Source organism: Mustela erminea, chromosome 5 (assembly GCF_009829155.1).
Source record: "Mustela erminea isolate mMusErm1 chromosome 5, mMusErm1.Pri, whole genome shotgun sequence".
Lineage (NCBI taxonomy): Eukaryota > Metazoa > Chordata > Mammalia > Carnivora > Mustelidae > Mustela > Mustela erminea.
The window spans coordinates 35,691,577-36,845,009 of NC_045618.1; the positions used below are offsets into that span (position 1 = coordinate 35,691,577).

The 1,153,433-nt window shown below is 37.5% G+C and overlaps 1 protein-coding gene, 1 long non-coding RNA gene, 2 other non-coding genes and 2 pseudogenes across 4 annotated transcripts; 3 read left to right on the top strand and 3 right to left on the bottom strand.

Moving 5' to 3' along the window:
* The first annotated feature begins 245,767 nt into the window (after nucleotides 1–245,767).
* On the top strand, nucleotides 245,768–857,839 carry UNC13C (unc-13 homolog C). Its single transcript, XM_032342611.1, is given in 37 exon segments — nucleotides 245,768–246,436; nucleotides 267,618–267,738; nucleotides 269,081–269,152; nucleotides 280,576–283,824; nucleotides 390,508–390,530; nucleotides 391,120–391,184; nucleotides 477,805–477,883; nucleotides 478,936–478,941; nucleotides 480,066–480,137; nucleotides 499,174–499,393; nucleotides 510,560–510,787; nucleotides 511,743–511,884; nucleotides 548,342–548,511; nucleotides 551,843–551,958; nucleotides 554,089–554,122; nucleotides 554,125–554,144; nucleotides 554,147–554,253; nucleotides 571,009–571,165; nucleotides 582,191–582,259; nucleotides 584,046–584,135; nucleotides 588,909–589,037; nucleotides 648,504–648,637; nucleotides 671,129–671,214; nucleotides 724,317–724,443; nucleotides 738,385–738,481; nucleotides 739,154–739,297; nucleotides 746,810–746,887; nucleotides 751,342–751,419; nucleotides 767,917–768,005; nucleotides 773,250–773,399; nucleotides 778,318–778,441; nucleotides 786,450–786,506; nucleotides 791,027–791,107; nucleotides 806,160–806,307; nucleotides 850,592–850,684; nucleotides 852,459–852,618; nucleotides 855,903–857,839. Coding segments are annotated over 34 exon segments (6,651 nt in total). The 5' UTR covers nucleotides 245,768–246,436; nucleotides 267,618–267,738; nucleotides 269,081–269,152; nucleotides 280,576–280,832; the 3' UTR covers nucleotides 856,189–857,839.
* On the bottom strand, nucleotides 373,249–373,356 carry LOC116592132. Its single transcript, XR_004286324.1, has one exon. It is a non-coding gene; the product is annotated as a U6 spliceosomal RNA (small nuclear RNA).
* LOC116592091 lies at nucleotides 417,842–417,957 on the bottom strand (annotated as a pseudogene).
* On the top strand, nucleotides 539,641–539,746 carry LOC116592173. Its single transcript, XR_004286354.1, has one exon. It is a non-coding gene; the product is annotated as a U6 spliceosomal RNA (small nuclear RNA).
* Nucleotides 757,803–788,662, bottom strand: LOC116590608. The gene is made up of 3 exons (XR_004285677.1): nucleotides 788,530–788,662; nucleotides 773,558–773,761; nucleotides 757,803–758,211 (listed from the first exon to the last, which is right to left on the bottom strand). It is a non-coding gene; the product is annotated as an uncharacterized LOC116590608 (long non-coding RNA).
* An 86,727-nt stretch (nucleotides 857,840–944,566) lies between the features above and the next one.
* On the top strand, nucleotides 944,567–952,121 carry LOC116590072 (annotated as a pseudogene).
* Nucleotides 952,122–1,153,433: the final 201,312 nt, after the last annotated feature.

Genomic DNA, 1,153,433 nt, shown 5'->3' on the forward strand with positions numbered 1-1,153,433 from the left:
CAAATTGGCACTATTGAATTTAGAAATGAATATCTTGGTAAGCTATCCACAATGTTTAATAATTGAAGCCATTATGTCCAGGATTGTCCCGGGTTAGACCCTCTTTTCTTTTATTACAAATAATAGTGCCTCTTTTATTCTCAGATTTTCCTTGTTTGGGAAATTAATTACAAATTCATCTTATAAATTATTTATGCTATTAGAACATAAGCTAACATTTCAAGTTTATCAATAAACAGGAACAGGACTTGACATGTTGAAGTTAAGGTTATCACAGACTCTTTGGGGGAGAGTCAGTCATTGTACTTCAAATTAAATCAAAGTATGAAAAGTTAAATAGATAAAATATTTGGGGTAAACATACAGGTAGAGATTACTCAATGATATTGTTGATGGAACTGATGTGTGCTAAATATGTTTCTTCATATATGTATACACCAGGGAAGGCAACTGTTGACTTCCTGTTTTTTATTTAGTGATGCATTTCAGTTTATCCACTGTTGTTTTCAATCATACCTCATATTGATAAGCTAGGAAATATACCTAAAGCTAAAAGAATAGATTGAGCTTCCACCTTGGGAAAAATACATTGTATTCATTTAAAATATTTTTAAATTCACCATCGTTATTCTCCAAAACTCCAAACTATAGGACCCTTTCTTGAAGACCTGACATCAAAAACTTCAGATGTCTTTTGGTAAGAAGAGATTATGCCATTATTTATGTGGATTATAGCTGCCATAAATTTATTGTTATATCAACTGAACAACCTTATCAACCCCTACCCTCTCCAAGAAAAAAGGTAGAAAAACCTTTGGGGAGTATCTTATGGGGCATAAATTAAATAATAAATCTCTCATTCATAGAAAATGGTGTTTAGAATAAATTATATCTTTTTAAAATTTGCTCATCAATATATTCAAGTATTTATATATAGACCAAAAATATTTAATATAAAGTACTTAAACCTGATTATATAAAACCAGTAGGCTACATAAAACAAGTGGCACACATAGAAGTAAGAAAAAAAAAGATTTTTATGAAACAATAACAAAATTTTGACAAGATTGCTCTAAAAATTAAAGAATGAATATATGCAGTTTGCACTGGGTAACTGGTACCATAACTCAAGGCTGGCTGACAATAAGTTTTTGTATGTATGCATGTATGTAATTTGTAAATCTCATGTTGTTTTTCATTTTTCCAATCTGTTTTGTCTTGTGGATGATGGTCTTTGTTATATAAAGCTGTAAATAATGTTACAAATTAGAGCACCTAACAGAAATAGAGAAAGTATCCACCTCATCATTACTAGGGCACAAGATAAAAGTTCCCTCTTAGCAAAGCACAAAGGGGAAATCAGAAGTGCTTTAGTATTTTCAAGCAGGAAATTAGCTGCTTAAATGCATTTTGCAACTTACTGTTTCCAAGTGAGAAAACAAAGCATGAGTGTTTCAACAGGGGCAGGGTTCTCTTTTAACTTTCCAAAATTTATATACATTTCTAATAATAGTGCAAGTAAAGAGTGCTAGCAACTCAAATTCAAAGGAATACTGAAGAGAAAATTTAAAGGTCAACATTCAGTAGTATTTTTGTTGAAATACTATCCATAGAAAATCTCCATTTATTAGACTTCTCTAGTTCATAACTATGTTACCTCTAAACATTGTATTTCTTCCGAAAGATGATATTTCATTTCACCTTCTATCTAAAAGGGTAAGGATTTTCCTCCCAGATAAATGAATGTAATTAAAGTGAATATATTTTTAAAAAACTACATCAGCTTTATATCTTTTCATTTGATGAAGCCTCCCTTTTAAAATAAAACAAATAGTAACTCTATCCATTTTAAGCAAGCTATCTCCCTATATGAATGCATGCATTATGTTTCTCTTTATAAGTCTGAAAAATGTCTCAATGAGTCTTCCTTGTCAACTGGTTATTAGAAATAGAGCATGATTTTCTTCAACCTCTTTGTTCTACTTTACAATGCTTTTAGAGTCACACCAAGTCAGAAGTAGAAAGAGTGTGTAGATAAGTGGGAAACATGGATGGCGTAAACAAGAATAAGCATGTTTTGAAGCTAATCAAGAATCTTAGTCATTAGTCATGAACATTCCAAAGGAGGTGCAGGAATGAGCTCATATGTACCAGCAGGAACACGATGGTGCTTGTTTAAGGGTGTCAAGACAAAGAGGTACAGAACTTGAGGCTGGGGAAACAAGAGTTCATAGACTTGGGAACATTTTCCCAATATAGAGTTTAACAACCAGTGAAGACCCATAAAATAGGACAAGTTCACTGGTGGAGTGGCTCTTAAAAGCCTGGAGAGAATGAGTGTCTACATTGAACAAAGTGGGAATGCCTGAATTTCCCTGGGATACAGTTCTAGAAGGGGTCAAAATGGCTCAGAAAAGCGACTTTGCGCGTGGTGGGGTGGGGTGGGGAATATATTCTGTGAGACCAGACCACTCGATGGAGGATTATATCCAGTAAGAATGCCCAGAGGGCACATCCATTTACCAAAGTCATCAAGAACACCACTGGTGAAAGGGCTACTGGTACCATGTTGTACTGTAGAGACTTTCTTCTGTAGGCCAGCACTGATGGTAAGAAAGACGATCACAGAGTTTGGCTTTAGAGCAATAGAAGAGATGGAACACCAAAGCAACAGTGAAGAGGTGGGAGTGTATAACTTCCGGAAGCCAAGGAACCACAGTTACTCTAGTGACCTGCATATCAGAAAGAGAAGCCATGTGATATGTCTTATATCACAGCCTGTGGATGGTCTCCATCCACAGGAAGATAAGGAGATGGTTAGTAAAACATAGTATCTTGGAAAGCAAAAGAGTTGGGCAGAAAATGGATTTGGATGCAGATAGCTTTTTCTTTTCTTTTCATATCACTTGTCTTTTATTTGTTTATCTTCCTTTTCCTCTCCTTTTATGTCTATTTATTCTCACAGTATAAACCTTTCCAAGATTATATTTGGCACATATGTGTATATATTATACACACAGCCACATCAGTAATCTCCACCAAACTGAGAGAAATCTAAGGTGTAAAACAAAATCACCAGTGTCCATTTTTCTCTTTATAAATTCTAGCCTTCATTATTTGATGTTTCTCCCCACCATTTCCTGGCTCTCAATAACCTTTTCTGCCTTTATTCCTTCACTTGGCTGATGTTCACTGAGGGTGAAAAATATGCTAGTTTTACTAGAGCCACAAAAGTGAACAAAACAAAATTTGTGTCCATTTGGCACTTCCATTCTCGGAGAGAGAGAGAGAGAGAGTAGAGAGAGAGAGCGAGTAGAGAAACCATCACGTGAAGTACCAGGCAGTGATTGCTGCTCTGGAAAAATTCAAGTGAGGTCAGTGGGATGTGGCTCCAGGAGCTGGTGGGGAGGTGTAGTTTTATCGTATTTTCCTCTCCTCTCTGGTAAACCATGGTTTTAAAAAGAACAGTTTTCATCTCAGTCTGTGGAGGTTGAAAAGATGACCAAGGGAGAGTCGTATTTGTGATTTTCATCCATGATGAAATGTAAAATTCCATCATTTTTGGGTAGAGGAAGCAGTTGAAGAGATCAGACAAAAAGACAAAAAGAACCTTCTTCTCTTTGGACCAGCACTGAGTCCTCTGCTTATATGTAACCCTCAACCCTTACATCAATATCTTGAACCTTTTTATATAAATGATAAAGATGATAAAAACAAATGATCTAAACTTCATTTTTGATCTTTATGTCAGAGCACCCACCACAAAAATCAAAGTTTTCTCCAAACACAAGGGTTTTACTGTTTCTGTGAGATGATGCCTAGGCAAACATGCAGATAAGTCAACCAGACATCCAAGCTCTAGTCTCCTCTTTTGAATTCTGTGAAGCATTTAAACATTGCCAGGGTGGAGGGGCTGTCACTGTCAGTAAAGGTGGATGGTACAGGCTGTTTTGCTCAGATGGTAGCAAGGTAGTATTTGCTGCCACTTTGATGATAATAGTTAAGAATATCACATACTGTTAGATTCTGCCATCACCCTACTAGCCTAGTTTAGGCAAAGCCAATGCCACACTGATCTTCTAGCTCAGCAAAGAGATATATTGTCTATGAAATAATAGGTAGAATCAGTGGCCCTTCTTTCTTCCTCTCTTCAGGACTAGAGCATCTGGTCTGTTTTTCTCTTGCTGTTTTAACAACAGTGATTCTACCCTGAAGAGACACCTGAGTCCTCATTGACATTTCCTGCTGTTCTGAAGAAGACATTGGGCAGCAATTTGAAAAATTACAGTGGGGTTATTTAGAAGACCTCATGTCCCATGGCATTTTTTGGTCATGCTGCCTTTTCCTGGTAGCTGTGTAGAAGCACTAATAGGCCAGGATGCTGTATAACCTCTGTGCCCTGAGATCAATTAGCTGGCCCAGGCCTCATGCTATCATCTGTAAAATGAGCCGCAGAGAAATGAAATAGCAAAACCGTACTAATCATATGAATAATGGAACATTCTATTTAGGCAGAATTTCAACTTGAGAGATACATTTCAAACTGTAATTTATTTTATTTTTATTTGGAAAGCAAGACTGTCATCTCAAAAAGATGGTAAACATGTATTGGAATTAGACGAGGGACTTTGTTAACATGTGAGACCAATAACATATTGGAAAGCATTATCGCTAAATCACTGGGAACGCGAGAGCGCTGAGGAAGTCAAAGTTGCTTGCAATGTGTACTTCAAATTGGGTCACATGCACGTTGCTGCAGCCACTTGCAGTTAAATCTATGCTCGGTGATGGGAAAGGGAAAGAACATAATGCTGGAGTCGAATCCTTCCCTTAAATACTAGATGCTGGTAGCTGTGGCCAGATTGCTTAATGCTCTAACTTAAAATCAGTAAGCCTCTCAGTCATTTATTTACTCCCATATAAGGGCTTAAAAACAAAAGAGGCTAAATTTGAGTGTCTATAAATCGACTTTTGCAGGGCGCCTGGGTGGCTCAGCTGGTTAAGTGTGTGCCTTCGTCTCAGACTGTGATGCCAGGGTCCTGAGATCGAGCCCCACGTGGGGCTTTCTGCTCAGCAGGGAGCCTGCTTCCCCCCCTCCCTCTGCTTGCTGCTCTGCCTGCTTGTATTCTCTTCTCTCTGTGTCAACTAAATAAATAAAATCTTTAAAAAATAAACAGACCTGTGGTGTTGCAGTATGAGGTATGAGGAGAGGAGAAGCATTCTATAGTCCTATGGTTAAGCCTCACGATATTTTAGTGAGTCTTTTAGTTAATGGATGTCTCTTCTGAACTATGAACTTCATAAACATTTCTCAGTTTTGTTTTCTTTGCTTTTTCCCTTTCCTTTAGGTGGTACAGAATGACTAGAATAGTCTATACTTGGCTATTTCCCTTCTTTCCCATAGAAAATTAGACTGGCTGGACTGGGTTATTTTTCTTTCAGCAGGTGAGCTGGGTCTCCTAACACCTCAGCAGATTCAACTATGGTTAAGTAGTTTCCCTTGATGGCAGGCTTTGTTGAGGGGAAAGCAGTTTGCTCTGGTTAGTTCTTTTTTCTTCTCAAAAAAATTTTTTTAGCTTTTTATCATTGTTTTCATTACTGTGGAAAATTTCAAACATTCACTGAAGTAGAAGGCATAGTATAATGACTTCCAAAATACTGAGCATTTTATCCTGAATAATTATCTCAAATTTCCCCCGCCCCTGCCCTAAAAGTGGGGGGGAGTTTTCTCCATTACTTATTGAGGAAACCTAGCTCAAGCTCCTGGAGGTGAATCTGGTGAGGGCCATTTTATGACTCTTCTCCCTGGGAGTTTTTAGCTCTGAGAGTTGTTTGTGTTGAGCCTCTAGGAACTCAGCAACTGGACCTCGGGTTTTCTACCCTAGTTCTCCTTCAGTGTGATTTCTGGAGTCTCTACGGCATAACTCCCGTGTCTTCCTGTGTTTGTCTCTCTGGTGTTGGGAGCAGGTGATGTTTGCCCTGTGTCCTGTCTTCTCCTAGCCCAGAAGAATTACTGCTTTTTCAATCTGTTTAGTGTTTTCATTTGTTTTAACTTAGCAAGAAATTCCAATTTCTTTATATGTGGAGCTGGGACTGGAAATGAGGGTTGTTTTTTTTTTTAATTAATAGATCATATTTTGGACTAGTTTTGGATTATAGAAAAATGAAGCAGAAACTGTGAATTTGGTATAAATCCTTTTCCTCCACATAGAGTTTCCCTTAGTTTCCCCGGGTAGTCATTTCCTGCATTAGTGTGATCCCTTTGTTAAAATTGAATCCTTACTGATATACTATCATTTCCTGAGGTACATAGTTTGTGTTACAGTTCACTCTTGGTATTGCATATTCTAGAAATTTTGATAAATGTGTAGTATCATGTATATATTTCATTACAGTGTGCTACAGAGTATTTTCACTGCCCTGTACTTTCCTTTGCTCGATCTAATTAGCTTTCACTCGTATCCCTAACCCCCACCAATCACTTATCTTTTTTACCATTCCATATATATGTCTTTTCAGAATGTCATTTAGTTGGAAGGATACTGTATGTAGTCTTTGTGGACAGGCTTCTACATAATAAACATTTAGGGTTTCTCCCTGTTTTTTCAAAACTTGATAGTTTGTTTCTTTTTATTGCTGGATGGTTTTCTCTTGTTAGGATATACCAATTTATCTGTTCACCTGTTGTATGACATTTTGGTTGTTTCCAAAATCCTACAATTATGAAGGAAGTGATAAAACCTTTACATGCAGCTTTTTGTTTGAACACAAGTTTTCAACTCATTTGAGTAAATATTTAGAAGAGTAACTGATGGATATTGTGATAAGACTGTGACAAACTTCGTAAAAAAAACTTCCAAACTGTATTCTACATTAGACCATTTGAGACCATTTTCTTTCATGCAAGCAATGAATGGGAGTTTCTGTTGCTGGACATTCTCAACAGTATTTTGGTGTTGTCAGTGTTTTGGGTTTTAATCATTCTACATGTATAGTGGGATCTTGTTGTTTTTATTTGCAATTCCCTAATGCCTTAAGACACTGAGCAGTTTCTTCTGTGTTTGCATTTGCTCTTTATTTTTTCTTCTCAACTTGCATCCCTTTTATGTACTTTTTTTCTTACTATGTGAGCAAGGACTTCTAATACAATGCTTGTAAGGGTAGTGAAAGGAGATCGCCTTGCCTTGTGGATGATATTTATTTTAAAGATTTTATTTATTTATTTGACAGAGATCACAAGTAGGCAGAGAGGCAGGCAGAGAGAGGGGGAAGCAGGCTCCTCCATGAGCAGAGAGCCTGATGTGGGGGCTCGATCCCAGGACCCTGGGATCATGACCTGAGCCAAAGCAGAGGCTTTAACCCCCTTGGCCACCCAGGTGCCCCTCGAGTGGAGATTTTAACATTATAATGAAGCAGAGGCAGGATGAAGGGAAGGGCCTGTGGGCATGTTCCGAGAGACCATGTAAACTAGATGGAGCACTGGCTGTGATGAGCACTGGGTGTTGTATGTAAATGATGAATAACTAAATTTTACACCTGTAAAACATTACACTGTAACTATAATATTACGCTGTATGTTCACAAACTGGAATTTAAATGACAGGTTGGCACACAGAAAACAAGCAAAATAAAAAGTAAATCATAAACTAGATGGGGTTTGGGGCTCCTTATCTCAGGTAGGGAATGCAGGGCCTCGCTTACTTATGACCCAGGATTGGGGCTTTTCTACTCATTTAGTGTCTCTGATATGGCTAGTCTCTTTCCTTGTCTGATAGACTGTTCATTTTTTGCAGTCCCTTTTTCCCCTTAAAGTCCTTAATAACAAGATTTTTGTTGTTGTTGTTGTTGTTGGTGGTGGTGGTGTAGTTTTGACACTTTCTAGTAGTTCTGTAACACATGTGCTTGGGCAAGTGGAGTATAGATCGCAGAAGATAGCTGTGTCACAGATGCTATCTCTCCTGGGGCACCTGGGTGGCTCAATGGATTATCAGGCTCTCTGCTCAGCGGGGAGCTTGCTTCTCTCTCTGCCTGCTGCTCTGCCTACTTGTGATCTCTCTTTCTGTCAAAAAAATAAATAAAATCTTTAAAAAAATGTTGATACAGCCTTATATACCTGGAATCCATTCCACCCATTCATGGTGTATCACTGTTTTCATACAGGGTTGAATTTTATTTACTAATGGATGGTTGTAGGTTTTTTATATCTGTTTTCATGAAACATCTTGGTTTGTAGTTTCTTTTCCTTTTTTTTTTCTTTTTTCCTGTTGCCATCCAGTTTTGTTATTGGAGTAATACTGACCTCACAGAATGACTTAGGAAGGGTTTGCTAGCTATTTTTTGGGTAGATTATGTAGAGAACTGCTATCATTGTTGTTGAAATGTTAGTCAGAATTCACTGGTGAAACCACCTGCAACAGGTGATTTCATTTAGGAAGGTTGTCAGTCACTGAACTGGTTGTTTTAATGGAGATCTATTCAGATTCTACATCTTCTTGTGGGAGTTTCTTTAGATGATGACTTTGAGGGAATGTTCTATTTCATCAAGTTACCAAATTGGTGGGCATAGAATTGTTAATAATACTCATTTAGTAATGTTGCAATGTTCATGGGATCAGTAGTGATGGGCACTTTCCAATTGTAATTTGTGTCTTTTTTGTAATTTTTTTTTTGTAACCTGATTAGAGGCTTACAAATTTTACTATTAAAGAAAACTGAAAACTGTTTTGGTGAAGTTACAAGTGTTAGCCTGGCTAAAGCAGAAGGTAGAAAATACACCTTGTGAAGTTGCTTTGGGAGAACAAGTTTGAGACAGAATGTTAATACTGCAAGTGATATGTTACTAATTTCATCTTACTAATGACTATAAGAAGTAGAATTCTAAAATGAGTCTAGCTGCTGGCAATCAGGGACTTACTGGAAGAAATAAAACACAGATTTTCTAGAACAATCAGCATGGAAATTTGGTACTGTTTCTTTACAAAATCATAACAGATCAGTATGAGAAATGAATAGCATTTTGTTACTTACAGTGCTGTCTTGGGCAAAGAGAACATAAAAGGAAGCATGTTTATAAAATTCATTCCTAATATGCATTCATTTAGTTCTTAAGGAATATTTCCATTTGGACATCCCATTTCAGATTTCTTATAAACTGGTCAAATTAACAGAGCCTAGAAAAATGGAACCAGCTACTTGAGCTACAACCATTTGTAAAATGTTAAATGTAAAAAAATAACATTTATTTTTATAATTCATGAAGAATTTGGTTGATTTCTGCAGCAGAAAAGTTGTGTAGTACAGTAAAACTATTATTTGTCTACAGAAATCCTAACCTTCCCAATATTTTATGGATACTGTGCATTTTTTTTTAAATATTTTATTTATTTATTTGACAGAGATCACAAGTAGGCGGAGAGGCAGGCAGAGAGAGAGAGGGAAGCAGGCTCCCTGCTGAGCAGAGAGCCCGATGTGGGACTCGATCCCAGGACCCTGAGATCACGACCTGAGCTGAAGACAGCGGCTTAACCCACTGAGCCACCCAGGCATCCCCACTGTGCATTTTTTGTCATTAAAAAATGCTATCACACTGAGCATATCTGATCTTCATAATGTTATGAGTTAGACCACATTTCTAGACTCAAAATTTTAGAGTCTAGAAAACTTAGAGGTAATTTTCTAGCTCCTAGCAAAGATGAGGAAAGACCTAGGTCTTTTGAGAATACAGCTAGTATTTTTAATTACACTAACTTTTTTGAAATGTGTTATGCATTAACTGCGTGATTTTACCTGGTTTATACTTATATTAGTCACTTAAATAACAATACAAGAAATTAAAACATTCTTCAAAGAAATACTGTTATTATTAACTTCTTCATTGGTGTGAGAAGACCATAGATTATTCAGAAACCAGACTATGTGTGGTCATAAAAAGGACATAGATCACCTTGATTTTTAGAAAATATCACTACATCTGGCTTCCTGATCTGTATCATAAGTGACATTTAAGATACAAAGGAAATACTAGCGTTTATTTCTGCTCTGCACCACACATTCTGACACTTGATTTTATTTTCATTGGTTTTTACCTCCAAGATTTACATATCCTCCAATGTCCTTCTATAAGATTAAAATCTTTTAGAGGACAAAAACTTGTTTTTTCTTTTAACACATTCACCATGACTTTAAGAACAAATGGTTGATGTGTAAAACTTTTAATTCATTAAATGATCAAATAAATGTAACTTTCAATTTTCTTACCAAAATTTGTGTTTAGTTTTGTTAAAAAGGTACTAGTATTGAAGAGGATAAACTTAAATGGTATTTATTTCTACGCATGAGAATTTTGCCTCAGATTAAGGAGTACTAAATGAACCCTTCTTGTGTTCTATATTGATTTTTTTTTTGGAAATTACCTATTACTGTATTATGTATGTATCTATCAGACAAAAATAAAAGCACTTTTTAAAAATTTTGTTTCATTTTTAAAAATTTTATTTATTTATTTATTTATTTATTTATTTATTTTTAAAGATTTTATTTATTTATTTGTCAGAGAGAGAGCGAGCGAGAGCGAGCATAGGCAGACAGAGTGGAAGGCAGAGTCAGAGGGAGAAGCAGGCTCCCTGCGGAGCAAGGAGCCCGATGTGGGACTCGATCCCAGGACACTGGGATCATGACCTGCGCCGAAGGCAGCTGCTTAACCAACTGAGCCACCCAGGCGTCCCAAAAATTTTATTTATTTTTAAATTTCTTTTCAGTGTTCCAGAATTCATTGTTTATGTGCCACACCCAGTGCTCCATGCAATACGTGCCCTCCACAATACCCACTACCAGTCTCACCCAACCTCCCAGCCCCCTCCCCTCCAAAACCCTCAGTTAGTTCTTCAGAGTCCACTAAATTTTATTTATTTGTTAGAGTGAGAGCAAGCGAGCACAATCAGGCAGAGTGGCAGGCAGAGGCAGAAGGAGAAGCAGGCTCCCCATGGAGCAAGGAGCCCAATGAAGTACTCGATCCTGGATCCTGAGATCATGACCTGAGCCGAAGGCAGCTGCTCAACTGACTGAGACACCCAGGCATCCCTAAAAACACAGTTTTGACTGCAGAGCTCTTCCATTATAGAATGATATTAGTAAAAAGTGGGTATGTGAATAGTTGGCATTATTAAAAAAAACTTTAAAGGAAATTGATAAAATTCATTAATTCTCCAAAAAGGAAATAATTTCACTCTGCTTTATATTCATGAAATTTAATTTCATGGTTATCCAACAAGTTCAAACCTGCCAGTGAAAAAACATCTGCAGCCTAACTAATGTCAAATTTTGGAGCTGTACGCTTTGAATACTGATATTTCTGGTTAAGAATAACAAAAGTAAGACTTGGTAGAATTTAAGAGGCAATGTATTATAACCTGTTAGTTTCAAAAATATTGATCTACACTTGGAACTTTTATGTAAGTCTTCAGTGCTGCACCATTGTTACTTAAATCCATTTACAAATTACTATACCATTGCTCCATTCTAAGAGGCGGTAATTTGTTCCTACTCCCTATAATCCAAAATGTAATAGTTCACCTGAAGATTGTTGAGGGACCTCTGAGGGTTTACTCCATGCAATCTCAAAATAATCATGCTTTCAACAGCAGATGGAGACATCTATATAGAGATTCAAGTAAATTTTTTTTTTCAAAATTTTCAGAATGCATAATAGATTTATGTGTATAGTTGTCCCATGAAAGGTTAACATTATGTTTTAACTACTAAAATATTCCATTGTGCTGAGCAAATTGTTTTTGTTTTGTTATTTGTTTTCAGTAATTGGTTACTACAAAATTTTTCAGAGTTTAAAATAAAAAACAAAAACAAAAACAAAAAAACAACTATCATGTCCAAAACCTCCTTGTGTGTTGGCTTTTCTAGTTGGCCCATGTTTTTACCTTTGATCCTAAGAGCATTGTTTTGCTCTCTCTAGAATTTAGGGATATCTGCTTGATCCTTAAAATCCAATTTAATTAAATTCAAAACTCCTATATTGAGTTAGGAACTGTGTTCAGCTCTGAGACCAAATAGGATAACAGTCCCCTATAAATTTCCCTTGGAAGTGGACAAGAGAATATGAAAGGAGGCATAGAAACAAGTAATTATGATAAGTTAGAGATGTAACAGAGTTAGGAAAATATTTGCTTTATGTGACTAAAGGATGACAGTGCTACTTTTCTACATAAGAAAGGTTTCATGTTTATGTGCTACCAGTAATCATCTGATTGTCTTATATAAAGCCATAATCTACAAACCTATATAATATCTCCAAACTTAATTTCATTATGAGTTAAATTGTTTCCTTATTCTCTCCAAGTATTACAGCTTGAAATATATAATTTAATTTCTTAACTGATTCCTAAGAGTACAACATACTTTAATAAATGAGTCAAGAACTATTTTTATGGTCCTCTTTGAAGCCAAGACTGGGAAATGATCTCTCTTCAGTAACTCTGAAAGTTCTGAGGAAGCATTACAAATGAATCAGAAACCCCACATATATACCATAGTTTCCTGATAGATCACACTGAAAATGGAGATCAGCTGCTACATTTAATTTTGGAAAACCTCAGATAATATTGATATTGACAAGAGTTGGAGGGGTGTGTGTGTGTGTGTGTGTTTATCTATATATATGGAAAACATGAGAATGGGAGCCTTAAATGATTATTCCTTATGTGGTTTATTGTGATGGTTTTTATTTGATCTTCATAATATCTTATTTTCAAAATACCATTCTGCATCTTATTTTCTTAGCCATTAAAATATTTTGAGGTATAATATGACTTTAGGACTATTGATTTACTGAACTAGCTATACCGTCTTGGATACATTGTTTAATTTCCCTGGCAAGATTGAAACATGTTGTCTTGTTCCTGATCATGGGGAAGGTGGTCTGTATTTCAGCATTAATTATGGTATCAGCTATAGCTTTTGGTTTCAATTTTGTTTTTGAGATTTAATATATGAGGTTACCATTATTCTTAACTTACTGAGCAATTTTATCATGAATGTATGTTGCCTTTTCTCAAGGTCATTCACCACATCTTTTGCAGTTAGCATATAATATTTCTCCTTTAATTTTAATGGAATAAATTAAATTTGTAGAAGGTTTTCTTTATCATGTTGACAACTTTGATCGACTCTGGGATTATTTTATTCAACTAGCTTCATTAATAATTTTTTTAAAGATTTTATTTATTTATTTGACACAGAGAGAGAGAGAGATCACAAGTGGGCAGAGAGGCAGGGAGAGAGAGAGAGAGGAAACAAACTCCCCACTGAGCAGGGAGCCCAATGTGGGGCTCAATCCCAGGACCCCAAGATCATGACCTGAGCCAAAGGCAGAGGCTTAACCCACTGAGCCACCCAGGTGCCCCAAGAACTTTTTTTTCTTTGTTAAGTAATCTCAATACCCAATATGGGGTTTGAACACAAATCACGAGTCACATGCTCTACCCACTGAGCCAGCTAGGTGTCCCTCAACTAATTTGGAAGTTTATATCCTAGATTGGACTCCTTTTTCCTTTATCTTTATTGCATTTAATGCTATAAAATCTAAGCATTGATTGGCTTATGAGACAACTTTTAAGAAATTGTGATTTCCTCAATTATTTTTGAGGTTTTTCATTTTCAGACCTATGATCCATTAGAAATAGATTGTATAATCTTCAAGCATGTGGAGATTTTCTAGATTTATACTACTTAGTGACTTAGAATTGGATACTACTGTAATACAGATCAAATTTTGTACAAATTCTCTTCTAACAAAATGTGATCTGTTTTGTGGCTCAGCATATGGCTTTTATCACTGAGTATTTCCAGTACGCTTGAGAGAAATGTGTATTTTACCAATATTCGGTGTGATGTTATATAAGAGTCTAAATGGTACACTCTTCCAATCTGCCATATATTCACTGACTTCCTTTGCTTAATTAAAGACTGGAAAAAGGATATTAATAAGGCCAAGTACTAATTTATGAAGAGGTTTTTTAGTTTAGATTTTGTTTTTTTGAAATTGTTGTATTTACATGTATTTATTCTTCCAGGCATTGCTATCCATTCAGAATTAGTTTTCTATATGGCACTTTTCTCTTCAGTTTAAAGAAATTCTTTTAACAGACTTTATTTAGCAGGTCTGCTGGAGATAAATTCTTCCACATTTTGTCTGAAATGTATGTATTCATTGATCTTTATCTGCTATTTACAGTTCTCTTGAAAGCCCCCCAAAATAAATCTTAATGCCTAATGTGATTTTTTTTATTGTAGCATTTCGATTCAGTGCTTTTGAAAATTTCCATCTCTTTATTGAAAAGCATTATTTATTCCCTCATGATGCTTACTTCTCTAAATTATTTAACACATTAATCCTAGTTGCCTTAATCCATTTCTGGTAATTCCGACATCTGGACATTTCTGGGTCTGATAACATTATTACGTTAGTAATATGTTTTCACATTTCTTAATATTTCATTAAATGTGAGGGACTTTATATAAAAAAAACTGATAAAAATTTTTTTCCCATAAAAATGAGACCGTTTCATCTACCAACTTACTCATCTGAGATCGAAGGTTAGAGGGCCTGATGCCTGTGTAAGGTTCAGCCACTTGTTAACTTTCTCCTGTGCCTCTACATACATCCTTACTCTGCCAGGCCCCTTGCTGTGCCTTGACAAGTGACCCTTACTTCTCCTGCCTCCACTCCAGGGACAGAGCGTCATTTCCCATGTTTAAATTTCAACTGTTTTCCTCATAACGTTTAGGGAGGTTTCTTCCTCCTCTCACTTCTCTGTTAAAGGTTAAGTCCACCATGGGTCTCAACTACCAGGGGACTTGTTACTTTTCTATATTCACAGGGTTCATGTTCCCAAGTCCATTTTCTAATGGTGTAAAATAACTATGATTTTGAGTATTATTTGTCTTGAAATAATTACTGGGTCTCAAGTGGCATTCTTTAGTGATACTTTACTAGCCCAGTACTATTTTAAAATGGCACTTGGAGATCTGGTCTCAAATTAGTTGCACTTGAAACTACTGTGAAAATGTATATCTGTACTTGTGCTAAAATACCCACTGTGGGTATTTTAGTCATCCCTAACTGCATCCCCAAAACTTACAGTTTCCTTGAGTAAACTGTTGGGAATGAAAGAAGAAAAAGGAAAAGACCATGTAACATGTATACTGAGAAATACAGGTTTATGTTTTCTAAGGAATCAGGCAATAAGGCTTCCCAACTGAGTCTAATAGACACTGCAAAAAACACAGAGTAAATAGGTTGGGGCCACTCCATATAAACATTCATTGTTGCTATTAGAGTAAAAATGAGAACGAGTCATCTTATAGGAGGTCACTGAGTGGAAAATTCTTTTATCTTGCCAAATAGGTATTAATAGAATTATTCTGATTATATACTATGCAAATCAAAAAAAGGGACAATCACCAAAAAATAACAGCAAACAGATAAAGGACATCGGAGTGTATCTTCTTGACCAATAAAAAGACCTGTCAATCTGAAAAGAGGGAGCCAGGCCATACTTTAGAAAAAATAGTTGATTAATAATTAGAAGACAACTAATTTTGGTGAAGTCCTATTGTTTTATTTTTACTTTTGTTTCCCTTGCCTCAGGAGACATATCTAGAAAGAAGTTGCTATAACCAATGTCAGAGTTTACTTCCTGAGTTCTCCTATAGTACTTCCATATTCTGCTATGGTTTTATGCCTCACATTTACGCCTTCAACCCATTTTGAATTAATTTTTGTGCATGATATAAGAATATGGTCCACTTCCATTCTTTTGCATGTAGTTATCAAGTACTTTGTCAAAATAAAAGCTTCTGCACAATGAAGGAAACAACAAACTAAAGGCAAATCACAAAATAGGATAGGATATTTGCAAGTGACATACATGATAAAGGGTTAGTATTCAAAATGTATAAAGAACTTAAGAAACCCCCCAAAATGAATGATTGAATTAAAAAATGGGCAAGAGACATGAATAGCTCTTCTTCCAAAGAAGACATACAAATGGCCAATAGGCACATGAAAAGATTCTCAGCATCATTGATCACTAGGGATATACAAAACTACAATCAGCTATCAACTCAAACCTGTCAGAATGACTGACATCAAGAACAGATGAAATAACGGGTGTTGGCAAGGGTGTGGAAAAGGGAAACCCTCTTGCATTGTTGGTGGGAGTGTAAAATGTTGCAACCACTCTGGAAAACAGTATGGAGTTTGGTCAAAAAGTTAAAAATACAGCAATTTTGCTACTAAGTATTTACCCAAAGAATCCAAAAATACCAATTCAAAGGAATCCATGGAGCATTATCTACAATAGCCAAGTTATAGAAACAGTCCATCTGTCTGTCAGCTGATGAAGGGGTGGGGTGTGTGTGTGCGTGCGTGCGCAATTTCATTATTTTTATGGCTGAGTAACATACTGTGAAATATTACTCAGTCATATAAAAGAATGAAATCTTGCCATTTGCAGTGACCTGGATGGAGCTAGAATACATAACGCTAAATGAAATAAGCCAGTCAGAATGAAACAAATACCATATGATTTCAGCCATGTGTAGAATTTAAAAGTCAAGTGAGCAAAAGAAAAGGAGAGAGAGAAAGACCAGGAGACAGACCCTTACCTATACAGAAACATGGATGGTTATGAATGGGTTTGGGTGAAGTAGGTGATGAGGATTAAGGAAGGCACTTGGCATGACGAGCACAGGGTAGCTTACAGAAATGTTGAATCACTATATTGCACACCTGCAACAAATGTTACACTGTATGTTAACTAGCTGGAATTTAAATGAAAAAATTCACTTTTAATTTACTTTTTAAGTTCATAGCAAAACGCAAATTTATGAAATTCAAGCAAAATTTGTAAGGAAAGAGCAGAGATGAGAGGAAAAGAATGTAAAACAAGGGGCGCCTGGGCGGCTCAGTGGGTTAAACCTCTGCCTTCGGCTCAGGTCATGATCTCAGGGTCCTGGGATCCAGCCCCAAATCAGGGTCTCTGCTCAGCAGGAAGCCTGCTTCCCTTTCTCTCTGCCTGCCTCTCTGCCTACTTATGATCTCTCTCTCTCTGTTAAATAAATAAATAAAATCTTTTAAAAAGGAGTCTTTTAAAAGTGTAAGATAAAAAGGAGTGAATAAAGCAAAATTTTAAATTATTTAGTAATAAAAGGATGTATTAATGTAGTTATTGATAAGGCAGAAATTGAGCTTTAAAAAATAAAAAAGACACTAATCATTGAAAATAGTGAGAAGAAAAACATGGCTGTCATGGTGGTAATATTTCCAGAATGAGAGTTTTTTCAATAATTGGAACAGACAAATATAAATCATATTTTGAGATGAATGTAAGGTTTTAAGACAGTTTTTGTCTTTTTTTAAATAATAATCTTGCTGTATTTTAAAACATTTTTAACAACCACAGAAAGAATAAACTAAGAATTATTTTTATCATGCAGAAATAATCATGGTTTTCAAGTACAAAATTCTACAAAATTGTCACCATATCAAATTTATATTTTCAAATAGAAATTACCCTAATTTTATAATCAACATAATAAAGATTATTGTCTTCACTATTCAGAATCTAAAACAAGAGCTTTGATATAGTAGTTGTTACTAAACATTTATAAATGAATAAAGTTTTTGTTTAAAGGACTATCATTTATAAAAGCAAGAAAGGAAAACACATCTGGAATCACACTGCAGCTATACTCAGTGTTAACTTTTGATCTATATCTTTTGCTTATCATAAATGTGTATGTATATTTAGAATGATACTATACCTACAATAAAATGCATATTTGGTATGATTTGAGTATATTCCTCAATCCTTCTTAACACAATATTTCAGAGAGTCTCCAAGCTGAACCTGGGTTGAAAGAGGGGATGTTTAGCTCCAAACTGTGGAGTCCAAATACTTGAGGATCTAAACCAAAGGCATTGAATGGGCTTCCCCATCTTCCTCTGATCTTGCGCATGCTTGAAAATGAAATCTGGTGTTTCACTAATATCAAATCTTTTCTCCCCCTAAAACATGAATATGAGTGTCCTCCAGCATCTCTGAGTTACATATAAAAAGGTTTATTTTCTTTCTTTCTGTTATTTACGTTCTTTTATTTGTTTTCTTTCAAAGTTTATCTCTTTGAAAAATGCTCTGCTTTCTATTTAGCCCATTGGTGTCATAAGAAAACTCACTTTTGGGGGTCCTGTGTGGCGCAGTGGGTTAAGCCTCTGTCTTCAGCTCAGGTCCTGAACTCAGGGTCCTGGGACTGAGCCCCGCATCAGGCTCTCTGCTCAGTGGGGAGCCTGCTTCCTCCCACCCACTGCCTCTCTGTCTACTTGTGATCTCTCTGTCAAATAAATAACTAAAATATCTTTTAAAAAAACCTCACTTTTTTGGATAACAATATTTACTTTGCCTATTTTAGAAATGTGTAGAAAAATATGGTAAAATGCCCTATTTGAAAATATATTAGAATGTAATTCATTTTAGAATAATGATGATCAGTTCCAAGAAAGAATCTTTCTGAGATTCAATATAAAATATGGCATATAGGGCTTCATCGGGCACAGACCTGTTTTACTGCTTTCCCAGTGAAATGATTTGGGTAGCATTCATAAAATGTCACACTAAATATTCTTTATGCAAAAAAATGATTCTTAAGCTCCCGATCCATGTAATATGTAAAACATCTGATGACAACATAATGCCTGATTTAATCTAGTTTGAATCACGGCGTTATGATCCAACACAGTGTGGATCTCTGACAGGTGCACTACAAACGGTATTGCAATCTGAGGCCAGTAGACATTTTAGATCCTTGATTTACCTATGTACATTTTATAGTTAGAGGATTCATATCTTAACTCTTCTTAAATAAGGATAACCATACTGGTAGTAGTAAAAAAGTGTTCCTTATTTAAGTGTAAATCAAAGCAGGAGGTAAAATGAAGTCGTAATCATTTCAGCACTTTTCTCATCACATTGTCTCTCAAGGTGATGGAAAAATGTATTGCAGGAAGTACTGGATGGTTTCATATGTAATTTATCTCAGTGTGTATTTGTTTAATCCTAGGCTGCTAAACTGATGAATGCATGCACTAGGATACAGTCCCACACCAACATGTATCTTTCTTTGTGCATCTCTCCAGTAAGAGAGTGGATGAAAAGTTCGAGTTGGGAAAGTATCTAGTTCCATTAATAAAGATTTGGAGTGTGCACAGAACAATGGATATTTTAATGAAGAAACATGGAAAAGTATAAACCACTTGAATGCGAATTATAAACACCAATTTCAATATTGTTTACAACTGAATTTGGAAAGAAGTGTTTAACCTGTATCTATGAAACACAAACATGGGAGATAAGTCTCCTAGGATGCTCATGGAGAAAGAAGCAATGTACTGGCGTTTCAAATTTAAACCTAGTTCAATAGTAGGTAATAACTTAAAACTTTTCTCTGTCAACAAAGAATGACTTGGGCTATTTCCTAGTGTCTATTTTTATAGAAACCATCTAAAATTTGTTTAAAAATAGTGTAACGGGGCACGCAGCGTTTTCTCTAAATTAATGAAATAATGTGGTACCAGAGAAGTGACCTTCATCTGTTTTATTCATAAAGTATTACTTAGAGCAATTCCATTAAATACTCTCTACTCATCTTTGTAGCATTATATTTTTGGTAGACATATTCCTAGAAACCTACACTTCAATCTATTTGACCCAATAATAGTGATGTTTAAAAAAATTACGATTCTTAGTTTACTTGAAATTATTATCTGCATGTAGCAGCCTTTAGACTTTTACTTTTAAACATGAATCTGGTTGAACTCAAGATCAGTGGGTGAAGCGACTGCCTTCCACTCAGGTCATGATCTCGAAGTCCTGGGATCCAGCCCTGCATCAGGCTCCTTGCTCAGTGAGGAGTCTGCTTCTCCTTCTCCCTCTCCCTCTGGGTGCTGGCTCACTTGCTCTCTCTCTCTCTCAAATACATACATAAATCTTTAAAAAAACAAAACAAAACAAAAAAACCCACAAGCTAATACCTTCTGTGAGTCAGTCTCATGATCCCTAAAAATGCAAGGATATAAATCTCAGGTCAGGAAATCCTGAAAGCTAGTTCTTACATTCCTAGTGCTCTTACTTCATGTGTGTGTAATGTGTGTGTGTGATGCAAATTAAAATCATACAAAAATACCTGCTGTTACATAATATGTATATAAAATTATATGTACATAATATGCATGATACCTAAGTATCATGGTTAACTTTACTGGGAGATAAAAAATGAGAAAGCTCTTATATATAAAATACTTGTTGACAGGCCACATATTTAAAATTTCAGCAGTAAAATATTTTTCATTTGGGTTAAAGTGCATTTTCCAAAACTTTTGCCAAAACCAATTTACTCTGTTACCCAGGTTCCCCCAACATAGTAATATATTTATAAATAATGAAAATTACCACGGATTAAGGTATTTTAATCTAGTTTTTTTTAAAGATTTTATTTATTTATTTGACAGAGAGAGAGAAAGATCACAAGTAGGCAGAGAGGCAGGCAGAGAGAGAGGAAGAAACATGCTCCTCGCTGAGCAGAGAGCCTGATGCAGGGCTCGATCCCAAGACCCTGGGATCATGACCTGAACCGAAGGCAGAGACTTTAACCCACTGAACCACCCAGGTGCCCCTTAATCTAGTTTTATTTAGCAAGTGCTTGATGGGTGAATGATATACTGTGGAAGAAAGAGTTTCTGATAAATGTGCCAAGGTCATAGTGACAGAACAAATGCTGTACTGAGAAGAAAAGAAAGGATTGCAAAGAAATGTCTATCAGGAGCTGAGATTTATACCCAAGATTTGTTTTGAGAGACAGGATGAACACACTAGGGTATACCTTCTGTCTGTACAACACGCACATGTGCATGCCTATGTTCACACATGTGTTTCTGTGTGTGTACACATACTTTTGATATTTCTTAAAATCATCAAAAATTCTATACAAATGTATAAAATGTAGACCAGTTAAATTCAGGGAATACACTTTGGTATGTATTTATCAATAGATACATCTAGTCTATTAACATCTGAATTCTAATAATTTTATGGTCACAAAATGTTAATATAAAAAAAAATAAAACCACTTTCTGGTGGAGGCATAATACTCCTTTTGTATATATGGACCATATCTTCTTTATCCATTCATCTGTTGAAGGGCATCTTGGCTCTTTCCACAGTTTGGCGATTGTGGCCATTGCTGCTATGAACATTGGAATTCAGATGGCTTGTCTTTTCACTACATCTGTATCTTTGGGGTAAATGCCCAGTAGTGCAGTTGCAGGGTCATAGGGAAGCTCTATTTTTAATTTCTTAAGGAATCTCCACACTGTTTTCCAAAATGGCTGTACCAACTTGCATACTAACAGTGTAAGAGGGTTCCCCTTTCTCCACATCCTCTCCAACACTTGTTGTTTCCTGTCTTGTTAATTTAGATCATTCTAACTGGTATAATGTGGTATCTCAATGTGGTTTTGATTTGAATCTCCCTGGTGGCTAGTGATGATGAACATTTTTTCATGTGTCTATTAGACATTTGTATGTCTTCATTGGAGAAGTGTCTGTTCATGTCTTCTGCCCATTTTTTTGGACATGATTATCTGTTTTGTGTGTGTTGAGTTAGAGAAGTTCTTTATAGATCTTGGATATCAGCCCTTTGTCTGTACTATCATTTGCAAATATCTTCTCCCATTCCGTGGGGTGCCTCTTTGTTTTGTTGACTGTTTCCTTTGCTGTGCAGAAGCTTTTGATCTTGGTGAAGTCCCAAAAGTTCATTTTCATTTTGGTTTCCTTTGCCTTTGGAGACATATCTTGAAAGAAGTTGGTGTGACTGATGTCAAAGAGATTACTGCCTATGTTCTCTTCTAGGATTCTGATGGATTCCTGCCTCACATTGGGTTTTTTTTTTTTCCATTTTGAATTTATCTTTGTGTATGGTGTAAGAGAATGGTCGAGTTTCATTCTTCTACACATAGTGATCCAATTTTCCCAGCACCATTTATTGAAGGGACTGGTTTTTTTTTTCCACTGTATATTTTTTCCTGCATTGTTGAAGATTATTTGACCATAGAGTTGAGGGCCCATATATGGGCTCTCTTCTCTATTCCACTGGTCTAAGTGTCTGTTTTTGTGCCAGTACCATGTTGTCTTGGTTTTGTAATAAAGCTTGAAATCAGGCAACGTGATGTCCCTAGTTATGTTTTTCTTTTTCAACATTTCCTTAGCAATTCGGGGTCTCTTCTAGTTCCATACAAATTTTAGGATTGAAAAGCTAGTGGAAAAGTGCTAGTGGAATTTTGATTGGAATGGCATTGAAACTATAGATTGCTCTAGGCAGTACAGACATTTTAACAATATCTATTCTTCTGACCCATGAGCATGGAATGGTCTTCCATCTTGTGGCAGAGAAGTAGGAAAAGCTGTTTCAACTGGTCCTCTAAAGTAAGCTGACTATCTACCAGAACACTCTGAACACCCATGAAATCAGCCTGAGATGTAGGAATATACGCTTCTGGATCTCTATGGGGGCAGAAGATGCCAGTGGAAAGGGAAAGTGGAGTGGGAACTTTGGACTGATATCAGAAGATAAACAAAAGGGGGAGGGAGCCACCAGAAGCGACCCTTTGAAAAGTAATACCCCAATATGAGAGTGCCCTGTGATTGGGGACCAGCATTAACTTGGAGTCTGGTTAAAAGCACTCGAAAAGAGCAAAAGATCTTAAGGGGAAGTTAGTGGAATTAGGCAGTTATGGGCACGGGCTTAAGCCTATGGACCCAGGACGGCCACCACCGGCGTCATGCCAGAGGGAGTGTGGCATAGCATCCAGGCTGTGGTCCCCAAGCTGCCGGCAGGCACATGACAGTCTGGTGTGGATGCCAGCCAGGGCTCTACTATTGCTTGAAGTTTTAGTAACACCTGGGTACAAAGACAAATGGGAGCTCCTGCGAGCCCTGAGACTGTGGCTGGGGACGTGCTCTGCAGGTGGGAGGTGGCAGAGGGGGAGTTTATGTGCTCTGGACCACCCAGAGGGGAAAAGACTGAGGGTTCTCTCTGAGGTGGAGGTCTGGGTGCAGTTTGCTTTCCTCTAAACCTCCGAAGACGGAAGCACAGCCAAAAGCCACAAAGGGGAAAACAAAAAACCCTCCAGAGGACAAAAGCCTGAAAAACCAGTTTCCTCAGAGCCCAGCCCCTTGATAGGGGTCAGGAGGACTCAACTCTAGCAAGACTGCCTGAAAAACCACTCAGCAGGCTCCTCCCCAAGAAAGCCAGCCGAACCCCCCTCCCCCAAAACAACAACAATAAAAAGAACCCAAGAGGACACCCACCACAGGGTCCCCATAAAACTGTGAAACCCTAATATCAGGGGAAAAGAAGATATTAAGCTCCTGGTTTTGTCCTAAAACCTGCATACTTCATAGATACAACTTTTATTTTTATTTTCTTCCTACTATTCTCATTCTTTTTAATTTTTTATAATTTTTAACCTATTTACCATCACAAGAGGTTCAATATAACAAATTCTATAATAACCTTTTAACTTGAACTTTTTGATACATATACCTTTGTTTTTCTTTTGCTTTTCTATTTTTTTTTATTATTCATATAGAGATAAGCTTCAAGGTAATCCTCTTTCCCCAATCAATACTATCCTTATATATAAACCAGTTTTAAAACCCCTTTATCTTGGGAAAGTTGAATCAAAAGTATTTTTAACAGAGCTAAAACATGACACAAACATTTACAAAATGTCTCCATTTTTAACATCAGAGGAAACTATTTGTATGTGTATATCTTCTAGACCTCACACCCATATCTGGTCTAAAGAAAATGTTGAATAATGACTTATTTAAATATAAGAGAGAAAATATTTAAAACTCTAGGAAAAAATTCACCCCTATATAAACTTCCCTTTTCTAAACTACATCTTTTAAGTATTAAACACAGTTGTTATTCACATTAATTTTGCTTTTGGTCTCTAGAGACCTAAGAAATTAAAAACTGTAGGAAAAAAATTAAGAGAAAAAGTTAAGACTTTAGGAGAATAAAAATAGAGTGAGTCAGATTTTTCTTCCAAAAAGGTGTACTTGTGTTCTTCCTTTAAGTACACCTTTTGTTGAAGGCCCAACTGCATAGTTTGCAACACCTACCTGAAAATGAAAATGTAGGGCCTTGTGTTAAATGACTACTATTTACAAGACAAGCACAGCAGAGCATGAAACCAAGTGTGAGGTTCTCCTTAGCTTGTGGCTGTGTGTGACTGCGTAAGTTGCACACCCATGAAACCTACTACTTAGGTATTTTCCATGTAATTGCTTCAATGTTTTAAAATTTTTAATTTACATAACAAGTATACAAATTTAAAACTCTCTTCCCCACCCCATCTTACTTTTTTTTGGTAGTTCATTTTGTATAATATTCTGGTGTTATGTAACCAGTACCTTCTTGAGTCATTCTGAAAATAGGAATTTGGAATGTTTAAATTTTCTCTTGAAGCCTGCAATTCTAATTGTTTTCATTCCTTTTATGCTATTAGTTCTTCTTGGTCATTCCTTACTCTGCTGCTGATTTGCCTCATGCGTGTGGCAATAAGAAGATAATTTAGATTCTGGACCAAGCATCTACCATAGGATCTCTAATTCTTTCAGGAATTGTGTTAAGTTTCTGTCGAGGTGTGTAGTTCTCCACGGACCTGGGTAAAGTCTGTGCCACTTGATCTCTGTCCTCTGTGTAATCTAAAATGGCCCAGTACAGGATACAGGACCAAGAGTGTGACTGGAGGGGTGTCACCTACTCCACTTGTTCCATATATGGACTTCCTATAAACCATTTTCAATCCCTGCCCCCCCCCACCCCCACCTCCAAGCTTTCTGCCTGTCTTGCTTTTTTCCAGAGCTGGTTCTGGGAGCCTGTCCAGATGACCTGCCTGGCCACTTTCTTCTCTGCTTCATCAGTAAAGAAGTGTCCACCATCTCTTATGCTCCCATAAATAGATTTAATTCTGTTACCCACTGTGCTCTGCGTCCCCAGCTCATTCATACATCCCCAGATTTCTTGACTGTGACAAGTACATTTAACAACCCTCATTTTTAAAAGGGTCTAAAGATGCATATGGCTTGATATATATGCTCAGACCCCTCTTCAGCAAATATCTTTGTTCTTATTTTATCCATTCTTCCTTGGAATTTTCATTTTCTATTTTTTGATGAACTTTATTATTTTGAAGCTACTGCCTATTTAGAAATGGAGTAGTAATTTTCAATTAAATAATTTTTTAAAAAAATGTATTACTTGTTCTGTCACCATTTCTTCTTAAATCTCTTGTTTTCATTCTAGGGTTAGTTTTGTCTTGACATAAACCATGTGTAATGCTTTCTACCATATTCTCCAGTAGCAAACTTTCCTGTGCATTCTTTTTAAAAATTATTATTATTATTTTAAAAGATTGTTTATTTATTTATTTGACAGGCAGAGATCACAAGTAGGCAGAGAGGCAGGCAGAGAGAGAGGAGGAAGCAGCCTCCCTGCTGAATGGAAAGCCCGATGTAGGGCTCCATCCCGGGACCCTGGGATCATGACCCAAGCCGAAGGCAGAGGCTTTAACCCACTGAGCCACCCAGGCGCCCCTCTTGTGCATTCTTCTGTCTGGGAATGCTCTTTTTTCCCTTAGTCTTGAATGATACCTTAGTGGCATATGAACACCTAAATTGTTATCACTGAGCACATGGGAAATGTTCTCTAGGGTCTGGTCAGTATTGTTAACATGAATCCTGACATTGACCTAAATTTTTGTCATGTTATGTTTAGAATTACTACCCTTTCCTTCTGATTTAATAGTCTTTGCTTTAATTTTCTCCTTTCTTTACTATAATGTATAATATAATATAAGGAGTTCTCACCCGTGTGTGTGTGTGTGTATGTGTGTGTGTGTGTGCGTGCGCACGCATGTGTGTATGGAGAAAGAGATACATGTATCTCCCTATCTACACATTTATGGAGAGAATAACTTAAGCTTACTTAATGTGAGGCTTCATATTTTTCAAAAGTTCTAGAAAATTATTAATTATTATTTCCTTTAATACTGCCTCCCGAAAAGTTCTTATTTCATTTTGTTGAATTTATACTATGATTTTCCATTCTATTTTGGTGTCTCATCCCTTTTTTCCCCTATTTTTTAGAAAAGATAGTTATTAGATGTGATGGAACCACCAGCTACTAATACATGGGTGACTGTTTTGCAATATATAAATTGATAAAATATATATATATATATATATATATTCTTTAGTTTTGCCCTTTTTTCTAAGTATTCTGCTGAGTTTTTAACTTACAAGAGCTGTATTTTAACTTGCAGAAATACTAGTGGTTATATTACCCATCTCCTTGCCAATTTTCCTGGTGTCTAACTTTTGAATATATTTTCTTTTTTAGGTTTGTAAGCTAAGTCATGGTAGTCTTCTCAGATTTTCTGTTACTTTTTTTTTCAGTCTTCCAAGATTCATTGTTTATGCGCCACTTATTTTTTTTAAGTTTTTATTTTAATTCCAGCATAGTTAGCACAGAGTGTTAAATTAGTTTCAGGTGTACAAGACAGTGAGTAGTTCAACAATTCTATACATCACTCGGTGCTCATAGTGGTAAGTGCACTCTTTAATCCCATCACCTATTTCCCCTTCCTCCACCTCCCCCCCCCCCACAACCTCCAGTCTGGTAACCATCAGTTGGCTCTGTATAGTCAAGAGTTGTTTTTTGGTTTGTCTCTTTTTTCCCTTTTGTTCATTTTGTTTTTTAAATTCTACCTGTGGGACATCTGGGTGGCTCAGTGAGTTAAGCACCTGCCTTTGGCTCTGCTCCTTTTGCCTGGGTCCTGGGATTGAGTCTTACATCAGGTTCCTTGCTGGGCAGGGAGACTGCTTTTCCTTCTGCCTGCTGCCCCGACCCATACTCTCTCTCTCTGACAAATAAACAAAATCTTTTAAAAATAAGAAAAATAATAAAATCTACCCATTGGGAGTTCTATGGTATTGATGTTTCTCCAGCTTCTTTCACTTAGCATTATACTCTCTAGCTCCATCCATGCTGTGCACATGGCAAGATTTCATTCTTTTTATGGCTGAATAATAATCTATTGTGTGTAATATGTGCACACTCACACATATGTACACACACACACACACACACACACACACACACACACACCCCTTTTTTTATCCATTCATCTATCTATAGATACTGGCTGCTTCCACAACTTGGCTATTGGAAATAATGCTACAACAAACATAGGAGTGCATGTATCCCTTTGAATTAGTGTTTTTGGATTTTGGGGGTAAATACCCAACAGTGTGATTACCGAAGATAGCTCTGTCTTAAACTTAGCAAGGAAATTTCGTACTGTTTTCCACAGTGGCTGCACCACTTTGCATTCCTACCATCAGTGCACCAAGTGTCCTTTCCCTCTATATTGTCAGCAACACATGTTGTTCCTTGATTTTTGTTTTTAGTCCTTGTAACATGAGTGAGGTAACATCTCATTGTGGTTCTGATACACATTTTCCTGGTCATGAGTGAGGTTGAGCGTATTTTCATGTGTCTGCTGGTCATCTAGATGTCTTCTTTGGAAAAATGTTCATATGTTCTGCACATTTTTTAACTGGATTATTTGGTTTGGGTGTTGAGTTGTAGAACTTTTCTTTAAATATATGTATATTATATACTAACCCTTTATCAGATCTGTCACTTGCCAATATCTTCTCCCATTCAGTAGGTCATCATGCAGTTTTGTTGATTGTTTCCTTGGCTGTGCAGAAACTTTTTATTTGATGTGGTCCCAATAGTTTATTTTTGCTTTAATTTCCCTTGCCTCAGGAGGCATTTCTAGAAAAATATTGGTACAGCCAATGTCAGAGATCACCACCTGTACCCTCTTCTAGGATTTTAATATTCTCAGGTCTCATACCTGGGTTCCTAATTCATTTTGAGTTTGTTTTTGTGTGCACTGAAACAAAGTTGTCCAGGTTCATTCTTGGGCATGCTGCTGGCCAGTTTTCCCAACACATTTGTTGAAGAGACTGTTTTGCTGCTTGTCAGATATTCATTCCTCCTTTAGAAGATTCATTGACCATGTAATTGTGGGTTTATTTTTGGGTTTCTGTTCTGTTCTGTTGAGGTCTGTGCCTGCTTTTGTGCTACTACCATACTCTTGATTATTATAGCTTTGTAATTGAATGTAAAGTCTGAAATCATGAGACCTCCAGTTTTTACTTTCTCAAGATTATTTTGGCTCTTTGGGGGTCTTTTTTGGTTCCATATAAATTTTAGGGTTGTGTGTTCTCGTTTTGTGAGAAATGCTGTTGCTATTTTGATAGGGATTGTGTTAAATCTGTAGATTGATTTTCGTGGTATAGATATTTTAACCATAGTTTTTCTTCTAGAACACCTGGGTGGCTCAGTCTGTGAAGCATCTGCCTTCCGCTCTGGTCAGGATCCTGGGGTCCTGGGATCCAGATCTGCATCATCGGGCTCCGTGCTCAGTGGGGAGCCTGCTTCTCCCTCTCCCTCTGCCACTACCCCTACTTGTGTGCACTCTCTCTCTCTGTCATATAAACCCATAACATCTTTAAGAAAATTAAAAAAAAAAAACAAACTTGTTCTTGGAACTGATGAACATGGGTTGTTTTTCCATTTCTTTGTGTTATCTTCAATTTCTTTCATCAGTGTTGTATAATTTTCAGAGTACAGTTCTTTTATCTCTTTGGTTAAATTTATTTCTAGATATGTTCTTTTTCTATTAAGTTTCTGGGTGCTGTTCTTCCTTTATGGACTGTCTTTGATACTATCTAATTGCAAATTCTTTTTTTCTAAATTTGGCTTGTAAACTGATCTTGAATGTAGATTGGTTAATTTATGGCAGTTCTCTGAAGGCTCAATTGTGGAAATACCTCTCTGTAGAGCAGGTGGATTTGATCATATTAATATTTTGGTTTGCCAGTGTAAGTTCAGACTCTGACTTTTTGGTAGTGTAGGCCAGAAGTTTGATTTTTTTCATAAGTGACAATTTATTTTGTTTTTTATTCTCCTTCCCCTCCTAGAGACCCTTGACCCTGAGTGCATTATTAGCCTCCCTCATGGCTTCCTGATCAGTGGATGGAGTTCTGTCTCCTGTCTCTTGGGGCAGCCTCAGGAGAATCCGTGCAGAAATCCCTGGTATGTGCAGAGGTAAAACCTTATTTTATAATTTTCTTCCACATCATCTATCATTGTAGGATCTTTTGGCAGAAAATGATCTTACTCAGTTTACCACGCTGTCAGAGCATTCTTAAGAATAGATTATAAATTTGGGACACCTGGGTGGCTCAGTGGGTTAAAGCCTCTGCTTTCAGCTCAGGTCAGGATCCCAGGGTCCTGGGATCGAGCCCCACATCCAGCTTTCTGCTCAGCAGGGAGCCTGCTTCCCTTTCTCTCTGCCTGCCTCTTTGCCTACTTGTGATCTCTGTCTGTCAAATAAATAAAATATTAAAAAAAAAGAATAAATTACAAATTGAATTTTGTTTCCCCACACATTAAGATTTTTGTCTAGATTTGGCTTTTTCTTTAAATAGCTAGATTACAAGTACTTTAGGCATTGTGGGTCATACAGTCTTGTATTTACTCTCTAATTATAGCATAAAAGCAGCCATAAATAATACACAAGATAACTGAGTTAGGCTGTATCCCAATAAACCTTCATTTATAAAATCAGTCACTGGGCTGGATTTTTCCCATAGGTCATATTTTCTTGACCTCTGGTTAAGTGAAATTTTTATTCTGATTCTCTAAACAGAAATCAGGAATGTATGGTTCTTTATTAAAAACATATGAATTTACAAGTGTTTTTTTAAATGTGTACAAGTCCAAAATATATGCAAATATGCATAATAGTATCTGTGTGTGAGTATATGGATATAAAAAATACATATTTGTACATGTGTTTATGTGTGTGTGTGTATGTATGTATGTATAATCAATTACTAAATGTAACTGGGCCATGTGGACCTGCTAATGATGATGTAGTTTTATTTATAGGGGGGAAAAATTCACAATTGACTAATATTAATCCCCCGTAAATTTCTTCCATTTCAGACAGCGGTGAAACACATTTTTTTTCTTTTTTTTATTGTGTTATGTTATTCACCATAAAATACATTATTAGTTTTTGATACAGTGTTCCAAGATTCATTGTTTATATTTAACACCCAGTGCTCCATGCAATCCATACCCTCCTTAATACCCACCACCAGGCTTATACTTCCCCCCACCCCTCTCCCCTCTCAAACCCTCAGTTTGTTTCTTAGAATCCGCAGTCTCTCATGGTTCATCACCCCCTCTGATTTCCCCCAATTAACTTTTCCTTTCCTTCTCCAAATGTCCTCCATGTTATTCCTTGTGTTCCATAAGTAAGTGAAACCATATGATAATTGACCTTCTCTGCTTGACTTATTTCACTCAGCATAATCTCCTGCAGTCCCCATCCATGTTGATGCAAAAGTTGGGTATTCACCCTTTCTGATGGCCGAGTCCTTTTATTCTCTCTATGCACTGTCACCCAGCCAAGGTTGTCTGATCACCAGCTTCAGATTTATGCACCCTAAATAAGTATTTCATATTTATGTTTTCCTTTTAAAACTGGATGTATTTTTCTATTAGATAAATTTTAAAAACCTGTCATATTAGCCATTTAAGGGTCCAGATTAAAGCCATGCTTTAAGAAGTGCGTCTGGGAAGAAAGACTCAAAGAAACAAAAGTTTTGAAAAACAAGGAAATGTTTAACCACAATCCCCCATTCTTGTCCCTGTTCACCTACTAACTAATTCATCCTGATGAATGTTTGTTTATTACTTAGGCAATGTTAGACTCTATTCCAGAAGTAAAGATTAATAAGGTGAACAGAACAAACAAAAGTCTTTACGGTTTTGGAGCTTATATTCTAGTAGAAGAAGTCAAAGAAGTCCTACAAAACATGCACGATATAGTAATATGGTCATGAATGCTGGGGAAAAATAAAAATCAGGAGGGCGGATAAGGACTTTGTGTGGGGAGGGACCGGGGAGACAGAAGAACTCTATGGGTATTAGAACAAAGGCAGTGAAGAATGTTACGGATTTGGGTTTATTTGTGATAACCTACAGAAATAGGACTAAGGGGCAAAACAAAATTAGGCCTGAGGGTCTCAAGGCTAATAATCATGTCCGAGACACAAGGAACCCCTTTTTGTGAACAGTTGCTTGCCTGTTCATTCTCTTATCTTTTCCAGTAACTTGTGAGAGTTCTTTTTTTTCTTCTGTTCAACCCTGCTTTAGTAGAATTTTCATATCATTTCTTGGCCAGTAGAGGCCCCACTGCACTACTTATTGGGAGCCATACTTTCCGTTCCTGACCTTTTCTGTATAATACACTGCTGTAAAGATTGTAGAAGGGTGTGAGATTTTGCCCTAGACGCTAACGATTTAGCTTGCCATCTACAAGATGGTGGCAGAACATGCAAGGCTCCTGGGCCAGAGACAAAAAATTGCATTACTCCTGGCCTAGCAGGAAACACAACGTGATTAGCATGGGAGCTGGCAAACCTGCTTTACCTTTTCCCCAAAAGGAGACTTTATCTTCAATAACCTAGCAGAGACGTGTATCTGCCTCTAACCTGGAAAGAGACACTGTCTCTTTCTTCTAAGGCTGTTTTCTATATGAAACTTGGAAAAGATCGTTGAGAACAAAAGCTGTCAGCAGCTCTTCACAAGATGTGTGGAATCACAAAGACCTGTGGAGGACTATTTCCCCACCAGCTTCTTAACTGATCAGCAACGCAACATTCCAAGTGCCAAGACTTGCATGCTACCCTTGAGATTTGTCATCCTGACTACTTTTCTCTTAGCCATCTTGTCTTAATCTCTGACCACTTCCCTGATTCTGTGGAGCTTCCAAATCCAGGATTCTGTTGTTATTTTATAATAAAATTTAATTAAAATCATATTAAAATATAACTGTCCTGCATCTTATAGAAATTTAATGAAGCAGAAGTTTTATTTAAATAGTTGAAGCTTCCCTTATAAAATTTTGGGGTAGAATATGTTTTATCAATTTTCTTGCCTCAAGGAAGGGTTGTGAAAAGTAATTTATTTTAGTGTGTTAATAATTGATAATGGATTGAATTAATTACCCCTGCAAGGACATTTGTGTTTTAACAAGTTTATAGTCATAACCAAAGGAACTGTCATTATTTGTCCTAGCAATAAAGGTTAATGGAAAAGTTGTTATCTTTTCAGAAAGATAGATAAAATGGATGGATAGATGGATCAGAAGAGCCACTTGTGACCCATCTATGGGACTCCATCTAATTTAGAAAAGGACTTCATGTGAGTAGAGTACATGACCTTAGCTACCTAAAGCAGGCCTGGTGACCCGGACCTGCTTTATCCCGAGCAGCTCTGCTTTCTTTGTTATGTGGTGGATCCCTACGGAAGATTTCTTTGAATTAAGAGCTTTCCAGCTCAAGAAAGGACAATAGCAGCAGCAGCAACAAAAAAACATTTGAAGGTCGCTGGTCTAATTTATTGATGATTTGGAGCTGGCCATACCTGAATTCTTGCCTCTTCTCTTTTAAACATCCCTGAGGTGAGGAGACAGTATTTGGAACAGATTATTTCTACATTTGTTTCCTATTAACCACAGGACTAAGTTTTTAAATCCAAACCTATCTCTTTAATATCTGGAAAAAATACATTAGTTCATGGTGATGCAGTAGCTTTACATTCTAGAGAACAAATGCTTGATGGAATGTGTAAAAACAATTAAAAATATTCAGATCACCTGGGGAAAACATGTCTTTCAATTTACTTAAGAGGCATTTACTGATAATTTCTACTATGCATGTTCACAGAAGACACATTTTCTCTCTGTTTTATTTGGGATAAATAAAACAGATAGAGTGGGATAGAATTCAGTGTCCATGAGTACTGGAAACTTGCAACAATCTAAGAATGTGACTTTGGAGTTGTAGAGTCAAGCCAAGGAGGATGTGCATAAATGGTGGAAATTTGCATTATGACTTTCCAGAAAAATTGGTTCTTCCCTCTATGATTGTATTCACAGAATACCTAATAATTTCAACTCTACGAGGTATACCAAAGACCTCTGTTCCAGTGACTCAATCATTAAAACTGCATGACAGAAAGAAACTTGACTATAAGATCCAGTAGAGTTACTATTTCTCAGAATAAAAGAAAAAAATGCCATTTTTCCCCCTTGGGGTATTATTTTTCTTGTGGGGGTAAGAAAAGCATTAAAAAAAGAATAGGCTTTCCTTTTACTCTTCCTCCCCCAAGTAATCATTTTTAAAGGTTAAAGCTAATTTTAATTTTGCGTTGGTTATTATCCTTAAGGAGAAAGGAACTTTTTTTTTAAAGACTTTATTTATTTATTTGACAGAGAGAGAGAGATATCACAAGTAGGCAGAGAGGCAGGCAGAGAGAGAGAGGGGGAAGCAGGCTCCCCACCAAGCAAAGAGCCCCATGCGGGACTGGATCCCAGGACCCTGAGATCATGACCTGAGCTGAAGGTAGAGGTCCAACCCACCGAGCCACCCAGGCTCCTGAGAAAGGAACTTTTAATAATTGTTTAAACAGCATCCATGTTTTTGATGTCCATAGAAACAAAAGCAAAGTATTCCTAGTCCATAGGAAATTCTTCCTGGTCAGGCTCACCCACTGACCCTCACCTTCGGGGCATGTTTGCCTTTACTCTGCATGATCATTTGGAGTGATCATCTGTCTACTTTGGTTGACAGCATTGAGTCCTGTCTAGGGCTAGGCTGCCTCCCTCCAGGAGTTACATAAATTAATTCCTGTCACTTCTTCTACTGCCTACTAAACCTAGGAAATCAGTATGCTTCTCTGTGTGTGTGGGGGGGGCTCCTGGGAAGACTTCTGAAAACCATCCAATAAATACTGCTTGATAACTGAGCTAGTTCCAGTTTCGGGCACATGAACTTGCTATTCTGGACCACACCGTCAATGCAAAATGTTACTACTAATTTAATGTGGATATTTAAAAGAAAACTACATACTCACAGGAATTCTTATAGATGGGTTCAATTTTCCAAAAAGTAAATAGCATTTTGCTTTTGTCTCATTGAGTTTTCTGACCATTTACTCTGCATAGCTCTATGATTGCTCTTCAAACAGGTGTAGTGAATTCATTTTAATTTTTTATTTCCTTTTATTGTCTGTCTTTCAGCCTTATATAGTATTGAAGTTATCAACTTTGCAACTCTTTAGTCAGTTTTGTTATTTATATCTATCCAAAATTGTCTTTTACATCTCTACTTTCAAATTTACTAGTTTAAAGCTTATATATAAAAATAACTTCTTGGGGCACCTGGGTGGCTCAGTGGTTAAGCCTCTACCTTCGGCTCAGGTCATGATCTCAGGGTTCTGGGATAGAGTCCTGCAGGCTCTCTGCTCAGCAGGGAACCTGTCCTCCACGCCCCGCCTCTCTGCCTACTTGTGATCTCTCTCTCTGTCAAATAAATAAAAAAATCTTAAAAAAAATTAGAAAGGATGAATACCCAACTTTTGCATCAACATGGACTGGAGGAGATTATGCTGAGTGAAATAAGTCAAGCAGAGGTCAATTACCATATAGTTTCACTTACTTATGGAACACAAGGAATAACATGGAGGACATTAGGAGAAGAAAAGGAAAAGAACTGGGGGAAATCAGAGAGGGAGATGAACCATGAGAGACTGTGGATTCTAAGAAAGAAACTGAGGGTTTGAAAGGAGAGGGGGGTGGGAGGAAGCATAAGCCTGGTGGTGGGTATTAAGGAGGGCACGTATTGCATGGAGCACTGGGTATGGTACATAAACAATGAATTCTGGAACATTGAAAAGAAATGTAAAAAAAGAGTAAAAAAATAACTTCTCAATTTATAATGTTCTTGGGTTTCCTATTTTTTTATCAGCACTTTGGCAAAGAGTTAACTGTTTTCCTTCTTCTTCTTTTTTTTAATAGATACTATGGTTGATTGCTTTTTCCTAATTTACATGTTTCTGTTTTTTATTTTTCTTTAATTTTGCACTAAATAATTAATTTAAAAACTGTAACATAGTCCAGACTTGGAAGAAAACTTGTAGCTTTAAATTCATATGTTAGAAAAAGTACTGAACTAAGTTAGACATCTGTTTTATAGAGAAAGCAAGCTGAAAAATAAAAGAAAATTAAAGATAAAGATGGCAATTAATGATATTGAAAACAAAAAAAAGAATGGACAAGTCAATTAAAAATTGATTTTTCAAAATGACTAATAAAATTAAGAAAAACAAAACTAAAATCAAAATATTTACAAGATATGTTACTACTTATCACACATTTTTAGTGTTAATTTTTGACTTCATTATAATATTATGTTATAGAATCCACAAAATTACCTGAGATTTGATGCTTAATGACTATTTGTTAATATCTTATTCTCTTTATTTTAAAGCCATTTTAGATGAAAATCCTTCCTCAAAGGAAGTAACACTGAAATAGAAGTCTGTTATATAAATGGATAAAAATTATGCTATTCCGGGGTTCACGTTGGAAGGCATGGGCAAAAGTCAGAATCTTGAGCTTGGCCCCCGGATGTGGAACACATTCTGACAATTCCATTCATGTGTTCCGTATGTTAGTAGAAATTCCAGTATTTAAATAAAAATATATATAATAAAGTCAGTATAGGTAATAATTCACTTGGAAATAAAAATTTAAACTTTTTCATGACCCAGTTAGTTTTCTGATCGTGGTAAATGTCTTATTTGGCTTCGCCTTTATCAGGTGACCCTCATGGCTTTTCTTTCTTCCTTTTTTTTTTTTTTTTAAAGATTTTATTTATTTATTTGACAGAGATTACAAGTAGGCAGAGAGGCAGGCAGAGAGAGGAGGGGAAGCAGGCTCACCCCTGAGTAGAGAGCCCCATGTGGGCTCAATCCCAGGACTCTGGGATCATGATCCGAGGGGAAGACAGAGGCTTTAACCCACTGAGCCACCCAGGCACCCCCCTCATGGCTTTTCAACCGGTTTTTAAGAAGGCCAAGTTAGCAGCTTCATTCAAGAAGAAAAAGTGACTTTTAAAATTGGAAAACCTGAACTTTCTAATATTTAATAACAAGAGGAAAGATCTTCGCTGGAAGGGGAAGTTTAATAGTCTGTTATTTGACTAAGGTGCACCCAAAACTAGCAAAACATACTAATTTGTATTCAGTTCTCAGGTTACCATCAGTAACGTTATCAGTACGAGCATAAGTATCAACCAGCTTCCTTGTTTCTGCCAAATTAGTTTCATTATGCCAGAAGAGACAAGACTGTGATCATCGTATAGAAAGAAGAGGTGAACTATTTTTAAGCATCTCTAAATATGTTGCAAAACACTAGCGTGAAATAATTCTGGCGGAGAGTTTCTAAGATCATAAAAATCGTGCCTTGCATTGAAAACTAATTTTTGTCTAGATTTTTTAAAGCTGGCTTTGCTCTTATTATTTATGTTTTCTTTATGCACTTGAGTGGCACAAGGTGTTCTAGTATAGAACACAAAGTTTGGTCAGCATTCTGGGGGGCTACAGATGATTTCCAGAACCTTTGCTATCTTACTATTTCTGCTCTCCCAACCCTGCTCTCCCACCTTATCTAAAGCTATACTTTCTCTAGCACCAGTGGGTGTTGAAAGGTCAAGTAAAGCGTGTGAAACATACCTGTAATTTATTTCACGCTATATAAAGATATTATAAAGATATGTATATATGTTTATAATATCTTTATATATAATATATCTTTATAATATAATTTATAAATTATAAAGATATATAATATATAGATATATTATATAAAAGATATTATAAAGATATACAGATATATTATATTGTATTACATATAAAGATATATCTTTATATATAAAGATATAAAGACGTATTTATTCGAAAGTAATGGTTTTCTTCTTTTTCCTGATAATTCTATTTCAATATTAGCTATTTTGAAATGCTTATCCTTGAGCTCACATTCTTAAATTTCAGAATTTCATTCTGCATGTGCGGATGGGAATTCCTAACGGGAAGAACCTTTAAAACAAGACATTGGAAATACCAGCAAACAAAAGTCTGCAGTTAAATCAGCTAACGCTGCGGGTCTGAGGCATCACGTGCAGATGGGCCACCGAACAAGAGCACCAGGCTTCAGGTGACCTGCCCCCAGCAGATGATCATGCAGGAGATGCAGATATGGGTGCGAATGTATGGCCTTTAAAAATGCAGTTAAATGCATGCCTCACTCTTTTTTTTTTATATGAGAATTACATGGAGCAACATAAAAGGGAAGCAACCTTTTTTTCATTTATTATTTTGCTCTTTGAAAAGCTTGAAGAAAGTAAAACACCTTTTTAAAATTCCTCCATAGATGGAAATAGTTCTCATCTGTGGAATGACGTTTAAGCTTCACATCACCTATGTAAATTCTTCTTACTTCTCTTTTATCTGTTTCAGTATGCTTCCCTGACATTTACAGGCCAGCAAATAGACTTAGTGTCGGCTAATTTAACATCTGCAGATTGTGTTCCTTAGGGCATAACATCTGAATAACTCAGATGTCCTAAAATTCCTTATACTCGTTCAGAAAGCTTGGCCTCACTCTGAGACCTCTCTCCTAACCAGGAACACACAGAGTGAATTTGGAACTGAATGAGTGAAATAGAGTGACTGTGTGCATGTGATAGTTCCCGGGGATGAGCTCCCTAATACTTTACTGCTCTCCTTCTAGAATTAAAGATGTTTCACATGTAAAGCATTCCTCCCTTCTTCTACTTTAATCTGCCTGACTCAGTGTAGGTTCATTAAGCATTATAAATGAGCACTTAAGAAAGTCTTTTGTGTGTATGGGAGCGAACAAGGTCTTATGAGAAATAAAATGGACAGAATATTCTAGAAAGTTGGTAATCCAATAGAAGTCATAAAATGTATATGCTAAACCACCATTAAAAAAGCAAGTGTATCCTATCAAGGTACAAGTGCCTGAGTATACTCTGGGTAAACGAACATCCAAAGTGAAATGGAATTACTCAAGTAAGTCTTCTTAGAGAAATCCATTCTTAAGCCAAGCATGAGAAGAAAGTGATCAGCAGAGATTGGGGAAGGAAATTCGGTAGCTTCTAGTCAGCCCCGATTTTGTAGGGTAAAATACCTCATTAAATGGCCTCATGGCTTCATTTATTTTGCCTTTTAATAACCACCCCATTTGGTTTCTTTTGTTTATTAAGTGATTAAGCTGCCATCTCCATTAAAACTGTAACTTTTTTAAACACAAAGTTGTCATTTTTTTTGTATAAGACTGCATTCTCAGAAATTAGCATTGTCTATATCAGGAATGGCCAATTGGTAGGCTTTTGCTGAATCAGTTAATAACAGGTAGAGATGGAAACAAGTAAGTCATAAACATGGTTCACTTTATCAGGAAAAACTGCCCTTCCATTGCAAAAATATCATCTCCAAGATTTGGACTCACGAATGAGTCCTGTTCCCCAATTCATATATATTAATGCTTCCTCCTCCCTGAGGAGTTTAAGGTAAACAGGCTGAAGTTTCTTTATCTTGATACAAATTGTTTTTGTAGTAGAAGTGAACTCAGAGAAACATCCTTGTGCCCCCAGCTCAAATTTAAAAGAAATCAGAAACTGCATTCCTGGCACCTGTCATTCCCAATGAATCCCCAACAACATAGGAACATCCCAGTTATGACAGATTCATCAGCAGACAGACTGGGTTTAAAGAAAGCAGGTGACCAACAACAGCAAGCAAGACTGCGGAACAGGGAATCCTCCTTTCTGGTAGAAGAAGAGAGAAAACAATAGCCACAATGTTTCTAAATCAGTAATCACTAGCAGATTCAAATGCAGCTCTTGAGTAACTGCCAAGTGGTAATAAAACCCTTGTTTGCTTTTTAAAGATAAGGCTGTTACTACACTGAGAGAGAATCCATTCTTTTCTACTTGGGACTTGAAACTTGTACATTCGGTGTGATACAGCAGAGATAACCACAGAGTCCTCTCTGGACCTGGACGGTCACTTTGGTATTCACAGAGGTGCTGACGATTGAACCGAGTTTTAGGAAGGAGTAAGACTCAGAGTGAGGTGGAGGCGAGGTCCTGCAGACAAAAGATGAGGATGAGCAACACATGGGTTTTCAGCAGGGTATTGACTTGATCTGGCTGAGTTATAAAGGGTTTGCTTTGACAGCAGTGGTGAGTGTTAAGAGGTCAGGCAGAGAAATTAGGATGAATTTTTACAAACTGATTATAACCGTATAAATAACACCAAAATGAAGAGAATACTAGAATACTGGCCATATCTCCTAATTACCTCTCATGTTCCCTTTCAGTCACTGATGCATTAAAGGAGAACCACAGTCCTGACTTCTAAGATACATGTTTCTTTTGTTTTGTTTTGTTTTGTATTGTTTTGTACTATATGTGAATGAGATAAACTGTGGACTTTTTGTTTGGGTCCTTTTTCATTCAGTTTCATTACATTTATGGGTTTCAGCTATGTTGTTATGTGATTTAGATATTTTATCTTATTGCCATGGAATCGGTGTGACTACAGCACCGTTTACTTATCTGTTTTATTGCTGAAAGGTTTTTGATTAGTTTCTGAGGTTTTGACTACTTCAAATAGTGCTATTGCTAGGGCGCCTGGATGGCTCAGTTGGTTAAGTGTCCAACTCTTTCAGCTTACATCATGATCTCGGGGTTCGGCTGTCTCCCCACTCATGGGACATCTGCTTGAGACTTTCTCTCTCTCCTCTCTCTCCCTCTGCCACCCCCCCCCCAGCCCATGCACTCTTGCTCTCTTGCTCTCTCTCTCAAATAAATAAATGTTTAAAAAAAAACAAAAACAAATATTGCTATTATAATAACCTTCTAGTACATGTTTTTGGATGGAATTTTGTGTGCATTTTTTTTTAGGCATAACTATAGGAGTAGAAATCCAAGAGAATATGAAATGCATTTCTGGTTTTAGAAGAGATTACAAAACATATTTTCAGAGAAGTACCAACTTACACTGTCTTCAGCAATACATGAGAGTCAACATTCTCTATATTTTCTCTAAAACTTAATATTTTTGTCATGATTATTGATCTTCACAAATCTGGTGGATTTATGGTTAGTACATCATAGTAGTTTTAACTGACATGTATCAAATGATCCAAAAAAAAAAAAAAACCTCGGCAGTTTTTGTTGCATGTGGCTATACATAGTCTCTTACATGTTCTCTTTATATGTGTTTTCTCAGAAGTATTGGGAATGAATATACTTCTCCAATTTATCCATTGACTTTTTCCTCTCTTAATAGTTGATAAACAAAAGTTCTTCTTTCTACTATAACCCCTTAATGGTTAACACATTTTGCATCCAATACAGAAATTTTGATCTTCTCTAGTGTCATCAAAGTGCAACTTTCGTCTCCGAAAGCTGCATTTCATGCATGCATGACATATATTTAAAATACATGGGGTTAGAGCTTGAAGTTCACTATGTTGTGTTAATGTGCCTCGGTGCATAGTTTAGGAACTACAGAGAGAGAGTGTGTGTGAATGCACGTTTCTTCTGTCTGCTTTAGCCAGTGTTACTTTGAAGGAGTTTGCCAGTAAATCAGTTGGTGAATAAAGATATTAATGATTACTTCATATGATCTCCTCTTCAGACCTGTCCTCATAGTCCCTGTTTAATCTTGATAGTTATAGTTTGTTATTTTTCCTTTGCATCTTTTATTTTTCTTGAATAAATGATTAAGGGACTTATTTAATTAGTACATTGTACTATTTAAAAAAGTAAGGTTTGTTTTGTTTAAATTTCATATTGTACCTTTGTTTTTTAATTTTTTAAAAAATTCTCAGCCTTTTATTTTTATTTATTTATTTTTAGTACATTCAATTAGCCAACATATAGGTCACCATTAGTTTTTTAGTACAGTGTTCAGTGATTCATTAGTTACCTATAACACCCAGTCCTCAATGCTACCTGTGATTTCTAAAATTAGGACAAAAAAATTTAAACTTCTTACTTTTAGGAATCATCAGTGGATTTCGTTGTCTATTCACATTTTATCCAAGTTTTAATTAGGTTGTTTATTTTCTTAATATGGAATTTTAGGAATTCTTTATATATTTTGGATACCATGCTTTCACCATAGGTGTTTGCACATATTTTCTACCAGTCTGTGCCTTTCATTTGCATGACAGTGTCTTTTTTTTTTTTTTTTTAAGATTTTAATGATTTGACAGAGAGAAAGAGAGAGAGATAGCGAGAGTGGAAACACAAGCAAGATGGAGTAGGAGTGGGAGGCAGAGAGACAAGCAGACCACCCCGCCGAGCAGGGAGCCCAATGCAGGGCTTGATCCAAGGACACTGGGATCATGACCCCTGCCAAAGGTGACGCTTAACGACTTAGCCACCCAGACACCCCTGCATGACAGTCTTTCACAGAGAATACATTTTTAGTTTTAGTCAATTCCAACATGTTAATTTTTTTCATGGATCACTCATTTCAGGTTGTAACAAAAATGTATCATCAAACTCAAAATCATCTAGATTTTTTTTGTTTTTTTTCCTGAGTTTTATACTTTAGTGTTATATGGTTTGGTCTATGATCCATTTTGAGGTAATTTTTCTGAAAGGTGCAAGATCTGGGCCTCGATTCATTTTTTGCATGTGGATGTCCAGTTTCAACACTATTTGTGTTAGACTTACCTTACTTCGTTGACTTGCTTCTTTGTCAAGGGTCAATTACATATATTTGCTTGAATCTATTTCTGGGCTCTCTCTTCTGTTCCGTTGGTATATTTGTTCTTTTACACACACCACACTGTCTTGGTTACTGTAGCTTTACATTAAGTGTCAAGCTGGGTAGCGTCAGTCTTCCAGATGTGTTCTTCCTCTTCCCTATTGTGTCGGCTGTTCTGGGTCTTTTATCTCTTCATACGTATTTAAGAATCATTTTGTCAATAACCATAAAAAGCTTGTTGGAATTAGGATTGTGTTGAGTCTATATATCAAGTTGGGAAGAACTGACATCCTGACAGTGTTGAGCCTTCTCAAATATGAAAATGGAACATCTTCAGATTTCTTTAGTTCTTTGATTTCATTTTTACATTTTTTGATTTGATTTCAATTTTACATTTTTCCTCATGTAGCTTTTGTACATCTTTTTTAGATTTGTATGTGTTTCACCTGGGGTATGTTAATGTAAGTGCTACTGTGTTTTTAATTTCAGTACTACTTGTTCATTATTAGTAGTCCTTTTGTTTTAATTGTTATCTTTAGGAAGGATATTTTCTAACAATCTGTCTTCGATTTCATACATGTTTTCTTCTAGTCTGTTGATAAGCCCATCTACTGAATTTTTGAAAATATATTAAAATTATCAAATTGAGAAGTCCCATTTTTAAAAAAGATTTCCTTTGAAGAGAGTCTTTTTTTAAAGACTTTATTTATTTATTTATTTATTTGACAGAGAGAGGGGGGGAGAGAGAGAGAGAGAGATCACAAGCAAGGGGAGTGGCAGGCAGAGGGAGAGGGAGAAGCAGACTTCTCACTGAGCAGAGAGCCCAATGTGGAGCTAGATCCCAGGTCCCTGGAATCATGACCTGACCTGAGCCAAAGGCAGATGCTTAACTGACTGAGCCACCCAGGCACCCCAAGAAGTCCTATTTGTTTTTAATTTCTATTTTTTGAGATTATATGTCTGCATTTCATTCCGTATTTTAATGTGTTTATAGTAGTTTGTTTAAATTCCTTTTCTAGTGGGTACAACATCTTGATTACTTCAAGTATTGCTTTTTTTTTTTGAGTGTAAGTCATTTTCCTGTTTGTTGATATAGTCCTCTGTTTATTTTTAATTTGAAAAATTGTAAAGATTTATTTATTTATTTTAGAAAGAGAAAGAGAGAGAGAGAGAGCACAAGCAGGAGGGGCTAAGGAAGAGGGCCAGAGAATCTCCAGTAGGGTCTATGTTGAGCCCAGAGCCTGATACAGTGCTTGGTCTCATGACCCTGAGATCACGACCTAAGCTGAATACAACTGCCTGTGCCATCAAGGTACCCCTTAATTTCAGATTTGGAACAATAGAGTGTGTGGTGTATATTGCACATTTTGAACAATGTATTTAGAAGTTTGGGTCTCGGATGTCTCAGAAGAGTGATTTTCTTCTAGCGTATGCGTAATTTGAATGGACTTAAACTCCAGACTGAATTCCCCTGAAGATAACGGTAACTGAAATCTCTGATGAGAATTTTTTGGTTTCTAGATGCTGGTTTTTCTTTGTCAGACTACACCCCCCCACCATCACCACCCCCTTGCCCTTCCCTGTGGCTGTACAATTTAGTGGTCAGCAAAGTATTTGGATACATTTCACATGGAGATTTTTGGCATTTACCTCACTTGATTTCCCTCCCCCATGTTTTCCACTTAACTCTGATTTGTACTCTGCTGCAAACTCTGTGCTCTGACATACCAAGCCAGGAAGGCTGTAGCTTTCTGCCTTCCTGAGAAGCAAATAGATTCGAGACTATAACTGAACAAAGACTCACAAATTTGTTACTTTGACAATGTGGTTTCTTCTTTGGATTATAGACTCTTCTATAGTTTACTTTTGCTTGCTTTTCATTGCCTTTAACTGGACTTTTCTGAGATTTTTTTTCTTGAAACATTAACTTAAATTAACTATGTTGGGGCACCTGGGTGGCTCAGTCATTAAGCGCCTGCCTTTAGCTCAGGTCCTGGTTCTAGGGTCCGGGGATCAAGTCCCACATCAGGCTCCTTGCTCGGTGGGAGCCTGCTTCTCTTTCCCACTCCCTCTGCTTGTGTTCCCTCTCTCGCTGTGTCTCTCTCTGTCAAATAAATAAATAAAATCTTAAAAAAAACATTAACTATGTTGATAGTGAAGGAGTTCACGACATGGCATCCCAGCACATGTCCCTTTGTTATAGAGATTATTTAGAGTTGAAGTCTCTCTCTGAATTCCTCCCTCCAAGGATCTCAATCATGATAAATCCCATCACTGGGTGTTTCATCACCCAGAGTAGGCTGACTATTGTCACAGGAAGAAAATGAGAAGTTGACACCAGTTTGCACAAACTATCCTGTCTCCCATCCATTCTTCTAAGGGCCCATTCATCATTGCTCAACAGCATTGGCTGTCCCCTAAGGTGCCTACTGTCCTAGGGAACAGGGTAGTGACAGGTTTGGTAGAGAAGGTGGTCAGAGTGACTGGAAGTTTGGTTACATTGCTTCAAGTTTGTTGATTGGGCAAATAAGTCAATACATTGGGAATAGTAGGATTTACACTGAGGTAATGCACTAACAAAGGATTCACAAACATGGCAGGGGCAAAGGCCAGTTTGAACCTTGAGATTTGGGGTTAGAATTTAAAATACTCTTAGAATTTAAAATACTCTTAAGTATGAACTCTTTTCTTTTTAAATATACAACTTAATCACAATTATTCATGGATTACATATTTCAGGATACATTGGTTGGCAAGAATTTATTTGTAACCCCCAAATCAACCTAGTCTTTTCATAGTTAATTGCAGATATGAATAGAGTCATAGAAAAAAATCAGAGTTGTCTAACTTGCATGTTGCCAACTGAGGGCAAACAAAACAATGCTCTCCTTTTTGTTTAAATGCCCACAGTGTGAACAAATTTTGTTTTTTTAGTCACCTTAGGGCCATGGCTTTCACATTTCTGTACTTGGAGGTAGATTTTATTGTATAAAATGGCTCCTCAAGCATAGTGCTGAAGGCCTGTCTAGTATTGTTTTTAAAAACAGTTTTAATTAATTAACATTAATTAATTTATTTTTACTTAAGAGAGTGAGAGAAAGGGGGAAGAGAGAGAGAGGGAGAGAGAGAATCTTAAGCAGGCTGCATGCCCAGCACAAAGTCTGAAGCAGGGCTTGATCTCACAACCCTGAGATCATGACTTGAGCCAAACTCAAGAATTGGTCACTCAACCAAATGAGCCATCCAGGTGCCCCTCCGTCTAGCATTCCTAGTACAAAGAAACTAGGATGTGCCTTACAGAAAAATACATGTTTTAGATAAGCGTTGCTCAGGTTCGACTTACCCTGTTACCATGAGTGATATGTTAATGAATTAATAATATATATTAAAAATAGGTTTTCAACCAGAAACACACAGAAAATATGGTCACATATTGTTCAGTTGGCAGAAATGTGACCAGAGGCCACTAGGAAATCAACCCTATATTCATAGGGACAATGATTCAGTGTTTCCTAATTTGGAACTTGCAATGACTTCATAGAATAAAGTCTATTTTTATGTTATGAATAATGAGAATCAGGGGTTGTGTGTGTGTGTTCACAGATGAGTATAGGCTTACTGATAGCCACTTAACATTATTTTTGGTTTCTAAATATCAGCTGCCCTAACAAGACTTCTTGTCCAGGATTAACTTACATCAGAAAGTGAAGACATGCTCAAAGAATGATAAAGACATGTCAAAGTATATAAAAGCCTCCTTGATCGTTCTCTCACTAAGTATTATCTAGGACAATTGGGCATCAAAATAACTAAAACTATCAAATTATATCCCCATCATAAAACAGGAACTCATGAGTCCATACTGACACAAACACATAAGGTAAAAAAGAAAACTCCTCTTTAATAAAATAACAAAATAAGAAAGTACTGTTAGGCATTAATAACTGGGAAAATAATTCTGGTGGCTGAAGCTTTGTTAAGGAACAGTATGCTGGTTTAATACTGAAATAGCGCTCTTCACAATGACGATTTTACCACGGAGAAATCGGGGTCTGGTTATGAGGAAACATCCTCCAGACCCAGGTGAGTGTCGCTCTCGCCAGCAAGAACGACCAGGAGACCTCAGCGAAGCAAGCTTTATTTCTGGGTAGCTGTTGGGATCTCCCTCTCCCCCGCCCGTGCATGTCTATATATACCAAGGTTGCACAACAAATCACTCGCAGCCACATAGATACAAAATCTTAAGTTCCGCCTACTGGCTCGCATCCAGCCGCCATCTTAATGGCGTGTTTACTTTCGGGCAACGAAAAAGTCATGCAGTGCCCGAGGCCCCCACGGGCCCAGCCGGAGCAGCTCCGCATCGTCGCCACCTGGCGGCGGCAACGGCTTGAGGCAGTGGCGGCCGAGGCAACGAGCGGGCACGGCGGAGCCCAAAAGCATCACCGTGCATGCACTACAAGCCGCTCGGGCACCGACATCTCCCCCTTTTCTTTTATATTAGGCATGCAAGGCAGGAGATCATGCCTGTCTTAGGTTGTCAGCTGCCATGAACATGCTTACCCGTCATCGGATAATTCCCCCTGGTTGGAGAACTCCTGGCTTAGGTTGCTATGTGCATGCAGCCAATCTTACCCGTCATTGACTACCGATCTAGCGCTGCCAGCCAGATTTGGGGAAATGTACCAGCTTCCAGTGCCATGCAAGCTTGTACTAGCGCCAACTGTTGCCTACATTGTTGTTTACGTAATGATGCAAAACGGTGGAACATAAGGATTTACAACAGATACCCAATCCCGTAATGGAGCTATGTCAATCTTATCTGCTTAACTCTTTCCACAGATTAGCAGCAATAGAAAGGTCATTATAGGCCACGGAGGTTATGCAAAGTCCAGAAAGTGATTGGATGCATCCGGTCGTCAATAGTTTCTGGAGAATGTCCACTTCTTACAGATGTGGTGAGAGCTACAGCCGCTGCTGTTGCTGCAGCTGCAGAGGCTGCTACAGCCGCAATAATGGCTGCAGTGATCCCAAAGTCTCTTTTATGTCTTGAGAGCAATACAGGCGAATTGTTACAGGAGGGAGGATGGCGGACTCATTCGTCAGTGGCATGGGGAACGGCCAGGCTTTCACTATTGCCCATTGGTGCATCTGTTGAAGGGATGCTGGTGGCGCCAGGATCGCTATCAGGCCAAGCATCAGGACGAGGCGGGCCTTGTTGATCGATTCTTCTAATCAGTCGCTCCGGGACCCAGATAGGCACTTGGGCATCCTGTGGAAAAAGACAAACAGAACTTCGGTGCCATCTTAGGACCGGGTCAGGGCCTCTCCATTGGCCCGTGAGTATATCCTTCCACTTTGCCTGGGCTAGAGTGCGTTCGGTAACCGCTGCATGCCTGTCTGCTGCAGATGTACCATTATGGTCCAAGGACAAAAAATTTAAAATGTAAAGGGTGAGAGATGTAAGATCATGGGGTGACTTGTAGTCATCCCCTATTCCCCCTTTTCTTATTTTTTGTAAGCATCGTTTGAAGGTGCCATTGGCGCGTTCAATTATTCCTTGACCTTGTGGATTGTAAGGTATACCTGTAGTATGGACTATACCAAATTGACTTAGGAATTGATGGATAGATTTTGATGTATATGCAGGTCCATTATCTGTCTTTATTTGTTTTGGGATACCCCAATCTGCGAAGCATCGTAGGCAGTGTGTGATGACTTGTTTTGAATTCTCCCCTGTGAGGGGAGTAGCCATTATGATACCCAAATAAGTGTCCGCTGATATATGTACATACTTTTGTTGCCCGAATTCAGGTACATGTGTGACATCCATTTGCCATAGGTGATTAGCTTGAAGGCCTTTGGGATTTACCCCTAAGGAAGGCTGAGGGAGTAATGTGGCACAATTCCCACAGGTCCTTACTATATCTCTTGCCTGTTCTTTGGTGATATGGAATCTATATCTTAAGGTATTAGAATTCACATGCCATTTGCTATGGAACAGCTTCGCCTGTTCTAAGGTAGGGCAAATGAGTTGGAAACGACTATTGTGGTCTGCTAGAGCATTGCCCTTGGATAATGGTCCTGGTAGGCTCATATGGGCTCTGATGTGATCTATAAAAAATGGTGCAGTGCGCAGTTGCACAACCTCTTGTAGTTGCCTTAAGATCCATGGAATAGGTGAATCACTTAAGGAGAGGATGGCTGTTTCAATATTTTTTGTTGCATTTACCACATATTGACTATCAGAAATAATGTTTAGGGGAGTGTCTGAAAATCTCTGGAGCACTAGGAGCACTACTAGTAGCTCTCTGACAGAGGGCGCTAGGGAGTCATATTTTTTCCCGGCTTCTTTGTATGTCTTTAAAGGTTTGTTAGGGCCTTCCTCTTTTAATTTTAAGTGTGTCATGGCTTCGCCAAGCTCATCTTCAGAGGAGCTCTCCTCTGAATTTTCTCCCCCTCTGCTAGATCCTGCCTTAGAGGCTTCTCTGACCTGCTCCTCGATTACATTTTTAACCATTTTATGGTTAGAGTCTAGCGGAGTGCCGTCAGCCTTAAGCACCTCCGTCAGTAATCCTCCCATCTTAGTAAACTTTGATCCCATTATTTCTCGTCCTATACTTAGGAACTTTCTCACTTCTCGTCCTATACTTAGGAACTTTCTCACTTCTCGTCCTATACTTAGGAACTTTCTCACTTCTCGTCCTATACTTAGGAACTTTCTCACTTCTCGTCCTATACTTAGGAACTTTCTCACTTCTTGTCCTATACTTAGGAACTTTCTCACTTCTCGTCCTGTACTTAGGAACTTTCTCACTTCTCGTCCTATACTTAGGAACTTTCTCACTTCTCGTCCTATACTTAGGAACTTTCTTATCTGAAATTTTGTGCACACTTACCGGATTGTTGCGTTCACTGAGCACTCCTCGGTGTAGGTTTCAGGTTTCCCGGGTTTCGGCACCACTTGTCGCTCTCGCCAGCAAGAACGACCAGGAGACCTCAGCGAAGCAAGCTTTATTTCTGGGTAGCTGTTGGGATCTCCCTCTCCCCCGCCCGTGCATGTCTATATATACCAAGGTTGCACAACCAATCACTCGCAGCCACATAGATACAAAATCTTAAGTTCCGCCTACTGGCTCGCATCCAGCCGCCATCTTAATGGCGTGTTTACTTTCGGGCAACAAAAAAGTCATGCGGCGCCCGAGGCCCCCACGGGCCCAGCCGGAGCAGCTCCGCATCGTCGCCACCTGGCGGCGGCAACGGCTTGAGGCAGCGGCGACCGAGGCAACGAGCGGGCACGGCGGAGCCCAAAAGCATCACCGCGCATGCGCTACAAGCCGCTCGGGCACCGACAGGTGAGGGATCATTTCATAAGGTGAAAACTTGTGAAAGTTCAAGACTGTTAAGGATATAAAAGACAGGACAGATTAAGCAACTCTTTCAGACTGAAGATTTATGAAACATGAAAATCGCAAGCAACTATTTCCTGGGCAAGTAGCTGAGCCAGAAATGGAAAAGATACATTCATGTAATGACTGGCAAAGTAACAGTGATGTCTCTGAACTGGAACATAGCATTGTAGGAACATTGGTTTCCTAAATTGGAGGGTTGTATGATGGTGATGGTAGAGCAGTGTCCTGATTTTTAGAAGGTACACACTAGAGCACTTGAACAGTAGTAGGGCATTATGATAGAAGAAGACTCCCTTCCTCTCCTTCTCTCTTCCTTCTTTCCTTCCTTCCTTATTTGTATATATGTAATATATCTATATAATCTATAAAGAGAGCAACATTACTTAATCATTTCACTCAGGGGGAATTTTTGGAGTATTTTTTAGGTTTAGCCACACAAGAAGTTATTATCTTCACATCATTTAGTAACTTAATGAGGTCACTAATTTGTAGGTATAATTTTCCAGTAATAATCTTCACTGCTGTTTTAAGGAGAGAATGCCAATTTCCTGTGGATGTGCTTATTTCAGCCAATTCATTAGCTCACTCTCTCCATGTAGTTTACCATCCCCATAAACTATATCAACATTATGTCACAAAAGGTAATTGAAATTATAGTTTTTCCATACCAAAAAAAAATGTATTCAGTTAGTTCTTAAAGTCTTGTCACAGATTTCTTCTATACAATTTGCTAATGAAGTAGATTAATTGCACATGATTTATTTAGCATCAGTTTCAAGGGTCCCTATTCTTCAAACTAAAGGCAAACTTCCTGGGGGAAAAAAAAAGGCTCTTAGGGAGGGAGTCAAGATGGTGGAGAAGTAGCAGGCTGAGACTACATCAGGTAGCAGGAGATCAGGTAGATAGCTTATCAATCCATTGCGAACACCTACAAATCCAATAGAAGACTGAAGAGAAGAACAGCAACAATTCTAGAAACAGAAAATCGGTCGAAAGGTAGGATGGTGGAGAAGTGAATCCAAAGCAACGGGGAGGTAGACCATGGGGGGAGGGGCTGGCTCCTGGCAAGCGGCGGAACAACGGAGCACAAAGTCAGGAATTTTAAAAGTCTGCTCCACTGAGGGACATCACTCCAGAGTCTAAACCGGGGTGAAACCCACATGGAGTCAGCGTGGCCCCAGGTCCCGCAGGGTCACAGAAGGATTGGGGGTGTCTGAGTGTCGCAGAGCTTGCAGGTATTAGAGTGGGGGAGCTGGCTACAGAGACAGAGCTAAGGAGTGAGCTCTCAGCTCGGGGTTATCTTGAACTGGTCACAGGCTGGGTGAGCTCGGAGAGCAGCCAGAGACCAGGGAGACGGGAGTGATTGAGTGCTTTTGTCTGAGAGCACACTGAAGAGTGGGGTCCTGAGCTCTCGGCTCCTCCAGGCCAGAAATTGGGAGGCTGCCATTTTCATTCCCGGCCTCGGAAACTCTACGGAAAGCGTTCAGGGAATAAAAGCTCCTGAAAGTGAACCCGAGCAGATTCCTTAGCCCGGCCCCTGGTAAGGACGGTGCAATTCCGCCTGGGGCAAAGACACTTGAGAATCACTACAACAGGCCTCTACCCCAAAAGATCTACAAGAAATCCAGCCTGGACCAAGTTCACTTACCAAGGAGAACAGCAGAATTCCAGAGGAGGAGAAAGCAAAGCATGGAATTCATGGCTTTCTCCCCATGATTCCTTAGTCTTGCAGTTAATTTAATTTTTTAAATTTTATTATTTTTTCTTCTTCTAAATATTTTTTAACTTTTGCCCTTTCCTCTTTTAATTTTTCTAGCTCATTTATCTTAACAATACCTTTCATAACCACATGGTCCTCTCAATTGATGCAGAAAAAGCATTTGACAAAATCCGGCATCCATTCCTGATTAAAATGCTTCAAAGTATAGGGATAGAGGGAACATTCCTCAACTTCATAAAATCTATCTATGAAAGACACACAGCAAATTTCATCCTCAATGGGAAAAAGCTCACAGACTTCCCATTGAGATCAAGAACACAACAAGAAAACCCACTCTCACCACTCTTGATCAACATAGTATTAGAAGTCCTAGCAACAGCAATCAGACAACAAAGAGAAATAAAAGGTATCCAAATTGGCAATGGAGAAGTCAAACTCTCTCTCTTCGCAGATGACGTGATTCTTTATGTGGAAAACCAAAAAGACTCCACCCCCAAACTACTAGAACTCATACAGTAATTCAGTGACGTGGCAGAATACAAAGTCAATGTACAGAAATCAGTGGCTTTCTTATACACTAACAATGAAAATACAGAAAGGGAAATTAGAGAATTATTTCACTTGCTATAGCACCAAGAACCATAAGATACCTGGGAATAAACCTAACCAAAGAGTTAAAGGATCTGTACTCGAGGAACTACAGAACACTCATGAAAGAAATTGAAGAAGACACAAAAAGATGGAAGACCATTCCATGCTCTTGGATTGGAAGAATAAACATTGTTAAAATGCCTATACTACCTAGAGCAATCTATACTTTTAATGCCATTCTGATCAAAATTCCACCAGTATTTTTCAAAGAGCTGGAGCAAATAATCCTAAAATTTGTATGGAATCAGAAGAGGCCCCGAATTGCTAAGGAAATGTTGAAAAAGAAAAACAAAACTGGGGGCATCATGTTACCTGATTTCAAGCTTTACTACAAGGCTGTGATCACAAAGACAGCATGGTACTGGCATAAAAACAGACACATAGACCAGTGGAACAGAGTAGAGAGCCCAGATATGGACCCTCAACGCTATGAAAAAATAATCTTCGACAAAACAAGAAAAAAATATACAGTGGAAAAAAGACAGTCCCTTCAATAAATGGTGGTGGGAAAATTGGACAGCTATATGTAGAAGAATGAAACTTGATCATTCTCTTACGCTGTACACAAAGACAAACTCGAAATGGATAAAAGACCTCAACGTAAGACAGGAATCCTTCAGAACCCTAGAGGAGAACATAGGCAGTAACCTCTTCGATATCAGCCACAGCAACTTTTTTCAAGATATGTCTCCAAAGGCAAAGGAAACAAAAGCAAAAATGAACTTTGGGACTTCATCAAGATCAAAAGCTTCTGCACAGCAAAGGAAACAGTCAACAAAACAAAGAGGCAACCCACAGAATGGGAGAAGGTATTTGCAAATGACAGTACAGACAAAAGATTAATATCCAGGATCTATAAAGAACTTCTCAAACTCAACACACACAAAACAGATAATCATGTCAAAAAATGGGCATAAGACATGAACAGACACCTCTCCCATGAAGACATAAAAATGGCTGTCAGACACATGAAAAAATGTTCATCATCACTAGCCATCAGGGAGATTCAAATTAAAACCACATTGAGATATCACCTTACACAAGTTATAATGGCCAAAATTAACAAGACAGGAAATAACATGTGTTGGAGGGTATGTGGAGAAAGGGGAACCCTCTTACACTATTGGTGGGAATGCAAGTTGGTGCAGCCTCTTTTGGAGAACAGTGTGGAGATTCCTCAAGAAATTAAAAATAGAACTTCCCTATGACCCTGCAATTGCACTAGTGGGTATTTACCACAAAGATAGAGATGTAGTGAAAAGAAGGGCCATCTGTACCCCAATGTTTATAGCAGCAATGGCCATGGTTGCCAAACTGTGGAAAGAACCAAGATGCCCTTCAATGGACAAACGGATAAGGAAGATGTGGTCCATATACACTATTGAGTATTATGCCTCCATCAGAAAGGAGGAATACCCAACTTTTGTAGCAACATGGACGGGACTGGAAGAGATTATGCTGAGTGAAATAAGTCAAGCAGAGAGTCAACTATCATATGGTTTCACTTATTTGTGGAGCATAACAAACAACATGGAGGACATAGGGAGATGGAGAAGAGATGGGAGTTGAGGGAAATTGGAAAGAGAGGTGAGCCATGAGAGACTATGGACTTTGAAAACCAATCTGAGGATTTTGAAGGGGAAGGGGGTGGGAAGTTTGGGGAGCCAGGTGGTGGGTATTAAGGAGGGCACATATTGCATGGATCACTGGGTGTGGTGCAAAAACAATGAATTCTGTTATGCGGAAAAGAAATTAAAAAAAATGAATGAATAAATAAATAAAATCTTTTAAAACAAAAAAAAAATACCTTTCATAAAAAATAATAATAATCCTTTTTGAACCTTCATTATTATAGTCATATTCTATCCTTCATTGTATCTAACTTTATTTTTTGTATACACATAGGGTTTTTTCTTCTAAAAAATTTGGGGTACAACTTCAAATAGATCAAAATATACCCTAAATCTATTCAAATTAAAACCACATTGAGATATCACCTTATAGCAGTTAGAATGGCAAAAATTAACAAAACAGGAAACAACGTGTGTTGGAGAGGATGTGGAGAAAGGGGAACCCTCTTCCACTGTTGGTGGGAATGCAAGTTGGTGCAGCCTCTTTGGAGAACAGTGTGGAGATTCCTCAATAAATTAAATATACAACTTCCCTACGACCCTGCCATTGCACTCCTGGGTATTTACCCCAAAGATACAGATGTCGTGAAAAGAAAGGCCATCTGTACCCCAATGTTTATAGCAGCAATGGCCACGGTCGCCAAACTGTGGAAAGAACCAAGATGCCCTTCAATGGACGAATGGATAAGGAAGATGTGGTCCATATACACTATGGAGTATTATGCCTCCATCAGAAAGGATGAATACCCAACTTTTGTAGCAACATGGATGGGACTGGAAGAGATTATGCTGAGTGAAATAAGTCAAGCAGAGAGAGTCAACTATCATATGGTTTCATTTATTTGTGGAGCATAACAAATATCATGGAGGACAAGGGGTCTTAGAGAGGAGAAGGGAGTTGGGGTAAATTGGAAGGGGTGGTGAATCATGAGACACTATGGACTCTGAAAAACAACTGAGGGGTTTGAAGTGGGGGGGGTTGGGAGGTTGGGGTAATAGGTAGTGGGTATTATAGAGGGCACAGATAGCAAGGAGCACTGGGTGTGGTAAAAAAATAATGAATACTGTTTTTCTGAAAATAAATAAATTAATTTAATTTAAAAAAATATATATATACCCTAAATCTAGCTCCAGGCTTGTTCTAGTCTCCAGCCTGAGCAAAATCTCTCCACTTTCTATTTCTTTATTCTCCCAACCAACTTACTTTATCAACTCCTTTTTTAGAAATAAAAAAAATTTTTTTATCATCTATATAGACATATTCCATCCCTTCATTGTGTTTACCTTTATGTATGTTTTTCATTCTTTAAAATTTTGGGATGTATTTTCTTCTAAGAGACCAAAATACTCCCCAAAGTAAGTGGGTGACCCTGTTCTAGTCACCAGTCTAATATATATTTGCTCTTATTTGCAAATAAAATTTTATTATATTTGCTTTAGAATTTTATTTGCTCCTTCATATATGATCTGGACAAAATGGCAAGGCAGAAAAACTCACCACAAAAAAAAAGGAACAAGAGGCAATACCAAAGGCTAGGGACCTAATCAATATGGGCATTGGTAATATGTCAGATCTAAAGTTCAGAATGACGATTCTCAAGGTTCTAGCCGAGCTCGAAAAAGGCATGGAAGATATTAGAGAAACCCTCTCCAGAGAGATAAAAACCCTTTATGGAGAAATAACTAAAATATAACCAAGTTGAACTAAAAAAAGCTATTAATTAGGTGCAATAAAAAATGGAGGCTCTTACTGCTAGGGTAAATGAGGCAGAAGAAAGGATTAGTGATATAGAAGACCAAATGACGGAGAAAAAAGAAGCTGAGCAAAAGATAGACAAACAAATACTGTACCATGAGGGGAGAATTTGAGAGCTAAGTGATACCATAAGATGAAACAACATACAATAATTGGGATTCCAGAAGAAGAAGAAAGAGAGAGGGGAGCAGAAGGTATATTGGAGAGAATTACTGTAGAGAATTTCCCTAATATGGCAAAGGAAACAAGCATCAAAATTCAAGAGGTGCAGAGAACCCCCCTCAAAATCAATAAGAATAGGTCCACACCACATCACCTAATAGTAAAATTTACAAGTCTTAGCGACAAAGAGAAAATCTTGAAAGCAGCCTGGGAAAAGAAGTCTGTAACATACAATGGTAAAAAATATTATATTGGCAGTGGACTTATCCATAGAGACCTGGCAGGCCAGAAAGAACTGGCATGATATATTCAGAGCACTAAACAAGAAAAACATGAGGCCAAAAATACTATACCCAGCTAGGCTATCATTGAAAATAGAAGGAGAGATAAAAAGCTTCCAGGACAAACAAAAACTGAAAGAATTTGCAAACACCAAACCAGCTCTACAGGAAATATTGAAAGGGGTTCTCTAAGCAAAGAAAGACCCTAAAAGTAGTAAATCAAAAAGGAATAGATAATATACAGTAACAGTCACCTTACAGGCAATACAATGGCACTAAATTCATATCTCTCAATAGTTACCCTGAATGTTAATGGGATAAATGCCACAATCCCACAAAAAGACACAGGGTATCAGAATGGATAAAAAAACAAAACCCATCAATATGTTGCCTACAAGAAACTCATTTTAGACCCGAAGACACCTCCAGATTTAAAGTGAGGGGGTGGAAAACAATTTACCATGCTAATGGACATCAGAAGAAGGCTGGGGTGGCAATCCTTATATCAGATCAATTAGACTTTAAGCAAAAGACTATAACAAGAGATGAGGAAGGATACTATATCATACTCAAAGGTTCTGTCCAACAAGAAGATCTAACAATTTTAAATATCTATGCCCCTAACATGGGAGCATCCAACTGTATAAACCAATTAATAACAAAATCAAAGAAACACATTGACAATAATACAACAATAGTAGGGGACTTTAATGCTTCCCTCACTGAAATGGACAGATCATCCAAGCAAAAGATCAACAAGGAAATAAAGGCATTAAATGACACACTGGACCAGATGGACATCACAGATATATTAAAAACATTCCATCCCAAAGCAAGAGAATACACATTATTCTCTATTGCACATGGAACATTCTCCAGAATAGATCACATCTTGGGTCACAAATCAGGTCTCAACTGGTATCAAAAGATTGGGATCATTCCCTGCATATTTTCAGACCACAATGCTCTGAAGCAGAAATCAATCACAAGAGGAAATTTGGAAAGAACGCAAATAATGGAGACTACACAGCATCCTTCTAAAGAATGAATGGGTCAGCCAAGAAATTAAAGAATAATTGAAAAAAATCATGGAAACAAATGATAATGAAAACACAACTGTTCAAAATCTGTGGGACACAGCAAAGGTGGTCCTGAGAGGAAAATATATAGTGGTACAAGTCTTTTTCAAGAAACAAGAAAGGTCTCAAATACACAACCTAATCCTACACCTAAAGGAGCTAGAGAAAGAACAACAAAGAAAGACTAAACCCAGCAGGAGAAGAGAAATAATAAAGATCAGAGTAGAAAGCAATGAAATACAGACTAAAAAAACCAATAGAACAAATTAAAGAAACTAGGAGCTGGTTCTTTTAAAGAATTAATAAGACAGATAACCCACTGGCCAGACATATCAAAAAGAAAAGAGAAAGAACCCAAATAAATAAAATCATGAATGAAAGAGGAGAGATCACAACCAACACCAAAGAAATACAAACAATTATTAGAACATATTATGAACAACTCTATGCCAACAAATTTGACAATCTGGAAGAAATGGATGCATTCCTGGAGACATATAAACTACCACAACTGAACCAGGAAGAAATAGAAAACCTGAACAGACCTATAACCAGTAAGGAGATTGAACAGTCATCAAAAATCTCCAAACAAACAAAAGCCCTGGACCAGATGGATTCCAGGGGAATTCTACCAAACATTTAAAGAAGAAATAATTCCTATTCTCCTGAAACTGTTCCAAAAAATAGAAATTGGAGGAAAATTTCCAAACTCATTTTATGAGGCCAGCATCACCTTGATCCCAAAACCAGACAAGGATCCCATCAAAAAAGAGAATTACAGACCAATATCCTTGATGAACACAGATGTGAAAATTCTCACCAAAATACTAGCCAATAGGATCCAACAATACATTAAAAAGTTTATTCATCACGACCAAGTGGGATTTATTCCGGGGATGCAAGGTTGGTTCAACATCTGCCAATCAATCAATGTGATACAACACATTAATAAAAGAAAGAACCAGAACCATATGATACTCTCAATAGATGCTGAAAAAGCATTTGACAAAGTACAGCATCCCTTCCTGATCAAAACTCTTCAAAGTGTAGGGATAGAGGGCACATACCTCAATATCATCAAAGCCATCTATGAAAAACCCACCGTGAATATCATTCTCAATGGAGAAAAACTGAAAGCTGTTCCCCTAAGGTCAGGAACACAGCAGGGATGTCTGTTATCACCACTGCTATTCAACATAGTAATAGAAGTCCTAGTCCCAGCAATCAGGCAACAAAAAGAAATTAAAGTCATCCAAATTGGCAAGGAGGAAGTCAAACTATCACTTTTTGCAGATGATATGATACTATATGTGGAAAACCCAAACGGCTCCACTCCAAAACTGCTAGAACTTGTCATAGGAATTCAGTAAAGTGTTAGGATATAAAATCAATGCACAGAAATCAGTTGCATTTCTCTACACCAACAACAAGACAGAAGAAAGAGAAATTAAGGAGTCAATTCCATTTATAGTTGCACCCCAAACCATAAGATACCTAGGAATAAACCTAACCAAAGAGGCAAAGAATCTATACTCAGAAAACTATAAAGTACTCATGAAAGAAATTGAGGAAGACACAAGGAAATGGAAAAGTGTTCCATGCATCTGGATTGGAAGAATAAATATTGTGAAAATGTCTATGCTACCTAAAGCAATCTACACATTTAATGCAATCCCTATCAAAATCCCATGCATTTTTTTCAAAGAAATTGAACAAATAATCCTAAAATTTATGTGGAACCAGAAAAGACCTCGAATAGCCAAAGGAATATTGAAAAAGAAATCAAAGTTGGGATCGGAGGAGTCAAGATGGCGGAGAAGTAGCAGGCTGAGACTACATCAGCTAGCAGGAGATCAGCTAGATAGCTTATCTAAAGATTGCAAACACCTGCAAATCCATTGGCAGATCGAAGAGAAGAAGAACAGCAATTCTGGAAACAGAAAAACAACCACTTTCTGAAAGGTAGGACCAGCAGAGAAGTGAATCCAAAGCGACAGGAAGATAGACCCCGGAGGGAGGGGTCGGCTCCTGGCAAGTGGCAGAGCAACGGAGCAAAAAATCAGGACTTTTAAAAGCCTGTTCCGATGAGGGACATCGCTCCAGAGGCTAAACCGGGGCGAAGCCCACGCGGGGTCAGCGTGGCTTCAGGTTCCGCAGGGTCACAGAAGGACCAGGGGTGTCTGAGTGTCGCAGAGCTTGCGGGTATTAGAACGAGAAAGCCGGCTACAGAGACAGAGCCGACAGTAAGCTTGCAGCTCGGGGTTACCTTGAACCAATCACAGGCTTGGTGAGCTTGGAGCGCGGTCGGAGGTCAGGCAGACGGGAGTAACTGGGCGCTGTTCTCTGAGGGCGCACTAAGTAGTGGGGCCCTGGGCTCTTGGCTCCTCCGGGCCAGAGACCAGGAGGCTGCCATTTGTATTCCCGTCCTCCGGAACTCTACGGAAAGCGCTCAGGGAACAAAAGCTTCTGAAAGCAAACCCGAGCGTATTACTCAGCCCGGCCCCTGGTAAGGGTGGTGCAATTCCACCTGGGGCAAAGACACTTGAGAATCACTACACCAGGCCCCTCCCCCAGAAGAGCAACAAGAAATCCAGCCAAGACCAAGTTCACCTACCAAGGAGTGCGGTTTCAATACCAAGGAGAGCAGCAGAATTCCAGAGGAGGAGAAAGCAAAGCACGGAACTCATGGCTTTCTCCCTGTGTTTTTTTTTTTTTTCCCCTATGATTATTTTAGTCTTGCAGTTAATTTAATTTTTTTCTTTTTCATTTTTCTCTCTTCTTCTGCTAAAATTTTTTTTAACTTTTACCCTTTTCTTTTTTAACGTTTTTAAACTAGTTTATCTAATATATATATTTTTTCCTTTTTATATTTTTCTTTATTCGTTTTCTTTTTTTAAATTCTTTTATTTTATTTTTTTTCTTTCTTTTTGAACCTCTTTTTATCCCCTTTCTCCCCCCTCATGATTTGGATCTCTTCTGATTTGGTTAAAGCATATTTTCCTGGGGTTGTTGCCACCCTTTTAGTATTTTACTTGCTCCTCCATATACTCTTATCTGGACAAAATGACAAGGCGGAAAAATTCACCACAAAAAAAAGAACAAGAGGCAGTACCGAAGGCTAGGGACCTAATCAATACAGACATTGCTAATATGTCAGATCTAGAGTTCAGAATGACAATTCTCAAGGTTCTAGCCGGGCTCGAAAAAGGCATGGAAGATATTAGAGAAACACTCTCGGGAGATAGAAAAGCCCTTTCTGGAGAAATAAAAGAACTAAAATCTAACCAAGTTGAAATCAAAAAAGCTATTAATGAGGTGCAATAAAAAATGGAGACTCTCACTGCTAGGATCAATAAGGCAGAAGAAAGAATTAGTGATATAGAAGACCAAATGACAGAGAATAAAGAAGCTGAGCAAAAGAGTGACAAACAGCTACTGGACCACGAGGGGAGAATTCGAGAGATAAGTGACACCATAAGACGAAACAACATTAGAATAATTGGGATTCCAGAAGAAGAAGAAAGAGAGAGGAGAGCAGAAGGTATACTGGAGAAAATTATTGGGGAGAATTTCCCCAATATGGCAAAGGGAACGAGCATCAAAATTCAGGAGGTTCAGAGAACGCCCCTCAAAATCAATAAGAATAGGCCCACACCCCATCACCTTATAGTAAAATTTACAAGTCTTAGTGACAAAGAGAAAATCCTGAAAGCAGCCTGGGAAAAGAAGTCTGTAACATACAATGGTAAAAATATTAGATTGGCAGCTGATTTATCCACAGAGACCTGGCAGGCCAGAAAGAGCTGGCATGATATTTTCAGAGCACTAAACGAGAAAAACATGTAGCCAAGAATACTATATCCAGCTAGGCTATCATTGAAAATAGAAGGAGAGATTAAAAGCTTCCAGGACAAACAAAAACTGAAAGAATTTGCAAACACCAAACCAGCTCTACAGGAAATATTGAAAGGGGTCCTCTAAGCAAAGAGAGAGCCTACAAGTGGTAGATCAGTAAGGAACAGAAACAATATACAGTAACAGTCACCTTACAGGCAATAAAATGGCACTAAATTCATATCTCTCAATAGTTACCCTGAATGTTAATGGGCTAAATGCCCCAATCAAAAGACACAGGGTATCAGAATGGATAAAAAAACAAAACCCATCTATATGTTGCCTCCAAGAAACTCATTTAAGCCCGAAGACACCTCCATATTTAAAGTGAGGGGGTGGAAAAGAAAACCATGCTAAACCATGCTAATGGACATCAGAAGAAAGCAGGAGAGGCAATCCTTATATCAGATCAATTAGATTTTAAGCCAAAGACTATAATGATGAGGAAGGACACTATATTATACTCAAAGGGTCTGTCCAACAAGAAGATCTAACAATTTTAAATATCTATGCCCCCAATGTAGGAGCAGCCAACTATATAAATCAATTTATAAAAAAATCAAAGAAACACATCAACAATAATACAATAATAGTAGGGGACTTTAACACTCCCTCACTGAAATGGACAGATCATCCAAGCAAAAGATCAGCAAGGAAATAAAGGCCTTAAATGACACACTGGACCAGATGGACATCACAGATATATTCAGAACATTTTATCCCAAAGCAACAGAATACACATTCTTCTCTAGTGCACATGGAACATTCTCCAGAATAGATCACATCTTGGGTCACAAATCAGGTCTCAATTGGTATCAAAAGGTTGGGATCATTCCCTGCATATTTTCAGACCACAATGCTGTGAAGCTAGAACTCAACCACAAAAGGAAGTTTGGAAAGAACCCAAATACATGGAGACTAAACAGCATCCTTCTAAAGAATGAATGGATCAACTGGGAAATTATAGAAGAATTGAAAAATATCATGGAAACAAATGATAATGAAATTACAACGGTTCAAAATCTGTGGGACACAACAAGGGCAGTCCTGAGAGGAAAATATATAGCGGTACAAGCCTTTCTCAAGAAACAAGAAAGGTCTCAGGTACACAACCTAACCCTACACCTAAAGGAGCTGGGGAAAGAACAAGAAAGAAACCCTAAGCCCAGCAGGAGAAGAGAAATCATAAAGATCAGAGCAGAAATCAATGAAATAGAAACCAAAAAGACAATAGAGCAAGTCAACGAAACTAGGAGCTGGTTCTTTGAAAGAATTAATAAAATTGATAAACCCCTGGCCCGACTTATCAAAAAGAAAAGAGAAAGGACCCAAATAAGTAAAATCATGAATGAAAGAGGAGAGATCACAACTAACACCAAAGAAATACAAACTACTATAAGAACATACTATGAGCAACTCTACGCCAACAAATTTGACAATCTGGAAGAAATGGGTGCATTCCTAGAAACATATAAACTACCAAAACTGAGCCAGGAAGAAGTAGAAAGCCTGAACAGACCCATAACCAGTAAGGAGATTGAAACAGTCATTAAAAATCTCCAAACAAACCAAAACCCAGGGCCAGACGGCTTCCCAGGGGAATTCTACCAAACATTTAAAGAAGGACTAATTCCTATTCTCCTGAAACTGTTCCAAGAAATAGAAATGGAAGGAAAACTTCCAAACTAATTTTATGAGACCAGCATCACCTTGATCCCAAAACCAGACAAGGATCCTATCAATATCCTTGATGAACACAGATGCGAAAATTCTCACCAAAATACTAGCCAATAGGATTCAACAATACATTAAAAGGATTATTCACCACGACCAAGTGGGATTTATTCCAGGGCTGCAAGGTTGGTTCAACATCTACAAATCAGTCAATGTGATACAACACATCAATAAAAGAAAGAACAAGAACCATATGATACTCTCAATAGATGCTGAAAAAGCATTTGACAAAGTACAGCATCCCTTCCTGATCAAAACTCTTCAAAGTGTAGGGATAGAGGGCACATACCTCAATATCATCAAAGCCATCTATGAAAAACCTACCGCAAATATCATTCTCAATGGAGAAAAACTGAAAGCTTTTCCGCTAAGGTCAGGAACATGGCAGGGATGTCCATTATCACCACTGCTATTCAACATAGTACTAGAAGTCCTAGCCTCAGCAATCAGACAACAAAAGGAAATTAGAGGCATCCAAATCGGCAAAGAAGAAGTCAAATTATCACTCTTCACAGATGATATGATACTATATGTGGAAAACCCAAAAGACTCCACTCCAAAACTGCTAGAACTTGTACAGGAATTCAGTAAAGTGTCAGGATCTAAAATCAATGCACAGAAATCAGTTGCATTTCTCTACACCAACAACAAGACAGAAGAAAGAGAAATTAAGGAGTTAAGAGAAATTAAGGAAGACACAAAGAAATGGAAAAATGTTCCATGCTCCTGGATTGGAAGAATAAATATTGTGAAAATGTCTATGCTACCTAAAGCAATCTACACATTTAATGCAATTCCTATCAAAGTACAATCCATATTTTTCAAAGAAATGGAACAAATAATTCTAAAATTTATATGGAACCAGAAAAGACCTCGAATAGCCAAAGGGATATTGAAAAAGAAAGCCAACGTTGGTGGCATCACAATTCCGGACTTCAAGCTCTATTACAAAGCTGTCATCCTCAAGACAGCATGGTAACTGGCACAAAAACAGACACATAGATCAATGGAACAGAATAGAGAGCCCAGAAATAGACCCTCAACTCTGTGGTCAACTAATCTTCGACAAAGCAGGAAAGAATGTCCAATGGAAAAAAGACAGTCTCTTCAATAAATGGTGTTGGGAAAATTGGACAACCACATGCAGAAAAATGAAATTGGACCATTTCCTTACACCACACACGAAAATAGACTCAAAATGGATGAAGGACTTCAATGTGTGAAAGGAATCCATCAAAATCCTTGAGGAGAACACAGGCAGCAACCTCTTAGACCTCAGCCACAGCAACATCTTCCTAGGAACATCGCCAAAGGCAAGGGAAGCAAGGGCAAAAATGAACTATTGGTATTTCATCAAGATCAAAAGCTTTTGCACAGCAAAGGAAACAGTTAACAAAATCAAAAGACAACCGACAGAATGGGAGAAGATATTTGCAAACGACATATCAGATAAAGGACTAGTGTCCAAAATCTATAAAGAACTTAGCAAACTCAACACCCAAAGAACAAATAATCCCATCAAGAAATGGACAGAGGACATGAACAGACATTTCTGCAAAGAAGACATCCAGATGTCCAACAGACACATGAAAAAGTGCTCCATATCACTCGGCATCAGGGAAATACAAATCAAAACCACAATGAGATATCACCTCACACCAGTCAGAATGGCTAAAATCAACAAGTCAGGAAATGACAGATGCTGGCGAGGATGCGGAGAAAGGGGAAGCCTCCTACACTGTTGGTGGGAATGCAAGCTGGTGCAGCCACTCTGGAAAACAGCATGGAGGTTCCTCAAAATGTTGAAAATAGAACTTCCCTATGACCCAGCAATTGCACTACTGGGTATTTACCCTAAAGATAAAAAAGTAGTGATCCAAAGGGGCACGTGCATCCGAATGTTTATAGCAGCAATGTCCACAATAGCCAAACTATGGAAAGAACCTAGATGTCCATCAACAGATGAATGGATCAAGAAGATGTGGTATATATACACAATGGAATACTATGCAGCCATCAAAAGAAATGAAATCTTGCCATTTGCGACAACATGGATGGAACTAGAGCGTATCATGCTTAGCGAAATAAGTCAAGCAGAGAAAGACAACTATCATATGATCTCCCTGATATGAGGAAGTGGTGATGCAACATGGGGGCTTAAGTGGGTAGGAGAAGAATCAATGAAACAAGATGGGATTGGGAGGGAGACAAAACATAATTGACTCTTAATCTTACAAAACAAACTGAGGGTTGCTGGGGGTAGGGGAGTTGGGGGAAGGGGGTGTGATTATGGTCATTGGGGAGGGTATGTGCTTTGGTGAGTGCTGTGAAGTGTGTAAACCTGGCGATTCACAGACCTGTACCCCTGGGGATAAAAATACATGTTTATAAAAAATAAAAAATTAAAAAAAAAAAAAGAAATCAAAGTTGGTGGCATCACAATTCCGGACTTCAAGCTCTATTACAAAGCTGTCATCATCAGGAAAGTATCACAAAGACAGACACATAGATCAGCAGAACAGAATAGAAAGCCCTGAAATAGACCCTCAACTCTATGGTCAACTAATCTTCGACAAAGCAGGAAAGAACATTCAATGGAAAAAAGACAGTCTCTTCAACAAATGGTGTTGGGAAAATTGGACAGCCACATGCAGAAAAATGAAATTGGACCATTTCCTTACACCACACATGAAAACAGACTCAAAATGGACTAGGGACCTCAATGTGAGAAAGGAATCCATCAAAATCCTGGAGGAGAACACAGGCAGCACCCTCTTTGACCTCAGCCGAAGCAACGTCTTCCTGGGAACATTGCCAAAGGCAAGGGAAGCAAGGGCAAGAATGAACTATTGGGATTTCATCAAGATTAAAAGCTTTTGCACAGCAAAGGAAACAGTTAACAAAACCAAAAGACAATTGACAGAATAGGAGAAGATATTTGCAAGCAACATATCAGATAAAGAGCTACTATCCACAATCTAGAAAGAGCCTAGCAAACTCAACACCCAAAGAACAAAGAATCCATTTGAGAAATGGGTAGAGGACATGAGCAGACGTTTCTGCAAAGAAGACATCCAGATGGCCAACAGACACATGAAAAAGTGCTCCACATCACTTGGCCTCAGGGAAATACAAATCAAAACCATCATGAGATACTACCTCAAACCAGTTGGAATGGCTAAAATTAACAAGTCAGGAAATGACAGATGCTGGTGAGGATGCAGAGTAAAGGGAACCCTCCTACACTGTGGGTGGGAATGCAAGCTGGTGCAACCACTCTGGAAAACAGCATGGAAAATAGAGCTACCCTATGACCCAGCAATTGCACTACTGGGTATTTACCCTAAAAATACAAATTTAGTGATCCAAAGGGGCACATGCACCCGAATGTTTATAGCAGCAATGTCCACAATAGCCAAACTATGCAAAGAATCTAGATGTCCATCAACAGATGAATGGATAAAGAAGAGTATGTATACACAATGGAATACTATGCAACCATCAAAAGAAATGAAATCTTGCCATTTGCGATGACGTGGATGGAACTAGAAAGTATCATGCTTAGTGAAATAAGTCAATCGGAGAAAGAGAACTTTCATATGATCTCCCTGATATGAGGAAGTGGAGATGCAATGTGGGGGATTTGGGAGGTAGGAAAAGAATAAATGAAACAAGATGGGATTGGGAGGGAGACAAACCATAAGTGACTCTTAATCTCAAGAAACAAAGTGAGCGTTGCTGGGGGGAGGGCGGTCAGGAGAGGTGGGTAGGGTAATGGACATTGGGGAGGGTATGTGCTATGGTGAGTGCTGTGAAGTGTGTAAACCTGGCAATTCACAGACCTGTACCCCTGGGGATAAAAATACATTATATGTTTATAAAAAAATTTTTAAAAGGCTCTTAGCAAGAATTGACTTATCTTAAATTTAATTTTGATTCTTTGTATAAATTTTTAAAATTGAGAAGATAAGTTTTAGTTTTTGTTTAATTACTGAAATAAAATCAAAGTTGATTTTCATAAATGTTCTTGACAGTGTTCTAAATTTTAACTCAGCCATAATCCAAAAGAATATGAAAGCAAATTAGTGTAAGACACAGATTTATATGACTTTGAAAAAAAAATTCCTTATGGAGTGGTGTCACAGAAGTGAACTGTTAGATATAGTAATTACAGAATTACTATATAAAGGCTTTATTTCCTTGAACTCCTTTTATAAGCTCATGTATGTATAAAAAGTATTTTTATGCTGCAAGTAAAGAATTGAAATTTCTTTAATGTGAAACCTGTGCCTAGTTTTTGCTGCACAAAATACTTAGTTTTCAAGCAAAATTGAGTTAAATGCAAAGGAATTTATTTTCAATTGAAATGAAATAAATTCTTGCTCAGGTTGCTTGTTAAACACTGCAGCTTGCTCACACATGAAAGAATGGAAAACAGTAGGAAAATATTCACTGCTTTCTTATGAATGGCAAGATAGTCTTAATAGAACTGTGACGGAAATACCATGCTGGCCTAGGACAGAGCAGTCATCTCAGTGGGAGCGTCAGCAGACTGCATACCATAGCTCATTGACATTTTCTTCTTTCAACGTCACTATTCTGGCAGAGCCAAGGGTTCAGAAAACGGGTTACACTCGCTCAGTCCAGAAAGGAAGCTAAATGTTCCTTTTGTCCTGTAGTGCTTCCCATCCTTCAGTAAGAGACTTGATTTCCTTCTGTACTCTCAAACCTAAGCACAAAACAAAAACAAAAACAAAAACAAAAACAAACTAATTTTCGAGTGGTTTTAGTCAATGTGATCTTCCATAAGATTTTGTTTCCATTTAAATCAGAGGATTTTGCCATCTGAAAGCAAAACATTTCCTCCAAGGCCTTGCAGACACTTGTTTGATTGGCTTCTGTATTAAAAATGGTCTCCTAAGGCTAATACTGTAAAAGAACTAACGTGAGTTCTTCTTGGTGAGTTACAGAGAGTGACTATACCAAAAGAGTTGTCAAACAAAGGATGTTTTTTGCAGCAAAGAAGATATTGGGGAAGAAGTTACAGAGCTGTGACTCCCCAGTTGGGGGGAGTGGGTTTCTTTTATTTAGGGTTAAGATGAATGTCCACAAAGGGAGTGTTGTCATCGCATGTTCAGGTGGGTGTCCTGTCATGCGTGAGTGCTTAGGCAACGTGCCTGTACATGCATTCTATGTAATCTTCATGATGTTTGCATTGCTCCTTGAGTGGATATTTTATTTTTTTTAAGATTTTATTTATTTATTTGACAGACAGAGATCACAAGTAGGCAGAGAGGCAGGCAGAGAAAGAGGGGGAAGCAGGCTCCCACCTGAGCAGAGAGCCCAATGCGGGGCTCGATCCCAGGACCCTGGGATCATGACCTGAGCCAAAGGCAGAGGCTTAATCCACTGAGCCACCCAGGTGCCCCTTGAGTGGAGATTTTAACATTATAATGAAGCAGAGGTAGGATGAAGGGAAGGGGCTGTGGGCATGTTCCGAGAGACCATGTAAACTAGAGGGAGCACTGGCTGAGATGAGCACTGGGTGTCGTATGTAAATGATGAACAACTAAATTTTACACCTGTAAAATATTACAATATAACTATAATATTACACTGTATGTTCACAAACTGGAATTTAAATGACAGGTTGACATTAAAAAAATAAGTAAAATAAAAAGTAATTAATAAACTAGATGGGGTTTGGGGCTCCTTATCTCAGGTAGGGAATGCAGGGCCTCGCTTACTTATGACCCAGGATTGGGGCTTTTCTACTCATTTAGTGTCTCTGATATGGCTAGTCTCTTTCCTTGTCTGATAGACTGTTCATTTTTTGCAGTCCCTTTTTCCCCTTAAAGTCCTTAATAACAAGGTTTTTGATGTTGGTGGTGTTGTTGGTGTTGTTGTTGTTGGTGGTGTAGTTTTGACACTTTGTAGTAGTTCTGTAACACATGTGCTTGGGCAAGTAGAGTATAGATTGCAGAAAATAGCTGGCAGCCTAAAATGACTTTGTGTCACAGACGCTATGTCTCCTGGGGCACCTGGGTGGCTCAGTGGGTTAAAGCCTCCACCTTCGGCTCAGGTCATGATCCCAGGGTTCTGGGACTGAGCCCCCGCATCGGGCTCTCTGCTCAGCAGGGAGTCTGCTTCCTCCTCTCTCTCTCTCTGCCTGCTGCTCTGCCTACTTGTGATCTCTGTTTGTGAAATAAATAAATAAAATCTTTTAAATAAATAAAAATAAAATTAAAATTTAAAAAATTATTCCTCAGCCTTAATTGTATACAACATGCTATAATTATTTCACCCTAGAATTATAAGAAAAATACAAATTATAGGTTCTCTTGAGAAACTGAAGATTTTTGCCAATTCATGGACTTATCACAAATCTGCTTTCCCTTACTGTTAAAATGCCATAAAGTAACATCACTTGCAATGCTTAAACCACACTAAACAGAATATAAAATAGTTCCTTGAGAAAGACATCACTATATTTCCTCTGTTTTAAAAATTTCCATTAAATTGTAATATATTCTGGGGCGCCTGGGTGGCTCAGTGGGTTAAAGCCTCTGCTTTCGGCTCAGGTCATGATCCCAGGGTCCTGGGATTGAGCCCCACATCAGGCTCTCTGCTCAGTGGGGAGCCTGCTTCCTCCTCTCTCTCTGTCTGCCTCTCTGCCTGCTTGTGATCTCTGTCTGTCAAATAAATAAAATCTTAAAAAAAATTGTAATATATTCTATGTACTTCTTTGACTAAGAGAAAGATATTTCTTTCTTTTTTTTTTTAAAAGATTTTATTTATTTATTTGAGAGAGAGAGACAGTGAGAGAGAGCATGAGCGAGGAGAAGGTCAGAGGGAGAAGCATACTCCCCATGGAGCTGGGAGCCCGATGCGGGACTCGATCCCGGGACTCCAGGATCATGACCTGAGCGGAAGGCAGTCGTCCAACCAAATGAGCCACCCAGGCGTCCCGAGAAAGATATTTCTTATCTTTCTCTAGAAGACAAGTGGAAAGAAGGCAACAGGGCACAGTGATCTAAGAGCCAAGAGATAAAGATGTTAATTTCCATTCTGGTGCTCACTTCCTTAATAATAGTGAGACACTATATCAGCCTCAGTTTCCTCAACAGCAAAAGAGTGTAATTGGAACAGTACCACCTACTTCGGCACTGTTCAAGGGGTCAAAGGACAGGATTTATTTGACAAACCTTTGAAAATTACAGAGCACTTTGAAGAAGGATCATATCAATAAAATCACATCTCTGATCTATTTCAGCTTTTACTATCCATGACAAAAAACTAACAAAAGAAACAACAAAGAGAACATTCTCAAACTTCCTTCAAATCTTTAAATTCTTTAGTTGACTCTTGGCTGCCTTACTTGTCATGATCTTTATCCAAGAGAGTTGCCCATTCAGTGTCCTGAGAACAGCGTGTGGGTCAGCTGATCAGACATAGGTGTAGTGGACTCAAGGAATAATCCTGTTGACCTTGAGAGTGGTGGGAGTGGTCAGGATCACGATGTAGGGTCCCTTCCAGCGTGGTTGAAGTGTCTGGTGTTGGTATCTCCAGACGTACACCCAGTCACCCAGCTGACAGCAATTGAGGGGAGGAGGTCCGGGGGTGGCCCAGTCTCCTAGAGGGCTCTCGGCTTAGGTCATACCTTGGTAAGTTGTCTGTAAGAGAGCTCTCATCCCCCACAAGCATGACTCAGTCCTCAGTGGCTATTTTCATTATACCCATTAACCTAATCAGATTCTTCCCTTCAAATCCTTTAATTTTCTGAAGTTTCCTCTTTATATCTGGGGTTGACTGACTGGCAAAAGCAAGATCATCTGAACGAGTTATTGTGTGACTTCTCTGAAGTTTACCTCAAATTGTCTAGCTTAGGTAAACAAACATTTAAAGACAATCGAATCGGGACGCCTGGGTGGCTCAGTTGGTTAAGCAGCTGCCTTCGGCTCAGGTCATGATCCCAGCGTCCTGGGATCGAGTCCCACATCGGGCTCCTTGCTCAGCAGGGAGCCTGCTTCTCCCTCTGCCTCTGCCTGCCATTCTGTCTGCCTGTGCTAGCTCTCTCCCTCTGATAAATAAATAAAATATTAAAAAAAAGACAAATCTAGAATTTAACATCCATAAAGGTGTGTTATTAAAATATAATTTTTCTCTCTAGGATAACCCTTATTTCCAGAGATAGTTAAATCAGGACTAATTCATTTGAAAAAAAGTCCAGTTTTAACAAACTTGGCCTAATTATTTACATAAGCTCAGCAAGAACAGTAAGAGATCATATAGATCTTTTAGAATCTGCTTTGCTGGAACTTTTTATAAGGAATCCCTAGATTGAACTTTTAGTAGCCTCTCTAGGCCAGAAGCCAGGCCATGTAGTTGCCATCAGACATGCCTGCAATACCTGTCGATTTGGGCGAATTTCTCTTCCTGAGGTTCCCAGAGTATCCTGCCAGGAAGTGACACTCTTTACTCACCTGGTGAGGCTGCTGGGAACTCTGTAAGCAAGGTATCAGGCCAACAGTTCCAAAGGGCTTTATGGCTCCAGGTTTTATAAAGTCAACCTTAGTTCCTTTAAGCTGTCTGGTCATATCTGAGTCTTTTCAAATATGACATTCAAGTCAAAGCCTTGGTAAAATAACCAGTGTTTCCAATGGTGTCCTGTTACAAGGAGAACAGATTCTTTTCTTTTTTTTTAAGATTTTATTTATTTATTTGACAGAGATCACAAGTAGGCAGAGAGGCAGACAGAGAGAGAAGAGGAAGGCTCCCCACGGAGCAGAGAGCCCGATGTGGGACTCGATCTCAGGACCCTAGAATCATGACCCCAGCCAAAGGCAGAGGCTTTAACCCACTGAGCAACCCAGGTGCCCCACAAGGAGAACAGATTCTTATTGAACTTATGCGAATGACTGATTGCCTTGGAAGAAAGAATACTTACTGAGACCTTAGGAGCTTCAGAGGATTCCGATAGAGAGAAAAGTTGAATGCTTTGATTTGTTTACAAATGAGTACTTTTACATCTCTGTAAGTTAGAGATAGCTTAAGAAAAAGTTTCCCTAGTCTGGAGGAGTAAACATTACAGAACCAGTAATTGTTTAAAATAAGACAAAACATCAAGAGACATAACATTACAACCTTTCAGTTCATCTAGTCCCATGTCACTAATTCTGGTTTAGTCCGAATGCAGTTTTTACTTCTGTAAATTTTTATCCATTTCAGTTCCAGGATTTTAACATATCAAAGACATGTATTTGTCCTGAAAATCTCCCATATGAGTTTTCTTTAAGGCAGAATTCATCTTACAAGAGAATTAAAATAATTACAAATGACAAAAACTCAGAATAGATATGGTTAAATTACCAGGTGATGACCCTATCAAAACATTAAAACTTTAGGAAAAGTATAGAACTCTTAAAGTAGTTACAGCACTTACCCAAATGTAACCCAAGGTTTATTATTGGTTTAGCAGTACTTACTGAGTAACCTAGTATAATAAGGAAAAGCCTTATGAGTCAAAGAGATCTCATTTATAATTTAAATCTTGTTGACAATTGCTATAACCTTAGAAAGTTTTAAAATACATGCTTAAATATAATTAGGCATGTTAAACACCTGATTTACAACTTAAATCTTGTCAACATTTGCTAAAATCTTAGAAAGTTTTGAAACATATGCCTAAATATAATTAGGGATGTTAAACACCTGATAAAACAAAACATAGAAACAGGGTTTTCTGGGGAGGCAAAGAGAAAACCATAACAGATCAATTAACTTAAGAAAACTTTGTCTTTTTAAACAGAGAGAAAACCAGCTTTTCTATACCAGTGTCTTTTTTTTCTTTTTTAATTCTTAAGTATGCAGTCTTAAGATAGTCGGTTTACTAGGTTTCCTTCCCATAATGAAAGATGTCACAGACAAAGGGAGGGGGATCTTTCAGATGCTGTCCTGCCCGCGTCCCTTGTGGGAACTTAGGAGCGTCTTAGCTAAGGTCTGTCCCTATAAACCCGGACCAGGCTACTTCGTGGAATAAATGACAGTTATGCCATATGACGCCCCGCGAGACTCAGGGTGCAGCCCACTCAGACTCCGTAGCCGAAGCGGTGGAGCCATACAGACACATTCACAAAATCAGGCACTCTTCAGATTCAAACAGGTGGGACACCCCCCTCTGAGTATCCCTGGCTAATGGGAGGTGATCTGTCTCCTCCTCCACTCTATAGGAATGGATCTGGCTCAGACAGTGGCCCTGGGGCTGCTTTTCTTTTCTTTTCTTTTCTTTTCTTTTCTTTTCTTTTCTTTTCTTTTCTTTTCTTTTCTTTTCTTTCCTTTCCTTTCCTTTCCTTTTCTTTTCTTTTTTTTCTTTTCTTTCTTTCTTTTTCTTTTTTTTTTTTTTTAATTCAAACAGGATCAGGCATCTGGTCTTTTTCTTCTTTTTGGTTTTTTTTTCTTAGTCCGTCCTGACCATACCCAAAATTCCTTTTCTGAAGATTTCCCTTTATAAACCTTTTACAACTTTTCTTTTGCATTCAGGTTTTGTCCCAAGCCATTTTCTTTTAAGCAACTATTTCATTTAGGACAAAATTATTTTTTTTTTACTTTTAACAAAATATATTCCTGTTTCTTATTTCTTTACATATCTTCTACTTTTCCATATACAGAGTGGTTTCCTTATTTTTATGAGTCTTAGTTAGACTTAGCAGAATTTTGTACTCTTAGAAACACCTTAATCTCTGGTGCAGACTAAATATAAACCACTTGCGAACTGTTACAACAGAATTCTTTAGATGGCAAATTTATCAATCAGTTAAGCACAAAACATGTTTACCAACAGATTTAAATTTTTTTTTTTTTTTTTTTTTTTGCTGTAAGAAGTCAAAAGCACAAACCTACATTCAGTAATTAATGATTTAGCATTTTATCCTGTTTGGTAAAAACCTAGATGTCCATAATTTAATGCCATTTATCATCCAACCAAAACTTTCAAGTTTCAGGTTACCAAAGACTTTGAAGGCTACTTTAACAATTACTCATTAAAACGTTGAGACAGCCAATTAACCATCAGTTTAGTCATCTCTTTGGTAATAGATTTTAACAGAGATTTTAACATAAATAACATGAGCTTATTTGATCTTAAGTAAACTTTGAAGTTTCACATTTACAGTCACACTGTAACTTTAAAGACATGTTTATCTTAATTAAACCAACACACTTAACTTAGTCCAATTACTGACTTATGTTCCATTTGGGCTCACTCCACCTTGGATGTTTACCTGAGACTTGGGTGGGTGGATCTGGAGTGGGGAATGTTAGGTCCATGGTGTGCTTTTCTTGCTCCTTAACAGTGAAGAGGGAAGGAGCTGTGGTGCATGATCTAGAGGATAGACATGCAGACCACATGCACGTTGGTGCAGAAACACGAGAAGGGGGAGACAGAAGAAAGAAAGTGCTGCCAGAAGGCAGAGAAAGAATTCTCGATTTTAGAGTTCATCAGCCCCAACAGAGGAGCAGATGCCATGTTTTTCTACCAGCAAGGGGGTAGGGGTTAAGCAGTCCAGGTTGGGCCAGAGAAGACAGGGAATTTCCGCGAAACAAAGGGAGTTTCGGCAGCTGCTTGGGAATATTCCTTAAAGTCTCTGTCTTGAGTTAGACCAAGCCCAGTTGGCTCCAGTTATAGCCATTAACACAAGAAATGAGTAAGGGAGAAGCCCCACATCTATTAGGAGGAACGGAGAGATGAAAGTCAGAGTTCCCTTACTCTCTGCTTGCCCCATTTCTTCAAACATAACAAACAACAGACAACAAAAAGAAAAAGACAAAGACAACCACAGATCCAGCGGCCCTCCTGGGGCCATCCAACATTAAAGGATGGCCATTCAGACATGCGGAAAGTCCAAAACTTTCTCTTTCATACGTCTGTGCTTAGGTTATGAGCTCTTTCCCTAACGTCCGAGAAGTGGTCAATCATCAGAGACAGAGGGGTCTTCTGCATCCGTCCCATCATGTCCTCAGTCCACAACAAGACAAATACACTTACGACACACTCACAAAGAAGAATGATCCAGCGTGGCCATGAAGACAAAGCTGGAAGGAAGTTAAGCCCCGACTGCAAGAGCAGCCGAGCCTCCAGATGGGAGCAAAGGGACATCTCCCAAGACTCCCCAGTCGACGGCCCGCCATGCGTCCGCTTGAGCCAGTGTCAACTCCTGTACCCAGATTTGGAATTCCTACACGTAAAAGTGCAGTTTGGCACTCCCTGAAATTATGAACACGAACAGATAAAAAAAAGAGTGCACTCACCAGCCGGTGTAAAACCCTCCAGGTTGGGGTCCTAAGAGTCTCCCAGATCCCGGTGGAACCTCCAAATGCTGTGCTCGAGTTTTCGCGTCTGAGAGACCACCAAGGAGCCAACACTGATGTAATCACATGAGGGTTTATTTGACAAGCTTAAGTTTGGGCCCAGGTATACCCGACACAGCGGAGTAGGGACTTGGACCCCAAACCAGACTACAGTCAGAGTTTTTAAAGGCAGAGTGGGGGTGGGCTTGATGGTGGGTGAGGACAGAGGGGGTGTTCAGAAGGGCTATCAGGGTAAAGAAGACTGTCAGGATATTGGAGGCCTGATTATTATCAAGCTGAGGCCATTTTTCCCTCTAATGAGACACTAACATGAAGACAGTTGGGAGTTTCCTGGTGGAATGTCACATTCCTCCTATCAAGCGTCCTTGTTAGTGAGATTTAGGTTTAGAGGAAATCTAACTTTCTTTGTTGTAAATCTCTAAGACATTGTAAACTGAAGGAGACTCCAGTCTTGCAGGATTGTGATTTCTGCAAGTTAACTATTTGTTCACACATATTATCGAGGGGAGGGGAGCGGGTGGAGAGGGGGTGCAAGGTGCCAGTTTTTGCTTTGTCAAGATGGTTGTACTTATGTCAGGGCTAGACTCAAGGTGGGTACAGCCTTGTTTTTCTTGGCCTCCACACTCAGATGTGAAAGCCATGGCCAACAATGTCCTTCATGTTCTACCCCGTCAGCTTTAGGGACTCACGGATGCATGGGACATGAACTGGTACTGAAAGAAATCTTGTTACCGAACTTTTGCCTTACAGAAGACAGTTTAGCGATACCACCTCTCGTCTGCGCTCTCCTTTCCAGTCTGACCAATGCCCAGCCACACGGACACATGTAGCCACCCAAGGGCACAGCTGTGACATCCTCCTGGAGCACCTGTGGACCCCTTCCCCCCACCCCGGTCTGGCCAACCCTGCACACCCCCAGTCCTCCTGAGTGTCTCCTCTCATGGCACTTGTCACACATGGCTGCCATTTGCTTTCTCTCAGTCTGTCCCTTGTGCGTGGAGTCGATCTCTCTCACAGATGCCTGGCTGCATGACAAGCAGATGAATGGGTTCAGGATCTTGGGTCCTGGACCGGCAGGCATTCCTCAAAACCCTGATGGACAGAGGGAGTCTCTGTCCCTCTGGAACCTAGTGTCCAGGACAACGGACTTGGGAGTCTTTTCAGATGAAGTTTGTTTTATGAAGGTGGCTTCCTTCTGAGATCACTCCGCAAACACATGGCATGGCCACTCCTGTGGGACAGAAAGCACGCTACTGTACTGTGTTCTCCTTGCACACTGTGGCTACCAAAGAGGAAACACACGCTCACCCTCACACTTTCACACATACACCTCCATTTCTGAGCATCACTACCATGGAAATGACAGTGAATTCAGGGGGCTGCAGACCTGTAGACATGCCAATCAAGGTGTCTGTAGAGAAGAATGGGGATGGTGTTCTGGCCAAAAGGATGGAAATCCTTGCCTCTGAGGGTGAAGACATTAGATTTGACCCAGAAGGTGCTACGTTCTACTCAAAGAAGAGACATGATCCTAGGATCTTTGGGACCAGGGATTGGCACAGACTTTTCTGAAAAGTCTTCTGTAAAGATCATCTGTGAGGCATTGCGGTCCATGTGGTGTCTCTGGCAATGACTCCACTCTTGCACTGTGGCTTGAGAGCAGCCGCAGAACGTCCATAACTAATATTCCAGCCACACTGGATGGTAAGAATCCAGAGGAAGGTCCATTTGGCCCACAGGTGGCAGTTTCCCCCACCCCAGATCTGCAACATGCTGGATAAAGGGGGAGAGGGCTTTTCTTTTCCAGTGGCAGAGTGGGAAGACACTGGGCTCTATTCTGCCTGACCCAGCCTCTGCCCATGAAAGGACAAAAAGATGATAGTGAGATTGGCCAACACTGAAGGCCTCAGAAATTCCCTCCCTCCCCTACCGCATTTCCCTGTTGGCCTCAAGCTTCCCACAACACGTTTGTCTGTGGTTGAATCCCATGTAGGTATTGTTTGGCTGAGTCAGTCCCCATTGTCTGGTGGTTATTTTGTGGGTTCTATACCACACAGGTGCTCGTCTTGTTCAGGCCAAGGCCATGAGCACATTTGGGCTTCTCCTGAGTTAAGGGAGGATCTGGCATGTGTGGGCTTCAGGACGAGTGTGATTCAGCCCTCAGCAATGTTATGGAGCACCTGGATTCCTGTGCCCTCTGTGGCACTGGCACGGGCTTGGTTTAGGCCCCTCATGCCATCGTGATGGAGAAGCCTAGTGTTTTCCATCTTTCTCCGCTGTCTGTCAGCATGTGTGTTTCCCACCAACCATGTCTTTGCAGACAGACTCTGAGATGGCCCATGGCTTGGGACACCTTTGACATCCCAGAGTCTTACTATAACCAGTGTCAGAGGTTTCTGGGGCTCTGACATGACCTTTGTTCCCAGAATATGTCCCAGGAAGAGCCCCAGGAGAGTCTGGGAGTCCAGAAAAGATCGATGGGTGGTTGCAGCTCTAGCTAAAGCCAGTCTGTGGATAGTGCTGGAGGCATCTCCCATCTCAGTCTGGCTCTTTCGCTGATTGCCAGTATAACCTAGGAGAGTCCCTCCATCGGGTCTTGAGGCTCATGTTTTCTAAAAGGAGGAAATAGTTTTAGATGAATTGATTCATGCAAGATGATGGAGTGAACTCCTAGGAAGTTCTAGACAGTATCCAAGATGGATTCTATCTCAGGAGTTCTGACTCCCATCGTCCCCGCTCCTATGGAGTTCCCCCATTGGGTGCAATGGCTGTTCCATGGAGACTCGCCAAGGCAACACTGTACTAGCACGTGTCTTTGGGGTGTGCCCCCAGGCCATCTGATGTGACTGAGAAGCCATGAGCAATCATTGCACACAAAAAGCAGTGCCTGGGTCAGGCCTTCTCTGCAACCGCTGAGCCGGCTTCATGAGGACCTTGCCCAGGACACTAGCCCCATGACACTGAGGGCACCGCAAAGTCAGGCAAGGCGACAAGGGACTCTCCATCAGGGTAGATGATGGAAGGTATTGTTTCCCAGCAGACGGGACCCAAAACATGTAAATGACAGAATAGTAAGTAGTTCAATGTACTCTATCTAATGGCAGGAATGGGAAAAGTGAAGGATGGGGTCAGAAAGGGGAACGGGAGTTCCAAGAAGCAGGCTGGAGACATCAGGGGGTAGGGGGTGTCTCCTCCTGGAGGAAGGGACCAGGAGGCTCGTCTGGAGTTCCAACAGGGCAGCATCAGGGTGTGCGCTCTGCCTGACCCATGACCCCTGGGTGCACTGGGGCATTCTAGCTCCAGAGGATCTCCAGTAATGCCAACTGGCCTGGGCAAAACGTTCCTGCTAAGTCTTCTTTGTTCCTGGGGGTGGCTCTTTCTCTGCTTCTGGAGGCTGATGATTCTGCTTTGTTTTCCTCTGAGCTGCACCATTTTGCACTCTTTGATTGGGGTGGACTCAGTGCTGTAAGTTGACACAAATTCTTCCTGAAAAGAAGTGAAATAGAAGCCATCCTTGTTTCCCAAGTAAACCTGAATAGATTCCACAGGGATATCCCTTTCCCAGGACCCTGGGCCCTCATGTGCTCTCCAAGTCCAAGATTTCAGAAAATATTTTTTATTCTTAACAGGTTGAAAGCATTAATTGGTTTTCAAAAACTTGAGCAAGGTCACACTTTGCATCATCTATACAATGATCTGTAGACTTTGAATGAACAAGGCTTGACAGGATGGAGGAAGAATGGGCTTTGCAGTGGGGTTTGGGGCACTGTCGACTCACTGTTGCCCCCGTGTGGCCACTCTCCAGATAGCACGTGGCCGAGTATGTTCCCATTTAAAGGGATTCAAGGGAGAATAACACCAAAGAAGGTTGGTCCCTGAACTCCTTAGCTCCTAAAAGCCATCCTCTAATATACGAGCAATATTCTAAGTTGAGTGTATCTTAACTAGATATTAGGGTTGGGGTCAGGGTCAAGCTACACACATTAACTATGGACAGTGTTGTGTATGTCAGTCTTACCTGCCTAAGGTGTTTTTAAAAGAATACAGTGGGAGAGGATATGGTCACCCAAGTACTGAGCACATGACCTGTCCCCGGAAATAGGTCACTCCACAGAATGATTGTTTCATCTTAGCTGAGGACCAGGAGCTGGTCCTAGAGGTACTTGGCAGGTAGCACCTGTGGCCAGCTGGCCATCTCTCCCCGAGAGCCAAACCCAGCTCAGCCCATCCTCTGCTCTGCTCAAGGGCAGCAAACAGCCTGACCAGGTGCAGGTGGGCCTCCCTCCTGTCAGGCATGGCTTGCTTCGGACAGGTAGAGAAGTGGGTCAGCTCACTTGCACATGACACGTTCCCTTGGTTTCTTGCTATCGGCCTCCCTTTCTGTCACCTTGGTCCTGAACCATGAGCTCCTGTGAGAAGTTGGGTTTGCAGATTTCTGTGGACATTTCAAAGTGTAGTTCTTGTTATGCCTGAGTTTTTACATCAGAGAGACCACCAAGGAGCCAAGCACTGATGCAATCGCACGAGGGTTTATTTGACAAGCTTAAGCTTGGGCCCAAGTATACCCAATGCAGCAGAGTAGGAACTTGGACCCTGAACCAGATTACAGTCAGAGTTTTTAAAGGCAGAGTAGGGGTGGACTCGACAGTGGGTGAGGACAAAGGGGATTATGGATGATGTAAGTCTCCAAAGATTTTTGGAAGCAAGGTCTCCAGGACCTTGAGGGGCTAGCTATTGTTAGGAGAAAGGTTATTTATTACCAATAATAAAAATCTTCTCGTGAGACCCTTTAGATGTATATCAGTGGGCCATATACTTGGGAATGATTCTCAACACCATCTTGGAGGTTTAGATATAAAGGAATTGTTGAAGCAGACTTACAGGATTCTGGTCAGACCTGTCGGGGTAGGGGGTCGGTCAGGCTAGGACTGTCCTTAGCAAAATCTCAAGGTGAGGGCAGTTAAGTCCCCAGGGGAGAGCCACTCTGTCTGTTTCAAGGGCTTGTCAATAGGTGAGGAATTTTAATGATTTTCTTCTGCCTCTGTTTCCCACATCAGCTAAACTTGAAGTGGGATGGCCTTAATTTTCTTGGCCTCCACAGTTCTGTATTGCCTTTGTTCCTGTCCTGGGGTTGGAGATGAAGGCGGGAAAAGTCATCCTACTCTGAAAGCAGCCAAAAGAAATATCAAGTGTGCTCTGCCTCTGGCTCCTCAGGTGTGAAAGCCACGGCCAACAACGTACTTCATGTTCTACCCCATCAGCTTTAGGGACTCATGGACGCATGGGACATGAAATGGTACTGAAAGAAATCTCATTACCGAACTTTTGCTTCGCAGAAGACAGTTTAGGGATACCACCTCTTGCCCGCGCTGTCCTTTCCAGTCTGACCAATGCCCAGCCACACAGACACGTGTAGCCACCCAAGGCCACAGCTGTGACATACTCCTGAGCTTTCCCTGTCTCCCTACACCCACGTCTGGCCAACCCTGTACATCTTCAGTCCTCCTGAGTGTTCCTTGTAGTGTCACTTTTCAGACATAGCTGTCATTTGCTGTCTCTCAATCTGTCTTTTCTGCTTGGAGTAGCTCTCTCTCACAGATGCCTGGCTAGATGACAGTTGAATGAATGGTTTCAGGATCTTTTGTCCTGGAATAGCAGGATTCCCTGAAATCCCTGATTGGCAGGGGAAGTCAATTTCCTCTGTATGCCCTCAGCCTTGGTGGAACCTAGTGCCCAGAGCAAGGGACTTGGGAGTCCCTCTAGTTCAAGTTTGTTCTATGAAGGTGGCTTCCTTCTGAGATCGCTCTGCAACCACATTGTGTGGCCGCTCCTGTGGGACAGAAAGTGTGCTACTCTATTGTATTCGTCTTGCACACTCTGGCTACCAAAGAGGAAACACACGCTCACCCTCATACATTCACATGTACACCTCCGTTTCTGAGCATCACTACAATGGAAATGACAGTGAATTCCCATTGGGTTGCAGACTTGCAGACTTGCCATTCAAGGCATCCATAGAGGTGGATGGAGATGGCGTTCTGTCTATAAGGATGGAAGTCCTTGCCTCTGGGGGTGAAGACATTAGATTTAACCCAGAAGATGTTGTGTTCTACTCAAAGAAGGGACATGATACTAGGATCTCTGAGACCGGGAATCAGCACAGACTTTTTTGGGAAGTCTTCTGTAAAGATCTTCTGTGAGGCATTGCAGTCCATGTGGTATCTCTGGCAATGATTCCACTCTTGCCTTGTGGCTTGAGAGCAGCCACAGAACGTCCATAACTAATGTTCCAGATGCACTGGATGGCGAGAATCTGGTGGTGGTGGGGTGTCCATTTGGCCCACGGGTGGTAGTTTCCCCCACCCCAGATCTGCCATACGATAGATGATGGGGGAGAGGGCTCTTCTTGTCCAGTGGCAGAGTGGGAAGACACTGGGCTCTATCTTCCTGACCCTGGCCCCTGCCTGTGAAAGGAAAAAAAAAAAAAAAAAGGAGATAGTGAGATTGGCCAACAATGAAGGCCTCAGAAATTCCCTCCCCTACCCCATTTCTCTGTCTGTCTCAAGCTTTCCACAACACGTTTGTCTGTGGTTGAATCCCATTGTAGGTATTGTTGACTGAGTCAGTCCCCATTGCCTGGTGGGTCTGTCTTGCAGGTTCTATATCACACAGGTGCTAGTCTTGTTCAGGCCAAGGCCAGGAGCACATTTAGTGTTCTCCCGAGTTAGTGGAGGGTCTGGCATGCGTGGGCTTCAGGACGAGTGTGATTCAACCCTCAGCAATGTTAGGGAGCACCTGGCTTCCTGGGCCCTCTGTGGCACTGGCATGGGCTGGTCCTAAGCCACTTGGGCAGTCACAGTGGATAAGCCCCTGGCCTGGGTGGTCCACACTATGCTTGACTAAAGGCTGAGACTTAAAATTCCTCCCTCCTTATTGGCTGGGAAGAGGTCACATGCCCATTTATGAGCCAATCCCTGGAGCCAGGAAGTGGAGATGTGGGGATTGCACAGGTTGTTAGGACCTCTGTTGTAATGACATTTCCAATGGCCATGGTAGCAAGATCTTTTATGATGCATCTGTTAATATAACAAATATTAATTTCTGACAGTAAGTGGTTGAAACTGGTGGCTTATCTCCTAACACCTCAGTCCCTGCTCCTCAGGACTACTGTACTACTCTGCAGAGACAGTGGCTGGGAATGAACAGGGTGGATGGAAACGCATCTGGAGTGCACAAGGGAAGGGTGTGTGTGTGTGTGTGTGTGTGTGTGTGTGTGTGTGTAGGGAGTTGGGGATAATAGCTCTGGCCAAGCTGTAGCTCCAACTTACCTAGGTTCAAGAAGGTGAGGGGAATCCTGGTGTTTCAGCATCCATCATTTTGCAGAGGAAGAATATGTCTTTTGCATGGAGTATGGCAAGACTTGTTCCAAGTATTCTTTCTCTAGTTGGTATGGAAGTCAGGGAGGGTAGCACCCTCTATCTGCTAGGATAGGCATGAGAAGCTGAGTGCTCTTAAGAAGGTGTGTGGCTTTCGCAGGGCTCACTGTGAGCCTGCACACAGGACTGACAAGGACAGTCATGGTTTTGTTCTGAGGATGGAGTATTGGAAGAATGCAGTGCCCTGTGTAATCCCGGGCAGGGAACAGACCTGGAGTCCACTGTAGAGTTACTTCGTGGGAGTGGTGGTGATCTGAAGCATCCACATCCTGAGACGTCTATCCTTTATTGAGTTCTGGGTGTGGTTTCTGTGACTGTGTCCTAATGGCTGGGATTTCCAGGGAGTAGGATTTTTTGGCTGCATAGAAAGAGTGGGCAAGTCCCATTCTGCTGCTGAGAAGTGTGTCTCTAGCCTTTGGAGTGTGTATTACAAGCCTAGAGGTAAATGGTGAGGTGGTTACAGTGGTCAAGAGGCTATTGTTATTGATGACTTATAAGGGTGAATTCCATAGGATGAGATGTTAGATCTTATGGTTAGGGATCCTCATTAAGTGCCCATCAAGGGTGACTTTTCTGAGTTTCATATTCGATATCTTTTTATTGCTTCTGATAGCCCTTCTGGTACTTGGTATTCCAATGAGCAGTGCATTACAACATTGCCTGCATTTTACTCATGTGTTGATGAGGATTTGAGAAAGGAAAATGTTGTCGGTGCTTCCACAAATTATACACTGGAACAGCCAAATAATAAAATTTTATTTTTGACACAAAGTAGGATATATCCTGCTGTGACTCTCAGTTTAAAGCAGGGGAGGGGGCCCTCTTTCAGTACTGGTAGGGAGTACCATAGGCTTTTCTAGGGAACATTATCAGATTCTATTGGAGACTTAGTCTTTGTTATTGTGGAAGAATCAGGAGTTGACTAATAACTTGTCACCTGTTTCATTTTCCATGAACAGTTCCACAGTATTTGGGTTCACACCTCTAACATTGTGAAATCACCCCAACTTTGACAGCCACTTGCCCTTCTCTGCCAAGGGTATGTTTGAGCCAAGACCAAAATGAATTCTCAGTGACTGGGAGACCCTGGGATCAGAGTGCTGTTGGTAGGTAGTTACTGAGATCTTAAATTCTAAACGAGCTCCTAACACCCAGATGAAATGCATTTCAGATTTAGAAAGTTCAGATAGAAATTCTGTGTCCATGATGACAACTGAAGAAAATGTGTCATCTCTAAACCTAACCTTAACCCCTATCTTTAATGGTGAAACCTATCCTGACCTTAAATCCCAACCTGGAATCCTGAATCCCAAACCTGAAATTGAACCTGAAGCCTAAAATCTGAACCTGAGCCATAGATCCAAGCCCTGAACCATGAACCCAAACCCCAAACCAGAACTCTGAGCCATGAACCCTCAACCCAAATCCCAGCATGAACCCAAACCCCAAATTTGACCTTGAACTTTAATCCAGAATCCTTGAGTCCTGAACCCTAACCATAAAGCTAAAGCCCTAAACTCTAACTGCTCCCTTGCTCCTCACTCTCAATCCTCACCCTGACGCTATCCCCAAAGCCTGATCTAGAACTCTGGCTGAGACCTGAACCTGAACCCAAATTGAAACCCTTCACCACACTTTGTTTATGCATTCACCACTGATGGATATTTGCAGTTTCTACCTTTTGATTCTTGTGAACACTGTTTGGGTAGGGGGCTAGGGTTAGGGTCACAGATTAGGGTCAGAGCCAGGATTGAAAGCAAGTTCAGGTCAGAGTGTGGGTCTGCGTCAGGGCCAGGGTCAGGTTTGGTGCCACCGTTTGGGTCAGGGACTGTTGTCATTCCACACTGTTTCCAGTTCATTGTTCCTTAGCAATTTTTGGAGAAGTTGGGGGATATTGGGCTCCATGCAGCTTGAATTTCCAGAATGAAATGGCTCCAGCTGGACCCTGGGAAGGAGCAGGTGCTTCCATGGAAGGGTGAGCTCCCCTAGTCCTGCACTGCCCTCCATCACTTGCAGAGGACGCAGGACCCCAGCTCCCGCCCCGAGCCTGGCCTGCGCAGCCACAGCTGGGACAGGAGCCAGGCCTCCTCAGGAACCCCTGTGGAGACTTCTGGAGGAGGTGGGGCCACTCCTATGCGAATAGGACAAGCTGGGGAGGATATGGGTCCACATTCACACTGACAGGACCCACTGTGGAGGACGTGGGGCCATGTCCACATTGACAGCAGTCTTATCCCTTCAGGACTGGCCGCTGGAGGAGAAGGTGAGGAGAAGCTGCTCGAGTGCAGACTGGCAAGGGGGTGCGTGGTCTCAGGACCCCATGGAGGAAGGGCATGCTGTGTAGACACTGGGGCTTCTGCAGTTTTGTGTGTGCTGACTGGCTTCCCACGGTGTTTGCGGGCGGTGGGGTCCCCCCTTTCTGGGCTCAGATGCATGCCCTGGGTCCCCCATCTGTGTTTGTGCACATGCAGATTCGGTTCCTGGGGCTCCTGAAATAGTCTGAAGTCAGGGAGCGGCTGCCTGCCTCGGTGCTCGTGCTCCCCCCACCTCAGCCCTGCAGGGTTCTTACCGTGTCCATACCCACGTCAGGGTTGGTCCAGAGTCTGGAAGTTTGGGAGCAACAGCGCGGACTGTGTAGATGGCTTAGGGAAGAGAAGGCATTTTCTCAGTATTGGTTCTTCCCTGAGCACAGAGTGTCCTCCCATCTCTGTGTGTCTCCCTTCCTGTCTGTCATCAGTGTCCCACAGCTGTCAGAGGACAGATCTGTCACCACCTTGGTTCAGGGAACTCCTAGGTATCTTGTTCTTTTGGATGCAGTAGTAAATGAGATTGTTCTCCATAGTCTCTTTCTGATGGTTCCTTCGGAGCACGTAGAAATACAATTGATTTGTGTATATTGATTTTGTTCCTTGCAAGTTTCTTGCAAGTTTCTTGAATTTATTAGTTCTGTTTGCCTTAAACTCAAGCTGCCAGATATTTGACCAGCAGAACAGGTTTATTTGGGAAGAGCAGAGAACAGCAATCTGGGCTGAACAAGCTACGGGCACATCACAGGCAAGTGCAAGAAACAAAGGAGAGGACTGTTATTTCATGGAGAAGGAGGAAGAAGTTGGGAGGTTTGCTTGGAAGGAAAGTCCACTAGAGAAAGGCAAGGGTTTGGGGGGATGGAGGATTCTCACCAGTCAAGCTGCAGGGTTGGTGGATTTCTTGTAGGAGATGAACCCTCCAGCTTCTCCTGTAGGGCCTGGAACAGATGAATCTCTCCCGTGAGGGATTGTAATATGGGGTCTCTTATGGGCACTGAGCACCAGGCGCCCTGTTCCAGCCTCCCCTTTTGGTGTCCCCAGTCCATTTAACTGAGGCTTCCCTTCATGCTTTGTCATAGTTCTAACCAGGTTGTGGTGGAGAGTTGTGGAGAATTGGAATTCCGAATCCCACTGCTTCTACTGCACCCAAGACATGGGAGCACCCGATTTAATCCTCCTACGAGTCTCTTGCTAACATGTGGCTTCCTCCAAGGGCGAGTGGCCTCTCCACCATGGGTGAACTGGATCTGGGAGGGCTTGGCCTCCATCCCGAAGTCTGATGTCCTCTCTGCTTCTGTGACGTGGTGCTAACGTGGGTGTTGGGAAGAGTCATTTACTCTGTGGTGATTTCAAATCTGCAGTAACTTATCACAGCAGCACAAACACGCTTTATCTCCACACTCAGACTCCCCAACTGTCATTTATTTACCACATTTGCCACTTCACACAGACTACTTTGGTGCATTTTACTCCAAACAGGGAGAGTGTCCCACAGAACCACCACGTAACCCCAAGTGAGGAAATCATGATGGTTCCCACATTTGAACCCAGACCCACAGACCCGCTTCAGCTGTCACCACCTGCCTGAGGGTCTAAAATGTCTTCTCCATTCGGATCCAGTTTTCTTCTTCTGGAACTTCTTCCAGGACTTTCCCTTATTTGGGTGACCTTGATGGACTTCAGGAGCACAGATGGCTCCCATCTGAGTAGTATTTCTCTATGGCTTATGTCGCCGGGGCTGTTTTCAGTGTCCATCCACGTTGTGACATGCATCAGTCCTTCATTCACTTTTTCACAGTGACTGAACATAAGACCATTGACCCCTTAAAACATTTCAGGTACACAATTCTCTGGCCTTAGCTGAGTTCCCACGGTTGTACATCATTCGCCAGAATTTTCTCATTCTCCCTGAGGGATCCTGTATGCATCAAACACCAACTCCCCATTGTCCTTTCCCCTTGACCCGCTGTGGCCACATCCAGCTTTGTGTCCCAGACACCTCATACAAGTGGGATCATACAGTATCTGTCCTGTGACTGGCTGATTTCACTCAGTGTAATGACTTCACGTTCAACCCATGTCGTAGCCTGTGTCAGAACTCCCTTCATTTATTTTTTTTAAAGATTTCTTTCTTTGTTTATTTGACAGACAGAGATTACCGGTAGGCAGAGAGAGAGGAGGAAGTAGGCTCCCTGTTGAGCAGAGAGCCCGATGCAGCGCTTGATCCCAGGACCCCTGGATCATGACCTGAGCTGAGGGCAGAGGCTTTAACCCACTGAGCCACCCAGGCGCCCCACTCCCTTCATTTTTAAGGCTGAATCATGTTCCATGGTGAATAAACCACATTTTGTTTATCCATTCATCTGTCATTAACACTTGGGTGGCTTCCACCTTTTGGCTGTTGTGAGAAATGCTGCTCTGAATATGGGTCCTTCTACTTTCAATTTTTGGGGGCATATAGGCTGCAGTGGAATTCTGTGTTTAATATTTTAAGGAACCACCATATTTTTTCCCCACAAATGAACCATTTTACTTCATTCCTTCCTAGGGCAGAACAAGATAGCCATTTATGGATCTACCTCATTTTGTTTATCCTTTTACTCATGGATGGACATTTGCATATGTCATTTGCAAAAGACCATCCTTTTCCCCGTGGATGGATATCTCTGTTTTTTGCCTGTTATGAACATGGCTGCTATGAATATTCCTATACTTTTTTGTTTGTCTGAACCAGTGTTTTCAATTTTGGGGGTATATATCTAGGAGTAGAGTTGTTGACCCCTGTGGTAATTCTGCTTGGATCTATTTGAATAAATGTCAAACTATTTTATATGTAGACTGCACCATTTTTCACAAGCAAGTTTTAAGGGTTTCAGATTCTCAGCATTCTTTTGTTTTTTGTTTTCTTGATCATAGTGATTCTACTTGTGTAAAAGGACATCTAACTGGTTTAAATCTTCATTTCTGTAAAGACTAATGATATTTAACATCTATTCATGTGCTTTTCACCATTTGTATGATTTCTCTGGAGAAGGTCTACCTAAGTCCTTTGTCCATTTTTAAAAATGGGGTTGTCTTTTTGTTGAGTTATAAAAGCTCTTTACATATTCTGGGCAACAGACTCATATAAGATAAATAATGTACAAATATTTCCTTCCATTCTGGGGGCTGTCTTTTCATTTTCTGGGTAGTATCTTCCGATGTACAAATATTTTTAAAATTTTTACATTTCTTTTTTAAGACTGAGTGAGACAGAGTATGCAAGTGGATAGGGGCAGACAGAGAAGGAAAGAGAATCTTAAGCAGACCCCACACTCAGTGTGGAGCCTGACGTGGGGCTCAATCTCATGACCTTGAGATTATAATCTGAACCAAAATTAGGAATCAGACGATTAGCCAACTGAGTCACCAGGCATCTGGGACAGATTTTTAATTTTGAGGATATTATTTTATCTATTTTTTTCTTTCCCTTCTTATGTTTTGGTGTCAGATCTAAAAGCATTGCTAAATCCAAGGTTATGAAGATTTATCCCCATCTGTTTCTTCTAGGGTTTATAATTTTACCTCTTACATTTAAGTCTTTAATTTATTTTGAGTTAATATGTAATGTGGTGTGAGGTAAGGGTCCAGCTCCATTCTTCCATACATGGATATCCAATTTTCTAGCACCCTTTGTTGAAAAGACCATTCTGTCTCCCCAGTATAATGTTGTCCACCCTTGGACCATAGATGAAGAGGTTTATTTCTGGACTCTTAGTTAAATCCCACTGATCTGTATGCATCCTTTTAAAAAAATGTATTTTATTTATTTAAAATATTTTTGTAAATTTAAAATCAATTAATTAACATATAATGCATTATTTGTTTCAGGTTGTATACATACCTTTACGACAGTATCACAGTGTTTTATTTACTGTTGCTTTGTATTAAGATTTGAACTTTGGAAGTGTGAACTTTCACCTTTGATTTTCTTTTTCAAAGTGGTTTTGGCTATCCTGTGGTCTCTTTAAATTCCGTATGACTGATACGATTAGCTTGTTCATTTCTTCCCAAAGGTCTTTGTGAAATTTCTTGGGAGCATATTGAATTTCCACATTGCTTTGTTACTGTTGCCCTCTTATCAATAGTATGTCTTTTCATCACTATGAGGTGTCCTCAGATTTATTTAGGTTTCCCTTGCTTTCTTTCAGCAATGTTTTGTAATTTTTGGTGTACAAGACATATACCTTGATTACATCTATTCCCAAGTATTTTGCCCATGTTGACATTCCCTAAAATGGAATTGTTTTCTTAAATTCCTTTTTGGATGTTTCATTGCTAGTGTATACAGATAAGAGAGATTTTTGTGTATTGATATTTTGTCCTGTAACTTTGCGGAATTAGGGAACTGGCTGTTATCATTTTTTGTTGATTCTTTAGGAAGCTCTCTATATAAGATGATGCCATCTCTGGTCTCTGAAGAGACCTAGTTCTACTGTTTCCTTTCACATGTGGATTCCTAATTTCTTGCCTTATTGTCCTGGGTAGAACTTTCAGTGCAATACTGAACAAGGACTGAAAGCCAGCATGATGGACTTGTTTGCAATTTCAGAGTAGAGCTGTCAGTCCTCAAAATCGAGGACAGTGTTTGATTAGGGTTAGGGCGGGGTTAGGGTTAGGGTTAGGGTGTCCCTGTCCTCTGCTGTATAGAGCCCATTCTTCTCTGATAACCAGCAGAGTAATCTTTTCAGAACATAACCTTTGAGCCTCTCTGTGATCCGGTCCCCAGCTGCCTGTCCTCTCCAGCCTTTCCTCTCCCACCGTATCCCCCCCACCCCCATGGGCCTCCCAGGTGTGTGGTCATCCCACATGTGCCTCAGGTCTGACTCCTGGCCTTTACATTCTCTCTGCCCTCTGCCAGGAGCACTCTTCTCTCTCCCACTTCTTGTCTGAATTATTCCCCTGTTGGCTGGACCTGGACTTGCCCCCCAGTGATGTGACTCATGTCTGGGGGCTGTGTGTGGCCTTGTCCCTTATTTAAATGTAGTGCCCATTTTCCCTGTATGAGCGATTTACTAAACTGCCAGGTATGGGGCAGGCACTGAGAAGTAGCCTTAGTGTCTGTGTGAAAAAATCAGTTTCAGGGCACCTGGGTGGCTCAGTCATTAAACAGCTGTCTTGAGCTCAGGTCGTGATCCTGGGGTCCTGGGATCAAACCCCACCAGGGGCTCCCTGCTCAGTGGGGAGCATGATTCTCCTTCTCCCACTCCCCCAGCCTGTGTTCCCTCTCTAGTTGTCTCTCTCTCTGTCGAACGAATAAATAAAACCTTAACAAAAAATCAGTCACAGAGGGTCTCACCACCCTTGCTGACAATGGGGGAGCTGCTGTCCCCACAGGTAGTCCCCTCAAAGAGAGGACTTGCAACTTCTTGGAGTCCAGGAGATGGAAACCTGGACCTAGAAACTTCCATTCTTGGATTCACGGCTGGCGCCTAAGCAAACGCCCTCTTCTTCCAGCGGTCCTCTTTCCCCTTCCCTGCCCATGGGCTGGGCCTGGGAGAGTTCGAGGGGGACCACTCCCAGGAATAACAGCAGTTGACTGATGGACCTTGTCAGCAACAGACCCAGTAGCCTTCAAGGGAAGACCCTATGGGGGTGGAGAGAGCTCTGTGGGGCCTGCGACAGCCCCCTCAAACAAAGTGGGGCAGGAGGCCCATCCTGATGATTCTAGCCAGTCTGTAGGCCATAGAAAGGAGGGCTGTGCTTGAAGGTGCTCCACTCCTGGCAGGTGGGGACAGGACCTGCAGGGGGCCGGCCAGGAAAGGGCACCTGCAGAGTTTGCCTAGGAGCTCGGCACAGGCAGAACATTCCTGCCTCAAGCATGCTGACTGTGGGGTTGGTTTCCTGCCTCTGAAGCCTCAGGCTCCCCTTCGTATGACGGGGTGCTGATGGCCCCCATCTCTGGGAGCAGAAGGTAGGGACACCCCACAAACAGACTTGTTCAGGACAGGCTGGGAGAGTGGCTGTAGCTTAAAGCAGCCCAGGGCCTGCTCCCGTGAAGAAGGTGCACACGTCCATGGACCCCAGCTCTGGGGCCCTGCTACCAGCTTCTAACAGTGACCCTTCTCTGCCTTGTCCCTCATCCCTATAGATAGGTGGTCTTCCTGGAACTGTCCCTGCAGAGGGCAGAGAAGCCTACCATGATGGGACACGGGTTCATCTCCTAGGTCATCACTGACCAATGGGCTGCCAGGCCTGTGTGCCCCCCTGGGAAGGCTGGAGGGTCGTGGTCCTCGAGGTCCCCAGTGCCCCCCACTGGCAGGATGTGTCCATGCAGCACATGGCGATGATCGGCCGCTTCCGTGAGCAGCGCTTCCTCCATGAGGTGGGCGACCTGCCACGTGCAGATGTGTGGACATGAAGTTCTGCGACCATGTGGGCTTGGAGATCCTCTCCTCCCTCTTTGGCACCCTGAACCCCAGTTTCTACCGGGTCCCATGAAGACTTCAGCTACCAGCACTTGCCACAGTCCCAGGTCCACATTCCCAGGGACCAGGGCGATGTTTACTACATGAGGGCCTTTTTTGGGGGGTTGGTGGTGAAGGTTCACTGATTGACCTTGGCCTGTTATCTGGTGATGGGGGTCGACCTGGTCAATGGGATCAAGGTTGTGTGGCATGACGAGAGTCACTTGAACAGGTACCTACTGGACCACAAGCCCACCAAGGTGCTATCCCTGGAGGACCTGTGGGACCTGTGGTGGCTGGGCTGTCCCCTGGACCACCTGTGGGACCTATGGTGGCTGGGCTGCCCTCCCTGCCCTTCATGAAGATGCTGAGATTCAGTCCATGCCCAAGAATCTCCAGGACATCTGGGACTCATGAGGTGCTGTCCCCATCTCCATCAGGGGGTGCTGTCCTGAACAGAGCTGTCAGAGCAACTTCCTACTTCTGTCCCCTTGAGGGAGACCGTGGAGCACAGCCCTACCTACATGGGCATTTCTAGTGCCCCAGTGGCACCTGCACACAAGAGGCCTGCCTGGGGACACAAGGTCTTCTCTTTGCGGTCACTACAGTTTGATAACTTCTGGGTCATTTTCAGCTGTGAACAGCTCCAGTTTTATGTCGGATGATTTCTGTGTCCATGCTGAGCAACCGTCTTTAAAAAAAACATCAAGGGAAAAGGTTTTCTTCTTGGTTCTAGACAGACACTGCCTGGTGGGCTGGGAGTGGTCCTGCAGAGGCCATGAAGCCAGGATGGCCTCTGGTCAGGTCTTCCCTCCCAGTCCCTGCACCTTGCCACAGCCATGGGGATTCGGGGCAGGGGAGCACCGAGTCACTTCTCAGACATTTCATCAGGTCTCTGATGCCAGAGACCTTGGCTGTGGCCGCTAGCTCAGCCTCCAAGAGCATGGAGCCCTCTGAGTTATGTATGGTTTCTGCCTTGGTTTCATTTTTTAATTTTTAATTTTTACAATTTAAATTCATTAGCCAACATATAGTACATCACTAGATTTTAATGTAGTGTTCCGTGATTCATTAGTTACCTGTAACACCCTGTGCTTATCCCAACATGTGCCCTCCTTAATACGTGTCACCCAGCTACTCCATCCCCTCACCCCCCTCCCTTCTGTCAGTGGGGCCAAGTCCCCTGGCTAGGGGTTAGGTAGCTTCCTACATGTTCCACCTGTCTCTCCCTGGCTCCCCCAAGCCATGCACAGCCCTGTGCTGCTTCCCAGCAGAGGACGGTCTTAACTAAGGTCAGAAAGATGGGATGGATTTTCCTGACTTCACCTGCCACCCCCCACCTCCCCCACCCCCCAGGGCTGCAAGAGAGGAAAGTTTACTTCAGTTCCTCTTAAGGTCCCTGGCTGGGTCTGGAAATTGACAAAGACAGATGAACAGGAGAAAGCTGATTTTTTTTTTTTTTTAATCAAAGACAGATGAACAGGAGAAAAGCTGATTTTTTTTTTTTTTTCTGAGAGCCTCCCAAGAACATGGAGACCAGCATAGGCAACAGAAGCAGATATTTCTTCTACATTTTAGGCAAAGAAGCAATCAATGTGTGAAGAACTGAGAGACACAGGGGTTTGAGCTAGGGTTGATAAATGGTGAAATAGTAACTAGGGCAATAAAGGTTAGTTTAACCAGGTTTGTTCATCTAGCCTTCATGGCCCTGAATTCCTTGACTCTGGTGATAAGCATCCCCATCTGGGGAGAAAAAGTACCACATGGGAGTATTCCGACCTGCTTCAGGGAAGGGGGGCTGATGACTGGGGATCAGAGGGATCTTCCTACTTCTGCTCTATGGAAAATTCTTTCAGTTTCTATATTTAATTTGCCAAGGTGCCATATTTGGGGCAGTGTGTCCTGACCCTCACTGGCCTGGTGCTGTACTCTGTCTCCTCCTAGTAACCAGGATATTCAATGTGCTGCTGTGGAGATGGCCCAGCTCTGGGCAACCCATTGTCCAGGGAGGCCTACGACTTACCACACGGGTGCCCTGTTGCTGAGGGTGGCCACCCCTCCTCGGGCAGATTGGGTGAGAGTGTGCAGATCTTAGTTTGAGAAACTGATTTCATTTCCTGCAAACGTCTGACTTCATTTCCTACAAATGATCCAGTAGTGGGATCATACAAGAGCACTATTTTTAGTATTTGGGGGAAACTCCATACTTCTCTCAGCATGGCTATGCCAACCAAGGCCAATTCTGGATGATTTTACCTGTAAACCAGAGATTTTTCAAGATCCTCTCCAGCAGAGAACAAGAGGAGAACATTTTCAAGGGCTTGCAAAGTATACTAACTGTAGGAATAAACCAGTAACTCAGAAACTATTGAAATGCAGAACTGGTCCTTTTTCTTCCATTTCTGGCTAGCGTGCTGGTCTGTGGCTTGATCCCACCTCAGGCAGTTGGAAGGTTGACCTCCCATATCGGCTGCCACTGAGATGGCTACTGTTTCCAGAAATTCTTTGGCGTGTGGCCGGGTTTCCCCACTTGTGCACAGATCAAGTTGGTGACCTCTGACAGTGGAGCCACGGGTCCTCCAGGCATGGTCCCTCCCCCATCTTCCAGTGGAGCCATCACACTGAGGGTTTAGTGGGACAGGAGCTGCCCCTAGGTAAAACCACCCGAAATTCCCACTGTCCCTACCCGACCTTCAGATGCTCCTCAGTTACTCCTGTGCCTCTGGTGTCTTCCTAGAACCCTGACCTGGCTATTTTGGGACAGCTCAACCAGCAATACCCTCACTTTCTGGGAGGGGGATTTACTGGAAGCCATAGTGTGTCCTGCTGCCCCACTGTTATGCCCAAGTTTTCTTGTCTGAGAGACCACCAAGGAGCCAACACCGATGCAATCGCACAAGGGTTTATTTGACAAGCTTAAGCTTGGGCCCAAGTGTACCCGCCACAGCAGAGTAGGGACTTGGACCCCGAACCAGATTACAGTTCGAGTTTTTAAAAATCAGAGTAGGGGTGGACTTGGTGGTGGGTGAGGACAAAGGGGATTATGGATGATGTAAGTCTCTAAGGAATTTTGGAGGCAAGGTCTCCAGGACCTTGAGGGGCTAGCTATTGTTGGGAGAAAGGTTATTACTAGTAATAAAAATCTTCTCGTGAGACCCTTTAGATGTATATCAGTGGGCCATATGCTTGGGAATAATTGTCGACACTATCTTGGAGGTTTAGAGATAAAGTTTCACATTTCTCCTATCAAGTGTCCTTGTTGGTGAGATTTAGGTTTAGAAGAAATTTAACTTTATTTCCATTTTCTTCTGCCTCAGCCTCCTTTAGTTTTATGGGGGGAGGGTGACATTAGGGCCTGGGGAACTGAGTTATTTGCCTCTGGAAATTGGGCTATTGTTAAGATAGCTTCTTTGTTGTAAATTTCTAGGACATTTGTAAACCAAGGGAGACTCCTGTCTTGCAGGATTGTGATCTCTGCAAGTTAACTCTTTGTTTTTCTTTTAGGGCAGCCAGGGGTGGCTGAGGAATGTTACAAAGGGGAGGGGAGCGGGTGGAGAGGGGGTGCAAGGTGCCAGCTTTTGCTTTGTCAAGATGGCTGTACTTACGTCAGGACTAGACTTGAGGTGGGTACAGCTTTGGTTTTCTTGGCCTCTGCACCACCTGGATTGCTTTTTGAAGGCACATAGTTTGAGCTGTCTGAGGACCAAAGACCATGGGCCTGTGGCCCGGAGGGGTTCTGAGCAGAGCTGGTGGGATGGGCGGGCTGTAAGGCACAGAGGCAGGTTTCTAGAAAGCTGTCTGGGGTCCCTGGCATTCTACCATTTTTAAAAAAAGACTTTATTTGTTTGACAAAGAAAGATCACAAATAGGCAGAAAAGGAGGCGGGGGTGGGGGTGGGGTGGGGTGGTGGGGTGGGAAGCAGGCTCCCTGCTGAGCAAAGAGCCTGACATGACCTAAGCGGAAAGCAGAGGCTTAGCCCACTGAACCACCCAGGTGCCCCGCATTCTACCATTTTTGAATCAAAGCCCTGAGATCTTTAAAATGCTAGCAGTGTTACAGCGAGGGCCAGAAAATCACATGTCTCTGTGCACCCAACACCACCTAAACTATTGGCCATTTCTTGCACTTGAGCTGAGTACAAAGGATTGGGAGTAGGAGCTTGAGGGGAGGTCCTGGGTCAGACTTTGTGTTTGGGGACATAGGCCATCCGGACGAGCTTGTGCTGAGCCTCAGGAGGAGTCTGTGTGGAGACCCCAGCTGCACACACTGCTGCCTGCTGATGCCCCCTCAGTCCACCCCAATACATCTGCGGGTGGGGGAGCCCCTCTCCCCTCCTCTCTACCAGAGGGCGCTCTCCTGCACCAACCATACCCCTCCCCTGCCAGTCACTGCCATCCTGCAGCCTGGGAGGGTGGATAACCCAAGGACCTCCAGCCCCGGGGACAGATTCAGTGTGGGTGGGACGTGGTCTCCCAGCAGGCCTGAGCGCCAGGCCCCCACCCTGCTCACTCTCCTCCTGGGGCCTCACTGTGCCATGTCGTCCCTCAGCTCCCTCGGCCCAAGTCCTCCTCTGCTCAGTCACCACTCTTGGCGCAGGATCCACATGCTGGGACTGGGAGCGGGTTGTCTGGACCTTCCAGACTCGCGCTTCCATGCCCGTGACATGGGCACAGGCTGGCCTCACAGACTCATCAGAGGAGACCCAGTGCAGGAAGATGCAGGCCGCTTCAACAGAAAAGCCAGGTGACCCCAGAGGGAAGGCACAGGCCTTGCAGAAAACATAGGGCTCATGGAGCCCAGTGTGGGATGTGGACACCTGGCCAAGGGGCATGGGGAATCCTGGTGAGGGTGGCCCTGGTTGGGGAGGGGAAACCACAGAAGGGTTGCAGGAAAGGCAGGAGGCAACGAAGACAACAGGACAGAGCTTCCCAAGGAGGTCGATGGAAGAATCAGAGGATCTTAGAGACCCTTGGGAAAACTTGGAGGCGCTGGAGATGTTGACTGAAATGCTGACATTTGGTCAGAAAAGTTGTGTCACTAACCCTCAGTCAACACCGGATGATTTACTCTTCGTTGCTTCTAGGAATCAGGTCCAATGGGCCATTAGCATTCACGTTACATGAAGTCTAGGATATATTTATTTTTCATCAATTTTTTAGGACTGGATTTTTCTAGAGGAAGTGCTAAGCATGAGTCTCTCCATTCTTTTCTTTGTGCAACCGACCTCTGTTTTCAGGAGTAGATTCCTGGTGCTCATCACCACTGCTAGCCCTGAGGGCTGCCCCCTGTCTCCCCCCACAGTGGACATGACCACGTGGGTGGGGGGAGTGCTCATGGATGAAGCCCCAGTGCTCAGAGCAGGGACCCCAGATCTTCAGCTGAATGAAAGAAGGCAGGAGGGAGGGAGGGTAAGGAGGGAGGGAAGAAGGGAGGCAGGGAGGGAGTGAGGGAGGCGGGAGGGAAGGCAGAAGGATGGGAGGGAGGGAAGGAGGAGGGAGGGAGGGAGGGAGTGAGGGGAAGGAGGGAGGAGGGATGGGAAGGAGGCAGGGTGATGGAGTGGGGGAGGGAAGGGAGGGGCGGGGGGGGGAGGAGAGTGGGGGTAATGAAAGAGAGGGTCAATAAATGAGGTAAGGAAGGATGGGGTAAAAGAGCAGAAGTCCGGTCCATATTGAGTCTGAGGCTGAGCGCTGCTAGGTGATGGGTGTGCCTGGGGCCTGTGATGGTTGCTGCTCACTGTTCTCTCAAACAGGGGTGCCCATCACCCTTCTCTCCAGGGGACCTGCATTGGACCTCTGGTTCTTCAGATTATCCCAGAGCTGCCAGTCCCCAGACCAGACACCTGCTACTCTGAGGGTGACCAGCACTGCGTTGGTTTCTGCATCTCTGACACATGCCTATCCTTCCCCCTGGACTTGCATATATTTGGTCTCTGTCCCTGTGGAGCCCCGTGGCTTGGAGCCTGGTTTGGAGCAGAGTCAGGTGAAACCTTTCTCTGGTCTTGGGTTGTGAGCGATGTGTTTGTCCTCCGTGGTGTGTCTTCCACACCAGCTTTCTGCATTTCCCTGGTTTCTGCGTGGGCCAAAAGAGGAACCAGCTCTGTCTTGTCTGGGGTCAGGCTGTGGTGTCTCAGCAGGAACAGGGTCCTTGACCCCGAGATTGTGCTCATAATTCCTAAAGGGGCTCCATGATTACATCTCATCTGCAATCCATCAGTGGTTTCAATATCGAGTAAGGGAAATTCTATGTCACATAATCACAGAAAAAAAAACAAGCCCCCTTTGAAAATAGGTGGACAGACACAAAGGCATATATTGTGATTCCACATACAGAAACATCCAGAACAGGTGAAGGAACAGAGAGAGAAAGCAGCTTATCAGTTGTAAGAGGCCAGGCTAGTGGAGAAATGGGCAGGGAGGGCTTTGTTTGGATTCAGGGTCTCCTTTGGGGAAGGAGATATCCTGCAGCGATGTTCTGTGGTATGGTGGCACAGCATTGGCAATATTCTTAACACTTGTGATTACTTGTTTTCAAGTGAAAACAAAGTGATTTTATTTAAAACCAATAACAATAATGCATTAATAAAGGAAAGAACAAGAACCATATGATACTCTCAATAGATGCTGAAAAAGCATTGGACAAAGTACAGCATCCTCTGTTGATCAAAACTCTTCAAAGTGTAGGGATAGAGGGCACGTACCTCAATATCATCAAAGCCATCTATGAAAAACCCACCGCAAATATCATTCTCAACGGAGAAAAATTCAAAGCTTTTCTGCTAAGGTCAGGAACATGTCAGGGATGTCCATTATCACCACTGCTATTCAGCATAGTACTAGAAGTCCTAGCCTCAGCAATCGGACAACAAAAAGAAATTAAAGGCATCCAAATTTGCAAAGAAGTCAAACTATCACTCTTTGCAGGTGATATGATACTGTATATGGAAAGCCCAAAAGACTCCACCCCAAATCTGCTAGAACTTGTATAGGAATTCAGTAAAGTGTCAGGATATAAAATCAATGCACAGAAATCAGTTGCATTTCTCTACACCAACAACAAGACAGAAGAAAGAGAAATTAAGGAGCCAATCCCATTTACAATTGCACCCAAAACCATAAGATACCTAGGAATAAACCTAACCAAAGAGGCACAGAATCTATACTCAGAAAACTATAAAATACTCATGAAAGAAACTGAGGAAGACACAAAGAAATGGAAAAATGTTCCATGCTCCTGGATTGGAAGAACAAGTATTGTGAAAATGTCTATGCTTCCTAAAGCAATCTACAGGTTTCATGCAATCCCTATCAATATCCCATCTTTTTTTTTCCCCCCAAAGAAATGGAATAATCCTAATCCAGACCCCCACATTCTAGAAACAGCCCAGCTCATTTCATTGGAGATCCTGGAACAAAGAACATGTTTGCATGCCTTTGCAGAGATAGAGTTCAGCCCAGGGCCTCCCAGAGAAGCTACAGCCAGGAAGGAACCCTCATCGGGACATCTCCCCAACTGCAGTCCACCTGCTGGGTCCTCTGAGCCCAGTCCTTGCTCGTGGCCTTATATCAGCCTCTGGGGTCTCCTGCCTGTGGGGCCTAGCACCGTCCCATCCCGACACCCATATACACCCAGTCCCAGCCTTCTCATGCTTGGGCTCAGCCTCCGTGTGCTGGACCACAGTCCAGAGTGGTACCAGAAGGGTACCACTGGGCAGTGTCAGAGGCCTTCCCAGGCAGTCCCCAGTCCCTGCTCCTGGAAAGACCCCTACAGTCACTCCCTGTGTCAGGAAGATGGAGCTGGTGTCCACCAGCCTCCTCCCTGTTTCATCATCCCTGGTGTTCTGCAAGGACAGGGACAGATAGCCGGCCTGGATGCATCACAGCCCTGCTCGGCCATCTTCACTGTCCTCCTGCCCAGTCCCCCTGCTGCTCCCAGATCACACACAGACTTGTGCGTGCACAGCCCCACACCTGGGATAGGGACCCATACCAGGAGGACACAGGATAAACCCCAGGAAGAAGCTTACAGCCCCACACACCCCATCCCACCCAGCCAGCTTTGACCTGGGCTGTAAACATGACCTGCCCATCGGGCATCTGACTCCTGCTTTTGAGTGGGGTAGGTGCACCCCACATGAGCCTTCTTTACACACACACACACACACACACACACACACTCACACACGGGGAGGGGACCTGGAGCTGCACAGGTCAGATCAGAACATATGGGGCTGGGGGTGGCTCTGGGCCTCAGGGTGTCACCTTTCTGTACTTCTGGCCAGATGACCAGGGATGTGGTCTGATATGACAATCCTCCATGAGGGAAACTGTTTGCAGGGTATGCTTTCCTCGGCCTGCAGCCTCCAGACTTTGGGAAGCAACACACAAACACGTTGTTCTTTCGAGGATCTCCAGTGAAATGAGCTGAGCGGGGGCTGTCTCTGGAATGTGGGTGCCTGGTTACCGGGGTTCCAAATTCTGTTAGGCTCTGTTGCCAGGGAAGTGAGGTCACCACTTCCTAGGGACCCCTTACCCAACTTCCTCCTCACACCAAAGCCTCCTCAGGGTTCCCCTCCCCCAGCTTCTCAATGCTCACCCTCTACCCTATGCCCCATCCATGCAGTGACACCCACACAGCTACCTACAGCCCCCACAAGGTCTTGGTGTGGAGGGTGTTCTCACTGTGAGGACATAGAGCTGGGTTCAGACTGGGCCCCTGCTCATGACCAGGACTGTGACCCTGGACAGACCCTGTGCCTCTCAGGGCCTTAGGTTCCCCATCTGCACAGTGGCATCTTCTGGCTTCTACTTCTAGGGACACCATCAGGGGTAGAATCTCTACATACGTTCCTGCTATGCCAGGAGGCTTGGACACACAGGTGGCAATGCAAGGATGAGTTGGGGGCTTGATGGCACATAGGACACAGCTCAGAGGGGCCTGGGACTGCTCTGGGGTCCAGGCAAAGCCACCCTCCTCCTGCCTGTCTCCCAGCCCCTGTGGAAAGGTTGCAGTGAACAGATTCTGACCTTGTCCTCTTGCGACACAGACTTCTGGGGGCTCCCATTAGGTTTAGGCCCAGTCCCAGGGCCGCCTCTGCGCCCATGTGCTGGGTAGTCCCCACAGTGGTTCCTGGCATTCCCAAATCCTGGTCAAACATCCTGTGGAATTCTCTCCCCTCCAGCGTGGATGGCCCATGTGACTGTGCTCTAAGGAACAGAATGGAGCAAAATGATGGGATGTTGTTTCCAACCCAATTGAAGAAAGTCTGTGACTTCTCCTGGTTCCCTCTCTTATGTTCATTCTCTGTCTTCTGTCTTCTCTGTGTGTCTCCCAGGAGCAGGACCTGGGGATTCAGGGGCTGATGTGAGAAACCTCAGAGGCCTACCTTCTTCCTGTTTCCCTCTTCTGTCCCGGTGCTGGGCTCCTTCCTAAGGCCTCCTCACCCTGACCAGAGCACTGACTCTGGATCCTCTTCCAAATGGAGAGCTTGAGGCTGCAACAAGGAGGGTCCTGACCTTGCTCCCCAGACCAGTGGTCCAGTGCTCTGTGATGTTCTGCAAACCCAGGACATCAGGTCCCCAAACCCCCAGGCTGTCCTCTGCTCAGAAGGACCTCGAGGGCATACAAAGCATTTCCCCAGGACTGGGAGCCTAGTGCATCAGGTATGAAGACCAAGACCAAGATTTTCTATAAGCCTGTGGAACCCTAGGGAAATCCCATCTCTACAGCTCAATTGACAGAAGAGTAAGCTGAGGCCTTTTGTGCTGTAGTCCCATCTGACTTGGGGGGGGGGGGCATATCTCTTCCTACTTCCAGTAGCCCAGGATGGTGATGGACACCAGACCCCAGATCCTGTCCTCTCCCAGTGCCCTGGCAATCCCCCTGGGCCCCTTGGGGACCCCCGACCATCAGCCTGGCATGTCTCCCGACCCCATGCTAAGGATTTGGGTTCTTTCCAAGGGTTCTGATGCCCCTGCACCATGGCCCAGCTGTCTCCAACCTCTTTCTTCTTGTCACACACCTTGCTTCCATGGTGTCTGCCCCTTCTGACCCCGAGATGAACAGTCATAGAGGTCTGCGTGTGTGTGTGTGTGTGTGTGTGTGTGTGGTGTGTGTGAGCGTGTGTGTGTGCATGCGCACAGGCACACATGCCTCCACTTATTTGGGGATGCCCAAGGTCATGTCCCCACATAGCATGGGGTGCATAGCTATCCCTGAGGATCTGAGAGGCTAGCACCCCCAAAACAAACCTCATGGGAGGGTAGGGGCTGGCCTGGGAATGGGAAGCAGCCCTGCTTCTTGGACTCTGTACCCCTCATTTGTCCTGGATGAGTCCCTGCCTTTCTTGACCCTAGGTTCCCAACTGTGCCTGAGGGTTGGACATGGAAATGTTTGAACTTGGCCACTCCTCCAGGGGTATGTGGAGGACAGGTGCACCAGGCACACAGGCCACCCTCCTGAGAGCAACCGGTGTGCACAGGAGACTTGCACGCAGCACCTGCACCATGACCCAGTCCCGTGGCGGATGTGCACGACACCCATGGCTCTGCACCTGACCGGTCCCCGTGTTTCCTCAACGTTGCCAAGGGCTCTGTGTCCCCAAAGTCCACTTAGCCCCGGAACCATGCTCATCCTGGGCAGCAAGACTCAGGGGTTGGACATCTGGGAACACAAAGGTCACTCAATACCCCCCACCCAGCTGGCTGAGAATGCAGACTGCCTCCCAGGATCCAGCTAAGTGCAGAGCTGGGCCAGAAGACCTTAAGGCAGCAGTGGAGGCCGACTCAGGGCAGGGGGAAGAGCAGTCCATCCTGTTCCCTTTCTCTTCTCCTCTCCTCTTTCTTCCTCATCTTCCTGGTAGGTCCCTGGGACAGAGGTCCAGTTTATCCCTGGCTGCAGCCCTGGCTGGGGTCAGAGGTGTGAGAAGGAGGCCGGGGAGGAGGGGCCCACCACCAGGATGCCGGAGCGTGAGGGTGTTCTTATTGTAATGAGGGACCCCGTGGACATTCAGAGATTTCAGCCCTTTTTAGACATGAACCGTGGCCCCAGGACTCAGCCCCTACCCCATCCTTCACCCTCCATGAGGCCCCGCATCTCCCCCAGCCCAGTCCTTGTCTGCAGCCAGTCCTCCCACCAGCCCCAGGAAATCCAGCTGCTCCAGGGGCAGCAAATTAATTACATGCTGGAGCCAGGCTAGCCCTGTGGGGCCTGGTTCTGGGTCCTGGAACAGTGAGGAGAGGTGAGGCAGGGCAGGAGAGGGGAGAGGGCATAGTGGACTCTCTCTGGAGGCCACGGCTCCCTGGTCAGCACAGACCCTGTTGTGTGCTGACCCCTAGGGCACCCAGACTCCAGCTCTCAGGCAGGCTCTGGGATGGAGACCAGAGTGTGGCTCCTGCTAGCTCATACATGTCTCTCTGTCCAATAGCTACACCCTGTCCCACCAGCTGCACTCCCCCTTCTAGTCAGCCAGCAACACCCTCAGGGCCAGGAAAAACAGTGTCATCCAGCTCAGGGGCCAGTGTGTGGCTGGGAAGGCAGGGGAGGGCTGGCTCTGGGTTCAGGGATTCTCTGGCTGGGCTAACGGGGGCTCAGGAGGGTTGGTTTTCCAGCCCCTCTGCTAACCAGTCCTGTGACTGGAGTCATTTGCCTCCCCTCTCTGGGCCTCAGTCTCTGCCTCTGTGCAATGAGAAGTTCTTTATAGATCTTGCATACCAGCACTTTATATGACATGTCATTTCCAAACATCTCCCATTCCATGGGTTGCCTCTTTGTTTTGTTGACTGTTTCCTTTGATGTGCAGAAGTGTTTTATCTTGACAAAGTCCCAATAGTTCATTTTTGCTTTTATTTCCCTTGCCTTTGGTGATGTGTCTAAGAAGTTGCTGTGGCTGATGTCGAAGAGGTGACTGCCTATAATCTCCTTGAGGATTTTGATGGATTCCTGTCTCACATTGAGGTCTTCCATCCATTTTGAGTTTATCTTCATGTGTGATGTAAGAGAATGGTTGAGTTTCAATCTTCTGCATATGGCTGTCCAATTTTCCCAGCACCATTAATTGGAGAGACTGTCTTTTTTCCATCGGATATTCATTCCTGCTTTGTCAAAGATGAGTTGACCATAGAGCTGAGGGTCAGTTTCTGTGGCCTCTATTCTGTTCTATTGATCTATGTGTCTGTTTTTGTGTGAATACCATGCTGTCACAGCTTTGGAATATAGCTTGAAGTCAGGCATTGTGATGCCCCCAGCTTTGGTTTTCTTTTCAACATTTCTCTGGCTGTGTGGAATCTCTTCTGGTTCCATACAGGTTTTAGGATTGTTTATTACAGCTCAATGAAAAATGCCAATGATATTTTAATAGGGATGGTGTTGAAAGTGTAAATTGCTCTGGGCAGCATGGATATTTTAGCCATGTTTATTCTTCTGATCCATGAGCATGGAATGGTTTTCCATCTTTTTGTGTCTTCCTCCATTTCTTTCATGAGTGTTCTGTAGTTTTTAGAGTATAGATCCTTTGACTCTTTGGCTAGGTGTATTCCAAGTTATCTTACAGTTTTTGTGCTATTGTAAGTGGAATTGATCCCCTGATTTCTCTTTCTACAGTTGCATTGTTAGTGTATAGAAAATCAACAGATTTCTGTGCATTGATTTTGTATCCTGACACATGACTGAATTGCTCTATGAGTTCTAGTAATTTGGGAGTGGAGTCTTTTGGGTTTTCCACCTGAAGTATCATGTCATCTGGGAAGAGAGAGTTTGACTTCTTTGCCAATTTGAATGCCTTTTATTTCTTTTTGTAGTCTGATTGCTGAGGCTAGGACATCTGGTACTATGTTGAACAACAGTGGTGAGAGTGGGCATCGCTGTTGTGTTCCTGCTCTTAAGGAAAAGCCCTCAGCTTTTCCCCATGGAGAATGGTATTCGCTGTGGGATTTTCATAGATGGTTTTTATGAAACTGAGGAATATCCCCTCTATGCCTACACTCCAAAGAATTTTAATCAGGAAAAGGTGCTGTATTTTGTCAAATGCATGAATTGAGAGGATCCCATGGTTCCTGTCTTTTCTTTTATTAATGTGATCTATCATGTTGATTTGTGAAAGTTGAACCACACTTGCATCCCAGGAATAAATTCCAGCTGGTCATGATGGATAACCCTTTTAATGTACGGTTGGATCCTATTATCTAGGATCTTGTTGAGTGTTCTGGCATCCATGTTCATCAGGGATATTGCTCTGTAATTCTCCTTTTTGGTGGGGTCTTTGCCTGGTTTGGGGATCAAGGTAATACTGGCCTCACAGAACAAGTTTGGAAGTTTTCCTTCTGTTTCTATTTTTTGAACCAGCTTCAGAAGACTAGGCATTACTTCTTCTTTGAATGACAGCCTTGCTGGATAAGGGATTCTTGGCTGCATGTTCTTCTCATTTAGTATCCTGAATATGTCTTGCAAGCCCTTTCTGGCTTGCCAGGTCTCTGTGGACAGGTCTGACATTATTCTGATGTTCCTCCCTCCATACATAAGAAATCTCTTCCCCCAGCCTGTTTTCCAGATTGCTTTCTCGGTTCTAAGATTTTTAAGTTTTCCATTTTTATTTCTAATGGTGTATTTATAGACTATTTTATATTTTCTATGTATACCCTCATATTACCTGTGAATAGTCACAATTATCCCCTCAATTCTTATTCTTTTTGTTTCTCTTGCCTTATAACACTTGGTAGATTCTCCAATGCAATGTTTATTAGAGTAGCATTGTCTGAAGATTTTAATACAGCTTTCTCAATATCCAACAGAAAGAGCAGATGAAACATTGGTAACAAATGTGACCTAATTGACATATATGGAACATTACACATTAAGTGCAGATTACATTATTTTCAAGTGGTCCTAGGGTATTTACCCAAATAGACAAAATGTTGGACCATGAAAAAGTATACACATTTTAAAGCCTGAAATTAACTAGATTATATTCTTAGAGCACAGGAGAATTGAGCCATAATCACACTGAAAAGAAAACCAGGAAGTCCCTCAATGTTTAAAAATTAAATGTAACTTTGCTACATATTTTAAGGATCAGAGAGGGAATCACAAGGGAAATTCTCAACTTTTCCTGCTTCAGGGCTTGCAGACAATGAATGGCACTCTATCTGGTAAGAGCAGTGTAATTAGCTAGACAGGAGTTGAGCCTTAAGTCGGAGTTCTGCCTGCCCCAGTCACACCTGGCAGCCTTGGCCTTGGTGACCCCACAGTTGCCCTTTTTGGTAGCCCTGAGCTAAGAGGGACAACATAGCCATATGGAAATGGGAACCTCCACAGTCCTAGAGATGATGGTACCCCCTCCCCCAACCCATGCTGCCCTTTCTGGTGGCCCTGAGCTAATGGGGACAACATGACCATATGGAAATGGGAAGGTCCACACCCCTAGTGATGACGGTGCTATTGTATTGTCCTCACCAGTACAACAGCATGTTTTCTGGGTGAAATATGACACAATAACATGTTCTTGACCTTCCTTAAGGTTTGAAAATCCTTTTGTGAGTCATCTATTAGAAATACGGATTCAACATTCATTCTTTATTCTGGAAAAGAAATAGACTGCAATAGTAATCATGGTTTCCAAAGCACCTGCTCTTGAGAGCCATCACAGCGGCTCTTTGTGGAATTCTTCCTCTTAAAATTCCAAACTGTGATGTAGATATTATTAGTTCCATTTTCTAGATTGTTAGACAGAGGTTCAGAGATGATTCAACTCACAGAGGATTTTAGTGTCAAATACCTAAGTGGGATCCCCAAACTGACTTCAAATCCCTTGTTATTCCATACATGGTACTATTTCCCTCTTATCTCTGGTCTTCTCAATCTGGAAATATCTCCAGTGTCAGGATTTTCTTGTGTGGTCAACTGGAATGAATTTAGCTGGCCTTTTTACCTCTGCCCATCATGATAATTAAGATTAGAGGACCTCTGAGTAAGATACTCAAAGATCCTGGGGTGCCTGGGTGTCTCAGTGGGTTAAAGCCTCTGCCTTCAGCTCAGGTCATGATCCCAGGGTTCTGGGATTGAGCCCTGCATCGGGCTCTCTGCTCAGCATGAAGCCTGCTTCCTTTCCTCTCTCTATGCCTGCCTCTCTGCCTACTTGTGATCTCTGTCTGTCAAATAAATAAATAAAATATTTTAAAAAAGATACTAAAAGATCCCTAGGAATAGAGACATTATAATATTTTTCTGATAATAAAGTTACTGAAAGAACTGTCTTTTTAAAATTGATTCAGGTTTTGGTATGTTCAGAGTGTACTATAAGACTGGTCTGAAAGAGTATTTAGAAACTCTTAGCTCAGCCCTTTCTACAAAGTGAGACAATGCTTATAAGGGCAGGGGCAGAGCTCTCAGGGTGGTCTGCAGCCAGAGGGGTCGCCAGAAGGGGCCAGATGCCTGCAGAAGGGGGGCCCTACCCATGACACACCCGTGCTTATCCTGCAGAGCCAGGTATTGGAGTGAGGAGGAGCCACCTCAGGGAGTTTGTGCCAAAGCCCAGAGGTGTGGGTGTAAGGGTGGGTGGCTGGTACAGGCAGGCACAGCATCCAATGGGCTCAGGGCACCACCCTCCCTGACCGATCAGCACGTGGGGGTGGAGCTATGTCCTCTGTGGGTGGACCCAGAGCTGCCTTAGGATGCAGAGGCAGGGCAGGCAAAGGGGCGCTGGGAGAGATCCTGGGATGAGGTCTTGGCTCACTGAGTGCTGGCTGTGCGGTGGCGTGGGGCCCCTGGGGGTAGGGTCCTCGAAGGGCACATGAAGCGAGTTCATTTTGGGGACTCAGATGGGTTTTCTTTTTCCCTTGAAAGTCTCTTCTGCCCAGTGTCCATCAACTGGCCCTCTCCCCCCAGAACCCTGAACTCCGCGGCGCCTGCTCACCCAAGCTTTTGTGAGATGGGTTGTGGACATTTCAGGGTTTCCCGTGTTCCCCAGGAAGAGTGCATGTAAAGACAGTACACAGTCCCCAACTTCAGTGGGGTGCCTCCCGTCCCCTGGCACAGTGCACATAATGGACCTTGAGCAGCACCCTGCATTCAGCAGGCTGCCTCTGTTCCCCAACCCGACCCCCCACAAGTGTGGCACTAACAAGCTCCAGAACAGTTCCCCAGCTTCAGTATTTGGCACTCTGTCCGCGGGGTTGGTGGTAATGACTGTCAGCTTTGTGTAGGAGGGTCCTCCAGATTCCCGCCCCCACAAGGCACAGGTGTGCACTACAAGCCCCAAAGCCATCCCCCAGCTTTAGCATTGTGCCCTGTGTTCCCCCGGGGATGGCAGTAATGGACTGTCAGTATGCTGCTGGAGGATCCTCCAGGTTCCTGCCCCCTCCAAGGCACAGGTGTGGTGATAACAGCCCCTGAGCAATCCCCCAATTTTAACATTGTGCCTGTGTCCCAGGAAATGGTGGTAGTGGGCTCTCAGGAACCTTCCGAAGTGTCCTCCAGGTGGGGGCCTGGAAGCTGAAGGAAACCAGACCCCACTCAAGTTGCATGAGGAACAGGTGTGTTGAGGTGTTCATCTGGAGGGATAATTTCACTTTTCCAAAAAAAACCAGAGTCATTGGTCTACTTTAGAATGTTGATAATTACTGCTTAAGAAACGAGTATGTGTTTCCAAAAAGAAGAAGAAGAAGAAAAGAAAACGAAAAAGAAAAACAAGTCTGTGTTTTCCCTTCTCTCGGGAACAGAAGCAGGTGTGCCGGCCTTAGGTCAGAGGGGCCTTCTCATCCCCACCTGACAACACTTCTCTGATCTGGCTTCCCGAGACCCAGCATTTTGAACAACAGCATCTGACTCAGTCACGCAGCTTGTCACAGGACGTCAGTGTTCCGAGAAAGCAGCAGGTACATTGGGCGCAATGTCACTTACGTGTCAGGACTGGAGGTAAGACTTCTTTTGAACCCAAAACCTCCTGGGCTTTTCTCTTCTCTAGTTGAGCCACAAAGCAAAACTGAGGTAACTGCGTTCTGGCTTTGGTGCAAGAGTTACTTAGTTTCCCTGCAGGTAGGACATGGCAGGGAATACCATTTTCTCTGTTCATTTACTGCTTACAAAATGTAATCTGCACATCACATCTGTTTCCTAGGAAATCAATTGTATTAGAGAAGGAAGATGAGATTTACTCTTTGTTTGGTTTTAACATATAATTGGATCCTTCATCTAACAGCTTTTATTCACTTGGGCCTGGGGTATGGTTGAATGGCCACCATCTGGAGTTTGGTGGCCTTTTCAACCAAATAGAGACATGGATGATGTCTTGTCATTTGTCAAAGGTGATGTTTCATAACTGATTAGTGTTTTCATCTAAAGAGTTCCAATTAAGGTAGAGGAAAAATTCAAAGTTATTCAAAGTAGACTTTTACCGTTTAAAAGCAAAGCTTGACTTTCTAGTTCGACTAAATGGATCATATAGATATTTCGACGTGCTGTATTTTCTCTGTAGTTTCTTTCGTGGTGGAGTCAGAAGGAGAATCTTTGGGAATTCTCCTGGACAGAGGTACGCTGGTGGTGTCAAGGGGCTTGGTGGACTCCAGGAGCCCTGGGGTGAGTTCTGGAACTGCTTGCCTGATGCTAGGTGAGTCAGCTTATCCCACAGAGTTTGTTTCTCCTCATGAAATTGCTGGAAGGTAATATCTGTGGAAAGGCTTTTTACATAGACACTTTCAGGCTGATGAAGAGCAACTAACAATGAGGTGATTTGGGCTGTATTATTCTATAAATACTAGTTTTATAACCCCCATCATAGGCCATGGTATATTATCACACAAGGAGTCTACAATGAAAGACTCAGATCTCAGAGCACGTTCATGTCCCATTGATATGTGACTTACAGTTTGCCCAGGTAGGAAGGTGAGTTAAGAGAAATACGACACATTTATGAAAGGCTTGGGCCAGTGTAATTCTGACAAAAGCGGGGGATCCTGGAGCTTTGCAGCAGACAGGGCAGTTCCACGTCTGGGGAGAGCTGACAGGGGTCCTGGAGGAGAGCAGAGTGCATTCTGCAGGAGGGTGTGGGCAGGGCTGACTCGGGGTGGCTGTGTGTCTCCCGTGTGACAGTTGTGACAGGTCAGGGCTGCGAGCAGGTTCCTGGCTGTGGACAGGGGAGGCCCAGGTGGAGAGCTGGCAGAGTCGCTTCTTGTGTGCCACGGCTTCAGTCAACACACACGAGCTCTTCTCTCCCTGTCCCTCCAAGTCAGACTTCTCTGCGGTGCCAGGCCAAGACGTTGGTTTGCGCTGCTTTCTTTGAGTGTGTGTGGAGTTTCACAAGCTAGATGATGAAATGACAGGTCATCAGAACATCTGTTCCTCTGGTATTTCCTGCTCTCCTCTAAGTCACCGCAGTGTGTCGTACCTGCTCGTGGAAGGGGCGATCTGTGCATTTTTATTCCTGTTTTTAATTAAACAATGGGAAACAAATCTGAAATATTAAAAGAAGTTTTTGAGGATGTTCATATTTTTCTCTTCCATGGGCCACATTCCAATATTAGAAAATGTTTTTTAAAGTAAAGCCCAGGCATGGGGCTCTAACAGGGGTCAGTGACCTTTGTGAGGATACAGGGAGAAAGAATGTAGGTTGTTGAGTAGCTCAGGGAGGGGCTCATTGTGCTCCCAGGGAACATCTACCCTTCCCTTGGAGGAGGGGTGGCTGCTCACCTGGTGGCCCATCCTGGGCTCTGAAACCTGACACAGTGAGTCCCTTGTGACTAGAACTGAGGAATGGATGAAGAAAACAGAATGAACCCTGGAGGGGGCCTGCATCCTTTGCACTCGGACAACTCCACGGAGCAAAGGAGCTCATCACCCATGAGACGCTTCGGGATCCCTGAAGGTGTGGGCTTTGCTTCCTGGGAAGAGGTTGTGTCTTCATCCTTATCTGAGCCAAAGCCATGTTGTCTGGTTATGAAGACCCAGAACTTTATGTGATCGCGTCATTATTATTCTTGTTATTTTAAGAAAACAATACAGACATTGACTTCAAGATACAAATATCAAAAGGAAAAACACAGGCTCAAATATATCCATGAGGACTGAACTTGTGGTGCCTCTCATTAGTATGGGTGATGTCAGGCTGCCCATATGAGAAGGAATATGGAATTCTATTTGGATAGAAGTGTGCTCTGCCCATGCAGTGTTTTATTCTATCCTTTCCCTTACTTCTCTGAAGGGAAAATAGACTGGTGACAGGAGAATGGTTTCTGATTTGAAGGAATGGGAGCCAAGAGATTTGAAAGAGCAGTGTTCATGCTGACGTGGTGCTCTGTGCCCAGTGAGTGAGGGTTTGAAGCTTGGACTTGGAAACGTTGGTGTTCAGGGAGGATGTGGTCCGAGCAGGTCAGCTTGTCTGCCTAAACATACCCATTCCTGCCTTTTGAAGGGCAGCTTGAAGGTGACTTGAAACCCTAGGGCATTGGAAGAATGATCTGGAAGGGGCACCCAGTGGGCCAGTGTAAGCAAACCCAGGGAATTCCAGAGCTAATGATGAACATGTTTCTGAGCCCGGAGTTTGCTTCTCTGTGAGCAGCATTGAGCTGGGGAGGAAAGCAGTCTCTGGGTCTTAGGAGTCACTGTGGCAGTGGGTGTGAGCCTGGCAGAGCAGTCAGATCAGACAGCTGGGAGACTGTGAGGCCGTGGCAGTTGGCCTTGGCTATTGATGCACAGGCCACCTTGCTCCAGGGACAGGGCCCTGCTCCCCAGCCAGCCCTCCTGCTGCAGATGTGATAGGAAACTTGCTTCCTGTTTGGTTCTGCAGCTCTCCATTCAGCAGGGGGCTTGGTGGGAAGCAGCCCACAGGCAGTATTATGGATTCTTGCAAAGTGTGCCCCTTCTTCCTTGGATGAGGCGCCACAGTTGTCCTCTGCCTGGTGCCTGTGAATTCCATCAACAGAAGCACTTCTTCCAGAGCCACACCCCTAAGAAATCCTCCACTTTCCTGTGCTGTATAGAAGAGGTGAGGGTTCTTTGGAACTGCCATGCGGTTCCAAGGCCACATGGCACACCAGTCTCCTTGAAGCCTGACATGCGAGACTGAGACTGACCCTGGGTGGCCTGCTGCTGCTGCTGCTGCAGATTCCTTCCTGAAAAGTGTGCAGCAAAGCCTGGGTTGTGATGACGTCCCAGGAAAGTGGGACAGCTGCAGCATTCTGCCCCAGCACAGGAGGATGCCGGCTGTCAGTCACAGGTGGCTGGTGCAGAGAAAAGAGATGTTTGTTTCCCAGGACCTTGGCCAGAGGGAGATTTGGACCCTGGGATGCTTCTCTGCTCAGCTTTCTCAGATGAGCACATCAGGCATCGGGGGGACATGTGTGTGCTCACCTAGAATCGAGGAAGGTATCTGGTTTCAGGTTTCATTTGCTAGTGGATTCCTCTTAGGGCTCATTTTCCTGATGGTCTTTAGGGTGCCGTAGGGTGACCCATTGTCCTGGGCATCCTGGCTGTGCAAGAGCTCTGGTCACTTTTCCCCCCAGGGATCTGGACTAGGAAATCAGAAGGAGTTAGTGGTGAAGCCACCTGAGTAGGGCCCTGTTTCCTCCTTGCTGACATGGCTTTGTGACTGTGATAACTGCTCTGGAAGTAGAAAGCAGGAGATGGGACTGGGTGCTGAAGGGGAGGTGGTGGTGGTGCTTGATATTCACATAGGGGTCAGGTGGGACTTTGCTAGGAAGGTGATGCTTGAGTCAAGTTCTAAAGAAGGTGAGTGATATCACACCAAGAGCCTTATAAATGAAAGGGAATGCATATGCAAAGGCCCTGGGGCAGGAGCATACCATGTACATCCAGGAGCAGCAAGCCTTATCGCAACAGGAGTCAGCTTAAGACCTGACCTCAGGGAGGTGACACTAGGATGACAGAAAGCCATGGCAGGGCTGTGACCCCATGGGACCCTGTTTCATTGGGCCACCCTGGCTACAGTGTTGAGAACAGATAACACAGTGTTGAGGATAGGGAAGGCAGGTCAATGATGAAGCTATTAAAGGAAGTCAGGCAAGAGATGTGTGGACCAGACAGGTGACCTTAGAAGGAGGGGTTAGTGCTATTCTGGGTACCTATTGAAGATGGAGTTTACAGGATTTGCCTATGGGTTCCATATTGGGAATGGGAGAAAAGAGGAACTGAGGTAACTCCAAGTTCTTGTGGGTTGTCCCAAGCGAGGCAGAGGAGGAGGTTTCTGAGGGTAAGAGGTAGTCCGTGTTCCACCTGCTGAGGAAAGTGTCTTTCACAGTGGACCTCCTGATGTTTGTGTCTGGGAGAACTCTGAACATCTGCCCCCTCAGCAACTTTCAAGTACAAGTCTTCCCCACTTTTCTCAAAGTTCGTGGTAAGACACTTGGCTTTTTGGAAAGTTCTATATTATTACCCAGCCCCAGTAGCAGGAAGAAGAGGATTTCTCTCCTATGAAAAAAGTCAAAAAGTGGGCATTGCGTTCAGCATCTCTTTTGTGGGAGCCACTACAGAGGCGGTGTGAACCCCAACCAGCTCCTTCCTGGGCACTACTCTCCATGTCCAATCACCAGGGCTTTGAATTGTGTCTGTGAGCATCTGCTGTGCTTTATCTCCATTTATTTTGGGAATCCATTAGATTGTTGTGTCCTGAGGCCTAAGAAGAGCCAAAGAGAAGGAACTTTTGGTGTCTGAGCATGCTCACTCATTTTTCTGTAGAAATCAATGGTCATTCCTTTTTCCATTTACACCATTTCTTTTTTTTTTTATCATGATTTTTTTATTATTTTTTTTCTTTTTTTTTAAATTAAGTTCATTTATTTTCAGCATAACAGTATTCATTATTTTTTCACCACACCCAGTGCTCCATGCAATCCGTGCCCTCTATAATACCCACCACCTGGTACCCCAACCTCCCACCCCCCCGCCACTTCAAACCCCTCAGATTGTTTTTCAGAGTCCGTAGTCTCCCATGGTTCACCTCCCCTTCCAATCTCCCTCAACTCCCTTCTCCTCTCTAACTCCCCATGTCCTCCATGCTATTTGTTATGCTCCACAAATAAGTGAAACCATATGATAATTGACTCTCTCTGCTTGACTTATTTCACTCAGCATAATCTCTTCGAGTCCTGTCCATGTTGCTACAAAAGTTGGGTATTTGTCCTTTCTGATGGAGGCGTAATACTCCATAGTGTATATGGACCACATCTTCCTTATCCATTCATCCGTTGAAGGACATCTTGGTTCTTTCCATAGTTTGGCGACCATGGCCATTGCTGCATTTATACCATTTCTGCTGTGAAAGGTTTACTAGGAACACCGTACTTTCAAGTAGTGGGGGAGCCTGTACCCCATCCTGCAGGGTTAGATTTCATCTCCATGTTGCACAGAACATTCCATGACTTGTGGATTTTATCACTCAAATATGGCACCTCTGACTACCTTCACCTGTTTCCCCCCATTATCCCCAAATCTAGCAACCACCAATCTGTTCTCATTATCTATGTGGTCAGTATTTTTTCCCCCCATGTGGAATGTCCATGAGAGCCTCTGGTGTTTGTCTTCCTGTGTCTGAGTTACTTAGCGTAAGTCTCCCAAAGTTGGTGTTTCCATGTCTGGTAATTGTGAATAATGCTGCCATGAACATGGGAGTGCATCTCTCTTTGGGAGGGAGTGTTTTCATGTTCTCCAAAGAAATACTCAGTAGATCAGTTACTAGGTGGTAGTTCTATTAATTTTTTCCCAGAAACTCCACAGAATTTTTCACAGTGGCTGCACCAATTTCCATTCCCACCAACAGTCCACAGGGTCCTCCTGTGTACATACCCTTGACCACACCTGGTGTCTGTCTCTGGGACGATTGCGTTTCCCACAGTTGTGAGGTGATTGCTAATTGCGGTTTTGACTTCTGTTTCCCTGACAACAATTAGTAATGTTTAACAACTTTTCCAGTCTGTCAGCCACCTGTATGCCATCTTTGGAAAATATCTATTTACATTTCTCCCCAGTTTTTATTCAGTTTTTGTTTGGATTTGAAGGAGTGTTTTGTATATTTTCAATATTAACCTCTTCTCACACATAGGATGTGCAGATATTTTTTATCATTGGGGAGGTTGCCTTTTAAGGGTTTGATGGTTTCTTTTGTCATGCAGAAATTTCAGTTTGATGTCCTTCCACTTGTTTATTATTGCTTTTGTTGCTTTTGCTTTTGGTGTCTGATGACTCTTCACCAAAACCAATATTGAGAAACTTCCTACCTGGATTATGGATTCATTTCTTATGTTCAAGTCATTCATCCATTCATAATTCGTATGTGTGGTGTAAGAAAGTGATCCAGTCACATTATCCTGCATTTAGTGTCCAGTTTTCCCAGACCATTCCCTGAAGAGACTGTCCTTTTCCATTGGATATTTTCTGCTGCTGCATCATAAGTTAAGACCATACATGTATGGGTTAGTTTCTGAAGTTTCTCCTTTCATTTTTCTTTTTCTTTTCTTCCTTTCCTTTCCTTTTCTTCTTTCTTTCTTTCTCTGCCTTAGAGTTAATTTGTTGGAAAATATTTTTTCCCATCAGAATATATGCAGTGTGGACTTCATTGATGATGTCTTGTATATACTTTGGTAGGACTTTTCTCTGATGTCTGTCTTTTTGTAAAAATGTAGCTGGATCTATAGCTTTCAACAGGTTGAACATTTGGGCAGAACTACTTAAGTGGTATTCTATTCTTCCATCAGACACACAATCTGGTGTGTCTGATTTCATCTGATTGTCTTCTTTTGTGATGTTCTCAGTTGTGATGATGGATGTCTATATTTCCTTTTCCGTGGTGGGTTTATGAAAGTGAATTTAACTTTCCTAAAAGTGTGGATTCTAAATTATCCTTATTTTATAATATACACGTATATAAAACAGCATGTATAAAAATGCATTTATTGGTAGCAATCGTTGGAACAGGACATCAATATTAAAAATTCCCATTCAGAGTTAATCATTCTATCAGATCTAAGTTTAAATATACCTTTAATATTTGAATGAATAAACTCTGCCAAAAGTACTATGGTTATCAGTTTCCAAGCTTTCTGTTGGGTTCCATTGTCCTGTGTGTCTGTTTTAATGCCAATACCATACTGTTTTGATGACAACAGCTTTGTAATCTAGCTTGAAATTGGAGCGTGGTGACTCCAGGTAGCTTAGTCACTTGCTTGCTTGCTTTCTCTCAGTGAGATTATTTATTTATTCATTTATTTAATTTACTTTTAATAATTTACATTTGTATTCTAAATGTTTTTCTTTCACTTCTTTTTTATTATGATCATATAATGTATTATCTGTTTCGGGGGTACAGGTGAGATCCTTCTGTTTTACACACCACATAGTGCTCTCCATAGCACATACCCTTCTCATGCCCATCACCCAGCCACCCATTCCCTCACCTTCCTCTCCTTCAGAAATCCTCAGTTTGTTTCCTGAGATTAAGTATCTCTTTGCTTTGACTCCTCTCTGGTTTCATCTTGCTTCCTTTTTTTTCCCCCCTCTTCCCCTATGATCCTCTGTCTTGTTTCTTAAATTCCACATATCAGTGAGATCATATAATAATTGTCCTTCTCTGGTTGACTTATTTCACTTAGCATAATACCCTCTAGTTCCATCCATGTCATTGCAAATGGCAAGATTTCATTTTTTGATGGCCGAGTGATACTCAATGGTATATATATATATACCCATATAGATCCATTCATCTGTCGATGGACGTCTGGGCTCTTTGCATACTTTGGCTCTTGTGGGCATTGCTGCTATAGACATTGGAGTGCAGGTGACCCTTCAGATCACTACATTTATATCTTAGGGCAAAATACCCAGCAGTGCAATTGCAGGGTTGCAGGGTGGCTCTATTTTCAACTTCTTGAGGAATCTCCACACTGTTTTCCAGTGTGACTTTACCAGCTTGTGTTCCCACCAACCATATAAAAGGGTTCCCCTTTCTCCACATCCTCACCAATACCTGTCTTTTCCTGACTTGTTTATTTTAGCCATTCTGACTGGTGTAAACTGGTGTCTTGTTATGGATTTGATTTGTATTTTCCTAATATCGGGAGATGTTGAGCACTTTTAAAAGTGTCTGTTGGCCATTTGGATGTCTTCTTTGGAGAAATGTCTGTTCATGTCTTTGGCCTTTGATTGGATTAGTTGTACTGTGAGTGTTGAGTTTGGTAAGTTCTTTCTAGATTTTGAATATAAGCCCTTTATCTAACACATCATTTGAAAATATCTTCTCTCATTCTTTTTGTTGTCTTTTGGTTTTGTTGACTGTTTCCTTTCCTGTGTGAAGCTTGTTATCTTGATGAAATCCCAACAGTTTATTTTTGCTTTGGTTTCCCTCGCCTTTGGAGACATGTGTAGCAAGAAGTTGCTGTGGCCTAGGTCAAAGAGGCTGTTGCCTTTGCTCTCCTCAAGGATCTGGATGAATTCCTGTCTCACATTGTGGTCTTTCATCCACTTGCAGTCTATATTTTGTGTATGATATAAGGAAATGGTCCAGTTTCATTATTCTGCGTATGGCTGTTCCGTGTTCCCAGCACCATTTATTGAAGACACTTTTACTTTTTTTTTCCCAATTGGATATTCTTTCCTACTTTGAGGAAGATTAGTTGACCCTAGAGTTGAGGGTCCATTGCCGATTCTCTATTCTGTTCCATTGATCTGTGCATCTGTTTTTGTGCCAGGACCATACTGTCTTGATATCACAGCTTTGTAATAGAGCTTGAAGTCTGCAATTGTGTTGCCATCAGGGATGGTTTTCTTTTTCAACATCCCTTTGGCTATTCAGAGTCTCTTTGGCTTCCACACAAATTTGGGGATTATTCATTCTAGTTCTGTGAAAAATGTGAATGGTATTTTGATAGGGATTGCATTGAATCTGTGGATTGTTCTGGGTAGCATAGACATTTTCACAATATTTGTTCTTCCAATCCATGACCATGGAACATTTTTCCATTTCTTTGTGTCTTCCTCCATTTCGTTCATGACTATGGTATGGTTTTCTGCATACAAATCCTTTGCCTTTTTAGTTAGATGGAGTCCCAAGTATCTTATGGTTTGGGATGCAATGACACATGGGATGGACTCATTAATTTCTGTTTCTTCTGTCTCATTGTTGCTGCAGACAAATGCAAGTGATTTCCGTGTATTGATTTTATATCCTGCCACTTTATGGAATTCCTGGATGAGTTCTAGCAATTTTGGGTGGAGTCTTTTGGATTTTCCACAGAAATTATCCTATTGTCTACAAAGGGTGAGAGTTTGACTTCTTTGCTCATTTAGATGCCTTTTCTTTTCATTGTCAGATGGCTGAGGCTAAGAATTCTAGTACTATGTTGAACAATCGTGATGAGAATGGGCATCCCTCTCATGTTCCTGACATGAAGGGAAAAGCTCTCAGTTTTTTCCCATTGGGAGTGATATTCTCTGTGGGTTTACCATAGATGGCCTTTATGATGTGGAGGTACCATCTGTCCCTCCACAGTGAAGAGTTTTGATCAAGAAGGGATGCTTTATTTTGCCGAATGCTTTTTCTGCATCTATTGAGAGGATCCTATGGTTCTTGTTCTTTCTTCTATTAAGGTAGTGGATTCCACTGATTGATTTGCAGTTGTTCAACCACCCTTGCAGCCCAGTAATAAATTCAATTTGGTTATGGTGAATCATTCTTTTAGTGGGCTGTTGGATCCTATTGGCTAGTATGTTGGTGAGAATTTTTGCATCCATATTCATCAGGAATAGTGATCTGTAATTCTCCTTTTGGGTGGAGTCTGTCTGGTTTTGGGATCAAGGTAATGCTGGCCTTATCAAAGGGGCTTGGAAGTTACCTTTCCTGTTCTATTTTTAGGAAAGGTTTTATAACAAGAGGTATTAAATCTTTAAATGTTTGGTAGACTTCCCCTGGGAAGCCATCTGGTGCTGGGCTCTTGTTTCCTGGAGGATTTTTGATGACTGCTTCAAAGTCATTGCTGATTATGAGTCTCCTCGATTTCCTTTTCTTCGCAGTTCAGTTTTGGTTGTTTCTATGTTTCTGGGAATGCATCCATTTTTTCAAGACTGCCTGATCGGTTGACATAAAGTTGGCATCCTATGTTCTTATACTTGTTTGTGTTTCCTTGGTGTTGGGTGTGATCTGTCCTTCTTGATTCATGATTTTATTTATTTGGGTCCTTCCTGTGTTCTTTCTGAGAAATCTGAACAGCAGTGTATCAATCTTATTAATTCTTTCAAAGAAGCAGCTCCTAGATTCATTGATTTGTTCTTCTATTCTTTTGGTTTCTATTTCACTGATTCCTGCTCTGATCTTTGTTATTTCTCTTCTCCTGGATTTAGGCTTTCTATGCTCCTCTTTCTCCAGCTCCTTTAAGTGTAGGGTTAGGTTGTGGATTTGAGACCTTTCTTGGTTCTTGAGAAACAGTTGTTGTGCTATATACTTCCCTCCTAGGACTGTCTTTGCTGCATCCTGAAGAAATTGAACGGCTGTGTTTTCAGTCTCCTGTGTTTCCATGAATTTTTAAAATTAATCTTGAATTGACTGGGTGACCCATACATTCTTTAGTAGAATGCTCTCTAGCCTCCATGTATTTGAGTTCTTTCCACTTTTCCTCTTGTAATTGAGTTTCATTTTCAAAGCATTGTGGTCTGAATATATGCAGGGAATGAGCCCAATCTTTTGGGATGAGAATAAACATGGCGGCCTCCCTATCTCTGGCCCTGGAGCTGAGAGCTTGGGGCCAAACTCCTCAGTGTGTCCTCACAGAAAAGCGGTCCATCCTTCATGTCTCCCTGGTCTCTGTCGGCACTCTGTGCTCACCGGTCCTGTGACCAAGCATTTCTGTGTCTGTCACAGAACCCAGTTTAGAGTCTCCAAGCCCAGCAGACTCCTGCAGCATGCTCAGGCACCACTCCTCCTGGGGGAGGAAGGAGGCTCTGTCCAGTTATGCCACTTCTTGAGCCCCTTCTCAAAGAGTAGTGGGCAGACTGCACTATGGATCACAGTTTATGGCAACCTCCAGCTTAGAGCCCACTCCTGGGATCACTCTTTGTAAATGTCTTCCCTGCTCCAATACGTGGGAGCTCTGCTGCCCTCAAGCACCCCCCATCTTCCTGGGACCTGAGGATCCTGAGACCACACTGTTCCATCAGGGGTTCAACTCCCTGTCCAACTGCCAGAGTGACATCCCTCACCAGCACAGACTTCTAAAACTTCCTATTTTGTGCTCTGCTGTCCCTAGCACTTGGCAGTAGCCGGCTGACAGAAGCTCCCTCCCCCCAGGGTTTATCTTCCCACCTATCAGCTTAGACTCACTTTTCTCTACTTCCTCCCTTGTGGGAAGTGGTCATTTTTCTGTTTGCTGCTCTTCTTTTCTTGGATATGTGCTTGAATTTGCAGGTGTTCTGAATGGTTTGATAGCTAGCTAGCTAAATTCCTTGTGCCAGATGAAATGAAGGGGTCCTACTCTTCTGCCATCTTGTACTCTGTCTCTCTCTTCTTTCTCCAGATTGCTTTGAGTACAGTGGGCATGTTAACATTATTAACTCTTCTAGTTAATGACATGGCATACACTTCCATTTATTTGTGTCATCTTCAAAATCTTTGGCCCATACATTCACCCACCAACATGCACATATTTTTCCTTCCTTTTCCACCATGTGTTCAGTATACCAGGTCTTCCTAATTCTTGGTTACTTCTATTCCTAGATTTTTTTTAGCTTGATGCAATTGTCAATGGCATTGCTTTCTTAATCTCTTTGTGAAAATTGGTCATCAGTACATAAAAATACAAGTCGGGGCCCTTGGGTGGTTCTGTCGGTTAAGTGTCTGCCTTCAGGTCAGGTCATGATCCTGGGGTTTTGGGAATGAATCTGGCATTGGGGGGGTCCCTGCTCAGCAGGGTGTCTACTTTTCCCTGACTTTCTGCTGCTCCCCCTGCTTATGCTCTCTCTGTCTATGTCTCTCTCTGTGTCAAATACATACATTCTTTAAAAAACAAAAAATGCAACATGTCTCTTTATATTGACTTTTTATTCTGCAGCTTTACTGAATTTATTCTAATTTATTCAAATTTGTTTGTTAATAAAACAATTTTTTGTGGACTCCTTAGGGATTTCTACATATAGTATGTCATCTGCAAATAGTGACCATTTTCTTTTCCTATTCAGATTTCATATCTTTTTTTTTTTCTCTAAATCATTTGGCGAGGGCTTTCAATGCAATGATGAATGAAAGTGATAAGAGTAGGCATCTTTATCGTTTTCTTGCTGGTAGTGGGAAAGTTTTCAGCATTTCACCCTTGAGTAAAATGTCAGCTGTGGGCTTTTCACATAGGGCCTTTGTCTGGTTAAGGTATGTTCCCTCAGTATGCAGATGGTTGAGAGCGTTTATCATGAACGCATATCGAATCTTGTCAAGTGTTCTTTCTGCATCTACTGTAAAAATCCTAGGATCTTTCTTTTAATTTGTTAAGGTGGTGTGTGTTATTGGTGGATGTGCAGATGTAGAATCATCCTTGCATCCCTGGAACAAATCCCATTGGGTCGTGTCGTGTGATTCTCCTGATGGATTGTTGAATTAATGCTGTGGATTATTTGTGGAGGACATTCGCATCTGTGTTCATAAGGGACATTGGCCTTCCCTTTTCTTGTAGCATCCTTGTCTTGTTTTGGTAGTAGGTTACTGTTGCCTTCATGAAAAGAGTTTGTATGTATGCCCTTCTCTTCTTTTTTATTTTTATTTTTTAAAAGATTGTATTTATTTATTTGTCAGAGAGACAGAGTACACAGAAGCAGGCAGAGGCAGAGAGAGAAGCAGGCTCCCCAATGAACAAAGAGCCCAATGCGGGACTCGATCCCAGGACCCTAGGATCATGACCTGAGCCGAAGGCAGTGACTTAATCCACTGAGTCACTCAGGCATCCCTTTTCTCTCCTTTTTAACAAACAGTTTGGAAAGGGTTGGTATTAATTCTTCTACTGTCTGGTTACAGCTCCTCAGTGGGACTGTCTGGTCTTGGGCATTTGTTTCCTGGGAGGATTTGACTATTGAATCAAACTTTTTATTAGTGATCAGTCTGTTCAGAATTTTTTTTCCCTTCATGGTTCATTCTAGGTTGTTGTCAGGAACTTACCCATTTCTTCTAGGTTGTCCAAGGTGTTGGCCTCTACTTGCTCAGAGAACTCTCCAATGATCCTTTGTATTTTTGTGATATTCCTTTTAATAGCTCAAGTTTCTTTCTTTTTCTAAAGTTTTTCACATTTTTCATTTAAATTGAGTTAGCCAAGGTATAGTTTTTGATGTAATGGTCAATGATTCATTAGTTGCACGTAACACCCAGGGCTCATCACCACATATCCCCTCCTTAATACCCATCACCCAAATACCCCGCCCCCCAACCTACCTCTCCTCCAGTTTGTTTCCTATGATTAAGAGTCTGTCTGCTTTGTTTCCCTCTCTGATTTTTTCCCATTCAGTTTTCCCTCTCTTCCCCTGTGGTCCTCCACACTATTCCTTGTGTCCCACATATGAGTGACACCATATGATGATTGTCGTTCTCTGCTTGATGGATTTCATTTAGCATAACCCCCTCCAGTTCCACCCATGTCAATGTAAATGGACATTTGTCCCTTCTGATGGCTGAGTAAAATTCTACAGTATGTATGTACCACATCTTCTTTATCCATTCTTCTGTTGAAGGACATCTCAGCTCCTTCCACAGGTTGGCTCTTGTGGACATTGCTGCTATGAACATAGGGGATCATGTGCCCCTTCATTTCATTGGGGATCATGTGCCCCTTCATTTCACTGCATCTGTATCTTTGGGGTAAATACCCAGGAATGCAATTGCTGGGTCATAGGTCAGCTCTACTTTGAACTTTGTGAGGAAACTCCATGCTTTTTTCCAGAGTGACTATACCAGCTTGCATTACCACCAACAGTGTAAGAGGATTCCCCTTTCTCTATATTTTTGTCCTGTTAATTTGAGCCATCCTAACTGCTGGAAGGTGGTATCTCATTGTGGTTTTGAATTCCCTGATGAGAACTGATGTGGAGCACTTTTTCATGGACCGTTGGCCATTTGTGTGTCTTCTTTGGAGAAGTGTCTCTTCCCATCTTCTGCCCATTTCTTGAGTGGTTTCTTTGTTTCTTGGGTGTTGAGTTTGAGCAGATCTTTGTAGATCTTGGATACCAGATCTTTATCTGTCCCTTATCTGTCATGCCATTTGCAAATATCTTCTCCCATTCTGTAGATTGCCTTTAGTTTTGTTGTTTCCTTTGCTGTGCAGAAGCTTTTTACGTTGATGAAGTCCCAATAGTTCATTTTTGCTTTTATTTCCCTGGCCTTAAGAGACATGTCTTACAAGAAGTTGCAGTGCCCAAGGTTGAAGGGATTGTTGTCTGTGTTCTTCTCTAGGACTTTGATGTGAGACAGGAATCAATCATTTTTCTTTCCTCATTGTATTTCAGCCCTCCATCTTTCTTGTGAGTCAAGCTAAAAGTTTGTCAGGGTGGTTTATCTTTCCAAAAATGGCAGCCCATATTTTCATGGATCCTTTGTTTTTTTTGTTTTTTGTTTTTGGTTTTTTAATCGCCATTGGATTTATCTCCACTTTCCTTTTTTTATTTCCTTCTGTCTACTGATTTTGGGCTTTACCACCTGCCCCCAATTCTATCCCATGTATATTAGTTGGTTATTGGAGAACTTTCAGATGGATTGATGAGAACCTGAATTTCTATTAACTTCCCCCTTAGAGGTACTTTGGTTGCATCCCATAACTTTTCATAGGTTCTCTTTTTCATTTGTCTCAAGGTACTTTTAAATTTTCTTTTGATTTCTTATTTGACTATTGGTTGTTAACTAGCATTTGTTGAATTTCCACATATTTGTGACTGTCCCATTTTCTTCTTGTGACTGATTTCTACTTTCATACTATTATGGTTGGGCAAGATTTGAACCAGAGCGTGAAGGGAGCATTCAGTTTAAAGGTTAGTTTCCTGGGGTATTTTCTGAGGGCCGACCATGACTTCCATGGGGACAGAGGAAGGTTTTGTGAAACTGGGGCAGGGGGAGGTAGTCAACCCTTGTTAGAATTATTGATTACTACCATGCCTGCTGTGTACCACTGTTCACACTGTAGCCCTGATGGACATGTACTTTCTTAGAAACATTTTCCAGGAAGTACAGGGTGGCCTTCTTTAACAGACAGTTGCCAAATGTGTTCATGGCATGGTCCCAAGTCATAAACCAGGATACATGGTAAATCGGGGCATCAGAATCTGACTTTCTGTTGGAAGTGACAGAAAAAGGGCATGGTGAGTTTCATGATAATAGCCAAGGTCCCAAGTGAGCCACTGCGTGTTGGTGGTGGGTAAGGTAGTAGGACCTGTGGATCTGTCTCATCAGAACCTGTGGAATTCAGGGACCCCCTCCTGTCTGTTGAGTTGTGTGAAGACAAGTAGACAGCAGTCTCTGACCATTCACTAAGGTCACACTGGACCACCACCAGAGAGGGAGTGGGAGTGGTGGGAGCCAGTGGTGGGTGACTGTGATTCCTAGCAGCAGCATGGGGAGAGGAGGGTGGTGGTGGTGCACACTTCCTAGGGTTATTGTGGTCAGCACTAAACTGGAGTCCACTGAAGTCAACCATGCCTGACACAGAAGGCACCCAGTCACTGTAGCTGTGGACAATGTCCAGGTGGCGCTTATATGCCAGGGGCTCCCATGCTGCCGCCTCCTATTTTTCATCATCTTCATGTTCATGAGCCTCTGCTTTTGTCCCATGGCTCCCTGGAGTACTGCCCTCCCTCCATCTGGCCCTCATCCTCTGTCTTGTGCAAGCCGATGCCAGGGTAGCCTTCTCAAGAGGCAGCTCTGTCAGTCTCCTGAGGGAACACTTCCATTGGTCCCCTGTGAGGTGAGGATGATGCGCTGCCCTGGAAGGAGGCTGCAGGTCCCCAATCAGGAGGGCCATATCTTCCTTTTCAGCCTAGATTGCCCTCCCCTCAGTCCTTTTCAGGGAAGCTGTCATACTTCCTCAGGCGACAGCTGTGACCTTAAAAACCAATATTGTTTTCTGTTTCTCTATGCTTTAGTTCATCTGTGGCATGTCTTTCAAACCTCTCAGTGGGTTTTCAGCAGTCTTGCAGCGCTGTCTGCTCAAAGAGGGCATGACCTCGGAGAGCCAGCCTTCCCTGCCACCGCCCTCTGCATGTCCCTGAGCCCTGCAGCCAGCTGTCCCACTGAGTGCTGAGAGACCTGAACCAGCACATCCTGAGCCCAGGCTGTCAGCAGTGTAGACTGATGTGTGCTAGGAGTAGTGGGCAGGTGACATGGGCCAGGGGCAGGCAGTTTCTCTTTCTTATTCCTCCCCACTCTTCCTCCCAGAGGAAGCTCCAAGCAGCCTCCACAACCCAAGTCATGAGATCCCTTGACCTGTGCCCCTAGCATTCAGCTGGTGAGCTTGGTGCCTTCCCGTTGCTTCTGTCTCCAATACCTGCACCCATGGCAGTTCCTAAATCAGGGTAGGAATCCTGCCCTTGTCTGTACTTGACTGTACTTCGGAAGGTGGGGGTAACCTCAGGGGGCATACAGGTTTTTCCTGCTCTGAGGGTTTTGTGCAGCACCAAATGGCATTGCATTGTTTCCTCCTGGGGGGGTAGGGGGAGTCCTGTAGTATGGCTTCAGAGTCCCCAATTGGCAGGGTTTTGGACCCAGGTCTCTGGGGACAGAAGTCTTAAAAGTGAATCTAGGTTTAGGGTCAGGGCCTAGGGGCATGGCAAGTCAGATCTGCCTCTGTTGAGGCAAGGTGCCTGTGGGCATAATTGAGATTGGATGTCAAGCTGTGTGTCAGGCTGCGGGCTTGTGTCCAGGGTGGTGGCCAAATGTGAGGGTGGTCTCAGGTGTACATGTAGGTTTCTCCTGCTCTGAGGGTTCTGCATAGCTCCAAATGGCACGATTTCCTTCTGGGGGCCAGTGAAGTCCTGTGTTGTGGCTCAGGGTCCTCATACTTGAAGGCTGGGGTGCCAGCTTTGGGGTTGGAAGCCTGAAAACCCAACCTAAGGTTAGGTTTAGGGCTTAGGGGCATGGCAGGCCCAAACTCCTGGCACTGAGGTGGATTCCCTGGGGGCCTGAGTAGAGGGAGCTATTTGCCCACATTCCATGGTGATATGGGCCGTGTGCACATGCACCTGGCTTTTAGAACACTTTATTGCAGGGTTTGGGCTGCGACCACTTGGGATCATGGAGCACCACAGGCGGCTCCCCTGAAGGCCCCCATTACCAGAAGCAAGTTCGCCGGTGTCTTCCCACCAATTCTCACGAGTTTTCTGCCCAAATCAATATTGATCATGAGAATTGGCCAGCATTGTGTGTCCTTTTGGGCCGCGTGCCTGTTCCAGTGCTTCGAGGGACTTCTCGCTAGGTTTGTGTTGAGACCATCTGGGATCATAGGCCAGGCCCACGCGGCTCCCCTGATGGCCCCCAGTGGCATGAGCTCCCTGGTGGCAGAGTTGAGGGCGGGGATCAGACTGAGGGTCAGGCTCTGAGTTTGTGCCCTGGGAGGGGTGCCGAAGTGGGGGTGGCCTCGGGGAGCATGCCCGTTTCTCCCACTCTGAGGGTTCTAGCAGCTCCAAACAGCATGGTTTCCTCCTGGGTGGCAGGCAGAGTCCGGTGGTGTGGCTGAGGGGTCCCCAATCTGGAGTGCTTGAGGGCCAGGCCTCTGGGGATGGAGGCCTGAAAACCCAACCTAGAGTTATGGTTTGGGCCTAGGGGCATGGCAGGTCCGATCTGCTGGTGCTTAGGGGGGCTTGCCAGTGGGCTCAGTTGAGGGCAGGGGTCAGGTGGCACATCAGGCTCCTGGTGTGTGTCTAGGGGTGCTGCCAATGGTGGGGTTGCCCTCACAGGGGCTTGCAGATTTCTCCTGCTCCATGTGTTCTTTGTCATAGGGTAGCTCTATTTTCAACTTTTTGAGGGACCTCCATACTGTTTTCCAGAGTGGCTGTACCAGCTTGCATTCTCACCAACAGTGTAGGAGGGTTTCCATTTTTCTGCATCCTTGGAAACTTGTGTTGTTTCCTGACTTGTTAATTTCAACCATTCTGACTGGTGTGAGGTGGTTTCTCACTATGGTTTTGATTTGTATTTCCCTGATGCCTGAGAGATGTTGAGCACTTTTTCATGTGTGCTTTTAAAATAATCATTATTATTATTATTATTATTATTATTTTTAGAGACTAGGGGAGAAGGGGCTGGGATAGAAAGAGAGGGAGAGAAAGAATCTTAAGCAGGGTTTGTGACGGGGGCTCCATCTCATGAACCTACATCATGACCTGAGGTGCAACTTAGAGTTGGCACGTAACTGACTAAACCACCCAGGCACCCCTATAATTCTTTTTAAACACAATTTACTGAGGTGAGATTCACATGATGGTATGTTTTAGGTAATGTATTTCTAAAGATTTTATTTAAAATTTATTTGACAGAGAGAACAAGAGAGCACAAGCAGGCAGAGTGGCAGAGGGAGAGGAAGAAGCAGACTTGCTACTGGGTGGGGAACCTGATGCAGGGCTCGATCCCAGGACCTGAACTGAAGGCAGACCCTTAACTAGTTGACCCACCCAGGCACCCCTTAAAATATGTTTGTATAATCTGAAATTTTAAAAATTTCAAAATAAAAAAGGATGTTTGATGATCCTCTAGCAGGTAATTAAGGATAAAGGCAACCATAGTAGTCATGTTCTACCATTCCACCCATAATGTACAGTAATGATGTCTGAATTAAATGTCATCCAACCTGTATTTGGACACTTCTAGTCAGGAAGACATCATTGCTATCTAAGTTATCTCATCCCGTTGTTGTAGGACCTTGTCATTGGAAATTTTTCTCTGAGAATGACCTGAAATCTGCAACTCTGTATCTTTTTTCTGATAATAGCCCTCCAGCTATTTGGAGACAGCTGCCAATGCCCTTAGAAGGCTTTGCTTCTCTAAGTTAAGTATTCTTAGTCCTTTCAACCATTCTCTTTTCATACATGTTTTTTTGGATCTAATCTTTTAGACTGGATTTTCCTAGATAAATTAACCATTTTCAAAGTGTTTTGATTCGTATCAGCTCCTGGAGCTGTTCACCATGTTCTTAAAAAATTCTCACAAAATAGAGCATGGTTGACTATTTCTTTTGAATCAGTTGGATGGAAGTACTCCTATTAATACAGCACAAGACTGGATTAGATCTTCAAAAGTGTTCACATGAATTTTGTGAAAAAAAAAAAAAAAAATCCTGGGGTGCCTAGGTGGCTCAGTTGGTTGAGCAGCTACCTTCGGCTCAGATCATGATCCCAGAGTCCTGGGATCAAGCCCCACATTGGGCTCCTTGCTTAGTGGGGAGCCTGCTTATCCCTCTTTCTCTACCTGCTACTCAGCCTTCTTGTACTCTCTTTCTGTCTGTCAAATAAATAAATACAAATTCTTAAAAAAAAAAAAATCCTGAGATTTCATCTTTGCAGCTGAAGTAGGTTCTTTCTATCCAGTTTTTGTTTGAATTTCTGAACCAGAATGTAGGGCTTCAGATTTATCTTTGTTAAAATTAACATGGCCAATACATTTTAGCATTCACTGTAAGGTGGAGATAATTTACATTATTTAAAGAAAGATCACATTAAATCTTATTTTATTATTTATAATATGTATATTTTTCCATTTCCTTTTATTTGCACATTCAGCTCAGTTTTCTTAGAAAGTAAATCTGTGTCAGTGATAAACAACAAGGTGAATCTTTCAAGGACTCTGTATATTTGAGATTTCTCATCAAGTTTACACTCTGTCATTAACTCACATTAATTGGATATGATTTTCTAAAAGCCAATTAAATATATTTTATTATTTAGCCCATGTTTTATTCAAGGACATAATTGGAAACTAATTGGAAACTTTATTGCTCACTTTCTAAAAGATAATAGTATCTGAACAACCATCTCAGACATAAAATGACTCAGTTCAGGAGTTTTGCACATATTGGTTTTGTTTTCTATTAGTTCATCGAACTTTTTTTTTTTTTCCTCTTAAAGTAAAAATACAGGGATGCCTGGCTGTGGTAGTTGGCGAAGCAGCTGACTCTTGGTTTTGGTTCAAGTTGTGGTTTCGTGGTCATGAGCTTGAGCCCCATATAGGGCTCCGTGCTCAGTGGGGAATCTGCTGAAGAGAGTCTCCCTACCCTGTGCACTCTCGCTCTCTCTAGTTTTCTCTGTAAATAAATAAATCTTAAAAAAATGAAAATACAAAGCCTTTATAAGAAATGTATGTGTGAGCACTGGTCCTTTAGAAAGGAGACCCCGAGGCAGCAATTAAAGTGTGGTGCAGGCAAAGGTGTGGTAAGATAAGGGACATGAAAGAAGTGAGGCAAGGGAAGATTGGAACAGAGATGGCAGGCTGCTCAGTGGGTGCATTTGCTTAACATCCAGCACTTCCCAGAAGACTGTAAGGAGGAGTCCCACCTCAGATCAGTCCATGGAAGAGTTAAAAAGGAGGAAATATATTTGCTCTGTGCTGTCTCTTGCTTTGCATCAGTCAAGATTCACCCACTCGAACTCTCCACCTCCCACCAGCTCAGTACTTTCAGCCTTGTTCTCATCTGGTATATCTGCGCCTGCCCATACATGGTCGGGGTCATCGACTCTCAAACCTGCAATTAAGACAGATGTATTAGTCTGCTCAGGTTGCCATCATAATATACCATAGACTGGTTGGCCTAAACAACTGATTTCTCATAATTCTGGAGGCTGGGAAGTCCAAGACCAGAGTGCCAGCATGGTCAGGTTCTGGTGAGAGCTCTCTTGCTGGCATGCAGACAGTTACCTTCTTGCTTTGTCCTCACATGGCAGAGGGAGAGAGACAGCCAGAAAGCTCTTTGGTGTCTCTTTTTTTAGGGGTACTAATCTTGTCATGATGATCTCACTCTCAGGGTTTCAATATATGGATTTTGATGGGACACAATTCATTCTACAGCATTCACCCCCTAAACCTTATGTCTTTCTCATATGAAAAATACATTCACTCCATCCCAACAGCCCCAATACACTTTTTAATTTTATTTTATTAAATTTTTTTTATTTGTTTATTTGAGAGAGAGTGAGAGCTAGCAAGAGAGAACATGGGGTGGGGGAGGGATGAATGGAGAGGGAGAAGCAGACTTTCCACTGAGCAGGAAGTTCGACTTGGGGCTTGATCCCAGGACCCCAGGATCATCACCTGAGCCAAAGGTCGAGGCTTAACTGATTGAGCCACCCAGGTACCCTAGCCCCAATACTTGTATTTCATTCTATTATCAAGTCTAAAGCCTGGAGTCCAAAGTCTTATCTAAACATCATTCAAAGCAGATTCACCGTGAGGCAAAAGTCTTTTCGAACTGTGAACCTGTGAAACCAGGCAAGTAGATGTGCTTTCAAAATATAATGGTATTCTCATTCCAAAAGGTAGAAATAGGAAGGAAGAAAGGGGTAACATGTCCCAAGCAAGTCTAAAACCTAGCAAGGCGGGGGTGCCTGGGTGGCTCAGTCAGTTAAGCATCTGCCTTCAGCTCAGGCCATGATCCCAGGGTCCTGGGATTGAGTCCTGCATCAGGCTCCTTGCTCAGCAGAGAGCCTGCCTCTCCCTCTGCCTGCCACTCCCCCTGCTTGTGCTCTCCTGTGCTTTCTCTGTCAAATAAATAAATTAAAAATGTTAAAAAAAATAAAATCCAGCAAGGCAAATTATATTAGATCTTCAGGTAGGAGAAAATCCTCTGGTTTAATGTTTTGCCTTTTGCATCCACTAAGGTGGCAGCATACCCACTGCACCATCACCCCTGTGACCCTTTGGGGCAGCACTGTCCCTTTTGGTCAATATTGGGCAGGAAACAATAGAAATAAAACACATTGTAATTGTGTAAATTGATATGATCTTTCCAGAGAGCAACTTTGTGATGCAAATCAAAAACCACAAAATTGTGCATATCTTTTGGAGTAGCGATTCCAAGTCTAGCTATTTATAAGAATAATATTTCTATGGTGGCACAAAATATTTCTATACAAGAGTGTTTATCGCCAAGCATCTATTATTGTTAAAAAAATATTTTATTATTTATTTAGTTGAGAGAGAGCGAGCACACACGTGTGAGCAGGGGGATGGGCAGGAGAGGGAGAGAGAATCTCAGGTAGACTCCCTGCTGATCACGGAGCCCAACACAGGACTCCATCCCATGACCATGAAATCGTAACCTGAGCCAAAACCAAGAGTTGGTTTCTCAACTGACTGGGCCACCTAGATGCCCCCACAGTCCGTGCATTATCATGAACACGTGGAAACTCCAAATGTGAAGAGAGATAATGTCATTATTCAATGGCCTAATATGCAGACAAATGACTGTAACCTCAGCTTCAGACCATCTCATGTCATATAAGAAGTCCCAGGTTTGGAGCAGGTCCCCAAACAGCATGTGACTTACAGATGCTGTGTGTGCCGTGGCCATGCACCTTCGCCCTCCCTATTTCCATGTATGCTTGGATGCTGCCAGCTGCCAGCATCTACTTCTGTTTGCCTGACGTGGGGCTTTTTTTTTTTTTTGTCCATATGCTTAGCAGACCAGACATGGTAAAGAATAATGCTCCTAGATGAGTACTCACCCAGTAATTGACGGGGTTCATATATGCATAGCCCGGGTCATTCACTCTTTTGTTGAGATGACTTGGAGAGCAGTGCTGACCCCCCAGAGTCATTGGAATTCCTCATTGGAATCAGGTCAAGGGAGCCACAACAATACTTTCCCAGATAATGTACCCTCAGTTTGGCTGCTTTCTCTTCCCTATCTCAGTTATCTACTCTCCTACCCATGTTTCCTGATGTCATCTCTCAAGTGAACTATTAGCACTTGAATCCTTGTCTCAACGTCTTCTAGCGACACTCAACTGAAAACACCAATTCAAATAATTTCAATTGAATATATATATATTTAATTATACATTAAACATATATAAATTTAATATATTTTTAATTTAATATATCTAATTTAATATATTTAATTTTTAATATACTTAATTTAATAAAATAACTTATTTTATATTTAATAAAATAAAACATTTAATATATTCAATTTAATATAATTCAATAAAATATATTAAATCATATATTAAAATAAAATATATAATATATTAACATAAATATATAATATAAAATAGATAAAATAAATATATATTATATTTATAAATATATATTATGTATAATATATATTAAAATAAATGTATAATATATAAAATATATAAAATAAAAAATATATGTGTATATATGTATTAAATATTATATATATAAAACTGACTGGAAATATGTTCATTGAATTAGCAATATTGGTTATTATTGGGGATGGTGAGATGATAGATGGACATTTTATTCCTTTTTACCTAGTTATATTATCTTTAACGAACCTGGAAGAAGTAAAAAGTAATGAAAGTTATTTTAACCAGGAAAAAACAACAAATGTTTTTTCTCTTTTTCACTCTTTCTTAATCCCATTCTCATCTCAGTCCCTTCAAAGGAAAACTACTTAATATGAGTTCCATTGATTTATGGTGCAAGGACTTATTGTGTAATTATATAATGGCTTTTAGTCACAGGCATATTAAACTAAAAGGCCTCAAGCAGTTCCTGTAACAAGTGAATTTCAATTTTAAACTTTCAGAATTCTCTCTGCCTCAGCCACATCTTTAAATATTTCAGAGCTAAGAAATTCTGTTTCTCACCGGAAGATTGACCTGTATAAATGAATAGTGTTTTCAGAATTGTAAATATAGATCTTCCCGAAAACTACCCTCTTCTTATATTGTGTTATTTTAGAATAATCCCAATTTGTCTTAAATGAAAAGGTAGTATACCTCAAGACTTCAGAAATGTTCACTTTCAAAAAAGCTTGAAGGACAGTTGTTTGCTTAACATACCATTCTATTTGTAGGGTTGGAGAGAATAGTAAATTCTTTAGACAAACCTTGAAGTCTTTGAAATGAGTAGTGCAGTGAGTGATAAAGGGCATTCAACCAGGAGTTGAAAGACCAGAATTCATAGCCTGAGACCAGTCTGTAACCTGTTTGTCCAGCTGTGGATTTGATAAACTTCAAGCAGAGAGAAAAGAAAGAGCAAATTGAATGAGTGAGTTAATTTCTACTGGAACAGAACAGTTACTTAAGTAAAGTGATCTAATTTGGACCATTTATTTTCTATGTTTGATAAAGACATGAGTCCTGAGAAATATTTCTCTACCTAAGAAAAGCAACGGTTGCAGGGGTGACCTGTGAATAGTAAATGCATTTGGCCTCTGCTATAAAGGGCATTATGGGAACTGTGGTCCATGGGTAATTGTATTAGTTTGCTAGGGCTACCATAATAAAATATCCTCGAATGGGTGGCTTAAACAGCAGAGACCATTTTCTTCCAATAGTGCAGGCTGGAGGTCCAAAATCAAGGCTTCTGCAGGTGTGTTTTCTCCTGAGGCCTCTCTCCTGGTCTGGCAGACAACCATCTTCGCACTGTGTCCTCTCACGGCCTTTTCTCGGTGCACACACTCTTGGCTTCTCTTCTTGTAAGGACACCAGTCCTTTTGGATTAGGGCCCTACTCTAAGAGGCTCATTTGGACTTAATCATGTCTTCAAAGGCCTTATCTCCAAAAAGGGCTACCCTCGGAGGTACTAATGGTTGAGACTTCAACCCATGGATTTGGGGAGACGGGAAGATCTATAATGGTGAGGTAGGTAGGAAGGTGGACGAATGGTGAAGGCTCAGATTTTGGGACCCCTGAACTGCATAAAACTATTTTGAATCTCATGCTATATTTTTCTTATAGAGCTTTGAAAATCTGTTTCTAAAATTATATTTTTATTTATCTGTTTCTTTTATTTTGATAAATATAGAAAATTGGGAAAAATGGGCTCCACTTAGAAGTAAGTTGACTATGAAACATTCACACACACAAAATTGATTACATATTAAGGCCAAAGAAAAATGTCAACAAATCCCCCAAAGTGGAAATCCTGAAACTAGTGCAATAGACCAAGAAATCAATGATCAAAATATGGTAAAAACAAAACCTACACATTAAAGGAAGATAGTAAAATAACTGCAAAGAAATCATTTTTATCAGATTTTATTTATTTATTTGAGAGAGAGGTAAAGGACATTCAGGCAGGAGTTGAGAGACCAGATGATCATCTACTGTTGTCTAGCACACTGCTAAAACAACACTGGGCATGCTTCAGAAATACAAAAATGGCTCAGCATTTGGAAATCTATTGAAGTGATTTGCAGCATCAATAATTAAGGAGAAAGAGTATATGATAGATGCCAGAAAGGCCACTTGATGAAGATTAACATGCTTGATTTTAAAAGATTTTTTTGATCAATAGTTAATAGCAGAAATCATACTCATTGAGAAACAGAGGGATTTCTGTAAATTTAGCAAAAAAAGATGCCCACTCATTACTGTTATTTAACATCAGACTAGAGATCAAGGGATGTGAGTGGGCAGTTACAGAAGGACAATTAAATGAACACTAACAATAAACATGAGAAGACATGCTCCTCTGTAGTAATAATAGGAATGAAAACTAAAACTACAATAAAATACATTTACTTATCAGGTAACACATTAACAATGCTTGATTTTGATACAGTTGCTCTCATTACATAAGCTGTTCTTATGTGCCTTCCTTATTTTTTTAAAGATTTTTATTTATTTATTTATTTGACAGAAATCACAAGCAGGTAGAGAGGCAGGCAGAGAAAGAGGGGGAAGCAGGCTCCCTGCTGAGCAGAGAGCCTGATGCGGGACTCGATCCCAGGACCCTGAGATCATGACCTGAGCTGAAGGCAGAAGCTTAACCCTCCTAGCCACCCAGGCGCCCCTGTGCCTTCCTTTCTTAATGCCCCCACTTCTCTGTGGATTAACGATAATCACTGTACAACTATTCTTTTCTAATTCCAAAACCTTAGGGCATCCACTGAAAGTCAATGACTTTCTCTTCCAAGGAAACCCTGCAAACTGGAGAGCTTGTAGCAGAGGGAGGGGTGGGATGGAGTAGCGGGAGAGCTTTGTCCTGTGGTTGGTGGTTGTTTTTTCTAAGTTGTCTAAGAATAAATACAGCTTGTTACTGTGAGGATTGATTTCCTTCCTGCCCATTAACATGGCTTGAATCCTTTTTCCTGTACAATTATAACCCTTACATGATTTTGCTAAGGGGCAGTCTTTTCTTCCTTGTTCAAGGTTGTATTATAAATCTTGATCACATTAATCTATGAATAGAAAATGGCCAACTTGCTGCAATCCCCAGAAATCTCCACTGACCACCTGACTGAATTTGCAGCAGGCAGGGAAGGGTGCAGGACATTTCCGTGCACACTCATCTCACTAGCAATGGAGAAAACATTTGTATTACATGATTGCTCTGATCAACAAAAAAATGCAGCCAGAGGCCACTTGGATTGCTGGTCTACAGTTTTTAATAACAAAAGGACTAATTTAAATGAAGAGCGGATGGGATGCCTGAGTGGCTCAGTGGTCAGTTAGGCATTTGCCTTTGGCTCAGGTCATGACCCTAGCATCCTGGGATCCAGTCCCGCACCAGACTCCCTGCTTTAGTGAGGAGTCTGCTTCTCCCTCTGCCTCTGCCTGTAGCTCCCCCTGCTTGTGCTCTCTCTCTCTGACAAATAAATAAAATCTTTAAAAGAAAATAAAATAAAGAAAGAAGGTACAGTGATTCATCTAGGCCCCTGAGTTATCTTTCCTGGATCTAGAGGCTGAATGCTGGGCTTGTCTTGCTAACAGTGCTGCAGGGGTCAGAAGAAGGATGCCCAGGGAGACCTTATATATAGCCTGTGCAGCCTCCCAGCAGGGTCCTTCCCTCCGCCTAATGCACAAGGTGCTCTTGCTTGGGAAAGTGCCCTGTCCACAAAAGTCATATATCTTTTGTTGCTGAAACCACAGGCAGTTAGGATTGTTGAGTTTTGCTTTTGGCCAAACCATAAAGAGCTAAAAATGACCCCTATAGTCTGGAGGGATGAAAGTTAGATAAATTCTAAGTTATGGACTCAATTCCATTACTCAGGGATGTAGAAAAAGAGAGGTTTTCTGTAGAGACTTTGCTGAGACCCAGATTTAACAGCAAGAATAATCATAAGGACAGAAAGTTAACTGATAGCCCAACAAATTGGATCAGAGATAGAGATCTTGGCTCAGAGTTTGGGAATTGAAAAGCATAAATCTTTGGGAGCAGTGGATGACCAACGGTTCCTGTAGTTACAGAGAACTACCACTCGGGGGCAGCAAACCTCTGCAATCAAGCAGTCGCCCGCTCTGCTTCTTTCCAGGTATGGGTCTCCGGTGAGTTACCACATAGGTCGAGTTACCAAGAAGCAGTTGTTCATACACTGGTATAAACATGCATCATTTTGTTTTTGTGTGAAGATATTTCGTGAGTAGAAGAAAATCATTAATATTTCCTCCATAATGTCTCGCACTGCTTTATAAAAAAACAAATCCATAAAGACTCTTGTGAAGTTACTCATTTTTATCTCACTATTAGGATATATTTCTCCTTTCCCTGAAAACAGTTCATTATGCATATTTGGGGGTTCCTGTCGCGTTGTTCTAAATATGTTAACTAATTCCCTCAACATCCTTGTTCCATGGAGATCAGATCTTTTGGGTTCCTCATTATCCTTACATAATACAATTTTATCCAAATTCTTCTTTCAGTAAAACATTGGAGATACTTTCTGTCTTAAGTTCACCAAGTCTCACCCACTAGGAATTATTTTTTCCTACTTTCTTCCTCACTCAAGCAGTTACTTTCTATCTTTACAACATTGCTATCCATTGAATACTGTTGGCTGCCAACTATCCCCTGAGGGATGTCCTCCCTTTTCTGTAATGACACGACTCCTGCGTTTTAGCTGTACTGTACTTGCTCTTTCTTTTCACCTTTCTTTCTCCTTTTTTCGCGTGAGCTGGAATGGAAGTGTCGTGGGCCACGTGGTTAAGTGCATCCTCTCACTGATGGCAGAGCAACGAGACTGAAGAGCCGTTGGCCATCCAGCTTACTTTCCTAGGACTGCTTACACCTGGATCTAAGAAAATGCACTCATCTAATTAAGTCAGTGTGATTTGGGGGTTTCTCTTACAGCAAGTGAGCCTATATCCTAACAAGCATCTAATAGTGGAGCACATTGTGTGTGCATTATTGTGTTTAATCTTCATAACCACTCTGTAAGGCAGTTCTTACTGTTACCACCATTTTACAAATGAGTGCCTCAAGGGATAGGGACTTAAGAGGTTTGGCCAAAGTCATACAGCTAATAGGTGGGAAAACTGGCCTCTGCTCTGAACCACCACGCCTTACATCTACTCAAGGATGACTCCATCCCTTCCCTCATTTCTCACATATAATTAAGACCCAGGCCTGCAAATCACCCTGGACATTAGTCTTGAAGAAGTCTATTCCTTTCTTCCCAGCTCTACTACCACAAACCATTCCTGTTCTCGCCAGGTGGTTTCCCAGTTGACAATCATTTTCTCCTTAATTTGTTCTCATTTAGCCTCCAAAGTTATCTGCCCCCAAGATAGATTTGACTGCTCGAATTCCTTGTCAAGTCCTTTTAAGAAGGCCTTCATTTATGATAGGACTCCTGGAATGTCCTTTTTTCTTTATTTTCTTTTTTAAAAAATTACTGTCTTTTTAAAATTTTTATTTAAGTTTTACTTAGTTAACGTACAGCACAGTATTGGTTTCAGGGGTAGAACTCAGTGATTCATCACTTACATATAACACACAGCGTTCATGGTAACAAGTGCCCTTCTTAATATCCATCACCCATTTAACCCATCCCCCTCCCACCTCCCTCCATCAACCCTCAGTTTGTTCTCTGTTAAGATTCTCCTGTGGTTTGTTTGCCTCTCTCCTCCCCTCTCCTTTCTGATATGTTCGTCTGGTTTTGTTTGTTTGTTTGTTTGTTTTTCTTAAATTCTTCATATGAGTGAAATCATAGAGCATTTGTCTTTCTCTGATTGACTTATTTCACTTAGCAGAGTACATTCTAGCTCCATCCTCATCGTTACAAATGGCAAGATTTCATTCTTTTTGATGGCTGAGTCGTAGTCTTAGAATGTCTTTTTGACATCCTTATTCTTGCCCAAATTCCTCTGCCAACCCTCACTCGCTTTTTTCTCTAGTCCCTACAGATACTAATTGACTTTCCACACTCATGCCATGTTCAGACATGTTTATTCTCCCCTTGGAGTTTTTGCATGTGCCTGGAATATTAATACTTGATGGCCCCAATTGACTCTTTCTTCTCCCTCAAGTTCACCTTATGTCTGAATTTTGGAAAGCATTCTCTGACTCTTCCATAACAAAGCACTAATAACTTCCATATCAACCCTGGATCATTTGTATCAGAGATAACATTCTGCTTTTTGTCTTTGGTATATTGCTGACAGGCCTATGAGTTCCCTAAGGACCGATTGATTTTGCATATTGCTATATCCAACTGAGATCACAGGGTCTCACACAATTTGGGCCTTTAATACCTATATTCTGAATGACTGAATAAATGGATGAAATTGGGAAGTGGCAGCAGACGTCCATGAGTCTCCCTATAGGTCTGAGCCTGTGGCCTTGGTTCAGGTTTGAAATTGTGAATTCTGGAAATTAAAAACATTGATTTTATGTGGTTTCCTCTTCACCTAGCATCTTGATTAAAGTGAGCACTTAAAATGACCTATCCCCTACATCAACATTTTAGGAGAGTGATTATTATGAAAGTGAGCGCTTATTCTTTAACTCTTCAACTTGTAATTCTGCATCCCTTTACCCCCTAAAAAAATATGTGAAGGGAAATAGTCTTCAACTGCTGGTTTTTGGAGCTGGTAGTGTTGGAAATGTCCACACAATGGACATTTGGATGGTGATGTGTGTGGGTGTGTGAAGTGGATGAAACCAAAAATATTCCAGGGACCCCACAGGGAACAACTATTATGATGTGTTAAAATGACCTCTGATCTACACTTCAGGAAATCTGGCTCACTGTTCATGTTTCTGGGCTCACAGTCAAATGTCCTAGAGAGCCATGCATCTTCTGTACTTTTGCATCAGTACGTTCCACCAGACTACACCAGCTTCATTCTCAGAGCAGGGAGAACCAGTGGTGATGATAACAGCATTTTTGGATCTTTGGGAGGAAGTTGTAGGGTAGGGAGTGAAGATTTTGTGAGTTGTAAAGGAGGACTGTAGACCGTATTGATCTCTTCATATTTTCTCTTAAGATAACGCCCATTCATAGCTTTTTTTTTTTCTTTCTTTCTTTCCAATAGAAGATGGGAGGTGTGTGGTAGTAGTGGACAAGGGTAATCATTATCTAAGTTCAGGAACTTCAAATCAAGTTAGTTATCCTTTATTGTTACTTCCTAGATTTATATGGTTACCAAGATCTTTAAATTCGGCATGTCAATACCGTTGCTGTCTATCTCTCATATTCCATTTCATAGTCAACACATGGGTGTAAGTCCCAATGACTATGAGTCATCAAAATGATTGTAACAGCTCTCTCTCCAGGCTCTGTGTCTCAAGACTCTGCATCTGTAATCTACCATACACACTATAGTTCAGTTAATCCTCATGAAGATCTGTACTGACCTGGCCCCAAACCTTGAATGTTCTCCATGATCAATTTATCTTCAGGATAAATTTCAAGTGCTGATAATTTGAGATTCTTACAATCTGGCCACAGTTTACCTTTGCAATATAACATCGTACTATTCCTCTAGGCTGATTATACCTATAACTGACCTTGTTGGGGGCACACAGACCTTCTTGGAGGAAAAATCATATTCTTTTCTCTAGTCACTTTGTTCAGCAAGCTACAGCTCTTTAAATGACAACTTCATCAGGTTTCATGGTTTTTTGGTCAGTCTAGTTCTTTAAAAGCCTCCTCTAGTACAATTTTGAAATTCTAGTTTTATGTCCCCTCTGCCATTTAATAGGCTTCATCTGCGTCCCGAGGATCTTCAGGATGGTAGGATATTGTTTGCTATTGTCCTCCTCTTTTTCTTCCTTCCCTGGTTCTAGATCCTTTGGTGTGTTAAGGAGGAAGAAGAAAGATAGGGGGAAGTCCCTTTAACTTTTGTGGCCATTGTAATCTTGTTTCTGGGGTTGTCCCGGTTTCTCTACTGTCAACTTGTTTTCAGTGCCCTTTGTGTTTTCCTTAACAAATTGTGGCTTTTGGAGACGCTCTACAGCCACATCCCTTCCTTATCCCCATACCTGCTTTGTCCTTTTTCTCCAGCTCAAAGAATTTCAGAAGGCTAATCTTCTGGTATATACCAATATACGTCTAATCACGAGATAAATGATCAATTACTCCCATGTGCTAAGTAAATCTCTTGGAGGTCACCTTACTTGGCTTTTGGGGCAGGACCGAGCACCCCCTCCCCCTTTCATGAAGAGGAGAGGGGACGATAACCTGAAACTCTTGCCCTGGCAGATGACTTACATTTTTGACATTTTCTCTACTCCCTTCACCCCCACCATTGTACATTCCTCTGCTTGGGTAGATCAGATGGGAGAGTTCTCATGGGGTGATGGGTTTAGGGTAGATAAGGTAGCTTAGTTACCCCTAAAAAACCTTAACGGGGTGTCTGACATTTCAAGGGTTTTCAGAATGTACTTGTTGTCCACTGTTGGTCCTCAGCTTTAAGTTCTGGGAAACTAGGCAAAGTCTGGCTGAGTGTTCTTATAGATTCCTAAAGAGGCGTATTTTTTATAATAAAAATAGTAGTTAGCTTTTACTGCGCATTTAAAAGGCTAGGTATTGTACAAAATACTTTTCTGTATTATCTCACTTAATCCTCTGACAGCCTAATGGAAGATGCATTATTAGTATTGTTCTCATTTTATAGCTGAAGCACTTGAGGTCTAAATAAGTTATACAACTTTTCTAAGGTCATACATGCAGGAAAGGGCAGTACTGGGACAAGTCCAGGTCTGTCTGATTTCTGTGCCCACACTTGTAACCTCTGTGATGTATTGTCTCCAAATACACCAAGCACAGTGCCTTTATCCATATTGTTGAAATTAGACTTTAGAGATTATCCAATTAGATATTTCCACCATGCAGATAAGAACCTTCACCTAGAAAGGATAGGTGAATTTGTTGAGGTCACACATCAGAACTTTCCTGATACTTCCTTTACTTTCCTATATATCCAAACCCTATACAGCCTTCAGTACCTAGCTCTAATCCCACTTCCCCCCACCTCCCAAAGCCTTTCCTGTCCAGCCCTGTCCTCAGGGGTCTCATCTTCCTCTGAAGCTCACACCACGTTTTGCTGGCAGCCCTTACTTCGTGCTTCACATAGACTGTCTCGGCGTTTCTTTAATTCCATGTGACTAATTCAAAAAATCATTTCATGTGCACATGGCTTTCTTCCTCATATAGATTGTGAGTACTGTGGACAGTACTTTAAAAAATACTCTCTCAGTTTGCAGTTTCAATCCAGTTTGTTGAAAATGTGTTGAGCACCTACCCAGGTTGACACCAGGTACCTGGAGATGAGTAAGAAATTCTCTAATTTTAAGGAACTTTCTGCTTTTGTCAAGAACATAATTTAAGTACACACATTAGTACTTTTGAAATAACGAGTAACATAAATGCCAAAGCTATGAAACTTGAAAGGACAGGTTACATCTGATTTGAGAGGATTTGGAAGGCTTCTTAGAAGAAGCAGATTAAAGAGCAGCCTTGAAGGTCAAGATGGGTTTATGAGCATCGAAGGCCAAGGAATAGCAATGGGAAAGAAATGGTGCTTGGGAAAAAGCTCAATATGGCCGCCCTTGCAGTGTGGAGACCCAGAAGGTTGACTACAGACTACATACTTACTTTGTTTCAATATCTTTAGGTGGGTTATGCCTACTCTTACTCTCTGTGGTTTTCTAAGAGGTCTGCCTAGCCCCTGAAGGCTTTTGAGTGAGGAGGTACCAGGGAGATGCTGGTAAGATGGCTGGAGGGCCAATGTTACGTCAGGGTAGAGATTTTCAAACAAACAAGTCTTTTGGGGAGACTTGAATTTTGGAGAGAAAAAGTAATGTGACTAAAACTGCACTTTGTGGGGCACCTGGGTGGCTCAGTGGGTTAAGCATCTGTCTTCAGCTCAGGTCATGATCTCAGGGTCCTGGGATCGAGCCCCACATCGGGCTCTCTGCTCATCAGGGAACCTGCTTCCTCCTCTCTCTCTCTCTGCCTGCCTCTCTGCATACTTGCAATCTCTCTCTCTCTCTCTGTCAAATCAATAAAATCTTTCAAAAAATAAAACTGCACTTTGAGATAGCGAAGTGGTGTGTGAGATTGGGCAGAAAGAAGTAGGGCTCAAGAAATCAACATTCCCTGTGTTCCCTTGTAGCCTGTGGCACACGGAGTTCTACCCCTCCAACAGTTCTTGTGGCCTGTGTCACAGTTTGGCCCTGTTCTGTGTTCCCTAATGTTTTTGCTTGCAGCATTCTTTATTCAAGCACTGGACATCCAGGGTTGTGGCTTTCATCTTCTGTGTCTCACACCATACTGACCCCGGACAGGAGGTCCATGGACATTTGTTTGAAGACTCAGTATTACTTCTCTGGAGGTAACTACAGCAGTGAGGGAGTGACATTAACTGATATGTTATATCAATTTAAAGTATTAAAGAAGTTCTCTCAAATACCGGAGCACAGACTGTATGATCTAAAATGCTTTTGTTTTGCTCTAGTCCCCTGTAATGACCTTTTATGCTAAACAAACTTTCCTGTTCAAGGTCAAATATCTTTCTTTTTCAAGTCTGACATACATGATAGGATCTGAATTATTCATGATTGTTTTGGCTCATGTTGCATTTTGAAGTCTAATATGCAGAGATATTTTGACATGATGTGGTGCTAAATTCACTCATTAAGACATTGGCGTCTCCTAATTCAGTGGAAAGTTAAAACCTATAACCTCAAGTGCCCAGACTTCTACTGAGTCTCTGGTAGACACCTTCTCACTTGAGTTCTTTTCAAAATTAAACCTTCCTATTTCAGTCTTGTCATTAAGAATGAAGGCTCGAAGAACTGACTCATTGGTATGTTGATCTTTGTAGGAAGACTCGACAGGACTCACAGTACAGCTGTCTCATGTTATCTACCACACCATAGAACTAGAATGTGATGCTATTAAGAAAATGCTATAGGTATGGATTGCTTTCTTCTATCAAAAGCCTCGAGTCTCATAGTGCTCACACAGCACCTGTGTGAAACCAAGTAAGAAGTTCGGAAACTACCGTCAGGACCAACAGCAGTTGTTCCACATAGTCTTTATAACACTATCTGGGATACGTCTCTACAGGTTTATGTTTTTCACAAAATATGGACAAGAAAGTTATAACTTTGTCTTCCCCTCTGTTTTATCCTAGAAGTATTTTTAGTATATCTATAGATGTTTTTGCGATTATAGAAACAATATGCTAATTGCAAGAACAAAACAACAGAGGTGAGTGGGGTAGAGTAGGCTTCCCATGATTCCTGTCCCCAGAGACAACCATTGCCAACTGTTTCGTTTTTTTGATGTCAAATAGGAAAGGCAGCTGGATAAGTGGGAGCCATGGTGCTTAAAGCAAAAGCGTAAATAATGGTGTTTCTGTAAGTCCAACTATGGCATATTCTTTTTTTTTTTAAGATTTTATTTATTTATTTGACAGACAAAGATCACAAGTAGACAGAGAGGCAGGCAGAGAGAGAGGAGGAAGCAAGCTCCCTGTGGAGCAGAGAACCCGATGTGGGGCTCGATTCCAGGACCCTGAGATCATGACCTGAGCCAAAGGCAGAGGCTTTAACCCACTGAGCCACCCAGGTGCCCCCAACTATGGCATATTCTTTAGGAATCATTGAGGCAATTTATTTAATATTTGGATTTTATCTTGCTTGAAGGTCCAACAAATTCCATGGTGGATATTTCTTAACTCCATGACTGTGAAGGGGCTCAGTTGATGAAGTGTCTGTCTTTGGCTCAGGTCATGATCCTAGCACCTTGGGATCAAGTCCTGAATTGGGCTCCCTGATTAGCAGGAAGTCTACTTCCCCTTCTCTCTCTGCCCCTTCTGCCCCTACTGTGCTCGTGTGTGTGCACTCTCTCTCATGCAAAAGTAAATAAATAAATTAAAATAAAAATAAAAAAACAACACTGCACCTGTTAAACTCTTCTATGCTACAATTTAAATCAGTGACTGAGTTAAGCTGGTGGATAACTTACTGGATCCTAGAGATTCTGGAAGTAGTTTCCCTCGGTAATTCAGGAAGTTGTCAAGATAAGGTCCCTATGGGATAACATAGTAATATGCCAAAAGTCCAGCTTAAAAAAGTCATTTTAAGATAATTATCGAACTTGATTAGATGAATCACTCAATTATTTCAGTGGTCCACAGGTAGATTGTAACAGAGCCAGAAGAGTCTCCTGTTCTCCTTTTACCTTACTCTTTCCAATGTCTCCTGTGCCATCCGTCCGTTCCATCCAGTGTAGTTCTGAAATAAGTAAGCAACAACATATGTGTAAGTGCCCTGTTGCACTGCTGAAAAACTACAACTATTTTATTTATGGAATCAGACGATAAATGAACCTCTGGAGCAATTAATGTGCTTATGCAAACCATATCTGGAGCAGTGATATTCTTTTGAAAATTTGTAATATTATGTTATGAGCTCTTTGACTTTCATTCTAAAATAATTTTTGCTTTTGAACAATTAAACCAAATCTGGAGATGGTTCTTGTTGAAAAGTGTCACCTCCAAATTCTGTAAAGAAGACATACCTTGTACATTTTGATTGCCTTATAAAAGTATGTTGAAAAGTAAAAAGAAAAGAAAAGAAAAATAGTGAGGAAAATATTCCTCCATGATTTTAAATAGATTTCATTTTTCTGATTTTTAAAAATTTTTGTTTAGTTTTTAAGTCTAGTATAATTAGCACACAGGGTTAGTTTCAGGTGTACAGTATAGTGATTTACCAGTTCTGTACATTACTCAGTGCTCATTATGAGGACTGCTCCCAATCCCCTTCACCTATTTCATCCATCCCCTAACCACCTCCTATCTAGTAACCATGCGTGTTCTCATATTTAAGAATAGGTTTTTTGGGTCTCTTTTCTGTGTGTCTTTTGTTCCTTAAAATTCCATATGTGAGTGAAATCCTATGGAATTTGTCTTTCTGAGTTACTGCTCTTAGCATCAGATCCATCCATACTGTTGCAAATGGCAAGATTTCATTCTCTTTTATGGGTGAGTAATATTCTTTTGTGTATAGCTATACCACATCTTCTTAAAAGATTTTATTTATTTGACAGACAGAGATCACAAGTAGGCAGAGAGGCAGGCAGAGAGAGAGGAGGAAGCAGGCTCCCTGCTGAGCAGAGAGCCCAATGCGGGGCTCGATCCCAGGACCCTGGAATCCCAACCCGAGCCAAAGGCAGAGGCTTTAACCCACCGAGCCACCCAGGTGCCCCTACCACATCTTCTTTATCCATTCACCTATAGATGGACACTTGGGTGGCTTCCATACCTTGGCTCTTGCAATAAATATAAGGGTGCATATATCTTTTTGAATTAGAGTTTTCATTTTCTTTGGGTAAATACCCAGTAATGCAAATACTGGGTTGCAGGTAGCTCTATATTTAACTTTTGAGCAACCTCCATACTGTTTTCCACAGTGGCTGCACCAGTTTGCATTCCCACCAGCAGTGCACCAGGGTTCCTTTTTTTCTACATCCTTGTCAACACTTGTTTCTTATGTTTTTGATCATAGCTTTTCTGACAGGTGTGAGGTGATATCTCACTGTTGATTTGACTTACATTTCCCTGATGTGATCTTGAGCATCTTCTCATGTGTCTGTTGGCCATCTGGATGCCTTCTTTAGAGAAATGTCTGTTCATGTCCTCCCCCCCATTTTTAATCAGATTAATTTGTTTTAAAAGAATGTGTAGAAATAGCATTTAGGTTAATGGTTATTTATAAACTGTGAGTAAATAAGGAACTTTGTTCTTGTAGCTCTTTTACGTATACATGTGACTTTTTTGAAGTAAATCCTGAGTATTTTTAAATAAAAAAGATATATTCAGGCCATGTAATCTAATGTATAAAGTATGACAAAAATTTTAAAATTTCTTATGCTCTGTGTGTGTGTGTGTAATTTTTCTTCTACATTTGCTTTTAGACAGCACATTTTATCAAGGATGACTGGCATTTTTGCTTAAACCATACAGTTACTCTACAAAACTCTATGTTTACTTCATAGAGTAAGTAAGTGCCCATTTTACAGATAGGAAGGTAACCCTTCAATATTGAATTGCTAGGAAGAGGTGAGGATGGAAACAAATTTCAGCCTCCTCTGAGAGATTTTCCAGTCCTTTCCCTGCTATACTTTTTTTTTTTTTTTTGGCTTGTCTTTTTCAGTTTAGTACAGCCATGCAAGGCCATAACCAGGAGCAAAGCCAAGAACAAAGAGAGTTTGCAAATGTCATAATGAGAGCTCTGGACGAACAGCAATTTTACTCAGATGTGAGAGGTAGAAAGCTGGCTGAAAAACTGTATTAGAAAGATTGAAGAAACTAGATGGCAAATCAATATTCATTCAGAATGAACTGTACTGACCAATTACTTAAATTTCAAAGAGGTTAATTTGTGTTGTAGCAGCACCTTTGCAACTGTTTTCTGAAGAACTGAAGAAATAGCCTAATAAAGTTGGCACTGCGTGTTTGGTTTTCAGAGAGAATTGTGGGCAGTGCACACCTGCCGGTCAGCATTTTGGTGACAGCATGAAAGGGCTTTAGCTTCAGGGGACTTCTCTGAGGTCATCGGGGAGCTCTCCTGGGACCAAATCCTGATCTATGATTAGGATAACCCACTCTGCTCCTGAAATGAGATTTTTAATGGGAATTAACCACAGCTGCTGCTTCCTCTCTTTAAAAGCAAGCTGCTTTGTCATCTTTCCTTTACTGAAGTCATCAGAAAAAAGGGTTTGGGGAATTTTCTGCTTATGACATTGCAGCAGACAATAGACAAAATAAGAGGTAGACAATAGCTCCCTGTCCCCCCCCCCCCCCCCCCGCCAACACCAATGCTTCTTAGTCCCCTTGGAGATTACTCAAGTGTGTTTTAGGATAACAATGGCTTAGCTTTAATGTTCATGAATAAAACAAGGAGCCTGTGAGTGAGAGTCTGAATTTGGAAGGTAATAAAGAAATGTATCAAGAGAGAAAAGAAACTTGGGGCTGAATCGGAAGCGGGATATGAAAGAAGCAGTCTTGCTTCTGTATAGCCCCGAGTAATGGTGGCCCTGTCAGATGCATCACAGCTTTTAAGTTACACTTTAGCAGAGTCTGAGGCAAAGAGAAGGAATAAGCCCATTCTTTAAGGGCAGCATTAACTTCTTTAAGCTAGTTGGGAACATTGTGTGTGTGTGTTTGCGTGCGCAAATTTACATCTAATTGGTTTTGTTTTGCTCTGTGAAGGGGGGGACATGATACTTATTAAGTGTCTCTGTTCTTTTGAGCCTCAAAATAGCCAGGCCAGTTGGAGAAATTGCTGCTTACTCAAGTTTCCATGATTAGGGAATGTTAGAATTGAAAATTGTGTTCAAGTCTGTGCCAGTATACCCCATACCTACCCCATTGTCAAAGTGGTTATTTTAAAATATATGAAAATTAAAAAGTTTCTTCTTATACTGGGATCATAACTTCTGACTTGAAGACATTTGAAATGAAATCCATGTAAATTTTGAAGTTTTGCTCAGCGTCCTGTCACTTTGAGCCACTTTCATGCTGATTAACATCAATGAGAAATAATGTAGCCCCTTCGGAGGATTGACGGGGGCTGCCCACTTCTTTGTGCTCTTCCCTGGTCACAGTTTAATTACCCAGTGGTGGGCATCTGACTCAAGCCACCAAATGGAGCTTTTAACCACCTGACCGGGACTTCTGTAGTCAGTTTTCTCTTCATGGATATTGTGAGGTTTGATAGTTGATTTTGTCACTTGCGATCAAAATTCTGATCAGTACATTCCTTTGTTTAAAGAGTATTTAGAAGGCTTATTTTCTCAAAAATCTTTCAGTAGCTCCCAATAAGCAGATTATTATTCCTACATTCATTATATGAAGTCATAAAGGACCCTGTCAAAATACAAATATTATTGAGAAGAACTGCACGTCAAGCTCCTAACCTCTGTGCTCTCTTTAACACTTACAATCTTTCTGTTACTTACTCAGCAACCTCTTTGACAAGAAGAGTAAGTCCAGGTCAGTTTCGAAGGGAAAAAAAGGCCATAAACAAACATCATAGGAGGTAGGGATAAGACACCTTTGATGAGAAGATGCCCAGAATGTGCATAATGGTAGGAAGTTAACCTCTGTAAAAGGGTATAAATAGTACTTAGCTCTAAAATTGGGATAATCCATTTTAGAATATTGAATATGGTGCCTAGTTCTTATTTTCTGTTCAGCAAATGTCACAAATTATTGCTATTATAATAAAGTACTAAAATATTTAACATAATTGAATGTTTTTAATTTATGATCTACTTCAAAGTCTTCCATTATCTCATAGCAATTTTATTTTTATTATGCAGTTCTGTATAAAAATATGGTATTATATTTCATACTTGCAAGTCTGGAAGTTATTTTTTTCTATAGTTCTTTTGTTTATAATAGTTTTGTATGTACCTAAAGTTGTCCTATTATAATTTGTTATTCCTGTGACCCAGGGTCATTACTTCTGTCTGTGTTCCTGTGTTTGTGTACAATTAAGTTTATAATATGTCAGACATATGTGTCATGACAGGGAGTCAGAATTATTCATATTGACATCCCTTGATAATTTGTAGGCCCTTGAGGAAAGGCATGTCAACACTTTTTCACACTTCTACACTTTTCCACCGTTTGATAATATAACAGAGTTAGTCGAGATATAATTTGTATTTGTTGAAAGTGGATTTGGTGATGGTTGGCCACTCTTCTTCTAAAATTTTGCCCAGCCAATATGTCCAAGAAACACTTTGGGTTGAGAAGAGAGTGTACAATTCCTAAGGTCCTGATTTATGTGTTGGTGTCATCTTTTTAAAGTTTATTATTTATTTTTTTATTAACATATCATGTATTATTAGCCCCAGGGGTACAGGTCTCTGAACCGCCAGGTTTACACACTTCACAGAAACTCCATAGCACATACCTTCCCCAATGTCCATAACACCACCATCCTCTCCCTACCTCCTCCCCGAGCAAACCTCAGTTCGTTTTGTGAGATTAAGAGTCTCTAAGGTGGGATCTCCCTCCCGATCCCACCTTGTTGCATTTTTTCCTCCCCTACCTCCCAAATCCCCCACTTTGCCTCTCAGATTTCTCATATCAGGGAGATCACGTGATAATTGTCTTTCCTAATTGACTTATTTCACTCAGCCTAATACACTCTAGTTCCATCCATGTTGTTGCAAATGGCAAGATTTCATTTCTTTTGATGGCTGCATAGTATTCCATTGTATGTATATACCACATCTTTATCCATTCATCTTTTGATGGACATCTGGGTTCTGTCCATGGTTTGGCTATTGTGGACATTGCTGCTATAAACATTTGGGTACATGTACCCCTTAGGATCACAACACATATCTTTAGGGTAAATACCCAGTAGTGCAATTCTTAGATCATGGGGTAGCTCTATTTTCAACTTTCTGAGGAACCTCCATGCTGTTTTCCAGAGTGGCTGAACCAGCTTGCATTCCCATCAGTAGTGTAGGAGAGACTCCCTTACTCTGCATCCTCACCAGCATCTGTCATTTCCTGATTTGTTAATTTTAGCCATTCTGACTGGTGTGAGATGGTATCTCATTGTGGTTTTGATTTGTATTTCCCTGATGCTGAGTGATGTGGAGCACTTTTTCATGCATCTGTTGGCCATCTGGATGTCTTCTTTGCAGAAATGTCTGTTCATGTCCTCTGTCCATTTCTTGATTGGATTATTTGTTCTTCAGGTGTTGAGTTTGCTAAGTTCTTTATAGATTTTGGATACCAACCCTTGATTTGATATGTCGTTTGCAAATATCTTCTCCTATTTTGTCAGCTGTCTTTTGGTTTTGTTGACTGTATCTTTTGCTGTGAAAAAGTTTTGATTTTGATGAAGTCCCAGTAGTTCATTTTTGCCCTTGCTTCCCTTGCCTTTGGTGATGTTTCTAAGAAGAAGTTGCTATGGCTGAGGTTGAAGAGGTTGCTGCCCAAGTTCTCCTCAAGGATTTTGATGGATTCCATTGTCACATTGAAAGCTTTCATCAACTTTGAGTCTATTTTTGTGTGTGGTGTAAGGAAATGGTCCAATTTCATTTTTCTGCATGTGGCTGTCCAATTTTCCCAATACTATTTGTTGAAGAGACTCTTTTCTTCATTGGACATTCTTTCCTACTTGTCAAAGATTAGTTGACCATAGAGCTGAGGGTCTATTTCGGGGCTCTCTATTCTGTTCCATTGATCTATGTGTCTGTCTTTGTGCCAGTACCATACTGTCTTGATGATGACAGCTTTGTAATAGAGCTTGAAGTCTGGAATTGTAATGCCACCAGCTTTGGCTTCTTATTCAACATTCCTCTGGCTATTCGAGGTCTTTTCTTTTCTTTCTTTTTTTAAACATTTTATTTATTTATTTGACAGATAGAGATCACAAGCAGGCAGAGAGACAGGCAGAGAGAGAAAGGAGGAAGCAGGCTTCTTGCTAAGCAGAGAGCCTGATGCAGGGCTCAATCCCAGGACCCTGGGATCACGACCAGAGCCGAAGGCAGAGGCTTTAACCCACTGAGCCACCCAGGTGCCCCCTCGAGCTCTTTTCTTGTTCCATATACATTTTAGGATTATTTGTTCCATTTTCCTTGAAAAAAAAAAAGGTGGTATTTTGATAGGGATTGCATGAAACTGTAGATTGCTTTAGGTAGCATAGCCATTTTCACAATATTTGTTTTTCCAATCCATGAGCATGGAACATTTTTCCATTTGTGTCTTCCTCAATTTCTTTCATGAGTACTTTATAGTTTTCTGAGTACAGATTCTTTGCCTCTTTGGTTAGGTTTATTCCTAGGAATCTTATGGTTTTGGGTGCAATTGTAAATGGGATTGACTCCTTAATTTCTGTTTCTTCTGTCTTGTTGGTATATAGAAATGGAACTGGTTTCTGTGCATCAATTTTATATCCTGATACTTTACTGAATTCCTGTATAAGTTCTAGCTCAGTTCTAGTTCTTGTTCAGATTTGGAATGGAGTCTTTTGGGTTTTCCACATATAGTATCATATCATCTGCAAAGAGTGATAGTATGACTTCTTCTTTGCCAGTTTGGATGCCTTTAATTTCTTTTTGTTGTCTGATTGCTGAGGCTAGGACTTCTAGTACTGTGTTGAATAGCAGTGGTGATCATGGACATTCCTGCTGTGCTCCTGACCTTTGCAGAAAAGCTCTCAGTTTTTCTCCATTGAGAATGTTACTCCCTGTGGGTTTTTCATAGCTGGCTTTGATGATATTGAGGTATGTACCCTCTATCCCTATACTTTAAAGAGTTTTGATCAACAATCGATGCTGTACTTTGTCAAATGCTTTTTCAGCATCTATTGAAAGTATCATATGGTTCTTGTTCTTTCTTTTATTAATGTATTGTATCAACAATTGATTTGTGAATCAACGATTGATTTGTGAATGTTGAACCAACCTTGCAGCCCTGGAATGAATCCCACTTGGTTGTGTCGAATAATCCTTTTAATGTATTTTTGGATCCTATTGGTTAAGAATTTTTACATCTGTGTTCATCAAGGATATTGGTCTTGATTTGAGAATTGATAATTCTCAGCAAGAATTATCAAGGATAGTTCTCTTTTTTGATGGAGTCTTTGTCTGGTTTTGGGATCAAAGTAATGCTGGCCTCATAAAATGAGTTTGGAAGTTTTCCTTTTAATTCTATTTTTTGGAACAGTTTCAGAATAGGTATTAATTCTTCTTTAAATGTTTGGTAGAATTCCCCTGGGAAGATATCTGGCCATGGGCTCTTGTTTGTTGGGAGATTTTTGATGACTGCTTCAATGTCCTTACTGGTTATGGGTCTGTTCAGGTTTTCTATTTCTTCCTGGTTCAGTTTTGGTAGTTTATACGTCTCTAGGAATGCATCCATTTCTTCCAGATTGTCAAATTTGCTGGTGTACAGTTGCTCATAATATGGTCTTATAATTGTTTATATTTCTTTGGTGTTGGTTGTGATCTCTCCTCCTTCATTCATGATTTTATTAATTTGGGTTCTTTCTCTTTTCTTTTTGATGAGTCTTGTCAGGGGTTTATCAATCTTATTAATGCTTTCAAAGAACTAGTTCCTAGTTCTGCTGATTTGTTCTACTTTTTTTTTGTTTGTTTGTTTCCATTTCATTGATTTCTGCTCTGATCTTTATTATTTCTCTTCTGCTGGGTTTACACTTTCTTTGTTTTTCTTTCTCCAACTCCTTTAGGTGTAGTGTTAGGTTGTGTATTTGTTTCTTTCTTGTTTCTTGAGAAAGGCTTGTATCACTATGTAACTTCCTCTCAGGACCACCTTTGCTGTGTCCCACAGATTTTGAACAGTTGTGTTTTCGTTATCATTTGTTTCCATGAATTTTTTCAATTCTTCTTTTATTTCCTGGTTGACCCATTCATTTTTCAGTAGGATGCTCTTTAGCCTGCATGTACTTGGGTTCTTTCGTACTTTCCTCCTGTGATTGAATTCTAGCTTCAGAGCATTATGGTCTGAAAATATGCAGGGAATGATCCCAGTCTTTTGATACCAGTTGAGACCTGTTTTGTGACCCAGGATGTGATCTATTCTGGAGAATGTTCCATGTGCACTAGAAAAGAATGTGTATTCTGTTGCTTTGGGATGGAATGTTCTGAATATATCTGTGATGTCCATCTGGTCCAATGTGTCATTTAAGGCCTTTATTTCCTTGTTGATCTTTTGCTTGGATGATCTGTCCATTCCAGTGAAGGGGGTGTTAAAGTCCCCTACTATTATTGTATTATTGTAAATGTGTTCTTTTATTTTGTTATTAATTGGTTTATGTAGTTGTCTGCTCCCATGTTAGGGGCACAGATATTTAAAATTGTTAGATCTTCTTGTTGGACAGACCCTTTGGGTATGATATAGTGTCCTTCCTCATCTCTTATTATAGTCTTTGGTTTAACATCTAATTCTTCTGATATAAGGATTGCCATACCAGCTTTCTTTGGATGTCCATTAGCATGGTAAATTGTTTTCCACTCCACTCACTTTAAATCTGGTGGTGTCTTTGGGTCTAAAATGAGTTTCTTGTAGATAGGATATTGATTTTTTTAAAGATTTTTTTTTTTAATTTGACAGAGATCACAAGTAGGAAGAGAGGCAGGCAGAGAGAGAGGGAGAAACAGGCCTCCCACTAAGCAGAGAACCCAACATGGGGCTTGATCCCAGGACCCTGGGATCATGACCCAAGCCAAAGGCAGAGGCTTTATCCCACTAAGCCACCCTGTGTCTTTTGATTGGGGACATTTAGCCCATTTACATTCAAGGTAACTATTGAAAAATAGGAATTTGGTCCCGTTGTATTGCCTGTAAGGTGACCATTACACTATATTGTCTCTGTTCCTTTCTGGTCTGCTACTTTTAGGCTCTTTCTTTGCTCAGAAGACGCTTTCAATATTTCCTGTAGAGCTTGGTGTTTACAAATTCTTTTAGTTTTTGTTTGTCCTGGAAGCTTTTTATCTCTCCTTCTGTTTTCAATGGTAGCCTAGCTGGATATAGTATTCTTGGCTGCATGTTTTTCTGATTTAGTGTTCTGAATACATCTTACCAGTTCTTTCTGTCCTGCCAGGACTCTGTGGATAAGTCTGCTGCCAATCTAATATTTTTACCATTGTATGTTACAGAATTCTTTTCCTGGGCTGCTTTCAGGATTTTCTCTTTGTCTGTAAGATTTGTAAGTTTTACTATTAGATGATGGGGTGTGGATCTATTTTTATCAATTTTGAGGGGGGTTCTCTGCTCCTCCTGGATTTTGATGATTATTCCCTTTGCTGTTTTAGGGAAATTCTCTACAATAATTCACTGCATTCTCAATTGGTTTCCATGAATTGTTTAAGTTCTTCTTTGATTTCCTGGCTGATCCAAATATTCTTAAGCAAGCTGGTCCACCACTGCAATATACCTTCTGCCCTTTTCTTTCTTTCTTCTTTTTCTGGAATCCCAATTATTCTAATATTGTTTTATCTTATAGTATCACTTATCTCTCAAATTCTCCCCTTGTGGTCCAGTAGTTGTTTGTCTCTCTTTTGCTCAGCTTCTTTATTCTCCATCATTTGGTCTATATCACTAATTCTCTCTTTAGCCTCATTTATCTTAACAGTAAGAGGCTCCATTTTTTATTGTGTCTCATTAATAGCTTTTTTGGTTTCAACTTGGTTAGATTTTAGTTCTTTTATTTCTCCAGAAAGGGCTTTTATTTCTCCAGACAGCGTTTCTCTAATATCTTCCATGTCTTTTTTGAACCCAGCTAGCACCTTAAAAATTATCATTTTGAACTCTAGATCTGACATATTACCAATGTCTGCATTGATTAGGTCCTTAGTCTTTGGTACTGCCTCTTGTTCTTATTTTCATGGTGAATTTTTCTGCATTGTCATTTTATCCAGATAAGAATATATGAATGAGAGAATAAGATACTATAAGGGTAGCAAAGACCTCAGAAAAATGTACACCAACCAAATCAGTGGAGACCCCAAATCAGGGGGAGACGAGAGGAGGTGAGAAGTTTAAAAAAAAATTTAAAATATATATCTATATATATTAGACTGGTGAATAGAACAGTGCTTTCCACTTGATTTTGGGTGTATTTTGGTTTCTTACAAGAAACTACCTCCCACAATTTTAAAGAAAGAAAAAAAATATATATATATATATACACATACATACACAAAAATAAGGGTGAACATGATGAAGGGATGGAATATGACTGTAAGGATGAAAATTAAAAAAAAATTTTTAAAAAAGAATTGATAAGTTGGTTGGAAAAAGAAAGAAAAATAAAGTGGAGAGAATTTTCTTGGGCTGGAGACTAGACCAAAACCCTGTGCTAGATTTAAGGTATATTTTGATCCATTAGAAGAAATTGTATCCCCAAAATTTTTTAGAATGAAAAACACTATATGTATACAAAAAATAAAGTCAGATACAATGAGGGATGAAATATGACTATAATAATGAAGGTTTAAGAAGATTTTTTTAGAAAGGTATTTTTATGATGAACTAGTTAAAAAAACATTAAAAGAGGAAAGAGGAAAAGTTAAAAAAATTAGAATAAGAAAAAAATAAAATTAAAAAAATTTAATTAACTTTGCAAGACTAAAGAATCATGAGGAGAAAGCCATGAATTCCATGCTTTGCTTTCCCCTCCTCTGGAATTCCACTGTTCTCCTTGAGCAGTGAGCTTGGTCTTGGCTGGGTGTTCTTGCTGATATTCTGGGGGAGGGGACCATTGGATGATTCTCAAATGTCTTTGCCTGAGGCAGAATTGCATCACCCTTGCCAGGGGCCAGGCTAAGTAATCTGCTCGGGTTTGCTCTTGGGAGCTTTTGTTCCCTGAACGTTTTCCATAGAGTTCTGGAGGATGGGAATGAAAATGGCGGCCTCCCAATCTCTGGCCCAGAAGTGCCAAGAGCACAGGGCCCTGCTCCTCAGTGCATCCTGGGAGAAAAGCTCTCAATCACTCCTGTCTCCCTGGTCTCTGGCTGCGCTCAGAGCTCACTGGGCCTGTGACTGAGGATTCCTGTATCTGGCACACAGCCCCATTTGGAGTCTCCAAACCTGGCAGATTACTGCCACTCTGCTGTTTTTGTGGATGAAGGTAGGTCTCCTGGATCTGCTGCTTGTGGGGTCCGTGCTCAAAGAGCAGCCTGACTGTGCCATGGATCACAGTTTAAGGTAACCCCAAGCTGAGAGCTCACTCCTCAGCTCTGTCTCTGTAGGCAGCTTCCCTGCTCTAATACCTGCGAGCTGTGCTACACTCAGACATCCCCAATTCTTCTGTGACCCTGTGGGACCTTAGATCACACTGTCCCTATGAGGGCTACACCCCCCTCTTAGCCTTTGGAGTGATGTCCCTCAGTGGAGCAGACTTTTAAAAGTTCGAATTTTGTGCTTCATTGCTCCACCACTTGCCAGGAGCCGGCCCCTACCCCTGAGGTCTACCTTCAATCAAGAGTCAGATGTTTAACCAACTGAGCCACCCACCTTCAGATTCATTTCTCCACACGTCCTACCTTTCAGAAAGTGGTTGATTTTCTGTTTAGAATTGCTGCTACTCTTCTCTTCAATCTTTTGTTGGGTTTGCAGGTGTTCAGAATGGTTTGATAACTCTCTAGCTGAATTCCTGTGACCTGATGTCATCTCTGTCTGCTACTCCTCTGCCATATTGCTGGTATTATATTCACAAAGGTTATTAAGCATTAAATAGTTTAGATAACCTATTCTTTATTGAAGATAATATTACCTCTTTATTTTTTTATTTTTTTTAGTAGACAGCTCTGATTCTCCTTTTCCATTACCCAGAGAATCTGGGAAGAGCTGTGTGTCTTTAGTATCTTAGAAAACCTGTATTGTAGGAAAAGATATAATGGAGAGCCAGCAACTGACATTTTTTAAAACTTAAAATGATGTAAATTTATTATCTTACTATAGGTAAATGCTGGCCTTAAAAAAGGGCAAGGCAGATGGTGGTAGATCTGGGTTGCAGGCTGTAACTTTGGGAGACTCAAAAATGAGGAATTTCTTTCTTTTCACTTCTGACATCAAATATTGTTGCTTTTTGCTTTGAAATATTTCCCCTTAGTACCAGTCATAGTCTGGTCTGACACAGGGCTGACAACTAGAGCATATTTCTTAGTTTTTTGGGTGGAGTCAAGCAAAACTCTTAAAAGATAACTGTCTTTTTTCCATGAGACTCAAAAGTTTAATTTTCTTAAACCAAAAAGAGAGAACCAAATGTCAGTTCAATGCTGTCACATGCCTTTTCATAGAGCTGTTGGTAAAGCAATTAAATGCATAAATGACAGAAATGATAGATATTGGTTCTATTATTGCTATTTCATGCAGACAGAGTATCTCTCTCCAAGATTAGATTTCTATGACAAGATTTTTTAAGTCATAATACAGAACTGTTATTTGTCAAATAAGTTATATTTGGTTTTGGCTGTTGGTGAAATCCCAGAGAAAAAATTTCTAGCTTCATTTTACTTTTAAGAAGTATATAAACCTGGAGAGTAAGTTTTTTTTTCTTTCAAAATAGTTTTTTTTTTTTTTTTTTTTTGACTTTGAAAACCTCAGACTTCCACAGAGCATTATAGTGTTTGGAATAAGCATATAAAATATTTCAGGGTATTGGTATTTATCTTTTTTTTTCATAATTCTGGGAAAAAGTCCCAGGGAATGTCTGAGGATAGGCTTTTTCATTTTCTCTCTACTGTTTTCAGTTTTCCAAGTTGCCTCGATGCTGAGGTCTGGGGGAGATGCTGCAAGTCCTGTGCACCGCCAAGCCTAGGCATGCACAAGACCAGCTGAGATCCTCATTGTTATAGTGGTTAACACAAGAGATGCACAGAGTGCTTCAGACTGGAAGGGACTGTCCATATCAACTATATAGTCCTGTCATTTTTCAAATATGAAACTGAGGCACAGGGAAGTTGAAGGGACCTGTCAAGGTCATCTGATCATCTAGTGTTAGCATTTTGATCCAGGGAGACTGACTCTCCATTTAGTAATTTCCCAGGATCTTTTTTTACTTCACTCTTGATTTGCTTCTGTTCTAGTCCATTCCAGCTGGCCCCTGATCTTGACCTGGCTGCTATCTTAGCTTCTGTCCTGCCCTCTGGCTGTACTGACTGGGTACGATTTTGGCATTCTCTAAGTTGTTGGGACTTAGACTTATTTGTCCAGAGGTTTTAGTTCCTGGAGACCGGGTGAGGGACACCTTGTCCACCTGTTGGCCTTTACTGCCCCTGCTGCTGCTGTTCTGTACTACCCAGCTTATTCAGGTACTACTTTCTGCCAGGCATTGTGCTTGGCAGTTCACAAAGCAAGTTCATGGACTCCATACAACTCTTTAAGGTGAGTATTTTATCACCTTATAGTTGAGGGATCAAAGTTCACGAATCAAGTCAAATCCCCATCATCTTCCAGCAGTCAGTGCAGCCAGAGATTAAAACCCAGCAATGTCTAAATCCCATTCTCTTTGCTCGACACTCCTCAGTTCCAGTCTGAAAGGCTTAAAGCTCAGATTTTGAGTAACAAATTGTCGTAAGTTGCCCTGCTTGGGGGACTCTAGCTCCCATTAATCTGCTCTGTAAAACATCTTTAATTATGTACTAACTCAGGAGCCTTCTCTGTGCAGGCTTGTCTGATGATAGGTCTTCCCAGGTTTCTGATCTTAGAGCTCTGTTTTCCATATTCTGCCTTGTTACATGTTCTGGATGTGGGAATGGGAACAGTGTAATGTCATTTTTTGGACTGAAATGGTAACTTCCTGACTAAAACACCAGCTGTGTTCAATGTAACACTGTTGAACATTTCCACCTGCTTTCCTACCTCACACAAATTCTTTTTTTAACTGTTACACAGTCACTATCATGAAGGCATCATGGTCAGAAAGGATCTGTAGCAGGATTGACTCCAACAGCTGCCAAAGGACATCAACAGTTGCCTTAGCAAGTTGTATTTACCTGATTTGCCCTGCCTTGTTACAACTATTTGAATTTTTTGAAAAAGATTTTATTTATTTATTTGACAGAGAGAGAGAGATCACAAGTAGGGAGAGGGGCAGGCAGAGGGAGAGGGGAAAGCAGGCTCCCCGCTGAGCAGAGAGCCTGATGCGGGGCTCAATCCCAGGACCCTGAGATCATGACCTGAGCCAAAGGCAGAGAGGCTTTAACCCACTGAGCCACCCAGGAGCTCCATCAGCAGCTACTTGAATTTGAAGATACTTAGAAGGCCCTCATGTGACAGCCTTACATTCAGTATTTCCTGGTGGGATATGTCACTGCAGGAATGGAAAGGAGGGAAAAATATTCATCAAGTGCTTATTATGTGCATAAAGGTATGTTAGAAATTTTCACATGTATTACCTCAGTTGATCCCCACCATAAGTGTATGAAATATGGAATTTGTTCTCATTGTAAAGAGATATTAAATGACTTACTTGAGATAACAATATTAGAAATGGATACTATTGGCATTTGAATCTAGGTGAGTTTGGCTTTATGTATATATTATGAAGCTACATCTAATATGCCAGAAGCCTGGGAGCTCAGGCCTCCATCATCCTATCTACCATTATTCTCACCCTGTCTGGGTTGGATAGGGACCCTGGCTTGAGAAATCCTATCAAGAATCTTTACTAATCTTTGAAATTTTTATTTCTGTTTATCAAAGAATGATGATTTACATTCTTACACAGAGACTAAATTATCAATCTATAGTTTTCATTTTCCCGACTCCACTCAGTGACTAGACAGTTTTTGATCACAAATAGTACTCCTCGCTGCAGCGTGCCCCTGGTAGGTATGGGAGGGTGACATTTTTTCTGCCTTGAAAAAGACCCAGCACATCTTTCCACCTGGTGGTTTGATGAAAATCAAGGTAATATTTGTTTTATCTATGTGTTGAGTCCCTAATGGAGAAAAATCCAATTGCCTTGAGTAGCTGACTAATTCTTTTTCTGAATTGACAGCTGCAAACCTAAATTGAAAAGAAAGTGAATCCATTCCTAACCATTATACACTCACTTGTATGCTCTTTCTCACTCCCTCCTAATCTCTCCTGCTTTTACCCCCTCCAGCTAGCTCTACCCAATTCAGGGACACCTTAGCCCCACACATGACCAGTATGCACTGACTCTTCTTTAAAAAAAAAAAATGTTATGTTATGTAAGTTATCATTAGTTTTTGATGTAGTGTTCCATGATTCATGTTTATGTATAATGCCCAGTGCTCGACGCAATCCGTGTCTTCCTTAATACTCATCACCGGGCTAACCATCCCCCCACCTCCCCTCCCCTCTAAAACCCTCAGTCTGTTTCCTGGAGTCCATAGTTACTCGTGGTTCACCTCTCGCTCTGACGCCCCCCCCCACTTCATTTTCCCTTTCCTTCCCCTAATATCCTCCATGCCATTCCTTATGTTCCACAAATAAGTGAAACCATATGATAATTGTATTTCTCTGCTTGACCTATTTCATTTAGCACAATCTCCTCCGGTCCCACCTATCTTGATGTAAATGTTGGGTATTCATCCTTTCTGATGGCTGAGTAATATTCCATTGTGTATATGGACCACATCTTCTTTATCCATTCAACTGTCAAAGGGTATTTCATCTCCTTCCACAGTTTGGCTATTGTGGACATTGCAGGTATGAACATTGGAATGCATGTGGCCCTTCTTTTCACTATATCTGTATCACATTCTTTCCTGTGAAGCTGAATATAGATTATTTATTTTTATTTTATTTTTATTATTTAGGTTACTTTTCTAAATTTGAATTTCTTTTTTCCTGAAAAACAAGGAGATCAATCTGGAAATATTTTAGAATTCAATATGTTTGTCAATCTTATTAAAATGAATGAATCTAAATGAGTATTTTTTAATTTATCCTGCATAAGATTTTAGCAATGGACCTCGCCAGCCACAGGTGACTTCCTCTGTCCAACACTGTGAGGCAGAGATATAGTGCCATTTCTCTCAGGTTCTACCAGCAGAGAGCCTCCTTTCCACCTCTCTTCATGAAATCTCATTCTCTCTACAGTTCTCTTATTTGTTTCTCAGTCACCCACTAGTTCTCTCTGCCTCTTTGGTAAGCCTTAGAGCCTTAGAGGCTTACCAAAGACAGGGGTTTTGGTCCCCGAATTTCCCCTGACTCCCCAGCTAAGACAGGTCCTATCCATACTTGTTACAGATTTTATCAGACCAAGTTCAATTCAGCAAATATTTGTCTAGTGTCAATCACATGCAAGCCTATGATGGTTGCTGTTTCCATTCTAAGGATACAACCTCACCAAGGAGCAAGTTTTACAGAAAGAAAAACCTGGAGTCCCTTTTGAAAGACTTCTGTATTTTTCTCAATATTCAATTAAAAATGATTAAAAAATAAGCTTTTTTCTATATTTATAAGAATCTTGATAAGAAAAAATACATATGACATGTTACTTAAAAGGCTTCCAAAAGGGAGAAATAATATATGTATCTACTGGGTTCTGTATCTTATACACTGTTTTCAAGAGTATCCATGTCCTACTCATGAGGATTAAAATCTTTAAAAGTGTCCACTTTGTGTTTAACTTGATAAGTAGTGGAAAAAATGGGATTAGATAATTGAGGTTACTTATGCGTTATGAAAGTATTTATTAATATATTTTAAGTTGATTTAAATAACTCAAATAAACACAGCCTATTAAATAAAGAGAAAGTCAATAATGGTTTATATATCTTAAATTATTAGTAATGGGTGATATATCATTCCTTGCTCAAAGAAACTCATTTTAGGATTTTATCCTCCAAGTTTTAATGAGATACTTATTAGTTTATTTAGTGTTTTTGTGTATTATGTAGGCTTATCTTCCCAAATTGGTATTTGTTCTGAAAGAAATTGGAGTGGAAATGTTGACTTGTGTCTTTTAGGTCCCCACAGTGATTGCAAAACCATAGCATAATTAATGAATGAGGTGAAACAAATAAATAAAGCATCAGGGATTCTTTAGCACAGCTAAGGAAATTTTTCTCATCCCTGATAGGTTATTCCTCTTAGTTCTTTTTATGATCACTTTAGGATAAAGCACATCCTAGGGTCTCCTCTTTCAGAAGAGCTTTCTTTTTCTACTAAAAGAGCCTTAAATACAAGTGTTACTTTCCCTCAGATTTCTTTAAGTCTCATTGAACAATTACAACTTCTTCGCCCCACCAGCGAGATGTCACTTCTTGCATGAAAGCATTCTTGAACTTGAAAATTTGGAAATTTCCTTTTTGGAATCTCACTCATTCTAACTTCTGGTGCAATTACTTTGGTAGTTATCTTATTCATCTTCATTATACTGTAAGCTTGTCAAGCTCTATATTCCCTCATCTTTATTTACCCAGCAGCATCTATCAGGGATCCTGCTGAGAGTGGCTACTCAACAAACATTAGATGAAATGAATTATTGAGTTACCGTTTTGTAGCATTGTGTGAGCAGTGCAAAGTTAATATTTATTGTTCAGAAAAGAATGACCAAAGCATGCCCTTTGTCTAATGTGAGATTGTTTCTTTTCAACTTCATAATGTGTTAGATTGAACCATATTAAATTGCTGTTTTGTAGTTCAAACTTGACAAAAGTTGAAAATATCGACTATTTCATATACTTCAGTTTATAGTATTAATATTTTTCAAATGTTTCACAGGCATTAGTATAACTTTTGGACACTCAGATAGAAATCATTAATTTTTCAGATTCCAAGGAGATTTTTACAGTATGGAATCTAATTTGTGAGGGTTCAAACCACTCTTTCTGAATACTCTCCATTTTTTTTTCCTTTAGCTTTTTATTTTTTTCAAATAAGCTTGATCTCTTTAAAGTGGTTAAGATAATTCTCAGAAATTCTGAAGCATTTGGAATTTTATGTGAATTATTTTTATTGTTTAGGAAATGATACTTGAGAAGAATGGGTTTGTTGTCATTCAGTTATGGGGTTTTCCCCTGTTTTTTGCCTACAGTAGAGATTTACTTGGGAAAAATTATAGGAATATTGAGTTTTTGTGCCTATTCAGTTCAACACGCAATCTGTGTTAGCAATCTAAAGATTCACACGTCAAAAACTGAACTGGTGATCTCCTCCCCAAAACCTTCCTCATGTCAACTAATGGCAACTTCATCCTTCCAACTGAACAGGTCAAAAGCATAGGATCATTACTAGGTCCCCTTTTTTTCATATGCCACATTCAATTAATTAGAAACTAACCTTTTGAGTCTACCTTCACTTCCACTTCTCCCATCATGACTCAGACACCATTATTTCTTATCTGCACTACTACATGGACCTCCAAAAACCACTCCTTGCTTCTGTTCTTTTTCTTTCATTTTCTATTCTCAAAACTAGTCAAGGTAACACTTTCAAAACATGAGTCCGATCATCTTATTCATCTGCTCAAAACCTTCCTATGGCTCTCCATTTCACTCAGAGAGAAAGCCAGAATCCTTGCGACGATCTACAAGGCTCTACCTGATCTGCCTCCTCCCCCTAATACCACCCCTAGTTCTATCCCATCACCTCTCTGACTCAGACACTTAACCTTGCTGTCACTTGAACAGGTCAGGCACCCTCGCATTTAGAGCAAAAATCCAAACAAGTGCAAAGCCCTTAATTCCCAATAAATATTTATTGAGTTAAATTGAACTGAAGTTAACTCACAGTTGGTAGTTATTATGGTAAGATTTAGAACATGGGATTATCATTCTTCTTTTGCTTGAGTTGTATCTCATAGCATTCACCCATATACAATTTCCTTTTCTCTTTCAAGTATCTTTTTTACTTTTCTTTTTTCCATTTGGTAATGTGGGCTTGGGAGAATTTCCATGGCGTATTTTGGAGATAAATATGATTTGGAACAGTGTGAAGCATCTTAATTATTCAAATTATGGACAAGCATGGTGTTTGGAGACTTGATCATTGTAGGAGGGCTTTTCTAATTCTAAGAAACGATTTGGCATAGTTGTCCATGATCAAATCAGAGATTTATAAGGATGGATTTATTTAAAGTTGTCTCCAGGATGTCATCTGCCTAATTTAAATTTAGTGGAGAGCATATAAGATATATTGTTACATGAGTACATAGCTACAAGCTTTGATTTTTGTAATTCATTATAAACATGATAGTATCGGCAAATTGACTGAACAGTAAGACCTTTCTTTTGATCATAAATTATAACACCACTTACAAAAATTTGTGAAAATTTTTCTAAGTTTTTTGAGATAACTTTTCATAGCAATAAGTAATTTTGTTTTTTAAAAGGAACTATAGAGCAAAACATCATCTTGACTTCTCTGATGGCTAATGTTTATATGTTTATTTTTGCCTATGCTTGCACTACTTCACCTGGAACATTAGGTTTCTTAATTTATGAAGTTAGTGTTCCGCAAGGACAATGTGAGCAATATGCAGAAATGCAATGCTTAAAAAGTTTTTATAATATTGACCAAAAATTTGTTCATAATAACTGTATTTTAGTTATTAGTATATCTTCTAATTAAGGTAAACAAATTCTTTTTTATTAAAAACCTTCATTTATAGACTAAAAGTTTTTTGTTTGTTTTTAAAAAAATAATCTCTATTAGGCTGAGCAGGATTTCTAGGCCTGTTAGGAATATCACCAGTGACTGAAATACTTGGTAAACAAATTTTGAACATATACAAAATTTGTCAGTAAAGACATCTAATTCTACATTTTTTTATTTTTAGAAGAGTTGGGTTTTTTGAAGGTTTTTTTTTTTTTGTAGGCTTTAAGAAACTGAGGGTCTAATCATTTTTGAGAAAAGTGAAAATATAAGCATTAGTCTTATTTAAGTGTATGCCATACATGCCAAGATTTTAAAATTACATGAACAACAAAAAGTTGGCATATTAACTTAAATGTATCCCCAATAAGGCTTAAAAGCCCCATTTAGGAATTGTGTTGGAAAAAGTAATGAAATTTGATAAAACTCAGAGGGTACAATGCCCTCTATCATAAGTGAATGATCAATTTCTGGTTTTAACTTTGACATATAAGAAGCTTGGAAGTCATCACTCTTTGCTCACAACAAAAAAAAAGTGGAACACTGAAAATAAATGACTATTCTTGGCTCCATAAGATAATTTAGTTTACAGGACAAACCACACTCTAAAATCTGTAGGTACAGCTGAAAACCAAAAATCACAGAAGCAACCAGCTTATCTAGAGCTGACGCCACTAGAACCATAAACTTGTATCTTGCCAGTTTCTCCTGGTGAAGATCCAAGAAAAATCCTTTCTTGTTTCTGGCAGAGTGAGGGAAAAAGTAACCATTTTGAAATATGCCCAGAGGTAGGAAACACTTGTAAAGGTCACAGACCAAGGACACAGGACTATTAAAATCTGAGACTGAATCATAAGATTACAGAAAACCTTTCCTCCCCAACATTGCTTCAACAGGGCTCCTATATAATAGCAGTGAATTACAGCTGACAGCTGCAAGATTCAGATGCTGTTGAAGAAGGAGTTCTTAGGGAAACAAAATTAACAGAAGAGACCCCCAAAAAAAAAAAAAATTCACTGGAGGAAACAGAGACCTCTGGGATCTATAGCAACATTAAACACAAACCAACTCCTATCCGATTTAACATGACCCATCACAGTCTTAGTCTTCTTGGGCTACCAACACAAAATACCTTAGACTGAATAGCTTAAATTTACTCTCAGTTTTGGAGGCTGGGAAGTTAACAGAGCCAAGTGCCCGCATGGTCCATGGTTTGTTTCTGGTAAGAGTTCTTTTCTTGGCCTGTAGAGGGCCTTATTGGGTACTCTCATATGGCCTTGCCTCTGTGTGTGCATAGAGGTGCGAGTAGGGGGAAGAAAAGAAAGAGAAGGAGGGTAGAAGAGAGAGGGAGAGGAAAAGAGAGAGAAGGAGAGAGAGAAAGATCTCATCTTTCAAGGACACCAATCGTTGTTCCTATCAGATTAAGACCTTACCCTGTGACCTCATTTAACATTAATTACCTTCTGAAAGTCCCTATTCCCAACTACAACCAGATTGGAGATTAGAGTTTCATCATCTAAATTTCAGGGGTCACATTTTTGTACACAGCAGTCATGATAAAGGCACATTTATATTATATTCTATCACCCAATGCATTTTGTCTGATAGTCAACAAAAAACTTCAAGGTATGCTAAAAATCAAGAAACCTCACAGACTGGAGGGACAAAGTAAGTATCAAAACCAAACTTTGATATGACACAGAATTTGGAATTATTAAATAGGGAATTTGAAATAACTGATTAATACGTCAAAGCTTCTAATGGAAAAAATAAACAATACAGAAGAACAGATAGGTAATATAAGCAGAGAAAGGGGAACTTTAAGAAAGAACTGAAAGGAAATGGTAGAAATTAAAAGCTGTAAAAGAAATTCAGAATGTGTTTGATGAGCTTATCAGTAGACTGGGCAAGGTCAAGGAAAAAATCAGTGAGCTTGAAGGTGTGTGAATAGAAAGCTACAGAACTAAAATGTAAAGAGAAAAGAAAAGCCCAGAACAGAATATCCAAGAACTGAGGACAAGAGACCAAATATAACAAATGATATTTCCATTGCTCTTATAGCTTAGGAAACTCCAAAGGTTTTGGAAGCTGTGAGCCAGGAAAAGTGAACAAAGACCAAAATATATAAATCATAATGTCATAAAATATACAGATTGAGGAAGAAGAAATAAAACTGTTTTTGTTTACAGAAGACAAGATTGTCTGTGAAGAATGTCACATAGCTAACAAAAAGCATTCTTGAACTAAATAGCAAGTATCACAATATCACAGGAAATAAGGTTGACATACAAAAGCCAATTGCTTTTCCATATGCCAAATGAATAATAGCAAGTTAAAGATATACCATTTATATTAGCACCAAAAAAATGGACATACTTAACTATAAATCTAGTAAGACATGTAAGAGGATCCCTATGTGGAAAAAAACTCAAAATTCTGGTGAAAGAAATCAAAGAAGATCCAAGTAAATGGATAGATTTTTCACTTTCAGGTATTGGAAGACTCAATACTGTCCAGGTGTCAGTTCTTTCCAACTTGATCTATAGATTTAGCACAATCCCAATCAAAATCCCAACAAGCTATTTTGTGGCTATTGACAAACTGATATTAAAGTTTTTATGAAAAGGCAAAAGACCCTAAATACCCAACAGATGATTGAGGAAGAATGAAGTGGGAACACTGACCAATTAATTACCTGACTTCAAGACTTATTATAGAGCTGCAGTAATCAAGACAGTGTAGTATTGGGAAAATAATAGACACAAAGAGCAATAGAAGAAAATATATGAGAAAATTTAGGTGGCCTTGAGTTTGGTGATGAGTTTTTAGATAAAACACCAATAGCACAATCCATGAAAGAAAAATATTAATAAGTTAAACATTATTAAAATTTAAAACTTCTGCTTTCTGGAAAACCACTATTAACAAACTGAAATAATACAGACTAGGATAAAATATGGTTAATACATATATCTTATGAAGAAGTTGTATCCAAAATATATACAAAAAATTTCTAAAACTCAAAATAATAATTTAAAAAACCCACATGCTTAAAGAAAGATCTAAAATAATCTCAATAGGCACATCACCAAGAAGAGACACAGATAGGAAATAAGCATATAAAAAAAACCTATCAACATCAATTGTCATTTAGGAATATAAATTAAAATAATGAGATATCATGGAGGGCACGTATTGCATGGAGCACTAGGTGTGGTGCATAAACAATGAATTTTGGAACACTGAAAAAAATTTTAAAAATGATAAAAAGTTTCAGTTATGCAAGAAAAAAAAAAGAAATTAAAAATAGAGCTACCCAATGACCCTGCACTTGCACTACTTGGTATTTACCCCAAAGATACAGACGTAGTGAAAAGAAGGGCCATCTGTACCCCAATGTTCATAGCAACAATGGCCACAGTCACCAAACTGTGAAAAAGAGCCAAGATGCCCTTGAACAGATGGATGGATAAAGATGTGGTCCATATATGCCATGGAGTGTTATGCCTCCATCAGAAAAAATGAATACCCAACTTTTGTATCAACATGGGCGGGACTGGAGGAGATTGTGCTGAGTGAAATAGATCAAGCAGAGAGAGTCAGTTATCATACGGTTTAACTGATTTGTGGAACATAAAGAATAACATGGAGGACACTGGGAGAAGGAGAGGAGAAGTGAGTTGGAGAAAATCAAAGGGGAAGAGGAACCATGAGAGACTGTGAGAAACAAACTGAGGGTTTTGGAGAGGAGAGGGTGAAGGGTTGGGTGAACCTGTTGTTGGATGTGAAGGAGGGTATGTATGGCATGGAGTACTGGGTGTGCTCCATAAGCAATGAATCTTGGAACACTAAAGAAACACTAAAGAAAAATAAAATTATTAAAAAAAAGATATTCAGAAAAGGAAAAAAAAAACCCGAGATATCACTAAACACCAATAGAATGGCTAAATTCCCAAAACTTGTGCTAGCAAGGATGGAGACAAATAGGTACTCCCATTCATTGCCAGTAGAAATGCAAAAATGGTATAACTTCTTTAGAAGACAGGCAGTTTCTTACAAAGTTAAACAGTCATGCCATATGACCCAGTAATTAGTACCTAGGTACTTAGCAACTGAGTTGAAAACTTATATCCACACAAAAACCTACAGGCAAATGTTTATAGCAGCTTTATTAATAATCACCCCAAATTGGAAATAATAAACATATCCTTCAATTAAGTGAATATATAAAGAAATTCTGCTACATCCATACAATAAAATATTATTTAGTAATAAAAATTGGTAACCTATCAAGCTATGGAAAGATGTGTATAAACCTTGAATGCAATTCTAACTGAAATATGCTAATTTTAAAAGGCTATATACTCTAAGATTCCAATTATATGACATTCTGGAAAGGAAAAAAGCTATAGAGATAAAGATCAGTGGCTGCCAAGAGTTCAGAAAGAGAGAGAGAGAGGGATGAATAACTGAAGTTAGATTTTTTTTTAAAACCATAAAACTATTCACATGTGACGCTGTAAGAGTGGAGTCAGGAGATTATGCATCTGTCAAAACCCATAGACCTTTATAACACAAAAAGTGCACCTTAATGTATAAGCAAATTATTTTTATTAAAAAATAATTTAGAAGGTGATGAGATTTCAGGAAGCCATGTGGACAGTGAGAAAAGAATAGAAATTTACCATAAATGTATGAAACAGTATCTTTGATGGGGATGAGGGAAAGGTGCTGAGACAAGTAAATTTGGAAATTAGTGAAGTCTAACACCAAAGGCACAAGGAAAAACACAATAACCGTAGTCTCACTGATCGAGGTTTTTCCCATCTAATGCAGGTTAACAAACATGATACTGTTCTACCTGTACACTGGAACTGAATGATAATGTGAATGCATGATGGGTGGGGGGGGCAAATTTCTCACTGCTGGGTTTCCAATTTATTGATAATTAAGAAAAGGATCCATATGGTAATGGAGAAGAGTTGGAGGTATTAGTAAGAATTCGTGTTTAGGTGGTTATGTATGGAGATATTTCTAGATCTGTATATATATATATATATACGTGTGTGTGTGTGTGTGTGTGTGTGTGTGTGTGTGTGTGTATTTATCTGCTTGCTCTGTCAGCAGAGTCTAAAAACAGAAAAGATACCCTAGTACTAACTAGTATATCTAACATCCAATCTTGATTTCTAATACCATTCAGGTAGAAATAATTGATATTTTCTAATACTAAAGTTCTGTAGGAATTAGCTATTTCTAGGGGAAACACATATTCAAGATGAGCTTGGAGCTCATCTTTGTAGTTCCAGAAAGTTAGGGAGTGCTCAAAACACACAGACAAACAGAAAATAACAAACCCAAACCCCCATTGGTAAGGGCATGGTAAAGGGGCACAGGAGTCAACTGAATGAGCTCCTAATCACCAGAGCTAGAAAACATTGACAACAAAGTATAGTAACATTTGATTATAATCTGAAGTATAAAGCAAGTATCTATAAGTTTATACTGATATAAGTAAATATTAAATAAGTTAATAAGCGGGAGGAAAAGGCAAGTCTCTCATTCAGAAATTTTATAAATAATTTATGAAGATACTCTATTCTAAAGGAGAGACAGTGTAATTCTCTATTTCTTAAGTATGGCTGTGCATAGTAGTCACATTCTCTCCAAGAATACAGTATCTTAAAAAGTGAAGGGGAGTGACCTTACAGTAGAGAAAACTAATAAACACTATCTGAACCTGATGATCAAGGTCAACATCACCAGTGATGAATCAGGTTGATAGTATGTACTGTTGCTATGATGTGATGAAAATGACACTGTACCTCAGATTTTCCTCCCTAAACCCACAACTCTAGTCCCATCATGAGAAAAATGTGAGACAAATTGCAATTTGGGAACTCTGTACTATTCTCAATTGTCTAAATTCTAAAACTGTTTTAAAAAATAAAGTTTATTTAAAACTTAGCTACATAAAAAAATGCCCAATACTATCTACATCCTTATAATTCTTTCCTCTTTAATATGTTTTTCATTCTTTTCTGCATAGCATTATATTAGCAATGATAAAGCATCCAAATTAAATATATATAATTATCCAGTGAAACATTTCATGAATAATTTTTTTTCTCTTCTCTTTCTCTCTCTCTTCTTTAAGAGAGAGAAGGGGGGGAAGAAGAGAGAGAATCTTAAGCAGGCTCCACACCCAGCATGGGCTGTCACAGGGTTCATTCTTAGGACCTTGAAATCATGACCTGAGCTAAAACCAAGTGTTGGATGCTTAACCATCTGAGCCACCCAGGCACCCCAAAGCTTTATTCTGTTATTAGGATTATTTCTTTAAGGTATTTTCTTAGAAATTAAATTATCAAATCAACAGGTAATCATCTTTGTCTTTTGAAATATAAATTGTAGAAGATTTAGGCTTTATATGATACCATTTAAGTCTTAGATGAAGGAATTGAGTATTCATAAATTGACAAAATAAAAAAATTTTCTGCAAAATGTATTTTAGAATGCTTCTGTAAACATAATCAAATATATCACAGCCTAAGTAAACTGAGTATCTAACTAGTAATACCTATAATCCCTAGTAGATGAGTTTTGAATTCTCCAGCTGTCTGTGAGATTAGAATGTGTACAAATAGCTGAGGAACGAATACTGCTCTTTGTGTTTTTCAGGAGTTTCTTAGGAGTTACAGATGAGAAGGATTTACCCATCTCTGGATTCATTATACCTTTAATATTCCAACTAGTTTTATAATGTTACTCCAAAATCCTAAGAGATTTGAGAAATCACTGTTCTTTGATGAGCAGTGAAAGCATAAACTAAAACTATGTTAATCCATTGTTTAATCTTAATGTTTAACAAAGATACGCTTCTTGTAAGATGCAAAGACAGAATGTCTGAGTCTGACGGTGAGATTGAAGCCATTTACTTGTGTTTTTCAACTTTCAGCATTTCTCAGAGGTTCTTGCAGACATCTTTTGCAAATATTTGATATTTACTTAAAAACACATCTGAAACAAATTAAAATGAGAATAAGTAATAAAATAACCACATGAACCTAAATGTGTTAATTCACATGTCACATGTCAATGTCACATTAGTGACCATCAAGTTAATTTGAGCTGTCAATGTAATATATTTATGTGGAGTTGCAAGAACAATACCCCATTAATCTATAGGAATATAGTGGAGCATCTTATAAAGTTATAGATTGAAGGGCATATTATCATTGTTTCATTTCATGTTTGATTTTTAACTTACTTGTGATAAAAGTGGGAAATATACTGCTAGAACCCATATGTGCCAAACCTAATTAAGGGAGTCTAAATCTACCAGTGAATTGTGTTTTAATCTTTCATTGTAGTTTCAACACTTACTCTTAAGTTGCCTGCTACTTTGCTCTTCTGGTTTGGTTTAGTAGGTTTCTCTGACATTTCATGGATTGTTTTTCAAAGGTATCACTTATAAATACTTTTATATGAATCAGCATTTTACTCTTAATGCTGGATACCAGTATGAATATTATTATTGCAATATTCCTGTTATTATTATTATTATTGGAGTTTGGATGCTGAAGTAGACATACATTTGTCCTCTAAGCATTATGGTATCTTAATTGCTTAGTCAATTTCTACTCAGTGCTTCCTTAAATGAACCAGGTCAGGACAACTGAATATTTTTCAGCAGAGACAATCAGCTGAAAAATACTCATGTTTCCCAGCCTTGCTAAAGATGCAAGGGGTTTCTTCTGGGAATTTCTAGGGAAGTCACTTTCCTAATGCAGATACTATTCCGTATTCCGTCTTCTTTCTTTGCTGTGCCTGGAATATGAATGTGAGACAACTCCTTTGCATGAGTGGCCATGAGCATAAAAACTACACCCTAAGGACAGTGAGTAGAAAACTGGAAGTACCCAGAACCCTAGTGGCATCCTTAAACTACTCCACCATTCCTAAATTGCCTACCTCCTGCCTTCTTGTTAAATGAGAAAAAGAAATTTTATTTGGGAGAGCCATATAGTTAATTTGTTTGGGTGTTTTTCACATGCAACTACTTAAAAACTATGAAAATTACTGGTGAAATCCAGCTTCCTCCTTTTGTAGGGAAAGTAACTAAGCCTTACTCTCCTCCATCACTTTGTAATATCTTATCCAAATTTGTTCTTCATGTTATCTAAAATCAGCCAAAATTATGTATTTATTTCTTTACTGCCTGTCTTCTATACTAGATTGTAAGTTCCATGAGGTTAAGGACTACATCTTTCTTGTTCACTGCTATATCCCTAGCACCTAGAACCATGTTTCATACAGCAGAGATATTCAGTGTTCACTGAATAAATGAGTGAATCAGTGAGACCTCAGAGAGGTTCAGTGACTAGATCAAGAAGATGACTAGGGGCACCTGGGTGGCTCAGTGGATTAAGCCTCTGCCTTAGGCTCAATTCATGATCTCAGTTTCCTGGGATCAAACCACACATCAGGCTCTCTGCCAGTGGGAGACCTGCTCCCCCCCCCACCTGCCTCTCTGCCTACTTATGATCTCTCCCTCTGTCAAATAAATATTTTTTTAAAAAATGACTAAAGTAGGTATTAAAATCCAAGCTCCTGATAACCAGGTAAGTAATTCCTCATTATACTACTTAATGCTGTGGGTGCTCTTTTAAGTCCTTGGATAGCAAGGATAATTCAGAATAAAAATTTAAAAAGCAACACATTACAATTCAATTGAATCTACACTTCATGTCATCAAACTCTTGTAGCATCATCTCTTCAGACTTGTCCCTCATATAATGCAATTATTGCCACTTTTCTGGAATAGCCTACACTAGAAGCTACCTCTTAAAGGGCTCTATACATAGATCCCTTTCTTGGAAAATCACAAAGAATACTAGCATATTAAAGATTCTGATATTTACTATAATAAAAAAAGTCCACTTAACTTTACCTTAACACTTTCCAAATTTATTTTCTCTCTGAATGCCCTATCTTCACTTTGTGGCTAACTCCTACTAAAATTTCAAGGAATTAATGCTACATTTTTAAAAAACTGTGGTCTCGATCACTGTATTTCTAGCTGGGTATTTTATGTCCTTCAGTTGCTTATGGTGAAAACCTTGATGAGCATTGGTATCTAAGGATAAAACCTCCCATTCTATACAAGTGTTTTCTTATTGGGCTAATTCTTTCAACTGTAGGAGTCGTGCGAGTCAGTTCAATGTAAGAACTTCTAGATCACTTTCTCCTGCTGCTGGTAAGAGTACTAAAAATATACCTATTTTGCTCTTACACAAAGATGATGACCACCATCACCACCACCATCATCATCATCTAGAATATTTAAGTTGGAGGGTGCCTGGGTGGCTCAGTTGGTTGGGCGTCTGCCTTCTGCTTGGGTCATGATCCCAGGGTCCTGGGATCTTGGGCACCAGGGTCCTGGGGTCTTGGGCATCACGCTCTGGCTCCTGAGCAGGGAGCCTGCTTCTCCCTCTCCCTCGGTGCTCTCTCTCTCAAGTAAATGAATTTTGAAAAAGATAAAAAGAGAAAATTAATATTAAAGTTGGAATTACATTGTTATTTTTAAACCAGTCATATTTATCTTTTAAACATGATCCTGATAAAATGATTTAATAACTATAAGGTTATTAAATGAAGTTTTTTTGACCTAACTGATTCTAAAAGTCTATTTAAATTCTTGTTCATAGACCCAAATACCCATACACACAGACGTATACTTTTTTTCCCCTGACAGCTATAAGTATTCTTTTAAAAAGTCAAAAAAAATTTTTTTCCTAACTAGCTTGCTCCATGGCAGCCTAAAAAGGAAAGTCACTGTGGCAGTTGTTTGTAGGCCAATGATGAGTTGTTAGAGAGTATTGTTGATCTTTCGATCAGCGGTCAGGTGAGACTCTCGAGAGAGTTGTTTTCCAGGATATTCTTAAAAGGCTCTGATTTAAACAGACCCATAAGAGTTTTAATCCACCAGTCTCCCAAATGTAAAATGTTGAGTTATCTTGGGGCACCTGGGTGGCTCAGTTGGTTGAACATCCTACGCTTAGTTTCCTCTCAGGTCATGAACTCATGAGATTGAGCCCTCTGTCAGGTTCCACCCTCAGTGGGGAGTCTGCTGTAAGATTTTATTCCTCTGCCCCTCCCCCCACTCATATGCTCTCTGTCTCTCCCTCTCTCTCAAATATATAAATATATCTTTTAAAAAAATTGTTGAATTATCTCAGGACTTAATTTTTGGCTTTTCTTTGTTCTGGTGATCTTGTCCCGAACCATGAATTTAAATACCACCTGATTACTTCTAAGAGCGCATCTCCCGCTGTGCACATCTGCTGAGCTCCAGACTTCTATATCAAAGTGCTTTTGTACATACACCTCTCTTTGGATATATAATGCACATGTCAAGCTCAAGATTTTCTAAATAGAAATCTCAATTTCTATGTGCTGCCCCACCACTGTATTCCTTTGTTTTCATTATTTTAGGAATGGCCAAACTCAGTTGCTCAGGAACCCCAGCCAGTCAAACTTCAAATTCCCCTTTCTTTTTATATTGTACCTTCAATCTATTAATAAGTCCCATGAGTACTTCTTCCAAAATATATTGAAACCTGACAACTTGAAACCATCTGGCCTGATAAACCCCGATCTAAGCCACTTTTAGTTCTTTTCTGGATGGTTGCCTATTGCCCTTCTTAGGGTCACCTGGGTCCATTATTGTTCTCTCATGGTCCATTCTTCATATAATCAAAGTAGTCTTTCCAAAGAGTAATCTTGCTGCTCAAAGCTCTTTGGTGGCTTCACAGGTCAAAGAGAAGAACATTCAGGTCCTTACCATGGCTAGGCAGTCCTTACATAATCTGGTTCCTCTGACCACATCTCCTATCCTAATGTAATTACTGACTACATTAATGCAAACTTGTTTGTTTGTTTGTTTTTGTGGGTTTTTTTTGGTCTTTTAAACACACAATGCTCATTTCTTCTTTGTGTTTCTTATTTCCTCTGACAATTATATTTATGTTTGGTCTCATAGTCATCACTGAAGACTCAAGTCTATGCCACTTCTCGGAGAAGTGTCCTCTGATCACATTAACTCTGGTAGGATCCTGTGCTCACAAATCACTCTATTCTGTTGTACTGCTATACTTACTTATACACATGTTCACTATCTGTGTATGTCCACTGAGATATATATTTGAGGTCAAGGAATTTGATTATTGTGTATCCCCCGTGCCTAAAGGAGGGCCTCTCACAGTAAGTGTTCTATAAGAACTTGTTGACTGTGAATAAATAAGAATTGTTACAAACACTTAGTTGTCATGCTTGTCTCTAATTTCTTCCTTCAAATAAACTTCCTTCCAAATTAAACTTCTTGAAACATTGACTTCTTGTGTTCAAGAGCACGAATAGTTTCCTCAAAAAATAAAGTTCCAAATTCCTCTTCCTGAATTTCAAGATACTAATTTTCTTAGCCCACTTTTCTTATATGAACTTTTTAGTTACTCTTTCCTAAAATAAACCCTGGCCTTAACATTAACTCCTCTGTGCCTGAGAAAGTCTCTTTCCAGTATCTCAACTTTGCTATTCCTCTCCCAATAGGAATTATCACCCAATTCCACATGATTCAATTCCCCTTCTTCAGCGAGGCATTACTCCAGCCTATAGAAAGCTCTTTCTTTTCTGCTGTGTTTACCCTATATTTCATCTTGTCATGAGATTGGTATAATATATCCTTATCCTATTTTATTTATGTGTGGCTAATCCCTTGAAAGTAAAGGCTGAATTCTAATATTAAATTGTCTCCTTCATCAACTAGCACAATGTTCCACAGATAGTGCATGTATTTGACTCCAGTTTCACTAGACATGGTGACAGAAAAACATTTATTTGCTGTAAACACTTAACTTGCTATAAAATATATATATGCAAGGGTGATGAACAAAAGGCAACTGCCACTTAATCTCATTGTCAGGAAAACAAGGGCATATTGTGGTGAGGATAATGGATAACTGCAGTCACATAATTCACCTGAGGAGGGCAGCCATACCACATGTCCAGGGGCCTATTATTGTTTAAAATGGAGTCTGTCTCAGTGTCTGCTGAATTTTTTAACATTGAACATTTTACTCTTTTTCAAGATGAACCAGAAATGCATATCTTTTATGTTAAATCATGTAATTTTTAAATGCTCAACATATCTGAGGCCCAATTCTGCAATCTTTTTTTGTCCTTTTGCAATGCTGACTCAGAAAATGCCCAATGTTGTTAATTAATTGAGTTCCAGGAGTTTGTACTTTATTTTACCCATTTTGCCTTTTTTTATTTTCACGTAGAAACTATTCCTTTTTCCTTCTCTCCAATACTAATCTTAGCAATTTACCAAAGATTTTTAAAAAATATTTGATATGTACTTTCTGATTATGAAAGTAAATATCTTTGTAGAAAACTTGGAAAATACTGAAAAATACTTGCAAAATGTAAGAATAATTCTGTATATTGCTATCATCTTATTCATTTTCTTTTTATATTTAGTTTATGACATTTAATTAACATAATAAAGTCATTGGATTTATTTTTCATGAAAAGAAATTCTCCATGAAATTAAAAATTCTTGGTAAGCACTTTTTTTAAAAAAAGATTTTATTTATTTATTTGACAGAGAGAGAGATCACAAGTAGGCAGAGAGGCAGGCAGAGAGAGAGGAGGAAGCAGGCTCCCCGCCGAGCAGAGAGCCTGATGCGGGGCTCAATCCCAGGACCCTGGGATCATAACCTGAGCCGAAGGCAGAGGCTTAACCCACTGAGCCACGCAGGCACCCTAATTCTTGATAAGCATTAATTAAATGTCTACATAGATTTGTATTGCTTGGACATGTCATAATTAATTAATTAATAATTAATTTGATTTATTTATAATTAGTTAATTATAACTAATTTGTTTTCTTATACAGTCACATCTCTATCACTGGACAATTAGGTTGTTTCCAGTTTTTTCCCCCTAATGAGTAATTTTGCAGTGAACACTTTGGTACATAAACTGTCTATATTTTGAATTATTTTATTATTTTATTAGAAATGCAGTCAATAGATTCAAATATATGAATATTTTTTAGGTCAACTATACTTCCATAAACATTTTTCCAGTGCTGCCAGCAATTTGAGAATATATATTTACTGTGTTCAGAACATTTGGATAATCTCATTAAGAAAAAAAAATAGGGACACCTGGGTGGCTCAGTGGGTTGAGCTGCGGCCTTTGGCTCAGTTCATGATCCCAGGGTCCTGAGTTTGAGTACTGCATCGGGCTCCTTGTCCAGCAGGGAGCCTGCTTCTCTCTCTGCCTCTGCCTGCCACTCTGCCTGCTTGTGCTCTTTCTCTCTGACAAATAAATAAATAAAATCTTTTAAAAAAAAGTAAAACACACACACACACTATAACCACCCCCCCAAATTAAGGTAATTGATGATTCTGTCTCTACCCTCTCCTTAGTTTTTCTCTTTTACTACTGACTTATTTCAGCAGATGACCTTTATTCCTATTTAAAAAGAAAACTAGGGGCGGGGGTGCCTGGGTGGCTCAGTGTGTTAAGCCTCTGCCTTCGGCGTGGGTCATGATCTCAGGGTCCTGGGATCAAACTCCACATCAGAGACTTTCTGCACAGCAGGGGGCCTGCTTCCCACTCCCCCCACCCGCCTGCCTCTCTGCCTACTTGTGATGTCTGTCTGTCAAATAAATAAATAAAATCTTAAAAAAAAAAAAGAAAAAGAAAACTGAGGTTTTTTATCCCTCTATCTACAGTTACCCATACTTAATCTTATTCCTTTCCACTTGCCTCAATGAAAGAAATTCCTTTTCTTTCAGGCTAATACTTCCACTTGTGCCTTAGCACTCATGTCTTCCCATGTCCCGCAAGACCAGACCTTCACAGCCATACCTCTGCTTCCAGTGTTTTCAATATCTTCCTCTCTTGGGTTCTTTCCTCATAATTTATAACAATACTTGACTTTGTTTTATTTAAAAAGCATTTCTTCATCCTAGTTTCTACTTCCAGTTGCACTCTTATTTCTCTTCTTTCTTTTACAGCCAAGTTTCTTTGCTTGATCTTAACTCCCTACCTTTAATTTCTTCACTTCTAAGATTTTCCTGAACAACAGTGTCCTTACTTTTCTGGAACAAGTCTTGCTCTGATCACTGGTGATCTGAGTGATCCCCTATATGTAAATCCCAATTAGGTGTACTTTTCTAGAGCGAAGAGAGACAGATTGAAGGAAGTTGCAGCTGAATTTCGACCTCAACAGGATGGCCATGAGTGTCTAAGATTAGCAGAAATGGGAGAGAAAGAAGACTGTTATGGTCAGAAAGTGCACTGAAGAAAGTAATAATGTTATCAGCTACTGACTGTGGAACACAAAAACCTAACATGAGTAGTATGGGGCAACAGAAATCTAACATAGTAGCAGAAAGTCTAATTAAGGATAGAGGAGACCACCACTGCAGTGATAGATAGGGGACAAGAAAATAGCTGAGATTAACAAGTCTGATTTAGCTATTCATTCATTTACTTAACTAACTCATATTAGTTAGTTGTTAGTATTAGTATGTATGATTAGTATGTATATTAGTATGTATGAAGTACATTCATACATGCTAAGAACAGGGAATACAGTGTCTCAAGGGGGTAGATAATTCATTGTCAATATCAGCAGAAGCAAGAAATTTGATGTTCTAGAAGCCAGTACAGAAACAGTTTGGTCAGGGGTCTTCAGGGGACTTAGTCACAGCATGGTGACTGTGGCATAAATGAATCCCAGTTTTATCAGCAACAGAGAAGGGAACTGAAACTCATTTTGGAATAATATTAGGTATGGAGGAAGGAAATAATGATGTTAAAGGAAATAAGGGATTATAGGAAAGATAGAGGGGAAAACAGAAGCCGTGGATATCTCAAAGATAGTAGTGATAGGTTGGAATGCTGAGCCATTTATTCCAATAAAAGTTCCTTTGGAGGGGTTCCTGGAAGGCTCAGTGTGTTAAAACCTCTGCTTTCAGCTCAGGTCATGATCTCAGGGTCCTGGGATCGAGCCCCGCATCGGGCTATCTGCTCGGCGGGGAGCCTGCTTCTCTTCCTCTCTCTCTGCCTGCCTCTCTGCCTACTTGTGATCTCTGTCTGTCAAATAAATAAATAAAATCTTTAAAAAAAAAAAAAAACAGCTCCTTTGGAAAATGCCAGAGGAAATGAACAGTCAATCTGAAGTTTTATTCTGTTATAAATAAAGACAAGATAATGCCAATACAATCATTTGTTTGCTTTAGAAGTATTATTTTAATACAAGGGATAAAATCTTCATAAAGTATTCAAATAAGTTATGTTGATAGATCTTAGTTTTCATTTTGGAGCTGTAAAACTAATGCAGACTGCATGACATGAGATCAACTAAGATTTCAAGATTCTTTGACCCCAACAGATGTAACACATTAGAATATTCTAAAGTGTAAATAAGAGTCCAGACATATTGTTCTACATCACAAGATTTCTTGATAGAGCCTATCGAAATAAATCAAAAGCATATCCATCAAATGTCACTTGAAATATTTTAGTGTATAATCTCTCAAGAGAAAATAATTTCCATTCTAATTAATTTTCCTGAATTTGAAATCCAGCCAGAGCAAGACAAATCTGATCAGAGTCTTCTCTGTTAATATGCGATTGTAATATTTCCAAGTGGAACTGGATGGCTGCAAGGCTGACCAGATAATTTTGCCTTCTTCAGTTCTATTGCCCCCACCTAAATCAACTGAGGGGCAACTCCCACCAATGTCCAAGCTATCCACAATGATCAGACCAGGTACACTGCTGTCCGGTAACTTTGTTCTATAGCCTGAGAGCAGGCTTAGGGAAGCATGTAGGCATGATCTGGTATTGGCAAACTGAAAGTTGAGGGGTTGTGTTGAAGTCTAGGGCAAGCAGGAAGTCATATGAGCAGCCTAATTGTCTGTGAATGAGAAGGGATTTAGTACTGAAGACCTCTCTGAGAGCTGCTTTGGTGGTTGTGGGGTAGTGAAAAAAGGTAATGAGGTTTCATTCTGAGCTAGGGAATGCTTAGTATTTAGACCTTGAAAGCACATAAGAAAGGAACGATAATGTGAAGTAGAGATGACCTTGTACAATGACATAGTCAAAAACCCGTGCAACCCAGTGGGACTTTAACGTGAATATCCACATGCCTAATAATTTTTTCTTAAAGATTTTATATATTTATTTATTTGACAGACAGAGATCACAAGTAGACAGAGAGGAAGGCAGAGAGAGGAGGAAGCAGGTTCCCCACTGAGCAGAGAGTCTGACCTGGGGCTCGATCCCAGAACCCTGGGATCATGACCTGAGCCGAAGACAGAGGCTTTAACCCACTGAGCCAGATGCCCCTAATTTTTAATTGATTAGCTAACTGATTGATTGGTTTGCTTGGCCAAATCCAAGCCTTAGAGTTATTTTAAATCTTGAAGGTTGAATAGGAAGACCTTTGTATGGAGCAAACCAAACTTTTCCTGCTAAGAAGGTAGACCATGCTTGGTTCTGTTTTCAGTTTGAAATAGTGCCATAACTATCAGATAACACTTTCAGGTATCATTTAAGGAATTTATGGGATTTTCATTTTTATTTATAAATGATGAAACATTTAATATATCCAAAATAACTTATACAAATAAGTGCACATTATAAAGCATAGTAATTTGGGATACAGATACAATGAAAAATCTCATTTTAATTTTTATCTGTACAAACTGTCATCTTACAAAGTATAAATACAAGAATATATCCTCATGTAGTTACTTTCCATAAAAATGAACAAAACCACCTTTTTAGTGTTTGCTGGATTAACTCTGATAACTCTAAATTATTTTATTTGCCTTTGGGTCATTAGAGACATTGCCATATTACTTTCACAAAAAAACATTCTGTTTTGCAGACTTGAAAATGTATTTACCCAATAGGTTGCTCTCAGCTTTATAGGAGAATCTTAAAATCTTGAAATCTCAGGTTCTTATTTCTTATTATTATTTTTTATTTTTTTACTTATTTTATTTAAATTTAATTAGCTAACATATAGTACATCATTAGTTTCAGATGTAGAGTTCAGTACTTTATCAGTTGCTTGTAATTCCCAGTATTTATTATATCATGTGCCCTCTTTAATGCCTGTCACCAAGTTACAACACCATCCCCCCACCACCCCTCCAGCAACGCTCAGTTGTTTTCTATAGTTAAGAGTCTTGTATGGGTTGTCTCCCTCTCTGATTTCAAATTATTTTATATTTCCCTCCCTTCTCCTATGATCCTCCGTTTTGTTTCTTAAATTCCATATGTAAGTGATCATATGATAGTTGTGCTTCTATGACTGACTTCTTTTGCTCAGCTTAATTCCCTCCAGTTCCATCCATGTCAATGTAAATAGTAAGATTTCATCCTTTTGATGGCTGAGTAATATTCCATTGCATATGTGAACCACATCTCTATCCATTCATCTGTTGATGGACATCTGGGCCCTTTCTGTAGTTTGGCTGCTATAAACATTGGGTTGCAGGTGACCCTTGAGATCACTACATTTGTATCTTTGGGGTAAATAACCAGTAGGGTAATTGGTGGGCCACAGGGTAGCTCTACTTTCAGCTTTTTGAGGAACCTCCGTATTGTTTTACAGAGTGGCTGTACCAGCTTGCTTTCCCACCAACAGTGTAAGTGCATTCCCCTTTCTCACACTCTAGCCAACATTTATTGTTTCCTGACTTGTTTATTTTAGCTGTTCTGACAGGTGTGAGGCAGTGTCTCATTGTGGTTTTGATTTGTATTTCCCTGATGCCAGGTGATGTAGAGCCTTTTTTTCAAATGTCTGTTGGCCATTTGTAGGTCTTCTTTGGAGAAATGTATGTTCATGTCTTCTGCCCATTTCTTGACTGGATTTTTTGTTTCTTTGGTGTTTAGTTTGGTAAGTTCTTTATAGATCTTGGATACCAGCCAAGTATCTGACATATCTGATACATCATTTGCAAATATCTTCTCCTATTCCATAGGTTGCCCTTTAATTTTGTTGACTGTTTCCTTTGCTGGTGAAGAAGTTTTTTATCTTGATGAAGTTCTAACAGTTCATTTTTGCTTTAGTTTCTCTTTCTTTTGGAGACATGTCTAGCAAGAAGTTGCTGTGTCTGAGGTGAAACTGGTTGCTGTCTGAATTCTCCTCTAAGGTTTTGATGGAATGCTATCTCACATTTAGGTCTTTTGTCCATTTTGAGTTTATCTTTGTTTGTGGTGTAAGAGAATGGTCCAGTTTCATTCTGCATGTAGCTGTCCAATTTTCTCAGCACCATTTATTGAAAAGACTGTCTTTTTCCCATGAGATATTCCTTCCTGCTTTGTCGAAGATTAGTTGACCATAGAGTTGAGGGTCTATTTCTGGGTTCCCTATTCTGTTCATTGATTTTTGTGTCTGTTTTTGTCCAGTACCATGTTGCCTTGATGATCACAGCTTTGTAATGTAACTTGAAGTCAGGCATTGTGATTCTCCCAGCTTTGGTTTTCCTTCTCAACATTCCCCCAGCTATTTGGGGTCTTTTCTGGTTCCATACATAATTTGGATTGTTTGTTCCAGCTCTGTGAAAAATGTTGATGGTATTTTGATAGGTATTGCATTGAATGTGTAGACTACTGTGGGCAGCATAGACAATTTAACAATATTTATTCTTCCAATCCATGAGTATGGAATTTTTTCCATCTCTTTATGTCTTCCCCAATTTCTTTCATGTTACATAGCTTTTAGAGTATAGATTCTTTACATTTTTGGTTAGGTTTATTCCTGGGTGTCCTATTGTTTTTGGTGCAATGGTAAATGGGACCAATTCCTTGATTTCTCTTTCTTCTGTCTCATTGTTAGTTTATAGAAATGCAACTGATATCTGTGCATTGAGTCTGTATCCTGTCACATTGCTGAATTAATTGCTGTATGAATTCTAACAGGTTCGGGGCTGGACTCCTTTGGGTTTTCCACATAGAGTATCATGTCATCTGCAAAGAGTGAGAATTTGACTTATTCATTGCCAATTTAAATGCCTTTTATTTCTTTTTGTTGTCTGATTGCTGAGACTAAGAGTTCTAGTACTATGTTGAACAACAGTGGTAAGAGTGGGCATCCCTGTTGTGTTCCTGACTTTGGGGGAAGAGTTCTCGGTTTTTCCCTATTGAGAATGATATTCACTGCAGGCTTTTTGTATATGGCTTTTGTGATATTGAGGTATTTTCTCTCTATCCCTACACTATGGAGAGTTTTAATCAAGAAAGGATGCAGTATTTTGTCTAATGCTTTTTCTGCATCAGTTGAGAGGATCATATTTCTTGTCCTTTCTTCTATTAATGTGATCTATCATGTTGATTGATTTATAAATATTGAGCCATTGGTGCATCCGAAGAATAAATCCCACTTAGTCATGGTGAATAATCCTTTTAATGTACTGTTGGATTCTATTGGCTAGTATCTGGGTGAGTATTTTGACATCCATATTCATCAGGGATATTGGTCTGAAATTCTCCTTTTTGATGAGGTCTTTGCCTGGTTTGGGGATCAAGGTAATGCTGGCCTCATAGAACAAGTTTGGAAGTTTTCCTTCCAGTTCTATTTTTTGAAATAGCATTAGTAGAATAGGAATCATTTCTTCTTTAAATGTTTGGAAGAATTCCTCTGGGAAGTCATCTTGTCCAGGATTCTTATTTTGTGGGTGGTTTTTTATTACTGCTTTAATTTCCTTGCTGATTATTGGTCTGTTCAGGTTTTATGTTTCTTCCTGTTTCACTTTTGGCAGTTAATACATTTCTAGGAATCCATTCATTTCTTCCAGATTGCCTAATGTGTTGGCATATAGTTGCTCATAATAAGTTCTTAACATTGTTTGTATTTCTTGGGTGTTGGTCATGCTCTCTCCCCTTTCATTGATTATTTTATTAATTTGGGCCCTTTCTCTTTTCTTTTGGATAAGTCTGGCTAGAGCTTTATCTATCTTATTAATTCTTTCAAAGAACAAGCTTCTAGTTTCTTTGATTTGTCCTACTGTTTTTCTGGTTTCAGTTTCACTGATTTCTGCTCTAATCTTTATTATTTCTCTTCTGCTGCTTTCTTAGGCTTTATTTGTGTTCTTTCTCCTCCTCTTTTAGGTGTAAGGTTAGCTTTTTGTATTTGAGATTTTTCTAATTTTTTGAGAGAGGCTTTAATTACAATGTACCTCCCTCTCAGGACTGCCTTTGTTATACCCCAAAGCTTTTGAACAGGCACATTTTCATTCTCATTAGTTCCCATTTTTTTTTTAAATCTTCTTTAATTTTCTGGTTGACCCATTCATTCTTTAGTAGGATGCTTTTTAACCTCCAATTGTTTGCATTCTTTCCAAATTTCCTGTCATAATTCAGGTCAAGTTTCAAAGCATTGTGGTCTGAAAATATGTAGGGAATGATCCCACTCTTTTCGTACTGGTTGAGACCTGATTTGTGACCCAGTATGTGATCTATTCTGGAGAATGTTCTATGTGCACTTGAGAAGACTGTGTATTCTGTTGTGTTAGGATGGAATGGTCTTAATATATCTGTGAAGTCCATCTGTTCAGTGTGTCATTTGAACTCCTTGTTTCCTTGTTGGTCTTCTGCTTAGATTATCTGTCCATTGCTGTGAGTAGGGTATTACAGTCCCTCTGCTATTATTGTATTATTGTCAATGTGTTTGCTTAATTTTGTTACTAATTGGCTTATATAACTGCCTGATCCCAAGATAGGGGCATAAACATTTATGTTTATTAGATCTTCTTGTTGGATAGACACTTTAAGTATGATATAATGTCTCTCTTCATCTCTTGTTACAGTCTTTGGTTTAAAATCTAATCTGTCTGATTTAAGGATTGCCACTTCAGCTTTCTTTTGATGTCCACTCACCACGGCTTATTGAAGGGTGTGCAATCTTTCTGACTTTCTCTCTCTTCCTGATTTTGCTCCCTGAACTGGGTTTTCCTCCTTCCTGGCCTTGTGGCCCCCCAGTCCCCAATTTAGGGTTCTGAACCTTGCTTCTGCCAAATTCACTTGGTCCAAATGTGTGGATTGTTTCTGTACTCCTCTGATCCTTTTTCTGCTTGTTCAAAATAGTTGAAGGTTGATCTAGTTGTACTCAAAGGATGAGGCAAGTTCACGGTCCCCCTACTTCTCTGCCATCTTGGAACTTCCTCAAAGTGTTTTCTCAGGTTCTTATTCTTAAAGCAAATGTTCTTCTCACCTACTTCAAATCAGATCATTGAGATAAGATCCTATGTTTTCATGGTTATGAGCATCAATTTGGAGTTAGTTTATAATCTGGTTTATACTCTAGTTCTACTACTCATTTTTATGATATCTTGGGCACATTACTTAACCTTAATGATATCTCATTTTGTTCAGGTGAAGAGTAGTTTTATAATAGTGCTTCCAACTTATAAGTGTTCCTGTGAGGATTAATGACATCAGGAAAACATTAAAACAGTAACTTGCATAGTAAGGATTAGATATTCTTATAAAAATCTCTTTAAGGTAAATAGATATCCCAAAGGCCTTAGAATTGAGGTATGGCCATAGTGGACATCACAAGAGAAATAGTTCTTATTTGTTGGCCAATGAATGTATGGCACATGGAACTCCCTGTTTCAGGGTAGAGGTATTAAAAATAGGGGGCATGTTACTACCCTTGACTCATTAAGCAGATTGAACCTGCTAGTATTCTAATACATGTAACTATTCACTGTCCTAAGCTCTTGCTAGAGTGAAATGTTTAGAGGCTGAGAGAGTCCTGGGGATCACTGAAAGTCTCTATGATGGAGTTATATAAACAGCCCTGTTACTGCGCCAGGTCTGTCAATCTGATACAGACTGTGTACCTTGCTGCATCTGAATTTCCCACAAAACTTAATGTTTCACATTCACTTTAACAACATCTGTCTAGGGGGCACCTGATGATTCTTCTGACAAGTATTCTCCATTCTTCTAGTAATAACCTCCTCCCTCCTGCTTGGCATGTAGATGGACTAGTTAGTCAAGATGTACCACTCTTCTCTCGCCAAGAGATCAACCAGAACCCCCTGGAACAAGATGTATTTCTGATTTAGTTATGGATAAAAACCTAGAGCATAAAGTTAGAGCCCTCTGGAATTTTGCCATGGTTCTCAGACCTGAATGAAAGAAGCTGCTGCCACAATTACTAGCATTGTGCTGGCTAGTACAAAGGACAGGGATTCCTCCTCCCTCCTCTCTAGACCCACCTCATGGTTGTTCCCCAGTGTGCCAACCTCAGATGGGGGTGGGTCGAAGGGAGTAGCATTAGAGACTACCCAGAGTCCAGACCAACTCTGCTGAAGGCTGTTCAGGTCTGGGCCTGAGTCTTGGGGCCCGGGTCATTAATCTGTACTCCAGGGGCACTTTTCACAGAAACAATCTACCTACTTAGGCAAGATATTTTACAAGCTGAAAAATCTGTGGAGATGTTGGTTTTTCAGACACATTGGGGAGAAAATCAGTGTGTGTGTGTGTGTGTGTATGTGTGTTTTAACACCTTGTAGGCCAAATCAACTCACCCATGACCTATGTCATAAGTTCTGTCTGAAAGCCCTGCCTATCCACTTCTCACAATATAGGCATCCTTCTTGATGGGGACTTTTCTGAGTATCTTTAGCAAAACACCACTTAAATTTACATATAACTGTGAATTTAGAGTTATGCCATCATTCTGTTAGAACACCATTAGTACTTCAGTTGATCAGAGTTAGAATTTAAAACATTGAAAATATTTAATAAAGCCAATAGATCTTTACTTTCTATTTATTCTGTAAATATAATTTTGAACACATTCTTGGTATCAGTCTCTGTGCTGAAATTAGGGCAGGCAGAGTGGCTGGGCAGTGTGAGCGATTAATATAATAGAGCTTCCACCCCAAGGAGCTCATACTCAAGCAGGGAGTCCAACCCATGCATGATTAGCTATAATACAGAGGACACCCTTTAATGCTTGCTTAATCCTACTGGGCTTTAAGAAAGAAATACAATAACCCTGCTGTAAGAGAAGACAGTGTCTTGGGTATTAAAAAGGCCTAAGGAGAAACTGTGAGATGAATACAAACCACACTCCAAATTCCAGTAGATTAAATGAAAATTACGGAAAAACAACTGTATATTTATCAAACATCTGTAGAAGAAATAATTTTTTTTATGTCAAGTGAAAGAAAAAAGCAGATCATAAATGAAAACATTTACAAATCGAAGTACCTCACATGATTTTTAAAGTATTTCAAATATATGAAAAATTTTATTTTTATTTTTTTGAGATTTTATTTATTTGAGGGAGAGAGAGAGAGACTGCATGAGCAGTGGGAAGGGGCAGAGGTAAAGGGAGAAGAAGGACTCCCCGCTAAGCAGAGAGCCCCAATGCAGACTCAATCCCAGTACCCCTGGATTATGACCTAAGGCAAAGGCAGACCCTTAACCAACTAAGACACCCAGGTGCCCTTTTTTAAGTTGTTTTTTTTTTTTTTGAAGATTTTATTTATTTATTTGAGAGAGAACAAATGTGAAAAATTTTAAACCACCAAAATAAAACTATAGACTCCAGACTGAGAAAATAATGTAGCAATTATGATCAACAAAATAATTAACAATTTTAATTTTTTATGATATTTATTTATTTGAGAGAGGAGAATGAGAGAGAGAGAGAGGAGGAGCAGGAGTAGGGGCAGAGGGAGAGGGAGAAGCAGACTCCCCACTGAGCAGGAAGTCTGATACAGAGCTCAATCCTGGGACTCCAGGATCCTGACCTGAGCTGAAGGCAGATGCTTAACTGAAGGAACCACCCAGGGGCCCCAACAATTTTTATATATAAAGTGTTCATAAACAAAAAGTCACAAAGTCCTCAAAAGACAAATGGACAAAGGATTTAAGTGGATATTCAATAAATAATGGAAAACAATGAATAAACAACCATTTGAAAGTTATGTTCAGCTTCACTAGCAATCAAAATAAAAATTAAAATTGTATAAATAAAAAATAAAAAATAAAAGAAATCAAAGTTGTATCACATTTTTCTTATTATATCAGCAAAAGTTTTAAAAGAATATAAGCCAGTAGTGTGACACAGTAGTATATTAAATATTTGTTAATGAATAAATAAAGAGATAAATTAGTGAATTGGGGGAAATATAAGATACAAGTTGTTTTATACTGTGATTGACATCTATCCATGTGAATAAAGGTACATATTTGAAATGAAATGAAATGAAATGAAATACATTTCATTTGAAATGAATGAATATGAAATAAAATGAAATACAAGTGAATAAATAAATAAAATGCTATTCATTGTTCTTTATCCCAGTTTTCTAATTTGTAAGATGGAGAAAAAAGAGTGTATTTATTTTGATATTCTTTCCTTATTTGATTTATTTTTCCAAGTTTTCTCTTTTCCCCAAATTTCTGTTATGGTATTGCTTATGCTTTTGAAATGCAAATCTATAAAGTAAGACTTCAAAGTAAATAAAACAAAAACCGAGTCATATTAAACAAGATTATTATAAAAGAGGGGACAGTGTAGCAGGGAAGTCTGAGATCAGGACTAGTCACAGTTCAGGGAATGATAATAGTGGAGCTGGCTGCTCAGGGCAAGGACCTGTAAGTGGTCAATACAACTTAAGGCATTGACTGTGCCTGGGCTTAGGGGGCAGAGTAGGGGGAGCTAGCTCTAAGAATGTGACCCAAGTCAGGGCTGGTGGCAAGGCATTCAGGTCGGTTGAAGGTGATACATCATGATTTATCTGAGAAGGACATCCCGAACAATGAGATTCCTACTTGTGATTTATCTGTATCATAGCCACATTTTCCATGAAATATTTTGAATCCCCAATGAAGTTTCTTTCTGCACTTGAATCTAAAGCGTAGGCTGTACAAGAATGGGGGTAAGGTCGCACTGGGGAAGGCACCACAGACAGCAAAGACGTGTAAGATAAAACGAGGCCCATCAGTAGTTAAAGAGCTGGGGAGGAGAGCCGGCTGCCTTGCATCATACTCAGAAACTATGCAGTGTCGTGAACAGTGTGCTCCTACTTCAGAATTAATTGGAGTTGCTTTCTAAAAACGCAGATTGCTGTGGTCCCAATAGTTTATTTTTGCTTTTGTTTCCTTTGCCTCAGGACACATATGTAGAAAAATGTTGCTATGGCTGCTGTCAAAGAAATTACTGCCTATGTTAACATGTTCATAAATGAAGTTTTGTGGTTTTAGGTCTCACATTTAGGTCTTAATCCATTTGGGGTTTATTTATGTATATGGTTTAAGAAAGTGGTCTAGTTTCATTCTTTTGCATGTTGCTGTCCAGTTTCCCCAGCACCATTTATTGAAGAGACTGTCTTTTCCTCATTGTATATTCTTGTCTCCTTTGTCATAGATTAATTGACCCTATAAGAGTGGAGAAAAAGGAACCCTCATGCTCTGTTGGTACAGCCACTGTGGAAAACAGTATGGAGGTTCCTCAAAAAATTAAAATTAAATGCTCTATGATCCAGTCATTTCACTGCTGGGTATTTACCCAAAGAAAACAAAAATGCTATTTAGAAAATATAATGCACCCCTCTCTTCATTGTAGCATTATTTACAACAGCCAAGACATGGAAGGAAACCAAATGTCCATCTATAGATAAATGGATAAAGAAGAGGTGGTAATCTGTGTCTACTATATATTTTTTACTTTGAAGCGATATACATATATATGTATACACAATGTATATATATATATACATATATGTGTGTGCATATATGCATATATATACATATATATACATAATATTACTCAGCCATATAAAAGGATGAGATCTTCCCATTTGTCTCAACATGGGTAGACCTAGAGAGTGTTATGCTAAGTGAAAGAAGTTAGACAAAAAGAATGCTATATGATTTTGCTTATATGTGGATTCTAAAAAAACAAAACCAATAAACAGAAAAGCAGAATATGACCTATAAATACACAAAACAAACTGATGATTGCTAGAAGGGACGAGGATGGGTGGTTGAGCATAGGTGAAGGGGAGTGGGAGGTACAGGCTTGCAGATATGGAATGAATAAGTCACGGGAATAAAAGGTACAGCACAGGAACTATAATCAATGGTATTTTAATGGCATTGAATGGTGACAGATGGTAGCTCCATTGTGGTGAGCATAGCAGAAGGTATAGATGTTGAATCACTACGTTGGACACCTGAAACTAATGTAAGATTTGTGTGTCAACTGTACTCAAGAAACAGGAAGAAAAAAAATGGAAAAAAAAATCTAAATAAGCTTAAAAAAATATAAAAGCTGATTGGGAACCTTATCCAAAACCACGGACTCCCAGTCCAAAGATATGCATTTTATGCATATTCTCAACACGATCCCAAACACTTTAAAGTTTGAGAACTTCAAATATCAGCGTGTTTAAGAATCATCAGGAAGCTTATAAAAAAAGTATGCATTGCCGGATCCCATCCTAGCAATTCTGCGGCATTGTGCCTGGGGTACTACCAAGGTGTCTGCATTTTTAGCAAGCATCTTAGGGCTTAGAGACAGGTGGCTCACATATTGGATTTAGGGAAACAATGTTATAGGTTCTTTGAACAAAGTTAAAAACTGGCAGGGGGATAAAAAGGAGCACGTGACCTGAATCTGATAGATACTAAGCTCAGCATTAGAATGGCGTCCAATCCCTTCTCATTTGTTTCCTTGGTTGATACTCTAGTCCTGGTGAATTCAATATTTCAATAAACACGGAAAACTTATGGAAACTTGGTGAGAGAATCTTGCCCTTTCTTATTCCCGCACCATCATTACTGGTTATCATGTAGGTTTTGAACATGTAAAGAAGTGATTTTTTGCGCTCGCTTCTTGGATGTGAGAAGAGCTTTCATCCAACTGAGCCTCCCAGAACTCTTCCACCAGTGGCTGCACTGATGCCTGAGTCAAAGTGCCCAGGCCTGTGGTGTCGGACACCCACCTTCCATCTGGCTATGCCTGTAGGACTGGAAATCAGAGCAAAGTGGGAGGGCACTAGTCTCCCAGAGATGTCAATAAATACAAAGAGGAAGGAAAAGAAGAAAGAAGAAACAAAGGTGAGTTCTCTCACCATCTCCGGAGGGAACGTGTACGAGTGAGTATACCGGTTCTTAGATATAAGTAGACCTCGACTGTCATTTGTTTGAAGGCAGGCTTGATGTTGCTAGAGATTCAGGGCAACCAGCATCCCGAGACTCTCACAGGGAAAACTGTGGATTTTAAAAAAGGTAACAAAGTGGTAAATCAGACCATGGACAGAAATTTGACCCAAGAGGTCTGCACTTCTCAACACCTGTGCAAGTTCATACACATTTTAGTCATTCTGCTTTGCTTTCTCTAGAAGACAGGAAAGCAGGCCAGGCAGGATAGATCCAAAACGGAATGACTTTTCTGCGTGGGACAATAGAATGTGGGACTATGTAAGCTTTTTGGCTAGTTTCACTGATTTTGTTTGAGAAATTTTATTTTTAAATTATTTGTTAGCTACTTTTATTGATTTTGCTTGTGAAATAGTTTTGTTCTGTTTTAGTCTTCAGTTCGATTACCACCTCCTTTTTGGGCGCTTCCTAAATTTTTAGTATCTTAAAACACTTAGAGGGAAGAGAAGAATGGTGGTGTTTTTGTAAAACAGGGTTTAGTTTTACGTGTTCCAGGGGAGTGAGAGCTTCGAGGGGCTTGGGTGTACTGGTAGCCATAGGATCAAAAGAGGAGAATCCAGAAGGGGAAGTGAGACTAGGAGGAAAAGTTGCTAACGCTTTTTCTAAGAAATGTTCCCTCTGCCTCCAGTAAGAGTTTCCTGCCAGAATTTTATTTGCTGAAACCTTGGATGGCTTTTAAATTCTTTTTAATAAGGTTGATTATTTATATGCTTTCAATCCCAATTCATTGTTTTTACACTGTTTTTTTATTTGTTTTTGCTTAAGAAAGCCACTCAATTGCTGCCTAAACCAATAGGGACTCAAATCCTTGGTGTGTTGAGGCCCGGTTTGTGCTGCCCTCCCTCCCCAGCCCCCAGGCTGCAACTGCGGGAGGGAGCAGGTATCTGGCCTCAGGCCCAGCTGCTTTTCTTCTGTTGTCAACAACTGTTTACTTCTCTCCCAAGGTGATTTTCTTTTCTTAGCCTGTTGTCTCGAGTCACACTAATTAACAGTCTTTTTGGTTGAGGCCAAGGTCCAAGTAGTCTCTCCACCTTCAGCCTTTCATAGTTCGTAAATGATCTTCCCTCTCCCTCAGAGGAGCATCCGTCTGTGACATTGATATTTTTGTCCCTGTCTAGTGAGGCTTTTCTGTGTCTGTTCCCTGCTGTGACAGCCAAGTCAATGCTGAGCATAGGGACGGCCCCAGTCCTTGCAGCTGGTATTACCGGCTGTCTGGGGCTTCTAGAGACAGCACACTCCCATTGCCTGGTGACGGCTGGACCCACAGGGACTCAAAAACTGGCTGTTTTCCAAACCAAAGACTCGTAGTAAAGTAAGGATCGTCAGCCAGGTGCTTCTTCCTTCAAGTGCCTGTCATCGGAGAGCCTCTAGCCCACATACCATGGAGTTTATCTGGTAGTATAAATTATGCGTTTGTGAATTGGGGGCATTATGTAATGCTTTAGAGAACTTTTTAGAATGATGGGGACACGAGGGACTTTCCTACAGTCACGGTATATGTGCTTCCCGGAGTCTGTAGGACGGAGAAGTGAACAATGGCATGTCTTTTCTTCTCCAACCTTAGCTTGTTTCTTATCATATGGGGAGGTATAAGCAGTTCTAGAATTTATGGGAATTTAATAATATAGGATTGAAGCAAGCATTTTCGAACTTGACATTTTTTCCCTTAAAATTTTGCAGCTTTCTCATTTTCATGGTAGCATAGTGGAATGGTTAAACGTGTGGGCTCTGGGTTCAGTTCCTGGCTTGGACACTTACTGGCTCTGTGAACTTGAATAGGATATGTAAGCATTATGGTGTCTCAATTCCTTTTGTTAAAAAGCGGGGGTTAGTAATAATGCCTGATCTGCAGAGTTGTGAAGATAAAATGGAGTGGAACGGTTGGCATGCTCAGAGATCTGTCTGGCGCATCACAAACAAACATTCTGGCATGCCTATTAGAAGAGCCCGTTTTCCTAGGAGACAGTGCATGCCTCAGTGAATCAGTGCTCTTAGGGTACAAGCTCCCAGGTTGGATAATGAATTAACTCCCTGACTGGAATCAGAGAGGGTTTCTCAAGGGATGGATCCTTGTAGCTGCTTGGGTGCTGATTTCTAAACAAAATGTAAATGAGCTCATCTACATTCCAGGCCCGCATGTGCCCATCTCCAATACCATCATGTGATTGGAGGCTCACTGTAATATTCCAAGAAGCTCACATGATCTTCTGTTGAAACCATGTTAATTTCAGATTCTAGCCGAGTATACTCAATAATGATAAATCCCTGAGTTTCCAGGAGTAAGACTACATGTCTGTGGATACTCAGTCTTTATTCAAAGGCATAACCCACTTGTCCTTTATACTGGGAAATATATGTCCTATAACAGGACACAGTGTTCTCAAGTATCTAAAGTTTTGGTGAGAAATAGTCTACAGCCAGCCTCTGAGTATTACTAATGCATAATTTTAAATGATTATCTTGGTATAAGTAATATGTAAAAAATAAAACTATTCATTGCACTCTTAAATGCCCGTATCTTATTAATGGTTCTAGGATTATATGACACTCCCATATCACATTGCTTTTCTTCTCTATGTTCTTTTTTAATCTTTATACATACACATAGACTTTGTATATTAGAATATAATGTATAATTTTGTATTTCATTCTTATTCATTTAGCCCTGTTGAGCATTTTCTCCTTTTCTTACAAAATTCTTATAATTATTCATTTTAATGTATAGATAGCATTCTGATGGATAAGTGTATTGTGTTTTACCATTATCTTCTGTGGGTAGACTAAGGTTATTTTTGTGTTATTGTTAACATAACTCTAAAGAATATTACTTTGTGCATACCTCCCTCCTTTTTTCTGGGATTTTGTTTCTCTAGCCATCAATTTACAAAGTAATAATACAGACATGATTATTTGCTAGGTTGTCTTATTCTTATAAACTATTAGCTTCCTCATGTATAAGGTTCTTTCAGAATAGATCCCAGATATTGAGTTGAAGGAGGATATGAAGCATGAAGACTAAGTGTGGATAAAGCCTTCTCCAGGAGACCCATTTGTTGTTTGTCCAAAAAAGAAAAAAAGAAGTATTTTACATATTTCAGGCAGACACTCTCTTAGGCCTGAGGATATTTTGAGCAAAAAGACCTGGTCTTTGTCCTCTTAGGATTGAATCTATTGAGGGAATCGTCTTTAATTAAATAATTGCTTAAATAAATAACAAATCACACTGCTAACAATAGTTGCAACAATAAAATGTGTATAAGCTGTGAGGGTTTTATTATGGCAAAGACTAAGGGTAATTTCCGGAAGAAGTGATATTTGAGCTTTGTTGTGAAAGATGAATAGAAATAAATTGGTGGCCAGGGCGTTTTCTGGGTAGCGGGTAGAGCATTTGAACCAGCGCTGTGGCAGGAGAGAAAAGGATCACTAGATATAGGAAAGGTTATCCGAGGGTAGCTGGAACACAGATACTGAGGTGTCCTCTCTTTCCTGGGACAAGAAGCTGCATTGCTCTAGAGTATTTATTCTGAGAATGGGGGAAAGGATGGATTGCTCTTATTATTTTTTTATTCTGCAAACTTCCCATTGCTGCTATAAAAACTGGTTCTAATATTGGTAAAAGCCTTCAAAATTGCTTGGTGATTTCTATAAGCTTATTAAATTAATAATATATGTATTTAATTTAATGTTATATTTAATTTAATAATATAATTATATAATAAATGATATCATATGTATAATCTATAAGAAAAAGTTGTCATTTATATAGCTCCTTTTAAGAAAGAAAATTTACATCTGTGACTTCATGTTAATGAAAAGCATTTCATTTCAAGTTGACTTCTGAGCCAAGGAAAGCAAATATAAATATTCCGGTTGACATTAAAGTTAGACAAATCTCTGTAGAGATTATATATTGCATATGAAAGGAAGTTAAATTGCTTAAATATCTATTTATTATTCTCACAGCTTCCCAATCTAATAACTTCTTCAGTGGTGTATCAACTTTCTAAATGTCAGCACAAATTATGGCTATTTATGACTTAATCTCTCTCTGGGCTATAAAAGACTCAAAATGCCTGTACTTTCACTCCGGCATGTAGGCAGTGATGGGTGGAATTTATAGTGCTTTGGGTCTGTTACAGATGGATAGACATGCATAATGGTCTGCTGTGGCCAGCTTCCGTCTTCATGGCAGTTTACATCTTTTCTAAAGCATTTTAATATCTCTTTCTCTATTAAAAATCCAGTTTTAGAACCAGAATAGCCTTTAAGATTTGGTCTAAAGGTGTTTTTAACAAAAAGCAGTGGGCTTACAGAACTGTGTTCCAACTGAAGCTCTGTAGATCTACCAGATAAGTGACTTTGGGCAAGTAACATCAACTCTGCAACAGTCTCCTCATGTCTGCCCTGGGGTTAACTGGTACCAAAGGTGCATGAATGGCTTGAGTGAGGTCATAAGTGAGAAATGTTCCCAGGAGATATTTTACCTATATGAATACGTTTAGCAATACAACACGTGGTCACACACAAACTAATATAGGCAAACATCGAAGTATACAGTTCCAAGCCAAGCACTACTGGCTCAGTTTTACAGGTGATGAAATGGAATTAGAGGAGACAAGCTCTTTATTCAAGACAACTTATCAAGAATGAATCACAACCAAATACAGGTCTCCTGACTCTTGGTCTATCATATTTACCTTCCTTCTCCTTCACCTTTGGAATTTCTTTCCCAGCTCCATATTTTCTTCTTTGGGGATTTATTCCTTTTCATATTAGGCAGAAAATAAATAGCAACATCAATGGATTTTATTAACATGACCCTCTGACCTCAAACTACCACTGTTATGTCCTACAAAAGATGTCTCGGACCATAAAATAATGACTTACAATAATAGAGAATCCAATGTTGCAGAAAGAAATTAAGCTGAACATTGCAGTGACTAGCTCTATGATTTTTATTTTTTATTTATTTTATATTATTTATTTATTTATTTAAAGAATTTATTTATTTACTTGACAGACAGGGCTCACAAGCAGGCACAGAGGCAGGCAGAGAGAGAGGTACAAGCAGGCTCCCTGCTGAACAGAGAGCCCGATGCGGGGCTCAATCCCAGGACCCTGGGATCATGACCTGAACTGAAGGCAGAGGCTTGAACCCACTGAGCCACCCAGGCACCCCTAGCTGTATGATTTTTAAATAAGACACTTAACCTTTCAATGCCTTATCAAAAAAAAAAAAATGATACTGGATTGGGATATAGCTATAAACTTTTCTGCCTTTAATATTTTGAGTGTCTGTGCATAGAAGTAATAATTAAAGTACCCATTACTTACCAGAGCAGTTACTACAGTGAAACATTGAGGTGCATTTCTGTAATTAGTATTTCCTAAGCCACTCTTTTTTTTTTATTAAGATTTTATTTATTTATTCAACAGAGAGAGATCACAAATAAGCAGAGAGGCAGGCTCCCCGCCAAGCAGAGAGCCCAATGTGGGACTCAATCCCAGGCCCCCGAGATCATGACCCGAGCCAAAGGCAGAGGCTTAACCCACTGAGTTACCCAGGCTCCCTTCCTAAGCCATTCTATACATTGTTCTAGAGGTTTCTTCTATTAAAATATTTCAACACGAAATTGGTAGGAACTTCCCGTGGGAATTGATGTATTTGTCGTATATGTATACGTTTGTGAACCATAGCAGGAATAAAACTGTACCTTTTCTATTCCTTGTTTACTGAACTACTACTTAGCCTTCCAGCATGAGAACAAATGACATAATTTTTGTGAGGCCTTCCCATTTGCCCAAGTGGAAACAATCACACTCAAAGTGCACAGTTATACCATCCATCAGGAAGCAGTGTGATCATTTGTTTATATGTCTCCTGTGTGAGACTCATGTTTATTTATTTATTTATTTATTTAAGATCTTATTAACCCATTTGACAGAGAGAGAGAGAGATCACAAGTAGGCAGAGAGGCAGGCAGAGAGAGGGGGGAAGCAGGCTCCCTGCTGAGCAAAGAGCCTGATGCAGGGCTTGATCCCAGGACCCTGAGATCATGACCTGAGCTGAAGGCAGAGGCTTAACCCACTGAGCCTCCCAGGCACCCCATGACGTGTATTTTTAGAATCTAGTCTAGAGCCTGGCATATAATAAATGCTCAGTAATTATTTACCAGATGATAGAAGACTGAAAAAATTGAGTAAGTCTCCATGTGTCCATCATTGAGTGTGCTAAACAGAACAAGTTTCAGATTATTCTAGGATCCTCTTCATTGAACATTTGATCCTATGTGGTATTTATGGTGAAAGCAATAATGAAGAGGGATGTGACAACTCAAGTAACCAACACCCCTCAGGACTTGAAACTGCCCGTGACCCTTGACTGATACTCAAAAGTGACTGTGCGACACTATGTGTCACATCTTTCTTCAGTATCAGCTGTCCTTCTAGAGCTCACATTGTTTGTTTTCTGGTGGAGCTTCAGAGAATAGGATGTGGTTAGAAAGAGATGAGCACACAGAAAGCCTGGGGCATACCGAAGGAGAGTGTGGTTCTTCCTTCGAGTGGAAATACCACCCTGAAAGTCTTCTCTTGGTTTCTAATGATTCCACAGCCACTTTTCAGGAACACTCCAGCCATGGCTACCAGACCTGTAGAACTAGCAGTAGAGTTAATTTACAGCAGACTGGCGATCCGTTGTAGTTTGGATGCTGAATGGATTATTCCAGGTAACAGTCAAGTTCATCTGGGAAAGGTAGCATGGCATACTTCAGTGCCAATAGACTGGATTTGTTTCTAAGACTGTCATTGACCAGCTGGATGACCGTGCAGAAGCCATGTCATCTGAGACCCAGCTTCTCATTTGTCAAAGGGATTGATGACCCTTTTCCTATTCTTTCATGGAATTGTTGTAAGACTCAGTTTAGAAAATAAATAAATAAGTGTTTGGGTAATGTAAGATGTTATTATTTACCTCTTCGGTCTATATTTCACTTTCATGAATTAGGAAAATAATGACAGACTGCACTAGATTATTAGCGTGTGGTTAGGGATAAATTTTAGCTTGGGATAATTTGGGCAATCACACTGGTTTATAATCTTGTGCAAATTTAGAAAGCTTGGCGTGCCATGCATATAGGTTTTTAGTCAGAAAAATTAAAAAGCAAAAGATCTTCTTTCCAAATCTCAAAGAAAGGCTTTGTTTCTTTTGACTAAATCATAGGCTTTGAATCCTGAATTATCTTGAATATACCCCAATCTAAATGTGATGTCCTTAAACACAAATAGATTCTGTTGATTTCAAAAATTAATGTTTCCCTTGAAGATGGAATGTTTATAAACTGTGTGATAGTATATGGCTATATGTGTTTGCAAGCCTGCTTATAACTAAGAATCCCAAGGTGAGATGGGAGGGAATTAGCTATCAGGAGAAATCTGTACTTTAACAGCTGTTCTAGGCCAAATATTTAATCAGAGTATTGTTTCAGTCAGTGGTTTTTATAAAGAGAAAGTAACACTTCGTTTCATGGAGAATGTCCCAAAACAAAGAGAATTTTTTGGCATTATTCTGCTTTTTCAGTGGAGGGGATAAATGTCACTCAGTGATTTGATTAGGTATTCATAGGCTTTTATAGCAATCACATCAGATTCTTATTTCGGGTAGTTTCTCAAAGGGTAGAATTTTTTTTTCTGAGAAGATAATATAAGCCACATCATATTACGTCTTTAATTTTTTGTAACATGAAAACATTGTAAATTTATGAAGAGGAGACAAAAACAAGATATTTTTGTTTGGGGCCTGTCAAGATTTCAAACCCCAAGGGGTCTACAGCATCTCCTCCCCAAGGGAGAGGCCCGCTTTCTCTGTGGCAATTAGCATTTGCCACACACCTGAAATTGGAAGGACTTCTGAGGTGAGGAAAAAAGTCCTGTTAGAGCTTTGGTATAAAGCTCCTTAGTCAAGCAGGACAGAGGGGTTTTGCATTTTAAATGCTGGCTTTTCTTAAACTCCTTGGAAAGGTAGGCTAGCCCTTTTGTTTAGATTTTAAACATGCAGCTCTCCTGGTAAAATTTCAGGCTCTGGGAGCATGGCTGCCTCATTTAATTTGTAGTGTCAGGAGAAACAATCCCCAGTGAAAATGTAAACACCAGACTATTATTTACCAGTGGCACTGGCTCTGAGCCTAATCTTCAGGTGTCCCCAAAGCTGTTTTTTAAAGAAAGATCTTCCTTGTTTAGATCTGATGAAAAATTTCCATGCCTGGCCAGATGCTTTGTTTTGGGGACCGTTCCTGCCTGGGTTTGTAATATATGAAATGACACTGCACAGCGGGCCTGCTTATCTGGCTTCAAGGACTCAGTGCCCTTGGATAAGAACCATGGATTTTGATATCCTCCTCTTGTGAGCACAATTTACTTTATTTTATTTTATTTTATTATTATTATTTTTTTAAGATTTTATTTATTTACTTGACAGAGAAAGACACAGAGAGAGGGAACACAAGTAGGGGGAGTGGGAGAGAAAGAAGCAGGCTTCCTACTGAGCAGGGAGCCCGATGTGGGCCTCGATCCCAGGACCCTGGGATCATGACCTGAGCAGAAGGTAGCCACTTAAAGGCTGAGCCACCCAGGCACCCCAACACAATATATTTTAAATGAAACCCATCTAGTAATTTATAAGACGTATTTGTGAAAAATGAATGCATTTGACCAGGAACAATATTATTCTTGTTGATTAAAACAAGAAAGTTTAGGGGTGCCTGGGTGGCTCAGTGGGTTAAGCCTCTGCCTTCAGCTCAGGTCATTGATCTGAGGGTCCAGGGATCGAGCCCCACATCGGGCTCTCTGCTCAGTGGGGAGCCTGTTTCCCCTTCTCTCTCTGCCTGCCTCTGCCTGCTTGTGATTTCTGTCTGTCAAATAAATAAATAAAAATCTTAAAAAAAAAAAAGTAAAACAAGATAGGTGTCTCTTTTTGATGAGAGGATATGAATCTCACGTTAAAGCAGAGGTATTTTGTGAAGCAGGTAGAGGGGACACTATCATTAATTTCCCAGTGTAACTAGTACAAAATGATTATCTAGAAGGTATAGTCTGATTGTAAGTTGTGTGTGGGGGGACACGTGAGATTTGGAATTGTAATTCCTGGATAAATAATGGCTGCACGCTCCCAGGGAACCCACATAACTCCTGAGACCTCAGTTTTATCAGCGGATCAGCAGTCAAGTAGGGATATAGAAATAAATATATTTGCATATATTTTGTATTTTATTCCGTGGATCAAAATGATATAATGTGTTTCAAAGTGTTCCATGACTATTAGAGTGGTAAGATACTATTACTACTACTATACTGTTACTACTACTACTACTACTATTAATTCTGTTTAAACCCAAAATTCAGTTGAGTAAACTTGAGTATCTAATTGGCTTTATTAGATGATTGGGCAGCATCCCATCTAGCAAGTAGAGGGGAACTCCCAGGAATCGTGCAAAAAGGGAGGTTTTTATAGGAAGAAGGGTGGGGCAAGAACTTTATTAGCAAAAGAAAAGGCTACTTTCCCTCAGGGGGAAGAGAAAGGGTCTTACCATGCAGATTACCTCATTATTCTTTGGTGGATGGAGAGGGCTCCTGTGGAAGATTACTTCACTGGCACTATTAGAACTACACTTCTGGGGGAGATTGAAACCCCAGTTAGACTACATGTTAAGCCTCTGTTTGCTAACTCTGCCTCAGTGGTTCCATTTCGGCCTGTGGTTTTCTGCTGCTGCTCTCCCCCCCCCCCTTTTTTTTTTCCTTGTTTACATCAAACAAACTGACTCCACAGAGTCACTCTTAACATATAGTAGATGCTCACTAAACTCAGTCCCTGTGGATGACATTGTACTGTGAAAGTATTCTCAGAAGCAGTGAATCTATGTCTAGATTATCAACACGTTGTGGGCAGGAGCCGTCTAGTGTTCCTCTATCTTAAACCATACATATTTTTATGATCCTTGCACAAAGCAGGGATGCTACATTCTTTTGTTTTTTTACACATTTTTTTAGTATTTTATTTTTATTTTTTGTTGACTTGTAATTACCATACAGTGTTATGTTAATTTCAACTATACAATATAATGATTTGCAATTCTATACATTACTCAGCGCTGACCATGATTAAGTATAGTCTTCTGTCACCATTGATTATTAGAATATTATTGATTATATTCTCTATGGTGCACATTTCATCTCTGATTCATTTCTTTCATGACTAGAATTTTGTATCTCTCAATACCATTTATCTGTTTCACCCATCTGCCATCCCCCTCCTTTGGCAACCATCAATTTGTTCTTTGTATTCAAGAGTCTGTTTCTTTGGTTTTGTTGTTTCTTTGTTTTTTTTTTAGATTCCACATATAAGTGAAGTCACGTGGTATCTGTCTTTCTCTGAATTATTTTACTTTGTAAAATACCCTCCAGATCCACCTATGTTGTTGCAAATGGTAGATCTCTTTCTTTTTTATGGTTGAGTAATGTTCCATTATATATACATACTGTATTTTCTTTATTCATTCATCTATCAGTGGTCACATAGGTTGTTTCCATATCTTGGCTATTGTAAATAATACTACAGTAAACATAAGGGTGCATGGAACTTTTCGGATTAGGGTTTTGATTTTTTTTGGGTAATACCTAGTAATAGAATTACTGGATTGTATGGTGTTTCTGCTTTTAACTTTTTAAGTAACTTCCATACTGTTTTCCACAGTGGTTGCACCAATTTACATTCCTACCAACAGTGAACCAGAGTTGCCTTTTCTCCACATGCTCAATAACACTTGTTATTTCTTGTCTTTTTGATTTTAGTCATGCCGACAGGTGTAAGGTGATATCTCATTGTGCTTTTGATTTGCATTTCCCTGATGATTAGTGATGTTGAGCCTCTTTTCCTGTGTCTGTTGGCTATCTGTATGTCTTCTTTGGAAAAATGTCTATTCTGATCCTTGCCTATTTTTAATCAGATTGTTTTTATTTTATTTTGTTTTGTTTTGTCTGGTGTTAGGTTGTATAAGTTCTTTATATATTTTATGTATGATCCCTTTTTCAGATACATCACTTGCAAATATCTTCTACTGTTTAGTAGGTCGTCTGTTTGTTTTGATGGTGGTTTCCTTTACTGTGTAAAAGATTTTCTTTTGGGTGTAGTCCCAATAGTTTATTTTTGCCTTTGTTTCCCTTGCCTGAGGAGGCATACCTAAGACATTGCTCAGGGCAATGTCAAGAGATTACTACCTTTGTTTTCTTTGAGGAGTTTTATGGTTTTAGGTGTCACATTTTGGTTTTTAATCCATTTTGAGTTTATTTTTGTGTGTGGTCTAAGAAAGTGGTCCAGTTTAATTCTTTTGCATGTAGCTGTCCAGTTACCCCAGCAGTGTGGTTTTCTTTTTAACAATGCTTAGGTGACAAGGGAGAGAGCCTAAGCAAATGAATACAAACATTCGTTTTATTCTATGTTCTTTAATAGATATTGTGCTATTCATTACAGACATAAGAACACAAGATACAGTCTTTGACCTGAAAGTGCATGACTGGTGGGGGAAGTAGGTTTGTTAAAAATGTAATTGCAAGGCAGTGTAGTAAATGAAATAGTAGAGACAGCTACTGGATCCCAGAATGGAATTAACTGAAGTGAGTGGTTTGGCTTGACTGAGTTTGGAAGATCTTCCGAAGGAAAAAGACATCCAGTCCTTTGATGCCACTAGGATTGCTAGGAGTTTACTCTCCTGCCATGGAGAAGAGGGCACTCCAGAATGAAGGGCATGGAGGAATAAAATAGCAGGGCAAGTTCAGGGATCTGCCAGTAACTTGCTCTGCCTGGCATTCTGCTCTTATGTAGGTTTTCAGTGGATAAGTGGTATCCATTTATTTAATGAATACTTATACTGCACTCTTCTAAAAGCTTTATAAATGTACACTCATTTCATCTTCATAACATCAGGTGAAGTAGATGTCTTTACTTCCATTTAACTTCCAGGGAAAGAGAGGTATAATCAGGTTAAGTAACATTCCCAAGATGATACAGCTAGTACATGATGGAAGCAAGTCCACCCAGCTTCTGGGGTCCACATTTTTGACCACTCCACTCTGCTACCCCTCAGGATTAGTTACATGTTTTAGAAAGATCATTCTGGCTACTGGGCAGGGAATGGATTGGGGAGGAGCTAGGGCTATAGGTATTGAGACCAGTTGGGTATGGATGAAAAGTCCAGGCAAGAAATGGGGTATTCATGAAGTAAAAGGGAGGAAATGGATGAGTTCAAAGGGTGTGTTTGAAAGTAGACTTGGTTGTAATTATTCTGGGCTGACTGTGAGGTATAAAAAAGTTAAGGATCTCAGGCTTGGGGGTAGGTAGTAATTAAGTCTAAAAGACAGGAAGTACTAGATTAAGAATGTATTTTCATATGCATTTTTCATCAGCTGTGGAATATGCAGGTGGTCATGTATAGAAAGCAGATGGTTATATAGAGCTAGAATTCAAGTGAAAGTTAAGTCTGAAATTTAGATTTAGAAGTCATCATTGGAAACTGTAAGTATACATATGATTTCCCAGGGAAATTATAAACAGATCCTTCTTGATTTGATAAGGCTTGGAGATGTAGATATTTAAGTTTGCCCTTTTTGGCATGAAGTGAGAAGAGCAAAGCATTTGGAACAGAAGTCTAGGTAGAGCCAGCCATCATGAGCTCTTTAAGAATGATTGAATGGGAGATGCCTGGGTGGCTCAGTGGGTTAAAGCCTCTGCCTTCAGCCTGGGTCATGATCTCAGGGTCCTGGGATGGAGCCCCTCATTGGGCTCTCTGCTCAGCAGGGAGCCTGCTTCTCCCCTCTCTCTGCATGTCTCTCTGCCTTCTTGTGATCTCTCTCATTCTGTCAAATTAATAAATAAAATCTTTTAAAAAATTCAAAAAAAATGATTGAATGAGCCAAATCATATTAGTATATTCTGCCAGCTATTAGTTGAAATAGGCATTTATAACTGCTCAAATAGAGTTTAACAACTACAGAAATAATTTATTAAAAAAAAAAAGTAGGAATGAAACAAGTCTACATTCTGAACATTTCAGCACAGAGAATATCTGATTATTCGAAAGGACTCTGTTTAGATTCCCTTGGGAAGACACTTGATTATATCTGCTTTTATGTTTGTTGGGAGGAAGTGTCACTGTAGGCTTTTGCAGTTGGGATATATAATGTAGGGTGGTTTATGGAGACTAGCTTTCCAGAGGCTGCCTTGGAAACACTCCCGGAGGCACTGCTGCTTTTAGAGTACTGGGAGGTCTGATTTACTATTTTACCCATTGTATAACTAATCTTAATGTACAAAAGATAATTCATGACAGCGGAAGAGCCAATTTCAGGAACGGGCCATGCCTTTTATTTTCTCTTTGGGAAGACTTTTTACTGACCTTCAGCCAAAAGAAAGGGATGAAGATTACATCATGGCAGGAGTCATTGAAGAAAAGGATCATACTTAGTGTTCACTAAGATGTTTTATAGAGAATTTACCTCATTGTGCCGTGTTATTTTGAAATGCCATTAAATAAAAATGATGTTGCTAGAGACTTAATGCATGTATCTACCCTAAATAGTTTTAAAGCACTTGATATTGAAATTTAGAGTGATTAGAAAAAAATGTGATATTTAGATATGTAGTTAACTATATAAAGGATCAGCTGAGACCTAAAGGATTTTTTTTAGGTGCATGTACTGGGGACAGGCTGCATTAAATCTGGGCTTTCTCTTGGGCTGACTACTTAAATATAAGCAGAATTTTAAGAGTAAAACTTATGATCATTTGAATATTTCAAGTTGAGTGAATTTGATTATAAACACTTCAGGGACAGACTGTCTGCATTATAATAAAAGTCCCATTATCTGGCACTGTACCCACTGGAAAGTTAAAGAAACCAGCATTTTCCAAGTATGGCTTTTTATTCTAGAAAACGGTTTCAACACTGTCATTAAAGGAAACAGAGTAGAATTTCTATGAGAACAGTATCAACAAGAAACAAAAATTGAGATGCTAATGGTGACTGAAAGGGAGGACTGTAATGTCACTGGTTTTAGTTATCTCATACTGTGGAACAAGCCGCCCCAAACGGGGAATTAAAACAACAACAGTTTCTTTAAGATTTGGTAAAATTTTTTGGTTTTTTTACGATTTTATTTATTTATTTGTCAGAGAGTGCATACACAAGCGTCGGGAGCAGCAGGCAGATGGAGCAGCAGGCTCCTCTCTCTGCAGGGAACCCGATGCAGGACTCTATCCCAGGAGCCTGGAATCATGACCTGAACGGAAGGCAGACACCTAACCAACCGAGCCACCCAGGTGTCCCAGGATTTGGTAACATTCTCCAGTGAAACCATATGGGTGGGTCTGGAGTGTTTTTCTAGGAACTGAGATAGTTCGTTAAAGTTGTCAAATTCAGGGGCACCTGGTGGCTCAGTTGGTTAAGGATCTGCCTTCGCCTTGGGTCGTGATATCAGGGTCCCGGGATAAGCCCTACATGGGGGGCTCCCTTCTCAGTGGGGGGCCTGCTCCTCCCTCTCCTCTCTTGTGCTCTCTCTCTCTCAGATAAATAAAAATAAAATTAAAAAAAAATCTTTTAAAATGTTGTCAAATTTATGGTAAAAAGTTGTTCATAGTATACTCTAATTCCTTTTTTGATGTCTATAGAGTCTAGGGTGACGTCCCCTGTTTTGATCCTAATGCTAGTAATTTGTGTCTTCTCTTTTTTATTTTGTCAGTCTTGCTTGAGGTTTGTCAATTTTACTGCGATTTTTAAAGAACCAACACTCATTTCACCGATTTTGTTCTATTCCTGTTTTCAATGTTTTGATTCTACTCTTCTCTCTACTATGTCCATCTTTCTTCGGGCTTTGGGTTTGTTTTGTTCTTTTTATTCTTGGTTCATGAAGTGAGAGCTTAAATTATTGATTTGAGCCTTCTTTTTGATTGTATGTGTTTAGTGCTTTAAATTCCTTTCTCAACACTACTATAGTGTTTTTACTCAGTTCAATATACTTTTTAAATTTCTTTTGAGATTTCTTCTTTGACCCACTAACTATTTAGAAGCATGTGGTTTAGTCTCCAAGTGTTTGGGAATTTTCTTGTTATCTTTCTGTTATTGATTTCTACCTTTGGTTCATTGTGGTTGGAAAATACATAGAAATGATTTCAAGTCTTTTAAATTTGTTGAGGTTTACTCTACAGCCCATAATATAGCCAATTTTGGTGTATGTTCTGTGGATGCTTGAAAGAAAATGTGTTTTCTACTGTTATTGGGAGGATTGTTCTATAAATGTCAACTAAGTTCTGTTGATTGATACTATTCTGAATTCTTCTGTATCTTTACTAATATTTTACCTAGTTGTTCTATCCATTGTAGAAAGAGGGTTGATGAAAGTTTACAACTATAAATACAAAATTGTCTACTTCTGCTTTCAATTTTATGAGTTGTGTGACATATTATGCAGATCTGTAGTTGGTATAAGCACATTTAGTATTGGTCTATCTTCCCCTGGTAAATGACCCTTTACCATTATGTAATGTCCCTTTTATTGTCTGGTAATTTTCATTGCTCTAAAGTCAATAGTCTTATCTGATATTAATATAGCCATTCCTACTTTATTTTAATCTTTTTCAATTATCTTTATTTACCCTTTTTTTCAACACTGCCTATATTGTTGTATTTGAAGCGAATTTCTTATAGACAGCATGTAATAGGATCATGCTTTACGACATTCTGTCAATATCTTTTAATTGACATGCTTAGATGATTTACATCTAATATTATACAAATAATACAAATAACTATTTGTAATTATTTGTATTTAAATAAAATAAATATGAAATGGCTTATCCTAAGATGGCTCCAGGCTTTCTAATTGTTGTTGTTTCTTAAAGTTCAAAAATGAAAAATTTATTTTACTATTTTAATAATAATTTATTTGGCTTATTTTAAAATAGATTTTATTTATTTATTTGACAAAAGGAGACATAGCAAGAGAGAGAACACAAGCAGGGGGAGTGGGAGAGGGAGAAGCAGACCTCCTGCCAAGCAGGGAGCCGGATGCAGAGCTGGATCACAGGACCCTGGGATCATGACCTGAGCCGAAGGCAGAAGCCTAACGACTGAGCCACCCAGGCACCCCTGTTTGACTCAATTTTTAAAGTCGTGAGCACAGAGCTTAGCAGGTTGTAATAAAAGTTCTAACTTGGTATATTTGGATTGTGGGCAAATAAATGGAAGAGCAATCTTCTCTCTTGTTCCCTGTATTTGCAAATGTAAATAGAAAAATTGGCCCCAACCCTCCAGTGATAACTTATGTGCAGTCAGTCAACAACAATCTGCAGGCCCTGCTGTGGAAACTTTAATTTATGCTCTGATGAGTTCTGAGATTGTACACTACCTTACACTTGCAAAAAAAAAAAAAAAAAAAAAAAAAGAAAGAAAAAAGATAGTAATGAGGTAGATAGAGGATTTTAAATTCTAAGTTCCATTAAGGTAGAGTTGAATCTTTTTTTTTTTCACCACTTTTTATTTAAAGCAGAGCATAGGATGTGCCATAGAAAACATTTAGTTAATATTTGTCAAATGAATAAATTGACAAATGAAATAGAGAATTGACTTATAAATCCTCAGCTCAAGAACAGTCCATAGTTGTTAGAATATCCTTTCTTGAGTTTTATTTTTTTAATTTCATTTTAATTCCTGTAGAGTTACCATACATGTTATATTATTTTCAGGTATACAACGTAGCGATCAAAAATTTTAGGGGCGCCTGGGTGGCTCAGTGGGTTAAGCCGCTGCCTTCGGCTCAGGTCATGATCTCAGAGTCCTGGGATGGAGCCTCGCATCGGGTTCTCTGCTCAGCAGGGAGCCTGCTTCCTCCTCTCTCTCTCTGCCAGCCTCTCTACCTACCTGTGATCTCTCTCTGTCAAATAAATAAATAAAATCTTTAAAAAAAATTTATACATTATTCAGCGCTCATCAAGAACAGTATATTCTTAATACCCTTTACCTACTTCACCATGTCTTCACGCTCTATCTTCACCTCCCCACGGGTAACCATCAGCTTATTCCCTATTGTTGCGTGTCTTTTTTGTTTTGGTTTGTCTCATATTTTCTTTGTTCATTTGTTTTGTTTCTTAATTTCACATTTGAATGAAATCATATGGTATTTGTCTTTCTCTGGCTGGCTTATTTCAGTTCATGTTGTACCCTCTAGATCCATCCATGTTGTTGCAAATAACAAGATTTCATTCTTTCTTATGACTGAATAATGTTCTATTATACATATGTATACTACACCTTCTTTATCCATTTAACTATCAATGACATTTGGGTTGTTTGTATAATTTGACTCTTGTATACAATGCTGCAAGTGAGCATAAGGGTGCATATATCTTTTCAAATTAGTGTTTTCCTATTCTTTGGGTAAATATCCCATAGTGGAATTACTGGATCATATGGTAATTCTATTTTTGATATTTTTAGGAAACTCCATATTGTTTTCTACAATGGCTGCACCAACAGTGCGTAGGGCTTCATTTTTCTCCATATCCTTACCAACACTTGATTCTTGTGTTTTTTATTTTAGCCATTCTGACAAGTGTGATATACCCTTTATTGGGTATATCATTTTCAAAAATCTATCCAGCAGATTGTCTTTTAGTTTTGATTATTGTTTCCCTAACTATGCAGATACTTTTTATTTTGATGTAGTCTCAATAAATTATTTGCCTTTATTTCCATTGCCTCAGGAGACATATCTAGAAAAATGGTGCTATAGCTGATGTCAGAGAAATTATTGCCTATGTTTTCTTATGGGATGTTTATGGTTTTAGGTCCCACATTTAGGTCTTTAATCCATGTTGAGCTTATTTTTGTGTATGGTATAAGAAAGTGGTTTGGTAAAAAAAAAAAAAAAGTGGTATGGTTTCATTCATTTTGGATGTAGCTTTCCAGCTTTCCTAACACCATTTGTTGAAGAGATGGTCTTTTTCCCATTGCATATTCTTGTCTCCTTTGTTGAAGATTAATTGACCATATAATTATGGGTTTATTTCTGGGTTTTCATTCTGTTCTGTTGATCTGTGTGTCTATTTTTGTGTCAGACCATACTGTTTTGATTACTATGCTTTTGTAGTATATCTTGATATCTGGGACCGTGATGCCTCCAGTTTTTAAAAATTTATTTTTATTTAAATTCAATTAATTAACATACAATGTATTATTGGTTTCAGAGGTAGAGATCAGGGATTTGTTAGTCTTATATAAGACCCAGTGCTCATTTCATCATGTACCTTCCTTAATGTCCATCAACCAGTTACCCCATCCTCCTGACCCCCACTGGCCTCCCCTCCAGCAACCCTCAGTTTGTTTCCTATGATTAAGAGTCTCTGATGGTTTGTCTCCCTCTCTGGCTTTGTCTTGTTTTATTTTTTCCTCTCTTCCCCAATGTTCCTGTTTTGTTTCTTAAATTCCACATATGAGTGGGTAGAATGCCTCCAGTTTTCTTTGGCTATTTGGAGTCTCTAGTGGTTCCATACAAATTTTAGGATAGTTTGTTCTAGTTCTGTGAAAAACACTGTTGGTATTTTGATAGGGATTGCATTAAAATCTGTATATTGCTTTGGGTAGCATGGGAATTTAAAAAATATTTGTTCTTTCACTCCTTGAGCATGAAATAGCTTTCCATTTGTGTTGTCTTCAATTTCTTTCATCAGTGTTTTATAGTTTTCAGGTATAGGTCTTTCACCTTCTTAGTTAAGTCTATTCCTAGGTATTGTATTATTTTTGGTGCAATTGTAAATGGGACTGTTTCTTAATTTTTATTTCTGGTACTTCATTATTAGTATATACAAATGCAACAGATTTCTTTATATTGGTTTTGTATCCTACAACCTTACCGAATTCATTTATCTGTTCTAGTAGATTTTTTAAAGTTACTTTTAAAATTTACTTTGCTTTTTTTTCAAGATTTTATTTATTTATTTGAGAGAGAGAGCATGCACAAGTGGGGGTAGAGGCAGAGGGAGAGAGAGGGAGAGGAAGACTCACATGGGACTCGATGCTAGGACCCTGGGATCATGACCTGAGCCAAAGGCAGACACTTAACTGATTGAGCAACCCAGATGTCCTGTTCTAGTAGTTTTTTTGGTGAAGTTTTAGTGTACTGTCATCTCCAAAAAGTGAAAGTTTTACTTCTTCCGTAATAATTTGGATGCCTTTTATTTCTTTTTACTATCTATATTGCAATGGCTAGGATTTTTCAAATTTTGTTGAATAAAAATGGTGAGGGTGGACATTTTTTGTCTTATTCCTAATCTTAGGGGAACAGTTCCTATGATGTTAGCTGTGGGTTTTCACATATGAGCTTTATTATGTTATGTTCCCTTTAACCTACTTTGTTGATGGTTTTTATTGTGAAAGATGTTTTACTTTATCAAATGCTTTTTCTGTACCTGTTGAAAGATCATATGTTTTTTATCCTTATTGATGTGATGTATCACACTGACTGAATTGCAAATTTTGAACCACATTGCATCCCAGAAATAAATCCCATTTGATTTTAGTGATTTTTAAAAAATGTATTGTTGGATTCAGTTTGCAAATATTTTATTGAGGATTTTTGCATCTATGTTCATCATTCTCTTCTGGCATGCAAAATTTCTTCTGAAAAGTCAGCTGATAGCCGTATGGTGTTTCCCTTGTACATAACAGTTTTCTTTTCTTTTGCTGCTTTTAAACTCTATCTTTATCATTTTTTTTTCTTGCCATTTTAATTACTATATGTCTTTGTGTGGAGTTCCTTGTGTTGATTTTGTTGGGGCTGTCTGTGCCTCCTGGATCTGGATTTCTGTTTCCTTCTCCAGATATGAATATTTTTCAGTTATTATTTCTTCAAATAAATTTTAGGCCCCCTTTCTTCTTCTTTTTTAATGTAAATTTTATTATACTTAGTGATGTCACAGAGTGCCCTATGTCTATTTTCATTTTTATTACTATTTTTTTCTCTCTCCCTTTTGTTTGTTTGCTTTTCATTACCCTGTCTTCTCGGTCAGTGATCTGTTCTTTTGTTTCCTCTAGCTTATTATTTATTTCATTTAGTATATGTTTAATTTCAGTTTTGAGTTATTGTTGTTGTTTTTTATCTCTGGTTCTTTTTTGTGTTTTCTTTTTGTTGAGAATCTCATTGAGTTCTACCACTCTATTCTCACTATCCAGTGAGTATCTTTATGCCCATTACTTTAAGATCTCTATCAGGCATATTACTTCTCTACATTTTGTTTAGCTCCCTTACTGTGATTTTCCTGTTCTTTCATTTGGAGCATATTCTTCTGTCTTCTCATTTTATCTAATTCTATGTTTCTATGTATTAAGAAAGTCAGCTATGTCTCCTGTTCCTGAAAGTAGTGCCTTATGGAGAAAAGATTCTGTAGGGCTCTGCATTGCAGTGTACCATTTCACCAGGCCCTAGTGATTCAGAAGTGTCTTCTGTGTGTGTTGTGTGTGCCCTACTGTTATGGCTGAGCCATTTTTGCCTTCAGTCATATGCAATGGCTCTCTTTGCCAGTCATGAGCAGGATTTGGTCCCTGTGTTGCCAGTGGGCCAGTCTGGGGCCTCCTTGGGCTTGGATTAAGTCAGACCAGGCATTTGCTAGAGATGCAGTAGTTCTGAATTACAGAGTGCTTTCCCTTAGTTGTCCTCTGAGACACTTTTGTCAGTGGATGGGGCCTGCAGTCAGACCAGATGTCAGGCCCAGCTCAGTGCTCCAGCTGCAGTTGTGTTGGTGTGTGTGGTTATCGTCCCCTCTCCCCAGGGCAGGAGTCACTTTGGAGTGGTGCTAGTCCCTGCAGGGGCTGCTTGCACACTGACTGTCTTGTAGCACTGCTTTCGATGGGCTCTGGCCAAGAGCATATTGGAGAGTTAGCTGCAGGAGACCCCAGGAATGGATGCACAATGCCAACAAAATCCCTGCTATTCTACTTTGAGAGGAGACCTGTAGTCATCTGAGAAAACTCCTGCAGAGGACTGGCAGAATTGGAGGGGTTGGATTTGCAGAGAACTGTATGGGGGTGAGGCACATTGTTAGCAAGCTAGTGGAGAGTGTTGGTGTTGATCTGGTTCCCACTCAAGTCTGTGTTTCTGTGCTGGGGAACATAGGAGGGAAATGACACCGGCCAGCGCTTTTGTTTTTAGAGGTGTCTCCTGAAGAATCTTGCTCCTCCAGCATGCACTCTGAGATTACTAAAGAAATCTCCTTCCCATAAATCCTAAACATTTTTCAAACTGATGCTTCTATGTTGTATCTCAATAGGGCTGTTTATTGTGCTGTCTTCTTTAAGTACTGAGACTCCACTCTCCCATTTCTCCCAGGGCTGAGTCCACTGATTTTTAAAGTTCCATGTGTCACATCTCAGTGAATTTTAGGACACTTTGGTTTTCAAAGCCAAAGTTGTATGGATTCATCCTCCTCATGCGGGTTATCTGTGCATGAGGTGCCTGGTAGGTTTTGCTGCTCTCCTCTCTCTGCGCTCCCGGGTCCTTTCCTCTCATGGACAGTCTCTTGGGTCTTTTTGGCTCTGGACTGCATCTTTGTCTCTCCTACTCTCTTTGATGTGGTCTCTTCTCTACATTTAGCTGTGGAGAGTCTCTTCTCCCAGTGTTCAGGTCATTTTCTGGGTTATTTGTATTGATATGGGTGTTATCTAGTTGTGTCCAAAGGACAAAGTGAGTTTAGGATTCTTCAATTCTGCCATCTTCCATGGAAGTCTAGAATACCCCTTCTTGCCTCTTCTGTCCACACCCAATTCCCGTTCTCCAAGACACAGCCTAAAGTCTAAGTCCTTCACATTTTCTGAATCCTCTTTCCAAAAGAAGCAGTCTGTCGCTTTCTTTAAATTCTTCAGTCCTTTATATTGACACTGATCACTTTCTGCCTCTTTTTTAGAGATATTTACTCACATGACTTAATCTCTTTGTAGTTCTCTTTATTTCCTGAAAGGGGCATCTGTGTCTTCTCAATCTTGTCACTACAGCCCATAATACAATGTTTTGAACGCACCAGAGGCCCTTGTTGAATGTCTCCTGCCGAAGACTGAGTACATGAGGTGGTTGCTACTATTGTCTGGGAGGCCTTCCATGATGATGGTAAAGGACTGGCAAGGTTGGAAGGTGACCGACCCTTCAGTTTCACTGCAGAGAAACAAATGGGCAAAAACCCCCATCTAGAATGAAAATTCACACATGGTGTCAAAATGGGTTTTTTAGAACTATATTTTTACATAAGTTTTGGAAAGTGACCATATTCTAAATAAAAAGTTTAACTTTGTCAGCAGTATTGATTTGCTGTGTAATTCAGTAGTGAAAATGGGTGAATACATTCTAAAGGTGAATGATTAAGAATTGAAAGAACAAAAAGAGTAGGCTAGGGGTGCCTGGGTGGCTCAGTGGGTTAAGCCTCTGCCTTCAGCTCAGGTCATGATCTCAGGGTCCTGGGATTGAGCCCTGCATTGGGCTCTCTGCTCAGAGGGGAGCCTGCTTCCTCCCCTCTCTCTGCCTGCCTCTCTGCCTACTTGTGATCTCTCTCTCTGTCAAATAAGTGGATAAAATCTTTAAAAAGAAAGAAAGAGCAGGCTAAGGTTATAGCTCAAAATCAAGATCTTGATTTAAAACATTCTCCATCTTAAAAACTGTCCAGATAAGAACTACTTAGAGTTTCTAGCTTAAAAATTTTTGTTTAATCTTTTTATTTTTAATTTTTAAAGTTCCAGTTTACTCAATATTATGTTTTGAAGGTGGTTCTCATGGACACAGAAGGAAACAAAAAAGATAAAAAAGGATAAAGAAAAGGAAAAAAAAGATACTACTTTCAGAAGAAAATACTCTATTGAGACATCTTTACCACAGGAAAGAGCTTTCATAAGTGCCAAAGACCAACAGAAATGTATTTATTACATTCTAGCAGCCTAGGAGCAGCGTCCTTATATTTTTTTGAGACCTTAACTAAAAATAAAGGAGGCGGGGCGCCTGGGTGGCTCAGTGGGTTAAAGCCTCTGCCTTCGGCTCAGGTCATGATCTCAGGGTCCTGGGATCGAGCCCCACATTGGGCTCTCTGCTCAGCAGGGAGCCTGCTTCCTCCTCTCTCCCTGCCCGCCTCTCCGCCTACTTGTGATCTCTGTCAAATAAATAAATAAAATCTAAAAAAAATGTGAAAAAAATAAAGGAGGCAAACTGGAGAAAACTCTAGAAGGATACCTAGGAATTAACCAGGTGGGGAAAAAAAAAAAAAGACTTTCAAGTAGAGAAAATGGGGGTAGTGAAGCCACATTGTGGATTCAGAGTATGATGTAGAGGGAGCTTAGAATGAAGTAAATGGCAGGGATATAGTAAGAGATAAGACTAGACATAGTCAGAGCCTTAGATATTATGCTTAAAGAGCTTGGAATTTATTCTTTCTGTGTCATAAACTGCTAAAGGTATTTCCCGTTAATCCATTCACAACTATTTATCATACTAGGCACTATTTTAAGCATTAGGGTGATGGCATTGGACAAGACACAGTGCCTTTCCTCAAGGGATTTATAGTTGAGGGGTGCAGAGAAATTGATAGGCAATTAAAATGTAATAAATGTTTTATCTTTGTCTGCAGTAGGGAGGCTTGGCACCTTTTAAGGAGTTAAGGATATTTTAGATTGCTTACTCTTGGTGGCATTTGGAGATGGCTTTAGGCTGACAAAAAGTGAGATACTTACCTTATTTAGGTAAAGTACCACTGCTATTAGCAGATACATAGTTAATGTCCTAAATCCTAGGCCACTTCCTACTTTTTGGAAGGGAGATTGGCTTATGTTTTTTTAAAAAAATGCACTTGATAGGAATTTTTCATTGAGGTACCAGGAAATTCATGCTTTTTTTTTTTTTTTAATGCTGTATTTGTCTATTGTTTTAAGAGAGGAATAAGAAAGAAAGTTGCAGATCATTTAAAGTAATTTGTGGAGAATAATTTCTCAAATGTGTGTCTAATTATGATCTGGAGTACACAGTGGCTTTTTTTTTCTCTTTCCCCATAGTACTCTGTATAGACCTTCATTAGTATTTATTACAGTACAATATTGTGCAGTACTATATTATTCTACAGTACTCTAATACATCTTCTGGATGTATCCCAGGATTGGAAGTTTGTGAGCATTCCATGAGTCCTAAACGGATCACCTGCAATGTCAAAGAGATGCTTTCCTCAAAGCATTGTCCCCAGGATCATTTGAGCAGCATGAAAAGATGCAGATTCCTAGAGTGCTACTCCAGACTTACTTAATCAAATTTTATTAGGAGGGTTTGGGAATTCACATTTTAAATATAGTTCTTAGAAGATTCTTAGGTATGCTGAAGTCTGAGAATCATTTAATAAAGACAATAAAATGTTGATTGTTGAGCTGATATTCAAGCACTTACTCTTTTTGAGTGAAGAAGGTATCTTATAATGAATTTGGGTTTAACTAAGATTATGTTTCATCTTAAAAATCTCCACTATCTGTTTTTGTTCTTTTTCATATTTTTGGAGCTGCTGTCCTCAATGTCAGAAACACATGCAGGAAAAAGATAAATGTTAATACACAGAAATTTTTCTAAAAAAAATATATCTGTGGCACTCTTATGTCAGTATATTATATCAGTACCTATTTGGGGGAAAAATCATATTAATACCAGTTAGGCAACTGAAAATCATCTCCATGGCAGCTTCTAAACTTTAAATATAAAGAAGGTCTGATGATCTGGTGTTGAGAGAACACCATGTGCACATACCTTATATTTGTGAATTTGTTTTTCACAACAGCCATGTAAAGTAGACAATTTTATTTCCATGTTATAGCCAGGAAATTGACACTTCAGATGCCAAGTAATTTTTCTAGATAGTATCTTTTTTAAAAATTTCATTTTATTAAATAAGTTGTGATTTTTCCATTTTACTTTTTTCCCTTTGCCTGTTTAAAAAGTATCACCAGTGACAAAAGTAGAAGCTAACAAATATTTTTGACTCCATAGAATTTGATACTTAAGAACTAATTTTAGGCTAGCTTTTTCTGATAAAAATCTGTAGTATCCTAATTTTATAGTACTTTCTCATCTTTGACACTAGAAGACAAATAGTTGGGAAATCAAAGATTTCAGCTGACACTCTCAGTTTTTATGTTTAAATCTGGATTACAGTCAATAGGTCTGTTTCTAGCATCTGTCCATATTGGTCCAAATGCTTCTGTAAGATAGGAAACTGTTTGGAGAGGGTCACATCTCATTTTCTACTTGGGACCCAACACAGCCACCAGATAGCAGCCAGTGATTATGTAATTTTCTCTTAGGTGAGAGAGCAAGCTCAGGGTTAGCATTAGGCTACAACACTTTTCATGCTTGGTGAGGCATGTTTATGTTTGAAGGGGCTTTTAGGAAAACAGCAAAATCAAAAATATTCCCTTCATAAACATATTTCCACAAGTTTTAGATCTTTATGTAACAACATTTTTGATATATTGCAAAGAGAAGTATAATAATCGGATGGAAAGACTTTAGATCTTTATGTAACAACATTTTTGATATATTGCAAAGAGAAGTATAATAATCGGATGGAAAGACCCCTGGGATTTACTCCATTTTCTAATACTCATTGTGAGAGGGTTATAGGAAGCTTTTGCTCTGAATCTTTTTGCTCAACTGTAAAATACGGGCAGCGGATGGGATAATTTCTAAAGTTTCTTTTATGAAACTCTATATATTAATGGTTTACATATGTCTGTAGCAACGTGAAGATTTATTATTTTCTCTTAATCCCAGTTCAACTCAATGTAACTCAATAAACTGACACTAATGGATAGCTTGGAACAAGAAATGCCCTGCCACAGAGTCAACATACAAGCTGAATTGGGAGGACTGTATTCCAACTTGACTCAAGTCGATGTTTTACCCTGATTTCACGTGTCTTATTTATAAAAGCTTTCTATGATATTTAACACAATAATGTGAATAATCAAGCCATTTTTGTGATGCCCACTAACTGGGTTGACTATATATCCAGGTTTGACAGGGACAGACCTTATTTAAATATATTACAGATTCGTTAAAACCTATTAATTATTGCAGTGACCCCTTTTCACTTTTAAAATTATCCTGGTTTGAGCGATAAATTATGTGGTCACTTTTTTCCTCACAACATCTTTTTAAAAGTCTGTATTGGTCTCCTAATCTGACAGATCAGGAACTGGTAGCTGGCTTTGAGAGATTAAGCAATTTGCTTAAAATAGCAAGTAATAAACTCAAGATGAAAATTCAGTTCTGTCTGATGCCAAAACCAATGTTCTTTTTTTGCTTTTTAAAGATTTTATTTATTTATTTATTTGACAGAGATCACAAGTAGGCAGAGAGGCAGGCAGAGAGAGAGGGGGAAGCAGCAGGCTCCCCTCTGAGCAGAGAGCCCAATGCAGAGTTTGATCCCAGGACGCTGAGATCATGACCTAAGCTGAAGGCAGAGGCTTAACCCACTGAGTCACCCAGGTGCCCCCAAAACCAATGTTCTTAGCCACTATTGTTCAAGGATTACTTTTCCTACAAAATGCTAGGGGAAATTACTTAAAATGTAATGCAGAAAAGGGTGCTACATCCTTTTTTTTAATTTCTTTAAGTGCAAATAACCTTCACTCCTGGGACTTTTTTCCTTATGCTAAATCCATCTTGTTGCAAGTTCAAATGATCCCTTCTCTCTGTCCCAGAAGTGCTGTAGAGCAGCTGGACATGAGATTTTTGTCTTTGTTCAAGGTGTATTTATCCCTCGAGCCTCAACAAATGGAAAACTTTGGCTGCAGAGGATAAAGGATAGAGGTCACACAGGATGATATGCCTCTTTAGGTCTCATATCTGCTGTAGGACCATTTAGGAGCTTGGGCAACGTTGAGGCTTATACTGTTAGGCTAAGGTAATGTTCTGAAGGCAAATGATAAGAGTAAACCGTTCTTTGAGTAGTCATTGTCCTGAGAAGAGAAGAATAGTCTTTTCTAGAGAGTAGGGATTCTGAAGACCTTGGACACATGGACTGCAAAAGCATGGTCATTGCCCTAAAGTTGTGCAGATTTGAGCCAAAGCAGGAGGTTCATAAGATAGTTAAGAAGTAAATTATTTAATGGTGGTGAAGATGATGAAGATGACGGTGTTACTTGTTAAAACATATTATTATTTTGATTTTATGAAAAAGGAAATAAGTTGTATGAATTTATGACTTACTTGCCCAATGTCGCACAGAAATAAATAAGCTAGAAGTCAGTACTTCTTTTTTTTTTTTAAGATTTTATTTATCTATTTGATAGAGAAAGAGATCACAAGTAGACAGAGAGGCAGGCAAAGACAGAGGGGAAAGCAGGTTCCCTGCAGAGCAGAGAGCCCAATGAGGGGCTTGATCCCAAGACCCTGAGATCATGACCTGAGCTGAAGGCAGAGGCCTAACTCACTGAGGCACCCAGGCACCCCTAGAAGTCAGTACTTCTAATTAAGTCATTCTTCCATTCGTTTTCTCTTCCCACATCAATCCACCTTCCCACTCATCAATTTATTTATGGGATCAGTTATTATCAAACACTTGTTGAATACCAACTGTGTGCTAGGCTTGTGGTAGGCTAGTGTTTCTAAATGTTGATGCCTATTTAACATCTTGGGATCTTTCAAAAAATACTGATTTCTGCCTGGCTGCCAACCTAGACATTCTGATTTAATTTGTAGGCTGTACCCTGGGCATCAGGATTGTTAAAAGCTTCTCAGATAATTCTAATGTGCAACCAAATTAGGAATCCATTGTACAAGGGAGTTGGTTAGGAGCTAGGAATAAAAGATGACCTCGGCAAACTGATACCCTTAAAAAATGTGATGAAATAAGAGATTCAAAGCCTATTCTTACTCCACATTTACAGAGAAGCCAATAAAGCACAGGGATCAATGATGTTCTTAATATTCAAAGCATATATAATAAAATTTGTGAAATTTTTACAATCTCTTAGAATCTCTGGCTTTGTTTTTGTCTTAAGAGTTTTGGTGAAGAACATAGCAAAGTGAAAATCAGCAGAAGTGCCTCGTATTTATGTGAAGTGCAAAATGTGAAATATGTTACTTCTATGATTAAAACATTAAGTAAAATAGACATGAATAGAGGAAATTGTTACTGAATTAACACCTCACAGCAGCTTCTCTCAAGGGGTAATTTAGGCTTCTTTTTATATTGTGCTTCAGCCTTTGATGTGATGAGAGAATTTTGAAATGCATTTTGAGAATTCTTCTTTTCCTCAGGTTCACATGGTTAAATGATCAGAGATTACAGTTTATTTCTATGTGGAAAGCCTCTATTAATTTGATGCAAAGCAGGCACTCTTGAATCCTGAGGGAAATGAGAAATTGATGGCTTTCCTTTTAAGAGCATGACGGGTAGTCAGGAGCTAGGCTGTGCGTGCTCCAAGGGCTTCCCTTAGGAGGACCCCAGAAGTCAAGGCACATTAGCAATGAATCTCCAGCTTCTGTCCAGCTCAACCCTGAGGAATCTTTAGACCCTGGCAAATTTCTGGAATAGCAGTATGATGGTATCACCCAGGAGTATCACAGAACAAGCAAAATAAAGATTGTCCTTTTTGAACTTAGCTAAAGCTTAAAAAGTTTGCTCTAAAAATGGATGCATTACAAATTGGGGGCAGTTGCTCTGTGGTGGGAACTGGAGGCAAGGACTCAGAGTCAGGACAGACACATAGATATAACCTATGTGTCCCGAAGCATTTGTGATTGCACTTGCTAACACTTTAGATATTGAGTTTGCTTGTGGAATCACAAGAATAAAAGGGATGTGGAATGAACTTAGGGTTTTCTGCTTTCCTGCCAAATTGCCTTGAAGCCATCAAGGAATGATAGATTTCCCCATCACAAATCTCTCTTTGCTCTTCTATCCCCTGGAAGCAGTGTCAGAGCAGAATCCAGAGCTCTTGTTAACTAGCCCACAGCTGCCATATGTAGTTGGGTATGAACAGACACGTGCTGTGACCCAAATAGACACACAACAGCCAGGAAGATACTCACGACTCTGAGCTTCAAATAGAAGAGGCAGAAGAAGAGGCAACTTTTCTTTTGCCCACCATTGTCTTCTTTATTTCTCATTCATCATTTCTTTCCAATTTTTTTTAAAAAGAGCCTAAATTTCTTGTAGTGATGGATTATAGGAAGAATGACTACTCTGTGCCTGTCCTTTTATATATGCCATCTTATTGAACTCAAATAACCTGTTAGAAGCTGTCATCATCATCATCCCCTTCACCAGTCTGGGTAAGGTGCTTCTCTGCTACATTCCCATACTATACTTTATGTCTAAATCTATTTTGACACAATGTTTTAATTGTATATTTGTCTCAATAGACTATGTGCTTCTTGGAGGTAGATAGAGGCAGTGTTTCTCTTTGAAATATAGCTGCTTAGCATAGTGATTTTGAATAATAGGTCTTTAGATAACTATCAATTTATTTTAAATTAGTGATTGATATTTGCGAAGGAAATATTGTTTGAAATGAATAAAGAAAACTGAAGTCCACAAAGGTTCAAAAGTTTGCACAATGTTACACACAGTTGTAAATTGATCAACTTGAGATTAAGACCCCAAAGCTTCAACTTTAGGGAAGGGCTTTTCCTGCTATCATAGGTCTTTTTAGATGAAGATACAAAATCCAAAATCAGGTGTCACCATACATTTTCACAACTTGCTACTCATTGAGGCTTCTGGGTATTGTCTTCTAACTTCAGTGAAATGAAAGTTTTGCCTCAAATGGAAGTTATGAGTTTCATTTGTTACAGAAATATAACCTTATTTTATTTATTTTTTAAATTTATGTTGGGGAGAGAGACAGAGACAGAGACAGAGAAAGCATGAGCAGGAGGAGGGACAGAGGGAGAGGGAGAGAAGCAGACTCTCCACTGAGCATAGAGCCCAACATGGGGCTTGATCTCAGGACCCTGAGATCTTGACCTGAGCCAAAATCAAGAGACAGCCACTTAACCTACTGAGCCGCACAGGAGGCCCCAGAAATATAACTTTAAATGGCTCCTAAGACAGGCTTATGAAAGAATAGTTAGATTTCCACTCAATGTTTTGGTTTATGTTTAAGGGATAAGGTATTCTCACTTTTTCAAACCTATGGGAGAAAATTCCTAAAAATTACAGAATGCTATGGCTTAGTTTTTATTTCAAAAAATTGTACTAAGTGACCTCTTCTACCCTTACATGGAGTGTCAGTGTACTATCATTTTGTTACTTGAAGGCTCACATAATTTATGGTGATACCAAAGTCAAGGTGGAAGGTCAGTGCTATGGTCAAACAGATCAAGAAATCAGCATTTTTTCCACACTCCATTTATAGTACTAAGATGAGCTGGCTAGGACATTTTGAAGTTCAGCTTCTTGATTCTACTTTTGATATTTTGGCAAATTTATGCAGAGAATTGGAGCATTTTTGTACAGTCACAGAAGCAACAAAATATGGTACCATTAAGTGCAAGATAATTTCAGGTAGATATATATTTTGAGTGTTAATTATCTAGATAATGTCTTCAAGTACCTACAGTATTTCTCCTGTGTAGACAGAGATTTTCAACTGCTCTCTGAAGACTTCTTTTTATACAATGGAACCAAAGTTACAATTTTTTTTTTCCTAAGAGTCCTATATATCAAACCTAGGGAAAAAGTCGTTATGGAGAAAGAGAACGTTAGAAATAATCTTTAATACTGAACATGCTGAATTAAGGAATACAGAATTATAAGAGACAAGGTTAGTAAGATACATGATTTTTCAGTTGCTGTATTCCTGTTATTTCATTAGAATGAAAGGAACTAGCAAATGAGAAAAATCGAAACTGCTCCAGCTAAAATGATGTAGGTAATTAGAGCAATCTACATTTGGCTGAAATACAATCAAAGTGACGGGGCTGCTGAAATTCCCTCTCCAAAACATTAAAATACGGTTAGAGTATTCACTGCAGAAATTAGGGGCAGTCATGATGTGGTGGGGTAGAAGTAGGTGGTGGTAGAAACACTCAAAAATACATGGAAAATACAGGGCATGGAGAGAGAGAGAGAGAGAAGCAGTTGGTGCTAAAATTCCCGAGGCTTTATACATGCACAGTCAGCTAGGGGGTCTGGCAATATCATAACCATCTATCTATCTGCCTCATCTTGTTGTACTTGTGCTGGTCATTTTAACCAGATTTCTCCTATTTAAGAGTATTAAGGGATGGAGTGAATAGGTATTTATTGTCTACAACATGGGCAGTAGGTGAGGTGCTCAGTATGCTCAGTGATCAAAGACAGAATTATACCATCTTGCTCCAGGTTCCCATTCTTAGATATCATGAGATCCTGTCTCAGATGGGGTTTGGCTACAAGACAAAACAAAATAGAGGGCAAAGAAGTTGAGGGTATTAGTAGGGATGTTATTGAAATGATAGGTCTTGGAGTTTAAGCTGCATAAGTTGACAATTAATAAAAAAGGGGGGGAAGCTAGTGGATTGGGATAAAATTGGGGGTTCAAAGGGATGGATAGCTCACTGAGTTTGCACCCGGGGCAAAGTTGAACAAAAAAAGTTAACCGAAAATTTGAGCTGAGAATGGTTGATGTAGTTAGAGGAGGTATGAGTGATGACAATGTCGAATGGTCCAGATAACGGATGGTAGAAGTAGAATGGGGGAAAAGGTCATCGGAGCTGAGCAGGTCATGAAACAAGAGGCAACATCGTTGGCTGGGTTATTCATAGGACTGGTTAAGTTATATTGCGTAGCATGCTTGTGTGCACATGTGTATGTGTGCGTGTGTAAAACATGGACACCCTTCACCTCTATAAAGTTTAGGAGCTGCCATAAGGCTCAAAACACTCTGCCTTCACAGGAATATTTTATCATTAGGATAAGTGCCAAAGTATATATACTATTAGTACATGTATATTAATTATGACAATACTTACTCTGAAATTCTATGATATGCAAGGTGGGAATTTACAGAAATAGGCATGTTCTCAAAGTTGTGTTTTTAAAGTGAGTAGTTCCTGTCTTTGTGAATACTTTGTTTATTAAACTTTAGCTATAATACAGACAAATCTTCGCAGCACTGTGAATGTACTAAATGTAGTTAATTGTAATTTTTGTTATGTGTATTGTACCACAATTAAAAAAAAATCCTTTCCACTCCTAGCAAATCATTTTATTTTACAGCCCAGTGATTCTGACTAGCTTGATATAAATACCAATTCCTTTCTGTGGTTATTGTTCAACATTCAATTATAGCATATTAAATGAGTAATGAGAAAAGAGGAATTTGGCCTTATTTTAAATTTGGCTCAAGTCCGCACACATGTATTGAACTTCCTAGTAGATGCCAAAACAGTGCTACGCCTTGTGCGGAAGGCAGCAGCAAACACCCAGTAGTCCCTGGAGCACATAGTCTAGTGGGAAAGAAAGAAGCGTCAATAAACAGATCTCATAGGGGAAAAAAAAAAACTATGGTCAAAGATTACAACACAGGCTCAGTTTGTTTTGGCGGGTGGAGGAGGAGGAGACTGTGGGTGATCTTGTTTCTTATTTCCAGAGCATTTACAAAGCTGTAGTAGGGCAGTGCTAAGTTAGGTTTCCAAAATAAGTTGGAACATGAAGATTTACAGAGCCGCTGCTTAAAGAGAGCTGATGTGCTGTGTAGAATTTTTGCACAAGGCTTGTCATCCAGTCCTCTTTCATCACCCTAGTAATAACAATGTTGAATGGATTGGGGTTAAATTTCTAGAATCAGAACCCCCTCAAACTTGGACAGTTGTTAGAAACAACATTGCAGTGTCCTTTCTCCCCAAAAGTTCACTCTAAATTTCAAATTCACTCAGCCTCAGGGTTCCACAAGACAGCCTCATTTGGGGAACTTTTTCTTTGTCTCCTTGTTTCCTTTGCTGTTAAGATCAGAGTGAAATGAATGCCCGTGTTCAATGTTCTCATGTGGTCTCGAAGCCTTTGTGCTGTCTTACTTTGAGAGACTGAGTTCTTGATCCAGGAAATCAGAATGCATCTAATGCAGATGCCTCCACTTACTGAGGAGGAAACCGAGCTCCTGACTTGCTCCAGCTTTCGATGAGTAAGAAGACTGGCCTTTTGATCCCGATCACAGTCTCCTCCTGATGCCCCTGCCCTGTGTCTACTTTCTTACCCTGTTGGTTTTCATGCTGGTGGCCATCTTCCTTTCATCCGCCTTACCGACTAGCTTCCCCACAGTTTTGTAAGGCTAAGGGTATACCTTTGGATTTCAGGGCTCAAACAAAGGCTTTCTAACCTAGCGTGATAGATTATCACATGCTATTGTTACTTTGGAGAGATTTCATGGCAAGGCGTTGTGGGTTAAGTCTCACAACAGAAAACAGACCAAGCTGCAATATTGAGGTAGAAACTCAGTATGGTGTCCCTGATCCATGTTGATCAGAATAAATCTGACAGCCCAGTTTTTCATAAAGTGACTTTCTATTTACATTTTCTGTAGACTTTATTGCAACATCTGAGCTGGATATCACTGTGTAAAATAAATTGATCTTTACAGATCATGTGTTAGAAGAGAAAGAAGTATGACATTTTAATAAATTTAGTGAAGTGACTAGATGGCAGCGTTTAAAACTCCCTGGAAAAGCACCATCTACCCCACATCCCACCTTTTTAATTTTTTACCTCTCATATTTACAAAGAACATTGAGATCACTCCCTTACCCTAATTAACTGCAGGCACTAAGGAGATGATAAGTAGCTGTGCCATTTGGTACCATTTCCTGCAGTTGCGTCTCACCATTTGCATTTGAGTAGAATTAGATCTGGGTTGAGATCCCCACTCAGCCATTTGCATCTTAGGCAAGATAGCCAACCTATGTCTTCGTTTCTTTATCTGTGTAATATGGTAAAAACTTAGAAAGTGACCGTGAAAACTGTGTTAGATCCTGTAGTATACAACCATGCACGGGGCCCACCACATTATGTCTCTTCCTTCTAAATGGTGGCTTGGATTTTATGGGTTCTTCAAGATGCAGGAACGGCACCAGAGTGTCGATATTCTTTCATGTTCAAAGTCTGACTAACCTCGTGCGCCATTTAAGAAAAGCTTTTCTACATAAGAGGCCTGAGGGCTATACACTGGATGTAAAAATAAACTGTGACAAAAAAGCAACTCTTATTTGAAATAACCACGACTCTGTATCCATTCAGTGTGAAGGAAGGATGTGGTTTGGAAAGAGCTCAATAGTAATTAGCCACGTATACAATTTAGGTCCGGAGTGGATTATTTTTGGACGGTGACACATAATTTGTTCAATTTCACATAATTTGTTCAACAGATTAAAATTTGTTCATTTTAATAGTCAACCCTTTCATAGCTGTTTTAACTAATCCTAATGGTAAATCAAGTTTGTCTACATTCCATCTGATACCCACTCTCACCCTTTGTCCAGCCAACTATTCATCCTCTTCCCAACTTTGCACACACCTCCGGAGTTTCTGTTTGTGTCTTCTTTTTCTTCCCCCACACCTCCGGAGTTTCTGTTTGTGTCTTCAGTGTGTTCTTTCCAGTTTTAGTGAGATATTCCATATAACACATGTAAGTTTAAGGTTTACAACATGAGAATTTGATACTATATTTAGTATCTCTATTAGTATTATACATTATACTATATATAGATGTAATGAAAACCTTACTACCACAATAAGGTGGTTAACACTTCTGTCTTCTCACATAATTACCATTTGCATGTATGTGTGTGTGTGTGCGTGTGTGTGGTGATGGCATTTAAGATCTACTCTCTTAACAATCTTCTGTTATGTAATACAGTATTGTTCATTATAGTCGCCAGAACTTAATCATCTTATAGTTGGAAGTTTGTACCCTTTGACCAATATCTCCCCATTTTCCTGACCTCTAGGCCCCAGCAACCACCATTCTATTTCTGAGGTTAGCTGTTTTGGTTTCCACATGTAAGTGATATTTCCTAGTTTTACATATTATATAACAGGCAAAGAAAACAATGCAGTTGTTTTCAATTATCCTTAGTGATGGGTAAATTACAATTACAGCAAAAAGTTAAAAAGTGTGTGTGTGTGTGTTTGTGTGTCCTTTACCTAAAGGCAAAGATGAATGCACCATGAATTCACCAGAATTCACCATGTGAGTGACTGCCTGCTTTCTGGCTGCCCTCGGGTCTTCTGCCCTCCCCTTTTTATTATCCCTGAGGTGGTGTTGTAGCCAACAGTCACTAAACAATTCCCTGGAGCTCTTTGGAACACTCCAGACAAAGGAGCCCGGCTCAGCAGAGGGATACCTGTCTCTGCCAAATCCTGCCCACTCACGCAGCGCCTGGCCCTGAATCTCCTGAGGCTTTGGTGCTATTCCTCCTCCCCCAGAGGAGTCTCCTCCAGCAGGCTGTGCCTCAGAATCATTTGTCCTCAGTGAATTGAACTGTTTGCTAAGAGTCACTACAGTTCTAGCTCTTTTGTCTGAGAAACAGGGCCCTAACTTCTTCATAAGGAAGGTTGAATACATAAATGAACATGGGGATGCTTTTATCATTGGGGCCTCAGGGAAATAGCACACAGTTGTTAAGAGCAAGCTTAGAGACTGCATTTGAATCCTGATTTTGATACTGTGTGACATGTCTAAGCCTTCATTTCCCTAATAGTGAAACAGAGAAAAAATGAGGTTATTGGAAATATTAAATTGGTTAATGTATGTAAGTGCTCAACCCAGGGAACCATAATTGGGTAATGTTACTGTTGTAACAAAACAGGTGTCCCTGAAAACCTTGTAACTGGCATCCTATTCACTGCAAACATATGAGATAATGTTCCTTATACAAATAGGAAGCAGAGCAGAATAAACTGTATTTCCAACGATGCATCAGCTAGAGGAACTACAAATCAACCCCAAAGTGTTAAGCATTTGGGGATAAGCAAGAAGGCATAGAAATTACAAACTCCCCTCCTCTTCTTCATTTTCTCCTCATTGTTATTTTCAATGCCTTACTTATTTCTTCACTTCTGTTTTTATTATCAGACTTGAGGAGAAATCTCTGATTCCTGCTTGTATTTTGTCTGAATTCTGGTATCTAGCTAATACCTCACAATACTAAGCATTTTGTTGGATTAAGGAATATTATTCTCCATAGTAACAACTTCAATAAGGAGATCAGACAAATAAATGTGTGGATCATTATAAGAGAAATTAAACAGGGGGCACAGATTAAAAGCTACTAATTTGCTAATGCTTTTTAGATACTGCTCATTAAAAATAGACTTACCATATTTGAGCAAATATTTGGATATAGTCACCATTTCATTATGAATAGGGTTTATTTTGAGTGTGTGATTTGATATTTTTAATTTTATTTTCCAGTGTAAGTGTGTGTTTGAGTGTGAGTTGATTACCTTCTGAGCCCATCGCAGTTTTTTGTAGAGTATGTGTCTGATGGGTTCTCTTAGCTCCAATGGAGACCTTAGCAGACTCAGTAACCCTTATCTGCCTCAAGAAGCACACAAACCTATAAGATGCTGACTGCTCTATTTCTGTGCTTCAGCATTCATCAGGTACCTGGCTGCAAAGAAAGAATACTGCATTATTAAAGAGAGAAGAGAGGAATGGATAGGATCAAGGTTTTTAGTGTCTTTTTTTTTTTTTTTCCTCCAGACATAAAATGGAATCACAAAGGTGAGCTTCTGCTCTAATTAATTCTTCCCGTGGTTAAAATATCAGCCCTTTTCTTCTCCACCGCCCTCATCGCAACCACCTGAAGGGAATAACTAATAAGAGTTCCTCTGCCATCCTTTGTAAATGACAAAGTTCTGACTGCCTAGAAATCACAGGAAGCAAGTTATCACTATCTGCAAAAAAGTCATCATAAAGCCTTCTGTATAGCTCTTTCTGTCACATGATTGTTCACATTGGCCTATGGAGATCAGAAGGCTGATGTTGCCGTCCTAATTCTAAATTGACAGAAGGCAGGTTCTGTTTTAATGACCTCATGGAAGGGTTCTAGTGCGGCAGAGAATGCTTTTGAAACACAAATTAGATACGCCAGCAGGGGGCAACCATTAGCCATGAGAAAGGCTCAGATTCACCTCTTTTATAGAGACAAACACACACTCCCTTACATGCCCTGGGATGCCTGTACTTAATTATTTGGGGGGAATTTTAAAAGTTTCAAAATTTAAATTTTATTTCCTCTATTCTATGAAGACCCTCACCTGCTGTCTTTGTAGTTTACCAAAGTTATACGAGACTTTTGTTGTACAAATGCTTCCCATTTGGGGGAAGATAGCCCAGCCCAGCAGAGCAAGATGCACCAAGCTTTGAATTCAATCAAACCTGTTTATGTTTGAACCTCTGGGAGCTGCGTGACCTGAAGCCAATTCTGTGACTTCCTTGAGCTTCAGTTTCCTCCTTAGAGAAATGGGGATGATAAGGGCATTTACCTCCTTTGTTGCTGAGATACATGTATGAAACAATACCTGTGAAGGATTTAGCTCTATCAGCTTTGTGGTAAAAGCCTGGTCTTGTGTATCGCTAGCAATGAGTGCAGATTCTGGGAAAGAGTAGACACCCCAAAATAGGATTAATACCCATTAAGAAGCCCTGCCTGTAGTAGATTTGGAAAGGCTTAATACAGGATGAGTCGGCAGAACTGAAGGACGGACCAAATGCTCAAGGGAGTCTGATGTATATTTCAGTGAGCAGAGGTGAGTCTACAGGAGAGTACAGAGCCAATGACTGAAGTTCACGGTTCACAAACCTAAAATGACTAAGAAATTGTCAGGGGAATGGAGTGCTGCACATGGAAATGGAAATAAAACAGCCTGGATGGTTTTATACCCAGAAGCATAATTTATAGTTAAGCAATTGTGTCAGGACAGAGGGATTTTCTGCATCTATTTTAACACCCTAGCCCTTTCTGGCAGGATTCGGGGAAGAACATATCTTTTGGAGTTTGGCAAATCACAAACAGGCCCATCTGTTGTGGAAGGAAATAGTCTTTACCCATTGCTCTTTTATAGTTTGGAGTCTTGACAGATGAAAGATGTGAGCTTGGGAACCAAAAATGGGTTACAATTGCAAGAGATAAAATCAGAAAGGACCAACATGTTTATGGAGTCCAATGAGCAGCGAGGCATCTCCCGGGAAACACTGTATCTACCTCTTCATCCTGAATTATGTATGCAGGGGACCACTACACCAACAGCTTGATAAAAAGAGTTTGGAAACAAATTGACAATTTTGCAGGGACGTTCATCTCCTCCCGGAAAAGAGAGATTGAAAAGGGTTGATCTGTCTTGCTGAATCTTGAACACTCTGTGGAAGTAGTATTTTAAGTCTAAGAATTATATTTAGTGCGAACACTGTATTTTTACAGCTCCTTTACAGAGCTGTCCCAATGGTATCTATGAAAAGTAGATAAAAATGATCTTTCTTCAAATAATTGCTGAGTATCATCCCATATTTTTCTACACCCCGAGACATGTAATGCCTTTCACTCAGGCGAAATAAATTCTAAAGTGATGCTTAGGTATTCTTCTGAGGTTTTGAAATATACATCTAAATATAAAGGCCTGAGGACTTACTGGAGCTAGAAATTACAGATGATATATATATGAAATGTCATATTTTTCTAAAACTCTTATGTGACAGAAATAGCATCTCACCTAGGGTCAGCATCTGGTGAAGATTTAACAAGCAACAGACAAATTTACTACCCTTTGGGTCCTCGGGGGCTCTAACCGCAGCCAGTATCACCGATGGGCACTTAAAGCCCATGTTGTTGGCCACCATCATACACGTGTGTTACATGCTAAGGTGACTTGTGGATTTCCATACTTTCTATGAAGGTAGCACCTTGGAAAAAGACATTACCCGCCCCCAGTGGTGGAGGAACAATTGTCATTTATGAGTACTGTTGTCATCGAGACTTTTAAAATAATGCTTCAGGATCCTCCAAAGTCATGTTTCACAGTGTTTAGATGTGGTCTGTGACTTTCTTAAGGCAGAAATGATCTTGATTGTGTTCAGCCTCCAGATGCACATCTTTTAAGCCAGAAAATGTGATTGTGCAAAAGAGGAATGCTAATGATTTTATATATTTTCTCTCTAAGTATGCCAATAAACTCCAAGTAATTTTGATTTATAAAGGTATAGGGATTTTTGGAACATTATACTCCTACAGGCAAAATGGACCCCAAAGAAACTTGTTCTTTTGCAATCTGATCACTAGGCATAAGATGGCTAATACTATGTTTTATTATATAAAATTTTAAATGTGATAAGTAGGCAGATTATACTGAACTCCCATATGCCTGCCAACTGACTTCAGTGATTATTAAATTAAGACCAATTTTTCATCTGTACCCCATCCATTCCTTCTCAGCCTAATTTGAAGCAAACTTCAGATATTATATCATTTCACCCTTAAATATTTCAGGATACATCTTTAAAATATTTAAACCCTTTTTAACACAGCTTTCCATACCATTGCTTTATGAATTAGAAAGAATTCTCTAACATTATTGACTACTCATTTGAATATTTAAATTCTCAAATATCTCAAAGGTTTTGCCTTCCTCCTCTTTTCCCTTCTTCTCCCTATTAATTAGAATCCAACTAAAATCTAAATTTTGAATGTATTTGTTGTCTTTTAAATGGGCTTTAACGTATATATAGGTTCTCTTCTATCTCTTTTTCTTCTCCCCGTTTTTCTTTTCTTATGAAATTTGTTGGTTGAAGAAACTGTTGAGGGTTACTTGTTTAATAGAGTATTAATCCACATTCTGGATTTTGTTGCTCAGATCCCTGTGGCATAGTTTACACATTCTATGATATATCTTTTCTATAAATCAGTAGTTCAATCTACTGGCTTGATTAGGCTCAAGTTCAACTGCCTTTGCTAGGATTATTTCATAAGTGGTTGTATATGCCTTTCCATAAGAAGACCCATGATATCGGATTATCTCTCTTTTGCGATGGTAACAATTGATGCTCAATACCACCAATTTCTTATGCCATGTCCCCCTTCATTTTGATCGTCTAAAAGTTCTTTTTATCGTGTATTTCTCAAGGTAAGATCACAAGAAAAATATTCCTTGAGTTTTTGCATGTTTAAAGAACTTTGTACTTAAAAAAATATAGTATTATAATAGTTTCAGGTGTATAATATAGCGCTTCAGCAGTTCTATACATTACCCAGTGCTCATCATAATAAATGTATTTTCCTCCCTTTTAACCTCTTTCATCCACTCTCCCACCCACCTCCCCGCTGGTAACCACCGGTTTGTTTTCTGTATTCAAGAATCTGTTTTTTTGTTTGTCTCTTTTCTTTGTTCATTTGTTTCTTAAATCCCACATATGAGTGAAATCATACAGTATTTGTCTTTCTCTGAATTATTGCACTTATAGCATTATATCCTCTAGATCCATCCATGTTGTTGCAAATGGCAAAATTACATTCTTTTTTATGGGTCAGTAATATTCCATTATCTGTGTGTTTAAACACACACATCCTGTGTGGATACATACACCACCTCTTCTGTATCCATTTATCTATCGGTGGACACTTGGATTGCTTCCATAATTTGGCTATAGTAAATAATGCTGTAATAAACATAGGAGTGCACGTGTCTTTTTGAAATAGTATTTTCGTATTCCTTGAGTAAATAGTCAGTGGTGGAATTACTGGACCATATGATGATTATATTCTTAATTTTCTGAGGAACCTCCATCCTGTTTTCCACAGTGGCTGCATCAGCTCGCATTCCCACCAACAATCACAACAGTTCCTTTTGCTCCACATCCTCACCAGTGCTTTTTGTTTCTTGTTTTTGATTTTAGCCACTCTGATAGATGTGAGGTGTTATCTCATTGTGAATTTGATTTGCATTTCCTTGATCATTGATGATACTGAGCATCTTTTCATGAACCTTGGGCCATCTGGATGTTTTCTTTGGAGAAATGTCTATTCATGACTTCTGTTCATTTTTAATTAGATTCTTTGTTTTTGTGTGTTTAGTTGTATAAATTCTTTATATATATTGGATATTAACCCCTTATTTTCTTTCATTTGGTAGGATGTCCTTTTTGTTCATTTTTTAAAATTTTCCTGTGCAAAAGCTTTTTATTGTGGCATAGTCCCAATAGTTAAATTTTGCTTTTGCTTCCTGTGGCAAAGAAGACCTATCTAAAAAAACGATTCTGTGGCTAATGTCAAAAAGACTATTACTGGGATGCCTGGGTGGCTCAGTCAGTTAAGTGTCTGCTTTCAGCTCTGGTCATGATCCTAGGGTCCTAGGATCGAGTCCCACATTGGGCTCCTTGCTTGGCAGGGAGCCTGCTTCTCCCTCTGCCTGCTCTGCCTGCTCTTCCTCCTGCTTGTGCACTCTCTGTCTCTCTGTTAAATAAATAAATAAAACCTTAAAAAAAAAAAGGATTACTACCTATGTTTTCTTCTAGGAACTTTATGGATTTCAAGTCTCACATTTAGATCTTTAATCAATTTTGAGTTTATTTTCTGTATGGTATAAGAAAGTGGTTCTGCTTCATTCTTTTGCATGTAGCTGTTCAGTTTCCCCAGTATCATTTGTTGAAGAGACTGTCTTTTTCCATATGTGTATGCAAATTTCCAAGAATTTGCCTCCTTTGTTGTAGATTAACTGACTATCTAAGTGTGGGTGTATTTCTGGGCTCTCTATTTTGTTCTATTGATCTATGTGTCTATTTTTGTGCCAGTACCGCAATGTTTTTATCACTACAGATTTGTGGTATATCTTGAAATCTGGGATTGTGATACCTCCAATTCTGTCTTTTTCAAGATGGCTTTGGCTATTCAGGGACTTATGTGGTTCCATACAAATTTTAGGATTATTAGTTCTAGTTCTGTGGAAAAGTGCTTTTGGTATTTGGATGGAGTGTATTAAATCTATTGATTGCTTTGGGTAGCATGACATTTTAAAGATTTTATTTATTTATTTATTTGACAGAGACCGTGAGAGAGAGAAATCTAGCTCTCACAAGCAGGGGGAGCAGCAGAGGAGGAGGGAGAAGCAGGCTCTCCACTGAGCAGGCAGCCTGATGTGGGGCTCCATCCCAGGACGCTGGTATCACCATCTGAGCCAAAGGCAGATGCTTAACCAACTGAGCCACCAAGGTGCCCCAGTAGATGATATTTTAACAGTATTTTTTCTCCCAACTGCTGAGCATGGAATATCTCTCCCTTTGTTTATGCTGTCTCCGATTGCTTTTATCAAGAACTTTGTACTCCTTCCCCTTCAAAGTCATTTTATCTGAATATCAAATTCATGGCTTTTCTTTTCTTACGTATTTTAATTTTGTTAGTCCATTGCTTTCTGACAAATGTATCAAAAAATTTAAAAACAATCTTTTTTTTTTCCTTATGAATAACTTGGTCTTTTTCTGTGGATATGCAAATTATTTGCTAGAATATCTGCTGATTTTGATTTTTATGGATTAATTTTTCCAGGTATGCAATATGCCATCTTAAAACAACATATTTTAATTTTTTTTTGTTGTTTTAAATTTTAAGAAATTTTCCTTCATTTACATTTTTGCCTTTTTTTTCTCCAGATCATCCTATTACATGTATATTAGAGTTTCTTTGCCTAGCTTTTATAGTTTTAATTTTATCTTGCATTGTTTTTACTGTTTTATATATTTTTTACTTAGAATAAGTAAAACTTATATTTCTCTTAAAGTAATATCAATTGTGTTTATTTCACTTGGTGTCCTTTCATTTCTGAAATAATTTTGCTTTATTCTAACTTTTTCTGACTTCTGTAACCTAATTCGGTTAACTTAATTTCTAATTAAATTTATGTTACTCTTTCATATCTTATTTCATTATCTTAAATTTTTTTAGCTCCTTTGAAATGTTAGCTTACTACTTTTTTATTTTTTAATTTTTATTTATTTATTTGTAGGTTACTTTTAAAAAAGTCTTTTTTGTGGGGTTATTTTTATGTCATACTTTTACTTTCTGGAGGGATGTTATTCTGCTTCATAGACACATTTTTCTTTTAATTATTTTTTGTAACAACGTTTGGAATTATATTCCTTTTCTACTAATTTTTTCAAAAAGTTAGTTTTCAGGAACACAGATTTTTATAGTCATTGCGAGTTGAAGTATGATGTGGCTATTCTCAAATGACTGACTGCTTTCAAGTGAGTGCCTTTGTTCTTTTTGGTTTCTTCTGTTCTCAAGTCTTTTATATTTCTTGTTGCCTCCTTCTCTTTCCTCTCATACAAAAGTTGATACCAGGAGCATCTTAGAGCTGTTTAACATTTTGGGATGAATATATTTTGTCAGCTGTTTCTGTTTGTTGGTTATTTGTTGGATTTTGGTCTTGCTATCTAGTTACTCTGTTTTCAGTGCTATTTCCTTGAACTAGTCTTAAAGGGCAGCTCATCATGAAGATTAAGGTGGTGGTAGGAGGGAAAGGAGAAACATAAATTATATTAAATTCATTTACTTTAATGAAGTATTTGCCTTTCTTGAAGATAAGTAACTATTTTTGGCACAAGCCAGTCTGTTGAAATTGGTGTTGTGGTTTCATGTAGATAGTAATATATGGAATGGTATCCATTGTGATGAGTTATTTAAAAACAATCTATCAGTAGCTTAGTAGATTCTATGAAGTCTTTGTTCTTAGATAGCTAGCTTCATTTTCTTTTTCCTGTGACCTCTATACCTCAACATATTTTGCATATTTAACTTGGAGAAACTTCTGGGAACTAATAAACATACGGATTTTGATCTGTACATGCATTCTCTGCACAATGGGAAATGTCTCTGATGGTAAAATGGAATTGTTTTCATGCCTTTGGAAACTTGGCTTTGGATACTAAGAGGAAAAATATCCTTGCATTCTGGGCCAGAGAGGAATGTGGCCAACTCACTGCAAAGCAGAGGGTTATTTAGAGACGAGTTAAGAGACAGTTTTCTACCATGTTATAAAAGCTCATTTCTCTAGGCAGCCCCAGTGGGTTCTGCTTATTCCTGTGTGAACTGGTTCCTCACCTAATTTTAAAATTTAGCTCATAGTTGCCTTTAGTGAATTAGGCAGGGGCCCTTGATACTGGAAGGCTTCTATCAACCTAAGAGTAAAATACCAGTAAGAAGAGGAAACCTGGAAGGTACCAAGCACTTATCAGGATAAGGAAGAACCTAAGGAAAACAGTATGAGGAAGCAGAGACAAGTCAGGACATTGAGTGACAAAGGAAAGAAAGTCAGTATAGTCGCTGAAACTCTCTGGGAGGAGCTTTTGCCTATCAACTAACAATAGCTTGTGGAAGCCATCCATAGCAAGAAGAACCAGAAACCATACTGGGCTAAGGAAAGATTTTAAGTCCCGAGGCCTCAGAAGGTCCCATATTTGAATTTCTCTGTAAGAAAAAGAGGAGTCAATCTTGTTTTCTGGCATAATCTGGAATTGAAAGAAGATCTGAATTTTTTATCTCTTTGACCTTTCTAGCAAGAATCAAAAACTGGGGCTAGGTAGGCAAAAAACCAATAGTTTTTTTTTTTGTTTTGTTTTGTTTTACGTTTTGTTTTTACCTGAAGGTTATTTTTAAAATTGCAAGAATTTACACAAAGTTCCAGATTTCTGGCCTATTTTGAAAAATAAGCAGATTTCATTGTTCGGTGCTCCTGTCATTAGGCAGCTATCCCTATCCCTTTTATAAAAGCCTTGTACTTTGTGGTGTCCTGTAGTTACAGTCTATAGTTATAGTCCTATAGATATAGTCCCTGTATCTATGAATTTTATCACACTCAACTGACTCAAACATTGACATGACCTTCTTGACTATTAGAAGTATTTGTGTTTGTAACCTATGTCTTGCAGGAGAAAGAGAATAATTATATTCCTTGGATTGAATTTGCCATCCAGAAACCCTGGAGTTGTAGAGATCTCACTCAGATCCACATATTACTAGAGTAGAAGGAACCGCCATGGGAAAAATGTCTGCAAGGTGGTAAAGAAGAGTCAGAGCTGAATAACTGATCATTGGAAACTTCCAGAAGGGTCAGAGCAGAGTAACTGGTCATTGGAAACAAGCCTAAATGAGACAACACCAGGGAGAGAAAGCACCTGAGAAATCTAGGCCCCAAGCATGATTACAAGGAGTTTGAGTTAGAGGCAGGTCCAACATTCTGTTCTTTACTTCGGGCAAGAACTTGATAAACTATTTTCTGAATGTTAATATATTGTTTTACATAATACCCCCTTCACATAACAGTATTTTTAAAAATTGCAAAAACCCAGAACATAAAATTTATCAGCTTAATCATTTTCAATTACATAGTTCAGTAGTGTTAAATATATTCTTATTGTTATACAACAGATATTTAGAACTTTATTTCGCAAAATTCAAACTCTATACCCATTGAACAACTTCTCACTTCTCTTCCTCCAGCCCTTAATCATCACCATTCTAATATTTTACAATTTTTCAGACTAATTTGACTACTTTAGGTATCTCATAAAATTGGCATCTTAGTCTTTTTATGTCTTTTTATGACTTGCTTATTTCACTCAGCATAATGTCTGCTAGGTTTATCCATGTGGTACCGTGTGTCAGGATTTCCTTACTTTTTAAGGTTGAATGTTAGTCCATTGTATATGTATACTACATTTCCTTTATCTGTTCATCCATTGATGGGCTTTTGGGTTGCTTCTACCTCTGGGCTATTACGAATAATACTGCAGTGGACACAGGTGTATAAGTATATCTTTGAGATCTTGCTTTCAATAGTTTTGGATTTCTGTCCAAATATTGGGTTGCTGGGTTATATGGTGATTCTATTTTCAATTTTTTGAGGAAACTCTCTACTGGTTTTGAGGAAACTGCATAGTGGCTGCACCATCCTACATTATCATCAATGGTGCAGACAAGTTACAATTTCTCCATATCCTTGTTAACATTTTTATTTTATTTTATTTATTTATTTTTTTGGATAGTGGCCATTCTAGTAAATGTGAGGTGATGTCTCATAGTGGTTTTGCTTTGCATTTCTCTAATAATTAGTGACATTGAGAAATATCTATTAAAGTCCTTTGCCCATTTTTAAATTAAGTTATTTCTTTTTGGTTGCTGAGTTGTAGGAGTTCTTTATATATTCTAATATTAGCCCTTTATCAAATAAAGACATATACCAATGGAATAGAATAGAGCAGTTGGAAGTAAACTTACATATATGGTCAAATGGTCTTTGACAACAGTGCCAAGACAACAAGAGAAACAACAGTCTCTTCAGCAAATGGTGTTGGGAAAACTAGATATCCACATGTAAAAGAATGAAATTGGACTTTTACCTTACACCATATACAAACATTAACTTAAAGTGAATTAAAGACCTTAAATATGAAATCTGAAATTACAAAACTTCCAGAAGAAAACATAGGGGAATAATTCAGGACATTGGATTTGGCAATGCTTTCTTGGATATGACACCTAAAGCACAAGCAACAAAAGCAAAAATAGACTACTGAAATTACATCAGACTTAAAAATATCTGCACATCAAAATAAATAAAGGTAAAAAAGCAATATACAGAATGGGAGACAATATTTGCAAGTAGCTATATTTTTAATATAGGTTGAAATATTAGTGCAGAGTCTCTACTAGCTTCCAGAATTATAGGTGTTAAGAGGAGAATGTTTTTAAGTGGAATGTCTTTCTGGAATTCTTCAAAAATGCTTATTTTTCTTTCAAGGTATATACTTGGGAACTGGCAAAAAATTCATCTGCATGAACAAAACTTTTATTATATCCCTTTTAATTTTTTTAAAAGATTTTATTTATTTATTTGACAGAGAGACACAGCAAGAAAGGAACACAAGCAGGGGGAGTGGGAGAGGGAGAAGCAGGCTTCCCTCTGAGCAGGGAGCGTGATGCAGGGCTCTATCCCAGGACCCTGGGATCATGACCTGAGCTGAAGGCAGATGCTTAATTCCTGAGCCACCCAGGCATCCCTCCCTTTTAATTCTTATATGATGCTATCAGATACTGTTTCCTTCTACCACTTCCAGAAGTATAACATTTCCTCCTTCAAACATCCATAAAAAATGAATAGTGATAATGATAACCGTAGCATCTAATACTCTGTCAAGCCCTTTATATTTTTCATGTAATTAATCTTTAAAACAAACACATGACTGGATAGGTGGTCTTTATTTCACCTCATTTTACAGATGTCCTATAAATCAATATTATCAACTGTACCTAAGTGCTATGATGTCAAAGTTATCCTAAAAAGACTATGGGTTCATTGTTTTCACTTTCTCTTCCTCCAAGTGACATAGATTGATTTACAACATAACCTTGGTTATTTACAGAGTCTTTTCTCAATAGAATAGCCAAAGTAACCAAAAAGTTGCTGAAGAAGAAATTTTAAAAAGGGCAAAGACATGGAAAGTGAAAGACTCTCAAGACAAACTTTATGTAGTTCCTGGCTGACCTAGAATCAACGCTTCTTAGGAGGTTACCAGCGGGTCTTTCTCCCTGGCTACAAACCGCAAAGCAGGGTTTTGTTTTTTCCTTTTCCCTTCCAGGCTCTGCAGAGTGTGTAGATGTGTTCTCCGGAGAAAAACAACTAGGAAACTAAGCAGAATATGAAATGCCATGAAAAAGAAGGATATGATGTCCACTCATATTAAATAAAATGCTCTAAGTCAATTTATTTTTGTTACAAGAATTTTAGACCATTTCAAAGAAATAAGTTGCTGACTTCATGGTTTGTATATACCCTAGACAATTATTAATATAGGTGGAAACGTTTATTAATGTGAATCATAAATCATTGCTTATAAGCAGAAACTAGGTAATTAAAATCACTTTAATATCAAATATGGTTCTAAGACTATCAGACAAAGGGCCTATCTTCATGAATTTTGAATCTGTGCAGTTTCTGGTCAATGATTCTTATCCAATCATCATGGAGCTTCTATTAAGTTCATTTTAATTGCCTGGGAAACATCAGCACATATTGAATAACCTTAAAGTACTGGCAAGTAATATTATGATTCATTATAATATTAGTTAATATTCACAAAAGAGGAAAACAAATCATTGCTGTTCTTAGAAGGAATCCAAAAATCATTTATCACTGTGTACATAAATATTTTATCTGAGACATTTCTTTTAATATTGGGCAAGATAGTTTAATTTATATATGAACTTTATTGCCAAGCATATAAAATGTCTAGTGAGCATAAAACATTTAGTAAGCAAATATAAACTATTAAAATAATTTTTGGTTTTGTGAAACCAAGTTGAAATACGCATTTCAGAATCTTAGAAAGAGGAAGGAAAAATGGGACATAATGATTGAATACATAGTACATACAAACACAGGAAACTGAGGCCCAGGGAGTTTACATAAATGCTATATGACCACACAGAGAGAAAGCAGCAGAGCTATGAATCAAAGATAGTGTCTTTGGCATTATTTGGTATTGATATCTTTTTTAAAAAAAATCTTATTAAAGGGGCGCCTGGGTGGCTCAGTGAGTTAAAGTCTCTGCCTTCAGCTCTGTCATGATCCCAGGGTCCTGGGATGGAGTCCCACATCGGGCTCTCTGCTCAGCGGGGAGCCTGTTTCCCTCCCTCTCTCTCTGCGGACTTTCTACCTACTTGTGATCTCTGTCTGTCAAATAAATAAATAAAATCTTTAAAAATATAAATAAAAAATTCTTATTAAAAATAAGAATTCCCCTGAAAAGTTACCACAATGAATAGGGAGTCAGGTTAGTAATAGCAGAAAATAATGACAATGATATCTGGTGAGAAGTTTGGTAATATATTAATTATTACTAGATAGTGATTATTGAGTACCTACTACATGTCAGATATAGACTAAATTGCTTTACACAGACTTTGTCATTTATCTCACTAGCAAGAGGATAAATAGGAATTATTTTTAAACCATTTTACAGATGAAGTAACTAAGGCTTAGAGCATTAAGAAATTTTACGAAGACAGAAAGATAATTCATGCTGGGACAAAGCTTGGAAACCAGGGGCATCTTGTTTCCTGAGGCTAGGCTTTTCAGTGCTGGGTTGTATCATTAAATCATAGTTTCCTGAATGAACAAAAATTGAAGGAATAAGGGAATGGAATTCATTTTACTTGATATTGTCCAAATGCCATGTCTTTCTAGCAGTTAGAACCCCCTTAAAAAACAAACAAAGCCTTCATCTGATGGTGTGAGCACAGTACTGACATGAATCTTACAGAAGCAAAGAAGAGGGTAACAGAATGGGGCTTTATAGATGCCCCCTGCAAACAGCATTCAGCATCGCCGGATGGTTACCCAAAGTCTACCCAGGTAGACATATTCTAAAAGAGCATCTGCTTAAGTAATTCACTCTTTATTAAAATTTTTATTTTTTTATTTTATTATTTTTTTAAAGATTTTATTTGTTGATTTGACAGAGATCACAAGCAGACAGAGAGGAAGGCAGAGAGAGAGAGAGGGAAGCAGGCTCCCTGCTGAGCAGAGAGCCCGATGCGGGACTCGATCCCAGGACCCCGAGATCATGACCTGAGCCGAAGGCAGCGGCTTAACCCACTGAGCCACCCAGGCGCCCCTCTTTATTAAAATTTTTAAAAGAATACACATTTTACCATTGGTTATGGTGTTTAAATAAAGACTTGTCAGCTATGTGGTAGAACCAGTTTTGAAATAGAAGTTGAATGCCAGATTTCTAGCCTGGTCTCCACCACTTACTACTTCTGTATAGTCAAGTAAGTCGACAGCCATTGGAGTCTCTCTTTCATGATTTTAGTATGGGGCAATCACAAGACCATTATAATATCTTGCAGGTTTTTAAAGATAAGTATCAAGTGAGATAAGATATGTAAGGACCCTTTGTAAGAGCATTAAACTTCAGACGTTATTATTGTGTTCCTGGCTTGCCACTGTTGGAATATGTAGTTAGGTGGGGTGTTCTGGCACACATTTGTGAGACAGGTGGTGAGAACCAAGGGTGCCATTTGGACCAGAAAAGGAACAAAGCTAATTGGCTACACAGGAACTCAACCCATATCCTTAGCCTCCTTAGCTCTGTGCTCTACTAACTAAACATACTGCTGTTCACTTCACCTACCTACCTTTCTCTTTCTTTCTTTCTTTCTTTCTTTCTTTCTTTTCTTTTCTTTTCTTTTCTTTTCTTTCTTTAAGATTTTATTTATTTATTTGAGAGAGAGAGAATAAGCATGAGAAGGGGGAGGGTCAGAGGGAGAAGCAGACTCCCTGCCAAGCAGGGAGCCGGATGCGGGACTCGATCCCGGGACTCCAGGAGCGTGACCTGAGCGAAAGGCAGTCACTCCACCAACTGAGCCACCCAAGTGCTCCTCACTCCACCTACCCTTCATGAGTCTGGCTTTCAGCTGGGTTTTGGTAATATAAAGGAGAATGAACCATGGTCTCAGTCCTCAAGGACTATCACAGTCTAGCACAGAAAGGTTTAGGTAAATGAGTAAATTAATAATTAACATACCTTCTGTTAAACTAGTATTGCCATAGAGGTTTATAAAAGTGCTCAGATCACACAGAGAGCTGCGGGTGCTGACCAGGAAAGTGTGACATTCTCCTCTTGTTCCTGAACTTGTTGAACCTAAAACTTCTACATCTTTTTTTTTTTTTTTTTTAAGTTTTATTTTAATTCTGGTTAGTTAACGTATAGTGTGACATTAGTTTCAGGTATACAACATACTGATTCGACAATTCCACACAGCACGCAGAGCTTATCAGGACAGGTGTGCTCCTTAATCCCCATCACGTATTTCCTCCCTCCCTCTACACACCTCCCCTCTGGTAGCTATTATTTTCTCTACAGTTAAGAGTCTGTTTCTTGGTTTGCCTCTCTTTTTTTCTCCCTTTGCTAGTTTGTTTGTTTGTTTCTTAAATTCCACGAGTGAAATCAAATGGTGTTTGTCTATCTCTATTTTTGCTTAGCATTATACTCTCTAGCTCCTTCCATATCATCACAAATGACCTGGTCTCCAAAGTTTTATACTTTTTCTAAGAATGAATAATGTCCCATTTTGTGTATGTGTGTGTATGTGTCTGTGTGTGTGTATGTCAGATCTTCATATATATATGTCAGATCTTCTTTATCTCTTCATCCATCACAAGATACTTGGTGGGGCACCTGGGTGGCTCAGTGGGTTAAAGCCTCTGCCTTCGGCTCGAGTCATGATCCCAGGGTCCTGGAATCGAGCCCCGCATCGAGCTCTCTGCTCCACGGGGAGCCTGCTTCCTCCTCTGTCTGCCTCTCTGCCTACTACTTGTGATCTCTGTCTGTGAAATAATTGGATAAAATCTTTAAAAAAAAAAAACAAAACAACCAAAACCCAAGATACTTGGGCTGCTTCCATAAGCTGGCTACTGTAAATAATGCTGCTATAAACATATGAGTGCATGTACCCCTTTGAATGAGTAAAACATTACATCGTAAGACACTTAAGTGCCCCCTAATCCACAAATTGAAGATTAGTCAATCTAATTTCTCATTTGGAAATTTTAATGGCATATTTCTTTCTTTTTTAATTTTTCTTTCTTTTCTTCTCCTTCTCCTTCTCCTTCTCCTTCTTCTTCTTTTAAACAATGAACATGTCTTATTAGCTGGGTGTTTGTGCTCCAGGGTTTCTCAGGTGGTTTCACTCAGCAGGGCTTGTCATCCTTTCAGACCTTGAATGTGGGTAGAAGGTCAGCTTCTAACATGGCTTTTTCACATGACGGTTGGGAGGAAGTCTCAGTTCCTATCTGGCTATGGGCAGGGGACCTTAGTTGCTTGCTCTGGGGGTTCCTTCTAGATGGCTTGAGTGTCCTTGTGACGTGGCAGCTAACTTTCCTCAGAGTGAGCAAACCAAAAGAGAGTGGGCAAAGAGGAAGCTGTAGGCCGTTGCATGACCTGGTCTCCAAAGTTATATACATGGTGATTTCCTTTCAAAGGTACATTTTTTACGTGACTCCATTTAATGAAAAACTTCAAAAACAGAGCTTAGTGTCTGCTTTGCTATCACAAAATCAACATTTTGTCAAATTTCCAAATTCCATATGATACTTTATTTCCAAATACTTGTTCCCCTATACATTATTCAGTTATACAAAACTAGAAACAACAACTTGCTCTTTTTGACGTAATCATGTTTTTGTCTTTGATTATCTTGACAATCATCCATTTCATTAATACATGTAAATGGGTACAGGGAGCCACTGACTGTTCAGTTTTTCTTTTTTCTTTTCTAAATAGTGAGGTCCAGTGACTGGTTACCTGTTGCCTAAAATAAAGAGCAAAGTTTTCTAGAAAGCTGAAAATACAATTCAATACATATAAGGTTAATTTCTGCGTTTTTGAGAATTCTTCTGTTGCTGAAAGCCAAATGCACAGACAGTAACAGAATTATACAAGAACAGTCCTTTTACTTGATATTTTTGCTTTAGTTAGACTTTACTACTGAGAAAAATGACCAGTGACTCAGATGCTTGGTCTTCTCCCACCTGAACCAATGAGACAAATGATCTGTCCCACCTTATGTCTTGGGATATGGGAGATGAACGGTACCCTAGAGGTCTATCCCTCCTGAAATCACTGCTTAAAGGTTTAAAGGAGAAATTATCTTCCTGTCTTAATGAATCTGTGAGTAAGGCTTAGGGCAGGTACATACTTCTAGAGATGAAAGTGAATAAGGGAAATCACTGACTTCTTATCCTGTGTTGTTATATGTTGCTAATTCAAGAATGTGAAAAGTTCTTTGCGGAAATGGAATGTGTCTTATTGATAAGAAGGTGTAGAATGCTAATCTATTGCTGTCTTCGTATGATTATGATCATCCATTATTCAAATCAGGTACTGAGCAGGTGGAAATTCTGTTAGGGATTTTGGTGTCCCTGCAGGTCAATGAAGTCATAAAGCTCTGTCACTCTCTCTAGTAGTGACATACTTTATTAGCAGCTGGTGTCCCTCAGATCCATGATTTCTGCCACTTTCGGAGATGCAAATAGTTTCTATTTTAAAATACATAACCAGGGACACCTGGGTGCCTTAGTGGGTTAAGCCTCTGCCTTCGGCTCAGGTCATAATCTCAGGGTCCTGGGATCAAGTCCCGCATCGGGCTCTCTGCTGGGCAGGGAGCCTGCTTCCCCTCTCTCTCTGCCTGCCTCTCTGCCTACTTGTAATCTGTCAAATAAATAAATAAAAATATAAAAAAATAAAATACATAACCAGAACCCTGATGATTATAGCTAAACAGTGCATTTATCAGAACACACACTGACTTTGAAGCCTTCATGAAACATTTCTTCTTAAAAACAGAGACTGTTGATCACCACCCCTGTTATTTCCTCAATGAGAGTATTTGAATTAGAGCAATACTAACACATCTCTTTTCATCACAATACACACACATTCTGAGAATCACACAGGAATAGAATCATCTTACTTGGATTTCCTTCTATAGATAGACTTTAACATTTAAACCACTGACATTGTATCCTAATTTACTGAGGACGTACCTCCATTGCCCTGGTCTGGGTGCTGGGAGCTCTCTGCTGAGCATAGCTCCAGCACTTTGTTCTGGGCATCGCACACTAAAAAAAGAAGCAGTAGCTTCTGTAAATAGGTGTTCTTCCCTCTGTGTTTTGAAGGCATTCTTCAAAACCGTGTACTGGCTAGCCTGAATTTTTCTGTATAAAAACATCCAGTTTTCTTGTCTCATCTACTTTTAGGTCTGTCAGTTTCCCTTGTGCTACTCTTGAGTGCTTACAGCCGGGGGCAGCAGAGCTTTGTCCTGCTCACTGCTCTGGTGCTATTGAAGGCAGGGTTCGCCCTGCCCCACTGTGAGCCCCAGATGCAGCTCATTAGACCTTGAGCAGCTGCTCAAGTCCATTAACAGTCACTTGAGCAGCAGGTTGAGGAAGCTGTGCTGCTGTGAGCTAAAGGTGGGGCTGAGAGCTGGGAATGGATGGTGGTGGTGGTGGTGGGGGTGCTCAGCGGTTGGCACCTGGTCCATAGATTGTGTTAAATAGGGGAGAATTATTTTTAATCACAGAGATAACTATTTATTGGTTGTCACAGGATAGTGGGTGGAATGTGTTTCGCTGCAAGTTTTTGCCAAAAATGCTCTATCAGGCTTAGCTGTTCATTTTGCTGTCCGTTATTATATATTAAATATTTAGGTAAGGTAGAGTCAATTCTAAAGTTGGTCACGGCATAGTCATCCTTAAATGTACTGAAAAATGCCACACAAATCCACGTGTATGTTTCTTCTCCTGTTCGATCTCAACTAATAATAGTTGACTCTTTTTCAGTCCTGGAAACATCCATCTATTTTCTTAAAGACAGGGAAAAGGAGACAGAAGAGAGCCAACAGACCAGATGCAGCCTAAAATCTGTAAATTATTCTAGGACCTGAGCTTCTTTAAGCCTCTATTTAAAGATCCAGTACTTTTTTTTGTTTGTTTGTTTCAACAGGAGGGTTAGAGGATAGAAAATGCTTTATTGATGGAAAGTGGGAGCTGTTACTCCCTCCACCTCCTCGACTCAGTAAAACTAAAGAAGAAAGCAGCCCATCCAACTCCTAGCCAGATCTTTAGAACATTAACATCAAATGGGAAGGCGTTATTTCTAAGTGAGAAGCAAACCCTTTGCATCACAGTAAGTTTTCCATTTCCCACTTTGTGTATGTGTCTTTAATTCACATTTTTTTTTTTTTCAAGAATCACCTTCAAATGGCTTTTGACAGGTTAAAAAAGGAGAAAACCATCTGGGATGAGATACCAGCTTCTCCGCTCTCCAAACACAGGGTCCTGCTAGCTGCCTCTCAGTAGCTTTTTGGGAATTATACTGTGTGCAGTGTACTTTTCATGATTCCGAGCACAGCCAGCTACGTCCAAACCGGTAATTATTAAATTATCCATGTTATCAAAGAGGCTGCACACAGGGCTAGCGGAACTGGCCGTACAATTGTCTCCTAGGTCATCACTCCGAGATTTAAAAAAAAAAAAGGCTGAGGAGTTCAGGCGTCCAGGCGTTTTCCCCAGCGATGAAGCTGCACCCCACAGTTAGCTGTCAGTGCGGTGGTGACGCCGCCACACCTGGCAGCGCCAGCGATGCATCTCCCGTGAGCAGGGGCTGGTGTGGCTCAGCCAGGAGGAGCTGCTCTGTGCGGCAGCAGGGGCGGCAGCAGAGGGAGTCCAGGCGCTCTGGGCAGAGGAGGCTGGGGGATCGCAGCGTCTGTGCTGCATTCCCCAAAGCAGCCGCCGCCGGGGCTGCGCTGTGCGAAGTTCCCTGCACGCACTTAGCCGTGATGCCTCTTCGCCTCAATTGTTGATGAACCTTGGCGCTCCTCAACGCACGGGAGACTGCCCGTTTTGCTTTCTTAGAGACAGGGGTGAGAAACGAGCTGCCGAAGGAATTTGGCAATGAGGAGAGTGAAAGGCAGTTCTATGCCAGCAGCTAAGTTGTAAAATTGCTTTGGAGGCTGCCGCCCGGGAGCACGGTAGAATTAACAAGAACAGACACCGTTGCAGACCAAAGGCACGCCTGATTGCACTTGATCGCTGGGATACAGCCTCCTCTCCTGCTCTAAGTATTGGTGGCTGAATAAAGGAAAGCAGACTGGAAACAGGATTCCAAGTGTTCTTCCTGAAAGGAAAACATATACACTCCGAAAGGAGGGGAGAAACAGCCCAGCTGGTGTGGACCATTTTTTTTTTTTTAAAGGAGAATCCCTCAGGTATGTTCTCTTCTCCCTGTATGCGCTGCCTCATCTGCATGTAAATTTGTGTCTGTATTTTCTTGTTTATTTTTGTTTGCCACTTTGAATCACAACCTTGGGGGTTCTCCTAGTGTAGTAGATGCATTTGTACATGTTCAGCTCTTCAATGTTTCTAATATGGGTGGCTCAGTGTGGGATCACGAACTTCTCAATCGCTGCTTTATTTTAAATGCAGAATGATGAATGATTGCTTAGTTTCCACTCAACTTTCAGAGGAATATTGGCTCACGGACAAACAGGGCTGGGGTAAAAGGCTGGGATATTTCCTAATCCCCTGGCTTTGGGGATACAATTAGAGCCAAACAGAAAAGTTGAGGGCTTCTAAGAAGGGGTTAAAAGCCAAAATGCCATGGACAAGCACGATGTCCCTGAAGTGTTTTTCCAGCTCAGCATCAGTCTGGAGCAAATTGAGCTTAACTAGTGGTTCTGCATTTCCAGCTCTTGATCAAGATGAAGATCCTGCAGATTTGCTTTCAAGAGATGAATTGCTTAAATTGTATACTTGGTTCCGTTTCACAATTGTTCTATGGGGCTGAAAGAGGCAGTCTAAAAAAATCCTTGTGCTCCAACACCTCGAGGAAACCCTAACTTCTGCAATTACATCATCGATATACTTGTATAATAAAGAGAAAGACAGATATGGCAACAATAGTAATGTTGGCTGCCTTTAGTACCTTAGGCTGAAATGACAGAGCTTAAAGTCAATTTTCCTTATTAGGCTTTAAAGAGAAACAGGAAAGAGGTGGGTGGATAACACACATAAAAATGAGTTTTTGGAAATATTCTGCATTTCTTTAAAAAGCTAAGAATGTAAGTTTATCTCATTTCTGAGTTAATAGTAAATATGCTTTAAAAAATCTTGCTGTCTTTTACACTTCAGTACATTATTTTCATAAAATTGGGTACAACTGGCAATAAATTAAACATACATGTATTTAAATTCAATGAGTTTTACTGGAGGGGAGAAATAAGAGAATGAGAAAGTTTGTTACGTTTCTGTATATATCAAAATGTAGATTTTTAAGTGTTAATAACAAAGAGTTAATGCCAAAGCTCTAGAATCTGACTTAAAATTATTGTTGGTGTTATTTTCTTAGGACTTGAAAGTCAAAATGAAGTAGAAATAATGAATTTTAAATTGTAATTTATGCATACTGCAAAGTAAATCACTATCCTGCTCTTTTAAAACCAAAACCTCATTTTTGCCAAATGTTAGTGATCCAGAGTACTAAATTGGGCCATACAAAAAAAAAAAAAGAGAGAGAGAGAGAGAGAAATGGGTAAATCAGGTGTTTCAAAACTCCACACATTATTAAAATAACAATAATACCAAAGTATGGTAAGTAACTATAAGGAATTCCTGGGCAACAAGAGTGATTTGAAAGGTGGGTAAAAGGTTGAGTTGGCATTCATTAGTATTTTGACATCCTCTATGAAAAGTATTAAAATATCTGTAGATGAAACACTATAGCAATGATGCTACAGTTATTTTACTAAATCCATCGAATGGTCACTTTTCAAACTACTAAATAAACTGAGATGAGATTCTTTAAAAGACTAGTTGGAACTCTCAGAATCAAAGCTGCCCATTGAGACCACAAGAGAATTCTGTAACGAGTGTAACTTCAGTAGAATTGTGAACATGGTTTTGATGGTGAATTAGCAGGTATGGGCTTATTTCCTAGCATGATTGTTTATTGTCAGGTTTCCATTATAGAGATTTGGGAAGCTCTTCTGGAAATTGTGATCACCATGTGCTACGTAAAATGTAGAGAATTTACTCACCATGTGCTTATCGTTAACAAGGTAAACTGTTTCCCTTCCTTGGCCATCTAACACCTCTCTGTGGTTGCCAGTCTTTAAATATGGAGCAGTGAAGTATGTGGTACCCAGACTTAAGAGTCCATGGAGATGACAACTGTGATGATTCCCCTTTGGAAGACAAATTATACAAAGTGTGTGTGTGTGTGTGTGTGTGTGTGTGAGAGAGAGAGAGAGAGAGAGAGAGAGAGAGAGAGAGACTTGAGAACAGAATGGCCTTCGTGTCTTTGCTGATACAGGGCAAATCTGTGATTTTGAATATCAGTGAACTTTTGGTACGATAATATCTTTTTCCCAATGCTCCATGCACTTTCATCTTTTGATCTATTCAGCTAATGCAATGTGACATCCCTACCATCAGTTTCCTGAGACATTATGCCACCTGTACACTGTCTTCCAGTTTTAATACCATCAGCTTCTGTTCTGTCCTTCATTCTTTCCATCCTGAGCATAGTCTTTATCAGGGAAGGGCTTTCCCCTGGACTTTTGAAATGTGGGAATTATGTTCCCACCTGAGAAAAATGTGCCTGCTTTTCAGCTGGAAATTTTTGGAACTTTAAATACACACCGAAATTGTTTCTAACACACAGTCTTACAGATAAGCCACTTTCTGAATGTCTTATGGTTTATATGCAATACCAGTGTATCTGATAATACCTTTAAGATAATTCCAGTCAAGCAATAATTGCAAAGTCAAGCAATTAAATTTACATCATTTGTTGTGATTTTTTTTTTTTTATCATTGCAAATCCATTTTGGATCGTAAGTGTTCTGTGCTTGTGTGGCTAAGCTCCAGTTCCCTTCCAGCTCAAAGAAGGGGGGTATTTATTAATAGCCCTCTCAATTTGTGAAGCTTTTGAGTGTGCGGAAGACAGAGGGCTCAGTTCTATGATATCTGTGGAGCCATGATATCTGATGGCTCAGCAGTGGTTTGTTCTACTTGTAGGATTTGAAGGCATAGTTAGGAAGTCAGGTGGTCTTCTAATCTCTAGCTCAAAAGTCCTTCAGAGGAGAAGTAGAAATGAAAATACATGGAATCATTTCTCCTTCTCTTGTGAAAATGGTTGTGATCCAAGAAGCATAAATGTTTCCTGTGTCTTGCATATCCTTATTCCGTAGTTTAGCCTCAGCATATAGAAAATATAATCTCAATGGGGGAAATGTTTTATATTATTTTTCCTGCATACTGAGTTAAAGTATTTTGCAGAGATAAATACTGGTTATCAAGCTATAAACTCAACATTATGAATAATACTCAGGGCTTTCAAAGTAGTTTTAAAAAGTGACCAGAGAAGGTGGGTATTCTGAAATATTTTCCTGTCTTCCTTAGACTTTTACAACTTCCCCTTCAGCCTGTCTCTATTCTCAACAGCCAGTCTTCCTTGGTCTAAGACCTATGTTCAAGGTAAAATATACTCTTCTTTTGAGCATTCTGGCTTTTGAGAATCTAAGTGCAGTACATACATTCTTGATAGACAGAAAAAATATTTTGAATGAAAATATGTTGCTTCATGTGTTTCATAAGTTGAAATAAGGTACTCCAGAAGTAGCTTTTCTAGGCACGTTAGAACTAAAGGGGGGGAAAAAAAGCAAAAGTGTAGCTTTCAGATAGGGATGATGATTTCTGTCTTATAGATAGAAGAACTGATGACTTGGGCACAATCATTGAGGTGTGATTCTGAGGGGGGTGCTGTTGATCCGCTTCTAGAAACACTGGAGAAAGAATAGCCATGTTTAAAATCATGTCATTATTAAGTGGTACGTAACTAGAAAAAAAAATTAAAATAAAAAAAACCCTAAATGATTGCTGTATTAGAACCATTTACTAAAAATTGCCAATCAGATGAAAATAAAGAATTAATGCATGCATTCTAACCAGAGTCCCATGCTTTTGGCTCTCTAGTAGAAAATACTATAGTTAGTCGAATTTTGGTTCATTTTCCAACTGACTGGGTAAACTGGGGCTGTCATTTTCTAAGCACTGGTTTTCTCATCTGTAAAAGACTTTGATGCTCATGAAGACCCAGTTCTCAAACTCAGAAATTCTATAAAATCTACATAATGCAGATTGCATGGAGTTGACTGTGTTTGACAGGTAACTACAGAATTACTTGAATCTAGCTTGCTTCCTTCAAGGGTAGAGGTTTATAAATCTCAACTCCTGCCTGACAAGCTGAAGAAGCAGTGTTAATCCTGTTGGGATTCTTACAGAATTTATCAACTTGCTTTCCTTCACGTAATGGGGCAATGATAAGTATTGGCTTAATCATATTCCATGAAACTGTATATTTTATATACAGCCTTATAGTTGTGAGTCATAAAATATTGGCTGCAACTTTGATAGATGTGAAGTGCTGTCATTTCGTTACAAGAAACAAATAGTATTCAGGTACTTATCTGCTCACTTTATTAGCGTTATTCATAGTACAATTTTATTGAATGCTTTTAAAATCAGAGGGCATGTGCATGCTCAGTCATTTGAGTGAGTTTGTTGTCTCTTCTTTCAGCTGTCTTCCCCTTTGGATGGGCACACTTGTAAGAGCATGCTAGAAGGGGATTGCAGGGCTCTCTCATTTCCTTTTTGATTGCAAAAAAGGTTGATTGACAGGAGGCCAAATATGTGGATTAACTTCCGATATGTAAGAATTTAATTCTGGTTGCTTCTTGGAAAGTAATTGATAGGATTAAAAGATAGTGCTAAATACACAATAAATTATCACAATGTTACTGGACAGTAGGTGTAGAACATCTTTATTTTTTTTTTTTAATAGTAAATAAGAGGGGCACTAGGGTGGCTCAGTGGGTTAAGCCTCTGCCTTCAGCTAAGGTCATGATCCCGGGGTCCTGGGATTGAGCCTTGCATTGGGTTCTCTTCTCCACGGGGAGCCTGTGTCCCCCTCTCTTTCTGTCTGTCTCTCTGCCTACTTGTAATCGCTGTCTCTCAAATAAATAAATAATAAATAGTAAATAAAACATAAAGCCTGATAAATAAATACAAAAAGTTATAATAAATGCATACATCAGTTGCTGTTTCCCTCTAGCCTTGAGTAGGGGCATTCTTTTGATCCTCTGTCTACTCTTTGTTCTGGTGAACTGAATTTCTTTAGTGGCCTCTAATACCGCATTAAGGGGATTTGCAGTCTATGTCTCACCAAAGCGAGGAGATTCAAACCCAGTTTTCCCCAAACCGCTTCTTTTCCTGCTTGCCTATCTCCCAGACTCAAATCTTCAGTCATTTGCACTGCCTCATTCTTCCTCATGACCTATATTCAATGACCAATCTTGTTTTCTCTTTGGTACATCATTCCTAGCCATGTCTTCTTTCCTCCTTCCACCTTAATTCAAGTTCTTACGTCTTTATGAGTAAAAAACTACGTCGATCTTACAATTGTTCCATCTTTATGAGCCTCTCCTCTGAGCATCTGTTCTGCAAACTACTGCCAGATTCATTGTCCTAAAAAATGCCTTGATCGTGGCATGTGTCACTCTCTGTTCAAGAACTTTCAAGGATACCACATTGTATATAAAATCCTAAACTACTTAGATTTGAAAAAAAGAAAGAAAGAAACAAAACATAAAACCTCTTTTACAACCAGATACCAGACTGCCAGCTTTATTCTCTTTCGGTTCCTTACCGAGTCTCTGACCTGATTAAACAGACCATGCACAGTTCCCAAATACTGAAATTTTATACAATTCTATAGTATCAAGATATTTGCAAAATTCATTTGCTAATTCATCATATACTTTCTTATGAGATTTCTCTTTTGGTCTCAACGTATAATTTAGACATTTATTATTCCATGTAATGTTAAAAAATGTTTTAGCAATCCTATAAACCAATCAAGTACTTGATCTGAGTAAACTTTGGCAAGTTAATCAAAATTTCTGTTTTAACTCCTCAATCAGAAAATAAGGGCACCATAAAGAGCATTGCTTCAAAGAGTTTTTATGAGAATAAATAAAATCATAGAAAGTGCCTAAAGAATACTAGCTATCATTAATTGTAGTTATGTTCATATTCCTCACTACTTTACGTATAGAAGGTGGGCACTCAGTAAATCTCTTTATTTCTATATTTAATGTGAACTCTATAATGATATTAGAGGAGAGACTAGAAAGGGAAGGAGAGAGACTAGTATACAAAGTAAGAAATAGCCAAAAGAAAAAATATCAGAAGGAAAAATATAAGCCTCTCTGTGACCTAAGATAATAATTACCTTAGCAACTACATTTAGAACAAATAGCAATAGCTTTGAACACCTATTTTTTATGAAATTCAAGGCCCTGAAATTCCAATATTCTTATATATGGTTTTCATAGAATTACGAAGCAGTTAAGTCTTAATGACTTTCAGTATTATAGCTGATAGAGATTTCGTGAAGAGTCTACCACTTCAAAATGCTTCTGGAAGTAAACAGAGAGATTAGAGTATGACCGGTGACCTCTGATTTATCCTCATTCTTCAGGAGGCCCTCGATAGCTCTACAGCAGATGTCAGGATCAAGTGCCCATGTAGTTCATGAACAGAACCACTAAAAGGCAGAAGTGTACCTTTAAGAGAGGTGGGAGATGAATGATTAATATCAGGGGAGATGCCTGCCAGACTTCACGTAGGTCAGAACCGTGTCACATTATAGATCCATGTCAATTTGATCTGTTGTATGTCTTCCCACTCTTTGATGTCTCTAGTAATAATACTTCCCTTGTTAACTCTGGGTCCCATATCTTTCCTTCTTTTGATCTAAATCTTCCCTGATAATCTAGAATGTGGTCTGTGGCTCCTTGCTTACTACTGTAGCACATCCAACTTGTGTCCACTTTATTGGTTTTTATCGTCCTGGTTCCTGCTTTGTGTTCTAGATTCCAAAAATTCAGCAATAGACACAATTGTGGAATGAAACCCACAGAGTTTCCAATGGTGTTTTTTAGTTTTTGAAAGGAATTCTTAGGACATCTGTTAATTCTGACATTGGAGGCAATATGGTTAATTACAGACAGGTACTTTTTTTTTTTTTTTAATCTTTAAAAAAGTACTTTTTAATTTTTTTTAATTTTTTTTATTTTTTATTTTTTATAAACATATATTTTTATCCCCGGGTACTTTTATTTGCAATATTTCATTTTGGAGGAAAATTTCCCCAAAAAAGAGTGAATGGGGATCCTGAGCAAAAATCTGCCCTCATTCCTTGGTTGAGCTTGAAATCTTTAAATTCTCAGTAATGATGGTAAGGAAAGAGGCTGCCTATTAGGGGAAAAGTATGGTGAACTCTAGAACCAACTGAAAGAAAACTTGAGCCCAACTTTGTAAGTGTTCTTTGTGAGTTTCAATGTTCCTTGTTAACTTTCTCTTAATGTACTTGGCACTTTAAGCCTTGAAGAATTTCTCTTAGTTGGTTCCAGTTGCCTGCGCTTCAGATACTATTTGCTGAATGTTTGAAAGATACTAAAAGATACTGTTTGCTGATTGCTGTGTTTGGTATACAGAGCTTCCTTCCGTGAGAATGAAGATGTTTCTTAGAATGAGGAAAATTTGAAAAAGTTCACAAGATGTGAAACAAATTTCAAATGTCAAATTAGAATTATAAAACTCTAGATAGGGTTTTAAAGAAATTATAGGAACACCAAGAAGATACATGTCATAGTAGTTATAGTTTCTGGGTGGCTGTTTTTCAACTATTTCTCAGTTAATCCACAAATTATCTCCATTTTTATCGTGAACTCAACCTTTTAGTTTGGTTATCTGAAACTCGTAGAAGATAATTTCCAGTACTACTTAATACCACTTGGAAATGGACCAAAAAGTAAAGCTTGTTTACATTTTTATGCAAAGAAATTTGTTACTATATGTCTGTAAATATTAATGAATGAAAAAACCAAGCAATTTGCAATCTCATGGAGAGATACTGTAAACTCTTATTTATGAAGAATTAAAACATTAGTGAACATAATTAGTTTATGCCAGTAACTTTGGAACAAGAATAAATGGAATAAATAGATATTTGTAGGTGACGATACTACTTAAAGATTAAGATGTCATCTTATGTCTGTAATACTGTACAATGATATATATTCATTATGACAGCTTGGAAGATTTCCAAGCCTTCCCCTTAGCACTTTTCATGTTATAAAATATTAAGTTATGTTTAGCATAATTGGTCTTTATTTAATATTTTCTAATTATTTGGTAAGTAGATATTTTAGATAAGTAGGCATTTCATATTTAGTTAAATAACACAATGTTAATGATGAGAGGTGGCTGGATAATTAGAATGCTAATTTGTTTTGAGACATAGTAGAAATAACCTTTGGAAAGTAAGTTAACTCTTATATAGATTGATTATTAGTGTTAAGGAAAATATTCCATATCAAGATCACAGACTGGTTCCCAGCATGTCATACTGTAAGAGGAAACAGTTGGTCTCAAGAGGAATGGAAAAGGAATTAATGTTATGCAAAATCCATCTTTTTTTCTCAGAAAGCAATTCCAAGCCAGAATTCTACTGGAGGGAAACTTGAATATCAGCTCTATGCATGAAAGCAGTACATTTTTAATACTTCTGAATATTAGCAGGTTTATAATAATAATATTTTGTTTAGATCACTATCACTACTGAAATTTGTCTGAGAGTCCTGAAACCTTAGCAAATGGATACAAAAGTTAGGGCCAAAGTGTCACAAACAATAGGAGAAAATTAAGTTTGGATTTGAAACATGTCTGCAAAATTCATGTTTCAGAAATCCCAGCATGCCAGAATGACTGTGTTTATATTTTCTGTTCTTGCTGTATGCCTTAGGCAGCCTGAGGGACAGCTCCTGTACCATTCTGACTGGGAGGTATATATCCTGTTTCTTGAGCTGCTGCCTTTGTCCTAATTAGATGAGCTATAAAACATTTGGAGTCTAGGGGATTCCTTCTGGGTTAGTTACAGAGCTGTAAGCAACTTTTGCAGAGGTGAAGCAAGTTCAGTTTTAGACAAGATGTGTCTGTGTGGCTTTAATGTGTGGTTGCCTGTGCAGAGGCTAAAAGGTTTGGCTTTCTTGACTTTTGTCTCCCTCACTGTCTAGTCTGGTCTTAACTGGTAATGTCTGTACCTATCTTCTTTTCTATTCTTCACTGGATTGCGACTTCTGTGAGAGCAAGACATGGGCCATCATTCTCACTGCCAAACTGGTGGAATACTTACATATATTAGTTGAAGAGAAAAAAAAAAAAGACCTGGTGAATGAAAATGATTCTGATGGATACAATGCAACAAATACCTGTGTTGGACATCATTAATAACAAAACATAATGCCTAAAAGAGTTTTTATTGATATTTTAAAGAAGATGGGGTGGTAGAGACTATGATTATTGGTCAGAGAGAATATTCCAGTCAGAGGGAATCCTTGTGGGGCAAAAGGACATAAGGTTGTGAGTGGAGATCAGAAAGCTGTTTTTGTTGATATCTAAGAAGCTTTTTGGGACTTGGCTAGGCCCTATAGGAAGAATGAGGAAATGAATAAAAAAGGGCACTTGCCATCCAAAGCTCTTACATCTATTGTGAGAGGGAAAGGTGAACACAATTGTTATATAAGAAGTGGATTAAGGGGGGCTGCCAAAGTAGTGAATGTGGGCTAAATATGAGCTATAAATGGGAGAAGTGAATTAGAATGTTCCACACTGAAACAGTGATGGTCTGGGGAAGAGGAAGTGAAAGTACATTCTCTTCAAGCAAAGAGGTAAAGACATGTCTTGAGAGAGCAGAGAATATATAGCGAGAAGGAGGGCTCTTGATAGGTCTGAATTTTACAGGGTATGCAGCAAGGAGTCGCTTTTTGATGGAAATAATTAGAAGGAAAATACTATTACTTATTGAAATTGCTTGCTTAAATAACTTTCTCCATTTCTATTGATCTTACAGAGAGAAGAAACTATAGTATCCCCTAAACCTAGTATAAGTCACCTACCTGGTGTTCAATAAATATTATTGGGTGAATGAAGAAAATATTGATAAATCCATACTGTCAATATTTTTTAAAGTTTTTTTTAATTGCAATTCAAATGTATAGTGAGTTAGATTCCTCCTGAATATATTTTTCATTTCAACGTCACCAGTAACCTATTCTGTGTAGATCACTGTGGAGGTAACAGGGTTATGCAGGACTGTCAAAGGTGAGACTTACAGCCTTATTGGGGAGGGGAGACATAGAAACATAACACGCTTGGTGTAAATGAGAACCTTACAGAGTACCTTGAGCTGTTTCTCTAATGTAAGCATATGGTTCAATATTCTGGGTGTTAAATAAATACATCCCTTCTAAATTTTGATCAGATATTTCCCACCTGAACACTGTGACTCAATTTGCATTTATCAATGAAGGCAAGGTTATGTAACCTCAATTACAATCTTGGAAAATTGTCAACAAATTCTGATTAATAAGTATTGCTTAATTGTTAAAAAAAAATATTAAGCCATCTCTCTTGGTTTCTGTCTGAAGTAACAGCCTCATAGAAAATTCAGAGATAAAAATAGAAAAACAAAAAACAAAGAAACAAAACATTAGTCCAAACAATTCCTAAAGACATCAAGGCAGGACAAAGGCCTTAAATTAAAACTGTAATTCCTAGGGGTGCCTGGGTGGCTCTGTGGGTTAAGCCTCTGCCTTCAGCTCAGGTCATGACCCCAGGGTCCTGGGATCAAGCCTGGGATCAAGCCTGGGATCAAGCCTGGGATCAAGCCCCACATCAGGCTCTCTGCTCAGCAGGGAGCTTTCTTCCCCAGTCTCTCTGTCTGCCTCTCTGCCTACTTGTGATCTCTGTCAAATAAACAAAATCTTTAAAAAAAACTGTAATTCCTTATGCCATTAAATCGATAGGTTTCTTCTTTGGCTAATATAGGATCTTGTGTTTCACTTACTCTGCCATGTAGAAACTGTTTGTTGGTTGGTTTTTTTTCTTTACTATTACAAATACAGCCAAATAAAAACCAAAGGGAAGATTATTTCTGATTATGTGTTCTGGTATTTCTTAATTTATACACCATCTGTGTTTCCAAAATATCTGCAAGGTAATATCAATGTTAAATTCTCTAGAGAACTGGCTTTTTATTTTCTGGAAAAGTTGCTAACTATTTTTGTAAAGTAAGTATCACTCCATTGAGTTACCTATTTTTTGAATGTAAACTTGCTTATATTGATTCATAATTGAATTTTTTTTTTAAAAATGGACAAGGTGGTCATTTTGTCTTCTGTGGTTAAAAAGACCTGTCGTAGGTGCTGAAATGTAACACTGCCATAGCCCTGCATCTCAGTTGAGGCAGAGCTCTTTGGCCCTGTCATAATATGGATATCAGAGGAAGAATTGGGCTGAAAAGTCTAAGATTATATTCCCATTTCTTTCAGTGATCTTGTCTACTATCCCTAAGCAGGATAATGAGGTACAGATTACGTCAATATGGGAGAACTCATAGAGGGAGAATAGGCCAATTTGCCCAAAAGGTAAATAAGCCATGACTACTATGAGTATTTGGTTCCTTACCTTAACCCAGTTTACCATCCTGAAGTGTGTGTGTATGTGTGTGTGTGTGTGTGTGTAGATTCTTCTCTCTATTAAAGCACACCTGTTTTGTGTCTCATATCCTTACTTATTTGGAGCTCTTTAGATTATTCCAAACATGCAGATAATTATCCCACATATCCACAATATCATCTATGAAAGAGAGACCATAAATAAAGAATAAACAACTATAATACTTTTAAGAGAATGCAGCAAATGATTAGGAAGGTTCAGTGTAGAACAGGAGTGTAGGGTACTGTCTTACTCTTTGCTGGCCAAAAAACTGGTGACACAATTCAAGCTTCAGCTGCTTTATTCATATCTATTATAAAGGACATAGTAGAAGGGCACCTGGGTGGCTCATTAGGTATCTGCCTTTGGCTTGGGTCATGTTCCCAGGGTCCTGGGATTGAGGCTCATGTTGGGCTCTCTGCTCAGTGGGAAGACTGCATCTCCGTCTCCCACTCCCCCTGCTTGTGTTCCCTCTCTCGCTGTATCTTTTTCTATCAAATAAATAAATAAAATCTTAAAAAAATAAAGTATGTAGTAGAATCATACCTGTGTTATATGATAAAACTTTTCAATCTTTTTTTTTAAAGATTTTGAGTAACAGTAGATGCAAACATTCTTCCTACCTCATACTCCCTTCTAAATATTATACATTTTCTTTGCAGTTTCATTTATTGTGTAAGTGGATTTAATTTTTATTACTAGTAAAGATTGAACCGGTAGAGAATGAAAAAAATAAAGAAAAATAAACTTGGTGTGTTAGAAGTAGGAAAGAAGTTTTATTTGGTAAGATTTCAGGGCCAAGGAGTTCTCATGTTTGGAAATAAAAACAAAATAACTATTTTTATCCCCCCAGAATACGGATTTAGTTTGCTAATATTTTGTTGAGATTTGTGCATCTATGTTTATCAGGGATATCATCCTATAAATTTTTGTGTGTGATGTCCTTCTCTGCTATTTTAAAAATTTAATTTAATTTTTTTTCAGTACTCCAAAATTCATTGTTTATGCACCACACCCAGTGCTCCATGCAATATGTGCCCTCCGTAATACCCACCACCAGGCTCACCCAACCCCCCTCCCAACTCCCCTCCAAACCCTCAGTTTATCTCTCGGAATCCACAGTCTCTCATGGTTTGTCTCCCCCTCCGATTTCCCCCAACTCCCTTCTCCTCTCCATCTCCCAATGTCTTCCATGTTATTCCTTATGCTCCACAAGTAAGTGAAACCATATGATACTTGACTCTCTCCATTATATATGTGGACTGTATCTTGTCTGCTTTTGATATTAGAGTAATGCTGGCCTTAAAAAATGAGTTTGACTGTGTTCCCTCCAATTTTTTGGAATTTTGAGAAGGATAGATATTAAAGTGTTCAGTAGAATTCACCGGTAAAGCCGTTCAGTCTCCTTACTAGTATTGGTCTATTTAAACTTTTTATTTCTTCCTGATTGTCTTAGAATATTATATGATTATAAGAATGTATGTATTTCTTCTAGGATGTCCAATTTTTTGGCATATAATTATTGATTGTCTCTTAAATGATCCTTTGTATTTCTGTGGTATCATTTGTAACTTCTCTTTCATTTCTGCTTTTTTTTTTTTTATTGAGCCCTTTCTCTCTCTCTTATTTTTTTCTTGGTGAGACTAAAGGTTTGTCAATTTTATCTTTTTGAAGAACCAATTCTTAGTTTTATGGATCTTTTCTATTTTATTTATTTTTACCCTGTTCTTCATTAACTATTTCCTTCTACTAATTATGGTTTTTTTGTTGTTGTTGTTGTTGTTGTTCTTTTTTTCTAGTTCCCTTAGGTGTAAAGTTAGACTGTTTGAGACCTTTTCTTTCTCTCTTTCTTTCATTCATTCTTTCAAGTAGGCCTGTATTGTTATGAACTTCCCTCTTAGACCATTTTTTGTTGTATTCTGTAGATTTTGGTATGTTTTATTTCCATTTTAATTTTTCTCTAGATATTGTTAACAATTTTTCCTTTGATTTCTTTATTGACTCAATGGGTTGTTAAATAGCATGTTGTTTAACATCCACATATTTGTGATATTTTGAGTTTTCTTCCTGTAATTGATTCCAAACTTCATACCTTTATGGCCAGGAAACATGCTTGGTATGATTTAAGTCTTCTTAAAATTTATTGAAACTTGTTTTGTGCTTAATATGTGATCTATCCTAGAGAATATTTCATGGGCATTTGAGAAGAACATGTATTCTGCTGCTTTTGGAGGAAATCTTCTGTACACTATCTATTACATGTACCTTGTCTAATGTGTTAAGGCTGATATTTCTTTATTGATTTTTTGTCTGGATAATCTATCCATTGATGTGAGTGGGGTGTTAAAATCCCTTGCTGTTATTGTATTGCTGTTATTTTCTCTCTTTAGAGATATTTGTTGATATTTGCTTTATATACTTAGGTGTTTTTATGTTGCATGTTTTATGTTAGGTGTTTTTATGCCATATATATTTACAAATGTTGCATCTTCTTGTTGGTTTGACCTTTGTATAATTATGTAATGCCCAATGTCCATCTTTGTCTCTTACTACAATCTTTGTTTTAAATACTATTTTGTCTAATGTGAGTATAGCTACACCACATTTCTTTTAATTCTATTGGCATGGAATATCTTTTTCTATTCCTTCACTTTCAGTCAGTGTGTGAATCTCTATAGATAGCATATAAATGAACTTAAAAAAAAAATCCTTTCACCTATTCCATGTCTTTTGATTGGAGACTTCAGTCCATTTACATTGAAAGTAATAGTTGATAGGTTGTACTTATTGTCGTTGTATTGTTTTCTGGCTTTTTGTAGTTTATCTCTGTTCCTTTTTTCTTCTCTTGAAGTTTGATGATTTTCTTTAGTGTTATGTTTAGATTCCTTTCTCATTTTCTGTTGTGAACCTACTATAGGTTTTTGCCTTGTGGTTACCTTGAGGTTCAAATACAACATCTTATATGTATAACAGTTGATTTTAAGTTGATTGCAACTTGAGTTTGAACTTATTCCAAACTCTCCACTTTTAATCCCCTTCCCGCAGCTTATGTTTTTGATGTCACATTCAATGTCTTTTATTTTGTGTATCCCTTAAATAATTATTGTTGCTTTAGTTAATTGTATTACTTTTATCTTTGAATCTTCATGCTAGCTTTATAAATGATTAGTTCACTACCTTTACTATCAATTTATCTTTACGAGTGAGATTTTTACTTTTCTATGTTTTCTTGTCATTAATTAGTGCCATTTCTTTAGCTTAAAGAAGACACTTCAACACTTCTATTAAGGCCAGTTTCATGTAATAAATTCCTTTAACTTTTGTTCGTCTGGGAAACTGTTTTCCTTTTAATTTTGAATGATAGTCTTGTTGATTAGAGTATTCTTAGTTGGCAGGGCTCTTTTTTCTTTCCCCTTACCCCTTTCAGCCCTTTACATTTATTGTGCAAAGTTTCTGCTGGAAATTCTGCTGATGGTCTTTTGGGGTTTTCTTCATATATAACAAAAATTTTTCCCCCTCTTGTTCTTTTAATAATTTCTCCTTGTCTTTAACTCTTGACATGTTAATTATAATGTGTAATGTTGTGTGTCTCTGTTTTCTCTTATTTGCAACTCTCTGGGCTTCCTGGATCTGGATGTCTTATTTTCTTCCCCAGGTTAGGGATGTTTTCAGCCAATTATTTCTTCAAATAAGATTTCTATCCCTTTTGCTCTGTCTTCCTCTGGGAGTCATATAATGAGAATATTAGTCTATTTGATGTTTTATGTTTCTTAAGCTATCTTCACTTTTTTTTATTCTTTTTGTTGTTGTTGTTGTTGTTTTTCTGATCTGATTGTGTGAGTTCCACTGTGCCATCTTTGAGCTGTCTTATCCTTTCTTCTCCTTCCTCTAATCTACTGTAGAACCCTTCTAGTGTGTTTTCAGTATAGTCATTATTCTTCAGCTCTGTGAATTCTGTTTGGTACTTTCTTGTATTTTGTATGACTTTGTTGAAGTTTTTACTGTGTTTACCCATTCTGTTCCCTAGTTTGGCAAGCAATTTTTTTTTTATTACCAGTGTCTTGAATCCTTTATCAAGTAGATTTCTTCTCTATATTTCATCAAGATCTTTTTCTGAGCTTTTATCATTTTTGTTTGTTTGATTAGAACATATAGCTGTATTTCTTCAGTTTGCTTGGCTCTCTGTGTTTCTTTGTATTAGCAAAACAGCTACCTCAAGAATAATTTCTAAGTTCAGTACAATATACCTACATAGGGCCTTTTCAATAGAATGTTTATTATATTTATATTTAGTATATCCAGTAACATATTTAAGTGGATATTCTGGCAGTTTAAATTCAAATTATTTTTCTTCTGATATAAGTATGTACTTTTTATATTTTGCAGATTGTGTGTATGATGTAGTGACATAAGGTGAAGGCTTTGGTGTTTCATATCCTGCATTCAAAATGTAGGCACTTCCTGGAATTACAGTGTTAAGAATGGTACTTAATTGTGCCATAGTTCTCTCCTAACTAGGATGGGATAGTATAATCCATTTTTTTTTGGATGATTGTTGTCATGATTAAATTAGATAATTAAAAAAAAATATTCAGCATAGTGCTGGGACAAAGAGCTGGCAAATACTAAATGGTAGCTACTATAATTATTCTGTTAGCCATTAGCTATCTCTGCTACTTATGATGCATTGTGAAAATAAAAATAATATATTTTGTAGATGTTGAATCACTTAAGCTAAAGGTCAAAACTAGAGCATTTTCAGGAACAGTATGGAAAGGCTGTGAACTGGTATTTTACAAATATTCCCTGTGGTTGAGGGTCATTCCCAGAAGTTGCCTCAGGAGGCTAAGTAGCTTGGTCCTGAAGGTATCATGTGCTGGTATCGTTTATAGTCTGCTCTGTGTGTCATTCAAGTCCACTCGCTTCATATGGCAAGTTAACACCACCTGGAAGAGTTGGCTTATCTCTTTTCATGGAGAAACTTATGTGAAGGTGATTGGAATAATTAGAGCGCTTTTATTTATAGCTACTCTCAAGACCTCAATACATTATCTCTCTTATGTACCTTCCATTATGGATATCATCTTCCCATAGCTAGCACCTCTGTTTATCTAGTCTAGTTGGTTTAACTGGTAGGGTGACTCAGATTATGATCCCTAAAGGGTCTGAGCCCTTTGTCATTTTGCCATGCTTATCCATTTACCTTCAAATTGGGCAGGGAGTAAAGAAGAATTTCCTTAGTGGCTTATCTGGGTGCCATACATATTCTTCCTTATCCCCATAGTGTAATTTCAGTCCTACACTCTCCTAATGATTAGAGTTAGCTCTTCCTGCCATGAGTTAAAGTGACCAGATGGCAACCATATTTTAAGATTTCACGGCACTTTCACTGTGTCCTCATAGAAGCAGGAAGAAGCAGGTTTCTTCTGGGAACCAGGTGCTCTGTAATCACAGAAAATAAAATTTTAGGAACAGGAAGTACAGATACTCCAAGTGGGAAATTGAGAGTGATAATAAGTAGGGCAACTACACAGTTCCCAGACACATGTATTCTGTCTACTGGGGACAAAATACCATGGGATGATCATGGATCTAAAATGTATACTACTTTCTGAGGTATGGTGTCCCATCATACTTTCTAAGATATCATTTCTAAGATGGCACTTCAAATATTTCTTCAAAGGCCATTTTAAAGTTGTATCAGCCTAGGAACTTCTGGACTTTGATGTCGTCATAGGACCAGTGAGATGCATAGTCATGAGCCCACTGCTGCATATCTTCTTGGTCCGTGATGAAATTATGTGGATGGGAAGGGCAAATTAATATCTGGGATTGTGTTGATTTCAGTTAAAATGAAACATTGTCCTTTAGAGAATAGACATTCAATGTAATCAATTATTACCAAGTTGCTAGTTGATCTTGAAAATTGTATCAGGTGCTTGGCATTGTTCTCTGTTGTTGGCACGTTGAACATTCAGCAGCAGCAGTACCTAGATCAGCCTTGGTGAATAAGTGAATAACAGCCCATACTGTTGAGTCTGTGCATTATCTCCATCTCAGCCACATTTGGCCAAATCATTCTGTTTACTTGGTTATTGCTTCTTTTATGGCAGAGGCTCTCTGGAGGGCATCAATGTACAAAAGTTTTCACATTTTGTGCTTTTTCTTTAAATCTATCTGCATGTTTCTTTCCTGGCTCTTTTTTACTTTGCTATTCCAATTTTTCTTTTTACAGGCTCCTGATAAATTATCCAAGTGATATTCACCATTGCTCATGAGTCTGCTTATATTCTTACCATGGGCCATTTCTCTTTCCACACAAAGTAGATGATCAGGTACCCTACCACAAATTCTGTCCATTGGGAAGATTTCCCTTCACTGCTATCACTCAGTGCCATGTTAAAGTGGGCTGGGTAGCAGTAGTCCATTTTCATGGACTTCCCACATATTGAACCCTCCCTCCCACATGCAGAGACAACACATCCCTACACTAAGCTCAGATTGTTTTCTTCTTCCCCTTCTTCCCCTATCCCTTATGGGATATCTTCCTTTTTTTTTTTTTTAAGATTTTATTTATTTATTTGACAGAGATCACAAGTAGGCAGAGAGTTAGGCAGGAGAGAGGTGGAAACAGGCCCCCTGTGAGCAGAAAGCCCGACATGGGGCTTGATCCCAGTACCCTGGGATCATGACCTGAGTTGAAGGCAGAGACTTTAACCCACTGAGCCACCCAGGTGCCCCATGGGATATCTTCCAATAAGGATATGTGTGGATATGTGCATGTGCTTGTACACATGTGCACATACATACACACATACACACACACATACTCTGAGGAAGAGGCATTGGTACAATAATAGTGGATGACAACCATCTCTACTGCATATTTGTTCAGGTTACTTGTGTCCTGTGGCACTGTTAATGCCTGAGAATGCCAGGTATACCATTTCCATTTTATAGTGAATTGCTATTGGGCCCATCCAATTCTAGGGTTTGGTGAGTCAAAGAGAACCAAACTCACAATGAGTAGTTCTGGTAACATGGTCAGTTAATGCCACATATTCAAAGGCTCTGCATGTATTTGAGCCCAATTGCAGATTGGGAAATATCTTTCTAAATAGTAATAGGTCTTCACTGCAGATATCATGAACTTTCTCCAGAATCAGGGAGTCAATATTGGGATTCTTCTGTTGAGTCTGACATAATTCCACAAAGTAAATTTAAAAAAATTTTATTTTATTTTATTTTACTTTACTTTACTTATTTTATCTTATTTATTTTTACCACAGATGTCTCTGTCCACAAGGTATGAAACATGACAGCCTCTTATATTACCAGTATATGGACTACAGGCGTATTCCCAAGTATGGTTTATATTATCTCCAGAATCCACAGAGGCTACTACATTTTTGAGGCAATGATTTATTTATTTATTTTTATTTTGGAGAGGATAACCTGGCATGCTCTAGACCACTTTCTCTGAAAAGCTACACTGTTGTGGAATTCTGAATCATCATAAGATTAATTTTTCTCTGCAACTCATATGTCTTATTAACATTTTCTTATTCACCTTCTTGCCAGTTTTCACTCACTGATCCAATTAGCAAGATATCAATGTAGTGGTCAAATGTTCTTCTGAATACTCAGATGGTCTAGGTCCCAGTGGGAAAATTAACATAGTTCCAGGACAAGGCTGTATATTCTTGTCTGCCCCTCTTGAATGTGATTTGTTTCTAAGCTAGTTTCCTTTTAAGTATAGAAAAGTGTAAATTTTCCAGTTTCATGACCATATACCATGTATCTAAGGTTACATTAATCTGTTCTAGCAAAGATATCACATCTGTGAACCAACTTCAATTGGGATGACTACCTCATTGAATTTATGGTAGTCCACTTTCATCTTCTAGTATCTATTTGGCTTTTATAGGGGCACATCTGGTAAACTAAAGGAGATGAATTAAATATGAATATGATGGAGACCATGACCCTGCCTCACTTAAATCTTTATGTGTAGTACTGATCTCTGCATTCCCCAGAGTGTGATAATGCTTTTTATTTACTTTCTTGGCCTTCTCCACTATGATATCTCCTATCCCACAGGCCAAGGAATCAATGTGGAGGTTCTGCCAACTACCACATATATTCATTCCAATTATACGTTTAAAGATTTTATTTTTATTATTTATTTGACAGAGAGAAATCACAAGTAGATGGAGAGGCAGGCAGAGAGAGAGAGGGAAGCAGGCTCCCTGCGGAGCAGAGAGCCCGATGCGGGACTCGATCCCAGGACCCTGAGATCATGACCTGAGCCGAAGGCAGCGGCTTAACCCACTGAGCCACCCAGGCGCCCCCCAATTATACGTTTAAAGACTGAAGAAATTATTGGTGGGTGAGTCCACAGACTCACTGGATCATTGAGAGTTGTATCTGAGCTAGGACTACATTTGATATCTGTTCTCATATGCCCCTACCTTAAAAGAATGTTATAATGGTGTTCAAGTCACGGAGTAGTGTCAACTCAGACTTATGTCTCACAAGCCTCAGAATGTTTGGATAGTCTTTTCCCTAGAATCTGGTTATATAAGTAGGTCCCTTGGTGAAGGTCTATAGGAATCATTACCATAGCCATTTGTTATGATGTACTGAGATCCAAACCTTGTTGGGACCTGGCCTCTCCTTTACTCAATAGGTTCTGGATTTGAGTATTGACTCAGGTCCAAAAACTGGGTAGGAGATTATCTTTTTATTGTCAAGGCTGCCTCAATCTCCTGATGATCTAGCCATGGTTTCTTTGGCTTTTCTATATTAAACATTATCTATTTTGACCTCTAGGAACTGCATTCTAACCATTCTTTAGCTCTAGGTTGCCTCATGGCTGCCCTTCCAACATTGCAGCTTATTATGATAATTGTACTGATTATGTTTCTGATAGTTAAATGCTACTCCCTAATTCATTTGTTCTATGATCTTGTCAATGCTATTGTTATAAGAGCCTAGTTCTGTAACATTACTAGCCTATAGAGGGTAGCCACTGCTGAGATGTTCAATGATTCCACTGAGACACTATTAAATGACATGTCCTCCCATGGAACACTGGGTTGATGGGTTTTTTGGCTCTCTGCAGTATAGACATTCTAGAACATCCCTTTCTCTGACACTATGATCCCTCTCTCTACTGTTTGCCATATTATTTCTACTTAGTGCAGACTATAATTTTTTTCCAAGTTTACAAGAACCACTCTACTTCTGTGTTATACTGTCTTCTGTAGTCCCTGCCAGGCGAGGAATTCAGTATCATAGGAGGATGCTTCCATAGCAATACCTTCCCTATATAACTTCCTATATCTCCGCATTGATCCAGGACTGACAGATTCCAGCTAATAAGTACCGTCTCAATTCCTGTGAGTGCATATGAGTGCATATATATTGGTGAGGTCCTACAGTTTCTTCAACATGTAATCTCTTTCCTTTCTTGGAAGACCCCACATTTACTCAGCTGGATTATGTCATGGCTTTACCCTAGTTATTGATCTGAAAGCTCATGGAAGTGTCTGTGGTAGGTCTTTGGGAAGAATGCACAGATTTCCTGCAAGTTAGAGTCCTCTGCCTTGTGTTCAAGCAAGGATGGAATACTAGCTGCTCATGGGTCATTTTTGCGGTCTCAGAATGTTCAGGGGAATATGAAGATTCAGGAGTTTCTACTGAATTAACCCAGATGTCCCCATCTCATGACTCACAGTACCATTTTTTATTTTTTCCCCAATTAAGGCCCTGACCTTGAAATAGCCAACCTGCCTTGGTTGAGAATCAAAACTTCTCTGGAGCTCTGCCACTCTTATGATTTATTCCTGAGTCTGGTGCTCAGCTTTTTCTGCATCTGCTGCAAGAGGTAAGAATTTATTTATCTGGTGACATGAACATCCGTTGCATTTATACTTAGCCTTAAATTGGTGATTAATCAAGTTTAGTCTTTGATTATCTTTCTTCACTGCATCTGGAGGCCCCAACATCTGCTATTCTTTTCCATAGTGATAACTGCCTCCTCTTCTCAGCCTCTCAAATACCTTGAGATATTGCACACATGAGTTCATTTCCTTCTACTGATATCACACCTCAGTCCACCAATGGTAAATATTTTAACAATTGCATTGCTTCAGTATACCAGAGGCGATCAGTTTTGCATACAGCATTAGTAATTAGGTTCTCATTGCCAGTCCCAACAGAGAAAAATCCAAATAAAATATGTCAGTTTAGAATCACTTCCTCAGTGCTTCCTTGGTACCAACTTTCATTCATCAGCTTCCCCGGGAAATAAACTATGAAAGACTAGATAAATCCTTTTGAATTTGGTAGAGGGAAAAGCTGAACTGTAACAGATTTGTGATGGAAGCTTTAGCTAATCCTGCAGGAAGCTCTGATGCTGGGCTGGCCCATGCAATACAGCATAGGAGGTAGGTATCTGAACACTCATATCGATTAGTCATTGGCTATGGGTTACCCTAGAGGAGAGGCAATAAACCCTTGGCCATGGGCCATTTTCAAAGAGTGACTTAATCACGTGCCTTTGGCAATGAACACAACACTCTTGGCAGTTGAAAGAATGAGTGATTTAGTCCTGAAGGGGTATCTCTGTGGTGCCCTCACAATACTGCTGCACTTATCTTTTCATTAGTTCTGAAAGTAGATTCAGACAGGAAGCTGGAGTACAAATATTATGACTGAGATTACATTGATTTTAATTTCAAAGGTATACAGAGAGTATATGTTCTCTGGGATACCTTTTTAAATGTCTTTCTTTTGCTGAAGGCATAGAAGTTTACTCAGAAAGTTTTTCTCACTGCTTATTTTTTGTTGTTTTTCTCATTTATATTTCTAAAATGTTTTTTAAAAAATAAGACATCGTGGTTCCTGGGTATAAAAAATAGTCTAATTTCACACAGCATTCTTATAGGTCATTGCTTTCTAGTTGTCATCAAAACCTAAATGAAGGGTATGGACTGAGTCAGGGGGAGCAGACAAGCAGAGGTACCATCAGAGCCTGAATGTTAAGGTGGTTTTGTGGGAGGGCGGAAGGACTTACTTTCCTTTGTGAGAGGGGGGCTTTGGAACACTTGAATTTGGATAGATAGACATTGTATATTTTAACTCCTGTGGTTATTAGAGATGTATTTTTGTATTGCCTTTTTAATTTCTTTAATTTCTTTCAGTTTTCTTATTTCAATTTATACCAGCATCTAGACTTGCCGTAGATCAAGTTACCAACTGCTTTCATTGTGATTATTTATTCCCAGCTGCTGTTTGAGGTAAGACCTGGTTGATGCTAAGTATGTTTTAGTTTTAAACTGAAGAGACTTGACATGCATAATTTAGTAATCCATAATAAAAAGTTTAAGACATTTTTAAAGAACTGCCTTGATATTTTGAGCTCTTTATTGGTGGCATGTATTATCTATTATTATATGGAACATACTCTATCTTTGCTGAAAAAGCTAAAACATGTGCTTCTCTTTGAATTTTGAAATAAGTTCTTTACAGCTTTTCTCAAAAGTACCGTGTGATACAGAAAAAAGGAAATTGCAGGTCTGTTTAGCAAGAAACTGATTTTAATTTTAGTTATAAGTGCCACACCCATTTTGCTTGCGTGCTTTGAAGCATAAGTAATTGACTTTCACCAGAGAGTTAGAATCAAATGAAGTTCCTTTGTGTGAAAAGAATTGTGCTGCATCTAATACTCTAAAGTGGAAAGAAGCAAGGATACTAATTATGAAAGCATGTAAGTTTTGGTCTATTGCCATGTTGTATAACATTATTAAAATTTTAAATTCTCACTTTAGCTACAGAACAAGGATGCATCTAGAGTTATGCACAACTGGGGAGGTGAGAATAGGTAGGAAGTCCTATCAATAGTCACGTATAATAGTCTCTGGTGAGGAGTAAATGAATTTATGTTTTCTAATGAGTGGAATATATTAGGGCCTACAAAAAAATGCTTATGTTTTTGTGAGTTTTCTAAAAGAAGATACTGACCTAAAGTGAACACGGATGAGGGTCTGCCAAGACGCTGGCTCTGGCATGTGGAAAGGAGGTATGGGGAATGACAGAAATTATAAAGTGAAGGACCATATGATTTAGAACTGGCTAGAAGTTTGGGACAATAAAAGAGAGGAATTAAAGGTTCTGAAGTTCCAGTCTGTATAAGTAGGGGAATGTTGATTTTGTTAATTAGTACTGTATCAGAAATGTAGATAATATAGGTTATGGATGAAGAGGAGTTGAAGAATATTCAGTTTGAGATGTTAATGGTCATTCAGATCAAACTGGCCAACACACGACTAGGAATTAATACAAAGAGGAGAAGCTAAATGCAGATGTATTAATTTTGTAGAAGAAAAAGGGATAAAAATCTGAAAAGAGAGAAAGAAGGCAGTGAAGGAGCTCATGAGGGCTTCTTTGTAAAGGAGAAAACTTACTGAAACTGGTATCTCCTCATACCTTAGACAAAACTCATAATGACCCCAGACCTAGGCCTAGAGAAGAGTCAGAAACAAAGGCATTTCCTCCTTCTGTGGCCATATATTCTCTCATTATTGCATGCTTTTGTTTTCTTGAAAACAAGTCTTCACTGCGCATTTTTTACAAAGTTCAAATGTTGATACCTCAAGTCACAACTCTATGTCACTTCTTTGTTCAAATGACTGAAAAGAGCTGACAAACCCCATGTTCCAACTCTTGATTCCCAAGAGAGGCCCTGATTGACCTAATTCTTATCACATGATGACTCTGGTGCAAGTAGCTGCGTCCAGAGAGAGACTCTGGTAGACCTTGATGTCATGTAGGTGTATAGAATGATTTAAAGAAAGGCCAAGTGGTTAATGGCTTCAGGTGCAGAAGATAGTTGTGGAAGATTTGCGTTTTGTACAAACTTTATTCATGCCCAATAGAAGAGGAATTTTAGTAGCATTCTGGGGCTGGAACCAGATAGCAAGAAGTTGAAGAATGGACTCATGAGGAAGTAGAGACCATAGGTGTACTCTGTGCTTTGGAAGACTTTGGTGGAATTGCAGTAGCCTGAGGCGATAAAAGCATTTATTCTAGTCTTTTAAAATTTGAGATATTTTTGTCTGTGTAAAATGGTATCTCATTTTGTTTTTTAATTTGGATTTTTCTGATAATTAATGCTGTAGAACAAATTCCATATGCTTATTGGCCAGTTAGAAATCAGTCTGATGTGGTCACTAATTACTAATCCATTATATTACTCTTAAGGAGTATCTTGGCATTGGAATGAATTTTTGGATAGGTCAGAAGTAATAAAACTGAGCAAAATGAGCTAGCATCACCTAATCATCTATGAAAACTACCTTGTGAACAGATTTTTATTGAGACACTAAAGATCTAGAGATCTTTAGATTTCATTAATTAGATACGTGGACATCTAATCAATGTACCAGTTAGCATCAGACATATTTTTGGCTGAAAAACTTAATTGTATAGACAGTTCTTTTAGAAATACAATAATATCTTCCAAATTTGGACCTTATTCTTTCAGAATGTGTGATAATGACTTCATCTAGGAAAGTATTAAATTTAAATTAAGAACAGGATAACTCCTTTCCTTTTCCAACCTACTAACATTTAGGTTGGCTTCTGTTTATGGTTGAACAGGTTAATGATAATAAATTAGTTTATTCATTACTTTTATTTCCAATGAAAATAATTAAACAGCTATTAAATATCAGGTACTTTGATAAATTTTATTAGGGAAAACATGCAGAAATGGGGGATTATATTACCTCCAGATGCAGGCTTAGTACATGTAATGCAGTTTAGTAAGGGTGTGCATATACTTCAGAGAGCGTATCCATGTTTTCCAAATGAGTTCATGACACAGATGGAAGAATGCATTAACTCTGTCTGGGCCATCAAGGAGACCTCTATCTACAGGGAGGTAATGCCTGGCCTGGACATAGAATTCAACTACCTAAGTAAGAAATTCAAGACACTCTAGCTGTGTTCATGAGTTTCAGCTTAAGTAACATTTTGTTGGAGTAAAAGAGGGAGTGATAAGGAATAAAAGGGATATTACTGAAACCAAACAATGTGTCCCACCAAGAAATATTATTGATGTGTTATTATCACTTTATCTTACACATCTTGCAAACATTCCAGTGAAATAGGTCATATCATTTGTGGTCCATAGATGAGAAACACAAAGTTTCTGTGGCCCCAATCTTTGTTTCAGAAATGTTAAAATGTAAAAATGTATGTCTTAGAATCAATAAAATGCAATAAAACCATTGTGAGTTTCTTATCTCCTCCTTTAGAGTACATAACATTTTAAAAGAATTACCTTTGAGCTAGACAGAATAGTACAAGTGGAAAAAATGCTCTGATGGAAATCTTATTTTTGCTTATTAATAACACTAACATTTTGAATATATCTGATATTCCAAGAACTGCTCCAATTTTTCCTTAGTCCTTACAGGAACGTGAGGAAGTGGTACCATTATCTCATTTGTCAGACACAGGAAGTGAGGAACAGAGAGGTTAAACTCTGTGCTCACTATGCCCAGCTGGTGTGTGGCAGAGCCATGATTCAAAGCAGGCTGTCCGATTAAGCCTCCACCCGGTGCTCTTCCTCTAAAGTAATGAATGGTGTGTATTGGAACTCAGCTGTGCACCAAGTAAAATACACCTCTTGCTCACTAAGGATGGAGGTGTTCTTTGATAGAACTGATGGCATCCTGCTTGAACAATGTGTTGTATGGTTTGGGACCATGCAAAAATTGTTCAGATTCTAGCCCTATTGCTTGAATAAGTGTTGAGTAAATTGCTTAGGATCTCTGGGTCTTGGTTTTCTTGTTTTTAAAATGAGAGTAATATTTTACCTGGAGGTTGTTTTGAGGACAAAGTATTTTAACATACTGAAAATCAAGTAGACATGGCCCATTAGGATAGAGATACCGAAAAGTGTTTGGGAAGCACAGGTGTGTGTGTGTGTGTGTGTGTGTGTGTGTGTGTGTGAGGTGGTTTGCCTTGCAGAAATCTGAGACCCTACGTTGTCATAGGACACTAGACTGGTAATGTGTCCATCCAATGTGGTGGGACAGAGATGTGAAAAACAGAAGTAGCAATGGCTTTTTTCCAGAATAGGTGTTCTTACTCAATGGCCTTACTAAAGTACAGCTAAATTTCTAGTAAAAATTCCAACCATGTCAAAATTGCTCACAAGATTTTCTTTTAGAAATCCCTTTTAACATCAAAGGATTTCCAGTTCCAGAAAATTATAGACATTGACTGTAGAAATCAAGGTGAATGTCAAATTATTTAGGATAGAGTTAGATTATCATATCATATTGGAGAAGACTGGGCACAGTAAGAAGTGCCAAACCCTTGGGTTAGATTGCTTTAGAGGGAGGCAGCATAGCGAAGGGAGAAAAACAAACAAAAATCCTCAGTGAAGTCAGTGCAGGTGACCAGCATTTTCTTTCTAGTTCTGCCATGTGAACTCAGGCTAGTGTTTTAACCTTTCTGGGTTTTCACTGATGCTGTGTCCAATTTGAGGATTAGTTCTCTCTGGATTCCCCAAACCCTAGGATCCTGTAGAGAGGCTATATGGGCTGTAGCTCACATGGAAGCAGCAGGTAACATGGGACTCTGGCTGTATTCCCTTAAGTCAGCCCAAGGAGCTCTGGCTTTGTTAATTGTATCATTGAGTTTCCACATCTGACTTTGTTTGGAAAAACAAAAAAAAAGATGGATTTTAAGGATAAAACAAACAAAAAACACATAACTCGGCTCTGGGACAATAGCGTTCCAAGTTGCTTATCTGTGCTGTACCCTGTTCTCTGTGTATGTAAGTGGGCAGAAGATGCAAAGTGTGAAATAGACAGTTTTTACCCTTGAGTAGTGTAGCTAGGAATAGGGCAAGGCCATGCTCAAGATAGTGAGTTGCCGAAGCTTATTATAAGTTTCTCAGTCTCTCCTTTTCTTTCTTTTTTTTTTTTTTAATAATTAATTTTTTTTAATTTTTTTTATAAACATATATTTTTATCCCCAGGGGTACAGGTCTGTGAATCACCAGGTTTACACACTTCACAGCACTCACCAAAGCACATACCCTCCCCAATGTCCATAATCCCACCCCCTTCTCCCAAACCCCCTCCCCCCAGCAACCCTCAGTTTGTTTTGTGAGATTAAGAGTCACTTATGGTTTGTCTCCCTCCCAATCCCATCTTGCCATTTGCGACAACATGGATGGAACTAGAGCGTATCATGCTTAGCGAAATAAGTCAAGCAGAGAAAGACAGCTATCATATGATCTCCCTGATATGAGGAAGTGGTGATGCAACATGGGGGCTTAAGTGGGTAGGAGAAGAATAAATGAATCAGTCTCTCCTTTCTGACCTACCCTCCTACTTGTCTCTTTTGGTAGTGGATTCTTCCTATCCTCACGTTGTGTTCTCTGTCTTTGTGATCACTCTTCTATGCTTAGGGAACATTCTCATAGGCCCTTTTACCAAGATACAGAATGTCTGATAAGCATTAAAACATAGGGTCCCCTTGGGGTGCCTGGGTGACTCAGTGGGTTAAGCCTCTGCCTTTGGCTCAGGTCATGATCCCAGGGTCCTGGGATCGAGCCCCACATCGGGCTCTCTCCTTAGCGGGGAGCCTGCTTCTCCCTCTCTCTCTGCCTGCCTCTCTGCCTACTTGTGATCTCTCTGTCTCTCTCTGTCAAATAAACAAATAAAATCTTTAAAAACAAACAAAAAACATGAAAAAAATAAAAAAATGAAAATGAGATTTTCATTTCAGCAAGGACCAAAATCTTAAATAAAGGGAGTAAAGCTCTAATAGTAGAAACTGGTATAGATTCTTCTTGAAGAGGCAGTTCTTCTTCAACCATAGTACGTAGGAAACCATCTTTTTCTCTAGGGTTGGTCTTTATGGGCTTAATAGTAGAGCATGGTATTGAATAATAAGGATTCCGAAGTCAGTTTGGTTTAAATTCTAGCTACATAACTTCCTAGCTGTGTGGCTTTGGGCTAGCTACCTAGGTTCCCAATTTCTCAGTTTCTTGATCTGTAAAATGGGGATTAACAACAATACCTATTGCAGAGCTTGCAATAAAATTTTAATGTAGTAACCTATACAAAGCACTCAAGACAAAAGTATGACCTAAAATAAGCATTAAAAATGGAAAATGGGCCCTGAGTGTTATACACAACTGATGAATTGTTGAGCGCTGACTACATAAGAAACTAAAGATGTACTGTATAGTTGTCTAATTGAACATGATTTTTAAAAAATGGAAAATGTGTAAAAGAGCTATGTGATGAGTAGAAGATAATTAAGGACTAAATATCATGGTCCAGGTTATAAAAGTTATATGAAAAAGAGAAGATAACAGAATAATTAAAGAAACTTTAGTGGAAAAGATTAGTCTTGATCTATCCTTTAAATGATTGAGATCAGTATAGCTGGAGGATATTCTAGGCAGGGTAAGAGCAAGAATAAAAGAAGCAATGAAAGAATAAGTGCATCCATGGAACCAGAAAGCAGTCCAGTGTAGAGGGTACGCAATAGTATTTAATAGGAGATTAAAAAGAAAAAAAAAAGTATGTAGGGAAATTTAGGTAGAAATCAGTTCTTGGCATGGTTTAGAATGGTGGGGAATATTATTTGAGGTTATTAAGATATTAGAGTATTACTTGTTTAAAGTAAGGAGAATGTACATTATTACTATAGTGAATGAGTCAAGTTTTGGAGTTAGGATTCCCAGGCAATTACTTTAGCAATTCAGAAACTTAACCATCGTTAACCATGAACTGCAGATAATAACTTCACTAAGCTACCCTGCAGAGCATAGGAGTTGATAAACACAAAAGTACTTTGTAGATTTCAAAGCTCTTATAGCCATATCAGTACTTGATATGATTATTTACTCCTAAAGTAGCAGCAGGGGGGGGTGAGTAAAAAATGTAGATGGACTATAGTTGGATAAAGAAATTCACATAATATTTACTTACCGAAAATAAAAAGACACAGTTCATTTAACCTTCATTCTTGGGGAAATGAGTCTTTCTGTTTATTTTTTTAAGAATAATTTATGAGCTTAGGATCAACCTCTTAATCAGTTTCAGGTTTGATCATTTTTGTTAAAAGAATTTTGATACATAAATACCCAGTTCACCTACTTTAGTGCATTTGGTAAGAAACATAAAATTGTTTATTGATCTGACAATGCTTTAAATTAATTCTGGTAAGGATTTAGCAATAAGTTACTGTTTAAAGGTTCATTAGCTCTTTTAGCTCAGTAGGGCACCCAGCTTTATAGTCATATTAAATAGCTCTCTTACAAAATGAATTTAACATACCTGTGAAATGTATTTTACCTCCCATTCAAGCTTAGTATGTTTTTCAGAGCTAATAAACTTGCAGTCTGAATCTGGGGTTGGAGTCAGGTTGTGTTTCTTGTTAATTACATGACCTAAGTCAAATTTCCTAAAAACTTGAAATTGCAGCTACTTTATCTGGAAAATAATAATACATAGCTTACACAGTTATGGGAGTTAAGTGAAATGGGATAAATTTTAGAAAACTAGACACACGTGGTGCTTGGCACATAGTAACAATGAAATACTATTACTAGCCTTTCCGTAAGAATGTAGTCTAATATTTTAATCTCTCTCAAAGGTCTTCTCAAACTCTTTAATCTTACCCCCCAAACTTTATTAACAAAATTTGTGTGTGGCTGTGTTAATAAAGGTAATAAAGGTAATACTGGGGCGGGGGGAGTGTAAGATTTTGCATACAGGTAGTTGAGAATCATATGATGATATCCTGGTCTCTCCCCATCGCCTTAACCCCCTTTCCTCATAAAGGGAACTTCTCAACCTAAGTTTCAATACTTATCACATTCTGTCACCATTTTGCCCATCCAGGCATCTCTCCCTGTGGTCCCCATCTTTCTCCAAGGTAGATACTTCTCCCTCTTTGGACAGGACATGATGTTTATGATATATGCATTTTTCTCAGACTACATCTCTTTCTCTGGATTTTTAAAGTCCAGCACAGCTATCTCGGGCTTCTTGGATCTCCACTGTTTATCTATTAACTCATGGACTATTTGTCTATTCATTCACTTATATAGTCACTCATTTGTACAACAAAACATCATGAGTTTACTATGTAATTTGTGATATGGATATTTAAAGTTAAAAAGAACATGACCTTAGCTTTCCAAGAGTTGACAGTCCGATTTGAGAGATAGAGACACAGATAGCGTATTTTACATAAATAATTACTGTCAGAGTTACCATAAAAAAGGTACACTGAAGGCATTGTGGGAGCCCACGGTAAGGAGTGCTGACTCTGAGGAGGTCAAACAGGTTGATGTTGATCCCTGCTAGGTCTAGGATATATAGATATTGTAGAGATGTTCATGAGAGATACATGTGAAGGTAAAGGAAAGGATAAGTTATTGGTTGCAGAAGGAACAGCATGGAAAAAGGCACACTGGTGAGGCAACAGTATGGTAATCAGGAAATGTTAGACCTCAGTGTGGCTGGGGCAGATGTGCTAGTGGGAGTGACAGAGAATGCATTTGCTGAAACTGGCAAAGTTTTAAGTAGGAGGACTTACATCTTTGATTAAGTTTAGAGAGGGGGTTTGAAAGAAGGGCCAGGTTAGAGTTGGGAAGACCACAGAGAGTACAATGATAATAGTTCAGGTGAGAAATTGTGGAGTTCAGAACTAAGGCATTACTAGCAGGATGAGGCGACATATTCATATCAGTTTGGACCCAGGATGGATCATATGGAAGCTGGAATGACTCCTGGGTATATGTCCTGAGGAATTAGACAACTATAATAATAATTATCTATAATCATGAGATTAATAATTCACAAAAATGACTAGGTTGGATGGAGTTTAATTTGGGGCAACCAGATGAAGATATTTAGTAAGTGGCTGAAGTGGAAGTCAATTCGTTTTTTTTTTTTTAATTAGTTTAAATAAATATACACCTGTGAAACCATCACCACGGTCCATGCCACAAACATATCCGTCATCTCCAAAAGTTTCCACCCACCCTTTTTTAAATTACTATTTTGTGATATGAATGCTTAACATAAGATCGACCCTCTTGGCAAACATTTTATGTATATAATACAACATTATTAACTCTTAACACTATGCTATACAGCTGATCTCTAGGCTTTATTTCTCTTATATAACCAGAACTTTGTACCCTGAGGCCAATTATTCAGTGAACATTTATTGAGAGCTTATCATGCATGTTGAGACAAGTTATAGTTTTTATCCTTAAAGAGGACATCATGAGTGGAGAAAGAAAGAAGACTGTAACACAGAAAAGTTCTAATTGCCTACGTACAGGGTTATGGGAGAGTGTGGCAAAGAGAGGACAGCTCAATGTGGGTGGCTGGTGAAGTGTTCACAGGACAAATGATTCTGGAGTTTAAATACAATTTTTATAGACAGGATGGGTGAGATACAAATGATATTCTAGGTAGGAAACAGAAAAGTTACTGAGGCGTGAAGGAGCATAGAGCCCTTAGCCAATAACAAGTCACTTTGTGTGGCTGGAATGCAGAGCAAGTGAGTTTGTAGGTGCAACGGTGGATACAGGCCCTTGGTTTCTTTCTTTCTTTCTTTTTTTTTTTTTTTTTTTTTTTTTGAGGCAGGACTTCAATTCAGTTTGAACTTTCCTGCTCAAAATTTTGCCAACAATTACTGCCTAGAACAATAGTTGTGAGCAAATAATGCAGGTCAGGAAATGCATAGCAATTTCATGAAACATCAGAGGCATTGACAAATTTGTGGCTCTAATTCAAATAAGAAGTACTTTTTAAAAAAGATTTTATTTATTATTTATTTGACAGAGATCACAAGTAGGCAGAGAGGCAGGCAGAGAGGAAGGGAAGCAGGCTCCCTGCTGAGCAGAGAGCCTGATGTGGCTCTATCCCAGGACCCTGAGATCATGACCTGAGCCAAAGGCAGAGGCTTTAAACCACTGAGCCACCCAGGTGCCCCAAACAAGAAGTATTTGTTTTAAGGTTTGATAGACTCAGAATCTTGGGTTGAATGATTAGTAGAATAGTTTAATGTGTGAAAGTTGGTTTTAAAATAATTTCCTTTCCTTCCTCTCACTTAAATTTCCAAAGTCTTCTCTCCACAAGGAAAGGTTGTCTAGGGGTACAATAAGTATTTTTAAAATTTAATTCAAGAGTCAATTTCTCGACATTTTTATTAGCAGAAAACAGGTCCTGGCTTGTAATTATGAATGAATATCAAATTGTTTTAGACAAGAGGAATTAGACTCTTTAACTGTTCATGAAACCCCAAAGACAAGGACTTCTTTAGAATCTGTCTCTTTCTCTCCTCCATCTTTATGCTTCCCTTTCTCACTTTTGTTGCTCTGTTTCTTGTAAAACTTGGCTCCTGGCCAGAACATGTTTTCCCCCTGAGTCCCTGAAGAATGCAAGTGAAGTAAACATGGCAGATTTTCAAGCAGAGGGAGCTTATAAAGAGTCAGCCAGCTCCTAAAACCATATGCAGTTTATGATGTATTCTTTAAAGAATTACATCAATTATTTACCTACCCAAATATGTAGTTCAATGTTAGCGAAGGCTTTTGGCTGTTACCATTACTCTATGGTATCTTTCAACTGTAAAATAGTTAAGTTTAGTCCCACCAAATTTTATTTGAATACTACCACATAAAAGGTGTGGTACTGGTGAGCCAGGAAATTGAATGTAAACTTTGGTCTCTTCCTTCTTCCTTTGCTTCTTCTTCTACTTCATGTAATTCAAGAAACTAACCATCATAAAGATTAGTTGCTGGTGTGGTCACATGCATTGTAAAATACTGAATCATTGGATGAATTATATATGACCAGTTTTTGGTTACCCATGGGCACATCTAATTTGTGGCACAATTTCCTTTTGTAATTTGGTACCCGATCTCTTGTCAGAGTTCTAGCCTAGGGTTGGGTTCCCCGGCATCTGCCATAAGGCTGTGCCAGTTGATTGGGATGGCTCAACTCTTCCAAGTCATGTCCTCTCAAAATTTGGATATATTATCTGTGTTTTCAAATGTATTTCCTCTTGGTATTTATTTCATCATATGAAATATTTCCCACTTGGGTTACTTTATTATTTAAGGAATTCCCAGTCATTGAATACCTAGAAAAAGAAAATGTTATTTGAATAAGAAAAGGTCTTACATACATAAATAATATTAATTTGATGAATTTTGAATGTCTAGGATAGGGAGAACATTAAATTTTGAATGCTTATGCTTATGTTTGTATAAGTTAATGTACATTTAAGAAAGGAAATAAAGTGGAAATGATAATGTCATGTAGTCAATATAGCTTTTAAAATTTGCTTATTTTCTTACATAGCCTTTCCTAAATAGCCATTGTTACCTTTTATTACTATGTCTGCTCATTTATTCAGTTCAGTTGTGTCCACCCATAAGTGATTTAGGAGGAAAAATATGACTTAAACATAGTTATTGGTAAGGATTTGCTTTATAATTATTTTAAAAGTAAATGCGTACTGAAATTCAGATATTCCCCTGCTTCCTCAACCCGGCAACTTTTCACACACTGTGTATCTTGAATACTTCTGGAAAAATGTTAGAAATGGGCTAAATCTAGAATTGAATTCTGATATTCATTTTAACCTTCCTTTCTTTTAGACACTCTATGAAGTTATGTGGAAATGAGAGAGAGTCATGAAACCCTTTCGCCCGGAGAGAATGTCCTTCATAAATGGAGCTTTGCTTCTGGTTTTCACGGGACTGTGACACGGCGGCGGAGCCATGGCTGCCCTGCCTGCTATTTTCAATAATTCACAGAACATCTGAACAGAGATGCTTGCCTTGAATTTACAGATTTCCATCCCGGTACCTTGTTTACTTCTTTGGGGCAGAAAAGCTTGCACTAATTGCTCTCCATGGTGGCTAATCTTTTCAAGACCCTGATTTTACCTTACATACATAAGCTTTGCAAAGGAATGTTTACAAAGAAATTGGGAAATACAACCAAAAAAAAAGAGAATCATCCGCAGAAAAAGGATCAAGACTTTCCCATTCCTGGCCAGACCAAACCCCCCAAATTTTCTAATACCTTAAAAAGCACTGTAAAGAAGATTGCAAAGTGTTCATCTACTCGCAACTTATCCACCGAAGAGGAGGGGGTTAATAAAGAGTTTTCCCTCTCGCCAACATTCAGTTACCGAGTAGCGATTGCCAATGGCCTCCGAAAGAACATTAATGTAACCAATGGTGATAATGAGGATCAGCTTCAAGAGTTATCTTCAATTGAGAGTTCCTATTCGGAATCACTCAGTGAACTAAGGAGTAGTACAGAAAACCAGGCGCAACCAACACTCACAATGCCAGTTAGACGCAATAGAAAGAGTTCAAGCAGCCTGGCCCCCTCTGAGGGCAGCTCCGATGGAGAACGCACTCTACATAGCTTGAAACTAGGAGCGTTACGCAAACTGAGAAAATGGAAGAAGAGTCAGGAGTGTGTCTCGTCAGATTCAGAGTTGAGCACAATGAAGAAAACCTGGGGAATAAGAAGTAAATCTTTGGACAGAACGGCGCGAAACCCAAAGACAAATCCCCTGGAACCAGGTTTCAGTTCCTCTGGGTGCATTAGCCAGACACACGATGTCATGGAAATGATCTTTAAGGAACTTCAGGGTATAAGTCAGATCGAAACAGAACTTTCTGAACTACGAGGGCATGTCAATGCTCTCAAGCATTCCATCGATGAGATCTCCAGCAGTGTGGAGGTTGTACAAAGTGAAATCGAACAGCTACGTACAGGGTTTGTCCAGTCTCGGAGAGAAACCAGAGACATCCATGATTATATTAAACATTTAGGTCATATGGGTAGCAAGGCAAGCCTGAGATTTCTAAATGTGCCTGAAGAAAGATACGAATACGTTGAAAGTGTGGTATATCAAATTCTAATAGATAAAATGGGTTTCTCAGATGCACCAAATGCTATTAAAATTGAATTTGCTCAAAGGATAGGGCACCAGAGGGACTGCCCAAATGCAAAGCCTCGACCCATACTTGTGTACTTCGAAACCCCTCAGCAAAGGGATTCCGTCTTAAAAAAATCCTACAAACTCAAAGGGACAGGAATTGGAATCTCAACAGATATTCTTACTCATGATATAAGAGAACGAAAAGAGAGAGGGATACCGTCCTCCCAGACATATGAGAGCATGGATATAAAACTGTCTACTCCAGAGCCCAAAAGCAAGAAGAACAATTGGCAGTCACCTGATGACAGCGATGGAGAGCTGGAACCTGACCTCAATAGAAACAGTTACGCTGTGCTTTCCAAGTCAGAGTTTCCAACAAAAGGAAGTACTTCCAAGTCAAGTTCAAAATCACACAATGCTAGAGCCAAGAATAAAACTGTGAGTAGCAGCAGAATTTCAAATAAATCTGATTATGATAAAATTTCCTCACAATTGCCAGAATCAGATAATTTGGAAAAACAAACTGCAACCCGTTATGCAGATGCTACACCCCTCTGGCACTCACAGAGCGATTTTTTCACTGCTAAACTTAGTCGTTCTGAATCAGATTTTTCCAAACTGTGTCAGTCTTACTCAGAGGATTTTTCAGAAAACCAGTTTTTTACTAGAGCTAATGGAAGCTCCCTCCTGTCATCGTCAGACCGGGAACTTTGGCAGAGGAAACAGGAGGGCACACCTACCTTGTATGACAGTCTGCAGGATCAGCGTTTGAATGGGGCCATGGAAGGTGTCCAAGGGCAGAGTGAAATCGGGAACACAGAAACTGTGGATAGTGGAATGAGTAATGGCATGGTGTGTGCATCTGGAGATCAAAGTCATTACAGTGATTCTCAGTTCTCTTTGCAGGAGGATCTTTCTCCTTGGAAGGAATGGAATCAAGCAGAGCAAGGAGCTGACTTAGGTTTGGATTCATCCACCCAGGAAGCTCTTGACTATGACACAAACAGTCTATCTGATCAACAGCTAGACGTTTATAATAAAGACCTAGAAGACTTGGGAAAGTGCCACAGTGATGTTCAGGATGACTCTGAGAGCTATGATTTCACCCAAGATGACAACTCATCTCCGTGCCCCGGGTTGGATAATGAACCACGAGGCCAGTGGGTTGGCCAGTATGATTCTTACCAGGAAGCTAATTCTAATGAGCTGTACCAAAATCAAAACCAATTGCCCATGATGTATGGAAGTCAAAGTGAATTGCAAAGTGATGACTCAGAGGATGCCCCACCCAAATCGTGGCACAGTCGATTAAGCATTGACCTTTCTGATAAGGCTTTCAGCTTTCCAAAATTTGGATCTACATTACAGAGGGCTAAATCAGCCTTGGAGGTGGTATGGAACAAAAGCACCCAGAGTCTCAGTGGGTATGAAGACAGTGGCTCTTCCCTAATGGGGAGATTTCGGACATTATCCCAATCAACTGCAAATGAATCCAGTACCACCCTTGACTCTGACGTATACACAGAGCCTTTTTACTACAAAGCAGAGGATGAGGAGGACTATAGTGAACCAGTGGCTGATAACGAGACAGATTATGTTGAAGTGATGGAACAAGTCCTTGCTAAGCTAGAAAATAGGACTAGTATGACTGAAACAGATGAGCAAATGCAGGTATATGATCACCCTTCATATGAAACACCCTATGAAACTCCACAAGATGAGGGTTATGATGGGCAGGGAGATGATGTGGTTAGTGAAGAGGGATTGGAACCCTTAAATGAAACATCAGCTGAAATGGAAATAAAAGAAGATGAAAACCAAAACATCCCTGAACAGCCAGTGGAAATCACAAAGCCAAAGAGAATCCGCCCCTCTTTCAAAGAAGCAGCTTTAAAAGCTTATAAGAAGCAAATGGCAGAACTGGAAGAGAAGATCCTGGCTGGAGGTACTCATGTTTATGTGCTACGTTTTGAGCTAGTTGTATTTTAACATTGGGTGGTTGGTGCTTCTTTAGAGTATGTTCTATGTTTACTCTTTGGAAAAGAATGTATTTGCAAGAAATTTGCATGTTTATTTTGAAAAGGGTATTATTTTATTCTGCTCCCCCAACAGGCTGGGCTTGATGATTTAAAATCAAAGTGTTTCCAAGTAGTTCATACTAAAATGAGCCCTACTGTCTGTGGATCAAGATTTCTCTGTTAGCATTGGTACAAACCCCATTTCATATTGACTAACTTTGTGGCATCAGTCATGAAAAAGAGTGTGAGTAAAATCAAAGAGCAGCCTGGGATTATTCTTTGGTTCTATAGGTTTATAGGGATGAGGAGAATGATGTAGTTAAAGAATTAGGAAAATAAGAACTTTTTTTTTTTTTACTTTTTATTTTCATTTAAACTTCACCCACACTTACCCAATCCCTTACCATTTATTTTATTTGCATGCTTATCACTTTATATCTTTATAAATTATATATTGGACCTCCAGGATAATCACTCCCTTTCCCATCAAATCTATAGTTTGGGGCCTGCCAGTAGGAAGAGGTGGGTTTGCACAGCCAACCCTGACCAGCCCCATGGAGGACCGCTGCCTCCCTCACTGTTTATTGATGCAGTTGAGGGAGCACAATAGAGGTAAAACCCTAGGCCATGCCTGAATGGTCATGAGTCACTCTTGAGTAGGAGTCAATATTGAGTAGAGTCAAGTTCCCCTCTAAGGAGTGGATTGGAAATCTCTCCACACTTACGGAAATGAAAAGAGTACCTACCTTATTTAACAATTTTACTTGATTTTCTGGGGAAACAATTTTGGATCACACACGTGAAAATTAGCCACTTAGAAATAATAACTTTTTTTTTTTTACTTTTTACTTTCATTTAAACTTCACCCACACTTGCCCAATCCCTTACTATTTATTTTATTTGCATGCTTATCACTTTATATCTCTGGGATAGTTTGATTATCTCAGTTGTAATGAATTATATGTTTTAAAATTTTCATTATTTATGGTATTATAATCTTTAACTGAAATATTTACATAGTATTTCACAAAGATATATATTTATGTGATTAACTGGTACTTGCCATGATGAGATAATATAACAATTTCTGCTGCTAGTAGCTGATTATAGCATCCTTGTCTTGAACAAAATTGTGATCAGACACTCTTCCAAACTGGTCATTTTCTCATTGATATGGGTGGATTCTTGAATAATCAGAAAATTTTATTGTTAAACTGTTTTAGGCCCTAAGGTAATTGAAATAACAATTAAGATTATCTGCTCTAAACAAATATGTTTATATAAAACAACACACCCTATTAATATAAGTACAACATAAGTCAAAGGGATCTTGGGTACATTGGCTGTGACTTTGCTGTTGTTTTCAGGAGGTAATTCTCAACTATACTTAAAAGCACTGTGAAAGTAGGGAATAGTCAAAATTTTGTGCAAATAACAATTCATATTGGAATAATAACTCTCTTATTTAAGAGTGATATTTAATAGTTAGATATCCTTATGACTGAAACTCAGTTTATAGTTTCTTGGGATAAAAGCCAGCAGTTTGCCATTGTATTTTATTTGCTGTGGGTTCAGAGAAGTCTCCTCAAGAGCGTATTAAGACTAACCAGTGTGTGTGCATGTGTGTCGTGTTGTGATATAATCGATGTTTTAATGCCAAGTGGTTAAAATATTTGAAATACTAGGCAGTATTATAAAAATTACAAAACTATATGTTTGAGAAAAAAAAAGGATCTTCGTTAATTTTGAAAAACTCCAAATTAGCAAGCATCTACAAAATCGATTGCTATGGGGATTGCCCCTTCGAGTAGTTAACAACCTTAATCATCCAGGTGCACTTAATCTTAGAGAACAAAAATTCACTTAGTTAGCTATACATCACCAATTTAAGAATCTTCAAATAGCTAAGACAACGTTGAACCATAGAGCTGACTCACTACTGAGTGAGTAGTGAGGCTCCTCACTGGCTACTGAGGACCTAGACCCCCCTCCACCATCTTGGAGCTTGGCTTGTTATCCTTGAGCCAGCTTTGAATGGAATCTGTTGGGGATCATCTGTCCTAGAGGAAATCAGACACACATCCTTAAGATGCTCTTTGGTCGCTTGAAAGGCACCAGATTGACTACCCAGGAGGCTGCAGTAGCCTAGATTTTAAAGGCCATCTTTTCTCCCTTTGGCAGGAGTCAGGCAGTTGTCCCCCTCCTGTGCCACCAATATGCCTCAGGAGAAAAGGCAGCCAAAGAAGGGCATTTTTCAGGCCCCTTCACTGCTCCAAGCATCCCAATGAGGTGCCAATCGTCATGATGGATTTTGTGCCCAAGGCCATCTGCTTACTGGGCTTTGGGCAGATGCCAACAGATTTTTCTCTCCATGACTACCTAGTCATCCTTGGGTAGCAGTGCTGTCTTTTTTCCATTACTAATCTGGCAAAATTAGACTGTAGAGCTCTTGCTGTAAAGCTCCATGGGATGCTGTTCCCCTGATAGAGCTTTATGGAATTATAAGCTCATAATTGTGAATTATTTCAACTTTTGTCTATAGGGTCCTGGTAAAGAGGAATTATAAAGACCCCAGTATTTATACATATGGATATTTGGTCATATTATTTTTGAGGGCCTTCACCTTGAAAAGCATGCCAATGGGAAAGAGATTTTGGACTATGTGTAGCCAGAAACTCCATGAGGTCATCTTCTTCCCCTGTTGCTGAACCCTGCTGAGTGGTGCCTTTTGTGTAGCTGGCCTAAACCCTATACCATGATAGTGACTCAGATCTCCACTTCCAGCCCTGTATCACCCATCAAGTGGAATTAACTATTGTCTCTTCTGAATTCCCAGATACTTGCCTACTTGTACTGGCTTCTACCTTCCATAATGACAGCTTGTGCCCATTTCTCATTTGCTCTTCTAAAGTAATCTAGAGATGAGAGGTTTGTCTTCTTCTTCTTCTTTTTTTTTTTTTTTCATTTGCACTGTGCCTAAATGAGCGCTTTATACAGAGTTGGCACTGAGTTAATATGTGTTGGATTAAAGCCTGAATCAATTGGAACAGAATACTAAATTAAAAAAATACAACAAACTTCAAAGTCACATCAAAATCTAAAGTGTGGCCTTAATTTCTAAGACTATGACTTTAGTTTTTGAGAATTCAGAAGTATGATTAGAAATGGAAGATTATCCTTATTAAATAGTAAATTTTTAAATTTGAGTATACTTGACATACAATCTTATATTAGTTTCAGTGTACAACGTAATGATTTGACAACTTCTACATTATGCTGTGCTCACCACAAGTGTCGCTACCATCTGTCACCATGCAATGCTCTTACAGTACCATTGACTTTGTTCCCTATGCTGTGCCTTTTATTTCCATGACGTATTCATTCCGTAACTGAAAGCTGATATCTCCCCCACTCCCTATCACTGATTTTGTCTATTCCTCCGTCCCTCTCCGGTCTGGTGAACATCAGTTTGTTCTCTGTGTTTGTAGGTCTGGTTCTGCTTTTTGTTTGTTTGTTTGTTTGTTTATTTTTTTGTTAGAGTCTCCTGATGAGTGGAATCCTATGTATTTGTCTTTCTCAGTCTGACTTATTTCACTTAGTATAATACTCTCTAGGTCTGTCCTCATTGTCACAAATGGCGAGATATCCTTTTTTTTTTTTAAATAGCTGCATAATATTTGCGTGTGCATGCACCAACACACCCCCCACATCTTCCTTGCCCATTAATCAATCGATGGACCCTTAGATTGCTGGCTTTATTGACTATTATAATAATGCTACAATAAACAGAAGGGATGCATTTATCTTTTTGAACTAGTAAGAGCTAGTTCAAACTAGAACTAATGAGTATTATTGAATACTACTATGTATCAGATATTTTCCAGTCAGTTTCTCTGTTTTTATTTTTACTTCTTACAATACCACAATGAATTCGATTCCATGGTTATTCCATTTTACAAGTGAGGAAACTGAGGTGCTAAAAATGTACATGACTTACCCGATGTCTTACAGATAGTAAGGGGTGGATCTAGAGTTAAAGAGATGGTTATTTTAGTTATTTAAAGAGCCATATCCTTACTTTATTCACTTTTTAAGGTGGAAAAACATGCTGGGAAAGGGACAGCACTAGCTGCAGGTTTGTTGCAACTAAAGGATTTTCTTTAAAAAACAGTAATAATATGAAAGGCACTGGGGTTTTGATATAAAATAGTTCATTCACAGTTTTTCTGCCTCAAGTCCCTGGTACATCTTATAAATCTTGTAGAGACTTGTAGAGCCCAATAAATACAGTACAATAGCAGCTCAAAGGATGATGTATTTGACGTCTGGGTATACTTGACCTGGAATTAGAGTCTAACATGAGTTTGAAGTAAATTTTCTTTAGCAGAACAAAAATCTTGTTTTGTTTTGAAATGCCATTCCCAGGCTGTCTGTAGATTCTGAAAGAGACTGTGACACCTGTAATTAACATAATAGATGATATTTTTACCATGGTGTGCCTTTTGTTTTCTAGTAGTTGTAGAAATATTGTAGAAATATGTAGAAATAAGTAGTTGTGGAAATATTTTGGCTCCAACAAAGATATGAAATTGGATGTAGAATGTTTCCCTGAAGTTCAGACTTCATTATATTAGACCAGTGGTTCCTAATCTAGCTGATTGTTGGAATCATCTGGAGAGCTTTTGTAGTACTTGTTGTTCCCAAGAGTTGTTGTAAAATTATTAATTATATATTAGGATTATATATAATATTAATTATACATATTAGGATTAATTAATATATATGTATATGTATACATATTAGGATCCTGTCACTAAATGTTTTGATTTTGTGGTTCTGTATTGGGGCCCATGGATCTTTATCCAAAACTGTATGTGTTATTGATGAATTATATGTGTCCTTGTAAATAACACACACATACACACAAATAAAATCCAGAAACCCAAAGTAAAAAGTAAAATTAAAAATTTCTATTCTTCAGAGAAAGATAATTTATTTCTGGCACTGTATAAGCACACATACACTTCTTTTCTTTTTGAATTTACCATAAATAGTATTACATTTCATATATTCATGTTGTTCTGCACCTTGCTTTTTTCACATAATATGTATTTGAAAGATCTTATTATATGATTACTACTGTATTATTTTTAGTGACACAGAGATTTCCACTATAGTTATTCCATAATTTATTGACTCAGTGTCCTACCATGAACAGTGAGGTTTCTTACAAACTCAAAAGCAATGCAGACTTATTAGCTGCATTTGTGCCAATGAAATAATAGGTATAAATTCCTAGATGTGAAAATTACTCAGTTAATGGATGTCCTCCAGCTTTGGAGAGTTAGGATCTTAGGAAGTCTACATCAATTCATAGCACCTATCATAACTGTAAATTTATATTTATGTATATAATTATTTGGTTATTGTAGATCTCTGCTACTAGACTAGCTGGTAGTGTCAATGAGTGAATTTTTCTTTCTGTTACTATTCTGATGCTAGAGCTTAGGTCAGTGGCATAGAGTAAGTACTCAATAATTTTTTTTTAAAGATTTTATTCATTTATTTGACAGAGAGAGGTCACAAGTAGACAGAGAGGCAGGCAGAGAGAGAGAGAGAGAGAAGAGGAAGCAGGCTCCCTGCCCAGCAGAGAGCCCGATGCGGGACTTGATCCCAGGACCCTGAGATCATGACCTGAGCCAAAGGCAGAGGCTTAACCCACTGAGCCACCCAGGTGCCCCTCAATAAGTTTTTGTTGACTAGATAAATACATGCTAGGCTACTTGTTATGTTGCTGGACTACCTTGTTCCACATATGGTGGAGAACTCATAAAATTAAGATACATTTTGGTTGTTTTTCTTTCAATCAAAAAGACATTTCAAAATATACGTATTTCCACATAATACAATAAGCAAAACATGATTGAGAATGAGAGCATGACTTTTCCTTCTTTGGCTCAGTCACATTTGTGAGAAGGCTAGCTATTCTCTCCATGATGGTGTAATCTGTATGTCTACAAAACCTTAGTTGAATTTACTTAAATTCCAGGCTTAATGTTTAAAATGAATAAATTTTTCAACTTAGTTTTGGGGTTTTACTGGCCCAATTCTATCAACAGGTGCCTCTCAAAATTTAGGGTCCAGGTCAGGAGAGATGGGGTCTGCCTTTTTTCATATGTGCTGTGGGTGTTTCTGATGCCAGTGATCATCAGAACACATTTAAAGAGTGCTACTCAATACTGTGTAGCAAATATTTCACCTGCCTACATAGAGTTGTTTTTAGCTCTTCATTTCAAATTAGAAGAGATAGAATCATGGTAAAGAAACACAGGAATAATTTTCACCCTTAAAAACAAGTACAGAATGACTTCCTAGTTCTCCAGAATAGAAGGTTATTACGTTTATGAAAAGATTTTGATAATATCTGTACATTAAATCATAGAAAGTAATAGATGTATTCCTTGAAAGGTGTGTGTAAACTGAAAATTTTAAAAATTATCTATTTCAAAAATTCTAGGAGATTTTGCTGTAGAAACCATTCAATGCTTATTTTGTCTACAAATAAATTCCCACCATCCTACATATCCCACATTTTATCTGTTTTTGCAAGTTTGAGGTTTGATTCATTATTATTGTTAGCAGTAGTAGTAGTAGTAGTAGTAGTAGTAATAGTAGTAGTACATGTTTACTCAAAGTAAGTGTAGTGATACTGGTTACAGTAGAAGACAAGCCATTTGTCAGTGTTCCATTAAAGTGCAATGCATAGCAATAAAGTGTTGTTTGTAATTCTTTAGAATTACCTTTTAATATAAAGTGATTGTTTCAGTTTTTGAAATAAACTGTGATCTAGAAAGGAGACCTATGAAGAATGAAGTGGCCGAGGGCCCCTACAGGCAGTAGACACAGCTGACATCTCTACTTCTTGTTCGACATAAAACCCCAATGCACAGGGAGTAATTCTTCTCTGTCCTTCTAGGGTACAAGATTGGAACTCAAAGAACATTTGAGAAGAGAGACAGATAATAATGGTGGTGTATATAAGGAGATTAGTTCCAAGTGGAGCCAAAAGTTTTCTTCTGTTTCTTTTCCTGGCTTACTTGCTTTCTCTCTCTCTCTCTCTCTCTCTCTTTCTTTCTTTCTCCCCTTCTCTTCACTTCCTTTCTCTTCTTTTCTTTCTTTCTTTCTTTTCTCTTTGGTTTTATTTTTATTTTTTTAAAGTGAAACCAAAGGTTTCAAAGTATATTCTGGTGTGAGATAGAGCGAAGAGAAAGAGTAGAAAACCAATACGTATTTAATGCCTTCCTAACAGATTCAGTTCTAGAAATTTTAAGGACATACTTAATTCTCACTATAATCTTGGGAAGATATCACAGATATTCACACACACACACACACACACACACACACACACACACACACAATCTCTACACTTTAAATATGAGATGACTGAGACTGAGACTCAGAGAAGCAAAAGCAGGTTCAGGTCATACAGCTGTTGATGGAATCTGATATACATCTGACAGAATCCAAAGTTTGATGCTATTTCTGTGACATCTCATTGCAAGATGTGGGTAAGTCTTATCATGAAAGGGGTTGGCCCATGTGCTTCAAGGTCAGCCAGTATTGTGTTAATTGCTGTAGTCGTGATCTCTGTCAACACAAAATGAGTAATAATGATTTGGGCTAAGAGGTAGTATCACATTTTTAGGCAGTTTAGAAACTTGGAAGGGGGACATTTGTCACATTAAAAGACTTTATTAGGAGTAAGAGATGCTAATAACAGTAGTTTTTGAGGCTTGAAACCATTCTATAGAAGGCAGGGAAGAAATTCACAAGGATACAAAAATGCCATCTATTAACAGTAACAATAAAAATGTAAAGTTCAAAGACTTTATCTATTTATAATTATTAATGGCTCCCAAACTATGTACCTGGAACACTTATCTTTGTAGAAAAGTTAAAAACAGAACCCATTTTTCAAGAAAATATGAGCTTATAATGAAATATGGTTATTTCCAGATAGTATTAGGAGACTGCAGTGCAAATTTCCAAATTCCAGAGTTTCAAGAATTTTATGTCAAAATCTCACATAAATAGGTTTCTCTGTGTTTCTGCTAATGTCATTATCCATATTCTTCCTGCAAGTTCAAAAAGAGAGATATATTCTATAGAAACTGTGACTCATTTGTGAACTTTCTGCGTGGAATGAGATAAACTCTGAACCTGATGTAAGATATGGTAAAGGATAGCTTAATCAGTTGTTACTGATTAGATTAAAATGGGAGATGCTAGGACCTGGACTAGTAGATGTACCCATTGGGGTAATTCAGGATCCAAAGTTCAGGAGCGAGAGAGGGGAGGATGTCCGAAGTGGCAAGAAAATCTGCCACCTGGAGATAATATTTTGGATAATGGGTGACTACTAAACCATCTGCTAGTCTACCTCTGGATGTCAGTTGAGGAGGTGGGGAACTTCTGGGAGCAGAGAGGATTGAGAACTGAGGTGAGCAGGAAGCTGCTTTTTGCTGATAGGACCTTGGTTACCTGGTGAAGGACTAGGGAGTAGGGAAGCCTCTAAACATCCCAGAATGTTCCCCAGAGGGCGTGGGAGTGGTATACTAGACAAGTTATCAGGAAGTGACCTAGTTACCTGTGCTAGGGTCCAAGATCAGGATTGGATCCCTAAAACAGGTTAAAAAAAAAAAAAAAGCCTGATTGTTCTGCTGGCGTCTAAAGCCATTTGCAGACGGAAGGACTTGAGCCTGAGTCCCAGGTTGCTGGGATACCCTGACCCAAATAGAACTACTACTCATGGTTAAGCTATTAGCTTGGATTACCTTCGTAGACTACAAGACCAGCTAGAACTAAGTACATTAATGGACTTTTTTTTCTTTTTAAGATTTTATTTATTTATTTAACAAACAGAGATCACAAGTAGGCAGAGAGAGAGTGGAAGAGAAACAGGCTTCCCGCTGAACAGAGAGCCCGATGTGGGTCTCAATCCTAGGACCCTGGGATCATGACCTGAGCTGAAGACAGAGGCTTTAACCCACTGAGCCACCCAAGTGCTCCTGGACTTTTTTTTTTTTTCTTTTATTATGTCTTATTTCAACTTATAGTATGCTGCTACTTCTCCTTTTAAAGGAAAGCATGTTATAGTATCTTGTCAACTACTTCATTATCAAACTTGGTTCATGCTGGCTCTTAGCTAATCCCCCAAATAAAAGAAGTCTTCAGAGGATAAAGTGCCTACCATTCAGCAGGTTCAAACTGTGCTATGACTCTGTGGGCAATCCCAAAGGGTCCTAAAAATATATTGAACAACATGATTTTATTTAGAATAAATGTATCGCTCCCTACTCCTTTCAATAATCCTCACTGTCCTAACTTATCCCTCTCTTTTTCCCCAGTTCAAGAATAGTCACTACTTTAAAAAGGAGAGTGCTTATTTTGAAGTATGAAATTTGATGTTTGTGTGGGCATATTTTTAAAATGTAGTATTGATATATTTTCTTAAGAGCCCTATAAGGTAGGTAGCTTGATAATAGATAATATTTATTGAGTCCTTTGTTGTGTGCCAGACACAATTCTAAATATTTTACACTGTAGTCATATAATCCTCAAAATAACCCTATTACCTGGGTGCTGTTATCTCTATTTTGTAAATGAGAAGCAGAAACAGGGTGACTTAATTAAGGGGAGGAAAAAAAAATTTAAGTGGCAGAACCAGGATGTAGAATTAGGTGTTTTTCTTCCAGATTCTATGTGCTTACCTACTGCCAGCCTAGTTTAGGATTTTGGAAATTAAGTGTTGATATTCAACCGTATATGATGGAGACCTGAGGTGGCAAAATGTTGATTTACCTGACAGCACTGAACTGTCAGCAGACCTGTAATTACAAACTATTCTCTGAAATCATAGGCTAGCATTCAAGCTATCAGATCATTCTCCTATTTCACATAATATTATTATAGGCAACATGATTATCCAGGTGTCATTTCTGTGTAACTTGTGATAAAATAAATTTTTGACTGCATGGAACAGTGGCGACAATAAATGGCAGATTGAATATGATCTTTTTTCTCAGAGATGTAGGTTAAGCTTCCTCTTTTTTTAATGCCTTTTTTGAAGCTTAGTGATGTCTTGTGGAAAGCCCATGGTTTTAGTCATCTCTTTCTATTCTTTAGTGATTGTAGTGAAAGATACATACACTCTCATGGACAGCCACACGCATAGAAAATATGAATTCACCGAATGCTTGACATGGTATTTACTTTCTGAGGGAAACCAATAGGATATTCCCGAGTTGGTCAACATTCCTTTTGCATTTTCTAGACACATAAAGCAATTTTAATATTTTAAAAAGTTAACTATTGCATATATTTAATCTTTATAAAACATCAATGAGATAGACTATGACCAACCTCCTCAAGTCTCTTACCTCAAGTAATTAGCAGTAATTATATAGATGGTAAAATCAGCAAGTGATGGGGACAGGTATCAACCCAGGACTTCTGTATCCTACTTTGGTACTCTGTGCAACAATACTATCTTAGCTACTTGCACACATTTGTGTTTCTTTCTCCTGGACATAGAGCATCTAGTCTGTGAAAACTTCTGGGGGCTATGTCGAGGCATTTCTCCACTGGTTCCTAAAGTTAGTTGTTCTCAGATTTTAGAATACATAAAAATCACCAGGAAGTGCTTGGTTAAAAATATAAGTTTCTAAGTTTCTTGGTCTAATCTCCGTTTGGTCCCAATGCAGGATGACCCATGGATCACATAAAGAAATGCTTAATGGCTAATAGTTAATAGATCCTCAATTCTCTTCTGCTTTCATTCTTTCTTGAGTGATTTCATTTGCTCCTATGGCTTGAGTTCCCATCTGTGTGTTGATGGCTTTTTTTTTTTTTAAGATTTTATTTATTTATTTGATACAGAGAGAGACATCACAAGTAGGCAGAGAGGCAGGCAGAGAGAGAGAGGGGCAATCAGGCTCCCTGCTGAGCAGAGAGCCCAATGTGGGACTTGATCCTAGGACCCTGAGATCGTGACCTGAGCCAAAGGCAGAGGCTTAACCCACTGAGCCACCCAGGCGCCCCTGTGCTGATGGTTCTAAATCAGTGTCTGTGGACCAACTCTCCCAGCCTATACACATTTATATGCATTTGTTCTTTCTATCATTAATCCACCCACTAGTGAACTCATTCTTCAGCAAATATTGAATTTCCTGGCTGGGCACTGGGATAAAGTGGTGACAAATCTTATCTGGTCTTTGTTAAGTGGGTGAGATGAATTTAAATTAAAAAATTACACAAATGTATCATTTTCTTAAGAGACATATTCTAGTTTGGAAGTTAAAGAAGACTTCCTATTGTCAATGATATTTGAGCTGAGATTTGAAGACTAAAAGTGCTGAACTAAGCTAAGAGGAAGGAAAAAGAGCATTCCAGGCAGGGGAAATGGCATGAACCAGGGTCCTAAGGTCAAAAATGGCTTGACATATTTGAGGAACCCAAAGAAAGCCAGGTGTGACTGACGTACCTCAAGCAAGGCAGACAGTGGTGTGACACAAATCTAGTATAGTGATCAGAGGCCAGATTTTTCTGAGTCTTGTGCATCACTTAGGGATTTTTTTTTTTCTCTTTAGTAACTGTGGAAATTCATGAAAAGGATTACTATAATGAGTTGTAGGACTTCTGTTAAAGAGTGTATCTCTCAAGCCTCATGCCTAGCACTGAACTCTTTTCTTCCTCTGTCTCCTAATCCTGTTTCTCCTCCTAGATTTTGTCTCATGATACCATGGTCCTCCTGTTTGCTCGTGGCTTCTTCCTTGTCACACTATAGTCAGCATTTGCTCCTTTTCTGGGCACCCATAATCTGAAGTCCTTTCTTATTGGTGTTCGTGGGTGTGTGAGCCCTTGGTCAGTAAAGAGTACCCTGTATCTTAATGGAGAAGCTGAAGGGAGCTGGAACTTCCTTCTCCCCGTGCCTTGGCTTGAGAACATGACTCAGAACTGGCTGATGGGAAGCTTCTGCCAAGTACTTTGAATGTGAATCCATCATTTCACAAGCCCTGATATTTTGGCCACATAATTATTTCTCAAATACAGTTCTTTTAGTCTCCATTATTTCCACCCTTGTCTAGCAACTGCCATCTCGTCTGTGGACTATATTAGAGCTTCCTAACTAGTCTTCCCATCACTTTGTCCTGTTACCCCTGCCCCTTCTTCTAAAATATTCTCTCTCTGCATCCAGAGACACATACAAATCTACAAAACTACAAAGAGAAATCATCGTAGTTGCTTTTAGGACAAAGTCCAAACAATCAGTGAACCCATTGTGTTGAAGATGCCTGTTGGCTTACTGTCCCCCTAACATGAGGACATAAGCTTAAAGGAAGCAGGGGCTGTGCCATGTACCCTGGCATGTCCTAGGGCACCCACTGTGACCAGCAGTGAGACAGTGGAACATTGCGGTTAGGACCGTGGACTCTAGAGTCAGCCTGCAATTGTGCAGTCTCAAGCATGTTGTTTCATCTCTCTGTGACTCACTTTCTTCACTGAGAACATAAAGTGATCATAAGAATATCTCCGTGTGATAATAAAACAAAAATAAGACAGACTTTCAGCTGAACCAGTAGGTTATCAGTAAGGAGCCAAGCTACCTAAGAAGCATAAAGACTTCTTCCTCTGATCTTAAATAATTTCTGAGAAACATGAGCCAGAAGCCAAATGCTACAGTTACCTTCTTACGTACTTTTAAACTGAGCTAAAGTACCATCCAGAATGCATTTTGGGAAGTGATCAATTATGTGATTATTTTTGTGGTTGGAATCCTTGAAAGACTCTGGGCACAAGCTGCTCCACGCAGTATTAATAGTTAGTTATTGATGTTTTCATGAAATACAAAAATATGCAGCTGCCTGAACTCCCTGGCTCCTTAACTGCTTTGCCTCGGGGCAGCTTCAACACACAGAAGCGAGTAAGTCCATCAACATTTATTGAGTGCTTAGAAGTGTGATGAGCTCAAGATTAGGGCCCCAGGAAGAGAGAAAACACAAGATGCAAAGACATAGATTCTTTCCTTGATGAGGGTACAGTCTCATTCCAGTCAATTCAAAATTATTTCTTAAGCTAGCTGTTGTGAGAAACATGATGGCTTATGACCAAATATTATGATCCCATAGTTTATTTAGAAAGTACTGATTAGCAGGCACCTGAATGTATACTGTGCCAGGCATCATAGAAGAATAGACACAGAAAAAGTAATGTATAACGAAATGACTAAGGACAATTACTTCTTAGTAATTATTATTTAATTCATTGCTATTCGTTATCACTACTAAGCTTAGAAGATTAAAAAGGAGTCTTAACATTAAAAATTATAACTGACATTTATTCAACCCAAAGTGTATATTAGAGGTAAGCCCTTTGGGTGCACTTCTTCAATTGAAGTCTCCACCCACACATGCTTCAGAGGCACAGAAGATGTCTCTGGAACTCTGAGTCTCCCTCCTGATCCTTCCCTTGATTTCAGCCGTGGCTGTGGTGGACCACCCTGTGGAAGCTCAGCCTCCTCTTCCACCGGTAACCTCCCACCTCAGCAGTGAATTCATTCTTTCTGATTTCTGCCTCAAGGTCTCTCTGACGTTCAAGGATTCCCTCAGCAACTCTCCACAAAGGTGTTCAGTGGTTCTTAGGTAAAGGTCTCAGACTTCCATTCTGTAGGAGACCACACCTCTGGAGGTCCTGACTGAGTCAAGCCCGTCTTGTCTGTAGTGGCAGCCTCAGGAATGCACCCTCCTCCTCTGGGTCATTCTCCCTGCTCCTCATTCCGGCTTCCAGAGTACCTCCCAAAGAAACTTCCTATCCTCATGTCTTTGCCTCAGCCTCTGCTGGGGGAGCCCAAGCCAAGACCTGACGTCAAGACTATTTATGTCTTCGTTTTATCAATGGGAGGACAGAGCTTTGGCCCCTTGAGCTGAGTGTCCCTTACCTAGCTGACTCACCAGCAGAACCAGGGTTTGAATACCTGCTCTTCATTACTACCCAACCTCTTGTGAACAATATAAAGGTCTTTGTGAAAAAGGCCTAACTAATCACAATAAGAATGCCTAGGTTTGAGGGGCCTTAAAACTGGTCTGGCGGGGGATGGCACCTGGGTGGCTCAGTGGGTTAAGCTTCTGTCTTCGGCTTGGGTTGTGGTTTCGGGGTCCTGGGACTCGGGGTCTTCTCTGTCTACTTGTGATCTCTGTCTGTCAAATAGATAAATAAAATCTAAAAAAAAAAAAACAAACCAAACCAAAACAAAACAACCAAAACTGGTCTCAGGATAGTGAGGTGAATTGGGTTAGAAATTTTCATTAGTGACAATAGTACGTGAGCAAAAACACTTCTGAGTCATTGAAAAACATCAGGGCAAAACCGTGTGGAAATCAGCAGCTTTTCCATCATCTGCTTTTCCCACTGGCTCCCCGCCTTCCTGCCCCAATCTCCTGGGCTGGCAGTGCTGTGTCTTCTGATGATTAAGTGTCCTGTGGCCACCTGCTCTCTGCTTCATCCTCTCCTGTCCTTCTCAACATTCCTTTGTACAGTGACTCTGATATTTATTGTTACTGATTTTTAGTTAATAACCTACATCTCCTGGGAGTGGTTGCATTTTTAAGCCTTTTCTGTTACCCAGTGGCAGGTTTTTCTGCTGACAAAGGCATTTTAGGCAGTGGCAAACAGTTTTTAGATAGCAGAGCTTGTCCAGATATCCTGAAATCACACCGTTTTAGCAACCGAACATACATAAGGTTGGGCTTGAATGAAATCATCCTTGAACGATTCAAAGGTTCTATCTACATTTGAGGTGGAAGGACTGATCAAAGGGAAAAAAAACAACACTCTTTCTGGCCACTTCCTCGGGAGGGACACAGGTGTGTGCATTTACCTGTGTGAATGTGCATGAGTGCGTAATGTCCTAACTGTATAGGTCTCTGGGCAAATGGTGTTTATTGATGACTTTTATAGGCAATAAGGGTCAAATACAGTAAAGTTCTGTTCTGGCTGCATAAAATTAACCATGTTCACAGGCAAATGTTCTCTGCCTTCCCTGGTCACTTTTTTTTTTTTTTTAAACAAAACTAAATGTATATTATTCATGAACTTTGTCCTAAATTTGCCTGTTACAACATTATTACATGGGTGCTTGATCCTCATGACCTGCTGTTTGGGTAACTCATTTTCTGCCCATTACCTAAGCAATATTTAATGGAGTATTAATTAGAAGGATTTCCTTTTCTTATGGAAAAGACTCTCTATGTCTTAAAGCCTGAGGAAAAGTTACATCAAATTTATGGTCCAGGGTCAGATGATTGCTTTGTCCTGAGTAGTATTATTGAGTTATGAATGTATTTATTTCTGTAATTTGATTCTCTTGGTGGCTTTGATTTCTCTGGCATTGTTCAAGTGAGTATAAACGATTTAGAAAGAAAAGTAGTTTGTGGAGAAAGGAGTCATTTCCATGTCAGGGTAAATCAAATCACATTGATAAGAGAACAGTTTGATTACAAGACTGAATAAACATGAGGAATGCTTGGACAAGCCTGGAAGAGGACTCTTCGGAGAAACTGTCCATCCTGTTGTCCTTCCCCATTGCATTGGGGGATGATGACTCAGGTGTGAAGTGTAAATAACTTTTAGAGAACTATTTGTCATATTCCCTGTGGCACAAGGTATCTGAGGTTTTGGCAACTCAGACTCACTCTTTTAAAGTTCAGCAGCAGAAGATAAATGAAGGCATGTGGATTTGATGTGACATTTCTTAGACTCATGGGGTTCTAGGCTATCAGGAAACCTTTAAATCATTTAGGCCTATTGTGTCATTTAACAGTTAAGAGGAATGCGGGTCTAGAGGTCAAGTGAGTTTGGTTTTTTGTTTGTTTGTTTGTCTTTTGGTCTCAGATCATGCAGGTATTGTGCTCAAGAACTGGGTCTCCACATATGGTCGGTTATAAAACTACACACTGAATTGCAATAGAAGGATGCCACTAGTCAAACAGCTATCCCTCATTGATAGCATAGATGCTATGAATGACTGATGGCCTCAGAGCCCACTACTTAATTTCTAGAAATAAAATGCAAAAATTCTCAATGTACTTCTGTTTGTCAATATTAGAATGAAAATCTGAAGATACAAAAAATAAAAGTTGAAGGAAATGTTAAAACATTTTTGAATGAGGTTAGAGAAGCATTGTTACTTTTAATATATCTTCATTCCTAATTTTCTCTATTAGGTGAGAAGAATGATTCTTTAACCCACTGAGCCACTCAGGCGCCCCGAGAAGAATGATTCTTATGATCATCGTTCTAACTTCATGTCATTGTCACTGAATTTTGGGGCTGGAATGGCTAGACTGGGTCTTCCAGATTTTGGAAATCTTAGAAAACTAATCCAATCCCCTTGTTTCACAGATGAGAAAACTTAAAACCCAGATATTACATGCCTGGGTCTTTTGGGCAGGAGCGGGGGTGGGGGGAGGGTGGTGGCAAATGAGCACATTGAATGACGGGACGGGAGCCAGCATCTTTAGGAAGTTGATCCAAACTTCAACTTCATGAAAGCTCTCAAACTGCGCTGCTTCAACACATGTAACCGATATGTCCTCTTACTATTTCTTTTTGTGGGCTAGAAGAGCATCTAACAGGAATGAGCTCTCTAGTAAAATCCCCCATTTTATACAGTGCAGTGTTATCATGGGGCCATTGAATTAGTTCCACTCCCTGGGGAGAGTAAGAGGGAGGAGGGAGGGAGGGAGGGAGGGGGAGAGAGATTTCAATAGTGCCAGTAATGCTTTTTGCCAATTCATTCAAAGAGATTTGCCCCTGAGTGGACGTCTCTGGCTTGCTCTCTGCCCCAGGAGGCTGACCTATGTCTACTGCATCCAGTCTCTTTTGCCAACAGACTTCTGGTCAGGTTTGCAGGAGGTCAGATGGAGGAAGGGAAAGGAGGTCAGTGCATCTCTTTGCACTTTCTCCTTTGGAGCCTTGGCTCTGGCTCCTGGTGTCTCTCTGGTTCATGGCTATGTCAGCCACCACACCAGCTCCCCCCCACCCCCAGCACTGAGCACACTGTTTCCTCCCCTTTGTCCTTAATTAAGCCCCAGGCACAGTAACCATTTCCCACAATATCTAGACTCTAGGACCTTACCCTCCCCTTTATGTTCCCACAACCCAGCTCTCATTCTGTAATCGGTCCTTTTCTTCTTCATTTGAACCACTGGCATTAATTTTGTTTCCTGCAGGCACTTAGATTAATACAAGAGGGAAACAGAATTATTTAGTCATTCTAAAGTTCCTGTATACTGCCAGTATCTCCTTGAACCAAAAATGATTTATCTTTAAGAAAACAATGATGTGAAATTCTCCTTTGCACAATTACTTGATTTGCATTGCGCGCTACATTTTATCATTTTGAATACATATTTTAAAAAGATTTTATTTATTTGGCAGAGAGAGAGAGAGAAAGTGATCACGAGTTGGGGGCAGGAGAGACAAAGGGAGAGGGAGAAGCAGACACCCCGCTGAGCAGAGAGGCTGACATGGGGCTTGATCCAAGGACCCTGGGATCAGGACCTAAGTGGAAGGCAGATGCTTCACTGACTGAGCCACACAGGTGCCTCTTGAATACACAAATTTGTTGACACAAAAGTATATATACTGTACTCTGTGAACTGTTTAACATATTTTCAAAGGTGATTTGACTGCAGAGGCTTTCCTCCTTAGACACTGACTTCAGAACCTACTTCCATGAGTGAGTGCAATTTCACTGTACATATCATAACAAAATTTAAAACTGGGAGGGAGATCATAGAGCAGGAGAACAAAGTAGAAAAAAATTCAACTGATCTAACTCCACAATCTACACTTCACTGTGTTCCAGAAGTCTATAACAAACCCTTCAAAGTACCCCGTAGAAGAGTATAAATTGGTACAACCACTTTCAAGGACAATTTGGCAATATCTACCAATGTTTTAAATACATGTATCCTTTCTTTCATTGTTTTTTCCTTTTATGAATGATGCTTCAGATATACACATGGAAGACTTTGTCTCCACATTGTCCTGTGTAACATAGTATACAGCCTAAACATCCACCATCATATGTAACTTAGTGTATAACGTAAACATTCAGTGTCATATGAAACACAGTATATAGGTTAAAGATGCATCCAAGAAGACTTGTTTAAAATGTATAATGTATTCAGACAATGGATTGCTCTTCTCACCTTGTAAAGAATGAGAAATATCTAGATGCTTGAGATATATTAAGTTGAAAAACTCCAAGAGGCAGACAGCATGTTATGTCATTGTTTGTGAAATATATCCCTACTTTTCTCTTTTAAAATCATAAACATATTATTTGTATAATAAAATAAACCATATGCCATGGTGATGACAGTGAGAACATAGAGACACTTACTGCTAATTAACTGATTTCATAGGAACTTATTACCTCCAATTAAGAGATACCTCTATGTGGAGCCCCCTTCAAAACCTACCCCCTTATTCCAAACACTTTACATCTATAACCCATTGCTGAGTATGTGCCCTTTGTCACTAGGGAGGGGACTCAAGCTCTGACTTCATTTACAGAGAAATTCCTGTGTGTCCTGTCACTTGGGAATGTGGAAGCTCATTTTTGCAGGTAATGGGAAGGTTTTCATCATCCAAAATGTCAGCAACACAAAGGAGAGCTTAGTAGAGTGTTTTGCCAGGAAGTGGGGAGAGTTCAGGAAAACAGGACAAGACTCCAAAAGCCGGAGCAACTCACAGAGAGGTTTCACACAGAGGAAAGATATTAAAGAGAGCAGGGTTTACATTTTTAGATGAAGTCATTGACTGCCAGAAAGAGACTGAAAAGATAAATAGATGGTCATAAATTCCTCTATCTTAAAAGGCAGTTTGGGTAGTAATACTTCAGCGATTTTGTAGGCTGGCCATCTGGGACTTGAGGTTGTGAAGAGTTATTGCCATGCTAGGGGCTTGCAAGCCAAGTTGAGAGGTTTGTCTCCAGACCGCAACCCCTTTCCTTTGCAGGGACACTTGCCTCTACTTACCTTATTCAGTCTCTTATTCATTCCCGAAGAAACTTAAAACCCTAATGATTTGTCTCTAAAAGCTAAGTGAGTAGTGTTAGAACATTTACAGGGTAAGTCACAGGAATGTCTTGTATAAATTAGAAGCTATCCTACTTCCAAAGGAGTCTAAGTTAATTTCTAATGTTAGAAGTCAGGTTAGTGGTTACTCTATCAAATAGATAATCTGCTACTATATTTCAAATGTATATAGATGGTAGCATAATTAATAAATTATAAACACATTTCAATGTATACTTGAATTAAAAGTTGTTATTGCTACAATCAATTGATGTTTTAATAGCAAAATAACTGGTGACGTTTTCTGATTGTTTACCCATTGGCAAGCATTGTCATTATCCTTTTGGATGTGTGTGTGTGTATAATATATGTATTATATAAAAATAAATATACGTATTTTTTTGCACAATGATCAAATGAGGAGAATACCATTGTTACCTTCATTTTATAGCAGGGAATAAGGAGTTTGAACTACTTGCCTCGAGCATATTATGAAGACAGAGTAGAACACCTTGATCTTTTTGACTATAAAACATTTTTATCCACTTCACTGCAGTGTCTAAAAGTACAACTACTATTGAAAGGCAAACCTGAAAAATTATGGGAATGCTAAGGAGAGCCACCAGTACTCAAAATAGCTGGAAAAGGTGATGTTAAACTTGAGCCAGCGATTTCTCTTTCAAGAAGCATTCCAGGCTTAGGATGCTTTTAAATGGAAAGCACAGAGAGTACTAGGACAGGTCTCTGCTGAATGCTAGCTCCTTTGGTTAGCCCAGGCAATATAAAATACATTACATTTAGTCTTCACTTTGGGCTCAAGTTTTTGGCAGTTCTGCCTTTCATAGAGGCGGAGTGGTCTGCTTCTGGTGACCTAAGCAAAGTAAGGGCAGAAAGTTCATTAGCTTAGTGATTCTCTTTACTGTACCCAGGATCCTGAGTCATTGGAGTGTTTCCAAGTTTGTGTGATTATAGAAATTCAGAGGTAAAAGAACTTTGGAAGTTCTTCACTTTGTTCTGGTCTTCTAACACCTCACATCACCACTTGCAAAAGTATTTTGGGGGAGTACATCCAGCAATTTGTTTCACTGGTGGGGTTTTTTGTGTCCTATTAATTTTTTCCCCAAAAAACCTCATATACGTTTATTGTATGAAATGTGACAAATGTAAGAGAATCTCTATTTTTTTACCAAAAAAATGGGAGTTATAAAAGTGAGCCTATTGTGTGTGTGTGTGTGTGTGTGTGTGTGTGTGTCTGAGGACAACTTTTGAGCAAGAAAATTCTATTTACATGTATTGTTTTAAAACTAATATTCAATTTATTAGTTAAAATTTTAAAAAAATTTTCTTGTGCTTTTGTGTTCAACCTGCATATCTTATTCTATTTATAGATATAGTAAAATTTTAAAAATCACTTGTTAAAATGAAGGAGGTTTTGAATTAATGCTATCCTCCATTTACATATAAGATTATATAATTGTAAATGTTTAAAATTTCATTTATACATTAAAATATTTAGCTTTCTCTTTGAGCATTTTTTTCATTTATTTATTTTCAGCATAACAGTATCATTATTTTTTCACCACACCCAGTGCTCCATGCAACCCGTGCCCTCTATAATACTCACCACCTGGTACCCCAACCTCCCCCTCCGCCACTTCAAACCCCTCAGATTGTTTTTCAAAGTCCATAGACTCTCATGATTCACCTCTCCTTCCAATTTACCCCAACCCCCTTCTCTCTAACTCCCCATGTCCTCCATGCTTTTTGTTATGCTCCACAAATAAGTGAAACCATATGATAATTGGCTCTCTCTGCTTGACTTATTTCACTCAGCATAATCTCTTCCAGTCCTGTCCATGTTGCTACAAAAGTTGGGTATTCATCCTTTCTGATGGAGGCATAATACTCCATAGTGTATATGGACCACATTTCCTTATCCATTCATCTGTTGAAGGGCATCTTGGTTCTTTGGCGACCGTGGCCATTGCTGCTATAACATTGGGGTACAGATGGCCCTTCTTTTCACTACATCTGTATCTTTGGGGTAAATACCCAGGAGTGCAATGGCAGGGTCATAGGGAAGCTCTATTTTTAATTTCTTGAGGAATCTCCACACTGTTCTCCAAAGAGGCTGCACCAACTTGCATTCCCACCAACAGTGGAAGAGGGTTCCCCTTTCTCCACATCCTCTCCAACACATGTTGTTTCCTGTCTTGCTAATTTTGGCCATTCTAACTGGTGTAAGGTGATATCTCAATGTAGTTTTAATTTGAATCTCCTTAATGGCTAGTGATGATGAACATTTTTTCATGTGTCTGATAGCCATTTGTATGTCTTTATTGGAGAAGTGTCTGTCCATATCTTCTTCCCATTTTTTGATATGATTGTCTGTTTTGTGTGTGTTGAGTTTGAGGATTTCGTTATAGATCCTGGATATCAACCTTTTGTCTGTACTGTCATTTGCAAATATCTTCTCCCATTCCGTGGGTTGCCTCTTTGTTTTCTTGATTGTTTCCTTTGCTGTGCAGAAGCTTTTGATTTGAGCATTTTAATTAACTGATAAATAGAACCTTCCCAAGTGATTAAGTAGTTCTTTAAAAGAATTAAGTTGAACTCATAAATAAGGTGAATATTAAGTTCTTTTATATATCCCAACAATATTTAGAAACTTAACTAATTCTTGGAGCATCCGGATGCCTCAGCTGGTTAAGTATCTGATTCTTGGTTTCTGCTGAGGTCCTGATCTCGGGGTCCTGGGATGGAGTGCCTGTTCTGGCTCTGAGCTCAGCGGGGAGTTTGCTTGTCCCTCTTCCTACACTCCTCCCCCGGGTCACACTCTCTTACTCTCTGTGTATCTTTCTGAAGTAAACAAATAAACATCTTAAAAAAAAAAAAAAAAAGGAAACTTAACTAAATTTGCTTTGGATAGCTAAGACCACAATTCCAAAACCAATTAATTGTGTTTAAATTTAGAATCCTGAGGCTTATATGTTAGCTTAATAAATGGCTTTAAATATTTCTAATAGTTTACTAAACACAGACAGTTTCCATTTTTACAAAAGCAATGTCCTAAACTTAACACATTTTTTTCTAATTATGGATTTGATTTATCATCTCCATGCTAAATTCTAAACATTCCTGTTTAAGGCCAGTTGAGATTGCAAATCAGTGGGCAATCTGGGGTCTAGATGCAGTATTTGATTCTCCCTGTGTCCCTTACCTACACACTGACCTGCTTGTTATAGTTGCTATAACAACAGAGACACTGTGTCCTTTAGAGGACATTGTCATTCCTGGGTTCAGACTATCGTTATATAATATTTCTATCTACCCCTGTTGAGCGCCTTTATAATTTTCTTCATGGCTTGCTTCAACTTCACACTTGCTTGATTCTCTTAATGCATTTTAATGTTTTCCCATCTAGCCCAAAACACTTTTTCTTTGCATGCCATCGACTATTTCACACACATGTGTAATATGTTTGAAACCTCATTTAACTTTATTGCTCTTTTGTATTGTTGAAATTCTGTATTCTCTCCAATATTGTTCCCGACTGGCAAAGCCATAATGAGCTAGAATGGCATGACATTGGATACTGTATGTCCCTCCACAGATATTACACTGAAGTCAAGCTAATGACAGTAAGAAAAAAATAATCACCACCTAAGATCCCAAAGAGCACATTACCTTCCAGGATTCCTATGGTTAAAATGTTTTAGGGCTAAGTTCTTGGACTCTTTTCCTTTCTTCTTCCCACCCCCCCGCTCCTCCTCCCCCTACCCCTACCCCCCTCCTCCTTCCCCTCCCCCTCCTTCTCCTTCTCCTCCTCCTACTACTATTTTCTTCTTTTCTCCTTCTTCTTCTTCTTCTTCTTCTTCTTCTTCTTCTTCTTCTTCTTCTTCTTCTTCTTCTTCTTCTTCACTCACACTTGCTTTTTAAGCATCCCATTCAGTTCACTGATTTTAAATCCACATACATGCTGCTGACAACCTCTTTTATATCTGCAACTACAGACCTCTTTCCCAAACTCTAGACTATTATGATCCTTCTGTTACTTAACTACTAGAATCTAACCAGAATTTAGTCTAGAATCTAACTGCTTCTCACATAGTCATTGCTAGCCATCCTTCTCCCTGTGTGCCTGTGTGCTACCGTGTGCCCCCCTCATCTCTGCCCTGGGTTACTGCAGTGGCCTCCAAGCTGACCTCATTTATTCTGCCTTTGACCTTACTAGTGGCCAGGATGAGGCTTTTAATCTTAGAGAACATCGTACCATCTTCTGCTAAAAACTTTGCATGGTCCCCTGTTTTTACTCTGGGTCAGAGCCAGTACCCCTACCGGGGCCCTGTGCATCTTTCTCCAAACTCCTTCCCTGCTGCTGAGCACCTCCCTCGCTCTGTGTCAGCCACACTGGATTCCTCCTCTAGTTCACCCGTGGTACTCCTGCCTCCAGGTATGGTATGGGCTTGTCTTCTCACACCTGGAGACAAAGTGAATGCAAAGAGTTTATTTTAAAAGTGAGGCCAGGTTAACACCCTGTGGAAGAGAAGAAATGCATCAGAAATGGGAAAGAAGCCAATAAGGGTTGTGCCACTGCTGGGGTCAAATGGATCTGCCCCTCTGAATAACTTTAGAACCTCACTACTTACTGCGTGGGCTATGAACCAGCAGCGCTGGCATCACCCAGGAGTTTGTTAAAATGAGGACATCAGACTCTACTCCAGACCTACTGGTTCAGAATCTGCATTTGAGCAAGGATTCCTGACTGATGTCTGAGAAACAAGGCTCTAGAAACGGATGTAGAACATGCGTCAGAATTATCCCACTGAAGGGCAGGGAGTCTGGGGGTGTGTGTACCTCAGCTCCTTGATTGTCAGTGGTTGAGTCATTGTCATTCATTTCCAGATTGTCTCATGTACTGATGGAGCATGGTACAGAGGCTTTGTGCTAGCCGTCTTGTAGCCTGAAAGGCTCTTCCTTCAGGGATTTATGTGGCTAACTCTTCCACTTGCTCTAAGTCTTTGCTCAAAACTTACTCTCAGTGAGGGTTTCCTCTATTAATTTTGTGACCTGCAGGCACCGCCGTGGAATTCTCATTTTTCCACTGTTCTCTTCTTCCCTTTAAAAAATAATTCAAAAAAATTCAATTGTACTTATCCTTCTAATTCACTGTATCATCCATTTCCTTGTTATGTTAAATGTTTACCTGCTCTACGAGAAAGTTAGCATCATCATTTTGTCTCTTGCTTGGTTATTTGAGTAAATAAGTTTCTTTTTTTTTTTTTTAAGATTTTATTTATTTATTTGACAGACAGAGATCACAAGTAGGCAGAGAGGCAGGCAGAGAGAAAGGAGGAAGCAGGCTCCCTGCTGAGCAGATAGCCCGATGCGGGCCTCGATTCCCAGGACCCTGAGATCATGACTTGAGCCGAAGGCAGAGACTTTAACCCACCGAGCCACCCTGGTGCCCCTGAGTAAATAAGTTTCTGTATTTTTAAATATAAAGAAGAGAGTAGTAGACATAAAATTTTATGTTTTGCATTTTGTTGGGCATTATAAATATTTCTCACATCATGAAAACCCTTAGTAAATATCATTTTTATTGGCTGTCAAATACGACATTGCTTCTAGAAATGTTAATTAAACATTCTTTTCTGTTGTTTTTTGTTGTTATTTGTGTTTTTTATTATGCTTTTATTTAAACATTTAAACAGTCTTATAATGTTTGGCATTTAGGTTGTTTCCTATTTTTTGGAGGGTGATTATAAATAATGTTGTCATGAGCTTCTCTGTGCATAAATCTCTTTCATTAGAAATCTTATTTCTTGGGGCATCTGGGTGGCTCAGTCATTAAGCATCTGCCTTTGGCTCAGGTGATGATCCTAGGGTTCTGGGATGGAGCCCCGCATTAGCGGGGAGCCTGCTTCTCCCTCACCCACTCCTCCTGCTTGTGCTCCTTCTATAGCTGTGTCTCTCTGTCCAATAAATTAATAAAATCTTGAAAAAAATAGCATCTCTTTAGAACAGGTTCTTAGAGGTCAGAATATTGAGACAAAGACAAAAATAATTGTCACGACTTTTGATAAATACATACAAAATTTCTTAACCTGTAACCAGCAAAGAACATATACACATGAATCACCATACCGTTTCCATCAACCTGAGGCAGCCCGGCATAGTGGTTAGGAGCCCGTTTCTGGAGATAAACTGGCTTGGCTTGAATGTCAGTCATAACCCAGTTGTCTGACTTACGAGTTGTGTGACTTTGGACGAATTACTTATCTGTGCTTCACTTTCTTCGTTTGTGAAGTGGGAATGATGAAAACAAGATTACTTACCAAATAGGATTGCTGTGACGATGAAAGGACTTCGTGAAGCTAACATACTTAGATGAGTAGCTGGGACAGGATAATCACATGTAGCCGCTAGCTAGCATTGTATCAACCCCTTTGTAAATTGGGCAAGTGAGTGAAAGGCACCTTGCTTTTCTCTTATTTGTGTTTTGAACTTGCATCGTGAAGAAGGTGAAAATTTCTCTTTATACTTGGTGTTTATATTTTCTCTTTTGAGAATTTTATGTTCTACTGTTTTCTTACTGGTTTGCATAGAAAAGATATTATTCTGCTATATTGGGGCAAATATTTCCCTAACTAACTGTTTGCTGTTCAGTTGTTTATGTTTGATATCTATAAATTGTATATGTTATACGGTAATATGTTAATATTTTCCATTATCATATCTTCATTTTTAAGTGTAGAAGATTTTCCTTATTCAGAAACCAGAGAGATGATTGCCTACATTTTAGATTTTATTGGTACCGTTATTGGTTTACTTTCTGATTATTTTCCTAAAATGCTTTTCAGTCTTTTTTAGGGACTAAATTCTAACTTGACTTTTATTTCAAAATTAGTCTACTACTTCTTTTGAGTAAAAATGGAGAAGAAATCAGCTAATTCTCTAATGCTGGCACAAGAAGCTATGGTGACTTGAACTTTCATAGGAAGTCTCTTTTCCAACATTTTCATGAGTCCCTCCATGCCTTCCGGAGTTGCTGTGCACAATCTTCCATAACATTGCTAACTGGCAGGGGGGATTAACTTTGACTTTCCCATAGTTGGAAGTTTTAACTTGAGGCCACATTCTGCAAAAGTCTGTGGAACAAGTGTTCTCCAATGCACACGAAATGTCTGGATTCCTATGAGTAATTTGATGTCATCAGTCAAAGGAGGCTGTTGCTGGGCACAATTCTGGGTTTTGGAATGTTTCTGTCACTTCATCCCTAGTGAGGCTTGTCTGTCCAGGGAGTGTAGTGCTGTCACTGGTGAAAGCGATTATTTCATAAGATCTGTGGAGACTTTAATGTTGCAAAACCTGGTTCTGTACTTTCCCATTTAGCATGACAGAGTTGGGGCTTGTCATCACAAGAAATCACTATACTACAGACTCAGGCTTTTAAACCCTAGATCTAAATAATTGCTAGAAAAATTTTCTCATTTTCTAAAACTTTCACTGTTAATAGTAAAAGTTGAATTAAAACACATATTGGAATTTATTAATAAATGATGACCTTATCATTGAAAATGCAGGTCTATAGGTGAACCCTTAACCATGATTTTTCACTGGTGACGTATAAGGATGCTCATTTTGTTGGAGCCTTGCCATCAGGGTACGCTGTCAAGCATAGTTTTTGCCAATCCACATGGATGGGTTATTTTATTGTCATTTATTTGCATTTCAATGTCATTTAAATTTTCATTTCTCTTATTGCAAATAAACATATATAAAAGTTATTTGTATGTCTGTTTTTATAAACTGCCTATTCATAATTTTTGTCCTTTTTTTTTCTATTGGCTTTTTCCTTCAATTTTTAAGAGTATTCCTTATGTTGACTTTTAATTCTTTAGCTGTGATATATGTTGTAAATGTTTTCTCTCTGTTTTTTACTTTTCTTTATTTTGTTTATTGTGCTTTTTTATGTCAGGATTTCATACTTATTCACATTTATTAGTCTTTTACTGCCTGCGGATTCCAACCATGGTTAGAAAAAACCCAGGTTCTAAAGAAATAGATTTATGTTTTCTTCTGGTAGTTTTAAGATTTCATGCATTTCATTTATATTTTGGATCCATTTAGTGTTTATTTTGGTGTGTGGTATAAGCACATGGTCCAATGTCATCATTTTTCAAATCGCTAGTCAGTGCCCCAATACTAATTATTTAAGAGTGTGTAAGTATTTTCTACTTAGTGGCTTGAGTTGACATCTTTATAGTACACTGTATGAAATTTTTATATGTATTGGGACTCCCCACCCCCACTATTTAGTCTATGTGCTGTTTCACAGTCCATTAATCATAGAGGCTTTGGTTTATGTTTCAGTATTTGGAAAGGTTTGTTGCTGACCAGGTAGCTGTGTACTCCATGGTCAAATTTTTGCTGGCTTTCTATTCTATTTCTACATGTTTTGTAATGTTTTTCATAAGAACTTTAAAGCCAGCTTGTTGACTGATTGACAACAGATACTGAGAGATGATAAATGATATGTTAATGGTGGTGTGAGGTACTATCCAAAAAGAAGGGATGCTTTTCTGTTTGTTAACGTCTATCTTAAATTTTGATATTTAACTGTTTACATGCTAAAGTTCACTTTATAGGTCATTTCCTTTCTTGGATTGTAAACGTTATCTTCAACCGCCCGCTCTCTCTCCTTCCTTCCCTCTTTCCTTTCTATTTGCTTTCACTTACCATCCAGGATAATGTCTTCAATATAATTGCTTATTCAATGTTGTACTTATCCAGTGATAGAAACAGAATCTTCAGTGAAGTGGTTACTGCCTAAAGAAAAGGATACAGAAAATGAAATTTTGGAATCCATTTGATTCTTAAAACTCTTCTCATGCTTAGGCTGGACTGTGCTTTAGAAATTTCTGACTGGGGCGCCTGGGTGGCTCAGTGGATTAAGCCTTCGCCTTCAGCTCAAGTCATGATCCCAGGGTCCTGGGATGGAGCCCCACATCCGGCTCCCTGCTTAGTAGGGAGCCTGCTTCCCCTTCTCCCTCTGCCTGCCTTTCTGCTTCGTTCTGAGATCATAATCTCTCTCTCTCTCTGTGTCAAAATAAATTAAAAAAAAAAAGAAAGAAAGAAATTTCTGACTGATTGGTACAAATATGCAAATATGAACCCCACAGGAACCTTGAACTTGAGTGTCACATTCTTTATTAAGCTTTCAGAAACATCTACATTCCTGTCCACCTATGATTTGATGGCTCCCTTCTCTACCCCTCCACTTACCTAATAGATACTTCCCTCAGAGTACCCACCCACTCTTTTACTCTTGTCAGTCACTTCCTCTTAAACTGTAAGCTTGTGGATGCCAATGACCATGACAGATTTGTCTCTGTATTTGCCTATCCCAATGCTCATCTTAGGACTGGACCTCTTATGCATTTAATTGTGCGATTTGGTGTAAAGTTTTGTGAATAGCTTTACACATTATGAATCTAAGACTTTGTATTTTAAAAGTAATTATACTCTTGCAGAATCAAGAAGCTAAGTCATTAAACTGGATATTCAGCATCTACTCACTCTTTATAATTTAAATATGGAGGCATGGTCCAAATTTGACTGATTTTCTTTGCTCCTTATTAATGTTCCATTTACTCTGCCAGTTCTACAGTGTTCTAAGTAAACTATCTTCAATCATAAAGCCACATCACAATATCAATTATTTACTTCAAATGTGTATTTTCCTTTTATATGCTGCCAACTAGATGAGAGTCCACATGAGATTTTCATGAAGATATTTATTTTTTGGTTTTTATTTTATCTTGCTGGATCTTGATGAATACTAGCCATAAACTCAATTTACTTTTGCACATTTCCCTTTTATTTTCCTTTAATGCTCATGATATCTGCTGCCCAGTGATTTGGATCAACTATTGCAACATCTGAACCAACTGGCCTATATTGTTTGATCAAAATCACTGAGTTGTTTTCTTTATTTTCTTGCTTTATATTTACAGTCTATAGATAAACAGGAACTATTTTAGAAGTAGAACTTGGTTTTGCTATATGCTACATTACAAGAATCACTCTACCTACAAAGGCAAAGTGACTTGGTTGAATTCATTAAAATAGGATATCATCTCATTAATCTATTATAACAAAATATTCATCCCTTGCCTCTAAGTTGCTTAGAACACATCATTGGCAGTGTGTGAACAAAAGACAAAAAGTCACATTTCTGTATATTTGGGTTTCCTCGAACACTAAATTGGCTTCTTAGGAGTTGGTCCTTATCAACTTGATTATTATGTGTTGTCCTTTTTTCCCTCTCATTTCTCTAGTAAAGTTATACCAAACTAACCATTCAGTTATACTTTGGTAAGTGTTTACTTTGGGGAGATATATTCTATTTCTTCAGATTTTCTTTTTTGTGTATGCTGCTTTTGATATGTACTGCTACAAAAAACAAGTAAGTACTATTGTATTGATGATGGATTTATTTGGTGCTTCAAGCTGATCAACTGAGGTATTTTAGTCTGTAACCATGTCTAGACAAAATGCAAATGTGGGCATTTGATTTTTTTTTTCCTACTGTCAGTAAACATTTGGAAAGTGCTAAGCATACTTCTCTGAGTTAATTGTTTTATAGAATTAATTTTCAAGGCTGTTAAGACATCTTTGTATTAGGCAGTGCTTGATTTTTCAGGATCAACTTATTCCTACAAACATTGTATAAGGAAACATTGATAAAGTCAATCTAATAACAGGATGGAACAGAATTAAGGTGACACTAATAGAAACTGAAAGGATACGAAACTGAAATATTTTCTTTGCTTCCAGTAAGTTCAATGTATAACGGACACAAAGGAATTTTAGGACAACTAAAGGACAGAAGAGGTGAAATGTGTGGGATAACTGTAGGAGAGCTGTGGGTGCTCTCCTTCCCCGACCCTGCACTGGACGCCTTTCATCAGCTTCTGTGAGCCTCTCTGCGATTTCTTTGGTTGAAGGAGCACACACGGTCCATCTGAGGACAAGCTAGAAATGTCAGGGAGTTCACATCTTGGGAGTAGCCCTTAACTAATGACTAGAGGGAGTCGGCAAATATATCCCCCTACTTCGGTGCACCATAGTGGGACAACTCTGTGGTGTGCTCCATACCAAGGCCTGGAGCTCCCAGCAGGAAGGAAGCCCAGTTCCCTCTGAGGCAAGCTCTTCTGTGTTGGCTTTCTTCCTTTCCATTTCTCACTGTCCCAACCCTCCGCCACTGCTTTCTAGGACTGCCTCCCAAATAAACTGCTGGCACTTACAGCCTACTTCACGGTCTGATTTTGAGAGAACTCAATCCAGATTGGTGACTGATGACCGTGTTCCCCCGAATGCAGGTTGCTGGAAGAAAAATAATGCTCTACCAAGTACACTTTGGTTGTGTAAATAGAGAAAACACTTTCTTTTGCTTATTTAAGAACATTGCTTACATTTACCCTAGACAAGAGATTCTTTTTTCCCCACTAATTGGACTACTGCCGAATTTCCCTTAATGGTATATCTCTCTCTGGCAAAGCTGGGTTGAAGTGGAAAGACCAGCCTAAGGCCTCAAGGGAAGTATAGAGTCTTCTAGATCTAAGTCCAGATCTTGCGATCTTACCTTCCTTATTAGCAGAATGATACAGAAGCCCCTGAGGCATGCATAAATGTGGAAAAAACAAGGGGAGCAAGATAGTGAAGAAAAGACTGTATGAGTGCCCCCACATGGGGACAAGAAAATGTAGAAGAATTTCATTTCACACAACTTTTCATGTACAATGGCCTTGCTCAGTATAAATACAGACCAAGTATGATTCTAGAATGTCTTGGGGGCAGGAGGTATCAAGAGGAAAGGAAGAAGGGTGTGGGAAGTGAATGAGGCAGAGACCTTCTAATCCTTTCCTTCTACCACAGGTGTCAGTGAAATCAGTCATGAATATAAATTAAAACACACACATACACACACACACACGTATGTATATTTCAGAATTTAGAGGACATTTATTTTATAGTAACTTGATTTTTCGTTTATGTCAAGATGGGGAATGACTCACAATGACTCTATACACCTTTTCAGCAGTTTCCATTCTTGTGCTACTCTCCTAACAACTTAGAGGTCCCATAATTCTGAAACAATATGGCTCTTCACTCCCAGCCCTCAACTCCCTTTTCTTTCTACTTTCCCTGAAGCCCAATCTCCAGAGAAAGCGAAATGCCACTATTTCAAAGGATTCATGCTTTTTCGCACCTCTATGCTGTTGAATATGTCCTTCCTCCTTTTGGACTATTCTTTCCCTCCCATGTGGAAGGGAAGGTGGTGGTTCTTAACATGTTGTCCTGGGACGATCAGCATCACCAGGGAGCCTGTAAGAAATACAAAATTGTGGCCCTACCCGAACATACTGAATTAGAGATGCTGGCAATCTGTGTTTTCTGTTTTTTGTTTGTTTGTTTGTTTGTTTTCAAATCTGTGTTTTAACAAGCCCTTCAGGTGATTCTGATCTACCATAAAATTTGAGAACTACTTTTATGATTATTGGCAACTACAAATATTGGGAACTGAGGGAGGTCCTGCTGTAGTTTGTTATAAGGTTAGACATCCCAATGGTTTTACTCCAACCTTCTTTAAAAAAGACAAAATTATAATTAGGAAATCTCACTGGTATTGATTCAGGAAGTTGGTGAGAAGGAGAGAAGGAATACACACACACACACACACACACACACACACACACACACATTTATTCCTATCATGGAGATGCATGGGGAATTGTGGTGGGGATGGTTTAAGAGAAAATCTGAAGTTTTTGGTTTTCCCCTTCCTGGAAAAGAGAAGATGGCTTTTTCTCTCAAAATATCTCCTCCACAGTGACTGAAATTTCACCAATTAGAGTTAATAAGAAGACGTTTCTGAGTAGGTTAAAGAGTATATGGGGAAATGATTAGGGCATAAACTTAATGTGAATTAGCTTCATTAGCTTTCATTCTAACCTGGCTGGGAGGCCTAAAGAAAATGAGAGTTTTGATTTCCGGGAAAGGTAATTTCAAAACAAGACATACAGAAGGATGAGTAGGAAGTGTGGGCCTTCATAAGGGAGAGTAGAGGGGATGGGGAAAGGATTTAAGCAGTTGTAGGCCTTGATGATTTTGCACAGGGCAACCAGGGGGAGCAGGGAAGAACTGAAGGTAAATGGCAGAGCAAATCCTGTCTGACGCTCAGTTTTATTTTAGATTCCTTCTAGAGGCCATCCGCTCTCAGTCAAGGCGAGGTGCTTTATTGTCTGTTCTTTGTTTTGCTTTTTTAAAACATCCCTACTTACTTTGCCATCGCTTGTTTTCATTTTCCTGGATTCAGAATATTGGAGTGTATGGAAGCAAACTCATATTTTTTCTGGCAGGAGCATAGATGAAAAAACATCCAAGAGGAATCTCTCATGAATGAATTTTAGGTACCTAGTAAATGCTGTAAGAATCACTTGACCTTTGCAAAATGACCACTCTTTGTATTAAGTATCTGGAAGAAAGTCCATGCTTCTGTTGAGTTCCACACAGATTGTGCGTGCGTGTGTGTGTATGTGTGTGTGTGTATGTGTGTGTGTGTGTGTGTGTTCACGCATGCGCACACACAGAAAAATGCTCATGGAAACCACCACAGATAACACGAATACCAAGACACAGGGCAGCCTCTCTTTTCTGTGTCACCGAGGAGCAGGGGAAAGGAGCGGCAGAAAAATAACTACTACAATCTGAAAATAAGGGATTTTATGGGGAGCAAAGGTCAGGAGGAATTTAATAGAAAGTACAATCATTGTTGTCGTCCATAAATTTCTGAGATCCAGTCCAGAGCCAGGTGCAAAAGGACCTGGATTGAGAGGACCGGATGGCTCTTATGTCTAGCTTCTCGCCATCTCCCTGCCTCAGTTTCCCTCCTTCCTTTCGATTCTTAAGATAAATGACTTTTTGTGTCTAATGTTTGGCGAAATTGTTCTCACAATAGCCTACAAAGATGCAGGACAGAGAATTATTTAGAGATGCTCTCTCAAGGTCACGGGGCTATTTTGTGGTGACACAGAGATCCATGGGTCCACAGTGTCACCATAATTTCATTTCTGTTATTTCCATCTATAAGTAGACCTACTGGCTCTACATAAATGTGGCCAATTTGTTGCTAACAAGATTTTAAAGAAATAGTCACAACCTTGAAGCTTCAATAAAAATGTCTGTAGCTCATTTAAGGAGACCGTGGTGAGTCTTCTCCTCTCTGTAGAGCTTAGTGTAGGGAGTTGGCAAGTCTGCACCTCAAATTTCCATTGTGCTCTGCCTGGTTAGGATCAACAGAGAATGGATTAGTATTGAGACTGCACAGTATCATTCAATATGCAGGTAGGAACTGTGAAACAAATTCAGTGTGGCTGATTTCCCACGAGATGATGCTGACATGAACCAGAAGCTCATTCAGAGGCATTAAATGGAAATCTTCCAAATACATATTTACTTACATCATGCACTCCCCTCTTTTATTTTTATTTTCTGGGCTTCTTGCTCCTCTGCACTCAGTCTATCAGCAGGACTACAGCCTAAAAATCTTGTTAGGAGTAGTTCAATAGGAACAACCAGAGGTACCTTTTAGTTTACCTTCAGGAAAAAGGCTGTCACTGAAGAGTCCCCATCTCTGGATGTGCTCGCCAGAACCCTGACGGGTTTTAATTTGCCATTGTAGACCATCACTGGGCTAAAAAGCTTTCATTGAAGACAGTCTTTTTTTTTTTTTTTTTTAAGATTTTTTATTTATTTATTTGACAGAGAGAGATCACAAGTAGGCAGAGAGGCAGGCAGAGAGAGAGGGGGAAGCAGGCTCCCTGCTGAGCAGAGAGCCCGATGCGGGGCTTGATCCCAGGACCCTGAGATCGTGACCTGAGCCAAAGGCAGCGGCTTAACCCACTGAGCCACCCAGGTGCCCATTTTTTTTTTTTTAAAGATTTATTTATTTATTTATTTGACAGAGAGAGATTACAAGTAGGCAGAGAGGCAGGCAGAGTGAGAGCATTGAAGACAGTCTTGTATTTAGTTCCCCAATTTGGAAATGGGTGACAATGTTTGAGAAGTGAAATATACAAATAAATAAATTCATTCTGCAGGGATGTCTAGCTACCTAATACCACTTGTATTATAGAAAACAAACGGGGTTTGTGACTCATTCACTCCAAGTTCATAGTACTTTTGAATTCTGAGCTAATATTTAGGTCTCCAAGTTAGATGTGCAAGCCACAGTGTCTTTCTCTAAGGTCTGGACTGACTGCAGTATGCACATCGATTGGCCTGTCTGTACAGGAGCTCACCTTCTAGCCTGAATCAGAGAGCTCAACACCAGGTACAGGCAGGAAATCCATAGGGGGCTCTCCTCCCCGTGGGTGGCCTACCTAAGAAGGAAACGAGCTGCAAGATATGTTCTCCAGCTCTCCCAAGTCCTCTGCTGTTTCTGCCTTTGACTTTTTCAACAGTCTTGGCTTCCCTAGGTTCCAACATCACTCTCTGTTTTGCTTTTTCTGCATTACATGATTTATGGCGCCAACCATCACTGTTCACCATTTCTCCACGGCTCCCTTTTAGATCTAAGACTGTTCTTCTGTAAGGAGGAGCCATGCTAGGCTGACTCAGAATATTGGGTTTGAGGGAGCCCCTTCCTCCACGCCCAGGTCATGCTGGTAAGCTGCTAAAACAAAAGGTGCCAGCATTTCAGCGCCTTTATGTAAAGGTTTTTTTCTTTTCTTTTCTTTTCTTTTTTTTAAGATTTTATTTATTTATTTGACGGGGAGAGAGAGACCACAAGTAGGCATAGAGGCAGGCAGAGAGAGAGGGGGACGCAGGCTCCCTGCTGAGCAGAGAACCTGATGTGGGGCTCGATCCCAGGACCCTGACCTGAGCCGAAGGCGGAGGCTTAACCCGTTAAGCCACCCAGGCGCCCCTAGAAGTTTTTTTCTTGTTCACATGACAGCCCAGTACAGATCGGGAGGCTATCTTCCAAGTTGAACACAGGCATCTGGGCATTTTCTTTAGCATTTACCATCTTGGATTCCTTTGCTTCCAATTACTGAGAGAAAGTCAAGAGCTTTTAGGAGGAACTTTTAGGACCCAGTCCATTCATTGGTCAGAGCTAATCCCAAGGCTCCAATCTAATTGCAAATGAGATTAGGAAATGTGCTCTTCCTCTGGGCCTAGGGAAAAAAAAAATCAGTCAACATCAACAATTCTCTTCCACACCTGTCACTGAATGATTTATTGACTTATAAGAGAAGTCATATTAAGCGATTATAATACAAGGGAGGAAAAGCAAACATGGTTTGAAATTAATTATTTTCTCTTGAATGAGTAATTAACCATACCCACAAATTTTACTCTATATTTGTATGAACACCCATGGTAAAATTCTGAAGATCTGAATTTGCTTATCTCTAATTATAATTTTAATGCTACTTAAATCAGTCTCAAACACATAGGAAAAAAGGCTTAAAACCGCCCTTCACTCAATCAGCAAAATAGCTTTGGGAATAGTTTTTTACTTTTTTTTTTAGTTAGTGTCAATAAAAGATACTCACAGGTCATCTAATTTAATAAGAAAGTAGTTGTGGATTTATTAAGATTCTGTGTAAGGATTTCCTATCTCCTGTCACCATGGACAACAGCCTAGTACATAGCAGATACTAGATAAAAGCTGATTTCTTTCCCTTCCTCTGACAACTTAATGAATCTGATTTAGTCTTTTGTAATCTTTTCCTAGTAGCATTGGGACTTAATGTTTGTTTAGAACCAGCTCATCTTGTACTAAGTCTTCAAATATTTTTTTCTGGGCTTGGAAGTTCCTGGTCAAAGACAATGTTATCTGCACACTTATTAGGTTCAGTAGCCACAGAGAGAAGAGCTGTGAGCCAAGGACCTCATTCAGCCTCCTGACTTCAGACCCACCCCAGAGCCCTCAGCAGAAACAGAGGCCCACTGCACTAGATTTGAGATATGGAGGGTATGTCGCTGTCTATACCTTCATTTTCAGGAAGTGAATGACCAAATCGACAGGTCCTTTCTTTCCTCTAAGAAGTGGAAACCAGAAATGAGGCCAGTGGTGGTTATTCGAACACTCAAAATTAAGGAATGGAAAAAGAAGCCCTAGACCTCGTAGGGTCAGAACATCCAATACTGTGCAGCACAGTAGTCCAGAAGGCAGAGCCTCTCCCATTGAAATCTAAATTTAACCTCTGAAAACTATGCATTAATGTTGCAGAGGAATATAGTACTTTGCATTCAGTTATTTTAAATCCAGAAGAATAGATTTTGCTATGCTAATTCAAAGTGTTACCGTACTCACTCCCTTTAATGTTTGCTCCTGTTGGCAGTCTTTTTTTATTATTACTTTCAGATATAGAATTTATCAGTTTTATATCAGTTGCATATAACACCCAGTGCTCATTACTTCGAGTTGTCCCGCTTAATGCCCGTTACCCAGTTATCCCTTAGCCCCAACCACCTCCCCTCCAGCAACCCTTGTTTTGTTTCCTAGAATTCAGCATCTCTTATGGTTTACCTCCCTCTTAGTTTTCATCTTATTTTATTTTGCCTTCCCTTCCCTTATGTTCATCTGTTTTGTTTCTATAATTCCACGTGTGAGTGAAATCATTGGTATTTGTCCTTCTCTCCCTGACTTATTTTGCTTGACATAATACCCTCTAGTTCTATCCATGTCATTTTCAAAGGCAAGATTTCATTCTTTTGGTGACTAAGTAATATTTCCACACACACACATACTCACACACACACACACACACACACACACCACACACACCTTCTTTATCCATTCATCTGTCAGTGGACATCTGGGCTCTTTCCATAGTTTGGTGATTGTAGATATTGCTGCAATAAGTGCTGGGGTACATGTGAGATTTCAGATCACTATGTTTGTATCCATTGAATAAAAATACCTTGTTGTACAATTGCTAGATCAGAGGGCAGCTCTATTTTTAATGTTTTGAGGAACCTCCATACTGTTCCTCTGTTCTCCAGAGCAGCTGTACCAGTTTGCATTCCCACCAACAGTGTAGGAGGGTTCCCCTTTCTCCACATCCTCACCAACATCTGTTGTTTCCCAACTTGTTCATTATAGCCATTCTGACTGCTGTGAGGTGTATCTTACTGTGGTTTTGATTTATATCTGATATTGAGTGATAGTGAGCATTTTTTCATGTGACTGTTGGCCGTTTGTAGGTATTCTTTGGAGAAATGTCTGTTCATGTCTTCTACTCATTTCTTGACTGGATTTTTTTTTGGGGGGGGTTGAGTTTGATAAGTTCTTTATAGATCTTGGATACTAGCTCTTTATCTGATAAGACATTTGTAAATATCTTCTCCCGTTCTTTTGGCTTTTAGTTTTATTGATTGTTTCCTTTGCTGTGAAAGGGCTTTTAAGCTTGATGAAGTCCTAATAGTTCATTTTTACTTCTGTTTCTCTTGCCTTTGGAGACATATCTTGCAAGAAGTTGCTGCAGCCGAGGTGAAAGAGGTTGCTATCTGCATTCTCCTCTAGGATGGAATGTTATCTCACATTTAGGTCTTTCATTCATTTTGAGTTTATTTCTATGTATGATATAAGAAAGTGGTCCAGTCTCATGCATGCGGCTGTCCAATTATCCCAACACCATTTGTTGAAGAGACTGTCTTTTTCCCATTTGGACATTCTTTCCTGCTTTGTCGAAGATAAGTTGACCATAGAGCTGAAGGTCCACTTCTGCGTTCTCTATTCTGTTCCACTGATCTGTGTGTCTATTATTCTGCCAGTACCATATGATATTGATGATTAAAACTTTGTAATATGGCTTTAAGTCTGAAATTGTGATGCTTTGGTTTTGTAGCTTTGGTTTTCTTTTTCAGCATTGATTTGGCTACTTGAGGTCTTTTCTGTTGCCATACAAATTTTAAGATTTTTTTAATCCCAGCTCTATGGAAAAAAAAGTTGAAAGTATTTTGATAGGGATTGCATTGAACATGTAGATTGTTTTGAGTAGTATAGACATTTTCATAATATTTATTCTTTCAATCTATGAGCATGGAACTTTTTCCATTTCTTTGTGTCTTCCTCAGTTTCTTACATGAGTACTTTATAGTTTTCTGAGTACAGATTATTCCTCTTTGATTAAATCTTTTCCTAGGTATTTATGGTTTTTGGTGTAATAATAAATAGGACTGATTCCTTGATTTCTTTCTTCTGCCTCATTGTTAGTTTATAGAAATGCAACTGATTTCTGTGGATTGATTTTATATCCTGCCACTTTGCTGAATCCCTATATCATTTCTAGCAATTTTTTGTTGGAGTCTTTTGGGTTTTCTACATAGAGTATCATGTCATCTGTAAGATGAAAGTTTGACTTCTTTGCTAATTTGGATTCCTTTTGTTTCTTTATGATGTCTGATTCCTGAGGCTAGGACTTATACTACTATGTCAAACAACAGTGGTGAAGTGGACATCCTTGTTGTGTTCCTGACGTTAGTGGAATAGCTCTCAGTTTTTCCCAGTTGAGGCTGATATTTGCTAGGGGTTTGTCATATATGGGTTTTATGATACTGAGGAATGTATCCCCGCAGTGTGTAGAGTTTTTATCAAGAAAGGATGCTGTATTTTGTCAAAGGCTTTTTCTACACCTATTGAGAGTGTCTTGTGGTTCTTGTCCTTTATTTTATTAATGTATTGTATCACATTGATTGATTTGTGGATGTTAAACTAGACTTGCATCCCAGGAATAAATTCCACTTGGTCATGGTGAATAATCCTTTTAATGTACCATTTGATCCTATTAGCTCATATCTTGGTGAGAATTTTTACATCCATGTTCATCAGGGATATTGGTTTATAATTTTCATTTTTGGTGGGGTCTTTCATTTTGGGATCAAAGTAATGCAGGCCTCATAGAATGAATTTGGAAGTTTCCTTCCATTTCTATTTTTTGAAACAGTTTTGGAGGAACAGGTATTAGTTATTCTTAAAATGTTTGGTAGAATTCCACTGGATGACCATTCAGACCAGGACTCTTGTTTTTTGGGCAATTTTTGATTACTGATTCAATTTCATTTCAGTTTTGTGTCTGTTCAGGTTTTCTACTTCTTCTTGTTTCACTTTTGGCAGTTTATATATTCTGGGAATTTATCCATTTCTTCCAGATAGTCTAATTTGCTGGCATATATTTGTTAGCTTATAATATTCTCTTATAATTGTTTCTATTTTTTTGGTGGTATTGTGATCTCTCCTCTTTCATTTGTGATCTTAATTAATTTTATTTATTTATTTATTTTATTTACATGGGTTCTTTCTCTTTTCCTTTTTTAAAATTCTGATTAATGTTTTATCAATCTTACTAATTCTTTCAAAGAGCCAGCTCCTAGTTTTGTTGATCTTTTCCATTTTTTTATTTCTATATCATTGATTTCTGCTCTAATAGTTAACATTTCTCTTCTCCTGATGGATTTAGGCTTCATTTGCTTTTCTTTTTTCTAGCTTCTTTAGGTATAAGGTTAGCTTGTGTATTTGAGGCTTTTCTTATTTTTTGAGAAATTGCTACTTCCCCCTTAGTTCTCACCTCTGCTGTGTCCCAAAGGTTCTGAACTGTTGTGTTTTCATTTCATTTGCTTCCATGTATTTTTTTAATTCTTCTGTAATTTCCTGGTTGACCCATTCATTCTTTAGTAGGATACTCTTTAACCTCAATGAATTTATGTTCCTTCCAATTTTTCTCTTGTGATTGAGTTCAAGTTTTAAAACATTGTAGTTTGAAAATGTGCATGGTATAATCTCAGTCTTTTTGTACTGGTTGAGACCTGATTGGTGACCCAGTATTTGATCTATTCTGGAGAACATTCCATATGCTCTTGAGAAGAATGTGTATTCTGTTACTATAAATGCTCTGAATATATCTGTTAAGTCTATCTGGTCCAGTGTGTCATTCCAAGCCCTTGTTTTCTTATTTATCTTCTGCTTAGATGATCAGTCCTTTTCTATTAGAAGGCTGTTAAAGTCCCCTACTATTATTGTATTATTACCAATGTTTCTTTAATTTTGTTATTAATTGGTCTATATATTTGGCTGCTCCCCAGGTAGGGGCATAATTATTTGCAGTTGTTAGATCTTGGTAGATAGACAATTTTATTTTGATATAGTGTCCTTCTTCATCTCTTATTACAGTCTTTGGTTTAAAATCTAGTTTGTCTGGTATAAGGATTTCTACTCCAGCTTTCTTTTGATGTCCTTTGGAATGATAAATGATTTTCCACCTACTCATTTTCAATCTGAGTAGGGGTCTAAAATGTGTCTCTTGGAGACAGCCTATCGATGGGTCTTTTTTTTTTAAAATCCAATTTGATACACTGTGTATTTTGATTGGAGCATTTAGTCCATTTACATTAGAGTAATTATCAAAAGATATGAATTTAGTGCTATTGTATCACCTGTAAAGTCACTGTTTTTGTAAATTGTCTCTGTTCCTTTCTAGTCTTTGTTACTTTGGGGCTCCAAAGATCTCCTTTAATATTTCTCTCAGGACTGGCATAGTGTTCACAAATTCTTTTATTTTTTGTTTGTCTTGGAAACTCTATCTCTCCTTCTATTTGAATGACATCCTTGCTCGATAAAGTATTCTGGCTATAGATTTTTCCCATTTAGTGCCCTGAATATATCATGCCAGTCCTTTCTGGCCTGCCAGGTCTCTGTGGGCAGGACTGCTGCCAGCCTTATGTTTCTACACTTGTAGATTAAGGACCTCTTGTCCTGAGCATCTCTCAGAGTTTTCTTTTTATCTCTGAAATCTGCAGGTTTTGTTATTATATGTCCAAGCGTTGAACTATTTTTATTGATTTTGTGGGGAGTTTTCTGTGCCTCCTGGACTTGAATCCCTGTTAGGGAAGTAATCAGCTATAATTTGTTCAAATAAACCTTCTGCTTACCCCCCATCTTCTTGGTCCCCTATTATTGGGATGTTATTTAGCTTTATGGAATTGCTGAGCTCCCAAAAGTGTTCCTTTCTGATCTAGCAGTTGTTTTTCCTCTCTTCTTTTCAGCTTCCTTATTTTCCATCATTTTGTCTTCTCTATCACTGACTCTATTCTCTGCCTCATTTATCTTCACTTTTAGAGCCTCCATTTGTGTATCTCAGTTAACAGCATTTTTCAGTTTGGTCTGATTAGATTTTATTTTTTTATTTCTACACTAAGGGATTCTCTAGTGTGTTCTATGGTTTTTTCAAACCCAGCTAGTAACTTTATATACTTTGTTTTAAAGTCTAGTTCAGACATCTTACTATATCTGTAGTGATTAAATCCCTGGCAGTGAGTACTACCTCTTCTTCCTTCTTATAGGGTGAAATTCTCTGCCTCATCATTATGTTCAGAAAAGAATAGAAGAGAGAGAAAAGACAATAGTAACAACAGCAAAAACAACAGGGGAAAAAGAAAAGCAGAAGGAAACAAAAGCCAAACAAAATAAGAAAAAGTCAAACAAGAAACAAAATAGAACAAAACAGAAAACTAGATCCTGAGTGTATTTTGGTCTGCTTGTTAAAAGAAACTAAGTCCCAAAAATAGAAAGGAAAGAAAAACTCACATATATACAAAAACAAAAATAAAATAATACTCTATTAAAGAAAACCAAATATGTATACAAAAAGTAATCTACAATTTAAAAAAAAATTGAAAAAATAAGAAAGTAGCTGGAAAAAAAAAAACCCTGAAAGACTAAAGAATAATTTTTAAAAATCTCACAAATGCTACATAAAGCTTTGCTGTTTTCTCTCATTGGTAAACTTGGTGCTAGACAGTTGTTTCTGCTTGTCTTCTGGGAGAGGGTCCTGATTCTCAGGTGTCTTTGAACTTGTGGAAATATGCCTCCTTTCCCAGGGGTCCCAGTTCAGGGTAAGCTCCCTGAAGTCTTTAAGCACGGAAGGGTGGGATGAAAATTGTGCTGCCCTGCACTTTAGCCTCAGAGCTGAAATTTTGCACCCCCTACTCATCAGTGAGCCCTCAAAAAAGCAGCTGATCACCCTTGTCTCCTTTGATTCAGTATGAACTTTATGTTCAGCCAGCCTTTGACCAAGTATTTTTATCTCAGACTTGTGACTGAGTTTCAAGTGTCCAGATTTTATGGACTCCTGCAGTGTGGACCCAGGCTGTTCCTCCTGGGTGGGAAGGAGGTCTCCCAGTGTTTCTGCCTTTTGCTGGACTCCTGCTCAGAGAATGGTTGCCACACAGGGCAGCAGTTTGCAGTTTATAGCAACACTGAGCACAAAGCTGAGCCCTAGACTCACTGTTTTCAGCTGGCTTCCCTGCTTCAATGCCTGGGAGCTCTGCTGCACTTAGGCACCCCTCTTCTTGTGACTCTGGGGATCCTGAGACCATTGTCTCACCTGGGATTCCACCTTGCTTTGCCACTGAGCACCTTAAAAATTCTGATTTTGCACTCTGCTGCTTATACTTTGAGGTAGTTTCCTTTAGCCAGCTCCCTCCCTGCTGCCAAAGCCTCTGATATATTGCCCCAGATTTAAGTTTATATACATCCTACCTATCAAGAAGTAGTCACTTTTCTATTTGTAGAACTGCAGCATTTCTTTTCTCAGTTCTCTGGTTGATTTTGCAGGTATTCAGAATGATTTGATAACTAACTGAATTCTAGGGACCAGGCAAACTTAGGGCCCCTACTCCTCCATCTTTTATTTTTTTGAGATTTATTTACTTATTTGAGAGAGAGAAAGGGAGATTGGGGAGGGGCAGAGAAAGAGGGAGAAAATCTCAAGCAGACTCCCCACTGAGTGTGGAGCCCCACACAAGGCTTGATTCCACAATACGTGAGATTGTGGCCTGAGCTGAAATCACGAGTCAGATACTTCATTGACTGAGCCACCCAGGCACCCCTCTTTTGACAGTCTTTTTAAGTTTCTAACCCAGGCTGATACTGATATTTCTCAAGGTAAATGAGTTTCTAAGATTATTAAGACAGTAATTCTTCCCCATATCCCTATTTAATTCAATTTGATGACTATTCTCTTAATCGTGGCTTAGTATTCCTAAAAGTGATATTGACTCAAGTAATTACTTTTACCTCAAGGAATATTGGATTGTCTTCATATAAACATTATTGAATATTTATATCAATGCCATATTTAAAATGCCTTTCCATCACTTACTTTATCTTCTGAGAGAACAAGTGTATATTAAGTTGTCTTTTAGGGCAACACACTCCACACCTAATTTTGGATTTTCTATTCTCAGATTTAATTAGTGTGTTATAAAAACTGTTAAATATTTGACTTTCTTCAATTGATTAAAAAAATTGTCCTTTCTCCCAGAGAAGGAGAATTCATTATTTCAGTCAATAAGTCATGCTGTGACAAATAAAGTTTGGCCCAATGAGGACTCATTTGAATATTGTATTAGGAAATCCCCATAAACCATGTACACAAAATGAGACAAAGGAGAAACTGAAGTTTTTTACTTTTGACAGGTATGTCTTTATGAAATTGGATAGTAATTTCGCAATGAATTCAATGTTTGTGTGTGTGTGTGCATCTGAAGTTACTAGGGGAAAGTCAGACTGATCTGTTGTTAACCCTCTGAGCTTGGGTAATTCATAAGTCCTTTTTTTTCTTTTTTTAAAGATTTCATTTATTTATTTGACAGATGGAGATCACAAGCAGGCAGAGAGAGACGGAGAAGCAGGCTCCCTGCTGAGCAGAGAGCCCAATGCAGGACTCGATCCCAGGACCCTGGGATCATGACCTGAGCCAAAGGCAGAGGTTTTAACCCACTGAGCCACCCAGGTGTCCCATAAGTCCTTTTACCTCTGCTTTTTCTTGATAAGAATGACGACAGTGCTCCCTGCGCTCAACATGCAGAGTGCTGTGAGACATAATAAAATCAATACATGTAAGAATATATCCGTCCAACTACTATAGTCTGACTCCTTTCTCAAATGAAGGAATTGGAGTGAGGTTGCCGTGTGAAATGCAGGATGTTCAGTTAAATTGCACATAAAGAACACACAATCAATGCTTGCTAATTCTGCTCTCCCTAGATTGATGTTCTTGTGAAGCTGCAAGAGGCAGTGTCTGTTATTTTCCAAGGGGAAGAGAAATTTCCTATCACATCCTGTTACCTACATTGGTGACTGATATTCTGGGAGAAGGCCTTCAGGAGCTCATTTAGGCAGTCTTTTTTTTTTTTTTTAGATTTTATTTATTTGTCAGAGAGAAAGAGCACAAGTAGGGGTACCAGCAGACAGAGGGAGAAACAGCCTCCCTGCTAAGCAAGGAGCCCAACACAGAACTTGTTCCAAGGACCCTGGATCATGACCTGAACTGAAGGCAGACACTTAACCAACTGAGCCATCTAGGGGCCCCTCATTTAGTCAATCTTAAGGAAGCCTTGATAAACCATTTTGAATGTAGTTGCTATGCAACCTGAATAATTCAGTAGCCACAACTATTTGAGAGATTTTGATGAATGGCTCATAGATATTTTGAAATTGAAGCTCAACTAAAAATCATCAAATGTGCTCCATTTAGAGATAAAGTCTCAAGCCCGATGTGGTGAAGTGATTGCTCACCTTCGTCTGGTAGCCAGAGGAAGGACCACAGCTAAAACTCTCTTCTCTTGATTCCTGGGCCAGTGTTCTTCCCACTCTGACATGCTGTAGCTAGGGGCTAAATGCAGGCACCTATCTGTTTTTGTGAATAAAGCTTTATTTGGAACACAGATACAACCGGTTGTTTCCATATTGTTTGTGGCTTCTTTTGTTCTATGATGACAGAATTGAGTCACTGTGACAGAGACCGTATGGCCCACAAAGCCTGCAATATTTATTATCTGGCTCTTGACAAGAAGTCTATTGAAAGCCGCTGGAGAAAGTGTTGTCTTCATCTCGTGGTTGTAAGGACATAACTGGGTTTGCTCTTCCAATTACCGCAGGCTGACCATACCCAATGTATAATTTTCTTTTCAGAAATGATAAAGCATAAGTTGTACGTAACCATGAACGAATACCTGAGTTTCTATATTCCAGAATAATCACTGAATTTCAGTAAGGTGCTCTAGAATTACCAGAACTGAATTTTTTCCCCCCTAGACTTTCGATCCCATAATTCATGGACAAATGGTTAGTGAATGATAACATGGAGAGGTCATTTGGCACAAGGCATTAGGTCTGTTGTAGGCCTTCTAAAGTAAGGCATACCACATGGGTTTTGCCATCAAGATGGCAGCATGTAAAAAATGGTACTAGACTTTCTCCGTACTATCCAGTACATCATAAATAATTCCTGGAACCCATTGAGAGATACAGTGTATATGCAAGCAAAGGTGGATGCTTAGACATTAAATTATCCTGTGTATCTATAAGACCAGACGAGGGGACAACAGGAAGGAGCTCTAAGGAAGCCCTCCTTGTCTCAGCTGTATTCCACTCGATAGGACAAGGGTTATCATGGGAAGAGCAAGTTCCCTGTCAGGTTACAAGCATGTAAGCAGCTCCAGGATGACCCTCAAGAATTTGTAGATATAAGGGCTGGGAGAGGTGGCTAGTAAAGTCCTTTTCTATGTTGAGAGTCTGTCGTTAACAGCCTATGACATTTTAGAAGTCCTGTTCACAGTCCTTTTTATCAGTTACTAGTAATCTGTTCATGCAGCCCACGTGGGTAGAAATTAATAATATCACAAGTGTGTCTATGAATACTGAACCACAGCACATATTTTCCTCATGGACTGTTTATTTTACAGATTTATTGCTTACTGCAAAAATAATGCCGGGGACCACATCCTTGATTAAAGTGTCTGATGCATTTATTGAAAATCACATGCAACTTTGTGCTTTGCCAATTTTGCCTCAAAACTTTTTTTTTTTTTGAAACTGTGAATATTGGGGCTCCTGGGTGGCTCAGTCATTAAGTGGCTCCTTTGGCTCAGGTCATGATCCCAGGGTCCTGGGATCGAGCCCTGCCTCGGGTTCCCTGCTCAGCCAGAAGCCTGCTTCTCCCTTTCTCACTCCTGCTGCTTGTGCTCTCTCTCTTGCAGTCTCTCTCTCTCTCTCTGTTAAATAAATAAAATAAAAAATCTTTAAAAGGAAAAGAAACTGTGAGTATCTTCTTGTCACAGGCTTTGCACTTGCAGAGGTATTTTTATTGTTTTGATAGAAAATAATGATTTTTCAAGGCAACGTAGGAAAGCATCGCTGATTTGAAATCACAGATGATACTGTGAAGCTAGATCACACCTTGAGCTACCGTGAGGTGTACTTAACTCTTGGGGATTCCACAGCAATTGTTGGACTTGATTCTCTATAGACGATGAAGAGCCCTATGAGGAGGGGTCTTCAATCTTCTGGAAGAATCTTTTCTTTCCTTGGCCACATAAGCAAGTATGAGAATTAATAGTTACCGACATCTGTTCCATGCTGCGTACTTTAGACATTATTTCATTGAACCCACAGAAGTGTCATTAACCTTCCAACTTACAAATGAGGAAATTGATTCTCAGAGAAATGGTGTGATAAGCTCAAGGTCAGATAGCTTGAAGCAAAGATGCTGGCATTCTGGCTTAGGGTGGCTCGGTTCCAAAGCCCCTGTTAGGTGATTTTACTGGTGTCTCCCACCAGCCGCGGGGAATCCAAGTAACTCAGACTTGGGGCCGTTCTGATTTAGCCTTAGCTATTTATAGCCTGTTCTAACATCAATTCAAATGTTTTCATTAAGCCCTTGCTGTGTTCAAGGCATTGTGCCAGTTATTACAGAAATTCAAGATACATTGCCCCCCTCAAGGACCCTCAAGGATCTTATAATCTAGTCAAGGATAAAAGACATGACAGTAGGAAATTATGACTGAAAATGGAAGGCAACCCACGCCAACCACTGACTGAGGGGAATGTGTAAGTTGCTGCAGGGTTAGAGACAGGCGGTCCCTTCCGGCTGCATGTAAAAGCACAAAGGAAAGGACTAGGAGCATCAGTGGAGGAAAAGGCATTATTACAGCTCCTCCGTCCCTTGAGGCTTGCAGCATGGACATCACATTTAACTGACAGATCTGTTTTGTTGGCCTGCATATATTTTTCTCATTTGAAGTCAGTTCACTTAGAAATCTGGTTTGGGTGTCTTCTCGAAAGAAATGTTAAGAAGACCTGAGTCACACATATTCTCATAGCAAAGGTCAGAGTCTGTATTTCCCAGTTTTCTGGAGGTTTGCCCTCCCAGGAACAACTGCCACCCTGCTTTGCCTGCAGCTTGTCTTGCCTGGCCTGATAGCACCTGAGCTGGTAACTGCTAGTCAGGGTGAGGAAAATGAGGCCCAGGAAGGGTAATGTAAATTTCCTAAGCTCCCAAGTATGTAGTAGTAACAGGACTGATGAGTCTCAAAGACTCCGAACTATGAATCTAGTTTTCTGTTTACTAGACCACACTACCCTTGAAGAGGATCTGTTCATACTTTCATGGAGAATATGGGCTTAAAACAGGAGGACCATTCAGCATCAGACATCTGTGGGCCACATATATTTGGAAAATCAGAATCGTTTGAACCTCCAGGAGCAACTTCAGCTGAGTCTGAGGCCACAGCCTAAATTAAAGTAGTATTTCTGCTGTGAAATGTGTAAATGTTAACCTCCAGTGGGAGAAATAATGACTTTGCAGAACTACGTGTCAGTTCAGGTCAGGCTTTGCTATCAGATCAGTTCAGGTCATGTTTTACAATACTTTATTTTTTTTATTTTTTTTTATTGTTGTCTATTTCTAAACACTGAGGGTTTTAGAATTACAGAAAAAAGCCTATGGATAGCAGTAGTTTTCTTAATACTCTTATGTTTACTGTATCACCTTTCCTATTTATAAAATGAGGATAATAATAATTCCTACTTTATGATGGATTTAACGTATGTAAGGAGAAGTGCTTGGAATGTAGTAAGATACATGTAAGTAATGGTTATTACTACTATTTTTATCAGTATTTTTGCTTAAAAAATTTTTTTTTCATTAATCAGACTCTTGATAACTGTGCACTTTTAAGCGTATGAAAACACTCAGTGTTGTCAATTCTGAATGGTTTACCCTGAATAGGAAGCAGTGACCCATGGGCCGGATGTGGCCTGTTGCCTCTTCGTAGGGCCCATGACTGAAAAATGTTTTTTTACATTTTAAAATGGATGAAAACAGGGGCACCTTGGTGGCTCAGTTCTTTTTTTTTTTTTTTTAGATTTTATTTATTTATTTGACAGAGAGAGATCACAAGTAGGCAGAGAGGCAGACAGAGAGAGAGAGGAGGAAGCAGGCTCCCTGCAGAGCAGAGAGCCCGATGCGGGACTTGATCCCAGGACCCTGAGATCATGACCCGAGCCGAAGGCAGCGGCTTAACCCACTGAGCCACCCAGGTGCCCCCCCCCCTTTTTTTTTTGACAGGGGAAAAAATGTTTTTTAATTATGTACTCAATCCATTTGGTGTACTTCCAAAGGCACAATACTTTTCTTCATTTATCAGTGAAAGAAGAAATTAACTTCAAAAAAAATCAGCAAATGGCAAACAAATTTCCTTGAAAGTCACAGTCACATATAGAGTGTGCATCCTAGAAGAGAAGAGGGGCAAGACATGTTCCACCAACTTTCGTGAGTTTCATCAAATACTGGACCTACTCAAGGGTAGAGAGAAAAGGCAACTTTCAAAAAGGAGTGGGTTGTGGTTTTTTGTTTTTTGTTTTTTGTTTTAATAGAGATCACAAGTAGGCGCACGCAGAGAGAGAGAGAGAAAGGGAAGCAGGCTCCCCGCCCCCGCAGCAGAGAGCCCACTTCAGGGCTCCATGTGGGGCTTGATCCCAGGACTCTGAGATCATGACCTGAACTGAAGGCAGAGGCTTTAACCCACTGAGCCACCTAGGCAGCTCCTGGTTTGGGCTCAGGTCTGATCTGAAGGTCATGGGATTGAACCCCACGTTGGGCTCCACGCTGAGCATGGAGTCTGCTTGTGTTTCTCTCTTCCTCTCCCTTTGCCTCTCCCCACTGCATGTTCTCTCTCTCTCTTTCTAAAATGAATCAATCCTAAAAAAAAAAAAAAATGCTAAAAACAGGGGCTCCTGGGTGGCTCAGTCAGTTAAGCGTCTTCCTCTTGGTTTTAGCTCAGGTCATGAACTCAGAGTCAGGAAATCCAGCCCTGCATCAGGCTCGACACTCAGTGCAGAATCTGCTTGAGATTCTCTCTATCCCTCTCCCCACCCCCACTTTTGTGTTTTCTCTAAAATAAATAAATGAATCTTAAAAAATTAAAATAAGGGGCACCTGGGTGGTTCAGTTGGTTAATCATCGGTCTTCAAAAAAAAAAAAAAATCATCTGTCTTCAGTTCAAATCATGATCTCAGGGTCCTGGGATCGATCCCTGCTTCAGGCTTCCTGCTGAGCAGGGAGCCTGTTTCTCCCTCTTCCACTCCCCCTGCTTGTGTTCCCTCTCTTGCTTTCCCTCTTGCTGTCAAATAAATAAATAAAATCTTAAAAAATAAAATGGATAAACATAAAAATCGAGAAAGGAGCAATATTTTATAACATGTGAAAATTATATAAAACTAAAATTTCAGTGTACTTGCATAAAATTTAATAGAAACACAGCCAAACTCATTTATTTATTTTTTTATTTATTTATTTTTTAAAGATTTTATTTATTTATTTGACAGACAGAGATCACAAGTAGGCAGAGAGGCAGGCAGAGAGAGGAGGAAGCAGGCTCCCTGCAGAGCAGAAAGCCCGATGCGGGGCTCGATCCCAGGACCCTGGGATCATGACCTGAGCTGAAGGCAGAGGCTTAACCCACTGAGCCACCCAGGCGCCCCAAACTCATTTATTTTTATGTTTTTATAATAGTTGTTCTAATGGCAAAGTTGAGTAGTTGCATCGGAGACCATATGTCCTGCAAAGCCTAAGATATTTATAATATTACAGATTACAGAAAAAGTTTACCAACCTTTGCTCTGACCTATTCATGGTCACACAGAGAATTCTATTGCTTGTAGTTTCTCTGGCTCCTGACTCAGTTGCCCTTCTCCGCCCACATCTTGCCTTGCCAAACAAACCCATTTCTTGTACCTGCTTACATAAAAGGATCGGGGTCTTGCTTTTATTATGATTTGGCATATCTTTCTTCCCTTTTGCAGAATTTGACCCTCACCTTTCTTCTGTTATCCCTTCTATCATGGACTGTAGACTCCCCTGCTTTCCCTGTTGTAGGAGTGGAAACCAGGAGCCTGACCTGACCAGGAGCCTGGCTGATTTCTGACTGATCTGTGGAAGTAGAGGGTGAGGTACATTTGTTCTGGGATAATGTGATCTGCAATCTCAGTTGTTATTTCAAGCATGTCAAAATCCAAGCCCAGAAAACGCCTGGTGGGTCCCTTTTTGAAGATCTGTACTCCCCACACTTCAGGTAATTTGCCCCCTCATCCATCTGTAGAAAAAAAAGTTGATGGTAAACCCAAATCCAGGGCAACCTGAAGTCACCATCAGAATGTCTAGAAAAATCCTTGATAACACTTGAGGTGGCACCTCGCACCCATCTCTTCAATGGAGTCAGGAGAGCATGAGAAGGGGAACATTGTGCCCGTCACCCAGTTTGGGTGTTTGCCATGTCACTGTTACATGGGTCTTGATTTGCATAGACAACACAAGGTCTTTTTATCCTCCCTGTCTTTCGAGCCAATATATTTTCTTTTTTCATACCGCAGTGATTTTTATGGAAAGTTCAGCTTGGGGTAGGCCCAGGTAAACTGAGAAGGGATTTGAATTATCTAGGAACTCTTAACAAGAAAGTTTTGTCCTCATTTCTCTTGGGTAATGTGCGCTTTCGAGTCTTTCAGGGTGATCTATGTAAAAGGACGTTCTACTACTTGTAGGTGTAATTATATAACTGAATAATGAATTGACTAACCAAACCTTGAGAGCCTGCCAACAATTTAAACTGTGGTCGGTCCACAGCCTCTTCCTATTCACAGTCCTTTAAGAATCGATCACCTGAAATGTCTGTCCTGTTGGATGTAAGTTTTTAGCATCACCAGTATGATGTGGTTGGAGTCGAGCAGACCTCTGCTCCAACATTTATTAGTGGCTGGAGACTCAGTTTCCTCATCTGTCAATGTCTTTTTAAATTTTTTAAATTTTTATTATGTTCAGTTAGTTACTGTATAGTACATCATTAGTTTTGATGTAGTGTTTAGTGATTCAGTAGTTGTGTTTAACACCCAGTGCTCATCACAACATGTGCCCTTCTTAATGCCCATCACCCTGTTGCCCCCTCCCCCCACCTTCCTCCCCTTCTAAACCCCCAGTCTGTTTCCTAGGGTTCATAGTCTCTCATGGTTCATGAGATTTCCCTCCCTTCCCCTATGGTCCTCTGTGCTATTGCTTATGTTGCACATATGTGTGAAACCATATAATTGTCTTTCCCTGCTTGACTTACTTCACTTAGTATAAGCCCTTCCAGTTCCATCCATGCCAACACAAAAGTTGGGTATTCATCCTTTCTGATGGCTGAGGAATATTCCATTGTATATGTGAACCACATCTTCTTTATCCATTCATCTGTTGAAGGGCATCTCAGCTCCTTCCACAGTTTGGCTATTTGGACATTGCTGCTATGAACATTGGGGTGCATGTGGCCCTTCTTTTCACCACATCTGTATCTTTGGGATAAATACCTAGTAGTGCAATTGCTGGGTCATAGGGCAGCTCTATGTCATTGTCTTAATGCCGCTCACAGAGTAATGAAAGGGTTGTGAGTAGTCAGCTTTCCATAAATGATGGATAATACTATTGGGAGTGTTGTACAGCCAGACTTGGCCAACTGTATCATAATTTCAACTCAGGTCATGATTTCAGGGTCCTGGGGTTGAGCCCTGCATCAGGCTCTCTGCTGAGCGGGGAGCCTGCTTCCCTTCCTCTCTCTCTGCCTGCCTCTTTGCCTACTTGTGATCTCTCTCTGTCAAATAAATAAATAAAATCTTAAACAACAACAACAACAACTGAAGAGGCACTTAGAAACCATCTAGTTAAGTCTGCATATTATAGATAAGGATGCCTAGTAATTTTCTCAAAGTCACATGGCTAGTTCATGGCAGAGCCTGGTTGGGAGTATGGTCTTTTCAAGTTCTAAGGCACTTCTTTCCACTTTCTCACTCAGATTCTTGCACTTAATTTCATTTCCTTTTAAATGCTTCCTCTTATTTCATTTATGAATGTAGAATATTTTTTTCAATGTTTACACTTCCCTGGAAAATACCACATTTACTGAGTCATAGAAATAGAAGTAGTTCAGTTTTCTACCAGGTGCCCAGGAGGCTGCCAGCAGTGAAGGGAAAGTGTCTATTTTTAATTCATAATGAGTTTGCTTCAATATTAGGAAACTAGGAATTGAAATTGTTGTCATTACCTCCCACTTGAACACATACACAAGTGCCTACATAACTATAACTTCACTACCATGTTCTGTTTTAGGTCAAATCTGTGTGAGGATATTTTTTGCTGTGAAGTAGGGATGGAGGGGAAGAAGGTGGTTGCTGCTGAAGAAATGTTTCTACTGGATTTCTTTCTATGAACATTGAACTTATGATCAGAGTGATTTAGATGGGTGATTACACAAACTTACTTTGCATCGTGATCTTTACAAATTATTTTAATACATGTTTCTAATGTGTAGAATGGATATTTTATCCATATATGTATGCATAAAACAACATCTGAGAGATGATTTTTCAAGGTCATGTGCCTAGTTGAGGTTAAACTTGGTCTCAGATTTTTGTCTTTAGCCAATAAGTCCAGGGTCATTCTGCAAAAACCACAAGTCTTTTTCTTCCTATATTCACGCATCTTAACCTTGGTGGTAAAGGGAAAGAAAGAAGAGGAAAGATTGCCCAGCATGCAGAGGCTATTTCTTACTGAATATCTTGCTTAGGAGATGTGAAATATGCATTCTTAAGATACATTATTTAATATTTTCTTTCTTGTGGTGTGTTTTTAATGCATATTCTTACTTGGAAAATACATTTCTTCAGTAAGACTTAATCTCGAAACACCCATTCAGTAATTAGCACAAATGTTACTGCTTTATTGGTTCTAGAGTATCTTATTACAGTTAATAGCAATAATTACAAGTCAAATTACCAAATAAGAAATCATTACCTAAATTAGCCTTGTAATTTTTTTCCCTCATCACCTTTTTTTCTTTGTTTATATAGTCTGTGTATTCCATTATTCTATTCCACTTAGTCAGATGGATCTGAGTTCCTCATATGTAGCAGAATGATTGGGCTTTCCATCTCTCAAAGATCCCCTTAGCCATCACATTTGATGGGTTCTTGGATCGTCTTTCTAACTCGGAAGCGATAAATGTGGATGGAGGCGCTCCCATTTTCCTTTTTTTCTTAAATATTTCATTTTAACTCTTGATTTCTGGCTTCATAGATTCCCAGTCTCATGTCTAGATTATTTTCCACCTAATTTTTTACCTTCAGGGGTCCTGGGTCTGAATCTGTCCTCTCTACTGCCATTGTCATCTTTTCGGCATGTGACCTTGGGTGGGTTATTTGACTTCTCTGAACTTTAGTTTTCTCATTAATAAAAGAGTGGTACTATTTGCCTACTTCAGGGGCACCTGGAAGGCTCAGTCAGTTGAACATCCAGCTCAGGTCATTATATCAGTGTCATGAGACAGAGCCCTGCCTCTGGCTTCCCTCTTCTTCTCCCTCCCCCCCACTCACATGCCCTCTCTCTCAAATAAATAATACATCTTTGAAAACATCTACTTCAATATATATAATGTATATTTAATAAGATAGTATTCATAATAATATGTAGCACATTCAGGTCATAGACTAAGGAATCTATTATCTTCTCTTTTGGAAGAAATCTTCTCCCCTTATAAACACGAGACATCAGGTCTTTGGGTTTCAATATCATATTTTCAAGAATTAAGAAAAGATGATGCTTTATTTTATATCTAAAAATAGTGGTATTTTTGAATAACAGCGGGACATGATTATTATTTAGAGTTAATTTTGATATGTGGGAGGCATATTCTTTTTATAGATAAATTTATTAAAAATTGATTTATTTCTTATGAAGCTAAACAGTTCAGTTTGCCTAAATTATTGTTATAAGTAGACATTTGGGTGTCAGTTATGGAGATTTCTGCTACTCTTATTGGTGGATTAGTAATTTGGATTACTTCTCCCTCTGAGCACAGATAGAAAATCTGGGAAAAAAGTGTTTTAAGACATTAGAGAACTAAGCAGGTAGTGGAGATTTACAGGGCTAAGATCCCAAGGGAGACAAAAATACACAGAAATGTGCCCAAAATTTTGAGCCATTTTCTCATGGTACATTTGCTTATTTCAGAAGATCAGCCCAAGGTAAAGTTTAACTGCACTTTTGCCAGGCTTCCAAAGCTGGGGATACATAAATTGGGGTTGAATGTTTTATAAGGAGCAATACCCATGTAGGTTCTCAGACTTCTAGGTAGGGATCCTTCAGAATTTGGCTCAGGACAGCCTTCTAAGAGACTATATCTATGCCTTCAATCACCTCAATAACTGAATTTGGATTAAGAAGATTCTGGATTGCCAATGCCCAGATACCTAGCGAAACCAAAAATATTCTCTAAAAGAAGATATGCCATCCTTGGCCTCAAATTCTTTCTTTCTTTCTTTATTTAAGATTTTATTTACTTATTTGACAGAGAGAGAGATCACAAGTAGGCAGAGAGGCAGAGAGCGGGGTGGGAGGGGGGGAAGCAAGCTCCCTGCTGAGTGGAGACCCTAATGTGGGGCTCAATTCCAGGACCCTGAGATCATGATCTGAGATGAAGACAGGCACTTAATCATCCGAGCCACCCAGGCACACTGACCTCAAATTATTTTTAAATTTTTTTAAAAAATGCAATGTTTAGCACACAATAAAAAATAACCAGGCAAATGAGGAAACAAGACAATAAGAACCAATAGGTGAAAAAAAATTCAGCAAAATAAAACCTACTCACTGTAATTTTAGATGTTGGAGTTATTAGAATAGATTAGATTTAGATATGTTTTTATGTTCAAGAAAATAAAAGGCAAGATTGAGAACTGGAGACTATAACAAAGTAACATAATATTAGAAAAGGGACCAAATGGAAAATCTAGAATTAAAAAAATATAATATATGAAATTATTATATAATATATAATATATGAAGTATAATAGGTGAAATTAGGCTTAATCTATCAAAGTTAAAATACTTATACCCTGTGACCTCATCATTCTGCTGTTAGATATGCCTAAGTACACTTAAAGGCATAGACATGAATAAGTATATTCAGAACAATATTATTTGTAATAGCTTCAAACTGGAAACAACCCAATGCTCACCAACTGTAGAATGGATAAATTATGGTACAGTCATACAGTGAAATATTGTACGGCAGTGGTTCTTCAACAGGGTGTAGTTTGGACCCCCAGAGGATATTTAGCAATGTCCAGAGATGTTTTTGGTTGTCACAACCAAGTATGGAGGGAATGCCATTGGTACTCAGTGAATAGAGGCCAATTATCCCACAATACACAGAATAGTCCCTCATAAAATGAAATATCTGGCCCAAGATGTCAGTCATGCTAAGGTTAAGAAATCTTGCTCAATAGTAATGAAAATGAATGAAAAACAACTATCCAAACTAGGATAAAGTTCATAAACATGGTTTTTAGAGGAAAAAAAGTCCCAATCTCAAAAGAATACATACTGTTTGATCTCATTTATAGGAGTTCAAAAAATAGTCTAAATTATAGGATTTAGGATTAACAGCTCTTGTAATAAAACTAAAAAGAAAAGAAAGTGATTAACATAGAAGTCTGGATGCTAATTACCTTTGAGTTAGTGATTTAAAGGAGACATAAGATGAGTTTCAAGAGTGCTGACAATATTCTATTTCCCGACCAGTGTGAACGATACAAGGGTATTCACGCTATGACAATTTGTCAATTCATATTTTATTTCATGCAGTTCACTTTTCTGTATGCATAATTAAAAATGCTTAAAAAGAAATATTATGAAACTATTGTTGGAGAGCTCTGAAGGGTAGTTTAGTGTTTTCTCTCTCTCTCTTTGTTTTTGTTTTTGCATTCCAAACAAAAAGTTTTTGCACAGCAGAGGGAACCATTAACAAAACAAGAAGGCAACTGACTGAATGGGAGAAAATATTTGCAAATAATATACTTGATAAGGAGTTAATATCCAAAATATATGAAGAACTTACATAACTCAACATCAGGAAGAACAAGTAATCAAATTTAAAAAATGGGCAGAGGATCTGAATAAACATTTTTCCGTAAAAGACATATAGGTGGCTAAAAGATATGTGAGAAGATGCTCACCATCATTAATCGTCAGGGAAACGCAAATCACAACCACAATGGGATGTCACCTTGCACTTGTCACAATGGCTAGAAACAAAAAGAAAAGAAATAAGTGTTGGTGAAGAGGTGCAGAAAAGGGAACCTTTGTGCACTGTTCGTTCAAATAATATTTGAGATCTGGGGCACCTGGGTGGCTCAGTGGGTTAAAGCCTCTGCCTTGGGCTCAGGTCATGATCCCAGGACTTGGGATCTAGCCCCACATCGGGCTCTCTGCTCAGCAGGGAGCCTGCTTCCCCCTCTCTCTCTACCTGCCTCTCTGCCTACTTGTGATCTCTGTCTGTCCAATAAATAAAATCTTTTAAAAAATATTTGAGATCGGCATGAAGGAAGTTTTGTAGATAGAATGGAACATCAAAACCCCACATTTTTGAAAAGATTCATGTCTAAGATTCTCAGAAATAGCACTTGTCTCCTTAAGGGTCACATAGCATAACCAAAAATTTATAAATGATAAATGATAAAAATCAACGTTGCTAGACCACTCAAAATAATAACCAAAGGGCCTGGAGAAGAGATGGGTTTGCTACGCCTCTATCAAAAGAATATAAATCTCTTTTCAGCTGTTGTGTTTGTTTTGTAACCTCCCTAAAATGAGAGTTCAAAGGAGAGAAAATGAGGTTAAAAAGGCGCAAAAAGGAACCAAATCTGTTTAATGCAGCAGTATGCTGCCGTGGCCATTGTCTTCTTTGTTGTAGATCTGAAACATTACCATTGACTTCACATGTAACATAGGAGCTCTGATTTTCTGTCTCAGCACTTGTCAGTTGCTAGAAGCACTATTTCCTTTTCTCCTAGCAACGTAAATTGAACTTACCTGATTCAGACAAGTGTCATTCACCTCTGATATATTTTTCTTTTCGCTCCCATTTCAAGCACTATTTTTATTAATTCTGCTCCAGACAGTAGAACAGGCTTAACGTCTGGTTGTCTCTGTGCTAAATATTGTAATGTTAATTCTAACTTCTGGAGGTGGATCATTTGTCTTAACATGTGCTCTACTTTGGGGAAAGAGGAACAAATCATATTTTTTTAATAGAATCAAAGAATCTTACAGTTTAGAGAGCCAATGGAAATCCTCTAGTTCATCAGATATGACAGATGGATTTTTAGCCTGTAGTTGAACACTACTGGTGTCAAGGAGCTCATTATCTTATGAAACTCTCCACATTTTTGCAAAGCTCTATTTATGAGATAGTTATCTTCTGTATTAAGTTGAAATATGCAACCATGAATTTTCCATGCCATGCTTATTCCCTTTGTTCCATCCTTGTAATATTTGTGATAATTTTTATTTCCATTCTTCTTTGTCATAAGCATATGCTAAACTGGTGTTTGCAGATTGTCGGAAGGGTCCCTCAAGTCTATAGCTGTGCAGACCACAGACTTAAATTCATTTGATGACTCTTAACACCACAAGTGAATTTCCTGTGCCTATGTACTTCACTTACCACTGAGAGATGCCTACGGAGCAGTTGCTGTAGGCAAAGCCCTGTCTAGGCACAAGGGAGTATTATTATAGATTAGCGCCTGCACCCAAGAAGCTGAATTAAAAAGAACTTTCTGTATCATATTCTTCAAGTTCATTTTCTCAAGGGCCCAAATCCTTTGTCTGTACCAGGGTCTTCCCTGACTGGGGAAGTTATTAAATAACTTCTGACTAAATTAATTCTGGAACTTGGATATTGAGAAGGAAGGAGCTTAGAGATAATTTCCAATGGTATTTATCACAAAACTAGTCAAAATGTAGATAAAATGGAAAGAATGTAATTTCATTGACTTAAAATTGCATCCAATATTTAAAAATACATCTGTTGTTCTAAAGACCCTACCAAAATGTATACAGATAAACCCCATGAAGCTTTGGAATCCAGAATATTATATATTTTGATTTTAAAATGGCCTTAGGGGCCCCTGGATGGTTCAGTGGGTTAAAGCCTCTGCCTTCAGCTCAGGTCATGATCCCAGGGTCCTGGGATCTAAACCCACATTGGGCTCACTGCTCGACAGGGAGCCTACTTCCTCTTCTTTCTGCCTGCCTCTCTGCCTACTTGTGATCTGTCTGTCAAATAAATAAATAAAATCTTTTTTTTTAAATAAATAAATAAAATGGCCTTAAATGAGTTTCTACTGAATTGTCCGTAACACGCGCGTGTGCGCACACACACAGCATTATTGTAGAACTAGATGCAAGGTTTTTTCTTGTTTTCTTTATTCAATTGCTAAAACCCTCTTCTCCCCCATCCCCAATTCTTAGGATGTGGGCCCAGGGCTCACCTCCAACCCTTATCATTACCTGTTTCTTGTACCTTCAGTTTGAGGGAACTCAGTCTTTCACTTGTTGGAAAAGTTGGGCAGAGAAAAAGTGGGACATGTGGTCCTGACTGTGGAGGGAGTGTAGCATTCTTAGATGGCGCCGGTGAAAACGTGACTGTGACTGTGGATGTGGTTCCAAACAATAAATGCTTTTAAATGGATAGGATGTGGAGCTGATGCATTGGAATTTGATTTTCTTTTCTCAAAAAACCCTATTTTTGTTTTTTTGAGCTGTTTTTGATCTTGTGGTTGTTTAAGTTAGATCTCAACTATAAGAGGTTTAACTACCCCTGGACTTTATCTCATACCAGTGCATGCTACTTCCTTTCTCCAAAATATTCTTTTAAGTTTAAATTTGACAGAAGTGTTAGAATCACAGGTTGAGAGTGAATACATTCCCTCAATTTCTCTTCTATTCTTTTTTAGAAAAGATTTATTTTGGGGAGAGAGAGAGAGCACACATGCATGCACAGATGGGGAAGGAGAGGGAGAGGGAGAGAGAGAAACCTTAAACAGACTCTGTGCTGAGTGCGGAGCCTGTCACGGTGCTTGATTCCAGGACCCATGAAACCATGACCCGAACCAGAACCAAGAGTCAGAGGCTTAACCAACTGAGTCACCCAGGCACTCTTCTCTTTTACTCTTTAATTTCTGAGCATATAGAGCGTGGAGACAATGTCATGTACAGTTTGACAACACCCCTATCGAAGGTAATAAATGAGGATTTAAACATTTTCTGCTTTTTTCACGAGTAATGTATTTATCCTTCCTCCAGTGCTGGGGAGAAGGGAAGAAGGAACTAATTTCATACTAACGAAAAAGAGAAAATTCAAGATTGACCCCACCTGTCTTTGGCGCATAGCTAAGGAGAAAAGCATCATGGAAGTTCCAGAAAGCTGATGCTGGGCTTGGCAGTATGGTTGGATCGTGTCCTCGAACATTCTCAGCTGCATTGTTCTACCCTTCTGCTATGCTGCATTAGAATGCCTGCCACTCCTACATCTTTTCTATTCCTGTGGGAGTGAGGTTATCATAGGCAGTAAGACTCCTAAATGTAGTGCTTTAGTCCGGTAGATGCAGGAGAGAGTGCCGTGGAGCACAGCAGAGCTCTGACCCGTATTACTGGGAAGGGCTTTGGCCCAGACGCAAACAGCCTAGGGCTCACATGTGTTTCCTTTGCGGATGTACAGAAGTCTGACATTGGTTAAAGTTCTTTCTCTGAGGATATGTATCACCTGCAAATGTCAAGTGATAATTCTGTGCTAGCCAAAGCGAAATCAGCTCCCTGAAAATAGAAACAACTCAAGATTGCAGGACAAGAATACATTCTAGATGGGCCTTCTCTTGGGGCCTTGTAGGCCATTCTGAAAGATTTCTTTAGATACTGTTTTGAAAAAAATGATTTGTCATTTATCAGTTTTCAGTTAGGATGCTGCTGTTTCTGTAGAAAAAGCACTGTTGTCTAAAAGGCTTATGGAGGAAGGGACTAAAAGTTCCATCTACCCAATACTAAGTGCCCTATTTAAAATGAGCAAGTGCTTTTACAGGACTTTATACAATATGCATGCTTCTAAATGCTTTTTTGTGTTTGCTTATGATCCTTATAACATTCTTACAAGATATTAACCCCAGTTTACCCAAGATAGGCTTAGAGAAATGGTGACCTTCTGTGTTTAGAAAATTGTTGAGTTGGGATTCAAACCCATACCCCCTGGCTCATGTCCATGCTCTTAACAAGTTGGTCTATATGTGGCCAGTCATCAGGAAGCTTATTCTGCACACTTCCAAATATCGAAATGCTTGAAAAAATCAGAAGGGTCGGAGTTACAGACTCCTTTTTTCCCATCTGGATATTGATAGTCCATAGAGATGGCAGGTCACATAGCTTTTGGTGGCTCCTTGTGGAGAGGGTTTCAGACTGGAAGCCCCCATCATGGGGCCGAGCTGCCTGGGACTTAGGGGGGTGCACTAGCTCTGGGAAGCATCAGGATGGTTCTGGCCTTCCATGATGGAGAGTGTGTGATGTAACTGACACCTGTGGGGGAGGGGCCTGGTGCATATTAGAGTGTAGACTGGTAGGTCCACAGTACAGGGCTGTGAGAATGCTGCCGATGCCCGCTTAGCCTCAGTTCTGTCAGCTCTAACAGTTATCCCCAGATGCCCGGGAATCATGCAGCTTCCACGAAGGCCAGGAGGCCTTGCCCCAGAAGCCTCCCATAGCCCTTCTCACTCTTCTGACTTCCTCTGACTCACTCTCAACTCCTGCTTTGTGCTTCTGGTTTGAGCCCACCTCTGTATTTCAGTTTAGAAGGTGCACTTGTCCCTCGTGCACTTAGAATTGCCCTTTTCCCCTAACTGACCCTCCCATGATGTGTTTTCCAGCTCTTTTTATTTAACTGTCTCAGATAAAATCTCTCCCTAGTTCTGTCCTTGTGCAGCTTTGATACCATTTTTTTTTTTCTTGACTGTTTTTTCCCATGTGTTCTTCCAGATGAATTTTAGAATCTTTTTATAGGTTCTAAATAATCCATTGCAATTTATATTGGAGCTGCTTTAAACTTATGGATTAATTTGGGAAGAGTTGATGTATTTATAATGGTTAATCCTCTCATCTCTACCATTCTGTATTTTTACATTTATTTGAGGTTTATTTTCTATCTCTATATAAATCTTTGTAGATTTTAAATGTAGTTCTCTATTGCTATGTTTATTTCTGTAAGTTTTATATTTTTATCACTCTTTTAAATGGGGATTTTTTTTCCAGTATCTTTTCTAGTACCTTCAGTATTTTTTTTTCTGGATATTGCTAGTATGTAGGGAAACCATCAATGTTTGAATATTTGTAACTTGTCCCCTTTCTGAAACCCTTATTTATCTTAAACTTTTTTAGTGGATTTCCTGTTGAGATTGTTCCTTAATTTCTAGTGTTCTCATCATTGGCAAGCCTTGCCATGTTTCTTTCCTTGGCCATCAGAGATTTGGTGTCAATATTGGCGTATCTTGGATGCAAACTTACTGTCCCTTTGAGATTCAGGAATTTGGATATGGAGCCTCTCTCTTAGAAGCTGGGGAAGGGGGAAGGTTGCTGTGTCTTTTAAATTTCTTCTTTCCACATTGCCACCCTTTGAAGCCTTGGCTGGGATTTGCTTGCCTCACTGGCAGGACCTGAGATTCCAGAAAGCCCTTCCCTGAGGCTGTCTGGTTTAAGATGCTTCTGAAGAAATGATTGAGGGATGACAGGGTCTGGTAACATGGATTCAAGTATATAGCGTCATTTATGCTGATTGTAAACCTCTATAATTTTTAAAATTAGGAACTATTACTGGGTTGATGGGGGTCACAAAACATTCATTCAAAAAATATTTATAGAGTGCTTCCTGTGGTTAAAAAATGTGATAATCATAGTAATAAACTGTTAACATTTTAAAATAGCTGTATCTGGGATGCCTGGGTGGCTCAGTCTATTAAGCTGCTGCCTTCAGCTCAGGTTGTGATCCAGGGTCCTGGGATCGAGTCCCGCATCGGGCTTCTTGCTCAGCCAGGAGTCTGCTTCTCTCTCCACCTCTGCCTGCCACTCTGCCTGCTTGTGTGCACCCATGCTCTGTGATAAATAAATACAATCTTAAAAAAAAAAAGTAAAATAAAATAACTGTATCTGGTACTACCTAAATCTTTACACACATTATTCCATTTATGCTCACACAAACACAGTGAGGTAGTGTTATAATCCCTTTTATAAACTACATCTTGAAGAGGTTTACGAACTTGCTCAAGGAAACACATTTAGTGTTGAGACTAACATCTGAACCTAGAAAAATCCTTCCTCTTATTTACCAAGGGCACTGCTAGTTGCTGATGATGTGAAGAAGTTGACAAGAAGTGCTGAACTCCTTCAATATATTTAGAAGTCTATTGGGAAGGGGTGATTGGGTGGCTCAGACAGTTAAGTGTCCTCTTGGTTTTGGATCAGGTCATGATCTCAGGGTTGTGGGATCGAGCACCTGGGTCAGGCTCCATGCTCAGTGGGGAGTCTGCTTAAGAGTCTCTCTCTTCATTTCCTTCTGCCCCTCCCCCTTGTGCTCTCGCTCTCTAAAATAAATAAATCTTTTGAAAAATAAAAGAAGACTATTGGGGATATATATTTAAATAATACATAACATTTAAAATATAAATATACTGCAACAGAAGTATATATAAGATGTAATGTGATCCAATGAACACTGGGTGTTATATGCAACTAATGAATCATTGAACACTACATCAGAAACTAATGGTGGACTACATGTTAGCTAATTGAATTTAAATGAAAAAGAAATATATAATGGGATTATGGGGGGGTATTTGCCTAGAATATCATCACAGATTTGTTTATTAATACAGATTTTGATATTACTTCGCTGGAAACTTCAATGACAGCAGTTTTAAAATTTCCAGTTATTCTATGAGAAACACAGGAAAATATTTTCTATGCTTAGAGAATAAGAGTCTGACAATGTCTTCCTCTCTGAGAAAGAGGAAGTGATCTTCTACGATTGAAGTGTCCCAGTTCCTTTGCCCTTCTACTCATTCATGCCGTGTGACACTAGGTTCCTTAGGATTTTGTTCTTATTTGGCATCTAATCTTGATTACCAGTTGTACTCCTACTTATATTTATGCTGCTATTACTCATCCCTAAAGCTATGTTTACAGGATGCTAAAAATTGTGAGTAAAATGTTTTTTCAAAAGATGTCAATCTTGGCTATTTTGACAATACAATCAAAGGCAGTTTCCAAACAAATAGTTGAGTCAGTAAAATGTGTTTAAATTATTTATTTCTTATTGCATGGATAAAAGGAATTAATTTTTCACTTTCCCCAGAGCCTTTTAGTTTTATATCCATTCAACAGATATAGCTAAAGGGTTATACTTTGCTTTGAATCAGTTTTCTTGCTTGTTTGTTTGTTTGTTTGTTTTTATGTGAAGGTGTAATTTGGTGATTAGCAACGAATAAAAAGCCTGGGTAGTAACCTTTGTCAAGCTGGATATTAATGATGCTCACTCAAAGTACAGTTTAATGAGAACATTATTTGTTTTTAAATGAGCTTTTATATTGAGATATTGCTCATATCAGTAAATAATTACCAAATGCTACAGCAGTTACTGCACTGACGTGACTCAGCACGATCTGAGAGTCCTTGGAAATCCATATTCAGATTATTCCTGATATAATCTAGATATATTCTGTACTCAATGTGACTTCTTCTTGCTGCTGTTGAATATATGTCCATATTAATAAAACCTTTTCAATTCTGATGAAGAAAAGTGGTCACATTCAGCTTTATAAATACATTGTCCAAGAGTAGTTCAATAACACCTTCTGAAAATATGACATTATGAGCCATGGTTCATTTTCAGGTTGCTGTTTTCTCATTTCAAGTTCTCATGGCAAAAACAAATAAATAAATTAAAAATCTGCGTAACTACTTTAGAAGTTATGAGACTACACCTCCAGGATCTCTGACTGTGAGGAGCATAACTGACCTATAGTCCCAGCTTCTGTGCTCTGGAATTCATGACTGCGTTTCTGCTGAGGCCATGCTTCCTGTTGGCTATGCCAACCAATGCCAGGGCAGGGCAGGGAAGCAAAGGCAGACCTTTCGTGACATTGGACTCCTCTGACAGGTGACTTTGACATAAGGACTCTCCAAAGTCTCTGCCAAGTTCTCAGAGCCACAGTGCTGTGTAAGACACTGCCAGTGAAACTTCCTTTCTCTCTCTTTCACCTATGGCCAGGGTCAGTTTGCATGTCCATCTGGCAGCTCTCAACTTCTCCTGTTTCCCTCTTTATTTTCCCCCAGCAAATGTTGCTCCTAATAAGTCTTTATGTAGCTAATCAATCTCATCATGACATCTGTTTCTTGGGGGACCTGCTTAACACCATTACCTTTCAAGTGAAGGTAGTATCACTGGCTTATAAGGCCAATGGAACTCATAAGCTTGCATTTTGTATCAAGCTTTGAGGTGGCTATGTAAGTAAGTCCTCCAAATCCCACCTGTGACCACGCTAAACTTTCTGGCACCCCAAAGGGACATTTTCTGCTCCATGCTACTAAACTAGTGTCAAACAACCTTCTCTGATTTGCGGGTCCCACCATGGAATGTGCAAATAGTTGGCACCGATTCAGTAGACTGAAGTTCAAAGGGTGGTGTAAATATCATTTGCATCTTCATGTGTGGGCTTGTATGAATGCTGAATCTCGAATCCCAACTCCAGCCGACTGAATCAGAATCTGCATATAAAACTGGTCCCCAGGGGATTTATATTTCCAGGAACTTTTGAGAGGCACTAGACTAGACTACTCAGCTGAAACAGTTTTACCGTTCTGTTACAACTGCAGTTATTATGTATTCAACAAATATTTATTGACCTCTGTTAGGTACAGGACATATTAAAAAAGGCTTAATTAGAGTCCTGGAAGGAAGATGGAACATACTTATACATACAATGGAAAGAATAAATTAACATGCTAAGGGAGGATAAGAGGACCGATTACATTTTGTTTAGAGATTCTGAAATGAAATCAGTTGACCTGAGCCTTGAAAGATACAAAGGCCACATGGAGTTGAGACATTGGTCTTTTTATGTGGAGGAATTAGAGTAAATAAAGGCACAGAGGGGCAAATCCTAGGCAAAGGCATGGAGAGTAGCCACATATGAGTGGAAGAGGTATAGGAAAGCAATATTGGGACCACACTAAGGAAGATAGATGGGAGCCTTGAATGCTGATTTGGAGTTTATACTTCATTTAGAAATGAAGTGAAGGGGTTACTCTTGTGGTCTATGAAATGAATTTCCGTAGCTGCTACTCTCTTTAGCAGCTACTAGTGATTTGGAGGAATAGCTTACAGCTTTAATTCAGTTCCACACATCAAGCAATCCTGTGCAACACTATCTGAGCATCCTATAATTCAATTAAGTTCTCACACAGCAGATCCCACAGGCTAAGGGCTCAGTCCTACAAGATCGATCCCACTTCAGATACCATTCACAAGCCGTCACCTACACTTCGGATAGGTCAGCTATAAATTGAGGTGTCCACACCCCTTCCTTGAGTTCAATAACTTGCTAAAATGGCTCACAGAATTAGGGAAACATGTTTACTGGTTTATTATAAAGGATATAATAAAGGATATGAATGAACACTCTGATGTCCCAAGCAGAGATAATTGGACCTTCTTCTTCTGTGTCCTCATACTAGTTTGGTTTTGGCTCTAGTCTAGTATTGCATTTATTCTACAAATGTTTATGAAAGACCCAATAAACATGTAGCTTGCTAAGATAGTCACTGCCCCTTCCCTGAAGATGATCACTTTGCATAATTGATCTTAGTGTCCATTTCTCTTTTAAAATGATCTATTTTACCATGTATACTATTTGTTAGTTTGCTTTTTTTAAATTTTAACAATATAGTTCAAAGTTATAGGGGATATAGATTTATCTTATTTTTACCAAAATGTAAGAATTTTTTTTTTTGTTTTAACGGGGAACTTGGGACAAATCTTTTTAAGAGATTTTGAGATGCTGACAAAGTACTATGCATGATGTTTTGTTTAGTTTGTTGACTTTCTGACATTTTTCATTTATTCCTTCCATAACTTGTAAAGGAATCTTGGGCCCAATGTAATGCATTCCTTTCTAGGAAGAAAATCTTGGAGGCCCAGGAATTTAAATAGCTCACTTATTCTTATAGCAAATTCTAGGGGTATGCCCAGTCGGTGCTGTGGCCTCAAGTCTATCTACAGCTCATCCAATAGTTGATCTACTTGTTCATTCTTCTTGGTCTACAAAGGATTTGAAATACTTGTGTCTAGCAATGAGACTGGTAGTTGTAGATTCCTGATAAAGCAGCTCTAAGAAGAATTCATCAAAATAACATTGAGATCATTGTTGGAAGAACTTGCTTGCAAAATGAGGGTTAAGGTAAGACCAACATTTATGTTGAGACACAGGAATTTTAAGGAAATTTTAAGGAAAAATAAGTCTCTCTCCTATAGAGCCTCTTTTCATATATGCTAAATGGCTAAGAAGGTTTTTCTGCCATATTTCAGATGTAGGTTTAAATTTGCACTGTTATAGAACAATACAGGTGAGTGTGTTTTTACCAGTACAGAGGTCAGTAATGAGTCACAACAAATTCAGTGCTCTGGATGGAGCCAGGTAGAGCAGATTGGGAAGGTCCTTCTAGGGATAATTCTCTATTTTTTTAAACTTATAAAGGGATAACATAAAATGGAAACCCAATTTTCTTTTTTTCATATATTTAGAGTTATCTCAACATAATTTATTCAATCTTCCATTCTTTCTCCACTGATTCATGGTACTATCTCTGTCTTGTACCATATATGTTTATGCAGGGTCTACTGGATGCTCTTCTGTTCTATTGGGGTATTTATCTCTAAACCAAATTAACAATCTTAATTACTTTAACTATCACATGAAATAATATTTATTATAGCTCTGGTTTTTTGTTGGATATTTTTAGCCCTTTGCTCTTTTGTGGAAATGTAAGAATCTGCTCAAATTTAGTGAAAAGCACCATGGATATTTTGATTGTCATATTATTTCCATCGCTCTATATTACCCTTTTGCACAATAAAACTCTTCATTCTCTTTATTCTTTCTACAATTTATGAAAATACGATTTTGATCTCTTTGTGGAGGTCCATTTTGGATCCAGATTTGTATTTGTGTGTATATGTGTGTGTATTTGTTGGGGGGGGGGTGGTAAGTTACCCAATAAGTGATAAGGCTACTGATATTTGCTTTGGAGCAGGGTGTGAGTGTCAGAATTTAGGCAACTAAAAATGACAATTCCCATCAGCATTTTAGAATTAACTAAAAAGCCAAAGACATAATTACACTTCAGTGGGTAAATGTCAGAAGGTTAAGTTACATCCTAAGACTGATTATCCTTTTAGCATCGTTCAACTCTTTGCTGCTGTAGCACACAGCAGGATGCTGTTGAAAGAACACTGACTTTATAATTACTTGCACCTTCTCAGACACAGACTTTACAGCTTATGGGGTTAATGCGGAATCACTTATTTGAGCTTGTGTTTCCCATCTGTAAATGAAGGTAATGATACGCAGCTTACAAGGTCTGGGTAAAAATAAATGAGATAGTAAATGTGAAATGCTGTCTTCTATGTCGTAGGTGTATAATAAAACATTAATTTCCTTCTCCTTTAGAAGAACTAAATTCAGGATATTGTACCCAAATTTTTGCTGAGAAGCAAGAAGAAACATTTGCAGGTGATTTGACTACTTGAGCTAATGACAGAAGTTGTTCAATTAATTTTCAGTGGCTAGAACGATGATTTCTTTTACAGTATGTAAAAATGTTAAGTGAAATAAGAAAGGCTTTGGAATAAGACATTTCTTTCTTAGAATCCGGACATCACTCTTTACTGCTTATGTGATCTCAGGAGAAGTCAGGTTTCTTATTAAGGCTATTGAGATAATTCCTTTAAGGTCTTTATAAAAATTAAAGACATTTAAAAAAGTAGATTCAACCTTGCACTGCACTTCTAGAGAGAACGTGCTTAATAATTAGTAGCTGCTATTTTTACTATTTTATAAGACCAAGCTTTCAAATGCATTGGCATAGAGGAGGAACTTCTAAATCGTCTTACCTGCTTGAGAACAATTTCACTGATATATGTACCAGTAAATAATTACTCATTTTTTGCTCTGTAATAAATTGAGCCCTAACATCTGAAATTCTTCATGGTACCTTTCACAGTCATCATTCAATAAGTACACATAGAATAAATGGGATAATGGAAAATTGATATTTGTTCATTTTAATTACTGGTGTCAGAGGTATGGTTTACAAACTACAATCTTATCAGGACACCTGAAAAGACTTGCAAATAAATCATTAATAAAACACTTTCAACTAAGGGATTCTAACGGCACAGAACAAAGGAAAAGGGATCCTGGGCTTCCTCAGGGTTAAGCTGGAGGAAAATTCTGATGAACAAAGAGCCATCAAAAGAAATTCAAGAAAGGAGATGGGCACATTTCATAATCTCTTCTACAAAGAAGCAGCAAATTGCTCCACACAAATGAGAAAGTTTTGTAAGTTAATTTTATTATATTTTGTATTTAATAGAGTACTTGGTGATTGGAGAAGACTATAAACATTATAACTGGTAGTGGTTTTCTAGCCCAAACCCAGCTTTTAGATCCTTCTTCCTTCTCTGTTAGGTATTGCAGGACCCGTAAATATTGCCAACAGCTTTCTCCCCTGGGGGCTGATGCGCGCCCCATCCTCTCCCGCACGCACAAGCGTGCACACCTGCAGCCGGTTGTTTGTCCGATGACTGGGGCTCCCACTCCCAGTTATCCCTGAGCCAGGCCAGATCTCAGTTCGCTGGCTCCCACCTGAGACCCTGCCGGTGCCTCCCCTTGCCAGGTCGCCCGCACGGTATCATCCAGGTGCTGGCGGGCTAGAGCGGTGGCCCTCCAGCCCGGCCCCTGCGGATAACTGCGCCACTGAGGAAAACCCTAGAAATGCACGAGGAAGCGTGAGTGGGTGGAGAAACTTAAACAGGCCGTAGGTCGGGCCCTGAGGAGGGAGGTGAGAACAGGTTCCGAGAACCTGGGGGAAGTCTTGGGGGAGGGGAAGTGGAGGCTGAGCCAAGGAGCCTCGCAGAGCACAGGGAGGGTGAAGGGGGCAGGCGGCCCAACCCGGAGAGGAGCGGAGCCCGGAGCCCGCGTTGTCGCAAGAGCTACTTGGACGAAGCCTTGGCCACTCCGGGAGGGGGAGCAGGTAAGGCAGCAAGCTCTAGAGGGAGGCATGAAAGCCCCCCCTACCCATGGACCCCAGATGACCCTCAAGTAGGTGAGCGGCTACATCGTGTTTCCTCTGGGGACCTGCCTCCCCCGCAGGCGTGGTGAGGCTGGAGGGCCATCAGACATGCCCCCCCACACCCATTTGTTGATGTCTGAAATGATCTTAATACCAAGTAAGACCTTCCACTTCCCTACTTAGAAGACTGAAACGACAACCCAAAGGATGAAAGATTCCTGACCCCAAATGAATGCGTAGTAGCACATAAGTGACTGAAACCAGATCTGTCCCAACGCTGACAGAGGTGGGGAAAAGGGACACCTCCCCTAGTTTGGAAAAGCGTCCTGAAATGAGACTTTGTGGTCCTAAAAGACCCTTATCCCCAGTCTCATCCATTTCTCCGGGGCAGTTTACCTGAAATCAATCTCAGACCCAGAGAAATGGAGGGGGCAGAGCTCCTAGGCCCTGGTGGTGGTGTTAGCCCAGTGTGGGCCACTCAGTTATTTCACCTGCTTGAGATTTCACTTGAGACTTTGGTGTAGACTTATTTCCCAGATCTCTGTGCTGCAAAACACTTCCAAGTACTGAGTTCCTCATAAGATAGTATTCGTGGGCATGAACTCAAATAGGTCCAAAAAGGGATAGACATAAGCATGAAGTCTTTCATTATATTGGTTCTGTAGTTAAATATAAGACACTGTTTTTCTGTGTCTGCAGAATCTTCTCCAGAATGACACTTTTTCCTTTTGACATACCCTCTTCATCTTCTTGGCCTCCCCTGCCAGCATCGTGGGGATGACCTCATTCCAAAGTCTGCCCAGTTATGGGGGCTTGGAAGTCTCTTCAGCTAGTGGAACACAGATGTTTTTTCCAGCCCTTTAAAATGGTCTAACATACATACAACTGTGGTCAGAGTGGTGACTCAGCCATTGAAAGTATTTCTGATGTGTGACAAATGTGGTTGAAAGCTATGTAATTGTTCCCTCTCTTTCTAATTAGGAGGCACTGGCAAGTGCTGGGAAACAGTGTACCAACCCACTCTGGGTTCCCTTATCTTTTCAGTGCTTTTTATTCTCTTTAATGTATTTTCATGTTAATAATCTCTCTTTATGCAATGCTGGTAGAGTAGGTGGCAGAGGTGTCCTTTTCATCCTTTTCATTTGACAGATCAAAAAGATAAACCAAGGCACAGCAAAGGTTTGTCTTTGGTCACACCTAAGTTAGGCACAGACTTGGATCCAGAAGGGAGGTCAGCCTCTTCTGGTGGTCCCCTTATCCAAAATACATACAATTTCAGAACTTTGCTTGAATCTCACTATGCCTGACCTACAGGTGAGGTTTGAAGGCTCTCCTTGGCCCATTAGGGGTATCAGGCAGAACCAGTAGAATGGAGGTAGATGGACATGCTGGTCTGTCCCAGAACCAGGGGCTAATGAGCAGTAGGAACCAACCAGATTTGCATTTTTTTCATATAACCATTTTAGGTTCTCAATCTGGTACTTGTAGTACACAATATTTTTGAAATAACTGAAGTATCAGCAATGGAGAAAATTTTTTAAATATTACAATTAATTGGAAATCTAATGTATCCAGATGCTTTGGCTTCACTTGCCCAGGGAGCTTGCTGAAGATCTTGCAGCAAGGGTGGCTGTGCTGTCTTCCTTCTGTCCCTCAGACCGACCTTGTTCTGTGTCTTGATCAGTTTTTCTTGTCATCCTCTGTACTCTCTGTATGTGTGTGAGAGCAAAGAGTGGGCGTATATGTGTAAATTTTTTTCAGTACATCTATGTGTCTTGTTATTCCATTACAATGGCTACAAACTTACTTTTTTTCTCCTCCACTCTGTCCTGAAGGGTTTTTATTTCATACCATTGACTTCACTGCTTGTATCAGCCTCCCACTCCCCTCTTCAAGAAGAGAGAAGCTATTTCTCTTTCAAGAAATTTTGTAGTTTATGTGGGAAAGATCTGGCTCCCTACAGAGCCCTGAAAGGAAGGTCCAAGAAAGAAATGATTCTGTGTTTCTGGCATTTTCTCACTGCCCAAAGCATTGCTCTATAGCTGACATTGATAAAATTTCATCAGAGGCCTTGGTTAATTAGGCTATAGGGTTTTTTAAAAGTATAGAAGTTATATTAGCATTTAAGATACTGGTCTTTTTTTCCACGTAGAATGTGGTGTGTTATCTCTGTTTTGCATGTTATATTACTAAAAACTCTTATAGTCCCTAAGATGATTGAAAATAAATTTTAGAATGTAGTTTGATACAGACACAGAAGCATTTTTCAACAAAAAATCATTTTGAATAAAAAGACACCTCCCAAAAAAAAAAAAAAAAAAAGACACCTCCCATTCTTGCATAGGGTGACTCAAAATTATAAAGATTTCACTTTCCTTGTTAATACATTTGAATTTTTATTTTCAAAAAAATTTGAGATCTTATTGATATACAGCACTGTATAAGTTGGATAGCATAATAACTTGGCTTTTATATAGTGTGAAATGATTACCATAATTAGTTGATATCCAGTATTTCATATATGTACAAAAAAAGAACTCGGGATTTCCTCTTGAAGACTTTCATATATACCATACAGTGGTGTTAACTATAGCCCTCATACTATACGTTACATCCCTTATGCGTGTTAAAACTGAGTTTGTACCTTTTGACCACCTTCATCCCATGTCCTTTCTGATAACCACAAATCTGATCTCTTTTTCTGTGAGTTTGGGTTTGTTTTTTTAGGTTCCACATATAAGTGACATCACAGAGTATTTGTTTTCTTCTGACTTATATGACTTTTAGTACAGGGTCCATCTGTGTTGTCACAAGTGACAGGATTTCCTTTTATATGGCTAAATGGTACTCTATTGTGTGTATATAAGCACCACAACTTATCTGTTAATCTTTCAGTGGGCACTTGGGTTGTTTCCATATCTTGACTATTGGTAGTAATGCTGCTGTGAACGTGGGGGTGTGGATACCTTTCAACATGGTCTTTCTATTTCCTTTGGATATATTCCCAGCAGTGGAATTGCTGGGTCATATGGTAGTTGTATTTTTATTTTTTGAGTAACCTAGATCTTTTTTCCATAGTGGCTGCACCAATTTACGTTCCTACCAACAGTGCATAAGGTCTCTTTTTCCTCCCTGTCCTCACCAGGATTAGCTATCTTCTATCTCTTTGATAACCATTCTAACAGATGTGAGGTTATATCAATATTTCTTTATGATTTGGATTTGCATTTCCATGATGGTTAGCGATGTTGAACACCTCTTCAATGTACTTGTTAGACATTTGTATATCTTGTTTGGAAAAGTATCTGTTCATATCCTTTACTCTTTATTTATTTATTTTTTGAAGTGTAGTTGACATACAATACTTTATTTCAGGTGTGCAACACAGAGATTCAACATTTATATACATTATGAAGTGATCACCAGTGTAAACATAACACCCATCTGTCAACATACAAAATTGTTACAATTAACTAAATTCCTTATGTTGCATCTTGTATCCCCATGTCTTATTTATTTTACAACTGGGAGTTTGTACCTTGTAATTCCTTTATCCTATTTGCTCATACCTCCACCACCATCCCCCTTGGCAACCATGAGATTACTCTTTGTATTTATAAGTACATTTCTCTTTTGTTTTATTTTGTAGATTCCACGTACAAGTCAAATCATAAGACTTTTGTCTGGATCTGACTTATTTTACTAAACACAATACCATGTTGTTAATGGCAAGAGTTTATTCTTTTTAATGGCTGAGTAATATTCCACACATGTGTGTATACAATGTCATTTTCCTGGATCATATAGTAGTTGTACTTTTCTTTTTTAAGATTTTATTTATTATTTGACAGAGAGAGACACAGCAAGAGAGGGAACACAAGCAGAGGGAGTGGGAAAGGGAGAAGCAGGTTTCCTACTGAGCAGGAAGCCAGATGCAGGGCTCGATCCCAGGACCCTGAGATCATGACCTGAGCCACCCAGGTGCCCCAGTAGTTGAACTTTTTAATTTTTTGAGGAACATCCATACTGTTTTCCACAGTGGCTGCACCATTTTTCAGTCCTGCCAACAGTGCTTGAGGGTTCCCTTTCCTCCACAGCACTTCCCTTTTCTCTCACCAATGTAGTAATTTACTGACATTTTATTAATCGTCATCGTGACAGGTGTGTGGTCATACCTCACTGCAGTTTTGACTTGCATTTCCCTGGTGATTAGTGATGGTGAGGATCTTTTCATGTGTCTTTGGCTATCTGTTGCTTTTTAAAGAAATGATTATTCAAATCTTCTGCCCAATTTTAACTAGGTAGTTTGTGGGGGTGGGGGTGGGTTGCTATTATGGTGTGTGAGTTCTTCGTATCACTTTATGGTCTCCCTTTGTCAAAGATTAATAGACCATATAAGCATGGGTTTCTTTCTGGGCTTTATGTTTTGTTCTGTTGGTCTATACATCTATTTTTGTGCCACTACCATACTATTTTGATTACTGTATTTTATTGTTTGAAATCAGGGAGTGACACTTTCAGCTCTGTTCTTTGTCACGAATGCTTTGCCCTTTAGGGCTTGTTGCGGTTTTATGCAAATCTTAGGATTATTCTAGTTCTGTGAAAAATGCCATTGGTATTTTGATAGGGAATGTATGAATCTGTAAATTGCTTTGGATAGTACAGACATCTTAATGATATTCTCATTCATGAACCTGGTATATCCTATTATTTGTTGGTGTTATTTTCAGTGTCTTTCATCAATGTTTCATAATTTTCAGATCGCAGGTCTTTTGTCTCCTTAATTTCTTTCTGGGTATTTTGATGCAGTGTAAATAAGATTTTTCTCTTAATTTCTCTTCCACTTCATTGTTGATGAAATTGTCACAAATCTCTATGTGTTAATTTTGTATCCTAAAATTCCACTGAGTTCATTTATTCTAAATTTTTTTAATGGAATCTTTAGGTTTTCTATATCTAGTAACATGCCATCTACAAATAGTGATAGTTCTACTTTTTTCTCTCAATTTGGATGCCTTTTCTTTTTGTTGTCTGATTGCTGTGACTAGGACTTCTATTACTATGTTGAACAACAGTGGTAAGAGTGGACATGCCTGTCTTGTTCTTGGTCTCAGAGAAAAAGCTTTCAGCCTTTTGCTGTTGGTTATGATATTAGCAATAGCATTGTAATATATAGCCTCTATTGTGTTGAAGTGTGTTCCCTCTTTGCAATTTTGTTGAGAGCTTTTATCATAAATGGATGTTAAATTTTATCAAGTTCATTTTTTTTTTTTGCATCTGTCGACATGGTTGATAATTTTACTCTTCTTTGTTAATGTAGTATATTATGTTGATTAATTTGCAGTAGTGAACTATCCTTGTATCCCTGGGATAAATCTCACTTGATTATGGTATATGATCTTTTTAATGTATCTTTCAGTTTGGTTTGGTAATATCTTGGTGAGGATTTTTACCTCTGTGTTCATCAGGGATATTGGCCTATAATTTTCTTCCTTTTCTTTCCTTTTTCCTCCCTCCCTTCCTTCCTTCCTTATTTCCTGGTGTCTTTGACTGGTTTTGGTATCAGGGTAATGCTGATCTCACAGAATGAGTTTGGAAGCATTACTTCCTCTTGAGTTTTTTGAAATAGTTTAAGAAGTACATGTATTAACTTTTTCAATGTTTAAAATTTATCTATGAAGCCATCTGGTCTTGGGACTTCTGGGAGTTTTTGGATTACTGATTTAATTCCATTACTAATCATTCTGTTCAGATTTTCTATTCTTGATTAAGTCTTGGAAGACTGTATGTTTCTAGGAATTCATTTCTAAGTCGTGTCATTGGTTGACATAGTTGTAGTAGTATCTTACTACCCCTTGTATTTTTCTGGTATCATTTTTTTTTTTCTTTTTTTGATTCTGTTTATGTGGGCCCTGTCTTACTTTGAGTCTGGCTAAAAGTTTGTCAGTTTTGTTTGTTTTCAGAAAAAAAGCTGCTTTTAGTTTCACTGATCATTTTTAAGTTATTCATTTTTGCTCTAATCTTTATTTTCTTCTAACTTTGGAACTTGTTTATTCTTTTGTTCCTTTAGGTGTACTGATAAATGGAGATTTTTCTTATTTCTTTAGGTAGTCCTGTATAACCCTGTAACCATTAGAGCTACTTTTGCTATGTCCCACAGATTTTGAACTGTTTTTGTTTTCATTTGTCCCAAAGTATTTTTGATCTCATGTTTGATTTCTTTAACTTACTAGTTGCGTAATAGTATGTTTATCCTTCATGGTTTTGTTGTCGTAGTTTTGTTTCCTAGTTTATTTTTTTCCTCTTGTAATAGACTCCTAGTTTCATACCATTGTAGTCAGAAAAGATGCTTGATGTGATTTCAGCCTTCTCCAATTTATTGAGAACTGTTATGTGGCCTAACATGTGATTTGTCCTGGAGAATTCCCCATGCGCACTTGAAAGAATGTGTTCTGTTTTCAGATGGAATGTTATGTATATATTAAGTCCATCTAGTCTGTGTCATGTAAGTCCACTGTTTTCTTACTGATTTTCTGCCTGGGTGAATTATCCATTGATGGAAGTGGGGTATTAACATCCCCTGGTATTTTATACTGTCCGTTTATCTTTATGTCAATATATTCTTTATATATTTAGATGCCCCTATGTTGTGTATATAGATAATTATAAGTGTTAAATCTTCTTGATTTATCATTAGGTAATGCCCTTCTTTTTTTCTTGTTAGTCTTTATTTTAAAGTCTATTCTGTCATGTGTATAACCCTCAGCTAGCTTTCGGTTTCTATGTTTTTTCTATTCCTTTATTTTCTTTCTATATATGTCTTTAGATCTGAAGTGAGTCTCTTGTTAACAACATATAAGTGGGTTTTTAAAAAATTCAACCACCCCGTGTTTCTTGATGGGAGCATTTAGTCCATTTCCATTTTAAGTAGTTATTAACAGATACATACTTCCCACCATTTTGTCGTGTTCTGATTGTTTTTGTAGTTCTGTTTCTTTCTTGCTCTCTTCCCTGATGATTTGGTGTCTTAGTGTTATTCCTTTCTGTTTATTTTTTGTGTATCTATTTCCAGTATTTAGTTTGTGATCATCATGAGGTTTACAGATAGTACCTTACATATAGCAGCGTATTTTAAATTGGTGGTTGCTTGAGTCCAAGTGCATTCTAAAAGCACCAAGATTTTACTCCCCCACCATCTTTATATTTTTGATGTCATATTTTAGACATTTATTTGACATATTTATTATTTATTATTATTAATTATTTATTAGACATATTTAGACAGTTATTTGGTGTATTCCTTAAGTAATTATTTTGTGTCTAGATAATTTTTGCTACTTTTGTCTTCTAACCTTCATAGTTGCTATGTAGCAGATTGGTCTACTACATTTACTATATGTTTATATTTACTAGTGAGAATTCTTTTTCTAATAATTTTTAAATATCTAATTTTGGCATTTTAATTCCCATTTACAGGAGTACATTTAACATTTATTAAGGCTGATTTGATGTTGATGAACCTGTAGCTTTTGTTTGAGAAGCTTTCATCACTCCTTTAATTCTGAGTGATAATCTTGCCAGATTTAGTACTTTTGGTTGAAAGTTTCCTTTCTTGTGCTTGTGCTATTGCTCTCTAGCATTTTTCACTTTAAAAAAATATATTTTATTATTTGAGAGAGCAAGAGAGTGAGCAGTAGGAGTGACGGAAGGATAAGCAGGCTCCCCACTGAGTAATGAGCCTGCTGCTGGGCTCAGTCCCAGGACCCTGAGGTCATAACCTGGGCTGCAGTCAGATACTTAACTGACTGAGCTACCCAGGTGACCCAGCACTTTGTACTTTTAATATATCTTGCCACTCCCTTCTGGCCTATGAAATTTCTACTAAAATATCACCTGATAATCTTGTGGGAGATGGCTTGTATAAGTAGTTTGGTTTGTTTTTGTTTTGTTTTCTAGTTGCTTTTAATATTTTTTCTTTAATTCTTGGCACACTGATTATAATGTGTCTTGCTGCAGGTCCCTTTGGATTCGTCTTATTCTGGACTCCATGCCTCCTAGGCTTGGGTATCTCCTTCCTTCATCAGGTTAGGGAATTTGTCGGCTCTTTTTTCAGATAGGTTTTTGATCTCTTTCTCTTTATCATCCCTTGTTGAAAGCTCTATAATGTTAATGCTCCTATATTTGATGTTATCCAGAGTTCCCTTAAAGTATCCTCATAAAATTTTTAGCTGTTCTTTGTGATTAATTTCTACTATGTTGTCTTGTAGATAGCTAATCAAATCTGCTATTGATTCCCTCTAGGGTATTTTTCAGTTACTGTCTTTCACAGCTCTTATTGATTCTTTTTAGAATTTTTCCATCTTCGTTGAAGTTCTTATTATGTTCATACATTCTTGAGTTCATTGAACTTCTTTATGACCATTACTTTGAACGGTTTGTCTGGTATTGTTCATCTCCATTTCACTTAGTTCTTTCCCTGAGATTTTTGTCTTATTCTTTTTTTTTTTTTTAAGATTTTATTTATTTATTTGACAGAGAGAGATATCACAAGTAGGCCGAGAGGCAGGCAGAGAGAGAGAGAGAGAAGGAAGCAGGCTCTCCACGGAGCAGAGAGCCCGACGCGGGGCTCGATCCCAGGACCCTGGGACCATGACCTGAGCTGAAGGCAGAGGCTTTAACCCACTGAGCACCCAGGTGCCCCTTGTCTTATTCTTTTATTTGGGCATATTCCTCATTTTGCTAAGTCTGTTTCTGTGATTTAGGTAGATCGATTAGCTCTCCCAGTCTTAAAGGATTAGCTTTGTGCAGAAGGTGTCCTGTGGGGCCCAATAGCACAAATCTACCTGGTTACCTGAGGCAGGTACCCCAAGATTATCCCCTGTGTGGCTTGTGTACACTATTCTATTGTGGCTGGTTCACAACTGGTGTGGAATCTGGTGTGCAGAGCTCTTCCCTGGCATGGCTTTCTGCAAGGTCTGGCCACAACTGTTATGGCCAGGCTGGTGAGTAGAACTGATCCCTGGCCCATTTAGCTGAGAGCCTGGCTGCAGCTGTTTTAGGCATTGTGCATGGCTTGCCATGAGGTCTGGCTGTGGCTAGTTACAGGTGTTCTAGAGAGTGGTGCTGGCCCCCCGCGACAATCGTGCTTGGGATGGGTTCTGGTGGCAGACAAGGCTATCTACCAGGAGCACTAGGGTGGGAGCCTGCCAAGAGCCCTGGGGTAGGGAGCTGTTTGGGAGGGGCTCTGGTGCTGAGTAAGCAGGACTAGCACAGTAGATTGAGAGTGTCAGAAATGGTGCTCAATGGTGCTGGGCCAGCTAGGTAAAAGACAAGTGGGATGGAGGAAGGTACATGCCAGTGCTTTTGTCCTCGAAGATTCTTCCAGAAGATACCTCTTCGTCTGGCACATACCCTAAAATTAGTCAATGGATCTCCTTCAGATAGAGCCTGGGTACTTTTCAAAATGGTGCCTGTGCCCTGGGACTCAGAGCAAGTGAGATTGTAGGCACACTTCGTAAAATAGAATCTCCATTTCCTACTGCTCTCTAGCTCTCCTGACCAAACCTTATAGGTGTCTTCCCCATGCCTGTCCCCAGGGACTTGAAGACCAGTTTTGAGCTTGGGACTCCTCTTTCTTAACCCTCCTGCATGTGTGTTGTCACACCACAGGTGTGGGTATTGACAAAACTGTCTCTGCCCCTTCTACCAATCAGTGTGCTTTTTCTTTTTACTATTAATTGGTTTTAATCTGTTCCTCTGTAGTTTGTTCTCAGAGATAGCTCTATATGTAACTGTAGGTTTTCTTATGTCCCTGTGAGCTCAGGATCTTCCCACTCTACCATCTTGGTTCCATTTGCCCAGTTTTAAATTGGATTGGATTTTGCTGTTGAGTTGCAGGAGTTCTTTATGTGTTTTGGATATTAACCCCTTATCAGATAAATTGTTTGCAAATACTTTTCACATCCCTTAGGTTGTCTTTTCATTTTGTTGATAGTTTTTTTGCTAAACACAAGCTTTTTAGTTTGATATACTTGCCCTTGTTTGTTACATTTTGTTACTTGTGCTTTGGGTGTTATATCCAAAAAAAGTCTTTCCAAGCCCCATGTCAAGGAGTGTTTTTTTTTTTTTTTTCAGTTTTTTTTTCTAGAAGTTTTATGGTTTCTGGTCTTGCATTTAAGTCTTTAATCCATTTTGAGTTAATTTTTGTGGGTGGTATAAGCGTCTAGTTTCATTATTTTAGATGTGAATATCCTATTTTCCCAGCACTATTTATGAAGAGACTATCGTTTCTGCATTAAATATTCTTGGCTTTCTTCTCATACATGGAAAACTAATATTAACCATATATGCATGGGTTTATTTCTGGGCTTTTCATTCTGTTCTGTTCATCTATTTGTCTGTTTTTATGCTAGTACCATACAATTTTGATTACTTGAGATTTATAATAATAGCTTGAAGTCTTCTTCCCCAGGATTCTGCTGGTTATTTGGGATCTTTTATGGTTATATATAAATTTGATTTTTTTTGCCAAAATATAAAAAAGAAACAAACAAACTTAAAAGCAGCTAGAGCATAAAAGACATTAGCTGATCTCAATCCAAGAAATGTTAAAAGAAATCTTTGAGGAAGCAGCAAAATCATATCAGAGAGAAATAGAAATCCACACAAATGACTGAGGAATGCTGGAATTAACAACTAAACATGTAAGATGTTGTCTGTACTTATAAAGGGATTAAGTAAAAATTTTGCTTGAAGGACTTATAATTCAACAAAATTGACCTAATTCATCATTAAAATTTACATATTCAGAGAACTTACTGTTTTATTTATTTATTTATTTATTTATTTTCTGCAGTGTCAGTTTTGTTCCTCTGGCTAAGAGAACCAGAGGTAACTTGAGGTTTACTTTTTCTTTCTTTCTTTCTTTTTTTTTTTTTTTAGTTCTTCCATCAGGAACTTTTATAATGCCATTATAAATGCCTTTGCCATTATAAAATTGCTGCAAATTATTTGACTCTTACTTATAAAATTTTAGTTTTATAGTAGCAGTTAGGCAAAGCACTCTCTTTGCTTTTTTTTTTTTTTTTTTTTTCTCTCTCGTATATGGTCCTATACTGTATAATGAAAGATGATGTTGCAGTCCTGGAAAAATAAATTCTTCATGTGTATGTGACACATGCTCATGAAAAAATACATGTAAGCAAAAAGAACTCATATCACACAGAAATAAGCACCTAAGTGTCTGATATATGTATGTATGTGTACATACACCATTTGGGATTTAATCCTACATATGTGAACTGACACCAAATATACTGCTTTGCAACCTGTTACATTTTACTTTACAATATAGAATGAATATATTTTCATACATATGTGCATGAAACTTTCCAACTGAAAAACAAAGCTGGAAAATGGGTCAAAATACAAAATCTGCTGAGATTCTAGTACCAAGGAAACTAAAGGAAATTTAGCAAAACAGAATCTCACCGGATGAGTAAAAGTCAAATGAAGGTCAAAGATACAGCAGAAAATGTTAACAGAAAGAAACCAAGAGCCAGATATTAATATCAAACTCCCCCCTCAAAAAAAAAAAAAAAGAAAGAAAGAAAAGAGCCTAAAGGACATGAGATAAGGATGACAACATGAATGTCTTTGCTTCCAGTGAATCATCACAAACTTGCTTATTCTTCTCTCTCCCCTAAGCCTTTCCAACACATCTGCACCTCTTATTTTAAGGTCCAGATGCCTCATGGGAATGTCCTTATTAAATCCCCAGTCAGGTCAAGTCAGCTGTCCTCTAAGATTTCCTTTGTTTCCTGGCTTCTTTAGAAGGTTGAGGATTTCTTTCTGCCTCCTGTGGTACATCTTCCAAAGGGTAGTCGTCCTCGGCTCTTAGCATATTTGGTGGTTTTCCTCAATTTTCTTCAAAGGACTTTTACATGTTGAGTAGTTTTATGTTGTTGTTGTTTTCTAATAAATTAATCCCATAGGGATCCAGGGGATTTTCCTCCTTCATCCCTCACTTTTCTTTTTCCAGCAATAAGGAGCTCAAGAATGTATTGTATTAATCCTTGAAATAAAAGACATTTAATGGAATTAGAGTAGGCCTTTCTTCTATCTCTCTCTCTCTCTTTTTTTTTTTTTTTTAAAGAACTTTATTTCACAACAGCCTCTCAAAAGTATCTTGGCTTCCATATATCAAAATAATGGCTTATATTGCTGGCCCTTGATTCTCAATAACTAGTAGATTTAATAGTAGATATGCATTAAACTCAACATATTTCTCCTCTCCTCACCCTCCCATTGCTCTCTATTTCACATTTCTCATTTATGTTTACCATGATACGAATATAGCTTTTACTTTAAACTCAAGAGAATTCTTCTGTTAAATTTACTTGAACATCTTTCATTTTACTTAGAATTATCAATTTCCTTGTTCATTCATTTGCTTAATTTCCATGACCCAGTCATTTTTTTCCATATGTGGACCATCATACCCTATCAGACAACTATCAATATTATTGGCTCATTGATCTGGATCCCTCCATCACTCTTCCTGGGATGTCCATTGAGAACCATCCTGGGAATTGCTTTTATTGTTCTCATATGCTTCCTTGACTCTATTTCTTTTTGTAATTAGCTCTTTGTAATTGTGGAGGTCAATAACTTTCTGAGAAGGAATCCATAGGACTTCAAAAAAAATTTGGGGGGATTGGAGGAATCATATTCATATTTGGAGATGGTTTTGTCCATAGTAGCTTTTTCCCCCCTTAAGTCCTTGAGTTGATTTATTTTCCACAAATTTCTTTGTTCTTCTCTGTGGAATTATTTTAACTTGAGAGTGGATATCAAGGATTTGTCTCTAAATTCATTTTTTCATTGCTCATTTCTTCTTGTTCTGACTTTTTTTTAAAAAAGATTTTATTTATTTATTTGACAGGCAGAGATCACAAGCAGGCAGAGAGGCAGGCAGAGAGAGAGGAGGAAGCAGGTTCTCTACTGAGCAGAGCCCGATGAGGGCCTTGATCCCAGGACCCTGAGGTTATGACCTGAGCCGAAGGCAGAGACTTTAACCCACTGAGCCACCCAGGTGCCCCTTCTTGTTCTGACTTTTGAGAAATTTTTCTCACCTATATTTCTCAACACTTTATTATTATTTTTTTTAATTTATTTCTTTTCAGTGTAACAGTATTCATTGTTTTTGCACCACTCCCAGTGCTCCATGCAATCCGTGCCCTCCCTAATACCCACCAGCTGGTTCCCCCAACCTCCCACCCCCGGCCCTTCAAAACTTTAATTGAACAGTTTTGAAAAAGCATTTCCCTGCTTTTGTGGCTCTGGAAGTAGATTGAGCAAGGGGTCTGATAGTTCAGTAGTTCATATAAAGGATTTTATTTAATTTTGCTGTTTTTATCTCATTCTCATCATTTACCTGGAGTTTTGGGGTCCATACTTCTCAGCTTTTCTATGAGAATAAACCTCGAGTTTCCTTCCTGGGGCAGGGACAGCTTGACTGTGCCTGGTGGAGAACAGGACCTGAGGCTCCGAATACTGTATTCAAATAGGAAATCATTCTCTTGCTTTCAGCTCCTTTCTCTTGGTCTATATTCTTTACTGTCCCCCCAATCCCAACACTTTATAGTCTGGAATCTGTGAAGCGTTCTTTGGAAAAAGTTTACACTTCAGGTTCTTTAATGTTGCTTCTTTGATTCTAAAGTTTTTATATGTTTAATCTTACTATCACTTAAGTGACAAAAGGGAGAAGATATACATGTTTTTGGCCAATTCACTTTTAAACAAAAGTTTAGTGTCCTATCATAAAGCAGTCATATGGGAAAGGAATAGAACGCTTGAAATCAAACAACACCCTCTACTACAATGACAAAAGACATTTCTGGTTTGTGACAAAAGTACAGGAGCAGGAAAATCATACTGTTTCAGAAATCAAGAAAATCTGAACTATGGTAGTGATAGGATTGGGTGGAAGAGTGTAAGAGAGAGGTTTAGGAGATGCTTCAACCAAATTTAATGACTAGCTGAATTTGGGGGTGAATGGAATGAATGGAATAGAAAATTGAGGGTGATTTCAAGGCTTTGACTTCATGACTAGATGGAAGCCTTGCCATCCTTTACACAAAGAGAATATGGGAGTAAGATTAGCAGAACAGTAGATGAGTTCAGTTTTTAAACTTAACTGAATTTGAGATGCCTGGGTTTCACTCAAGTAAGGATGGTCACCAGCTAGATATTTTGTTCTTAAATCCAATGACTGCAACATGTACTAGAGTCATCCTTCATGGTGTCGTTGTAATGAGCTACAATAATTCTATTTGTTGGTATAGCAGTATTTTCAGATCCCTTGACTCAGTAGATATAAGTAATGTAATGAATCTATTTCAGAAGCATTTGCCTTCATTTGGAATGAGAAAGAATTATAAGACCTCTGAGATTCACGTTTATAGCATTAAGAGATGATGCATAGAGAGCAGGATCTGAAGCCTAGAATTTGGGTTGTCAGGGTAGATAATTTCCTTTCTTATAAAAATGAATTATTTGTCCTCCAGTCATCTGGAAGTGAATAAATATTAAAACAAGAACTCAAAATACCCTAAGGACCACCTAAAGTCTTCTAACCCTTAAAAAATACATCAAGTAAAACTATTTTCAGGTTTGCTGCTGAAGTGTTTAAGGTTTGAAAGCTTAACAGCTTGTGATGGGCTTGCTTAGAATCAAAGTAGCTTGGAAGCATCATGTCACACACATTTTTTTTCTCTTATTTTCTTTAGTTGCAACAGGAAAGTCATCCTTTCAATAAAGTGAATCCTTTCTGTTTCATAGGTCTTCATATTTTTTTTTTAACCAACAAGTTTCTTTTTCCAGTCATTCTTTTCTTCCATTCATCCTCTGAGAAGATATTTAATAGATAACTACCATATGACTCAGGGTTAGACTGGCCAGAATGTCAAATTGGTGGTTGTGTTGTTGGTTTGCAACCCTCTTGGATGCTTTTCAGATCTGAAATTTGCTCCTGTACTCAGGACTGGGAGAGGCTAAAGAAAGAGTCCGACCGTTCCACTTTGGTGGGTGGGAGCTTGAATAAGGCTCCACATGAGCCTTGTCTTGTGTGGCAGCAAAGTAAATGGATCCCCATGCCACCCTCCAATTCTTAAAAGTTCATAAAGAGGCCCTAAAGTTTTGCTCAGTCATATATACTGCGCAGGTGTTTTCAACACCACATCACCATCTCAAGACTATGACCCTGAAACAGCCTCTGGGAACAGGAAGGCAAATGGAATCCACATTCTAAGGATAGGGAAGAGGGTGAGGAGGCTCCAAATGCCCTGGTCCAGCTCACAAATCGAGTAACCTTTGTCTTTTTGATGATCTTCCCCAACACGTGTTTAATGGCCATTAGATAGCAGTGAAAGTTGCATCAAGGATGGTACTGATAGTAGCAGTTAGGCAAGATGGAGAAGACAGAAAAAGCACACTCCTTGCTTCCCCCCTTCCTATATGGTCCTATACTGTATAATGAAAGATACTTTTAGAATGATGTTGCAGTCCTAGAAAAATAAATTCTCCAAAGTAGCTCACAGTTTAGTAAACAACATCAACTGACGATGTTGAAATGAAATATATTTTTAGAAAAACAATATCAGAAAGTTAGCCAATATATCACTTAAGTACTTGTTTTCATTGATACAAAAAAAAAAACCAACTTGTGACTGATATTTTTGATGGTTTTCTTTATTTGAAATATTTCCCATGTAAAAATTAAATACCTAAGTCACGGTCTGACTTTCTGATTTTTTTTTTTTCCAAATATTTATTTGTTTTAGAGAGAGAGAAAAAATGAGTCAGGGTAGGGGCAGAATCTCAAGGAGACACCCGGCTTAAGCATGGAACTTAACACAGGTCATCACCCTACAATCCTGAGATCATGACCTGAGCCAAAATCAAGAGTTGAAAGCTTAACCTACTGAGCCACCCAGGTGCCCCTGACTTTTTTGTTTTTTTAATATACCAATAATTGAACAGAATAAGGCTGAAAATAAAGACTACTTGGTACAAGGGTATGGGAAAGGTTATAACAAAAGAAAACTTGTATTATAAATGATAATCATTCAAAAATCAATACAGACATTTCCAAGCCTGTCTAACGTAGTGTCTGACACACTTGTATTGCTTGATGTATACAAGTATGTGCTAGGCATGGAATTAAAATATAGAACTTGTTATAAAGATGATCACCTGGCTCCCGTTTTTAGAAGGAGCTCACAATCTGCAGAGAGGCAGTAAAATAAGGCAGTCTTTAAAATTTGTGATATTAACCCAGCTTTGGAAAACAACGGAGTACTGGAGGAGAATTGGCTTTCAATGACACTGCTTTCCTACAGAATGAAAACTCAGCTATTAGTTTAAAAGGTATTAGAGTGATAGACAACACGTACAGGAAATAGTTTTCTCTCAAACTTTTATATTAAATAGCATTATTCCCATTACTTCCAGATGGTTTTGCTGTCTACTTTTAAGGAAACGTGAGATTAGATTAGACCATCTCTTAAGCCCTCTTTATTTTCATTCTAGGATTATATAAAAAGAGCAAAACATCGTTTGAAATGAAAGTTCTCATTAGAGGATTTGAGTTGAATCTTGAGGGAATTGAAATTTTAATCCTTTATACTGAGTTACTGAGAACTGTTATGAGCAAAAGAGAGAATGATGGTTTCTGTGACTGTGTGATACCACACCTTGCAAAACAGTAAAACGTGCTTCAGATAGATTTTTTCAAGCCTCTTTTGTTTTTGATTCTGTAGCAGATTTTTGAAGATCATGGCTTGACAATAGTTTTTCTGCTACTTCTACAAAAATGTATTTTAGCAAACCCTTTAAGTTAAAATCACAATGTAGGTGAAGAAAAAATTATCAAGTATGTAGTAGTCTCCAAGTGTACCAGATTTCCTCTCCACCCTGCCATAGAATGTAGATTTACCTCCAAACCTAGGTAAGAATTATTGGTGATCAAAGGAGAGGGGCTTGTCTTTCATTTAGTTGTAACTTTATGTTTTCTCTCCATTTCTATTATTTTGATGGAAAACTTGGCAGTAGATTAAAGAGGTAAAAATATACAGTCAGCTGGATTTTTCTTCATGGTTCGACTCCGTGATTACGGGAGAATGAGTCTGCTATGGGGAATACTACAGATTCCAACAACGCTATACACAGAGGCACTCCTCAGCAAATTCAAAAGAGGGAGCATTCCATGTGGCTGTTCGATCTTGGGGTTGTTTTCTTTTAAACATTCATCTGGGAGGAAATCTGGTTTATGGAATGAGAGTCAGAACCTGGAATGTGGGTGCAGACTTCCAATTCATCTACCTAGAGTGTGATTCCTGTCCTCTCCACCTTTTATGAGGATAACCCACTACCTTTTTTATTTTCTGCACCCCTGCATTGATGGATGTTTCCTCGGATCTTTTCCATGTGTGGCTGTCTTAGCCTCCAACTAAAGGTTTATAAAACCCAGAGCTAAAGATCTGAGGTTCTTTGCCAGCAGAGGCAAAATTTGGACAAACTATATTTTCTGACTAATAGAAATACTTTTGCTTTTAATCTTCAGAATAATCCATGTACTGTGTGTGCAGGCATTCCTTGATAAGAGGTAGAATCCTAAAATAGTGTGGATTATAAATTGCAGGGGTGGGGCCGGAGATACTATGAGTGAATAATCCCTTGCTTTCTGCCAAATCTGTTCAGACGGATTATGAAAAACATTCCCTATCAAAGTCCCTCTGTTTTGTGGCGACACCATCTTCCTTAGGCATTAGCCGTCAAGAAGAGGTCTGTTCTAAACGTCCTAAGTATGGTTGCAGGCCTTCTGTTAAAAGTAGAAATATTAATAGATAGATTTGAATCTGGGAAATTCTTCAAGAGACAAATAGTACTTGACAAAAATCTGTGCCAGGAGGGGTAGAAAAAAATGTCATTATTTTGTTTGTTAGGTCGAATGAGATCTGAATGCAAAACCAACTTTTGTGTTTTCAGTGTATATCCTTGGAAGTGAAATTCCTGTCTATGTTTTGAAGACTTGTAGTGAAGAGATTACAAGAATAAAATAATGAGTTTCGTGGTAACTGGTTTCAAAATGATTAAAAGAGGCTTTCACTCATCAGAAGAAAAATGTAATTGAATATTATTTGAACATTATAGCTCTAGCCATATGACATCTTTTGTGAAAATTAATGATTATTAGTTTTCTGGACCATTAAGCAGAGCCTGGAGCAAAGATCAGAGTTGTTTTGTTGTGAATTTTCTTCCTCATGAACTTTGGCGCCTAATATAATTACTTACCTCCCCCCCTTTTCTTTAAAGTGACTTCCTTGCAGAGAACTTATTAGCTTCATGAATGACTTCCATTAGAGATTACATAGCTAACAGGCAAGGATGGAAAGCTTGATGACTTAGTTCTTCTTCGGGCAACTTCATATTAAACAGTTGCCTTCCAAAAGCGCACACCCCATTGCACTTTCTTTAACACATAATGCTTATTTACAGGGTTATCGCTAGGATAAATGAATCAAAGAGTTCTGCCTGTATGAGTTGATGATGACTTTTACTCTTCCTGGTGAGAGAGCAGAGAGTGATGCACACTAAAATTTGATGGAGCGAGCACGACCTTCTCCTTTCTCCCTGAATTTATACCAGAATTGCTGCATTGGTAAATGAAGCATAATTATCATTTCATTTTGACCTGACAGTTGAAAAAGCGTCCTCCTGTTTCTATGATATGATGAGGTAGATGTTAGGAACCTAGGGCTCCTACATACCTTCCTTAACAGTTCCCTGTTGCACCGGAAGTTCTGTAAACGTCAAATCAGTTAAACATAGAAGAGTTACGTGATCTTGCAAGAAAATGACTTTATTATGTTCTTATAAGAAAGTAGAGTCGATGCCTAAACTCCAGGGGTTTTTGTTCTCCTTTTTAAGAGCACTGACCCAGTTATAAAGCAGATAGTCAGAACTGCTCTGCTTCAATCCGGGGTGGTGGGTGCGAGTCCTAGGTGCCAAGAATTTCCTCGCCCAGTGAAGCTCTTCAGGAGCTCAGGGCTTCTCAGAACACAATTTGAAGCCCACTAGGCAACATGACCTCTAAAACAAACAAAGAAACAAAACAAAAACAAAGAAAACCACAAAGCAAAAAACCTTTTTGGTTCTGAGATAACAAAGATTCAGCAAGCAATTTTTGTTCGCATGTTATTTTCTCTGTACTCTGCTTTGCCCCATGTGTCAGTGATCGGGTATCTTGGTAAATGGAAAAGCCAAAGAATACTTGAGGGCACCAGGAGCCAGTCATGGGAGGCCGGGAAGAATGGAATGGGTTGTTGGTAGTAAATAGGGAGATAGGAAAGGAGCTGCGGCTCGACTTTAAAGGTTAGTTCACTCTCTAGTCTTTCCTTCTTTTCCTAGGGACAGTCGCCATAAAAAAATCACAAGTATATTCTTCCAGAATGTATTATAATTTTACTGTCCATAAATATAGAAATGATGCCTTGCTAGATAATTCTGTCATCCTTGCGCAAGGTCCATGCTAATCTTCTCTATATCGTTCCAATTTTAGTATATGTGCTGCCGAAACGAGCATTCCAGACTCGATAATTCCGGAACTTGCTTTTTAAACTCAGTGTTACGTTAGAAACCACTTTCTGTGGATCCTGGGAAACAAACTGAGGGTTGTGGAGGAGGGGGAGGGGAGGGGATGGGTGAGCCTGGTGGTGGGTATTAAAGAGGGCATGTGTTGGATGGAACACTGGGTGTGGTGCATAAACAATGAATGTTGGAACATGAAAAAAATTAAGATGTTAAAATGTTTAAAAAAACTACATTCATGCCAATGGGTCTCATTAATTCATTCAAATGTATTTTACCGCATAAGTGCTTCAAAATTATCCCTTGTTAATAGGAAAAATCTGGTATTCCATATTCCATATTCCAATGAGAAATAATGTTGTAGTAAAGGTCTTTTTATTTATAATCTGCTACATAAGTATAAGATTATCTTCATGTTACATACCTAACGAAGTTGTTGGGCAATTGGGTGAGCAAATTTCAACCTTCCTAAAAACTGTGATTTCAATTTCAGAAGTGTTCATATGCATTTTTAACAGTACTTCATGGAAGTTTCCATCCAAAACAACTTGACAGCCTGAGATATTTCATTTTCTTTTCTGTTCCGGTGGTAGTGAAATAAGATATGAGTACTTAATGTTAACTTACACAGTCCTCATAACTGAACAGTTTGAGTACCTTTTCCTATGTTAATTTCCTCTTGGGAAATGCATTTCAACATGAAATTTATTTTTCTACCTGTTTTTCAAATTCTTTTACAGAGGCAAAGCTAATCCTCTGTTGTATGTTGAAAATACATTTTCTTGCTCTGTTGTTTCTTCTGTTGTGACACATTTTTCATTCCTATTTGTGATCATTTATGCTTTCTGTGTCTTATGGCAATTTATACAGAACATATACCTATATATAAATGCATATAGCTATAACATATATTCTATATATAAAATTTGTCCATATTTAGGTTTTAATGTACTGTGTTTAAATTTTTTTCAGGGTGAATTTTTTAATTTTTTATTTAAATTCAATTTAATTAACATATATTATTTTCAGAGGTAGAATTTATGATTTATCAGTTGCATGCAACACCTATGCTCATGACTTTAAGTGCCCTCCTTAATGCCCATAACCCAATTACCCCTTCTCCCCATGCACCTCCCCTCAAGCCTCTATTTGTTTCTTATAGTTACAAGTCTCCTATGATTTGCCTCCTTTGTCTTATTTTACCTTGCTCTCTCCTATGTTCACCTGTTTTGTTTTTAAATTCTGCATATGAGTGAAATCATAGGATATTTATCTTTCTCTGACTTATTTTGCTTGGCATAATACCCTCTAGTTCCCGCAAATGGCAAGATTTCAGGTTTTTGATGGCTAAATAATATTCCTCTGTGTGTATGTGTGTGTGTGTGTGTGTGTGCGCATGTGTGTGTGTGTGTTTATAAAATCACATCTGCTTTATCCATGCATCTGTCAATGAACATTTGGGCTCTTTCCATATTTTGGTACCATGTTTAAATTTTTTTTTAAGATTTTATTTATTTATCTGACAGACAGAGATCACAAGTAGGCAGAGAGGCAGGCAAAGAGAGAAGAGGAAGCAGGTTCCCTGCTGAGCAGAGAGCCCGATGCGGGCTCGATCCCAGGACCCTGAGATCATGACCTGAGCTGAAGGCAGAGGCTTTAACCCACTGAGCCACCCAGGTGTCCCCATGTTTAAATTTTTAAGAAATAACTACCTGTTTTCCTGTGTGATCAAACAAGTTTGAGTTGCTTCACATACTTACCAACATTGTTATTGTTATTCTTTAATTTTAGCCATTGTACATATGTCATGGTATCTAATTGTGGTTTTAAATTTTATTTCCCCAGTGACTAATGATGACAGGCATAATTTTCGTGCTTTTTGGCCACTCATGCATTTTCTTTTGTGAGGTGTCTGTTCAAATTTTTTGTCCAACTGCTAAATTAAAAAATAATAGGCTAATGGAATATTGAAAAGATAGTATAGAGATCACATATAACTTTTACTCTGTTTCCCTCCATATTTACATGTTGTGTAATTGTAGTACAATATAAAGATCAGGAATTTGACATTAGTATAATGTATGTAAATATGTCATTTTATCATATATGTAGATCATAAAACTATAACAACCCAAATAGAGAACTACTCCATCATGCTGGTGCTATTGCTGTGTAGTCTCTCTCATCCACCCCTCCCCATGTTTAACCTTGCATAACCCCTGGCAACAGCTTATCTGTTTTCCATCTGTAGAATTATATATAAATGGACTCATGTAGTATCTGTCATCTGGATTTTTCTTTAACATAATGCCCTTGAGATCTAAGTTGCTATGTGTATCAGTTTATTTTTATTGGTAAGTGGTATTTAAGGAATACTAATGTAACCCTGGGATGTATCACAGTTTAACTTTCACTTGTTGAGGGATATTTTGGTTGTTTCCAGTTTGAAGCTATTAAAATAAAGCTGTTATGGTCATTTGTAAGATTTGTGTGAATGTTTAATTTTTCCAGGATAAAGGCCAAAGAGTTCAATTGCTGCCTGTACTGTGGACATATAGTTAATTTTATAAGAAATGGTCAAACTATTTGAGAGTTATTATATCTTACATTGTCAATGTATAAAAGACCCAGTTTCACTGCATCCTTTCTAGAATTTGGCATTGTCAATGTTTTTGTTATTTAACTGTACTAATGCATAGGAGCATTTCATCATGGCTCCAATTTGCAGTTCCTGAATATCTAGTGATACTGATCATCTTTTCATATGCTTGTTTGTCATTCATATGTCCTCTTCAGTGAAATGTTCTACGTCTTTTGTCCATTTTCTAATTGTGTGTGTATGGCTGGTGTTTGCTGTTGAGTTTTGAGAGTTCTTTATATATTGTAGGTACTAGTTCTTTGTTTAGTATATGGTTTGCAAATGTTTTCTTCCAATGTATAGCTTTTCTTTAAATCCTTTTTACATGGGATTTCCAAGAGTAAAATTTTTAAGACCAACTTATTGACTTCTCTATTTTTGTATCGTATTTTTGATGTCATGGTTAAGAACTTTTCCAGTTTTATGTCTTGAAGACTTTTTCCTGAGTTAAGGTTTTTAAAAATTTTTATTTTAAACTTAAATATGATTCATTTCAAGATAATTTTCACATTAAGATATGAGGTTTAGGTTGAGGGTGGTGTTTTTGCTTATAAATATCCAGTTGCTTGAGCACCAGTTATTTAAAAGTCTATCTTCACTGAGTTGCTTTTGCATCCTTATAAAAAATGATCTGTGGAGTGCCTGGGTGGTTTAGTCATTAAACATCTTTCTTCGGCTCAGATCATGATCCCAGGATCCTGGAACTGAGCCCTGCATCGGGCTCCCTGCTCAGCAGGAAGCCTACTTCTCTCTCTGCCATTCCTCCAGCTTGTCTGCCCTCTTTCTCTGTCTCTTTCTGTCAAATAAAAATCATAAAAAGATTTGTATGGGTCTCTGTCGAGGTTCTCTGCTCTGTTACATTGATCAAAGTTTAATTCTTTCTACTGGTATCACACAGTCTTGGTTACTATGATTTTAAGTCGTGAAAAAAGAATTTATATATTATATACACACATACATATAGTATGTATATTTTTACATATGTATATGTATTATAGTGTGTGTTTGTGTGTGTGTGTGTGTGTGTGTGTGTGTGTGTATGAATAAAATCTGGAGACAGTTTGCAACTTGTATCTTAGGGGTTTCAGTTCATGAATATGGTATACCTTTTCATGTATTAATATTTTCATTGATTATTCTCATCAGAGTAGGGTGGGGATTTAAGTGACTGACAGTTGTAGATTTGTCTACGTTTAAGTTATATCAGCTTTTGTTTCACGTGCTTTGCAACTCTGCATTTGGTTCATATTCATTTGGGATTGTTGTCTTCCTGGTGGATTTACCTTTATCTCATTATACATGAGTCTCTCTTAGTTTTCTTTTGCTTTAAAGTCTACATTATCAGATATTAGGTTAGCTACTATATCCTTTTGATTGTATAGTGTAACATTTTTCATTTGTTTACTTTTAGCCTGTCTATATCATTATATTTGAGTTCCTGAGCATATAGTTAGGTAATGATGTTTTTTATCTATCCCATTAAGCTTTTTTCTATTTGATATATTTATTGTGTTTTTAAATTTTTTTATTAATTTCTTTTCAGTGTAGCAGAATTCATTGTTTATGCACCACACCCAGCTCCATGCCATATGTGCCCTCCATAATACCCACCACCAGGCTCCCCCAACCTCTCACCCCCCACCCCTTCACAACCCTCAGATTGTTTTTCAGAGTCCATAGTCTTTCATGGTTCATCTCCCCTTCCAATTTCCCTCAACTCCCTTCTCCTCTCCATCTTCCTATGTCCTCCATGTTATTTGTTATGCTCCACAAATAAGTGAAACTATATGATAATTGACTCTCTCTGCTTGACTTTTTTCACTCAGCATAATCTCTTCCAGTCCCGTCAAAAGTTGGGTATTCATCCTTTCTGATGGAGGCATAATACTCCATAGTATATATGAACCACATCTTCCTTATCCATTCGTCCATTGAAGGGCATCTTGGTTCTTTCCATAGTTTGGTGACCGTGGCCATTGCTGCTATAAACATTGGGGTACAGATGGCCCTTCTTTTCATGACATCTGTATCTTTGGGGTAAATACCCAGTAGTGCAATTGCAGGGTCATAAGGAAGCTCTATTTTTAATTTCCTGAGGAATCTCCACACTGTTCTCCAAAATGGCTGTACCAACTTGCATTCCCACCAACAGTGTAAGAGGGTTCCCCTTTCTCCACATCCTCTCCAACACACGTTGTTTCCTGTCTTGCTAATTTTGGCCATTCTAACTGGTATAAGGTGGTATCTCAATGTTTTAATTTGAATCTCCCTGATGGCTAGTGATGATGAACATTTTTTCATGTGTCTGATAGCCATTTGTATGTCTTCATTGGAGAAGTGTCTGTTCATATCTTCTGCCCACTTTTTAATATGATTGTCTGTTTTGTGTGTGTTGAGTTTGATATATTTAGACCATTTATATTTAGTGCAATTATTGATAAGGCTTAAATCTGCTACTTTATTCTTTGTCTTCTGTTTTCTCTGGTTTTCATTGTCTGTCTTTTCTACATTTCTATAGATTGCTTGTACACTTTGAGTTTTTCAGTGTATCTCTTTGTATAACATTTTGAGTAACAATTCTAGGTATCATATTATGAATAAGTTTTTTATTGCTTCCTTGAAATTTGCCACAAACTACAACACAAATTTTTATCTTAGAATCCTGAAGGTGGCAGGTCTGTTATAGCTACACTGGACTAAAGTCAAAGTGTCAGCCCTGCTGTATTCCTTTCTAAAGGCTTAGGGAAGAATCTGTTTCAATGATTTTTCCAGATTTTAGATGGTACTTATATTTTTTGGCTCATAAACATTTTCCTCTATCTTCAAAACCAGCAACTGTATGTTGAGCAGTTTTTGAAAGGTTTATTTATTATTTGAGGAGGGGACAGACAGAGGAAAATGGAAAGAATTCCCACTAGACTCCCTGCTGAGCACAGAGTCAGACACAGAACTCAATTCCATGACCCTGAAATCATGACCTGAACTGAAACCCAGAGTTGGACAATCAACCAACTCTGTGTATTGAGCTTTTTAATATTGCATCACTCTGAATTCATTAATCTACCTTCCTCTTCCACTTCTAGTGTCATTCTGATTACATTGGACCCACTAGATAACTCTGGATAATATTCCAATATTAAGATTGGGTGATTATGAAACTTAGTTCTGTCTGCAACTTTAATTTCCCTTTTAAATGTAAATACATTATTCAGGTTCCAAGAATTATTAACACAGCTGTCTCTGGGGGCCATTAATTTGCCTACTACACATTATGTATACATAATTTGTCAAAGTTGGCTGGTGAATACATTTTGCCAGTTGTAGGGAAGTGCAAAAACCTTATCTATACCACCATATTACTTTATTCTTTCACATTTAAAGTAAAATTTCTTAAATATTTCCTCTTTATACATTAAGAACCACATTAGATAGTGATAAACTTTTTGTTTCAACCATTAAACATAATCTAGAAAACTCAAGAGGAAAAGGAAAGCATACTATATATACCTATAGTTTTGTTTTTATTGTTCACTCTCCTTTCTGGATGTTTCAAGACTCCTTCCTTTCTGTTCAGAAAATTTTCTTCAGCCATTCATTTAAAGTAAGTTGGCTGGTTATAAAGTCTCAGTTTTCTTTCATCTGAGAATGTCTTGATTGCCTCTTCATTCCTGAGGATATGTTTTCACTGAATATGTAATCTTAGGTTGATCATTTTCTTCAGCACTTGAAAAGTGTTACGCCATTCCTTTCTGCCTCTATGGTTTCTGATAGAAAATCCATTCTCATTCAAATTTTTTCTCCCCTATAGATAGTGTGCCATTTCTTTTCCTACTGTCAACATTTTTTCTTTGCTTTTAGTTTTCAGACGTTTGTGATCTGTCTTGACAGGAATTTTTCAGTTTTTCCCGTGTGTGGTTTATTAGCTTGTTCTGTGGACTTGTGTTCTGTTTAGCATTTGCAAAACTTGAATTTTTCGGGCATTTTTTATTGAACACACTTCCAGCTCTGTTATGAACGCGTCCTCCCAAAATGCAGATGAGGAAGCCCGAATTCCTACTTAATTGTATTTGAAAATAGGGCCTTTCAGAGTTACTGAGGTTTAGATGAGGTTATATGAGGGTAGGGCTCAATGGTGGGATCAGTGTTATCAGAATAGAGAGATCAAAGCTCACTCTTTCACAGGAGCATACAATGAGAAGATGGACCTCTGTAAGCCAGGAAGAGAGACCTTACCAAGAATCAAATCTGATAGCACCTTGATCTTGGACTTTGCAGTCTCCAGGACTATGCAAAGTAAATGTTGCTTAAGCTACTCAGTCTGATATATTGTTAAAGCAAAAGTTGAGTAGACTCAGAATTCTATTCTTCTTTTTCCTGTCTTTCTCTGACTTCAGTGAGATGAATATTTTAACATTTTTTAATCATAATCCCAAGTGTCCCTAACACTTGTTTTCAGGCTCTGTAGTTCAGACTGTGTAATTTCTACTGTTTTATATTCAAGTTCACTGATTTTTCTTTCACGTAGTTGTTGAGTCCATCCACTTAGTAATATTTCAGTTGCTGTATTTTTTATTTCTAAAATTTCCATTTGTTTTTCATATCTTCAATTTCTTTGAGACTGTCTATTCCTTCAGTAAAACTTTCTATTCACTGGTTCCAGACATATTTATAACTATTATTGAAACATTTTTAATTGGCTATGTTAAAAGCCTAATTCAGATCCTTTTAACATCTGGATTATCACATGGTAACTGTTGTCTTTTCTCATTCAGTTTGAGGTCCCTGGTATGACAAATGATTTTAATATGGACATTTGGAGGATTCTGTCATAAGACTTTGGGTTTTACTTAAGTCATGCATTTTATCTTGTCTGACAGTGCTCCAGTACTTGAGTGAGAACTCTGACTCCTTTCTTCTAGGTGGAGATGGAAATTTAGGTCTGTTTGTTTTGTTTGTTTGTTTGTTTTTTCTAGGTGTTCATAGACACCCAGCAGGAGGAACTTTTTATTACTGTGGTGGGCATGACTGAGAGTTGAGCCTTCCCACTGTTCCACTGGGTCTCTGTTTATACTACCCTAGCTTAGAAGGGAACAGGTGCCTAATTGCTGCTTCCTGTGTAGACACCACTGATACGGAGGGGGTGATTTTTGTTATGGCTGAGTTTTTTGTTATGAAAGTTCTTACCTTCTACTAGGCCTCTTTAAATAAAACTCGAGTGAGGAGGGAAAGGATTTCTCATTACTACTTTTGTATGGGAGAAGTTCAGGCTGTCTGTGATTTCCAACTCCCTACGTGGTCTTCTCTGACAGCACTCAAGTCAGTATGGAGGGTTGGAGTACTCATTACAGTCCAACAAAGGTAGAAGTCTAGGTACTCCTTTTGACTTTCACTGACAGGAGTGGAAATGGGGGCCACAGGATTTTTTGTGTGTGATGTTTGGCTGGAGTGGGTTAATTATCATCTGAATGTTTCTGTCTGAGTGTCCTGTTCCTCTTGGTTCCTCTGCTAAAGAGAGTAAGTTTTCCCTGGAGCCTTTCTTGTCTGCGCCATTGATATCTCTGGGTTGTAATGTTCAGTTTGGAATATTGGAGGCAAACAGAAAAGCCATAAAACTCATCAGTGTATTATACTTTGAGTCAAAAGTCACAGTCATTAGTCACTGTGCCATCTCCAACTTTCAGAGCTTTGTATGTGTTTATTTTATATATTATGTCCAAAGTTTTTAGTTTTATTTAGTGGGAGTAAGAGGGACACTAAGTCTATCCATTTTCTCTCTTTTTTTTTTTTTTCTGGAAGCAAAAGTCTGATAGATTTTTATATTTTTAAAGCACTATTTTATTTTGGGGGTAAATCCAATCTGGGTAAATATGTCCACTCATGTTGGATCAAATACAAAAGTTTTATTTAGGATTTTGCTTATGAGTTCTCCTATATGATACTGTTATAGAATATTAGTTTGTACCATTTTTTCCTGATTTTAATAGCAAGCTATACTAGCCTCAGGAAATACACTTTTCTTTCTGTTTCCATTCTATGTGTTCACTTTACTTCTGTAGTCAAATTTGTATTACAGTGGTATTATCTGTTTAATATAGACTTCATAAAACTTTTAAAAAACCATCTGGTGTTCTGTCTTGGGGAGATTTTCCTACTGAATAAAGATTCCTTATTAATGGTTTTAGTTTCCTGTATTTTTGAATAAATGTTAGTAATTCTTTTTATTTTTATTTTATTTTTTCAGTGCTCCAAGATTCATTGTTTATGTATTACACCCAGTGCTTTTGCAATACATGCCCTCTTATATTTTTGTTAGTGTTTAGAAAATTACCTTAAGTCTTTGTATTGACATAAAGATGTTCGTAGCACACTTTGAACTTTTAAAAAAAATTTCCACTGCATCTTCAGTTACATCCTTTTTACATAATGATATCATTCATATGTACATGGTCTCTTTGTAACCCGTCTTGATAAAGAATTGTAATTTTATTTAATGCTTTAAAGAAGCAATTTTTCTTTCATAACTTTTGGAGTATGGTTCACAACTTTACATCGGTTTCAAGTATACAACATAGTGATCGAACAACTCTTACGCTATGCTCACCACAAGGATAAGGATAGCTGCCATTTGTCACCATACAACATTATTACAATATGATAGAATATATTCCCTATGCCATAGCTTTTATTTCCATAACTTATTCTTTCCATAACTGGAACCCTGTATCTCCTCCCCCTCAGCCATTTTGCCCATGCCCTCACCCTCCTACCTTCTGGTCATCCTCAGTTCTCTGTATTTATAGATTTGATTCTGCTTTTCATTTGTTCTGCTTTATGGATTCTACATATGAGTTAAATTTTACCTACATTTTCATATAGATTTGAGGTTTTCTTTATCCTGGGTAGATTTTTTTTTTTCCCATTGATGTTTCCAGATAGATGGAAAGGTTCCTTATTGTTTCTCCACACTCATTGTTTTTATCTCATGCGTGTGTGTGTGTGTGTATGCATATTTATAATAAATATTTATTTACTTATTTTAGAGCAAGCTAAAGTGCATGAGTGAGCATGGGGGTGGGGGGGTGGGGGCCAGAGGGAGAGAGAGAATCTTAAGCAGACTTCCTACTAAGTGCAGAGCCCATCCTATCTCAGAGCTTGGTCTCAGCAAAATAGAGCTGGGATTATGACCTGAGTGAAGTCGATCAAGAGTCAATCACTTAACTGACTGAGCCACCCAGGCACCCTAAGCTTGGATAGGTTTTAAAGTTTTATAATAATTTGAGTATAGGTGACACAAAATGTTAGATTATTTTCGGGTATACAACATATTAAAAGTTGTTACTTACTTGGGGAGCCTGGCTGGTTCAGTTGATGGAACATGGGACTCTTGATCTCAGGTTCATGATTTCATGGCCCATGCTGAGCCTGAGCTTACAAATAAATAAATAAATAAATAAATAATCTAGCAGTTGTGCATGGGTGTAGAGTAGTGATTTAAGTGGGGCAGAGAGCAGAATCTTTGTATATCATCTTATTCTGCCTCATTGTCCAGAGGACTGGCCTTGATTTTTTAAAAACAGAATAAAACTCTGATCATGTGATGCATCACGGTCTTGCTTGAAAACAGTCTGTGGTTCTACATTACAATTAGAGTATAATTTAAATTACTTAATAGAATCTATCAAGATTTTGATGCAATAAACCCTGTTCATCAACCTTTCATTTCTTAAAGTTCTTTACTATCACACTCTCATGTTTCAGTTCCTAATACTCTATACTCTTTCAAGCTTCAGTGCCTTTGCAAATTCTTTCCCTCTAAGAATGGTTTCATTTAACTGACAAACGCCCATTCATAAATCATTGCCCCCATGAATTGTTTACAAATCCATTGTCCTTTCTGGCAGCAGAGTTAGGAGATACTTCCTCTGTGTTCCCCCACCAACTTACTCATATCTTTCATATATCTTTACCATATGGTATTGTTATTGTCTCTCATTTTTTAGGTTAACCCCCCCAAGTCCATAACTGAACAAAAAAGTGTATGAGATATGAGCATTAATATCTCACTCAGTACCCACCCCATTATATCCAGAATTATAACAGAAATGTGAGCCAGGCCAAAGGGTTTCCTCTGCCTTGGCAAGATCTAATGAATATTGATGGCCTCACAGAACAATTGATGCGATTCAATAAAAGAGCAGATAAGGTGCTGTGCAAAATGTCTAACACATAGGAGGTACTCTGTAAAGGTCAATGGAAATTGAACGATTTTCTGGTTACAATATAGGCTCTTCTCTGGATGGTTTTCAGCTCCCATCTTGTGATTTTCAGGCATAATATACAGGTCTTAAAAGTCCTATGTATTTTGATATGCTTGGAAAGAAAGCAAACCTGTTTCCAAAGTGGGTAGTGAACAGTATCACTAGTGAGAGCTTTGCGTTATCCTTGAAGGATTGGGGAGCAAGGAAGGGCATTAGAGGAAAAAAGTTTAAGGAAATTCCTAAGCTAGATAGGCATCCAGAACTCAGATTCTTTATAAGATTTCAGATCTCTTCCACCTAATTTTCTTCAAAAAGTATTCCAACAAGGATAAAATACCAAGAAAAGAAACACAACACAATTGTTACCTTTATCTTAAATTGTGAAATAATTGTATCTCAAATTTAGGTAGTAGATATTAATATTTTGAGGGGTAACTGGTGAGTAAATAGTTGTTACACTAAAAATTATATCTAGAGAAACAAAAATCATAGAATCTAGAGCTAGAAGTTTTAGATACACGCTGGCCAAACCCTCTTATTTCACTGACATATGAGGGGAAATTGAGTGCTCAGGAGGTCACATGTTGCCTTAAAGCACATTCATAGTTCTTTCTTGAGGATGTTCACACAAGAAACATTGAGTTCAGTACTCAGAAGACACACTTAGATCACATATATTCTTAAAAGTTTAATAGCTTTAAAGTTCTTATACAGTGTGATTAAATAATGATATTCACTTAGTAAATATTTTGTAAGCTTAAAAAACACAAATACCCGGCTTATGGAATTCCGAGACATTATGAAAATGTATGGTCCCTGGAACTTCACTTTAATCCTGTTTATAGAGGAGGTTTCGCTATAAAGTAGAGGGACGCATTGTGGTCTGACATTAACAACATAAAGTCACTGAACTGCAAGACAACCTTGTGCAATGATAGGAGTTTTGAGACAAGCAGCATCCAGACTAACATCCATACTAACTAGTGTATATCCATACTAACCGAGGGTTGGTTGGTGGGTTGGTTTTTTGGTAATTACAGGGTTTAGTCAGAATTTGACTAGGCAAAACAACTGCATGTAGAACAAAAGGCAGTTTGTCAGGGAACAAAGCCATTGTGAATGAGTGTGTGTGTGTGTGTGTGTGTGTGTATTGATTATATGTGTGTGTGTGTGTATAAAATGTAATAGATACATGTATAATGTATATTAAACCTTTATTACATATGTTAATATGTATATATACATAAACATTTTTTACATTTTTAGATGGTATTTTAAATGTTTATTTTAATGGTCACAAGTGGGGCATCTGAGTGGCTCCTTGGGTTAAATCCTCTGCCTTTGGCTCGGGTAATGGTCCTAGGGTCCTGGGATTGACCCCTGCATCAGGCTCTTTGCTCAGTGGGCAGCCTGCTTCCTCCTCTCTCTCTTTGCCTGCCTCTCCGCCTACTTGAGAACTCTGCCAAGTAAATAAATAAAATCTTTTAAAAAAAAATAGTGTTAATGGTCACAAATTGTTGAATCAAGATCATAGAACATAACTTTCTTGTCTTTTTTTTTTTTTTTTTTTTAAGATTTTATTTATCTGTTAGAGAGAGAGAGAAAGAACATGAGCTGGGGGAGCAGCAGGCAGAGGGAGAAGCGCTCCACACTAAGCAGGGAGCCTGATGTGGGACTCAATCCCAGGACCCTGGGGTCATGACCTCAGCTGAAGGCAGGAACTTAATCAGCTGAGCCACCCGGACATCACTAGAACATAACTTTCAACCCATATTTCTAGAGTTGATTACGCATCCTTCTCCAGGTTTCTTTTGGTAAATAATGTGCAAATATTTACACATTACTTTTTTTTCATGACTTAAAATTGTGTTAGTTTGCCATGGATGATAAAATGAAGTACGGTAAACTGAGTGACTTAGAGAACAGAAACTTCTTGTCTCACAGTTCTGGAAGCTAGGTGTCTGAGATGAAGGTATGCTGAAAGGGCGGTGCTCCCTCCGAAAATGTTAGGGAAGGAGCTGTCCAGGCCTCTCTTCTACTACCTGGTAGATATCTTTGGCCTGTGGCTGCAGAGCTGCAATCTTCAGATGGTGTTTCTCTTGTCTGTGCATCTGTCTCCCCAGAGACACTAGTCATATTGGATCGGAAACCACCATATGCAAGAATGACCTTATCTTAATTGTACCTGCAACAGCTCTATTTCCAAAGAAGCCTACAGTCTGAGGTGCTATGGGTTAGGACCTCAACATGTGAATTTTGGGGCACATAATTCAATCTGTAACAAAAATAATTTCCTTAGCATCAAGTTCAAAAAATTTTTCTCATTAAAACAGTCTACTACTAGACAACACTGAAAATTTTCTAAAAATTTTATTAGTTTTCAGTGTCATTAACGATGCATCAGTGTCAGATTAATGACATCTTTAACAGCCTTAAATATTACTTTTAATACCATTAACATATCATTACTCTGATTTTTACTGATTTTATGATCTGATGAGGCATAGTTTTAATTAATTATATCATTTTTCATGATTTACCATTGTTGCATTCTAATTTGTGAATTATCTGGTAACATTCTTGACCAATTTTGGAGGGTAGTGTCATTTTTTTTTTTCAGAGACCTGTAAGAGTTCTTTATATACTGAGCATACCAACATACGTGTTTTTAGCAAGTTTGTTTCGTTTTCTTTTTTATATACTAAAGTGCTAAATGTGCATAACAGACTTAATGAATTTTACCTCTAACAGTAAATGTATCTCCTTATTCCAAAGAGTTCATAAGTATTTCTTTCTATTTTTACTTATTTTCTCTTACTTGATATTTAATTAATGCATCCGTAACTTCATGGACATTGTTTAAGATGATATAAATAAGCATTACGGATACTTGACCTATGTGTTAGGCAGTCTTTTTTTTTTTTTTTTTCTTTAAAGACTTTTTTTATTTGACACAGAGAGAGTGAGATCACAAGTAGGCAGAGAGGCAGGCAGAGAGAGGGGGAGAAGCTGGTTCCCCGCTGAGCAGAGAGCCCGATGCGGGGCTTGATCCCAGGACCCTGGGATCATGACCTGAGCCGAAGGAAGAGGCTTTAACCCACTGAGCCACCCAGGCGCCCCAAGCAGCCTTTTTTGGCCAGTTATTTGTCTTCGATAACAATCCACCCTTCCTTATTTGTCAAATTCTTAAGTACAAGGGTTTATTATTTGGCTAATTTTGTTGAATTTATCTTTAAATCTATTTTGCCGGGACAGTAATATTTGGTTAGTACAGATTTTTAAAATCCTTACAGACTTTCCTCATAATTCTTCTTTTAAAAGGTTATCGATGTTTTTGACTTACTAATCCAGTTACACTTGAACTATTCTTAACCCTACAACAACTTGCCATTATGATTTTAACAACTAAATCTATAAATGTGTTGTAAAACAATTTATCTTCCTACACGGGAAGATGAAATGTTTTATTTGGATTTTTTAGATATTTCCATAAAGTGTGGTAGCTTATTTAAGGTTGTTCACTCAGTGTTTAGCAAACATTTGTTGGTCATCTATTATATTTCAGAAATGTACTAGAAATTAGAAAGAGGAGGCAAAACACACTTTTATCTAGGAGGACTGCAGGTGGAGAAACTGACAAAAGATGAGGTTTAGCCAGGAGGAAGGCAACGCGCAGTGCTCCTGCACAAAAGCTATGAATCCCTGATACGTTACTAGTTTCCAGGACAGAAGGTTATGCTTGAACTGAGTTTTGGAGGCTGACAGCTAGATGAGGAAGGGGAGTGCTTGTTTCAAAAGAAGGAACCTGGAAAGGCAAAGGCACGCAGATTTCAAAGAGCGTGGCATGAAGATGAAATGGCAAGAACTTAATAGCGGCCAAAGTGTGGGATGTGATGAGGGCTCATGAGCCTGCCTTAGATACATGTCTGTTCTCTCTGCTCTAGGTACCGGGTGGCCGGGAAGTGGTGTCATTTTAACTGTTTAGAAAGCTTTCAAGGAAGACAGAATAGCAGGTAGATGAGAAAGGAGTAGGAGTGAACAAAATATATTTGTTGGCAATTAATAAAAATACATATTCAGTGAAGGAATGAGGGAAACATTGAATAATGAATGAAAAAGTTGAAATGTTTTAGATACAGCAGTTGAAAGATAATTGACTTTAGGATTACCTTTACTCGTTGGAATGGTTAATATAGAATCCAGTTATTAATAGGAGACCATGTCAAAGTAATGGATATTTGAAATCAGATCTCATGTCATTGTTTGTTTTTCAAGCTAGTTATTGTGGGTTTGTAGGAAATAACTGTTCTTATTTATGTTCATGTTGCTACCTATTTTATTAACCCTAACAGTTTTCCAGGTGACTTGTCTTATGGGTTTGAAATGAAAATAACAATTTTGTGTCTGTTCTGCTGTTCTGCCTTCTAACATCTGTATTGTTTGTTTTGGCTTTAATTGGTCTGCTTTAATATATTATCAGAATTTCAAGAAATACATTAAAATGATGGTTGTGGACATTTTCATTTTGCTTGGAATTATGGGAATACTCTAATACTTTACACTTAGATTTATGTCTCTGGAAGTTAACTTTTTTTTTTTTAACATATTAAGCTCAAGATTCATTCAAATCAACTTTCAATATGTTTAAAAATTATTTAGATGGTTTTGCTTTGAAATTTTATCAAATAGCTTTTTGGTACCTGTTGAAAAGCAGGTGCATATTTACTGACCAGTTACCTCATATTAAATTATTTTATGATTTTATATTATGTTTGTGACAGTTTTCATGGAGGTATTGTTATTTAATGCTTAACTTTCTATATTGAATACAGTATCTTAATTATTTTATGGCCAGAAATAAGATCTGTTTTTATTACTTGTGCTTTTATCCTATTTTATATTCAAAGACCTAATTCTGAGATACTGTGAAATATCTAAACTACAGCCAAAAATATTGCCAAGTAATTAATCAAGCCATACTTAATGAGTTAAGAAAACAAATACATCTCATATTTTTTATCAATAAAAGTTGTCAGAGAGCTACATGGCCTCGATAAATCTTTATATTGCTGGGGCTCATCCATAAAAATGAAAGGTTTTGACTCCATGAACTCCAAAGTCATTTTAGCTCTAGCTTTCTGCCAACTTGAATTCATAGAGATGTTCCTCCAGCTTTATACTAATAAGCAAAACTGAATTAATAAATTTAAGAGCAATGCTACTATGTAAAGTAAAAAATGGACCATGCTAGGAGGACCTTGGTAGATTCAGATTTGAGTTAAAAAAAAAAAATTATTTCGGGCAACTTCTTTGGGTCTACTCCCTCTTTGGGAGCTTCATACTATCACTTTGTTCTTGCTCAATAAACCTTGCTTTGCTACCCACCAAAAAAAAAAAAAAAAAAGGCCCATCATTTACCATTGTTCATTGGGCCCAAGGGAAGTTGCAACTGAGAAATGTTTACCCTGTGATGTATCTTAAACTGGGCTGGAAAACTGTGCACCAGCACCCCTGTCTCTCTGCTTTGTTCAACTTACCTGAAAAATGGGATCTATAGGGCAGCAGCTAGGGCATCAGGAGCCCTGGGTTTGTGTCCCATTTCTGCCATTCACTAGCTTTGTGATCTTAAGTCACTGAAGTGCTTTCAGGCATCAGTTGTTTTTTGTTTATTTGTTTGTTTGTTTTGCAGAGTGGAGTATATTTGATTAATTTCTTAGTACTTGAGTCTCTATGACAAGCCATAAATAAATAATCCCTTAATAAAATGTGCTTGATTTGTGTAGTCACCTGGGGTTTACTTTGACATATATTCATCTCGGTTGATTCTCTGAACAATGTTTGGATGCCAATAAGCACAATATTCGTATCTTTTTTGCAGAGTTGGGTCTAGATTCCAGACTCCAGAGAATTTGGTAGTTTGCCCCATGTGCTTAATAAGTAGCAGAACCCCAGATGGGGCTTAGGACTTCTGATTCTTCAACTGTGTTCTTTTCCTTTACATGACACATTGTCTTCCATTAAACCCTTTAATCAACTTTTGATATTCTGCAAGTATTTGGACACATTTTCCAGCTCTTTAAATGATGAAGGCCAAATATCTCTCTCCCCTTGGGGGTTCAGCCTTGAAATTCTGTTTATTTATGATTTTAAGCAATGTAAACTAGTAACATTTTATTCATGTATATGTTTAAATGACTTCTTAAAGTACTCCATCTAACATTTATTCCTTCTTTTCCTGATTCTCTTTCAGATAGCAGTTCTGTGGATGAAAAGGTTTTAAATCATACTTTTTCTTCTCTCCTGAGGGACCTTGTCTTTTGTACATGTTTGTTTGTGACATATTAGACCTGTTTTGGTTCCTCTGTTTTAGTTGTGAGATGTGCATGATATCCCAGCTTTCCATTCTTTGGTTGTCCTTTCAGTGTGCCCCCCGATATGTTGCATTTATGAAGAGGTTACACCTTGCCAGCTGCGCTTACTTTAGCTTACACTTGCCAGCCTCGGGGTCTGCTACGGTCAAACTCAGCATCTGTTCTTAAGTCTGGCTAATCATGATCTCCTTGACTGATTCATGATGTTCACTGCACCTAGCAAGTTTTAAGGGCAAGTGTTACTGGGAACATGATATATTTTCCTGGACTGTGCCAGTGCTTTTGTTTAAATGCTGACAGCTAATTGTGAAACCTCCACTCACAAAAACATAGTAGCTTTGACTTGGAGCTGACCCTGCTTAGCATCTGTCATACTAGGTGTTACATGTCTAGTGCAGTTTGACTCGTGTCCCAAATTCATGAATTTGCAGCTTCGGTATGCTAAAAGCCTGTTTGTTTTTCTTTTGTTTTTTTCTTGTTTTTGATTTAAGGCTCGAATAGTAAGTGGCAGTGATTTGGATGCTTGCAAATTCTCTGGACTCCAGGTGATTGGTGGGTGAGTACATTCATAATTTTTTATTCCATTGCGTTCACCAGTGGTAACTGGCTGTGCTCTCACCATATGCATTTTGAATGCAGGATACTGCATGATGGTATAATCAACTAGATTTACAGTTGCTTTCTTTTTTCACAAAGTGGCTTTTAGAGTTTTGTTTTTTTTTTAATAATGTACAGTTTGTGTGTGTGTGTGTAAGTATATATATATATATATATATATATATATTATTCTTACATGTGTTTTATACAAAGAAGAAAGTCAAAATCACCTAAATGGATTAGTTGTTAAGGTAATCATTGTATACACAAATACATATAATTTTACATAAATGAGTTCATATTGATACAATTAATACTCTTTTGATCTGCTTATTAGCAATTAATGAAATGTGCAGGAATGTCTTTCTATGTCAATAAGTCAATGAATGTAAACTTCACTGTTATTTAATGGTTGAATGAAAGTGTTTTAAATTTAACCACAAAGTGACATATGAAGTATATTTTGCATGTATAATACTGAAAAAGCAAAGAATCTCATTTAATACCCACAGTTACACATTGGTATCAAATTGATACCTCAATTTAGTAGCCTTTTTTCTGTCGCTTGACTACGTCTATGTTCCTGTAGAATAAGTAGTTCTGCCATAAACTAGGCCATTCTAGAAACAAATAAGCACTGATTTAGTAATGACATTGTAGCAAGTACTGTTTTAATTGTTTCTTACATAATGTCTGATCTGATCCTTAAAATGGCCGTGTGAGGTAAGTACTCATTTGACCTTCATTTTACAAATTAGGAAACTGTTGTATGAAAAAGTTTTAAAAAAACAAAAACAAAAACAAAAACAAAAGTTTTCCTCCATATAGCTAATAAGTGGCCAAATCAGTATTCAAACCCATCCAGTCTGATTCTAGGGTCTGTGACCTTATTCGGTAGGCTATCCTGCGTCTCTAGCTTTGGGATTTTTCCTGTTCTCTTTGTCATTTAACAACATGCCTTGGAAAACTTTCTACTTCATTATTTCAAAGTGATGCAAATATTTCAAGACATTTATTTCTTGGATTTTCAAGAATGTTTCTAGGTGCCAGTATTGCAAATGATACTAGAGCAAAATGTAATAAATTTTTAAAGTGAAATTATCAACCAAACCTTATGTACAGTATAGACATATAGAAAGATTAGTTTTATACATGTTGACATTTAAATACATGTGTGTCTAATATAGAGAGAAGCAACACTTAAGTTTGTGTATTGTGTTTTTTAGGCAAAGACATAGTTTTACATTTATGCTTATAATACTCTCACCCTTTGAAAATCTTCTGTTAGATACATCCACATGTTACTTTGCTTTAAGTGAAATACATAGAATTTCAAATTTTAAATATGGAGCTCCTGGAAAATAACATAGACCATTGTTAGCTTGATATACGTCAAATAGAAGTTTGATTTTTGTCAAATAGCAAGTCATATCTTCATTACTTTTATGTCTATAAACTCTTCAATGTTTCTAAATATGTAAGGAACTACTCACATTCTCATTACAAAGTCACAATGCTTTAAATGTATTAGGAAACTAGCTGTGATAAAAAAGCATTATGTAATTCATAGAAAATTTAATCAGCGGATTACTCACTCTCCTACCTCCTACAGACTGTGTCTTTAAGTTTACTAGAAAATGATAATTTGACAAAATGAATGTTTCTTAGAAAATAATTAGGTTGAATTCCAATTTGATTATGAAAACATGTTTGTCCTGATCTTGGAGACTTACCTGAGTCATGGCCTCAGGTTTCCAGCAACGCCTCCCTTTGGCATCCAGTACTTCATAACATCTTGCTTTCCTAACTCTTGTCTGAATATGAAGTTTATCAGTGTTAAAGCAGCAGAGTTAATCTACACCTCTGTTTTAAGTGCAAGATGTGTAAGTGGTTAGCTAAAATGATTATCTTTGCATATTGAACAGATCCCTTCCACTTTTACAGAAACTTCTTTTCAAAGACGTGACAAGAGATTTTAGAGTTGTGATGGTATTGGAAAGGGGTGATAATTTTCAGTCATCAAGAGAGTTTGCCCTTATCTGAATGCTTATTTCTTCTTGAAGAACCTGAAGAGTTCCTTTAACTATAACCTTCAATCACAACCTCTTTCAGCAAGATTTAATTGTTTTGCTTTTTCTATAAATACTTAAAATATATTTTTTGTAGAATGAATCACTATTGAGAAGATTCACTTTACATCTTCCAAATATTATTACTTCTGTTGCCCTGGAAAAGAACCTGTAGCCTACTTTCAGAATGGAGTCACCACTTCTTCATGACAGTTCTCCATCCCTCGCTCCTCTACCTTCAACATTCCTAACCAGTTTAGAACCAGACCACATTGATCCTTCCCCCACCCCCTTCTCAAGTGTCAGTGAAGGAATAATCTATAGACACTGGAGCCAGATGATAGAGTTAACAGTGCTGTTCTGATTTCTGCTCATCTCTTTATACATCTCTTGTAAGTGTTGCTAGAAAAGATGTAGCAAACTTTTTTTCCCATTTGTCAAAAAAGAAAAAAAAAAATCAGGCAGGCTCTGGAAGAGGAATCGGGAGAAAGAATAATCAAAAGATAGGAAAAGAAAAACCTGGAAAAATGCATGTTTCAGTGATAACATTAATATTTAACATCATACTTCTCCCAGTTGTTTTAGAGGAATTTGGTAATTTTTCTCATATTCATAAGCTAAGAGTCATACCAGAAGCACACAGCAAGATATTAGAAGTATAAGAGCTTTGGGGGAGGGAAACATCTGAGATAAGTGGAGAGGCCAGCTGGAGTAGATGAGAGAAACCTTTGGACCATAATATGGGTCTGACATCTATGAGAGGAGAGGGGAAAGGAAGGAGAAAAACTTGACCAGTGAGGCTAGAGAAAAGTGTCAGACCAATGAGGAGTCCTAGATAAGATTATGGTTGAGAGTCCCACGTTGTGCATATGTGGCCAGCTCTATGACCTCCGTCCATCATGTTCAGTCATTGGTTTGAATCAGCTTAATGAGTATGGCCTTTGGATGAATGCTACAGCGGATTCTGGAAGCGTGGTGGCTGAAGGCTGTCATCCAACTACACTTTTCTCAGAAGATTTACTCTGAGGGATTTTGAATGACACATGCCCATAGCTACCCAGCCTCAAATAAGTCAATTGATGAAACTACTTTAATAAATGATAGTGAATGAAGTCACACAAGTACATTCTCCAAATATGAATCACTTTTTATTTTTTATTTTTTAAAATTTTTTTATTAACATATAATGTATCATTATCCCCAGGGGTACAAGTCTGTGAATCACCAGGTTTACACACTTCACAGCACTCACCATAGCACATAGTTTTCCCGATGTCCATAACCCCACCACCCTCTCCCTACCCACCTCATCCCCCCAAAGCAAACCTTAGTTTGTTCTGCAAGATTAAGAGTCTCTTAGGGTTTGTCTCCCTCCTGATCCTATCTTGTTTCATTTTTTCCTTCTCTACCCCTCAACCCCCCCCCCTTGCCTCTCAACTTCTTCATATCAGGGAGAGCATATGAAAATTGTCTTTCTCTGATTGACTTATTTTGCTCTGCATAATACCCTCTAGTTCCAATCATGTCATTGCAAATGGCAAGATTTCATTTCTTTTGATGACTGCATAGTATTCCATTGTATGTATGTATTGTTTGTATGTATGTGTGTGTGTGTGTGTGTATCACATCTTCTTTATCCATTCATCTGTTGATGGGCATCAAGGTTCTTTCCATAGTTTGACTACTGTAGACATTGCTATAAACATTCAGGTGCACGTGCCCCTTTGGATCACTACATTTGTATCATTAGGGTAAATACCCACTAGTGTGGTTGCTGGGTCGTAGGGTAGCTTTATTTTAAACTTTCTGAGGAACCTCCATGCTATTTTCCAGAGTGGCTGCACCAGCTTGCATTCCCACCAACAGTGTAAGAGGGTTCCCCTTTCTCTGCATCCTCTCCAGCATCTGTCATTTCCTGACTTGTTAATTTTAGCCATTCTGATTGGAGTGAGGTGGTATCTCATTGTGGTTTTGATTTGTATTTCCCTGATGCTGAGTGATGTGGAGCACTTTTTCACGTGTCTGTTGGCCATCTGGATGTCTTCTTTGCAGAAATGTCTGTTCATGTCTTCTGCCCATTTCTTGATTGGATTCTTTGTTCTTTGGGTGTTGAGTATGGTAAGTTCTTTATAGATTTTGGATACTAGCCCTTTATTTGATATGTCATTTGCAAATATCTTCTCCCATTCTGTCAGTTGTCTTGTGGTTTTGTAGACTCTTTCCTTTGCTGTGAAAAAGCTTTTTTTTTTTTTAATATTTTATTTATTTATTTGGCAGAGATCACAAATAGGCAGAGAGGCAGGCAGAGAGAGAGGAGGAAGCATTCTCCCTGCTGAGTAGAGAGCTGATGCGGGGCTTATTCCCAGGACCTTGGGATCGACCTGATCCGAAGACAGAGGCTTTAACCCACTGAGCTACCCAGGTGCCCCTGTGCAAAAGCTTTTGATCTTGATGAAGTCCCAATAGTTCATTTTTGCTCTTGCCTCCCTTGCCTTTCGCGATGCTTCTAGGAAGAAGTTGCTGTGGCTGAGGTCGAAGAGGTTGCTGCCTTAAGGATTTTGATGGATTCCATTCTCACATTGAGGTCCTTCATCCATTTGAAGTCTAGTTTTGTTTGTGGTATAAGGAAATTTTCCGGTTTCAATTTTCTTCATGTGGCTGTCCAATTTTCCCAACACCATTTGTTGAAGAGACTTCCTTTTTTCCGTTGACATTCTTTCCTGCTTTGTTGAAGATTAGTTGACTATTTCTGGGCTCTTTATTCTGTTCCACTGATCTTTGTGTCTGTTTTTGGGCCAGTACCATACTGTCTTGATGATGACAGCTTTGTAATAAAACTTGAAGTCTGGAATTGTGATGCCACCAACTTTGGCTTTCTTTTTTAACATTTCTCTGGCTATTCGAGGTCTTCTGGTTCCATATACATTTTAGGATTATTTGATCCATTTCTTTGGAACAAATAGATGGTATTTTGATAGGGATTGCATGAAACGTGTAGATTGCTTTCAGTAGCATAGCCATTTTCACAATATTTGTTATTCTAATCCATGAGCATGGAACATTTTTCCATTTATTTGTGTCTTCCTCAGTTTCTTTCATGAGTATTTTGCCTCTTTGGTTAGGTTTATTCTTAGGTATCTTATGGTTTGAGGTGCAATTGTAAATGGGACTGACTCCTTAATTTCTCTTTCTTCTGTCTTGTTATTGGTGTATAGAAATACAACTGATTTCTGTGCATTGATTTTATATCCTGACACTTCACTGAATTCCTGTATGACTTCTAGTAGATTTGGAGTGGAGTCTTTTGGGTTTTCCACATGACGTATTATATCATCTGCAAAGAGTGATAGCATGACTTCTTTGCTGATTTGGATGCCTTTAATCTCTTTTTGTTGTCTGATTGCTGAGGCTAGGACTTCTAGTACTATGTTGAATAGCAGTGGTGATAATGGACATCCCTGCTGTGTTCCTGATCTTAGCAGAAAAGCTCTCATTTTTTCTCCATTGAGAATGATATTCTCTGTGGGTTTTTCATAGATGGCTTTGATGATATTGAGGTATATACCCTCTATTCCTACACTTTGAAGAGTTTTGATCCAGAAAGGATGCTATGTTTTCAGTATCTTTTGTTTCCATGATTTTTTTCACTTCTTAATTTCTTGGTTGACCCTTCCTTCTTTAGAAGGATGCTCTTTAGTCTCCATGTATTTGGTCTTTTCCAAATTCCCTCTTGTCATTGAGTTCTAGCTTCAGAGCATTGTGGTCTAAAAATATGCAGGGAATGATCCTAATCTTTTGATACTGGTTGAGACCTGATTTATGACCCAGGATGTGATCTATTCTGGAGAATGTTTCATGTGCACCAGAGAAGAATGTGTATTCTGTTGCTTTGGGATGGAATGTTCTGAATATATCTGTGATGTCCATCTGGTCCAGTGTATCATTTAAGGCCTTTATTTCCTTGTTGATCTTTTGCTTGGATGATCTGTCCATTTCAGTGAGTGGGGTGTTAAAGTCCCCTACTATTATTGTATTATTGTCGATGTATTTCTTTGATTTTGTTATTAATTGGTTTATGTAGTTGGCTGCTCCCATGTTAGGGGCATAGATACTTAAAATGGTTAGATCTTCTTGTTGGACAGACCCTTTGAGTATGATATAGTGTCCTTCCTCATCTCTTATTACAGTCTTTGGCTTAAAATAGAATTGATCTGATATAGGGATTGCCACCCCAGCTTTCTTCTGATGTCCATTAGCATGGTAAATTGTTTTCCATCCCCTCACTTTCAATCTGATGGTGTCTTTGGGTCTAAAATGGGTTTCTTGTAGACAGCATATTGATGGTGGTGTTGTTGTTGTTGTTGTTTTATCCATTTTGATACCTTGTGTCTTTTGATTGGGGCATTTAGCCCATTTACGTTCTGGGAAACTATCGAAAGATATGAATTTAGTGCCATTGTATTGCCTGTAAGGTGACTGTTACTGTGTATTATCTCTGTTCCTTTCTGGTCTGCTACTTTTAGGCTCTTTCTTTGCTTAGAGGACCCCTTTCAGTATTTCTTGTCTAGTTTGTTTGGTGTTTACAAACTCTTTTAGTTTTTGTTTGTCCTGGAAGCTTTTTATCTCTACTTCTATTTTCAATGATAACCTAGCTGGATATAGTATTCTTGGCTGCATGTTTTTCTCATTTAGTGCTCTGAATATATCATGCCAGTTCTATCTGGCTTGCCAGGTCTCTGTGGATAAGTCTGCTGTCAATCTAATAGTTTTACCATTGTATGTTACAGACTTCTTGTCCTGTGCTGCTTTCAGGATTTTCTCTTTGTCAGTAAGACTTGAAAGTTTTACTATGATGATGGACCTATTCTTATTAATTTTGAGGGGGGTTCTCTGTGCCTCCTGGATTTTGATGCTTGTTCCCTTTGCCATATTAGGGAAATTCTCTATAGTAATTTGCTCCAGTATACCTTCTGGCCCCCTCTCTCTTTCTTCTTCTGGAATCCAATTATTCTAATATTGTTTTGTCTTATGGTATCACTTATCTCTCAAATTCTCCCCTCATGGTCCAGTAGTTATTTGTCCCTCTTTTGCTCAGCTTCTTTATTCTCCATCATTTGGTCTTCTGTATCACTAATTCTCTCTTCTGCCTCATTTATCCTAGCAGTAAGAGACTCCATTTTTTATTGCACCTCCTTAATAGTTTTTTTTTTTATTTCAGCTTGGTTAAATTTAGTTCTTTTATTTCTCCAGAAAGGGCTTTTATTTCTCCAGACAGGGTTTCTCTAATATCTTCCATGCCTTTTTTGAGCCCAGCTAGCACCTTCAGGATCCTCATTCTGAACTGTAGATCTGACATATTACTAATGTCTGTATTGATTAGCTCCCTAGCCTTCCACATTGCCTCTTGTTTTTTGTTTTTTTTAAAGATTTTATTTATTTGTCAGAGAGAGAGAGAGGGAGAGAGAGCGAGCACAGGCAGACAGAATGGCAGGCAGAGGCAGAGGGAGAAGCAGGCTTCCTGCCGAGCAAGGAGCCCGATGTGGGACTCGATCCCAGGACGCTGGGATCATGACCTGAGCCGAAGGCAGCTGCTTAACCAACTGAGCCACTCAGGCATCCCTGGTTTTTGTTTTGTTTTGTTTTGTTTTGTTTTTGTGGTGAGTTTTTCTGCCTTGTCATTTGTCATTTTATTCAGATAAGAATATATGAACAAGAGAATAAAACACTATAAGGGTGGCAAAGACCCCAGAAAAATGTGCATTAACCAAATCAGAAGAGACCCCAAATCATGAAGAGTAGAAAGGGGGTAAAAAGAAGTTTAAGAAAAATAAATTTTAAAAGAAAAAGAAAATAGAAAATATATATATTAGACTGGTGAATAGAACAGAGCCACCCCCTTTATTCTGGGAGTATTTTGGACTCTTAGAAGAAACTACCTTCCAAAATTTTAAAGAAAGAAGCATATATGTATGTATGTGTACACACACACACACACACACTCAAATAAGGATAAACATGATGAAGGGATGAAATATGACTGTAAGGATGAAAATTTAAAAAAATATTCTAAAAAAAGAGTTGACAAGTTGGTTGGGAAAAGAAAGAAAAAGAAAGTGGAGAGAATTTGCTCAGGCTGGAAACTAGAACAAACCCTGTGCTAGATTTAGGGTATATTTTGATCTATTAGAATAAGTTGAATCCCAAAATTTTTTAGAAGAAAAAAACCCTATGTGTATACAGAAGATAAAGTTAGATACAATGAAGGGTAAAATATGACTATAATAATAAAGGTTCAAAAAGATTATTTTTAAGAAAGGTATTGTTAAGATGAATGAGTTAAAAAAAAACTTTAAAAGGGGAAAGAGTAAAAGTTAAAAAAATTAGAATAAGAAAAAAAATTTTTTTAAATTAATTAACCTTGCAAGACTAGAGAATCATGGGAGGAAGCCATGAATTCTATGCATTGCTTTGGAATTCCACTGTTCTTGATCAGTGAGCTTGGTCTTGGATGGATTTCTTGCTGATCTTCTGGTGGTGGGGCTTATTGTTGTGATTCTCAAGTTTCTTTGCCTGAGGCGGAATTGCACTGTCCTTGCCAGGGGCCAGGCTAAGTAATCTGTTCCAGTTCGCTCTTGGGAGCTTTTGTTGCCTGAATGCTTTCCATAGAACTGTGGAGGACAGGAATGAAAATGGCGGCCTCCCAATCTCCAGCCTGGAGATACTGAGAGCTTGGGGCCCCATTCCTCAGTGTGCCTTCAGAGAAAAATGCTCAATCACTCTTATCTCCCTGGTCTCAGGCTGCACTCTAAGCTCACGCAGCCTGTGACTAAGTATTTCTGTCTCTGGCACACAGCCCCGCCTGGAGTCTCTAAACCCCGCAGATCCCTGCCGCTCTTCCAGGGGGGTCTCCCTGGATCTATCACTTGTGGAAACCCTGCTCTAAAGAGCAGTGTTCTGACTGTGCCACGGATCACAGTTTAAGGTAACCCCGAGCTGAGTGCTCACTCCTCAGCTCTGTCTCTGTAGCCAGCTTCCCTGCTCTAATACCTGCAAGCTCTGTGACACTCAGACACCCCTGATCCTTCTGTGACCCTGTGGGACCTGAGACAATGCTGTCCCTGCCTCTGAGCAATGTCTATCAGTGGAGCAGACTTTTAAAAGTTCTGATTTTGTGCTCCGTTGCTCCGCCGCTTGCTAGGAGCCGGCTCCTCCCCACTGCTGTCTATCTTCCCATCGCTTTGGATTCACTTCTCCACAGGTCCTACCTTTCAGAAAGTGGTCAATTTTCTGTTTCTAGAACTGCTGCTGTTCTTATCTTTGATCTCCTGTTGGATTTGTAGATGTTTGGAATGGTTTGATAACTATCTAGCTGAACTCCTGCAACCTGATGTCATCCCACCCTGCTACTCCCCCTCCATCTTGACTTCTCCTCTGAATCACTTTTTAAAATTAGAATGGCAATTCTTTGGTTCTTTTTTTTTTAATCTATTTTTTATTTATTTTCTGCATAACAGTATTCATTATTTTTGCACCACACCCAGTGCTCCATGCAATCCGTGCCTTCTCTAATACCCACCACCTGGTTCCCCCAACCTCCCCACCTCCGCTACTTCAAACCCTCAGATTGGGAGAAATTGGAAAGGGAGGTGAACCATGAGGGACTATGGACTCTGAAAAACAATCTTTGGTTCTTTATATATAAATTAAGTTCCCCCTTCACTGTAGTCAGGGTTTCATTGGTTGCATAATGAGGAAAATTACAAGGCATCTATATAATGTCTTTCTAGTCTTACGGTCCTAGCATTGTCTGTACTAGAATCCAAGGAAGTCCACAGAACAATGGTGAGAACAAGTAGAAGATAGTTGGGGAGAAGAAATTCTGACCTTCTTTGTTCTTTTTCTCTAGCTTTCCAAATTCTCTTCAAGATAGCTCTCTCGGTGCTAAGTTCCTCAATCATATGTGAAAGGAAGGTTTGTTTCCTCTCATGGTTCTGACCTGGGCTATAGATCTGCTTTCCTGATCCCAGGAACCTGGTGGTGACTTTTCAACCACTACTAGGAATATTGAACCTTGGTAGAAAAGAGGTGTATGTTGAGAAAGGTGAGGAAAAGGGATTGTTGAAGAGCAGGACATTAAGAGATTGCCAAATAGAAAAAGAGAAGCTTCCATTTTTATTTCACTCTCAAATAGATACAATTGCAAGAAAAAAAAAAGTGTGTGTATTTGTATGCATGTGCTTATACATATGTACATATGTAAAAATATTGCCCAAATTTTCAAGATAGTTTGATTATTGCCATGAATGAGTAATGTGATAAACGTGAGCAAGCAGTTATCAGCCAAAGTTCTGAATAATTCCTTTGCTTTTAAATTTACCTTGATTAAAATAGTGATTTTTTTGGTTATTGTTACTGTTATAACACCTCAAATGAGTTAGGTTGCACAGTATGTGGATGTAAGTGGTTTAATATATTCTTGATATTTGCCATGGTTCTGACATGGCTTTTGTATTTCTCTCTAGAGTTGAAAAGCTTACATAATGTCCTCATGCCCTATTTCCCCACTCCTGGTCTTGACATTCACATTTGGCCAGTGCCTAAAATCATTTAAGATGTCAGCTAAGGTGGTTCTTATTCTCCAGAGGCTCTTAACTCATCTTTTCTCATAGTAGTCTCCTCTTAGGTAGCTGAGAATAATCCATTTCATTTTTTCCTACCTAGTCTATAAATGAAGTTCTCCCTCATCCCTTCATTTAACTTCCTTATTTTGGAGGAAAAGCCCAGAAATTCTCCTGTCTAGACAATGGCTGTTTCCACTTCTATAATCCCTTCCTTGGGTCACTGGTTCATACTACACAAATACCCCTGCATGCTCTGAACAAAATGAGCCAACTATTAAGAAAATGACAGCCCATATGTAAGTTTGCTTCAGTCACAGTGGCAGGTTACTCTTTGGAGAGAAAGGGAAGCCTTTGTCTTTCTTTTACTTCTCAGTTATCTGTTCAGGTATATAAGTAGGTAATAACTTCAGTATGTAAGTTTTCTTTTTTTAAATATTTTATTTATTTATTTGACAGAGAGAGATCACAAGTAGGCAGAGAGGCAGACAGAGAGAGAGGGGGAAGCAGGCTCCCTGCTGAGCAGAGAGCCCAATGTGGGGCTTGATCCCATGACCCTGGGATCATGACCTGAGCCGAAGGCAGAGGCTTTAACCCACTGAGCTACCCAGGGGCCCCAGTATGTAAGTTTTTATATAAGAGTTCCTTTCCCTTCAGGGTGTTAGGTATAGAAGGAGGTCACTATAGATTTAGGTAAAAATGAATTCAAATTAGAGCTTATTAACTATTATAAGAGCTAGCAGACACAGATAGCTCTGCATTCCTAATTCATTATTGGATAGCAATTCAGATCACCATGCCCATAATTTTCAACTTATTTTTATTTGTATTTCCATTAATATAATTTTAATCTTCAATACCTTTTACCTAGGTGAATGCAAACTGATATTCCTTCATTAATTCCTCCACATTAAATTCAGTCTATACACTATTAAAGATTAATCTCCTTAAAGTACAGTCATTTCTACTTAAATGTATTTAATGGTTCCTCATTTCTGCAGTGTAAAGTATGGATCTTTCTATATGGTTTTGAATATCTTGATTTCTATTTCCCTTTACAAAATAAGGAATCATCTCCATTTTATGTTCCTTTTTGTGTCATTCCGATAGCATGTGTGAATTCAAGTTGCATGAATTAACACATATTTGTATCTTCCAACCTGATTTTAAACTCTTTAAAGGACTAAAGTTGATCTTTTTCACTTATATTGTCCTTCATAAAGCTTATGAGAATGTCTTGCCCGTATGAGGACCTCACTTACATATTAACCGTGTTTTGGATTTGGCAGTCTCTTAGATGAGTTAGTTAGAATTATTTCATAAAAGATTCAGGCCTACTGCATTTTAGGAAGAAAATAATCCTGAAGCAATCATGCATTCATGATAAGACCTAAATGAGAAGTACTGGGAGCATTAAAAACATCTGGCTCTGGGGCGCCTGAGTGGCTTAGTGGGTTAAGCCTCTGCCTTCGGCTCAGGTCATGATCTCAGGGTCCTGGGATCGAGCCCCACATTGGGCTCTCAGTTCAGCGGGGAGCCTGCTTCCTCCTCTCTCTGTCTGCTGCTCTGCCTACTTGTGATCTCTCTCTCTCTCTCTCTGTCATAAATAAAATCTTAAAAAAAAAAAAAAATCTGGCTCCTCCTCTCCCCCTAAATTCAGTGTCACTAAATCCCTACAAGGAAAAAAGAAATCAAGGGACTTTTCTCACACTAGATTTAACCTCAGTTGATCAGAAGGCTACTTGCATTTGAGCTTGAATCCCCGTTTTTCTACTTAGGAGAAACTTGTGAAGTTTGGGTGGAACAAATCCATGAAAATATTACTCTAATTATGCCTAGATATAAATTTTGCCCTTTTCTTCTCCCATCTGAAAACCTTCACACTTTAGAACATCCTAGATATAAATTCATACCATATTAAAATTTTCTTTAATCAGTTCCATTATTACTCCAAGGAGGAGAGCTTTTATAGTTAATAATTGAATGACTCTTGTCACCTTGCTCTTTGTAAAAGTAATAAAGGAAGTTTTCTTGCTTAATCCATTAAAGGTTGAATAAGACCTGGCGTCTCTTGGCTAATGTCAGATATAGTCATGCCACAGGGTAGTTAGATCAGCCAGAAAAGAATCTCATGCAAAGCTAGGGGAAGTCCCAACCTTACCATAAACTCTCCATACTTCCTAGTCCCTAACACTCTGCCTACAGTCCTCCTACTGGGCAGATACATTATATCCTATAGACCAAGGTTTGACCTAGACAAAGAATCTCTTAATTTGGAAAGCCGACAGCAATAAGGCCATCAACACTCTAAAACCCATATATTAAGAACTGGTTGCTAAGCTGCCGTTCTCTTCCCATGCTCTCCTCTCCCTTCACTACCCACCAAAAAACCTGCTTATCTAATTTTGGCTTACTACTGCCAATCAGTTCTCTAATTCAAGATCAGCTGAATGCTTCCCAAGGCTCTCTTGGAAACTAATCAGGAAGCACTTGATACTTTCTTTATTTAGAAAATCATGGGGTCATTAGATTATATCTTGATACTAGCCACAGAAGCCAGCCACACCTTCGATGTTTGGACCTACAAGACCCCAAGACTACAACCATGACCCCTTTGGGAACCATGGAAAGTACATTTTGACATGGAATCTATAGAAGTAAGATCAAAGTCACTACCATCTAAATCAACTTTATAAGCTTCATAGTGTTTGTGGAGCGGATTATAAACCATTTCCTTTAGGCATATGGTTTTCCTACACAGCCAATGGCAAAGAACTTACTGAGTAAGTACTCAGTCAAAGGGCTAAGAAAATGAAGCTATTAAGCTCAAGCAACTAATAGCCTATAGTTGACAATATTAGAGACTGACACCTTTTTATCTTCTCATGCTCAGGTCTGAGTTTATAGCTTAACATTCTTTCTTAGTAATAGACTACAGACACAGAAGAGACATGTGAATATTATCCACAGTCAACCCAGGGATACTGTATAAGATCATCCCCCACCAGCTCCAGTCCCCAGTGATACTGTTGAACAGGTTCTTCCAGGTTTACATATCCACAAGAAATCTGATTTCTACCATCATAGAAGCCTTTTTCTGTGCTGAGATGGCTGGCCATAGAAAATTCTTCCAAATCCATTTTTTACTTTTACTACTTAATACTTAGGATAAAAAAATCTTCAGGATCATCCTGGGTTGCAGGCAAGGGCAACCCCCAATTTTATTCATTGTACAAAGGCCACTCTTTTATTCTTAGAGATAGGTTTATATTTTAGATTCACAGAATGCACACAACCCCTCTTCTGTATCAGCCCAAGATACAGATAATGTCTTCATTTCAGGGAAGGAAACCATAGCCACCATCAACTCTGACAACTTTCCTTTAGCTAGTTCCTTGCACTGGAGCCTTCCATAATTGTGCACCATGCTGGTTGGCTCCCCAGAAAGGGCTTGTGTTTCCTTTCATCCTTAGGTGACTGCCCGTTGAAACTCCACCCAGCCAGGGGTCTGCCTTCCTTAGTTTCTCAAATCACTACCTCCACTTCATAGTACTTGAGGCATAATTTAAAGGAATCCCAAATCATATATTTTCCAAAGATCAGTATTTATTAAGGTCAGCTCAGTTTTGATGGTGGAAGTTGTATCATACGCCCAGTCCCCGAGACCACATGTTTTCTCAATTGGAAAAGTAAGAAAACCAATGTAAGCTTAAGGGTGGTGCTACTTCTACCTTCTCAACTTTGCAACTCTTACTCAAGTTTTCTTCCACTGCTCTTGCTCCGTCTCAAAAGAAAAAAACAAAACAAAACAATAAAAAACATCTCTCAAGCTACCACTTGTTATAATTTCTTTGGATTCTGAACATCATGGAAGGACCCATGTAATTAATCCAGCAGCTACTAGGGACAATCCAGTCTCATAAAAATAAGCTTGCTAGTTAAGAAACTTAAGAGCAAATCTGTTGGGTGGGGGCTTTGTAGAAGCACATTTTACTAAAGCCTTCTCTGTGTTCAGTTTGCTTATTGACTATATGCATGTTATTCATTTCCTGTTTTTTTAAAACCTCTTTAATTATGACATGTAAGTCTAACTTGGCTTAAATTTATTAGGAAATCTATCAATCTTTTGAGATATACCATATAGAATCAAGTTTAATTCTCTAAGGCCTTCCAGATAGTATGTGTTTGAGGACTGGCAAATTAAAATCATTGATAGATCCTTTATAAAGATAATATTCAAGTAGTCAGTCTTTTAAATTAGTGTCAGTTCAGTATAACTATGGAAAATATATGTTTTACTGAGCAGAATAATCACTTATGTTGGAAAAGTTAGATGACTTGTGTCATCACCAGTTTTAGTAAAAAAATATTTACAATAACCTTAGTAAATAAGTTGGCAATTATAATGAGTATCATGGTTCTTAAGCCTGCTGGTTCTTTCCAAAATGTAATTGATATGTCTGTTGAGTATACCTAACATACATAAAACATCTTAGGAAAAGAGGAGCACTGAACTTGATTATTCTTTTTCCTAATACACCATATATGTGTTTTAAGTATCTTTTGATAAATGAATACCATATACCATAAAGATAAATGGTGTTTTTTCTTATAGGCAGACTATAGTGCAATAGAACCATAAAATGATCACTGCCAGCAAATTAGTATTTTTCCATAACCCTGTAACTACTTTTACTGAAAGTAACAGTTTTTTTTTCATTTCATTTCTTTTCAGTGTTCCAGGATTCATTGTTTATGTACCACACCCCAGTGCTCTATGCAATATGTGCCCTCCTTAACATCCACCACCAGGTTTACCCCTCCCCCACCTCCCTCCCCTCCAAAACCCTCAGTTTGATTCTCAGAGTCTACAGTCTCTCATGGTTTGTCTCCCCCTCCAATTTTCTCCAACTCACTTCTCTTCATCTCCCAATGTCCTCCGTGTTATTCCTTATGAAGGTTTTAAGGGCATCTGGGTGGCTCTGTCATTTAAGCATCTGACTCTTGATTTCAACTCAGTCATGAGATCCAGCCCTGCCTCAGGCTCCTGCTGGGTGTGAAGCCTACTTAAGATTCTCTCTCCCCTTGTCCCTCTGCCCCTCCCTGCCCTCCAGTCCCCCCTTTTGTTATTTTATTTTATTTATTTTTTTTAGAAAAAGTTTGTTTAATACGCTGTTCTTAATTAAATGCGCAGTGTCTTGCTGTTAGAACTCTGCCTCAATTCTGTTACTTTTAGTCTTCCTTAGCATTTAGAAACAGTATGAAGTAGAGAAAAAAGAAACATTTTCAATGTCATTTTAAAATGGGATACTACCTCAAATTCATAATTATTATAAAAACATAATAACTAATATGTTTTTTTAAATTTATTTTTTATTTTCAGCATAACAGTATTCATTATTTTTGCCCCACACCCAGTGCTCCATGCAATCCGTGCCCTCTCTAATACCCACCACCTGGTACCCCGACCTCCCACCCTCCACCCCTTCAAAACCCTCAGATTGTTTTTCAGAGTCCATAGTCTCTCATGGTTCACCTCCCCTTCCAATTTACCCCAACCCCCTTCTCTCTAACTCCCCATGTCTTCCATGCTATTTGTTATGCTCCACAAATAAGTGAAACCATATGATAATTGACTCTCTCTGCTTGACTTATTTCACTCAGCATAATCTCTTCCGGTCCCGTCCATGTTGCTACAAAAGTTGGGTATTCGTCCTTTCTGATGGAGGCATAATACTCCATAGTGTATATGGACCACATCTTCCTTATCCATTCGTCCGTTGAAGGGCATCTTGGTTCTTTCCATAGTTTGGCGACCGTGGCCATTGCTGCTATAAACACTGTACCTTTTTTAATGTTAGACTATAACAGCCCCACATCTACACATTATTTGTGCATTACCTCCTTTGATCCTCATTGCAGTGTTTTGAGGTAAATGTTACAATCATTCCATTGTTCAGGTAACATAAATGAGGCTTAGAGACATTAAGTATGGTCAAAGTCAAACAGTAGCTAAATGTCAGAGCCGAAGTTTGGGTCTACCCCAAACTGGGTCTACCTAAGGGCAGAGCTTAGCTGCTTCACTATTAGACCAGGTTGATTAATTTGCAAATAAATCATGCTTATTTCTGGTTTCGGTTCTTTTGAATTAAATATTCTATTTTCAATTTAATGTTTCATTATGCATTGATGTTTATGAGATTTCTAAGCGGATATATCAATTAAATATTATAGATATATTTCTACCTACATATTTGCTATGGATTTTCAGAATCACCCCTAAAAAATCACCTAAAGGAATTAAAAATGGATTGAATAATTAGACCCAAAGTATGATAATTTGTGAATAATTCTGTATCTGGGGAGGCTTTTAGGGAGTGCTTTAAGAATTGCCTGTAGGCAGATTGCCTTTAATTGACCGAGATGGAAATATAAAGGATCTGATTGTATAGGCTTTCGGGGTAACATTAGGCTGGGCAAAATAACTAGTGTATTAGATGTTGCAATTAATATCCAGAAGCTCTTAGGATGCCACAATAATCTGAAGCTAACGAGAAGTATAAACAGTGTACCAGTCAGGATAAGCTAGGTTATAATACAGTAACATCTACCAAATCTTTATGTATTAAGTAAAGGTTTATTTGTCACTCATGCTAAAATTTTAGTGCATATAGATACAGGGGAAGAAGATGCACTTTCCTCTTCATTATTGCTTGGGGTATCAGGCTGGCAGAGGTTTTCTCCAACCCATGCTTTCATGATCGCACTGCAGAGAAATTAGAATGCAGCAACCAGGGTTCAGACCCTTAAAACTTAACACACAGGTGTGACATACCTCCCTTCCGCTGATATGGTGGTGAGCAAAGCAGATAACAAGGCAGTGACTATGTTTAAAGGGAAGGTTGAAGTGCAATTCCATCATGTGTCTGAGAGGAGAAAAACACTGGAATGTTCTTAGGTTCTATAGAAGAGAGAAGAATACTTAATGTCAACACATGAAAAGATTAAAACAGTCATCACATCTGGTGATGGATCAAGTAAGATTGTGGTGATAGCAGCTGGGCTGGCAAGGCAAGCAGCCTTAGGGTGCACCAAGGACCAGGTCCACAGAGGGGGCGAGTAGCTCTGCGGCCAGTGGAGCCCTGCTGCTTCCCGGGACGTCTGTACTTGGTTCAGGGCACAACAGTTAAACAGATGTAGAAAGAGGAGACAGCTTGCAGATCAAACATGCAAGCTGGAAAGGGATCTCAAATCAGACCATACGAAAAACCACCTGAGAACCGGGCAAGCTGAATCTGGAAAAGAGAGGAGGTTAGAGGTCTTCAAATATTGACAAGAGGAGGTGAGGAAGAGCAGTTAAATTGTCCCGAGCTTCCCACAGGGCAAAATATAGTCTGCAGACTTCTGCTCAATATGAGGAGAAATTTCCAAAGTAGAGCTGTCTTTGTGAAAACTAGGTTCCCCATTTCTAGAGGTATTTAAATAGCTTATGTGTGACGTGTTAGAAGTGTTGCAAAGGGAAATTTAAATATCAGATGCTTGAGTGTTTAAAGCGTCTTCCCATCTGAAGATTCTGTTACATCTTATACTAATATTATATCCTAATATGATCACATTAACCACCCTAGAACTCAGTGGTTTAAAATAGTGACTCCAAGGATTTGTCTGCATTCCCTTACACATTTCTTTTTTCATAGCAGGAAATAAACCATTTTATTTTTGTAATTAAATAGAAACAATCCCAAATTATTTTCTAAGCAAATCACACAAACAGAAAACTACGATCGAAGACTGTAGGTACACGTGCCAGACGGGCCTCCCCCTGGGGGCGCACACCACACGCGCTCATCAGTACTGGGGCCCCCTGCCCACCCATCCCAGAGGGACGCCCCGGCAGCAGCGCGTCTCTCCGCGACACAGACGGGCCGGGCCCTGCACCGTCCCCTCCATCCCAGGCTCTCCTCAAGGCTCATCGCACAGGCCTCGCAGACCTGGGGTCCCTCCATAAACGTGGAATAGTGCACGTCCTTCTGCCTGCCCCAGGCACACGCGGGATGCCGGTACGCACTGACGAGCCTCCCTCGGCTGACGGGAAGCTCCCCCTCGGTCGCTGCTTCACCGCACTCGAGTTTTCGGGAGTTTGAGGACTACACGGTGTGGTGATCAGGAGGAAGGGCAGATAGAAACATCTCAGAAACCAGCCTCATCTATGCAACGTGCCTCCAGTATGGTCTGTGGGTATCTGGCTATTGTTTGGGCAACAGAGGGGATTGGACTATGTGGTACTTATTGTCTAGCTGGTCAGACCAAGTTTGTTTGTATTGGCAGTGACAGAATTCTAAGGAAACCAATAGAAGCATGCAAGGTCATTTGAATCCAAGAGTGGAACTGACAACCATCGTTTTAGTTACATTTTTTTTTTTTTTTTGGTCCAAAGCAAGTCATAAATCCATATTCAAGGGACCTGGACATAGACCCTGACTTCATGGGAAGAGTAAAGATCCAAGGCCATTTTTATGATCAACTATAAGCATGCATACCTACAATTAAATGTTCTTCAGAATTACCTATGTCTCATAAGTTGAAGAATATAGAATGTTAGTTTATCATATATTTACCTCCACTTATAATATGACATCTTCTGTAAGTGGAATAATAAGATAGCAATTGCTATAGAAACATCAGAATCTCATTTGGGGTATTTACCCATTAGCTATGGTTCAGGGAGATTTGCTTGATAATGGGTAATAGCTCTGAAAATTTAAGGAAGATATTCCTGATTTGGAGTTACCAAGGCACACTTCATGGAGAAGAGGACATTGTATTTAATTTTAAAGTTTGGATAGAATTTTGATTTTCTAAAGATATTGTTTGTTTATTTGACAGAGATAGAGAACACAAGTAGACAGAGTGACAGGGAGAGGGAGAAGCAGGCTCCCAGCAGAGCAGGGAACCCAATACAGGACGAAATCCCAGGACCTCAGGATCATGACCCGAGCCGAAGGCAGTTGCTTAACCAACTGAGCCACCCAGGCGCCCCAAGAATTTTGATATTTGCATATGGAAAAGAAAAGACAGAGCAGGAAGCAGTATAAAAACTTGAATAGTTTCACAGGCAAGAAAATATATCCGAGAATAACATGTCAGAGTATATTAAGGAGAGCAGTGGAAGGTATATTTGGACAAGCTGAAACTTTGATTTCCTGACTGAAGATATTAAATATATTAATCTTTTGAATCTTATATCTATAATTTTGAATACCTGTGTCTTGTGAAAATCATTCAGGTGTTCTGGGAACATAGTGGTTGAGCCAATAGCGCCAAATAATGACAATGAGAAGAAAGAATCTGTGAATTTCTCTTCAAAAGATAGTATACTTTTCATTAACTAGAGCAGAGTCATCTGCCAAAAGTACAAGAAACTTAATTTTTAGATAGAAATTAGTCTCCATAAGCAAGTGCATTCAAGCAGAGCAGACATGGCTTTTGCTCTGAGTATTTCTCCGATAACTCTGTCAACCATGACAAACATCAGTATATCTTGTGCTCATTATCTTGATGTTCAGACTCTAAGGTCACAGGTAGGAAAGGCCAAAGCAGGAGACTGGGGGAAGCCATCACTGCTAAGAACAATTTGAATATAATTTTTTTCACATAAGAGAACACCATCTGCCACATAATCTTTACATACAAAGATGTGCTCAGGAAACAATACTTGAAGTAGTTATTCCAGAGTCAGAGTGACAACTACAGAAAGTCATGTTTTCGAAGATTTCTTAATTTTTACAACAAGATACATTTATTTTTTTATCAAGTATGGGTAGTACCCAAGCTCTAGATTAAATGAAACCATGGATTGGCATACTACAGAGTACCCTATCTGGGTTGGAGCTGAGGCTCAGATTTGTCCAATGTGATGAGATCTGTGAAAACTTTTCTCAGTGTGTATATTTATTTGTTTCCAGTGTATGCAGAATCTGAAGAGAGTGCTTGGACAATATCACATTTGAGGTTTGGATTAAGACCTATTTTATGGAAGACTGGGGGTTAGCAGTCAGGAAATTGGTGGGTCACAGAATTCAGGAAGGACAGCGGAGTTCCTGTCTTATAAGGGAACAAAGAACCTGATAGGGCAATTCAGATTCGTCAGTAAGACTTTGAACATCAGGGGAAAGGAGTAATTCTGGTCTGTGTGTGTGTGTATTTATATTGTGTTGTATAAGTAACTTCTAAGGAGAAACAAAAAGCTATGTGACATTGAGCTGTTTCTTTGGAAAACAGTTCTGAAATCCCCTCTTGCCAATGGGGTGCAAACAATTCAAAGGATACAAATTACAAATAAAACAGTAAGTGAGGGCAGATAATAACTTTATTTCTTCCACTCGATCAGTGGGTCCTAAAGAGGGGACTGTTCTGTATCATCTCTGAGGAAAAGACAGACAGACAATATGTTTTAATGGCAAATATACAGAATTTGGAATAGAAGGCCTCGTTTTAAGTCGATTCCGTCATTTATTAGCTGGGTGAGGTTGGACAAGTCATTTAATCTGTGAATCATAATGCCTCATTTGAACTATGGATTATAATCATAATGAGCTCACAGGATTATTTAGTGCATCTCATCTTTTGTACTTAGCACATAAAAAAAAAGTCTTATGATACATTATAGAAAAAGTAAAAGCTTTGCTCATGGTGGTCAACATTAGGCTTTCCTGTGATTGAGTTTTTCGGACACAGGATCTTCCATGCTAAACCTGGGAAAATCCTGATCAAACCAGGATTAGCTGGCCACCTGAGGGAATCTAGGGGACTCTAGCTGCCCCAGGTGACCACTGAGAAGGTTTTTCTCTGGGATGATTCACACACTTGTAACATAGGTAGGTCATATATTCTCTTGTAGAGATTTTAAATTAGGCAATGTGCAATCTGCCTATGAAGCTCTACTTCTTAGGGCTTCTGCCTGAGAAAATGCATAGATTCAAGCTTGAAAATGTAATCATCTATACCAGTTTCCTGCTTGGCAAATTTCGTTGGACTTTATTATTTGCCTCTTGAAAACCTATCTCAAGAAAGATAGAACCCATCTCCAGAAAGACAAAGGAACGTGAAAGAGAGAGGCCTTGGGGCACCTGGGTGGTTCAGTGGGTTAAGCTTCTGCCTTCAGCTCAGGTCATGATCCCAGGGTCCTGGGATTGAGCCCCCCATCAGGCTCTCCGCTCAGCAGGGAGCCTGCTTCCCCCTCTCTCTCTGCCTGCCTCTGCCTACTTGTGACCTCTCTCTGTCGAATAAATAAATAAAATTTTAAAAAGAGAGAGACCTTAAGAGATAAAATGAAGAGTCCATTTCTGAATTGAACAGTGAGGAGAAACTTGAGCAGAAATCTATTCTATTGACTCTTGGAGGAAGCCTAGTAAATAAAACTCAGTAAGACTGTCTCCTTTTAAAAAAAAAAAAAAGAAGAAGAAGAAGAAGAAGATTGACATTTGAGTGAAGACATAACAGATATTGACAAACTTCTTCCACTTCACTGTGTCTCAAAGTGCAGTTTTCTGCTTTTGTTAGCTAGATATTCATCTCAACTGAGATAAGAGGTTTCCTTGTTATTATCTAGGCTGGGGCATAAGCAGGGTTTATTCCACTATGTTGGCAGGAAAGGTCAACTTCTTGGAGTCAAAGTTGAAAACTGATCTTACCACTGCTTAGAAGCTTGTCATTTCCTGCATCACACCATTAATCATCTCCCTAATGACAATGCGTCTTACTACTACTTCAGCCATTTCATGTTCACTGTTGAACAGGCTGCAGTATAGCAGTTTCATAGACCTGCAGGTATAATAATGGCCAAGTTTCTCTAGCATCCCAATTCTATTGAGACTACTGGACCAGGTAGAATGAACACAGTAAAAATCTGACACACACACACATACACACACCATATACATATGTATATACATACATACATATATACATACATATGTATATACATATATACACACACACATACATATATACATATATATGTGTGTGTGAGATATATATATATATATATATATATATATATATATGTGTGTGTGTGTCAATGTACTTGAATAGAGAGGGAAAACGAAAGGAACGGAACTGCAAAATTATTTCAAAATCAGGTCAGCACATTTACTGAGGGCACACCGAATGCAAAGGCACTGTTTATTCCATGACTCTTTCCAATTGGAGGATGCAGAAGCATGAGGCCATCTCTCTCCTCATGCATGTTGTATTGTGATGAGAAGATCTTTGAGCGGATAAGACAGGCATGTGAATTAAGAGATCATAGGAAACAAGAAAAAACAGGTGGTCTTGAGGCAAAATGTATATTAATGATTTCTTATTACTTAAGGCTCTACTGGCACAGACAATGATTTGGAGATGGGGATTAGGATCTAGTATGGTAGATGAACAAGGTTCACAAGGGGTTTTGCTGGGATCTAAAAAGTTTTGAAGATAGGCTAGTGCCATATTGGGAAGGGATTAAATATTGGCTAAGAAGTATGGATTTTGTTTTGTTTTGTTTCCTAATCTGCTTTTATAACTCCAAATGCCTGAAGAATATATTGGCTCACCATTGTGGCAGTGGCATACTGGAGAAAGCATCTGAATCTTGTGAATGAAGAAGAGCCATATGTATCTTCCTCTTCCTTGGGATATTATATCATTTATGTAATTTAACCTTTTTTGAGTTCTTGAGTAATACACCAGTTTTAAGGAAATCAGGAGCCAGGGGAGACATCTGAATAGGAAATTAAAAATAAATATATTTTTTACATAATGAAGTTATATATCCTATATAGGTAAAAGTTATTTGTAATATATACCAGAAGCCAGACCACTGAAAGACTTTTGGAGTATTATTGACAAGAAGAGAGCAGAGGGACTACTTCAGAATAATTGATGTCTTTAGCTTTAAGCATCTTCAACTTGGAGAAAATATAAAATGGATGGTCAAACAGAAATGTTGGGTGGCCCACTAGGAGTGAGGGGCTAGACCCTGTGGGACAGTTTCACACTGGCATAGAGTTTGGATAGTGTCTTCCATGGGAGTGCTAGCTAGGTGGAAATGGCACAGAAAGAGAGACTGTAGAAACCTGGGTTAAATGCCAAGAAGAAAGAATGTTGCTAAACCCTCATAACAATGCATACAACTTCTTTCTTCCTTTTATCAAGGAACAAAAGCTTATGGCATGTGTTTGTGTTTCAAAAACTATGGTAAGCTATTGATCACTCCAGGATATCCTTAACTTATTTATATATACTTGTGTTCCAAGACGAACTTAAAAAGATCTAGAGTCACCCATCCTCTTTTTTTTATTTAGAAATGGAATTCCTGAGCTTTAAATCTGGCATAAGATTCTGCAGTCTAGAATTAAAGTTCTAGCTAAATAACTATTCAGCAGTATACCCACAGGCAAGTTACCCAATTTCTATAAAACCATTCTTCACCAGTACCAGAGTATAAGCCCAATTTTTACCTCATTCTGTTGTATTAAATGAATCAACATAGGGAGACATTTCACACAACGTATGGCTCATAGACAATGTTCATTACAAGCTGGTCACTGATAATACCATGTTTTCAAATATGCGTCTCGAACTATATCTGACAGTTTTTTAATAGTTTAGATTTTAAATACCAAGCATGTAATTTAATGAGAATTTAAATAGTCACATAGGGAAAACCCTTTGTAATGTGAAAAATACACACATCTGCACATTCAGATTGGACTAGGATATATGAGTCTAAGGTGGGCTAGGAAAAGCCAATGGGGGTAACAGGACAACCCCACAATTAAAAGGCTCAGCTGGTCCAGACTCCGTGGGTTGTTATAAATAGTTCTTTGGTCTATGTTTAATCTCCATGTCATTCCATAAATCGAATAATAAACAAGAATAAATAAGCTGGCCAGTTTGGGCCCAGGATGGAGGTCTCGACTAGCATCACTCATAAAGCCTTAATTTGCTACATGGCCGTTGTGCCTGGTTGGACAGTGATACAAGGCTTTCTGGGGTCAATGGTTTTGTCTAGGGAAACTGCAACTTGCTGATTTAATTACTTATGACTATTTTGGTGAACTGGGAGAATTAATAATAGTGCCACAATTTCTCTTAAAATGGGACTGAACCTCTCAATATTTTTCTAAGTTCAGAGTTTTCTTTTGTTTCGGTATTTTTATGTTTTGTTTGATATTAGATAGAGCAGGAATTTTGTGAATTAGCAAGCAAATTGCTTTTTCTAAGCAGCTCCATGTCCCTGCCGTAGATGGATTTGTGATTTTGCTAAAGCACAGATTTTATGTTGGTCATCTGAAATCCCCATTTCCATTCTGCCTTGCCCTCTAGTTATTAGGAAATGACCTATGATAGTCATTTTACTATATGTAAATCTCTATGTGTGAGCGTATGCGTGAGAGAGAAATACAAGTGTCTGTTGCTCAAGGGGTGGTTGTTTTGTTGTTTTATTTTTTCTTTGTTGTTTTTTTCTTTGTTGTTGTTGTTTTGTTTTTTTTACTCCTATATAGCAGATTACAGCCTATGACTCCAAAAGGGCTGAGGTGACCCCAGACAAGTGGCTTGAATATAATCCCTATTAATTTCATTAGAAAGGTAAAGACACAACCATTTCCCTATTTGGCTCAATAGAGGCGTCATCCCCTGTAATGACATAATTCAGGGAACCAACTCCTTTGGCTTGTGCCATTATGAAATAATAGATGAAAGACCCAAAAGACATCTGGAGACGTTACCTGGGCCCGCCTTTGCGATCAGAGATACATGAACTGTTTGAACTGTTGTGCTCCATTAGATCATATTCTGATATTTGATCAGCTTTGCTATCTGATTAAGGGTCTTTTTGTTAAAACCAGAGTCCTGCTTTTAAATCAATTTATCTCATTATGTTCTCTACCTTTTATTATTTTTTTAATTTTACTTAAAGAATGTATTTATTTATTAGAGAGAGAGAGAGAGTATGAATGAGCCTGGATGGGGAAGGGAAGAAGGGAGAGGCTAAAGGGAGAAGCAGGCTCCCCAATAAGCGGAGCCCAATCCTAGGACCCTGGGATCATGGCCTGAGCTGAAGGCAGACATTTAACTGACTGAGCCACCAGATGCCCTCTCCCGCCCCGACCTTTTAGACCAGTTCCAGAAAACTCACCTTTCCCTATTAGTGAGAAATTTCTCTTGGGGTCTCTGGACTCAAGGATCTTCCCCCATGCCTTTCCTTTGTATTTAAAACAAACCAGTTTACATTCTGTTTAACATGGGTTTTGTTTTGTTTTGTTTTGTTTTTAGTTTCCACTTAATTTATCAGCTCTCTAATCTTCTATAGAGCTGTGTTTTAAAAAGAATTCTGAGTTTAAAATAATCCCCTAAATAATCCCTTTTCAAATCCTACGAGATAAAGCATGAGGGAGAAATCTGGAAAAAACACATGTTGAGCAATCCTAATCACTGAGTTTAGTTTTAACTTTCCACACTACGTTCCCCAAGCAGGTGACAGAAGAGACTTCTAGATAAAGTAAAATTATGCCATCTTGTCTTTCTCTGTCTCCCTGTGAAAATATTATAGCATATATATTTATATATATGATACTACATTATATATGTAATCATTATAATGTATTCATACATAATATCATTATATATGATTTATATCACAACTATATATAATGTTATATATAATATAATATAACATATGCTATATATTATATATGTGCTATATATTATATATAATATATTATTATAGTTATATATATATCATAGATATAATATATAGTTATAATATAATTTATATATAATGACAGCCCTGCAAATATCTCCACATCTTAATTCCTGAAACCTGTGAATATATTACTTGGGCAGAAGGAATACTGTGAATATGATTACATTCAGGGTCTTGAAATGGGGACATTATTCTGGGTTATCTATAACTCTGTCATTATAAGGGTTTTTCAATTAGCAATAATCGCGCCTCGGATAAACCTCATTGGCTACGATACTGCCACTGCGCATAAGAGAAGCAGAAGGGTTAGAGAAAGATGTGATGACACAGGAGGCAGAGGTCTGAGTGATGGAGCTAAGAGGGCCACAAGCCAAGGGACATGGGCAGTTTCAGCTCCTAGAAGCTGGAAAAGGCAAGGAAATGGATTTTCCCCCAAAGCCACAGTAGGAACACAGCCCTGCTGACACCTTGATTTTAGGACTTCTTACCAGAATAGTAAGATAATAAACTACTGTTATTTTAAGCCACTCAATTTGTGGTACTTAGTTATAGCAGCCAATAGGAAATGAACACCCTCTCTCTATATATACTTCAATGGGTCTAAATCATCTTTAAACCTTGCCACCAGAGCACTTTGCATCTTCTGAAATACCTACTGTTCTTTTCAGTCTGTCATTTCCTTACTCTATGACCTTGGACTCAATGCTATCCCCTCCATTTCCTCATCTGTAAGGTAGTAATACCTGATACAGTGAAAATTAAGTGAGACAGTGGGATTAAAAAATAGCAATATCTGGCACATAGTGCTTATTTTAGTTTAGTTTTTAATAGCCTTCCAGAAATATTCTAAATATATGCAAAGAATTATTGCTACACATTTAAGTGCAGATAATTTTTAAATATTACACTAAACATGATTGCATTCTTGTTAAAAATCTTATTAATACAGATGCTTCCCTATTTAAGTGTTTTCAACTTCTAACTTTCATGTCCTCTATAACACAAGTGTATCACTGCCCATATTAACATCAGATGGAGGGAATTTTTGCCCACAGTCCTTTTGTTCTTAGACAGCTCAGGCTATGGCTTGCTTTCAGCATTTGGTCATTTTTGAGATAGCTTATGAATACTGTAACCCCAACATGTTTATTAAATTCAACAGCAATGAGAGTACCAAAACATGAAGAACTTCAGAAAGTAGAGTTCTAGGATTAAATTGAAAATGAAAGTAATATTTAAAAAAAAAAAAGAAAAGAAAATTAAAATATTATACATGCACATGAAATAAATTGGCAAGCCAAACATTTAAAGGATGTGAATAAATCTTAAAACACACAGCAAGTGCCCATATGCAATCAGCATTGATCGAGAATCAATAAAAGTGACTCGTGAAATGGAAAATTATTAAAGACATGGCTAGAACATTTATATCAATTTGGTCACCCATTAACTGAGTATTAATTCAGAAGGTGAAGCATAGTGGAGTCCTTCTAATGAAGCAAATGTTGGCCACAGGTTGGAGAGGCTAAGGGCCCATTCAGAGAGGCACAACATCAAAATGAAAGGTGACAAGGAAGGTGTTGCAGGTAACTTTGCCATTGAACCTGGCAGAGACCATCAAAGGGAGTGGGCAGTTGCTTAAAACTTTTTGACGTAAATGAAAATTGTCCCTTTAAAAAAGCCTGAGAAAATATTTAGAAGCGTGTGTCTGGTTAAACACATTTATTTTTCATTTATTTTCCAGTCTAGTTCGCATACAGTGTCCTCTTAGTTAGTTTCAGGTGCACAAAATAGTGATTCAGCAGTTGTGTACTTTGCTCAGTGCACATGGTGGTAAATGTACTCTTAATCCCCAGCACCTATTTCACCCATCCCCCACCCACCTCCTTTCTGGCAACTATCAGCTTGTTCTCTAGAGCTGATTCTTTTCTTTTTTTTTTTTTTTGGTCTTTGTTGTTGTTCGTATGTTTTCTCCTTAAATTCCACATATGCATGAAATCATATGATATTTGTCTTTCTCTGATTGACTTACTGCACTTAGCATTAAACAGCTTTGATGGACTAATTCACAAGCCCATTTGGTGAAAATACACGGCATGGACACAAGCTTAAATTTCTCTCAGTCATTTTGCATTCATGCTAATGGAATTATGAACAGCTTTTCAGAACCCAACCTCTTCCTAAGTATGGAATTTTCTCTGTGTAGAAAAGCTCTTGATTTTTTTTTTTTTTAGCATTTTACATATTACTGGCCACCTTACTAAACTTGCCTATCAATTTTGATAGTTGGTGCAACTGACTACTGGTGTTTCCAGGGTCCTTCTCTGTAAATAACTGCATTCCATTCCACTTAAAGTTCAAATGCTGAATGTGAGCTAGACAGCCCAGGCTAACCCCTCTTCTCTCCCTTTACTCTACTGCCCATCATTTTGGCTGGTTTTGTTTCCTTGAGTGTGATGATTCTACTTTCCAGCGTTGGAGCTTTAAGCTTGCTGTTCTCATTACCTGTAGTGCTCTCGGGCACATATCTATACCTCTCCTCACAACTCCTGTCCATGCCTTATATCTCTGCTTTGGGAACCATTCTTCCAAGAAGCATTCCCCTGCCCTACAGTTTATATAGATCACCCTGTTCTCTTTCGTAGTGGCATTGCTTTTCCTTCAAGGAACATTTCACTGTTTATGAATCTCTCTTTTATGAGATGTGTTTGATGTCTGTCTCCATTCCCACAAGGTTGTAAGCTTCATATCAGCAAAGATGGTATCTTTTTTTTTTTTTTTTTTTGGCCAGTCAGTATACTCCTATGCCTAGAAGAGTGCTTGTTAGATAATGGGAGCTCTATAAATACCGTTAAAAATTGAATGCTATCAGAATAAGTTCCTGTTTCTTTTAGATAAGACCTTGCTCTCACCTATCGTTTAGAAAGAAAGAAGAGCTTGTCGCTAACATAATACACGTGTCTGATAGTGACTTAATAGATTTGCACTTGAGAAGCATTTGTATTTGAGAAGTATACAACATGTTAATGGAGAGTTTTTCTAATGATAGAATTCTCAGACATAAAGCTACATCCTGCCAAAAGGAGAAAAATGGGGAAAAAAACACAATCATTTTAGCTCATAGCCACACAGGTGACTGTTAATTCCAAGTTCATAACTGGCAAAAGGTAAGATCTCCTAATATATAAATGGTATAGAGGGAGTACATAAATATATGAGAGAATATGATGTATATACTTTGGGGGATTTCAGAATAATTATATTATCATATATGGTACTGAGAGACTGTATTTAAGATTAAATACATGGGTAAGTTTTTTTTTTTTTAATTGCCTTTTTCCTTACAATGTCATATTTTTCTGAGGAAGATGGAGCCATTTCATTTGAAGAAGTTATAGAATTTTATGTGTTGTAATATACATCCAGTACATTAAGTTCTTTGGACTTTAGAGTTGATGTATGGAAGGTTCAGTACTCCGTTAGAGCTCTGCAAACAGTACTCCACAGGTGAGCCCTTTTCCCTAGGCTTTATTTTTTCCCCCCACAAGAAGACACTTCAAGAATCCCCCATCTTTCACAAATACCTAGTGACTAAACTGGGCTAAAGGTATAAGCCACTATTTCAGTCAGGGACCGGGCAGGAAACAGATAGGATTACAAAACAGGAGAATCCACTGCATACAAAGTGTGGATATAGGGGCACCTGGGTGGCTCAGTGGGTTAAGCCTCTGCCTCTGGCTCAGGTCATGATCTAAGGGTCCTGGGATCAAACTCCACATCAGGGACTTTCTGCACAGCAGGGAGCCTGCTTCCCTCCCTGACCTGCCTCTCTGCCTACTTATGATCTTTCTCTGTCGAATAAATGAATAAAATCTTTAAAAAAAAAACAAAAAACAAAGTGTGGATATAGGAAAACCGCAAGGATAGGCTTATACATTATACACAGTGGGACGAACCCATTTTAAGTGTGTAGTTCAGTGAGTTTTGTCAAATGGGCACACACTTATTTAACCAACTCAATAAAAATGTAGAATATTTCCATCATTGCAAAACACTCTCACTTGTCCCTTCACAATCAATCCCTAACCCTAGGCTGTCAATCAACAACTTTCAATCACTATGGATGAATTGCACCTGTTATTGACTTTTTGTATGGAATAATCCAGTAAGTACTCTTGGATTCTAACTTCTTTGGCTCTGCATAATGTTGCTGACTCTATCAGTGGTCATTTCTTTTTGTTGCTGAGTAGTATTTTTTTATTCTAGGTCCTTTGAATTTCCATATAAATTTCTACAAGTTCTGCTAAAAAATGTCTGCTGTAATTATGCTTGTTAAAACATTAAATCTCTTGATCAATTTCTGGTTGGCTGTCATCTTAAAAATAATGAGCATTCTCATCAAAGAACATGAAATATCTCTCCATTTGGGTTTTCTTTGATTTCTCCTTGCATTTATTTATTTTTTGTAGTTTGTAATGTATTATTTTTGCAAGTATTTGTTAAATTCATTTCTGAGTGTTTCATGGTTTTGAATGCTGTTGTAAATTGTACTTTAGAAAATTTTTCTTGCCAGGTTGTTGTTTCTCAGAATTAGAGTTGGAATTTATTCCTGAAATATTAACCTTATATTCTGCAGCCTTGCCAAAATCACTAGTTTTTCTACCTACAGCTTGCTTAGCATTTTCTATATTTACAATCCTGGTGTTTAATAGATAGTTTTTATTCTTCCTTTCCATATATGGCTGTTGCATAGAGGGTGAGGAAATACTGTTTCTACTTCTGTGAATTTATTTTAGATATTTGGGCTATTACACTTAAAAATAATAAGAAAGTAGACGATTGCAGCACAGAATAGAATTTTCTTTTATACAAATTCCATCTTCTCCAGGAATATAGGAGTTTCTACTACTAGTGAGCTGGCTTATTTACATAATCAACTCATTAATTTTGTATAGATAATTCATGGAAATGCCTTGTTTTTAATTTTTAATCATACTCTTGCTATCTTAATTCTTATCAAAATTGAGCAAGTGCTTTGGTTCAGGTGCACTATAATCGTATTCTCTAATATGTAACATCAAGAAATAAAACTAAAACACAAGGATTAAAATCAATTTGCGTTTACAACAAACCAGCTTCTTAGATAAACTATGATTCTACCTTAGTCTCAAATTCTTAAAGCAGAGTGAGGCCCAAAGCACACATTAATTCCATAATTATTTTTGGACCTTGGCCTCCAAGAGCTAATAGGCTATTAGGGAAGATGGACTCAAAAACAACTAATGAAAATAAAAGCTTTAATAAAAGAGTGCGCCTAAGCAGAGGGGCAGGGGAGAGAGCTCCATTCAGAAAGTGGTAATAGATATGTGTTCTTGTGAGTCAGGTCTAGAGAAATGAATAGAGATCTCCACACAGACTAGAAGGGAAAATGTTCAATGCCAGGAACATAGGATTTTTAAGAGATGAGGTATAGACTGAGACCGTGAATTTCAGCTAGTGGAATTTCAGCATGGACATAGTAAAGGGAAACTGATGGAAATTAGTGGAATTTCAGCATGGAGATAATAAAGCTAATGTGTACCTGCGCAAAGCCAGGGAGAGGGTGTAGCCGAGGTCTCCATCGTGAAGGGTATGCTATGCTGAGGCGCGTGGGTTTTATACAGAAAGCTTTTTAAAAACTCGTGTGGGATTTTAAACAATAGAACTGACCCAGTATATTGAACTCAGCTTATAAGCATGAAGAGAGAGAAACCAGTTAGAATACTATTGTTAAAAAAAAAAAAAAAAAAAAAAAAACAAAAAAAAACTGGGTGAAAGGAAACCCAAAATGAGGATCTAAAAAAAAAAAAGAAAAGAAAAGAAAGAAATAGCAGTAAAAATAGGATAAATTCTCTAACTTATTTAGGTGGTAAAATTCAAAAGACTTGTGATGAACTAGATGTGTTGGAGGGACGTGGCATTGAGAGAGGGACAAAAAGTTAGGTTTAGATTCCGTGTGGCAGTGGATGAAGAATAGAAGAGAACAATTACCATACGTTTGGAAGGTATCAGCCACTAGTCAAAGTCGTATACCCTGGAACTCCATGCTTACTCAAGGCCAGTGGATCAGAATCAAGATTTAAATATAGAGATCAATACAATAGCAGAAAAGAGAGCTAGGCAGGAGTCCATGCATACTACCTGCTACAGTGCCTGTAGGACATCACTAACGCATCAGTCCTGTGAGACCAGTATCATTACTAAAAAGGAGTTTAAAAGGAGTTTCTCGAAGAGATTAGTTATCTACCCAAAGTCACTCAGCTAGTAGATAGCAGAACCCAAATGAGAACCCAAGTTTGCTGAAATCCATGTAATTCACAGGATTCAAAAAGAGATAAAAGTGATATGAGAATTGAGTGCAGGGAGGAAATAACAACTGTGCTGGGCTTATGATGTTCAAGATAAAATGATGCTTTGAGATCATCTGATTTTGGGTTCTGTCCTCTGATATTTCTCATAAGTATAATATGTCACCTCAAATTAGATCTAGAATCTTGTTATGAAGTCAGTAGTATAAACTTTTATTCCTAAAGGTTATCTCTAAATGGAACAACTTGTGCATTGCATGATACATATGAAGGTTTATGAGGAGGCCATATGTAACACTGATGAGGGAAATTATTAACTAGTATTATTTGTACATAGTGATAGTATATTCCATTCACTCTCAGAAGAATTTGCAATTTAGGTGCTTTATTTTATAGTTATCTTAAAAGATTTATTTCTAAGACTTAGAAATTCAATTGTCCGTCATTGTTCAATAATGTGACTTGCGGTAAGATGTTTAACATAGATTTCCTTGAGGTGGTCTGAATTTTAAGGGAAGTCAGGCTGTTTCCCCAAATTTAAGAATTAGTATAATATTCCATAAGCATATACCTTACAGCTAATCAACTTACTCCTGTGGTACAACTAAATTATTGAATGAAAGCAAAATTGATAAATCTCCTTAGACTTTAGGGTACAGTTTAAGTTACATTTACTTTTAATAACATAGTTCCAACAAGTGTTCATTTAGGAGTTTGGCTGTATCGGGCTAAGACATCACATACTGGTAATATTTTGAGGGATTTCAATTGTGCAGAATTGTTCTTGCCACTTTGTAAGTTTGTAAAGGTAAAATGAGCTTATTCAGGGAAGCTTAGTTCCTATGATAACTGGACCATGGTATATAAATTTATTTGAAACTGATTTATCCTAGAAAATTGGAGTATATACTTTTAATTAAACTACTTAGGTCATCTACTTTCTCACATCATAGGATACGGAATACTGAGTCAATAGATTATAAAATAGATTATAATCAATGGATTATGGAACATGGAATGAGTACAATGAGGTGGATGATTTGGATCTTGTTGTCAAATAAATAGTCACGAGCCATGAATGAGTATTAAGCACATGAAATGTTGCTAGTCCAGATAGCGATATACTGTAAGCATAAATACACATTGAATTTCAAATAATTGGTATGATAGAAATATAAACGATCTTAATTCTAGATTGATTATGTGTTAAATATTTTAAATACATTGGGTTAACTAAAATACACTTTATTAATACAGCTACATTGTATTTCTGTTGGACAACACTGAGATCTCGTTAGCTTTTGTTAAAGCCTGATTAAGGATCTCTGTGAAGTGAGGGGTAGAGGTGAAATTTTAATGATTTCTGAGGATGAAGGAATGGTGTAATCCTTCCTTGCCAACCACCCCTCCTCTATTTACAAGATTAAAACAATAAATAAGAATTAAATGTTAGTGTAGAAAGAACTGCCGGGTACCCAGTAAACCCCAATGCAGACCTTTTAGTGAAAAGCTCAATTAGGGAACATTGCTTAGGCCCTGATCCAAAAGTGAAACTATATAACAACAATGATGATTAACATTTGTAGGAGGATTGTCCTAGAAACTTGAAATGTATGAGATCATTTTTTTTAGCCTCACAGTAACCTTACAAGAGAAGTACTATGAGTATCCCCATATTGTAGCTGTATAAAATAAGACTCAGGAAGGTTAAGTAAATTGCCCAGACTTACTAAGTAGGGTCAGAGTTAGGGATAGGAATCCAGACAGCCTGACTCCAGAATCTGGTCTCTTAACCTGTATACTGTATTTCTCCTGCAGGCCAAGTATGAAATTTTCAGGCTACAGCCAGACTTCAAGGAATCCAATGAAAAGAACAGGAGGAATTCTACTATTTGTTCCAGGAGGCTGGAAATAGCTGAATTAATCCAGCAAGTTGCATGTCAGAGCCTTGGAAAGTTATTAGAATATGGATTCTCAGCCTTTTAGTACATGTCAGGTATGGCCACTGGTATATATATATGGCCAAATAAATGTCTTAAACTTTACCAGTTTAATGAGATTCGTAATAGCTCCTCCCAAAGTGAAATGGTGGATGTGGCCTTAGGGAGGTATGTAACAAGAAATACCCTGATGTCCTCAAGGGGGAAAACAGTCTCCTTTCCCTACACACTTCCACTTTTTTTTTCTCTTAATCCTATGGGATGAAGTCTAAATTTATAGTTAGGGTGTCCAGCTCTCACATTAATAAGGCTATTTCCCCAAAATATATCCTGGTTCTGCTACATCCTAATAAACCAGTGTGATTCGTTATCCTGAGTTAACTTCATAGCCATTCTGTAGTATAGACCTTCAATTCATTCATATTAATAATTCCCAACTGTGTTATCTGACTATGTTATTAACCAGAGTATAACATAATAAAGTCTGAATGATAACCTGACTCCAGATCCTAAATTTGCAGCAATATAAAAATAGTATAACAGTATAAACAGTATAATAGTATGAGCAGTAAAAACTGTATTATTACATTCTATCAGATTAAAATCAAAACTATTTAATTTTCTTCACAGAAACTGAATTTTCCAAATTATTAAAATTTAAAATTCTTTGATTTTTTTAAAAATATTTTTCACTGCTTTTATCACTTGATGCTCAGTTGCAGAGAATTTAGTATCATCTTGAATCCTTATATCAGGAACAATAGCCCAGGACCTTGTTCATGGGAATAAGTTAGCTCTTTTAGCATCTCCAGCATTCAGTTAATCCATGGCTCAGTCCATCCAGAGTCCCCCTCGTCCAAAGCACTAATGAGTTAACAGGACACGTAAGAAAATCATACCACCAGCTCCAAGCCCACACAATTCAGAAACCAGTATTTTCTCTGAAGTTAACAGCATTGCTTAACCAAATGTATAGTCTTCTATTTTTTCTAGGCATAAGCAATTTGAGTGTACATATAGATAAAGCAGGTCATCATAGTGATAGGGGTCTTGATTTCAGTTTGAGTTTAAATGCATTCAGAAGAAATCTCTCATCAAGGTAAATTTGCCAAATATTGAAAATTTTACTTTGGCCAAGCTCAAGCCTTCTGACCACACATGCTTCCACATGTACTTTCCAAGCTGTGAGTCTAGGGGTAGTGAGAAGCAGGCTTCTCTGTGCCTTTATCTTTGCTTACCTCTTCAACACCCCAGGCTGTGGCTGACTTGGATTATTTTAATGGGGCCAAAATACTTCCTTTCCACAACTTGTTGTCTTGCAGGAGAAACTAACTTACCATGGAAAAACAAGCCATTGATCATCCCTGAATGAGAAATCAGACTAAAGGAGGAAAAAAGTTTCAAAATAAGCACAAGAGAAACAGAATCCATAGTGGCCAATCTATTATCAATAGCTACATCTTATTTACTCTACTAGTACCCATAAAGACACAAAACTAAAGATCATTTTTGATTGAATTCTCCCCTGGTGAATCTGTCCTATGCATCTATTAGCAGCTGTAGTCTTAAGTTTCTTAACTTAGAGCCTGGTTGTCTCCATGAGACACTTTGCTCTCAAAAGCTGGTTCATCAACTGAACTACCAAAATTCCTCCTTTACTATTTTACTTTAAAATTACATTTGATGGCATAATGGCCAATAATATTTTTGGGGGGGCAGCGAGAGGGAGAGAGAAAATTCTAAGGCTCCATGCCCAGTGTGGAGCCTGACACGGGGCTCAATCTTACAACCCTGAGATTATGATCAGAGCCAAAATCGAGAGTTGGAAGCTTAACTGACTGAGCCAACCTGACACCCCATGACCAGTAATTGTTGAAGTTCATAAATCCCATCTCTCCATCAGCTTCTCTTTGTGTGGTATTCCAAGTCACCAGTAAAAACAAAATAGTACTTAGTATCTAGATCAGTGTTTGATAACTTAATGTAGGATTCTCCTGCAAATCTGATACTGAGCATGTAGCTCAGGCCAGAGACCTAAGTGCATTTCATCTTCCTTATAAAGTCTGAATTTGAATATTGAAATCCTGCCATTATTGTCTTTAGCAGACAGGTTGGGCATTCAAGTGAGGAGAGGAGGGTAGCACCACTTGGGCAGGACTTGAGTTTACCAAGTGACCAACTTTCATGAAGTAGAAATTTGGGGGAGAGCAGGGGGGCCAGAGGCAGGATGAGAAGGGAAGGGAGAATAAGATCATTGCCTAAGTATGTGACCACTACATGGAAGCCGTATTTGAGTATGGAATGATCCTAGGCTCTTATGCAGAGTGCCAACCTGACATCTGGAACTTGACCAATCAGAATAAAATTACTTGCTCTTGTGAGGAAATAGGATAGCATTGAATAGAGAGGAGGTCAGAGGAAAATAGGCAAACCCTGTTGTGGTCCAAGCACACTTACCATTCCACAAGATGTACGGAGGCTGAGAGTAAGGGTTTAGAAAATGCTGTAGTAATTTGACATAACTGCAGCAGCCAAATCCATCATCAGTGGACTCATGTGATTAAATAGGAGTAGGAATCGTGTGGTGTGAGCTGCATACCAGTTATGAGAAGTAAGACCACATAGGGGTCGACCATAGACAGGAACTCTTTCAAGTGAAATCTTGAAATCTCATAATCTAAAGCAAATCAAAAAACAAATCGTAGTTTGTTTGAGAAGCACTACTACAGACCATACTTTTAGTGCCTAAAACAATGTCTGTCATGTGGAGGGTTTCTCTTCCCCCACCTCTGAGACAAACATCTGCCCAAACAACCTACAGTCAGCATAGATGTCTAATCTGCACTTAAATTTGTATAATATCTTTTTTCATTTCAACCTCATAGAATCATAGATCAGTCCTGTCATAAATCAATCCTAGATCATCGTGAAGAGAATCTGAAAGGACAGGCAGGCCAGAATTCTTTTTCAGCCACAATCTTCAAAGCTGTAGATTATTTTCCTCTTTTAAATTTTATGATGGTGTTTCCAATGATGTATAAAAAAAAGTGCTCCCCACTTTTTAGTAGATTTCTAAATCTTTCAGTGGAACAGTGTCTTCTGGAAGATATGAGCCAATTCCAGAGAAGGTATTGGAGTTATTACCTTTCATTAAAGAAACTATACACTATTTCACTTGGATTGTCTGTTCTGGATTTCTGCCTCCATCTAAGTTTTGAGATCTGACTTACTTTGGTCTATACCTTTTTATAATATCTCCTATAACACCTATTTAGCTTTTATGATAATATTTCTATAAATACTATATATCAAAAATGCTGTTGGATCAGTTGTTTGAAAAGCTTAAGCCCTTCAAAAAGTTCTTGGGGATAAAATTAAAATTATAATAATTCACATCCATGATAAGACCAGAGAGAATTAAAAAAATGTTAAGCCTATAGAGCTATCTTTCATAAGAGTTTAACATTGAATGATAGATTTAATTTAAATAGATTTAATTTTTAATACTCAAATAGTACTTTAGAAGCACAAATATGGGTTTAATATTTGAGGACTTTGATACCAGATCTAAAATTAAATTTTTGATTCACCATGCAGTCATGATTTCCACCTTGCTCTATGGAGCAAGAAGATGGGAGGTTTGTAGGAGATGTCTTACAGTGCTATAAAAGAATAAATGTTATTGATAACAAAATCTTCAAGCTAAGGTGAAGAGAGGTTAATATTCTTTATCAAGTGAATACCAGTAGCATTGAGACGGATAATACCAAACTATCTTTAAGCTGGCAGGTTGGATATGTGATTGAGTTGCCTCTTACCTCCCAAATGAACGCTCTTCTCTGGTTGTAGCCTAGAAATCGGAAAACCTAAAATACCTCAAAGGCATTCTGAAGGATGAGCTTAAAAATCATCTAGATCTAGTAATATGGACATATATTTTAGGATCAAGCTACTCGCATGTCTAAGGATTAACACAGAGAATTGATTCTATAAAGTCACTATTCTAGAACATGCTGCCACTACTAGCCCAATCACCAACAGTAATAAAAAATGGTAGTGATATTAATAGTTACCAGAGGTACAGTATGTGTAGACTGGGATAATGACTTACATCAATCTATTGGGTTCTCCTTTAAAACACGAAGAGGCTCTTTACAATTCAGGGTTTCATAAGTGTGTGTCCCCTGCCACATACCCACACAAATGGGCTAAGGCAACTTCTTGTACTTTGGGAAAGGACTGCAAGCTGCTACTTGTATTAATATAAGAAGATATGTAGTAATGAAGTAAATACAGATAAAACTAGATTTTAGTTATGGCATAGACCAACAGTCTGTCCTCACAAAGAGGTCAAAGAAAGATCATACACAAATTCAGAGGAAAAGCAGAACAAATACTGATTAACAGACAAGCAGACTCTTACTTTCCCACTTTTGTTCCAGTACATACTATTTTCTATGGATTTGTTTCCTGGCAAATTAACTTAGAAGTTTTTATTTAAGCATTGTGTATAAACTCTGACAAGGTAAATTATTAAGCAAGTCTTGGAAATAGAGGGGTGGACAGCCCTACACCACACAGTCGCCTGGAGTCATGGGTTATTTTCTTGGCCAGAGATCCTGGGTAGAGTTCACTTAGGGGTTCTTATACTTCTGTTTTGTTTGTTTGTTTGTTTTTGTTTAATTTTCAGCATAACAGTATTCATTATTTTTTCACCACACCCAGTGCTTCATGCAATCCGTGCCCTCTATAATACCCACCATCTGGTACCCCAACCTCCCCCCCCGCCACTTCAAATCCCTCAGATTGTTTTTCAGAGTCCATAGTCTCTCATGATTCACCTCCCCTTCCAATTTCCCCCAACTCCCTTCTCGTATTTTAGGACTCTTGACATAAAGGTAGCAAAAGTGGAGGTTTCTCCTTTAGGAAGGCTTAAAGACCATTTACATATCTCAGGAGCCTGTGAAGGTACAAAAGCCCTGTTCCTCTGAAAACACTTCCCTTTTATCTTGCACAGTTCAGACTTGCGGAAGCATTTTTATAGTCAGGATAAATTCATATTTTATTTATTTATTTAAAAGTTTATTTATTTATTTGACAGAGAGATCACAAGTAGGCAGAGAGGCAGGCAGAGAGAGAGGGGGAAGCAGGGTCCCTGCTGAGCAGAGAGCCCGATGCGGCGCTTGATCCCAGGACCCTGAGGTCATGACCTGAGCCAAAGGCAGAGGCTTTAACCCACTGAACCATCCAGGTGCCCCATAAATTTATATTTTAAACTTGCACATTATAGAGTTGATTATATGACAAGAATTATGCAAACAATATCCATTTTTTATTAGAATCTCTCAAAGAAAATTCAAGTGCTATATATTCATCATCTTCTTGAGTTAGTAAAGTATAATAGCTGTTATTTCATTCCCAAGAAAATAATTTATTATAACAGATAAAATCCTGTTTCACTCATTATTTGTAGGTAGCATTATTAAACATACTTTCTCTCCCTTTTTGTCCTTTTTTTTTTTAATAGTTGATGGTCTGTGATCCTACAGAAATTTATTCTGAAATTTTTGTCTGTGCCATTTTTCTTTTTTGCAATATGCTTTGGCAAAATATATATACTTTTCTCCTCTGCTAACTTCTACCATACTTTTAAAAAAGATTTATTTATTTTAGAGAGAGGGAGGGAGAAAGCAGGTTGGCGGGAGGAGGGGCTGGTAGAGAGGGAAAGAGAATCCCAAGGAGACTTATGCTGAGCATGGAGCCCTATGTAGGTCTTGATATCACAACCCTGAGATCATGATCTGAGCTGAAATCAAGAGTCGGACACTCAACCAACTAAGCCACCCAAGTGCTGCACTGTATTTTTTTTTTTTTTAAGCAGAAAAAATTGTATTGATTTTCAGCCATGGCAAACCACTTATTTGGTCATTGGGCATGGTTTTCAAGCTATAGAATTCTGTATTAAATGGCTCATTGGATATAAATTGAATTAGTAAATCCATTTAAAACAGGTCTATTTTGTTTGATATGGGATTTAGAAACTCCCTTTAGGGAGTTTAGGGACTTCTTTCTCACCATGGTTTTTTCCTGCCCAAGTCAGGATAGCCTGGACAAGCATATAAAGCAACTCAGGAATAGATTAGAAGTTGCTGGATTTGAGGAATCCCCAAGTTTCAAAACAGAAGGTATCTGCAAATACAGAGGAGAATAATAGAGACTTAAATCCCCCATGTTTAATAAGTAGTTCCTAAAAAGAGAGATTTGTGGAAAGAAAGAGGATTAAAGGAACAAAAAATCCAAGAGAGATGGACAAGCCTGGTGGTTCAAGGTGGAAGATTGAGCACCTGTTATTTTCTTCCTGGGTGTAATTACCAGTTCTCAGTATGAGTTAAAGATGAGGCTATGCTCACACAGAGAGAGCAAATGAGCAAATTCTATGTTGAACTTGAACAACATGTTAAAAACTATAAAGACCCTAAAATTCTACCTGTTTTTCCTATGGACTATTGACTGAATTTAGGGTCACGTTGAAGGGTAGGAAGCTTTATAGGGGTGTTTGATATTTTCCCATAGTTTCACAAAATTGAGGAAACAATGTCCCACTTGAAGAATAGGTCTGCCTCAAACATACTTTGTCTTCTTAAGATGTTTACCAAATTTGAAAGTAGTATGGAGTGGAAGGCCAAACAGTCAAACTCAAAACCTACATAGGCTGACTGAATCTTCCTTAGTCATTGAGAGATTAGGTTGTAGAAACCTGTTTCTAGCCTGGGCTGGGCCTGAAGAAAAAGAATTAGAAATAAACCATTTTAAAACAGCAACCTAGCCCATAACCCATCTCAGTGCATGATTGAGTGGAAGTGATTAACCATCCCCCCAACCCTATCTCCCTTACAAAAGAAAAGGGGAACTCTGCCCAGGGCAAAACACACACACAGCAACAACCACCAGGACCAGCAAAGACTTTATGCTTTCTTTTTGTGTAATATACACATATAATAAAAATTTAATAGAAATGTGAATGGGCAGGAAGCTGTGACCCATAACAAGAACAAAAAATAAGTAGACCAACAAATAATTCAATATCAGATTGAGTAAATACAGATTTAAAATAACTACTTTTAATATATTAAAGAACAGAAGAAAAGGTACACTAAATATGGGACTAGATGGCAGATTTCATTAGAGAACTGAAATATCTAAAAATGAAACAAGTTGACATTTTAGAGATATATAGCGTAATATATTAAGAAATCATTGGCTGGATCTAACAAATGGAGAGGCATGGAGAAGATGCTATTATAAATGTAGTCAAGACAAACCAATTGGAAAGGTCTAAATGAAACTCTGAGGGGAAAAAAAATAAAACTGTAAGAAAAATACAAGCTACAATGAGAAGTTCAAGTATATTTGCAATTGGAATCCCAGAAGGAGAGAGATGTTCAACCAGTGGAAAATCAATACTGAAAAAATAAATAACCACAGTATTTCCAGACCAGATCGGGCGCGTTCAGGGTGGTATGGCCGTAGACACCACAGTATTTCCAAAAAATGATAAATGACATCAAATCACAAAATCCAAAAGCACCAAGGTAGGTTAGATAAAAAAAATTTCACCAAGGTACATTTTAGTCCACTTGTTCAATACCAAAGAAAAGGATAATTTTTTAAAGCAATTAGATATATTATTTAAAAAAAGCAAAAGATTTACAGTTGATTTTACAACAGAAACCATGGACATTAGAGGAAATTAAAATGACATATTTAAGTGCTACAGTTGTTTTAAATGTCAACTTAGAATTCTATATAACTTTATAACCAAGGAAAATACCCTCAAAAATAAAAACTGAAAGAATTCAGTAGCATAACTTTAACAAATACGAAGTCTAAAGAAGAACTTTAGAAGGAAGGAAAGTAATTCTAAATCAAAGCATGGAAACTTAGGAAAGACAAGAAAGCACCAGAAAGAGAAAATATGTATATAGATATAAAAGGTAAATAAAATAGTGTTTGGTCTACAACATATGTAATGATAAATAACCACATATACTATGTAAGTAGGGTCAAAATATGATCTTTCTCTTGTTCAAGATATAAAATTACTTATCTGAGGTTGACTTTAAAAAAGATACAATTTTAAGATCTAGAATAACTACTAAAATAAGATACAACAAAGGAGGTAATGGGAGAACAATGGAATAAAAAACAAAAAATGTTTTATCCAAGAGAAGGTAAAGAAGGTAGAATAAAGGAACAAAAGAGATATGACAATGAGTATCACATATTAATACATATTATAAAATACTTATATCAATATAAAGTTTATTTTACAAATATATTTAAATAAAAAGTAAGTTTGATTTAAAGCAAAATATTAAAAAGTGGTACAGCGGTGCCTGGGGACCTCAGTCAATTAAGTATCTGACTTAATCATGACTCAGGTCATGATCCAAGGGAGTCCTGGGATCAAGCTGGAGTTAGGCTCCCTGCTGAGCAGGGAACCTGCTTGGCCCTCTCCCCTCCCCCATTCATTTTTTCTGTTTTTTCTCCTATCTCTCAAATAAATAAAATCTTTTTAAAAAAGCGGTACTAATTGTATGTAGAGGATAGAAATCTGGAAAACACTAACATTAAGTATTATAGAGAACTAGGGAGAATACTTTCTGAATTTAGTCAAACTGGGCCCAGTAATATGTTGTTAACTATTTGTATAGCCAGGGGATAGAAAGTTGTCTTTACAAAGCAAAACATAATTTTTAAAACTTTTTTTAATACCTGTGATTCTTAAATCATCTTTTTCCTGAGGAAATAAGTAGTACTATGCATACCTATGTATTACTTGCATACCTGTGTACATATGAAATGACAAGGTTATTGAGGGACAATATATGTGCTAAAAATCAGAAAGAAATTTATCAACAGAGAGGATTTATGAAGTTGAGGGAATGAGTTATTGAAAAGACATTCTAGAAAATACAAGAAATGGACCATGACTTGAAATTCAGTCATTTGTGCGATGAGTATTTACTGAGCACATAATATATGCTAGTTTTTATCATAGGCACAAGACATAGTGAGGTAGAAAAGCATTTCAGTCTTTTTCTGGTGGAGACCCATCACTGCAGACAGTGATAAGTATGGGAGAACAAGTGTCCTACTCTGGGCAGGGACACGAAGAGAAGAACCGATTTTGTTGGAGCAAGATATGGAAGTCACAAAGGACCAGGCACATTAGCTGTTTCTTAAATTAATTGAGGTCAGTGGAGGAAGGGGTATTTTTAACTAGTTTTGGCAAAAAGTTGCAGGTAGGCTCATAACTTATAAAAAAGTATAAAAATAATCTTAAAAATTATGACAGTTTTTCAGCATTATAGTCTATGAAATAGTGTGTTTTTCCATCACAAAGTGTGACATCTGACTTAGTTGGTTTCTTTTGTCTAGTTTCTTAAGTAAAAATGCTAATAAGAACATTAACAAGAAAACAAGTCAAGGTGTTTTCCTATGGTGGATTTGAAAACAATTTCTGTATTTTATTCAGTATGCATTTGCTTTGTGTTTTAAATTTCTTTCACTGAAAGTAGATGGAGAAAATAAAATAAATTCTGGTATATACTTGACACTTGAAAAATGATGTCTTAAGCCACAGAATAATTGTGTGGGAACAGTCGAGTAGAGTAGTACTAAAATATTCTCTGCTCAATTATACCCTGTATTTTAGGATTCTAAAAAATATATCTTTTAATTTTATGTTATAGAATATAATTTTCCCAAGGTAAATAACTTACATTATGATTTTTACATTATAACAGAACAAATTCACACCCACTGTGGGGAAAAAATTTTCATTATGAATTGATAGGATGAATCAATACCATCACAATATAAGAACCACTTACTATCTTTGGGCTTTCAGAGACGGTCTCTTATTATGTAGTTGAGAAAAGAGACTGTGTCTTTGACTTAATTACTTAATGTACAATACCCTTAATCACTAAAGTATTATAACCTATAGCACACACAAAAAACCATAGCTGGTATGGTATTTATGAATTTAAAGTATGTATGTAAGAGGATACATATCTTTCTGAGGATAGTGTTCAAATTAAAGAAAACTTCTAATTATCTTCTAAGTCTGTTTTTCTCTATCACCGCTTCCCTGCTCTCACCTAGACTTCTGTCAGGGTCTTCTGTGTGGCACTCCCACACCCATTCTGGCCCCGCGCTCAGATCTTTCCCTTACCATGGCTTGAGTGGACTATTTCAAAACGCCATTGTAAACAGGCCATCCTACTCTTTAAAATTCCTTACAGACTCGCCATTGCTCTTGAAGATCAAAACCATCTATGAAATGGTTTTACATTTCACCATAAGCCTATAGTCCTGCTCTGTGTTCCAGTCACACCAAATTTTCAGTTTCTGAAATGTGTCTAGCTCCCTCTACTTCTGGTCCTTTGTATCTAATGCCCCCTCTGGTTAGAGTAGTTGACCTGTTTTTTCTCTTTGCACAGTTAATTCCTATTCACCCCTCAAATCTCAGTCGGCATGTCCTCAAGGAGAGCCTTTGTGGCCTCTGGGATAAGATTTTCTTCAATAATAATTTCCAACAGCACCATGTATGTCTCTACTACATCATTCAGCCAGCTGTATCTGTCCCTCTATCAGTGCAGCGGTTTTCTCTCCACGACACAGTGATGGCCCTGGAGATGCAGACTGTGTGTTTTTATCTTCCACTGATTCTCCAGGTCCTGGTCAGAGTGCTTGGCACATAGTAGGACTCAGTAAACAAGTGTTTAATGTTTTTACATTATTTAAACCAAGTGGAAACTCATTACAACTTAAGTCAATTCCAATACCATAAAAAGGCATAAACTGACTTTGGTTTTGGATAAAACCCAAATTTAAGTAATTTTCCAGTCGTGGTGTATATTAAAATAAAATACTTAACAAAGATTTTATCTCACTTATGTACTAGAAAAGGGAAAATAAGAGTTATAGAAGAAGGGATTTTTCTCATTGTCAAAAACTATGTAATTTTAATAGAATTTAATAAAATGATTTTATGATGACAGAGTACAGTAAACCACATTTATTTTGAGTTTATTATGTGGGTGGAATCTGCTGAACAGCTTTTAAGCATTTGTTCACTTCTCACAAGTCAAACTGAATGAATCAGATTGCCTGACTGCATGGCGTATGCTCTTAATTATACTTCTGCTTTGCTGTGGCAATTTTATATGTACACTATTATCCACCTTTTGTTATGCATCTGTTTTTCTTTTTTTTTTAACTTTTAAAAAGTTTTATTTTTTAAAATTTACTTTTATTTCTTTTTATATTATGTTATTCCCCATACAGCATCTGTTATGTGTCAGGCACTCTGCTAAGGGCTTTATGTGATGCCACTTGAGCCTCATTGCTAGATAAGTATGAATTATTATCTCTATTTATTAGATGCCCTCTTTGTGTAGTTACATCTATTAGAAATTTAAAATTGACTACACCCAATAGGGGAAATCACTAAAGCTTAAGTATTACTGGCTTTTCCAAATAGGAGTTTTTATCGGGAAGCAATGGAAGTTCACTCTTCCATTGTTACAGTTTACATATTTTTTAGCAGCAAAGCATATGCTTGCATAATATTACCTTGATAAAAAACTGTCTTAAAGATCAGGAGTGCTGTTAATTGGGAAGTTGGTGTTGGCCAAGTGATATTCCAAAAAAGTCAGTCATTGCTAGAAAAGTTTATATGATACACACACATATATAATATATATATAATATACTGTGGGAAATAAATTTCTGTTGTTTACATATATCAGGGACATCCCATTGGCTAGTATGAGTACTGGTCATCTGTTCTTTATATATGAACCCCCCCCCTTTTTTTTTTTGGCCTACAGGCCAGTGTGTGGAATCAGGGTAGAATGTATAAAAGTGACTCAGGAAAATTTCTTTTCTCCTCACCCAGAAAATAAACATTCCCTCAGCACACAAGGGAGAAAAGAGCTGGAAGACGTGGGTGTTCAGCTTGGCTGTTCATATTCTATTTAGAATTTCTTTTTTTATAAAGTAAGTTCTTTGATGTTACTGTTTTTAAAAATTCAATTTATTTTAATAGCAATTTCAAGAAAAACAGTGCTTTTATAGCACCAGTTGCCTACTGAATCTTTTATAACTATTAGGAAAATGAGCTCCATAAGGAGTGACTGCTTCAAGAGAAGTTATTAGCAGATTTTAAGTATCTTAGGGTATAGAGCTAAGTCAATGGAGGCAGAATGAAGAAGGCAGTTGAAGTAATTTTCTAGATATTTTGAGCAAATAGCAAGATAATTAAGAGAACATTGAATTATTGAACTCAAGGGGCTTCTTGGTCATGAGTCAATATTAGTTGCAGCAAAGTTTATGAGCACACGTGCAGATGGAGTTTTCAGGGCCACCCACAGCCCCTGTTATGTCCTCTTTATTCTCTGGAGCCGCTAGATACACATTTCAGTTAAGAAAAATCCTATTTAGGAAAGAAAATGCTGCTATAAAGAAAGAAGTGATTAGTTTGGGAAAAAAAAAATAAATGTGATGTAACACTTCAGACAAATGATATTTGTTGTCATTGTTAATGTTTTTGCATTTGTAAGAAGGCTTTAGGGGACATGACTGATTCTACAGAATTCTCTAAAAATGTCCTGTGTGGCATCCACCTTTCCTCCTTAAGGTTGTAGCAGATTTTGTAAAGTCAATAAGATTAAAGTTGCTAGTATTCTGGTCCCTGCAGTTGGCTAAAACAACTACATTTATGAATATATATTTATATAAATAGAGATACATTAACCGACCATATGCATTAATACTATGATGTTCTGCTATAGAATGAAGGTTTGTGTCTCCCTATTCCTCCAAATTCATATGCTGAAACCTAATCTCCCTAATCCCTACTTTGGAAGTAGGGATTTCTGGAGGGGATTAGATCAGCCCTCGTGAATGCCATTAGTGCCCTTAAAGAAGATACCCCAAAGAGAGCCCCCACCTTGTGGGTTTGCAGCAACAACATAGCTGCCTATGAACTCAGAATCTTCCGGTTTGACGTTTGCTTGATCCTGGACTTAGCAACCTACAGAACAGGGAGAAATAAGTTTCTGTTGTTCATAAGCTACCCAGTCTGTGTTACATTGGCATAGCCGCCCAAGCTCACTAAGACACCTCCACTGCAACGATGAACTATGGCACAACATGTTGAGTGCCCGAGCCAAGACTCCAGCTCAAAACTTACCAACCTGAAAGATTTTTCTTCAAAAAGAAAACAAAAGTCTTAAAAAATAGCCAGTACACATACACAAAAATTCAAAAGGCACCAAAAGCACATAGCAGTAAAGTCTCTCTCTCTCTCTTTTTTTTTTTTTTTTAACATTTCTTTATTTGAGAGAGAGATAGATCACAAGTCGGCAGAGAGGCAGGCAGAGAGAGAGGGGGAAGCAGGCTCCCCACTGAGCAGAGAAACCCATGCAGGGCTCAATCCCAGGACCCTGAGATCATGACCCGAGCCGAAGGCAGAGGCTTTAACCCGCTGAGCCACCCAGGCGCCCCAGCAATAAAGTCTCTTAAAGCCCTACTTCTGGCCACTTGTTCCTTTTCCTTAGAGACAAAGACATTACTTATTTATTTATCTATCCTTCTGGTGATCTTTGTACTGTAAGCAATTTTATGTATGCTATTATGCGTGTAAAAATTATGGCAGAATACCACATAAGTTATCCTCTATATTTTTTAACTTCACATATCCTACTAGAGATTCTTTCATACTAATAGATAAAGAGCTGCCTTATATTATCTAGAAGCTATACAGTCTTCCATTCTATAATGTATTATATCCATGAGGAATGTTTAGCTTTGTTTTATTACAAATGCTAAAAATGCTAAAAAGACTTATTTTTATATATTCCATTTAGTAACTTTGTTTTAGGTATATCTTTATGCGCGCAGTAGAGTTGAATTCTACTTTCTTGACTGAGTGCTACAATATCGAAACCATTTACATTTAATGATATGTGACTTAGTTTTATGTTTATCATTTTATGGATTCTCTGTTACCTATGATTTCGTTCTGTTGGCAGTCTGTTTATATATTTCTTTAGTAATCTGTTAAGTTTATCTTTTTTAGTATAGTTGACACATAATGTTACATTAGTTTCAGGTGTATAGCTTAGTGATTTGACAGGTTTATACGTGATGCTAAAAGCTGCCATCTGTCTCATTACATCATTATTACAATGTCATTGACTGTATTCCTTATTCTCTTTTTATTCCTGTGACTTACTTATTGTATAAGTAGAGGCCTGGATCTACCAGTCCTCTTCATCTATTGGTTTGTTCTCTATTTTAATAGCTCTGATTCTACTTTTCCTTATACATTTTTTTAGATTCCATTTATGAGTGGAATCCTTTCATATTTGTCTTTCTCCGTCTGACTTACTTTATGTGGTGTAATAGCCTCTAGATTCATCCCTGTTGTCTCAAATGACACAATATCATCTTTTCTATGTGTATAGATAGATACATACATAGAATATGTATATATATAAAATATACACACACACACACACACACACACACACACCACATTATGTATTCCATTATGGCACAATATCAAATGGTACAACATCATCTTTTCTATGTGTGTGTGTATATAGATAAATAAATATAGATAGATAGAATATATATATATATATATATATATATATATAAAAAATGTGGTATATACCACATTATATATTCCATTGTGCGTGTGTGTATATATACATACACATTATATATATTCTATCTGTCTATATCTATCTATCTATCTATATAAATATATACACACACAATGGAATATATAATGTGGTATATATATACCCATATGTATGGTATATATATATATATATATATATATATATATATATATATATGCACACACACCATATTTTCCCTATCCATTTGTCTATCAGTGGACACTTAGTTTGGTTCCAAGTCTCGGCTACTATAAATAATGCTGCAGTGAACATAGAGGTACATCTTTCTTTTCAAGTTAGTGTTTTCATTTTCTCTAGATGAAGACCTAGGAGTGGAATTATTGGCTCATACGGTGTTGCCATTTTTAATTTTTTGAGGAACCTCTACGTGACTTTCCACAGTGGCTGCACCAATCACATTCCTACCAGCAGTGCCTGAAGATTCCTTTTTCTCCACAACCTTGCTGATATTTGTTATTTCTTATAAGGTTATCCTTTTAATCTGGAATTGGTCTTTCAGTTTTTGAGACATCATTATCTATTTTCTTATGATAAACAATAATAGAATAGTTTAGACTCCATTAATTTAAACCTTCAGTTTTCTCTTCACTACCACCCAAATGTAATTTATTATTTATTTCTCTTAAATATAACTTCTGAACTTGTACTTTAAATGTTAGCCTTGCCCATGGTTAATGGATAATGAGTTCAGCTAATTTAAACCACTTCTCTCCTTCTAGTTCCCTTCCCCTTGCAACTTCTGTCAGTTATATCCATTTTGCATCATCAGGGCTTATATTTGCATTCTTTTTTGCAAGTTCAATGTTTATACCTATTATTGTTGACCTTGTATAACAGTTAAAATGACTCAATGTTCCTTCTAACTCCTTTTGCCATAGTTTTTCCATTTACCTTTTGGTTAGTTAAGATTCATCTTCTACTCTAGTGAAACCATATGATAGTTGACTCTCTCTGCTTGACTTATTTCACTCAGCATAATCTCTTCCAGTCCCGTCCATGATGCTACAAAAGTTGGGTATTCATCCTTTCTGATGGAGGTGTAATACTCTATCCCCAGGGGTACAGGTCTGTGAATCACCAGGTTTACACACTTCACAGCACTCACCAAAGCACATACCCTCCCCAATGTCCATAATCCCACCCCCTTCTCCCAAACCCCCTCCCCCCAGCAACCCTCAGTTTGTTTTGTGAGATTAAAAGTCACTTATGGTTTGTCTCCCTCCCAATCCCATCTTGTTTCATTGATTCTTCTCCTACCCACTTAAGCCCCCATGTTGCATCACCACTTCCTCATATCAGGGAGATCATATGATAGTTGTCTTTCTCTGCTTGACTTATTTCGCTAAGCATGATACGCTCTAGTTCCATCCATGTTGTCGCAAATGGCAAGATTTCATTTCTTTTGATGGCTGCATAGTATTCCATTGTGTATATATACCACATCTTCTTGATCCATTCATCTGTTGATGGACATCTAGGTTCTTTCCATAGTTTGGCTATTGTGGACATTGCTGCTATAAACATTCGGGTGCATGTGCCCCTTTGGATCACTACGTTTGTATCCTTAGGGTAAATACCCAATAGGGCAATTGCTGGGTCATAGGGCAGTTCTATTTTCAACATTTTGAGGAACCTCCATGCTGTTTTCCAGAGTGGCTGCACCAGCTTTCATTCCCACCAACAGTGTAGGAGGGTTCCCCTTTCTCCGCATCCTCGCCAGCATCTGTCATTTCCTGACTTGTTTATTTTAGCCATTCTGACTGGTGTGAGGTGATATCTCATTGTGGTTTTGATTTGTATTTCCCTGATGCCGAGTGATATGGAGCACTTTTTCATGTGTCTGTTGGCCATCTGGATGTCTTCTTTGCAGAAATGTCTGTTCATGTCCTCTGCCCATTTCTTGATTGGATTATTTGTTCTTTGGGTGTTGAGTTTGCTAAGTTCTTTATAGATTCTGGACACTAGTCCTTTATCTGATATGTCGTTTGCAAATATCTTCTCCCATTCTGTCAGTTGTCTTTTGATTTTGTTAACTGTTTCCTTTGCTGTGCAAAAGCTTTTGATCTTGATGAAATCCCAATAGTTCATTTTTGCCCTTGCTTCCCTTGCCTTTTGCGTTGTTCCTAGGAAGATGTTGCTGCGGTTGAGGTCAAAGAGGTTGCTGCCCGTGTTCTCCTCAAGGATTTTGATGGATTCCTTTCGCACATTGAGGTCTTTCATCCATTTTGAGTCTATTTTTGTGTGTGGTGTAAGGAAATGGTCCAATTTCATTTTTCTGCATGTGGCTAGAGTGGAGAAGGGAGTTGGGGGAAATTGGAAGGGGAGGTGAACCATGAGAGACTATGGACTCTGAAAAACAATCTGAGGGTTTTGAAGGGACGGGGGGTGGGAGGTTGGGGTACCAGGTGGTGGGTATTATAGAGGGCACGGATTGCATGGAGCACGGGGTGTGGTGCAAAAATAATGAATACTGTTATGCTGGAAATAAAAATAAATTAAAAAAAAAAAAAAAAAAAAGATTCATCTTCTACTGTTTCCATGAAGAGCTCATGGTTAACTGTGTTCTCTGAATTCTCAACATTTAACAAAAGTTAGTTTATTGTCTTTATAATTGAGCCATAATTTAACTGGTTTATTAATCAGAACTCAGTGCATGAAACAAAAGCCACCATGAGTATTGTAAATATCCTTCAGAAACGACTTTTTAAATTTTTTAAAAATTTATTTGAGAGAGAGAGAGGAAAAGCACAAGCAGAGGGAGAGGCAGAGGGAAAAGTGGGCTCCCTGCTTGGGACCCTGAGATCATGACCTGAGCTGAAGGCAGATGCTTAACAACTGAACCACCCAGGTGCCCTCCACCTTCATAAATGTCCTGCAAACAACTCAGAATTCATTCAACAGCACAGTTATCACCTCTGAGGCAACCACAGCAAACACTGAATTCAATCCGTAAGCCTGTAGCTGTCACTGAGGGATGAGGAAGCCATAATTAAGAAGTTGGCACTGTTGGGGCATCTGATGGCTCAGTCAGTTAAGCACCCAACTCTTGGTTTCAGCTCAGGTCATGATTTCAGGGTTTCGAGATCCAGTTCTGGTTTAGACTTCACGTTCCATGGGGAGTCTGCTTGAGGATTCTCCTCCTCTCCCTCTGCCCTTCCCCCATTCATGTACTTCTCTATCTCTAAAATAAATAAATCTTAAAAAAAAAGAGAAGTTGCTACTGCTGCTGATATCATCCCACCTCCCACTGAACCTGGAGAATGAAAACCTGGAGAATGAAAAGTGTAATGTTACACAGAAAAACCCGTTACCATGCTTGATCCAAAGAAACCCGGAATGAACCTTGCAGCACTTCTGCCTTCCAAATCTTACTTGACTGCATAGAATTGATGGATGCTAATTTAATGGTCATCTCTGCTTGTGAATCTGGGAAAGGAGTTTTTACCCCCCCTCATTAATAATCCTGGACTATATACTAAACAAAAGATAATATGGAGATCAAATTAACCAACAATCTCAAACAGTTCCCAATATCTGGGTAATAAAATACATTGGGGTCATATTTTCTTTTCTTAAGGAACTTATAAACACTTCTCTGTTCTGCATGTTTCTGTGAAGGAATCTAAGGATAACTCCTTTTCCCCCTTTATTGGTAACTTAGTATCTTTGCCTATTTACTTGAAGTATTCTTTAAAGTTTGGTAATTTAAATAAGATGTATCTTGACATTTATCATCCTGAGGTTTTTTTTTTTTTTTCAGAGATTTTATTTAATTGTCAGAGAGAGAAACAGAGCACAAACAGAGGGAGCAGCAGGCAGAGGGAGAAGCAGGGTCCCTGCTGAGCAAGGAGCCCAATGTGGGGCTCAATCCCAGGACTCTGAGATCATGACCTAAGCTGAAGGCAGATGCTTAACTGACTGAGCCACCCAGGTGTCCCTATTCTGAGGTTTTTAAGAATGGTAACATAATGTACTTTCAATATATTTTGAACCTTCACTTATTTTTGAAATATTTTATCTTAAAATGTATAATTAGTGTTATTATTTAATCCTTTACATTTGGAGAATTGAGTATGCATGGATGGGATCTCCTCTTTTGTTCCTCTTTCTATTTATAATTTTTAAAAAGATTTTATTTATTTATTTGAGAAAAAGGGAAGAATGAGCAGAAGGGAGAGAGAATCGAAAGCAGACTTTGCACTGAACACAGAACCCAGCACAGGACTTGATCCCATGATCCCAAGATCATGACCTGAGCTGAAACCAAGAAACACTTAACTGATTGAGCCACATATATGCCCCTCTTTTTATAATTTTTTATGCTGAATTTATTTCCACCATAATTTGGTCACATCTTACCCTCCATGTCTCTGTCTTTGCAGCGGTGTCTATTCTGTTTTTGCTCTAGTTCTTCGTTTCTGTAATGTTTTTTCTTTACTTCCATTTTTAGTTCACTCTTCCAATGATTTGTCTGTAGATGCTATCTAAATGTATATTCTCTGAGCTTGTATGTTTCCTGTGACCTTTCATTTTACAGAGCCAAGTGTTTCATTTCATTCCTCAAATTAATTCTTATATGCCAGATTGTGTGTTTATCTCCAATTTTCGTTTCTTCAAGGGAAATCTTGTATACTTGGTAGTATTCTTTCCTAGCATTTTGTTTTCCTGTTCTTTTTCACCTTCGTTTTTACAGTATCTGTGTGTCAATCATTTGTTTTCTGTTGTTCTTATTCAGTTATTTTTAAATTTTTAATTTAAACTCAATTAACCAACATGTAGTACATCATTATTTTTTAATATACTGTTTAACAGTTCATTAGTTGTGTATAACACCCAGTTGTTTTCAAAAAGAGCTGAGTTCAAGGGCGCCTGGGTGGCTCAGTCTGCCTTCGGCTCAGATCATGATCCTGGGGTCCTAGGATGGATCCCTGAATCAGGCTTTGTGCTTAGCGGAAGCCCACTTCTTTTCCCACTCCCCCTGCTTGTGTTCCCTCTCGCTGTGTCTCTCTCCATCAAATAAATAAGTAAAAAAATCTTAAAGGAAAAAAAAAAAAAGCTGAGCTGTTCTTGAATCCTCTGCCAGTAGACGAGTGTCCCAGGGGGAATAAAATGGATTGTGTATGACTGAGAGGAGTATCTGGTGACACAGAACTGTGTATACATGAGTTCTTTAAGCTCTGACCTCTCTCCCAACAATTGAGACTGAGAGCCCCCAGGCTATTCACAAAGCAGCTGTCTTCTCCAACATTTTATTTCTCATTACTACATCTGGATAATTCTTCTTTTTATTTGTTCTTCCTTGATTTACTTTACCACCACACAGCATCTAGGGCATATTTCTTTTTTCACCATTACAGTGGATTATTTGCTTTGTTATTTGGAGTGGGATATCTGTTTTTGCTCATTGTAATCTGTTAGCTCTCTCTGAGAGCTGTAGCCGAAGGACAGCTCTCACAGCGCCTTCCTGGACCTTGTTTGACCTTCGTTGCATTTGGCAGCCCTTTCTCGGATCTTGTGGTCTGGATTACAGATATCTTCTGATTTTATCTAAGATCAAATTTGCTTCTCCTTCGTCCTCTCACTAATTCCAGAGGAAAGGGGTGAAGAGGCAGTGCTATTTATTTTTTATCCATTTTCAAAATAGAAACCTGTGTAACTCAAAGCTCATCTTCTCAATTACTTTGCTACACTACATGCCCCACAACTATTTCCCAAAATACTCGACCACCTTACGTTTATGATCATTAAAGTTGGGGCTCCAGGTACTTACACATTTTTTTTTCTACTTTTAATTTTTTTTTACGATTTTATTTATTTATTCAACAAACAGAGATCACAAATAAGCAGAGAGCAGGCTGGTGGGGGCGGGAAGCAGGCTCCCTGCTGAGCAGAGAGCCCGATGCAGGGCTCAGTCCCAGGACCCTGAGATCACGACCTGAGCCAAAGGCAGAGGCCTAACCCACTGAGCCACCCAGATGGCCCTCTTCTTTTTAAAGTATTAAATGAGGTACTAGTTAATATGCAGCAAATGAGAAACACGTTAAGGTTTGAGGCTTGTAGGAAAAAAATTCTTTCTAGAAAAGTTCTTATCAGAGTCTTCACATAACTCCTTGGGAATCAAAAATTTAGTTTGAAACTCCCAGGTCAATAATGACCATATGATATGTTTGTCATGATAACCTACCCTTCATGCCTCCATTCTTGAAGAAGCCCAAGTATTTAAGGCACACATTTCCTACCATTACTCAGTACAAGTTGACAACTCCTCATTGAGGTAATCACTGCTTTCTTTCAAAAGCTTACCCTTTTTATTTTTTCCTGCAGCCCATCACTTCTCACTACTTTCTTATCCCCTCTCCCCTTTCCCCATCTACTTCTATCCTAGAAGCTTCCATCTATGTTGAGGTGACTTTTTAATGCTTCCTCCTGTTCCAACTACCAAAAATCCCTGTACTCACATCCTGGGGCCTTTAGATCTACACTGCCATTTCCGTTTTACCCTTTACAAATAAAAAGTTGAAAAGCTAGGCAGTCTAGTGGTGTCTACCTTTATCTCCATTTTAGTGATAAGGGAACTAAAGCAGGAAGAGGTAAAGTGGAGGGGCAGAGGGAAAGGCAGAGACTCTGTGCTGAACACAGCACAGTATGGGGCTCAGTCTCATGACCCTGAGATCATGACCTGAACAGAAACCAGGAGTTGGACACTTAACTGACTGAGCCACCCAGGCACCCCTCAATAGAGCTTTATCTTAAGGAAAATTCATCTTCAAAGGAAATTTCTCTATTACCTGTATAATATCAATTCCTAAATGTACATATGTAGATTTGATTTTTCCTTTCCACTTAGGTTGCCTTTATTTTTAGTGAATTAAAGAGGTGTTTTGTTTTGTTAAGATTTTATTTATTTATTTAGAGAGAACACATGAGCAGGGGAGGGGCAAAAGAGAGAGGGGAAGAGAGAAAGAGAGATAATCTCAAGCAGACTCAGCACTGAGCACAGAGCTGGGCACGGGGCTCAGTCTCATGACCCTAAGATCATGACCTGAGCCAGAATCAAGAGTTAGATGCTTAACTGACTGAGCCACCCAGGTGCTCCAAAAGCGAGTCTTTTATACAAATGAAAATTAAATATTTAAAAATACATTAATTTTTATTCTTTATTTCCATATAGGAAATATTTTTTACAGTTTTTCTCTAGCAGTTATAATCCTGCTTATCTGTTTCTAAGGGTTAAAACCCTGATAATACTGTTAAACACTTCCGTCTTTCTCTGTGTGGTCTGTCTTCATTTAAATCCAGTTTAATAATGTAATTCACCATAGGTTTCTGCTAGCCATCATAGTTTGAATCTCTGCTAAGTCTAAACATATTTTACACGAGTGCTCTGTATGTGTGAATAATGTATCTGTTCCTTGCTCAGAAGTTGCTCTTGTTCTCTACAAAACATTGGAGAATATTCTTTAATTCATTCAACAAATAATTATTCACCTCCTACAATGTTTCACACGTGGTTTTAGGCTCTAGTGTAGCTGTCAGAAGACAAGATCTCATGTTGATGGAATTAAAATCCTAATGTACAGGGAGAATTAAGTAGATAAACCACGAATTATCCGATAATGTTAAATGCCATGGAGAAAATAAAGCAAGATAATGTGGTAGGGAGTGCCAATGTAACCTATTGCATGGCTTTTCAAAATAATATATGCATTAATACCTGGATAATGAAATCTAGAGCCAAAAAGGCCCTCGCAACGGGAACAGAGGTGAGAAGAGCCTAGGCAAATAGGGAAACAGAACAAAGACTAATGTGGGCCAAATATAGTAAACCAAGCGGAAGAATGGATTAAGATGAGTATGGAAAGGCAGACTAGAATACCGAGAGCTAGACTAGAACATATAGGGTGTGGGCTTTATTCTAGGTTTAGTGTGAAGCATTAAGGGGATTTTAATTAGTGATTCTGATACGGGTAGTAATCGCTCTGGAAGCTCTGTTAGAACAGTCAAGAGACTGTGCCATAATCCACACTAGAGGGAATGATGATTTGGGCTAGAGCCGTGATAGATGTCAATTATCATATTTTGAAGGTTCTTTAAGATTTTTAGTCAAACCCTGCTTTATGAAGCTTACTTCATGTTTTCTCTGACATGCTCTTAATTTTCATCTTTATGCAGAGGGATGGTTTCATTCTTATGATAGTGACATCATCTTCCATTAGTTGAGTATTTTATTTTTTTATTTTTCAAAGTTCTTTGGCATCTTTTGTGGCAAGAATAATATTGACCCGTGATTTAGTCATAACATTTTTAATTTTAAGAGATAGAAGCTTTAAAATTAAAGCTTTTAGATTATCATTTGTAATGAAGAGTGCAGCTGTAATGTACATTTCTACATTAAGTGTCATGTAAGAATTCTCTAATTTTGTTTAGTTCTATGGATTAAAGCAAAATGATGAAAAACTCCTTTGAATTCAAATAGTTTGAAAGCTCGTTTGTGAAATTACAATGTGAAGCCTGGGTAAAATGTTATGAGGTGCCTTCACCCTCTTGGGAGGGAGTCAGATATAGGGTGTGCGGTTGGATACTTCCTGGGAACAGAAGCCATCTATACACTCCCATATTTTGGAGAAAGGCCATTCCTGTTTAGTAAACCCCAAATCAGCCCCATAGACATGCTTGTGCGCACAGATACAGGTAAGGGCCTCTGAGTTGGTTTTCTGTTCTTGAGATTAGATAAAAAATAAAATTAAATTAAACAAAATAAGATAAAATTAAATTAAAATATACTTGTAAAGTAACTTCAGACACTGAACACATTTATGAAGAAAAAAGATGAAAGAAGAAACCATCAAATAAGAATCATCAATGAAAGACAAACAGGAAATGATGATAGAGTTCATAATTTAAAGTTGCTCTGCATGTAATCTGTTATCCTTAATCCAAAAATTATAACTTACTACTGGCATTCCATGTATATAATATTTGGTTCAGTTAGCCTATCAGGACAAGAAAGAGTTTTATATATGTGTTTATGATTTTTTGATTCTTCCCTCAAGATCTCTGATACTGAACATATAAAGAAAGTAGAATTTCCATTTTGAGTGTTCTCCAGTTGTTAAACAACCCTGCTGGATAAGAAAAAAGTCTGTGCCCCCAGAAGGAGGCAAGTTTATATTCTACATTATTCTTTCAGTAGAAGCCTGGCTGGCAGAAAAAAAAAATGTAGGTGGAGAGAATAATCATTCGATAATTTCAACAATGCAAACACCACCATTCCAGGCTACCATTCCACTGTAGCTTTGGTATCGAACCAGCATATAATAGATGACAATGATTTTGAAGAGGGCCATGGGTGTAGTAATTCATTTGATGAATATTACTGAGTAGCCAACTTTGCACTTCTTGATCGAAGAATATTGGGAGGAGGACAGACATAGTCCTTGGGTACTACAGATAGATTAGCAGATAGAGCATTAATATCATGAAGATTCACAGGTACAAAGTGAGTCAAACTTTACATAACCGAGACTCCTCTGATTACTCAAAATCCTCTACTACTTGCTCTTCAGTCTCCCTACTCATAGCAAATCAATTTCATCATCAGTCTATTTGTACTTTCTTCCCAGGGATGTTTATCAATGTTGTTTTATGAAGGTTTCAGGAAAGTAAAGCCAGAGGATATAATGCTGATGATCACAGAGAGAAACTTGTTGCATTTGTTAAAATTGCTCAAAGAGGCCTCTTGCTCTATAATAAACTGAAGTTGATTTTTTTTCTTTTAAAGAAGATATCACTTAGCTATATTAAAGTATAGTCAATGACGTCTTCTAGGATCCATTTCATATCACATTCTGAAATTTCTCCCCTACTCTTTACTCCCCAAAACATTATAAAGGACTGTCCAGAATTCCCAGCCCATAAAAACTTTGATTTGAATATATAGGTATTTTTGCCTCAAAGAGTGAAAGGAAATAAAATAGGGGAAATGGGGTCTCTTCAATAAATAGTGCTGGGGGCACCTGAGTGGCTCAGTGGGTTAAAGCCTCTGCCTTCGGCTCAGGTCATGATCCCAGGGTCCTGGGATCAAGCCCCGCATTGGGCTCTCTGCTCAGCAGGGAGCCTGCTTTCTCCTCTCTCTGTCTGCCTCTCGGCCTACTTGTAATCTCTGTCTGTCAAATAAATAAATAAAATCTTAAATAAATAAATGAATAAATAGTGCTGGAAAAACTGGATGGCCACCTGCAAAAGAGTGAAACTGGACCACCACCTTTTACCATACACACAAATAAGCTCAGTGGATTCAGGGCCTAAATGTGAGACCTGAAACCATAAAACTCCTGAAGACACCATAGGCAGTAATATCTTGGAACATCAGCCTTAACAATGTTTTTCTAGCTATGTCTCCTAAGGCTAGAGAAACAAAAGCAAAAATAAACTATTGGGACTATATAAAAATAAAAGGCTTCTGCAGAGCAAAGGAAACCAATAACAAAACACAAAGGCAACCTACTGAATAGAAGATATTTCCAAATGACATATCTGATAAAAGCTTAATATCCAAAATACATGAACGCCTGCAATTCAACACCAAAAAATTATCAATCAAAAAATAGGTAGAACTTTAAAAAGGGGGGCGGGGCACCTGGGTGGCTCAGTGTGTTGGGCCCTCTGCCTCCGGCTTGGGTCGTGATCCCAGGGTCCTGGGATCAAGACTTACATTGGGCTCTCTGCGCAGCAAGCCTGCTTCCCTTCCTCTCTCTCTCTCTGCCTGCCTCTCTGCCTACTTGTGATCTCTGTCTGTCAAATAAATAACAAAATATTTTTTAAAAAAATAGGCAGAGGACATGAATAAATATTTTTCCAAAGAGGTCATACAAATGGTCAATCAGATACATTAAAAAATGCTCAACACAAGTAAGTGAAACCATATGATAAGGGACTGTCTCTGCTTGACTTATTTCACTCAGCATAATCCCTTCCAGTCCCATCCATGTTAATACAAAAGTTGGGTATTCATCCTTTTTGATGGAGACATAATATTACCATTGGATATTAGACCATATCTTCTTTATCTTTTCATCTGTTGAAGGGCATCTTGGTTCTTTCCACAGTTTGGCGACTGTGGCCATTATTGCTATGAACATTGGGATACAGATGGCCCTTCTTTTCACTACATCTGTATCTTTGGGGTAAATACCTCATAGTGCAATGGCAGGATCATAGGGTAGCTCTGTTTTTAATTTTTTAAGAAATCTCCACACTGTTTTCCAAAGTGGCTGCACCAACTTGCATTCCCACCAACAGTGTAAGATTTCCCTTTCTCCACATCCTCTCCAACACTTGTTGTTTACTCTCTTATTAATTGTGGCCATTCTAACTGGTGTAAGGTGGTATCTCAATATGGTTTTGATTTGAATCTCCCCAATGGCTAATGATGATGAACATTTTTTCATGTATCTGTTAGTCATTTGTATGTCTTCTTTGGAGAAGTGTCTCTTCATGTGGGCTCTGAGAAACAAACTGAGGGTTTTGGATGGGAGGGAGGTGGGGGGTTGGGTGAGCCTGATGGTGGGTATTAAGAAAGGCACATATTGCATGGAGCACTGGGTGTGCTGCATAAACAGTGAATTTTGGAACATTGAAAAAATTTAATTAAATAAAAATAAAAATACTGTACGAGTACAACAAAACAAAACAACAGCAACAGAAAAGATCCCAACATCACTCATCATCAAGGAAGTGCAAATCAAAACCACAAGATATCATCACCTCACCCTGTCAGAATAGCTAGAATCAAAAGACAAGAAATAACAAGGGTTCGTGAGGATGTGGAGAAAAAGGAACCTTCAAGCACTGTTGGTGGGAATGCAAATCGGCACAGCCTCTGTGGAAAACAGTGTGGATGTTCTTCAAAATATTACAAATAGAAGTGCCATATGATCCAGTAATTCCACAACTTGGTATTTACTCAAGGAAAACAAAAACAGTCACTCAAAGAGAGACATACAGTCCTGTGTTTTTTGCAGCATTATTTACATTAGCCAAGTCCATTGATAGATAGATTTAAAAGATGTGATATATATACACACAATGCAATATTATTTAGCCATAAAAAAGAATGAAATTTTGCCATTTACAACAATGTGGGTGGCCCTAGAGAGTATTATGCCAAATGAAATAAGTCAGAAGCTGAATTAATTTTAAATAAGCTCTAGAGCCTGCTGTACCACAGCTGTGTCTTATTTTACCTAATTACTGCCACCTTGCAAATATACACACGTTCTCCCTCTCTCACAGTACTGCGTGGGCATGGCCGTCTTTGTTTTATCCCACATTCTCCAATTCTATGATTATGTCCCTATAGTCATTCAAGCAAATTAAGTTTCAAGGTTAGAAGGGTCTCCTATAAATGGGGCAAGGTTTATATTTCTCTCCACTAAAATTATGATACGCACTTACTTCCTAAATAAAACATCAAAGTCCATCTCTTAAATGTATGGCTGAGTTTACAAGGAAGTAAGGGAAATCCTCATAATGACCTGGGAGTGCAAATCCCGAGAAGCAAAGTATCACCTGTCCGGGAGGCACCTGCTAATCTCAGACTAGATTTTTAACTTTAGCAGTATGCAGGCCACAAGAGAAAGGGACCAGGGACCTCCAAAAATGAGTTTTTCTAGTGGAGTTTCCTACATAAAGCAGACCCAAAGAAGGCCCTTCCTGTATTCATTTTTAAAAGAGAATAGAAAAATAGTCTCCAATTTATTGAGGGAACAAGAATAATCTTGATAGCCGATTCAGACCAAATAGGAAGCAAGAAAGTTACAGGTCATGCTCACACTTATGTATGTTGATTGAAATCACTAAAGACAATATTAAATAGCATCCAGGAGTGTATAGAAGGATAATATATCATGACCGACTTAGTTTTATCCCAGGAATGCAAGTCTGATTTAACAGCAGGTAATGTATTTTATCTGAGTTGATTAAAAGATAAAAATAATATGACCATTTCATCAGACGGTAAAAAATCACTCAGTAAGATTGAAAACCTGTTAGTGGTTTTTGAAAAAAAAAAAAAAAATCCTAGTGAATTAGGGGGAAAAAAATCTTAACCTGAGGAATTTATATAACAAAAGCCTATAGGAAATGTCATTCCTAATAGTAAAAACAAAATTCACTTTAAGACTGGGAATAGAAAACATCTGTTCTCACTACCTCTATCCAGCATTGTTTTTGAGATTCTAAACAGCCTCATGAGAAAAGCAGAAGAAATAAGAGTGAAAACATTTGGACAGGGTTAAACCAAACCTTCATTATTTGCAGATTATATAGTGCTCTAAATAGAAAACAAAAATTTCAAACAAATTACTAGTTTTAATAAACCCTCTAGAATACTGGGTAGGCTTAATATAAAAAATTGCATTTCTCTATATTGTCAACAAAAAGTTAGAAATACAACTTTGGAAGAATTGACCATGTTAATAAGAGTGTAAGAACTATAGGACCCCTCCAGTGGATATTTGTGCTACTTTTAGAAAAATACAAAACTTGAGATAGACCACCTTTATGGATAGGTTGACCCAAAGTAAAGATAACGAACTCTTAGTAAATGGATCTATAGATTCAACATAGTTAAAATCTCAGTAGGTTTTTAAATTTAATTGAAAAGGTGATCTAAAACATTTATGGAAGACAAAGGGAATAATAGCTAATGCAGTTTTTTAAGAAAATAAGCAAGGCAGAGGTACTTACCATACCAGATAACTAACTTATTTTTAAACTCTAGTAATTAAAATAATAGTGTTGAGGAAAGCAAGGGAATTAACTTCTAAAAATTCAAGATAGTGTCCTCTGGAGAAGGAGAATAAAACTGAGGAGAGCTGAATAATATCAGAAATATTTTTTTGAACTGAGTAATAAATATGTGTTATATATTTGTCCCTTTCATTATTATGTAAATAAGTAATTTCATCCTAAAACAGCTTAAGTGACATATTAAAATAACTTTAATCCTAAAATAGACCTTATTTTACTGTTTTCTTTGAAACTTCTTAAATCTTAGACCCAGGAGATATTAAAGTGATGGTTCCTAATTCTGATTCATCAGAGTACTGAAGGATTTATTTTAAGACCCAGATGTCATTGTTCTCTGTAGATTGATCTCTCTCTCTCTCTCTCTCTCTCTCTCTCTCTCGTTACAAAGGCATTCAGTTTATTCTCATCAGTATTCATAGATCTCTTTAATCAGAACCTTGCTAAAGCAGATCTTGGGTCAGGAGAATACGGTAATAGGAGTGTTGGTTGGTAATGTGATACTCTTTAAAAAAACAAACACCTACTTCTATTTTTTTTTTAACTCTGTAGATTATGGTGATGACCAGCCAATTAAGAGAACTATTAGTTTTCTCATTCCTCCTTCCCCGCCAAAGTAAGATTTTTTTTCTACACTGTCGTACTAGATAGTCAGAAAGTCTCAGTTTGTATATTTCCATTGGCAAGGAACTCATTAAAGTAATTCTTCCAAGAACATTAGGTCCTCATTTTTCAAAAGCATTAATGAGAAACCAGTGAGATACCTTTTGCATAGCTCTTAGCAGCATGCTTCATACCTGACATACAGTGAAGGCTTTATAAATATTGGTTGTTTCCAAGCTTATTGTAGTTATAGTTTTTGGTGATGATTCACTTTCTGATTGCCTGTTATTTCCCCCAATTTGTCCTAGTTCTGATTTCTATAGTAATTGAAGGCAGGTCCTCTTTTGTCTGCCATAGTACTTGTTCTTGAAACATTTAAAATGTCTTGTCATGTCCTCTTTGATTTTCTCTATGTTTTGCGAATTATCTGTAGTTCTTACTGTCAGAAACTTAACTGAGCTGGGAGAGAGAGCAGAGCTGCCAGGTGCTCAGAACATCCGATTAAAATAGCAAGCCAAAAATGAAAGAGTTAAGCCTTTAATCACCTACTGTTAGGGTATAAACAAGAGTCTAAAACCAGAGGAAGTGCCAGCTCCTAATCAATTTTCCCCCGTGGATCAGGGATAGAGGGCCAGAGGAATCAGTGCAGACTTATGAGTCCTTCTCACTGTTTAGTAAGCCCAGAACAAAGGGCTCCAGAAGTTTTAGTGATCCTCGGGTGGGTGTTTTAGGTGGGAAGATGGAAGGATTAGGAGTAGAAAAGCACTGAGTACTGGGTCAGTGTGGGGAGAAATGTCTTCCCGGTTTGCCTCTCCAGGCCCTCTAGGGAGACCTAAAGAGCCACCTATAGACCTCAGATAAAGAGGCCTAGGAGTGAAGGCACCAGATCCAGGAATGAAAATACGTGAAAGAACATGTCCAGCCAGGTGGGTCTGAGCCTGTGACTGTACCTCCCTCCAGAGCTATGCACCAAATTGGGTTAAGGAAGGCAGGTGAATTACTTCCATGAAGCCTGCCATGTAGAGCCTTCATAATTGCTTATGGTCCAGCCTGAAATTCACACGTAGGATTCTAACCAGTAGCCAGGCTCCTAACTTGCAACCATGATCTGGCATAGATACCCTTCACCTTTCTGTGCCCACTCCTCTGAGTATGTTGTGGGGTACAGCAACACAGGGAGACAGAGTAATGCAGAATCCCCAAAATGGGGTCACTGGTGAGGAGACAGGGAAGTAATTAAGTTAGTTGAAATTACAGCTGTGATTCTGAGAATTTATGACTGATATAGGATTAAACTATGCATATCTAGGGATACACTTTTCTAGCAGAACTATTAAGTTCTTCGTTTGATGAATTATGGGAGAATTAAATTTTAGATCAAGCAATGCTATCATGTAAGATAACAAAATATAAAACCAAGGATACTAAAGTATTAATGTGTAGCAAATTGGATTTGTATTAAATAATCAATTTTTAAGAGTACTATTATTCCTGATGTTGTACTCTCTACAAAAATTTTTTTAAATATCACCTTTCTAAAAATATTTATAGATGGTCATTTTCCTGTTTGTTATTGTTTGTTTTGTTTTGTTTGGGTCCTGTAATAGTCTCTCTCCTCTTGGCACTGTTCATTTGCCAACCACTTGCCCTGCCTGAATCAATTTTCATAAGGTTCCCTACCCCTCCTCCTCTAATCAACTTAAATACTCATTTACATGAATAGTAATTAGTTTCATAATAGCAAAAAAGGATTTTTTTTTCTGTGGAAAAATTATTCTGAACTCAGCTCTGCCTTCTTCAAACAGTTCAGTGCAGTGTAGCATTCCTTTTTTGCCCCCACGTTTTTATTTAAATCCCAGTTAATTAACATAGATGGCAAAATTGGTCTCAGGTGTAGAATTTAGTGATTCATCACTTCCGTGTACCACCCAATGCTCATCACATGAGGAGCCCTCCTTAATGTCCGTGACACTTTCAGCCCATCCCCTGCCCACCTCCCTCCATCACCGTCCTAACAGAAAATGGTTAACAAGTGAGAAAACTGCCTCTGCTTAGACATTTAAATGCTTGACAGCTAGTGAAGGATGGGCCATGAATCAATACCCACAGGATTTAAGGACTCTATTACTTTGCTTCTACTTCCTAGGGTAAAGAGGATCATCCTCACAGTTGGGCACCAAATGTGGAGCAGGTGAAGGAAATGCCTGTCAGATACGATTCTGTCTAGATCAGACAGTAAATTGTGTTAAAGGTACTTGTGGCACTTTTCAGCAAGTGTGATGTAAAAATGGGAACCGCGTGGTGCTTCTCATAGATGAAGTAAATGGATCTAAGCCATCACCTCTTAGTGTGGGCAGACGATCACAATCTGGAAAATTACGACAATGTGAAACTGCAGGGGAAGGGCTCTTGGCTTATGAAATTGCTCTGGCAAGAACACAATTCATGAATGTCAGAAGTCTATAATGCGGAGACCTCCAGTTACGTTTATAAGTCCCAATACGAAAGCATTGTGCTGGGGTTGTTAAAATACAACCCACTTCCAGTGGGAAATAAAACTTAAGGCCTCTGAAGTAGGGAGAATAATGGGGGCTTTCATTGGAAGTTTTTTGGTTTTTGTTATTGATTGATTGAATGATTGATTGATTTGACAGAGAGAGATCATAGGTAGAGAGGCAGGCAGAGAAAAAGGAGGGAGCAGGCTCTCTGCTCGATGCAGGGCTCGATCCCAGAACCCTGAGATCATGATATTAGCCAAAGGCAGAGTCTTAACCCACTGAGCCACCCAGGTGTCCCTCAATGGAAGTTTTGCGTGAAATTCTGCATTGCACCATATCAGAGGAAGCATTCTCATGCAATGCAATGAGTCAATTTATGAGAGCAGTGACACCTTAGTAGTGATGATGATGGTGATGATAATGATCGAGTATGAGAGAAGATGAAGGACAGGAGTGGAAGAAGAAAGAAAAGGATTAGGGGAAGGAGAGAGGGGAAGAAACTATGGAAACAGAAAAACATCCCATTGGAAAATTCTACTATTAACCAAATATTTGAGGGAATGGGGTAACACATATAAAATATTTAGATAACCTAAATAATATTTTAAAATTTAAATTTAAAATAATATTTTATTACAGTAATTTTAAGTTTCTTTCTAAAAAGTATTACATACCATTTCTACCTTCTTAAAACATTGAGAACATATTTGTCTTTTCTTGAAATGGCTCAGGTCATTATAATGAGTATTAATTGCTCTTGAGGTGGTTAGGAAGTTTGGCTTTGAAACTAGACTTCCTGAGTTTAACTCAGTTCTACGATTGTTGGTAGTATGCTTTGGAAGCAAGATTCTTAACATACCTGTATTTCAGTTTGTTAACTTCTAAAATAAGAATAATAGTAGTTGCATCTTACAGATTTATTGTACAGATTAAATGAGTTAATGTGTGGAAAGCAGCTGTAACAACAGTGTCTGGCACATAGCAAGAGCTCAGAAGGTAACCTTGAACAGTTAATGGTTGTTTACTAATTTATTCCCATAATATATATTGAGCAATTATGTTCTAAGCATCTTTAAAACTATATGGAAACAAAAGAAAGATTTGTTTTCTTTGTAGAGTTGGAATTCTAGTAGGGATGACAGATAATACTAAATACAACTAAACTATATAATGTGTAAGATGGTCATAAGAACTATGACAGTAGAAAAAAAGTAGAGCAGCATGAAGGAGATGGGGAATTCTGAAGTGGGGGTGAGGTTTGGGGAGAGAGTAGGGGAAGTAGGCAGATTGCCATATCCATTAGTGTGGTAGAGTGGTAAGGTTAAGTAAGTCTCGTTGGAAGATGAGATTTAAACACAAAAATTATATGTAATAGTTCTAAACTAGTATTTTTGAGTTCTGGTATATTTTTTTCAAGGAAAAGGGAAAATCACTTTTTGATTCTTGTATATTATTTTGATCCTAATATATTAATAGTTACCAGTGTTTCTCTACATGGTCAACCCAAAATGGAGGGACAACTCTTGCTTTGTGTTATTCAAGGTCTCCAAGAGAGAAGGAGATTCTTTATTCAAGGGGGATCCACAGTTAACTAGGCAAGTCACCGGACCTTGAACAACTTGACCTTGTGTTCCTTATGGCTCAGGGTTCCCATGCTGAAAGCAAGTGTCCATTGGTCTTCAGCCTTTGTCTTCAACCCCTCTGCCTTGCCCCATTCCGTTCTGAATGTTAAATGTATGGAGAAATAAGTGCCTGAGAAGGAATGGCTTCAGGGTTGAATTAGAGATATAGTGGGGCAAATGTTTCAGAAACAACTGGGACCCTCAATTCTATCCTTCAATTATAAATATGCTAAATGCTCCAGAGGGAGAATATAGGATCTGGCATGTGTTAATATGTTTGTTTTATTAGAAGTATATATATGACATTGTGTTTCCTAACTACCTGACTAATATTTGGATCCAATCTCCTGCTATTTAGTAGCTGTATTTATTTTGAATAAATTAACATCTCTGAACCACAATTTCCTCTTCTACAAAATAGAAATAGCAATTTCTATTTGACAAGTTACTGTTTTATAAAGAATACTTATAAAGAGCCTAATGGGAGTGCCTGGGTGGCTCAGATGGTTAAGCATCTGCCTTCAGCTCAGGTCATGATCCCAGGGTCCTGGGATCGAGCCCCACATAGGGCTTCCTGCTGGGCAGGGAGCCTGCTTCTCCTTTTTTTTCTACTGCTCCCCCTGCTTGTGCTCTCTCACTCACTCTCTGTCAAATGAATAAATAAAATCTTAAAGAAAAAATAAAAACATAAAGAGCTAGTATACTACCTAACTTACAGTTGATACTCAAAACACTGATGAAATATTTGATATTGTTTATTTTATTAAGCAAGAAAAACTAAACTTTTTTTTAGTCTAGCAGAATAAAAGTTAATTTTTCTAATCAGTGATTTGTTGAAAGTCATTTAGATCTTGGTTCTTCAAATTAGTTGTTTTGTCACTAATTAGATGATTAATGCTCTTATCTAACATCATGAGTAAGGGTTGTGTGGCATAAAATGCTTATTTTTTTTATGATGAAATGCAATGCTGTATCATAAATTTCATGATGAGAAGTTCAAACATGTATGGTACAAATATTTTCCTTTTTAATAACAATAGGTAAGCATTATATATTTTGGCTATATGCAGTTCAGTGCTTTATAATTACATGTATTCATACATTGTCACATAGCTCAGCAAGCTTATATGTATCTTTAAGAGCAAGAATAAACTTATTATTTCCTCCATGTTGGAAACTGTGAGGTATCTAATATTTTACCCTCCTTACTAACTGATATGATAGCCTAGCTCAATTTCATAGATGCTGGCAGAAGACGTGAATTCTTGTCTGGATTATGCTGTGTGACTGTGTTGTTAGGCTTGTTCAGAGGTCCTGGATAATTGCAAGTGCTGTGAGCTCATCTATTTGCCTTTATTTCTGAAGTGTTTCAGATTTTCCACTTCTCCTTTTTAGAGTACTGAACTGATATGTGTGTTTATTTAGTCCACTAGATCAGACACCGAACACTATTACTCAAGACAGAGTGCATAGTATGAGCTTTATGTCTGCATCCATTTCCATTGTCTTTTTTAAGATTTTATTTATTTATTTGACAGACAGAGATCACAAGTAGGCAGAGAGGCAGGCAAAGAGAGAGAGAGGAGGAAGCAGGCTCCCTGCTCAGCGGGGCTCAATTCCAAGACCCTGGGACCATGACCTGAGCCAAAGGCAGCGAGGCTTTAACCCACTGAGCCACCCAGGTGACTCTGCATTGTCTTTTAGACCCCAGGTAGACAATGTGGACGTGGGTATAGGAAGACGCAAGATGCACAGTGGGTTTGCATCAGTTTTTGAGCGCAGGAAACCCCAATCTTTTAAAAGCAAACCAATTCAAATTTTGCCCTAGAGGGAGACATTATATTTACTTTACTAGCTAGTGCATGGATCTGTTCTTTACTCCAGAGGAGGACACTATTTCTGTGTGCACTCTGTGTACCTCTGTGAAGAGTTAGTCTAGAACCAAAGTTAGTGCCTCCACTCACAAGGTGTGCAGAAAATCAAGAGACCCATGAACAATTGTCCCTCAATACTGCATGGTGGTTAGTAGTCCAGATATGTAGTAGGAACTCAGTAAATGTTAGGGTGAATGAATTTGACCAGAGAATCCTGAAGCCATTTTTGTAAATTCCGTGACTCTTTTTTATATGCATTCTATACTGACTTCCTGTCAGTTGAGTTTCTGAGGAAGATATTAAGAACTTAAGCATTTGTACAGAGATGATAGGGGAAGATACTAAGGGTCTATGTCAACCAAAACTAGAGATGAATGGGAACAAGGAGTTCAGGTAGAGAAGTGACAAATTTTAGGAGTTTCTTACTGGGAATATTAGCAAGAGTTGTGATTAGTGATATGTTGGTAAATGTTTTACAACTGGCTCTCCATTAAAAATAACAAGAACAACAACAACAACAAAAAACCCCACAATACTAATTTATAGGGTCTGCCTCTTTTCCTGGTCTAAGTTACTCTACCATGGCCAGTTACAAGCTATTCACATGACATCTCTAAATGTGGAATTCAGGAAAGATGTGCACAGTCTGCTTTCCAGAATCATGAGATTATCTCCAGGGCACCACTAGTTACCTTGGACAAAATGGAAGTAATTGTACCAAATGCCCATTCCTCCAACTTCCAGTCTTTGTCTTAGTTTCCTCTCTCAATTTACAAAGGGTAATAAGTGCAATTATAGTGAGACTTCTTGGGATATGTATGTTTGACTTAACTAGTCTTAGATGATTTTATTAGAGAAAATGAAAGGCAATGAGTTTGCATGACAGCTCCCCAGCCTATAAGCAAGCAAGACTCAGTTCGGGATGCAGACTTAGCTCCCAGCCCCTACAACACTATTACGAACTGTGGCAAAATTCTGTTCTTCCCTCATATATTACCACCAAGTTATAAGTTAAGAAGCAGTCGATTACTACCCATTTATTTTATATGGGGTCCTAACTGTCATTGGCTCAAGTGCTTTATGTTGCCTAGGGAGCCAAAATGATCAACTTAGGATAACAGGAACTAATACAGTCTATGACTAGCACTTGGTAACTGGTCGAAGGTTGCTACCTTGGTTACGTTATGAAATTGCTTACATTTTATAAACAAACTTGCCATGTACTCTCATTTCCTCATTTTCCATGATGAAACAATCACAATAAGGTAAATAGCTCAACTCCCATGGTACCAAATAGCAGAAGAGAGCTCCACATGATGGACAGATGCCAGGCAGGTGTGCACCCAAAGGAAAAATTCAGGTAGATCTTTGTATAATTTTTGTATTAGTGACCATATCAGAAACATACCTGTTTTCAAGTAACTATACTTCTGCGCCACTGGCCAGGTGATTCTTGCCCCAATCCAGAGAATCATACAGTCACTGAAAGCCAGTTCTAATATCACCATGTATTGAGAGACTGCCGATTATCCAGGAAAGGCTCCTCCTAGCTGTCAGGCAGAATATAAACGGTCTTTTCCTCCTTCCTCCTCCCGTTCAGTACAGTCAGATCCCCCAAATCTGCCTAGTTTGGTTCCTACCCCCTCCCCTCCATTTTAATTAGATTTATGTTTGTTTGTTTTAAATACTGTGTTTGAGAAGAGTTTCTAGAAAACTGGTTTGACAGTCTGCTAGCAGAGTGGCTTGCACATTAAGCTAAACATAGATGGATTTGTCTTTGTCTCAACAGCTGTGATTACCTTTTGGTTGGGTGTGTGTGTTTTAAAGCTCCATTTCAATGCCAATAACTGTACCTGAAATGGCAAGACATGTTCCCCAGGAACAAACAATACTTATTCTCTGTTTAACCCCTGATTGCATTGAGTTGGCAAAAAGTCCCTATGCTAAGAACCGTAAGAACAACATTTTGGATTATACAAATGATGAATTGATTTGTTCTTCAGTTTTCAGAGAAGCATACTTATTAGAAGAATCATCTTTGTTCCAAATCCTGGAGCAGATGAAAAACATAGAACAGTTTTAAAATTCCTAATGACTCAATTCTAATTGTGTATGTTTAATTGCCTTCGCAAGGAGTGCCTTGAAATTAACTGAAAGGAGTTCTTCCAATCATTAATTTCCTTTTATGGACTAAGCAATATGTTAACCAATACTAGTAAGTGTCAAGTCCTACACTAAATACTAGAGATTAAAATAAATTGTATATATGTCCTCCTTTGAGAATTCCATAATCTAGGCAAAAATCAGATAGACGGGCAAGTGATCATAATGTGCATCGTAAATAAAATAGAGTATGATGATAGCATGGTCAAATTGGTTGTAGGCTGTTCAATTGTTATTTAAGACCAAGGAGTTGAGTTAAAAACTTTGTAAGCTTCTGATTACTTGCACAACCCTGGGCAGTCACTTGTTTGAGCATCCTCATAGGTTGCAGAGCAATGATTTGCAGCAGATGGAGAGATGAGGGAAGCCACTTCTTAACTTGCCCAGCATAGCTGGTAGTTGTGCTTAAAATTTTCAGGGTATGACAATATTATCTAGTTCAGTGGTACCAGAAGTCCGCCTGCCATAGGACTTGAGTTCATATATCCAGGAAATCAGAGCACAGGTGGAATTACAGAGAGAAGGAAGTAATGGACTGGAAATTGGTGAGAAAAACATTTCCTTAAAAATTATAATTGCTTGGGGTGCCTGGGTAGCTCAGTAGGTTAAAGCCTCTGCCTTCAGCTCAGGTTATGATCTCAGGGTCCTGGGATCGAACCCTACATCGGGCTCTCTGCTCAGCAGGGAGCCTGCTTCACCACCACCCCCCACCTCTCTCTCTGCCTGCTTATGATCTCTCTCTGTCAAATAAATAAAATCTTTAAAAAATATATAATTGCTATTACAGTATTATTCTATTCTATACCTACATGTTTGAAGCAGTCGGAATCCCTTTAACAATTACCCCTTGTTTGGCGATTCATCAAAAACAGTACCTGGTGTATATTTATTGTTTTTCTGAAATTAGGTTTTAATTCTACTTTAAAAATTCCATAAATTTCTGAAAATAACAGGACAACCATGGGATAACGTACAACCAGGGCTTTGACTCAGTTGTTCTGTCAGTGACTGGAGTACTTCCCGAGATGCACAGTTTTCTTCTCCCTCTGTCATTCTTTATCATTTGAGGTGAGCAGTGTTTCAGGGTGTTTCTTGGTATCAAATCTGGACCACTGGGTTGAATGTGTGTTTATTCTCAGTTAAAGTCTGGGTCATGCTTTGTGTTTCTGTTAGCATTGTGCAGGGAAATAGTAAAAAAAGGACACAGACTAGATTGTCAATGATAAGAGGGGCCTGGGCCATGAAAGGCAAACAGCAAATGACATTAGTCTCTGCCAGCAGGAACTACTAATTTTCATTAGTGATAGGAGAAGGATTGTGAAAAATTTCAGGGGATTAACTATGCAGCCTATGTATAAAGAACAGTATAACTAAAAGGAATCTAGGATTTCAACTTTGATAAATGTAGCTTCTTTGCTATTGGATGTTTGATTCTATGTAATGGCATTTAAGGAAAGCATATTAAGAAATTGGTCTTTCATTAGTTTATGAATAACTAGCTTAGAAACTATGTATAAATGGATGCAGAGATTTTCCACAGAGAGATTACTAAGAAAATAAGTTTCAAAACAAGGAGCATTAATACACACAATGTAATACTTATAGCAGCTATGAGCCACAGAAGCATGGTTTAGGAGTTTAAAAACTAACACTTTAAATGGAGACCCTTCATAGCCTGAATTCTAATTAAATGAAAATTTTTCCCAACAATAATGGGTGCTGAACTATGAGAAAGCTTAGGCTGAATTTTGTATTTTCTGTTCTATAGCCTGTCATAATGTCTGAGGTTAATTTAGCTGTAGACAGTGTTATGGAAGAAGAAAGGTTTTTGTTACAGGGAATTGCAAGCCCCAGGAAAGGCTATATTGTCCACTTGATAAACAATCTGTTAAGAAAATGAGCCCTACTATTGGGATTTTATCAAGATCAAAAGCTTTTGCACGGCAAAGGAAACAGTTAACAAAACTAAAAGACAACTGACAGAATGGGAGAAGATATTTGCAAATGACATATCAGATAAAGGACTAGTGTCCAAAATCTATAAAGAACTTAGCAAACTCAATACCCAAAGAACAAATAATCCAATCAAGAAATGGGCAGAGGACATGAACAGACATTTCTGCAAAGAAGACATCCAGATGGCCAACAGACACATGAAAAAGTGCTCCATATCACTCGGCATCAGGGAAATACAAATCAAAACCACAATGAGATATCACCTCACACCAGTCAGAATGGCTAAAATTAACAAGTCAGGAAATGACAGATGCTGGCGAGGATGCGGAGAAAGGGGAACCCTCCTACACTGTTGGTGGGAATGCAAGCTCGTGCAACCACTCTGGAAAACAGCATGGAGGTTCCTCAAAATGTTGAAAATAGAGCTGCCCTATGACCCAGCAATTGCACTACTGGGTATTTACCTTAAAGATACAAACGTAGTGATCCGAAGGGGCACGTGCACCCGAATGTTTATAGCAGCAATGTCCACAATAGCCAAACTATGGAAAGAACCTAGATGTCCATCAACAGATGAATAGATAAAGAAGATGTGGTATATATACACAATGGAATACTATGCAGCCATCAAAAGAAATGAAATCTTGCCACTTGTGACAACGTGGATGGAACTAGAGCATATCATGCTTAGCGAAATAAGTCAAGCGGAGAAAGACAACTATCATATGATCTCCCTGATATGAGGAAGTGGTGATGCAACATGGGGGCTTAAGGGGGTAGGAGAAGAATAAATAAAACAAGATGGGATTGGGAGGGAGACAAACCATAAGTGACTCTTAATCTCACAAAACAAACTGAGGGTTGCTGGGGGGAGGGGGTTGGGAGAAGGGGGTGAGATTATGGACACTGGGGAGGGTATGTGCTTTGGTGAGTGCTGTGAAGTGTGTAAACCTGGCGATTCACAGACCTGTACCCTTGGGGATAAAAATATATGTTTATAAAAAATAAAAAATTAAAAAAAAAAGAAAATGAGCCCTAGAAGGTACATACTGTAATTGAGTTGTTAGAAGTTAGTCCCCAACACCTGACATTGTTCCCTCAAGCCTAACATTGAGAAAACCTTCAGGGGAATGTTTTAAGAGCTGTATTTTACATTTTCACTTCTGCAACTCGTCGTAATAAAACCTAGGACCATTTGGTTGTTTCCGCTATAAAAAAAAATATTTTTTTAATCACTGGAAGTACAAAATGTTACACCAGCATAGTAAATCCTTCACATTCCCTTTATTTCTTTAAAAAATTAAAAATGACATTAGCTTAAAAAAATAATATAAAGATAAATAATGAGGTAGTCAGCACTTCTGAAACCTTGTTTCAAAGGAACAAGGGTTTGAAAGAAAGAGCCTGCTTAAAGTGTTAAAGAGCATTATGGAGCATTAAGAGGTCAAATGCCCAGGAAAGGAGAAAGTAATTTAGTGGATACAAAGACTCTCCTTGACAATGAGGCCATTTGTACTTTAAAATATTATAGTGGTTTGAATTGGGAATTCTACCAGAGTTCATAAAGCAGAATGAAGGGGTTGGAAAAGAAAATGGTGAAACCACTTAAGTCAAGACCCTCATTAAGGAATCCATTAAAGAGCCTAGGGTTAATTCAACAATCTTTTTAGACCATCTGTCTCCTTTACCCTCCTCTAATCCCCCATGAGCCGCACTGCCAGACTGGTCTTCGAACATCCTTTGGTCATGTTAGTCTTGTGGGCCTGAACTACAGGAAGGTGGAAGCAGCAGTTTTGTTCAAGATGAATGGAAGATGGGAGAGAATGCAGATGGGGAGACTGATCATTACAGGGTCCATGAAAAGAATTCTCGGCCTCGGGGCATCTGGGTGGCTGAGTGGGTTAAAGCCTCTGCCTTTGGCTCAGGTCATCATCCTGGGGTCCTGGGATCGAGTCCCGCATCAGGCTCTCTGCTCCACGGGGAGCCTGCTTCCTCCTCCTCTCTCTCTGCCTGTCTCTCTGCCTACTTGTGGTCTCTGTCTGTCAAATAAATAATAAAATCTTTAAAAAAAAAAATTTCTCGGCCTAACAATAAGACTTATGACCAAATTGGGGTGATCCAAATATAAAGGAAGGTGTAATTGAAGAGAGGATCTGAGGATGACAGAAGAGAGACTGGGCTGAGAAAGAAAATGGACAAACACTAACAAAGATCGATGCCTCTTGTATATTAGAAGCAGAGAAGGAAGGATCGCAGTGATGATCTGGAGCCCTAAGTATTTCTAGCTTTCTGCCAGTCAGCTGCAGCTCAGTTTCAATAGCCCTAAAATACAAGAATGTGGGAACATTCCATTTCTTACATCGCTTGAGGCTTACAACTCAGATTAGCTGTTATTTAGGATTTTAAACCTCTGGGACCAGCCAAATGGTGATAGTATTAAAAATCGTGAAATAAAAATGAGACATCCAAAAGAATTTGCAGAGAAAATAATTGATCCTAAAATGGATGTCTTGGCTTAAAATTGCTGACAGGTTTGTGGAAATATTCAAGAACATTTAAAGACTATTTATTGATACCCACTGTGTTCCAGGCACTCAGCAGAATAAACATGCCTCTTGCCTACTTCAGTGAAATAACTTTGTATACAAATTTACTGCCTGAATTCGGGAAAGAGCAAAGGAGGGAAAGCAAGCCAGTGGAAGAAAAACCGCTTAAAAATGATGGGCACTTCAACATGTCAGTTCACTGTTTTATTAATGCATGCCACGGAGAGGGAGAGAAAGAAGATATGAATATTCTGTACTCTGTTTACATCTCATTTTCCTCTTCTCAGATGTTAACAGGATTGTCCCACTGTACAAAACTTTATATATTTGTCATACAGCCATATCCTCTAAACTCAAGCCAATTATTTCATCTCTCGCTCAACAAGAGAGTTAGTGATCACTGCAAGGCAAGAGGAACTATGGCTGTCCTGGTTTTATGGAGATAGAGCATGTTGGTGTCTAACAGAGTTTCCGCCAAAGGGTCCATCAAGGGTAGTGTAGAGGACTCTCTGTGATTCCCGTAAAGACAAACATTCTACATTACGGCCACAGTTAAGAGAATCCAGGAGGTAATGAAGAGAAGATGGAGGAGACTGGAATGATTAGTACTGAGGAGGAGCTTTGTGCTTTGAGTTTTATTTCCATTTTGAGATAAGGCTTAGAAAATTGAGAAGATAAAAGGGGAGGGGGTTTGGGAGAAGGGGGTGGGATTATGGACATTGGGGAGGGTATGTGCTTTGGTGAGTGCTGTGAAGTGTGTAAACCTGGTGATTCACAGACCTGTACCCCTGGGGATAGAGTATTATGCCTCCATCAGAAAGGATGAATACCCAACTTTTGTAGCAACATGGACGGGACTGGAAGAGATTATGCTGAGTGAAATAAGCCAAGCAGAGAGAGTCAATTATCATATGGTTTCACTTATTTGTGGAGCATAACAAATAGCATGGAGGACATGGGGACTTAGAGTGGAGAAGGGAGTTGGGGGAAATTGGAAGGGGAGGTGAACCATGAGAGACTATGGACTCTGAAAAACAATCTGAGGGTTTTGAAGGGACGGGGGGTGGGAGGTTGGGGTACCAGGTGGTGGGTATTATAGAGGGCACGGATTGCATGGAGCACGGGGTGTGATGCAAAAATAATGAATACTGTTATGCTGGAAATAAAAAATAAAAAAAAAACAAAAAAAAATAAAAAAAAAAGTAGTGTTTTTCAAAGATTAGAATTAACAGGGAAAAAAGTGACTTGGTTGGGGCATCTGTGAGACCCTTGTCTGATAGGAAGTTGACTAGCTGGGACCAGGATTGTAGATGAGAGTGGGACAAGGAATGATCTCTGCCAACAACCATCATCACCAGAGCTGAGGTGCTACACAAAAGGGATTGGCAGAGGAAAGAAGTCTAGACCAAAACTGAGTCCGAAGAGAACGTTAATAGAGCTCAGAGCAGAGTGTAGAGTATAATCACAGCTTTCATTTTTGCCCTTCTTTTTCTTTAATTCTTCAAGTAGATAGCTACCTATAATTTCCTGAGTGCTAGAAACTCTGCTACAAATTTATTCCTTAGTTTGGAGGAATATAGACAGACCCAGGGGAGCAGTGAGGCAGGATATGTTTGGTCAATTTCAATAATGTCCCTGCCGACACAAGTCTGTAATAATTACTACCAATAATAGATAACCTACTTTAATATAATATCTCAGTGCTCCCCAGAATGCTACAGATGCTGTCATTATTCCATTTTCCATATAAGATAACTGGGATTCATAAAAGTTAAAACAATATTTACTGGTCTAGTAACAAGACTCCTTGTCTTCTTTTTTTTTTTTTTTAAGATTTTATTTATTTATTTGACAGACAGAGATCACAAGTAGGCAGAGAGGCAGGCAGAGAGAGAGGAGGAAGCAGGCTCCCCGCTGAGCAGAGAGCCTGATCTGGGGCTGGACCCCAGGACCCTGGGATCATGACCTGAGCTGAGGGCAGAGGCTTTAACCCACTGAGCCACCCAGGGGCCCAGACTCCTGTCTTCTTCCAATGAGAAACTCTTGCCAGCTAACTCACTTCAGTGTGAGGTCACTGACTTTCTCTTTGGTCCTCAGGCTTTGGTCTTGCTTTTTTCAGGTACTCTTTCAAAGATAGGAATCTTAGTTTTTAAGTCAAGATGATGGTTTATTTAATAGCCAATCTCTCTGGTGTCAAGGCCTGTTCGCTTGAACCTCTACCTTTTATTTCTTCCTGCTCCATGTCGGAGTTAGCCCCAGGGCAGTAAAGATGACTAAGATTTGTCATTTTTTTGGAACATATGTTCTAGTGAGGACATCCATGCAAACAAATAAACAGAAAGTAGTTTTACAGAGGTTATAACAGAAGACTTAGAACAATTATTCTCCAAGGTTTTTCTGTTTCACCCCTACAATGGCTGAATTACGGAAGCAGCCAAAGTGTCCATTGATAGATGAATGGATAAAGAAGATGCAGTGTGTACACACACACACACACACACACACACACACACGAATATCATCTAGGCCTAAAGAATGGAATCTTGCCGTTTGCAACAACAGGGATGGAGCTAGAGAGCACAGCCAGCGAAATCGGCCAGTTAGAGAAAGACAAATACAATATGATCTCACTAATATTGGAATTCAGGAAACTAAAGAAATAAAGGTGGGTGGGAGACAAGCCAAAAACAACCTGAGTCCTAACCGCAGAGAACAAACTCGTGGTTACCAGAGAGGAGTGGGGTGTGTGAAGGCGACGAAGAGTGTGTTTATCATAATAAGCACTGAGTCATGGATGGGACTAGATTACTGCGTTGTACACCCGAAGCTAATGTAACACTGCACCTTAACTATACTGGAATTAAAAATCAAAACGCATTTCTGCTCCAGTTCACCTAAAAAGTATGCCTTCCTCTATTAGCAATAAATATTTGTCTTTGAATCCACACAGCTGCTGAGAAGCCCATCTAGAGGCCAGCAGTTATGGTTTCCCCCTCTCCTCGTCCACCCATGACCCAGTCCCTCCCACTGAGAATCCCTGATGTTCCGCTTAGAGAGAGGCACACTTAATTGAGATGGGGAGGAGGTATCTTAAAATTACACTCAAATTTTATTTAAGAGAGGTAAGTGTGAGCCTGTGCCGCTCGCAAGGAGGCCAGTAGCAGCAGAGGAAATTGTGGAGTGAAAACAGGCAAGGGGAAAGAGTGTGCGGAATCTGGGGATCTACAAAGGCATTCAGGACCAGTGGAACAAGAAAGTAGAGGGAGAACTCAGAGGAGAGGACACTGGAGGGGCAGTCCTACCTTGCTGAAGTGAAAAGGAATTTGTTCTCTATCTTGGAAGCAGTAAGGGATGTTGAATATGAAAAAGATATCTTTAGATTTGTATTCTGGAAAAGAGCTGTTGGCAATTAAAAAAATGAGCTGACAAAAAAAAAAAATCTAAGAGATGAGCTAAAATAGTAAGGCCTGAAATAGAGCACTATCAGTGTGGGGGTTCAGGAGGGAGATGCCAAAAGTACTATATTTTATCAATCCTACAACATACATTTTTATACCTTGTAAAATATCAAGATGCACCTAATCGATGGTATCTTAAAAGCATTGGTAATGCTTACAATTACAAGAGTTTCATTGTCTGTACATTTATAAGTGTACTTAAAAGTGTCTGGGAGAGCGTTGTGATTTTGTTCTTGCAGATGGTATGGGCTGGATAATTGCATTTTCTTAATGTTTTAGTCCAGAGAAAACTCAGGATGATTTGAGGAAGACTGGGAGAACTCTTGATCTCCTTCGAAGCTCTAGGTGAGATTGAGAGCCTACCAAAATCAGTATCTGCAGCAGAGCTGCCCACTTCTTGGAATAAAAGAAACAATAACGAAGGGCCATTTTATAAAATGCTACATTGCCATTGCTCTTGATGGCTTACAAGACCATAATTTGGACACAGACCAAGACACTGACAATTCGGTGTTGAAGAGTCATTTTAAGCAGCTGGACTCTGACTGAGAAACTTAAGGAATAATCATTTATTTTGTTTATATTTTTATTTTCATGTATAGAGAAATGATAATATGACACATCTGTGCCATGGATGAAGTCAGTTTAAGAGGGTCCTTTGAATAAATACACAATTTAAATTCTACTCGCTAAGAAAACACAGTGTCAAAGATTAATTTGATTTTCCCCAACATATAAATATATAATGCTGCATCTTATGACAGATGGTGTGTTAATTGTGATGAAATATAGTATCAAAAAATCTTTAGAAATTGGTGATTAATTGGATGTGGGGAGTGAAACATCCAATTACACAGACACAAATACTCATTCAGTGTTGACAATAATAAAAATAAAAAGGTGAAAAAAGGAGAACAGAGAATATCCTCAATAATGGATTCTAACACGGAGCAGGTAAATACAGTTCATAATGATCATCAGGCTAGTTGTTAAAATGTATGTAACATATATGACTGTAATAAAAAAAGTTACTGTATGTTTACCATTAAGTAACTAAATAAATCCAAAGATTTGTTTTCTAAAAGTCTGAAAGAGGAGAGCTATATTACAGGAGAGGGATTTAGAGTGATTCATTATTAATCTTTTACATTGCCTTAGTGTTCCATAATGCTAAAAATGATTAATTACATAGCCCTGCTCAATAATTGTCTTGGAAACACAGAAATAAACAGAAGTACTGTGATCTGTTTGTATTTTATTTCTTTCTTAGGCTTATGGTCTTCAATTAATTTAATAACTCCTTTGCATATAAAGAGAGTCTACTAATTTTCTGATTTCTAATGGCTATTAGATAGTCTATGAATATTGCCAATTAACCATCAGCTACACACTTATGGAAACAGCACACTTCTCAGAGTTCTTTTCCAATCAATGTATAGTCAGTGTATTGTCACTAATTTTGGATTAATTATTAATATATTAAAATAAACCTTACGTCTTCTACCTTAGATATCAGATTGTTTAACAGTTATAGATTATATATCTTTTAGGTAATTTGTGTTGTGTTTGTTCTATAACAAGATAGTTAGCTGAAGAGTCAAAGTAAAATCTTCAATTTTATTAAACTCAGCAAACTTAATTATCCAAAGAACTAAGAAATAAAAGTATGAAAAATATGAACTATGTAATATAAGACATAATGAACTAGAATATATCACAATTTATGAAATTGTATCCATTTTTCATTCTTTAAATTTTACCCTGTTTGTTTATTTATTTATTTATTTATTTAAAGTGCACTTCACTTAAAATAGGCATAGAGCCTAACATAGGACGTGAACTCACAGCCTGGAGATCAAGACCTGAGTCAGATGCTTAACTGACTTAGCCACCGAGGCATCCATTTTCTCGGTTTGATTTGATGATTGACTTTCCAAGTATTTCTGTAGATCTGATGTTTTCATCTCATTTGTAATGCCTATGGTCTAGGGAGAACTCTTTTTCCCTAGGGAGAACTCTTAAATAGTTGAAGAGGAACTGCTTGGGGAGGATTGGGACTATTTTATTCAATGATACAGTGTTTCTGATATGAAGATAATAGTGTCTTGGAATACAGTGAAAGCATTTCAAATAATGGTAACAACTCTAGAGTAACTGGGATAGACATTTTATATCTTCCTAAAAAAGGAAAAATGTATGTATGTGTGCCTGTTACATGTGTGTTCAGACATGCATATATGTTACACACATGCATACATATACATATGTGCACATATGTGTATATGTGTATGTATGTGTATACACACGTGTGTATACACATACATACACATATACACATATACACACACATAATAGGCACACATACATACATTTTTCCTTTTTTAGGAAGAATGAATGAAACATTAGGTTTCAGGTAACACTGTCTTTCAGTGCAAATCAAGCCCTGCCATAGTTGCTTTTGTTTCATTAAAAGTAAAATAGGAAGGATTAGTTATAATCCTCGGTTCATATTATTGTTCTAAATATGAAATGATCTAAGTGTATAAGCAGTAGGATATGATAAGCCCTAGAGTTTGGGTTCAAATCCAGACACTGCTATCTGTGATTTAGACTAATTATAAGAATGATTCTAAACAATTCATTCACCCATTTCCTCCTTGAATAATTATGCCTCTACTTTACTGATTTTTTTTTTTTTGAGAATAAAATGAGGACTATATGTAAAGTTTGATTCTATTTGTTAGCATTACATCTGGCTCCTGGTAAGTACCAAATAAATATTGATTGTTAGCTAGTTTGCTGCGGGTGGTTAGCAATGGCTTTTAATCAAATCACTTATACCAAAAAGGACTGAAATCAGACCTCTTCTTCCCTAGAATCAGATCTCACCCCTGGAGTTTTTTGTCTGCTGCTGCCTATCTTGATGACTCTCCCTGAGCGCTTCATCCCTGAGCCTAGCTAGTTTCTTCTAGATTTTAACTGATCTCCTTGAACTTGACTTCTTGCTTAGAAGGTCAAAGACTTATTTATCTATTGATACTTCCGGTCTTCACTCTTTTTTAATTTAATTTCTCCCAGATGTCTCTTGGTTAGGAACACTTTCAATAATATTTACAAAATGTTTTGCAGTGGTATGGACCTCTATAGTATTAACCAAGCACTTCTCCACTCTTGAGGTAAGGCCATTAGGGAAACCATTTCTAAAGCTCAGATCTGCAATGAAAGTTTTACTATTACTTGAGGAATAAACAAATGAAAGTATATGTTTATACAAATGTCTTATAGTAATAATGAAAAGGAAAAGTATAAGGAAACACAACATGATTTTGAGTATTTTTAAGGCTGTGGAGACTAAGAGAATAATTTTATTGCATAGCAATTTTACAATTACAAAATATGGGTTTGATGAAATTAATGACAGACTCAGGACAGAGATAAATATTGGATACTGGTCTTCTAACTTGGGGTCATTATTCTATAATGCTCAGGTTTGGCCTGGGTCCATGGCTTCCTCTGTTCTGATGAAGCAAGCTAAGGAGTAAGTATAAGACCCAAGAAAATACATGTGTGTAATGGATTCCTGAATTAGTGAGTGTGTAAGTTTGCTCAAAATTCTAGGTGCTCTTAGAAATTTGAATTAAGTTTGTGAGAGGGAAAACAAATCATTAAAGAAAGTGACCCATCTATATATTACATTTTGTAGTTTATAAATCACTTTGTTAACCATTACCACAATTGAATATTGGTTTTTTTTACATAGTTATTAAAGCCACATTATTTAGCAGTCAAAGCATTTCAGAAAATTCAAAGGCAGCTAGTTAGTATGATTGCCATGTAGTGGCAGAAAGACGTTTATTAATTACACTTTATGCCATTATTAATTTTCTTCACAAGAAACCACTTGGAATCAGAGCCTTATATTGGAGCAAATGAAACTCAAAAGGTCCTTTTAGAAACCCACTAGCATAACAAATAGCATGGAGGACATGGGGACTTAGAGTGGAGAAGGGAGTTGGGGGAAATTGGAAGGGGAGGTGAACCATGAGAGACTATGGACTCTGAAAAACAATCTGAGGGTTTTGAAGGGACGGGGGGTGGGAGGTTGGGGTACCAGGTGGTGGGTATTATAGAGGGCACGGATTGCATGGAGCACGGGGTGTGGTGCAAAAATAATGAATACTGTTATGCTGGAAATAAAAAAAAAAAAAAACCCACTAGCATAGCCCTTTTCCCATGAATGTGAATTTTGGGATGCAGCAGAATCAAGCATGAACTGGCAGGGAGAGGGAAAAACTATGGAAAGAGAATAGGAGGAAAGCAAGAAGTTACACTGTTGGAGTAGCTGGCTCACATTCTTAAAATGGGTGTTGAGAAAAAGAGTTTCCCTTTTCCCCTACTTGATGGTGGTATTTCTTATAGTTCCCAAGGGCATACTGCTAATGATTGTTTTTTGTGATCTCAGTCTTGATATTTGACTGTCATGACTACCACTGCCACTGGCCCAGAGAGTGTCAGTTGGCTTTATTCGGGGTAATGATGGAAGCTGCGTGAACTTTTGTAGAGTCCGTGGTAGACAGGATCTCAAGTGCCGTCTGTACCACACATATTTGCACCCGTGCTATCTCCCCTCCCGGTTTCTTCTGTTGCTCTTCTCTCATCTGTCTTGATCTCTGCCCCACTGTTTTGTTTTGTTTTGTTTTAAAGATTTTATTTATTTGTTTGACACAGAGAGAGAGAGAGAAAGAGATATCACAAGGAGGCAGAGAGGCAGGCAGAGCGGGGGAAGCAGGCTTCCTGCTGAGCAGACAGCCTGATGTGGGGCTTGATCCTAGGACCCTGGGACCACGACCTGCCAAAGGCAGAGGCTTAACCTGCTGAGCCACCCAGGCACCCCTCTCTGCCCCACTGTTACCCTTTTCCTGTGTTCTATGAGCCAACCTAAAGATAACTTCTTGTTAAAATTCATGAACTGAAGTATAATTTGTTCACCATTGACATCCTTCTTACACATGTGCGGTGGTTTTCCTTGTTCACATGTATTACTGGATTTGATCTTCCCTTTGAGTCATGCATGTTATAACTTTACTATTTATTATCATTCTATCTATCCTTATTAATACTTCTATTATTTCACATGAGTTGTATTATAATTTAGTGAATTATCCAATATCATCAAGCTAGTGACCGATGCAACTAGAAGTATTAGAGTTAAGACCATGGCTGCTAAGAAAAATCCAATAAGGCAAAACTTCTCCTGAATTAAGCTAAGCAGCAGGAGCAAAGGGACCATCTCTGTGTCACAGAAAAACTGGACTGTGAGATGCTGTTGTGGCCTGTTACAGTAGCAGAGCTGTCTACCTAATACCCCAGACTTTCAATTGTGTGTTCCTAGTGAAAACAGTTGACCCTAAGCCAGAGTTAAGCAGGAGTTTTGTAGGTCAGATAAGCATAGGAGAAGCTGTTCATCAGTGACTTGAGCATCTTTCTGGTGATAGGAAATGACTAGCTCAGATCCCACAAAAAACAAATTCAATGTATTGAACTCATTTTAATAAACAAAGATAAATATATTTTAAGATTATTTTAAATTGCAGAAACAGCGATGCTTAGTAGAAAAACATTGGCTATTACTGAATTTATAACGTAGTGAGACTCCTCCCTTTTTTTTTTTTTCCACCGAGTATCAGTCCACAAAGGTAATTCTGGTTATCGATTTAATGAATATCATTCTAGATACTTTCTGTACATATGTAAATGCACATGGTATTCTATTAAATTTACTAATAGGCAAACTTGGTTTGTTTTTTTTTTTTCATTTAACATACTGTGAATATTTTTCATTTATACACATATATATTTAACTCAGTTACTTTGATTATTATGTTCCTTCCATTAGATAATATAATTCATTCAAGAAATATTTAGGTTACCCAACTTTTATTGCTATTACAAAAATAAATGTCACAGCGGATATCCTTGTACAATAAATCAATCTCTTATTGGCATTTTTCCGTGGGATAAATTCAAGTGAAAATTCTGGTATAAGGGTTACCACATATATTTTACATGCAGCTATGGTTCTTTGAGATACCACTTTGGGGTTTAATCTGTGAAGATGTAAAACATCAAAAAAGAATGATACTTTTACAAATACAGGTAACTATTTTACTATTGAGGACCAAACTTACACCTTACACTGACCATGGTTTCGTTCTGTCTCTTCTTGGAGATACAAAGTTTCATATAAGAAACCATTTTTTAAAATGTTCTCTGTGATATTGACAGAAAAACTGTATATCAAACCAAACCAGGGATATTTTAAAGTTTTAATGTACAGAACTATCCAAGAATACTAGTGAGCACTTTGGTAGCTAAAGTCTTTCTCCTTGAGCTGGATCGTTCTTATTTTGTGAACCAGTTGAAAAGCATGGTATACATTTCATCTTTTTCACAGCCTTTTTACCATGAATGGGGGATTTTTTTTTTTTTTCCCTTAAAGGAAGTCTGTTTCCCATTGGAATCTTTCCTGTTTTTCCTTTCAGGGCTGGCCGAGGACTTTATGGCATTGACAGTATGCCAGATCTCCGCAGGAAAAAAACTTTGCCTATTGTGCGAGATGTGGTAAGTCACTCCTGTTTCATTCTCTGATTGCATGTGTCCCCATTTTCTTCATTAGCTCTCATTTTGGCCTTCTCATTAAGTGCCTTGCCTGTATTTCATAGAATAAGATATATAAGATGCTGGATTCTACCAAGTATTGCATTTATCATTTCTTTAAAATCTTTTAGATGAATGAGATAACTCCAACCTTCTGACAGCTTTTTTTTTTTTTTAAACTTTCCTTCCCACCCACCCACACCCCCAGTGTGGGACTTGAACTTATGATCCCAAAATCAAGAGTTGCATGCTCTACCTACAGAGCCAGACAGATGCGCCTTGACAGGTTTTTATATTGGTTGAAATTACAAACTGAGTTAAAATGACACTGTAATTGAGCAGAAAGTCACACAGCATGCCAAGTGAGCTGCTGCAGCTGGGCTTTGATATGTACAATGTTGCAGCAGATAACATTAACCAATTCTTTATTTTCTTAAAATCTAGTCACATTAATAAGTGATTCCACTGTCTAAGGAAATCTATGGCTCCCAAGTTATTTAAAACTTTATAAAGCCAGAACATAACTTTCAATAACTCAAACTCTCCTATAACAAAATACACAGGGACCACATGAAGATGCAAAGAATATAATGGTGTGCATTAGATTCTAAAAACAAATCACCTACCAGCATGTTTTTTATTATCTCAGTTGTCTTCACATTTTTTTCTGGAAGCATATTCTTAGTAATTTATGACATAAAAATTTGTTTTATCCAAGAGAAATAGAAATTTCCCTTTTGCAACATTGTATACAATTTCTTATATCAGCAATTTTTAATTTTGCTATGAAAACCATCATGTGAAAACCATCACTTTGGCTTTAAATTAGGAAAGGTAAAATCTTGATTGGAAAGATACTGAAAAGCATGACGTGTCTGTATAGCTCATATTTCTGTCACTATAGTGCAAACATTATTTTAAAGTGTTAAGTTTATTTTAACATCATTATACTCTTCTCATATTTCTTATTTCTAATTTTTTTATGCTTTGTTTCCTCTGACACTTGGAATATTCAGGCTATGGTAAGTGATTTTCAATTTAATATTTTTCGTACTTAATATACACTGCACTTATTCTTGGGATAAAAGAGGACAAGATGGGGAAATAAAAAAGAGACATAGGAATAAGAAATTTAGTTTCTCCAAGTATTTAACCTCCAGTTCAATTCTGAAAGATACACCAAATTATATATACAACAGGTATCAAAACAGACTAAAATAGAATACAGACATAATTTTAAGGATAATAGTTGTCAGAGTTGGAAGATCGTCTTGGGTAAGTCATTGGAGAGGAAATTCCTATATAGGTTTACACAGTCAGGGTGGAGATGAGTAGACAGTGACTTCCTCACTCAGCACTGAACTGAAGTTTTATCTAAGTTTATGGCTTTGTCCTCCATGGAGATAGATTTAAGACTGGGTACAGAATACCATTATGACTTCTATTTGCTCCAGTGGAATAACATACTGAACATTCCCATGTAAAACTTCTGACTCTAAAGTTCTTGACAGCACTGCTGAGTGCATTATATCACACCCATTTCAGGTAAGAGCAATGTAATGGTTCTATTTTATGGTGGGGGAACTAAAGGAACTTTTAATTAAAATCACTGTATTTAGCAGCATTGCATTAAGAAAACCAATCTGGGTATAATGCTTTTCAGTTGATAAAGTGAACACTTAGAAAAAATATCCTGGTTAGAGATGAAAGAATGTTCTGGGGGATTGTGAACAATTCAAGAATCATCTAACCTCAGTGTTGTGCTTCATGGCCATGACACAGAGCCTGTGGCTCTGTACCAGTGACCATGTTTTATGAAGGAATGTGATCATGATCACCTTGGGAAAACCAAAGTTACAGAAGCCTCCTGTTAGCCTGGAAACTTGGAGCTGCCTTTCTGGGCCTCACTTTTGTCATCTGCAAAGTGTAGAGGTTGGGTTCAACAATAGAAAGGGACCTTTTCAGCTTTGATGTTCCACGATTCCATATTCTGGATGAACTTGCCGACTCTTCAAAATGGCAGGTCCCTATTGGCTAAAACATGAGCAATGATCATCTGTATTCTTAACTTTTTCACATGCTGCTGAGCTGTGTGTTCATGGCAGCCACATCGTGTGCCAATAATTCCTAATTCTGTTTATTTTAGACTTTGGCTGCCCGGAAATCTGGACTCTCCCTGGCTATGGTGATTAGGACATCACTAAACAATGAGGAACTGGTAGGTGCAGAGTCAATTACTATGTATTGATCATAGTCCAGTGGAGAGTGATTCTGATCAAGCCACTCAGTCGTGATGTTGATCCCCAAATTCCAGAAATAACTGGGAACATGGGGAAAGTCTGACCCTAAACAAATTTCCTCAGGACCTCAGCTTCACTATTGTACAGATGATCCTCTGCTGATCCAATATCCATGTGCCTATCCATCTTTACAAATGCTAGTCCATCCTCACACATTTTATCTGTAATTCTCCCCCTGAGAAAAGTCCTACTATGTGTTCATTAAGGTTCAAGTTTTGCCTCCTTTCCGGGGCTGACCCCAGATGTCTTCCTCCTCTTCTGACTGAATTTTAAGTTTCCTCCTCTGTGCTCTTCTAGCCTTTTATCATGACCTCCATCGTGTAGTATGACATGAATGAAGGTTGCTTGGGGCGAGTCCCATCTGTACAGTTAAAACTAGCATTGTTCTACTTGGCAAATTTTCTAATTTCTCTGAATCTGATTTCTCTCATCTGTCTAGTGAGGTCATAAGACAAATTATGAAGGGAGGGGAAATGTGTTTAACATCGGCATAGCTTAGAGTATAGTAGAAAAGAATAAATGCAAGGTGCTGGTTTTATTATTTTTGTAAGCAGTCAATTTTGTTATTTTGCATAAACCTTTCCTTTAGAGGCTGATATTCTTAAGTGTAACACCATATCTTGTTTGTTTTTCTTCGTAAATACTTTGATCCCTCTGCTTAGTCTGATGTGAGGTAGATACTTTGAAAGAACCAACACGATTAGAAAATACAAGTAGGCTGCAGATATCTAGGTCAGAGATTCTTAAATTTGGTTCATTACAATCACCTGTGAGAGCTCTAAACCATGCAGATGCCTGGGTCTCACTCCTAGTGATTATGATTTAATTGGCTTCAGATGTAGTCTGGGTACAAGGGTTTTAAAAAAAAAAAAAGTTATCAGGCAATTCTAATATGCAGTGGATATTGTGCCCTGGTAACTCCTTCCTTCCCAGCCACTCTACTGGGCTACAAATAGAGACAAGTTATGTGTCCTCCCTTAGGAGAACTCATATATACTCTACCTCTCCCAATTTTAGTGGCTTTATCTTTCCTGTAGAATAAAAATTTGCCAGTAATAATACTTGCTTTAAATTTCCATACACTTGGCATTTAACACCATTATTTATATGTATGTTTCATATTTTCTTCTTCGTGTCATTGTCTTCTTCCACCCAAAACCAAACCTTTCCTAGGTCTCTGTTAGCAAACTCCCCCAACTCCTCATGCACATCCATGCTACAGTATATGCCCATATGAATGTCTAGGTGCTACAACAAGTTAAAACTTTTCCTGTTGTACCCAAGGATTAAAAAATGTGGCTTCTTTCCCAAGGGTCTTATCCTTATCTAGTAGCTTTACGATGCTATGTACTATTTGAGTAAAGTTTGGATACAAGAGAAATTAAACATCCTCTGGCGTGTGAGAAACCCCCATAATGCTTGCCTATTCTTGAAGTATTTCGTCTTTTCTTTTGAGGGAGTAATCAAGGTTGAGGGTTTTTATGATTAAACTCCTATACTACTCCTTTTGAAAAAAAAAATTAAAATACGGTGTTTTGTCTGAGCCACAAATACTCATTCCTCTGAAAAGTTAATAGGAACAAGATGGAAAGAAGAATGCTACTCCATTTTCTGAGGCCCTGAACAGGGAGCATACTCTTTCTTTATGGTTAAATTAGTTATCGATCTACTTTTCATCCACTTAAAAATACATAGTATTTCTTTAGTTTCAGAAGACCTATGTAAGACTTTTCTGTGTGGGTGTTGGGTGGATAAATGGAGTCCTTCAATTCCCTCTAAAACTCATAAAGCCCATTTCTCTGGGGCCCATGTTCAAATAGTAAATGAAAGATGACTTCTGCACAACGGGCATATTAAATGTCACTGTTGACAAGCTGTCACATTAAGTCATTACATGGACAACTACGCAAATGCTGAAGCAAATAATGTCCACTTTTCCATGCTGGAAGTCTTCCCAGGCACCCTCAATGTGAAAGCATGAAATGTGTGTCTTTATATGAAGGAAAATGGCTTGGTAATGTGGAAAATAACAAATGGGAGCAGATCTATTTTAATTAAAGAGATTTATGGTAAAATGTCCAGTCAGCTCTTGCACAGCAGGGCAGGGCTCTAAAGTCTGATGTAAGGTGACCGTGGGCTAGCAGACACCGCCTCCAGTGATGCTCTGTGAACAGTGGGGGAAGCATGCCAGGTAGCCCAGACATCACCAGTTCCACCTCACCCACCGGGAGCTACTGGGACTGATTGGAAATCTCAGTCTAAAGAGCCCCTAAGGACCATAGTTTCTGAACATTTCTATCTGGCCTAATAGCTCAGGAAGGGGTAATGATCTAGTCCCCATATAATAGTAGTCTTCCTGACACTGTACTACCCAGCTTTGGGCTTGTTGTCACAGAGTGATAGTTTCCTACGTGTAGCCCCCAACAGAGGGGGTAATCCAAGTAGAACTGTTTAGTAAGTCAGATATAAACTAAGTGTGTACTGTGTCAGGCATTGTTTCAGATTCTGGAAATGAGACCTTGAACAACCCTGCTATAAATCCCTGCCATCATGAAGCTTGTAATACGGTCATAGGGGAGCTGAGCTAATATGTTTTGCATGCCGTATTGTTACAGGTCATAATGGAAGCTTCTAATGTGGGAGTATTTAAACTGACAGTGTCAGATGAAGGTTATGGGAAACTCCAGTAGAGTGAGGAATGCAAATCACCAAGACTGAAAGGGATTCTAGAACCCCATTTATTCTATATAGTTAATTATAGTTAATAATCCTAGAAAGGTGATCTGGAAATAGGAAGCAGGTCAGCACACCTGTCTTGTGCCTGGGGTTCGGTCAGGAAGCTGCAGGCTCTAGTCTGGACGTCTCATCAGGAGCGAGAACTATGTCAAACCACATAACTGAGAGTTAAAGTGATAAGGGCCTGAATCTGAATTTTGGCTCTACCTCTTACTACCTTTGAGAAGTCATTTCCTTTCAATACTTTTTGCATCCCCGAGACTTGTCCATCTCATCTGTAAAATGAAAGTAACAATGCTTATCTCACAGTCTGTGAGAATCAAAAAGGAATGTGTCTCCCCAAACAGAGCAGGTAGTAGTCGAGAGAAGTTGGGGGAGGGAGTCGCAATGGGGTATCCAGAGCGGGGACTGAGTCCAGGGCCTCCCTGCCCCCTTCGCTGCTGAGGGTCAGCTTCCAGTGTGTACTGGTGGGGGATCCTTCTATCCACACATTTAAATACTGTTGTCTTGCTTGCGAGTATTGTTCTTGGTCCTGTTTCTGTCCTCCTTCAAGAGCACAGTCTGTCTCTTGAGATAGATGTAGGTCCATCTTCACTGTTGACTAGTTGTGGGAACTTGGGCAAGTTACTGAAACTCTTGGCCTTGTAATTATGTAAGATTTTGCACCCCTGGCCTATGGTTTCCTGTGTCTTTGAGCAATTTTGGCATCAGTTAACTAGTTAAAATAAGTTGGGAAACTTTCCTTTTTATCACTTCACTGGAACAATTTGTGTAAAATAAATTGTTGCTATGCCTTGAAAGATGAGTAAACTTACTTCTAAAACCATCTTGTAATTTTTTTGAGGGTGGTTATTTGACTACTCTCAAATAATTCAATGATCCCATCCATGTTCTTTAAACATTTGTTTTTGAGTCAATTTTGATCATTTGTATTTTTTCCAGAACATTGTTTTTTTTTCCCTAAAATTTCAAATTCCAACAAATTGTTCATGATTTAAGAGTTTGTGTTGTTTTCATCTTGTCTGTTGGTCTTTCTTTCTTTCTCTCTTCTGGTCAGTACTCCAAGAGATGTCTCTGGTGTTTGTTGACTCCATATTGTTTTCTATTTTATTTTTTTTCTTATTTAGATTCATCTTCTGTCCTCTTTGTATTTACCCTGAAGCTACTTTTCTAATATACTGAGTTGAATATATACTTCACTAATGTTTATTATTGCATATACACAAAAGAATATTTTACAACATAAGAAACAATGCATATACCTGTGTATCTATAACAGCTTTTCCTCTTTGAAAGAGGAAAATAATGATTTAATAAATGATGCAATTATTATTTTGACTCCTCAATTTAGAGTGTTTATTCTCCCAAAGACAAACCATATGACCTTTATTGTCGTTCCTACCTTGTGTTCAAAGCACATAGACTGTATATTCAGTGATTAGCATTTAATTGACCATTTTATGGCTTCCATAATCAGTTTTGTAGATATACTATAGGAGCATTTTTTGTTGGGTACATAAGTTTTGGGACTTCTATATTCCCAATAAATTATTTCTTTCAACTTTGCTAATAATCTCATTAATTTCTTAAATGGCTATGTTTTTAAACTTTCTTTTTTAAGATTTTATTTATTTATTTGACAGAGAGCACAAGTAGGCAGAGAGGCAGGCAGAGAGAGAGGAAGGGAAGCAGGCTCCCTGCTGAGCAGAGAGACTGATGCGGGACTCAATCCCAGGACCCTGGGATCATGACCTGAGTTGAAGGCAGAGCCTTTAACCCACTGAGCCACCCAGGTGCCCTTAAATGGTTTTTCTTTAAAATATTGTCTCTATGTTATTAATACTGCTCTACCAAATTAATAAGGTCAATGTTTCCTTGATAGAACTTTCTATGGCCCCTTCTTTAATTCTTAATGTGTTTTATGCGTATCTTACATAGCTTTTTTTTTTTTCTTCTTCTTCTCCCCAGAGAGGGAGACGAGGTGCAAAGGGGAGAGGGAGAGAAAAATCCCAAGCAGACTCCATGCCCAGTACAGAGCCCAACCTGGACCTAGATCTCACAGCCCTGAGATCTTGACCTGAGCCAAAATCAAGAGTCAGCCACTTCACAAACCAAACCACCCTGACACCCTGTGTATCTCACATAGTTTAACTTTATTTATTTTTTAATATTTTACTTATTTATTTGAGAGAGATGTGAGAGCAACCAAGCACGAGCAGGGGGAGGTACAGAGGCAGAGGGAGAAACAGGAGCAGGACCTGGGGATAATGACCTGAGCCCAAGGCAGACGCTCAACCCACTGAACCACCCAGGCATCCCTCTCATATAGCTTAATTTCAAATTCAGTCTGAGAATTTGCCTTTTTACATGTGAATTCAATCAATTTATACTTCCCAAAATGCATTTGAGCTTAGTTCTCTTACTTTTTAAGAGTCCTTCTTCCTTTCTTTTACAAGGTTCATTCATGCAGATTGAGTTTTATGTTCCCTCTTCTTCAACAAATGGATTAAACTGATCCATACTGTTGATTTTAATGTGGATGTTCCCTAAATGTTTACTGAAAATACACCTTCTTTTACCGAAGTATAATTAACATCGTTATTAGTTTCAGGTGTCTAGCATGGATTTGATAATTCTATGCATTATTCAGTACTTACCATGCTAAGTGCAGTCTCCATCTGTTCCCAAACATGTTATTGCAATTTATTGAATATATTCCCTATGCTATATTTTTTTAAATCTCTGATATATTTATTGTAAACTGGAAGTTTGTATTTCTTAATACCCTTAATCTGTTTCACCCATCCCTCCACTCACTTCTACTCTGGCAATCACCATTTTATTCTCTTTAAGGGTCTTGTTTGTTTGAATGTTCATTTGTTTTTCATTATTGTTTTTTTTTTAAGTTTCTGTTTAAATTCCAGTTAACATACAGCATGACTTTGGTTTCAGGTGTACAATACAGTGATTTAACACGTCCATGCAACACCCACTGCTCATTGCTGCGGCTGCCCTCCTTAATCCCTGTCACCTGTTTCCTCCTTCCCCTGCACCCCCCCACCCCTGCCCTCTGGTAACTATCAGTTTGTTCTCTATAGTCAATAATCTGTCTCTTGGTTTGTCTCTCTTTTTTTGTTCCTCTGCTTGCTTATTCCACATATGAGTGAAATTGTATGCTATTTGTCTTTCTTCAACTTATTTCACTTAGCATAATGATGTTTAAGTCCTTTCTTTTGTCACAGTTGGCTAGATCTCATTCTTTTTTATGGAAAAATAATATTCCAGTGTGTGTGTGTGTGTGTGTGTGTGTGTACCACTCCTTTGTCCATTCATCTATGGACGGACACATGGGTTGCTTTCATATCTTGACTATTTAAATAATGCTACAATAAGTATAAGGATGCATATATCTTTTCCCAATTAGCGTTCTCACTTTCTTTGTGTAAGCACTCAATAGTGGAATGACTGGATTGCATGGTACTCCTTTTTTTAATTTTTTTGAGGAAATTCCATACTGTGTGCACAGTAGCTGCACCAACTTACATTTCTACTAATAGCGAATGATGGTTCCCTTTCCCCAGATCCTTACCAGCACTTGTTATTTCTTGTTTTTGATACTAGCCATTTTGACTGGTGGAAGTGATATCTCATTGCAGTTTAGATTAGTATTCCCTGATGGCTTGCGATGTTGGACATCTTTTCATGTGTCTCTTGGCCATCTATCTGTATGTCTTTGGGAAAAAAATGTCTATTTAGATTCTTGGCTTATTTTTAAAATTTTGTTTTATTATTTTTTAAAGATTTTATTTATTTATTTGACAGAGATCACAAATAGGGAAAGAGGCAGGCAGAGAGAGAGGTGGAAACAGGTTCCCTGCTGAGCAGAGAGCCCAATACAGGACTCGATTCCAGACCCCAGGATCATGACCTGAGCCGAAGGCAGAGGCTTTAACCTACTGAGCCACCCAGGTGTCCCTAGTGTTGACATTTTAACAATATTCTTCTAACAGAGCATGATATACCTTTCCATACCTTGCATCACCTTCAATTTCTTTCAACGACATCTTAACAGTTTTCAGAATATAGGCTTTTCACCCTCTTGGTTAAATTTATTCTTAGGTATTTTATTATTTCTGGTACAGTTGTTTTCTTAGTTGTTTTCTTGGTGTTGTTTTCTTAGTTTCTCTTTTTGCTACTTCATTATTAGTGTATAGAAACACAGCAAAGTTCTGTTTATTAATTTTGTATCCTGTAACTTTTGCCAAATGGTCAGTGCTAATAGTTTTGTGTTGGAGATGTTAGGGTTTTCTATATGCAGTATCATGGTATCTATAAACAGTGACAGTCTTATTTCTTCCTTACCAATCTGGATGCTTTTTATTTCTTTCTTTTCTTTTGTCTGATTGCTGCAGCTAAACCTTCCCGTACTATGTTGAATAAATGTGGCAAGAGTGGACCTCCTTGTTTTGTTCCTGATCTTAGAGGAAATGCTTTCTGTTTTCCACCATTGAGTATGATGTTAGCTGTGGGTTTTTCATATATGGCCTTTATTATATTGAGGTATGTTAAACCCACTTTGTTGAGAGTTTTTATCGTGAATGGATTTTATATTTTGTCAAATGCTTTTTATGCATCTATTAAAATGATTACATGTATTTTTATTATTCCTCTTCTTAATGGGATGTATCACATTGATTTGTGAATATTAAACAACCCTTGCATCCCTGGAGTAAATCATACTTGACCACTTGACCATGGGGCATGATTTTTAAAGACTGTATGTTGAATTCAGTTCGCTAAGATTTTGTTGAGGCCTTTATGTTCATGGGAGATACTGGCCTGCAATGCCCTTTTTTTTTTTAAAAACTTTAGAGTTAATAATTCTGTCCTGAAAGAGAAAAACATGATCTAAAAATGCTTAACCTCTCATTACTACCTTCAGTGCCCACATCAAGTAAAAGGCAAATCTAAATGTCATGTCTGAAAATGGTTTCAAAACGTCAAGTTTGTAGCCCATGGAGTCTAACTGGATCCCAAACACAACCTTTGGGTTTCCACAGAATCAGCTTTCACAATTCGGGCAGTAAGTTCCTTTTGATCCCACAGGCACCTGGAGAATCTGTTCCTTTTGGGCTCTTTTACATATTAAAAATTTTTTCAATACTTCTGTAGTAGACTATATCAACTTAGTCTGCTGTGTTGCCAGATCAGATTTCCAACATGTATAATAAATATATTAGTGCTGCAAAAGTACTCTTGGTGGGATCAGTGAGATAAGAAATGGAAAGCAATTCAACCATTTTTGGTTGAAAATGGTTGTATATTGTTGGCTCCTTTATCATAAATCAATATGTGTGATTTTGTTTCTGGACACTGTTTTGTTCTGATGCTCTAGTGTCTGTTTTTATGCCATACAATACTGTTGAGATTCTTATATCTTTGTAATATCGTTTGAAATCAGGGAATGTGATGCCTGCAGTTTTCGTCCTCAAGATTGCTTTGTCTATTTGGAATTTTGTGGTTCCACGTGAATTTTAAGGTTGCTCCTTCTATTTCTGTGAAAATTGACATTGGAATTTTCATAAAGAATGAACTGAATCTAGATACCGCTTGGAGAGTATCCACATTTTTGACACATAATTATGTAAGAAATATTATTGTTTCTATTATTAACTACATCTACTACAACTTTCCATGTCTCCATGACTGGCTTTGCTTTGTTACACAGGATGACAGTGAAGAGGACAGTGAGGGAAGAAGACTTCCCTCTCTTACTTTTACAGAATCCTAACCCTTCTTTCTAATCTTTCTCAGATTTGTTTTTGTTTGTTTGTTTGTTTTTTTAAAGATTTTATTTATTTATTTGACAGAGAGAGATCACAGTAGGCAGAGAGGCAGGCAGAGAGAGAGAGAGAGAGAGAGAGGGAAGCAGGCTCCCTGCTGAGCAGAGAGCCCGATGTGGGACTCGATCCCAGGACCCTGAGATCATGACCTGAGCCGAAGGCAGCGGCTTAACCCACTGAGCCACCCAGGTGCCCCAGACCTTTCTCAGATTTGAAAAAACTCTACCTTGACCCTAAGTGGTAAAATAAACAAACAAACTTTTCACATGAAAATGACAGAAGTTTCCTTTCAGTGAAAGAATTCATATTATTTTTGGTCTCTTATATTTAATAAATTATTCAAATCCTACCTCCATTATTGACATATACTTTTTTACTGAAGTATAATTGATATATAACATCTAAGTTTCAGGTGTTCAATATAAAGATTCAATATTTGTATATATGATGAGATAATCATTACAGGAAGTCTAGTTAATGTCCATCACCATACATGGTTATGTGTTTTTCTTTCTTGTGATGAGAACTTTTAGGATCGCCACATTTCAAATGTGTAATACAGTGTTATTAACTATAGTCACCATAAGCACATTATAATCCCATAGCTTACTTATTTTACAGCTGAAAGTTTGTACCTTTTGACCTCCTTCACGAATTTTCCTCACCCACCATCCCCTACCTCTGGCTACCACCAGTCCGTTCTGTGGATCGATGAGCTTCATGTTTTGTTTTTGTTTTTGCTTTTGTTTTTTGTTTTTTTTTTTCCCCAGATTCTCCATGTAAATAAGATCATACAGTATTTGTCTTCCTCTGACTTAGTTCACTTAGCATTATGCTCTCAAGATCCATCCATGTTATTGCATCTGGAAAGATTGTACTCTTTTATAGCCGAATAATGTTGTATTACACACACACACACACACACAAACACACCCCCCCCACATTTTTTGTATCCATTGAACAACATTGAGGTTGTTTCTGTGTCTTGACTATTATAAATAATGGTACTGTGAACATGGAAGTATACGTCATTTTCCAAATTAATGTTTTTGTTTTCTTTGGATAAATACTCAGAAGTGGAATTTCTGGGTGATTTGGTAGTGAGGTTTTTAATTTTTTGAAGTGACTCCATATTGTTTTCCATTTACATTCCCACCAACATTGTAGAAGTTTTCCCTTATCTCTACATCCTTGCCAACATTTCTTATTGTTATGGTTTTGATGATAGCCCTTCTGACAGTTGTGAGGAGTGATCACTTGGTTTTGATTTGCATTTCTCTGATGATGGATTATGGTGAACAGCTTTTCGTGTGCCTTGTAGCCACACCTATATCTTTTTTTGGGACAATGTCTACGCAGATCCTCTACCCATTTTTAAATCATGTTGTTTGTTTTCTAGCTATAGAGTTCTAAGAATTCTTGATATATTTTAGGTAGTAGTCTCTTGCCAGATATATTATTGGCAAATATATTCTTTCACTCAGCACGCTAGCTTTTCATTTTGTTGATGGTTCACTTTACTGTGCAGAAGTTTTGTTTGGTTTGGTTTGGTTTTTTAAGGATTTTATTTGTTTATTTGACAGAGATCACAAGTAGGCAGAGAGGCAGGCAGAGAGAGAGGGGGAAGCAGGCTCTCCACTGAGCAGAGAGCCCGATGCGGGGCTCGATCCCAGGACCCTGAGACCATGACCTGAGCTGAAGACAGAGGTTTAACCCACTGAGTCATCCAGGCACCCAACTGTGCAGAAGTTTTTTAGTTGGATGTAGTCCCACTTATTTATTTTTTGTTTTCATTGCTTTTGCTTTTTGTGTCAAATCTAAAAAAATCATCACCAAGACCCATCTCAAGGACCTTACCACCTAGGTTTTCTTCTAGGAGTCTATGGTTTCAGTTCTTATATTCAAGCCTTTAGTTAATTTCTTATTAATTTTTTGTGTGTGGTAAAAGATCATGGTCTAGTGTGATTCCTTTGCATGTAGCTGTTCATTTTCCCCTAACACAAGAAGAGAGACTCTTTTCCCCATTGTATATTGTTGGCTCCTTTATCATAAATCAATATGTGTGATTTTGTTTCTGGACACTGTTTTGTTCTGATGCTCTAGTGTCTGTTTTTATGCCATACAATACTGTTGAGATTCTTATATCTTTGTAATATCGTTTGAAATCAGGGAATGTGATGCCTGCAGTTTTCGTCCTCAAGATTGCTTTGTCTATTTGGAATTTTGTGGTTCCACGTGAATTTTAAGGTTGCTCCTTCTATTTCTGTGAATATTGACATTGGAATTTTCATAAAGAATGAACTGAATCTAGATACCGCTTTGGAGAGTATGAATATTTTAATGATACTCCTCTGAACCATGAGCATGGCATATCTTTCATTTATTTGTGTCTTCTCCGATTTCTTTCATTAATATCTTAAACTTTTCAGAGTATGGATCCTCATCTAATTGACTAAATTTATTCCTAGATATTTTATTCTTTTTTAAAGATTTTATTTATTCATTAGAAAGAGAGAGAGAGAGCAAGAGCAGGGAAAAGGCAGAGGCAGAGGGGGAGGGAGAAGCAGGTTCCCCTGAGCCAGGAGCCTGACATGGGACTCTATCCCAGGACCCTGGAATCATGACCTGAGCTGTAGGCAGACCCTTAACCATCTAAGCCACCCAGGCACCCCCCCCCCATTTTATTCTTTTTGATACAAGTTTAAATTAAATTTCTTAATTTCTCTGATAATTTGTTATTTATGTATTGAAATGTACCACATCTTTGTGTATTGATTTTGTATCCCACAAATTTACTGAGTTAATTTTTTTATTCTGTTTTTTTTTTTTTTTTGGAGTCTTTAGAAATTTATATACACATTTTCTTTTTTTTTTTACTATTTTATTTATTTGTTTGACAGAGAGACAGAGGTCACAAGTAGGCAGAGAGGCAGGCAGAGAGAGAGAGTGAAGCAGGCTCCCAGCTGAGCAGAGAGCCAGATCTGGGCCTCAATCCCAGGACCCTGAGATCATGACCTGAGCCAAAGGCAGAGGCTTTGACACACTGAGCCACCCAGGTGCCCTATATACACATTTTCATTTAAAGTTTGAATTGGAGAACAAGTGTCACATACAGTACATGATAAATCTATCCTAATTTGTTTCCAGAACATGTCTTCTATCCTAACAAGCATACTCTATATTGCACTCTTCTTGAATTACTGAATCATCTTCTTTACCATTATTCACTCTCTCTATTTGGACTTACTGAGCAAGTTACTTAGGTCAGTAATAATTCATGTCTGTTAACAAACTGTATAAGTAAAAACAAAGTACTCAGGCTCTTCCAAAGATAGGCAAATAATTTTTGGTCTCTGTTTACGTTTTCAGATACAATATTTTACCTGAATAACTTTAGCTTTTACAGTCTTATGTGATGATTACTCTCATGAGCAAATTGGACCTGAAATTAAGCTCTTTTTTTTTTTAAGATTTATATATTTATTTTAGAGAGCGCTCAAGTGGGGGCAGGGGGAGGAAGAGAGGAAGACAGGTAGAGGTTGTGGAGAGAGATGCAGACTCACTGCTGAGTGGGTAGCCTGATGTGGGGCTTGATCTCACAAGATCGTGACCTGACCTGAAATCAGGAGTTGGGTGTTCATCTCACTGAGCCACTCCGGTGCCCCAAACTCAAACCATTTTTATACTCAAGGACTTATTATACCATTATTCTGTCTTCGTGTTTGTAACAAATTTCAAAGGTCACATTCTACCCAATCTTTGTTCTGCAGATCTTTCTGATGCTTTTGTCCAGAAATAATGCAAAATGATACCTACAGGATGGTAAAGAGATTTTTTTTAAACAGATATTATTTATTTATTTATCTATCCATTGAGTGTGTGAGCCTGGGAAGAGGCACAGGGAGAGGGAGAGAGAATCTCAAGCAAACTCCCTGCTGAGCTCAGAGCCTGACACAGGCCTTGATCTCATGACCCTGAGATCATGACCTGATGCTGAACCAGCTGAGCCCCCCAGATGCCCCTAGGTTCTTTGTTTGTTTTTTCTAAAAAGTGCATGTCAAGGTTCATGAAAAATGCTTGAAAACAAGAAGCATGTTTTTTTCTTGTAATTATCAAAATGTGTTTTATTTTTTTTTGAGTATGGGAAAGTCATAGTTCACATAATCCCACCAGGAAAAATCAGAGGATGATGAGAAAAATGCAACTTCATTAGTTGTGCACTGGTTAACATAGTAGAGGAAAAAGAGAAAAGATATATGGCAAATGGAGGTAAACATGCTTTGTTCCTATTGTATTAAGAGTTAGTTGATTAGGGGCACCTGGGTGGCTCAGTGGGTTAAGACTCTGCCCTCGGCTCCGGTCATGATCTCAGGGTCCTGGGATTGAGCCCCGCATCAGGCTCTCTGCTCCTCGGGGAGCCTGCTTCCTCCTCTATCTCTGATTGCCTCTCTGCCTACTTGTGATCTCTCTGTCAAATAAATAAATAAATAAAATCTTTTAAAAAAAAAAAAAGAGTTGATTGGAATATTGATGGTCTAAAAATGCTAGTCATCACCTTTGGCAAGAAGCCTTGTTGTTTTATTTTGGGGACTCATTTTAATTTTCTTATATAGTTATGAACAGAAAAGGCATTCACTTTTTTTCCTGTGTCCTTATTGTTCAAAAAGTAACATATTAGAACTTTACAGCTTAGATTCCAGTTTCTTAGAAGAGAAATTATTAACAAAATAATTGCTCAGAATATGAGCATCTTACCTTTTGTAATCTATAAGCTGTACTTTGCTAAAGAGGCTTATCAGAGTCAAAGCATTCCTTAACCTCATTTCTACAGATAAAAGTGTCTCCACAAAATAAAATTTGACTTCTTTTTTCTGCAATCACTTCAGTAATGTAAAACTGATGTTTTATCAGTTTTATTCCTAATTGTGTTGTCTTATATTCTGTTCATAAATAAACAAAAATCACAAAAGAACCATGGCTAACTTTGAGAAATTAAATTGAGTAATTTTATAAAAATTTTAGTGCAATTTTTGTTGTATAAATTAATTTTACAGTGAGCATGCATTTTATTATAATTAGAAAATACATAATAGAGAGGAAAATGACATATGAAATTTTTGTTTGTTTGCTTTGTTTTGTTCTCATTTTGAGTGGGAAAAAGACAAGATCATTTTTTGCCAATAAGAATTATTTCATTTTGCAAGTCACTTCCGTGAAGTGTTGAGCATGATTTACAAAATCTTTGTGATTCTTAAAAGAGGGGGGGAAGATAGAATGTATATACACTAAAATACCAATATCATTTAGAAACAAGAGACTCCTATATGATGTAAAATGCAGCTTGATCTATAATTATTGAAAGGATAATAAAAGAAATGAAAATTATTTTAGAAAGTATATATGTTTATTGTGAAGATTGGAGAATTTTAGAAACCTTTAAAGTAGGTTATAGTAATTCTCCCATATTGCTGAATTCATATGTTCTTGAGTCCAAATCCCAGTAGCTGAAAGCTCTGCTTGTTGTTGGGACCACCAACCATCTCTACACACCTGTCTTCTGGTTTACCTAGGCCAGAGACATTCTCTAGATTACATACCCAGTCCCATCCTTTCGTGTCAGCTAGGATCCTACTAACTGCAACTAGTATTCTTTCTAGTAAAAAGCACTACATTAAAAAAAAAAAAATCTCTTTGCTTTCAATCCAGCTCCTAATGGTGTTAGATTCCCATTTCCTATGGTCCGTGGCTAATTTTGGAGTTTCCCCTTGATTTCTTCCCCTTTGTTTTATTCAGTGCTCCTTACCCTATCTTTTTTTATTTATTCCACAAAACTCTCACACTCTTGGTCCTTGCTTATAATCTGTTGATCTAGTCTTATTTTAATGCTGGGAAAGTACCTCATTACCTCAGGATGAAGTATTTTCCTGAGAGTAAGAATCCCTTCTTATGAGATAGATTTGTACATGCTTTCCTAACTACTCACTTCCTGAGTTTCTAAAGTGCCATCCTTGCATCTTATACTTCGCTTCAGTAGGAAATGTTGCCATATGTTGTTTTTAAAAAAGGTTTACTTGTTTGAGAGAGAGTGTGCACAAATGCGATGGGAGCCAGAGGGGAGAATCCTCAAGCACACTCTCCCCACTGAGTGCAGAGCCCAGTGCTGGGCTGGATCTCATGAGCCATGAGATCACAGCCTGAGCCAAAACAAAGAGTCAGACACTTAACTGATTGAGCCAACCCGACGTCCCTCCATGTGTCATTTATTTTAGAGTAATTTTCAGCTTTGATAGACAACACTAATATCCCAAAAATCACAAATAAAAAAGATGCATATTTTCATTTCTTTAAGACTGGGGATATATACCCTCTAGTGAGCTATCCAGTATTTTCTCTGGTGTCTGTAGCTTTTAAATGTTAGATTTATTTTAATGTCCCATTCAATTGATTTTCATTATGCTGTCTAGTAAATTTTCCCTATTTCCTTTTTTTTTTTAATTAGCTTCTCTCTCTTTTTATGAAGTAGATCATGGTTCTTAAATCCCAAAACAACAAAACATTTCAATGAAAACTTCTCAGCTGTCTATTCAGAACTCTCTTGTTTTTTCTCTATCATGCTTAATTTTTTAGGAACTATTTCTTATATTTATTACACCTAAGGAGGCCAACTACATATTCCTTGAATTCAATAAAAAGAAAATACACACATAGGGACCTGGAGAAAATGTATGAATCGTTTACTTATTCTGAAATATATGGATAAGTTCACGTTCAGAACAACCTGTTAGCTAACCCTGCTTTCTAAATTCGTATATATTTTACTTTTCTTGGGTTCATTAGCAGACTATTCCCCCCGGTGTTCTATTGGGTTAAAATTACTTCTCCCTACTAAGACAAATGACAAATTACCTGATGTGATTGCAAATATAACTAAGTTTCCTACTTATTTTTTTAACCTAAACTAAAAATGCTATATTACACATACATACCCCCTCAGCTCAGTTAGAACAGGAAGCCGTCTGTGGACAACTGATTGAAAATCTATTATGGCGAGAATTGTTCAATTCACTTTAATGATATTGAAGATACCCACTCCGCTAAGCGTTACAATGGAAGCAACCATGAATAATACATAGTTTCAGTTCTGAAAGAACTCTGAATAATTTTTTTGCAAGATAAGACGTCTTCCTTATGAAAGAAAGCTGAAAGATTTACTTGGCTTAGGCTGTATTTATTGAAAAGGATAGATCCAGTTGTATTATAAACCTTAATATGGGGGTCTCCCACTCCCATATTAGGTCATACTGTTGCTCTGTAGATTCTTGGGAAGTGTTGCAAGTCTTGACCTGAAACTCACGTAATAGCAAGGCTGGATCTTGCTGTTTAAAAGTTAGAAAAAGTTTCAGTGAAGCTTAACTCCCTGCAGGGAGTCCCCCAGTACCATGACCAAACATATTCTGGGAAAACATACAGTGAGGGGAATATGCTTTTACTATACTGCGGAATTGAAAAATTGTGGAAAATTGGTCATTTCCACACTGTGAAGATACTCTGAAATGAGGTTTAAGATATTTTGAAATTAGATTTAAGGATTATTAAAGCAAAATTTATTATTTTTTTGCATTAATTTATTAATGCAAAATTGTTTCTTGTAAATGCTAGGCTCCTGCAGGATTTATATAAATATTCATTCATTATGCATGAGGCAGTTGTGTGAAATTACCTGTAAATCTAACTTCAGAGAGTGATAGTCTTTCTTTCAGGAAGTCATCTGTAGGCATTCCTGGGTGGCTCAGTAGGTTAAGCATCTGACTTCAGGTCACTTCATGATCTCAGAGTCCTTGGATTGAGCCCCATGAGGACTCTGAGCTCAACAGTGAGTCTGCCCTTTGCACTCTACCTCTACCTCTCCCCCCAGCTCATTCTTTCTCTCTCTGTCAAATAAATAAAACCTTTTTTATTTATTTTAATGTCCTTTTTTTTTTTTTTTAAAGTCATCTACATGGTTAGAAATGAAAAGCACAGAAAAGGACTCATCCAGACAAGTCTCTTTCCTTTCAACCTATGGTGGTTTCTGGAAAATCCACTATGAGTACTAACAGTTGGTATTTATTTAGTATTTTGAAATCTGTATAATATGTTGCTTACCATCATACAATTTGATCCTCAAAATAATACTGCAGGTAGGTAGATATGTAGGGAAAGAAAGTAAGCCTTAGAGACCTAAGTCTTTCTGTGAATTATAAGATTCCTAAGTGGCAGAACATTCACTCCACAAAATATGTGTTGTCTCCCAAGTATGTGGCAGAGACAATGATAACCACTGTTAGACACTAAGAAAAGAAATTTGGAAGACTGGTTGTAAATATGGCCTGAAAAAACCCATGTGAAATGTCATGTGATTGGCCCTATGCCAGGGAACCCAGGTCGCCTGGCTACTCATGCAGTGAGTTTTTCTACTGCACCAGTGGCTTATCATTGAAAGTCCTTCGATATGCTATAAAAAGTTATGACCCTACCCTTCGGTATTGCCTCTTGTTCTTTTTTTTGTGGTGAGTTTTTCTGCCTTGTCACTTTATCCAGAAAGGAATATATGAACAAGAGAATAAAGTACTAAAAGGGTGACAAAGACCCCAGAAAAATGTCTGCTAACCAAATCAGAAGAGACCCCAAATTGGGGGGAAAAGAAAGGGGGTAAAAAGAAATTTTAAAAATCTTTTAAAAAACAAAAAATATATATTAGACTGGTGAATAGAACAGAGCCACACACTTGATTTTGGGTGTATTTTGGTCTCTTAGAAGATACTATCTCCCCAAAATTTTAAAGATATATATATATATATACACACACACACATACATACATACATACATATATATGTAAACTTATAAAATATAAAACTTATAAAAACTTGCAGATTTCTAAAACAAAAAACTTTAAAAACTTATAAAATCTTATAAAAATATATATGTATATGGGTATCATATATTTGTGTGTGTGTGTGTGTGTGTGTGTGTATATGTATATATGTATATATATACACATATATATATGGATGGGTACCCTTATAAAATAAGTGTAAACACAAGGGATGGAATATGACTGTAAAGACGAAAAATTTTTTTAAAAGTCTAAAAAAGGAATTGATAAGATAAGTTGGCTGGAAAAAAGAAAGAAAAATAAGGTGGAGAGAATTTGCTCAGACTGGAGACTAGAATAATGCCCTGTGCTAGATTTAGGGCATATTTTGATCTATTAGAAGAAATTATACCTCAAAATTTTTTAGAAGAAAAAACCCTATATGTATACAACAAATAAAGTTGGAATACTATGCAGCCATCAAAAGAAATGAAATTTTGCCATTTGCAATGACATGGATGGAACTAGAGTGTGTTATGCTGAGTGAAATAAGTCAATCAGAGAAAGACAAATATATGATATCACTGATATGAGGAATTTGAGAGGCAAAGTGGGGGTTTGGGGGGTAGGGAAGGAAAAAAATGAAACAAGATGGGATCAGAAGGGGGACAGACCATAAGAGACTCTTAATCTCACAAAACAAACTGAAGGTTGCTGGGGGGTGGAGGGTATGGAGGGGGTGGTTGGGTTATGGACATTGGGGAGGGTATGTGCTATAGTGAGTGCTGTGAAGTGTGTAAGCCTGAAGATTCACAGACCTGTACCCCTGGGACAAATCATACATTTCATGTTAATTAAAAAAATTTTAATTAAAAAAAGTTACCTCCCTTTAAAATATTACCATTGCCATGGGAGAGTGCCACTTTTAGCCTTTACCTACTGCTAATAGTCTCCTATGAATTAGTTGATGAGTTCCTTCCAAAAGGATAGACAATGAAAGCAGTCCCCTACAGAAGGAATTATAGAATGAGCATACTTCGGGGCTGGGAAGGGTGGAAGTGTTGGGGAGAATACAGAGTCAGGAATGAGAGGCCGTAGTAGAATATGAAAGAGGGGTGGTATGTTTCTGGAGGGTTAGTGTCAGCATTGAGAATCTACTTCCCATCTGCTTCACAATTTTGTCAACAACCAGTTTAGCCCAAGGAGATCTATATCATCCTTGGCCTCATAGAGTTCACAATGTTGCAGGACTTCTTGCTGCTATGAAAGAAGTTGCACAACAGTGGAACGCAGTCCAACCTGGGAGATTAGGGAGTTCTTTGTGTTCAAATGACTGTCTTGGGCCCTAGAATGCTGAGAGAAGAATAAGTGAGCAGAATTACTGTGCTTACTATCATGACTTGTCAATAACTAAGAGGCTCTTTCAAAATAGTATTTTCAGGGAGAAGTGATAAAATAATTTTATGCTGAAATTCTCCAAATCCACTGACTTGGCTGGCATTATAACTTATCTTTACAGAAAATACATGTCTTCAAGAAGACTTTGCAGGCACTGATCTACCCCATGTCCTCCACTACCCCCCACAACTTCGAAGTCTGGACAGCAACTACACCCACCTACTGTTACGAGTGTGAAGGGCTCCTGTGGGGCATTGCTCGTCAAGGCATGAAGTGTTTGGAGTGTGGAGTGAAGTGCCACGAAAAGTGTCAGGACCTCCTAAATGCTGACTGTTTGCAGAGTGAGTACCTGGTTAGGGGTGAGATATATATGCAGAGCCTGCCTCATCCTCCATGTTTTCAGATTAGACCTCTTCAGCTCTTGCTGCTTTTCAGTAATTCCAACCCCCACCCCTCCTATCACACAAAGATTCACAAACCACCCATCAAGTCATATCGTTGACCATCTGTTCCCATAGTGCTGAGCGCTAACTTAGATACCTTAAAGCAATGGCACACCTGCCCAGTAGAAAACTTGAAAGCAACTTCTGATCTGTTTGGTCACTTCCATCTCCTAATAGCCCTGTGTGGAAAGTGGGACCCTGTGAAGCCATTTTCCTCAGACAAGGGCTAAGGCACACCTTTGTGATTACAGCAATCTGAACTCCTTCCCAAGCCCCTTTGGAGTCAGCCTGAAGGAGTCACATTCTTGGAATTGGGAGGTTTTGTGTTTGAATATCGAAGACACATCTAACCATATATATGACCTTGGGCAAGTTTTTTAGCTTCTCACGGCTACAATTTTCTCCACCAAATGAAAAAGAATAATAAAATTTACCTCAGAGGGCTATGGGGAAGACTAAATGAAGTGGTCTCTGCTAAGAGTCTGGCACATAGTAGATACTCAATGACTATTAATGGCTTCCCCCATCCTTTTATACTTCTGAATAGGTACATGTCACTTCAACCTTTATGACAAGTTATCTTAAACTTTACATTTCCAGAAAAAATTCTTTGTACTGCTGCTTTAGATTAGGTCCAGAAATGACAAAACATCACCATCTAAAATACATATTACTGTCTTTTCAGTGCTGCATTGATTTGGTTGTGGCTACAACCCTTAAATTACTACAGAAAACAAAACCAAAAAACAAAACAAAACAAAAATACTGCCAATGAAATCTATTTAAACAGGGACTTTAATTTGTAAACCTTTCTTCATGTGTAAACATTGTCCCCTCTGTTTATTGTTCATATGAATACAGTGAATGTGTATCATATCACATGTTACAGTGAATGTGTAACATCCATGGGTTGCCTAAAATTGAGGAGGATCAGAGGAAAATGCCAAAATAAAGATTAAATCATAAATGCTGTCACAGCTGGTTTTGTAGTAAGTCATGCACATTCTACAGTTTTCTCTACTTTATTAGTATTCTCCCTACACTGTCAGATCACATGGAGGCTACTAATGGTAATGAGCATTTTGTTTTGTTGTGTTTTTCCAAAATGGGTAGTGTCTCTTTGAAAAATTAAAAGTATATTTAGGAATAACTGCTTAAAAGGAAAGGGGACTGATTCAATACTACGGAGCTAACTTGCATAATCTCATAATCCGATTAGAATTCTACATATTTAAAAAATGAATTGTAAACAGGCATTTTAAGAAATTAGCGTATTAGGGCCGTGACATTTGAAAAAATCAGAAAAATATTGCCATCTAGAAACAAATGGCTTGAATCCATTAAGGAAAAAAATGATGTAGATTATACTTCAGAAATGAGCTGATTCTTCTTTCAGTGTTTTAGAGAATAAAGATGTCACACATTCATCAGACTTTGAAAACATTTTTATATTCTGTTCCTTAAGATACATTGATGGATCTTAGCTAAATTAGGCAACATTTTCTTTGAGGTTATTCATTAAAATGCACATATAAATTGAAAGAATCAAAAATAGTTGAGAAAAATGAGGGTAGGTGTGAGTGCCCCAGGAAGAGAGTATTTTCTTTAGTAATACCTTTCTACTTTTTTCCTAAAATCCACCCTTGCATTGAGCAGAAAGAGGCTTTGCAAGTATATGAATTCAACTACACCACTTTGCACAATAACTATCAGTAAAATTTGAAATTGACTCAGAATCAATAATACTTTAAGAAATTTCTCTTTTCATTGCTTTAAGTGAGAAATTTTTAATCTTGACACCCCTTGTGTAAAAGACTTCCACATATGTCTACAATGGAAGAAAAGGAGAGAATAAGAAAGTGGGAAATCAGTGTGGGAAGTCTAGCTAATGTAGCCAGCCTCCTGCAAAAATGAGGAGGTTCTATGATTTCTTTCTCAATATGGTCAGTCTGTTTGAACACTTCTAAGAAAAATGTAGACCTTGTCAGGGGCTTAATTCATCATTAGAAAATTGCAATGTGTGAATTAACAGCTTGAACAAAGCTCCACTTCCTAGTAACTTCTATTCTTTAAACTTCTATCCTTTAATCTTATCACTAGAAAAAATATTTAATACATGGACTTCCTATGACAATTTTTTCAAATACTTGTCTTTTTTAAATATATATATATATTTTTTAAAGATTTTATTTATTTATTTGACAGAGAGAGATCACAGTAGGAGAGAGGAAGGGAAGAGATCACAGAGAGAGAGGAAGGGAAGCAGGCCCCCTGCTGAGCAGAGAGCCCGATGCGGGACTCGATCCCAGGACCCTGAGATCATGACCTGAGCCGAAGGCAGCGGCTTAACCCACTGAGCCACCCAGGCGCCCCAATACTTGTCTTTTTCAAATCAGTCTTCAGGTTTTAAGAACGTTTATTATTTTGCTAATCTTTTCCTGAAGACTTTGCAGTCTGTAAACACAGACATACACAAACACACACACTCAGAATAAAAACAAGAATTGTTCTCTTTATTTCTCCAGAATTTAGCACATGTTGTAGCATAATTGGATGCTTAATAAAATGTCGGTTAAGCAACAAATGAGGGCATGAGAACTGCAGTTTAAAATAACATGTAGTGGTTTAAATGCCATTCTTTTGTAAAATCACAGATTTTTAAAAAATTTTTTAAAGATCTTATTTATTTATTTGACAGAGAGAGACCAAGCAGGCAGAGAGGCAGGCAAGAGAGAGAGGGGAGGAAGCAGGCTCCCCGCCAAGCAGAGAGCCCGAAGTGGGACTCCATCCCAGGACTCTGAGATCATGACCTGAGCCAAAGGCAAAGACTTAACCCACTGAGCCGCCCAGGCACCCATAAAATAACAGATTTTTACGGGAGCCTTTGAGTTCAGTGGATTGGAGAACCCAATCTATTGATTTTACTGAGTTCACATAATCCAGTTTCTTGTCAAAAGGAATCAGATATCTTACATAAAGTTAGATCCCATATCTCTGAACACCCAGCATAGTGTTCTGTCCTATTTGTAAAGAAATATGCAAAGCTTATATTAGGGGAAAAAAAAGCAATTTCAGGAATTTTATTTATGGTGCTTTCCCACTCTACCATGCAGTACCCCTGACTTTTAGGCAAATTATGCTGCCCAGATGTTGGCCTCACATGATGATGATGACTCAAGTCCTGTCCTCTGTGGCCAACCCACCGAGCAAAAGTATATCTCTATCACAATATACCTACTACATTGACTTTTCAACAACATTAAGGAGAAGATCATCTAATAAGTTAATTTGGGTAAAAATGGAATCAATAGTTGAGTTATTGTAATACAATGGTCATTTTCTTAATCTTAAGGAATAAACAAACAAACTAATAATAAATCTTCAGGTTTAGGGTAGGCTGTTGTAGAGGGACAAAAATGATGAGTATGTCATACATGACACCATTCAGGTACTCAACATCAGTAAGCAATGGGTATCTTTATATCCATATCTAGATTTCATAGTCCTCAGTTACTTGAGAAAGATCTGGTTGCTAATCCTGCTGCTACTGGAATTTTTCAAAACCTTTCTTTTCTTCTAATATTTTAATGCCCCTTAGCTAAAGACCACTGAAAACACGTTTGTAGTATTTTATTTTATTATTTCATTTAATTTGAATTTAATTAATTAACATTAGTATATTACTAGTTTCAGACGTAGAGTTCCATGATTCGTCAGTTGTCTGTAACCCCCAGGGCTCATCACATCATGTGCCCTTCTTAATGCCCATCACCCTGTTACCCCATCCCCCTATCTACCTCCCCTCCACCAATCTCATTTGTTCCCTGTGATTAAGAGTCTGTTAGGGTTTGTCTCCCTCTCTGATTTTGTCTTACTTTATTTTCCCTCCCTTCACTATGATCCTTTGTTTTGTTTCTTAAATTCCACATATGGGTGAAACCATATAATAATTGGCTTTCTCTGATTGACTTATCTCCCTTAGCATTATACCCTCTAGTCCTTGCAAATCCTTGCAAATGGCAAGATTTAATTTTTTTAATGGCTGAATAATAGTCCATTGTATATATAAACCACATCTTCTTTATTCATTCATCTGTCGATGGACATCTGGACTCTTTCCATAGTTTGGCTATTGTGGACATTTGCTGCTATAAGCATTGGGGTACAGGTGCCCCTTCGATCACTATATTTGTATCTTTTGGGTAAATAACCAGTAGTGCAATTACTGGGTCATAATTTAGCTCTATTTTTAACTTTTTGAGGAACCTCCATACTGTTTTCCAGAGTGGCTGCACCAGCTTGCATTCCCACCAGCAGTATAAGAGGATTCCCCTTTCTCCACATCTTCACCAACACTTGTTATTTCCTGTGTTGTTAACTTTAGCCATTCTGACCAGAGTGAGGTAACACATCTGTAGTTTTATAAGTTCAGTTTATTATCTATTGCTACAAAGGAGAATACACAGCAATATAAGCCATGGGGCATCTCAGTAAGATGGTGTTAGAAAGCAGAGGTTGGTCTGAAAGTGAGGAAAATTTATGATTGTGTAGGTTAAAGAAATTCTTATCCACCAGGAGGAAGGACAAGAGTGAGGCAAGTAGCTGTACTTAGCAAAGAAACAATGGTCACTCATTAGTTAGGAAAGGGGTTGTTTGGTATTTTATGGTTTGTCTTCATTTGTGGTTAGACAAACTTGTAAGATGTCCTTGTTTGTCTCATATCAACATGGTCATGGTCACACAGATCATGTGAAGCTGGTGTCCTTTGAGTTTGCTCACGTCCAATAGGAGAACAGTATGGCCTGTTGCCAGGCTAGCTTTCAATAACACTGTGAACTAGTCATGTCAGACAACTTCCATTCAGAAGCTGGTTAAGAAAAGAGAAATGGAAAAAAATTTTGTGCTTAAAATTTTATTTTCTTTTATCTTGTTAAAAAAAAAAAAAACTTGTTGTGAAAAGTGATAAGAACCAAAAAGATCTTTCTTCTTTCCATCTCTCTTTTGATTTATTTCCTTACATAGTAAAAATACTTTTGAAATCAAGCACTCTTTTTTCTTTTGTTAAAATTAGTTTTCCCCTCATCTATACAATTTTTGACTCTGAAATAATTGAGACATTTCAAGGAAGTTAGTATCTAATTTTAGTATATCTGCTGCTGAAGCGAGCACGGAAGTTAGTATCTAAAGAATGCTGTAACTTTGACAAACAATTTTGAGAATACATTCCTGGTTTCATCATCTTTTAATATGCAAATATTTCTGAACTTGTTCTCAAAGTTTGCATTTACCAATAATGGGATGATTGAATATGGTAGAGGTGGGCAGTGAAGAAAGGTTGACTTTTGATTTTGGACCCAAGCTCAACAAAAGTAAAATTACTTTAGAGAAGGTGGCAGTTCCTTGTAAGGGGGCTCCCTGCCCACATTCTCCTACTGTCAGTGATGGGGACACCTACGAGAATAGGAGGTGATGCTATGCTAGGACGGTGACCCTCCAATTATCCTTCTGTTAAATGTCAGTTCTTTGTTGTGTTCCAGAAATTGTGTGGAGTGTGTAGCTTTGATTGTATAAGACAAAGGAGACAGGTGATTTGAAGATGGGAGCTGTAGCTCTGCTCCTGGGAAAGACTGAAGGCATGTTAGAAGGGGAGGGTTAAGATGATCTTGGCTGTAAAGCAACTAAAGGGAAAAGGTAAAAAATGCCGGCTACATACCCACCTACATGATGTCATGAGAAAGAAAAACAGAGGCACCAGGAGCGGGGCCACCTATCGGATTTTATGTGGAAAGGAAAGAAAAGCAATAAAGTTTCTTAGGCTAGAGACTCCTACAGGGAGAAAGCCTTAATATCATACCTTTCCATGCATATCAACTACCTACCTCCTCTGGCTTCACCAGCCTCAAATGCATTTATGGATATGAAAAATTAAAATACTGTAATAATGATTTCTTCTGGTTTCTTTGAACTAGTTTTTAAAAGATTTTATTTATTTATTTGATAGAGGGGAGAGAGAGTGAGAGAGAAATAAAGATGACAAGCAGGGAGAGCTGAGCAGGAAGCCCGATGGGGCTTGATCTCAGAACCATGGGATCAAGACTAGGGCTAAAGGCAAATCCTTAACCAACTGAGCCACCCTGCCACCCTTGGATTTTATTTTCTTAAATCTTCAAATACTTCATTGGCTCCCATTGCAAGTAGTTCTAGAACATTAAGCACGTGGCAGATATCGGGTGTGGTATTTTCCATGGGGAGGGCTTTTAAGGAGTTGCTTTAAAAAAAAAAAAAGATTTTATTTATTTATTTGACAGAGAGATCACAAGCAGGCAAAGAGGCAGGCAGAGAGAGAGATGGGGGAAGCAGGCTCACTGCTGATTAGAGAGCCCAATGTCGGGCTTAATTCCAGGATCCTGAGATCATCACCTGAGCCAAAGGCAGAGGCTTAATCCATTGAGCCAACCAGGGTCCCAAGGAGTTGCTTTACAGGTCAAGTAATCCTTTTTTTTTTTTTTTTTTTAACATATAATGTATTATTAGCTCCAGGGGTACAGGTCTGTGAATCACCAGGTTTGCACACTTCACAGCACTCAACAGGTCAAGTACTCTTAAAGCTAAAATCCCTAAATTCCATACTAATGTAAAATTCTTTAGTAAACGCTTGTTTCTTCACCTTGTGACATCTAGACCTTATACTTGCTCAATTACTAATATTGAAACTTTTACACGTTATCTCATTTAATCCTTAAAATGACTCTGTTAAGAAAAAGCTGCTATTATTTCCTTTGGTTTTTCATATGAGAAAACTAAGGTTTATAGAGATAAAGTAGCCCAATTTCAGATGGTTAGTAAGTGGCAAAGTTAGGAGTCACAGAGGACTGTCACCTTCTAGTATTTGCAAAGCATCATGAACCACTATGCTCCTTTGCCTTATTGAAAAGTTATTTTCTTGATGTATTTCTTGCATTTCATATTTGTTCTTACGTTCTTGTTTTATGCTGACTCTAAGTGCATGATGTATGTAAACCAACCAGCTTCTGCTTTCTAATGATGGGCATAGCCTTTGTTTTCTGAAAATTCCAAACCTGTGCCCAGTATATATTATCTTTTTTTTTATTTTTTCCTTTGAGAGTTTCATTTATTTGACACAGAGAGAAACAGTGTGAGAGGTAACACAGCAGGGGAAATGGAGGTGGGAAAGGGAAAAGCAGGCTTTCCAAAAAGCAGGGAGCCCCACACAGGGCTCGAACCATGGACCCTGGGATCATGACCTGAGTCGAAGGCAGACGCTTAATGACTGAGTCACTCAGGCGCCCCTATTTTGTCTTTTCATGAGACTCCACAATGTGTGTATCATTTTACACTGAATTTATTTTCATTTTTTTCCTGGATTGTGGCCTTAGGGTGAGAGCATACACAAAGTTCCCAAGACATAAAATTGAACCCAGAGCCAAATTAAATATTCAAATACGGCAATAATTTTGTTTTAGGTTTCCCAGGAAAAATTTTATCTTCTCTTTTTGTTGAATGTATCCTGTTTCTAAAGAGCATGCTTGAGACTTGGAATACACATTTAGTTTGAGGTTGGCCTTACAGGCTCGTGGTACAGGTGTCTGAGCCAGTGGTGATTGATAAATGTTTAAGAATTTGCAAGGCAGTTGCTTGAAATAAGCCATGTTAGGAATATTTTATACCATGGAAATCTGCTAATATTTCAGGTAAGGTTTGGTTTTGTTGTTGTTACTAATTGGTTTTGCTTGTTTGTCTTCTTCCATAAGGGAGGGGAGAAAATGTGCCAGTGAGTTAGGGAACCTCTATCCTTGTTAAGGAAGAGATAAGATCATACGCTGAGAATGGAGGTTAATGAGGTGAGGCAAGTGACTTGAAAAAAATAGAAATTTTTGGAATTGCTTTTGAGAAAAACAAGAAAGAGATTGAGACCAAGAGAGACTATTGCAGCTGTTAGATGTATATAGATAATAATCTGAAACACTAGAATCATAAATTGCCATGCAAAGGTGGTGAAATTGTGAATTTCACATGAAATTTATGTTTTGGGTAAAAAAAATAAAAATTATAAAGAAAGTGAGGGTTCCAATTTAGTGGTCTTCCCATTAAATTATGTAGAAAGGGACCATGTTAGCTAAGTTTGCCTCTGCTTACAGATGAATTCTCTTGTATCTCTTAGAAGGATGAATTTTGTTGTGCATAAATGTATCCTCTGATCTGTCAATTAAGCGTTTTTAAAAGTAACAGTGATACATTCCATTTGGATAATGTATTACATTTTACAAAGTGCTTTCAGGGTACATTATCTCTTTTGATCCCATTTATTGCTGATCCTTGATTGACATATTACTCACTGTATTTCAGTGAAGCTACTGAAGGAAGGAAGCACTTTGAAGGAAGAGTCATATAAATCCAAAGTTAAGTTTATCTCTGGTGACTTTGAGATAAACAGACCAAACCTGAAGGAAAATAACAAACCCAAAGGGTTGGAAATTCATGGCAAATTGCAGCCATCTCAGAAATAGTTTCATTAGGAAAATCAGGTTCGATAAACAATAGGCAGTGGAAAGTGCTTGTAGATCAGTGACAAAAATTAATTACAGATTTTTCTTTATCTCCAAACTAAACGGATTTAAGTGAAATCATTTCCCTCAGATCAAAACATGTAAAAGTAGAACTTTTAAAATGCCACATCTCTTTTTCTAGAAATAACAGATGAGAGGTTTAAATATGAGCCTCTGTTAACCTGCTTTCCCCAGAATAGTGGTTTTGCAGGGGGTTTTCCTGTTGTCCACAAATTAAGAGTTTTCTACTCCAACATCAAGGGCATTGGTGAATGATTTCACAGCTAATAGTCACGCTTTCTTAATTAACTCATTCAAAAAATTCAGGATGCTGTTGTTAAGTACAGAGATTGGATTCCTTTAGGTAAAAAAATTGTTAGTGTATTCTACCTTTAGTATATTCTACCTGAATTTGATAGTGATTACTTGAATGAGCCTTATTATGTGGGTGGTCATCTGCTAGCTCTTCCTGAATTTAGAAAAATAATCCAAAGGACTTTAACTCTCAAGGCCTTTTTTTTTTTTCCCCTGTAGCCTTTGAGAGCACTAAGAGCTCAAACAGTAATAGTTACTTAGAAATTTGGGGGAGAGTTACATCTTATGGCACTTCTCACCTTTAGAACATTCATTCTTAGAATGGCTGTCACATACTCAAGTTTTGGGGCACTTTGAATCTTGCAATAATTTTTTCAAGGCGACACTGCTCTTTCTATTTAATGACTATTTCAGTACTTTAAGTAAAATATGCCTATTGGCTAGCTGGGGATTATTCAATGTAGCCTAAGCTAGTTTTACTGTATAAGAATTAAGGATGTGCAGTCAAACCGTTGACGCTAAATTATAAACATGCTGAATTGTTTAAGGATATGTAATTTACAAATGTGTAGCTTTTCTATGGCCTATTTTAACAGAAGACTAGGGCATTTGGAATGTACTTTCAAGTTATCTTAAATGTAATGCATTCATTCTTTGTATTCTTTTTTTTTTTTAATGTGGTTTAAGTTCTCAAAGTTTTTTTTTTTTTTCTTGCTTTTGTTTTGTTGTTGTTGTTTTAAGATAAAGACAGGGAATCTGCTCTTTATACCATTAGAATATTCATTCCTTTAACTTTCTTTAATTACACCTTGGTTATTATGGATGTGTTTTTCCACTTCGGGAAACAAATGTCATACCTTCAAATAAATCAAGATTTTCACTTAAGTACTGCTGTTAAATATGAATTTATTACAAGGAAAGCCAACAGCTGACCTTTTCCTCTTTGTCTTAGCTTCCGTGCTTCCATTAGACTTAACATTCAAAGACTTAGACTCAAGAACATTAATAAGGCTATCCTTTGTGGTAGAAATCATGCAGATAAATTCTCTCATTTAACCTCTAAACATTCTACCAGGTATTAATGTGGTTATTTCAGAGATATATTTCAAAAAATTGTAAGTTGGGTGATACAGTCATGTAGATGAACATTGGATCTGTTACTGAGTGTCGTTTTTTATTCTTTTCATTACATCACATTTGTTTGGCACCCAAAAATATTGGGTATCAGCAGTGGCTGCTCCTGCATCGCTGGTCCTTGGGGTTTTGCTTTCTCATCTCAAGCTCACTAAGGAACTATGAGAGTTGGAATCATGGTTCATTGTTAACTTGTCATGGATTGTTGCACAACCCAGAGGCCACACACAGCCTTGAAAATACCTGGCGGGTGGCTGGGGAAAGTGAGGGATCCAAGAATGGACTTTTGGAAATCTTTCATTGCCAAAAAGATTAGTGTTAAAAACAAAAATACCCGGAAAGTTGAGACCAATCATGAACAAACAAACAAACAAACAAGCAAAAAATCCTGGACATCAAAAAGGGTTTTGAGTACAAAGAATTTAGCCTATTGAAAAACAATGGCCATATCACAAAATGAGAGTTTGGGCCTGTGATCCGTCATGTACTTACATGGTTTCCAAATCCTTTTTAAACAGGACAATCTCTGTAATTCCAAGTAAAATCTTAACAATGGTACTATTTATTTTACAAAAAGAATTTAAACACTTAATCATGATGAATTCCATCATTAGAAATAATTAAACACTTTGAACTCAAGGATTTGAAATACTGAATTTGGGGAAACATTTGCCCCCTGTATCCTGTTTTTCAGTTTTGTCTGGCATGTCGTATATACCGTATTTGACTTGTGCCTTCTTTTTGCTCTTTGCAAATTCAAACCACACATTTGTTCAAGCCCTGATTTAAGCAAATAATACAACTGAAAAAGCTGGGAATGATGGAAGTCCATTTACTTGCCGCTAACGCAAAGGCTGGTTCTGAATCTCAGCCTAGATATTTTCTCCAGCAGCATTTATCTTTTCCTGCTGTTCCATGAAGTAGGTACCCTGACTCCTCAGAATGAAACCATTTATTCATTCTCCTGTTTCTTCTTTCTCTCCCTCTCTCGGGCCATCCAAAAGTAACTTTATGTGCATTTATGTCACAATTGATTTTTCCATTATAGGAGCAGCAGAAAAGAGTTCTAAGCATGGTGCTGAAGACAAGACTCAGACCATTATTATGGCTATGAAAGAAAGAATGAAGATTAGGGAGAAAAACAGGCCAGAGGTGTTTGAAGTCATTCAGGAAATGTTTCAGATTTCTAAAGAAGATTTTGTGCAGTACACAAAAGCGGCCAAGCAGAGTGTACTAGATGGGACATCTAAGTGGTCAGCTAAAATTACCATTACAGGTAAAAAGTCTTCTTTAAAATTTTTATTCCGCATTGAGATTTTCATATGTTTTAGAAATCACTGCTAATGAAAATTATAGGTAAAATAAGTAGAATTTTCCAGTCTTCTCAATATTGATAAGAAGTATAGTCTATATTTGAAATTTCTAAAGTATGTCCTAGATAATTGAAGTAATTGCAGTCTGTTGTTTTAATCAAAAGCTCTTCTAGAGGAAGAAGTTTCTCTTTTACAATATACTCATCAATAACCTACAATTTACAAGAGATTAGCTTTGTAGCTGCCTGCCACTGATAAATTACAAGAGTAGCTAAAAATCTCTTTAGCCAGTTTTTCTTAATGAGAAAACACACATCATTTCACTTAATTCTTGATCAGTACCCCTCAAACATTTGATCCTCGAGTCAAGGCAATTTGAGCTTAGTGATGTCTGGTAATATGAACTTCTGAAGTTGCCTATAACTAGATAAACATTAACCAAGCCTCTTAACTTACTCATATGGTACTTGCAAGATAAAATAAAGATGCCATTTTTTTTTCTAACTAGGTTGAGTTCAGTAGTGACAGCAAACTCGCAATTAGAAATACATTTTAAATCACAGACCTTTGAATTATGTTGGATAACTTTGGGCATATTGTATGTGCATCTTTATTTCTCTATACATATATATAGTAATGTGTATGTAATTATATAGCTGGTATGAATAGGGCAGTATATATGTATAGCTGCTACTCATTACAGGCAAAAGAAAATATTTATTCAAGGAAGGATTTAATACTCAGTGTTTTCATTCTTTCATTAAATATTTTTAAAGTCCTAATGTTCATGACAATAAAAGCAGTGGGAATGTATCCACAAACCCAGCGTGCAAAGTGTTAGAAGTGCTGCCCTTTGTTACCATTTTTGTTTGTTTGAGGAAATTGTTATATTAAAATGTTTATTTTTATTTATTTCAGTGGTTTCGGCACAAGGCTTACAGGCAAAAGACAAAACAGGGTCGAGTGACCCATATGTTACTGTTCAAGTGGGAAAGAACAAAAGAAGAACCAAAACCATTTTTGGAAATTTGAATCCAGTATGGGATGAGAAGTTTTATTTGTAAGTATATCATGTGAAACTTTTACAAGTATTGATATATTTGGGAATAAATTTAATACAGGCATGCAAAATATAGAAGCAATAATTATCTCATATTTAATACTAAGCAGAAATTATCAAAAGTGAAATTAACATTATGAAGTTACTTAATACTCACATTTATTAATCTTTATCTTTGGAAGAAAGTGAATAAAAAGAATTTTTCAAACAAAGATGGCATGGTTGGGATGACTGTATAGGAGGAAAAAAGATTAAGATATGATCTGTAACTTGGGTTGACCTAACATAACTTCGAATTTACTGGCTTGATTCAGCAATATCCTGACATCCGATGATTTAGGACTTAAGGGCAGGAGAAGGATTTTGGGCATCACCTGACCCATCACACCTACACCATGATGAAATGGTTGATGATAACTTTTACAGCCTCTCATTTTCTAAGAGGTCATTTATTTTTAAAGCCTCTTATATTTGTACTAAAAGGTAAGAAATTATTTTTCTGGCATAAGTTCTTTTCTTTCTAAAGACAAAAGATGACTTTCCAATTGGCATTTGATAGAAATGAAAATTCCAAACCCTGAGTCCTTTCTTTTTCTTCCCTCCTTTCTATGCTGATGGCATAAACAAGGATGTTATTAACGTACCAAGTGAGCAAACCCAAAACATAGAGCTTGTTTGGAGATATTGGCAATAGTGAATAAGAAATAGAGCGCTTTTGTTTGTATGGGCTGATGAAGAGTGTGTTCAGAAATAGGTTTGGAAAATCAGTTGGGACCAAATAACGGGATACCATAAAATGAGTTTGGATAGTTCCTCCCTTTTCACTGATGGAAGAAACTATTTTAGCCTCCATTTGTTTGTTAACCGAAGACAAGAAATCCATTGGTAGTCATAAATCCAAATCTCTAAACCAGTCAAATAAATGAATCAAGCAGGGTAAGGGCAACAAAGAAAGGACCAGACTATGGCAAACGTCAAGCAAGCAACTTGGAAAAATACAGCTTCAATGGCCGCGTATTCATGCAGATGTAATGAAGCTAGAGCCCACAGATTCTCAGGAGAAGCTGTAAGTTTGAAAACTTAAAATCAGGTTTATGGAAGTAAAATTGGCAAAATGTAAGTCTACATATTTAAAGTGTACTGTTTGTTAAGTTTTGACTTGCATATACCTCAATGAAGCCATCACCACAGACAATATAATGCACATATATCTCGCCCCATATTCATGTCCCAGGAAAACTGTCCCTCCTTAACTCCCTCCATGGCAAGGCAATCCCTGATCTCCTTTATGAGGCTATAGAATGCTCTGCATTTTGCATTTTGTGACTTTTATATAGAGCATACATTATGCATTCTTCTTTTGTAGGGTTTGATTGACTCAGTGTAATTATTTTGAAACCCATCAATGTTGTAGGATTCAGCAAGAGATCATTTCTTTTTCTTGCTGCATAGCATTTCATTGTTATAAAATATCAAAGTTTATTTATGCATTCACCTTTTGAGGGGCATTTGGTTTGTTTCTAGTTTTTAGCTATTAAAAACAAAGCCCTTTGGGAAAAAAATAAAGCTGTTTGGAAACTTGTAAACTATGTCTATACAAATATTTGTATGCATTTCTCTTGAATAAATACCTAGAGTTGAATAGATGGGACATCTATTGTGAATATAGGTAATTTTTAAGATAATTTTTCCAAGTGGTTATACCATTTTAAATTTCCATCACCAATGTATGGTAGCCCAGGCGTTACACCCTTCTAACACTTTGTAAGGTCAGTCTTTTAGATTTTTGCAATCCTTCTATATGTGTAGTGTAGTGGTATCTTATGGTGGTTGTATTTTGCACTTCTCTGATGACTAGTGGTTTCAAGTATCTTTCATGTGCTATTCATGTATCATTTTTAGTTAAGTTCTTAGTTTGCTCATTTTTACTGTTTTTCTATTTTGTATTTGTGCAAGTTTCTTTTTTTAAATAGTTTTATATTTTACATTTAGGTCCATCATACATTTTTTAGGTAATTTTCTAATGTGGTAGAAGTTATAGACCTAAGTTCATTATTTTGCATATGGATATCCAGTGGTTCCTGGACCATTTTTTGAAAGCACCATCATTTCTTTACTAAATGGCTTTTGCACCTTTAATAAAATTCACCCATCCCTGGATGTGTGGATCTGTTTCTAGATTGTTTTGTACTATTTACCTGCTTATCCATCTGTATGCCAGTACCATACAGTCTAGATTACTGCAGTTTTACTTTAAAATCAGTCTTAAAATCAGTGTTAGTCCTCCATTTTTAATTTTTTTAGTTATCTATCTTAGAGCCTTTGAATTATTTCCAAATGAGTTTTACACATTCTTCACATAAAAGAAACCTGATACAATTTTGATTGCCTTATTGCTCTGGCTAAGATTTCCGATATCATACCAAGGAGAAGTGACACAAGTGCATCTCCTGGCCTTGATCTCAGTCTCCAGCAGAACATGTTGTTTTTTTTTGTTTGTTTGTTTGTTTATTTGTTTTTTTGATTAACAATGAGCTTAGCTTTAGGCTCTTTGTAGATGCCCTTTATGCAATTGAGGCAGTCATCTTCTGTTTCTGATATGCGGAGAGTTTTGATCAGAAACAATGTTGTAGTTTGTCTAATGCTTTTACTGCATTTTTGGGTTGCTCATAGGATTCTGAATGCCATTAAAAAAAAAAAAAAAACTTAGAAGATATTTTTCCATCCTCTTCGTGTTTACATGCTTTTCTTATTCTTGGTGAGAAAGCCATTGTTGCCCTCATCTTTGCTCCTCTGTGCATGTCTTTTTCCTCCTGAGTTGCTATTAAAAGACGACGTTTTCTTTACTCAGTTGCACAATATGGTAGTGTTGTACCGTGGTGTGGTTTTCTTTATATTTCTGGTACATGGGGTTTATTAAATCAATTGGGACTGTGAGTCTGCAGTTTTCTTCAACTTGCAAACATTTTGGCTATTTCTGTAAACATTTTTCTCCCTCTACCTTTTGGAGATTCCCCTTATAAAATATATTAGGCCTTTTGAAGTTGTCCCACAACTGCTGATGGAAAGTTTATCTTTTCTCTTTCTCTCTCTCTTTCCTTTTCTTCTGCGTTTCACTTTGGATTATTTTTATTGCTATGTGTTTACATTTGCTCACCTTTTCTTTGGATATATCCTATTTATTATTAATCCAAGCCACTGTATTTTTCTTTTTCTTTTTTTAAATTTTTATTTTTTTAATGTCTTTTCAGTGTTCCAGAATTCATTGTTTATGTACCACTCCCAGTGTTCCATGCAATACGTGCCCTCCATAATACCCACCACCAGGCTTCACCCAACCCCCCGTCCCCCTCCCCTCCAAAACCCTCAGACTGTTTTTCAGAGTCCATAGTCTTTCATGGTTTGTCTCCCCCTCCGATTTCCCACAACTCCCTTCTCCTATCCATCTCCCCAAGTCCTCCATATTATTTCTTATGCTCCACAAATAAGTGAAACCATATGATAATTGACTCTCTGCTTGACTTATTTCACTCAGCATAATCTCTTCCAGTCCCATCCATGTTTATACAGATTTGGCTATTCATCCTTTCTGATGGAGGCATAAAACTCCATTATGTATATGGACCGCATCTTCTTTATGCATTCGTCTGTTGAAGAGGATCTTGGTTCTTTCCACAGTTTGGCGACTGTGGCCATTGCTGCTATGAACATTAGGGGTACAGATGGCCCTTCTTTTCACTACATCTGTATCTTTGGGGTAAATACCCAGTGCCACTGTATTTTTCATCTCAGATATTTCGGGTTTTTTCTCAGGAAATTCAAGTTGGGGTTTTTATATCTTCCATGGTTCTACTTAACTTTTTTAGGTAAGACTTTATTTTCTCAGAGAAGTTTTAAGTTCACAGAGAAATTGAGGGGAGGATACAGTGATTTTCCATGTACCTTCTGCCCCCACATATCCATTGCCTCCCCTTATTACTAACACTCCCCCATCCACCAAAGTGGTATATTTTTTTACAATTGGCAAACCTACATTGACACATCATTATCACCCAAAGACCACATTTACATTATGGTTCACTGCTGGTGGTTTATATTTTATGGGTTTGGACAAATACATCATGATGTGTGTCCATCATCATGGTATCATACAGAGTGCTTTGTCTTAAAAATCCCATGTTCCACCTTTCATCCCTGCCTCCTGAATTTCTTTTTACTCTCTGTATAGTTTTTTTTTTTTTTTTTTTTTTGAAGAAGGTCCTAGGGTTGGAATTATACAGTGTATGGCCTTTACATGTTGGCTTTTTTCACTTAGTAATATGCAGTTAAGCTTACTCTGTGTCTTTTATGTGGCTGGATAGTTCATTTCTTTTTCACTGAATAATAATCCATTGCCCAGATGTGTCACAGTTTGTTTATCCATTGACCTACCAAAGAACATCTTGGTTGCTTCCAAGTTTTGGCATTTATGAATAAAGCTGTTATAAACATCCATATGCAAGTTTTTGTGTGAACATAAGTTATCAATTTCTTTGGGTCAATGCCAAGAGATGTTATTGCTGAATTGTATGGTAAGAGTGTATTTTGTTTTGTAGGAAACAGTCAAGCTGTCTTTTAAAGTGACTGTACCAGTTTGCATTCCCACCAGCAATGAATGAAAGTTCCTGTCGCTCTGAATCCTCCGTAGCATTTGGTGTTGTCTGTGTTCAAGAGTTTGGCCATTCCAGAAGGTGGATAGTGGGATATTGTTGTTTTAATTGATAGTTCCCTGATGACATCTAAGTAGCATCTTTTCAAATGCTTACTCACCATCTGTCTATCTTCTTTGGCAAGATTTTAAGAAGGATTTTTTAAAGTTTTTTTTTTTTTAATTTTGAATTTTAAAAGTCTTTTAACTGTTTTGGATACTAGTTCTTGATCACCTGTGCCTTTTGAAAATATTTTCTCCCCATCTGTGACTTGTCTTCTTATTCCCTTGACACTTTCTCTACTTTCCTTTTTGAACACATGCAAAACATACCACTCTTTTGATGTCCTTGACTGCCAATTCTCCATCAGTGTCAGTTTTGACTGATCAGTTTTTTCTTTGTTATGTGTCATATTTTTCTGCTACTTCAGATGCCTGGTAATTTTATACTGAGTGCCAGACACTAAATATTATCTCACTGGGTGATGGATATTATTGGCATCCTATAAATACTACTGAACTTTACTTTGAGACATAGTTAAGTCACATAGAAACAGTTTGGTTTTTTGGATGTTGCTTTTAGAATCTGTTAAGTGGAAATGAAATACTGCTCAGCTTTGGCCTAATTATTCCTCAATTCTGAAGCAAGACTCTGCCAAGTACTCTGCCTACAGACTCATGAAATGATCAATTTTTTCAAGGCTCCCAGGTAGAAACAAGCGCTATTCTGGTGTGGGTGAGTGCAGCACACTGTTTGAGCTCATCCCTTTGATGCGCCTTTTTTTTTTTTTTTTTAAGATTTTATTTATTTATTTATTTGAGAGAGAATGTGAGAGAGAGAAAGAGAGCACACAAGACATGGGAGGGTTAGAGAGAGAAGCAGGCTCCCCACTGAGTAGGGAGACAGATGCGGGACTTGATCCTGGGAGCCCGGGATCATGACCTGAGCTGAAGACAGTTGCTTAACCAACTGAGCCACCCAGGCACCCCCTTTGATGCGTCGTAACCAGGCCTTGGGTAGTTTCAGTGTGTGCAGTTACCATGACTCACTGGATTAGTCAAAGGGAACCTTCTGCAGATTGTCAAAGTTTTCCTGCTGTTCAGTTCTCTTCTTTTTCACATGCCTGTGGCCTTTAGCTGCCTTGGTGTTCCCAGACTGTTGGCTCAGAGAATCTAGTAGACTCCACTTGAGTTCTTTCTCCTTGTACAGTGACCGGAAAACTATCTCCACGCAGTCAGCTGAAGTCATCATAAGACTCACCTTGTTTGTTTTTTGTTTCCTTGGGATCACTGTCCTTCTTTGACAGATCTCCAATATATTGAAAACCTTAAACTTTGTTCACTTTTTGATTTTTCATGTGGGAGAGTATCTCCAGCCTGTTATTCCCTCTTGACTATAATTAGAAAGTCTGAAAATCTCAATTTAATTGATAAGCAAAGTGAAATAGTATAAAAACCAACACAAAGCATGTCACACAGCATCTGAATTCTAGACATATTTGATCCACAGGTTGTCAGTTACATGTGTGAAATAAAGCATTCATCCAAAGGAACACAGTAGCGGAAATACTTATTCTAATATTTTAATCCTGAAGAAGGTTCCCTTGAGAAATCAGCTGAATAATGATAAGTACAGGGATGTGGGGAAACTACCCAAGAATAAGGTAATCGTCACCAAAAGACAGAGGTATAACAGTGTCCGGTGCTCATCGAGGTCAGGAATGGTGTTTGTTCCCACTAAACAAAGTAGAAGGCCTCATAACTGATGGGGCAAGTACACAGAAGAGGATACTGGAATGGATGCTTAAGATAGGAATTATCTATGTTTGGGGGCAGTTTTCCTATAATGTACTATATGCCTTATTTTTGAGAGGAAGCATTATCTACAATGGCTATACCAATATATCTATGTTTAAAGCAACACTCTTTTCAAGGAAGAAGAAATTCAAATTCAAACCCATTCCACCCTGCTGTTCATGTAATATGTATATAATGTGCACAGTTTTTTTTCACAATTTTTTTTAGTTTACTGACAAAATATGTGTGAGTGTTAAGTTACACTCACACATATTTTCTTTTTGTCCCCTCTAGAATACCAAAAACAAATGCCTAAATTTTCAACAGTGGCTCTTTTTGTTGCCAGTTTCTAGAACTCTACAATTCCGTTCTTAATACTGAGGTTCTACATCACGGGTTCCAAAAACGCTGTTTTGGATCTGCCTGTGCAAACTTCCATTTTACCATGAAATGGCATGAGAATTGCACATTTATCTTCTTTTGTAAGGTTTTTTGTTGTTGTTGCTGTTTTGGGGGTAGCAGGTGAAAATGAGGTCATAGTGAATTTATGTGCAGATTTTGAAAAATGCATACATATCATAGATGAGCTCCTCCATGCCTCCCACCACACTGCCCTGTGAGCTGGAGTATAAAATGGTATCCTGGCATTCTGAAAATAAGGTATCTTATTAATAGTATGACTAATGTTTGCATTGGGGGGAATTAAATTCTGAAGGTTTGGTTTTTCCAATATGAAAAATTGAGATTGTTAAATTGAGATAATGTATATAGGTATACATTAGATATCTATACATATAATGTATATAATATAATGTAATATAACAGGATTGTTATATTGAGATAGTGTATATAGATTTCATGGCGTTGGTAAGCATTAAAAATGGCAGTGTTTTTGGGCACCTGGATGGCTCAGTGGGTTAAAGCCTCTGTCTTTGGCTCGGGTCATGATCCCAGGATCCTGGGGTCGAGCCCCACATTGGGCTCTCTGCTCAGCAGGGAGCTTGCTTCCTCCTCTCCCTGCCTCCCTCTTTGCCTACTTGTGATCTCTGTCAAATAAATAAAATCTTTTAAAAAATGGCAGTATTAGCGACTATTATTATTATTAGCATTTGTAACATGATGACATTCTTTGTAGTAAGATTCAGGACTTCACAGCAAAGATGACAGAAGTGTTTGCTTTAAAAAAAAAAAAAGTTCTAATCTGACTAGTGAGGCTGAGAAAAGACTAATAAACAGGGTGCTGTAAAAGGAAAGTATTGCCGAAATAAGAATTACAGAACTGAAATTGGTGCAGGATCTGAGAGACTATTTTATTCAATTCCCTCATTTTACTGGTGACACTTGACTCTCACAGGCAGGTTATAGTAGAGCCACGACTACAAAGCAGTTCCCTGTTCTGAAGCCACCAAGAAGATGTGAGTAAAAATAAGGATGTTTTTTCCAGCACCTAAACTATTGTCTTAGGAAAACTGCTTTGACCTGAAAAAAACAAAAACAAAAACAAATACAAAAAACCAAACCAGACAGTTCCAAAGCTGGTAAAATGAAAATGCAAATGAAGAAATTTTTGTAAAGTTTTTGAAAGCTTAATAATTCCCCCATTAATGGCAATTTGATACCCTCCGGAGATTAATGCTAAGTCATTTCACTTTTAGTTTTACCTCTCTTACCATGAGTTGAAAAAAGAAGTTTGAAATTTTTATCTTAAAAAGACCAAGATGTTGTATGATTTTAAGAATGAGACACTGTAGAGAGTGTTGGCCCAGAACGGAGGCATGACTATTTGCTTTCTGGCAGAAATATGGGTTAGAAGGGGTTGTAAACACACGTAATTTTTAAAGCATCATATGGGTATGTATTAAGGTATATGAAAGTGCTTTGAAGTGATAAAGTATGACATAAATCAAAGGCACTGGTTATCTTTGTTCTTTGTTCCTGGTAAGTTGTATATTTGATCATTTCATAATTATGACATTTGATTTTATTTGCCTATACAATAGTTAATGAAATGTTTTATGCTTGTCATAAATCATTGCCTCAGGAAGAAAAGGAGTAAGTTTTTTCCAGCGGGTTTTAGAGAGAAAATGCCAGTATGGTTTATTTGAATAAGAAATTTTGGAGTTAGGAGGCTTGCATTTATGTTAGTTACATAAATACTGTCCTTTCCAGAAGACTCTATAGTTGATGGTTGGTGCTTTGTTTTTGCTAACTTATGAAATAAAACTTCATGCTGATTCCCTCCTTGAGGGAAGCTGGCAGGCATGCATTATTTTTTTATATCTATTTATCTTTTTGAGTTTTTACTTAAATTCCAGTTAATGTACAATATAATATTAGTTTCAAAATAGTGTACAGTATAGTGATTCAACACTTCCATAAAACACCTAGTGCTCACGATAGCAAGTGTCCTCCCTAATCCCCATCACCCATTCCGCCCATACCTCCACCCACCTCCCCTCTGGTCACCATCACTGTGTTCCCTGTCGTTAAAAGTCTGTTTCTTAGATTGTCTGTCTGTCTCCCCCTCTCTCTTCATTTGTTCATTTGTTTCTTAAATTCTACCTATGTGTAGAATCATATGGTAGTCATCTTTTTCTGACTGACTTATTTTGCTTACCATATTACTTATGAGCTCTATCCATGTCTTTGCAAATGGCAAGAGTTCATTCTTTTTTATGGCTGAATAATATTCCTCGTGTGTGTGTGTGTGTGTGTGTGTGTGTGTGTGTGTGTGTGTGTGTGTACACATCTTTATCCATTCACCAACTGGGGAACACTTGGGCTATTTCCATAATTTGGAGATTGTAAACAATGATCCTGTAAACATCAGGGTCCGTGACCCTTTTGAATTAGTATTTTTGTAGTCTTTTGGTAAATACCTAGTAGTACAGTTGCTGGATCATAGGGTAGTTCTATTTTTAACTTCTTGAGGAAACACCATACTGTTTTCAAGAATGGCTGCACCAGGGTGCATTCCCACCAACAGTGCAAGACAGTTCCCTTTGTTAGTTATATTTTTAATTTGTATTAAAGAATTATTTTAATAACAAGGTCTAGTGAACACAATGCCTGTGGTAGGAATAGGCACAGCAGTGGTGTTTAGACACCTTACCTAAATGACTGCACAATCCCCTCCACTTGTTCAGTGGGTATCAGTTAAATTCTATCCACATTTCCTGAGTCCCCATTTCATGCAAATCGCTGTACTTACAAGGTCCATAGAAATACTGACTTGAAAAGTGACTCCACGTTATTACCAAAGAGCTGTTGACCTACTAGTTTATAGACTTAAGTTCCAAAAATTTTCTGGATTAACATGCTCCTTGACCTCAAGAAAACCCTTTAGCCCCTGTAAATCTGTCTCGCAGTGGGCAGTGTGGGGAAAAAAAAAAAAATTACTTCCCACCTTGACACAATAAGATTTTTGACAAGAGGCAATGAACATGCAAACTCTTAAGATGTGAGCATTAGAAACTCCTAAAGCTGTTGTTTATAGAAGCATCATTGCCTAGGCTATCTACAAGAATGTCAGCCGTGTTTAATTCACAATCAACCACATGTGTGGCACACAGAGTGCCTTAGGCCCGTGGCTCTCCACTGTGCCCTGTGCCGCTCCGCTGAGGACCGAGCAGGAATTAAGCATAAAGTAAGCTCTATAGGAGATAGCTTATTTAAATACTGCAGTTAAATACAAATAGCTCCATAGCACAGCCAATTAATAGTTTAAAATGACAGGCTGAATGTAATCAGTGATTTGATTTATTGCCTAGATTACTAGCATGGGCCATTTCGGGGCTACACGGGAAGGGAGCATTTCTTCAGTTGTCTGAGCTAGCTTACAACGATGGTATTAGCATCAGGAAGTCATTTGTCAGGAAGATTGTTCCACAGTTGTCTAAAGCAAGGAGTTTAGTCACACTTTATGGGCTTGGAAATTTGTTTACTAATCATTGTCTACATTGCGAATATGCCTGGCAATGGGGAGACATGACAACCAGTTCTGCCTTTCACTTAGTAAATGAGATTGAGCCATTACCCATCCACACACAACAGAGTCAATAGAATACATTTATGCTATCACTGCTTCACTGCAGAAACAAAGGGATTTGTAGTAAGGAGAGGAAAGGTATGTGGAAAGAGATCTGGGCTGAATTCACTCAACTTAGAGTCCCCAAAGAGAATTTCTTGCCAGGCAACAAACCGTAAGCTTTCAGATCAGGACAGATGCTTGGAGATGGCTTGTGATGTTCCACTGACCAAGAAACAGAAGGCCTTGTACTTCGTTTCAAACGGAGGATTAAATAGAATCCAAACACAATCCCCCAAATCTTGAGGAAGCAGTTGGGTTACGAACAACAAACCCTTGGGGCAATCAGGACTATTCTGTAAGGATGCTTAGTAGTGGGAAGAAAAAAAAAAAAACCCTCACACTTAAATTGGACCATGGAAAAGGGATTTTTACTTGGACACAGAATGCCCTTGCAGGAAACCAGGAAAAAGCAAGTTGGAACTACAAAATGCCAGACATTTTATGTCCTTTGATTCCTCTCTATTTTTCTCTGACAGTTTGTTCATCTGTATCTGTTTTTCTCTATCTCTACTTCCTTTTTTTTTTTTTTTAAGAGTTTACTTATTTATTTGACAGGCAGAGATCACAAGTAGGCAGAGAGGCAGGCAGAGAGAGGGGGAAGCAGGCTCCCTGCTGAGCAGAGAGCCCAATGTGGGGCTCAATCCCAGGACCCTGACATCATGACCTGAGCCGAAGGCAGAAGCTTTAACCCACTGAGTCACCCAGGTGCCCCTCTCTATCTCTACTTCTTACTTCTCCTCCCTCTCTTTCTTCTATCACTTGGTCCCTCCTGCCCTCAACCCATGGCTCTTTCTTCTTCCCACTTTCCTCTGTACTCTGGTTTGATTGCATTATCAATCAAACATTATCATCAGTAGCTGTTCATATCACCAATATCCGTGTGTTCCATAATAGCCTCGGTCCTGTGACCATATGTCTTTCAACTCTAGCATTCACAGATTTCTGCCAGGAAGGTTCTTTGCATTTTAACCAATTAATCCAATTCATTTTTATGAAATACCAGGCTGTGGTAAGAGCACCTTACATCCATCAGTTGTGCTTTGTATGAGGAACAGAGAGGAGGGAAGTCCTAGTGGTGTGTTGGTAACTGATTTGGCCCCGTAGGTCCAAGCAGTTACCCCTGAGTGGAATATATCTAGTTAAGGCACTGTAATGATCTGGATCTGTCAAGGGTTTTCAAGACCCAAATACAATTCTAATCAACCTCTGTTTAGCTCATCCTTCCACCTCTAGGTCATACTCCATGTGTGGACCAACCATTTTGAAGGCAGGAAAAGGAGAGCAACATGCTAGTCCTATATATAGCCAGACTGAAAGTTGGAAGATCTCCATTGGCCCAGAAAAATGAAGTGTAAAATCTAATTTTCTGGGTGTTTTTATTTTTTTCCCCAGTACCAACGCTGATAATCTTTAGAGAAATAATTCATTCATGAGGCACTCTTGTAGGTTCTCCAGACACTGAGGTAAATATGAAAGATGATTGCTCCCCATTACACAGTTTGTTTGGTTTTTTTGTTTCCTAATTGGGGTGGAGATGGTGCTAAGGCTTCTATCATCAGCTGGGGGGGAGGAGCCAATCTCCAGATGTTAGGGGAAATGGGCAATTCTGCCTGGTGCTTTCATTGTGGCTGGGCTTGACAATAGGATAGTTAGTTATTTCTAAGTAAAGTTTTTTTTTTTTTTTTTAATTTATCTATTTGAAAGAGAGAGCACAAGCAGAGGGAGCAGCAGGCAGAAGAAGCAGGCTGTCCAATGAGCAAGGAGCCCGATGAGGGACTCAATCCCTGGACCCTGGGATCATGACCAGAACTGAAGGCAGATGCTTAATGCAGTGACCACCCAGGCACCCCACAAATAAAGGGTGTTTAAAAGCATATTAATATTTGATGGCTGAGTGAAAGAAATTCTAGCTAGGGAAGTGCCTTGTTGAAGAAATATAAATGTCTAGGAAGGAAAGTCTAAAACTCAAATCATTGCAAATCTCATAGGCACTGAAATTTGTGTAGCTATTTACAGTAACTGAATTCCCATCACAGGTATAAAACTCCATAGTGCTTTACAAAGCATTGTTGTTGTTATTTACAGATGAGAAAGCTAAAGCTCAGGGAGGTCGATAGAATGTTTCTGAAGAATTCTTCCAATAAGTGAAATAAAAGAAGCAGGATTCATTTTCTTCTTTTACCACAGTGAAGTCCTTTCCACACTATTTCATGCACCCACTATTGCCATGTGTTAAACCAGCCACCCAAAGAGAACCATGGAGAAATCCGTACAAAATCCCCACATGAGTAAAAGGTTAAATGGAGAGATATGGAAGCTATTGGGGGGAAAAAAAAAAAGCTGAAACTGAACTTCTAGAAGTGAAACATACAATATGTAAAATGAAAAGCACATTGATTAGGAATGACAGATTGGATATCACAGAAGAAAAGATTAATAAAGATATAATAATAGAAAAAATATGGAACACAGACAATTTTTTAAAAATAGATCAATGAGACCACTTCAAGCACCCCAAACCAAGTAATTGAAGTCTTCTAAAGGACAAAAGGGAAGAATGGGTACAGAAAAAAATATAAAATATTTGAGTAGATAATACCCAATTTTTTTCAAGTTCAATCAAAATTGGCAGCACATAGACTCAAGAAGCTTAACCTCAAGCATAAGAAAATGGAAAAAAAATTACACCCAGGTACATCATCATCATATTGTTCAAAACCAGGGAAGAAGAGAAAATCTTGAAAGCTTCCAGAGAAAAAAGACACACACTAATACAGAGTAAGAAAAATAAAGATGGCCGCCAGCTTTTCATAAGAAATGATATTAACAATAATAAAGAGGACAACATCTTTAAATTACTGAAACAGAAACTGTCAAACTTGAATTCTATACCCAGGGAAAATGCTTTTCAAAATTAAAGGCTACAAAATAATTTTTTTTAAGATTTTATTTATTTGACAGAGATCACAAGTAGGCAGAGAGGCAGGCAGAGAGAGGAAGGAAAGCAAGCTCCCTGCTGAGCAGAGAGCCCCATGTGGGGCTCGATCCTAGGACTTTGGAATCATGACCTGAGCCGAAGGCAAAGGCCTTAACCCACTGAGCCACCCAGGTGCCCCTACAAAATAATTTTTTAACAAAATAATTTTAAGCCAAAATAAAGGGTATTTAAGACATAAGCTAAAAGAATTCCTTTCCTTCCAACCTGTACTATAAGAAATGCTAATGAAAGTCCTTTATACAGAGGAAAAGTAATACCAGATTAAAAATGTAGGTTTATATAAATGCATAAAAAGAAATGAAGAACATTGGCAGTACTAACTGCGTTGACAAATATAATGAACAGTTAAGTTATTTTGATTTATTTGAAAGATTACCCAATATTTAAACACAATAACAACTAGTCCTTGCTTATGTGATAATCAAAACAAAATGATTGAAGAAAGGTCTGGAGGACACAACTAGAAACATGCTATTGTAAGATTCTTATACTGTACATAAAAGTATATCATATTGTTTGTAGATTATGGTAATTTAAAGATGTTTACTATAAAAGATGTGTACTATAAACTCTAACCAGTAAAAAGAAAACAAAAATATTATAGCTAATACTTCACCAAAATAGATCAATTTCAATTAAAAAATAATAATAAATCCAAATAGAAAAAAATAAAAAGGGAAAGGTGTGTTAAAAAAAATGGGGAAATTAAAAAAATAGTAAAGATGTTAGACAGAAACTTCAATATGTCAGTGATCACATTCATTGTAAAAAATCTAAATACCAGGTTTAAAAGACAGAGATTATAATATTGAACAAAAAAAACCCCCAAAGACCAACAATATCTAACCTGTGAGAAATCCATTTTATTTTATTCTATTTATTTATTTTTTACTTTTATTTATTTATTTGACAGACAGAGCTCACCAGCAGGCAGACAGACAGGCCAAGAGAGAGGAGGAAGTAGGCTCCCTGCTGAGCAGAGAGCCTGATGTGGGGCTCGATCCCAGGACCCTGAGATCATGACCTGAGCTGAAGGCAGAGGCTTTAACCCCCTGAGCCACCCAGGCACTCCAAGAAATACATTTTAAATATAAGAAGATACAAATACGTTTATTGCTTGTAGGTCTGCTACTAAGAACACTTCACCCAAAAACAACAGAATATATATTAATTTGAAATTCACAGAACATTTACATGGATAGCTAAGTAACATATGAAAATATGTTCAATATCATTAATCATTCAGGAAGGCAAAACTGCAATGAAACACCATTCCATAATTAGTAGAAGGATGAGTTGTCTCTTTTTTGTTCTCTGCATTTATTTCTTGGACCAATCAACTATTACAATTACATCTGATTTACTTTGAGTTGTATCTCATTTTGTTATTTTAGTAGTAGCTTTAGGGTGTATAGTATATATCTTTAAATTACCACAGTGAACTTAGCATGATATTGTACTTCACACACAGTATAAAACCTTTATAATAGTATACTTTCAGTTGTCTCCCTTAGACCTTTATGCTTTTGTTGCTAGTTCTTGGCAGGGAACTCTATGGCAGGTGAGAATATAAGACGGTACAACCGCTTGAGTAAACCACTGGTTTCTTAAAAAGAAAATGTACTTGTATGAAGATTTATACACACAGGTATTTATAGCAGATTGCTTTGTAATAGATAAAGACTAAACACCCAAATGCTGTGACATTTGATAGGCAAATTGTGACACATGCAGAATACTAAAAGCAAATGGTGTACACAACATGAATAGATCTCAAGCTAACTAAGTGAAGGGTTTAAAGTGTACAGTTTGATTCCATTTATATAAAATTATAGAAAAACCAATAGTGAACTAAAATGTAAGACGTCGGATCAGTGGTTGCCTGGGGAGTAGGACAGGGAAAGGATAAGAGAAAGTGATTACAAGAAGTCTAAGAAAACGTCTGGAAGTGATGGATATGTTAATTATACAGATTGTGGTGGTAGTTACATGGGTGAATATGTGTGCTCAGACCTGGTAAATTGCACAGTTTAAATATATACAGATAATTGTATGCTGGTTATACTTCAGTTAACTAAGTAAAAAGTCACTGACAAACATTAATCCCATCACTCTACTAACAGTACTACATTAATGATGCATTTACATGCTACAAATTCATGATACAAAACTGTTCTTCTAGGAGGAGGAGTTTGGTGGTGGTGATGAGGACCACAACAGGGGTGATGTCCATGACCTCTGTCACTGTCACCCTCGCGATCTGGCAGTTTATCATTCAAGTGTTCTACACATCTAACGGCATTTAAGTTCTAGAAGAAATTCAGTGTCATCTGCAGTTGTATCTTTCCATTTACAGCTGAAAAAAAGGAGTCTCAGACTTTCCTGAAGTTTCAGGTTCTGCAGCCAAAACCCCAGGGTCTGCCGCCTTGACACTCTCACTAGAGGTTTCTGGAGGGGCCAATTAGTACATAATACCATTGTAAATGTTTCAGAGCTTATTGATTGCTATATAGTAAGTCATTACTCAAAAGAATGTGACATCTTAGGCACATCTATTTCCACCGATTTTTTTTTTTCCCCCAGTAGTTATACAGCATTTTAGATCACTTTTATTTTGGTCCATAATGATTTTCATGTCTTTAATGTACATTAGGGTTGTCTTCCCACCTGTTTTGAGCTATTTGAGGGAGAGACCCTCCTAAAATAATGTCAGGTACAAAATAAGCCTAAAAATATACAGAATTATTTTCAAATGATAATTTCCAAGTTTAATTGCTTACCTATGAAAGTGTCTTTTACAAACTTTATTTTTCATTTCCAGTATTGATTAACACTGATTTCTCCCTTCTTGCTATTCTTTCAATGCCATTTTTTTCCCCATAAGAATTCCAAAGAACTTTCTTCTCTGTGTATGCCGCTTGAGCATCATTTGGTGAACTCGAACATTTAGTGCTTTATTAGCTTCTGTGGTGTCTGTTTTCCTGCCTGATGAAAATTCTACAAATGACTTTAATCTTCATGATAGGCTTTTTTTTTTTTTCCAGTTATGTCTCCACCTGACAAACTTTGCTACTTTTGATTAGAGTCGGACTTGAAGGAAGGAAAAGGACAAAAGGTGTTTTGATTTGGTTAAAGCACTGAAATAAGCAGTGAAAGTGATCCTTGAGCTTTTACTATGACTAGATCGTGTCATCCTTTTTCATTCTGTCCACACAGAACTAAAGATAAAACACAGGTCAAATCAGTCAAATTTAGTAAATCTTGAAGATCTCCATGGGTTTCTCAACTTCACTGTTAAACTACTTGGTACTTAATCTCTTTTTTAAGATTTTATTTATTTATTTATTTATTTATTTATTTATTATTTATTTTGAGAGGGAGCGAGATAGCATGGGAGAAATAGAACAATGGGGAAGAGAGGGAGAAGCAGGGTCCCCACTGAGCAGGGAGCTGATGTGGAGCTTGAATCCAGGACCCTGAGATCATGACCTGAGCCGAAAGCAGATGCTTAATGGACTGAGCCACCCAGGCATCCCCCAAATGGAATTTCTTGTTCATGCCGGTATAAACTAGGGTACAAACAAAACTTGATTATGAAAAGCTGGTTATTACTAGGTTGAGTCATATGAAATTGTTGATATTCAACTCTGCTGACCTAGAGAAATGTCAACTTCATATGATTCAATTTAAAGTAATATCCTCTTTTTAAAATTTCATCTGAATAAACAGTCTTAACTTTTTATCTGGTTGGTAGTGGGGTTTTTTGCACTTTTTCTGTTAACTTAAACTGTGTGTGTACAGTTTTGTATTTATTACTCAAATTTTTGGAAGTTCAAAAACAAGCAAATATTTGGCTAAATTTTTCTTCTAGCTGTTCCTAATTACATAGATTCAACTTAAAGTTTCAAGACACTTGGTTTTCATTTTAGTGATAAGGGTTAGCTCATGTAGATGCCAAAATATTCATAGATGCTGTCAAGTGTTTTGTTTGTGCAGTGGCTTTTTTTTCCCCCTTTTTAGATTCTGTCTCTTTCTCCCTCTCTCTCTTTTTAATATATATTATATATATTTAGATATATTAATATATAAATATATATATATTTAAAGATTTTATTTATTTATTTGTCAGAGAGAGAGAGAGAATGCACAAGCAGGCAGAGGCAGGGAAAGAAGCAGGCTTCCTGCTGAGCAGGGAGCCAGATGTGGGACTCGATTCCAGGACACTGGGATCATGACCTGAGCCGAAGGCAGCAGCTTAATCAAATGAGCCATCCAGGCATCCCTGGATTCCATCTCTTGGCATTTTCTGTATTATCCAGCTCTGAAGGATTCCAGAGAGGACTAAAGTATAACCCATGTAACTATATATGGGTCCTTAAATGAAGTTATTCCTTTCCGATAATTGATTAAAGCTTAGGTTTAAGTGGAAAAGCTAGTTAGTGTAAGATTTCTTAACATTTCTTCTCTTCTTTAGCAATTCATTGGTGATGACTGCAGAAGTCTTCTATAAGCTGTCCTGTGTTGCTCATATTTGGAATGAGAAGGCTGTTAGTTAATAGCTTTTACCTTTGTAGTTGTTGCTTCTGCCAAGTGTGGTGTTCAGATAAAGTCTGATCAGGCAGTTGTTGAAACTGTAGCTTGTTACTGACATTTCCATCATTGCTTTAAAGTTTCTTGGGAGTTTAGCAGCTCTTCTTTTCTAACAAAGAGTGGGGGCAAATTAGGTGCCATAGAAACTAATGGTGACTAATTCTGTTCTCTTCTCAGAGATAAATTCTGGCTATTTAGTTGAACCATTTTTCTGTGGCCAGAAGTAGTCAGAATCTCTTGAAAGATCTCTTTGACAGGCAGGGGGGGCAGGAGAAGGGGAAAGTGGGGTGGAAAAAGGTACTTTTCTTTAGTTTTTGTTTTCTTTCTTTTTTTTCCTCCTTTTCAGGTGGACTAGTATGGGAAGGAGGAATATACTGCACATATATTATATATACACATTTCATTTAATGTATAACAAGTATGTCCCCTAAACATAATACGAAAAGTAGATTTCACCTATCTGATTAGCAAAGATTTAAATGTGCTAATACTCAGTATTTGTGAGAGTATAGAGAGTTACAGGGGTAAGCACATGCATGCTTTCTGGAGGATATTTCAGTAATGCAGATGTGATTTATGTTTGCTATATGCAGATGTGTATGTGATTAATACAGATGCCTTCCAAACTAGAAAATCCACTTTTAATAATTTGTCAAATTGAAGTAGTTTGTACATACAAGGTGTTCTGTGTAGTGCTGTAACAATAAATGGAAACTACCCAATGCCCATCTACTATCTCCAGTAGGGGGAGCATAAACTGAATAATTTAGGGCACATCCATATAATGCAGTATGTCATGTCACTTACAAGAATGTAATCGTGTGTATGTCTGCCTGTACATGATATATTAAATTTAAAAGTCCAGATACCAAATTTTATGTGTAGTATAATCCTGCATTTGTAACATTTCAAATTAGATACACTTATATGGAGAAAATAATGTGTCAAATCTTTCAGAAGTAAATACTAATAGTAAACAATGTTTGCATTATAATATTGACAATGACATTGAATAAGGAATGCACTGAATACAAATATATAATAACATGAATTGCATTCATTGCAGTGAAAATTGATATAGGGGTGCTCAATCTTAAAGTCTGTAAAACATCTGTCTACTTGTGAAGAAGACTGTAGAACATTAGTGATAATGAAATGGTTACATTTATAAAGCTCTATTATTTTTTTCTAAAGCATTTTTGTACCATAATTTTCTTTGCAAACCACTCACGCTACCTCGTACAAAAATGTTTATTATTTATCAGTTCTTTTCTTGAAGTAAAATTAGAAAAAATGCTTTTAGCCCAGGAGTTTTATCTCTCAAGATGCAAATGCTAAGTCCTCTCAGGGAATGTCAAAGAAATGCTGAAAGGAATAAGAATGAGAACCACTGAAGTACTTCTAGCTAAGAATATAGTTTTACATATCTCTCTAGGGCACTTTGGCTTAAGTGCCGGCCTGTTTGCTCTTCCATTTAGTCCCTGAAGTTTCTGCAGTGTGCTCTGCATCTCAAGGAACTAAATTCCGAAAGTTACATTTCCCAAATTTTGTTGCTCAGTAGGTTTAGTTGTGAGGAGACCCTTGGATATAAGGTCAGAGGTGGGAGGCCAGGGGAAGCCATAGTGTTTCTTTACTTCTCTCTCGGCTTGGACAGCACCACCCTTGTCTGAGTCTCCTCCAAGATTCAAGCTCCAGTTGGATGGGATTCCCTCTCTGTGGTCCAAGTTCCTATCTATCTTGTCTCATCGTTAGACTTGGCACTCTTGTCTGTGAATCTTTGAACACAGTTGGTGGGAATGTAAAACAGGGCAGCCATTATGGAGAACAGTGTGGAATTTTCATAACAAATTGAGAATAAAACTATCATATGATCTCAAAAATCCCACTTCTGGGTGTTTCCCTTAAAAAAAAATATTGAAATCAGACTCTCAAAGACCATGTTCACTGCAGCATTATTGGTAGTAGCCAAGATGTGGAAACTACAGATATGTCCATCAATAGATGAATGAATAAAGATGTGCTATATAGATACGATGGAATATCATTCAGTCTTACAAAAGAAGGAAATTCTGCAGTATGCACCGACATGGATGAACTTTGAAGGCATATATACAAAGTGAAATAAGTCAGTCACAGAAAGACAAACTTTGCATGATTCCACTTAAATGAAGTATCGAAAAGAGTCCTATCTGTAGAATCACACCCTGGAATGGTGGTTTCCAGGTGCTGGGGAGAGGTTGAATTGGCAAGGTAGTAATCAGCAGGCACAAAGTTTCAATTAAGCAAGAGAAGTAAGTTCTACACATCTGCTCCACAACATCATACCTCTAGTCAACAACAATATACCATATGCTCAGACATTTGTAAAACAAGACCAAAAAAACTACAAAGCTACAGTAAGGAAAATGGTATGACATTTTCATAAAGGCAGACATATGGATTAATGGAACAGAATAGAGAACCCCCAAATAAACCCTCACCTCAAACGGTATTTTTAATAACTGATTGAGATTTTATCGCATTAGTATTCATCAATTATTTAATCAATTTCCTGTTTTGATAACTAGACTAATTAAAATTTTTCCTATTTCTTATATCTTCAGTAACTTGTTCTTTACTGTTAAGGGCAAATGATATGTGTATGTTTGAGTGATAGAATTAACTACATTAGTTAGCTATAATTAAAAACCTACTAAGTAGCCAGTACCCTTCTAAGTGTTACATACGTAAATATCTTTAAATGATAATTATTGGGGCGCCTGGGTGGCTCAGTGGGATAAGTGGCTGCCTTCACCTCAGGTCATGATTCCAGGGTCCGGGGAATCCTGCTTAGAGGAGAGCCTGTTTCTCTCTCACCCTCTGCCTGCCTCTCTGCTTACTTGTGCTCTCTCTCTATCTCTCTGTCAAATAAATAAAATCTTTAAAAAATGATAATTATTGATATTCTAGTTTTATAGATTAGACATGGAGACTCAATGTAACTGCATAATTTGTCCAAAGTCATGCTGCTCGTAAGTGGCTCAAATGAAATTTGAATCAGTCAGATGTTTTTCCAAGCCTGTTGTATTACTCCATCAGACCTCATACAACTTGCTTTTGAAAGTAAAATGAAAATGGCATAACTTCGGGGCTCCTCGGTGGCTCAGTGCATTAAATATCCGCCTGATTGAGCCCAGCATCTGGCTCCCTGCTCGGCAGGCAGTCATCTTCTCCCTCTTCCTCTGCCCCCTCACCCCATTTGTGTTCTCTCTCTCTCTCAAATAAATGAATTTTTTTTTTTTTTTTAAAGAAAATGGCAGGGCACCTGGGTGGCTCAGTGGGTTAAAGCCTCTGCCTTTGGCTCAGGTCATGATCTCAGGGTCCTGGGATTGAGTCCCCATCCAGCTCCTTGCTCAGCGGGGAGCCTGCTTCCTCCTCTCTCTCTGCTTGCCTCTCTGCCTACTTGTGATCTCTGTCTTTCAAACAAATAAATAAAACCTTTTTTTAAAAAATGGCATAACTTCAATAAATCACATCTTGGAATATCGCCCTACAATAGGACCACTGTAAACCTTGGCAACATGCAGTGTTCCAGGCTCTTTATAGTTAAATTTTGCTTTAGAGGTCATTGGCATACAGCTTCTTTATTTCATGGATCAACAAGTAAGTTTAAGAAAAAAAAAAAAAAAACGCATGTTACCACTGAGAGTCAGACTTAGGAAGATAATGTCTTTATTCAAATGTCAAATAAATGCCAAACACAAATCCAAAGTAGAGTTTATTTCTGATTTCAAACAAATGGTTTAATTTCAGGTACCTCATTATGTCACTAATTAGAACATGTGTAATTGTAATATTTAATGAGCAACAAAAAAGAAGAGTATGATTATTCTTACTGTAATATTTATTTTTATTTTGTTTATTTAAGGATAGTTGACACACAATGTTACATTAATTTCAGGTATACGTCATAGTGATTCAACAACTGTATGTATTACGCTATGCTCACCAGAAGTGTGGCTACCATGTGTCACTGTACCATGCTATAATATTATTAACTCTATTTCCTGTCCTGTACCTTTTATTCCTATGGCTTAGGCTTATTCATTCTGTAACTCCTCCTCATCATTTGCCTATCTTTCCACACTCCTTTCCTTTAGCAGCCATCATATAAATCATCTGTATTTATATGCCTGATTCTTACTGTTTATTCTTTGTTTTTTAGATTCTACATATGCTAAAAACACAAGGTATTTGTCTTCCTTAGTCTGATTTATTTCACTTAGCATAATAACCTCTACATCCATCCATGTTGCCTCCAATGGCATGATCTCATCCTTCTATAGGACTATGTAATATTTTTTGTGTACATGTATGTCTTCTTTATCCATTCATCTATCAGTGGACACTTAGGCTGTTTCCATATCTTGGCTATTATAAATAATACTTAAGTAAACAGTGGGGGCATATATCTTTTTGAATTTGCATTTGTTTTCTTTGTGTACATACCCAGTAGTAGAATTATTGGATCATATGGTATTTCTGTTTTTGATTTTTTGAGGAACCTCTGTATTGTTTTCCACAGAGCTGTACTGATTTACATTCCCACCAGCAGTACACAAGGGTTCCTTTTTCCTCCACATCTTGCCAACACAAAATAGAAAGCTTTTGCATAGCAAAGGAAACAATCAACAAAAGCAACCTACTTAATAGGAGAAGATATTTGCAAATGATGTATCTGATAACGGGTTAATATGCAAAATAAGTAAAGAATTTATAAAACTCAATACCAAAATATCCCCACTAACAGTTATGTTAAAAAAAATAGGCAGAGTACATGAATGGGCATTTTTTTCCCAAAGAAGTTATACAAATGGCCAACAGACACAAAAAAAGGTGCTTAGCAACACTAATCACCAGGAAATGTAAATCAAAACTACAATACACAACTGATAGATTGCTAAATACTATATCTGAAACTAATGATATACTATATGTTGGCTAATTGAACTTAAAAATTTATATATATATATATATATATACACACACACACACACACACATATATGTATATGCCTTCAAAAGGAAAAAAAAACCACAATGAACAATGAGATATATCTTGCACCTGTCAACCTGTCAGAATGACAAATAAAAAGATAAGAAATAAATGTTGTTGAGAAGGTGGAGCAAAAGGAACCCTGTTATTTTTTTTTTTTTTTTTTTTTTTTTTTTAGTAAGCAATTTTGAATATCTATTTGCTCTACAGGGATAGGGATTGAAACATGAGAAACAATAAAAACAAAAACAAAGCAGGGGAGTTTCATTCGGACTTGATATTTTCTCTGGGTCTTGAAATATAGGGAAGTGTTCATCAAATAGAGAAAGAGAGAAAAGAAATCCTTATCCTAAGAAAGACAATGAACAACGTGTCTGCATTGGAAAAATACATGGTGACCAAAGAAATGGTGATTAGAAACCACGCCCATCGCGTCTAATACATGCTCTTACACAGCTCATGCTCTTACACATGAGAGAGCCATTTGGTCCTCCAGTTTTCTACCTGCTATTTTTACTCGAAATCTATTTGAGGTATAGCATTATAGGAATTCGGCGTTAATTTGATACATTTATATATTGTAATATTATAGCAATAGTGCCTCTCACGTGTCACATAATTATTTCTTTGTTTGTGGTGGGAATAATTAAGATCCAGTCTCTCAGCGTATTAGATGATTATTATAATGTTATCTGTTTCTGAAGTGCTGTGCGTTTAGCACTCCAGGGTTTCTGTATCTACTAACAGCAGGTGTGTACCCTTAAATAGAATCTCTCTCATTCTCCCAACCCCAGCTCCAGATAGTCACCATTTTACTTTCTTTTTACTAGTTTGTTCTTTTAGTCTCCACGTATAAGTGATAGCATATAGATCTTCTAACTCAGTCTTCATAAGTGGCCTCTCTCTTCACAGCAAGATGGACACCAAAGTATTTGTCTAAAGGTTTTTTACCTCTGTTATCTTAACATTAATCAATTCTGATTAATGCTAATATTTTAATAGCATTTAAAAATTCTTAAGACAGCTATTAAAATCATTTTATTCTGCAACATTAGCATCTGTGAAGATAATACTAGATAACAAAGATAGAATATAAAACATTGAGGTATTCATGATCTCACAGTGGGGCTCGAAGCTGGGGCAGACAGATGGGTCCATCTTATAAGGTATTACTTTGCCCTTTGGTTCTGTGATCTGTTACACTACAAGGGCTTCTTTCAGCTAGGGCATGAATGCCTCTCCACCTCCTGCCCTTCTTCAAAAGTGCTACTAATAACGAGTGAACCTGGTGGTAGGTATTAAGGAGCACACATATTGCATGGAGCACTGGGTGTGGTGCATAAACAATGAATCTTGGGACACTGAAAAAAATAAAACTAAAAAAAAAAAAAGAAAGAAAGAAATTAGATTAGAATAAGAAAAAAAAAAGGGCTGCTAATAATATAATTGATTTCTTGTTCTTATTTTTATCATCTTCTTTGTAATCGGCTTACAGGATGCATCTACAATGCCCAATTACTAAAAAAGAAAAACCTCAGGAAAACTTAAAAGTGAAATATTGGGGACTGTTTTTTGATCCTGATACCCATAACTAAATTGTCCTTGATAATGCAGGTGGGAATAGTTGCTGTGCACTGTCCCTGGGTTTTGAACTTAGAGTCTGTTCATCTACTGTAATAGAATTAAAAGGTAATAGGGTTGGGATCTTAATTCAGGAACAAATGAGACATCAATATGGCAATGAAAGTGGGTTATGTAATTCATAATAAATCACTAAAAGGAAATATGAACACTGAGTGTCTCACAGTATTTCCATTTGGTGGGTCAGAGATTAAAGAATTAAGCTGTAACTAGAGAATTTAATTACTGTTTAAAAGCTGCTGCTGCTTTGCCTCAGGATGGCTCTTGCTGGTTTCTGGTTGCTGATTTTCTCCATATTTTTCCTTGAAGCCCGAGTTGAAGTGGGATTATTTATAATTACTAGATATTTTAAAATACACTTTTGTTGATTGTACCAGATAAATATGAAGAATAAATTACAAATGTTTACTAATTCTGCCACCTACATTTCGATACATACCCTTATAGCTTGTTTCAATGGAAACACACACACACACACACACACATTTATTCATATGTAATCTCCCTTATTAATGTTTCTGTTAACCAAACCTGGTATAATACCATTTAAAATATAGAATTCTCATTTGCTGCACTTAAAATGTGTGGCTGTAATTTTATATAATTTTAATATACGTGATTTTTAATGTAACACCACTTCCCATTGGGTTTTTTCCTGACAGAGTTGCCAGGCGGAGAATATTTTACTCACTTCCTTAGATCTAGCGCCGCCCCAGGTGCAGTTTTCATTCTTCAGACCACTGTTTGTTAATGCCCTGCATTAGTGAGGACTTCCCATCACAGTGTGATTGCTTGGTCAAGGGCTTCCTTCTTCCCATCAAATTCAGGCTTTATGGTCTCTATGAAATTCATGGACATCTCTCAATGTAAAGCAACTTTTCTCAGAATGGGTTAAACTCTGATAACTTGGGGAAGGGCTGGGTTTTATTTTTGTTTTGTTGTTTTGTTTTTGGCTTTAATCATTGGAGATAGGTATTGTTGAGCCTTCTCCAGGAAACTCTAAATCTAAAAATACTTGCATTGAGACAATTTGCAAAGTTGAAATAAATAATTACAAAGAAATTAGTCATTTGGATAGCTGCCAATAAAGAAAATTTGGCCAAATAGTGATGGCTCGATAGAGATACAGTACCTGCAAATTAAAACCAAAACACAGACACACACAAAAATCCTGAGTCTAGAGGGGGAAATGTGTTCCTTTAATTTGGGAAGAAATAAAATATCTTATTCCTGTGGAAACAAAACCAGTCTTCAATAATTATAAAAATGTAAAAGTAGACATATGAATCATTCCTTAAGAAGGGAATTATTTTTAGTTAAAGGAAAACTACAAAGCAAATGGCTCTAACAATATTTATTTTATTTATCATGTGTTTATGTAGTAAAATATTTATTCTCTACTGATTTAGAAAAAAAAAAAAGCCAAATTCACAAACTGGTAAACTAAACCAGAAACCTTCGCTAGCTAATTAACCTGGTTGGATATGGTCTAGTAGAGGAGGATTTAATGGGACTATGTTTTTTGCTTTTCTATTAAATGTGACAGAATTTTTTTTCTTACATGAAAGGGTATTTCTCTTGCTGCCAGATTCTGTTTCCTATGTGAGCCTATCTTTTCCCACCTGAAATGAAAATCTTGGTATTTTCATAAAAGTCAGGGTTTATGAAACACATATTAAATAGTTGAGAACTATATTTGCTTGTATAAGATCAAGAAAAATGAACTTTGTAGTTTATTATTTTCCTACTTGATTTTATTAGAATTTCATTCCCTGTCACATTATGCCACAGTTCTAGATTAATAAAAAGCTGTTTCATTCAATAAGAATTATAGGTATAGGCATTTGAGGTCTAGCAGAGTAACTGAATTATTCCACCAAATTATTCCATTTTCCTATTTTAACATCTATAATGAAAGCTGTTCTATATGCACATATTCATATTAGAGATAGAATGATTTTATATAAACATTGAGTAATCAGTGAGGTGGGAGGCAGCTGACATTATGAATATATTTATTCAACAACCTTTCAACCTCTCCTTTTCCTTTTCCACTTTTATGCAGTATCTCACCCTTCCTTTTAACCAGAGATGACCACTTAACATAGTTCTGACAATCAGATATATGCTAAAGTCTTCTGGTCTTCTCTCTTATGTGTTCTTCAATATGTAAAAGAAGAACACATAAGAGAGAAGACCAGAAGACTTTAGCATATATCTGATTGTCAGAACTATGTTAAGTGGTCATCTCTGGTTAAAAGGAAGGGTGAGATACTGCATAAAAGTGGAAAAGGAAAAGGAGAGGTTGAAAGGTTGTTGAATAAATATATTCATAATGTCAGCTGCCTCCCACCTCACTGATTACTCAATGTTTATATAAAATCATTCTATCTCTAATATAAATAAAAAGAATTCATCCTCTTTCTTGCAAGGTATACAGTCCCAAAATTTTATCCAGTTACTGCATTTAGCCTGAAGTCTGTGATCTTTGGGTAGTCTCTGCCTCAGCTCCGTGTTTGGTTCCTTGTGACCCTGGGACTTATGTCATTTTCCTCCAAAATGCCCAGTGTGTTATTGTAATGAGAGAAGAAGATAGGGTAACAGCAATTTTAAAGTCTCATTCAGTAATTGGGAAAGTGGGAAAGACATGACCACTTTTGGTACATTAGCAAAGACAGACTCCTTCTAGACAGGTACACTCAGGCCTTTCTGACCCTGGTAGCAGGAGTAGTTACTTGGCTAACCAATCTGGCAGGCCCTTGTGCTTTCCGGATGAATTTCTTTTATCCATTTTTCCTCCAGGTCCTTGGTTCTCCATCTGAGGAGACCTTCCTTGCCCAATTTGTCAGTGCCTACGCTATAAGCAGGTACTCTGGAAAACAAAAGCAGATGAAAGAAGGCTATAAAAATAATTAAAAGGGACTCACTTTGCAGGACCTCTATTCATTTCAGAAAAATACAGAGGAGATTAGCATGGCCCCCATATTAGGGTAACAAACAAATTAGTGAAGCATTCCTTATTTGATGAGAAGGAGGAGGATAAGCAGCAGCATAAGACTAAGGCATTTGCAGGGGACCTGCGCTAACTAACTAACCACACTAACCTGTGTCGTTAGTTAAGCACCTGACTTGATTTTGGCTCATGATCTCAGTGTTGTCAGATCAAGGCCCACATGGGGTTCACACATTGGACATGGAACCTGCTTGGGATTCTCTCTCTCCCTTTCTCTCTCAATTAAAAAAAAAGAAGGAAAGAAAAGCATTTATTTTAAGTATTTTAAGTACAACTGTAGCCAGCCTGAGGCACATTGGACAATACTGTTCCCTGGAAAATTTACCAAGATTCCAGGAGATGGGTTTTAAGACAATTTTACGAGTAACCACATAAACCTTTAACTCTTTAGCCACCAAACTTTAACTCTTCGCTGGCGGCTCCTCTGCTCTTCTTTCTTTCTTTTGACCTGATGGTTGCTGTCTCAACTTCTGCAAAATAGTAAGCATGCCAAGGTGAGAATGAAAGCAACACCACTGATTTTATCTTTGGCGCAGAATTCCCTTCATTGTCACTCAGATTTCCTGAAGGAAACCATTTGAAAAGCCCAGCAGCTACAATTTTCTTTTTGAAGTGGCACTTAGAAACCCTTGCTTGTTACATGTAAATTACACTTTTTTTTTTTTTTTAATATACAGAAGCAGCTGGTTCTTCTCGAACTTGTAGGGTTCCAAATTATTATATTCTCAGTCAATTTATATTGCAGGACACAAGCAGGGTGAGCCTCTTTGGGCATAGCTGTGCTCCCTTGCATCTCTGCTTACAGACTGTCTGGATTTAGTCTGAGTACATCTCCCCTGTAGTGCATTTTTGAAAGTAGCCAAACTTAATAAACATGTGGCAACATTCTAAATTTTATTCAAACCATTCACATCATAGAAAAGCTTTGCTTGGCATGTGCTCAGAGTTGCAAGGTATAACAAGCAACAGTTTGACCAGCTGTTCTGCTATTGTATTTGGCAATGAATTGGCTTTGCAGACAAAGCTTGTAAAATCTTCACTGGCTGCTCCCATCTTGTCTTCCAGTCAGTTCCAAGTATAACAATATCCTGTTATTAAAGCCCCCTTCATTGTTTCAAAGTTGCTACATTCATCAATATTCTTAGTTGCAAATGAACTAGGGTTTGTTCTAATTAGTCTCAGACAGAAAAAGATTATTTACTGTTAGGTTGCTCAAGACTTTTTGGAGAGGTCAGAGTACCTGCCTTTGAAGCCGCTGTAGAGAAACAATATCCAATTACATCACTGGGTTGTTGTTTCTCCTCCTCCTCCTCTTCCTCCTCCCTCTTCTTCTTCTTCTTCTTCTTCAGATTTTGTTTATTTATTTATTAGGCAGAGAGCACAAGCAGGAAGAGCAGTAGGCAGAGTGAGAGGGACAGGCAGGCTTCCTCCTAAGCAGGGAATCCGATGCTGAACTCGATCCCAGGACCCTGGGATCATGACCTGAGCTGAAGGCAGGCCCTTAACTGACTGAGCCCCCCCAGGCCCCCATCATAGGGTTTCTTTGGAGAAAACCACATTTCCTTCATTAATATTTTTGATCCTCAAGACTAAATACCAGAAACTTTCATCAAAATACTAAAGGCTCCACCACCACTATGGTCAAATGAGCAAATTCTCAGAATAAAACCACTGCTTCACTTGGTTTAATTTTGGGTTCAGACCTTGCTTGAATGTAGGTCAGATATCTGGGCTGTCACTACAAAGGAATCTAGGAATGAGAGTTATCTAGCTTCAGTCTTGGGAAGTTGAGGAATATAAGGAGGCCTATAGCCAAAATGGAAGGGGAGTGTTCAGAGAGGCTGAGCGTCTATATGTGATGATTCTCTACTGCTCTACCATGAACTAAATCTCCTGTGCATTTCTGTTTTTGTTTTTTTAAGATTTTATGTATTTATTTGACAGAGATCACAAGTAGGCTGAGAGGCAGGTGGGGGAGCGGGGAGCAGGTTTCCTGCTGAGCAGAGAGCCTGATGCGGGGCTCCATCCCAGGACCCTGAGATCATGACGGGAGCTGAAGGTAGAGGCTTAATCCAATGAGTTACCCAGGCGCCCTAAATCTCCTGTTTTATACGCATCGCAAAATCCTCATGTCATTTTCAGTATTCACAAGAGCAGTCCCACAATTGTCTTTACAGAGATGAAAAAATGTAAGTTTCTGACAGCTTAAACTTGAAACATAATAGCAAACATTGTTTATTTTTAAGTATTATTTACAAAAAGCTCTTTGGGAAAGATAAAGTAGGAACTGGCATGTCCTTATGAGAAAAAAACAAAAAACAAAAAAACAAAACCCAGAACCCATGTTAGCAATAGAAGATGTTAATAATAGAGAAATCTAGCTGGGGGACATATGGGGACTCTCTGTATTCTCTTTACAGCTTTTCTCTAAATATGTAATTATTCTAAATTTAAAATTTTAATTAAGAAATGAAAAAGAATCAATGAGAAATAGAGAGATATTCAAATTCCTTTCAGCAAAATCACAAGAACTAGGGCATGTCATTGATTATGTTTGTTCTGAATCCATTAATATCACATGCAGTTTATTTTGACATTAAAGAAGGAAGACTATGGTCGGTTGAATTATCTAACCAAAGACTCGACTGTGTCTGTACATTAATAGGTGCCCCCAAAATAACTATTATGTGAGTGGATGAGCAGAAGGGTTTATGGGTGAGGGAATGGTGAACTCTTGAGGTACAATAACAAAAAGTACAAACCAAATTAATGAAGAAAATAATGGAAATGTGAACAGGTATTTGGAAGGTGTGCTTCCATCTGGTACAGAGAAATTATTTCTAATAGGAATTTGAAAAGAGATATTGCAGTATTACCTCTCTATTTGATATATGCACATACAGAAACACGCAATGTGTATATATGCATATACAGTTATGAATTATGTACAAGAAAAAGTTAGAATACATGTATGTATATCTTATATATAATAATAATGTTTTATATGGATTATTATTTACTGTTTGTGGGTGTATATGCACGTGTGTGTGTGTGTGTGTGTGTGTGTGTGTGTCTTTGTGTAAAGCTAGAAATCTTTACCTTAAATTCATGACAAAAGCTTGGGCCTCAAATACTTATTCTTAAAAATGAAACAGGATATTTTGATTTTGTTAAATAATAGATGCTAGAAATATTTACCAGTCTTTGTTATCTAGAGTTTGCTATTTATTGCACCTGTTATTTGCAGGTAAAATTTTTTTACATGTCTGTCTCCCAGGATGTACATGAACTCTGATGATTTATTTTATCAAAAGGTGACAAAAAGGATTTATTTCTGTTTTTGTAATATTTTGCATTTTGAGTTGATGGCAATGATAACTATTTTGATTGATATTCTAGGCTTTCTTTCACTTTTCTAAGAATGGCACAAATGAGCTGAGAGCTGGGTTTTTTGTTTCTATGTTGATTTTTAAATTTTAGATAGCAAAGAAATTAAAATCGGAGCTATTTTTAATATAAATTTTGGGTTAATGCCAAAAATTTCTCTATCTCAATACTCTCACTACTATAACTTCAGGTATGTTATCTTTGGAATTCTGAATTAAATAGGAGACAGCTGTGCTGTCATCTATTCTAACCACAGTCCTTGGCAGGAAGTGGTTTCTTTTGCTGTAATGGATACAGTATCATTGACTAGTCATTTTTCCTTCCCTACTATTTCCACCACATTTTAATAGTAAACTAGATATCAAGATTGGAGAATTTCTCTAATATACATGGTATTTCTAGAATGACATTATTTTTCCTTCAAATATAATAAAGGGAATTTTTTGAGGTAAAACTTTGCAGATTTCTTAATGAACATTTTGTGAATGTGAAATGCATGCCAGAAACTATGTTAAGAATAGAGATATTAATAAACCTAGATCCTACCTTCAAAAATAACTTACAAAATGAGGACATTATATTAATGACTACTATAGATCAAATACTTAAGTGTCTGTCACTGTACTAGCTGCTGTAAGATATTATTTCAGTTAATTTCTATAAATATCTTTTAAGACTGGTATCATTAACCCCATTTTATAAACAGATTCATAGAGACGAAGTCAGGTAGAAGTAGTTAGTAGTTCTCAAACCCTATTAGACCTAATGACCCCTTTTATATAAAGTAATTTATGATGACTTTTTTATGCTAAAACAAAATAATATGTATTTTCATCTATCAATGTAATTTTTTAAAAAAAATGAGCATGATGTTCCAAAAGAAAAAAAAATGTTTAATATAATCTATTCTAATATGTATTTTAGCATATAAGAGTAAAATACAACTACCTTGGAATACATAATTTAGTAGTTACGTGCTTTCATATGTTGGCATATTTGTGACTATCTCAAGTACAGACTGATACAAATACTTTGATCCAGATACTTCAAGCGATTTGGACATTGGTAATATAATTCCTCAAAGTGGGAAACGGCTCTTGGTATAGTTCTGAGCAGTAACAACAAAATTTTCCTTTGATTAGTGCTTTAGACTCTAGCTGTTTTCTAAGAAATTTCTATGCCTTAAAATAAGCAAAAGAGTCAGTGTTTATATGTAAAAAAAAGTAAGTCCCAAACTGAGGTGATTTTCAATTCATTTAGCATCTTTATTAATGTCTTTGCATCATTTCAAATCATGCAAGCTGTCTAGTAGATGGTAAGGTATCCAAATCCTGGGCCTTCCCCAACCTAAGCCACTAGTGCGCCTAAATATTTATAGCAAAAAAAAACCCAAAACAAAAAACAAAAACCCAGAAATTGCCAAAATGTTCTATGTAGAAAGCTCTAGAAATAGTGGGGCTTATTTTTCACATCGCCATGTCATACGGCAAGTTTTATTCTTAAATGTGCTGTATGATCTTGCCTGTAGGTTAATGGGAGAGAGAGAACTCTGTCAATAGTTCTTAAGTACTTTTTTAAAAGATTTATTTATTTATTTGACAGAGAGCACAAGTAGGCAGAGAGGCAGGCAGAGAGAGAAGAGGAAGCAGGCTCCCCGCTGAGCAGAGAGCCCGATGTGGGGCTCGATTCCAGGACCCTGGGATCATGACCCGAGCCGAAGGCAGAGGCTTTAACCCACTGAGCCACCCAGGCACCCCAGTTCTTAAGTATTTTTTATGCCATGAATCCATTTGGCAATCTGGTGAGAACGATGGATGCTTTTCAAAATCATTTATTTGTAAATTCCTAACATAAATTACATAGAATTGAAGAGAAAATAAGTTACTTTGAAGAATACTTTCAGTACAGTAAATGATAGTTACAAATAATACAAATTTCCTAACAATGATAATGTTACATGTAAATATCTTGGTTTTATTGGTGACAAAATTTTTCAGGTACTCATAGTATAGCTGTGGTTTATTGTTTATGTTCATAATTGAAGGAAAATAAAGGTGAAATTACTTTATTATTTTTTCTTCTTTCAAGTTGTATAAATTCCAGTTAGTTAATATATCGTGTAATATTAGTTTCAGTGGTCGAAGTTGTGATTCATCACTTTTACAATGTTCAGTGCTCCTGACAAGTGCCCTCCTAAATACGCTCCCCCATCGCCCATTTAGCCCATTCCAGACTCTCCTCCCCTCCAGCAAACCTTAGTTGTTCTCTATAGTTAAGAGCTTATTTTCTCATTTGCCTCTTTCCCCCCTATATTTATCTATTTTGTTCCTTAAATTCCACATATGAATGAAATCATATAGTATTTGTCTTTCTCTGTCTGACTTATTTTGCTTAGCATGATAACTCCAGCTCAATCCCCATTGTTGAAAATTTCAGTCTTTTTTAATGGCTGAGAAATATTCCATTATATATATGTGCCACATCATCTTTATCCATTCATCAGCTGATGGACATGTGGGCTCTTTCCATAATTTGGCTGTTGTTGATAATGCTGCTGTAAGCATTGGAGTGCTGTGCTCCTTTGAATCAGCATTTTTGTATCCTTTGGGTAAATACCTAGTAGTGTAGTTGCTGGATCATCTGGTAGTCCACTCTTTTTTGTTTTTGTTTTAATTTTTTAATTCAAATTCAATTTAATTTACATATAGTGTAGTATTCGTTTCTGGGACAGAATTTAGTGAGTCATCAGTACATATAACACTCAGTGCTCATTATGTCAAGTGTCCTCCTTAATGCCCATCATCCGATTACACCATTCGCCTACCTACCTCCCCTCTAGCAACCCTCAGTTTGTTCTCTATAGTTAAAAGTGTCTTATGGTTTGCCTCCCTCCCTATTTTTTTAATCTTACTTCATTATTCATTCCCTTCCCCTATGTTCTTCTGTTTTGCTTCTTAAATTTCACGTACGAGTGAAATCACATGATATTTGTCTTTCTCTGACTTATGTTGTTTATCATAATACCCTCTAGTTCCAGCCACATCATTGCAAATGGTAAGATTTCATTCTTATTGATGGCTAAGTAATATTCCATTATCATATCTTCTTTATCCATTATCTGATGATGAATATCTAGGCTTTTTCCATCTTTTGGTTATTGTAGACCTTGCTGCTATAAACACTGGGGGGCGTGTGCCTCTTTGAATCACTATGTTTGTATCCTTTAGCTAAATACCTAGTAGTGTAATCATTGGGTCATAGGCTATTTCTGTTTTCCAGAGTGGGTGCAATTTAATTTCCCACCAACACTGTAAAAGGGTTCCCATTTCTCTACATCCTCATCAACATCTCTTGTTTCCTGATTTGTTAATTTTAGCCTTTTGACTGGTGAGAGGTGGTATCTCATTGTGGTTTTGATTCATATTTCCCTGATGTCAAGTGACACTGAGGATTTTTTCATGTGTCTTTTAGCCATTTGGATATTGTCTTTGGAGAAATGTCTATTCATGTTTTCTGCCCATCTCTTAACTGTATTTATTTTGGGGAGTGGTGTTGAGTTTGAGAAGTTCTTTATAAATTTTGGATACTAGCCCTTTATCTGATATTTCATTTGTGAATATCTTCTCCCATTCTGTGTAGGTTGCCTTTTACTTTTGTTGATTGTTTCCTTTACTGTGCAACAAGCTTTTTAGCCTAATGAAGTCTCAGTAGTTCATTTTTGCTTTTGTTTCCCTTGCCTCTGGAGACACTGTCTAACAAGAAGTTGCTATGGCTGAGGTCAAAGTAGTTGCTATCTCTGTTCTTCTCTAATTGGATGGATGGATTCCTGTCTCACATTCAGGTCTTTCATCCATTTCGAATTTATTTTTCTGTATGGTGTAAGAGAGTGGTCCAATTTAGTTCCATTCTTCTGCAAGTGCAGTTGCTGGATCGAAGATAGTTCTACTTTTAACTTCCTGAGGAACCTTCGTACTCTTTTGCAGAGTGACTGCACTAGCTTGCATTCCCACCAACAGTGTAAGAGGGTTCCCCTTTTACCACATCCTCACCAACATCTGTTGTTTCCTGGGTTGTTAATTTTAGCCATTCTGACTGGTGTGAGGTGCCAACTATATGATCATAGTTTTTATTTGTATTTCCTTGATGATGAGTGATGTTGAACATCTTTTCATGTGTCTGTTAGCCTTTTATAGGTCTTCTTTGGAAAAATGTCCATTCGTGTCTTCTGCCTATTGTTTAGCTAGATTATTTGGGGGTTTTGGGGGGTATTCAGTTTTATAAGTTCTTTATATGGTTTTGATGCTCCTTATCATTATCTGATGATGAACATCTAGGCTGACCCTATTTCATCCACTTTCTCCACTGACCCCATGTTGGAGATCCTTATGCTAGAGTAAATGCATGTGCAGAGCAAATTGGAACTCATCCTTGATCATCCTGAGTACTACAAAAAAAGAACTAGCTACTATCCTAACTAGCTACAAAAAAAAAGAAAGAAAGAAAGAAAGAAAGAACGAACAGGCGACGACCCAGTGCTTAAAGAATGATTGGTTGGCAGGTAGAGAAGCATAGGGAAGAGTATATACAGTGTATAGGGTCAGGAAACACCATAATATGTGTGGGCAATAATAACATCATACGTGTGGGTTCAACAAGAGTAGGTGGAAGAAACCTTGAAATGAAAAATGGATTCAAGTGTGCAGTTTATTCTTAAAAACAGAAGGGTTTTTCTCTAACTCTAATTGATTTAACAGTATCTTATACTTACTGGGATTTATAGTTTACTAAGTATAAGCACATAACTGTATTGTCATTTATAATCTGCGACATCCATAGAAGTAACATTAACTTTACATGGATGGTACAGGATTTTCTGAGAATGGCTGTGTTTTTCTAGAAAACCATTGCAAATAAGAAATATATCAAAGAGAAAATACACTAAATATGTTTGACCCATATTTGATTGCATCTGGTTCAGTTAAAGGAAATATGTTTGAATAGGGTATTACCCCTTAGGAACATTGCTTAACTAATGCAACATTTTTTGATGTCCCTGACACCTGTAACATCCTCTAGATGGAATGGGTCAGTGGGAAATCTCATTTCTTAGATAATCTACTACACCTTTCTGGATTAGACAGATTTAAAAGGAGTTGCTAACATCAAATGCCACTTAGAGCAGTTACCAATGGTTGTTAACGTATCCACATTTATTTTCAGTGAGTGCCATAACTCCACAGATCGAATCAAAGTCAGAGTGTGGGATGAAGATGATGACATTAAATCCAGAGTCAAGCAACATTTCAAAAAGGAGTCAGATGATTTTTTGGGACAAACAATTGTAGAAGTGAGGACCCTGAGTGGAGAGATGGATGTCTGGTACAACTTAGGTGACTATTTTTAAATTTACTTGAAAAACAGTTAAATAAAATTTGAGTCTCTGTGGCCTATGTTATATTCCCATATAAGTCAAAATAAGCAGTGTCTTTCTACAACATTCTGCTGAAATATTTATTCAAATTCAGTATTATTGTAAGATGTTGGTAAATTTGAGATGAAATGAGAAAGCCTTTCAAAAAATCAACTGGTTGTCTTCTAGGAGAAAAATATCCCATTCTTAATTTTAAACTCATAAATATAGCTTCAAAAACTTTGCTAAATGGATAGGAAACAACATATGACTTTATGCTGTTTGACTTATTTCCTTTTGGTCCCTTAATGACATTTTAGCAATAAAGGAAAAGTGTATTTTGGATATCTTTGAATGATGATATAAAAGTAGGGTTTAGTTAGCCAACCCATATAAATGTGGAGTTACGTTTACCCTGTTGATAAAAATATTGAGAATATATTTAGTTGGCATGACTTTTTAAATGAAATTTTATTACAGAACCGAGAATTAAATAAAGCTTTATTTTGACTTTTACAGTAATTGAATAATAACCTAGAATCTTCAGTGCTGATTCAATAATAGTAAAAAATATATGGATCAGCTCAGTTTCTATAAAGGACATGATCCAAAATATCTTTTTTTTTTAATGTATTTTCTTATAGTTAATACAAAATGTTCCATTAGCTTCAGGTATACAACATTGTGATTCAATTCTATATGTTACGCTATGCTCACACAAGGGTAGTACTGGCCATCACCATTCAACACTGTTACAGTATTATTGATTGTATTCCCTGTGCTGTAACTTTTATTCCCATGATTTACTCATTCCATGACTGGAAGCCTGTTTCTCCCACGCCCCTTCACCTATTTTGCCCGTTCTCCCAACCCCAGTTCACTTATATGTGGAATCTAAAAGACAAAACAAATGAATAACCAAAAACCAGAATCAGATCTATCAAAATGAAGAACAAACTGATGATTGCCAGATCCACAATTTTTTAGTCATATCATTTGAAATGTTTTAATTAAATTTTTAAGGGCTGGTTAAATCAAGGAAGTGTTTATACAGTCCCAGGATTACAAAGAGTTTCCATTTAGGATATCAGTATATTGTAGCAAATTTAAGAGTACTTTTGGCTTTTTGAAAAACACACATACTTCAAATAATGTATTATTTGACAAGGCATAGCGGTAAAGTCATAGAATTGATGAAACTCTAACACAATAATTTTAGAGAAGGAAAGATATATATCTTATATGGATACAAATGATTCAAGCTAGAATAAGAACCCAATATGAAAATACATTTTAAAGAAATCTTAAAGAAAATTGGTGCTTTGACATTACTGTTAAAATTTTTAGTTCGGTTATAGTGATCATCCTCCTGTATCTAGTTTCTATGTAAGACAACTTTCTATATGAAAACGGAGATGTTAGGTAAGAGTAAACTTCAGGCCATTAACTCGGTGTAACCAGTACTCACAAATTGTGTTACAAAGTGGTTTACCCATACATAGACAGTTTTTTCTTTTTCTTTTCTTTTTTTTTAAATATTTTTTATTTATTTATTTGAGAGACAGTGAGAGAGAGCATGAGAGGCGAGAAGGTCAGAGGGAGAAGCAGACTCCCCATGGAGCTGGGAGCCCGATGCAGGACTCGATCCCGGGACCCCGGGACCATGACCTGAGCCAAAGGCGGTTGCTTAACCAACTGAGCCACCCAGGTGCCCACACAGACTGTTTTTTCTGTAGTAAGTTAGCATGTCCTTGAATTGAGGCAGTTAGAATCCCAAACAGAAATTCCTTAAATCATTCTTTTGACAAAAGAACAATTCTTTTGATGTTCTTTGCCTCCTGTCCCATGTTTTTTGATGTGGGTAAATTCACTTTGCCAAGGAGCTTGAATGAGATCTTAGTAAAATCAGTAAATTAGTAAAAATTGGCTATTCAGCTCTTACGCTGAAATGGTCCTTCCATGAACAGGGAGGAAAATAGGATGCGGCAGGATAGGGAAATCTTGGCCTGCTCACCATCAGTTTTTGTGTTTGTGCCCTCTTTTGCTGATTTTGGGAGTTTTAGAGGGGAGAGAAGGAGGCTGTGAAGGACAGGTTTTAGATTTGTATATAATCCCTCGGTAGGTTCAATCCCCAAAAGTATCATATGTCTACTCTTTGTATCATGTTCATCACATAGAATTCATTCCGCCCTGCAGAGGAGGACTTGGCCAAAGCCCTGGGCATCTAAGCAGAACCTGTGTCCCATAGGTCTCTGGGGCTGATGGTAGTTAAACTCAAAGAACCAGTAATGTTCCCTGAGACTTTGGACAAAGGTCTGTGACAAAAAGATTCTAGCACTGGCATTTCTTTCGGCTCCAGCAGAAAATTTTAATATTTGTTGAGAATCAACTATTTCCCTGCCATTAGGAGAAACTCTCATGATCCTGGCCCTCCTCAGGGAAGAATATTCATAACACAATGATTATCAAATATTAGCAATGAAGAGTCAGCAGACATTCCACAAGACAAAGGCAGACTTCATGATTTAACCATATCTTTTATGACTATAAATACAGTTATGCTTAGAAAGAAGGTCAGTGAGTCTTTGCCACTTTCTCTGTCACTCTGCCTCCTTGTGTTTTATTTGTAAAATGGGTCAGCTTGCCTCTTTTATTTCATCTGTGAAGTACATATCAAATGTAGGTCCCCTATGTACAAACTCTAGGAATTCTGTGATTATGCTCTTCTTTTTTTCTCTTAAAGCTACAGATCAGGTCATATTGAACCCCCATACACATTATTTGACTGAATTGACTAAATATTGATTCCATCCAAATAAACAGTTAATCCAACACATTAATAAGCAAAGGCCATAGACTGTAGGTCTTTATGAATCACTAATAAAGAAAACTGTGAACAGATTTTTTTGTTAGAGCTTTGACCTACCTTTTCAGGCATAGAAAGAGAAGCAAACACTTTTACATGAAATAGTTTTCTGATTAATTATATTTTTAAGTTATCTTGCTTTTAATTGTCCAAACAATTAATTTCATTGTAGGAACTAATCAAATACACAGAAATTTGTATCAGAATGTCAGGATCTTCTGATTAAGCTTTTTGTTTGAATTATCTGTAATGTGGTTTGACAATTAGTCACACAATAGGCACATTACTTTAAATTATGTTTACCAGAATCATAATGGCTAATTAATAATCAAACCTAATCTAGAAAATTCCCTCTTTGCCATGTAAGCCTTTTAAAAGCTTTTGAAAAATTCTATGAGAAATACTGTATTTTCAAAAATGACCAGTTACTGTTTTCTTTTATCAGAGAAACGGACAGATAAGTCAGCTGTGTCTGGGGCCATTCGATTGAAAATCAATGTGGAAATAAAAGGAGAGGAGAAGGTTGCCCCATATCATATACAATATACGTGTTTACATGAGGTAAGTGAATTGAATTGCATTAATGATAAAACCTAGAAAATAGGTCTTTATGGATTATACAACAAGATATTTGTCTCTAAAGTATAAATGAATTAGGTTTGTGCAGTTGTTCCTAGAGTCCTTACCCTGTACTATGTACTATAGCATGTAATGTGCTAGGGAATCACATAGCCTATGTCTTGCTCTCTGAAGAGTGGGCACATGTCCTCCACTGAGAGTCATAACAAACGCATGAGGCAGGTATTAACAAACAAGACAGTAAGATGATGTTGACCAAGGAGGAAGAAAAATATCAAACACATTTGTTAAAATAAGTCATGACAAATATTTTGGAAGCTTTAAACATGTGATACTTTAGTAAAGCAGGAGAAGTTCCAAATATAATTATTTTTGAAAACTCTGAGTTAGTGTTCAGATTTTACTAAAGGTTTAGTTGGGAGTATTAGAAATAGAAAAATGTTGATATTGCTCAGTGGTTTTTGGTAGCCAGTGTAATAAGCAGTGATTTTCTTTTTCTAGAATGACAAAGAACTTCATACATGTTGAACCAACCTCCATCTTAATTACTGATTCCACAAGCATGTTGGGAATGAGAAGGACCAAAATGTCCTTACCACCCAAGGATAGCAGAGAATATACCCATCCTAAAAGTAGGGCTTGGTTGTCTTAGACATTAGACTACCGAATTTGAATCCAAAGGGCGGATTTCCCTCAGTGTAGATATACAAACACATAATCTGTGCTTCTACTGAATGCTTTGCATCTGAGAGCTTAGAGTTGTGCCCAGTGCCTTTCTCTGATACAAATGACTCTTGATTCATGTATCAGAAAATAAGAGGTGAAGCTGAGGAATGAACCTTTCCCCATGTTCAGAGAGGTGGAGGAAAAAAATACCTTCCTAAGGTAGAAAAAGGTAACAGAGAATCCTTGCCTTTTGCTTACAATTTTCTTAAATATATCTATGAAAATGTATATGTGGAATTATTTGCACTTCCATTTTACTAAAGAAGGAGTGGGAAACAGTATTTAAATCAATTACACCTTACACATAATGAGATGTAGGACAGTATTTAAATCAATTACACCTTACACATAATGAGATGTAGGACCCAAGCTTAATTTCCAGACCCCAATCTGGCCAGTATTATTATTCCTTTAAGAAAGGTGATTTAATCCCACCTCCTTCTCCCAAACTGGAAGGGGAGGTGAACCATGAGAGACTATGGACTCTGAAAAACAATCTGAGGGTTTTGAAGGGACGGGGGGTGGGAGGTTGGGGTACCAGGCGGTGGGTATTATAGAGGGCACGGATTGCATGGAGCACGGGGTGTGGTGCAAAAATAATGAATACTGTTATGCTGGAAATAAAAAAAAAATAAATAAATAAATAAATAAATAAATAAATAAAGGTGATTTAGTTTTTCAAATCAATAAAGAGAAATTCCTGAGCTGACAGGATGGAGAGCCAACTCTGGCCTTATAGTTTGGGCAGAGAACATTTGGGTCAGAGGAACAGCATTATTCTTTGCTTTTCAGAGTCCTTTTCTGCTAATCCAGGAACCAAAAAGAATTAAATCCAAGAAAGGAAGGATCTTTTAGTGACCCAGGTGCATCCATGTAGCAGTTGCCAAACTTATCAGAAACATGAAGAAATTGTCCATCATGATTTTTCTTTCATTACAAATTTCTCAAACATTCATTTTTAACCTCAGCTCGTAGCTCTGACTCTTATCATTTCACAAAGCTCTTTACATACTAAAAGTCTGTATTAACATAGCCCCAATTACAGTATTCTTCAGGGCCCTATAATTTACTCAGAGCCCATGAGCACAAAATATGTTCTAGCATGTAGAAATGTTTCCATGCAAAAACGTTTACTTCCTTTACGATGAATCAGTAGGGATGAAACATTGAAATGGTTGATTCTTTGTAGACCTAGGCAGAAATAAAACCAATTTGTGTAAGTAGGAGGTGAGTTAGCATAAAAATCCAATGTATTCCTATTGCTTCTATATGCTAATGAAACATTAGATGCCTTCAAAATGCAAATATAAATTACTGAGAGTTACAGTTACATAGTTGTGGCTATTCTGAGCAATTACTCAATGACTGACAACCACTTGCTTTTAGAATCTGTTCCATTACTTGACTGAAGTGAAGTCTAATGTGGAGTGAAAATCCCAGAGGTTCAAAGGGGAGGAAAGCCTGGAAGGTTTTCTTTGATGACGCTTCCCAAGAAATAGTTGATGAATTTGCCATGCGTTATGGGATTGAATCCATTTATCAAGCTATGACGTAAGTACCTCTAGAACACAGGCAATGTTCAAAAGTCTCTGCTGAAATCTAAAGAAAAAGAAAGAAAAGCATTCATCGCCTTCTAATTCAAAGAAATTTGATTGCAAGGTCATTTGCACATTTTGCATATTTGAATGTGCACTTTGGATGCCAGATCATCCCTCTCCCAGCTATAAAGCGTTTAAGGATCTGCTAATTCACTACCACCATCTTCCCAAACCTTATTTTGTTCTCAGAGGGTTCTCCATGGAGACACCGAGCCTTTACAATGCCTGGGAACTTGTACCTTCTCCACCCTACCCCAAACCTACTGAATCAGAAACTCACAAAGTGGGGCCCAGCGATCTGTGTTTTATTTCATTTTTTAAAAGATTTTATTTATTTGACAGAGATCACAAGTAGGAAGAAAGGCAGGTGAGGGGGGTGAAGCAGGCTCCCTGCTGAGCAGAGAGCCCAATGCAGGGTTCAATCCCAGGACCCTGAGATCATGACCTGAGCTGCAGGCAGAGGCTTAACCCACTGAGCCACCCAGGCGCCTGATCTGTGTTTTCATAAGCCCTCTGGATGCTTCTCATAAACACCAAAATTTGAGAACCAATGCCTTATTTGTTATCTGAGGATACTAAAGCCTGATGATTGAAGTGCATTGTCAAACTTTACAGTCTGTTAATGTCAGAGAGATACACATCTGGAGCCATAACAGTGTCTTGACCCAAACAATAAGCTGCATATTCTTTCTTCCTGTATTTATACCAGTGTCCCTAATTCAGCAAAACCAAAATTTACTGAAAATGCACATACTGCAGTAAATGTGGTTCCATGAGAGTGACCCATATAGACCTTTACTGAGGAGTTTCCATAAGGGTTTAGAACTGGGTTATCCCTTGCCTACAGTTTACCTTTTGAAACCTGGTCTAAAAGTATAAATGCATCTTGTTCAGATATATATGATATATAATGCTTAAACTCTTTATGTGCATATATTAGAAAACTGTACTTTCATTTTAAGGATGAAAATTTTCATGTCAACCAAATAGATGCCAGCCCGATAATGGGTCCTTTTGAACCATCTGAGTGATTGATGTGGATTGGACAAAGATCAATGCGCTACTTCAAAGGTTTACTGTTCTTAGCATTTAATTACCAGACATAATTCCAGAAGAGCATATGTAAGACTACACTTAAAATTTTCTTGACCAGTTGTATGGCTTTTTTAGTTGATGGAATGTTCTAAGTCTAAATAGTAAGACTTATAGATTATGGAGATGAAAAGGCACTTAGGGGCCATAGAGTTGAACATCTCTCGGGATGAGAAGCCCTGTTGCTGCGTCCATTACTGATGGCCTTCATCCCTCTGCCTGTTCACACATGGCAACAGCGCGTTCCTTTTAAGGCAACCTATTTTGTGACTGGGCAGCCATAATGGAGTCCCTTGAGCTTGTCATCCACTCTGTCCCACGTCGTTGGTTATAACTCAGGAGCAGATTTCCTGCTGAGCAGGGAACCCAGTGTGGGGCTCGATCTCAGCACCTGGAGATCATGACCTGAGGCAAAGGCAGATGCTTAACCATCTGAGACACCTAGGTGCCCCTCATAATGATATTTTTATTTATTATATGTAACTTTAAGCTTTGAGCACAGACCAAGATGGCCTTAACATTTCCCTTAACTTGATAAAACTTTAGACAGATTTGTAACTTGCCCCTAGGTTCCTGTCCTCCCTCTCACACTAGGCCCTTACAAAATCCAGAAGGCTTAAACCCAGAGGTCCCTGACTTCCCTTTTTTTTTTTTTTTTAACACCATTTACTTTAGAAAACTTACAATGGTAAATTCTTTGAATTGTAATTTTTTGAAAGCCTCTTGCCAGTTTTAACCAAGGAGTAGCTTTCTCAAGGACCCGGCAGGTATCCCTCTCAAACGCAGTCATCAAGCGGTATAGAAACCTGTCTCCCAGTCTCTGTTGGAGGGTAGGAGCCTAATTTGGTTGGGTGCCTTGATCCAAGTTGTAAATACTGTCTTGGATCATGAGTATAAGAGAAAGTTTATCTTTTTGGGGGGGGGATAATGCCAACTAGCAAACACAGGTGACTGTGATTCCCGCAACTCCAGGTCGTAAAACCTTCCATCCATTCCCCTTCCAATTCAAAAATGTCCCCGTCGGTTATTTCAGTGGAGTTGAGTTCGGACTGAGTTCTGATTTATCTTCCCTACTGCACACCCTTGAATAAAATTTTCCTGGCCTATTTCATTATGTCCGTGCAATTTTGCTTTGGCAGTACAAATTTTATATTCTCACCAGAATAAAAAATATTCCTGTTGTTTGACAGTCTAACTCCTAAAAAGTTTGGCTACCAGTATGAATATGATCTCTTCATTTACTCTTCATGGATGATCATTAGTTGTTGAAATAGTTTTTATAGAAAAATACACCTGTAACCATTTTATATCAATATGTTAATATTATAATTACCTGTGTAATCTAGTTTGAGAGATGGCAGAATGGTGTCACGGGCACTTGAGTTTTGTTCAAAGATTTACAAACGCATATCTTGAATCCATCGGCCATAAGTTTTATTACTGCCTTCTAAAAAATTCTGGGTGCATGATAGAAACTCAGTACATATTTTTAATTGAATGCATCAGAAGCAGAAACTGTTTATTCTCAACTTCCCATGGCATATTTCTTCATGACAGAAGTTCACAGTTGCCAGGGCTCCTGGATGGCTCCGTCAGTTAAGTGTCCTACTCTTGGTTTTGGCTCAGGTCAGGGTCTCTGGGTCTTGAGATCCAGCCCAGCATAGGACTCCACGCTCCGTGGGGAGTCTGTTTGGGATTCTCTCTCTCCTTCTCCCCCAACTCATGTATATTCTCTCTCAGTCTCTCTCTTTCAGATAAATAAATCTTTAAAAAGTTCCCACTTGTCAAAAGCATGCAAAATGAAACTTGAAAGATTAAGCTGGTATTGGTATCTATTTTACCTTATAAGTGTTTTAGAGCATATCATATTGATTGATAATTTATGATAATTTGGAGAAATATCAGAGTACTGACATTCTTCTGTTAGCCATTGAAATTCCTCATATCAATGAGATCATCTAGGGATATATATATATTTTTTTTACCATGTTTTCCAAGTGACACTCCTTGGAGTATCACTCCAGCTAAATTATAAATTGATTCCTAACCAATTGTTGGCCAATGAATAACAACACATTTTTTAAAAAGGAATTTATAAGTAATCAACTATATCTTCAAATTTAAATTGGTTGCCTGTTAGATCAGTAGTATTTTCCTGTTGTCTTGAAACTTGGCTTTCGGGGATCCAGAAAACCAATCAACTAACAACAGCTAAACCTAGAACTAAGTATGTCAAACTTATCTCAGAAGTATTTCCCTTAATTTTAAAAACACAAAGTTGGGGAATTCAGCTTCAAGGAAGAAACAGTCGTCCTGTCTACATAGGAAGGGCATTTACAAAATTAGGAAAGGACAAAACGGCTTAATTTTTGTGGGCTTTCCTAGATATGATTTGATCAGAAAAAAAGGTCAAAACTCAGTTTCTTTTGATATTTAAAGCCTACTTATGCTTAGCCAAATCCCCAGGTAACCTCATACTCTTCCTGTTTTTAGTAGAGATTGCCTGGTTCCTTTTTTTTTTTTTTTTTTTGCCTGGTTCCTTTTAAGCATACTCCCATTTCTTTGAAGATGGATTTGGAGCAGAAATAAAGGGGAAGTGTGTATTAAGCCAGAGAGTCTGGTTGTACATTATTACGTTTTCCTCTTGTGTATTTCTCCTCATAAGAAGGAGGCTGAATCTATTTTGCTGATAAATAATTTGAACATTAATACTGAACTTCCCAGTCCTCTAAGGTACCTCTTGCTTACTGTAAATCTCTCTCCTTTTACCACAAAACATTTTTCTATAAGGGCACAATTTATTGGCCCAATTTGTTGCATAAAAATGACTCTTTGTTTTGGGACATTCATGAGGGAGGAGAAAAAGGATTACAATTTTCCTGTTTGGACAGCTGATTGATCAAGGACCAGGAGGATTTGTTCCCACATAGTAAATCCATCTTAAAAAAAAAAAAAAAAAGTAATCTTCCAATATATGATAGCAAGAATGAAAGTCTGTTTCCTTTCCAAAGAAGCACACCATTATACATATTTTGCACCATGATGCTGGGCATGGAGTCTGTTTTCTTCATGAGAATATTGGGAGTCCTTCATGCTTTTCATCTATCAATGCAAACATAAATGCTCTTGCAAACATTCTGACAGACTTGCGATTCACCCCTCAATACATGCAGGGATTCCATGTCAGCATCAGAGATGAAATTGTCCTCTAGAGGTGATTTCTGTCCAACAAACACATTTTAACTGAGTATTTAATGAGTCTTAAATTTATTGTAAAATGAAGCCTCGGGCATCTCACAGAATCTGAGATTTCCTTAGACTATGGACATGCAACTCTACTACCAAGTGAGAAAGACATTTTGTCAGTGTTTTTCACCTTGATGTCTTTAAAAAACAACCTTGACTTTGGTACTGGCCCTCTTAATTGAATTTACATTTGAACTGGAACTATTGGGATATAGTTTATTTTAAAGGCACTGGTCTATTTTAGCTGCTTGAGCCATCAGCCTGCTTTCTAAAAAAGTGCTGCTTCATTGATGAGTGAATCACTCATTCCTGTAAGAAATATTTATTGAGGGCCTACCATGTGCCAAGAAGTTTTTTAGGCACTAAGAATACACCAGCAAACAAGAAGTCAAGATCCAGTCTCTGGTGGAGTCCCCATTCCAGAAAATACGATTCCTTTATTTGATAGACATTCTGAGCATTTAAGTATGAGGACTGACACAGGACATGGGGATACAGCAGTAAAAGATCTCTCTTGCTTCAGTGAGCGCCTAATCTAGAGCAAAGAGGAAGAAGAAATTTAATAGCAAGACCGTGTAATAGAGGTATACATGGGTCCTGTAAGAACCTAGGCATGAAGGGACCAAATCCAGGCACAGATGTGGAGAGGTGTCAGAGAAAGTTGATGGTAAACTGGGGGTCCTAGCCTTACTGACTCTTTAGCTACCCCCACCCCGCCAAACCCTACACATCTCATTGCCTTCCTGTCTCCCACCACTGCCCTCACACTCCCAACCTCTGTAGTTGAGTTCCAGCAATCCATAGGATCTGTGAAAAGTTATGATGCTTTTCGCCAGAAGAGAAGTGGATCCTGAAGTGTTTGACCCCCTCTTTAGTGACAAGTGTAAGGGCTTCTTTAGCCAGAGCGATTCCATTCGGTTAAACAATGACTTTGTTTATGCAGTAAAACTTAAACTGTCCCAACACCCCCCCATACCCTTCCCCCACCCGCCCAGGGGACTTACTTAAAAACAAGTCCCAGGTAAAGCCCAAATGTAAGGGCAGGTCAGGTCCGGTGGAGATAATGGCCCAAATGCAGGGATGAGTTGGGTCAGGTGGAGACATCCAATCAGTAAAGCGCGCATACGGTCTCCCTAGTTACCAAGGAGTGTGGGCCCCACCTTTTGGGCGCCAGTTCTGACCAAGGTGATATGCTAGTTGGAATAGCTACTATAGGGTAAATTGTAATTCAATTGGCCACCCGTGTGTGACTTAGCATGACTGTGCAGCTTTCTCTCTGTGTTACAGTCTCATTGGCCACCTGTGTGTGGCCAGGCCCAACCACATGGCCTTTGCTCTATAAAAGTCTGTAAGGCAGAAAGAGGTCGCCTCTTTGCAAGAGGCGTCCTGGCCCATCAGTTTGATTCTCAATGCTTGACGAGAAATAAAGCTTTGCTTGACTTTTGCTTTGTATCAGTCTCGCTCCTTTGATCACGGACCCATCATTGGGGGACCTTTCACAAGCATATATGCAAAAGCTGAAATGCATGCAAATTTGACTTTTAGGGAGCAAATGTGATAAAAAATGTTTTAGTATATTTCTGACATTAGAATACAGATAGTCTTTCCCTTCACCTTATATTGTTTCTCTGAAATCCCCAAAGGATCTAGAAATTACTGTTGTCTTTATGGTGCTCCCTTCCAATCATCCTGCTTGTATTTTTATTAAAAAAAAGAAAGAACGAAAGAAAGAAAGAAAAACAAAAAAGCAACAACTGATCTTTAAATCTTTTGAATTAAAGGCTTTTGGACCCCTTGAAAACCACAAAAGGATGTGACTGGGGACAATTGTCCCTGGAAAGGCATGAGTTAGATGATTATCCTTCCCTGTCCCCAGCCCCGGCCCCATCGTGATACCTACAAAACAATAACAAGTGACCTGAATCTGGATGTTTAATTTGAAATACACGTGACTTCTCAACATTTTGCCAATAATATTTGAGAATTAATGCTTGATTATGTTGTAGCAATTGCGTTAGCTAAAAACATGCCAGTAACTATCTTCCCACTGCCAGTTTAAGCATCATCATTTTGAATTTGTTACTCTAACTTTTGGCATGAAGCTGAAATTCCATTTGTTAAATTGGTTTGACACTAATGCCATTTTCTTCAAAAAGGCAAAGTCAGGGGATTTAAACATTATTGATCCATTGTTTTCAGTTGTACCCTTGTTGGGAAATGTTAGCATTTTCCAAGATCACAATAGTACTTGAGGGCTTCTTTTGTTTGAAGGTGTTCTTTTGGAAGGGGTGGTTTGCTGTAAGGTACTCTTTAGTCCTTTTAAATTGCTAATTGTACTTTAAATCCCGTTTTCCCTCTGGATCCTACAACAATGTAAGCAGCAGTGAAACTATTGAAACTACAGCCTTTAAAAGGAATTGATTTGCAAGGAGATGCTTAGAAGCAAGAAACTTCACATTGGCAATAACCACACATAAAGAAGAGACACACATAAAGTCAGAAGAATGTGCTTTGCAAATTGAAGACTATGTGGAAGTCTGTTAGCTGGTAACTACCAAGGAGCAAAGGATGCCTGCCAATGGCTCCCTTGTCCCCTGCTTTCTGGCTATCCTTATTAACCAGGGGCTCCGATAGAATCAGATGTTGATGGTGGGAGGAAGTAATGTTTATGGCTGGACACAACCAATTATCTGTGTTCAGAGATGCATAGCATGCTAAAGCTTGGAAGGATTAGATCTTTTCACTTCAAAGATGGAGAAACTGAATCTAAGAGTGAAAGAGTTACTTTTCTAAGAGCTAGGATTAGAGCGAATCATGCCTATGCCATAGTACCTAGAGCTCTAAATTAGCCACCCAGAATCCCTCTGCCCCACACACCAAAAAAGCAATTTGCTGACTGTTTTTTCAAGGTTTTCAAGAAGTGTTGGGGCGCCTGGGTGGCTCAGTGGGTTAAAGCCTCTGCCTTCAGCTCAGGTCATGATCCCAGGGGCCTGGGATTGAGCCCTGCATTGGGCTCTCTGCTCAACAGGGAACCTGCTTCCTCCTTTCTCTCTGTCTGTCTCTCTGCCTGCTTGTGATCTCTTTTGGTCAAATAAATAAATAAAATCTTAAAAAAAAAAAAGAAGTGTATTCACTAACCCTGATTAATACTTAGCCTTCTTCAAAATTTAAGTCTCTCTTTCTCTTTTTTTTTTCTTTCCATCATCTGAGAAATGTGTACTTTGATGCGTACTATTTTCTTGATTATATTGACTGCCTCATCATTTACCATTTACGATAAAAGGGAATGTGAAATGGCAAGTTCAATGTAGACTACTACTTGGTACCAAGATATACCAGCTGTGATTTACTATTATCCTCATCACAGTTTCTAGTAAAGGACAGGCTTGCCTAGATGGCTCAGTCGGTTAAGGGCCAGACTCTTGATTTCAGTTCAGGTCATGATCTCAGGGTTGTGAGATTGAGTCCCTCATCTGGCTCTGTGCCAGGTGTGGAGCTTGCTTAAGATTCTCTCTCTCCCTGTCTCTCCCCACTCTCAAAAAAAAAAAAAAAAGAGATAGAGAGAGAGAGAGAGAGAGAGAAATAAAAAAAGACAGGATTTTTTACTAGCCAGGGAAAGGTTATATTCATAAGAGTGACTTGGAAATTCTGAATTTTAATGTTTTATTTGAAAAGTTACTATCAAATGCTTAAACTTTTTTTTTTTTCAAATGCTTTAACTTTTAATATTAGTATTTCAACTCCCAGTTAACTCCAGAGTCACTAGTTTTAGGAAGAACATTTTAATGTAAGTGCTAAAGAGTGACAACTTTATCTTTAATTTTTAGATATATTGAGAGATGTTCAATTTAATTCCAACCAAATTAAGGAGGACCATATTTATGACTTTAATCTATTTACCTTCTTCCTTTTACCAGACAATGAAAATTTTATTGCTTATAATTTTAATTAGCTCACAAGAAAAACACCATTGTGAGGTTAATTTGATGTTTACACCATGTAAAGTTCTAATGGAATGAAAAGTAGCATTAAATGAAATAGTGAGTTTTTCTCATTGTTCTTTGATTTTCACATCGCTGTTCTCGTCCCTGTATTTTGCTTTAGGAAGTTATGAGTGAAAAATAATTCCATTAATATCTTCAAAATTAAGTCTCAATATATTTTACTTAGTGAAATCAGAGTGGTATCTATTTTATAGTAATTTTATAGTAATTTTTTTGCATCTACACATTAACCAGAAACTGGTAAGGTCTATGATAAACTTTGAAAGAAAAAACATTTTACGTGTGCTATGTTATTGACTTCTTCTGTAAAAATCCTGTTTAATAGTATTTTAAAGAATAATATGGATTATATACTTTTTTTTACACTTTGATATGTTAAAATAATATGTAAAGATGTTTATCTTTCTTATATGGCAACTTACAGGTTCCTTTGAATCCGTATTTTTTTGACCACCTAGGTATGATCAGCATTCACCTAAAGACCTTAAACTGGAAGCCAAGTCTCTAAAAATATTCCACCATTACCCATGACTTTATTTAAATGCAGCTCTCATTTAGACTGGGAAAAGATACTTACCTGTTCTTTTTGGTGGATTCTCCATATGTAAAAACTGGATTTTCTCTCCACCCCCGGATAAATCTAAACAAGCTGTGAACTCTTTCTTACTGGAAGTAAAACATTAAAGATTATGTATAATCCCCAGGATATACCGTTCCCAGTGTTCTTCTGGGCCTTTTTTCTAACAAGCTTCAAATCCTATTGCCTAGATCCTATTACACAAGGTGTACTGCAATCTTGGGATTTGTATATTCTTTAACGGATATAGAGTGAGTAGGTGTGAGAAACAAGAGATAGTTCTTTACAGCCTTGAGAAGCCATTAGCATGGGAGTGATTGCCAGGCTGCTGGCCAGCAGTCTCAGCCCCAGTCTTAGATACGGGGTTGACAGTGTATGATTGCTAGAAATATCCTCCCATTTCCTCTCTAGTCAGGTTAATATTTTAGGAGTTTAGACATACTAGTCAGCCACTGAACATCTCTCAACCTAGCCAGCTGCCGTAAACTTAGGCAAAGTCTACTTAGGAAAGGTATCTTTTCCTAATCTAAAGATACCAGGCAATCTTTGATTGGTACCCTAATGTCTAGTGCTTTTATGACTTGGCATTCTTTTTTTGTTTTCCTCAGATATTTCCATGGGAAGTTTCAAGGTGTGAATCACATATAGCTAGCTACTTCCAATCATACCCCAGAAATTATCTCAGTTAAATTAAAATCAGAAAGCAAAGTATTTCTGTCTATCCTCTAAGATGAATATATGCCTAATGCTCTGGAAAATTTAAAATATATAGCAGTTATAAGCAGAATGCTATTAACCTTCAAAGTTATTGTCATCATTACTATTAACTGTTATGTACTTCAACAAATATTTATAAAGCAATTATCTGTTTTGATAAACTGTTGTACTCAAGGTAACAAACCACATGTCCTCTACACTCTAATTCTACATAAATACATTTGGCTCACATTGTTTTTGTTTTCATTAATAAACATCGGTCATCTCCCTTGTACAAGAAAACACTATGCTAGAGGCAGGCTGAATAAGATGAGATAACAAAGCATGTACTAGACACATGCTGAAAGGACCAGATACATGTGCAAGTAATATACAACATTGAAGAGATAAGGAGGAGGATAAATTAAGAGAAAGATACCTAGTGGCTAAGAGAGATGGTTTTAAACTTATATTGCCTGAGCTCCAATCCTGAATCACGTTACTTGTTCTGTGACCTTAGGAAGGAAAAAAAAAAATTAGAGGGGCGCCTGGGCGGACAAGTTGGTTAAACATCTGACACTTGGTTTCAACTCATGCCGTGATCTTAGGCTCATGAGACTGAGCCCCACATGGGGCTCTGCACTCAAAGGGGAGCCTGCTTGGGATTCTCCCTCTCTTTCTGCCACTGTCCCTGTCCCCCATGCACACTCTCTCTCAATCAAAGAAATAAATCTTCAAAAAAGAAGAAAATTAGAAAAGGAAAATAAATATTTAATTACCCCAAAGACAGGGAGAGAGTCAGACTTCAAAAACACTGGCAAAACAGAGCAAAAACATAGCCTACCCAAAGTTATGTATTTTACATGGAATTCCTGTGCTATTCTTGGTGGGGCACCAAGCTGGGGTCCATATTTTCAGAGGTCATTATAAATTTTCAGATATAACGAGTAAATGCAAGTTCAAAATTGTTTTGTTAGAAACTTTAGGTTTCAGAGAAATATTCACGGTTTTATATCTTGGAGGTCAGAAACCATGTGATTCTGTGAGTTTTAGATTACCTCAAGATTATTTTGTTCCAGAATGATGAAGTACTTCATCATTTTGGAAGCAGGACAGAAGTATCATTTTTACTTCTATATCTTCCTAAATTCTTCTTATTCTGATTCCAGTACCTTCTCATTTCAATCTGTCTTTACAACACTCTGGAGTCATCTTTCCAAATTTGTCTGATAATGTCAGTTGCCTCTGCAAAAATCTCCACCAACTCCAAATAATCCACATGAGATGTGAAAAACCCTTAGCAGGAAACCAGCAGAATGTGGCCTTGATCTTAGTCACCCCCAGCACTTACCCACTTTTCATCCTATTTACTCTTACTGCAAACTCCTGTCATTCCACTAGCATTGATCTTGTTAAGTCACAATAAAGTATATTTGTCAAGTCCAATAGTCTACTTTCTGTCCTTAAAAGACTTTCTCACTGTACCTAACAGCATCATTTATTCTTTACCTGAGAATCTCCCATTATCATGGTTTCCCTGGTCCCATCTGTTCCCGCTGCCCCCCCGGCTTTAGCCTCAATCATAGAACCCTCCCCCCCTTTTATTTCCTTTCAATAGTCTCTTATATATTGGTGTTTTCCAGGCTCTAAATCCTGGTATTTCTCTCATCATGCTACATAATCTTCCAGGATGATCTTATTGTTTCTCATGGTTTTGACTGATGCTGACATGCTGGTGACCCCCTCCACCCCGATCCAAGTGTCCAGTTCAGGTGTCCAGAAACTTGGTAGACATTCCTATGTGAAAGCCCTTTAAGTACCTTAAGCTTAAACTCAACTGAACATCTAATCCCCACCTTACAATTTCTTTCCCTTTTTAATTCCTAGTTCACTTGGCAGAGGTACCAGTAACCCAAACTGAAACCTTGGAACCAAACCATCTCTCTCTCTCTCTCTCTTTTTCTTAAAGATTTTTTTTATTCACTTGAGAGAGAGAGAAAAAGAGAGAGAGAGCACACATAAGCAGGGGAAGAGAGAGAAGCAGACTCTCTGCTGAGCAGGGAGTCCAGCATGGGGCTCGATCTCAGGACCTGGAAATCATGACCTGAGCCAAAGGCAGATGATTAACTATCTGAGCCACCCAGAAGCCCCAAACAGCTTAACCATTTCTCTTCCCTACTTCTCTACTTCTCAGTCCCCATCAGTCACCAAGTCCTGACAGTTTTTCTTCCCTCAGTGTTTTCACATTCATTCCCTCCTTCATATTTCATATAGCTATTACCATAGTTCAGATACCCTCCGTCTCTTTCCTATATATCCTCTTGACTGGACTCTTCAGTCTCACCTTCTTTCTTTATTTTTTTTAAATACTTTATTTGTTGAGAGAGAGAGAGTGGGAGAGAGAGAGCATGAGCAAGGGGGAGGGTCATAGGGAGAAACAGACTCCCCGCTGAGCAAGGAACTCTTTGTAGGACTCCATCCCAGGACCTTGGGATCATGACCTGAGCCGAAGGCAGTTGCCTAACTGACTGAGCCACCCAGGTGCCCCTGTCTCACCTTCTTTAAACCCATTCTCCTAAAGTCTCCTTCCTACCATTACTCTATTTAAATTCAACTCTCATGATGGTACTTTCTATCCATGTAAAAAGCTAGAGTTCCTTGGAGATACTGTTTTTACTTAAACTCACTCTAAGACTCTGAATTTTGTGTGAAAAAGTACTTTGGTCTAGAAAATAGGTCCAACTTCCCTAACTTATTTCACGAGACTCTCCTACATACCCCCAACATTATCTCTGATAAGACCAAGGGTAGGGTATTATCTGGGAAATTTGGGCTCTACCAACCTAAAATTGCTAGGGTTCACTGCACACAATATCTTTTCTCCATTGTGCCTTGGTTTTTACTCCTGTATTCCTCTGAAATACATCTTTTACGTACCAGTGACAGCATGCCCTATGCTGGGTTTGGCTGTCTCTGAGTCATGCATTAACTCTTAGCCCAGTCTCAGTTTGAGACCCACCAGGGCACAATATGCACACTCCAACTTACTCTTCTAGCCCTCTGTTTGGCTTTTCTTTCTCATAACATTTGCATGATTGTTTTACATTTCTTGTGTGACTAATTCTCCCATTTGTCTGTAAGTGGATTTGTTAATATATATCCAATGCCTAACACAGTATCTCACACTTAGAATAAATATTTATTAGACCAAAGTGGCTGCACCAGCTTGCATTCCCACCAACAGTGTAAGGGGGTTCCCCTTTCTCCACATTCTCTCTAACACTTGTTGTTTACTGTCTTGTTGATTTTGGCCATTCTAACTGGTGTAAGGTGGTATCTCAATGTGGTTTTGATTTGAATCTCCCTGATGGCTAATGATGATGAACATTTTTTCATGTGTCTGTTAGCCATTTGTATGTCTTCTTTGGAGAAGTGTCTGTTCATGTCTTCTCCCCATTTTTTGATGTGATTTTCTGTTTTTTGAGTGTTGAGTTTGAGGAGTTCTTTATAGATCTTGGATATCAGCCCTTTGTCTGTACTGTCATTCGGGAATATCTTCTCCCATTCCGTAGGTTGCCTCTTTGTTTTGTTGACTGTTTCCTCTGCTGTTCAGAAGCTTATGATCTTGATGAAGTCCCAAAAGTTCATTTCGCTTTTGTTTCCTTTGCCTTTGGAGACATGTCTTGAAAGAAGTTGCTGTGGCTGATGTCGAAGAGGTTACTGCCTATGTTCTCCTCTAGGATTTTGATAGATTCCTGCCTTGCATTGAGGTCTTTCATCCATTTGAGTTTATTTTGTGTATGGTGTGAGAGAATGGTCTAGTTTCATTCTTCTATACATAGCTGTCCAATTTTCCCAGATGCAGCCATCAGAAAGTATGAATACCCAACTTTTGTATCAAAGTGGATGGGACTAGAGGAGATTATGCTGAGTGAAATAAATCAAGCAGAGAAAGTCAATTATCATATGGTTTCACTTATTTGTGGAGCATAAGGAATAGCATGGAGGGCATTAGGAAAAGGAAAGAAAAAGTGAATTTGGGGAAATGGGAAGGGGAGATGAACCATGAGAGACTGTGGACTCTGAGAAACAAACTGAGGGTTTTGGAAGGGAGGGAAATAGGAGGATGGGTGAGCCTGGTGGTGGGTATTAAGGAGGGCACTTATTGCATGGAGCACTGGGTGTGGTGCATAAGCAATTAATCTTGGAACACTAAAAAAAAATAAAATAAAATTAAGATATTAAAAATGTATATTTATTAGACCAAATTCTAGGGACACTAAACTCTTTACTCTTCTGTAAAGCCATTACATGGATTTTATTCCTCAAGAACTTGACTCAGACATTTCCCTCTGATGTCTCCTCTGTGGGCTTACCACCAGTGGGCTCCAATCAGCCGTTGAACCTGCATCCTCCATCTCTGGGCCTCCGGACTTCCTCTATCCAACAGATACTTCTGTAATAGCATGAAAACTTTTACATAATTCTGTAATAGCACTTTCTCTTGCATGGGAAAACTAGTCTTTCATGTGTGTCCTCTTGATTAGGGTATACATATTTTACTCCAGGAGCATGTTTTAAACAACTTTAGATTCCTGTCATGAAAAATAGTTCCAGAAAGATAGTAAATGTGTAGTTATTGAAGGGAGAGGACTCTGGCCAGATGCCTTTGATTAAAAAAATGAACAAACAAAAAAAAAGAAAAGTTAAAGAATAGAAAAATACTAAGGTCAATTCTAATTCTATTTCTAATCAGTTCTAATAGGAGAAAGTATTATAATCCTACCATTTAGCTATAAATTGAATTATTTTTTGAAGAAAACTTTAAAGTATGAAAACCAGTGTATTTTTTACTGCTTTTCTGATTTTATATGTATTAACATAGTGATAAGTACATAGCAAAGATTGTGTTACACTAGGTAAGTCAAAATTACATCTCTCAAAGCCCCCAAAGCCACAATTTTGTAGGGCATTTTCATCATTTAAACGTTAAAACATTCATCATTAAAACACTAAGTTTACCAACTCAAAGTATAAAAGAGACAAAGCTTGCTTGTTTATATCCCTGGTCTCCCCATATTATGCTCATTTTCCCTCTCAGATGCCTTATAAGCAATGAACATTGTTCAATAATTGTGTCATCTTCCTTATAAGATTTTCAGTTTCACCTATAGAATTCACGCTAGAAGCGCCTTCAGAATATTTATTATGTTTGTCCATTATTTCTGCTTAAAGTCCCTGCTAAACTGTTATTGATCGCATGGGCACCAAAAATCTGAAGGTGGCAGCTACCAGATTTAAATACTAGGTAACACTTGGTTGCATCAGGGAGACATGGATACCTTTTTTTATAAACCAAAAGCAAGATTGTTCATCCTGGTGACCTCCAGTATCCCTTTAAATATATCAGGATAATAAACTTCTTGTGTTTGAGTTTCTTACCAATTTATTTTGACAACTGATGTTTCTATAACTTTTGTTCCCCCTAGGTATGTATATTTTCCTTGTGCCATCCCCCATACCATTACATTTAGATCTTGCATATTCCATGACTCTTAACCTCTAACTTGGGTTTAACAAATTTTATTACTGTGAATTGCTCAAAAAAAAAGAGATACATAGTGTTAAGAGATTTTGCTTTCTATTTTTAATATCTTTATATTATTTGTGATATTCTTAACAGATATAATTAATTTCGTATATAATAAAGTCAAAGTAGGTATCATTTACCTAAAGGAAGCAATCAGTGATAATGTATTTTTAGGGTTAAATAGCAAAACATCATGCAACTCCCACGTCAGGCTTTGTTATTCATAATCCTCAAAGATCCGTGTTTAAACTTTAACCTATTTTTATCAGCTAGTATTGCAACAAGCTGCATGAGTGACATAGCTAAAATCTAAGAGAAGCCACCATTTCCAGGACTGTCATCCATTTCTTTTGAGGTGTTATTCAGGGCATTTACTTATGTTTGTTCATTCTGTGATTGAGTTCAGTAATACGGAATTCAGAGATGCCTAAGTGAAGGAAAACTTACTGACATAGGAGAACAAAATAGCATCAGATCGCATAGTGAAAATTTCTTTCCTCCGTATTTTATCTTCTCACTTTTATCATAAGCTGTGCTTTCAATTTTCAACTCTTTTGTTATAGTTCAAATGAAACAGGTTTTCTTGAGAGAAGTAACAGAACTGAGCACTGGATGCTTCTGATGTCTGTGAATGATACTATTATTCAGGGTTTAAAAGAAATGGTCTTTAAGCATTGAGCTGGCATAATTCAATCTGTCCTCACTATTCATCTGTTTGCCTTATTAAATCCTGGTTGCAGCAAAATGCCAGGAAAGCCGAACTGCTTCTGGAAGGTATTCTGATGACAAAATTCCAGAAACTGGACTCAAGTCAGATTTTAAGTTCACTTGTTCAGTAGACTTGCAAAGAAAGGAGAGCCTTGGGGTGCCTGGGTGGCTCAGTGGGTTAAAGCCTCTGCTTTCAGCTCAGGTCATGATCCCAGGGTCCTGAGATCGAGCCCCACATCAGGCTCTCTGTTCAACGGGGAGACTGCTTCCCCCTATCTCTCTGCCTGCGTCTCTGCCTACTTGTGATCTCTGTCTGTCATATAAATAATTAAAATCTTAAAAAAAAAAAGAGAGAGAGAGAGAGAGCCTTTTGGTTCATCAGTGTGATAGGAATACAAGAATGAAAGGGCATTCTGGTTGAAATAGAGCATGTCGGGACCTGAAGTAAGTGATGGCAATGTTGCTGGAGAACAGGAGACTCCCGTGGAATTGCTTTCGGTCGGTGCTGGATTCCATCGGAAATTGCACTTTGGATGTGTACACACAACATTACCACAGTTCAGTTATGCAGTCATCCCTGGGACAAATCACATTCTAATTAAGCCACCTCCCCTTTATGAATGAGACATTTTAAAAAGCTGAAATTGCTTTCTCTTTCATGTAGTGGAGATGGTGGGAGTTTCTGCTCTTCTTCGTAGATGTAGTTAAGGAAGTAATCACTGGCATTAGAGGGTGCGCTGTTACATGAATTAATTGGTTTGTGTTTTAAGAGTGCTTAATGCTTCTGTCTTGTAGGCACTTCTCATGTCTGTCTTCTAAATACATGTGCCCTGGCGTCCCTGCTGTCATGAGTACCTTGTTGGCAAATATAAACGCTTTCTACGCTCACACGACAGTTTCAACGAACGTGCAAGTTTCCGCCTCAGATCGATTTGCTGCTACCAACTTTGGTGTAAGTATTTTTGGATTTTCAGATTCCTACTCGCTTATGGGAGTTACATTTCCAACAGACGTTGGATTCCAGATATTCTTGGAATCTCATGGCAGGAGGCACTTCTTAGGGAATGTCTTACAGTATAATGGGCGAAGGCTAAAAGTTCATGGGAAACATACCCTGTAAAAGAACTTGGGTCTTCAGTAGGCATCTTCATGGAATGAAGTGACCCTATCTGGAATGATCTTTTCCCCAATGAGGACACATCATTTTTCTGAAAGAGTACTGGGACTTTATAGGACTTTCTCCATATATGCAAAGTTAGGATTCACCCTTCAGATGCTCCCTGGTAAAAGTGAGTTTGGTTGACTTCTCTCAAGATTGTTAGCCTCCATTTTTACCTCTGATTGGTTTTTACTATTATTGGTAGATATTGGCACATCGAAGTAAAATGTAGTAGGTGTTTAAAGGGTCTTAAGAACTCTCTGTACCCAATGAAGACTATCGACCTGAAGTAATCACATGCATCAAAGATGCATTGAAAAGTAGGAATGCAGGTATCTCAAGGAAACTCAAGTATTTAGTGGTTGTAACTGTCACTGGAACTCATTCTCTGTAAACCTCATTAAACTGAAATTGGTAAGACTGGAAACAGGATATAATTTATAGTAAGGGCAGGAGCATGGTACAGATCTAAACTAAGACAAACTTTTTTTTTTTTTTTTTTGAAAGAGATTTTTTTTTTTTTTTTTTTAAAGATTTTATTTATTTATTTGTCAGAGAGAGAGCGACTGGGAGCAAGCACAGGCAGACAGAGTGGCAGGCAGAGTCAGAGGGAGAAGCAGGCTCCCTGCGGAGCAAGGAGCCCGATGCGGGACTCGATCCCAGGACGCTGGGATCATGACCTGAGCCGAAGGCAGCTGCTTAACCAACTGAGCCACCCAGGCGTCCTTAAACTAAGACAAACTTAGTGAAGTTGGAGGAGAAAAGACAAATTACAGAGCTACTCGTGGCATAGAGTCAACAGGACGTGGTGTCTTTGGGCATGAAGACAGGGAAGGAAAGGAAAGCTGTCTGGAGAGAACGCTATCTTCACTTCCATAATTTGACTAGGCACGTACGTGTTCAGCACTAGCTCTGTTCAATAACCATATGAAGCAAGTATTTTTACTTTCGTGTGTGTGTATACATGAAACTGAGATCCATTGTAGAAAAATGATTTTCATGACAACATAGTTACTTTTTCCACTGTACTTCAGAATTGGTTCACTGAATAGATTTTTGTTATTATGTTGGTAGAAACTAAATTTTGAGGTATGTGTCATAGAGTAGAAACAAACGAGTCTCGGCAAATGAAAGTGTGTGAAGTCAGTAGGGGGAAAATGTGCTGCTGTGTGTACAGTTTTTCTGTCCTTTTTATCTGAAAGAAAATACGTATGAGGCATGTGAGATGAGTTGGAATGAATCAAAGGAAAAAGTAATTGTTATTTAATGACAAATCAAATTAAGTACTAGTAGATGAAAATACTATCTGGGTTAGGAGTCATGGGATTTGAGTTTGTGTTCAAATTTAGCAAGCCAAGCCAGTCGTTCTAGCCTGAATTTCTCAATCTGCTCAATGAAAATAACAACTACATTTCTTTTTTTTTTCCTAAAGATTTATTTATTTATTTGACAGAGATCACAAGCAGGCAGAGAGGCAAGCAGAGAGAGAGAAAGGGAAGCAGGCTCCCTGCTGAGCAGAGAGCCCAATGTGGGGCTCGATCCCAGGACCCTGAGATCATGACCTGGGCCGAAGGTAGAGGTTTTAACCCACTGAGCCACCCAGGTGCCCCATAACAACTACATTTCTAATGTGTTTCTCAAATTGAAGATGAAAGCAAATGAGGTAAAATATGATAATCCAGTTTGTAAAAGTTGAAAATGCTCTATAGATATCAGGTGTGAGGATTTCATCTCTCCTGCTCTACCTACAGTATAAACAGCATACCATCAGCTACTTCTGTTAGAAGTAAGTCTTGTAAGAGCTAGGACCAAAGAACCTTCCCTGACCAACTCAACAAAATACTATTATAACCGATAACAGATCATCAGAATAGTTTTGCTATAAAAACCTCATCTTGATAATAAGATCGTCTTGAGATTTTACTTGTAACATCAAGCACACAGTGTTATGAAATTGTTTTGCTTTTAATATTCTGCCTGGGTGCCTTGTAGAGAATAAGCCAGCGTTGTGGAACACTGAGCCTTTGTAGTTCTGAAAAAGAAGACATGTCTATATGATTAATATCTGTCATAAAAGCTACCTGGAGGAAAATGAGATAGAACTTCCTGCTGACCCAAAGAAGAAAAACCAAATTGATTTCACTACTTTTCAGTGACAACATGATTATAAAAAACTGTATTTTACAAATCAAATAACTTATTGTAGAAGAGGGCCAAAAAACTTTTTTCCTCAAGCTACAGTTTGATAAATTGATGATTTGGTATATAAATGTGAGTGTATTTTTCTCTGCCTACTGAAAATAATGCTACTTGCTCAGTCAGAGATATCTAAGTATAACGTTTCCCACGTTAGCCAATTTATGGCCAAAGGTTCTTTTTTACCTGAATTCTGAATCTGATCTGTTTCTTCTGATTCAAGAACACCATTATATTGGTCCTTTTTCATCCTTCTCAAAGGTATAACCCAGACATTTTGAGTATCTAAATAATAAGCCAGTGGAAAAAGCTTTTCTTACATTTTTTTTCTTACCTTTTTTTTTTTTTTAAGATTTTATTTAGTTATTTGACAGAGATCACAAGTAGGCAGAGAGGCAGGCAGAGAGGAAGGGAAGCAGTCTCCCTGCTGAGCAGAGAGCCCTATGTGGGGCTCAATCCTAGGACCCTGAGATCATGACCTGAACCAAAGGCAGAGACTTTAACCCACTGAGCCACCCAGGCACCTAGATGACCCCTTCTAACCTGAGACCCACTGAGCCACCCAGGCACCCTAGATAACCCCTTTTAACCTGAGACCCACTGAGCCACCTAGGCACCCTAGATGACCCCTTCTAACCTGAGACCCACTGAGCCACCTAGGCACCCTAGATGACCCCTTCTAACCTGAGACGCCTACTCTTCTTTGCCCTCTGTCGGTAAGGGTTAGTAGCTTATCTCATAGGCAAGGACCAAATCCCATCAGTCTGATTTACTCATACATACACACTCGGATAAAAGTAGAAATACAGTAGGACTGAAAGATGAAAAACTGCTCTTCTAGCATAATTAATATTCATTGGTGCCTATATATAATGTAAATATTTCTTTGTTTAAAATGAGATTGGCAGAGACTGTTTTGTTAACGAACTGGAATGAAAAGGGAAAGATTGGTCAAGGGAAGATTTTATCATGAAAAAGATTTTATTTTTACTGGCTGGGTTGGGTAAGGATTATTTTTTTAATTTAATAAGGTAAATTGAAACATGTTTATAGGTTATCAGGAAAGGAACAAGTTATGACAGTGAAGTTGCAGATTTATCAGATGGAGAACATGTGATGCAGCGACATTGCAGAAGATAAAGAAAAATAGGTAGTTGAGAGTACAAAAGGAGGTACATTCTTTGGAACAAGAAAGGACAAGTTCCTTTCTGAAATTTCAGGAATAATGTAAGTATCCTTGTAGACAACTGTGACCTTTTGATACTGGAGTGAAAAGTTGGGTTTTCATACCCCATTAACGTTAATTTTCTCTGTGGTTGTCTTCAGGAACAGAAAATGCTCACCTATAAGACAGGAGCTATGATAGGTTTAGATAAATTATCAGAAGGAATAGAAAGGGGAATGCTTCAGGGCCATGTCAGAGGAATTCCTAGAAAAGTTGAAGGTCTCATTTGATGTTGAGAAGCATAAGTCATATTGTCACAACAATGCATGTGGCTGTCAGATTTTCTCAGGATTTTGCAGCATTCTGTTGTTCATGTAATGGACACAGCAGAAGATTGGATTGACTCCAGATAGAAATTTTGTAGAAAAGAGACAATGGAAGGGTGAGTGAATTAGTACATAGATTTCACCATGGGGTCTTGGTTTGAGAAGTTGCACCATAAGAGACAGAGACAAAAGATTTATGTAGGAACGTAATACATTTCAGTTAAAATTCCAAAGGGAAAGTCTTGGGCCCAAGATGTAGCTCTGAAGTAGATTGTTGAAAATTGAATATAAGACCGTTATAATTTAGTTAAACCTGCTCACAGGCCATGACCGCTGAATTTTCAGGAATACTGCAAGATAATTGCTGAACATAGCAGTCCTTGAAACCAGAAGTACTGAGAATACTAACATCATGGAAATTGGCAAATGCTAAAAATCAAGGCATTTTTCTTTTGAAGAGATGATTTAATAGCACACCATCGATTGTAAAGCTTGGAGTCAGGAAAATTAAAGAAATTCTTTTGGATAAAACATCCCTGTGGTTTTGGAAAACACCATGGGTAGATCAAGGGTTGGAAAGGAAGAAAACCCCGTGACTTGGGGTTTAATATCTCAACTATAAAAAAAAGTCTTTAGAAAATTTATTTAGTGAGTTATCTTAAAATACAATGAATTATTAGTAAAATTGATGTTTATCTAGTTCATTTTTTTTTCCTAACATATATATTCTCTTTGACCCAGCCAGTGTTGGGCAAAAATAAATAAGCAAATGCTAATAAATATTTCTTTGCCATTACATATGTTCTTCTATTTGTCCACTTTTTCATTTATATGTATTCATGTGATACCTCATGTAAGGCACTACAGCAGGTAATGAAGGCACTGAAAGATAAAAGGTGACTTCTAATTTCTGAAATTAATGGGGTAGTCATATAACCATATGTAGTGATAACCGTAAGTCATTTCCAAAATATGTTTAGTGTCAAAGGAGGTTATATTAACAAATTTGCTTTGAGATTTAAGAGGAACAAATGACTGATTCTTTTCAGGGGCTCATGAAAGTTTGATAAAAGGAACAGGGCTTTTAGGGATGAGTAGTATTTCCCAAGCTCCAAGAAGTAGTAGGGAAACTACTTAGGTTTTGAAAGACATTTGAGTAACATCAAGAGTCAAGATACAAAATAAATTCAAAGTATGTGGAAGGTAGCCTGCCTATTGAGTAGGGCAAATAGAATAAAAAATGGTAGTAGAAGAAGAAGCTGTACAACTGGGTTGACAATAGATTGTTGAGGGCCTCTTAAGCCTTCTGAGATATTTGGACATTATTCTCGAAGCTTAGGGTGTAATCTAATAGAACCTTTGATTTAGAAAGTTAACTGTGTAGAAGAGATGTTGTAGAGGGGAGAGAGAGAGTGTGTATCAGACACAGTTCAGGTGCAGTAATAGAAACCATCCTAGAAATTTTAAGTAGAAAGGGATTTGGCACAGGGGATTGGGTGCTTATAATATCATAGGAAGTCCTGGCAGAAGATTCTTCTAGAATAATCCTCAAAATATCACAGTGAAACTGATTTGCAAGAGAAGTTGTGAGCTTACTTATAGTCAGGAAGGTGACGAATCAGAAGGTGGCTTCTGCTAATGCAGCTATCTTTTGGAAATCACAATCCTAGTGACCAGAGACTGGGAAATGCATGTCTCTAGGACTTGACTTAGCAGCAGAAGTAAACCAAGAAGCAGGAGGTGAGCCTCCATCTCCTCCTGTCGACTTTACAAATGTGGAGTCCACATGCTTCTAGAAGGCAGAAACTAACATAATTGCATACACTTGCAAAGGAGTTTGGCAAATATGGTGCTGAGTTTTCTAGTCTCAGAACTCCAGAAAGCCACACTGAGGAAGGAGGAATGATTAAACCAGCTCCTGTATTGAATACAGGAGGACAAGATGGAAATTAGTGATAGGGCTGATGTGCGCACAGGTGGATCTAAGTTTTGTGCTGCTTAAACCTTATGTCATTTGATGAGACTCTTTTTCAGAAGAATACACATTGTCAATAGAAAAGTAATATTCATTTCTAATAAAAAATGAATCCTGATGAATTTTAAATCACTGTAGTGGGATACCACAAACATTACAAATTCCAGAAAAACAACATGATATTTTCATTAGCTTCCTGATACATCTCTTTAAAAGTTTTTCTAGAGTTCTTGAGGGCAAATTCTTTGATCACTTCTTCATATAATGAAAATCCTGCAATATAATTTTTTATTAAAAAAAGATAATGCAGTCTTTACAAGAGTTGATCAAACTTTTTTTTTTTGAGTTGATCAAACGTTTTTATTTGATGTTTTTAGGAAAGTTTCTCTTAACTTCAAAATTCATTGATAATCTGACACACATGTTATTGACTTATATCAAGTTTGGGAAAACATTTATTAGGTTTCTTTCATATGTGATATCAAAGCAAAAATTGTGCCTGAGAGAGTTAAATAGGCAATGAAAACAATGTGAGGCTATTTATTGCCCTAGCAGGAGAGGCTAGGGCTCCCTCTGAACTTAGCTATACTAAAACAAAAGATAGAGTTTTTAAGAGCTAGAATAAGCTGGAGAAAAAAAATACCTGAAGATATTGAGGGGAAATTTGATCAGTGGCATGTGTCCAGCTCATTAACTTATTCTTGGGTGTGCAAGTGTCTTTTTCTGTGATGAGGCTGTTTGTGTTTGCTACTTGGTACCTACCAAAATTAGTCTCTTACCCTCCCCACAGAGGCTGGGATTTACAGATACTATCCCTTAGCTAGAGGCTTTTAAAAAGATTTACATTTCTAAGGAGCAGAGAAAAAATTTACAATTGTAAGTTTTTTAAAGAGAATGCTCTAAAAGAAAGAGAGAGAGAGAGAGAGAGATCAGGGTCTAGAGTCAGGAAGAAACCTGTCTAAAGTTTAGTCAGACTGAGGGAGAGGTTGGGGCTCTCTAGGTCCATGAGGAGCACCGTCTCAGGACTTTCCCAGTGCCTATGAAGTGACTCCTTAAATACTCTTTGAATTGATCACGTTTATTAGTCTGTCACTGATGCCATCATGTAGTGACATTTTATAATTTTATGGTATCTGTTGATAGCAGTATTAACCTCAAATCAGTAAGAAATGTAAGCCTATTTTCCATATGTTCCCGTGATTAACTAAATTATCAAAAAATATCAAAATAGACTATGTATAATTTCTACTTGAAATGTTCTGTTCTTCTTAACGAATTACTGCTTTTGATATGATCTGGTAAAAGAAGTTCTTCCAATTAGCTGGTCCACATCAGAATACTTCTTATCCTACTTTTTCCAAAGTTTACGGAAAGCTGAGGTCATGTGAACACCTAGCTAGGGATCTTCTCAGGGAAGCTGAAGTCAGTGAGGGCTCCCAACACTGAAGCAGCATCAGTTTCAAGTGAAATCCACCCCTGCTTCTGGATTGAGATACTGAGAAACAAAGAAATGGAAGAGAGAAGCTGAGGTTGATGCAGAGGTGTTTACACACCTTCCTTATAAAGACTTTCCTTTCTCCAGTGCCCAGGATCCGAGGGCAACTTGTTGACATTTCGTGTTGATTTGAATGCACTTGTGGGTAACAATGCCTTCCCCCCTACTCAAAATCCCTCCAGTCCTCTGGGGCCAAAATCAGCCCACCAGCTGGTTTCATATGGAGATAAGAATAAATTCCACATGTTAAAGGGTTAAAAAAATATCAAGAGGACTACCATTTTATAACACTTGAGAATTACATGAAGTTCAGATTTCACTGTCCAAGAAACAACACTTCAGTGGCAGAGTTTAATAGTTGCGACTGGCAACAAAGCTGAAAACCTTTACTACCTGGCTCTTTCCAGACAGTTTTTTGACCCTTGGCCTAGAGTTCTTTCTTTCTTTCTTTTTTTTTTTTTTATTTTTTATTTTAATTTTAATTTTTTTATTTTTATTTTTTTAAAAATTTTTAAATTCATTTTATTTATTTGAAAGCAAGAGATAGAGATAGAGAGCATAGGCAGGGAGAAGCAGACTCCCCCAAGCAGGGAGCCTGATGTGGTACTCGATCTCAGGATCCCAGGATCATGACCTGGGCCAAAGGCACATGCTTAACCGAGGAAGCCGCCCAGGCATCCCTAAAGTTATTCTTATCAACTAATGAAACATATGTTTTTGATAACTGATAGCAGTGTTTTGATTAATGTGGTCACTACCAAATCCCAGGACTGTATAGACCTTCCCCGGCAGAAAAATCAGGACGACAGCACAGTGTTAGATGTTGTGGGCATGCCCCTCGGGAGAATCTTTTTTTTTTTTTTTTAAAGATTTTATTTATTTATTTGACAGACAGAGATCACAAGTAAGGAAAGAGGCTGGCAGAGAGAGAGGAGGAAGCAGACTCCCCCCTGAGCAGAGAGCCCGATGTGGGGCTCAATCCCAGGGCGCTGAGATCATGACCTGAGCCAAAGGCAGAGGCTTAACCGACTGAGCCACCTAGGCGCCCCAGGAGAATCACTTTTTTTTTTTTTTTTAAAGATTTTATTTATTCATTTGACAGAGAGAGAACACAAGTAAGGAGAGAGGCAGGCAGAGAGAGAGGAAGGGAAGCAGGCTCCCTGCTGAGCACAGAGCCCAATGTGGGACTCGATCCCAGGACCCTGAGATCATGACCTGAGCCGAAGGCAGCGGCTTAACCCACTGGAGAATCACTTCTTAATCACCCAGCCTTTTGTTATTCCTCCAGTCACACCATGCAGGAAATAGGCCTCCTTAGTTCTTGCAAAGGCAATCTCTACTTAAATCGAAAAGTGATAAATAAAATTAAATTTCAAGCTGTCCTGCTGTTTAAAGAATCTCTATGAAAATTCAATCAGTAGCATACTTTTAATTTCCCATCATCTGATATTGTCTGGGATTTAGAGACAACAAGCTAGGCAGTTTTCTTCACATTTCTGTGTTCCTTGAATGTAAAATTTCCAGCTGGGCACGGAAGACTTGGGTAAGAAGACCACATGTGTGATCTATATCAGTCACCGTTCTGTTCGACTGCATGAAACAAACTCAACTAAACAGACTTAATAAGATTTTTTCCCCCATGGAACCCAAGTCCAAAGGTAGTAAGGAATTCAGGGCTAGTGTAGCTGCTCAGGATTGTCATTTTTTGGAAGGGTAGGCAGACAGGGCTAAGGGGCGGAATGAGGGCTCTCAGCTTCCTGCTCCACCAGGCCTAATCTCTTGTTTAGCTTTTCATCTGGTGGTCCCACATCTGTTATGCCTTCTTATGTCTAGTCTGAGTTTCATATGGGGGAAGGAAAGAAACCCACGGCAGATGGAGAACAGCCCGATAAAGAATTATATAGCAGACACCAATATGATAGTGTTTGCCAAACTCTTCTAGAATCCTTTAAAATAATTCAACTGGCAATATACTAGCTGAGTCCATCCTGTTTAATAAACTATATGTATCTCATTAGCCAAAATCCTACTGCATGGCCATTGCTAGAGGAAAAGAGGTCTGGGAAGGTAGGTATTTCATAATGGACACATATGACTCACAATGTCATGAGGTTCTCTTAGTAAGGAAGAATGAAAAAATGGATACCAAGCAGACAACCAGAATAGTCAGTCCCAGTGGAAGTAAGAGGCCCAATGATTTGGGCATTAGCACGGATGACTAGAGTGTCCTGATGATTTGTACCACCCACAGAGGTCAGATCAAGCATCTTAAGGCATGACATGAACATGTTAACTTTTACAATCATTGAATGATTAACTTTGCTGTGGCCTAAACTGGTGATGGTCATGGTTCTTCCATTTTTCTATTTTGATTGAGAGCTACTGATCTAGGTGGTTGTGGGATGGGGGTTAATAAAAGGACAGTATGGTTCACCTCTTCCCTTGGAAAGGTATGATGAAGAGTAGGAAAGAAATACCTAAGACCTTCGACTCATCTGTGTATTTCATGGAGAGTTTTGCTGGAGAGTCTTCTCTGCCTAACAAGATGGCAAGCAAGTTGAAGGCAAGGTTCATTTCTTGGACTCCTTCATTGACTCCACAGGGGGTTAACACAGAGGAGATATCAAGCTTTATTGCCTGATAGATAAACCTGATTAAGGCAGTTATTCAGAAAATAGGAGTTTCAACTTAAGAATGATTCATCAACTCCTGTTAATATTCAGCTCACTTCATCAAAATCGGTGACTTCAAGGGAAGAGTTATAACCCCATAAATCCACCTCATACGTGAAAGTATTAGGAAAGTTTCTACTTCTTCCAAAGTGCAATTTGTTATTTACAGAATAGTAATGTAGGCTGAGGCATTTAATGTTACTTACTTACACTCCCATATTTTTTTTTCATTTTTGATTAGATGTCTAAGACTCAGAATGGGAGATTTCCTATCCTATAAAGTTTGTGTGATTTTGATGTTTTTACCTTATCTAACTTATTTACTTTATTTAATCAACACAACTTCATCCTTATAAGCAGATTCCCTATTCTTATATTCACATCCTATGATGAGGTCAGTTCAACTGCCTCAGAGGGAGGCATCAATAATTTTTTTGGCTTGATATTTTGTGCTTTTTTAAAAAAACACTAAATCATAAACATACTTTAAAAGGTGATCGATACTTTCAGATTATGAAGTCTGTACTTGTCACCAAAAGGAAAATGCTTTTTGAAATTGTTCTTGATGAGAACAATAGCTATCTCACTTCAATAGTTAGGAGAAATTTAAAAAAACAATCATTTCTTTCTGGAGTGGTGTGTGGGGATGGGATGTGTGTTCTTCTTGCTGACTCAAAGTGTTGTGAATTAGTACAGGGGCAATTCAGTTGTCTGGACTCTTTCTGAAGTACACAACTTTCTGGATACTTCCTTATTCATCACAGAGAGGTCCTGTGGCTTATTGGCAAGAGCCTGGATTTGGTGTGAAAGAGGTGTGCATCTGAAGCATTGTTATGTCACATAGCCGCGCTATCAACTCAGATAATTGTTGACATCTTTGAACCTTCCTTTCTGTAGAAGGAGGACAATAACTCAAAGAGTTGTTGTGAGGACTGCATTTAGAATGACCCTTTATTTCCATTCTCCTCTTTTGTGTTTGCTTTGTACAGAGGGAAAAATTCATAAAACTACTGGACCAATTGCATAACTCTTTAAGGATTGACCTGTCAAAGTATAGGGTACGTACAAAAGTATCTGCCTGAAGGTAAAATGTCATGTTTGGCTGAGATGCTTTCTTGTCATACTATGAAAAATCATGCACTGTGTAGTGGGAAAGTAAAAATACTGGTGTTGGGATCTGAGGTTCTGTCACACTGGACAGCTAAGTTCCTAAGTAAGCAAGCTGATGTCTCTTGTTCAGGGACCTTGACCCACATAAGCCTACAATAGTAACGTGTGTATGTAATTTTACTTTTATAATTATAATAGCTGTCCGATTGAGAGGCAGCTAATCCATGAGGTAGACATGTGGCAGAGCCCTCATCCTAAAAGCGCACCCCTTGTTAATGAAGATATCCTGCTACTATTTCCCCAGCTTTTAAGATGCCTCTTAGACTCATTCCTTAATTTACTCTTCCTAAATCAGTACAATGTGCTCTTTTGAAGCTGTCCAGAGTTCTTGTCAGCTCTTCTGCATTTCACCTCCAGGTGAAACACACACAAATATACACACAAAAAATATATTCATCTATGTGTGTGCAAATGTACATATGATGTTATTAAAAAAAAACTTAGTTACAAAACATTTGGTTATCAGTTTTATTTACAGAAAAAAGCTGTAGTAATAACTGTTGTGTTCTTTATTTAATAATGTATTTCAAACATAATTCCATCATCTACACAATGTAGACCCTCTGCATTCATGTTTTAGTTCATGATGGATGGGTATCTTAATTGCATATTTCTGGAAATTATAAAACTACATTTTGTCAAATTTACCCTTCCTCTTGGAAATGGGGCCAATACTAGTAGGAGACAAGTGCTATGCAGGCAATTAAAAAGGTATTTGGGGGCCAAAAGGGTCTGAAGCCCACCTCATTTCTCATCATTTGGACACTGTAACTCTGTATGAGTTCATGAATATCTAAAAATTACCTGTGGTTTTTCTGATTGCTATTTACTATTTATTGATTTTTGATTTTTATTTATTTATTTTTTTTAATTTGAGAGAGAAAGAGCATGAGAGTGGGGGAGAAGGTCGCAGGAAGTCTGATGAGGGGCTTGATCCCGGGACTCCAGGATCATGACCTGAGCCAAAGGCAGTCGCTTAACCAACTGAGTCACCCAGGCACCCTCTGATCGCTCTTTAAAAAGCAATCTGAAAGCATGTTAAAATGAGAAATTTCTCAATGCAAAAATTGTTCTTTAGATCAAACATTTTCATAATTATACCTTCCCTCTACATCAAAGCTCTGAACATTTTTATTTTTTATATCACATCTCCACCAAATCGCATTAATCAACTTGTTGAAACCCATAGTACTTCCGGGAAAGACATTGCCATGTGGTCTGATTTTTCTTTTAGCTTTTAAAAGATTCTTTGTGACTCATGGTAAATGCAGCACATGTAAAATTCCCAAGGTATTTTTGGAAAAAACTGCCTGTCTTCAGAAAATTATTAAAAAAGTTTCCAACTACATGCTGTCCCCTCCACTTCTAGTAGCAAAACTATTATATGAATATAAAACTATGATATGAACAAGATTAATGATAACACAGCATGAATGATACTATTTTGAAAATAAATAGAAGGATGTGGTTTTCTAAGACTAAGAAGAGAATATTTCCAAATTGTTTACTCTTTGTTTTATGATACAATATTTTCAGAATAATATAGGTATATTTTTATAATTTTTACATAATTCCCTTCCCATTTCTTTCCCAGAAAGTTAATTTTAGTTTGTTTTCCCATCACAAGCTCTTAAGGCTTATAATTTACCCATTTTCTATTTCTTAATGAACCAGGAAAACTTTCCTGCCAGCAATGCTGAACGGCTGCAAGACCTGAAATCAACTGTTGACCTGCTGACAAGTATCACCTTTTTTAGGATGAAGGTACCTTATTTTATTTGTGGCTATCTGGTGTGGCATACCACATTCATTGCCCATTGAAGTCTGGTTTTTCTGCATCTCTTGATCACTACTGTTCAACCCCAGCGATTATGCTGTGATGACTTTCCAGTGCTAAGTGAATCCTCCAGTCTAAGGTGTGTTGAAAAGGGATTTTCCTAAACACCTAAATATTCCGATACCTTTGGCTCAAATGTAGTTTTAAATTAAATCCATCTTAAATAAAGATGGCACCTACTAAAAAAAAAAAATTCCCTGAGAATGCTAAATGGAAATGAGTCGACTTTTTCAAGTTGACTTCTTATTTTACTTTTAACTCAGAAGTCTTGCTGACTTTTTCATCCCAAGAGAGTAGCTGATTCTTTTAAGTTTGCCCCAGTTGTGGCAACTCTTGTTTTCAGCCCTGGAAATGTCTACATAGGAATAGATTTGATTGCTTAAATCATTAGTATAACTCTCATCTACCAAACTATGCAGGCATTTCTTTTTAGATCCATCCCCTCTGCTTTAACAGCAAATTCTTTGCAATCATAATTTGGCTAACAGGACAATTCATGGAAAGTGTTTCCTAAAACTACTTGTCAGGCTATGCGCTAAAAAAGTTTTGCTCTTCTATGATGTTTATTCAGAAAACTCCTGTACAGGAAAAAAAAAAAGAAAAGAAAAAGAAAGAAAAGAAAAAACAGTTTTCAGCTGCCCATGCTTGTTTTCACTAGAAGCACTAAAAATGGTACTGTATAATAGGAGATACAGAAAACCAAACCATACTCTATCAGCAGTCTCTTAGATTGTTTAAAGTTCAGATAAAATTCATTTGGCTTAAAATCACAGTTAAACTGGGTGACTGGGATAACTAGAATTTATATCCATCTGACCTCCTGGCAGCAGCTGCCAGAACAGTGAATAGAGAAGGATGGTAAGCCTCCAGCCAGGCTCAGAGGGAAGTGTTACTTTATTGACAGGTGATGCCCGCCATCAACACTGTGGCCTTGGGGAAATAGGAGTGAGGGTAGGGGGTGCCTAACCTGTGCTATGTATCTGCCATTCATCAGTCACTAGCCTTGTGTTTGGAAACAAAGTCTCAAACGGACAACACCCTCCTCTACCATCTTCACTACCAGTTGAGGACCTTGCTTCCTATTTCCCTGCAGAAAAACAGGAGCAAAGTCTGGAGAGCTTCCTCAAGCTCAGACCACATGCTCCACCCACCCACCCCATCTCTCTATACACCTGCATCTGTATCCATCTACTCTTCCTTCTTTTTTTATTACTATTGATTAGCTGTCTGTTCTCCTAGAAAAGGCCATCTCTTCCACCTGTGCAATCGATTTCATCCCCTCTGGAGCACTAAAGCCTTGGTGCAGCTGTCCCCCCCACTCTCTTCAGTGATTGACTCCACTTCCTTCTCCAGCAGCTCTACCCTAATTCCTCTTTTCCTGTAATACCCAAACTCCTCAGAATCATCCTCTTTGTTGATTTCCCAGTTTCTAATATCCCAGTATCTTTTGAGCAAATTTCAACCTCCCATTTTCTTCTCTCACTACAGACAGTAAAATTCCTTCCTTCGTTGTATGGATCTATGAGTTTTGGTGGGGTTGTATAACCTCCGCGTCAGTCAACGTATAAAACAGTCCCATAGTCCTCCGAAATTCCCTCAGGCTGCTCCTTTAGACTCAACCCCTCTCCCAGCCCTTGGTGACCACCGATCTGTTGTCACCCTACAGTTCTTTTCCAAAACATTGTGTAAATAAAATTCTCCGCTATATAACATGACACACTGGCTTTTCATCGGTCTTGAGTGTAGCAGCTGTTTATTCCTTTTGATTGCTGAGTATAATCCTTGGTTATGTATACACTACAGGCATTTGAGTTGTTCCTAGTTTGGGTTATTAATAAGACTGTTAAAAATATTTATGTACATATTACTAGTGTAAACAGAAGCTTTCACTTGCATTGAAGCAAGGTTCCTGGGTCATCTCATACATGTATGATTAACTTTACGAGAAATGACAAATTGTTTTTTCAAAGTATTTGTACAGTTTTGCATTCCTAGCAGCAATGTTTGGGAATTCCAGTTGCTCTGCATCTTCTGGTGAAGCACTTGGTATTTTCCATGGTTGTAATTATTATTACTATTTTTTAGCCATTCTGATAGTGAAGTTGTATCTTACAGTCTTAATTTTATTTCTCTTTTAATAACGTTGATCACCATTTCTTGGGCTGGTTTGCCATCTGAATTTCATTTATAAACAATCTGTTGAAATAGTTTGCTCATTTCTCTTAGTGTTTTGTTTGGGTTTCTTTGGTTTGTTTCTGTTTGTTTTGGTTTTGAGTATTAAGAGTTCTTTGGGGTCCCCAGCGGGCTCAGTTGGAAGAGCATGCTACTCTTGATCTCTGGTGTCATGAGTTCAATCCCCATGTTTTAGAGATTATGAAAAATAATTTTTAAAAAACTTCAAAAAAAGAGTCCTTTATATAGTCTGGATACAAGACTTTTTTAGGTATTTTATTTGTTAGAATTGTCTTCCTGCCTGCTTTGTCTTTTCATTCTCTAACAGTACCTTTTGTACAGCAAAAAGTATTTAATTTTAATGAAGTTTACTTCATTAGTTTTTTGATTTACAGGTAGTGTAAAGAGTAAATAGTGGCTAAATTAAAGTCTTCAAGAGATTTTACTGTGTGTCTTCTAAAAGTTTTATTTTACCCTATATGTTTAGTCTTGTGTTTTGAGAGGTTTTTTTTTCTTAAATATGATACAAGGTATGGTGTCCTTTTTTTGCATACCACATGTTCAATCATTCTACCATCATTTATTTAAAGTATTATCCTTTATGCATTAGATTGCCTTTGCATCATTATAAAAAATCAATTGTCCATTTTGCTTGAGTCTGTTCCTGGGCTCTATACTGTTCAGTTGTCTATATTTTCACCTTTACCATATTGTCATGATTACTGTAGCCTAATAGCAAGTCTTAAAGTCAGATATTGTGAGTCCTACATCTTTTTTTTTCTTTTTCAGAATTGCTTAGTTGGTATTAGTTCTTGTCGGGACATTGTTTGGGATTGGATTAAATCTACAGATTAATCTGGAGAGAACTGAAATTTTAACAATAATAAATCTTCAAAATCACCCTTATTTTTGAACTCAATCCAATCAGACTTCTACTCCATCATTTCACCAAAAATGATCTAGTCAAAATTACTAAGAACCATTGTCAAATCTAGTGGTCAGTTATTGATCCTTATCCTACAGTGTTCAGTATTATTATACGTCATCAGTCTTTCCTCCAGGAAACCCTTTCTTCCCTAGATTTTTCTTCTTGCTTAGTTTTCCTCCTATCTCATTGGCTGCTTTTCCCCCAGTTTCCACTGCTTTGTTCTTTGTCATTTGCCTGATGGCTAGAATTATCTAGGGTTTTTGTTGTTGTTGTTTCTTAGACTTCTCTTTTATATACATACTCATCTGGTCCTGTTTCTTTAAATTCTTCTTTAAGCTAATAATTTCTAAATTCATATCTCCAGCCCCAGACATTTTCATGAGTCTAGACTAATATACCCAAATGTCTACTTGAAATCTACTTCTGTGCATAACAACCTGTTCATTCATTCTTTTTTTTTTTTTTTAAGATTTTATTTATTTATTTGACAGACAGAGATTACAAGTAGGAGAGATGCAGGCAGAGAGAGAGAGGAGGAAGCAGGCTCCCTGCCGAAGCAGAGAGCCCGATGAGGAAATCCATCCCAGGACCCTGAGATCATGACCTGAGCTGAAAGCAGAGGCTTTAACCCAGTGAGCCACCCAGGCGCCCCCAACCTGTTCATTCTTAACTTGTCTGAAACCAAGTCCCTGATTTCCTGTGCATAGCTTTGCCCATCTAAGTTGAGCCGCCTCCATTGTCAGTTTCTTAGACTGAAACAATGGGGTCCCGACTGCTCTCTCTCTCACACCGATCATCCGGTCTGTCAACAGATCCGGTTAGTTCTTCCTTCCCAAATTAACCAGAAAATGATTTATTCTAAACGTGATTTCCCCTACCTTAACACCAGAGTGCAAGCACATATTGACTGAATTATTGTGCTCTCCTCATTACTGGTATCTCTACTTTTTCCATAGTCCACCTTAGGCAGCCTAAGGGAACCTTTTAAAAGACGGTTCAGTGAGGTCATTTTGCTCTTCTGCTGAAATGTCAAATTGCTTCCCACCTTACTCAAAGCTAAGGTTTGTAAAAATGGTCTAGATACAGATGTTCCTCCTAGTCTCATCCTTTTACTTCTCTGAACTCACCTAATATTGTATCCTCTGTTTTAATTCTGTTCCACTAAAACACTTTCCATTCCCTCTTCTCTGCTTTATTTTTCTTTTCAGTGTGCATCATTATATTTTATTGATTAATTTTGCTATCTACTAGAATTTAGCTCCATGAGGAAAGGGATTTTTATTTCTTTTGTTCATTGCAATATAACAATTGTCACGCATACAGTAGATGATAAATAATTATTGAATTATTGCACATTATAGGTGGATGAATAGTGTGATTAGTCAATCTAAGAGTTTCTAGCTGAATATTTACAACTGTGATCATTTTCACTGAGTTGTATCAGGAAGTTAAAGTAAGTATTTACACATTTAAAACATTGTTAAGGCCACATTTTTCCTGAACATAGAAAAATCATCTAAAAACAGTTATTGAGGTTAAGTTGTGTATATTGGATTGCCATCTTCTATTTTTGAATTTAAGGAAAAAATTTGTCTGTCAGGTTCTGGAGCTGCAAAGCCCCCCAAAGGCCAGCATGGTGGTGAAGGACTGTGTTAGAGCGTGCCTGGATTCTACGTACAAATATATTTTTGACAATTGCCATGAACTCTATTCTCAGCTAATAGACCCGGTAAGAAAAGACACCTGTCTCCCTTCTGTTTCTAATGTATGTTTCTAATGTATGTTAGAATGACACTAAATGGGAAAATATGTTCAATTGATTTCACATTAACTGTGGGCTTTGAGAAGTCCCAATATCTTTTCTTTACATATGAACATCATTTTCATTTACATGAAATAATTCACCCCTTAAAATAACTTTATGTAGTAGAGATAGATACTGGTTTTCTTTTTGTTTTGTTTTTAAGTTTTTCAGATGAGGAATCAGTTTCAGAACAATTAAGTGATTTGCTTAGGATCACATAGTGGTCAAGTGGCAGATCTGGAACTAGAATTTAGGACTCCAGCTCAACTCTTATGTTCTTCCCCTAAGTCATAACTGCCTTCCTTATCATGTTACCTCATAAAACTGATAGATGTGGAAATATTTATATAATGGATGGTAAAATCATCATACATGTAAATTTATTAAAGAATATTTCAAAAATACACAAGAAAATAGAGAAAGAAAGCCAAACGTATATATGATTGCCACCAATATCACCAAATGTCAGCATTTAGTAATATTTGCTCTGTTCTTTGTTATCTGAAGGCAGTAAATGTTACACACAAAGCAGCCTTCCCCTTTGTGCCTTTTCCAAATGGAATCTTCCTCCCTCCTCTTCCTTCAGAGATAAATACTCATATTAGTCCATTTGAACATATTTTCACATATGCACAATAAACACTTCAGTTTTATTTTCTGTGAATTGCCTATTAATCCTCTGCTGATTGTTCTGTGGGTTTGTCTTTTATTTATTAAGTTGTAAGCAAATTCTAAAATAGATTCTGAATATGAATCCTTTGTTGGTTATGTGATTTCATAAACATTACTTCCCTCTTTATATGTGATACATTGTTTATGACATTCAAGTTCTCTAATGCACTCTATGATTTATGCATTGCTATCACTTCAAACACTTCTAGTGTTTGGGGATGGCTTCTTAATATGTATTTATTGCCTATCCACTTTCCTGAAGAAAGCCGTCACTCCATTTGATATTGAAAACCTCACAATTGCCTCTGGAACTTCTTGGTTACTTGAGTGGGGCCAGAACTAGATAGCATACAGTGGATGAAAGCAAGTGAGTGTCTTTTAAGCTACGTTTCAAGCTGGGTATTAAAACTTTCTGACTTCCTAAGCTTAGTAGGAGAAAAAACTTAAATGGAGTTTATCATTTTATATGAAAGCAATGTATAACCACATAATTGTTCATAGCTTTAGCTTATTTTTCCTGCTAGATGTGCTATAGTTTAGAAACTTAGTTCTCTTGGATTTCTAATGATCAAATTGTCTCTCAACTGTGCTTTTCCATTGGGTGGCTTTCTAATGGCTTACTTTATCCATTTTCTACAAACTTCCTCCCATAAGGCTCTTTAGTTCTTTTACATTTTCAATCTCATTGTCTTTATTTTTTATTATTTTTTTATTTTTTAAAGACTTTATTTATTTGAGAGAGAGGCTGAGAGAAAGAGCATGAGAGGAGGGAGGATAAGAGGAAGAAACAGACGCCCCACTGAGTGGGGCATCCTGTGTGGGGTGTCCTGTGTGGGACTCAGTCCTGGGATTCCAGGATCCTGACCTGAGCCAAGGCAGTTGCTTAACCAACTGAGCCACCCAGGCGTCCTCACTGTCTTTATTTTAACTAAAAGTTAAAATTGAAACTTAACTGTTATACCAGGTATGTTATTGATACGTAACATCGTAATCATCTTATCAAACCTTGTTGGCCTCAATTTCTTACTCCTTATAACTCCAAATCCACTGTCCCCTCTCATGAGCTCTAAAGTCTGTTATTTTTATGAGTTGGCCATCCTGTTTTATATCCATGCATTTATTTGTCACGTACATCTCAATGGTCCCCCATTCTCTGCCTTCATCAAATTCAACTTAAATATGATCTGCTGTTCTACTAATTCCCATCCAGTGGATGAACTGAATCACTAACATGGCATACCTTATTTACTGTCTTTCTACTCTCCTACTACTATTAATAAATAGCATGAAGAGTTTTATTTTTATAAAATATATAGAAATATGGACAGGTCCCAGAAAGGAAACATGTCCCTAACAGAAAGTAAATGAGGTGTCACATCAAAATGAATCACACTTAGCTTAATATTTGCTGACTTGGCTTTAAAAACAAAGATATTTATGTAGTTCGCCAACCAGTTAGTTTTCTTTTTAGGTAGAGAGATCTATACAGATTGTATAAGAAATCCTGTGAGTATGGGAAAATGGAGTATTTGGAACTAAACTTTCCATCTAAGAAAAAGACCTTTCCATAAATAACATTATCATTTGAAATTCTAAAGGAAGCATCTATTGGATCTGAATAATTTAGGAAACTAATTCTCTCTAGAGCCCTTCTGAAACCATCTCAGCAAAGTTTTAATGTTAAAGGTTCATCTCCCATCAGTGGACTGCAATGTTCTTCTCTTGGGAGTGCAAGACCTTTTTTCCTCACACCACATATCTAAATTGTCCTGTAATTCTGATGACTTTATCTTCAAACGAAATACCTTATCTTCACAATACATCTAGTATCTGACCGCTTTTCACCAGCTCCATGCTTCCATCCTGTTCTGAGCCACCACCATTGCTCACTTGGATTACTCCACAGTTTATTACTAGAGATCACTACTTGCACCCTACCATTCTATGTCTATTCTCAGTAGAGCAGCAAGAATGATCCTTTATTTTTCTTTTCATTGTTGTCATTTTTTAAAATTTATTTTTTAATTATTTTTTATAAACATATAATGTATTTTTATCCCCAGGGGTACAGGTCTGTGAATCGCCAGGTTTACACACTGCACAGCACTCACCATAGCACATACCTTCCCCAATGTCCATAACCCCACCCCCTTCCTCACAACCCCCCTCCCCCAGCAACCCTCAGTTTGTTTTGTGAGATTAAGAGTCACTTATGGTTTGTCTCCCTCCCAATCCCATCTTGTTTCATTTATTCTTCTCCTACCCCCTTAACCCCCAATGATGCATCACCACTTCCTCATATCAGGGAGATCATATGATAGTTGTCTTTCTCCGATTGACTTATTAAGAATGATCCTTTAAAAAGTAAGTTGGATCATATTCCTCTGTTGCACAGAATTTTCTAAAGTCTCTTCTTTTCAATCAAATTCAGAGTCCTCACGATTGCCTATAAGATGCAGGATCTGGCCCATATCACACCTTTCACTCCATTAACTCTGTTACTCTGTCCTTTGCGCATATTGTCGTGGAAATGGAGAGTTAAGTAAGAGTTTACCCACAGGAATAGTGTTGGACCCCTTGATTTTTATGTGAATGCCTGGATCATAGTAAGTACTCAAGAAAGCCTTTGTTGAATGAATTGAATAAATGAACAAACAATGATTCTTCTCACACAATACAATAACAAATTATAGGTATATTTGGTTTATCATAAGAGATGGTCTGTCATAAGAGAAAGGAGTGTTCTATTCTATAGTAGAACTCAAGTGCTTGCCTAAAGCTTCTTGAGCTGTGCTGCATCATGCTGCCGGCTCCTAGAAGATGAGATACGGGAGAAGTCAATGAACACCACATCCTGTTTCAGTGCTTGAAAACATCCCACAATATCCTGCAGCCCTCTCTCCTCTGCTGCAGTAACCTCGAAGTACACACACTCTAGATGGTATAGCTACCAGGTGGAAGAGGGCTCTCTAGCCTTGGATATTTAAGAAATAATCCATTATCGCATTAGCTCATTGAGATTTGTAGATTTATTTGTTACCACAGCACAGCTTAGCTTATTTTGACTAACAGACCTTCAAATCAGTTTCTAACCTGCTACCCAAACTCTATTTAAAATATATCCAGGTATTTGTGACTTGCCTATCTTTAACTCTATAATCCTATTCACTTATAGGATTAAATTCAGTTTGCCATTATCCTTTCCTTATTTCAACCTCATTTCCACCTTGCGTTCTATGATTCAAAGCACTAAACTCCTGATGCCTTCGTCTGCGTTGTCTTTACTTGCCTGGATTTGTTTCACTTTCCCCCTTCATGGAGAACTCTAGCTCATCTGGCTGTTTCTTCAGAAAGTTTTTAGGGCCTTTCCTAGCTTAATTAGGTGCTCCTGCTCTCTGGTCTCATAATACCCTGACATGTTCTCACTAGGGCACTTATCGTGCTGAACTGAGTAGGCACAAAATAGTATAATAACTGCTTAGCCTGTCTTCTCCACTAAGCTGTGAGTTTCATCTTTGTAGCCCCAGTGTTCAGTGCTGTGCCTGACAAAGAGTAGGGTTGATAAAATAATAAATTAATAAAAAAGAAAATTTGTAAAAAGCGCACTATATTAGCAATTTAGAGTCCCTTTCAGTGACTCCACTTCATAATCTGTGGTCAATAACATGGTCTCTGATGTCAGAACACTTGAGTTCAAATCCTGGCTTTCCTGATTATTATTTTTGTAGCCTTGGATGCACTACTGAGTCTCTTCATGTCCTAGTTTCTTCATCAAGATGTATTTTTAATATTCATGCTACTTCTCTTTTATCTGAGTTCTCTTCAGATGAAGTAATGCCAGAAACTAAAAAACCAAGAATTTCAGGGTTGTTAGACACAGTATAATTCTGATTATTTAAATGTGGAAGCATACTTTCTCCAAAGGGGTTTTTGAAGAATCATGTAAAAGCAGTGCTTGGAAATAAAAATGGAAAATAGGTTTAAGGGAAAAGTCAAAGTAGCTGTACACTCAAGGAACAGCCTTCACCTTGGCTGAGTCATCTAGCTCTGTTTGTCCTTGAGTTTAGCAGAACTAAGAACTCCAGTGTGGCCATGTGGACATAGGTGATTGATCTCCTGCATAAAGACACATGAGATAACCTGTAAACTCGTCCAGCATTCTAATTATATTTCTTTAATTAATAATGAGTTTAAGAATCCTCTCATAACTATATTAGTTTTTGAGTGACCATTTTTATAAATTATAATTATCTATATTATCTTATATTATCTTTATATCTTGTGCCTATTTTTAAAAATAGAATTTTTGTCTTTTCTTGGTTAATATCTTGAGTTTCTTAGTCCTTTGTCAGCTTTTGACACTGCAAAGATTTCTCACAAACTGTGGTCTTTATCTTTGTCACAGTGTACACTTAAAAAACATTCTCAATTTTAATATACTCAGGTGGGTTTTATTCTGTTTAAATTTGAGGTTTGGAGTTTTAAAGAGTCTGTTCTACCCATCCCACAAATAGAGTGCCTCCTTCTGTAGACGTTAATAAAATGGATGTTTTCTTGGTTGATGATAGTATTATTAAGATCATTAAGTTATTTTCCCTTTCTATTCCATGCTCCTAAGGCAAACTTCAGATTACAAATTGTCTTTTTATTTTTCCATTTTATTTTATTTCTTTTCAGTGTCCCAAATTCATTGTTTATGCACCACACCCAGTGCTCCATGCAATGCATGCCCTCCACAGATTGTCTTTTTATATAGATGTTCTTCTAGGAAAGGATAGGCCAAAAATTCTCAAGTCTGAAAAAAATACTTGTCAAGTCTGATTGAACTGTTTATATTTTATTTTAGAAAGCTATCATTTGTTCCCTGCAGTGAGTTTACACTTACATTAATGCCTGATATATAATAGTGCTGAATGAACAGCCACCTGCTTGCCTGCCTGCTGGTCTACCTACCACCTAATACGTACCTACTTATTTATGGAAAAATCACATACAGATGTTCTCCAACTTAGGATGGTTCACCTTACAATTTCTTGATTTTACAATGATGTGAAAGTGATAGACATTCAGGAGAAACCATATTTGAAATTTTGAATTTTGATCTTTTTGTGAACTACTGATATGTGGTATCATCCTTTCCCATGATGCTGGGCAGCAAGAGTAAACCATAGCAATTTCACCCCCAGGATCAAAAGGGTAAACATCTGATTCAGCTGCTCTGTACCCACACAACCATTCTGTTTTTCATTTCCAGGACATTATTCGATAAATTTCTTGAGACCTTCAATTCTTTATTATAAAATAGTCTTTGTGTTAGATGCTTTAGCCTCACTGGAGGCTAATGTAAGTATTTTGAGCGTATTTAAGATAGGCTACACTAAGATGAGATGTATGGCTGGTTGGGTTTATCAAGTGCATTTTTGACTTACAGCATTTTCAATTTATGATGGGTTCATTGGGACATAATCCTATTATAAATTGATGAGAAAAAATATATATATATACATATATATATATGCCTAGAGTTTCTTTGTTTCCCTCCCAAATCAAATTACCCTGCCTCTTGCTTCTCAGGCTATCTCTGTTACGAATTTGATATTCGCTTTCTGATTCACTTGGTGTACAATTAATATACATGTCTATTATCTATTTCTGGTACTGTCTATATCTCAACCAGTCTAGGAACAGTTTCTTGGGTTTTTTTGTTTGTTAATTTTGTTTTTGTTTTTGTTTTTGTTTTTACAGCTACCTATCTTATAAATGTACCACGACGTACGTATCAATTTTAACATTGCACTTTTACAAGTAATACACAATGAATATTTCTGTGGTAGAAACTATGTTTGCAACTTCCAGTCTGTGGTCTTAAAGAACAGCAGCAGGCCCTTCTTTCCTCTTCTTTCCCAGTTTTACTAGAAATAATGTAAACTTCATTGTAAGCCATTTAGTACCATGTGATCAAAAGCATGCCCTTTTTTTTCCCCACATGTGTTAAAATGTCCTTTTACTTGTCTAACTCCCATAGTACATGCTGAGTTTAATGAGAACAAAACTCTCTTATTTAGTATTGAATTTACAGCACATAACACTATGTATCATATGGAGTAGCAGAAATCAGCAAATACTTATTTAATGGAAATTCCATACAAAAACATCTGTTTGTATGTATGTAGCATGTGATAGGTATCCTGCTATTTATTTAAAACTTGACCAAGTTATCTTCTGAAAAGTTCTTGGGACAGAAAATACCCTCCAAGAATATATATATATTTTAAAGATTTTATTTATTTATTTGACAGAGATCCCAAGTAGGCAGAGGCAGGCAGGGCGGGGGAGAAGCAGGCTCCCTGCTGAGCAGAGATTTCCCCATGCTGGGCTCAATCCCAGAACCCTGGGATGATGACCTGAGCCGAAGGCAGAGGCTTTAACCCACTGAGCCACCCAGGTGCCCCCCTCCAAGAATATTTTAAATGGGCAACTTACATGAACTCTAGGGTACCAAATTTTGAAAAGTCTAACCTTGAGCCACAGGTGTGTACTTCTATTAGTTTAGCCAAAGCAGTTGCTTTAGTTATCTAGTTTTGTTCTTTTGCTTTTGTTTTTGCTCTAGCTAATTCTACATAACTCAGTAATAAAAGGAAAGTTAAAAATAAGATATGATTTTGAAATTACAAATTCTTTACAAATTTAATTCTTTAACTTTTGAGATATTATTTAAATAAGGTTTATTAAGGTACTGGCTAGAAAGTATCCCTGACTTAAGTTTTTTGATGATGATGATGGTGATTATTATTATTAATTTTTAAATCAGTGGGCTTTCTTTTGCAATCAGTAGCATTAGTTTAGGGAATGGTGTTCATTCTGCACATAAAGTACTTTTTCACTACCTCACGAGATTATTGTATTAGAACTGAATCTAAGTAAATACAGACATATTTAAAATTTAATTCTCCTTTAAAGTTTGTTGTAAAATGTGTAGGATAAAGCTTATGAATATGAAATTTCTTCTTAAAATACCAGCTTCATAAGTGATACATAAATTCTTATAAAAAGAAATTGCTCAAAATGAGACGTGTATTGACTAATGTACTGATGAAGAAAAAACATGAAAATTCAAAGCCTAAAACATTATTAGACCTTTGTTTTCATCAATGTGTATTTCAGTTTTTCTAACAAAGTAAAATTAAAAGTCACAAATGAAAGCTTTTGAAAACAAAAATAAAAATTCTAAAGTAACAAAAGGGTATATTGTATCAGTGAAACTAGGAAACTCTTGCTTCTAAAAATGGATTATGAAATGAATGCAAAGAAAGTAATAAATCCATAGTGTTTCATAAACACTGATGAAACATTTTCAAAATAGACTATCAAATGACTATTTAAAATATAAGTGGACCAAGAATTTTTACACCAGAAATGCAAGGATGGTTCAACATTAGAAAAATCTATCGATAGTTATATTGATAGATATTATAATTCACTTTAGTACTTAACTAAAAGAAAATATATATTTATTCAACATAAGTATAAAAAAACATATGTTGAAATTTGATGCCTCCTTATGATTAAAAAAGAAACTCAGAAAACTAGGATGGAACATAATTTTTTTTTATTTGGTTAAAGTTACATTAAAAAATATCTATGGGTAACATTTAAAGTTAAACCGATGAAGTTTAAGAAATATAATTCAGAAATATTTCAGAAATATAATTATCCTATTAATACTGTTATATAATATAATATTTGAAGAAATAGAATAAGTATTAGGAAAAGAAAAAAACTTTTATAACTTATATGATGATATGACTATATACATACAAAACTGACAGAATCTACTTGAGCTAATGTTTCACATAAGAACAAATCTCATTAAAAAAGTACAAAACCAGGAATTTTTTACACCAGAAATTGTGCACATATTATTAGGGAAGGGAACAATAGTTTAGAGTGTTAAGAAAATTATATGGAATCTCATCATATGGAGATAAGGGAAAAAAAGAACTGTATTCTTGCCTAACACTATATACACTGTAACTCAAAAGAATGAGTATAAGTAGTAAAAATGATGGTAGTATAGGAGAATACCTTTCTTGTGCAGGATAAGAAATACTTCATAAAACTCCAAAGCACAAATTGTAGGTATGTATGTATGTACATATATATGTGTGTATAACTAACATACAGTCCTCTTTTTTTTTTAAGGATTTTAAATTTTTTATTTTTTATAAACATATATTTTTATCCCCAGGGGTACAGGTCTGTGAATCACCAGGTTTACACACTTCACAGCACTCACCAAAGCACATACCCTCCCCAATGTCCATAATCCCACCTCCTTCTCCCAAACCCCCTCCACGCAGCAACCCTCAGTTTGTTTTGTGAGATTAAGAGTCACTTATGGTTTGTCTCCCTCCCAATCCCATCTTGTTTCATTTATTCTTTTCCTACTCCCCAAACCCCCCACATTGCATCTCCACTTCCTCATATCAGGGAGATCATATGATAGTTGTCTTTCTCTGCTTGACTTATTTCGCTAAGCATGATACGCTCTAGTTCCATCCATGTTGTTGCAAATGGCAAGATTTCATTTCTTTTGATGGCTGCATAGTATTCCATTGTGTATATATACCACATCTTCTTTATCTATTCATCTGTTGATGGACATCTAGGTTCTTTCCATAGTTTGGCTATTGTGGACATTGCTGCTATAAACATTCGGGTACACGTGCCCCTTTGGATCACTACGTTTGTATCTTTAGGGTAAATACCCAATAGTGCAATTGCTGGGTCATGGGGCAGTTCTATTTTCAACATTTTGAGGAACCTCCATGCTGTTTTCCAGAGTGGCTGGACCAGCTTGCATTCCCACCAACAGTGTAGGAGGGTTCCCCTTTCTCCGCATCCTCGCCAGCATCTGTCATTTCCTGACTTGTTGATTTTAGCCATTCTGACTGGTGTGAGGTGATATCTCATTGTGGTTTTGATTTGTATTTCCCTGATGCCGAGTGATATGGAGCACTTTTTTATGTGTCTGTTGGCCATCTGGATATCTTCTTTGCAGAAATGTCTGTTCATGTCCTCTGCCCATTTCTTGATTGGATTATTTGTTCTTTGGGTGTTGAGTTTGCTAAGCTTTATAGATTCTGGACACTAGTCCTTTATCTGATATGTCATTTGCAAATATCTTCTCCCATTCTGTCAGTTGTCTTTTGATTTTGTTAACTGTTTCCTTTGCTGTGCAAAAACTTTTGATCTTGATGAAATCCCAATAGTTCATTTTTGCCCTTGCTTCCCTTGCCTTTTGCGTTGTTCCTAGGAAGATGTTGCTGCGGCTGAGGTCGAAGAGGTTGCTGCCTGTGTTCTCCTCAAGGATTTTGATGGATTCCTTTCGCACATTGAGGTCCTTCATCCATTTTGAGTCTATTTTTGTGTGTGGTGTAAGGAAATGGTCCAATTTCATTTTTCTGCATGTGGTTGTCCAATTTTCCCAGCACCATTTATTGAAGAGGCTGTCTTTTTTCCATTGGACATTCTTTCCTGCTTTGTCAAAGATTAGTTGACTGTAGAGTTGAGAGTCTATTGCTGGGCTCTCTATTCTGTTCCATTGATCTATGTGTCTGTTTTTGTGCCAGTACCATGCTGTCTTGATGATGACAGCTTTGTAATAGAGCTTGAAGCCGGAATTGTGATGCCACCAACGTTGGCTTTCTTTTTTAATATCCCTTTGGCTATTCGAGGTCTTTTCTGGTTCCATATAAATTTTAGAATTATTTGTTCCATTTCTTTGAAAAAGATGGATGGTACTTTGATAGGAATTGCATTAAATGTGTAGATTGCTTTAGGTAGCATAGACATTTTCACAATATTTATTCTTCCAATCCAGGAGCATGGAGCATTTTTCCATTTCTTTGTGTCTTCCTCAATTTCTTTCATGAGTACTTTATAGTTTTCTGAGTATAGATTCTGTGCCTCTTTGGTTAGGTTTATTCCTAGGTATCTTATGGTTTGGGGTGCAATTGTAAATGGGATTGACTCCTTAATTTCTCTTTCTTCTGTCTTGTTGTTGCTGTAGAGAAATGCAACTGATTTCTGTGTATTGATTTTATATCCTGACACTTTACTGAATTCCTGTATAAGTTCTAGCAGTTTTGGAGTGGAGTCTTTTGGGTTTTCCACATATAGTATCATATCATCTGCGAAGAGTGATAATTTGACTTCTTCTTTGCCGATTTGGATGCCTTTAATTTCCTTTTGTTGTCTGATTGCTGAGGCTAGGACCTCTAGTACTATGTTGAATAGCAGTGGTGATAATGGACATCCCTGCCGTGTTCCTGACCTTAGCGGAAAAGCTTTCAGTTTTTCTCCATTGAGAATGATATTTGCGGTGGGTTTTTCATAGATGGCTTTGATGATATTGAGGTATGTGCCCTCTATCCCTACACTTTGAAGAGTTTTGATCAGGAAGGGATGCTGTACTTTGTCAAATGCTTTTTCAGCATCTATTGAGAGTATCATATGGTTCTTGTTCTTTCTTTTATTGATGTGTTGTATCACATTGACTGATTTGCGGATGTGGAACCAACCTTGCAGCCCTGGAATAAATCCCACTTGGTCGTGGTGAATAATCCTTTTAATGTACTGTTGAATCCTATTGGCCAGTATTTTGTTGAGTATTTTCGCATCTGTGTTCATCAAGGATATTGGTCTGTAGCTCTCTTTTTTGATGGGATCCTTGTCTGGTTTGGGGATCAAGGTGATGCTGGCCTCATAAAATGAGTTTGGAAGTTTTCCTTCCATTTCTATTTTTTGGAACCATTTCAGGAGAATAGGAATTAGTTCTTCTTTAAATGTTTGGTAGAATTCCCCTGGGAAGCCGTCTGGCCCTGGGCTTTTGTTTGTTTGGAGATTTTTAATGACTGTTTCAATCTCCTTACTGGTTATGGGTCTGTTCAGGCTTTCTATTTCTTCCTGGTTCAGTCGTGGTAGTTTATATGTTTCTAGGAATGCATCCATTTCTTCGAGATTGTCAAATTTATTGGCGTAGATTGCTCATAGTATATTCTTATAATAGTTTGTATTTCTTTGGTGTTAGTTGTGATCTCTCCTCTTTTGTTCATGATTTTATTTATTTGGTTCCTTTCTCTTTTCTTTTTGATAAGTCGGGCCAGGGGTTTATCAATTTTATTAATTCTTTTAAAGAACCAGCTCCTAGTTTCATTGATTTGTTCTATTGTTTTTTTGGTTTCTATTTCATTGATTTCTGCTCTGATCTTTATGATTTCTCTTCTCCTGCTGGGTTTAGGGTTTCTTTCTTGTTCTTTCTCCAGCTCTTTTAGGTGTAGGGTTAGGTTGTGTACCTGAGACCTTTCTTGTTTCTTGAGAAAGGCTTGAACCGCTATGTATTTTCCTCTCAGGACTGCCTTTGTTGTGTCCCACAGATTTTGAACCGTTGTATTTTCATTATCATTTGTTTCCATGATTTTTTTCAATTCTTCTTTAATTTTCCGGTTGACCCATTCATTCTTTAGAAGGATGCTGTTTAGTCTCCATGTATTTGGGTTCTTTTCAAACTTCCTTTTGTGGTTGAGTTCTAGCTTTAGAGCAGTGTGGTCTGAAAATATGCAGGGAATGATCCCAATCTTTTGATACCGGTTGAGTCCTGATTTAGGACCGAGGATGTGATCTATTCTGGAGAATGTTCCATGTGCACTAGAGAAGAATGTGTATTCTGTTGCTTTGGAATGAAATGTTCTGAATATATCTGTGATGTCCATCTGGTCCAGTGTGTCGTTTAAGGCCTTTATTTCCTTGCTGATCTTTTGCTTGGATGATCTGTCCATTTCAGTGAGGGGAGTGTTAAAGTCCCCTACTATTATTGTATTATTGTTTATGTGTTTCTTTGATTTTGTTATTAATTGGTTTATATAGTTGGCTGCTCCCACGTTGGGGGCATAGATATTTAAAATTGTTAAATCTTCTTGTTGGACAGACCCTTTGAGTATGATATAATGTCCTTCCTCATCTCTTATTATAGTCTTTGGCTTAAAAATCTAATTGATCTGATATAAGGATTGCCACTCCTGCTTTCTTCTGATGTCCATTAGCATGGTAAATTCTTTTCCACCCCCTCACTTTAAATCTGGAGGTGTCTTCGAGCTTAAAATGAATTTCTTGGAGGCAACATATAGATGGGTTTTGTTTTTTTATCCATTCTGATACCCTGTGTCTTTTGACAGGGGCATTTAGCCCATTAACATTCAGGGTAACTATTGAGAGATATGAATTTAGTGCCATTGTATTGCCTGTAAGGTGACTGTTACTGTATATGGTCTCTGTTCCTTTCTGATCTACCACTTGTAGGCTCTCTTTTTGCTTAGAGGACCCCTTTCAATATTTCCTGTAGAGCTGGTTTGGTGTTTGCAAATTCTTTCAGTTTTTGTTTGTCCTGGAAGCTTTTAATCTCTCTTTCTATTTTCAATGATAGCCTAGCTGGATATAGTATTCTTGGCTGCATGTTTTTCTCGTTTAGTGCTCTGAAAATATCATGCCAGCTCTTTCTGGCCTGCCAGGTCTCTGTGGATAAGTCAGCTGCCAATCTAATATTTTTACCATTGTATGTTACAGACTTCTTTTCCCGGGCTGCTTTCAGGATTTTCTCTTTGTCACTGAGACTTGTAAATTTTACTATTAGGTGACGGGGTGTGGGCCTATTCTTATTGATTTTGAGGGGCGTTCTCTGAACCTCCTGAATTTTGATGCTCGTTCCCTTTGCCGTATTGGGGAATTTCTCCCCAATAATTCTCTCCAGTATACCTTCTGCTCCCCTCTCTCTTTCTTCTTCTTCTGGAATCCCAATTATTCTAATGTTGTTTCATCTTATGGTGTCACTTATCTCTCGAATTCTCCCCTCGTGGTCCAGTAGCTGTTTGTCCCTCTTTTGCTCAGCTTCTTTATTCTCTGTCATTTGGTCTTCTATATCACTAATTCTTTCTTCTGCCTCATTTATCCGAGCAGTGAGAGCCTCCATTTTTGATTGCACCTCATTAATAGCTTTTTTGATTTCAACTTGGTTAGATTTTAGTTCTTTTATTTCTCCAGAAAGGGCTTTTATATCTCCCGAGAGGGTTTCTCTAATATCTTCCATGCCTTTTTCGAGCCCGGCTAGAACCTTGAGAATTGTCATTCTGAACTCTAGATCTGACATATTACCAATGTCTGTATTGATTAGGTCCCTAGCCTTCAGTACTGCCTCTTGTTCTTTTTTTTGTGTTGAATTTTTCCGTCTTGTCATTTTGTCCAGATAAGAGTATATGAAGGAGCAAGTAAAATACTAAAAGGGTGGCAAGAACCCCAGGAAAATATGCTTTAACCAAATTAGAAGAGATCCCAAATCGTGAGGGGGTAGAAAGGGGATAAAAAGAGGTTCAAAAAGGAAGAAAGAAAAAAAAAAAAGAAAAAAGAAAAGAATTTAAAAAAAAAAGAAAACAAATAAGAAAAATATAAAAAAGAAAAAATATATATATTAGATAAACTGGTTTAAAAACGTTATGAAAGAAAAAGGTAAAAGTTTAAAAAAAATTTTTTACCAGAAGGCGAGGAAAAAAAACAAAAAATGAAAAAGAAAAAAATTAAATTAACTGCAAGACTAAAAAAAATCACAGGGAAAAAGCCATGAGTTCCGTGCTTTGCTTTCTCTTCCTCTGGAATTCTGCTGCTCTCCTTGGTATTGAAACCGCACTCCTTGGTAGGTGAACTTGGTCTCGGCTGGATTTCTTGTTGATCTTCTGCGGGAGGGGCCTGGTGTAGTGATTCTCAAGTGTCTTTGCCCCAAGCGGAATTGCACCGCCCTTAGTAGGGGCCAGGGTGTGTAATCTGCTCGGGTTTGCTTTCAGGAGCTTTTGTTCCCTGAGCGCTTTCCGTAGAGTTCCGGAGGACAGGAATACAAATGGCGGCCTCCTGGTCTCCGGCCCAGAGGAGCCGAGAGCCCAGGGCCCCACTCCTCAGTACGCCCTCAGAGAACAGCGCCAGTTACTCCTGTCTGCCTGACCTCCGGCCGTGCTCCGAGCTCACCGAGCCTGCGACCAGTTCAAGGTAACACCGAGCTGTGAGCTTACTGTCGGCTCTGTCTCTGTAGCCGGCTTTCCCGTTCCAATACCCGCAAGCTCTGCAACACTCAGACACCCCCGATCCTTCTGTGACCCTGCGGGACCTGAGGCCACGCTAACCCCGCGTGGCCTTCACTCCGGTTTAGCCTCTGGAGTGATGTCCCTCAGCGGAACAGACTTTTAAAAGTCCTGATTTTGTGCTCCGTTGCTTCGCCGCTTGCCGGGCGCCGGCCCCTCCCCCCGGGGTCTATCTTCCCGTCGCTTTGGATTCACTTCTCCACTGGTCCTACCTTTCAGAAAGTGGTCGTTTTTCTGTTTCCAGAATTGCTGTTCTTCTTCTCTTCGATCTGCCGATGGATTTTCAGGTGTTTGCAATCTTTAGATAAGCTATCCAGCTCATCTCCGGCTAGCTGAAGTAGTCTCAGCCTGCTACTTCTCCGCCATCTTGACTCCTCCTAACATACAGTCTTATATTAGTTTCAGGTATACAACATTCAATTCAACATTTATTCGGTACTCAGAATAATAAGTGTACTCATCATCTACCACCATAAAATGTTATTACAATATTATTGACTATATTCCCTATGCTATGCTTTCGTTTCTGTGACTTATTTTATAACTGGAAATTTGTACTTTCTAATAAGCTTAATTTTGCTTATCCCCCCACCCACCTCCCCTCTGGAAACCACCATTTTGTTTTGTGCATTTGAGTCTTTCTGTTGGCTTTGTTTTGTTTAGATATGCCGTACAAATAAAATCATAGGGTATTTGTCTTTCTCTGTCTGACTTACCATACTTAGCCTAATGTCCTCTAGGAACATCCATGTCAAAAATGACAAGACATCCTTCATTTTTCATGATTATTCCACCAAATATATGTACCACATCATTTATCTATTCTTTTATCAGTGGATGTTTGTATTGCTTTCATATCTTACCTATTGTAAGTAAATCTATAAAAAACACAGGAGTACATATATCTTTTCAAAGTAGTGTTTTTAATTTGCAGGGTATAAATATGCAATAGTGGAATTACTGATCATTTTGATTTTTTGAGGAACCCCCATACTGTTTTCCACAGTGGTTGCCCCAATTTATATTCCTACAAAGACAAACCAAGTTCACAGGGGTTCCCTTTTCTCCACATCTTGTCATCCCCTGTTATTTCTTGTCTTTTTGATGCTAACCATTGTCACTGTGTAAGGTGGTATCTCATTGTGCTTTTGATTTGCATTTCTCTGATGATCAGTGATGTCATGTGTCTGTTAGCCATCTGTATATCCTCTTTGGAAAAATGACTCCTTAAGTCCTTGCTCATTTTTTAATTGGATTTTTATGTTCTTTAGGTGTTGGGTTTATAAGCTCCTCATATATTTTGGATATTAACATCAGATATGTCATTTGCAAATATCTTCTCCCATTCAGTTTGTTAACTTTTTGTTTTGTAGATGGTTTCCTTCATTGCAAAAAAGCTTTTTATTTTGGTGTAGTCTCGATAGTTAATTTTTTGCTTTTGTTTCCCTTGCCTCACGAGACATATGCATAAATATGTTGCTGAGGCTGATGTTCACGAGATTACTGCCAATGTTTTATTTGAGGAGTTTTATGTTTTCAAGTCTCATATTTAGGTCTTTAATTCATTTTGATTTTATTTTCTTAACAGTCTAAGAAAGTGGTGCAATTTCATTCTTTTGCATGTAATTGTCTAGTTTTTCCATCACCATTTACTGAAGAGACTGTCTTTTCCTCGTTGTGTATTCTTTCCTCCTTTTTCATAAATTGACCGTAAATGTGTGTTTATTTTGGGGCTCTCTGTCCAGTTCCATTGATCTATGTGTCTGTGTGCCAAGACTATATTATGTTGATTACTATAGCTTTTGTGTATATCCTGAACTCTGGAATTGTGATACTTCCAGCTTTATTCTTCTTTCTTAAGATCCTTTACTATTTCAGGTCTCTTGTGGTTCTATACCAATTTTAGTATTTTTTGTTCTAGTTCTGTGAAAAATGCTTTTGGTATTTAGATAGAGATTGCATTAAATTTAAAGATTGCTTTGAGTATGGACATTTTAACAATATGAACATGGAATATCTTTAAATATGTGTCATCTTCAATTTCTCTCACTGTCTTTTACTTTATAGTGTATAGGTCTTTCACCTCCATTTAAATTTATCCCTAATATTTTATTTTTGGGGGACAATTATAAATGAGATTGTTCTCTTAATTTCTATTTTTGCTACTTTATTATTAGTGCATAGAAATGCATCCAATTTCTGTATATTGATTTTATATCCTGAAACGTTACTGAATTCATTTACCATTTCTTATAGTTTTTTTTTTGGTGGAGTCTCTAGGGCTTTCTATATATAGTATCATGTCATCTGAAAATAATGAAAATTTTTTCTTCGCTACCAATTTTGATGCCTTTTATTTCTTTTTCTTGTCTGATTGCTGCAGCTAGGACTTCCAGTACTGTGTTGAATAAAAGTGGTAAGAGTGGACATGTTTGTCTTATTCCTGATTTTTAGAGGAAAAGCTTTCATTTTTTTACTATAGAGTATGATATTGGCTCTGGGTTTTTCATATATGGCCTTTATTGACTTAATATATGTACTCCTAAATCTACTTTGTCGAGAGTATTTTCATGAATGAATGTTGTATCTTGTCAAATGTTTTTGTGCATCTCTTGAGATGATTATACCTTTTTAAATTATTCATCTTATAAATGTGTTATATTACATTGATATGCAAATATTAAACCACTTCTGCATCCCAGGAATAAATTCCACTTGATTTTGGTGAATGATATTTTAAATATATTGTTGGATTTTGTTTGCTAATGTTTTTGAGGATTTTTGCTTCTATATTCATCAGAGAAATTGGACTGTAGTTTTCTTTCTTTTTTTCTTCTTTTGTAGTGTCTTTGGTTTTGGTATCAGGGTAATGCTGGTCTCATATGAATTTGGATGTTTGCCTTCCTCTTCTATTTTTTGGAATAGTTTGAGAATAATAATTTGAGAAGACATAATCTTAAGTCTTCATCAAATGTTTGATATAAATCATTGGAGCCATGTAATCCTGAACTTTGGTTTTGGGGGGTTTTTTGATTACTAATTGAATTTTTGATTACTACTAATTTTTGATTTTACTAATTTTTGATTACTAATTAATTGTATGATTCTAGGAATTTACCTTTTCATGTGTCTGTTGACTCTCTGTATGTCTTCATTGGAGAAACATCTGTTCATGTCTTCCGTCCCTTTTAATTGGATTATTTGGGGGGTTTTTGGTGTGGATTATATTCATTATATATTTCGGATAATACTGCTTTATCAGATATGTCATCTGTAAATATCTTCTTCCATTCAATGGGTTGTTTTTTAGCTTTATTGATGGTTTCCTTTGTTGTGCAGAAACCTTTTGTTTTGATACACTCTCAATAGTTTATTTTTCTGCTTTTATTTCCTTTTCCTCAGGAGACATATCTAGAAAAATGTTGTTACTGCTAATGTCAGAGAAATTATTGCCTTTGCTCCCTTCTAGGATTTTCAGTTTCAGGTCTTATATTTTTGTCTTTAATTCATTTAGGATTGTAGTGGGGGCGCATAAGAAAGTGGTCCAGTTTCCTTCTTTTGCAGGTAGCTGTCCAATTTTCCTAATACCATCTGTTGAAGAAACTGTCCTTTTCCCATTGGATATTCTTTCCTGCTTTGTCAAAGATTCATTGACCATATAACCATGTGTTTGTTTCTGGGCTTTTTATCATGTTCTATTGATCTTCTTATTTGTTTCTGCATCAGTACCATGCTGTTCTGATTAGACAGCTTTGCAATATAACTTGAAATGTGGAATTATGGTTTTTTTCTATTTGCTTTTTTCCTTTTTCTTTCTTTGTTACTTGTTTTTTCTATACCAATATTTTTTTAACTATTCAGTGTCTTTCGTAGTTGCATACGAATTTGAGGATTATTTGTTCTAGTTCTGTGAAAAATGCTTGTGGTATTTTGATAAGATTGCATTAAATCTGTAGTTTGCTGTAAGTAGTATGGACATTTTAACAATATTTGTTCTTCCAATACATGAACATAGAATATCTTTTCATTTACTTGTATCATCTTCACTTTCTTTCACTAATGTTTTAGAGTGTTCAGAGTACAGATCTTTCACCTCCTTGGTTAAGTATGTTCCTTGGCATTTTATATTTTTGGTGTAATTGTAAATGATATTGCTTTCTTAATTTCTCTTTCTGTTGTTTCATCATTAGTGTATAGAAATTCAATGGACTTCTGTTTATTGATTTTGTATTCTGTGACCTTAGTTAATTCATTTATCAGTTCTAGTGCTTTTTGGTAGAATCTTTAGGGTTTTTTATATATAGTATCTTATCATCTGTTATTGGTGAAAGATTCACTTCTTCCCTACCAATCTGGATTATTTTATTCCTTTTTGTTTTCTGATTGCTGTGGCTAGGACTTCCAGTACTATGTTGAGTAAAAGTTGTAAGGGTGGACACCTTATTTTGTTCTTCTCTTATGGGGAAAGCTGTCAACTTTTTACCTTTAAATATGATGTTAACTGTGGATTTCTTTATATATGGTCTTTATTATGTTGAGGTATAGTCCCTATAAACCTACTTTGTTAAGGTTTTTTTTTTTTTTTTAATCAGGAATGGATGTTGTATGTTGTCACATACTTTTTCTTTATCTATTGAAATGATCATAAGGTTTTTATCCTTCCTTTGATTGATGTGATGTATCAGATTGATTGATTTACAAATATTAAACCACTTTTGCATCCTAGGTATGAATTCCATTTGATCATGGAGAATGATTTTTTAATATATTGCTGGATTCAGTTTGCCAATATTTCGTTGAAGATTTTTACATCTATGTTCATCAGAGATATTGGCTTGTAGTTCTCTTTTTTTTTGTAGTTTCATTATCTGGTTTTGGCAAAGGGGTAATATAGGCCTCAGAGAATGAATTCAGAAGCTTTCCTTCCTTCTGTTTTTGAATAAGTTGAGAAGAATTAATATTAACCATTCTTTAAATATTTGGTAGAATTCTCCTGGTGAAGCCATCTGGTCCTGAACTTTTATTTGTTGGGAGTTTTTGATGACTAACTCAATTTCATTGCTGGTAATTTGTCTGTTCAAATTTTCTGTTTCTCCCTGATTCAGTTTTAGTAGATTATATGTTCCTGGGAATTTTTCCATTCATTATAGTTTGTCTAATTTATTGGGATGTCATTTTTCACAATATTCTTTTGTAATCCTGTGTATTTCTATGGTTTTGGTTGTTATTTCTCCTCTTTCATTTCTGAGTTTATTTGAGCTCTTTCTCTCTCTTTCTTTTTAAGTATGGCTAAAGATTTTCCAATTTTGTTGATCTTTTATAAGAAGCTGCTCTTGGTTTCACTGGTCTCTCCTACTGTTTTTTAGTGTCTATTTCATTTATTTCTGATCTAATCTTTATTATTTCCATCCTTCTCATGGGTTTGAAAAGGATGTCTCAGGTTTTTTGAGTTTTTTCTGGCTTCTTGAGGCAGGCCTATATTGTGCTTTCTTAGAACCATTTTTGCGTCATCTCAAAGATTTGGACCAATGTGTTTCCATTTTCCTTTGTCTCCACGTATTTTTTTTTTATTTCTTCTTTGGTGTCTTGGTTTACTCATTGGTTGTTTAGTAGCATGTTGTTAAGCCTCCTTGTGTCAGTGTGTTTCCTAGCTTTTTCTTAAAATTGATTTCTAGTTCCATACTGTTGTAATCAGAAAAAATTCTTGATATCATATCAATCATACTAACTTTATTGAGACTTTTTTGGCAGCTTTAAGTGATCTGTGCTGGAGAATGTTCCATATGTACTTGAAAAGATTGTATATTCTATTTTTGAATGGAATGTTCAACATATATCTCTTAGTTCTGTCTTGTCTAATATTTCACTCAAAGCCACTGTTTCCTTGTTGATTTTCTGTCTGGATAATCTATCTATTGATATAAATGGGGTATTAAAGTCTGCTATTATTATTGTATTTACTTTCACTTTCTCCCTTCAGTATTGCCCTGCTTAGGTGCTCTAATATTGAGTGCACAGATATTTACAATTGTTATATCCTCTTGTTGGACTGATCCCTTTATCATTATGTTATGCACACCTTTGTCTCTTGTTATAGTCTTTGTTTTAAAGTCTATTTTGTTTAATATAAGTTTACAGCCTTATAGGCTTAGGCTTTTTTCTTCTCTTTTCTTTTTTCTTTTTTTTCCCCCCAGGTCCATGTTCAGGGTATATCTTTTTCAAAATCCCTTCATTTTCAGTCCATATGTGCCTTGGGTCTAAGGTGAGTGTTGTAGGCAGAATATAAATAGGTCTTTTTTTTTTTAATTCATTCAGTCATCCTTTGTTTTTTGATTGAAGCATTTAGTCCATTTATATTTAAAGCAGTTATTGATAGAAATGTACTTATTGCCATTTTGTCATTTGTTTTCTGTTTTTTTTAATAGTTCTTCCTTATTCTTTCCTTCTTTTCTTGCTTTCTTTCCTTATGACTTGATGCCTTTTTTTAATTTTTATTTTTTAAGATTTTATTTATTTATTTGACAGATAGAGAGAGAGAGAGATCACAAGTAGGTAGAGAGGCAGGCAGAGAGAGAGGGGGAAGCAGGCTCCCTGCCTAGCAGAGAGCCTGACATGGGCAATCCCAGGACCCTGGGATCATGACCTGAGCCCAAGGCAGAGGCTTTAACCTACTGAGCCACCCTGGCGCCCCTGATGCCTTTTTTTAGTAATATACTTGGATTACTTTCTCTCTCTCTCTCTTTTTTTTTGTTTTTCTTTGTATCTTTCATAGGTTTTTCATTTGTGGTTACATTAGGTTCATATATAGCTTCTTATGTGTATAGCAGTCTCTATTAAGTTGATGGTTACTTAAATTCTAACACATTCTGAAAGCACTATATTTTTACTCCCTGCTCTGTGTTTTATGTACATGTCATATTTTATATATTTTTATTTTGTTTGTCCTTCACTAATTTTTGTTGAAATTGATTTTACTAGTTTTGTGTTTTAACCTCCATACTGGCTTTATTTTATTTTATTTTTAAGATTTATTCATTTATTAGAAAGAGGGTACACAGATAGGAAGAGGGGCCAAGGGAGGGCAAGAGGGATTCTCAAGAAGACTTCCTGTTAAACACAGAGCCTGATGCCAGCTTCAATCTCACAACTCTGAGATCATGACCTGGGCCAAAATCAAAAGTTGTATGCTTAACTGTCCAAGTCACACAGGTGCCACCATATTGGCTTTATAAGTGATTAATCTACTACTTTTGTTATAGGTCTGCTTTTATCTGTGTAATTTTTTTTCATAATTTTATTTCTAGTAATTTTTCCCCCCTTTTAAGTAATTTAACATTTCTTGTAAGGCTAGTTTAGCAGTGATGAACTCCTTTAGCTTTTATTTTTTGAGAAACTCATTCTAATGTTCTGAGTAATAACTTTGCTAGGTATTCAAGGTTGTAGATTTTTTCCATTCAGCACTTTGAAAATATCTTGTCACTCCCTTTGGGCCTCTAGAATTTATTCTGAAAAATGAGCTGATTACCTTATGGGCTTTACCTTATATGTTAATGATTTTTTGTTGTTTTGTTTTGTTTTGTTTTGTTTTTGTTTTTAACTTGCTGCCTTTTAAAATTCTCTCTTTATCATTGCATTTTTCTACTTAATTCTTATGTGTCTTGGCATGGGTCTCCTTGGGTAAATCTTACTAGAATCTCTCTGCGCTTTCAGAACCTAGGTGTCTGTTTCCTTTCCCTGATTAGGAAAGTTTTCAGCTATTATTTCTTCAAATAAATTTTCTGCCCCTCTTCTCTCTCTCCCCTCCTTTTGGATCCTTATAATGCAAAACTGTTGCACTTGATGATGTCACTGAGTGTCCTTAATCTATTCTCCTTTATTCTTTTATCTTAATTCTTTATTCTATTCTTATTTTTACTCTTCACTGTTCAGCTTGGTTGCTTTTCATTGCTTGTCTTCCAGATCACTATTTCTTCTGTATCTTCAAATCTCTTCATTTTCTTGAAATTATTTCTTATCTTAGCTGTTGAATTCTTCAGCTCTCATTGGTTCTTTTTCTGTTTTCAGTCTCTTCCTTGAAGTTCTCAAAGAGTTCATTTATTGTTTTCTCAAGTTCAGTGAGTATCTTTATGACAATTACTTTGAATTCGTATCAGGGATATTGCTTATTTTTATTTGATTTAGCTTATTTACTATGATTTTGTCTTGTTTCATTCAGGACACATTTCTCTGTCTTCTTTTGTCTAACTGTCTGTGTTTCCATGCATTAGATACGACAGCTACATCACATGGTCTTGAAAATAGCGGCTTTGTATAGAAAAGTTTCTGTGATGCCCTCTATCACAATCTCCCAAATTTTAAAGTTCCTTTAGTTTACTTCCCACTGGTTTCAAAGGTAGCTGTAATAGGGATTCATCTTCCCAGTGTGGGTCCCCAGTGCCAGGTGTGCCTATTTGTGGTCTGATCCCCTTACTTCCACTTGCTTGTGGTGTTTCTCCCATTTGTGATTAGTCATTCTGAGGGTTTTTGTTTTGTTTTGTTTTGTTTTGTTTTTTCCCAACTGAGTCTCTGGCCCTCTTTTTTCAGTGTGGTTCTTTTGCTGTTACAAGGTGTAGAACATCCATTCTCCCTGTCTTTAGGTCATTTTTAGAGTTAGTAACATCAATGTAGCTGTTACCTTGGTGTGTTTGGGTCAGAGTGAGCTTAGGATGCTCCTACTCTGCCATCTTCCCTGAGTCCCTCCTGTTTTTCTAATCTTTTTTGTTTGTTTGTTTGTTTTTCCTTTTTGGGAAATATCAAGGTAAAATGTGAGAGAGCAATAAGGTATGTAAGAAATCTGCTTAAGGACCATAATTGCCTTATAGTCTATATTTTATTTCATGGCTTAGCTTCCTCTTTCCCAGCTTCCCAGAATTTATAGAAGTCTTAATATTCATATTTTAAAGAAAATTAAGTATGTATTAGTGATATTACTGAATCACTAGTAAAATAATAAAAACAATTAAGATCATAGAGGAGACAATATAGTGGAACAAATTGTAAGCCCATTAGAGTAGAAATTTTGCCTCTCTTGCTCACCAGTGAGTTCTTCATATGTGGTATAACATTCAAACACAATAGGCAATCCACTGATAATTACTGTGCAATTATCTCAGCAAAAGAGGTAAAATAAATATACCTCAGTTGTGCTTCAGTTACCCACCTTTATGTAACTATCTTAACTAGATCATGAGTTACTTAGATTTTGCCTAAACAAATTATCTGTTCTCTTGCCTCATTTTACTCAACCTCTCAGTAGCTTATGTAACTGTTGACCACTTTGTCTTTACTGAAACAATTTTATTCTACAAGTATTTGCCATCTTTATTTGGTGTTCTCCAACTTTGCTGGCTGCTCCCTTTTGGACTTCTTTGTCAACACTTCTCCCCTACCAGACCTTTCAATGTTGGAGTTTCTAGGGCTCTGTTCTCTGTTCTTATTCTTATTCTCCAGTTTCTTATTTCTTGTTCTTATTCTCCAGTGCTTCAACCACAAGGCAGTCTCCTAAAACTCCTGGGGGGACATCAACCTATTGGAAAACAGGTGGAATCTGGGCCAGGTGAAGGAGCTAGATCCTTTTTTTTCTTTTTTCATTTTGGGAAACTGCCCTCACAAGTTCTAAAGAAGAATAAGTAGTTCTGCCTGCTTCATACCAACAAAAAATATGTTCCATTTTGGTAAGCAGTGGACATGTCTTAAGAAAAGATTAAGTTTTGAAGTCAGACACACTTGGATTTAAATAGACCAGCCCCAGTCCAACCCACCAGCACCACCAGTCAACTAGAAAGATGTTGAGTCTTGGGTAAATTGTTTTCCTAAGCTTCAATTTGGTAAAAGGGAATAAGAAGAATTATCTAATAGAATTGCTGTGCAAATTAAATTAGTTCATATTTGTGAATCAACTTACTTATAAATATTCAGAACATCCTATTCTTTAACATTTGGCTTCTCTTGTGCTAAATTCACTGATGGATAGGAGTTTGTGCTATAGGACCATGCACTAAAACATATTATTTTCGTTTAGTGCTTAAAGTAAGTGTGACCATTAGCCCAATAAGGTAAGAAGAGATTGTAATACACAAATATACAGTTTTTTAAAACCATTATGCTAACTCTGATATGTCTATACTGTTTCTCTTCTACTGTTCACAGAGCACCTTCCAGGTATTTGGAAACACTGGAATATGCTCTGTAATTAAATTTGGCATTGAAACCCCATCAAAATTTCTACTGCTGGAAATGTATTTCACTATCCTTTCCTTCTTTTGGTGTCAAAGCTGCTGATACAGGTTTCTCTCAGAGCTGGTTATAGGATCAAAGTTATACAAGTCAAAGAAGCATTCTCAACTCAAGAAAAATCCCAGCTCTGCTGTTGTTCAGGGAGAACAACTAAAAGATCAGTAACCAAATTTTCTGTATAAGTTGTAACTCAGAATTAAAAAAAAATTATGAGAATTGTTATTCAGCTATCAAAGGGAGGCAACAATTGAAATTATTTTAGGGGCACCTGGGTGGCTCAGTTGGTTTTGGCTCAGTTGATGATCTCAGGTTCCTGGGATGGAGATTTGGGTGGGGCTCTGCCCTCAACATGGAGTCTGATTGAGATTCTCTCTCTCCCCCTTCCTCTGACTCTCCTCCCCACCTTTCTCTCTCTAAAAATAAATACATCTTTACAAAATTATTTTCATCATCATGCAATCAAAGAATCATGTTTGATTATCTCTGAATTGATGTTGATTTCTGATTTCTTTTTGCTTTTCTTCTAAATTGTATTTATTTTTATTTAGCAATAATAAATTCATTGGCTACATAATTGAAAAGGTATTTTTTAAAAAGTATATAGAAAAACACTCTTTCTCACCCTGTCCCAAGTACTCAGTTCCCCATTTCACCTCCGTAGAAGTAAACGATATCATCACTTTGTTTTTATCCTTTCAAGGATACTATATTCATATACAAACATATATACTTGACAGACATATCATTATCCATGTATATATACAGGTACATACATACACATATATATGCATCATCCACTTTTTTACACACATACTAGTGTGCTATACTATTCTGTACTTTTACTGAACAGTGTTATCTTTGAGATGGCTTTATGGCAATGCATAGAATACATTTTTTATGTTTTCCCAGAGTTCTGTTGAATGGATATTTCATAATTTATTTAATCTGCCCCAGTAATGGAAGTTTAGGGTTTTTTCTAATGTTATATTATTACAAACAATCCTAGAAAAGAAGTTTATACATATCATTTTGTAATTTGTGAAAGTATATCTGTTGGATAAAAGTTCAAGAGGTGTAATTGACAGAACAAGAGACATACAGATTTATAATTTTAGTAGATACTGGAAGATTATCCTCCAAAGAGGTTTTATTAACTTCTACTTTCTCTAGCAATATATAAAAGTACCTTTTCCCCACATCTCAATAATACACTGTCCTAATAAAGTTGTTTTCTTTCCTTTTATTTCCTGATTTGATAAATAACAAAAAATTATTACTAAAGGGTTTCCATTTAAATTTCTCTTATTAATGATGAGTTTAAACACTTTTCATATGTTAAAAAAACGAATTCACTTCCTGATCAAAGCTTTACTCATTTCTTTTATTGGTTTGTGGAATTTTGATCTATAGGATATCTATTCTATCTTAGGGAAATTGGATCTTTGTCTTCATAAAGGTTGAAAACATAATTTTTGTTCTATTATTTTGTTTTTGTTTTTGTTTATAGCTGTTTTCTTCTGGGTGAATTTTTTTAAAAATTACATTGTCAATTGTTTCTGTTTGTATCATATTTATAACATATTGAGAAATACCTTCTCAGGTTACTTTAAAAATCTAAGCCTGTGTTTTTATCTAGAACTTTTATAATTTCTTCATGCTTAAACTTGTGTCTCAGTGGAATTTGTTTTGATGTTAGGTGTTATGAAAGCATTTTTTTTCAGATTTTATTTATTTATTTGACGGAGATCACAAGTAGGCAAAGAGGCAGGCAGAGAGAGAGAGTGGAAAGCAGGCTTCCTGCTGAGCAGGGAGCCTGATACAGGGCTCAATCCCAGGACCTTGGATCTTGACCTGAGCCAAAGGCAGAGGCTTTAACCCACTGAGCCACCCAGGCACCCAAAAGCATTGTTTTAAAGTAATGTTTTACCCCAACTTGGAAATAAAAGTTAAGTATAAATTATAACAAGAATCAAATCAATAATGTTTTGCTGTGTATTCCATTTCTTTCTAAAATACAGCCTGGAGTACTGTTAAAAAAAAAAACAAAAAAAAAACAAAAAACTTGTTTTCTCTTAGTATCTAACAGGTCTCTCTGTAAATTGTTTTTGTGAATAGTGTTATGCCCCAATAATGGGTCCATGATTAAAGAAGTGAGACTGATATAAAGCGAAAGTCAAGCAAAGCTTTATTTCGCGCCAAGCATCAAGAATCTAACCGAACATTCGGGGACGCACCTCTTACAAGAGAGGACGACCCTTCTCTGTTTCGACTAACTTTTAAGGGCAAAGGCCATGCGATTGGGCCTGGCCACGCACAGGTGGCCTATGAGATTGTAACACACACACAGGAAACTCCACAGTGATGCTAGGTGACCAATTGAGTTACAATTTACCCTAGTAGACATTTGAACCAGCCTATTACACCTTGATTGGGATTGGAGCCCAAAGGGCAGGGCCCATACTCCTTGGTAACCAGGGAGACAGTATGCATCCCCCCCCCCCCCCCCCCACTGATGGGATATCTTCACCTGGCCTGACCCACCTTTGTATCTGGGCTTTGTTACCTGAAGCTGGTTTCCGGGACTTGTCTCCAAGTAAATCCCCTGGGGGAAGGGGAGTAGGGACAGTTTCTAAATAGGTCCTTACATTCCCCCCTTTTCTTTGGAGACTAGTCAAATCTTTGACATTTTAGCCAGTTCTATACCCTCCTTTTAATAGCTGCTAGACTGTTTTAATGACTCCAGTGTGATTTACCCAGCAACAGTATTTCTCTCCTAAGGTTATGCAGAGCCCCCCTCCTCCTTTTATCAGAAACAGTAAGTTAAGGCCCCCCTTTTTTATTCGCAATTGCTTATACCTCCCGCCTATATCTTAACAACAGGGCAAACAATGAATTTAATGAACTCATTGTTTTTTGAGTCTTAGTTTTAGTCCAAGATTGACAGGGTCCATTGGCAGCGGCATCCACCTCTGGGGGGCGTTCTTGTCCTTGGCTCGTTTGATGTGACCTGCATGAATCCAGGCCCTGATGCCTTCTACTTTTATTGCCATGGGGTGGTCAGGATGACAGTAAACAGTCCCTTCCAGTGAGGCTCCAAGCCTCCCACTAGGCAGCAGCGCATCCAAACTAAGTCCCTGGGTTGGCGAGGATGTGGCTCCACCTCCGATTCTGTTCCAGTGTGGGCAGTCCGGATCCCTGTATGGGCTCTTTTAAGACAGACTGTAATGCCTGCAGTGACTGGAGTACAGACTGAGCAGTCATTTCTGCTATAGCAACCTCTTTCTCGTTTCCCTCTTCCCATTCTAGTTCTTTCCTAATTTACCACCTGACATTGAACACATCTATCAACCACATTTTGAGCCATATGCCATAATTTAGAAACCTGAAACTGCTTGCCTGTAAGCTCTTTAAACTTGCGTGTCCCCAAATGATTGCCCTGATGTATTTGGTTTACTAATTTTCTTCTTGTCTTAGCCCAATCTCCTTTATAGTCTAATTCAGTCCACTTCTGTAAATACACTTGCATCCTTGACCAGGAAGGCCGTGGCAGCAATTATGTGGAGGCAAGGGGGAACCCAGCCACTACTGGATCTAGTTTCTTGCTAAGATAGGCTGTTGGCCTTTGCCAAGGCCCCAGAGTCTAAGTCAAAACTCCTTCAGTCACCCCTGCCTTTCCATCCACTACAAGTGGAAGGGCTTGGTAACATCTGGGATGGCCAGTGCTGGGACACTCAGTAAGACTGTTTGTAATTCCTGAAATGCTCCTTTTGCCTCAGCTGTCCACTCTGTAATAGTGAGTCCTCCCTTAGTTCGTAAAGAGGTTGCGCCATCTCTGTGAACCGCGGTATCCACAGCCTGCAGTAGCCCAATGTCCCAAGAAACTCCCTCATGGAGACCAAAGCCTAAGTAAGTGGCGTGGCTCTTACAAAGTTGTGTTTTCATTACTGACACCTGATACCCTTTTCCCTGCAGAGTCTGTAAGAGAGCTCTCTTCCCCTGCAAGCAAGACCCATAGTCCTCAGTGGCTATTTCTACTATTCCCACTAACTCAGTCAGATTGTTCCTTTAAAATTCCTCAATTTTCTGAAGGTTCCTCCTTATGTCTAGGGCTGACTGACTGGCAAAAACAAGATCATTTACACGAGTTATCGTGCAACTTCTCTGAAGTTTACCTTATGTTGTCTAGCTTAGGTAAACAAACATTTAATAACAATCTAATCTAGAATTTAACACCCATAAAGCCGTGTTATTAAAACATAATTTTTCTCTCTAAAATAACCCTCATTTCCAGAGATAGCCAAATCGGGACTAACTCATTTAAAAAACAAGTCCAGTTTTAACAAACTTGGCCTAATTATTTACATAAGCTCAGCAAGAACAGTGAGTGATCATATAGATCTTTTAGAATCTGCTTTGCTGGAACTTTTTATAAGGAGTCTCTAGATTGAAATTTAAGTAGCCTCTCGAGGCCAGAAGCCAAGCCACGTACTTGCCATCAGACATGCCTGCAATACCTGTTGATTTGGGCAAATTCCTCTCCCTGAGGTACTGAAAGTATCTTGAGGCCCCTGCTCCTACCAGGAAGTGACACTCTTTACTCACCTGGTGAGGCTGCTGGGAACTCTGTAAGCAAGGTATCAGGCCAACAGTTCCAAAGGGCTTTACGGCTCCAGATTTTGTAAAGTCAACCTTAGTTCCTTTAAGCTTTCTGGACATATCTGAGTCTTTTCAAATATGATATTCCAGTCAAAGCCTTGGTAAAATAACCAGTGTCCAATGCTGTCCTGTTACAAGGAGAACAGATTCTTGTTGAGTTTATGCAAATGACTGATTGTCAAGGAAGAACTTATTGAGCCCTTTTGGTTTCAGAGGATTCAGATAGAGAGAAAAGTTGAATGCCTTGATTTGTTTACAAATGAACACCTTTACATCTCTATAAGTTACAGGTAACTTAGGAAAAAGTTTCCCTAGTCTAAGGGAGCAAACATTACAGAACCAGTAATGCTTAAAACATTAAGAGACACAACATTACAACCTTTCAGTTCATCTAGTCCCATGTTACTAATTCTGGTTTGGTCTGAATGTAGCCCTTACTTCTGTAAATCTTTACCCATTTCAGTTCCCAGGATTTTAACATATCAAAGTCTTCCCATATGAATTTCCTTTAAGGCAGAATTCATCTTACAAGAGAATTAAAACAATTACAAATGACAAAAATTCAGAATAGATATGGTTAAAAATCAAGTGATGACCCGTATCAAAACATTAAACTCTAGGAACTGTATAGAACCTCTAGAGTAGCTACAAAATGTAACCCAAGGTTTATCATTGGTTTAGCAGTACTCCGTGGGTAACTTCGCATATCAAGGAAGCCTTATGAGCCAAAGAGATCTCATTTACAACTCTGGGCAGGCAAAGAGAAAATCATTTACATTTCAATTAACCGAAGAAAACTTTGCCCTTTTAAACAGAGAGAAAACCAGTTTTTCTATACCAGCGTCTTTCCTTTTTTTAAAATTTTAAGCGTGCATCATTAACATAGGAGTTTTCTGGGTTTCCCTCCCATCATGAATGATGTCGCAGACAAAAAGAGGGGGGTCTTTCAGATGCTGTCCTGCTCACATCCCTCGCGGGAACATAGAAGCATCTTACACAAGGTCTGTCTGTATCAACCCCGGACCAGGCTACTCCGTGGAGTAGATGACCGTTATGCCATACGACGCCCCGCGAGACTCAGGGTGCAGCCCACGCAGACTCCATAGCCGAAGCCGTGAAACCATACAGAAACATTCACACAGTCAGGCATGCTTCAGATTTAAACAGGTTGGACACTTCCCCCCATGGGGTCTCCCCTTCCGTTCTTTAGTTCTTTAGGAATGGATCTAGCTCAGACAGTGGCCCCAGGCCTGTTTTTCTTTCTTATTCAAAGAGATCAGTTATCTGGTATTTTTCTCTCCTTTTTACATATTTCCTACTTTTCTACAGAGTTATTTCCCTTATTTCCATCAGTCTTAATTACACTTAGCAGAATTTTGTACTCTTAGAAATACCTTAACCTCTACTGAAGATTAAATATAAACCAATTGTGCGCTGTTATGACAGAATTCTTTAGATGGCAAATTTATCAATCAGTTAAGTGCAAAACATGTTTACCAACAGATTTCAAAAGCACAAACCCAGTTCCAGCAACCAGTGCTCTAGCATTTTATCCCATTTGGTTTAAAGTTTCAGGTTACCAAAGACTTTGGTGCCCAATTACCCAATAAAACTTTGAGATGGACAATTAACCATCAGTTTAGTCATCTCTTTGCTAACAGATTTCAACAGCTTTTCACAAATAACACGAGCTTACTTGACTTTAAGTAAAAACTCTGAAGTTTCACATTTACTACTGTTAACTCAAAAGACATGTTCATCCTAATTAACCCAACAAACTTAACTTAGTTCAAATACTGATTTATGTTCCACCTGGGCCCACTCCACTTCAAATGTTTACCGGTGGGAAGATCGGGAGTGAGGGGTGTTAGGTCCAGGGGGTGCTCTTCTTGTTTCCCAACAGTGAAGAACAGAACAAAGTGCCACCAGAAGGCAGAGAAAGGGTTCTCATTTCTAGGGCTCATCAACTCCAAGAGAGGAGCACACACCATGCTTTCCCGCCAGCAAGGGGGAGGGGCTAGGCAGTCTCCGTCGGGCCAGAGAGGGCAAGGAATGTCCCCGAAACAAAAGTTGTTTTGGCAGCTGCTTGAGAATATTCCTTAAAGTCTCTGTCTCGAGTTAGACTACCCACAGTTGGCTCCAGTTATAGCCATTAAGAGTCAGAGTACCCTTACTTGCTGTTTGCTCCATTCCTTCAAACACAACAAACAGCATAGCAGACAACAAAAAGACAAGACAAAGACAACCGCAGGCCCAGCAGTTCTTACCCAGAACCTGCCACCGGCGGGGACTTTTTGATCTTCTGGACATCCAGGGGGACTCGAACCCCTTGGCCACCTTGGGGGACTCAAACCCCCTAACTGCCTAGATGACTGCCTATGGGGACTCGAAACCCTGGTGATCTACCAGTGAAGGGAAGGGGCATCCCCACATCCTCTCCAGCCCTGGGGAGCATGGCCACGTCCGGCTTCACCGTGGTGGGCTATACCCGGAGCTCCACCCAGACAGACTGATCAATCTCACAGAGCACCTGGAGATCGGCAGATGCCACAGAGTAAAATCTGTGAGATCTTACCTCAAGACTTTTCCCAGAAATTCTGATGCTGGCTCAGTTCTCATCGTTTAATCCCAGATGAGCCTCCATATGTTATGCCCCAATAATGGGTCCATGGTTAAAGGAGTGAGACTGATATAAAGCGAAGGTCAAGCAAAGCTTTATATCATGCCAAGCATCAAGAATCTAACCGAACATTTGGGGCCGCACCTCTTACAAGAGAGGGCGACACTTCTCTGTTTCACAGACTAGCTTTTAAGGGCAAAGGCCATGCAGTTGGGCCTGGCCACGCATAGGTGGCCAATGAGATTGTAACACACAGGAAACTCCACAGTGATGCTAGGTGACCAATTGAGTTACAATTTACCCTAGTAGACATTTGAACCAGCCTATTACACCTTGATTGGGATTGGCGCCCAAAAGGCTCCCAAAGGGTAGGGCCCTTACTCCTTGGTAACCAGGGAGATAGTATGCAACCCCCCACTCATAGGTGTCTCCAACTGGCCTGACCCACCTTTGTATCTGGGCTTTGTTACCTGAAGCTGGTTTCCGGGACTTGTCTCCGAGTAAATCCCCTGGGGGAAGGGTAGCAGGGACAGTTTCTAAATAGGTCCTTACAAATAGTAAATGTGAAAAAAGTTTTTAAATTTAATTATTACATAATTCTTCATAGCTTTTTTAACATTACTAAATATTTCAAAAGACAAAGCAGAAATTAAAAGAGGATTCCTCAAGTTCCTATGGTTTTAAAAAATTTGAAGCCTCCAAAGTTATGTTAAAAATAGATAAGTTATGGGGCACCTGGGTGGCTCAGTGGGTTAAAGCCTCTGCCTTTGGCTCAGGTCATGGTCTCAGGGTCCTGGGATCAAGCCCCACATCAGGCTCTCTGCTCAGCAGGGAGCCTGCTTCTCCCTCTCTCTCTGCCTGCCTCTCTGCCTGCTTGTTGTGATCTCTGTCTGTCAAATGAATAAGTAAAATCTTAAAAAAAATAGATAAGTTAGCAGATGTAACTGTTTTTTAAAGGTCTTACTTATTTATCTAGAGAGAGCAGGAGAGAGCATGAGCCAGGGGAGGGGCAGGGAGAGGCACTGAGAGAGGAGGAGGGGCAGAAGCAGACTCCTTCCTGAGCAGGGAACCCCAGAAGGCTCAACCCCAGGACCCTGGGATTATGACCTGAGCCAAGGGCAGATGCTTAATGGACTGAGCCACCCAGACGTTCCTGCAGAGTAAACTTTTTGGAAGAAAATGACTTAGGGAGTAACAGAAATCTGGGTAGGAGGCCGTAAGGCAGGAATACAAACAAACACAAACAAATCCTTTAATCTCTTCAGTAAACTATTCTGTGGTTTTCCATATAAAATACACTTGTTCTTAGAATAGCCCTTGCTTAAACACACACACACACACACACACACACACACACACACACATTCTGTCTTTTTAAAAATAATTTGAGTTTTTTCTCAGCTATTATCAAAAACAATGTAGGATTGGCTGTGCTAATTATGGTTTTGCTCAAAGATACCTCTTTTAATTAAAAAATCGAGGGATTCTGTGTTTAATTAATATGCATTCTAGGTTATTCTCATAATTAATTTAGATGTTGAAAATTTGACCATGTGAAAACATAGCGGCAAATGTTGAAATACTAGGAAATCTGGTGAATGTTGAGCTGGGGAAGCCCCAAAGGTAAATATTTTACCATTATCTCTATATGTAAGGTGATTTGAACCCTCTAAAGTTTCCAATCCATGCAATAAAAATTTGGGTATAAGGCATTAGAACAGACACTAAGTATGCCAAGATAAAGAACTCAAAGCCTTGCTTTCAAAGTTTCTTTCTTTCTTTCTTGATTTGAGAGAGTGAGCCTCAAGCAGGGTTAGAGATAGAGGGAAAGAGAGAGAGAATCTTAAGACATGGGGCTTGATCTCACAACCCTGAGATTATGACCTGAGCTGAAATCAAGTCACTTAACCTATGGAGCCACCCAGGCGCCCCTCAAAGTTTATTTTCTACAGTATAGTTAACAAAGTATAGTCATATTCCTGTAACATCAACATTACCCTGGCATGTAGAAATTCACATTGGAGCCCTCCCCCACCCACCCACACAAAGGAGCTACTGAACCAAAAAAACTCAGGGGGTGAGTTATAGCAATCTGCAGTTTAATCTGCAGGTGATTCTGTTAGATACCCGGGTTTGAGAATCACTGCTCTACTTCAAAACTTCAAGTAAAGTGTAATTAAGATACAGTGTGGGGGCACCTGGGTGACTCATTGGGTTAAAGCCTCTGCCTTATACTCAGGTCATGATCCCAGGATGCTGGGACCAAGCCCGGCATTGGGCTCTCTGCTCAGCAGGGAGCCTGCTTCCCCCTCTCTCTCTGCCTGCCTCTCTGCCTCCTTGTGATCTCTGTCTGTCAAATGAATAAATAAAATCTTTAAAAAAAAAAAAAGATACGGTGTGGAAAGTACTCAGAGGAAGAAAAAGATGGGGCATTTTGTGAACACAAAGGAGGCTCAATAGTACTCTGCGGGGAGTAAGAAGGGATCAAGGGAGGCTTTTACGAAGAAGTGACTTCAAAGAATACGCATAAAGAGTAAGAAGGACTATAAAGATTAAGTAAAAGTCAAACAGAGTGTATTAGAAAAAGAAGGCTGGGGTATGGTGAGGGACAAAGGCAAGAGAGATCATTATAAAATGAAGGAGGGACCCACCTATGCAAAACCTCAGAGGCTTAAGAGGGTTCGATCCCTCCCAGAACTGAAGGCTGGAGCAACTGCTACCAGCCGCAGTGCCAAGCTGGTCATGAGGCTTCATCATAAATCTTTTAGTACTAATAATAGTGAAAGCAGGACTGGTGAAATCAGCTAAGACTGAAGAGAAAAGCAGATCTTTGTAAGCTAAGTTAAGGAATTTGGAAATGTAGTGCTTCTGCGAATATTAAGTAGAAACGTGGCACAATCAGACTTGTGTTTTCTAAAGATGGGTCTGGCTGCAGAATAGGGAATTAATTGGAGGGGTGGGACTGGAAGCAAGTAGAGCTGCTCATAGGCTATTTGGGTAATCTAGCTGAGTTTATTTCCTAATAGAACCTGACTTGTTCTTGCTAATATAATTTATTTTCAAAAATACACCGTAAGTCTTCAGTGTATATCGATTAAGAATACCTATGGGAAGATTCAAGTCTTATCTTCTAGATAAGGACTTCCCATTTGGAGATTCCAGATAATTGTAGGGGTTTATAAAAGGTAAAGGGAAGTTATGCGCATTTTCAGTGTATGAAGAAGCCTGGCAGGAATCATATATTTGTGTAAAGGGAAATTAAAAATTTATGCTTCTTCCATTTTGGCTGTAGTTAGGTCAACTTGGTGTAGGTGCTCTGGTCCCTAAATGTTGATTAGAAACTCCAGCTTGAACTTTGGATATCACTGGAGAGAACAAAAACAAGAGAAAACCTTTTTGCTTAACTGATGTAGTGTGAAAAAAGAAGTGATAGGATCCATGGGAGAAAATGAAATACATGTATCTTGATATTTAAAGATTATAAACCCTGACATTACCCATTTGATACAGCTGGACCCAAGTGAATTAGGTGGCTTCTCAAGTGTTAAGACAGAAAATAGACCTGAAATAACAAGAAAATAAAAATTAAGTTGCATGAAAACAGTTCAGTTTTTGAGATAAAAATCATCTTTTGTTTGTAAGTAATTACACTCAGAGACTCTGTGAGAGGGAAAGGCATCAGCTTCCATGAGAGCCCTGTGCTCCTGGTATTTGAGCGGGTCCAAGCTCAGTGTTGGTGTCACTCAAGCACAGGGAGCCTGCTGCGGTTTAATGCCATTGGGTTCCCCTTCAGATTCAGTTCCTCTCATCTCCTGAGTGGCAGGTGCCTTTGTAATCCGATGCAGCTGATGACAGTTTGTACCTTTCGTGAGGGACAGTATCAATTGCATTTAGTAACTTCTTTTATGGGAACAAACTGACACGAATCTAAATTAAAAAGTCAAAATTTTTATGGAAACCAGAAGTCCCAGATCCAAAGCTCACCTCAAGGCATTAGAAATGTAATGCGGTACTGATTGTACTTTGTGTGTTCCTCATTAAATGACTTAATGGACCTTATTTAATGTAATTTGTGTCTAGAAAGTGCTGGTAACACACTTATCTAGTGATTGATTCTCACTGGTCAGTAGTTGTGTGCACTAAGAAGCCATAAATGATTGTAAGAGTAGCGTACTAGAACCGCTTTGGGCTGGACTTAAGAACCATCAGATGAGGTCCTAACCGCTGGGCAGACTAGGACCTTTCCACCTGCTCTTGCTTATTGCCGACATGAGCGCCACGTCTGGAGCAGTAGCTGTGATTGAATTGCCAAGAATCTAGCTACTGACACGGGGCAGCCCCTTCCTCAGAAATTCCACAGGCATTTCTTTGTCGTCCAGCAGAGGAGATCCCATCCAGAGAGTTAAACAGTTCGCTGTCGGAGCTGCAGAACCAGCCAGCAGCCCAGGGCTGTTTTCAGGACCCTCCCAGTCCTTCCCTGCCCCCGCTCTGTTCCTGACCTCACTGAATGCAGCAACCTCACGAACTCCTTCTCTCTGCACCCTTCTTCCCCTTCTGGGTGGTTCACCTCCAGATGTTAAGCTCACTGTGACCACCAGAAGTCTCTGCATCGGTTTCATAATAACCTTGGGGGAAGGGCACTTCTCTGGGCACTGCTCATGGGCCCTGCACGGAAGTAGTTTTTTTCATTTTTATCTTCCCAAAATTTGGTTCTTACATTTGTAAGATTCCCTTTGCATTACGTAGGTCTTTGGAATAACATAGGGGTCCACAGTGATTTACAGTTCTACATGTATCAGCTATGAGTGCTGGGAGACTCAGGCTTTAGGACTGAAGAGAGTCTCTGTGGTCAGTCCTCCTGTGATTTCTTAGGCTCCCATCTGTCCCGTTGCTCACGTTTGACTCCAGAAGCTGCCGCATCATTGCGAACACTGTGAAATAGTCTTCAGAACTTCTGTTACAGCATGTTTTCTGAATGCTTAGGACTTGGACTACTCCTCTTATTCAGGTGTAAAAATATCATAGATTTTTATTTAAAAAATGTACCAGTTTTAGTTCTGCATTTTGAAGACATCTAGGATTATGTGAACTTTTCTGATCTTTGAAGCCTAGGTAAAAGTGTCCTAGGAGGATTTGATTAGTTGTGCCATAGAAGAAAAGCAGTTAAGACATTGCCTGTGTGTATTATTTTATTTCCTATTTTTATCAATGGCTTCCTCTAACATCAAACATTTCTCTCTCAGACACAAATACCTTATTTTTATTTTGTTTATTTTTATTGTGTTCAGTTAGCCACTGTATAGTACATCATTAGTGTTTGGCATAGCTTGCAGTGATTCTTTAGTTGCATATAACACCCAGTACTCATCACAACATGTGCCTTCCTTAGTACCCATCACCCTATTACCCCCTCCCCCCACTCCCTTCTCCCTCAATTTGTTTCCCGGGGTCCATAGTGTCTCATGGTTCATCTTCCTCTCTGATTTCTCCCCTTTCAGATTTCCCTCCCTTCCCCTATGGTCCTCTGTGCTATTGCTTGTGTTCCACATATGAGTGAAACTCTATGATAATTGTCTTTCTCTGCTTGATGTAATTCACTTAGCATAATCCCCTCCGGTTCCGTCCATGTTGATGCAAATAGCAGGTATTCCTCCTTTCTGATGGCTGAGTGATATTCCATTGTATATATGTACTACGTTTTGTCTATCCATTCATCTGTTGAAGGACATATCAGCTCCTTCCACGGTTTGGCTATTGAGGACATTGCTGCTATGAACACCGGGCTGCATGTGCCTCTTCTTTTCACTACAACTGTATCTTTGAGGTAGAATCCTAGTAGTGCAATTGCTGGGTCATGAGGTAGCTCTGTTTTTAACATCTTGAGAAACCTCCATACAGTTTTCCAGACTGGCTGTACCGGCTTGCATTCCCACCAACAGTGTAAGAGGGTTCCCCTTTCTCTACATCCTTGCCAACATTTGTTGTTTCCTGTTTTGTTAATTTTGCCATTCTAACTGGTGCAAGGTGGTATCTCATTGTGGTTTTGATTTGTATTTCCTTGATGGCTAGTGATGTTGAACATTTTTTTCATGCGAAAGACCCTGTTTTTATTTTAAAGCATCTTTTAAGTATGATTTACCCTATTATTGAGAATGAATTACTAATGTTTCATCTACATATAACTGTATTTGATGCATTTTCTACCTACTATTCAACAGATTTATTCTGTAACATGGCAAAATGTTATAAAGAAGCTGGAAGCTTAGGGTACTTATGTTTAGCCCTTCCAGATTTCCCTTATGGCTTTACAGATGTGGATTTTAATCCAGCTTTGTATTTTCCCTGAGATTTATTCCCCAGTCCAAAGTTAGATCCCTAGAATATAAAGCACTCTTGTCTGAAAACATTTCATTATAATTTACTTATGTGCACGTGCGTGCGCACGCACACACACACACACACACACACACACACACAGCTCTACCTGGTACCTGTAGTATTTTATTATTCTTTTTGATATCTTGGTTTCACATGGTTTGTATTGGCTAGAATGATAAATATTATCTGGTAATTGGTTTGAAAATGATGAACTGTTTTATCCAGGATACTGGCAGTAATTCTATTCCCAGTTAGCTGGAAGAAAGAAGTTAGACACATTGATAAGAAGAGGAAGTCTCTCTGTGATATCTCTGTTAAACATCATCCTGAAAACAGATGGTGTTTTATTGTGACATTGTGCCTGAGCACTCACAAGTATTTTGCAGAAAATCCATAGAAGATATTTATCTTCATTTTTCTGAAAAATGGCTACCCTGTCTTTAAGGCATATTTGGACAGCCCTCTATTGTATGTGTGTAATACACTCAGTTATCCAAGGGCTATAAGGCACTGAAGTCACCATAAAACAGAGCAGGATGCTATTCTGTAGGACCCACATAGATCAAGAATCACTTCACTCTAGCACTGCTATTTTTTCATGGGAATGAAACTCAGGAGCTAAAAATGACCTTACGGTTCATGAAATTTAATGATGCATGAGATCAGCTATTAATAACATAAAAATTACTCATTCGTTTAAAGCTATTGATAGTGACTATTTAAATTATTTTTTAGAGTTACCAGTAAACACAGAGAATACCAACTCTGTAACACCTTACATTCAAAGCAAACCAAACAGATCCTGGTATATATGGTCACATTTTCTTTTCTCAGCTTTTGAAGATAGAACTTTCCTCCTGTGCCATATATGTATACATGTACACACACACACACACACACACACACATACACACACACACACACATACACACATATGCACACTAGTTGTACCTATCCCTATATTCTCATTTTAAATGCTACTTTTTCTATAAAGATTTCTGATAGGTCCCACAGTAAGTAATTTCACCTCAGTCTAAATTCCTATTTGAGAATTTGTTCCACTTCCTATGATTGTTTTATTTTCTTTTGTTTTTTTGCAAATTTTAGCTCACCTATTATACCATAGGCCATTTGGAGGAAGGATTTGCATCTGATTCATCTCTGAGAATTCCTTTCTTCCCCTTCCCCTGCCTATACACAGTGCCTCATAGTTGTTATGGGCTCAATAAATATTGGTAGAATGAATGAATTCAAAATAAATATTTAAAAGTTTGCAGAGAGAAAATGCGAATGATTCAACAAATTATAGCTATTTTGGCTAGAGCAATTGAGGAACCAAATTTTAATTTTATTTAAATTGAAATAGCCTCATTTGGTGTGGCTTTCACGTTGCAAAACACAGCTCTGGAACTTAGAGCAACCATTGATATTCACACTGTTCACAACACTTCATTTGGGTCAAGACTGGAGTTCACTAGGCTAAGATCCCCTGGATTGTGCAAATGTAGGGCCAACTTTTAATTTTACACTTAAGGCTTGTCTCACCTTAGTACTAAACATGCATTTCAATGACTATTAACAAGAGTTTCTTACCACGGACATATTGCCTTATATTGTCAAAACCCCATTAAGTCACAGATGGCACTGGGGCACCATTACTTGAAACTTTGATTACTTGAAACTCATTATTCAAGAATGGTATCATCTGTAAAATAGATTATTCACAGGTGTGAGAAATGCCTTTTCTGCTCTTGTGGGAATCAAGATATGTTGGCTTTTACCCTGCCCCTGTCCCTTGGTAGCTTCTTCACTCTCGGATCTTCTTTATATAATCACATCAAATGTAATCTCTTCTGTGAACTGATACTTGGTGCTTTGTGTATTTACTTCTCCCGACAAAATTAGATCTGAAAAATGGGTAAGCAGTGTTACCTAAACAAGTTATTTAACTTTCCCAAGCCTCAATTCCTCTCCCAGCACCTGCCCTCAAAATATGATCATGCTAATAACTGATTCATATTATTTTCTAAAAATTCTTTAATGACTGCTTGCTGTGTCCTTGGTATTTGCATTCAATATAGCTAATTCTTGTGGCAAGATGGTCTGGATTTTCCTTATGCAAAATAGATCTAGGTCAGTAATTACATAAGCAATTGCAATAAATGCCTATCATGACTGCACAACTCCTGTTTTAGAATCTGAAACAGAGCAGGCGAAGGAGGCATTTGTTAAACAGTACTTTTTAATATTATTCTATTAGTATCAAGACTGAGAGTCCAGAGAACAAATGAGTTACCATAGCCTCACGGTGCTTAACAGCTGCAGATTTATTTCACAATAGTTTGTTGATTAAAAAGCAAAAACATGGGGCGCCTGGGTGGCTCAGTGGGTTAAGCCGCTGCCTTCAGCTCAGGTCATGATCTCAGGGTCCTGGGATCAAGTCCCGCATCGGGCTCTCTGCTCAACAGGGAGCCTGCTTCCCTCTCTCTCTTACTCTGCCTGTCTCTCCATCTGCTTGTGGTCTCTGTCTCTCAAATAAATAAATAAAATCTTTAAAAAAAATAAAAAATTAAAAAAAAAGCAAAAACATAACTCGAATCCTCTCCTCCATTTGCCATTAGAATCATCTCCTTCATGAAATAATGATTTGCTCAGATAGGCCTTGTAAGGCCCTACCAGAGCTACAAATGAAGAATAAATGAGTTTTGTCTAATCACAAGTGATAAAGTTATAAACCATTGTGTTTTTACATCCGCAAGTAAATAGCATAAATAGACTGTGTGGGTTAAAGGATTGTTAACCAAAGAAAAGTTGAATTGTGAATGTTGGTGTCTACCAGATGAATAGTAGGATATCACCTTTTTATTTCATTTTAATGTTGGTAGTTTTGAACTGCAATAATTTGGGGCAAGGTTAATATGGCGATTTTTCCTCCCTTGACAGAAATAATGACTTTTCTGAACCCCTGTCCTTTCTTTACTTGCTTATTGCAATCCAGCGTAACAGCCACTTTTACAATTAAATTGGTAATTGACTATTTGGATCACTGTTCCCTATGCAACAGTAAATTCATAAGTAATGATTCAGGAATTAATAAGAAGCCACATAATTTTAAAAACGCACCACCAATTTTATGTTTACCCAATGAATTGATAAATCCAGAAGGAAATACTAGATGGGTGCCATCAGCTGTAAAATTAAAGATAGGATATGAAGAAAGTTTAGCATCCTTTTGGTTATTTGCAGACGAGTTACCTAGTTTGAAAGATAAGGGAAAGATAGAAAAATAGAAAAGGGAAAGATTTCCCTTTTCTATTTTTTGTTTATGAACATTTCACTGATCGAGTTTTCCACTACTGGGTGGACCCTCAGATCAATCAACTTGCATGCCTAGAAGGAGAGATAAAGAGGAGTACCAAAAAGATATTAGGACATCTATTCTCTTCTAGTTATGCAACTTAACATTTTCTGCTATTTTTAAGAAAAATGAGCTTTGGCTCTATTAGAATCTCTGGTTAGTCAGAGATCCTCAGCATTGACTATATACTCTCCTTGTGTTTTTAAGGGTGATAAGAAATAATAAACAACATTTGTTTTCTTATAAACTCATTGCTTGTACCGAATATCATGGTTGAGTTTTTCTATGCCATTATTACTCGTGTATTCTGGTGCTGTTATAAAGCTAACACTTGACATTTCTATAAACTTAGTATTTATTTAGTGCTTTCATTAACTGTGCTTATCTCCTTCCATGCACAGATGGAAAAAAAAACACCAAAACCAGTTGGAGATGGAAGTCAACTGATATCCCATCTTTTTACTGACCCCATTTAGCATGGCTATTAAACATTGAGAAATAATCAACTTTAGAGAAGCAACACCCCAGCGACTGTCTGTTTTTGCTAAGTCTGACATAAATTTTGGAAATTTGAATTACCCTCAAGCAATTTAGTTCACGACATATAATCAATAAATTCCTTTTAAGGAAATACGGGCATTTAGGCCTATAGATAAAGCTGGCTTACTTGCATTAAGCTCAGAGAAAAAAATAGCACTTGAAATCTTTAAGGCTCCTTGCAACTCTGTAACTCTGGGAGCAGTCTGACAGTTTACATTATATCCTGACAACATCTGCAGTTACCTGCCTGCTAATTCTCCTCTAATTACCCCTGCCTGCATCTTGACTTTCAGCCTACGTTTCACAAAACAGGAATTGGGTATTTTCTAGTTGATCATTCTGATCTCTAAACTGACATCTTGTCATCTTTTTATTTATAGATTTCAGTTTACAAGCCAAGACTTCAAAGACTATTTACAGCTTCCTGGCTTTCGGTCTATAGTCAGTCTTTTACCTTCATCGCTGGCTAAGGTAGAAGAATCTAAATTTCTCCTGAGAAGCATAAGAAATCTAAAAAAAAAAAAAAAAATTAAACACCACTGATAGTAGCTTTAAAAAACAAAATATCAATCCTTGTTAAAATGTAAATTTTCACTAATCATTAGCATTTTTTTTAAATTTGGAGTGATGAACAAGCATTTGCAGGAAGTGTATGGAATAGATGTTCTTCTTAGGTCCTGTGAGACCCACACACTGCTCACTCTCCATTCTTGTCATCAACAAGGCATCCTGTTAAGTTCCCAAGTTGCAGAAACATATCCAACTCATTTCAAAACTTTTTGGATGGTCTGAGGCTTATCAGTAGTTCTTAGCTAATCTGTTATGGATAAGACTACCTTATAGAAAGTTTTAATATGACGTTTTTAAATTGTAGGTTTGCTTGATGTCTCTAATCTTATTTCCATGGTCAATTATTGGATGCTCAGGGTTTACCTATGATTTTTACTACAGCTTTATTCAAAATAAAAGACTCCTTAATAATGATAATATGTCATATTAGTTGAGTTTATCTTACTTATACCGGTTGTCTATTAATATTAGCCTCCTTTTTTTAGGGCCCAGATTACTTTTTTTTTTTTTTAACTGTTAAGAATTTTTTAATTCCATTTGAGAGTGAGAGAGAGAGAGAGTGAACACAATTTGGGGGGCTTAGGAAAGGTGGGCAGAGGAACAATAGACTCCCAGTTGAGCAGGGACCCTTAGGCAGCACTGGATTCCGGGACCAGAGATTATGACCTGAGCCAAAGGCAGACATGAAACTCACTGAGCCACCCAGGCACCCCTCCCCAGATTACTTTTTAAGTTCTTAGTTTGAAAAATGTCCTAAGTAAAAAATAGTAAATGCTTATGTTTTAAAAATAATAATACTGAAATGAACACCTGAGTATTTGTAACCCAGATTTAAAAGGCAACATCTGTTTCCTCAGAAATAACCACTCTAATGAAGCTTATTCTAATGATCCTTTTGCTTTTCGTTATAGTTTTACTACATAAAATATTTACTTAAATTAGTTACTATTTAATTTAATTCATTTTTTAATTGATATAAGTGGAACCATGCTGGATATACTCTTTTGTGTCTTGATTTTTTTCCCTCAGCATTATGTTTTTGAAATTGGTATGTGCTGCTGTAGGTCACAGTTTGTTTTAGGCTGGGTCCTCTGGAAACAGATCCTGAGGTGGAGAATTGCATGCAGAAGTGTCCCCAGGGGCACCTGGGTGGCTCAGTGGGTTAAAGCCTCTGCCTTCGGATCAGGTCATGATCCCAGGGTCCTAGGATCGAGCCCCGCATCCGGCTCTCTGCTCAGCGGAGAGCCAACTTCCCTTCCTCTCTCTCTGCCTGCTTCCCTGCCTACTTGTGATCTCTCTCTGTCAAATAAGTAAATAAAATCTTAAAAAAAAAAAAAGTGTCTCCATAAGAGTTCTCTGAACAGTGGACTGTGCAATAGAACTTTGTGTAATAGTGAATGTGTTCTATCTATACTATCTTATATAGTGGCCCTTGCCACTAGCCACATACAGCTATTGGATACTTGAATTAATTTAAATATAAATTTAAATTAAATTTAAATTTTTAATTTTAAAATTAAATTAAATTTAAATTAAAAATATAAAATTAAAATATAAAATTAAAAATTATAAAAATATAAATTTAAATCCAGTAGCCAGTGGGCTAGTGTTTTTGACATCTCAGCTCTGGAGAGACCTATCTGTAAGGAAGTGGGAAAGAGAAGATCAGGCAGAGAGGCTGACTTGGGATATATCAGAGCGTGCAGCTGATCCTACAGGCAACAGGGGAAAGACTACTCTTTAGAGATGTCCCCCATTGACACAAAGCAACTGAGCTTTGTAACACAGCATAAGCTGTGCTTTTATGTCATTAGTATTTTATCTTAGAAGAGGGAATAATTTAGGTGAATCAGTTCCTTGCCTCGGATTGCTACTCCCAGTGAAGAACACAACTCCGATCCTTTCGCAACCTCTATTACCAGTGGCGAGGGGGCTGTGCTTGGCCCTGAAGAGGGAACTGGAGCAGAGCTCCGCAGTATCTACTACACAGCTGGCCATTCGCTTTCAGTACACTGTGGAAATTCCATCACATAAATAAATCACAATTTATATATTCTACAGATGATAGAGTTGGGTTACTTCCACTTTGGGGAACTGTGCTATGGTGAAAAAGTTTCTCTAAGCATTTTTGTATATGTCTCTTGGTGAATGAATGGGAAAGTGTCTCTAGGATATATATGTCTAAGTGACATTATAGAGAGTTAGAATATGTGTATAATTGCCTTCACGTAATAATGTCAATCTGTGTTCTAAAATGGTTGTATTTTTTGTAAATTACAACTCTTCATTCAATATCTCAGCTGTGTCAACTGTGAGAGGCTTACTGAGAATATGTGCTCAACCACTCAGCAAGACAAACTTGGGTTTTTAACATTTTCTTCCACCCCACCCCTTGGGTAAGTGTTAAAAATAACTTCTCCTACCCTGCAGTGGTTAGCAGAATTCTGAGACCACTCTCAGTGAATCATGCTCCTATATAATGCTTTCCCTAAAGTGTGGGGGGAAACTGTGACTTGCTTCTAGCCAACAGAAAATGGCAAAAAAAAAAAAAAAAGAGAGAGAGAGAGAGAGAGAAAAGAAAAAAAGAAAACATAAATCTAAAGCAAAGTTTAAACCTGCAATTAGATTATGCTATACAGTAAAGGCAAAGGACTTTTCCTGATTAAGGTCTCTAATCAGTTTGACTATGATTTAATGAAAAGAGAGATTAAACTAGGTGGGCCTGACTTAATCAGTGACCCCTAAAAAGGACACTTGAACCTTTTCTGAGGTCAGAGAGATGTCCTGCTGGCCTTGAAAAATCAAGTTTCTCTCTGTTCTCTAGATACAAGGAAATTAATTCTGCCAGCAACCACATAGACTTGCCTCAGATAAGATCCGATTTCTGGCTAATATCTTGATTACAGCCTGGTGGAGAACTGAGCAAAGTACCCAGTTATGCCAAGCCTGGATGCCTGAATCATAGTAGCTGTGAGACAGTACATGTCTGCTATTTAAAACTGCTAAAGTTGTGGTAATTTGTCACAAAGCAACAGAAAGTAAATACACCTGCTTCACAGCAAAGTTTGTTGATTTCGATGACAACATCTTATTTTCTCCATCGATTTCATTTCCTTGGGTTTTTCATATTTGGAGCAAAAGACTTTATTGTTTTTTTCTTTAAGAGAATTTCTAATCCATTGAAAAGAGACACTGAGTGTACTTCAAATTGTTGCACTCTAGTATCCAATAGTAACTGCTTCCTTTAAAAAACTGCATTGCTTTTTTTGAGAGAAATTATTTATTAATTTTAAGGATAAAATATCTAATAATCACTTTCCTGAAACATCTAAGAATAGCTAAGCTTAAGAAGATAAAATGTACAGATTTTCACAGTGCTTCAAGATTCCATTAAGGACAAAAATGGTTTTAGAAGCTAATGACAGAAACAAAAGGAAAATGTGGATGACACTGAAAACATAGCCAGAAAAAGCCTACAGAGAGTTCACATTTTATAAAGAACAATGGGGCTTATATTATTTCAGATCAAACCATCTGCTTAGACAAGCTCAAATATGAGTCATGTTTTATTCTTACTCGTGTAATGTCTATAAAAATGGATGCTCCTGGTACACAAGTGGTTCTTCCTGTCATACTTGGGGTTCTTTGAAAGCAGAGACTAAAAAAAGGAACTTGTCAGTAGTTTGAGACATGACCCCAGAAAGAGAAGTATAATAGGTGGAGAAAATGAGATATGGAAGTCAGAAAAGCAAGGAAGAATACTAGAATGAGCTTCTTGTTTCTGTTGTCACCTAAGGTCTGTTCCTTTGGGAGCCCGCTGGGAAAACCCATATAGCACACACCTCAGAATTGTTCCAATGAAGGATGGGGAATGTAGTGGGTTGAATGGTCTACCTAGATAGTACACCCAGAACCTCGGAATATGACCTTATATTGAGTAAGACTTTTGCAGATCTAGAGATTAGGTAATGTCCTAAATCCAAATACAGATATTTTTACAAGAGTCAGAAAAGAAGACACAGATGCACAGAGAAAAAAAATGAACACAAAAAATGTAAAGGCAGAGATTGGAGTTCTCCATTCATAGACCAAAGACTCTCAAGGGTTGCCCAGTCATCAAAAGCGAGGAAAGAGACATGGGAGGAATTCAGAGTCTCTAGAAAGAAACCACCTGGCCAGCATTTGATTTTGGACTTCTCACCTCCAGAACTGTGAAAGAATGCATTTTTGTTTTTAGCTACCAAATTTTTGGTAATTTGTTATGGTAGGACTAGGAAGCTAATACAGGGAAGCTGAGCTGTTGAGCCTTTCACTCTTCTGGGCCACACTTGAAGGTCACAGAATGGCTGCCTCTGACTTTGTAAGAAACCCCAAGCAGCAAAGCAGAGAGAGGCTGCAGCAAGTGCTTGATGTGGGTGGGACTCAGCCAACATACACGGAATTATTCACCAGAGATGCACTGATGTCAGGTGAGCTGAAGGGATACGACAGTGTATCCACAAGCAACTACTTCACATCTTCAGCCATGATTTGGAGAACCAAGTCCCTTCCTTGTGAGTCTGCCATCTTAGACTTGGTACTAAGGCTGTGCTTTTGCATAGCAAATAGTAGAGGAGAAAAGAGCATAGTGGATTAGATACAGACAGTAAGCTATAGTACTTCTGCTCACATTCTACTGGCTAGAACTCAGATTTCCACAACTAACTGCAAAGGAAGCTAGGAAATAGAATTGTTTTGCTTATCTACCACTATTTAACAAAAGATACCAAATCTCAGTGACTAAAAAAATTGCTCATTAATCCATCCTGCAATTTGGACAGAGCTGATTGGGATGACTTGTCTCTGTTCCAGACAGCATTAACCAAAGTGGCTCAACTAGGGCTGAGGGGGTCCACTTCCAAGAGTGCTTACACACATGGCTAGAAAGTTGGTAATGACTTTCATCTGCTGAAAGGTTTCCTGGAACTTGAGTTTATTTCCAGGTGGACCTCTCCAAAGATTCATAACATTTGTCTCAAGTGCATATTGCACTCACTCCCAACACCTTACAAAATTCTTGTGCTGTTATAGTTTCGAGCTCATGCTTGAGGCTCAGAATCCCTCTAAATCATGTCCAGATGGAGATGAAGCTCCTTGGGTCCCATTTCTGAAGGATGGTTCCTCTTCACCTAAATGTTTGGAAACTACAGAGCCTGGTTGTTGGCTTCTCACATGCCCAAGGTATAGTGGTGAGATAGAAGTAATATAATTGATACAGATATTTCTGTTCAAAAATAGGAGACATGTGATGCTCACTTGTCCATAAAAATTCAGAAATCTAGCTGGGAACATGCTGTCAGTTCTTAATTGCAGCTCAGTCCCGCTGTCTGGGAATTATTATCTGTGACTCTTGGCTCCATTTGCTGGGTTTGTAGCCTTGCCTTTGGGTCATTTATCCTGCTCCATAAGGAACAGCTCATGGTTACGACTGAGTAGCCTTCTTCAGCTTCCTGCCCATAGATGATTCCAAATCGTCTTTTCATTTTGTGCTGACTTAATTTTTTTCTGTCCAAACTGATATAACTTATTTTAAGTATCTGTGGGCATTGCATTAGACAAAAATGGCTCTCATGTTTCTTTTGAGACAGACCTTCTTAATGTGAATGGAAAATCTTGGGCGAAGATTGAACAATGCACTTAAGAATCTTGGAAGTCTTCTGTCTAGTTGAAAGGAACTACAAAGCACAAGAAACTATGAGATTCTTACAAGCCATTTTCTTCTAGAAAATTTCTTCAAAGAAGAAATTCCTTAAGATTCTTAGAAACTGTACTAGATATATCTTAAATATTCATAAAGCTCTCAGAAAACTTCTTTGGACCTAGACATTTTGACTGTAAAATCATTCACGTAAGGTGCCCTGGATTTGATGTGTTCCCTGAAGATATTTCGTACATTGAAAGCCATAGCTTCTGGAAAGATTAAGGATAGAAAGTTTTACTTTGAACCCAGGAAGTACACTTCTGTTTTTGTTTTTGTTCTGTTTTTGTTCTGTTTTGCTTTGTCTAGTTTAGCTCCCCTCTCTCTAGCTATATCGTATTCTACATGGCTATAAGAAACTACTTGGCATGTTCATTATTCTAAATCCATCAGCTCACATTCTATTTTCTATTTTCTATATTTATTGTAGATGACAATGTTGACAAATTTTCCCCACTAAATAGTAGGAGTCCTCTTTTACCTGACTTGAAATAATTTTTTCACTGTCTTTCAATTTCTCCCTGACAAGTCCTCTGATATCATTAATTACCTTCTTGAAACCCTTCTAGCTTCTGCCTGCCACCACTCAGTCCCAAATCATTGCCACATGTTTTAACTTTGTGCTACGTTAAGGGTCCACTTTCAGTGTCAAACTCTGTTCTGCTTATCTGTTAAATAAAGAACTACCCTAAAACATAATGGTTTAAGATAGTAATAGTAGCTTACTTTGCTTACATAAATGCAATTTAAGCAGGGCTGAGTGATAACGTCTCTACTCTGTTCTTTGTGGTTTCAGCTGATATGGTTTGACCAGAGAGGAAGTTCTACTTTGGACATGCTTATTCATATGGCTAACAATGTGGTGCTGTCAGTAGGAACTGTGTACCAAATGAGTTGGTTGGTTCTTTTCTTTTTTTAAGATTTTATTTATTTATTTGACAGAGATCACAGTAGGTAGAAAGGCAGGCAGAGAGAGAGGGGAAGCAGGTTCCCTGCTGAGCAGAGAGCCCAATGCGGGGCTCGATCACAGGACCCTGAGATCATGACCTGAGCTGAAGGCAGAGGCTTAACCCACTGAGCAACCCAGGTGCCCCTGGTTGGTTCTTTTCCACATGGACCTCTCCACAGGACTACTTGGGCAATTTCAGTTTAGTGGCTGGATTTTAAGAGAGATGGTCCGGTCCAAGAGACAGGACTTGGGAATAGCCAGTTTCTTAAAACCTCAGCCTGAAAACTGACATAGGTCACGTCTGTCATATTCTGTTGGTGAAAGTCACCCATATTCAAGGAAAGGAAATAGAAACATACGTTTTAATGGAAAGATTATCAAAGAATTTAATCTTATTTAATCTTCCACAGTAATGTAGATGTGCACTCAAGGAAAAGGGAAAACTGATTTGGGGAACAGCTATCCACTTTCTGCCACAATTAATTCCAGCCATTTAAAATCGTATCTATGTAACATCTGAGTGGCTCAGTTGGTTAAGCATTGGGCTCTTGATTTCGGCTCAGGTCATGATCTCAGGCTCCTGATATCAAGCCCTGCATCAGGCCTCCTGCTCAGCAGGGAGTCTGCTTGAGGATTTCTCTCCCTCTGCCCCTCTCCCCAACTCAGGTATGTGTATTTACCTTTTCTCTCTCAAATAAATCATTAAAAAAAATTAAAGCTTAAAATAAAAAATGATTAAAATCAAACAGTACCCATATGTTCAGGGGTATGAAGTTATAGTTAGGCAAGACAAATTAAGTTCTAAATATCTGCTGTACACTGTAGTACCAACAATTAACAACACAGTGTACATTTAAAAATTCATTGAGAGTAGATCTCATGTTAAGCAACTTGTCATAAGTGGGGCAAGGGAAAAAAGCAAAGAGATATAAGGGAATTGCGGGGGAGGTGACAGATAGGTTTATTACCTTGTTTTGGTGATGGTATCATGGATGTATACATATGTCCAAACTTACCAAACAGTATACATCAAACATATGCAGTTTTTGTCTATTAATTATACCTCAATAAAACTATTAAAAATAGTAACCATATACTTTTAAATCAACATATCAAGGGCTTAAAACTTAGGGGTTATGTTTTCTTCTCTGTAAATTTAATTACAGGTATAATCGTAGAAAATATATTAAAAAGAGACTCAGCATGTGGTCAGTTTTTAGGTACAATGTAGACAAGGGACTTCCTATATGCCTCATATTACTTAACATCTGGGAGTTAAAATATTTGGAGAGATCTGATATTTAGGAAGTTTTTCTTTACACTGTACTAAAATCTTCTGTATTGAAAATTTTATTCATAGATAACTAGTTTTCTTCTTGACCACACAAGACAGATCTAATTTATCTTTTATTCTCTTCCTATATGACAGCCTATCATGTATTTGAAGTCCACTATCATGCTACTCCTGAGTTTGGTCTAAGCCCTGCTAGTTCTTTTAAAGGTGTAGTATCTTCAATGGAAAATAAATGCCAGCTACCTGTGACCGGTTGCGTTTTTCCTTTTGGATGTAAGTTTAATTTATATAAAGAGAAAAGGACAAAAACTATTAGTTTACCCACTGGAATCATTTTTTTTTTAAATTTATTTATTTGACAGACAGAGATCAGAAGTAGGCAGAGAGGCAGGCAGAGAGGGAGGGGGAGGCAGGCTCCCTGCTGAGCAGAGAGCCTGATGCGAGGCTTGATCCCAGGACTCTGGGATCATGACCTGGGCCGAAGGCAGAGGCTTAACCCACTGAGCCACCCAGGCGCCCCCCCACTGGAATCATTTTACATTTAAGGTCTGTTCTTTTGCATCTCTCTTGGGATTCAGATAAGAGAATTATCCCTTAGGTAGACCATATATCATATGCCATTAAATTAATTAAAGGCAAGTATTCACCTGTTACATTAATAAATGTCCTCTTATTGAAGATTTTCTGTTGTGCCCGAGTTTTCGCGTCTGAGAGACCACCAAGGAGCCAAGCACCAATGCAATCACACAAGGGTTTATTTGGCAAGCTTAAGCTTGGGCCCAAGTGTACCCCATGCAGTGGAGTAGGGACTTGGACCTTGAGCCAGATTACAGTCAGAGTTTTTAAAAGCAGAGTAGGGGTGGACTCAGCAGTGGGTGAGGACAAAGGGGGTGTTCAGAAGGGCTATCAGGGTCAAGAAGACTGTCAGGATATTGAAGGCCTGGTTACTATCAAGCGAAGGACGTTTTTCCCTTTAATGAGGCACTAAGATAAAATCAATTGGGAGTTTCCTGGTGGAATGTCACATTCATGTATCAAGCGTCCTTGTTAGTGAGATTTGGGTTTAGATGAAATTTAACTTTATTTACGTTTCCTTCTACCTCAGCCTCCTTCAGTTTTGTTTATGGAAAGGATGGTGACATTAGGGCTTAAGGAACTGTTTTTTGTCTCTGGAAATTGGGCTAGACTCGAGGTGGGTACAGCCTTGCTTTTCTTGGCCTCCACATTTCTACCTATATACTTGCTCAAATTATCAGAAACAGGATTGGCTATATATAATCCTATTTTAATAGAAGAAATCTGAAGTTGAAAAAATGAAATCCTGTTCCAAATTGTACACATTCTTGTTAAGCTGAGAACAAAATACAAGTTTCTGATTTTATGTTCAATTATTACTTTTTCAATAATACCATGCTGTTAAGTAATTTGTATATTTAAATCTAAATTCAGAGTTATGACACTTTATGGTTGTGTATAGATAGCTTACCCAGGTACAGTCTATTCAAATTCAAGGAACCATTAAATGCTGTTAAAAGCCACTGAGAGTAAATACCCAGTAGTGAAAAAAAAAAAAGGCCACTGAGAATGTCCAAACACTTTGAAATGCAGTTTTGGCAATTTAAATGTCAAGATACATTGGATTTACTGAAGCTGAAAGGACCTAGTAAAGATTCTTTAAATATTTTGCTAGAGTAAAAGTGAATTATTCTAATATATGCAATTTTTTTCTAACTCAATTTGCATAGTTTTAATTTTCAGTAATTAGTCCTATTTAAGGCCACTAGTTGCTCAATTTTTATTCTCAGTTAGCAACATCTATTAAGTTATTTGAGTAGAACAGTAATTTCCCAATGACTATTAATTTAAAAAAGTGATGTTTTACAGAGGGATCTAGCATAGGAGTTTATCAGTGCTTGGAAGAGGATCCATATAAATATCCACAAAGCTATTCCATTTCCTCTAAAAATTAGGGAACTGCATGTAGTTGGAAATTTCTCAGATGTAAAGTGAAACAAGCCTTTTGTTATACTGACAAAATGCAAATTCCAGCAAATCTATGACAGATACTAGTTTTTAGGAGGAACAATAGCACTCTTCTTCCTTAAAAAACAAACAAACAAAAACAAACCTACTTTTACCTGATTTAATTATAGTCTGACTCTTCTTGTGAACATGAGGATTTCAGAAGAGCAGAGCTGTATGTTTTAAGTCCAGATTGCCAAGCCATACCTCCATCTAAGCTGATTTTGTGTCTGCAACAGAGGCTTTAAAGTCAAATGTATTTCTCATAAGCAACTGGGTGATTCTGATGTACACCTGTGGACCAGACTTAGAAAAACACTGCTCAGTGCCGCTTTGAATATAGTCTCAAATTCCACTCCTTAGTGTGTTTCTTTGAGATTCTCATTGTTGCAATCCACATTGCCATAGGCACTTTTGCTATGAATTTTAAAACCCAATTAAAGAACAGTACTTGCATTAAAGAACAATAGTGGAAAAAACTTTTGAAGCAGGTAGATGAAAGGTCATGAACTTGTAAATGGTCTAAGTAAGTGGTGAGTGGAACTTTGCCAGAAGCAAAAAAGGAAAAAAACAGTAGTAGGAAATGTTGATACCACCTTCAAAAGGATGTTCCATTTATTTATATATATATGGAGATTTAGGTCATCAATTAAATTTATTAATGTTCCCATTTACAGTGGCTCTCAAACTTTTTAATTAAGGGAGCTGTCATAAGCTCTGTTAATCAGCCTTAATTTGTTCCTTTATGAGTTAGCAAACAAAATCCAACTCTGTTTTCTATTTAACTTGAATAATTTTTAACTTGAGGAGAATGGAGGGTAGAACAAAGGACATTCCCTTGAGAACATGAAATTTTCAAGGTCTGGGTGTTCTGACTTTTAGGACGTTATGTGACCTTAGATGGACCACTTTAAACTAGGTCAGCCTTTGTTTTCTCTTCTGTAGAACACAGGAATTACCATAATTATTTGTAGTACTTTTCAGCACTATAAGGTGATTATAGAACAAAGAAAAGAGGTATAGTGATGTGAGGGGCGGGGTGTCTATGAGTTCTTGGCAAAAGTTGAAAAGATGTGAGATAAAAAAAGATTTCCATTTCCTTGTGCCTTTGTGTTTCTCTTCTTCCTTCCTCTGGACCAAAATAAATATTTGTTCCAGCACTTCAACCACTCAAGTCAAACATTTAAATCTCTTTCTCTTTTCCTATTTTTACTATACCTCAGTAGCAAATCCAATGCCCTTGACTTCTAAATCCAGAAGAGCCATGATTATCCTGAGTAGTGACACTGTAAGTTCAGGGCCCCACTCTCAACAAAGCTCCCAACCTAACTGGCGGTGCCACCATTGGTTCCAGGGCCACCATGGGTCCAGTTCAGGGTCTCTGCCGTTCCTTGTGGAGGCTGTTTCAAATCTTTACTATTTATTCCTCCTCTTCTCTCAGGATAGAAATTCTTAGCTATTCTTTCTCACCATGAACAAGACTTACCTGCAAGACTACCTTCTGACTGGAAGAAGTCATGTTTTTCAGTTGTTTGAGGCCAGTTCTTCCACATACACTCTGGATCCCGTCTTTCCCATTTCAGCTCACTCCCCCACCTATATCTCTCATTCATAATATAGTATTATTTTCCTTATTCGTATTTTTCTCCAAGGTCTTTCCTCTGGTCATATATTCTCCCTCTCTTGGAGTAATCTTATTTACTCCATAATTTCAGCTACCACATACACCCTGGAATTCTTCTAGCTACGTCAGCAGTCTAGGATGTTACTTGAAAATCCAAACGTATCTACCCAGGTGCCTTCTGGGTAGTCCCACTTGATTTTCCCTCTCTCTCTTCCTTTTCACCACTTAGGCAATGAATTTGGTCAGCTTCACTTAATAACCATTTCATAAATATTTTCATGAGTCTATCAGTTTTCCTCATTAACTATTTCATTAGTTTAAATTCAATCAAACTTCCTGCTACTGACAAATCATTTAAAACAAAATGTAATTAAGTAGTTCCATGTTTGACATCTTCTACTGGTCCTCCTCAAGTAGGGTTTAAATGTTAATTCCTTGGGGTGCCTGGGTGGCTCAGTGGGTTAAGCCCCTGCCTTCGGCTCAGGTCATGGTCTCAGGGTCCTGGGATCAAGCTCTGCATGGGGCTCTCTGCTCAGCAGGGAGCCTTCTTCTCCACACCCCACCCCTGCCCCGCCCTACCTGCCTCTCTGCCTACTTGTGATTTCTGTCAAATAAATAAAATCTTTAAAAAATAAAATATAAAATAAATAAAATAAATAAATAAGTGTATGTTAATTCCTTGACCTGACACACAGGTCCTAAAGAATTTGACCACTGTAACTATCTTTGCAGTTTTTTGTTTCCCAAAGTAAGTTCAGAGGAAGATCATTCTGTGGGAAGTTGTGCACGAATGAGATATGAGGAAGAGGAGGGGGGTGGAGAGCTTTGTCAAGTTCAAATACACTTGAGGAACTAATGCTCCATTTTTAGCTTTCAGAGTAGTGGTTTTCAAACTAGTCTGAGTTAGTAACACAAGCAATTCTAGGAACTTTATTATATATGCAAATTTTCAGGCCTCACCTTGGATCTGGTGAGTCAACAACTCTGGGGTGAGGACAGCCCATCCGTGATTGAGCAAGCTTTTCTAACAGTGCTGCTGAATGCTAAAGATGGAGAACCACCACCTTAGAGAATCACAGGGCACAATAGCATTACTCCAAAAATCCAGAAAACATTGATTTAACTTTGTTTTAAGCAAGCATTTTCTCACTTGCTTTGAGCATGGACTATGTGTGTGTGTGTATAAATAATGCTGATATCCACTAGAACCAATGATAGAGAAACACAGTCTGTCAAAAGGCTATATCCTTGTATCCTAACATTGCTGGTAATTCTGCAATTATGTATCTGTCATGTACTTTTGCATTTCAGTATCACCTTACTTTACTAAATATCTTCCCCCAACCCTTGTCTAGACAACTCCTTAGAGGAGGGGTTTCAAAATTATATACTTATTAAACAAATACATGGAATGCCCCATATTTTATGACCGATTCGATATTTTGTATAAGCCCCACGTTAACATGAAGATGGTATCTGTTATTTTGATATTTTTTTCCTCACATGTAATGGTTCTTTCTATATGGAAATCTATCTTCATATTTTCTCATTTGACATATTATAGTGTATATCTTTACAGCCTGTCTGGTAAAGCTTTTCTATATTGAAATATCCTTCATAAACATGACCATTAGAAACTTTCTTTGACTGATTCTACACCCTGGCAACTTTTCCACATCATGAATTTTCTTCTCTTATACTCTCACAGCTTTTCTCATCCCTTTTACTTAATAGTCCATTAAGAAAATAAGGTTTAGTCACTGTAATTCTAATGGTCATAATCAAAATCAATCTACTAAGTTATAGTTTTATGAACTAACTATATTCCCATTTTTTCCCTTGACATTAACGGGTTTATCATTATATATTATATGGAGTATAAATATATAAGATACATTTTTCTTATGATAAATATCAATTTTCAATAGTTTCAGTAAATATTAATGCACTTATTACTAGCTTCCTAAATTTCTGTTACCATTGTCTTATTTTTTCTGACCATAAGATCAAATGCCATGATAGACCTCTAGGATATTAATAAAGTGTTGCTTAGGAAAAAATTAATCTTTAAGAAATCTGGTAAATATTTCAACATACAGGATTGCATCCCATCCTTTTAAACATACAGGCTGTTAAAGTGCACTATTAAATTAGGGATAGTTTGATTTATTTTAATTTTATGGGATATGTAAAAACTTAATGATTCAACATCCAGATTGGTTTATTCTGGGGCAACATACAGAATTTGATGAAAAAACGGTACCATCTATAATACTCTAATGTCATAAAAAGTATAATGAGAGTAGGATTTGTGACAGCTAAGGGATTTTGAAATTAATACATATTCAACTACTTTATTTTCTCCTTCTTTCTTTATTACTCTTTGCAGAATTACAGTAAGTAATTGTGATGTTAGACATGTCATCTAGAGTCATTTGCTTTCATTTAATCATATTACTTGAAATAACCTAGACATATAGTTTGGCTGTATACATATCAGGACGATTAATGACAGTATTAATCAAGGTCAGATGCCTTTGTGAAACAAATACTATGGCCATCAGAACTAATTTTATTTACAACCTTTATAATCTACCAGGTTCTCTTGATTTTTAAATTCATAGAGGAAGAACTCTATTGAACTTAATCTAATGAGTAAATAATTACATTATTATGATAATAAAATCTTATTCATCAAAGAAAGATAAATTTAAAAAGAAACTATAACTTGAAAGTAGGCAAAGCTGAATATTTGCAAGCCTGTATTGCTGCCTAATTTTCTTCTTGAAGATCTTCCAATGTGCCTTGATGTACCTTAGGAATTGAAAGAGGAAGCCTGCTAAGAAGTTTCAAGTGGTTCTCCAGGACCACATATACAAGGTTCATAAAAACCTTTGGAGAGTACTTATAGTTCATTCTGGCAATCTGAAGTAATTTGTGCCAGTCACTGATTTTTGGACTAATGTAGCTCTCCAACATTTAATATCTGTTGCATTTTGAGCATAAAGGTAAGTCAGCAGCACTTAGAAGCACCTTAGGAAAATACATGTCCCTAAAGATACATTGTATTTTCCTAAAGGTACATTATAGTGTATGGAGGTTTTTACTAGTAAGTGGATTCAACATATCTTAGCTTAAGTGAGAATAGTAATGTGGTGCTGACTCACTCAGGTCGGGTTACGTGTCTTAGGCAGTGTTACAAGATATGCATACAGCCATTCAGCAGAGGACAGCTGATCTTTGGATGAGACATAATTGGAAATGGCAATAGTTTGGGCCCCAAAAATCTAATCCACCTTTTCTACCAGAGAACCCATGAATTTCCTGAGCCACAAATTGAAGTTTTCAGATATCCTGGACCTATAAGCTTGTAAATCATTTGGCAAAAATAATTACAGAAGGGGGAGCCACATGCTTCCTACTTATTTGTATACTTGAGTAAAAATTGGCTCTGCCTTTATCTTTTTTGTCTCATTATTTAAGTAAGTAGATGTAAATGTAAATGTAAGTAATGTAATTTTTTTTTAAGATTTTATTTATTTATTTGACAGAGAGAGAGAGATCACAAGTAGGCAGAGAGGCAGGCAGAGAGAGAGAGGAGGAAGCAGGCTCCCTGCTGAGCAGAGAGCCTGATGCAGGACTCGATCCCAGGACCCTGGGATCATGACCTGAGCCGAAGGCAGAGGCTTTAACCCACTGAGCCACCCAGGCGCCCCAAGTAATGTAATTTTAAGTAAGTTGTAAGTAATGTAAGTAAATGTAAAAGAAGTTCTCTAAGAAGATTACCCACCAAAGAAAACAATTGTATATGTTGAGTATGATGTTGATATGTGAAACATACAAGATTGTTACTGTACTCTGTTCATCTCATTATAAACTTAGATCATCCAGGGTAACACTCTGAGAGGTGAGAGCTGGAGAATTCAGTAAGCATGATAAATCAAGGATTCAAATAGGATTTAAATATGCACACACACACAAGAAAGATACATAACTTTTAGTTAACGAGGCACATTTGTGGGTGGAAGTAGAGTGGTCCATGCCATTCAGAGCACACTTATATACTGTAGAATTTAATGGTACTGGCTTTGTAACCAGGCAGCCCTGAGTTCTGCACACTTACCACCAATGTGACTGTGGACAAAATATTTAGAAAGGATATATTATACACACACACACACACACACACACACACACACACACCCCTTTGTACACACAGAATTCAAACTCTCTCCTTGGAAGAAGCCACTTTAAAGGGATGATTTTTACAATAATAATGAACTGCAATTTAGAAAGTACGACCTCCAATTCAAAACTAAAGATGTAGAAATGCAAGCCTGGCCTGGCTGTTGTGACTGTATCCTATGGGAAACCTGAATTTAATAGTTTTGGCTCACATAACCTAAGAATTTGTCCAGAGCCACTTTTTCTCTAATCCTTCCATTTGACAGTGACAAACTAAAGTCATATCATTTACTCTTTTCTTTTACATGTTGTGTGACCTTGTGAGCAGAGTAAGAAACAGGACATTCCTCGGGAAGATCAAGGACCGACCACCAAGAATTTGGATTTTTGGCCCCAGCTGATTACACTGATGGTCACTATTATTGATGAGGATAAAACTGCGTACACACCTGTCCTAAATCAGTAAGTACCTTGTCTTGGAAATGAATGGATTTAATTTCACTGAAGTTATGAAAACATAAAATATGGGAAGATGGTCTGTACTCATGATTTATACTCTCATTGGAAAAGTTTGTTTTCCAAAATTAAGCTATATAAGGCAGGATTTTTGTATGTTTAGCAGTAAATATCAATTTGGTGATATGATGAGTTTTTAGTTCAAGCCCCATCGAGTGAGATTGTTTGGATATAGAGACAAAGAGTTCCCAAAATTTATTTTTATTTGATGTAGAAAAGTTTCTTCATTTGTTCCTTTCTTAATTACCTCCTTGTCTCAAAAAGGAGAACAACAACAAAACCCACAAAACTATCCCATCGCACTTCCCCTAAAACTAAAATGTTGAAAAGTTGGTAGTAAACATATTTCATTGTGACTTTGTAATAATAAAGATTTGTCAAAAGAACACCTGCTTTCAACGTCGTTCTGTACCATGGATGTATTGCAGTGTGTAACAGAATAAATCCATTTTCTCAAGTAACCGTGTTAAGCCTATGCCCCCCTGCATAGAATTTGCAAATTATGAGCAGAGAGACAAGCAGATGACTTGAAATTCATGGCCATTGTAGAATAACAGATTCTAGAAGAGTCTAAAATTATTAATTTATCAAAATGTCACTTGCTATGAGAACTTGGACAAATTATCTAATTACCGTGAGTCTCAGTTTCCTCATATATTACTAGATAATATCGATGTTCCAGTCCTAAACAAGCAACCTCAGTGTTGCCTGTTTAGGATTTATCGTATGCCTACATGTCGATGGCTATATAACAAAAGCAAAATAACAGCTAAGTCTACAAAACTAGGCACTTGCAATGTGATTAATGGAGAGGATATCCTGACTTACTGGTAATACCTGAAATGCTCTGGGCAGCAAGGATAGCAATAGACAAACCATGAAGTAGAACATGAAATAGATTCAGACTTATTATAGAGAACTTGTTTTATTGTTTCTCTATAATGGTCAAGGCAGTGTCAAAAAGCTTGTGTTGAATTCAACTGAAATTTCAGGTACAGAAGGAATAAATTTAAGTGTCCCAATTTTCCTTCTTTGCTGGTTCCATAACTGTCGTTTTTCACCTGCCCCCAGTGCCTAACTGTGAAGAAACTGATCCTTTTTGATATGCAACCATGATAACGTCATTAGGTTTGCCTTTATATGTTCTTCTCCCTTGCCCTGTTAAACTCACCTTTTCTGCCTAAAGACCAGAGTACCTACCTCCTATGACCCTCTATAGAGACTCTGTGGTTTTACTTTCTTCTGATAGGTTAGGATTGTATCTTCTCTTTTCTTTTTTATTTTTTTTAAAGTATTTAATGCATGTATATATGTATGTAGAGGGGGGAGAGAAGGAGCATGAATATGGGGAGGGGCAGTAGGAGAGGGAGAGAAAATCTCAAGCACACTCTGTGCTGAGTGTGCAGAGCCGCACAGGGGGCACAATCCTATGACCCTGAGATCACAAACTGAGCTGCAGTTAAGACTTGGATGCTTAACTGACTGAGCCACCCAGGTGCCTTTCTCTTTTAATATATGACATGTCATCCACTCATCTTGGGCAGCTTTATGGAACAGATATGTTTTCTACTTCATCCTTTGGACCTTCTTTGAGACAGGGTGGATTTCCTGAAGATAGGGAGATCAATACATGTTTTATGCCCTTGATCTGGTATAGACCATTTGGTAAAATCACTATTGAATGAAAATAGCTATCTTTTCAGAAATGCTAATTAAAAGTTACATGAAAAAGATTTTCCTTCTAATCAGGGAAATTCTTTACATTTACCAAATACTAGAAATCCAGGTATGACTAGTAAAAGATATATCATAAAATCATGGAATCAAAGTTTCCCAGAATTATTTTTAATCATATACTATGAAATATATACAAAGATTTTATTTGACTTTTTGGAACTATATAAAAAGAAGTGGAGGAAATACATTCAGTTATGGCAAAAATTTAAATTATGACCTAAGTTAAGTCTACTAATTATAAAAAGAGGCAATGAGACAAGAAAGAGATATCTTTGTTTTGCTTTTTATTTTTGTTTTTAATTTAATGTCAGAGTTTAGAGTCACTTTTTTTTTTCCTGTGAGCACCTAGCCCTAAAAAAACTTGAATGCCTTCCTGGTATTTGGAATCTATGTTTCATGATCTTATTTGCTCAGATTCTGAGGCTATTTTAAAGACTTATTCAAGTTTTATGACAATTTATAATAATTATAGAATGGACACTTGAGAAAAGAGTTTTTTTTTTAATATTAGTATATATCCTGGCATTTATATTGGTTGAATGAATAAAGAAATTAAAGTAAAGCTTATATGTAGTTAACATCTTTCTGTTCCTACTTCATTATTAATAGGTATATAAACAATGAATCTTAGAACACTGAAAAAAAATTACCAAAAAAAGAAAAAAATAGGTACAATAGAGTATTTGAGCAATATTTATTCACATTTTCAAAATTTATTAAGGAGCTTTCTAGATGCTCATAAAAATTTTACTATTTTATTAAAATTGAAAACCATTAATTATTTTCAGATAGTAAGGTGTGGTTCTCCCTCTCCCTTGTTAACATTTATTGAAGTATAATTCAATACAGTAAGACAGCACATTTGAATTATATAATTTGACTAGTTTTGGCATGTATATCTAGTCACAAAACTCTCACCACAATCAAGATAATTAATATATTTATCACCCTAATAAGTTTCCATATGCCTTTTGTACTCACTCCAGGCAACCACTAGACTGACTTCTGATACTATAAATTAGTTTAGAAATTTTACCCTTTTATGTAAAAGAATCATATGTACATTTTTTGGGTCTACTTCTTTCCCTCGTCACAACTATTTTGAGATTCAAACAGTTGTTGTGTGTAGCAATACTTTGTATTTTTAAATTTTTTATACTTTTTATTTCTGATTAATATTCCACTATAAGATATACCCCAAAATGTTCCTCCATTCCTCTTTTAGGATTAGGGTCAAAAATTGTTGTTTTTTTGCCCCCAGGTTAGGTTGCTATGAATATTTGTTTACAAGTTTCTGCATAGACATATTCTTTCTTTTCTTTCGGGTCACATGGTAGGTACATGATTTGTATTCTTAAAATAGCTGAACTTCTTTCCAAAGTGGTTGTACATTGCCAAAACTTAATATGGTTAGGATTTTTTTTAGTCATTCAGATAGGTGTATAGTGGCATCTTACTTTTTATTTATTTAAAAAAAATTTTTTTAAAGATTTTATTTATTTATTTGACAGAGAGAGATTACAAGTAGGCAGAGAGGCAGGCAGAGAGAGAGGGAAGCAAGCTCCCCACTGAGCAGAGAGCCCGATGCGGGACTCGATCCCAGGACCCTGAGATCATGACCTGAGCCGAAGGCAGGGGCTTAACCCACTGAGCCACCCAGGCACCCCTTACTCTGGCTTTAATTTGCATTTTCCTAAATACTGATGTTGACCATCATTTCATAGTTTATTGCAATCTATATATCTTTGATGAAGTATCTGTTCAAAAGCTTTTTACCATTTACAAATTGGGTGTTTATCAATTTATTATTGAGTTATAATTGTTCTTTATATACACCAAATAAGGGTCCGTTGTCAGATAAAATGTTGCATTGTTTTCTCCTAATTTGTGACTTTTTTCCATTGTCTTACTAGTATCTTTTGAAGAACTTTTTAAAATTTTTGATGGAGTAGTCCAATTTATTAATTTATAATTTGAGCTTTTTGTGTCCTATTTAAGAAATCTTTGCAACACCCACAAACCAACTTTTAATATCACTGTTTTCTACTAGATGTCTTACATTGAGATCTATGATTCATTTCAAGTTATATTTTTGTACGTGGTATAATATAGATTTTAAGATTCTTCGGGATTTTCTTTTTCATGCTTATCTTTTTAATTCCACTTGTTAGAAGAATTATCCTTTCTCCATTGAATTAATTTGGCAACTTTGTCAAAAATCAGTTGGCTATACTTGGGAGAGTAACTCTGTATTCTTTGTTCCATTGATTTATTGATCCATATGTCTATCAGTTTAGTGATGATGAAATTCTTCGGCTTTTGTTTACCTGGAAAAATTCTTTACCTCTTTCAATTCTGAAGGACAATTTTGCCAGCTAGAGTATTCTTGATTGGCAGTTATTGTTTTTCCTTTCAGCCTTTTGAATATATCATCTCATTCTCTCCTGGTCTGCAGTTTCCTCTGAAAGTCCACTGATCACCTATGGGAATCTCCTGTGAATAGCAAGTTGTTTTTCTCTTCCTGCTTTTAAGATTCTCTTTGTCTTCTATTTTTTCTCTTTGTTGAAGTTCTCACTTTGTTCATGCATTGATCTCATGACCTTAGTGAGCATCTTTACAACCATTATTTTGAGATCTCAATTGGGTAAATCACTTACCTCCGTTTCACTAAAATCAGTTTCTGGTGATGTAACTTGGTTTTTGTTTGTTTGTTACCTAGTCCCCTGTTTCTTCATTTTCCTTGACTGTTTTGGTTTCTGCACTTTAGAAAAAACAGCCACCTCTCCCAGTCTTGACAGTGGGTCTCATCAGTCACCCCAGCCTGAGTTCCAGGTTGTCTCTCAAGCATTTATGATTATCCAGGCCACAGGGTTTTTTTGTTTTGTTTTGTTTTGTTTTGTTTTAGTCTCCCATAGTTGAGCGTTTGTCAAGACTTGTCAGTGCCCCCAGAGGGGGATAGGGATAGCAGTCAGCATGTAGATGCAGGCTAATTAGAAGCCAGACCCTGAGGCAACCACTGGAAAAATATGTAGTTAAGCCCCTTCCAGGGAGAAACTTGGAAAATGGACATTTTTGCGTATTCCTTCTGCACTGGGCCCTGGGGGTGGGGGAGGGGATGCTCCTATAGGTGTTGAAAAGCTGCTGCTTTGTTTGCTATAGTCCTGTGGGACTCGTGAATGCAAGACCCACTGACTTTCAGATGTAGGTGATGTGGGGTCCCATCCCTCAGAAGCCATAAGTTGGGGCACCAAATGTGCAGACAACCTCCTTTCAGGAAGGTACTTGTAATTTGGTTTTGTTGTTGGAGCAATCCAGAGGGATACTGTGTGTAATTTCTTTTAGCTTCCTTCAAAAGATACATATAGTAAAGTTTCAGTTTTTCTCTCTGAATTATATAGATCAGGACCAATGCGTTGAGTAGGAAATGGACCAGTTTTCAAAGATCTATTTGATATGCAATGATAAAGTATGCTGCTTTTATGTTCTCAAGGTGTGGGATGAACCAGAGCATTATGTCCAAATCATTAAAAAACAAAACAAAACAAAACAAAAACAAACAAACAAAAAAAAACAGAATATTTTATTTGTTGCTTGAGGAGATTGGATTTAAAATACTTTAAACAGGGACCTCTATCTTGTTCTTTCTATTTTGGAGCTAATGCTGTTCAAAGTATTAAAGCTGTTGATTTGTTTAAACTGTGGCTTCCATTTGCAACAATGTGAATGAACCTTGTGGGTATTATGCTAAGTGAAGTAAGGCAGACTAAGGAAAACAAATAACATTCAATTCTAAGCATAAGAAGAATCTAAAAAAAAAAGAAGAAGAAACAAAAAGCAGAGTCAGATATAAATACAGAGAATAAACTGGTGTTTGCTGGATAGGAGGGTGATGGAAATGGGCAAAATTGCTGAAGAGAGCAGGAAGCATAAGCTTCTAGTTTCAGATGAAAAAGTCATGGGAATAAAAGGCACAGCAAAGAGAATATAGCCAACAATATTTTAATAGCATTGTATGGTGACAGGTGGTAGCTACACTTGTAAACATAGTATAACATATAGAGATGTTGAATCACTGTGTTGTATGCCTAAAATTACTGTAACATTGTGTGTTACATATAGTAATTATGTGTGTGTAACGTGTGTAAGTACAGTAAAAAAATTAATTTTTTAAATTGTCTTTTTAGTGAAGTGACTTCTTTTTGTTTTAAGATGTTATTTATTTATTTATTGGTCCAACAGAGAGAAGGAGCATAAGCAGGGGAAATGGCAGGCAGAGGGAGAGGCAGGCTCGCTGCTGATCAAGGAGCCCGATGCCGGACTCAGTCCTGGGACCCTGGCATCATGACCTGAGCCAAAGGCAGCTGCTTAACTGACTGAGCCACCCAGACATCCCTCAAAAACAAAACAAAACCAAAAAAACCTGTAAACACTAAAATTTAAAATGTCTTACAAAACTGTTTATCATTCTAAAAAGTAGAGCGTCTGTATAATGCATCCTTATATCCATCACTCACGTTCAACAATTACCAAGATTTTTGTCATATTTTCCTCATATATACTTTGAGCTTTTTTTTTCTTTGCTGAGTTTTCTTGAGCAAAACTCAGACATCGTATCATTTCATCCCTACATGCTTCATTATTCATGTCAAAAACTGATGACTGTTTTGTTGCCTATCACAATTAATAACATCACCGGTAATGCCATGGTATTGTGTTTTCTGTTCCACAGTTAAATACTGCTGTTTTTCCTTAAAAATGCCTTTTTATGTTTGTTTGTTTTTAAAGATTCTGTTCATTTACTTGACAGACAGAGATCACAAGCAGGCAGAGAAGCAGGCAGAGAGGGAAGGAAGCAGGCTCCCTGCTGAGTCAGATGCAGGGCTCCACCCCAGGACCACAAGATCATGACCTGAGCCAAAGGCAGAGGCTTTAACCCACTGAGCCACCCAGGCGCCCCTTACATTTGTTTTAATCAGGATCCAAATAAGGCTCACATCCTACATTTAGCAACTATGTAGCCCAACTCTCTTATTCTATCTCCGGTCCCTTCCCTTTTCTTTTCTCCATGCCACGGACTTCTTATGGAGGCCATATTCATTGCCCTTTAGAATGTTGTGCTTTCTGGATCACTAATTTTTTGGACCTCTTTTTTATATTTAACTTGTTCCTCCATTTATGATACTCCCCAGATTTGAATATTAACGTTAGAAGCTCTTTCAGGTTCCTTTCAGTGATCTTTTTCAAGATACTGAACAGATAATCCTGTGTACTTCCTACTCCTTAATGTCAAGGGTCACATTAAGTCTGGCTGTTTCCCCTGTGGTGATGCTAAGATGAGTCTGTGCTTGCAGCCTGATCCCTGCACTCTAGAATTCTCTGTTGACTTCTCCTCTGATGCTTTTGATTATTTATAATCAGTTCAAAAACCATTTATTCCAATAGGGACTGCAAAATTGTGGTTCTGTAATATTTTTCCTTCAATATTTGTTAGTTAGAATTTTTTCTGTAATGAAGAGCTTCCCTTTATTGACTAGGCTTACTTACTTGATTACCCTGAAATAGAATAAGGACAGGAAAGATAGGGCAAATGCTTAATTTTTTCTCTTAGCTGAAAGACTTTTATTCCATTTTTTATTTCCTGCTCTATTTACTTTTATCATTTTTCATTAACATTCTCATTTAAATTGAACAAATACATATTGAATACTCAATATATGTCAGGCACTAAGCAAAGTTGGAGACCCAAAGATTTAGTTGGAAAAGAGATATGTACAAAATTAAACATTGGTCTTCAATTGCTCAATCACTGTGTCTGCCACATCACAAGTCATTCTGGAATTCAATTCTTTCCCTCATAGTCCCTTGTTGAGGTAACCTAATGAGGAAAAACTTGGTTTGCTCTCTGGTTTAGACTGAGAAATCCAGAGAATGAGACAGTGGACAAGGAGAATAGACACTGAAAGGTTACAGGTTTGGAGATATGTATAGTAAGTGATCTCACATTAAGAATACATCAGGGATGCCTGGGGGGCTCACTTGGTTAAGTGTCTGCCTTTGGCTCAGGTCATATCCCAGGGTCCTGGGGTTAAGTCTGTCATCTGACTCGTTGCTCAGTGAGGAGCCCGCTTCCCCCTCTGCCTGCCATTCCCCCTACTTGTGCTTGCTCTCTCTGACAAATAAATAAGTAAAATCTTTTTAAAAAATTAAGAATACAGGAATATAAGAATTAAGAATAAAAGAATAAATGAAGTATAAGCAGAAGACGGGAAATAAACAGCATGGAAGGGGAATGAGGCAGTTGTCAGTCAAAGAAGAAAAAGGCTACCTGGAAGGGAGAGCAGAAATGGTGAGAGTAGCAGAGTCATGGTATTGCTGGAGTTCTTGAGTGAGGATTCCATCTATATGGCTCTGTGCTGCACTCCCCTGACTGCCATCAACTGTGAAAGCTTCTTGTCCATGGTTCTGTGAAGCCTGACTCTACTGGTCATTGCTCCATCTGTTAAATGGAATTCAGCTTTCCTTGGGTTTCCATATAATATGCAAAGCAGTTTAGTCTTATTTCTCCATTATGCAAATTATGCTTACAGAAATTACCTGTTAATTATTGGTAGTTAAAACTTGAGTCTATGATTCTTATAACCAAAGTAGCATGACTAACCCAGTGTGCTATTTCATGGAACAACTCATGTCTTCCACTGGAAGCACAGTTAGGCTAATGTTAAAGTGTAAAGGAATCTTTCAGTTTGAATTGTTGGAATATGAGCAAACAATTTGCTTCCTACACGTGATCGGTTGTGCAGAGCTGGGGTTTACAGTAGGGAGAATGGATATCAGAAAACCAAAAAATCTGAGCTAAAACTATCTGTCTAGAGGTACAAAAGAAAAGATGCTGTTTTGAAAGTTTTTACTCATGTTAATTACAGCCAGTTTGAATTTTTAAAACAGATAAGGTGTTTCTCTGCAAATTCCCAGAACAGTACATTATCTGAAAAGATTAAGGATACTTTTCTAAAAGCACTCTTACAAAAATGCATACTAACAGTTGAACTAACTCAATCACTTGTGAAGATTGCAGTTTTCTACCTCTTCTGTGTACATATCATAAAGGAAGGAAAAGCTTCATCTTGAATTTTCAAGGGTTCTTGCTTGCCAGATAATTTAGGCACAACTAGATACCTATATGTTCTAAATATTGATCATTATCGTAGAGGGAACTATAGTGAATTAACTGGAGCCAGGTGTTGTGCTAAGCACTTACACAGTTTAATGATTGAATTAATCCTAAACTTAATTCTAATGACATCAGTACTATTATCATCCCCAAATTGCAGATGATGAAACTGAAGCCCACAGAGGCTAAGTAACTATCTAGATCATACATCCAGCAAGTGGCAGAACGAGAACCTCAGCATCTCTCTGGAGATAACAGGATTAATCGTAAATTAAACAACAGGATTAATTGTAAATTAAAAATCCCATGAGTAAAACAATGAGTGTTAATCCTTCAGTCCAACCCAAACATTTTTGATGTTTTCCTGATTAGTCTGGATCTGGTCACGATAAACCTATAACAGTAATGACTCACAAAAAAATTTAAAGTGCACAAGATATGCCAAATGGTACCAATTGCAGTTTTATATAAGCCAATCAAAAAATACATGCAATTTGTTATTTGTCAGAAGAAAAATATTAATGAACAGTATATACTTACTGGCACCCTCAGGAGAAACCATGAATTTTTTTTTCCCCCTCAGTTTACTGCTTAAAAGAACTTTGCTTCCTAAATAATTGAGATAGATAAAAATGATCAATTTTTCACTGTGGGTTAGGTGCCAGGAATGTCAGGACAGAGTTCCACATTTAATAACTCTATACAATCTAACAGCACACATTTCTACGTCTAATCTTTTTATTTTTATAGCCTCATTTTTCCTTTAGTTTCTCTACTTTCAAGGCAAATCTCACTTTATTATAGTAATTTTGTAAATAACCTTAATATTTTTGAATAAGATGAATGCATAAGTAATAAGTAAAAATAAAGAAAAACGACTGTGTTTTAAGTATTCAGAGGGAAAGGTGACTTGAGTGGTTTAGTGATCTAATATTTCTGAGTGAGACAGACGGAGCCAGGAGAACTTAGAAAAGTTTTGCAATGTCTTTCAGGGTGATTTCCACATTTAAAAATTTGGAAGGTACCACTTAAGACATAGGACCATTATCAGGATTCGAGAAGATAATGCATGTAAAGTAGTTAGCCCAGAGCCTGGCATTGCCTAGACCCTCTATAGGTGTGAATTCTCATCTCTTTTCTGCTGCCTCAAGCTTCCTGCCCCACATGGTGGATATGAGGACTTGCTTCCTTCCACGTCTCTAACCTGGAGGTACTTGGGGAGCTTGAGAAACAATGATCTGAATTCAATAAATTCCATTTATTATTTCCCCCATGCACATAGTGCAAGGTTGTAGGCCATTTCTGCCCATCTTCGCCTCTCTGCTGCTGGGTGGCATTTACACGGCCTTATAAAATATTAAGTATAATGGTTAACCTAGATCCATCTCCAATTTTACCTTTCATGTTTAAGTTAAATATCTATTTAAACATTTGAGTTCGTTAAAATAATGCCTTAGGTTGTAAATAAAGAGAAAACAAAAAGATAAAAGGGTAATTGGGTTTAAATGGTGTTGGCGATCTACTCGGTTTAGGAGCAGGAGAATTTCAGTACAAAAAGAAAAATTATCACAAAAGGAAATGTTCCATTAGATGAGTTAGCACTCTGAATATTTAAGCTAACTTTGATACTCAACTGCAATGTTCTAGTATGTCTTAGTTTCCCTTTAATACAGCTTTAACTTGTAAGGCTAGTGTATAATTTACTAGCAGAGTCTTGCTCAATTAAGTTCATCTTCTTAGCTGTTCCTTCTCCTCATGATGATGGCAGTTAATTGCACTAATGTGTGTCAAGTGTTCTTAAACGGAAAACATATTAACAAAAGGTGATTTTTTTTAAAGAATGTGAGAAGAGCACAGCGAACTAAATGTCTCCTGGATTCTGACCAATGAAGTTCTTGTTGCCTGCGAGACATGTGGTAACAGAACCATTGCTTACTCATTTGTAACAAAGAATACTTTCTTCAAAGACAGACTTTGCATATCAAAATAATACTTCACATTTAATGGATTCTAATCTTATCTGTTGTGACTAATGAATCAGTATTATCAAATTTGGCAGTAGTTAGATTGTTTTTCTTATTTCACAAAGATTTGCAGATAATGGGGTTATTAAATTATTGTGTCTCATGGGATTCAAGATTTAAACCATTTAAAACATTTATGCTTTGTATTAATTGCTACAAATTAAAAACAGGAGACATTCTAACAGTGTTGGAATAGATGGGTTATTTCATTAAACCTCCTTTTATAAATGATAGACTAAGTTAAGCTTAAATGCTTTGAAATGAAGAGGTAGAGCTCCACCTTAGAGAATTTACTTCGTGTACAGTGAAACCTCACAAATTCAGATCATCAGGAGTGACAGTTATGTTTGTAAAATATGAATAATGAAATATGAAAATTTAATGGGTCCTATGTGGGTCTGTTTTAGCTTGTAAGTTCATACAATATTTACAAGGTTAGGGACTGGCTGTGGAAGTCAAAACCTCTTCCAAACTGCTTATCTCATAGTTTGGAGTTTGTGATTAGTATATACATTATTGGAGTGTACTTGTCATTTCTGAAGTTGGTGAGACAGCTTATTCCTGTGAGTGCTAAGAATTCCCCTCTGCAATCAAGTTTATTGCTATTAATCTTATTAGCAACTTACTTTGTTCTGGAAAACTGAAAACTAGCAAATTCAAATGTAAACTTCCATTTGGCTTCTATGATAGTTTTGTTCACATTAGAAATCAATGGAACTTAAATAATGTTCTCATCTATGTCTCATTTTTGTTAAAATTTCATTATCATCAGTAAACCCTACTGAGGGCTCACAATGTGCCAGAGGCTGTACAAAGTACTTACATATACAGTATCACTTAATTTTCATAACAGTCATAGGAAAAAATCCCAAATTTATTAGCATTCCTATTTGACAGATGAGGACATTGAGTTTTAAGAGGTTAATCACCACTCCACTGGGTGAATTAGTTAAGCAGCAGAGGAGAAATCAAATATCTCTCTTCTGGGTTGCACTGAGGTTTAACCACTCCATTATACTGTTGTGGATTGTGTGGATGAAGTAGCCAAGAGAGGTATTAAACTGTGGAAGAAAAGCCTCTGGCCAATATGCAGGTTGCATGGGCTTATTAGCCAGTCCCAAGAAAAGGCAAGAATATTCAGCTGTGAAGTGTGTTGGAAGAAAACAACTCTGCCTTCTGCATCATAATTTGGAACTGGGGAATCAGCACAGATAAAGCATATAAAATTTGCCGATGTGAGATTATGTATTTGCAAATCTATAAGGGAAATTTGGACACAGTGCAAAAAAAAATACTTTTGGTGGAATAGGATTATTTTTTGCCCCCTTAAAAACTGGAGAGAATATCGAACCAGTAGTTACTTGGACTTGATAAAATCTATTAGGACACATACTAGATGTCTCTCTTCTCACTCCAATGACAGATTTTTTTTCATCTTTTATTTTGCTCATAGCTGTGAGTTTTTTCTCCCCTTTTTTCTCTAGGTAGGTAGAAATAAAATCGTTGTGGAAATTATTAGCTTTGCAGATATTGTCAACAGGTTGTATCTTGGCTTCTGGAATTGACATATGGAGAAGAAATACATGTAAATGTTTAAAAGATGGTATAAACCTAATATTATTGGGTAGTGAAGAGATTCTTTTCTTTTTTTTAAAGATTTTATTTATTTATTTGACAGACAGAGATCACAAGTAGGCAGAGAGGCAGGCAAGAGAGAGAGAGAGGAGAAAGCAGGCTCCCCGCTGAGCAGAGAACCTGATGTGGGGCTCGATCCCAGGGTCCTGACCTGAGGATCAGGGATCGAGACCTGAGCCAAAGGCAGAGGCCCCAACCCATTGAGCCACCTAAGCGCCCCAGTAGTGAAGAGATTCTAAGTGGAGAGGAGTTGTTTTCTAATGCTAAACAAAATTAGTTGAAGAAAAAAATATATAATTTTCATCCGTTTTGAACTATAAAGCAAATGTCAATGAAATTATACTGTTAAATCTAATGTCGACGGTAAAATTGTAGTATTTACATAGTAAAAAAGCACCAATACAATTACTAACTCCTGATATTAAGTGAGCTGTGATGCAGTTTATAGTCTTGGTATCCTTTTCTTTGCCCTTATCCTTCACAGCTAAGAAATCACTGCTAATTCTGCCTTAATGCAACAGAGGACTTTGGAGAGAGGCCATACTTGAGCTGTGCTTTGAAGGAAGAGGCAGTTAGGGTCAAATGGAAAATCAGGAGGAAAGAGAATAGATGGGGAAAATGATGAGAAGATATGGGACATCAGATATATTGAGACATTATAAGTAAGCTCGGTAGGTAGAGCATCAAAGTATTGGAGAGTAGAGATAGAAGTTCAAGTCAGGATGAGATCGTCACTGGCCAAGAAAGTAACATTAATGAGTTGATACTTTTCTTTGATACTTTTCTATGCTAATGAATATGTTATAAGCAGTTGATGGTTTTGAAGCAGTAGTGTAAAATACTGTGGCCTAAAAAACTAAAAAAATTAAAAAAATAAATAAAAATTTTTAAAAATTAAAAATAAATGTGTTGAAATAGTATGTCCTGTGTTTTTAAAAGGTAATTTCCATGGTAATATGGAAGTGTACTGGAGGAGAGAGAAATGGAGGCAAATAGATAAAGGAGTGCAAGTCTTGCGGCAAACGAAGGCTAAGGCTTGGATAAGGGAAGTGGTGGGTGGAAGCGGGGAGGGACACAGATTTCAAAGTCTTGATAATGCAAGAATCCACAACATTGTGGAAAGGAGAAGATGCTGTGCATTGTGGCAGAGGTTGATGACTCCATTTACTCTCTAGTTCAGGGTTAAATAGTGATGTTTTTTATTTAACTAGATTATTTGTAAGAAAGAGCCCAAGAAATATTTTTAAATGCACCAAAAATACCATAGAGAAGTAGCAAAGTAAACGTATAGATTTCAGAAGACCCTCTGTAACTATTACATAACTAAACGTGCTTTGAGTTCTTTTTTTTTCTAGCAGAGGGTGCCCATCACCTCCATCGGTAATGATAAGTGCAACCAAATTTGGAACAAGCATATCATAATACACTATCAGCAAAACTTCTACGACAGATCTCAAAAATATCTCAAGCTCCAAAGACTGTCTCCTGCATGGTAGTAGAGCTTAGCAAGTAGTAGATACTGAGATTTAAATTTAAAGAGGAACTATTATATAAATTGTGAAGCTAATAATTTGAACTGTAAATAATTTAAGGCAAAATTAGTAGGCTAACACAAAAAAGAAAATGAACTATGAAGGCATTTTCAATGCTAAGGAATTTTTATTACTGAATGAAAGAAGAAGAATGAAAAACATGGTTGAGAAGCACAAGTTCTGTTCTGATTCTGCCATGATTTGTTTCATGGTTTAGGACACATTTCTTAATCTCTAATGTTCCTGAGTCTAAAATGAATGTAATCATAGTTACCTTTATGTCTCTTCTAAGTGTCAAAAAAATAATTGCTGAATATCTTCTGTTTTATTGAAGACATCATGAACTCTGGGGAAAATAGCTCAATGCTCAAATTCTGACCACTTGTAAAATTCATTCACTTATAAAATGAGAATATTACTAACCAAATACATAATTTGTGAGGAATAAAATTTTTTATTTTTTTTAAATTTTTTTTAAGATTTTATTTATTTTTTTGACAGAGATCACAAGTAGGCAGAAGACAGGCAGAGAGAGAGGGGGAAGCAGGCTCCCTGCTGAGCAAAGAGCCCGTTGCGGGGCTCGATCCCAGGACCCCGAGATCACGACCCGACCCGAAGGCAGAGGTTTAACCCACTGAGCCACCCACGCACCCCAGGAATAAAATTTTCTTTAAATTACATATTTTGTAAAATTCCCATTGATTTTTATTTCAAAAGAGAAATGACTTTTGAAATTTTTGTGGTTACAGAAATAATCTTATTCAGATTCACAGGGCTATGTAAAGCAGGAAATGAAAGTTCTCATGTTTATGCATCATTGTTGTGAAGAAAATAAAAAGTGTAAGAAGCCCCCTCACCCAGGCCTTACAAATTTTCAATAGTTGGGTATATATTTTTCTAGCTCATATTTTCTGCACATACAAGCATAGATATTCATTTAATAATGTTTATTATACATATGTTAAATACACATACATCAATTTTTTTTTGTTTTTTTACAAAATATGGAATCATATTAGGTATACTGATTTGTAATTTCCTTTGTTCATGTAACACTTCCCGGTAGGCATCTTTTTGTGTCAGTACAAGCAAATCTGTCTTGTTCTTTATGATAGTTGCATATTATTCTGTGGTTTCATGTAACATCGAGGTGATGCAGTCCAGAGAGGGGACTCCTGAGATATGACAGAAAGGAGCAGGAATAACACAGGTATTAGAATTGCATAAGCATTGGAAGCCCATAGAGAGTCATTAGATGACTTTTGAAAAACAAGTTTAAACAAGTATGAATTTTTTTTACCATTTTTAATGTTTTCTAATCTGAAGTTTTTTCAATAAAAAATTTTCACTATTTTAATGAAGATTTCATTATTAGAAAGGTTAAACATCTCTTTTTCTGTTTTTAACCTTCTGTGTTTTTCTTTTTAAATTGAGCATTCAGGGACACCTAGGTGACTCAGTCAGTTAAGTGTCCACCTTCAGCTTAAGTCATGATCCCAGGTTCCTGGGATGGAGCCCCCATTGGGCTCTCTGCTCAGTGGGGAGCCTGCTTCTGTCTCTGCCTACTGCTCCTCCTGCTTGTGTGCTCTCTCTTTCTCTCACACACAAATAAATAAGTAAATAAATCTTTTAAAAAAATAAATAATTAAAAAATGACCATTCCATTAACCATTTTTTTCTAATACTCATCTTTTTTCCTATAGATTTATGACAGTTCCTTTTATATTAATATTATTCCTTTGGTTTTTATATATAGTGTGTGTTTTTCTATGTGTTGTTTTTATTTTAAATGGTGGCTTGGTTTGGTTTAGGTTTGCCATGTTGAGGATTTAATACTAGTGATGAGACCTTTTAACCCACAGTTTCTCAATGATGAAAATCACACTTGACATTGATTGATTATGTAATTGAGAAAATCCTGAGATAAACAGCTAATTTTTAGGTCCCTTGTTCTGAAATTATCTCACTAAGGCTTCCATATTAAAGGAAAAAAAGTATTTTAGAAGTCACTTTTAGAGTCTTTTCTTATGGTAATTACAACTATTAATTGGGGTGCACAGTTTACCTCTTCCATCAATTGATATTTTCTTTTAAAGATTTAATTTATTTGCCAGAGAGAGAGAGAGCACAGGCAGGGGCAGCTGCAGACAGAGGGAGAAGCTGGCTCACTGCCAAGCAAGAGCCCAATGCAGAACATGATCCCCAGGTCCTGGGATCATGACCACAGTCAAAGGTAAACACTAGATGCCTAACTGACTGAGCCACCCAATGTCCCAGTCAATATAAATTTATTTATTTATCTCCTTGAATTTCTTATGATTTACACATGCATTTACCAGAAAACTGTGTTGGGTATGTGATGACTCTCTTCCCTAGAAGCCTTAACTGATTTAGCTAGAGACAAAGACTGAGAGCCTGAGAAGCTCGACAGAAAGTAGCAGCTGAAAAACTGAGAAAGCTGAACACAGCAACAGGAGCATAATTGAAATTCAGGCCCTGTGAAGTAGTGGGTCCACGTGAACATCCCAAGCGTACAACCCGGGTTACGAAGGGATACCTGCTAGGAGTATGAGTAAAATACAGACCTACTTTGAATGAACTCGGTCCCTAAATGGTTAAAGGTCATCTGTCTCAAACCCTAAAACACTTCTGCCAGAAGAAAAATAAATTCTTTCTGAAGAATACTAACGTCCTACAGATACCTAAATTGAATATACATTTTCCACAAAAAGTCTTCCATTCAATAAAAAACAGTAGACATTATAAGAGATTAGTACAACAGAATTTAGATACTCAGATGTTATCATTGTAATTAATATATATTTAAGAAATTAACAACAAGGAAATATTTAGTTATGCACTTGAAAGTAAATTCTAGAACTGAGAACTACAACAAATGAAAATAATACTGGATTTACCAGCACGTTAGACACAAATGAAGAGAAAATTAATGTGAAGATAGTACAGAAAAAATAACCAGAACTATGTTCAAGAAAACAAAAAATGTAAAATAAAGATTATTTATCAAAGTTAACTACATGGTGGCATGTAAAGGAAATCTCAACAAATTTCAAAAGATCAAAATCCTTCAAAATATGTTCTTTGACTACAAGCTAAGGAGCAAACAGCAACAAAAAGAGCCAAAGTTAAGAAATCAATCTAAGGGGGTGCCTGGGTGGCTCAGTGGGTTAAAGCCTCTGCCTTCGGCTCAGGTCATGATCCCAGGGTCCTGGGATCGAGCCCCATGTCGGGCTCTCTGCTCCGCAGGGAGCCTGCTTCCTCCCCCCTCTCTCTCTCTGCCTGCCTCTCAGCCTACTTGTGATTTCTCTCTCTCTGTCAAATAAATAAAAATTAAAAAAAAAAAAAGAAAGAAATCAATCTAAGATTAGACAAATAACATACGATTTCACTTATATATGGGATCTAAAAAACAAAGTGAATGAATAAGCAATCAAAAAGCAGAAACCTATAGGGACGCCTGGGTGGCTCAGTTGGTTAAGCAGCTGCCTTCGGCTCAGGTCATGATCCCAGCGTCCTGGGATCGAGTCCCACATCGGGCTCCTTGCTCCGCAGGGAGCCTGCTTCTCCCTCTGACTCTGCCTTCCACTCTGTCTGCCTGTGCTCGCTCTCGCTCGCTCGCTCTCTGACAAATAAATAAAAATCTTTAAAAAAAAAAAAAAAAAAAGCAAAAACCTATAAATAACGAGAACAAACTGATGGTTCCCAGAAGGAAGGGGTTTGGGCATGGACAAAATGGGTGAAGGAGATTGGGAGATACAGTCTTCAAATTATGGAATAAATAATCATGGGAATGAAAGATACAGCATAGGGAATATAATCAATGTTATGTAATAGCCTTGTCTTGTGAAAGATAATAGCTACAGGTGGTAGTGAGCAAAGCACAGTATAATAGAGATACTGAATCACTATGTGGTACACCTGAAATTAATGTAACATTATGTGTCAATTATACTTCAGTTAAAAAAAAATTAGGACAGTAAAATTGGAGACTTCTCAAAGTAGAAAAATACCAAAATTAAAATTTTAAAATAGTCTTATTGGATTAATATGTATATCCAGCAAAATATTTTTTTAAGATACAGCTAAATGTAGTTCCTATAAGAAATTTATGCCTTACATACACATAACAATAGAAGAAAGTTCCCAAATTAATTACCTAAAAAACTTTCTTAAGAATTCAGAAAAGAAACATCATATTAAACTCAAAGAAAATGAGGAAATAATGAAGAGCAGAAACTGATGAAATAAAAAACAAACACATAGTCTTGTAACTACCAACATTAAGATATCAAATATATTTATCATCCCAAAAGTTTCTCCACATTCTTTTATAGTCAACCCTTCTTCACCAAGCCACTGGCAACCACTGATACATTTTCTCTTTCTGTCTTTCTGATACTGTATTGGAATCATGGTATATAAGCTTTTTTTTTTTTTTTAAAGATTTTATTTATTTATTTGACAGAGAGAAATCACAAGTAGATGGAGAGGCAGGCAGAGAGAGAGAGGGAAGCAGGCTCCCTGCCGAGCAGAGAGCCCGATGCAGGACTCGATCCCAGGACCCTGAGATCATGACCTGAGCCGAAGGCAGCGGCTTAACCCACTGAGCCACCCAGGCGCCCCGTATATAAGCTTTTGAACCCAGCTTCTCTCATTCAGCATAATTCATTTGGTACTCATCTGCATTATTACATGTATTGGTATTTTATTCCTTTTTATTATTTAGTAAATTCCATCCTATGAATCTATCACTGCTGATTTATCCATTCATCAGTTGAAGGACACTGATGTTTGCAGTTTTTGGTGATTAAGAATTAAGCAACATGTACAATGTTTGCTATAAATATAGTTTCATTTCTCTCCTACCTGGAGAGGGACTGCTGGTTAAATGTATATTTAGCTTTATAAGAAATTGCCAAATTGCTTCCCAATCTGAATCTAACATTCTTTTTTTTTGTCAGCCAATATAGATCAGCGTTCTCGCTCGTCTGCAACCTTGCTAGCCGTGGTATTGGCAGATTTTGTTTTACTTTGTTTCATTTTGTTTTTAAGCTGTTCTAGCAGACATATAATGGTACCACCTTATAGTTTTATTTTGAAAGTACCTAATGGTACTGTTGAACACATTTTCATGTGCTTAATTTTCATTAATTATCTTCCTTGCTGAAATGTCATTCAAATCCTTTGCCAATTTTTTTAATTGGTAATTTTTTTTTATTATTGAGATTGGAGAGTAATCTATGTATTTTGGGTAAAATTCTTTTATCAATTACATGTTTTACAAACTGTTTTCTCCTATACTGTTGCTGTGTTTTCATTTTCTCAGTAGTACTTTTTGAAGAACAAACTTTAATTTTCATAGTATAATTCATCAATATTTTATTTTATGATTTGAACTTTTTGTATCACATCTAAGTAACCATTGCCTAGTGCAAAGTCGGAAAGATTTTCTATGTTTTGTTTTAGAAGTTTTTTAGTTTAAGGTTTTATATTTAGGTATGTGATCCATTTTGAGTTAATTTTTTATATGTCATAAAGTATGGGTAAAGGTCTATTTTTTTTTTTTTGCATATGGATATCCAGTTACTCTAGGACAACTTACTGAAGACTATCATTTCCCCACTGAATCACTAGAACATTTATTGAACAATAATTAACTTTGTATTTGAAAATGCAGTGTCTTAATTACTGTATTTCATAGTAAACTATGAAGACAGGTGTTGTAACTGCTTCAGCTTTTTTTAACATTACTTTTTGTTCTTTCTGGTCTTTTGCCTTACCATGTAAATTTTAGAATCACTTTGTCAGTTTCCACAAAAATATCCTGCTGGAATTCTCATTGAGATTGATTGAATCTATAAATCAATTTGGGAAAACTTGACATCCTAACAATATTGGATATATCTATCCACAAGTACAATATATTTCTCCATTTAGGTTTTATTTGATGTCTCTCCTCAACACTCTGTAGTCTTCTTCATATAAATTTTGTACATATTTTCATAGATTTATACCTAAGTATTTCATAACTTTTGGTGACATTATGATTGATACTGTTGTTTAAATTTCAATCTCCAATGGTTGAATGCTAATGTATAAAAATACAATGATTTGGATATTGACTTTATATTCCATGAGGCTGCTGGACCATTAGTGACTTTTTCTCTAGTGGTTGTTTTTTTGTTTGTTTTGTTTTTAATTCTCTGCATAGATAATCATGTCTGAAAATAGAATTTTATTTCTTCCTTTGCTATCGATATGCCCCTTTTCTTTAGTTCTTTTTTTTTTAAGCTTTTATTTATTTGAGAGAGAGAGAGAGAGCAGGCATGCACAAGCAGCAGGGAGGGGCAGAGGGAATGGGAGAAACAGACTCCCTGCTAAGCAGGGAACCAGACATGGGGCTCAATCCTAGGACCCTGAGATCATGACCTGAGCTGAAGGCGGACACCCAATCAACTGAGCCACCCAGGGACTCTATATATCCCTTTTCTTATTTCTTTTCCTTGTTTTTTTTTTTTAAACTTTAGGAATGCCAGTATAATGTTTAATAAGAGTAGAGATGTAAATATCACTGCTTTGATTTCAGTATTAGTATGAAACCATTAAGTATAATGTTTGTTGTAGGTTTTTGTACATTGTCTTTATAATGTTGAATTCCCTCCAATTCCTAGTTTTCAGAATTTGTTTGTCGAAAAAATATTAAGCTTTGTCAGATAAGTTTTTCTACTTAGTCAATTAATACAATAAATTACATTGATTCATTTTTTAATGTTGAACAACATTGCATTTTGGGGATAAACCTCTCTTGATCATGATGAATTATCCTTTTTATTTATGGCAGGATCAAATGTGCCATGTTTTACTGAAGAATTTTGCAACTATTCTTATGAGAGATAGTGTTTTATGGTTTTCTTTTTGTACGTTTTTTTAATATCAGAGCATTATAAAGTGAATTAATATGTTCTTCATTCTTGATTCAAAAAGTTAAAATAATTTCCTCCTTTTATGGGTTTAAAGCACTCTCATTATGTTATCACTTACAATTTTGTTGCTATATAATTACTACATAAAAAATAATACACTACAAATTATGTGATGTTAGTGGCTATCCATAAATGAAAACTTTTGAAATAAATTACATGCCTAAGTTTATTTTATATCCATAGGATAAAATTTAATGTTGAAACTAATTTGCATATATTCAGGTTATGTAAATTTTTTCGATCATAGCAAGTGTCCTAAGTTTGAATACTTGATAAATGTCTAGATTCTGCACATAATTGTTAAAATATAAATTGACATTATTAGATAAATTGATAGATGGCAGTTCGTAAGGGATATGTGATGAAACACAGCTTCTTTTGGTGCAAAGTTGGGCTAGAATAGTTTTATATAGTGTCAGTTTTTTTTTTTTAATTTGAGGTCATACTGACGTCATGTTGACTTAGGTAACACTTTCTTTGTCATTCAGCATTGATATTACTCCTTTTTTATTTTAAACTCAAAAATATAAATGAATGTGAGAGTTATTTTTATTCCTTACCGTATTTTTTCATTCTTAGTATATGTTATTTTTTGTATTTATGTATATATTAAATATTTATTACAACAGAAAATACTTTCAGTCTTAATATATTGGCATATCGTGTTTTCAGTATAATGAAAAGACTTAGTCATTCTATTCATTGGGCTTATATTACTGGGAGCCTTATCATAAGATTGAAAGCACGTACAAAGGAATGCATATTCAGCAACACTAGCAATGTTAATCCTGAAGTTTATTTGATCTAAAACACAGACACACTTGGGAATTCTGGAGTCTTGAGGAATGGGTCCCCCATGGGCCATTTTACTAGAGAAGTAGGGAGTCTTTCTGAAATAATTTATTTTAAGCAAATAAAGAATGGAAGGACTCAAGCGTGCTTTAAGGAAAATGACTAACAGATGAATATAAGGTGTTGTTTTGGCTATTACGTACTCAGAGTCTTTTGCTCTCGGTTCAAAATTGAGATACAACAAAAAGGGCTCTTTAGAACAAACACACACATAGCCTAAGACATCCATCAGGAGCTCCAAGCACCATTACCTTGGACTAACGTTACAGAGTCTATTTTTCCAGCACCAAATAACTGTGTTTATTTCTACACTCTGGTATGTAGCTTTGTTCCTGCCTATGAAAGTTTATAATGAAAAATCTCATAAATAAAAGTATTTATGAACCAGACATCAATTACTGTGGCATATATCTCAAGTGAGGTGTTTCATTTTTTAGAAAGATTTCTCTTTTTGATGTACTCATATATGTGTTTGGTTTTAGGTTTCCTCAAGAACTGAACATGGGAAAAATAAGTGCTGAAATTATGTGGACCCTTTTCGCTCAAGATATGAAATACGCACTAGAAGGTAATTACAAATATTTATACTTCTTAGAATACATGTTTTAGGTAAATTGTGATTTTGTGTTCTTGATTTTAAATGTAAAGAATTGATGCATTAAAATGTTGTGATTAGTTCTAAAACTTATTTCCACATTGTAGGAAAATAAAGGTCTTTCAAAGCCCTCAAAAACATATATTTTTTAATCAAGTCATCGAAACCTCAGGATCATACTAAGTATCTCACTCATAGGCTCATGCTCAGATGCAAAGGTACCTTACAGAGGTTCATTTACCAGGGCAGACCATATTGAAGGCGTAAGTAGGTACAGATATTTGTCTAGATGGATTTGGAAATGCGTCCATGGCTATGAAAGTTAAAATCTGACCAAAGTCTTCAAAAAGATAGTAGCAGGGCTCTTGCCTGAAATACTGCTCTCAATAAGTCCAAAGAGAGCTCTTTAAAATAGAACTTTAGGGGCACCCGGGTGGCTCAGTAGGTTGAACTTCTGACTTTTGGTTTCGGCTCGGGCCATAGGATCCAGCCCCTGATCCAGTGAGCTTAGTTCTGCACTCAGCATGGGTCAGCTTGGGATTTTTCCCCCTCCCTCTCCCTGCCTCTCTGTTCTTCTCCCTGTCTCTCTCTCTTTCCTTGTTTATATATATATGTGTGTATATATAGATATATATACATACATATGTGTATATGTATATATATGTGTGTGTATATATACTTATATACACACATATGTATATATAATATATATGATGTATAGATAATATATATCTTTCTGAAATATATATTGTATGTATTATATAATATCTATCTATCTATATATATCTTAAAAAAAACAAACAAACAGAACTCTTAAGTCAAAAAATTCTATCAATATCCTCACACAATGCTTAGTTAGAAAACCAGAAACCAGTCCAGGTTTCCTGTCCTCTAGTAACTTATAGTCTAGAAGAAAATTTTCTTTGCATTTGTTCAATGGTATATTTTGAGCCCCTAGAAGCTAAGTGCCCACAAATAAACTCAGTGTGGGGGGTAGAGCAGTGGACACGACCACCATGGTCCCTGCCCTCAACAAAATTATGGAGGGTAGTTACAAGTAATATGAGGTGATTAAGGTTAATAATTATAGAATCTCTGGAGATAAAGCATCTAAATCAGATTTGGGACAAGGGAACAAGGCAGCCTTTCTAGAAGAACTTCCTCTGTGCAAGTGTTATATGACAAAGACCTGAAGAATAAGTAGGAGTTAGTTCTGGGAAGAAATGAGCAGGAATCCTCTGTCTTGTCCTGGTAGAGGACACAGCATTGGCAATGAGAGTGAGCACAAGGCACATTTGAGGAAAGCACACTCAGCAGGTCCTACGAGCAAGAGGTAGCCAGAAGAAAGGCTGGAGACATTGACAGGGACTGGCAAACAGGAGCTGGTGGACCATGGAGACGAGTTTGACAAAAGATGGTGAAGGGATTTCAGAGGATCATGTCGTGTTTAGATTTGCAACTTGAAACATGAAAAATAGATTAATAGGGTAAGAGGGGTTCAGAGTTCATTCTCATTGTATCACTGTTTTTGTGTTTGTTTTCATTAGTTTTGTTTTTTGGCATTGCTAAAACATACACATGATGCTGGGGGACACGGTGGAAACATACCGACATTTTCATTCCTTGAAAGAGGCACACAGTAGATTTTAAATATCTGATTTTCTGGTAAAGTCTGGGTCTCCCACCCACAAATACAGAGGTTTTCTATCTTTAATGTTCAACCAGACTCTTTGGAGGCAGAAATTCCTTATTTTGCAGTTAGATATTTGTTCTCCATTGTATCAGCCGGACGCGTTCTCTCTGCCTCTGCCTCTGCCTCCCGCCAACCACATCCTTCCATGCCACTCTGCTGCAAATCTAGGATCTCCTTAGGCCAAATGGGAAGCACCGATACATTCGGCTGGTAAGTTTCTCCAGTTAGCATGTGCTCCCTTAGTCCCATCCCTCATATTCCCCCACCTTCCTCAAATGTCTTTCAGGCATCTCAGCTTTGTAAGATCAACAAAGAATTCCTGATCTCCCCTGTCAAAACCTGCTTCTTCCTCCTGCACGTCCTGCAGTACTGGCAGGACCACTCATCCAGTTACTCAAGTCAAACACATAGGGGTTTCGTGGATTCCTTTCTTTTCCTTAGCACATTCTAAGTTCAAGTTTTTCCAACCTGCCACTGTTTCCTTGACTTCTCTTCCCACCAGTCTTCGTAAGCAGTGATGTGGGCCTCATTTTAATGTCATCCTCTCGGGATCCAAAGTCACTGCCAGGGATAACCTTATTTTAATCAGCTATCTAGCAACTAATCAATATCTTTGATTTGTGTATTTATGTATATGCATTTGATTGCTTCTTAACCGGCTGTAACAATGTAAGGGTCATGTCTGGAGTGATGCCTACAAAATAGAAGCTACTCAGTAACTACTTGCTGAATAAACAAAGACTTCACTGGATAATCCCAATTTAGTGGAGGAGTGAGCAGAGGAAGAGACTTCTACTTGTGATCTTCTTGGGACATTCCAAGAGGTCAACACCTTTGTGCATTATCATTCTTACCTGTAACGTGAAAGGTTTACACTGGATCAGAGGGTTGGGCCATGGGCAAGGGGGCTTCTGCCCACATTTTGGAAGAATGTGATTAATTAAAACAATCCCATGGTGGCACTGTTTGCCAGTACACATTTTCTTTAGGCCAGGCCTCTCTTTTCTTATGTAATAACATTTGTGTAACTGTTGGTGTTTTACGTTACGTTTACTTTTAAAATAAGTAGTTATTTTAGAGGATTAAGCATGCTATTTCTGTTAAGGAATTTAATCTCAAAAATTTAATACTCATTGGAAACTGCAATGAAGATAGAAATGCTACAAGCAAAGTGTATGTAACTTTGCTTAGATGTTTACTGCTTATGGATTAATAACTCTGTTATTAATAACAGAGTTATTAATCCACAAGCAGTACCCAAAATGCTGAGACTGCAGCATCAAAAATCAGGTCTAAGATCAAGAGTAAATAATTTTGTAGTTATCTTATCTTTTTTGAGATAAAAATCTCCTTTTCAAAAAGAATTTTTATCTGACTTTTTAAAATAGTTTTAGTGAGAGGTAATTCACATACCATACAGTTCAGTCAACTTAAAGTGTACAATTCGGTACTTAATCTGTTTGCACATTCACACACATTTTCAAGAAGTCATGGTAACTATATTAAGGGAGCAACTTGGATTACAGTTTATGATTTATGCATCTTCTTTTTCCACCAGAAGAGAAGACTTTTTGGAGCAAAGATTGTTTTTTTTCATCTTTGTATTTATTGAACTGTAATAAAAACGCACCATGTGTTTGTTTACTTGAAGTGAATTGCAAATGGGATAATCCTATAAAAACAATCTTAGAGACAAGAACAGGATACCTGCATGGTCAAACTAAACATTTGTGGTATTGCAAGCCAGGAGGCAGCAGGGGATCTGAGTCTAGGAAACCCAACTTCAGAAAGCTTTATCACTCATGGGCTATGGAACCTTGGGCAATTAATGATTCTTCAAACCTTGATTTTTTTTTTCTTAAAAGCCATAACTGAAATGATGAACCATTGGACATTATATCAAAAACCATACTATACCTTAGCTAAATGAATTTACATTAAAAAAAAAAAAAGCCATAGGGAGTCCCCAGGTTGGTGTGAGGATTGCATGATATTGTTAAATGCACTTTGCAAACTGGAAAGCACTATGCTAATGGGATGGGACTATGATGATGATGATGATTTTTAAATAATAGCACTCACTCTTTTTTTTTTTTTTTTTAAGATTTTACTTATTTGTTTGACAGACAGAGATCACAAGTAGGCAGAGAGGCAGGCAGAGAGAGAGGAAGAAGCAGACTCCCTGCTGAGCAGAGAGCCCAATGCAGGGCTCAGTCCCAGGACCCTGAGATCATGACCTAAGCTGAAGGCAGAGGCTTACCCCACTGAGCCACCCAGGCATCCCATGATTACTTTTATATAAAGGGGGAAAGTTCTGTCAAAGTCTCAAAGCAGTCTCCTTCAAGGGTCATTCAAGGTTTAACCCCCTAGAAGAGTGTTCACAAATGCATGTGAATCTGATCACTTTCTCTCTCTTCTTCCTTTTCACTATTTCAGTCTAATAGGTCGCTTCAAGAAGTGTACCACACCTTTTTTAAAATGTGACATGCAGGGCGCCTGGGTGGCTCAGTGGGTTAAGCCGCTGCCTTCGGCTCAGGTCATGATCTCGGGGTCCTGGGATCGAGTCCCGCATCGGGCTCTCTGCTCAGCAGAGGGCCTGCTTCCCCCTCTCTCTTTCTCTGCCTGCCTCTCTGTCTACTTGTGATCTCCCTCTGTCAAATAAATAAATAAAATCTTAAAAAAAATAAAATAAAATAAAATGTGACATGCATAATAATTACTAGAGAAAATGAGGACTTAGAGTACCTCACAGAGTAGAGGGCATACAATTAAAAACATTCATCTGGCAGGCTCTTGTGCATACTGATAGTGATTTTTCTGACTCTCCCTACTTGCCTTCTAAAATGTTGTTAAAATTAATTGATTATGGAGTAGTGCTTTGGACTGTTGACCTGGAAAGACTCTGTGTGGCTCCATAGTTCGTCTTGTGACTAAAGCAGCAGACCCCAACTTGTGAGCAACCTGTGCTAGAGTCCGGTCAATAGAGAGAAAGGAACCAGCTAGAACTTCCAGACTTGTAGCTGTTAGCAGCTTTTTGCTTTACTTTATGAACTCATCAACTGCTGTAAAATAAATGATCTAATTTAAAATCAAAGAACTTTTTCCCAACTTTACTCAATGTGTATGAGCCAACTTATTTTGTTTTTTAACATTTGACATTGACCACCTTGCAAGTGTAATAGACAGTAATTCATCTGATCACTATGGTGATAACTTACTGAATAAAGCGAGGATAAATTATTTTGTTGATAAAAAAAAAGATGTACTTTCTGTGAAAAAGAAAGCATAGGAAGGGAGAAAATTGTGAAACAAACTTGGTTTTGTGGAATTTTTTCTAAATAATTTATTCTAAAACTCTTGTAGTCTTTACCCTGGCAGGTGCAAATGTAGGTTTAGCAATAATTTGGACATAGGTCTGAATTCAGGCTCTGCTACTTTCCATAAACTTCTTAGCTCTTATTCTGTATAGTTTATTAAACTCAGCAAGCATTACTTCCCACATTGTAAACAAGGGACAGAAATACCTAGCCTATAAATTATTATAAGGAGAAATAAGAAAACCAGGAGAGACAAGAATGAGGGAGAGTGGTTTCCTAGCACATAATAAATATTCAATAATTACTAGCCATTATGACAAACTTGAGGACTATAATTTAGTAAGCAACAAGTTGGAAGTGATTTATAACACCACCAAAATATCTAGATGCCTGTAAGTGACTGAAATGTTTAATTGGTAATTCCAGTTGACTGCAGACATTGTGTTGTCATCTTGATATCCACAGAATTTGGTTTCCTGCCAATTGTTAAATCAGAACAGTCCTGTTCAGGGCATTGATTGTGTAACATATGTCTGTGTCTTCAAAGTCTTTATTAAGAACAAACCCTGCCAGGCCCCAAGATAGCAGCCAGATGGTAGATGGGGTCCACAAGGATTCAGGTGGTTTCTAATTAATAGTTCTGTAAAAAGAGTATTTTGGATGCTTTTAAACACTGATTCTTAAATGGGGACTTGTGGCTGGTCTTCAAATCATATCCTGAAATTGTATCGACATTTAGGAAGTGGTGGGATGGGAGAGAGGTGTTTCAGGCCTTTGTCCCATTTTCAGATGAATCTTTGACAAAGTCACTGAAAATAAATTGGTTAAAATAATAACTTAGGCTAAGATAAAGATAAAATTACAATATGGTACACCCAATGGTCTTTCACCTGGCATTAGTAAAGTCGCCCATATCCGTGCTCCTCAAACTTTAGTTTCCCACTTGTCTCCTAGGAATCTTGTGAAGCACAGGTTTTGAGTGGGTTGACCTTTGAAGGAGGTGGGATTCTCTTGATTTCTAACAAAATCTGAGATGATGCCAGCCAGCTGGTTGGTGTACCACACGCTGAGTATAACAAGGCTTCAGTGCTGTTAATGTAAGTGATAGTTCTGGACCGTCTGCCTTCTTATTGCTGAGCTTTGTTGACTGCTCCCGAGTTACCATGTTGGACTTCAATAGAAGAAGATTCTCAGACTGCTTTTGTAGTTTTTGAGCATATCATCATCCTAGTAAGCACAGCGAGTACCATTAATTTTTCTTCACACTGCCCCTGCACTATCTTCTCTTAACTTACAAATTCAAATATTTGCCTACTGAACACCTTCTGAGAGTTCTTTACTCTCTACATATTTATTGTGAAGGCCTTCTCTCAAAAAAGTATGATCTTCTAAAAAATGCTCTTTGCCCAAATACACATGTCAGGCCACCCTGACATTTAAGAACATTGACCTTGACATCTTTACTGGTCTTTTGGCTACCTTGAGTATATCAGAACTAACTTGTTGCCCCATAAATGTCGTTAGCCTCACTTAAAGTATTCTTATGTTTAATATCTTTTTGGTCTACCTCCTACTTGGTCTACCTCAAACTATTATTTCACACTTGTCATCTTTCTGGTCTACTTCTCATCCATTTTCTGCTGATTTTCAAGTGTACCCTCACAAATCACTGGTTGTCAATTTATGTCGGTCCTCATTTTTTAGTAGACAAGAATGGTTTCTTACTAGTTTCTACAGTGAATAAAATCTCCCTAAAAACAACCGATTTCTTTCTTCTCCTATTTCCCACTTTTAGTCTTTCTTGATGTTACTTGAATGAGGAGATTAAACCTATACCTATGTACATTTCAGAGACTCTGGATGGAACAGAGATTGAAAGCACTTTGTAAAGAGGATCTCTCTGGCCTCCTTTTCTTAAGGCAATAATAATCAACCTATTTTTTTCCTCCCATTTTCCAGCATTACTCAGAGGTGCAGGAACTCCCACGAGTAACAGGAATGTGGGCGTTTCTTAACACGGAGAGATGGCAGGTGGCTTTCCTTCATCCCACTGAGTCTTATTGAGAATTATCACTATTACTGTTGTCCAGAAACAGACAACTTTTCAGTTATTCAAAGCAATAGCACAGCACGTATTTGTGACGGTATCAGTTTTTAATGGGTAATGTTTTGTACCTGAAAATAAAAATTCTGTATTCATATAACTGATAAGTCATTTTCTTATTCTAAAAGCCATTTGTTAAGATTTCAGGAGTTTGGCAACACCTACCAAGACACCACAGAGACATTTAAACATGACTTGAGGATACTTCCACTTTCCCGTTGTTATAAAATAGCTTAATAATCATTCCAGGTGCCTAAGCTAGAAATTGAGAAGTCATGGTTGACTTCTTTCTTTCTTCAGCATCTACTTAGCAAATATATATTATAAGCTCTAAATTTAAATTCTCCTCCATGATTTTCTTTTCTACGCTTCTTACCATTGTCCTTGTTTAGACACATGTTTCCTGCTTCCACGTTCATGGGTCAGGTTCTTCCTTTGTAGCTGCCTGCCTGACCACTGGATAAAGTTGAAACTCCTTAGCAGAGCCTGGACCAGTACCTGACTCTCTGTACCTGATTGTAGCCCTAGTGTTTAATGCCTCCCCCATACGTAGACTATATGTCCTAGCTGCATCCAGATATTTGACATTTCTCTGAAAACTTCTTTTAAGTTTCCCTCACCCTGCCCAAGCTTTTTCCTACTTGCCATCTCAAAGACTCACGTATTCTTCAAAGTTAATTCAGAAGTTACTTCTTATATAGTCTTCCCTGAGATTCTCAGAGAGAATTCTCCTATAATACATATAACATTTGTTCTTGTGTTATGCTTCACAAACACATGACTTCCTATACTCTGAGCTCCTACTCTTCTTTGTTCAAATCTCCCTACTCTCTCCTTTCTCTGACACTTAATAGAAATGCTCTGAACCAATGAATGCACACATGAATAGACACCTATGTTTAAAAACAGGCAAAAACATAGCTTGTTTTATTCCTAAATGCTCATTTCCAGCCACAACTCAGTACAATCACACAGGCCTGATGTAATCTACACATACTCATTCAAAGGAGAACATTTCCCAACAATTATTTTCACCATGTGTTATGGTTGTAGCAGTTCTAGGAGATGTTTAATAATCATAGATGTGTGGGAATGCAAGCTGGTGCAACCACTCTGGAAAACAGCATGGAGATTCCTCAAAAAATTGAAAATAGAGCTACCCTATGACCCAGCAATTGCACTACTGGATATTTATCCCAAAGACAGAAACATAGTGATCCGCAGAGGCACATGCACCCGAATGTTTATACCAACAATGTCCACAATAGCCAAACTATGGAAAGAACCAGATGTCCAGCAACAGATGAATGGATAAAGAAGATGTAGTGTATATCTATACAATGGAATACCATGCAGCCACCAAAAGAAATGAAATCTTGCCATTTGCGATGACGTGGATGGAACTAGAGCGTATCATGCTTAGCGAAATAAGTCCATCAGAGAAACACAACTATCATATGATCTCCCTGATATGAGGAAGTGGAAGTAGGAAAAGAATAAATAAAACAAGATGGGATCAGGAGGGAGACAAACCATAAGAGACTCTTAATCTCGCAGAACAAACAGAGGTTTGCTGGGGGTGGAGGGTCAGGCGAGGGTGGTGGGGTTATGGACGTTGTGGGGGGTGTGCATGCTGTGGTGAGTGTTGTGGAGTATGTAAGCCTGGCGATTCACAGACCTGTACCTCTGGGACTAAAAATACGTTATATGTTTATAAAAAAAAAAATTAAATAAGATGGGAAAAAAATATTCATAGATGTGAAAAAAAAATCCTAAATACTTTTCATTTACCCACGAAGTGTGCATGCGTGTGTGTGTGTGGTAAGAGAAGATGGTATGTTTACAGTGATGTTCAAGCTGTATTTCCTTGGTAAATTATAAGCTATTCTTTCCAGTCATACCCTGCTTATCAGCCCCACCTTCATTTTTGTGACATCTTGCTAATTTGTATTAACCTATCTTCACATGGAATTCCATATCTAGATTAATGGACAATAAATGAAAACAAAACTACAACAAATGATCCCTAATTCTTGATGCTCATTACTACAAAAAGACAGCTCTATTCATCTAAATTTTCAGTGACTGTTCACATGAATCACCCAAAAACTGAAATAGGATTTCTGGACTAATCTAATCAGTTTAGATGGAATAAGTTTATTTGAGAGATCATATATTATATCTACCCCTCAGTCCCTCCAAATAATGATAACAAAATATATTATGTGCTACATTTGTCCCCACCACCCCAAAATAAAGGCAAGAGCAATGTATATTTATTGATATTTAAGTTTTCTGGATTCACTGGGCCAGTGGTTCTCAAAATATGGGGTCTAGCAGTCTGTTTTTTAAATAAGACCTCTAGGTGATTCTGATGCATGCTACAGTTTGAGACTATCATTTTTTTTTTTAAATTTATAAGAGATAGAAGAATAGAAGAAAAATCACAATTAAAAGGAGAAAAGAACTAAAAAATAAGTCTCAAGGAAATGAAAGGAGAAAGGCTGAGTTAAGTCCATTAGCATGAAACTCATCTGGAGAAAAATGACAAGGAAGATATTAATAACTCAGCCAAGAAGGCTTACACTCTTATGTCAAGAAAAGTCTGTAGAGTATTCAGTAATGTAAAGGAAAATGAACCTCTGTTAAAAATGAATGAAAAACCTGCTTATTTTGTTAAGTCTTCTATTCAAAAGAAAAATAGAAATACATATTGGATTCATGTTAAGCCATTTTTCATTTTTTTTCCTTGGAGTCATATTCCAATGGAAGCAAATAAATTTCCTCTAGTATTTACATCTTTTTTTTTAAACTTTATTTATCATTTTTTGTAGAACAAAACGCAATCTATTTTGAAACAGTTGGTGCTTTTTTGTGCCATAATGCTACAAAGCGAAATGTCATAGAAGGTGGATGACTAGCTTTACCATTTGCATATGTTTTATTGATCTTATGGTGGGACTTTAACTGGTGATTTTGGTAAAACTTTGCCTGTATTTTATTTAACTGTTCAGTGTGTTTCAATATATGTTTTACAGAGTAAACCTTTTCATGGTTTTTAAGTAGAATGCATGGTCTTACTAATGACATTCTCAATTATATGACATTATGAACTCTGGGGTAAAGGACTATATGGACCGTATTTAATCTTTTACATAAGCCTGGCAGTTATAGGTGCTTAATAAATAATCATTGAATGAAAATCCAAGGTGGATGAAAACTGTGTATATATATGCATGCGGTGTAGGTTAACTACATAGTTCAGAAAGATTTTTGTCCTGATTAGAACCAGGGATTGTACTTGCTAAAACTTTCTGTATGGTTTCAGGAACATTCTATATTGAAGTATATTCCTCATCAGTTTAATTGTCCTTATTGATGTTTGGAAAATAGCATAGTAGAGCTTCAGTCCATAAGGATGGCTTTCATTAGATAATCCTTTGAGATTCAAGTGTCAACTAAATAACACAGACAGTGATCTAATACATAATGATCTGTTTTACATTAGCAAGCACAGCTCACAAAACATATGGTAAAACTGAGAGGGAGCCAGATTTTAGCCATCAAATAGATTTTCACAGGCCAGTTAATAAAAACCAACTGTCAAGCTCTATAATCTGAAGTCTAAAAACATTCCATTAGATCCCCCATGGCATTTAATGGGGAACTAGAGATCACTGAGAGTAAGTGCTGAAAACCAGGGAGAGACCAGGGTAGACGAATGTTTCTCATCCCCACCTCCCTCTGCTTGCTCTTCTCCCTCTGCTCTTTCCTTCCTCGTCCTACCTGCCCCTGCCCCTTCTTTATCATCTTCTTGAAGATATTGATACATTCGGGGTACACTTAGGACTTAGGACTTTCCAGCAGATTGACTTGACTAGGGTGTTTGGGACATCTTCGATGACCCTTCCAAAAGTTCTGAAATCAAAATAAGAAAGGAAATATATTAAAATTAAAAATTGGGAGGGATGGGGATAGGAAATAAATCCTGCTTACAAGGTGAGCTGGGAATGGCCATCAAATGAGAACTAGAAATGAAGCTTGTGAACACTTTGCTTTTTACTTTCTAAACATAGTATTTCTCAGACATTTAGGGGATCTCGCTCATCAGTGTTAGTTCACATGACCTCAACTGGGAGGCAAGGAGCCTCTTTCACACTTACAGTAAACATATTTCACAGTTTCCTCCTCTCTTGTAGCACCCCTCTCCCCCCACACCAACAATTAAGTTAAAACTACATGTTTTGTATTTCCGGAAAAGATTGAGAGTATAAACTGTGTCTGTAATTAATCTAGAACATGCTGACTTAAACACTTAGCTTCAAAATAACAAGGAAAGAAAAATAGGCATTCAGGAGTGTTTGGAATACCATTATTCATCTTAACCTTTAACTGTCTACTAACTTACCCTGTAATCTATTTCAGTAGAAGATAATTAAAATATGTTCACCTGAGTAATATACTGCATTCCTTTGATAGAAATGAGTGTATTAGAGTAAAACCTAATTAAATGGTCTGCCGTTTTCTCTGGGGTCCCCAATCTCCAACTCAGAATGTAATCACACAGCAAAAACAGGGCTAAACTGACTTAGACTGTGGATGTGGCCTCACTAGCCACACAAGGAGATCCGTTTGTCAGACACACCCCATGTGTGTCCTAAAATTAAGTTCAGTGATTTTTTTTTTTGAGGTTGAAAAAGTTTAATTTTAATGTTCATAATTTAGAATCTATACTTTATTTTCTATATATTATTTTTAATTTTTAATTTTTTATAAACATATATTTTTATCCCCAGGGGTACAGGTCTGTAAATCGCCAGGTTCACACACTTCACAGCACCAGTGATTTTTAATTCTATCTTTTAACTTTAGCAAAATCCCAGAGAAATAGAAATGAGTCCCCCCAAAGCCCAGGGACTGGTTTTTTTTTAGAACAAAGAGATGGAGCATCACCAGTTCAGGTATTTTAAATTCTTACATAGCCATATGTAAGTAGCAATAAAACTCTTTCTGTCTACCCAGACTTGGGCTCTTGTAAGAAAATTCTCGTAGTATTTCACGTAATCTGGTAATTTATTTGATGTTGAAATAAAGAACACTCATGTACACTAGCAATCCAAGGAGTCAGATAAGCAACCAGGCTGTCTGAGCTCCTAAAAAACACCGAGCTTTGTCACATTTTTCTTTTACCACTGTATTTGAACTTAAATATTTTGTTGACTCAATTCAGTGTCTCTCTTTTCATGTGCACAGCTGGCCTCTAATTCTTGAGATTGGTACAGGTCAAGAGTCTTGTGATTTTTTTTTTTTTTTTTTTCCCTGTCTGAATGTGAGTCCTCAGGAAAGTATAAGGCAAGAGACTGGGTTCTCCTTCTCTCCTTCATATGACATGTCCACTTCACTAGCTAATAATTTCTTTATATCCTAAGTGGGCGTAAAGAATAAAATGTTCTCATCACCTGCAGTAACACCAAAATAACAAAAGAGAAACTCAGGCAATTGTCTAAAAAATATAAAGTTTGGGATTAGTACATCAGTTATCTATTGCTGTGTAACAAATTGTCCAAAACCCTTGTGTATTAAACCAAAAATGAATACAGAGTATCTCTCATGGTTTCTGTGGGAGAGGAGGCTCTAGGTTGGGTTTCCTGTGAGGTTACAGTTAGGATGCTGACTGGGGCTGAGTTGCTGAAGGCTTGCTGGACTGAAGAATGTTTAGCCAGTGGTTCACTCACATGACTACCAAGTCCTTGTAGGCTCTTGGTGGAAGGCCTCAGTTATTCTCAGTGTGGAGCTCTTCACAAACTGCTTGACTCCCCTCACTGGCAGCAGCTCACTTCTTCCAGAGTGAGTGCCATAAGTGAAGAGGTAGAAACTGCAGTGTCTTTTCTGACTGAGCCTGGGAATTTAGGCTCCCGTCACTTGCACCACAACTTCTTGGTCACACAGTTCAGCTTTGTGTGGGAGGAAGTGGACAAGGGCATAAACTCCAAGAAGCAAGGATGACTGGTATCCTCTTGAAGCCTGGCATGCACATTTAGTGTGTACTTCTCTGATCACTTCTTTATATTAGTATGGTCTTCTATTAGGACACTTTTTTATTATAACTATTTTTGTTTAATGAATTTTGGCAACTTTTTGCACATTATAGAAAACAAATTTTTAATTAACATGTAATGTATTATTTGTTTCAGGGATATAGGTCTGCGATTCATCAGTCTTACACAATTCTCAGCACTCACCATAGCACATACCCTCTCCAATGTCCATAACCCAACCATCCCTCCCACCCCACTCCCTTCCAGCAACCCTCAGTTTGTTTCCTGAGACCAAGAATCTCTTAAGGTTTGTCTCCCGCTCTGGTTTCATCTTGTTTCATTTTTCCCTCCCTTCCCTTGTGATCTTCTGTCTTATTTCTGAAATTCAGTGAAATCTTATGATAATTGTCCCTCTCTGATTGACTAATTTCCTTTGGCATAATACCCTCTAGTTCCATCCATGTTGTGGCAAATGGCAAGATTTCAGGTTTTTTGATGGCTGCATGATATTCTGTTGTATATACACATACACCACATCTTCTTTATCCATTCATCTGTTGATGGACATGTAGGCTCTTTTCTTGGTTTGGCTACTGTGGACATTGCTGCTATAAACATTAAGGTGCGCGTTCCCCCTTCAGATCAGTACATGTGTATCTTTGGGGTAAATACCCAGTAGTGCAATTGCTGGGTTGTAGGGTAGGACACGCTTTTATGATTTGTTTGCTCTTAAACAAAACTGACAATCAACATAGATAAAACCAATGTTCTTCCTTCTCCTTCCCTTCAGCCCCGTTCACTACCACAAGAAAGAAAGACAGCATGCTGTCTTTTTACAGTAAGCAAATTTTACGAAGCTAAATTCATTTCCAAGATACTAGGGCTCTTGTTAGCCCTCTCTCATTTCTTAGCTAAGCAGCTCCTTTGGGAAGGGGAGCTAAATTCACGAAGAGGAAATTAACCCCACACTCTGAAGAAAGACATTTGTTGGGGCGCCTGGGTGGCTCAGTGGGTTAAGCCGCTGCCTTCGGCTCAGGTCATGATCTCAGGGTCCTGGGATCGAGTCCCGCATCGGGCTCTCTGCTCAGCAGGGAGCCTGCTTCCCTCTCTCTCTCTCTCTGCCTGCCTCTCTCTGCCTACTTGTGATCTCTCTCTGTCAAATAAATAAATAAAATCTTTAAAAAAAAAAAAAAAAAAAAGAAAGACATTTGTTTATCTCCCTGTTTGCTCTCTCCTCATTCCACAGCAGGGGTTTTCAACTCTGGATGTGCATTAGAACCACTGGAGTTGGAACCTAACTTTTGAAAAACAATTCCAGGCTTTTAATCTTATGTAGCAACCACCTATTTAGTACTTTTTAGGTACATCTCTGAATGATGGGCACTATTAATTTACTTGAATTTCAATAACGTACGTATGTGATAGGTACTATTATTGTCCCCATTTTATGAATGGAGAAATTGAGACACAAAGAGGTTAAATATTTTGCCTAACGTCAAACATCAATTGACTGGAAGAACTAGGACTCCAGAAAGTTTTAATATATATCCATGATTGAATCCCACTGCTCTTAATGTAAATTAAATTTTGAAGCCCTTTGAGAATCTGACGAAATAGGCAGGCGCTATTACCAAAAAAATGCACGTAGCATATACCTCAAAAATGTGCATACTTCCTTCCAGGAAAGTGTAGATGGTGTATATGAATACTTTACAGTCCATTTGTAGACTTCTTTCAGAAACCCGTGAACATTTGCTTTGCTAAAGCACTGGTTTTCCTTGTATCAGCATCACTGCCTTCGCCAGGAAGTTGTTAGAAATGGAAACTCTCAGGCCCCACTCTAGATCTACTAAATCAGAAACTCTAAGAATAGGGTTCAGCAATTCCATTTTTAACGAGATCTCTCACAATGAAACCAATATGTGCTAAAGTGTGAGACCCACTACTCTAGAAGGCTGTTGCGTAGAAGTGTGTGACAAACTAGAGACTGATGCTACTGTCATAGTTCTGAGTAGGTATCTCATTGTTCTTGTCTTACCATTATGTTAGTAGAAATTCTCTTCTGTTAAAACTTAATTTCTGTGAAGAAAAATGATCACTAAAAGAAACTTGATCACTAATATTCATTCGGGGGTTCATTAATACCAAAACATCTGTCGTTTATGCAGTGGGTATTCCCTGAATGCTTGTTTGTGTCAGGCATGCACGGCTTGATGCAACACACAAAATAAGCAGGAGTCGTGAGCACTGCCTCAAGGAACTTTTTACAGTAAGCAAATGATTATCCAAATAAATATATAATTAGAAAATATGATCAGTGCTATGAATGAAAAATGTGTCTATGAGGCATCTTGAACATACATGTTAAAAATAAACGTCTAGAACTAAAACCTTCCTACCCAAATCCTATTCCCACCCTGGCCTTTCTCGTTTCAGTAGAAGATGCCACCATTGGGTAGTGTTTGGACATCATCTTGGATACCTTTATTTCTCTTACTCTCCCACCATCTCCAGATAAACAACACACACAAATCCATAAATAAATGATAGCTGTACTACCTCTAAAACTTATCCACCTCTGCACCATTTTCTTCATCTCTACTACCTCCAACTAATTGCAGCCACACACACCTCCTTTGCTTTAATAGCCATAATAGCCCCCTCCATGATTTGTAGTCTTTTCATTATGCTCATAGCTTCAAGATTGACCTGTACAAACTAAAATTAGATCAAGGCATTCTCTGGCATATAAAGCTTCCAAAATCTGCCCCTTTCAATAGAACAAAGTCCTTTTATTTTATTTTTTTTTTAATTTTTAATTTTTTTTTATTTTTACTATGGCTTCTAATATGCTATGAAGTCTACCCTTCCCTTCAGCTTCATTTATTCACATTCCTCTCACTTATCTCTAGCCCCGCTCTTCTCAGGCCTGTACTTCAATGGGGCCAAATCTGTTCCCACACCAGGACATTCAGACTTGTTCTTCCACCGATAAAGCTCTTCTTTACTCTCTATATGGCAGGCACTTTCCTATCCTACAGATCTCATTTTCTGTAACATCTCTTTCCATAACCTGTCCTGACCATCCCATCTCTCACTACTCTTCCACAAACCACCCCCATTTCCCCTCCAACACGTACTGTATCTGAATCATTTAGCCTATTATTTATTCACATGTTTACTAATTTTTTCCTGTTTGTTTTATAGCACTGTTTGTAAGAGTTTGGGTCACAATCCAAAGTAAAAACTATTTTTGCAATGACACAGTACATACACACACACACACACACACACACACACACAATACACACAGATACACACAAAACCAAAACAAAAATTTCATAAAACACAGATTCTTGACAAGGATAGAGGTGATAAACTCTGAAAATTTCTCATCCTATTTTATCAAGTCCATGTATATATCTCATATATATTTTATATATTTCAATCATATATTTGTTTTATATGTTTTATATATGATATATAAAATATATAATATATTATATAAAATATTAAAAATATAAAATTATAAAATAAATATAGGCTATATTTTATATAATATATGAAATAAATATATAATATATAAATATATTTATGTTCATATGTACATTATATAAACATATATTTATATATTACTATATTAATAAATATATAATTTTATTGACATATTAATAAATATTTATTAATATATTTATATATAAATATATATATATTTGAGTTCTAGATATAAATCTCTAAACTGATTTCATGACCCACTGAGGAGTTGGGGACCACAGTTTAAAAACATTGTATTTAAATTTAAAAATAAGCTTCAAGGAGTCACTTTTTAATCCCATTTGCATGTATACCCTCATTCCTAGGCCATGGTAGATAGTCAAATAATAATAATCTTTCAATCATTTAATAATACCCTGTACAGTAAACCTTAAGTCTCATAAAAGAACATTAGACATATTTCCTAATTCATGAATTTTCAGTTACCAATAAAGCATATATGTTATCTCCCCTGTACCATTTGGGACTATGACACAACCTGGGTCTGATTTTTGTGTACTGAGTTCTCATAAATATCTATAATGAGAATGATATATTTAGGCATAAACTCTTTTTTCCCCTTAAGACTAATTAAAATAGGTGTGCTTGGGTGGCTCAGTTGGTTAAGCAGCTGCCTTCGGCTCAGGTCATGATCCCGGCGTCCTGGAATCAAGTCCCACATTGGGCTCCTTGCTCGGCGGGGACCCTGCTTCTCCCTTTGTCTCTGCCTGCCATTCTGTCTGCCTGTGCTCACTCTCTCTCCCTCTCTCTCTCTGAAAAATAAATTTAAAAAAAATCTTTAAAAAAAAAAAAGACTAATTAAAATATTCCTGACCAATTATCACATCTTTTGGGCAAACTATTTGAATGGAATATTTGAATGTGGAACTCTGTGGTAGGTTATAATTATCAGGAGGAAAAGGTAGTAAGGGTACAATCAGGAAAATAAAGCTGGCATTTGCTGAAAACAAAGGAATGCGTTTGTATATGTCAATATCATAACATAATAAATTACCTACTTTTATGAAAAATCCATGTTTAGTCTTAATTTTTGTCTTCCTAGTATAAATCTTTCAGCTCTATCTCATCTGGGGGAGGGGGAAAAAAGAAAAAGCAAAGAAGTGATAAAATCTTGATTAAATTTTTCTTCTTTATTAGTAGCATTTGAGAAAAAAGGTTTAGAGAAATAAAAGAAATAATTAAAATTTAGAAAAATACAATTCAAACAGGAAATATAAATATTTAAACAGCATGGCCTTAGATACTGATTTCTGCCTTGCTGCCCCTGGTAGCTATTAAAGAAGACAAAATGATTTAAGAGTGAATGAAGATTATCTAAACTGCTTGACTTCAACTGTATACATTGTAAATTTAATCTTCTAATTAAATCAAATCAAATCAAATCAATCACAAGTGCAGCCATGCATGCACATATACAGATGGAACCAAAGAATGCCAGTATCCGTGACTTTTTTGGTAATATTTTGGCCAGGAATCTGTCTTGTTTGGAGACTGCCAATACTCAGTAAGTGAAAATGTTTGGCAACGAAGAAAATCTGGAAAGTAGATGATAATTGGTATAAAAGCAGGGTTCCAGAAACTTTCCTAATAAGGAGTCCTGAAAACCCTGCTTTTGCCATGTTTTTATTCAGAGAACTTCCAGAGAAATCTCTGAAGACATGACCTCCCGTGGGCATTTTGGGGGTGATTGCCAATCATGTAGATTATAAATGATATGTAGAGATGTGACCTGGTTATAACTCCAGGAGAAGAGGAAAGGCTCTGGCTAAAATCCTTTTATTCTTTTTTTTTCTAAGGTTTTAAAAATTTATTTTGAGAGAGCGTGTGGACGTGCATGCACTTGTGAGTGAGGGGAGGGGCAGAGAGAGAAGGAGAGGGATCCTCAAGTGACTCACTGAGCACAGAGCCCCCCTGGGACTCCGTCCTACGACCCATGAGATCATGACCTAAGTGGGAACCAAGAGTTGGATCTTCAACTGACTGAGCCACTCAGGCAGCCCACACCCTTTTGTTCTTTAAACCAGAGCTTTGCAAGCATGTCAGACAACATGTAAAATATTTTACCCTATTACCCTATCAGTGGGTGGCTTGATGGTGGTATAAACTCAGACGCATTTCAGTCCCATAACAATATTCAAGATGGCAAAAGAGATGAATTAGGAGGCAAAAAGAGGGCATTTTTAGAAGCTTAGTTTAGTAGCAGAGGAAGACAGAGGTTATACCTGATGGCAGTCTGATGCTGGAGAAACAGAGCAGGTTGGAGCTTGTGGGCAGTTTGGAGAGGATCCCTGATGGGGAACATGTGCATTCTGTTGCGTTGTATGGTAATTCTCCCGAGAGACTAAAGCGTGCTGTAAACTGCTTGTCATTGGAAGGGTTCTTGAGAAATTCTCCAAAATGCTAATCCTCACTTCAGAATAGGTTTGACTAGAGCTGAGTCTAACGAGCTACACATAAATGCCGTGTGCTACAGGAAACCGCAGCCTTTTCTATCCCAGTGTTGACCACTTTAGCATACAACAGAGTGTGAGTTTTATTATACATGAACATATACATTATTTCAGTATGATAATAATATAATATTTAAAATCAGATTTTTTAAATAAAAAGTACAGAAGCTTCAGTACCATCTACCACCACTGCAATGAACAAAAGCTCCATTGTGGCGTCTTGACTACTCATTGTGTAGACGGCGGGACGCCACAGCACCGTGGCCAAAATCCACTGCTCTAATTTAGAGGAATACGAAGGCAGAAAGTTAAAGGAAAGAAAAGGAAAAAGAAGAGAAAAGAAAGCTGAGCACAAGGGGATAGGGAGAAGGTATGTGTGAAGGCTCTGCAGACACAAAGACGACAACCAATGGTAAACAGTTTGCAAGCAGGAGAACTCCCAGCACAGGAGGATGGTGATTCGAGTATGACCCTCACGAATCACCCCATGCTCCACAGAGGAAAAACTTGCAGGTACAACCAGCCGTGAGAGATCGGCATTGATAGACCCAAAGGCAAACAAGGTCTGGAATACTTGGTTATTCTTTATTCAGTGACCGTAGTCCCTCTTACTGATACTGTTGAAAGGAGTTTCTCCGTCTCTTGGGAAGTTAATGTAGATCGGTTGCCTTCACATTTGCTCTATAGGACACTAGGTTGAAACATCAGGGACTACTTTGGCGGTATGTGAAATGTTAATAAAGACTCCAAAGCAGCTACTTTCTTCCTCTATGTGACAAAATATGTTTATTATTTATCTGTTTCTATATCAAATCATCCCCTGAGTTAGTGCTTAAAGCAATGCAGTTTATTGTATTAGGCCGTTCCGTAGGTCAGAAGTTTGATGTGAGTCTCTGGGCAAAATCAAGGTATTGGCAGAACTGCCTTTCTTTCTGGAGGCTCTAGGGAAGAATCCATTTCCTTGCCTTTTAGAAGCTTCCCACATTTTGGGGCTAATGGCCACCTTCCATCTTGCAAGCCAGCCATATTTTTTTAAATAATTTTTTAATTTTTTTATTAACATATAATGTATTTTTAGCCCCAGGGGTACAGGTCTGTGAATTGCCAGTTTACACACTTCACAGCACTCACCACAGCACACCTCCCCCCAACAATGTCCATAACCCCACCACCCTCTCCCTATCCCCCTCCCTCTGGCAACACTCAGTTTGTTTTGTGAGATTAAATCTCTTATGATTTGTCTCCCTCCCGATCCCATCTTGTTTCATTTATTCTTTTCCTATCCCCCAAACCCCTTACGTTGCCTCTCAACTTCCTCTTATCAGGGAGATTGTATGATAATTATCTTTCTCTGATTGACTTATTTTGCTAAGCATAATACCCTCTAGTTCCATCCACATCATCACAAGTGGTGAGATTTCATTTCTTTTGATGGCTGCATAGTATTCCATTGTATATATGTGTGTGTGTGTGTGTGTGTGTGTATATATATATATATATATATATATATATCTCACATCTTCTTTATCCATTCATCTGTTGATGGGCGTCTAGGTTCTTTCCATGGTTTGACCTATTGTGGACAATGCTGCTATAAACATTCGGGTGCATGTGCCCCTTCGGGTCACTACATTTGTATCTTTAGGGTAAATATCCAGTAGTGCGATTGCTGGGTCATAGGGTGGCTCTATTTTCAACTTTTTGGGGAATCTCCATGCTGTTTTCCAGAGTGGTTGCACCAGCTTACATTCCCACCAACAGTGTAGGAGGGTTCCCCTTTCTCTGCATCCTCACCAGCATCTGTCATTTCCTGACTTGTTAATTTTAGCCATTCTGACTGGTGGAAGGTGATGTCTCATTGTGGTTTTGATTTATATTTCCCTGATGCTGAGTCAGCCATATTTATTCAAGTCTGTCTCACACTGAATCACTGACACTGACTCTTCTGCTTCCCTTTTCCACATTTAAGTACCCTGGCAATTACATTAGGCCCATCTTAAATCCAAGATAACTTCTCTACCTTAAGGTCAGCTTATTCTCAAACCAAATTCTAACTACAGACTTAATTTTTGTTTGCCATGTAACAGAAAATACAGGCTTTGAGGATTAGAATATGAACATTTTCCCCCTTGGGGAGCACGTGGCATTATTTTGCCAAACACAGTGATCGGGGCATTGCTCAACTGGGTCCTCTAGCTTAGGGTCTCTTAGGAGGCTGATATCAAGGTATCATCCAAGACTGTGGTCTTATTGGAAGGCTCTCCATGCTCTCTCTTGTGGCAGTTGACAGAATTTAGTTTTTCAAAAGTTGTTATGCTGATGGCCTAACTTCTTTCTTGGCAGTTGGCCAGTGACCATTCTTCATTCCTGCGCAGGTGGGCCTCTCCAACATGACCTTTTTTCTTCATCAAAGTGTGGAAAGCAATAGAGAGAGTCTGTTAGCAGTTGGAATTTATAATCTCTTTTAACCCAATCACAAAAGTGATATCTCCTAACTTTCAACGTATTCTACTTACTGAGGAAGTCACTAAGTCCAGCCTAGAGTGAGGGGGAAGTGATTACCCAATGGTATGAATACCAGAAAGTGCGGATAATTTTGGGATTGTTTTAGAAGATGTCTTCCACAGAGTGCTTAATAACAAAGAATACTGGCTTTCCTTGGCCAGTATTTTTACTTTTATTTTATATTTACTTGGACAGGCTGAATACAAAAACTGTCACCACAACTTACTGTCCATATGACATTGAATAATTGTCATGTCAACTCTATACTTCAGCTTCTTTATCTGAGAAATTATATTGTGTGAAGTTTAAATGAAATAAGCAAACTGGATAGATAGTTGCTTCGCATCTATGAATAAGTTCTTGGTGAATATTAGCTTTAGTGATGATTATTTAAGTCTTCATTTAATTGAAGGGTTCAGTGTGAAAAGATGAGTTGTTTAGATATATTTTAAAGCCTTAGGTAAATTAAGAATCTTTGTATTTCATCAATGATATAAAAACTCATTTTTTTCTCCTATTAAAATATATAGAAAATATGGAACATAACATTTTATTTAACACCAGAGGGTATTACAGAATGATTTATTCTTTCTCTGTTGAAAAATTATACAATTATTTTTGCCTGAAAAAAGCAATTATGGGAAATGTGGAAGATATTAAAAAAACACAGAAAAGAGCATTAAAATCACCCAGTCTGATTATTCAGAAATTATGTATATAAACACATATATAAAATATAAATTTTGTATATATTTTGACAAATTTGTCATACACTTTTATACCTTTAATTTTTACAACTAACCAAAATACTTTTTTTTTAAAGGTTTTATTTATTATTTGACTGAGAGAGATCACAAGTCGGCAGAGAGGCAGGCAGATAGAGGGGAAGCAGGCTCCCTGCTGAGCAGAGAGCCCGATGTGGGTCTCGATCCAGGACCGTGAGATCATGACCTGAGCCAAAGGTAGAGACTTAACCCACTGAGCCACCCAGGTGCCCCCCAAAATACTTTTTATGTGAAAATATCCTACTATTGCTTTATTTTAAAAAATTTTTTACATATCATCCTTGATCTTAATTTAGTTATTTGTCTAGCATATATCTGCAAGTCTTAGTAGAAAGTGTACATGATTATATTTTATAAGCCCCTACATGTCTGAAAATATCTCTATGTTGAGCTTGAATGATAACTTCACTGAAGTGTGAATTATTGGGTCGTACTTGTTTTCCTTCAGAATTCTGTAGACATTTCTCTATTAATTCATGGTGTTCAGGGTTATAGTAAAGGAATATGAGACCAAAATTTTTTTTTTCTTTGCAAATGATCTGTTTCGTTGTAGCCTAGGTGCTTATTGGATTTTATTTTATTTTTTTTTCTAAGATTTATTTATTTATTTATTTATTTATTTGACAGAGAGAAAGAGAGATCACAAGTAAGCAGAGAGGCAGGCAGAGAGAGAGAGAGAGGAGGAAGCAGGCTCCCTACTGAGCAGAGAACCCGATGTGGGGTTCGATCCCAGGACCCTGAGATCATGACCTGAGCCAAAGGCAGAGGCTTTAACCCACTGAGCCACCCAGACATCCCGCTTATTGGATTTTAAACATTTATTTCAAAGTTTGAAAAAATGTTAAAGGATTGCTTTCCTTGTTAATTTTGCCTGGTAGTCAATGGGATCTTAAGATTTCTTTACTTGGTTATTTCTTCAATTCTGAAAATATCTTTTTGTTGTTTCTTTGCTTTGAACTGACGAAAAGCAAAACACATCACTCTTTGACTCTTAACCCTCATCACACTCAGAATGAAATCCCAAGTCTTTACTCTGGACCATAAGGCTCTGCTCACTTGCTGGTGTCTTCCCTTGAATTCATCTCCTTCCCCATTCAGCTCGTCTCTTCTCTTCAGCCACTCGGACTACCTTGCCCTTCCCCATCATATGAAGTACATCTCTCCCGCAGGTTCTCCACACATCTGTTCCCCCTGCCTTACAGTGCTTTTGTCCTAGGTATCCACTTCAGGTATCTGATAAGAAAGTCCTTGCCACCTTATAAAACAAGAGAACAGAACTGCCTCCAGTCTACCACGGCTTCCTCTGTGGAATATAAGCTCCATGAGAGCAAGGACTTTTCTGTTTTGTTTGCTTCTGTACATCCAGCATCTACAAAACACCTTGACACCTGGGTGCTAGGTGCTTAACAAATGAATGTTCTTGAACGACTTCCTCAATTTAGGTTCTTGGCATTCTGTCTATGCCAGCTCTACAGTGACCATGAGCAAGCAAAGCTGCAGCTTCCCAGGCAGCGTACTCTTTAGCTCTTCCTGTGGTTCCCAGAAGGTTGATGGATTCCAAGTACACTCCATGGGGCTCTTGCCTCCTGCCCCAGCTCTTTTGGGATGTGTGGTTCATCAAAAACTAATGGATTGTTGCCTCTTTGTTAACATTTTTTTCCTCATATGCCTCCTTCCTTTCTCTTGGTTCCATATTCCTCAAGTATTGTATAATTTCTTAAGATTTCTGGCACACGAGTACCATCCTTTGCTGGGTCTTGGCTCTTAGAGGCTTTCCAAGGCATGGAATGAAATAATGCTCAAAATGTTTTAGTATATTTTTACCGTGTTGTGCAAACATCCTCATAATCTAAATTTAGAACATTTTCATCATTGCAAAAACAAAGCTTATGCTGTTAGCAGTGATTTACTTTCCCCCCACCCACTTTGAAATGTACACATTAAATAGATGAACTTTGTGCTATGGGAATTATATCTCAATAAAGTTGCATTAAAAAGTGATTTATAAACAAGAGTGTTGGTAAACATTTTCAATTCTGATGATGAAAACAGGCACAGGGAAGCCTCTGAGGGTAACTGGCTAAAGCATTATTCTTTTACAAACTTCCTATGTATTCCAACCTTTCCCCTTAAAAAAAAAAAAATCAGTGGTGTATAATTTTAACACATTTTCCATTATTTGTCTCAAATGATAACACTTATTTCTTATTCACCTTAATCAGTGGTTCTATGTAAGTAAATATGGAAACATACAGTAATTATTAGACTTAGTAACTCTAACTAGTAATTTTTCCATTATTTTTTCTTAAATTCATTCACATAGAGGTATAAATTCCTTTGCTAATAGTTTTTAGTATTATTTATGAATATTTATTCACTTGTAATTCATTAGTTTTTTTCCCGAGTTGGATTTTACCCAAGCTCATTAATTTCAGATTTTATCATCTACCAAGTATTATACTTTATGGAAAATTGATATTGAAACTTTGAAGTCAGTGTACTGACAGTGTTGCCTTTTTGCTATTCCTTTAATTTATTTCTATTTGCCTGAGGAGAAATATGTCATGTGACTTTAAAAGTAAGGATCAGAAAATGGAGAGTAATTAAGTTCTAAATAAAATGTATGAGATTTGATTTAGATAGTAAAAATTTAATTTTAATGGCATTTTATCTTTTATAGTCAAAACCAAAAGATATACTGAGATGTATACTTGTCACTAAAATACTTTATTATAATAAGGCAATTTGAGAGTATGAACCTATGAACAAACATATAATTGACTACCACTTTACTTTTCAGAGTGTAGTTCATATTCAGGCATATCTTTAACCATAAAACAGTCTCTCATGGTATTTTGAAATATTTGATAAGTGGAAGTCTCAGATTCCATACTCACATGTCTTGTGAGCAAGGAAAAATAAACTACCTATTTACCCTCTTAAGTTACAATTTCTCAATTCTTATTCCACTTAACTTACGGTGAGAAAGCATTATTCCATTTAATTTTAGACTCTTCAAATTATGGTAATTTATATGTTTTGGTTGCTACTTGATAACCAAATCCAACTGGCATCAGCTACCATTTGTGGTAAAGTATGAAGTGATCTTAAAATTATATTATTAGTCTTTGCATGCTTCTTTCCTATTGAATTCTGCATTTCATTTATAAGTTTCACCACTTTTAAAATGTACTCTTAAGAGTGTCATCTTCTTAACCTTTGTACTAACTGAGTAAGATTGTTTGCATGGGAATTTGGATCATTTTCTCTCCACTACATGGAAAAGGGATCTCGAGAGATACTGATAACTGCACTGCATACTATCTCAGGAAATTTCAAGAAGCAGAATGAGCCTGCTGGTAATGGAGTTCTTTCATTCATGTATTCCTCTGAGAGGTCTGGAATTTGGCAACTATGTTCAAAAACTGATGTAACCAAGGGAACAGTTGGTATGTGGGCTTGGGCAGATTCTGCCTATTTTATGAACTGTCTTCCTCTGGGAAATTTCAGAGATCATGAACCATGTTGCAGATTCTCTTAGAAAAAAACCTGGACAGGAGATAATAACACCCAAAGCAGTGACATTAACATTTTATTTTTTCCCACTGCTCTTGCAAACAAAATAATTTGTTAACGCACTGCTAGGGGGAACATTCAGAATAATTATTGCTATCAGAGTACTGGATTTGAGGATTTATGTTGGTGAATGTTTGGTTTTGCTAAATTACATATTCAAGAAAAGTAATGTATAAAGCTGATTACAATATGAGAATTTTCTGGGATAATTAAAATTTTAAACTCTGAAATCTCAGATGTTATGTCTTCATACTGAGAAATCACCTCTGCCAGTCGAACTTCTCTGAATCACAAGACTGTGTCCTACCTAGGGATTCAATATTTTCCCTCTGTCTTTATCGTCGTCTCAGAACTTATCCCCTCTTTCCATCATGGCTGTTTCAAATGTGTAATAGAGCATCGAATATGCAATGTCACATCTCATAGGCACATGCCATGATATTAAAATGCACATCCATCTGGCTTTGTTTATTTTAAACTTGAAAGTTTGAGGAAATGAATTTTGATTGTTTCACCATTCTTGTAAGATTCACATTCTGTAAAACACATCTACTTAAAACATGTGCTGTAATCTTCTGTAATATGAATTGATTGCAACTGAGCAAGTATTTGCTGAAGACTGTTGGCTTTATGCAAATTTCTTTCTTAGCATTTTCTGGAATTCAGAAAAATACTCTATAGTTATGTTGATTATTTCCTCTAGCCAAAATAACAAGACACATGGTCTGACAAGTAAGAGAGTATTTTCATACAATGTAGAACAACATATTTGAACTGGAACAATCTCATAGGACCCAGACTATTTGATCTCCATAGCTATAATACAGAGAGTATCAAGTAGTCATTCTGTAAGGTCATTTAAAAAAAATCTACTGAAAAATATTCTTAAGGTGTGAGTTGATCTATCATTTGTATTTAAATCCATTCCATAATCCACAAAAAAAAAAAGTTACTCATTTGACCACTTTATAAGCTAATATTTAAATATCTCTTCTATGTCAGGCACTGTGTTAGGTATTTGGGACGGAAAAGACAGAGTCTCTGCCCTTCTGGAGCTCATAATCTTGTCAAGAAGATAGGTATTTATCAAATGTTCATGCTTCTTTAACTAAAAGTAACTGTGATATCTTCTCTAAAGGAGAAGTATATTGTGCTATAAGAACATCTGAGAAGGGCACTTTATTTTATGAGGTGATTCAGAACCGTGGTCCCTAAGGAAGTGATTTTCACACCGAATTCTCAAAAACAAGTAGGAGTTAACAGGCTGAAAAGGGATGGGAAGATCTGTTGTAGTGTAAAACTTTTAAGCCAGTAAATGTATGGCAAAATATTTTCCTCCAAAATACTGTTTATAAATCCCATCACTGACCCTGTAAGTGGATGATAGCTTCTGAAATTTAAAATTTACATTTCTCTGTTGACTGCCTGCAGTGGGAATACTTGGTTTATGCGCATATACATTCACCAATTTGTCATGTCTGGTAACAAATCTGCTTCTTCCCATTGTAAAATTAGCCCCCCCTTGGGTAATTGCTCTCATTGGTTACCACTTAGCCTCAGCTACTTTTTTTTTGTGTGTGTGTGTGCTGGCAAGTCCCCAGAAAGCTCCCAAGGAGGAAATGTATGTCCATCTTTAGCTATTTGATTATGTGTATGGTATTTTAGTCACGAAATAATTTCCAGCTGGCAAGCCCGGCTTACATATTCAACAGCAAGCATCTAAATATTGTTGTTGCATCTATTACATAAGCTGCAAAGAAACTCAACAGATGGTCCAAAATTTATAAAAACTTGTAATTTTCAAAACATTTGGTGTTTCTATCATAAAGTCTGAGTCTTATCTATGATTGATCTGATTGTTCACATTACAACCCTTCCCTTTCCTGAATCTAGACAGTTTGTTTCTTTTCTGGGCTCTCATGTGTTCTCTTTCTTCAGAATTAGGCCATCGTCCCAGAAGTCAGGCCAAGAGGGAAGTTGAGTGATAGAGAAGCTTTTATGAAGAGAATCATGCCAGTTGGAATTTAAGACACCACAGAGGGAGGTCAGTCAGTGCAACTCTGCTCTCTTACAAACAGGAACACTAGTCACAAGGAACATCAAGTGATTGCTCAAGGTCACACAGGAGGCTAGAACACAGCTGAGGGCTACGAGTTCCATTCTCCAGCATCTGTCTAGTATAGTTTGTATGACACATTCTGTAGGCTAATGTTTAAAATGAACTTTTGAAATGCATGAAATTAAAAATAGTTTTTGACTAAGATACTTAAAGGCAGCTCAAAGCACTGCTACATTTTTGGCTATATATGATGCAAGTAAGTACTCCTGTGTCCTTACATTTCTTATATTTGTTGACTATCTAAAATTATGTAAATTGATCTAGTTAGCAGAGGTGTGTCCATAAGTCAAAATACCGTAGACTAAATTTTAAGCAATCACAAACAAAATACTTCATGGGGTTTAGTCTTAAGGAAGACCTATAGACATTTCTGGTGGGGGGGTGGGGGCGGCGGGAAGCCCACGTAACAGGCTCAGCCTAGGTCAGTTTTTCAGGTCACATCACCCAGTCAGCAGCTAGGTGAATTCTAAGTTGAATTCTAAGCTATATAGAGTTTGTGACTAAATCCTTACAAATGCAAATGATTTCCCAAAGTGTGTCTTTTAATGCTTATGGTTCTTCTAACTGAAAGATGGATGGAAGTGGACGACAGTAAAAAGATACTCATTCCTTTGCTTCTCTTCTAGTAGAAAATGTCCTATCTACAAAGCAGTTGTATTTTGAAATTTCAGTTCCTTGCTTTCCACAGGTTTGTGTTCAGTTGTAAGCATAAACATTGTTAAAATGTTAAGTTTAACGTGATTGACCTCTCTAGTCAGCATAAGGAGTGTATTTCTAAGTTCCTGCTTTCATATAATCAGAATCTTCTCAACTCTAAAGTGATAAAGAAAATGTATGTAAATGTTTATGCCCTTGCCATAAAGGCACACAATCTCAGATTTGATATCTAGGTACAATCTCTGTCTTTTCAGCTGTCTTGATCTATATATCTCTGAGTTCCAATTAGACTCTTTAGGGGGCTGCTGAATATCTTTAAAATCCCCAAAGCACAATAAGAATTTATCCTTTTTCCACGATTGTTCTTCCTGCATTCCCTATTGTACTTGACAAGATCCTTCTGAGCCCAATACCACAAGTCATAGCCTCAGGTCAGACTAGGTTCTCCATCTCCCTTACTCTACCCTTGGATAGTCAAAGCTTTGTCACCTCTCTCTGTAAATATCTTCTTTCCCTCTTTCATCACACATACACCAATAGCTGCACTAGTCCAGGACCACATCATTTTCCCCATAGAGTTCTTTCTAGGTACTAGGGTCTCAAACCGCCTCTCTCTTGTTACATGAGATCTTTCTCATTTATACGTGTTTATGTGTATATGTATATATATATGTATATATTTTTTGCCTGAGTATAGTTAACACAGAATGTTATATTAGTTTCAGGTGTACAACATAGTGATTCAATGAATTTATACATTATGTTCTGCTCACCACAAATATAGCTATCATCTGTCTCATTACATTACTATTAAAATACCTTTGACTATATTCCTTATGTTGTATCTTTTATTACCTTGACTTATTCATTCTATAACTAGAAGCCTGGATCTCTCTCTCCCCTTTACCCATTTTTGCCCAAATTCCTAACCCTCTTCCCTCTGGCAGCCATTAGTTTGTTCTCGATATTTATAGGTCTGATTCTACTTTTGTTATTGTTGTTTATTAATTTGTTGTTGCTGCTTAGATTCCACTTAGAAATGAAATCATATGTATGACATTTGACTTTCTCTGACTTATTTCACTTAGCACAGTACCCTTTATATTCATGAATGCTGTCTCAAATGATATGGTCATATCCTTTTTTATGGCTGTCTGATGGTCCTCTGTATGTGTGTGTTTGTGGCTGGGTGTGGGTGTGTGTGCATATATATGTATGCACACACCACATCTTCCTTGTCCATCTATTGATGGACACTTGGGTTGCTTCCATAATGTGGCTAGTGTAAATAATACTGCAATAAATATAGGGATACATATATTTTTTCAAATTAGTGCTTTCATTTACTTTTTAAAAATGTTTATTAAAATTCTAGTTAGTTAATATATAGTGTGATACTGGTTTTACAAGTAGAATTTAGTGATTCATCACTTACATATAGTATCCAGTGCGTAACACAGTAAGTGCTCTTTTTAATACACATCACACATTTAGCCCATCCCCCTTCCGTCTTCCATCCAGCAACGCTCAGTTTGTTCTCTATAATTAAGAGTTCCTTATGATTAGCTCCCCTCTCTCTTCCCCCCCCGTGCCCATCAGTTTTCTTCCTTAAATTCCACATATGAGTGAATTCATATGGTATTTATCTTTCTCTGACTTATTTCACTTAGCATAATACTTTCTAGCTCTATCCACATCGTTGCAAATGGCAAGATTTCATTCTTTTTTTATGGCTAAGTGATATTCCATTGTATGTGTATGTGTATCTCACGTCTTTATCCATTCATTAGTTGTTGGACATTTGTGCTCTTTTCATAATTTGGCTATTGTTGATAATCTGCTATAAAACTAGGGTGCACATATCCTTTCAAAATCAATATTTGATATCCTTTGAGCAAATATCTAGTAGTGCAATTGCTGGGTCATAGAGTAGTCCTATTTTTAACTTTTTTTTTTTTTAAGATTTTATTTATTTGACAGAGAGAGAGAAATCACAAGTAGGCAGAGAGGCAGGCAGAGAGAGAGAGAGGGAGAAGCAGGCTCCCTGCGGAGCAGAGAGCCTGACATGGGGTTCGATCCCAGGACCCTGGGATCATGACCTGAGCTGAAGGCAGAGGCTTTAACCCACTGAGCCACCCAGGCTCCCCCTATTTTTAACTTTTTGAGAAACCTCCATACTTTTCCCAGAGTGGCTGCCCAGTTTGCATTCCTACCAACAGTAAAATAGGGTTACCCTTTCTCCACATCCTCACCACATCTCTTGTTTTACATGTTGCTAATTTAGCCATTCTGTCAGGTGTGAGGTGGTATCTCATTGTGGTTTTAAGGGTGTTCAGTTGATAAGGTTTTTTATAGAGTTAGGATAGTAACCCTTTATCAAATATGTCATTTGCAAATATCTTCTCCTATTTCATAGGCTGCCTTTTAGTTTTGTTGTTTCCTTACTTTAATACCCAATAGTAGAATTATTGGATCATATGGTATTTCCATTTTTAAGTTTTAAGGAACCTCCATACTGTTTTCCGCAGTGACTGTTCCAATTTACATTTTCACCAACATTGCATGAGGGTTCCCTTTTCTCTGCATCCTTACCAGCAGTTACTACTACTTGTCTTTTTGCTACTAGTCATCTCTGACTGCTGTAGGTGATATGTCATTATGGTTTCGATTTGTATTTCCATGATGATTAGTGACGTTGAGCATATTTTCATATGTCTGTCAGCCATCTGACATAGCAAAAATGTCTACGTAGGTTCTCTGTCCACTTTTTAATGAGATTGTGTGTGTGTGTGTGTGTGTGTGTGTGTGTGTGTGTTATTTAAGTTCTTCATATATTTTGGATAGTAACCCCTTACCAGGTATATCATTTGCAAATACATTCTCTCATTAAGTAGGTTGCCTTTTTGTTTTGTTGATCATTACCTTTGCTATGCAAAACCTTTTTATTTTGGTATGGTTCTAATAGTTTATTTTTCATTTACATTTAGGTCTTTACTCTACTTTGATTTATTTTTGTGTATGGTATGAGAAAGAGGTCTAGTTTCATTATTTTGTCCCAACACATTTACTGAAGAGATTATCTTTTTCTGATTGTATATTCCTTCTTCCTTTGCCATAGATTAATTGACCATCTAAGAACAGGTTTATTTCCAAACTCTCTACTCTGTTACATTTATCTTTGTGTCTGTTTTTGTGCCGGTATCATGCTGTTTTGATTAATCCAGCTTTGTGCAGTATATCTTAAAATCTGGGGTTGTGATACCTTCAGCTTTGCTATTCTTTTTTTTTTTAAGATTTTATTTATTTATCAGAGAGAGAGAGGGGGACAGAGCGAGCACAGGCAGACAGAATGGCAGGCAGAGGCAGAGGGAGAAGCAGGCTCCCTGCTGAGCAAAGAGCCCTATGTGGGACTCGATCCCAGGACGCTGGGATCATGACCTGAGCCGAAGGCAGCCGCTTAACCAACTGAGCCACCCAGGCATCCCAGCTTTGCTATTCTTGATTCTCAAGACTGTTTTTGCTATTTGAGGTTTTTTGTTCCTTAAAAATGTTAGTATTATTTGTTGTAGTTCTCTGAAAAATGCTATTGGTGTTTTAATAGGAATTGTACTGAAGGTGTGAATTGCTTTGGGGAATATAGACATTTTCATAATATTAATTATTCCAGTCTATGCACACAGTATATCTTTCCATTTGTTTGTGTTGTCTTCAAATTTGTTCATCAGCGTTTTGTATTTTTGAGAGTATAGGTCTTTCACCTCCTTGGTTAAATGTATTCTTAGGTATTTTCTTCTTTTTTGGTGCAACTGTAAATGGTATTATTTTCTTAAATTCTCTTTCTGCTACTTTGTTATTAGTGTATAGAAATTTCTGATAAAGGTACAACATAGGTAAGTAGTTGTGTCTACGCTAGTTAGGCCTTTGCCAGTGGAGTATGACAAAGACAAGGAGAGGCAAGTAGTTGAGAATGTGTGTAAAAGAGAAATTATAATCATGAACCATCAATTCTCAATTAGATAAGGAGAAAGTAAAGTTATGAAGGAGGTCATCTGTAGAGGAAATGTGGAGCTCAATGGATTTAAGATGGAGCAAGATGAGGTAGTAGTCAGAGTAGGATGCTTTTGTAAGAGAAAAGTGCTTGAAGTTGAGATTTTGGAGGGAATGTCCTTGTTGGTAATGACATGACCTAGGGGAAGACCATGGAAAGGGATGGCTGTGGTATAGGGAGGACAAGCCCAGTAGAGAAGTGGAGCTCAGGGCACTCAATAGTTTATCTAAATCATTATTAAGATCATGAAAAATGATGGCAGGAGTGATAGTGAGGGGGAAAGAAGCGGTGGGCTAAGGGATGTAAGTCCAATGTTGATAGTAATTTTCAATAACTTTATATTGTTAAAGGTTCCTGTTAATGGTATTTAATAGTGCTTGTAAACACCATCTCTTGTCAACACCAGTATGAGAAATATCCTTAATCTTTATCAATCAGTCTTGAAATTGGATTGTCCTTGTCTAATGATGAATAAAATTGATCATAGTTTTCCATATAGTCATTTGTATTTCCTTTTCCATCCGTGACCTTTGCCCATTCTTCTGAGCTATTATTATTATTTTTTTTAGCTATTTGAAAGAGATCTTTCTGTACCACAGAAACTCTCTGAGCTATCAACTGCCTTACAAGTGTTTTCCAATTATTTTTAAATTGATATTTTAGTATTAATAATTTTTCCATTCTCAAAAATAAATATTATGATTAATGTATTTACTAATTAACTTCTGGTAGATAAAGCATCAGGTTGAGATATTTATTTGGATTTCATGGTTTTTTTTTTTCCTTCTAAAGGATGAAAACTCATTGTATATGAGTAAAACATAGTTTTGAAAACTCTATAGGGCTGTATTCATCACTATGGAATGGACATGGCCTTTTAATCAAAATTTGATTTGATTAGCTTAGGTTCTCAATAGCAAACATAAACATATTATAAAGTTAGTACTGCTTCAGATAAACTTGTTGGATTTTTCAGTATAAAATAAAAGTAAATCAATGTGTCGCTAAGAGTAATACAACTTTATTGACTATTTTCCTGAGTGATGAAAAGATATTAAGGATTCACAAATAGAGCTCTTTTTATAAATAAATAATTTCAGAGGTATTCACACATTGATTTTCTCTTATTTTGGAACATCTGCAATAACATGCTTTACAAAATTTTCATTTATTGTCTGGCTCCAAGAATAATGGAAGCTGACTTGCCATACAGAAGTTTTCTGTGTATTAAATTGATAATATATTCTGGTGGCAGCATTCAGTATCATGTAATTTCAATATGCATTGATGCTGTTGTTATCTGCTTTTGTGATTTGTTTGTGAAGTACTTCAACTTGAAAGAAGCAATACATGAACCAAAAGGAGACAATTAATGAGATAATAAAGATAATAAGGTAAATTCTCACATTTCAAAGGAATTCTACTATTTTATGACTCCATTCATCTTTGAATTATCCCATATATTCTGTCACCAAGATTACATCAGAAGATAATTCAGTCTCTGTTGTGATTTACATATCCTTTGGTCCTTGAATGATGAATTCTGATTCATTTATTCAAAGTTGTTTGAACTCCTACTCTTTCAAACACTGTTGTACACATTGTTGACATGATCAAAAGAGGGTTCTTAGCATTATAGCTTGTTTATGGTAAGAGTTAATGAGAAAATACAAGGAGCCATTAGTATGATTCCCCAGATGAGTAAGAGGTCATTACGATATAGTACTAGCAAGCAATAACCTCTAATATGTATAATTGACATCCCTGAAAAAGAGACAATAAAACAAAGAAATAGAACTTACATTTAAAACTTTAATTAAAAAAAAAAACTTTATGGAAACAAAAAAAGACTTCCGGATATGTATTGACAAGGCCTACTTGATAACTAGAAAAATCAACCTGCAGTGGTCAACTCTGAAACAGCTCCTGGTAAAATTATTTTAAGAATAAAGAAAATATCCAGAGGGTGTCTATGCACAAAGAATAAATGAAAGGAAAAAAAAATCTGATGTCTCTAGAAATATATAAGTATGGCAACATTAATAAGGCAGTATGTTGAAGAATCTCAAGGGAAAAAACTATAAAACCAAGGATTTTATATCCAGGAGCCCTTTCTGAGTAATCTGTTAGTAAAAGAGCTTTATCCCTCAAGAGATGATAGGAGAAACTCCAACTAAAGAATTTATGGGGAGTACTTACTTAATTGATTTAATTGTAGAGCTAAGACTGAAACTAAGATGAGCAAAGTAACACCAAGGGGAAAATCAATACACCAATATTATATATTCTGACAGAGAAAAATATACAACTGATATATATGTGATCACAGATCACAAAAAAGCAATTAGAAAGTTCATATGGTAGAAATATGATAAAATACTCTGATCAAAATGCAGTGAACTAGAAATTAATAACAAAGAAAGGTCCTAACTGAAAATTAAACAAAAATTCTCTATCCTTGGATGAAAGAAGAAATAAAAACTCAAATTACAGAATTTAGAAAAAAATAATGATAAAAAACACTATATGGATTTATAGGCTATATTTTCAGCATGGATCATAAGAAAATACCTTGTTCTAACCACTTAGAGCAATAAAAACACAAAATTGAAAACAAGAGTTGTATTCTCAACTTGAAAATTTAGAAGGAAAAGTAACAAAGTAAACCAAAAGAATTAATAAGGAGGAAGATAATGAAGATAAAAATAGGAATATATGAGGTAGAGAATAAAAAGATAATAAATAAAAATCCTAGTTTTTGAAAAATTAAATTAGAATAGCTTTTAGCTAAAAAAGCACAAATATATAAAATAAGAAATTATAAGTGAAAAATAGCCACTGAAAATTTCTGTATAAAGAGATTTTAAAAATTTAGAAAAGACTATTGTACAAAATTATACACAAAGAAATTTGAAAAACTTAATGAAATTGATAATTTCCTGGAATAGTGAATCGGATTCGATATATTGATGCAAAAACATTAAATACTAGTAAACAAAATCCAAAGTCATATTGCAAAAATAGTTCATCATGGTCAGATGGAATTCAGTCCAAAGATGAAAGATGCTATGGTCTGAATGTTTGTGTCCCTCAAATTTCATATGTTTAAACCTCATGCCCAGTGTGATGGCATTTGGAGGTGGGGCTTTGGTGTGATAATTAGGTCATGAGGGTGGAGTCCTAGTGAATGTGATCATTACCCTTATAAACACAACAACAATAACGACAACATTTAGGATACCCACCTCCTCCTTCAAAACTTCAAGAATACAAAAAATCAGCAGTTTGCAAACTGCAAACTCCATCAGAACATCACCATGTTGGTGCCTTAATCTTGGGTTTCTAGCCTCTAGAACTGTGAGAAATGTTTGTTGTTCATCAGCCACCTAATCTATGATATTTTGTTCTAAAAGCCGGAGTAGACCAAAACAAAGGCCTAGTTTAATATTGGGAAACCTATTAATATCATATAACATATTAATAGGCATAGGAAGTAAAAGCATAAGATAATCTCCACAGATGCTAAAACAGAATATGACAAAATTCATTATACATTGTTGAAAAAACTTTCACAAAAATTGAAATTAATGGATATATTCTGAGCATATTTCATAAAATTATATATGTTTGTATATGTATGTGTGCATATATGAAATATATGCAATATATGATATAAATGAGAAATAGAGACAATGCAAATTTGGCAAAGTATTAATCACTGTTGGGTCTGAGTAAAAAATATATGAGAGTTTATTGTACTATTTATAAACTTTTTCTGTAATTTTTGTATTATATCAAAGTAATATATTATAAATTTCATTATTTCTGAATAATGGAGATAAAGAATGGACTAAACAATGTCATTTCCTGCCACCATTATATCTAGTTCATGCTTTTGATCTCTTTTAACCAAGTTAATGTAATACCTTTCTCACATGGAGGTGGTTTTTACAACTAGTACTGCCATTTATAAAGTGTATTTCAATTTTGGCATTTATATAATGTTATATAACTGGATTTCCTCTTTCCCCTTTCCCGTAAAAAACAAGCAAGGAAACATAAAACTCCAAAAACTGAAAGGAAGCTATAGTTATGGTCCTGTTTTATGTAAAAGGGAACTGAGACTTTTAGGGGCAAAATGGCTTGCCCAAACTGACAAAGCCAATAATTGATACAGGCAAGACTGACATCCATGTCTTCCGGCTCCCTTGCTCTCGGTAGTCTGTCCTGTAATGTATCCATTCAACCCAAAGGACAGAGTAGTCATTCTACACCCTTTTGTTTAAATGTGGGGACTCTGCTCAAGGCTTCCTTTGTATCCACACAGCATGTAGAACAGTAGTTATCACATAAGAATCAGTAGTACTTGAATCAGTAGTACTTGCTGAATTGAATTAAATTACAATGTAGTATGGATAAATAGAAGGAAAAAGAAGAAAGAAGAAAAGCCTGTGCTTTATTATTTCCCTAGATACATTAATTCTATTTACCCGAACTTTCACCTAAGGAGTAAAATTTGTTGGATGACACAATGACAAAGTTAGATAAATGAATACAGGTGGAAGAGTAATCATAAAAGTAGTGTTTAAAATGTAATTAAAAGATACAGAATATACCTTTCTACAAAAAAAAATTAAAGATACAAAATACTTTACCAGTATTTTTTTCCCCTTATTGGTCATCCTTTATTGGATGATTTGAAAGGATTCAAGGGTGCCAGGCAAAGGTCATGGTCAAGAATGCAGAATGTGCCTCCACACTGGGCCCTCCTCAGTGGTACTTGCATAGAAGCTCCTGTTTGAGTTCCTTGTAACTGTGACAGTAGTTGAGGGGTACCTGAGCAGCTCAGTTGGTTAAGCCTCAGACTCTTGGTTTTGGCTCAGGTCATGATCTTGCAATCTGGAGATGGAGTCCCATCTCTGCTTTGAGCTAAGTGCTAAGCATGGAGCCTGGATTCTCTCTCTCTCCCTCTGCCCATTCCTCCCTCATTGCCCCCCCCCCCCAAAAAAAAACCACAGTGAAAGTAGTTGAAAAGCACTTAAAAATCCAAGCACCATACAAATCCCAGGACATCCCCTTCCTCCACACTGAAACTTGTAATACCAGTAGTACCTCTTTGAAATGCTCCAGCCATGCCTTCAGGGGTGAAATCCCACATCACCATCCAACTTGGCAGCTTTCTTAGTTTGACGCCATAAGCTTCTCCTTGTCCATTCCAGAGGACGCCATCCTGGAGTCCTGAGTGTCCATTATGCTGGGTCATGCGAGCACTCTATATTAGAATTTTTAACTTTCAGGTGGTAATTCTGTTGATGTTAAGTTCTAAATAGGGGAACTATGCCAAGGCATTTATATCTTTCACACTGTCCAGTTTGACTGTCTAGACAGTGCAGTTGACATCATGCAAACTCTATGTTCATAAAGCTTCAACTACATGAAGTACTTTGAATTACTGACCATTGCCTAAAGGGTGGAGTGTATTTTTATTAAGTAAACATTTTATTGAACTATAAGATACATAAAATACACAAAATATAGGTGTTCTGCTAGATAAATTTTCACACACCGAATTTACTTGTTACAAGAACCAAAGAAGCCTTATCGTTTCTTTTCTAGTCAAAACCTAATTCTTTGAATACAGTTACTCACTACGTCAACTTCTAACACCATATAATAGGTTTTCATGCTCTGAAACTTCATTAGGTCAAATCATAGGGCACATTCTGTTTTGTGCATTAAGCATTATTTTGGGGGGAGATTTTACACATAAAATGATGCATATCATTTCATCCAATTATAGGTCATTATTGTTATTCTATTCCAATGAACAAATATGCAATGATTTATGTATTTTACTTTTAAGATATATTTGTATAGCTTCTTATTTTAGGCTATTAATAATTGTGCTACTGTGAATGTTTCTTTCAGCGCATATCTGTCATGGATCTACCCAAGGAGTAAACTTACTAGGTCATAGGTATGCGTATGTTCAGTTTATTAGATATTGCAAAATAGTTTTCCAAAGTGATTATGCTAACTACTAATTATATTAATTAGTGCATAAAAATTCTAATTATTCCACATCTTTACCAACTTGGTATTGTCTTTTTCTTTCCAAACATTTTAGTAGGTCTATAATGGTAGTTAATTAAAATTGTGGTTTAATTTCTACTTTCCTGAGAAGTAATAAAGTGAATCATCTTTTTATAGGCTTATTGGCCATTTGGATATTTTTTATGAACTAAGTTTTCAGTATTTTGTCCCATGTTTTCACTAAGTTGTCTGATATTTTCTTAATACTTAATTTTTTTTAATGTATTGTAGGTTTTAGCCTTTTGTTAGGTATTTGGATTGCAAATATATCCTCTCAGTCTGTGGCTTTTTTACTTTTTTTTTTTTTAAATATTTTGTTTATTTATTTGACAGACGGAAATCACAAGCAGGCAGAGGCAGGCAGAGAAAGGAGGAAGCAGGCTCCCTGCTGAGCAGAGAGCCTGATGTGGGGCTTGATCCCAGGACTCTGGGATCATGACCTGAGCCAAAGGCAGAGGCCTTAACCCACTGAGCCACCCAGCTGCCCCCTTTTTAACTCTTTTAATGTCTTTAGATAGATAGAAATTCTCAATTGTAACCACAATTTATTGATAACTTCCTTTCTTGCTAGTGCTATTTTTGTCTTATTAACATCTTTTCTACCTAAAATTGTGAAAAATAATCTCCCATGTTTTCTTCTAAAAGCTTATTGCTTTACCTTAAAATTTTAGATTTACAGTCCATCTGAAACTCATTGGGTGTGTGTGTGTGTACAAAACCACCCTTGACATAATGGTAAGAGCTTAGACCCAAAAGTCAGATAGATCTAAAAAATAATAGCAGTTATATGTAAAGTGCATGCCCAAGAATAGACAAAGCATAGTTTCTTAGAAATAATTTTAAATGATGATGCAAGTCTAGTTTTATTGGCATGGAAAATGTTGAGTGAAAGGCATGGGTTATATAACAAAGTATTTACACAAATTGTATGTGTGTTTATGTGTATTTATGTAGATCTATTATATTTTATGTATTTATACTTATGTATGTATAATGTATAAATATATATTTAAAAATATATATTTATAGCTACATAATTCATAGAGCATTATCTGGAAGGGTATTCAATCATGGTTAAATGGCAAATCTGTGAATCATGGTATTTCCGCTACTCTTTATATCTTCTGTGAACTTCCCTATATTGTTTGAATTTTTTTCAATGAACATGTATCTTTATTTCTAAAATAAACATGAAAATTGTTCTTATTAAAATACAAAAAAAGAATACAAACAAGTATTTACAGGAAGAGAATCATCCAGAGATAACCACAATAACCTTTTGGATCTGTCCATTCTACATGTTCCTTGGCAAAGAGAGGTGGTAGCTTTTTCATCCTTTAATAAAAATTGTAATTCCTATTTAATTAGACTTCTGAATCTGGTATAAGTCTAACCTGAGAGAGAGGCTTTAAATAGGAACTCCTTGCATTCAATAAAGAGATTTATTTCTATAACGGAAGATAATGATTCATGATAAAATGTATTTATCCTCATGTTGTTGGGAAAGAAGGAACCAGTCCCTCCACATCTATGTATGTTTATTAATGGAACCAGACAGTTTAGTTGTATGTGCTTTGCCTCCCTGTCAGAAATAAGATTGAATATTTAGTCCTAACAGGTTTTCTTCTCATGACTCTATAGATGTTGTTTGTTATCACATAGCTTCTACTGAATGGAAGAGACAGCCTGTTTAATTGTATATGTTTGTTTTCTGTTTAGAAGCCTGTAAGGTTTTTTCAAATTTATTTTGTCCTTCTTACATTTTGGCAAAGGTGTCTATTCACTATTCACTAATCTCTAGATGTGAGTATCTTTTCACTAGTGGAAAATTCTTTAACTTTGTACTCGCTTTCCTTTCTCCCTTTCCCACTGCAAGATAGTTTTCTTTAACTGTGACTTTTATTATTCTGTTCCATTTGTTTGACTTTTTTCTATTATGTTGGGTCTCCAGTATTAGAAGTGGTCTAGATTTCCATGTCAATCATTCATTCCCTAATTTTCTGCTTGAAGAATTATCCCTGAATTCTGGAAGATTTTGTTAAATTATTCTTCAAAGTACTGATTTGTTTTCCTAAATTTTCTATTCTGCTCTTTACTATCTCTAGTTGTATATTTTAAACCATACATTTACATGGTTGAAACAATCAGTATAAAAGAATATTCAGAGAAGAGGTCCTTATCGTCAAGTATAAGAACCTATGTGAGTTGGCCTTGGTTTTTCTCTGAAATCAGCTCTCACCATTCTCACTCAGTCACTCTGTTGTAGTCACACTAGCTTCCTTGCCTCTCTTTGAACCTGCCAACCACACTCTTTGTTGCGTGTTTCTGCCTGAAATGTTCTTCCAGGAGATAGATTCCTGGTTTGCTCTCTGACTTCATTCAGGTCTGTTGGCATGTCACCTCATTAGCTGTCTTCCCTGAGCACCTTATTGAAAGAGGCACTCTCAGCTCATGTGCTCCCTTGCCTTGCATTATTTTTTTACAGACCATGATACTTCAAATTATATGGAATATTTTTTATTGTCTGTCTTTCCTCACTATATTATAAATTTCAAGATGGCAGAAACACTGTTTTCATTGCTATACTCTCAGTATGTGGAATAGTAGCTGCTTCATCGTAGATAATTAATAAATACATGTTGCATAAATAAATGAAAACTACATTTCAGATCTCAGCTCTAACTCTCATGGAAACACTCTATACTAAATTTCTTGCTGGGACTAGGTAAAAATATGATATAAATAAAGCTTGTTTTTGTTCCTTTTTTTATGCCCTTGCTCCACGACTTTTCAACTCCAATAGCTTTTTGGGGTCCCCAAAATTTTATCATTATGTTCCAGCCTTTTGGCCATCTCTGATTTTGAATACTTTTTCTCATCTCATTCCATTTTTTTTTTTTTCTTACAACTACCCATCTCTAGTTCACTACCATCAGATTATGTGGTCTTGCCTTCATACTGCTTCCTGATTTTCCAAGGTCATGAAATGGTATGTTCATCCTTCTAGGTGTTATGGAAAAGTAGCTCCACATTCTGAGTTGGTTACAAAACACTTCACAGATGTAGAAATTGGTGTCATGGATGGAGACTATAGAGGAAGTGTTGAGGTTGTGCTATTTAAATTTGGCAAAGAAATTTTAAAGTAAAAGAAGGTGATCGAATTGCACAGCTCATTTGTGAATGAATGTTTTATCCTGAAATAGAGGAATTTCAAATTTGGATGACATTGATACAAGTTCAGGAGGTTTGGGTCCCACTAGAAAGAACGTGTCCTATTCTAGGTACGTGGGTTGATCTATGTCTAAACTCTAACCAGATGTGGCAAAGAGTGTGTTTATGAAGTATGTCTGAGTCTACATCATTCCTGGTTTAATGAACCCAGAGGGCCTAGATTCATTCTGGGATTCTGCCAAGAGATTGGTTGCGTTTATGGATAGGACTGTTAGCTTCTGCTCCCAACGGTAAGATTGCTCCTAGTATTGATTGCAGTTCATGGAGTAAGGCAACATTTTACTAGTTTTATTGGCTTTTTGTTTTCCTAGTGTTTTCTAAGGCTGGGTTATCAGAAATGTGTCATGAAAAAAACCAGTATTTTCTCTTACCCTGCAAAAATTTATATTTGTTCCGATATAGTCATTGAATCTAAGAAAGTCGATTACAAGAATTTACTGTTGTGCATAATCTCTCTTCTCTTGTTAGCTGATTTTCCTCCCTGGAAGCTTCACATTGGTCCAAATTACTTTTTTGCTAACATGTTATATATATTTTTTTCATTTTTATTTTATTAGTCCAAGCTTTATAGCTTCATAATACCATAGCTTATTTTGGTAGCCAGAATTTTAGATGATTTCTTAACCCAAAGATGCGCTGATACTAAAAGACCTTTATAGAGCTGCTTTAAAGTAGAAAACTATAACTTGTATTTTCTTTTTCTTTTTTTAAATTTCTAATTACATGGCTTGGCATTCTCATGAATAAAAAGGAGGACATTATCCTTATCCATTCGTTATTAATGTGAACTTATGGTGATCTTTGATTTTTTTTAAAAAGATTTTATTTATTTATCAGAGAGAGAGAGGGAGAGAAAGCAAGCACAGGTAGACAGAATGGCAGGAAGAGACAGAGGGAGAAGCAGGCTCCCTGCCGAGCAAGGAGCCTGATGTGGGACTCGATCTCAGCATGCTGGGATCATGACCTGAGCTGAAGGCAGCTGCTTAACCAACTGAGCCACCCAGGTGTCCTGATCTTTGATGTTTATATATATCTATGATACATAGAAGTTTGATACATATTTATTTTTAGAACCAAAGGTTCTGATGATGTGGTGTTAGATTTCTGAGCACAGTATATCACAAAACATCATGTCATTGGGCCCCTAACACTGGTTTATTATTTGAAATTACTTCCATAGCTTCCATATCATCACCTCTTTTTTGTTTTTAAAGATTTTATTTGTTTATTTGACACAGAGAAAGCAAGCATAAGGAGGGGAAGCAGCAGGCAGAGGGAGAGGGAGAAGTAGGCTGCTCACTGAGCAAGGAACCTGATTCAGGGCTCAACGCCAGGACCCTTGGATCCTAACCTGAGCCAAAGGCAGATGCTTAATGACTAAGCGCCCCTGATATCATCCCCTCTTAAAGCAGAGTGTCACACATTCAGAGAGATGTTTAGGATAGTTCTAAAAAAATGCACACTACCAACTACAGGACAACACAGCTTTTATTCAATAAAATTTTGTCTCAAATTAAGAACTAGAAAATAACACTGTGATGGTTGATGGCAGCACATTTGCTTTTGGCATGAGAATAGGTTGAGCATATACTGCCCCATCCTATAAACTAATACAAATTGTACATTTCTGTCTTATACATAAAATCTCATGCATAAACAATAACTTTCAGAAAAAAAATACATTCTTTTCAAGTAAGGGCTAGTAAATACCATCTAAAGGAGAAGAGTCATATACTTCCAAATTTCCAAGTTTTTTTTTTTTTTTTTTTAAAGTAGGCTCCATGCCCAGTGTGGGGCCCAGTGTGGAGCCCAGTATGGAGCCCAGTGTGGGGCTTGAACTCATGACTCTGAGATCAAGAGTCGGATGCTTCACTGACTGAGCTGCCCAGGCACTCTGCCAAGCTTTTTCTTTGTACAGTTTTAGCAAAGCATTTTTATACTGGTAGTAAAATATTCATATTTATCATTGTAATTCAAAGATTAAATTTTGTACAAAATTATTGCACTGCAGTTTGGAAAACTAATTAAATGTTTACTTTGTAAATGTAATGAGCTGGTTAAATCTTTGTTGCCAAAATTAAAAATGTAGGAGGACGGATGGCTAAATAAATTCTAAGAGTCATTTATATTGTATGAGATAAATGCACCTTTGTCAATGTGGTCTACCACTAAGTCGAGGATAATTTGAGTAGAATTAAAGATAATTTGAAGAATAGGTTTTGAATTTGATATAATCTCTTAACATTGATATTTGGTAGGTGGTAGTTAAGATGTAATCGTAGTTTATTTGAAATGTCTCATATATAATTACACATTATGGGAGGAATATATAAATACACAAGAAAAACAGGCATAGATTTTGGAACAATAACAGTTCACTTTTTATAGAATCATTTAAGTGGTAATAATAACTATTCAAAATATAGCTGAGAGCCCACAAGTATGAAGTAAAGCTGACAGAAAAATAAAAAGTGGTATTAGTCTATCCACAAAGTCTATGTATTTTACTTCTATGATTTTTCCTCTCTCAGAACCTATTTATCATTTTCTTAACATAAACTTTACAAGTATGATTATATGATTTGCTGTGTCATGGTGGGTCAACTCATAGTGGGGTATGCGAGAGGTAGTTTTGCTGACATAGTTCCATATATATATATATATATGACATAGTTCCATATGTGTATATATATATATATACACATACATATATATGAATGAAACAGGAATTTAGAAAGCAGAGTAGTTTGGAGGTTAATTAGCAAGTGGGTCTCAATCTTTGAAAACCTTTTAGTGATGCTACTGAATATAATCCATGTAGCTTAGCTCAATTTCACAAAGTATCAGTTTTTTATTTCTTACTTGCATAAATCAAAGCAGGTCTTTCTGATTGGGCAATTTTCTCCTGAGAATTGGCTCAGGAACCCAGACTTCTACCCTCTAGTGGCTCCATGATTCCCCTAGAGCCTTAAAATCCTTGACTGGATCTTCTGCATCTGAGCAGCAAATGAAAGAAAGGAGAATTATTTCACAGTAGGTATTTTAGGGCTAGACTGGAAATGACATACATTGCTTTAGCACAAAATTTAGTCATAAGGTGAGGCTATTGCAATAAAGGTTGGGACATGTGGCACCTGGTTGTGTGCCTGGGATGAAAAGGGCATGGCTTGGTAACCAATTAGCTAAATCCACCACAAATAGTGAGGTTTATGATCATTACAAATTACTGCTAAAAAATGTTTAGATTATAATTAATATTTGTAACTTAAAAACAAACATCACAGATGGGCTTTATTATATAGTTGCATAGCCTTTTGTTTGGATTTTCCTCAAGATCAAACCTACATCACCAACCAACTCAATAAACCGGAAACCTCTTCCTGTATCAGCTGAAGTGCATAATGCATGTAAAGATGTCAATTATTCTTGTTGAATTGGCAGAATATGAAAACAGATGGGACTGGTCTCCTGTTTTTGTCCACACATAGCAGTAAATATCAGTTGATAGTGCATGAGAAATATGTAACTTCAGGGGATGGAAACACATTCATATGGGTGTGAAAGCAATTCTATCACAATGAAACTAATAGTAATCTTCTAAGTTTATTTTCTGCAAAGAAGCTGGTAAAACCCTGATAGTTTGAGCTTTCCTATCAGGAATATTCTTAGGAACTAGAATCAGAGGTCTCTGGATTAGAGCAATACCAGATTTCATTTTGCCAAAGGATAATGGGCATCTTTCCTGTCTCCTCTCCCATACTGATCCACAATGGAAAGACTTGGGCGTTGGGGAAGAAGGAAGAGAAGGAGTCTGGCTACTGTGTGGCTACAGAAAATTAGACATAGAGGTGATTCTTTTCTGCACTGTGGGAACACCAGGAATGAGGGGGTGTAGGCATGCAGGAAGCTTGCAGAGTCATAGAGAATGAGTTTAAGATGATCCGTGTGTCTGAGCAGAGTATCTAACTTGGGAGGAAACACTTTTGTAATCACGGGGAAGTGACGTGCACATGGATTTTGCAAATAAAATGAAAGGTTTACCTGAAACACTGACTGGGACACTGCCCACAGCTGGCTTTTACCTGCTTTCTGAAGTAGAGAGATGACTTCAATGTAAGGAGCAAAGATTGGTAAACTTTTTCCCTTCATGGTACAACATAAACTTAAGGTTCACTCAAACTCACTACCAAAACATGTGAAAACAGGAGTAGAGGGAAAGAAAAAAAAGATAAAAGTCTTTTTTTTTTTAATTCAATTAGCCAACACTTAGTACATCATTAGTTTCAGATATAGTGTTCAACAACTCACCAGTTGCGTATAACTCCCAGAGCTCATCACATCCCATGCAGTCCTTAATACACATCATGCAGTTATCCCTCCCCCCAAGTCACATCCAGTAGCCCTGGGTTTGTTTTAGATAATTAAGAGTCATGGTTGGTCTCCATCTCTGATTTCTTCCCATTCAGTTTGCCCATTTCTTCCCATTCAGTTTGATTCTCTTCCCTTAGGATTTTCTACACTGTTTCTTATATTCCACATATGAGTGAAACCATGTGATAATTGTCTTTTTCCGATTGACTTATTTTGTTTATCATAGTACCCTCCAGTTCCATCCATGTTGATGTAATTGGTAAGTATTCATCATTTTGGATGGCTAATATTCCACTTATACACACACACACACACACACACACACACAAAACACATCTTTTTAGCCATTCAACTGTCAAAGGACATTCCAGCTCCTTCCACAGTTTGGCTATTGTGGACATTGCTGCCATGAACATTGGGGTGCAGGTGCTCCTTCATTTCACTATATCTGTATCTTTGTGGTAAATACCTAATAGTACAATTGCTGAGTCATAGAATATCTCTATTTTTAACATCTTGAGGAACTTCCATATTGTTTTCCAGAGTGGCTATACAAGCTTGGATTCCCACCAACAGTGTAAGAGGGTTCCTCTTTCTCCACATCCTTGCCAGCATTTGTTGTTTCCTGCTGTGTTAATTTTTGCTGTTCTGACTGGTGTAAGATGGTATCTCATTGTGGTTTTGATTTGTATTTCCCTGATGCTGAGTGATGTTGAGCCTTTTTTCATGTGTCTGTTGGCCATCTGTATGTCTTCTTTGGAGAAATGTCTGTTCATGTCTTCTGCCCATTTCTTGACTGGATTATTTATGTTTGGGTGTGGAGTTTGATAAGTTCTTTATAGATCTTGGATACTAGCCTTTTGTCTATTATGTCATTAGCAAATATCATCTCTCATTCTGTAGGTTGCTTTCTTAGATTTGTTGACTCTTTCCTTTGCGCAGAAGCTTTGTATCTTGATGGAGTTCCAGTAGTTCATTTTTTTTTTAAGATTTTATTCATTTATTTGACAGAAAGAGAGATCACAAGGAGGCAGAGAGGCAGGCAGAGACAGAGAGGAGGAAGGAGGCTCCCCGCTGAGCAGAGAGCCCGATGCAGGGCTTGATCCCAGGACCCTGAGACCATGACCTGAGCCGAAGGCAGAGGCCTTAACCCACTGAACCACCCAGGCGCCCCCCCCAGTAGTTCATTTTTGCTTTTGTTTCCCTTGACTTTGGAAACATGTCTTGAAAGAAGTTATTGCAGCTGAGGTCAAAGAGTCTGCTGCCTATGTTCTCCTCTGGGATTTTGATGGATTCTCACATTTAGGTCTTTCATCTATTTTGAGTTTATCTTTGTGTGTGATGTAAGAGAATGGTTGAGTTTCAGTCTTCTGCATGTGGCTATCCAATTTTCCCAGCACCATTAATTGGAGAGACTGCTTTTTTTCCATTGGGTATTCATTCCTGCTTTGTGAAAGATGAGTTGAGCTAGAGTTGAGGGTCCATTTCTAGGATCTCTATCCTATTCATTAATCTGTGTGTCCGCTTGTATGTTCGTACCATGCTGTCTTGATGATCATAGCTTTTTAATATAGTTTGAAGTCAGGCATTGTGATACCACGTGCAATGGCTTTCTTTTTCAACATCCCTCTGGCTATTTGGGGTCTTTTGTGATTCCATATGAATTTTAGAATTATTTGTTACAGCTCTTTGAAAAATGTTGATGGCATTTTGATAGGGATTGCATTGAATGTGTAGATTGCTCTCGGTAGCATAAACATTTTAAAAATATTTATTCTTCCATCCATGAGCATTGAATGTTATTCCATCTCTTTGTGTCTTCCTCAGTTTTTGTTCATAAGTGCTCTGTAGTTTTTAGAGTACAGATCCTTTACACCTTTGGTTAGGTTTATTCCTAGGTATCTTGTGTTTTTTGGTGCAATTATAAATGGGATCAATTCCTTAATTTCTCTTTCTTCTGTCTCCTTGTTAGTATATAGAAATGCAGAAAGCATCATATCATCTGTGAAGGATGAGAGTTTGATTTCTTCTTTGCTAATTTGAATGCCATTTATTTCTTTTCATTGTCTGATTGCTGAGGCTAGGACTTCTAGTATAGTACTATGTTGAGCAGTGAGAGTGGACATCCCTGTCATGTTCCTGGCCTTAGGGGAAAGCTCTTAGATTTTCCCCATTGAGATTGATATTCACTGTAGGCTTTTAATATATGGCTTTTATGATATTGAGGTATGTTCTCTCTACCCCTACTCTTTGGAGAGTTTTAATCAAGAACTGATGCTGTATTTTGTCATATGCTTTTTCTGCATCAATTGAGAGGATCATATGGATCTTGTTCTTTTCTTTTATTAATTTCCCCTCTCATGTTTGATTTGTAATGTCAAACCACTCTTGTATCCCAGGAATAAATCCCACTTGATCATGATGAATCATTCTTTTAATGTACTGTTGGATCCTATTGGCTGGTATCTTGGTGAGTATTTTGACATCCATGTTCACCAAGGATATTGGTCTGTAATTCTCCTTTTTGCTGGGTTCTCTGTCTCATTTTGGGATCAAGGTAATGCTGGCCTCATAGAAAGAGTTTGGAAGTTTTCTTCCCATTTCTATTTTTTGAAACAGTTTCATTAGAATAGGTATTATTTCTTCTTCAAATGTTTGGTAGAATCTCCCTGGGAAGCCATCTGGCACTGAGCTCTTGTTTTTTGGCAGGTTTTTGATAATTGCTTCACTTTCCTTGCTGGTTATGGGTCTATTCAGATTTACTATTTCTTCCTGTTTCAGTTTTGGTAGTTTATAAGTTTCTAGGAATGCATTCATTCCTTCTAGATTGCCTTATTTTTTGGCATATTGTTGTTATAATATACTCTTAAAATTGTTTTTATTTCCTTGGTGCTGGTCATGATCTCTTTTCTTTCATTCATGATTTTATTAATTTGGATCCCTTCTCTCTCTCTCTCTCTCTCTCCTTTTTATGATTTTATTTATTTATTGACAGAGAGAGACACAGTGAGAGAGGGAACACAAGCAGGGGGAAATGGGAAAGGGAGAAGCAGACTTACTGCTGAGCAGGGAGCCCAATGTGGGGCTTGATTCCAGGACCCTGGGATCATAAACTGAGCCAAAGGCAGGTGCTTAATTATGGAATCACCCAGGTGCCCCAAGGGTCCTTTCTCTTTTCTTTTTGATAAGTCTGGCCAGGGGGTTAATCAATCTTATTAATTCTTTCAAAGAACCGGCTCTTAGTTTCATTGATTTGTTCTACTGTTCTTTTGGTTTCTATTTCATTGATTTCTGCTCTGATGTTTATTGTTTCTCTTCTGCTGGATTTAGGCTTTATTTGCTGTTCTTTCTCCAGCTCCTTTACGGGTAAGGTTAGCTTGTGTATTTGAGATTTTTTTCGTTTTTTGAGAGAGGCTTGTATTGCAATTTATTTCCTTCAGGACTGACTTTGCTGTGTTCCAAAGATTTTGAACAGTTGTGTTTTCATTTTCATTAGTTTCCGTGAATTTTTTAAATTCTTTAATTTCCTGATTAACCCATTCATTCATTAGTAGGATGCTCTTTAACAAACTCCATGTGTTTGAGTTCCTTCCAAATTTCCTCTTGTGATTGAGTTCAAGTTTCAAAGCATTGTGGTCTGAATATATGTAGGGAATAATCCCAGTCTTTGGGTTTTGGTCGAGAATTGATTTGTGACCTAGTATGTGATTTATTCTGGAGGAAGTTCCATGTGCACTGGAGAAGAATGTGTATTCTGTTGAAAAACCCAGAGTCTTCACTGGAGACATAGTTTTACATTGTCATGAATGCGACACATATTTTAAATAGTATTTCTTAAAGTAAAAAGTCTTATTTTATATAATATGTGTCCTTTGACTAAAATTCATCTTTGTGCAGTGAACCACTGCTCACAAATAATTTCTGTCTTGTTCATCTAACACACAAAATTTGGGCTAAATTCATTTCCTCCAAGAAACAGCATCCTCCTGTGCAAATCATGACACTAGCCATGTTGTATTAAATGTACTGTTTTATGTCAACCTCCCTGAGCTCTGCATACTCAATCTTTATATCTGCAGTGCCTCCCACATAACAGTGCAAGATAAATGCTCAATAAACATTTTTGGTATTAGCTGGAACTGGGTTACCCTTACCTCCAGGTTTCTGTTAATGTACAAACACTCTTGGAACAGGTAGCACATTACATCAGACTCACCCTAACACTTGCAAAATCAGGTCACATGATGTCTGCCATCTTTAATTTTTTCCTGACTTAAAAAATTTAAATATACCTTGCCATTGAACTCTTTTCTATTTCTTTTCAGCCTTTTTTTTTTTTCTTTTCTGAGGTCCACTTACAGTTTATGCACATTCTTAATAGTTAAAGGATTAAAAAAATGTATTCAAAATTCACATGATTTGAATACAGATGTAATTTAAACTATAAATACAAAATTTTAAAATTATTTCCATGTGTGTTTTCCAATATGGCTCACATATGGTTGGCAGAAAGTTACTTTCTTCTAAGATATTTAAAAATATTTATTAAGATGAGGACAAAATGCAATTATCATCTAATATACATTTTTAGGTAAATCATTTGAATAAACAAAAATCATTGCATTAGAACTCATAAATCTAAATTTCAAAAATAAAACTATTGATAAGTCTGGAATTCAGTAGATAACTGGTTGGCAAAGAATTTGAGGCTTCATGTATATTACATCTAGAACTACACATAACTTTGAGAGTAATATGAATCATTTAGTATTCAAAATATTCCCCAGCCAGCAAGTGCACCTGTTTTGCCTGTTGCATTGATTCATGAGTGCCCTCCAATGCATAAATTGAAACCAATGAAAATGGGTGCTTATTAAAACTTTAAAATAATATTTTGTTATGAAATGACCTATTACAATCTGGTGAGTTAGTTCACCCTTTCTCTTACTTAAATGCATCCATAGCTTGAATTCCTCCCTGTACTCCAAAGCAGTATCTATTTCTGTCATCAGCAATGGCAGTCTGTAAACTGGACATAGTCAGTCACCTTTTTTTTTTGCAGGATATAAAACAAAAGATGGTCCAAAGGTGTTTCTGTGGGGTTTACAAGGTATTAATTATAAGAACAGGTGGTGTTAGTCACAAGAGCAGATGTTTTGGGTTCTGGCTTACTCTGCCCACACCAAGTGTGAGATCCCAAGTGACAGAGGAATCCACAATCTATTTAATTTTTGAGTTTCTATTTGTGATGAGTAGAGCCCTTTTGGTGTATGGGTCTTAGGGCAAGGGTCTTCTCCTGTCTAGGTTTCAAGGTAGTATTGAATTAAATCCTTACCTACGAGTATATCAAATAAATGTCTTACCCTTAAGATGTGGAGGGATACTATTCATGTGAGGAGAGGGATAGGAGAGAACTCACGTTAAAAGAAAGAATGAAGGGAATAAATTTGGAGGGAGTTGAAGCAAAATATCACCTCGCTTATAATTTTGTTCCTGAGTTTAGTCTACAAGTATTATTTATTCTTGTTTCTGTGTATATATGTGTGTTTCTCTCTTTTCTACAAGTTGTCTTAAGTTAATCATTGTTTAGATATTTTGAAAATGTTTGATTTGGGGCTGTGTTCCCTCTTGTGTTTATCATTGGGATTGAAGTCCCTCTATAGTGAGGTTTTGGAAAGCAAGGATGTCCTCAATTTGTTTGTAACAATTCAATTGCTTCAATTGGTATTTTCAGTCTGGAATATAAAGTAAATGATGTTTCTACCATAAATCAAAGCCCTTGGCTTAAAAAAAGATCCATAGACCTCAACCAGAACTTCTTAGAGGACACTTAAATGTCAATATAGTCTAGTCTGGGATATTTGGGGTTTGCTTATGTCTATACTTATGGCTGGAATTGGCAAAGATATTAATATTGGGGGTAGGCGAGGAGCAGAGATAAACATGTTCAGTAGTATTATTACTTGTCTCTGTTTCCCAGTACTATATATCCAGATTAGATTAAAACAAAACAAAAAACAAACAAACAAAAAAAACGGTTTTAAGCTACACTTTCTAAGCTAGAGAGAAGAAAATGTCACATATTAGGAAATCCTGCTAAAGAAATGTCAAAAAAAGCCACAGGGTACAAAATAATCTTAGTTTGATTCATGTTTTATCCATGCTTAGAGTTTTAATTCTTTCTGGAATTTTGTTTACAATAAGCGTAAAGTAGTCAAAATATGAAAGCTTGCAAACAAACAGAAAATTTTTGGTGTGTTACCACTCTAGACATCAGAATTCTCACCTTTTTCATGAAGGCACATTAGAACATTCAAGTTACTACTCATTACTAGTTGATCTATTCTACATGGCATCTATGGTACTTTTGGATTTTGTAAAATTTCAAGTCTGTCTTTGACAGTTCCCTTTGCTTTTACCTCAAATATATGATTCTCTTCCTTTTTAAAATACTACTATTAACAGTAGATTGGAATACAGCAGCATTGTTGGCAAACCAAACTTCATTAAATGTTCGATTTTATCTATTACAGAACATGAGAAGCAGCGGTTATGCAAGAGCACCGATTATATGAATTTGCATTTCAAAGTGAAATGGTTTTATAATGAGTATGTGCGGGAGCTTCCTGCCTTCAAGGATGCCGTTCCTGAATACTCTTTGTAAGTGGTGATTTTCACCCCCAAGTTCTCAATTCATAGTCCTGTAAAAATTATACCTGAATTATGCTGTCTTAAAAATCTCTTTTCATAGTCTTTGCTTGAATGCAGACATTTCTATTATAAAATTAATATTAAGTGATTTGTGTTTCTTTGGGACCATATTTAATTGAATTGTTTTCATTTTTCAACTACGCCTTCCTCAGATATTCAACTCAAAGAAAAAGAAATGCAAAACAGGATATGGCTTCCACGATAAGGTTATCTTCTGTGAAAGTGTTCAAACTCAGATTTTATTGGGAAAATGAGGGTATTTGTATGCTGAGCTTTAGAATCAGATTTTGTCTTTAATTCAAAGAAATACCTTAGGTATTAGTATTTCTAAAATAGAAGTTCTAAATAAACAGGTAACATTTTTCATAAACATACCTGTATCAGATACATTTCTAAGCACACAGACTTGTAATACTCTGCATCTGATATTTTCCAGAATTCTATTTAACTCTGTTGAGGAGGGTCTTCCGCACACCAGGCACTGACCCAAGTGCTGTAGGACAGTAGTGAATAAGATAAAGACCTCGCCCTGAAAGAAGCCTGTACTTGATGAGATACTGATAAGTATAAAAATCATGATAAACCAAGGCACAATTAAATAAGTACTAATTCAAAGAGGACAAGCAAAGTGCAATGGGTTCTCAAAGAAGAGAGACATTACCCCTATTTGGAGGACTCCACATAATCTTTATGGATGGGGTAACATTGATGTAGGTTTTGAAAATTAGGTCAGTTGATGGCAAGAAAAGCATTTAGATTGAAAGGAAAATTATGGGCATTATTAAGCGAGTAGGAATATATGGGCTATTGTGCATGGGAAATGTCATTATAGTGGGGTATAGAGTATGTTTACAAAATGAGTAGGTAGAAAAAGTAGTTTTGAACTAGATCATTATAAGTAAGTGCTTTGAAGCTTGTGCCATAATCACGAGGCCTTGTGGGCATCGGGAGAGGCAATGACTGGGCAACAGGAAAGAGATTTGGAAGATAGTGAATACTGTAACGATGAGATTAGAACTTCCCTTTATGACTTTCCCGTAGAAGTTTGTAAGATAATGTGGGTTACTGGGACAAGTTAAAATCTATATACATTGGAGTGATTGTAGTAAGAACATATAGGATGAGTATGTGTGGGAGAGAGATTTCAAAGATAGAGTTTACATCATTTGTCAGCTAAGACATATGAGGATGAAAGAAATAGGGAAGAATTGCAGATGAATTATATGTGCCTAAGCAGCTAGTGATACCGACTTGGAATAGGGAAGTAAAAAAATGATGCCATTAGCCAGAGACCTCTGCTTTGACTCTGTCTAAACTAACTACACTACTAACTAAAATCAGACTGACATGACCACTGAACACCGGCATAAAAGCTGAATTAAATTAAACAGTATCAGAGAGCAATCAAGGCAACAGGGAAGTGAGAAACTACTGTCCCTGAGAAAAGAGAAATGCATTGAAGTGAATCCTGTATTTGCTGTCGTTTTTTTTTCCCCCTCTGTCCTGTCCTCCCTGCTCCTATGAATTTGCTAATTTGCAATGACATTTACAATGTCATTGCGACCTAACAGAGAACAGTAGCCCAGCTTATAGCAATGTCCATGGGGTAGAGAATTAAACGTTGGTGTTTAGGACTAGGAAGGTTGTTTGGACCTGTAGGACCAAACTCCCAGAGAAATGCAAACCACAGAAAAGTAAGCATTGTTCCTTGCACACAGTTTTCTCCCTGAGGTATTTTCTCATTCTTTATCTGCTCAGGTATTGGGACTGAGGCAGAAATAAGCAGGTATAGAAAGAAGGCACTGAGAAATTAAAACTTAAGTAGAGACTTGAGCATCCTCACAATGCTAGGGAGATAAAAGTTAGTGAAGATTTCCTAAGAAACACGACTTCCCAGACTTTCAGGTGAGATGCCTGAGCGCTCTGCCCTAGAAATAAGAGCTAGAAATAGCCCAGCCTAAAACTCAGCCTTGTCTACTTTGTGAGTCTCTCCCTGCAAATATAAGGAAAAATTTAGATTTTTCTCTGGAGGAAATGACCAAAGTTTCCATATTTTTTCCATAGACCATGTATAATATTCAACAAAAAAAATTTAAAGACTGCTAGGCAACAGGACCAAATGAATAAGATCCAAGAGAAAATAGATATTAACTTACCAGATATAGACTTTGATCTAAACTTCAAAATGTGAGAAAACTTCCACAGAAAAATAGGATCTCTAAGAAGAATAAAATAAAAACTACAGAAATGAAAAGGGATGAAATTAGGAATAAATTAGTATTAAATGGGCTATATAAATTATTACTATATAAATTAGTAATAAATGGGCTTAATGGCAGATTATACATAGCAGAAGAGTGGATAAAAGAAATGGAAGAAAGAAATATAGAAGAGAGAAACACACAAGGGACATATGGGATAAATTGTAAAGGTCTAATATGCAAAGAATTGAGTCCCAGAGAAGGAAAAGAGAGAAGGAGTAGTACCAGAGCAATGTTTAATAAGATAGTAGATGTGTATTTTGCAAAATGGTTGGAAAACATGGAGCTATAGCTGAGGAATTTCTATAAATCCTAGGCAGGATATTCAAATGCAAGGAAAACTACTGGTCATTACATCAAACAAAGTTGCTTAAAACCAGAAAAGCATAAAAAAATCTTCCCATTTATTGGAGTCAAGGAAGGTAAGACACTTTACCTTCAAAGGAGCTGTAATAATACTCATGGATGATTGTTCAGTAGGAGGGACTGAAACCAGAGTACACTGCAATATGTTTTAAGCGCTGAAAGAAAACAGCTAACAACTTAGAATTCTATAAGCATCAAAAATATCCTTCTAAAACAAGGTGCAATAAGTATATTTATATAACTGAGAAGCTAAAAGAACCCATTTCCAATAGACCTTCACTAAAATATATAAACCAGGCTTCAGGTAGAAGGAAAATGACTGAAGATAAAAATGCAGGAATGCATTAGATCATAAAAAGCATTAGAATAGATAAGCAAAAAAGGACACTTAAAAATACATCAAGTATTTAAAATAAAAAATCTGTAGAAGAAAATATACATAGAATTAAAATACAAGACAACAGTAGCATAAAAAGGTAGAAGAGCAGTATATGGAGTTAATATGGTATAAGATCCTTGAATTGTTTAGAAAGTGTAAAATACTCAATTTAAAAATCCTCTAATATGTAATGGATGGGTGTTAAAATTTACAGTGTAACCCTGTAAGTACTATGCACCCATAAAACAATAGGGTGAGGGGAGAGTACAACGAACATATCTAAGGAAAGGAGAAAGGAAAGGAGATTGCAAAAAATAAAGAGCAGGCAGGAAATTTAGGAGGGATAGGGGAAGCAAGATGACATTTTAAAAATTGTATTTATCAGAAAATTAAGTGTAATCATTAAACATAAACAGATTAAGGTTCTAGTTGACAAATATCATCCTACAGATAAAATAGTAAATCCCAAACTATCACTTATAATTGATTCACCTAAAACGTAAGCATCTAGACAGATTAAGTAAAAGAATGAAAACAATAATTGAGATCAAATTTTCATGGCTATACTAATATTAAAAAAATAGAGTTCAAAATAAGAAATATAACAAAACAATTTTGAGAGAGAAATAGTTCATGATTGAAGGAGCAATTCAAAAAACATCAGTTATAAATGTATGTCATAACATGTAAACAAAATATATCAAGCAAAAATTGTCAGAAGTAAAAGGAAAAATCATCAACTCAGCAATTCTACTTGGAGATTACAGCAACTCAAGAAACAGACAAAGTCAGTTAAAATATAGAAGTTTCAGGGCACCTGGATGGCTCAGTGGGTTAGGCCTCTGCCTTTAGCTCTGCCTATCAGCTCAGGTCATGATCTCAGGGTGCTGGGATGGAGCCCCGCATCGGGAGTCTCTGCACAGCGAGGAGCCTGCTTCCCCCCGTCTCTCTGCCAGCTGCTCTGCCTACTTGTGATCTCTCTCTCTGTGTTAAATAAATACATAAAATCTTTAAAAAAAATAGAAGTTTCAAAACATGAATAATACCCTTAAAGATATTTATCTATCTGTATCTGGTCACATACAGGTTCCACAGTTTTCCATGGGAATTATTTACACACACACACACACACACACACACACACACACACACACGTCTCTATCTACAACTGATGACCACCAGTGACAAAACACAGGTTATCATCACATGCACATGGTGCATTTACCAAAACAGACTATTCGCTGAACCATAAAGCAGGTCTAATGTATTTTAAAAGAATGAAATATATACTGTATAGTCTTGGACCACTGTGGAATTAAGCCAGATATCAACTCCAAGAAGGTAACTAGAAAATGACCAGATACCCAAATTAAGCAGAACTCTCTAAAGCCTGAGTACAAAAGAAATTAGTGTAAATTACGAAATATTTTGAACTAGGTGATAGTAAAATATGGCATGTTGAAACTTGTGGATTGCAGCCAAAATAGGAAATAGAAGAAAGTGTGTATCTTCTAATTCTATAGAGACAAAAAGGGAGAAAGGTATAAAATCAATAGTGTAAGACTAATTTAAAAAACAAATTCAGTCAAAAGAAAGTAAAAGGAAAAAATGATCAATAAGACCTGGAACAAAATAAATTTTAAAATAGAAAAAATTACACAGCCAAAAGTTTGTTTTTGAAAAACATGATAAAAATAAAAAATGGAGGAAAAAAGGAAAAGCAGATATCACAAATTACCATTGCCAGAAAAGGACATCACTAAAGATCCAAAAATATAAAACATAGCAAGACATTATTTTTGTCAGTACATTTAAAAGTTAGGCAAAAGTGTACCAATTATCCTCAACTACTCAAACCTATTGAGAATATGACATACAATTAAAGAACAATTTCTCTCTGAAAATATATTTTAAAAGTAAAATAAAATAAAATATTAGCCAATAGAATCCAGTCGTTTATAAGAAGACTAATATAACATGACCAAAGGGTATTTATTTCTGAAATATAAAACTAGTTTAACATTTTAAAAGCAATGAATACAATTCACCACATTCAAGGAATGAAAGAGAAAATCCCTACAGTCATTACACTAGGCACAGAACAATAATTTAATAAAATACAATATCAATTTATTATAACAATCTCTTAGAAGTTAAGAATAGAATGGAACTATCTTAATCTAATAAAAGACGATTCTTTCTTTTTTTCTTTTTTTAAGATTTTATTTATTTATTTGACAGACAGAGATCACAAGTAGGCAGAGAGCAGGCAGAGAGAGAGGAGGGGAAGCAGGCTCCCTGCTGAGCAGAGAACCTGATGCAGGGTTTGATCCCAGGAGCCTGGGATCATGACCTGAGCTGAAGGCAGAGGCTTTAACCCAGTGAACCACCCAGGTGCCCCAAAGACACACTCTTTCAAAAAAGAAACAACAATAAAACCAGTATGCCTCTTTTTAAATTGAAATGTAGTTGGCATAAAATATTATATTAGTTTCAGGAGTACAACATAATCATTCAGCATTTACAAACATTATAAACTGATCACCACCATACATCTAGCTACTATCTGTCACCATACAAAATTATTATAATATCAATTTCCTATACTGTCCATTGTATCTCCATGCCTTATTTATTTCATAACTGAAAGTTTGTATCTTTAATTCCCCTTACTCTATTTTACCCATCCCTTTGCTCTCCTAGCCCCTAGCAACCACCTGTTTTCTCTCTGTATCAGTGAATCTGTTTCTGTTTTGCATGGGTTTTTTTTGTTTTGTTTTGTTTTGTTTTTGTTTGTTTGTTTGTTTTAGATTCCATACGTAAGTGAAATCATATGCATCTTTCACTGACTTATTTCACTTAGTGTAATATCCTCTAGCTCTACTCAGGTTGTCACAAATGGCAAGAATGCATTCTTTTTTATGGTTGAGTAATATTCCATTGTATATCTGTACCACAGCTTTATCCTTTCATCTATTGTAAGATGGACACTTAGATTGTTTCCATATCTTGGCTACTATAACCGATGGTGTAATGAATATATAATGCTATATATGTCTTTTTGAATTACTGTTTTCATTTTCTTAGGTGAATTCCCAGAAGTGGAATTACTGGATCATATGATATTTCTGTTTTTAATTTTTTGAGGAACCACCATAAATTTTTCCATAATGGCTGCACAATTTTGAATTTCCACCAACAGTGCATGAGGATTCCCTTCTTCACATCCTCAACAATACTTGTTATTTCTTGTTTTGTTTTTTATATAGTCATTCTTTCAACTGTGAAGCAATATCTTGTGCTTTTGGTTTGCATATCACTGATGATAAGTGAACTTGAGCATCTTTTGGTGTGTCTGTTGGCCATTTGTATGTCTTCTTTACAGCAGTATCTATTAAGGTCTTCTGCCTAATTTTTAAATGGATATGTTTACATAGAGTTTGCTGAATTTTTTTATGTTTCAGACATTGACTGCTTATGGGTCATATCATTTGTAAATATTTTTTCCATTCAGTATGTTACCTTTTGTTTTGTTGATGGTTTTCTTTGTTGTGCAAAATGTTTTTAGTATGGTGTAGTCCCAGGTGTTTATTTTTGCTTTTGTTGCCCTTGCTTGAGGAGATGGATCCACACACACAAAAATACATATACATATAAAATATATATAATATATATAATATAAAATATATATAAAAATATATATACACACGTACATATAAATATATATAACATATATATACACACATATGTATATATGTATACACACACACACACACACGTATAGCTAAGATGCCCAAGAGCTCATGTATATGATTTCTTCTAGGAATTTTATGGTTTCAAGTCTTACATTTAAGTCTAATACATTTTCAGTTTATTTTTGTGTGTGGTATAAGAAAGTAATCCAGTTTTGTTCTTTTGCTTGTAACCGTCCAGTTTTTCTAACACCTTTATTGAAGAAACTATCTTTCTTCATTGGATATTCTTGCCTTCTTCATCATATAGCAAACATGGGTTTATTTCCAGACTTTCTGTTCTGTTCTGTTGATCTTTGTGTCTTTTTGTGTGTGGGCTTGATTACTATAGTTTGTAGTATAGTTAGAAATCAGGAATAGTGATACCTACAGCTTTGTTCTTATTTCTCAATATCCTTTAGCTATTTCGGGTCTTTTGTGATTCCATACAATTTTCAGGATTATTTGCTCTAGTCTGTAAAAAAAATACCATTGGAATTTTGATAGGGATTGCACTGAATCTGTAAGTGCTTTGGGTATTATAGACGTTTTAACAACATTAATTATTTAAATCACAAACATGGTATATATGTCCACTTACTTGGGTCATCTTCAATTTCTTTTATCAATGTATTATTTTCAGAGTACAGTTCTTTAAACTTCTTTGTTAAATTTATTCCTAGGTATTTTTTGATGCAGTTGTAAATGGGTTTTTTCCTTTAATTTCTCTTTCTGATAGTTTATTATTAGTGTATAGAAGTGAAACATATTTATGTATATTACTTTCATATCTGGCAACCATACTGAATTCATTAGTTTTAATAGTTTTTCAGTGGTGTCTATAATGTTTTTTTCTAGAGAAAGTACATCATCTGCAAATAATGACAGTTCTACTTCTTTTCCAATTTGGATATCTTTGATTTCTTTTTCTCATCTGATTGCTGTGGCTAGGTTTTCCAATAGTGAATAGAAAACAAGTGCCAAGACTGGGCATCCTTGTGTAGTTCCTAGTCTGAAAGGAAAAAACCCTCAATTTTTCACCATTAAGTATGATATTAGCCATGGGTTTGTTATATATGGCCTTTATTATGTTGACACATATTCTCTGTATACTCATTTTTTGAGAGTTGTTATCATAAGTAGATGTGGAATTTTATCAAATGTTTTTTATGCATCTATTGATATGATTATTTGATTTTTTTCTTTCTTTTTTGGCTGTTGCTAATGTGGTACTACATTGATTTATTTGTAGATAATGAACCATCCTTTCATCCCTGGAATAAATCCTACTTGATCACAGTATATGATCCTTTTAATGTATTTTTAAATTCAGTTTGCTAATACTCTGTTGAGGATTTTTGCCTCTGTGTTCATTTGGGATATTGACCTGTAACTGTATTATTTTATCTTTGTCTAATTTTGGCATCAGAGTAACACTGAGAATATAGAATGAGTTTGGAGCATTCCTTCTTTAATTTTTGGTATAGTTTGAGAATAGGTATTAACTCCTCTTTAAATATTTGTACAGGGGCGCCTGGGTGGCTCAGTCCTTTAGCATCTGCCTTTGGCTCAGGTACTGGGATTGATCCCCACATCGGCTTCCTGCTCGGCAGGAAGCCTGCTTCTCCCTCTCCCATTCCCCCTGCTTGTGTTCCCTCTCTCGGGGTCTCTTTCTTTGTTAAATAAATAAGATCTTTAAAAAAAAAAATTTTTTTTTTTTTTTTTTTTGGTAGAATTTGGCAGTGAAGCCATCTGGTCCTGGGCTTTTCTTCTTTGGGGAGTTTTTTAAATTTATTATTATTATTGATTGAATTTTATTGCTAATAATTGGTCTACTCATATTTCCAATTTTCTCTTGAGTCAGTCTTAGAAGATCACGTATTTCTGGGAATTTATCCATTTCTTCCCATTTGTTGGTACATAATTAGTTTTTAAATGATCCTTTGTACTTCTGTGGCATAAGTTGTAACTTTTTTTTTTCATTTCTGATTTTATTTATTTGGGCCTCTTTTTTTTTTCTTCATAGCTAAAGATTTACCAATTTTGTTTATGTTTGCAAAGAACTACTCTTAGTTTCATTATTTCTATTGTTTTTGTGGTCTCTATCTTATTTATTTTTGCTCTTTATTATTCCCTTTCTTCTACTAACCCTGATCTTTGTTCTTTTTTTCTTTTCTTTTAGTGTAAGATTAGATTTTTTTTTCTTGTTTCTTGAGGTAGGCCTGTATCACTATTCACCTCTCTTCTAAAACCGTGTTTTCTGCATCCCATAGATTTTGGACTCTTTGTTTCCATTTTCATTTATCTCAAGGATTTTTCTTTGTTTCTTTGATTACTTCACTGACTTACTGGTTTATAATGGTGTCGTTCAGTTTTCACATGTTTGTGTTTTGTCCACTTTTCTTTTTGTAATTGGTTTCTAGTTTCATGCCATCGTGGTCAGAAAAGATGCTTGATGTGATTTTAGTCTTTTTTAACTTACCGAGACTTGTTTTGTAGCCCAACATGTGGTGTATCCTGAAAAATGTTCTATGTGTTCTTAAAAAGAATGTGTATTCTTCTGCTTTCGGATGGAGTGTTGTGTACACATTAAGTCCATTTGGTCTACTGTGTTGTTCAAGGCCAATGTTTCCTTACTGATTTTCTCCCTAGATGATAATTCTATTATTTGGAGTGTTAAAGTCCCCTACTATTGCTGTATTACCATGAATTTCTCCCTTGTCTAGTAACATTTCTTTTATGTATTTAGGAGTTCCTATGTTGGGCACATAGATATTTACAAGTGTTATATCCCTTTGTTGGATTGAACCCTTTATCATAATGTAATGCCCCGTTCTGTCTCTTGTTACATCCTTTCTTTTAAAGTCTATTTTGTCTGATATAAGTATTGCTACGACAGCCTTCTTTTTGTTTCTATTTGCAAGGAATAGATTTTCCATCCCTTCACTTTTAGTTTGTCTGTCTTTAGATCTGAAGTGAATCTATCATAGCATATATAGAAGTCTTGTTTTTGTTTTTGTTTTTTGTCTGCTTAGCCACCCTATATCTTTTGATTTAATCTATTTACATTTAAGGTAACCCTTGATAGATATGTACTTCTTACCATTTTATGATTCTTTTCTTTTTCAACCATTTTATGGTTGCTTTTGTAGTTTTTTTGTTGTTGTTGTTGGTTTGTTTTTCTGTTTCTTTCTCTCTTACTCTCTTCTCATGGGATTTGGTGACATTCCTTAGTGTTATGTTTGTATTTCTTTCTCTTTAATTTTTGTGTATCTGTTATAAGTATTTGGGCTGTGGTTATCACAAAGTTCATATGTAATATCCTAAATGTCCATTCTACCTTAAGTTGTTTTGGTTCGGCATGTTCCAAAAGCACTACATTTTTACTCTTCCCCTATTTTTTTGTTTTTTTTGTTTTTTTTTTTTTTTACATTTTTTTTTTTTTTATTTCCAGCATAACAGTATTCATTATTTTTGCACCACACCCCGTGCTCCATGCAATCCGTGCCCTCTATAATACCCACCACCTGGTACAGAGAGAGTCAATTATCATATGGTTTCACTTATTTTTTTTGTTTTTGATGTCATATTTTACATGTAAGTATTTTGTGTGTCCTTTGACCAATTATTGTAGTTCTAGATGATTTTACTGTTGTCTTTCAACCTTCATACCAGCTGTGTTGATGGTTGAAGCACTACCTTTACTATGTATTCACCTCTACCACTGAGATTTTTTAATTATTATTTTTTGTTTTGTTTTTTAGCTATGGCCTTTTCTTTTATGTTTAAAGAAGTTCCTTTCACATTTCTTGGAAGGCCAGTTTGTTGTTGATGAACTCCTCTCACTCTTGCTTTCCTGGAAAATTCTTTATGCTTCCTTCAATTCTGAGTGATAATTTTGCCAGGGAGATTATTATTGGTTGTCCTTGTTTTTCTTTCAGCATTTTGAATATATTGTGCCACTATTTCTGGCCTGTAAATCTTCTGCTGAAAAATCAGCTAATAGTCTTATTGAGGTTTACTTGTACATAAATAATTGTTTTCTCTTGCTCCTTTAAGAATCTCTCTTTATCTTTAACTGTGGACACTTGGATTATAATGTGTCTTGGTGTGGGTCTCTTTAGATTCATCTTTTTGGAGATTCTGTGTGATTCCTGGACTTGGATGTCTGCTTCCTTCACCAGTTTAGGGATATTTTTAGCCATTATTTCTGCAAATTGGTTTTCTGTCCCATTTTCTATCTTCTACTTCTGGGACCACTACACAATGAATGTTAGTATGCTTGAGGTCCTAGAGGGCCCTTAAATTATCCTTATTTTTTACTTATTTTTAAAGATAGATTTATTTATTTAAGAGAGAGAAAGAGAGAGCATGAGCAGGGGGGAGGAGTAGAGAGAGAGGGCGAGAGAGAACCTCAAGTAGACTACAAACTGAGCACAGAGCCTGATATGGGGCTTGATCTCACAACCCTGAGATCATGACCTGAGTCGAAACCAAGTATCAGATGCTTACTCAACTGAGCCACCCAAGTGCCCCAACTCTATCCTCATTTTTTAATTCCTTTTTATTTTTGCTGTCCAGTTTGGGTGATTTCCACTAGCTTGTCTTCCAGATTGCTGATCCATTCTGCTGCATTATCTAATGTTCTATTGATTTTCTGTAGTACAGTTTTCATTTCAGTTATTGTAGTCTTCAGTTATGATTGGTTCTTTTTAATATTTTCTGTCCTTGTTGAACTTCTTATGGCATTTATTCATTCTTCTCCTGGGTTTAGTAGATATCTTTACAACCATTACTTTGAACTATTTATCTGGTAAGTCACTTCATTTCACTTAGTTCTTTTGTGGGGGGGGGTGGTCTTGTTCTTTCTGTCATATTTTTTGACATATTGTTCTGTCTTCTCATTATGCTTCTTTGTGTTTAGATCAGCTAATTCTCCTGGTCTTCAAGGAGGAGCTTTATGTGGAAGGTGTGCTATGGGACCCAGTATCATAAATTTCCCTGGTCTCCTGCCAGCTGTCCCAGGGGTGTCTTCTGTGTGGTTCATATGCACCCTCCTGTTATGGCTGGAGGTTGTTGTTGTTGGGTTTTTAGTGCATAATTGCTTGTGTGGGGGCCTGTCCCCTGGCACAAATGTCTGCTAGGCCCCACTACAACTGCTATGGGCATGCTGGTGAGTGGAGCTTGACCCTGACCTGTATGGCTGAGGGACCAGACTATAACTGCTTTAAGGGTGCAAGTGTGCAGTGTTGGCCCTGGTGTGACTAGTTGCAAAGGTCAAGGCGGGTCAGGCTTCTGGTGTGGATGACTGTGATTGAGTGGAGTTTCTGTTTTCTGCTGCTTTCTGGCTCTCCTGGATATGGGTGTTCATCTTCCCGGTGCAGGTTCTCTGAGCTTTGGAGCCTTAGACTTCCTTATTCTTCAGGAAAGGCCTCTATACCAGTGGATCTCACTGTAGGTACTGGTCCTGACCGGACCACCTCTCCTTGTCTTAACTGTCTCCATGTGACATTTTATTTATATCTTTAGTTGTAAAAAATCTGTTCTATTAATCTTTACTTCATTCTCTGAGATGGTTCTATATGCAATTGTAGATTTTGGTGTGTTGGTGTGAGGACAGAAGCTCAGGATCTTCCTACTCTGCCATCTTATCTCCTCTCTAAACATTATGCTTATGAATAAAATTTTGAAAGCTTCTGCCTGAAATCAGGAAAGAGACTGACATCTGATAACATCACCTTTATTTAACAATTTACTAGAAGGCCTATGCAATACAATAAGGGGTAGAAAAGTATAATGATTATAAAAGTATATGTTGATGTTGTTAATATTTGTCTATGACATAATAGTACATCTAGAAAACCCAAAAGAAACTATAGGATAACTAATAGAATATAAAAAGTGGCTCCTGGGTGGGTTTGTAGGTTAAGTGTCTGACTCTTGATTTTGGCTCAGGTCATGATCTCAGGGTAGTGACATCAAGCCCTGGGTAGAGCTCCATGATGAGCTTGGAGCCTGCTTAAGATTCTCTCTTTGCCCTTTCCCTCATGCTCATACACTCTTTCTCTCTCAAAAAAAAGTGATTATAATAAGTCTATATAAAAGCTAATTAAATTTCTATATAGTAGCCACAACCTGTTAGAAAATTACATATTAAACAATACCATTTAAATAGCATTAAAACCATGAGAAACAAATGGTGATGAAAGATGTGCAAGCCCTCTACTCTGACAACTATAAAATGTTACTAAGAGAAATTTAAGATGAACTGAAATAAAAGTGTTCCTAAAAAGATGCATTATTGTAATGAGAGTAATGCTCCCCCATCGACTTAGAGATTTAATGCAATCCCGTAAAAATTTCAGCAGGTATTTTTGTACAAATTGACAGATTCACTCAAAAAATGTATAAAGAAATACAGAAGACTAAGAATCACGAAGGCAGTGTCGAAGAGGAAGGAAAAAAAACCCTAGAGAGCTGTTATCAGTTATCAAGACTTATTAAAAGGGTGTGGTGTTAGTTCATGACAAAGAGACCGGTAAGACAAACTAGTCTGGAGACAAAACCCATATATGCCATTGCCTAATTTATACCCAAGATGGCAATTCAAGGCAATGGGGGAAAGAATGGTTTTCTGAATAAGAGGTGTTATGCAATTATACCTCCACATGAAAAAAAAGAACTCTGAACCTTTGACTGTTCACAAAACATAACTGCAGGTGGATTGTAGATCATAACAAGCCAGAGATGGGCACCCAGGATCAGTTACAGGAAACAAGTAGGTATGGATGAAAGGAAGCCCATCAGTAAAGTACTAAAAGGTGAGAGAATGGCACGATAGGGGACAGCACACAAGATGTACATTGTATACGACTTTGAATTGTGAAGGACATTGTGTGTAGGAATTAGGAACTAAGCATATTTAAAGTACTACGGGAGGAGCCAAGAAAGAGATAGACATTGAAAGTAAATAAACAGGGATGTGTTTGATGAAGTAAAAGCTAACAGTCTCTGAGAAAACAGAAGTGCAAAACAGGGAATAAAAAGAAATTTTTGGTCCTGAATTACTCTCATTTAAGAAAAGAGCAATATTCAGTGTTAATTATGTGCAAGTGATATCTTTTATGGTATATGACATTATTAATTTTTCTAGGTGGTTTGAGCCTTTTGTCATGCAGTGGCTGGATGAAAATGAAGATGTGTCAATGGAGTTCCTTCATGGAGCACTAGGAAGAGACAAAAAAGACGGAGTGAGTTTAAATTACTTTAAGACTGCTTGTTGTCAAGATTCATTCACGCGACTCATTTTTAAGATAATGGGAATTGTTAGGCTCGTTGTTATTATTTAAGGTTTATTTTAATCTTCCAATGATCAAAATAAATGTAAAACACAACTATAAAGGGCTGGTAGGAACCTTAGGGAATTGTTTAAATTAAAAAAAGAAAATCAGTCCCCCTTTTGCTCCATGATTCTTTTACCTCCTGAATTGCAGTCTAAAACTTCAGTAGGGTTATACGAACTTCCTTGTCCTGAAACCTTTTCAGGATTTTAAGATTGGGAGCAGACACCCTCCAAACCCCTCTGGAACAATTTAAGTGTTGAGCCTCAATATCTTTCTAAACCATTCTCATATCTATGGGGAACGAGAAATAAAAAGAACCAGTCCCTCAGTATCGCAATGGAGAAACCAATTAATAGCAGCCTGCCCCGTGATACGAGTTCTAATACATTTCCCAGAAAAGGACATGAATGATTTTCAAACGGGTAAGTATCTTATTAAATAGGAAAAGAAGGCACGTGAAATGAAGGCACATGATACAGGAGACCGAGTTATTTATGTGAAGTGATTCGCCTCTGGCCACACTCCCTCTAATGTGCTTATTGGGATGGTCTCATCTGGTTTCCTCTTCTCTCCCCTCAGTTCCAGCAGACATCGGATCATGCCCTCTTCTCTTGTTCTGTGGTTGATGTCTTCGCCCAGCTTAATCAGAGCTTCGAGATTATTAAGAAACTGGAATGCCCTAATCCTGAAGCATTATCTCACTTAATGAGAAGATTTGCGAAGGTAGGGTAAAGGGAACGAATGCTTTCTTTTCTGAGACTGCGGGATGTTATTTTCTTGCGCAGAACCTGAAGGATGTTGCAGTTTGTAGTCTTCTCTGACTCTAGTACCCCAATTTCATTTCTAATTCAAGTACCTATTGGTTTGGTTTCCAGGTTTGTCATCTGACTTTCTTTCTGTCCCTTCTTGTTTCTTTTTTCTTTCTTTTCTCTCTCTCTCTCTCTCTTTTTTTTTTTTTTTTAAGATTTGATTTGTTTATTTGACAAAGAGACAGAGAGAGCACAGGCAAGCAGAGTGGCAGGGTGAGACAGAGGGAGAAGCAGGCTCCCTGCTGAGCAGAGAGTCCGATGTGGGACTGGATCCCAGGACCCCGGGATCATGACCTGAGCTGAAGGCAGAGCCCAACCTACTGAGCCATCCTGGTGCCCCCGAGTTCGTTTCATTTTTTATTATTTTTTTATTTTTTATAAACATATAATGTATTTTTATCCCCAGGAGTACAGGTCTGTGAATCGCCAGGTTTACACACTTCACAGTACTCACCATAGCACATAACCTCCCCAATGTCCATAATCCTACCACCCTCTCCCATCCCCTCCCCCCAGCAACCCTGTTTGTTTTGTGAGATTAAGAGTCACTATGGTTTGTCTCCCTCCCAATCCCATCTTGTTTCATTTATTCTTCTCCTACCCACTTAACCCCCCATGTTGCATCTCCACTTCCTCATATCAGGGAGATCGTATGATAGTTGTCTTTCTCCGATTGACTTATTTCGCTAAGCATGATACCCTCTAGTTCCACATTTCATTTTTATAAAATGTAGTTTTCTTAGATGACAGACTAAGTGGGAAAGTGAAGATGGGTCTAAATCTTGCAGAACGCTGCTGTCCAGATTATGAAGTTTAAAGTTAATCTTAACTGAACAACCCAAGTAACACTGCCATGTGGGAAATTTTAAACAGGGTAGTGACATGACGGACAGTGATGTACGGGAATGACCTATGTGGTGCTATGTCTGGCTGCCCTTCAGTTTGGATGATAGACAGAGGTCTCGACTGTTCATCCAACAAGCGTTTACTTGTTACCTCACTTGAGCACTTTACGAGGCACTTTGAGAGGCGAAGCCATGAATAAACAATATCTCTGGCCACAAAAAAATCTTATAATGTGAGTGCCAAATCTATGGTAAAGTCAAATGCTATAGTCAGGGCATCTCAGAGGTTAAAAGACCATATGTGTGTGTGTGTGTGTGTGTGTGTGTGTGTGTGTGTGTGTGTATGCTTTCTTATATATATGTATATATGTGTATATGTATATATATTTTATGTATTTATATATACATATATATTTTATGTATATATGTTTTCTTTTATATATATTTTATTTATAATAAAATATTATTTATAAATAATAAATATAATGTGTATTAAATATATAAATATAATAAAAATATTTATAAATAAATATTTATAAATATAAAATATAAAATAAATATTTATATTTATGAAACATGTTTTCTTTTATATGTATTTTATTTTAATATATTTATATGTAAATATATAAATATTATAATACATTTAATATTATATATTATATATAAATATTATAACTATAGATAAATATAAATTTTATATATAAATATTATGAAATATATAAATATATAAATATTTATATATAAATATATAAAATAAGATATATATGTATATACATTTATATTTAAATATTTATAAATATATACCTTTGACATGTTAAAAAATAAGAAAATGCCAAAACTCAGTTGACTTGTAACATATTTAAAGTGTATTACTCTTCTTGGAAAAGTACTTTTTGACAGTTTGGGAGAGGTCTGAGACCCAGGTTTTAGCAGATTTGGTTTCTCCTCAGGCTTCCCACCTTGGCTTAGGGATGGCAACCTTCCTACTGGGTTTTCACATGGTTCTTCCTCTTGTGTGTATGCTCCCCTGGTATTTCTATGCATGCCCAAATTTGCTTTTCTTATAAAGACACTAGTTAGTTTCCTCAGGTAGGCACTTCAAGGGGATCTGGAATCATTCCGGGGAGGAAGCCCTGAACTGTTAGAAGCTGTTACTGTTTTGATCAAGTCTTTCTGTGAGAGAGAGAGAGCACAAGCAGGGGAGAGGGAGAAGCAGACCCCGGGCTGAGCAGGGAGCCCAATGCAGGGTTCTGTTCCCAGGACTCTCGGATCATGATCTGAGCTAAAGACACAGGCTTAACCAACTGAGCCACCCAGGTGGCCCAGTTTTGTTCAAGTCTTGATAGGCCAAGGTTGAGGCCTGGTTGAGAGACGCCTGGAGGTAGCCTGGCCAGAGTTTGGTCAAGAAGAGAGTCTTTGTCACCCTCCTCCATTCTGTGACTCAGGTTCTTCCCTGACACGTACGAGAGATCTCAAAGAAAAGAAAGCATAGGATTAGTACAGAGCTGATGGATTTGTACCATTGGACATTTAGGTCCTCTTTATAAGGAGTCTGGAAGAACAGGCAAAGTGGAAACATCTTTAGTAGAAAACTGGGATCCTTGTATCAGAATATTGAAATCACATAATTTAAAAAAATCAAAAGGCTGAAAAGAAAATGAGAAGCCTATGAAGGCCTTTAGGTAAGTAAGCTATCAGCCTAAACCATATTATATTATTTATTTACCATCAAGTAACCATCAAGTATTATTAACATTTGAACTCTCGTCTTCATAAGTTAATTAGATAGACAAAAGTAACCTCCTGATTTTAAAGATAATAGGTAAAAACCCTTTACTTTGATCCTTTCCAGAGGGGACTTTCTTGGTAGCCACTGATTTCAATTTCCCAGTGTGGTAAAACCTGCAAGTAAGCTCTGCAGGAGAATTATTCTGGGGGAAAAAAAAAAATCACTGTCTTTTCTTGACAAGCAGCCGCATTTTGGGTGACTGCCAAGAGAATGAAATGGGGTCATTAGGGATACTGTTGAAAAAAGTGTGTCACATACTATTCTTGGAACTCTGTGGGACTCATGGAAGCAGAGTCGTATGGAGAATTTAATAATCTCAGAGTTAATATATTTAGTGACATACTATTAAGTGGGGCACAATATTAGAAAAGTAACTAGAATTCACCCTCAGAGTAGTCAGGAAGCAGGTTATGTAAGGTGGAGGTGTGGAAGCAGGGAGAGAGAGCAGGAGGAAAAGGGCTCCCGGGCTCAAGCTGCTGGGCTCCAGACCACCCTCCCCTCCTTCGTACCTTTGACCTTTCTGTAGCTGTGAGGTTGCTCGCAGCCACGTGTAAACAAGTGGGTTACAGGAAAGTGTAAAGGAGTGGGAGGTTACAAAGAGGGTTATGTTAGAATCCACACGGGAAAATGCCTTCTTTGAAGCGAGGAGAAAAGAACTAGGCTCCATGTGTCACTGAGGAAATGTGAGCTTTTATTGGAACAATAAAAAATTTTTTTAGGGGCGCCTGGGTGGCTCAGTGGGTTAAAGCCTCTGCCTTCCGCTCAGGTCATGATCTCAGGGTCCTGGGATCTAGCCCCGCATCCGGGCTCTCTGCTGGCAGGTAGCCTGCTTCTCCCTCTCTCTCTGCCTGCCTCTCTGACTACTTGTGATTTCTGTCTGTCAAATAAATAAATAAATATCTTTAAAAAAAATTTTTTTAAACACCTAAAATATTCTTAATCCATGTAAATTCAGTACTACCAATTATCATTCCATGGAAATAATGTAAGGAAAAAAAAACCCATTTACTGGCAAAGCAGAAATTGGTAATTTTCATTGAAAGATAAATTCTATTGGAATGATTTTAAAAATCATAAAAATGAAGATAGGACTTTGTGGTTAATATAATTAGCTATTTCACAGTTACTTTAGACTGTTAGAATTCGTTTTGTTTCGTCAGATGGGACCTTTGGTCTTGAAAACCCTATCCTTTTTGGAGTTGGGATCCTTGTATCAGAATATTGAAATCACATTCTCTTCCTAGGACTTATATTGATTTAAACTATCTCTCAGAGAAAAAACATAATTAATGATATCTGCAAACAGTTAGGAAGATTTGGCATTGTAAAATGGGGCTTGAAAGGATAATTTGTCCTTACTAAAGAATATATATAAGACTCAATATACCAATCAAGTGCTTCACATTTCATAGCTGTGACGAGAGGTGAAGAATGTACACAGGCCATGGATATTTCTATGGCTTTACTGCTTCTTTCTCTCTCTCTCTCTTATTTATTTATTCATTTATTTATTTTTTGAGTGCTCAGGGACACTGGAGATACAATGCTGAAAGAGATGCATGTATTTCTTGTTCTTTGGGAACATAATCCTAATTTTCTAAAGTAATGATGATAATTAATTGAACATTGCTATGTGCTAATAATCTCTTATTTATTCTTCACTACAACCCCGTGACCATGGTACTGTGATTTTTCCTAATTATTCAAATGATGAAATAAGTTTGGAAATTTAAGTAACTCAAACAAGCACCCAACCAGAAATGGCAGGGTTCGTGAAATGCTTTTAACCACTAAGCCATACTACCTTCCCAGTCTGGTGTCATCACGAATCAACTGGTGAGTTGGAGAGCAGAATCCCAACATTTCTTTTTATGCTCTGGGCCAAGCCTAGGCAGTTGGGGGGGCGGATTCTGCGTTATGCTGCGTGTGTTAAAATGCAGTGCTAGAAAGCACCGATGTGACTTTCTAATGTCACTGAACAGATACTACACCTCTTGTCTTCCCTGCGTTGCTCTAATACTAAACGCCCCCTGAAAAGATGGATTTTGAATGAGGGTTCTTAATTGCAAGAGTCATACCCTAGAGGGACCGACTGGTGGTGTTGACAAGATATTTAGTCCACTTCTAACACATGTCATTAGTTCAGGAGATCCTACTAACTGACTGACAGCTACCCCCTCAGTGACAGGACTAGCTGCCATCTAATGGGAGCAGAGTGAGGATGGAGATATTTTAGTCCTTCTGCTTGATCTGTAAAAGCAGAGCATCCCTGGCTTCACCACCGTAATCCTGTTAGAATGTCACTATTTAATCTGGAGTTCTTTGAATGACAGTTCCTTTGTGCACCCATAAAAGAATCATCCATACTTCATGACTCTCTCTCCATGTAAACTCTACTTTCTTTCAGAACATGATGCAAACAGCTTCTGTTAGGCTCTTTCCTCTCGCTCTATGCTGCCCTATTTCTGAAGCCCAAGAGTCCCACAGAGAGAAGTCATTATTAGCCAAGTCCACGTACTCTGGAAGAAGTTCTGTCTTCCAGGCTTTGCTAGGTACCCCTTCCATCAACAGATTCTCTCTGAAGAGTTATCCTCCACCTTGCTATGCATTCAGTAGGACTGAGATTTTCAAACTTTAGCTTACATCAGAATCGTCTTGGGGGCTTCTTAACACACACCAGAATTGCTGACTCAGTAGACCCGGGAGAGGACCAGAGACCTGGAACTTCCACAAGTTCCTAAGTGATGCTTATGAGGCAGCAGGAGATGTGTCTTAGGTCAGTATGTCTCAAGTAACTTCTTACTGGTATTAAAGAAATAACGTCTGAAATGGTTTTACTTCGTTGAATAAATTAGAGTGAAATTGGTGTTGCCCCTAAAATGTGCGTGAGCACTTTTATCAAGTGTACTTTGTACATTAGTAAAGAAATGGATGTTCTCGTTGCCAGTGTATCCACAACTCCCACAGGCACAAGGCTTTACACCATATCCTACATGGCTGAGCTCTCCTCCTCAGCCCACAACTCATCCCGGATTGCTAACAACCATCGGTGTTTGTAGGTTAGTGGATGTGAGATCCTAGGATCATTTCCTTGTCCCCACGAGGGAACTGAGCAGACCAGGATTTTCTTGCAGAGTCAGGTGCTGGGCTGTGGGGGATACCTTGACAATAATCAGAAATGAGTGTCTGGATTCTGCTCTCCACACTTTCTCTGGAGCTAGTTAGAATCTCCGAGTCACAACAAGCTCCTCGAGTCTGATTTGTCTTCCTTTTTGTTTTTACCACATAATGAAATGTTTCTAAAGAGTTTACACTGTCATTAGAACCTGTACGTTGAAAGCAGTACTTCTATGTATGAGTGAATTGGTACTTCACAGGTAAGTTCCAAAGTGAATTTCAGTATTGTATCTGAAGGGATTTGAACAGCTGCATTTGGACGATACTTCAGTCTGATCAGCCATCTGTTTTTCTAGACTTACTGCTTGATAAGATTTTATATTTTCCAAGGCCAACTTTCTATTTAAACTGATGCATATTACCATGATACTTTGTACTTTCACAAAATATCAATTTTCTTTCTCCATTTTATCCCTATTTCCAGGTGTTCACCATGATCTTAAATGCCCATAAAACAAGTTCATAGTTCTGTTTGGTGAATTCAGGCTTTTCGAGTAAGAGATTAAGCTAAAGGAGAGATGTTTAGAGTATCTCCTGAATTGACCTGAGCCACAAAGAAAATTCAGATGAATACGTCATACAAAAAAGGAAACAAGTTTTTTTGTCCTTGGTTTTCTGTGAAAAGAGATAATCTTTATCTATAGTTAGTGTTGCTTTCTCTCTTCTAAGAAAACCATGTCCGCATTTGGTTTATGATCATTCAAGCTATATAAGTAAAACTGGTAGGATACAAATTCATCAATGTATCTTGAAGTAATTGAAATAGAATTTAACTAACACATGTGTTTGTTTTTTCCTTACTTTGCATAACTAGTGGAACAGAGGGCATCCTTCAGCTCACAAATAGTTATTAAATGGAGAAGGTAAATGCAAAATTAGGATGAAGAGGACAGAACAAAGGCAAAAATTAGGCAACATTTTTAGGAAATAATGCACCAATAACTAATTGAGTAAATTAAAGGTAAATGTATTGTAATAGTGTGATACAACAAAAGTCTTCAGAGGTGGTCTTTGATATTAATAAGGTTCCTTATCATAGGAAATTACTGAAAATATTCATTACTAAGGGGCATGTACAGGAATGCTCTGACAACACTTATAATTGTATAAGGTATTTAGGAACATTGTAGAAAGTTGAGAAAATTACCACAACAGTTTTGGCATGCTAAATGTATGTGTGGTAGGGATGAGAGAGGGGTGTAGGAACTGGAAACCAAGAGGAAGGAGTCAAAGAAAAGTTCAGTTATTAAGGAGGGGACAAAAAGAGCATTCGGGTCACTAGGTAGTAAGCATCCAAGCATAAAATCATGTCTCTTCTGCGTACTTAGTAAAGTTAGAAATAAAGAATTTCAGGATGGAGCAGATTATGTTAAAATGGAATGAATTAATGAGCTCATGTAGAATACCTTTCACATGTATTCAGAAATATTACAAATTGTTACCTAAGCATGGTGGTTTGAGATCCTTTTTTTGGCAAGGGTATACATTTAATCACTGCATCTGTCCCTCTCTTAGCTGAAAAAGACGTGAAAAGTTTGCGTGGATAGCATTAAGCTGGCTAGTGCGTGTATAACTGGATACATTTAACCAGGTACATTTCCTGTTTTTCCTCTAGACTATCAATAAAGTCCTGCTTCAGTATGCTGCGATCCTATCAAGTGACTTCAGTTCATACTGTGATAAGGAAAATGTGGTAAGTAAACCTGTGTCTGCTTTCACGTATTCCTCAGTTGAGATCCATTTTTTAAAAAACAAATGAGTAAGCAAGAGATTTTTTTTCTTTCTTTCTGTTTTCAAGGGTCATAGGGAATAGGGATCTCAAGAAATTGTTTGAATACTTCTCTGGGAATCCTGATCTGGCTACAGCACAGCAATCAGGGGAAGGTTGAGAGCATCTCAATGCCAAGCCAACTTGTGGTTTTCCATGACAATAGGAAGAAGACTCACATAAACAATTAAAAACCCACATAATCATAAAACAATGAAGCAGAGAACTAGGAATTAAAAACTTGTTTATGTTGATACCAGTCACAGAGTTTGGACACTGGTACAATTTAATTGAGTACAATTTTTCTTTCAGCTTTCAAATAAATTGAGAAAGATAGTTCGTGTAAGAAGTAATGCTGGTTTCTCCTCTAAATCATTAACTTAGCCTTTTCTTTTCTAGATGATTAAGAAAATCTTGGAACACTGGAAAAAAATTAATTTAGCAAAATGAAAGAAAATCTTTATAAAATTGAAACCAGCACTGCAACTTAATAAAAGGCACCAAGAGATAAACTAAAGCAAGATAAACTTAAGTGATATAGAGTATAATCAGTGGTAGTCTGTGGTAGAAAGAGAAATCTTTCCTATTCACCATATGTCATTTTAGGAGAATTATATTGGTAACATTATAGAAATGTTTTTAAAACACACAAAAAAATTTTAAAGAGGATTTTTAAAGAGGAAAATCAGTTTTGTTTTGTTTTGTTTTTTAAAACAGGATTTTAAAGGAGGAATATCAGTTTTTTCCTCCTCAAAAAATTAGTTCCCACTATCAGGCAAGTCTAAAAGAGAATTCTCAGTGAAACTTCATTGACCTCTGGCTGACAGCTCATTAATATAAGTCAGTCTTAATGGTTCTCGAGGGTCCCAGAAGATGCTTCTTTCTCTAAAATTAATATGCTGCCCAGAGATTTTATTAAAACTCGCAGATATCTCAGCAGTGACTTCTAACTGCTATTGGTTTATACTCTAATAGACAAGACAGGATATTTATTTACTGAACCTGTATATTTGCAATTAAATTCATAATAACATTTGAAAAGTAATATGTTGGAAATCAAAACAGTGCCAGATAATTTCAGGAACAATTCTGATTATATCAGGATAGCCAACTTGAAATTTTTAAAAGGTAGCTATGAATTACCAGGGATAGTTCTTGTCATTCAGAAAAGAAAAACAACCTTAAAGACAGCAGACTTTTCGCTGTATTATGAGTCAGCATTCTGTAGTTTATTTTTTAAAACGGGAGAAAAATCATATATCAATGTTTATTATTCTTTGTATTTTTCTGTATGTTTTATACTTTTAAAATCAAGTATTTATAAAGAAAGAAAACACCCTTGCAAATATTACAACACAGGAACTTTTCCTCAGTGCTTTTCTTTCCTAGTTCCTGATACCTTAAAGAATCCTAGACTCTCATTCAAATACCAAGCATCATTTCAGTATCTCCATGAAAGAATAGCAATAGCTTAGTGTATGCTTTCAGCTGAGATAAATTGAAGAAATTCTCTTGTAGATTCGTGCATGTACATATAACTATTTCTTTCATATCAAGAACATTAAAGTTATTTTTTTTTCTCAGTATATTTATGGGCATATGCCTATAACATCTGCAAATTGATCTAGAAACTTTTAAAGAGAGATATCCCCCTTAACATTTGCTTTCCCAGGGTTCAGAATTAAAGATGACAGTTAGAATGTCTGTAACAGAATATATATTTTCTCTAGCTGTGATGTTTCACCTTGAAAATGGATCACAAGTTTTTTAATCCATTTTCTCATACTCCAAAAATAACGCTGCAACACATATAAATCAGAATTATTTGATTTTGAATATTTTAAAAAAAACCTTTTTCAACTCACAAACATACTTTGGTCATAGAGAAATGGCCCTAGTCCCAACACAAATTTCATATTCATTACAGTTTAGGTTCCTAACTTTGTTACAGATTTAGATCAGATGAAATGCATTATGATATTTTTATGGGAAAAGCCAAACTGTATACAAATATAAAGATGACAACTTCAACATAGGTTATTTTATCTAATTAAACTCATCAACAAATGATGCTTCTGAATTAAGTTACTATTCTCTTTACTGTGTGTGTTTTCTGTTTTGTTTTCAGTACCTACAGAGGTGCTTAAAATAAAAGTGGTTTCCAGATTAGGTTTAAGGTAGATTTGTGTAATTCAGTCCTCAGTAGTGATTTGATAAATTGATTCCATAAAATTGATATTTCAACATTTCAAAGTCAGAGAAATCTTAATGAAAGAGAAGAGTCTCATATTTATTTTTCTCTCTCTCTAGATGACTGCATCTTTTTTCTATATGTAGCCTTACCTGGGGTCAGTAGCAATCCATGCATATTATTTATTATGTTTCTTGGTTGCTCTTTTCCATTGGAAATTGTCATATTAAGTGAGCCTATAGTTCATTTTGCTTCTTGGTTGTTCTTTTCCATTGGAAATAGTCATATTAAAAAAACTTGGAGGTTGGTTTTTATTTATACAACCAGGGCACTAAAGTACTAAAGTACTGTTTTGGGTACTAACGTACTGTTACATGTGCCAAAAAAAGATAAACTTAATATCTAATAATCATAGAAGAGTCTTCCTAGCTAACTTAGATCCATGGGGAGCAGAGTGATACAACATTTACCCATGCACTCTTCCTGGTTCTCATTAAGAGTCCTGGTCTTTCTTTGAGCTTCATTTCCTCCTTGTCAAATTCAAGCCAAATCTTCCTCTTCTGCAATGAAAGGGAAGAAAGAAAAAGAGAGAGAGAGAGAGAGAGAGAGAGAGAGAGAGAGAAAGAAAGAAAGAAAGAAAGAAAGAAGAAAGAAAGAAAGAAAATAAATCCTAATGACCCCATCCCCTAGTGGGGGTTCACTTTGCCTTTGGGTCAAGATGCTGAATCCATGAAAGTTCTGGCCATGCATACTGCGGAAAGTTTAAGCCTAGAGCAAGTGGCTCTCAGTCACAGCTGGGGACCAGAGTTATTTGTGGAATATTGTGGTTCAGCTTACTGAACAGAATCTATGGCAGATAAATCTTAGATTATCTGTGTTAGAGAAATAAAATATTTATATGACCGGAATCAAAGGAACAGAATCAAAGTTTAAAATTGTTTTCATAAATCGAAGTTTGGATGTGGTCACTTTAAGAATCAAGTAGAAAGTTTTTCAAAGGTCAGTAATGTGGTTGAAGCAATAATAAAATCTTTCCACTGATGTGTGCTAACACCTCCCTGTTGTCCTTTAAGTCCTTTCTATGCCTCTCTAATTCCTTATTGGCTCATTTCCCAGAAACTTGGAAGATATATCCATTTTCTTTTCCTCCCCAAAATCAACTGGCTTTTTGAATCAGAATGCAAGAAATAGAAATTATTCTGTAACTATTCTCAATTCCATTTTCCAGTGATAAATTAATTCCCATTATTCTAAGTCCGTATGTAGTCCTGTCACAAAGCTTTCCACCTGCGTGTTATTGTTCTATTTCCACCTTTTTGGAAACACGGCATCAAACAACATTTTTAAACATGTATTCTGTGGAAAGCTCTGTGAGGACTCTGGGATTAAGAAAAATCAGAAGACATAGCAGCATGCATGGTGCATTTAAGGTCAGTGGGTGAGACAGTGAAAAGCAATATAAATGTAAAGTCAAATAAAACAAATGTCAAGTGAGTGACAAAGGGATATAGTCTGGGAAAGAGAAAGCTCAAACCTGGAATGATGGATGTGATTCAGATAGGCAGTGAGGTTCAGGTGAAGAGGCCACATGCCAAGCCAGGTCAGAGTCTAGAAAGCACAGGTGTTTTGGGGGGAATAAGCTGCTTAAAGGTGAAAGTTACTCATATTTCAGTAGACAGAGTTGGGAAGGAAAAACTAGTTTGGAGCCAGATAATTAAGGGCCTTGAGTACTAATGTGCAGGCTTTATCTATAGCCAAAGAGTGTCGTCTATTAAATGTGTCTTTTTTTTCCCCCTCCCCTGGATTTTTAAAATTCAGATGGTGTTTTGGTTTTTTAAATGTGAAATACTGGTAAAATTAAACTATTAACTTTTTCTTAAAGTAAGTAAATCTCTAAACAGAATTCGGCTCAATGTTAATAATAAAAGAAATAGTAGTAGTAAGTTCCCTATGGTTTATTGTCTGGGGTATATTATTGAATTGCATTCCCCAAAATGGTAACATTTCCCCCTTCCATGCTTAACTTTTAAAAAGTAAAATGAAAATAGAAGGATTATTGCCAAATATAATAGGACATGAGTGATAGTTGTATACTTAAATCACATTTAAGGTAAACTTATTCAATAATTCAATTCAATAATTGTATGAAGGATTCTCACACCACTTTTTTTTTTTGCTTTATTTATAGCCCTGTATATTGATGAACAATATTCAGCAACTGCGGGTCCAGCTGGAAAAAATGTTTGAATCCATGGGAGGGAAAGAGGTGGGTATATTTTTATGCCTGTGTTTGCCAAAATATCTACTTAGAGATCATCAGCAGCATATCTCTTTGCTATAAAAAGTGTCAGTCAAGTTTTTTACATGAGTTAACTAAAGACAGGATATGATAATACTCTAAAACACCATTAACAACTGAAGTGATCATTAACCATAACAGAATACGGAACGTAAATGCTTTAGAAGTGTGAATGGCAGGAGGGAGATGGCCTGTAGCCTTCTGTAGTGTGTATGTGTAGATGTAGTTGTATGTACACAAATATGGACATATATGCTAATGATGGGTACAGTTCTACAAACTACAGATTATTTTTTCACCATATTACGCAATGTCAAGTTGGTATCAGACTTTATGTTCTGAGATGCGTTTTGTGGTGCTAGCAATTTTTGATGTATCAGTGGTTTATTGTTCACATCTAAAAGTCTCTGTCAAAATGTGCTGTGTGCTGTGTCTGTAATGTGTCGTGTCTTTGTCCAACATCTTTGACTTGCCATTCCCTGAGCAGAAGAAGGAAGGAGAAAGATTCTTTTATGAGGTTTGTGATAGTAAGCATCTTATCCTTTACCTGGCTGTCTCCCCTAAACCTAAAGACCATTGCACTTCTGATTTGTTCTCATTTGCTTGTTTGGATCAGGCAGACAGTGAAATGTTAGCTGTGCACCTGCCTCCTGCTGTTGCCACAGTTTTTCACGAACCGCCACGAGTGTCCAGGGACTTGGGGACTGGAGTTGATGCCAAGAGGGAAGGTCATGGGGTTGGCATTGTCCCACCCCACCCCCTCCCTAAAACAACGCCAAGGGCAGCTAGAATGTAGAAATGTTTCTGTTTCAGATTTCAATTACTGTGTTCCTTATTGTGGTAAGTGTACAACACGTATGTGAAGCGAGGTTGGATTTCGAAGCAAAAATCCCTTTTCCTTCTAAATTTACAAGGCTGAAAATGCTTCTTTTAAGAGCGGGCTTCTTCACGTGTGATGTTGCCGTTAATCCCAAGGACCCATTTGTCCATTTCCCTCTCTTAGAGCCTCAGTCTTTTGAAACTGAACTTGCCATTTAGGGTGCTACAAATGAGAAGCGCTAGGATCTGTGTGTGAAGAAGGTACAGAACTTCAAAAATGAACTTTCATGGGTTATGCTTCTGCTTCAGTGTCTGTTTATTATGGCTCCATTTCCTCACAGTGTGTTAGTGGTTTCTGCAGTGTGAGGGCATGAGCCTCATTTTTAAATTCTTTTGCTGACTTAGGTGAGCACAAACAACTGGGGATCATAGTTGGAGAGCCCCTTTTTAATTGGAATGATGTTTTATATTCAGACTTTAAGTCCACTTTCTGTTTGAAGAGCCATGAAGAGATCAGTGATTTCTTGTGGGAAATTCTGCCTCTTACTGAATTTTAAAGACCATAAACTGTGGAAGGATAAAGTTATATTTAAAATGCCACACTTCCAGAAATTTCTCCTAATGCTACTTCTGCTTCCTTACTCTCTTCCATTGTTGGACTCTAATGTGACTAATACCCAGCTGAGCTGAGTATTAATAAGACAAAGCAAACCTGTCCTTATAGGAAGCTGTGTGGGCCACGCTGCTCACTAACCAAAAATGTTGTGGGGCAGCTTAGCTTGTTCACCAAAACAAGAATGGATACTTTACCTAGCATAAAATGGCCAGTTGGCAGTTATGTGGGTTTCACATGAAAAATTTAGATACAACTCTATAGCTAAATCATAGGACTCTACTTATTGGAGAAAGTAATGAAGAAAGAAATCCTGGGGTTCATGCCTTCTACCCTCTTGACTCTTGCAAGGTCAGTTGCTAAATTCCTCATACATAATTTAAAGGGAAAATGCAATTCAGTGAATGAAATAATTGTCCAGTTTCTAACACTGTAATTTGTTAGGAGGCAGCAAGGACCCTAGCTCCTTTCTTTTCCTGCATTTAAATCTTATACATTCCTTCCCTTCCTCTCTCCATCATCTTTTGATGTTCTGTCTCCTTTCTATACACAGTTTCTTTTATCTTATGTTTTCTACTTTCACCTCATCATCTGTTACTGGAAAAAGCTTTCAGCACTCCCAGTCAGTACTGGCATGGGGACTGATGGAATGTCAGGAGGAAGCAAGACCTGAACTCAAGTCTGGGTGTCACATTGAACCTCCCACGAGAAAGAACTGTGATTGACACAGATTTATGTTAGAGTTGCTCTTTGCTACACTCGACCTCCTCAGGGCACCAGAATCTCAAAATAACAATCAGTTACCTGTAGATGGCAGGATGGACTTGGGTTGCTTAACTGGGGGCTTTTATAAGGATGGAAAAGGATTTTATGGAGAATGACACAACTGACCCTTTGATATGAGAGGTTTATATGGAACTTAATGCGGGCATGCTCTGCTCGGTGGCCTTGAGAGGGAGCGCAGCGTGTCCTGACGCCGGTTCTCCTCTCGCCCTGGAACTCCTTATAAAACCTTGACTGGTGGTGTTGGGGGAAGCTTCCCTGCCTCCTCCTTTTCCTTTTAGGAGTTTCTTAGCTTTTGTCCCCTACCGCTTGTGCTAGGATGTGCACTTCTTGCTGCAGAAGTCTAATTAACAAATGATGAATTGCTTACGTACTTGCTCAGTATCGTTTTGGATGCCACGTGTGTCTCCGCTGGCCCCTAACAGCAGCATGGCTCACCTGTCCCACCCCTGCCAAGTGCTCACCCCTCGCAGGCCCAGTTGCTTGATGCCATAGCTCTCTTCTGCTTGAACCTCCACTGTTGGGGTAGCTCTTCTCTCCTAATAGGATCAGCCTCTCTTCCCTCTGGAAACAAATATGTTGAAAACTTTTTTTTTTTTTTTTTCCTTAAGGCGGGAAAAAACCAAACAAACAAAACAAAACCCTCTTTTTCTGGGTGAGGCTGTTTCCTGTCGGGGGCTCCCAGGCAGTCCTAACCAGATTCTGTTACCACCTGCATGCATGATATCCTGGACGTCATGTGGGCACATTTTTTTCTTTTCTTTTTTTTTTTTTTATCTAGCGCCCTACTTAAAAGAGTAAAACAAACCACTAAATTTCTTTTCCTCTATTTTGACTTTCCCACACGCTTTCTTGTGTAAAGACGAGGAGCATGTTTTGACATGACAACTCTGATCACTGTAAAGAATAAAAAAAACATAATAAGTCACATGGGCCATGAAGCGAGTATAATCTTAGAAATGAGGCCTGGAGTCGTGTGTGTGTGTGTGTGTGTGTGTGTGTGCATTTCTTTAATAAAGCATCTCATGTGATTTTTCATGTGCATATTGTTTTGGGACACATTAACTAAACCAGATGAAGTAGCCAAGCCCTGGTATTGTGCTGGAAGTTAAATTATGTGCCCCACAATCGCCCTGCTTCATTATCAGTCTTTTTAAGACATAGTAATGGCAAAAATATTGTTGGGATGCCAGGTAGTAATTTTCATTACTAGTGAATGATCGTTTTATCATTCTCACATAGCTCAAATACCTCAAAAGTAAAATGGATGTACTTTGGTTTACATTACTTTAATAGCTTATTAAACTCAGTATAACTTAGTATAATTGAGTGTAGAGCAACTGCAAATAAATATACAACTTGTATTCATTTTTTCTTAAAAATAATATAGCTACAGCCTATGAAAAGGACTTTTTTGCATTTCCTTGATCTGCAATCTAATTTGTATAAGTACATGAGAAAGAAAATCAGATAATCCAAAATTTAATTTCATTTCAGGAAGTCGTAGGTATTTGTTATGGAGCTCTGGAGAACTTGTAGTAATTGACTTAGAAGAATTATGACCACGCTCTGTAAGCGGAAGAGGCATTACTCCTTCACAATATTGTATTGGCACAATCATCTGAACGATAGAATTCATAATTGTCCATAACCCTGCTAACTTCCTGACAGTATTTCAAATGCTAGAAGTTAGTCATCATTAAGACATTTAGGGGAAATAAAGGCATTTGTTCACTTACCTAAATTCTCTTAATTCTGTTGGCCACAAAGCAAACTAATTAGGCACAGTGGCAATATTATTTTCATTGCTGTGTCTCAAAAACATAATGAATTTCTTGATGCATTTCACCATGGTAGACTTTCCTGAACAGTGCCATGGAATCTGGAACATAACACCACATATCGTAAACATGTGTATATTTTCATGAGCAATTTAACTACACTTTTGTTTCAAAAAAGCATTGTCTATATGCTTTTGCATTTTTTTAATGTTGAATTTGAAGAGTTAGAAACTGCATCTGACTGAAAAGTGTATGCATGTAGCTGATTGAAATTCACTGTAAAACCTGTTAGCTGTAAGGACTTTGTCTTCAGCTAAGCAAATCCCCACTGGAGAGGACAGAAATGAACACCCATCATATTTTTCTGAGCATTATCCTTTTAACTTTATACTTGCTGGCAACAGGGGGATTGAAAGAGCACTGTTTTAAAGGAAATAATACTTTACGCTGATAGTTCTTGAACTTCAGTATACATCAGAAATGCCTGGGTTACTGATTAAAACACACATTGCTGAGTTCCATCCCTGGACTTTTTGATTCTGTAGGTTGGGCGGGGCCTGATTATGTACTTTCCTAACAAATTCCCAGCTGATGCTGTTCTACTGCTCAGGGGACCACATTTTGAGAATTACTTCTCTTTGTTTTCAGAACAGCTATCCAGTAATTAGGAAATGGCTCTGAGTGCCCCTTTGCCTAATATGGGCAACATATTTGACTGATCTACTTAATGCTTTGAATCTTGAGGACACAAATGATACCATATGTTTGAATCGGCCTTGAGACAGCATGCAGTCATAGAGGCAAATATCCTGTTGTATTAGGGCATGCAGTAATCCATAAGTATAGGTGACCAATTAGTAGTGATAAATTAACATTCAGAATTTTTCTTTAACATTTTAGACTTTATGCTTACATTTCACACATAATCTTATCAAAAGGTGGTGACATTGTATGGAGGCTAAGCTTTATGTTCAAGTTTCTGATCTGTCTCACCTTTTCTTCTTAATGTAAATAGTGATATGACTCACTAGTTAATACATTAATGAGAATCTACTATTTTCATCTTTTCCAGCAATTATAAAGCAAATTATAACATATGCATCAGATGTCTTAGATAAGAAAATAGACAATGTAAACTAGTTGTAGCTCCCTTTTAGTTCTAAAATTGTTTCCTAAAACAGTTTGCAAAGCTTTTTTTTTCCTATTTTATAGAAGAATCTGTTGTTGCCAGTTATATTTACCGAATCTATAGGGCAGCAGGAATTGAGATGGGAGTTTATTAATGGAGTCAGAACAATTAAAGTAATAAAGTTTGGGAGTTGGAGACCCCCTCACCTCCCCCCACCGCCCCCCAGCCCAACACTTTCTAAATTTAAAAATACCTTTTAAATGAAAGTTGTAACTGTTATATCTCGCCCTGCAACAATTCGAAAACTAAACTGAAACCTCTAACCTCTTAATGTGTACACAGAGTGCAAAGGTGGGCTGTCCTCTGGCTGAATTCAGTAAGAGCGAGCAGTTATTTTTAGATTTATGATGGCAGATAACAAGGAGAAGTGAGCGTTTGAGGTTGTGGCCTTTCATTCCAGCAGCATTCAGCTCTTACGGGGTTTCTCTCTCCTCAGAGTCATCTCTACAATTATGGTTAACAAATCGGACTTAATAGAAAATTAAAAGAATAATGAGGGCCAGAAGGGCAAATCGCATAGAGGTGATTAATAAATATGATTAAGAATGTAGTGCCTCTACCATGGAAAGTTCAGCTAGGTGCTACGCTTGTGAAATTAAGGCAAGGCGCTATCTAGGAGGTTTCGGGAAGAGTTTCTGGGCAGGTGACCCAGGTCACGATGAAGTACAGATTGAAGCAGGTGCTTCTGGTCACCCTCATTCCCCAGAGCATTCCCGGGAGAGCACAGGGTCACTCTTTTGCCATCGGGCCTCTTTTGAAGCTCGCCTGTCTCTGAACCTTAATAAAATTTGAAAGAGAATTCAAGCCACAGCCAGGAGGGAGGAAAAAACAAAAAAAAAGAATTTAACTGACATTTTCTATAATAGGCCTGTTTTATTGTCTTGTGATGCTCTTCTACTGTGATTGTCTGCCTTCACAAACCATCGATCCATGCAAACGAGACAAACTCACCTCTCTAACCCAGCCAGTTCCCGCTCTCTTCTCGTGGTTGCTTGGGGGGCCCTCCGGCACCTCATGCAAATGGCTGAGGGAATTGTGCCCCTACTGATTAATGCTCAACAGGTTCTCAGTGCAGTTCACTGAACAGACCACATTCACATCACCTAACAGCAGATGGACGCAGTAATCCGGACAGCAGAACAGGGAAGCCAGAGCGAGACAGGGTAATAAAGGCGGCTTTTAACAGAATAATTCCTGAACATCAGTTCTGTGTCTTGTTTCTTCTACCCTTGACTGAATCCTACTCTGTCTGGTTTCATGGTTAGTCAGCCAATAGACGGAGCTAAAAAGCCCAAAGTTCCTTCTCCGTCCAGTTATTATACTTATTTTTTTTAAATGAGGGTTTTCAGGAGAGACTGCCTTTAAAAGAAAAAAAAAAATGGCTTCTTAGTCTTCTGCTTCTCAATCCTCATGTGTCCCCAGATACGTCAGAGAGCATGGCACATTGCCTCAGTTTTCCGGCTTGTAAAAACGAGCTGGGGTGGTACCGTATGGTTTCTGAAATTCATTCTAATTCTAAAATTCTGCGGTTATAAGGACAATCTTGTTAGCAATCCAAAGAGTAGAGGCATAGTCTATAGGTAAGACAGAAAAAAAAAAAAAAACTTCCAGTTAAGAGAAACTAATGTCATGTTACTCACACAAGGTTTGAAGGTATCATTTTTTCCCAAGTACAGAGAAAAAGGAAAGGCATTTTTTCCCCCTTCAGTTGTCTAGGCTGAAGAACCTACCTTAACATATCTCAAAGGCATTTAGTTGATTTGAAGCACTGTGACAGTTGGATTTACCGCATACTCGCTTTAATTAGGATGAGAGACAGCTACTGACATTCAACTTTTGAAACCAGAAGTTAGAAGCATTAATTTATATAACTGATACTCTACCACAACAGTTCATGCAAACCTGAATGGCATAAAGAAAATGTCAGAGTCTGTTTCTTAAAATGGTCTTATTTTGTAAGTTCTTGGGGGAGAGTCTCTTCTAGAAGGAATCAAAAAGAAAAAAAAAAAAAAGACCCCAGGGTAGCATGGGTGGAGCTAGGACACTTTTTTTTTTTTTTTTTTTTAAATACAGAAGACCATGTACGTTTTTAAATTTCAGACAACGTACCATAGGCCCCATGCTGAATGCCATACCTCTACAAAGTGATTTAGGACATTCCAAGGAGAGCAATTTCCTGCTGGATTCACTAGGGAATGTTCAGTGATTCCTCAATCATATATTGTAAGTTGAGCTGACCATTTTAGGATGATAAATTCTGATCACATAGAAGGGTTGGAGAGAAGTTATATTAAGAAAAAAAAAAAAAAGCACACCCCAGATAAGATTATAATAAATTGTTTGAAGCACTTCCTTTGTTGAAAGCCAACTGGTGAGGTAGCAGGGTTACCCTTCATTAAAACAACTCTAGGTATAGTTAGGAGGATAGAATAAAAAAGGGAACAAGAACACAATTTTGAGATAATTGCATTATAATCTAGATGAGAAAAAATTCTGCATCAGAAATTGAAGAGGAGAGGACAGATAGAGAAAGTATTTCATAGATATCATCATATTTGGTATACAAGTGAATGTGGAAGGTAGAAGGCAAAGAGGAATCAAAGATGATTTTCAGATTTCTGCCTTAAACAACTGTATGCTATCAAGTCAGAGACATAAGTTAAGGATGGACAGGTAATAAGTTCACTTTTTGATATGTTGACATTTAGGTCATCCATGTAGAAAAGGTGGATAGGCATGAGAGAATATAGACATGATGCTCAGACCCCTGTTAAAGCTGTAGATATAGATTCAGGGGGTTGCTAACACAGGGGTGGGAGTTAAAAGACATAGGCATGGGTGTGATTGCTCAAGAAGAGAGAATAGAGTAAAAAAAAAGAGTAGATGAGGAAATGAAAATATTGATATCTAAGGAGTACAGAGAAGAATGAAAGTCAGAGACAAATGATAGAAAAATAGAGCTAGGAGAAGGTAGTCTCTACAGAAACAAGGAATAAAGAGCTTGAGAAAGCCAAAGTGAATGCAGCATGAATGGGCTGAATAAAGTCACTGGAAATCACAATTAAGAGATCACTGGTGATCTATATGTGAAAATTTCAGTGTTGTACTCAGCAGAAACTATACTAGCACAGTTAAATATTTAAGAAATAAGGAGACTGAACAATTTGGTCAAGAGAAGAAAAAAATTACTAACAAGATGTTGATGAGAAGAGAGTACAAAATAAGTTGGGGTTTTATTTTTTAAATTGTTCTTTTTTTTTTTACTTTAACAAAATACTGTTTGAGCACACTTAACAGGATGTGGTCATAGAGGTAAAGATAGAGGGATGGAAAATAGAAGGGGATATTTGATGGGATAAAATCCAACAGGAAGAACCAAGAGCTCAAGTTGAACAGTGTTTTCCTTGGAAATGAGACTTTCTTTTTCATAGAAAGAGTTATGAAATTTGCATTTATTAAAAGATTTTTCTGCAAAAATCTTCAGAGTGGAAAATCCATCAGTCTGATGATCCAATTTTAGACCCTGTGTAGATGAGGCTCAGGGAGTAATTAGTCTCCCTGCTCTGTACTGCTTTCGGGAAGCAAATAAGGTAACTCGAACACTGATGAGCTGAACAGGAGGAAAAATAACCTAGTAAACTGTAAACAACAGAAAGGAAATGAGATAGTAATGAAAAATGGAGAAAAGGAATCAAATTCACACAAAATATCTTCCTTCCCACAAAGATTTTATTTTTCAAGAGTTTGTGTTGAGCTTTCGAAAGAGTTTAAATGCCTCTTTCCAACTGACTAGTTACATCTCTAGCAAGAGTTTGATGGTTGGATATACAGTTGCTATTTTAAGAGGGTGAAACATTTACTCCCTTTACATCCCTTAGGGAGAGACTTCATGCTGGTAAAAAATGAACAAACAAAACATGCAGAGTGGATATGGTAATAATATTTTTAGAACCAGCTGAGTATCAAGACATAATCTGACTTGGTCTGACAATGAGACAAAAATTTGAAATCAGGACTGAGTTTGTAACTCCAGAATATATGGTTGCTAAGGAATGAAACATTTCAAACTCAAAAGTATTCTATTAATAGTCAATGCAAATTATGACTCCAAGAAGGAGCACTCTGGATATCAGGATTTCCGTTGAGGGAAAATTTTCATGCTTCTTTCGGCCCTCACCTACTTCCTCAAATATTTGGTGAATGCCTGGGCATCCTGGGACAGACACCCAGGATGGACAGTTAAGGAAGATAGATTTCAGTGGAAGAGATTAATCAGAGAACAATTAAAAGAGAGTTGTATAAAACATTGTAGTCAACAGCACAGTTGGTGCAGAAGTTAGAGCTCCTAACTGCGTGGGGCCAGAAACACGGGAAGTAGGGAGAATTGAGGTGATAGGTAAATTGTCTTTTAAAGGAAAAAAAGTAGGTCTTAAGGAAAAAGAACTTAAAAGATAACTTGCATGCTGGCTATCTCTTCCAGACATGTAATTTTTATTATCACAGCTCAGTGGTGTTACCTGCATGTTACCAGCCTTGATTTCGGGATTCTAAAACCCTTCATGGAAAGTGGTTAAGATCTGTTTTGAAAGCTTTACTGTAAATTCACATTTTGACTTCGTATTCTTAAATTTTCAATGTGGAGCCATTTATTGTTTATTTTTTGCCAGGGAAGTTGTTTAGGTACACATGGTAATTCAGTTTCTCATTAGAATAAATTTAATAACTGTTACTTTTGTTTTGTTTTTACTTTTTAAAAATTGTTTATGCACCACACCCAGTGCTCCATGCAATATGTGCCCTCCTTAATACCTACCACCAGGCTCACTCAACCCCCACCCTCCCTTCCAAAACCCTCAGTTTTTCTCAGAGTTCACAGTCTCTCATGTTTCATCTCCCCCTCCGAATTCCACCACTCACTTCTCCTCTCCATCTCCCCATGCCCTCCGTGTTATTCTTTATACTCCACAAGTAAGTGGAACCATATGATAATTGACTCTCTCTGCTTATTTCACTCAGCATAATCTCCTCCAGCCCCATCCAGGTTGATAAAAAATTTGGGTATTCATCCTTTCTGATCTCTATCACCACACTCTGATATATATACATACATAATACATACTACCATTGTAAACATGGACCATATCTTCTTTATCCATCTGTCTGTTGAAGACCATTTTGGCTCTTTCCATAGTTTGGTGACTGTGGCCTTTGCTGCCATGAACATTGGGGTACAAATGGCCTTTATTTTCACTACATCTGTATCTTTGGGGTAAATACCCTGTAGTCAATGGCAGGGTCATATGGTAGCTCTATTTTTAATTTCTTAAGGAATCTCCACACTATTTTCCAAAGTAGCTGCACCAACTTGCATTCCCACCAACAGTGTAAGAGGGTTCCCCTTTCTCCACATCCTCTCCAACACTTGTTGCTTACTGTCTTATTGATTTTGGCCATTCTGACTGGTGTAATGTGGTACCTCAATGTGGTTTTAATTTGAATCTCCCTGATGGCTAATGATGATGAACATTTTTTCATGTGTCTGTTAGCCATTTGTATGTCTTCTTTGCAGAAGTGTCTGTTCATGTCTTCTGCCCATTTTTTGATGTGATAATCTGTGGAGGGTTATCAGCCCTTTTTCTGTACTGTCATTTGCAAATATCTTCTCCCATTCCATGGGTTGCCTCTTTGTTTCCTTTGCAAAAGCTTTTGATCTTGATGAAGTTCCAAAAGTTCATTTTCACTTTTGTTTCCTTTGCCTTTGGAGAGATGTGTCTTGAAAGAAGTTGCTGCAGCCAAAGTCAAAGAGATTACTGCCTATGTTCTCCTCTAAGATTTTGATAGATTCCTGCCTCATGTTGAGATCTTTTATCCATTTCAAGTTTATCTTTACGTATGGTGTAAGAGAATGGTCGAGTTTTGTTCTTCTATATGTAGCTGTCCAATTTTCTCTTTATTGAAGAGACTCTCTTTTTTCCCACCGTATATTTTTTCCTGCTTTGTCGAGGATTAGTTGGCCATAAAGTTGTCAGTCCATATCTGGGCTCTCTACTCTGTTCCACTGGTCTACGTGTCTGTTTTTGTGTCAGTACCATGCTGTCTTGGTGATCACAGCTTTGTAGTAAAGCTTGAAATCAGGCAACATGGTGCCCCCAGTTTTGTTTTTCTTTCTCAACATTTCCTTACCAATTGGGGGTCTCTTTTAGTTCCATACAGATTTTAGGATTGTTTGTTCCAGCTCTTTGAAAAATATTGGTGAAATTTTAATCGGGATGGCATTGAAAGTATAGATTGTTCTAGGCAGTGTAGACATTTTAACAATGTTTATTCTTCCAATTCATAAGCATGGAATGCTCTTCCATCTTTTTTGGGTCTTCTTCAATTTCTTTCATGAGTGTTCTGTAGTTCCTTGAGTACAGATCTTTTACCTCTTTGGTTAGGTTTATTCCCGGGTATCTTATGGTTCTTGGTGCTATAGTAAATGGAATTGATTCTCTAATTTCCCTTTCTGGGAAGCATTAATCATGCTTAATGCATGCTTTTGATGACTACTTCAATCTCATTACTAGATATTTGTCCATTCAGATTGTCAGTTTCTTCCTGATTCAATTTTGGAAGTTTATAGGTTTCCAGAAATGCATCCATTTTTTTGAGGTTGCTTAACTTATTGACATATAACTGTTGATAATAATTTCTGATGATTGTTTCTATTTCCTTAGCATTAATCATAATCTCTCCCTTTTCATTCATAATTTTATTAATTTGGATCCTCTCTCTTTTCTTTTGGATTAGTTTGGCCAGTGGTTTATCAATCTGATTGATTCTTTTAAAAACCAACTTCTAGTTTCATTGATGTGTTCTACTATATCTCTAGTTTCTAACTCATGGATCTCTGCTCTAATCTTGATTATTCCCCTTCTTGTGTGTGGGGTTGGCTTAATTTGTTATTGACTTTCTAGTTCTTTAAGGTGTAAAGAGAGCTGGTGTATTTTGGACTTTTCAATTTTTTTGAGGGAGGCTTGGAGGCTATGTATTTTCCCCTTAGGACTGCCTTTGCCATATCCCATAGGTTTTGGACTGATGAGTCTTCATTCTCATTGGTTTCCATGAATTGTTTAAGTTCTTCTTTGATTTCTTGGTTGACCCAAACATTCTTAAGCGGGGTGTTCTTTAGCTTCCAAGTGTTTGAATTCCTTCCAAACTTTTTATTGTGGCTGAGTTCCAGTTTCAAAGCATTCTGGTCTGAGAATATGCAGGGAATAATCTCAATCTTTTGGTATTGGAGCTGTGGTTTGTGACCCAGTATGTGGTCTATTCTGGAGAAAGTTCCATGTATGCTCGAGAAGAATGAGTATTCTGCTGTTTTAGGATGGAATGTTCTGTATATATCTATAAGGTCCATCTGGTCCAATGTGTCATTCAATGTTCTGTTTTAATTATTGATTTTCTGCTTGGATGATCTATTACTGATAGTGGTGTGTTAAAATCCCCTACTATTAATGTTTTCATATCAATCAGACTTCTTATCTTGATTAATAGTTGGCTTATGCAGTTGGCTGCTCCCATATTGGGAGCATAAATATTTATAATTGTTAGATCTTCTTGGTGGATAGACTCTTTAAGAATGATGTAGTGTCCTTCCTTATTTCTGACTATAGTCTTTAGTTTGAAATTTAATTTATCTGATATGACAATCACTACCCCAGCTTTCTTTTGAGGCCTGTTGGCATGAAAGATACTTCTCCATCCTTTCACTTTCAGTCTGGATGTATCTTTAGGTTCCAAATAGTTCTTTTGTAGACAGCATATGGATGGGTCCTGTCTTTTCATTCAGTATGCAATCCTGTATCATTTTATGGGAGTATTTAGGCCATTCACATTGAGAGTGACTATTGGAAAATATGTTTTTATTGACATCATGTTGCCTGTGAAGCCCTTGTTTCTATAGTTTGTCTCCATAGATTACTGTTCTATGTCACTCTTGCCTTCTTTCTTCTTTTATAAACCAACTCCCCCCCTTAATATTTCTTGTAGTGACAGTTTGGTGGTCACATTCTCTTTTAAGCCTGGCTGGTCTTGGAGATCTTTATTTCTCCATCCATTTTGAATGTCAGCCTTGCAGGATAAAGTATTCTTTGCTGCATGTTCTTCTCATTTAGTGTCCTGAATATGTTTTGCCGCCCTTTCTGTCTTGCCAGGTTTCTGTGGACAGTAAATAACTGTTACTTTGAATGCTTGGTTTCTTTGTTGTTGTTGTTTTTTTTTTCATGTTTGTGTATGTGTGTGTGTGTGTGTGTGTGTGTGTGTGCTTTTAATAACTAAACAACACTACAAAAATGCAAGTTAATTTTGTTATTTGATACCATATTACAGTTAGAACCTAGCTAAGTTTTAAATCTTGGAGGAAATAAAAATCAGGTAGTCTTTTACCTTTTCAAAGTAGCCAATAATTTCTAAAACAAGCTGTGGGTAACTTAGGTAATAAAGCCTGATAACCCAAGTTATGATTCTTTACAAACTTTAGGAAGTTTGTAGTAGCAAGGAAAATTTTTCCAATACAGGTACATAAAGAAATGCAGAATTCAAAAATCGGTTACTTTTCTGCCTAAAGAGATTGTTTTATAACTAGATGAGTATGATATTTATAACAGTTATTATTACAAAAGACCTTCAATTTAGCTTCATAATACTGAATACTGTTTCAGTGGTTTAATGGTATGATTTGGATCAGATAAACATCAAGTACTTAACTAAAACTTTCCTTTTTTTTTTTTTTTTTTGGGCGGGTTACATGACAGAGGTGTTTGTCTCCACCTACTTAGAAACTTAAGCTTCTCTTAGGAAATGGAAACTGTCATCCAATATTGAAATTGCTATAGATTTGACAGTTTCAGATTTTCAAGCAACGGCCAATTCTGTGATAAGAAATTTCCATTCACAAAATACCAAAGTGGACTAAAATAATTTATGGGAAAATAGCATAATCTCATCCAACTGACCTACCTATTCTTTGTGTTTATGACTTTAAAGTCATTATCTTAACAAGTGAAAAAACCATCAATATATATCAAACTAATAGGAAAACTGAGCGCACATTTTTAATTAAGAAGTAACCCCATTTCCTAAAGAAAACTCTACTCTCATAGCCATTTCCTTGGAGACGGCAGATGTGTTAGTGGAGAACTACCGTCTGTCACCCCAAGTGGCTTACCAAAGAGTGGGGAGCCTAAAGAAAATGATGGAAGGACTTCTCTCTCATTCTTATTCCCTCACAATCTTACCCAAATGAAATCAGGTTAAAATTGCTATTAGGTCAATGGCAAGACAATAAAATAAAATAAAAATAAAAACCCAGGCTGCATGGTTCCCTAGGATTAGGACAGGAAATCCACAAATGTCTTCCTGGTTGAAGTTCGAGGAGTTAAGGTTTATTAGGCTATTTGTGTTTTAAATGCCTGTAAATGTCTTTTTAAAGTACATACCTTCTAATTGTCTTCCTGAATCACTGCCTTACAACCAGTTATAGCTTAATGGAACTCTCAGAAAGTATGAGACTCAAGGATATTCCAATTTTCCAACTCCTAGAGAAATTAATATTTGTTATACTGGCTTGTGTGCTGTGGGTAAGAGCTGGAACCCTGTCTATTGACAGGGACAGAAAAAAGATAAAGTCCAGAAGAATCACATCAGCTCTATAAGGGCAGAGAAACTAACCAATGTGGAAACCACCTGATTTTGAGTCAAAGCTGACATCAAGGATTGGTCTGATATAATCAACAGTTAGATGCCAAATGGAGTTTTTTATTTCCATTCAAGTGTTTTTAGTTGTGTTAATACAAGCTTGTTGAGATATATAAATATTACTTCTTCCTAACATTTTCTTAGTACTAGAAAACACTCCTGGAGGATTACAGTACTTAATGACCAGTGTATACTGGGATATTAATTGGTCCTAGGCTTGCTCCCAGGAGTTTAAATTGCTATTGGGTCCTGCATTTTTACTGTCCTTCTTAGGTTCTCCTGTTTATACTAAGTCCTCCTTTAATTTTTTCTACTCCCAAAAGTTGGCTTTATCCTATCCCTACTTTTCAATAGTAGATCAGCTTATATAAGAATTATAGATTCTTATACAAGAATTATATATATTTTCCTTGGCAGGAAAATAATTTCTAAAGATTCAAAGGAAGGATGACTTAAATTTCAAAGAATATTCTAGGTTGCTTTACATGAATTCCTATCAACTTGAGACAATGCGTCTCTTACAAGTCATTCTTTTTTTGACAACTAGTTTGCAAAAACACACTTACTGAACAGAATAAGTTTCTAAAGTGCTAGTAGAGTTTCGGTTGATCCTGAACTTTAATTACAAAAAAAATTCTGTCAGTTAATAGACTGATGTATTTGTTTATGTTTATGCGTAGTACAGGTTTTTTTGTAATCATTAACATTATTTTAAGAACTAAAACTAAGTAAAAAGAATAGGTGCCTTTTAAAAATTTGCATTGGAAAAATAAGTTTCAGATATGTTATCTTGATTTCATTATTTTTTCTTTTGACCCTAAATTTGCTCAAAAGTTTAACTTCAAACTATAAATATTTGAATTCTTAAAGAAAAATGAAAACAAAATGAGAAACACTGGATCTTGAATTCTGAACTGCAAATTGGCATTGAGGAAGAAAAGTCAGGCCTATCACCTCAGAGAAACATTAGAGGACTTGGATAATTTATTTTTCCTATTCTTTTAATTTCATAGTTACACAGGATAGTTAGACAACTATGAAGTTGTCTTCATAGTTGAAGGCATATATAAAAATGCCTTAAAATAAGCTACAATTGAATACTCAAAAATTATTTTTTCTTACTGTCTCTTAAATTTGTAATGGGCCTGTGTATTTACAGGGATATTAAGGATTGAAATACATTTTGAAGCAACATGTGTATTTGACTAATGTATTATATGATATATTTTCAAAGTTATGAAATCACTGTGTTCCAGAGATTATCTTGTCATGCCTTGCATCCCATTGCTGTAACCAACAAAGGCTTTGTTATGTAGTTCTTATTTCTAAGCATGCCATGCATTTCGATCAATTTTTTTTCATATATATCGAGAATTTCCTAAATTTTTCACTTGAATTCAAAGATCGAAAAAGGAACGGAAAGAAGGTATATATGTTCTGTTGTTTGAAGTTTGCCTTGTAGCAAGCAAAACACTTGTAGGAGAAACAAAAGCATGCTTTCTTAGAACTCCAGATTAATACTGTTTATGGTCTCTCTGCAGCTAGATCCTGAAGCTAGTACTATTCTGAAAGAACTTCAGGTTAAACTCAGTGGGGTTCTGGATGAGCTAAGCATCACTTATGGTGAAAGGTAAGTTGACCTGAGTAGTTACTAACCAACTGTGTTCGGTTTCAGCTAATAGTAATCATGCTTTCAATGCTGTTTCTCTCCTCTGACGGGTAAATCCATTTAACTTCAAGAATCTATCCAGGCATTAGCTCATCTGACCAATCTTTCACAACTGCACAATAACCTGATGTCTTGCTACATGTTCCCCAGAACTCGGTGTAATCCTTCAGTTGGGTAGCACATACAACACTATGCTTCAAATTCTGGTTTACTTGCCTGTCTCCCTGACTTTACTGGTATACATCTTAAGGGCAAAAACCACGTGCCTCATTCCTACATGAAATTCTAGTATTTAGAGCTTAGCAATTGGCTGTTGAAAGAAAGGGAGGGAGGGAGAAAGGCACGGAGAAAATCTTTACATACAAAAGAAGACTGACCTGCCTTTAAGCCATTTATATCAATGTAGTTGAACTTCCAAATAACTGAATCCAACCCCATAACCTAATTAAGTCAGGGTTCTAGGTTTTAGGGCTTAGGAATCTTAATGTAATTACCTCATGGGAGAGTACTGGCAAATTCTTTTTTCATATTTTTAAAAAATTAACTTTGTTTGTCTATAGTGTGGCTCTAAGGAAGGAACAATTCATCATCTGAGATAAACTTCACTTTGGTCCTATATGAAAAGGTCATTATATCATCATCAAATGTTAGAATAGACAGAAAAGCAAACACATCTTTGGAGAGGTTTATTAATTTCATATAGAATTTGCTTTAAATATTAGTTCAATAAATGTTGACTTATTGTGTTCAGTTCTCAAGTGACACTAGAAAAATTGCTCTAATGGTGAAGGCTAGCTATCTCTTTGAACACCACTCATCATTTATTAATGGATTTTGGAAAGATACATGCTTAATAAACATTTATTGATTAGATACGCTACATTTATATCAGAAAGACTGAAAAGAAAAAGACACTAAAAGCCTCATGTAGATTTTTTCAAATATAGCAATGATGCAAAGTAAAAAAAAAAAAAAAATCCCACACTGGCCTTTTCTTTATTATCAGGGGGATGTTCATTGTCTTTATACAGCCCACCTTCATAGGTGACGAGCCAGAGATAGCCTTATGCATTGAGTTCAGGGTGACTGCTCTGCCTTCTGTTTCATGTTTTTAGCTGAACTGGATGAGTCTGCTTACTTGGCCTAGATGTTAATAAGCAATTTGAAGGTTCTGTTTACCTGGAGGTGGAAATGTAGACATTGTCCCAGAGACATGGGAGCTCTTTGGCTCCGACTCGAGTGATACTTAGTTGATGGGGCGTTTGGTCAGCCAGTTCAGCCTTACCTCTCTTCATTGTAGTTGTGAATTAATATGTGGTTAGCAAAAGACTGTGGCCTTCAGCTGGAAAGGCAAAAATAGAGGTTATTTAGCAAAGTCAGGGAAAATAAAAAGGTGTCAGGGAGAGCAAGGGGTGTTCAGAACCTCCTGGGAAATAAGATGTCTAAACAGAATAGTAATCAGAATAGAAATAGAAAAAGCATATTCAAATTACTTTCTGTAAATAGTCAAGTCATCCTTAGGAAAAAATCGTTTTTTTAAAAAGATTTTGTTTTGTTCTGTTTTGTTTAATGAAAGGGAGTTCAGGTTACAAAGGCTGAAATAGGAATTATGATTTAAAAAATTTACGCAAACTTCAGTTATAAAATAAGGAATGGTGCTCTTAGAAGGGCACTGGAGGTATTTTGCTCCTGTGAAGCCAGCCGTTTTAACCTAGGTATGAAACTCCCCATTACCCTGTAGTATGGCTTCATTATTTTTTAAAATATAGGAACAAATTTAATATTTTGTGAAATTAGGGCTAGGATTATTGGAATAAACAACCGACATGCCCTGCTTTTCTTATAAAAAGAATGATTATTATATATCTGTTGGTATCAATTTATTTCTCCCACAACTACCCAGATCTACATCACACACACACAGGGTGGGGAGCAAGTCTGTAATGCTCAGGGTGACCATGCTGTGAAATCAAACTGGATCATTTTAGTCTGAATCTACCCTCTTTAGAGTCCTAATTAGCAGCTTAGAGCTTTAAAATCAAGTGCATAATTAATTGTCCCAAACCTATTTTATGTGGTGTTCTTAAAACCCACAATTAAATAATCCTAGCGTGTGTTGCTGGGAGGATAATTGCACATCACAGGACAGCCAGCGCAGACCCAAACCACACATCTGAAACCTGGGTTTCTGGGTTCTTGACACACCACGGAGTACCCACTTGTGACTGAAACTAAGTGATGTCATTTCAGTGATATCTTAAAGATGTTCGTACATTTTTCAAAACTGGTGCCACTTTGGTTTTTGCTTACACTTTGGACTTTGGCTTTTGGTTTACTACATTTCTTTTAATGATGCCTTTGGTACCAGGGGCTAGCTGGGTTATATAAAGAATTCAGGAACATTTCCTAGGAATATTCCCTTTAGTATTTGGTTTCATGAGTGCTCACAAAATCCATCAATATTTACTGGTACCACTTTTATTCAAGCTGATTACTAAAGACCTCTCCAACTAAGAAGTGGATAGAAAAAAAGTATTTTGGACAAATTTACCAAAAATTGATTCACCCTGAATTAATGCTAAGATAAAATGTCATTATCTCTGATAAACTGATAACCCTTCCTCTACATACATGATCTCACACACACAGAGCTGGCTTCCAGTGGGAGTTCACCTGTTGGAGGAGAACTCATTTAAACATCCTTGTAACATGACTGTCATACCTTCTGCTCAGTCTATCCTCCACCCTAATACACTGATTTGACAATCAGTGCAAAAGAAAGTAGCTATTTCAAAGGTTATTATTACTATAGTCAGCAGGATCATTGATGACCCAGTGGGAATCAAACTAGTTCAGATTTTCCAACATTATGTACCTTTCTTTTCTATTGTCCCAAGTAGTTACCATCTCAGTCCTCAATAAATACACACACTACCGCTTAAATTTCTCACCTTCTCCACCATGCCCAACACTACCTTCCTCCATAACCACTGCCTGACAAGAATCCAAAGGCAGGCCTAGCCAGATCAAAGCCAAATGTTCACACATTTGGATTCCTTTGGACCTGAATCTGAAAGAGACGCATAGTATTTTTAAATATTTGTAGAAGGCATGCATGCATTGATAAATATTTATATTCTTTCTATTTAATAATGGAAACAATATATAGTGAAAATTCCTAAACTTCTATATAAAATTTTAGAAATTTGTACAGTTGGATACTTGTCAAATAATACGAACCCTATAACCTTTGTGTGTGGAGAAAGGACAGACTTGATTGCAGTACTTCATAAGATGGACTCTTCCCTTTTAATTATCAACATTCTAGTGACAGAACTGTTTCCCAGACTTTCATTTATCCCCATTCTCCTAAATGTTTTTTTTTTCCTGCCTGCCTGTATATCTTTTTTTTTTTTAATTTTTATTTATTTATTTGACAGAGAGAGATGACAAGTAGGCAGAGAGGCAGGCAGAGAGAGAGGAGGAAGCAGGCTCCCTGGAGAGCAGAGAGCCTGATGCGGGACTCGATCCCAGGCCCCTGAGATCATGACCTGAGCCGAAGGCAGCGGCTTAACCCACTGAGCCACCCAGGCGCCCGTGCCTGCCTGTATATCTGTTATAATTACTCCTCTTGTTGGAAATATGAAGGTGACAGACAAAATAGAGGAATGGTGGCAATGATGAGTCTCCATTATTTAACCCACTGAGCCACCCAGGCGCCCCGAGTCTCCATTATGTAAATTGCTTACTTTGTGCCAGTTACTTTTGCAAGGGATATAAAAGATGAAAAAGAATGGTAAAGATGACTTCACAGAGTCATTTAGATTCTCAGAGTGGTGAGGTAACAAAAGCGGGCGGAAGGAGGAGAGTCCTTCATACATTCCGCCATTTTTTTCTTGAGCCGCCTCTTTGTTCATCGTGTTCCATGGTGTGGCTATACAGCGCTAAAAGAAGTAAAAAAAAAAAAAAAAGTCCCTGCCCTCATGAAGTTTACATTCTATTTGGGCAACAGGCAATGAACAAATAAAGAATAAAGAATATGCAATGTGTCAAATAATTACTATACACACACACACACACACGCATGCATGCATGCAATTAAGAAAAAAAAAAAAAGAACTGCAAGGGAATGGTGAATGATAGAAATGTCATTTCAGACTGAGTTCAAAAGGACCTCTCTAAGGACCTCACATTGGGCATATGCCTGAAATAATTGAGGTCAAGAGACCCATAAGAAATTTCATGGAGGAGGGGACATAATAGTGGCCATGAGGTAAGAATGTCCTCAGAGATTTCTAAGAACACTAAGATTTAAGATACTTTATAATGATTTGCTAGTGGATACTGGGTATGAGAGAAATTCATTAGACTTCTAAGTGGAAAGCTTTTGTAGACATGGAGCTCACATTAGAAGTCAGGTCTGCTGATGTGTTTTGGAATTACCAGTATATTGATGGTGTGAAAGCCATGAAACTAGATACAATTGCAAAAAAAAAAACAAAAACAAAAACAAAACAAAAACAAAAAAACAAAAACTCTATTTGATGGAGAAATGGAGTAATCCAATTATCCAGCATAGAGGGTTATAGTGTAGGGTTGCCGGATGAAATACAGGTTTTACACAATTAAATCTGAATATCAGATAAACAGTGGACGTATCTAGTATACATATGTCTGAAACATTGCTTGGGAAATACCTGTACTAAAGAATCATTCATTATCTGAAATTCAAATTACCTGGGTATCCTGACTTTTCATTTGCTAAGTCGGGCCACCAACTCCAGTTGTTAGAGGTCAAGTAATAGAGAAAGAAGCATAGCCAATGAGGTTAGAGGGAAGCCAAGAGGGTATGGAGTCCCAGATACCAAGTGAAGAATGTGTACCTACAGGCCGAGAATCTTTCAAGAGCGGTCATTTTCCCAAACAGTGCTCAGAGGAACATCTCAACTATTACTGTGAGAGATGGGGGCCGCATGAACCCCCACTCAAATTAATTCAACCCAAAGAGCATTCCTTTTATCTGCTTTATATATATGGGTCCCAAGTAAGATTTCCTCCTTCAGACCAGAAGTCTGAAGACTAATCAGCAAGGGAATTCACACCATTTGGAGCCAATCAGACTCCTCAGAGTTGAATTAAACTGACACAGACAAAGAAGTCATAAGTGCTTGCTTTTATTTCAGAATTTATATTCCTTATTTTTAGTTTCCAGCTTATCATTGAAGAGTGTATAAAACAGATGAGTTTTGAACTAAACCAAATGAGAACAAATGGAAATGCTGCCTCAAATAAGAACAGTGCAGCAATGAATGCAGAGATTGTATTAAGACCCCTCATGGACTTCTTGGACAAAACGTAAGTCTTCCACCTGGTTTTCTCTTTAACCACTACCCTCAATTTGATTGATATGGGGTTAAGGAAAAAGTTGTTTTCCTCTACATAAGATAGTTTTAAAAAGTTTTCTACAGAAATATAATAATTCATTAAAAAGGAAAAGACTTCTAGTTCATTACCTGATGGGAAAAAAGTAGGAATGACTTCGTGCAGGAAAGGAAAAAAATAGAGAGGAAATAAATACTGATAACCAACGAGTATGGTGTTCTGAGGGGAAGGAGCATTAGGATTTGATGCTTCTCAGATAAGACATTGTTTTGCATCCTCTTGGACATCAAAAAAGACTGGGGTAAGACCAGAATGTCTGATTTCATGTCACAAACCTGAAGAAGAGAATAGCACAAATACGAGTAGAATTAATTCAGCTCAGAGACAAGTTGAGTGCCTGACTCAACCTTCAATAATTTATTAAGTACCTATCTTTATCAAATTTTATTCTAGGCCCTAGGTAGTGATGAAAAAGAGAGTCAAAGTCCCTGAGTGATGGAAATGATGGTCTAATAGCAGTGGAAAAGCAGACCTTTGTGACCAACTAAGACAGTGTTCTTAACCAAAAATTCTTGTTTTTTAATGCTTCCACTAAGTCCCTACTCTTAGTAGCTCTAATTTTATAAGTTTGGAATAGGGTCTAGGCACATATATTTTAAAATGTGTCCACAATTGGGAACCAATGATGTAAAACAACCAGAGACATGTTTTCTTTCTTTTTTTTTTAAGATTTTTAAAAATTTAATTTTTTCAGTGCTCCAAAACTCATTGTTTATGCACCACACCCCATGCTCCATATCCGTGCCCTCCTTAATACCCGCCACCAGGCTCACCCAACTTCCCATCCCCCACCCCTCCAAAACCCTCAGTTTGTTTCTCAGAGTCCACAGGAGACACGTTTTCTTAAAGTGATACTTAGCACCAAACTGAGGTAGAAAAGTAAAAAAAAAAATTCAAAAACCTACCAAGGGACCAGTGTGACACATGGTAGTTTGCACATGTTAGTTACCTCATTTAATATTGTTGCAGCAAATTAATTCATACCAAAGGGACCACGATAAATAAGGATACAGTACCTTTCTTTAAAGAAAAAGACAACAAAGAATTATTAAGGAGGACATATTCTATAACTTACATTTTAATTCCATTTCCCTTTCCTTATAGTGTTTACTGCATAAGCAAGACTAATGTTCTTATGACTTTAATTTTAATATTTGGTAGACAAATTAAGTTTTCTGTTCTTTATGAGAAAATATCTAGGAGGTAGCTTAGCAGAAGGGAGGTGGGCAGGTGATGTAGAAGAAAGGACAGAAACTCAGAAAACCTTCCTCACTTCCTTAGTTTCTTAATGTATACTTTTACCGTCTAATTTCCTACACAATCCGTTCATGTTTTTATTGTATTAGATGGCTCTTTTCTCTGGCCAATATGGAATCAAATCATATACCACCATTTTGTCAGGAGTGTGATAGTGAATGGAGAGCAGGACAAAATAGTGCCAATTCTCTTAAAACTCCTACTGGAAAGGGGCGCCTGGATGGCTCAGTGGGTGAAGCTGCTGCCTTCAGCTCAGGTCATGATCTCAGGGTCCTGGAATTGAGCCCCACATCGGGCTCTCTGCTCAGTGGGGAGCCTGCTTCCCCCACTCTCTCTGCCTGCCTCTGCCTACTTGTGATCTCTCTCTGTCAAATAAATAAATAAAATCTTTAAAAAGAAAACAAAACACAAAAAAACCCAAAAAACTCCTACCGGAAGAATGCCTTCTGGTTTTTTGACCTCCAGCCAGTAGTTTGGAGACATGTCATTTATCATTAGCAAAACTACATATATTTGTATATATTGTAGCCAAACATTATAGAACATACAGGAAGTTCTGACTTATCCTAATACTGTCAACTACTAGCTGAGAGACCTTGAATTCATTATACCATCTGTAAAATGGGGCTAATACATAAAGTCAGTGGATCTTTTTTTTTCAGTGTATTTAAATTATTTTAATTTCTGTTTCTATTTTATTTCTATTTCTATTTTTATTTTTCTACTTAGAATTATACATCATTACATCATCTTCTATATAACTTTTTCTAATTCATAGGAGAAAGGGACAGTATATAAAGATACAAAAAAACCTTTGAGCTTTAAAAATTTGTGAAAGATTAAAATTTTTGGAAAGAGGAGGCAAATTCTCAGAGCTAATAAAAAATGTGTAACCTTAAAGCCATTTGTTAGGGGAGATTTTTAAAAGTCAGATATTAGTTCTGTTCTCAGGGAACCAACAAGTTAGACAGGAAAAGTAAACACAATGAGGTGTAAGTTTTAATTCCTTGTTCAGATCATTGAAAGGTATTCCATTTGGTTGGATCTTTCCAGGTGGATAGGACTTAAAAGCATGGACATGAGGGACAGGGATATCGGGGGAGCGAGAACACCTGGATATGGTTTTCATAAAAATCTGATCAACTGTATGACAACAACAACAAATTCCTATTGCCAGCTGGTATACACAGCATTTGAAAATTGTCTGGTTGATTGGTCTGTGGTCAACCAACCTAGATAACTCTGTTTCCAAAATATAGGCTTTTCAGCTTGCCTTATGCTATTGGTTAACTCTGACTAAATTAAGGAAGCAGTTGCTAGATCTCCTGTTCGTTCATTTAAAATGAATAATAAAGGACTGGGTGTCTTCAGGGTAGCTTTGAGAAAAATCTCCTTAGAAATCGTGCTATGTTACAAATGTACAGGTTCTCTAAATATAACATCTTATTTCTTTATGTTTCCATTTCTTCACCAAGACCTCCCCACTCTATAAAGCAAGCTGTAAACTCTTTGACCAGCTGGCAGAAATCCCATGCAGAGCTGCAAACAGGTCAAGGATTTTATACCTGTTCGTTCAATTCCAGTCTCAGCCGAGTTAGCTGGCATGCCAAGTATATGAGCGGACCATAAAAACAAGGTCAATTCTTAAACTCAGACCTTTTGAAAATGGAAATGACATGTCTGCTACAAAACTGGCAGATTCGTTTTGTCTCAAATTACCATAGGGATGTCTCCGAGATTAGGTCCTGTCGTTGGGCTATGATCCATCTGCTGGTTTCTACCCTACGTCTGTACCGTGGCTGCTGCCCTCCAACAGTGTTATGCAAAAGAGTGGGGCTACATGTTCCATAGCTGTGCACAGGGGCCCCGTCTTCCCTCTTCATCCAAAGGGGGCTCTTCTGCCTTTTCATATACTAGGGAATCTGCATATAGAGGTGTCAAGTAATTCTACATAAATGTGTATTTGGGAAATCTTTCCCTTTGCCTCTCACATGTCACATGCCTTTATATATTAATCACATGCATTTAAAATAATAAATTCTGTCTCTATCAGAAACCAGAATTCAAGTTATAATTTCTGAGTCCAAAAGCATACAGAGTACTCGGCAGCACTATAGGGAGTTAATGAGGCTATCCTGACGCCCTCTGCGAAACAGGTTTGATTAGCTTTTATTAAAGGCGCCTCAAAGAGTTCTGTGTCCTATTACAGCACATTCAGTAAATGTCTGTGCAGCTCTGGGACTTCACAGACCACTGGTTCATCATACAGTAACGTATTTGTCCAGGGCAGCAGGGGGGCATTGGACAACACCCTGGATTTGGAGGATGTTTCAGCCCTCACTTACTAGCTTCACTTCCTTGGACAAGTACCCTAACTTCTCAGAACCTGTTTTTGTATTATAAAATGGGTATAGTAATAAACAACAAAAAAAGATCTGCCAGAAGAGGTTTTTAAACTAAGGCGTTACATAAAAATAGGTGATGTTATCGTCATTCTCATGCTGAGAAGAATTTGTAAGAAACTTAAATTTAAACTGATTAAAGCTGGTAAATGTGGAATCTTCAAAACTGAACTTAGAGAAACAGAACAGATTAGTAGTTGCCAGAGGGGGGGGTGGTGAATGGCTAAAAGTAGTCAAATTTAGGAACTTCTAGTTAGAAGATATGTAAGTCATAGGAATGTAATGTAGAGCACCATTACTATATCAACAACTTTTTATAGTATATTTAACAATTGCCGAAGGTAGGAAGATCTTCCAAGAACTGTTAACTGTCTGAGGTCGTGGATGTTAACTACATTTACTGTGGTAATCATTTTACACTATATATGCATGTCAAATCATTACGTTACACACCTAAACTTACAAAATGTTCTATGTTCATTGTCTATCCATAAAACTGCAACATCAGTAAAGCTGGTAAGTTTTGCCTCTTGAGTAAAATTACATGCATCTTTTTTATGTTGGAGCAGTGTCAGGTAGTGAAGAAAACATGTTTCTTTGGTGTTTGGCCTGTATCATGAATATGGGGTATCTAGTAAAACGTATATGAAAATCATATACGTTGGGGGCCTTGATGTCAATTTAGGAAACAATTTAAGCAGAGAGAGACCCTGAATTCATTTTCTACCAAATAGCAAATTGTCAAATATATGTGTTGAAACATATCTTTAATATTATGTATTTTGTTCAATAAATGAAATTTACCATTTGAAAATTATAAAGGCCTATTCATATATTTAAATCTCAGTATTGAGGGGCACCTGGATGGCTTGGGTGGTCAGCGAAGTGACTGCCCTCGGCTCAGGTCATGATCCCAGGGTATCCTGGGATCAAGCCCGCACCGGGTTCCCTGCTCAGCGGGGAGCCTGCTTCTCCCCCTCTCTGTGCCTGCTGCTCTGCCTACTTGTGCTCTCTCTCTGTCAAATAAATAAAAACTAAATCAAACAATCAATCAATCTCAGTATTGAAAAACTTGAATTTCTGATCAATAAAATAAGTTGATACTCTCCTAGGAGGCTTTTAAATGATTAAAAGTTTTATTTTAAGTGATTATATGTTTTGCTTTATTTCAGATTAAGTCTCTCAGCAAAAATCTGTGAGAAAACAGTCCTGAAGCGAGTTCTGAAGGAGTTATGGAAGCTAGTTCTTAACAAAATAGAAAAACAGATTGTTCTCCCTCCTCTGACAGATCAAACAGTAAGTATTTAAAATCAAGATTCAATTAAGCTTATTGTTCTAATTTTTATTTTTTATTATTGAAGCGTAGTTGACATACAATGTTACATTAGTTTCAAGTGAACAACAGTGATCTGATAATTGTATATTCAAAGCTCACACAATAAATGTAGTCCTCATCTATCAATATATAAACAGGTTATTAAAATATTATTGACTGTTCCCTATACTGTACTTTTCATCTCGATTATTTATTTATTTTATAACGACGTTTGCACCTCTTAATCCCCTTCACATATTTTGCCCTTCTTCCCACACACCTCCTCTCTGGCAGATACCACTCTGTGTTCTGTATTTATGAGTCTGTTTCTGGTTTTTTTTGTTCATGTATTTGGTCTGGTTTTTAGATTGCAGGTATAAGTGAAATCATATGGTATTTGTCCCTCTCTGTCTGACTTAGTTCACTTGGCATAACACCCAGTGGGTCCATCCATGTTGTCACAAATAGCAAGATCTCTTTCTTTTTATGACTGAATAATATTCCATTATGTGTGTATATGTACACACAAACACACACACCACATCTTCTTTATCCATTCACCTGTTGGATGGACATTTAGGCTTGCTTCCATATCTTGGCTCTTGGAAATAATGCTTCAATAAATATAGAGGTGCATATATCTTTTTGAATTAGTGCTTTCATATTCTTTGGGTAAATAGCAGTAAAATTACTGAATCATATGTTATATCTACTTTTAATTTTTTGAAAAACCTCCATACTGTTTTCCATAGTGGTTCCCCCAAATTACATTCCTATCAAGCTAAATCAAGTGCATGTGGATTCCCTTTTCTCCACATCCTCACCAATAGTTCTTATTTCTTGTCTTTTAGATTCTAGTCGTTGTGACTAGGGTGAGGTGTTATTTCATTCTGGTTTTAATTTGCCTTTCCCTGATAATTAGTGATGTAGTTCATGTGTCTCTTGGCTATGTGTGTGTCTCTTGGCTATGTGTGTGTCCTCTTTGGAAAAATGTCTATTCAGGTCCTCTGACCATTTATAATCAAATTACTTAGGGTTATTTTGTGGTTGTTTTGAGGTTTTTTCAGTGTTAAGCTTTGTAAGTTCTTCACATGTTTTGGGTATTACCCCCTTAACAGATAATATCATTTTCAAATATATCTTTGGATTCATTAGGCTGCCTTTGCATTTTGTTGATTCACGTTGCTTTTCAAAATCTTTTTATTATAGTAATATAGACCCAGTAGTTTTTTTGTTGTTGTTATTTCCCTTCCCTAAAGAGAAAGACCCATAAATATGTTGCTAAGGCCAGTTCTCAAGAGATCACTGCCTGTTATCTTTTAGGGGTTTTATGGATTTAGGTCTTACATTTAATGTTTAATCCATTTTGAGTTTATCTTTGTTTATGGCATAAGAAAGCAGCCGATTTCATTCTTTTGCATGTGGCTGTCCAGTTTGTCCAACACCATTTATTGAAGGACTGTCTTTTCCCCATTGTACACTGTTGTCTTTCTTGTTGTAAATTAATTGACCATATAAGCATGGACTTATTTCTGGATAAATAGCATGGATTTACTTCATGGATTGCCATTCTGTTCTATTTGTCTATGTGTCTGTTTTTGTGCCAGTGCCATACTGTTTTGATTACTATGACTTGGTAGTATATCTTAAAATCTGGGATTGTGATACCTCAAACTTTGTTCTTTCTCAAGATTCCTTTGACCGTTCAAGTTTTCCATACAAGTTTTGGGATTATGTGTTCTAGATTCGTGAAAGATGTCATTAGTATTTTGATACAGATTTCATATAGACTTCCTTGGGTAGTATGGACATTATAATGATATTATTTCTTCACATCCATGAGCATGGTGTATTTTTTCATTTGTTATACCATCTTCAGAATATAAGCATTTCCCCTCTTTGGTTAAATTTATTCCTAGGTATTCTATTCATTCCTCTGGTGCAATTGTAAATGGAATTGTTTTCTTGATTTTTCTTGTTGCTACTTCATTATTAGTGTATAGAAGTATAACAGATTTCTGTATATTAATTTTTTATCCTGTAAGTTTACTGCATTCTAATAGTTGGTGGTGTGTGTGTGTGTTTTTGTTTTTGTTTTTGTTTTTTTGTGGAGTCCTTAGGTTTTTCTATATATATAGTATCACGTCATCCTCAAAAAGTAACAGTTTTGGGGCTCCTGGGTGGCTCAGTTGGTTAAAGCCTCTGCTTTTGGCTCAGGTCATGATCCCAGAGTCCTAGGATCGAGCCCCGCATCGGGCTCTCCGCTCAGCAGGGAGCCTGCTTCCTCCTCTCTCTCTGCCTGCCTCTCTGCCTACTTGTGATCTCTGTCTGTCAAATAAATAAATAAAATCTTTAAAAAAAAAAAAAGTAACAGTTTTACTTCTTCCTCACCAATTTGGATGTCTTTTCTTTCTTTTTCTTATCCAATTGTGAAGCCAGTTCTCCAGTGCTGTATTGAATAAAAGTGGTGAGAATAGACATTCTCATCTTGTTCCTGATCGTAAAGGAAAAGCTTTTTTTTTCATTTACTGAGGATATTAGCTGTGGTTTTTTCATATATGCCCTTTATTATGTTGTATTTTGTCAAATGCTTTTTCTGTATCTATTGAGATGATTCTTTTTTTATTTTTTGGAGTGTCTTTATCTGGTTTTGGTATCAGGGTAATACAACTTTGGTTTGAAAAGATGCTTTATAATGATACCAATCTTCTTAAATTTATTGAGATTTGTTTTGTGGCCTACTATGTCATCTATCAATCCTGGAGAATATTCCATGTGCACTTGAAAAAAAAATGTGTATTCTGCTGTTTTGAGATGGAATATTCAGTATCTATCTGTTAAATTCATCTGGTCTAATGGATTCTTCAAAGCCACTGTGTCCCTTGATTTGCTGTCTGGATGATTTATTTATTGATGTAAGCGAGCTGTTGCTGCCCCCTACTATTATTGCATCACTGTTAGTTTCTTTCTTTATGACTATTAGTGTTTGCTTTATGCATTTCCATGCTCCTGTGTTAGTGCATGGATATTTACCAGTGTTATATCCCCTTGTTGGACTGATCCTTTTGTCTTTATGGGATGCCCTCCTTTGACTCTTGCTGTGTAGACTTTGTTTAAAAGTCCACTCTGATATAAGTCCTGCTACTCTAGCTCCCTTTTTGCTTCCAGTTGCATGGAATATCTTTTTCCATCCCTTCTCTTTCAGTCTTTACATGTCCTTAGGTCTGAAGTGAGTTTCTTGTAGGCAGCATATACATGGGTCTTTTTTATTTTTTATTCCATTGAGTTGTCTTGGAGCATTTAGTCCACTTACTTTTTAAAGTACTTACTGATAGGTATGTACTTACTGCCAAGTTGTTGTTTTCTGGTTGTTTTTGTAGTTCTTCTTTGTCCTTTTCTTCTTTTGTTCTCTGTGATTCAATGGCTTTCTTTAGTGTTACCCTTGAATTTCTTTTTATTTACTGTATATCTTAGAGGTTTTGATTTGTGGTTACCATTGAGTGTATATAAATACCAAATGTTAAGTTGGTGGTCACTCAAGTTTGAACACATTCTAAAAACACTAAATTTTTGTTCCCCCCTCTACATTTTGTTATTGATGTTATATTTTAAGTATTTTTATTTTGTATATCCCTTGACCTATTTTGGGTAAATAGAATTGATTTTGCTATTTTTATGTTTTAATCTCCGTACTGGTTTTATAGGTGATTAATGTACTACCTTTACTACAGTTTTACTTTTATCTGTGAATTTTTTTCCTTTCATAGTTTTCCTATACTTAAGCCTTTTATGTCTACTTAAATAATTTAACATTTCTTCAACACTTCAACATTTCTTATGAGACTGGTTCTGTGATGATAAACTCCTTTTTGCTGGGAAACTATCTTTTTTTCATTCTGAATGATAACCTTATCTGGTAGAATATTTTTCACTGTAGATTTTTTCCTCTCAGCACTCTGGCCTGCTGTTTCTGTTGAAAATTCAGCTGGTAGCCTTACAGTGTTTCCCTTGATGTAACTATTTTCTTTTTTCATGATGCCTTATCTCTCCTTAGCATTACATTTTGCCATTTTAATTATCATGCGTCTTGTTGTGTACTTCCTTGGCTTCATCTTGTTAGGTAAGGGCTTTCTGTTCTTCCTGGGCCTGGATGTCTGTTGCCTTCCCCGGATTAGGAAATTTTTGAACCCCCTTCCCTCTCTCTTCTCTTTCTGAGATGCCTAAAATTCAAATGTTATTACTCTTGATGGTGTTATTCTTGGGTTTCACTTAATGCTGTTCTTGATGCTTGATGCTTTCCGTGACCCTGTCTTCCAGATTGCTAATCCATTCTTCTAGTGTATGTTTCACCTCAGTTATTGTATTCTTCAGCTCTGACTCTTTTTTATATTTTTTTATCTCCTTTTTGAAATCCTCATTACATTCATTGACTCTTCTCTTAAATCTGTTGAGAATCTTTATGACCATTACTTTGAAACCTTTATTAGGCACACTGAATAGTTCTGTTTAGATCTTTTCTGTGACTTTTGTCTTATTTTTTCATTTGGGACATATTTTTCTGTCTCCTCAGTTTGTCTAATTTGGTGTTTGTTTTTATGTATTAAGTAGGTCACTGCCATTTCCTGGTTGTGACAGTTGTGGCCTTGTAGAGATGTCCCATGGTCCCTTGTAGTACAGTCTCTTCTGGTCACTAGAACCAGCTATAGGGTTGTTGCCCTGCGTGGGCTGTGTGTACCCCTCTGTTGTGGCTGAGCTGTGACTGCTGTGAGCTCACTGTTGGGTGGGTGGGGCCAGCACGCATTCTAGATATCTATATTGGACTCCGACAGCTTCTTGCACAGCAAAGGGCAGTGCTTGCTCCCTGTGCTGCCATTTAGAGGTCCAGCTGCAGGAACTATGGACATGCTCATGTGTGGGGGTTATCTCCCATTCCAAGAGCAAGAGCCAATCTAGAGGGGCACTGGGCCAGGGCATGTTTGCTGGCAAGGTAAATGGAGTTTTAATACTGACTCCCACAAGTGTCTGGCTATTCTGGCTGGGGAGGACAAGAAAATTTGCACCTGTCACTTTTATTTCCAGAGAAATCTGCAGATGGCTGACCCTCTGGCACATACCCTAAAATTAGTCAATCAGCCCTCCTGTATACCCTGGGCACTTTTTCAAACTACTGCTTCTGTGGTCCTGACCAAGTTATTTAGCTTGCTCTCTCTGTAGGAGCAGGACTTGGTTACCTATCACCTTCCAGGGCTCCCAGAGTTAAGCCTTGTTAATTTTCAAAGCCAGATGTTATGTGGACTTCTCTGCCCTCTCTGGGTCCCCAGGGCTAGGGGTGCCCAGTGTGGGGTCTGATCTCCTCACTTCTCTGACCTGTGACATCTCTCCAATTTGCAGTGAGTCACCCCAGGTGTTTGGTTCCTGATTGTGTCTCTGCCCCTCCTACCCTTTCCGATAGGGACTTTTCTCTATGACCAGCTTTGGAAGATCTGTTCTGCCAGTCTTCCGGCTGTTTACAGAGTTAGTTATATAGAGGTAGTCGTTTCCTTGGTGTGTCCGGGAGGAAGCGATCCTCCTGTTCCATCTTGTTCCTCTCTCCCGTGGTTACACTTTTAGTAACCCATCTAATTGTACTTTAGGGAATGATTTTCATCCAGCTAAAATAACGATCAAATCCATTTTGGGAAAAAGTCTTCAGCAAACAGTAACTAAACAACGATCATTCAGATGACATTTTCCTCTACAGATCAATTTTAAATAGTAGCAGTCAAATTTCACAATTCCTTGACATTCAGAACTTCATTTTAGGGGGATAAAAAAGTATGAAAGTTTAACTCACAGCATTATCTGGTCTATACACATAATTTTTAAACTTAATTTTACTGTGAAACCCCAGGGAAATAAATTTAGGATAGAATACCCCCACTGTGCTTTTTTCTAAAACATTATAGTTTAAGAAGATAAATCCAACACTGCTCTAGGGAATATTTTTCTCCTTTCCATTTTACTTTCATCTATTACCTTTCCAGTTGGAGGTTAATAGAGGAGACACCTTTTTCTGGGTTCAAAGAGCATGATTGTATCATACATAGTGAAATAAGAAGGAACCAGAAAGCTCATTTGGCGGCAAAGTTAGACAGTGGTCAAATGGATGCACGCAGTACCAGCTATCTCTCAGTTCACATATCCTGAATCAAACAACAAAAAAGAAATAACCCTAGCATGCACATGTTATGGAACAAGTATTTTATTTCTGTGACTGAGAAATAGAAGTTGATGCAAATACTGAGTAATTATAAGCTAAACTCAAATGTTTTGACAACATTAATCGTGTAGACTAAGTCCATATTTCATGAAATTCTATAGGAATTGTTTTCTTATAAAGTGTTCAAAGATGCAAAGATTCATGTTTTTGTTGATTTCCTGCCAGCAAGTGATAAAATCTCTTATAGCCTGCCACATATGGAAAGCCAAATTACATATATACGCATACATGCACCCTTGATGCTGCTACATTTCTGTAATACCAGTTAGCTCTAATGGAATTGGGAACAGCAGGAATGGCGTCAGTACAATCTGGAAGTTGAGTTGGTTTATGTATAAATTTTCCTAGGTGGGAGGCTCTGCAATATAATAGAAGACCTATAAATTCAGCAGAAAAGGAAAGGACACTCAGCTAAGCTACTACATGGCAGTAGAAGGCACAGTTAGACATGGTTCTTCTATCCAAACAGATGAAGCTTGTATGGCTCTCACACAGGGAAGGCTAACCCCCCCCGCTGAGAGTTCCAGTTGTATGAATATTGCTCCAGCCCACATTTGTACTCCTTTGTGTGGATTATTTATTATTTTGCATTTCTACTACCCCGCTGTGGCAGCCATCAGCTCCCTGTGTGCTATACAAGATATCTCCCAAAGTAGCACTTCCTGTTTTTGATCACTCATCGGTAATAAAATTGCATAAGCTTTGACTATGCTGCCCATTGCTATTTTGCCCATGAGCCCTATTATTTCTAGAGCACAGTTTTGTAGAACGAGATTTTTCAAAAATACATACATCATGCTATAGTAGAAAGTATATGACATACCATTTTTTCTATAAGGCCTTCCCTAGGATAGCTTACCATCACCTCAATTTTCTCTAGCATTGAGTTCTCAAAGCATGAAGCAATATCTGTCACTCATTCATTCACTATGTCTTCTCAGAGCTCTGGTGTGTGCTGGGCACCGTGGTGGGGATGAAAATAGGAGCAAAATTAGATGCGGTTGCTGTTCTCGTAAACTTTGTGGTCCTTCATTTCCTAATCAATTCACAGGATCCACTAAAAAAATGAAGAGTGTTATTCCAGAATAGCTGATTTTTCCCTTCTGAGAAAATATCCTAGGGACTTAGAATGAACTTAGTACCAAATTTACTTTTTTCCTGCCACTTTTGCCAACGGACGTACCTCTAGTTTTTCATTCTAGTAATGCTGTGGATGGTTTAGTCCTCTGTTCTTCAAGCTTTTCCTAGGATGTTGGCATTCTAGGAAGAGCCTCTGGCTGAGGGGAGAGTTAAGAGGGCAGGTCTCTGATAGACTGGACAGCATTGGAGGAGCAGCAGCTTCACCTGCCTCAACTCTGTATCTTGAAAGTTTGCATAGATCTATTTGGGGCCAACCAAGTGGAGTGATGGAGCTGCCTCTACTAAAAATAAATAAACGTTAAAGATCATGGATTAAATCCATGTGCTACCTTAAACCAGCTATGTTAGTCGTAACCTGTTTGCTAACTCAGACTTAAAATTCTCGGAAGTGGGATGCCTGTGAGGACAATTATATTGCTAGCAGTACTAGATATCTTTGACTCAATCTGTAAAACCAGTTAAGTGTATATGGCATAAAAGTCACAAGTATAAGAAGGGAAATTTAATTTTCCATTGACTACATTTCTATTGTTACTGAAGATCTTAAGACTGACTGAGTCTTCTCTCTCCTTTTCTATGTGTGTCTCTAGGGACCACAGATGATTTTCATCGCAGCTAAAGATCTTGGACAATTATCCAAACTGAAGGTAATAAGAATAAAGGGATTATCGGTTGTCTGTGAAAGATAATAAGCTTATTACAGCTGTACAAGAAACTATCCTCCTACTAGTAATGGTATCCAGCCCTGCAGGACTAAGATGCATGTCTGTGATCTCACAGACATGCTTTAAGGATGGATCAAGTCAAAAGCTAGAGTCTGAACTTTATGGTTTTCCTTTTTTCCCCAAAGATTTCTGATACTTTCCAATTGGTAGGGCAACTGGGAAATTTTGGCTTTAAGTTAGATCATGTTTTCTTTCATATATGAAACAGGCTCTGTATGAATAAAGGCAAAATGGAGCACTTCGTAGAAATCTAGTAAAGTCTAGAAAAATCTTAAAGGCAAGAAAGCTAGGGTGGAAAAATGAAACTCCTCAAAGCACACCTTGAACTTGTCAATATATTCAAGCACATTGTAAATGAGGATTTTCTAACTTAATAACTCTGCCCTTTCTTATTGCTGAGATTCACAGGACTGTGCAGTTATGCAGGGAACATCAGCTTCTGTCCTTCTAGAATAGGAACTCAAGTGATTAAAATATATATTGTGCTTCTTTGACTGGCTTTTTCACTTAGAATAATGTCCTCTAGGTTCTTCCATTTTGTTGCATTTGGGTAGATTTCCTCCTTCTTAAGGGTCAAATAAGATTACCACATTTTCTTCATCCGTTCATTCATCAATGGATGACATACAGGCCAACGCTGTGCCTATCGTAGAAGTATGTGCTGCTTTAGATCCATTTCTTTCTCTTAGAATATAGTTCCAGACGCAGACCACCTTAGTTCAAATTCTACCTCAGCTGTTTCCAACACATTGACAAATGACATTGTCATCGCCATGTGTCCATGACACATGGACATTTGACATTGGCCAAAGTATTTAAACTTTTTAATCTTCAGATTTGGCATTTATAAACTGAAGAACATTTTCACACTTGCTTTATAGGATTTTTGTGAGGATAAATGAGATAATGCATACATTATCTTTGCACGGTAATTGCCAAGATTCTGCCACCACCCACTCACAGAGGCTGGCAGCTCAGAGTTAGGTCTCACTGGGATTGTTTTATGTGTATGACACAGGGGAAGAATAATCCATTTAACTGCATAATTACTTACGGAGATGAAATAGGTGTCCTATAGTTTCAGTACCCTATATTACTCCCTTGCTCAATAAAAAAAAAATGAAAGTCAATAATCCATTTAAAAGACATCACCTAAAATTTCTTACAGGTGTTCAGTTAGGTTGATGGTTCAGAGGAAAGGTCAAAGGTAGATGTTGTTACTCCTACACTATTGCTTTGGATCTTAGATCTTGATCCCTTCCTTTATCTCTCTTATTATCTTCCTGGGATTTATATTCCCTACTTTGAGAAATGGATTTATACAGGGTTGAAATTCCTCATATAAAACCATGAAGGTGAGGGCGCCTGGGTGGCTCAGTGGGTTAAGCCGCTGCCTTCAGCTCAGGTCATGATCTCAGGGTCCTGGGATTGAGTCCCACATTGGGCTCTCTACTCAGCAGGGAGCCTGCCCTCTCCCTCTCTCTCTGCCTGCCTCTCTGCCTACTTGTGATCTCTCTCTGTCAAATAAATAAATAAAATCTTTTAAAAAAAACAAAAACAAAAACAAAAAACAACCATGAAGGTGAAACAGCACAGTATCTCATTGCAAAAGAAATGGCCCTAGACATGCTTCTAGCCTCTGTGTGATGTTAGAAAACATACTCCATCTCCCACAGCTTCAGTTTCCTTAGTTGGAAGTCTTATCAGCCAGAACTTATCAGTTCTGTCTTATCAGAACTATCAGTCAGTCTTATCAGTTCCAAGTGCTAGAAAGCCAGACTAACATAAACAAGGAATGATTTATTGCTACATGAAATTTTATAGTCCTAGATAATTTTACTTTCCATCACTGCTTGATTAGGAACTCAAAGAATGTTATGGAACCTGGTTAGTATCTCTCGACTCTGTTCTTTCCTTGTATGATGTATGGCTGTAACAAACCTACCTTCTTATTTGTAAGATGGTTGCCTCTGCTCTATATCTAACATCCTTTGAACTTTAAATGTTGTAGAAAAGAACACCAAGCTTGATGTGAGGAATTCCAACAAATCCCACCAGAACATCCTGGTCTCTGATAGTGTTATCACCACTCCAAAGCCAACCATTGTGACACAGGCTTAACTGACATACCAGCTATGAGCTGGGTGTGCAGTCAGCTCTGTCTGCATCTTATGAACTCTGAGTGGGGTGGAGATAGCTCCCCAGAGTGCATAAATATGCTAGGTGGGAAAAAGAACACATTAGGTCCCTTTGCAACTTCCAAACTTCTTCAAGACTGTAACAAACTAAAAACAATAAAATGTCCTAAAAGGGTAACTATTATTCAAATTACAGAATAAGGCATCTACAGTATTTTGCAAAATTAAAACTCTGACCATAATAAAGAATTTCAAATTTTCCAAACCATTTTCCCTAATTTTACCAAAGTGTCACTTCCATTTTAAATACTTGGTCTTTGCAATATTTGTATGTTAGTTTGAAAGCAGGTTAAGATAAATCCAGAAATCCTATATGGAAATATTAACAATTATCTAACTTACTTGAAGGAATACAGAGTCAAGGAAAATAGAACAATGAAGGAAATTGTTTTTCTGCATTTGACTACCCTTTAGGATTAATCCATTAAAGAAGTATTTATTCAGCCATTTGACACATTACTTTATGCTCTGGAACTTCATAATGTAGATATATTATGTATGCCTAACTTATTACTATTTAATGGGATTAGATTTATTTGGCATAATTTTTTGAACAAACAAGTATTTTTAGACAGGTGATATAATATTAAAACCAATTACTACATCAGAGACTATAAATTTACTGCAAGCATGCAGTAACTCATTGCCAGCCTCTTTCAGAGACTCCCTTATTTTAATGAGCTATTTCTAGATCTCTGAAATTATTTCTTGCTAAAATTATATTTTTCTATAACAAAGAGTTGAAGCCAGACTGGTTTGTACTTACTTGCCCTTAAACATTTCCACCTACAGTTTAGTAAACATTTCCCATTACTGTTTGAGTCTCAATGGGTAGTTAATATTCCTATTTTTAAAATATTAAAAGGACACATATGTTTGTGTTGAAAATCCTGTATCAGACAAACATGTAGTGAGATGTCATGGACCCAAGGGGCAATGTATACCTTTTTTTTTTTTTTTTCAAAAATCTTCAAAGGAGTATGATTTCATTCAAGGGTATTGAACCCTACAACACTACTTGAAAGAAGTACAATTCATTTACCAAAAATATATTGAATTCCTAGCAGGTTATAATTGCCAAGATAGGTACTGAAAGACTGTAGACTTGAGTAAGACATAGATCAAGATTATCTTGAGAAAGTCATGTCATCTACCAAATAACAATAAAAAAGGGGCTAGAATAGGGTGAGGCACTGGGGATTGGAAAATCTGAGCATTGCATACAAGTGCCTGACCACTTTTGTGCAATGACCACTGAAAGAGAGCCCATGCTCCACCTGCCAAGCCATACATGTTGATGTAGAGCTGTGCCCTGCAGAAGAGGCACGGTTCTTAAGAAGGAAAGGCAGTGATTGAACCATTAGTCAAGCCATGCATTCTCAGAGCTGTGTCTGTTCATGTGGGCTGTCCTCTAATTCACATAAGACACCTATACTAGTTTGCAGTTAAGCTTCCGGAGGACAAAAGCCTTTCTTTGAATGAACAACATATCACAATTACCTGGGATGGCAGAGGCATATAATAAGCACTCAATAAATATCCGCTGAATATTGTTGACTAGACTAGTGGCACCTCTGGGGAGACTCAGTTTTGGTGGGCGGGGTGGGGGGTGTCAGGAATTTTAAAAATTTTCTCTTAGGTTTCTTTTTCCTTTGTGGTTGTCTTCAACTTTCTACCATCATTTCCCTATGGAAGTTTGAATGATGGGTTGAGAGTGTCCATAATGAACAATGAGGAAAACCCACCAGAAATGTGAAAACCAGCTCTAAAATTTTGGAAAAAAAAGATTTTAATGAAAATATGCAGAGCCAAATTCAGTTAATTCTTGGGGGCTTTTCTTAGTAATGACTAAGCATTAAGGGGAATCAAGAAAGAGAAGGAACTGGGGCCATTATATTTAAAGTAGACTTTATCATAGTAATTGAAAGAAGCTAAAATTCACCTCCTATCTCTCTGTCATGATTGATTTTCCTCAAAGTAACAGATAAGGTGAAAAAGCTTTGACACATATTTCCACATTGCTCTCTTTTTTTTCCCCCTAACATTAACTTGCAAGTGAAAAGTAAAACCACATACAAATCAAAGTTCAGCATTTCTTCTTTTGGAAAAGGGGTATTTATTGAATATATTACAAAATAATCCTCTCAGGTGTGTCCATGTGGGGATTATGCAGAGTCTGTTTGAAAACAGTTGTTGAATGGATTAATTGGTTAATGCATAAGTAATTGCTAACTTGTTTTTTAGGAGCACATGATTCGGGAGGATGCCAAGGGTCTGACACCAAGACAGTGTGCTATAATGGAGGTAGTCTTGGCTACCATCAAGGTAAGCTTACAGTACTCCTGAATTGTACATCCCCAGTCCTCTATTAGCCCTCAAAGAAAAGTATCCCACATGCTTATGTAGAGCTGTGCCACCCATAGACACAGAAGATGGTTGTCTGAGTATGTCAGATTGAGCCTGTACTCTCGCCACATTATCCACGTTCCTCTGCCCTTATCCTTTGTGTCTTGAAGAAAATGTGTGTGAAACTTATGTTATAACATGTGTTTTCAAAGAAAGACATGTACGTACAGCTCCGCCCCCCCAAGTTCAATTAAATAGATGCTTCAGGAGGTTTGGGGTTAACAGAATTTCTTTTCATGTTTTCTACGCTTGTTGAAATGGGTTTTAAAAGATCAATCTTCTCCTCTCTCTTAGTAAGTGCAATAATTTAATTTTCTGCTGGAAACCCAAAGGTATTGTGCTGTGTGCATCAATTTTTTCACAGCCCGAGGTTGACCAGAAGTTATTGTGGTGGGGGCTAAAAATGGACAGACCTCCAAATGTAACTTAGAAGTTGTTCCATATAATTCCTTTTATATTTTTATACATGTTTCATATTTACATATATGCATTTATATTCTTATGTGAAAGCTTATTTAAGAGTGAATTAACTAATTTATTGTCTGAATTTAAACCATGTCCATTGTCTCCACGTGTCACTGGGGGAAGCATCTCCTATCCAGCATGCGTGAACAGCATATCAAAAACTGCTAGCTACCATGAGCCATTTTCCAAGCACAGAATTGTACAGGATACAAACAGACATGATGATGCTGTTCATTAAAATAGACTTGTGCAACAGTTGGGCACCTCCAGAAAATTGTTACCTCCCAGCTTTGGTTTTATCGTTTCAGCATTTAATAAGAGACCATCTTTTCCTGCTTCAGTGTAAAATGAAAAACTGAAATATAAAATGAAAGTTGTGAGATGGGAATTTTGTGACACCTGGTGAAAAGTGGAGAGGGATTTAGGCAGTGAGACTATAGCAATGGAGTTTCTAAAGCTACAGCTAGAGTGTTATCTGGAAGTCTGGAAATTTTGCACAATCATTTTGAGGGGAAAAATGGAAAACTCGAAAAAGAAGCAGAAAAAAATGCAAAACAAGCTCTTTCTAAAAAATTGTTTTCAGAAAAGTGAATAAGAAATGACTGACCTTTGGAGTTATAGTAGAACTAATGGCCGCAAATCAGGAAGTGCTAGTAGAAAAAATAAGAACTTTGAAGTATACCATGAAGAGAATCAAAGTAAAATTTTTAGATTCTGAATTTAGTCCTTTTTGAATTTTATTAAGTCAATGCATGACTTCAAGAGAGGAAGAAAAATGTGTCCCATGAAAAGAAATGGCATTCAGACCTGGCTTCTGTCCCCACCACCAGCATTTCTTCTGTTCCTCTTGGTTGGGGCACATGATCGCCATCTAGTTATACCCGAAGTCTGGGACATTCCTGATCTTCAAACAGGTTTCCCCTTCTACATTTTGACAGCTCAACTATCCCATCTTCCTCTCCAGGTCATCTGGGATGATCTTTTAATTCAGTCTTAAATACTTCCACTAGCTGGTGTCTAAGATCCAGTAAATGGATTTATGCCATTATCTTGTTCCTCTAGGGCCTAACTCTGGTCCTCCTGAATGTCAGAGCCTGAGGTCAGGTCTCTACCTCCTGTCCCTATTATGAGACTCTCATCCCTCTGGTCTGCCCATCTGCCAAGGCATACACCTGGGCATTCATTTCTATGGCTCTGTCATCAGTTTGCCACAACTGGAATTCCCTTTATCTTGTCCAATTCTGAGATTTGCCCCAACTGAATGTCCTACCAAGCCCTAATTCTGATGTTGACTACAAAGGAATTCAGGTAAAAGAGGAATGACTACTTAAAGCCTACCAGCTAGTGATGGAAGGTCTTCTCAGAGCCCAGCAGAGGGAACCCTATAAGGTAAGTGGAAACTTCATGAGAAAGATGTTCATATGCAAAAGCAGCAGTTGCTGCCCAAGGTACCTCACAAAGGCTGCCAAAGACCTAATCCTACTTCCTCTGGAACTCAGTTTAGGCAAACGAGGTGGAAATAAAAAGTGAACAAGGAGAATGGCATGGAGTTTGTAGACTATGGACTGAAATAGCATTTTACATTTTTCCAGATATCTTCCATGTATGTACATTGTCTCACCTGATCTTTAAAACATCTGGCTGTTAGGTGTGTCAAGAGTGATCATTCACATTTTATAGATTAAACAATGGAGGCTGAGCAGGTTTAAATTACTGACAAAGGCCAGAGAGCTGCTAGGAATTGGCAGCGCTGAGAAAGGACCCCAAACCTGAAGATCACTGTCCTTGCTTCTACATCATTATTTCACCAACAACCAACAACCAGCAAAGGGGTGGTGAAATACAGCAGACCAAAATGAATAACATTTCTTCAGAGAGATTAGTTATTTCTAGATTAAAATGCCAGATTTCAATATTTAGATGGTTTTCTAAAGACGCTTTAAAATCTTTCAACTCCTCAAAGGTATTGATGAAAATACTCTCTTAAAGACTAAAATTTTAGCTGGACTAGAGTATTTTGTCATACTGGTCTCATGTAGTTTCCATTGTAAGTCACAAGTGGGGGGACTGTGGCACAAGTATCAGAAATTACAGTGATCTGCTACAGCTTGTGCGAGTGGGCTGTGACACATTTTATTTATTCACCTGCCAACGAGCAACCAAATCAGTAGTATTTGAAAGTGAAAGGAAAACCGCTGTTATAGTGGTGATATAGATATAGCCATATAGCCAACAATTTAATCAGTATGTATGAGCTAAAAAGCCAATAGGAAGACTTGGGACTGCTGTGGGATTCCCTGAAATGTGGATTTCTTTCAAAGAAAAAAAGCTGGCTGGTTTCACTTTTTGCCCAGCCTTCCAAATTACCCTGGAACACTTGTTCTTGGACCCAAACAGGACACTCCACCATGTGTGTTGCAGATGTTTGACATCATGGAGGGACTACACAGAGATTTCCCTAAAAACAAGAACCATGTGAATAAGGGCCTTCTAGAAATCTGAATTGCTTGGTATAAAGGAGAAAATCTGGAGTAGGTATGAGTATCTATTCAAATATAGCTTTGGAATTTACTTCTTACTTATTTAATCCTGTACAGCACCATTTCTGATCATTTAGATTCCAGACAAATGGCAGAGTACCCTCTGAGGCTCTTACTCCTGACTGAGGCCCATCCCCATCCTGCCATCCATTATTCATGAGGCAATTTTGGTGGCTGCTTCTTAGCATCTTTTTTATCATTATAAGTATAGTTTTTGCATTATTTAAATTTCAGCTGCTCATGAGAAGAGCAAAATACCTCGTTTGGATTATTGCATTTCAAAAATCATTACTTGCAAGCTTACGTGTGCAGAGAAAATATGGTGGGCAATGAGGAGATGGCTGAAGAGGGGTCTTGCTCTATCTAGACTTGGGAACCTAGACCTCTACAATAAAATAAGAGGTGTGGACAAAGTGCTGCAGAGTGCAGAGAGGGTAATATAGTGTCTGTGAGTGTCTGGGGGGAGCTTCATGGAGAGGGAAGTTTGGGGATTTATAAAGGGGATGGAATGGGGAAAAGCAAGGGAGAAAGTCATTGTAGGCTTAGAGAAAACCTTGAGTGAAATGCAAGAAGGAGTAGGTCAGTCTGAAAACTTCAAGTAGTCTAGTGCAGAGGAACAGATCAGGACAGCTTGAGTATTGTAGGAAATAAAAGAGGAACATTGGATTAGAGCCAAATGTTGACACTTGCACCAAGGTCAAAGGGACACAGTAGCATATTCAGATCTGATATATGTAAAAAGAGGACTCCAGCTGTGGTAGAAATAGTTTCTAAAATATTTTTCAGGTAATTCCTAAAAAAAAGAAAAAGAAAAAGAAAAAAGAAGTAAACCTTAGTTGTTAAGGGCAAATGATAATTTTTTCTAAGTTTGCAAAATCAACTGTCTGCATGGATTTTCCAAAAATACGATATAGATATTGGAAGGAAAAAAAATACGTGATGATGGAAAATTGCTACCAAAATAGTGTATGAAACCAAGAAGAAAATTCTTCTTGCAAACTTGTAAAGAAACATTAGCATGTTCCCATCAGTCAGTAAAAATAGATTGTAGAAGTTCTTCAAATATATGACAAATTTAAAGAATTAAAGGAATTTGAAATTTTTATTGGGATTATAAAAAGAATGGCTTGCTAAGCATGCAGGCAGTATTTATCCTGATTTTTCATTTAACAAAACTCTTTCTCTCTCACAGATCACAACCAGGTCTGAAGTGCTTTAATTTTTGTAGTTTTATGAAGAATATAATAAACAGAACAAAATCTGATGCTTTTTTAAAGAAAGAAAATGATACTTATACAAGGTCTTTCAATCTCTGTTCAGATGTAATAACAACATTCCTCATCACCCACGTTTACGTTACAAAATCCAGTGTATCACTGTATTAGGGTGGAAGCCTTTGCAAATATCAGAATATGAATGTTAATGCAAATATAAATAAAATATTGGGAACCACATGGGGAATTATATCACTGACAATGACCAGAGTCTCAGGGTAGTAAGTGATTAAGAGAGAAGGAAACTAGAGTGTGTAAATGGCTGTCCATTCCTATGGGAATAACAGGGCTTCAGGAATTATTGTCAGAAAATTAAATGAGTTATCACATGTTAAACAATTAAAACAGTTCCTATGTTACAGAAAGCTCTCTACAAATGTAACTATTCAATCACCTGAAAACTAGTTTATTTTGGATGAGCCCCTTTCTACTGTTAAACCCAAGATCCTACCTATTCAACGGCAATTAGGTTTTAGTTTGGTTTGGTTTCCCACCTTCCCTAATCCCTTCATTTTCTCTCAGTAAGGTTAATTAGTAAATCTGAGTCTGCTCCAAGCAATAGTCTAAGTCCTTCTGGCCTTGCCCTCTGGTCTTTTGGTTTTCTGTGCTCAATATCCTTTCTCTATAAGGACATAGACTTCATAGGATTCTTGAGTGTTTCCTGAGACTCTCTTCTGGGAAGCAGAGCTGTTTTGTTTTGTTTTTGTTTTTCCAAGGAGTTTCTAATCCAGATTTAAAAATGAAAAAGGCACATTAAAAATTAAATGATCCATGTTAACTTAAAAGACACCAGTGTAAGATATGTAACAGGTGATACAGACGCCAATTAAGTGGGACAGATAAAAAGTGGTCAGGATTCAGAAGAGGGAGCGACCAGTAGGAGCTCAGGGAATCAGGAAAAGCTAGAGTAGTGATCTTCAAGGACAGATGGAAGTTCACAGGCTGGATAGGAAAGACCCTAGTTTCTCTTGGAGAAAGATTGACGACTTGAATGTTAACCAGGAGGAAAAGGATTTCGTCATAGAAAGGCGCAAGGCCAGAGGGCTGGGAGTCAGTGACAAAACTACTCAATGGGCTGGTCTGGATTTGACTAGAGGTTTGGGTAGTGAAGCCATGTAAAATGACATTTCAGGAAATCTTCGGGGTGAAAGTACAGAGATCCTTTTACATCCTCAGTGTTTTCTATAAAAGAAGACCCGCTGATGATCTTATAAACCCGTGGCATACTCAATGTGCCGTTTTAGCGATGGAAATCCTACAGAAATGTACAAAATGCATGGGGTAGTTGAAGATTTAGTCACAGAAATCAGTTACAGTTATTTAATGCACGAGGTGATGAGGGCAGTCATGAGGAGGGTGGCTAGAGGAATAGAAGTGGAAGACGGATGTGGATGACAAGAAGGAGAGAGTCACTGGAACTTGGCAACTCAAACTGGGGCAAGGGTGAGGTGACTCGGAGGTTTTAACCGAAAGGATGGAAAAGCATGGTTCCCCCGAGAAAAATGACAAATCCGGCAGGAGGCCGTTTTTCTACTGGCTGAAGTTAGATACCGTGGCAGGACCATCGAAATAAATAGCTGGTACATCGCTGGAGACAGTGGCCACTGCTGAGGGAACAAAGCAGGACTGAAGTTTGGGCAGTTTTTCTGCCAATTAAGCATATTTTCTCACAAGTAGAAAGAACGTCACAGTTCACAGAGCTCTTCCAGAAGGAATAATTCATCTCATCACTACAGTACCAGAGTCAGGCAGGGGGGACGTCTCTGCCCCCACCCTTCCAATGAATGGACTGATCCTCTCTCAGGTGACATAACCCAAGCACACATCGCATTGCATAGAGGAAGGAGGGTGAATTTACATTTCCTCACACATTTTAAAGTAAAAAAAACAAAGAGTCAAAGAGGCGAAAAAGATTCTAAAATCTCAGAATTGGAAACAACCCAATAGCTCCCCTTTCCTGTTCAGACGGGCATGTCATCTATAGCATTGTTGGCCTATAGACAAATGGCCACCATTTAATAATGGCCAGTGACGGGACCTCACTGACTCTCAAGGAGCAGCTTCAATTTTTAAGTTGCTCTTTATTACCAGAAAGTTCATCTTTTTTTTTTTTTTAAGATTTTATTTATTTATTTGACAGAGATCACTAGTAGGCAGAGAGGTAGGCAGAGAGAGGGAGAAGCAGACTCCCTGCTGAGCAGAAAGCTTGATGCAGGGCTTGATCCCAGGACTCTGGGATCATGACCCGAGCAGAAGATGGGGGTCCAACCCACTGAGCCATCCAGGCGCCTCCGGAAAGGTCATCTTTATTCAAACCAGTATCTGTTTCCCTGGTACTTTTAGTGCTATCTTGGTCCTTCTGTCCTTTGAAAAATAATTCTACTTCCTTTTCCACATGATAGCCTTTCATACATTGAAGAAAGCTATCATGCCTCCCCAATTTATCTGCAGCCATTTATTGAATGAATAAGGCCCCTTCTAGACCTTACAATATCCTGGCCCTCTACCTTTGGATGCCCTCCACTTTTTCATATTTCTTATAAATCATGAAGCCTGGGAATAAATTTATAATGACCCTAATATTTCAGATGTGTTCTAATCAGCAGAGAATGTATTTGCTCCATCAAACCCTTCATCTTGACCCGTCTATGTATATTAATGCATGATCAGAATTCATTATCTTTGATAGCTTCCCCATCACTTTATTAAATCATGTGAAACATGAGAAAAAAATGCAGCTTTATGGCTTTTGAGATTTTACTGACATTAATCGAGGTCACCCCCATTCCATACTCTGAAATAAACTTTTGATCATGAATATAGTCTTTTTCCTTTTTTTTTTTTTTTTTTTTTTTTGGTCATGCTGTCCTGTAATGTTGACCCATGATTCCAGGCTGCCAAGACCTTTTCTGAAGCCACATTCTGTCGTTCAAAGTAATAACGTCAAGCCTTGGCTCAACCCTACATTTTAAAAACATGCTTTCTGCCTTTGTCCAAGTCCACTGTGAAAATATCAGCCAGGACAGCCCCAAGGACGGAGAGAATGACATCCTTATCCTTCACAGCTGTGAACAGCCAACTTCCTCACAGTTCCCTGATTAAAAATCCCTTTCTTGGAAGAAAATGGCTAGTGCTAACTTATTTTGTCAATTGTTTTCTGCTATTTTGTATTAATCTAAGTAAACAGAATAGATTAAATGGGAGGTTCTTGGTTTACACAGCTGGTTGCAGAGAAACAGCATGAAACTGAGTCCCGTTTTTGTTGGTTTAGAACCAATGGGGAAAAATCCACTTTTACATGCATAAGGGAAACATCTAGAAGGCTTCAAAATCCCATGTACACAAATTATTCTCTAGGATATAATCTCCCTCCCAATGCTTACTATAATGGAGAGCAACTAAGCTGTACTGAACTATGGAGAGTGGGGTCTGTTTAATAGCTAAGACATTCACTCCCACACATCAGCCTCCAGTTTATATCCTTCAGACATAAGCCTCAGCAAAAGACAAATTCCACCCTCCTGCTTGTCTCTTACAAAATCAAAACAATGTGAAATCTCCGAATGCCAAGGTATATGCGTCTTTGCAGCCCTCTTTCGTATTCTGTATTCATATATCTGTGCCAGTGAGAGAAACAGACCCACATTCTCAGGAGCGGTCACCCAGGTTCTGAACACTGTGTGAAAGGTTTCCATTAAAGTAATGTTTTCATCCAGTTTGCATTTGCATACCATAGAAGTCCTCTCTTCCTCTCTCTGAGTTACTTATCTCTGGGTTACTTATCTGTGCTCACTCACTGAATGGAAGCTTTTGCTCTTAGGATCTTGCAGCCTGTTTTTTAACTCCGGAAATTGCTACCTTCTGTCCAGGGTTTGTCTTGCAACATTTCCTATTATACAATGCACTTAAGAGACAAAAGTATCATTTCTGTCCTTGCGCAGCATCTTCTACTGTTCACTTAGGATCCTGCTAGTGCCTTTAGAAGAATGACTCATGATACCCTCCGGCTTACAAAGTCAGTTTAGTATCATAACCAAAACTCTAGGGGGACCCTTAGGTTTTACCCAGGAACAAACTCATTCCCTGTTTATGTTTTCACTTCATAGTTGTTGCCCGTGTCTCAGAGGTCTATAAACTAGTGTCTTGGTAGTAAAAACATGTTCTCCTATTATAAGGAACCTATTAAGAGGTTCAAGAACAAATACACAGTCTAGGTCTTCAGAGCCCGACTCCAGTTCTCTTCTTCTATGAAGCCTTCTCCACCCTTAGAAATATCTCCATTCTATAAAGTCTAGTCTTCTTATTTCTTCTAGGGTTTCCTAAATCTAGCCCATGGAACACTTCTGTGCCCCATAGTGTCAATAGATATTGTATGGGATATGTGTCCTGAAGCCAAATAATTATAAGAAGCAGGTATGTTACTGAAAGGTTAAGCAGATTTCTTAACCACAGTGGGTCTCAGAGCCTTTCATATGTCAACTGAATCTTTAGGGGTACAAAGTCGTCTCAACTTCTTTAGGCCCTCTACTGCCTAGAGGCAACTGGTGTCTCCCTGGCCACCACTCCCAGGTTTAGTGATGAGAACAGAATAACAGTAGCAAACAGTATATTTTAAGCTATACCTAAGAACTATATTATGAGAACTACCACTTCAATTCTTCTTAAGTAGAGCTGGACTGCTAGTTTCCCTTGATTACCTAAGTGGGATTGTCCTGTTTCTCTTTTCCACTGCAACAAATGATCTAGTGGCTGCTGAATTTAAAAATGGCAGTGCTATAGATCCTGGATATCAACCTTTTGTCTTTACTGTCATTTGCAAATATCTTCTCCATCCCGTGGGTTGCCTCTTTGTTTTGTTGACTGTTTCCTTTGCTGTGCAGAAGCTTTTGATCTTGATGAAGTCCCAAAAGTTCACTTTCACTTTTGTTTCCTTTGCCTCTGGAGACATACCTTGAAAGAAGTTGCTGTGGCTGATGTCGAAGAGGTTACTGCCTATGTTCTCCTCTAGGATTTTGATAGATTCTTGTCTCATGTTGAGGTCCTTTATCTATTTCAAGTTTATCTTTATGTATGTAAGAGAATGGTCAAGTTTCATTCTCCTATACCTAGCTGTCCAGTTTTCCCATAACCATTTATTGAAGAGACTATCTTTTTTCCACTGTATATATTTTTCCTGCTTTGTTGAAGATAAGTTGATCATAAAGTTGAGGGTCCATATCTGGGCTCTCTACTCTGTTCCACTGGTCTATGGGTCTGTTTTGTGCCAGTGCCATGCTATCTTGGTGATCACAGCTTTGAGGTAAAGCTTGAAATCAGGCAACGTGATGCCTCCAGTTTTATCTTTTTCAACATTTCCTTAGTGATTCAGGGTCTCTTCTGGTTCCATACAAATTTTAGGATTATTTGCTCCAGCTCTTTGAAAAACACCGGTGGAATTTTGATCGGAATGGCATTAAAAGTATAGATTGCTCTAGGCAGTATAGACATTTTAACAGTGTTTATTCTTCTGATCCAAGAGCATGGAATGGTCTTCCATCTTTTTGTGTCTTCTTCAATTTCTTTCATGAGTGTTCTGTAGTTCCTCGAGTACAGATCCTTTACCTCTTTGGTTAGGTTTAGTCCCAGGTATCTTATGGTTCTTGGTGCTATAGTAAATGGAATCGATTCTCTAATTTCCCTTTCTGTATTTTCATTGTTAGTGTATAAGAAAGCCACTGATTTCTGTACATTGACTTTGTATCTTGCCACATTACTGAGTTGCTGTATGAGTTCTAGTAGTTTGGGGGTGGAGTCTTTTGGGTTTTCCATATAAAGAATCATGTCATCTGCGAAGAGAGAGAGTTTGACTTCTTCATTGCCAATTTAGATACCTTTTATTTCTCTTTGTTGTCTGATTGCTGTTGCTAGGACTTCTAATACTATGCTGAACAAGAGTGGTGAGAAAGCAGAGAGAGACAGTTATCATATGGTTTCACTTATTTGTGGAGCATAACAAATAACATGGAGGACATGGGCAGATGGAGAGGAGAAGGGAGTTGAGGGAAATTGGAAGGGAGATGAACCATGAGATACTATGGACTCTGAAAAACAACCTGAGGGTTTTGAAGGGGTGGGGGGTGGGAGGTTAGGGGAACCAGGTAGTGGGTATTAGGGAGGGCACGGATTGCATGGAGCACTGGGTGTGGTGCAAAAACAGTGAACACTGTTATGCTGAAAAGAAATTAAAAAAAAATACATATTTCACAAAATGGCAGTGCTAAAAAAAAATGATAAATACCAAAGATGACACCTCTTTGGAAGCCTTTACGGACCCTTCCCTAATAGAAGTGTTCGCCAATCCCATGATCTGTATTTTCCAATTGTTTTTCTTACACCTGCAACATTATTGGAGTCATTCATTGACATCTTGGTGACATTTCCTACTAGATTATAATCCCTTTGAGAACAGCCTGTACACCTCTTAGGCTTCATATCCTTGGCATTCAGCACAAGGTCTTCTTTACAATACAAGTTTAATAAACATTTGTTAAGGGACAGAGGCAGAGAGAACAGTCAGGAAGACAGACCCCACCATTCACAGTGTCAGTGTGAGCCCATAGTTCTAGCCTCACAAACCACAGTGAAAACCATGCCCATCCTTGTGAATGCTGTCACCATGCTGCCTTATGCATACCACGAAAGAACAGTTTTTGAAGCAGAGTAGAATTGTGACATGCATGCAGTTGTAAAACTTGTCAAAAATGTTATTTAACTCATCAGTTAATGAGGGCACCAGTAAGATCTTAGAACTAGCTTATAGGAGAATTCCAAGAACAACACAAAAGAATATGCAAAAAGGAAAGCTGAAATCAGTTTACAAATAGAAGCAAAAAGGATCTATCCACAGAACAATAATCAGTTGCATCCCACCAGAAATAATTAATTTACATTTCTATGAACAAGAATCATTTACATGATTATCCATTTTCTATCATTTACAGAGTTTTAAATAGCTCAGAGACAATGAAAAGAAAGATAACCCAGCCAGGCAGGCTAAGAAGAATGCCACTAACCTTTTTTGGTCCATTTCAAAATCTTTGGGAGTTTTTCCTGACAAGTCTCCATCATCCCAAGAAAGGGCAAAACATCCTCTTAGGTGCTGCTCCTGGTTTCTCTTGCATTGCTTTTTATCCTAATTTTCTAGCAATTGTGCTCAGTTTGGTAAGAATGGAGCTTGTCTGAAAAAATTTGAGAAGCAGAACGTGTTCCCAAACGTGCCCAGAGATCATGCCTATTCCTGTTGGATGTATGCCACTGCTACACTATATAATGAGCATGAGCTATTTTATCTGATGGTTCCTTGGTTCATTATATAAATAGATCTCCAGAGGGGGGACACCCCTCCATTCCTCTAGGGAAAGAGTCAAATCCCACATGAACCTATCCCCCTCAATATATCCATTTAATGTTTTCTACCTTAATTATCATATCATGTTTCCTGAACTGAGGAGGTATCATACTTTTTGAATCATTAAGGCTCCTGAAACAATTCTGGACTCGTACTCCTCAATATGTACTTTCTGCCTGTGAAAGTATTTTAACTTTCTTTTCTTTTCTTTCTTTCTTTCTTTCTTTCTTTTTTTTTTTTTTTTTGGAAGATCAAGGTGTAGGGAAAATTTTAAGTGTTTTATCTCATCATCTCTCAAAAGGAACAGGCTTTTGCCATTTTTCTGTGCCTCCTTTCCATAAACATATATTGCTTTTGGCACAGCTTGTGTTTTCACAATGCACCCAGCTAGAATCAGTACAGGCATTTTTAAGTGCTAGAGGTTTTTCTCCTTGGGGAGGGTGTCTAGAGTGGTAGCAGTTATTCTGCAGATTCTATCTCCATTGTCTATTTGCTCCGGCTTATGCCCTGAATCTTCTCTACTTTACACTCTTTGAAAGTGCACTCAACTGCCTACAAATGCCCAGAATATTTTTCTGCATCTCCTCTTGACTAGGGGAAAAAATTAAGATATTATGAGTTTTCAATTCATAGAATTCTTTTACTCAGAAATTTTAATGAGTGGGATAAAGGGATGGCACATTCCTCGTTAGGAGCCATCTATACATTCATTGTTATTCTGATCAAAATTCCACCAGCATTTTTCAAAGAGCTGGAGCAAATAATCCTAAAACTTGTATGGAACTAGAAGAGACCCCAAATTGCTAAGGAAATGTTGAAAAAGATAAAACTGGAGGCATCACGTTGCCTGATTTCAAGCTTTACCTCAAAGCTGTGATCACCAAGATAGCATGGCACTGGCACAAAACAGACCCATAGACCAGTGGAACAGAGTAGAGAGCCCAGATATGGACCCTCAACTTTATGATCAACTTATCTTCAACAAAGCAGGAAAAATATATACAGTGGAAAAAAGATAGTCTCTTCAATAAATGGTTATGGGAAAACTGGACAGCTAGGTATAGGAGAATGAAACTTGACCATTCTCTTACATACATAAAGATAAACTTGAAATGGATAAAGGACCTCAACATGAGACAAGAATCTATCAAAATCCTAGAGGAGAACATAGGCAGTAACCTCTTCGACATCAGCCACAGCAACTTCTTTCAAGACACATCACGAAAAGCAAAGGAAACAAAAGCGAAAGTGAACTTTTGGGACTTCATCAAAATCAAAAGCTTCTGCACAGCAAAGGAAACAGTCAACAAAACAAAGAGGCAACCCACCACGGAATGGGAGAAGATATTTCCAAATCACACTACAAAGGGCTGATATCCAAGATCTATAAAGAACTCCTCAAACTCAACACTCAAAAAACAGATAATAACATCAACAATGAGCAGAAGTCATGAACAGACACTTTTCTCCAAAGAAGACATAGAAATGGCTAACAGACACATGAAAAAATTTTCATCATCATTAGCCATCAGAGAGTTTCAAATCAAAACCACATTAAGGTACCACCTTAAACCAGTTAGAATAACCAAAATCAAAAGACAGTAAACAAGTGTTGGAGAGGATGTTCAGAAAGAAGAACCCTCTTACACTGTTGTTAGGAGTGCAAGCTGGTGCAGCCACTTTGGAAAACAGTATGGAGACTCCTTAAGAAATTAAAAATAGAGCTACCCTATGACCCTGCAATTGCACTACTGGGTATTTACCCCCAAAATACAGATGTAGTGAAAAGAAGGGTCATCTATACCCAATGTTCATAGCGACAATGGGCATAGTTGACAAACTGGAAAGAGCCAAGATGCCCTTCAACAGATGAATGGATAAAGAAGATATGGTCCATATATACTATGGAATATTATGCCTCCATCAGAAAGGATGAATACCCAACTTTTATATCAACATGGATGGGACTGGAAGAGTGAAATAAGTGAAGCAGAGAGAGTCAATTATCATGTGGTTTTGCTTATTTGTGGAGCATAAGGAATAACATGGAGGACATGGGGAGATGCAGAGGAGAAGTAGTTGGGGGAAATCAAAGGAGGAAGACAAACCATGAGAGACTATGGACTCTGAGAAACAAACTCAGGGTTTTGGAGGGGGGAGTGGGGGGGGTTCAGTGAGCCTGGTGATAGGTGTTTGGGAGGGCATGTATTGCATGGAGCACTGGGTGTCATGCATAAACAGTGAATTTTGGAACACTGAAAAAAATTAAATTAGAAAAAAATACATCATTCTGTGAGAATCAGATCAAAGCAAGTCAGGTTGCAGTGAGTGTATAGTACTGTATATTACATATATTACATATATATTACAGGGAGAGAGTGAGAACTATTTATCTAACTCTAACAGTACACTGTAAAGATGTTACCATCTATAAATGGTTGGGAAAAAATATCCTTAGTCTGTCACATATTTGTATATAATTGCTTTCTAGGTGATATCTGCACATAATACTTTCAGCATGAAAAATGCTAATGTCCCTCAATGACTATATTTATTATTAAAGAGCATATATCTTCTCTAGTATCTTAGCCGCAGATATTTTAATGTTTTGAGTATTGGGTAATAATATAAAAAAAATCCCTATGTTTCATTACATTCATCAGACATGAGGTGCAGGAGATGTTGGGTTTCCAACAACTACTCTGCCTTCTCAGGTTGGTCTATATCTGCCCTACTGTGTGCTTAGAGCAGGGGAAAATGGAGCAGCAGCCACCTGGCCTAGAATCACAAACTGGACAATATGTGATGCAGGTACTACAATCTTTGTGAAATATTGACAACCCTGGAAAGAAAAGAAAAGAAATAGAGAAAGAAAGAAAGAAATATATATATATACATATATATGTATATATATATATATATATATATATATTTTCATGTTCTAGAAACAAGCCAATAACCAAGTCAACAATTGTCATCTAAACCTGTCATTCTATAAATAGCCTTTTTACTGCTGCATCTTCACGATCCCATATACTTAAGTTTTGAATGAAAGGAAAATCCTTAAGCTTCAAGGATCTGGGGTCGGTGATGTAAAGCATCAGTTCAGAGATAGTGAGGGGACCTGAATGACAGGCTTATCACCTAGTAATGGGAAAGCGTCAGGACTGTCCTTTTGTCACAATTTCACATTGATTATATTGTATTATTCCATTTGAGCATCACTATTATGGCAATAAAATCCTTCCTACTGTACTTCCTTCTAAATCCTTCTGTTTACATTATTATTTTTTTTTTCTCTTCAGCAATACTTTCATGCGGGAGGAAATGGCCTGAAAAAGAATTTCTTGGAGAAAAGCCCAGATCTTCAGTCTCTGAGATATGCTCTCAGTCTTTATACCCAAACTACTGATGCCTTGATAAAGAAATTCATAGACACTCAGACCTCACAGAGTAAGTAACACATTGGATGTGAGAATAGAGTAAACTGAATACAACTAAAATTCAACAGAAGAATTATTATAAATACTATTAATAATTTTTACTATAATAACTTAAACCATCAATTAGAATTGAAGATTATGTTTAATAGAAAATGATCAATAATTTTCAGCCCTCCTCAATTACAGTTTTGGAAATAATTTCAGTAACATGAGGATCAGCTTAATACTAAAACTATATGGAGTGGTTGACTCTTGGTGATTCTAACGTCATTAAATTTAGTAAAACCTACTTTTGAAAATCCACAGCCATGGCAGTCTCTTCAATTCAGTATAAGGGTAGAGTGTTTGCTCTTCTTGGTAATTTCCAAAATATTATAATAATTCCCCAGATCTTAACTTAAATTGTAAAATCTCTGCAATTTCCAGAAGAGAAATCTCATTTTACTCTAATTTTACATGAAAGAAATTTTAAATTTTACTTTGAAATGGATCAAGAAGCAAGCACACTATTAGACAGTTGGATTTGTTTCATGTGGCAAACCTTCCACCTCATAAGCTTATAGGATATTACTAGTAAGAAGCCTCTCTTTCAAGTTCCTTTGTGATTTATCATATTTTGGTAATTGTATGCATTTAAGATTTGGCATTTCTGAGAGATTATTAAAAGTGTCAATATGAGTCACAAAGAGCCAAATGCAGGATCAAACTTAGAACATAATAAATCATGCCATAGAAATAATAAAAATGAATATGAGGACATTATCGTCATCCATGATGAATCCTCAGGAAAGAAAGTATACAGATTTTTTTGTTCCCGTGATGAAAATGCTCCAAACTTGTGTTTCTTCATGGATATTTGAACTTTTCTAACTACATCGCAGGTAGGTGCTTTGCCTATAATACCAAGGCATGTGCTAGGTACGACCTTCGCCTGTCTTTAACACTGTAGTTTCTGAGAGTGCCCAATAAAATGCTACAAATATTACTTTCCATGTGCTACACAAACCCAAGTTACATCTTGGGATAATTTGAGAACGGGAAAAATAGTTGAGCTCAAGAGGGGTTGTCCAGAGTTACAGAAATATTCAAAACATCGCTCCCTTCAATCCATCATCCCTCAAGATGTTCCAAACTTTATAAATATACACTAGAATGTAATTCCAATGTATCATATAGAGTTGCAGTTTTATTTCCAGAAAATTTGTGTATGAAACATTTGCTTTGCTTTTATAGGTATACATATGTACATAGGTATATGTATGTATATACATGTGTATACACATATATACATATATGTACATATATGCATATATACACATATATACATATGTACATATGTGTATACCTATGTGTACATAAACACATAAACATATGTACACAAACATGCACACAGGTATACACATATGTACACATATGTACACACGTGTGTACACATGTGCATGGCCCACATGTATGTACACATATGTGTGTGTACACACTCACGCACACACATGCTCATAGCCCATTTTCTAGCATAGATGTCACAGCACACAAAACTACATTATGTGTCTCAGTTTTGGTATAAGGATAAATAGGAAAAGAGTTTGGTATTATTTATTAAAGTTGAAGATTTGCCTTCCCTATAACCTAGGAATTCAACTCCTAAGTGCGAATCCAAAAGAAATTGTGTGTATGCGCACCAGAAGACGTGCATAAGAAAATTTACTAGGAAAAAAAAATGTCCATTAACAGTTGAACAAATATTGTAGCATATTCGTACAATAAGATCCTATAGAACTATAAACCTTTGTGATAGGTAACTAACAACATTTAGCTCTGTGTATGCTTAAAAACTGTTACAGAAATAGAAGGGGCTAAAAAAAAAAAAAGAAAATGGTGTCAAAATCAAAACCAAAATTGCTTATTTTAATTCAGCTTTGTCATAAATGGATCTTATAAGTATAGAAGAACCTACTACATCTTGTTCACTTCTTTTCCTCCTCCTCCTCTCTCTCTCTCTCTTTCTTTCCCTTTTGCTCCTTTCTCTCCCATTTTCACCTTGATTTCCTTCTTCTTTGTTTTGGAATAAATGTCGACATCCTCTTTCTCTAGTGATAAAAAAAGAAAAAACTGCTAGGGATCGAGTCCCATTAGAAATTTATGAACCACAGAGTTCAAGTGAGAACTATCAGTTTGGAAAAACACTGTCTTCTCTTTCTATTTCAAATATTGGGAAATAAGCCAATCCAAAATGGATATAGAAGTATTAAGTCCTCAAGTGAAACTGATCATTCATTTGATAAGAATGTTTATTATTCTAGCAATGAACTGCAGTAAGAAAGCACCGTCTTATTCTGCATTCACTTTATAAATATTTACAGAGTATCACCTCTGAATGCAGTTTCATACATTGAGGGATATATTCAAAACTGAACATCACATTATATATACCAGTGTCTCTAATATGGCAGTTCTCCAGCAGGGGTGATTTGGTTCCCTAAGGATATTTGACAATATCTGGAGAGTTTTGGTGGTTGTATCTGGGAGTGGTGGTCATGTTACTGGTATCTAATGAGTGGAGACCAGGGACATTGCTAATTATCTGTGGTGCAAAAAAAAGCTTCCCACAACAAAAATTTATCTGGCTCAAAATGTCAGCAATGCCGAGATCAGGCCGCCCTGCTCTTATTACTAGATTGAAGTGAGAAGTGTTGTAACATAGGTCACGTCAGAAGAGGAAAAATTTTAACTTGAGAAGACAGGAAAGGCAGAAAGGCCAGTGGGTAAACTGAGTCATGAGGTGGTAGAAAGAGGAAGGCATTCTGGATACAGAAACTGTCCAGGAAACTGTATCTACTACTCTTAATTTTAGAATTCCACTATGTGAAGACCATCCATGGTTAATTTTTGTTATGAAAAATTATTTTGCTTTTAAAACAAAATTCTCCTCACCACCAATTTTTGATCAGTAGATATATTTGAAAGTACCTTAGATTTTTCTGCACCATTAAAATATACAGAAATACTGTTTTAGGTTTTGTGTAATAATATTAGCAATTACTTTAATATTTGTAAAATTATCACCTATTCTTCCTCTTATAGTTGATCCAATGGTTCAGATTGGGTAGTTAGCTTAAAAAATTATACTTTTGTTTTTGTTGTTTTTCAGGGATCTATTACTTACAGTTTTAGAAACTGCTACAAAATTATTTTCTTGCATCTTGATTACAATATTCATTATAAAAAACTTTTCAAAGAGCTATTTCATTATATCAAGGGCTCTGAATATTTCATGCAGTAGCAGACAGTGAAAAATGTATAAAAGTTTAACATATTAAGTAGAATTTTTTTCAATGTATAACACAATTTGGAATGAGGCACAGAATGATTAATTGCTGAGCTACTCTCTGTCATATTGTTTCCTTATCTAAGCTTTTATAAGAGCTTGAGGAACCTGAATCTTAAAAGCTTTACAGACAAAGGGATATTTATGGCTATGTTACAACTGGCTCATAAAAAAATTAAATTTAATGACTATGTGATTTAAAATACATGAGATAAAATGTTTTATTCCATGATCTGTCCTCCTGTTAACTTTTTATCATCTTTGAGTCCCTGCTTATTTAAAAAATCAGATCCTTTGGTCATTTTAATGACCTGTTTCCTGCTAAAGTAGAGTATAAACTATTTAAATTTGAAACAGAAATCAGATAGCTACTAATTCACATTTGCAATCTGTGAATATGTTCCAATGTATACATTATGTATAAGGCATTAATTATCTCTAATTAGCTTCCTCCAGCTGTGAGAGTCATGTCCATAAGCAGAAAAGAAACCCTTCTGAAATGGCTTACTGAAGAAAGGATCTGTTCTCATCAGAAATGTAGGAGAATTTAACATTGATAATATTTACTTCACTAAAGAACTGGTTTCAGAATAAAGAAATGACCTACGGGATGTCACTTATGGGCAAAAACACCAAGAAATATCCTCAGCTAACATAGGGGAAGTAATATTAAAATCCACTTGGCCATCTTCAGTTTAATACTGATTGGACAGCACAGTCAGAAATGGTTTCTCATTTTAGCTGATAAGCCTTACACAGGTAACCAGAGATCTGGAATCCCATCCAAAGGATTTCATGTCACAGTTTTATCCCTGGGCCAGTGGAATTCAACTAGCTAGCACTGCCTTCTAAGAGGAGATGTTAGTATGTTTCAGTAGCGCAGGGGGAAAATTGAGAATTTATGACATTTGGTTCTTCAAAAGTTGCAGTTGGTCTGAAAACAAAGCTGGATGAGGCTCTTCAGTCCAGACAAAAAGGGATACACAAATAACTTTACTAGGAGTGGCGATGTGATATGGTTCGGAATATGCTGAATCCTTTTCCAAAGTAGAAATGGTAAGTGTCGATACGGTTACTGTACTGCTGAGCATTACTATATAGCAAGTCAGTTGTCTAACCTCTATGCGGTGCATTCCAATAATCCTCGGAGGCTGGTAGCATTATCCATACTTCTCAGATTAAGAAATGGCATCACAAATAGATTAAGATACATGCTGAAGTCATGTAGAGAAGTGGCAGAAACAATGTACTTCCCACCAGTTCATACTTATTTTAACCAGAAATCAGAATATATATTACTTTCTATAGCTCATGATTTCTTCTTTTTTTTTTTCCACTTTTTTAAAAGATTTTTTTTTTATTTGACAAGGAGAGAAAGATCACAAGCAGGCAGAGAGGCAGACAGAGGGAGTGGGGGAAGCAGGCTTCCCGCTGAGCAGGGAGCCCAATGTGGGGCTTGATCCCAGGACCCTGACTGAGGTCATGACGTGAGCTGAAGGGAGAGGCTTAACCCACTGAGCCGGGCACCCTACTTCTTTCTTGTTTTGAATAACCGAGTTTGCTTCAGGCTCCTTACTTTTCATTTTAGTATGACTTAATCTCCCTTCTCTGCAGGAAATAATCTTTTAATTTTCTTTTCATGTCAGCAACAAACTGTATCCCCAAACTTCTTCCTTTGCTTTCCCGTTTCTCCTCATTCTAGTTGCTGTTACGGGGCATGCTTAGTGTCCGGGGCACTAAATATTAATTAAGAAGTAATTGCATTGGAAAAATTCCAGTTGAAGAAAAGAAAATCCATACTGCTTTCAGAAAGCCCTTTCTAACATAGCCTGATTTCATTCCTCTAGAATCTACTGTATAGGATATTGTGGCTTTAGATTACCTTGCCTATCCTAATCTTCACTGCTCTTGTCCCCCACCAGCAGAAACATAATTTTGTAACACCTCCAAGCACATTGACTCATATCATGATTGCTAGTTTATATTTCTCTCCTATCTCAATGTAAGCCGTAGGAAGAAAGAGACCTTGCTTACTCATCCCTGAAATCTATGTGCTTAGAACAATGCTAGATACGAAAAACGTGCTCATTGATTTTTAGAACTAATGAGTGGTAGAAAATTAAATATAGGAAATTAAAAATTATGTAATATGACATAGTTCTCATATTTGAATTCATAAAATTACAAACCTTTCAACAAACCTTTACTGAAAGTATGCCCATAGCCCTATGCTAGACATTGCAGAACACCTGAAGAGTGTGTGTGTGTGTGTGTGTGTGTGTGTGTGTGTGTGTGTATCTGTCCCCACTTAGGAAAAAGGCTTACAGTTTGATGGCGATACTGTTCAGTAGTTCTCAGACAAGGTAGAAGGCACTAAGTGCCTAAGAGAGATACAAGGAGATGTGTAAAGTTATAATTAAGTATATAATTAAACTATTGAAATCGTGTTTTATTTAATCTGTTACATAAAACTCAAAAGCAACCAAGAAAAAAAAATGAAATACATGACTATTTTCAGTTTTGGCCACGGGCAGATTCATATATGCTTTCAATGGACTCACATTTAGGAGGATTCACCATGTGTCAGCCTTTGTGCCAGATATGCTGCAACAAAAGGTTAGGCAAAATGTTTTCAATGCACCCGTCCAAATACACCCTTCTTCTCTCCAGAAAGCTGAGTTCTATGGATGACGGCTATGGACTCACTCACTCCTCGTTTCCCATTGGGTCAGCCCCTAGGGGGCTCCTCTGAAACTCCATGGGAGGAAAGAGTAAGACAAGTATTCATTCTCCAGGCCGTCTCTGGGCATGGCCCATTCAGGCTGACTGTGTCCTTTCAAAGTACCTTTCCCTATAGTACTCTTTCCTTCTAGAGCCCAGAAGCTACTTCTGTCCTTCATATTTTATGGACCATGGGTGTTAACAGCTCCACTATTCCTTCTGTTTTCCCTAAATCCCTACCTAAACCTTCATAAACAGTCACTTTCTTAAACCATCCAAAATTAATTGTTTGCTATTGATATCCTGGCTGATACAAAGGCAGAACTTCATGGCTTTGCTAGTTTTTCTTTCATGCTGACTCTCCTTTGCATCATCAAAAATTAATACATAAAAATAAGAGAGTCAAGTGTCAGAATAATTCTCTTTGGAGTGAGATAAAACATCACATTTTTATGACTGAGCTGTCCAGAATGAAAAAAAAAAAAAGTATATTAGTTTTCCATTCTCAGGAATATTTCCATTACACTCTGGCCAGGGCATCAAAATCTCAGATCTCCATTTCTCATAATATAATTTATCTTACCCAGCATCTCATCTTCTCTGGAAACCTGATGGCAACTTGAGACAACTGAGAGTCATTGGTAAAATCATTTGCAAAATAAGACAGTCCTTTTGGCGTAGATTAAGCAGGTGTTACTTGTGGACCCCGCAATGGGGAAATTATTATTCCTAGAGCACTAAGCTAAGTATATGTATTTGTAGGTCAGAACTGATATACTTTCATTGCTCTTTTGTTTTTCTAAGATGAATAGTTGAAAGACTTTATCCTAATACTACCCATATAAAATCAACGTGTGTGTGTGTGTGTGTGTGTGTGTGTGTGTGTGTGTGTGTGTGTGTGTGTTGTCCATCTTCTCATTTCTCAGTTGGGTGAGGACCAGATCTCATTCCAAGGTTATGAAGAAGATCAGTGCAATTAGAACCTTGTTTTCTAAGATTAAGTTGTTCTGTTACTTGCCTCTCAAAGGCTAATCTTGTGAAAATAAATCTGAATGTAATGTATATTTGTCTAAAATTAAAATTTTTGTTTTGCCATTAGAAACAAAACACTTGGCATTTAGCATTACAATTCAAAGATCTAAATAATAAGTACCCACACTTGGAGTTGACTTTTTAGGCATCCTCAAATACCTTTTTCTCACTTGATTCTCAGAACAGCCCTGTAAATTCAGACAGAGGTCTTCAAGTTATGCGTCTGATATTCCACACTGCCTCTGGGTGTTCTTGTGAGATAATCATTTCACCCAAGAGCAAGAGATGGCATGGAAGTGATTTGAGCAAGGGGGCACTGTGAAAAAGTAGAATGTTTCTCTGACATCTCAAAAAAAGAGTGCAAAGTAGATAAGAAGGAAGCAGGCAGACAATTTGGAAGCTGGGCTTCCATATCTCTCCAGTGATGGAGAGATATGGGGAAATTCACAGTTTAGTTCAGCAGTACAATAGACATGGGCTAGTGAAATAAATCTTGTTAAATTAGTAAAGATCTAGGATAATAAATTTCTTTCACAAGATTCCAAAATAAAGCAACATTTACTTCTGTGTGGTAAAATTATGGTGGATTTTTTTTTCTACGTGCTTATAATTTTCTGCACTTTCAAATTATCTGAAAATTTGTCCCAGCATTTCTTTTTCAATAGTATAAAGAACTTATAAAACTCAACACCAAAAAACAAGCCAATTTAAAAATGGGCAGAAAACATGAATAGACATTTTCCTAAAGAAGACCTACAGACAGCTCTCAGATATATGAAAAGATGCTCAATATTACACATCATCAGGAAATGCAAATCAAAACTACAGTGAGATACCAACTCACACCTATCAGAATGGCTAAAATCAATAACACAAGGAACAATGTTGTCGGCAAACAAGATGTTGGCAAGGATGTGGATAAAGGGGAACTGACTTGCACTATTGGTGGGAATGCAACCTGGGGCAGCCACTCTGAAAAACAGTATGGAGTTTCCTCAAAAAGTTAAAAATAGAACTACCCTTTGACCCAGCAATCACACTACTAGGTATTTGCTCAAAGAAAATAAAAAATACTAATTCAAAGAGATACATGCATCCTGATGTTTAGCACAGTATTATCTACAATAGGCAATTATGGAAATAGCCCAAGTGCCCATCAATTGATGAATGGATAAAGAAGATGTGGTATATATGTACGTGTACATACACATACACTGGAATGTTACTCAGCCACAAAAAAGGAATGAAATCTTTCTATTTGCAGTGACACGAATGAAGCTAAAGAGCTTTATGCTATGGGAAATGTCAGTCCGAGAAAGGAAAATACCATATGATTTCATTCATAAGTGGAATTTAAGAAAACAAGCAAAGGGAAAAAACACAGAGGGAGGCAAACCAAGAAACAGACTCTTAACTCTAAAGAACAAACCGATGGTTACCCCAGGCAAGGTGGGTGGGGGATGGGTGAAATAGGTGATGAGGATTAAGGAATGCACTTGGGATGAGCACCAGGTGTTGTATGGAAGTGTCGAATTACTATAGTGTACAGCCAAAACTAAGATTACACTGTATGTTAACTGGAATTTAAATAAAAAAAAGAAATATGAAGAACATTTCTGTAGAAAGTAAATTAGTTTAATTGGATTCCAAAATATAATTAACCCAAAGTGGTAGATTTTGAAGTCTTTTCAGGGCCTTAGATTTAAATCTGTGGGCTCGAATAAATAGTCCAATTCAGCTTCCTCCTTAGGATCAAAAGATCTAAAAATTGCTCTGGGGGTAGGAGAATTATCTGGGAAATATACACACACACAGTCACCTTATATTTACATACATATATACATTATATGTGTATATGTAATTGATAATTTATAAATCTTATTTAATGAGGAAATTGACCAGAGTAATTATGTATTGCGTTGGTTAAAATTAAGCATTTGCTAAGTCAATGATAAAACAGGTATTTTCAAAATCATATAATACTTTCTTATTGTAAGTAACTATGATTTTTTTAAATGTTTTTGTTATTGTTATTTTTGTTTTAGATCTGATTGGAAAGTAAAACCAAGGTCAGCATCAGTTGTTTGGCAAATTTATGGAAATGCTGACAAACTGAGATGTCAGAAAAAACATTTTACAAATCACTGAGTCAAGAAAGCAAAATGCAATATAATATCTCTGTACCTACCGAACCATCACATCTGTTTTTTATTCACTGAGAACAGGTTTTGTGAGCAATGGGGTCAGTGGTATTAATTGAAAAACCATAGACTGTTGCCTCACAAGTTCCATATGCCCTTTATAACTAACCTCTAAGAAAAGACAGGGGATATTTTCTTCTTCAATCACCTCTTAGCACTAGAAATTAAGCCTGTTTATTAGGTATTTGATTTTGCTTAGAAAAAGATACATGAACTGTGTTATATGGCATGGAAATATGGAAATATTGACTAAATCTCTAAAGGTTAAAAGGCAAGATTGTAATCTCTGGCATAAAGTACTCTCAGTTATAGAGAAAAGGGACAAGGAACTAATAGGTTGGTTAAGACAGGGGAATGGGTAACCATTAAGTCATGACCCAAGCATCTCCTCTCTCTCTGCCTGGCTATATGACCTTGAGATCAATCACCTAACCTCTCTAAGCCTCAGTTTTCCCACCTGGCAAATGGCTAGCATAGTAAATCCCAAGTTAATTAGGTTGCTGGGGGGATCACACATGTTAATTTATGTGAAACACTTAGTGCACAGCAAACTCTCAATAAATGTCAATTCATATTGCATTATCATCATTACCATTAGATGTACTTTCCAGAAAATACCTCTTTCGGGGCACCTGGGTGGCTCAGTGGGTTAAGCCGCTGCCTTCGGCTCAGGTCATGATCTCGCGTCCCGGGATCAAGTCCCGCATTGGGCTCTCTGCTCAGCAGAGAGCCTGCTTCCTCCTGTCTCTCTCTCTGCCTGCCTCTCTGCCTACTTGTGATCTCTCTCTGTCAAATAAATAAATAAAATCTTAAAAAAAAAAGAAAAGAAAATACCCCTTTCTTCTATAAACATGAACAAAAAACTCTTCAAATGCAGCCAAGCAAGAAAATCAACAAGCACATTTCCCTGTGAATGTAACTTTGCATCGCCAAGAGGCTGGCAGAGTGGTAGAGAAACCTAGGAAATGGACACCTGAAGGAATCACACCAGCAGTTCCTGTGAACTTCTCCATACATGCCATGCTCATCAAAGATTAACATGCCACACTCTGGCCATCACTAAGCAATGTGCTCGGTGTGAGACATGGGAAAAAGTTTCTACTCTGAGGAGCTTACAGTGAAGCTAGAACAACTACACAGAGGAAAAAATAACCATACAAGGTAATTTATGCTAAATATCAGATGGATCTAAAGACAGAATATTAGGGGTTTTCAGAGGAAAGAGAAGTTACTGTGGGGCAGAAGAGCTGGGAGGCTTCGTAGAAGAGGTGTGGCCTGAGGTGGGCTTTGAAGGATGCGTGAGGTTTGGGTAAGAGGAGAAAAGAGAAGCATATCAGCAAGACACAGAAACCAGGTTGACAAGGAGACCATCAGGAGGACGGGAGAAGCGCTTCTCAGAATCGAGTCCCTGGGACAGCAGCATCAGGATCTCCTGGTGTGTCAGTAAGCTCAGACCACTAGAACAGACTACAGTAGACTAGGTAGGATAAACAACAGAAATTTACATTTTTTACAGTTCTGGAAGCTGGAGGTACTGACTGATTTCAGTTTCTGGTTGCCATCTCATGGTGTCCTCACATGACAGAGAGAAAGAGAAGTCTCTGGTGGCTGTTCTTATAAGGACACATCCTATTGGGTCAGGACCCCAGTCTTATGACCTCATTTGACTTTACTTCCTCAGAGGCCCTGTCTCCAAATAGGGTCACATTGGAGGTTAGGGTTTCAATAATGAAAATCGGAGGAGGGAAAGGCATATGCAATTTGTCCATTAATACTTGAGAACTTATTAATGATGCAAAGTCTTGGGTCTTACCCCAATACCTACTGGGTTAGAAACTCCAAGAGTATGGTCTAAAAATCTGTGTTTTGACCAGCCCTCTAGGTGATGTTAAGAACCATCAGAGTAAAGAGTCTGTAGGAAGGAATGAATGAAAGAGAGATGAAAGAAGTTGGTTGTGGTTAGAACTCGGAGAGCTTTGAATGTCAGGCCCAGGAGTGTGGAGATTGATCTGTAGTCAGTGGGCGGTACAAAAGGAGGGGAGGTCAGACAGGTTAATTTAAAATACTCATGCTGTGCTATCTGTTTTACATAGAAAAGAAGGAACAGGAAAAGAAAGGAAGGGAGGGAGGGAAGAAATCTTTAGAAAAACAGTTTTGCATTTTAAATACTTGGAATCTAAATATAGCAGTAGCAGAAATAGATGAAGAGTGGGGAATGAGAAACATCATGAAGGAAGAATCTATAAGTCATTATAAGATAAAGCAAGCAAAGGACAAAGTGGTATCTTAGTTAATGCAGATCTGTGCCACCTACCACAGACCAAAGTGTGGAAGTGTAGATGTTTTGAGGCATATGATAAATTCAGCTGTATTTATTTCTATAGGTATTAATAATAGGACATAAGGTGACTATATTCACTGGAAAGATGGAAGATATGGTCAAGAGAGCAGTCAGTTTTAACTACATTCAGGAGGTAATTATTGAATCCTGGGGAGCGGTGCAAGCTCTGAGAAAAGATAGACCTCAAGGGAAAATGAGTAAACTCATGGTGTAAGCCATTGTTCAAAAGAAAGGAATGGCCTGGAAATACAGGATGAATATCAGAGCAGGGTAAATAGCAATACCATCTAAACACTTTAGCTACTAGCTCCCCAAAAGTTCTTTTGAGTCTGAGTACTTCCGAAGGGATATGTTTGTAACTCAGTGTGAGTCCTCTCGGTCAGCATGCTTGTGAATGCAGCCAGCTTAGGAAAAATGTCAATTATAGCTGTCACTGGTATTAGTCTGACACATTGTTAAACAGGATAATGGCCAATGGCACCATCTGAAAGACCTAAGGGTGTTAGCCATTTATATGTACTTAAGAAACGTGTCCCATTTATATGTACTTAAGAAACGTGTCCCATCATAAAAGATCTTCACTCTGAAAACTTAAGACACTGATGAAGGAAATTGAAGATGACATTCATAAATGGAAGGGTATCTCATGTTCATGCATTGGAAGAATATTGTTAAAGTACCAATACTACCGGGGCGCCTGGGTAGCTCAGTGGGCTAAGGCTTCTGCCTTCAGCTCAGGTCATGATCCCAGGGTCCTGGGATCAAGCCCTACATTGGGCTCTCTGCTCAGCAGGGAGCCTGTTTCCCCAGCTCTCTCTCTGCCTGCCTTTCTGCCTACTTGTGATCTCTGTCTGTCAAATAAATAATAAAATCTTAAAAAAAAAAAAAATACCAAACTACCAAAAGCCATCTTAAGACTCAGTCCAATCTCAATCAAGATTCCAGTAGCATTTTTTATAGAAGTAGAAAAAACACTCCTAAAATTTATGTGGAACCACAAAAGATTCTGAATAGCCAGAGGAATCCTGAGCAAGAACTAAACAGAAGACATCGCGCTTCCTGATTTCAGTCTTATACTATAAAGCTATATTAATCAAAACAGTAGGCACTGGCATAAAAATAGACATGCAGACCAATGCAACAGAATCAAGAGCCCAGAAATGAATACAAGCATATAGAGTCAATTAATATTGGACAAGACAGCCAAAAATACTCAATAGAGAAAAGACAGTCTTTTCAATAAATGATGATAGGATAACTGGATATTCACATATAAGAAAGTGAAAATGGATCCCTTTCTCACAAAAAATAAAAAATTAACTCAAAATGTATTAAAGACTTAAATGTAAAACCTGAAACCATGAAACACCTAGAAGAAAACATAGGGATAAAACTTGATATGATACCCAAAGCACAAGCAACAAAATAAAAAATAAGTGGGACTATATCAAACTAGATAGTTTCTGTTCAGCAAAAGAAACCATCAACCAAATGAAAAGACAACCTATGGCATGGGCAAAAAGTATTTGCAAACCATTTAAGAGGTTAATATCTGAAATACATAAAGAACTCATACAATTCAAAACCACAATGAAAAAAAAATGAAAAAAAAATGAAAAAAAAAAATGAAAAAAAAAAAAACCCACAATGAAATAGAAGCTCAGACCAGTCAGAATGGCTAAAATTAACAAGTTAGGAAATGACAGATGTTGGCAAGGATTCAGAGAAAGGGGAACCTTCCTATACCCTTGGTGGGAATACAAGCGGTGCAGCCACTCTGGAAAACAGTATGGAGGTTCCTCAGAAAGTTGAAAATAGAGCTACCCTATGACCCAGCAATCGCATACTAGAGATTTGCCCCAAAGATACAAATGTAGTGATATGAAGGGGCACGTGCACCCAAATGTTTATAGCAGCAATGTCCACAATAGCCAAACTATGGAAAAACCTCAGATGTCCAAGGACAGATAATGGATAAGGAAGATTTGGTATATATACAATGGAATACTACTCAATCATCATAAAAAGAAATCTTGTCATTTGCAACAACGTGGATGGAACTAGTGGGTATTATGCTAAGTGAAATAAATCAGAGAAAGACAATTATCATATGATCTCACTTATATGTGGAATTCAAGAAAAAAACAGGATCATAAGGGAAGGAAGGGGAAAGTAAGATGAAATCAGAGAGGGAGACAAACCATCAGAGACTCTTAAGCATAGGAAACAAACTGAGGGTTGCTGGAGGGGAGTGGTGCAGGGCAATGGGGTAACTGGGTGATGGACATTAAGGAGGGCATGTGATATAATGAGCACAGGGTGCTATATAGGACTGATGAATCACTGAACTCTACCTCTGAAGCTAAAAATATGTTAATTAATTGAATTTAAATAAAAAATAATTTAAAAAATGATTACAGATGCTTAGGTAGGAGATAATGGCCTAGTTTGTTGCCAGTAAGTATGGAAAACACAGAAAGTTTTGAGAAGTATTTAGAAAGTAACATTGGCAGTCATGGTTAACTATACATGGATTGCCTGGCAGTAATTTCAGAAAAGAAGGATATCATTCTCATCATGCCTGAGAGACAGTAGGTTAAAATGGCAAAAGCCTGGGTTATGGATGGAAAAATATATTTAGTTTTTAGCTCTGCTGCTTATTAGCTGTGTGGGCTTGGACTTGCTACATAACTCTCAAGCTTGAGTTTGTTTGCAAGTAACCCATGTTAATGTCATTCTATAATCTGAGGTGTGTGAGGAAGAAAAAAAACTCATACAATTAAATAACAAAATGAAAACTAAGGAAATTAAATTAAAAAAAAACAATTAAAACTAGGACCTGAATAAACATTTTTTTCCAGAGACATTAAGGCCAACAGATACATGAAAAAGATACTCAATATCACTAGGGAAATTCAAATTCAAATCACAATGAATATTAGAATGGCCATCATCAGAAATACAAAAGGCAACAAATGCCAACGTAGATGTGGAGAAAAGAGAAACTTTGTGTACTCTTGGTGGGAACGTAAGGTGCTACAGTCACTATAGAAAGCAGTGGGGAGGATCCTCAAAAAAAATTAAAAATAGAAATACCATGCGATCCAATGATCCCACTTCTGGGAATATATCCAAAGAAAACAAAACCATTTAGCTGAAAAGATATAACCCCCCACCATGTTCATAGCCCCCTTATTTATAATAGGCAAGGCATGGAAACAGCCTATGTGTCTATCCATGGGTGGAATGGGTAAAGAACTTGTGAACACAATGGGATGTTATTCAGCCACACACACAAAAACAAAAACAAAAACAAAAACCACAAAATACTACCATTCGCAACAATATGGATGGACCTTGAAGGTATTATGCTAAGTGAAAGAAGTCAGAGAAAGACAAATACTATATGATCTACTTACATGCAGAATTTAAAACAAGTAAAACTTAGAAAAAGAGCTCAGGCTTCTGGTTACCAGAGGCTGGTGGGGGAAACTGAAGAAGGGAGTCAAAGGCACAAAATTCCTGTTATAAGATAAATACTAGGGAGGCAATGAGCAGTATGATGACTGTGGCTAACACTGCTATAGGATATATAGGAAAGGTGTTAAGAGAGTAGATCCTAAGAGTTCTCATCACAAAGAAAAACTTCCATTTTTTTCTTCTGTACATTGTATCTGTATGAGATGATGAACGTTAGCTGAACCAATTATAGTATCATTTCACAAGATATATAAATCAAGCCATCATGCTGTACACCTTAAACTTACACATATTATGTGTTAAGTATCTCTCAATTAAAGGGGGAAATGTGTCACCTCACTTAGGGTTTCCACAACCACAAACTTGTGGTTCTTAAACTTTAATGCACATCAGAATTATCTGCAGACCCTGCTCAGAGTTGCTCATTCGTTAGGCCTGGGGGGTATGGAGTCTCAGAATTTACTCGGCTAGTTCTTAGGAGCTGCCAGTGAGGCTGGTCCAGGAGCCACACTTTGAGAACCACAGTTAAACCTTAACCAGGGACATTCCCTACAGTGAGAGCTACCAGTAGCTAATTCACAGTGTTGACTATAACTAATAATTTCAGGCATATGTGTGTGTGTGTGTGTGTGTGTGTGTATATATATATATATATATATATATATATATATATATATATATATATATAAAATTGTGTGTGTGTGTGTGTGTGTGTGTGTGTGTTTATTTATTTATTTATTTATTTTGGTACTATGTTTCCAGGCTGAAACCTCTAGATAAAAGGAATACTTGAAAAGCATTAGGGCAAAGTGCGGAGTCAATAAAACTGTTCCTTTCCAAATGAAAGCATGTGCTTTACAGCCTTATAGGAAGATCTTTGTGTAGACGGCAAACCAAACAAAACTGAAAGCTAAAATAGAGGAAGCCCTTTAAGAGAGAAAAACAAGAGCTTCATTGTTTGCCAAAGGTGATATTTGTGTCTATGTATTTCTCTCAGGTTTTTCCCATATTTTAGCTTTCAGTTAAAATGACATTTTACATATAAAAGAAAGACCTAAAGGGGTGCCTGGGTGGCTCAGTGGGTTAAAACCTCTGCCTTGTCCTAAGGTCATGATCCCAGGGTCCTGGTGGGATTGAGCCCCACATTTGGCTCTCTGCTCAGCAGGGAGCTTGCTTCTCCCTCCTCTCTCTCTGCCTGCTTCTCTGCCTACTTGTGATCTTTGTTTGTCAAATAAATAAATTTAAAAAATCTTTTTTTAAAAAAAGACCTAAAAATTTGATTCCTGCCTGCTATTCCACACAAAAGGGGTTATTTTCAATTCCTTTCAGTTTAGCTTTTGTTCACCAATAGTATTCTGTAAGTGATTTAAAGCCAGTTTCTGTGGGAAGGCTTAGGTGTTTACATGTATGTTTACAACGTACAATTTTACAATTTTGAACACATAAGGTCCATTTTAGCTCTAAACTGCATTGCTAACTTGTAGTATGCAGTTACGCCTCGTTTCGTTTTATTTTCCGCTTGAAGTCACTTCATTCCCTTGGTTTACAAACACCTTAAAATCTCTTTAACGGAAAAGGCAAGGTAACTTGATAGAGTATCCTCCTCAGCAATAATAGCCCCCAAGGTAGAACCAAATTAAACAGAGCAAAACTATAAGCAACATGTCCTACATCATTAAAGAAAGGAAAGAAAATGCTTTTGTGGAAAGGCTGCGAAGAAATTCAGGAGAAGGGAAGAATAGCCAGCTGCACTGGGTTTGAGAAAGGAAGTCACTTTTTTTTTCTTTTGGAGTAAGCCAATTTGGAAATGAGCAGGTAAATTTTACAGCTATTTAGATGACAAGGGTAGTGAATTCTAGGCAAACATGGTCTACATGTGCATTATACAAAGCACACCTGTGTATCCTACTTGATCTATCAATAGGAGGATACAACAATACACCCATTTTCCAATGAGGAGAGAGGTTTCCAGATGATATTGGTGACTTACAAGAGTCACATCGATGAGGTTGGAACTGGGTTCAAATCTAAATTCTTCCAAGTATAAACAGAGGACATTGTCCACTAACCAACGCTTAGAGAAAACTAATTTTCTAAATACTTAGAGCGATTCTGTGGACATGTGAGTTAAGTCAGTGTTGGTTTACAGTCAGTATTCTTTCTCATCAGCCTGCCACTGGCTATCCCATAGGAGTAGCTGAATTAAGATAGAATAAATTCTAATAGAACCTCTTATTCTTTGTGTGAACACAATAGTAACAGAGATAGGAAACTAAGGATATTAATTCATCAGTTGTTTATGTATTGATTAGTGTTTGCTCTCACATTGAGAGATGTTTGGAAAAATATAGCTGAAAACAGCATTTCCTCCAATCTTTGGGAAGAGAGAAGCTACAAAAGTGAATGTATAAAAGTAGAATTACAGAGATGACTCAAAAGATATAACTAGGTTGTTCAGACTATTCAGGACATGGATAATAGTTTATCTGCAGCCATTTATTCCTTAATCATGTATTCATTCGCTCAACACTTAGTGTTTCTAGATGCGTTTCACACACCAGCACGGCTAGAAACTGCCCAGATAATATATTTCCTTCCAGAAATCATTTACTACCAGTATAGATTTTATAAAACTACTGATTGGGACCCACACTTGGACTTCAATTTCAGACTGCTGTGTCGTATTGATTTAGCACAAATATCTAGGAAGTGACATGACAGAATATCAGGGGGCAGACTTCTACCAATACAATTCAGAATCCCATGAAACATTTGTATGGCCTGAAGCTTCCTCCATGCTCAGAGTCTACTATGGGAAACAGGGTTTTCTATAGCCCTTCCTAATTCCTAAAAACAACCCCCAAGCAATTAATACAACTCACTCAAAATGCTATAAAAGGCAATCCGGACAGAGTATGAATTTCCAACACTTTTAAAGATTATGTCGTTTTACAACTTCCACATTTAAATAGTAACCTGACATCTAAGGAGTTGGGCATCAGTCTTCAAGGCCTCTGTGCCACCCCTTTTCTCAGTTTATAGGCATCTCTGTTATGGTGGGGTTCATCCTACCCTGCCTCTGCCCTCAGACAATCAAGCTTAGTGAGATGGTAAGTAAAGGTAAGATGATACTAAGCCCCCTCCATAAAACTTCCTATTTTCTACTTCTCTACTTCATGCAACCCCCGTATATACAATGGAAAGCATCTTTTTTTTTTTTTTTTTTTTTTTTTGGTCAGGTAAAAAAGTAAACCACATCATGTATAATCTTGGAGGAGAGTCCAATTGGACATATTTTCATGATTGAGTTACCATTTTTTTAAGGAAAAGAAGATAATTCATTGTGCATTTGTTATTCTAAGTTTCAGAAGATAATAAAATTGGTCCTGGCACCAACTAGGGAGTGACACACTTTAGTCTCAGAAGGATGGATTTTATACCAATTCCTGGATCAGGCAGAATCAAAGGGTAGAAAGTAGAGTTCCCTAGGTGTGACAGTTTATCAAGCACCCCCGGATCCAAAAAGTTATCTGCTCAAATACAAAGGAAATTCTAATATAGTTTAAATTTGTTTATTTTCTCAAACAAATTGAACTTTCATTTGTAAATAAGCTCATATTATTGATTTCCTCAAATCTTGAATCAGCCACTTATTAACTATGTAATATTGGGTAAGTTATTTTATCTCTATGCATTAACTCCCTCATCTATAAAATAAAGATAATAGTATTCCCAAGTATGTATGGGGAAAAGATTAATTAAATATATGTAAAGCTCTTAAAACATTGCCTGGTGCCTAATAAGTACTTTATAACCAGACTCTTAATTATGAAACTAATGATATTTTATTGTTTTTACTTATATTAACTAAGGTAACTACTTTTCACCTCTTATTTTGCTGTGAAAACTATATGGAAGTGTATTTTCAATCCTTAAATCTAGGAGTGGTTTTAGTGAGTAAACATGTAACATTTTTCCTCCAGAAATAATTTAAAATTCTTGGACAGCTTCTATTTGATTCATTCTTTGGCTCATTTGAATAGCATCACTTTTGAATGACTTACTTTGTATTGTACAGAAATGTAGCCAAATAATTAAGAAATAATCTCTTACTCATTTTATTAATCACCCAACCTCTTAAAAAATAAAGCTAAATGAAGTATCTGATTTCCCAATAGTGTAATGAATGCGAAATATGAAAATGACTAAAAACCTTCAATGAAAAGAATTCCTTCACTAGCAGTTATAACTTTCTGTTTAGGGTTTGGTTTGAATGTTTTGACTGAACAAGTAATCTTGGTCAAACATCCAACAGGACTAAGTCTAGCTGAATTGGACAGGATTTAAGCTGCTTAGTCTAAAAGTTAAAATTTAAAAAATACATGTCAGTTCTATTTCACAGACTCTATTTACCAAAAAGCTGTGTTTTTTAATGGCATATGATATACTGGCTAGAGGACAAACCCTTCCCTACCTTCAGGCCCCCCCAGGTTCCTCTGGTAGAAAGATACTCCACAGAACCTCCAGGCCACAGCTGCTGCTTAGTAAGCCTGTCTACACTAATAGGGTTTGTGTTAGCCCAGGGTTTGGGGTCCTCTGTTTGAATCCCACAGATGAATCTGGGGGAAGACATATGGAAGGGGAGGGAGAGTTAATCATCACATCCCTGGGGCATTGTACAAGGGGGCAAGAGAGCCCCACCTGTATGAAATGTAATAATTACAACAAGAAATTGACTTTGATCTTCTCAGCACTGAAACCTATTACCTAACACAATACTCAAAATATTATTTGATTAAATAAATTAGTATATAAAGTATTAAGACAATGTATCAGAGATATCACAAGGAGATACTAGCATTAATAACATTAATGATGATTTCAGGCCTTTTGGCTAAGATCAAGTGAAGTGTTAGAAAAGCAAATATATATTTTTTATTCTGACTATATAAAAACACTGTTAAGTTCAGCTAATAATATAAGTCATTTTCCACTAAATCTAATTTTCATGGAGCACAATGATGTAAAAAAAAAAAATTGATTTATCATCTGTATTCCAGAGAGAGAGGTTAGATTAAGGGCAGAAAAGGTACTAATAGTTGGAGCTATCCCATAAAGGAATGAGATGCCTTTTAGATAGTGATGTCTACCTTGTAGAAAGTAGTTAAGCTAAGATTGGTCGAGACTTTCCAGGCTTGTTGGAGAAAGGATTCCTACAATGAGTGGAAGATTTTAACTTAAGGTCCTTTTTAATTCTAAGAGCCTATGACATTGTGTTGGGATTTTAGAAATTCAGAGTAAAAAAAAAAAACAACCATGCAGGTCCTGAGTATAGTCCTATAGTTTTATTATCTATACTATTTAAGTTAAGTTGAAAAGATTAACTTCCTCTTCTGCCTTTAACATGATTATTTTTGTTTTTAGAAAGGGATTTCATAGATGTAACTTAGGAAGCATATCATCATTTACTAAGCCCTTATTCTATGAAGTGCTTTAGCCAAAAAGAATAATGGGTACCAGTCCTACTCCAAAGTAGTATTGATCTAATTCACTAGAGCATAATAGGTAAACATGGGACTATAAGAATGTCATTTCAAAGCAGCACATATTAGTGTGAGAACATAGCACGCCCTGGACTGTTCCTTGATCTCCTTAGGGTGAGACCTCTATGAATTCCAAAAGAATAGAGCTGTTTTCCATGGAATACTGTGTGATAAAGCAAAATCTAGGAAGGGATATTCATGGAGGCCTATGATTCACAGAAGTAAAAGGGATCTTCTATGAAAACGAAATGGTACCACCAAAGGCAAAGGGGTAGAAACAAGCAGGCTATGTTCAGGGCAAGAGAGGCAGTACACCAGACAGACTGGAACAAAAGGTCTACTTTGAGAACAAGATGAGCTCAGGTAGAAGAGATTAGATTACAGGAGGCCTTTTAGGTTTCTCTTTCCATACAGTACTTTCATATTGCTGAAGGCATAGTAAATGTAACATCTGAATACTCACTACAATTCACTTTTTTGGTGCCTTACCTTTCAGGTGCTTATTGATAAACAACATTTCTGAGTTATGAAACATACTTCTCACCTAATGGGGCCTTTATTTCTCCTTATTATACAAAAGCAGCATTTGTTTCTCTTAAAAAATAATCTGTTTTATACCTTAAGAGTTTCCATAGTTTGATCATTTATTCATTCTTGGGACTAATGTAAGCTAAGTGTTTATTATGAACGATGCACTGCACTAGAGATACTGGTGACACACAATTAAATTAAAGACTTCAGCCCCTCCTCTCAGATAGTCCATGGGCTAATGGCTTAGGTTAGATTAGAAAGAACTACTGCTCTCTTCCTAGCAAGTAATTCTTCAATTCCAAAGAACATTTGGCATGTCATGCAATGGATAGGAGTAACAAAATCTATCAAATAAATGATTTCTATGTGAGGAACCCTGCTAAATGCTACAGGGAATCTAAAGCACAATGTAACAGGGTTTCTAACACCAAGGAGAAGAAAACTTCCTGGGGAATTGGCCACAAACAATATTGCTAGACAGTCCACAGGAGGCCTATCAAAGCCTCACAGGACAGGAAGGAAAGAAAAACAAAAAGCAGGCAAAGTGGTGTAGCAACTGTGTGATTTACATCAGTGTCTTCTGCAGGCAGCTCATAAAAAGTAACTCTGACTTCCATTGGCTAGGTCAACAGGAAAAGGTATTGAAGTTTTGGAGATCACAGAGAGAATGAGATCCCCCCGGATCATTACCAGTATGCTCCTTCATTCTAGGGGCATGGTTGAACAATCCAGACATTCAGCTCATTTCCCTCCAACTCCACACCCTAAAGGAGTGTTGTGGGTTCTGTTGAATTTAACAATAGACAAGAGGAAATAAAAGCAGCCAGATATCAACTTTCGGCCTCCAGTATTCATCGAAGGCCTGATTCCCCTTAACATGGAGAAGTGGAAGTAGAAAAAGGCAAGCAAAGAGTGAGGTGAGAATGGCCTGGTCCTTACAATCTACTGCAGTGACTTCTAGCCCTCCCCTCCCACGGCCCCATGTGAGAACAAGAGGACTGACTTGCACACTCCTCCCACCTCACTCCTGGGGTTCCATAGCCGGCCCCTCAGTCTGTTCTTTCTGCCCTCCTCACTAGCGCCTTCCTTCACTGGTTCACCCTGGCTTATCGTCAACAAGAAACCCTTTTTCCATCAGTTAACAGCTATGGAGAAGAGATCGGCTTCTTACTGCCCTCAGAGGACCAAGAAAGCCTCCAAAGGAAGCAAAGCTATAAATGGTTTCCATGGAGATTTGCAATCTGATGGTATGGGCGATAACTTTACTTCTGAAACACCTTAATTATCACAGTAGCCCTTTAACACCCTATTCAGAGTAATAAACGCAATTGTTTCTAGTTTTTGACGAAGAGATTAATTTCACTGGGCTAAAAGGGAGGTTAAAAAGCAAGTTAAGAGTAGGAAGAGAGGGGCTGCCTGGGTGGCTCAGTGGGTTAAACCTCTGCTTTCAGCTCAGGTCATGATCTCAGGGTCCTAGGATTGAGACCCACATCGGGCTCTCTGCTCAGTGGGAAGCCTGCTTCCCCCTGTCTCTCTGCCTGCCTCTCTGCCTACTTGTGATCTCTGTCAAATAAATAAATAAAATCTTTTTAAAAAAAGAAAAAACAGGAGGATAAGAGTAGGATACCCCAGCCAACCTCACAGAAATGAGACAGCACCATTCTAACTTAAATAGGTATTTTAATATTTTATTTTTAGATTTATTATCAATAGATATTAATGTTTTTTCAGTATTTTTTTTACCTTCTTACTGTAAAATAGCTACAGAAAACAGCATTAAAAAATGTAAGGACAAAATGAAGGTCAACAAAGAGAATTTGCCGGCCACTGCAGATGCTTCTCCATGTGCCCTGTCTGTTACACCCCCATCCTCCTCCCAGAGGTAACCACTCCCCTCACTTTTAAAATCCCTCCTTGTAATGCTTTATAATTGTATACCCAAGAGTATCTTCAGACACCAGAGTTTCATCTTGTCATTCTTTTTAAGTTGATGGCTTTTAAGTCCCTTTAATTTATAAGTTCCTCCTCCATCTCTTTGTTGTCTATAATTTATCTTGAAGAACATGGATTGCAAGACTATAGAATATCCCAGTCTGGATTTTCTTAATGGAGGATATAGACTTGGATTCAGCATATCCTTCTATGTTCCTGCAAATTGGCCACTGGCTCCAGAGGCTTGACTGAGCTTGAGTTCCATTCCTTAGGCCAAAGGATGGGTAGAATCTGGGTGCATAGGGAGAGTGCATGGGGACTAGGTTGCTCCTGCCCTTTGGTCCCTACTCTGTTCCTCATGCACTCACCTGTTCTTGGATTTGGCATATCCCCTCCCAATTCCAGCTCCTATCTCAAGTTGGCTCTCAGGACCCTCCCATAAGAACCTGTTGACTGTGTTGGGGTTCTCTGGTTCTTATGTCTGTCATATGTTCCCATGCTTCTCCAGTTACACAATGGCCTCACAGCTGTTGGTGATGTCTCCTGCATCCATCTTTATGTTTAGGGGTTCATAGGGCTACCTTGGCACCTGTTACATGGTAGATGTTTTACTTAGGTGTTTGGTTTCAGCCCTTTGGTCTTCTGTGGATTTAGGAAGACCCCAAAACTAGGATGTCACTTTCTCAACAACCTTCCCAGAATTCTGTTACTGATTTTTTCATCATATATTTTTGAATGAATAGATTCTTGAATTTTAATATTTTATTTATGTATTTTACACATAGAGGGAGATCACAAGTAGGCAGAGAGGCAGGCCGAGACAGAGGGGGAAGCAGGCTCCTTGCCAAGCAGAAAGCCCAACGTGGGGCTCAATCCCAGGACCCTGAGACCAAGACCTAAGTTGAAGGCAGTGGCTTAACCCACTGAGCCACCCAGGTGTCCCAGATTCTTGAATTTTAATAAGGAAAATATCTCATGTTTAGAAAGTCCCTTTACTGGCACTTTGGAAAGAACATGCCTGTTCTATACATCGAAAGATGCTTATCTGGCTGTTTATCATTCCACAGCCAAATTGATAACCAGAACCTTTTGTAGCCTTGCACTCTTTCTTAGCCACATACAGAATATCAAATACCTTCCTACATGGCTGGTAAAGATACAAAGAACCTTTCTGTTTAAATAGACCTTTTTGAAAGTTCACGCCTAAGCATGACTTTTCTCTACCTGACTTCCTGAACATAACATTTCCACTGTCTTTACTACCAAATCTAAGTGCTCAAACATACTTATTCTAAACTTTGATGTCCACTCATCCCAGAGCTTCATACCCAAGTTTTCAGACCTTTGATCTACTTTCAATGCTTTAACCTTCAGCTTATTTATTAGAGACATGGAACCCTGCCCATCTCTTTATGGAGTTGGCTTTTTCTAATCTTACACTGGACGGGCTGGCCCCCATTATGGTCAGTGTCCTAGCATTGTGTACACCATATTGTACATTATAGTGTTGTCTGATTTATTCCTAATAACCTTATATAGCACCTTTAAGCATCATTAAACATCTCTAAAAGTATAAGTCTTAAAGAAATGCAATTTCCCACCATACAGATAGGCTACACTGTATTTAACCATGGATCTACTACTTGTAGTAGGATGTTTTCAGTTATTTTTCAAGAAAAGCAACCACAAGTTTGAAATTGCATTAATTCTTAAAAAAATTAATGTAGTCATGGTGACAGTACCTCCAAGTTTAGGTGCAGATTTGCTCAGACACACTTTATTTTGACTAGAACAGTATAAGTCTTTGGTATCACTACTATCTCTTATCCTTAAGGTGTTCCCCTGACTCTCCAATTCTGTAGAAGCAGCTCTCATTCTAAATCTTGATTCCAGAAAATAAGAAGTCACTCCTGTCAGAGCAGACTTCTCTCTGATCTTTCATCTCTAAAGTCCTTCTTAGACCATGTTATTTCTGGTGAGATAATATTCTCATCCAACACCTCCTTCATTGCCAATACAAGGCAGTCCTATGGCAGCAGTGTCCTGGAGGACATGGAGTTGCTGCATATGGATGCTGTTATTTTGAGAGGTCATTGAAGAGAAAGGTCATAATAGCACGAGAAATATCCAACAAAATGGGCCCTTCCTAGACCTTAAGAAAAAGTAGAGGCTAAAGCCTAATAAATGATCCAAACCTAAGGCCTACCTAAATCTGAAAAATCTTTGTTCTCTGAGTTGATGGGTAATCTCCTCATCTCCTAAAGGGGCTGCATCAGGAGGGAAACTTGTCAGGGGTTTGTTCCCAGCTGTGGTTAGGACTCACTGCCTGAGACGCAGGCCGTAGCACCTGCTGGGTAGCAAAGCTGGAGGGCGAGGCCATCAGTGGGAAACTCAGAGACACAAGTCAACAGTCATTCCCGAGGAAGGGTCAAACAGTTTGCATTCAGTCCTGTCAGCAAGGCAGCATCGTCCACCCCCACTCTGGATCAGATGACTGAAATCTAACAAGGTCCACTCTTATGAAAATGTCAGCTAAATGGTGCAGAATAAGAGCACTAAAGTTGGGCTTCGATATTCAACTTCTGAGCCAGGTACCAGATGAAGGTTTCCCTCTTTGAGCCGGTTCACCCCTCGTCGCAGTTAAGTGTCCTCTTATGTGCTCCCCAAGTCCCCTATCTTTCCTAACATCACAAAAATCCCACTAGCTCGTGAGAGCCCATCTACTTTGCTACCTCTCCTTGAGCCTATGAGCTCTTCCAAAAGTTTGTGTTTCTTACTTGGGAGCTGCTTTATCTGTAGTTTCCAAACTTGGCAGAACCAAAACCACCTACAGAACTTTTAAAAAATGTAAATGCTGGAGCTCCACCAGAGATTCTACTGGCTTGGAATGGAGTCCACATGTATGGTTTTAAAAGATCCCAGATGTTTCTAATGTAGAACACCTATGTGTGGGAATCATGGACTTCAACCACTTTTAGTGCCTGAGATATATATTTGATGGATGCCTAAATGAATGAATAAATGAGTGACTCAGTGCTAGTTTCAATCAATTAAGATGGAGCTAGAGTAGGAACTGGTCAGACCCATGTAACTCCAAGGCTTAAATACTTTCCAAGCAACATGTTCCTTCTCTTTTTCCTTTGATGAAGAGGCAAAATTCAGGAACATTTCTGCTGAGTATAAACATTATTCCTGGACACTGGGTCAATGTTGCCTGAAACTCCCTGATAATAAGTTTTTTGCAGATAGGGAGAATAAGCCAGAGCCGGGTGCTGGACCCTAAGCAGAGTGTGTTCTCTTTCATCTTTGGGAAGCATAGGCTATCTGTCTGCAAGACCCTTGAATGTCATGGCTGGGCTACCTCTCTCCCCTGTTGTGAAATTTTTTAAAAATTTTACTATAGAACACAAGTATGATTGATTAATCAAATATATTCCATTGTTATTTAGTATTATAACAGAAATTGTGGACTCCCCAGACCACAGATTACATTTCTCTGATTGACCACATGTTGAATCAGCACAAATCTGAGCAAGAACCTAAAGCTTAAGAGTTTTATTCAGAATGAGAATATTATAACCTTATAAAGTTTTGCAAGTGTTCACAAGAGACATTATGATTTGAAAGTTTGTTGACAAATTTAGGAATGCATGTGTCCCATATTTGGTCAGTAGATCATATCAAAGGTTGTTTGTCACTCAAATACTACCATAGGAATTACCATAGTGTATACTATAAGAATCATATGAACCATTTGTGGGCTCCTCAGGGGAACCTAGGGGATCAAACTTTGTCATTTTGTCAGCTTTGAGTTAAAAAAAAAAAAAAAAAGGTAAACTTTAGCTACTCAAATGCCTTACCTAGCCTCAGAGTTCTGAATGCAAATGCTTTTGAGGAGACTGAACTTTAGGGAAAATGTTAGCCACTAGCGTTTACTGAGCATTTATTATGAGCTAGGCACTCCACAAAGTATTTTATACTGTTCAGTCTTCATAATGACACTATTAAGTAAATACTGTTATTATCCCATTTTTTTTCGGATGAAGAACCAAGGATAGAGAGATTGAGAAGCTGCTCAAAATCACACCCTAAGTTAGAAGTTGGATTATTCTGGCATCTGACCTCAGAGCCTGCATTCTTGTACTTTGTATTCCATTACTGAGCCCTTACCAAGTTTGTGGCACTGGGGAAGGCATAACAGTTATACAGAGGAATGTATTAAAATCCCTTGTCCTTAGGAAGTTTATAGTTTACTGAATTGGAAATATGAGCAGTTTGTATTCCAAAAAACTATAATAAAAGTAAAAACTATTAAGAGCTTTGAAAGAATGATAAATGAAATTGTATCAGAGGAGAAACTTTCCTGGTAGAGTGGTCAAGGAGAGCTTCATGAAGACGACATTTGACTTTAGCCTCAGATAATGGATGGATGGATGGATGGATGGATGGACGGATGGATGGATGGACAGATGGATGGATGGACTTTTTAAGGCAGTGGTGTCCAGTTTTATGCCAAATTCAGCATTAAGAAGGCAACCAGTGGTTGGCTCTGAAAGACGCATAATCCTAAATAGTTTAAACAAAAATGGGAGTGAATCATAAGAATGCTAGCAAGTCTCAGTTTAGAACCAAGCCACAGGACACAGAGAGGCACTGGGCCATGGAAATTACTAGAAGCCAGTATTTAAATTCCTTCAGAACACAGTCTCTTATCTGTGTTTCTCCATTTATCAGAGTCAAACTTAATGTTTTCTTTATAAAGAAAAATAATTTTTAGTGTTGTACCCAACCTGAGAGTTCCTCAACATTGTTTGAACTTATAGAGTCTTTACAGTGATACAGTTGTAAAGAATACAGTTTGGGGGAATAATTTCTGAGGCTCTTTCCTTTGTTCCTGTTGGCTTCAACAAACAGCTGATTTTATACTTTTATGTGTTTACTTCAAAACTTAAAGTCCCCTTAAAAATAGGTATTCTCTCTTCATTCTTTAGAAAAAAAAAAATCTCTTTACTTGCCAGATGAAGTTCAAAGTTTTTGGAAGAAATATGCATTATCAAAGAGTAGATGTTTAAATAATTCTGCTTAAATCTAAAGCTAAAATCATATTGATGTAATCCAAATATTTGTCTTTAAAACAACTTTTTTTGCTCTAAATATGAGTTTTTAAAACAAAAAGTAAATAGATCATTTTACCCAATTTAAAATGAAAGAACATAAAGGAATTAACACTTATAAGCACCTAATATGTGTTAAACAGTGAGTTCAGTCAGTGTTATCTCATTTTTAATTTATTTATAAACAAATATTAGTTTATTTCAGTTCCAGATGTAAAGAAAATGAGTCTCAGCGATGGTAAAATAATTGCCAAGGCCACAGCTAGTAAATGCCAGGAGTAGGATTCAAACCCAAATCTTTCAGATTACAAAAATAGTATCTTCAAATACAGTTTGTTTTTTTTTTAAGATTTTATTTGTTTATATGAGAGAGAGAAAGAGAGAGCACAAGCAGCAAGGAGTGGCAGGCAGAGGAAGAGGGAGAAGCAAAATCCTCACTGAGCAGGGATCCTGATGTGGGACTCGATCATAAGACCCTTGGGAATATGACCTGAGCAGAAGGCAGACGCTTAACCGACTGAGCTACCCAGGCTCCCCTCAAATACAGTTATTTAAGTATATATTTTATTTCGTTTATCTGAAGGTAGGGAATGTAATGCATTCATTTCATGGACTATTCCCCCCACAGCACCTCCAGAGTGGGAGATTTTATAAATTAATTACCAAATGAAGAAATTGTTTATTTTTTAAAATCTGTAAGGTGACTCGGTTTTTACACATTCCAGATTTTGAAGTTCAAAGTCTTATTCAGTACTATAGAATGATTAATAAGCCAAAAAAAAAAAAAAAAAGGCAAGAAGGGGAAGAAAAAGAATTGCAGCAGTGGGGGTGAGGGTCGGGTTCTTTCATTAAGTTCCTTGTGTTCCCTCTGTTGGGAAGTAGAACCATAACTATTCTCTTATTTCTATTCTGACAAATACTACTTAGTCTGTCTGTTACAGTTTCTTCCATCTTGTTGTCCACACTGCTTCCATTAGATTAGACCAGTTCCTGATGAAAAGGTCAGAGCCTTGCACTACTAAGTCTGTTGCCTTCTCTGCAAAGGAGTTAATATGTGTATACCCGCCTCCTGCAGGGTAGCTGCTCCAAACTGATGGGGAAGTTCCATTTCACTGTTTCAACATGAGTCTCTATTTCTTCATGGTTTTGGCCTGCAATAAAGTCTTTTTTATTAAATGAATACTCAGACCTACTATTGGTAACTATGGTCATCTCTGGGATCTTTCTATTATCCCTAGCAAAACTGATTTTTAATGGTTTTTACTGCTGCTTGAGAATATTCTGCCTGCTGAGCATTCCTGACTGATTACCCTAAGGAAGTGAGCTCTGTCTTCTGCTGTCATCCAGGTATCTATTACTGGATCACTGCGGACATGGGTCCATCAACCCATCAATGCATATTACTAATTTTCCTCTCAACACTGTTCAATTACTTGCTCACATGCTGCATTCAGCAATTTGTTCATGATATCTGCTCGGCAGGGTGGATAACATCCTGGTCAAAATGACAGCCACATCAGTAAAGCGTGTACTCTCATTGTTAGGGAAAGCAGAGGATTCTAAGTCAATGAACTGAACTCATCATCTTCATTTTCCTACCCTAAGTTTCTTTTTGTATATGGAAACATTTTAATTAACAAGTGATAGATGCTCACTAAAATTAAATCAGGTGATAGGAAAGTGTTTCATATGTAAGAGCTAATACACTTTGCTGATTCTATCTATTTATTCTCACAGACTTTTGGTCATACACAATATAAAACTTAAATTCATCTTTTTTTACCCACCTTAGTTGGATAATGTGCATACTTTTAGGCTATTTGATTTTTCATACTTATCTTTTCATAACTTATATACAGATTTTTCAATTTTTTAATGCACATTCATATTTCATAATGAAATATGGTTATATTTCCTAATGTTACTACTTATAAACTATATAGGTTGTATCTAATTTTTTGGTTGTATCTAATTTTTTGACCATTGTAAAAATGTTTCCATTAATATCTTTAGTCAGTCATGTCTTTGTATATTTATGCAAGTATTTCTGTATAACAGATTCATAGAAGATGATAAATTGAAGATTTCCTCAATAGAAAAAAGGAAATTTCTATGTCAAAGGAGAGGACTGGTGTAATATTTTAGGAAACAACCACAATTATAGGAAAGACTTCCTATAAGCCACATATATTTGTTAAGTCCCTTACAGGTGACCCCTTTAATCTTTGTAACATATTAATGGGGCAAGTACTACTATTATTTCTGTTTTTAAAAATGAGGCAATTAAGCCACAGAGAGACTACACAACTTGTCCAAGGTCACCCAGCTAATATAAGGTGGAGCCTGCATTCAAATCCAGGTAATACGGTCCAGAACTGACCTCTTACCTTCTCTGCACTGCGTCATAGCAACTTTGTATCTCCAGAACTTACTTTCCAACTGACACTTTTTAACATTAAAAATCCAACCTGCTTTGTCAATAGCAGATATTGTCAAACATTTTAGACAACTATAGTTTTTTTTTTAATTTAACATTGAAACTATTTTAATATTGCTGTAATTTCTAATGCAATAATGTTTGGTAGGAGAGAAAATAGGAATACATGATAAGGTAGAATATTTTCAATTGCCAAAATGAGTGGTGTTGAATAAGAATGTAGAAGTGGCTCCAAATGACAGTAAATAACATAGACTGGAGTGACTGGGAAAGCCAAAGAAGGGTGGCAAAGCTTAGAGAGGAGCAGGATATGAATGTGGAATAAAGGTTTGTGAAAAGGGACCCTGCTGAGTGTAGTGAGAGAGAAATTTGATTCTAATTAATGGAGGGAGAATTTAGAAAGCCATGAGTTACTTAGGGGAATTTGGAATTTTCCATCAAAGCAACAGGGGCCCTTGGCTTTCAGATAAGAGTCAGAAGATAATCTGTAGCTTGGGAAGCTTAGTCCTGCCAAGTTCTATAAAATACAACAGAAATACATGAAAGCAAGGTGATTTCTTGGAAGGTGATGTAGCCATCTAGATGTGGTGAAAAGGTCCTAAACTAAAAGAGTAGCATGGTGAAGCAGAGATTGAGTCAAATACACTATGTAAAGAGTAACAGACAAAATTTGGTTGTTAGGATCAGTAAACAAAGCAGAGGGAAAGTCCCATGGGGTTTTCAATGATTTGAGCTTGGATGGCAGGAAGAATGGTGTTATCAAGGTTGGAAAAGGAGAAGGTGCCAACTGGAGGAGGTGTGAGAACATCGTTACGTTAACTCTGGGGGAACTTGTAGGGATCCTGATTCAGCTATTTATAATCTCTATCAAACTCTTCTATAAAAATACATGGATGTATTATTTCAAACCTCTATAACTGGGAGTTTAAAATTCCTATTTATTGACAAACTTTGTGTTTTAAACAATATTAAATCAAACTCCCTTGATAAGAGTTTTTAGACTTGTTTTAACTACCTTTATTTTATTTTGATTACAAAGGTAACATATGCTGGGCTGCCTGGGTGGCTCAGTGGGTTAAGCCTCTGCCTTTGGCTCAGGTCAAAATCTCAGGGTCCTGGGATCGAGCCCTGCATCAGGCTCTCTGCTCAGCAGGGATCCTACTTCTCCCCCTTTCTCTGCCTGCTTCTGCCTAATTGTGATCTCTCTGTCAAATAAATAAATAAAATCTTAAAGAAACTATTCAACTTTTGATATTCATATTTGTTAGAAATACTTTAGGAGCTTTATATGCAACTGTCTATTTTCCATATAGTATTTCAAGCTAAGTATTTTACGTGGTATTATCTGCTCCTTATCAATATGTCATACTTATATCCAATCACATAGATGATATTTCATAATTAGCTTATTCCCAAAATACTTAAATTTCTCAATTTTCAATTAATATTATAAACATTTCCATGTAAATTCTTTTATGTATTTAGAATTACATTTTGAATAGACTTCCACTATGAAAATCCTAAACTCAAAGTTGTGAATATCTAGAAAACATGTAATACTCAAGTATTTTTCCAACAAAAGCTTGTTCCAACTTTCATTCCCATCAAAAGCAGATTAGAATTTTAGATTTTCCACTAAATCCCTAGCACTTTTAATATTAAGTAGTTGAATTTCTCTTTGTGAATTGTCTGGTTATGACCTATATTCAGTTATTTATTGGCATCCTAGAGTTTATCAATTTGTATGATTGTTTTATAAATTAAGGAGAGTAACTCTCTGTAATGTTGTAAACATATTCTTGGTTGATTACTTGCCTATGATATCTTTTTTTTTTTTTTTAAAGATTTTACTTATTTATTTGTCAGGCAGAGATCACAAGTAGGCAGAGAGGCAGGCAGAGAGAGAGGAAGGGAAGCAGGCTCCCCGCTGAGCAGGGAGCCCATGCGGGGCTCAATCCCAGGACCCTGGGATCACGACCCGAGCTGAAGGCAGAGGCTCCAACCCACTGAGCCACCCAGGCGCCCAGCCTATGATATCTTTTGACCTACAAATGTTTTCAATGTGCTTTCATCTGTGATTTATTTCTGTAAGTCCAAGAAGTCTTTCCACATACAAATATCGAATAAAAATTTGTCTATATTATATTCTTCTTTTAGTTTGATTTTTCAATTTTAACTTTTTAAAAAAATATATCAGAATTTATCTTTGGTATATGATGTATGGTGAGGATGTAAATTAAACATTTTTCCCCCTGGTATTACCCAATTCTTCCACCAATATGAAGTCTTCTTCCCCTTTCCCACCAATGGTCCCTTTGCCACTGATATCTTAATTATACTGGAATTCTGTTTGTGGAACTCTTACCCTATTCTGTCTACTTACAGTCCAGAATTAGACCAATTTAATTACTGTGGCTTAATAAGATGCTTTAATATTTTATAAGAATAAGTCTTAATTTCTCCTTTTAAATATGTTCTTAGGTACTTCCTTGAAGAAGTTGTGATAAGATCTTAGTTCCCTTTAATAAGTTCTGTTTTTAATAAGTTCTTAGTTTCTATTAGAAATGCATTTCCAAATGGGCTTTGGAGTCTGTAAGAAAATATATATTTTAAAAGCTTTTGGGAATCTGATTAGAATTGCAGTAAATCTATAACTAAATATGCAAATAAGTGACCATCCTTAATGTATTTTATCTTTATGTTAGAGATATATTTTTCTTTTATTTATAATTATCCTTTTATGCCTGAGTCAAATTTCATGGTTTTATCACATTTTTAATTAGGTTAATTTCAGGGTATACACACACACACACGAATTTCTCACAAATTTCTCTTTGTGAGAAATTCATATACACACACACATACATACACACATTTATTTTGCTGCTTTGAGAATGATATATATTGTGATTCAAAATCATATAACTATTTGTTTCTTATGATTTTTATCTCATCAAGTTAATTCAAGAGACTCTCTTAAAGAAAAAACATTAGGGTTTTTTTTTTTTTTTAAACAAACATAGGGTTGCAAAAAATTGTTGCCATTTCTAGGACCCAAACAATACTTTCTATTTTTTAAATCATTGGTTTCATATAAATTTTCAGAACGTTGTATTTATTCTCTTTTTGCTCTGAATTTTAAAAGAAGATTTCTAATAATTAACATGTGGGTATGATATTGGTTATTGTTTTAAAAGGAATATTCTTTATCACATTTAGAAACCATGCCTAAAATCTGAATTATGTAAGTTTTTGTTATGATTGGGCACTAAAATTTACCAAATTTTTTTCAGAATTTGGGAATTTTTTAGTTATACTTATTATGATTATTGTTTAAACAAACCTTTCCTAGTTAAAATAAGCTGTATTTGGTGAATAGATTGTATTCTATCTGTATTTCATTTAGCTTTTATAGTTATATGTACAAACTAGTTTCATGAGGTTCCCTTTACCTACTGTCCATGTTAAGTTTTTATCTCAAGGTTACAGACACATTAAATTCTCTACTCAAAAACAGAATTGAACAAGAGAAAAAAACTTAAAAACAGATGTTATTTACATAGAAGTCATAAGAAAATCTGTAAACTATTAGAATAAAAAGTTTTAACAAGATCTTTCCTTACAAAGTCAACAGCATTCCTTTGCTCATGAGTTGCCAATTAGAATATGAAATTTAAAAATCATTTAAAACAATAAAACAATTAAAATACCTACAAGTAAATTTGGCAAAATATGTATAAGACTTCTAGGAAAGGGGCGCCTGGGTGGCTCAGTGGGTTAAAGCCTCTGCCTTCAGCTCAGGTCACGATCCCAGGGTCCTGTGATCGAGCCCCGCATCGGGCTCTTTGCTCAGCAGGAAGCCTGCTTCCTCCCCTCTCTCTCTGTCTGCCTCTCTGCCTACTTGTGATCTCTGTCTGTCAGATGAGATGAATAAAATCTTTAAAAAAAAAAAAAAAAGACCTCTAGGAAAAAACCTGAAATTTTATTCAAGGTAAGATGTAAGAAAATAAGTAAATGAACAGAGTGAAGTACTGTGCTCATGTCCTATACAACAATATCATCAAGGTCCCCAAAAATCTACAAGTTCAGTGCAATGCTGATCAAAATCTTAATAGGAGACATAATAAAAAATGGCTATTGAAACTGTGTTGCTATTTTGTTGCTTCATTTGCTATATAGCAAAATACTGGAAACAACTTGAATAATCATTAATAGGGGAATATGTGAACAAATAATGATCTATTCATAAAATAATAGAGGTTGTAAATGAATGAACTATAGCAACATTTAATAAACCTCTAAAACCAATAAATAAATAAATATATATATAAAATCATAGAACCATTTATAAATATTTTAAATGTATTGAATAATATAATTATAAATGCATAATATTTATAGATTAATCAATAAAAGTATAAAACATTTAAGGCATAAGCTCTGAATCCACTAATGGAGAATGGGGACAGGAAGAAGTATTCTTGGAATCTCAACTGTTTCTCTAATACATTATCTCTTTTTTAAAATTTGCAAATCAAAATAGAAAGGTAGATCACAATAAAACTCCCAAGTCATAAAACCAGTTGATCATTTATAATTATTCTTTAGAACTTCAAACTTGAACTCTAAACATTATTCTTAACCTTTCTTTAAAATTTTATAACTATGTATATTCAGCAAAAATTTATTGAGTGCCTCCTATGTATTGGGAATTGTGTTACTCACTAAAGATCTGTGACCAGGGCAAAGATAATTTGCTCACAGAGTTTATATTTTGGTAAGCAAGACAGACTGAAAGCACATAAATAATGTAATGCAACATTAAAGAAATGCTGTTAAAGTTAAAAAAAAAAAAAGTGAAAACAACATCACAATTTCCTAGTGTTCCAGTTATTTTAACAATGAAAGCAGCTCCCCAGGGAGACTTGGTGGGGAGTGGTTATTGACTAATTATCAATTAGTAACGTGGTGCATATATATAATGGACTCTTACTCGGCCATTAAAAATAAAAAGAAATCTTGCCATTCACAACACTGTGGATAGAATTAGAGTTTAGGGGCACCTGGGTGGCTCAGTGGGTTAAAGCCTCTGCCTTTGGCTCAGGTCATGATCCCACGGTCCTGGGATCGAGCCCCACATCAGGCTCTCTGCCCGGCAGGGAGCCTGCTTCCTCCTCTTTCTCTCTGCCTGCCTCTCTGCCTACTTGTGATCTGTCTGTCAAATAAATAAATAAAATCTTAAAAAAAAAAAAAGAATTAGAGTGTATTTTGCTAAGCCAAATAAGTCAGGGAAAGAGAAATATCATATGATTTCATTCATATGTGGAATTTAAAATAAGATAAAAATAGAGGGAGGCAAACCATAAGAGACTCTTAATTATAGAGAACAAACTGAAGGTTGCTGGAGGGAAGGTGGGGAGTGGGGAATATGCTAAATGTGAGATGGATATTAAGGAAGACACTTGTTGAGATGAGCACTAGGTATTATATGTAAATGATGGATCACTATAGTTTATTCCTGTAACCAATACTACACTCTACATTAAATAAGTAGAACTCAAGAAAATTTCAAGTAAAGAAAAAAAAACATTTCAATTAGTAGTAACTTTAAGGATAAAGCACAGAAATCTAAGAAACCATATTGTTCCAAGAAGCAAAATTAATTTAAATGCATATTTGAATGATAACTGGAATTTGATAGGTAAAATACTGTGGAATTTAATATAAAAAGTTGCAAATGCAAGCTTAATGTTATCACATAAAAACAAATAATCATAAGATATCCAGATGCTATCTGTCTATATAGTGTGACGTTTATCTTTGATTTCACATCTTTTCTACATTTTAGTTCAGCAAGACTTTAAATGCCATAAAACAAAACACCAAGACAGAGTTTGCTTTTTCCTCTTTGATGTGTAAAAGGGTAAGTGCTGGGAGAAAAGTAGTGTTTAATGAACATCACAGCACCATATACACCGGACCCTTTAAACCAGAGATCTGAGACCAAACCCCAGATTGCCCATTTAGTGACTTGGACAGGTAACATCTAGGACCCAGTTTCACCATCTGTAAAATGTACCTATCATCTTTAATATCAAAGCAAGATCTTATAACTAAAGCACTTAACACAATGCCTGCCACACATAAGTGGTCAAAAATTATAGCCATGCATGATTACCATGAATTCCTTCAAATAGATATTAAATACTGTGGAGGTAATGAGAAAAGAACAGGAAAGAAACAGAGGAAGGCAAAAGAAGGGTTGAGAGAAGAAAAGGAGTTCAAGTTAATAAAGCACTTCCGTGGTTTATTTGACCTTACCGTCTTTAAGGTTGTCTAACAACTTAAGAGAACTTAATGGAGGTAGGTTACTCCCACCTTGAATTGTAGACCTGTCAGCTCTGATACTCAACTGTGACATTGCCAGAATGGTCGTTCCTCATGAACTCCCCATGCCTTCCTTTTGAGGGTCCCAGCAAAGAGCTCTGAGAATAGATTCAAGCCCCCTTTCAGAGGCTTAGCTAGTTTGGATAAAATGGAGTGGTCACTTGAGCAGTTGTAGTATTTTTCATCTGACATTTTACAGAATGCTTATTGAGGACCTGGAGTTAATTATCACATGAATAATCATTACTAAATGTTTATAATATTTAGTCCCTCACAGTGTGTGCTAAAATTATGAAAGATGGGAGACTAACTCTATTAGCATGCTTATATATTAGTGTATCATAATCTGATAGTACTCAGGATCTTTTATCCTCAAAAGCTGTTCTTCTTAAAAGGACTTCAGATAAAGCAGTCCTACACCATTTGCCAATGTTTATTCACATAAGCAGTTTTCATTCCTGAAGGGGAAGTCTGAGCTACTAACATCAGTGACAAAGGACACATTCCAGAGGCCCAGGTGTTGATCTGAGACACAAGTGTTTAATTCCTATGGATTTTGTATAGACCAGATTATGTAACAGGCATAGCCTCAGATTAAGTTTTCATTCAATTCTCATAAAAACTGTTAATAAAAAGCAGAATATTAGGTGATTTTCATATTCCATTCCATGGGAAATGGAATCTCTTATATGTTATCTTTCTCTTTGGGGGAAATAACTACCTGATCAATGTATATTTTCTTCAAATGCTTTTGCCCAATTTTTTTTTTTAATCCTGGGATAGATAATCAACAGATTTCACCATGTACATGGATAATCAGATTCAAGTCTATAGCACACCTACCAGATAGGAGGAACAGTACCTTGCCCTTATAACACACCTGTAACTCACATGTGACTTAAGTAAGCAGCTTCCATAGTTTTAGCACCTGCAAAAGTAGTTAATAAGTCAACTCAGATATATGTACACAGTGATGACTTTGCACACTGATGCAGGACTGTAAAAATAATTGTGTAAACTATATCTGTGCAAACTGTATCTGTGCAAAGCACTTTTGCTAATTAACATGAAAAATTAGGATTCTAATCCTAATCTCGCAAACATTGTCAGAAGAAACAAGATTTTTTACTGTCAGTTATAAATGTACAGGCAAATGAAAAAATAGTACAACACTCAATACATTGTAATTGGAAATACTGGAAACAATGAGAATTAAAGTGTTTCATTTCTTGTTAAAATCTTTATCAAGAGTAGTTTGCCTAGTACTTGCATTTTCTCATCATGTTACTATAAAGAGCAAGCATCTTTCGTATACCTTGATGGAATGTCATATTCCTTCCAAAGTTTGGGTCAATTACTGACAATATATCTTTTCTACTTCAAAATCATAACATCTCTCAGAGTTCCTTAAATGTAAAGATTTTCCCCCAGTGTCTCTTCTACTAGTACATCTTCATCTTCTGCCTCATCTATTGCCAGTAAATTCACTTTCACTGAGTTCCCTGTCTGTTTCTCTAGTGTCTCTGTTAGTGGTAGTGTCAACATTCCCAAGTTCAATAACCTTGTCCATTAGTTCATTTACATTCTATGCCAATTTCACTCCAGCCTCATCACTCTTTAGTTCTTTTCTGTCCTTTCATCTTTGCTGGTCAGTCCCTTCTTCTGATTGTCCATGTTTGTAAAACGTCACATGGGTTCCTCACTGGGAAGGCAGCATCACAACTACACCCTTGCTGTATGTGTAAACTGAACAGGTAAATACTAGCAGACGGTGAAAGAAACAATGTAATTGATCACTGATGACATCTCTGTTATTTATGTAGTGATCTGTGAACTAAAATCTAGCAGCAAAGTTTATACTTTGTGCAATGATACACATTTACTATACCATGATAAGTGAAATCTGAACCTGTTTGTAGGGACAGGGTGTTATTTTACTAAACTATGGGAGCAGGAATCTAGGCCTATCACACCATGTAAAGTGAGGACTGCTGGCAGGTTTAATCAATGAATTGGCTCTTTAGTATCTATCAAAATAACATCATAAGTTTATTATATAATTGGAGATAAAATGTGTGAATTATTAATATTAATAGAATCTCCCTGCCATTATGGAATATAGTTAGGAAGAAAAAACCACTGCATAATTTACTACAATACCAAGCATTAGCATGGCTTCTAGGAGGTGGTATAAGCAGCTGGCCACGAAAGCAGGACCTGGAGTCCTAAAGTGACAGTCATGCACAGCATGGCCATTAAAGCAATAACGGCAATCAATGATAAACACTTTTAAACTACTTCTTAACTCCACTTGTTTAGGGTTGTGACACATTAAGAAGTCAGTTCTCAAGCCTACGTTTGACTTGATTGAGCAGTAAATTTCACATTTTGTGTTAGAAAGGAAAATGTGTATTTTTAGAGTCTGGTATAAATGACTCTACCCAGGCAGTTTCACAGAAGTGTTCATTCACTGCTGAGTACATACGTATGATTTTTAATGTTTTCCTCTTCCCAATGCAACTGTCTGTATCTCTTTAGGGAACACACACACACACACACACACACACACACACAGCAAGTACATGTAGAAGATGGAAGAAAAGCAATTGTAAAAAGGGAAAACTTGTATCTGTGCACTTAAACAGCACATTTTAAAAGGTTTTGAGCAGGTCTCATAAGCTGCTCCTTGTTTTAAAACAGTATAAAATTTCTCCTCCAAAATAAAGGCCACAAACAGAAACCCAAGTTCCCTAATTAGAACTTTAATATTCCCTGCTATAAAAATCTCTCAAATTCTGTAACACAATTAAAGACTTTAAATTACACTCAAATGAAGAAATGACGCTTCTTGGCGAGTGTCCCAATGGAAGGCTTTCCTCAGTTATAAACACATTCAATCAATAACTTGCCTAACGACCATTTCATGATGTTTACTCTGGGCAGAATCCAGCCACTGCTGTATCATCGCTCAAAGAATACATACAAGACAAGCCATACCTGTTTTAACCACAAACCCAAGCACTGAGCAAGCTCAGATCTTTAGTAAAACAATGAAAATATGCAAACTAGATGCATGCATTTTCACTGTCGCTTAGAGACATTTTACCATCACCTGTGATTTCAGCAATAGCTACAAAAATCAATCAAAAGAAAACTCATCTCACCAGATTCTTGGTTAATAAGTCGTCTTACATTTTAAGGAAGTCTTCCTTATTAGACATTTGAGGGCTCTAAAAATCTGCCATCTCTATTCTACTCAACCCAGGAAGTCTGAGGGAAGGAAGTAGAATTCCAAGGTTGCTAGGCAGACTGTCCATCATTCTGGAGTTATCTTTTTGCAGTCTTTGATCTAGATAACCATAATGTCCATATTTTTTTCATAATTTCTATATGTGGACATTATGCCTGAATCTTAAAGGAATTTAATTTTAAAATATTCCCTTATTAAGAATTGAATTATTGTCATAATAAACTTGGAAGCATTTCCTAGCAGCTGTTAAATGCAAGGCTCAAAATATTCTATGTATTCTTTAATTATCTCTTTTTAGCCTCACCACAGTGCTGCCAGGTAGGTGGTTTTATACCCACTTTAAAAACAAGAAAATGAAAGTTCATGGAGTTTTAATTATCCGTTAATGAGTGAGTGAGACCATCTGCATAATCAAAGCAGTATGATTCCACAGCCCAGGATTTTTAGCATTTGAAGGAATCAAGAACAAAATTGCAGATTGTTTGTGGGATAAAGAAATGAACATATTTTTATAGTAGAGCTGTTTGGATAGGGTTTCATAGGATAACAGAGAAAGGATGTCCACAACATGTGGTTTGTCTTGGTGAAAACATGAAGAAAGTTTTCAAGAATTGACTAATGTGAACAGCACAGACCTATGACATGGATCAAGTAGAAGGTCATCAAGAGCATCCTAGGAAAGAGTTAGGTTTTAGGACTGGATTCATGGCACAGTGAGATGCAATGGTCTTTCCAGAAGAGAATGGAGTGATCCATCTCTTACGCACATGAGAGGAATTATTTCTAGAAATAAATCGGACTATGGGGCGCCTGGGTGGCTCAGTGGGTTAAGCCGCTGCCTTCGGCTCAGGTCATGATCTCAGGGTCCTGGGATCGAGCCCCACATCGGGCTCTCTGCTCAGCAAGGAGCTTGCTTCCTCCTCTCTCTCTGCCTGCTTGTCATCTCTCTCTGTCAAATAAATAAATAAAATTAAAAAAAAAGAAAAAGAAAAAGAAATAAATCGGACTATGCCTCTTAGAGCCAAAAACTTCAGAGACTTCTCAGCAGCTCTGGGATAATATCTCCACACTTCTAAATGGCATTCAGGGTACCACCGTGTTGCTAAAGCTTTCCTCTGGCTACTACTCCCTCATCTGTGCTCCATCCATACTAAGCTGCTCGCAGTTTCCAGGAGGCACCATTCTGACTGATGCATGTGCTCTCATGCTATTTCCTTGACTTTGTCTAAGAGATGAACTCCAACTCAGCCTTGAGGAGCCTCCTTAAGGATTTTCTCCTCTGGGAGTAATATTTCCTAAGAAATTAGTGTCTATTTTTAGCGTGCTCCTCCCTTCAAAAACTGTCTCATTGTTCCACGAAGGAGTATTGGGAAAATACTCGAAGTATTTTCATTAAAGTTATGAGCAAATCAAAAACATTAACTCTGTTAACCAAAGTCCCAACAGTTGGCACACCCCAATTAAGATTATTTGGAAAGGATTTAATAAACTACATAGAAAGGTATGGGCAGGGGATATAAAGAAACCAGAAGGAATAGTGAACTGTTAAACTACTCTTTGCGTTAACAGTAACAAGGGAGGAGGAAGCAACACTCGAAAAAATATTGTCACCTAGTGAGGGCTGCTTGAAGGAAATTATGATGTTTGGTTACAGGATTCAGCCAGCACAAGGTAAGCCCACAGGAAGGTGACCAAAGAAATAAATATCTGATGTGACTCTCTTCCCTGCTTCTGATCTCTTGCCGGGGCTTCCCTTTGGCCAGACCCAAATAGACACTAGAGTATAGAAGACATCACTAAAATTGTCAGACAGCCTCTGAGGACAGAAGGCAGAGTGGAAAAGTGTGGGAAATGAATTTGGAGAGCCAAATGGAGGCTAACAGCATATCTACTTTAAATACTATCATGTAATATAATAGAAGTACAAGCCAATAAAATTAGCAAAGGCAAATAAGAGGCATAAAAACTAGAAAGGAAAAGTGAAATGTTTCACTGATTAAAGATAATTGATTATCTATGTGTAACACTCAAAAGAATTAAGGGCACATTTTTCATTAAAAAGTTCAGGGGGGGGGCACCTGGATGGCTCCATCGGTTAAGCATCAGGCTCTTGATTTCGGCTCGGGTCATGATCAGGGTTGTGGGATCGAGCCCCTCTTTGGGCTCTGCCCTGTGCATGGAGTCTGCTTAAGATTCTCTCTCTCCTTTTCCCTCTGCCCCCTCCTTTCTCTCACTCATTCTCTTTCAAATAAATATTTTTTTTAAAAAAAAGCCTTTAAAAATATGTACCATTCACACAAAGAAAAATGTAAAACTATAAAACATAATTGAAGTACACAGAACAAGACTTGAATAATAGGAAGTTATATTCTATTCCTGAAGAGGAGGACCTCATGTCATAAGGTTATCACCAACTTAGGGATAACATAAAACTATCCTATATATCACCAACCTGGTGGTGGATCACGAACATGGATGGATCTAGAGGGTATAATATTAAGCGAAATAAGTCAGTCAGAGAAAGGCAAACACCATATGATTTTACTCACATGTGGAATTTAGAAAACAAAATGAAAGACAAAAAAAAAAAAACCAAACTGAAAAACCAACTTTTATCTACAGAGAACAAAATGATGGATAGTGGGGAGGGGCGGGTGAAACAGGTGAAAGAGATAAAGAGTCCACTTATGATGAGCACTGAGTAGTGTCGTAGTATTGTTGAAGCACTGTAGTATATACCTGAAACTAATATAAATTCTATGTTAATTACATTGGAATTTTAAAAATTTTAAATAAATAAGAATTTGCTTTAAAAAATCTCTATGGGACAAAATTAGAGTTCACCTACTCTGACAAGTAAATTTCACTTATCGAAATTACACTATAAACTTGTAAATATGAATAATACTTACTATAGTTTGTTCTTGACAGCAAAAGATCGGAAAACAAGATATGGTTAAATAAATTGTAGTATATTCACATAATGGAGTAAAGGCCAAACATTATTTTAAATGTTTTAAATGTTTCCATGTTTTAATTATTTGTAAACATTTCAGTGATTCATTTTCATGCAACTACTCATTGAACATTTACTTTGTAGTTAGGGCTGTGCTATTCCAGGCTATTGAGGGATAACTTTATACATATTGAAATGGAATAATCTATGAAGTTTTAGGTGAAAAGATAAAGGTAAGGTAAAGGATAGTTAGAACATATGCTCCTATTTGTGGAAAAATATGTATGTTCATAGATGTTAATACATGTGTGTATATTAAGAGGTTGGTGTTATTATTTTTATTTTACAAATAAGAAAACCAACTTGAGAATATGGCAAAATCTGATCAGGGAGCCAGTAGTGGTATAACTATGATTCGAATTTAAATTTATCTGACCCCAAATCACAGGGACTTTCCAATACAGCATGTTAACTCTTGAGTAAACTTTATGAGGGGAGAATGAACTACTCCTTTTTATACCATCAGCAGACCTTGCAAATATACATTATAGAACTTGTACTGTACTGCAGCAATGTATTCATAGGTTGGTCTCTCCTGGTCTACTGTGGGCTTCATGAAAGTAGAAGCTCTACAGAGCCATCTTTGTGGCCCTACTGCTTTGGTAGCACACATTTCAGAAAAGGTCTTTCAGGCATGAAAGTCAATAACATACCTTTGCACATAAACAATGAAGAGAGCTTAATTGGGCCTAGTGAGGCAAGTGCGAGTTCTTTTAACCATACGAGTACTAACACAGTGTCTTATAATATCTGAGGATCATATGAAATTTTAGCTCAGTGGGCTACATATGTTTATACCAAAGCTTCAACCCCGAAGAGCAAATTTAACTTTGTGAACATTTGTCGATACCTATTATGTGCTATTAATCAAAAGAACCATTCATTTCCATGAACTCACTTTAAAGTCCCTTATGCAGAAAATGTACCTGTCTATTATTAAAGTAGTCTGAAAGTTTGAGGCAGTAAATGTCTGCTCATTTACAGGTCGCCCCTCCAAAGATTCAGTGGGTCAGATATCTGTGCATGTGGACATCACCGCAACCCCAGGAACTGGAGAGCATAAAGTCACTGTAAAAGGTATGTATCATGTCCAGATGGACCAAATAGCCTAGTAGACTTTAACCTTTACAATAATATAAAAAATGTAATTTTTTCTTATATCTATTTTTAAAAACATGTAATGATTTTAGGGCATGCTCATAGCCTTTTCATGAAACCAGAACTTTTGATCTAAAACTGAAAAAAATCAACGGCACAGATATTTAGCCTATATTATCTGAAGTATCTAAATAGTTTAAATACATTGGAGATTACATTTCAAACTGGCATACATTGAACATTTTCTCTTGTTGATGCTAGGATATACATTGAACATTAGGGCTAAGGTCAGCTCCATAACCCGTCAAATCTTATATGTTGGGTCACTATGTTCTTACCATTCACATTATCTACCTATATACTTGTTTTTCTATGTGATTTTCAATAACAGACTTGATCTTTTTCTTTGTAATGACTAGTTCAATTTATTGGTTTTAGATTGCAAAAATAGGGACGCCTGGGTGGCTCAGTTGGTTAAGCAGCTGCCTTCGGCTCAGGTCATGATCCCAGGGTCCTGGGATCAAGTCCCACATCGGGCTCCTTGCTCGGCAGGGAGCCTGCTTCTCCCTCTGCCTCTGCCTGCCTCTTTGTCTGCCTGTGCTCACTCGCTCTCTCTCCCTCTGTCTCTGGCAAATAAATAAATAAAATCTTAAAAAAAAAAATTTCTTAGATTGCAAAAATATAATCTGAATGCGGCAGATATTTCAAAGGTGAAATTTAAGTGTTAATTTTGCTCAATAAAGCCATATTCTGTTTTATACTATTATAGAGTTAGTCACCATATCCACCTTATTAAAAACCATGGCCTTCTGACACATTTTAAATTTGCATCGCCTGATGTATAGCTTGCATTATAAAAGTAACAGTTATAGTCTATAATGGATTATGTATGGTGTTGGTAAATGGACATGCCTACACTTGCCAGTGTCTTTAAATATTTTACAAAAATATTTTGACGCTACATATCAAATACTCAAAGTTGTGAACTTTTACAATAAGTATTTTAATTACAATATATTTTTAAACGTTTTTCAAAGGATGACAAAAGTATACACAGAAGAATGCACATTTAAGAATTATTTATGATGCCTAAAATTAGGAAAGAGCCATAACAGTAACTTATTCATTAAACATAGGATGGAATATCCATATAGTTGACTATTTGCAATTTGAAAATATATAATGAATTAGAAAGATATCCACAATAGACTTTAAAAATATAGCTGACTCATAAGACTACAACTGCTCCCATTCTACAGATAAATATTGAAAGCATACATACCAAAATATTACATCGTTGCCCCTTACTGATAAAATTACAGACTTTATTTTCATCTATTCCTTATTTTCTGTATATTTTTTAGGTGTTTTATGATGAACATATCTTCACTTTTAATATGAAAAAATCACATTTTTAGTTAAACAAGAATGATAACTTTTCATTAGTAAAAAAATGTCATTTCAATTTTAGCTAAATTTTCACTACACCAATACCACACAGTTTAGAACTGAAAGCTCAGTCAAGTGTGCATTCAGAAGAGTAAATTGCTTTATGTGTGTGTGGGGGGGGTGTGGGTGTGCGTGCATGTTTATCAGTAGGGTTACCACACTATCAAGGGCAAGTTATGGCTTCATACATCATTAAAAAGAAATTAATTCTAAAAAAAAATGAACTCTAAGGACCGAAGAGGAGGCTAAGATTCCACACATTTGTTTGCTAACACTTTGCATTCCTTTCCTTTATGGTTTTTAGTGATTGCTATTAATGACCTAAACTGGCAGACCACTGCAATGTTCCGGCCCTTTGTGGAAGTCTGTATACTGGGACCTAACCTTGGGGACAAGAAGAGAAAACAAGGCACGAAGACAAAAAGCAACACATGGTCACCAAAGTACAATGAAACATTTCAATTGTAAGTTGGGACCCCACTCACCTACTCAGCCAGGCAATAGCCATTATACAGCTTAAACTTACTGAGGGGATTAGGGTGGGAACGACACTAGGCTTTGCTAGGGAAAGGGAAACCTATAGGTTTCGTCCAGGCAAGAGAGAATACTGACTCACAGTTGGTAGAACCTATAGGTTCATGTATTCCTGCTCTTCCCTGATCCCAGCAAATTAAGACAGCTGAATTCAGTTTTTAGTTCCCTTCCATTGCTCAGTAGCTGTCCAGTGCCTACCATGCATTAAGCACTATTGGAGGAATTTGGTATATATAACAAAAGGTATCTGCTCTCATTGAAGTTACTTTCTGGAAATGAGGAACATCATGGATGAGAAACATCAAAATCACAAATAAGCAAAAATCTATCATAGGATAATACTATACAGAGAATTAAAACAGGCTGATATCATAGGTTGGTTGATTGGCTGCTTAGAGTGGGTGTTCAGAGAAGCCCCAGTCTGAAGACTTTTCAGATATGAATGTGAATGATCTGATTTATATATTTAAATGATTATTCTTTTTGCTGTATAAAAAAAAATGATAGGAAAACAAGAGCAAACATGGAGAGATGAGTTAGAAGGCTATTGCAGTCGTCCAGGCAAGAGAGGATACTGACTCACAGTTGGTAGAGCTGGTAGGAGGGAAAGGGAAGTGGGTAGTAGAGAGAGAGAAGGAAGTGGAAACTGGTGGTTATGTATTAGAATGGAACTTGCAGTCGACTGGGAGTAGCCCATGAGGGAAGGAGTATATAAGCTAGGCTTCTGCAAACACTTAATTTAGGATATTTCATCAAAACAGCCTTATTTACAAAGGAATCTACCAGGCTGTGAGAATTGAAGGACTATGAGCCATAGTGATATAAACTGGGTCTAGTAGGGGTCAGGCTACTTTCCCTACTGTGCATGTAGGAGATAAAGATTGGTTACTAAAACTGGGGTGTCGGGGTGGGGGGACTTCACGTGTCATCAACCACCTCAAAAGGAGCAGTGGTCTTCCCTGGAGTACCCTAGAGGCAGCGTCACACATGAGGGGCCAGGGAAATAGACTCTGACCTCCCACTATTACTTCTGATATCCTGAAGGAGCTTCCTTTTGGTTAAAACCAACAGGAAGCCACAGTGTGAAGAAGCTATTGATACAGTCCTTATAGGTCAGCATTCTTTTGCAAAGTACATGAAAGATGGAAAGTGTATCTGGCTGAGGCAAATAGAAGTTATCTGGCTCTGAGTGAAATCAAAGATGACCTCTAGGTTTGGGGCATAAGCAGTTGCATAGATAGTGATTTCCTGAGGTGGGAGAATCGGGACAAGAGGTGAGATCAAAGATTGTTTTAAATGGATTGATTTGGAGATGCCCAAGGGACATTCCAGATGGGCTATCAAATAGAGAGTTGGATCTAACTTGAGAAATAACTGTGTATAGATATAATTTCATCAATCTAGATGAATCTATCAGGGATAGAGAAGAAAAGAGGACCAAGACCTTGGGGTTTACACGTGCACACACGCTTAGCTTACCTAAATACTTTATCACTGGTTTGGTTCTTTGTTTTGCATCCCTAGTTTCCCAGAGATTTTTCAGCACAGTAAATTCTGAATATTAAACTCTGTTACCACCCATCAGAACTTAGCCATCCCACCACATCTCTTAAAATGGCTGTAATAGATTAAGCATATTCAAAATCCCTGCTAATAAACCAGCTCACATCCATGTATGTACTCCTCTAAATTACACACACACACACACACACACACACACACACATTGATTCAGTTAAAATGTCTTCTACAAGTTTCTAGGAATTACTTGAACCATGCAAAATTCAGATATAACACTGTGAGGTCGTAAAGCCATGCATAATTCTGGGGAAAGGCAGCCTTTTGGAGCATTTTAATTCATAAGAAGATCTAGCTCCCATCAGATTTTGCTCTTCTGTTCTTATCCATCAGGCCTCCATTTTCTTTCACATTATTTCAGGTTATCTCTAAAAGAAGTACACACTTCAGTTATAAGCGTTGCCCAGAAAAAAAAGTTTGGTCTCTGCAAAATGTTTGATCTAAGAAAGTCACTTAGAAAAGGAAAGGATTTGGAAGCTCCTACTGCTGAGGAACAGATGTGCCTTCATTAGAAAGTGAAGGAGATCTGAGGATGCAGTAAAATAAGGGGCAGGGGAGGATTACTCTCAGCGTATTACCTCACAGCCTTCTTCATTATGCTCAGTTCTGCGCTGCCAAGTTGTTATTAGTCCAGGCCATCCTCAGCCCCACACTTGACAGGTGTCTAACTGTTGCCATCCGAAAGAACCAGCACGGAAGCACCACGCTCTGCTGGAACTGATTTACTCTGGAGATTTGGATCTAATTTGGCATCTTGTGAATAGTCTTGTTGTCTGTGGTAGCTTGATAGTCTAGGTTGTGTATTCCCCTGAGAAAAGCCTCCTAGATATAATAGCATGGCCAGGAGTCTGAGGTAAAGAAAAGAGAACAGAACTTCTATTCTGAAAAGTTCTATGAAAAGGCATAGAGCTTCTGGCAAGAGCTACCGCTTTCCTTGGTCTACCCTCCACGACCCTTCCCCACCCCGTCCTACTCCTGTGTCAGTGAGAAGACCACACCTCCAAGAATTAAGTATAACGTATTTTATTATTAAATTATCTATTAATCTTTATCTATTATCTAATATTTATCTATTAAATATCTAATAAATACCTCTTATCTATCTATCTAATAAATATCTAATATTTATTATCTATTAATATGTTTAATATCAAGACAGAAAAGCATATTCAGATTGATTTCCTATTTCTATATAGGCAAAAAAGTACTTAATTTAGATTGCTAAGTAATATCTGTGTAAAGACAATCTAAAATGGAAATGATATTTGCATCAGAGTTAAAGTACATGATAATCAGGGGAGGGAGAGAAACCCTAAGAGACTCTGAATCTCAGGAAACAAATGAGGGTTGCTTGGAGGTGGGAGGGGAGGGAGAGGGGGTCTGGGTGATGGACACTGGGGAGGGTATGTGCTATGGTGAGTGCTGTGAATCGTGTAAGAATGATGATTCACAGACCTCTACCCTGAAACAAATAATACATTATATGTTAACAAAAAAATAAATACATGATACTGCATTTTGCCAAATAAATGGCTGAGGAATGGAGAAAACTTAATTTTAACAGTATTTTAGAACCACATGGAGCCCTAGGTGAAGTCAAGCTTTTGCTCAAAGTTCTTATTTTTAATTCACAACAGCATTCTGGGTAATGAAAACCGGCCAGGGGCCTATGAACTTCATCTGTCAGTCAAAGATTACTGCTTTGCCAGAGAAGATCGAATTATTGGAATGACGGTAATTCAACTACAGAACATAGCAGAAAAGGGAAGCTATGGGGCATGGTATCCCCTTCTGAAAAATGTCTCTATGGATGAAACTGGTTTGACTATCCTTAGAATACTCTCTCAGAGGACCAGCGATGATGTGGCTAAAGAATTTGTAAGACTGAAATCCGAAACCAGATCAGCTGAAGAGAGTGCTTGAAACAAATACTGCAAGATATCATCTTTGAGAATCCACAAACTCTGACTACTGCATGCATGTGCAAATACATGGGAATGTTTAGTTCACTACGTTTCAGTGTTTGCCAGTACTCAAGTACAATGTCTACAAAGTATGTGGAAAACCTACTGAACTTTTATAACAGTTCTGGTCTTTGGAAAATAAATGTTCCATGAAGTGCCAAAATTACAATGTTAAGTGAAAATCCAGAATATCTTTTAAAATGTTTCATTTCATTACCAATTTCTCATCCTTTAAACATACTAAAAACAAACAAACAAACAAACAAAAAAACCTCATTTTTTCAGTTTGTCCACTGTCTTTTGTTAAATTCGCTTATATTTCCCATAGATCATAAAGCATTTGTTACCAAATTTTGTTTTATTTAGACTTACCTCATTGTAGATGTCATACAAGTTAACTTTTTCTATCATAACTAGAAATACAGTCACTTCTAGAAAGTGTTTGTAATTTTATAGTTGCAGATCTATTGTGATGATTTTTGCATACAAATTAAAATAGAAAAGGTGGGAAATATTTTATGTCGACAAGTTTCCAACCTTTCTGAAATATCACTGTGAAGAAAAGCTATTAAAGCAAACTTATACAAAGCAATGCTAAATAGTTTGTTAACAATGTTTGATATATTGACAAAACTTTGTCCTTTTAAACTGCCAAGGTCACATCACATTTGTTTTTAAAAGAAAAAAAAAAGGTTAAGTTGATACATTTACCATTTAGCATTATGTCTTAGCTTTACCAAATGTCATTCTTTACAAAGTCATAGGATTAAGGGTTTAGAGATGCAGTGGAAGGTTTGTTTCTTCAAATTATCTATAATAATTAACTATACTGTTAGTGTTTTGCCTCTGACAGTTATGACTATCTCCTTATTTACTTAGCATTCTAATCAAGTTACATGTTTTCTTTAAAAAATATATTCAACAATTTATACTGAATGCAGCATTCCTATATATTGCACTGGAGCAAAAAGACACGTCTTCATCTATTTAGTGAAAAATGTAAAATAAGATCCGAAGAAACTGCTTATAATTTTATAATTTATGTTATTTACAAGCCCAGAATGCATCAGATACAATAGGAAAACAACTCAATACAGCTTGGTACATTAAAATATAACTAGGTTGGATTTTGAATATGAAATAGTTTATGAATATTTGCATTTTCTGTCTTTTTATGGTTTGACTTTTTAAAGTCTGTATCTAAATACTTGGCCGTAGAACAGTTCCTGTAATTGTAACTTCTGGTCATAACTGTTAGTGGACAACATACACATGCAGAAACAAGAACCTGTTACAATGATTATGTTTTGTGAACAAGCTGGTCTGCTATGGTAAGGACAGAAATGACTGGTATCATGACTCTCAGAACATTTTGCTACTGGGTGTGTAAACAACAGACCAGTGAGATCCACTAATTCATGTTAAATTGTTAGGCAATTGCTTTGTTGATGACTTCTCCAAATGCATAGTACAGTGCTGTCCTCTGGCATATGCATTAATAAATGGATGTATATGGAACACATGCAACGCTATTGTATTTTCTGCCTTTTTATTTCATTTATGCAGCATAATTCTTAAGAATAAAAACCCCAGGCTCTCTTTACTGGCTAGAACACTTTTCACATTTTTTGGTTCTAATGTCCCATTAAAATTTGAGAAAATTGGGGTGCCTGGGTGGCTCAGTGGGTTAAGCCTCTGCCTTGGGCTCAGGTCATGATCTCAGGGTCCAGGGATCCAGCCCTGCATCAGGCTCTCTGCTCAGCAGGGAGCCTGCTTTGCCCCCTCTCTCTGCCTGTCTCTGCCTACTTGTGATCTCTCTGTCAAATAAATAAATAAAATCTTTAAAAAATTTTTTGAGAAAATTCTTCCAGGTGTTATGTTCATGGAAACAACTCCCCATTATAGATAATGACACTGAACATAAGGAAGAACTAAGATATCCACCTGTAGGTCTCTGAATACTGTTAAGCCCCAAGAGGAAAATTCAACATTTAACATATGAATAAGCAACATTCTTAAATAAAAACTTATGTTACAGAAGATTTTATTATTTGATTGCATGATTAATTCTAGGCTCATCTTACAATGATTTTACAGAACATGAACTTGAGTTCTTTAAGGAGCATGTTGTCATAAAGCATGACACACTCAAAGAAATGGCAGTTTGGGTTCTCATGGATCACTTAAAAAATTTTTGAGCTAAGTATTTTTTTCCCAGTATTTAATTGAATGTAGACATTGTCTTTTTTATATACAGTTGTATACAATATATATCAAATGCTAATGGTTGCATTGTGAATTGAGTCTATTTATTAATATCACAAAACACAGGTAATAATTTAGAAATGGTTCTAAATTCTGTAGGCTTTGTTGTTTTCTCCCAAAGTAGTAATCACTTGAGGTTCACAGTGATCAATGTCAAATGTAAGGATCTATTACAGTGTGTGGTAATTTATCTTATCTAGATAAGATATGCCAAGATAAAGCTCTGTTATTCATCTACAGATAAACCTCACATTAGAAGTTCTTAAAGAAACCCATGAAAATAAAATTCCACCAAAATGAAGTACTGAAAACCATAGTGGAACACTTACTATTTAAAGGAACTCTGAAGAATGATCAGTTAAGTAATCAGATCTCCCTCTATTTCTAGGATAATTTATATATTGAATTTCCCTTAAACAAGGCACATTTACAAATGACAATTTTAGCCTCATGTTTTTCACTTGGCTTTAAAAATAAAATGTTTGGAGTGAGCTTTATGGTCTCCTTTTAATTTCTCTAATTTATATAAAGGTATGTTACATGACCTTTTTCATGAAGCAATAGTTTCAAATCTTTATACTTAAATAATCATTTATATAGGAGTCAGAAACTCTCTGTGGATGGATGTCTGATTCCCACATTACCATATGCAGAATTCTTGGACACACAGGGAGGAGGAGACTGCTTTTCCTGGCAGTACCTTGTGTGTATATTCTCTCCAGTCCTTTGAAACAGCTGGCTCTTGCTCCTGAACTTTAGCCCTCCACAGGCTGCTGATTTCTCTGCTTGACACTTCTGGTGTTTTGTTGTTGTTGTTATTGTTGTTGTTGTTTGTTTTGTTTTGTTTAAATCCAAAATGAGAATATATCTCTTAAGGGAGGATAAATTCCAATTTATGCATATCACATTAGATATATTCTTCATTATTTTTTCACATTATGACAGCTTTGAAATCAGGATGTATTTTATAAACATTGGCACATCATAGTTTGATGTTTCCTTAATAATATATAAAAACAGGTCATATTTCAATGAATAACTTCTTGGAAATAGTAAGTATATTTATGAAGGTTTATATACATAGGAAAAGAAAGTGATGGTTAGTTATCAATTTAACACATCATATATATTTTAAATTGCGTATACTCTTTGGCTATACATTCGTGTTTTGACAGATTCATAGAATCATGTTTGGTGAATATTTTTGCACCTATATTCAGGAGCTATATTGACCCCTAGTTATTTTCTCTTGTTATGTTTATGTCTTATTTTGTCACCACGATATCCTCCTAAAATGAACTGGGAATTGTTTCCCCCATTTCTACTTTCTGGAAGAGATTATATGGAAATGATTTAAATGTTCCCTTAAAATTTGGTAAAATTCAACACTGAAAATATGTGGACCTAGATTTCTTCTTTATTGAGAGGTTTGAAACATCAAATTCAACTACCTTAATGAATATAAAACTATTAAAGCTATCTATTTCTCCTTGAGTTTAAATTTATTTGTGTCTCTTCTAAAGAACTGCTCCCTTTCACTTACTTGATCAAATTTATGAATATCAAGTTTCTGTAGTACTCTTTAATAATTTTTTTTTACCTATAGGATCTACACTGATTTTTCCTCTTAATTTTTATATTGATATGTTAGTATCTTGAGTCTTTATTTCTTGTTCAATATAAGGACTTAACTTATTTTATTCATCTTTTAAAAGAACCAGCTGTGATTCCACTGATTTTCCTTTTTTTTTTCTGCTTTGAATTTCAACATTTTCTGTTCATTATTTTCTTACATCTGCTTGGTGAGGTCTTTTCTGCTTCTAATTCATTAAAGTGGGACCTTCAATTATTGATTTGATATCTTTTGTCTTTTAAAATCTAAGTACCAATGACACAAATTTTCTTTTTTTAAGAAACTTATTTTATCATTTTTTTTTATTATGTTATGTTAGTCACCATACAGTACATCATTAGCTTTTGGTGTGGTGTTCCATGATTCATTGCTTGTTTATATTTTTCATATATTTATGAAATATATGCCCTCCCTAATATCTATTACCAGGCTCACCAATCCCTCCAACCTCTCCCACTCTAAAACCCTCAGTTGGTTTCTCAGTGTCCATAGTCTCTCCTGGTTTGTGTCCCTCTCCAACTTCCCCCCCTTGATTTTTCCCTTCCTTCTCCTAATGTCCTCCATGCTTTTCCGTATGTTCCACAAACAAGTGAAACCATATGATAAGTGGTTCTCTCTGCTTGGACTTATTTCACTTAGCATAATCTCTTCCAGTCCCATCCATGTTGATACAAAAGTTGGGTATTCATCCTTTCTGATGGAGGCATAATACTCCATTGTATGTATGGACCATATCTTCTTTATCCATTCATCTGTTGAAGGGCATCTTGGCTCTTTCCACAGTTTGGCAACTGTGTCCATTGCTGCTATGAACATTGGGGTACAGATGACCCTTCTTTTCACCACATCTGTATCTTTGGATCTGTATCTGTAAATACCCAGTAGTGCAATTGCTGGGTCATAGGGTAGCTCTCTTTTTAATTTTTTGAGGAACCTCACACTGTTTTCAGAAGTGGCCGTACTAATTTGCATTCCCACTAACAGTGTAAGAGGGTACCTCTTTCTTCACAGCCTCCCCAACATTTGTTGTTTCTTGCCTTATCAATTTGTTTTGCCATTCTAACTGGTGTAAGGTCTCAATGTGGTTTTGATTTGACTTTCCCTGATGGCTAGTGATGATGAACATTTTTTCATGCATCTATTAGCTATTTGTGTATCTTCTTTGGAGAAGTGCCTGTTCATGTCTTCTGCCCATTTTTGGACTTAATTATTTGTTTTGTGGGTGTTGAGTTTGATAAGTTCTTTATAGATCTTGGCTATCAGTTCTTTGTAGTGCATTTGCAAATATCTTCTCCCATTCCATGGGTTGCCTTTGTTTTGTTGACTGTTTCCTTTGCTGTATAGAAGCTTTTTATCTTGATGAAGTCCCAAAAGTTCATTTTCATTTTTGTTTCCTTTTGGAGACGTGTCTTGAAAGAAGCTGCTGTGGCCCATGTCAAAGAGGTTACCGCCTATGTTCTCCTAGTGGATTTTAGTGGATTCCTGTCTCATGTTGAGGTCTTTCATCCATTTTGAATTTTTCTTTGTGTATAGTGTAAGAGAATGGTCCAGTTTCACTCTTCTGTACATAGCTGTCCAATTTTCCCAGCACCATTTATTGAAGAGACTCTCTTTTTCCATTGGATATTTTTCCCTGCTTTGTCAAAGATTAGTTGACCACAGAGTTGAGGGTTCATATCTGGTCTCTCTATTCTGTTCCCTGATCTATGTGTCTGTTTTTGTGCCAGTACCATGTTGTCTTGCTGATCACAGCTTTGTAATATAGCTTGAAATCAGGCAATGTGATGGCCCCAGCTTTGTTTCTCTTTCTCAACATTTCCTTGGTGATTCAGGATCTTTTCTAGCTCCATACAAATTTTAAGATCATTTGTTCCAGCACTTTTTAAAATGCCCTTAATATTTTGATCAGTATGGCATTGAAAGTATGGAATGTCCTGGCAGCATAGACATTTTAACAATGTTTATTCTTCTGATCCATGCAATGTTTTTCCATCTTTTTGTGTCTTCTTTGATATTTTTTCATGAATTTTCTGTAGTTCCCAGAGTATATATCCTTTACCTCTTTGATTAGGTTTATTCCAAGGCATCTTGTGGTTTTTGGTGTTACAAGAAATTAGAGAATTAATTCCATTTGTAAATGTTCTACTGTTACATTGTTAGTATATAAGAAAGCAACTAATTTCTGTGCATTGATTTTTTATCCTGCCACATTACTGAATTGCTGTATGGGTTCTAGTAATTTGGGGGTGGAGTCTTTTGGGTTTTCCACATAACATATTATGTCATCTGTGAAAAGAGAGTTAGTTTGACTTCTTCTTTGCCAATTTGAATACCTTTTCTTTTTGTTGTCTGATTGCTGTTGCTAGGACTTCTAGTACTATGTTGAACAACAGTAGAGAGTTGGTATCCTTGATACTACTAGAGAGTAGTATCCTTGTTGCGTTCCTGATCTCAATGGGAAGGCTGTCAGCTTTTCCCCATTGAGAATGGTATTTTCAGTGCGTTTTTCAGAGACAGATTTTATGAAATTAAGGGATGTTCCCTCTATCCCTATATTCTGAAGAGTTTTAATATGGAAAGGATGTTATATTTTGTCAAATGCTTTTTCTGCATCAATTGAAAGGCCCATGTGGCTCTTCTCTCTTATTGATTTGTTCTAACACATTGATTGATTTGTGAATGTTGAATCACCCTTGCATCCCAGGGATAAATCCCACCTGGTCATGGTGGATAATCCTCTTAATATTGTTGGATCCTATTAGCTAGGATTTTGTTGAGAATTTTGGCATCTGTATTCATCAGGGATATTAGTCTGAAATTCTTCTTTTTGAAAGGGTCTTTGCCCGGTTTTGGGATGAGGGTAATGCAGGTCTCACAGAAAAGATTCTGGATGTTTTCCTTCTGTTTCTACTTTTTGAAACAGCTTCAGGAGAACAGGTACTATTTCTTCTTTGAATGTTTGGTAGAATTCCCCCAGGGAATCCATCAGGTTCTATACTCTTGTTTTTTCAGAAGTTTTTGATCATTGGTTCAATCCTGTTACTGGTTATTGGTCTATTCATGTTGTCAGTTTCTTCCTGTTTCAGTCTTGGTAGTTTATAGGTTTCTAGGGATGCCTCTATTTCTTCTAGGTTGCTTAACTTATTGTATATAGCTGTTGATAATAATTTCTGATGATTTTTTTCTATTTCCTCGTTGTTAGTCATGATCTCCCCCCTTCATTCATGATTTTATTAATTTGGGTAATTTCCCTTTTCTTTTGGATAAATCTAGCCTGTTGTTTACTGATCTTATTTCTTTCAAAGAACCAGCTTCTAGTTTCATTGATGTGTTCTACTATATATCTGGTTTCTAATTCATTGATCTCTACTCTAATTTTAATTATTTCCCTTCTTATGCGTGGGTTAGGTTTAATTTGTTGTTGATTCTCCAGTTCTTTGAGGTATAGTGATAATTTATGTATTCATAATTTTTCTATTTTTTTGAGTGAGCCTTGGATGCTATGTATTTCCCCATTAGGACCCATAGGTTTTGGAGCAACGTGTTTTCATTCTCATCGGTTTCCATGAAATGTTTAAGTTCTTTGTTTTTTGATTTTCTGGTTGACCCAAACATTCTTGAGCAGGATGATCTTTAGTTTCCAAGTGTTCGAATTTCTTCTAAATTTTTCCTCTGATTAAATTCCAGTTTCAAAGCATTGTGGTCTGAGACTATGCAGGGAATAATCTCAATCTTTTGGAATCAGTTGAGACCTGATCTGTGACCCAATGTGTGGTCTATTCTGGAGAAAGTTCCATGTATGCTTGAAAGGAATGACTTTCTGGTTGTTTTAGGGTGGAATGTTCTATATATATCTATGAGGTCCATCTGGATCAGTGTGTCATTCAAAGCTCTTGTTTCTTTGTTCTTTTTCGGCTTAGATGATCCATTGAGAGAGTGGAGTGTTGAAGTCTACTACTATTAATGTATTATTATTAATATGTCTCTTTATTTTGGTTAAGAGTTGGCTTATGTAGTTGGCTACTCGTGGGGGAATAGATATATACAATTTTTAGACCCTTAAAATTGTTGGATAGATCCTTTAAGCATGATATAGTGTCCTTCTGTATTTCCAACTACAGTCTTTAGCTTAAAATCTAATTTGTCTGATATGAGAATTGCTATCTCAGCTTTCTTTTGAGGTCCGTTGGCAAGACAGACTGTTCTCCATCCCTTCACTTTCAGTCTGGATGTATCTTTAGGTTAAAAATCGGTCTCTTGTAGGCAGCATATGGATGGGTCTTGTCTCTTTATCCAACATGGAGCCCTGTGCCATTTTATGGGAACATTTAGGCCATTCACGTTGAGAGTGATTATTGAAAGACACGATTTCTTTGTCATCATGTTGCCTATGAAGTCCTTGTTTCTATAGATTTTCTTTGTAAATCTCTGTTCTATATCATTCTTGGTCTTTCTCCTTTTATAGAATCCCCTGTTAGTATTTCTTGCAGGGTCAGCTGGGTGATCACATATTCTTTCAGTTTTTGCTGGTCTTGGAAGCTTTTTATCTCTCCACCCCTTCTAATGACAGTCTTGCTGGATAAAGTGTTTTTGGCTGCATGTTCTTCTCATTTAGTACTCTGAATATGTCTTGCCAGCCCTTTCTGGCTTTCCAGTCTTTGTAGACAGATCTGATGTTTTCTGATGTTCCTCCCTCTGTACATAAGAAATCTTTTGCCCCTAACTGCCCATAAGATTGTGTCCTTTGTGGGCGCCTGGGTGGCTCAGTTGGTTGAGCAACTGCCTTCGGCTCAGGTCACGGTCCCGGAGTCCCGGGATCGAGTCCCACATTGGGCTCCCAGCTCCATGGGGAGTCTGCTTCTCCCTCTGACCTTCTCGCCTCTCATGCTCTCTCTCTCACTGTCTCTCTCTCAAATAAATAAATAAAATCTTAAAAAAAAAAAAAAAAAAAAAAAAGATTGTGTCCTTTGTTCTAAGATCTGCAAATTTTACTATTACATGCCTAGAAGTTGGTCTATTCCCCTTAATCTTGGGAGGGGTCCTCTCTGCCTCTAGGATACACATGTTTGTTCCATTCCCCAGATTAGGGAAGTTCTCAGCTATGATTTGCTCAAATATACTTTCTAGCTCTCTCTCTCCACCCCCTCAGGAATCTCAATAATTTTGACATTGAAATGTTTCATAGTGTCATTTATCTCTCTGTTCTCAGATTTTAAGCTTTTTGTTCCAGGGCTCTTCCTGTACCTTCTTTTCTATCAATTTGTCTTCTTTATCACTAATTTGTTCTTTTGCCTCATTTTCCCTAGTTTCTGAATTTTGCTTTTATTCATATCCATTAGTTCTGTGGCAAAGGTCAGAGTCTCTGAAATTTTCCTGGGTTGTGTGTTCCTCTTAGTCATTCTGTTGGGAGGTGGTTGAGGGAATGTGCAGAGTCCAAATTATTGACAACAACCCAAGCAAGATGCACCGTTTTATAGGGACCTTAGGATTGTCAGTTGCTTGTTCTTCTAGCCTGTCTTCCAGGGGAAGGGCCTGCCGTGCTATTACTCAGGCAACCCTGTTTGTGCAGAGTTACCCTGCCCCTTCTGGGGAGGATGGCCTCAGTGAAAACCATTTTTTTGGTGGGGGGGCTTTTGTTCTCTGACAGATTTCTGTGTCTCTTCTGAGAGTGAGAGCAGAGTGACTATATGCAAACTTCTGACTCAGAACAGAGAGATAGCAGTCTGCTCTCCAGTGAACTCTCCAGGCCACACAGTCTCTGTTTCCATCTGTTCTGCTAAAAACTGCAGCATCCTGGGATGTGCACCCCACAGCAGCACTCTCAGCACTTGCTTCCTGGTCTAGGCACATCTCTTCCCTTTGTACTTCTAAAACCACTAGCTGCCCTCAGTTTGTACATGTGCGCCCACAGCTCCAGGTTTCAGTCTGGGGGACTGTCCTAAAGTCCTGTCCCTTCCCCTACTGGTCTGTAAGTCTGTGCCTGGTCCCCAGCATGGGAGGCTTTTGCACTCCAGTGGTGCAGGATCTCAGAGACTCCTTCCCCCTCTGTTTATCTTTTTTGCTTTTGTTTCCCTTATCTCAGAAGCCATATCTGAAAAACGTTGCTATGGCTAATGTCAGAGGAATTACTACCTATGTTCTAAGAGTTTTATTGTTTCAAGTCTCACAGGTCTTTAATTCATTTTGGGTTTTTTTTTTTTTTCTGTGTGTGTGTGTGTGTATATGGTATAAGAAAGCTGTCTAGTTTCATTCTTTTTGTATGCAGCTATACAGTTTTTCCAGCACCATTTGAAAATACTGTCTTTTCCCTAATGCATATTCTTGCCTGCTTTGTCATAGATTAATTGACATGCATGGGTTTTCTCTGGACCCTCTATTTTTTCCATTGATATCTGAGTCTACTTTTGTCCCAGTGCCATATCGTTTTGATTACTACAGCTTTGTAATATATCTTAAAATCTGGAATTTGGAAACCTCTGTCTTTATTCTTCTGTCAAAGAAAATGAAAACACTAATTTGAAAAGATACATTCACCCCTATGTTTATTGCAACATTACTTACAATAGCCAAGATATCGAAGCAGCCCAGTGTCCATTGATAGAAAAATGGATAAAGAAGATGTGGTGTACACACACACACACACACACACACCATAAAAAAGAACGATACCTTGCCACTTGTGACAACACAGATAGATCTAGATTATATTATGGTAAATGAAATATGTCAGATAGATGAAATTGTATGGTCTTGTCTACCTCAATGTATGGAATCTAAAATACAACACAAATGAATAAACAAAAAGTAGATTCAGACCTATAAATGGAGAGAACAAACAGAGGGTTGTCAGAGAGAAGAGGGATGAGGGAATGGGGAAAATGGGTGAAGGGGAGCCAGAGACACAGGTTTCCAGTTATGGAATGAATAAGTCATGGGAATAAAAGGTACAGCACAGGGAATATAGTCAATGGTACTGGAATAGCTTTGGTGACAAATAGCAGCTACACTTGTGGTCAGTGTAGCATAACATACAAAGTTACTGAATCATTATGTTATATACCTGAAACTAATATAACATTTTGTATCATCTATACTAAAAAAAAAAAAAAAAGTAGCATTGTATGAAGAAAAGTTTAAAAATATTAATAGATAAATTCTAAAGACTCATTCTGTAAAACATGTTTAATCTCAGTTTTATATATGAGGAAACTGAGCTTTGAAGAATTTAAATGATTTGGCCAGATTCATACACATTCTTATTTGCTTACACTCACATAAAGATGAACCTCCATGCTGTTTTCCAGAGTGGCTGCACCAGCTTGCATTCCCACCAACGGTGTAGGAGGGTTCCCCTTTCTCCGCATCCTCACCAGCATCTGTCATTTCCTGACTTGTTATGGACATGTTCATAACCAGTTAGATAATATATTAAAGGAAAAAATATCTTATTCTTATTATGAAAAATATCTTATTCATATCAGCAAGAAAATTTTAAGAAACCACGAAAGAAATCTAACAAGGCATATAAATTTTTAGGCAAATAAAAGATAACACAAAAAAGAAAAACCAAGTTTTCTTTATAGATGACAAAGCTTGATATAATGATGGCAATTTTCTCCAGATTAATCTAAAAGTTTCATTACCATCCAATGAAAAACTCAATGTATTTTCTTGATAATATACTATAAGCTCATATAAAAATTAATAAATGTGCAATAGCCAAAGCAAATTTGAAAAATGATCAAGCATTCCACCAGTTGCACATCTCTTCCAATTATCAAGGTTTGTCATAAGGCTGTAAGAAATACAATAGTGTAGAGTTTACATGGAAAAAGATAGAAAGTGAAATAAAATAGGTTCTTTAGAAATATATCTATGGATATGTGAGAACTTGGTACCATGTGGGACTTTTAATAACTGCAGATATTTTAATATACATTTTTATACTATACATTTAATAAAAATATATATTCTATGTCATATAGAAATAGATACAATCAAATCTCAATGCACAACACAACAAAAACAAAATAAAATTGAGATGGATTTCACATCTAATAATTAAAGTCAAATAGTGATATTTTAGAAGAAAACAGTATCTTCACAAAATGAGACTTAGAAACAATTTCTTCAGGAGGAATTAGCCTGAAAGAAGAATGCTTAATGAATTTGAACATATTAAATGTTAAAACTTTCTTATGATGGAAGGAAAAAAGTTCAATGAATAGTCATACAGAAAATATCTATTTTCATATGATTAATCAATAAGGGATTCAACTACATTTTGGCTCAAATTTATACAAATCATTTAAAATTCCAATAGAAAAATGGGGGAGATTATCAATGAGCAATCAATAGAAGAAAAACCACCAATGATGAGAAATAGATTTAGAAATGCTTGCTCTCAGTACAAATAATAGGAATGCAAAATATTTCTCACTCATCAAACTGACCAAAAAGTCAAAAATTTGATTCAAGAATCAACATAATATTTTGCACAATGCTTTATCAATGTCATTAAACAAGACCCAAGAGGACAGTGTATATATGAATTTTATGAGCCAAAACCAAAATAAATATTCATGAGATACAATAAATAGCACACATTTTAATTATGATGCCAAGAAAGTGAGAGAAAATATTACATTAGGAAGAGGATAATCCTTACTTGCAAAGAGTTGTCCTGTGCATTGTGGGACGTTTAGCTGCTTCAGTGGCTTCTACCCTAGGTCAATGTAATTATGATCTTCACCTTAGAAACTGGTAAGGACCACCCAGTGCCATGAAAGCACTGTTAAACCAGGTGGAAGCAGGTTGGCTGCATGGCCGACCTGTCACGACTAAGTCTCTCTGTCCTCGACCCTTCTAACCTCCCAGGGCCTAAAAATTGCAACTTAAGCAAACTGTGTCCCTCCAGTGTTACTTCTTTTGAGAGTTCAGAGATAAACCTCTGACAGCGAGATATTTTCTAGTGGGGCAGTGCCCATGGTGACAGTGTCTCTTTAGTGCCAAAGACTCTGTCCTGTGGGCTCATTTCTCCCTTCTTTAACATGCAGGGAGGCCTTGACTATGTTTTTCTAGAGTTTATCTTCTACAATAATTTGCAAGAAAAATACGCCATTTAAAGTTCTACTAGTGATTAATTTATAGTTTTCTTCACAAATATTCATTTATATTCATTATTTTTATATACACAAAAATATTTTTATCTTATACCTACTATTCAAAAAATTTAACACATTTATTTCTTGGAGATTTTTTTTTTTTTTCCTCCTTGGTTGGTTTGATTTTTTTTTTTTTTTTTCAGTTTACTGACCTTTCTTAGACTGCTTTTTTTCCCCCTGGGGTAATTCATCCTATTATTTAAAACATGAATATTTTCAAGATCAAAATATTTTTATACCTATCATTACAATCCTATTTAATCAAATACTTATATTTGCCGTGTCAACATTTCTCCCACAAGTGGTTCACTATTTCATTCAATTTTCTTTTGGGCTTTATGGTCTCAATACTTAATAACTAATCATTGCTATTAGTTGTGTTAGAATATGCCAGCTACTATTCTAAATGCTTTAAGTGCATCAGTTTATTTAATCTTCACAATGTCATTATGAGGTTGTTATTATAATAATCATTGTAAAGATAAGAAAATTGTGGCTTAGATAGATTAAATGAATTGTCCTATGTCATGAAGCTATTCAGGAAATCAAGATTTAAACTCAGTCCATGTCCAATTTTAAATTAAAGGCAAAAGAAAATACCTAAGAACAAAAAGAGACAATGATATAACTATCATGAACAGTCAATATATCAAAATATATTTAATCAACAACATATAAATCAAGAAAAAAAGAGAAAACAGACAGTACAGCTTGAGAACTTAGTATGATAACACCTCGGAAATTCATAAGGCCCTCCAAAAGAGTCTTAGACATCAATGATCTCAACAATTAATGAGTCTTTGCTATTAAATATATAGGGAGAATTCTATATTTACAAGTGGGAAATATCAATTGCCCTTCAGCAGGAGCAGAACATATGGTAAAATAGCTAATAGGTTACAAAAGCAAACTCAATACTTTCCAAAGGATCAATAACACACTGACTGTGTTCATTAACCATAAAAATAAAGGTATAAATTAGTAACAAAAGGAGAGCTAAAAACTGTATGTTTGAAAACTAGTGTATCATCAAATAACCTCTGGATTATGAAAGAAATAAGAAGAAATATTTGAAGCTGAATTATATTAAAAATGTGTCAGAGTGTGTGTGAAAGCAATATGTAAGAGCAATTCTATCACCTTACATGCATTTATTTTAAAAATAAGAAATGATTGAAAATATAAGTATCCAACTCAAGATGTTGGTATACAAATAGGAGAATATTCCAAAGATACAACAAAAAATTAAATACTAAAATTAAGGTTAAAATAAATGAGACCTTGGAGGTCTCCCACAAAAGAAAATCCATATAGTTTAACAAAATCAAAATCTATTTTTCTGAGAAGATTTGTAAGATAGATAAATCTTTGACAAGACTAACCAAGGAAAACAAGAGAGAAAATGTTACTGTGTGGAACACAGAATGAGAAGGGCAAATAGGATACACAGGAAATATAGTAATAATAAAGGGAATAACAATAATCTAATGGATAGATGAAATGAATAAATTCCTAGAAAAAAATATAAAATGCCCAAACTGACTGAAACCTATATAAAACTTCAAACTCTTAAGCATTTAAAAATTTTGAAAATGTATTGAGAAATTCATCTCCCCAAAATGCTAGTGGTGTGTGAACTGGTACAGCCACTTGGAAAGCAATATGGCAGCACTCAGTGGTCCCACTCCATAGGCTTTATATTCCAAAGAAGTGCTCACACAGGCCTAAATATTTGAGACTAATTATATGAACACGCAGCACAGGGATAGAGCTTAAAACACATTATGGTTTTTTGAAAGTATGAAATGACAAAATCAAGAGCTTGTTATTTAATCAAAAAATACAGTTCATGAAAAATATATATTTTAAAAACAAATATCATGAGATTGTTGCAATCCATGGGACTGAGGTCCATAATGGGAATGGGGACAAGGGATTAAGAAAACATTTTAAAATCTTTTAGAAAGTAAACACATTTGGGAAAAATTTTATAAGATCTTTCTAACCATCTATTTCTACTTGAATCAAAATAAATACCCTAGATATGACATCTCCACTAAAAGAAAAATCAAATTATACTAGTGTTTCAATTTTAGGATTAATGTTCTTGAAAAATGCTTGAATTTTGGTAAAATGCTTTTACTCTTATATCTGCAAATAGTTTTGTTCTCAGTCATTAATCAATTCTAAGCAACATAAATGTTAATGGCTTCCTTAAACACACTTTCATTATTTTGGAAAATCTTCAAATGTGAGGAAAGTTTATTATTGGAGTTCATAATTTCTTCAAGTATTTCCACTGTTCCTCTTCTGTGGACCCCTCCTTTGCAATGTAGAAAAGCCTAGGCACATAATTAGATCATTGCTATCACTGCAGTTCTTATTGTAAGCTTAGCCAGCATGTCAGAGATCAGACATTCAGAGATTATTAATTTATATTACTTTTAAATTTATTTTTGAGTCAAATGTCACTAAAGAAACTGGGTATTGTTATTGTTGTTTGTTCATGTAAGAACAATACACTCAATTTGAATAAACTATTTTTCTTCTAGTCTCTATTTCATTTATTTCCACTCTGATCTTTGGTTCTTTCCTTCCACTAACTTTGGATTTAGCCAAAGCAATTATGAGAAAGAAGAATAAAGCTAAAAGCATCATACTTCATGATTTCAAACTGTCCTACCAGGGGATAGCAATTAAAACAGTATGGTAGTATAAAAATCATCACATCGATCAATGGAATAGAATAGAGAGTTAGAGTTGTACATGTATGGTCAACTAATAATTGACAAGAAAGCCAAGAATATCCAATATAGAAAAAAACTGTCTCTTAAACATGGTTGTTGAAAAACTGAAGAAACCCATACAGAAAAATGACATAAGACCCATATATTACACCACTTAGAAAAATAAACTTGGAATGGATCAAAGACCAAAGCATAAACCTGATACCATAAAATTTCTAGAAGAAAAAATAGGAAGAAGTTCCTTGAAACTGGTCTCAAGACTGATTTTTTTGGGTATGATCCCAAAACGCAAATCAACAAAAGTAAAAATCAACAAATAGGACTGAATCAACTGTAAAAGATTCTTCACTGCAAATCATCATCACCATCATCATCATCATCATCATCATGAACAAAAACAAAATGAAGAAGCCAACCTACTGAATGGGAAAAAGTATTTGCAAATCATATATCAGATAAGGGGTTAACATCCAAAATATATAAAGTATTTGTACAACTAAATAATAAAGAAAAAAATCCAATTAAAAAATATGTGGAAAATTAAACATTTTTCCAATGAGAGGTCCAAACAGCCAAGAGATATATAAAAAATGTGTTCAGTATTACTAATCATCAGGGAAGTATAAATCAAAACCACAATGAGGTAACAACCACACACTGCTTAGAATGGCTATCCTCAATAAGACAAGCGATAGTGTTGGCAAGGATGTGGAGAAAAGGGAATCCTTGTGAATTATTAATGTAATTAGTACAGCCACTACGACACCCCCCAACACACATGCAATGGTGTATGATTCAACCATGAGTGAGAAGGAATTCCTGCCATTTGCAACAACATGGAGGACATTATTCTAAGTGAGATAAGTCCGAGAAAAACATACTGTATGATACCAATTATACTTGATACAGAATCTAATACAAGCTAAACTCATAAAAATATTGAGCAAAATGCTCAACAGGAGCTGGAGAAAAGGGGAATAGGAGAAATGTTGTTTAAGGGTACAAACTTAAAACTAATAGGTAAATAAACCCTGCAGATTTAATGCACAGTATAATGAATGTAGACAGTACTATATTATAAACATCACACTTTTTGAGAGACTAGATCTTAATTATTCCCACGACAAGAAGAATTGATAATTATATGGTAGAGGTACTAACTAATGTTACAATGACAATCATGCTGCAATATATGGATGTTTCAAAGCAATGTGTTGTACACCTTAAACTTACATGATGTTATCTCACATATATATCTCATTAAACTTTTTTTTGAATAAATATTAGAGCCAAGAGTAAGGACTAAAAGCAAACACTAGTTGAAATTTAGAAAGATACTGACACACCAAGTAAAATGGAAAATATATAACCAGTTGAATACTATCCTTAACTAGCAAGAATTGCTAAGTCACTCTTGAAATCTGCAAATATTATAAACAGTACACATATTTTCTTAAGCTTATATAGAATGTTTAAAAATATTAGCCAAATATTCTGCTACGAAGGAAGTATCATTAAACAGGTAGGAAGGGAGGGAGGGAGGAGAAAGAGTATAGGTCATACTAGACTCACACCAAAAGGTAGTAAAACAAATAATAAAGTTAACTCAACTTTAGCAAAGTAAAAGATAAAAATACAGGCAAAATAGGGAATGAAAGAGGTACTTAAAAAAAAAAGAAAATACCATAAAGACAAAATTTTAAGAAATGTATAAGCCCATGCTATTAAAATTAAAGTATGAATAAAATGCCCACTTCTCCAGCAAACTCATTTACTAAATATATTAGTCAGTAATTAATGGTAGCTTCTGCAGCAAGAAATGTCAGTGCTTCAAAACAATAAAGGTTTATTTCTTACTCACTGCAAACCCATATGTGTTGCTTGACTCCTGGGAAGTTTTTCTTTAAGCAGTAACTTTGACATTATTCCTCCACTTCAACCATCCAGATGAAAGAGAAGATAACCATGGAAGTCATATGGGCCATTTTAAGGCAGTCATGGAGGTTGCATACATCGTTTCCATAGACACATCACACTGATCTCAGTGCAAGGCTACCTAACTGCAAAGGAGGATGAGAAAGAGAGACTAAGGCATCCTGTGTTGACTGAAAAAAAACCCAATATTACTAGGCATGAAGCCAATTCCTGCCATATCAATATTGATTCATAATAAAGCAGCAAAGATGGTTGAACTGTAACTATGAATGACATTGAAATTATTGTAAGAGAATCTTCTCCCCTTAAGCTCTGGAGCAATTTGGTTTTATTTGTGAGTTCACTGAAATATTTAAGAAGCAGTCCATCTCTGTACCTTACACAATTTATGAAGTATTCAAAAAGGAAACTACTTGAAAAAAGTTTTTTGGAAACCAATTTAATTTATGAAGCCAATTTAACACTGATTTCCACTGTGAGAGAAATACTGTCTCATCTATCTCGTCTGTGAAGTAGGGATAACAATATTCCCAATGTTGAAGTTATCGAGAGTATTAAATGAATTATGTAAAATGGCCCATAGTACAAAAAAATAAAATAATGTATGCTATTATTATGCTACAAGTAAATAATATATCAATCTGCATTTTAAATAAAATCTCAATTGTAAATAAAATTATTTCAAACTGCATTCAATAGCATTGCAAGAAAATTATCAGAGTAAGTTTATTCTAGGAATACAATATCTAACATCAGGAAATCCATGAATAAGTTGTTTCATCAATACATAAAATCATCTCATTTAACACTACAAACTGTGAAATTTAACAAATATGCTAGATAAAAGTTTAGAGACAATATGGAGTACATCAATAGCTCTCATCACAAGAAACTACCCTTTTAAAATGAGGGAAAGGACAAGTTTTCTTTGTAGCATTACTCAATATTTTTCTAGAATTTTAGAATAATTCAATAATGTATGAATCAAAGAAAAAGCAAGCTCTCTGCTTCACTCGTAAAAATTATTAAAAGGAAGGGCAAAAATGAACTATTGGGATTTCATCAAGATCAAAAGCTTTTGCACAGCAAAGGAAACAGTTAACAAAACCAAAAGACAACTGACAGAATGGGAGAAGATATTTGCAAATGACATATTAGATAAAGGGCTAGTGTCCAAAATCTATAAAGAACTTAGCAAACTCAACACCCAAAGAACAAGTAATCCAATCAAGATATGGGCAGAAAACATGAACAGACATTTCTGCAAAGAAGACATCCAGATGGCCAACAGACATATGAAAAAGTGCTCCATATCACTCGGTATCAGGGAAATACAAATCAAAACCACAATGAGATATCACCTCACACCAGTCAGAATGGCTAAAATCAACAAGTCAGGAAATGACAGATGCTGGGGAGGATGAGGAAAAAGGGAAACCCTCCTACACTGTTGGTGGGAATACAAGCTGGTGCAACCACTATGGAAAACAGCATGGAGGTTCCTCAAAATGTTGAAAATAGAACTACCCTATGACCCAGAAATTGCACTACTGGGTATTTACCCTAAAGACACAAACATAGTGATCCAAAGGGGCACGTGCACCCGAATGTTTATAGCAGCAATGTCTACAATAGCCAAACTATGATAAGAGCCTAGATGTCCATCCACAGATGAATGGATCAAGATGATGTGGTATATATACACAATGGAATACTATGCAGCCATGAAAAGAAATGAAATCTTGCCATTTGCGACGATGTGGATGGAACTAGAGGGTATCATGCTTAGCGAAATAAGTCAATTGGAGAAAGACAACTATCATATGATCTCCCTGATATGAGGAAGTGGAGATGCAACATGGAGGGGTTAAGGAGGTAAGAAAAGAATAAATGAAACAAGATGGGATTGGGAGGGAGACAAACCATAAGTGACTCTTAATCTCACAAAACAAATTGAGGGTTGCTGGGGGGAGGGGGGTTGGGAGAATAGGGGTGGGGTTATGGACATTGGGGAGAGTATGTGCTATGGTGAGTGCTGTGAAGTATATAAACCTGGTGATTCACAGACCTGTAACCCTGGGGATAAAAATATATTATATGTTTACAAAAATAAAAAATTTAAAAAAATAATTAAAAGGGCAGATATACAAAATAATATTTTTGTTGTTTTATACAGCCACTAAAATTGATGGCTAGGAGTATTATATGAAAACATGGGACAATTTCTAGAATCTAATATTAATAGGAAAACAAGATACAAAATTATATTTCAGTAGAACAATAGAAAAGGAATACTCATACATTTAAAAGAATAACTTTTATTTCTAGAGCCATAATTTGGAAACCCAGGTAGTTTTTCAATATTTATAACAAAAGCTGAACTACTTTTCAAGTACCCACACAGCTAATCACTTTGGAATTAATAACAATAGCTAACACTGCATAACATTTCCAAAACACCTTTTTCACTTACAGTATACCATTTATTCTTCACAGAGGATTTTTTTTAAGTTTTCATTTAAAATCCGATTAGTTAACATACACTGTAATATTGGTTTCAGTTATAGAATTTAGTGACTCATTACTCATTCCTCACAGAGGGGTTTTTAAAGGTAACAAAGCCCATTAACTGTGAGGCTTGCAATCAGACCCCATCTCCACATGTTCTATGGCAGAGGGCTCTAGTTAACTGCCCGTATTCTGTTTCCCTTTCTTCCTCACTAACAGAGAGACAAGACATTATTTCAGGTGGTAAAGTGCCCTGTTAAAACAGGAGATTTCTTAGTTTCTCTTGTAGCTGTAGGTAAACAATGCCTTTCTATTCTGCTTTGTATTTGTTTCTGGAAGAGAGGTTTAATGATTAGAGATGTAGCAGCCACCTTGGATCATGAGGCAACCTTTAGGTCCTAACACATGTTCTAAGCCTGGAAACCTGATTACAGTGTAACCAATACACTGGTTCCCAGACAGCAATCTTTGACTCCTTTGACATGAAGAAAGATAGTTTCTTGGGTGTTTAAGTTACTGTTCATATAGAGTAGAACCTAATTCTAACAGATACATGCTATTTTCTCTATACCACAGGAGAGGTAATGAAATTTTAGCATAGGACATAAGTATTTTAAAACCTTTAAAGTGACCTTAATCAACTTAGTCCTTTACCCAACCTTCAGTGTTTGAAGAGTTTTATCTCTTCAAAACACCTATGGGAAAAGTTTAAACTGCATCTGATCATAAGCTGTTAAAACATTCTTCTTTTGGCACATCACTTTAAGTGAGGAATTAACTTTATAAAATAACAAAGAAAATCCCAGTGGTGCACATTCAACCATACACATAACTTCAATTACCATTTGGCCCTAAATTACCAAATACATTTTATCAGTATAGACCCTGTGGATCCTGAACATCCTACCCAACTGCCTGCTGATATTTCAATATAAAAGTCTGAAGCACTAAATTAAACATTACCAAAGCTGATTTCAGAAGCATCCCTTGAAACCTGGCTACCTTAACTCTTTCCTATCACAGTGATTATCTTCTGCTGAGTTAAGCCAGCCATAACTTAGGGGTCAACTTAAGGGGATCTCCCTAACTTCCCTCACCAAACTTATGAGCAAGTATTATCTGTTTAAGTTCCCAGGTATCTCTCAAGTTTGCCAATTTTTCTTGTTCTTCTCTGCACCCAGGTCTATGCCTCTGTCATATCTCTTATTTTCTATCACCAAAACCTCCAAACCGTTCTACCTTAACCCATTTTGGCCTCTCCTTGAGGAGAGACCTTGAATCTCTTTGGAACCAGTGTGACTTTTTTAAAAGTTGATCTCATCATGCTAGTCCTTTGCTTAAAACAATATAATGGTTTCCCATTGTCTTCATGATCAAGATCAAAATTAATTATAATCTAAAAGAAACTATTGTCTGGCCCCTGGTACTTCTTCAACATCAGATACTATACTCAAGGTTCTCTGAACTTCTTTTATTTCATTTATAATTTAAATATAGTTAACATGTATTAGTTTCAGATGTGTAGAATACTGATTTGACAATTCTATACATTATTCAATGCTCACCACAATAAGTGTAAACACCATCTGTCAGCATATATTATTATAATACTATTGACTAAATTCCCTATGCTGTACTTTTCATCGCTATAACTTATTTCATAACTGTAAGATTGTACCTCTTAAGTCCCTTCACCCATTCTCCTGCCCACCTCCCCTCTGGCAACCAGTGTGTTCTCTGTGTTTATGAGTCTGTTTCTGTTTTTTGTTAGTTCATTTGCTTTTAAGATTCCACAGACAGGTGATAGTAAATGGTCTTTCTCTACATTCCCACCAACAATGCACAAGGGTTCCTTTTCTCTACATCCTCACTAACACCTGGTATTTCTTGTTTCTTGATACTAGCAGTTGTGGCTAGTCTGAGATGATAGCTCATTGTGATTTTGATTAGTGATTAGTGATGTTGAGCATCTTTTCATGTGTCTGTCGGCCATCTGTAAGTCTTCAGAAAAATGTCTACTCAGGTCCTCTCCCCTTTTTAAAATCAGACTGTGGCTTTTTGGTATTGAGTTGTATGTATGTATTCTTTACAGATTTTGGACATTAACCCTTATCAGATTTATTACTTGGAAGTATGTTCTCTCATTCAGTAGGTTTATTTTTCATTTACCAATGAGATAAAAGACCTACACTCTGAAAACTATAACACAATGATGTAAGACATTGAAGATGACACGAACAAATGGAAAGACATACCATACTCATAGATTGGAAGAATATTGTTAGAATGTTCATACTATCCAAAGCAGTCTCCATATTCAGTAAAATCCCTATTAAAGTACTAATAGTATTTTTCACACAACAAAAAAATTCTAAAGTTTGTGTTGAACAACAAAAGACTCCAAATAACCAATGTCAACTTTAGAAAAAGGAACAAAACTGGAGATATGACAATTGCAGATTTCACCATACAGTATAGTACTCAAAACAATATGGTATTGGTACAAAAATATACATATAGATCAAGATAATAGAATAAACTCCTGGTTATATGGCTCATTAGTCTATGACAAAATTGGCAAAAATATACAATAGGGAAAAGACAGTCTCTCCAATAAATGATGTTGGGGAAAGTGCACAGCTAGATGCAAAAGAATAAAACTGGGCCACTTTCTTACACCATACACACACAAAAAAACTCAAAATGGATTAAAGACCTAAATGTAATACCTGAAACTATACAACTTCTAAAATAAAACAAAGGCAGTAATCTCTTGGGACATTAATCTTAGCAATATATTTTTGGATATTTCTCCCTGAGCAAAGACAACACAAACAAAAACAATTAGGGGCACCCGGGTGGCTCAGTGGTTTAAGCCTCTGCCTTCAGTTCGGGTCATGGTCTCAGGGTCCTGGGATCGAGCCCCACATGGGCTCTCTGTTCTGCAGGGAGCCTGCCTCCCCCCCGCTCTCTACCTGCCTCTCTGCCTACTTGTGATCTCTGTCTGATAAATAAATAAAATCTTAAAAAAAAAAAATTGGATTGCACCAAACTAAAAAGCTTTCACACAGCAAAAGAAACTCTCAAAAAAACAGAAAGGGAATCTACTGAATGGGACAAGATATTTGAAAATGACATATCCAATAAGAGATTAATACCTGATCTTCTTTATGTTCACCAAATATACCCTGTGTTCCCCCTCAGAGTCTTGGCTCTTTCCTTTGCCTGGAATTTCTTTCCCTGCTTCTCTCTTACTCCACATTTCTTCCCTATTTCTTATTTCCTACTCAGCCTTAAGATCTTTTCTAAAATTTTCTTTACTGAAGAACTTAATCCAATAAGGTAGTTTCTTTATATTTCATTGTGTCATTTATTTTTTTTTATTTCTGATTATCTGATAATTTTATCTATGGTGTCTCAGGTCATATACTTTTCTCCACACCACTAAATCAGTGGCAATTATATATTTGTGTGATTATTTGGTTATTATTTATCCCCTCTCTCAAAACTGTGAAAGCATAGGTTATATTGTTTTACTAATTATTGCATTCCTATGCAGTACCTGACACTGAGTAGGTACTGATATAGATGTATATATATGGAGGGATATAGAGTTTGATAAAATGGATACAATAAATTAATATGTAAATATTCAAAATATTAGTAAATATTCAAAAATATTAGTAATGGGAAATAGGGTTACAATATTTTCTTCTTATGTTTCTCCTTTCCTACAACTAGTACTAATAATTTTTAAAGATACTTATTTTCCCTTTAATCTTAAAAAATAGTTAATTCAGTTCTGTGAGGTAGGTAAGAGTTCTTTATTAAACCAAGGACACATTTTTCCTTGATAGTAGTGGGTTTGCAAAAGCTAAAGCTTTCACAGAGTAGTTGACCAGAAAATTCCATAAAAACTTATATTTCCAGAATAATAAACATCTACTAGCCTAGTCCTGAGCTAGAAATAGAGAACTCCAATATTTCTTAAGCAAGACATCCAGGATCTACACATCCCATAAATTCATCTTCATCCAACAACACTGTAAAAAAAAAAAAAAATGAAGAAGTGGGGTGCCTGGGTGGCTCAGTGGGTGAAAGCCTCTGCCTTTGGCTCATCATGGTCCCAGGGTCCTGGGATAGAGTCCCACATGGGGATCTCTGCTCAGCAGGGAGCCTGCCACCCCCCACCTCCGCTGCCTGCCTCTCTACCTACTTGTAATCTCTGTCTATCAAATAAATAAATAAAATCTTTTTAAAAAATGAAGAAAAGAAAAAGACTCTCAGAAATAAGAGAACCACACAATGCTTTACCACAGTACTAGTGAGATTTCAACACCCTTTCTGAATATAAAGTTTAATGCTCCCTTATTTAACCCTTTCTCAGGCAACTTGTTTTACATGAAACTTTTGCTTTTTTTTTTGTTGTTTAAATTAAATTAGCCAACATATAGTACATCATTAGTTTTTTGATGTAGTGTTCAATAATTAATTAGTTGCATATAACACCCAGTGCTCATCACTTAAAGTCAAATAACCTGTCTTTTTTCATATATGGGGCTCCTGCGCTAAGATTTTGTTGCTGATTTTTTCTTTGCTTTTCTATTCTGATCCTTCATCTTACTAACTGCAGTGTGTTCTTGCCATAAAAAATATCTATCCTAGATACTCAGTAAATGCTTTTTAAACACTTATTAACACAATGTTTACTCATTCATTTAAAGGGGGGCCATCAAACAAGAATGGTTAGTTTTCCTATGTGTTCAGAATCACTTTGAGGATTTTCACCATTTGTGATTCTTATTAAACATGATGTGAGTTAGAAGAAATGTCAAAATGTCTAGTAATACATAAATCCTGGTGAAGAAGACTAATTGATTCAAAAACCCTCTCCCTTTTTTGATTTTGTGTGGGGGTGTTGTTTAATATTTTTTTTTGTTTCTAAAATTAGATAAAGTCCTATCATTTGTTGGTATTTTAAAAACTGGACAAAACATCTCAAATCCCATACCTTGTCGGAAGGAATGAGGATTTATGTTAGGCTGGGTTTTTGTTGTCATTTTGTGTTTCATTTTAACTATTTTGAGGTGTTAGATACTAAGCTGTTTCTTGAAACATCAATACATATTAACACTTCTCTTTGCTTTTAGAGAGTCTGTGACACCTTAACGTTTTGGGATTCCCTCCTATTGACAGAATTTAAGAGAATGGGCAAGAACTTGGCAACATGCAGGTTTGTCTCAGATCCTTCCTCTGCATTAACATAGTGGACTTGAACAACTGGTTTACCTCTGAATTTCAACTTCCACTTTTGTAAATGCAGGGTAATACTTGCCTCATGAGTTTCGAGACTTGATTAGAAAAATACACTTCATGCCCCAGCACAAAATAGGCACTCAATTAATATTAGCTTCCTTCCCCCTTCTCAGATACTACATTATATATTGAATAGCATTTAAACAAAGGATTTTATGAGGTGTTTAAGTAGAGATTTCAACACGTTTTTTGTTTCATGAAAAAATGTTTGGGTTAAACTCTAACAGAAAATGGCAAAATAGAAATGTGAGAATAGGAGCACTGTTGACAGAAGATTCTCTGACTGGCGACACACCAGCAATAGCAGGGAGCTTGATGTGGATGATGTGTGAAGTGTGCAATTGGAGCTACAACTGCTAAAGAACACTCAGTAAAGGTCATCTCAAAGAAAAATATCACACAACACTTTGACGATGGCTTTCATTTAGTATCACATAGACAGTCGCTGTCAATGTTCTGCTGCCTTTTCTACTGCTAAACAAGCATGGACAGGCTAACAAAACATTAATAGCAAATAAAGATATTAATTATTACCTTGTCAACTAACAAATTAAGATATTCATTGAAAAATACAAACATTCCTATATCTTCATATTGGAAATATTAAGTCCTTTTTTGTTGACTTTTAAAATGGTCCCTCATGCCAATCAGTGTGTGGCCCTGGTGTAATATTCATATATAATTATTACTTAGAGGAGAAGTTATGCTGAAATTTGACATTCCACAAGGAAGAGAATATGAATTCCTAAAATAAATGTCTTTTTTATCAAAGATTACTTTTTCTGCACTCTGTGACTGCTGAATGAAGACACGTTGTTTAGAAGATAGAATCACTTCTACTTCTCACTGGACAGCCAGCTCTCTATCAGCATTTATGCCTTTCAGCTGGGTGAGGAATTCCACATACCTTCACCAAATAAACTCTGCCTTCTTTGAAAGAGATAAAACCAGGTGATTGAAGAGATCTACAGGAAGCACTCTGTAAGCCCTTCCTCCCACTTCAGGAAAGTCCTCCATCACTATTAATGAACCTAATGATGCTTCAGATTCACCAGTTCCTCCAATTTCCTGGAGGGTATAGTCATACTAAGTGTTTCAAGGAGCTCTTCTCCTTCAGGCAGTTTCTGGCACTGCCAGCTGTCACCTAAAGCCACAACTCCCATATATATATATATATATATATATATATATATATTTTAAGATTTTATTTATTTGAAAGAGATCAAAGTAGGCAGAGAGGCAGGCAGAGACAGAGGGTGAAGGGAAGCAGGCTCCCTGCTGAGCGGAGAGCCCAATGCGGGACTCGATCCCAGGATCCTGGGATCATGACCTGAGCCAAAGACAGAGGCTTTAATCCACTGAGCCACCCAGCTGTCCCTCCCATATTTTTGAATGAAAGCAAAAGAGAGCTTTCAGGGAACAAATGCCTTTCAAATACTGATGATAATGTAAACATCTCTCTGAACTGATAAAACAAAACGTCCTCTGCCTAGAATGTCCTTGCCTTCATTCTTTCTCTTTGGGCTAGATCCTTCAAGCCTTTCTTTCACGTAAGTCCAGAAATCACATTTTAATGATGATGTATCCCTCTTTATGTCCATCTTCCCACCAGACACACAGGTACCCCCTCCTATCCTATGCACCTGTTTACTTACCTCTTTCCACAAGAAAACCTTTATTTGTGCATCCTGAAAGCTTGGAAGTCTGAAGCTTTAAATGTATGAGGAAACAAATTATCAAATGAACAAACCAGAAACTCTGTTTACCTACATCTGCACAGAGGACAGGACTCAGAAAGCCCCAGAGATTCACACTCGCCTTTGTCTGAGTACAGCATCCAGAGGTGACCCAACAAATGTTCTCTCCCTGAAAAACGTCTTAAGATTATTTGGCAGTCAGCTACACAAAACTCTAATATGAGTCATATGTTTCAACTATTATCTCTTTATTACATCCGTGGTTCTTTAGCCAAGTCTAGTTCATTCAAATCCCCCACTGCCAATTTAGTAACATTTTGATTCCAAGTGTGTGACCTATAGTCCTTGAAGATGATTTGTCTCCTCAGAGTGACAAGTCTGAGAGGTAAGGAGACCTTTGGAATCTGAAGTCCAGCTGAAGTGAAGGAGTAAGTGGTGCGATAAAGAAAAACTTGCTTGCCTTCCTTCCTTCCTGAATGTAGCCTGCCTGTCCGTGGTCTCTGTCAGGTATAACAACACATCCGCCATGGACTAGCCACTTTCCCAATAATAGCTTATCATATTGGTGTTTAATCTTCAAATCACTATAAGAAATATCTTATTGATAGGCAAATCTAACCAATAAATACAGTGGGGTAACCATTCATATTATGACTTTGGTAATATATGAACTATTGTTTCTTCTTTTTATTAATGGCTTTGGTGTGTGCTTTTTCTTCTCAAGTCACATTCTCATTACTTCTAGCTTAGAATATGATAAAAGTACTACAGTGGTCTCCATATATGATTTCCATTTCATCTTGAGACACCACCTACAACTCCATATTGAAACTCTTCGTTTATAGTTCAATGATGGCAGAAATCTGACACTACCATGGTTGTAAGTCCATTTTTTTTCTATTTATTGTTTGCTTTAACCAAGCTGATCTCATTGTTCTCCCCACTATCTATAAGTCACGACACAGAAGCCTACCTCTAAGCCTTTATTCAAAGTGCTGCCTTGGCTGGTAGCATCATCTGTTTATCTGGATCAAGTGCCTACATACCTGGCTTACCCTGAACCAGCCATGTTCAAGCTATGTGTACGAATTCCATAGTGGTGATAACTAGGATAAAGTTAGAACATTAGGAGAAGCTGTAACAGAGCCCAGAAGACTCTGTGTCACAAAGGACTGTGCACAAAGGAGGCTCGCCTGTCATGGGTTTGGAAACTCATTTTGGCATTCAAAGGAAGAAGTCAAACTTATTCTGTCACACAACACTTTCAATCTATACTCTGCATTCTCAGTCAAAGGGCACAATTCCTACATAAGGAAAAATACTCAATGTCTAAAACAAAGGCAGAACAGATACTACAAATCCAGATAGCCTGAAAGAAATGGGTATGAGAGGACTAGACACAATGTCATTAGGACAGGTGGGTACCACAAATGTATGAGGTGCTCTTGCTTTTGTGAACCAGCAACTGCCATCCATGTAGTCAGATTCAAGCCAAGGGAGCCCACCTTTCCCAGGGAAAAATGTCCAGAAAACCCCATTCGGTTGATTAATGTAATGTTCTCTACCCAAGAAATGATATATTATTTGGCAGCTAATTTCATTTATAAATCTAGTAAGAGTCAGAAATCTCGAGGATCTTACTTCTTTATTATGTCAGTGACATTTTTGTAGCAGCTGTGCTTCTTAGAAGCTATATACCTTGGACAAAGAAAGTAAATACTTTCTCTCTGCATCAATTTCACTTCTACCTCTGAATTGAAACATGTGGTAATATACAGTTCCCTCAGGGGATAGAGTCAGTTATTGTCACCTCAGGGGCAAAAATGTTATTCCTTCGCTCTTAGGTTGTTACATTAACCAACATCAACCCTATGAAATCTCATACAGTCACAAATCATGGTTGAAGCTCCCTACATGTCATACCTTTCCAGAAGCTCTCTCAATCACCTGGAAAGACTGACAAAGTTAACTAGTCCACCTCGTAAAGATCTTCCATAATATTTCACTTTAACTCACTATAAAGACATGATCTTAACATTATGTTCATATATAAAATACAATACATCACCTTAGTCTTATTTTTTTAGGAGAAATAGCTAACATTTTAAAAGTATTATCTTTTTTTGTGGTAAACCATCCTAACTACCTTAACCTCCTCACAAAGACAAACAAACAAACAAACAAACAAAAAAGAAAGAAAAGAAAAGAAAAAAAATTGCCTGATGAGATTTTTTACTCTTTCCAATACAATAGTTGTTGTTCTGAAATTCAATGCTTATGTTGTCTCTAAAGCTCTTAAGCCTACATCTTAATTTTCTATTTTGGAAAATCACCATTCCAGTAATTTTCAAAATTAAAGGTGGAAAGTACTGAGTTCATTTCTGAATTATGAGAGGTGGGTAAATCCTAGCAATTTGCATTTTTTTTTCAAAAGAACCTTTATTTCCTTATCCACAGAGACTTTTCAAAGCCATGAGCAAACAATGGTAGGTATCTAAGGTCATGCTCAGGTCTGTCTAGATTTCTACCTTCTATCTCAAAAAACAAAAGCATAAGTATATAAAATATATGTAGAAAGAGGTTTAGCACAGCATAGTTTGTGATAGAAAAGACCAAAACAAATCAAATGCTCGTTAATGGGCAAATATTTAAATTGTGGTTCATGCATACTGTAAAATATTCTGTATCCATGAGAAACAATTATACATAAACATGTACACACACATACACTTTAGGAAGATGTTCATACTGTTAAATAAAAAAAGTTGCAGAATGCTACACAAAGCATGATTACCTATTAACCTACTATAAGGACAACTTATGTATATGTTTGTTTCTATAACAGAGGAAAGAATACATAGTAAACCATTAATGGTGTTTACTTTATTAAGGAAAAGAAGAAGGGGAAAACTATCATTTTTTTAATTTACATACTTATTTCTTTTTTTTAAATTTGATTTGTTTTTTTTCAGTGTTCCAAAATTCATTGTTTTTGCACCACACCCAGTGCTCCATGCAATACGTGCCATCCTTAATACCCACTACCAACTCCCCCAACCGCCCTGCCACCTCCCAAACCCCCAGTTTGTCTCTCAGAGTCCACAGTTAATTATAAAAGCACACATCATTCTTGTAGTAAAAACAGATAACGAATGATTCTGCAAAAAAAAAAAAAATGTTTAAAATATGGATGTGAAAACAACCGCATCACAGGAAAATGCTTTTAGTAGGGTGATTTTGAGTGGCATAGATAGATACAGAAAGAGTCTTAAATCATGGGCGAGAGGCACAAATGCTAACTAAAAGATTTCAGGCATCAGGAACATAAGAGCAAAGAAGACAAGATAACTAGTCTGTAATGCCCATAGATATCGTATGGAGGAGCTCCACCTTGTTAGTTAAAGTTATTTGCATCTCTTCCCATCACAAAAATATGCCTAGCTTTTTTACTGTTCAGTAGCCCCTTAAAAAAAATAAAAGCTATACTACAACTAAATTTTAAGGTAAATTTAGTTAATTAGCAAAATCCATCATGGCTGCAAAAAGTGTATTTTCTTGGAAGTGTAAAGCGTTTCTTAGTTTAAAAGAAAAATGTGTGTTTCAGCATAGTGTGGCTTGTTCCATAGGCATTTTCAGGGTACAGTATGATGAGTTTTAACAAATGTATACAATCATGTAACCAAGACCACAATAAAAATATCAAATACATCCATCCACCCCAAAAGTTACCTTTTACCCCCTACCCCTTGTGAATCCTGCCATTCCTGCCTCTTGTCCCAAGTCCATTTATATGCTCTATTGTCTTATCAATTAGATGTGTTTGCTAGAATTTTTAAAAAGTGGAATATAGAGTATGTAATTTTTGTGTTGACTGTTTTCATTCAACTCAGTATTTCTTACATTATTCCACATTTCTTAATGTATCAGTGTTTTGCTCATTTTCATGACTGAGTAGTAATTCCACCAAATGGAACTTATTTGTCCTTATACTTGCTGATACACTAAAATTACCTCTAGTTTTTGGCTACTGTAAGTCACACTGCCATGAATAAGAAGGCCCACATTTTGCAGAGTTACATATTTTCCTCTCTCTTGAATAAATTCTCTGAAAGTGGAATTACTAGAATTTATTATAAATGTACATTCATTTAATTGTACTAAAATTTCCAGAATCTTTTGTAAAATGAGTGCTTCCTTTGGAATTTTTAAACATAGTGCATGAGCACGCCAGTTGTTCCGTATCTCTTCCAACTTTTATTAGTATCAGCATTTCTAATTTTAATCATTCTAAAGGGATACCATATGAAGTCATATGGTATTGAAGATTTAATTTGCCTTTCCCTAATGGTAAGTGATAGTGAGCAAACTCACATGTGTATATTAGCCATTTGGATACCCCAATCTGTGAAAGATCTATTCAAATATGTTTCTCATTTTTTACTGGGTTGTCTTATACATGGGTGGCGTGTACATACACATACAGGTATACACATATACCTAATTTCATCCTAGTCTTCTGTGCCATGCCTATTCATTTTCTCAAGGTTACCTTTTCAGGAGAAGTTTTAAATTTCAAACTAGTTCAATTATCACCTTTTTCTTTCATAATTCATGCTCTTTGCATCCTGACAGCTCTTCTATGCCAAGGTTAAAAGGATTTTATTGTTTTTTATCTTATGCTTTCTTTGAGAAGTTTTAGAATTTTAACTTTTATGCTTAAGACTTCGATACATTTTGGGTTAATCTTTATATATAGTTTAAGGTAAGAATTGAAATTCTTTTTAAATGAGTCTATCTGTTTCTGGACTTTGTATTCTGTTTCTGATAAAACAGGCAGTTAGCCAGATATGAGCAGGGAGCAGGTGTTTTCCGACAGCTAAGAAGGGCAGAAACCACGTTTCAAACAGCCAGGAAAAACCCTGGAGAACAAGTCTGTGTTCTGCTCTGTATATTCTGCCCTACTGTAAAGTATAGCTTCATGACAGTACAATTACATTGTGGTTTTGACTCTCCTTTCAGGGGATGGCTGCCCTGCCAGTTCTGATGAGGACCATGCAAACCCCAAATCTCCCCTTCTCACCCTGTAGGAGGAGACCTTTAGATGATGGGAGGCACCCCCATTCAGAAACCACTCTGGTTATGACTCACACTCCTTGCACACAGAAAATGCAAAGATGACCCAGACCCTCTGTGCAGTTGGCACCTCTGGGCCTGTCCCCTCTCCCACATTAAGAGTGTACTTTCACTTTAACTGTTTTTAAAGTCTTGCTTACTTATGAGTTTGCTCTGACATCTTCCTCCACTGAACTCAAAAAACGGAGACTGTGGTGAGGGGGAGGGAGAGGAGGGACATGCTGACGTTTCTATTTTGTTTTGTTTCTTTTCATCCTAACTCTACAGGGTCTTGATGACCATATAACTAAATAAATCCCTAAAATCAGGTCTATGTCTTCCAACTTTCCTTTTCTTTTTAGAAATGATTTAGAATATTCTAATTCCCTTATATTATCTCCTTATATTTTCATGTAAGTTTCAGAAGCGGCTCCATTTCTACCAAAACAAAACAAAAGTTTACAAGTGTTCTAATGGGCATTTTGAATCTGTATCTTAAGGAGGAGAACTAACATTTTAATAGTACTGAATCATCTGATTTATGAACATTTATGTAAGTCTTTAAATTTCTCTCCACAATGTTTTGAAGCTTTCAAGATATAGGTCAAACAAATGTTGTATTAAATGTATCCCTAATTATTTCTTGGTTTTGTTGATACTTTAAATGGTAATATTTAAGTTTTATTTTCCAATTGTTCTTTGCTAAAATATAGGCATATGATGGAATTTTATATATTAAACTTGCATCCTGCATTAAGCTTGCATCATAAGTTTTATGTTCTGTTTTCATTTTAATTCAGTTCAAAATATTTTCAATTTCCATCATGTTTTCTTTCTTATCCCCACGGGTTATTCAGAAATGTAGTAATTTCCAAATATGTATTATCTTTCTCCAGTCTACACTTTGCACACTGCCAGATACTTGAGGGCTCAATCCCCTCAGGCTGTGAGCCAATAGTTAAGGATATATAGAGGCTGAGGTTACTAAATTCCAATTTCTGACAGCATTTACTAAAAGCTGCTAGAAATCCAGGGTTTCACTGAACCACCCTTTCTTCCATCTTTAGCTCCTTGAGAAACTATGTCACAGCAGGCAACAGCCCACTCAAAAGGGATGACTTCAGGAAATTGAATAAAGGGACTGTTCACATAGGTAGACACAGGTAAGGGAAGCCACAAAGGACAGGGAGGCATCTTGGGGCAAGCAACAGTGGAAAGCAAACAAAGGGAATGGTTACTGGAAACCACAGAAAGTTCTAAGAAAGGGCCATCCAACAGGAATTGCAGTGTCAAATAGAAAGATACAGGGAGGGACCAAAGGAAAACACTCCAACCTCTTTTTCTCCCCATACTCCAATCTCCTTTTGATTCCTCCCATGAGCCATTCCAACCAAAAGCGGAAAGGCAAGAGAGCCCGGTTTAGACAAAACTTGGAGGTCGGAGTCCTGGTTCACAAAGCAAGATACAGCTGGAGAATGAAACCTGAGGCAAAGTGAGAATTTTCAGGAAAGAAAGCACACTACGATTTCCATACACCAAGTTCCAATTTTTATCAGTGAAGTCACCAGCAAAGTAAGTTCACTTCCACAGATAGGTCATTTTCACTATGACAGGACCCGCTAACAAAAGATACTCTGTTTCCCCCAGGACTAAATACATCTATTTCTGCTGTCCAGCTTTGTTCTCAGGGCCCTACTGAACCTGACTGATTGATGTGCAGATTTGAACTGTAATCCTAAATGACATTTACTCTTCTTCTCAAAGCTGCCTCGCTCTGGTCTTGTAGGGCTATGAGCTCACTCCGGTTCACCACAGAAACAAATGCCAAACGAAAGCTGGAATTCTGAAAACAGTTGCATGACTATATCCAGGTGTTTTTCAGGACATCAGGAAGCTACAATTAAGTACATTCATGGACTCAGCCTTTAGTATAGCTTTCTAGATGTGCCAAATAGAGAATTTTCAGGAAGTTGCGAGTACATACTCAGCAAGTACTGGTCTGCGGTCATAGCACCTCCTTTAAGATCATCTGACCATCAACTAGTCTAGTGTTATGTCTAATCCATTTGACTATTGACAATTAAATACCTTTCTGGGAGCCACTGAGCAATTGTGCAGTGAGAAGTGTATTTACTGTAAATCAAGCTCTTTTCCCAGTAATGGGTGTTGATCAACCCTAACTTTTCTTTAAGATGTGTGGGTATTAATTGACTACCAGGAGTCAATCTTGCTATACCCTGGGACACCCCTTTTAAAATATTTTACTTCCCTTATTGACTTTAGCAATTTTTGAAAAAATAAGCATTTGGGATTTGGGAGGTATTTTCTTTCTAGCCATCATCATCATTTGATGGAAATGATGGGATGGAAAACTGTGTGTGATTATTTTACAAGCTACTGTAAACATAGAGCCTGGGGATCTTTTAGAAGACTGAGATATTTTCTTGTCCTAACAATAATTGCTCCTTTTTAAAAAATTTTTATTTATTTATTTGACTGAGAGAGAGAGAGAGATCACAAGTAGGCAGAAAGGCAGGCTGAGGGAGAGGTGGAGGCAGGCTCCCTGCTGAGCAGAGTCCAATGTGGGGCTCCATCCCAGGACCCTGAGATCATAACCTGAGCCGAAGGCAGATCTTAACCCACTGAGCCACCGAGGTGCCCCAATAATTGCTCCTGTTTAAGGAACACCTACTATATGCCAGAAAATGTGCTCAGTTTTTAAGTGCTTTACATTATGAACTCTCTTAATAGACGTATGAAACAAATAGCATTATCATCTTTCATTAGATGAGACTCAGAGATTTGTAACTTGTCCATGGCCACACGTCCAATAAGTGGGAGAACTGGATGGGGTTAAGATGTAGGTCATCATGGTTCTGACACCCATATTCCTTCCTGCCCTGATATTTGTTTACCTAACAACACATCTGAGAGAGCACCAATGTCTTAGCCTCACAGGCCGGCTTAGCTGTGCATATGGAATGTAACTGTGTATTTCGGTGGTAACCCACCAGCCATATATGAGGTGTGATTATTCTCTCTTTATGGCAAAGCCTTAATTAGCTTTTTGTATGTCCCAAACAGCTGTCAGCCCCTTAGCTGGGAGGAGACAGGAGGGGGGTTTGCTCATGGTGCAGAGAGATGACACTACTGCATGTTTCTCTCAGTACATTTCCTTTTAGTAAGAAATACTAAAGGACAAGGAAAGTCAGTTTTTAAGTGACTGATTAAATGTTTGCTTTAAAAGCATGGAGTTCAGAATAAAGTTAAATTGAAATGATAATTTTAGAGCAGAGCTCTTTACAATGAGAGTAAGAAACTAGTGGTATCAGACGCTGTTAATTAGTACTGAGATCCTCAGAGATCTCAGGACCTAATGTGAGCAAACTAACAAAGCAGTCATTGAAACAATGGTCATGTAAATTTAGACACTATGTGTTGTTATAATTCTATATGCCTCAAAGAATGTAGTATTAATTTCTGAATATCATTTCAAAATTAATTTAAAAATCACTCTGTATTTCATGTGACATTTCAATGTTAAAGAATCATCCTAGAAGCCAGTAGCTTTCCAGAAATATCTGGGTGAGAATACTCCAGAGTTCACATCAGAGAGCACTGATTGGATAACAAGATCAAGAAGTGGCAGGGAGAAGAGAATGATGGCCAATCCGTCATCTCAGTTCAAAGACATAAAAAGCATACTCAAAAAGATGGACAGATTTCCACTCTTTCAGAAACTCTGTAGGAAAGCATCCTTCATGTCAGAGCTAGTTTCCCTGCCACTGACAAACTTGAATAAGTTGGAATCCCCCCAAAGAATGTTCTCTGGCTATCTCGCAGATGCCAGTAAAGGTGCCAGTAGAAGTCTCCTTCAAGACAAACATTAGGGAAATACACTTCATAAGGGCCAAGACCCGCAGTGCTGTCTGAGAAACAGAGATGAGAAGCAGCCCAGGACACAGGGTAGAGATCAACAGGGCCAGGTTACCAGAACGGGACTAATATAATGCTTCAAATGTCTCCACGATATTCTGTCATTAACATCTAATATAACACAAGGGTAAATACATTACTTTTTAAAGTCTGGACTTGGGGGGTTGCAGACTACTCAGTGCCTTCCCCAGACTATCAATAACAGCAAAGAAAGCTTGACCTTTTTCAGTCTGTTTCACACATATTAGATTTTGTCCCTCATCCTAAACAAAAAAGTAAACCTTCAAATGGTAGAGTTAGAATTCACACACTGTTTGATTCCAAAATCTAAGCTATTAAGTATCACGCTCTGTTGCTTCCAGTAAGTTTTAACATACCGTTATTGAGTTTATTGGAAATGCATGGGCTTGGTATAACTTTGAGTTGTCCTATTTCCAAGTCTGTTCTAGAATTCTTTTTTTTTTTTTTTTAAGATTTTATTTATTTATTTGAAAGACAGAGATCACAAGTAGGCAGAGAGAGAGGAAGGGAAGCAGGCTCCCTGTCAAGCAGAGAGCCTGATACAGGCCTTGATCCCAGGACCCTGGGATCATGACCCAAGCCAAAGGCAGAGGCTTTAACCCTGAGAGCCTCCCAGGTGCCCCTGTTCTATAATTCTTAATATGACTTTAATTTGACTTGTTTCCAGTTTAACTGACATGTCAGTAAATAAATACAAATTAATGTTTAAAGCCTCATTTATATTCTAAAGAATTATAAAAACTTAATTTTATCTTAAATGGGTATGTATATTTCATAGCAGAATAAAGGAATTTTAGGTCTAGAAGTCACATCTCTAGAAGACAGAGATGTATCAACAATTCAAGGGCCCGTGACTGCAATGTCCAAATATTAATTATGAATTCAAGTGTTATAATAAAATCAGAATACACTCAAACAGAAAAACTTTGAGTTTGACCCTTAGCCCATTCAATACTTGGTATCTGATTTTATATTCTCTAAGCATGATGGATTTGACAGGGCAAATATTTGCTGACAGCTTTTCAATAGCGCCTGTTAATTGATACAGAACACCATGGCAACCCAACCTTTCCTGAGCCTATGACAGTCCTTTGTGCACAGAAGTACAGCTAGAACAAGGTCCTATATGACTTGTAAAACTTAAGTTGGGACTTAAAAAAAAATTGGTATTTATCCACTTGAGAGAGAAAGAAAGCATGACCTGGGGGTGGGGGGGATGGGAAGGGGGAGAGGCAGAGGGAGAAACATACTTCATGCTGCACAGGGACCCTGAAACGGGACTCTATCCCAGAACTCCCAGACCATGACTTGAGCCAAAGGCAGACTCCACCAACTGAGCCACCCAGGCACCCCCTAAATTGGGATTTTTTGTTTGTTTGTTTGTTTTAAAGATTTTATTTATTTATTTGACAGAGAGAGATCACAAGTAGATGGAGAGAGAGGCAGGCAGAGAGAGAGAGAGAGAGAGAGAGGGAAGCAGCCTCCCTGCTGAGCAGAGAGCCCGATGCGGGACTCAATCCCAGGACCCTGTGATCATGACCTGAGCCGAAGGCAGCGGCTTAACCCACTGAGCCACCCAGGCACCCTAAATTGGGATTTTGGATGCTTGACATAAATGCATAGTAGTCTGAGATCTATTTAGTTAAGTCATAAGTCATGCAGTATCAAAGAAGATATAGCTCTGAAGAAAAATAGGCATCAGGATTTTTTTTACCCTTTGCAGAATGGTTAAAATGGAAATGTGAAAGGGATCCACCTGAGAAACAAGAAATACTATATTATTGTACTTTTAAGATTATCATTCAATTTCTTCTTTCTCAGATAAGCTTATATAGTCTGATTCCCACTGCATGGTAAGAGTTATATATGAGAAAGCAAACAAACAACCAATATACTTTAACTATTCTTCTTCTAAGATGCTATCCCCAAACCCAAAGGGCAAATGGTTAAAGGAAGAATGGGTTCTCCTCATACATACAACCCAAGCCTGTTATTTACAAATGAAGCTGGGAATCAGAGATGAATTGTTATACTGCTGATGACAGGAACAGAATAGAAATCCTAAACTTTGAATTCTGAATCACATTTACAAGCTGTATCTTTCCAAAGAGAGCTCTTTTGGCATTTAATTTATTTCATAGATGAAACTATTAATTTAAGAAATAATTATTGGATGGCTCAGTGGGTTAAGCCTCTGCCTTCAGCTCAGGTCATTGTCCCAGGGTCTTGAGATCAAGCCCCGCATCCAGCTCTCTGCTCAGCGGGGAGCCTGCTTCCCCTTCTCTCTCTGGCTGCCTCTCTGATTACTTGTGATCTCTCTCTCTCTCTCTCTCCCTCTCAAATAAATAAAACCTTAAAAAAGAAAGAAGAGAAAAGAAAAGAAAAGAAAAGAAAAGAAAAGAAAAGAAAGAGAATTATTAAGCATTTACTGTGTGTGAGACACCGTCCTAAATACTGCGAATACAAGAGAACAAAACACACCATCCCTGCCCTTATGGTTCCATGACACTAATGAGAGAACAATTTAAAATAACTTTTTAAGGGGCACCAGCATGGCTCAGTTGGTTAAATATCTGCCTTTGGCTCAGGTCATCATCTCAGGATCAAGACCCACACAAGGCTTTCTACCCAGGGGGCAGTCTGCTTCTGCCGCTCCCCTCTGCTTGTGCAAACTTGCTCTCTCTCTTTCTGTCAAATAAATAAATTAAAAACCTTTAAAAAAAAAAAAAACCTTCCAAAAATATACATAACCATATGAGAAGTGCTATAAAGAAAAATAAGACTTAATACAAATGAGTAGCAAGGCCAGAGGGAGAATTCTAGTTACAATTTAGACAAAGTGGTCAGAGAAAAAAAATCTCTGTAATTATGCCATCTAAACAGAAATACAAAGAATACATAGTCTTCTTAGCACATCTGCTTTAAGTATTTTTCTCTAATGCAAAGCGTTGGCAGTAAAGCCCTCCAAATTGCACAGGGGAAAAGTCCATTTTTCCAGAGTTTGTGGGAAAATACAGGAGACTGATAACATATGGCTATGTAGGATATTAGAGAGAAATTGGATTTTGGAGCAACAGGGTGGTTTAGTCAGTTAAGCCTCTGCCTTCAGCTCAGGTCATGACCTCAGGGTCATGGAATCAAGCCCGGTGTCCAGCTCCCTGATCAGTGGGGAGTCTGCTTCTCTCTTTCTCCCTCTCCTCTCTCAAATGAACAAATAAATAAATCTTTTTTCTTAAAGTTTGTTTGAAATATAGAAATTAGATTTTATTCTAAGTACAATGATAATCTCTTCCAGTCCTGTCCATGTTGCTACAAAAGTTGGGTATTCATCCTTTCTCATGGAGACATAATATTCCATAGTGTATATGGACCACATCTTCCTAACTACGATGATAAATCATCAAAGAGGAATAACATGAATAAGAAAATTATATATTTTATTAAAGATTTTATTTATTTATTTGGCAGACAGAGATCACAAGTAGGCAGAGAGGCAGGCAGAGAGAGTGGAGGAAGCAGGCTCCCTGCTGAGCAGAGAGTCTGATGTGGGGCTTGATCCCAGGACCCTGGGACCATGACCCGAGCTGAAGGCAGAGGCTTTAACCCACTGAGCCACCCAGGTGCCCCATGAATAGGAAAATTATTTAAGATATATTAATACAGGGCGCCTGGGTGGCTCAGTGGGTTAAGCCGCTGCCTTCGGCTCAGGTCATGATCTCAGGGTCCTGGGATCGAGTCCCGCATCAGGCTCTCTGCTCAGCAGGGAGCCTGCTTCCTCCTCTCTCTCTCTCTCTGCCTGCCTCTCTGCCTACTTGTGATCTCTCTCTGTCAAATAAATAAATAAAATCTTTAAAAAAAAAAAAGATATATTAATACATTTGATAAGCTTTTTTATAAGATCAATATGGAAAACATTTCTAGACAGTAACAAAGAGTAATTAGAGAAAAAAAAAAGATGATTTTTTAGGGGAAGATACTGAGTTTCAATTCTGTAAGTGGCAGTCTCAGTTAGTAGATGAAACATCTTGCTGAGAACAATTAGAAACCTGGGACGATGTGTTATAAGAATGATGTTTAATGGCATTAGAAAGCTCCAAGTTAGTGAGGAATCATAAGACCTGGGAGAGTAGGTAATCAGGGAGGTGAGGCAGCATTTGCAGCAGTTTTTCTTCTCAAGGTCATTGTTGATTGATGAAACATCAGCTTCCATGCTAGGGACAGAGCTTACAGGTTTCCTGGACTGTGTGGATAAAGACTGAATATCCCATAAGGGTAAGCTCCAAAAGTTCCCCAAGAGTATACTTTAGTGTAATGAGGGTGAATTCCCCTCATACCAGAATCATTTTATCCCCTGATTGGATTGTGATACTTAATCTCTAGCTGCCTCCAAGAAACCAGAGTGATTCCATATTACAAGAAGATTAACCAGGGCTTCAAATTAGTTTGATAATTTTTCCTAAACAATGTTCAGCACACAATAAAAAGTAAATAAGCCTATGAAAAATGAGGCAATCTAAAACAAAGCAAAACCAATAGAAGACTAAAGGGGAATTAAGGCAATGATATTATTAAGATTCAAATTTTTTTAATTTAATTTTTTCAGTGTTCCAAGATTCATTGTTTATGCACCACACCCAGTACTCTGTGCAATACGTGCATGCCCTCCTTAATAACCACCACCAGGCTCAACCAACCCCCCCCCTTCAAAACCTTCAGTTGGTTTCTAAGAGTCCACAGTCTCTCATGGTTGTCTCCCCCTCCGATTTCCCCCAATTCATTTTTCCTTTCCTTCTCCTAATGTCCTCCAATATTCAAATTTTAAATAACAAGGACTATTATTTTCAAGGAATTATATGACCAAATTGAGATTTTCTCACAGAAATGCAAACTACAAAAAAATCAAATAAAAATTCTAGAAATGAAAGATACAACTAATGAAATAAAAATAACTGAATGAATGAGATATTGTTAGAGAGATAAATACTGAATGGAATGCAAAATTGAAGATGGTAAGACTAAAGAGGCAACAGAATGAGAAAAATAGAAAATAAGATACACATTCAATGATTTTAAAAACCCAGTTTTATCATTTTAAATTGGAATCTCAGAAGGAAAGAAAAAAGACTGAAGAAAGTAATATTTGGAGAAATATTGCCTAAGAATTTTCTGAAACTAATGAATGGCACCAAGCCACAGATTCAAGAAGTACTATGACCCTCAATAAGGATAAAGAGAAAGAAATCCACATCTTAGTAAACCTGCCAAAAATAATGAACAAGTTTTGGGGTTTTGTTTGTTTGTTTTTTAATTTTAAATAAGCTTCATACCCAACATGGAGTTTGAACTCACAACCCTAAGATCAAAAGTTACATGCTCTACCAGGTGAGCCATGATTTCTTAAAGACAGTAAGATAAAAGGGAGATAATCTTAAAAAAACAAAACATAAACAGAAAGACAGAAAAAAATAGAAGAGACTTACTGACTTCCAATAGAAAAAATGGAAGCCAGAAAGCAATCTGTTGATTTTAAAAGAAAATGTTGAAAAAAATTACTATCAAACTATACTTCTTATTCAGCAAAAATTCCATTCAACAATGAAGATAAAATTAAAGATGTTTTTCAAAAAATAAAAGAATATCTCAACTGTAGATTTGAATTAAAAGGAGTGACACTGAGTATAAAGAAAATCAACTAAATGAAAGGCCAGATATTCAGGATAGAAAAATAATGAAGAGAATAAGTACTGATTATGAGAAAACAAGAACAATGATGTTAATGTCCAGTGTGGATATTTAATAAAAATTAAAATGTCCACACAAAAATTTTTCATGTTAGATTTTAATAAAATAATGATGCCAGGTAATTACTGAAAAAATAGAAAACAATCATCTGGCTAACAGATAAGGGGAAATGCATTTTTGTAAAGGAATAAAAAAAAAAACAAATGCATTTCTGTAAAGGAATAAAAAAAACCCAAGAACTTTATATGGCCATTATGATATTAAATATAAATGAAGTAAATGTGTTCCAATGAAATTTTTTCTAAAACTTATTTCCAGGTTTCTAATTGTTGCCCGAGGCAGAGGATGAAGGAAAGGAACACAGGGGTACATTTGGGTGTTATGGAACTTGTTCTATATCTTGATGGCTATACAGATGTATACATTCGTCAAAATTTTTAAATATATACTTAAAATGCATACCACTGTCACAGTAATCTGTTTACATATTTTTTAAAGATTTTATTTATTTATTTGACAGACAGAGATCACAAGTAGTCAAAGAGACAGGGATAGAGAGAGGAAGGAAAGCAGACTCCCTGCTGAGCAGAGAGACTGATGCAGGGCTCGATCCCAGGACCCTGGAATCATGACCTCAGCCAAAGGCAGAGGCTTTAAGCCACTGAGCCACCCAAGTATCCCTATATTTTTTTAAAAAAGTAAAAAGGATAGTGAAGTCAACTTGAATGGATTCCCATTGGCCAAATATGTAACAGTTTGAGCACCAAAGAAATAATGATGATAATAATAATAATAAATAATAATAATAATAATAATGGATTACAGCATACTGTTAAAATGGAAATCTATAAGTTCATATTATATAAATAAATGAATAAATAAACAGAATAAAGGAGATCTCTTCCTTAGGCCAAAATGTTAAGTAAAGTTAAGAAGGAATAATACAAATAGAAAATCACTCTTCACAGCCAATACAGTGGTTGCTGATTCAGTTAAGAATCATCTATAAACACTACGGTTAATGGGTGGATGTTTGATAGCAACCAGATACTGATGCAGTCCCAGAGCATTTACCCACAAATTACTGGTCAATTACAAAGCCAAAATAGTGGCATCATTGTGAAGATTCCTGGCAGACACAAATATGGCCCCGTGATTAAGGTTAACACTGTAGTGTTGAGACACATGTCTCTGGACCTGATATACTTGAAAGGAGTCCAGCATAATTTTTTATTATAGTTCTGCTAATAACATATGACCTGAGAATGCTTATTAAGAAAACTGCCTTCCGACACCGCCCTTACCCGGGGCCGGGGTGAGTAATCCGCTCGGGTTTGCTTTCAGGAGCTTTTGTTCCCTGAGCGCTTTCGTAGAGTTCCGGAGGACGGGAATGCAGATGGCGGCCTCCTGGTCTCCGGCCCGGAGGAGCCGAGAGCCCAGGGCCGCACTCCTCAGTGCGCCCTCAGAGAACAGCGCCCAGTGACTCCCGTCTGCCTGACCTCAGGCCGCGCTCCGAGCTCACCGAGCCTGGGACCAGTTCAAGAATGTCTGCTTTTCTCATTAACTGGACTTCCATATGTGGTACGGGATGACCTAAGCTGTGGAGGACAGCGGGCTGACCAGAACAAAGGATACCCATGATGACTTCCTGGGTATATTTCTAAAAGAAGAAGAAGAAGAAGACGAAGAAGACGACGAAGACGAAGACGAAGGAGAAGGAGGGGGAGGGGGAGGGGGAGGGGGAGAAGAATTCTTTTGTCTTAAATTCCATTAGTTTTTGAGCCTCTGGAATTTCACAAGAGGTGTCAAATTTAGCTGACCCCAAACTTTTCGCTTGAACAGAAATAGAAACCTAGAGGGGAAAAGCCATGCTGTGTGCTAAGGATATATGACCCATGAAAAGAACTACAACAGAATATGTTAAATGATCTTGTTAAGAGCATTACAAGTCTTCAGAGTTCTGTTTTACCTCTCTTGAGTGGGGTGTATAAAACTTTGTTCAGATTTGTTGTGGCTGACTCTAATAAAAATAATTTAAAACACACACACAAAAAAATTTAAAACACAAAAAAAAAAAAAAAAGAAAACTGCCTTCCTTCTTTGACTGACATCTTACAGACTAAGAGACCAGTGTTCTCTAAAATTCTCAAGTCATGACAAACAAATAGCAAGGAACCATTCAAAAGAAATTTAAGTAACATGAGAACTAAAATCTATGCAGGATACTGGATTGGATCAAGGATCAGACAGAAAAAAGGAAATGCTGTTGGGGCAGTTGGTGTGATTTTAGTGCGGTTTGCGAGTTGAATGCTAGTCATGTATTAATGTTGATTTCCTATTAGGAAAATTGTATAGTGCTTATAAGAAAGCATAGGGGAAATAGAAAATGGAATTTTCTGGGGTGATGGGGCACCACGCCTGCAATTTGCTTTTAAGTGGGTCCGAAAATAACTGATTATGAGCATAAAACATTATATGCATGTACAGATATACACTGTATGGAGAGAGGGAGAAAGGGATTATGGCTGATGAAGTATAAGTGGTCAAGTAACAGGGAGGGCATCTGTGTGAAGGGAAGATAGGAGTATGAGAGTTTGCTTTTGGTTTTGGGTTTGTTGGTGGTGTTGTGGTTTTGTTTTTGTTTTTGTTTTACCATTATTGCAACTATAATCTAGGTTTGAAGATATTTCAAGATAAATTGTGAAAAATGTAGTGAGGATTATCTCTATACACTGATAAAGAGTGATCTTCAGGATACAGTTAAGTGAAAAACAATGTGCATTATTATTAGGACAAATAATATTGTTAAGTTGTAATTATTATATGTACAATACAGAATAAGGGAAATCATAATGCTAATGTTATTAGGAACTAAGATTATCAATTTAAAAGAAAAGCAGATAAACTTATTTTTTTTAAGATTTTATTTATTTGACAGAGATCACAATAGGCAGAGACACAGGCAGAGAGAGGAGGAAGCAGGGTCCCCACTAAGCAAAGAGCCCGATGCGGGGCTTGATCCCAGGACCCTGGGATCATGACCTGAGCTAAAGGCAGAGACTTTAACCCACTGAGCCACCCAGGTGCCCCAATAAACTTATTTTTTAAATTAAGTTAAAAATAAAACCCGGGCCCCTGGTGGCTCAGTGGGTTAAAGCCTCTGCCTTTGGCTCAGGTCATGATCCCAGGGTCCTGGGATCGAGCCCCACATCGGGCTCTCTGCTCAGCGGGGAGCCTCCTTCCTCCTCTCTCTCTGCCTGCCTCTCTGCCTACTTGTGATCTCCGTCTGTCAAAAAATAAATTAAAAATCTTTAAAAAAAAAAAAAAAAAAAAATAAAACCCTTGCATTTTTACTCCTGAAGTATTATATCAACATTAACTCATAATTTATCTCTTAAAAAATGTATTTTCTAGTACTGTCCACTGAAATAGCCTAGAAATAATGACAACCCAGTAGCAATAAACAGCAGAATTGCCCAGATTATAGTCTTTAAAAAACAACCCACTAGAACCAAGGATCCTTGGAAAAACTGCTAAGTCCAGATCTTTGGGCAGGAAATATACAAAATAAATGTGGTCCATATTTTTATGAAAGAAAGAAAGAAAAATCCCTAAGAGTACTTACAAGGCTAGAGTAAAAAGGACACCAAAACCATCTTGAAAAAACACAGTGGCTAAAAGAAAAATTAAACATCAGAAAGAATAAGGACTACAATTGATTGAATCAGCACATATATTTGTTAAAATCCATGATTTTATAATGATACTTAAAAAAAATAAAACTATTAGTCTTCCTTAGAGGTTTCCAGGATACAGCAAATTCTAAAAGCTGGAAAGTTCAAGGGCATTCTGCCTTTCCGTATGAACTGTATTTAAGGTTAAAAAATTCTTTCTTTACTACCCTGTGTAACCTGCATTAAGTTTCCTTCTCTCTGAGCCTTGTTATCTATCAATGACGATAATAATGCCCACCTCAGTGTTATTAAGGACATTAATTAATAGTTAATATATGCAAAGCATTAGTCCAGAGGATAATCTTCTCTGTAAAGAGATTTTTAAAATAATTAACCTTTTATAAACTTCTTCTGTATTTGATAGTTCATTAGTTTATCATTAAACTTTATCTGCTGAAGGGCCCACTACAAATCAAGGACTGTGACAGAGTTGAAATATGAAGATCAAGACATGCTCCCTGACCTCAGAGGACTTTTAATCTAGTAAAACAATGACCAAAAGGATAGTCAAGCCTCAACAGAAATGTTCAGACTGGTTTAGATTTTAGGAGCCTGTAGGTGGTTCCTTACCACCCATGCTTACTGTACTATAAAAATAAAAGAGGGGAACAGCAGAAATCTCAGTGCTAAATTACCAAAAAGATAATAACAGAAGAGCTATATTATTAACAAAGCTATAAAAATAAGAGGTTTAGTATTACGTAGATGTATAGGTAACAGTGCTCAGAGGGTATATCTGTATTTCTGTTTTAGCTGGCTGGAAAACACACAGGCACCAGTAAGCTATTCAGGTCACGTTAACTGTACAGGACAAATGGGGTAAGAGTGAAGACTAATGAAGACAAATAGCATTTGAAATGGCAGGATCTGATTCTAGGTAAGCTGCCCTAGAGATGACAGCTGAAATTCGCTCATACCCCAAAACTACACCCAAAAACAATTCATTATTTGCATGAAATGAGATGAGAATCAATGACCCAGAGTGTATGCATGCCTACTGGGAATCTTCTAGAAGCAGGTGAGAAGCTGCATGCAAAATCTATTCCACCCCGGGTAGAAAGATTTCTGTTGTTTAAAAAAAAAGGAAAAAAAAAAAAAAAAAGAAAGAAAGGAAGAAAGAAAGAAAGAAAGAAAGAAAGAAAGAAAGAAAGAAAGAAAACACACACACACACACACACAAACTATGGTAGCACCCACTGAGGAATCCTGTGTAATGGCAATAGGAAATTATTCCTTGGTTTAGTGTTACCTGTTATAACCAGTTGTGGATTAATTTTGAAATAATACCTTTTCTGCAAGTATTACCAATAAACATTGGAAAGAAAGCAAAACAGAAGAAAGAAATAATAGTGAACGTATGAACTTGCAGTAAAAAAAAAACACAAAAAACAAAAAACAAACACCTTTGAAGGTGCTGAAATGTGTTCATTAAATTATTAATTGTTGTAGTGTTTGTGCAGCAAAATCTGAGGCCACATCTATAGTGACAAAACTGATTTAAAAACAATTTCTTAGACCAGGGCTTCCTTATATTAGGGAAAGACACATCACAAGACGCCCAGGAAATGGGAATGTGTGTACAGAATTAGACTACTGGAGGCAGTTAACCAGATTGTTAACTGCATGTTGTCTGCATCCTGCCCAGCTGACCAAGAACTAGGGGGATAAATGTCCAGGGGCCTCTTTTTTTAAGATTTTATTTATTTGAAAGAGAGAGAGAGATCCACAAATAGGCAGAGGGGCAGGCAGGGAAAGGGGCAAGCAGATTCCCTGTTGAGCAGAGAGCCCGACATGGAGCTCCATCCCAGGACGCAGGGATCATGACCCGAGATGAAGGTAGAGGCTTAACCCACTGAGCCACCCAGGCGCCCCAGGAGTCCTCTTAATGTATTCATGATACACCCTGTGCCTAGGCTAAGGGTTCTCATTACTGCAGGCAGCCATATGGGTTCTGAGATGAGGACTGAGGGATCCTGTAGGTAGATCCCCACATTCTAACCCCACAGCTGCTCCCCTTTTTCCTGCTAGGTTAAAGAAAAAATTCCATGAGGGAAAAAATAAGTCATTTGGAAAATTACTCCTTTGGTTCTAGAGCCACTGAAACTGAATTGAAAAATACAAGTGAGCTTGGAAGCTAGATAGCTCATCATAGCAAAGCTTTTTTTGACCCTGTATGTACATTAGAATCACCAGAAGAGGTTTTAAAAAATACAGAGGCTTGACCCCTACCCTCAGTGATTCTAAATCATTCATGATATGGGCATTGGGCATTTAGAATTGTTTAAAACCTCCCCCAGGGCTTCTCACGTTTAGCCAAACTTGAGAAACATTGAATTAGACCTACTGGCCAGTCAGAAAAGGTCTCGTAATAAGATTCAGTTGAAACCCAGATATGATTGTCAGATGTAAGAACCTTGTGTGAGTCCTAATTTTCTTATTTAGAAGACAATAGCGGTCACACTCTCAAGTTGTTGTGAGTTTTCCAAACTGAGTTTTAACCTGGGAAAAAGCCAAAGTAGGCAGTGATGAGAAGTGTCTGGAGGCAAAAGTGGGGGAAAAGAGCCTTGACTTTTCTTTCTTAAGGAGATAGAAAAACTGAGTGCAACAAGAAAAAAAAAAAATATGTTGAGAATTGGATGTTCTGAGACTCATTACCTGTTCCTTCTTCCCATTCTCTCAGACACTCATTACTGAAAGTCAAGGAATCAGGGTCAGTCAAAAATGGAAACTGAGAGAAAAGAGTAAAAAGCTGGAGACCTTAAAAAAGAAAAAGAGAAAATGGAAGTCAAAGAGAGCCATGGAAGAGAAAATCTGCAACCAAGATGTGGTTTCTCATTGTTTCCTAGAAACCTAAAATTTATGGGAAACACACACACACACACACACACACACACACACACACACACAAATAATCCAAGTGACAAAGAGAAAGAAAATCTGTAAAACTTCTGGAAGAGGAAAAAACTAGCTCTGACACTAGGTACAAAAGATACATGGTCACGGCAGTTTTGCACTTGGAAAGCATCTGAATCATGCACTGGCTGAAATCACAATACCAACCATTTAATGAATACTTTTTATGGACCAAGATGTTGTATTAGATGTATCACATACATTATATGCACTATGTGTATGTGTTTATCATCCTTTACATATACAATCTTAGAGTTTTATTATTTCGGTATCCTGAAAAGTATATTTTGCATTATACAAAGGAAGAAATTGATGGATGAGGAAACTAGATATCAAGGCCACATAATCAGAACACAGAATGGAAGTTATTTGAAGTACATTCTGTCTGCTTTCAAGATCTGATGTCTTTCCACAACACCCAAGGATGTTTAGGAATTAGAGCTTTTTTTTTTTTTTTTTTTTTTAAAGATTTTATTTATTTATTTGACAGAGAGAGATCACAAGTAGGCAGAGAGGCAGGCGGAGAGAGAGGAGGAAGCAGGCTCCCTGCTGAGCAGAGAGCCCGATGCGGGACTCGATCCCAGGACCCCGAGATCATGACCTGAGCCGAAGGCAGCGGCTTAACCCACTGAGCCACCCAGGCGCCCTAGGAATTAGAGCTTTTGTCAAAGCTTTTGGGTAAGTGGTAAACACACCTATCATTTTGGGAACTGTGGCAATAAGAAGAAAAAGCCCCCCAAATTTCTTTTTTTTTTAAATTCTCTTTGAAACAGAGTTTATCGTAAAAGCAACAACAACAACACAAAAAAATGATGTAAGAAAAATCTGAGAAAGGCTGTCAGGCTTGAATCTAGGAAAACAAAGATGGAATAAAATTGTGGCAATCACAGAAAGGATAGGCCCTACCAGATAGCTTTCACTTAGGGTGAGATAAAAAGTCACATTTTACGAATCCAGAAATTAACTGAATATAATATACAGTAAATAAAAACATCATAAAAACAAAAAAATATCACAGATCTTTTTAGGGAAGAAAAACAGGGATAATTTTGTGTAATTTGTGTTTTAGAAAAGTACTAATCTGTTCAAGTTGCCAAAAACTATGCAACAAAAAATACTGGGAGCAAGGTACGCATGTTCAGAGCCAAGAACACAGGATGGGAAAGAACAAACAGAGCAGGTGAAATTTGCCCCAATAAATTCAGGATCGTCTTCTGTGAGAAAGGAAAATCTCAAGAGGAGAATTTGGAAAGAGCTGGGAGAAATTAAAAAATGGTGGTTGGTTTATGATATTGAACTGAGGAAAAGGAAGAGGAAGGTAGGTCATTTTAGCAGGAAAATGAAAGTTGTCTGGTGCAGAAAGAGAGATTAGTTTCAGAGGAAAAGAGGAACCAATACTTCCTTTAGAAAAACAAACAAACAAACAAACAAACTGACCCTCCAATAGGCAGTACACGGGAACTTTCTGAGAGCAATGGAAATGTTTTTTTCTCATAAATGTTGTGGTGGCTATAAGACTGTATATATGCCAAACTTATAATTAGAGAATTTTAATTTATGAAATTTTAATATAGAGAATTTTGATATATGGAAACTCTAGAAAGCAGGCAGTAAAATCAAGTAAGAGTGAAAGTAGATGGAAAATATTCAGCAGAAAATCCTGAAGCATGAGAAAAACAGACCATTGCCTCTCTGTGGCAAGATACATAAGAACAATATTCAGGATAAAATCCAGAAACAGAGGATGAGGTCGTACAGGTGGAATGAGAAGAGAAGATTTACAGAAAACCTCGTGGGACTAAAATCATCACAAAGAGGGACGATAGGGGTGCCTGGGTGGCTCAGATGGTGAAGCACCTGCCTTGATCTCAGGGTCATGGAATGGAACCCCATGTCAGGCTCCCAGCTCAGCCAAAAGTCTGCTTCTCCTTCTCCCTCTGCCTCTGCCTCTGCCTCTCCCCCTGCTTGTTCTGTCTTGTCCTCTCCCTCTTTCAAATGAATTTTAAAAGGGGAGGGGGAGATAGGCAGAGTGATTTTTCTCTTTTCCACCAAGAAGTCCTGTTATACTAATACATGGGCTGTGCTACATATCAGCTGGCAAACACAGCAAGCCATCGGGAGCATTCACACTGGGGCCCGCAGAAAGACGATGGTAAAGCATAATTTTTCACACTGTTGATTTTCAGTGAAGAAACACCAAATAAAGGATACCTAGGTTAGAAGGTTATTATTTGTTTAATTCTTACAAAAAAGAAAAAAACATGATTTGAAGATATAATATCTTCCTACCTAGTACGAGAAATATTGTAGTTGGAGCAGGGGGAGGGTTCAAAAAAGAAGAAAAGATAGCAGTAACCATGTGGGAATCCAAATCTTACAAATACTTATATCAATTCAAAGAAATGGAACATATTTACTCAAAAACAAAGTGACCCAATAATTCTGAGAATATGAGAATAAGCATGGGCTAAGGAAAAAAAAATAGATGAGAAAAATACTATTTTTCTTTTTTTTCAGTTTTTAAAATACTACTTTTCTAAACATGCAATGGCAATGGCTTTTTTCTCCCCCAAAGTTGAGAAAATTTACAAAGAGGTATAGAATACACACTAAACAAATTTCCATGCCTGGAGAAAAATTTAAACCATGAAGAATAAAAAGCTAAGAAAAAAATAAATTAAAGGAGAAAACCCAGAGGCTTTATGGAACCAGACAGATATTACAAAACTCCACTCATTTAACAGAATACACACACAGAATTTAAAAAGTGGAAAATTAGAGAAGACGAACATTATTAATAAATAGAGTCATGGCAAGTAAAGAAATGCAAGGGGACAAAACTACAGTGACAATGAGTGGAAGGTGCTATGAAGGGATAGAAAATAGATGATTGTTTGAGCTTTAGGAAAAGGTATCATAGAACACAAAGGAGGGAAGTATAAAGAACATATTTAAAAGTAATCAATCTAGATGACTTTCTTTTGAAGATTTTGCAAAATAACCTTCACCTAAAAAAAGGCTGTGGATGTTGTGATATCACAGCTTCCCTATGTATCCCTAAGCTGGATATGGGAAGAAGGAAAAAAACCCTAACATGAGAATAAATAGGTTGCTCCATTAGTCCCTTGAAGTCCATTGAAATTCATAGAATTTCAAGCTCATTTCTTAGGAAACACTTAGGAAAATCGAGAACAATATAAATATGCATAATAAATGGGGATATCCAAGTGCTGCCAATCCAGTCATGGTGTGTACAGTGGATGTTTCTCTAGAAACAACCAAAACATATAAGAAGTCTGTTAGAGAGATCAGCCAAGAAATTTAAGGGTAAGACTCAAAACTATAAAAACTATAAAAGTGGGCAGAAAGTAAATACAACTAAATTGAAGAAATAAAATCAGTGGAGGAGGACAAAAACATTATTGATTGTCCCATGTAACAGGAAAGAATTGGAAATAAGTGAGGTATTAAGTGAAGTACTTCAGCTAGTAAATGGGTAATTTACTAGCTGACAGAAAATGACAATATGGTCTTGGTAAATATTTATTCTTCTCTATCGGTTGTTGAAAGTGCCTGCCAATAGGGTCCCTGATAACCCTATGAAAATACAAGATGTGCCTGACTAGAGGTGTTTGTGTATCTGTAAGTAGAGAAAGGCAAGTTAAGCAAAATATCAGTGCAGAGGTGTTCAATGTTTCTGCATGGGGAAAAAAAAGAAAAAAAGCAGAGGATGTTACCAGTTGTAGATCTTGCTCCAAATCCAGATTCTACTTAGCAAGACTGAAAGACTACTAGAATGATCTTTCCCACAAGAGGAACCATCTTAACATAAAACAATGTAACACACAAAAGTAAAAAAGGTGACATGGTTGAAGATATAGCCTGAGGAATTAGAGAGACAGTAAAGATCATACGAAGAAATCTCGAGGAGTGACATTACTAAGATGGTAACACTCGTCATTCCTGTTTTCATTTCTCCTCATAACAGGAGCAACTAACCAGTACTCATGAGCAAGACCCCATTGACAGAATCCCAGAACATGGAGGTGATGGGAAAGCACCTCTGTACTTCAAAGACCAAAACAGACTGCATTAGAAGAGTAATTGCAGCAGTCACACACGGACTGCATTGTCCCTCACCCACACCAAGGCACAGAGCTCTCCCCTGAGCTTCTGGTTCCTCCAGTGAGAAAGGACAACCTAAAAGAAACAGCCTTCTCCTCCCCCCAGCACTGTGGGTCACTTTGAAGTAATCTCCACTTGGATTGCACTCCACAGGGACTTCAGAGGAGTCTGCAGGGCCCTGCCACTCAGAATCTGTGACAGAGTAGGGAGGAGGGGCTTGTTTGCAACAAACAGCACATGGGTCTTGGCAGACTGAGTTCACACCTGCAGTGCTCAAGAAGAAATCCCAACCAGCATGTTTGCTCATCAGCACAACCAAGCTGGGCATGTACTTGGACCACAGAACTTGGCAGATGGCATATCTACCTGATTTGGATCCCCAAATGAAGAATTTTGTGGCTCTAGAGCCTGGCTAGCCCACACCCAGCTGAGGAGCTAAGCCAGAGCCTCACTGGCTGTGGAGAGTGTCTTCTGGTCACACCTGACTAGTGGGCTGGCAAGAACACCTGGAAACAGTGCTTCCCAGCAGTATTCAGAGGAGCATGTGAGTGGAGCTGATCACTCCCAGAACAAAACCAGGACAAAGCATGGAGAACCTGTATGCTAAGCACACACGGGGGGATTAATCCTCAGCCAAGGATAAGGATAGCTCCCAAACCCTCCCAACTGGAAAGCCTGTTTGGGAAGTTGAGAGTTACCTGTAATAGCACCTCTCATTGCCACCTAGGCAAGGGACTGAGACATAGCCCTATGCACTGTGGTTCCTGCACCCATCTGACCAGAAGGGCTGGCAAGAACACCCGGAAGCTGTGCAGCCCACTGGTGTGTGGGCCAAGACAGGTGCAGGCAGATGAGAGTCGGCAGAACAGACAGAGACTTGTTTGGCCAGAGAACTTGGGGTGTGGGTCACCTTGAAAAAAGACAACAAAGCTTTACTGGCTTTAGAGCTGCTTCTCCCACTCTACCCAGGCAAAGAAACCAATTCATAGCTCCACTTATCGCTGAAGATAGCCTCCTGTTTGCCCAACCAGCAGACCCAACCAGATCACATGGAAAGATACAAAGCTCATCTAACAAGCCTGCTAACAGTGACAACTAAACAGAAAACACAACCTGTGATTTTCCCCATCTGCAGAGCAAAACTGATGGCCTCCCCTGACCAAGGAATTCAGGGCACAGATTTGCCTGATTTGGGTTCCCAAACAACAATCTGTATAGGGTTCTCTCCTGTTGTCCTACCAGGGCAGGTAAGCTAATTCATAGGCACATCTACTACCTAGTCCTGATTGTCTAGAGAAACCAGGCCATCGTGATGACATCCTATAGCCTCGCTTAGGTGCGGGAATCAAGCCAGCAATTGTATTCAGCTCTTCTCAGCCAGTGGAAAAACCACCTACCCCCAACCTCAGAGCTTGAACAGTTACCTCACCCCAAGATAGACCACAGCAGCAGGCAACACCTGCTTAAGACCATTATCAGAAGACAGAGCCAGAAACCCAAACTGAGCTGATCGGTGAAGATCTTTTTCTATCAAAGGAAACCTGTGAAGTTTGGGGGAGAAATTATATTACCTAAATATGTAGATACCAATGTAAGGAATCAAGAACCACAGGAAAACAAGAAAACATGACACCAAAGAAAACTAATAAACCTCCAATAACTGATCCTAAGGACATGTCGATCCATGTGCTGTCAGACAAAGAATTCAGAGTAATTGTCTTAAGTTTAGTGAAATAAAGAAAACACAGAGAGTTCAACAAAATTAGGAGAAGTTCAGCAGGGAAATAGCAACCACCAAAAAAAAAAAAAAAACATAAATACATAAAAGGGTAAAGTCTTGAGGTGAATAGTATAATAACTAAACTGAAGAATTCAACAGAGCTTCAAAACTAGACAAGAAAAATCTCAAGTAAACAATGTAACTTTATATCTAAAGGAACTAGAAAAAGAAACAAAGCCCAAAGCAAGTAGAAGGAAGCAAATAATAAAAATTAGAACAGAAATAAATGAAATAGAGACTAAATAGACATTAGAACAGATCCATGATGCCAGGAGTAGCTGTTTATTTGAAAAAATTGACAAAATTGATAAACTTTTTTTTATTTTTTATTTTTTATAAGCATATATTTTTATCCCCAGGAGTACAGGTGTGTGAATCGCCAGGTTTACACACTTCACAGTATTCACCATAGCACATACCCTCCCCAATGTTCATAACCCCACCCCCTTCTCCCAACCCCACTCCCCCCAGCAACCCTCAGTTTGTTTTGTGAGATTAAGAGTCACTTATGGTTTGTCTCCCTCCCAATCCCATCTTGTTTCATTTATTCTTCTCCTACCCCCTTAACCCCCCATGTTGCATCTCTACTTCCTCATATCAGGGAGATCATATGATAGTTGGCTTTCTCCGATTGACTTATTTTGCTAAGCATGATACCTTCTAGACCTGGATGGAACTAGAGGATAAACTTTTTTTTAATGTTCAGTTAGCCACTGTATCATACACCATTAGTTTTTGAGGTAGTGTTCAGTGATTCATTAGTTGCGTGTAACACACAGTGCTCATCACAACACCTGCCCTCCTCGATACTATCACCCGGGTACCCAATACCCCCATTCCTCTCCCCTCTGAAGCCCCCAGTTCATTTCCCAGACAGACCATGGACTCTGGGAAACAAGACTGATAAAATACTAAGACAGCTTCATCAAAATGAGAAAGTAAGGGAACTGAAATAAAAGGGAAATGAAAGGGGATTGATAACAACTGACACCACAGAAACACAAAGGATTATAAGAGAATGCTATGAAAAATTATATACCAACAAGGACAGCCTAGAAGGAATGGATAGCTCCTTGAAACATATAAACTCCCAAGACTGAATCAGAAAAAAATATACAACATTTATACAGACCATTTACTAGCAATACAGTGAAATCAATAATTTAAAATTTCCAACAAACAAAAGTCCAAAACAAGAAAGCTTCAGGTCAATGCTGCCAATCATTTAAAGAATAGTTAAGACCTATTCTTCCCAAACTACTACCAAAAAAAAAAAAAAAAAAAAAAAAGAGAGAGAGAGAGAGAGAAAGGAAAGCTTCCAAATTCATTCTATGAGGACAGCATTACCCTGATATGAAAACCGGGGAAAGACACTACAAAAAAAGAAAACCACAGGCCAATATCTGATGAACATAGATGTAAAAATCCTCAAAAAAAGAGCAAACCAAATCCAACAGTACAGTACATTAAAAAAAAAAAATTCACCATGATCAAGTGGGATTTGTTCCTAAGATGTAAGAGTAGTTCAGTGTTTGCCAATCAATCATTGTGATACATCATATCAACTAGAGAAAGAACAAAAACCATATGATTTTTTAATTGATGGAGAAAAAGCATTTGACAAAGTATAACACCTATTCATGATAAAAATCCTCAACAAATATATTTAAAGGGAACATGCCTTAACAGAATAAAGGATGTATGTGAAAAACCCACATCCTAAATGCAGAAAAACGGACATTTTCTCTACAGTCAGGAAAGAACAGGATGTCCACTCTCACAACTTCTACTTAATGTAGTACTGGAGTTCCTAGCCATAGAAATCAGAAAACAAAAAGATTAAAAGGTATCCAAATCAGCAAGGAAGAAGTTAAACTTTCATTAATTGCAAATGACATGATACTATATGTAGAAAGTCCTAAAGACTCCACCAAAAGATCTACTAGACAAATAGACTAGTTACATAGCATTACAATGTCTACAGTTATAATGTCTAATTACATAGACAAATTCAGTAATACCACAGGATACAAAATCAATGTACAGAAATCAGTTGCATTTTTATAGACTAATAATGAAAGACCAGAGAAATTAAGAAAACAATTCCATTTTCACCAAAAATAAGAAGATATCTAGTAATAAATCTAACCAAAGAGGCAAAAGTCATCCTCTGTGAAAACTGTAAAACACTAATAAAAGAAATTAAAGATGACACAAAGATATGGAAAAACATTTCATGCTCATGTATTAGAAGAACAAATATTGTTAAAATGTCTATACTAACTAAAGCTATTCACACATTTAATGCAATCTCTATCCAAATTCCAACAGCATTTTTCACAGAACTAGAACAGACAATCTTAATATTTATACAGAACTACAGAAGACCTCAAATAGCCAAAGCAAACCTTGAAAAAGAAAAGCAAAGCAGGAGGCCTCACAATTCCAGACTTCAAGTTATATTGAAAAGCTGTAGTCATCAAAGCAGTATGGTACTGGCACAAAAATAGACACACAGATTAATGGAACAGAATAAAAAAACTCAGAAATGAACCCAAAATTATATGGTCAATTCAACTTCAACAAAGCAGGAAAGAATATCCAATGAGAAAAAGACCGTCTCTTCAACAAATGGTGTCGGAAAAACTGACAGCAACATGCAAAAGAATGAAACTGGACAGCTTTCTTATTCCATCTATAAATATAAACTCAGATAAAGACTTAAATGGATAAAGATCTAAATGGTGACTTGAAACCATAAAAATCCTAGAAGAGAACACAGGCAGTAACTTCTTTGACCTTAGCCATAGCAACATTTTTCTAGATATGTCTCCTGAGGCAAGGGAACCAAAACCAAAAATAAACTATTGGGAGTACATCCAAATAAAAAACTTCCACACAATGAAGGAAACAATCAATAAAGCCCAAAGGCAACCTATGGAATGAGAAAAGGTTTGCAAATGACCTGTCTGATAAAGAGTTAGTATCCAAAAAAATATAAAGAACTTACAAAACTCAACACCATCAAAACAAATAATCCAAATAAAAAATTGTTGGAGGACATAAATAGACATTTTCCCTAAGAAGACATACAGATGGCTAAGAGACATGTGAAAAGATCCTCAATATTACTGATCATCCGGGAAATGCAAACTAAAATTATGAAATATCACCTCACACCTGTCAGAATAGGTACAATCAACACTACAAGGAACAACAGATGTTGGCAAGGATGTGGAGAAAGGGGAACCCTCTTGCACTTTGGTGGGAGAGCAAACTAGTGCAGCCAGTATGGAAAACAGCATGGAGTTTTCTCAAAAAAAGTTACAGTCCAGCAATCACACTACTGGTATTTACCCAAAGAATACAAGAATACTAATTGCATACTGATGTTTATAGAGCATTATTTACAATAGTCAAATATCGAAAAATCCCAAGTGTCCATTGACTGATGAATGGATAAAGAAGATGTGGTATATATATTCAATGAACTACTATTCAGCCATAAAAATGAATGAAATCTTGCTATTTACAACAACATGGATGGAGCCAGACAGTATTATGGTAAGGGAATTAAGTCAGTAGGAAAAAGACAGATACCAGATGATTTCACTCACATAGAGAATTTAGGAAACGAAACAAATGAGAAGAGGGACAAAAAGAGAGAGAGAGAGGCAAACCAAGAACCAGATTCTTAATTATAGAGAAGCTGATGGTTCCCAGAAGGAAAGTGGGTAGGGGAGTGGATTAAATAGCAATGGGGATGAGGGAGTGCACCTGTGATGATGCTAGGTGTTGTATGGAAGTGTTGAATCACTATATTGTACACCAGAAAATAATATCACAGTGTATGTTAACTGGAATTTAAATCTAAAAAAAGATTTCTAGGAACACACTACACCAAAGAGCTGAAAATTCTTTACTCTGTAAACTGCAAGACACTGATGAAAGAAATCAAAGAAGATATACATAAATGGAAAGGTATCTGTCTGCATTTCATTGGAAGAATATTGTTAAAATGTCAATACTACCAAAAACTATCTCTACATTCAAGGTGATCTCTATAAAGGTTTCAATGGCATTTTTTACAGTAGAAAAAACACTCATAAAATTTATATGGAAAAACAAAAGACCCCAAATAGCCAAAGAATTCCTCAGAAAAAAAAGTAAAAGAGTAGGAGGCATCACACTTCCTGATTTTGAGCTACTATACATCTGTAATGATCAAAACAATCTGGTACTGGCAAAAACAAAACAAAACAACAAAACAAAATAAAACAAAAAACACAGATGGACAATTGAAACAGAATCAAGAACCCAGAAATAAATATCAGCAGATAGGGTCAACTAATATTTAACAAGGGAGTCAAAAATACTCAATGGAGAAAAGACAGTTTTAAAAAATGGTGCTAGCATCATTGGATATTTCATGTAGAAGCAAGTTGGACTCCTATCTTACACTGCTCACAGAAATTAACTTAAAATATATCAAAAACTGGGGGAGGAGTCAAGATGGCGGAGAAGTAGCAGGCTGAGACTACTTCAGCTAGCCGGAGATCAGCTAGATAGCTCATCTAAAGATTGCAAACACCTGAAAATCCATCGGCAGATCGAAGAGAAGAACAACAGCAATTCTGGAAACAGAAAAACAACCACTTTCTGAAAGGTAGGACCGGCGGAGAAGTGAATCCAAAGCGATGGGAAGATAGACCCCGGGGGGAGAGGCCGGCTCCTGGCAAGCAGCGGAGCAACGGAGCACAAAATCAGGACTTTTAAAAGTCTCTTCCGCTGAGGGACATCGCTCCAGAGGCTAAACCAGGGTGAAGCCCACGCGGGGTCAGCGTGGCCTCAGGTCCCGCAGGGTCACAGAAGGATCGGGGGTGTCTGAGTGTCGCAGAGCTTGCGGGTACTGGAATGGGAAAGCCGGCTACAGAGACAGAGCCGACAGTAAGCTCGCAGCTCGGTGTTACCTTGAACCGGTCGCAGGCTCGGTGAGCTCGGAGCACGGCCAGAGGTCAGGCAGACGGGAGTAACTGGGCACTGTTCTCTGAGGGCGCACTGAGGAGTGGGGCCCTGGGCTCTCGGCTCCTCCGGGCCAGAGACCAGGAGGCCGCCATTTGTATTCCCGTCCTCCGGAACTCTACAGAAAGCGCTCAGGGAACAAAAGCTCCTGAAAGCAAACCCGAGCGGATTACTCACCCTGGCCCCTGGTAAGGGTGGTGCAATTCCGCCTGGGGCAAAGACACTTGAGAATCACTACAACAGGCCCCTCTCCAAGAAGATCAACAAGAAATCCAGCCGAGACCAAGTTCACCTACCAAGGAGTGCGGTTTCAATACCAAGGAGAGCAGCAGAAGTCCAGAGGAGGAGAAAACAAAGCACAGAACTCATGGCTTTTTCCCTGTGATATTTTTTAGTCTTGCAGTTAATTTAATTTTTTTCTTTTTCATTTTTTGTTTTTTTTTTTTTCGCCTTCTGGTAATTTTTTTTTTAACTTTTACCTTTTTCTTTTTTAACGTTTTTTAACTAGTTTATCCAATATATATATTTTTTCTTTTTTATATTTTTCTTATTTGTTTTCTTTTTTTAATTCTTTTCTTTTTTTTTCTTTTTTCTTTTTTTTTTTTCTTTCTTCCTTTTTGAACCTCTTTTTATCCCCTTTCTCCCCCCTCACGATTTGGGATCTCTTCTAATTTAGTTAAAGCATATTTTCCTGGGGTTGTTGCCACCCTTTTAGTATTTTACTTGCTCCTTCATATACTCTTATCTGGACAAAATGACAAGAAGGAAAAATTCAACACAAAAAAAAGAACAAGAAGCAGTACCAAAGGCTAGGGACCTAATCAATACAGACATTGGTAATATGTCAAATCTAGAGTTCAGAATGACAATTCTCAAGGTTCTAGCCGGGCTCCAAAAAGGCATGGAAGATATTAGAGAAACCCTCTCGAGAGATATAAAAGCCCTTTCTGGAGAAATAAAAGAACTAAAATCTAACCAAGTTGAAATCAAAAAAGCTATTAATGAGGTGCAATCAAAAATGGAGGCTCTCACTGCTAGGATAAATGAGGCAGAAGAAAGAATTAGTGATATAGAAGACCAAATGACAGAGAATAAAGAAGCTGAGCAAAAGAGGGACAAACAGCTACTGGACCACGAGGGGAGAATTCGAGAGATAAGTGACACCATAAGACGAAACAACATTAGAATAATTGGGATTCCAGAAGAAGAAGAAAGAGAGAGGGGAGCAGAAGGTATACTGGAGAGAATTATTGGGGAGAATTTCCCCAATATGGCAAAGGGAACGAGCATCAAAATTCAGGAGGTTCAGAGAACGCCCTTCAAAATCAATAAGAATAGGCCCACACCCCATCACCTAATAGTAAAATTTACAAGTCTCAGTGACAAAGAGAAAATCCTGAAAGCAGCCCGGGAAAAGAAGTCTGTAACATACAATGGTAAAAATATTAGATTGGCAGCTGACTTATCCACAGAGACCTGGCAGGCCAGAAAAAGCTGGCATGATATTTTCAGAGCACTAAACGAGAATAACATGCAGCCAAGAATACTATATCCAGCTAGGCTATCATTGAAAATAGAAGGAGAGATTAAAAGCTTCCAGGACAAACAAAAACTGAAAGAATTTGCAAACACCAAACCAGCTCTACAGGAAATATTGAAAGGGATCCTCTAAGCAAAGAGAGAGCCTACAAGTGGTAGATCAGAAAGGAACAGAGACCATATACAGTAACAGTCACCTTACAGGCAATACAATGGCACTAAATTCATATCTCTCAATAGTTACCCTGAATGTGAATGGGCTAAATGCCCCTGTTAAAATATATCAAAAACTTAAATGTATGACCTGAAACCATAGAAGTTCTAGAAGAAAACATAAGAATAAAATACTTAACATGGGTCTTAGTAATGATTTTTTTTCTATATGACCCTAAAGCACCAAAAAATATCAGAAATAAACAAATGGGACTACATCAAACTGAAAAGCCTCTGTACAACAAAAGAAACAATCAACAAAGTAAAAACACAACCTATAGAATGGGAAAAATATTTGCAAATGATGTATCTGATAAAGCGCTAATATCCAAAATATATAAAGAACTCACACAATTTAAGAGCAAAAGAACAAGGAGTTCACCTAAGAACTGGGCAGATAAACATTTTTTCAAAGGCCTTTTCTTTTCCATAAAAGGGCAATAGGTCCATGAAAAGTTGTTCAATATCACTAGTCATTAGGGAAATGTAAATTAAAACTGCAATGAGATGTTAATTCCCATCTTTGGAATGTCAATTACCAAAAAGATAAAAGATAACAAATGATGGAATGAATGTAGAGGAAAGGGAACTTTCGTGCACTATTGATGGGATTGTGAATCAGTACAGCCACTATGAAAAACAGTATAAAGAATCTTTAAGAAATTAAAAATAGAAATAGCATATGATCAGCAAGTCTACTTCTGGGAATATACTCAAAGCAAGCAGAAATACTAAAAGCAAACAAAATTCTGACAAAAAGATCTGTACCATCACGTTCATCGCAGCATTATTTTCAACAGCCAAGGCATGGAAACAACTTAAGTGTACATTAATGGATAAAGGAATTGTGATACACATGCTCACGAATATAATCCAGACATTAAAAACGAGGAAATTTACCATTTGTAACAACATAGTCAGACCCTGGAGGCCTTATACTAAGTGAATCAAGTCAGACTGAAAAAGACACCACATGATATCATTTATATGTGGAATGAAAAACAAAAACAAAACCAACTCATAGAAAAAGAGATCAAATTTGCGATTACCAGAGGCTGAAGGAAAATTGGGGAAGGTGGTCGAAGGTACAAACTTCCAGTTATTAGATAAGTAAGTCTTAGGGATATCATGTACAAAATGATAACTATAGTTAATGCTTCTGACAAGAAAAAAATTTGGCAAGAAAAGATGTCCTTCTAAGATTTATATGAATAATGCCTAGGGTAGATGATTTTTTTAGGATAGATTATTTTTATACAAAGATAAATCTGTTCTGTTTTTTAAAATGTACTTTTCTCTACCCAATTCTTCAAATAGTGAAAAATGAATATACCATGCTTTCTTAAAAAATATTATTCTTCTTAGACTGAAATATGCCTTGTTGTTCAAGGAAAGCTACTATCTAACATATTAGAAAGATAATATCTAAAATTATGAATAATTAAAAGTACATTTCCACGATATTATATTTTCTTTGTGTCTATTATTACGTTCGTATTGTTAAGATATAGAAATTAATAATAAAATTGATGCCCTTTAAAAAAAAACTCCAAATTGGAGTTATATGGAAAAGAGAGTAAATCCTAAGAGTTCTCATCACAAGGAGAAAAGCTTTTTTTCTTTTATTTTTATTTGATTTATATGATAATGGATGTCAGCTGAACATATTGTCATAATCATTTGACAAGATCTGTAAATCAAGCCATCGTGCTCTAGATCTTAAATTTATATGGTAATATACTGTTTCTCAATAAAACTGGAAAAAACAATCTTATAAGAGGTTTTTACCACTCCTAAAATAGATATTGATTTCTATGACACTGACCATGGAAACATTTTTCTACTTATATCTTCTCTGGCAAAGGAGACAGAAGCAAAATTAAACTATTGGGACTACACCAAAATAAAAAGGTCTGCACAGTGAAGAAAACTGTCAACAAAACTAAACAACAACCAACTGGATAGGAGAAGATATTGCAAAAACAAAGGGCTAATATCCAAAATACATGAAGTACTTCTACAATTCACAGAAACAAATAATTGAATTACAAAATGGGCAGAGGACCTGAATAGAAATTTTCCCAAAGACGACATACAGATGGCCAATAGACCCATGAAAGATGCTCAACATCACCAATTACCAGAAAAATACATTTCAAAACCACAATGAAGTTGTCACCTCACACTGGTCAGAAAGGCTAAAATCTAAAACACAAGAGGTAACAAGCTTTGGTGAGGATGTAGAGAAAAAGTGCACTGTTAGTAAGAATGCAGCTGGTTCAGCCACTGTGGAAAACAGTATGGAAGCTCCTCAAAAAACTGAAAAATAGAATTACCATATGATCCAGTAATTCCTCTATGGGGTTTACTCCATGAATTTGAAAACTCCTATTCAAAAGGATGTATGCATTCCTGTGTTTTTTGCAGCATTATTTACAATAGCCAAGCTATGGAAGCAACCAAAGCATCCATCCACAGCTGAATGGATATGCCTTATGCATATATGCATATATATGTGTGTGTATATGTGTGTATGTATATATGTGTGCATATGTGTGTAGGTATACACACACACACACACACACACACACAGTAGAATATTACTCAGCCACAAGAATAAAGTGTTGCCATTTGCAACAACATAGATGGACCTCGATGGTATAATGCCAGTGAAATAAGTGAGAGAAAGACAAATGCCTTATGATTTCACTAAACAAAACAAATGAATGAACAAAGAAAAAAAGCAACAAATTAGAAAACAGACTCTTAAAAACAGAGAACAAACTGGTGGTTGCCAGAGGGGAGGTGGGTGGGGGGATGGGTGGAACATGTGAAGCATTATAAGCACACTTATCTTGATGAGCACTGAGAAATTTACACAACTGTTTCATTATTATAAAAATAGGTATTATATAAAATTAGATATGGATTACAGTGTTCTTAGGAACTAAAGGAAATTTGATAGTTCAGAGCAGATACATCACATGGAGTACATTGCTTTGAAAATTCTAGTTAAACCAAGAACAAAGTTCTGAGTTTCTAAGATGAGGAGAGCACCTAGAAGAGAACAAGTAGGAGAGATGGAGCACCAAAGCACTAAGACTCTGAAGACATCAAACTTTCAGGTGAATCTGCTGATACTCCAGGAAGGAAAAAAGGTACCCAATTCTCAACAATGATAAAAAGCATATGGGAGGTTCCAACTTTAGTGTAGTTGATATGTATGATATAGCAATAATTAAAATCCCATCAAATTTTCAAATTTCAAATTTTAAAATTTTCAAAATTTCAAAAATATTCAAAAATCAAATTTTCAGAATTGAATAGGACCTGTATAAAGTTTGAGGTCATCAACAAGTCAACAGATGAACACGTGTGGTCAGGTGTCAGAACATCTGGTTTATGAAACTTTATTTTGTTCACTGTTCCACCTTTAGAGTCTAGGTAAACACCTCACTCTGAATAAGTATTTATTAAATGAATGAATAAATGAAGTTGCCTTTTCTGGAGAGAGTGTTTGTAACAAAAGATGTTATGTTCTTTAACAACAAAAAATCACTGTGTTGACAGGTTAGCAATAGAAATGAGAAAGAATAGAGATACGAAAAATTTACCAGAGAAGAAACCATGAGGGTTCAAAACATTACCCAAAAGATAGTAAAGTAACTGAAGGAAAAACATCAGCATTTTGAGAGCAGTGAATTGATTAGAATCCAATAGTTGGCAATGTTTATGAATACTTTGAGACAAGAAATTAAAAGGAATGTGTGCATGTGTAGAACTCTAAAATAATCAGTCCAAGATTCAGTGGATTCTCTGGAATAACCAGAGAAGTTTATCCAGCAAATGATGAGCTGGTGAGACGTGGCTAGACAAGAGAGGAGAAGCAGTTTTGGAATTTAACAGGTTGTTAGGTGACTCTTTGTGCCTTCCAGGCTTGATTCTACGTTTCTCTTCTGAAATGTAAACATACTCTTTTTTATTAAAACAGAAAACAAAAAGGTTATAGAAAAAATGAATTTGAGACCTCTCTGTGATGTGCTAAGTCGATTTCTATCAAAAAGAAAGTTGATGTTAAAGCTTTCTAAAGAGAATGAAAGAAGAGTCGGTAGGGCGACTACATGTGAATAAACAATGCTGAATGTATCATGTTTAGTCACAATACAGACTGAGGACAGAAAATTTGAAAATTCAAGGTACCTTTGCTCAAAGGTAGCTTTACTCATTGTGCATCAGCTATAAGTATGAGTTATACAAAAATGTTTTGGTTAGCTGCTTTTGTCCCAAAGGCAGATACCCCTGTAGGAATGTGTTCATATGGACTACGGCATAGCAGTTAAAAAGCCTATTAGCTCTTCATCTCTTATTTTTATTTCAATTCCTAATTAACATTATCTTTGATGGGGATGATATGAAAGATATCTGGTATCTGTAAAGATATTGGTATCTGCAAAGTATAGCCAAAGAGCACTTGAAGGAAAGCAGTAATTAAAGGAGTTCAGACATCAGAACACAAACTTTACCACTGAGATTTTGCCTAGAATTTCAGTTGCAACCAGCACATAGATGAGTACGGACATTAGGACCAGTTTGGAGGACAAAATTCTTAGATTCCTAAGTTCCACATAGTGTCTTTGCAATTTAGACTTACTCACATTCACAATTCCAAAAGAGTGTATCACCACCTCCCCCTTCTTTTTTTTTCTGGTCCTTCATGTATTTAGGGTAGGACAGACTCCTCTATGGAGATGAGTAATAATAATTTAGAACTAACATTTCTTAAATAACCACTCTTTGTCAGTTTGGGGGATAGAGTCATGCATAGGCACTTTTTTTAACCTGGCCTGACAAACCCTACATAATCTGGCTCCTCCTCCTGTTGCTAACTATTCCATTCCACTTGCTTTCCTCCACTTCACTGCAGCCTGTGGCTTTCATACTGCTCAAAATCTAAGCCCATTCCACTTCAGCACCTCCCACTTGCTGCTACCTGTGCCTAGAATGCTCTTCTCCCCTCTTGACCTTCTTAAGGACTAATCTATTTTTTTCTTTACTGTCATTCAGTTTCCAGTCAAAAGTTACCTACTCTTACATGCTGACTGCCCAATGCAATACAGTTCCCACTTGACCCATTAGTCTCTGTTCTTGTCCTGCTTTATTTTTCTTCAAGACACTTATAACTACCTGAACTTATTTTTTTTCTTACATGTTTAGAGCATGTCTAATAAAATGCAAGCCTTATAAGGACAAGGGATTGTTTCTCTAATGTCTCCCTGTGTCCCAACCATCTTCAATGTAAGTATGAGTTATAAAATGACATCTTCAATGACATCTTCAATGACATATGATGACCTGGAGATGCCAAAGAAATGTTTAATAAACAATATAGTCTAGTCTTCATAATAGTACAAAGATATGCCATTTTTCTTATGCTACAAAGTAATTACTGCTCAAAGTGATTAAGTTTTCTAATGCCACCTGATAGTGGCAAAACTTTGGTTTCCACCTAGTATTGTCTGGCTACAAGTGCAAGCTTTTAAATTCACTGTAACCCCCAGTCACATTATGGCTTCTGGCTCATGTTTCTTTTTTAAGTAAATGAGAATATGCTTAAGGGCTAAAAGTACCCAAATCGAGACTATTCATTCCGCTATTACTTCATAAATACCTAGAACCAGGAATAAGGAAAATTAAATAGCGACGCTTTCTTCTTTTCAATTATGAATGGACCAGGGGTTTCTACTACCACTAATAGAAAACTGCAAGAAACATAACTATTACCTAATAACAACAAAGACCTGAAAACTCTCCAGAATCAATTTTCTTGAGCCTATCGCAGATCTGAGTTTTCAGAACAATTTGTTGAAATGAGTTCCAGAGGAGAGATAAGACACTATTTCACCTTTGAACTATTTCACCTATGATAAAACACAGTCAAGAAAGAGGCAACTGCCATCAAAGATCATAAGAAACGAGCAAGGTAACTTCAGTTGATTTCTGATCAAAACAAATTTGAAATCCAACAGGTCCACTTATACATGGATATTTTTCAAGGAAAATGCTGGAAAATTTTTTGGAGATTTTCAAGAATTTGAAAAACTTTCAGATAAACCACATAACCTCTAAACACTAAAAAATTAAGAAAAATGTATTACTATAAGAACACAGTATATAATACATAAAACAAAGATAAGTATTAATCAGCTTTATGTTATTGGTAAGGCCTTAAGGCAACAGTAGGCTACTAGTAGTTAAGTTTTGGGGAAGTCCAAAGTTACACATGGAGTTTTAACTATGGGGAGGTCAGTGCCCTTAACCCCCATGTTATTCAAGGGTCAACTGTAATTAATTCTTCAAGGCTATGTATTAGTGTGATGGTTTGTGATCCTGGGTATGTAGACACAACAGAAGCCTGAATTCACTCACAAGCTCTTTTCCTAAGTCTCCACCAAGTGCTCACAAAAAAAAAAAAAAAAAAAAAAAAAAAAAGGGATCAGAGCAGGAGATCCAAATGAGTCCCTTCAGTGGTACACAGGGATAATTGTGTCCATTCTCTGAACCATTCTTCTGTGAAACAAAAGCCTTAAGCCACAGGAGATGATTAGGAAATCTTACTGTCCTTAGCAGAGAGAGAGGAGGGTAGTGGCAAAAGTTCTTTGCGGCTGAGGGAGAAGCAGAGTGTAGGGAAAGATACCCAAAACAGCCCAGGTATGCAAAGTGGAGCAGGAACATTGAGAAAAACTTTGTGCCCTGCTCCCCAACACCTAGACCATATGCAGATAGCAGTAGCCCCTGCTAGAAGACCGTGGTTCATTAAATCCAAGTACAACAACAACAAAAGCCAAACCCAGCTCATCAATGGACTAGATATACTCAACTCCCTACATTAATGATCTGATGAAGAAGAGGTGGGCCCATTTTCAGGCATAAATACTATTTACCTTAGTCTCTACCATTGTTTTACACCATGTTTGGCATTCAAGTGAAAAGTATAAGACCCCGAAAAAGGCTAAGATAAAAGCAACCCAATGACCTGTGAAAAAGTAGTCAATGGAACTAGATCTAGAGTGAGCTGATGCTGGAACTTTCAGATAAAAAAACTGAAAATATCTATGATAAATATGCTAAACTAATTCAAAAGGGTGGGCAGTACTCATGAACAAATGGGAAAGCTCATCAAAGAGACAAAACAGTCAAATGAAATGCTGAAATGTGAACAGACTTTAATTTTACTAACCTGTTTCTCATTCTTTTCATGAAGCAGGGATCTGTTTCTATTTTGTCAAATTTATGTATCTTAAGAATATTCTACTTAATTTCTAAAACAACAGGAGTTAGAGGAGTGGTTTGGTTGACTTTTACTAACCTGTTTCTCATTTTTTAATTTTTTAAAAGATTTTATTTATTTGACAGAGAAAGAGAGAGATCACAGTAGGCAGGCAGAGAGAGGGGAAAGCAGTCTCCCCGCTGAGCAGAGACCCCAATGTGGGGCTCAATCCCAGGAGCCTGAGATCATGACCTGAGCCAAAGCAGAAGCTTAACCCACTGAACCACCCAGGCACCCCTGTCATTTTTTTATTAACATATAATGTATTATCTGCTTTAGGGGTGCAGGTCTGTGAATCATCAGTCTTACATCATTCCTTTCATGAAATGTAAACAGAGTCTACAGCTATAGTATGTGTTACTTTTCAATTTTCTTTGGCAAACAAAATTATAATGTTATATATGTATATTTCAGTTTTTACATATCTTTAAATATACAGAATAAATATCATGTCCTAAATTTAGACTTAATGAACTTTTTAAAAACCAATGCATTCCTATCTGATATTGTTGTTTATCTCAGCCACCACCAGAAATCCAAGCCCTTCCAACTCTCCCATTATGTGGATTCTAACCCTGTCAATATTTTACGCATCATGGGAAGACTCGTATCTCCTCCATACTCCTTCTCATGAGACTGAAACAGAACAGGCCTTGGGTCAGCTATTTACTGTTTGTGGATTTGAACAAGGTCATGTGCCTTTATGGGCTTAAATTTGTAAAATGAAAAACTTCATTACCAGTTCACAAGTTGAAAGGATTATAAATACTACATGATATCCAGGTAGTGTATAGAAGACACCCAATGAATGGTGGCTATCATTACTCTAATTGAGTGTTTGCGTTTGTATTTCTCATATACATGGAGGTCAGGGCTTACTTGCCCGAGTGTCTGTAGAGGGCTTGGTCACCTGTCAGTGAAACAAAACAGTTTTTCATGAAAATCAGAACCAGATTCTTCTTTATCCATGTCAACATAATCAGAAAAGTCATATCAGGTCCAAGTTTCCTCAAGTATAAAATGGCCAAGCCAGATCATCTCCAAGGTCTCTTGACATCCTAAAATTCTATGATTCCAAGACAAGGTGAGATCTGAAATTGTGATTTTTGGATGAGGTTAAGGAGGTTTATTTTTCTTTACAAATCAAACAAAATGTTATCTTTACCATGACTTAATATATAGTATGATCAGGAGATAGGCTAAAATTTGCCATCAATCTGTAGAATAAATGAATAAGAGATACAAATTTGTAAACATGTAGGATTCGGGTACACCCACTTCATCTAATAGCAGACAACTATATTTTCTTCTGTCTTTTCTGCTCAAATACATATTTCTGTGTATTTGATTTTTTTTTTTTTGTCATGTGAATTTGTATTTTGTACTTTATAAAAGCATATAAAGAACTGTGGTCATTGTCCAATATAATCATTACCTAATACATCCCTGAATCCCCACTAAAGATTTTCAGCCATAAAACTATTTTTCTAGACTAAACAAAATAATTCTGTAGCATCTGGCTTTATTCTTGGAATTACATGTGGCAAGATTAATGAAACCAAAGTAAATCACACATTGGATTAGCATGAAACATTTGGTGTTGCCATCAAGAAGTTTTGATGATTATTATAAATCTACAAATTACTGTAAGCAAAATATTCCAAAGAGGGTTGGTGTCAGAACATTCAGGTTTTTTTTGTTTTTTATAAAGCTGCAGCATTATGGCTTCCCCAAATCCTAATATCCCTCTGGATTTCATGATAATTGTAGAAAAAGGTAACATAGAAAAGGTTAAAAATTGATTTGCCATGAAGACTTTCTTTTCAGTTAAAAAAACAATCAATATATTTGGAAATAATTGGATTTCAGGCTAAAATTTTTTAATTTTATTCAAATGTCACATAAATGCAGTTTTACCAAGGAAAACAATCTGATATTAAAATAAGACAATAAACATTCGGGTGCACGTACCCCTTCGAATCACTATGTTTGTATCTTTAGGGTAAATAACCAGTAGTGCAATTGCTGGGTCATAGGGCAGTTATAGCAGCAATGTCCACAATAGCCAAACTATGGAAAGAACCTAGATTTCCATCAACAGATGAATGGATAAAGAAGATGTGGAATATATACACAATGGAATACTATGCAGCCATCAAAAGAAATGAAATCTTGCCATTTGCGACAACATGAATGGAACTAGAACGTATCATGCTTAGCGAAATAAGTCAAGCCGAGAAAGACAACTATCATATGATCTCCCTGATATGAGGAAGTGGTGATGCAACATAGGGGCTTAAGTAGGTAGGAAAAGAATCAATGAAACAAGATGGGATTGGGAGGGAGACAAACCATAAGTGACTCTTAATCTCACAAAACAAACTGAAGGTTGCTGGGGGAAGGGGGGTTGGGAGAAGGGGGGTGGGGTTATGGACATTGGGGAGGGTATGTGCTTTGGTGAGTGCTGTGAAGTGTGTAAACCTGGCGATTCACAGACCTGTACCCCTGGGGATAAAAATATATGTTTACATAAAAAAATAAAAATATATATTAAAAAAAATAAGACAATAAAACTGCCTCCTACTCAAAAAAGTTCTAAGCCCCAGTGATTTTTAAAATACAGCAAACTATTTTGTAAGGTGGAAAAGAAGGTCAAGGAACATTTATTTGAAAGTCAAATAACTTGAAAGTGAGGGGAGGGTTTGGGGTTTTTCAAAAGAAAGTATTTCAGGCCATTTTCCTCTCGGTTTAGGGGAACTAATATAAAATGTAATGACATCCAATTTATACCTCACAGGACATTATGATCAAGATGCTAAATAATTCCAGACATGTAATGAGAGATCACATAAATTAAAAGACATCATGTTTTTCACAGGCTACAAAATTTTAGAATGTAGTTTTAAGAGCCAAAGACCCATTTTCCTCTCATGGTTTACCAAAAATAATTCCTTAAAAATAATAGAATAATATGCTGAGCTATTTTTTAAATAGTGATTCCTACTTACATAAGTAGAGAATAGACAGGCTCTTAGGGAACCAAAGGGAAACAAGAAGGACTGCAGTCACACATGTCCCTGTATAAGGGGACCAGAAGTGTCCTGACACAAGACGAATCAGTAGATGGACAGGAGCAACAACTGAGGTGACATCCAAGGTCAATAGTAAGTTCTAGCAGATCCAGAGGCCTCTTGAACAGTCCTATAGTCCACATTGTGGTTCTAGAGTTAACAGAATTAACTTCCCTAAATTAACAGAGGAGTTATGGTGTAACGGTCCACAATCTAAAATTTCTGAGAATACAAATGATTGTCACTAATCTTTCAAAATGGAGTTCAGTATTTCAAAAAAGCCTAACAGAAATAGTGTCAGACAAATTATGATGTATGCTTGGTAGACAAAAAACAAAAAATTCTTTTCATGGATTCCTATTGTGAGAAACACTAAAATCTGCCATCGATAGTAAGATATTAATATTTTGAGAAATGGAGAAATTATCTGGACAAGGAAATGAGGGTCAAAAAAATACAGGATTTTTTTTACCTTCCTTTATCCCTTTCCTTTAATTTTTTTTTTATCCTTTATTATCCCTTTCCTTTAATTTTCATGTTTTCTGTCATCTTTTCTTTCCCTCCTTTCTTTTTTCCTTACTTCTTCTATTCTCCTTTCATTATCCCTTCCTCTCTAGCTTTCCTAGCTAGAAATCAACCACCCATTTTGGATCACTGGTGGACCCTGAAGGAAAACTGTCCCTTGAATCTCTTACTACTAGCAACACCAATAGCCAGTTGCTCTGCTTCTTATAGGCCACAGGGACGCACAGCAGACCCAAAGCAAAGAATGGTGTTTTCACTTGCAGGCTCATTTTCTGTTATAGATTTTTATGGCTTAAACAAACAAATGAGTCTTCCAAAAAAAAAAAAAAAATCATGCCTCTAGTGGCTTGATCCATTTCTATACAGTCTCATAACCTGAATGAAAGTCCTTCAGTTAGACTTTGCAAGAATGCAGCCTTACATTTAACTAAAACCAATTAGAGTAACCCAATAGGCTAATGGGAAACAAAGGAGCAACCATGAACAACAACAAAGCTGAGAGCTCCTCAATTATTGTATTCTTTTATGACCAGCTTCTGGTCCTGCCCATGGTTAAGTTCAGCTCATGGGTGTCACCACATGATCCTACTATGTGTCCATCTTTCACTGCCCTTACAGCTTATTAAAATGCACCAGTCATGGCACGATGTTACAGCATCCCCCAAAGAACTACATAGTATGTACCTATCGGAGGAGTTCCCTTCTAGATCTAGGAAGGGATTAGTGATACTGTGGCAAAACGCAGCTCTTACTATAAGAGTATTGCTCAATTCCTTCAGATTATTCTTAATAGGCTTAGGTCTGCTCAGAAAAGGACTCAGACCTTTCCTCCTGGGCCTGAAAAAGATACCCTGGTACTTTGCTAGGAGCTTGGCCGTCCCTCCCAAATAGTTCAAAGTTTCACCATCTGTTGAATATGTATTAAAAGCATACATGAAAACTGATACACTGAAAGACAGTGGTCTTACTTTGGGTAATTCTGAGGCATTCTGGAAATTCACGGTTTTAAATTACCCAGTCTCATTAAGTGAGGCTACCTTAATTTTTAGATAGTAAGGGACAGCCATTTTTTGCAAGCTAGTTGTTCATCTTACCTCAATTTCCAGTTTCTTTTGACCATGTTTTTCTGTGCAGCTTCTTGGCTAAGTTTTTTGCTCACCCAATCCAAGTAGAATGTAGTACAGCACAGTTTTTTTTTTTTTTTTTTAAATAAGGTTTCATTGTTCAAATTCAATTTATGTGACTTCAGCAGATAGTTCTAATAGGCCAATACGAGTCAGTAATCAATATAAATTAGAAAGCTTTCCCACGCAATTCTAATTTCAGAGAACAAAATTATCAGCATGAATCCTGAGTACTCTGTATTTTTCCCTCTTATTAACTTTGCCCTTGGCTCTCCCATATATTCTCATTTTGACCACTAATGTTTTGTCACTTTGTTGCTCACAAAGCACATTTGTCTTACCCTGTTCTTACAAAACTGCCCATGTCTACTCAAAGCAATAAATGTGAAAATGCAAAGGGTAACAAAAAGTACATCATCTTTGCTATTAATAATTTATGGAAACATTTAAAGCCATGATTTTTCAAACTTTCCAACTCTAATGTGTCATCCAGCACTTAGCATCGAGACTTGCTCATCGGACTCTTCTGTTTTCACATGTTACAAGATAAATTATCTGTCTCCTTTCATGGCCTCATTCCTCATCACTGAAATCTGTGCTTGTACATGTGGAGTCTTAGCACATACCCAGCCCCTGGCTGTAGGATGCCTAAGCAAGTATGGAATAATTAGGAACAAGCACTTCTAGAATTCAGATGCATCAAGGACAAAGCAGTCTCATGGGGGGGGGGGAAATCAATGCTAAGAAAGGAAAGCTGATGTATAGACATTTAATCAAATACAGTGAACCAAATGGAGGAAATTCTGATTACCCTACTATTTCAATCACGATCTTTCAAAAACCAAATACAATGATGCAATTAAACACGCTTTGGTCTCTAGACTCCTGAAGCTTATGTGGTAGGTAGTCAGAGAGCTAGAGGGTAAACAATTAATTATAATTTTAATTATAACAATTAATTAATTATGATTATAATTAATTATAACAATTAATTATAATTTTGCCAAGTTTTGCAAATAGAGGCATGAGCTCCTTAAAACCTGTAATTTCATAAGGTTCATTTATTTCCTCAAGAATTATTTTGTGAGCACCTACTTATGTTCCGATGTTGTGTTGCTATAGTCCTCAAGCAAACTGCTTGATGCCAAAACATGACCACTTTCTCTTCGTTTATCTTTTGCGGTCTCCGTGATGATACCAGCAAGTAGAAACAGCTGCAATAGCAATGCTCTTTGAGGTGAGAATATGCTCTCTGTGTCCTCATTTTAGACACCAGCTCTCTGGAAGCTGGGGACAGACAACCTTGCCTCACAGATAACAGAACTAACTACTTTAGGCTTTGATAACAGTGCTTTGGAAGGGCATCAGTGTCATGGAGGAAGTGTCACTGTGAAAGCGAAGAAACCAGGAAATAAGGAAAATGGCTATGATTAGGAAGTAGCCATGAAGCTTCACTTTCTAGAGGCTATCTAATTTTTTTTTTTTTTTTTTTTTAAGGAAGAGCCAGTCTTGGGGTTGCCCAGGTGGCTCACTCATTAAGTGGCTGCCATCAGCTCAGGTTGTGATCCCAGGGTCCTGGGACTGAGCCCCGCATCGGGCTTGCTGCCTGGCCAGAAGCCTGCTTCTCCCTCTCCCACTTCCCCTGCTTGTGTTCCCTCTCTCACTATGTCTCTCTGTCAAAGAAATAAATAAAATCTTAAAAAGAGAGAGAAGAGCCAATCTTATGCTAATTATGTGGGCCCAAGTAGAAAATATACAGTTTTTATAAATGACTTCATTTTTATACCCTGCCTGGCCTGACAGAGGCAATAGAAGACATAGAAAATATCCACACATGGATATAAAAATAGAGTCAGTAATATAAATTTGATTTTGTTTAGGGGTTGATTCCTATGCACTGAGAGAAACATGCCTCCTGCAGATGGAAAGAAAGATCTACCAAATCCTCACAGCCAAAATGACAGATCTTGGGATAATGGATTCCCTACAAATTACACACTCTCCTCTTCTTAAAGAATACTCTTAACTGGCAACAAATACATTGTTATTTGTCTTGTATGGGGTCTGTGCCTTGAAGAGTATGTAGGTTCATTATCAAACTGTATGATCTATATGGAATAATAAAAAATGAACTCCTAGAAAAACAGAAATCAGATAGGCAGTAACTTTAGGCAGGAGGTGGGGTTGAACGAATGGTTGAAGGGGGTCCAAAGAGATCAACTGCTAGTTATTACAAACATAAATTTGGGGGATTGAACATGGAGCATGGTGACTACAGTTAACAATATTGTATATTTGAAAGTTGCTAAGAAAATAGATTCTGAAAGTTCTCATCTCAAGAAAAAAAATTTAACCATACAAGTTGATGGTATTTAACATTGTGATAATCATTTCACATATATGTACCCCTATATCATTACATTGTACAACTTATAAAACATTATGTCAATTTTACCTCAGTAAAACGGGGGAAAAGAGGAGTTTATTACGAAAAGTAAGGGTGGGGTAGGGAGAGGGTGGCTGAGTTATGGACTTTGGGGAGGGTACGGGCTGTGGTGAGTGCTGTGAAATGTGTAAGCCTGACGATTCACAGACCTGTACCCCTGGGGCATGTATTATATATTAATTATATGTTAATTTTTAAAAAGTAAACAAATAAAATGATGACGAAACCAAACAGCCTTAGGAACCTCAAGATTCAGAAGCAGACTCACTGGAGTTCAATGCATTTGCTGCTGGTCTTTCCCAAAACAAACTGTCCAGACCAGGCATATACAAAACTGGGTTATCTCATACGCTACAGGATGGAAAAGATGATCCACTGGAGCATAAGAAAATATCGGAATTATAATTTTTTACAGTTATAGTTTTATTTGTATAAAAATAACACAAATTTTGTTTGACATATGAACCAATACCACATCTGTGTGTCAGACAGTATATTCCCAGCATCGTGCCACCCTGAAGCAGAAGGGGAACTTCCTCCACAGAGTAGATGAGAGTGTACCTTTACTCACGCACTAGCTTATAACGTATTACATTACATGTAAAGTTGGTTAAATGGATTTTCAGTTTATATTGTCATTATTTGTCCAAACTAACCCTAACAAAAAAAAAAAAAAGCAACTTTAAAAAATTTCTGGAAAAAAAATCATTTGAGCAACAAACAAAAGCAGAACCAATGTTTTTGAGATCTGTGTCAGCTTTGAGATTAAAAATATGAAATCACATCCTCCCAGAAGTAGGCCCCAGAAACTTGGATTAATCAAGATTTTAAATACATATCTACATATACATCCACCACTGATACTGGAGAACCTCATCTTAAGTATATATTGTGTCTTGAGATAGGACCTCATGATGGATGAAGCCAACATTACACCAGAAAGTAAATCATCTTGACTCTGGATACAAATATATGCAATATTATAGCAGTCATGTGGTTCTTAATCTATGACATGACAAATCTTATAAAATATAACAATAAGATTTTAAAAGCATCTTTTGAAACTTCTTATTTCACAATACAAGCCAAAAAAAAAAAAAAAAAAAAAAAAGGAAGGAAGGGGGCATGGCTTTGGGGGCAGCATTTGATCTATCTGAAGCAGTAAAAGTAGCCAAAATAACACACTGAGTATAATATAGTAACTAAAATACATTTCTAACCAATAATGTTTTCAGAGAATGCAAAGATACATTGTTGAAATTTTGAAGAAATAAGCATTAGAGGAAATTACCTATTATGGGAGGTTTGTTACACAGTTGGATGAAGGAACAGATGTTTCTAACATCTCAGCATATGATATTTGCTGGGTTCCATCTCAGGAGTTCATGAAGAACTATTTTTCTTTCCATGAAACACTAAATGAAAGAATGCACACACATTCTTTCAATAGTATATATATATACTTTAATTTAATAAATACAAGTTTCTAAGAAGAAAACACACAAGTAGAATTTCTGATGGAGTTGTACTTTGACCAGAATCTTTAAATGATATAGAAAATTCAGATTCATTCCATTATTCATCTATTGATTTATTCCAAGGCAATATGATATTCTTTTACTGCATAAACAAGCAACTACACCAACAAGGTACGGGCTTAAAAGATGGACAGATGGAGTATTATGCCTCTATCAGAAAGGATGAATACCCAACTTTTGTAGCAACATGGGCAGGACTGGAAGAGATTATGCTGAGTGAAATAAGTCAAGCAGAGAGAGTCAATTATCATATGGTTTCACTTATTTGTGGAGCATAACAAATAGCATGGAGGACATAGGAAGACAGAGACAAGAAGGGAGTTGAGGGAAATTGGAAGGGGAGATGAACCATAAGGGACTATGGACTCTGAAAAACAATCTGAGGGGTTTGAAGAGGTGGGGGGTGGGAGGTTGAGGTACCAGGTGGTGGGTATTATGGAGGGCACGGATTACATGGAGCACTGGGTGTGGTGCATAAACAATGAATTCTGTTACGCTGAAAAGAAATTTAAAAAGATGGACAGAGTACTAAAGGATGAAACGATGTTGCTAACTGTGTAAAAATTAGAATTTTAGAATACAGTTGGATCTTTAAAATACCTGGTGAGATGAAGAGAAAACATTTCAGTTTTATATACACAAAGTTTTGCCCATGACAAAGCACTTAGAAGATCTGCAAAACTTAGAAATGAGTCACACATTCTTCTTTCAGAGAGAATTAGTGGTCCTTAAACCTTTTTATGATCAGTTGCTCCCAAGCAGATTTTTAAAAGTACAGATACATTTAATTTAGTCCTTCAAGATAATATTTTAATCAGTGAGAAAAGAAGTACCTTTTATTTTTGTTGTTTAAAGAAGATCATATTTCAGCAAGAATATTTTAGGAACCAATGTTTGGAAAATGTTCTAGGATCATGTCATTTTGATGCAAAGCCTAATCTAACTGTGATAACTTTTTTTGAAATTTGTCATATCTACTCACTTAAAAAATTCAGAAACAAAATACTCTAAACTGATTTAAAAATTGTTCAGAAAGCTTCAGTGGATTCTAGGCTACCTTGTTAAAAAATATAAAAAGGAAGCACCTTCTGATTACTTGGTGATAGTAACTGATTGTCAGAGGACAAGATAGAAACTTTATACCTAAGTTGGGAAAAAATTGCACAATTATAAGCCAAAGTTGAAATATGGAGGTTCATGGTTAAAAGGTCTTTTCTATCACTGTGCAGTGAAAATTCTGAAGACTGCTGACCTGTAGAAATAAATGGTTACTTATTTTTTCTTACTTCTGTCTTTCTCAGGAATGATCACCATCATTGCATTTAGTTTGCTTTCCTGTTCTGTCCTTCCATTTCATTAAATGTTATTACTATTTATTTTATCTAAGTGGTACTACTGATATAATAACCTTTGTACCTCATTCTCCCATACAAAAAAGAAAAATGATTTCCACCATAGTTAAATCACAGAATTCTTCTAAGAATCAAGTAATATTATGGATATGAAACGCCTGTGTACATGGTAAAGTTTGATACACATATTTCATAGGTTGCCCTTGTCTATTTATCTTAAATTGGTTTAACTGTGTCTCCCAATACCATGAGGCATGGAGATTTCTTATCTATTCCTTGTTTTTTGTGTGTGTGTTTTTGTTTTGTTTTGTTTCGTTCTCCTTAAAACAAGTATCTACTCCTAGAAAGTAGGCTCTTACTGATCTCCCTTGATCACAGAAGTTAGTGTAAGAAGTAGGTAAGGATCCTGGAAGTTTTTAGGTCCTCGAAAAATCACACTCACTTACTAAAAATCTTACTCACTTACTCAAAATCTTCACCAGTGTAATACAAATAATGTTGTTTCTCCAGTAATATTTAACAAGACAAGATACTCAATTTACACTCAACTACAAACCTGAAAGTGCTTGGATAAATTACCTAACAAATAATCAAATGTAATGAGTATAAATCCCAGCTCCACAATGGCATAATGGAAAACAAGATTTGTCTTGTAGTATCCTGTTACACATCTAGTCATCACAACCACATGACTGCATGATTGTTGGCAAATCATCTAACCCTACTACAATGCCCAGCACTTGATACACTTTAAAAAGAGGTTACCTATTAGTGTTACTGCTACAACAGTGATAAAAACCTCTCAACTTCAGTTTCACCATATTGAAAAAAAGGGGGGCGGGATAATTCCTGCTACATCCAGTTCCCAGAACATTTCCAAGAGCCAAATAAAATTGTGCATATGAAATTTCCTTGAGACATTAATAGACTACATAAAACTAAATACTCCTGGCTGATTGTTTTTACACTGTAAACTAAAACAGAACAATTATAATTTCATCAACTTGGCTACAAGGAACTTTATGCAAGTTAATGTACTTAACACATCCACTAACTATATACAGTCTCAAAATACTGGATGAGATAGGTAGGACAATTTTAAAAGAGTTTTTACTCCCAAATGTATTGATGGATAAATTGAAGCCATGAGCAGATAGCAGGTACACAAAGAGAAACCAGTTCTCTGATCCTAGTGCAAAGTGTCCCCTCCTCTATCACACTAACTTCCACAAAGGTTTTATAACTACTTACCTGCAGATTTATAACAACCCATTAAGACTATGTAAGTGTGCATAATTCAGAAAATACATTTGCTTAATCCTCTACCCATAATTACAGTAGATGAAACTTCTTCCCCTAGCTCATTTAAGTTATGATTCATGAGGCCTGTTGTAGGCTGACCATTTAGGTATAAAATGTTTTAAAACACATCATTAACAATAAGAAATTCCCATTAATAGTGAAGCCATAGGAAAATTTCAAGTGACTGGGGAATATGTGCATTTTATATGCCATATTTTTACATAATGTGATGAATTCATGGATATTTTTTATTCACTTTGAAACGTAAAATATATGGCTATGTTTCCTTATATCTGCTCATCATTTTTCTCTCATTTTTAAGTTGTATGGATCAAGTAAAATTATGTCTAGTATCATTTTTTCCCAATAATCATCCATGAATAAAATTGAAAGTATATTTACATGTAGTGAAATTGTCTGAATAAATTTAAAAATCCAAATGTTTTTCTTCTGATACTATGTGATTCTTATCAATAAATTTAGACAATATTGAAAAAAACAAATCCTATTATAGTCCTATACACAAACAAAAAATCCATAAAGTTTGTTCTAACATAGGGGAAGGGAAGGAAAAATAAAATAAGATGAAAATCGGGGCGCCTGGGTGGCTCAGTGGGTTAAAGCCTCTGCCTTTGGTTCAGGTCGTGATCCCAGCATCCTGGGATCGAGCCCCACATCGGGGTCTCTGGGGGAGCCTACTTCCCTCCCTCTCTCTCTGCCTGCCTCTCTGCCTACCTGTGATCTCTGTCAAATAAATAAATAAAATCTTTAAAAAAATAAGGTGACAATCGAAAGGGAGGCAAATTATAAGAGACACTAAACTCTAGGGAACAAACTGAAGGTTGCTGAAGGCAATGTGGGGGTGGGGGAAGTGATAATGGGGTGATGGGCACTTGATGTAATAATCACCATTACATGGTACTGATAAATCATTAAATTCTACCCCTGCAACTAATAAAAAGTAAGTTATTATATATCCTCTCATTACTTTACGTAATTTTACTTTTTTATTCAAAATCAAATTATTAATAGAAGAATGTTGAAAGTTATATTAACATAGTTTTTACAAGTTTGGAATACAAAGCCCAAATTCAAGCACAAAACAAAATTTGTACCAGTAAAAATAACACTATTTTGAGCGGTCCTAAGAAAATAAAGGCACGGGGGTGGGGGAGGGGGAGGTTATTTGTGGCACTAATACTCTTATTTGACACAAGTGTAGTAGCTATAGCTAGCCTTCAGAAAGATTGAATCATCACTTAGAAAGTATTGAGAGTGGCTCCTGGGAGGCTCAGTGGGTTAAGCCTCTGCCTTGGGCTCAGGTCATGATCTCAAGGTCCCAGGATCAAGCCCTGCATCCCGCTCTCTGCTTGGCAGAGAGCCTGTTTCTGCCTCTCTCTCTCTCTCTGCCTGCCTCTGCCTACTTGTGATCTCTTTCTGTCATATAAGTAAATAAAATCTTTAGAAAAAAAAAGAAAGAAAGAAAGTATGGAGAACCCAGGTGACCTTCACCTTCCATCTTTTGTCTCTGTGTATCTGATTCATTACTCTCTGACAATACCAACTTTCTCTCTTTATAGGTTCATTTATATAGTGTAAGGTGATTCCATAACAACTGAATTTTCACATAAACTATATTTAAGACATCAAATCTGGGATCGAGGACTGAAACGTAGTCCTAATTCCAAATGAACAGAGAAACACTCTGTATCAGTCAGTGTCCCAACAGAAAACAGAAGGCTTACTCAGCTGTTATTTTTTAGCAGAATTTAATTAAAGGCATATTCACAGTGGTGAGGGGGAAAAAAAGAACTGATAAAGGAGCAGAAGACACCCAAGATCTGACAAAAGGAGGAGGTATTTATCATACTGAGACTTGAGGGAACAAGGAAAGGGAGATTAAGGGGGTTGGCATTTCCCCAAAAGAGCCATAGTTAAAGACAGATGCACGCACTTTAAGAACCATAGTGAATAAGGGAAGAAATATTCAGACTTTCCTCCATACTCCAAATCCAACTGGAAGCCAGAAAGCAAAGGATCCCTAATAATACAGTCTGCAGGGGCTAGCCACATGGGCACAGAACAGGGCAGAGGATAAAGAAGAAAAGAATTGTGAGGTGGGGGGAATAAGAAATGCGGGAAAGGCAAAAGAAAAAAGGCTAACATACACTCTAATCCACCTGACTTGGATTGCTTACTTTCTCATTAAATTAACTATGACCAAGGGGTTTAATCATTGAAGAGTGACTTAAGAATATCCTTTTAACATCCTGTACTTATTCTTTGTATGTATAACACACTCAATTCAATTCATTCAATTATTTTTTTGTAAGTTTTTAACTTTCTATTTGGAAGTAATTTCGAAATACAGAGAAGTTACAAGAATAAGACATAAATAATTCCTGTATACCCATTTTTTTTTTGTTTTTTGTTTTTTTGTATTTTTAAAAAATCTTTTTTTTATTTATTTATTTTCAGCATAACAGTATCATTATTTTTTCACCACACCCAGTGCTCCATGCAATCCGTGCCCTCTATAATACCCACCACCTGGTACCCCAATCTTCCACCCCCCCGCCACTTCAAACCCCTCAGATTGTTTTTCAGAGTTCATAGTCTCTCATGATTCACCTCCCCTTCCAATTTACCCCAACCCCCTTCTCTCTAACACCCCTTGTCCTCCATGCTTTTTGTTATGCTCCACAAATAAGTGAAACCATATAATTGACTCTCTCTGCTTGACTTATTTCACTCAGCATAATCTCTTCCAGTCCTGTCCATGTTGCTACAAAAGTTGGGTATTCGTCCTTTCTGATGGAGGCATAATACTCCATAGTGTATATGGACCACATCTTCCTTATCCATTCATCCTGTATACCCTTTACACAGATTTACCTAATGATAACATTTTGTTGCATTTGTTTCACTCTTTGTGCATTTGTGCTCTGGGTATATCTATATTTTTTTTACTGAACCATGTGACATTAAGTTACATGTATTGGAGCCACTTACCTGTAAATAATTACACATGCATTTCCTAAGAATAGGGATTTTACATGGCCACATCACAGTTAATGTTCTTAGGATAATTTATAGTCCAGATTCCAGTTTTGACCTTTGACACATCCCGCCCCCAGTAGAGGATGTAGTCTAGGGTCAGGCATCGCCTTCAGTTTTCATGCCGCAGCCTTCACTAGTCTGAAACGATTCCATAGCCACTTTTTTTTCTTCCTGTCTTTTACGATGATGACATTTTAATGGGCTGCCTTTTAATGGGAAGTTCCTAATTACGGGTTTGGCAGATGTTCTCCCATGAATATATTCAGATTAGGAATTCTAAATCAGAACACTATATAGGTGATATTTTGTCCTTCTCAAGGTACTACAAACTTGAGGTTCAGAATGTCCATTTGCTCTTTATTAATGAGATTTTTTTATTATCAGTTTTGTATATATATAAGCTTCCAGAGATTTTTTTCTCCCACACATTACTACTGCCTTGGTCTTTTCTCTGAGACTTTAATTTCACATATATTGTAACTTTATATTATTTATGCCTCTCTTTTTTTGTATTTTGCATGGCTGGATAAAAACATTTATAGTTTTTCTTTTGATTTAACTTCTGTTTCCCTAATTTGCTCTTTAGTTGCACCTTTTTTATTATGTTAATTAGTCAACATGTAGTATATTTTTTTTTATGTAGTGTTCAGTGATTCATTAGTTGCATATAACACACAGTGCTGATCACCACACATGCCCCCATTAATACTCATCACCATGTTATCCCATTCCCCCCAGCCCCCTCCCTTCTACAACCCTCAGTTCTGTTCCTAAAGTCCAGAGTCTCTCATGGTTTGTCTCCCTCTCTGATTTCTTCCCATTCAGGTTTCCCTCCCTTCCCCTGTGGTCTTCCATGCTATTCCTTATGTTCCAAATATGAGTGAAACCATATGATAAATGTCTTTCTCAGCTTGATTTATTTCAGTTGCATCTAATCTATATTTAAATCCATTAAATTATTACTTTCAGTGATATTTTTAGTTCTAAAATTTGTATTTGTTCATCATCTTTGATTTTATACAAACTGTTCACCTAAATTCTTCATTTTTCAGTTTCTTGAACATATTAAAATAATTTTCAAGTTTGTGTCTGAAAACTACATTATCTAGAGTCTGTTTTAATTACCAATTTTGACTCATAGATTTCAATAATTTCTTGTCTGATTTTTGAAAAGATTTTATTTGAGAGAGAGAATTAGCAAGAGAGAGTGAGCGAGCTTGGGGGTGGGAGAGGGGCAGAGGGAGAGGAAGAATCTGAGCAGGAATCCCAGTGTGGGGCTTGATCCCAGAACCCTGGGGATCACGACCAGAGCCAAAGGCAGATGCTTAACTGACTGAGCCACCCATGTGCCCTGGAAATCGAATAATTCTTAATATTTACTTTGCATGCTGAGGAAAAAAGTCAATTATGAATCTACTGTTCATAACATAAGAGGTATCAGAGGTAGTATTTAGAAACTTTTTTACTACGATGTGAGAATAAGGACCAGTTAGCTATATATAAAGTTCTTTTCAATATCTTAACTGACAACGTGCAATTTCATAACTGAAAAGTTGGTTTTTTTTTTTTTATTTAAATCTTTCACTTGAACAGAGAAGACAATCATCAGGGACAGAAGATAATCATCAGGGACACAGAAAAGTTTTGCTTATTTTTCTCTTGCTATTGTTTTTTCTGTACTTAATTGAACTAAAAATCATTAAAACTGGGAAAGGAATTGTTGTTATTATTGCTTTATTATAATTACATTCTTCATCATCATCAATCCAGAGAATTTTAAATACACAGCACTATCTGGCCATTAGATTATGTAAGCAAATATATTTTTTTTAAAAATCAGACACAATATAAAAACTAATTACAGCTTACATGATTCATTTAACATAGCACCCAAATCACTGTCTTAAGTGCAAATATGAAGTTAATTCATGGCATTCAATTCGTTCAACAAATAGTTATTAGGCACTTACTATGTGCCAAGAATAGTTCTATGCACTGAGTATAAAGCGGGGAACACAAATTTGTAGGCCTTACAGAATCTACATTCTAGGTAGGAGAGGCATACAATAATAAATACAAAGGTAAATATAAAATACATTTTATCAGATGATAAAATGACGAGAAAATAAAATGACAATGGAGAAAAATAAGGTAAAGGAAATTCAGAGGAATGGGCAAGGAGAGATTCTGTCTCATTGTCAGGATGATAAAATGACATTTGAAAAGGACCTGAAAGGATTAAGAGAGCTAGGCAGATATCTCAAAGAAGAACATTCAAAGCAGAGAAAAGGCAAGTGCAAAGGTCCTGAGGTAGAAGCATGCCTGGCATAATAAGGGAACAGATTGGAAGCCAGAATACATATGATCTAAATAAGATTAGAGTGGAAATAGAGTACAGCCATAATGTTTAGGGTCTTAGGGGCTATTATAAAGTCATGGAGTTTTACTCTGAAGTATGGAAGCCACCAAGGAATTTCAAGCCGAGAAGTGACATAATCTAACTTATGTTGCTAAAGAACCACTCGGATTTACATGTCAAAAATAAATAGCAGGGTGAGGAGAAGGAAGCCAGGAAACCTGTTATGAGGCTACTGCAACAGTCCAGCTAATAAATGATGGTTCTTGAATTGGGGTTTTGACCTAATAATGGTAAGATGTGGACAGATTCAAAATGTTTTCCAAAGATAGAGTAACAGCTTTTGTTGGCAAATGGAACATGGGGATGATGGATATAACTTCACAGGCTTTGCCTTCGGCAGGTGGAAGGATGAAAATGTTATCAACTGAGATGGGAGAAACAGGGCGGAATAAAGCTAGATATGGTGTGGCTGAGTTCGTATTTAGACATGATAAATTCTAATAGCTATTACACATCTGCAGAGAGATGTTGAGGATATCATAAAATATATGAATCTGTATTTGGGGAAAAGGGAGAGATATAAATCTAGAACTTGTCAGCTCACTGATAGTAATTAAAGTCTTAATAGAAAAGTGCACCAAGTTAGTGAGTATGAAAACAACAAGAGCAGCAGTTTGAAAACTGAACCCTGGAATATTCCAATATCCAGAGGTCTTATAAGTGAGAAAAGTGAACTGAAAATTAACTGCCAATGACATAAGAAAACCAGAGATCGGTATCCAGAAAACCAAGTGATAGAAGAGTTTTAAAAGAGAATGAAGTGATCAAGTGATCAAATCATGCTGATAAATTAGTTAAGACAAGGACTAGAAAATGATCATTGGGTTTAACAGCATAATAATAACTTAAGACTTTTTATAGAGTGGTAGAGATAAGTCCTGATTAAAGTGAATTCAAGCAAGAATGGAAACAAGACTAAACATATTGAAACATCAAGTACAAGCAATGCTATTGAGGAAATTTGCTGAAAAGAAGCCCAGAGAAATAGAATAGGAACTGGGGAGGAATTTGAGGTTGAGCAAATTTTATGTTTAATTGAGAATATGACTCCTTACCTGAATAAAGCAGTGAAGGGGGAAAAACTGATAATGCAAGACAGAGGGGCAGGACAACAGCAGCCATGTCCTTGAAAGGGAATGGAACCAGTGTAAAAAAGGTGTTGGCTTTCAATAGAGACACAAACATTTCGCTAGTAACGAGAACGAAAGTAGTGTATGTGGAAATAGAAGTAGTCAACATTGTTTCAGTTATGTGGAGGAGAAAGAATTGAACACAGCCAAGCTTGAGAATATTCTAGAAACATACAATGTAGGAAGAAAGAGTCCATGAAAATATGTACTAGGGTTGATGAGAGTGACAGGCCATGAACTCTATGTGAAAGTCAAAGACATGAGGACATGCAGCATGTGGAAATACCATAGAAGTAGTAAAAATACCATAGGATTAGTAAAATGAGTGTCTTACAGATCCTGGTAGGGTTCAAGGTTTGACCACAGGGCATTAGAAGGAGTGAACAGGAAAAGAGGAATGGTAGTTGACAAGTATAATATTTAACATTAAGATTATGGGGGAGTGAACTAGGTTATGACCATAGATATGAGTACCTGACTGGGGAGGGAGACAAACCATGAGAGACTCTTAATCTCAGGAAACAAACTGAGGGTTACTGGAGGGGGGAAGGAGGGATAGGGTGGCTGGGTTATGGGCATTGGGGAGGGTATGTGCTATGGTGAGTGCTGTGCATTGTGAAAGACTAATGATTCACAGACCTGTACCTCTGAAACAAATAATGTATTATATGTTAATTTTAAAAAAAGAAATGAGTACCTGAGTCAAGGTAAAGGATAAAATCAGTGGAGGACAGGAGGTCAAGGAACTGAGATGGCAGAGAAGTATATTATAAAAGTGTTGAAATTATATTTATATATAAAATTCATTCTATCTCTCTTATACAAATTACATAATTATATATACCTAGAAAATTCATTCATATATATTCATTCATATAAAACATTGACATATTTTATATATAACTTATATATGTGTGTGTATATATATATATATATATATACATATATATATATAGAGAGAGAGAGAGAGAGAAGGGGAGAAAAAGAAGGAAGGAGAAAGAAAGAATGAATTTGCCAGATAATGAGAGTTTGAAGAAATGTGCGTGAGAAAAAGACCTGGGGTCAACAGATGCTTGCACCAGCATGGAGTAATGAATGGAATAATCTAGTTATTTGAACTTCAGACTAGGTACTTTTTTTTTTTTTAAAGATTTTATTTATTTATTTGACAGAGAGAGATGACAAGCAGGCAGAGAGGCAGGCAGAGAGAGAGGAGGAAGCAAGCTCCCTGCTGAGCAGAGAGCCTGATTTGGGGCTCAATCCCAGGACCCTGAGATCATGACCCGAGCCAAAGACAGTGGCTTAACCCACTGAGCCACACAGACTAGGTACTTTTAAGGAGAGTAATGGGAACGGACTGAAATGTACCAAGGGAATCTACCTATCTCTAGGTCCAGTGGCAGAAAAGCGCAGAAGGAAAAACATCTCCCTCTTCACAGGAGTCACAGGAAGCTGATTCTTTAGGAAGAACTGAGCATCAGAGAGTAAGGAGGTAAAAAAAAAAAATGTTTGCAAAGAGGTTAAGAATTCAGAGATTTTTGCTCATAACAGACACTGGGTCCCAGAGTCCTCAATGGAGGATTTGGGGAATTAAGAAAGGAGAAAGATTTTTACAAGTAAAGAGACTTAATGAGATGATAGATGAATGCAGATGATGGAAGAGGACATGGAAATGCGGCTCACAGGGTAAGTGACAGAGACAAGAGTGAGGGGCACAGTGTGGTTAGTCCTGGGTCCTTAAGCAGGATATGGTGGGGAGGAAGTGAGTGTTGTTGAGAAGGGAACAGAAGATCTTAGCAAGAATATGTAAAGCCCAAGATCCACTCTTCACTCCCACTGATGACAATGTGAAGGCCTGAAGAGACTCCACATCTGGTGGAATCGTCGAGAACATACACAGAAAAAAACCTTGATTTATCTTGTAACTGCTAAGGGACTTACGCAATTGGGCTTGAGACGAAATACTGTAGGGTCAGTGGAAAAGCTAGTATTAAAATTTTAGTTAGAAAATAAGAAAGATACAATAGGTAGTTTGCTGTCTCTGGCATGTAAAAAATAAATCAGCTTCAATTTTCATTGCATTGCCAGATTCTCCACCCGTTGGTTGGGTGCCGAAATCTTAGACTTATTTTCAATCACTGACATAAAATATCCACACTGCAGATACACACACACAAACTTTAAATTGAAGAGAATTATTAAAAACATTAACAGCTATAGATCACTCACCAGTACAGGTACCATGTTTAAACCCCTTGCTTAAACCCTTTCTCTCAAGTAATAATTGCAATAGCCTTGTGATGGGTTATCCCCATGTTTTCAGAGGTAGAAACTGAGACATAGAGAAATACATACATACTCATACATACTCATACAGTGAGTAAATGTTTGATACATGGTATACCTGAGTTGAGATCACTATCTGAAAACACAGTATCAGGATTCTATAGTAAGTACTACTCAGAGTACAGTCCCTGGACCTGTGAATTTGTAGGAAATACTAATTTTAGTACCCTATCCCAAACCTATTTAATCAGAAACTCTGGGGTTAGTGTCCAGAAATCTGTCTTTTAACAAGTCCTCCATGTAATTCCATTGTAAGCTCAAGTCTGAGAACCCCTGTTCTAAAATAAGTAGGGATGGAATATCAGAGTATCGAGAACATGATAAAAGACAGATAACTACCTATCCCTCCAGAGTCTTTAAATTCTGACTCCTATGACATTGTGAGTGCGTATATGTGTTTCCATGTGTATTTAGGTACATGAGTAGCTGGTGAGTATGAGTATGTCAATGCAGGGATGTAGTACTAGCTAATCTCCCTCCCTCATTCTAAATACTTTCAGAATTATTAAATTCAGGATTTACTGAAGACAGCTAGGATTTAGATATTAGCACAACTGTCATCCTTATGTTATAGCCTATTAAATATATAAAGAAACAACTCTTACTGTCTGAAACATTAAAGTTTTCATTTTCATGATAAAATATATAACTTATAGGTGTTTTGCACATTTTGAGCCTCTCAATTTTATTAGAAGCCAGACTTTGCTGAACATGACAGTAACAATGTGGGGCTTTAAGACAAGAAAACTGTCATGACATTAATCTCTGACTCTATATAGGGAACACCTTGTTATAAAAGACGTTCTTACTGCCACAGAGCTGTTGCTAGGGGCAGTTAAATCGCTGAGACAACCAGTTAATCTCTTCTTCTTCAGTGAATAGAGAATATGAAATAGACTGCAACTGATTTTTTTTTGTATTATATAAATAACTGAATTTCATTAAAAGATTTTCCAAAAATTGTAGCAGAATTTCTCTCAGCTATCTTCACACTTTGCAATAAAAATAGAGACCATTACAAAGCCATTTATCAGGACAATACTTTCCCTCTAGTCCTAAGGGCATGACGAAAAACTGAATTTACTAGGAAAGAGGATGTTTGAAGGGAAAAATTTGCATCCATTACTCAATTTGTGAAGTAGGTATGGTGAAAGGCAATGGTGGTCAGAAGCAGTTCAAGTCTTGTATTTCTCTGCTTCTGCTTTTTTTCCCCAGCCACTTTACAACTGTGATATCATATGCATTATCATCAGAGAAAAATTTGGAGAGGTATAACATCTCTACTTTATAGAGGGAAAAACCCATGAAAGTTTAATAAATAGGCATGGATAATGCTATATGTTGGTTTAAAACTTGTATTATAACTCAGTCGATTGATTGTTACCTCTCTGACAATGCTCCAGTTCTCACCTAAACTTCTGCGTGTGTCTAGATATAGTACATGACACTTCCACTCAAAAGGTGATGATCTAGACCAGAGTTTTCAAACAATTCAAGGACAACACTAAGATGTTATTAGTCTCTCTTACTTGCATTCATTCATTCGTGCACAGTGAGGTTCTCCAGAGTTCCATGATATATGACGTGGCAACAGACTGAATATAGAAGCAGATAGGAAAATCTGGCTTTTTTCTATTAAGTTGTCATTAAAGAGATCTGTAAATTGTATAAGTTAGTAAGTAAGTAAGTAAGTAAATAAATAAATAAAATAGCCTCTTTTGACCTAAATAGTTTCTGAAATTTTCAAGAAACTATTTTAACATATAATAGTGTCATCACTGTTTCAAAATGAATAAACTAAACATCTCAGTATAGTTTCTAATACAATAAATATAATATATATTTTAAAAAGTTCTTTGTGAAGAAGGATGGTCCAAGAAAGGTCCAGAGAGACCCTGAACTCAATTCCTGCCACAGATATATTAAACTTACACCTACATATAGAGCAATTCCTTCTGAAGAGCTGAGGGCTGACTGAACAGCTTCTACACAACTGATGCTAGAAGTACCACAAAGAGAAGGGAAGGAAAGATGGAGATTTGGTGATAATAGGAAGCTCACCCTCAAATTTGTGGCTTGAAGTAGGGAGGGCTATCACTATAGGGCCCATTGCACAGGCTCACCCACCATGGATTATAGTTAAAACAAAAACAAAACAGCAGTTTCAAGGGCAATTAGATTGTATATGAAGGAAATCTGTATATGTATATATACATATACATGTACATATATATGTATAGTTCCTTCAGTATATGAAGGAACTAAACCTAGCAAGCCCACCAAACGAGCAGGGAACTACTAGAATGCTCTTCAGGGTTGGAGACACTAGTGACTACCTTTTTTTTATGTTCACTCTCCACCCTGATGTATGGACAGAAGCATGGTCTAGGCACTCTAGCTGACATCCTAGGACTATCCAACTGCACCCTGGCCCCCATCCTATGCCAGCTCTGGTTGTTTCTAGAGGTACCCCTAGCAAAATGTGCTCCAGGATTCCCTGGGCTATGCCTACACCAATTCCAGCCCTACCATCAAGGTAGCCCCAGTGCACCATGACCCAGGATATTCCTGCCGGAGTACACTCCCGTTTCAGCCAAGATGGGCCCAACACAGCACAGCCAGGGACCACCTGCCCTATGGCTGCTGCAGCCAGCCGGCCAAAGCTGCCAAGCAGATGCATTTTATGTAAAAGATTCTCCTACACAAGTTCAGTCCTTGAGACCAGATGAGGTAGCTGTTCTGCTTGCTTCATAGAAGCAAACACAGAAAAGTCAAACAAAATTAGAAGACAAAGGAATAGGATCCAAAGGAAGGAACATAAAACCCAAGGGCAAAGAAACTCTAATGTAACAGAAATAAATAACTTACCAGATAAAAAGGCCAAAGTAATACTCATTAAAAAGACTCATTAAAAAATAATATTCATTAATGTGGGAGAAGAATGAAGGAACACAGGGAGAACTTCAAAAAAGTCTTAGAAAATATAAGCAAAAAAATGCAATAATTGAAACGAAAAAACATACTACAGGAAAGAAGCAGTGAATTAAATGATACAGAAGAACAAATCAGCTACCTGGAAGGTAGAACAGTAGAAAACACCCAATCCAAACAATAAAAAGAAAAAAGAATAAAAAAGAACTTTAAAACAATGAGGACAGTTTAGGAGACTTCTGGAACAATATCAAGCATACTAACTTTCTAATAAATGGATCCCAAAATAGATGTACACAAAATGATCCATGCTGATGCATATTAATTAAAATGGCAAAATTTAAAGATAAAGAGTGATACTGAAGGCAGCAAGAAAAAAACAGTCATATACAAGAAAAACTCCGTATGATTGTCAGCTAATTTTTCAGCAGAAGATTTACAGGTTAGGAGCAAGTGGAATGTATATGTAAAGTGTTGGAAAGAAAAAATTACAACCAAGAATATCCCACCATAGGGTGGGATTCAGAATTGAAGGAGAGAGATTTTCCTAGACATGCAAAAACTGAAGGATTTCATGATGACTAAAATAGGCTTACAGGAATATTAAATGATGAAAGGAATATAAATAAAAGAAAACATATGGAAGAAAAATCTCATTACTAAAGGTAAATATATAATGCAGGCAGTGAACTGGACACTTAAAAAGTGATCAAAAAGGCTGAAAAGCAAAAATAGTGAATCAAATAATTATGATACATAGCTTACACAAAATAAAAGAATGTAAAATATGACATCAAAAACTTAAAACATTGGTGGGGGATAAAAATGTAGTACATTTAGACGTCATTGGAACTAAAGTAACTATCAGCTTAAAATGGACTATTATATGTAGAGATTGATAAATAAAATCTACATGGTAATAAAAAACCCCAAAACCTATAATAGATACACGGAAAAGAAAGGGAAATGAATACAAATATAACACTAAAGAAAATCATAAGACCATGAGGAAAGAAACCAAAAGAAAAGAAAAGAATAGAGAACAACAACAACAACAACAAAAAAGAAAGCAATGAACAAAACTGTAATAAGTATGTATTTATTGATAATTATTATAAATATAAATGGATGAAATGCTCCATCAAAAAATACAGGATGGCTGGGGCGCCTGGGTGGCTCAGTGGGTTAAGCCGCTGCCTTCGGCTCGGGTCATGATCTCAGGGTCCTGGGATCGAGTCCCGCATCGGGCTCTCTGCTCAGCGGGGAGCCTGCTTCCTTCTCTCTCTCTCTCTGCCTGCCTCTCAGTGTACTTGTAATTTCTCTCTGTCAAATAAATAAATAAAATCCTTAAAAAAAAAAAAATACAGGATGGCTGAATGGATGAGACAAACAAGACCCACCTATATCCTTCCCAGAAAAGACCACATTCAGATCTAGAGACACATTCACACTAAAAGTGAAGAGAGAGAAAAAACTTTTTAAGGAAATGGAAACAAAAAGAAAGTTGGAGTAGAAATACTCCTATCAGAACAAATAGACACTAAAATACTAACAGAAAACAAGGAAGAGCACTACATAATGTTCAAGGAGGAGTCAACAAAGAAGATGGTTTAATATTTGTAAATATTTATGCATCCAAAGTAACAAAAGCTAAATATATAAAGCAAATACTAACAGACATAAATGGAGAAATTGATACCAATACAAGAATACTAGGAAACTTTAATACCCTACTTTTATCAATGGACAGATCATCCAATCAAAATCAAAAAGGAAATATTGCCCCTAAATGACACATCAGACAAGTTGGACTCTAAAGATATCTATCTATCTACCTACCCTTTTAACATTCCATCCCAAAACAGAAGACAAACTTTTTTCAAATGCAAATGGAACATTCTCTAGAATAGATCACATGTTAGACCCCAAAACAAGTCTCAATAAATTAAAGAAGACTGAAATCATATCAAGTATCTTTTCCAACTACAATGCTATGAAACTAGAAATCAATTACAAGAAAACTGGAAAAAACACAAAGACATGGAGACTAGACTCTGTGTTACTAAACAACCAATGGTTCAACAAGAAGTTGAAGAGGAAACCAAAGACAAAAATGAAAACAAATGAAATGGAAACACAAAAGCTAAAGTCCATGGGACACAGCAAAAGCAGTTCTGAGAGGGAAATTCATGGATAAAGACCTACCTCAAGAAACAAGAAAAATTTCGAATAAATAAGTGAACTGTACACATAAAGGAACTCAAAAACATAGCCCAAAGTTAGTAAGCAGAAAAAAAAAATAGCTAAGAGCAGAAATCAGAGAAATAGTGATTTAAAAAGTAGAAAAGATTAGAGATGGATGTATGAAAAGATAAAATCAACAAATCAACAAACTCAACAAGACCTAAGGAGAAAAAGCCAAGTTAAAAAAAATGATATATATATACACACACACACACACACACACACACACATACGCACATAGGAGAGAAATTACAATTGACAGCACAGAAAGACAAAAGATTATAAGAGATTACTATAATTTTATGCCAATAAATTGGAAAACCTAGAAAATTTAAATTCCTAGAAACACACAACATTCTAAGACACAGTCAAGCAATAGAAAATGTTCTCTTTCACGATGGGTTTGTCACCAGAACACAGGTCTAATGAAAACCACTGCCAAACCTAAACCAAAATGGGAAAGGAAAAGACTCATATCAACATCATCACTGGACACATAGATTTAGACTAGTCTCCACTACTGGTCCTCTGATCTGCAAATGTAGTAGTGACAAAAGGAACTATCAAAAAATTTGAGAAGGAGACTGCTGAGATGGGAAAGAATTCCTTCAAGTATGCCTGGGTCTTGAATAAACTGAAAGCTGAATGTGAACATGGTATCACCATTGATATCTCGCTGTGGAAATTTGAGATCAACAAGTTATGTGACCATCATTGATGCTTCATCAATGATGGGATTTCATCAAAACATGATTACAGGTGCATATCAGGCTGACTGTGCTATCTTGATTGTTGCTGCTGTGTTAGTGAACTGGAAGCGGGTATCTGCAAGAATGGGCATACGCATGAGCATGCACTCTAGCTTACATACTGGGTGTGAAACAACAAAGTTTTGGTGTTAACAAAATGGATTCCACTGAGCCATGGCCAGAAAAGATACGAGGAAATCATTAAGGAAGACAGTACCTACATTTAGAAAATTGGTTACAACCCTGACACAGTAGCATTTGTGCCAATTTCTGGTTGGAATGGTGACAACATGCTGGAGCCAAGTGCTAACAAGCCTTGGTTCAAAGGATGGAAAGTCACCCATAAAGATGACAATGGAAGTGGAACCACATTGCTTGAAGCCTTGGACTGAATTCTACCACCAACTCATCAGACTGATGATTCTTGTGTCTGCCCCTCCAGGACATCTAAAAAATTAGTGGCACTGGTACTATCCCTGTGGGTCGAGTGGAGATGGACATTCTTTAAACCTGGCATGGTGGTCACATTTGCTCTGGCCAATGTTACAACTGAAGTAAAGTCTATTGAAATGCACCATCAAGTTTTAATTGAGGATCTGTCAAAATGTTCGCTGTGGCAATGTGTGGTGACAGCAAAAATGGCCCACCAATGGAAGCAGCTAGCTTCATGGCTCATTACCCTGAACCATCCAGGCTAAATCAGTGCTAGATGTGAACCTGTGCTGAAATGTCACACAGCTCACAATGCTTACAGCTTTGCTAAGCTGAAGGAGAAGATTGATTGCTCTCCTGGGAAATGGCTAGAAGATGGCCCTAAGATCTTGAAATCTCATGATACCACCATCATTGATATGGTTCTTGACAAGCCTATGTCTGTCGAGAACTTCTCTACCCTCTTCTGTTCTATTTCACTGTTCATGACATGAGACAGATAGTTGCAGTGGATGTCATCAAAGCACTGGCCAAGAAGACAGTTGAAGCTGGCAATGTCACTGAGTTTGACCAGAAAGCTCAAAAGGCTAAATGATTGCAATCCCTAACACTTGCCACCCCAGTCTTAATCAGTTGTGGAAGAAGAGTCTCTAAAATATTTTTGTCCATTGGCAATTTAAATTTAATAATAAAATATTCATTAATTATAATGATAATTATAATTGCCAAAACCTTCAAGGAAAAGAGAGGATTTTGTGGACCATTTGGTGTGTGCGAGTTTATGCATGTGTGTGTGTAGCAGTTCTAAGTTATTAGTTTTAAAATCAGTACTCTTTAATGGAACCAACTTGACAAAAATCTTTCACAGAATTTTGGGATTAACGAAAACAAAAGTTTAGGGTGCCTTGGTGGCTCAATCAATTAAGTGTCTGCCTTTGGCTCATGTCATGATCCCAGAGTTCTGGAATCAAGCCCCAAGTCAGGCTCCCTGATCATCGGGAGTCTTCTTCTTCCTTTGCCCTTCCTTTACCCAACTCATGCTCTCTCTCTGTTTCCCTCTCTCTCGGCCTCAAATAAATAAAATCATTTAATTTTTTTAAATTAAAAAATAAAAACAAAATTTTAATGAGAAAAAAAGAAATAGAAAATGTGAATAAACCAATTACAAATAATGAAGTAAGTAATTTTAAAACTCCCCCCAAAAAGATCCAGGACCAGACAGCTTCACAGGTGAATTCTACCAAACATTCAAAACTTTAGTACCTATCTTTCTCAAATTAGTACAAAAAATTGAAGAGGGAGAAATGATTCTAAACTTTTTACAAGGCCAATATACCCTAATCCTAAAACCACACAAAGACATCACAAAAAAAGAAAATTACAGGTCAATATCCCTGATGAACAAGGATGCAAGAATTTTTCAACAAAACATTAGCAAACTGAATTCTACAATATATTTTAAAGATTATATACTATGATCAAGTGGGATGTACTCCAGGGATGTAAGGATGGTTCAATATCTCCATATCAAATAACATGCTATACCATATTAACAAAATAAAAGATAAAAATCATAAAATCACCTCAAGAGATACAGATAAAGCATTTGACAAAATTCAACATTCATTTGTGATAAAAATTCTCAAGAAAATAGGTATACAGGAAACATACCTCAACATAATAGAAACTATTTATGACAAACCCACAGCTAACATACTCAATAATGATAAGTTGTAAGCTTTTCCTCTCAGATCAGGAATAAGAAAAGGATACCCGCTCCTGCCACTTTTACTTAACATAGTATTCGAAGTACTAGCCACAGCAACTGGGCAAGGAAAAGAAAAGGCATCCAAACTGTAAAGCAAGAATTAAAACTCGAACTATTTGCAGATGGTAATACTATACATTAGTATAGTACAAAGAACTCTCAAAGAACTCTCAAAATGCCTCCCCACATACCCCAGAGCTACAGGATACAGAAGATACAGAAATTAGTTACATTTTTATATACTAATAATGAGCTATCATAAAGAAATTAAGAAAATAATTGCACCAAAAAGAATAAGTTACCCAGGAATAAATTAAACTAAGGAGGTAAAATACTTTTACTCTGAAAGCTATAAGACACTGATCAAAGAAGTTGAAAATGACAATAAAAATAAAAATACACCATACTTATAGAAGAATCAATATTCTTAAAATAGCCACACTTCTTAAAGCAATCTATAAATCTAACACAATCCCCATCAAAAAAGCAATGGCATCTTAACTGCTGTAATTGACAAGACAAGAAACAACAATTGTTGGAGATGCTGTGGAGAAAGAAGAACCCTCTTACACTCTAGGTGGAAATGCAAGATGGTATAGTAACTCTGGAAAACACTGTGGAGGTTCTTCAAGAAGTAAAAATTGAGCTACCCTATGACCCAACAATTGCACTACTAGGTATTTACCCCAAAGATACAGATGTAGTGAGAAGAAGGGCCATACGTACCCCAATGTTCACAGCAGCAAGATCCCCAATAGCCAAATTGTGGAAAGAGCCAAGATGCCTTTCAACAAACAAATGGATAAAGAGGATGATGTCCATATATATAATGGAATACTTAGCCATAGGAAAGGATGAATATTCACCATTTGCACCAATATGGATGGGGCTGGAGGGGATATGTTAAGTGAAATAAGTCAAACGGAGAAAGACAATCATTATATGGTTTAACCTATTTGTGGAACATAATTAATAACATGGAGGACATAAGGAGAAGGAAGGAAAAATGAAGGAGGAAAATCGAGGGGGAGACGAACCCTGGGAGACTAGGGACTCTGGAAATCAAACGGAGGGTTTTAGAGGGGAGGGGGGTAAGGGTATGGTCTACCCAGTGATGGGATTAAGGAGGGCACATATGGCAATGAACACTGGGTGTTAAACACAAACAATGAATCATGGAATACTACATCTAAAACTAATGATGCACTGCATGGTGACAAACATCATAAAAAAATGACAACATGGGGGGTTAAGGGGGTAGGAGAAGAATAAATGAAACAAGATGGGATTGGGAGGGAGACAAACCATAAGTGACTCTTAATCTCACAAAACAAACTGAGGGTTGCTGGGGGGAGGGGGTTTGGGAGAAGTGGGGTGGGGTTATGGACATTAGGGAGGGTATGTGCTATGGTGAGTGCTGTGAAGTGTGTAAACCTGGCGATTCACAGACCTGTACCCCTGGGGATAAAAATATATTATATGTTCATAAAAAATAAAAAAAAAAATCAAGAGAAAATGTAAATTTAAAAAATGATAATAAAAAATGCAATGGCGTCTTTCATAGAACTAGAATAAATAATCCTAAAATTTATATTGAACCACAAAAGTTACTAAATAGCCAAAGCAATTTTAAGAAAGTACAAAGCTAGAGGTTTTATGCTCTGACTTCAAACTATACTACAAAGCCAAAGTAATTAAAACTGTATTGTATTGGCAAAGAAACAGATACATAAACCAATGGAATAGAATAGGGAGCCCAGATATAAACACGCACGTGTATGGTCAAATAACCTATGGCAAAGGAGGTAAGAATATACAATGGGGTAAAAGAAAGTTTTTTCAGTAGTAGGACTGGGAAAACTGGACAGTGACATGCAAAAGAATGAAACTAGACTACTATTTTACACCATACACAAAAATAAACATTAAGACCTGAAATCATCAAACTTCTTAAAGAAAACATGGGTATAAGCTCTTTGACATCGATCTTAGCAATCTGTCTTTCGTCCAGTCACCTCAGGCAAGGAGAAAAAAGGCTAAAACAAACAAATGGGATTAGATCAAAGTAAAATGCTTTCTTTTGCATAGCAAAAGAGACAATTACATAACAAAAGGTAACCTACTGGATAAGAGAAAATATTTGCAAATCATATACCCAATAATAGGTTAATATCCAAAGTATATGACAAAACTTTCACATCTTAGTATCAATAAAACAAACGTTTCAATTAAAAAAAGTGTAGAAGATACAAACAGACTTTTTTTTTTTCCCCCAAAGAAGATGCACAGCTGTACATTAAAAGATCCTGAGCATAACTGGTCATCAGAGAAATGGAAAATCACAATGAGATATCACTTTACACATACCAGGTTGGGTATCATCAAAATGACAAACAAAATGTACTGATGAGGATATGAAGAAAAGAGAACCCTTGTACAGCAGTAAATTGCTGCAGGCACCATGAAAACCCAGATGGAGTTTCCCCCAAAAAAATTAAAAAAAAAAAAAAAGAAAGAAAGAAATACTATACCATTCAACAATTCTGCTTCTGGGTCTACATCTACAGAAAATGAAAAACCGATTTGAAAGGATATATGCACCACTATGTTCACTGCAGTATTAATTACAATATCCAAAATACAGAAGCAAATTAAGTGTTCATCAATAGGTGAATGGGTAAAGATGTGGTATATAAATACAATGAAATATTACTCAGCCATAAAAAATAAAATTTTGGCATTTATGACAACATGGATGGACCTAGAGGACATTATTGCTAATTGAAATAAGTCAGAGAAAGACAAATACTGTATTGTTTCAATTACATATGGAGTCTAAAAAACAAAATAAATGAACAATCAAGACAAAGCAGAAACAGACTCCTAAGTACAGGAAACCAACTGTTGGTTCCTGAAGTGGAGAGGGATTGGGAGGTGGGAGAAATAGGTAAAGGAGTTTAGGAGGTACAAACATACAATTATAAGATAAGTAAGTCATGTGGATATAATGTACAGCATGGGAAATAGAGTCAATATTGTAGTAATTTTGACAGGTGGTAACTGGACTTATTATCAGCATTATTTCATAATGTATAAAAATATCAAATCACTAGGATATTCACCTGAAACTAAGAAGATACTGTATGTCCATTTTGCTTCAATAAAAATTCATAAAATAAACATTTATTTGGGGTCCTCAATTATTTTTAAGAATGCAAAGGAGGTCTGAGAACAAAAAATTTGAGAACTGTGGGGCTAGGCTAAAGAAAATCTGACCCACAAATAAATCCCAGTGTTTCAATCATGTTCTTTATTCACTCCTATTTTCATTCTGTCTTCATTCTTCATTCATTCATCTTCTAAATCCAATAATTATTTCTTGAGCTCTGTTTTGTGCAAAACCAGTTACATAATGATGAACAAAGTAACTTTCATTATTCCTAGTAGATGTAGAAACCTAGTAGATGTAGAAAATGATAAACATAGTGCATGTTTATTGCAGACTTTGATACATTGTTTTAAAGAAAAAGAATAAGATGCTAGGAGGTAGAATAAAGGATGAAGGAACAGATTAGAGAGGTTGTATAGAAGGATAAAGAAAAATCACCATAAAATAAATGAGAGAAAAGAGATCTGACAGAGGGAACATGTTTTTAAGATCCTAAGGTAGTCAAAAGCTGAATGTACGCCAGGAACTTAAGTATGAGCAGGTAGCTAGAGTGTAACAAGCCAAGGAGAGGCTGGAAAGGAAGACATTGGAAACAGGCAGGGGGCATAACTTACAGACCACTGTATACCATGACAAAAACTTTAGGTATTGGGACACCTGGGTGGCTCAGTGGGTTGGGGCCTCTGCCTTGGGCTCGGGTCATGATCTCTGGGTCCTGGGATCAAGCCCCGCATCGGGCTCTCTGCTCAGCGGGGAGCCTGCCTCCCCTCCTCTCTCTGCCTGCCTCTCTGCCTGCTTGTGATTTCTGTCTGTCAGATAAATAAATTTTAAAAAAAACCTTAAAAAAAAACTTTAGGTATTATTCTATGTGCAGTAGGAAGTTTTTAAAATGTCAGACAGTGGAGTGACACTACCTACGTTCAAAAGGCAATACTAATTAAAATGTAAACCTATGAGATTGGAAAAGGACATTTATCTAAGTTAACCAACAGAAATAGAATGAGAAAAACTAGTAAACCCAGGGGAAAAGCTATACAGTAGTCCTACTCTTATCTATAAGGGATATGTTTCTAGACCCTCAGTGGATGCCTGAAATCACGGGTAGTACCAAACAATATATATCCCATGTTGTTTATATATATGATAAAGTTTAATTTAGAAGTTAGGCACATTAAGAGATTAACAATAATAATGGCATAAACCAATTATAATAATATACTATAATAAAAGTTACGTGAACATTCGCTCTCTCTCCCCCACTTTAAAATATCCTATTGTACTGTATTCACCCTTCTTCTGATGTGAGATGTTAAAATGCCTACATGATGAGATGAAGTGAGGTAAAAGACACAGACACTGGGACATAGCACTGGGCTGTCAGCTTCTGAGGATACATCAGAACAACAGTCATTTGTTTCCAGACAATAGTTGACCATGTACAACTGAAACCACACTAATCACAACTGCAGACAAGGGGATACTACCGTGTAACACTAAAACCTTACAGAGAAACAGGCAAACTATTTGTGGCCTTGTATGAGAATAAATTTAACACTTATTGCTTAGGCTATTCTCTCTGCCCTTACTCTCACCCAGGAAAATTGTACCTGCTTATACATTTATACTTAAATACTATATTTAAAAGTTCACTTCAACTGTCACATGAGAACAGAATGGGGCTAAGGGAGCAAAGCTGGAGAGATTCATTCAGAGGATATTATAATTGTCAAAGATAAAGATGATGGTAAGCTGGATAAAATGGTGATGGCGAAAATGGAGAGTATGTAACTGTGAGAAAGAAAATAGATTTTAAAAATTAATGATTTTTTTTGGTGCAACCTATTGTGAAGGTTGAAGAAAGGTAGAGATAAAATAGAACTTGCAGATTACTGGTTTGTGCAGCTAAGAAAAGGTTGATTTGATTTACTGAGTTAAGAAAAACAACAAAAACGTGCTGAATAGGAGAGAAAGAAATTAAGTCTTTGGGACACATTAGGTTTAACTTGTTTATGAGACATCTCTGGCAAACGTCATGGAGGCAGTTGGGTAAAAAAGTATGGAATATATAGGTAAGTTTTAGAATGAAATACATGGTTAGGAATAATTGGTATATATATGATAACACATTATTTATTTATTTATAAAAGATTTTATTTATTTATTTGACAGACAGAGATCACAAGGAGGCAGAGAGGCAGGCAGAGAGGAGGAAGTAGGCTCCTCATGGAGCAGAGAACCCATGCGGGGCTCGATCCCAGGACCCTGGGATCATGACCTGAGCCGAAGGCAGAGACTTTAACCCACTGAGCCACCCAGGCACCCCTGATGACACATTTTTTAAAATGAGGTTCCACACCCAGCATGAAGCCCAACATATGGCTTGAACTCATGATCCTGAGAGCAAGACATGAACTGAGATCAAGAGTCAGATGCTTAAATGACTGAGCCACTTAGGCACCCCTGTAACACTTACAATTTTATGTACTCCCTTAATATCTTTGAGCCTTATAGCCTCCAAAGGCCTACGCATGAATTTTCCTGCTCTCACCAGATAGGGTCCCCACCCAGAAGTAGGCTTCTCAACCAGCTAATTCCCCCATCCCCTGCACGAGCTGCACCTCACCTGATATTCCACCCCAATTTTTTGCTTCTCTGACAGCCTGTAGAATTATTCAAACAAGTCAATCACACCCACTTATGGGAAGCCTGGAGTACCCAACTTTCCTCTTATCACAGAGTCTGCCTCCCACAACCCCTGCTGGTTCACTCCATTCCTTTGTGCAACACCCATGTGGCCCTTCATGACCTCCAGGATCTTTGTTCACCGAAGTGTAAATATACTTGACTAATAAACAGTTGCCAATCTCATCTGTCCAGTGATGGGTGTCACATGTTTAACCACCGTAGCACTTAGGGCAAGGGATCCCTTCTTCAGTACAGAGTGAATAGAGGGTAATGAGAACAAGACATAAAAGTCATTTAAAACTACTGAGATTAGATTAAGTCATGCAGGCAGAAAGTTTCAAGACAATGGTGCCTAGCAATAAGATACAGTGATGATCCACCAAGAGTAGCAGATAAGTAGGTTGAGAGATAAGAAGAAAACCAGTAAAACACAAAGTCCTGAAAACCAAAGACAGAATATTTCTAGAAGAGGACAAAAAATTACTTTTAACCCTAGTATAAAAGTTAGAGGATAAAAATACATTAATGGATATACAATATTAAAAATAAGCAAACACTACAAGAACACAAAATGTTAGTGCACTAAGTGGAATAAAAGTGGAGAGGTTCTATGTGTGGTTAAAGTTAAGTTGATATCTACTTAAAATAGATGGTTATAACTCCAAGATATTTCACGCAAACCTCAAGCTAACTACAAAGAAAAAAACCTTTAATAGGCACAGAAAAGAACAATAGAAAAGAATCAAAGCAAGTAACTAAGAAACTCTAAAATAATGAAAGAAGACAGCAATAGAGGAAGGGAAAAAAATAAGGACATCACAACAGACCATGTATATATATAGTTTTGAGAAAAGATAAACAAGACTAACAAGACTGACAAAACTTTAGCTTGCCTAAGTAAAAAAAAAAGTCTCGAATAAGATCATAAATGAAATAGAAGACACCACAACAGCTGTCTAATAAATAAAGGTGAGACTATTATGAACAATTATGGGCCACTAAATTTAATAACCTAGAAAAAATGAACAAATTACTAAAAAGATACAACCTACCAAAACTGAATTAAGGGGAAATAGAAAACCTGAACAGACTAATAATAAGTAAGGAGACTGACTCAGTAATCAAAAACTTCTCAAGAAGGACAAGCTCAGAGCCAAATGGCTTCATGGGTAAATTCTACCAAACATTCAAAGAAGAATATTTATTTTTTTGTAAACACTTCCAAAAAATCATTCTACTCATTGTATAAGGCCCAAATTAACCTGATATGAAAGCCAGAAAAAGACATCATAAGAAAACAAAGGGGCACCTGGGTAGCTCAGTGGGTTAAGCCGCTGCCTTCGGCTCAGGTCATGATCTCGGGGTCCTGGGGTCGAGCCCCACATCGGGCTCTCTGCTCAGTGGGGAGCCTGCTTCCCTCTCTCTCTCTCTCTCTGCCTGCCTCTCTGCCCACTTGTGATCTCTACCTGTCAAAATGAATAAATAAAATCTTTAAAAAGAAAAAAAGAAAACTACAGGATATTAACTCTGATAAATATAGGTGTCAAAATGCTCATTTAAATACTAACAAAATTCACCACCAAATTAAAAGGATCAACTATCACAACCAAGTGGGATTTATTCTAGGAATGGAAGGATCATTCAGCATACACAAATCAATGTGATACACCATGTGAACAAAATTAAAGAAATCACAGAATTCTCAATAGACACTAAAAACAGCATTTGACAAATTTCACCATCCATTCATAATAAAAAGTATAAAAAAACAGGCATAAAGGAATTTAACACAATGAAGCATTTATGAAAAGCCCACAGCCAACATCACAATCAATAGGAAACAACTGCCAGCTTTCCCTCTGGTACAACTCTTGCTACTGTATTCTACTAGTATTAGAAGGATTACCGAGAACAATTAGAAAAAAATATAAAACATCCAGATCAGAATAAAAAAAGTAAAATTATATTTCTGCAAATGATCTAACCATATCTGTAGAAAACCCTAAACTGAATTAGAATAGACTAACTGAGTAAAATTGAAGGATGCAAAATCAACATCCAAAATTTAATAACATTTCTATACACAAACAGTAAATTAAGAAAATTAAGAAAATAATTCCATTCATAATAGCAACAAAAACAATGAATACTAGGAATAAACTTAGCCAAATAAAAAAAGACTTGTACCTCAACAGTTAAAAAGTTTGATGAAGGAAATTAAAGAACACACAGATACATGGAATGACATTCCATACTCATAAACTGGAAGATTTTTTTTTAAAGATTTTATTTATTTATCTGACAGACAGAGATTACAAGTAGACAGAGAGGCAGGCAGAGAGCAAGGAAGGGAAGCAGGCTCCCAGCTGAGCAGAGAGCCTGATGTGGAGCTCGATCCCAGGACCCTGGGATCATGACCTGAGCCGAAGGCAGAGGCTTTAACCCACTGAGCCACCCAGGTGCCCCACATAAACTGGAAGAATATTTAAATGCCCATTCTCTCCAAAGTTATCAACAGACTCAATGCAATTCACATCAAAACTCCAATGGTATTACTTACATAAATAGTAAAAGTAATCCTAAATTCATATGTAACTACATGGACCTCCAAAAGCCAAAGCCATATTAAGAATGAACAAACCTAGGGGCCTCATACTTTCTGATTACCAAAGATGCTGCAACCCAAACAGTATAATACTAGCATAAGACAGATACATAGACAAAGAACAGAATAAAGAGCCCAGAAATAAATCCAGGCATATATAAGCAACTTGTCTTTGACAAGGTGTCAATATAAAATACAGAAAGGATATTTTCCTCAATAAACGGTGCTAGGCAATCTGGATATTCCCATGAAGAATGAAACTAGGCCCTTATCTCATTCCATATTCAAAAACTCATGCAAAATAGATCCAAGACTTAAATATAAGACCTAAAATTGTAAAATTACAAGAGACAAAAACAGGAAGGAAGCTTCTTGACATTGTTCTGGGCAACATTTTTTTTTTGGGGCAAATCACTTTTAATGTGTATTATTTTTTAATTTAAGTGTAAGTAGCATACATTATTAGTGTCAGGTGTACAACATACTGATCCAAAGATTCTAAACATTACCCAGTACTTATTGTATGCATTAAGTCATCATCTGTCACCATACAATATTTTTACAATATTTTTACTATATTCCCTCTGCTGTACTTTTCTTCTCCATAACTTATTTATTTTACAACCACAATCTGTAGTTCTTAATCCCATTCACCTATTTTACCCATCTCCCCATTCACCCCCTCTCTGGCAACCACTAGTTTCTGCTCTGTATTTAAAGAGTCAGGTTTGTTTATTTGCTTTGTCTTTCAGATTCTTCATATAAGTGAAATTATATGCTATGTGTCTTTCTCTGACTTCCTTCACTTAGCATAATATCCTCTGTCCACCTATGTTGTCACAAATGGCAAAACCTCAGTCTTTCTCATGGCTGAATATTATTCCACATTGTGTATGTGTGTGCGTGTGCATGCGCGCGCGTGTGTGTGTATACACATCTTCTGATATGGAGATAGCACCTCACACCAGTCAGAATGGCTAGTATCAAAAAGACAAGAAACAACAAGTGCTGGTGAGGATATGGAGGAAATAAAAAAACAAAACAAAACACTTATGCACTGTTGGTGTGAGTGTACATTAGTGTAAACACTTTGGAAAATAGTACAGAGGTTCCTCAAAAAAAAATTAAAAATTAAAGTACCATATGGTCCAGCAGTTCCACTACTGAGGATTTACCTCCCCAAGTCCACAAAAAAGGTAATTCAAAAAAATTTATGCAACCCCTATGTTAATTGCAGCATCATTGACAATAATCAAGATATGGAAGCAACTCAAGTGTCTATCATTGGATGAGCAATAATTTTTTTTAACACAACACCGAGAACACAAACAGTAAAAGCAAAAACAGGCCAGTGGGATTGTATCAAACTAAGAACCTTCTGCACAACAACAATAACAAAACAATCAACAAAATGAAAAGGAAACCTATATGGGGCACCTGGATGGCTCAGTTAATTAAGCACTCAACTTTTCATTTCAGCTCAGGTCATGATCTCAGGGTTGTGAGATGCAGTGCTTTGCTGGGAATCTGCTTCTCTCCTTCTCCCTTTCCTTATATTCCTTATATATATCTCTTTCAAATAAATAAATAAATAAATCTTTTTTAAAAAAAGGTAATGTATGCAAGAGGAAAGCCTATTTACAAATCTTTTATCTGTTAAGTGGTTAATACCAAATACATAACAAAATCATAGAACGCAATAGCAAAACAGAAAAAAAAGTTCATTTTAAAAAGTGGGTAAAGGACCTGCACAGACATTTCTTAGAGAAAGACATGCAAATGGCCAAAAGTATATGAAAAGGTGTTCAACATCATAAATCATTAGGGAAATGCAAATGATATCAAAGAATTTATCACTTTGTTTCTATTAGTATGGCTATTATCAAAAAGTAAAAAGTAGGTATTGCCAAGGATGTAGAGAAAAGGAACCCTGTGTACAGTACTGATGGCCTATAATTTTGTACAGCCATTGTGAAAAACAATATAGAGGTTGCTCTGTAAATTAAAAACAGAACTACCTTATAATTCAGAAACAGCATTCCTGGGTATATATTCAAAGGAAATGAAATCACCGTCTCAGAGAAATATCTGCACTTCTTTGTTCATTGCAACATTACTCACAAAAGCCAAGACACTGAAACAACTTCAATGTCCATCAGTGAATAAATGGATAAAGACAACGTGATACACACACACACACACACACACACACACACACACACACGGAGGAATATTTTTCAACCTTCACAAAGAAATAAACCCAGCCACAAATGAACCTGGAGGACATTATGCTAAGGGAAGTAAGCTAGATATAGAAAGATAATGCAGGATGATCTCACATATAGAATCTAAAATAGTCAAATAGTAATAGAAGAAGGGAGTAGAACAGTGATTGCTAGGGGCTAAGGTAAAGATAATTGGGAGATATTGGGAAAGGCATACAAAGTTTTAGCTATCCAAAAAGAATAAATTCCAAAGCTCTAATGTACAGTAAAGTGACTATAATTAGCAATATCATACTAAATACTTGAAATTTGCTAAGAGGGTAGATGTTAAATGTTCTCACCAGAAACTAAAAAAGTAACTATGTGAGGTGATGTATGTTAATTAGCATGACTGTGGAGATGATTTCAGTGTATACATGCATCAAAACATAGTTATCTACCTTAGGTAGATATAGTTTTTTTAAACAAAAAAACCATTGACTCAGCTATGTTTGGTAATATGGAAGTCATTGCTGAATAAGAAATCTGGAATACATGAAAAGAGCTTGTTTGAATTCTAGTAGGAATAACCCAATAAGGAAAAATTTTGATGATTCTAGAGAAAACAAGGACAGTAAAGAGAGTTCCTTAAAAGGCAGGGTGGGGTAGAGCACAACTTCCTTCTTTGGAAGGAATAAGAACTCATCATCCTCATGACTGTAATAAATAAAAAACTGAATGTAGATACTGATATTTTCAAAACTTGGTATTAGAAGAAAGAGTTCTTTTCTAGTGCTTCTGTTTTCTCACTGAAGTATGGGCCAAGCATCATTGCAAATAAGGATAGGAATTTGAGGAGATAAACAGTATAAAGTAGTTAATGTGGAGAGCAGAGACAGAGTCTACTTGAAAATCATGGTAGAATTCTGATAGTTTGTAATTCCCAATTAAATCAGTTCTCAATTGTATGTAAATCATAAACATGACAATAATTGCTACAATTTTATAAACACCTATCATTTCATATGCACCATCTTTTTAATTTAAACCTTAGGACAATCTTATGATGTTGAAATCATTTTCCCACTTTATATTGAAGGAATTGCAGCTCATAAAGCTGCTGTAATTCATCAGTCTAGTAAGTGACTGGGTGCTAAAATGAATTAAATTTTTTTCCCATCTAAGTTATATCCAATGTACTGCATCAGTTTTTCTCAAACTTGGGTAGTGCAGACACACTTTACAAGGAAACAATTCTCATAGACTCCTAGCATTAATTGCAATTAGTTTTCATTTTTTAAAAATATAACAAACATAAAGGAAACAAGAAAACAATTCTCATGAACTCCTAGCATTAACTGCAATTTGTTTTCATTTTTTAAAATATTACAAACATAAAAATGAGAATAAACCCTATACTTACAGCTCTTATACAACTAGAGAATCATACAAAATCTACATATTGGCAACAAAACTATAAGGCCAGTAAAATTCCAAATACCATTATTTTCAAATGGTATTTGTTAAAACAGATTATTTATAATAGATTAAAATGAAAAGTGGTATTTTTGTGTAATATGTTTCACTTTGGTTTATATCTTTATTTTAAACATATAATAAGGTATCATTTGAATTGCCATCATTATTTTTTTCTTACAATGAACACATTTCTAACCACCTATAATTTTTATAGTGCACTTAAAATACAACACTGAAAAATATTAAGGAAAATATCTTCATTGTGTGTTTACTATGCTTACAGCTAACACACATTTTAAGATGACACTTATAAAGGTTGTATGTCTTTACAGTTTTTAGGCATGTTTCTGACACTTGAGTGGAACCATAGCTGAGGTATAACTTCATGAACTAATTATCCAGTTCAAATAGCACAGTAATTACAGTTACTGTGCTATGAAGTCACTTGTCTACCCTTCACACCAGGATATTTACAAACTGAAATACAAATAAATGCAGGAATTAAAATTCTGTGACAATATCATTTATAAGGTAGTTATTCAAAAGATCTAAAATTTGAGATATTAATCCATTTCTCTCAACCCTGCTCAACTCTGTAATCCTACCCCTACCAACACAATCACCACACCTCTTTTAAGTAGGTGGTCAGCTCCGTGCTTGTTACTTTAAAAAAAAAAAAAAAAAAAAAAAAAAGCAATGAACATTCTCAATTGGAAGAATACAGGGTTCCTATGGAATAATAACAATGTCTTACATCTAACTGCCTTATCCATCATCCCACCACAATGGAAAGAAAGAACAAACTAAGTAACCCATAAACCATGTCGAATATATGCTGGGAGAGATCAAGAATACAACACAATTCAATATACACGTAAGCAAGGCAAATATATGAACGTAGATGACACAGCTTTGATCCCCACACAGGAGTAGACAGTCAGGTAGAGACTGCACAGAATGGAGGATAGAGTAATAGGGCCTAACTGTGGGGAGATTCTGATAAAACCAGCAACTGAGGAGTCAAACGTTGAATGGGGAAAATCACTGAAAGCAAGTCTGTGGCTGTGGATCAGAGCACTAGCTCCTAAGGAAACCAAAAGGACAGGAATTCAACCTGTGGGGCTGATAGTAGAAATCTTAGGGAGGAGTGTTTAAGGCTTGTGAGGAGGAAATAACCAGCAGAAATATGGGACATAAAGGAATAAAGAGAATCACAGTATCAGAAGATATATCACTCCCTTTTTTCCTCGCTTCACCCCAAAAATCTACTAAAAGTTGTTCAGCCTGAACAGATGCCTCTTAACCAAGGCATCTTGGTTAAGAATCACCCAAATTTCAGAGTAATAGAATCATCTGTTACTGCTAATCCAAGAAAATACAAACATTTAAAATAAATGACAAATGAAAAACAATCTGAGGGTTGTTTTGGGGGGAGGTTGGGTGAGCCTGGTGGGTGGGTATTATGGAGAGCATGTATTGCATGGAGCACAGGCTGTGGTGCATAAACAATGAAATCCGGAACACTGAAAAGAAATTTAAAAAATAAAATAAAAACAACAAACAAACAAACAGTTAGCCTGGATAAATGAGCTCAGCGAGTTTGCAGGACTAGCAACAAACAATCCAAAAATGAAAATGGATCCAAACAATCCAAAAATGAAAATGTAGAAAACAATTCCATATACAATATCATCAACATATCACTTAGGAATACATGTATCAAAGGAAGTGCAAAACCATAAACCATTGCTGAAAGAAATGAAAGAAAAACTAAATAAGCAGAAAGATATCCCAGGTTCCTGGATTGAAAGACCTAATATTGTTCCAATGGCAACACATTCCAAGTTGATCTACTTATGTAATCAGGTCAATCCTTACCGGACAGAGTGGAACACCAAAAGGTAGCTAAGTGGAGATAAAGGAAGAGAAGGAAAGTCCCGGCTGGACTGAAAAAGAAGCAACTTCATAATCACACAGAGCAAAAGACAATAAGCAATTTAAGAACTGGAAATTAAAATTCATAACCATTACATATAATCTATTGCAACCTGAACAATAAACAATAAACAATATGTACAATTCTCATTCCAAAAAAAATAATAAAATAAATGACAAATGGTAGATGCCATCCTACAAAACTATTATAAGAAAAAAAAATTACAATAAAAACATTTTAGCTGATGAAAACCCCCCTCAAATAAGTAAATACAAAGCAGAGAAAGGTTGAAATGCAGTGTCTTAAGCTCAATTAAGTAACTTTAGATAAGAATTTACAGATATTAAAAAAAATATTCTTATCAAGTATTTAAATCTCTCAATGTAAATGGACAAAAAAGAAAGCTATGGAATAAGAACCAGAAAAGAAACTGAAAACAAAAAACATCTCAAAAATGAAGACTAAATTTAAATAACGTGCTCAAGAGAATTGTGAAGAGAAAAATATCCCAAAAAGTGCACGAAAAAAAAAAAGAGTATTGCAATACTGATATGGTATATCAGCAAAGCTCCAACAAATTATTGAGGTTCTTGAAAGAAAAAAATAAAAAAGAATACTTAAAAATCCAAGAACTTTGCTTGTATAAAGAAAATCCAAATGTATATATTACATGCATCTTTAAAATTGAATTTTTCCCAACTCTATTAAGACATAATTGACAAATAACATTGTATAAGTTTAAGGTGCACAAGGTGTTGATTTGATACCTTTCTATCTTACAATATGATTACCACCACAATATTAACTAATACTTCCATCAATGTCACATAATTACCATTTTTTTTGTGGTGAAAATATTTAAGATCTTGCATCTTAGCAACTTCTAACTATATAATACAATATTGTTATCTATAATCACAATGATGTGCATTAGATCCCCAGAATATCCCCAGAATATCCCTCATTTTCTAGTTGGTGAGAGTGTATGTTTTGAGCTACATCTTCACATTTCCCTCACCCATCAGTCTACGGTAACAACCATTCTTTGTTTCTATTTTGTACCTACGAGTTCCCCTTTTTTAGATGCCATGCCTAATTGTTCTCATACATTGTCTTTCTGTATCTGACTTACTTCACTTATTTTCTAGTACCAGCCATATTGTTGCAAATGGAAGGATTTCCTTGTTTCTTATGGCTGAACAATATTACATTGTATGTATATAAAGTGCATCATCTATATCCATTTATTTATCTGTCCATTGCAAGAAAGACTGTTTCCATACCTTGACTATTATGAAGGAGTACAGATATCTCTTTTAGATTCTATTTTAACTTCATCAGATATATATACCTGGAAGTGAGATGGATTACAAAATCATATGATATTCCTCTTTTTAATTTTTTGAGGAACCTCCATACTATCTTCCATAGTGGTTGCAGCAATTTACACTCCCACCAATAGTGCACAATGGTTCCCTTTTCTCCATATCCTTGCCAACACTTGTTCTGTCTTGTCATTTTGATGACAGCCATTCTATCAGTTGTGATATCTCATTGTGGTTTTGATTTGCGTATCTCAGAAGACTAGTGATGTCAAACACTTTTTAACATACCTGTTGGCCACTTGGGTATCTTCCTTGGAAAAACATCTGTGCAGGTCCTCTGTCCCTTGCCCAAATTGTTTAAGACTAATTTGTATGAGGCCTTAATATATTTTGGATATTAATCCCTTATCCAATAAATGGTTTGCAAATATTTTCTCTCATTTGGTAGGCTGTCCTTTTACATTGTTGGTTTCTTTTGCTGTGCAGAATCTTTTAAGTTTGATGTTGTCCCACTTATTTTTGTCTTTATTGCTTGTGTTTTTGGGGGCCTATCCAAAAAATTGTTGCCAAGACTTATATCAAGGAGCTTTTTCCCTATGTTTTCTTCTAGGAGTGTTACAGTATCAGGGCTTATGTTTAAGTCTTCAATTCATTTCTAATTAAATTTTGTAAGCGGTATACGATAAGGGGCCCAATTTAATTCAGCATGTGGATATCCAGTTTTCCAATTAAAGAAACTATCTTTACCCCATTATGAGTATTCGTTGATCCCATGTCAAATATGGTGTTTTTTTCTGGGCTCTCAGTTCTGTTCCATTGGCCAAGGTATGTATTTTTATCCCAGTGTCATACTTTTTTTAAAAATTTTTATTTAAATTCAATTTAATTAACATACAATGTATTATTAGTTTCAGAGGTAAAACTCAATGATTCATCAGTTGCATATAACACCCAGTGCTTATTACATCCTGTGTCCTCCTTAATGCCCATCACCCAATTACCCCATCCCCCTATCCACCTCCCCTCTAGCAACCCCCAGTTTGTTTCCTGTAGTTATGGCTGTTTTGACTACTAAAGCTTTGTAATAGGTCTGAAATCAAGTATCATGTCTCCTGCTCTGTCCTTCTTTTTCAGGATTGTTTTAGATATCTTGGGTCTTTTATAATTCCATATCAATTTTAGGCTTAATTTTTCTATTTCTCTGAAAAATAACATAGGAATTTTAATGGTGACTGTACTGAATCTGTATTTGTTTTGAGTAGTATGAACATTTTAGTATTTGTTCTCCCAAACCATAAGCATGAGATTTTTTTTTTCATTTGCTTGTGTCTCCTCCTATTTTTTAAAACCAGAGTTTTAGTTTTTAGTATAAATTTTTTACCTCACTGGTTAAATATATTTCTAAGTATTTTATTATTTTTAATGCTATTGTGAATAGGGTTGTTTTGTCTTTTTACAAATTTTTTGTCAGTATATAAAAATGAAAATGATTTTGAATTTATATCCTGCAACTTTACTGGATTCATTGATTAGGCTCAAGAGTTTTTTTGTGGGGCACCTGAGTGGCTCAGTGGGTTAAGCCTCTGTCTTCGGCTCAGGTCATGATCTCAGGGTCCTGGGATTGAGCCCCACATCAGGCTCTCTGCTCAGCGGGGAGCCTGCTTCCTCTTCTCTCTCTCTGTCTGCCTCTCTGCCTACTTGTGATCTCTGTCAAATAAATAAATATAATCTTAAAAAAAATTTAAGAAAAAGAAATAAAGAAATACATTTAAAAAAAGTTTTTTTGCTTTAGTCTTTAGGGTTTTCTACATAAAATATGACATAATCTACAAATAAATATAATTTTACTTTTCCCTTCAGATTTGGATACCTTTTATTGCTTGTTTCTTACATGATTACTCTAGCTAGAATTTGCTGTATTATGCTGAATAAGAGTGGTGAGAGTGAGCATCCTGTCTTTTTCCTGGTCATAGAGGAAAAGCTTTCCAACTTTTACCATTGAATATAAAAAATTAGCCTAGGCCAGTCATATATGGCCTGTATTATGTTGAGATACTTTCCCTCTATACAAAGTTTGTTGTGTGTTCTAATTATGAAAATATGTTGTACTTGGTCAAATGTTTTTATGCATTTTTAATATAATCATATGGATTTTTAGCTTTTGTTCTTTTAATGTGATGTATCACATTGGTTGATTTTTATATATTGAAACATAATTACATCCCAGGGATAAATCCCACTTGATCATGGTATATGATCTTTCTAATACGCTATTGAATTTGGTTTGTTGCATTTTGTCAAGAACCAAATTTTTATATAAAGTTTATATAAAGCTTCATTTAAATAAGTATAACCTGATACCTACCTTAAAAGACAGTACCAAAAAAGAAGTACAGACGAATCACAAGAATATCATTTCAAAATCCTGTATGAAGCAATAGCATATGGAATCCAGTAGCAAATTTTATAAGGATGAACATTCTAGTAATGTCAGAGTGGTTTTTTAACAAAAAATAATGCATTATTATAATTCATCATATCAAGTTCTAAAGAGAAAAATCTTATTTTGTAACAGATGCTGAAAAGACCTTTAACAAAATCAACACCTATTGTGAATTTAAAATAAAAATTGGTTAATACTTCCTTACCATGATAAAATAAACATATCTCAAGTTCCAAGCCAGAGTCATACTTCATAGGAAAATATCAGGGGACATTTCAGTTATGATCAGAAACAAGACATAATGCAACCAAACAAGAAAGAGAAGTAGAAACTTAAGAATTGGAAAGGAAGAAATAAACTGTATCTATTTCCATATGATGTAATAGTATTCCCATTAAACCAAAGGAAATTTGTATCCAGAAAGTAATACATACAGTAAGTGATTACAGGATATAAAATTAAGATATAAAAGCTAATAATCTATACATATGCACAATAACCAGCTAGAAGAAATAAAAGAAAAAATCAATTTACAATGCATGAAAAATGGTTATAATACTTAGGAACAGACATAAGAAGAAATATGTGAGGAAAACTTCAAAACCTAGATGAATAAAAAAACCTTCCCTTATTCTTCAAAAGGATTGCTGAATACCACAGTATGGCATTTTTTTAATAGCATTTCTGCTTAAAGGTAAAGGTATAAAGGTATAAAGGTAAGGCAACTCTCCCACAAAACTGTTTTTATCTAGAATTCGATAAATTAATTCCAAAATTAATAAGGAAAAACATGTAATAATAAGTAGGAACACACTTAGGAAACAAAGACCAATTGGGGAGACTGATCATACAAGATATTAAACAAACAAAACCCCTCTATAATTAATATAGAAAAACAGATAAGGAAAATGTGGTATATACATGCAATAGACTATAATGCATCCATTATAGACAACATGGACGGACGGACCTGGAGGATAATATTAAACTAAGTGAAAGAAGTCAGACTGAGAAAGACAAATACAATATGATTCCACTCATAAGTGGAATCTACAAAAAAAAAAAAAGGCAGAATCAGACCTTTATTTTTTTTTCAAGATTTTATTTATTTATTTGACAGACAGAGAGAGAAATCACAGTAGGCAGAGAGGCAGGCAGAGAGAGAGGGAAAGCAGGCTCTCCGCTGAGCAGAGAGCCCGATGTGGGACTCGATCCCAGGACCCTGAGATCATGACCTGAGCTGATGGCAGAGGCTTAACCCACTGAGCCACCCAGGCGCCCAGAATCAGACTTTTAAATACAGAAAACAAACCGGTGGTTGCCAGAGGGAAGGAGAATGGGTGGTGGGCAAAATGAATGAAGGTGAGAGGAAGATACAGTCTTCCAGTTAGAGAAGGAGTAAGTCATGGGAATAAAAGACACATAAAGAGTATAGTCAATGATATCATAATGGTGATATAATGGGATAGATGGTAGCTACAGTTGTGGCGAATGCAGCATAATATATAAACTTGTCAAATCACTAAGTTGTACACCTGAAACTGCTGTAACATTTTATGTCAATTATACCCTTTTTAAAAAAGTATGAGATTTATATATGAATATTTGGAAAGACTAAAGAAACAAAATGGTCCTAGTTATGCATAAAAAATGTAGATGACATAAATGCATTCTCAAATCATCAGGGAAAAGATAAATCGTGTTAGGGGGGTTACTGGATAACCATTCGCAAAAAGACAAAATTGGATCCATAGCCCATATCATAAACAAGAGTCAACTCCAAAATAGGTCAGAGATCTAAATGTGAAAAAATTGAAATCTTATGAGTAGAAGAAAATGTATTTGGTTTCATTATATCTTGAGATATAAAGAATTCAGTTGCAATTATTACATATTAATAAATACAATCTATTTAATGGGGAAAATATTGGCAAATTACATATGTGAAAAGCAGTTAACATCCAAAATGTCTATTTAAAAAACTCCTACAACTCAACAACAACAACAACAATCTAAAAAAAATTGAGGATATGAACAGACATTTTTCCAAAGAAAACCGACAGATGACCAACAGGTATATGAAAAGATAGTCAACATCATTAATCATCAGGGAAATGCAAATCAAAGCCACGACAATACTTGTTAGAATGACTATTATCAAAAACCAAGAGGCAAGTGTTGGTGAGGATGTGTATAGATGCATGTGTAATGTTATTATGCACAGAAAATGAAAAAAAAAATGCATATATATGCATGCACTCATATATATGTGGATGCACTTTAGCTATTTTTGGGGGAAAAAAAGGAAAAAAAAAGAAAAAAAGCAGGAATGATAAACCAAAGCAAAATGAAAATGGTTACAGACAGAATGAGTGAGAAAGAAGTGAAAGGGACAGTGTTAAGAATAAGACTTCTCTGAGTATAATATTTTTATTGTTTTGATTTTGAACTATGTAAGCAGTTCACATATGCAAAAGTAAAATGAAGTTTAAAAAGAATGAAGACAGATAAACACTTAAATTAAACAGAAACTAAAGTTGACAACCACACACAAAAAATTCAAATAACATAGTTCTGATGGTAAATGTTAAAAAGGTGTTTTGTAAGAAGAAAAGAGCTATAAAGAAATCTTAAAAGTTATTTGGTAGTTTTTTTGTTATTGGATACAGTAATTATGAAATTGTATATACTTTAGGATATAGCAAATGTGTTGATGCTGTTAAAAATCAAAATTTTTAATATAGAAGAAGAAAAACTTTGGAATGAAGATGAGAAATCTCTCTCTCTCTCTCTCTCTCTCACACACACACACACACACACACACACACACACACCCCACAAGGGCAGGGAAAGCTCTTCTTTAAAATCTGAAAAAATGAAAAATAAATAAAATCTGAAACAGAGGTCATTAAATTACAGTCCATGGCTTATATCCTGTTGCTTTTTGTTTTTTCCTCATAGTCCATGAGCTAAGAATATTTTTTTTACATTTTTAGAGGAAAGAATGAACTATGCAACAGAGACCCTATGTGGCCACAGAAAAAACTGGACCTCTGATCTAGAAGAATGACTGGATTAAATAAATACCATTTCCAGCCACCAATGCAATACAAGATGCAGGCGAAAAAATTAAACCTAAAACCATAAGCTAAAAAAGACTGCTGAAAAAAAGAACATCGGTAGACTTCCCTGTTATTATTCACCAGATTGTTGTTAATTACAAAGGTAAGAAGCTACATTTAAAATGAAGACTTTATATGTAGCTTCACTGATATTGAGACAAACTAACATTATGAACGTCCTGATGTGATGCAATAGGAAATATGTTCTATTTGGCCCAGACATTTTAACCATAATCTAATCCTGAAGAAACAATCAGACAAATCCAGTCTGAGGAACGTCCCACAAGCCAACTGGTCTGAACTCTTCAAAAACATCACTGTTTTGGAAAAGGGATGGACAGATGGAAGGAAGGAAGGAAGGAAGGAAGGAAGGGTAGAGGGAGGGAGGGAAGGAGAAGAGGGAGGGATGAAGGAAGGGAGAGATAAGGCGGGGGTGAGTTATATTTTAATAATTTCATTTATTTTTTTAAAATTTATTTGACAGACAGAGATCACAAGTAGGCAGAGAGGCAGGCAGAGAGAGAGAGGAGGAAGCAGGCTCCCCACTGAGCAGAGAGCCCGATGCGGGACTTGATCCCAGGACCCTGGGATCATGACCTGAGCAGAAGGCAGAGGCTTAACCCACTGAGCCAGCCAGGCACCAGAGCTATATTTTAAGGGGTTTAGAAACATAGTAAGAAAATCCAATATATGATATCTTGCATAAAGGATATTTGGGAACAACTGGAATTATTTAGACTGTTCTGTTATAAAATATTAATTATCAATGGAAAATGTCTTTCCTGTGATTATTGTTGTGGTATATACTATGTCCTTGAAAACAGTATGTTTTCAAGAGAAACAGCTCAAGTACTTTGGGGCATAGTGTCCTGATGTTCACAACTTACTTTCAAATAGCGCAGCCCACTGAAGAGTGTGTGTGTGTTGTGTGTTTGTATGTATGTGTGTAGGGAAAGAGAGAAAAAGACAGAAATCAAATACCAGAAGATGTTAGCCATTAGTGAACATAGGTAAGGGGATCTATGTATCCTTATCATACTACCTCTTGAACTTTTCTGTTAGTTCAAATTTTCATTAAAAGTTGGGCAATCTTAAAAGGCATTTGTTTCTTTAAATTAAACATGTCTTCAAATATATCTGCTGCAATTTGTTTTTCTGTAGTTTTTCAATTCTTTCATACCATCTGATTTTCTTTTGACTAAACTAAGCTCAGACACACACACACACACACACACGTGCTATCCATGTAAACACAAAAGCTGAACAGTTTTTCCATTCAACAGAAGAAGACCCGCCATCACCAGACTTAGTGATTTTCTTTTAAATTGTTACTCTCTTATTGCAATTCAACAGAAGAAGCCCCACCATCACTAAACTTACAGTGATTTTCTTTCAAATTGTTACTCTCTTAATGCAATTAACGAATTATTGCCTTTTGTCAGCATCTACTCACAGGAAGAGAAACAAAGAACTTATGGCCAATTACACTATGGAAAATTTTTGTACTCTAAGAATAATAATACATCAAACATTAATAAGATATAGGAGGTATTTTTTCATGATTTGCAGGACAGGAAATCACAGTATCTCCTTCTATTACATGATTAAATATCACAGGAAACATACATTCAGGTTTATAGTTCTAAAAGACAAGTATAAAAGGTATATAAACAGTCTCATCATTATAGCCAACCCAAGCTGAAAAGGAGCAAAAAAATGACATACAGAAAGGGATGCTGGCCTTACAGACAAAAGATCAATGTTATAGTGTTAGCTCTGCTTCTAAATTGCTCTATATTTTTTGGTAAATTACTTCTGAGTTTCTGTTTTATCCATAAAATGAGGCACCTGAACGGAATAAGCTTGTTGTAACTGTATAACCAAGAGCTGTTTATTCTTTAAGGACCCGGGAAAGAGGAGGCAACATAAAATAATCATTTTATAGGAAGTAAAAACTCAAGCTGATATAGATATTTTTCATTAGAACCCAAAGGCACAGAGAAGGGAGGAGGCCAGTATATATATAAAACTGATTAGCCTGAAGAGTCAGTCACTCCCTTCTAAGACTATGTGACTGTGCTGCATGAAGAAGTTCCTTTGGCCAGAAGCCCAGCCTATAGAAGTGTTGGATGGGGGATGACCCCAGAAGAAGTGTGATAATTAGATTGGGACAGCAAGCCAGCCACTGACTGCTTATTATCTGATGTGACCTTTCTACTCAAAGCCACAACAATCCTTATATATTTAGTGTGGTTAGATTTTTTTTTTTTATTATTCTGAATTCTAGGAAAAAAAAAATTATCTGGTACAACAAGGTAGCAACAGTAATTGTCAAGTCATGGGGTGCCTGGGTGGTTCAGTGGGTTGAGCCTCTACCTTCAGCTCAGGTCATGATTTCAGGGTCCTGGGATCAAGCCCCTCACTGGGCTCTCTGCTCCGTGGGGAGCATGCTTCCCTCTTTGTCTCTGCCTATCTCTCTGCCTGCTTGTGACCTCTCTGTCAAATAAATAAATAAAATCTTAAAAAAAAAAAAGAAAAAGAAAAAGAAAGAAATTGTCAAGTCCTACACAAAGGGAAGATGAGTAAGCCTGAGGAAGTCAAGTCAGAAATGCCTAATACTGTGAAATTGGAGTTTTAAGGAAAATTTTCCTGAACTTCTAAGGACATGGATGCTTCCAGCTGAAGTATGGATTAATTCTAACACAGTAAAACCATGGATGGGTAGACTGCTCGAAAATTTGATTATCTGATTAACTGCAAGTTAATTTGGAAAACTGTCGGTCTCAACCTCTGCACTACTCAAAGTGTTGTGTTTTTTTTAAGCACTTTCCTAAATAGAAACAATCTCTGAACATTACTGAATCTTCCTTGGATGACTATAGGCCCTATGGTACCTCCAAGTCATTATTTTAAACATCATTATTACCACTGCCTAGGATTGAGAATATGGATGTGCCTCCATTGGACTGAAACAGTGTAGGATTCATGCACCCCGAAAGATGATTTTTTTAGAGGGACAAGAACCTTAAATAGGACCATTTCTTATTGTTTGCCTCTTCTACATGAAATTCATGGTGGGGGTGGGAGGCAAAAGTTAACTGAGGGTTCTGATTAGTTTAGGTTCATGGGTTTATTTAATCATACTCTTACTGGATTTTCCCCTAAATCAAAGTGAATCAAATTAAGATTCACATCCCATGTACTAAGACTTCATTCTTTCAGCAAGTGATTATAGCAACATATCTTTGCCCATACATTTTTCAAGGAAGTTCCTGAAGCTTGTAACTGACAGGTCATTCTTTAAAGTAAAAGAATTTGGAAACAAATTCAACTCACAACTTAACTTCTTGAGTTGGCACACAGAGTGTTTTAAATTCTAATTCTACCACAAGGCAAACCTAGATTGAAAAGTTTAAGAACAATAAAGTGCATTATTTGCACCAGGAAATTACATCCATCAACTGAGTTTTTGATACACAATGGCAGGTTTTGATTAAGATATTTATGCTTCCAGGAGCTATTTCTAGCTTCCTTCCATTGGATTATTTGTACACTGAGCAGTGTCCACAAACTCTAAACATTGGTATCAATTCAAGTAATGAAAAAAATATCTAAACATAAAAATATTAACAGGGTGGGGATAAATTATTTTTATATTAGTATGAGACTTTGAGTCTTTGACTGAAAGATGTCTAATTACTCAAATTCTTTGTTTAAAAAAAATGGAAATAGCATAAGAATGGGTGTCTGCAAAGAACAGAACCTATGTCCCTGAGATGGCTTATAGAAATCCTACCCATGGGGATTCTGGACCAGCATTCTTTTTTTTTTTTTTTTTTTTTTTAAGATTTTTATTTATTTATTTGAAATAGAGAGAGAGATCACAAGTAGGCAGAGAGGCAGGCAGAGAGAGGGAGAAGCGGACTCCCCGCTGAGCAGAGAGCCCGATGCAGGCCTCGATCCCAGGACCCTGAGATCATGACCTGAGCCGAAGGCAGAGGCTTAACCCACTGAGCCACCCAGGTGCCCTGGACCAGCATTCTTAAAGCAGGAAAGTGTTTCAGATTTCTTAAGATTATGCTTTGATGCAATTAACAAAAGAAATTTAAGCCTTTGACTTTCTTTAAAAAAAAAAAAAATCCTGTATACTCAAGATAGGCCTGTTGGGGAGAAAAACAAACAAACAAAAAAACAAAAGCAAAAACAAAAAACCAGACAGACCTGTTGGTATTATGGCAGGAATGAAGGTAGGCATGAACCAAATTGCATGTAATTTCATCAACAAGGAATATCTGGAAACGCTAATGCCAAAGGACATGTCAAACAGCAATAATGAGCCCTCTCATAGTGCTATCCCACAGATAACAGTTGGCCACTTGGTGGTCAGCTAGCTGAACAGGACTCTTTCTGCCTCAGAAGGCATTCTAATTAATTTTAACAAGAGTTACTACACATTTCAGATAAAGCTTTGTAAGTACCACTATCAAAGGGCTTACAGAACATTTGATCCACTGGCAGGCACCCCCCACACACTCAACTCAGACCAAGAAACTCACTTTAAACCAAAGGAAATAAGGCAGTGGGTACATGGCCACAGGGCCTTACTTCACTACACAGAAGGTCTTGGCCTAATAGTGCAGCAAAACTTTGCAGCAAAGCCGTAGGTGTTGCTCAGATTAGAGACAGTGTCCTGCCAGCATGGGACACCAACATGCAGGACACTACATCAGTGTGTGTAAGACACACTATCTCCCAGAGCAAGAATATATGTGTTTCAGAATAAAGGCACAGAAACAACCCCTTTTACCATCCCCACCAGGGACCCACCCAGATAATGTATGCCTCCCATTCCCAAAACTCTGGGTTTTGCAGATTTAGAGAGAACCCTTCCACCAGCAGATATAGCAAAAGACCCATTGGACATTTGATATGGCTGTCACTTGGGCACCTGGTGTCCAGGGCTAGCAAAACAACAACAACAACAACAAAGACACAAAAAATATAACAAAACAAAAAAACAGAAGGATCACCATCCTGACCAGGGTAGGTGACCTCATCATGAGGAGGAGGTAGAGCTGCTGTTATATGCTGGAGAAGAGAGGAACATGTTGGCACTTGGGTAACTGACCTAACTGACTACTCCTTCCAACCCACAATTTGGATAAGAAACCCATTACTGGCACACCCACAGTCTGAGCAGGGTATGGAAGAGACTGGACCCCTTAAGAATAAAGGTCTGGATCACCCACAAAAAAGCCTCCTCAACCAGCAGAAGAAACAACCCAGGGTAAGTGATATAGAATGGACCATAAAGGAATCTTGTCTCAAGCCTTTAGCAGCAGCGGCTACATTTCCCCTAGTAGCCTTTCTCTTTCAAGATTTCCCCCTGGACAAGGCCCACCAGAGTCCTGAAGGAGATGCTCCCCAGACTTACATGACAAGTAGACCTGAGGACAAGAGACACATGGCCCAAATCTCCTTTCCCTTGTGCTCCCTTCAGGACTAAAGAACTTATTTTCCCAGCAGAGTAGGACCTCAGCGGAGAGTCCCCCTCCCTCCCCAGAGAGCCTCTACCCAATGATGGACTGACACCAGGGCACAAAACCCAGCCCCACTCCTCAAAAGAAGGAACTCTGAAGGGGTTAAACCAGCTTCATAGCTGAGTCCTTGCCTTGAAAGCGTTAACAGCCCAATTTCTTTCTATGCCCTAATCCTGCTTCCTTTCCTTCTCTCTACAGCTGTAGTTCTGAGACTACTCCCCAACCAACTTGTGCACACTTATTTCCATCTGAGAGTCTTGGGTAAACAGTCTGCAACAGTAACTTTTCCTGGGAAAAATCATGTCTCCCTGTCAGACTAAAATAAGAAAGTTAATCTATTTTACACAGACTACCTTTTACATAGACTTTCAGTATCCTTGCAGTATGGCTTTCTTTTTCTTCTTAAGGGCTTTCAAAAAGCAAAGCAAAATTTCCCCTCAAATGTATTTATTTTCCAACAAAAGCTGTATTATCCGAGACTACTTTTAAAATAATTCTTGATTCCACCAAGAGAGAAACATACTTAAGATAGCTAAAGAAAGATGATGACTAGGACAAAAGAATCTAATTATGACATAGAACATTTGAGTCTTTGTGGCAAAGAAATTCCTGGCATATTTGTTGTGCATAATTGGCACGTAACCTTAAATTGATCCAAAATATCAGAAACAAAGTGATTTTTTATACTAGTAGCAGATTGTGATGTCATTTGCAAGCCCTACTCTCATTTTTTCCTGTCTTTGCTCATCTCTCCATCTCTGAAATGTGTTTCAAGCCCGGAATCCCAGTAATGTGTTCTTCCCCTTGTCATTGTTTATCACTGAAACCTGTTTATCACCCAGGACCTGACAGACTCCTCCTATTATCTACTGACAGGAAGCACCCACTGCCTAGACCCTTGAAAATCAAATAACAATTTAAAAAACTCAATAAATTCATCACTGCTGTTTTTAATTCTAGTACTTGAGCCAATCACACTGAAGTGTTTGGTTTTCATTTAAAATGAGACATTGTCCCTTTAAAATAATAATGTGTTTAAATACTAAAGTTCACTCAGCTTAGAAAGGTGTTAATACTTTCTTAAAAAAATTTTATTTATTTATTTGACATAGAGAGAGAGCATGCAGTGGGGAGCTGTAGGCAGAAGGAGAAAGAGGCTATCTGCTGAGCAAGGTGATGACCCAGGACCCTGAAATCATGACCTGAGCAGAAGGGGGGATGCTTAACCAATGGAGCCACCCAGACATCCTGAAAGATGCTAACACTTTAATAGGTATAGACACTTGAGACCCACTGAAGGAAAAGCCATTCCTGTTCCTAGAGAGAAATCATTGGTGCATTCATCTACAAAATGTAAATACTTACTTTTCCTCACTCTATTTTTCTTTGCTGGTTCATTTGTTTCTATCATTGTATATATATACTTCTATTCTTGTAAATTAAATGCATGCATACAATATGACTCAATGGATTTACAAGGATAGAAATATAATGAAATCAACTCACCCTAGCAGTTGTCACCTATGCAAATGCACTCTGCTGCTGAAACTCTGTCTCTGACCTCGTTTCACACGACTTTCATCTTTTCCAGATTGTTTCAATTTACATATGTTCAACCACTAATTTCTACCCATGTAATTTCAGTCTAACTTCAATCCATAGTGGGTGTCTAGTTTTGCTATTGTGCATGAACATTTGACCCTCAAAGGAGCATCAAACCTATTTAGCTACTGGATTATTACACAGAAGAGAAAAATGAACACTGAATTCACAAACCTATTAGCTTTTTTACAAATCAGAGCAACCCTGGTGGTAAAGCCTCACCATCCATCTCTTGGTTCATTAATGTTATAAGCAAGTCTGTCCCTTGGGCAGACTCTAAACATGAGAATCAATAACTTATAACATGAGGAAAAGGATTGGCAAACCACCTTTTAATTTACTGGGTTCCTCTAACACTACTTATGTGATATTTTAAATTTTTTTTCACTAATTAATCTGGGTAAGATGGTTTTAATAAATTCTAATAAAAAATACTATGGTACCATCTTTTCCTCTCAGCAGTAGTTTTTTCCTATCCTATTTGACATTTGTAAAAACATCTCCTGGGGTCAGGTATTTTCATGCCCTCCAAATCTACCAAACTATGTCAGTGTCTTTAAGTCATAATGGTTCAGTATGTTACCAAATGAAACAACCAGTTACATAATAAACAACAGGGTTTCTACAACCAGTTACATAATAAACAACAGGGTTTCTGAAAACTACTGTGTTCGTGAATTTCATGTATGCTTCCAAGTTGCAATAAATGGAGAGATAAAGAGTAGTTACCCTGAAGCAGATTAAATTCTGGAGCTCTGTTGGATAATTTCAGGAGCTATACAGTTCTAACAATGCAAAATCATTTTACATTTGTGGAAAACTAAAAGTAAAGGCCCTAATAGGATTCAAGATTCAAAAGGAAGGAGTTTTTTGTCTTTTGTTTTCCTCTGTCATTTGTTTTATGGCAGGTCTCAGTTCAGTTTTGTCTGGCTATTTTTAAACAACAGTTCTAATGAGAAATCTAGCTTTAGAAGACATTCGATCCTTTGACATTCTTAAGTCTTGGTTCTAACAAATTGGAGGTTTAAGGAGGAAGGCATGTAAGTCTTATAAACCACCAGGCTGCTTGTTTAAAAAAAAGAAATCTTACACTGTTTCTGCTCATTATAAAGTACTCCCACGTGGGACAACCTATCTGATCACTTAAAGTCAATCAGGATTGACATTATCCTAATTTTATAGTTGAGGAAATAAATACTAGATAGGTTTGGACTTGATGTTACTGGAAAGCTTCCAATGTTCTCTTCAGTTTTTGTAACATCACACTTTTGCAACAATTGGAATGAAGAGAGCATATTCTGTTTATGTTTGCATCAGTAGGGCACAGAGCAGATAGCCAGCAGTTTAATGTATGTTTGATAAATGAATGATGGGTGACATGGCCCGCTGTTGAGTTATCCTCAGGCTGTATGTGTAAAGGATGACATGGCTACTCTTTGACAGGGAACGGATGCTTTCAGCTCACCACAGTGGCACTCAAGCTCCCAAGGTCTGATCAACTTTAAGTGAGTCCCAAGACATGAACACCTAAAGATCCAGTTGTAAGCCACTTAAAAAATATCTGTCCGATTCTACTTAGAAATCTATAGGGAATGTATCCTAGAGGTCCAGGTAAAATTAAGAGAAAAACAACCCCTGTCATTTGGGTGGATATGACGTCCAAGTCAAAAAATTATCTGCTATGGGGCACCTGGGTGGCTCAGTGGGGTAAAGCCTCTGCCTTTGGCTCAGGTCATGCTTCCAGGGTCGAGCCCCTCATTGGGCTTTCTGCTCAGCGGGGAGCCTGATTCCTCCTCTCTCTCTCTCTCTGCCTACCTCTCTGCCTACTTGTGATCTCTGTCTGTCAAATAAGTAAATTCGTTAAAAGAAAATTATCTGCCTATGAATCAACCACTTCAGTGTCTAGCATTCCTATAAATAAGCCACTGGGTATCAATTGTACTCAAAACCAATTTTTGGAGAATAAAACAAAAATAAGCCACTAAACAACCCAAACCTGGAACTGAATTGAAATTTGATCCATTCGGATGTATTGTTTTTGTTCATTAGTAACTGCAGAAATGTTCTCCTACGGTGCATTCAATAGTATGGATCGCATTAAAATTTTTCCAAATTTTTCTACACATGTATTCACTAAAATGTAATATGCAAACACTCAGTAATTCAGTAGAAACACTTTTCTCTAGTTACTGTGAATTTGAGTGAGATTTTAAATGCTGTCTAAGAAGGCAGAGCGGGGCTGCCTGCTAGCCGCCTGCTTCAGGACATGCATCACAACTCATGTGCTTATAGATCAGAGTCTCTTCCTTCCTGCGAACTTCTGTAGCATGCACTTTAGTTTACTACTGCGAACCAGGAATGAGTAGAGAGAAGGTGTAATGGACTAAAAACTCAAAAAACAAAGCACAGCTAAGGTAGATGGCCAGAAGAGTTGAGGTTATGAAATTGCATGTTTTCTGTCAGAGCCTAGGTACCTTTTCTTTCTCATCAATTTCAACCTGTTTTCCTCACAGGTGGAGGAGGGCCTTTGGGGGTAAAATCACACATGGGTTAGTATAGGAAGAATAAGATAGCATTCAAGAGAATAAAATGGAAGGAAGATCCATCATGGCAATATGCAATAATGAATACCTATCAATGTCCTCATCACCACCTAGTCAGCTTGTTACCATGTACCAACAATAGGTTTAAGTACTTTGGACTCACCCTCAGAAGATCTCTATGAGCCGGGTATTCTTATGACCTTGATTTCACAAATGAGAAAATCAGGACCTGAAGAAGTTTTAAGAAAGTGGCCCAAGATTACTTTACTGGTAACATCAGAGGTTCCTCTTGTTCCCCAGCCCAGTCTTCTCAAATGGACAGAGTAGGAAAGTGAGTACCCTTGAAATGAGGACTTGAGTAGAATTTGGATAAGGGAATAGAATGGTAGGGGAGTAAGGAAAAAGAACAGAGGAACAAAAAGAGAAAAAATAAGCCATATTTGTAGTATAATTAGAAGACCAACAGGGTCAGTGGAGCATTTGTATTGAGTAATGCTGAGAGGCAAGCTGAACATAGATTGGGGACAAATTAGTCAAAGGTACTTATTTATTTATTAAATATTTTATTTATTTATTTGACAGACAAAGATCAAAAGTAGGCAGAGAGAGAGGAGGAAGCAGGCTCCCCACTGAACAGAGAGACCAATGTGGGGCTTGATCCCAGGACCCTGAGATCACGACCCGAGCCGAAGGCAGAGGCTTTAACCCACTGAGCCACCCAGGTACCCCATCAAAGGTATTTAAATACAAAGCTAAACCTGGGGCAGTTAAAAGCCATTGACCATTTTTGATAAGAGAGTCCAATGCTTGGTTAAATAATCCTGTGTTTTAGGGAAAGAAATCATGCAGGCTCACTAAAATTTAGACCCAAAATGAATCTTAGAGATCATTTGGTTAAACACCTTTAATTTAGGAATTAGACACTGAGAAGTGATCTGAGAATCCCTGCTATCTGCTTCCAGAATTAATTTAAAAATCAAGATAAGTGAACCCCTTGTATGTAGCTGAGTAAAGAAATAACCAATAGCTACATTTTGAACATTATCTTCTTAATCACTATTAAAACATTTTGTTCCCTGTGGATCTGTAATTCTAAAATAGGTCCCTAACCTTTTGGTGGGAAATTTATAAATAACTACATTCAGTGAGAAGCAATTACTTTAAGTGATATCAGCCAGAAAAAAATATGAAAGGGAAAGGAAAAGGGACAGTCATGCCCCCCTCCCCATACACACACCATGACCCTCCTGTGCCCCCAAGACACCCAGAAGGCTACTTTTCCACCTCTTCTTGTTGACATTCTGTGGCTTTTAGGCTAATACCACAAAGCTTTTTGGACAAGGAGCACAGAGAATACAGACAAGAACATAACAAGTCACTTTCCACAGGGAACTAGTTCCCTTCATGGACTTTCTCTGACTATGTGTTTTCTCAGTAATCAGTTACAACCTATCACTCTACCCCTTCTAGTTTCTGACCACTGACTTCTAGAATTTCCAGGGAAATGATACTGCAATAGGTACTTACTAGTGGAGGCTGCCCAAAACATTGCCCACAGGGCTGTGCTCCACATCTGAGAACTGAATTTTGGGCTCATGTACTGTTTGATACTTACACTGGGTAAGTAAATGCATCCTTGAAAAATCCACTAAGTCTTCCCATCTTCCAGGAAGTCTTCTCCTGCACACTCCTTCAAACATAGAAATTTTATTTTTAAAAAAGGCCAAAAATGGGAAAACCATGATTGACAAGTTTTCCTACATGGTAGTTCAGAAAAGAGTAAACGATAAAAATGTGAATGCATGCATCACACGTGCAAGACTAGTAGATAATAGATACATAAATAAGAATTCTGAAGGCTATCCAATTTTAAAACAAAATAGACTGATTTTACTTTCTCTTTGCTGTATTCCTCTTCCCAAATTACCTTCAGACCTTTATGTGCAGAAGACATGAACAGACACTTCTCCAAAGAAGACATACAAATGGCTAATAGACACATGAAAAAATGTTCATCATCATTACCATCAAGGAGATTCAAATCAAAACCACATTGAGGTACCACCTTATACCAGTTAGAATGGCCAAGATTAACAAGACAGTAAACAACAAGTGTTGGAGAGGATGTGGAGAAAGAGGAACCCTCTTGCACTGTTGGTGGGAATATAGTTGGTGCAGCCACTTTGGAAAAGTGTGGAGATTCCTCAAGAAATTAAAAAAATAGAGCTAGTCTATGACCCTGCAATTGCGCTACTGGGTATTTACCCCAAAGATACAGATGTAGTGAAAAGAAGGGCCATCTGTACCCCAATGTTCATAGCAGCAATGGCCACAGTCGCCAAACTGTGGAAAAATTAAGATGCCCTGCAACAGACAAATGGATAAAGAAGATATCATCCACATATACTATGGAGTATTATGCCTCCATCAGAAAGGATGAATACCCAACTTTTGTAACAACATGGACAGGACTGGAAGAGATTATGCTGAGTGAAATAAGTCAAGCAGAGAGAGTCAAGTATCATATGGTTTTACTTGCTTGTGGAGCATAAGGAGTAACACAGAGGACATTGGGAGATGGAGTGGAGAAGTGAGTTGGGGGATACTGGAGTGGGTGGTGAACCATGAGAGACTGTTACATGTTGTGCTCACACACACTCTGAGAAACAAAACTGAGGGTTTTAGAGGGCAGGGGGCAGGGGGTTGGGTGAGCCAGGTGGTGGGTATTATAGAGGGCATGTATTGCAAGGAACATTGGGTGTGATGCATAAAAAATGAATGCTGGAACACTAAAAAGAAATAAAATATAATAAAATGGAAAAAACTCAAAAGAAAAAAGGAAAAAAAAAAGAAATACTGCAAAAAAGAAAAAAAATTTTAGAACATATCTCCTAAGATATGTTCTCCAGACTAACTTTGGTTCTTTTTGCAAGACATTTGAACCAATTGCTTAGTGGCTTTTAGTTAAAACTGCTGTATTGCATATTTGCAAGTTCCTAGGCGTATATCCTCAAAGTTCTCATCACAAGAAAAAGAATGCAATTATGTGGTGATGAATGTTTAAGAGTAGACTTAGTCTGCTGGTCATCTCATGATATATACAAATGTCAAGTCATTATTGGGTACACTTGCAACTAGTGCTATATATCCATTATCTTTCAAATAAATATTCTTTTGCATGAGCATTTTCTCTTCTTTCGAGTCACATATAGTCACCAAAAAAACGCTGCTGTTGTCTTCACTATTTGATTTCTTCATTAGTTAACTTGGTGCCTCAGGTTATGTTCTGCTGCTTTGCATCCGTACATGGAATGGGGAGACATTTCTCTGTGGGCCACTCCTCAGAACGAGTGTGCAGGGCTCAAGGATGGCTGTTACATGTTGTGCTCACACACACTCGGATAAACAAAGCTTATGTAAAACAGAGCACAGATGTTTTGTTTATTTAAAAAAAACAAGATTAGAGAAGCATTATTATAGCCAACTCCACCCTCATCTCTCTGGTCATTTACCCCCTACCTTCCTTCTAGTACATCAGTGTTGAACACCTGTGTCTCATGGTTTATCGTTTCTTTTCAGTTCCTCATATAAACTAATTTCTTCTTTTCTAAGATTTTATTTATTTGAGAGTGCATGAGAGGGAGAGAGAAAGCAAGCATGAGGTGGGGAGGGGCAGAAGAGGGAGAAGAAGACTCCCGGGTTGAACAGGGAGCCTGACGTGAGACTCGATCCCAGAACCCTAGGATCATGATCTGCACTTAAGGCAGGCACTTAAAAGACAGAGCCAACCAGGTACCCTACTAATTTCTTCTTTTTTTAAGTGTTTATCTTAGAATCACTCTCTCCCCACAAATGAAATTTCTCACAGCATTACATAAGGGCTACCTTGACTTAGTGACTTTTTGCACTTTAATTTTCTTGGTTTCTTATTTAATTCTTAAAAAAACATCTATTTTTTAAAGGTTTTTTTTTTTCAGATTTTATTTATTTATTTGACAGACCAAGATCACAAGTAGGCAGAGAGGCAGGCAGAGAGAGAGGGGGAAGCAGGCTCCCTGCTGTGCAGAAAGCCCGATGCCAGGCTCAATCCCTGGGAACATGACCTGAGCTGAAGGCAGAGGCTCAACCCACTGAGCCACCCAGGCACCCCTTAAAAAACTTTTAAAAAGAACTTGAAGTCAAATAATTTAATCTGGGAACATGCAACAATATGTTCACAATCTTTGATCAAATCCAATCTTAGAAATTTATCCCAAGAATCAAAAGATATGTGGTATTTTTAGGCATTAAGTTTTAATAACACCAACTTTTAGAAGGACCACAATGTCCAGTAATTGGTTAAATAAGTTCTAAAATATCTATATGAGGTAGTACTGCATACAATGCTCATAACAAAGGAAAGGCATAAAGTATGTTTGAGATAATGTAAACTTGAATATATTTATATGTGGATATGTACACCAAATGGCTAAATGTGTATCACTAAATGATGGGCATATACATTCCTTTTATTTTTATCTTTATCCTTCTCCTTTTAAGTGAGAGATACATGCATGTATACACATATATACACATACTTATGTGGGTATCCACATACATATCCATACATATACATGTGCATATGTGTATACAGACATATAATTTGTACCAGAGTACTCACTAAAATTTTACTTATAAAGCAAGAAAAATAGAACTTATATGACTATTTACATAAATCCCAGCAATTCCACTCCTAGATGTGTGTCTGAGAAATAAAAACACATCTACGGAAAAACTTAAACACAAATAGTTGTAGCAGTATTATTCAAATGGCCAAAATGGGGGAAATAACCCACATGTCGATCTGACAAATGAATCAACAACATGGGGTATCCATACAATGGAATGTTTTCTGGCCAAAGAAGGAATGCAGTGCTGATATATGCCACTGTGGAGGTCAAGAAAAACAGGGCTGTACCCACCTCGAGTCTAGCCCTGACGTAAGTACAGCCATCTTAGCAAAGCAAAAGCTGGCACCTTGCACCCTCTCTCCACCCGCTCCTCTCCCCTCAGCAGTATGTGTGACATTCCTCAGCCACCTCTAACTGCCCTAAAAGGAAAACAAATAGTTAACTTGCAGAGATCACAGTCCTGCAAAACAGGAGTCTCCCTTGGTTTAGGCAAGTAACTCAGTTCCTCAAGCCCTAGATAAAGTTAAATTTCTTCTAAACCCAAATCTCACTAACAAGGACACTTGATAGCAAGAATGTGACATTCCACCAGGAAACTCCCAATTGTCTTCATGCTAGTGCCTCATTAAAGGGAAAAACGGCCTTGGCTTGATAGTAACCAGGCCTTCAATATCCTGACAGTCTTTTTTACCCTGATAGCCCTTCTGAACACCCCCTTTGTCCTCACCCACCACCGAGTCCACCCCTACTCTGCCTTTAAAAACTCTGACTATAATCTGGCTTGGGGTCCAAGTCCCTACTCTGCTGTTTCGGGTATACTTGGGTCCAAGCTTTAGCTTGTCAAATAAACCCTCGTGTGATTGCATCGGTGCTTGGCTCCTAGGTGGTCTCTTGGACGCAAAAACTCGGGCACAACACCACAACATGGATGGACCATGCGAGAGGAGCCACCAGTCACAAACACCATGATTTATTCTACCTATATTAAATATCAAGAATATGCTCATTTATAGAGACAGAAAGTATATTAGTGGCTGCTTGGGGCTAGGAGGGACAGAGACTGAGGGACAGTGAGAGATATGGGTTCTTTTTGAGGTGACAAAAACTAAAATTGATGGTAGTGACAGGTGCCTATACCCATGATTACACTAAAAATTATTGTATTATACATTTTAAATGAGTGGGTTATATGGAATGTAAATTAGCTCTTAAAATGGTTTTAGAAAAGAAAAATAGTACTTGCACAATTAACAGCTCTGCTTCCTTTGCTCATTTCTGTCTATCTTCAGAGGAGCATTTTAGAAAAAAAATACAATCACAAAACTAAGCACTTAATTGATACAAAACAAGTACACACCCCTTGATTCATGGAAACTTTGGAATCCCAACAAATCTCAAAGCAGACGCTGCAGGCTGATATATTATGTATTCTGTATGTGAATATAAAAGGAATATGTTTATGTTAGCAGCATTTGCCTGTCGAAATTTGGATCCCCTTTTCCCCTAACAAATATGTATTTAGTTTGAGCTGTTGGTATTCCACACTAAGCCATTTCAAGCTACATAGTCCAACCTTTGAGCACTAGATTGGCAACAGGATGAGTGTTTCCTGGGCCCAGAAGGATAATCACACCATTATAGGTAGGGTGTGAGTTTCTAAGAAGAAACGGATGTTATTCTTGTCAAACATCCAATACCATGAAATTAGTAAGTCTTCCTTAGACAAAAGGAGAGGGCACCTACTTCACTCTCTAGCGTCCAGGAATTATGCTTCTGAGTATCCATGGTATAAGACGGTAGATAGCTGGCCACAGAGCAGCTCTCCAGGAGCTGGCAAGAACCCTGGAGTTGGGTTCGTGTCCGAGCGCTAAGAGAAACTAGTGCTAATAGCAGCGAAACACACTCCCCCTACTTTGCTCTAGGTACCAACAATCATTCACTAAAATTTTATGACATACCATAGACTCAGCAAACAGAATTTGGAGAAATTAATGGATTTCTGTTCATCCTGTGAGTGCATTGATTAAGAGTAATATAGGCCAGAAAAGCCATTGGAGACAGTAAAAGGTGACCAGGTAATTCTAGAGATTTGGATTAAAAATAGGACACAAAACTGTAAAATAATTTCCAAATATAACAAAAGAGTAGATTTGCAGTACATATTCTGTACATGTTTTGGGAATTTCCGGAGATTTCTTGGATAGAGGAATGGACTCCTCCTGTGACCCAAAGGAAAAGGTCTGACATCACTGTAACATAGGCATTTAAAAAGAAGTGATCAAATATTAAATTTATAACACAGAAACAAATTTCCTTTACTTAGGAAAAAACCTACACAGAAATAACAAAATATTAATTATGACTATACGTGAATTGTAAAGTAAGATTTTTTTCTTATGCTCTCCAAGTTTTTCAGTATGAATTTCTATAAAAGCATACATTGTCCTTATGAGACAGTTATATTTTAAAACAATTTATATCTTTATACAACATGATTACATATACATGGTAAAATGATTACTACAATAAGGCTAATAAACATTTTCATCACTTCATACAGTTACCATTCTTGGAGAACTAGTGTGATAAGGGACCCCCGAGATCTACTTTCTCATCAAACTTCCAATAGGCAATCCATTGTTTTTAACAATATTCAACGTGCCATACATTAGATTTCTAGACTTACTAATTCTACCTAACTGCAGCTTCATACCCCTTGAACATCTTCCCATTTCACCTATGTCCTTGCCCCTGGTAACCACCATTGTACTCTTTGCCTTTATGTATTTAACTGTTCTAAACTTCACCAGTCAGTGAGATTATGCAATATTTTTCTTTCAATGCCAGGATTATTTCACTTAACACAACGTCTCCAGTTTCATTCACATTGTTGCAAATGGAAGGAACTTTTTTATTTTTATTTCTTTTTTAAAGATTTATTTATTTATTTGACAGACAGAAATCACAAGGAGGCAGAGAGGCAGACAGAGAGAGAGGTGGAAGCAGGCTCCCTGCTGAACAGAGAGCCCGATGTGGGGCTTGATCCCAGGACCCTGGGATCATGACCCAAGCTGAAGGCAGAGGCTTTAACTCACTGAGCCACCCAGACGCCCCTGAAGGAACTTTTTTAAAGGCTGAATAATATTCCAGAGAGGGAGAGAGAGAGAGAGTGTCTGTACAAACCCATGTATTTTTTCATCCATTCATCCATCAACAGACACCTAGATTGCTTTCCCATCTTGGCTATTGTGAATGATACAGTAAGTACAGAATGCAAATATCTATTGGAGGCACTGATTTTATTTCCTGTCAGCATATACCTAGAAGAGAGACTCCGAGATCATATGGTAGCTCTGTTTTTAATTTTTTGAGAAACCTCCATACTGTTTTCCCCAACAGCTGCACCAGTTTGAATTCCTACCAACAGGGCACAGGATTGGTTCCCTTAACTCCACACCCTGACCAACACTTCTCTTTCTGATAGAAATAATCCCAACAAGTATGATGTTATACTTAAAAGTCATATACTTCTGTTCTATATAACATGTTATAGATATTAAATTTTAATATATAATTATCCCTCAGGTTAGAGAATAAAGTACCTCACTTAAATTTTGGTAAGGTTTGGGGTACCTGGATGGCTCAGTGGGTTAAAGCCTCTGCCTTCAGTTCAGGTCATGATCTCCAGGTCCTGGGATCAAGTCCCACACCGGGCTCTCTGCTCAGTGGGGAGCCTGCTTCCTCCTCTCTCTCTGCCTCCCTCTCTGCCTACTTGTGATCTCTGTCTGTCAAATAAATAAATAAAATCTTTTAAATAAATAAATAAATAAATAGATTTTGGTAAGGTTTAACATTTGGAAGATTCATGTTTATATTAAGAATAAATCTGTCCAGGGCGCCTGGGTGGCTCAGTCGTTAAGTGTCTGCCTTTGGCTCAGGTCATGATTCCAGCGTCCTGGGATTAAGCCCCGCATAGGGCTCTCTGCTCAGCAGGAGGCCTGCCTCTCTCTCTGCCTGCTGCTCCCCCTACTTGTGTGTGTGCTCTCTCTCTCTCTTTCTCACTATGAAACAAATAAATAAAATATTAAAAAAAAAAGAATAAATCTGTCCTAGGTCTATATCTGTAATCTACAGTTTATCTCGAACTAGTCAATAAGCCCTATTGCATCTGACAACAAAACATCCTTTTGAACCTGGTCTACTTTGAAGTAATACTTCATTTCTTTCAGATACTCCTCAGATGATACAGGTTAGAGTTCCTTTATTCCAAAGCGATAGTGAAATTATTTAACATAGTACATCATGGATACTGACCAATCAAAACTGAAAGCCAGTTAATCAGAAAATATGCAGCTCAATCAGAACACATGCCAAGCAATCAGAACGGACAGAGGTGAGGCTGTTAACAGGATCCTGGAAGTCTCCCTCCTCTACCAAGCATAACCTCATCAATTGTCATATCCAGAAGGGGCAGGATGCCTGCGGTAGCAACTAATAACCAATGTGTGGGAAAGGACTGGAGTATTTGAACTTGGATAACCATAACAATGCACATGGCTGATTATCAGTCCTGCCTTCACTGGACTTCGTTCTGATGTCTTCTAGGGGTTGTAGGTCCTTTTTTAAACATTGTAACAAATAAGCAAACAATAAATAAACACTGTAACAACAGAGTTATGATAAAAGTGATAGCTAACTCTGCAGAAAGGAGAAGTGGCTGTTAAAGAAGATTCAGTGAGAAATATGCTGAGTACCTTTTACAACCCTGGAAAGTATCAGACTTTGGAGACATCCAGTGTCTCTGAAGGTGGGAAGTGGGGGAGGCACAACTGTGAAAATGAGGAATTATTTGGCAGTCTGTCCAAGAGCTGTTGGGTTCTGTCTCTCCCTCCCTGCTCCCATGCAACCAAATGATTTAATTTTTGGTTCAGTCCCACCCTGAAGAGGACTTATTTGTTCTCTGGGGAAAGAGAGTCTGAGAATCTCAGAATCTAGTGAGGCACAGTAAATATTGGGGTGAGGTACTGTACTAGAAACAGGAAGATTTAAAGGAAATTTAATCTAATACTTCCACACATAATCACATTCTAAAATAGAGATCGGCCTTTAGAAGGTGAGGCTCTAGAGAAAATGTTGGCAGGAATATAGAATGTTACAACTATTTTATAAAATCACTTGGTAATCTCTTAAGAAAATCAATATTTATTTATTTATATGCTAACATATATTTATTTATGTATGACACATATATTTAATATTTAAATATATTTATACATTATATATTATATTATATAGTATTATATGTTATTGTAATAAATACATTAATATAACAGATGAAATATGATCATACATAATAATTATCATTATTATAGTAAATGTAATACATTATAAATATATAAATATTATACATTTATCTATATATTAATCAATATTTATTTGATCCAGCCATTCTATTCCTGGGTGCCCAAAGAAAAGCAGCATGTGTTCATACAGTCTCATATGTGAACGTTCATAGCAACTTTATCTGTATTAGCCAAAAACTAGTAACACCGTGGATGTCCATCAAGAAGGGAACAAAGTAACTGTAGCATATCTATACAATGGACTTGGCAACAGTAAGAAATGAACTACTGGTATGTGCAACACAGCTGAATATCAATAATTATGCTGGGTGGAAAAATAAGCTACACACAAAAAAGGAGTACATTCTATGCCCGCTTTGGCAGCACAGAATACTAAAACTGGAACAAAAAAGGAATACATTCTGTACATATGTGGTATGTGGGCAGGGAACAAGGGAGAGCAGAAGCCTAGGGATTACAGAAGGGCATGAATAAACTTTGGAAGGTGACAGGTATGTTCACTATCTTTGTTATGCCAATATCATAAGTGTGTATATGTCTAAAAGATTAAACTGTGCATTTTAAATAGACACATATATCTTCTATTTTAAGTACACACAGTATTGTGTATCAGTTGGAACTCAAATAATAGAGCTCAAATAAGTAAGTGTGAAAAGATAGGAGTCCCCCTAGACCTTTACATCTTTAAAATTTAGATGATTCTTTTTAATCATCATAGACCTAATTGCTAGTGAATAAGATGATGATCTTGAGGTCACTGACATTGTTATTTTTCAATTTAATTATTACAGAAGTAATTTTTGTAGTTACGTTATTATGTATGCTTTGGCTAAAGTAAAACTTTCTCCACAATGGACACCGGTAGACAACAACAAACTACAAGTTTTTAATGTAATTTTTAAAAAATAAACATTGAGACATCAAAATATAAAATTTGCAAGTGCGAAAATGATAGTTCTGCCTTTATTATGTAGATAACTGCAAAGCATGCTAATGATTATGTCTAAAAGTGTTTACCTTCATTTAAATGTTTTGATTCCTTTTATGAAGAGGGTATCTAAATTTGATGTATTTGTTTTGTGTCTGATTTAAAGTAAACACAGGTGTTTAGTATTTGATATACTAGTTAATCATTTCTGCTGGAGGATGTGAAGATAATTTTTATATATTCATTTGGAGAAGGTTGAAAACATCCCTGTGGATGCAGCATAATTCAGTTCCTTTACCACTTTATCAATTTCCTTTTGAATAATTTATCATTGTTTGAATTTGTATATCATTTTTACCATATGCCTGGTATGCCTCTATTTTTACATTACCTCAGGCTTCTTTTTCATACGCTCTCTAGAGTCATTATTTAACCGGGAGTTTAGTGCTAGTTGCATATTACAATCACCTATGAAAACAGCAATGCCCAGACTTATTTGCAGACATTCTTATTTAATTGTCTCCAGCAAGGCCCTGGTATAGCTAATTTTTTTTATAAAACACCACAGGTGACTCTAACGTGCAGCCAGTGCCAAGACCAACTGACTTAACTTTCTTACACCAGTGTGCCTTAAACTTGTTTGAATACAACAACATTCAAATGAGGTATTTTTTTTCTTTAAATTAACATATTATGTATTGTTGGTTTCAGAGGTAGAGGTTAGTGATTGATCAGTCTTATATAATATCCAGTGTTGATTACATCATATGCTCTCCTTAATGCCCTTTGTCCAGTTACCACTCCCTCCCCTCTAACAACCCTCAGTTTGTTTCCTATACTTGAGAGTCTCCATACAAATTTCATCTTATTCTATTTTGATCTCTCTTCCCCTATGATCCTCTGTTTCTTAAATTCCACATATCAGTGAGATAATACAATTGTCTTTCTCTAATTAACTTACTTCCCTTAATATAACACCTTCTAGCTCCATCCACATCACTGTCAATGTCAAGATTTCTTTCTTTTTTTTTTTTTTTGATGGCTGAAGAGTATTCGTGTGTGTGTGTGTGTGTGTGTGTGTGTGTGTGTACACATACACCACATCCTCTTTATCCATTCTTCAGTTGATGGACATCTGGGCCTTTCCCATAGTTTGGCTACTGTGGACATTGCTGCTATAAACATTCGGGTGCATGTGCCCCTTTGGATCACTACATTTGCATCTTTGGGGTAAATACCCAGTAGTGCAATTGCTGGGTCATAAGGTAGCTCTATTTTCAACTTTTTGAAGAACTTCCATATTGTTTTCCAGAGGGGCTGCACCAGCTTGTGTTCCCACCAACCGCTTAGGAGGGTTCCCCTTTCTCTGCATCCTCGCCAATATCTGTCATTTCCTGACTTGTTAATTTTAGCCTTTCTGACTGATGTGAGGTGGTATCTCCTTGTGGTTTTGATTTCTATTTCCCTGATGCCGAGTGATATGGAGCACTTTTTCATGTGTCTGTTGGCCACCTGGATGTCTTCTTTGCAGAAATGTCTGTTCATGTCTTCTGCCCATTTCTTGATTGGATTCTTTGTTCTTTGGATGTTGAGTTTGATAAGTTCTTTATAGATTTTGGATACTAGCCCTTTATCTGATATGTCATTTTCAAATATCTTCTCCCATTCTGTCCGTTGTCTCCATTCTGTCCGTTGTCTTTTGGTTTTGTTGATTGTTTCCTTTGCTATGCAAAAATTTTCATCCTGATAAAGTCCCAATAGTTCATTTTTGCCTTTGATTCCCTTGCCTTTGGAGATGTGTCTAGCAAGAAGTTGCTGTGGCTGAGGTCGAAGAGGTTGCGGTCTGTGTTCTCCTCTAGGATTTTGATGGATTCCTGTCTCATATGTCTTTCATCCATTTTGAGTTTATCTTTGAGTATGGTATAAGAGAATGGTCCAGTTTCATTCTTTTGCATGTGGCTGTCCAGTTTTCCCAGCACCATTTACTGAAGAGATGTTCTTTTTCTATTGAATATCCTTTACTGCTTTGTCAAAAATTAGTTGACCATAGAGTGGTGGATCCATTTCTCGGCTTTCTATTCTATTCCATTGATCTATGTGTCTGTTTTTGTACCAGTACCATGCTGCCTTGATGATCGCAGTTTATAGTATAGCTTGAAGTCAGGATCGTGATGCCACCAGCATTGGCTTTCTTTTTCAACATTTCTCTGGTTATTTAGGGTCTTTTCTTATATCACAGAAATTTTAGGATTATTTTTCCAGCTCTGTGAAAAATGTAGATGGCATTTTGATAGGAATTACACTGAATGTGTAGATTGCTCTGGGAAGCACAGATTTTTTTTTTTTTTTTAGCATAGACATTTTTAACAATATTTATTCTAATCCATGAACATGGAATGTTCTCCCATCCCTTTATGTCTTCCTCAATTTCTTTCATAAGTGTAGTGTTCTGTAGCTTTTAGAGTCAGATACTTTATCCCTTTGCTTAGATTTATTCCTAGGTATCTTATGGTTTTGGGTGCAATTGTAAATGGGATCAACTCCTTAATTTCTCTTTCTTCTGTCTCATTATTAGTGCATAGAAATGCAACTATTATCTGTGCATCAATTTTATATCCTGCCACTTTTCTGAATTCTTGTATGAGTTCTAGCAATTTTTTGGTGGAGTCTTTTGTGTTTTCTACATAAAGCGTCATGTCATCTGCAAAGAGTGACAGTTTGACTTCTTAGTCCATTTGGATGCCTTTTAGGTATTATTGATTACTGCTTCAATTTCCTTGCTGGTTGTGAGTCTGTTCAGGTTTTGTATTCCTTCCTGGTTCAGTTTTGGCAGTTAAAACATCTCTAGGAATGCATTCATTTCTTCCAGATTCCCTAATTTGTTGGCATATAGTTGCTTATAATATGTCCTTATAATTGTTTATATTTCTTTAGTGTTATGATATCTCTTCTTCCATTTATGATTTCATTTACTTGGGTCCTTCTTCTTTTCTTTTTGATAAGTCTGGTCAAATCAATCCTGTTAATTCTTTCAAGGAAACAGGTCCTACTTTTGTTGATCCATTCTGCTGTTCTTTTGGTTTCTATTTCATTGATTTCTGTTCTAATTTTTATTATTCTCTTCTCCTGCTGGGTTTAGGCTTTATTTGCTGTTCTTTCTCCAGCTCCTATAGGTATCAGGTTAGTTTTTGTATTCAAGACCTTTCTTGTTTCTTGAGAAAGAGTTGTATTGCTACATACTTCCCTCTTAGGACCATCGTTGCTCCATCCCAAAGGCTTCGAATGGTTGTGTTTTCATTTTTTATTTGTTTCCATCAATTTTTAAAATTCTTTAACTTCCTTGTTGACCCATTCATTCTTTAGTAGGATGCTCTTTAGCCTCCATGTATTTGAGTTCATTCCAAATTTCCTTTTGTGACTGAATTCATGTTTCAAAACACTGTGGTCCAAAAATATGCCAGGAATGATCCCAGTCTTTTGGTACTGGTTGAGACCTGATTTGTGAGCCAGGATATGATCTATTCTGGAGGATGTTCCATGTACACTCAAGAAGAATGTGGATTCTGTTGTTATAGGATGGAATACTCGTAATATATTTATAAAGTCCATCTTATCCATTGTGTCATTCAAAGCCCCTCTTGCTTTGTTGATCTGCTTAGATGATCTGTCCGTTGCAGTGAATGGGGTGTTAAAATCCCCTATTACTATATTATTGATGTGTTTAATTTTGTTATTAATTGGTTTCTATAACTGGCTGCTCCCATGTTAGGAGCATAAATATTTACAATTGTTAAATCTTCTTGTTGGATAGACCCTTTAATTATAATATAGTGTCCTTCCTCATTGTTTACTACAGTCTTTGGCTTCAAATCTAATCTGCCTGATGTATGAATTGCTACCTCAGCTTTATTTTGATGTCCATTAGCATGATACATGGCTTTCCACCCCTCACTTTCTATCTGAAGGTGTCTTTGCGTGTAAAATGAGTCTCTTACAGACAGCTTATTGATAGATCTTGATACTCCATGTCTTTTGATTGGAGCATTTAGCTGATTTACATTCAGAGTAACTATTGAAAATATGAATTTAGTGCCATTGTATTACCTGTAAATTCTCTGTTTCTGTAGATTGTCTCATCTCAGTTCTTTCTGGTCTATGCTACTTTTGGGCTCTCTCTTCACTTAAAGGATCTCTTTTTAATATTTATTGTAGGGCTGGTTTGGTGATCATAAATTCTTTTAGTTTGTTTGTCCAAGAAGATTTGTATCTCTCCTTCTATTTTCAATGACATCCTAGCTGGATAAAATATTCTTGGCTGCATATTTTTCTCATTTAGCACCCTGAATGTGTCATACCAGTCCCTTCTGACCTACTAGGTCTCTGCAGATAGGTCTGCTGCCAATCTAATGTTTCTACCCTTGTAGGTGACAGACCTCTTGTCCTGAGCTGCTTTCAAGATTTTCTCTTTGTCTCTGAAATTTGCAAGTTTCACTATTATATGTAGCAGTGTTAACCTATTTTTACTGATTTTGATGGGGGATTCTCTGTGCCTCCTGGACTTGGATGCCTATTTCCTCCACCAGATTAGGGAAGTTCTTAGCTATAATTTGCTCTGATATACCTTCTGCCCCTATCTTTCTTTCTTCTTTTTCTGGGATATCAATTATTCTAATTGCTTTCCTTTATGGTATCACTTCTCTCTCAAATTCTCCTCTCATGGTCCAGTAGTTGTTTATCTCTCTTTTTCTCAGCTTCTTAATTTTCCATCATTTTGTCTTCTGTATCACTTATTCTCTCTTCTGCCTTATTTATTCTAGCAGTTAGAGCCTCCATGTTTTATCATCTCATTAATAGCCTTTATTTCAACTTGATTCAATTTTTGAGCTTTTATTTCTCCAAAAAGGGATTCTCTTCTGTCTTCTATTCTTTTTTCAAGCCCAGCTAGTATCTTTATAATCATTTATTGTTTCCTGGTTAGTAACCCCAAGCTGAGAGCTAACTCCTGGGCTCACTGATTGCCCCTGGCTTCTCCACTCCAGTGCCTGGGAGCTCTGCCACACTGTTACCCCCAGTCTTCTTATGACTCTGAGGATCCTGAGACCACACTGTCCCACATATGATTCTACCCTCATTTAGCTGTCTGAGTGCCTTTCAGGCCGTGATGTCCCCCACAAAGCAGACTTCTGAAAGTTCCTATTTTGTGCTCCACTGCTCTATCACTCTCTGGTGGCCAGCTCAGGGAGGCTCCCTCCACACTCAGTTTGTCTTTCCATATATTGCCTCAGATTCACTCCTCTGCACCTCCTACCTTGCAGAAAGTGGTCACTTTTCTATTTGTAGAGTTGCAGCTATTCTTCTCTTAGATCTCTGGTTGAGTTCACAGGTGTTCAGAATGTTTTGATAGGTATCTAGCTAAATTTCCTGGGAACAGACAAAACTAAGTTCTACCCCTCTGCCATTTTGGACAGGAACCTATGGAAAGAACTCAAATTTCAATAAGAAAAACAACCCAGTTAAAAACAGGCCAAGGATCTTAAGGATCTTAACAGATGCCTCACCAAAGGTATACAAATGGTAAGTAAGCATATGAAAAGATGTTCCACATCAGTATCTTCAGGGAAGCCCACATTAAAACAACGAGATAGGGGTGCTGGGTGGCTCAGTGGGTTAAAGCCTCTGCCTTTGGCTCAGGTCATAATCCCAGGATCCTGGGACTGAGTCCCACATTAGGCTCTCTGCTCAGTGGGAAGCCTACTTCCTCCTCTCTCTGCCTGCCTCTCTGCCTACTTGTGATCTTTGTCAAAAAAAAAAAAAAAAAACTTAAAAAAATAAATAAATACAACAATGAGATACAATTACAAACCTATTAGAATGGCCAGCATCTAGAACTCTGTCAACATCAAATATTTGTGAGGATGTGGAGCAATAGGACCTCTCATTGCTGGTGAATGCAAAATTGGCACAACTACTTACTAAGACATTTTGGTGGTTTCTTACAAAACTTAACATATATTTAGCATAGGATCCAACCATTACAAGTCAAAAACTTACATCCACACAAAAATCTGCACACAATATAACATTCCAGAGAAAGCAAAACTATGGAAAGAGTTAAAAGTGCTGTGGTTGCCAAGAGGGATGGAAGAGAGAGAGATGAATAGGAAGAGCACAGAGGATTTTTAGGGCACTGAAGTTACGGTGCTATTAAAACAATAGATAAGTGTCATCATACATTTTTTTTTCAAACCCCTAGACTGCACAAGAGTGAACTGTAATGTCAACTACAGGTTTTGAGTAATAGTGAAATATTTTTTAAGATTTTATTTATTTATTTGGCAGAGAAATCTCAAGTAGGCAGAAAGAGGGGGGAAGCAGGCTCCCCACTGAGCAAAGAGCCTGATTTGGGGCTTGATCCCAGGACCCTGGGATCATGACCTGAGCCAAAGGCAGAGGCTTTAACCCACTGAGCTACCCAGGTACCCCATAGTAGTACAATATTAATATAGGTTTCTTAGCTGTAACAAATGTACTACAGTGGGGACTGCTGATAATAAGGAAGGCTGTGTGTGTTCTGGGGCAGGGGGCATAAAGGAAATGCCTGTACCTTCCACTCAGTTTGCTGTGTATCTAAAACTGATCCAATAATGATAATTATAATAATAATAGTTCATTTTTTTAAAACAACATAATTTCTGAGTTTCAAAGTCTCAAGCCCATCCTCCAGAATCAAGTTTTCAGGGAAGAAAAAAGGATGAAGAGGCCCAGAATGAGAAACACTATTTCACAAGACTCAAATCTTAAAATTTTTGAGACATTGAAAAAAAGTAAATAAATGTGCATTGGGGTCATTGAATCTCCTAACTCCTCATCCTCAATTCCAACATATCACTCAGTTTGTAATTCTAAGTTTGTATTTGCTAAGTATCTTTTGAAATATCTATACTTACTTCTATCACTCCTCATTGCCACTTCCGTCCAACCTCCTAACATCAAGAGTCACTGCTACTATGACAGCCTCTCATGGGGATTTTGGCTTCCACTCTTGCCTTCCTCCAACTTTAGAGCCAAAGTTATTGTTTGGAACAACATGATCGTGTCACTCAGGTCTTACAATATTTCCCACAGCTTCTGGGATAAACACAAACCTTTAAAACAGCCTCAAACCTTTTGTGGTCTGACTTCCACCTTCTTTTCCAGACTCACTCTAGCCTTACTCTCCCATTTACTTCTTTACCTCTGACCATAAGTAGCATTCTTTCAAGTCTTTCCATACTGGGTAAGTCCCCTTTTGTCATAGGCCACTCACAGAGGCTGAGCCCTCTGTCTGAAGTGCTTTTCTACTCTGACTTTATCTAATTAATTCCTATGCATTTGTCAGATTCCTGGTAATAGCCAAGTCCTAGCATTCTCTAAACTGAGGCTAATTTCTCAACTTCATTAGCATCATACAGAGCTCCTTCCTAGCTCTTACCATAATTGTAACATCATATCTATAAGCTCACTTCATTTTTTTCCCCACCTCTCTAACACTCATTTGACAATGAACTCAACAGGGATGAGACATTAGTTTTGCTCTCGGAGATCAGACTACCTGGGTTCAAACTTTGACTCACTGATTTTTTTTTTAAGATTTTATTTATTTATTTGAGAGAGATAAGGAGAGCACAAACAGAAGGAGTGGCAGAGGAAGAGGGAGAAGCAGGCTCCCCAAAACAGGGAGCCTGACATAGGACTCAATCCCAGGACCATGGGACCATGACCTCAGTTGAGGGCAGATGCCTAATTGAGCTGAGTCACCCAGATGCCCATTAACTCACTGATTTGGTGACTTTAGGCAAGTTATTTGTCCTTTCATATCTCGGTTTATTCGTCTGCAAAATAAGACCCATACTAGTACCTTTCTCAATAGATTGGTTTAATTGTTAAATTTACACTCAGAATACTGAGGAAGGGGGCTTATTTTTTTTCCACCTTATTTCACATATCTCTTAGCACAACACCTGGTTGTGGTAGACAGAACAGTGGGCCCTCATCTTAGGCACCTGTGAATATATTACTTTACAGAAGGTAGAGCAGGTAGAGGGGACTTCTGATGTGATTCATTTCAAGACTTTCAGAGGGGAAGATTATTTTGGATTATCCAGGTGGGCCCAGTCTAATTACATGACTCATTAAAGCAGAGGAGTAAATCAGTGAAGTCACATGAGGGAAGGAGGAGAGATTCAATGTTTGAGAGGGACATTGCTGCCTTTGAAGATGGAAGAAAGGGGTCATAAACCAAGGATTACAGGTGTACAGGTGGCTTTTAGAAGCTGGGGTCAGCCTCCAGATGATACCCAGCAAAGAAATAAAAACTCAGTCCAATAACTGCAAATAAATGAATTCTGAAAACAACCTAAATGAACAGAGAATGGAGTCTTCCCTAGAACTTGCAGAAAGGAACACAGCCTGCTGTTATCTTGATTTTAGCCCATGAGACCATCAGACTTCTCACCTACAAAACTAAGATAATGTTTCTGTTTGAAGGCACTAAGTTTGCAATAATTTGTAATGGTATCAATAGAAAACTAACAGGCACACAGTAGATAGTAAGAATAAGATAAAAAAAATCCTACCTATACTGAAATACTAGAAATGTAAAATGTTTTACATTTCATTTCATTTAATTCTCAGATAGTTTGTGAATTTGATGTTAATTTCTCCATCTTAAAAAAAATTTGATTTATTTAAGAGAGAACATGTGCAAGCAGGGGAGAGGGGCAAAAGGAGAAGACTCTAACAAACTCCTCGCTGAGTGAGGAGCCCCAAGTGGGACTCAATCCCAGGACCCTGAGATCATGACCTGAGGCAAAACCAAGAGTTGGATGTCCAACCAAATGAGCCACCAGATGCCCCAATTTCTCCATTTTTGAGAAGATAGGACTAAGGCTAAATGTATTTTATCAAAAGTCACCTAGTTTTTATCCTGATTTGTCTGAGTCCAAAGCTAAAATTTTCCTCTATCACACTGTATCTCTACTACTAAAAGTATCAACTTATATACTGCTTGTGAATTTGCAAATCATTTTGTATTTAAATTATCTCCTTAGTCCATCTCCTTATTAATCTAAAATCACCTAGCCTTGTAGAATGAAGGAAAATGTATTTTATAAAATATGTGTTACAAAGCTAAAAATAGCTTGCGTAACAACAAAAGGTAAAATTCATTAAACACTTACTATGTTCCTGGTGCCATTCTAAACACCCTATGCATGTTAATGCATTTAGCCCCAATATCAGTTTAACAGTAATTACTCTGATTTATTCCCCACTGTCATTTTGTTGCTTAAGAGCAGTTTGTTTCTTCATAATTTTAGAACCATGTTAAACTAAACCTTTGATATCATTATGGAAAAATTGGTCAAATATTTGTATTGTTATCAAGCTTTTCAGATCAGCAACAGAACATACATAACAAAAAGTTAGCAAGCTGTTTCATATCTGATATCTTTTCCGTTCTGAGAATTGTGTTTTTTAAAAACCCAAGTTATATTTGAATAATAAAGTGAGATATGTTTAAATGGCAACAGATATCTATAGAAGAGATATGTTGTCCAGATGCATGGCTCCCTGGAAAGACATTAAACCTGTTAATGTTTAATCACAACTTAAGGTGTTAATTGGTACAGCAAAGAATTCTTTCAAGCAAAAGTGTTTTTTTTGCTTTGCACTTGTATATTAAAATAGCAATTAGATAGCATAGAAAATGAACACAGGATTTTATTGGTATGAATTTAAACTATACCAAATTGTAAAAGTTCTTTTAATATTTTCATACTGCTGACCTTTGACTTTGTTATTTTTAACATACTATCTATAAACTTAGAAGCATTTTTATCATTAAATTTGAAGTTCATTGGGGCACCTGGGTGGCTCAGTGGTTTAAGCCTCTGCCTTCGGCTCGGGTCATGATCTCAGGGTCCTGGGATCAAGCCCCACATCGGGCTCTCTGCTCAGCAGGGAGCCTGCTTCCTCCTCTCTCTCTGCCTGCCTCTCTGCCTACTTGTGATCTCTGTCTATCAAATAAATAAATAAAAATCTTTAAAAAAAATTTGAAGTTCATTATTTCCACATGTGTGCATATAGATAATCACTCTAAAAATTTGCCCATGTAGAGTGGAGACCAGAGTTACCAACATTGACTATCAAAAAAAAGTGCTTTACGTCAAGTATTTTCTGTCAATATTCTTTCTTGCAATTATTCTACATTCAGTAGCACTCATTTCCTCCTCTTTTTCACTCAACTTTTTTTGCTCCCAGCTTCCTTTACCTAACTTGACTGTTCTTTTCTCTAGTTGACAAACCAAGATCTCAGTGTTCTTGATCCAGCTTGAATACTACACTGTAGGGGAAAATGTCCAGACATTTACCACATTTATCTGCTTATATGTCTCCACCAAGTGAGCATTTGGAAGTCAGCAACCAAGAGTCATCACTTCTGAATCCTTAGAATCTGTAGTTTCTTGTGCATATGCAGTATATACTTAACACAAATATTGGTCAATTAAGTGCTTTGTGGAAGAATTACAGTGTATAAATGTATTTATTCATTCATACTTTCATTGGTTCAACAGAAATGTACCAAGGGCTTCTCAGATGCCAACTAATTCATGGTTTACTCAAAATACCTCAAAGAGAATGGCACAGCCTTGACCTCAGGAGGTGATCAGTCTTAGAAAATCCTAAGAAATCATCACACAGTGTGACAGGTTTCTTAATGAAGGCTTACTAGTGTTTCTTGGGAAAAGGAATTTATTTAAATCAAATTGACTCTTTCCTATTAGAAATCCTGGGGTAGGTGCTTGTCTCCCCATCTCAGGTTTTACCTATGTCAAAAAGAAGTAAGACTATATATATATATATATATATAAGGTTTTATGTACTTCTCATTTAATCACATATATATGTGACTCATTTAATCACATACACACACACACACAACTTAACTAAAACTGGAAATTTAAAATGCTTTACTTTAAAGATTCCATGAAACACAAAAGGGGGCATTGTAGGATGAACAAGAGTGACCACCTCTACCATTGTTCACATGTGCAGGATATGAAGACCTACTCCAACCACCTGCAACATTTTTCCACCAGGCTTGCAAATTAGTAGGGCTTGGGAGTTATTCTTAATAGCAGGCAGGGCTGTGAATTAACTCCTCTGCCTGGGCATAGCAGGGGAACATTTATGCCTGAACTAGCTTTGCCCTAAGGGCAATCATCTCTGTCTGCTTGATGATCTTATTGAGGATTATTGGGCTACACAGTTTCCAAGTGCTCTCACCAGCCTTTTTTGGGCCATACATACTAGTTTTAGCAAATTCTAAAAGACTGAAATTTTATGAAGTATCTTCTGACCACAATGACATGAAACTAGAAATTACTAACAAGAGGAAAACTAGAAAATTTATGAATACATAGAAACCAAGCATTCTCCTGAAGAACCAATGGATCAAAAAAGAAATTAAAGAAGAAATAAAGTTTCTTAAGACAAATATGGATATACATATACAAGAACTTATCAGATACAGTTCTAAAAGGGAAGTTTATAGTCATAAATGCCTACCTTAAGAATAAAGAAAGATCCCAAATGTTTAACTCCATAACTTAAGAAACTAGAAAAAGAATGAATCAACTGAAAGTCAGCACAAGAAAGGAAATCATATAGAGAAGAAACAAATGAAAATACCAGAAAAACAACAGAAAACATTAACCCACCTGAAAGTTGCTCTTTTGAAAAGCTAAAATTGACAAACCTTTGCTAGACTAACCAAAGGAAAAAAGGAATAGACTCAAATCAATAAAATTTTAAAAGAAAAAAGAGACATTACAACTGAAACTACAGAAATACAAAGGATAAGAGGCTACTGTGAACAACTATACAGCAACAAACTGGATAATATAAAAGAAATGGAAAAATTCTTAGAGACATGCAAACTACCAAGACAATCACGAAGAAATAGAAAATCTGAACAGACCAATCACTAGTGATGAATTAGTAATCAGTAATCTCTCGACAAAGACAAGCCCAGGAACAGATGGTTTCATGGCTGAATTTTATCACACATTTTAAGAAGAATTAATGTCAATCCTTTTCAAAGCCTTCCAAAAGATCAAAGAGAAAGAAAATACCTCAGAATGGTTTTAACCCTAATATCAAAGTCAGAAAGGACACTACCAGAGAAGAAAATCTATAGGTTAATAACCCTGATGAACACAAATGCCAAAGTTTTTTTTTTTTTTTAAATACTGGCAAATCAAATTCAATAGCACATTAAAGGGATTATTTATCATAACCAAGTGGGATTTCTTCCTGGAATGAAATAAAGACAGTCTAATAGTCACAAATCAATCACTGTGATGCATGACATTAAGAGAATGAAAGAAAAAATCATGATCTAAATAGATGCAGAAAGGCATGTGACATATTTCAACATTTTTTATTTTTATTTTTTATACTCTGATTTTATTAAATATTTTTATTAAAAATTTTTAATATTTTATTATTATTTAAAACTCTTGGGGCACCTGGGTGGCTCAGTGGGTTAAGCCTCTGCCTTCAGTTCAGGCTATGGTCTCAGGGTCCTGGGATTGATCCCCACATCAGGCTCTCTGCTCAGTAGGGAGCCTGATTCCCTCTTTCTCTCTTCCTGACTCTCTGCCTACTTGTGATCTCTCTATCTCTGTGTCAAACAAATAAATAAAATCTTATAAAAAAAAAAAAAACCTCTTAACAAATTAGATATAGAAGGAATGTACCTTAACATAATAAAGGCCATCTATAACAAACCCACAGATAACATCAAACTCAATGGTGCAAGGTTAAGAGATCTTTCTTCCAAGATCAAGAATAAAATAAAGGTGCCCCTTCTCACTATTCCTTTTCAACATAAAAAGGAATACCTCACTTTATCAGGCTTACTGTACTGCACTTTGCAGATGTTGCTTTTTTACAGATTGAAGGTTTGTGGTAACCCTGTGTCAAGCATATCAATGTCCTTTTGCCAATAGCATTTGCTCACATTCTGTCTCTGTCACATTTTGGTAATTCTTGCAATGTTTCAATCTTTTTCATTATTATATTTGCTATGGTGATCCATGATCAGTGATTACAACCTGCTGTGAAAATAAAATGATGGTGAAAAATTATTTAGCAATAAGGTTTAATATATACGTGTACTTGTATTTTAGACATAATGCTATTGTGCACCTAATAGGCTACAGTATTCTGCAAACTTTTCTGTGTACTGGGAAACAAAACTCACTTTGACTCACTTTATTACAATACTCCCTTTATTGTAGTAGACTGGAACTAAACGCACAGTATCTGATATATGCCTGTAGTGGAAGTCCTTGACAGGGCAATCAGTAAAGAAAAAGAAATAAACGTTATCAGTATTGGAAAGGAAGAAATAAAACTGTCTCTAGTTGATGATGACATGATTTTATATAGAGACAATCCTGAAGATGTCACCAAAATATGTTAAATCTAATCAAAGAATTCAGTAAAGTTATACGATTGAAAATTAACATACAAAAATCAGTCATATTTCCATTCACTAATGACTAGTTATCTGAAAAAAGATATAAGAAAAACAATCTCATTTACAATTCAATCAAAAACAATACTTAGGAGGGCCTGGGTGGCTCAGTGAGTTAAAGCCTCTGCCTTCTGCCCAGGTCATGATCTCAGGGTCCTGGTATTGAGCCCCGCATCAGGCTCTCCACTCAGTGGGGAGCCTGCTAACCTTCCTCTCTCTCTGCCTGTCTCTCTGCCTACTTGTGATCTGTCTGTTGAATAAATAAATAAAATCTTTTTAAAAAAAATTTAAAAAAAAATAAAATGCCAAAAACATGAGAAGCCAACCACAGATACAATGAAATTCCTACCAAATTTCCAATAACATCTACAGAAGAAAAAAAAAATCCTAAAATGGATATGGAACCACCTAAAACCCCAATAGCCAAAGCAATCTGGAAGAGCAGGAGGCATCACAATTCTTGATGTCAATGTGTACTATGAAATTATAGTAATCAAAATTGTATGGCTTTGGTATAAAATAAACCAGTGGAAAAGGATTAAAAGCCCAGAGATAAACCCAAGCATATATGTTGAACTAATGTTTGATAAGAGAACCAAGAATACTCAATGGAGAAAAAACTAATCTCTTCAATAAATGGTACTGGACAAATTAAATATTCACATGCTGCAGAATAAAAATAGACCCCTATCTTAAACCACTCACAAAAATTGACTTAACATGGATTAAGGTCTTAAATGTAATGACTGAAGCCATAAAACTCCTAGGGAAAAAAATGCGGAAAAATTTCTTTGATATGGGTCTCAGTAATGATTTTGTGGGTGTGACACCAATGGCACAAATGACAAAATGAAAAATAAAACAGTGGAACTACAACTAAAAGCTTTCTGCACAGCAAAAGATATAATCAACAAAATTAAGAAAAGAAACCTAAAGAATGAGAAAATATTTTGCAAGCTATATACCTGATAAAGGGTTGATATAAAAAATATACAGGGAACTCACACAACTTAATAGCAAAAATTTTAAAAAGTGACATTTTTCCAAAGAAGATGTATGAATGGCCAAAAGTACCTAAAAATATCACCGACATCACCAATAATTAGGTCAATGCAAATCAAAAATACTTTATCTCCTCACACCTGTAAGAATCAAAAATACAAGAGATAACAAAAGATGTGGACAAGAGGGAAATCTTGTGCACTCTTGGTGGGATTGTTAATTGGTACAGCCACTGGGGAAAACATTATGGAGGATCTTCAAAAAATTAAAAATGGAACTACAACCTGAACCAGTAATTCTGTTTCTGGCAATCTATCTGAAGATAACAAAAACATTATGTCAAAGAGATATCTGCACCCTCGTGTTCATAACAGCATTATTCACAATAGCCAGGATGTGGACTAAGTGTCCATCGATGGGTAAACAGATAGAGAATATGTGTTTTATATATACAATGGAATATTATTCAGACATACAACTTGATGAAATACTATTTGCAACAACACGGAGGGAATTTGAGGGTACTATTCTAAGGGAAATAAGCCAGACAGAGAAAGACAAACACCGATCTCACTTAAATATGCATAACAAAACAAACATAAAAAAACAAAAAACTCATTGAAAAAGAGATGAGATTGTGCTTACCAAAGGGGAGGATAAGGGGGAGGGGGAATTGGATGAAAGTGGTCAAAGGTACAAACTCCCAGTTTTAAGATAAATGAGTACTAGGGATATAATGTACAACATAATCACTATGGCTAACATTGATGTATGATATACAGGAAAGTCATAGACAATAGACCTAGAGTTCTTTTCACAAAGAAAAAGACATATATATATGTATGTGTATATATATGTATGTATATGTATTCATGTATATATATGTATGTGTATATATATGTGTCTATATGTATGTATACATCATATATGTATACATATACACACATACATACATATATAAAAATATATATATGCCATGCAATGATGGATGTTAACTAATCATGATTATCATTTCTTAACCTATGTAAGACAAATATTATACTCTACAACACAGTTATACCATGTTGTACATCAATTATACCTCAGTAAAACTGGTGGTGAAGGGCGCCTGGGTGGCTCAGTGGGTTAAAGCCTCTGCCTTCAGCTCGGGTCATGATCTCAGGGTCCTGGGATCCAGCCCTGCATCAGGCTCTCTGCTCAGCAGGGAGCCTGCTCCTCCCTCCCCCCACCCCCCCCCCGCCCCTAACCCCCTGCCTGCCTCTCTGCCTACTTGTGATCTCTGTCTGTCAAATAAATAAATAAAATCTTAAGAAAAAAAAAAAAAAGAACAACTGGTGGTAAAAAGAATGTCTTTTTATCCTTAGCAACTGAAATTTCACAAATAAAAACAGTGATTGGACTGGGAATTTGCTGGACCTTTGCAATGTGAAAACTCTTGTCCTTTTGTTCTGGAAAATATCTACCATTATTTCTTTGATATCTTCATTCCCAACACTTCCTTTGATCTTCCTTTCTGAAACTCATTAGGTAGCTATCCAGCTGCCTCATAAACAAATTTCCTATTTTTTACCCATTAATCACATCGTTTTACATCCACCTAGCCAGAAGACACACCAAGTATTTTCTCACATGTCCTACTGAATTTTTATATTTTAGAGCTTATATTTTTGAATTTTCAAAAGCCCTTTCTGGTTCTCTTACTATTCCTTTTAATTAGGATAGTGCTCATCTCATCGAAGAAAAGACACTCTTTCAGTGGATATTTAATTATATGATTTAATGTTTTTTTGCCTGAGCTTTTTTCCTTTTTTTTTTCTATATTGTTTTTTGCCCCTCTACTATTTACTTGATGTGATTTCTTTCTTTCAGATTAAAGGCTTGTCTAATATGCCAAGGGTTAAAAAGTTGATTGGAAATTCTACACTGGGGTGGGCAGAACTTTTAGACGACTTTTTACATATGGGACAATGGTAATTCTTACTGGACATATATATATACAAATATCAATTTAAGTGTTTTCTCCAGGAAAGGATTGCTGGAGAAGAATCCATCCAGTCCCCTGTAAGAGGAAGGGATGAGGAGGGGAGGCGGTCAGTTAAAATAATTAAAAGCCCCTATATCTCAGGAACCAATGAAAACAGCCACCAGCCAAGAGGGCTGGAGCAGCTTCTGCAGCTGTGCCAGCTGTTATCCCTTTAGCTGTCCAGAAGAGAAAAGGAGTGACATCACTAAGATTGGGGAAGTAAGATCATACCAGTGTCGCCGCTGAATAACTAAGGAAGAGACAGGAAACAAATATGACTGCTGGAATTCTGGAGATGGGTAGAAGAAATGGTCTCAGGGTTTCCCAATCAGTATGCAGTCCCAAACCTCCCATTTATAGCATGTCATCTAGTTGCCTCTCCTCTGTCGCCAGTATTTCAAGGCTTTGTGACTCCATGTCTTAGAAAATCAATCTCCAATCTCCCATGGGAGTTGAAGGATGGATAGGTAACTATGTGGGTTGGAGGGTAAGGTTATAACCTTCTGTGTCCTCACACAGATTTTCTTGTGATGCCCATAGCTCCTCTCCACATTCCTGAGAGTAAACCGTCTTGCTTCTGGTCAGCATATTCACTGATATCAACCCTACAGGAATTTATAATTGACTTTCCTCATCTCTGTCTTCATTTACTATGGTGCAAGCTTATAGGTATCAGTCTATTTCCATCAGAGTCAGTATTATTTCTTCTGTTTATTATTCTGTTTGGAATGATTTTTAAGCAAATAAGAGGGGAAGACACTACTTTACTCCACTATTAAAACAAGTATGCTCCCATCTGAGCATCCTAAATCAACCCTGTCATAGCACTTTGCTTTCTTTACCTGGCTTAGTTTAGGCATATGTCTTCTTTCTATTACTAGATCTCATGTTTCTGAGAGGAGGCTATCTGCATTTCCTTCCACACCTAACACAGTGACTTATATACCAGGCTCTCACTGTTTGTGGACTACTTGAGCATAATTAGGGAATCAGAAGAGGGTTTTTTTTTTTTAATTTCCTTTAATTTCCTTTTTTCTGTAAATTGTTAGGTATACAGGCTTAACTCTTTCAAACTTTTCAAACTCTTTCAAACTAATTTCACTCACTTGATTCTATCATGAGAATCCCGGGGGGAAAAAAAAGAGAAAGAGAGAGAGAGAGAGAACTGAGTGAAAGCACTATCAGTTCCCTCAAGGAAATAATGATCCTACAGGAGTTGGAGTTAATTCTTCTGAGCAAAACAAGATACCTTTTCACTCTTTACTCTTCAGAACAAACATCATCATCTGGTTGACATCTTCGTTAGTTGGCATTATTTATGACTTTATAAATGCTTCCCCCTATTCCAAATGTTTCTAAATTACCATCATTAATACATCAATAAATCATGTCTATAACTCAGAAAGTCTCCACAGGTATTCATTAATGGCAAGTAATTTGTGAAAGAACCAAAAATTCAGAAATTCAGATAGTCTTGGAAGATTTGTTTTCCTAAGGCTTTGAGAAAGTTACTAGGTTGGTATCTTCCATATTCAAGTTCCTGTGATTAGATAGATATGTACACACACACACACACACTCATTACATATTTGTTTTATGTATATTACATGTATGTATTACATGTGACATGTGTATTGTGTTACATATGTATATGTATTACATAGATGAATGATGGTTATTATACTTTTGATATATTTGTATTCTTTGTAATAATTCAGTGTCAGTAGCACTATCAATGTTCAAAGTATCTGATATTCAAATAAATGATCTCCTTTTATTGAAATGAGTGATAATTTATAGAGAAACTACAGATGGACATCAATTGACAAATTGATTAAATCCTAATGCATAAGCTCTTGGCCTCTGGAAACAGACCTGAAGTAGAATCTCAGCCCTATTGCTAAGTATATAACGTTAGAAAAATTACTTCCTGTTCCTAAGCTTTAATATTCCCATCTGTAAAGTGGCATGGTAACATTTGCCATCAAAAGGTGCCATATTATATTAGATAATGCATATTAAGTACAATTCTGGTACAGTAAGTGATCAGTAAATGTTATCTCCTTACTTTAATCAAAACTGTCAAATGTTCTAAAATCTAAATCTTTATGCAAGTATATGATACCTGGGGCATGGAGAGACTTTTATCATCTGTGGATCACTGATGTAAAGGTCTAAAAATATGTCAGATATTTTTATCAGATAGAAAATGGTCTGGACTATCTGTAAGATAATCTCCTATTTCTCCCCCACTAACTCTAAATTCTGCCAGTCTTCCCCAAATATGTCACTCTGTGCGGTGCTTTGAGATCTTTGTGTCCTTTTTTTTTTTTTTTAAAGATTTTTATTTATTTCTTTGAGAGACAGAGAGAGAGCTAGAGAGCACACATAGGGCAGAAGGAGAAACAGGCTCTCCACAGACAGGGAGCCTGATGAGGTGCTCCATCCCAGGACCCAAGGATCATGACTTGAGCCAAAGGCAGAAACTTAACTAAGCAACCCAAGCACCCCTTTATAAATGTTCTGACAAAAATGTGCCTTCCTCCTTTCTACCTGTAGAACTGAAATCTTTCAAGAGATGGCTCAGGCACTTCTATCTCTGTTAACCCTTCTTCTCACTTAAAAAGCAGAACAGATCACTTTCTCTCTGCTTCCACCAAAGCACTTGTAAATCACTTCAATTACTCTCTGTTTCAGAGTTCTTTGTTCACATGTTAGTCTCCCTGGCTGGTCCTTGAGCTTGCCAAAGGTAGGTACTTGGTCTAGTTTTCTCTGCACTACTGGTACAGAGCATAGAATCTGACATCAAATGTGAAATGAGGAATTACTGAATTAATGACTGAACAAATATAGTATATTCTAAAACAATTCAACTTCATAGATCAAAATGGTATCAGGGAAGCCATATGATAATGTCCTATCACTAGACAGATATACCAGTTAAGAATAGATTCAATGTCATGTGACAGAAAACCCAAAATAACAGTGGTTCAAAAAATTTGGAAGTGCTTAAGATACAAGTCCAGAGTTAGGCACTCTAGTGCCAATGTGGCAATCGTCATCAAAACAGATTTCTTTAAACTCTCAGCTGTACTACCCCTAGAATGTGACTCTTGTGTTCTTGATTTAGAATGAAAGCTAGTGTTCTAGTCATCACTTTGATGTTCTATCATATTCCAACAGTGGAATGAAAACAAAGAGGAAATCCATCCTGTTCTTAAGACAACATTTCAGAAATACTACACAGCACTTTGGCTTATTTGTTAGAATTTAGTCACATGACCACATTTCCTAAGGTGTTTGTCAATAGTGAAAAGGTAGTCAGTCATTTCCCATCTGGCTTTTGTCACCAATGAATATTCAGTGAATGCATATTAGGGGCCTTCAACAGTCTCTATCCTCAGTAATCAGAGAACATCTCAACCACTTCTCTGCATGTTAGTTTATTATAGCATGAAGAGGTTGCAGCAGCAGATCTCTAAGATGCCTTATAAGTCTCTCCTATTTGTCTATTTTTGTGCAAAAAATTTTTAGATCTACATATGGAAAATATCAAGTGTAATACAATTAGCCTATGACTTTGTAATTATTCCCCAAATCTGTGTCTAAAAGGGTTCCAGCACCAAAAGAACAAGAAAACATGAACAGTGGAGGTAAATCTGGGTTTCAGATGAAGAAAAAATATTTCAAGCAAAACCTTCAAGGACATTCTTGTAAGATTAAAGATAAGTCTAAGTCTGTATCAGCAATGGGTATTTTGGGGAGCCCCCTCATTATCTCCAATCACCTCAAGACTACCAAATTAGGGTGGGAGGTCGGGGTACCAGGTGGTGGGTGTTATAGAGGGCACAGATTGCATGGAGCACTGGGTGTGGTGCAAAAATAATGAATACTGTTATGCTGAAAATTTAAAAAAAAATTTTTTAAAAAGACTACCAAATTAAATACATTACTGATATAGACCACTGGGATTTCCTCACTCCTATACTAAGCATGAATAAAAATTAGGTATTTATTTTTATTTATCTGTAGCATGAAAACAGTCTGCTTGGAGGCACCTGGGTGACTCAGTGGGCTAAGCAGCTGCTTTTGGTTCAGGTCATGATCCCAAGGTCCTTGGATCAAGCCCAGCCTTCTCAGCAGGGATCCTGCTGCCTCCTTCTGCCCCAGCCCTGCTGGTCTTAAATAAATCAAATCTTTTTTTTTTTTTTAATAAATAAAATAAATAAATAAAAGCAGTTTGCTTATGAAACACAGGTTCAGAAAAGCCCCCCCCCCACTTTCCTGCAACTCCATCACTGTCATTGCCACCCCTCTTAAGAGCTAAAGCCCTCCCCCCATAGAAATCCTGGCAGCACACAATTTTAAATTTGAGGAGCAGGAAACTTATAGGCATTGCCAAAAATCAAGTTATTACATAAGAAAGGATTTTTATAACTGTCATGTACTAAAGTCTTTATTAATTCTTTAATCATAGTCATCTTCAGCCTCTTTAAAAGATGCTGCCAATCCAACAATGAATGGACTCTTCCCATCTCCAAACTTAAACACTGGTCAAAACATCAATCTGAAGTGTTTCTCTAAAACCATGCACCCATGCCAGTATACTCTTTGAGCTAATATCTCCTATCTCCTAATGTCAACTTTACTGCCCCCCAAAAAAGTGAACCCCTGTGAGACCATTATTTTTGTCTTATCTACTTACATGTTATCCATTTCAGAGCAATCCTATTTAATTTCAAGTTTTGTCACATGACCACATATCAGAAAATACTGAGCTGCTTTCATAATTAAAATGCTTTCCATACTGCTGTCCTTATAACGATCGAGTGATGAAAATTTCTCTGGGTCAGCATTTAGATTGAAAACACACTACTTTAGTACAAATAATTCAGTCTCATGCCATGTCCCTGGGAACTGAAAAACTATTACTATTCCTATGTCCCTAAGGGAAAGAGAGGTCATAAAGTGGCCTATGCCACACCTCAGAAAGAATTTCAGCCTAAAATGGGGTAAAATAGCCCAAAATCCTGTTGTTTTGAAAGTAGGTAAACCATCAAAAAGATTGGGACTGTTTTGAGTGTTGGTCTAATGCTAACATAATGAAAAATAAATAGATTATACTTATGTACCAAATGCCAAATCATAATGGAACGAACTGCCTCTTTTGTCCCTTGGAGGTTGCCATCAGTGCATTTTCCTGCCATTCTGGAAACCAGTAGCTCACTCTACCTTCAACTAGCATGCTTTCTTTTATAGTGAGGAAACTTTAATCACTACAACTTCTGTTACCCCCAGTTTCTCATAAACCTCCTTTCAGACTACAATCTTGTCTAAAATACTACATTCTTCATAGAAAATTATTCACAGCATTCCAATAATCTATTGAATCAAATACAAAATTTTCATTCATTATGCCCGTTTTTTGTACTTTGTGTTTAGCACCTACATAATAGATTAAATACCATTTAAATGCATTGCTGAGCCCTTCAAAAAGAAAAATTTCCAAAGGACAAAAATATAAAGAAAAACAGGGCTCTAAAATGAGAATGCTAAGTAACCTCAGACATGAGGCTTGTCTTGGAACAGTGCTGATGCTGAAAAACTAGAGCTCTAGGAATCACCTCACACATGTCAGAATGGCTAAAATTAACAAGACAGGAAACAACAGGTGTTGGTGAGGATGCAGAGTAAGGGAAACCCTCTTACACTGTTGGTGGGAATGCAAATGGATGCACTCAACTGGAAAACAGTGTGGAGTTTTCTCAGAAGGTGAAAAATAGAGCTACCCTACAATCCAGCAACTTCACTACTAGTTTACCCAAAGGATACGAAAATACTGATTCAAAAGTATACATGCACCCTGATGTTTATAACAGCATTATTAACAATAGCCAAATTATGAAAAGAGCCTGAATGCCCAACGACTGATAAATGGATAAAGAAGATGTGGTATTTTTATGCAATGGAATATTGCTTAGGCATAAAAAAAGAATGAAATCCTGCCGTTTACAATGATGTGGATGGAGCTACACAGTATAATGCTAAGAGAATTGAATGAGAGAAAGACAAAATAAACAAAACACATTAACAAAGGGAGGGAAAAAAGACCAAACCATAAAACAGACCCTTAACTATCAAGAACAAACTGAGGTTTGCCAGAGGGGAGGTGGACAAGTGATATAAGGGAAGAATAACTAAATTCTACACCTGAAACTAATTACACTGTATGTTAACTAACTGCAGTTTAAATAAAACTTGAAAAATAAGAGAGAGAGAACAGGAAATTAGGCATGGGTTTGTCAAAGTATATGTATACGTGGGGGAAAGGTACTGAAATCTGAGACCCACACCAAGAGTCAAGACTCTAAAAAGGGCATCACCATCAAGGAGGGATAGAAAAAAATCTACCTGCCTGCAGTAATGGGAAACATATTTTTCTCTCCTAACATTTTGTGTGTAAAGTAACAGCAATAAAGTGGTATCTCCTGGGTCTCCTGGGTGGCTCAGCCATTAAGCAGCCAACACTTGGCTTCAGCTCAAGTCGTGATCTCAGGGTCTTCAGATCAAGCCCTGCATAGGGCTCCCCACTCAGTGGGGAGTCTGCTTCTGCTCTCCTTTTTTCTCTGTACCTCCCTCCCCCACAACATTCTCGCTCTAAAATAAATAAATCCTTTTTTTTCTTTAAAGTGGTACCCCTGACAATTTGTAAATAGAAACTTCCCTTCACATTGATATGCAATCCAAATATACAATATCTACACAGGAGGGAGAGGATTTATTTTAAAAATTAAAGTGATCCCAAGAATGTCTTTGAAGGTGTCAGAGAAAAAAAAATCAGATAACCTACAAGGAACTATAATTAGATTGACTGCAAACTTCACAAAATTGAGCAAAAATTGTCCTGTGCAAAATAAAGGAAGACTTTACCCAAGACAACTGAAATGGACAAAAACACAGATCATCATTAGAATGCACTCCATACTCAACTCTGTTGAAGCAAAGATGTGGGAGAGTTTTTGGAACTGTGCAGGAGATTTATAGGCCATCTGTCAAGGGAAATAAACTTTATATGTTATCTTTAATATAGGAGGCAGTTCTGTAGCTTGGAGGAAAGTACCCTTGAAATCAGGTTCCTACCCTTGCAGAGGGCAGCTTTCTAGTCCTTTTTTTTTTTTTTTTTTTTTTTAATTTATTGTTGACACATGATGTTACATTAGTTTCAGGTATACAACATAGGGATTCAACTTCTCTATACATTATGCTATGCTGACAAGTGTAGCTACATCTGTCACCATATGATACTATTACAATATCATTCACTATATTCCCTATGCTGTGCCTTTTATTCTCATAACTTATTCATTCCATAAGTGGAAGGCTGTAACTCACACTTCTCTATACCCCTTCCTTCTGGCAACCATCAGTTTGCTCTCTGTATTTATAGGTCTGTTTTTTTTTTTTATTTGTTTACTCTTTTTTTTTCTTTCTGATTATACATAGGAGTGAAATCCAATGGTATTTATCTCAGTCTGACTTATTTCACTCAGCCTTATACTCTCTAGGTACCATCCATGTTGTCATGAATAGTAAGAGCTCATCTTTTTTTGTGACTGTATTCTACTACATCTTTCTTAGCCATTCATCTATTGAGGATTAAATTGCTTCCAAATCTTGGTGATTGTACTTCAAAGGAATGGTTCCCAAGTACTTGAGAAAGATACCCTCCTTTGTAAAACTGGCAAAAGGCTTTTAAAAGATTTATATCTCAAAAAGGAAGAGAAAGAATTGACAATTACAACTGACCCTTGAACAGCATGGGTCCTCTTATATGCAGATTTTTTCAATCAATATATAGGAAGCTTTTTTGGAGATTTCAGACAATTAAAAAAAAACTTGCATACAAACAGCATAGCCCTGAAATATCCAAAACTTTTAGAGAAGTTAGATATGTCATGAATGCAAAATATATATATAGTCTATTTTATCATTAACTATCATAAATATATAAATCTATTACACAAAGTTAAAATTTATCAAAACTTATATAAATACAAACCATGCATGACATTATTTGCAGCCAAAAGAAATGTTAATAAATGTAAAGATGCAGTATTAAATTAAAACTGCATAAAACTGTACCATTGATCATTGAACAACAAGGTTTGAACTACATGTGTCCACTTATATGCAGATTTCTTGCAGTACTATAAATGTATTTTGTTATAATTTTAATAATCTCTTCTCTAGGTTACTTTATTTTAAGAATAAGGTAGGAGTACATATAACATACAAAATATGAGTTAATTGGCTGTTTATGTTAGCAGTAATGCTTCTAGTCAGCTATTTGTAATTAAGTTTGGGATCGGGGGATTCAAAAGTTATACATAGATTTCAAGTGCATGGGAATTGGTGTCCCAACCCCCACGTTGTTCATGTTATCAACTGCACAAGTTTTCTAAAATAAATGTTCTAAGGAAAAACTGGTCAGGGATCTAGAGTTACAAAAAATCCTGTGTGAAGTTTTGTGAAACTGAAGCCCTCTTAGCCAAGGATTATAGATAAAACCGGTAAATCTACCTTCATTGTGTGAGATTTTACGTCTCTAATTGATAGATCAAAGAGGCAAATATGAAATGTAACTAATCTAAGAGAGTCAGTATTTTGATTTATTGACACAATAATTAGAGAAGGCACATTTTTTATAAAGACACATAGTTCATACAGATTACATAGTAGACCGTAAAGTAAGAAATTTCAAAGTCCATATTATCCAAATTGCTTTCATAAAGCAATTATATTAGAAAACTAAATTTTTATTGTTTGGGATAACAATACTTTTGAGAATCTATTATTTTTCAATCTCTTCTTATTTGTCAAGCCTCTTCTTGGGAAGAGAAGGAGACAGGAGATTTGGTAATGATGCTGCTATTTCTATTAAGTAACTGAATGAATAGGGACCAATTAACCCAGACTCCTTTATTCATTTAAGAAGCTGTATTTTAGGGGCGCCTGGGTGACTCAGTTAGTTAAGCGTCTGCCTTCGGCTCAGGTCATGATCTCAGGGTCCTGGGTCGAGCCCCACGTGCAGCCCCCTGCTCAGCAGGTTATCTGTTTTTCTCTGTCCTTCCACCAGCTTCTGCTCCCTCTCTCTCCCTCAAACAAATAAAATCTTAAAAAAAAAAATTTATTGTAGTCCTCTACTGTTCCTAGTGGATGACATTCGGAGACTTTCTAAACTGTTATGTTAGCCTTATCTTTCCAACCAAACCCTTGAAATAAAACCAATCCCTATTTTACACTACACAAGTAATTGGTTCTTAATGAAGGTACCCGCCTCTTAACTTCCAACCTCAGCTCACCATCAGAGATAGGTAGAATTATTTTCCTTCACCAAGGTGTGCCAATTGGGTTCCTCAATTTTCACAAAAATGCTTGAAATTAAAATGATCTGGATCTTGCTTCAATTACCAGCACACCATGTCCACACTAAATTACTGTCAAATGCACAAATCCGTTCCCTTATTGTCCTGGGTCCCAGCTAGACTGCATTTCCGAACCTCCCTTCAAGTTACCAGGAGCCAGATGACTAAGTGTGACACAATGAAATGCATTCAGATGTGATGAAAACTTGATATGGTTCACAACTCAGCTACAAATTCTCCTTCCCTTTCCACCCACCCCCAGGTAAATTTGAAAGGATCAGGAGAAAGAAATTTGAGGATCAGGAGAAAGCCAAGCCACATTTCGTCCTAGTATTACTACCAAATACACTGTGCACTATGTTCCATGATGGCTATAACATGCCAGTTTAGAATTAAAGAGCAGACACCATTTCTCATCTAAAGAATTAGTATACGCCATCCATCAGACCAACTCTCATATTTACCTTTCCTTCTTTTATTGCCAGGAAATTCAGAGACAAATGTAAGGTGGATTTTTTAATGTTACCTAACCTTTTAACATTATTTTAAGCTGTACTAATAGTTTTTTTTTTTTTAAACGTGCCTTAATTCCTTTTGGAATCAGAATAAGATAGAATATTATGAATGGTAAGAATACTATTCAGAAATGAAACAAGATGGGATCGGGAGGGAGACAAACCACAAGAGATTCTTAATGTCACAAAACAAACTGAGGGTTGCTGGGGGGAGCGAGGTAGGGAGAGGGTAGTGGGGTTATGGACATTGGGGAGGGTATGTGCTATGGTGAGTGCTGTGAAGTGTGTAAACCTGGTGATTCACAGACCTGTACTCCTGGGGCGAATAATACTTTATATGTTGAAAGAAAGAAAGAAAGAAAGAAAGAAAGAAAGAAAGAAAGAAAGAAAGGAAGGAAGGAAGGAAGGAAGGAAGGAAGGAAGGAAGGAAGGAAGGAAGGAAGAAAGAAAGAAAGAAAGAAAGAAAGAAAGAAAGAAAGAAAGAAAGAGAAAGAAAAGAAAGAAAGAAAGAAAGAAAGAAAGAAAGAAAGAAAGAAAGAAAGAAAGAAAGAAATATAGAGTTACATAAAAAAATTTTTATTGGAGCACAGAAGAAATGCTTAAGTCGTAAGAGTAATACTGAATTTTATTTTATTTTATTTTATTTTTTAAAGATTTTATTTATTTATTTGTCGGGCAGAGATTACAAGTAGGCCGAGAGGCAGGCAGAGAGAAAGGAGGAAGCAGGCTCCCCGCTGAGCAGAGAGCCCGGATGCTGGGCTCGATCCGATCCCAGGACCCTGAGATCATGACCTGAGCCGAAGGCAGAGGCTTTAACCCACTGAGCCACCCAGGCGCTCCAGTAATACTGAATTTTAAATAAAGTTTAAGCAAAGAAAAAAAAGAATACTATTCAGTTTATGCCTTTGTTTATGTAGTTCCCCACAATTGAAATGTCTTTTTCCCCCTCTATTTGTTGAGTCCTACTCAATCTTATGGACTTAAATACCACTGCTTTTATAAAGCTCTCCCCCATGGCAACAGTTTGCTTTGTCCTCCTTCCTTTCTGATCTCTTAATGCATTTTCTGTCTGTAAAATGTGTTACTAATGTTTCCCTACAGCCCCATTTAAGGTAAATAATCACAATCTCACCTTCCATAGTAGCAGTTGTGCTTCCAGCATTCCATAAAAAATAAACAATCCTATGAGTATGTATATTGCACCATTTTCTCTACCATGCATCCATAACCCACAAGAGGAACCATAAGTTTGTCACACAGTTTAGTCAGCTGACAGACCATTTTCCTTCCAGCTGTTACATTCTAATTCTCAGATTCAAAAGAAAAAACTAGAGATCTAGTGCTAAGTGCTATGCCATTGTTATGTCTTTCCAAGCTCCTCGGTAAAATGCTGGGCATAATAAGTTCTCCAACAGCTGACAATAATTCATAGACTGAGACATAAACTGGCCTAGGCAGAGTACCTCAGGAGTGGGTAAAACCAAAGCCCCAGAAATTTAATTCCTATCCAGGAATCACTGTGCCCCAAGCCCTAAAACTGTAAAATCTGGCTCAACTTCCTTCCCTTTCATCTCAGAAGCTCTTCATCGCAGAGGGCAAGGCACAGTAAAAGAGAATGAGCTCTGGAGCCTTGTCAGAAAAACTTCTGCATTTTGGCTTATTTGGCTCTCTGATACTGGTTATGCTCCCTAATCTCTTGTAACCTTAGCTTCTCTAAGATAGGAATGATAGTCCCTAACCTAAAAAAGTTTTATGAGAAGCAAGTAAGATATTACCTGCAAAACACATTGCACAATGCCTTGCACTGAATCATTCAATAATTTTCTCCCTTGTCCCTTCTAGAGAAATCTACTTTCCTTTATCTTCATCCTCTGCTCTACTCTTTTACTCCCATGTCTATACACACTTAAATGTAGTTACAACACTTTGGGGCTAAATGTCCTATCATTATCCACTTGAAATTAGACTCTCATAGACCAAGAACCCTTACAATTTGAAAACTTACAACATATCAAATCAGATTTTTATCATCCCAGATTTTTAATTGTTATGAAAATGAGGAAATGACAAGAAATATTTCCTTGAATGTAACCAAGATAGGTTTGTATCTGTTCCTGTCTCAGACACAACTAACTGGAGAACAGGCAAAAATCAAGATCCTTTGTGAGACCTCAAAGCTCTCCAGTTTAGTGGGAATTTCTTACCTTCATTCCAAAACCTACAGCAAAATCAAAAGGAGAGGATATATAGCCATGGAAATAAGTCTAATAAAACAATTATTAGGGGTGCTATGATTTATCAGTTGTCATTTGTTGATCAAGCCATCTATGACATGGGATCACTAATTCCTTGCACTCTCTCTCAGAATGATGGTTTGAAGTTTCTTGCCTCTAATAACAATTTAATATACACCTTGAACATTAATATTTAAAAATACTGATGTTCACTCTGATTTCTGACTATTGTTTTTTGTTCTCAAATGCAACATTTTACACATACATTTCCAAATATATAATTATTTTATTTCCTAAATTATTTTAAGGGCTATCAACCTGTATGAAATATTTCTGTGTTAAGTGGGCTGGATACAGACTCCAAAGGAGCTGATATAAGTTAAAATCCAATGTTTATTTGTGCTTTTAAAATTAGAAGTACATTTTAAAAATCTATAGATACATACTTCTTGAAAGTATTACTGATAGAATGATGAAAGGTTTATACAAAGACTACATTTAAGGTATCTTTTTGTGATGCATGTTTCCCATGTTTCAAATCCATTTTTAATGAACTACACTGAGCCTTCACACATGTAATTTTACTGAGTCAAAAGAAATATGCACAGTGTAAGGACATCCAGTCCCAAACAGGACTTGACAGTTGAGACAGTATTAACCACTATTAATGAAATGGAAGACCAGAGTGGGCTACTTAAGTACACAAAGTATCAAATGACAAAAATCAGCCTTTGTATATCCATTTAATCAGGAGACATTTTGGCTTCCAAGAAGAAAAAGCAAAAAGGTAAGAATTTGAGTTACGAAAAGGATAAGAGCAATGAGTAAGACAAATATGATAACTGGAGAACAGAAGGTTATGCACTTGAGCGCTTAAAAATCTCTAGTCTGTTCTAGACTTAAGGCTGGTGCCCAGGCCACTCCCACATCCTTATCTCTTTAAACTTACTGTCAAGGTGTGTCCATTTCTCTAAGGCTCTGCTTAGTAGTTTCCTCTCTCTCTGTCTCTCTCGTATGCATGCTAGCCTTTCTGACTATTGCTTGTCTTCCTTCACAAGCAGGTAATGTTTGCCAGCAAAACCCTACTTGCGTTTCTCCTGTCAAGATGTGGGCAGCTGGGGCACCTGGGTGGCTCAGTGGATTAAAGCCTCTGCCTTCGGCTCAGGTCATGATCCCAGGTCCTGGGATCGAGTCCCGCATCGGGCTCTCTGCTCAGCGGGGAGCCTGCTTCCTCCTCTCACTCTGCCTGCCTCTTTGCCTGTCAAATAAATGAAAATAAAAATCTTTAAAAAAAAAAAAAAAAAAACGATGTGGGCAGCTGGTCAAGGCCCAGCCCATACTCAGATTCAAACCTGCTCCCAAGGATGAACAGGCTCACTAAATAGGTATGAAGACTCTCAAGAGTAAAAATTAGTAGCCTGGGGAATAGAATATATGGGAACTCTCAGTACTTTGCTCAATTTTACCATGAACCCAAAACTGCTCTAAAAAAATATCTATCAAAAAATTAATAGGAAAACAATCTGAGGGGTTTGAAGTGGCGGGGGAGTGGGTGGAGGTTGGGGGAACCAGGTGGTGGGTATTAGAGAGGGCACAGATTGCATGGAGCACTGGGTGTGGTGCAAAAACAATGAATACTGTTATGCTGAAAATAAATAAAAAATAAATTAAAAAAAAAATTAATAGGATTCCAAGTAACTTTCCAGAGCAAGTCTGAAAGTTCTAACATGTAAAGAGAATCTCACTTGTTCAGATTTGAGCAAAGAAACAATATTTCGGTGGCTGTGGTCATGAGTAGTGCCTCACAGCTTATAGCAGCATAGTCCTATGTATCTTGTACGATCTAAAACCAAGTGTAACATGATAGACTATATTTTCTCCTATCGCTAGTGACTCATCATTTGCAGTATTTCTACCTATGCCTTAGTTTCCATGTAACATATGGAGGCAAGGATATGTGGTGATTCTGAATAACTAAAGGTCAAAAAAGAATTTAAAAAGGAAATAAAAAATATCTTGATACAAATTAAAATGGAAACAACATACTTAAATTTTATGAGATAAAGCAAAAGTAGTTCTATAGTTAAGTATATAAAAATCTATATCAAGAAAAGAGAAATATATCAAATAAATAAATTTAACTTTCTACCTCCAAGAACTATAAAAAAACAACAACTAAACCCAAATTAAGAAAGAAAGAAGGAAATGAATATCAGAACAGAAATAAAGAGAGATTAGAAATATAATGGAAAAGATCAATGAAACTAAAAGGTGTTTTTTTAAGATACACAAAATTGACCAATCTTTAGCTGAACAAGTAAATATTCAACATCAGAAATAAAAAAGAAACATTACAAACAATAACAAAGTTATTATACTAAGGATCATAAGAAACTAATGTAAGCTATTATATGCCAATAAATGGGACAACCTGGAAGAAATGAATAAATTCCTAGAAATATATAGCCTACCAAGACTATATCATGAAGAGAAAATATGAACATACAAATTACAAGTAAGGAAGCCAAGTAATCAAAAATTTCCCCACAAATTATAGGACCAGATGGCTTCATTAGTGAATTTTACCAAATATTTAAATATGAATGAGCACCAATCCTTAAACTTAAAAAACTGTGAAGTACTGAGAATACTTTCCAACTCGTTTAACAAGGCCAGCATTACACTGATACCAAAGCCAGAAAAGAACACTAGAAGAAAAGAAAATTATATGCCAATATCCTTGATGAACACACATGCAAAAGTCTCAACAAAACATTAGCAAACGGTATTCAACAACACATTAAAAGGATTATACACTATCACCAAAATACACAAAATCAATGTGATACACCAGTTTCAACATACAACTATCAGGGTGATACAGCACATTAACAAAACAAAGGATAAAAACCCTATAATAAATCATTTCAGTAGGTGCAGAAAAAGCACTTGGCAAAATTCAGCATCCTTTCATGGTAAAAACTCTCAATAAGTTAGATATAGATGGAATGTACCTCAGCATACTGAAATCCATATATGACAAGTCTATAGCTAACATGACACTCAACAATGAAAAGTTGAAAGCTTTTACATTAAGAACAGGAACAAAACAAGGATGCCCACTCTTACCATTTTTATTCAATTATAAGTCCTAGCCAGAGCAATCAGGCAAATGTAAAATTCATCGACACTGGAAAGAAATAAGTAAAATTCTCTAATTGCAGATCGCATGGTTTTATAAATGTCGATCAATAGATAAATGGAAAAAGATGTGTCATACAAACACAACAGACTATTACACAGACATAAAAAAGGATGAGAGCTTACCTTTTGTGACATCATAGATGGATGTCATCACTCAATATGTGGAATCAAAAAAATAAAACAAAATGAATAAATGAATAAACAAGTAAGCAGCATCAGCCTATAAATACAGAGAATAAACTGACAATTGCCAGAAGGAATGGGCTTAAGAGATAGTGAAATGGGTGAAAGGGAGTGGGAGATACAGCTTTCATTTATGGAATAAATTAGTCATGGGAATAATAGATATCATAGCAAATATAGTCAATGATACTGTATAGCATTGTATAATGACAGGTGTTAGCTAGTGGAATCATTGCTATACACCTGAAACTAATGTAACATTGTGAATCAACTATACTCAACTAAAAAAATTTTTAAAAACTCTCAAGATTCTACCAAGTAAATAATAAATGAAATTTAGTAAAGTTGCAGAGTACAAAACTAAAATACGAAAATAAATTATTTCTGTACACCAGTAACAAATTATTAGAAAGAAATTAAGAAGAAAAGAACCACTTACAATAACATCAGAAAAAAATAAATTACCTAGGAATAAATTTAATCAAAGAATAAAAAGACCTGTATACTGAAAACTGTAAGACATTAATGAGAGAATTTGAAGATAAAAATAAATGGAAAAATATTCCATGGTGGAAGAATCAAGATTGTTAAGAAGTCCATACTATCCAAAGCAACCTATAGATTTAGTGCAATTTCTATCAAAACTCCAATGGCATTTTTTAAAGAAATAAAAGAAATAATCCTAAATTTTGTATAGAATCACAAAAGGCCCCAAATATCCAAAGCAATCTTAAGAAAGATCTGAAGAAGAATTATACTGCCTAATTTCAAACTATATTGCAAAACTATATGGTTTTGGTATTGGCATAAAAATAGACACATAAATCAATGGAGAAGAGAGAACCCAGAAACAAACCCACGCATATATAGTCAATTACTTTTCAACCAAGTCACCAAAAATATACAATGGGAATAAAATAGTCTCTTCAATAAATGGTACTGGTAAAATAAGGATATGCACATGCAGAAGAATAAAACTGGATCCCTATCTTACACCATACACAAAAATCAACATGAAATGGATTAAACACTTTAAGACCTGAAACCATAAAAGATAAAAGTTCTACAAGAAAACAGGGGATAAGCTCCTTGACATCAGTCTCAGTGATGATTTTCTGTGTTGGACACTAAAAGCAAAAACAGCAAAAGCCAAAATAAACAGGTGGTGCTGTATTAAACTAAAAAGCTTCCACACAGCAAAGGAAACCAACACAAAAAAAAAAAAAAAAAAAAAAAAAAAAAGAAGACCTACTGAATGACAGAAGGTATTTGCAAATGACCTATCTGAAAAAGGGTTAGTATCCAAAATGTATAAAGAACTTACACTACTCCACACCAAATAATAGTAATAATAATCCAATTTAAAAAATGAGAGGACATGAAAAGACATTTCTCCAAAAAGGATATAAAATCACCACCAGACGCTTGAAAAGATGCTTAACATCACTCATCAGCAGGGAAATGCAAATCAAAACTACAAAGTGGTATCACCTCACATCTGTCAGAATGACTAAGAAGAAACAACAGGTGTTGGTAATGATGTGATTAAAAAAAAAAAAGGAACCTTGGTGGGAATGTAACCTGGTGCAGCCACTGTGGAAGACAGTATGGAGGTGCCTCAAAAAATTTAGACGTAAAATTACCACACGAACCACTACCGGATATTTTATCCAAAGAATATGAAAACACTAATTCAAAAAGATATATGCACCCCTATGTTTACTGCAGCACTATTTACAATAGCTAAATTATGGAAGCAGCCCAAGTGTCCATCTATAGATGAGTGGATAAAAAAAGCAATGGGGTGTGTGTGTGTGTGTGTGTGTGTGCCATAAAGAATGAAATCCTGTCATTTGTAACAATCTGAATCAATCTAGAGGGTATAATGCTAAGTGAAGTAAGTCAGAGGAAGACAAATACCATATTATTTCACTCATATGTGGAATTTAAGAAATAAAGAAAAAAGAGAAACAAACAAAAGACTCCTCTATAGAGGACAAATTGATTGTTATGGGGAGTGGGGGAGGTTAGAACGGGTGAAATAGGAGAAGAGGATTAAGTGTACACTTATCATGATGCTTTGAATACTTCCCCTTGGAAGTTTGAATACTTCCCTTTGGAATTTTCTTTGATTTCTCTACGTGCTTGGGATACCACACACGTCCAAATGCAGTCTACTGTGCCAACCATTACATTTTAGAATGATGCCCACTGAGGCCGCTCTTTTCCCCCACAGGCTATTATTCCCTAAGCCATAAAAGAGAGAATTTCCCAAGACCACAGAAAGCAGGTTCCCCCCTCATTTTCACTGCCCTTACTAACAGCCCATGTTTGCTAACCTCACTTTGCCAAAATTTTCTTCCTGTCAGGACGGAGCTTGCCAAGTGCAGTCCTTATGCAGACCCTAAACCCAACCTGCAGCTGAGGGGGCTTCCTGCTCACTGAATAAGAACAATGTAGGACCAGGGGAGAAATAACTTTTCTTGACATAAACTACTGAGATTTGGAGACTATTGATGACTACAACATAATTTATTCTGTTCTAGCTGATGCAGCAGGATTTGAATATGTGGCAGGAGAGAGAGACTGCAGATAAAGAGGGGAGAATTCTGAAACTCTGCAAATATTTATGAAAAAGAGCAATAGCTCAAAACTTATCACTTAAGGTGTATAAAAATAAAGTGAAGCCTGCTGTGTTTGAACCTACATTTCAACAAAATTTGCAAGTTCTTATACCCAGCGATATCTATTCCAAGCTCAAGTAATTTTTTTTCCTCAAATTTTCTTTGATTTCTCTACCTGCTTTTATTTAATCTAGCACAAAAAATTGACTCAATATTATTCCCTCATCTCCAGGTGACATTTAAAGATTGAATTAAATCCAGCAAACTGTGATTTATGTGGCTCTGATAAACCATGACATTTCCCAAATGAGTCTATAAAAAATGCATAGGTGATAGATTCTACTAATGCTCTAGGGGTATGATGACGATTTCTGCATTAAAGAAATACATAAATTTTGCCTTTTAAATTGTCGTTATATACTTATGTCTTCTTGATTTAGAGAATGAAATGAATTTATTATAAGAGAAGTGCTGCTCTTTGAAATGTATAAACTTTTCTCTGATCTGGTAAGACAACTTTGGACAAGTAACCAGCCGCTCATAGCCATTTTCTCATCTTGTAATGGAAATACATGAAACTTACAATTATTTTATGATAGTTTTATTGGAATGGAATGGCCACATATAGCCTAAAGCTTACATTCACCTTTGCTTTATAATAAATATATCTTTCATCCACATAGACTGTTACTAGCCACAAAGGGCTTTCACATACATAAGTTCATTTAATTCTATTAACAACTCAGAATAGCATCATCATACTTAGTTTACAAATGAGGATATTGAGTTTCAGAGAAGTTGAGATTTTCCTATGAATTGTATTTACGACAAATATAAGTTACAGAATTATACATAGTAGAGCTAGAACTTCAACCTCATAATTCTGGCTCCAAGTTTTCTTGTCGGCTTAGTACCTTTCCTATTTCACCTTGAGCCCTCTTCCACCATGGATAAACTCACAGGCATCATATTAAGTGCTCCCTTCCTCTCTCCAGCTGTGTTTTCTGCTAGCGTCTGTCTGTACCTCCACCTTTGGTCTTGCTCCCAGTTGCAGAACCTTCACTGTGCATTGTAAGATCTGGGCTTTAACATCTCATAACTTCTCCTTGGCTCCTGAGCTCCTGTTTTTCATCCTTCTCAGGCAACATCAAGCCTGGCTTCTTCTCCCCTCACTCCTAGCCTTGGTTTCTCAGGTGACCTACATCCCCAAATGCTACTCTTTGCAAAGAATTCAGCATCTTTCTGCTTTTACCATTTTATGTATTCTTTTCATGCATGTATGTGTATTGTGGGCTCTTACACAAAACTATTCTATCATACATTTCTAATACTTCATCACGTTCTATGAAACTAATTCACACTTTAAATTCCAGCCAAGACTCCTAAGATGTTTTTGATATATATTCTTCCCATCTAAATGCACTGAGATTTCTATTGTTTCTAAGCCACACGTACTTGGTCACAGTGACACCCTGCAGTCAACAACCACCTGTACTTACAAAAAAGTCCCAGCTCAACAGCAGGTGTCAACAGAAGTCAACAACTGTAAACATCCCCTACAGTCAAAAAAATAAATCACAATTCAGGAACAACTTGCATGAGGGCACATCAATATAGTTTCCCTAACAAATGTAATTCTTGACTAGATATATATCCCAGGCAGTACAAAGGTCAAAAGATTTGCTACAATTTATGTGGTAAACTGAGAAAACCACATGGCAATGTAGCAATTCACTTTTTCCTACTTAAGTTTAGTCACTATCCCTGGCCCTAATCTAGGGATTAATAAGAAAATTATTTTTAAGTGGTTACAATGCTCTGTAAATCTGGTGGGAAAATTCAGACTGAGATGATCTGGCAAAAATGAACCTGAAGCTTTCCCAACTTGTGAAATATTACAAGGGCCAGTGCCTTCTGCTGTATTAGAGAACTTTTTGTTGTTGCTGCTCAAATATATAATTCTAAGATGACCAAGATCATGACTGCGACTACACTTCTCTCATTCTCACAGGATCATCCACAAAGCCAAATGCTTAGATCATGGTATGAAAGACTCCTGGATTGGAAATCGAACCATATACTTTCTGTTCCTGTCCCTGCCTTCCCCAGAAACTGTTTCATTTTTGTTTTTCTTAATTTCTCCCAGTCTCTGCTTGCTCATCTGTGGCATGAGGAGAATTGGTCCAGGTGACCTTTGCCCACTTTAACTTGTTGGGCTCTCCTGATTTCTTTCAACCCATGCCTGTTGATAGAAATACATTTATGCAAATAATGTTCTCTCATCTTGAAACTATAGGGTTGACAGAGTTCTGTTGGACAGATTTGGTACTAGAATTCTCAGCTGGACAGAAATAACTTACAAAAGTAAAATAACTGAAGATGTGAAAATGAGAATTATATCTCTGTTGGAGCCAGCAGGTTAAGCTGGGGAATTGCTCCTTCCAACAAAAAAAAAAAAAAAAAAAGGGAAAAATGAAGATGAAACAAATTGAAAAGAAAATTAGAACTGTTATTACTAGGGGCTACTAGTTTGTTTTTTTAATCAAATCATAACAAGCCTCTTGACTCTGATTCTCCCAATCTCAGAAACATTTACTGTGAGAGGTTTAGCAGCCTACCTAACAGTGAAAACCTGGTTGGTTTTGTGAATGTCCATTAGACAGTATATACCACCTTTGAGCCAAGAAATCGTGACTGCAGATCATGTGGTTCTCTTGCTAATTTCTATTACATTCCTCATCTCTAGAAAGAAATAAAATCTGCCTGACACTATCATCCATATGCAAAGCTGTATTCTCCTCACAGAATTCCCATGAAGTTATTAACCCCGGCTCTCAATTATCTTTATAAGCTATTAAAGAAATGTTAAATTAAGAAGCCAGAACAGGGGGCACCTGAGTGGCTCAGGTCATGATCCCTGGGTCCTGGGATCAAGCTCCACATCGGGCTCCCTGCTCCATGGGGAGCCTGCATCTCCTTCTGCCTGCTCTGCTTGTGTTCATTCTCTCTTCAAATGAATAAATATATCTTTAAAAAAAAAGAAGTTAGAACATTTTTCTACCAATCAGGTAGAAGGTCCCACCAATCCCGACAAAGTCTGCTATTCCTTTCAATGCCACTGCCATTGTTCAGTTACTAAGGTGTAAAGGCTTTGCATTATTACGGAATTTTCACTTCCCTAGCCCCCAAAATATACTCAGTTGACCCAATCTTTTAGCTGCATTCCAACATGTTTTTCAAATTCTCCCTTTCCCACTTTTGTTATCATTCTTCTACTTATCCCATAATTCATCTTGCTGAGATCACTGAAATAAAGTCCTATTTTTTCTCCCAACTTAATCTCTCCTTCCTTCAGTCCATCTTTATTTGGAATAATCTTCTCCAAGTACAAGTCACAGCTCTGCTCAAAGCTTAGAATTCTTCTTTACTTAGAATAAATTCCCTCAGCCTAATATTAGAGTGCCACTGGCATATATTTCTAAATTATGCATCCCATAAAATACTATTTTGTAAGGTTAATTAACTATAGTGGTTAATTTTATTTGTTACCTTGGCTAGCCACTGTTCCCAGATATTTGGTCAAACATTATTCTAGAGGTTTCAGTGAAGATATATTTTTAGATGACATTAACATTTAAATTAGTAGACTTGCAGTCAGATACATTATCTTATTTTTTTTGAGTTATTTATTTCAGAGAGAGAGATAGAGAGAGATCAAGTGGGAGGGGCAAGACGAATGAGAGAGAATGTCAAGTAACTGCCACTTAGTACAGACTCCCACTGAGGTTGATCTCACAACCTCAAGACCATGATCCATGCCAAAACCAAGAATTGGTGCTTAACTAACTAGGCCACCCAGGAACCCCAAGTACATTATTTTTTATAATGTGAGTGGATCTCATTCAATCAGTTAAAGGCCTTAAGAGAGTAAAGGCTGACCTCTCTAGAAGAAATTCTGCGAGCAGACTGCTTTTGGACCTCAACTGCAATAGCAGCTCCTGCCTGAGTCCCCAGCCTGCCCGCATACCCTATATATTTTGAACTTGGCAGCCTCCACAGTTGTGTGAGGCAATTCCTTAAAATCTCTCTCTGCATCCCCCACTACCACCCCCTAACACACTAGTTCTGTTTCTCCAAGAAATCCTAATCGATATATCAGTTTAATGTAGAAACCAAAAACAGAATAAAACAAAGATTCAGTGGTCAAATACTTGTAGAAATGCTAGTTGAAATAAGATACATTTTTTTTCATAGTTTTCTAAAATCTAATATTTTATATGCATTCCAAAATACCAATATCATCTTAGTTTGTGACCCCAAAATGTGTATGAAGAAAAAAGTTGTCAACAATAAGATGGCTGTAATTTAAGCCAGCTGGAAAATAAGGATAGCAGAACACCCTAAGGGAGAGAAACTCTACTTTATTTACGTAATTGTTTGGTTATAAATGGTGAGGCCACCACTTATAAGCATAGTTCAGATGTGGGAAATTTAGACAATGAGTTACATTGTTCTACATATTAATTGCAAATGTGGAATTGTGTTTTGTTATCTAAATGAGAGGTCTGAGAACCTTCATACCTGTTTGCCTAAATGAACACAGCAATGGCAGACCTATGATAAGAATAAGACTCAGGGGATTCCGGGGTGGTTCAGTGGGTTAAGCCTCTGCCTTTGGCTCAGGTCATGATCTCGGGGTCCTGGGATCGAGCCCCACATCAGGCTCTCTGCTTGGCGGGGAACCTGCTTCCTCCTCTCTCTGCCTACTTGCCTACTTGTGATCTCTGTCTGTCAAATAAATAAAATCTTTAAAAAAAAAAAAAAAGAATAAGACTCAGAAAGCATGAATACCCAACTTTTGTATCAACATGGATGGGACTGGAAGAGATTATGTTGAGTGAAATAAGTCAAGCAGAGAGAGTCAATTATCATATGGTTTTACTTAATTGTGGAGCATAACAAATAACATAGAGGACATAGGGAGACAGAGAGGAGAAGGGAGTTGAGGGGAACTGGAGGGGAGATGAACCATGAGAGACTATGGACTCTGAAAAACATTCTGAGGGTTTTAAAGGGGTGGGGGGTAGGAGGCTGAGGGAGCCAGGTGGTGGGTATTATGGAGAGCACGTATTGCATGGAACACTGGGTGTGGTGCATAAACAATGAATTCTGTTATGCTGAAAAGAAATTTAAAAAAAAAAGACTCCTATGCCACACTGAACTCAAAGTTGAGGATCAGACTAAACACGGAAGAGGAGGTGAATTCTCAAGTGAAAATAAAGAGTGGAGGTGAAAAACAAAGCTGGACAAAGCAGAGTCTTGGAAAAGGGAATTAACTGCGACGTGCAAAAGTTCACTCTGGAATAGAAGGGGAAGTCAACCCTTCTGAGATGGAGAAGGAAGTCAGAGGTGGAAAGGAAAACAGCATGCTAAAACATTTTGAGGTAGAGAGAAAGGAAGTTAAAGCAGCCATCTTAAATTGCTTCATCTTCTCAGGAAAGCGGAAGTCTTTGAGTGTGGAAGAAGTAGTCTTCAGATTCAGAATCTTGATGTAAAACCCAGCTCTACCATTTGTCATTTGTACAACTGAGACAACTTTCTTCACTGTAGTGAACCAAAATCCAGCATGTAGAAATAAATCAATGAAGTTTTATTACCATTGGTGGTGTTGCAATGAAGCTCTAGTCTGACTCATTTATTTAATAGACCATTTACATAATGCTTTGTATGCACCACACACCATTCAACAAGCTTTACAAAAATGATCCTACTGAACCACCATAGCAACTCTGTCAAGTAGGTATGATTATTATATCCCATTTTACTAATGAGTTCACTGGGGCCAGAAAGGTCAAGAATCCTTCTGAAGGTAATAGGTGGTATATGAATTAAATAAAGAGGTTTTTCACTAGACATGCTGGAAGCCACCTATATTTATCCTCAACTGACACTTATAAGAGTTAGGCAGTTAAATGTTCATTCCTTGGTAAGTAAATTGAGGTTGTAGAGATCAAATATCTTTGTTAGCAAAAAGGAACAAAATTAAAGATATTAAATAAAATTATTATAATATTGTTTCTAACATGCTCTCCAGAAGTCCAAACATATGGAGGGATGTTATTTTTTCAGCATTCTGTGAAGAAAAATAGGCTTATACTAGTAATTCTATTGTTTAATCTTTAGCAGTAATTTCCATTTCTAGAAATTTACAATAAGTAAAAATAGAGGTCCTATGTTGTGCTGACACATAAAAGAATGAAATATTTTAGGACAAAGTATCTGTTCAAAATACCTTCCAAGTGTGATACCAATGTATAATTTACATATACATAAATTGACATATGCAGGGATATGAAAAGTTTTAGTTTGGTATTTACATCTGTAGTGATTATAGAGCCTGATTTTTTTTTTTATTCCACTTTAAATGATACAAGTACTTTCACATACACACCTTCTCTCTCAGTCATCCCACGATTAGAGCAGCCATGAGACATAGTAGGAAGGGAACAACTTTGTGATCAGGGAAATTGGGTTTTAGGTTTCCTCTCCCTGGTGCTGGTTTGCTTGTAATGTTGAGAAAATTTGGGTACTTCATGGCTAAATTTTCTGAACTCTAACAATGAGGAAAACCAACTACACCAGATTCTGTACAATTATAATAATGTGTAAAAATCTCCAGCATCATGCCTGGCTTGTTTTAGGGAAAGGGGTAAACCACAATCTACTGGGAGCTGAATTCTCCTGGTCAACTTTACTTTGTGTCTAGAATTTTAAAGCATTAACTGACTCAATAAAAATATGCCCAACAGAACACCCAGTGATAATAAACCATTCACATTGTTTTTGTTGTGACAGAAATATTGTGATCTGATCATTTTACTACTCATGAAAAAGTGTCCATTTCACACTGACTTTCTTATGTATCATGTCTTGACATCTCTAAACATCTCTACTTCAGAATGGGACTAAAATTCAGTTTTATTCAGAAAAAGAGCTGGGGGAGACAGTGGAATAGAAGGATCCTGAGCTCACGTCATCCCACAGACACACTGATGCAATAACTACTACATCTATTCAACCAGCTCTGAAAACAACCTGAAGACTGGCAGAAAAGATCTTCTATAGTTGTAGAAAGAAAGCACAATTAAAAAGTGTAGGAGAGGCAGAGATGCAGCTGCAAAACAACCCCCCAGTATGACTCACCACAAACAAGAAGGACATCACAAGTACAGAGGAATGAGGGAATCAGATCCCACACTGAGCAACCTCAACCCTGGGAACCCATACAGGAAAGATGAGTGCCCACAATGTCTAGTCTTGAAAATTAGTGGGACTTTGATCTGGGAGGTTTCATCTCTAGGAGAGTTTGAGTGGGTATAGGAAACCAAGTTTCCATCTTTAAAGCTCCATCAAGCTCAATAATTCAGTCCAAAGCATAGCATAGAAGCAGCAGTTTGAAAAGTACCTGGGGCATAAATTAAGGAGATATATTGACTAATATTAGAACATATGCTGGCAGACCAAGGATCTCCAAGAGATTTCTCCAGGGACAAAAGGACTGAAGGGTGTCATTCTGTCTGCCCCTCCCCAGCTTAGATAAAGGGATACTTGCAGGAGCCCTCCATCAACCTTGCTAGCACCACACACCCAAACCCAATATTCTCTTGCATACTCAATGGTACTCAAACTGTCTTCCTTAATAGGAATCATTCCAGAATGGCTTCCACTTGCCACAGCCCTAACACAGCCCCGGCTGGTACTGGCAGTACTCCAAAGTTACTCCTGTCCTGGGGAGGTGGAGGGAGTTAACACCACACACCAGCACACTCACACTTCCTACAGCTAGACTTCTTAGGGAGACAGGCCTACTGAAAGAAACAAGAAAAATCTTAAACAATTTAACCTTATACCTAAAAACACTCGAAAAGGAACAATTACAACCCAAGGTTAGAAGAAAGGAAATAAAGGTTAGAAAACAAATAAAATAGATACTAAAAGAACAGTAGAAAAGATCAATGAGATGAAGAGCTAATTCTTTGAAAAGATCAACAAAACTGATCAACCTTTAGCCAGGCTCATAAAGAAAAAAAGAGAATTCAAATAAATAATATCAGAAATGAAGGAGAAGAAATAACAACCAACAGCACAGAAAGACAAAGGATCATAAAAGAATACTATAGAAAATATAATGCCATATTGGACAACCTAGAAGAAATAGATAAATCCTAGAAGCATAAAATCTTCCAAAAATAAATTAGGAAGAAATAAAATTCTGAACAGAATAATCACTCATAACAAAACTAAACAATTAAAAAAAAACAAAAAACAAACAAATGAACAAACAAAAAAATCACCCTTCCAATAAACAAAAAGTCCAGACCAGATGTCTTCTCAGGTGAATTCTAACAATGCTTTAACTATCAATACCTATTATTCTCAAACTATTACCTACACCTAAAACAAAACAAAACAAAAACAAAATCAAAAACAAAAAAACAGAAAAAAAAAGGTTCCAAATTCATTCTATTAGGCCAGCATTACCCTGATGACAAAACCAGTTAAAGACGCTGCAAGAAAATTACAGGCCAGTATCTCTAATGAACATAGACACAAAAGTCCTCCACAAAATATAAGGAAATTAAATCCAACAACACTAAAAAGATTATTCACCGTGATCAAGGGGGATTTATTCCAGGTATCTAGAGTGGTTCACTATCTGAAAATCAATATGACATATCACATTAGCAAGACAAAGGATAAAAATTATATGATCATCTCAATATGTACAGAAAAGACATTTGGCAAAGTACAGCCACCACTCATAATAAAAACTCTCATGAGAAAGTGGTGAAGCAACATGGGGGCTTAAGTGGGTAGGAGAAGAATCAATGAAACAAGATGGAATTGGGAGGGAGACAAGCCATAAGTGACTCTTAATCTCACAAAACAAACTGAGGGTTGCTGGGGGGAGGGGGGTTGGGAGAAGGGGGTGGGATTACGGACATTGGGGAGGGTATGTGCTTTGGTGAGTGCTGTGAAGTGTGTAAACCTGGTGATTCACAGACCTGTACCCCTGGGGATAAAAATATATGTTTATGAAAAATAAAAAATTTTAAAAAAAAAGAAAAAAGAAAAATAATAAAAACTCTCAACAGAATAGGTTTCAAGAAAACATACCTCAACATAATAAGGGCCATATAGGAAAAACCCACAGCTAACAACATAATCAATGATGACAAAATTGAGAACTTTCCCCTAAAATCAGGAACAAAACAAGGATGTCCACTCTTACCACTTTTATTCAACATATTACTGGAAGTCCTAGCCACAGCAATCAGACAACAAAAATAAAAGCATCTGAATTGGCAAGGAAGATCTAAAATTTTCACTATTTGTAGATGACATGATACTATATGAAAGAATTCATAAAGACATCACCAGAAAACTACCAGAACTGATGAATAAATCCAGTAATATTGCAGGATATTTGCAGGTCCAAAAACCTGTTGCATTTCTACCCACTAATCATAAAGTAGCAGAAAGAAAAATTAAGAAAACAATCCCATTTATACTTGTACCAAAAGTAAAATATCTAGTAATGAACTTAACCAAGGAGGTAAAAGACTTAAACTCTGAAAACTGTAAAACATTGGGAAAAAAAAATGGAAACTGAAGATAACACAAACAGAAATATTCTATGCTTATGGATTGGGAGAATCAATACTGTTAAAAAGTCCCTACTACCTAAAGCAATCTACATGTTTAAGGTGATCCCTATCAATACACCAACATGTTTTTTCACAGAACTAGAACAAATAATCACCAAATTCATATAGAACCATCAGAGACTCCAAATACCCAAAGCAATCTTGAAAAAGAAGAATAACCCTAGAAGCATCACAATTCCTGATTTTATTTTTTTGATTATTTATTTTTTTAATTTCTTTTCAGAGTTCAACAATTCATTGTTTATGCACTACACCCAGTGCTCCATGCAATACATGCCCTCCATAATACCCACCACCAGACTCATCCAACCTCACGCTCCCCGTACCTCCAAAACCCTCAGATTGTTTTTCAGCATCCACAGTCTCTCATGGTTCATCTCGCCCTCCAATTTCCCCCAACTCCCTTCTCCTCTCCATCTCCCCATGTCTTCCATGTTATTCCTTATGCTCCACAAATAATCAAAACTATATGATAATTGACTCTCTCTGCTTGACTTTTTTCACTCAGCATCATCTCTTCCAGTCCCGTCCATGTTGCTACAAAAGTTGGGTATTCATCCTTTCTGATGGAGGCATAATACTCCATAGTGTATATGGACCACATCTTCTTTATCCATTCATCTGTTGAAGGGCACCTTGGTTCTTTCCATAGTTTGGTGACTGTGGCCATTGCTTCTATGAACATTGGGGTACAGATGGCCCTTCTTTTCACTACATCTCTATCTTTGGGGTAAATAGCAAGTCCTGCAATTGCAGGGTCATAGGGAAGTTCTGTTTTTAATTTCTTAAGGAATCTCCACACTGTTTTCCAAAGTGGCTGCACAAACTTGCATTCCATTTTGAATTTAAGAATTCATCCAGACTAAAAGCGAAGGGATAGAGAAGCATTTTTCATGCCAATGAGCCTCAAAAGAAGGCTAGGGTAGCAATTCTCATATCAGATAAATATATTTTAAACTAAAGACTGAAGTCAGAGATACAGAAGGACACTATATCATTCTTAAAGGGTCTATCCACCAAGAAGATCTAACAATTATAAATATTTATGCCCCCAATATGGGAGCAGCCAACTACATAAGACAACTGTTAATTAAGATAAAGGGTCATATTGATATGAATACATTAACAGTAGGGGATCTTAACATGCCACTATCAGTAATTCTGTCCCTCTCCTTCTGCCCCTCCCACTCATGCTGTCATTTTCTCGTGCTCTCTCTCTCTCTGAAATACATAATAAATAAATAAATAAAATTAATGATAGAATTACCTTATGATCCAGTAATTCCACTACTGAGTATTTACCCAGAGAATACAAAAACACTAATTACTAATTTATAAAGATATATGCACCCCCCATGTTTATCACAGTATTACTTAAAATAGCCAGATTATGGAAGCAACCCGTGTCCACTGATAGATGAATGGATAAAGACATACACATAGAAGACATATACACATAGAAGAATATGACTGAACCATGAAAAAGAATTAAATCTTGCCATTTGCAACAACATTGCTGGATCTGGTGGGTATAATGCTAAGTGCAATAAATGAAAGAAAGACAAATACTCTATGATTTCATTCATATGTAGAATTTAGTAGAACAAATATACAATGGAAAAAAAGAGAAACAAAAAATAGACTCTAAGTACAAAGAACAAACGTAGTTGCCAGAAGGAAGGCAGGTAGGGGGATGGGTGTAATAAAGGGGATTAAGGGTATACTTATCTTGATGAGTACTAAGAAATGTATAGAGTTGTTGAACCATAACCTTGTACACCTGAAACTAATACAACATTCTATGTTAATTATACTGGAATTAAAATAAAACTTTTAGATTTTTAAAGATTAAAAAAATAATGCATTGGAATATTATTAAAATGCCCATTCCACCAAAAACAATGTACAGAGTCAATGTAATTCCTACCAAAATATCAACAGTATTTTTCACAGAAAAGTATAAATCAGGCCAAAATTCGTATGGAACCACAGAAGATGTCAAATAATCAAAGCAATCCTGAGTAAGAAGAATAATGCTAGAGGTATCACAATCCCAGATTGCATGATATACTATAAAGCTAAAGTAATCAAGAATTATGGTACTGGAACAAAAACAGACACACAGATCAATGGCACAGAATAGAGAGTTCACAAATAAGTCCACACTTATATGGTCAATTAATCTACAACAAAGGAGGCCAGAATTAACAATGAAGGAAAGACAACCTTTTCAATAAATGATTTTTGGTAAAACTGGATTGGTACCTGCAAAAGAATGAAAATAAACCAGTTTCTTATATTCAACTCCTGAAAGAAAACATAGGCAGTAATCTCCCCCACTGATCTTAGTGATGTTTTTGTGGATGTGACTCCAAAGGCATGGGAAGCAAAAACAAAAATAAACATGATTACAACACACTAAAAAACTTCTGCATAAAAAAGAAAAACTCACCAAAACCAGAAGGGATTCTACCAAAGAAGATATTTGCAAATCATACATCCATAAGGGTTAATACTCCAAATACATAAAGAATTCATACAACTTAACAACAACAACAAAACCACAAATAATCCAATTAAAAATGGGCAGAGGATCTGACTAGACATTTCTCCAAAGAAGACAGAAGGAAACAGGCACATAAAAAGATGATCATCAACACTAATTATTAGGGAAAGGCACATCAGAACCACAATGCAATATCATCTAATGCCTGTTAGAATGGCTATTATAAAAAAGACAAGAAATAATAAGCACTGGAAAGGACGGAGAAAATAGAACACTCATACACCATTGGTGAGATTATTAATTGGTACAGCCACTATGGAAAACAATATGGAGATTCCTTAAAAAACTAAAAATAGAACTACATTAAGACCCAGCATACTTCTGGGTGTTTATCTGAAGAATACGAAAGCACTAATTTAAAATATATATGTACTCTTTGTTCCTTGAAGCATTATTTACAATAGCCAAGATATGGAAATAAACTAACCATCCATCAATAGATAAAGAAAACGTGGTATAATTTATATAATGGAATACTTGTCATTCATTAAAAAAAAAAAAAGTCTTGCCATTTGTGATAACATGGATGGAGCTTAAGGGTATTATGCTAAGTGAAATATATCAGATAGAGAAAGACAAATACTGTAGGATATCAGTGATGTGTGGAATCTAAGAGAGAACAAAACAAAAATGAAACAAACTATAAATACAGAGAACAGACTTGTGGTTACCAGAGGGAAAAAGCGTTGGGAGATGGGAGAAATGGGGTCAACTTTACAGCGAAGGATGATGGCTAGACTAGTGGTGGTGATAGCTTTCTAATGTATATAGATGTCAAATTACAAATGCGTGCACCTGAAACTTAACATAATTTTAAAAAGAAGCCTCTAAATCTTGTTTTTATCTCAAACATCAAAAATGCTTTTGTTTCTGTGGTCACGGTGGGACTTGTATCAACAACTGCCACAAAATAAATTCTTTGAATAATTAAAACAGACCGTTTTAAAAACACCTGAGTTGCATATTATTTGCAGCAATACTAACTGAGTTTATAAGCACCTTAATGAATTCCAAAAAAATTTTAGCAAGCAAGGAAGAGCAAACAGAATTTGACCGCACATTAGCCATTATCACTAAATTGAGACATGTAAAGAAACATCATTTCTTTTTGCTATTTTAATTGTTTTAATTTAGTAAACTCGTAAGACCAGATTGATAGGGATTTTCATAAGGTTGTTCATCACTTGGACCTGACCTTATTTTTCCCTAATTCCTGCAGTCTTTCTAACCAGCTCTTCTCTGACCAAAACAGCAGTTTTCAATAGAACCCACAGGGGTAGGGCCATGGTTGCACTTAAACAGATTCCTGAATTTTAACTAATGCAATGCTGTTTTTAATCTTAAAATTTTTCTAAATTCTTTTTAATTCTGTAGACAAAGAACCTTTACCAGGGTCCCCTAGGTACATTATACATCCCACTCTTCTTTAAGAATAAAGTTTAAAAACTATACTAGAATTCCTTCCAATTTTTGGTTGCCCACAATTTCAAATCCAGGGTTCTTTCACCAACAAAGTGGTTCTGGCTTGATAAAAGGAAGACCGGACAGGTAGTCTTATGATCTAGGCTCAAAACTTTTTTTTTAGCTGTGTGAATTCAGGCACATTCAAGATTTCTTCAACTGTTTTTTTTTTTTTTTTAAAGATTTTATTTATTTATTTGACAGAGAGAGAGATTGCAAATAGGCAGAGAGACAGACAGAGAGAGAGATGAGGAGAAGCAGGCTCCCTGCTGAGCAGAGAGCCCGATGTGGGACTCGATCCCAGGCCCCTGGGATCATGACCCGAGCCGAAGGCAGAGGCCTAACCCACTGAGCCACCCAGGCGCCCCCCCCTTTTTTTTTAAGTAGTTTTCTTCGAATCAAATATAGAATATTAAAACCTAGTACATGTGACAATTATATGAATTGGCATATACAAATATGACTGGAGATGTTAGATAAATGAAATGTGGGTCCCCTCCAATCTCTACCCCCAAAATCTGAACAGGCTGAAGAATGAAAAAAAGCAGTGAGTCTAGGAGAATTCAAGAGGAAATAAAGTGGAAACATAGATAAAGGAGGCTACTCTCTTTTCCTTCCTTCCACTTATATTTAAAGCACAAGCTTGAAGGCAGGAGGTGTTTAAGGGGTTAAGGAATGTGGCGAGCTTAGAATGGGCGGGTGGCTTTTATTCACTTCCCTTCCCACTCAGGAGTCTCCACACCTGTCTCCCACAACCCTCTGCCCACTACCTGGGCTTCCTCTCATCCCTTCCTTGCCTTCCCTTCCCTTCTCTTTGGACAGAGGCGGTCTTCTCTTTTAGCTACTTATCTTTGGAGAAGATTCAGGGCTGGGGTCAGATGAAGGAAAGGAAGGAGCTTGCTGACCGGAGCCTACCCCAGGCTGCAGGGAGAGGTAATAAAGAAGACCTCTGCATTAGTGAAGGCTCAGCTGGACTTCTAACATGACCAGGATTTAACACAGTGAAATCAGTCACTGGTAAATTTTTCCAAGTCCTGCAGAAACATAAGTTAGGGAAGTAAGGTCACTCTGCCCAGAAATCAGGAAATTGCAAGAAGCTTCAGCTAAAACGCAGTTGTCCACAGCCCCCAAACCAGAGGCACACAGCAAGTCACGGAGCCTAAGGAAGCCATTGCCACCATGACGGCAGGTACCCTCTCTGGTCTGCATCCAACACAGCCAGAGGAGAAATATCTACCTCCTTTGTGTCTTCCAAACATCATACCAGTCTCTCTCCTTACAAAATTGCAAATGAAGTTTTCAGGCTTGCCACGCTGTGACAGAGGAGAAACCACAGAAGGAACAGCATGATACTAAGGGCCAAGAAACAGTGGACATGACCCCACATTTCACTATCATTCTAGTATAGTGTTAGTATAGTATAGTGTTAGTCTAGTCTAGTATAGTACAGTGTTGATATAGTGTTGATATATACTAGTATAGTATATACTAGTCTAGTATAGTATAGTGTTGATTTTTTTTTCATTTTTTTACCTTACCCAATAAGGTAATGAAGAAGTCAGAAAATCAATGCAAAAAAAAAAAAAAAATCTATAGCTTAGCTGGAGTGTCCCTCTATCATATCATGTATCTCAGGAACCTGCACATAGTGGACAGAGTACAGGAAGACCTAAGCCTTGCTATACACCATTGTCAAGGATTCAACATCACGTAACAGTTTAGTTCCATTCCTGTGTGGCTAATAAGAAAGCTCGTTGTCAATGGCATTGCTCTTGAGGAAAACAAAAGGGTATACTCCACTTTGTCTTAATTAGCTTTGAATCCCTAATGCCTATCATAGTTCTTGCAGCCTAGTAACTGTACAATGTTTCCTGATTAAGCTTCAGGAATATGGTCCACTGGAGCTTTTGAAGTAACAACTTATCACTGAATACAATGCCTAACATTTAATGAAGTAGCCCATCATCATATAGCCTCTAAGTTACAATGTCTTACTCACCTGTCTCTTCCACTATTCAGTGCCAGAGTGATCCTTTTACAGTATTAGTCATATTCTCCCTCCTAATAGCTCTCCAGTGACTCCCCATCTCTCTCAGAGTAAGGTTCTAAGTCTTTAAAATGGTTCCCCTGTTACCTCTGGTGCATCTATTTTTTCCAGGTGCTCACAACCCTCTAACCATATTGGCTTCTTGCTGTTTTGTTTTTGTTTTTCTTTAGGATTTTATTTATTTGACAGAGAGAGAGGGCATGAGCATGGGGGAGGGCCCAGGAGAGAGGGAGAAGCAGGCTCCCCACCGAGCAGGGAGTGTGAAGCAGGACTGGATCCCAGGAACCTGGGATAATGACCTGAGCCAAAAGCAGACACCCAATGACCGAGCCACCGAGGCACCCCTCTAGCCATTCTTTGAACATGTGTTAGCTTTCAGGATGTACCAACTTGATAAGACTATAGTCCCCAGTTATTCAGTCAGACGCCAATCTAGGTGCTGTTGTGAAAGGACTTTGCAGGCACAGTTAAAAATTCCAATTCCTGGACCTTAAAAAAGAACAATTATCTTGGGTAATCTGGTTAGCCTGATTTAATCAGAAGGATTTACAAAAAATCAGATGGCTTTCCTGAATGAAAAGAAATTCTACCTGTGTACAAAAGCACAGCACCCTGTGTACAAAAGCCCAATGTCCCTAGTCTTCCGTTATGTTCATAGTCTATCCTTCCTCACTGCTTGCTCTACACTTTTGTACTTGCTTAGATTCCATGTAATAAATCTCTCTCTCTGCGTGTATGTGTGTGTGTGTGTGTGTGTGTGTGTGTGTGTGTGTGTGTGTGTTTGCTTGCCTCTTATTAGTTCTGCTTCTCTAGTTGAACCCTCACTGATACCGATAGCAACCACTCTCTCAACTCAAAATCCTTTACTGCTTCCCTCTGAAACCCTCTTACTCTATATGGACCCATGACTCACTCCCTCTCTTCCTTCCAATCTTTCCTCAAGTGCTACTTTCTCAGAAAGATTCTTTCAGTCTACTATTTAAAATTTTAACACCTGTACCTTGATATACTTTATCCCCATTCCTTTCTTTCTTTCTTTCTTTAAGATTATTTATTTACTTGAACAAGATAGGAAGAGAGAGAGCATGTGCGCCTACAAGCCAGGGGGGAGGGGCAGAGGCAGAGGGAGAAACAGACTCCCAGCTGAGCAAGGAGCTCCATGTGGGACTCAAACCCTGGGATCATCTACCTTCATGAGCTGAAGGTAGATGCTTAACTGACTGAGCCACCCAGGTACTTCCTATCCCCAATTCCTAGCTCTATTTTTCTCCATAGAAGTATGTGACATAGTCTTTATTTTACTATTTATCTTCCCCTAGTAGAATCTAAGCTCCACAGAGACAGATTTCTATTTTTACTGCTCTTCCCAATACCTGAGATAAAGTAGATACTCAGCAAATATTTATTAAATGAACAGTGAATGAGCTTACAACTGTTTATTATTCCAGTTAATAGAAATGATCCTTTGCCTTCACTTTCCAATTAGCTCTATAATTCCTTCAATAGAAGTGAAGTCCAGCCCTGAACCCCAGCCTAGTTTTTTGGGACCTCTCAACTCTGCCATTTGTGAATGCCCTACCCAAGGGATGTCTCCTACTTCTCATATGCCAAATACGGTTTTGGATCCTTTCACCAATGGGTAGATTCTCCACAACAATGTCGCCACACATTTCCACCACTTCTGAGTTCATTTACCTATTGGACTTTCCTCATGACAATGTTTGGCCAAACAATTCCTAAATTTTCTGATCACTGGGTTGTTGTGGGCCACAGATCTATCTCTTCTAGAGACAGATAATTTTATCTTCCCCATGTTATGCTAGTTATTATTTCTCACTGATCTCTGAGAAATAAACATGCTTTAGTTTTAAGTCCACTCCCCAAATGACTGCTATTTTTAGGATTTTTTCAATTGTCATATATATATATGTATGTATGTATATACATACATAAATATATTAGTATTTTAATTATTAAAATATACAATATACATATTATTATATAATTAATATATAATATTAGTATTTTAAATATACATTTATTTTGACCCAGAAATCTACTCTTTATTATCTATATATTAGGATATTTTCACTTAGAGTCCTCATATATATATACATATATATGTATATATATATATATATATAGAGAGAGAGAGAGAGAGAGAGAAGGAGGGAGGAATGGAGACCTTTCCTGTATTACAGTTTTTAATTCACTTTTTAAAAACTAACTATAGTCTAGTTAGTTTTGTTCCCATCCATACTGACAGAGGATGGAAAATATTATTTGCCTTTTATCCTATGGTTATGTAGCTTTCAACAGGGAGACAATTCAGCATTGGTACCTTATGTTTAGGTCAAAGTTCTTCTAGAAAATCTGGAAATGATTTATCCTCTTTACTGATTAATATACAAACAGAAAACCAACCAGTTGAAGATACCTAAAAGAAAGGAGCTCACAGCCACTAATATTTAAAGAAATATCAAATTCTTATGCATCTCTCTAGAATTCTCTTACTCAATAGTTGTTTAAAAGTAGGTCAAATCATCGAGATTCATCAATTCAACTCACTAATACAAAGACATTTAATTATTTCTTAGAGACAGATGGATAATATTGTTGATAACTCTATGTCCTCTTCCCTCACATTCTATTTTATTTTTATATGTGCTAATAGAAATTCACAGGAATTCTACTTATTTAAAACTGGGTTGAACTATTCAGATTTGTTTCCAATTACCTGTTAAAATGGTGAATATGGTCATATTAATAAATACATATAAGGGAAGACAGAGGTTTCTTAAACATATCCCAGAACAAAAGAACCATAATGGAAGATATCAATGAATTTTATTATATCAAAATAGAAAGTTTCAGAATCCACTATAAATTTTTCAAAATGAGAAATTTCTCAAAATAAGAAATTTTTAAAAATTCCTCATTTTCAAAGTAAGAAATTGGGTGAAGATTTTCATAACATGGATAATATACAAACTACTTCAATCATGAGTTTTAAAAACACTGCAAGTTAAAAAACACAGATAACTAAATATTAAAAATGGGCAAAAGACAAAATCAAGAAATTCACATAAGAGCTCAAATGACTAACGAACATGTGAAAATATGCTCCACATCACTAATATGTAGAAAAATGAAACGTAAATGAGGCGATTCTAAATTTGTCCATCAGTTTAGCAGAAATTACCGAGATTGGTAATATTGAGGCATGGAAAAATTCAAAGGCATTTTATCTTTTTTTTTTTTTAAGGGAGAGTTAATGGGAACATTTTAGAAAGCATCTGCCCGTATATATTAGTATTTTAAATATACATTTATTTCGACCCAGAAATACTACTCTTTATTATCGATATATTTGGATATTTTCACTTAGAGTCTTCATGTAAGTATTCTTTGTAATTACTAAGAAAAAAAATATCTATCATTAGGGGAATGGTTAAATAAACAACCATACCCATGTCCTATGCACTTACAGTATGTAGCATTAAAAAGATTTAGATTTCATTGTGTATATATACCACATCTTCTTGATCCATTCATCTGTTGATGGACATCTAGGTTCTTTCCATAGTTTGGCTATTGTGGACATTGCTGCTATAAACATTCGGGTGCACGTGCCCCTTTGGATCACTACGTTTGTATCTTTAGGGTAAATACCCAATAGTGCAATTGCTGGGTCATAGGGCAGTTCTATTTTCAACATTTTGAGGAACCTCCATATGGAGATTACATTTTTTAAAAAAGCAAATTGCAGAGCAATCTATATGTTACGATTCCATTTGTATTTAAATACACAAAATGGTATTTGTTTTTACACGCTTTAAAATAAATGTAAAAAAGACACAGAAATTGAGGATGGAGATGATAAAAGGGATATTCATCTTACCTATTCTAGTTTAAATGTGCACCATGACTTAATAGTCATTCACCACTTTTCTACTTAAAAACTTTCTACAAGTCATTAAGGAAATAATAAAAACACACAAAAACTATTTTTACACTAACCAGTTAGAAAAATTCTTCTGATTCTTATTCTACTCCCTCAGTACCCAACCATCTTGTAATTAATAGCTCAGCTTATGGGTAATTTCATTTACAAAGCCTTTTCTGACTGATCTCTAAGCAGTGGTATTTTGTTCTCAAATCCATTTTCATCCCTGTCATATAACTTTTAACCCATTAAATTACAGAAAAATTGACCTACTCCTTCATTTTTCCCCAAACAATGAGCCTTCCAAGGTAAGAATTTTTTCTTTTTAAGATTTATTTATTTATTCTGAGAGAGTACATGTGCAAGCTGTGGGAGGAGCAGAAGAAGAGGGAGAGAGAGAATACCAAGCTGAGCAAGAAGGCTGATGGGGTTCAATCCCACAACCCTAAGGCCACGACCCTAAGCTGAAATCAAGAGTCAGATTTTTAACTGATTAAGCCATCCAGGCACCCCTCCAAAGGCAAGAAATCTTAACCCACCATCTCTAACATGAGGTCTGATCCATAAATAAAATACAGTATTAGGTCTCGTCTTCATGAAATTTAAATAGAAGTTGCCCTCCTCATGATCCTTCTAGACTCCTAACAAGACTTTTAACTCAAGTCTTACTTCTCTTCTGGTTTGTCAAACTCACTCACCCTTTTAGCTTTTATACTCCCAATCCTGAGTAGGTCTTATTTTATTTTCTTTCCTTTCTACTTCATTGCATCTTATCTTCTCTCCTCTACCTAATCTTGCTGAGCCAGAGGATTATTTGATAGAGTAGAGAGAGAGTGAAGAGGTATTTAAATACAACTAACTTACATGAATGTGAGTCCCCCCAAATCTATTACAGTATCTATCACATGGTAAGTGCTTAGTGAACAATTGAATGACAAACAATACTGAACTTGAAATAATTACAGACCCGAAGTCACTACAGTTACCACACTCTCAAGAAAGTCCTCCCTGACCCTAAGCTCACATCAACACCCCAACACTTGGCTTTCTATAAATGAGGTAAAAATTCTTCTTCATGGATAATATAAATGTCACAAATTACTAAAATAAATGTATGCTATAGGGAAACCACCCAGACTCTCCCTGAAAAGCCTACTTTCACTTTACAATTTAAGCAGTACAGTGTAGTAGTTAAAACTGAGTCCCAGAGTCAGACCTATGCCTGAATCTTGGCTTCTCCACTTACTAATCATGTCCTCTTGCTTGAGGGGAGCTACTTGCTCACTATGCCTTCTTTTTATCATTTGAGGGAAAAAATGAGAATAAGAGCATTTATCTCAAGGGTTGTTGTGCAATAGTGCAGACAAAAGGTCTACTACAGAACCTGACACCTGTTTGATTGAGACACTTATTACTTATCTAATTCCTTCTGGATTTTATGCCTCACAGCATAACAAAAGCAGAACATAAGAAGAAAAGGAGACTAAATATGTTAGATAAATCAAAGACTAAGAGTAGAAGTTTCTAGAATTTATAAAACCTATTTATCTGTGGTCCTTTTCTGTAGATTGACATACATCAATAGCCCCAGAAGTTTTGAGAGAATTACAGCTGGGTCAAATATTACTGATCACATTAATGTCCAGGATAGAACAGCTATGGTTTTGCTTATACTAAAAAAGCAAGAAAATATGTGTGACATATTTTTAAATATATATTTGAATAACTTTTATAATAATCCCTCTTAGGAAGAGATTTCTGTTGTTGAGGAAATGTTTAAACCATTCTAATATGGGTAGGTTGGTTGGTATGGGTCATGGGTTTCACCTGGACCCTGGGCTACAGAGTAATAGTATAATAAAAACGAAACCTACTTTCTGTGACAGGAAGAGAAAGTTGATCCTGATTAGAAGACATGAGTGGGATGACTGAGTGACAAAAGAGAAAAAAACAGACAAGTGAGTAAGAAGGTGGGCCAAAAAGGAACTCCTCCTGAGATTCAGTGAAGTCTACAAAAATCAAATATTTTACAGCGGGAGGTGTTCCATCAACTGGAAAAAGCTTTAGGTTCTGAAACTAGAAGAGGTAAAATGTAGAATTTGTAGAAATTGTGACAGGGCCAGAGCCTTGCCTGCTATATAAATTAGGAAGGGACAGAAATTTCAACTGGAACACAGGGAACAGTAAATCACACAATTGGAGATACTCCATGTAATATAATGATCAGTTATCTCTATCTAAAACAGGGGCAAGTATTCAAAAAGTGTTAGTACTTGGGGCACCTGGGTAGCTCAGTCAGTTAAGCCTATGGCTCTTGGTTTCCTCTCAGGTCATGATCCCAGAGTCCTGAGACCCAACCCAGTAGCACACAGTGGGGAGTCTGTGCCTCAGCGGGGAGTCTGCTTCCCCTCTGACTCTGCCCCTTCCCCTGCTCACTCACTGAAATAAATCTTTAAAAGTTGGTACTTAAGAACTAGGTTACTGGAACGCCTGGGTGGCTCAGTGGGTTAAGCTGCTGCCTTCGGCTCAGGTCATGATCCCAGCGTCCTGGGATCGAGTCCCACATCGGGCTCCTTGCTTGGCAGGGAGCCTGCTTCTCCCTCTGCCTCTGTCTGCCATTCTGTCCGCCTGTGCTCGCTCTCTCTCCCTCTCTCTCTGACAAATAAATAAATTAAAAAAAAAAAAAAGAACTAGGTTACATTCATTAGAATAATTCCTGGGGTGTCAGTACCAAGTAACTCATATTTTCTTTGGGGCAAGATCCCCACCTCATAAAAGCAGCAGTCACTGGATGCGATGTGCTTTTCAATTTTCACAACACCTGACTTCATTCCACATCCTAACTCACACTGGGCCCAGAGCTGTGTAAATGGAAAGGATTTCTTAATTCCTGAGTTGGGTTAAAGTCAAACACTCTGCATTCCCTTCCATACTAACTGCTAAGCTCGGTGATATGTATGGCCTAAAGGTCAACAGTATTTAGATTAATGTATTCTAGTAAGGACAGGGTGTCTTTGCCTCTCCAGGCTTTTTAATAGTTTCTCTCCAGAAAAGAACTTTAAGCCATTCCAGACCACTTTTTTTCAGCTCTTCTAAGGGCTCACACAGCAGGAAAATAAAAGTCAAAGGCCAGTTCTCTGAATCACCATGCCCTGATGACTTCTGCTTCTGTCCCCAAGGGTCAGGTTGCCATCGTCCACCAATGATAGTGAGACTCCAGCAGGCAAGCCACTTCCCTGGGCCTGGAGTAAACTGAAGATTTTAGGCAGGGGACGTCTGCAAGGACCATGAGCCGTTGCTGTTCAAATTGCACATCCAACAGCCACTTTGTCCCAAGGCAGAAGTTCCTCTCCAGCCCAGGATCTAGAGCAGGGTGAGCCATGTGCTCTGAGTAAGAGGATATTGAGAGTTTCTCCTGTCTGCATAACTTCACTTGCTCCCTGGATGGAAGGCAAATTGAGTATTTATTAAGCACTTACTGCATATCAGGCATTTTGCCAGGCATTTCTCCTATCACCTCATTAAATCCTCACAGCAAATCTGAACAGTGCTCTTGCTCTCATATTAGAGAGGAGGGTGCCCATTAGGATGCCTCCAGCCCTGCATAAAAATTTCCAACTGACAATGGTTTAAGATATTTCTGGAGTGGTGAGTAAGAGCAGATGCTTTGAAGACAGAATGTCTGTTTTCCCAATCCGTGTTCTACTGGTAAGTGTGTGCAAAGCTTTGGGCCACTTCACTTAAAACACTTCATGCTTCAGCATCCTCAGTTTTAAAATGGGGGAAAATGGTATCTTCACCCTAGAACTGATACAACAGTAAAAGTGTTTGCATGCAAAGCACTCAGAACAGAGCCTGGGGAAAAAAAAACAACAACCACCAAACAAAACAAAACAAAAACAAAAAACCAGAGCCTGGCAAATCCAAGAAGTCTGCGGTAAGCCAAGTCTAGGGTAGGTCATGTTTTCTGTGATGTCACCAAGAACTTCCACTCCTTCTGTCCCTTCATTTTCAGTATGTCAACTGTTAGTCTCACGTGATAAGATGATGGCCACAGGTTCATGCTTTACATGTAGAAATAACATCTGACAAAAAATAAACTGTTTCCACTTCTGCTTCTCATTCTAAAAAAAAAGAAAACTCTCCCCTGCAAAGCTTTCCCAATGTCTCTCAGACCCTAAGAGAGGCTGGGAAAACAATTATCAGGAGTCTCAGACTCTAATATAATTTCTGCCAGCAAAGCCGCAGCAGAGGGGGTATGAAGAAGACTGTTGAAGAGGCCACTAACAATGAAGGGAAACTGATTTTCAAAGCTTAAATCTCTTGAGAACTAGTGTATAACAAAGCTGAAAGATAAAAACAAGTCTGGACCTTCTGCTAAAGAGGATATCTCCCAGATCACTTTTCAGCGTTTACATTCATTTGCTAGGGCTGCATACTAGCTGGAGGTTAAGCCACAGAAACTATAGTTTGGGAGGCTACAAGTCCAAGGCAAAGCATCAGAAGAGTTGGTCTCTTCTGAAGATTGTGAGGAAAAACGTGTTCCATGACTCTCTTAGCTTCTGATGGTTTGCTGGAAATCCTTGAGAAGTATCACTCCTATTTCTGGCTTCATTTCGCATTTCACATTCTCCCTGTGTGTGTTGCTACATTTTCCCTATACATAAGGACAGTAGTATTATTGGATGAGAGTCTACCCTAAGGATATTTTAACCCCACAGTCCTTCATATTAACTGAGCTGAAGATTTTATTGTAATTCTTGTAGGATACATAAATTTACATCCTTCCCTGTTCTGTTTTGATTTTCCATTTATACTGATGTTTCACAGCTTTGAGATATAATTGACATACAATAAAACCCACATATTTAATATATATACATTTGATATATAATTTGGTATATAATTTATATATAATTTGGTATATAATTTGATGAGTTTAACATATGTATATACTTCTGATACCACCACCACAATCTAATGAACAAAACAAAAACAGAACAAAAACAAAACAAGAACTATCTCCAAATAAGGTCACATTCTTATGTACTAGGTGTTAGGACCCCAGCATATAAATTGGTTGGGGGAAAAGGAGACACAATTCAACCCATAATACAGACAAAAACCCAGGGGTTTAATATATAGATACTTAGAAAAAAAGGCTGAGGGTGACATCTTTCTATTCATTTAAGTCATAGAGAATTAGTGCAAAAGGGCTGGTTCAGACAAAAACATTCATGAGCATATACAGAAAAACACAGATTAATTGAGCTCAAGAATAGATATTCCTTCAACATAACTAGTAACTATCCTGAGGGCGAAAATATGTTTTGGTTCTTTGCATCTTACTTGTCTCTGGAAAGGCATAATGCATTATTCATAATGTAATAATGCTTTGCATGATGGAAGTACTTTTAATTGAAACCTTTAGGGAAAGAAAACATAGAATAGACTCTTACCTTCCTTCTCATTTTTAAAGAAGTACTTCATAAGTATTGATTCTAAAATGTAGTCTATTAAGGACAAGAGCTTTGTTCTTAATCGAACTTATTATTGTGGGTCACTCTTATTCACTTGCCATTGGTCACTAACAGACTAGGCAAGATCTCAAAGATCACACTTGAAAAAAAAAAACAATTCTCATGATTCTCAATATTATGATCACTGTTTCTAACAGCTAATATTAAAAAGCATGTGCATTAACCAATTTATGTGTGCTAAGCGTTCTATAAGGAAAGCAACATACTTTGCAGCCCCTTTGACCTAAAGCCAATCTTCTGCCTATGCTTTAGGTTCAATTTCTTTTTGTTTCTGAGGGTATGTTCACTATTGATTCTTTTTTGTTAAACTTCTAGGTTTAGAGATAATATCCATGATTCCCAATTTATGGCATACTTGCATCACTGACCTATGCATAGTCTCCATTTATTTGTCTCCTCTTATCACATTGCTTTTTCACAGGTTTTGACCCATAAGCAACCATTGCATTTATTTTCATGTAACCTGTTAGTCAAAGTTCTTCAGGAAAACAAAATAAAGATTTTAGAGGACTGGCTTATGCAATCGTGGAGGTTAGCTAGACTGAGATCAGTAGGCAAGCCAGCAGCCCGGAAATTCAGCTAAGAATGATGTAGTCTGAGTCCAAAATCTACAGACTGGAAACTTAGGATTCTGTGTTTCAATACTGACGAAGAATTGCTTTTTCTTTAGGAAATATATCTTTGCTCTCAAGTCCTTCAACTAACTAGATGAGGCCCACCCAGCATTATGGAGGATAACCTGTTTTACTTCCCGTTAACAGATTTTAAGTATTTGTTGCTTCCACAAATACCTTTACAAAAACATCTAGACTTGTGTTTGACCTAACAACTGGATACCATAGACAAGTTAACACAAAGTTAACCATGACACATGGGATCCAAAAAACTAAACAAACAAACAAAAAAACTATCATTGTTGTCCTGTTTTTATTTTTTGTGAATGTTAACCCTTTTTACTCAAAGTCTAGTCCACTCACAGGCAGCCTCAGCATCACCTGTGATTTTTATGCAAGAATACCATCTCACATCCAACCTAGACCTACTGATGCATAAGTAGTAACAGTAAATTAACAATAAAACTGCATTTTAACAGTAGATATCTCCCTATTTCCCACCCACACACAGAACTCCTGAGAACACTATAAAAAAGACTATATGCAAAAGAATATGTATTGTATGATTCCATTTACATGAAGTTCAACAAGAGTCAAAATTAATATTTAGTATGTAAGGTGGTACCAGTCTGGCATGATGATGTAATTAGAAAGTGATCAGAAACAATTTCATTGAAGATTTGGAGCAGGTGAAGCAGATACTCTAGACCCAAGCAGTGATAATATCATTATTATTATTATTTCATTAGCCTGTGCATTTAAGTTTTGTGCACTTTTCTGTATATGTTTTATTTCAGAATAAGAATTAAAAAGATTGAATGGAATACCCACAAATATCCCAAATATACACTGTCTGGTTTAGAGTAGCTAAGCTTTAAGAATTTTTTTGTATGATTCAAATTTTAACATTCGAGTTTTATATTAATAAGGGCAAAAAACTTCATTTGGTAAACAGAGAAACTTAAATAATTTTTGAATATAAAAAAGCAAGCCTGGGGCATGGTTTAGAGAGAAAGAGGTAAAGAATTAAATTTCTCTCAACAAGAGCACAATTCAGAGGGGTGAGCTGGCAGCTTAGGAAGTCAGAAAGAAGGCTGCAAGGAAAAAAATGAAACATCTACAAGATGATTGATATCACCAGGACCTAGGATGGGCAAAGTCTCCTTTCCTGATAGAGGAGTTATGAGGGTTTCATACAGGGTCTAATATTCAATTTTAATTTGTTGTCTATTAACCAGACAAGCTTATTATCTGATCATGCATTAATCAGTGTTGTGCATTAATCAGTGATCCCATTACCCAACATTTCATTAAAATTGAGTCAAAATTCAGCCATCATAGCTTATGATAATTGGTGCTATAAGGAAATGAAGGGATAAACACAATGTTCAACATGACCAAGACAACAGAAAAAGGACAGCAGTTATGGAAACAAGAAACAGAGATCAAGAATTCCCTGGATGCAGGCGCCTGGGTGGCTCAGTGGGTTGGGCCTCTGCCTTTGGCTCGGGTCGTGGTCTCAAGGTCCTGGGATGGAGGACCACATCTGGCTCTCTGCTCTACAGGAGGCCTGCTTCCTCCTCTCTCTCTGCCTGCCTCTCTGCCTACTTGTGATCTCTCTCTGTCAGATAAATGAATAAAATCTTAAAAAAAAAAGAATTCCCTGGATGGAGGAGACCAGAGATAAAGATTGCTGAATGGGAAAACAACAACAACAACAGGGAAAAAAAAAAAAAAAAAACCACTCTGAAGCTACTTGAGGCTCTTAAGCAAGAATCTGGATTTCCTACAACATGAAGGAATGAGGACCAGGGTCACTCTATTCAAATATTTTAAGAAATAGTAATCCTAGCAGTCTGATATTTGAAGGTACCAGAAAACGGGCACTCTGTCACCTCTGCTTTATTGGCGTTTGGCATGAGAATTCAAAGATTTTACCAAAAGCCTTATATGGGCTTCAATTAAGTATTATAAATGAAGATCATTTCAAAGAAAGACTGGGATTCTGAAACCAGGAGCTCTTAAGGCAGTGACTCAAAATTCAAAAGCTCCATAGTGGGCTATAGTCACCCAAAACTTCTATATATTTCCATGGAAATATATAGAAATTCCCACTCTATCTTGACCGTTCACTCATAAATAATCCATACTTGGTATTGTGAGAAAGTAATTAACTGAAAATTTAAGGAAGAAAAAATATAGGTGACCCTGGTCCCAAAGGAAAATATCTGAAAAGCAGTTTAGTGGTCTTAAAACTCCCAGGTTAAGGGCTTTCTGTTTAAGAAAGAAAACGAAACTGTCTCATTAAAAACAAAAACTGAGGGGCACCTGGGTGGCTCAGTGGGTTAAAGCCCCTGCTTTTGGCTCAGGTCATGGTCTCAGGGTCCTGGGATCGAGCCCCGCATTGGGCTCTCTGCTCAGCAGGGAGCCTGCTTCCCCTCCTCTCTCTCTGCCTGCCTCTCTGCCTACTTGTGATCTCTGTCCCTCAAATAAATAAATAAAATATATTTTTTTAAGATTTTTATTTATTTATTTCACAGACAGAGATCACAAGAAGGAAGCAGGCTCCCTGCTGAGCAGAGAGCCCAATGCGGGGCTTGATCCCAGGACCCTGAGACCATGACCTGAGCCAAAAGCAGGGGCTTTAACCCACTGAGCCACCCAGGCACCCAATAAATAAAATCTTAAAAAAAAAAAAGAAAAACAACAACAACTGAGAAATGTCCTCTGTGATGCCCAGGCATGATACTCATAGTGTAATTTAAGAAACCAAACAAAGAAAAAAGACAAATAATCCCCAAAACAAAACACAAAATATACTCTTAAATAAAGAGAACAAACTGTTCATTGCGAGAAGGAAGATGGGTGGGGGGTTGGGTGAAAAGGTCAAGAAGATCAAAAGTACACTTATAACGAGCATTCAGTAATGCGTAGAACTGTTGAATCATTGTATTTTATACTGAAATGAATTAAACACTATATGTTAATTTACCTGAATTTAAAAATTAATTGGAAAGAATTGCCTGGAAAAAATAAAAGTCAACAAAAATAGAATCTGAATTAAAAGTATTGAAATAAATATCTCCTTAAAATAGTTCAATATTTGTCTAAAGGCTGTGGAATAAGTGATAAGATAACAGTACGAGAAAAATCACATGCTCAGGTCAAAAATAAGGTGGGAAAGAAAACCAAAAACCATTATAGAGAGATCAATTTCACATCAGAAAAAAACATAAGGAAGAAACGACATTGACAACAGGACAAGAGAAATGCAAAAAAATAAATGAAATGACAATTAAAAATAAATTAACATACATCACTTCTCAGCCTTCTGGCTAAGATCAAGTGTAAAAATAAAGTAACATACAAATTCAAAGTAGTTTCATACCTAAATCTTTTCCCTAAGATAATTGCATTGACAGCTCAGAAAAAATGCACACATAAGTATTTGTAGATGTATAAGCAATTGTGCATTTCAAATTGTAATATGCAGCAGTTTTCACAATTGCGAACTACTTTAGACTGAAACATTAATTTAAAATAAAAACAATAATGCCATTGCCATGTTCAATGACTATAAAAATATCCAGTTGCTTACTCTAGTTCTCTGAATCCGATGAACAAACAATTCATGAACCAGCACTAGTCCACAGACCATACTTTGATTATCTGGCTTATACATTGCTGAAGAAATTGCTCTGAATGGAGTACAGAGAGACTAAAAACATGAAGAACAAAAAAGCTTAAGAAATAATGGTGGACAATAACTGGCTTTTTTCTTCCCATGTCCTCTTTGGAAGGTAACAATAAAAATAATTTTTAAAACACCAAAAAAAGAAAAAGAAAGAAAGAAAGAATGGTGCACAGAAGTAGAAAGACTACTATTATAGTTTGTGAAAGAGAATTCAGTGTACATGGGGAATATTTGAAGAAATATTCCCTGAAACAATTTTCAGTATTTGGAGGCACATGAAAATCTTCTGACAGAAATCACAAATTCAAAGCAAAATGAAAAACAAGAAATCTATTCCCAGATACATCACAGTAAAAAGTCGAACACCAAAGACAGAGTATCATGAAAGCTAGCAGAGATAAAGACAGCTGACCTATGGAAGATCCATAATTATACTGATAAAATATAGAATACTGGAGAGTAACTTTAAAATGAGAAAGTGGTATCTTCAAGACATTGAGAGAAAATCACTATTAACCACAAAATCTATAACTACCTTAAACAGTAATTATAGCAAAATTAAGATTTTTTTCAGACAAATGCTAAGAGTTTAAAAATAGATTCTTAGAGTAATTACTAAATATGTATTTTAGAAAACACAGAATTATTCAATATCGAGGAAGAACTGAAATGAGAAAAGAAATGGTGACCAAATGTGTTATAAACTTGTCAGTAAATACAAACAGGGATTATATTCAACAACAGTAAAAATTTGGAAAGGAAAACAAGCTACAACTTAAATATTAGCCAAAAATTAACACACACCAATCTTCTATCATTTGACAGTATAAAGTTTGGAGTTATATTTTTGCACTGAATAGCAGATGTGCAAAAAAATGAAATGTTTTATTTAGACTTTTTCTAAAAGCCATTAGAAAATGATCCATAAGTATTGCAGGGGGTAGAAAGCAACACAGATTATTCAAATAATATCTGTGTTTCTCATGGACATGTTCTAGACTTTTGAGATATATATATATATATATTGCTAGAAAACAACATCAACTTAAATTATTTAAGGCAATTACAACTGAACAGTAAACACATACTATAATTTATAAGCATGTATTTTGAGATATATGCATTCAATCTCTTGCTTTAGGGTGTTAATTTTTTTAATTTTTAACTTTCTATTTTGAAATAATTTCAAACTTGAAAACTTTAAAAAATTCACAGAATTTCCACTTAACTTTCACCAACATCTCCAGTGTTAATATTTTACTACCTTTATGTCTCACCCTCTGCACACTTTTTTCTGAACTGAGAGTAAAATCACATACACGAAGCCCTTTGTTCATAAATGTCGCAGTGTGCATTTCCTAAGGAAGATATTATCTTACATAATTGCAATGTAATTACCAAAATCAAAAATCTACATCGATAGTCTTACATGATCTTGCCGGTCTTATTCGAATTTGTTAATATTCACAATAACATTCTTTATAAATCACTTAATGGAAATGAGACAACCTGGTGCAAAATTACACATAGCATTTAGTTGATAAGTCTCCTTATTGTCTTTGATCTTGAAGAGTTAATGTTTTTCATTTTATAATCTTGATGTCAAAATAAATTTTGAAAACAAGTGACATTGATATTTATAGGCCAGTTAGTTTAGAGAATGTCCTTCAATTTAGGTTTGATCGTTTGCTCATGATATTCCGGTTACATGTGTTTTGTAAGTTATAGAACTAAAGTTACATAGTGTCCCTCTCAATGCCCATCAAGAGCTACATAATGTCAGTTTGTCCCATTCTTGATCACAATATTTTTGATTACTTGGTTACAGTGTTATCTGCCAGGTTTCAGCTTTGCAAAGTTATCATTTTCCCTCTGTCATTAATAAATATTTTAGAGGTATAGTTTGTGAATATCATTTTTAACATCACTGATTTTTCCTTGAATCAAGTACTATCATGGTTATTTTTATGTGTATTATTACCTGTAATACTTTGCTAATAGTATTAAAAAAAATACAAAGAGTTTCTCCCTCATTTCCCTTTTTTTTAAAGGTTTCATCAATATGGACTCACATATTTTCATTTTACTTAATAGGATATGATCCATTACAATCAGAAATTATTTTTATGCTCAAGTTAATTCTCCTTAATTCATTTAGCAACTCCTTGCTTTTGCTACAGCAAGATGTTTTAGGCTTATATTGTACTTTCCATGCCTCAGCTCTGAAATCAGCTATGTCTGTAAGGATAAATGGTTCTTTTTTTTTTTTTTAAGATTTTATTTATTTATTTGACAGACGGAGATCACAAGTAGGCAGAGAGGCAGGCAGAGAGAGAGGGAGGAAGCAGGCTCCCTGCTGAGCAGAGAGCCCGATGCAGGGCTCGATCCCAGGACCCTGAGATCATGACCCGAGCCGAAGGCAGAGGCTTTAACCCACTGAGCCACCCAGGTGCCCCTAAATGGTTCTTTTTACTGGAGAATGATATTTAGAAACAAAAGACCTGGTGATTATATATGTTCACTGCTGCTCAAGTGTCCTTGCTTCTAGGACATCTCAACAGGAAGGGTTAGAAAATAAATCTATGCATACATACACATATATGAACAAATACAAAGACCCAACACTATGAATTCATACTGAAAGCTCAACCTCAATACATCACTGTTTATCCAAATCCTCCTTTCTGAATTTATAACTTCCTTCCTCCAAAATGAGAAATCTGATGCACAGTAACTGAAATGTATTTATTTATTTGTCCATTCCTAAAATGCATAGTGAATAATTTTAGAATTTAACTTGTATGATGGCAAAAATAAAATTACTACACCGAGTCAAGTATGTGGTCATCATTTATGTTGTCATTAGCCTAAGAATGTACAGTCAAAAGACTGTTTAAAATTAGCCTTTCAGTTATTCTTTTGGACTATAGTTAGGGGAGGATCATTTCTACTTATATCCATTAAGGAGAATCCTCCTTATATCCTTATAAAGGTTTTACTTCATTTACTTCATTTTGTTTTGTTTTGATATATAAGATATTAACATGTTCCAATCTTCTGTTTATACATCATTGTATCTTGAAAATTCAGTTCCATTTTTCCTGAATTTTTTTGCTTCTGGAAGTCTAACTCAAATATAATTCTCTTAGGCTTGTTAAGTTACTTGAGTACCATGATTTCAAAGTTAAAAACTATACAAAAAGTTATTCTAAAAGAAGTAATGTTCCCTTTTCCCTCTTTCTACCCCATCCCATTCACCCGGTACAGGCAACCAATTTCATTAATTTTTTTGTTTTTCCTTCCTTTGACTATTTTTTGCAAAAATAAGTAGATAAGACTTCCAGGGAAGACAGTGGAGTAGGAGGATCCTAGATTCACCTCAACCCACAGATATAACTAGATAACACTCACAGTATAAATAACCCAGAAATGATCCAAATACTGGCAGAATAAACTCCATAAGTACATGTGGAGAAGAGGCCACATCCACATGTGGATGGAAACAAAAGAAAATCATGAGATTGTCCCTGGGATGGAGGGACACCACAGGCATGCAGAGGAGAGAGAAACAGAACCCCATACCAGAGAGCCTGCACAGGGAAGACAAATTGCCCTAACATTTTGTCTTGAACACCAGAGGGGCCAAATTGTGAGTTCTTATAAACTATGGGACTTAAAACCTGTAATTAAAAAATCAGTGAGCTCTTCTCTGGGAGAGCCAGAAGGGTGAGAGGAAATGGAGCCCCTACTCTTAAAGAGAGCAAAACCAAGAGCCCCTGGAAATACAGTGTAGAAGCAGCAGTTTAAAAAATGCCTGGGGAATACAGGAGGGAGGGTTATTTACTGATATCATAGTATGCTCCAGAAAGGACAGAAATCATTGGGGAATGCCTCCAAGAACAAAGAAGCTGGCAGATGACATCTCCCTCCTCCAGCCCCTAACATAAATACATGACCACCTACAGGACTTACTACCTAACTTACTAACACCATTACCCAGCAGCACCATACCCTGCATGAGCTTCCACAGATCCATTCCTCTGGATACCACCTCAGTCTAGGCACTGCAGGACCTGGTGGGGGCAGGGAGGAGGTACAAAGCTTGCTAGCACCACTACCCTGCTGTGCCCCCCACCCCAACACACACACAATGAGGATCACCTCAGCCCTGGTGCTGCAAGGCCCCTCTCACAGAGGACCAGGATTATACAAAGCTTGCTAACACTGTCCTATTGCCCTTACCCACTGCTGTGCTTCTGTGGAGACAGGGGGATGCTTTAGTCCTAATGCTGCAGGACCCCTCTTGAAGAGGACTAGCTGCTTGTAAAGTATGTTAGTACTGCCACCATACTGCCCTACTCCTGCCACTCTGTTTCAGTGGATTCACGCACTCCAATAAGCCCTTGGCCAGTGCCCATACAGGGTGGTACTCCAGGCCTGGAAGTGTGCAGAGCCCCTACAGTGGTCAGCACCGCTCCGAAGTGACTCCTGCCCTAGGGAGAGGGAAAGACAACCATACACACCAGTTGGAAGGAAACCCAGGGGTGGACTGTAGGCAGACAACTGGTCTGACTGCATGCCCTGACCATCAACAAAATTTCTTAGGGCAAACTCAGGGAATGTGTCCTGTAGTTTGGCATTCCTGAAAAATACAGAGTATGATTCAGCTAAAACCCAAGGTATCCCCAGACTAGCCCACTAAAAGCACAGGGATCAAATACTGCCCATAACATGCAAAAGCCATTGCAGATGACTCAAGGAAAAAAGCAACCTAGCCAGAACAGAAGGACACTTGAATCACATATAGGAGAAACCCCAAAGAGGAACAGATTCTGGTGAACAGGGAACACTGCACTACAGGGCATTATAAAACTACTTCTTCCTAAGGCCTCTACTTTTGTGTTTAGGAAACACAGCTGTCTTTTCTAACACATAGAAGTAGAAACAGAAAGGTAGACAAAATGAGAAAACAAAGGAATACTTTCCAAATGAAAAGACAAGACAAAAACTACAAGAGGTCTCAGTGAAATGGAAGTAACAAGCCAGATACAGAATGATCATAAAGATACTCCATTTGACTAGAGAAAACAGTAGAATACATCATTGAGACCCTTATACTGAATTTTAAAAAAAAAATCCATCAAAGCTAAAGAGCATAATAAGTAAAATTTAAAAATACACTAGATAGAATAAATAGAAGACTAGATAAAGCAAAAGAATGAATCAGTGACCTGGAGTACAGAGTGATAAAAAGTAAAAAAGCTGAGTAGGTGAGAAAAAATAGTTACGGAAAATGAGAATACATTTAGGGAACTCAGTGATACCATCAAGCAAAATAACATTCAGATGATAGGGATCCTGGACAAAGAGAGTGAAAACAGAGCAGAAAATTTATTTTTTAAAAAATGGCTGAAAACTTCCATAAATGGGCAAGGATACAAAAATTCAGATACAGAAGTCATATAGATCCCACAACAAAATCAACACAAGGAGGTCCACACCAAGACACAAAGTAATTAAGATGGCAAAAAGTACTGACAAAGAGGAATCAGAGTCAAGATGGCGGAGAAGTAGCAGGCTGAGACTGCTTCAGCTAGCCGGAGATCAGCTAGATAGCTTATCTAAAGATTGCAAACACCTGAAAATCCATCGGCAGATCGAAGAGAAGAAGAACAGCAATTCTGGAAACAGAAAAACAACCACTTTCTGAAAGGTGTTTTCCTTTTTTTTTTTTTTAAATTCTTTTCTTTTCTTTTTTTTTTTTTTTCTTTTTTCTTTTTTTTTCTTTCTTCCTTTTTGAACCTCTTTTTATCCCCTTTCTCCCCCCTCACGATTTTGGATCTCTTCTAATTTGGTTAAAGCATTTTTTCCTGGGGTTGTTGCCACCCTTTTAGTATTTTACTTGCCCCTTCATATACTCTTATCTGGACAAAATGACAAGACGGAAAAATTCAACACAAAAAAAAGAACAAGAGGCAGTACCGAAGGCTAGGGACCTAATCAATACAGACATTGGTAATATGTCAGATCTAGAGTTCAGAATGACAATTCTCAAGGTTCTAGCCGGGCTCGAAAAAGGCATGGAAGATATTAGAGAAACCCTCTCGAGAGATATAAAAGCCCTTTCTGGAGAAATAAAAGAACTAAAATCTAACCAAGTTGAAATAAAAAAGCTATTAATGAAGTGCAATCAAAAATGGAGGCTCTCACTGCTAGGATAAATGAGGCAGAAGAAAGAATTAGTGATATAGAAGACCAAATGACAGAGAATAAAGAAGATGAGCAAAAGAGGGACAAACAGCTACTGGACCACGAGGGGAGAATTTGAGAGATAAGTGACACCATAAGACGAAACAACATTAGAATAATTGGGATTCCAGAAGAAGAAGAAAGAGAGAGGGGAGCAGAAGGTATACTGGAGAGAATTCTTGGGGAGAATTTCCCCAATATGGCAAAGGGAACGAGCATCAAAATTGAGGAGGTTCAGAGAACGCCCCTCAAAATCAATAGGAATAGGCCCACACCCCGTCACCTAATAGTAAAATTATAAGTCTCAGTGACAAAGAGAAAATCCTGAAAGCAGCCTGGGAAAAGAAGTCTGTAACATACAATGGTAAAAATATTAGATTGGCAGCTGACTTATCCACAGAGACCTGGCAGGCCAGAAAGAGCTGGCATGATATTTTCAGAGCACTAAACAAGAAAAACATGCAGCCAAGAATACTATATCCAGCTAGGCTATCATTGAAAATAGAAGGAGAGATTAAAAGCTTCCAGGACAAACAAAAACTGAAAGAATTTGCAAATACCAAACCAGCTCTACAGGAAATATTGAAAGGGGTCCTCTAAGCAAAGAGAGAGCCTACAAGTGGTAGATCAGAAAGGAACAGAGACCATATACAGTAACAGTCGCCTTACAGGCAATACAATGGCACTAAATTCATATCTCTCAATAGTTACCCTGAATGTTAATGGGCTAAATGCCCCTGTCAAAAGACACAGGCTATCAGAATGGATAAAAAAACAAAACCCATCTATATGTTGCCTCCAAGAAACTCATTTTAAGCCCGAAGACACCTCCAGATTTAAAGTGAGGGGGTGGAAAAGAATTTACCATGCTAATGGACATCAGAAGAAAGCAGGAGTGGCAATCCTTATATCAGATCAATTAGATTTTAAGCCAAAGACTATAATAAGAGATGAGGAAGGACACTATATCATACTCAAAGGGTCTGTCCAACAAGAAGATTTAACAATTTTAAATATCTATGCCCCCAACGTGGGAGCAGCCAACTATATAAACCAATTAATAACAAAATCAAAGAAACACATCAACAATAATACAATAATAGTAGGGGACTTTAACACTCCCCTCACTGAAATGGACAGATCATCCAAACAAAAGATCAGCAAGGAAATAAAGGCCTTAAACGACACACTGGACCAGATGGACATCACAGATATATTCAGAATATTTCATCCCAAAGCAACAGAATACACATTCTTCTCTAGTGCACATGGAACATTCTCCAGAATAGATCACATCCTCGGTCCTAAATCAGGACTCAACCGGTATCAAAAGATTGGGATCATTCCCTGCATATTTTCAGACCACAATGCTCTAAAGCTAGAACTCAACCACAAAAGGAAGTTTGGAAAGAACCCAAATACATGGAGACTAAACAGCATCCTTCTAAAGAATGAATGGGTCAACCGGGAAATTAAAGAAGAATTGAAAAAAATCATGGAAACAAATGATAATGAAAATACAACGGTTCAAAATCTGTGGGACACAACGAAGGCAGTCCTGAGAGGAAAATATATAGTGGTACAAGCCTTTCTCAAGAAACAAGAAAGGTCTCAGGTACACAACCTAACCCTACACCTAAAGGAGCTGGAGAAAGAACAAGAAAGGAACCCTAAGCCCAGCAGGAGAAGAGAAATCATAAAGATCAGAGCAGAAATCAATGAAATAGAAACCAAAAAAACAATAGAACAAATCAACGAAACTAGGAGCTGGTTCTTTGAAAGAATTAACAAAATTGATAAACCCCTGGCCCGACTTATCAAAAAGAAAAGAGAAAGGACCCAAATAAATAAAATCATGAATGAAAGAGGAGAGATCACAACTAACACCAAAGAAATACAAACTATTATAAGAACATACTATGAGCAACTCTACGCCAATAAATTTGACAATCTGGAAGAAATGGATGCATTCCTAGAAACATATAAACTACCACAACTGAACCAGGAAGAAATAGAAAGCCTGAACAGACCCATAACCAGTAAGGAGATTGAAACAGTCATTAAAAATCTCCAAACAAACAAAAGCCCAGGGCCAGACGGCTTCCCGGGGGAATTCTACCAAACATTTAAAGAAGAACTAATTCCTATTCTCCTGAAACTGTTCCAAAAAATAGAAATGGAAGGAAAACTTCCAAACTCATTTTGAGGCCAGCATCACCTTGATCCTAAAACCAGACAAGGATCCCACCAAAAAAGAGAGCTATAGACCGATATCCTTGATGAACACAGATGCGAAAATACTCAACAGAATACTAGCCAATAGGATTCAACAGTACATTAAAAAGATTATTCACCACGACCAAGTGGGATTTATTCCAGGGCTGCAAGGTTGGTTCAACATCCGCAAATCAGTCAATGTGATACAACACATCAATAAAAGAAAGAACAAGAACCATATGATACTCTCAATAGATGCTGAAAAAGCATTTGACAAAGTACAGCATCCCTTCCTGATCAAAACTCTTCAAAGTGTAGGGATAGAGGGCACATACCTCAATATCATCAAAGCCATCTATGAAAAACCCACCGCAACTATCATTCTCAATGGAGAAAAACTGAAAGCTTTTCCGCTAAGGTCAGGAACACGGCAGGGATGTCCATTATCACCACTGCTATTCAACATAGTACTAGAGGTCCTAGCCTCAGCAATCAGACAACAAAAGGAAATTAAAGGCATCCAAATCGGCAAAGAAGAAGTCAAATTATCACTCTTCGCAGATGATATGATACTATATGTGGAAAACCCAAAAGACTCCACTCCAAAACTGCTAGAACTTATACAGGAATTCAGTAAAGTGTCAGGATATAAAATCAATGCACAGAAATCAGTTGCATTTCTCTACACCAACAGCAAGACAGAAGAAAGAGAAATTAAGGAGTCAATCTCATTTACAATTGCACCCAAAACCATAAGATACCTAGAAATAAACCTAACCAAAGAGACACAGAATCTATACTCAGAAAACTATAAAGTACTCATGAAAGAAATTGAGGAAGACACAAAGAAATGGAAAAATGTTCCATGCTCCTGGATTGGAAGAATAAATATTGTGAAAATGTCTATGCTACCTAAAGCAATCTACACATTTAATGCAATTCCTATCAAAGTACCATCCATCTTTTTCAAAGAAATGGAACAAATAATGCTAAAATTTATATGGAACCAGAAAAGACCTCGAATAGCCAAAGGGATATTGAAAAAGAAAGCCAACGTTGGTGGCATCACAATTCCGGACTTCAAGCTCTATTACAAAGCTGTCGTCATCAAGACAGCATGGTACTGGCACAAAAACAGACACATAGATCAATGGAACAGAATAGAGAGCCCAGAAATAGACCCTCAACTCTATGGTCAACTAATCTTCGACAAAGCAGGAAAGAATGTCCAATGGAAAAAAGACAGCCTCTTCAATAAATGGTGCTGGGAAAATTGGACAGCCACATGCAGAAAAATGAAATTGGACCATTTCCTTACACCACACACAAAAATAGACTCAAAATGGATGAAGGACCTCAATGTGCGAAAGGAATCCATCAAAATCCTTGAGGAGAACACAGGCAGCAACCTCTTTGATCTCAACCGCAGCAACATCTTCCTAGGAACAACGCAAAAGGCAAGGGAAGCAAGGGCAAAAATGAACTATTGGGATTTCATCAAGATCAAAAGCTTTTGCACAGCAAAGGAAACAGTTAACAAAATCAAAAGACAACTGACAGAATGGGAGAAGATATTTGCAAATGACATATCATATAAAGGACTAGTGTCCAGAATCTATAAAGAACTTAGCAAACTCAACACCCAAAGAACAAATAATCCAATCAAGAAATGGGCAGAGGACATGAACAGACATTTCTGCAAAGAAGACATCCAGATGGCCAACAGACACATGAAAAAGTGCTCCATATCACTCGGCATCAGGGAAATACAAATCAAAACCACAATGAGATATCACCTCACACCAGTCAGAATGGCTAAAATCAACAAGTCAGGAAATGACAGATGTTGGCGAGGATGCGAAGAAAGGGGAACCCTCCTACACTGTTGGTGGGAATGCAAGCTGGTGCAGCCACTCTGGAAAACAGCATGGAGGTTCCTCAAAATGTTGAAAATAGAACTGCCCTATGACCCAGCAATTGCACTTTTGGGTATTTACCCTAAGGATACAAACGTAGTGATCCAAAGGGGCACATGCACCCGAATGTTTATAGCAGCAATGTCCACAATAGCCAAACTATGGAAAGAACCTAGATGTCCATCAACAGATGAATGGATCAAGAAGATGTGATATATATACACAATGGAATACTATGCAGCCATCAAAAGAAATGAAATCTTGCCATTTGCGACAACATGGATGGAACTAGAGCGTATCATGCTTAGCGAAATAAGTCAAGCAGAGAAAGACAACTATCATATGATCTCCCTGATATGAGGAAGTGGTGATGCAACATGGGGGCTTAAGTGGGTAGGAGAAGAATAAATGAAACAAGATGGGATTGGGAGGGAGACAAACCATAAGTGACTTTTAATCTCACAAAACAAACTAAGGGTTGCTGGGGGGAGGGGGTTTGGGAGAAGGGGGTGGGATTATGGACATTGGGGAGGGTATGTGCTTTGGTGAGTGCTGTGAAGTGTGTAAACCTGGTGATTCACAGACCTGTATGCCTGGGGATAGAGTATTATGCCTCCATCAGAAAGGATGAATACCCAACTTTTGTAGCAACATGGACGGGACTGGAAGAGATTATGCTGAGTGAAATAAGTCAAGCAGAGAGAGTCAATTATCATATGGTTTCACTTATTTGTGGAGCATAACAAATAGCATGGAGGACATGGGGACTTAGAGTGGAGAAGGGAGTTGGGGGAAATTGGAAGCGGAGGTGAACCATGAGAGACTATGGACTCTGATAAACAATCTGAGGGTTTTGAAGGGACGGGGGGTGGGAGGTTGGGGTACCAGGTGGTGGGTATTATAGAGGGCACGGATTGCATGGAGCACGGGGTGTGGTGCAAAAATAATGAATACTGTTATGCTGGAAATTAAAAAAAAAAATTAAAAATAAAAATAAAAATAAAAATAAAAGAAAAAAAAAGTACTGACAAAGAGAATTTTATTTTTTTAAATATTTTTATTTATTTAGTTGACAGAGAGTGATATCATAAGTAGGCAAAGAGACAGGCAGAGAGAGGGGGGAAAGAAGGCTCCCTGCTGAACAGAGAGCCTGATGTGGGCCTCAATTCCAGGACCCCAAGACCATGACCCAAGCCAAAGGCAGAGGCTTAACCCACTGAGCCACCCAGGCTCCCCTGATAAGGAAATTTTAAAGTAGCAAGAGAAAAAGTAGTTTGACAGAATGGAAACCCCGTAAGGCTAAAGTGGATTTTTCAGCAGAAATTTCAAAGGCCAGAAGAGAGTGGTGTGATATAGTCAAAGCACTGAAAGACAAAAATCTGCAGCCAAAAATATTCTACCTAGCAAGGCCATCAATCATAATAGGAGAGAATGAGTTTCCCAGAAAAACAAAAGCGAAATATATTCATGACCACTAAACCAGCCCTCCAAAAAGCGTTAAAGAGTACTCTTTCAGTGGAAAGGAAAGACCATAAGTAAACAAGAATAAGAAAAGTAGGAAGCAAAAGCAGTAGAAATAAGTGTATTTGTAAAACTCAATCAAGAGATTCATAAAGTAAAATGATGAAAGTATGGCACCATAAACACAAAAGAGACCAGGGGAGAAGAAGAGTAGAGAATGGGTTGACTCAAGTGACCATCAACTTAATATAGACTGCCGTATATAAAAGATGTTACACGCAAACTGAATAGTAGCCACAAATCTAAAACCAGTAACAAATATGCAACCAAAAGAGAAAGGAATCCAAGTATATCACAAAGAAAGCCAAATAATTGTGAAAGAAAAAAGCAAGAAATAAATGGAGAAAAACTACAAAAAAAAAATACCAAAGAGTCACAAAATGGCAATAAATACTTACCTATCAATAATTACTTTGAATGTAAGTGGACTAAATGCTCCAATCAAAAGGCACTGGGTCACAGAATGGCTAAAAAACAAGACCCTTGTATACATGCTGTCTATAAAAGATTCACTTCAGAGATAAAGACACCTACATATTGAAAGGATGGAGAAGCATTTAAGATACAAATTGATGTAGAAAGTAAAGAGACAGCAATGCTTGTATCAGACAAAATAAACACTGAAACAAAAGCCTTAACAAAGACAAAGAAGGACACTATATAATCATTCAGGGACAAATACAGTAAGAAGATATAGCAATGGTGAATATTTATGCACCCAACATGGAAGCACCCAAACACCTAAAGCAGCTATTAACAACATAAAGGAAACAACTCAAAGTAATACAATAATAGAAGACTTTAACACTATACTGAGATCAATGGACAGATCATTCAAGCAGAAAATTAACAAGGAAAACAGTGACTTTGAAAGACACATTGGACCACATGGCTTTAACAGATATATTCAGACCATGCCAACCTAAAATAGCAGAAAATGCATTCTTTTTAAGTGCACATGGAACATTCTCCAGAATAGATCATATATGAAGTCACCAAACAAGTCTCAACAACTTCAAAATATCATGCATCTTTTTTGACTGCATTGCTATGAAATTAGAAACTAAGCACAAGAAAAAATCTGCACAGAGTGCAAATCCATGGAGGTTAAATAACAAACTATTCAATAATGAATGGGCAAACCAACAAACCGAAGAGGAAATTAATGGTAAGTGAAAAAAGAAAATACAATGGTCTAGAATCCCTGGGATTCAGTAAAAGCAGTTCTAAGAGGGACATTTATAACAAATACAGATCTGCTTCAAGACGCATGAAAAACCTCAACCAACCAACCAAACCTTATACCAAAAGGAGCTAGCAAAAAAAAAAAAAAAAAAAAAACCCAAAACCAGGAGAAGCAAATCATAGAGAATAGAGAAGAAATTAAGAAAATAAACAAAGTGGAATAGAACAGATCAAAGAAACCAGGAATTGGTTCTTTGAAAAGATCAACAAAGTTGATAAACACATAGCCAGGCTCATCAAGAAAGAGAGAGAACTCAAATACTATCAGAAATGAAAGAGGAGAAATAACCACCAACAGCACAGAAATACAAAGAATTATGAAAATATTATGAGAAATTATATGCCAACATATTAACCTCCCAAAACTGAATAGGGAATAAAATATTTGAACAGACAGATTACCAACAATGAAATTAAATAGTTAAATCAGTGATTAAAAAAAACTCCTAACAAACAAAATTCCAGGACCAGATGGCTTTACAGGTAAATTCTACCAAAAATTTAAATGAGTTAATACTGATTTTTCTCAAGCTATTCCAAAAAATAGAAAAGGAAGGAAAACTTCCAATTCATTGTCTGAGGCATACCAAAACCAGATAAAGACACTACAAAAAAGAAAGAAAAAAGAAAGGAAGAAAAAAGAAAAGAAAGAGGGTGCCTGTGTGGCTCAGTGGGTTAAGCCTCTACTTCGGCTCAGGTCATGATCTCAGGATCCTGGGATCATGTCCCGGGAGCCTGCTTCCCCCTTTCTCTCTCTCTGCCTGCCTCTCTGCCTACTTGTGATCTCTCTCTGCCAAATGAATAAAATCTGAAAGAAAGAAAGAAAGAAAGAAAGAAAGAAAGAAAGAAAGAAAGAAAGAAAGAAAGGAAGGAAGGAAGGAAGGAAGGAAGGAAGAAAGAAAGGGACCTATCTAAACTTCTGTGATATTCCTGTTTGTTAACATACTAGTGATTATTAAATCATTCTCCTATGTGTAGTTATTTATGTCATTCCTCGTACCTTTTCAGTTACACATAATGCTGCAATTAACCCATATGTGCATATGTGTCATGCATTTATTGCTGTAGGAATATCTTCAGAAAAGTTTCATACAAGGAGGATTGCTAAATCAAATGACACATACACAGCTTCCTTAAATATCACCAAATTGTGCCTCATAAGAGTATAAGTTTTTATCTCCATCAACAATGTATCAGCATGCTTGCTTTTTGAGCTTATTTCTACAGTCTTGATACTTGAAATATTGGCTAACTATAAAACCTATTGTTAACACTTCTCTTTCTTGTCTCTTGAAAAGGCTGTTCCATTATCTCCTTGCTTTATTTATTGCTTTTGAGAAGTCAAATGCACGTATAATTCTCTTGGTTGTGTAAGTTACTTTATCATTTTTTCCTGGAGACCTTAAGAATTCAAATTCTAATGTTTTAGATTTGATTTTTCATGAGTTTTCCGAGGTTACCCTGTAGACCCTTTCAGTACATAGACTCAGTTCTTTTATTTTGGAAACTTTTTATTTGATTTATACTTTTGTCCCAATGTTTTGTTTTTCTGCTTCATGGATTCCAATTATACATATGTTTGGGACTCTTTTGCCTGGCTACTATTTCCAGCACTTTCTTTCTGATACATTTTACTTCTTTACCTTATTTATATTCTGGTGCCTTTATTAACTATCCCTCATTAAATTTTCACTTATATCAGTTCTTAGGCACTTATAATTTAGTCATTTATGATTTTTTTCATTATGTCCTTTTACTGAGTATAACTCATTTCTTTTTACTATCCATTTCTGATCTTAATCTTTGAATTTCTGACTTGATGTTTTATATTATTTGAGGATATTTAACTCACTTTAAAATATTATACTTCTGTTTCATGGTTGTGAGAAATTACCATTAGCCCACAAGTTTTGATTCTCATTTTCTTTTTTCCTTATATAGTTTTGTGTATTAAGACTGCTTGCACTTCTGCATTACATGGACAAAGCTAGCATTGGGGATGATTTACAACGGACCTAGTTCAAGAATGCCCTCTTCCACTTTCTTCAATGTGTGGCTAATTTTGAGAGATCAGGGACAAAGAAATTTTTTTTGTCCTTTCATTTTTTAGTTTCTTTAGTATTCTAAAATTTCCCTCTATTCTTTTTCTTCTTCTTTTTTTTTTTTACTTTACCACTCAGTTTCTAAAGATTGACTTCTCCATTTTTAATTTCCTAAAGGATTTGCCTTTAATTTTCCCTAAAACTTTCCCTAAAACTTCTTCATAAAGCCCCGAATAAACTTCTAAATCTTTTCCTATGTTAATGATCTAAAACCCCTGGACTCTTTTTCATTATTGTCACCTCTAAGTGTAAAAATCGAAGACTTTATCTTTTAGAAGTTACTCATAGCAATATCCTCTCTTCTTCTTTCCCCACAGAGGTTTTCCAGACACCTTAGCTTTACACAGATTCTTGAGGCTAGAAACTTAGGACTCAGATCTACTAAAAATTAGTGGGTTTTTTTTTTCCTACTTACAGATAACTTGAAGTTTTCATGCCCTCTATATTCCAGGAATTCTGAAGGTATAATATTTGCATGATTTTACTTTATCTTTGTGTTGATCCATATAACTGTGGAAACTTCAGGAGAGGTATATGTGATGAGATTCAGATTTCAACAGCTGCCATTACCTCAACTACCCCTACAATGACTTTTGAAAACTGTGGCCATAAATTTTTATTAAAATTACATTATTTATACTACTTGCTTTTATAAGATTTTATGGTACATACAAACTTAGATATTGAAGGAAAGCTTTATTTAAACAACAATAAGCTTAAAAGAAAAAAAATTACCTCTGGTATTAGCCTACAGTTGTCAACATTTTTCAAGTTAGGGTTTTAAAATATGCACCATATGCTGACACATCTATAATCCCCATAGAGCAAGAAGAAGTATAAAATTGAAGAACAGTCCTTAGAAGGACTTGTTTTTTTTAATGCCCTTAATTTTTTTTTTTTTATCTTCTATGCAATAAAGATTTCATCATCAAGTAGCCCTTATCTGTGGATTGCATTCTGGAAATACTCAATTAGTTCAGCCTTTTCTTCAGTGAGGTAACTCAGACCAGAAAGTTTAGATGACTAATCTGAATTCATGTTAAGGTTATGACCAGTGCAGTTTTTCCTACTGTATCATACAAACATTTATATATTATAGTAATAACAATAAAGACTTTTCATAAGCCTGTATTTTTTCTTTGATTTGTTCCTGCTAAATTTTTTTTTATTTTTCATCTCAAAAGTACAGCTATATTGCCAAATTCTTGTTTGCTTGACTATGCACATTGTTTCACTGACAATCTTACTGTAAGATTCTATCAGAAAAAAAAATTTTACTCACTTTATTTAATTGTGGCTAATGAGCTGGAACCATAGATCTTCAAATGTCCCATGGGGAAAAAAGGACAACCTGCCATTTTACCTTTTACAACACATTATAAAACTGTATTTGATATAAAATACTTGAAGGCTTCTTATAGCAAAGAGTTAGAACTCTTTATTTATTTTTATTACTATTTATTTTCATTACTATTGACACCTTACTTTGTTGATGAAGAGTAAAATAGTTCCTTTTGCCTCACATTTATTTTATGAAACATTCTATTATCTTTATTTACACAGAGGGATAGAATTAATCATCCCTCAAGCCATTTAATCTTTCACCATCACTCAAACTGTTTCCAAATAATTCAGAAATTTGTGCTCTATAGAATGGGCATCCAATGTATTAATTTAAATTTCTTAATGCCTTATATATTTTTTATTCTTTTCAGTGAAAGAACTGCACACAGAGCTTTAAACAATAGATAATAGTTTTTCTGGAATATGATCTAAAGATTTAAGTCTCAGTCTCCAGCGACACTACTTTTCTAGATAATTTGTATAGAATGGTTTATATTTATTTTATTTTGCATGAGTAATTCAATTCTTTTGAGTCATAATTATTGCCATCACATGGAGTCCATTGGATGTATTCTGATTATATACATCCTTTCAAAATGATAGAGGTCTCCAAAAGATTGAGGACAATCTTTTTCTTTTTCATGTAATTAAAACTTGATGTTTGTAATAGACTCTTGATAGTGGTAGTTTACAAACTGAGATGACATTACATGCACACACACTGAGGCATCTTCAAGCAAAGAAGACATTAGAGAACAAAATAAATCTATTGCAGTTGTGCCAATTGTTACACAAAGTTAGGAATTTTAGACAAAGTCACTCTCTATTAAAGCAGGAGCATTTAATAATAAGAACAGGAATGGTTAGGAGGGGAATGTCACTTCAATAAATTCACACTACAGTGAATATTTTGTAGGGAGAAGGTTAATTGAAAAAAACATTCATTCCTCACATGAACCAGACCTTGGAAAAAACATTAATGCTCATTGTAGCAAGTGTTGCAAGGTGTATTAACCTTAGTTTGTTTATGGGGGGAAAAAAGGAAACACTTAATTAAAACCAAAGGTACTAGAAGTGATAGAAAACCATATTCAAATATGAAGAAAAGTTTACAAAATGAAAAAAAGGGGAAATTAAGTCAGAAAGTTAAGAATATGAATATGTTGTGGAAAAGTTAGAACAGAATAACAAAGTTAGAGAATATTGTAATGTAGAAAGAATTAGAGGTACTATTGGAAATTAAACATCCACATGAGACACCTAAAAGCCTCAGCAATGTGTGAGCTAAGAAACAGAGAGAACCATAGTTCAGTAACAACTCTATACCCTGAGAAATTATTATGGATTTTCCACATCCCTCACTCCACTAGACATCAAGGCATGAGAGTAGATGGGATTTTACAGTTTCATCATATGAGCTATCTCAGGAGCTGATGATATTTTGAAAGTAGAAATGGTGCCTATACCTTCCCCTCTGAAACTCTAACATTCCACCTACAACTCCCAACATGAATAAAAGAAGAGTTAGAGACACAGCCAGATGTAAGAAAGGGGGTTCAGGGACGCCTGGGTGGCTCACTTGGTTAAGTGGCTGCCTTCGGCTCAGGTCATGATCCCAGCGTCCTGGGATCGAGTCTCATATCAGGCTCCTTGCTCAGTGGGGAGCCTGCCTCTCCCTCTGCCTCTGCTGCCACTCTGCCTGCCTGTGTGCTCTCTCTCTCTCTCTCTCTCTGGCAAATAAAGAAATAAAATCTTTGAAAAAAAAAAAGAAAGGGGGTTCAATGAAAAATTAAGGGGACTGAATGATGGTGACAGATTAGTTCAAGTTTCTGTCATCCAGGAAACGTAGGCTGCTTCAAAACCATGGACACAGCTAGGAAGTGGCCGGGCTAGAGGCAAGGAGAGCAATTTCCAGAGCTAGAACACGAAGGTGGGAAGGACGACACACCCGCCCCGAAATCATCTCTCATCTCCATCCTACCTTCCTCAAATTAGACATAAAACAAATAGAGGAGAGAATGTTAAGGGCTTTTTTCTATACTTTCTTCCTTGTACTGTGTTTTTTACAGGTATGTTTTATGTTTCATATTGACTCTTAGGGTATAAACTACAGGTAATGCTTTTTTATATTTATGCCAACTGCTTGTACAGAGCCTGACATTTAATAGCCGCCCTTGTAAGAACCAATAAATTGTTAACAAATTATTGCAAATGAAATAATGCTGACATCAGAGTGAACACTCTAAGAAAAGCCAACGTAGCTATAGGTATTAAAGCAAAGCTACAAGTGCACAGACATTCAGCTGAGGGCAAAGTGGACTCTAGGGGATAAGAAAGTGGCACCTGCCATCTTAAAACTGCCAGCAAGGCACATGGCAAGTGGAGGATTCATTAAGGAAAGAGCGGTCCTTTCACAGAGATGGATGAAGGTCACAGGCAGAGATCTGGCAGGACTGCTGAAATGAAGGTAGAGTCTGACTCTAAGTTAAGGGCTCAAGAGTCATGAAAGAACGCAACCCCAGACCAGATGGGAACATAGCTCTGGATGCTGAAGTCCAAGGAGGACAGGCAAGGGGCATACCCTTCTCCCTCCATACTTTCTACCTCTTCCTTATCAATCTCACTTAAGCATTTTTTTCTCCTGTTCTGAACTTTTATTTTCAGACTCCTAATTTTCTGCAAGTAAGAATTTTCCTACATCTCTTCAGTGTCTTTTGTTCTCTGGGTCCCAAACTGAATTCTATTTATATTTTACTCTGTCTAAATAAAGAAAAGGAGGGGGCGCCTGGATGGCTCAGTGGGTTAAAGCCTCTGCCTTCAGCTCAGGTCATGATCCCAGGGTCCTGGGATCGAGCCCCACATCGGACTCTCTGCTCGGCAGGGAGCCTGCTTCCCCCCACCTCTCAGCCTACTTGTGATCTCTGTCAAATAAATAAATAAAATATTTTTTAAAAAATAAAGAAAAGGAAATAAGGAAGGATAGATTTAGAAAAACTACAAATATAAATTACAATAAATCACAATCTTTCTAAACCTGAGGCTCAATACTGTCTTCCATAATGGCTGTACCAATTTGTATTCCCACCAACAGTGCAAGAGGGTTCCATTTTCTACACACATCCATGCCAACACTTATTTCTTGTGCTTTTGATATTAGTCATTCTGACAAGTACAAGATGCTATCTCATTGTAGTTTAGATTTGCATTTCCTGATGATTAATGATGTTGAGCAATGTTTCATGTGTTTGTCAGCCATCTGTATGTCCTCATTAGAGAAAGGTCTATTCATGTCTTCTGTCCATTTTTTTCTGCCATTTTTAATTGGCTTATTTGTTTTGGAGGCATTGAATTATATCAGTTTTTTATGTATTTTGGATACTGTTTATCAGAAATGTTATTTACAAGTATCTTCTCCCATTCATTAGGTTGCCTTTTAGTTTTGTTGATCATTTCCTTCTCTGTGCAGAAGCTTTTTAATTTTGATGTAATCCAGATAGTTTATTTTTATTTTTATTTTCCTTGTTTCAGGAGACCTATCGAGAAATATGTTGCTATGGCTGATGTCAGAGATATTCCTACATGTGCACTTCAAGGATTTTTATGGTCTCACATTTAGGTCTTTAATCTATTTTGAATTTATTTTAGGGTATAGAAGAAAGTGGTAAGGTTGCATTTTTTTTTTTTAAATATTGCTATCCGGTTTTCCCAACACCATTTGTTTAAGAGACCATCTTTTTCCCATCATATATTCATTCCTCCTTTGCTGAGAATTAATTGACTACATAATTGTAGTTTTATTTCTTTATTTTCTTTCCTATTCCATTCTTTGATCTGTATGTCTATTTTTATGCCACTACTATACTGTACAACTTTGTAGTATGACTTGAAATTTGGAATTGTGATACCTCCAGTTTTGTCTGTCTTTTTCAAGGTTGCTTTGGCTGTTTGGGGTCTTTTGTGGTTCCATACAAATTTTAGATTTACTTATTCTAGTTCTGTGAAAAATACTGTTGATAACAAAACTTTTCAACAATCAAAATTTTGACCTAGGAGTTTCACATAGCTAAAGATAATGACATTCACCTAGCTACCTATTTTCTCAGTATTTCCTTTAAAAATACAAGAAAAAGTGGGGGAAAGATATATATTAAAGGCCACACGCAGCTTAAAGACAGACAAAAATGATGTATCAAAGTGACAGAAAAAAAGAAAAATCACTAAAGCTAATATGTGATTTCTAATGTCCCTGTCCGATTATTGCCTTACCCTGAGACTTTATAGCAAGCAAGCGTAGGTTGAAAAAAACTGCTGGAAATGCAGAAGAAGCTAGGAAAGGGACCTATGGGCAATCTAAAATCACTTCCAGAATAACAAGGACATCTTAGCCTCATATATACAGATGATAAAGCTAGAAGACATACATGTAGAGAAAACTGTTTACAGTAACAACACAGATTATGTGTTTAATAAATATACAAAATCTATGTAACAGTAATTGTTAAATACCTACTAAATACACACCAAAAAAGTTGAACAAATGGAAAGAAATTAATCTGTTACTAGAAATGATGACATTTAAAAATATTGGGGCTTTTCCCAATTTATAAATGTCATACTATCCCCCCCCCCAAAATATCAATGTGTTTTATGGGAAATACCAATGTGTGTGTGTATGTCACTGTTCACATATATTTTATGTGTTGTGCTGAAATGGACTAAAAACAATGATACTGCAAGAACAATGAGTAAATCTGTAGCCAAGATCTTGGGTTCTAAGTACCATTTTCCAATAAAAATAATCAGGAATCCTTTGGAAAATGGTTGATTCCATATCTGAGGCTGAGAAAATACAAAATCAGCCTGAATTATCATGTAGTGCCAGAAAAAAAGGAAGTGCTCAAAAATTGATGAGCCACATAAATAGAAAATAAAAGCCAACATGAAGAGGCTTAAGATGTGGTCTATATATACAACAGAATATTACTCAGCCATGAGAAAGGATGAATACCTAACTTTTATATCAGCATGGATGTGACTGGAGGAGATTATGCTGAGTGGAAAAAGTCAATTATCATATGGTTTCACTTATCTGTGGAACATAAGGAATAGCGTGGAGGACATTAGGAGAAGGAAGGGGAAAAATGAAGGGGAGGGGGATCGTAGGAGGAGACAAACCATGAGAGACTATGGACTCCAGGAAACAAAGTGAGGGTTTTAGAAGGGAAGGAGGTAAGGATGGGTGAGCTTGGTGATGGGTATTAAGGAGGGCATGGACTGCATGGAGCACTGGGTAATATATGCAAACAAAGAATCATGGAACACTGCACCAAAAACATACGGTGCACTATATGGTGACTAACATAATACAATTAAAATAAAATATTGCCAAAAGATGTCAAAAGTATTGATTTTCTAACAAATATTTTTGAGTATCTACTATCTGCCAGGCATCATCAGATGACAAGAATACAGCAGGAAGAAATAGAGTAAAAGTCCAACTCCACTTTTATGACACTAATATTCTTATGAGGATCAGGAAGAGGAAAAACAAACAAATGATCATACAAATAAGAAAATATGAGATACGAACAACAAATTGCAATGCAGGCAAGGGTGTAAGGCAATGCAATGTCTCTGAGGATATTTGGGGACAGACCAAGTATGTCTTTGCTTACTTTATCATTTTCCCAAGGGAAAATACTTACCAGGTAAGTATTCTAGAATTTACTAGCTTTATAAATCTTTGTCAAGCAATCCCTTGTCAGCAGTTACCATATCAACCCTAACTACAAAATTCTGGATTAACCCCACAGCATCGTGTGATATGAAGATTGGGCTAACATGACATTATCAAATGTTCACAGCCCAAAGACAATTTCCCAAGTGATTCTGGAAAACATACTGAAATCTCATCTAAGAATGCATCATCTTAGTGCTTCTGTGCAATTCAGGTAACCTGATTTTCTACATAATGAGTCAAGATTTTCTACATAATGAGTCAAGACAGCCTCTCTCAACAGTATAGAATAGGGAGTATCTGCTCTCTGCAACTAGAATGAGAAAAGTATACCATCCAGGAATTATGCAGTCTTTTATTATAAATGTAAAAACTTCATGTTTTGATATAGCAGTACTGCAAGCAAAAAGCAAGTATACTTAGGAATTTAACTTAATCTATATATTCCTAAGGCACATTTCATTTAATAGTACAAATGAAGTGATATTAACAACCACAGGGAGGCTGTTCAAGATAGCAACATAGGAAGATTCTCAACTCTCCTCCCAGTCACAACAAATCTACTGCTACATATGGAGCAATTCCCCCTGAGAATGACCTGGACACTAGATGCAAAGCTCCTCCACAATAAAGGATAAGTCATTCACATAAACATAGGTAAAAGAGGCAGTAGACCTAGTCTCATCAGAAATAGCTCTGTCACAGCAACCCACAATCAGAAAGGATCTCATGAATATGGAAACCCTCCCTGAGGAGCAAGGAGTTCATACACTACATCAGGTATCCCAACCCTTGGAACTTGCACAGGAGAGACAACTCCCAAAATGACTGGCTTTGAAATCCAGCAGACCCAAAGGGCTATACAGAACTGAGACCCCACCCTTAGAAGGCTCACACACAAACTCATACTAGGACACAGTGCAAAAGCAGCAGTTTGAAAATGGCAAGACCATATGGGAAGATTCGTCAGCTAATCTTAGAGCATTGGCTGGAGGAGCAAAGAACTGTTGGGACTCTCTCCAGGGACAGAGGCAGTGGTGGGCACTGCCTTCCACTTCTATGCTCTTCCACTATCTTGCTCTGACAGTGGCTATATCCCAGCCCTGCTCTCTTCTGTGGCCCACTCAAGCCAGCAGGCATATGCAGGCCACACAGGGGATGCCCCTTGAGAACCTGGCTCTGATGGTCAGTGGGGTTTGCATTTCTGGGCCCCACAGGATTGAAACAACCAGAGAAACAGTTCTTGGAGACTAACTCCCATCCTCCAGATGTGCTACAGACAGCCAATGGAGCATATCTATGTCTACCTGTGAAAAAGACCAATTTACTCATCCTAGAGCTTCAGCCTGAGAGGTAGGCTTCAGGTTAGCTACATGTCTAGAGGCCACAGAGTTGCTGCAAGTGAACATGGATGCCACTTTTGCACTCACCTTCATAGCATCTTACTTGTACCTCCCAAGCAAGATGTTATACACTTTTCTGGAGCCCTAAGTTTTTCAACTATTGCCAAGGTAACATCTCCTGATTACCTGGCCTAGAGGCCAGAAGGGTTTACAGTTGCAGCCCTACAACTGTATGTATTTGTATATATTAAAGGCTACTGCTTGAGAGTTTGGCTTCCCATCAGTCTGAAACTCGGTGCTGAATAAGACCCTTCCCTTTGAAACTCTGACACCTCAATAACAAGAACTTATCAAGAAATAAATCAGGGGGCTCCTGGGTGGCTCAGTGGGTTAAGGCCTCCGCCTTTGGCTCAGGTCATGATTCCAGGGTCCTAGGATCGGCCCCGCATTGGACCCTCTGCTCAGCAGGGAACCTGCTTCCCCCTCTCTCTGTTTGCCTCTCTGCCTACTTGTGATCTCTGTCAAATAAATAAATAAAATCTTTAAAAAAAAAAAAGAAAGAAAGAAATCAGGCTGCTTAGACAATCACAGAGTTTCAAGAGATGCACACAAACTAAGACAAGGTTCACTGTACATAAGGCCATTCCTTTAATACTAGAAAGGAAAGGGGTGCCTGGGTGGCTCAGTTGGTTAAGTGTCAGCCTTCAGCTGAGGTCATGATCCTGGGATCCTGGGATTAAGCCCTGCATTGGGCTCTCTGCTCAGCGGGATTTCTGCTTCTCCCTCTCCCCGTCCCCACCCCAACTCTCTGGCTTGTGCTCTCTCATTTCCTCTCTCTCTCTCTAATAAATAAAATCTTTATAAAAAGACTAGAAAGGGAAGTGTTTCATCTAATACATAGAAACAGATAGTCCAGCAAAATGAGGCAACAAAAATATGTTCCAAATGAAAGAATAAAATAAAACCCCAGAAAATTAATAAAATGAAGGTAAGTTCTACCAAATAAAGAGTTCAAAGTAATGGTCATAAAAATGCTCACTAAACACTGGGTAAAAATGGAGGAACACAGTGAAAACTTCAACAAAGAGACTAAAAACAAAAGGAAGTACCAAATAAAAGTCACATACAATAAATAAAGATGGACACAATAAATAAACTGAAACACACACACACATACACAAACAAAAAACAAAAAACAAAACAAAAAAAACACTAAAGGGGTTCAATCAGACTGAATGAAACAGAAGAAAAGATCAGTGATCTGGAAGACAGGTCAGTGGAACTCACCCAACCAGAGCCGAAAAAGAAGGCGGGGCGGGGGGACCTTTTCAAAATAGTTAAGGCATCTTTGTGTTAAAAACAAATACAACAGGGTGCCTGGGTGGTTCAGTGGATTAAGCCTTTGCCTTTGGCACAAGTCATGATCCCAGGGTCCTGCAAATGAGCCCTGCATTGGGCTCTCCACTCAGCAAGGAGCCTGCTTCCCCCCCTTCTCTCTGTCTGCCTCTCTGCTTACTTGTGATCTGTCAAATAAATAAATAAAATCTTAAATAAAAAAAGCAAATTCAACAAAATTCACATTATAGAGATCCCAGAAGAAAGAGAGAATGGGTGCCCAGAAGGATGAGAGAGAGAAGAGGCGGAATATTTCCTGAAGAAAGTATGGCTGAATACTTCCCTATCCTGGGAAGGAAATCAATAACCAGATACAGGTAGCCCAGAGCTCTAAATAAGATGAGCCCAAAGACAGCCACATCAAGGCACATTATAATTAAAATATGAAAAGTTAAAGAAACAATCTCAAATGCAAGAGAAAAATAACTTGTGACATACAAGAGAAGGCCATAAGGCTTTCAGCAGATTCATTTTGGAGGTCAAAGGGAGCAGCATGATAAAGTCCAAGTGCTACAAAGAAAAAACTTCTAACCAAGAATATTCTACCCATCAAGTTTATCATTCAAAATCAGAGAGAACAGAGTTTACAAACAAGCAAAGCTAAAGGAGCACATTGCTACTAAAAGAAGTCACTAATTAGTAATAAGAAAACATATGTAAGTAAAAAAAATTTTCACCAGTAAAAACCTTTAGCAAATACACAAGATAATAAGAATGGAGTTTAAGCATAACAATAAAGTAAACCACAAGGGAAAAGAGCAAGAAAACTAAAGGACTACAAAACAGCCAGAAAACAATTAACATGGCAATGAGTACATAATATCAGTAACTACTTTAAGTGTACATGGACTAAATTCTCCAAAAGGCAGACTAGGTGAATGGATTAAACAAACAAACAAACAACAGAAGACGCGTTATATATGTTATATTCAAGTGGATCTATAAAGATAGACACAGACAAGAAGTAAAGGGATAGAAAAGAGGTTTTGTGCAAATGGAAACTAAAAGCTGAATAAAGTTACTAAATAAAGTAAATTTGTTTACTTTATTATTTATTATAAATAAAGATACTAAATAAAGTTACATTTATATCAGGCAAAATAGACTTTAAGTGCTCTACTGAAAGACAAAGACAGGTATTACATAACGGTAAAAGCATTGATCCAACAAAAAGATAAAACATTTGCAAATATTTATGTACCCAAAATAGAAGCACATAAGTACATTAAGCAAATATTGATAGACCTCCAGTGAGAAAGTGACAATAGTACAATAATCGAAGACCTTAACACTCTACTTACTCAATGGATAGATTATCCAGACAGAAAATAAGGATTTTTATCTGTCTTAACACATTAGACCAGATGGACTTAATAGATATATACAGAACATTCCATCTAAAAGCAGAATACACATGTTTCTCAAGTGCACATGGAACATTTCTCCAGAATAAATTATGTTAGACCACAAAACAAAACTCAAATTTACTAAGATTGAAACCATTTCAAGCATCTTTTTTTTAAAGATTTTATTTATTTATTTGACAGAGATCACAAGTAGGCAGAGAGGCAGGCAGGGGGTGGGGGGAAGCAGGCTCCCTGCTGAGCAGAGAGCCCAATGCGGGACTCGATTCCAGGACCCTGGGATCATGACCTGAGCAGAAGGCAGAGGCTTTAACCCACTGAGCCACTCAGGCACCCCCATTTCGAGCATCTTTTCTAATCACAATGCATGAAACCAGACATCAATTATAACAATAAGATTAGAAAATGCACAGATATGTTTAAATGGAACATGCTACTGAACAATCAATGGATCAATGAAGAAATCAAAGAAGAAATCAGAAAATACCTTGAAACAAGTTAACAATAGAAATCTGACAATCCACAATCTATGGCATGCAAAAAGAGCAGTTCAAAGTGGGAAGCACCTATCAATACAGGTGTACCTCGAGATACAAGGAAAATCTCTAACACTGTAACCTTTTACCTAAAAAAAGGAGGAAGGAAATAATAAAGATGAGAGCAGAAATATATGAAATAAAGACTAAAAAGTCAATAGAAAAGGTGAAATTAAGAGTTGATTCTTTGAAAAGATAAAATTGACAAACATTATAAACTAAGAAGAAATGAGAGGACTTAAGTAAATAAAATCAGAAAGCAAAGTTACAACTTATATCACAAATACTAAGGATAAGAGACACAATGAGCAATTATATACAAACAACTCAGACAACCTATAAGAAATGGACAAACTCCTAGAACACAACATCTTCCAAGACTGAATCATGAAGATATAAAAAGGTCTAATAGACTAACTACTCATTAAGAGATTCAGTAAGTAAATAAAAACCTTCCAACAAACCCAAGTCCAGGACCAGATGACTTCACTACTAAATTCTACTAAAAGTAGAAGTTTATTAAAACATTTAATGCATGTCCTTCTCAAAATTCCAAAACATTGAATACAAGACAATGCTTCTAAGTTTATTTTTTGAGGTTAACATTATCATAAGACCCAAAACAAGAGCACATCAGAAAAAGAAAATTATAGACCACTATCCCCAATGAAGATAGATATAAAAATCCTTGGCAATATAATAATAAAGCAATCTAACAATACATTAGAAGAATCATACAACAACCAAATGGGCTTATTCCAGGGATACAAAGATGGCTTAACATCCACAAAAATCAATGTTTAGATACATTATCAAAATAAAGGATACAAACTCTTCTTAAAAAAAATTGTAAAACAATAATAATAATAAAATGCAAACTCTTCTAAAAAATTGTAAAACAATAATAATAAAACAAAAACTCTTTTAAAAATTTTAAAAAATAAAGAATAAAAATCTTAATCTCCATAAGTGCAGAAAAATAATGACAAAATTAAACAACCTTTTATGATTAAAAACTCTCAATAATGTTGATATAGAGGGAACATACCTCAACATAATAAAGCCCATCTGTGAAAATTCCACAGCTACTGTAACACTGAAATGTGAAACGCTATGATCAGGAACAAGACAAAGACACCCACTTTGCCACTTTTATTCAAGATAGTATTCAAAATCCTAGCCACAACAATTAGGTAAGAAAAAAGTATAAATAAGATGAAAACAGATGAGGCAAGCCATAAGAACTCTTAACTCTGGGGAGCCAACTAAGGGTTGCTGAAGGGGGAAGGTGGGGTGAAAATGTGATTTCACTTAATGTGTGCCAAATAAAAACAAACATACATAATAAAACCTAGACCCATAGATACAGAGAACAGATTGTTCTTTGCCAAAGGGGAAGTAGGTTGAGGGTTGGGCAAAATGGGTGAAGGGATTCAAGAGGTATAGACTCTCAGTTATAAAGTAAGTCATGATAATGTATGTGCAATATGTTGACTGTAGTCAACAATATTCGTCAACAATAACATATTGCATATTTGAAAGTTGCTATGAGTAAATTTTTAAAGTGCTCATCCTGAGTAAAACAATTTTTAATTTCATATGATGACCTACAGTAACTAGATTTATTGTGGTAGTCATTTTGCAGTGTGTGCAAATACCACATCGTTATGTTACATACCTCAAAGTAATTTGTCAATGATTCCTCAATAAAAAAATCTTTAAAAAGAAAAAAAATAGAAAATAGAAAATAGAAATAGAAAAAAATAGGAAAAAAATCTTTTTTTTTTTTTTTTTTTAAGAAAAAATTTCAGAAGTTTTCCTTCTGTTTCTATTTTTTGAAACAGCTTCAGGAGAATAGGTATTATTTCTCCTTTGAATGTTTGGTAGAATTCTCCAGGGAATCCGTCAGGTCCTGGTCACTTCTTCAATCTCATTAGATATTGGTCTATTCAGGTTGCCAATTTCTTCTAGATTTAGTTTTGGAAGTTTATAGGTTTCCAGGAATGCATCCAATTCTTCTAAGTTGCTTAACTTATTGGCATATAACTGTTGATAATAATTTCCAAAGATCTGAAACAAATAATCCTAAAATTTGTGTGGAATCAGAAGAGACCCTGAATTGCTAAGGAAATGTTGAAAAAGAAAAACAAAATGTTGCCTGATTTCAAGCTTTACTACAAAGTTGTGATCACCAAGACAATGTAGTACTGGCACAAAAACAGACACATAGACCAGCGGAACAGAGTAGAGAGTCCCAGATATAGACTGGCAGCTCTATGGTCAACTAATCTTCAACAAAGCAGGAAAAAATATACAGTGAAAAAAGACAGTCTCTTCAATAAATGGTGCTGGGGAAATTGGACAGCTATGTATAGAAGAATGAAACTGAGGAAAGAGCCAAGATGCCCTTCAACAGGCGAATAAATAAAGAAGATATGCTCCATATATACAATGGATCATCCATCAGAAAAGATGAATAGCCAAATTTTGTATCAACACGGACGGGACTGGAAGAGATTATGCTGAGTGAAATAAGTCAAGAGAAGAGAGTCAGTTAACATATGGTTTTGCTTACTTATGGAGCATAAGGAATAACACGGAGGACATGGGGAGAAGGAAAGAAGTGAGTTGGAGGAAATCGGAGGGGGGAGATGAACCATGAGAGACTGTGAACATTGAGAAACAAATGGAGGGTTGGGGCGGGAGTGGGGGTTGCTGGTGATCCTGGTGGTGCTATTAAGGAGGGCATGTATTGCATGAAGCACTGGGTGTGGTGTATAAAACAATGAATCTTGGAACACTGAAAAAAAATTTAAAAAAAGAAAAAAATAACCCACAAGCCCAATTTCCTACCCTTGCCCTCATTTGTTTATAAAGAGTATTTGTGATCTAAAAATTTCTCCTTTGATGGCTCCTAGTATTTCTGGAAGTGCCTGGGGGTGTTTGACATATATAGGCTGGTCTAACAACTAGTTACCCTAAGGCAACTGCCATATCTTTTCTTTCCTCCTTTTCCACAGATGTCTTCATTCAAAAAGCTTTGTGACACAAAACAAACTGAGGGTTGCTGCGGGGAGGGGGGTTGGGAGAAGGGGGGTGGGGTTATGGACATTGGGGAGGGTATGTGCTTTGGTGAGTGCTGTGAAGTGTGTAAATCTGGCGATTCACAGACCTGTACCCCTGGGGATAAAAATATATGTTTATAAAAAATAAAAACATTATTAAAAAAAAAAGCTTTGTGACAGTACCTCAAGCTTCTGCTACCTGAAGATCCCCATTCCTAGAGAATGCCAGTGTTTGCAAGGCTGCTTTCTACTCCTTGTCCCCAATATCATCATTCCTTAAGTTGCAAATTCTTGGAAGAAACTAGGAAAATGTTCCCTGCTTTACTCTGTGTTATATTGTTTCTTGGTTGACAATCTTCCCAACCCCCACAAGCCAATGTCAATTCAAGAAAATAACTTGAAGTTCTAATGTACAGTACTGGCATTACACAAAATATTGTAATCAAACTTGCTAAGAGACTAGACCTTAATTATTTCAACCACTAAAAAGAGTTATGTGAAAAGATAGTGGTGCTATTATTGTTACACGTCAATCATACAATATATAAATGTATCAAATCAACGTATTGTACACCTTGAATTAATACAGCATTCTAGGTCAAGTTTCTTTCAATTAAAGAAGAAAAGAAGAAAATAACCTGACTCTATCTGGCTTTTTTTAGAATAACCTTCCATCATGGATCAAAGCAATAAAGAATAAAAAGCCTACAAGGTAGAGCATTGCTGTCCCTCTGGTCTCATTCTTCCCTCAAAAGTTGAGAAGCACAGTTTCCCCCTCTCTCATTCAGTTAAGAAAGGAAAAAAAAAATCCCTTTTATATCCTTTGAGGCAATATCAGACACATTTATTCCTGTGTAGCTCAACTGGGACAACCCACTATCTCAGCTACTAGCATTTCCAGATGTTTTCCAGTTATGAGTAGCAGCAAACTATATGTCACTACTGTTATTTTTTTTTAAATGCTTTTTAAATTGTAAGACATTTTATAAGTATTAGCTATTGTGATTTGATTAAGTCTTTACCAGAGTTTGTAAAAACTGGTACTCCAGAGTTATTTTCCTATATTACTTTTCAATAGATAAAACCTTCCCTGTATCATCAGGAAAAATAAAAAGTTATTTTTCATTTACAACTAATTATGTCTGATGAAACTTAGGAGTGCCTCTAAAGTAGACTTGTCACAATTTTGCATCACTGGCTTAGATAGCAGCAAAGGTACACTAAAAACTCTGGTGAGAAAGGGGGGATGTGGCTAGGTCAATGGTAGAGCATGCAACCCTTGATCACAGGGTCATGAGTTCAAGCCTCATGCTTGGCACAGAGCTTTCTTAAAATAGTATTAACAATAAAAACAAACTGGTAAGAAAATACACAATGCCTAATACAATGGATTATACCCATGTGTCTTCTCTTACTTTGCCTTAAACACACATCTCTTATAGTAGCCCCCATATTACATGATTACACTCACTTATATGACTAACTCCCCCAGAATTGGGCTCTACTCCACTTTGTATCGCTAGAGCTAGGAAAGTTTCTAAACCCATAATACTCAATATTTATTTGATGGTAACAGAATGAAAAAGTTTTTTTAAGTGCTAGGGCTTGGTCTAGATCAGACACCTCAAATCAGTAATCCATATATTAGGTCTTGCCCATAACTGAAGAATAATATACCATTTTCAGAAAAGTTTACTCTAAAAAAAATTCTTATTTTCAGCTTTTCTTCAACTTATCAACACCGGTCCCACATTTACAAGAAGGTGTCAATAAGCTGGAGGTGAGTTGCAGCTGTCCCCATTAGGACAACACTGTCTCTCACTGTCTAATTTCACTCGCTGACATAACCCATTCAACACCAAAAACATTTAATTTTATGGTTCTTTTATCAGATGATGGCTATGGTTCCTTCTACTATAGGTTTTATTAATCTTTGTCTTCTCACATTTACCCTGGCCTCTCCCTGCATAATTGTTTCTTTGTTTTTTTGGGAGCCCAGAATATACTTGTTTTAATATGACTACGGTTCTACCAGCAGAGTCCTGCCTTACAGAATGCACTGACCTCATGGGTATAATATGGGATTTAAGATTTTATTTGTTTGAGAGGGAGAGCAAGAATAAGCAGGAGGAGCAGCAGAAGGAGAAACAGGCTCCCCACTGAGCTGGGAGTCCGATGTGGGGCTTGATCCTGGGAACTGAGCAGAAGGCAGATGTTCAACTCACTGAGCCACCCAGACCCCCCAATATGGGATTCTATACATACATTCTGTACATTCTATAATCTGAATTATTTTGTAAAATAACAATGCATAGTCTCATAAACTTTATGTATAACATAATCCTCTAATCCTTTTCTTTCCAAAACAGGGGGGAAAAATCACATCTCATATAAAGTCTTCTTAGAAATGTGTTATTTAAGCAGTAAGCTACTACTTGGGAAAAAAATGAATAGTCTGAATACTTACATGATAATCATGCCTATCATTTGTTTCATGAGTTTTAGTTTATGTTATTCTTTTATTGAAGTATAATTAACAGTGGTATATTAGTTTCAGGTATATAATATGATTCAAAAACTCTGTATGTTACTCAATGGTCACGATGTTAAGTGTAATCATCTGTCACCAAACATTTTTAGTTTATTGACTATATTCCCTGTGCTGTATTTTATATCTGTGATTTATTTTATAATTGGAAGATTGTACCTCTTAATCCCCTCTATCTATTTTACCTATCCCTTCCCCTACCCCTGTACCCTCTGGCAAACACCTGTTAGTTTCTGTACTTAGGAGTCCAAGGGGTTGTCTATTTTTTCATTGTGTTGTGTCTTAAATTCTGCAAATGAATGAAATCATATGGTATTTTTCTTTCTGACTTATTTCACTTAGCATTATACCCTCTAGATACAACCATGTAGTTTCAAATATCAAGACCTCATTTTTTATGGCTGATATATATGTATATGTGTGTGTGTGTGCATGTATGTATATATGTATACATACACATATATATATGTGCGTGTATATATATATATGAGACACACCCTATATCTTTATGAATTCATCCATTGATGGACAGTTGGGTTACTTTCACATCTTGGCTATTCTAAATAATGCTAATATGAATAGAGGGGTACCTGAATCTTTTCAAATTAGTACTTTCTTTTTTTGGTAGGGTAAATACCCAGTGGTGACTGGATTACCTGGTAGTTTTTTGTTTGTTTTGCTTTCGAAGAACCTCCATAGTGTTTTCTGCAGTGGTCAGACCAATTTGCATTTCCACCAACGGTGTGCAATGTTTCTTTTTCTCTACAGCCTTATCAACATGTTGTCTTTTTTAGTCTAGCCATTCTGACAGGTGTAAGATGCTATTCTCATTGTGATTTTGGTTTTCATTTCCCTTACTATCACGATGAACATCTTCACATGTGTCTGTTGGCCACATGTTTGTCTTCCTCAGATAATTGTCTGTTTAGGTCCTCTGCCCCTTTTCAAAATCAGGTTGTTCTTGTGGTGCTGAGTTGTGTAAGTTCTTTATATACTTTGGATATTAATCCCTTATCAGATATAGCATTTAGAAATACATTCATTCAGTAGCTTGCATTTTCATTTATTGGTTTCCTTCACTGTACAAAAGCTTTTTTGTGTAGTCCCAACAGTTGGATTTTTGCTTTTTTTTTTTCCATTGTCTTATTTATTCTTTATAGCAACCATGAAGTCCTTAACTAGACAAGACAGATCTTCTATTCTCAGTTTACAGTCAGGTAATATCACAGAAAAGCAAGAGACTAATAAGGGACCTCAGAGATTACCTAGTTTTTGAAAATAGCAATCAAAGGTTCTGAGAGCCTCAAGTCTGCCCAAGGTTATATACCTAGATATAGGTGTATATCTAGGCATAGGAAAGAGGTCACTTCCATTATAGCACAGTGTTTATATAAATTCAAAGATTCTCCTTCCCAGCTGAGAGGATTAAATTAGCAGGATATGTTTACTGGTTGGATTTTCTAACTACATGGGGGGTTGATGGATATATTCACACATTCCCATACCATGAGGAACAGATCTAATTTTTCTCAAAAATAAAAAACTATAAAAATTCTTATTTATAAGTAGGCATGTCAATCAGCCTGTCATAGAAGATATAGCCAGAAGATATAGCCAGACCTATTCAGAGAAAACTCCTCACCTTGGCAAGAAAATTGAGATGATAAACTAAATATTCACACTGTCTCTAGCCTCAAAGTTCTTCAGCACAGATAGGTGAGCTCTCAGAAATAAAATGTCTTCCTGCCAAGTTGATGGATTTTCATTAAGGTTTTTCTCCAATGGCATTTTTTTTTTTTGAGGCTTGAAGATAAATTAACAGTTCATTTTTCTTTCAATGAATTCATAGGAACAGCTCCAGATTTCAGGAAATTCACTACCCTCTACCCCCACTGCAAAAAAAAAAAAATATATATATATATATATATATATTTGCGTATCATTCGTGTATCTGTCTCAACATGTTTGGGTAGTGTGGACTTCAGGATATTCACATCACTGTTTCTCAAATTTTCATTAAGTCAGAGGGAACTTCTGTGAATAAAATCCAAAATGGCTCCACTGCTAACTGGCTATATGAACTTAGAAAAGACTCAGTTTGCTTTTTCCTTTGTGTAATAAATTTCAAGTACCTTACTGTACTTCATATGAATCCAACTTTATTAACCTCACCTGATTCTCTCAGGAGTCCCATACTAGTCCTGGTTCTAAGCCACAAAGAACCTTCTGGACTCTGTCACGTATCAACTGAGAGAGGATACAAGGGATGGTATATAGAGTGCTTTCTCTAGAGTTCATTACACTATGAATTATATAACAAATGGGTTGGATATTCTGAACAAAATAAAGCAACACTATGAAGGATAAAGAAACAGGGACATACTACAGAACCAGCCACATCTTCTTAGCAGCTTTTACCAAGGGACAAAAGATACCAAGAACATCTTTATGGGTTACTTCCAAGAGGTTTAGAAGAGACTACTACAAACATCCTCCCCTCCCGGGGAATCTACAGGGGAGAAGGTATGTCCCCTCAGGGAATAACAGATCTCGGTATGAAAGTGTATTCTACAGAATAAGACAGGAAGTGGAAGAATGTGAATGGGTGGAAACATGTAGGGATAGTGGTGGAGATGAACAAGGAAAATAAAATCCATCAGGCTGTCTCAGTGGAGCCAAACACAATCTTAATTGGTATAAAACGAAAAGAGACTTAGAGGGATCTCTTTCCATGCAATGATATACTTAAAGGCTCTTAATTTGGGGCTATTATCTAATTTGGAAAATTAGGGTGGATGAGAAAAGGGAAATGATATCCCTTTCAAGTAGCTTGAAATATCAAGGAGAAGAGAGCTTAGGATTCGAGGCTGAGGGACTATCAAAGTTCCTGGCATTAGCTGGGTTACTGCTCTGGGACCAGATTACAAAATAAGACAGAGCAGAGAACATAACTATCTTCGTTGAGACCCCACCTCCCTCTACCTACAAAATACAGTGGCTCTGAGGACACCAGGAGAAGGCACCTCAGGCATAAACAGTGACATCCTTATGTTCCAAATCAGACAATACTGAAACCCCTTTCAATGGATTTGAGTATAAGAGACACAAAAATGCTAAAGCGGGAAGACAAGGTCTCTGAGGTATTATAGCCAAGAGGCTGTTTTAAAGGGAGTTCCTTTAAGTCCCAATATGACTTTCTAAGACTGAAGGTACTGAATGATCAGATGGGTTAATAACAGTAATAGGTCTTCATTGATAATAGCAGTCTTGACAAAAATTGATCATTTCCTCCATTTTTACTAATGCCAGTTTAACTTCTTTCAGGATGAACCACACTGTGAAGATTCTTCTATGTTATCAAGTGTGGTATCATGGAGAGAACATAAAAATAATTATTAATTCCCAAATTCTTTTCCATACGGTCTCCTCTTGCACTATGCCCTCAAAATACACAGAACTTCTATGGTTCCCGGAATGCATCCTTTGCTCTTACAAGTACATACCTTTATACCTATAGCCACCTCTAACAGAATCCCTTTTCTCCACCCCTTCTTTTTTTTTTAATGTATTATCTTTATTAACATATAATGTATTATTTACTCCGGGGGTACCAGTCTGTGAATAGTCAGGCTTACATATTTCACAGCACTCACCATTTCACATACCCTCCCCAATGTCCATAACCCAACTACCCTCTCCATACCCCCTTCCCCCAACAACCCTCAGTTTGTTTTGTGAGATTACCAGTCTCTTATGATTTGTTTCCTTCCTGATCCCATCTTGCTTCATTTTTTCCTTCCCTTCCCCCAACCCCCCAACTCTGCCTCTCAAATTCCTCATATCAGGGAGATCATATGATAATTGTCTTTTGCTGATTGACTTATTGCACTCAGCATAACACCTTCTACTTCCATCCACATTGTTGCAAATGGCAAGATTTCATTTCTGTCCATCAACAAATGAATGGATAAAGAAGATATGGTATATATATACAATGGAGTACTATGCAGGCATCAAAAGAAATGAAATCTCCACCCCTTCTTTTATATAGCTAATGCACACTCTTCATTGAAATTTCACTCATACATTACCTTCCCCAGAATTCACTAACTTCTCTAACTCCATAGTCTGGGTAATGGAGTCTTCTTTAGACTTCCATAAATCTAGTTATGGCTTATTCTGTACTGAATTGTGTGTGTATGTGCACACACATGTATGTGTTAAACCACATTGTCTATATTACCAGATAAGAGTTAAAGCTTTTAGGGCAGGTTCTATATTCTGCACCTCTTTTCTTTTTTAAAGATTTGAGATAGAGAGAATGTGAGCAGTGGAGGGGCAGAGACAGAACCTCAAGCAGACTCCCCACTGAGTGGGGAGCTCCATCAGCGGCTCGATCTCTTGACCCTGGTCCTGAGATCATAACCTGAGCCAAAATCAATAGTCAAATGCTTAACTGACTGAGCTACCCAGGTACCACTCTACCCTGCATTTCTGATATGTTAGTAACTACAGCCTTATCTTCATACACCTAACATGTCTTAAGGAGTTTAAAAAAATGAGTAAGATGAATGAATGAATGAATTTTATCTGCAAGTCCTCATCAGTAAACTAGGATTAATAACCCCCCTCACAATATCATTCTATCAAGTCAGATTCTACTTTTCAAAACTTTGTTGAACGTTAAAATGCTGAAGAATGTCCATTATTTAAAAAAGAAATATAAGGATTTCCCTATTTTTGGAATTTTCAATTCTCTTTGGTCTTAGTCCTTGAACTGCACCTGCTTTTTCAATCCCCAATTTGGAGTACCCCCACTGGAATTTTACTCTCCTTCTACTTCTGTTTCTTACTTATAAAGCTCTACTGGACAGAGCTTCATAAACAAACTGATTATCCCCATTATAAATTTATGATCTCCATCCTCAGCTGGGCCCTCAGTGCTTCTCAGTACTTATCTTTAATCAATTCCTTTTCTATCCCAAATAGAAGCTGTTAAACCATTTACCATCCTCCTACAATCTTCTGAAGCCCATCCCTCATTTTTAGTGAATAACCAAATCTCAAAATTTACTAAGTAAATAATTTGATTGTCATCTCCTCAGCATCCAGTCTTGATTCCAAGCATACATTTTCTTTAATACTTCCATCTCATCTCTTTAATATTTTCCAAGCTCAACTCCTCTATTAAATTAATAGAAATATTTTAGTTTTTGTTTCTACACCTATGTCTATGTGTAGACTACAAGCTGACTGATACCTAAATGACAAAAAGAAAATTGGAGAATTGGGGCCAGATTTTGTTATCCTGATCAGGATGCCTTTAGCTGAAATAAAAACCAACAGTAGTTTACAAAATATATTTTTTCCACTACAGTAGTAGAATAGGTTCAGTACTGGTTGATCAACCATTTTGACATTATCTAAGACCTGTATGCTTTCTATTTCTTCACTATCATGTACAGCTTCATCTTAATTCTGGTTCTCCTAGTAGTTGTAAATCAGTAACAATTTTCTTATTTACTCATGGAGGAAAGAAAGACTAATTTCTCATGAGGCCCTCTAAACAAGAAAACGTTCCCTGAACTCTTAGTTTAGGTTTCTTGTATCTCATCAAGTTATGTGTCACTTTCTGAACCAATCATTGACAAAAGGAATTAAAATACTTTCATGTTAATCATGCCTTCCTCAAGAACTGAGGACAGTTCTCCAAATCTCATTAGCAAGAGTAGAAATGCTATTAGGGAGTCAACCACAACAGCAATAACATCAGCCTAGCTACCCTCTCACACACTTAGTTATTCTGCCTGGAGCTGGCTGCTGGCAGCCTGGCAAACAAGATTTCTTCCAATCTCACTAGTTTCCTGCCCTTCCCGCCTTGAAGCTCATGGTCCACAAACTTGTGAAGTGTAATATGGCACCAATGCTGCCAACATCCTCCAGATAAATGATACTCTGTTCAATTAGGCATAAAGCCTGCATTCTCTTTTCAGCTAAATTTTTCTGTATTCCCTATATAGGTATAAAAGTAGGTCCACCTCCTTAATCCTAGGTAGTACTTTGTCACTTGGGAACTCAAGTACCTTCATTCTCACAGATGATCAGTCCCTGGGGATCCAAACAGTGCTAGACTTTAGAACATTTTCCTTTCTAATAATGTCTCCGAAGGAATCCTGTCTGACTCCATCTTCCTTCAGACACAAAGCCTTTGTGTAGAATGTCTCATGCAAATATACCTCCTTTCCAGCCATCCATTAATCTTACATGGGTGCTCAAGTTATAGCCTAATGAAACCAACAGATAATAGATAGGAAAAGTTTTGGAGTTTGAGAACTTCTGGAACAAATGTACATTCAAGACATCTTTGTTGAAAGAGTATACAAATTCACGAATGTATTTCACTTCTCTCAGCCTTAGTTTTCTCATCTGAAATTTGGGTTAATAGCTAATGTCACAGAAATGTCAGTTTGGTTAAGTTACTTTACCTCATTAGCCTCAAATTCTCTCTGCTGCAAAATGTGGTTTATGGGAAATATATCACAGGACTTCTGGTATCAAGTAAGGAATAAAAAATGTCTAAAAGGATGCCTGGCTCACTCTAGGTCTGGAATTAGTGCTGCTCTCTACTCAATCTTCCTTAATCCATCTCTCAGGTAAAAATGTAGCAAGAGAGATATAACAAGTATAAATTGAGAGCTGACTATGTGCTGGGCACAGTATCAAGCTCTATATATTCAACATCTTGTTTAATCTTGACAAGAACAGCCAAAGTTAGTATTAACATCCTCCATTTTGCAGATGAGGAAACAGGCTCAGAATTTGAATGGCTGAGACAAGATTGTACATCCCTAAGTGACAGAGCCAAGATTTACATCTAGGACTCTCTGGTTCTAGTGCCTGTACTCTCAGCCACCATACCATCAGCCTGACTAAGGTGGTTGCATCTGGGGCAAGGCAGGTGCAAATGCAATAATGGCAATCTTAGGAATTTTATGTGTACGCATTTTAGAAGTAGAAAAATTAGCTTGTCAGATTATCCCCTTCAGTGGACCTTGCCTAAGAAAAAACTGTAATTTTGCATTGTGCTGTATTTTTTCTACTGTTTCAACCACCTGTCCTTCATCCACCTGACAGGATACCTTCTACTAGCATCCTTTTATCAAATTGTGTGACCTTACATAAGTGACAATCTCCCTTAACACTCTCTCTCTTCATTACTAACATTGAATTTTTTAAATAATTTTTAAAATATTTTAATAAACATATAATGTATTATTAGCCCCAGCGGTACAGGTCTGTGAGTCACCGGGTTTATACACTTCATAGCACTCACCATAGCACATACCCTTCCCAACGTCCATAACCCCACCATCCTCTCCCTCTCCCCAACAACCCTCAGTTTGTTTTTGAGATTAAGAGTCTCTCATAAGAGACTCCCTCCTGATCCCATCTTCTTTCATTTATTCTTTCCTTACCTCCCGAACCCCCCATGTTGCATCTCCGCTTCCTCACATCAGGGAGATCACATGACAGTTGTCTTTCTCCAATTGACTTATTTCACTAAGCATAATACCCTCTAGTTCCAGCCATGTCATCACAAATGGCAAGATTTCATTTCTTTTGATGGCTGCATAGTATTCTAGTGTGTGTGTGTGTGTGTGTGTGTGTGTGTGTGTGTGTATACACATACATACCACATCTTCTTTATCCATTCATCTGTTGATGGACATCTAGGTTCTTTCCATAGTTTGGCTATTGTGAACATTGCTGCTATAAACATTCGGGTGCACGTGTCCCTTCGGATCACTACGTTTGTATCTTTAGGGTAAATACCCAGTAGTGCAATTGCTGGGTCATAGGGCAGTTCTATTTTCAACATTTTGAGGAACCTCCATGCTGTTTTCCAGAGTGGTTGCACCAGCTTGCATTCCCACCAACAGTGCAGGAGGGTTCCCCTTTCTCCACATCCTCACCAGCATCTGTCATTTCCTGACTTGCTAATTTTAGCCTTTCTGACTGGTGTGAGTTGGCATCTGATTGTGGTTTTGATTTTTATTTCCCTGATGCTGAGTGATGTGGAGCACTTTTTCATGTGTCTGTTGGCCATCTGGATGTCTTCTTTGCAGAAATGTCTGTTCATGTCTTCTGCCCATTTCTTGATTGGATTATTTGTTCTTTGGGTGTTGAGTTTGATAAGCTCTTTATAGATTTTGGATACTAACCCTTTATCTGATTTATCATTTGCAAGTATCTTCTCCCATTCCTAACATTGAATTTTTAATAGCATTTCTCCTGTATTTGTTTTTAAAGGATTACATACCATATTTTAAAGTAAATCACCTGACCTGCAATACATTCCCAATTAATACTGACTTATTATTTTTTTTTAAGATTTTATTTATTTATTTGACAGACAGAGATTACAAATAGGCAGAGAGGCAGTCAGAGAGAGGAGGAAGCAGGCTCCCTGCTGAGCAGAGAGCCCGATGTGGGGCTCGATCCCAGGACCCTGGGATCATGACCTGAGCTGAAGGCAGAGGCTTTAACCCACTGAGCCACCCAGGCGCTCCATTACTTACTTATTATTTTTGACTCAAATGTTGCCTGAATTTACCAGGTCTCTTAAAATCTAGTTAGGATTGTAGCAACAGAAAAGTGGGAGTAATAAGAAAGTGAGAAAAAGATTATAATAATAGAAAAATAAATAGAAAATAGAATAATAGAAAAGGGAGAAATGTAATAGAAAGGTATGCAAATCTAATGATGTCCCAATATTTCTGCAAATTCTTAGGCAAGGAGGAAGGGCTTATATTCTTATTACTTCTGTTCTAAACTCTCATTGAGCTAGCTTAGTTTATGGATTATTTTCCTGCCCCATGTACACTATTCTTATTCCCAGTTACACTTTCTATACCTGGAACTTTGTGCCTTTAATTGGTTACCATTAATTTTTCAAATTCTCTTTTTCACACACACACAGCCTGTGCACATATCACTTAGACAAGTCTCTTCTGTGTTAAAAGATGGGATATATGTTGAACTTTTAAAAATCCCTATTAGCCATCTTTGTTCTTTAAAAATCTCTTGGCTTGTTTTTCAGTCAGACGTCAACCTGTTACTTCTTTGTCTTCTCTCTCTTCCATTTCTGTATACTCTGTAACACTGGATTCATTAATTTCTAAAAAGAAAAACTTCTCTCTCCTTTGTAGCTCTATTCTCCTGCTAACTTGTCCCCCAAGAGTAACAATTTTTGCCCCAACTGTTCAGAAAATTTCTCATTCTAATCTTGATTTATATATTCATTATTGAATTTTGTTCCTTAGACCTTCTGGCAGCTTTCCACCATAATGAAAGTTTCCATGTGACCATGGGATTAGGATTTGAGGAACAGAAATTGTCCTTAAAGTCATCCATTCACTAATTCTTTCAATAAGTATTTACTGAATTTAATCTGTGCTTGACACTTTAAATTCTGAAAGTACCTGAATGAACAAAACAGACTTGGTCACTGTCCTCATGACCCTAACAATCCTACAATAAAGACCAGGTTTTTAAACAGAGTAATTTAAATAGTGATGAACATTATAGAAAGGGAAGTATAAAGTACCAGCAGAATATATGACATAAAAATTATCTTGGATTTAGAAGGAAAAAAAATATGGTAAGAAAAGAAATGGAAGATATGCAAAATACCCAAAATGAATTAGAGATGAAAATTACAATTCTTGAAACAAACACTTTATTAGATTTGGATCAGATTGAAGATTACAGAAGAAAATATAAGGGAACTTGAAAATATAGTGATAGAAATTATCCAAAAGGAGCCACAGAGAAAAATAAGTCCAGAAAAATGGAGCTTCAGTGACCTATAATATAATATCAAACCAAATAATATGTATGTAATTGGAGCCCCAAAAGGAAAGGAGGGGAAACAATTTTTCAGCCCTCAAAGTTTTCTAAATTCAATGAGAATTATAAACTCACAGATGCAAGAAGCTCCATAAAACTCAGGTAAGATTCAAAAGAAATGACACTGAAGCATATCTTAATTAAATTGATAAAAAACAATGATAAAGAAAAAACTATAAAAGCACATAGGGTTGAATACATAATTAATAATAAAGAATATCACATTTCAACACAAAAGCCATTCCAGAAAGAAAATAATCAAATATTGTTAAGGTGCTAAAGAAAAAAAGAGCAACCATTACACTTAAATTTCCATATTCAACAAAAAATATTCTTTTTAAAAGAAGGCAAAAAAAAAAAAAAATCAAGACATTCAGACAAGTAGGACCTGAGAAAACCTTTCACCAGCATGTATTCAATACAAAATATAGTAAAGGACTTTCTCCAGGAAAAACAAAAAGGAAAGAGAAAAGAAAGGAAGACAGGCAGGTAGCCAGAAGTGATAAATAAGGGTTATGGTGGTTAACTATAAGCTATGTTACCACACCTTTATTTCTTTAAGAGAGAATTGAGCACTTAAAGAAAAAAAATATAATGTATTGTGGAGTTTATAAAACATATATTAGTAAAATTTATGACAATAGCACAAGAGATAGGATGGAGAAAAGAAAAATATTTTTTCAAGGTTGTGACACATGAAGTGATAGAATATTATTTTAGCATTTATGAGGGTGTACTATGAAAAGGTTACAGTGGACTATTCTAAACCTATGACAACAACTAAAATTATATATAAAACAAAGAGACATTGTTAATCATCCAATAGTGGAGATAAAGTAGAATTCTGAAAACTACTCAGTTAAATACAGAAGACAACAGCAAAGAAGGAAAGGAAGACAAAGAACAAATCAGACAAGCAGAAAACAAAATACATGTAGAGTAGATTTAAGCCTAACCATATAAATAAACATTTATTAACTATAAATATTCTGAACACTTCATTTAAAAGGCAGAAAATGTCAGACTTGATTGAAAAAAAAAAAAAGACCCAACTGTAAATGGTCTACAAGAAACCCTTCAATATGACATAGAAACTTTTAATGTAAAAGGATGAAAAAAATGTCTCATGCAAAAATTAATCATATGAAAGCTAGAGTAGCTATAGCAGAAAAAGACTTTCAGAGACATGATGATAAATAAAGCAGGACATTCCATCAAAAAGACCTAATAATCCTAAAACATCATCCAGTCACTACAAAATTTCCAAATAAATGAATCAAAACAGACAACTTCAAGTATAAGGAGACCATCTATAATTAGAGTTGTAGATTCAACAATCCTCTTAGTAATCAGTAGAACAATTGGACAGAAAGTCAGCACAGAATAAAATATGAACATTATGAACCATGGCCTAAATCATTATATCATTATTACTAGACACTTTACAAAAAAAAAAAAAAAGAATGGAATATACAAAAAACATACACAAGAATATAAATTATTCTGGAACATGAAACAAGTTTCAAGAAATTTAAAGGGATTAAAATTGTGTTTATATTCTGTTCATATTAGTACTGAATGAGAAATTATTATAATGATTATCTGGGAAATTCAAAGATATTTTAAAAATAACTTTTAAGTAATTTTCAAGTTAGGGCATAATTCAAAAAAGAAATGGAAAATAGTTTGAACTGAGTCAAAACAAAAATATAACATTGCAAGTTTATGGGATAGAGCTAAAGCAGTATTTATAAGGAAATTATGGCTTTAAATACATTAGGAAAGGTAAAAAATCTAAACCACAAGCTCCCATCTTAATAAGCTAGAGAAACAAGAGCAAATCATATTCCAAGTAAATAGAGTAAGTGAAATAGTGCACAGAAAACAATAAACTAGAAAACAGAAAAAAATACATAAATTAAATCAAAGCTGGACTTCAGGGAAGACTGAACAAAGCACTAAATCTTTACCCCCTGGAGAAAAAAAATGAGAGAAAAAATTACTGGTATCACTAATTAAAGAGAGATCATTACAGATCATCCAGATATTAAAAAAATGTTAAGAGAATATCATTTAAAATATGTTGCCAATAAATTCAGCAATTTAGAGAAAATGAAAATTTTTAGATATAAATTAGTAAAACTGACCCAGACATACAAAACTTGAATTCCATTTATAAAGCTTCCTTCCAGAGTGCCTGGGTGGCTCAGTGGGTTAAAGCCTCTGCCTATAGCTCAGCTTATGATCCCAGGGTCTTGGGATTGAGCCCCATATCAGACTGCTCAGCAGGAAGCCAGCTTCCCCCTTTCTCTCTCTGCCTGCCTCTCTGCCTCCTTGTGACCTCTGTCTGTCAAATAAATAAATAAAATCCAAAATAAATAAATAAAAAGCTTCCTTCCTTCCATTAAAAAAAGAAAAGAAAAGCTTAACCCAGATCAGGTATCTTCATTGGTAAATTCTACTAAAAATAATCTTACAAAATACAGAAAATGAAGGAACACTACTCTCCCACCATTTATTTTATGTGACCAGCATTGCTCTAATACTAATCAAAGACATCACAAAGAAAAAAAAAAAAGTTTACATACCTCATGAATATAGACGAAAAATTACTTAACAAATTAGTAAATAGAATTAACAGTATGTTAAGTGGTAAAAATCATGACCAAGTCGGGGTTGATATGTGAGGTTGACTTAACATTTAAAAATCTATTAATGTTGGGGTGCCTTGGTGGCTCAATGGATTAAAGGCTCTGCCTTCTGCTCAGGTCATGATCCAAGGTCCTGGGATCGAGCCCCACATTGGGCTCTCTACTCAGCCAGCAGCCTGCTTCCTCTTCTCTCTCTGGCCGCTTGTGATCTCTGTTTGTCAAATAAATAAATAAAATCTTGAAAAAATAAAAAATAAAAATCTACTAATGTAGTTTACCATCTTAACTTCAGTGGAGGGAAAGAAACAATCTCAATCACTGTAAAAAAAAAAAAAACTCACTAAAATTTCATACTCACTCATGATAGAAAGAAACTTTTCAACAAACTAATAGATAAAAACTTTCTTTTAAAAAAAAAATCACCTACAAAACAAAAGAAAAAGAAACTACAGCTAACATAATACTTAATATCCAAAGACTGTTAAAATGTCCATACTACCCAAAGCAATCTACAGATTCAATTACACTCCCTATCAAAATATCAACACTATTTTTCACAAAACTAGCATATTAAAATTTGTATGGAATCACAAAATACCTCCAATAGCCAAAGCTATCTTGAGGAAGAAAAGCAAAGCTAGAAGCATCACAATTCTAGATTTCAAGATATACTACAAAGCTGTAGTAACCACAACAGTGTGGTACTGGGACAAAAATATACACGTAGACCAAAAGAATGGAACAGAGTCCAGAAATAAACCAACAATTATATAGGCAATCTTTAACAAAGGAGGCAAGACTATACAATGAGGAAAAGACAGTCTCTTCAATAAATGGTGCTGGGAAAACGGGGCAGCTATGTGCCAAAGAATGAAACTGGACCATTTCTGACATTATATACAAAAATAAATTCAAAATGGTTTAAGGACCTACTTGTGAGATCTGAAGCCATAAAAATCCTTGAAGAGGACACAGGAAACAATTTTTCAGACATTGGCCATATTAACATTTTTCTAGATTTGTCTCTGGAAGTGAGGGAAACAAAAGCAAAAATAAACTACTGGGACTGCTTCAAAATACAGAGATTTTGTACAGCAAAGGAAACCATCAACAAAAGAAAAAGTCAACCTACTTAATAGAGAAGTGATTTGCAAATGATACATCTGATAAGGGTATAATACCCAAAATATATAAAGAAGACCCCCCCCAAAAAAACAGACTTTTACAATTGAATCAAGAATGCCCATTATTACTATTTCTATTTAACATTGTACTGGAAGTCTAGTGTACTAAAGCATTAAGTAAATAAGTAAAAATAAGCAAATGAGCAAGTCAGAATAAAAAGGAAAAAAAATATGTTTTTCTGTCAGATGACATGGTCATATATAAAGAAAAACCTAAAAAAAAAAAACAACTGTACAAAAATATCAGTAGTGGGTTTCTGGGTGGCTCAGTGGGTTAAGCCACTGCCTTTGGCTCAGGTCATGATCTCAGGGTCCTGGGATTGAGTCCCACATCAGGATCTCTGCTCAGCAGGGAGCCTGCTTCCCTCTCTCTCACTCTGCCTGCCTCTGCCTACTTGTGATCTCTCTCTGTCAAATAAATAAATAAAATCTTTAAAAATATATATATATATCAGTAGAATTGAAGAGCTTAGTAAGAATGAATTAAAGGTCAATAATCAAAAGTTTGTTGTGTTTCTATATAGTAGCAATAAACAGGAACAATTTTCTTAAATGCATTTTATAAACAATGAATTCTGGAACACTGAAAAGAAATTTAAAAAAATTAAAAAGCAAAAAGAAAAAAAAATTTAAAATGCCTTTTATAGTTCTATCAACAAGGAGTGAAACAATTAGAGATACATTAACAAAATATGTGCAAGATCTCTACAATGAAAACTACAAAATATTGTTGAAAGTTAATGAGGACCGAAATAAGTCAGGAGATTTACTCTAGCTATTGATTAGATAGCTCAGTGTTATCAAGATACTGATTTTTTAAAAATCTTTATAAAAAAAAAAACAAAAAAAACAGAAAGTGATCTGAGAAGGAAGAAGCAAGATGGCAGAGGAGAAGCAGATTGAAATATGATTAGTTCCCAGGAGTCCAGCTGGATAGTTACCATACCATTTTGAACACCTACAAATTCAATAGGAGATAGAAAAGGAGAAGAGCAGCAATTCTAGGAACAGAAAATCGACCACTTTCTGGAAGGTAGGATGTGTAAAGAAGTGATTCCAAAGCAATGGGAAGGTAGACTGTCGGGGGATGGCCCAGCTCCTGGCAAGTGGTGAAGCAGCAGAGCACAAAATCAGAACTTTTAGAAGTCTGCTCCACAGAGGGACATCAAACCAGAGGATAGGTAGGGGAAGGAGCCCTCACAGAGACAGTGTGGTCTCAGGACCCATGGGGTCAGAGAAAGACCAGGGATGTCTGAGTGTGGCAGAGCTGCCAGGTATCAGAGCAGGGAAGCCAGCTGCAGAGATGGAGCTGGAGACAAGGAGTGAGCTCTCAACCCAGAGTTACCTTAAAATGTGATCCAAAGCACAGTCAGGCCATTGCCCTTTGAGCAGGGACCCCCCAAGTGGCAGATCAGGAGATAACCCCCTTCTGTCCTCCTCTGGAAGGAGCAGCACAGGTGCACGCCACAGGAATCAGCTGGGTTTGGAAACTCCAAATGGGGCTGTGTGCCAGAGATAGAAACACTTGGTCATAGGCTGGATGAGCATGGAGCACAGCTAGAGACCAGAGAGACAGAGGTGTTGACTGCTTTTCTCTGAGGGTATGTTAAGGAGTGGGACCCCGAGCTCTTGGCTCCTATGGGGCCAGAGATTGGGAGGCTGCCATCTTAATTCTCCTCCAAAGCTCTACAGAAAGCGTTCAGAGAACAAAAGTTCCAAAAGTGAAACCAAGCAGATTACTTAGCCTAGCCCCTAGCAAGAGCGGTTCAATTCCACCTCAGGCAAAGACATTTGAGAATCAGTGCAACAGGCCTCTCCCTCAGAAGATCAGCAAGAACATCCAGCCAAGACCAAGTTCACTAATCAATGAGAACTGTGGAACTCCACATCTAGGAGAAAGCAATGCATAGAATTCATGGCTTTTATTTCATAATCCTTCAGTCTTGCAAAGTTAAATTTTTTGAATTTTATTTTTTTCTCATTCTATTTTTTTAACATTACCTCTTCCCTCTTTTAATGTTTTTAACTATTTTATCTTATCAATAACTTTTTAAAAAATTTTTTTAAATTTTCATTGATATAGTCATATTTTACTTCTTCACTGTAGTTAACCTTATTTTTTGTATAAATACAACTTTTCTTTAAAATTTTGGGATACAATATCCTCCAATAGATTAAAATATACCCTAAATCTAGCTCCAGCCTGATCACTTTCTCTATTCTTTTTTTCCCCTTTTCTAATCAATTTATCTCATCCATTCCTTTCTTAGAATCTTTTTAAATTTTCATTTTTACAGTCATATTCCATCCCTTGATTGTGTTTATCCTTTTTTTATATATATGTAAGTTATTCTTTCTTTAAAATTTTGGGAGGTAATTTCTTCTCAGAGACTAGAATATACCCCAAATCAAGTGTGTGGCTCTATTCTATTCACCTGTCTAATAAAAAATATATGTACAAGATTTTTTTTCCTCCAATCTTCTCCCCCCAGTTTTGGGTCTCTGCTGATTTGGTTAGCATATGTTTTTCTGGGGTCTTTACCACCCTTTTAGTATTTTACTCTCTCATTCACATATTCTTTTTTCTTCTAAGACTTATTTATTTATTTATTTATTTGACAGAGTGAGAGAGAAAGAGAGAGATCAAAAGTAGGCAGAGCACCAGAGAGGGGTGGAAGCAGGCTCCCTGATGAGCAGAAAGCCTAATGCAGGGCTCAATCCCAGGACCCTGAGATCATGACCAGAGCCGAAGGCAGAGGCTTAACCCACTGAGCCACCCAGGCACCCTCTCATTCATATATTCTTATCTGGATAAAATTAAAAGGCAGAAAAACTCACCAGAAAGAAAGAGAGAGAGAGAGAAAGAAAGACAGTCAGGCAGTACTGATGGCTAGGGACCTAATCAATATGGACATTGGTAATACGTCAGAACTAGAATTCAGAATGACAATTATCAAGGTGCTAGCTGGGATCAAAAAAGCATGGAAAATATTAGAAAATCCCTTTTGGAGAAGTCAAATCCGTTTTTAGAGAAATAAAAGAACTAAAATCTAACCAAGTTGAAATAAAAACTATTAATGATGTGCAATAAAAAAATGGAGGCTCTTACTGCTGGGATAAATGAGGCAGAAGAGAGAATTAGTGACATAGAAGACCAAATGTTGGAGAATAAAGAAGCTGAGTGAAAGAGAGACAATTACTGGACCATGAGGGGAGAATTCAAGAGATAAGTTATACCATAAGATGAAATAACATTAGAATAACTGGGATCCCAGGAGAAGAGAGAGGGGCAGAAGGTATACTGGAGCAAACTGTAGTAGAGATTCCCTAATATGGCAAAGGGAACAAGCATCAAAATTGAGGAGACACAGAGAAGCCCCCTCAAACCAATAAAAATAGGTCCATACCCTGTCATCTAATAGTAAAACTTACAAGTCTTAGTGACAAAGAGGAAATCCTGAAAGCAGTTTGGGGAAAGAAGTCTGTAACATACAATCGTAGTAATATTAGATTGCCTTGAGACTTATCCACAGAGACCTGGCAGGCCATAAAGGACTGGCATGATATATTCAGAGCACTAAACAAAAAAAATATGCAGCCAATAATACTATATCCAGCTAGGCTGTCACTGAAAACAGAATGAGAGATAAAAAGCTTTCAGGACAAAAATAAAAAGAATTTTCAAACACCAAACCAGCCCTACAAGAAATATTGAAAAGGGTCCTCTAAACAAAGAGAGAGCCTAAAAGTACTAAGCCATTAAGGAACAAAGACAATATATAGTAACAGTCACCTTACAGGCAATACAATGGCACTAAATTCCTATCTTTCAATAGTTACCCTGAGTGTAAAAGCACTAAATGCCCCAATCAAAAGATACATAGTTGATTAAAAAACAAGACACATTGATATGCTGTCTACGAAAAACTCATTCTAGTCCCAAAGACATCTCCAGATTTAAAGTGAGGGGGTGGAAAACAATTTACCATGCTAATGGACATCAAAAGAAAGCTGGGGTGGTAAATTTTATATCAGATAAATTAGATTTTAAGCCAAAGACTATAATAAGAGATGAGGAAGGACACTATATCATACTAAAGGCTCTATCTATCAAGAATATCTAACAATTTTAAATATCTATGCCCCTAACATGGGAGCAGCCAATTAATAAACCAATTAATAACAAAATCAAAGAAACACATAGACAATAATAGAGTACTAGTAGAGGACTTTAACAACACCCCTGACTGAAATGCACAAATCATCCAAGCAAAACATCAACAAGGAAAGAAAGGCTTTAAAGTACATACTGGACCAAATGGACATCACAGATATATTTGGAACATTCCATCCCAAAGCAACAGAATACACACTCTTCTCAAAAGCACACTGAATATTCTCCAGAATAGATCACATACTGGGTCACAAATCAGGTCTCAACTAGTACCAAAAGACTGGGATTACTCCCTGCATATTTTCAGAATGCAATGCTCTGAAGCTAGAACTGTTTTTTCCAAGAGGAAATTTGGAAAGAACTCAAATACATAGAGGCTAAAGAGCATCCTATAAAGAATGAATGGAACAATCAGGAAATTAAAGAATTGAAAAAAATTGATGGAAACAAATGAAAAGGAAAACAGAACTGTTAAAAATCTTTGGGAAGGGGCGCCTGGGTGGCTCAGTGGGTTAAGCTGCTGCCTTCGGTTCAGGTCATGATCTCAGGGTCCTGGGATCGAGTCCCATACCAGGCTCTCTGCTCAGTGGGGAGCCTGCTTCCCTCTCTCTCTCTCTCTCTGCCTGCCTCTCCATCTACTTGTGATTTCTCTCTGTCAAATAAATGAATAAAATCTTTAAAAAAAAAAATCTTTGGGAAACATGAAAGGTGGTCCTAAGAGTAAAGTATATAGTGGTACAAGCCTTTCTCAAGAAACAAGAAAGTTCTCAAGTACACAACCTAACCCTACACCTAAAGAAGATAGAAAAAGAACAGAAAAGAAAGCCTAAACCCAGCAGAAGAGAAATAATAAAGATCAGAGCAGAAATCAAAGAAATAGAAACCAAAAGAGCAGTAGAATAAATCAACAAAACTAGGAGTTGGTTCTTTGAAAGAATTAATAAAATTGATAAAACCCTGGCCAGACTTATCATAAAGAAAAGAGAAAGGACCCAAATAAATAAAATCATGAATGAAAGAGGAGAGATCACAACTAACACCAAAGAAATACAAACTATTATAAGAACATACTATGAGCAACTCTACGCCAACAAATTTGACAATCTGGAAGAAATGGATGCATTCCTAGAAACATATAAACTACCACAACTGAACCAGGAAGAAATAGAAAGCATGAACAGACCCATAACCAGTAAGGAGATTGAAACAGTCATTAAAAATCTCCAAACAAACAAAAGCCCAGGGCCAGACGGCTTCCCAGGGGAATTCTACCAAACATTTAAAGAAGAACTAATTCCTATTCTCCTGAAACTGTTCCAAAAAATAGAAATGGAAGGAAAACTTCCAAACTCATTTTATGAGGCCAGCATCACCTTGATCCCAAAACCAGACAAGGATCCCATCAAAAAAGAGAGCTATAGACCAATATCCTTGATGAAAACAGATGCGAAAATTCTCACCAAAATACTGGCCAATGGGATTCAACAGTACATTAAAAGGATTATTCACCACGACCAAGTGGGATTTATTCCAGGGCTGCAAGGTTGGTTCAACATCCACAAATCAGTCAATGTGATACAACACATCAATAAAAGAAAGAACAAAAACCACATGATACTCTCAATAGATGCTGAAAAAGCATTTGACAAAGTACAGCATCCCTTCCTGATCAAAACTCTACAAAATGTAGGGATAGAGGGCACATACCTCAATATCATCAAAGCCATCTATGAAAAACCCAACGCAAATATCATTCTCAGTGGAGAAAAACTGAAAGCTTTTCCGCTAAGGTCAGGAACACGGCAGGGATGTCCATTATCACCACTGCTATTCAACATAGTACTAGAAGTCCTAGCCTCAGCAATCAGACAACAAAGGAAATTAAAGGCATCCAAATCAGCAAAGAAGAAGTCAAATTATCACTCTTCACAGATGATATGATACTATATGTGGAAAACCCAAAAGACTCCACTCCAAAACTGCTAGAACGTGTATAGGAATTCAGTAAAGTGTCAGGATATAAAATCAATGCACAGAAATCAGTTGCATTTCTCTACACCAACAACAAGACAGAAGAAAGAGAAATTAAGGAGTCAATCCCATTTACAATTGCACCCCAAACCATAAGATACCTAGGAATAAACCTAACCAAAGAGGCTAAGGATCTATACTCAGAAAACTAAAAAGTACTCATGAAAGAAATTGAGGAAGACACAAAGAAATGGAAAAATGTTCCATGCTCCTGGATTGGAAGAATAAATATTGTGAAAATGTCTATGCTACCTAAAGCAATCTACACATTTAATGCAATTCCTATCAAAGTACCATCCATCTTTTTCAAAGAAATGGAACAAATAATGCTAAAATTTATATGGAACCAGAAAAGACCTCGAATAGCCAAAGGGATATTGAAAAACAAAGCCAAAGTTGGTGGCATCACAATTCCAGACTTCAAGCTCTATTACAAAGCTGTCATCATCAAGACAGCATGGTACTGGCACAAAAACAGACACATAGATCAATGGAACAGAATAGAGAGCCCAGAAATAGACCCTCAACTCTATGGTCAACTAATCTTCGACAAAGCAGGAAAGAATGTCCAATGGCAAAAAGACAGCCTCTTCAATAAATGGTGCTGGGAAAATTGGACAGCCACATGCAGAAAAATGAAATTGGACCATTTCCTTACACCACACTCAAAAATAGACTCAAAATGGATGAAGGACCTCAATGTGAGAAAGTAATCCGTCAAAATCCTTGAGAAGAACACAGGCAGCAACCTCTTCGACCTCAGCCGCAGCATCTTCCTAGGAACCTCACCAAAGGAAAGGGAAGCAAGGGCAAAAATAAACTATTGGGATTTCATCAAGATCAAAAGCTTTTGCACAGCAAAGGAAACAGTTAACAAAATCAAAAGACAACTGACAGAATGGGAGAAGATATTTGCAAACGACATATCAGATAAAGGACTAGTGTCCAGAATCTATAAAGAACTTAGCAAACTCAACACCCAAAGAACAAATAATCCAATCAAGAAATGGGCAGAGGACATGAACAGACATTTCTGCAAAGAAGACATCCAGATGGCCAACAGACACATGAAAAAGTGCTCCATATCACTCGGCATCAGGGAAATACAAATCAAAACCACAATGAGATATCACCTCACACCAGTCAGAATGGCTAAAATCAACAAGTCAGGAAATGACAGATGCTGGCAAGGATGCGGAAGAAGGGGAAACTTCTTAACTGTTGGTGGGAATGCAAGCTGGTGCAACCACTCTGGAAAACAGCATGGAGGTTCCTCAAAATGTTGAAAATAGAACTGCCCTATGACCCCACAATTGCACTACTGGGTATTTATCCTAAAGATAAAATCGTAGTGATCTGAAGGGGCACGTGCACCCGAATGTTTATAGCAGCAATGTCTACGATAGACAAACTATGGAAAGAACCTAGATGTCCAACAACAAATGAATGGATAAAAAAAATGTGGTATATATACACAATGAAATACTATTCAGCCATCAAAAGAAATGAAATCTTGCCATTTGCGATGACATGGATGGAACTAGAGGGTATCATGCTTAGCAAAATAAGTCAATCAGAGAAGGACAACTATCATATGATCTCCCTGATACGAAGAAGTGGAGATGCAACATGGGGGGGCTAAGGGGGTAGGAGAAGAATAAATGAAACAAGATGGGATTGGGAGGGAGACAAACCATAAGTGACTCTTAATCTCACAAAACAAATTGAGGGTTGCTGGGGGTAGGGGGATTGGAAGAGGGGGGTGGGGTTATGGACACTGGGGAGGGTATGTGCTATGGTGAGTGCTGTGAAGTGTGTAAACCCGGCAATTCACAGACCTGTACCCCTGGGGATAAAAATACATAATATGTTTATTAAAATAAATTTTTAAAAAGGAATTAAAAGGAAGAAAAAAAGAACCAAAAAAGAACGTATTATGAGCACCAGCAAATTTGACAATCTGGAAAAAATGGATGCATTCCTTGAGATGTGTAAACCACCAAAACTGAACCAGGAAGAAATAGAATACCTGAAGAGACCCATAACCAGTAAGGAGATTGAAGCAGTCATCAAAAATCTTCCACAAACAAGAGCCCAGGGGCAGACAGCTTCCCAGGGGAATTCTACCAAACATTTAAAGAAGAATTAATACCTATTCTCCTGAAACTGTTCCAAAAAATAGAAATGGAAGGAAAATTTTCAAACTAATATTATGAGGACAACATTACCTTGATCCCAAAACCAGACAAAGACCTCATCAAAAAGAATTATAGACCAATATTCTCGATGAACACCAATGTGAAAATTCCCCCCAACTACTAGCCAATAGGATCCAATGGTATATTAAAAGGATTATTTACTATGACCAAGTAGTATTTGTTCCTGGGCTGCAAGGTTGGTTCAACACCTGCAAATCAATCAATCTGATACAATAGATTAATAAAAGAAAGAACAAGAACCATATGATACTCTCCATAGATGCTGAAAAAGCATTTGACAAAGTACAGCATCCTTCCTTGATCAAAACTCTTTATAGTATAGGCATAGAGGGTACATACCTCAGTATCATCAAAGCCATCTATGAAAAACCCACTGCAAATATCATTCTCAATGGGGAAAAACAGAGCTTTTCCACTAAGGTCAGGATCATGGCAGGGATGTCCACTACCACCACTGCTATTCAACATAATACTAGAAGTCCTAGCCTCATCAATCAGACAACAAAAGAAATAAAAGGCAACCAAATCGGCAAAGAAGAAGTCAAACTATCACTCTTTGCAGATGATATTATACTTTATGTGGAAAACCCAAAAGACTCCACTCCAAAGACTTCAACTCCTACAGGAATTCGTTGAAGTGTCAGGATAAAAAGTCAATGCACAGAAATGCATTTCTATACATCAACAGCGAGACAGAAGAAAGAGAAATTTAGGAGTCGATCCCATTTACAACTGCACCCAAAACCATACAACACCTAGTAATAAACCTACCAAAGAGCCAAAGAATATGTACTCAGAAAAGTATAAAGTACTCATGAAAGAAATTGAGGAAGACACAAAGAAATGGAGAAACATTCCATGCTCATGGACTGGAATAACAAATATTGTGAAAACGTCTATGCTAGCTAAAGCAATCTACACATTTCATGCAATCCCTATCAAAATCCCATCCATTTTTTTCAAAGAAATGGAACAAATAATCCTAACATTTATATGCAAACAGAAAAGACCCCCAAATAGCCAGAGGAATGTTGCAAAAGAAAGCCAAAGTTGGTGGCATCACAATTCCAGACTTCAAGCTCTATTACAAAGCTGTAATCAGTAAGACAGTATGGTACTGACACAAAAACAGACATAGATCAGTGGAACAGAATAGAGAGCCCAGAAATAGACCCTCAACTCTATGGTCAACTAATCCTTGCCAAAGTAGGAAAGAATGTCCAATGGAAAAAAGACAGTCCCTTCAACAAATGGTGTTGGGAAAATTGGACAGCCACGTGCATAAAAATGAAATTGGACCATTTCCTTACACCACACATGAAAATGGACTCAAAATGGATGAAGGACCTCAATGTGAGAAAGGAATCCATCAAAATCCTTGAGAACACAGGCAGCAACCTCTTCGACCTCAGCCACAGCAACTTCTTCTTTGAAACATCGCCAAAGGCAAGAGAAGCAAGGGCAAAAATAAACTATTGGGACTTCATCAAAATAAAATGCTTTTGCACAGCAAAGGAAACAGTCAAAAAAACCAAAAGATAACTGACAGAATGAGAGAAGATATTTGTAAATGACATACAGATAAAAGGCTAGTATCCAAAATCTATAAATTCAAATTCAACATCCTAAGAACAAATAATCCTATAAGAAATGGGCAGAAGAGATGAACAGACATTTCTGCAAAGAAGGCATCCAGATGGCCATCTGACACAAGAAAAAGTGCTCCACATCACTTGGCATCAGGGAAATACAAATCAAAACCACAGTGAGGTACCACCTTACATCAGTCAGAGTGGTTAAAATTAACAAGCCAGGAAACAACAGATGTTGGTGAGGATGTGGAAAAAGGGAAACCCTTCTATGCTGTTGGTGGGAATGCAAGCTGGTGCAGTCACTCAGGGAAACAGCATGGAGGTTCCCTCAAAAAGTTGAAAATAGAGTTACCCTATGATCCAGCAGTCACACTACTGGGTATTTACCACAAAGACAAAAATGTAGTGATCTGAAGGGGCACAAGCACCTGAATGTTTATAGCACCAATGTCCACAATAGCCAAACTATGGAGAAAACCTAGATGTCCTTTAACAGATGAATGGATAAAGAAGATGTGATACACACACACACACACACACACACACACACACACACACACACACAGAAATACTATTCAGCCATCAAAAGAAATGAAACCTTGCCATTTACAATGATGTGGATGGAACTAGAGGGTATTATGTTGAGCAAAGTAAGTCAATCAGAGAAAGACAATTATCATATGATCTCTCTGATGTGAGAAATTTAAGAGGCTGGGCAGGGGTATTAGGGGGTTTAGGGGTTTAGGGGGTTTAGTTGGGAAGGAAAAAAATGAAAGAAGATGGGACTAGGAGGGAGACAAACCATAAGAGGCTCTTAATCTCGGGAAACAAACTGAGGGTTATATGGGGTTGGGGGGTAGATAAAGGGTGGTTAGGACACTGGGGAGGGTATGTGCTATGATGTGTGCTGTGAAATGTGTAAGCCTGATGATTCACAGACATGTAGCCCTGGGGCAAATAATACATTATATGTTAATAAAAATAATTTAAAAAAACAGAATTTGAAGTTTTAAACTAACTGACTTCAAAATTTACTACAAAGCCATAGCAATCAAGTCAATATTGGATTGTTAAAATAAACACTTAGGTCAATGAAACAAAATAGAGTCCAGGAGAATCACCCATGTATGATCAGTTGGTTTTTGACAAAGGTATACACAGTACTTTGGGAAAGGTATAGTTTTTCAATGTGCCGTAACAACTAGAAAAGCGTGGGAGGCAGTGGGAAGGGGAGCGGGAAAAAAATCTCAAATCCAGCTTGTACTATTTTAAAAATAGAATCAACTGTCTCATCATGGATCACAACCTAAACATAGACATGAAACTATAAAACTTGTAGAAGAAAATATAGAAGGAAATTTTGTGGTGGAAAGAAACATATAAGACACAAAGTCACGAAACCATAAATTGATAAATTTGACTTATTCAAAATTAAAATCTTCTGTCCTTTGAAAGACATAACTAGGAAAATGGAAAGACAAACCAGGAACTGGGTGAAAATATTTGCCATAAATATATTTCTGATATAGAGCTCATTTCCAGAATAAAGAACCCTCACCTTTCATCAGATGAGTTGTAGTAATAACCAATAAACATATGAAAGATGCTTCAGTACCATTGGTGACAGGGAAATCTAAGTTGGAATCATGATGAGATATTACTACTTATCCTCTAGAATGGCTAAAATTAATACAACTGAATACCAAATTGTTGGAATTCTCATATATTGTTGATGAATATGTACCACAGTACAACCAGTTTGTAAAATACCCCGACAATTTCTTAGAAAGTGAAACATACACTTAACATAGGACCCAGTAATTCACTGCTAGGTACTTACCCAAGAGAAATGTCCAAAGATTTGTACATGTATGTTCACAGCTGTTTTATTCTTAATAGCCCAACACTTTGATCCATCAAGGTACTTTCCAAATGAGAACAGGATGAAGGCAAAGAAAATAGATAAAACAGCAGTCAGTTAATTTCTATTGATAGGCAAGCAGAGTATATGGAGATGGATGGTGGTTGTGGCTATACAACAACCTGACTGCATCTAATGCCACTGAGCTAACCACCTCCAAGTGGTTAAAATGGTCAATTTTATGTTATGCTTATTTTTACCACAATTGGTTTGCTCTTACCATAGACAATGAATGAGCCAGAAGCATCGAGAAAAGGTAAAAGCAATGTTGTTGAGGAAACAACAGTTACAGAAATTCAAAAAAAAAATTTATAGACCTAACCAAAACTATCTTAAACATGAAAATTTTCTGGAGTGAAATGTTCCTTTTTCCTCTTCTATGTTAACCTGTTCATTAAGTAGTAATGTAATTATTTATCATTTCAATCAAGGAAACCTCAGAATAGCAACCCCTTAATGCATGAAAGAGATGCCCTATAATCCTCTTAATATCAATAGGTTCTGCAGTAATTGCTACTCAGAAAAGATCCTCTCCTGATTCTTAAATATTCCTTCCCTGGGTTTTAGCCCATTCCTCACTGACTGGAATTCTCTCATTGCTTCTCTTGGGGTTTCTGTGGCTTCCATATCCTTAGAGCCCTCCTCTATCCCATGATATATGCTTCTCTCTTTCAGGAGTGTATCTGAAACATTCACCAGCCAATTTCTCAATATCTCATTCTTAGATGACATTCTGAGGATTTTTTGGTTCCAATTATTTTCAGAATAATTGAACTTAATTTCACCAGCAGCCAAGTGTCTTCATTAGTGGAACCCCCTGGAGTCCTTCTCTGTACTCATCATGGTTTTGCAAATAAATAGATAAAAACTCTCCCTGATGCAGTGTTTTTGTTTTTTCTGTAAAATTGGGTTAATAACATTGTTTACCTCAGAGTTGCTATGAGGTTTAAGTTAGGTAATTTGGACAAGGCACTTAGAACACTACCTGGCATATGTTTGGCACTAAGTATGTGTTGATCATTATTACTACTTGGGCTCCCCCTAAATGATGGGAAAGAGCAACACTTCATGTTTGGTATATGTCTACTCAATTATATTCACTGATCTTCACAGTTACTTTCTATCCTAGGGGTATCTATGGTCCAGTTGACTATCCAAGCTTACCACCACCATGAAAAGTAACCTGAACCACAAGTTTGTTTTCTTAGAGCAGCAGCATTGGCTTTTCGAAAAATATCTTTTTTTTTTTTTTTCAAAGAATATCTTTAAGTTCTTTGCCTTAGCAATGTCTATCTGCATGACCTTAAGCAAATTACTCAGTTACTCAAAAAGCTTCAGCTTTCTTCTCTAACAAGTGGAGATGAACATGATAAGCTTTGGATTAGGATTTTTTGTTAGGTCAAAAATAGGGGACACAATGAGCAACGGGGAAGGAAAAAAATGACATAGATGAGGTGTCACAGCTGAATAAGGATACCACACTATCTGTTTAAGAGCTATACTTTGCATCTATTGGATTTTCTGCTATATTCTACACATTTTTTTTTACAACAATCTCCAACCATGAGCTAGACTTCTCAGTAACATGAAAAATAACTCAGAGGAGGGGTGCCTGGGTGGCTCAGTGTGTTAAGCCTCTGCCTTCAGCTCAGATCATGATCTCAGGTCCTGGCATGGAGCCGCGCATCAGGTTCTCTGCTCAGTGGAGGCCTGCTTCCCCTCTCTCTCTCTTTGCCTGGCTCTCTGCCTACTTGTGAGCTCTGTCTGTCAAATAAATAAATAAAATATTTTTAAAAAATAACTCAGGAACAGCACAACAGAGGTATTCCAACAGAGAATGAATGCTTACATAACTGAGATAGAGGAGGGACTCAGTAGCTCTCTCCTAATTCCATGCCACGAGAATTTATTCTAACTCATTCATGGAAGACTGGAATTAGCCAAATCAAAACATGTTTCAAGATCCCTATTATAAGAGGTTTAAAATTTGATGAATCTTTGATTTATCAGACAATTTAAGGAACTCTAGAGTTTAGTTTAGAATGTGGCATAACCCAATAGACCTATATCTGGCTCCCTCTGAATGTTCTACTTGAGCTGGTGAGAATGCAGAGAACACGACCCTGGCCCATATCTCCCTATACTTCATGAGAAGAGGAATAAATTAAGAAAACTTCAGATAATCCATTTCAAGTTCCACATTAATGAAATAAATCAAGAGTTTCAGGCTTAGAGGCAGACCAGTGTACAACCTGTTCTAACTATGGATTTCCTACTACATCTCTTTCCCAAAATTCTCATAGCAAGATTCAACATAACTGGATTCTTTTCTAAAATTGCACTTGTGAAAGAATTTCACTGAGATCTTTTTATTATGACCCACTTCCTTACCTTTTCCTCAGGCTAGTAGTGATATACACAGTCAAATTTATATGGGCACACAACCATGTTTTAGAAATTGGAGACATTTTATGGAAGTTGAATTATTTTTTTAATAAAAGCATTCCATTTAATCACTCTATGAACTATATTTAAGGTTGTCCTTATGGACTTCTATGTGAGAGGTATTTAGCATGCACTGTTTCTAAGTTCTCTGGAACTATAAAGGTAGATAAAGGACATCCTCCTTCCCCACAAAGTATTCTTTTTAAGGTGAGAAATAATGCTATATTATCTTATGTGAGAAATAGAACAAGATATCCACCACTTCTTTCATTGGTAAGAGCTTACTCCAACACACCTCTCATTCAGTAACATACTGGGAAAAAGATCCTTTAATTAGCATCTTTACTAAAGTTGAGCAAAGCCCATTGTTTAAACCAAAGTAGATGAAGTTTGCTGACTTCATCTGCTTTGCAGTGAAGAGTTGTTGGGTTGGCTCTTCTTAGAGGAAGACATCCTAGGACCTGACCCATAAATTGAGCATGGACATTAGGCTTTTAGGGAAAACTAGTCCTCTGATTTGTTTTCTTTTACTGGAGCCAAAACTTTCTACCCTAGATCAGATGTTTATACATGTCTACAAAGGAGATCATCTGTAATCAGGCCAAGCAAGCCTCAGCTGATCTAATAGGTCCATCTGAGACAAACCCAGATCATGTCCCACACAGGTGGCTCCTGCTATTCTGAGCAGGGATTTTCCTTTAGGTTTAATATATAAATATTGAAAATCATGCATATTTATAAATTAAGGAAAAGTACTATAAACAAGCATGACTCAGAACATTTATTAAAGAGCCACTGAGAGGTTTTACAAGTCAACAGTTCTGTGGGTTATGAAGTAAAGGCTCATAAAAGATGCGGGAGCTACCTTTTTCCTACGATACCTCAAGAAAGAAGAAGAGCATCTTTTAATAAAAGGAGAAGGAGATTAAAAGAGTCAATGCATGTCCTTTCTGCATGGCATGGACTTAATACAATAAAAATTTGGAGCTAAGATTAGCCCATCTATGTAAATGAACTAATTTCAACAGAAAATACACACCTACCTTCAGGGACTGACCCTATCCCCATGTCCCTACCCACCATTTGAATTTGTGTTAAGGCAATGTTTTTGGAAAAGACATACCCCAAAGGCAAACACTCATGATATCACAAACTCGATCAAGAATACTCAAAAGCTCAAGAATTAACCAATAGGGGAAATGGGTTCAGCTAGCTTTATGTTATCAACCTCGGAATTACAGATTCAAGCTCATTAGAATTCTAATAAAATTCTATGCCTAGAAATCTTGAGATAGGTGATGCATTGGGAAGAACAACTTTGTAAGTTATTGCAAATTTACACACTCCAAAGTTAGACAACTATACCTTTCTTATTCTAAGTTTTCACAGCAGGAAGAATCAACATGAATGGTAACATGTATTATTTTAATAAAGAATTTATTTCATTAAGATTATTTTCCAGATGGAAGATTCTCAAACTACACAGTTTGAGAACTCTAAGATTTAGCTGTAGAAATAAGAAAAATTCCCATCTCCAGATATGACCACCTCTTGACTGAAGCCCAGAAACATGTTTTAGAAATATACAGGTGATTTTAATGTAGGCAGTTGAAGACCCATACTTTGAGAAACACTGTGTTCTATGTATTCCCTGTGCCACATCAGTGATTCCCTAACCAGAGTAGGTCTACCAGCTTCTCTACACAGAACCATTAAAGTTTTTATGGTTTTCTTAAAGTTTTCACAGCTCCTAGAAAGCAGTTTTTTGCTAATATATTTTAGCCAGAAAATGTCACAAGTTATGCCAGACAAGTGAACATTATTTAACACCAAGACTAAAAACAATTTGAAAATTAAAAGATTTAAGAGATTTGCTTAATACTGGGGAAGCTGTGAAAGTCAACATTCACAAATAATGCTTTGGGCCAAAAATATACTTTTAACTCTGTGTAAAGAACTTTAGATGACCTGAAAATTTCCTGGCACTAATCAAGTCAGCCTACTAAGGAACAATGTGTCACTAACGGTCATCTGGTTGTAACTACTGACTTTTTCTCCAAACTTTTGTTATCTTTCCCTCATGTTGTACAGTTTTAATAAATCATACCTACTTTATTATATATTAGCTTTGGGACCTTTGAAATACTGAAAATATCTCAAGTATTAATTACTATTGTTGAAAATTCCGTATTTTCTACCATGGAGCTCATCTACTCACTTCCTTTAGTCAAAATTTTATCTGAACATCAGCCATAGGGAGAATTTTTTTTAACAGAAAGATGACAATGTGAGGGGTACCAGGTGGCCTAGTCAGTTAAGCCTCAGACTCAGTTTAAGCTCAGGGCATAGTCTCATGGGTTCTGAGATTGAGCCTCAAGTTGGATTCCATGCTTAGCAGGAAATCTGCTTGAAAATGGTCTCCCTCTTTCCCTCCCCTCCACTGCCCCACTCATGTGCTTTCTCTCTCTCTCTCTCAAATATTGAAAAAAAAAAAAATGAGGTGCAGTCAAGAAGGAGCCATTGGCTAATAAAACAAATATTAGACCAAGTGGTTGAAAATAACTGATCTAATTCCTTAAACAGTTCTTATACACTTGAAAGCACATATATCAGTCATTGCCCTTATGACTCTTTGGTTAATCCAGCTACTCATTTAAAATAGAATTCATTTATTGTATGGATATAAATGCCCATTTGTCAAATCACATTTCCCAAATACTGTCTATGTAGAACAGAGTCCACTGAGTTGGCCTGAAACAAACACCCGTTCCCACTTCTGACACTGAAAGTTTCCATGTAAAATTTATTGTACTTTTTCCTCAAACTTTGCCATCAGCTTTTTCTTATTTAAAATTGCTACTTCTCAATATGTAAACTGAGTAAGTGATCACTGGGTATCAATCAGAATGCTCTTTGCAGAGGACGTAAAGATTCAAACTAGCTTAAGCATGGTGGTTTAAGGTATTTAAGTCCCAAGGACACAGGTAATGTTGGCTTCAAGATCAGTTGGATCCAAAGACAAAGACCATTAGAGCTCCCTATCTCCCCCTAGATTGTCTGTGTCCTAGTCTCCTTTCCTCAGAGAGCATACTGGCTGACAACTCTAAGGTTGCATTCTAAGAGTTCATGGTCTAAGAGGAAGGAAAGTACAAGTTTAGAATTCGAACAACTGGAACAGCGTTGACCAGTTCTTTAAAGGGAGGAAGGAGGCACTACCAGAAGGGTAGGATGTGGAGGAGATACAAGCTGGGCAGAGTCAATGTCCTCGTTACAATAACCTAAGATATGGCCTTGTATCTTACATTAGGTTTGATTAACTGACCATTTAGAATAAATTTCCCTACAATCTTGACAAAGTTGATAGACATGTAGAGAACATTAAAATATGAAATTCTGAATGTATTTTATACCTTTCTTACTTTTAATGAGCACAATCATTTCATACTTAAAAAATATTTCTTTCTCCAAATGTAACTTCTTACATTCTGGGAATTTCTTTCCAGTACTTTTTTAATGGATACCTTGCATTCAGACTCCTTCATGGAAAAACGCAGAGCATTAAGCCTTGGTTGCATTTAAAGAATAAACATTCTCCTGAACAATTTGTTCCTAATTCTAAATAATTTTTTTTTCCTAGATGTTGGAGAAACCCATGGTTTGACATTCTAAACATTTTGAAGTTCTGTTTGTTTTATTTCCTTATTTCCTGAGTTCAAAGAAGCCCCCACATTTTTTTCATTTATGGACTAGCAGGGAAAAAAACAAAGGTGGTATCCAGGTACAGAATGCAGATGTTTTTAAATATTGCCTATCAGCAGACTCACTTAGAGAACTTGAAAAGAAAACATCCACCTCCCTCAGCATTAAAATATGGCTACCAATAGCCTTCCACTGCCTATTGAGAGCCAATAGGCTCTCAAATTGTTTCCTTCAACTGATTGCTTTCTCTATAATTAATGATCAGTTACCATAGATTTTCATTAACCATCATTTTTAATTATCAATTTTACATACAATGTATTGAAGTTCTTATAGTCCCTTTTCACACTGCGTAACTTTTTTTTTTAAAAAGCTGCATAATGAACAGTGATAATTTTTTAAAAGATATTATTTATTTATTTGACAGACAGAGATTACAAGTAGGCAGAGAAGCAGGCAGAGAGAGAGGAGGGAGCAGGCTCCCTGCCAAGCAGAGAGCCTGATGTGGGGCTTGATCCCAGGACCCTGGGATCATTTTCTGAGCCGAAGGCAGAGGCTTTAACCCACTGAGCCACTCAGGCGCCCCAGTGATAATTTTTTAAAACCACAGTTATAGAGAATAAAATATTCTTATGTGCCTCTGAAGAATTCAACTCCCTTCTGCACAAAAATCATGTATCAGGAAAACAAATACTAGAGTAGATTGATGTACCTATAATTATTTGATAAAAGGTCCAACTTTTCTGTGAAAGTACTTCTCATAAATTGATCCATGATTTTCTCTCTGCTAGGCCTGGATTTACAAAGTAGGGGGAATCAATTTCTAGCTTCTGTCACAAAAAGTCCATTTATAGAGCTTTTGTTTCAGAGGAACCCTTTGGGACATTAGTGTCTAGTTTCTAAAATCTGCTACAAGTATTTGAGGATCTAGATTGACTTGTCTTAGTGAGGGGTGTCTTTTTAAACCTTTCTCTAAATAACTTTACTTAACGTATACATATTTAAAACTGTAGATTATTTTCAAACACATGTCACTTTGATGCTCTATACTGTATTGCCATTACTGAACAATTGCAGAACAAATACTCAAAGTTTTAAATGCCCAAAACTAAGCTTGTTAATGACAGCCCAAAGATAATTAGTGGAAAAACAACATTTCAACTTCATCATGCAAATACTAAAAGTGCTTCACAGAGAATTCATCAGAGTCAAACAAATCTGTGACATGTGTTCTATGCAATAGAAAAAAACTGATCTTGTATGTGAAAATTCTCCAAGGAAGAGGTCTTGGTTGTCACATCTATAAAACAAGAATCTTTGGGTCATTCATATGGCCTCTCAAATATTCTTTGGTTCATCATTTGTTTATTCACTATTCTTTATCCCTGAGTTTTCTAAGTTGATAAAAACTAGAAATAAATTCAATTATGTAGAGTCAAAAAAATAAACTCATCAAGTTTCAGTTTTTGCTTCTAATTTCATTAGAAAAGTCCTTGAAGTGTACTTTTTTTTAAAGAAAATTAACAGTAATACCTGTTTTGTTTTCTTTGGTTTGTATTAAATATACCTAAAATCATGATTTTCTTGGGGCCACAGTGTGGAGGTATGATTGAAAGATGGTGAGAAAGAGAAGAAAATGAAAGCTGTCCTCCAAAATCATTTGGGTCTCTGTGTTTGGGAATAGTTTTGATTTTGATAAATTTACAAAACATATAGCAGTTTCTTAGTGGATCACTTGTTAAAGTGCTGAATTAATAGCTTATGCCTATATTTGCACACAATCAGGTAAGTGTCCTAAATTAACAGAATTAATCTTGTGACTCGGAAAATTTAAGGAATTGTGCCTATAAGTTTATATTTAAAAAGATACACACATACACACTTTTAAAAAGTCCTTTATATCAAACATTGCAATTATAAGGTAAACTTTGCTGGCAAATCACCATGCACCAGTAGCTTGTCAAAACAGTGACCTATAAAAAAAAAATCTTCTAAAAAAATAATGCAGAAAAACACATTATATCAAATGTGCCAAACAAGATTCTCATGGATTTCTGCTGACTAACTGCTCAGTATTGTACCAAGTTTTATGCTTACTTAGGCATTTGCACCAAATAAATATAACATAGAAGTGACACCAATTACCAATACTTGAATACACAGAGGAGCAAGTTATGAAATTTCACTTTCAAAAGCATCAGAATCAAGGTGGATGTGACAAATGCATAACCCAAGTTTCACACCTAAAAGCTACCATCAAGGAGACTCAGAAAATCACATGTCCTATCAGCTCTGAGCCCTCTTGAGTCCACTGGCTAATTCTGCTATTTCAAGTGTGAGTTCTCCTTTCCTGCCTTCCTAAAGGCTCAGCACGCCTCAAGGAGTATGAAGATGTTGCTCTGAAGCCCCCTGAAAACTAGAGCAGCTACCAATGGGAACCTGGCCTCAGCCACACTTGAGGAAGAGTGCAGGGACACTGATGCTGATACAAACCCTGGGGTCTAGCCAGAGTAAGCAGCTTTAGGAATCCACAGGCAGTGTGTCCCTAAGCCCACAGCCTCCCATTTGCCTCCAAAATCATTTGGGTCTCAGCAGGGGACATTCTACAAAGATGAGGCGGACATTTATGTTTCCTCCCAAGGGCTGAAGCCACATCAGGGAGAAAAGGAACAATGAACTCATCAAGTTCCTCTCTGTCTTCTTGCTCAAAATTCTTTCAACACTCATCTCATAGTCCTACAGCCAGGTTATAAAAACATTAGTATCAGCAAAGTAAGCTTTTTCATACACTGCTGTTGAGAGTGTAATTTGGCCCAACCTTTTAAGAGGATGAAAGAGATACATGCATTTTGACATAGTAATTTCACATGAAGGCATTTATCCTAAGGCAAACAAAGGTTTGATCAAAGTCCTTTGTAAGAGTGTTAATTGGAGTATCATTTATGAAAGATTTATAAGCAAAATAGGGAATTTATTAAATTATACTAGATCAACAAAATTAAATATTATTCACCACAAAAATATACTTCTGAACAATAGTTAATATCCTGGTGAAATTTTCATTGTAATTCAAATTTTCATTGCAATTCAAGTGAAAAAAAAACAGCATGCAGAAATTCAACATACTGTAATTAAGAAATACATATATAAAATGTGTGCATAAGGAAAAGACTAGAATGGGGCACCTGGGTGGTTCAGTCAGTTAAGAGGCTGCCTTTAATTCAGGTCAAGTTCCAGGATCCTGCGATCGAGCCCCATGTCGGGCTCCCTGCTCAGTGGAGAGCCTGCTTCTCCCCCACCCTGCCTGCCACTCTGTCTACTTGTACTCTTCATATCTCTGTCAAATAAATAAATAAAATCTTTTTTAAAAAAAGGAAAAGACTAGAGTAACACAATATTTTTGCTGGCTACTTCTGTATAATGGAATTAATCACCGATTTTAATTTTTTCAGTATCTTCCAGAGTATTTTAAATAAACATGAGTAATGGCTAGCACATTTTATATTTAAAAATTTTTCAAAGAAAAAAAAGGATTCTCAGAAAAAAATCAGAGTCCAAAATTTTATGTTTTTAAATTTTATAGCTTTCGCTATAAGATTTTATACCAAGATCCTAATGTCCTCAATTTGAAGGGGAAACCCAGAAGTGGGGGCAAAGGGAAGGTAGTTCTTCAAGCACTACCCAAATCAAGGCTTCAGCAACTCTGTGCAGGTGCTAGGTCCATGTCCAGGGTCTCCTACACAGGGGCTCAATGCATCAGCTCTCTGATGTTGGCACCTCAAGATTAATGAAATCCACTAATTCTCCAGTAGAATTCTGCTAAGGTCCAGCATAAATCACTGCTATGCATTTATCTTTTGTAAGGATAACTGACATTTGTATACAGCAGAAGGGTTCAATGGTGATGATACACAGACCTCCATGCACATAAACAATAAAGTGTAGAAAACAGTATTTATCACAAGATACATTACTTGTTCCAAATAATTTCTATGGGTAAATGAAAACTACTTTATAGCTATCCAGTTAGATTTCTGTGTTCTTGGTCCACTTCAGGGCTGTAGAAAGAGAAAAATGAGAAATCTTTTGGGGTACAATTTGTTTTGAGCCAGGAAGTCTGCAGGAGGTCTAGACTGGTACTAAAGACTCATAGCATGACCATGAAATCAGAGCCTACAGAAGCCTGTTTAGGTGCTCCTAAGAATAGCACTCCATGAGCTGATGTCCCTTGAGCCCTAGCTTCCAGCATAACCCCAGCATTTCTATGCAAAATGTAACTGAAGATGCATGATGGACCTGATAAACCTGGACACCATCCAGATACTCAAGAAACTGGGAGAAGGCAACTCTTCCTTTCCACCAACTACACTGTAGGAGAAGTGCTGAGGTGTGAAGACTCAACTTACAATGGTCACTCCACAAAATAGAGTCACTTAGGCTAAGAGACATATCAGCCTCTGTAACAGATGTTTGAATAGTTATGTCCTAAGACCACCTGTCAAAGAAGAGATGTTTTACATGCCACACCCAATGTACTTGGAATTACCCCAAAATAATAGATGTTCCACCTGATCCTGCTTAACTTTAAACATAAGCCTGGAGAGGGAAATAAGAGCTGGCCTCTACTTTCCTAATGGACAATAAAACATACTGTGATGAATTTCTGAGAATCATCTTATTGTGTTTCCCACCTTGTTGCAGTGTTTCACTGTGACTGGCATCTGCTGCTGGAGGATCTGCCTAGTTGCAGAGCTAATTCTAGCTGTACCACTGCTTTACATCCGGCCTCCAAATGATGCAGGTAAATGACCACAGCTGGTCTCCTGGACTGCTGGACCATGACACACTGCCATACATGTTATTATCTCCTCTTCTTTTTCTAATAACTATTTTCTCTGTCTGTGAGCCTGTGTGTTTGTAATAAACTGCTAGAGTTTGGTAAAACAAGTTATCACAATTGGCTTATTTGCTGTGCATAGAGAATTCTCCTTTAAATCATCACTTCTGTAAATAAATTAAGGATAGCACCATTAGAGGGTGGCCATGGCACAAGGTGGTAATTGAGAAGACTGGACAGGTTTACCCAAGAGTTAGACCCCAGATAATCATACTCCCTTCACTCTCTCTCCTGCCCTTAAAATGTGAATTGTGCCCACCTTCTCCAAAGTAGGAGCTCTTTCAAGACATAGTCTTGAGAGAGTAATGTATTGTTGAAACCATCTGGACTATAATTAACTGAACCCAGTTAAGGCCTCTGTATCAACTTTTAAGGTTCTGGTAGGCCTGTGACAACTTGCAACTGCCCAAGACAAATGTCTCAAGGAGGTTCCCTGGCTGATTGAATATGCTACTTACCAAATCTGGGGTAGTCTGCCTCTTTCTTTGATCTCTCCCTGTCCTCTGGGAAAGGGCCAGCTTGTAAACCAAGACACACCAGACTTCCTTGCACTTCCAAACACCCATACCTGCCCTAACCCATTGGTTGTAAGCTTTAGAAAGGTCTGTCCTAAATCAGTCTAATCTTTGGGCATGGCAATGTCCCTGGAAGCTCAAGCAAAAGTCATCCTGAGACTGAGCATGGTTATACTCCCTGTACTGCAATATATACTAAAGGGCACACACATTTCTCTGATCACAGAATTGCCAAAGAGCTGGGCACATCATTGTCACCGATCAAGGCTAATCCTACACAAAATTCCACAAACGTAATATTTATATTAGCTCTTCTTCATATTTACTTTCTCTTTCGTACTTTCTCCACCTTCCCCCACTAGAGTGAAGCTGGTTTCAACACTCCCACAGCAATTCTCCTTGAAGTGGGATTTCTCAGAAGTCCCTTTCCCGGAGTATTTCTTGGCCAAGTGATTTGGCAAAACAAAACAAAACAAAAATTTCATCATCCAGACATTGGCCTTAACAATATATTTATGTATATGTCTCCACAGGCATGGGAAAACAAAGCAAAAAAATACTGGAACCACACCAAAATGAAAGGCTCTTGCCTGGCAAAGGAAATCATCAATAAAAAGGCAATCTACTGAATGAGAGAAGATAATTGCAAGTAATTTATCCAATAAGAGGTTAGTATCATATATATATATATATATATATATATATATATATATACACACACACACACACATAAATATATATACACACATACATATAGATATATATAATTTATAGAGCTCAACACCAAAAAAGTCAATAATCCAATTAAAAATGAGCAGAGGACATAAGTAGACATTTTTCTAAAGAACACATACAGATGGCCAACTGACACATGAAAAAATACTCGACATCACTCATCATCAGGGACATGGAAATCAGAACCACACTGAGATACCACTCACACCTGTCAGAATGGCTAAAATCTAAAACTCCAGAAACAACTAGTGTGTCGGTGAGAATGTGGAGAAAATAGAATCCCCCTGCACAGTTGGTGGGAATGCAAATTGCTATAGCCACTGTAGAAAGCCATATAGAGGTTCTTCAAAAAAGTAAGAATCGAACTACTTATGATCTAGTAATCACTCTACTAGGTATTTACCCAAAGAATACAAAACCACTAAATTCAAGAGATACATGCACCCCTATGTTTATTGAAGCATTATTTACAATAGCCAAATTATGAAAGCAGCCCAAGTGTTCATTGGTAGATGAATACATAAAGAAGATGTGATATTTTATACACACATACACACACAAACACATACACACACACACACACAATGGAATATGTATGTATATATGTATATTTGTGTATGTATATGTATTTATGCATATACAATAGAATATATATGTGTATACACATATATATGTGTGTGTGTATACACATATATATGTGTGTGTGTATTTATATATATATAACAGAATATTATTCAGCTATAAAAAAGAATGGACTCTTGCCATTAGCAACAACATGGATGAACCTAGAGAGTATAATGGTAAGCAAAATAAGTCAGTCCAAGAAATACAGATACCATATGATTCCACTTATATGTGGAATTTAAGGAAAAAAGGGGAAAAAAGACTCTTAACTATAAAGAACAAACTGATGGTTACCAGGTGAATGGGGGGGCAGGTGTGGGATAGATGGGTGAAATTCATGAGGGGATTTAGAGCACACTTACCTTGATGAGCATGAGTAATATATGGAAATGTTGAATCACTATATTGTACAACCAAAACTAATGTATCACTATGTTGACTACACTTAAAATTAAGAAGTGTATCATAGATTTTTAATTTAATGAGGGAGCTGGTAAGATGTTGTAACAAATTCAAAGGGAACTCCAAAGAGCAAACACATCTAGATAAGAAGGACTCTGAAATAAATTTGCAAATAATACAAAATGGGCTATCCACAAGGGAATAAGTAACTGCACTTCACTGGACACAGTCTTCCATTCTATGGACAAACATTATTTGCATTATTATGACCGTTTGCTACAATTTGAGTTGTAAAATAACTCAAAACAACAAAAGACAATAACCCAGATGAATGAGCTAGGCCAGACACCCACTTATCTTTCTTTGCATATTTCAACATCTTTCACTGTTTTCCCTGACAGGTTTTTTTCCTCTCAATCCAGAACTTCTAGCGACCAAAAAGGAAACAAACAGGCAGTGGGAAAGATTTAAATCAGGACTCTAGTGATTTTCAAATCCTACTATCTGAGCAGCTAGCTTCCATACTTTCTGAATGTCTTACTTAAACGAAGCAGATGGGATTCCCATTCTGCCTTCTTAAATATACCACACAGAACCAACTTGCACTCAAATCTCTTTTCTCTGGGCTATAGTTTTGCTTATTTTCCCAAATGACTATTTTCTCAAGTCCTCTGAGATAGTAGGGTAACTTCAGATATTTGAGATTAACATCACCCCATGTTCCAAATCTGCATGTTGTACCAGATTTCCCTCAAGTGTTCCTAGTAATTTGGAGATTACTATTATGTGAGGCCACAGGGACTTTTAATAGAAGCATAGAATGCGGGAAAAATTTATTTTAGGACTACAGACATCTGCTAAAGCAGAAGAAGTTCTAACATGGTGCTGGAAGAAGTTCTTGCTATGCAATACATTTGAAAACAAGGGGGAGATTTTGTAAAGGAACTGGGACTTCCTTTGCAAGATCTAAGAGTCCCAAAGAGACCACATATGCTGTATTGCCTACCGCTCAGCTGAAGCAGAAACCCCATATGCGTAGTTCATGATGTTTCAAGCTGCTATTAAGGGCTGAAGTTGACTAATGATGGTTACCATTTACTGCCAATGATAGAATGCCTCATTCTCGCCAAATTAAACCCAAGCACTAAACTCCGTGGTAGGACTGAGAAAGGGGCTTCTGCTTCATTATCAGTTAATAGGAGAAAAGTTCTGAGGTTTGGACATATTGTTCTTTCTTAACATAAAGGCCTCTGCCAAATAACGGATTTTGTTTTATTTTCAGAACTTCAAAGTTGTTAGCCCATGTTCTCTTTTAGACAGTAACTTGAATGTCTCTGCTTGAAACTACTCCTGTCCCTTCTGGGTACATCCATCAGAATGTAACCTCCATAAAGGCAGGAAGTGGGTATAGCTTATTACCCTATAGTACTTCCAGGCTTAGTATAGTTTCTAGGATATAGTAGTCACCCAACTATTTGTAGAATGGATTCTTGAAATGAAAATATATACATACATACCATAAGCAAGAACTAAACCTCAAATTTCAGACTGGAACTGTTTAAGAACCCAAATCCCCATGCAACCAAGAGCTACCAAAGTTTGTTGAACCGTGGTAGAGAATGAAAAGATACAAAGAAGGAGCCATAAATACCAAAGGACAAATAATAGAAAATGAAGGCAAACAATCTATGAAGCACAATGCCAATAGCTTTATATCCATTATATCGTTTGACGTTTGGGAGGTTTTTTACTTTATAATTCTCAGCAAATCAGTATTAAATCCAGTGAAACATCAGGACAAAATAAAATCCTATTCTCCCCTGATTCTAACCCACATTCTGAGGTAACCAACAGTAACAATCTAAAATGTGTCCTTTCATACTTTCTCCTTGCTCGAATATTTACACACTGTTAAGATTAGATGTTTTTAGCTTAAAAAAAAAAAAAAAACTGAAACAGAATCACAATTCCCATACTTTTCACTACCTTGTCTTTTTTTCTTAATAGTTTTTCCTAAGTGTTTCTGGTCACAGCAGACTCATTTTTCTAACTTATTTGTGCTTAAACCCATACCAAAAAAAAAAAAAAAAGTTTTTTTTTCAGGAATTTAGCATAGTGTGCTTTACAACATTAACTGCTAAGTGAGATAAGCCAGTTATAGAAGAACAAATATTACATGACCTCACTGAATTATCTAAACTACTCAAACTCATCCAAAGAGTAGAATAGTGGTTACCAGGGACGGGAAGGTGGGGAAAATGGGGAGCTACTGAACAATGAGTATGAAGTTTCAGTTATGCAAGATGAACAAGTTCTATAGGCTATAGATTAGAGGTTCCTATAACCCCCTCTTTATACTAAAAACACCAGTCCCAAATCCAGGTTATTCCCTGTTCCCCTGACTGACTTCTATAAATCAGAGATTACCACCATCCCCTCTTTCAGTTCATTTTCTAGAGAAGCTCACAGAATTCAATATTTTGCTCACTAGATCACTACTTTATTATTAAAGAATATAACTCAACAACAGCTAGATGAAATAGGTACATAGGGAAAGGTATGTGGGAAAGGGTGCCGAGCTTCCATGCCTTCCAGAAGCACACCACCCTCAAACCAATCTGGAGGTTCTCCAAACTCTATCCTTTTGGGCTTTTATGGTGGCTTCATCACCTTGTCACAGTTACTTAAATCATTGGCTACTGGTGATTAATTCAACCTCCAGCTGCCCCCCACTACCCACCCATTGAAACTTCTAAGAGGACAGGAGATAAGAAAGATAGTTCCAACTTCCTAATCACATGATTGGATCCCAAAGAACCTGCCCCAATCCTTAGGTTTTGATATAAAGTCACTACATTGACATCAGAAAACACCTTTACTGCTCTTAGAAAGTTCCAAAGATTTGGGGAGCTTTGTGTCAGAAACTGGGCCAAGACCAAATACAGTTGACACTTGAACAACACAGGTTTGAAGTGTGTAGGCCCACTTACATGCAGATTTTTGATACAATAAGTTTCTTTTATGATCTCTGTAACATTTTCTTTCCTTCAGCTTACTTTTTTTTTTTGAAAGATTTTATTTGTCAGAGAGAGGGATTGAGAGAGAGAGTGCACAAGCCCTCACAAGCAGTCTCTCCACTGAGCAAGGAGCCCTATGCAGGACTTGAGCCCAAGACCCGAGGATCATAACTCGAGCCAAAGGCCAATGCTTAACCAACTGAGCCACCAAGGTGTCCCTCCAGCTTACTTTATTGTAAGAATATAGCATATATTACACATAGCAAACAACATATATGCTCATCAACTGTTTACATTAGGCTTTTGGACAATAACAAACTATTAAGTTTTGGTCAGTCCAAATCTATATGCAGAGTTGTGGCTGCATGGGGGGTCCCCCTAATCTCTGTCTTTTTTCAAGGTCAGCTGTATATATTATTGTAAGTCACAGTATCACATTACCATAATTTTAAGAAATTTAATAGTGGGACACCTGAATTGCTCAGTCATTATCTATCTGCCTTCAACTCAGGTCATGCTCTCAAGGTCCTGGGATCCAGCCCCACTTCGGGCTCCCTGCTCAGTGGGAAACCTGCTTCTCCCTCTCCTGTTTCCCTGCTTGTGTTACCTCTCTCACTGTCTGTCAAATAAAATCCTAAAAAAAAAGGGAAATTTAATAGTGAAATTCATTATCCCTATGTCTGGCTTTTTTTCCTTTAGCATAATGCCTCCAGTGTTCATCTATGTTGTGGCATGAATTCATACTCCTTTATGCTGAATAGTGTATTTCATTGTATGAATTACAATAATGTGATACTCACTAATTGGTCATTTTTATCCTTTGCAGTTTGGGGTAATAGCCCCAGCAGAGCTACCATTAGTATTTCCTTACATGTATTAGCATGTGTATACATTTTCAGATCTCTTGGGTAAATACTTAAGGGTGGAATAGTAATTTTGATTAAAACAGTGGAAAACACTCTCCTGCAATTCTGCTTATGCACATCTATTTTCAAACACTTTGGAAGTGGAATCACTGGGCCACTAAAGTGTGTTTAACTTTGCAAACACCTACCAAATTTTTCTAAAGTAACTGTACCACCTTGTCTTCCCACCAGCAATCTGAGAGTTTCAGTTCTTCTGCATGCTAGCCAACACTAAGAACTGTCACATTTTTAGTGAGCCAGAGGATGGCTTCCTAGAGGACACACCTTAACTTGCTCAGATGCTCTTTGAAAATAAACCTGCCTCTGTCACTACTCCTGTGAAAATCATCCCAGGAACCAAGCAACAAGACCAACTATCACAACCATCAGTGTTCTACCATGGGACCACCCGTCCAGCTACAGAAGGGGATTTGGTACCACTTCTACATTTGCCTACTACATCCACAAATCTCCATAAGAAGTTGCTTGTCTCTTTTAAATGTAGTGCTTACTGGTTTGCTCAATCAAGTTGAAAGTTGTGAGTGGACTTGGAAAAGCCAGTTTTTCTCTTGCTAATCTAAAGCCATTTTGTAATACAGTTTTAAAGGAACAAAGATAAGTAACATCAACTACAGAACACTCAGAAGATGCTGCTTCTTTTCCCTTGTAACTTACATGGCTGTCCTGAAGTGAGGATCTTTTCATTAGAGTCTTCTTACATATCTGAAGGCATTTTCTGTTAGACTTACCAACTGGGTCATGGTCCCATGTCTCACTCTTCATCCCAAATCCCTCTGCTTGCTTTGCCTGCATTTTGTAGCAGTGAATAGAAAATAACAGTGACCTATCCTGCCACCACCACTCCCAGCCTTCACTCAGGGGCTTTTCCTCAAGTGTCCCTTGTGGCCACAGACTTCAATACAGGTCCTGTCAAAGGCCCCCCATGTTGCAAAAACTTCCCAACTTGTAAGAAAAGTAGTTCCTCACCATGAAAACTGACCAGCATGAACAGAAATAAGGCAGAGTGGAAATTTTACAACACTCACTATCTCCAGCCCCAGACCCTTGTATATCTTCTTATCTCCATCATAGTTCCTTGGGACCTACAGTGTGATGGTCTCTGACCAACCTGCCTTTGAGCTAAAAGAGGCCCAATGGGCTCATAGCACCCAGTGTTATTCCCAAGATTTGTGTGCCAAATACTGCCATTTCTCCCCTCTCTCTGAAGGAAGCTTGTGTGTTTAGAAAGTACTTTGATGACTCAAAAATCACACCATGTTCCAGAAGCTGGGGTGGGACTGGAGATACATCCAATCACCAGCTCAAACTTTGCTGAACTGCATTGACAGGTCAAAGAGTTCTCTACCTCAAGGACACAGTAAAAAGTTCAAGTGACACCTAGATGTTGACACAAAGTACTAGCACCAAACTCTTCCCCAAAAGGACTTCCTTTTATTCTAAAACTTTTGACATGAAATGTATATTTTATCTCCTTTGTTTCTATCATTCAGCTCCAGGGCAGGGGGACCACTGTCAACTCATGAGGACTTGCTTATGTTCCTTCTGGATCAATCACCCTCCCCCCTTCCAATCCCTGTTTTTAGAGGTAACTACTCTTTTAGAATTGCAAGTTTATCATGTATCCAAACAAACAAACAAACAAAATGCATTAAGCTATTTCTTCATCCCTAGGCAATTTAAAATGTTGTGTTTTTAATTTCATGTTCATGTGATTCTGTATGTATTCTCCAATTTCATTTCTCTGTTCAACTGTATATGTACTTTTATGCACTACTCTGTAGTATTCTATTTTATGATTATACATAACTTTGTATTCATTCTCCTACTGACAATTAGGTTATCTCCAGGGTTGTTTATTATTATTATTATTGTAAATGTAGCTGCTTTAAGTATAATCCTACATATCTCCTTATCCCCTAAAGCAGATTTTTTCTCAGGTATATATGTAGCAATGGGGTTGCTACATAAGAGAGACACGGTCCACTCTTCTTAAGATTGCCAAAATCTACCCAAAGAGGACTATGCTAATTTATATTTATACCAAGTTTGCCCAAGAGTTCCTAATGCTCTCTGTTCTCATTAACAGACATTCTGGTGGCTGTGAAATAGTTTGCGTATGTACAGTTTTAATTTTGTATTTTCCTGATTAGACTTATGAAAGCAAAAGTTACAAACTTAGAAAGCTAAGGAGACTTCATTCGAGGCCATTGCAATGACAGAGAGCAAAGTACAGTCAAAATTTCATCTGCTGAATTAAAGCACGGCAGGATTTTTCAAAGCTGGCATGAGCTAGTGGAAGAGTACTGGAGGACCTGAAGAGGTCAATCAATGGGGTCTGTCCAGCACATCCTGTTATTCCTCAGGTTGCAAATATTTCTCTAGCTAGGCCACCTGGGCTTCCTCTCCTATAGAGAGAGGTATGTGTTCTCACCCTTGAGGATTACATTTCCAAGGGAGGGTGCCCAGGTCTTAGGATACTCTTAGTATATAAAACTGACACAAAAGGTTTTTTTAAAATATTTGCATCTGAAAGGCACAAAGGAAGAATTTACAATTAAAAAGTTTTCTTAGGTAAATGTTCCAAGAAAAGGGATGTCAGGGGTCTAGAGTTAGGAAGAAGACTGTCTAAGTTCAGTCAAGCTGAGGGGGGTAACAGAGCTGGCTTGGTCAGAGGTTATCAGCCATTCACCTTCTGATGGAGGGTTATCTAATATCTTTTGTCCACTTTTCCATTGAGTTGTTAGTCTTTATGATTTTTAAGAGACTTTTATATCTCCTGGATACAAATTTTTTTATAAATTATATGCCTCACCTACCTCTCAATTTGTGGCTTATCTTTCAATTTTCCTCACAGTATCTTCTGATACACAGCAGATTTCAGTTTTAATGTAAAGTGATTCAATATTTCCCCCTCTAAATTACACTTTTCAATTTAAGAAACCCTTCCCTATGGTCATCAAGTGGTTTATTTTAATCTAAATTCTGCTTTCCCAATTTAGATTGTGAAAGGTGAAATAAAGTGGAGTCACCCATGTCAAGGGGTTTTAAGAGTCAAGTAGCCATGAAGAAGGAAGGACTTACCCACACTTTCACAAGGTGGAACCATGACCTTATGAACTGAACCAAACCACACAATACTCTTAAGAAATCTGCATGAACTGAAACTTGCTACAGTAGCTACTTTTCACACACAGTCATAACCTTAGCAACCAATTAAGTTCAGTGTAGTTTTCTTCCACCAACTCCATAAAAATTCTTTGCAAACAAGTGATTCCTTTTGTCTAAAAAAAAAAAAAAAAAAAAAAGCCCTGACTCTTGCTCCCAAGCAGAACACTATTGCGATGTTACCCAAATCGATGTACCCCAAATTCTTTTTTGATCCCAAATAAATTATTTCACTTAATTATTGCCCCCTGACAATTTTAGATTGATATGATCATCTGTTTATTCTTATGTCTAGTATGTAGACTTTGGAATATCAGTTGTTATATATCGAACTTTCATATGCATGCCAGTCAATTCACTGATTTACTCAATCCCATTGATCTGTTTTTCTGTACCTACACTAATACCACATGGTCTTATAAAGCTACAGTAGACAAATCTTTATATCTAGTAGGCCAAGTCTCCTAACTTCTTTCCTCAAAGTGTTTTTACCTTCAACTGCTTAAAATACTTTGTTCCCTGTGTTTAAAATATCCCAAGAACATACTGAAGTTTATGTCACTATTTTAAGGGATTGTGATTCTATCAGAAATTTTAGTAGACAATAGTATACTATGTGTACGAATGCTAATGGAGGTGGAGTTGTTCACTAAAAGGGAAAAAAAAAATTACTTAGAATGCCCATGGTCCCTTTCCTGTGCATCATTACTTTGCTAAGTCTGGCCCTGCAAGATATAGTTCATCTCCTTTCCAATTCCCAGGAACACCTAATTCTTCTTTATATTCTTATGCACATACCTGGAAAGATTCTCTCAGAAGACAAAAACGTTGCTCAATACATTAATGCAATTCAGCAACCAAGAAAAACATTAGGGCCGGTGATGGTATTTTAGGTCATGACTACTTCCTTTGGAAATGCACTTTCCTAGGTATCTTAACTTTCTCAATTTTTGAACACCAACCCTTTCAGATGGCTATTTTGTTGCCCAATATATAATGACTACTCTTACATCTTTCAGCCTTACTGATCTGCTGCTGCTACCAATTGGCCGATATCAAAGATATACAGCATTTCTTATAATTGCCACATTCTAGGTCCCATCAGCTTCTGAAAGTTTAATCTTTTGGCATGCAACAATCTGGCAGCAGAAACTAATGAATAAGTGATAGTTATTTTAAAATGTTCTTCATTCCTTTAAAATAAAAAAGCAAATTCAGCTTCTGTTCAGTTATAAACTTTGACCATATAATCTCTGGATAAATATCAGATCACTGAGATTGTTTTGACAACCCTATAGCTTTTATAGGTTAATATCCCCTCCCCTGCCTTTGGTTCTACTTCCCTAAACACATGAGCTTTTTAAAAAAATATAACCATATAAACTATGAATTACACTTCTAAAGCAGCATGTACAAGCATGAGCTCCAATGAGGTCGTCCAAATACCACTTTCAGTCTAGTGCAATTTCAAGGCCATAACTTACCTCTTTTTCTATTCTGACTTTTTCCCTCCTCTCTTTCTGGGGAATAGACTGGACAACATAAAACTCCCTACAAGGAAGAGATAATAAAATCCCTTTTGCTAGTGCAGAATGTCATTTTCCACTACAGCATTGTAAATGGATAGGATTCCTTCAGTTCTCAGAGGTGGGGCCTTTAGCACTAAGAATCTCTAGGCCACTCTTGAGCCTGTCTTTGGAATTTTCATTACGAATCTCAAAACCTCAGATTCACCTTTAATATTCTGCTTGTTTGCCTGTAATTCTCAGGAGTGATTTCCTCTTCGATAAAAATAGATGCCTTTTCTGTGACCCCTCAATTCCAATTCCAGGGATTTATGATAAAGAAATAATAGCAGTGAGGTTAAAGGCAGGGACCTGAGCCAGATATTTGAGCTCATATCTTTATTCTGCCATTTTCAAGCTGCTTGAATTTGTGTAAATCACTTAACCTCTGTGTGTCTGTTTCCTCATCTGTAAATGGGGATAACAACTGTAACAAACTCCTTGGATTATTGTAGGAATAATTGAGTGCATGTGAAATACTTAGATACTGGTATAAAGGAACCATTATGTAACAATTTAAAGAATAATAAAGAAGAAGAGATATGTTCTTTATAGCATTGTTTCTGATAGAAAAAGCTTTTGAAGGAAGAGTTTAGATGTCTATTGCTTATCACGTCAATAGTGGACTGCTAAAAAGCTATCAAAAATAATGGTGCACGGGCACCTGGGTGGCTCAGTGAGTTAAGCCATTGCCCCTGCCTCAGGTCATGATCTCAGGGTTCTGGGATCAAGCCCTGCATCTGCCTCTCTGCTCAGCAGGGAGCCTACTTCCCCCCTCTCTCTGCCTGCCTCTCTGCCTGTTTCTGATTTCTCTGTCAAATAAATAAATAAAATCTTTAAAAAAAAATAATGGTGCAGAGCTTATAGTAAGGTTGGTTAGCATGATGTGCATACCTAGGCAAAAAAAAGATAGGTTCTTTCAAAGAAAGTATACTGACAAACTCAGCAAAATTATACTTTCAGCATGGGGAATCACACTCCCAAGTATACTTTTCCTTATTTTTGGCATGAGAGTAGAAGTGTTAGAAATTCAGACATTTAGAGACTCTAAGTCCTCTTCCACACACATTTCCTAACAAAGTTACTTGAAGATGAATTCCAGCAAACACAGTAAAAATTTTAGAATAAAAAAATAATAATTAAAAAAGCTGTGGACATAACCAATGGGAGGTAAAAGTTTGGAAACACCACAAATCCTAGGAAAAACTCAACTGCCAACCTAGGAATTTAGACCCAGTTGGTCGAAGTTAGTTTAAGAAGTCAGCACATTCTTAGAAAGAAGTCTGGGAAAAAAGTTTTAAGAGCTCAGTTAAAATTTAGTAATAAGCTTTCAACAACCACAGAAACCAAAATTAAGAAGTCCAAGGGTAAAAAGTACAAAAAAAGATTATGGTAAAATAGGAAAGCAAACTGAAAGGTCACATGATTTTGGACCAAGTGAAGGCATATCAGACAAGCCAGTTTTTCCGCCTTCATGATTAGGATATTCTGCCACAGTCAGGGTGTCAGCCTTATAGGCATCTACATTTCCAGAAGGATCACGTCACTTTAGTTCTGGCGTAAAGATACAAAATTATCCTATTTATTGGCTTTCAGGTTTTACAATAGACCTATGGATAAAAATTCACTATAGTTTGGAGAAAATACTGCACAAAATTCATCAGTCTTATCTATATTAACCAAACAGTATATTTGTGTGCATTACAAAATAGTACCCCCTCAGCAAAACCTTTTACTTCTATGTAACTATACAAATGTATCATGACGATGAATGATTGGTACCCCCTGGAGTTGTCTGCAAAACCATCAACTATGGCCTTAGATAAATTAACACTTGAAGAGAAAAGTGAAAAAGAAGACAGCTAGAGTTAGCTCCCTATCAGGGAGTCAAGATATAGATTTAAGGTTATTGGAACCATAAGTTGTACTTGTTTATTATTTAAAATTAGAGTTATCTAAAATATGTAAAATAGGAAGAAAACTATAGTTATTAAAATTATTAACCAAATAGAAGCTTACATATATTTATTTATAGGTATAAAATTTTATACAATTTGCAAATTAGAGTATAGGTGGGTCTTTGTATATTTAAACTAAGTTTCACTCATAGTGTAGGAATCTATTAATAAATCAATTATGGCATAGGATTATTTGGTGTTCTAAAATTAGCTGTCAAATTAAATGATCAAAAAGAAGATCAGAAAGAAGAATGAGGGGATAACATTGGACAGAAAACTTTGATGCCATTCTGTATCATTCTGTATCATTCAGCATTCATTTGTATTATTTTTATAATCATTTTAAATGGTGATACATATTTATTAACAAATGTACAGTGAATATACAATGTTACAGAAGCTACACTGAACACTCATTTTGTTCATACCTGGGCTGAAGCTTCTATTTTGTCTCTTGTCTATTTCTAACTTTTCCAAACAGTCTTGTATAATTGGTCTCTGTTTTCTTTTAAAATAAACATTAAGTTTCCATTATCAAAAGTTGAGATGTTAAAACTTCTCTTTTAATAAAAATTTTAATAAATAAATTCTCCCATGCCTTCCTTTGACCTCTTTATCACCCTGCATTTGTGGTCAATGGAACTTTATCAACTATGTGAATTAAACCAATGCCCTGTGACCATTTTAAATAGTACATTCTCCAGCCCATGTACCTACTAAATGATGGCAGGGGAAGGCCAAAGGAGGACACTGTTAAAGTATCTATATACACGGAGTATATCACTTCTTAGTGGGGTAAGCATATTGTAAGCTTATTCCTTTTATGTGGAAACAGATTCTGAAGAAAATGTCTAATTTGTTGTGTTAGTTTTTGTAACTAAAAACATCACATGTACACACTTGACATCTATAACTGGTGTTTTCTAAAGGGCTCACAATGGGATTTCCCACATTTAAAGCAGAAGGTAGTTAACTAGAATAAAAAGTTAACAAATTATGAAATTTCTATTTCATTCTATGAAAGAATGAAAAAAACAGTTAAGTATTTCTCATGTCTGGTCCATGTAGTTTCACACTCTGACCATGGAAACTGATTCAGCAGCAAACATCTTTTCAACAAAGAAAAAAATTTGACAGAAAGTTGGCAAGGATGGAGCTTTTCTTTTACCCCATTGTCTCATTTTGCAAACATGAAAAGCCAAGTCTTGGGAGCACAAATAATTTGCCCAATGTCCCACCATTATAAAGCAGTAGCTCTAGGTCTCAAAACCAAGTCTCACTGAAACATGAGCTTCCTTATGCTGATGCCTAAAAATTAGAATAATGGAGAGCCATAGGATTTAATGTTAAAGGATTTTTTATTTCTTGTATTTTTAAAAGAGAAAACCTGCTTAGAAAACAACAGAATGGAAAGACATACTAATGGGTACAGTGCTGAGATATGAAGTGATTTTCTTTTCCATATTCCCAAGTTTTTGTGTTTTGAGTGTATGACTCTTAAGAGGGAAATACCTATGAAGAGAGAATGCCTGACTCCTCAGACTCTCTTAAGTTACAGTTGGATTCAACCCTGCTGAGTGACAGCAGAGAGGAAAGTAAACAAATCAGTCAGTTTCATGTGTGTGTACACATGTGTGTACACCCTCTTAGCAAATTTCAATCATGCAGTAGTGTTATGTATAGTCATCATGCTATACGGGGAGTCCCCAAATTTACTTTGCTTACCTCAAACTTATCTCTTGACCAACATCTCCATTTCCCCTTCGTCCAACCCCTAAAAACCACCATTCTACTCACTATTTCTAGGAGTTTGACTATTTGATTCCATATATGATATCATCCAGTATTTGCCTGTGTTTGGCTTATTTAGCAATAAGGTACTCCAAGTCCATCCATCGTGTTACAAATGGCAGGATTTGGGTATGTTAACTACACTGTTGTAGTGATTATTTCACAGCGTATACATATATCAAATCATCAAGTTGTACCTTGGGTATATATACTTAAAATCCATTGTGTTTTTGTACAGCTGCTCTTAAAATCTAAAATGAAAGTGAGGGAGGGGAGATAATAAAGTGAGGCAGGAAGAAACAAAGGTTTCTTTTGCTGGTTTCCCAAGAAAATCTACACAAGACTCAAAGTCTTTCCCTTCCCCAGCCCTTCCTTCCACGCAGTGGTGTGAACAAAGAATAGCAGGTGAGGTGATACAGAGTCTTTACCACTTGCACTGTTTACACAGCCTACAGCCACCACAGCTGGTGAGGTCTGCAGAATCCAAGAAATGTTTGTATTTGCTGACTTGGAGTACCTCCTTTATCTTCAACTCTGATTCTATTCTTGTCCATTGCATATAACTTCCCCAGTAAGGAGGAAGTGTTCTGTAATAGTGTTTATTTCATAAGCATATGGTTTATTACATCATAAAATCACCAACAGAAGGAAAGAGCATCGTAACTGAGGACATTGGAAGTACTGCCCACCTAGTTCAGCCAGGAGAAGCCTCTGCTCCACTTGATTAGATCTAACTGTTTTCAAAGTTTGCCTCTATGGACTACTCCTTGCCTTACCTAAGTCTTGACATATTTTTCTGGGAAAAACAACTTCCTGAATTCTTTGACTCCTGAGCCAAATTTAAAGCCCTTCTCACTATCTTCCATCCCATTTAAAACATCCCTGTACTGGGCTAGCTGTATCTGGGCTTCTGCCAGATTGCTTTCCAGAATGGCTTCTCCAGGCAACATTACCACATCACCACTACACTTGGCATCACACACACTAACGTTTGCCTATTTAATGGGTAAAAAGTAGGACTTCATTGTTTTCCGTTGTAAATCCTGCTTGTGACTGAGTCTTCAGTTTGATCATTTATAAATCCAGATCTACGTTTCTATCCTACTGGACATTTTTTCATCTGATCAGCACGACCCAGCACTCATAAACCAGACTTTCCACCTCCATGCTGATGTTGTTCTAGAATGATAGAGTAACTGAACAGGTAATCTTCCTTACACAAATCCTTCTCCATATACACATAAACCTATGTGTCTGTGTTGGTGTGTTCTCACAGCCATGTGAACTCCACCTAAAATCCACCTTAAAAACAGCCCCTAATCCGCATTGCTTTGACACCTTTGGAACATAAATCAGGGACTGTGAAGATCTGGACTCCATTAAAAACAGGCAGCCTTGATATCCTTGTTTCATGAGACATTTTCTGTCTTAACTTAATATGCCAGAGATGTTCCTTTAAGTCCTAAAAACCAAGGTTCATCTCCTTTTAGAACCATTTCTTAGATTATTTCTGAAAAGATCATTTCAGTTGAGTCAATGCCTAATCCTTTGTTCTCTTTATGCTTTCTCTCAATCAAATAAGTAAATAAGGTCAATCCTTATTTACCTCTTGATACTTCAATAGTCCCCTGGTATCATATTTGTCTTCCTCATCAGACCCTCTTTAAATATTTTTGTAAAAGCAAGGTCTTATAGGTCAGTTTGACCTAGTCCATGGGAAAAGTTATGATGTACCTTCAGCAACTTGCTCAAGGATCACTTTTTCTGAAATTCAAGGAACAGAAGCTTCTAATTCTGATGGTTCCATATGCTTGCCCAAAGACATGCTGGTCTCAATCACAGCTGGGTACCATAAGATCTACTCCATTTAAAACAAACAAACAAACAAACAAACAAACAAAAAAACAGAAGCAGAAGCAGAAGCCCCAGCACAAGATGTTGAGGCCCAGAGAAGTTACACAACTTATTCAATCTCTCAGAACATATAACATTAAACTGGAACCATAGCATCCCAACTACATCCAGCCTGATATTCTTTATTAATGGGCAGAAGAAACATTTCTTATAAAAAGTTGCTACTTAAGGTCTGCTCATCTTCAAGCCAGTTGTCCCCTGGGCAGCCTGAACTTTTACAGGAGCTGCTGCCAAACCCTAATTTGTGTTGAATCCTTTCGAAGTCCTACAGTTCTAGGGTCTTTACCTTATTGTCAGGCTGACCTAGAGACCTTCAACAGCATAGAGAGGCTGCTGCAGTATCACACCAATTTTCAAATTAGATGGTATCTTAAGACAGAAACATTAATGAAACGTCCCCAAAGAAATCCGAAATCTGGTATGGGAGCTCTACTTTGCTCTGTTTATGAGACAGTCACCCTGAAATATGAGTTTTATGAGAAAAGACAAGTGTTTTAATTTTTAAAGTAAGATTGCCATAGATAGGCAAAAATTTAACACCAAAACTCACAAGAGCCAGTGCTGAGCTCAAAGCCAAAGAAAGCCTTCTGTAGGAAGTAACCTAAGGCTGTGCATTTAGTGTCAGATCTGTACTTAAGGAAAATTTTGCCTTTGTATCATCCAGAAATAATATTTACAGCACTGTCTCCAAACAGATCCCTATTGTTTCAAAAGCTTTAGTGAATATTGACTTGAAATATGAAAAATTTCTTTTAAACACCACCACCCCTCAGAGTGCCACAAGATACAAATTGGATGAAGATTAATCAAATCTTAGGATAAACCCCTGACTATTAGCCTCTTAGAAAAACCCAATAAACCTGCCACTCTGAAAAGCTGCTTGAACAAGGCAGACCTTAACTGCAGTGCTCTAACTACAACCAGCAGGGCAGAAACCATCCTACTTGATGAAAAGGAAGTTGAGCACATGACAACTTACATCAGGAGGGTGACTACAACATCTATATATTTCTCATGGACTAGAAAATAACCACAATGCTTCCACATAATGAAAAAGTACCAGTCTATTTGTAAGTCTAATACTATGACTAAAATCTGAGTTTCAGAAAGATTTCTATTGATGCTGGGGTGGGGGGGTAGAATATCATCATTAATCTTCTGTAGCCCCTCAACAAGATTGAAAGCCAAATGAATAGGAGAAGTTGGATTCTACAAAGAAACTCCTGGAGCCATTTTTGGGTGTTGCTCTGGATCCATCACTGGTGAACCTTTAAAATATATATAATGAAGTTTCAGAACTTCATAGTGCTGTTTCAGAACACAAGGAGAAAATCCTGAACAAAGTAGGGAGACTGGACAAAACCTTGGCCTTCACCTTCTCTCATTGTAGGTGTGGTGGCCATCATGATAACACCTAGTGACTCTGGAAAACAGATTGTGATTGCTCCAACTAGGAGCAGGAACTCCAAATAGCAGATAGTCACCCAATAGCAGCAATGGAGAAAAGATTAAAGTACTCTTGAGAAATATTTCTTGCTTTATCTTCAGGCACTCCAGGGAGAAGAGAGAATGTTTATCTTAGAAGCCTGGCACTTTGCTTTAAGTCTTCTTCAGACAGCAGTTTGTGTTGGGAGGGGAAATAGACCTACCCTGTGACCCTGCAATTGCACTACTGGGTACTTAACCCAAAGATATAGATGTAGTGGGAAGAAGGGCCATATGCACCCCAATGTTCATAGCAGCAATGTCCACAATCACCAAACTGTGGAAAGAGCCAAGATGCCCTTCAACAGACAAATGGTTAAAGAGGATATAGTCCATATATACAATGGAATATTACTCAGCCATCAGAAAGGATGAATACCCAACTTTTGTATCAACACAGATGGGACTAGAAAAGATTATGCTGAGTGAAGTAAGTCAAGCAGAGAAAGTCAATTATCATGTGGTTTCAATTATTTGTGGAACATAAGGAATAGCATGGAGGACATTATGAGAAGGAAAGGAAAAATGAAAGGGGGGAAATAAGAGGGGGAGATGAACCATGAGAGACTTTGGACTCTGAAAAACAAACAGGGTTTTAGAAGAGAAGGGTGTGGAAGGAGAGGTGAGCCTGATGGTGGGTATTATGGAGGGCACATATTGCATGGAGCACTGGGTGTGGTGCATAAACAGTGAATCAGACACATGAAAAATGTTCATCATCAGTAGCCATCAGGGAGATTCAAATTAAAACTACATTGAGATATCACCTTACACCAGTTAGAATGGCCAAAATTAGCAAGACAGGAAATAACATGAGTTGGAGGGGATGTGGAGAAAGGGGAACCCTCTTACAATGTTGGTGGGAATGCAAGTTGGTGCAGCCTCTTTGGAGAACAGTGTGGAGATTCCTCAAGAAATTAAAAATAGAACTTCCCTATGACCCTGCAATTGCACTACTAGGTATTTACCCCAAAGATACAGATGTAGTGAAAAGAAGGGCCATCTGTACCCCAATGTTTATAGCAGCAATGGCCATGGTCGCCAAACTGTGGAAAGAACCAAGATGCCCTTCAACGGACAAATAGATAAGGAAGATGTGGTCCATATACACTATGGAGTATTATGCCTCCATCAGAAAGGACGAATACCCAACTTTTGTAGCAACACGGATGGGACTGGAAGAGATTATGCTGAGTAAAATAAGTCAAGCAGAGAGAGTCAATTATCATATGGTTTCACTTAGTTGTGGAGCATAACAAATAGCATGGAGGACATGGGGAGTTAGGAAAAAGGAGTTGGGGGACACTGGAAGGGGAGGTGAACCATGAGAGACTATGGGCTCTGAAAAACAATCTGAGGGGTTTGAAGCGGCGGGGGGTGGGAGGCTGGGGAACCAGGTGGTGGGTATTATAAAGGGCACGGATTGCATGGAGCACTGGGTGTGGTGCAAAAATAATGAATACTGTTATGCTGAAAATAAATAAAAAATAAATTTAAAAAAAAAACAGTGAATCTTGGAACACTGAAAAAATTAAATCAAATTTAAAAAAATGTTTTTGAAGTTCTACCACCAGGCACATGGTGATTTTAAAAAATGAAAAAATTAAAAATTTACCCAAAGAAAATAATTGGAATAAAATGATAATAGATTTGAAAGAAAATAGACACTTCTCACACTAGCTTGGAGTTGCCAGAGTTCATGCATCATTAAAATGCTCAGGAATCACAGACCTATATGAAAGCTATAGATGAGGTGGAAGAGCTTAGTTCCACAGGTTGGTCCAGCTCCTCTACCCAAATCCTACAAGATCCAGAGATAAGTTTCAAAGTGTTTTACTTAAAAAGGCATGTAAATAAACATTTAGAGAGGGTGCATCATGGACAGATGATGAAAGTTACTTTTGGAGATCATAAGTAAAAATGCAGTTTTAATGTGAAAGCTTACCCACTGATACATTCCACAAAACCTATGAGTAGGGTTGTGGGGACATTTGTTCTCAACTGCTCCCAGTAATGAAGACCCATTTTCTGTGATCTATTTGCTTTTCAAACCAAACATCATGAAGTGGTGATGGTGGCTGGTGTGGTGGCCAGTTTTATGCCACTTCTATTGTCTGGTATCCACAGGCCCCTTCCTGTTTGAGATTTAAGTGATATGCAACGTTGTATTTAGGTACAAAAATGTAATGGTTTGAGGGGAGGAGTCAAGATGGCGGAGAAGTAGCAGGCTGAGACTACTTCAGCTAGCCGGAGATCAGCTAGATAGCTTATCTAAAGATTGCAAACACCTGAAAATCCATCGGCAGATCGAAGAGAAGAAGAACAGCAATTCTGGAAACAGAAAAACAACCACTTTCTGAAAGGTAGGACTGGCGGAGAAGTGAATCCAAAGCGATGGGAAGATAGACCCCGGAGGGAGGGGCCGGCTCCCGGCAAGCGGCAGAGCAACGGAGCACAAAATCAGGACTTTTAAAAGTCTGTTCCACTGAGGGACATCGCTCCAGAGGCTAAACCGGGGCGAAGCCCACACGGGGTCAGCGTGGCCTCAGGTCCCGCAGGGTCACAGAAGGATCAGGGGTGTCTGAGTGTCGCAGAGCTTGCGGGTATTGGAACGGGAAAGCCGGCTACAGAGACAGAGCCGACAGTAAGCTCACAGCTCGGGGTTACCTTGAACCGGCCGCAGGCTGGGTGAGCTCGGAGCACAGCAGGAGGTCAGGCAGACGGGAGTAACTGGGCACTGTTCTCTGAGGGCGCACTGAGGAGTGGGGCCCTGGGCTCTCGGCTCCTCCAGGCCGGAGACCAGGAGGCCGCCATTTGTATTCCCGTCCTCCGGAACTCTATGGAAAGCGCTCAGGGAACAAAAGCTCCTGAAAGCAAACCCGAGCGGATTACTCACCCCGGCTCCTGCTAAGGGCGGTGCAATTCCACCTGGGGCAAAGACACTTGAGAATCACTACAACAGGCCCCTCCCCCAGAAGATCATCAAGAAATCCAGCCGAGACCAAGTTCACCTACCAGGGACTGCGGTTTCAATACCAAGGAGAGCAGCAGAAATCCAGAGGAGGAGAAAGCAAAGCACCGAACTCATGGCTTTTTTTTCTGTGATTTTTTTTAGTCTTGCAGTTAATTTAATTTTTTTTCTTTTTCATTTTTTGTTTTTTTTTTCCTCACCTTCTGGTAAAAATTTTTTTTTAACTTTTACCTTTTTCTTTTTTAACGTTTTTTAACCAGTTTATCTAATATATATTTTTTTCTTTTTTATATTTTTCTTATTTTTTTAATTCTTTTCTTTTTTTTTCTTTTTTCTTTTTTTTTCTTTCTTCCTTTTTGAACCTCTTTTTATCCCCTTTCTCCCCCCTCATGATTTGGGATCTCTTCTAATTTGGTTAAAGCATATTTTTCTGGGGTTGTTGCCACCCTTTTAGTATTTTCCTTGCTCCTTCATATACTCTTATCTGGAAAAAATGACAAGAAGGAAAAATTCAACACAAAAAAAAGAACAAGAGGCAGTACCGAAGGCAAGGGACCTAATCAATACAGACATTGGTAATATGTCAGATCTAGAGTTCAGAATGACAATTCTCAAGGTTCTAGCCGGGCTCGAAAAAGGCATGGAAGATATTAGAGAAACCCTCTCGAGAGATATAAAAGCCCTTTCTGGAGAAATAAAAGAACTAAAATCTAACCAAGTTGAAATCAAAAAAGCTATTAATGAGGTGCAATCAAAAATGGAGGCTCTCACTGCTAGGATAAGTGAGGCAGAAGAAAGAATTAGTGATATAGAAGACCAAATGACAGAGAATAAAGAAGCTGAGCAAAAGAGGGACAAACAGCTACTGGACCACGAGGGGAGAATTCGAGAGATAAGTGACACCATAAGACGAAACAACATTAGAATAATTGGGATTCCAGAAGAAGAAGAAAGAGAGAGGGGAGCAGAAGGTATACAGGAGAGAATTATTGGGGAGAATTTCCCCAATATGGCAAAGGGAACGAGCATCAAAATTCAGGAGGTTCAGAGAACGCCCCTCAAAATCAATAAGAATAGGCCCACACCCCGTCACCTAATAGTAAAATTTACAAGTCTCAGTGACAAAGAGAAAATCCTGAAAGCAGCCCGGGAAAAGAAGTCTGTAACATACAATGGTAAAAATATTAGATTGGCAGCTGACTTATCCACAGAGACCTGGCAGGCCAGAAAGAGCTGGCATGATATTTTCAGAGCACTAAACGAGAAAAACATGCAGCCAAGAATACTATATCCAGCTAGGCTATCATTGAAAATAGAAGGAGAGATTAAAAGCTTCCAGGACAAACAAAAACTGAAAGAATTGGCAAACACCAAACCAGCTCTACAGGAAATATTGAAAGGGGTCCTCTAAGCAAAGAGAGAACCTACAAGTGGTAGATCAGAAAGGAACAAAGACCATATACAGTAACAGTCACCTTACAGGCAATACAATGGCACTAAATTCATATCTCTCAATAGTTACCCTGAATGTTAATGGGCTAAATGCCCCTGTCAAAAGACACAGGCTATCAGAATGGATAAAAAAACAAAACCCATCTATATGTTGCCTCCAAGAAACTCATTTTAAGCCCGAAGACACCTCCAGATTTAAAGTGAGGGGGTGGAAAAGAATTTACCATGCTAATGGACATCAGAAGAAAGCAGGAGTGGCAATCCTTATATCAGATCAATTAGATTTTAAGCCAAAGACTATAATAAGAGATGAGGAAGGACACTATATCATACTCAAAGGGTCTGTCCAACAAGAAGATCTAACAATTTTGAATATCGATGCCCCCAACGTGGGAGCAGCCAACTATATAAACCAATTAATAACAAAATCAAAGAAACACATCAACAATAATACAATAATAGTAGGGGACTTTAACACTCCCCTCACTGAAATGGACAGGTCATCCAAGCAAAAGATCAGCAAGGAAATAAAGGCCTTAAACGACACACTGGACCAGATGGACATCACAGATATATTCAGAACATTTCATCCCAAAGCAACAGAATACACATTCTTCTCTAGTGCACATGGAACATTCTCCAGAATAGATCACATCCTCGGTCCTAAATCAGGACTCAACCGGTATCAAAAGATTGGGATCATTCCCTGCATATTTTCAGACCACAATGCTCTAAAGCTAGAACTCAACCACAAAAGGAAGTTTGAAAAGAACACAAATACATGGAGACTAAACAACATCCTTCTAAAGAATGAATGGGTCAACTGGGAAATTAAAGAAGAATTGAAAAAAATCATGGAAACAAATGATAATGAAAATACAACGGTTCAAAATCTGTGGGACACAAAAAGGCAGTCCTGAGAGGAAAATATATAGCGGTTCAAGCCTTTCTCAAGAAACAAGAAAGGTCTCAGGTACACAACCTAACCCTACACCTAAAGGAGCTGGAGAAAGAACAAGAAAGAAACCCTAAGCCCAGCAGGAGAAGAGAAATCATAAAGATCAGAGCAGAAATCAATGAAATAGAAACCAAAAAACCAATAGAACAAATCAACGAAACTAGGAGCTGGTTCTTTGAAAGAATTAATAAAATTGATAAACCCCTGGCCCGACTTATCAAAAAGAAAAGAGAAAGGACCCAAATAAATAAAATCATGAATGAAAGAGGAGAGATCACAACTAACACCAAAGAAATACAAACTATTATAAGAACATACTATGAGCAACTCTACGCCAATAAATTTGACAATCTGGAAGAAATGGATGCATTCCTAGAAACATATAAACTACCACAACTGAACCAGGAAGAAATAGAAAGCATGAACAGACCCATAACCAGTAAGGAGATTGAAACAGTCATTAAAAATCTCCAAACAAACAAAAGCCCAGGGCCAGACGGCTTCCCGGGGGAATTCTACCAAACATTTAAAGAAGAACTAATTCCTATTCTCCTGAAACTGTTCCAAAAAATAGAAATGGAAGGAAAACTTCCAAACTCATTTTATGAGGCCAGCATCACCTTGATCCCCAAACAAGACAAGGATCCCATCAAAAAAGAGAGCTATAGACCAATATCCTTGATGAACACAGATGCAAAAATACTCAACAAAATACTAGCCAATGGGATTCAACAGTACATTAAAAGGATTATTCACCACAACCAAGTGGGATTTATTCCAGGGCTGCAAGGTTGGTTCAACATCCGCAAATCAGTTAATGTGATACAACACATCAATAAAAGAAAGAACAAGAACCATATGATACTCTCAATAGATGCTGAAAAAGCATTTGACAAAGTACAGCATCCCTTCCTGATCAAAACTCTTCAAAGTGTAGGGATAGAGGGCACATACCTCAATATCACCAAAGCCATCTATGAAAAACCCATCGCAAATATCATTCTCAATGGAGAAAAACTGAAAGTTTTTCCGCTAAGGTCAGGAACACGGCAAGGATGTCCATTATCACCACTGCTATTCAACATAGTACTAGAGGTCCTAGCCTCAGCAATCAGACAACAAAAGGAAATTAAAGGCATCCAAATCGGCAAAGAAGAAGTCAAATTATCACTCTTCACAGATGATATGATACTATATGTGGAAAACCCAAAAGACTCCACTCCAAAACTGCTAGAACTTATACAGGAATTCAGT